This window comes from Scyliorhinus canicula, chromosome 25, assembly GCF_902713615.1.
Source record: "Scyliorhinus canicula chromosome 25, sScyCan1.1, whole genome shotgun sequence".
Classification (NCBI taxonomy): Eukaryota; Metazoa; Chordata; class Chondrichthyes; order Carcharhiniformes; family Scyliorhinidae; genus Scyliorhinus; species Scyliorhinus canicula.
The window spans coordinates 3274452-4204291 of record NC_052170.1 but is presented as its reverse complement, the minus strand read 5'-3'; the positions used below and the strand labels follow the sequence as shown (position 1 = coordinate 4204291).

The following is a 929840-nucleotide window of genomic DNA, read 5'->3' as shown; positions in this document are numbered from 1 at the left end:
CCCCCCCCCCACCACCACACTCTCCCCCCCACCCACCACCACACTCCCCCCCCCCCACCTCACCCACCACCACACTCCCCCCCTCCCCCACCACCACACTCCCCCCTCCCCCACCACCACACTCCCCCCCCCACCACCACACTCTCCCCCCCACCCACCACCACACTCCCCCCCCCACCTCACCCACCACCACACTCCCCCCTCCCCCACCACCACCCCCCCTCCACACCCACCACCACACTCCCCCCTCTCACCCACCACCACACTCCCCCCTCCTCACCCACCACCACACTCTCCCCCCTCCTCACCCACCACCACACTCCCCCCTCCTCACCCACCACCACACTCCCCCCCTCCTCACCCACCACCACACTCCCCCCTCACCCACCACCACACTCTCCCCCTCCTCACCCACCACCACACTCCCCCCCCCTCACCCACCACCACACTCTCCCCCCCTCACCCACCACGACACTCTCCCCTCCTCACCCACCACCACACTCCCCCCTCCTCACCCACCACCACACCCCCCTCACCCACCACCACTCCCCCCTCCTCACCCACCACCACACTCCCCCCCCTCACCCACCACCACACTCTCCCCCTCCTCACCCACCACCACACTCCCCCCTCCTCACCCACCACCACACCCCCCTCACCCACCACCACTCCCCCCTCCTCACCCACCACCACACTCCCCCCCCCTCACCCACCACCACACTCTCCCCCTCCTCACCCACCGCCACACTCCCCCCTCCTCACCCACCACCAAACCCCCCTCACCCACCACCACTTCCCCCCTCCTCACCCACCACCACACTCCCCCCTCCTCACCCACCTCCACACTCACCCACCTCGCTGCTCACCCACCTCCACACTCACCCACCTCCACACTCCCCCCCTCACCCCACCACCACACTCCCCCTCCCCCACCACACTCTCCCCCTCACCCACCACACTCTCCCCCCACCCTCTCTCCCCCCCCCCCCCCACGCCCTCTCCCCCCCCCACAACTCTCTGAGTGAAAGGAGGAACGGAGTAGCCCAGCCCCCCAATCCCTCCCCTCCAGTATTCCCCCCCTACCCCCCAGCAACTCCCCCCTCCCCCCCAGCGCCCCCACCCCCAGCCCTCCCCCTCCCCCTCCCCCCCAGCACCCCACCCCTACCCCCCTCCCCCCCAGCACCCACCCCTCCCCCCCAGCACTCCCCCCCAGCACTTCCCCCCTCCCCACCCCAGCACCCACCCCAGCCATCCCGCCCCTTCCCCCCCAGCATTCCCCCCTCCCCTTCCCCCCAGCACTCCCCCTCCCCTTCCCCCCAGCACTCCCCCTTCCCCCATAGCAACCCCCCTCCTCCCTTCTCCCCCCAGCACTCCCCCCTTCCCCCCCCCCCCCCCTCCCACCCCCAGGTGTAAAGATTGGAGGAGGAATCCTGCCGGAGGGGCGGGACGGGAGCTGCCGGAGGGGCGGGACGGGAGCTGCCGGAGGGGCGGGACGGGAGCTGCCGGAGGGGCGGGACGGGAGCTGCCGGAGGGGCCGGACGGGAGCTGCCGGAGGGGCGGGACGGGAGCTGGCGGAGCTGCTGGCGGAGCTGCCTCCTCCCAGTTTGCCTGCTGGGGGTGGATGTGTTTTGCCGCTCGGTGAGGCTGTGAAGCTGCTGCCAGGCGGCCGCTGTCGGGAAAGGCTGGAGGGAAAGGGTCCTGGAGTTGGAACATTCTTTATTAAATGTGGAAGGACCGTCACATTCTGCTTACAGACCGGCTCCGATTCCCTCACATCTGCTTGTTATGATTCATTTGCCAACTCCTCAGTAAAAATGTTGCTTATTCATTTCTGCCCCGTTCTGACTGTAACATTGCGGAAAAGCCAATTCACTCACAGTCACTCCAATACATTTTGTTGCCAGATCCTGGCAAGGATTTAGTCACAGCTTCCAACAACTGGGGAGTGACACCATCAGCTTTAACAAACTGGCGCCCAGAGCAGAATGGACAATACTGGGGAGGGGGGCTGGCTGTGTTTATGTTGGCAATCCACTATTCCCAAATGGGAGCAACATTCCCAGCTCAATGGGGAGGGATTAGCTTCCCTCACCTCGCCTAGGAGTATTTACAAATGAAAACACACAGGATGTACAATGCCACAGCCCTACAGTGCAGAAGGAGGCCACTCGGCCCATCGAGCCTGTACCGGCCCTCTGAAAGAGCACCCTACCCATATCCACGCCACCCCCCCCCCCCCCCCCCCCCCCCCCCCCCCCCCCCACATGCATAACCCGTAACCCAACTTTGACTTGTGGGAGGAAACCGGAGCACCCAGAGGAAACCCACGCAGACACGAGGAGAACGTGCAGACCCCGCACAGACAGTGACCCAAGCCGGAATCGAACCCGGGACCCTGGAACTGTGAGGCAGCAGTGCTGACCATTGTGTTACACACTCACTCAAACACACTCATTCACTCAAACACACTCATATTCACTCAAACACACTCATATTCACTCAAACACACTCACTCTACAAAGGGGCTCCACAGAGATCGGGGCACCATCTTTAAAGAGGCCTCTGATCGATGCTACAGCCTCACAGCCCCCTGCCCCCCTCACGGAGATATCACAGACTCTGCCCCCGTCCCCACCCTTGACAATCCTCGCTGGCATTCCAACCCCCACAAACATTGCGGAAGCATAGCTGTTACCCCCCATCCTCAGTGTCCGCTCTCCCCCCTCCCCCACCACACATCAATGCACCCCCTCCTCATGGGCTCCACTGTCTGGGGGTAGTGCCAAGTATGTCCTTCTACCCCGGGGGTCTATGCTATACCTCTGCGCCCCCAGAGAGATCGCTCGACAACTCCTCGCCTGGTCAAACCTGTTGTAAACCCCATGTTGGTGAGGTCTGAATGTGCAGTGAGGGTGATCAAAAGAGCAGCAGGGTAGCATGGTGGTTAGCATAAATGCTTCACAGCTCCAGGGTCCCAGGTTCGATTCCCGGCTGGGTCACTGTCTGTGTGGAGTCTGCACGTCCTCCCCGTGTGTGCGTGGGTTTCCTCCGGGTGCTCCGGTTTCCTACCACAATCCAAAGATGTGCGGGTTAGGTAGATTGGCCGTGCTAAATTGCCCGTAGTGTCCTAAAAAGTAAGGTTAAGGGGGGGGTTGTTGGGTTACGGGTATAGGGTGGATATGTGGGTTTGAGTAGGGTGATCATTGCTCGGCACAACATCGAGGGCCGAAGGGCCTGTTCTGTGCATTACTGGTCTATGTGGCAGGGTGCTTGGAAATAAGATTTAAATTGATGCCAATCTATTAAAATCAGGGTCACGTGACATCGCCGGCGAGGAGTGGGGGAAATCGGGAAACACGACCTCCCTGATGAAAATCCCGATTCTCGTGGTATTCCCACACATGGTGCCGATTCCTCGCTTAGCCAGTCCGGCCCCAAAATCACCCCCATTCACTCAGACACACACACACACGCACACAGACACACACACACACACGCGCACACACACACAGACACACACAGACGCACACACACACACAGACACACACACAGACGCACACACACACAGACACACAGATACACACACACACACACACACACACAGACACACACATACAGACACGCACACAGACACACACAGACAGACATACACACACAGACACACACACAGACAGACACACACACAGACACACACACAGACACACACACACACACAGATACACACACACAGACACAAACACATAGACACGGACACACACACAGACACACACACACAGACACACACACACACTGACACACACACACACAGACACACACACAGACACACACACAGACAGACAGACACATACACAGACACTCACACTCAGACAGACACAGACACACAAACACACACTCAGACACAGACACACACAGTCACACACAAACACACACTCAGACACACACAAACACACACAGTCACACACACACACTCAGACACACACAAACACACACTCAGACACAGACACACACAGTCACACACAAACACACTCAGCACACACAAACACACACTCAGACACACACAGGCACTCAGACACAAACACACACACTCACACTCAGACACACACAAACACACTCAGACACAGACACTCAGACACACACTCAGACACACACAGACAGACAAACAGAAACACATTCAGACACACACATACACTCTCACACTCAGACAGACACACACTCACACTCAGACAGACACACACACTCACACTCAGACAGACACATATACACATACACTCACACTCAGACAGACACACACATACACAGACACACACTCACACTCAGATACACACATTCAACCACACACACACTCAAACACACTCACACTCAGACACACACAAACACACTCACATTCAGATACACACATTCAACCACACACACTCAAACACGCACAAACACACTCACACTCAGACACACACAGACACACACAAACACACTCACACACACACAGTCACACACAGACACACTCAGACACACACATACACACTCAGACACACACAACACACACACACACACACACTCACTCAGACAGACACACTCACACACACACAAACACACACACTCAGACACACACACACAAACACACTCAGACACACACAAACAACCATACACACTCACACTCAGACAGACACGCATACACAGACACACACTCACACTCAGATACACACATTCAACCGCACACACACACTCAAACACACTCACACTCAGACACACACAAACACACTCACACTCAGACACACACAGACACACACAAACACACTCACATTCAGATACACACATTCAACCACACACACACTCAAACACACACAAACACACTCACACTCAGCCACACACAAACACACTCACACTCAGACACACACAGACACAGACAAACACACTCACACACAGTGACACACACAGTCACACACAGACACACTCGGACACACAAACACATACACACTCACACTCAGACACACACAAACACACTCACACTCAGTCACACACAGACACACTCAGACACACACAAACACACATACACACTCACACACACTCAGGAAGACACACACACACATACACAGACACACACAAACACACACACAGGCATACACAAACACACACACAGGCATACACAAACACACACTCAGACACAAACACACATTCAGACACAAACACACATTCAGACACAAACACACACTCAGACACAAACACACTCACACTCAGACACACACAAACACACTCACACTCAGACACACAGAGACACAGACACACACAAACACACTCACTCTCAGGCACACACATACACACTCACACTCAGACAGACACACACACACACACATACACAGACACACACTCACACTCAGATACACACATTCAACCACACACACACTCAAACACACACTCACACTCAGACACACACAGAGACACACAAACACACTCACACTCAGACACACACATACAGACACAAACACAGTGACACACACAGACCAACACACAGACACACAGTGACACACACAGACACAAACACACACAGAATGACACACACATACACATGCACAGTTACACATACACACGCAGTGACACACACATAGACACGCACAGTGACACAAACACACACAGACACACAGTGACACACCCACACAGAATGACACACACATACACATGCACACAGTGACACACATACAAACAGTGACACATACATGCACACACACAGTGAAGCACACATACACATGCACACAGTGACACACACATACACATGCACACAGTGACACACATACACACACACAGTGACACATACACACACAGTGACACACATACACATGCACACAGTAACACACACACAAACAGTGACACGTACATACACACAGTGTCACACACACACACACTCAAACACACACAAACACACTCACACTCAGACACACACAGAGACACACAAACACACTCACACTCAGACACACACATACAGACACAAACACACACAGACACACAGTGACACACACAGACACAAACACACACAGACACACACACACACACACACAGAATGACACACATACACACGCACAGTGACACAAACACACACAGACACACATACACATGCACACAGTGACACACACATACACATGCACACAGTGACACACATACACACACACAGTGACACACACATACACACGCACAGTGACACACACATAGATACGCAGTGACACATACACATGCACACAGTGACACACCCACACAGAATGACACACACATACACATGCACACAGTGACACACATACACACACACAGTGACACATACACACACACAGTGACACATACACACACAGTGACACACACATGCACACGCACCGTGACACACACATACACATGCACACAGTGACACACATACACACAAACAGTGACACACACATAGACACGCACAGTGACACACAAATACACACGCAGAGTGACACACACATACAGAATGACACACACATATACATGCACACAGTGACACGCATACACACACACAGTGACACACACAGTGACACACACACATACACATGCACACAGTAACACACACTCAAACAGTGACACGTACATACAGTGTCACACACACACACAGTGACACACACATACGCACACACAGCGACACACACATACACACAGTGACACACACATACACACACACAGTGACACACATACAAACAGTGACACAAAAATGCACGCATACAGTGACACACACATACACACAGTGACACACACATACACACACACGGTGACACATACATGCACACACACAGTGACACACACATACACATGCACACAGTGACACACACATACACACACAGTGACACATACATACACACACACGCAGTGACACACACATACACACACACAGTGACACACACATACACACAGTGACACACACACACACATGCACACAGTGACACACACAGTGACACATACATACACACACATAGTGCCACACACATACACACACAGTGACACACACATACACACAGTGACACACATACACACGCACAGTGCCACACACATACACACACAGTGACACACACATACACACAGTGACACACACATACACACAGTGACACACACATACACACGCACAGTGCCACACACATACACACACAGTGACACACACATACACACACAGTGACACATACACATACACAGTGACACACCCACACAGAATGACACACACATACACATGCACACAGTGACACACATACACACACACAGTGACACATACACACACAGTGACACATACACACACAGTGACACACACATGCACACGCACCGTGACACACACATACACATGCACACAGTGACACACATACACACAAACAGTGACACACACATAGGCACGCACAGTGACACACAAATACACACGCAGAGTGACACACACATACAGAATGACACACACATATACATGCACACAGTGACACGCATACACACACACAGTGACACACACATACAGAATGACACACACATACACATGCACACAGTAACACACACACAAACAGTGACACGTACATACACAGTGTCACACACACACACACAGTGACACACACATACGCACACACACAGCAACACACACATACACACAGTGACACACACATACACACACACAGTGACACACACATGCACACACACAGTGACACACATACAAACAGTGACACAAAAATGCACGCACACAGTGACACACACATACACACAGTGACACACACATACACACACACAGTGACACATACATACACACGCACGCAGTGACACACACATACACACAGTGACACACACATACACACAGTGACACACACACACATGCACACAGTGACACATACATACACACACATAGTGCCACACACATACACACACAGTGACACACACATACACACAGTGACACACACATACACACGCACAGTGCCACACACATACACACACAGTGACACACACATACACACACAGTGACACACACATACACACGCACAGTGCCACACACATACACGCACAGTGCCACACACATACACACACAGTGACACACACATACACACAGTGACACACACATACACACGCACAGTGCCACACACATACACACACAGTGACACACACATACACACACAGTGACACATACACATACACAGTGACACACCCACACAGAATGACACACACATACACATGCACACAGTGACACACATACACACACACAGTGACACATACACACACAGTGACACACACATGCACACGCACCGTGACATACACATGCACACAGTGACACACATACACACAAACAGTGACACACACATAGACACGCACAGTGACACACAAATACACACGCAGAGTGACACACACATACAGAATGACACACACATATACATGCACACAGTGACACGCATACACACACACACAGTGACACACACATACACACACAGTGACACACACACATACACACAGTGACACACATACACATGCACACAGTAACACACACACAAACAGTGACACGTACATACACAGTGTCACACACACACACACAGTGACACACACATACGCACACACACAGCAACACACACATACACACAGTGACACACACATACACACACACAGTGACACACACATGCACACACACAGTGACACACATACAAACAGTGACACAAAAATGCACGCACACAGTGACACACACATACACAGTGACACACACATACACACACACAGTGACACACACATACACATGCACACAGTGACACACACATACACACACAGTGACACATACATACACACACACGCAGTGACACACACATACACACACACAGTGACACACACATACACACAGTGACACACACACACACATGCACACAGTGACACACACAGTGACACATACATACACACACATAGTGCCACACACATACACACACAGTGACACACACATACACACAGTGACACACACATACACACGCACAGTGCCACACACATACACACACAGTGACACACACATACACACACAGTGACACACACATACACACGCACAGTGCCACACACATACACGCACAGTGCCACACACATACACACACAGTGACACACACATACACACAGTGACACACACATACACATGCACACAGAGACACACACACAGACAGTGACACATACATACACACAGTGATACACATACACAGTGTCACACACATACACACACACAGTGACACACACATATACACACACAGTGACACACACATACACAGTGACACACACATACACACACATACACAAGCACAGTGACACACATACACATACACAGTGACACACATACAAACAGTGACACATACATGCACACACACAGTGACACACACATACACATGCACACAGTGACACATACATACACACACAGTGACACACACATACAGACACACACGGTGACACATACATGCACACACACAGAGACACACACATACAGACACACACGGTGACACATACATGCACACACACAGTGACACACACATACATATGCACACAGTGACACACACAGTGACACATACATACACACACACAGTGACACACACATACACACACACGGTGACACATATATGCACACACACAGTGACACACATACAGTGACACATACATACACACACACAGTGACACACACATACACATGCTTGAATAGGGGTGTAGAGTGTGTGACAGGGGAGGGTGTAGAGTGTGTGACAGGGGAGGGTGTAGAGTGTGTGACAGGGGAGGGTGTAGAGTGTGTGACAGGGGAGGGTGTAGAGTGTGTGACGAGGAGGGTGTAGAGTGTGTGACAGGGGAGGGTGTGTGAGGGGGTTGGATAGGGGTGTAGAGGTGTGATAGGGGAGGGTGTGGGAGGGGGTTGGATAGGGGTGTAGTGTGTGTGACAGGGGAGGGTGTGGAGGGGGTTGAATAGGGGTGTAGAGTGTGATAGGGGAGGGTGTGGGAGGGGGTTGGATAGGGGTGTAGAGTGTGATAGGGGAGGGTGGTGGAGGGGGTTGGATAGGGGTGTAGTGTGGTGACAGGGGAGGGTGTGTAGGGGGTTTGGATAGGGTGTAGAGTGTGTGACATGGGAGGGGTGTAGAGTGTGTGACAGGGGAGGGTGTAGAGTGTGTGACAGGGGAGGGTGTGTGAGGGGGTTGGATATGGGTGTAGCGTGTTGTGCCGGTGAGGGCTGTGGGAGGGGGTTTGGATAGGGGGTGTAGAGTGTGTGACAGGGGAGGGTGTAGAGTGTGACAGGGGAGGGTGTGGGAGGGGGTTGGTATAGGGGGGTAGAGTGTGTGACAGGGAGGGTGTAGAGTGTGTGACAGGGGAGGTGTAGAGTGTGTGACAGGGGAGGGTGTAGAGTGTGTGACAGGGGAGGGTGTGTGAGGGGGTTGGATAGGGGTGTAGAGTGTGTGACAGGGGAGGGTGTGGAGGGGGTTGGATAGGGGTGTAGAGTGTGTGACAGGGGAGGGTGTAGAGTGTGTGACAGGGGAGGGTGTGGGAGGGGGTTGGATAGGGGTGTAGAGTGTGTGACAGGAGAGGGTGTAGAGTGTGTGACAGGGGAGGGTGTAGAGTGTGTGACAGGGGAGGGTGTGGAGGGGGTTGGATAGGGGTGTAGAGTGTGTGACAGGGGAGGGTGTGTGAGGGGGTTGGATAGGGGTGTAGAGTGTGTGACAGAGGAGGGTGTAGAGTGTGTGACAGGGGAGGGTGTGGGAGGGGGTTGGATAGGGGTGTAGAGTGTGTGACAGGGGAGGGTGTGGGATGGGATTGAATTGGGGTGTAGAGTGTGTGACAGGGGAGGGTGTGTGAGGGGGTTGGATAGGGGTGTAGTGTGTGTGACAGGGGAGGGTGTGGGAGGGGGTTGGATAGGGGTGTAGAGTGTGTGACAGGGGAGGGTGTGTGAGGGGGTTGGATAGGGGTGTAGAGTGTGTGACAGGGGAGGGTGTAGAGTGTGTGACAGGGGAGGGTGTAGAGTGTGTGACAGGGGAGGGTGTGGAGGGGGTTGGATAGGGGTGTAGAGTGTGTGACAGGGGAGGGTGTAGAGTGTGTGACAGGGGAGGGTGTGGAGGGGGTTGGATAGGGGTGTAGAGTGTGATAGGGGAGGGTGTGGGAGGGGGTTGGATAGGGGTGTAGAGTGTGATAGGGGAGGGTGTGGGAGGGGGTTGGATAGGGGTGTAGTGTGTGACAGGGGAGGGTGTGGGAGGGGGTTGGATAGGGGTGTAGAGTGTGTGACAGGGAGGGTGTAGAGTGTGTGACAGGGGAGGGTGTAGAGTGTGTGACAGGGGAGGGTGTGGGAGGGGGTTGGATAGGGGTGTAGAGTGTGTGACAGGGGAGGGTGTAGAGTGTGTGACAGGGGATGGTGTAGAGTGTGTGACAGGGGAGGGTGTAGAGTGTGTGACAGGGGATGGTGTAGAGTGTGTGACAGGGGAGGGTGTAGAGTGTGACAGGGGAGGGTGTGGAGGGGGTTGGATAGGGGTGTAGAGTGTGATAGGGGAGGGTGTGGGAGGGGTTTGGATAGGAGTGTATAGTGTGATAGGGGAGGGTGTGGGAGGGGGTCGGTTAGGGGTGTAGAGTGTGTGACAGGGGAGGGTGTAGAGTGTGTGATAGGGGAGGGTGTAGAGTGTGTGACAGGGGAGGGTGTGGAGGGGGTTGGATAGGGGTGTAGAGTGTGTGACAGGGGAGGGTGTAGAGTGTGTGACAGGGGAGGGTGTAGAGTGTGTGACGAGGAGGGTGTAGAATGTGTGACGGGAGGGTGTGTGAGGGGGTTGGATAGGGGTGTAGAGTGTGATAGGGGAGGGTGTGGGAGGGGGTTGGATAGGGGTGTAGAGTGTGTGACAGGGGAGGGTGTGTGAGGGGGTTGAATAGGGGTGTAGAGTGTGTGACAGGGGAGGGTGTAGAGTGTGTGACAGGGGAGGGTGTGTGAGGGGGTTGAATAGGGGTGTAGAGTGATAGGGGAGGTGGTATAACTCTGGGCATTGGCTTGGTTATGGTCCCAGACTGGAATCCATTTGGCCGTTGATCAATGGCATTAATTGTAAATCCCTGACCCCCCCTCAATGATGGGATGGCACAATTGATGCCGCTGTGCCCCCTTCAGTACAGCCTTCATTCCCCAAGGCTGCATTCCTGCCTTCCACGATGTAGCTTTCCCAAATTTCACGTTGGCCGATTGAGATGTGCCGATCATTTTCAAAGCGCAATATTAGAAATCCAACTTGCTTTTGCTTTCTGGGCACTGAGCTTCGAGTCGAGCTAAATCTCGCAGCGCCAACAAGTGAGTGTGTATTGCAGGAAGGAGTCCCAGAACCCAGATTCGCATCTGCCCACAATCCACCATGCCCGTCCCAGACAGAACCAACCTGATTTTCGATTTTGAAAGATGCCATTTTATCCGAGTGTCGAGATGGTGATGCTGGACAAAGGATGGAGTTAGACCTTTCACCCCTCACTGTCTGTGTACCTCCAACTTACCTGGAGCCTCACCATGTGCAGGTAGAGATGCCACCTGTTACTCTCCAGCCTCCCCAAATAATACTGGATCCTGTGGTGATGATCATTGACACATTCCTCCCCACGCCCCCATCTCCTTACCCCCAGCCCATGCCTCATGTGGACCTGTATTTACCCCATTTAGAGACTGTGCACACCATCACTTATAGGGGTACCGTCACTTATAGGGGTTCCGCCCCCCCCCCCCCCCCCCCCCGCCCCCAGGCAGCCACCCCTCACCTCACCTCAGACCAGAGGCAGACTTGCACTTTGTGGGGCCCCACGCTCACCTTCATTTCTGGGCCTCCCCCAATGACATCACATCCTTCCCACCAATGACATCACGTCCCTCCCGACCGCATCCCACAGAACGCACAGGCACAAGCCACAAAAATACACAAATCGATCACTGCTTAACTGCTTTAGTGCTTTTTAACCTGGTACAAATCCGGCCTTGGGTCACTGTCTGTGTGGAGTCTGCGCATCCTCCCCGTGTGTGTGCGTGGGTTTCCTCCGGGTGCTCCAGTTTCCTCCCACAGTCCAAAGATGTGCAGGTTAGGTGGATTAGCCATGATAAATTGTCCTTTAGTGTCCAAACAAAATGTGTAGCTTAAGTTAAAGAGTTATTGGAATAGGGTGGGGAGTGGACCTGGGTAGGGTCTTTCAGAGGATTGGTGCAGACATTTAAAAAAAATAAATTTAGAGTACCCAATTCATTTTTTTTTCCAATTTAGGGGCAATTTAGCATGGCCAATCCACCAACCCTGCACATCTTTGGGTTGTAGGGGCGAAACCCACGCAGACACGGGGAGAATGTGCAAACTCCACACGGGCAGTGACCCAGAGCTGGGATCGAACCTGGGACCTCGCGCCGTGAGGCAGCAGGGCTAAACCACTGCACCACCGTGCTGCCCCGGGTTGGTGGAGACTCAATGGGTTGCATGGCCTCCTTCTGCACTGCAGGGATTCAATGATTGATATTTTTTTTAATTTAGAGGATCCAATTCATTTTTTCCAATTATGGGGCAATTTAGCCCGGCCAATCCACCTACCCTGCACATCTTTGGGTTGTGGGGGCAAAACCCATGCAAACATGGGGAGAATGTGCAAACTCGACACGGACAGTGAACCGGGGCTGGGATCAAACCTGGGACCTCGGCACCGTGAGGCAGCAGTGCTAACCACTGCACCACCGTTACTGTGAAAAGCCCCTAGTCACCACATTCCGGCGCCTGCTCGGGGAGGCCGGTACGGGAATTGAACCCGCGCTGCTGGCATTGTTCTGCATTACAAGCCAGCTGTTTAGCCCACTGTGCTAAACCAGCCCTCTGCACTTGCACCATTATTGTGTCAAAAATAACATTGACAGTCTCAACAATGATCTTCTCTTTCCCTTTTAAAGTGATTTTATTGTCCCTAGATTCATTGAAAATAACGTCCTGTGTTTTGTACACTTCACATCATCAGAGGGACCTATGTTTTTTTGTTAATAGTGCCTCTGCTTCTACCGAGCTATAGTCATTTTGAACTTCCATGACAAAACTTTTAACTGAGGCTAACAATTGTGCAACAATCAATAAAAGTTGAATCAACAGTTTGCAGCAATATGCTGACGGCATTATTTCTTTGAAGTAGACGGTTCCGCAAAACAATAAAAACAGCAATATCATACTTTTCAAACTTCCCTGCTAAGGATTCTGCTTCATCTTTCACGCAAAGCTTTTTTGAATTTGACGTAGCCAAGTCTAATAAGATTTCCTTTATATGAACAAAGTTCATTTTCAAAGTCAAAACAGCACCTGCACGAGCACATTCTTTTGACCTGCTCGAAACACGATTACAACATATTCCACCGATGCATGGAAACCAAAATAAAAAGTACGCATTTTGAACAAGTCAAAAAAATGTACAGCTCCCTCACAGGATTCAGCAGCAACATTGCAGATTAAATTTAAGGAATGGCTGGAATATGGGATGCTGAATGCACAAGGGGTTTCATTGTTCAGTCTTGCTTGTAGACCTGAATATTTTCCTGCCATATTTGTGGCATTATCGAAGCTCTGCCCACAACAGTTTTTGAGATCCAAAACTGTTGTGGCCAGACTCTCAGATGTGTGGGAATGTAGCTGGACAAGACAAAGAAATCGCTCCACAACTTCACTAATGTTAATCGGTCCACATAACTCACATCTGGTGTTGAATCAACTATTACGGAACAGTATTTAGCATCTTTTACTTCATTAGTGAATTGGTTTCTGAACAGTTCTGCTATTATAGTGATGATATCATTGTAGGTTCTGCTCATTAAAAAGTTGGTCTTCCCTGAGCCACAATATTGATAACTTTTCAAATGCTCTTTGAGAAGCTCGTCAAATTCACCTCAGCACTTTCCTCCAATAAGAACATTCCTTTGTAAACTGAGCTGGTCACGCAGAATCAATTCTTCCAGATCGGTTATCTTTGAATGAACGCACACACGGCCTTAATATGAAGTTTCATGATCAGACATATCTCTTCCAACATTTCTCCAGTTACAGTACCCGTTGACAAATGCTTCTTTTCCTTTACTGGGGTCAGAGAGTAATTTGGAATTTAAAAAAATCAACCAATTTCTAATTTCTGTCATCCCATTTCTCTTCACCCTCGGAAAATGGGACCTATGAAGAGTTTTAATCTCCCCAACCTCAAACGCCTCTTCTCAAATGTTCCATATTACCTAATGTTCTCTGGTTTATTTAGTACAAAATATTCTACCATGCCCAGTGGAACAGATTTTGGCCATAAGGCAATGTCTTCAGGGCAGGTTTCGTCCCTCACTTCAACAGAAGAAATATCTTGTAGCTGCATTGCCATTCTAGATTCCACTTGTTCAACTTTCTCAGGCAAAGTGGTTCCTCCATAAATCGGCAAGACTAAGTCATCAGATGATTCACCCATACTTTTGGTGGATGAGGATAAATGTGCAGTTTGTGCACTGTTCAAAACTTTTTAAAGTAAAATTACAAACTGCTCGCCCAGCTTCGTCCTCCTGCCTCACCTTCAATTTTCTCCATTTTTGATAGTGTCGCTCTGTATGGACTGACCTTCCTTCATTTTCGTCATTATGAATTTTCGGAGAGAGGGTATTTTTTTCCCCTCAGCCCAGGGGGTTGGCGCGCCCCTCTCCCATTGACCTTGCCTTGCTGGTGACTCAGGCTGCCTGGCTATGGCCTTGCTTGCACAGGCCTCCTCTGCCCTGGCCTGGGGGTCGAGTCGTTGCCTCGACGACTGGCACCTCGCCTCACTCAGCAACCTCTCCTCACTGCTGGCTATGGCCCGCCCTCCTCAGCCCTGGGTCAAGATCGAGACACCTGCTGCTTTCTTTTCAAATACACAGGAGATCTCACAGGAGAGCGGATGGTTTAGCACAGTGGGCTACACAGCTGGCTTGTAATGCAGGACATTGCCAGAAGCGCGGGTTCATTTCCCGTAACGACCTCCCCGAACAGACACCGGGATATGGCGACTAGGGGCTTTTCACAGTAACTTCATTGAAGCCTACTTGTGACAATATGCTATTATTATTATTAATAGCATATTAATAGCTGACGTCACGACGGCTCCAACCCGCGCTTGCGCGGTTGCCGTCTTCCCCTCCGCTGCCCCGCAAGACATGGCGGCTTGATCTTGCGGGGCGGCGGAGGGGAAAGAGTGCGTCACTTGGAGATGCTGGCCTGACGATCGGTGGGCACCGATCGTGGGCCATTCCTCTCCCGAGCATGGTCGTGGTGCTCACTCCCCTCTCCGCCCCCCCACAGGCCCCAAACCAGCATTTGGCGCCATGTTCACGACGGCAGCGACCAGGTGTGGTTGCCACCGTCGTGAACCGGTTGGGAATGTCAGGCCGCACGGCCCATCTGGGCCGGAGAATCGCCGGTCGCCGTTAAAAACGGCGGGGGGTGGGGGGTGGGAGAATGGCGGGGGGTGCCAGGGGGGCGTGTCATGAGTCGCCCGGCCCTCCCGCGATTCTCCCGTCCGGCGTGGGGAGCAGAGAATCGCGCCCGGCGTGTTTCATTTTCCCGCAATTGTGTAGGGCATTGATGAGGCCACATCTCAAGTCCTTATCTGAGGAAGGATGTTCTTCCCATGGAGGGAGTTCAGCGAAGGTTTTCCAGGCTGATTCCTGGGATGGAGGGACTGTCATTTGAGGAGAGACGAAGTCGGTTAGAATTATATTCATTGGAGTTTAGAAGAGTGAGAGGGGATCTCATAGAAACTGACATAATTCTAACAAGGTTGGACAGGGTGGATTCAGAAAGAATGTTCCTGATGGTGGGGAGTCCAGAACTAGGGGGTCATGGTTTGAGGATAAGGGATAAACCTTTTAGGACTGAGCTGAGGAGAAATTTCTTCACCCAGAGAGCGGGGAATATGTGGAATTCACCGCCACAGAAAGTAGTTGAGGCCAAAACGCTGTGTAATTTCAGGAAGGGATTAGATATAGCTCTTGGGGATCAAGGGATATGGGGGGCGGGGTGGGGAAGGTGGGATCAGGGTATTGAACTTGATGATCAGCAATGATCATAATGAGGAGGAGCAGACTCGAATGGCCTCCTCCTGCTTCTATTTTCTATGTAAGTATGCCTCTGCCCCCAATGAGCGTTTCACCCCCCCACTCCCCCGCGGTATTTTGTGTCCCCAATCTACAGGCTGCATAGCCTCCTGTGACCATCACCATATTCCCACAGTCCTGTACAGAACCCGTCACATCCAGGGACATCGCCTGTATGACAGTCCTCCAGGCCAAGCTGTCCATTTTTGAATAAATTTAAAGTAGCCAATTATTTTTTTCTCCAATTAAGGGACAATTTAGCGTGGCCAATCCACCTAACCTGCACATCTTTGGGTTGTGGGGGTGAGACCCACGCAGACATGGGGAGAATGTGCAAACTCCACACGGACAGTGACCCAGGGGCTGGGATCGAACCTGGGACCTCAGCGTCGCAGTCCCAGTGCTAACCACTGCGCCACATGCCACCCCCAAACTGTGCATTTTTGAAACACACTGCCCTCTCCCCCCCTCAAAGCTGCTTCCAGTGATAGCTCCTTCTGCATACCTGCTGTTATTCTGAACTGTCTCCTTTCTCTGATTTCAGACGGAGATCCATGTAGACCCTGGACTGCCTATCATCTGTGACTCCTTTCCATTTTGCAGGAGGAATGACTGCACCCTGGACTCCTGTCTGCCAGCCCCCGAACGTAAACAGAAGCCTTGACTTGGTTCCCGTTTCCAAAGAGGAAGCGACCTTAACAAAGTTCTGCAGTCCTGATCTGTTTAGTGTTTGTGTGAACCATTCCTAATTTGCCACACTAACAGGCACCCACCCCATAATCTGCAGTCTGCATGCATCCCCTTCCAGTAATACATATGCTGGCCCTTAACCCCCTTGTCTGTCTGTGCGTTGTGCATCCTTGTGTCTAACTTCTCTCCGCATTCCATTGTTTGTCTTCTTCCTAAACCTCTTTGGCTCCTCTGCCTGCCATCGAGCTGACCGAGGCCTCGCTCTTACCCCACCTGCCATCGAGCTGACCGAGGGTCTCGCTCTTACCCCACCCCCCATCGAGCTGACCGAGGCCTCGCCCTTACCCCCCGCCTGCCATCGAGCTGACCGAGGCCTCGCTCTTACCCCACCTGCCATCGAGCTGACCGAGGGTCTCGCTCTTACCCCACCCCCCATCGAGCTGACCGAGATCTCGCTCTTACCCCACACCACTCCTTGCACAGCCCTCCTTCCACATTGACCCCTCCCGTGTGTGTCGTTTGGTGACCTCCAGCCTCACCTCGTACTCCACCCCCCAGTCAAACTTCACAACTTTGTTGTGGTGGCTGCATTTGTCCCACAGGGACCGTCCTGTCCAGATAGACACTGGTATGTGGCACCAGGAGCTGAAAGTCAGCCCCTATACTCCCCAACCCCAGGTGCAGTACTGATCCAGCTGACCATGAAGACCAGCTCGACATGAACATGGAGGCAGGAATTGCTTCACCCTGGCAGGGTGGTGAAGAGTGCATCAGGAGCATTGCAGCACTCTGGCGGGTAGGTTTTGCATGTTGCACTCACCTCAAAGTCTTTGGCACAGCGATGGCCACCTTGTGAATGCCACTCATTGGCAATTGGGTTTGTCGCCGACGTAATTTCCTGCTGGTGTGATTGAAAGATCAAAAGGCCTGACAGGATGCTGGCGAATGCCAATGCATTCACACCGCCTGCCAGCGAGACGACCGACCCGCTATTAACCCACCATCGGGAGAATTGCCACACGATTTTATGCCTGTGGGTTCCGACTTTTAGGCTCTCACTAGATTCGCTGAGCCCGCCCACCACTATAGCCGCCGCGGGTGGGGTGGGAGAATTCGGCACAATGCTCCTCTGCAGCTCTTCACGGGATGGTGAGCTGGACAAGCGACATTCGGTGACCCTGGGATCAGCAGCGGTTTTGGAGTGGGCGAACCGGTGCGGTTCTGTGGAAAGTTACAGCAAAACTGAATGCATGGAATTAACTGTACATCCAGCAGCTGACTGATAGTTACATCGTCTAACTTGTAGCTGGTTTCTCTCCAGTCGAGTTCTACCCTTGCCTGATTGAAACACCAATATAGCACATTGGTGTTGAGGCAGTACTGTATTACTAAATTGTTACCTAGAAATTGACACATTCTGGATTTGAGAATCTTCCTTCATTTTGGCTTTGAGGCTGGTTAAAAAAGTTTAAAAACCTGCATTACTATTCCATAATGGGCAGGCAATTTCCCAGGGACACCAACCAATATATAAACTGTCCCCAGTTTACCTCTAATTGGATAATTGTACTCGGGCAGTTAATGCAAATTATAGAGAAAGTAGTAGGTGGGAACGAAAATGATTACATTTATGCATCACCTTAATATGAGCATCAACAATCCTTCACACACAAATGGCTTTTCAAGTGGTGACTGCTTATATTTAGGCAAATTGATCAGTTGTTTCCCCATCAGCCGGGAATAGCAAGAATGGCCAGCTAAAGGAAACTAAAACGTCCTCGCACTGGAAAGGCAGAGAGAGCCTTAGCTTCATAGAATTAATAGTGCAGGAGGCCATTCGGCCCATCAAGTCTGCACTGGCCCTTGGAAACAGCACCCCACTTAAGCCCACACCTCCACTCTATCCCTGTAACCCAACCTAACCTTTTGGACACTAAGGGTCAATCTGGCACAGCCAATTCACCTAACCTGCACAACTTTGGACTCTGGGAGGAAACCGGAGCACCCGGAGGAAACCCACGCAGACACGGGGAGAACACGCAGACTCCGTACAGTCACTCAAGGTCAAGATTGAACCGGGTCCCTGGTGCTGTGAGGCAGCAGTGCTAACCACTGTGCCACCGTGCCTCCCACCAGTTTAACACCAAATCTAAAGAAAGACCCCTACAATAATATCGACACAAATCCTTAAACAGTGCACAAAGTTTGCAATCAGGTGGACTGCGGAGAGGTTACTGGATGTTGCAGTAAAGGACAGGCTGGGCTGGTTTCCACAGGAGTTTGTAAGAGTGAGGGGGTGACTTGATTGAAGTATAGAAGATCCTGAATGGTCTCCAGAAGGTGGACATGGAAAGGATGTTTCCTCTTGTAGGCGAGTCCAGAACTAGGGGGCATAGTTTCAAAGTTAGGGGGTTGCCCTTTTAGGACAGACATGAGGAGAATTTTTATCTCTCAGAGGAGTGTGTGAAGGTGGTGGAGGCCGGGGTCACTGAATATTTTAGGGTGGAGGTTTTAGGCAAGGGAATGAATGGTCATCAGGATTAATGGGAATGTAGAATTAGAAACACAAACAGAAGATTAACCACGATCTTAATAAACGGCAGAGCAGGAGGTCCGAGGGGCCGAATGGCCTACTTGCTCCTATTTTGAAAGTTGGTCGGTAAAGGGGGCGTTATATTCTTTGGAAGAAAAGCTGTTTTTGATTGCCGTGTTCCGAAAGCTGGGTGACAGGCCATTGGCCTGAAATGTAAATTTGATTTCTCTGTTTAGCAATGCACGTTTCCAGCACTTTTTCTTCTGTCTGAAGGATTAAGTGGTTACAGGCTGAGCTGGCCAGTATAGACAGTGGACATGTGTCACCGGATCAAGTAAAGGACTAATATCCAGGACAACCCATTTCCTAACCTGGGGGCTGGTGCCTTTGGAGTCAAAGTGATGGCATCTTTAGTACCACCAAAGCACCTGGAGGACTAAAGCAGCACCATCAGACCTGGCGTAGTAGAGTGCTGTCACTGACACTAGAAAGAGGAGCTGGGAAGGTAGAAAGTTAAGATAGAAAGAGAGAGAAAGGAAGATGAATTAAATAATTACACCCCACTGCAGACAGTTCACATGTGCATACTCTCTGATTTATTCAGGTTTGGTAAGGAAGGTTCTGTTTGGGATTACAAAATGCACTGGTAGAAACAGCACGGATAGTCCAAAGCCAAAGTATTACATAATCAGGCAGCTTTATCCTGTCATTGTTTGTTAGACTTTGTTACTCAGGTATATCTGGTGAAGGATTCGACCATCTCAATAACAGCATGTATATAAATATCTCAAACAAACTTCCATTAATTTACCAAATTTGTTAAAAATAGAGGAAAGAACACACTGCCCTAAAAACATCTATAATCCTGAAGATGACATTTACCCATATAGTGGCATGCACATCGCACATGCAGTTTTTTAAAAAAAAACTTTTTAGTACTCTTGTTAATCCATGGCTCCTACTGTATGTTATGTCTGCACGTTCCGCAATCGATTGAAGGTGCACTGGGTGGGATAGTGGAGCGGGGGCGCCAAAGGCCCCCTGATTAAAGTGAGCTCAACCCCAGAGCCTTTAGAGTCGCTCTTCAACTATTGAGTGGATAAAATGAAACAAGAAGCTTAAAATGCATTTTAAAAATCTCATGCATTTTTTTTTAAATGCTCTTCTTAAATAATTTCAAAACTTAGTATACTATAGTCTTCTGAATGAAATAGAATATTAGAAAAAAGAATATTAAATTAAATATTTGGTATATTTCATACATTTGAGGCCTACTTTTTCTGTATTAAACCCAAGATGGAACAAACGCCAACTTCTGGTCAGTGGTGTGTGAACAAGGGCATGTTATATATTTTTACAAACCTTTTTCTTGGGCAGTAAAGAAATATGCCAACATTTTAAAGTTTAATCATTTCCCTTTTCTTATATATTTTTTCCCAAAATAATCAAAAGTTTTGGATGACATTTTGGCGAGTGCACAGGTTAACGGTCAAATGATATATTTTATTTTTGGCTTCTCTTTCCTCATCCGATATGTTCTGTGGTAACAATGAATGCAATAGACGTTTTTTAAAATATAAATTTAGAGTACCCAATTATTTTTCCCCCTCAATTAAGGGGCAATTTAACGTGTCCAATCCACATACCCTGCACATCTTTTTGGGGTTGTGGGGGTGAGACCCACGCAGACACGGGGAGAATGTGCAAACTCCAAACGGACAGTGACCTGGGGCTGGGATCGAACCCGAGTCCTCAGCTCCAAAGGCAGCAGTGCTAACCACTGTGCCACCGTGCTGCCCTGGATGCGATGGACATTAACCTGTTGACCATGAGTCCAGATATTTTTTACTGCTGCAAATTAGCTGATTTGAACAGATGCCCCAATGTCCCCATTTACTTGGATAATTATTATTATTTCAGCCTCAACACGTTTCAATTTAAGGAAATTACCTAGAATTCCTAATAGACCAATAGTAACATTGCAGGAATACCGACAAATGATTGGCGGAAAGGCAATGTTTGTTGCGGAAAGCGGAGTTTGAGGATATTAGTTGCCTTACAGCATCATATTTAATAGGAATATACATATGGACAGGGACTGAAGCACAAAACATCTGAGCAGTATTTAGAGAAGAACTTACACTGTAGAGAGACGACTTTTTCAAATAGTGACGGACATCGAAGGTCGTCCGTCCTTACTTCAATCCGTCCTTACTTGGGCATTATCACAGAAACCTACATTCATATTAGCTTCCCTCATTTCCACTGTTGCCCATAATTCTGGAGGTAACTTCTTTCAAGAGGAAAATTAGCATAGTGTAAAGAATTGGGAAAAGCCTTTGGAGTCTGGACAAGATCAATAATGTCTTGCTTTTATACCACACTCCCTCATCTGCAGCAAGATATGTTGGAGTGTTCCACAGAGGGATAGCGGGCACTGATCAGGGAAAACGTTACGTGGGGATATCATGCCTGTTCAAACACTGCTCTCATTTCAAACTCAAGGAGTGTATTTAAAGCTAGTCTAACGTAGGGAGAGAAGGCTTCAGGAAGGGTTCTTCCTCTAGTGTTTGTTGGTTTATGGAAATGAAATGGGATTCTTGAATTTATAGTGCAGAAGGAGGCCATTTGGCCCATCGAGTCTGCACTGGCCCTTGGAAAGAGCACCCTGCAAAAGCCCACACCTCCACCCTATCCCCATAACCCCATCTAACCTTTTTGCCACTAAGGGGCAATTTATCACAGCCAATCCACCTAACCTGCACATCTTTGGACTGTGGGAGGAAACCGGAGAACCCGGAGGAAACCCACACAGACACGGGGAGAACGTGCAAACTCCACACAGTGACCCAAGGCCGGAACTGAACCAGTGTCCCTGGCACTGTGAGGCAGCAGTGCTAACCACTGTGCCACCGTGCCACCCAATTCTTGATGCTGACACTGATGCTTATGTTCAACTTAAAGGGCAAAATATTCCTCACTTTGATAAGTTCAAAATTTGTAACAACAAAAAAATGGGTCTTTGGATATGATACTAGCTGCTAGGATGTGTAGGATTGGTTCTCACAGAGCTAGACAGTTTGGGGCAGGAGAAATCTGGGTTAATGAATGAGTTAAATCCAGAACCTAGAGGTAAAAGGGGAAAGTGTTCCTTAAGTATCATAATGTTGCTGACATGCTGGGAGAAAGGTTACAAGATCAGAAGGGTAAAAGGTTCTTTGTTCATATGCTGTCCTAATGTTATTAGAAATGTAACTGGGTCACTTCTATGGTTCCCTCTTCGCCACCTCGTCCTTCTCCTCTCTTGCCAAACGTCATTTACAAATCAGTCTAGTCCAGTACATGTCACCTCAATTATCTTTATTTATGCCCTCAATATTAGGAGTTGTGATTGGCATGGAAAAAAGATAAGGTAATATCAATTTTATGTTTTTTCCTTCTCTTTATCAACCTATCATTCCTTTGGGAATTCCATTGGCTGAATCCAGCTTAGCACCGACAATATTTTGTTGTGTAACATTTGAAAAACTGATCCTGTATTCGATTTTGATCTCTGAGGGAGCACTCAAATAGGTCGCACAATTTCCAAAGATGGGCAGGTTAGGTAGATTGGCCATGATCGATGCGTAGGGTTACAGGGATAGGGCAGGGGAGCGGGCCGAGGGAGAGTAATCTTTCAGAGGGCTGGTGCGGACTGGTTGGGCCCAGTGTCCTTCTTCTGTCCTGTCGTGATTCTCTCTGCTATTTACTTGAACTTAACGGTCTGGACTGTTTCATTATTCAGTTGTCGAATTAGGATGTCCACCAGTAAAATAGGTGATAGAGAAGTATTCGGAAGGATTTGTGAAATCAGACATGCCATCCTGTAACCCACAAACCCCACTTAACCTAAGGGCAATTTAGCATGGCCAATCCACCTAACCTGCACATTCCTGGCTGGACACCACGCTGGGCGAGGCATTTACCAGCCCTGGTTGTAAATCTGAGTGCGGAAAAGAAGCTTATGTCAAAGGTTTTTCATCGGGCGGAATTCTACATCATCCTCTGGGCAGGGGCTGGGTGGGAAAATGTGGGACAGCCCTTCAAAATTCCATTTGGTGTGACCGGAAAATCCCACCGGTGGGGGGAGGAGGGGCCACGGAATTCCACCCTGCGTTTGTGACAGTTGATTTTCTGTAACTTTCCAAGGCAACTACATATACGGGTAAGACATTCGCTCTGGGTGCATTTGGGATTGCTAGTGCCAAAATACTACATTATCCAATTTTTAAAAAATAACTATCTTTGCAAGGAACGTTCGAAAGGTTGCTCTGATGCTTTGTGTGGCTTTGTGATCGTCTTTTCCCAAGAGTTCGGGTGGGAAAGGGAATCTAGTTACGCTTCCTTCACCGGGACCAGGCTTTTCCTGACAATGCGGTTCCTGTTGATGGCTTCCTGTATATTTCCTGCCAGCCTTGAGAACCTTTCCCCTATCTACCTAATATGCAAAACAAGATTAGTGAAAAGGTTCTTGTTAATATTTTTGTGGCGAGGCGAGGAATGGAAAGCTGCAATTTAAAAGAGGGTTTTGGTTTTACATCAGTTCTCCCTTCCTCCGATATGCCCGATAATGTACCCTGAGCCCCGTCACTGCATATACCGGCCACAAGTCTACTCCATGGAAGTAGCACCGATCAGGTAAGAGTGAATTGCTAGCCAGTGTTACACCTTGTCAACTGGGAACAGAATGGTGGTCGGTAACGTGGACGGTGTGTTTGCTACACTACCACCCTAAGACCAATTTCAGCATCAAATGTTCCAAAAACACAAGTTCTCAGTCTGACTACAACACTGCACTTCATAATCCTATAATCTTTCCTTTTATTCACAATTATCACACAGAACTGGGCCCACTTTGACCATCAATTCAAGGAAAAGCTGAAGCTGTTGAAACAGGAAATGTTACTGAGTCCTGATCAACAAGCCATGTATTTCCTGTTTCAATATTAAATATTGAGCATTTCATTTATATATGTATATATATGACACTGAGTTGTAAGATATACTACGAAAATACTCTAATGCAGTTTTAATTCAACATCAGTACACATATATCTAGAGCTACACGGGTTTGAGATTAAATAATGAGTTGTTGAAAAGTATTTAAAGTGCAAAATAGAATGCAATTAAAATGAGATTGGAGCTGCCAATGTAGAATAAACAGGTTGGCTGAAAAACTCGGTGTTTGGCTCCGGCATTACTTTAATCCCTCCAAAACCAAAATGAACCTGGGATACAGATGGGAAGCATATTCCTCCCCACCTTTTCTGAATGTGTTGCTTCCTTTCTGGGATCCTACCTGACATCCAATATCTCACCTGAGTGTATCGATTGAGATAATAAATTCAGCATGCTATTCTCCCATGGAGGGCATCACTGCCAGCCAAAGCCTCTGTCCCTATCCCGGAGCAGTACTCGATCCGGAGGAGGAGTGTGGCCTTTTTTTTTAAACCTCCCTACCTCGGTGTTTATATCAACTGTAGTTTGGCTGACGGTAGCCAACTCAGCACAGACTAAGGATAGAATCTGGGATCTTCCTAGTCCAGTAAGCCAGCAGGCATAGCATTCACCAGCCGAGCAGCTCGGCACTCGCTCAGCACATTGTCGCTATTACAAGTCCAAAGGAGAAATCGTCTGTGTTTTTCAGATGGTCAAAGTAATGGTGTGTTGGCAGAACAAGATTACGGTCTGGGACATGGTTACTCAATTACTTCAGTGTTATTCTGAAGGGGAGACAGGACCTAACCTGACTTCAGAGAGAAGCAACACAAGATGGAGCAGGATCAGCAATTGTGGTTTTTGACACCACGCCGAAGAATAATTCAAGATTTAGGAATTGTCTAATCTTTTTAAAACTACCTGGAGTTAATTTAAATGTGTGAGTGCAGATGCTGAAATTATAGTTGATTTAATCATCTGGCATAACTTTATTCTAACAGAGACTGGGCAGTAAAATTCTTGCATTGTTTAAAGAGGTTATTTGATAATCTTGTTCAATTTAAAGTTTCACCCAACTTTAGATATGTGCTTAATATGCCAGTGGCAGATTGATAGTATAATAGTACCTTTCCATTCATTCACCACTGACCAGCATTCTTATTGAGAGAGCAGAGAGAAAGGTTTAGTGGCTTCAGGATGTGCCAGGCTGCAGGCTTTAAGTAACATAAAGACTGGGTAGAGGAAAGAGCAAAGAGGGAGGGCAGTGCCAGAAACCATGCTACTACACACCATGCAGACTACAGACACCACTATTCCAAGGTCGTCTCTTTCACTTGCAGAGTCACGAACCCTGTAACCTCTGCTTCAAAACAAGCAAATACTGTTCGATAATAGCAGGGGGGTGGGGAAGGAATGGCAGTTTATGGAATTGCATAGTCCACTGGATGTGTTCCCAGGTTGTTTTTTCTGTGGATAGTTAATCATTGAAGTAATACTGATCTGTTTAAAAAGAAACATGCACATAACAAGCGACTGGAAACAACTCTACAAACTTGCAGCAAACAAAGGGTATAATAAATTCCATTCTACATCACTGAGAATCAATCCGGCAATGGGTCTCCAACTGCCACATTTATTTGTTCATTAGACTGGTCTCCATTAGAGCAGGTCCATGATCGTGCCACCTGGAAAGCCCTGTAATTATCAGTAATCCACCTGGACTTCAGTGGGATGCAAGGCTGAAGTTGTGTTACCGCAAAATCTAGTCATAAGTAACGCTCCCCCTCTCAAAGAAAATACATTTTGGCTACAAAAACGTTGCTCTCTGTGTGTTCAAAGACATCACAAATGTGCATGAAGTTGTCACTTACATATGGGATTATACGGCAAATGTTTGGATCTCTTGCATTGTAGAGGAAAAAGCAAATAAGCATTCAAATGACTGCATTTGAAATTTACATTGACAATCAAAGAGCTGAAGCGTGTTGACAGTTGCCCTGGACATTGCTAAAAGCCAGTCACTCGCAAAATGTGGATGCTTTGCTCTTAATGCAGACCCCATGGGTTACCCAGTTCAACAGGGTTCTGGATGGACTCTACCTGTAAACTCCTGGAGAGAAGATCTCACCAGTCTGCAGGCTCCAGGCAGCAATATCATTCCCTTGCTCTTTATGTCGACATATTTAACATACTGACACAACAGTTGGTCGCCAGATCAAACTAACTGCTACTGGTTCCTACGGTTTCACACCAACAGGCTGAGCCTGGATAGGATCTGTCATGTTACAATTCAAGTTGATAGGTGTTGTTGTTATAAATTTAACAAGATGATATTCCCTTTCCTAGCTTCCTGGAATACATAAACACTATTAAAAGACACCGGCAAATCTTCCATCATATGCCATCCCTTCTTGGTGTTTGTTTTTACATCAATTGATCATTTCAGTGGTCTTTCAAACTCTGTTCCAGGAGCAACTGAGAGAAGACAACCCCCCTCCCCCTATTGAATTTTGCAGCTGATCAGGAAAATAGGAGCAGGTAGTTGAGGGGAGAGGGATCATGTTGCAATGAATGAGTGTGTCCACCTCTTCCAGCTCTGGAAACTCCAGAAATAACCCATTTACTCCTAGATTCCTGGTGAATATTGCTGAGGCAAGTTAATGCACTGTTCAGAGATCAGGTCAGTTGCAAACTTGGCCATTCCTTTTTAACCAAAAGTGGTTTCCGTTATTTATACAGATAGCAGGGAGCATGTAAATTTACAGAGTATCTGTACGGAAAGTTCAAGAGAAATCATTACAAAATGCATAACTGATCAACTGTGCTATTGCTCAGGGGTCTGGAGCACAGGCTTAGCTATTAAGGTACAGCCACATGGCCAACCCCATAACCCCACAACTCAGTTACTTGCTGTGTGCAAATAGTCTTAAGCGAGGGCAGAGGAAAAATTGCTAATTAAAGAAGCTTTTTCTGTATTGAACGCTGTCTATAAAATTCCCAGTCTTCGGCGAGAGGCCTGATTATCAAAGTTAGAAAAACCACTGACAATGACTGACAATTTTTAAAACATAACTTTGACATGTTCGATTAGTTTACAATGGCTTATGCTTCTCCAAGAAGGATTTTCACAAAGATTGAATGACCATCAGAATTCAATTTTAACAATATCACCACTGAACACATGCACGTTACAGTAAGACACACTGCCCTGTGAGGTAGGAGAGGGAATACCATCTCCTGTTAAATGATTCCATTTCCTGAGAAGCGTGTCTGCATTGCAGAGGGTGGGACAGAGACATGGAACATTGAGATAAATAGGAAGGAGAGAGGTAGGCAGGCATAGTAACTGGGTGGGGAATGGGGTTGGGTGTGTGTGGGGGGTAGGGGGGGGGAAACAGGTAAAACCCACCGTCTGAGACATTTAGATTTTACTTTGTCCTGGAAACCAGAGCGTTAGTCTGACTGTCTGTAAAAAGTTCAGGACAGAATTTCATTCTCAGGCATTTACTTCCTCATTGTTCAGAGTATTCATTCAGCAACAGATAACACTGAATGTGGAGCAGTTTTATAGCCCTTTGCACTGAATTATATTCTATTCCTCACTCTTCAATGTTCTCTCTTCCTGTCCTGCAGGTGCTAACACACTGGAATTGGGTTCCACACGAACTGGCAGGTCTACAGTAGCCTGATCAAATGATTAGTCTACATAATCAAGTCATCAGTGAGTGCGAATGGAAATAGGCATCTGGGAGGTTTGCACAGCTGGTCTTGAACCCAGTCTTCATCTGACATGGACACACCCACAAACTACAGTCCAGGTAACTACCAAGAATTCGACTTGGGGGGTCACACAAAATTGCATAATTGTTCTAAACCCCTTAACATGCTTGCATTTGTGGTAATCATATTAAGATATTAAATATGAAAAACAATCCTGGTATATCACATTTGAAATGAAGCAGTAGTGAGTTGAACAGAAGAGGTTACTCCACTGGGGAACTGGGGCTAATACAATAGGTGAGACCATAATCTGATCCAGAATGCAATAACTTTCTCATTTACTGATTTTTGCCATTGTTGCACTGTTTGAGGTGAGGAATATTCACACAAAGACAGGCAGGAACACTCCTCAACTTTTTAACCAGTATCAAGATCAAGAAACTCCAATTTAATGCACAATAGATGCAGACTGCCACTTGATGAGTGTTTCCACCGCATCAGTTTGATTCTTTATAGGTTTGCATACTGGCCACTATGATTTCTGAGCGAGATTGCAACGATTACATACCGATAGGAAGTTTAGACCTGCACAAGAGAAATTGAATTCAGACTTTTTGCAAACCTTATTTTACCCAGCAGAAAGAGGAAATCTCCAACCACTTAGCCTGGGATACATTGAGACAGTGCTCCCAGAGATTAAAAGACTTTGGAATGACTGTTGACTGTGTATCTGTGTACTGTGTCAAAGGGGGAAGTGATGCATTTTGACCCTTGGGAATCAGAACATAGTTTAGTGCATAAGGCAGCCACTCAGCAGTGTAACAATGAGGTGTCATCGAGAATCCACATGGCAGGGGAACTGCACTTAAACCGTGCTTCAATCCTGAACCTTTTTGACTGATTGAACCATTTACACTATCATCATTCAGATTTTCTGCAACAACAACTTTCTATGGTGACAAATAGTTAGACATTACCTCCATTAACACAAATAGTACTTAAAATGAGAGACAATGAAAAGAGTTTGACACACAGGAACCCTCATCACGTTCGCACCTTTTTACAACAGCAGGAATGTAGTCTTCCTCAATGTCTTTCTTCAACTGAAGCAAGTTCCCTTTCACCAAGGACACTGCTGACACTGTAACGTCGTTAGCGATGCCAATATCAAATGATCGGATGATTGTAGCGATCGCATTGAAAGTGAGGGACGAGCTTTATAAACATCTTGTTGTAATTTACAGAAAAGATTGGATTGGAGGAAACTTGAATGAAAATTCCTTAAAGTTGATGGAATTGCAGCAGTGCATGTCTGCAGGGACGAAATGGCAAATAGCAACAAACCTGGACTGGCCTAACCACCTATTGGCAAACCAGGTCACTTAGAGCCTTCCGGTTCAGCGGAGCTGGGAACATGTGCATCCACTGTTACTCAAAGAAAGAATATTCTGGAACTACATTTTATCGCAATACACACATATGAGGATATAAACATTCCGTCCTTGCATATTAGGCTTGCAACAACCTCTTCCCCGACATTGAAACACATTTCAGTGACTGCATCATACATCACAGAAATTTCCAAGAATATTCATGAGATGTCTCAATAGCGACCATTTCTATTTTATTCCTTCATGGGATGTGGGCATTTATTGCCAATCCCTAATTGTCTTTGAGCTATTTTTTTAAAGGGCAGTCATATTGACTCTCAACTGCCCGCTAAAGAAACAGTTCAAGGGCAATTAGGAATGGGCCTTTTTCCAGCAAAGCCTGTGTCCAATAAAATCATTAAAAAATGGTCAGTTTTGAGATATCTAACACAACTAGACTTTGTGACATTTACGTATCAGTATTTCAAATTCCTTTAAAAATGTATCTGTGTTCTACATAAACTGCTCAGATAATCACACAAAAAACTATTGCTTATTTTTCATTCACAGAAATCCAGTGTAAAATCTGATGCCCGAGGTATGATACATTGATATAGAATAAAATAATTTCTATATATAAATCTAGAAATGATTTGCAACACTTGACACACTCATATGACATTATTTTAAACAAGCTAACACCACCATTAAAATAGTTGGCAGGGGAATGTCACATGAACGCATTAAGTGCTTGGCCAGTATTAACATCACCAGCCATTTCTAGGCTTGTCTTTTGAAAGAGTGCCTCAGTGCATCAGGAATCGTGTTGAAAAGAATGCCCTTTTATCCCATTAATGCATTTTTCCCATTCTTTCTTCAACGGTGTGCTGGTTAAGCAGAGAGATGACAGACAGGGACCAATGTAAATGTTACCAAATAACACATTATTTTTATAGAGGTTTATAAAATAATGAGGGGCATAGATAAGGTAGGTAGTCAACATCTTTTCACAAAGGTAGGGGAGTCTAAAACTAGAGGGCATGGGTTTAAGGTGAGAGCGGAGAGATATAAAAGGGTCCAGGGGGGCAGTTTTTTCACACAGAGGGTGGTGAAAGTGTCTGGAACGAGCTGCCAGAGGCAGTAGTAGAGGCGGGTACAATTTTGTCTTTTAAAAAGCATTTAGACATTTATATGGGTAGGATGGGTATAGAGGGACATGGGCCAACTGCAGGCAATTTGGACTAACTTAGTGATAGAAACTGGGCGGCATGGACAAGCTGGGCCGAAGGGCCTGTTTCCATGCTGTAAACCTCTATGTCTTGGTTACCTGCTGTACCCTCTTAATCACAACCTCTCTGACCTCATGGTCAGCCCTGGCCCTTGGAAAGTCTCGAACCAAAGATGCATTTTTGAAATTCTCCCTCTTTTCCCCAACCTCAATAATATGTTCCGGTCTTTTGAAAGGTTTTATCTGTAATGTCCTTCAGAGCTGCAGCTACCTATTAACCTACAGACAGTTAATGCCTTACATTATTCTTTACAAAAAACTTTTTTCCAGTTTTGTCAACTGTGAAATCAAACAGTCACTAAAAAATACCCTGCAACGTGCTTGAAACAAGGGCAGAAAGTCAACCTGCCTCACATGAACACTCCACCCAGTTTATTTCATTCTTTGACTTAGAAAAGTGACTAATTTGAATTTTGCCCTTGCATCGGTATTGCTACAGTTTGAGTGTTGTCGAGTTCAGATGCCGCCATTTGTTGATCGTGGTTAAGTGTCAGCCGCTGATGAGGTCTGTAAAGTGATTTAAGTTTTTTGTAAAATATCATAAACATTTAAATTTAAATATATCATTACTTGAATTGATTTTCACAGCTCTAACCTCCTGCATTCACTCCCCTGGTAAACTCTGGACTAATGAGGTGTTATGAGTTTGACCCAAACCCATCCTTTAACTGAGGGTGCAATGTGATCGAGGCCATTTTTTTTTTTTTTTTTTTTATAAATTTAGAGTACCCAAGTCATTTTTCCTTTCCAATTAATGGGCAATTTAGCGTGGCCAATCCACCTACCCTGCACATCTTTAGGTAGAGGGGGTGACACCCACGCAGACACGGGATGAATGAGCCATTTTCCTAAACTGCATCATCTATTTAGCAATGGATTGATCATCATTAACATCCTTGCATGTAGGGAAACCCATGCTTGATTTTGGATGGTTGAGGAGGGTCGGTGCATGGGGACAATGGGACACATATATGTTAAGCACTCACCAGACAGGTGTCAAATGGATGGGCTAAATTCGGATTGTTTCTGTGCTATGGGCACCAGCCACTAGGAATTTGACTTGAGACTGGGCAAAACCATTTAACATTCAGTCCCAGCAGCTTGCAGGAAGAGTGACTTACATCACATCAAACCCCACTCAGAAACGTCTCAGAGAAGGAGAGGCCAGGGATATTTTACTTAACTATATCTGCTGGTCTCCATAACATGGCTGAAATATATTTGTGAACTTTTCACCATTAATCAGTGAATAACTGATGCAGAATGTGCCACTCATTCGCACAGTTTTAAAGTTTGATCTTTAATCAAGGCAATGTTCACTTAGCAATCCTGGGACATTTATGTTTGCGAGAGAAAATAACATCTTGAAACACATCTCTACAAAAAGATCTGGTCAGGGGCTGGTTTAGCACACTGAGCTAAATCACTGGCTTTTAAAGCAGACCAAGGCAGGCCAGCAGCATTGTTCAATTCCTGTACCAGCCTCCCTGAACAGGTGCCGGAATGTGGCGACTAGGGGCTTTTCACAGTAACTTCATTGAAGCCTTGTGCCAATAAGCAATTTTCATTTAATTTTTCATCAGGAAAGGAGCTCTGTACAAGAACTGGGGCTTTTCCAGAAACTCTTCTACAAGCAGAGAAGAAACTCAAGGGACTAAACTCTAACAAATCCCAAGAGCCCAATAGTCTACATAGAATACAATCATAGAATCCCTACAGTCTTTCTGAGCAGCTAACCTAACCAAAGTGCCTTAATGATCTCCCCCCCCTCTTTACTGGCACAAACTACAAAGTTTCCTCAGGTTGCATTGGCAACCTTTGTTGATACTTGTGGGTCGAGTGTCACAGTCTGATGGGGGCAGAGGTTGGGGAAAAGATCTAGAGAGAGGGGGATGGACAAAGTTGGGAGGATCGTTTGACCAGTCTCTTTTGGCTTTTAGCTCCCATTGATTAATATACAGCGACATTAGGACAGGTCAGCTGGCAGTCAAGAGTACAGGAGAATGGGGCAGCACAGTGGCATAGTGGTTAGCATTGCTGCCTACGGCGCTGAGGACCCGGGTTCAAATCCCGGCCCTGGGTCAATGTCCGTGAGGAGTTTGCACATTCTCCCCGTGTCTGCATGGGTTTCACCCCCACAACCCAAAAGATGTGCAGGATAGGTGGATCAGCCACGCTAAATTGCCCCTTAATTGGAAAAAATAATTGGGTACTCTAAATTTATTTTTAAAAAAGAGTACAGGAGAATCTTTCTTTTAAACTGAGGTTAGGGAACACATTTGTGACTGAAACCAGCCAGAGAAAAATTCAAGAAGACAGTTTCTGTAACATGATGGTTTTGTAATTAACTAATCTATTCACAATGTGCATTCAGAATCCCACTGATTCCCTAACTTTTAAAAAAACCTCTGCTCAATAGTCACAATTCACTTGGACTTGTTGGAATAAAACAATGTGCCTTTGTAGGTTCCTCTGTTCATATTAATGGGGAAATGGCAAAGACATTGAACAATTGCGTCTGCCCCCACAATTGAAGACACAGGTTACATCCCAGAAATAGAAGATAACCTGGGGCTAATAAGAGTGAGGAAATTAAGCTAATTAATATCAGCAGAGAAGAAATTCAAGGGATTAAACTTGGATAAATCCCAAAGACCCAATAGTCTACATTGAATAGAATCATAGAATCCCTACAGGAGGCCACTCAGCCCATGGAGTCTGCAACAGCCCTTGGAAAAAGCCCCCTACTTAAGCCCATGCCTCCACCCTATGCCCATAACCCAGTTATCCAGCTAACCTTTTGGACACTAAGGGACAATTTATCATGGCCAATCCACCTAACCTGCACTTCTTTGGGCTGTGGGAGGAAACCATGCCGCCCATCTTAGGATTCTGACCGAGACACCCACAGAGATAATAGATGCCGTGGTTATGAATTTCCAAAATTCCCTAGGTTCCGAACAGTCCCGGGAGATTAGAATTTAACAATTGTAACACCACAATTTAGTAAAGGAGGGAGAAAGGAAATGGAATTATAGACCAGTTAGCCTGACATCAGTCATTGGGAAAGTTCTGGAATATATCATGAAGGATGTCTTAACAATCCACTTAGAAAAGCATTGTATGATTAGGAAAAGTCAACATGATTTTACAAAATTTATGAGAGATTTTTGAGGATGTAACCAGTCGGGTAGATAAAGGACAATCAGTAGCTGTAGTGTATCTGGATTTTCAAATGGCATTTGATAAGGTTCCACACAAAAGGTTAACAGACAAGATAAGGGATCATGGAGTTATGGGTGATATATGGATAGAGGATTGGTTACCAGGTAGGAAGCAGAGGGTAGGGATAAATGGGGCATCTTCAAGTTGGCAGGCTGCAATCAGTGGAGTCTGGATCAGTGATGGACCTCAGCTATTTACAATCTATATTAATGACTTAGAAGAAATGACAGAGAGTAATGTATCAAAGTTTGCTGATGATACAAATGTATCTGGGAATTCAGGCTGTGAGGAGGACACTAAGGCTGTAAAGACAGGTTAAGTGAATGAGGGGCAAGGTGGCAGATGCAGTATAGTGTGTGGGGTAGTGGACATTTATTCACCTTGGTCATCAGAATAGAAAAGCAGAATATTTAATAAAAGATGTGAAACATGTAAATGTTAATGTCCAGTGAGACTTGGATGTACTTGCACAAGAAACACAAAATGTTAGCCCTGCTGTTTGGCCTTTCACATCTTTTGTTCTCTCTGGGGACTGCCATTAGCACTCTTTCCCCTTGGTTTATGTGGCCATTAGCATCCGGTTTCCCTGGGTTACTGTGGCTATGACTCATCTTTCATTCTCACTCCACAGTATAAATATCTCCCACTTTCTCTGTCTGCTAGCTTTGACAAAGAGTCATGGGACTCGAAACGTTAGCTCTTTTCTCTCCCTACAGATGCTGCCAGACCGACTGGGAATTTCCAGCATTTTCTCTTTCGCACAAAATGTTAGCATGCAGGTACAGCTAGTAATTAGGAAAGAAAATGGCATGTTGGCCTTTATTGCAAGGGGATTTGAATGCAAGAATGAAAAAGTTTGCTACAATTGTAGGGGCTTTGGTGGGACAATTCCTGGCATAGCGTGTGCAGTTTAGGTCTCCTTATTTAAGAAAGGATACACTTGCATTGGAGGTGGTACAGCAAAGATTCACTAGATTAGTCCTGGGATGAGAGGGTTGTCTTATACTGAGAGGCTGAGTAAATTGGGTCAATATACTCTGGAATTTAGAAGAATAAGAAGCGATCTCATTGAAACATTCAAGATTATGAAGGGGCTTGACGGGGTAGATACTGAAGCAGTGGTTTACGCTGGCTGAGGAATCTAGAACAAGGGAGCACAGTTTCAGGATAAGGCCTGAGAAGAGGAGAAAATTCTTCACTTAAAGGGGTGAAAATCTTTGGAATTCTCTTATCCCCGAGGATTATGGATATTCCATTGTTGAATATATTTAAGACTGGGATAGATGATCTCTCAGGGAATGAAGGGGCATGGAGAGTGGGCGGGAAAGTGAACTCTAAGATCAGCCATAATCGTACTGAACGATGAAGCAAGCTCAATGGCCCGAATGGGCTTCCTGTGCTCCTATTTTTTAAAAATAGAAATTTAGAGTATCCAATTCATTTTTTTCCAATTAAGGGGCAATTTAGCGTTCTACCCTGCACATCTTTTAGGTTGTGCGGGTGAAACCCACGCAAACACGGGGAGAATGTGCAAACTCCACACGGACACTGACCCTGGGCCGGGATCGAACCTGGGACCTCGGCGCCGTGAGGCAGCAATGCTAACCACTGCACCACCATGCTGCCCCTTTGTGCTCCTATTTTTAATGTTCTTCTTATTAAGGTGGTAATCCCACGATGGCTGCCATCTAAAAAAGGTGTATTTCAATAGGTTCGTAAAGGCTTTTGTGGAACTATTTCTCCACTATTAATCAAGATACAAATTGTATATTCATAATATTGAGGAATACGTCAGAACTTTATTCAGCTTTGTTTCCTCTTTCCCCTCCCGCGCACTCCCGATTGTCACTGGAATACTCTTTTTTTGAAGACCAGGTGCAAGGTCTCTGGTTTCAGAAAGTCTGCTGTGTGCGGCAATCGATGCTGTAAGGCCAAATTACAATTAAACATTTCTCCTGGATCCCCCTGTCTGCAAAGGAAGGACCCTTCTGACCTTCAATATAAACTTAAGCTAATGTCTATCTCCTGCTGATCTGCAACTTGTGTTTAGGTCTTGAATAACTTCCAAATAATAATGATTTAAATATCATTCCCAAGTTGATGCCTCCTTGCTGTCTTTGCAAAACAATATTTTCCATTTTTGCACAGTGGCCCTCAGGCTGCGTGTTGCAGTGAATCTAATTGTCCTCAATGGTGACTGGGACACTGGGGAATATTCCAAAGAAAGATCTTTGAACTGTTGGAGGGCAGTATTAAGCTTCACTTTCACATCTATGGCAGATTGGTCAGTTGACTTAGTCAACAGCAATACGTTTGAACGCTACGATGGTTTGCATGGTGGTGGGCACCAGTGTTTATATTGGAACAGAAGGTGCAATAGAGACTGGAAGAAATAGTGAAGGAATATGAGGTATTTGGGACACTGGAAACATTTCTGACTGAATGCAAAGGGAGTTCTTCAAAAGACAATGAGAGAGGAGAAGAGATAGAGCAAATTGTGAAGATGAGCTGTGTAAAATAGGAGCTACGAATCTATAATCTCAATGTATCTTGACTATCTAACCATTATTTACTGTCTCAAACTAAGCAGTAAAGGTAAATATTTTAACAAGGTGATAATTGTGGTTGGCTTGTAATGGCTGTCAAGTGAAGATAAATGGATGCATGGGGCTAGATCGAAGTCTCACAAATCAGCAAGCATTGGTCGAGGTCATTCTTCTGCTTGTAGGGTAGATTTAATGTTTGTATCTCCAGTCAGGAGAGCAGGACAGTCCAGACTGTGGATTTCTCTTAGGCAAAAATATTCTCCAACTGTCCTGATGGGATCTGAACGCACGTTTGCTGAGCTATTTCACCAGGCTTTTGGATTACCAGCCCAGTAACATAACCACTGGTGATGTTCCACAGGGGGCTTTGTTACACAGAACTGAGGTAATATGGCTGTATTTTTCCTGAAAACAGACGCGTAAATGGTTGGACCTGTAAGGCCATCACTTCATTGTCTGTTTTTTTTTAACTAATGGCTTGCTATTTTAATTTGCCATTTGAAAGCCAACATATTAAAAAGGAAGCATTGCAGACCCCATAGTGTCGACGGTAATACAAGGAATCTCCTTCAAACTCTCGGGCTCTGCTGTTGTAACTTTGGTAAGAGTGCAGTAGAAGTCCTGCAATGGAAGAAGCAATGGTATGAACATGAGGATAGTTCTGAGGAAACTCGGGACCAACAGCTTCTGAAGCCACATGGAGTTACACCAAAGCTTTGATAGATTATTTCTCTTCCACAGCTACAGAGATTCAATTTCCTCAAGAATTTCCCCATCAGGGACAATTGCCTCCCCCCTCATCAAGGGGCCACTAAGGGCCAACTGTAGTTCCGAATGATGTTCACACCGAGATGAGATGAGTTGCAATTTGATTCAATTTGGAATGATAGATTGAGTGCTGCGTCATGGAGTGCTGATGTTGCATTTTTTAAAATATATAAATTTAGAGTACCCAATTCATTCTTTCCAATTAAGGGATAATTTAGCGCGGCCATTCCTCCTACCCTGCACATCTTTTGGGTTGTGGGGGTGAGACCCACGCAGACACAGGGAGAATGTGCAAACTCCACACGGACAGTGACCCAGAGCCGGGATTGAACCTGGGACCTGCTGTGAGGCAGCAGGGCTAACCCACAAGTCACCGTGCTGCCATGCTGTTGCATTTCAGACACTCACACCCCGAGAACATACTGAGCACAAGGGATATTTCTTCCTTATTTAGGGAGACAGAGAAATAAAAATCAAAGACCCCACTGCTCTTGCAGGACAGTCACAAAACAGTGTTACCAGAGGATCACCTTTTCCTTGCTGAGGAAGATACTTTAGAAAAAGGGAGAGGGGAAGAAATATAAAATAACTCCCAAACAAGAAAAAAAAATCAGAAAACTTTTAAGGTGGCTATTATTCTTTCTCCCGTGGGGGCAGAATGGTGGCACAGTCATTAGCACTGCTGCCTCACAGCTCTAGGGAACCGGGTTCAATTCCGACCTCGGGTGTCGGTGTGGAGTTTGCACTTTCTCCCCGTGTCTGCGTGGGTTTTCTCCGGGTGCTCTGGTTTCCTCCCACAGTTCAAAGATGTGCAGGCTAGGTGGATTGGCCATGCTAAATTGCCCCTTAGTGTCCAAAAAAGGTTAAGTTGGGTTACGGGGATGGGGTGGAGGTTTGGACTTAAGTTGGGTGCTCTTTCCAAGGGCCGGTGCAGACCCGATGGGCCAAATGGCCTCCTTCTGCACTGTAAATTCTATGACTACTCTATGACTCTCAGCCTTTATCTAATAATGTTTGGCTCCTGAAAATGGGATCAGGACTGAATCATACTGTCAATGAAAATTATCAATGTGATGTCTTTAATATGCAGAAGATAGTTTTATAAATGTTTCTTGATTATATGAGCCAAATAGAGAAATTAAGTACGTTAAAGCATCTTCTGTCTGGTAAAATACATTCCTCTCACAGGCAAAATTCATTATAATAAATGATATTACATATAGCGAAATAACCCATACGCCAGGTAGGAATTTGTTGCAAGTCTAATTGCATCCATACAGTAACATTCAGAAAATATTGGCTAAATTAACACAATAAGTAAAGACGGTGGACAGTGATGGTCAATCTCTGACAAACTAAACCACTGTCTAAAAATATATTTAACACTGGGAAAATACGCACATTTCCATTGTTCCTGAAACCGCTAACATTAAAAGTTTTTTGTGTAAAGCCTCTTTTTGTTGCTATTGCGCTATTATCCAGATGGATGGTTTAAATATTTGGTTTGCATTATTGGAGTAAGTTTCAAGGGAGCAGTTATAACAGTTCCGTGGTTGAACCAATTTCCTGTTCGCGATATGGGGCTAAAGCACAGAAGAGGTTTAACAGCATCTCATTCAAGAAATTTTTTCAAATGATGGAAAAATAAACATATTTTCCCTGCCCATTTCCCAGAACTGAAAAGAAAGGGAATTAAAGTACCAACAAGAGAGATGGACCGCCTGAGATTAAAACAATGAGTGGGTTTCAGGTCAAGGCTGGGTTAGAACATCCATTTTATAAGATTCCTGGGGAATAATGGCTATCAGAATGATTATTTCACAATTAATTTTCAGTATTTTAACAACTTTACTCAGAAATATTTCTGTTCTTTTATTTGCATTGCAATTCCAAACGTAATTTGCAAATTGGGTAGACTTTCGCATCATTCACATGATTGAGAATTTTGTGATGGCTTTTCTGTAGCAAAAGAATTGAGATAAAAGTATAAAAATAAGATTTCTTGACTTCTAATTGTAGGTGCCGCCACTAAACCTACTGCTGGCCAAAGATGCATTTTCCTTTTGCTTTTTTCACATTGTAATCAGCACATTCCCATTGGCTCCCACAGCACTGGAGTATTTTAAGGAAAATGTTCTTAGCTGTGAGTCCTGCTGATGGGATTAGAAGGTTTCCTCTCATATGTATCCCTGTTGGGCAGTCTTTGGCAGGAGAGGTTGGGGGCTGAAAGGTACTGGTATGGTTGGAGCTTCTGTTGAACATACCTTCCACAAAGAAATTGCTCCCCCGGGGAAGAGGGTATGATCCTTGTACAGGATAACCAACTGCCCTGACCTCCTTATGTTTAGCCCCACACAAGAACATAAACAGCCAATTTTATACTCGAGACTATAGCAGAATGTAAACAACAGAAATTACACAAGACAGGAGATCGACACAGGGTCCAGCATCCAAGCAGATCAGAATGACAATGAGCAAATCTGTTATAACTGAATGGAGAATAGAACGCAGTCAAAACTTTACGAGATCACCTCCATTAAGATTCAAAACTTGTGTATTTTGTAATTCTCTTTTTCCCGTTCTACCCGTTTTCATATCTCAGGTAACAGTAACATTACTGTTTGCCCCTGTAGTGTCTTATAAGATGTTTTATATTAATAAATATTCTTCATACATAAATATATGTATCTATATATTTATATATTTCCCAGAAATTTATAATCTCTATTTTTGGAACTGTATTGATTATAAACTCAAATTATTATCTAATTATTACTCTAAGAGAACCATTAAAGTATTTACAAAAACAAGGATGCATAGCCTCAGCAAACACTGACACAAAAATGTTGCGTTCATTATTAAAAGTCATGTTGCTGTTTACAGGGTCCTGCGTTCCATACATTTTCCCAGTATTTTCCTGCGGTTTCAGACATTCTAAGAATAGTGCTGATATTTTACAAGGTACTGGACAGCTCAGGAGGAGTGGTACCCCCTTACTGTATGTGGATCTATGGACAACGCACCCACACGCAGCACACAGAAATCAAAGTGGACTCAAGGACCTCTGCTTTCATCCCCCTTTGACAGACACATTTGGCGAGTGCACATCCCTGCTGTGCCAACAGGTAACACGTATTGGATAGTTTAAGGCTTTTACTCTATGCAAATGCTCATCTGAGGGCAGTATTGCACTGGGAATGTGGGCTAGGAGAGCTGTGTGAGCGCTGCACCATCTTCTGTTAGATTCTGGAGCTACACTTCCAGTATATTACCGTCTCCCCAATTTTGGAAACATGCATCAGAATCCATGTTGTAAAAAAAGCTTGTGGAACAGTTGAAATTTATTGACTGATAGCTAGCCCAGCAAGGAATTTGCACTGGTGCAGCTAATTAGTTGTGCAAAGCCTATATGTTCCTAGTTTGTCTCATACCTCCTTCCCTTCTGCTTGCCTTGGAAAGTAAGCAGGGGCAAATACTTCGGAAAGGTTAGCGCCTGAGCACGATGATTGATACCATTTCAATACTATCAGCAACTCAGCACACTTGCAAAATGGGGGCACGCTTACAGACTCAGAAAGGGGACAAAGGGCAAGGCTCTGAAGGTGCTCTTTCTGTCTTGTGATGTGATTATAGAGAATATCTCTCACAACGTTCACTGACAGCTTCGCCTCCAGGGGGCGAAGGGAGCATGCCATGGCTCTTGAGAAATGTATCATCTAAAAAGAAAATGCTGTTGGTACTTCTAAGTTTCAAGCATACTTTCCCCACCCCTTTCTCCTTCCCATAACCCTTACGGTGTTGAAACACCATTTGCTGATCCAACTTAAATTTCTCAAGGCCTTCAAAAGATGTGGAAACGTCTCATCTCCGTTAATCTTTGTTTTGCTCCCGGAATTTGTAACTCCGGTGTCACCCCTAACTTTCCTCAATTCATCTCGCTTTGTCCCTTACTCTACCAATGTATGCAGGATCTGGGAAAAATAATTTCTGCTCATTTCTAAGGGATCTCAATCGATCTGTGGTGAGGATCAATGGTAACTTCAGGAACAAAAGAAATATACACCAGGCTGTCCCTCAGTTAATTTGATTTAGTTTAATTGATTCAACCCCAAAGGATTTTCCCTGGGCAGGTGCACAGTGAAGTTAAGAGAATGATGGAAACTCAAAGGATTGACCAATCTGGCTGGTTGATGGCCAGTGTTTGACAGCATTCAGGAAAAACAGTCTGTTTGGTTAAAAATAAAGAGTGGTCTTTTGCCCCTCCCTTTTTAAAAACAAAGAAACATTAGCAATTATTAAGCTTTTAATGATTCTGTAGCAAGCTAAAAACTTGCATTCCCACCCCTTCCAACTCCCCTCCACTGTCTGTTACAGGGTTTGACAATGACTACAGTTCCTGGACAATTCACCCAGGAAAGCATGCAGAATCCACCAAATCCTGAATTAAAAAGGAGAGATGCAGGGAAAGAATGCAAGTTTGAAAAACCTACAAACAATCCTAATGGACTGAATCACAAAGACACAGGAGATAAGAGTTTCACACAAAAAAAGACATGCATTCTGTTTTGCGCAGTGAGCTGGTATCTTTTGCTCGCTCTGGTATTAATTTTGAATGCCTTGCACCGAGTGATTGACCATCCTCTGCTCCTCTCATTGGCCCAGAACCCCTGATGAGGAGCAAGTGCACCCAAATTTGTTCAATTTCACAGGTTTGAAAAAAGCAGAATTACAAATGAAATGGAAATGATCTCACAGGAATTAAAAAGTTAATTATTGATCTGGCAACTCTCCCTCCCCACCCCCAACTCCTCCCTCCCACTCCCTCCCTCCCCAGTACATATGCAAAATCAAAGTGTTCTTGAACAGGACATGCTCTTTCCATAGTGTGAGAGCATCAGGAGAATTCCATGCTGTGATAGGCTGTTCTGTTGAGGCAAGAACAACAGAACTTCCACATGGGTGGATTTCTTATTTTTTTCTTGTTTTGTCATCGCTTAGAGCCCACTCCTCAAGGGATGTCAGTAGCATCGCAGGCATTAAGATGAATTGATGTGACTGAACATGTTGTGCACTGCATAACCTTCATTCTCCCATACAATATATGTTAACAGGTAACGGATGATAAAACTCATCAATGAAACCCAATAGTTTCCAAAGTCCTTTTAGGATTTTCTTTACTTCTCTTTTGCTCTCCTTATTTGTGTTGGAGACAGCTAAACCTGTTATAAGGACCCATTTGAGACCTATTTTATTTGCTCCGCCCCCATTTTGATTTATTTTTACACATGCTCCAAACTCCCACCCCAATAAAGATTAGTTTAACATTTTTTTCAGTTTTTTTTCCTTTCTCCTATTTTTTTTGTGGTTTTTTTTTCAAACTTTTTTTTTTAGAAGGCTAGAGCTCCTCGGGTCCCAAGAGGCCCCTGACGTGCTTGGCAATGTAAGATAAATGTTGGGGCTAGCACCAATCATCCTCATCAGTTTCACTGTAGGGTTCGTGCATTCCTTTCCTTGTGCCAGGTCCTTTCGTTTTCGTCACACCGAGATTGTGGTAATACCCATTGGGTACCCGTCGCCCGTGCCGTGAGGGGGACACGGACGATGACGTCACCCGAGAAGTCCTGGGCGACCTTCCAGAGCTCGTCGCTATGGCAGCCTCAAAAGTCAGAGTATCCTCACTTGGCACATCATAGTCAGGGCTGCAGTAATAGTCGTCGTTGTGAGACCCCAGGTAAGGCTCGGATACGTGGGAGCTGGGAGTGGACCAGCGGCTGCTGCTTTGGCGATTCAGTCGAGGGGACTCATTGCGGGGTATGGTGCTTCTCTCCATGGTGCTGCTCTGCCGCTCCCCCCTCTGATGCTCCGGGGGCGGTGGCGAGTATCTGCGTGGCACGGGGGTTGGTATCCTGCCCTGCTGTGACGTATTCATGGCCTTGCGGACCACTGGGGAGTAGGTGACATGCGGCCTAGGTGTGGAGGGAGTCTGGGGGAGTTGCCTGCGTCCACGCCTCGGTGTGCTGGTGCCAGAAGTGGAAGGTACTGGACTCCCACTCACAGAACTACTGCCCTACATGAAAATTGAAACAAAGCAAATCAAAAAATAAAAAACCAGGAGAAAAAACACAGACAGAAAAACATCGAAGAAAGCAAAGAGATAACAAAAGGAAAAAAGGGGAAGCAACAATCACAGAACAAAAAGTCAAAAAAAGTAAAAAGAGAAAGTGACGTCTGTAAGTCAAGGGGTTAAAGAGTGCAGACATGACTTTTAGTTTACATGGGTTTAAAACCGTAAAGTTAGGCCATACACATTAAAGAGCTTGGAGTCTATCGAATGATTGAAATCCAAAACCTAAGCAGTAAATGCTGGAACTACAGATGTGTAGGGGAATGAGAAAGATGGGTTAATGTTTATGGCGGTTCTGACCCAGGCTCATGTTGGAAAGATCTGATGTTGTCCCACCTCATCTCTGGACCTGCGAGCATGGGTCAGTCCTTAACAAGAGGTAAACCATGAGGAATTCTGCCCCCTTGAAAAGTTAACATATCATCCTCATTGAGATGTTGATCAACCTAGAGTGCATTTCTGGAAGGTTTATTCTCATTTCAATCCCAGCTGTATCTGATACCCTATGGGAAATTTCCCTGGGTATGTCCAGGTGTAGAGAATATCAGAATGTAGAAGAGGCGGGAGGGAGTGGAACTCACGGGATTGTTCCACATAGGGACGACACAGACTTGATGAGCCGTATGGCCTCCTTCTGTGATATATATAAAATACATATAAGCCACACAAAAATCTCCTTTCATTTATAGTAGTGGAGGACAGCCGTCAGCAGATACACACTCCAACCTGTATGAATTTACCATATTGCAACCTGCTTTCCAGTGCATCTGTGCACAGATCCAACAAGAAAACTCCCTGTGAAATCCATTTCAAACTGATAAACGCCAAGTGCTTCCTCTCTCTCCTGTCTAACATTCACTTGTTATAATCCTGAGCTAGGCAAACCTTTATTGAACCCGATAAAAACATAAGTCCTTTTAGTGACAGGCCCAACAATCCCCCTCTTCCGTTTATCAACCCTAATCTATCCACTTTCTCACCAAATCCTTTTCTCTCTTTAGAAACACATTGAATAATCTTACACCCAATTACAGTGTCCACTTCAACATCCTTTTCATGGGAATTAACTCCAGAGCTTTGGGTGAACATGTCCTGACTTTTTGTCATCACCCTAACGTCCTGTGTGTTCCTTCAGCTTGAATGGTCCAAAACCTTTGCACTCTCCCAATTCATCCATCACTTTTATCGGTAGCCATAACTTCAGCTGCCTCAGTCTTAATCTTGGGAATACCCATCCGCAACCTCTCTCTGCTCCTTAGAGACAATCCTTCTAATCTACTTCTTTGACCAAGTTGTTAGTCATCTGTCCTAACATCTTCCTATGTGGCTTTGTGTCATATTGTGTTTGATAATTCTCTCGTAGAACTCCTTGCGATAATTTACTACGTTAAAGGCGCTATGTAAATGGAAGTTGTTGTTCTTGATGTTGTGCAGCCTGATATCTAAAAACAAGAAGGGGAAACAAATCTGGGATGAGGACGTTGCAGGCAATTAAAAACTCTGGTTTGTTCCAGTAGTTGAATGGGTAAATGTACTGCCCAGTGTACGAGTGAATTGAATGAAATGAAATGAAATGAAAATCGCTTATTGTCACGAGCAGGCTTCAAATGAAGTTACTGTGAAAAGCCCCTAGTCGCCACATTCCGGCGCCTGTTCAGGAAGGCTGGTACGGGAATTGAACCGTGCTGTTGGTCTGCTTTCAAAGACAGCGATTTAGCCCTGTGCTAAACCAGCCCCTGTATAGACCAGGTCTCAGTTTAGATTCCTACCTATATTCAGTCAGCTGGTCTTAGGTTCAGTGGTTGTGATGGAAGGAAAATCAGGCTGGATTCTTGTTCTGATCATAGTGTGTTGAAATGTGCTGACCTGCCCATCAAAGCAAATTCCCTAACCCTCCCATTAAACCTCACCCCTCTTGTATCCCAACTCTGCCAACCCCATCCTACTAGTTATCTTAATACTCCCAATGATGCTTATCTCTTCAAATCCCAATTCTCCCATTGCAATCTATCCCTGAAATACTCTAACTCTATCATCACAGCTAATTCCTCTGACACTTTTGAGTATCCAATTATTTTTTTTCCAATTAAGGGCCAATTTAGCATGGCCCATCCACCTACCCTGCACATCTTTGGGTTGTGGGGATGAGACCCACGCAGACACGGGGAGAATGTGCAAACTCCACACGGACAGTGACCCAGAGCCGGGATTGAACCCGGGTCCTCAGTGATTCCTCTGACACTTGATGAAAAAGAATCCCTCAATCAGCATTTCTTCAATTGTACCTAATCTCTTTTTTTTCTGGGGTGTGTGGGAATATTGCCAACATCAGCATTTACTGCCCATTCCTAATTGTCCCTTGAGAAGGTGGTGGCGAACCACTGCAGTACATGTGGTGCAGGTACATCCACAATGCTGTTAGGAATGGAGTTCCAGGATTGAGATCCTGTACCAGTGAAGAAACTGTGATTTAGTTTTAAGTCAGGATGGTATGTGGTTATGGAGGCAAGCGTCGAAAAGGTGGCATTTCCATGCACCTGCTTTCCTTGTCCTTCTCATGGTAGAGGTCAGTTTGGAAGGTGTTAAAACAACCTTGGAGAGTTGCTGCAGTGCATTTTGTAGATAGGACACGATGCTGCCGCTGTGCGTGGGTAAAGGGGGTGGGAAGAAGATTCCATCATAATCCTGTGGATGATACTTGTACCTTGTGGATGATAGACATCTTTGGGGAGTCGAGTTCCCAGCCTCTGACCTGTTCTAGTATTTATATGGCTAGTCAATGCTGACTCTCCAGGATGTTGGTAGTGTGGGAATTCAGTGATGGTAATGCCATTGAATGTCAAGGGGAGATGGTTGGACATTGTCATTGCCTGACGCGTGTGACTTAAAATTACTTGCCACTTGTCAGCCCAAGCTTGAAGATTGTGCAGATCTTACTGCGTACCAGCAAAGATTGCTTTGGTCCCTGAGGAGCTGTGAATGGTACTGCATTTTGTGTGATCATCAGAAAACATCCACACTTTTCACCTTTTGATGGAAGGAAGATCACTGATGAGGCAACTGAAGATGGATATGTCGAAGACGTGAGGAAGTCATGCAGTGATGTCCTGGAGCTGGCCAACCATCTAACTGCAAACATTCCTCCTTGATTCCCACTGACTCCAGTTTAGCTAGGGCTCCTTGATGCCATACTCAGTCAAATGCTGCCTTGATGAGAAGTGCAGCCTCACTCACCTCCCCTCAAGTTCAACTCTTTTGTGCATGTTTGAACCAAGGCTGAAATAAAGAAGGGAGCTGAGTGGCTTTGGTGGAACCCAAACTGAACGCCATTGAGCAGGTTATTGTTGTATAGGCTCCACATTTTAGCCTGATGCCAGTGTTGTAGCAGTGATGGAACAGCCTGGCTAGGGGCACAGTAAGTTCTGGAGCACCATTGCTGGAATATTATCAGGGTCCATAGCCTTTGCAGTATCCAGTACCTTCAGCCATTTCCTGATATCACATGGAGTGAATCGTATTGGCTGAAGACTGACATCTGTGATGCTGGGGACCTCCGGAGGAGACCGAAATGGATCATCCACTCGGTACCTCTGGATGAAGATTGTTGCGAATGCCTCAGCCTTGTCTGTTGCAGCCGAGCTATCTCATTGAAGCTTATCTCTTGGCTCATTGCAGCTCTTCCCTCGAATACCCTAATTATCCTATTTCAACACATCTTTTAGTATCGTAACTTTACAATCAAAATATCTCTCGAACCCTAACATTCTCTTCTTAGCCCTTTTCTCTAATATTCTAACTAACATTGACGTCATTCTTTGTAATACCCTAACCCTCCTATTGGAGCTCAACCCTCTCCACCCATTATAATATCTGATAACACTTTGAATATTTCCAATGTGTTTGGCTTCACTATCCTACCTGGTAGGTTATTCGAAACATTTATCACACTTACAATAAAGAATATCTGTTTACAACTTATTTTCAGCAACTGGGCCTCCCATCTCAATGTGAAGTGATAGTCTGAGTTTATTCTATCAACAATATTTAACACTTTTAGACTGCGGAGTTTGTCTTTATTCTGGTCTCCCCTCATGTGGAAACTCCAAGGTTTCTTCAACAGCCCTTCCCAATCCCCTGACCTCCACCACCTAGGACAGATGATGCACGTAAACACCACTACCTGCAAGGTCCCTTCTAGATCACAAACCATCCTGATGTGAAACTATATCATTGTTCTTTCATTGCCACTGGGTCAAAATTCTAGAACTTCCTCCCTAACAGCATGGTGGGTGTACCTAGAAGATATGGACTGCAGCAGTACAAGAAGATGCCTCACCTTCACCTTCTCAAGGGTAATTAGGGATGGTGGTCTAGCCAACAACACCAACATTCCAATAATGAATATATATTTTTAAAATCATCGTCTTACACTTGGTGCCAGTCGTCCCCAGTCTCCTTCAGCATGAGCTGATACTTTGCCACAAGTCTCCTTAACATTTTGAATATCTCTGCCACACTATTTCAAAATCCTGTCGGATATTGGGGATATTACAGAAACGGACCATTGAGTGTTAATCTTCTTGCTGCAAAATGGTTACCGATGAAAAATACTCAGTTCACACTTTACTTCCAACTGCACTTTTATAGAACATAGAACATACAGTGCAAAAGTAGGCCATTCGACCCATCGAGTCTGCACTGACCCACTTAGGCCCTCACTTCCACCCTATCCCTGTAACCCAATGACCCCTCCTAACCTTTTGTTCAGTAAGGGCAATTTATCATGACCCAATCCACCTAACCTGCACGCCTTTGGACTGTGGGAGGAAACCGGAGCACCCGGAGGAAACCCACGCAGACACGAGGAGAACGTGCAGACTCCGCACAGACAGTGACCCAGTGGGGAATCGAACCTGGGACCCTGGAGCTATGAAGCCACAGTGCTATCCACTTGTGCTACCGTGCTGCCTTATCTTTCACAATTATGCGCCATTCTCAGAATCTTTTGCTGTCCTTCCCTCTCGGGCCCTTATTTGCAACTCTGAAGATGCTTTTTTGTGTCAGTTTCTTTGCAATGGCCTCCCTGCCACCTACAATGGGACCAGCTCGCTCAATGTACACCAAGGAATGAAGCTTAGAACTTCCTCATCGATCAGTACCTAAGACCAAAAAAACCCCAAAGTTCAGATGTTTTATCATATTAACCCTCAGGTAGGGCTTCTATGGACCCCTGTCTATTTATTATTTTAAAAACTCAACAATGCAGGATCATGGAGAAGATTATTTGTTTTGGTCTATGCTTTGCATTCCCCCGATGTGCTGAGGACAAGCTTCACGTCTGATACTCTGGTGCTCAGAATCCCACATTGCATCAAAGAATTAAAAAGTGTGAAATTATTCCTCAATTACTGAGAGGCAATAGCTAATCATAGAATTCCTACAGTGCAGAAGGAGGCCTTTCGGCCCATCGAGTCTCCACCAGCCTTCCGAACGAGCACCCCACCAAGGCCCACTTCCCCACCCTATCCCTGCAACCCCACCTAACCTTTTGAACACTATGGGCAATTTATCATGACCAATCCACCTAACTGCACATCTTTAGACTAGTGCTACATCACAAAAACACACTTGCTCTGAATAAAATGAAAAGATATTGTGGATCCACCTTTTCGGTTAATGAATTATATTTTGAGCAAATAGATGACCTACAGACTGGTCGTCTCTATGTGGCACTCTTGTGGCACTATTAGTTTGTCAATTAAATCCCACATACAAAGGACAGAATTAACGAATAAGGTACAGCAAACAAATATAGGATTTAGGATAAGCCAATATTAGGCAGGTATATGAAGATATGTTGATAATAGGTTACAGGCTTAGTCTGAGGAACTGATAGCAGAACCTCCTGCAGGATATAGATTTACATCTGGGCAGAATATGGGAATTGTCACAATCCTCACATTACTATATTGGATTGCACTGGCGCCATTTACATCCTGATGCTGATGTGATTGCCTTAACCATTAAGATGCTGTGTACTTTTTTAGTCTTTCCTCTCTCTCTCTCCTTTCCTGATAGTACTGACTGCTACTGGGGTACAGCTCACCAGGGGCTCTCGACCCATCAAATGCTCATTCTTCATGTAAGAAAGTATACAGCGAGTCTCGGCTTTTTGATGCCACGGGGAATTTTGGCCGAAGCGAATCCGGTCCCAATGGGAGGTTTTGGAATAGTGATTTCCAGTGGGCACATTAGTTAATTCCTGCTCTCCATGACATTGGAATATTGTGATAGATCGTAACTCCCTGCTGCCACCTAAGCTTGGGTCAGTTGTTTTGCACAGATTATGGATTCAACCTGAATCAGCTGTTTTAATTTGTCTTTCTCTGGACCCCTTGTATAGCTTCAGATGCAGCACCAATCAAGAGATGCAGTAATACAGCTTGAAAATCGTTCGCTGGCTGTCACAGTTTAGGGAAGCCGTAGATTTGTGGCTTCATTTCTCCACATAGAGTGACCGTTATTTATGCTGTTAGTGATGGGAAGGTCAAGGCAGTCTGATTTTGCAAATGGAAGTGAAGTGTGGTGATAACAGACAATACAGGAAAAGTAGGTTCGACTTCAAATTAAACTGTAAGAACAGGAGGTGGACAAAGTTTCAAAAAGAGAAATGGAACTTGTTATCTCGAAGTTCTTTACATTAAAAACTGGAATGGAATTCTGGACAAAGATAAATAAATCTTGGCAGTGTCTATGAGTATATAAATGGCTTGATGAGGAACAGTAGGATTGTTCTGAACTATGTGCTAACTTGGTCCAAATGGCCTCCAGCGCCTGCACCTGTGTTGCCGCCCCTTGCTGGGTCGGCCCAAAAGTACCATCAACAGAAGAGCCTCAGATTAGGTCCTAAGCAAAGTTTTGAGCAGCAGGGAAAAAAATTTAAAATGAGGGTTGAGGGATGGGCGCAACAACGAATTTACATTGCCCAACAAATCTTCTATCTCAGGTGATTTTAGAATAAGGCACAAAGCGAATATCAAGCTCTATCCAAGAGAGATCTCACAGGAAACAGCTCTTGTGCACCTTCTAGTGGTTAGTTACAGAGATATGTTGGCTCAGGTATTCATGCCCTTGGCTGCTTGGAATTGAATGCCAGTGGAAGATTTAAAGTGAGGAAGAAAATAAAGTGAGGAAGAAAATAAAATAAAACTAATATAACACTGCAATCCCAACTGCCCTGTGCTCTTGACAGCTGCTGTCAAACCTACTGATTGCCTCCAGCATGTTGAGATTTTCACATCTCTGGGCTGTAAATTCTGTTTGGATTTTGGTTAAACTTGGTGTAACGACTATGCCACGTCACGGTTAAGAAGCGATGAGTGAGCCATACACTGCTACCGCGACAAAGAAATAAAACCCTTTCCTCGTTTTCCAAATGAGCTAACTTCAGCCAGGACGTTGGAAAGAGCACGTGGCAATTTGCCTCAGTCTCTCTTGAGCTAAGAAAGGAATAAATTAGGCAGTTCGGATCACAGTCCAGTGAATTATGCTGGAAAGTATATTGTGTGAACAACTGTGAGGAGAAGATGAAACTCATAGTTGAATAGCCGTCACATTTTCAGTCTGTGTTCAGAAATACTAAAATGATGAGGTTCTAGAGAATCTAGAACCTTAGGAGCAAAAATCAGCATCGATATGAGAGATCGAAGAGGAAATTATTTTTTTCTGACAAGTGCCCTGGTCTGTATAGGGCATGTGGCAACTTTACTCAACCTGGTGACTTGCTGCTAGACGTCAGTCAGTGGCACTATGTCAGCAGCTGGGAGTTACAATGCGAATGGTGCATGGATGACTTTCCCAATGAGCATATGGTCACCCAGCCACAATCCTACCCCCCTGCCTACACCATGTGTCTGTTTGGTAGCTCTCACTGAGGCACCAATTCACTGGGTGAAGGGGAAATTGATGAATGCGCCACTCCATGGTGTCATGCATTGATAGCCAAATGAAATACAACACCTACCTACACCGTTACACACATTTTAACACTGTAACTGTGCAACTCCACTTTTTAAAAAAGGATGGAGAGAAAACGGGAACTTATAGATGGGTTAGCCTGACACTGGTGGTGGGGAAATGCTGCAGTCAATTATTAAGGATGAAATAATTGAGCATTTGGAAAGTGGGGACAGGATTGGTCCAAATCAGCATGGATTCACTAAAGGGAAATCATGGTTGACAAATCTTCTGGAATTTTTTGAGGATGTGACCAATAGAGTAGACATGGGTGAACCAGTGGATGTTGTGTATCTGGACTTTCAAAAGGCTTTTGACAAGGTCCCACACAAGAGATTAGTGAGCAAAATTAAACCTCATGGTATTCAGGGTAATGCATTGACGTGGATAGAGAACTGGTTGGCAGACAGGAAGCAGAGATTGGGAATAAATGGGTCCTTTTCAGAGTGGCAGGCAGTGACTAGTGGTCTACCGCAGAGTTCAGTGCTGGGACTCCAGCTGTCCACAATATACATAATGATTTGGACGAAGGAATTGTATGCAATATCTCCAAATTTGCAGATGACACTAAGCTGGGTGGCAGTGTGCGCTGTGAGGAGGATGCAAAGAGGCTGCAGGGTGACTTGGACAGGCTGGCTGAGTGGGCGAATATTTGGCAAATGCAATACAATGTGGGTAATTGTGAGGTTACCTACTTTGGTGGCAAAAACAGGAAGGCAGATTATTATCTGAATGGTGGCAGTTTAGGAAAAGGGGAAATGTAACGAGACCTGGGTGTCACGGTGGAACAGTCGCTGAAGGTTGGCAGCAGATACAGCAGGCGGTGAGGGAAGCTAATGACATGCTGGCCTTCACAGCGAGAGGATTGAGTATAGGAGTAGGAATGAATTGCTGCAGTTAAGCAGGGCCTTAGTGAGGCCATACCTTGAGTATTGTGTGCAGTTTTGGTCTCCTAGTTTGAGGAAGGACATTCCTGCTATTGAAGGTGTCCAGCGAAGGTTCACCAGACTAATCCCCGGGATGGCAGGACTGTCATACGAAGAAAGACTGGATCGACTAGGCTGGTACTTGCTGGAGTTTAGAAGAATGAGAGGAGATCTCATAGAAACATAAAACCTTGATGGGACTGGACAGGCTAGATGTGGGAAGAATGTTCCCGATGTTGGGGGCGTCCAGAACTAGGGGTCACAGCCTAAGAATAAGGGGTCAGCCATTCAGGACTGAGATGAGGAAGAACTTCTTCTCTCAGAGAGTTGTGAACTTGTGGAATTCTCCACCACAGAAAGCTGTGGGGGCCGGTTCGTTGCATATATTCAACAGAGAGCTGGACGTGGCCCTTGCGGCTAAAGGGATCAAGGGGTATGGAGAGAAGGCGGGAGTAGGATACTGAATTTGCATGATCAGGCATGATCATATTGAATGGTAGTGCAGGCTCGAAGGGCCGAATGGCCTACTCCTGCACCTAATTTTTTATGTTTCTAAGTTATTTTTCATACAGATCATTGATCAGTTCAGGCAATTGACTAAAATCTTTCAAGTGTACAAATTAGTTGAAATTTATTATTGTACAATCATTTAATACACTTGTACCCAATTCTCTGCATTCTTTCCATGGTGGTGTTAGCCTGTTTAACATTTTCACCAAATGCTACGGAGAATGGCTGGATATAAGCATGTTTAGCATCCGGAACACTGCTGCCAGTAATTTCTATCATTTGCTGATATTAATTATGGCATAGGGTACCTTGATAGATGTATAAAACTGTAACAGTAACCTCTTAGATGCTGATAACTTTGGGAAATTCCTATCTCATGGCCTGGCTGGATCTGTTTATCTTTTGTTTATATTGTGAGAAGAGAACCATAATTCATAAAGTGCTTTGGCAACCAATGATTTACCCTGAAGTGCTGTTATGTAAGGCACAAAGAAACACTAACATTAAAGTTATAGAACGACTTGTACACGCAAAGTAGCTGTCAACTCCCTCATCTGAACTGAAATCCTTTTTATTTTATACCAGGGCTAAATAACCAATTAAAACACAATTTTATATTATAAATATTTAAACATGTGCATGTTCTTTTATCGTTTATTTTCCATTTTCCACCTAATCTCTTACATCTAATTTTCTGTCCTTTAAAAAATGAAGCTTCCTGAATAATTCACTCTCTTCTAACAATTAATTTTTTATCCCATCTTTCATGATTCAAGTGAGAGGATAAAAACAGGAATCTTAGAAGCAAATGTCAGCACTGCAAGGGGACAGGATGGGACAAACATTTATTTATGGAGGTGGGTGCGAAATACAAATACTGCTCTGATTGGCTTAAAAGCAATTCTAAAAGATTAATTGTCAGACAAACAATTGGCCGATGCCTGAAGATCGACATAGATTCCAATTTGATAATCTCTTACATTTTCTGGGTTGAATGAGGGAGAGGGCAGCAGATGAACATAATTGTGGAGTGGGGGCGGGTCTTTCAGAAGAACAGCTCTCAGATGGTTAAAAGCTTTAAGGCTTTGGATGAAAACATTTTGAGAGAAAAAACAAATAGCTATTGCAAAATGTTTATGTGATCGCCTCCTTATGGGGCACTTCTAACGAGTAAGGGAGGGGGGAAATATGTAACTAAACAGATCACATGCTTTGAAGTGTAAGTTTTTTTGCGAAATATCTGTTGTCAATACAATTAATCTGTATGGCCTAACAGCTTTTCAGAAACGCGGAAGGCAGGAGGAACAGCATTCATGATATAAAAGGTTGGATCTCAGTAAAGAAGGAAATGAATAACCATACACTCCAGTCATTTCTTTGCAACATTTGGAGCCCAATAACTTCAAAAAAGCCACCATGCAAAAGAATTGCCTGAATCATTGCTCCTGAACATCTCCAATTCCCATTCAGTTCAATAGACCAACTCCTAGTTAAAGTGACTAGCTTCTTCTCTTAGAGAGGATGGCTTACCAATACACGAGCCTCCTCTGGATCAGGCTCCTGGGATGTATGACCATCCAGCCTGCTCTACAATAGGTTATCGTAGGAGCTATATTTCAAGTCAGTGCAGGGCAGAAGGGAGGAGGGTAACTGAGGATGAAAGGTTTGGAAATACATGGTCAATGTCTGCTTGCTCCTCATGGAGATGGAAGGGAAGGTCACCTGCTCTGTGCAGGGTTACATTTTTCTTAGTACAAATGATGAGTCTCAATGGGTTATTTGGCCATGAGAACACCAGAACTCACCCTCACTAAACTCCCATCTAATGACGGTGCCGCAGTGATTAGATTCAAACAGATAGTGATCAGGAGTAGGAACCTGGGATGATTTTCTCTCTAGGTCAGTGGGATAGGTCTCAATATAAAGTCTCTACTGTCAAACTGGCTGAGTTGGCAAACTCATCACAAACTGATCCAGTATGAGACCAGCCTGAGGAATCCTGAAATAACATGCTCTGACACTAGATGGATGGACTATTATTGAAATATCTTACCCTTAAATCCTTTGGGAACTTTATCATCTTGCTGTCCCACTGTTTGGTGCCTGACTCCACTAGTTAGTAACAGGTGCTGCATGGATGTATGTTAACTGTTTATCACCTCACAATTATCAAACGGCAGTCACAAAGTTCACTTCTCTTTTACACTTGAAATTGGCTGAGAGAAGCAACTGCATAAATATTAGTCCCATTAACGGATAAATAAGATCTGGTCCATTCTCGTACTGAGAATATATCGGCAATTTAGACTCCCCGTGATTTAATAATCATTTGCAGCTTACCATTTCCTTCCCTAAAAAATATACTTAACCTTGAATGGAGAATAGGATGGCAGTATGCTTCCAATCTACCGAAGAGTCCCCAGTGCTTTGTTTAAGATCCTATTGTGTTTAAGGAAAAATACAGGGCTATAGTTTGCCGCTGTTAGAAATCCTTGGGCCAAACAGTGTCCCCTCCTGCTGGCTACCTCACTGAAAGAAAATCCATGAATGAGACAGATTCAGTACATGGGACTGGGACGTTAACTAGGTTTGGCTGGTGTTACTTTATTGGAACAGTTAGGGCTGAAGTTATTAATTAAAGTAGCTGGACTTTGGTTTATTAATGAAAATGGGTGCAAGTGGAGTTGCTATGGCAAGAGATCATTCAAGGGGGTGTGAGTACAGGAGATTGGGGTGTAATCACAATAGATTAGGGTTGGTATTTTGATGGCACTAGATTGGGGATGCAGTTGTGTTTATGAAAATTTGAGGCTGGGGTAACTTTGGTGATTGTTGTAGGGGTTAGGGTTGGATTGTGATTATTGTCAATTGGGTTTTGAGATGCTGTGGCATCTTTAAGGGAGCGGGCTTCACAGACCACATGAATGGCTTGGGGCCAATTGTGCAAGAACGTGCAAACCCCGGCCAATGGGAGTTTGCGTGGGGCCGTGGGAGCAGGACCCCGGGCAGTGTGGACTAGGGAGCTGAAGTATAAAGATCTGGGGTTCGATTCAAGGCCTACATTTAAGTGGTCAGATGTGAAACTAACCAGTTAAGTGCTTTAAATGCTCTCACTTCCTCATTTTCTCAGCAGAAAGCACTTACCTGTCTTTGATGTGGTCCAGGAGTCAATAATAGCTAGATGTTTATAAACAGTGGCTTAATTTCATAGCTGACTACTTGAAAGCCATTCAAGCCTGAAGACAGATGAATTAAACCCTGCAGACAGCTGTGAGTGTGTGGAAGCTGCCAATCACAGCCTAGTTAAAGCAATTTCACAGAGACATGAATGAAAGGCTTACAGATCAAAGATCTGAGGGGGTTTAAACCCAGCCGACTAGTTTTCTCTTTCCAGGAATTGACAAGTGCTGCTTCCTCTGTCTGATCCAGCAGGTGTATTGCCCAGGGGAGTTTTAAATCAGTAATTTATTTCACTGTCTCCGTCTGGACTGCTCTCTAGCTTCCAGGCAGGGGCTCTCAAATGGGGGGCTGCAAGGCAGTGGTCTCTCTTATGGGGGGCTTCCAAGCAGGGGTCTATGTAATTGGGAGGTCTCTGGTGGGAGTCTCTGCAATTGAGGGTCTCTGATGGTGGTCTCTGGAATTGTTGGGGTTTCTGTATTGGGAGGTCTCTGGTGGGGGTCTCTGCAATTGGGGGTCTCTGGTGGGGGTCTCTGTAATTGGGGGTCTCTGGTGGGGGTCTCTGTAATTGGGGGTCTCTGGTGGGGGGTCTCTGGTGGAGGTCACTGGAATTGTTGGGGTTTCTGTAATTGTGGGTCTCTATAATTGGGGGGTCTCTATAATTGGGGGTCTCTGGTGGGGTTTCTATAACTTAGAGGGTCTCTGGTGGAGGTTTCTGTAATTGCGAGGTCTCTGGTGGGGGAGCCGGCTCCCCTTCGAACTTTGCGGGTGGGGGTGGGTGAGCCAGAAAATTCCAGGGTGGGGGGGCGTAATTGCCTTGTGGTGGGGTGTGGGTGGGGAAGAGGAGGGGGGCCAGACCTTGCTATCCAACTGCACTGCTCAAAATAGCAGCCCAATAGCGGGATTCCCTCGGAAATCCCTCGCAATTCCCCCCCCCCCCCCCCGCCATGCATAAATTTGCATGCCAAGGGATGATGAATCGCTTGTGAGCACTTTGGACCGGGCTCAGCGACATGTTGCACGACCGGCTGGTTTGTGAAATCCATAATCTCAATATTCAGAAGAAGCTTCTGGTGGAAATCACAATTACATTGGAGAAGGTGATGGAGATCGCTCAGGCGACGGAATATGCTGAAATAGGTGCCACTGAGCTTCAAGTCGTGTCTGAAGGGGAGGTTAACAAAATATGGGCAAATACGGATCAATAGGCACAGCTTGTACCAGACATGTTATATAGTCTCGGTACAGTACTGGAACCCAAGGAGTAGGAATGAATTAGGGTGTCAACCCAAATCCGAGGTGGATTGCGATCGTTGCGGGAGGCACCATCTCCAGGAGTTTCTGTGCTACCGATGAAACTGAAGGAGGCGCATTCAAGCACGTTGCTGTGCCAGGCAAAACGCACCTATGCAAAAACAACAGCAGCAGCAACAACAGTCCACAGCACCACTGAACACAGTGGAGAAGAGCTCTGAAGAAGAGTGTGCAATGTATCAGTTGAATGGAGTCCAAATGAATAAGACGGCTATGAATGAAATTGTCTTTAAGGGTAAATATGCACCCCTTAAAATGGAAGTCGAAACCGGGGCTTCGGTGACCAGATCTTCCAATATCTGCGTACAGGAACACAGTCTTTAAGCTTGAAGAATAGTACAGCAAAGTTTTCAACATACACAGGGAATATTTTGAAGGTCCTTGGAACAGCCAAGAATCCCAGTGGCCTACAGAGGGCAGGAGGCCAATCTGCCTTTGGTTTTCATGGAATGACGTAGACCCAGTCTGCTGGGAAGAGACTGGTTACAGAACTGACTGGAAATCTTCAAAATATCTGACATCCTACAAAGGTGTCTTAAGGAGGTATGAAGACATCTTCCACAAGGAATTGGGTTGGATGAAGGTTGGATAAGCCAAGATATATGCCAATCCGGATTCAACACCCAAGTTCTTCAGAAACCAGTGTCATACGCATTCTATCAGATGCAGAGTTAAAGAGATTAGGAGAGCTGGGTGTAATTAAGCTTTCAGAGTGGGTAGCACCGATAGTCCCTGTCCTTCAACCTGACTGGTCGATAAGGATTTTTGGAGACCACAAGCTGACAATAAATCAGGCTGCCCCAGGTCGATTGGTGTCCAATTCCCTGAAATGAAGACCTCTATCCAAGCTGGCAGGGGCCTCACCTATTCCAACGGGACCTCAGTCACACCTCCCTGCAACTAGAGTTAGATGAGGAGTCTCAGAAGTTTGCTACAATTAATACCCTTAAAGCCCTCTTCCAGTGTACCACAAGGCCATTCAGCATCGCTTGAACCTGTGCTATTTTCCACCACATGATGGAAAATTTCCTGCAGTGAATTCCCAAGGTGATGCTTTACCTTGATGAGGTATTAGTCACCAGCACTACGCCAGAAGAACACATGGCCAGCCTGGAGGAAGTATTAAAGAAGTTTTGTCTAGCGGGTGTCCACCTAAAACACAAAAAAATGTACTGTTCAGGCCTCAGAAGTGAGGTACTTAGGATTTTGTGCCATTGATGCGACAGGGTTGCACCCATTAGAAGAAAAGGTCAAGACCATTCGGGACATCCTTGCACCCAAAAATGTCAACGAGCTTAATTCCATCCTTGGTATGGTCAGTTACTATGGAAGGTTCATTTTCAATCTAGCCACAACACTGACACCGGAGGAATCAGCGAATCAGCGGTGATGATGGAGGGAAGCTCAAGCAAAGCTTTCTGAGCTGCAAAGTAAGCATTACAGTCGTCAAACCACTTGATTAATTTTGATCTGGGGAAACCAATCGTGCTGACAAGTGACGCATCCCCTTATGGTATAGGGGCCATTTTATCCCACAAAATGGTAGATGGTTCGGAATGCCCTATTGCCTTTTTCCCATGGACCCTTTCTCAAACAGAACAAAACTACACCCAGATTGAGAAGGAGGTTATATTCGGTGTGAAGAGATTCCACCAGTATGTGTGCAGCCGACGGTTTGACATAGTGACAGATCACAAACTATTACAGGGCCCGTTAAGAGAAATAAGCCCTTCCTGCCCATGGCCTTGGTGAGGGTGCAGCGTTGGGCCCTGCTGTTGGCAGTTTACAAATATGCTTTTCAGCACCGGCCTGGGATGCAAATTGCTAATGTGGATGTATTAAATGGCCTGTCCCTACCCAAGAGCATTCCATCACCACCGGCACCCCAGGCGATCATCTGTCCGTGAACGTCCTAGATACCCTGCCATTGTCTGCGGGGCACATCTGCAACTGGACTCAAAGAGACCCCATTCTTTCAAAGGTGAAATGAATGATACAGTCTGGCTGGCAACACGAGAAGTCCGAACAGCTGAGGCCCTATTGCACTTGTCAAGATGAGTTGGTATGTGAAGATGGCATGATTCTCTGGGGATCATGGGTGGTCATCCTGCCTCAGGCCAGAGGGCACCTTCTTCAAGGGTTACACATACGTCCACCCAGGGCAGACAAAGATGAAGATGCTGGCGCGGAGTTACGTCTGGTGGCCAGGAATAGCCAAAGCCATTGATGAACTGTACAACAGTGCCACCCTTGCCAAATGCAGAAATTTTGCTGCCGTCCGTCACCCTTCACCCCTGGGAATTACCAGGTTGCCCATGCAGAAGGGTCCACGTTGATTATGCGGACCCGTTCCTGGGCCTGATGTTTTTGGTGCTGGTAGATTTCCACTCGAAGTGGCTATCAGTTCAAGAGATGGGGATCACGACCTCGGCGGCTATGAGAGATACCTTGCACTGACTGTTTGTCATTCATGACTTTCCTGAGTCAATTGTTTCAGACAGTGGCACTCCTTCACTGGCAATGGCTTCCAGTAAATGGCATCCGACAAACAAGGACAGCTCCCTGCCACCCAGCGCCAAACTACCTGTCTGAGAGGGCCATTCAAACTTTCAAGAATGCCATGAAAAAGCAATCCGATGAACCACTTTGCCAGAGGTTGGCTAATGTTTTGCTGTTGTACAACTCAATTCCTCATTCAATCACAGGGGTCACACCAAGTTGCTCATGAGTCATCGGTTGAGAACCCGATTAGATATTGTACTTCCAAATTTGGCGGGGAGTGTGGACGCGCGTCAGGCCTCCCAGAAGAGTCAGGGGTCAGAGCGGAGGGAGGACAGGTCGTTCTGGGTGGGAGACCCACTTTTGGTTCAAAATTCCGCTGCCAGTTTTCCTTGGTTAGAAGGATGGGTTGCGGCCTAGTCAGGGTCGGTGTCTTACGTGGATGACATTAATGGAAATTCTGTTAAGAAGCAGGTTGACCAACTGAGAAGCTAAAGGATGGCGGTTCCCCGATGTCCAGCGAGCATTAGGAATACTCCTGTGAGTCGGTACAGCCAAGGGGAGCCAGGGTCTCCCGTTCCTGTTCAACCTGCTGCGTCTGTCAAGACCAGTGAGGCTAGTTCACTTGTCATCAATGTTATTGCCCATGGACCACTTGGTTTCCCAAAAGAGTGCTGAGCCTATGGTTCGGCTGCAAAGGTTCATGCGGACAGATTAACGTTTTAATAGACTAACGTTCCTTGGTTGTCCCTGTTAACCGTTGTAAAGTTTGTACATAATTTTGGATAGTGTGTTAAGGAACATAAGGGAGGAGGAATGTGGCAGTATGGCCCCTTTAAGGGGGTGGCTCTACAGACCACGTGACCTGCTTGGGGTCAATCGCATGGTAGTGCACAAACCTTGACAAATGGGGAGTTTGTGCAGGGCCCTGTAAGCAGGACGGGAAGTGTGAACAAGGGAGCTGAGGTGTAAAGACCTGTTGTATAGTGTTCTGTTCTTATTATCTAACTGCTGTTGCCTTTCATCAATAAACCACTTTGATTATTACTGGAAGACTCCTGCATGTGCCTCTCGTGCCACCACAATGTTGGATTGCGACAATTATAGATTCTGTTTGGATTGTGATTACTGTAGATTGGGATTGAATTGTGATTACTGTAGATTGGGACTGAATTGAGATTATTGTAGATTGGGATTGGATTGTGATTACTGTAGATTGTGATTGAATTGTGATTATTGTAAATTGGAATTGGATTGTGATTATTGTAGATTGGAATTGGATTGTGATTACTGTAGATTGGGATTGAATTATGATTATTGTAGATTGGGATTGAATTGTGATTACTGTAGATTGGGATTGGATTGTGATTATTGTAGATTGGGATTGGATTGTGATTATTGTTGATTGGGATTGAATTGTGATTATTGTAGATTGGGATTGAATTGTGATTACTGTAGATTATGACTGAATTGTGATTACTGTAGATTTGGATTGGATTGTGATTTCTGTGGATTGGAATTGAACTGTGATTATTGTAGATTGGGATTGGATTGTGATTACTGCAGATTGGGATTGGATTGTGATTTCTGTGGATTGGAATTGGATGGTGATAACTGTAGATTGGGATTGGATTGTGATTTCTGTAGATTGGGATTGAACTGGATTACTGAGATTGGGATTGGATAGTGATTATTGTAGATTGTGATTGTATTGTGATAACTGTAGATTGGGATTGGATTGCGATTTCTGTAGATTGGGATTGGATTGTGATTTCTGTAGATTGGGATTGGATTGTGATTACTGTAAATTGGAATTGGATTGTGATTATTGTAGATTGGAATTGGATGGTGATAATAAATGTAGATTGGGATTGGATTGTGATTACTGTAGATTGGGATTGGATTGTGATTATTGTAGATTGGGATTGGATTGTGATTATTGTAGATTGGGATTGGTTTGTGATTATTGTAGATTGGGATTGGATTGTGATTATTGTAGATTGGGATTGGATTGTGATTTCTGTGGATTGGAATTGGATTGTGATTATTGTAGATTGGGATTGGATTGTGATTTCTGTGGATTGGAATTGGATTGTGATTATTGTAGATTGGGATTGGATTGTGATTTCTGTGGATTGGAATTGGATGGTGATAACTGTAGATTGGGATTGGATTGTGATTACTGTAGATTATGATTGAATTGTGATTACTATAGATTCAGATTGGATTGTGATTTCTGTGGATTGGGATTGGATTGTGATTATTGTAGATTGGGATTGGATTGTGATTATTGTAGATTGGGATTGGATTGTGATTACTGTAGATTGGGATTGGATTGTGATAACTGTGGATTGGGATTGGTTGTGATTTCTGTAGATTGGGATTGGATTGTGATTACTGTAAATTGGAATTGGATTGTGGTTATTGTAGATTCGAACTGGAATGTGATTACTGTAGATTGGGATTGGATTGTGATTATTGTAGATTGGGATTGGATTGTGATTATTATAGATTGGGATTGAATTGTGATTATTGTAGATTGGGATTGAATTGTGATTTCTGTGGATTTGAATTATATTGTGATTATTGTAGATTGGGATTGAATTGTGATTATTGTAGATTGGGATTGGATTGGATTACAGTGATTTGAGGTTGGATTGTGGTTTATGTAGGATGGAAGTTTGATTACAGTTCGTTGTGGTTGGTGTTTTTAACTACAGTAGTTTGAGTTTAGGTTTTTAGTAGTGTTATCATTGTGCAGAATGTTTTGATATAAATTGCACAGAAGATTTCTCTACTTATTCAAGTTGTGCAATTTCCATGGTGGATACATGTACGTCTATAGTTTGTTCTGTGTCTAAGGTCTGTGAACCCTGCGGACCCACCTGTCTATGGGGGACACATTCGCGGCCCGCACTGGGAGAACGCGACCATCGCCTGTCCCTCGATCGAGGTCTGCTATACTCATGTCGCTCCTGTGAGTAGCGCTCCTTGTCTGATGATGTGTGGTGATGGTGGTGATGATGATGTTTCCTATCCTTGGGTCTTCCTCGCTCACGGTCCTTCTCCTTTGGAGGGAGGTCACCTGACTGTGTTGTGGTACTGAGGTCTGTTCCAAGCCCTGTATTAATAAAAGTGGATCATTTAGGCAAGGACAATATGCAGCAAGAAGGGTTTGCATTTTTACAGCACCTATCATGTCTCTAAGAACCGTTTCAAAATATTTTACATGGAACAGATTATTTTGAAGCAATGTGGACTGTTGGCATATATTTTGTACACTGATTTCTTAATGCACCCTTCTGTCAGTGGTCCATCATCAGAAGCTGTGGATAATCAGGCATGCTGCATAAATATGAAAAAACAGATTCATGTATATTGACATGCATCATTTGTCCAGTAACACTCAGCACTATGTACAAAATTGTGAGGAGCCTGGATAGCCTGGATGGGAAGGGCCTACTTACTCTCCAAGAGAGATCAGTGACTAGGGGGCATAGATTTAAAGTGATTGGTAGGAGCATTAGAGGGGAGACAAGGAATTTATTTTCACCTGGATCGTTGTAGGGATCTGGAACTTGCTGCCTGAAAGCCTCGTGGAGGCAGAAACTCTCAGCTCATTTAAACGGTAATTGGATATTCGCCAGCAGGGCTCATATAGGTGATATATTTGTGTGTATCTATGTAATATATATGTAAATACACTGGTCCCTCAGATATTGGAATCATGACACTTTTCATATTGTAAGGGTCTTCCTGTTGAATCCCTTATTTCCCATTTCTTTTATTTTAGTGTTATCATTTTTGATCCATGGATATTTAATGGACATATAGCCTTTAAGTCAAGCAGATGAAGTGAGTAACTCAGAAGTTACAAAATAGTACTCTGTGCTACTTTTGAACAACAAAACTCAGACTTTCTGGCACCCAAGAGAGATCGGGGGACCTGGTTTGATTGGTTGGCTGATGGACAATGAATTGGCCAAAAGACTGTATTCGGCCCATTGGGTTCGACCCGAGTGGGATGGTTTTCCGAGGACGCAGGAAAGGGCAGTCGGGTCCCGGATGCTCAGAGAAGAAGTCATGAATCTCTCTCTCCCTCTTTCTCCAGAAAAGCTGCAGAGCTGCTGTAGTTTCAATCCTACAGAGAACCTGGATGAATCTACAGTGGAAACCATTACAGACTGAAAGCAGAAACCTCCAGCTGAAAGTTTAACCGAAGGAAGGTGTGCTAGAAAACAGCCATCTGAAACAAAACTCTTATCCTTTTTAAATTCATCATTATTTTTACACTCCTCGGGCGAAATTCTCCCCTACCCGGCAGGGTGGGGGGTCCCGGCATAGCGAAGTGGCACCAACCACTCTGCACCTTTACGGGCTAGGCCCGCGCCGGAGTGGCTCCCGCTCCGCCAACTGCCTTTGGCACCATGCCGCCCGGCGTCAGGGCTGGCTGAAAGGCCTTCGCCGGTCGGCGTGAGTCCACGCATGCGCCGGAGCGTCAGCGGCCGCTGACATCACCACCGGCGCATGCACGGTGAAGGGAATCTCTTCCGCCTCCGCCATAGTGGAGGCCGTGGCGGTGGCAAAAGAAAAAGATTGCCCCCACGGCATATGCCCGCCCGCCGATCGGTGGGCCCCGATCGCGGGCCAGGCCACCGTGGGGGCACCCCTCGGGGTCCGAACGGCCCGCGCCCCCCCCCCCCCCCCACAAGGACCCCGGGGACCCGCTCGCGCCGCCTGCTCCCACCGGCACAGAGGTGGTTTAAACCACGTCGGCGGGAGAGGCCTGACAGCGGCGGGACTTCGGCCCATCGTGGGACGGAGAATCGCCGCGGGGGGGCCCAATGACTGGGGGTGCGCGATTCCCGCTCCCGCCGATTCCCAGGTGGCGGAGAATTACGGCCACGGTGGGGGGCGGGATTTACGCCGGCCCCGGGCGATTCCCCGACCCTGCGGAGAGTCGGAGAATTCTGCCGCTCTTTTCTCCCTCTGTGTTTGATTGTCGGTTTTGTGTATTTGTGTGTGTGCTTGTGTAGAGAGTGGTGGTGAGTTAAGGGTCAGGGGGTTAGGAACTAGATAATAATTAATCAGCTGTATTTGCTATATATTTAATAATAGTTATTGTTATTAATAAAATTAATTAAATTTACAAACCTGGTGACTGTCATTATCAGGCAGCCAAGGGCCAAACTTTGGGTGCTCTTCTAATAATTATTTGTTAATTTCAATTGTGTTGCAACTCCGGGTCATGTGATATTGGAATTGACCACACACTGGCCCAGGGGGTCGTAACAATATTATTGAAGATCAGCAACAAAGGATGTTGTGTGTCAGACTGTATTCCAAAGTTTTCTGTTACTTCCTCCTCCGTTTTCATTCTCCCTTTCCCTCCTTTCCCAAGAAATATTAGGACAAGATTCTAAAACTGCAATATAGCTTCTGGCACCTCACCTAAACAGGTGCTCTTTACAATGAATATTAGAAAGCTATTTTATTCTAGAGACAACACTTCTAAACCCAATCTTGTCCTAAACCACAATCCATATAGGTCTCTTTGTAGAAGGCCTGATTCTGTAATGATCCAAAACTTGATTTCTGACTAAGTTGTTACTGCTCCTCGCTGGAGGAGATTGAATTTTAACGTTAATATTGCCCTGGTTGACCACAACTAGCTCAGCATAGACCAAGGATGGAACCTGAGCCCCGCTTAGTCTGCATGGCCTAGCGCTATAGTGGGCGAGGCAGTCATCATATGGGCCAAAGGAGACACTCTCTTGTATATTTTGGGATTTCGAATTAATTCCAATTGGAATTGATACATAACCTCCAGTGTATAAATCAGTCAAGTGTTTGGGTTAGTTTGCTCAGGAAATACATTTCTGTGCTGTCCGAATGTTTTGCTATAATCTTTCAGTAGAATGATAAAAGCTTACCTGTATCAGCATCTGTGTATCGGCTCAGTGACCTTTCAGAAGTCCTGTGGCCCCTCTCCCTGCGGCGATGGGGCCTTTGCGATTCCTCTGGGATGACCCGCTCTAGCGAGTAGTCATCCAGACGCATCCCTTTGGAGCGCTGATGGCCCAGTGTGGATGCTGATCTCCTAATTGGACTTGTATCTTCAATAGTCTGTGATGTAAAAGAGAATCTATGTTACTTTTAAAAAAGCACACTGTGGGCGTTAAAAAGAAATTCATTAAGTTATTGTCAAGTGCGCAACATGTGAAAAGCAACAGGATTGCGTGGGAATACACAGCATTTGGAGAGATGGCACATATTATTTATACATCTACTGAACACACCTTCACTGGACAATTACTGCAGGTTCCTCCATTACTAAAGAATCCTGTCATATTCGCAAATACTAGCCCTTCTTCTGGGACTAAACATTAAACTTATCTTATACACACAATTCCATACATTTATTTATATATATGCATATTTTATATTATGAATCTATATATCCTACTAAAGGTTTTATGTCTGTTCATTGCCCTATCTACAAAGTCTTACTTCCTGTCACCATGTTTTGACACAAGGTTGTGTCAGCTTTTAAAATGATGAATTCCTACTCCATGTTTACGAGGAAGACCGCCTGGTTAAACCTGCCACACAAGAATGACAACCTCCTTCCAGTGATGGTGCTATAGTGTCTCCACTCAGACAGCCTTCATCAGAAATGTGGACATTGCCATGTGTCATGGAGCGACTGACCGAGAATGTGACGACTATATAACATTGTTACATATATTGAAGATATGTTCTCTCACACGCACACACACTCTAATGCAGTGTTTAGACACAACCTATGCAACCTTGTACATATAGATACACTGCACAGACACAATCTGTAGATAGAAATACAGTTTATAAACTTATAAACTCCATCTAGAAACAGTGGATATAATGCTATTACATGTTCTACCACACAAAGGATACAAGATCTATATGTGCAGCTATAAAAAAGTTATAGATATGAAGGTGAGAGACTAAACCTAACTCACCAAGCAGAAAGTCCACGGGATCAGGTGGAAGGCTCTTCCATACTCCACCTGATGTTGGCTTCAATGGGTGCAGTGTAAAACTAGCATTTCACCTGATCCCGTCAATTCCCTGGGTTAGGTTACAATAGTTCCCAGAATCTATGCACACATTGAGAGTCTATATTTAGAACACACGTTCTATAATTATCAGACTTACTCTGCAGGAAAATGGATTGTGTGGAAAGGCACAGAATTTGGAAAAGTGTCACATATTACTGATACATCTACTGAACACACCATCACTGGACAATTACCGCAGGTTCCTGCATTATTAAAGAATCCTGTCCCATTCTTATATATCAGCCCTCTCCTGGGACAAAACTTTAAACTTCTAGCATATCTTTTTTTTAAAAATAATTTTTATTGAAATTTTTCGATACAAACATTTACCCCTACTACATTTTAAATTATAACACAACAAATCCCCCCTGGAAAATCCTCCCCACGCCCTCCCCCGCGCGCACCCCCCCACCCTCCCTCCCCCCCCCCCCGCGCTATCAGTCTAGCAACCAAACCGTTTTTCCCTTTCTGCCGATGGCCTCGGGCAGTCATTGCCCGCGACCCCCCGCTGACGTGCTCCCTTCGTTGCTATCCCCCCCCCTCCCTCCCCCCCCCCCCCCCCCTTTCTCCCCGGGTTGCTGCTGTTTCGGCCTCCAGTTCCTATCTCTGATCCAGAAAGTCAAGGAAGGGCTGCCACCGCCGGAAGAACCCCTGTACCGACCCTCTCAGGGCGAATTTGATTCTTTCCAATTGGATGAAGCTTGCCATGTCGTTTAACCAGGTGTTAACACTTGGTGGCCTTGTGTCCCTCCACTGAATCAAGATCCTTCTCCGAGCTACCAAGGACGCAAAGGCCAATATTCCGGCCTCCCTTGTCTCCTGTACTCCTGGCTCCACCCCAACCCCAAAAATCGCTAGCCCCCACCCTGGTTTGACCCTGGTTCCCACCACTCTCGATACCGTCCCCGCCACCCCCTCCCAGAACTCTTCCAGTGCCGGACACATCCAGAACATATGTACATGGTTCGCAGGGCTTCCCGAACACCTAACACACCTGTCCTCACCCCCGAAGAACCGACTCATCCTAGTCCCCGTCATATGGGCTCTGTGCAGCACCTTAAATTGGATGAGGCCCAACCTTGCGCACGACGACGACGAATTGACCCTCTCTAGGGCATCCGCCCATGTCCCATCTTCTATCTGCTCTCCCAGCTCCGCTTCCCACTTGTCTTTCAGCTCCTCTATCGGTACCTCCTCCACCTCCTGCATTATTTTGTAGATGTCCGAGACCTTCCCTTCTCCGACCCAGACCCCTGACAGCACCCTATCACTCGCCCCTCTATCGGGAAGCAAGGGAAATCCTTCCACCTGTCGTCTGGCAAATGCCTTCACCTGCAGGTATCTAAACGTGTTCCCCGGGGGGAGCTCAAATTTCTCCTCCAGCTCTCCCAGGCTCGCAAACCTCCCCTCTATGAACATGTCCCTCAGTTGCCTGATGCCCGCCCTGTGCCAGCTCTGGAATCCCCCGCCAGTGTTCCCCGGGACAAATCTGTGGTTCCCCCTCAGTGGCGCCGCCATCAGACCCCCCACTTCCCCCCTGTGTCGCCTCCACTGCCCCCAGATTTTAAGGGTGGCCGCCACTACCGGACTCGTGGTATACCTTGTGGGGGGGAGCGGCCATGGTGCCGTTACTAGCGCCCCCAGGCTTGTATTGCCGCAGGACGCCCTCTCCATACGTTTCCAAGCTGCCCCCTCCCCCTCCATCACCCACTTGCGCACCATCGATGCGTTCGCCGCCCAGTAGTATCCGGAAAGATTGGGTAGCGCTAATCCTCCACTGTCCCTACTCCGTTCCAAGAAAATCCTTCTCACTCTAGGGGTGCCATGTGCCCACACATAGCCCATAATGCTGCTAGTTACCTTCTTGAAGAAGGCCCTGGGGAGGAAGATGGGCAAGCACTGGAACAGAAACAAGAACCTCGGGAGGACCGTCATTTTGACTGACTGCACCCTCCCTGCTAGTGACAGCGGTACCATGTCCCACCTCTTGAACTCCTCCTCCATCTGCTCCACCAGCCTTGAAAAGTTCAGCTTGTGGAGGGTCCCCCAGTTCCTTGCCACCTGCACCCCCAAGTACCTGAAGCTCTTTACTGCTCTCTTAAAGGGGAGCCGCCCAATTCCCTCCCCCTGATCTCCCGGGTGTATCACAAAGACCTCACTTTTACCCACATTTAATTTATATCCCGAAAAGTCCCCAAACTCCGCTAGTATTTCCATTACCTCTGGCATTCCCCCTTCCGGGTCCGCCACATATAACAACAAATCATCCGCATAGAGTGATACCCGATGTTCCTCCCCTCCCCTTGTCAGTCCTCTCCACCCCCCTGAACCCCTCAGTGCCATCGCCAACGGTTCGATCGCTAATGCAAATAGTAAGGGGGATAGGGGGCATCCCTGCCTGGTACCTCGATGGAGCCCAAAATACTCCGACCTCCTCCCGTTTGTAACCACACTCGCCATCGGGGCCGAATACAGCAGCTTCACCCACTTGATAAATCCCTCCCCAAACCCAAACCGTTCCAGCGTCTCCCACAGGTATTCCCACTCCACCCTATCGAATGCCTTCTCCGCATCCAGTGCTACCACTATCTCAGCCTCCCCCTCCACTGCTGGCATCATAATCACATTCAACAGTCTCCGGACATTTGTGTTAAGTTGGCGTCCCTTCACGAACCCCGTCTGGTCCTCATGGATTACCCCTGGCACACAATCCTCTATTCTGGTTGCCAGGACCTTTGCCAACAGTTTGGCATCTACATTCAAGAGGGAGATGGGCCTGTAGGACCCGCACTGTACAGGGTCTTTGTCCCGCTTCAGGATCAAGGAGATCAGGGCCTGTGACATTGTCGGGGGCAGAGCCCCCCCCTCTCGCGCCTCATTGAAGGCTCGCACCAGCACTGGACCCACCAAGTCCACATACTTCTTATAAAATTCCACCGGGAACCCATCCGGCCCCGGCGCCTTCCCCGCCTGCATCTGGCCTATCCCTTTAACTAGTTCCTGCAGCTCTATCGGCGCCCCCAGCCCCTCCACCCGTTCCTCCTGGACCTTTGGGAACCTCAATCTATCGAGGAAGTTCTCCATTCCCCCCCTCCTCCTGGGCGGCTCAGACCGGTACAATTCCCTGTAGAAATCCCTGAAGACCCCGTTCACCTCTTGCCCCTTCTGCACTACGTTCCCTCCCTTCTCTCTCACTCCCCCAATCTCTCTGGCTGCATCTCGCTTGCGCAGCTGGTGTGCTAGCATCCTGCTCGCCTTTTCCCCGTACTCATAGACCGCGCCCTGTGCCCTTCTCCATTGCGTCTCCGCCTTCCTAGTGGTCAGTAGGTCAAACTGGGCCTGTAAACTGCGCCGCTCCCTCAACAGCCCCTCCTCTGGTGTCTCCGCATATCTCCTGTCCACTTCTATAAGTTCCCCCACCAGTCTCTCCCTCTCCTGCCTCTCCTTCCTTTCTCTGTGTGCCCTTATGGAGATCAGCTCTCCTCTGATCACTGCTTTCAGGGCCTCCCAGACTACCCCCACCTTCACCTCGCCCGTGTCGTTCGTGCCCAGATATCTCTCAATGCCCTTCCGGACCCTTCCGCACACCTCATCGTCCGCCAGCAGCCCCACATCCAGGCGCCACAACGGGCGCTGGTCCCGTGCTTCCCCCAGTTCTACCTCTACCCAGTGTGGTGCATGGTCCGAAATCACAATGGCCGAGTACTCCGTGTCCTGCACTCTCGAAATCAGCCCCCTGCTCAGTACAAAAAAGTCTATTCTGGAGTACACCCTGTGGACGTGGGAGAAAAAAGAATACTCCCTCGCCCTTGGCCTGCCAAATCTCCAAGGGTCTACCCCCCCCATCTGCTCCATGAACCCCCTTAGCACCTCTGCCGCTGCCGGCCTCCTATTCATCCTGGAACTCGATCTGTCCAGCCCAGGGTCGAGCACTGTGTTGAAGTCCCCCCCCATGATCAGGCCTCCTGCCTCCAGACCCGGAATGAGGCCCAACAGGCGCCTCATAAAACCCGCGTCATCCCAATTCGGGGCATATACATTTACCAGCACCACATTCTCTCCCTGCAGCCTACCCTTCACCATCACGTACCTACCCTCCTTATCTGCTACCACCTGCGCCGCCACGAACGACACCCTCTTTCCCACCAAAATCGCCACCCCCCGGTTCTTTGCGTCCAAGTCTGAGTGGAACACCTGTCCCACCCACCCCCTTCTCAGGCGCACCTGGTCTACTACTCTCAAGTGAGTCTCCTGCAACATTGCCACATCCGCCTGCAGTCCCTTTAGGTGTGAAAAAACCCTTGATCTCTTGACCGGTCCGTTCAGCCCCCTCACATTCCAAGTAATCAACCGGGTCGCGGAGCGACCCGTCCCTTTCCCCTGTCTATTAGCCATGTCCTGTCCCCTGTTCGCCCCGGGTCGACCCTCCCCTTCTGACCCGTTCCCCATGGCGATGGCCCCCCCCCCCCCTCTCTCCTCCCGTTCTTCCCTTCCCGTCCTCGGCCTTTCCAGCAGCAACCCGGTATCCCCCCCTAACCCCCCTCCCCCCCCCCCCCCCCCCCCCTTCCCCCCCCCCCCCCCCCCCCCCCCCCCCCCCCCCCCGGCTAGGACCCCTCCTAGCCGCGGTGTATCCACCATCGTACTCCCGAGAGTCAGCTGGTTTTCGCTGACCCGGCTGCCCCTGCCACACTCCGACTCCTCCCGATGTGGGGGGGGGAGGGGCCTCCCCCCCCCCCCCCCCCTTGCCCTCCCTCTCTGACCCCGCTTCAGCGCGGGAAAAGCCGCCATTGCTGGCCACACCCACTTCTAGCATATCTTAAACATACAATGTCATACATTTATTTATATATCTGCACATTTTATATGATAAAACTAATACCTCATTAAAATTTTACGTCTAGGCATCTACAAAATCACATTTAATTTATCCGTTGTTCTGTCATGAGCTGTATCACAGAGTATCATATAAACATATTTTATTTATCCTAGTTATAGATATATTATCTATTCATGCATTATATATGCTAAAATATACACTGTAGACATATTACCTAAATGTATAGTATATGTTACATATATGTACCATATGAACATTAGCTATGAACATGTTGTCCATACACGAGTTACCTTTACATACATTTAATGTAATATACACAGACAGACAGACCTTACGTCCAGCATATAAATATTCCCACTACCCAATGGGAGTGTTAGTGGTCATACTGCCCAATGGTAATGTTAGTGGTCATACTGCCCAGTGGGAATGTTAGTGATACAGCCCAGTGGGACTGTTAGTGGTCATACAGCCCAGTGGGAGTGTTAGTGGTCATACTGCCCAGTGGGAGTGTTAGTGGTCATACAGCCCAGTGGGAGTGTTAGTGATCATTCAGCCCAGTGGGAGTGTTAGTGGTCATACTGCCCAGTGGAAGTGTTAGTGGTCATACTGCCCAGTGGGACTGTTAGTGGTCATACAGCCCAGTGGGACTGTTAGTGGTCATACAGCCCAGTGGGAGTGTTAGTGGTCATACTGTCCAATGGAAGTGTTAGTGATCATTCAGCCCAGTGGGAGTGTTAGTGGTCATACTGTCCAGTGGAAGTGTTAGTGGTCATTCAGCCCAGTGGGAGTGTTAGTGGTCATACTGCCCAGTGGAAGTGTTAGTATGTTGCCCCTGCCCTATGGGAGTGCTAGCGTGTTCCCACTGCTTTATGGAAGTGTTAGTGTTCCCAATGCCCTCTGGGATATTAGTATGTTCCCCCTGCTCAATAGCCAGAGTATTAGCATGTTTCCACTGTTCAATAGCATTATTAGTATGGTTCCCCTGTTCAATAGCATTATTAGTGTGTTTCCCCTGATCAATAGCATTATTAGTATGGTTCCCCTGATCAATAGCATTATTAGTATGGTTCCCCTGTTCAATAGCATTATTAGTGTGGTTCCCCTGTTCAGTAGCATTATTAGTGTGGTTCCCCTGTTCAATAGCATTATTAGTATGGTTCCCCTGATCAATAGCATTATTAGTGTGGTTCCCCTGATCAATAGCATTATTAGTATGGTTCCCCTGTTCAATAGCATTATTAGTGTGGTTCCTCTGTTCAGTAGCATTATTAGTGTGGTTCCCCTGATCAATAGCATTATTAGTGTGGTTCCCCAGTTCAGCAGCATTATTAGTATGGTTCCCCTGTTCAGTAGCATTGTTAGTATGGTTCCCCTGATCAATAGCATTATTAGTATGGTTCCCCAGTTCAGCAGCATTATTAGTGTGGTTCCCCTGTTCAATAGCATTATTAGTGTGGTTCCCCTGATCAATAGCATTATTAGTATGGTTCCCCTGTTCAGTAGCATTATTAGTGTGGTTCCCCTGTTCAGCAGCATTATTAGTGTGGTTCCCCTGTTCAATAGCATTATTAGTGTGGTTCCCCTGTTCAATAGCATTATTAGTGTGGTTCCCCTGTTCAGCAGCATTATTAGTATGGTTTCCCTGTTCAGCAGCATTATTAGTGTGTTTCCCTGTTCAGCAGCATTATTAGTGTGTTTCCCTGTTCAGTAGCATTATTAGTATGGTTCCCCTGTTCAATAGCATTATTAGTATGGTTCCCCAGTTCAGTAGCATTATTAGTGTGGTTCCCCTGTTCAGTAGCATTATTAGTGTGGTTCCCCTGTTCAGTAGCATTATTAGTGTGGTTCCCCTGTTCAGTAGCATTATTAGTGTGGTTCCCCTGTTCAATAGCATTATTCGTGTGGTTCCCCTGTTCAATAGGGTTTCTAGTGTGGTTCCCCTGTTCAATAGCATTATTCGTGTGGTTCCCCTGTTCAATAGCATTATTAGTGTGGTTCCCCTGTTCAGTAGGGTCATTAGTGTGTTCCCCCCTGTTCTATAGAATAGTGTAAAAAAATTCCCCCTGTTCAATAGGGTTACTAGTGTGATTCCCCTGTTCTATTGCAATAGTGTGAGTGTGTTCCCACTGCTGAATACAAGTATTAGTGTGTTCCCCGGTTCAATAGCAATAATGTTAGTGTGTTCCCCTTGTCCAATAACAATAGCATTAGTGTGTTCCCCGTGTCCCAAAACAATAGTATTAGTGTGTTCCCATTGTCCAATGACAATAGTGTTTTCCCATTAATCAATAGCAATAGTATTAACTTGTTTCCAATGTTCGATAGTGGGAATGTTTATTGGTCTCCTATGCCCATCGTAGGACTGTTTTCCTCTCAATTCTTACCTTTTCCTTTCATGCATGGTAACAAGACATGTACATTGTTATTTTTCAAAGAATGTCATGACACAGTTAGCTGTTTAAAAAGCAACATGGTACCAAATCAACAGTCCCTTTTGAGTTTAGTGATAGACCGGTATGTATAGTGCAAAATATTTGCATCGCCTCTAAAAAATACTGAGGAATAGGGAGGAAAGTGGTGTGGACAGGTGTCCTTGAATGTACCATATCAAAACATCCAATCCATTATAGCCTGATGAAGGACAAAATACAATTCCTGTTTGGATTTTTTGAACATTAAGCATGAGAACAGACCCTGAACAATTGAATTCTCCATACACTTGCCGTGTTCATTATTTGTATTAGATGACAGGCAAGCGTGTTCTTTATTGTATTTATTTTGAGTGCTGTCTGCAACCTTTCTTGGTGTCGCCAACATCTGATTCGGAGACTGAACACTCAAAGGGTCGATTTTCATCGGCCAGGAATGGGGTCTGTGAGAAGTGATTGAAACTCTCAGCTGATGAGACATGTCGATGATCACATTTGCTTTCAACAGGTGAGCTACCAGTACATGCTGAGCACCTATAAGCTGTGTGTGCTCTGGGTGGATGAGAAATGCAGTGAACCATTCATTCATTGAGCACAGGCCTGCAGCAGGGACGTAAAGGAGAGTTGGGCCAATCAAGGGGAGCTTTAGAAATAGTGAGGCACAGATTTGCCAAAAATGACCAAATACTATTTTGTGTTCACAGATCTGTTTCCAATTATGCCTTTATGGGACACCCTTTGACTGATTCCAGCTGTGTGTACTGGGCTGGTTTGGAACTCAGCAGGCACGGCAATTAATGATGCCAAAATGTCATTGGGGTCTCAGTGACATCATAAGACCTCAACTTACATTGAATAATGAAGGTTTTGCCTGTTTCCAACACATTTCGATATCGGTCTATCACTACCATTTAAACTGAATTTTCTTCCTTCCCTCCCCATATGACAAAGGTTTTTTTTCTTACATCAGAGATATTCGTCAAACAGTTAAAGACCACGCCACATGCAGGCGCTGCATTTTTAAGAGTTACATCATGCGTTAACATTCTAGCAAATTCTCAGGAACATGCAATTCTTCAGCTGGTTCCTCAGCTGCTTACAATCTCCTGAAACAAGATAGAGTCAAGCTTTTAAACCACCTGACTGGATACTAAGTCCTGGGCATGCAATGCGATTGAAAGGACACGTTCAGTTGTCAACATGTTAGATTTTGTTCTCAAAAGAAATATACTATAGAATCCAAATAGTTCACTGGATGCAGGCATTGTCTGGTGTGGTACTGCGCCATGAGGCTAGGGAGGATCCCGATTCAATAACTGATCTGCATTGAGTTATATCGGTCAGTCAGACTGGGACAATTAGCCACAGCTCCATGGCGTTGCCAGAGTGGATGCAGCTTTGAACAATGATCTGTTCTGAGGCAAAGGGTGAAGGTCTGGTGGAGCCTTTGACCTTGCAGCACGATCTGATTGTGGGCGGGCTGTGGAAATTTGAGGGGAGGGTCACTGGTGAGCAAGTTCCTGGCACCACTCAGCTTATAAGGAGAACTTGCAGTTGGTGCCTTTGCTGCAGAATGTCAGACGTGGAGAGAAAGAGTGGAAGTACCAAAAGAATTTTAAAGAAAATTCTCCTGCCCCTAAACCTCAATATATCAACAAAATTTAAAATAACTTAAAAATAACTTAATCGGCACATGCATACTTCACAACGTTTTGGTTGAAAAGAGTACCCAGGGATTAATTCAAGAAGTCAAGTATTTTAGTAACATTGCTGATTAAAGGGCCATTCTCTTCTTGACGAAAGTATTTGGCAAATCTTTTGTCCTTCAGGGAGGAGCAGTGTGATTTGTGTATCACAATTATACATTTCAAAGTAATTTACATCATTCTGTTTTCTTCTAGCAAGCAAATATTTGGGGGGGGGGGGGGAAATTTGACCCCCCCCCCTTTGCTCTACTTAGGCATTGTCCCTTCAACAACTGAACAAGCCCTTTAAGGGAGACACCACCAAGTTCCACATTTGGCAAAATGAAACTTAGAGACAGACAAGAGTAATCAAAACATAAGAGAAGAGACTAAGACAGGGTACATACACTGAGGTTATTTCCACGGTTCCGCACTTTCCTCCTCTGCTAACAGCCACAAGAGAGGGTGCATACCGAGAAGGATATAGAAGAAAACACGACATACAAGGGACAGGGGAGGAGGCAGAGACGGGACAGAGGTGACAGGAAATGGTAGCAAGAACACCCCAAATTGAAAAGAAAAGGGAGACATGAAAAGCAGAAATAAGGCGGGAGCAAGGATGTGGAAAGACACAAGACAATGAAGTTTTGTCAAAATAACACAAGTTGGGATTTTAAAAACAAAACATGAAAAAGAGAAGGGGAAGAAGAAAAAGAGCACAAAGATACAACAGTTATATACAATAAGCAGGTTGAAAAAGCAGAAAGAAAACACCTGGTTGTTTAATATTCATCAAAGATTAGGCTGAATCAACAGGATTTCTTCAGGATGAAGGAGTGAACAGTTTTTGGGAAGGGTTTAGAGGGACTAACATTATTTGAGAATTGGCATCAGTAAAACAAATCAATTTTTAGCAACAGAAAAACTCATCACAGATGACTTGGGGCTGGCCCCACATTTCAAATGGTCCCATTCTAAATTTTTGCTCTTCCCTACTGCTTTTCTCTGCCAAATATCTTTAATTCCCTCTTTCCGTTAGGAGCGGCATGGTGATGCAGTGGTTAGCACTGCTGCCTCACGGCGCCTGTAATTTGTGTTCATTGTACTGAATTGCGTTCAGCGGTAAAGGAAACTTTCATCAGAGAATACAGAATAATAAGATAACCCTGGCTGATGTTTTTCTCCCTAACCTAGAGATTCAGCTGATTTCAAACTAGGCCCACTATCGGGCACGTTTAGTGGGGTGTTTCTCCGTGGCTGCAGTCCTGAGAAACCCGCTATTCAATGGCACTTTTCTGTTTATTTGGGCCTTGGGGAGGTTTCACACCAGCGAAGCCACATTTAAAGTGATTTTATCAAGGCTGCTAGCAGATCGGGGCGCCATTTTGACCAGCTGCCCCATCTCTTCCCCATCTCTCCTCCACTTTCAGGCCCCTCCGCCCCTATTTTATCATTGCTCCTTCACCGGAGAAGGAGGCTTCCTCCATTCGGACCCAGTTTGCCCCCAGCTCCTTCAGCCACCCCTCACCCTCGCTGCTTTTGCCGCCCAGTGATAGAAAGGAGGTTTGGGTGAAGCTCCCCACGTACCGCCTTGCTGTAAGATGGTCTTACGTATCCCAGGGATTCTTCCCTCCCAGACAAAGGGCAGAAAAGAAGGATCTGGGGATAAAGATCGGGAGCAGTCTGAATACAAAGAGGAGCCTAGGCAGCATGTTGTTCTGTACTCGTCCTGCTAGCGAAGGAGGGAGTGAGTCGAGTCTCATCTTCGCAGATCCTTCTTCACCTCCTCACCCAGTTTGGTGAGGTTTCATTTGTGGAGCCTCGTCCAATTGTGGGCCACTTGTATCCCCAGGTACCTGAACTTGGTTTCAGTCACTTTATTTTTTAAAATTTAAAACATAAATATAAATTTAGAGTACCCAATTATTTTTTTCCAATTAAGGGGCAATTTAGCCTGGCCAATCCACTACCTTGCCCATCTTTGGGTTGTGGGGGTGAGACGCACGCAGACACGGGGAGAACATGCAAACTCCACACAGACACTGACCCGAGACCGGGATGAAACCAGGTCCTTGGCACCGTGAGGCAGCAGTGCTAACTACTGCGCCACCGTGCCGCCCTGGTTTGGGTTACTCTGAATGGTAGTCCTTCCAGCTCCACTGCTCTCTCTCGGGGCTTCATCGGGAAGATTCCGCTCATCCCCCAGGTTGAATTTGTAACTGGAGGAGTCGCCGAACCTCCTGAGGAAGTCCTGTTATCTTTCCCATGCTGGTCAGGGAGTGTGAAATATAGAGGAGCAGATCATCTGCGTGGTGCGAAACCCTGTGCTCCCTGCAACCCCCCTCCCCGCCAATCCCCCCTCCCCCGAACGCCCGTCCACCGACCTAAGGACAATGGCCAGTGGTTCGATTGCCAGTGCGAACAGAAGCGGGGTTAGTGGTTCCCTGGCACCCATGATAGTATCACCAATGCCAGGGTGGCACTGCCAGGGTGCCATCCTGCCCCGTCCCTGACCACCCAGAGGTCTCTAATGGCCTAAGAGACCCCCCCACCCCCGACCCCCTAATGACCTTATATCTGGTCCCTGTTTGTGTGGACCAGTAGTAAACAGCAACTTGGTGAGGTCTCCCAGAGGCGACATTTGAATATCAGGTGAATCTGGCTTCTGGGTATTTAAATGAGCTAAATATGCAGACTTGGATCCCCCCCCAGCGAGGGTGAGACCCAGATTGCGCCGGGAGAAGCAAGTCGGGCGACTCGTGATTTGCCCGGCGCCTGGCGTGGAGCCTGTCACCATTCATGAGGTTGCTGAATAATGCCCTCTTAAGGTAATTTCAATGTTTTCACCTCTGCTAAGAGTGTGACCAGTAATGATGCCGATTGACTCGTGCCTTCTTGTCCTATGTGGCTCGGTGGAAGGCTAGGCAGTTTACTGACCACCAAAACCAAAGCTTCAGTATAATTTATTCAATTTCCTCGATGTATGTGCAGTCCATCTGCTGGCCAGGTAGATGGGAAAGAAATCTGCTTCGAGTCTCTGACAACTTTGCTCTTGAATAGGTAGGTTGGGGGGGGGGGGGGGGGGTGAGGCATTGTGAAGGAATAAGGGCTAAAATATATGGGATAGATACAATAAATTAACTGAAAAATTACTTTTCAGTAAAACCTACAGTCAGCTGCATTCTTCTAAGGGCAAAATTGACCAAGCACAACATTGTTGACTCCCTTCACATCAACGTGATATTGCTGATAAAGATTACACGTATTCTAGAAGCCACTATCCGGGGGATCCTTGCAGTGACAACTAGCACAAAAGTCCAATGCTAGTTCTGATAGGTAAAACCACAATCTGATAAAGAACCACTGGGCCCCAAGTCTTTTATCTTACTACACTCAACACGTTGACCAAACAGATTGACCAACATGACCGTAACCCAAGCTTAATTTTCAAGAAATGAAAAACATTCTTAGAAATTGAATGGGCAACCTAATTACAGTAGGAAGGCCTATTATCCCCAATATGGGATAATGATTGGGGGTGTTCTATTACTGAGTGAATGACCATCTTCCACACCACCTTTTAGTTATACAACACCAAAACATTCATCATAAATATCTCAACATAATTTGAATTGTTAAACCATAAGACCATAAGATATAGGAGCAGAATTAGGCCACACGGCCCATCGAGTCTGCTCTGCCATTCAATCATGGCTGATATTTTCTCATCCCCATTCTCCTGCCTTCTCCCCATAACCCCTGATCCCCTTATTAATCAAGAACCTATCTATATCTGTCTTAAAGACACTCAATGATTTGGCCTCCACAGCCTTCTGCTGCAAAGAGTTCCACAGATTCACCATCCTCTGGCTGAAGAAATTCCTCCTCATCTCTGTTTTACAGGATTATCCCTTTAGTCTGAGATGGTGTCCTCTGGTTCTAGTTTTTCCTACAAGTGGAAACATCCTCTCCAGGTCCACTCTATCCAGGCCTCTCAGTATCCTGTAAGTTTCAATAAGATCCCCCCTCTCATCCTTCTAAACTCCAATGAGTACAGACCCAGAGTCCTCAACCGTTCTTTATACGACAAGTTTTTCATTCCAGGGATCATTCTTGTGAACCTCCTCTGGACCCTTTCCAAGGCCAGCATATCCATCCTTAGATTCAAGGCCCAAAACTGCTCACAATACTCCAAATGGGGTCTGACCAGAGCCTTATACAGCCTCAGAAGGTCTTGTATTCTAGCCCTCTTGACATGAATGCTAACATTGCATTTGCCTTCTTGACTGCTGACTGAACCTGCACGTCAACCTTAAGAGAATCGTGAACAAGGACTACCAAGTCCCTTTGTGCTTCTGATTTCCTCGGCATTTCCCCATTTCAAAAATAGATTTGTTAGGGGAGAGTTGTTGGTCCTCCACTTCAGATCCATCGATCAATGGGTCTCGCATTCTTGGGGATCAAGGTAATATTTTATTTTGATGTTTGAGTGATACCTGGATCTCTTTTAAAGTCTAGTAGTTGCATTAAGTAGAGGTTGAAGTTTGGATTCTCTCATAGAAATTATGAGTTATCTTTTCTTTTCAGGGTATATCATAGAATTTACAGTGCAGAAGAAGGCCATTTGGCCCATCGAGTCTGCACCGGCCCTTGGAAAGAGTACTCCACTTAAGTCCAGACCTCCACCCTATCCCTGTAACCCAGTAACCCCACCTAACCTTTTTGGACACTAAGGGCAATTTAGCATGGCCAATCCACCTAACCTGCACAGCTTTGGACTGTGGGAGGAAGCCGGAGCACCCGGAGGAAACTCACTCAGACACGGGGAGGAAGTGCAAACTCCACACAGTCACCCAAGGCTGGAATTGAACCTGGGACCTTGGAGCTGTGAGGCAGCAGTGGTAACCACTGTGCCATTGTGTCGTTTTATTGTCTGATTTATTTTCTTTGTATAACCAATAAAATTGCATGCTTTCTTGTAATATTAAACTTATTTGTTTACATAAAACTTAAATTGCTTCATCTAACCTTTTTAGGAACACTCCACGAACCCAACTACTATCAAGCCCGTAAGACTTAGGACCCAGGATAAAATTCTGAAAATTTCATAAGATTAACATTAATGCTTTATTTTTATCTCATTGATAGATTTTGGATTTGTGCTGTAGCTGGAAATAGTGAAGTGGTGAAATTGTTTATTCCCAGGATGCTGTAGGGTTTGATATATCAGTCCATTACATTGTGGGCTCTGCTGTCGATGTAGAATGTGTGCTTTGTGTCTGTTGATGAAAGCTTTGTCAATACAATTCACAAAAGTAAGCTCTAGATCGTTGACATCCAGTGCTTTGATAGGAATCAGAACAGAAGATATCTTCAAGGGCAGAATGCATGCCTGGAGACATGTAAAAACCTTAATCTTTTCTTCATAATTGATAGAATTGAGAAAGGTCCTGTCCCAGAGGAAAAGCTGGACAATTGCGTTTATCTCTCGGTATGACTGCTACTTAAAGACACTGACCATAATCAAAGAGCTGGGGAAGAGGGGGAATTTTCCACCCCTCCTTTCGGAGGCAGGAACGGCAGACTTAGTGGAGCCTCAAAATGCCTTCTCTGCTGGTGGATCTGCTCGATTATCCCTGATCCCCCTGCCATGGGGCAGTGCCAAGGGGGGTGGGGATGGTCTGTGGGAGGGGTTCCATGTCCATAGGGACAGGGGCACCAGCCGGGGGTGGAGGGGTTCTATCACGTGTCTGTTTTTAAAATTTGATGCTTAAAATGGGGTGCCCTGTGCAGGTGATTGAGCTCCCCCACCCCCACGAGCATGACTTTGTGGGACCCACCCCTTCCTATTTTTCCCACAAAGTATTTAAAAACATGACAGGAATAGCCAGCAAGGCTGCTGGTGGGATGCCCTCTGCTTTTCCTGCCCAAGGCAACACTGAAAATAAATTGAAAAGTTCTGGCCTTGATCCAACACAATGAAACGTTTAAGTTGAAAACTATAATTAGTATCAGATTCTTACACCACCCACTTCCAGCTCTGTAACATTGCCTTCCTCCACCTCTACACAGAAGTGATCATGGTCTATCATGGGGTCACCCAAGCTTGACCAAGTTTCTGGTTGATGAATATTTGCTGTTACAAAGCAAACTAGAGTGGGTGTGGTGGGGAAGGTGAACATTTGGCCAGTCAAGAAGGTTAATGACTAACCTGTATATGGGCCAGTCCATGATAAGCAAAGGAATGTGAATAGGTTGATGAATTATCTCGGAGTTATACTGTGATAAAATTGATTGCTTGAGCTCAGGACAGGCTAAGATATACAGATGACTGGGCACTGCAGTAAAATATGGGCACTGTTTGTGTTAAAGGCCAGGTTATCCATGACTACCTTGTAAACTCATCTGTAATTGTGGACCTACCAAACTAGATATACAAAATAATAAATTGTGAGTTGAAGATGAGATATCAGAAGGTGGTAACTGATGGAAAAACTGATGGAAACAGTGCATCTTTGAATTGAGAATGCATTCCCCTGTATGAATACTTGTATTGAATGAACTGCTGCTTGTTTTACCTATAGCTGACTGTGTCGTGTGTCTTTAGATCCTCCATAATAATAGTAGGTATAGAAAATTATAGCACTGTGTATAGGACCGGGGGCCAAAAAACTGCACAAGGAATTATATGGAACATATACAGAGTCGTCAACTTTACCTCAACAGAGCCACAGCCTTCAACAGAGGAGCAAATAAATGGTAAGGCTAAAGGGAGATCAGGGGTTTGGAAATCCCAAATATGTTGGCAGAAATGTTTCACTTTCACCTTAAAGAGTTTAGAGACATTGGACGGGATTTACTGACCACCCCACGTGTGTTTATCAGTGGGGGAGGCGTCCCGCCAGCGGGATCTAACGGTCTCAGAAATCCCATTGACTGCAGCCCTCGCCACCGGGAAACCTGTGCGCCGATGTGGGACCGGAATTTCCCACCGGCGCTAACTGCTGGTAAATCCCGCCCCGAGATTTCTATTAGGCTAACAAATGGCTATTGTAAAGCAGAAGAGAGTGGTACATTTTTCTTTTATGAGTACAGAGTGGACATGGATTTCATAATTCAGAGTGAGATAAATCCTCTGGGAAGAATCCTCATTAAGAACATTCCAATTCAAGGAAATAATGGATGTGAGGATGAAATGAACTGGTGATCAGTAAGGAGTGGCTGTGTAAAATAGACTATAGGTTCACCAGGTTTTGTTTGAAGTTGCACTTAACATTCAATGACACGTTTCCCATTGAATTTTATTCAGGAATTATGTTTATATATATTGCTAGTGTGCAGCAGGATATCAGATCAGCTCAAGCGATAACACTATTGTTTCAAAGTCAGATAGTTGTGGATTCAAGTTGCAGGGATTTGAGTTCACAAGCTCAGCGAGTCAGAAGCGATATTCTTCAGATGAATCTCAACAACATCTGTTTGCCTGTTCTGATGGTTAAAGATCCCCCCACCCCGGCCATATTCAAAAGAGTAACGTGCTATGCCAGACCTCAACCAATAGCACCTGTTTCTAACATTACTAATAACTGGTATTTCCCTACTAACAACATTTACTGGACTTCAAAAGTAGTTAATTTGGTGACTGCTTTGATGCAATAAGACACAACATAAACGCAAACATTATTATAAAATGATGGTCTCCTTTGGGAAAGTTTGATTATGAATTCCTGCCTCGATCAGCCGCTTTTCCAGATTGTTTGGAATGGGAAATATTTACGCAGGGAGAGAATTAGTTTCCAGATTGACTCTGTTTCTGCTTCGCCTAGAAAGGGTTCCTGCCTTACTTAATGTTGCTTTGGTGTAAGAATGGAGAAAATCAGCAGAATCTCCACACTTGAGCTGCTGATGATATTTAAGTTACCTTAAGCCTCACATTCTATAGTTGCTCAAGGAATGCTCCAAATTATCAAATTGCATGAGATCATTTTGCAAAATTGATTCAAAGAGTTTTACACAATGTGGATTACATACAGCAGCTTTCAACATTAAACTTCTAATATTTTAAGCAAGTAGCCATTGTTTTTCCTTGTCGTTAATGGCTCACCCATCTAATTAATCTAATTATGGCACCTTCAAGTCTGTGCTCACAAAGCTTGACAGCCAATCATTGCTTGGAGAGTAAACATGCTGGACACCAACGTTACCAAGTACGCTATGGCATCACCTCACTGTAACGCAGGAATACCCCACAGTTGGAATATTCCAGTGTTAGAGCTTCAACCATTAAATCAACATTTAATTTTATGATTATATTGGGAAACTGATTCAGAAATGTATTTAGAAATTCTAGAGTACAGGGGTTTTAGAAAGAATGACTATATCAGTGAATGCTGGAGTCAAACACTAATCACATCAGGGAAGATCTCCAAGAATATCTGTTCGGAAAGCTATCAGGAAGATTCAGAATAATCCAATTATTAAGTGTTTGTGAGAACACAGTTCCAAAGCCACTGTGAACATGTGTTTAAAGAGCACTGTCTGTATCATAACAAGAGAGAAGAAGACATCTGCCAATTTGGCCTGATGACCTTATGTGCAAACAACGTGGCGGCATTTTGTGAAGCCTGGTGCATTATGAATTGTTTCATTATTGCGAGTGATTGGTAAATGTGGGAAAAACAAGTGTGATCCCTTTTGTAGCAAATGTTCATAGGAATAGGAGAAGTGGGCCATTTACCCCTTCAATGTTCCACTTTTGAACTTAGCAATGATGATGTGGCAGATATGTTAGATTGGTGTTGTAGACCCCCGTGTGGTTGGGGACAGGGCAGGGTGGCACCCTGGCACTCCCAGGGCACCTTGGCACTAATAGCTTGGCATCTCTATGCGGGCACCTGCCAGGATGACCATGTGGCACTACCAGGCTGGCAGGGGAACTGCAAGGGTGCCAGGCTGCCCATGCCAGGGGTTGAGCCTGAGTGGGCCTTACTCATAAGAGGTGGGGTGAGGGGCACTTGAGGACCCCAGAAGAAGTAGGTTGGGTGAAGTGGAGGTTCCGGAGATCGTGGTGGGGTGCTGAGGGGGATAGAAAGATCAGGGTTGCCTTTAAAAATGATGCTCCAATCCCAGAGTGGTCAGCTCCCCAGTGCAGGAAATGACTTAAATAGTGGCCTCGATGGGGAGTTCCTCACCGAGGTGAAAAACAGCAGCAAAGTGCCGTTGAAAGTGCTGCAGGCGCCGAGAAACACCCGCTAAAAATGCCGTTCAGAGGACTTTAACTCAAGTCCGCTGAATCATGCTCGTGATGTTCGTCTCAGGTCCGCTGAATCTTGCCCGTGGTGTTGGTGTCAAGTATGTTTTGGGTTTAAACAGGTTCAAACTTATGATTCACTTATTTAACAGCACATAACTGGGACAACTATTAATCTGAATTCAATGACTATTGCCCGTCTTAGTTTCATAACATTTTCACCCAAGACTTTCCACAACATGTCTCAGCCTGGCTTCCTCGCATCCAGCTCATTTTGTTAGTGTGACTGCTCCAATTCAAGAGAAACATAGAATCTACAGTGCAGTAGGAGGCCATTCGGCCCATCGAGTCTGCGCCGGCCCTTGGAAAGAGCACCCCACTTAAGCCACGCCTCTATCCTATCCCTGTAACCCCGTAACCCAGTATCCCACCCAATGTTTTTGGACACTAAGGGCAATTTATCATGGCCAATCCACCTCAGCTGTACATCTTTGGACTGTGAGAGGAAACCGGAGGAAACCCACGCAGACACGGGGAGGTCGTGCAGACTCTGCATAGACAGTGACCCAAGCCGGGGATCAAACCTGGGACCCTGGAGCTGTGATGCAACAGTGATAACCACTGTGCTACCGTGCTGCCCACTGGGATGCAGGGGCTGAGGTGGGGGTTGGGGTGGAGGTGGGGTTGGATGTAGGACACTTGGGAGGCGGGTAATTGCAAACTGGCAGCCCTCCTCAGGAGCACTTCTGCTGGCTCCGTGACAAATCTGAAAAAATACGTTTACTTACAGTTTTGATGGTGGCTGCTGCTTTTGCCACAGCAACCATTGACAAACCATCAGCAGAGCGAGCACAGATATTACCATTTCCGGCATATCCTCTCTATAGGCCATAACATGCACTCCAATCGTCTCTTTCCCATTTCGGAGAGGAGTCCTCAGTACAGGCATTAGTCTCCTCATTCCCATGTGGAAGGAACCTAAGGCATGTTTTAGGTTGCTGCTGGGGGTGCTTGAAAAATCAATCTGAACAAAATTGGTGCCGGATTTATTTTAAGCACTGTGAAATTGTTGCTTCTTGTCACTGTTCTACAAAAGACACAGTGCAGCAAGGTTCAATTTCTCACTCACAAACTGGCTGATAGAATATGTGCTGGACCCGTGAGTGTCGCTGTGTTGTTTTCACCAGCGCTTCGTGACAAATGGGAGACCACCTCCCACTTAAATATTCTAAACAGGAGCGTGAAAGCGTTCATAAGCGAGCAAAGTGAAGAGCAAGATACAGAGAGAGTTAATCAGAGTGAACAAGCCTGAGAGAAAGTGCAAGTGAACATTGGTGAAAAGAAAGAATGGGAAGGAGAGTAGGAGAAGGGGAAAATGTGTAGAGATAGTGAGAATAAATGTAGGAGCTGGCATGTGAGGGGAAAGGGGGTGAGAGAGAATGCTTCAATGTGAGAGAAGAAATGAGCTACATAAAACTATTATTTAAATATTGTACTCTTGACTTCAAATAACTTTATAGTTTTGAGAGTGAAATATCTAGTCTTTTGAAATATGGCATTTTCATGAACTTAAACTATTTAAGTTCGCTATCTTCAGTTCTATTAATGAACAGGTTTTATGTAGTTGACAGCTTTCCTTTTTTAATCTACCACGAGATGTCATGTTCTACCACTAGATGTCACTAGTTTAAGCTGTAAAGATGTTTGCCAGAAACTATTTACGGAGTGTTGTGTAATTTGAGGGCTGGTTTCAACTTACTCAAAACCCACCTTGCACAGTTAAATCAGGCCCTCAGTTAACGCTTATAAAGCTGCCGAATAACAAAACAAAGAATTTCACAAAGACAGTAATGGACTTCAGAGTTCATTGCAGTTTGGAACAACACAGGTATCGCCTTCAAAATATCGTCATCTTAAGCACCACCTATAACTGTCGTAACTTCATCCAAATGCAGAGTACGAGTACTTGGGAGACAGGGAAATCATGCTCTAGATAGATTTTCATTTACTTGTAAGATTTGGAAGAACAGGTCGGTTTGAAACTTGGTCTTTACTAAGGTGGGGCAGAGGTCACAAAAATAGATTTTAGTGTCTTTGAGCTTGTGAAGGCAAAATTTAATTTTGCCAGAGTTCCTATTCCCCATCATTGTCTACCGGGTCACTGCTGGAAGGTCAGCTTTCATAGACATCTACTGGTGGCAGTAGGATGTTCAGTTGGATTAGCGACTCCTACAGAAATGTCATAATTGGATGATTTTGGGCTCTCACGACCATCCTAGTCTGGCACTCTAAGCACAATTGTGAATGTTTTTACTATCCTAGTACCAGAGGAGAAGGAGAGAAACTTGATTTAAAGTCTTCAATTAATAATTTCTTATATAAGTGGGTTGGTCCTATATCTGTTATTTAACGGAGGGATAATCACTATTTCTTTTAGAACAGTCCACAGGGATGTACAGACCCAATGTTCACTCATTGTGGTCACAAACAGGGCTGAATCTTTGAGCTTATTTTTGGGAGATGGGGAGAAATAACATCACTGTTTCAAACAAGACAGTAACTGTCTATTTCTTGATGAAATATCTTTGTTCTCACAGTGCTTTCAACATTTCCGTTTGAAATGTGTCAATACAGCGTCATCGTCAGCACTTGATTCGAAGATTCGAGAGCCTTCACTGAGCCAGTTATATTCAAGATCGTAAAGATTTACTGTCAAACTCCAAGAGGAAATTGTACGGCAGAGATTATCTTCAGCATTCCCGCAATGCTAGCAAATGAGGTCCTATCCCCTTTTCAGGAATGCTCGCGTCATGGTGGAGAACTTCCAAAAAGAAAATGGAAAACATGCAGATAAAAAGGCAACTTTAACTCTTTCAGTGCTGCATCACCCAAATACAACATTTTCTTTGAAAGGTAGTAAATTTTTCCTTGTTAGGAATTAATGTTTGAAATCTCACTTTATCATTGATGATTTGAGCCTCATTGAATTGCAGTAAAATGGTGGGTCCCTGATTAGTCCTACACTCGCATTTACCAGAAATAAATAACATTTTAACATAGATTCAGGCAGAGTGTGTGTATCCATTCCCCTTGTAAATCGGTTACCGAAGAGGCAGGACCCAGTGGGCAGGATCTAACTGATAGCCAACAAATAATGTGCACAGTGTGTGAGCTGCACAGAACTTTAAATAACCTTCAAGGACATGATCCTCACCTGAGATTTTGAACAAAAAACATCAAGTATTTGAAAGCTATGCATCAGATGTCGCTCCACAAAACTGGCTGCCGATTAATTGATTGCAATTTCTAAGGTTAATTCCCCCTTTAAACATTTTATTAGTTACTGGTTTTCTGCCCTGTAATTTAACTAAAAGAACAATTTGTTTGGGGACGTGTTTACAATTTAATTGATTTCCACTGTGATGCTTTGAATGAGAACTCATTGGATACATTGTCACTGGTTGCATTGAAAGAGTCAAACGATTGGGAAATGATACAGGATGCAGCAGAGTACATCTCACTGAGCTCACTTGGTTTTCTGCAGGAAGCCGTGGCATGGAGGCTGCTCGACTTTGGCCTTCCATCGGGAGGTAATGGTCGCTGTCCGAGTAGCCGTCCCTCCCCATTTCTTGCATCTCCACAGCCTGCAATACAAAGCCAAATTTGGGGGGGTATTAAAGGGGAGGAAACGTCAGCCTTAAAGCTGGAACTGAGCGAGCTGGAAGGCCCCTCATTCAAATTTGTACTGAGGAATAGCAGATAGTAAGCAGTACACCCTGCTCCATGCTCGATGTGTTGACATAAACAAACATCAAAAGAAAGAAAGGGGTATTATTATAACTTAGAAGGTGCACACACTCAAGAATTAACCTGTACATGAGGTGATTTGTCCTGTCACCCTTGGATTCTAGGCATTACTAGCAATGTGATACTTATTGCCCATTTACAGGTGGCCTGAGAAGATGGTGGTTGATCATTTACTTGAACTGCTGCAGTCCTTATGATAGTAACATTTTCATAATAAGACCATAAAGATTTAGGAGCAGAATAAGGCCACTCGGCCCATTGGGTCTGCCCCACCATTCAATCAGGGCTGATATTTTTCTCATCCCCATTCCCCTGTCTTCTACCCATAACCGCTGATCCCATTATTAATCAAGAACCTATCTATCTCTGTCTTAAAGACACTCAGTGATTCAGCCTCTACAGCCTTCTGCGGCAAAGAGTTCCACAGATTCACCACCCTCTGGCTGAAGAAATTCCTCCTCATCTCTGTTTTAAAGGATGGTCTCTTTAGTCTGAGATGGTGTCCTCTGCTTCTAGTTTCTCCTACAAGTGGAAACATCCTCTCCATGTCCACTCTATCCAGGCCTCGCAGTATCCTATAAGTTTCAATAAGATCCCCCCCTCATCCTTCTAAACACCATTGAGTACAGACCCAGAGTCCTCAACCGTTCCTCATTCGACAAGCTCTTCATTTCAGGGATCATTCCTAATGCTATTAGGTAACGAATTACAGGATCAACTCTCCAATCTCATAACTATGATTTAGGCACATACATTTATTTGAATTATTTATTTCCACTTTTATGACAAACTTTCTTCTCATTAGTTTGGGAAACATTTCCCTCATTTTTGTCCTCAGGAACATCAACAAAACAGTTCCAGGTCAGGCTATGGGTAGCTTAGACACAGAGTGAAGTTCCCTCCACTGTACTACAAAATTGCTATTTAACCTCCAGAGATGCCAGTGGGGTGTTTCCATTCTGCACCTCATCATCAATTAGGAATTATGAGTAGGACGGGGCCCAGTTAGCTCAGTCAACTAGATGGCTGGTGTATGGATCATAATAACGGCAACAGCATGGGGTTCAGTCCCTGTTCTGGCTGAGGCAGACTGGGATCCAGCCTCCTCACCCTTCCCTCAGTAAAATACCCTGCCACTTTGGCAAAAATCAACGGGTAATCACCAAGGACCTGCCTTCGGGCAGTGAACTTAAGAAGAATGAGCACGATTATGGCAATTGTGAACAGAGTTGAAATTAATTTAATACAAGAGCAACGTACAGGAAGTCTGGAATTAAGTTTACAAATGTTGGAAATAATGTGGCCGAGCAGGATCTGTGGAGAGAGAAACAAGAGAGTTAATGTTTCAGGCCAGTTGCCGTTTGTCATGGTTAATGGCCAAAGGCTCATTAACTCTGTTTCTTTCTCCTCAGAAGCTGCCAGACCTACTGAGGAGTATTTCTAGCGTTTTCTATTCTTATTTAAGATTGTCGTAAACTTACATTATATGAAACTCTTTCAACTGTCAGAGAAAGGAAGCTTTCACTGAAATGAGTCTGGATTAAAACACGGTCACACAGATAACAAGACAGTGCTCCCTCCCTCCCTGTTTCTTTGTGGCTGAATGTCCAGCTGGTCGATGGAAATTTCTGCATTATTGTCAAAACTGTCAGTCATCCATAAAATCCGTTGAACAGTCCAGAAGAAGGCCATTCGACCCACTAATCCTCACAAGACCCTACCTCTTTCCACGTGGGCACTGAGAGGTAATTTAACACGGCCCATCCACCTAATCTGCACGTCTCTGGACTGTGGGAGGAAACCGGAGCACCCGGAGGAAAACCACCCAGACACGGGGGGAAAGTACAAACTCCACACAGACAGTCACCCGAGGCTGGAATTGAACCCGGGTCCCTGGCGCTGTGAGGCAGCAGTGCTAACCACTGCGCCACCATTCTGCCCATCACAGTTAGTTGATGTTATGAGAAGAATTCATAAATAGGCATAGACAGATGAGTACCAGGTTCAGTTCTCATGGGTAGACACTAGCTCCAAATCAGCATTAAGATAGAGATCGCTCTCCCTTATGGCAATGTAGAAACCCATTCATAGCACAGTTGGTAATATGAATATGGTCAAATTAACATTGAAGTATGACTTATTATAATATACTTATAGAATGCCTCATCTCATTGTTGAAATGGCAGAAAGTGCTTCATGTAATGAATTGTTTTTGGAGTGCTATTATGTAAGCTATCACAATGTGGGCTACAGAGAAAATAATGGTTACCTGGGAATAGAGTGAGTAGACTAACTGGGTGGGTGGGTGGTAAAAATATCTCTGAAAATTACAAGGACAAACACTGTGTGGTGAGATTAAATGTCTTGAAATTGCTCCAGGACATCACTTATTCTGTAACACAGACTAATTTAGTTATTTTAGGACGAATCTGCTCGAGTTCTTGGCTTATTCTTGCATTGAGCAGCTTCACGGATGTTTATAGAGAAATAATTTGTGGTTATCAGGGGATTCCTTGGCCAATATATGTCAAATTGCTGTGTCATATGATGCAGTTTATTCTGTAGGATACAGGGAGATATTACAAGTTTAGATATAATAAATTCCTTCATAAATTCAGAATTTAAAATGGAAAGGTTGACTTGATGTATGGATAAACATAATTATACAATCAATCTTCCCCAAACTTTTTTTTAATAGAATGTGCAAAGTATAGAGCTCAGTTGAAGTACAAGCCAAGGAATAGTTGAACTAGGAGTACTGATGGGGTGCAGTCCCCATATTGAAAGTCATACATTCTGCCACTATTTGTATATTTCCATTATAATTTTTGTGCACGCACATACGATAGTAAATGCTTCGGAGAACATGTCAGGTTAGGATTACATTTTAGCATCAGAGAAGGGACTGCATCACTTCCACTAGGGGGAGAATAGATGGTATGGGGGAGTTTAAGTGAGTGGGCAAGGGTCTGGCAGATGGAGTACAATGTTGGTAAATGTGAGGTCATCTATTTTGGTCAGAATAACAGCAAAATTGACTATTATTTAGATGGTAAATAATTGCAGCATGCTGCTGTGCAGAGGGACCTGGGTGTCCTTGTGCATGAATCGCAAAATGTTGGCAGCAGTTAATTAAGACGACAAATGGAATTTTGTCGTTCATTGCTAGAGGGATGATGTTTAAAAGCACGGGGGTTATGTTGTAGCTGCATAAGGTGCTGGTGAGGCCACACCTGGAACACTGTACAGTTTTGGTCTCCTTACACAAGAAAGGATGTACTGGCACTGGAGGGGGTGCAGAGGAGATTCACTGGAGGGGGTGCAGAGGAGATTCACTGGGTTGATTCTGGGGTTGAGAGGATTGGCTTATGAGGAGAGACTAAGTAGACTGGACTATACTCATTGGAATTTAGAAGAATGAGGGGGGACTCTTCTAGAAACATATAAAATTATGAAGGGAATGGATAGGATGGAAGCAGGGAGGCTCTTTCCTCTGGCGGATGAAACTAAACTGGGGTTGGGCGGGGGCCAGCAAATCACACGCACATGTTTTGGGGTTGCGAGAAATTGGAAAGATTCTGGGTGGGAGTGTTCACAGTCTTAGCCAGAATAGTGGAGGAGGCCGTGGACCTTTGGTGGCGATATTTGGGGTTTCAGAGAAGCCGGAGCTCATGGAGAAGAGGAAGGTTGATGTCGTGGCCTTCACCTCTCATTGCACAGTGGCGAATTTTACTGGAGTGGTGGTTGGCATCGCCACCGGGGGTAGAGGTTTGGTTGGGTGACCTGTACGACTTCCTGAGGTTGGAGAAGATAAAATACGAGTTGAAATATTGATTCCTGCAATATTTTGCTGCCACACCAAGTACACCATGTTTTGTTTATTGTATACAACAGAATATCCTGTGGCTCATACTGAGCAACATGGGTCATCTGCGAGTGGTACATGAACATAGAATATCTTGCGATTTATGACATGCTGCTGAAAAGGTCTGAAAGGCTGTGGCATAGCACATTAATCCATGTGCAATGGGATATTTCTGTGTTCTTTTTGGCCATTCAGCCTTAGTTCCCTTCCCATACCTCCTCTATCCTTTCTCCTGTGCTCAGCACTCCTAAATGCTGGCAAACGAGCGCGATGAACTTGGGAATTGTGAATGTTATCCTTACCATCGTTTCTGCCTCAACTGACACCTGCAGGAAACAGTCAACCTATTGCTGTTTGTTGGCATTCACACTTGTCTATCTGTCACTGCATTTCAAAGTAATTCACTGGAAGCAAATGCATTTTAAGTTGATGCATTCCAATTGGTGCAGAGAGGTGCTAAATAAATGCACTTCTTAAATGTAATAATAATAATCTTTATTGTCACAAGTAGGCTTACATTAACACAGCAATGAAGTTACTGTGAAAATCCCCTAGTCGCCACATTCCGGCGCCTGTTCGGATACACAGAGGGAGAATTCAGAATATCCAAATTACCCAACAGCACATCTTCCGGGACTTGTAGGAGGAAACCGGAGCACCCGGAGGAAACCCACGCAGACACGGGGAGAACGTGCAGACTCCGCACAGACAGTGACCCAAGCCGGGAATCGAACCTTGGATCCTGGAGCTGTGAAGCAACAGTGCTAACCATTGTGCTACCATGCCACTTAATATACTAACCACTGTGCTACCGTGCTGCCCAATATAAAGAACACTCTGCAGATTTTATGTGTAATTCATGTTGGTGAAAAGTCTATTATAGAACTAGAATACCTAACTGGATAACTGCCAGTATTCTTTTTTTACTCTTTGAAAAATAAATTTAGAGTACCCAATTATTCTTTTCCAATGAAGGGGCAATTTAGCCTGGTCAATCCACCTACCCTGCACATCTTTGGGTTGTGGGGGTGAGATCCACACAGACACGGGGAGAATGTGCAAACTCCACACAGACAGTGACCCAGGGCTGGGATCGAACCTGGGTCCTTGGCGCCATGGGCAGCAGTGCTAATTACTGTGTCACCGTGTCGCAACAAGTGCCAGTTTTCTAACACTTAATGGTGATTGATAATAATTTGACTCTCAAATTGATAAACCCCACCTCTGGGGTACGAAGGTCAGATAAAGGGCCAAGGTGAAATAAAATATTTACAAAGTACAACAACCACAGAACGGGGTCCAGTAACCAAATGGCGCAGGGAGGGACTCAGCTGGTTAATAAATTTATTTGTTAGAGCTGAAAGAAAGGTGGACAATAATAAAGGAACAAATAAAATGCTGAAAAGATATGGGTACTTCTTGGGCATTCAAAAGGTTTTGGGTAGAGCTCCGATACATTGGTATTCACGATTGCCCATGTTTTTCCAGGTCAGCATGCGGGATGGTGTGGACGGATAGATGCCCCTCAGTAGGAAGGATGAGAGGCTCAGAGAATGAAGGTGAACCTGTAGCTCAAACTCAGCTCCACAGAGCCGCCTGTAGAAGCAGCTTTGGCAGAGGCCGGGGTGAGTTCTCTGCAGCCCCGAAACAAAAATATTCTCAAAATAAGATGAAAACTCGAACAACTATTTTCAAGGACTCAGATATTTACATTTGGAATTGTTGAATAGAATAAAATGTCTCAAATTACTTTCAGAAGTTTACTTTAAAGTCTATTGTATTGAGAATGCAAAGATGTTTTGAGGCAAAATTATTGCCAAAAGCTTCAGTCTGTCCAAACTAAGGTTACAAATAGTCTGCGGGGAAGTGTAAAAGGCAACAGGAGCCAGCATTTTCGGATTCTGGCAGAAAAAGGCATTTAAATTATTAATGAACCAGAATTCACAGGTGTGACAGTGGGCGGAATCGGGACCGGATGCAGCCAGGAGATCCCGCGAGAGGCCTCTGGGATTCCTGACCATCATTACACACAAGCACACCCCTCTACGCCGGATCTAACCGGCTCCCAGAATCTACCAGCCTCGCTGAGAAGACCCCAGCCCGATGTCGTTTAGCACTGGTCCCCACAGGCAATAGGAGGACCCCAGGTCGTTGGCCTCTGGGCACGGTGGCACCCTGGCACTGCTGATGCCACCGAGGCACTCCGGCAGTGCCACCTGGGTGCCAATTTTGCACTTACCCAGGTGGCACTACCAGGATGCCAGACTGGCATTCTAAGGTGCCCAGGTGGAATTTTGTCCGCACCAGGGATTGGGCCCAGAGGTGCCCTGCCCATATGAGGTGGGGTATGGGGTCAGGGGCGCTCGAGGACCTCCAAACAGGTGTGTTGCGGGGGGGGGGGGGGTCCACAGGTCCCATTGGAGGGCCGGGATATTGGGGAGCCCAGGAATTGCAACTGAGTGCAACCTTGGCGGGGTGTTCCCGAGCATCGATGAACAACCCCGCTAATCCCACCCAGAACGGGACTCTGTTTTTGCACATAATCAGAAGATTGTAAATCAAGCAACTTAACTGTTCTGGTGCCAAACAATAAAACTGAGAGAAATGTTTTGCCAATTTATACCTGAGAGTTTGGCTGCGTGTCTTCTATTTCCTCCGAGTGACCTCTTTCAGGACTCCAAGCTCCTGTCTTCTGAAACATTTTTTGAGCCCGGTCTGTGACCCAAGATTGACTCTCCTTCATAATACCATCTTGTGCTCTTTGGGAGAAGAAATTGTGCATTTATTAAGAACATTATTAAGGAAGCCGGAATTCAATACTAGACAGAACATCTGAGACATCAGGCAAAATCCTACACCACTCGCCGCTGGTAGTGGGGTTCCCAATGCGGTGGAGTATCGGGCACCGCCTCCGCCACCCGCTGGTGGCGGAATCGGGGTTCACGCCCATGAGCCAGTGGGGGGGATGGAAATGGGTCTCAATGACCCTTTGCATCCACTTAGCGGACTGGGCACCATATTCTCCGGACCCTGGACCCTCGCCATTCTCTCACAATAAGTGCATCCCGATCACCCCCTTCATGCTTGAGTGCTTGTGAAGTGCTCAGCTGGAAATTGACAGCACTTAACTCTCTTTGAAGTGGTTGATGTTTGCAAACAGTGGTCAGAGCACTTTAGAGTTACTGAACCATGAAGCAAGGCTCACAGCTGTCTGTGTGGAAGCTGTCAATCACAGCCCACGTAGGGAAATGAATGAATGGCTTGCAGCTCAAGGATCTGAGAGGTTTAAACGCAGGTCACTGCTTTCTCTTTCCAGGAGTTGACATGTGGTGCTTTCTCTGTCTGAGCCAGCAGGTAGATTGCCCAGTTGAGTGGTACAATAATTTTTTTCACTGCCTCTGTCTGGACTGGTCTCCAGCTTCCTGACCGGTTTCTCTTTTCTGGGCGTGCTTCCTGTCAGAGGCCTCATTTCTGCAAGGACTGTGAGGAGTCTCCCTATTTAGGGGGACTCTGGGGGGGGGGGGTACCCCTATTTATGGATCTCTGGGAGGGTGGGTTGGGTTACCCCCATAATTGGGGGGGAAAGAGGAGACCCAGAAAGTCCAGGGGGCTTATTTGTGATACAGGGGGATGGGTTACCAGCCACAGGGACAGTGACCCAGGGCCGGCATCGAACCCAGGTCCTCAGCGCTGTGAGGCAGCAGTGCAAACCATTGCACCACCATGCCACCCACAGCTGTGACACTTCTGACTGAAGCTCAGCAGGGTAACTACCAGTGATAAATAGTGAGCAGGGAACAAGGACTAAAAAGGTCGAAGGGAAATGACTAATTGTTTTGCATCTTGTGCCTACATCCTTTTAAAGCTGACAAGTCCCCAGGTCTTCACGGACTTCATAAGTGGCTGCTGAGGCATTGGGTTTAAATTTTGAAAATTCCCAAGATTCTGGAAAGGTTCCCATCAGATTGGAAAATAGAGAATGCAACTCCTCTATTCAAGGAAGGAAGGAGACAGAAATCAGGAGATTTCAGGCAGATTAGCTTGACAATTGCCAGAGGGAAATTGCTGGAGTCTATCATTAAGGCTTGGAATTTCAAAATCTCAATGCAATCAGGCAGAGTCAACATGGTTTTGAGACAGATAAATCATGTTTGTCTAATTTATTGGAGTTCTTTGAGGAAGTCACAAAGTTGATAAAGGGGAACTGGTAGATGTGTTGTACTTTGGTTTCCCGAAGGCATTTGACAAGATGCCACATCAAGGGTTTAAGAGCTCATGGTGTTGGGGGTAACCTATTGGTACGGATGGAGGATTGGCTAGCTAACAGGAAACAGAGAGTAGGCATAATGGGTCATTTTTTGGGTTGACAAGCTGAGACAAGTGGAGTGCCACAGCGATCAGTGCTGGGCTGTCAACAATTTACAATGTTTAGAAATGACTTGGATGAAGGTTTGAGTAAAAATGATTCTTGAGAAGCAGTTTGCAACATGCATCAGTAGGTATGCATGTTTTAAAACACCGTTCACGGCTAGAATGTGCGTCATGCCACAACACAGTGCAAGCGCGTTACTGGGTATGTGCAGAAATGAAAATAAAGTCACTTTTCAGCAATTACGTCACCGTCTTAATGTTCATTACTGTAAACAGTTTTTAATTAACAGCAGTTTTTAAATCAATCTTGTGAGAAAAACCTAGCTTTAACCTCTCACACAGAAAAATGCTGTGAATTACAACCTTCTTCATCCAAAGTCATTCACTGTATTCTATTATTAGCTGTGATAAACCAACAAATTGTTGGATTGAATGTAATATTTTTTTGGAAAGGGTCCAGATAAAATTGGATTCTCAAGCTCAACGGGAAAATAGTAATCGCAGCAACACCTTGGAGACTTGGGTATGAGTCCCAATTCTAGCTAGATTTACAATAATTCATAGGAGAATTAGAAAGGGAGTTGGAGAGAAATTTGTTTCACCCAGTGGGCGTGGAGGTCTGGATCCTATTGCCTGAAAGAGAATTAGAGGCAGAAACCCTCATGGCACTTAATAAAATCTGAGATATACACTTGTAGCTCTGTGGCGTACCAAGGCTATGGATCATGCGCTGGGAAGTGGGATTCAGCTGGATCATTCTTCCTTGGCCAGCAAAGGCATGATGGGCTGAATGGCCTTCTTATTACAATACTAATTAGAAGCTGAGATTAAACCCCAGCTAGGAGACTCCGGTATATATTTAATTCCTATTATCAGTTGAGTGTTCCAACACCACCAAGGAAACATAAATACAAATACCAACCTCAACTTTTAGACCTAGGTACAATACATAGTCTTAACTAATTCTCAAATATGGAGACTTCTCCTACAGAGTCCCATTTCATTAGTATCAGTGGAGAAACCTATTGGGTAGGGTAAGAGTGAAGGGTAGGGTGAAGGTCCGTTGCCATTCTGGTCAGTGTTTTCCAGTGTTTCAGATAAATAGTGATATCAATCATGTCAATGAAGATTGGTTGGTGTCAGACCAGTCCATCCTCCTGACTCTTGAGAACAGTTTAGATCCAGTGGGGTGAGATGGAGAAAGAAAATAAAAAAGTAAAGGGAGTAAAATACAGATTAAAAACTTCAAAAATTCAAAACTAAAACAAGTACTTCAGTACATTATACTAATCAACAATAGACCAGTGGTGTTTTGCATGCTCTGGAGGGGTTTTGGGCAAGGGTTTGCATTTCATTCATTGTTCTATCGACAGCTTTATTCCACACCGTGTGGTCCCTCTCACAGGTTAGAACGCTGGGTTTAGCTGCTTTAAAGTGGTAATTCAGTGACGTTGGAACTTACAGGCCATTTCCAGAGATGAGCTGGGGGTCGGGTAAGGCATTCTGCCCTGGATCCATCTCCTGCGTTGGTGACGGTGGCTCCATTCGCTGAAATAGTAATGGCGTTCGATTCTGTGTGAGATACAACATGGCCTAGGGCTGGCATCAGACAGACTTATGGGAATGAAGTAAAAAGATTCAGAATGTTATGATGCCAAGCGAAGATTCATTTACCTCCCAGGTCACACCTGATTCTGGAAAAAGGGGGGTCATTTAACACCGTGAGCTCCGTGAGAACTAATCTCTTTTCCTGATACCACAAACAGCAGTAAAAATGACCTTTGATATTGCAGCTATAATTATTATACCACAGTATATCAGGAAACAGATTATATTCAATATTCTCAAAATGCATTAGAAAATTAGAGATTTTATTTAAAAGTTTCATCCAAAGATCGTAGCAGACGTCCACTAAAGTTGTGGGGGGGGGAGCGGTGTTACAGTTGACCACAAAACACGCTGAGCGAAGGAAGGGAAAAAAAAATCAGACAATATTCTCACTAATCATTATCCAGCGATCCCTTCTGCAAAGTGTGTTCTTGTGGATCTCAGTGGTGACTGGTTCAGGTTGAACAGTGATACTGTGGAATAGGCCCATGACACTCGGTATGAAAAAGGGCCAAGTGGGCAAGGTTACCAGAGGATGTTCATAGAGTCATGCTCGAGGTGTGAAGTGCTGCCTTCAGGAAATTCAGATAAACAAAAAAACTCTCATCGCAACGGACAATTTATCAACTAGCTGAAAACATTTTTCCGGCTTATGGAAATGAAACTGCGACCAGGTGAGATCACATAAGCTTCAACAAACGTTCGAAAAAGGTTCTATGGTGAAGCATCAGCCGGGAGCACATCAGCGGTTTGGGCCTTTTGTGCTTTTGCTCTTGCCGTACAACTGTAGAGAGGAGCTGAAGAGGCCAGGCACTTTTTTCCAGGTTGGGTGGGGTGGGGGGGGGGGGGGGGGGGGGGGGGGGTCACTCCTGCACATCTCTGATGAGCAACTTGGTGGCGGACATCAAACAACACTGTCAGTTATGGATGCCACATAACAGAGAGAAACCAAACAGGTTGTGGGGGGGGGGGGGGGGGGGGCGATTATAGCCAAAGAATTTCTATATCTCCTTAAAATATCAGCCACCATAACAAAATAAATTAACACCCCAAGGAAAATAATTGTTATTTCATTCGGTGGAAAATAAGGTTTCTACACATTGGGCTGTCCTTCTGACTAGAAAACAACCTTACAAGAGAATTATAAAAACATATTGACACCAAGCCTCATATGGCGATAGTCGGGCGGTCAACGAAGTAGGTTTTAAGGAACGTCTGAAAGGAGAAAAATGAGGTGGATAGTTGGGCGAGGTGTAGAGAGGGAATTTCAGAGCACTGGACTGAGGCAGCTAAAAGCACAGCCACTGGGCTGATTAAAATTGGGATGCTCAAAAGGTCAAAGTTAAATGAGGAAAGTTATCTCATAGGGTTGCCAATCCCCCAGGATTGGCCTGGAGTCTCTGGGAATTGAAGATCGATTTCCAGAACACTGCTGAGTGCAATCCTGGAGAAAAATCATAGAGACATTAAAAATATAGGTTTTTCTTTCTTTGAATATTTCTCCTCAGCAGATATAAAAATATTGGAAATGGGGGTAAACAAGGCTGTGTGGCTGATAGTCAAGCATCGTCCAGTGAGGTAATGAGACTTTTTGCTTTCCAATTGGTGTAGGAAGGTAGTGCGTCAAATGGATGGATATCTTGGCCAAATAATGACTGGAGTATGGGGGCAAGTCATGTGATTAAACCTCCAGAAATACATTTAATCACAGTTGCCGGCCCTGATCTGCGAGGCTGGGGCATTGGAGGAGATTACAGAGAGAGGAAGGGGTGACGTTATGGAGGGATTCGGAAATAAACACCAAAATTTTGCTTGAGTAGGAGCCAATGTACATCAGCAAGATAGATAAACAGGTCTTGGTGTGAATTAAGACAGGATGTTGGATGTCCTCCAGTTTAGGATGAGTAGAATGTGGGAGATCAGACGGCAGTCCATTGGAATAGTCAAGCCGAGAGGTAGTAAATGCACGAATGAGGATTTCAGTAACTGATCAGCTGAAATGGGGTAAAACTCGGTGGTGTATAAGGATGTGGAAAATAGGCAATCTCAGTGCTGGCACGATTCTATGTTGGAAATTATCTCAGGGTCAAATATTGCAAACAGACTGGTTTAATCTCAGACTGTGGTCAGGGAGGGGAGTGGAGTTGGGAGCTATTGAGTAGAGTTTGCAGTGGGGACTGAAAACAATGATTCAATTGGAGGAAATTTCTGCTCATCCAGTATAGGATGTTGGATAAGCAGTCTGAGATATTAGCAACAATAAAAATGTCTGGAGAGTTTTGGGCGTGATTTAATGGGAAGGTTTCTACGTTTAGCTCAGTGAGCTAAGACAGCTGGCTTGTAATGCAGAACAAGACCAGCAGCGTAGGTTCAATTCCCGTACCAGCCTCCCCGAACAGGCACCGGAATGTGGCGACTATGGGCTTTTCACAGTAACTTCATTGAAGCCTACTTGTGACAATAAGCGATTTTCATTTCATAAGTGTGGTAGTGAGCTGGAACTGTCGTGAGCTTCCCGACACTCGACCCAGCGAGGCCGTCACGGATACCATTAATTGTATGGAGGTCGGCTTTAAGTGGTGATTATTGGTTTCTCACCACGCCACGGTGGGATCCTGATTTTGCCAACGGGAGGAGCCGGTTAGATAGCAAACTAATCGGGCCTAGTACGGTTCCCCATTTTGGCCTCTCCCCCAATCTTTTTTTAAAATAAATGTAGAGTATGCAATTAATTTTTTCCAATTAAGGGGCAATTTAGTTTGGCCAATCTACCTACCCTGTACATCTTTGGGTTGTGGGGTTGAAACCCATGCAAACACGGGGAGAATGTGCAAACTTCACACGGACAGTGACCCAGGGCTGGGATCGAACCTGGGACCTTGGCGCCGTGAGACTTCAGTGCTAACCACTGCTCCACCTTGCTGCCCGATCTCTCCCCCAATCTAAAGGCCGCATCGCACTCTCATTCAAGCGCAACGCAGCTGAAAAATTGGGCCCGTCGTTGACGTAGGACTCAGTGCCTTCAACATATAGATAAAATACAGGGCTGTGTTTTCAGCCATCACCACCAACGGGGTGCTTGCGAATGAAAAGTAGGAAAGGGTAAAGGATAGATGCTTGGTGGACATCAGAGGTAGCAGCGTGAAGCAAGAAGAGAAGCTATTGATATTCTGATTAGGAAAAAATAGCTAAGAATGGAACCAGGTGAGAGCAGGCCCACCCAGATAGATAACAATGGAGAGGTGTCGGAGGAGAATTATGTGGTCAACTGTTTCAAACACTGCAGAAAGCCGAGAAGGAAGAGGAGGGACTCACAGGAAATCATTTGTGACTTTGATAAGAGTTATTTCAATTCTGTGGCAGTGGTGGAAACCTGTTTAGAAGAATTCAAACATGGGTGTTCCAGAAAAGATGGGCACAGCTTTGGCAGGCAACAACACTTTCAATTACATTCAGGATTCAAAATAAAATGTTCAACATGACTAACAGAAGTTCCAGTGTGTTGCCATGGTTTTGATTCCATGGTGTTTACACAACAGTATTCCAATTCAGATGTGAAGGCATAATGTCACTCCCATCTTCCCGATTTTACACCCTTCCCAGCAACATTGTCAGTGGTCCATTAGCAGGTCACCCAGCCAATGGCTCAGGATTTGTGATGGTTAAGCAAACGAAACATGGGACAAAATCTGACACCCGCAAAGCCTTCATGTGGTCTTGGATTTTACTATTCATCTTTAGATTGAGGGGCTCCACACTTTCTTGGTTAAAACTAGACTTTCAAGAGAAGTTTTAAAAAAGTAATGCATCTTGGCACAATTTTGTATTGTGCTTTAAGATTCAATGTTGAATGACCCTCCTGAGTAAATGAATATTACTTGAACGAAAAGCAATTATTGAAAAGAAAATCATGCAGATAATTAGCATCCTTTCAATGATTTGAAGGGAAGATGCAGAAATGAAATCCGGGGTAAACTTTTCTCCAGCGTTTTGGAACGTTTAGATACAGGATCCCATTTTATTGACCTGTGCAGGTTGGGAAAAGCAGAGAAAATCTACAAACTTTTCCATTCTTGTCACGACTTGCCGTCAAAGCGGCCCCCTCTCCTTCAAAGTACCCTCAGCAATCTGCAAATGGTACCTGGTGATGGCATCGACAGCCTGTACAAACACATCTCCAAAAGAGGGACAACTTAGGTCAATAATTCACATTGGCTTATTCTTTTCTTGAACAGTTCACTCCAAGAACAACATAGCTTCATTTGAAGAAAATTGTTTGGCAAACTCAAGCAATTTCAGTCCTTTAGAAACCATTTCTTCTTTTCTCTTTCAGGTTGGAATTTGCCAAGATTGGCTCGGAACAAACTAATCATAGGACCAGGCTTTTAACATTTTGACGCACGAGACCTCTTCAATGGGATTTGTTAAAAAGAATAGCATTGACTTGAAGTAATATTTGTTAAACTGATCCATCCTCTTGCACCGCCCCCCCCCCCCCCCCCCCCCCCCCCCCCCCTCCCTATTCCTCCCCCATCACTTCTCTCCAAGGGACCTACTCATATTTGGGGTCCCAGCAGGCCAATAGTGCATTACCACTTTCTTCACAGTGTGACCTTAGGAAGTGGAGCAGCAGGCTATATGATCATGTGAGCATTTTAGCAATCCTTGATCCTGGTCTTATCTTAAAACTTTCAACAGCAAGCACTAGGAACAGAGTTTTTTTTGGGGGGGGGGGGGGGGGGGGGGGGGGGGCTGGCAATGGGCTAACTGATATATCCCATCTGTAACCTAGGAATGCTGAAGTTAATGGCAATCCATCAAATTTCCCATTTAAGCTAAGTTAGCTAAGACCAAATGTGGGTGTTTGCTTGGAATTTGCACCAGAAAAGTGCAGGCCTATTAGCATGTCCTGAATTGCTCCAGAAATAGCACCCTCAACGGGAACGGGAACCACACACAATTCAGTACCAGCGTCAACACTTAGTCTCCCAAACGGAGAATGTCAGCATTGTATCATGTTATTCTGCTGTCTGTCCCACTAAGGCTAAAATATGTTGTAAGTAGACATCTTGAGAGAGCTCATCTGGAGGCTAATTGCGCTCAGACAGATCCTCAGGTCAATTAGAGGCTTTCTTCTGATTCTGATACATGCACAAGTTATCTTCTGTTGCTTGGTTGCCAAGTTTCTTTGCACAAAAATGTGAACCCTTGCATTAAATTGATTTAAGGGGAAATTTTTCTTAATCAACAAATGCATAACAAATTTACAGAAAGACAGAAAATGCTGGAAACATACAGCAGCTACTCATAAGAAAAGACAGGCTAGATATTTTGCCAGAACTGGAACCTGTTTTTCTGTTTCAGGTTAACAATCTTTCTTCGCAATAGAACTACATTAAGTTGCATCGTTAAGTTTTTACTTGCACCAACAGAATGGCAAGAATGATGCTGACTCGCCTCTCCCACAGCTCAAAATGGTTTCTCCAGACAACCCCAGTACCAGACCCATTTGAGGATTGCCCTCCGGAATTGTCTCTCCGACACCCAATTGTATATCTACCCCCCCCAAACAGATGTCTACTTATGTGTGTAAATAATTTTGCCAAATGTACAGAGTTGCTGCAGCTGGACGGGCACATTATACCGCACCAGTTACATTATTTGATTTTGGACTTCTCTTGTATTGTTACTGTTTTTTTTTCTTTTCTCCTCTCCATTTGTGATTTGTGTGTGTGTGCCCCTCTCGTCTATACATATATATATCATATCTTGTGTACAGAACAGCAAATATACTTTGTTCAAAAATCCAATAAAAAACATTTATTAAAAAAAATGGTTCCCCCACTCAATAAAACAGCTATTTGTAAAGGTCCTCTGGGATTTGCCTTGAGGTAACGTGAAACTCTTCTAGTCACAGTGGCAGCATCCCTTCTGCTTAAAGTGACGACAACACCCGGATCCACTAACATAGGGTCAGCAGATTAAGGCAAACTGTGTTTCAGGTCTGCGTCTGCTGTGGTGTTCGACAACATTACCAAGGCATTGATTAGTACCTTAAACTCAACTTAATGCTTAATCTAATCGGAAACAAGTCCTGCCTTTTTCCCATTCTCAATTGTGTAAAGACCTTCAAATTAACTCATTGGGGATTGGTGTGCACAGTCGGGTCACCCAATTAGTTTGAGGCTAGACAATTTAGAGATTTTCAAAAATGGAACACCAAGAGTTTTTCTTTTGAATTACAAGTCCAAGTCCACTCTTCCTGCCAGGATGGGAGGGTTTAGTTATAAAGGGGTCGCTTTGAACCTTTGATGTCAGCAATTTAAATGGGTTGCCCAAGGTGGAACCCAAAGCCCACCATCTCAGCTGACGAAAGAGAAGCACTTTTATAAGTCTGCTGCCACCATTTTGGTTTAATGTTTATAAAATTGTGGGCAATGGGTGTTTGATTTTGAGATAAATATTGCTGTGAAGAAGCAAATTAGTTTTGTAAAATTCCCTCTTGACCGAGCCAAAGCCTTTGAAGAGCTACGGCAGGATCAAGGTAAAATGTTGCAGATTTGGATGAATTTTTAAACAACCCAATGTTAATATTTCAGGCTCCAGTTGTTATATTTGTGTCTCCTAATCAAAGTCAGGTTCTTTTTTCTGTATAAATTCAAAAGGAATGACTGCATCCCTTGAGGAGTATCTCTTCATCGGCATGTATTGTTTTGCAGTTACATTATCAACTTTCCTCCGTAACGCTGTCATTATCACCTGGCATACAAGATCTACCCCTGCTCACAAGACAAGGAACTTAGATATCATAGAATAGAATCCCGAGTGAAGGAGATGATAATTTGGCCCATGAGTCTGCACCGACCCTTTGAAAGAGCACCCTACATAGGACCACTCCCCCCTCTATCCCCATAACCCTACCTATCCAGCACCTCTTTGGACATTAAGGGGCGATTTAGCATGGGCAATCCACCTAACCTGCACATCTTTGGACATTAAGGGGCAATTTAGCATGGGCAATCCACCTAACCTGCACATCTTTGGACATTAAGGGGCAATTTAGCATGGGCAATCCACCTAACCTGCACATCTTTGGACTGCGGGAGGAAACCGGAGCACCTGGAGGAAACTCACACCAGAAATTTTAAAACTGTAAGCTATAAGATTGTTTACAAAGTCAAAAACATTATCAACGATTATCATGGAAATAAATTATGATGGCCAGATTGGTAAATGTGTGGCTTGGTGTACATTCACAGGCCCAAGAGATGCCAATCCCACGGCTGTGTCGAGTTTGAAGAGTTAGCTGGACCAGTGATAGACTCTATAATTTGACATTTATGCCCATCCCAGAAGGAGAGAGAACAGAACAAAAAACATCAGCCAGGGTTTAATCTCCGGCTCATCAGAAATAGACTTTTGTTAGAAACTGTGGACAGGGTCAACAGCAGTAAATATGGATCTTTAAGAAAGTAAGATGAGCACCGTCTTTCCAGGTCTAATGGTCTTGTCGGGACACCTCAGCAGTTACCACAGTAGATTTTTGAATTTGAGATTAAGGGCTGGATTTTCACTGAGTCAAGATGACTTGGGAACCCTTTAAAATTGGCGAGTGGTCCCGATTCCAGAATTCCTGACTCCAATCCCATGGTTTTCAGAAGTACCTCTTAAGATTCTGGGCTTATTGGGGTTGCAAGACTAGTCCGCCAACCTTGCTGGCTCCATTGCTCAGCTGGGCATGTCCTAGACCATTGCATGGAGGGCCAGCTTTTCAGTTGTGGTTCAAGGCACCTCAGGGGTGTCTGGAACCATAGTCTGCATGAGGAATCCTTCTGAAAAGCAAGTTCAAAAAGGTCTTCCCCATGTCAAGGCATGCTCTCAAACAAGCTGTGTAGCTCCTCATGCCCTCCAAAACACCTGTATGGCTCCTCCTGCCCCCATGCCAAGATATGCCCCCCAAACAACCCCTCTGGCCTCTCATGATCCCATGCCAAGCTATGGCACCTCCATGCCTATTCAGACTGTGTAGATCAAATAAACTCTATAATGACAGTAAGATGTGTGAAAAAAAGCTTAAAAAAATAATTTGGCCAGATTCTCCAGTCCTTTCCGCTGGCAGGGTCTTCTGGTCGCACCAAAGTTGAGCCCTGCTGCCAGGGAAATGGATGAGCCATGCAAATTGCCATTGACTTCGGTGGGACTGAAAGATGCCATTGGCGGTCAATGCTGATCTGCAGAGGGCTGGAAGATGCCATTGGCGGTCAATGCTGATCTGCAGAGGGCTGGAAAATTCCAGTCATTAACTGATTATTTTTCACTTTTTAAAAAAAAAACTCCTTTTTATTACAGGCTAATAAAAATGTCAATCATCCTGACTCTCCACAGTATCAATAGTTGAAACTGCCAGCACTTAAAACCTCTATCTTGTGTAAATAGACATTGTGCAAATAAACATAGATCAGAAAGCCAGAACTGTCAATCAAACAATATTTTTCCTGGGGTTCAAATGTTTCAACAGGTTAAAGGATTCTGGGCTCTGAGCCAAGCCCCACTATGCATTCTTGGCTGAGAGCCCAGGCATCCATTAGAATACTCCAACACCCGAGTCCCAGGGAAAATACAATTTTAAAAATACATATCCGACTGTCACTATGGGGTTAATTGATTTTATACTGTGTATAGTGGGTGAATGAGGAAGTGCCATCGCTTGGCATGAGGGGCTGTAACGGTTGTTTGGCAGGGCATGCTTGGCATGGTGGGGCATGAGGAGCCTTAGGGGGTGGGTAGGGAGCCTGAAATGGCCTGGCTGGGCCATTGGAAGTGTATGGGCGGTGAGGGAGTCTGAGGGCTGGAGGGATCTTTTTGTTTTTAATATAACTGGGACCAAGTCCCACAGCACCCTTTAAACAGCTCGTCTTTGCACCGGCAGTCTATGTGATCACCTACGAACCTTTTCCCAGGTCAGCTGCCCCCCCCCCCCCCATGAAAATTCCAGCCTTGCAGGTACTTTCTCCCAAGATGGGTGGGCTGAGCCAAGAATTTTCTCAACTCCCCCTTGAAAAGAATGTTGAAATAGACAGTTTGACAAATTGTGGATGGACAACACGGAGGCATTTAAATTCTTATTAATACTGGTCTGGCACTATCCCATGCTGTCCTGAGAATAAACACTTAAATTACTTATTTTAAGGTAGTTTAAATGGAACTGCATCCTCCAGACTCATTTCTAGGCCTTCCCAAGTACGGCTTCCTGGACAGGCAAAAGCTGACAACCCTAGAATTGGGTCCAGCGCTGGAAGAACCACTGGTGGGTGGCTTGCTCCATGAGACTGACCAAAAGGGATAATCTAAATGTAAGAGCCTGGTGTGAAGGGGTTAATGATGAAAACTAAAGTTAAAAAATGAACTGTGCTATGTGGAGAACAGAGAAACAGCTCAGGCGAGTTTGAAAGAAGTGTTTTATTTTCATGCCTTAAAAAATTGATTTTACATACAAATCTAATTATCAGAATAAACCATGACTATCACAAGGGGTGACCTGTCTTTATTGACAGGATTGTTCACTATCCTCCTCATCATTTGAAAGAAATATATTAAAAGTAAAACAGACAAATATCAAAAGGCTGCCTCATAGTCTGAGGTGAAAGACTCTTCTCCCTACTGCTGATTTGCCAGTTTGTTGAGAAGACCGTCAGCATTTTTTTGTAGCGCTTTTGCTCCCCTGACCAGTTTTCTTCCCTTTTTTTCCCTAAAGGTGAATAGTATAGGTAACAGCAGCTCTCTTGCGTCTCTCTCTATTGGTCAATCTCCGGGTGCGGTCTCGGACAGTGAATGGTGGCAGGCCAGCATCAGAGCAGGGACCAGTCCAATCCTCATACAGTGTATGCACACTGTTCAGCAGGGATCACACCAATATAGTTAGAGGTTAATGTTCCGTCTTCCAAGTCCAGGAGACCTGAAGTTAATGACGGTTCCCCCATTGCTACCTTGGCTGAGAGCAGCAAGATCTGGGTTTGGACCTGAACTTCCTGGTATATGTGGTTTAGTATAAGGTCTCAATCCATGGAAAGGAAGCACAGATTATCTGGCTCTTTGACCTTAAATGGTACTTCAGGTAACAGTCAGCATGAGGCATGCCTGAATTAAGAGGGCAATCTACAAATGGTAATAAGGCTGAGGCATCACAGTAATATGGAATACTCAGCTGTGCTTAATCATGAGGCATAATCGCACACCTAAGACAGTGTGTAACTGAACTATACGTACGGGAAGGCCCCAGATCTGTTGAGCTGGCTGATCTCAGTTGGGTAGTGGTACAAGCTTGGTAAGTGACCTGGCCAATGGACTGGGAAGGAGAGAATAATCTATGTCTTCTCATCATTGTCCAATGTCCCTGAAAAGTATGACTGTGCGTCAGGTAGGTCCATGATCAAACAGGCTGTCAGTACCGCTGTCCAGGTGTAGATGTGAAAACAGGTGCGATACAGGAGGATAACTTGCAAGCCACAAAACTGTACCCCACCTTAAATTAGCACTTTCAAGAAATCAGGAAGGGGTGAATGGGGAGAGACAAAAATGTATATAAGAAATAACAGTTGGGTTCTCCTGTTTGAGTTACTGTTCTGTGTGTAGCACACTATATAATAATTGAAAGAAACAGTCCATTTCTGTTCTGAAAAGTTTTGTTGTTTGGAAGTCACTCTGGGAATTCAATGGCTGCTCCTTCCAAGTTCCTCTTCTCTGATTCTTGCCCCCAAACCTTTCTGAAGTTTTGAAATCTGCCATTCTGTACAATGGACATTGGCTGCCCTCTGGTACCTCACCCAAGTGCCAGTCTTCATGTCGGAAACCATGCAATAAATGCCAGCTGGCGTAGCCACAGTTGGACATAATCTGGTCCTCCTGATGGCCTCATACTTTCCAGCAGGGGATATTGGGGAGTAATCAAGAACAGAAAACTTGATTAATGTTTCCCTCCCTAATTCAGGCTAACTTTGTGCCGAACTCTCACCTTGACTGAGAATAACAGACTCATCAAACCTAGACCTTCCTAGTTGGTACGATTTGAGTGAGCCATTGGGGAGCTTTCTCTTATGCCTTCAGCAATGAAGCATGAATAATTTGGGATATTGTGATAACTTCTACAATACAATTTGTCACTGTTTACCAAAGTCCAGGATAGCTGAACCAAGAGATCTGGTATACAACATTACAGTCAAAAACCTTTGAAATTGTAAGTTATATAGTTAACACTTTCAGCAGCTAGGGTGACAGTGTTGGAGAGTAGAACATTTTTTTGTTTTATATTCAATTTGGTGCCAAAAGGCCTGGAGTACAGGTTGGTCACAAGCCAAATGCCTTCTTGATGTCCCCATTATGTGTGCCCTGACAGTACAGTTCGTCAACTGTTCAGCAGTGAAAGGCTGAGAAGTTTTCTTGCCTTTGACTTTTACAGCCTTTACTCCCCCAGCTGTATTATGCTACAGACCCAGGTCCGGAATGTAAGCAGAGGAGAGGCTTTAGAGAGCCACAGGTCTGTGCCCCTTGTGGTTAGATTCAAACGAGGCTGGGAGAAGGGAACAGCCATGTTTTGTCTTCAGCATCTGTTTATCCTTTAGCCCAGCTGAGACTGGGAATTCAAGGGAGACGATTTTTAATTACTGGCAAACGGCGGGGGTAAATGATGACAATTGATACTGTGAAGATAAGCGTGTCACTCTTGGTCTCTTTTCAAGTGGCTCTGAAATGGTGGATTGGTACTCCTGAGCACTTTTTATAATTGGTATCAGGCTGCTTAACCATTCATCCTGAAAGGGACTGCTTGCTGTCACCTGCTCAAAAAATGACTCCCAAATTATTTTTAACACTGTTTTTTGTGGGGCCTGGAGCATTTAAAGGTTCATAGGTGCTGCCACCCACTTTGCTTCCTTTGGTATGGGTCCCCTCCTCAATTTCTGACCTAATTCCACAGAAGAGCCACTTGACTCTCCCTCCCCAGAACCATTAGGTCAGGATGACCCACATCAACACTGAGAAAGGTAGGAAATCTTTTCAAACCTGCGCTCTTGGGAGCAAAGTGGTGGAGAAGTAGCCATTTTATCAATAAGCTCACTGGTGAGTCACTAAATGGGGTAGAACCAAAAGGTACAGCCCTCCCACTGGCTAGGAAAGCCTTTCTAAAGATGCAGTACCACCTGATCTGACCTTCAAAAGCACCAGCTGAGAAATCAGCATCACCTACACTTTAGACAGCAGGCATTGGGAGGGATTCCTCCACCCCGCCCGCCTCAAGATCGCCACGGGCGGGACGCGGACCACGTAAAAGGTCCATTGACCTCGGGCGGGAATTTCCGGTCGCCGGGCAGGCGTGGCTGGAGAATCCCGCCCATAAGCTTCACATGTTGAATCACAAAGCACAAGTGTGTGGGAGCCAGGATAGAGGGATAAAATGGTACAAGTGAAAAGATAATATTACCTCTTTCTCTACCAGACTCAAGATTCCAACTGCGAGGGCTCAGGATATCAAGGAAGGCTGTTGTGAATACATTAGGGAAATTAGGCTGCTTTCAACAAGCTTGCATGCAAATTGTTGAAAGCATGGAGGGGTTCAGCTCCAACTTGTGTCGATGCTTCACACAGCGCATGGAGTCCATTTGGTCATGAGTGGAATGAATGATCTCCATGAACACAGCGGTGGGCCTCACCATAATATGTTGACTGTTTCCTCACTGCCGAAAACCTGGCTCTGTGGGTCAGCACTGACAGAGCCTTTCAGAGAGTCTCATCACTCCTATGATTCTCACATAGAGTTGGCGTGCCAAGAGTGGCCTCAGCTCAATGAGAGAGGCACCCGCTGACTTATCTCCAGATGCCAGTTTGACCGCTCCCTCACAAACCACTCCATTTGTACCATTATCAGTACTTCCATGGCCAGCTCATTGCGAATGCCCCAGCCAGAGATGCCGCAGTCTGGCCGTCAAGCCCAAAGGTGCTTCAGGTACACCACAAACATCTGATGGTTTCAGTAGGAAGCTCAGTATCTAACATGCTGTAGCCACTAGGGATACATCTCATCGGGGCAGTGGGATAAGTAACTGAACACACAAGACGCACTCTAGCAGGTTGCACAAGAATGTCGCTTAGATATTCCAGTGAAGTGTTATTAAAATCTGGTGCCAAAGTTTCTGTTTTCTGGAATTGATGCTGGTGTTGATATCTGTAGTCAGTTGATGAATTGATGTGGGTCTGATATCTGTAGTCAGTTGATGAATTGATGTTGGTGTTGATATCTGTAGTCAGTTGATGAATTGATGCTGTTGTTGATATCTGTAGTCAGTTGATGAATTGATGCTGTTGTTGATATTTGTAGTCAGTTGATGAATTGATGCTGTTGTTGATATCTGTAGTCAGTTGATGAATTGATGCTATTGCTGATATCTGTAGTTAGTTGATGAATTGATGCTGTTGTTGATATCTGTAATCAGCTGATGAATTGATGCTGTTGTTGATATCTTTAGTCAGCTGATGAATTGATGCTGGTCTGATATCTGTAATCAGCTGATGAATTGATGCTGGTCTGATATCTGTAATCAGTTGAAGAATTGATGCTGGTGTTGATATCTGTGGTCAGCTGATGAATTGATGCTGGTCTGATATCTGTAGTCAGTTGATGAATTGATGCTGTTGTTGATATCTGTAGTCAGCTGATGAATTGATGCTGATATCTGTAGTCAGTTGATGAATTAATGCTGGTGTTGATATCTGTAGTCAGTTGGTGAATTAATGCTGGTGTTGATATCTGTAGTCAGTTGATGAATTGATGCTGGTGTTGATATCTGTAGTCAGTTGATGAATTGATGCTGTTGTTGATATTTGTAGTCAGTTGATGAATTGATGCTGTTGTTGATATCTGTAGTCAGTTGATGAATTGATGCTGTTGTTGATATCTGTAATCAATTGATGAATTGATGCTGTTGTTGATATCTGTAGTCAGCTGATGAATTGATGCTGATATCTGTAGTCAGCTGATGAATTGATGCTGGTCTGATATCTGTAGTCAGTTGATGAATTGATGCTGGTGTTGATATCTGTAGTCAGTTGATGAATTGATGCTGTTGTTGATATCTGTAGTCAGTTGATGAATTGATGCTGGTCTGATATCTGTAGTCAGCTGATGAATTGATGCTGGTGTTGATATCTGTAGTCAGTTGCTGAATTGATGCTGTTGCTGATATTTGTAGTCAGTTGATGAATTGGTGCTGGTGTTGATATCTGTAGTCAGTTGATGAATTGATGTGGGTCTGATATCTGTAGTCAGTTGATGAATTGATGCTGTTGCTGATATCTGTAGTCAGTTGATGAATTGATGCTGTTGTTGATATTTGTAGTCAGCTGATGAATTGATGCTGTTGTTGATATCTGTAGCCAGTTGATGAATTGATGCTGGTGTTGATATCTGTAGTCAGTTGATGAATTGATTCTGGTCTGATATCTGTAGTCAGTTGATGAATTGATGCTGTTGCTGATATTTGTAGTCAGTTGATGAATTGATGCTGGCGTTGATATTTGTAGTCAGTTGCGATGAAGATCCATGACGACAAATTGAAGGAAGACAATTGGGTGGTACGAAGGATTGTGGGATAGTTCAGGTCAAAGATCATAGAGTTTACAGTGCAGAAGGAGGTCACTTGGCCCATCGAGTCTGCACCGGCCCTTGCAAAGAGCACCCTACTGAATCCCACGTATCTACCTTATCCCTGTAACCCAGGAACCCACCACTTAACATTTTTTGGACAGCATGGCCATTCCACCTAACCTGCACATCTTTGGACTGTGGGAGGAAACCGGAACACCCGGTGGAAACCCACGCAGACACGGGGAGAACGTGCAGACTCCGCACAGACAGTGAACCAGCCGGGAATCGAACCTGGGAACCTGGAGCTGTGTTGCATCTGTGCTAACCACTGTGCTACCGTGCTGCCCACAATTAATTGAGCCCAATTCATTGAGCAAAGCGTCACTTGGTCCCTAGGATTTTGGGTAGCTCGGGTGTATTAGTGATGAATGTCACACTCATCCTCTGGCAAGGACTCACTGGGCTGAATGGTTTCCCTCTATAACCTAAATTCCAATCATGATTCTGTGATTCCTCCAATTCTTGCTGCTCAAGTGGCTGCAAGATTTGGTCCCTCAGTACAGCGGTGTTAAACAGCAGCATCCAACCATTCATGGGCAGTACAGTAGCACAGTGGTTAGCACTGGTGCTTCACAGTGCCAGAGCCCCAGGTCCGATTCCTGGTTTGGGTCACAGTCTGTGCAGAGTCTGCACCTTCTCCCCATGTCTCGTGGGTTTCCTCCGGGTGCTCCGGTTTCCTCCCACAAGTTCTGAAGATGTGCTGTCAGGCAATTTGGACATTCTGAATTCTCCCTCTGTGTACCCAAACAGGTGCCGAAATGTGGCGACGAGGGGCTTTTCACAGTAACTTCATTGCAGTGTTAACGTAAGCTTACTTGTGACAATAAAGATTATTAATTAAACAGGGCAGCACGGTAGCATAGTAGTTAGCACTGTTGCTTCACAGCGCCAGTGTCCCAGGTTCGATTCCCGGCTTGGGTCACTATCTGTGCGGAGTCTGCACATTCTCCCCGTGTCTGCGTGGGTTTCCTCCGGGTGCTCCGGTTTTCTCCCAGAGTCCAAAGATATGTAGGTTAGGTGTATTGGCCATGCTAAATTCAGGGAGCAGACTCCCTTGTTCGTGAGAAACGTTTTGGACGAATGATGGAGAATGCATGGGTATGTGTGCAGTTTCTCCAGATGAAGCCAGATGCTCTGCCATCCTGCTGTTCTCTAAATGTGATGTATACTATCATAATCCCCATGAGGACCGCCTTCATTGATCTCCCTGTGGAGTACGAGCTCCCCAGGTAGGGGACGGTGGCCAGCCACCTGGCCTTGTTATGAGCAGAGGTTAAAAGCTGGCCCATATCAGGGACTGGTCAGATGAATCCTCCCAGCTAGGATTGCCCTGGGAATGAGGTGCTGTGTTATGCAGATCACTGTAAATACTTGTAAATAAATTTATCTTTTGTTTACCACCAGCCTCCTCTGCGTCATTATGCTGGTAATGAGGATTAACCGTAAACTCCGGACTCGCCCATCGGTTCGTCAACCCACCAAAGTTCGCTGTGGGGAGCGTCATGTCGTATCAAATAAAATGCCGTTATTTGGGAAACTGGAAGCCTTCGACGCAGGTCTGAAGGATTGGAATCAATATGCGGAACCCATGAGAAACTTCTTCTAGGCAAATGGAATATTAGGGGAAGACCGAAAGAAAGTTCTCCTCCTGACTTCTGGTGGCGGCCATGTGCTGATCGGTCGTACACAAGATGGCCACTGCTTGATGGTTTTGGTTTTTGACCCTTGCTGCCCAATTGATGGGCCCTTTGGTCGGAAATTGTGCAAAATGAGTGGTGGGAACTAAATTCTCCTCCGAGGTGGAATGTCGACGGGTTAGTGCACCCGACAGAAGTCAAATAAAGCGACGGCACTGGAGGTGAAGGATCTGCATGGCACAGTTACAGAAGACATGGCGGAGGTGGAGGTGGGGTCATCGTGCTCCCCATTGCCAGTGGAGCAGCTGATAGGGCTGAATAAGGAGGAGCTTTGGCAGTATCGGCTGGAGGTGCAAGAGGACTGGTCGAGGACGAGTGAGGGAGTAGTAGCCCCTCTTCATGGGGCAGTGTAGCGGCTGGAGAAGCAAAGTGCGTTTTGAGAGGGGGTGAAGGCAGTGGTACAGTGGGAAGTGATATTGTACATAGAGAAGGCGGAGAGGCAGCGATTGGGTATGTGATTTTGGAGGTTGATTGGCGGTACTCTATACGTTCCTGACCAGGAGGCTCTTAGCAGAGTGCGAAAAGTTGCCAGGGGAATTTGATTTGCAGACGTTAGGGAAGGCTGTTCCCTATTGGGATTCTGTATGAGTCTGGGGAGAAGGCCAGTAGTCTATTGGTGCATCAACTGAGGTGACAAGCGGCCGCGCGGAAGGCAGTACAGGTGAGGGGTGAAGGGGTGAGGATGCCAGAAAGAATTAATAAAGCATTTGGGGCTTTTTATAGGGGGCTGTACAGGTCTGAGCCTCAAGGGGAGAGGGTGGAGATGGGGCGGTTCCTGGATAGGCCAGTGTTCCCAGAGGTTGAGAGGGGGAAGGGGTAGGTTTCGGGGGCATTGCTGGGAGGTTATGGAGGTTGTTACATTCTTTACCTTTTCTTAAAAGATAGCCAGATATGTAGTGCTGACAAAGAATATAAAAATAAGAAGTTTGCGCTACTAAACTAAATGAAGTTCGCACACTCTACTCAGTTACAGATACAAACTAATGATACTGAATCTGTAGTACAGTATTCAATATTCCATTTAACTATTAAACTACACTATGACTTGACCTTGTGCTATATCTCTACATTCAATTCTCACTCTGCCCTCATCATGTTCTCTTCAGCTTCTCCCAGAATTCCCAGTGATGCTGTCTTATATACAGTAACGCTATCTAATATTTGATTTGCACATAGTTTCAGATGTTAGCCCTTTACTACACTGGTACTATGTATATCATTACAGGGGCGATTGGGTCGATGCACTCAGGGAAGGCACCAGGGAAATGGGACACTGGGGCTGCTGTCTCCATCGTAGATCTCTGCACGTTTTGACGGTTTCACACAGGGATCATGTTGCTACAATTGCGAGAAACCAGAGCGACGCTGTTACCCTGTACACGGGAAACATTGAAGATCGTGGGATCACAGTGACTCCGGTGAGGTACTGGCAAAGTCAGTCAGCTTTCCTTTGATGGTGATGCAAGGACTAGGTACCAACTTGTTGGGTAGATGGGCACTGGGAGTCTCTACGACAGGTTGGGTAAATACCCTGAGGAGGTTCTGGGCAGGATAAAAGGTGCCAAAGCCCATATCTACACGGACCCTGTTGCTCCACCCCAATACATCAGGGTGAGGCATGTCCCTTATGCGCTGCTCCTGGAGGTCAAAGCGGAGCTATGATACCTGCAGGATCTGGGGGTTATACACTCTCTTCAGTTTGCAGAATGGCCAGTGCCTGCGATGCCAGTGATGAAGTCCGATAAAACCGTTCAGCTTTATGGGGATCTTAAGCTGACCAATAACAGAGCCTCGCATCTTAAATGGTACCCAATATCCCGGGTCAAAGATTTATACATGAGCCACGCATACTTTCATGTGGAGTACGACCTACAGTCCAGAAAGTATACCACCATCAATACACATCAGGGATTGTTTGAATATGCCGCAGTCCATTCGGGGTTTCATTGGCCCCCACAATTTTGCAGTGATTGATGGAAAACATATGATCTATCTGAGTTACCGGGTGGATGGTAATGATCCGTGCTCGGTAGAGGAGGAGGGTCATGCCCCTACCCCGAGGTACGCCACTGAGCTCCGGTCCTTTTTGGGCCCAGTCAATTATTATGGGAGGTTTATCACCAACGTGGCCACTCTACTGGCTCTGCTCCGTGTACTGTTGAGGAAAGACTGGGGATTGGTGTTAGGCCACTTCTCAGGATGAGGCATTTGTTGCTGTTAAGAGGCGTTTCTCTTCTTATGCACAATGATCCAACTGGACCTCTCATTTTAACGTGTTATGCTTCTCCTTATGGCATGGAGGTGGTGTTGGCCATGGATGGGATGGGGGCATGGAACGCCCCATTGCGTTCACCTCGAGGACCCTGGCCGATGCTGAGCGCCGTTATGCGCAGATAGAGAAGGAAGGTTTGGCTATGATTTTCGGCATTAAGAAGCTCCATCACTATGTGTATGGGCGACATTCTTTATCATAACGGACCACAAACCATTGCTCGGCCTCTTCAGGGAGGATAAGGGCAACTTGCCAACTGCATCGGCCAGGATTCAGCATTGGGCGCTCCTCCTTGCCGCGTACGAATTCATTCTTCAGCACCACCCGGGTACCAAGGTTGCCCCTCAGCCATTGGCCGTGAGCACCCCGCCCCAGCTGTGGTGGATGAGGTGATTGCGACGCTAAATTTCATGGACATCTTGCTCGGCTGTGCGCGTGGGCACGAGACCCAGAGTTGGCGAAACTTCAGCTCATGCTGCTGACAGGCGGTTCAGAGGAAGCCATCCCAGCGACTATTCGGCCTTCCGCTCAGTATGGAGGATGGAGTTATATTGTGGGACGCGTGTGTGGTCATTCCCTACAGGATCAGGAAGCTCTGCCACTTACATAGTGGCGATGTGGGAGCATCGAGAGAATTCTGAAAAGCTGCCCAGCATGTGGAGACCGTCAGAAACTCTGGCGGCCTCTCTGCAGCCGGAATGTCTGGGTCGTCCATGACTTTGCGGAACCGTTCATGGGGTCCATGTTCCTGGTGCTCATGGACGCCCACTCAAAGTGGTGGGAGGTGTGCAGGCTGCACTCTACAACATCCAGGGCCACATTTGAGAAGCTCAGGAGGACTTTCAGCACCCATGGGATCCTGGAGGTCCTGGTGACAGACAATGGTATGCCTTCCCACCAGTGAGAAGTCTGCCATTTTTATGCGACGGAATGGCATTCGGCATGTTCGGAACGCCCTGGATCGTCCTTCCTCCAATGGACTAGCAGAGCGGGCATTCCAGACTTTTAAACGGAGTTTGAAGAAGCAGTCGACGAGGGCCATGGACACACGACTGGCGCATTTCCCGTTCAGTAATGATACAACGCTGCATGTGACAACTGGGATTGCACCTGCGGAGATCTGATGGACCGGCGGCGCTCACCGGGCTCAGTCTGACTTTTCCAAACCTCAATATCAAAGTCAAATGGCAACAGGTGTGGCAGAAGGGACACCATGGTTTGAAGGCACTGGAGCGGGCATTTTGGCTTGGAGACATCATAAACACCCAAAACTTTGGTGATGGAGCTTCGTGGCTTATGGGGATGGTCCTGGAATGGACGGACCCGGTTTCCTATAAAGTACGGGTTCAGCGGAAGATCCTTAAAACATTTGGAGCACTTAACCAATGTGTGGGCCTGCCAGTCAGGATGCGATCGGCGGTGGAACTGCCTTCGCTGCATAAGGTGCCACCCCTCGGGCTGAGGGCCCAGCCACTGGGAAACGGCGCCCAGTCCAGCATGAGGACAGTGACTCAGGTCCCGACATGGACACAGATGAGTCCGTGCCGGCGGACGACAGTGTGTCCTTCTACAGCTACAACTCTTCAGCGGCCAACCAGGAAGTGGTGTTCAGCGGCTCGATACGCTCCACCCAACCTGGAGCTGCCACAGGCGGAGACACAGCCATGAGTGAAGCGGAGCAAAAAACTCTCTCCATTGGTGGCTGAAGGGGAACTTTCGGACTTTGGATGTATGCGTGTCCTGACCGCCACGTGGACCACGGGGAAACCTTCATTGATCTCCCAGTGGGACCCGTGGAGTAGGAGCTTCCCAGTAAAGCCCTACCACCTGGGGCTCGTTACAAGCAGAAGTTAAAAGCAGGCCCAGATCATGGCCTGACGAGATAAGTCCTCCCAGCTAGGACTACACTGGGAGTGAGATGCTGCGTTATGTAGACCATTGTAAATAAATCTCTTATGTTTACCGTCAGCTTCCTCTGTGTCATTGTAGATACGTGGCTCCAAGTTTTCCCAGAACTCAGAATTCACTTGTGGAATGTTAGAAAAGACACAGAAGTTAACTATCAGTCTGTCAGTAAAACAGAAACTAAAATGTAGGCGATGAGGCCACTAAATCTTGCAGTGTCCATGCTGACTGTTAGCAACATGAGTTTATCATGTGGTTAGTTACGTGAAGACAAATTTTCAGGCACATTTTTATCCTGCTGAGTTCTAATTCCAAGGTTGTGGAAATTTGGCCAAGCAGAACTTATTTTTCAGGCACCTAGCTTCCAAAATGTGGTCAGCAGGAGACTTTCTGGCGAGCCTCATTCACTTTCTTGTTAAAGCAAACTCTGAGTTATAGTCATTTGGTAATATAGAATCTGAATATTGCTGAAAAGAGAGAGATGTTGCTGAGGATTTTTTTGTCTTGTACTCCATTAGGACAAACAATTGAATGCCAAATATCAAGTGATGACAATTATGTATCCAACAGAAGAAGAGTGATGCTGACTGGTTCGCAAATATAGGTTCTCCATTCTTCCGGATGATTCCAAAAAGGCACAAGACCAAACTCAGCATTGTTCAGCAGGTGCTAAATGTAAAAAATGTACATTTTGCAACAGTCCCAGAGGCTGTCTCTCCTTTGGGAGCTAACTGGTGGTGATTTAACCTGAGGGTCACCATATCTAAGGCGAGGGGCAAGGGTGAGAAGGGGGGGGGGCCTTCATGAAGCACCTCAGCTGGTACGGGAATTGAACCTGCGCTGTTGGCCTCGCTCGCATCATGCACCAACCGTCCAGCCAACCAAACTAACTGACTGCTACCCAATCAAGGAATCACATTTGACAGTAGATGTTTTGTTTGGGCTCAATCAGCCCATACCTGCAAAACCCAAAACAAAACATCTACTGTCTGATTCCGTGATTTGGCAGCACTTGTTGATCAATCCTGAGTGTGCTGATAGCTACACTAACAACCATTTAAAGATTATCTGTTGAGCTCGTAACATGGTTCATTTAAGCTTGCTAGAGGTGACATACATTCGGGGCGGGGGTCCCGGTGTGTCGGATGGCGTGAACCACTCCGGCGTCGGGCCGCCCATCTTTAGGGGCCAAGCCCTCACATTGAGGGGCTAGGCCCTCGCCGGAGTGGTTCCCACTCCGCTGGCTGGTGTGAACGGCCTTTGGCGCCATGCCAGCTGGGGCCAAAAGGACTTTGGCGCCCGCCGTAAGTCCGGGCATGCGCCGGAGCGCCAGCGGCTACTGACGTCATACCGGCGCATGCGCAGGGGAGGGGGTCTCTTTTGCCACCGCCATGGTGAAGACCATGGCGAAGGCGGAAGAAAAAGAGTGCCCCACGGCACAGGCCCGCCCGCCGATCAGTGGGCCCCAATTGCGGGCCAGGCCACCGTGGGGCACCCCCCGGGGTCAGATCGCCCCGCGCCCTCCCCAGGACCCCAGAGCCCGCCCGTGCCACCAATCCTGCTGGTCAGGTAGGTGGTTTAAACCACGCTGGCTTGAGAGGCTTGTCAGCGGCGGGACTTTTGCCTATCGCGGGCTGGAGAATCGCCCCGGGGGCCCTGCCGATCGGCGAGGCGCGATTCCCGCCACCGTCGAATCTCGGGGGGGCGGAGAATTCGGGACACGGCGGGGGCGGGATTGACGCCGGCCCCGGGCGATTCTCCGACCCCGGGGGGGGGGGGGGGGGGGGGGGGGGTCAGAGAATTACGCCCCTGTTTTCTGCAAACAAAAGGAATATGTTCAAGCCCTGCATCTTTTTGAATTAAGTAGAACCATGGGGAGCCTATACTTCCTGCTGCTTTCTCTATGGCAACGCCTGAGCCAATCAGAGTTGACTTACCAAACAGTCAGCACCTTTTCTCCTGTAGTATAAATTGTTGTGATCATTTGAAATTTGGCATTCTTGTGTTTATCCTAATGAATGCAAGATGAAAACCTTTGGCAACATGTCTCTCTTCAGCAATACTCAAACTGGGAGACTTTCCTTATGTCATCTGCTATCGCCTGGAATTAACTGAGTGTAAAAATTAAGGGCCACCCTGGTATTGGCAGGCACACAGCCATTGTGTTAACCATGCTGTGATGCAATGTTCCAATCATGGCTGCAGCAGGTAGCTTGATGAAGCATAGGAGCTACATACATTACTTCTCAGAAAAAGTTGATGGATGAGAGATTCTCCCTCAAGAGCCGCTATGGGTATGTGCGGCACCTTTCTCCTTCTACTAGCTGCTCCCTTCTTACACCCCAGGCTCAAAGCCAGAACTACCAGACCACCCATAACCAAAGCAGACAAGACCAGTCCAGTACCAGCGCAAAGTTGTTCCCAGATGTCAGAATTGTGGAATGTAGAAAAGACACAGAGGTTAACTAGCTGCCTTGTCGATAAAGCAGAAACTGAAGTGTAGGTGTTTAGGACATTAGATTATGTGGAGCCCATGCTGACTGTTTGCACCATGAGTTTATCATGTGGGAGCTATGTGCTTTATGGGAAGAAAATCTTCAGGACACACTTTTCCAGCTTAATTCTAATTCGAAGGTTGTGGCTTTGAAATATGGCCAAGTAGAATCTGTTTTTCAGCTACTTCGTAACTCACAAGTCTCCAAAAAATGATAAGCAGAAAGTATATTTCTGGTTGGAAGTCTGCTGCCCAGTTGGATAGGTATAAACACCGCTACTGAGGCCTTCAATCCCTTATCCCCATTCCTTTCTTAACCTTAGAAGCAATCCTTCCCTGAGACCCAATCCCTTATCCTCAGAACTGCTCCTTTCCCGTAACCCAATCTCTTATCTTTGGAACTGATCATTCCCTGAGTCACATACACTCTCTCTCTCTCCACCGCACCTACAGCCCAGCCTGAGGAACCAATCTCCTCTACCCAAGCTCCAATCTCCATGCCTTTCCCAGAACCGTTCCTTTGTGGACCTTTCCCCTCCCCATCCCAGTCTACCCTTAGGTAAAGAATGCTGCGGCAATAACAGATATCAGATCTAGCTTCAGCTTTTGCCTTATTGGCTTGATACTATTTAAGTTTGATTACAATGTGGAGGTCTCCCTGAACCTCTCCATTCTTGTGCAGGGAACTAAACCTTTGCCTTCCCCACGTACCCCAAAATGGGAGGCCTTAAATTCCTCTTCCATCTAGGTTCTGAATTCCCCTAATTTGCAGGTTATTCCCCATTTATCTTGTCAATTACTGTCATTGTTTTAAACATCCCAATCACAACACCTCTTGAGGTCCCCTCTGATCAGAATATATGTCCCTTTTACAATAATAATTGTAGCTGTATATCTCACTGCTACAGGGTAACTGTAAATAACGTTCCGACTAGCACTAAAAATGCTTTATTACAGTCTTAAACATTTGGGGAATATGTAATAGTTGGTTTGACAGCTTCATCGTTAACGTGAAGTAATGAGAAGATTTAAATATCTCAATTTTCTTTAACCTCTCTCCAGTTTCTCTCTACTTCTCCTGGAAGTTGTAACTTTACAGTTTTATAGCTTCCAGTTGTCAAATGCTACTCCCAAGTGGCTATTTTTTCAATGTAGACTCAGACAGCCAGTGCTAGTAGGCTATCTGGCAGCTGGATTCCCCACCGCTACCAGCCGTGGGCAGTGGAAGATCCAGTCGGGCAGAAAACAGCGGCAATCCCATTCCGACGCTCCGATCTCCCGCTAGCGGGGAATGCAAACGGGTCATTAAGACCCACCACGAGGTCCACCGCCTGTGTCAGGGCCAAGCTTGTCAAGACCTGCACCACTTCTCGCCAGATTGCAACACCTGTCAATTCCTTAAACGGTCAAATACCTACCCATACTTAAGTAGCAGAATTTACGTATAATGGTCCTGTCCTTATAAAACAGCACCATTTCTTGACATACTGGGAGCATGGAAATTCACTACTATACAAAACCATAAGTTAGCATGTATCACACTTCAAATATCTCAAAATATCAAAAAGGTGTCAAAATCTTACCAAAATTGTCAATTTTCTGTACTTGATAGATAACCTGCCCTCTTCTCAAGTGCAGAAACTGGAAGTTGCTACTGTACAGAAACCTCCCTCAGCAATTAGCCTCTAATTGACCACAGGATGTATCTGATAAAATCACTTTCCTCACCGGATATACCCGAGCAGTCACCGTAAGGCCAGGTTAAGTACAGTTCTGCCGTAGCAGCTAAATGCTGCAACTGTGCTCCACCTCCAGATGTCATGAGAGATCATTTAGTATTGTGCCAGTGCTGGCATATATTGATGTTATCACCATTTGCTTCAACGTGCTTTGAGTACAATTAAGGATTTTCTGGTGTGGAACACATTGTCTCTGGTTGTAACACTGGCCACAGATTCAGAAATTTAACACTACATGGGCAGATATTGATTTAAGGCTGAGTCTAGTAATTGGCTCAGTCCTATGCATGTGAACAACATCAGGTCACAATGCACTCAAAGTAAAATAAAAAGGGGCCAGATGCTGCCAGACATTAAAAGCAGGAAATAGATGGAAAAAAACCCCACAGAAAATATTTCCTGATGAAAGCAAGGGATTGGTTAAACAATGGGCATAGATAAACCTCTGATGTCCGACAGGGTCAACTGATACTAAAGAGCAAACTTCCTCCCTCAAAAGGGGCATCACTTTTGCATAAAAAAGACTTGGCAAACTTTTTTCTAATTTTGTTGCTGAAACACACCATCGTATCTTTGAGCTCCTTGACCTTCATCTCTTCCAAAAAGAAATGATTTGGCATACACTTTTTCATTAGGGTGATGGTGCTTTTGTCTGTCCATATATACTTTAAAAAGATCATAATAAAAGCGTAAAAATACCTATATCCATAATTTTAGTCAACTCCAGCTGAGTGTTTGGAGGAATATTCAAGTTGCGTCTTCATGACCTGTTAACCATGGATCTTCATAAATCACATAACGTTTAAATTCTTGCTCCCATTGTATCTCAATTTGCCACTACTAAAAGACCATTGTGTTCCTAGTGCAACAGTGCTAAGGAGAGTCCTTTCCAAACCTCCAGGCCCACAAAATTCAAACGGAACAAACCAACAAGTGGAGAGATGTGTGCAAATTGAAACACCGTTATCGAGGCTGCATGGGCAGTACAACTAGGACCTCCCAGCCATGTATGACCCATGAGCCACAGTTCGTATACCCCAGATTTGCTGAGATGCAAAAATAAATGACCAGGTTGGGAGATCAGTGCTGTTAAAAATGTTCTATTCTCTATTACTGTGACATCTAAAGTGAAACAGCATGGATGGGAATGCATAAGCAGCATACATCAAGCAAAATTGGAAGCACAGCAAATTAAGGAAAGCCGTTTTTCTTTCTTTGATATTCTCTGTTTTGTTCTTTTTGGACAGTATGCGATTCAATCATTTCTCTCCGTTATGCTAGTACCTGCTCCTCACGGAGTAGCTGGAGCTTTTTGGCTTTGCTTTGTCGATAGTATTCCATGATCATCATAGCTGCATAGATCTTCCCCACTGTGAGATCAGTTGCTGCAGGCAGAAAGATTGAGACAAGAGGACCAATTAGGAAACGGAAACAAAGAGATTGTTGTTGGTTACATGTTCTCAATATCTTCCTGTACTCTTGTCCTAAAAATAGCGTAGTGTCAGAAATAGCAATGACAGTGACATGGCCTGAATGTGCTTTTTCTGTTGGCACAATATGAATGGTAAAGAAGTGATGAAGGAGGAAAGGATGTTACGATGAGAACTGCACTTACATTTGTGAGGTGTCACAAGTAGATCAATTGTCTTCTGGGAGAGGTTCGGCCAGATAGACATCATCTCCTTCCTCAACTCTCGGTCCATTTGGTGTTTATCAGCTCCTCCTAAAAAAGAAACAGAATGGTAGAACATTTTGAAGTTTCAATGAGGCTGCAATTGTTGCAAAAATGTTTTTATGGCAACCACAATGGAGCAAGATTTCCTTGATGTGCTCAATAAATTTAGAGTACCCAATTCATTTTTTCCAATTAAGGGGCAATTTAGTGTGGCCAATCCACCTACCCTGCACATTTTTGGGTTGGGGGGGTGAAACCCACGCAGACACGGGGAGAATGTGCAAACTCTAGTGACCCAGAGCCGGGATCGTACCTGGGACCTCGGTGCCGTGAGACTGCAATGCTAATCACTCAGCCACCATGCTGCCCTCCTATGTGCCACATATGTGAACCTCTTTGTCGCATGCATCGCGAACAGAGGAAAAACTTCCCCATATCACTTGGGGAATTGTAACTGAGTGAAGCAGTTGTGGAACAAATCCGAGACGGTGTTTTTATTTAAAATTTCAATGCCATTGAAAATTAAGTTGGTATTTGGGGTACAGAAGGTTTGTTTTGAAGCACCTCCTTTGTATAACAAACACAGATCTGCGCCTATGATTTTCCCCGTTCAGGGCGGGTTAGTAGTTGGAGTGGTGTTGGAATAGGGAAATGCTGAGCAGAGGCTAGACACGTGCCACACTGAGGGAGGCAGAATCATGACAGCTTCCCCAAACTTTCTAGCGGCTGTTGTTGGAGTGAAATTGAAAGTGGTCTGGAAGCTGGATGTTTCCCCACCTGGACTTGCCTTTATTTAGTGTCTGAGCACATCTTTCAGAAGCAATCAATTAATGTGAAGTGCAGCAACGATTACAAATGAAACAGGGCTTTTTAATCCATAGGAATAAACAGAATCGCCAGTTAAATCTGTGCCTTGGCTGAGGGAAGGCACCAAAAGAGCCACCTACTCGTCTCCCAATGGCACCACGGCTAGCCTCCGCCTGGAGCATCAGGCACAAAACGCCTGGGCCTTGGTCTAACCGCCCATGTAAAGGATGGCATCTCACACAACACAACATTCCCTCAGTACTGCACTGATTGTCAGGCTAGGAGAGGGATCCACATGCAGCTCTTTAACATCTCTTGGATCCAAACCTTTTCCAGTTGGATTATGTTAACATGTTATTGTGGGGATAAAATGCTCATCATTATGCTGAACTTTACAGCTTCAAATGATCATTTTAATGAAAAGCATCGCTGTGCTCTAAATCTATTAAGAACAGGATAACCACGCCATAGTTATTTGATCTGAGGAATAGATTTAACGGTCTGATCATTATTGCTTCAATGTAGTTGAGACGATAAATAATTATGAATCTGCTATTTGAAGTTTTTTCAATCATCAGAATCAGTAGCTGAAACAATTGCCTTAATTCTATGTCTCTAAGTTAAAGTTTGTTTCAAAGATCTTTATGACAAAAGTAATTTTTTAAAATTCAAAACTGTGATAGTTCATAGAATTTATAGTGCAGAAGGATGCCATTCAGCCCATCAAGTCTGCACCAGTCCTTGGAAAGGGCACCCCGCTTAAGCCCACACCTCCACCCTACACCGTAACCCAGTTTAGTTAGGCCTATTTTAATTTTGATTTTTTACTACTGATATATTAATTTAATATGTATGCTAAGATTAATGAAAATTATGCATTCTAATAGAGAGACTTGGCAATTTAGCAAGTATTCGGTTTAGAAATGCAGAATTTTCGACTTATGGCTTGCAAGAAATTTTATTTTAGCAAAAAAAAAGGTCTTTCAGGTTACAAAGGTTGCTGGCCCCTGGGAAGGCTATGCATGTGAGGTGTGAAGCCCCTTCTGGGAGCCATTGACACAATTAAAAGATGTGTCGGTGGAGCCTGTAAACAAAAGTCAGGATGCATAATAAATGAATGCCCCATCTTTCATCCACTTGGTAACATGAGATAATTATGCAAGTAAGGCAGACATTCTTGGACACCTGGGGACAAGGCTGATAATATGTAAAGAAAAATCTTCACAAACTTTACTTAGTCATGTAGTGTAGTAGCAATGGTCATGGCCTGCATGAGCATGACAATAGATTAATCCACACTGTACCTTTTGCTATTTTGATGTCCAAGGCTGTCCGAATTAGTGCCATGAGCGTAGAGTTGAAGTGTACGCTGTTGTCATCTGCAACCGGTAAATCCATTCGCAAGAGCCTCTGCAGGGAACCAATCACAACAAACCTAGCCCAAACCATTTGCTGTTTGGCGGAATCACCGCAAAGCAGTTGGAGGTTCCTTTCATTTTAGTTTAAACATTGTCAAACAGCTCATTCCATTGGTGTACAGATGCAAGTACGCAGGTCAACATTGCAATTTAACACGATGCACACAAATAATCCGTGGAACAGTAAACAATGCAACGGCCATTCCCAGTTCCACTTGAGGTACTGACATCCAGTTCACAAACACAGGTTAAGTGGTGCAGATCCATGCAGCATGCAGCACAAGTACCCCACAGGACAAGCAGTGCAGTCGACTTCACAGAGAAGCTTCTAAGGATAAGACATCGTGTTTCATTCACAGCTATGCTACAAATGCTATTGCTCAAAATCTGCCCTCTCAATGCAATGGAGCATTATTCAAGGATAAATAACAGCAGCATCCAGGTTCTTGAGTGAGTTAGGAATGGACAAAGATAGTGCATTTATCTGATGCAATTAAAGCTTGAAACTATGAAATGGTTTGAAGGTTATCTCTGAGGAAAGTGGAAAGCACGTAATGGCGGGGAGCTGGGGAGAGAGAGAGAGAGAAAGAGTGCGAGAGATAATGGGGAAAGGGAGGTAGGAAGGGGAAGCATGAAGAGAGGGAGGATGAGACAGTGAAAGCTGAAAATGGCAGAGGTATTTGAAGAGTTATCCAGAAATCAAGTCGTGCTGAAGTTAAGGAACAGTAGAAATCACTTCAGACATGTTCCAACTTGGGTTCCCCTAGGGGTTGGAAAGTCATTGGCCTTCTTTATTTTTTGCCTTATCGAAGAATTTAAATTTCAGTATACTGACAAAAGAACCCTTGTATTGACAGCACTGTTCCTATGAACAGTTAAAACACCGAAGTTAGGACAGAGAACTGTTGGTTCTCAGTGTGTCAATATCAGAATTTGCAGATCAAGGAGAAGTGGGAAGCGGAGTTGGGAATGGAGATCAATTGGGGAGTATGGAGTGAGGCACTGCGAAGGGTAAACGGGACCTCCTGTTGCGCAAGGATGAGCCTGATACAGTTTAAGGTGGTGCATATGACTTGGGCGAGAATGAGTGGGTACTTTCAGGGAGTAGCAGATGAGTGTGAGAGGTGTGGGCGGGGGCCAGTAAATCATGCGCACATGTTTTGGGGTTGTGAAAAATTGGGAAGATTCTGGGCGGGGGTGTTCACAGTCTTAGCCAGGATAGTGGAGGAAGGAGTGGGCCCGGACCCTTTGGTAGCGATATTTGGGGTTTCAGAGAAGACGGAGCTCATGGAGAAGAGGAAGGTCGATGTCTTGGCCTTCGCCTCTCTGACTGCACGGCGACAAATTTTGCTGGAGTGGTCGGCATCGCCACCGGGGGTAGCAGCATGGTTGGGTGACCTGTACGACTTCCTGCGTTTAGAGAAGATAAAGTATGAGTTAAGGAGCTCAGCAGGGGAGTTTGAGAAAAGGTGGGGGATGTTTGCGACCATGTTTGAGGAGCTGCTTGTCACGGGGCGGGGCGGGGGGGGGGGGGGGTGGTTGATGGGGAGGGGGGGAGGGGTGATGGGGAGGGGGGGGTGAAAAAGGGGAAAAATCTGTACAGACTGTATAGTTGATTGTTGAGAAGTATGTTTCCCGGGGTGTTTATTTGCTGTAACCTACTTTGATACAAGTTTGAATAAAAAAAAGTATTTGCAGATGGTGTTCAGGTGTGTGTCAGTATTTGCACGTGATCTACAGGAGTATGTCATCATACCATTATTTTCAAAAGGTTGCAATCAACGTGAGACATCTGACACACAGAAAAGTTTGAAAAATACCAATTTAAGGTGAGCTGAATCAAACTATTTGTGCTGCAAGGTGCAATTCCCTGACCATCACTGTGTTGTTAGTTTTTGATCCAGGACTGTAATCCTAAACAATGTCATGACTGAGAGGAAAGTTCTCAGGAAGGAATTAACTCACTGCACCACAGTGTGACACAGAGAGGGAACCAAAGCGCACCTCTGGACATCTCCTGAGGTGAATCATATCACATTATCTAGTTGCGCGCTCAACTTTGTGTCTTTGAGAAGACATGAGTGCATTGAATCTCTGCTCTGAAGACATTCCACAGTGTGATGTCTATGGGCAGAAGCTCAGTCAAGGAGAGCTCAGCAGGCCTGCTGAGGTGTGTGAGAGAGAGGCCATTGTCATAAGTAGGGCGCAGGGCACATTGCAAATGTCACCATTGTAGCAATTCAAATAAGGGGCTGAAAAGCTTGTCCAGTAATTACAGTGCATACAATGCAGCAAGCATTTAACACTGCTTTTACCCTCTTGGTATTTTCACTAAAGGAGGAGTTTCACCCCTCAATAGTCTTTGGGGGGAACGATTCTCCGCACCGTGTTGCGCCCGACACGCAGAATAGCATGAGAGCCCCTAAACGGGGTTTGTACGAGGTGCCGAACAGAGTTTGATGCACATGGCCCATGGCACCTGACATAATCTGATGAGTATACTTAATTTAGCACTTAATACGCTCAGACGCTTTGAAGCCGGAGTCTCCCGGCTCTCTCACTTTAAAAAGGGCGCCCTGATCTCTGTGAGGCCAAGCTTGCCTGTGTCGTTGGGTTCCACACGTCACTTTTCTGGCAAGTATTATCCCTGGCTCCAAAATAAAATGACCAAGTGTGGGACAATTGCGATGGGAATCGCGTCAGAAACAGCCAGCGCAATTCGCAGCAGTTTGCTCTCCCTAAGTTATACTCAGGGCTGGATTCTTCCGCCACGCCTGCCGCAAGATAGCCATGGGCGTGACGAGGACCATGTATAGGTACCTTGACCTTGAGCGGGTATTTCTGGTCGCCAGGCGGGAGCAGCCGGAGAATCCTGTCCTTAGTAATTTTTTTGGGAGAATTTTTCCCCATTTCTTTTTATTTATTCATAAGATGTGAGGAGCGCAGGCAAGACCCAAATTTATTGTCCACCCTTAATTTCCCTTCAGAAGGTGGTAGTGAATCATCTTCTTGAACAGTTGCAGTCCATGGGTGTAGGTACACCACAGCATCTACTGGGGAGGGAGGGAGCTCCAGGGCATTTCCAGCGACAGTAAAGAAGAATGATATAATTGTAAGGCAGGATGGAGTGTGACTTGAAGGAGAAATTACATGGTTAGTTTTCCTATGCATCTGCTGCTCATGTTCTTCTGGGTAACAGTGGGTTTGGAGGTGCTGTTGAAGGACCCTTGCCAAGTTGCTGAAGTGCATTTTGTAGATGGTACACACCACTGCCATGATGCACTGGTGGTGGAGGGGGTGAATTTTTAAGGTGGTGGAGTGGCTGCCGATCAAATGGACTGCTTTGTCCTGGATGGTCAAGCTTCTTGAAAGTTGTTGGAGCAGCACTCATCCAGGTAAGTGGAGAGTATTCCCTTACATTCTGGATTTGTGCCTCATAGATGAAGGACAGGCATTGAGGAGTCAGGACATGAGGTATTCTCTGCAGTAATTACCAACCTCTGACCTGCTCTTGTAGCCACAGTATTAATATGATTGGTCCAGTTTAATTTCTGGTTGATGGTAACTGCCAAGACTGTTGGTGGTGAGGAATTCAGCGATAGCAATGGCATTGACGTCAAGGAAAGGTGGTTAGATTCTCTCTTGTTGGAGGTGGTATTGCCCGGCACTTAGAAGAGTTAGAGGGGACCTCATAGAAACTTATAAAACAGGATTAGACAGGGTAGATTCAGAAAGTATGTTCCTGATGGTGGGGGAGTCCAGAACTCGGGGTCATAGTTTGAGAATAAGGGGTAAACCTTTTAGGACTGAGGTGAGGAGAAATTTCTTCACCCAGAGAGTGGTGAATCTGTGGAATTCGCGACCACAGAATATAGTTGAGGCCAAAGCGTTGTGTAATTTCAAGAAGGAATTAGATATAGCTCTTGGGGCTAAAGGGATCAAGGGATATGGGGGTAGGCGGGATCAGGGTATTGATGATCAGCCATGATCATAATGAATGGTGGAGCAGGCTCGAAGGGCCGAATGGCCAATTCCTGCTTCCATTTTCTATGTATGTTTCTATATATGTTTCTATGTATGTTCTCATGTAACGTCAGAAATTACTTTCGAGATTGGGGGCATCAAAAGATGTTACAGAAGCATTCTTCCCATCAGCACAGAATTTCTGGACAACAGTATTGTTTGGAAGGACAGGGAATGTCAGAAAGGATTAGAGGAAAAGCCCATGGATATAAAAAGATAATCACAAATGAAAATGTAAACATTGGAAGGTAAAAGGGAAAAGCTAATTGGGCATCTTTTAAAAAAGAAAATCAGAGTCTGTTGGTGGTGCAGGAAGATGAGAGTTTGATCTGTATTGATGATGAAGCTGGCCTGGCTCCATTTTAATACCCGGGCCGGAATTCTCCAACCATTGGGATCCTTTTTCCTGCTGGCAGCGCACCCGCCCTGCCCGCAGGTTTCCTGGTGCCATAGGGCGGCTTCCATGGGAATTCCCATTGACAAGTAACGAGAAGAGAGAATCCCGCCATCAGCGAATGTTGCGTCGTTGAGAAACACGTGGCGTGGGGTGGGGGGGGGGGGGGTGGGGTGGTCAGAGAATCCCATTCATGATCCCTTGAGTGTTGATTTTGTGTGGAGTGCGTCACTTTCAATGGGAAATTAGGCTTTGGTTGTGGGGTTTTTGCAAGTTAACTGATTTATGGGTGTTTAATGCACATCTTTGTTGCAATCTCCTCCGAGCTCCTACCAAACCTATACAGTATATAATCCATCACATTTCCCCTTTTTAGCTCTGAAGAGTTATTTGGACTTGAAAGGTTCACTCTGTTTCTCTCTCCACAGACGTTGCCGGGCCTGCTGAGTTTCTCGGGCACTTTCCTCTTTTTCTTTCAGATTCCAACATCTGCAGCATTTTTGTTTATTTATATGAATGTTCAATGATTTATTTTTTGCTATTTTTAGTTTCATTTCTCACTTTTAGATCTACTTCAATTTTGCAATCAGGAGCCTGTCTCCATATTTGCTATTGTCTTTCGGGTCTATATGGCAGTTATATAATGGTGGGGAGCTCAGCTATTGGTGGAGAAATCAACATATTTTGGGAAGGGTTGGTCGTAATACAATAAATATCAAACACATCTATGCTCTGTTTTATGTTTATTCGAGACTGGTAGAGCAAGTTGTGGAATCACAGGAGAATGGTTCATGGAGTAATTACTATTTGTTTAATATAGGGTGGCACGGTGGCGCAGTGGTTAGCACTTCTGCCTCACGGCACCGAGGACCCGGGTTCAGTCCCGGCCTTGGGTCACTGTCCGTGTGGAGTTTGCACATTCTCCCCGTGTCTGCGTGGGTCTCACCCCCACAACCCAAAGATGTGCCGGCTAGGTGGATTGGCCACGCTAAATTGCCCCTTAATTGGAAACAAATAATTGGGTGCTGTAAATTTAAACAAAACATGGTTTAATATCATTCAGCTGTGGAAACAGTTACAATACTAACTGAACTGCTTATTTCTGAGGTTGTGTAAAGGGTCAACACACAAGGTATGGAACAAAGGGGAGTGGAGAGTTTCATAGCAAATGGGGAGGGAAAAGATTTAAACTTGGGCACCCAGGGAAGAAGGAGGTGGGAGAAACAGTTCTACTGGGGAAAGGAACAAGATCAGCCACCACTGCTCATCCACAATGTTTTCATTTGATCTCTCGTGGCCCCAAGAGAGGCATCAAGCAAAGAGTTGGGATAATCCCGAGAGGTAATCTGGGATAAAAAAAAGAAGAAAATGCTCTAAAACCTCAGCGGGTCTGGCAGCAGCTGTAGACAGAGAAACAGAGTTAACATTTCAAGCCCGGCAGAAGGACTCAAAACATTACTGCTGTTTCTCGGTCCACAGCTGCTACCAAACCCGTTGAGTTTTCCCAGCATTTTCGGTTTTAATTTCGGAGTTCCAGCATCCACCTTATTTTGCTTTTATTTTGGAGATAATCTGGGGCCCAGCTCAGCTGCTCTCACACTTTCCTAACATGTCCTGTGCTGTACTTTTCTTTGTTCTTTAAGATTTTAGTTTAGACGGGCAGCATGGTCGGCGCAGGCTTGGAGGGCCGAAGGGCCTGTTCCTGTGCTGTACTTTTCTTTGTTCTTTGTTGCAGAACCCCAGCTGGGGTGAGCCCGAAAGGGGAAGAGGGAAACCATATAGAGAAGGGGGCAACAATTAATAATAATAATCATCGCTTATTGTCATAAGTAGGCTTCAATGAAGTTACTGTGAAAATCCCCTAGTCGCCACATTCCGGCGCCTGTTCGGGGAGGCCGGTATTGGAATTGAGCCCGCGCTGCTGGCCTTGTGCTGCATTACAAGTCAGCTGTTTAGCCCACTGTGCTAAACCAGCCCCTAAGGAAATTACAGAACCATAATATTGACATACAATTTGCCTTTTTAAAATTGACAGTATTCAGTTCGAACTGTTGTTCATCTCCCCTCAAATTTCCTTCCAATTTCTTCCTCTGAAAAAACGTTTTCCAGTTGGAAGGCCCAGATAGTTAAAAGCGCAGAATCCTGCATTGGTAGCTGTTCCTAAGGCCCACTGAGTAAGTCCCTTTCTTGATATTCCAAAGAGCGTAATGCCACCTTACAGCTTTCAAAGGGCACTCAACACGGCACAGGTGGTAAATCATTGACAAGAAGATCCTATGACTTGATTTTGGAACTGCTCAGTTGCAATGCAAGTATTAACTGACATCCCTACACCAATGGGAGGACTTTAGTCATACTGTCTGGGAGGAAGTATTAAGACTGGAATTCAATTGGAAAATTCCAACCATTCCAAAGAATGAGGAACACCATGTGACCAAATATCACCCCTTAACACCTGCCCAAGTAGCTAATATAAAAGAGACTGGCATATTAAGATCAACTGCAGATTGTTTGGGCAAAACTTTGGATGCGATTCTCTGGCCGCGTTGCGCTCAGGCAAGAGCACAACATGGCCGGAGAATCACAGGAGAGCCCTTCCGTGGCTTTCCCGGCAGTCTCCGCGCCTCGTGGGATTCGGAACTGCCCAAGAGGGGCGGAATTAAACGGCGCCTACTTAAGGCCTACCTATCTGGGATCTAGCGGCCTCCCTTGATTCACCAGCCTCCCCAGGGAGATGCAGCCGGGTGCGGATCAATGCTGGTCCACAAGAACGTAGACCAGGCTGGATGACACCCGGAAGGGGGGACGGGGTCTCCTGAGCCATTGGAGACCCCTGGGTGGGTGGGATCGGTGCAGAATGGCCCTCTGGAGCACTGCCCAGATGCCAGGGTGGCAGTGAAAGGGTGCCTGGGTGCCAGGGTGGCACTGCTAAGGGTCCGGTCCAAGCCCAAGGGGGGGAAGGCCCATGAAAGGAGGGTGGAGGGGGCGTTTGAAGGGTGGGGGTGTGTAGTGCAGGTAAGTAGGGGTCTCTGGGAGGAGACAGGTGGGGGTCCTGGAAGGGGTTGGTGCTGTAAGGGGGCTTAGAGGGCCTGAAGGGGGGTGGCCCCCAGGTTCCCCATAGCAGGGTGTCCTCACTAGGGGAGTGTGGAGTAGTGCCCATGTGTATGGGTGGGGGGGGGGGGGGTATTTCTCATTTTGTGGGGGTCCCACAAGATCACTTTGAGATCGGGGCACTCTTTCAAAATGGCGGCCCGATCTCGGAGTTCCGCTCCGCAGTGCTGAAAGGTATTCCAAGTGTGGACGAAACTGGAGAGAAACTCCCCAGGGCTCAAAAAAGTGACCAATTGTCAATGAATAGCAGTGGGGAACTCGGCGGCAGAGCCAGCGGGAAACTCTCTGAAAAACCTGCCAAAAAAATATTTCCGGAGAATCGATTAAGTCCTCACATATCAGCTGTGGGGAGTAGATAACCACTTCAGCAAAGTGAACAAACTACTACAGAAACTTAAAACAGCTTTTATCTAAATCTAATGAAAGTGGAGTGATTCTGAAACCATGAGAGCAATGTGAGCGGGGCATTACTGATTCAATTTAAATGTGGGCGCTTGGATGCGTCCGAGAAGCACCCCGCTATCTAATACCCATCTGGGTAGATCGGGAGCTCAGCGGGAAACTCCCTGGCAAGGCCACGCTTCGCCCCGTTTTCTGCATTGAGGAGCTCTGCTCACCAGAACTCCTCAGCGCAGCGAGAGATCGGGATACCATTTTTAAATGATGCTCCAATCTCTCAAACCCCTGATGTGTGAACCCCGAACCCCCAACTCACTATAAGGGAGGGTGTCCCCGGGCCCCCCCTGCACCCCCCTCCCCCCCACCCCCCCCAGTGCAAGGCACCCTCCTGGCCTAATCACCACCCTGCAGAAAATGCCAGGCTGGCACTGCCAGGGTGCCCAGAGGGGGCCTCCAATCCTCTGGGAGACCCCCCACAAGTGCCACTCCCTGTGGTTCCTGTTTGTGGAGACCAGCACTGAACGGCACTCGCCCGAGTTAGATCCCAACACCTTGGTTAGATCTTGGAATGCATATTAGTGTGAGACAGCTATCTCGCCCTATGTGACTCATGCGTTGTTTGGAATTATAGTTTTGAGGAGTGACTAGCGTTGGTGGAAGCTGATTCAGTTGTGGCTTTCAAAAAGGTTTGGATAAAATTTGCAGGGCTACAGCCAGGAAAATGTGGGGGAGGGGGACGAGTTGAGTTGCTCTTGCAGAGAACCAGCACGCACACGACTGGCCGAATGACTTCCTGTGCTGGAACCATTCCAGGAGTCTGTACAAAATTATATGTTGTGACTGACAAAACATCAGGCATGCTCCAAACTCTGCCATTTCAAGCTCTTCGATATGTTATCTATGATTCACAAATGTATTTCAAGACTACAATCTAGTCCCAGATGTGAGCATATATCTTTGGCCCACAACCCCTAACCAGTCCGTACTCTCAATCTATCATTCTGATCACACTCTGATCCACTTCCATTTACTATCCTTGTTATGTACTGTATGTTTTGTCTGGTCTTCTGTACTTTGTAAACCTGTGAGATCGCAGGATCCATGTTTTTCTCCTCAGTTTGACTGAGACAGCAACAAAGAACATTTGCAATATTAATCATCCCCTGTGTCTACTTGTGTACTGGCTGATCTGGAAAGATACCAGGACTCAAAACATAGCAATCCTGCTTTTGCTTCTTCTGGTTTCTGTCATTAACACTGCCCACCTGTCATATTACATTATACTTTACGTCTTTTGCCTTGCCACTCTGTCCGAAACTGTTTCCTTCACTGAGCTCTCTTCTGCAGCCCCACATACTTGAGTCCATCTATCCCATCACTCCCTGTTTGAATCACTTGTCTGGTTCGCGTCTCACCCACAGCACCAAGACCATTTTGTTCAAAATCACCTTGAGATTCCTCAACCTCTCCTTCAACTTTGGTACAACTGATCCTTCCAATCTCATTGGTAATGCTGTAACTCCCCTCCAATTTCTTGTTTACATATGGCTAATTGGCTGCATCCATGGCTCAGCTTACATCTGGATGTTGACATTACCCTTTGCAACTGTTGTCCATCCAGTTGCTTCATCAGCTCGTTGAGGACATTCCACAACTTTCTTGAGGACAATAATAGCACGATTGGACCTGGCCCCATGAGAAACTGCTCACTGTCCCAAACCCATCACCCACTCAGACTAAACCCATCAGTTCACATCCTCAGTGTCCCATATGACCCTGAATTGAGCAACAAACTCCACATTTGGTTTCATCGCCATCCATGATCTTACTATATCTCAACATCACTCACATCCTTCTCTACTTCATCTCTCCTGCTTATGAAACCCTCTAATCTTGACTTCTCCGTCAGACTCCTGAAATGTTTCTGTCCTGTAGTTCCAAGGAAAGGCCAGCTGCATTGGCAACTGCAACTTGCAAAAAGTATCCTTGACCTTGTTGAAAGCAACCATTTATAGATGTATGGGACAGTTCGTGCTGTAATTAAATCATCCATATTAGAAAGTGGGCAAATGCGTCCCCTTTGAGGAATCTATTTATAACTTTCACGGATAGCAGATTTAAGTTTGCAGTGGTTCACCTTTTAGAATCTGAACTGTGTTAACTCAGATAATCTACGACCTACAGGGTCATGCCCAGTCTCAAAATCTTGTGAAACACAGGATGAATTGGTCCAAGGAAAGTGAAGGGTTATTCACCATTCTCACCTCATTATCAATTGCAGTGTTTGATCCCAGAGATGTGATTTATGGATACGTGTTGTAGACATCTATACAACCCATTAAACATTGACTTGGGTCAAAATCATCCACTGAGTTTTTTGGGTGTTGAGCATTGAAGTCATGAGCAACACTGAGTAACAGGCAAATTAAAGCTCCTCAAGAATGGAAGAGAATAATTCTAGAATTAATAGCTGTATTTAAAATACATGCTCTATAAAAAAGCTTTCATTTGACCCATAAAGGCCAATCTAAAAGCTTTCCTTGGCCTTTACACTCTCACAACAAAAGACAAAGAAATAATTATGGATTCCAACTCTGGCGATATCCCACAGCAGAGCAGAACACATGGTCCCAAGATCATGGCGAGGACCACGGGAAAGGATCTGGTCATACAAGTAACCCCAAACAAGAATATCTTTGCCACAATTGGAGTATGTGTATCTTGTCTAGTCAGCTTGCAGGAGGACATATAGATTTAAATAGTAAGATTTGTTACACATCCATTCTAAAACCTGAAAACGAGTGGCACCTTGAGGCGAGAATGGGGTAGAAGGTGTTGAATTTAGGAGGAGTAAGGAACAGAAAAGAGAGGTTATCCATGGGCTGGAAAAGTGAGGTGATGTAATGGGCTGGAAAAGAGGTTACACATGGGCTGGATTAAATGGATTTCGGTAAGGGACAGTGTCTGAGATGGGTGTACTGATATGCCAACATTTTGACTTGTAACCAGGATATCATGTTCTTCTCTGTGGTAAATACCCCACCACAACCAATCATGGGGCAATCTAGCGACCAACATCAAAGCAAACATAGTTTATAGTGCTTGCAAGCAAAAAAATAAATAAATGAAGTGGTCTTGGCATTAAAATGCTGTGAAATAGATCATTTTATGGGAAGCTACATTTAAAACCACCGGAAAAAGAGAGTGAAGTTTTAGTGTTGAACAATCTCATTTTGTCCAAGTTCTAATGACTGCCCTTGAATGTTGGCACATCTTTACATTGCAGCATGCAGGGTAGAGAGAGAGAGAGAGGAGAAAATACAAATGATTAACCAGGTATATTGTGTGGGAAGAAGGGACCAATACAGGTTAGAACTGCATTGACAGAAAGAAAATAGGTAAAAGCTGGAACAGTTAGTAACAGTTAAACGGTCAGAGGTGAACTTAAAAATCAAAACTATTTTAGTGCTTTAAAAATTCTAATCTTCAGCCTGAATACCTGAAGAGAAAAGTGATTCGTCCTCTCTGAAACACACAACAATCATGCAACCCACAGGAAGGGGAGTGTGCTTGTTGTCGAACAACTTTCCTCTTTTGAACTCTTTTAAAAATTTTGTTCACATCAATCAATGATCTTTTCCTTTCTGATTCAGGTTTCACCAAGCTAAGGAACGCTGGATTTAAACCCTGTTTTGCATTCAAAATACAAAAGGAATAATGGGAGAGTGGGTGATATTTTGATGATGCATTTTCCGCCCAATACTCCAATCTCACAGCTTCTCTGGATCTCACTTCTAACTTTTCAGGGGAATGATTTCTCTGCCCACAATGCATGGACACTCTAACTGAATGTGAGGCTTCATATCGCTGGTGAGACTGTGAACACATTCTGAAAGGCGATTCACTTAAGGGGAAGTTTGCAGTGCACAATAACCAGAAGCATTTTAGCACCTCTGCCTTTGGTTGCGAAGGTGACAAAATAGGATAATCTGTTTCTGGGCATTTTTGATTTGTGATTTGAATACTGGATTAAAAGAACAATGTTCAGAACCTTTAAAAGGCTCATGCAGTGACTAAATGCATGGATTACTGTGATGCTGAGTCGTAAAGACTAGCATGGTCTTGGATTCTATCCCTGATTTGTGCTAAGCCAGTTGATCTCCAATGGGATAGTGGTTCAATTCAGTATCCCCAAAAAGTGGCGATGCCGGCGTTGGACTGGGGTGAGGACAGTAAGAAGTCTTACAGCACCAGGTTAAAGTCCAACAGGTTTGTTTCAAACACGAGCTTTCGGAGCACAGCTCCTTCCTCAGGTGAATGAAGAGGTGGGTTCCAGAAACATACATATAGACAAAGTCAAAGATGCAAGACGATACTTTGAATGTGAGTCTTTGCGGTTAATTAAGTCTTTACAGGTCCACACGGAGCAACTGGAGAGAGGGATAATCACAGGTTAAAGAGGTGTGAGTTGTCTCAAGCCAGGACAGTTGGTAGGATTTCTGGCCTGGGCTTGCAAAATCCTACCAACTGTCCTGGCTTGAGACAATTCACACCTCTTTAACCTGTGATTATCCCTCTCTCCAGTTGCTCCGTGTGGACCTGCAAAGACTCACATTCAAAGTATCATCTTGCATCTTTGACTTTGTCTATATATATGTTTCTGGAACCCACCTCTTCATTCACCTGAGGAAGGAGCTGTGCTCCAAAAGCTAGTGATTTGAAGCAAACCTGTTGGACTTTAACTTGGTGTTGTAAGACTTCTTACAGTAAGCCCAAGGTAGGGGTAAGCCAAGGTTCTCACATTAATGCTGGACAATGCATGTTTGTGGATGCCAGCTGAAGGCATGGCTATTGGCTGTGGAGACCCTCACCATTCCAGAGGTCAAATTGCTTTCCAACACCCACTATCTGGTTTGCCCTCAAAGAATGGGCGTCCAGGTGGAGTGATAAGTACCTGTGGGACCCGCATCACACTTAGTGTTAGTGCCATCTAGCGAGATGGGAGAGAATTTGGGGGAGAAAGTGCTTGCATTAATTGCTGTTAAATTTAGGATAAGTTGATCTTGGATAAAACTAACCTGAGCTTCTATAGAACTGGTTAGCAAACACATCTCTCACCAGATATTCCAAAAGGAAGACTGGCGCATTTGATGTAGGAGCCCACATGTTGGTTCTCCTGGTGCAGTGAACATCTCAGAACGGATCTAAAGGGGGGGGGGGGGGGGGGGGGGGGGGAAGATGCAAAGTGCTCAAAACAAAAGACTGCAGTAAGAAGCCAAAGAGAGTTTAGCCCTGTGAGATGTAGTGAGCTTTTTTTCTCCTGAACACACTGGTAGCTAGATCGGTAAATTCCAAAGGTCAGGGGAAAGCTTTATCTTGCCCAATGTCACACCCAAAGGCAAGTTGCTTGCTCAATTTTTAAACACCAATTGTTGGGTCCAATACTGCAGGAAGGCAGAAAAGCGAAATCACCATAATGATTTCAAATAAGAGAAAGTAATTGAGTTGGGGAATGAATTAAATCCTGCCAAAAGGAATTGAGGTGTTATTTTTAGATATGTATTCCATCAACTAATAGATAGTTCACATTCACTGTCAGCCCTCTCAGACTCCTCCCACTTCTTTTGGACTGCACGATCCCTGACCCTAACAGTTCAAAGGCCACAGATTTTCTCCGACACACTGAACACTAAGGACACATTTCTACCTTATAAGCAACTCGCGCAGGGCATTTCTTCCCCAGGCCTAAGGGCGGAGACATGTGTCTCAACATCTCATACATATCAGTGTAACTGATGCGGCCACTTTGTAGCAGAAATGAGGCAAAAAGGAGATGTATCCAAGACGAATGAAAAGAAAAATGGAAGGAAACAAACAAAAAAAATTACAAGGTTATTTATGGGTCTGTCAATTGCAGAAATTTACCCAATATCTATGCAATGTCAAAATATTGCATAGAAGTACAGAGAGCATTTTCTTTTAGTCTTGATGGAAAGTCCTCTGCCTGTTGTGAGGAGATGCCAGTCTTTGTCAATGCAGTTTCTGTCCCTACAGCAATGAACACTACTATACCCAAGATGCCAAGTGATATTGGTTACGACAAGCAGCAATGGCTGAGGTTGAGGTTGGTCAGTGCATTTCCATGCTATTTTCTCTAGGTGACTGCATTTTCCTGCACATTCTACTTCAAGAAATGCAAAAAAAGAGAAAGCACACTCATTCATTGATGCTTAGTTTGGTAGGTTAGTGGAAGTCAAACCTTGCAGGCCACCCTATGAGGACATTTCTTGCCTAAGCCCAGAGGGGGTGAGATAACACGCAATAAACTGTACATATCCTTATAATGAATGCGACCGCTGGAAAAAGAATACAATCAGTTAGTGAAAACAAGGCCCTGAGATTAAAACAGAGCAGAACTGCACAAGTTAACACACAGGAACTTAATTTAAAACAGTAGAAAGCACAGCACATCAAACACACCGACAATCTAATTAGCTGGTTTGTAAAGGTTAACCCATCATATCAACACATACCTGGGGTTCAACGTAAACAGAGTTCCATCCTATCACTCAGCAATTAAAATATAAATCAGCTATCTACACTCCTCCATAGTCCAGTTTCCCTCTGATGTTGATGTGTTTGCTACTCAAGGTTTTCAATGAATTTTCATTAGCAGTAAAGCAACCATCAGATTTGAGGTCAGGACGCCATCTCTAGCTGCCCTTTGATAAGGTTTGGACTTGGGATAAGATGGTGAACCAAACCTGCTTTTCAAAATGTGCAAAAATGACCCTGACTATATCTGATGTGTAGTTCTTTATGAAGTATTGGTCTGCACAATGATGATTTTTTAACTGCAAAGACCTCACCTTGATTAAATTTCTTTTTTGAATGATTAAGATTGGGGTTAATATGATGTTGGTGCTATGGCTTGCTTTAGAGTCTATGTTATACCATAGAGTGAAATTAGAAGATACAGGAAACAAAATCTCAAACTGCCTGAATAACGAGAGAACATCATTTCTATTTTAGCAACATAGGAATGTGGGGTTGAGGTTACAATCAGATCAGCCATGATCTTATTGAATGGTGCAGCAGGCTCGAGGGGCCGAGTGGCCTACTCCTGCTCCTAGTTCATGCGTGACATGAAATGGTCATTCGGCCCAAAACGTCATATCCCTTTTCAAGGTTGACTCTTGCATCATCTTGTCTATAAATGAGTCACGGTGTCTGCAAATGTTGTAAGTATGTTCACACACATTGCAAATTTATCCTGTTCAAGAGTAATTTTTGAAAGTTTACAATCCAAACTACAAACCAAATAAATCTCTTTGTTAAGGGGGACGAAAATGGCAGGTCTAATTTTGATTCCAATCAAGATGTGTCTTTAGCAAAAACTAGATACACCTGTCACATTCCTTCAACCCTAAACAATTGAGGAAATCCTTGCTATCTTTACGGCTCATGACCCAGAGATCTTCTCTATGAATCTGCCCAGAATGAGGCAGAGGTAGCGGGTCTTGAGGCTGCCAAGTTAGCCTTAATATTTCTAGCGAAGACTTCACAGCGAGCTTCAGTTACATGTTTGGGACACTTCCTTCCTTTATATCCTCTCATCACTTCTTTTAGTGTTGCAGCATGGACAACCGGAGGACTGGTAGATTTGCTTCTGCCGCTGAAAACACGGACGGGTCGGCGAGTAAATCCCTCCCAATGGCTATTATAATTAACAAGTAGTTTGTTCTAAGAGAATGTGCAGACTCCACACGGACAGTGACCCGGAGCCAGAATTGAACTCTGGTCCACAGTGCCATGAGGCAGCAGTGCTAACCACTGCGCCACCTTGCTGCCCTGTCTATCCCTGACTTAAAGACACTCAGTGACTTGGCCTCCAGGGCCTTCTGCGGCAATGAGTTCCACAGATTCACCACCCTCTTGCTGAAGAATGTTAAAATGCTAAAACTTTAACCTAGGTTCTGGATACAAGTCTTCGGTCTCCTACATCGTGGGACCGTTGCAAGTGAGAATGCAGAAATTGGCATTCCAGCCAAAACTCCATTCACTTCCAGCGGCACGGGAAATCCTGGCCGTGAACAAGGACGGAAGGTTTCGTCCTATGTGTCACGTTATAGGTGATGGTCTTAGTCACTTAAATTGCTCTTTGTTAAGGCAAGACCTGCATTCCTGAGAGACATGTCTGAAGCTGATGCAAATAATGGCCTAGCCTCCCATCCATGTGGAATTGTACCTTGCCCATTCAGTTGCCATATCCATGGAGATTCAAAGAGGCAACAATTATGATATCACCACCTTAATAACAGTCAAGGCTTCTCCTTCCTAAGAAACTATACAAGTCACAATGCAGGAAAAAACTAGAGCTGTTCACCGCATAATTAGAATTTCATAAAAAATTCAGTAACAGGCGGATTTTTGCCTCTAAGGAACTGGAGAAAGTTACACCTTGGGAAATAAGCAAACAAACCAGCCAATCAGGTATTTAAAGTTGCAGAGTATGGTAAAGGCCAAGGTTTAACTTGCCAAACTCACCAAAACGTATTACTGATCCTTGACAAGGGATTGATTTATTTTTCTCAATGTAGCACTAAATCTATTGTTTATTATTGAGAACCAAATTAATCGAGTAAACGGAGCAGCAGCGTCTTGCCAGAGTAACGTTATACTACAATAAGAACCTGAACTATGGGCTGCTGAAATTGTGTCTCTTTGTTCTTTATAAACATATTTATAAATTCAGTACACAAAATCTACTTTTCTAAGATCTTGTAAAGATTTAATCAGCCTATGGGTGGACAATACCATCTTCATTTTGCGAATGCATGTGCCTGCCATATGTCAAATACAAAGGGATTGTGTTACATTACAGTCTTTATGAAGCTTGGAGGAGGGGTTGATGGGGGTCAATGATTACCGTAGGTACGCTCAACCCTGGTAAGGTGCTTGATGGACTGAAGGGCCTTTCTCACTCCAGTCTTCACTTATTCCCAATGATTGTTCTTTCCACTCAATTTAATTTCTTCAGTCATAGATGATCTCCTCTGCACAAACACGTCTCGTAAATAACCCTTTCCAGAGTCCAAGAGAAAATTTAACTGCTCCACTTGGGTAACTTGTTGGGGTTCAGTGAACCCAAATGAATCATAGGAACTCTGATGTAGCTGGTCAAATTTATGTTCCAATGAAATTAACTGGCAGCTTAGCCCTTGAACCAGTGCTATCTGGGAGAATGTCACAGGGGAGGAAAATATGCAGGCAGGGATTTTGCAGATCATGATGGATCTGCAAAGACAGGCAGCCCTACTTCAGTCATTTCTGGGAGCCCTGACCAGATTTTATGTCCATCGGCATTGCATGGCAGGCTTCGGGGTTCCTGTGTCTTTTACAGATGTGGTCCTGCCCCCAAGGTTCCAGCCAATAACAGGGCCAACGGTTCTTAACATCCAGCAGCGCCACCAGGAGAGGTGGCCACAGCTGGGACTCTACCTGACCAAGGGAAGCATTGTAGATGCTGTCCTGGATTCAAGAGAAGTAAATTCTGAGTTGCCAGGTTCAGTCAGGCAATTCCTGGCGAGTGAGAGGAGAGGTGGTTGGCGAGTGATTGGTAATGTTCCTGTGGGGCCTGCCCTTGACGCTGAGGATTGGGCCACAGCGTTCCCAATCTACAGGGTACACCATACCTAAGGCCCCAAAGAGGCCCTATTCGCAGGCACGGGGAGAATGTGCAACTCCACACGGACAGTGACCCACAGTCGGGATTGAACCTGGGACCTCGGCGCCGTGAGGCAGCAGTGCTAACCCACTGCGCCACCATGCTGCCCTCAAGTAGTCATTCCTAACGTGTGTCTAGCTAGTGAGTGTCTGTAAGCTCTTGAGCAATGGAAAGTGAGGTTTCTCACGGCTGAGCCATTTAACTTGGCTTCACCACAGTTCTGATGTACATTTCCTAGCCAGAGCTCGATTGCCATCCTGACAGAGGTTCCAGACAGAACTGTAATTGAGCCCGGGCCCTCTCTGGCCTGTGTCTTTGTGATAACATAGGAACATAAGAACTAGGAGCAGGAGTAGGCCATCTGACCCTTCAAGCCTCTCCGCCATTCAATGAGATCATGGCTGATCTTTTGTGGACTCAGCTCCACTTTCCGGCCCGAACACCATAACCCATTATTCCTTTATTCTTCAAAAAACTATCAATCTATATCTTGAAAACATGTAATTACGGAGTTCAACTGCTTCACTGGGCAGGGAATTCCATAGATTCACAACCCTTTGGGTGAAAAAGTTCCTCCTAAACTCAGTCCTAAATTAACATCCCTTTATTTTGAGGCTATTCCCCTTAGTTTTGCTTTCACTCGTCTGTGCAAACAACCTGCCCGCATCTATCCTATCCATTCCCCTCATAAATTGTTTTTATAAGAGCCCCCCTCATCCGTCTAAATTCCAATGAGTACAGTCCCAGTCTACTCAACCTCTCCATGTAATCTAACCCCCTCAACTATGGGATTAACCTAGTGAATCTCCTCTGCACACTCTCCAGCGCCTTACGTCCTTTCTCAGGTAAGAAGACCAAAACTGAACACAATACTCCAGATGTGGCCTCACTAACACCTTATACAGTTGCAGCATAACCTCCCTAGTCTTAAACACCATCCCTCTAGCAATGAAGGACAAAACTCCACTCGCCTTCTTAATCACCTTGAGGTTTTAAAACCAAACAAATGAATGGCATTAGATAGCCTAATGGCATTAGATAGTCAACATCTTTTCCTAAAGTTAGGGGAGTCTAAAACTAGAGGGCATAGGTTTAAGGTGAGAGGAGAGAGATATAAAAGGGTCCCGAGGGGCAATTTTTTCATAACGAGGATGGTGACTGGCTAGAACGAGCTGCCAGAGGCAGTAGTAGAGGAAGGTACAATTTTGTCTTTTAAAAAGCCTTTAGACAGTTATATGGGAATGCTGGGTATAGCGGGATACGGGCAATTGGGACTAGCTTAGTGGTAAAAATTGGAAGGCATGAATAAGTTGGGCTGAAGGGCCTGTTTTCATGCTGTAAACTTCTATGTCTTTATTATTTTGTAACGTCTTGGAGCAAGGCCTTAATAATACAATGCAACTTTAAATTTTGCAGAATGAAGTTGGGATTAGGCATGTAGTTTCATTACAAATCTTGTTTTAAATATTTTTTTCAAATGACATAATTTTATACAACAATGACTTTACTGAACAGTAATTGCTTCACAGCTGATAAAACTAACAGGGTTCACACAGAACATCAGGTATTGAGGACAAACAAGGTTTCAATATTCGTGAGGAGCTTCACAGAATCCCTACAGTGCAGTAGGAGGCCATTTGGGTTCAACCCCACCTTGGCAGCTGGTGAGTTCAATGAATGAAATCTGGAATTGAAGGCTGGTGTCTCAGTAATGGTGACTACGAAACTATCATCGATCGTTGTAAAAACCCATTGGGTTCATTCATGCCCATTAGGGACAGAAATCTGCTGTCCTTACTTGGTCTGGCCTATATGTGACTCCAGACCCACAGCAATGTGGTTGATGTTTAACTGCCCTTTCTGAAATGGCCGAGCGAGACACTCAGTTCAAGGGAAATTAGGGATGGGCAACAAACTCTGACCCAGCCAGCGATCCCATGAAATAATAAAAAACAGGTGCCTAAAACGATGAACATTTACTTCATGCACCAGGAATTAATGGGACAAATAAGGACAGTAACTTAAATGGACACACAACATGTTATTGGAGGACCATCACCAGGAAACAACTCTTGCTCCAAAAATTGAAGGGTTTCTAATCTACCTATTTCTGGGCATAGGCTCTTGGATAGATTTGTAAAACGTATAATTTTCCCTTTTCCAGATGTCTGATTACTAACTTCTGTTATCCTACTCCCTCCTTTCAGCCAGGATGTCAATGGGGTCACCTCCTGCGCACCAACAATGAGTTACTGTTAAGCCAAGTTCTCCTATAGGACCAGCACTAATGATGCTCAGTCACTCAGGACTTTACTCAGCAACAAGCCCCAGATACTTGCCCAGTGATAACAGACAGGTCAGACTGATCCCCTTTGGCCTGGGATTCTGGTTCTCTCATTTATCCTGTTATAGGTGAATTTTGAAAGACAAGAGGTCTCTCTGAAACCTGAGATAAGTAGTTTGCAGCTTATTCCTTTGAATGTGTTCGAGACCCTCCCCACTCACACATCATAACTGGGGTGCAGAGGCCATCCACAAGTCAGTTAAAGAGCTGTTAAGTGTGGGTGAACGGCAAGACAAATTTTAACTCATAGCCGTGCTTGGCTTTTAGATACATTCTTATTTCTGTTACAATATCACAACCACATGGTCTTGCTATGCCGCGTGAGGAGTGTACTTTTCCCAGGAAAAAAATTAGTGGCAAAAGAAATTGTACCATCCCTGTTAATACTCAGATTTCATTCTAATCCAATGCATGTTACCTAGATTAAAGTTATGAAGACAGAGGGAGTGAATTGTCATCATTCGTAGGAATAGGAGGAAAACTCTGGTTCACCCGTTATAACAGAGACAGATCCAGACAACTGCCTGAAAAATGGGGCCCATAGAGTAATCAGTCGAGAAGTTTAATCAAAGTCTTCTAATTTTTTTTTCAAAACTAATCAGATAGCCTCTCTGCAGCCAAGTAAGTCCAGAATCTGTTTTATAGGATCTCTGAGAGATCACAAATGGCTGGACTGTCAACAGGGAACATACATATTGAGCTCTGCTACTTGGTGTATGCAGATAGGTACCTGCATGCAAAGTGGAAGTCATGACGTTAGAAACTTACTTAATTTTTTAACTTTTAACCCCATTACTTATACTACCTGGAATTTAGACTTGCAAGCCAGAAGTTCTCCTTCGGATTGAGCGGTCATGGGAAGATTTGCAAACGGGTGAGAGAGATGTTTCTAAAAAGTTGAAAAGGAATGATCTCCGGTTGGTGCTGTAGGGATAGTGTGGCAGTTTGGTGCTGCCCTATGAAAGCCACTCATCCCGCTCTTCTCCATTTGGATCTGAACTCGGACACATGGCTAACTCACGCCAGTCTGTCGCTGATCTCCAGAACAAAACAATGAATTGAAAATGAACACTTTACCCCCAATTTTAATGTGAGCAGTGGGTTCATAGTTGTGTGCACACACTGCGTCCGGCCAGAATCCAGATAATAGTTCTCACTCCCCATGCCCCTCAGATTCTATGCAGTGGTACAGATGTCTAAGGAAGAAGGTTTGCTCAGGATAGGTGCTTACCGGGCAGCTGGGTCATACTCAGCCCAGACCCTGACGTACTCATCCAGGTGATGAGGTCCAAGGATGGAGGAGTCCCGCGTCAGGTACTCAAAGTTGTCCATGATGACAGCAACAAAGAGGTTCAGCATCTGACATATAAAAAGTGAAGAGGCATCAGCTGGGGCTGAATGAATCAACTACGAGTTATTAACTGTTTAACCGTCGTGGTGCATATAGGCACCAACGATATAGGTAAAAAAAGGGATGAGGTCCTACAATTAGAATTTAGGGAGTTAGGAGAAAAGTAGGACCTCACAGGTAGTAATCTCAGGATTGCTACCAGTGCCACGGGACAGTCAGAGTAGAAATTCAAGAATAGTCAGAATGAATACGTGGTTTGAGAGATGGTGCAGGAGGGAGGGGTTCAGATTTTTGGGACGTTGGAACCGGTTCTGGGGGCGGTGGGACCATTACAAACCGGATGGTCTGCACCTGGGCAGGACTGGAACCAATGTCCTAGGGGGTGCTTTTGCTAACACTGTTGGGGAGGTTTTAAACTAATGTGGCAGGGGGTTGGGAACCAGATTAGGAAGTTAGAGGTCAGTAAAGAAGCAGCAACTAAAGCCAGTAAGGTACGAGACAATAAACTCAATGTGACTAAGGGGAAGAGTAGACAGGGAAGAGATGATGAACGCAAAGGGACAAGTGGTCTGAGGTGCATTTGTTTTAATGTGAGAAGTGTAGCAGGTAAGGCAGATGAACTTAGGGCTTGGATCAGTACCTGGGAATATGATGTTATTGGTATTACTGAGACTTGGTTGAGGGAAGGGCAGGACTGGCAACTGAATATCCCAGGGTATAGATGCTTCATGAGGGATAGAGAGGGAGGTAGAAGGGGTGGAGGAGTTGCATTACTCGTCAGAGATGATATCACAGCTGTGAATAAGGAGGGCATGATGGAGGATTCGAGCACTGAGGCAATATGGGTGGAGTTGAGAAATAGGAAGGGTGCAGTAACATTGTTGGGACTTTACTACAGACCTCCCAAAAGCGAGCATGAAGTAGAGGTACAAATATGCAGACAGATTATAGAAAAATGTAGGAGCAATAGGGTGGTTGTGATGGGAGATTTGAACTTCCCCAACATTGAATGGGATTCGTGTAGTGTTGGAGGCGTAGATGGAGCAGAGTTTGTAAGGAGCATCCAGGAGAGTTTTTTAGAACTCGGGAACGTGCCATACTGGACCTGGCATTGGGGAATGATACCGGCCAGGTGGTTGATGTTTCAGTCGGTGGTTACTTTGGGAATAGCAATCACAATTCCGTAAGTTTTAGAATACTCATGGACAAGGACAAGAGTGGTCCGAAAGGAAGAGTACTAAATTGGGGAAAGGCAGAGTATAACAAAATTCGGCAGGAGCTAGGGAATGTGGATTGGGAGCAGCTGTTTAAGGGTAAATCCACATTTAGAAATGTGGGAGTCTTTTAAGGAAAGGTTGATTAGAGTGCAGGACAGACATGTTCCTGTGAAAATGAAAGATAGAAATGGCAAGATTAGGGAACCATGGATGACGGGTGAAATTGTGAGACTAGCTAAGATGAAAAGGAAGCATACATAGGATCGAGGCAACTCAAAACTGATGAAGCTTTGGAGGAATATCGGGAAAGTAGGACGAATCTCAAACGCGCAATAAAGAGGGCTAAAAGGGGTCATGAAATATCTTTGGCTAACAGGGTTAAGGAAAACCCCAAACTGTTGGAGAAGATACTGAGGGATAGGATCTATTCAGATCTGGAAGAAAATAGACTTATCAGTGATAGGCAGCATGGTTTTGTGCAGGGAAGATCATGTCTTACAAACCTAATAGAATTCTTTGAGGAAGTGACAAAGTTAATTGAGGAGGGAAGGGCTGTAGATGTCATATACATGGACCTCAGTAAGGCGTTTGATAAGGTTTCCCATGGCAGGTTGATGGAAAAAGTGAAGTTGTATGGGGTTCAGGGTGTACTAGCTAGATGGATAAAGAACTGGCTGGGCAACAGGAGACAGAGAGTAGTGGTGGAAGGGAGTGTCTCAAAATGGAGAAGGGTGACTAGTGGTGTTCCACAGGGATCCGTGCTCGGACCACTGCTGTTTGTGATCTACATAAATGACCTGGAGGAAGGTATAGGTGGTCTGATAAGCAAGTTTGCAGATTAAACTAAGATTGGTGGAGTTGCAGATAGCGAGGAGGACTGTCAGAGAATACAACAAAATATAGATAGATTGGAGAGTTGGGCAGAGAAATAGCAGATGGAGTTCAATCCAGGCAAATGCGAGGTGATGCATTTTGGAAGATCAAATTCAAGAGCGGACTATATGGTCAATGGAAGGGTCTTGGGGAAATTGATGTACAGAGAGATCTGGGAGTTCAAGTCCATTGCACCCTGAAGGTGGCAACGCAGGTTGATAGAGTGGTCAAGAAGGCATACAGCATGCTTGCCTTCAACGGACGGGGTATTGAGTACAAGAGTTGGCAGGTCATGTTACAGTTGTATAGGACTTTGGTTAGGCCACATTTGGAATACTGCATGCAGTTCTGGTCGCCACATTACCAGAAGGATGTGGATGCTTTAGAGAGGGTGCAGAGGAGGTTCACCAGGATGTTGCCTGGTATGGAGGGTGCTAGCTATGAAGAAAGGTTGAGTAGATTAGGATTGTTTTTGTTGGAAAGACGGAGGTTGAGGGGGGACCTGATTGAGGTCTACAAAATGATGAGAGGTATGGACAGGGTGGATAGCAACAAGCATTTCCCAAGGTGAGAGGAGGAAAGTTTAAGGGAGATGTACGTGGAAAATTTTTTACGCAGAGGGTGGTGGGTGCCTGGAACGCTTTACCAACGGAGGTGGTAGAGGCGGGCAGGATAGCATCATTTAAGAGGCATCTAGACAGGTATATGAACGGGCGGGAACAGAGGGAAGTAGACCTTGGAAAATAGAAGACAGGTTTAGATAAAGGATCTGGATCGGTGCAGGCTGGGAGGGCCGAAGGGCCTGTTCCTGTTCTGTAATTTTCTTTGTTCTTTGTCAACTGAAAGGGTGGGGACCCATGTTCTGTGACACAAAGGTAAGATGCAGGATTCGCCCTGTCAACAATTCTCAATCTTAGCTGTGATACCAGACCAAGGTAGCATCATTATAAAGGTGGGAATAAATGAGAATGAAGAACCACTGGGTCCTACGTCTTGCTGAGATTGTCTACAATTTACTCTCTCATGGATGCTACACCCATTAAATCTCCTGAGGGAAGGGACAAATTCTCTAATCCTCAGCATATGACACAAACATTGGTGGTGTGGTATCTAGCGAGGAAAAAAGCCTTAGATTACAGGACAATATAAACGGGCTGGTTAGATGGGCAGAACAGTAGAAAATGAAATTTAACCCTGAAAAGTGTGAGGTGATGCATTTTGGGAGGACTAAAAAGGCAAGGGAACACACAATGAATGGTAGGACCCTAGGAAGTATAGAGGACCAGAAGCACCTTGGTGTGCATGTCCATCAGCCCCTAAAGGCAGCAGGACTGGTAGCATTGTGGATAGCACGATGGCTTCACAGCTCCAGGGTCCCAGGTTCGATTCCGGCTTGGGTCACTGTCTGTGCGGAGTCTGCACATCCTCCCCGTGTGTGCGTGGGTTTCCCCCGGGTGCTCCGGTTTCCTCCCACAGTCCAAAGATGTGCAGGTTAGGTGGATTGGCCATGCTAAATTGCCCTGAGTGTCCAAAATTGCCTTTAGTGTTGGGTGGGGTTTCTGGGTTATTGGGATAGGGGGAGGTGTTGACCTTGGGTAGGGTGCTCTTTCCAAGAGCCGGTGCAGACTCGATGGGCCGAATGGCCTCCTTCTGCACTGTAAATTCTATGATTCTATAAGGTGGTTAAGAAGGCACATGGGATACTTGCCTTTATTAGCCGAGGCACAGAATATAACAAACTGACCAATTATCATGAATCTTGTCTACATTAGAAGGAAAAGGAGAAATGTGCATAGAAATGTTAGGATCAGTCAGGTACAAAAACTGAACAAATCTTGAAGTGTCCATTAAACACTTAGGGCGCGATTCTCCCAGAGGGGGAGAAATCGTAAGGCTGGCGTCAAATCCGGGCGGGTTTGACGCCAGCCCCCCCCTCCCCGACCGGGAACCGATTCTGGTCCCCGGTCGGGGCTAGCATGCCGCCGCCGTAAACTCCGGCATCGCGGGCTTAACGAATTTCATTAAGCCCGCTTGCCAGAGTTTGCGCCGGCTGACGCGTCATATGACGTCAGCCGCGCATGCGCGGATTGGAAGACTCCAACCCGCGCATGCGCGGATGACGTCATCGCGCATTTGCGCGAAACCCGCGCATGCGCGGGCCGGGATGCCCCTCAGCCGCCCGGCGAAGTGATACAGCGGGGCGGCGGAGGGACAAAGAGTGCGCGGGCATCGGACCCGCTGCCCGCGATCGGTGCCCACCGATCGCGGGCCCATGGCACCCTTGGCACGGCCGTGGTACTGCCGTGCCAATCGGTGCCATGGTTTTAAAAATCGGGACTTTACGGCCGTTTTTACGAACGGCCAGACCAGGTGTGTTTGCCGTTCGTAAAAACAGCTGTAAAGGGCTGGGAACTCGGCCCATCGGACAGCTGAGAATCGCTGCTGGCCGTAAAAAAACGGCGGCAGCGATTCGTATCGGGAGTCGGGCGTGGGGGGGGGGGTGGAGAATAGCGAGAGGGCGTTGGACTAGCGTGGCCGTAAAATTTTACGAGCCACGCTATTCTCCGCACCGTCGTGAGTGCGGAGAATTGCGCCCTTATTTCCTGAATCAAAATTTTCAACGCCGATTTCAATTACAAACTTTTAGGTCCACAGAAAAACAGAATTTCACCCGACAGTGGAGCCATAATGGAAAGAAACTAAAAAAGCTGGAAATACATAACTGGTCATTAGGATCCTTTGTTTGACACTTCTGATGTGAAGGGTGCACATTCAGAACAGATACCGGCATACACTCTGTATATCCAATATTTTTTGTTTTCCGTTAAGCAACGAGGTTGACAAGAAATAGGATGCACTTGCTACTTACCAGAAAGGAACAGAGGAAAATGAAGGAGACAAAGTAGAAATAGGCAAGCTCATTGCCACACTCTGGTTCTTTAATACCAGATTTGGTATCACATGGTTTTCCGCTCAAGCATGACAGCATGATACTATGCCACGCCTCTCCTGTTGCACTCCTGAAATACACACACAACCTTGCTATAGAATTGAGTGCAGTAAAAGGGAAGGTGGCTAAAAACAGTAGGAAATTTACACTCTTTATTTTTGGCAACTCACCTGAAAGGCTTCAATTTCATAAAAGCCCCAGTACAGGTGATTCCCAATTCTGCGTGAAATATGACGCCCCTTCTAGACCCGGCGGGTCAGAGATACCTCGTCAAATTGTGCATTGAACAATGGACTTACTAACAGGAAAAGTCATCCGGTCTGGACCCTTCTCTGTGATGTTCCAGTGGGTATGTGCTTGCTGTCATACTGAGCTCTAGAGATCATGAAATTCTGGCTTCAGTCTCTGGCCTGGAATGAGTTAACCAGGGAAACACAGAGGCATGGGAGAGAATGGAGGCCTTATCAGCGAGGGAAAGAAAGAACTGGATTTGCCAACATTCATGGTCTTGGTCATTACACAGTGATCATTGCTGAAAAGTGCATGTGTCTACATGACAGGTCAGGGTGGAATTGGAGTGGGCTGTGGCATCCCTTATACTCTGAGAGCCTGCTGACAAACACTACTTGGACTGCATGGGAAGAGGTACTGGCTTGGTATCTGTGTGACCTTATTAAAGAGATACTAAGAGAAATTAAAGAGGCCAATAAAATTCATGTTTCTCACCGAAAGAGAAGCATCAGGGCTTGGAAGAATGTTCTGAAATTGTTGTGGTGATTAATATCACTGTCTTCATTATCCTCAATTGCAATATTCCCGAATACCTGCAAAATAAAATGAGGCTTAATTCAATTACAATTTATTGTCCATAAAGAAATTCATTTCAGGTGAACGTAACCAGCAGCAATACTGAAACAAGGGATTGTTCATGACACTTCACTTTCCTCAAAATTCTTCACGAGCATGTTTCATCAAAAAAAATCTGCTCATTAAATACCCTTCTTGCCTGGTTCAATAATCTCTGCACTCGTGAAGTGTCTTCTTTCATTAGACAATGGCACCAAGCGAGACATCCCAAAAGGATAGCACTCTCAAGGTCTACTTAAAGGGATCTTGGGCGGGATTCTCCCTCAGCGGGATCCTCCGCTTCGCCGACAGCACATTCAGGCTCATGGATTTCCTGACGGCGTGGGAGTGCCCACAATGGGAAACCCTATTGGCCGACTGCCGGGACGGAGGATTCCCACTGCCGGCGGAGGCGTGCTGGAGAATCCCACCTCTTAATTTTCTAAATAGCGTATTTGTGTATGTCCCTTGGTCACTACATCTGTATACTGTTACCTCCAATTCAATTTATAATCTAGTTTGACATCTAGATATTTGCAGTTCATAACTATTTCAATGTCCACATCATGAATTTTCGCAGGAAGATTAAATAGCTTTTCCCTAAAATTTCTAACTAGTTCTTTCATCTTGTTTTCGTTCAGAACATTTTACAAACCTCTCCACCAAGTTCCTCCAGTTTCCTTCATTATTGCCTATGAGACCGACACATGCCGTACCATCAGCATACTTCAGATATGTACCCTGATCAACAATCATTCATATGGAGGATGAAAAGTAAACGTGGCAGTACACATACAGAAGAGATCCAGTATTCAGTAACATGGCTTCCCAGGATCTCACACCTGTTGGGTCCTGTTCTGAAGGAACTCAATGATTCCAAGAATGAGAGTAGGATTGACATCAAGGCTTTTCGATGTTTCAATAAGCTTGAATGGTTGTGTAGCATTAAAAGCTGAAGAGGAATAAACAAAGGTAGCACAAGCATAGTTGCCTAATCGATCCCTGTGCTGTTGGATCAGATGGGCCAAGGTCAGAGCAGCATCGACCATGGACTTATGATGTGAATAGACAAACTAGCTGGTCAATATGTGGAGCAAGAGGTTCTAAAGACAATTTTTACAATGGGCTCAAAGCAATTCATAACTATTGATGTAAGAGCAACTGATTGGTATGCTGGAGTTGAGAGATCTTAATCATTGTTGCCCACACAAGTGCACTGCTCATAAGGGGAAAAAATGGGGAAATATTTATAATGAAAACATAGCAGCAGAGAACAGCACCAGAATGTCAGAACACATACATTTGGTTGCATCGGCTGAAGTTATGTGAAGTTGGAAGGGCAGAGTGTCTGCACTGAGCTATGTCTGTGCAGGCTTCCAACAGAAACTGTTCGAATTCCAAGTTTTTTAATTGATAAATTTAACAAAAGGCTGCTAAAGTTGGAAAGAGCAGGGAAGAATCAGTTAAATCGGATGGCAAACTTGGGTCTTAAAAATCTGGAAGCACCAATGAAACTGGTCATGAGAAGCATCAACTCCATACAGGCAGGGAAGGTTCCGGACCCGAAGGGTTCACGGCGGACTTCTACAAATAATTTGCACCGCTCTTGCATCGCACCTGCGGGAGATATTTGCAGATTCACTAGTGAGCAGCACCCTGCCTCCAACACAGGCCACCATATCGCTGATACCCAAAAAAGTCAAAGACCTGATGGAAGGTGGATCATACAGACCCGTTTCGCTGCTCAATGTGGACGCGAACATCCTGGCCAGGAGACTGAAGAACTGTGCATGAGAGGTGGTCACAGAGGAGAAGACAGGCTTTGTTAATGGTAGACAGCTAACTGTGAACATCAGATGGCTGCTGAATGTGATACTGACCCCATCACGGGAGAGAATAATAGAGGTGACTGTCTCCCTGGACGCAGAAAAGGCCTTCGACAGAGTCAAGTGGAAGTACCGCATTGAGCGACCGGAGCAGTTTGGCCTAGAGACAGAGTGTGCCTCTTGGGTGAAACTCCTGTACAACCCTCCCAAGGCTAGCGTTTGGACAAATACCACCAGCTCTGAATACGTCCAGTTTCACAGAGGCACCAGGCAGGGATGTCTGCTGTCCTCGCTCCTGTTCGAACTGGCAATTGAACCCATGGCGATCGCCCTGCGAGACACGAGAGGTTGGCAGTGTATCCGAAGAGGAGGCAGAGAGCACAGAGTCTCGCTCTATGTGGATGATCTCCTCTAGATCTCAGACCCGGAAAACGGCATGAACGTAATCATGAAGCTTCTGGAAGAGTTTGGGGCCTTCTCGGGCTATAAACTCAACCTGGGCAAAAGTGAGTTCGTCCTGGTGAACCTGAGCGGGGGTGGGGCTGAGCTGGAAGCCTGACAGGGATCATTGATTCGTTCCTGTGTGACGCTTTCTGAGAGAACGTGACAGAAAGGGTTAAACTTTGGAAGTGAACAGAACTCTTTCTCTCTCTCTTGCTGCTAAAGTGCAAGAACCGATTACAGTATTATGTTCTTTCCCTGACATACACCCTTTCCACTGTATATGTGTGTGTGTGTTTGTGTATACATAGAGAGTGGAGGTAATTAGGAAGGGAGTTTGGGAAGGGGTAGTAGATAGTCAGTTATATTTTCAGTCAGTATAATTATAATACCGTACGTATTGTGCAAAGTTACAAACCTGGTTACTGTAGTTTATTTGGGCTCAACCAAGGACCTCGGGTATTTTAAATAAAATCTAATTTCACCCGTGTTGTGACTCAGGATCAAGTGGGGCTGGAATCATTGCGCACCAGCCCAGGGGGTTCTGACACTATAGACTGGCTCATCCCTGTAGACTGGTCCATCCTTGTAGACTGGCCCGTCCCTGCAGACTGGCCCATCCCTGTAGACTGGCCCGTCCCTGTGGACTGGCCCGTCCCTGTGGACTGGCCCGTCCCTGTGGACTGGCCCGTCCCTGTGGACTGGCCCGTCCCTGTAGACTGGTCCGTCCCTGTAGACTGGTCTGTCCCTGTAGACTGGTACATCCCTGTAGACTGGCCCATCCCTGCTGACTAGTCTGTCCATGTAGGCTGGTCCGTCCCTGTAAACAGGCCCGTCCCTGTAAACAGGCCCATCCCTGTAGACTGGCCCATCCCTGCAGACTGGCCGATCCCTGTAAACAGGCCCGTCCCTGTATACTGGCCCATCCCTGTAGACTGGCCCATCCCTGTAGACTGGCCCGTCCCTGTAGACTGGCCCATCCCTGCAGACTGGCCCATCCCTGCAGACTGGCCCATCCCTGTAGACTGGCCCGTCCCTGCAGACTGGCCCGTCCCTGCAGACTGGCTCGTCCCTCCAGACTGGCCCATCCCTGCAGACTGGCCCGTCCCTGTAGACTGGCCCGTCCCTGTAGACTGGCTCGTCCCTGCAGACTGGTCCGTCCCTGTAGACTGGCCCGTCCCTGCAGACTGGCCCGTCCCTGTAGACTGGCCCGTCCCTGCAGACTGGCCCGTCCCTGTAGACTGGCTCGTCCCTGCAGACTGGCCCGTCCCTGCAGACTGGCCCGTCCCTGTAGACTGGCCCGTCCCTGTAGACTGGCCCGTCCCTGTAGACTGGCCCATCCCTGCAGACTGGCCCATCCCTGCAGACTGACCCGTCCCTGTAGACTGACCCGTCCCTGTAGACTGGCCCGTCCCTGTAGACTGGCCCGTCCCTGTAGACTGGCCCGTCCCTGTAGACTGGCCCATCCCTGTAGACTGACCCGTCCCTGTAGACTGGCCCATCCCTGTAGACTGGCCCATCCCTGTAGACTGGCCCATCCCTGTAGACTGGCCCGTCCCTGCAGACTGGTCTGTCCCTGTAGACTGGCCCGTCCCTGCAGACTGGCCCATCCCTGTAGACTGGCCCGTCCCTGTAGACTGGCCCGTCCCTGCAGACTGGCCCATCCCTGTAGACTGGCCGATCCCTGTAGACTGGTCCGTCCCTGTAGACTGGCCCATCCCTGTAGACTGGCCGATCCCTGTAGACTGGCCCGTCCCTGCAGACTGACCCGCCCCTGAAGACTGACCCGCCCCTGTAGACTGGCCCGTTCCTGTAGACTGGCCGATCCCTGTAGACTGGCCCGTCCCTGCAGACTGGCCCAAACCTGTAGACTGACCCATCCCTGTAGACTGACCCGTCCCTGTAGACTGGCCCGTCCCTGTAGACTGGCCCGTCCCTGTAGACTGGCCCATCCCTGCAGACTGGCCCAAACCTGTAGACTGACCCGCCCCTGTAGACTGGCCCGTCCCTGTAGACTGGCCCAAACCTTTAGACTGGCCCGTCCCTGTAGACTGGCCCGTCCCTGTAGACTGGCCCAAACCTGTAGACTGGCCCATCCCTGTAGACTGGCCCGTCCCTGTAGACTGGCCCATCCCTGTAGACTGGCCCATCCCTGTAGACTGACCCGTCCCTGTAGACTGGCCCGTCCCTGTAGACCGGCCCATCCCTGTAGGCTGGCCCAAACCTGTAGACTGGCCCATCCCTGTAGACTGACCCGTCCCTGTAGACTGACCCGTCCCAAGTCTATCCCAGTAGTTGTGCAATGCGACCTACGCCATTTGAAAAAAAGTGACCTGAAATCTGATGTTCAGCTCAGCATCTATATTTAGCCACTAGATGGAAGCAGCACAATGTAAGCTACACCATAACCAGTTCTGTGAACCAGGTAGGACTGTTCACTGTCCTTTTTAATCACTGGAAATCACCAAAAATAGCTGCTCAACAGGGCCTGGGTATTGACACAATTTCTTTTGCCAGATTTTTAAAAATTGAATCTCACTTGTCAGCAGTTTACCTTAAGATATGAGCAAATATAATATCTCGGAGGGAAAAATGAAAATCCTTAAGAGGTCATTCTAATTCAATCGTTCTGCATTTTTCATTTCCATTGATATTAGTTTGTAGGGGTTACTTACTGAGTGAGATTGCCTAATGAGGGTCAGGCTATAACTGTAGGTCCAATCCACTGGAAGCTGAAATGAGACTTCCCCCAACTCATTTTAAATACAAGTTGTGCAGAGCATTGGGTCTGTTATTTCAGCCTGGTTTGGAGTATTCAGTTGTTATATATGTTATGATTTTTCAAATCAATATTTTGAGGCTTTCCTAGGTGTCCTGACAGAGTTGAGAGACAGTACTCAAATCAGTTTATTCCTTCCTCCCATACAGCCGCATTGAAGACAGGGATGTTTATTGTTGAAAAAATAGACATGCCGTCGAAGCTTTTCATCTTGTACTCAGCAGGACGCATTCACAACAATACCAAATCTCAAAGGGAACAGCAATTTATACTGCACGAGAAGAGGGTGCTCAGTGGTTGGCAAATCGACTCGAATGGGTTCAGGGTCATGGAGAATGAACGAGGGAACAGTTTGCTGCCAAGCTTTTGTTCAATTTCAAACCAGTCAGGTTGACCCTGATTGATCAACGTAGTGCCATGGGGAATGAACCAGAGAATGGCTGCTTATTCTCAGAGGAAAACCCCAGATGTGAATGTCAGTGAGATTCTGTTTGGACTTTGTTCTCATTGGTAATAGCCTCAGCACCTCTACATGCCATACCATGAAGTTACGATAAACCAATTACAACAGGGGATTACCTTCATGTGACCCATATAATGGGGGCGATTCTCCGAGCCCCGCGCCGGGCCAGAGAATCGCCGCAACCGTGCCACGACACCGGCGCGCGGTTCTCCGGGGTGCGGAGAATCGGTGCCATTTCCGCCGGTGCAGTTGGTGCGGCGCTGGCCGCGGGAATCGCCGTTGCCGCCAATTCTCTGGCCTGGATGGGCCGAGCGGTCGTACGGATACGACAGAGTCCCACCGGCGCCGTTCACCCCTGGTCGCTGCTGGCGGGAACTCTGCGCGAAGGGCCGGGGGGGGGGCGGCCCGTGGGGCGGGGAAAAGTAATCTTTCACCGGGGGGGGGCCTCCGATGGGGTCTGGCCCGCGATTGGGGCCCACCAATTGGCGGGCTGGCCTCTCACCCCCCCCCCCCCCCCCCCGGGCCTACTTTCCTGCGTGGCCAGCCCCTGAACACCAACGCCATGTTGAGTCGGGGCGGCGCGCAGAACCAGTTCCCCGCGCATGCGCAGGTTGGTGCAGCGCCCATTTGGTGCCAGGAAGGGAGGCTGGAGCGGCATGAACTGCTCCAGCGCCGTGCTGGCCCGTCACCCCGTGCCCGTTTCGCGCCATCGTGAAACGCGACGGCATTCACGACGGCGCGAACACTTGGGCTTCATTTGGGAGAATCGCCCCCAATATATTGATTAGTAGGTACTAATCAATCCCTGCTGCATCAAAATGACATACCACGCATTCATGAATGCTTTAACACATAATCTAGATACAAAATTGCTTTCAAAATTCTGAAAGAACATTCAGTTTATGGTCTTCCTAAATGAAGTTACATTAAATTCAAGGGCAATACTTCTTGTTCAAAATGTCACCTTGGCTTAATTGGTATCACTTGTGCCACTGAGCCGGAAGCCATGGGTTCAAGGCCTGACGTCAGTACCAGGCACATGGGGCTGGACTCACCCCAGCCCCGCCCCAAAATCGCGTTCGGCGGGGGGGGGGGGGGGGGGCGGAGAATCCACTTTCACGCCGAAATCGGGCCAGTGGAGAATGCCGTGCAGCTGCGGGCCCATTGACAGAGGCCCGCCCAGCGATTCTCCGCTCCCGACTGGCCGAGTTCCCAACGGCGTGGAGCTAACCACCTATTGCTGGTCAGGATGCTGGTGTGGCGGCTGCAGACTCAGTCCGCAGCCGCCCTGTTGGGAGGGGCGGGGGGGAATCGGACACCGGTGGGGGGGGGGTTAGATCCACGTGGTTAGATGCCCAGGCGCGGGGCCAATCAGGGTGGGGGGTCTCATTTTTACGCCTGGCTCCGTGGTCCGAATCCACCATGGAGCTCGGTGCGGCCGCAGTAGGCCGCCGCCATGCACATGCGCAGACTCCAAACCGGAAGTGCGAGTATCCGCAGCTAAAGCTGCAAGATTTAGTCCGAGTCCCTGCTAGCCCGCTGCAGAGCATTGAATTAGTTTATCTTTTTTACAGGAATCTCTGGAGTAAAACTCCAACGTTTCTATGCCGGCGTGGGGATATAGTCCCATTTTTGGGAGAATCCAGCCCCTGATATCAGCTGATAGCCCAATGCATTATTGAAGCAGATGAGACGTTAAATTAGGGCCACATCTGCCTCCCATTCCACTATTCGGAGAAGAACAAAGAGTTATCCCCACTCAACTAAAGCTCCCAAGCAACAGGTGATCTAATCATTTATCTCATTATCACTTGTGTGCAAAATGGCAATCATTGGGCTTCTTTGTATGTAGACAGTATGGACAGATTTTGTGAACCAAATGTTTTGTCCCGTTTATTTGTGCATGGGACGTGGGCATCATTGGCAAAGTCAGCAGATGTTGCCCATCCTGTAACAATATGTGTATTGTAAGGAATACATAGGGTTGACAATAAGATGGCGATAAGGAGTAGTCGTTATAAATATCATGTGACTACTGGGATTCTGGGAGAAGGTTGTTAGGCGTGAGATAGATTAGGTGCATAACACAGAGTTCTGTTGTAAGAGATATTGTATTGTTTTATTTAATAACTTATTTCTTATTGACTGGTTAGAATCTTTAATCTAGAAGTGTAAATAAATCAGCTTTGTTCAATAACTCAGCTTGATGTTCTTTGTTAACACTACGCTCTCAAAGCATCCTGATAGACCCAACAGAGAACATCACACATCCCTTATATATCCTTGAACTGAGTGCTTTGCTAGACCATTTCAGAGGGCAGTTAAGAGTCAGGGTTCACATGTAGACTTTCCCTAGAGAATCTGTGAACCTGATGGGTTTTTATGACAGTCGATGACAGTTTCATTGTCACTCTCACTGAAATATTAATTGAATTTTAATTCGACCAGCTGCTGAGATGGGATTTGAACCCGTGTCCACTGGATATTAGCCTGGGCCATCAACTCCCCTTAGGGATATGGAAAGGTGGGTGCATAGATTGCAGATCAAACAAGATCTCACTGAATGGTACAAAGGGCTAAAATGAGCAAAATAGACTCCTCCTGTTCCTATGTGCGTTATAAGGCGTTGTTTAAATTCTTCTGTCCATTAATATATTATCTGAATAGAGACATGCCCTGTTGGAACTCCAAGTCTCTGTGCCAATGCTGTAAGATCATTGAAAAGGAACAATTTGAAATGATCCTTCTGCTTGCAGTTTTATTGAAACTAATGCACCAATGGCAGCATTTTAGAAACAGGTTTGCAAAGGATTTGGTCATTTTTCTTCAAGATTATAAATAGAAAAGAAATTCTGACTCACCTGCATTCCAATGATGGCGTAAATGAAGAACAGCATTGCGATCAGGAGACAGACATAAGGCAACGCCTGAAAAAATAGATTCAATTACCCATTTCATTCTCCAAATGGCTCAAAAATCAAATATTATCTATCACACTAACAAGATATTTCAAGTTCCACAAACATATTGATCAAGTTGTTTCCCTCCGGGGCTGAAAGCTGCCAGGTGAAATTAAAAACTGAGATCCTGGTGCAAGGAATGGAACATCCTTCATGTTGGCCACATACTTATCAAACAGTGCTTTTGGGGTGGGGTAAAAGGGAAGAGGTACGCACATAGCAATACTAGTTTTCCAAATGTTGGTCGAAATTCTCCGTTTGGGAGACTAAGGGCAGGTTTCTCCGTCCTGCCGTGCCAGATTTCTGGTCCAGCACGCCATCGGGAGTCTCCGTTTCGCCAGCTGATCAATGGGGTTTCCCAGTGTGGGGCAGCCCCACACCGTCAGGAAACCCCCGGGCAGCTAGAAAATGGAGCATCCCGCCGGCGAGAATTGTTGATGCGGGGATTGAATTGCATGGGGTTGGCATTCCCATTGGGGGCGCTATTTGAGGAGCAATTCAGCACATGCTAATTGGCCAGCACTCTGCTGCCCTGAATTCCAGGCAACTCCTGGCCTACCGGGCATTCAAACCACTGGGCCAGGTGTTAGTGCCAAAGAGCCAGGTAAGGTGGAACTGTTTTGAGTGCTCCACTTACCACACACTCACTGCAGCTGCCGAGATGGCTCAGGGATGAGATCCCCCCCCCCCCCCCCCCCCCTCCCCCGAGGTCAGGAGTCTGAGGTTGATCCACAGCTCCATGCCAGTGAGCATTGGAGGGACACCCTCTTCCCCAGAGTGGGCTGCAGACTCAAGCCCGCTCCTGAACATTGCCTGGGGGATGGTGGCAGAGGCAGTCAGCACTGCCAGTCTCACCAGGAGGACACAGCTGGTGGTCCAGGAGTGTGGGGATCACTGATGAGGGGCAGAGAACCAGGGAGGGTTCCAAAGACTACGGTCCCATGTGTCCTCTGGGTGAGTGATCCCCTGCTTCTTCAGGAATTGACAGCGCTTCTGAGGAGTGCCAACACCTCCTAATTGAACTTGGCCTTTGAAGATACAGATGAGGTATGAGGGTGTCCAGAGGAGTGGCCTTTGTGGGCTCCCAGATGACCAGAGGCCTTCTGAGCATTAGAAGGGCACAGGTTGCAGTCAACAGTGTGAGCAGCCTGGCGCCTTAAGTAGCCCCAAAGGGATGCGTTTACAAGACAGATTGTAGCAATGGCATTCTGAGCCAGGCCACCCTGATACCGAGGGGGACACCCCAAGTCAATGGACTTGGCGCCAAGTCACTACCCGTTTCTGCTCCCGCCAGAAAGCCCGACATTTTTCAATGTTTTTTCAGTGTTTTTAGCCTCCTGCTCCCCCTCCGTAGCCATGGCGCCCAGTCCATGTTTCTAAATACTTAGTAATTCATGCCCGCAAGACATCTGCCTGAAAGGAGCAGAGTATCGCGTAAGGGCGGAGCAACCCGCTCATCACATTTAAATGCATGCAAATGCATGTTTTGCATGGCGCCACTGGCGTGGGATGGAAACCTCATTATCTCCACCAGCGAGGGACTGCAGCATGGTGCCCGAATCGGTGCCGGGCGCAGGCCTTGATTTGTGGCATCGTGAGGCAGAGAATTTCGCCCATTATATAATTTAAACTTCAGGAAGTGTTGTCATTTTTTTCTCTGCTTTTCCCAGATCAATTAGCCTATCAAGCTAGATTATAAGCTGATTGACAGACTGCTTGCTGTTGAGTGAGAAAGCCTGCAGCAGAAGGATTTAGTGGGTTTGGTGGATAGAGACTTCAGAGGGAAGAGATTGTTGTGGGGGGGTGGAGAAGATTGTAGTTGGGGAGGGCAAGGTGCCAATTGGGGGGAGTGCGAGGGATTGGTAGAGTGTGGTTGGCAGGCAAGCTCGCAAGGAGGATCATAGAGGTAATTGGAGTAGTGTGGGGTGTTTACTAGGTAGCTAGTTAGGCCTGGAGAAAGCACTCTTTTGTGGCACTCTTGGCCCACAAGCACTGCTACCAAGGCTGTTAGCTGATGAAATGGGCCCGTCACATCTCGTTTTACCCAATCTGTTTCCAAAGGCCCGAGAAACCTGGCAGACAATATTGAAGAATAGAATTTAAGAACTTACTTCTTGGGAGCTGGTTAATCACGCACCTCTCTTTCCTCCTTCATTCCAACAGAAAATTACTGATTTGAGGTGAGTTAAGTTTGGGTCTGAGATTTTTTTTTTTTAAATTGTAACATTTTATCTTCCCACCTGACCCAAACTCACCCATCTTGGAGGTAAAAGCATACCCTCCACCCCCCCCCCCCCCCCCCCCAATGATGTTAGCACCAAGTTTTTTTTAAGTGTGGCATGGTTAGTCACAGAGTAAAGCTCCCTCTACTCCAACCCAACTTTACATTAGTGCCTCACACCAATTTCACTTGTGCGATATTTTCCAATTTCCCACAGCAGCCATCCGAGGAGTTCACTGAGGAACTTGACTAACTTAATGCATTTTTGTGCTGTGGGCTTTGACCCAGTTACACTGAGATTGACCAAACATGGAATTCTACACCCAAAGCAGACTTTCAATTCTTCCAGCCTGTACCGGGTTGGAAACATAGTGGCCGAAGAGGAAAGGACATTGTGTAATCTTCTGGAGAACCTCCCTCCTCGGCCAACATACGGTCTGACAACTGAAGGACTGGTATGGAAACAAAACTGTTACTTGTCTCACCTTGAAAGACTGGACAAATGTCCACAGCAAGATACGGATGGTGTAACCCTGCCTCAGGAGCTTGATAAGTCGAGCAGCACGAAAGAGCCGGAGAAAGCTCAGGTTGATGATATTTTTCTACAAAAGCGAGGTCAGTGAACAAACAAAATTAATGTCTGCTCGTCTCCGCTGGCTGCATTTGACAAGAATGGCACTTAAAGAAGACTACTAAAAAAAAAGTCTGGCCATCATCCAATCATGGAAAAGAATGGGTTTCCTTGTTAAAATATATATATAAGTATATATGTGCATATATATATATATATATTTATAACACAACCAAATGCACTTTTCTTTGACACAAGCAAGCCACAAGGTGGAGTCTACTTGCAAGTAAAATGATTATATGTGGGCTCTTGCAAACATTCAGCTGAAACAAAACAATTCCTTTTAAAGTTATGATTTATATCTGTAGACTCCAGTGAGCATGCAAGGGCATCAATTGCAAAAAGAAACAACACAGGGGCAGTCCCTGATAAGAGCTGTGGGCCAATAAATGGTCAGCTCTTTCAAAACATGCAGCAAATGTACGTATTTAGAAATGCAACAGCTTGAATTTACCAGTGGTGTCTGACCCAGCTATCAAATCCCCACAGAACGGCCAAAGAATTAAGCCCATACTGGCTTGTATGGTTACCTCATGGTACTTCTTCAAACCCATACCCTTTGACAAAGAGTGAAACTAGAAAGAGGCAGCAAGGCTACACTACAAGAATTCTTGGGCAGTCTATTGTGTTCCACACATGGGAAGTGGTATGAACACTCCAATGGCCTGGTCACCAGGGTATAAAGTGTAAAGGGCCGACACAGTAACACATTGGCAAGGACAACCCCCACTCTTGTAACAGATTTTTTTGCAACTATTTGCCTTTCGCACGAGGCAGATGATAAATTCATTTAGCACAGGACCCTTATTATAGAGACCTTCACTGTCATTATAGACGAGATTCAACTTGGTTCTAAAAGATGAAAGGACATGACTAATTAATTGCTCAACATTGTTCCACCCGATTATATTGAATAATCTAATTCAAATAATAATATATTCATTATTTTATTTAATTTGTTACATTCTGAAATTTCAAGTTGTTAATTATGGTACATATATATATATGTGTCACACATATATCATCAGAGAGTTAATCTCTTTCAGCAAAATGCTGTTTGTAGGAAGGATTCTTAATAACAGTCACCCAGGGATATTTCAAAATCCCCATCACCCATATAAGGTAACATAGAGGCAGTGGATCAGTCATACACATGCACAAGTTTTAAATGCAGCAGTGACCAAACACAAGGAAAGGGCCCAAAGCAGGGAGTGAGCTCTTCGAGCTTGAAGAGGAAATACAAACCAAAAGGATTTTTTTCTGGCTCAAAAAAAAAGATGTGCCTGCAAACATGATACTGAAATTTCAGTAAAATGCCTTTCCCTATGTATAATCCCATTGTTTTTCGTAAGCTAATCGTTGAGAGGGGATAGGGGAGATGGTTTTAAGATTGAAAGATAGGTTTGAGAGTTGAAAGGTTGATTTTATAAAGGAGGAGTTGAAATTAGAGAGTTGATCAAGATGGCACCTTATAGAACATGATAGTCCCTAAGCTGCTACAACCTCATCATTGGGTAAAGCATTTAAAAAGGATGTCTAATGTAGAATATGACAATACATATGCTGGAGTAAGAACAAATGTACTGGAAAACCTCAACAGGTCTGGCAGCATTTGTGAAGAAAGAAACAGTTAAGATTTCAAATCTGATATGACTCTTCTTTGGAACGGACAGCTCGAAACATTGGGCTGGAAACATCAATTCTGTTTCTTTCTCGCAGTTGTTGCCAGAGCTGCTGGTTTTTTCCCCCCAACACTTTTGATTTTTATTTCTAATCTCCAGCACCTGCAGTATTTTGCTTTTATCTACATATTCTGGAGCTTTGTGTTCACCTTTTGAGGACAAAAAGAGATTTGCTGAACCTTCCTCTGCAGGTTTAAAGTGGGCGGCACAGTAGCACAGCGGTTAGACTGTTGCTTCACAGCACCAGGGATCTGGGTTCGATTCCCAGCGTGGGTCACTGTCTGTGCGGAATCTGCATGTTCTCCCCATGTCTGTGTGGGTTTCCTCTGGGTGCTCCAGTTTCCTCCCACAAGTCCTGAAAGACGTGCTTATTAGGTGAATTGGACCTTCTGAATTCTCCCTCAGTGTCCCCGAACAGGCGCCGGAATGTGGAGACTAGGGGATTTTCACAGTAACTTCATTGCAATGTTAATGTAAGCCTACTTGTGACACTAATAAAGATTATTATTAATAATTAGCTGACTAGACTTCACAATGCAGCAGATAGGACAGTGAAAGGCAGAGCCTTGTTCGGCTGAATTTACTTTTCAACATTACTAAATAGATTATCAATAAAGCTAATTCTTGAAGCTTCGGAAAGGGGTCACTGAGGTGAGTGATGGGTGGGAGCCACAACAAAATCCAAAGCCATGCCAAAAAACACAATCCGAGAAAGCAACAGCCATTCACAATTCAGCGCTGCTTAGCATTCCAAGGGTACTTATTTTGTGTATGCATTAGGCTCAAATAAATTACAAACCAACCGTGGTCTTATATGTAGATGTTGTTGATGGATGATTGTAATTGGATTGCATTGGGATTGATATGCAACCAGTTTTAAAATTAGTTGGCATGGACACACAGACGGATACATGGATGGACACATGAATTTCATAGTGCATTTTGATTGGATGAATTATTTCAGAGGGCGTTGTGCCAATAAAGCACAGATTAAAGACAGCATGTGAAAAAACAAAACAAGAAATACATCAATCATTATAGATAGTCTGTTTTATTTTGACGGCAATGATCTATATTAAAACACAATAGCAATAGACTGGTTCAAACAGCAATAGTGCAAACTACTGGCAGGTTTTGGTCAGAGAAGAGCAGTGAATATACATGCGTATTTCCGAACACGCACCTGTAATCTGCACTTTGCTTCTCATTTGGCTTTTGGATTTTTGGCACTATTTTCATTATAATGTTTCACAATGATTATACAAAAAAGCACGCATTTGCAGAGTTTTTTGTGATTTTTCTTAATTCCGGTGCTAAGTTGGGTAAGAATAAGAGGAAAAGTAGCACTGTTCTCAACTGGAAAAGTAGCACTGTTCCCAACTGGAAAAGTAGCACTGTTCCCAACTGGAAAAGTAGCACTGTTCCCAACTGGAAAAGTAGCACTGTTCCCAACTGGAAAAAACTGTCTAACCAGGTTTGAAAAAATACTGCCCAAAAATAAATATCAGACGGGGTGAGAGCAGCAGTACCATTCAAAGGGTTGTGTTAATACAATTGAATTGTTTTGGAAGTCCTGTGAACTTATACATGTGCGTTAGTACATATATCACTTACATATATTTAGGTCAGGTCCTATCACCCATGGCTACTAATTCCTAGTGTACTTTTAGTTTCTGCACAATTCCCAGGTGGTTGGACCAATCTTTCACTTTATAACAATGATCAGGCGTCGAGCAAAATATTCACATTGAGATTTTTTTCCATTTCCCACCCTTTCCAAAAGAGCATTAATAATTGAATAAATGTTTGGCAAATTCCTCTTTGCATTTACAAATCCACAACACATTGTAGGGTTACTTAGACACACTATGATAATAAAGACAAGACATGGTTCTTCACTCTCTCAAATACTTCTTCATTAAGGCATTGTCACTTTGAAATATTAAAGAGACATTCATCCTTTAACTGTAAAAGAATTTACAATAGATAAGAAAATGAAAACGTCCACCTGCTTTGATCTATAACACTACTTTATACTATTTCTGGTTTCTATCATTGTCCTTTGCTAAACAGAGTGGGAAGTTCATTTATTCCTGTTTTGGAATATCTGTTATACAAAGTTTCATATGTTGCATTAGCTGCTATTTTACATCTGCATTTTTGCACAATTATATGTTCCCATTTTGCTATTGTTGTAACAAACATTGCAACAAACAGTCACCCAGAAGCAGTACAGTGAGGAAAATTTGTAATTTCTTTAAAATGTCTGCAGAATTGCTTTAAAGAATGTTTGAAAAGGACTTCTAAGAGTTTGCATCAATTGTAAAGGGATCAGTTGTACTTTCTTGGATAATAAGAAATACTAGTCCATGTGACCGAGAAATCCTTAATCTGGAAAGAGTACCAACAGGAAAGAAGTTAAGATTTGGTGGACAGACACAAAGGAGAGCTATAAGCAGAAGAGCTGCAGGTTGAAGGTGATCAGTGCACACATGCAGTCACAAAGAGAAAGCAGCCAGAGTTAGAAAGAGAAACTCAAGGGAATCCTTGTGAGAAGAAGTAAATTTTTCTCAGGAAGAGGTCAGTTTTCCTGATTGGCATAAAGGAGATGGGAGCTTTTGGAGGTACTGTACAAGTTGGCTGAAATGATCTAAAACCTGGAAAGCTGTGTGAATAGCTCAGAGACACTGCTGGGTATGACCATGAATTGGGTTGGTCGGTTATATAAGAACACCGAAAGTTACTATCAAGACTATCATGACCCGATGGAGAGAAAAGATTCGTAGAATGGTGCGTTGCTGATTATAATTGTACCAATGAAACCCAGACGTGGAAGCTGTGTTGGGTAGAACTCCTGACCTATCCTGCATGAATAAAGAACAGCATAGTGTAGAACTGTGTAGCTACATAATGGTGTGGTTCTGCAAGACCTATCTTTGCATTGAAAGAATCATTTGTCTTTTCATTCGTGTTAATTCAAGTTGGTTATGTTAAAGTAAAAGCTAGAACAAGTGGAATTTTATTTATAATTTCTTAATTTGGGGGTCATTCAGCAAATTTGGTTATTTTGGTTTACAGTTACCCGAGAAGGATCGTAACAAAATTGGGGTCTTGAGTCCAGGATATGAACCCAGTGGGCAGGATTTTCTGGATCCGCCATGGCGTGTTTCACAGCCCGCCATTGGTCTGCGGCAATGAAACAGACGGTGTGAGGTGTGGAAAATCCCACCCAGGTCTGTCCTACCAAACGACTATTTATATTGCATTGGGAAATGGACGTGAGTATCTTTGAGGCTCAAGTCTTTGTTGAAAGAGAAGGTCTGACTCTCAGAGACTTAACGTTGAGAAGATGATTTACAGGCTGTAACAAAGCACATGGGGATTAACGCAAGATCAGGAGCTATTGGCTAGGCATCTGGGCTCGAGGAAGAAAAGATCTGTTCCATGACAGATACAACACAACTGGCCAGAATTGAAAAAGAAATAGAATTAAGAAAGATTGACTTTTTGCTGAACACATAAATTTAATGAGGAATGAGTGGAAATATTGAAAATATTGCCGCAAATCTGAATTGGCAGAAAAATTCTTTGGTAAGGAAGGCCTTGGTGGTGTACTAATTCTTTCAGTGGAACACTCAAATTATTATGAGGAAGTAGACTGTTATACTCAACTCTTATGAGTTGGTTCCAGGGGCCTTTAAGCATAAATTTAGAAATTTGAGAAAGGGAATAGGCCAGATATCAATGCAAAGGAAAAGGAAATGGCATTGGGTAGATAGAGCAGATCAATATAGGCGGAACAGAACTTTGCTAACCTTGGGAAGATGTTGTTGGAGGAATTAGAAAACGTGCCGCTTTGGGATTAGAAACTCACCTGGAAGTTGTCGAATAAGGAAAGTCTCGGTAATGGCAGATGGTCATGAGCTAACTCATATCATTAATAAAAGGACCCATTTTAGAACCTTCCAGAGAAATTGAAATGAGAAAAAGTTTGATGATGATCAGCGATCAGGCCCTGACGATAAAGCTCAAATAGTTAAAGACTCAGTCCTTCCTGCTGTAATAGATGCAAAGGTTTGGAGGGCAGGTTTAGTTCAAGAGGACTAACATGCTAACATGTCCAGGGCCTGGGGAAGGGGGGTGTGGTGCTATTTACTTTGGCGCAGGGCCTTTTGAGGGGGAGTGGGTGGGGCAAGGGCTTGGGCAGCATTACGCCCTTTCTCAAGTGGCCACCTGCCTGCTTGATGAGCACACTCAAGTGGGCGGTGACTTTCCTGGCGCGAGAGCTCGTCTATGTGGCCATTTGTTTTAAAAGGTGCATTTTGGGTCTTGTAGTCCCCTCTCTCTCCTCACAGGCACCAGAGCAGGAATCAAGATGAGGAAGCCAGGAGGAGCAGCAGCTGCAGTGAGGTACGGGACAGCTGGACTATTAGACAGGGCCGAGTGGAAGTGTATTTTGCCATCTTCACAAATGTCCCAAATTCCTCCTTAGTGATATTAATCTCCACACTTCCCGGGCCTGGAGCAAGTGAGCATTAGTTGTGCAAGACACAGAGTGGGAGGGTATTGAAAGCTTGTGAAATGGCTCAGGAACAACTCAAGGCCTCTCAACAGGTGATGACAACATGAGCAAACAGAGTTAGGACAGCACGTCATTTCCCCCAGGGGATAAGGGGCAGGATTCTCCGTTTGGGAGACTATGGGCACGATCTTCCGGCCACGCTTCGCCGGAAAAACATCTTACTGCGGTGAGAAAACTAGATCGAAAACACTGTTAATTAGCAACAACAAATTCTGAGCATAAGTAATTTAAACGAGATCAGAAATAGATGTTGCAATACCCTAAATTACAAATTTTAATAGATTGAGGCATTACATCAGAAGCAAATAATGCTGATGTAATAATGACGTCACACTAAATGATTGAGTAACAGGAGCAGAAGTTCCAATCTCATACAGAGTGCCCAATATGTACATAGTTGCTGGAAATAAAGAGTAACAGCAGCTTACTTTGGGAGAATAACCCAAACACACAATGAAACTATCCCTATCCCGGCTGACCTGCATTCAGCTTGCTAACACATTGCCTCCCATTTAAAATCATTGTCCTTGTGTTGAAATCCCTTCATGGCCTTTCTTCTTCCAATTTCTGTCAGCTCCTCTGTCCCTATGTCCCCATAACAAATCCTGTTATTCTGACTCCGGTTTCTTGTCTATTCCCTAATGTCCTGTTTCCCCATTGGTTATCAGCTGCCTGGCTACCACACACTAATTTTCTCTGTAAAATGTAGAACTGATCTGAGAGAGCTACTGTTTCTTTAAAGTGTATTTTATTCCAAACATGTGTAAAAAACAGCAACATATACAAAAACATGCTCCCCAAACTCACAGTCCACTGTTAGTACAATTTTTCCCCTTTTCACCCCCTCCCTTCCTCCTCGACATCCAGTTCCTCAAACATTGTCATGAACAACCCCCGCCATGTCTCAAAGTCCTCCGCTGACCCCCTCAACTCAGATTTAATCTTCTCCAACTGGAGAAAATCGTACAAATCCCCCAGCCAGGTCGCCACCCCCGGCGCATTTGCAACCTGCAATTCAGCAAAATCTTTCGGCGGGTAATTAGAGAGGCGAAGGTCCCAACATCGGCCCCCTTCCCTGCCAGAAGCTCCGGCACTTCGATACCCTAAAGATCATCACCATTGGGTCTGGTCCGACCTCCACCCTACTATCTCAGGTAACGTCCCAAACACCATGTGCCAGTATCCCCCCAGCTTCCCGCAATCCCAGAACATGCACGCATGATTCACCAGCCCCCACCCACACTTCTCACACTCATTGGCCACCCCCTGGAAGAACCCACTCATTCTAGCACAGGAAGAGGTTGAATTCACCCTCCACATCGCCTCTCACCACAGTCCCCAGCCTATTTCCCTCCCAGCTGCTCCTCCCATTCGTTCTTGATCCTCACCACCTGCTCCCCAACCAACCGTATATATCCCCAATCCTACCCTCTCCCAACTCATCCGGAAGCAGCAGTTGCTCCAATGTGTACTCTGGCAACCTGGGAAACGTCCTCCATTCCTTCAGTGCAAAGTCCCTCACCTGCATATATCTAAACTCACTGCCCCTCGGCAACTCAAACCACTCTTTCAACTCCTCCAGACCTGCAAACCTCCCTTCCAAGCACCAGTCATTCATCACTCACCTTTGGTCTTACCCCCAGCCATGGAACCTGTTTCCTTTTCAAATATGCATTTAATTCCCTTTGACTGCTGCAAATCGAATCTCCTTCCTTTTGCCCAGAAACTCCAGAGAACAGCTCATAAAAAACAATGCCCCTGCTCCTGATTTTTTTTGCCAATTATTTCAGTTCTGTGCCCTCTGATTGCCAGTTTCTCCTTAATTGAAAAGACAAATCATTTACGGGATGTGGGCGTCGCCGGTTTATTGCCCATCCCGAGTTGCGCTTCAGAACACTCCATCAAAACCATCATTTTGAACATCTGCATGAAATTACTCCTTAACCTTCTCTGCTTGAAGGAGAATACTCCCAGCTCTTCCAGTACATCCGCACGATTGAAACCATTGTCACTGGTACCATTCGACTAAATCTCAGCTGCACCCCGTCCAGGCACTTGACATCCTTGGACACAATGCTCAAGCTGAGGCCTAGTCTATGATTAATAAAGGTTTAAAAATGGCTTCTGCACTTTTCCTATTTCTCCATATTTGTAATGTGTTATTAAATTGTCAACCTCACTCAAAATCAGAAACAGAGATATGTAGGAAATGGCGTTGTAGTGGTTTCAATTCTGAAGTTGGGCCTGAGAAGTATCAAATGCACAAAGGGAGAATTACTCTGAATCCAAATGTGCTGTACCTGATCTGGAAGCACTTGATACTGAGACGGAATGTATTTAACACAAATGTGCCCTTTCACAGAGGCAACATACTTCACCTTATTGACCTTCAGATTTCACCCAAAAAATTAATGTCACTGTCTGTTTGTTTGTTTGTTTCCTTTGAAGGTTTTATTGTTGCTTATTTATTATTATTTCAAAATTTACTTTGGATGTGGTAACAATTAAAATAATGTGGAAATGATAATACAATTCTGATGGGAATCCAGCCCTCTTTTGTCAGAATGATCAGGTCCCTCAAGCCTCTCCTGACAGATTAATCGGGCTGCAGTCCAAAACATTTGAAAATGCGATTATGTGCATTGCTGTGACCAGGACTGTACAACAGGAACAGATGGAATTGCATTGGGACAACTTCAAGAATTGCAACAATGTCAGTGCATAAGAAATACTTATAATCACAGCAGAAATTAAACTTGTTTGTTAATTGCTACACAAGGGACAGGTGCGGAGAATCGCCCGGGGCCGGCGTCAATCCCGCCCCCGCCGTGTCCCGAATTTTCCGCCCCCCCCCGAGATTCGGCGGGGGTGGTCAGCGGGCCCACCGCGGCGATTCTCGGACCCGCGATGGGGCAAAGTCCCGCCGCTGACAGGCCTTTCCCGCCGGCGTGGTTTAAAATTCTTGATGTCGCGAGGAATTAAGGGCTATGGGGAGAATGCTGGGAGGTGGAGTTGAAATGCCCATCAGCCATGATTGAATGGCGGAGTGGACTCGATGGGCCGAATGGCCTTACTTCCACTCCTATGTCTTATGGTCTTATGGTCTAAACCACCTCTGGTACCTCTGGCGGCACGGGTGGGCTCCTGTGTCCTGGGCGCAGGTCGATCTGACCCCGGGGGGGTGCCCCCACGGTGGCCTGGTCCGCAATCGGGGCCCACCGATCGGCAGGCAGGCCTGTGCCATGGGGCACTCTTTTTCTTCCGCCCCGCCATGGTCTTCACCATGGTGGGGGCGGAAGCGACCCCCTCCCCTGCGCCGGTATGACGTCAGCAGCCGCTGACACACCGGCGCATGCGCGGACTTCCACTGGCCGGCGAAGGCCTTTCGGCCCCGGCTGGCGGGGCGCCAAAGGCCGTTCACGCCGGCTGGCGGAGTGGGAGTCACTCTGGCGCGGGCCTAGCCCCTCAATGTGAGGGCTTGGCCCCTAAAGGTGCGGAGAATTCCGCACCTTTGGGGAGGCCCGACGCCGAGTGGTTCACGCCACTCCGTCCCGCCGGGACCCCCCGCCCTGCCGTGTAGGGGAGAATCCCAGCCCAGATGTTTAATGAATGTTTTTAACGTAAACTTACCCAGAATTCCGTCACTAATATATCAGTGACGCTGCCCAGGACTGTGACAAAATCAAATACATTCCAAGCATCTTGAAAATAGTTCTGAGAAGGGAAAGGCAACACCATTAGAAATGCTGAATTTCAAGCAATTCCCCCCCCCCCCCCCCCACCGCCCCTCTTCCCCTGACTGTGTTGACACATATTTTGCTGTGGGCCCCTCTGGTTTGACAGCATTGAGTGCTGGCTGGGAAATTATCAGTACTGTAAGGCATAATAACAAAGCTAGGTCTATCCTCAAGCTGATATTCACTGGCACACTTTCCAGCACGAACCACTGGGCACTAATCAGGAGTGAGAGTATTGGATGATTCCCCCCCTCCCCTTTTCTTGGGCCAGAACAGCTGCAGCATAAATTCAGCACAGTAAGTGCTATCTTAGGTCAGATCAGTCGATTTACAGGAAGGAATGCTACAATTTCTTAGCTGGTAAAGGGAAAAAGAACAAATGGTTTGACATTAAATCTCACTACCCAGTATTGCCAAATGGAAAATGCATGCATGTAAATCTTGGTGAGGACACAGTTGTGCCCAGATGCAAATGCCCCAGAGTTGAAAGGTACCCGACACTAATGTCTACTCGTATATCGAGAATAGCCACCTAGCTAAGCAATGGGGCAGTTTCAGCATCTGTTGAAATGTATTCTTCAAGAATCAATGCTTTCAGGAGGAGGGAAGGAGAGAAAATTCAGGAGAAAAAATAGAACTCATGCCATATACTCACCAGAATACCAAAGGCAATAATTTTCAGGATACATTCACATGAGAACAAAATGGTGAACACCATATTGAGATACTTTAGAACATCATCGTAAGACTGTGGTTGACCAGAAAACTAAACCAAGAAAAAGAGAATTTAGTCAATAAGCGTGGATGTCTACAACATGGATTCTGGAGGCAGGAGGGAAAGATCATTAGAGCTTTTTAATTGACATATGTCAATTATCGTAAGACTGTTGGAACGGGTGCAGAGGAGATTTACCAGGATGTTGCCTGGTATGGAGGGAAAATCTTATGAGGAAAGGCTGATGGACTTGAGGTTGTTTTCGTTAGAGAGAAGAAGGTTAAAAGGTGACTTAATAGAGGCATACAAAATGATCAGAGGGTTAGATAGGGTTGACAGCGAGAGCCTTCTCCCGCGGATGGAGGTGGCTAGCACGAGGGGACATAGCCTTAAATTGAGGGGTAATAGATATATGACAGAGGTCAGAGGTGGGTTTTTTACACAAAGAGTGGTGAGGCCGTGGAATGCCCTACCTGCAACAGTAGTGAACTCGCCAACATTGAGGGCATTTAAAAGTTTATTGGATAAGCATATGGATGATAAGGGCATAGTGTAGGTTAGATGGCCTTTCGTTTTTTTCCATGTCGGTGCAACATCGAGGGCCGAAAGGCCTGTACTGCGCTGTATCGTTTTATGTTCTATGTTAGTAAAAGCAAAGTTATTCCAGGATATTCAAGAGCGGATTATATGGTCAATGGAAGAGTCCTGGGGAAAATTGATGTACAGGGAGACCTGGGAGTTCAGGTCCATTGTACCCTGAAGGTGGCAACACAGGTCGATAGAGTGGTCAAGAAGGCATACAGCATGCTTGCCTTCATCGGAAGGGGTATTGAGTACAAGAGTCGGCAGGTCATGTTACAGTTGTATAGGACTTTGGTTAGGCCACATTTGGAATACTGCGTGCAGTTCTGGTCACCACATTACCAGAAGGATGTGGATGCTTTAGAGAGGGTGCAGAGGAAGTTCACCAGGATGTTGCCTGGTATGGAGGGTGCTAGCTATGAAGAAAGGTTGAGTAGATTAGGATTGTTTTCGTTGGAAAGATGGAGGTTGAGGGGGGACCTGATTGAGGTCTACAAAATTATGAGAGGTATGGACAGGGTGGATAGCAACATGCTTTTTCCAAGAGTGGAGGTGTCAATTACAAGGGGTCATGATTTCAAGGTGAGAGGGGGAAAGTTTAAGGGAGATGTGCATGGAAATTTTTTTTACGCAGAGGGTGGTGGGTGGCTGGAACGCTTTGCCAGCGGAGGTGGTAGAAGCAGGCACGATAGATCATTTAAGATGCATCTGGACAGATATATGAACGGGTGGGGAACAGAGGGAAGTAGATCCTTGGAAAATAGGCAACAGGTTTAGATAAAGGACCTAGATCGGCGCAGGCTGGGAGGGCCGAAGGGCCTGTTCCTGTGCTGTAATTTTCTTTGTTCTTTGTTATATCGCTGGAGAATCAAAGCTGCTGATTTAAGCATTCACCAAAGAAGTTTACAGCATAAAAGGAGAATGTCAAACCCATTGTGTTGAAGCTCATTCTTCACCTGAGCAATCTAAAACACATCCAGTGCTCTGTGCCCAAAGTCCTGTATACTTTCCTCATTCAAATATTTATCCATGTTTCTCAAAAGTGCCATATTTTCTGTTCAAACTGCTGCTTGTAGTAAAACATGCTCGAGCAATTCTCTACAAAATAAAGATTCTCTTTCACTGAATTTTAAACTTTATGCTTCCTCACCAACAGAAATAGTCTTTCCTTATTGAACTGTTCAAAATTCTTCATATCTTAAACCCCCCCCCTCCACACCCATTAAATTTCCTTTCTGCTTTCTTTCCTCCCGTGGAAACAGGGAATTCTCTGCCTAAAGACATTTCGACTGAAATAGCCCCATTAAATGTTGTCAACTGTAATCTGTCATATCATTTGTAAGACTTGTGCGAGCCTCACTGCACACTGCCCTTGGCAGCCGGTTGTATATTGTCGTGAAATATGAACAGAAAATTCGGCAAATACTCAGCAGGCCAGGCAGCAACTATCAAGGGGCTTGGTTGGAGTGGCGGATGTGGGGGGAGCATCCTAAAGTTTGGGAAGCGCAGCCCACCACGGTAAAATTTCAGATGGGGTTCTAGTATAATGAAGGTTGTAGTCTGACTATAACATTTAAGTGGCAATCTACCTGCCCAGCATGTTTAATACCTCACTGGATATAAAACTCCCCACTTTTTAAAGTTAAATAATAATAATCTATATTAGTGTTACAAGTAGGCTTACAATAACACCGCAATGAAGTTACTGTGAAAATCCCCTAGTCGCCACATTCCGGCGCCTGTTCGGGTACACAGAGGGAGAATTCAGAACGTCCAATTCACTGAACAGCACATCGTTTGGGGCTTGTGGGAGGAAACCGGAGCACCCGGAGGAAACCCACGCAGACATGGGTAGAATGTGCAGACTCCGCACAGACAGTGACCCCAACCGATAATTGAACCTGGGACCTTGGTGCTGTGAAGCCATAGTGCTAACCACTGTGTTACCATGTGAGAGAATGTGTGAAAAAAGAGAGAGAGAAAAGAAAGATTTCTTTAAAGAGATGCAGAATTCAAGATTCATGCATAAAAAAAAGCTAGAATGAATAGGTTACCTTAATTTTGTAAGGTAGCTTTTGGTACAAGAGGACATCACAGGAATAGTCAGAAGCTGAGTCCATAAAATCTACTATTCTCCAGCATCAATGTCTGACAGATTAAAATAAATAAATGTATTCATTCACGGGATGTGGGTGTCGCTGGCTAGGCAAGCATTAATTACCAATTCCTAATTGCTCTTAAGAACGTAATGGTGAACTGTTGCAGTCAGATTTTCTCACAATTTGCTTGGCCATTGCAGAGGGGAGTTATGAGTCAACCACATTGCTGTGGATCTGGAGTCAAAAAGAGACTAGACCAGGTAATAGTTGGCAGATTTCCTTCCCTGGAGTGAAGCAGATGGTTTTTTACAACAATCAATAATTGAGATTATCATGTAAAATTAAAGCGTGTGGGATTAGGGGTAGTGTATTGAGGTGGTTGGTAGACGGGAAACAAAGAGTAAGAATTAACTGGTCTAGTTCCAAATGGCAGGCAGTGCCTAGTGGGGCACCGCAGGGATCGGTGCTGGGACCCCAGCTATTCACAATATATCTTAATGATTTAGATGAGGGAACAAAAAGTGATATCTCCAAATTTGCAGATGACATCAAGTTGGGTGGGAGGGTGAGCTGTGAGGAGGATGTAAAGATCCTTCAATGTGATTTGGCTCAGCATTTATCACCCATCCCAGTACAACTGAATGGCTTACTAGGCCATTCCCGAGGGAAGGTAACCATGGGCGGCATTCTCCCCTACCCGGCGTGACGGAGGGTGCCGGCGTGGGGGAGTAGCGCCAACCACTCAGGGGTCGGACCTCCCCAAAGGTGGGGAATTCTCCCCACCTTTGGGGGCCAGCCCCGCGCCGGAGCGGTTAGCACCAGAAGACTGGCGCAAAAAACCGGCGCCCCCGGCAGCGGGGCTGGCCGAAAGGCTTTCGCCGGTCGGCGCATGCGCCGGCAGTGATGTCAGCGGCAGCTGGCCGCATGCGCGATTTGGGGTTCTCTTCCGCTTCTGCCATGGCGGAGGCCGTGGCGGTCGCAGAGGAATATAGTGCAGCCAGGGCACTGGCCCGGAGTCTGAGTGGGGGGCCCCGATCGTGGGCCAGGCCACCGTGGGGGCACCCCCTGGGGTTCGATCGCCCCCGCCCCCCCCCCCCCCCCCAGGACCCGGGGCCCGCTCGCGCCGCTGATCCCGCCGTTACCAGAGATGGTTCAAACCTCGGCGGCGGGAGAGGCCTCCCAGCGGCGGGACTTCGGCCCATCCGGGCCGGAGAATCACCGCAGGGGCCTCTCCAATCGGAGTGGCGAGATTCCGCTGCCGCCACTTCCTGGGTGGCGGAGAATCTCTGCCACGGCGGGGACGGGATTTTTGGCGGCCCCAGGCGATTCTCCGACCCTGCTGGGGGTCGGAGAATTTCGCCCCATATTTGCCAGATGTCAGCCAGAGTTGTAAGTGCAGCAGATTTCCTTCCCTAAAAGCTATTAGTGAACCAGACGGGGTTTTGCAGCAATCCAGTAATTCCAAGGTTACCATTACTAATATTAGCTTTTTATTCCATATTTATTTAATTAAAATAATCTGAACTCATGTCTCTGGATCATTTGACAAGGTCTTTAAATTATTAGAGCAGTAACATAACTTAGCTTCTAGGTAATTGTAAGTTCTAATCGTAGCCTTGTCTGAGATACAATAGTCTTTATACCTTTCCGATGGGAAGGATTTATGATGTGTACGACCACGCCATATTTGAATGGACCAATCTGGATGGACCAGACAGTTATCCAGTCCTTGTGTACGTGAATGCAAACACCCAAGAAATCATTGGCAAAACCACCAACTCAGAAGATAATGGGAGGGAATAGAGGAACGACAGATTGAATCAATTCTTTCCTGGCTGTCTGGGCTTCCCCAGTATTTTCTGTTTTCAAAGTCACCTGCAGACATGTGTCAGTAAGGTAGCAAGAGGCAATGATGTCAGAACACAAATGATCAGAAGTTGAAGTGAGAGGCAGAAAATGAAAGAATTGTTGACTGACCTTCATCATTAGCACCACAGTGTTGAGAGCAATCATGGCCATGATGGTATACTCAAATGGTGGTGACACCACAAACTGCCACATTTTGTACTGAAATGTTTGTTTGTTCTGTGGCATATGACGTGTCAAGGGCTTGGCACTGATAGCAAAATCGATGCAGGCTCTCTGCAAGAAGATAAAATAACAGGTCAATTAGTCAGAAACAAACTCATAACATTGCATACTTATACGTATTCCACCTGTTGGTACAAGGTAGTCCTTTGCCCTTTCCTGATCAACACAGTTAAGCTGAGTACTTGCTTTGCCTATCACACTTGACCACCCCCCACAGGACCTCCGCGTACCACTCATGATTTGCTCCCCCCCCCATCCCACATGTGGCTCCATCATTGACTACGTCCCCCTCCCTCTACTAACCCCCAATCTCTGACCATCTGTTTTCTCCCCCCCCCCCCAAGGCTACTCCCTCTACCCCCACTTGGGAACACCTACAACCCCCCCCAAACCCTTACAGTACTCCCGACTGCACATCTCTCCCCCGACTACACTACCCACTCCACCACCAGTCACCTTCCTGACCACCTGATTCCCCCACTGACCACCATCCCCCGAGACCATGCCTCAACTGACCAAGCCACCCCCTACTGACCAATAACCCACCTCACTGACTCCTGTTGCTCCCCCTGCCACCCAACCACCCGAAGCACAATCCTGTTCGCTTACCCGGCAAATTTACCAACACCCTGGCTTCTCAAAGTGGCTGAATCTTTAACCTTCCCTGCTTTACAGCAGTTGTGCTGTAGAAATGGTGTGTTTCTGCCTTACGTCTGACACAGCAGCGATCAACGCAGGGCTTCGGGAACCCGCTGAACTACACTGCTCTTGCTCGGCCTAAGGTTGGGCAAAAAAGCAGCGGTTTCATTTCCAGATAAGAGAGGAGTGGCGATCCAACTTGGCTTGCCTCTCCGCGGAGGTTACGGAACAAAGTGTCCTCCAGGTTCCATAGAGAAGCAGCAGCAGATCCGAGACATTCCCCCATTCCCAAAGCAAGGCCTCACTCTGTAGTAGCATAACATCTCATGTAAAAAGGCATTTTTAAAAATTCATTTACGAGATGTGACCATCGCTGGTTAGGCCAGCATTTATTGCCCTTCCCTAATTGGCCTTCAGAAAGTGGTGGTGAATTGCCTTCTTGAACCCGCTGTAGTCCTAGCCTTTGACCTGCCCTGGTTTTTTTAATCATACATAATATATAAATGCAAACACAGTAGCTAAATCAGGTGCTACACCAACCCAGGTTTGGTCTTTGGGTAATTTGTTTTTAATGCTTTGCTCTTGTGCTTTCTATAAAATTATTGGAACCTTCTGATTGATAAGTTAATCAGCTAATGATTTAATGTTCACTCTCTCTCCCTCTCAGTCGATCATCCATTCTATTGTTCTTTATGGATGCACCTTGATGCTGTGACGGAAAGACTGTAGGATCTTTCTAGGAAGATGAGTTGCAAAAGGTCGACATTAATCTTGTGAAATTGCTTTAAAAGCAGCTTTGTATGTAGATATATTTTGTCTTAATTTAATGCTAATATTTCAAATAGCTTGGTGGGAACTATAAAGGGAAGCAAGTCAAAGGTTTTCGGAATGTGCCAGTTCATAGAAAGGAGATCGGAGTGAACTTAAAGAAACACGGCTGTACGGCATTTTTTTTACAAAGGTCGATTGCAGCTCGGCTGAGTTTCACGATGGCCTCGGAGGCCGCTCCTCTCACCGTATTCACCCCCACCCGGGGGGCTAGGAGCAGCGCTCCGTTATTCTCGGCCTCCGGGCCTTGACGCTTGCGTCAAGGCAGCGCGCCGAGAATGACGCGACGGCGGCACCTATGTGACGTCAGCTGCGCATGCGCAGGTTGGCCGGCTCCAACCCATGCATGCACGCCTGACGTCACGACGGCTCAAACCCGCGCATGCACGGTGGCCGTCTTCCCCTCCGCTGCCCCGCAAGATGTGGCGGCTTGATCTTGCAGGGCGGCAGAGGGGAAAGAGTGCGTCTCTTTGAGACGCCGGCCCGACGATCGGTGGGCACCGATCGCGGGCCAATCCCCTCCCGAGCACGGCCGTGGTGCTCACTCCCCTCTCAGCCCCCCACAAGCGGGTCTTTGGCACCCATGTTCACAACGGCAGCGACCAGGTGTGGTTGCCGCCGTCGTGAAACGGTCGCAAACGGCAGGCCGCTCGGCCCATCCGGGTCGGAGAATCGCTGGTCGCCATGAAAAACGGCGAGCGCCGATTCTTCCGAGCGGGGGGGGGGGGGGTGGGAGAATCGCGGGGGGCATATAATTAGTTGCCCGGCCCTCCCGCGATTCTCCCACCTGGCGTGGGGAGCGGAGAATCGCGCTCTAGGTGCTGACGCTGGGACTGAATCGCGACAGTCCTATAGCCCGAAAGCGGTGCCGGTCCCGGAGCGATTCAGGATATCCTAATGGGCTACCACCGCCACCACGTGGAACCAGTGCAATTCCAACAAATGCTGGCGTGTGGTTCGCCAGGGTCGAGAATGGCACTTGAGAGCTTGACAAATAGGAGCTGCATACAGGCACTCCACTCCCCACATACCCTTATCCCAGCCAAGAAGATGGCACTGGCTGTGCTGGAGCATGCCCGTCCCGTTGAGGGGTCGGCTGAGCCAGAGGGTGCCTAGGGGGTTGGCCTGGGGAAGCACAGCACCCATACGATCCTTGGCGCTAGGTTCCCAGTGGGCAGTCAGCAGTCTAATGAAACAGAGTCCATTCCGGGGCAGGGTTAGAGGGGGCGTTCCCGATGCTTGTAGTGCCTGGAAAGACCCCGCAATCTAACAGCACTCTTTTCTTTCAGGGCACAGTGAGGAACACACTACTGAGGCCACTCTCAGTCCATTTCTTGAGATCAAAATGCCTTCAGTCCCCTGACACGACTCAAGGACCTCCTCCAATGTCCCAACTCACCTGTTGGGGATCCTTGGGGCTTCCTTGCACCCCATCTCATGCAGCAGGGCACCCCGGGCCCCAATCCCTAGAGTGGGCAAGATGCCACATGGGCACCTTGGCATTGCCAGCCTGTCAAAGAGGTAACCAGTACAGTCAACAAGGGGGAGCCAGTCGATGTGGTATATTTGGACTTTCAGAAGGCATTTGACAAAGTCCCGCATAAGAGGTTATTGTGCAAAATTAAAGCGCATGGGATTGGGGCAAATGTATTGGGGTGGATAGAAAACTGGTTGGCAGAGAGGAAACAAAGAGTAGGGATTAATGGATCCTTTTCAAATTGGCAGGCAGTAACTAGTGGGGTACCACAGGGATCGGTGCTGGGACCCCAGCTATTCACAATATATATAATGATTTGGATGAGGGAACAAAATGTAACATCTCAAAGTTTGCAGATGATACCAAATTAGGTGGGAGGGTGAATTGTGACGAGGATGCAGGGATCCTACAGCAAGATCTGGACAGGTTGGGTGATTGGGCAAACCAATGGCAGATGCAGTATAATTTGGATAAGTGTGAGGTTATTCACTTTGGAAGCAAAAACAGGAAGGCTGATTACTACCTGAATGGTTGTAAATTGGGAGAGGGGAGTGTGCAGCGGGACCTGGGTGTCCTTGTGCACCATTCGCTGAAGGTAAACATGCAGGTGCAGCAGGCGGTAAAGAAGGCGAATGGTATGTTGGCCTTCATTGCAAGAAGTTTCGAGTATAGAAGCGGGGATGTTGTTGCAATTGTACAGTGCCTTGGTGAGGCCACATTTGGAGTCTTGTGTGCAGTTTTGGTCTCCTTCTCTGAGGAAGGATGTTCTTGCTTTCAAGGGAGTGCAGGGACGGTTTACCAGACTGATTCCAGGGATGGCGGGACTGTCATATGAGGAGAGATTGACTAGGTTGGGATTGTTCTCGCTGGAGTTCAGAAGAATGAGGGGGGATCTCATAGAGACTTATAAAATTCTAACAGGACTGGACAGGGTAGATGCAGGGAAGATGTTCCCGATGGTGGGTATGTCCAGAACCAGGGGTCACAGTCCGAGGTTTCAGGGTAAACCATTTCGGACAGAGGTGAGGAGACATTTCTTCACCCAAAGAGTGGTGAGCCTGTGGAATTCATTACCACAGGATGTAGTTGATGCCAAAACATTGAATATATTCAAGAGGCAGCTGGATATAACACTTGGGGAGAATGGGATCAAAGGCTATGGGAGAAAGCAGGATTAGGCTATTGAGTTGGATGATCGGCTATGATTGTGATAAAAGGGTGTCCTCCTATCTTTTATGTATCTATGCATCTATGTACTCTGGGTGGGGCGACGCCCTCAACCTCTTTGGAACCTGCTTCCAAGCAGCGATCTTAACCCATGTTAAACCGAAGAGTCATCCCCAAGAGGACGGAGACTTGGGCTCAGAAATGGAGACTGAGGTGACTGACCCACATCCAGGAGTCAACATGGAGGAACAGTGTGGGTGGCATGTGGCACAGTGGTTAGCACTGGGACTGCGGCGCTGAGGACCCGGGTTCCAATGCCAGCCCTGGGTCACTGTCCGTGTGGACATTCTCCCCGTGTCTGCGTGGGTTTCACCCCCACAACCCGAAAGATATACAGGTTAGGTGGATTGGCCACAATACATTGCCCCTTAATTGGAAAAAAATAATTGCGTACTCTAAATTCATATAATAAAAAACTTGGAGGAACAGCCCCCATCAGTGGCCCCTCGACACTCAGCCAGGAAGCAACGATACCCCACCCACTTCACGCCCCCAGATCCGGATCCACTGACGATGGACTCAGGGTCGTGCGCAAAGAGGCAAAGAAGGCCTCATCATCGTGGGAGGGGAGAGGATCTGGACTTGGGGGGTGGGGATGTGATAACCCTCACGAGAACCGTGGGGAATCACCCATCGATCTCCCCATGGAGTAAATCCTTCCACTATGTCCCAACACCAACATCAGAAGCTGCACATCGCCACATTTCCATTTGGGAATATTCCATTTGGGGTTATAACATTTGTAATTTAACACTAGTTGTTTTTGTTTCATGTATAATTAATTCCTGACAGTATATTAGTTTGCTTTCCAAATAATACATTGCCAAGTTGGCCAAGCAGCACAAACCTCATTTTTCTCCAGACTGTAGTCCTCCATCATTTTATCCCCCTGCTCTTGGAAAGTGATGATGATTAAGGCCACAAAGATGTTCACAAAGAAGAAAGGGAAGACAACAAAGTAGACAACATAAAAAATAGACATCTCCATCCGATAGCCAGGGCTGGGTCCTTGGTTCTCATATGTAGCATCTACTGAATGCTTCAGTACACTGTGGAGAAAAGGAAGATTCGTTATGAGGAATAGAACCACGCAGGCTCTTTAGTTCTAGCGCTCTCAATTTTTCTAACCGTTCCTGTTTAAGATTAATTAATCTCCATTGTATTGCCTCTCTAATCCTTTCCACTTACCTTACACTTTGGAGCTGCACATTTCTAACCGGATCAGGGCATCTCACATGGTTGGTTGGGGGGGGGGGGGGGGGGGGGGGGGGGGGGGGTGGGTAGTCAGGACTTTGGAGGTTGGATGGTCAGGGAGGGTTGGGGGTAGTTGAGATGCGAGGTGTCATGTGGTCAGGGGGACCGGAGAGGTAGTCAGGAACTGGGGAGTTGCAGGGTCGGGAGGGTTTGGTGATAGTTGGTGGGGCGTGGGGTTGTCGAACCGTGGCAGGTCAGGGAGAGTGGGAGGTGAGGTGGGGGTAGTCCTGTGTTGGTGGGAATGGTGGGATCAGTACCATAGATAACCAGGAGTTAGACGCAGTTTTAATCCTTCTAATTTTTCCTGGGGTAGCTAATCTTCTAAGAGTCAGAACCACCCAAGGTCTCAGAATTTAAGTCTGATCTTTGGCGGGTTTGAGATGTAGGGAATTGCCCAATGGAAATAGAAACTTTCTGGGCAATTCTCCTGTGTGTGTGGGAACATTGTGGGGGACCCCAGAATATCTTCCTAGGTACCTCAGGTGTTCATTTACAGGATGTGGGTGTCACTGGTTAGGCCAACATTGATTGCCCATCCCGAGTTGTCCTTCAGAAGGTGGTGGTGAGTTGCCTTCTTGGACCGCTGCAGACCCACTGTGCTGTTAGGGAAGAAGTAACAGGATTTTGCCCCAGTGACAATGAAGGAACAGCCGATATATTTCCAAGTCAGGGTATTGAGTGACTTGGAGGGGAACCTCCAGGTGGTGGGGTTCCCAGATATCTGCTGTTCTTGTCCTTCTAGATGGTAGCGGTCATGGGTTTGGAAGGTGCTGCCTAAGGAACCTTAATTTTAATTGTATGCAAGCAGCAGACATTAACTAGGGCTTCACTTACAAAAAAAATAATTTTATCGGTTTGTGTTTGTAGTCGTAGCATTGCAGAGAACATTAAACAGTAACATAGAGGTCTTTACAGGATGGGATACATGTACAAAACAAGAAAGAAAGAAAACAAAATTAAAAAACCAAAGAGTACAACAAACAAAAGAGTGTCGCAATGCGATGGCTATAAAGGATAGTTCTGGGTATGGACACGAGGGCAGCATCTGTACAGATGCCCATGCAGGGGCCATGGTTTTGGACTTCCTGTCCTCAGCTACTCCATCCGTGCCTTCTACCCTGGTATTAAAACATACCAGGTGCGTGTTTGGCGCCGTTTGGGCGTACTTTTGGTGAGGACGCAACCATATTTCTCATTGCCATTTATCCCCTCCGGCTCTTCTGCTTTGCATGATCTACATCCTGGTTGTTGTTTCCCCCCCCCCTCCCCTTTTCCTGCCCCACCCCCTCCCCTTACCCCCTCACTGTCCTACTACTAGGGTTTCACTTGTGCTTCTATAAAGAGGCACAGACTGAAACTGTGGTCGCTGGGTTAGGAGTTGCATGTTTGTAGTAAGTAGCTCCGTAAATAAATGCTTACAAAAGTATATAAAGATTGGCTCCAGTGTATTATCCATCATCACCCGGCTTTCTGGAATATAACATTTTATAGAAGGGGGGGCAATATAATTCACCTACACACCCAATGCCACACAGGGACTGATTTTGAAAGAAGAGTACTTTCTACACAAGTTATAATTTCCACCCTGCCCCATAGCAATGAAATCTGGAAGGCCTGTAATTTTGGTTGTTTACCCATGTAACACCCATCAATCTATTTACATGGAGCTGGTAAAGATGGCACAGGTCATCTGACTCAATCCAGTGCTACAGGCACCAGTCGCCTTTGGAAAAGCCATTCATTTTCTGTGACCCTAGGCCAGTGTTATCCAGTAGAAATTGCTGAGTAACCACAGATGTGGCTATGACGAACCTCATTTAGTCATAAGCTCTAATATAAGCAGAAAACACCTTACACGCAATATAGATAGGCATGCTTAAGTGTACATTTATCTTCCAAACAACGGCCACCATGCACGAACCAAGATAGTAAAGCACTCCTATTGTTCAAAAAATTCTGCTTTCCATTTCACCATTTTACCAACTAACATACAGTAAGATCACAGTACATGTGCATATGTTGTGCGAATGTCGCCTTTTCAATTTTGGTGCCCGTTAGTGCTTGTTTAATAATCAGAAATACATTTTGCCATATCTGGATTCATATTTAATGAGTAATGTACTGGACAATTGTGACCTGGGCAATGAGTGTGGTTGGCTATTTGATCATATGGAACATCATAATTAAGCCCAACGCTGTTCCCTCTTCCTTTGATACACACATGAACATTCACTAGAAACTGTAAGATGCTGAACAGACTGATCAGTCAAAGAGAGACAAAGGATTGAACTGTAAACGTGGTTAATAATGAAACTTAACTTACTCTGGCCATCCCTCTCCAGTAGACACGGTGAAGAGAGTCAGTAATGCCCAGAGCACATTATCGTAATGAAACTCGTATCGTTTCCATTCCCGCTTCTGTGCCTTAATATCACTTTCCCTCATGTAGACCAAGTACTGTCCCCTGAAACAGAAAAGAGTAAGAAAAAACAATATGTCAGAATATATTCAAAGTCCTTCAAAATCAACACGTTAATTCAGAATGCAGCGACTAGTCCTACATAAGCACGGTAGCATGGTGGTTAGCATAAATGCTTCACAGCTCCAGGGTCCCAGGTTCGATTCCCGGCTGGGTCACTGTCTGTGCGGAGTCTGCACGTCCTCCCCGTGTGTGCGTGGGTTTCCTCCGGGTGCTCCGGTTTCCTCCCACAGTCCAAAGATGTGCGGGTTAGGTGGATTGGCCATGCTAAATTGCCCGTAGTGTCCTAATAAAGTAAGGTTAGGGGGGGGTTGTTGGGTTACAGGTATAGGGTGGATACGTGGGTTTGAGTAGGGTGATCATGGCTCGGCACAACATCGAGGGCCGAAGGGCCTGTTCTGTGCTGTACTGTTCTATGTTCTATGTTCTATAATAGGTGGGACAGAGATTTTCTCTTACTAGCTACCCACACTGAGTAACCAAATAGTTGATTTGTTTCTGGTAGGGTTGATTGCGGCATGAGTATGTTTTTTTAAACTTAGAGTATCCAATTCTTTTTTTTCCAATGAAGGGGCAATTTATCGTGGCCAATCCACCTACCTTGCACATCTTTGGGTTGTGGGGATGAAACCCATGCAGACATGGGGAGAATGTGCTAACTCCACACGGACAGTTATCCAGGGATAGGATTGAACCCGGGTCCTGGGCGCCGTGAGGCAGTAGTGCTAACCACCGTGCCGCTTTTAGAGGCATGAATATTAACCAGGAAACTGGAAGAACCTTCCTCTTCTCTTTTAAGATCCTGTAGCACAACTGGAAGTCTGCCTGAACGAATGCAACAGGCAGATGTGGCCTTGACCACCTTCTATTTTGTCAGAACTGATGAATTAGAGTCATAGTGGTGCATGGAACAAAAAAACCATTGTATCTGCGCCAGATAAAACCACCTAACTATTCTAATCCCATTTTCTGGCACTTGACACATAGCCTGGTATGCTTTGAACTTGTGTCCTCTCGTAACTGACCCTTCAACTAAGGGGAACAGCTGCTCCCTGTCCCTGCCCCTCATAATCTTGTACACCTCGATCAGGTCGTCCCTCAGTCTTCTCTGCTTCAGCAAAAACAACCCAAGCCTATCCAACCTCTCTTCATAGCTTAAATGTTCCACCCCCAGCAATATCCTGGTAAATCTCCTCTGCACCCCCTCCAGTGCGATCACATCCTTCCTATAGTGTGGCGATTAGAACTGTACACAGTACTCCAGCTGTGGCCTGACCAAAGTTCTATATAACTCTATCATGATTGCGTGGGTCTCACCCCCACAACCCAAAAGACATGCAGGGTAGGTGAATTGGCCACGCTAAATTGCCCCTGAAATTGGAAAAAAACATTTTAGAGGGCATTAAGAGTCAATCACACTGCAATAGGTCTGGAGTCATATTGATGCCAGATCGGGTAAGGACAACGGCTTTCCTTCCCTCAAGGAGATGTTTTTTTTAACAACAATCAGGTAGTTTTGTGGTTACATTACTGAATCTAGTTTTTTATTCCAGATTTATTTAATTAATTGGATTTAAATTCCCCAGCTGCCATTGTGAAATTTTAACTCAAGTCCCTGGATCATGGATCCTAGGCGAGGCTTTCCCCACATTCCACTAAGTGTGAGAGTGGGTGTGAAAAATGGTCTTTTCCCTGCTGGCGCAATGGTGGGTTTTCGCCCAGGCATCGTCTGCTTCCCGCCTCATTAATTATGTACGCATCGGAAATACATTGGATCACTGGCAGGCATCTGATTTGCCTGCCTCACCATCCGTATTAAGCTTTGGATAAAAGCAGTCTAACTGAGAGTACCGGATGTCAGTGTGATTTGGAAGAATGCACCACAGACGATTGTCATCTGTAAATGGATTCACAGCAGCAGAAGACTATTGGATGCCTTGTCCCAAGTTGTGAATGATCTGATTCACCATCGATATGACACAGAGTCTGTAGCTCCGTTGGTTGAAATGGATCTACTTGAGGAGCCGTCAGATTGAAGACACAAGGTCACTGAGAATTGACTGACAGCTCCAGGCTCTTGTAGGGTTCCATTGTGATTTGGGTGCAAGTCAGATGCATAAAGGAGCATTCTGCTCCTACGTTCTGAGGCCAGGATGTCCTCTCCCAGTTAGCACCTCATCTCAGCAAGGACACATGCTGCTGGAGTCACCATCCTTCAAAAAGATCAGGACAATATAAGCCTGTTGTGTACCTATTCACTCTCATGTGTGAAATGAGAGGCATTGCAATGCTGGTGTTCATGCTATTCACTGCAACTTGTCACCTCCCTGGTGGCATCTAGTGGCAATGAATGCCTCACCTGTGTGCCTGCCTAATCTGGCTCATGCTATAGCCTCTTCCCCATAGTCTCAGCTTCCACAAACTCATGACCCTCTATCCCTTTCGGGGTCCTCCTCTTTGGATGAGATGTGCAGCTCCTCCATCATGTTATCTTGCAAGTCCTGCCCCTATTGGGCAGCGTACTGCAATCCTTGATGATCCATGAGAATATCTGGGGACTGTACTGAAGTGCTCTGCCAGCTCTACAACCATGTCCTTTGTCAGCAAGGACCCTGCCCTGGACCCTGTTTGGTTCCTCGAAGATTTTGAGGATCTATGATCTATGAGGCTTGGATGCTTCCTGGATATTTGGTGTAAACCAGCATGATCAGTTTATTGTGGTCACAGACCACTTGTATATTGAGCATCTCGTAGCTTTTCCTGTTGCTGTATTGCAGTGCCTGTTGCCTGGAGCTTTTATAGCCACATGAATGCAGTTGATGGCCTCCCCCACCTGTGGAAATCTGGCGCACAAAGCCCAGTGCTCTGGCCTTGGCTTGCTCTCTGTAAACGTTGACATAACTGTGAGCTTAGGCTAAAAGGACGTCTGTGATCTCACAAATGCATCTGTCTGGACGCGCGAGAATCTTACATACGTCCCTAGATGGAGCCACTGCATAGAGGTTCGGAACAGTCATTATATTCACAGCCACCGACAATGAATGCTCTTTATGACCTGAACAACATACACCCTCCCCCCCAACCACGTGAGTCACCCCCCACCCCCCCCAACGGAAGTGGCATACCCACCCCCAACAAGGGATATGGCGCTCGACTTATCGATCAACAGTTCCAATGCGCCACAACAGAGTACCCTTCGGCGCCCGGTACTTGCCCGGAGTGGAGAAACTACGGCATCTTCATCGCAACCTTCAACATGTCATCGATGAAGACAAACATCTTGTCAAGCCCATCCCTAGACCCCCACTACTTGCCTTCAAACAACCGAGCAACCTCAAAAAAACCATTGTTTGCAGCAAACTACCCAGCCTTCAGAACAGCGACCACGACACCACACAACCTGCCTTGGCAACCTCTGCAAGACGTGGCAGATCACTGACATAGGTACCACCATTACACACGAGAACACCACCCATCAGGTACACGGTACATACTTGTGCGACTCAGCCGACGTTGTCTACCTCATACACTGCAGGAAAGGATGTCCCGAGGCATGGTACATTGGCGAGACCATGCAGACGCTGCGACTATGGATGAACGCTCATCGCGTGACAATCGCCAGGCAGGAATGTTCCCTTCCAGTCGGGGAACACTTCAGCAGTCACGGGCATTCAGCCTCTAATCTTTGGGTAAGCGTTCTCCAAGGCGGCCTTCAGGATGCACGACAACGCAGAATCGCCGAACAGAAACTGATAGCCAAGTTCCACATACATGAGTACCACCTCAACCAGGACCTTGGATTCACGTCGCATTACATTCATCCCACCCACCATCTGGCCTGGGCTTGCAAAATCCTACCAACTGTCCTGGCTTGAGACAATTCACACCTCTTTAACCTGTGATTATCCCTCTCTCCAGTCACACTGTCTGGACCTGTAAAGATTAATTACCTGCAAAGACTCACATTTAAAGTATCGTCTTGCATCATTAACTTTGTCTATATATATGTTTCTGGAACCCATCTCTTCATTCACCTGAGGAAGGAGCTGCGCTCCAAAAGCTAGCGATTCGAAACAAACCTGTTGGACTTTAAGCTGATGTGGTAAGACTTCTTACTGAAAGATGTAGAGCAGCAGTTCAAAGTATAACTCTAACAAAAGTTGATCCTTCACTGTGTTGATTCCAGATACAAGACACTGCACTGCAACCATCAACAGCATGACATTTAATAATAGTAATCTTTAATGTCACAAGTAGGATTACATTAATATTGTAATGAAGTTACTGTGAAAATTCCCTAGTTGCCACATTCCAGCGCCTGTTCGGGGACACTGAGGGAGAATTCAGAATGTCCAATTCACCTGAAAGCACGGGCTGGATTCTTCGCCCTGCTGCGCCACATTTCTGTTTCACCCCGCCGGCGGAATGCTCCGTTATGCCAGCTGCTCAATGGGATTTCCCATTGTGGGGCAGCCCCGCGCCGTTGGGAAACCCCCGGGCTGCCGGCAAAACTGGAGAGAGGGATAATCACAGGTTAAATAGGTGTGAATTGTCTCAAGCCAGGACAGTTGGTAGCATCCCGCCGGCGGAGAATCCAGTCCCACGTCTTTGGGACTTGTGGGAGGAAACATGAGCACCCGGAGGAAACCCACGCAGACACGGAGAGAACGTGCAGACTCCGCACAGACAGTGACCCAAGCCAGGAATTGAACCTGGGACCCTGGAGCTGTGAAGCAACAGTGCTCACCACTGTGCTACCGTGCTGCCCATTTGCACTCTAAGGCAGTACAACAGCCTCCACAACTTTGAAGAGGAAACAGTTGAGTGTTGAATGCTAGAACACATACCTGCAATCCCGCTCAAACTCTTTCGATTCATCAGTGCAATAGAAAAACCTGCCCTTAAATAGCTGCACAGCGACCACAGCAAAAATAAACATGAAGAGCATGTAAACGATCAGGATGTTGAGAACATTCTTCAAGGAGTTTACCACACAATCGAAGACGGCCTAAATGGAGAGAGCAAGAAAATGAGAGAGCTAGAAAAAGTTGCAGCATTTGTCAAACCTGACCAGAACCAATCATCGTGTGCAACCACATCTTAAAGGTTTCCTATCAGCCTCTGTTTTTTCGATAAGTTGGTGATTTCACCAGAGATACTAATCAAAGAGAGCTTTCTGAATATGTCAATAACACAACTACATGTGGCAATGCAGTAGTTCTTTCCTGTTTCCCTATAACGGAAGAGGAAGAAATCTGGAAGTCTATTCAAAGAAAATCTACATTACCTTAAGTTTAGGCAGTCTTTTGATGGTTTTAAGAGGTCGTAGCACTCGGAGCACTCTTAGAGATTTGATGGTATTCAGATCTTTCCCTTTGCTCCCACTAACAATAAAATAATATTAAATTAGCACTTCACACAATAACATCAACAGTAATAGAGCCTTTGGTGGCTGTACAATTGTTCCTCTTTCGTACATCTAAAACCTCACCTTATTACAGGAACATCACACTAAAGTAACACCTCATGTATTTGGAATAAATGTATTCACCTGGAATAAAGGCCCAACAGTGACTTTCTACAGCCAGTGTGCAACCTTTCTCACACTACTTTCACAGCCGACTGTCATTTTTTAACAGTCTTCTCTACTATTTTAATTGCATTTTAGTGTAGGAACAATATCAGTGGTATTTTAATGCTCATTGCATTATCTAAGGAAAGCAGGCAGCTTTTGATGTTGAAACTGTTTAAAGAACAGGCTCCTTTAGAAGTAGCCCATTGATTGGCTGCCAGCAAACGCGATGCATTCTTTCATCTAACCAAAGCACTGCTGTAAACATTTCTCAAACTTTGCAGAATCAAAACAGATCTAAATGACTAATTAGCCGAATTAAGTGAAAAATGCAATGACCAGCAAACATCCCATACACCAACAACACACATTTTATAATGGTCCTGTGAAGCGCCTTGAATTTTTAGTACGTCAAAGGTGCTATATAAATAAGCTGTTGTTGTTGTTAAAGATCATATCCCAGTCAAGGGTACTGGATCCATTTTGCGGTTATTTTCCACACTCGAGCAATTATTTTTTTTCTCAGTAGTATCAAATGACAACACGTTATGTTGGAGTGTATATATCTGTATGTTTAAAATTTGGATGTTTCAATTGTATCTCTCAGCACCATCAGACAATAATAAACTTTTTGTTGAAGTGATTAGTCAGTTAGACACATCAATTACTGCGAATAATGAAACCAGTTGTACAATTGGGTATTTTGAATCCGAAAGGGAACGATTCATTTCTTCCGAGGAATACAGGAATTACTTTGTTTAATTGTTGATAAAAAGAGAGAAAAAGGAAACAACGTTTAAACACGAACTGCAAAACTAAAATTTTGAAGGATAAACCCTGTGGATGGAATTTTTCAGCCGCTCATGCTAGCTGGATTTTCCAGTCTTGCTGATGTCAGTGGATTTTTGAACGGCTTGCCGGATTCTATGGCCCCGCCCTTGCCACAAAGAGGCTGTACAATTACACCCTGTGTCATTTTTTTTTCCTGCATGTTGATAATCAGAGTGAGGGCTGTTAGTGTTGGGGAATGAAACCTTTTTCAAGCAATGATGCCAGAATCAAATACTTGTTGAGATTAGACATAGCGAAGCCAGATGCAGAGTAAAGTTCCCTTATCCACCCCAAAAATATACCTCAAACCACAAAAGACCCCCACACCCTCCCTACATTGCACTAGTGTGATATCTATGTACTTCTAAAAACAAACGTCCTGTGGCCGATTAGAAGGAACTGGACAACTTGGTGCTGAATCATTATTAATCTGTGCTGAAAATCATTTGGATTTGTGTTGAAACTGTCCAATCAATTTTGTATGGGATCTTTACCACCAACAGTCAAAGGAAACATCTGTCCCATCAGTCTGACTTGACTTGTACTTAAGCATCAGAGGAGTAACCTATTGTCTGAACTCTTTAGGAAAAATATAGCATATCCATCATTATTTTGAAGAATTGCAGGGTCTAACTTTGGCAGGAAATGTTAATGTCACTGGCACAGGATTGGGTAAACTAGAGGTTGGTTCTCTGGTCTGGAGGTGACTGTATAATGGGTTTAGCCTGGTAACCTCCCATCCTTGCACTTTGCAACTGATGTTTTTCACTTCCATTATGGTCTGATAGGTCAGGATGTGCTGGTCACGATCTCAGGCAATCAACACTTACCATCCTCATGAGTGAAACTTCAGGATCTCCTTAATTACTCTTGTCCCAGAATATCTACAGACTATCCACAAAAGGTTAAATATTTGTAGTGACAAATAAGACCTCATCAATCAAATTCAGGTCACCACATTTTTCACGTTCAGGAGATGACTCACTTTTTGAGTTCTGATATATTATAAGATCTTTGAGTCAATAAACTTTTAAAAAATCCTTTCATGGGATGTGGGTGTCGCTGGCTGGGTCAGAGTTTGTTGCCCATCTCTAATTGCCCTTGAACTGAGTGTCTCGCTCGGCCATTTCAGAGAGGCAGTTAAGAGTCAACCACATTGCTGTGGGTCTGGAGTCACATGTAGGCCAGACCGGGTAAGGATGGAAGATTTCCTTTCCTAAAGGACATTAGTGAACCAGATGGGTTTTCATGACAATCGATGATAGTTTCATGGTCACCATTACCAAGACTAACTTTTCAATTCCAGATTTATTAATTGAACTGAAATTTCAACAGCTGCCGTGGTGGGATTTGAACCCATGTCCGCAGAGCATTAGCCTGGGCTTCTGGATTACTAATCCAGTGACATTTTCACTGTGGCACCATCTCCCCCCTAGCCACACACCCTCTGAATGACAGGTGCGAATTTCATAGCTATTTTCTTCAGAGTGTTTTGCTGGGCATTAGATATTCAGATTCATGTAAACTGAATTACAGATATGACCATGGCCAATATAAGCCACATATAAGGGTACTTGTCTTCATTCATACTTCATTGAAGTAGTTTGTTAAATGTCGGGAGTTAGGAAAATAAAGGTGGTTTTAAGGGATTGATAATTGTATTGGGAAACATTAGAAATAAGGTATAGTTTTAAGTGGGTTTAATACAATGTTGCTGTGCCTGGAAAGGTAAACCTATAGTTAGATTCATGGAGGACAACGGTGTTGTATGTGCAGGGATTGGTTAAGATCCAACTGTGTTTCTATTGTGCTTAGAGAGGGCTATGATGTGAAGAGTAATAAAAGCCATAAGCATGTGAGTGTTGCTACGTAACTTGGGCCTTGTAAAGTAGACATTTTTAAGTTTTAGCTCAGCTAATTTGTGGGCAGTTGAAGATAGTTAGTGAGAGAGAAGAAAGCTCTCAAAGCTCTGCTCAATGCAGTTGGTTTAGAAGGCTAAAGAGAGAACATCTCTCAGCTTTGTTAGAAGAAAAGACATACCATGGAGTAATGGTTAAGAAAACAAATGCAGACATCTGAAGACCAGCTAGTTAAGGAAACTAGAGAAACAAAGAGAAGTTTCCAAGAAGTCTGACGTTAAAGGTACAAGAACAGCACACTGTTCAGTAAATACAGAGCGAGCTGAGAAGAAGAGAATACAAAAAGATATCTGGTGATTTTCAGGTTTGTGAGATTTTACTGCAGCCTGTGGAATGGGAGTTGAAATAAGTGGCTTGATCTTAAAGAGTTTATGTAAAAGTAGCTAAAATGAAAAAAAATCCGAAAGAGGTTGGTGTAAAATCCTGGACTCGATTCACTGTTAAAAATGGAGGGAAAGCTTTGTTTGAAGGTGTCATTTGGAAAATGTGGTCTGGATTTCAGAATGAAAACTGCTAAGGGAAAGCATACTTAGGGAAATGATTTTAAAGTGTGTTTTTGAGAGTGGAGTTTGGAAACTCACACAACAATCATCTGGGGGGGAATCTGAGGAAACATCCGCATACACTCATTTGGCGTTCAGAGTGGAGAGTATATTTTCCCACATTCATTAAGATGTACTTTATAATCTGTATTAATCCTAAAACCTGTGTGTAATTGCTAAACTAAGGGGAGAGTAAATGCTTTGTGTATCATAATCTTTTTATATTTAAAAATGTTTTTATTTTGTTGTTAAAACTAATTAGTGGTCCAGTGACTCTGATCCTCAACATTTTATGAAAAAAAGGTAAAGTTACAGTCATTTGAGCTAGGATTCCATTCTTTCCGTCCAGTTAGAACATCAACTGGGATTGTAACAAATTATGAGGCTCCTTTTCAGTATATTTTCCACATAGTTCCTGCATATACAAATAATGCGTAACTCATAAGATTTCTATGGCTGAACTATTTGCAGCGCACTGGAGTTTGTGAACATACAGATATATCTATTCATCAGTAAGGCATAATACTTCATGAACATAATTTTTCAGGTGCCGCTTCAGCATTAAGGCTGAGTGATACTGTCCAGCCCTAATGTGTGAATTTATATTCACATTGTATAAGATTGCACATTTAACCCAATTCAAGATGTGTTTGGGGCAAGGTTCTGCAAGAGGGGCCACAGGGTTTCAACTTGGTGTGATGATATTTTTTTTTGAAGTTCATACATGTCTGAAAATTGTCTGTGCCACTCCAAATCAGGTCGGCTCCTCATTGAGAACTGATCTACTTGTGCATAAAGTATTTGCTAAATATCGTAATTGAAAAGATGTTTTCTTCTCAAAATTATTGCTTGATCATCCCCAAAGTTAGGCTGGTCAATTCAAAACTGGATGTAAGGTTGTCTTAATGTTTTTAAAATACTGTTGTTTTAAAAAGATTCTAGCTGTGATACCCCAGCACAATCTGATACAGTGACCTCAGAACCTACAGCCAGCAGAACTGCAACATAATCACTCATTAAAAAGCACAAATATACATATAGAAATAGATATAAAATCGAGAGTGAAAGAAACAAAGAGAGATACACAGAGAAGAATAGAACACAGTGCAAAATTGCCGAGTATTTCAAAGAGAAAGAGCAGAAATATTACCCCATAAGGCTCCTGATCCAGCAAGTCAAGAAAGACGAGAAAAGGGTCAGTGTAAAAAAAAGACAAAAAAGCTTTTACACGTACTGCAAGTACAGAGGTGAGTCAGACTAAGAAAACAGAAGGCACAGTTATAAAAACCTGAAGGACCAATACAGACAGTGCAGTAAATAGGGAAACAGGACACAGCAGACACAAAGCACAGGCCCCAGCAGTCATGTCAGCCATGCCACATTAAAGAACTTGGTCAGGAAACAATCTCCCTCATAGGATGAGGTTTTTACATTTTGGATAGGAAAACTCTCCACCAGTCTGTGTTCACATTACACCTGTGACCAACTACAAGATATAAAATAATTTAAATTATTTGCTAATGCAAATGATACTTTGTGTCACTCCAACAGCACAGTTTCTATTTGGTGATGTGCAATGCCAAAACCATGCTGGGGCAGTGTAGGTTATAGAATGTGGTGTGACATGGCAATATACAGCCTATCAAATTAATAATAATCCTCTTTATTATTGTCACAAATAGGCTTACATTAATACTGCAATGAAGTGACTGTGAAAATCCCCTAGTTGCCACTTTCTGGTGCCTGTTCGGGTACACGGAGGGAGAATTCAGGATGCCCAATTCACCTGACAAACAAGGCTTTTGGGACTTGTGGGAGGAAACCGGAGGGCCCAGAGGAAACCCACGCAGGCACGGGGAGAACGTGCAGACTCCGCACAGTCAGTGACCCAAACCAGGAATCGAACCCGGGGCCCTGACACTGTGATGCAACAGTGCTAACCACTGTGCTACCATGCCGCCCATGCCACTGATCTTTTTGGATTTAATGTTTAAATAAGAAATTAATTCAATACAACTTTCAGCGCCTAACACCAATGCATCATGACCACTCAATGAATGAACATTGGTGCTACAGCAGTGGAGATCACAGCCATTTTTATAATATTTGTATAACACTGCAATATAGAATTTCCACACAAGCGGTATCACAGCAGAATAGGGACCTAATCTAGGTGTTAAATAATAAAAATTACAAATTCATTTTTTCAAGTAAAACACAAAACAGGAATATTAAATGAAATAATAACTGATATCCATGTTGTATTATAATTACCTCTCGGGAGTCTAATTAAAACTTGTTAAAGCAACGATTTATCATAATCATTAATGTATAAAACACGGATGCCTGTTCAGTATCCTCTATTTCCTGTTTCCCTCTTCTGTTATTCCCCCATGTAGTTTCTTGGGAGCATGCAATCTTCCCCATAAATTTCCAAGTAGATACCCAGGTTTACTTGGCTTCTGAGGGACTGCCTGACCATGGATAAAGCATGAATTTTCAACTCGGAAGGAAACTAAGGCACACAAAAGTAGCCTTCATTTGTTTTATCCCATTGTTTAATTTTCCTCTGCCGTTTTGCATTCCTCCAGATTGTACATGCTGTGCTCACTTTATTTATTCCCCCACTCCTATTGCATTCTGAACTGGGAAGTCAGAAATTGACAGGACAAATTATTTTCTTACAGAGATTCCTAGAACTTTGAGTGCAGTTTGTCTCAGAGCAAGAAATATATATCATGAATGTGCACAGAGAATGCAGAGGAATAAGAAACAGCAGAAATAGAGTCACAACAATTAAATAGAGATTAAAATTGCTGGAGGAATAACTTTGTGTTTCAGGAGTGCAATGAACTTCATTTCATCTGTCATCAAAGTATAATTTTCTTTTAAAGTTAACCCCACACCTCCTTTACAAGTGCGAGGAAAACAAACCGTGCCAGTTCACATCTTATCCACAGATCAGCCAGTAAGAGGGAATCTCTCATACTATTCAAACATCACGTCCACAGGTTGGGAAGGACTGAAGAGAATGCCACAAGTATTGGTTACTGGGTTATAATATGTACTGTGTCTAGAATGGCTTGATATATATTGCAAGAATTTTAATAAACTCACAAAAATGAGGCAAAATGGTATCTTGCTTCCCCAATACAAAACATCAAAATTACATCATACTACTCCAAACGGGTCACAATAAACAATTATGTTTGAAAAATGATTTCCTGCTCCCCTCTCCTGAACATATATTGGTATAAGTTCCAGAGCCACCGAGAGTACTGCATCCCAATGGGCATTCTGCAGGTGAGATGGTCAGTGTTGACTGAAGGCAAATCATGGCTGAGTCTGACCCCATCTACGTCCAATGCATACGATTGCAGTGGAAGTTAGTGGACAGAGAGTTGATTTTTTTTAACTTTAAGAGTATTTAGTCTAATTGTCATTGCCTTATTACTAACCGAACTTAGAACACCAGGAAGAAAGTCTCAGAAATTCCTGATCTGCCCAACTTTGTACAACACTGAGAATTAGATGTAACAATGGGGGACCCAAAGACAGTCAGTATATGTTACGTAAAACGTAATCAGGCAGTGAGACTGTAGCCTTGTCTCAGGGTTAATATTACATTCATTCAGGTCCAACAGCAAGTCCTAGGTTTAAGTTACAGATTGCTGGCACATTGCCTTTCTTTCATCTGTCAGAACCCGTAACCAGGGAGGGCTACAATCAGTGCCGTACCCACTGCACCACCGCAGAAATTATTCAAATGTATGATTGCCGATTGTTTGGTTCATTAAATTCTCTAATCTCAGACATGAGAGATTAAAGAGAAACAGTCAACATGTTAAACAGCCATTTGTTATACTGTTCCATGTCTGATCATCATTAGAACGAACAACTGCTGTGCTCTGATATGACAGAACTTAAACTATTAATTGCTGTTGTATATATGTCACGGTAATCATACAAACCAGGAAATAACAATCGTAGTTCATGGTGATGGCTTTCACTTATCCCATCCCAATTTCTCTCTTCTCATGAGGACTGACTGATTGCTGGAGTGTAGTTCCTCAGGCTAGTTGACCTTTAACCCCCTTGCCCAGTGACTATTCCTCAAAGCCATGATAACTGTGGCTCCTTAGTTAAACAGGGAGTAAGGGATTCACATCACAGTTGAGTCTGATTCTGCCCTTCCTCAGTTCCCAGATGCAATTTCTATTTGGACTCACTGGGTGTAAAGGCCAAGGGCGAGGTTTTCTCAGGAATCGGCAAAGGTTGGCGGGAAAAGCAATGTTGAGCCTACCGACTAAATGGTGGCCTTTCCCACTGTACAGTGTGGCACTGAGTACCAAAGACCTTTGTCAATGCAGTCCACACCATATTGCTGATTCACCCCTCCCTGCCACCCCACCACCACCATCACCTGAGCGCTGCAATCATCGGGGTACCACATTTAAGGGGTCTCCCCACTGCACAGCAGCCATACTTTGCAGGTCACCTGGAAGTGACAGCAGTTAAGAAATCCACCCCCAATTTTCATCATCTGCCCTGGCACATGTCCTGCTTACACTCTCTTCACCTGTTTTCATGCAGGACCAGCTGGCACACAACAAGATGGATGAAAGGTGCCAGAACTCAAGGTCCTCACGGACTTTGGGGTGTGGGGTGTGGGGGCGTGGAGAGAAGCTGGCCAGAGGGGACGACGTTGACCGCTCATGTGCTGATGAGGTTGGTAACGATAATCCAGCAACATCCAGCAGACAACAATACTGTAAGGCATGTCTCCTGTTTCTCAGGTCCCTGCCATGCACTATTGAACTCTCTTTCGCAGGCATATCTGGGAAGCAGCCGAGGGAATCCACCTGCCAGGTCCCCAACTCCAGTCCCAACACCAGCACAGAAGAGTGATCCATGGATCCAGAAATAGAAGGAACATTGCAGAGCTCACTCACACCCTCCTTGGTGCGATCTAGTTCCAGAGCAACCTCGAGGTCACAGCTCGTGAACACATCACAATGACTGATCTGTAGCAGGCGGAGAAAGGGGCCTGCCAGGGTCAGAACTGGTAGGATTGCTAGAGGCCAGGAATCCCAGTCAGTGACAATCCCACTACGCCACCGCCTCCCCTAGCACCCCAACCCCCAGTTAAGCCTCCCTGGTGGCCTCAGTCATATCTGGTAGCCCCCCCCCCCCCCCCCCCCCCCGAGTCAAATCTGGTAACCACCGAGTCAACCCCCTGAATATGTCTCCGAGATCCTCTCTGATTTTGAAATCAGTTGTGATTCACGCCATTCTGACGCTACGCCATGGGTGGATTTCTGAGGGGGGGGGGGTATGATTACGGCATAAGGGCCCAATGATGAAATGTATTATAATGATGTTCCCGACATTGAATGAGGGGGGGGGGGGGGGGGGGAGAGAGAGAGAGAGAGAGAGGTGGGGGTGGGGGCTGGTAAGGGATGATCATGGCACGTTTTGGCATTCTTGGAATATTTTTCACCCCTGTCGCTGAACCTGCCCAATCTGAATGGGAATTGAAAATCCCGGGCCTGACTGATTTTCACCTTTTTACAATGCCACCGTTTCCCCATCTTGTCCTCAATGCCTGATGGGATAAATAAATTTCCAGTTGACCAATGAAGCGCAGAGGTCAGCGAGGCTAACTGTTCCAACACTACCTGTGTTGTTAGCCAATCTAAATAAGAACACAAGAGAGGCACTAAGTTGGTTTCAGTGTCACTTGGCTGGTAGAAAGATGGGGAGAAATCAGAAAGTTACTAAATTCCAACTGCTATCCTTCTGTTGCAAAATGTGCCATCAGGTGTGAACATCAGGTTAAAAGAGAATCAGGATCATCTGTGATGCCCCTGTAGTTAACACCCATTGTCTGTTCCCACGTGGATGGCTACTTAACCCCAATGATAACAGATGGCCAGTGCCCGAGGAGCCACATTCCAGCACAAGTCAGTGCCTTCAGGAAAGAAGAGAAAATCAGTCCGAATTTAAAAAAGGAAAATTGTGCTTCAGAGAGTCCTGTACACAAGAACACAATGTATAAAGTAGGCACGGGATGGGAAGTGATTGGGTGCACACTGAAAAGGAAGGGGGAAAAAAATCACTACACACAGGAAGAGGATTCCACTTAGCAATTTGAACTTTGATTTAAAACATGCTCTGGAAAACATTGTGCAAGCATGGATTGATAAGGTTGTCGTGGGGTGGGACAGGAAGAAGGGTTGGGTTGGTGAGTTGCAATCTATCAAAACACCTTTAAGCAAATGAACCAAATGTGACATCAGAAAACAAAGACTCTCTGATGTCACTTGACAATCTCTTCAGCAATTACTCCACATTGTGCATCTTTGATACAACACGACCCAACAGTACAACATATAAAACTAAATTTAAAACCAGGAAACAAAACTACCCCCACACAGACGGTAGAAAAGTCATGTTTAGATCTCTTAGAAAAAGAGGGGACGGTTAGCACACCAACTATATTGGACTAATATTGGAATACACTGTTCCAGAAACCAAGAACATAGTACACAACAGATAATGCTTGGCACTGTAGCAAACATTACTACATTTTTTTTCTCCAGGTTACTTGAATGAACCTTATATTGACTGCCATTGCTACATTCTGCAGTCAAACACTATTGATATCAGGCCAAATCTTATTTGGCACCATACATCTCTCAGCCTCAGTTCTATGCATTCTGGGGAGGGAGTAAAAATGTTATTAGGCAATTCAATGTGTGGATAGCTGAGACCAGGGTACCGGTCAGTCAAATAATAGCGGCAATAAGGATTATGGGAGTGCACACATCTTGCAACACCCACATTTATATTCATAGATTAACTATGAATAAGGCAGAAAAATTAGTCTGATAATGCTTTGTGGGCAGAACCTTGCTGTGAACAGTTACTATATTATACAGTGAGTGGACAGAGACGGTTTGGCCTGGCGCCATATAAATCCTTATACCTCAATTTTTTAATTAAAAAAATTTTTTTTTTCTTTCTTTTTTTTATAAATTTAGAGTACCCAATTCATTTTTTCCAATTAAGGGGCAATTTAGCGTGGCCAATCCACCTAGCCTGCACATCTTTGGGTTGTGGGGGAAAAACCCATGCAGACACGGGGAGAATGTGCAAACTCCACACGGACAGTGACCCAGAGCCGGGATCGAACCTGGAACCTCGGCGCCGTGAGGCTACAGGGCTAACCCACTGAGCCACCGTGCTGCCCTTACCTCAATTTTCTTTACAACCATCACTGTTGAAGGCATTATTTTGGCAGGGCAACAGTCTGAAGATGCCAGTGACTCTTTTGTACATCCACAAAGTGGCCAATGTGTGAGGTTTAACAGTGGGAGTCAGCAGGAAATTTGACCAAGAACAGCATTACAGCTTAATCAATCCTTATGCCAAGTCCTCACCATGGACTTTCCCTCAGGGGCCATTAGATAGTGAGCAGAAGTGGGAGCCTAATCTAACTTTCCATTTGGCGAAGAGCTAACTTAGATACAACCATAAAGTGCACCTGGGACTTTCCTGGTTTGCCTAGTATGGAACCCCACCAGACTAACAGCAGCTACAGGTCAGTATGTATTAGGAAACTTAACAAACGCACCCAGCAGCACACTCGTTACAGGGCTGGACTGCTGTACCTGGCAGATTAAGGTATAGGCGTTGCAATTTCCTATTGAGTTCCTGCATTTCATTGCGATAAATGGGTGCCAGCATTGGGCAGAAAAGAGGTTCTGCCACATTTGATCCCGGGGGATCAGCACACGGCCATGCTCTCCAATGACTCCAGCAGTTGATTATATACTTGCATATGAAGTCGGGATCAGAGTCAAGGCCTCAATCCGTCTCCGTTATGAGGGAGTAGGAATAACGCGGCATGAAGTCACAAAGAATTGGGAGTAAATGAAAAATATAAATATGGAGGGGGGGATTTGTAAAGTTAAAATACATAAATAAGGTCCTCTGAATATCAGTTAAATACTAATGTACAATCCGGCTCACAATAAACGTCTTTAATAAATCCCAGCGCCAACTGGGTTGGGTGATTTACATTTCAGAGGATTCCTGATCTGACCCCAACTCCGGCGAAGGTGGCTTCCTGTTGAGAAAGGTAAAAGCGATTTAAAGAAAAAAAGAACAGGAGCTACATAATGCTAGCGCCATGCTCACAAATGCAAAGTTCCCACGCTCCGTGCTCTGGCCTGGCTGACCCCCTCAACATTCCTTCAAAAATCTCTGGGGGAGGGGGGGGGTCAAAGCCAGTCACAGCTCCAAACAAGGACAGAGCTACCTCATGATGGAGCATCTATGCCAAAGTGTCCACACAACGCACACTTGAAATAAATCACTATGTAAACACAAGGCATACTAATACTACTCAACCCAATTGACAACCAAAAATTAAAAAACTTTATTGAGCCATCAGTGGCACCCAGATTCAATTGACAATAGTAACCAGGTGTCAGTGATGTACGTCTTCAGCTGGTAACATGCAGCGCTGACTAGTGCCAGGCAATAAAAGCTGGTGAGAGCTGGTGTGAACTGCAGATGGGCAACATTGGCTATTTCTAGATCAGCGTTCACTTATTTAGCTTTCTCATTTGTCCTCATATTTGTTCTCCCCTGCATTTCTCCTGATGATGTTGACTCACACTTGGGTATAATTTTATGAATGGTCCTATTTCACCGCTACTCTGCTCACATGATCACGCGTGGGATTGGACAGTTCACTGGAGGGGTGGTTGGAATATGCCTGAGCTAGGTTCCGTCTGCTCTCGAACATTCTTTCTCACTAATCCTCCATTCATTTCTATTTGGGCATCATATGGTAATAATACATGGCAGTATTACAATTATGGCACGAGGTGTGAAAAAGTGGGATTCCTTACCATAAGTGGCATGGTGGTGAATATGGTAGTTTATTCCTTGTGACTCACAAGTGAAAATAATAAGGCTTGGGGATGACACAGTCTCACAAATTTTAAATAATACCTTCAAGGATTTTTACTATAACAACAAAGGCACCTGAAGAGGAGCAACTCATATGGCATAAATGCTGTTAATTTTAGCCTCGTAATACTACTACTAGTAAACTAAAATTAGTCAAGCTTGAATGATTAATAACTTATTTTTGTTTATTCCCCTCAATTTCTTCCTCTTCTCCTTTAGATACCAATACTCGTTGGGTTATGATCCCACAAGCACTGGGTGTCTTCTTCTCCTTGCCCTATTTGTGTGTGAACTAAGGCAATAAATGTGCCAACGTGTTCTGATGCCTGTTGGCCTGTAACACTCAAGCTACCTACTAGGTCTTTGACTGATCTGTCAATAGTTTAATTGTGAAAAAAGACACCCCCGTATCTGTTGTTTACACAATGTTTATAATGGTAAGAGCCACATTCTCTGACAACAAAGAGGAATCCCAATTTTTGCTGTCGCTATTTCACAAGGTCCTATTGCACACTTTCCACCAGCCAGGGAAATTTACTTAGTCATATTTTATCAGAGAGCAAGGGAGACATTCTTCACAACTGAAAGGATGATCAAGTTCTGTTACCCAGTTAAGTGGAAAGTTACTTAGAATTACTTGGCTTCTTTGCAGTTTTGTTGCCAGCTGAAGGAAAATTTGGTTGGACCAAATATTTATCCTTTACCAAGCTTCACCTTCAACACCAGCAATAGACAGGCACTTGTGAGTATTTTATATGGGGTCAGGCAGACATCTTTGGGCAGGCAATCACAGCGGTGTGCGAGTCCACATAAATGATACATTCATCAAGAAAGGCTGACCAAACTGAGCTTTCTTTATAAAAGTGAAGACTGTGGGATTACGAACAGGTTATTAAAATTATGAAGGGACTTGATAAGTTAAATGTAGATGTCTCCACTTGTAGAGGAGATTATAACTAGCATCCCATAACTATAAGATAGTGATCACTAAATCCAATAGGGAGCTTGGGTGAAACTTCTTGACCCAGAGTGGAGGTAATATTGAACTTGCTACAGCAAGGATTAGTTGGGGCAAACAGCATTTAAGGGAAAGTCACGTAAGAACATAAGACAGAAAAGAAGAATATGCTGAGGGGGCAAAATGAAGAGGGGTTGGAGAGGTTTGTGTAGAGCATAAATGCCTACAGAGTTGGGTCAAATTGCCTGTGTGCGTTCTGCAAAGTCTACATCGTTTAACCAAAACTGATCCAGGCTTTTGCATCTTCCATTTCGGGAAGACAAACAATTCAGTCCAGAAATCATTTATTTTCCCATTTTGTTTATAATTATAAACACATTCCTTTTTGCTGGATTGGAAATAAACAGGGGGTTGATCAAGGTAAAGCCGAGCAGTTTTGGGATGCTTGCCTCTTTGCATTTAGTGATAGTTTGCAGTTCAAGTTTAGGATGAATCCTCGTATTCATTCCATCGCAACGTTGTTCTAAGGCTGCTGTAATAACTTAGCTACTTGAGGATTTTGGAAAAGAACTGCATTTCAGGAGACCCCTTACCCTGATCAGGATCAAATGTTTTAGTTTCACTAACCAATTACAATTCGTATTCAGCTGAAATCAGTAAAAAGTCATGTTGTTTGTTGGCTCTCAATTGTGTTCCTCCCCTTAAGCTTGAGTATAATGTGGAAATCCAGAACAACAGATGTTGTTGGGTGATGTGTGGTGCACCCACATAGACTGGCATCTGAAGCTCAAGATAATCTTCACTTGAGTGCATTTTTCAGGTGGAAATAAGCTGAATTGATTTTTATTCAGAACTGAAACTTTGCAGCACATTCCAATCCAATGTGCCACTTCAATGCGTGTACCGTTTGAAGTAGGTCTGGCTTGGTGTTCATGAGCTCTCATTCTTACCTGGATGTCAGGGAGCCTCACATTGTTGTTCAGACGAGAAGGTGGGAAAATCCAACATCGATTTCTTGTGGTTTTATCATTTCTGCTTCTCAGTTATCTACCGTTGAATCCACCTGAATGTTAGAAGGCCCTTCTTCCCCCCAGTTGGGACTTTGGTGGCTGATGGAAAGGAAATTTGAATTGATTTGGATACCCAATTATGGGTATACAAACCAGGCAAAGGAAGAGAAATGAAAAAGATCCTCCAGTGGTTCCTTTGCTGAATTTATGATACAGAGCCACAGAGAGCAAGAAGCTATTAAATTGGAGTATTGGCCCACATTGAGGTGGCTGATCTCAGCTAGTCTGTCAATGAGTGTGCTTAAGATAGTGGAAGGCTTAAAAAATGAGCAAAGATTCTTGTTCCTGGTCAATGTCTGTGACTCTGCTACAACATGTATATATGTGGATGTGGAGTGAATTCTTAATCAGGGTTAGATCAATCGTCTACTGACACCACAGTCCAAGCTCACACATGAAGACCAACTACTTGGGTGAGATACCAGAGGGTTTTTGGTACCCATGGAACCATACCCAAAGCATCGGTTTGAGGCGAAGAGGGGAGAAAATTTACAAGACAAAAGAAAGTTTAAAAAAATATTTTAGCGATGAAAGCTTGAAAGGCGAAGGCGAAGAAGACCATATGTTCCATTCTGTGTGCTTGTCCATAAATAGAGTTTTGGCCTAGTAGTGCATTGATGGGTTACCATTTTTGGTGTTTCCATTTCATTTTTCTAATGACCTCAAATAGGAATGTTTATGTGATAATTTAATACATTTTTGGATCTCTTGTCGTGGACGTAACTTCAGACGCAAAAATGTCATATTTTGGTGGCACTGTAGTGAAATCTCACCGAGACAGGTTTAAGCAGCAAAACCCAATGTGACGTGCACCAACATGCAACATGCATTTATAACCTTTGAAAGGCAGGCCCGGCTCTGTGCTATTTTCTCAACCATCAATTTACACCATATCCAAAAGGGATCAGTTTCAATTATTCAATGAACGTGCATCATGGGATCACCTTCTTCCAAAGCAACAAGTAGAGAAGGTGATTCCAAACCAGCGCCTTTTGGACATGATTGGTACAAGTGAATTGGTATGTGCCAACGAATCACAAAAATTCTACACTTACTGCATGTCGCATGAGAGGTCCCGGAAGCAGTGAAAGTAGCTACTTCCGAGTGGGTCCAAGCAATAGCAAATCACTTGTCCAGGACATGAACAACAGATGAAAAAAATCCTATCATATCAGCGTGCAACAAGTCAGCTCTGGTGTAAAGTAACAGGTATTTTTAAAATTCTTAACATTCATAAATTTATGAAATCTTAATTGTCCAGGAGAGTTTGAAACATTCATATAATTTCGAGTTTAAATTTGTATGAATAATCATCAACTTGGAATGAATCACATTTGCATTCAAGCACACCACTTTATAACGTAATATTTGTTCCCTATTTTTCATCTGATTTCTTCCATTTTCTTCTTCTAATCTTCTTCTAGTCACGAACAAGAGTGGCGACATATTCCCAGGTTCTTAGCTGTGCTCATTTCCAATTTTATTTGGAACTGATTTACTCTGATCTGTTCTCTCTCAAGCCAAAGAAAGCCATTCCGATTGAACAGCTTCGACGCCAGCCCTTCTTGATGGATCAACTGAAATCTGAAATTCATCATAGGGATGATGACTCTGACCCCCTCGAAGTGCTGTCAAGTTTGAATAATTGCAAATAATCTCCCATAGCTCCTCCTGACCTTCATCTCCTGTTCCTCTTCCTCTTAAGGTCCAAATAGTGTCACATGATCACAATGAGGCGGGTCCTTCAGGACATCTTAATTCACCCATTTAAAGAGATTGTCATGGTTCCATACAACCACCACTGTCTCTTGAATTATGTATCTTTTTTGTCTCAACTGTTCCATCTCGCAGTCAATTCCACATGTTGATCATTTTTGTGAGAAAATAATTAGCTGTTCTAATTCACGTCCTAAAATTATCTTCTATTAGTTAGAGCTGTGTCAACATGTTCAACTTTAAAATTTAATTTAATGCAAAATTCCAGATTAATCTTTTCTATACCATTAATAAATTATATGCTTCCAGAAAACCACCTGTCAAATGCCTCCTTCCTAGCCTGAGAAGCTTAAGTTTCCCTTATAACTCAGATAACTGTCTCAATGGAATACTCTGACGAGCAGCACAGTGGTTAGCACTGCTGTCTCACAGCGCCAGGGACCGGGATTCAATTCTGGCCTTGGGTCACTGTGCGGAGTTTGTACTTTCTCCCCGTGTGTGGGTGGGTTTCCTCCGGGTGCTCCGGTTTCCTCCCATGGTCCAATAAAAATGTGTAGGTTAGGTGGATTGGCCGTGATCAATGTTTGGGGTTACAGGGGGGTGGGGGGTGGGCCCAGGTAAAGTGCTTTTTCGGAGGGTCGATGCAGGCTTGATGGGCCGAATGGTCTCCTTTTGCACTGTTGGAATTCTATGGATCCTCGCTGTGATCCTACCGTAACATATTATTTTTCAGGTCATCTTTCCACCTTCAATCTTTCATTCGTCCTACAATCTACATGTTATTAAAACCCAAACTTGATGGTACATAACTCCTTGATTTAGCTTCTTAAACGTATCTTACACTTTTTATACTGGTGATGTCCTACAGTATGGAATTTGGTCTTTATCCAAGTTGAGCAAAGTCAGCCTGTACCAAATAGAAATCTGAGATGAGAAAAGGTCTGGAATTTAATCAAACAATTGGATGATTTACCGATAGAATAATGGATACCTGGGAAAACACTGCAGACTTTAATAGTGTCACAAGTAGGCTTACATTAACACTGCAATGAAGTTACTGTGAAAATCCCCTAGTCGCCCACTCCGGCGCCTCTTCGGGTACATGGAGGGAGAATTCAGAATGCCCAATTCACCGAACAAGCACGTCTTTCAGGACTTGTGGGAGGAAACCGGAGCAGCCGGAAGAAACCCACGCTGGCTTGGGGAGAACATGCAGGCTCCTCACAGATTGACCCAAGACGGAATTGAACCCAGGTCCTTGGCGCTGTGAAGCAACAGTGCTAACCATTGTGCTGCCATGCCGCCCATAATTTTCATACAATAAAGATTGTGAGGCAGCGAGTTACAGGCAAGCCAAATTGAGGAGTTTGGATCACATTACAAAAATTTATAATTTACAAGCATCAATAGTAACTTTCAAAACATTTAAGTAGAAATTCACAGGGTGACGGAGAAAAGGCGGGTGAGTGGGACTAACTGGATAGATATTCAAGTAATGGCAGAGAAGTTATGGGCTGTACAGTCCTTTTGTGCTCTCATTCCGTGTGAACTTAATGGATAGATTATTGCTTTGAAATTAATACATTACAGAATCATAATTTATTCTGTTGAGAGGGTTTTCCATTGGTCATTAGCTGACCAACAATGGCCCCTTTCCATTGGCAGACAATAACTTGAATACTCAGGAATCCACGACTGTGGTTTTGTCACAATTAAATAACACTAGCCAGAAATTCCTGATTCTCCGCTGGCCAGCCTTGTGATTTTCCTGTCCAGAAAATAGAAGGAAAATCACAGCTTTCACGTGTACAAATGGCGAGTCTCAATCGCTTTCTGTTCAGTGTTGGGAAAGTCTACAACCCTTTATAGTATACCCAACTAAACAAGGCAGATGACGAAATCACTGTAAATCCATTCGTGCAGAATTACATATCCAGTAACATATTCAAAAAGACTTCAATTTTAAAATGAATCTTTGTTATAAGTGCCGAGATCTTGCTTACTCTAAATATTTCAGACAAAGCCTTATGATCCTATGACTCGAGACCAAAACTGTGGAGGAACAACACTATTCACAGGAGACACGACCACAGAAGCAAGTTTTCAATTCTCACTCATTCCAACTCCCAACTAAAAACATGGTAAAAGATAAATAAGCAATATGAAAATATTGGAAACGTGAAATTAAATCACAAACAATGAAAGTACAGCAGAAAGAGCACAGAGGGATTATCATTTCGGGTTGGCCTCTATATCAGAAGTGGCACATTCAAGCTGGCGAATTCTGTCGCTCTCCCCTCCCTACTCTCTTCACTTTTTCAGACATGCCATCTCACCTTTGTTCGACTGTCTGTGTTCTGAGCGTTCGGATTGTGCCTGATCAGATGAGTAGCCCAAACCAAACTGTGAGTTTATCCCTCGCCTGTCAGGTGTTGACTGACTGCTGTATATGATCATTGACTTTCTGCCATTTGTAAATATAATGCAAAGTTTATTTTATTCTTTCAAAAGCTAATGCAGAAAATAATATGAATGAGAAATTGTTTTGGTGGCTCAGTATTATTCTCTAGTTATACTTTATAATGCGCAGCATTAAAGACAGGCATGATCATGCAAAATGGTTTATGTTACATGAAGTATGTATTGGACAGAACGTGCACTGGTACAGGAATAGGTCTTGGCCATCTCTCACATTAAATACTGCTGGGAAGAATGTAGTGATGGGAAAAGTAGTAAACAGTGACCTAGCTAGCCAACACAAACTAATCAATAACTGCAACTTCTTTCAACAGATACAAATGTACTATCTTCGGAAAAGAGTACCAAGTTTTCGCAGTCTTGGGCTCCCTCTGGTTACTAATGTTCATGAGATAATCTCACCCACCTTCTGTGTAATACAATATTATATTCCTCTTCCAGTAACAACACAACTACCAGGGAGTGACTCAGACATCCAACTGGTCCAATTCGGACTTGGATTTAATGAGATGGAAATAATATCATAAATTATCTTAAGGGCACATTGCACCACACACTGGTTAAGGTATCACAAGATATGCTAGCCTTAGGAACCCTTCCATCCCTCCTGAAGTAGCTACATTCCACTTCAACATGGTCAAAAACGCCATTATCATGCTAGCAAAAATTAGCTCATAAGGATAGAAGATTCATGAATGTGTAAAGGCCACTTTGCCTGGTGAAATTAACACTCTACATCACCCTGTCTAACACTGAACTGTTACTAGGGGCGTGATTTAACCATTGCAGCCAGCGCAGATCTGGGCAAGGTCAAAATCAAGATCCGCGCCGGGCATGAGTCAGTTTGCTGTCTAACCGGCTCGCACCCCATGGCAAGTTCAGGATCTCATCCAAATAGGGCGAGCATATCATTAACCCCAATTTGCATTCATTTAAATCTCATTAGTGAGACTGAAGTCGAATGTAATGGCCTCCCGGGAACTAACTGGCTCCCCAGCGAGAAATCATGTGGCCATTGTTCAGTACTCCTTTTTACAAATGTGAAGCTGTCGCAATGGTTGCCGAGACGACTGAGGAAGTGAGTGACCTTTTCCATTTTCCAGCATGCAGCCCCAGAGCCCCATGGGGGTGGGGGACCCCCTCTGGGGGGTTGGGCTTGGTTGGGGGGGCTGAAGGGTTCCAGATTGAGGGTTAACTCTTGGTTTGGGGGGAGGAGGGGAGGAGTGGCAGGCTTGTCATCTGTGACGCCTTAGAGCCATCTTTAAATATTGTGCATACAGGGACAACTGCAGCTGCTGCCTGTCTGACCTACACTTCCAGCACAGAGCCCTGTTCTTGGTTATGTGCTGAAGGTCACTTTAACTCCCTTTGACTGTGAGCAGCCTCTAGCTTCACAGCTGCAAGTTGTGTTTGCTGCTTCCTCCTGCTAGTGGCTGCAGATGCCTGGAAGTTGCTGTTGCTGTTTCCTTCCTTTTCTGTATCCGGAAAGGAGGACATTATGTTCTAAGATACCTGGGTCCTGAAATACTGGGCTCAGGGTGACGAATGAGTCGGGATGGTAATCCAGTCTGAGGCATGAAGATGCTATGGGACCTGGCATTTGACACTGATCCAAATGGACCACCTGCTGAAGCCGTTGAAGAAATGCTTTCACAGATTGCTGATGCTGTTATTGCTGGGGTGGTGAGTGCAGCATGTAACTGGTACCTCAATGTGGGTTAAACACGCTGGAAGTCAAGGATGTTCAATTGCACCTTGAGTGACAGTGGAATATGTGGATTTGGTTCCGGTGAGATTGGGCTGTGTGGGAGGGACATGCACAGCTGCAGCTCCTGGATGGAGAATGGCATGATACGGGGGACAAGTCACACATTAATGGACAGATCATTTCTACAAAAAAATTCTGGACATGATAACACATTCTCAGACTGTTTCCATTGAGGAACCTGCGAGGAGAGAAAATGAGCTGATATTAGTACCAATATGAAATGGTGACTTTTCCTTGTTTAATGGTTAGTGATTTTTAAATTAATTTACGAGATGTGGGCGTCGCTGGTTAGGCCAACATTTATTGCCCATCCCTAGTTGTCCTTCAGAAGGTGGTAGTGAGCTGCCTTCTTGAACCACTGTAGTCCTTGAGGTGTAGGCACACCCACTGTGCTGCTCGGGAGAGAGTTCCAGGATGTTGTCCCATCAACAGTGAAGGAACAGCGATATATTTCCAAGTCACGGTGGTGAGTGACTTGGAGGGGAACCTCCAGGTGGTGGGGTTCCCAGGTATCTGCTGCTCTTCTCCTTCTAGATGGTAGTTTGGAATGTATTGTCCAAGGAACCTTGGTGAATTACTGCAGTGCATTTTATAGATAATACATACGGCTGCCACTGTTTGTCAGTGGTGGAGGATTTGAATGTTTGTAGAAGGAGGAGCAATCAAGCGGGCTTCTTTGTCCTGGATACTGTCAAGCTTCTTGAGTGTTGGAGCTTCACTCATCCAGGCAAGTGGATAGTTCCATTACACTCCTGACTGGTGCCTTGTAGATAATGAACAAGCTTTGGAGGGTCAGGAGTTGAGTTACTCGCCGTACGATTCCTAGCCTTTGACCTGCGCTGGTAGCCACAGTATTAATATGGCTAGTCCAGTTCAGTTTCTGAACAAAGGCAACCCCCAGGATGTTGATTGTGGGGGATTCAGTAATGGTAATGCCATTGAATGTCAAGGGGCGGTGGTTAGATCCTCTCTTGTTTGAGATGGCCATCGCCTGGCACTTGTGTGATGCAAATGTAACTTGCCATTTGTCAGCCCCAAGCCTGGATATTGTCCAGGTCTTGCTGCATTTGGACACGGACTGCTTCATTATCTGAGGACTCGCGAATGGTGTCTTGATGTCAAGGGCAGTTACTCTCACCTCACCTCTGACATTCAGCTCTTTTGTCCATGTTTGAACCAAGACTGTAATGAGGTCAGGCTGAGTGATCCTGGCTGAACGCAAACTGAGTGTCCGTGAGCAGGTTATTGCTGAGTAAGTGCTGTTGATAGCACAGTTGATGACTCCTTCCATCACTTTGCTGATGATGGAGAGTAGATTGATACGGTGGTAATTGGCTGGGCTGGATTTGTCCTGTTTCTTGTGTACAGGACACACCTGGCCGGGTAGATACCAGTGTTGTAGCTGTACTGGAACAGCTTGGCTAGGGGTGTGGCAAGTTCTGGAGAACAAGTTTTCAGTAGTATTGCAGGGATATTGTCAGAGCCCATAGCCTTTGCAGTATCCATGCCTTCAGCTGTTTTTTGATATCATGTGGAATGAATCATATTGGCTGAAGACTGGCACCTGTGATGCTGGGGACCTCCAGAGGAGCCCGAGATGGATCATCCACTTGGTATTTCTGGCTGAAGATTGTTGCAAATGCCTTAGCCTTGTCTTTTGCACATATGTGCTGGGCTCCACATTCATGGAGGATGGGGATATTTGTGGAGCCTCCACCTCTGGTGCGTTGATTAATTGTCCATCACCATTCATGGCTGGATGTGGCAGGACTACAGAGCTGGTGCGTTCATTGTGGAATCACTTAACTCTGTCTATTACTTGCTACTCTGCTGTTTGGCACATAAGTAGTCCTATGTTGTCGCTTCACCAGGTTGACATCTCATTGTTTGTTATACCTGGTGTTGTGCTAGCATGCTCCCATGCACTCTTCATTGAACCTGGGTTGATCCCCTGGCTTGGTGGTAATGGTAGAGTGGGGGATAACCCGGGCCATAAGGTTGCATATTGTGGTTGAATACAATTCTGCTGCTGCTGATGGCCCACAGCACCTCATGGATGCCCCGTCTTGAGTTGCTAGATCTGTTCGAAGTCTATCCTATTTAGCACAGTGGTGGTGCCACACAACGCGATGGTAGTGCCACACAACTTAAATATTAGTCCTTTAGTACTAAGGGCTTTATCGAATTAAAATAAATAATCAAGTGTTCCTTTTGCCTACGTCATTTAATATTTCACATACACATCACTGGAATAATCTTTATCTACATTCTTTCTGCATTGTACTGCTTAAGCTGCTCTAGACTTTCCTCAAAGCTCATCCATTTTACAATTAGAATCATTCTTATTGTTCGTCTTTGCATCTTCTCTAATGCCTGCACTTCCCTCTTGAAGTTCAGTGGTTGGAGATGTACACAGCACGAAATCTGACCTGTGCAACATAAAGCTTCGTCATTAAGCGATGGGTTTTTACCCCACTGTGTCGACTACATCTCCCAACAATCTATGTTCTCCAATTCTTCAAGTGAATGTAAAAACATAATTTTGGATTATTTATTGTGTTAAAACTGCTGTCAGTTATGTATTGAGAGAATATTTCATCCTGTTTCTTGTATCCTTAGCCAGGTGAATAGGAGCATTACAGAATGCTAAATATATCTTGGGGCATGTGTTTCCGCTGATGGAAGTGGGCAATAGTTGCACGGTTGTGACAAGTAGGAAATGACAGGAATAAAAGAATGGAAAAAAGGATAAATAACTCCAAAAAGGTGGGAATGGAATTAACAAAAGAGAGATGGAAAATCTGCACAGCACCAAGGGAATATTTAAAGAAATTTGAGTCAGCTATGTTGAAAGAATGCTTCTTGTAGTTATTGGTTCAAATGGACTGATCACATGTAGTCCCAACCAATATTGAATTGAAACACTTGATGCAGTTGATCTCCAGCCTGTGTTACGACGGAAATGATTTCAGAAACAACTTCTAAATTAAATTCATTACTTAGCGATTTTCACAATTTTCAGTGTTTTCACAAGTGTATGTAATTTTTATTTATTTTCCAATCTGCCAACCTCTACATACAAATGGCAAGAAGCACTGGGTAGGGAGGGAAACAAAGGGGAGGATACCCAGGTGGCCTACTCCAATCCTGAAAATGTTGACACATGTTTGGTCCAATTATTCTCTGCTGTGTTTGGTTTCCCTTCCAATTTTATATACTCCTCTCCTGAAAGTGTCATCTCATGGTGGGTAGTTTTGTGGACAATTGTTTTCCTATGGTATCTCACAGTTATCAGTCTATATATAACTAAGAGATGTCAAAGTCAACAGTAGTACCCCTAGCCCTGTCCCAAATTGGATCAATAAACTAATGGACAGCAGATGGAACCTTAGGTTTCCCTGGTTTGTATTTTATTCATTTGTTAGCTGAGCTACCAGGGCTGGAGCAATGGTACTAGTACAGACATGACTTTTGGGCAAAATAATGTTTTGTGTATTTATGTGACAATCTTCTGCCCTGTATTTTAATGACGATCTTAGTTCCACTATTTTCAATGGGATAACTCTGCTGTTAAAATGCAGGAACCTAATAAGCTTTTACCCAATAACGTTATCAGCAGTATTTCTATTGCGTTCATTTTGTTTGTAATGTGCTGTTATCTTAGCTTTCATCAGAGGAACATTGTCCCCCCCCTCCCATTTAATATGGTACTGAACACTTATGAAAACTGAAAATTTGCGAACAGTTGCTAAGTACAGACAGCATGCATTCCATGTCCTCTCTCTGCAGGCATAGAGATACTAGCAGAGTGTACATACCATGTCTCCCAGTGAAAACTGAGAAAAAGTGAATGTGCTGCATACAAAGTTCCTAGGCAGCAGGACTTTCCTAGCAGGCAGATGAGATCAGTAAGAAACTTACGTGAAGGCAAAAGCCACTAGTGCACCGCTGACTACGATGAAATCCAGAATATTCCAAAGGTCTCTGAAGTATGCTCCTTGATGCAGAACTAAGCCAAGGTCAATCATCTTTAAACAGAATGAGGAAAGAAATAAATGACACTTTATCAAATTCACACTCTTCCCTGTACTACATTTCTCTCAAAGATGCTACCATATGTAGCAGAAGGATAACCGCTCTTCATTTCCTGACTCATTCTTCATGTTTCTGCTGTGACAGTGAATGCGGGCAGACTGTTGTATTTTGAAGAATACAACAGATAAGCCCATTCTCCTCATCAACCAACATTCATGCATGAATATGCTAACAATCCACACCTTTTGCTACCTATATATCACAGGGAAGTGAGAACTCTGGCTTATTTTTTTCTCTCTGCATACGGAGGATAATTGTAGCCACCTATCCCAGCTGGGATCACCTCTCCAAACTTTGCATGGAATTACATGGAATTACCAGCCCAGTGGATGGGCAGAATTTTTTGGTCTGGTTGTAAGTCAATGGATTTTTTGGCTGCCTCTCCAAATGTTCCGTACTGCCCGTTATATTTCTCACCAGGGGTGGGATGGAAATGCCCAACCGAAGTTTGTGTTCTAGAAGGTGTTTGACAAGGTCCACATAAAAGACTGATCCAGAAGGTGAGATCACAGGGGATTGGGGGTAGAATACTAGATTGGATTGAGGATTGGCTGACAGAAAGCAGAGGGTCGGGATAAATGGGTCCTTCTCTGGTTGGCAAATTGTAACTAGCGGGGATGCTACAGGGGTCAGTCCTCCGACCTCAACTATTTACAATCTATATAAATGATCTGCAAGCAGGGACAGGGTGTAACATAGCAAAATTTGCGGATGATGCTAAAATAGGTGGGAAAGCAGGCAATGAAGAGGAGATACGGTTTACAGACGGATATAGATAGGCTAGGCGATTGGGCCAAAATCTGGCAGATGGAGTTTAATGTGGATAAGTATGAGGTTATCCATTTTGCCCAAAAAAAATAGTCCAGCAAATTATTATCTAAATGGAAAACAGATTTAAAATGCGTCTGGAGAGAGGGATCTGGGTGTCTTTGTTCATGAATCACAGAAAGTCGGTTTGCAGGTACTGCATGTAATTAAAAAGGCAAATGGAATGTTGGGGGGGGGGGGGGGGTGCTGAATCAACCCCCATTCTGATTGATTATAGAAAGACTGAATCTTTGGATGGTTATTGAAAAGATTACCCTCTTTGAGTAGATATGGATGTTTCTCACCCTGTGGAAGATGTTTTTGGGGCATTATGTACAACAAATTAATCTGGTCTTTATATATGTTACAAACCGCACTGAGGGGAACTCTCCTACCCCGTTTCCTCGCGTGCTTCCACCCTCCACCCACTGTCATTCGCACAGTTTCAGACATAACTTCACACACCAATCTTTTATTTCTAGATCCTATTTAAGATGTCAGTCTTGCCCCACAATCAGAATGTCATCAAATTCAAGCCTTGAACACACAATGCATGCAAGCAATATAATGCATTACGTAAGGCCTGCTGCACTGTCAGACGTGTTGTCTTTAGACTGAGACGTTACTGGCTTACTCACGGGTGGATGCAAAAGATCCTATTACACTAATTCAAAGAAGAACAACATTTATCCCTCAACCAATACCTAAAACAGTTTATTGTGTCACTTATTTCATTGCTGATTGTGGGATTGTTACATTTTCTATGTTACAATAACTCCATTTCAAAAGTACTCAGTCGGCTGTAAAGTGCTTGGAGAATCTGAGGTTGTGAAAGCTGTTATATAACTGCAAGCAATCTGTTATTCTTCTTCACATCCATACTTTTGCAGCATCAACAGCCACTCACTGCCCTCACCTCCAACCCTCTTTCACTCTCTGGTGATATTTTCCTTCCACTCGTGTCCACTTACACCACATGACCAGTCTCTGTCTCTTGACTGACCTCTGCTCCCTTGCCTATTAATTACACCCAGTGCTGCTTGGTGTCTACCTGTACACTCTTCCCTCTGGACCGCTGCCTTTCACAGAAAATAAGCTGAATTTCATAAAACCATCAGCAAAGGGTTAACAGATCAAGCTCATGATTACACAATAGGGCACAGCAGAGGAGCAAGTCAGTCGTTCAAAAATCAGTAATTTTACCAAAATTATCTTCCCATCAATCTTGGAGAAACCACCTCCTCATTTCCATGTGATGGCTGTACCTCTAATACTGGCCAAGTGGCCATTCTTTACATCTGAAATTGAGTGTTTGATGGTCCCTGGAGGGTCTCCCTATTACAGGGGTCCCTGTGGGGTGTCTCCTTATTATATGGGTCCCGGGGGGGGAGCCTATTACAGGGATCCCTGTGGGGTGTCTCCTTATTATATGGGTCCCGGGGGGGGAGCCTATTACAGGGGTCCCTGGGGGGGTCTCCCTATTACAGGGGTCCCTGTGGGGATGTCTGCTTATGGCAGGGATCCCTGGGGAGATCCCCTTATTACAGGGGTCCCTGTGGGTGGGTGGGCTCTTCCTATTACAGAGGTCCCTCAGGGGACCAGGGTGGGTCACCCCCATACTTGATGGTGGTGGTGGAGGGGGGGGGGGGGGGCACCCAGGCAATCGGAGGGGGTGTTGGAGGGTGCTGCTGTGCAGGAGGTGGGGGGCAGTTTTGGGGCTGATTTACGGTGCTTGGGGGGGGGGGATGGCCGGCCGTGGGCAGCCCCCCCTGTTTATTATGTTCCCATTGGCATGCAACACAGACCTCATACCCACCGCCAGCGGGTCGCCAGAGCACCGTGATCGGGTCGGTGCCCGGCATCAATCCCAATTATTCCCCAAAGCCCGATTCTCCGTCCCGGCATGCCTGGATCCCGTTCCCCGATGGGACGGATGCTGTCATTATCTCTATGTCCACACTATTGGGTGCTTTTATCATGACAAAGGCTGTTATCAGGGCATAGGGAATTAGTCAGTGTATCTCTGGCAGATTTATCACCCTCTAGCTCAAACAATGAGGCCAACTATTGCATCTATACCATCAGTTAATGCCAAACAAATCTGGGGCCTTCCTGTTCTATATGATTTAACTATTCACTTGGCAAGATCGACTTACCTTAATAACCATTTCAAAGGTAAAGACTCCAGTAAATACATAGTCAAAATATCTTAAAACCTGTGGAAAGAGGAATAAAAATAATTAGTGAAATCAAAGTTCCCCAGTCTAGCCACTGATAATGATAAACAATAATCAGCATTGAGATTATGAGAAACAGAAGCAGAAGTTGGCCGTTTGGTCCTTCAAGTCTGTTTCACTATTCAACTGGATGATTGCATCCCCATAACCCTCGATTCCCTTGTTGATCAAAAATCTGTCTGACTCAACCTTAAATACATAGAAAATAGGAGCAGGAGGAGGCCATTAGGTCCTTCCAGCCTGCTCCGCCATTCATCATGCTCATGGCTGATCATCCAACTCAACAGCCTCATCCCACTTTCCCCCATATCCTTTGATTCCTTTTGCCCCAAGTGCTAAATTCAATGACCCAGCTCAGTGGTAGCACAGTCAGATGAGTTGATCACGAACAGCTTATCTAGAAATGACATGTGCTGATTTCCTCTTCCTCAGCTGCTCACCGATGGCCAGTGGGCTATGTTCTCTTGAGGGTGAGGTTGTGCAGGATCCAATAGATCAAGTGCTCTTGGGAAGACTGGAGTATGCCAGAGTGATCAAGGTAGCGGAGCATTGTTTAAGCACCCAATGATCTGTTTGAGATATTACGCCTGGCAACATGGCCCTTGTTATATGTATACTGCCACCATTTGTGTAGGTTGCACACCAGAGTCATGAGCCAATGGTTCCCTTGGCTCCAATAGCGAAGGCACAGGGAACGGAGGCAGAATAAATTCATAGGGCTTGATTCAACTAAATAGGAACAAAGTCCCATAGAGAGCATGTTTATCTGCATGTTTCCCGGCACTCACAGCGGCAAGAAACACATGGCTATATGTGACTCGCCAGCGGGGAACGCACGGCCGAGGCCACACGTAACCCTGTTTTGTACACTGGAGAGCTTCGCTCGCCGGAACTCCCCAGTGTCGTGAGAGATCGGGATGCCATTTTTAACTGGCGTCCCAATCTCTGAGGCCCCCAAAGCAACCCCCGACAACACCCACCCCCGAACGCAATATTGAAGAGTCCCTGGCCCCACTCCTCCCAACACCCATGCAGGGCACATGCAGCCCGATTGCACACGCAAAAATGCTAGCCTGGCACCTTGGCTGTGACAACCTGGCACTCTGTCAGTGCCCCTGCCAGCTGATGATAGGCTGGCACTGACAAGATTCAAGGCCAGCACTAGCAGTGCCCGGGCACGACACTGCCCAAAGGGCATGCAGCTGGGGGCCTCCGATCCCCTAGGAGACCCCTATGAGCGTCATTCCATCTGGTTCTCATTTGTGGGGGGCCGTGTTGAATGAGAATGGGATGGATTACCCACTCTTTGCATACAGAGTGTCAACGTCCTTTCTTCTACAACAATGGGTAGCAAACAGAGAAATATTGTCTCCAGCCAGAAGGACCCTGCTACAAAAAGGTCACAATGACCGCTGAAACCACGAGAATTACTTTGCCCTCCTCCAAGGCTGCAGGCCTACCTGTAACAGGTATCTGACTTCAATAAACACCTCCTTAATGAAATTGAGATTCTTGCCACACAGCTCCTCGCTGAGTTTGAGAAAGGAGAACTTTTTCCCAAAGATCCTGTGTGGGTTGGGTCCCATGCTGAAATCCCTTCTCCCCCACTGGTGAGCAGCTTGTCTTCTTCTGAGCCAGCCCTGCTCCTCGCCCTGTTAGGCTGGAGGCAAAGGGGGTCAGAAACTGTATCATCCATAAGGGAACACATGATCTAAGCAGATCACTTGACCTGAAAACCAAGGCCTTCACCAAGTGTCGTACACCCGCCTGAAGATTTAAGTAGTAGTGCAAGCCTCCAAACATTTCTACTAACTCAGCAACATATGTTCAGCTGAGTGAAGTTAGAAGGCATCACCTGGAGCGTTCAAGTCGAAAACAGAATCACTATCATCAAATCAGCCTTGCATGCTAATGGCTGTCATCATCTGCTACTCTGGAAACATTTTGGCACGATGTAACCGAATTACAACAGAGTCCTGTGCCAAGCATGTTCAGCAGGGTGTCTCCTGGGACTTTGTTACAATCCAGGGCCCCAGTCAGAAATGCCCCGCCGAGGCCGCACTTATGTCCCGTTTTCTGCACTTTGACCTCCGCTCGCCAGGACCGCTCAGTGCAGGAGGCGATCGGGGTGCCATTCATATTGGCCAGTCTACAGAACATGACACGCCCCCCCCCCCCCCCCCACACACCCAAGTGATGCTCTATCTGGTCTCCATTTCTGGGGAGCAACACTGAACGGCGCTTGTCTGGGGTCTCCGAGGTGAAGGGGTTAGATCCTAGGGCCTCGGTAGATCAGGCAAACCCATATCAGAGTGAGACTAGTGTCTCGCTCTAATATGCAGTTTTGCCAGATGCTAATCCCACCCACGATCAACGGGTTTCAGATCGCGACGTCTTGTGAGACCCCGTCAGACCCTCTCACGAGCTGCGGCGAACCGGGTAGATCCGAGAAGAGGAATCTCCCAGCATCTACCGTTCGCCTGAATAGGGGAGAGGTGCAGCCGGTCGATCGCACCCTTCATGTTTGGCATATGCTGCTAGCTCACGCATTAACAACCTGCTCAAAATGGAGGCAGGGACAACCCACATCAGAAGGACACCATTTTGACATGCAAACAATATGGGCACTACGCAACTGAATTCAGTGAATGTAGAAACAGAAGTGGATAATCCTGCCTATTCAATTTGCTTTGCCATTTTGTTAACCATGACTGGATTAATTCTCTACTCTTCACTTTATCTCCCCTCTTTACAACCAGGATTATTCTCGTTGTTCTTTTCTATCGGTTCGAATGCAGCAGTGACCCTTTTGAAGTACAGTGACAAAATAGTTTACTAAATATGAATTAGCCACAGCTTACGTTATTTCTTGTGGCATTTGGTTCGACGGGATCTTCCGCAGCCAGAGCAATGCTGCTCATTGTGATGACCATGAGGATACACATTTCGAAGTAGCGTAGATTTACAATGTAATGGCAGGCTCGGCGCAGTCTGTCAAGAAAGTTTTAAAATAATTAGTTTGATTGCAACCATTATTGCTGGAGCTTTAGAAAACGAAAACAAATTAACCATACCAACTGTGGTTGTAAGAAAGTGTCAAAGTCTTGATGAGAGTGATACTGTTTCAGTTAACAGGGATACAGAGCTGGGTATTTGGCCCAGGCGTGCGTATCCCCTGCTCCATCTCACTTCTAAGCCATTTTTGTGGAGGAGGCAAGGCTACCCATCTCCACACGGCACCCAAGTGATAAAGCTCAATAAGAGGCACTTTACTCCAATTAAGGAAGCTGATTTGTATTTTTCAATTGGTTCACACAGGAGGTGGGGTCCAGTTTATGTGCCTGAAGGTGGCACTCCAGTTGAAATTGCAGCCGTCAGCGCTCAGCAAGATCCAGCAGCTCTGGCTCAGCTGCAAAGGCTACTTTTTACTTTAATATTTGAAAACGTTGGAGGGAGTGTGATTTCATGTTGAAGCGTCCACTCTCTTACTTACCTTGCACACAGACTGCTGCTCCTTGAAGCTGGAAGACCCCTGACTGCCCCTTCAGTTTCAATGGCCCAGCCCATCATATCTAATTGGACAGCATACCTATCCCCATGCCAATTAAGAAGTAAGCCCAAGAAAATCCACAGCAAGTGAGTCCCTCCCTCTCCCTGGAGATGGGTTCAACTCTCGCAAAGAGCCCTGACCCCTGTTTCGTGCCCCTGGATGGAAAATTCAGCCCACTAGTGAATTTATACTTGATAATTCCCTCATCGCTTGCTCCATCATCAGAAAGCTGCAGCCGAAGGAATTGAAGCCCAGGAGAAAGTGGTGGAACAATGCAGCAGTTGGGTGTTGAGAAAGCAGCAGACTCTCATATGTGGGACGGGATTCTCCCAACGGGAGTCTAAGTGCCGACGCTGGAGTAAAAACCGGAATGTTTTACTGCGGTGTCGGCGCCCGTTCCCAGACCTCTATTCTCCCCCTCCGTGGGGCTAACAGGGGCTTCGCGGGATTTACGGGGGCGGGGCCTCAGCACGGTGTCAGAGACCCGACGGCGCATAAAAGACACGGCGCCTTGGGGCCCGCGCATGCGCAGTTGGGCAGTGCCAACTAGCGCATGTGCAGTGGCCGTCCTCCCCCAGCCCGCCCCACACAAACATGGCGGATGGATCCAGGCTCAGCGGCAGAAGAAAGGAGGCCCGCCGACAGAGAGGCCTGCTCGCCGATCGGTTGGTCCCGATCACCTACCGGGCCACTCCGGAGGCCCCCCCGGGAACAGAGCCCCCCTCCCCCCCCCCCCCCCCCCCCAAGCCTTCGTGGTGAGTACCCGCCGGCAGCGACCAAGTGTGGATGGCGCTGGCGGGACTGGGCCGTTTACGCTTGGCCCATCCGGACTGGAAAATCGTCGCTCACCGTTTGCACCGATTCTCCGAGCGGCCAGGCGCGATTCACGTGGCTCTGGTTTCGGGGTGGTGGGAGAATCACGTGCGGGGGTTGGGGTGACGTGGCACGATTCGCGCGGCGCCCCGACGATTCTCCCACCTGGCGGAAGGGGGGCGCGGAGAATACCGCCCAATGAGTAAGTAATAGGCTGAGGACAAAGAGGGGCACTGGGAATGGACGCTCTGCAATCGGAATTTGTTGTCAGATATTAGAATGACAACTTATCACTATTTTTGATAACTGGTGGGTGGCTCTGGTGTTAGGATGAGGTGTTAAGGTGGCATTCAATTACATGAAATTTCCATTCCCATGGAATCATTAATGAAAAGTACTACATGGAGTGATTACTTCCTGCGTTGCGGCTCTCAATTCCCAAAAACATTTCTTGTGTTTTTTAATTAATGGGGTGGTACAAAAGGGAGACAAAATGGGCTCCAACCAAACACATCTTCCCCTCCCCTTTCAGCATTCTGAAGATACAACTTTTGAAATTGTTTCAGGAGATGTGGGCCAGACCAGCATTTGTTGCCCTTCCCTAATTTCCCTTGAGCTGAGTGTCTCGCTCGGCCATTTCCAAGGGCAGTTAAGAGTATTTGCTGTGGGTCTGGATTCACATGTAGGCCAGACCAGGTAAGGACGGCAGATTTCCTTCCCTGAAGGACATTAGTGAACCAGATGGGTTTTTACCCCAATGGAGAATGGTTTCACGGTCATCATTAGTGAGACTAGCTTTCAATTCCAGATGTTTACTAATTGAATTCAAATTCCACCAGCTGCTGTGGTGGGACACGGATTTCACCCGTAGAGGATTAGCCCGCCTCTGGATTATTAATCCAGTGACATGACTACTACTACTAATAATAATCGTTTATTGTCATAAGTAGGCTTCAATGAAGTTACTGTGAAAAGCCCCTAGTGGCCACATTCCGGCGCCTGTTCGGGGAGGCCGGTGTCAGGGGTCAGGACGGGAATTGAACCCGCGCTGCTGGCATTGTTCTGCATTACAAGCCAGCTGTTTAGCCCACTGTGCTAAACCAGACCCTGTACTATATTTGTACGATAATTGTACTATATACAAAGCTCGCCGACATTTGTCTTGCACAGTTTCCAGCTAATTCCCTTTCCATCCATCCTTGTTTCTGCTCTTTCCCAGGATCACCAGGTGGAGAGGCGAAGCCTTTGAAGGTGTCCTTTCATGTTATTTCATCCACCAGGACTTGTCTGTTCAAACTCATGGGAAATCTATCAAAGTCTTTGGTGCTGTTATGCCACTACAATGGGCCTCCCATGTATCAGGCAACACAGCAAAGGTCCAACTTGGATAATGCCTGGATTTTGCTTGCTGGTGGGAATCCCGCTGATAGCCTTTCATAATGACTAATGACCGCTAACAAAGTAAACTGGGCTAGGGTCAGAATGGAATTGTAATGACAGGTGATATGTGCTGTCCCTGTTCTATAGAAGACAGGATAGGGAAAACCAGCCCTTGAAATAAACAGTCCTAAGAAATGATAATTGGGAAGATACCCGATAAATGGTATGGAAAAGGCAAGACGTTGCGGGTTCAAAGTTAGAGCTGCTATCCCAGAAAGAATCAAGCTTCCACGTAGATAGTGGAGAAAATAATCTTAAAATGATTTAAGAAAGAGATAAATGCTGTGCCTGGGGACTATAGCTAGTTTACAGATGTACGAGCTGGAATATTCTAAATCTCCTTTCTCATTCATATTTATTTTGTGATCTTTGTCCCCTTAATCAACTTTCTGGAGAGTCACTGCTGGAATTACAGTAGCTTGATCTACAACTCCACTTTTCCAGTGACTTGCCTAGAGATGCCTATTGCTGCCAGCAGCTTGCTGCTGGCTTTACAAGGAGGTGGAAGGCTTGATATCATGTGGACCTCGGGCCTATCTAATTAGATGCAGAGAATTTCAAAGTTTGACTCTCTGTCTCAGCTTCTCAATGCATACAAAAGATTGCAACTCTTTTTCCTTCACTGAAAGTGTGAAGAAAAGACCTCGGAAATACATCTGGAAAAGTCTCGGCAAACATAGTTTAGATCTTCATCGGTCCAAATTCTGACAAGTATTTGAAAGTGACCTACGGATTGGTGGTGCTCAGTATGAACATGGAGCTATAGGGTGGCATTGGCTTTGGTCCATCGCCATCATCGTCCCCCTCTTCCTCTTCTTTCTTTTCTTCTTCCTTTTTTGGCAAAGCGTCGGTGTTTGCATTTTTGTTAACTGAAAGAAAGAGACCAATTTCTTGTTTTTGATTTTACATGGCTTGTTCATGTTCTGGATTTTTATTACATAGGAATGCTATCTTCTTGAAATTGGTATACAAGCAAACATAATATTGAATAATCAATGGTCTTGTTTGCTACACCACAAAATCACTACACCTTACTCCAGTCTCTTATTTTTCATTTCATTTTTACTGTTCATACTTCATTAGAGTCAACATTTCTAGAATACCAGAGTTCAAATTCTAATGGGAAAATCCATTTTCTCATTGTTAGCTGAATATTTTTAAATAATATTAAACTGTATATAACATGAGGAAAAGATGAGCACCATATATGGTTCTGTCCAGAAACACTTTAAGACCAATAGCAGATAGTCCAATAATATCAGTGAGATTAGTTTTTTTTTAACAATGGGTTTGGATATTTGCAATTGCCAAACCAGCTCAAGAATCTACACAACTGAGTTTGCATTCAATGTGATTATACATAATAGCACAGACGTGTAATGTTGTTCAAAAAACACATGCACGTGTGCGAGGTGTTGTGCCAAATCTAATGATTTCAGAATATGTTTATAAAGAATAGATCGCCACTTTGTTCCACATAGTGCACCTCTCTCTCATGCCTTGTATCAATCTAACATTAAAATGTTGAATAATTATATACATTAACTTCTTACCAACAGTCTTACCTTGCAGGGTAGGATCTGCAAACGGAATATTAATAGTTGTGTGTTCAGGTTTCTTCGTATTTTTTGCTGGATTGTTGGGATTGGTTGGATTAGTAGGATTGGTAAGGATAAGGCTGTTCTCTGGGTTTCCAGGATTGGTAGGATTTCCAGGGGTAGTGGTTGGGGCCTTACGATTAGCAGTATTGTGGGGATTGGATGGGTTGCTGGGATTATGAGGGTTAGTGTGGTTTCCAATTTTTCCTGGATTATGAAGATTGACAGGATTGCAAGAGTTGGCCGGATTGGTGACATCCCTGGGGTTATTGGTATTCCTGGGATTGGGAGGTTGGGTGGCCAGTTTGCTGTTTCTGAGGTTGTCAATATCTTCTGTCTGTTGTCCATTCTGCCTGTTCATGTCCTGTTGTACTGGCCGTGTGGTAGAAAGGGCTGGCCCACCTGAAGCAGGAGGAGCATTTCCTTGGCTTTCTCTTCAACAACAAAATGGAATCGCAGGACAGAGAAAGTAGAAGCAAAATACATAAATTACAACAATGAAAAAGCTCAACTCAAACATCAGAACATACATTGTACAGAGGATGCCAAAAGCACTGCAACAAATTCACCCAAGATGTATTTACATACAAGATTAAATCCATACGTGTCCTGATATTTATTCGACAACCGATATAAGAAACTGATTCATATAATCCCTAATGTGTAGAAGGAGGCTATTCGTCCCATCGAGTCTGCAGCCCTCCGAAAGAGCACCGTACCTAGATCCAGTGCAGATTCGATGGGCTGAATGGCCTCCTTCTGCACTGTAAATTCTTACAATTCTATGAATGCACTGGAGTGCCAGCCTACATTATGTATTCAAAACCTGGCTCAGCTGCGACTTGAATTCACAATCTTTTGACTCAGTGTTAATAATTGGGCTAGACTGACAATACTCCTGATCTGTGATGTTTTGAGTGTTTTATTCAGGCGCCCATCATTGATTGCTTTAATGGCATACAGACTGCCACTTTAAGGCATCTAAAATTAATTTGGTAGACTAGAACTTGAGTAAAAATATATTTTTGTTCAGCTTTTCATCAAGACAATCGCAAGAACACCAATGTCAGTCAGGGGAAGCAACAACTTTATACTCTAATGAGAAGAGAGCACTGACTGGTTTTCAAGTGGGCTCTGAAAGATAGGCATGTTGCCATGGAGAATGCAATTTGATCCTGATTGGTTAAAGGTTAGCCTGAGGAATGAGTCAGCGAATTGTTGTCACTTATTTTGTTTAGCTGAAACAAGTGCAGTGTGTGTATATGTTCTTCCTGTCTGGAAAGAATAGAGCCCTGTGTATTAATGAATATTAATCAGCACATGCAAATGCACCACACTGCAAGCCTGACTTGTAACATTGGTGCCAATTTAAGTGCGAGTATTTTGCAAGGTATGTAGGTCATGCATCCCAGAGACTGGTAGATGTATCAAACAGCATGTCCCTTCCACTGTCCATAACAGGCAAGATACAGACTTTACCAACTAACCCTGCTCACAAAGCACAGTGTCCAACATTAGATTTGATTCGGTGATTGGACAACATTTGCTACATAGCCCTCATTGTGCTAAACATTGTGCGTCAACCGATTTAAGGTTGTCAGTCGGGCTCGCAGTGTGGCGCCTTTGTGAGTACGGAAAGCCACATATATTAATACACTTGGCTCTGTTCTTTGCAGACAGAAAGAACATGTACACACATTGCACCAGTTTCAGCTAAACAAAGTGATAGCGATTCGCTGGTTCACTCCTCAGGGCAATGCCAAACAGAGTCAAGCTGCCTGGTTTAAATTTTTAAACAATGCTTGGCAGTTAATTATCAGTCACTATTAACGGGTGCATTCTCCATGGCAATGCCTCTACCAATCAGATTCCACTTGCCAACCAATCAGCAATCTTTTCTCATACAGTATGAAGTTTTGTTTCCCCAGACATTGATATTCTTGCGATCATCCTGATGAGTGCAAGACAGAAAACTTTGACAACATGTATTTTTTCAGCAACATGCATCTAATATTATACAATACAAGCTGGGCAATGAGTTTTACATTTCATACAATGAGTGTTCAGAAACTTAACCATATTATCTTAAATATTTTGTTAAATCACTTGAAAACATTACATACTTCTTCCGTTTGTGTCTCCTTTCCTTTGCCATTGGATCCTTGTCGTCTCTCTCTTTTTTTGCATCATTGTCATATGTGGATTGAGCATGTCGGCTCCTCCGCCGTTTCTCCGGCCCATCTGGATTCTCGTTTTCCCCGCCTCCTTTCCCTTCCTTGCTGCCCCTTGGACCCTCCCTGTGCTTTGAACGCCTTTCGCTTTTGACACCCTCCTCTACCCCACTGATATCATGGCTTTCTGCATTACGCCGGTGTGGCCTGTGCCTGCGCTCTCTATCTCCCTCAGGCCTTGGGGAGGCACTTCGGCCTTCTTTGCTTACTCCTGGTCTGTGTTGGTGCCGCCGGTGAGACTCATTGGTTCGATTCCTCTCACCGTCACCATCCCTTGTGCTTTTCTCGTGGTTTCCTTCCCGGTCCCTTGCGCGGTATTCCACATCTCTTGGAACATCGCGATTGGATTCTCCTTCTTTACTGTTACTACGGTACCTCCTGGGCCTGTCTCCCTGTTCCAATACACCCACTTCCCTCTCGGATGTCCTCTCTTTGTTTGGATCGTTGGCTCGTTCATGGTAACGAGTCTGTTTTCTCAGGAATTCCTCAGCCCTCTGTTGACTGCTTCGCTGATCGGCTGAGGGTTCCGAAGGCCTGGTTTTGTTAGTGTTGTTGTTCCTGTTTTCCTGAGGGTCAACGACCAAAGGTCGATCCAGGTGTGTTTTCATGTCACGTCGAATATTCATTGAGTAGGCCATTTTCCATCTCTCATCGGGGTCTAACTCATTGTAAATGGCTTCCCGACTGGTCATCAGATTTTGCTTCCTCATCTCATTCATTCGCTGCTCCCACACTGTCTTTCCATGTTTCTGGTTCTTCTGTTGGTCTTTCCTGTAAAGAAAAAACAAGTTACCAGGTTGACTGGCCAGTGCTGTATCCACAATTAATTATGCAATAATACCTAAAATCTGTCTGTTTGTGTGTTGAGTTTAAGCCCACTCGTTTTCAAAAATCAACTTCACCCACTTGCTCTCTCATTATATTTCAAAGCTCTCGCCCTCCAGGGGATTGTCTAATTGTCTCTGAGACCTTCTGTTATGTTCACTTGAATGGATTTTCCTCATAACTTGATTAGCCTTTCGGCGAAAAATTCATTTTAACTCTCAACCTCATTTTGCTTATTTTGTATTTGTGGCTCCTACATTAGCCAATGTGCCTTCACCAATCAACTTCACATCCTTCAAAACTTCTACTGAGTCACCTCAACATTTCTTCACTAATGGAAACAAATCCAACCACCTTCCATCTACCCTTATAACTTTTATTTCTCACAAATGGAATCCCCTGTTGCACCAACTGCCATCAAACATTTTAGAGTAGAGTTTCTGCTTTGATTAAATATTGGATGGGAAAGGCAAAGTCAGAGAGCAGCCATGAAGAAGGTTTAGCATCTTTAAAAGTCTCCAGGTCCAGATTAAATGTATCCCAGACAGTTAAGAGAAGCAGGGGATGAGATAGTGGAGGCCCTGGCCAAAGAAGTAAGTGTTTTTAAATATATGGAAGTAACAATTTTAAATAACAGAAAACTATTTCAAAGAACTGTGCATAATCATTCACTAGTTTCACTGGCATGTACTAATCAGTTTCTTAGTGAATTAAAGTTGCCCATTTGAGCCGTTCCATCTAAAAACACGGCTTTAGAGAGAGAACAAAAAAGGTTTACCAGGAACTTGCCTGTTATGAAGGTATTAGCTATGAGGAGAGATTGAATAAACTGGGATTGTTCTCCCTAGAGAGATGGAGGCTGAGAGGCGACCTGATAGAAGTTTATAAAATTATTAGGGGTATAGATAGGGTGAACAGTTGGAGGCTTTTTCTCAGGGCAGAAATGACAATTACAAAGGGCCACAAGTTCAAGGTGAGGGAGAAAAGGTTCAGTGGAGATGTGCGGGGGAGGTTTTTTACACAGAGGGTTGTGGTGACCTGGAATGCACTGCCAAGTGAGGTGGCTGAGTCAGATACGTTAGCGACCTTTAAGACTTATCTGGACAGGCACATGAACAGACGGGGTATAGAAGGATATAGGCTGCTGGTCTAGATAGGACACATGATCGGCGCAGGCTTGTAGGGTCCTGTGCTGTATTGTTTTTTGTTGTTTATTTTAAGAACCTTCTCAAAGGGCCAGAAACAATCCCAATTAGCGAAAATTTACAGTGCCGATTAATTTGATGCAAAGCTATGGTCAGCTTTGGGAGCTTTTTAAAACTGCATTAAAAATTGTAGAAACTCAATTTTCCCTGGACATAACTTGCACCTCAAATTTCTTGACCTTTTGCGCTCTGGCCAATATCAGGCAAATTGCACTGTAGCAGAAACTCTATCCCACAATTTTGTATTTTAACAGCAGACGTTGACTCTGTGTCAAGTTAACATATTCATATTGTCACTGAAGTCAATGCATTAACCATGACTAAAATGTGGTAATTGTAGTGATGACTACTTTTGGAATAATATTTTTGAATTGTTTGGACTTCAGCTAAACAATAAGATAACATAGATCAAACGAAATCATATTTGTATAAATGACGGTATAAATTGGACCTTCTCAAAATCTCACACTTGGGTACTTAGGAACCTATTTATGAAGTGACTTTAAATCAATATCCTGTATGAAGCATAGGTTCCACAAAGTTCTCATGAGTTGCGTATCCCTGGTTAGGCCTACATTTATTGTCCATTCCCTAGTTGTCCTGGATACGCCTATGTAACTTCAGAGGGCAGTTAACAGTTAACTAAACTGACATGGAACTAACGCCACATAAAGGAAGGACTGGGCAACAGTCCTGAAGGACATTAGTCAATCAGTTGGGTTTTTTATGAAAAACAACTTTAAAAGATTACATGCTTTTCTGCTTGTATCTCCTTTCCTTTCAAACTAAATCCCTGCTAACTCTTTTTTAAAATTACATGGCATAGGAAGATTGAACATAACAGTTTCCATTTTGCTTCTCTGCCCCCATCTCGATTCACCTTTTCTCTGCCCTTTTCCTTCCAATCCAATATTAATCTACTTCAACATTTATCTTGGAGGTGTAGCTCTTCCTTTTCTCGGTTTAGTGCTAACTAGAACTGAAAATTGGGCAATTTATATCTCTGTTTTGGTACCCAATTGGAAATATATCAGAACTGAGAGGTTACACCTATCAGGAGTTGGCAGGGTCTCCTCTTTAGAAAAGATAATGCTAATGTGTGACCTGATAAAAGTCTTAAGAATTATGAAAACATTTGATAGGATCGACGTAGAAGATGTTTCCACTTACAGGCAAGACCAGAACTGGAGCCATAAATATAAAATACTTGCTCATATACCCAATAAGGAATTTAGAGGTAACTTCTGATTCAGAGATTGGTGCGGATGTGGAACTTTCTACCACAAGGTGAATAGTATAGATAAATTGAAGGGAGAAGCGCGATAAAACACGAGGGAGAAAGGAATCTGCTGTTGGGGTTGACGAATACAGGTGTGAGGAAAATCGTGTGGAGCATAAGTACCAGTATGACCATGTTGGGCCAAATGGCATATTACTGTACTTTGGATACTATGTAATACAATGTATCGAATGGATTAACAATGTCAGAGATCAATTTCACTTAGGACCTTACAACCACCAGAAAGAAAAGTTTTTTTTTCTCATTGATTTAGCCTGAAATTGAACCCAACTTCTAGAAAGAAAATTCTTCTAATTGACTGCACACCTGGATGGCGTTTGGGGTTGGAAGATCTGCAACGCAGAAATGGCCTATAGTAATGGCAATATCAAATGGAGAGCCTTCTTGCCTCCAGGGAAAATAATATCAATACATTTTTATTTGATTTAGTTAAACTTCAAACTGAACCATGAAAAGAAGCAGAAAACATAAAATTATGATGAACAAAAGAGAGAAAATGTAAGATGGAGCCGAGTTTGTTGATGCACTCAGTGCCAATGCCTACTTACCAGAGTGCAAATGAAATCCAGTGCATTCCATGCAGCATGCAATCAGTTAAATGTGCAGAGTTCAACATGAGCTGCTTTGCAAGGTAGGAAACTGGAACAGCAAATTCAATATTTTTCTTGATTCTGTCCCCTCCCTCTTTTCCATTTTCCTTCATTGTGTATTTATTTTTCACCAGTGGGAGAATGACTTGATCTATCACATGGATCAACCAGAAGGCTATACAATGCATCAATAACATCATATAGCTGCATCCGAATGCCTTGATTATCCATTCCTGGTGAACTTAGCTTATTGCACTGATCAAGTAATGCAATTGGAATAGAACACATGCACAGTGTCAGCAATGTGAACCTACGGGTCAGATAATCCGTGTTTAAGTTCTGAGTAAAGATTTGCGTACTCAATCATAAATGATGTGTCTCACCTCCGAGGGAAGAGACAAGCTTGGAGGATTGGAAACATCGGCACACCTGCTCAGTGCTCATCATGAACTGGAACTGGGAGCATACAGCAGGATGAGAAGCTCCTGGAGGTAATATAGTCTCCACCTCAGGGCATGCTATCTGATGGTGTCTCAAAGACTATCGCTGATCACAAGTGTAACAGCCAGAGAGAACATCGGGGAGCATAACTTAGTCTACGCACACCTGTTTGTGTTGGGGTGTGGATGGATAGGAGGTGAGGGGGGACTGGGGTCTCCACCAGAACCGCTTTGAAACCTGACTGACTCCATTCATTAACCAGAGATAATACTCCATTTCCACCTGCAAAGTCAACCAGTGAGAAATTAAAATGCAAGTAACAAAATGATGAACATTAATGAGAAAACCAAACAAAATAAAAGATTAAAAGGAATTTATTTCATGCATCGTTACTGCAACAAAGTCCAAACACATAAGTGGTGCACACAATTCTCCTGCGTAATCAACAAAAGTGGTTTCATGAATACACCAGTTTGATTCCTTTTGGCGTGAAGGACAGAATTTTATGATACTGGAGATTGTCCCACTGCAGGAGTGATTTACATAGGCATGGACTTTCCGCTCCCTACCCCATGGGAATTGGCATGGGCGGGAACGGAAAATCTGGAGAGCAGCCAAAAGTCTGTTGACTTTGGGCAGGAATTTCCAGTTCCACCAGCCCCACCCAAGGGATACGCTGGAGTGAGACCGTCCATTGCAAGAGCAAAGCCCAAGGTGTGGTTACAGCTTCCCTGCAATCTCTCTCTCCACAGAAAGAATACCGATATATTGAACAAATAATTTAGTTCATGGCTTTTTCTTTTACCCTTTCCTATCCCAGAAACATTGAAGACACCCAGTTGAAACCAACACATGGACCAGATAACTTACAAAACATGACATCAGTCACTTTATAATTTAGGTCAATTAGAACAAGAAAATTCCATTGACATCTGTATGAAACCTAACACAACGTTACTCCTGTCTGTCCATAAACAATACGTGTTTGACTCCAGTATATAGACACACACACATCTATTTATCTATTATATGTATATTTTTTTACTTTTAAGTTGAATTTTAATACATTTTTATTTCCTCAATGGGTAACCATCACCAGTGCATGCAATCAACATACTATCCATCAGTGTATACATTTTCTTTGACAAAGCTTTGACAAAGAGTCATCCAGACTCGAAACGTTCGCTCCCTTTTAGCTCCCTTCTCTCTCCACAGACGCTGACAGACCAGCTGAGATTGTCCAGCATTTTCTGTTTTTCTTATAAATTTTTAAAATTCATTTACAGGGTATGGGCATCGCTGGCTAGGCCAGCACTTGTTGCCCATCCATAATTGCCCGTAGGAAGGAGGTGGTATGCCTTATTGGACGTCTGCAGTCTCACATTGCTCTGTCACTCATACACACTCGGTCACTCCCGCGCACACACACACTGTCACTCTCGCAGACACACTCTGTCACTCTCGCAGACACACTCTGTCACTCCCGCACACACTCTGTCACTCCCGCACACACTCTGTCACTCCCGCACACACTCTGTCACTCCCGCACACACTCTGTCACTCCCGCACACACTCGGTCACTCCTGCACGCACTCGGTCACTCCCGCACACTCTGTCACTCCCGCACACACACTCTGTCACTCCCGCACACACACTCTGTCACTCCCGCACACACACTGTCACTCCCGCACACAAACCGTCACTCCCGCACACACACCATCATTTCCGTAAACACACACTTCGTCACTCCTGCACACACACACACATACCCTGTTACTCCTACCCTGCACACATGCTCTTTCACTCCCACATACACCATCACTCTCGCAAACGCACCCTCTCTCACTCATTCACACATACTGTAACTGCCGCACACATACTTACTCCTGCACGAATACACACTCACACCTGTACACGCACACTCAATCCCTCTCTGACTCCCGCACACACTCTCACTCCTGCACACACTCTCACTCCCGCACACACACAGGGCGCGATTCAATGGGAACATTTCTACATTTCTAAGAGTCATTGTGGACATGTTTGGTAGTGTTCCTCGATGCCATGTTGGCAAGATCATGGCCCGTATTCAACAGCACTTAATGCCAAAAATGGGCCCCCCGAGTTTCTTGTCATTACTGATGTCTTGCCGTCTGATTCGCCGGACTTGCGCTCCAGTGTCTCGGCACTAACGAGGGAAGCTGCTTTTAAGTACTCCCTTACCCCTCACTCCAGTCAACACACAAGCAAGGCGGCGCGCTGACCTGCTCCTTGCTTTGCGATGCTGATCTGGCCAGGCCTCTCAGCACTGTAACTGAGAGGTGGCCCATCCTGTTCACCCGAAGGAGTTGGAGGACCAGCAGCAGGGCCAGCAATGCTGCCCGGGAGACAAGGGCAGCGGCCGTCAGTATAGGCAGCATGACCAGGAGGCCAGCCATCCAATATCAGATGACCTACGATCTCCAGCAAGCTGCAAGAAGTTGCCACTTCTGTCCTGGCATCAGTTCCGCCTGCTACCCCTGGGGTAGAGTCCCACAGATCCAAACCCCCCCCCCCAGTGAGGTCCGGGCCCTGATGATCACGTGGTTGACTGAAGAGAGCAGTCACTGACAGCAAGGTTGGCCTGTGCCACAGAGGTGAGGATCCACTGCCACTTCACTCAGATGACCTGCCTCAAGTCAGTAGTCACTGCTTTATCAAGGTACAGTCTGCGGACAGCTTTCACGTATGCCTGCCAGTTCCATCCTTAACTTAACTGCTACTAAGATCTTGACTCCTTTGAGTAGGGGACACTTGAGCCTCCTTGCATCCCGTGAGCCATTTGTAAAATCAGAAAAGCTAGAAAAATTCCTGATAATTGGCTATTTCACAACCTTAATTACCTGCCTGTTGCTGAGGTGTCTGCCACTGATCCATCACGCCCCCTGTATATCATAAAACTGCTCAGTGATGGGATGATGTCAGGGACTCCTCGCCTCCCATGCCTCTTAACTGCTGTTCCCACTTCCCAGACCTCCATTCTCACTGCCATGGATCCAATAAGATTCAGCCCAATGTGACATAAAGCCCTTGGGAGATCACTCTTCGATAGCAGGAGGATGGTGGGAGAGGGGAATTCACTTGATTCTCGTTAATTATGTAAATTTATCCTCTAGATTGCTAGCCACAGTTCATTTCTTTCAATATTTAAAAACCCTGGCTCAATTTCTTTCTCAATCCCCTTTCCTCCACGCAAACCCATTTAGCTTACGAGCTTCTTCTCATAACTTATAGACCCAAGCCTGACTTGTGACAAAATCAAACGAGCCATGGTTTCATTAAACACAAAGATCTGTCAAAATGTTATGGTAATACCTGAATCAATCTTGCCCTCTGGAACTCAGCTGTCGATTGGTTCCATATAAATTATGCCCCTCTCATACCATGAACCACAGTTATTGAAAAATAATGCACATCATGAATACACATTAAATCAAATTAAAATGGAATAAGTACTAATTAAAATAAAGAAATCTTAACTGCTTAAAATACCATTTGGTGTTGTTCCCATTGCAAACACTGATGTCAGGAACATAGTACGTGATAACTGTTCTGCTCAACAAAGTGAATGTCAGCAATGGCTAATGGCTTGTGGATTCACAATAAAAAATAGGAAGTGACAGTAAACTTCACCAGCACAGTGGGAATGCTAGGTTTAAAAGTAATGGGTATTTCAAACAAAGTAACAAACTGTGTTCATTGTTACAAGATCAGAGTGATTTAATCAGATTATCCTGTTTGAATTAGTTAGAACTACAAAGATTACTGTGTAATGGCCCTCATTCTCCATACCCAGGTCTATTGGATGTTACACCCATTATTGTTGAGAATCACAGTTTTCCTCTCTATGTTTCACCCCCCCCCCCCCCCCCCCCCCCCCCCCCAACGGCAACCTCCACACACCAATGCTGAACATGCAGTATCCTTCCTCAAATGCGCATAATATATTTTTACGCATATAGTTCACTCTAAATAATTATCTCAGACATTTCAAGCACGGCTCATTCTTCCCTTTCGAGGAGTGAATTTTGAAACTCTTAGAAATAGAGCTGTGCAGTTAAGAAAAAGACTTCATCTTCTCTTGATTTCTATTGGAGTCCAAATCAACTCCCTGGTTATTGTTGTCTGCATATCTTCACATTCTTCCTTTGGAGAAGTAAAGGATGGATTCTCAGGCTGCTTAGCAGTTTAATAAACCGAGATGTGAGCACCCCTTTCATGGCCACAACCAGATTTGAATATAGTCCTACATGGAGGGAGGATTTTATGGGCTCCTGCAACTCAATCAGTTGGGGAAGGGAATGGAAAGGTTAGACACCTATAGGATAAAACTGACTTAGAGACGGCAATGCTAACACACTGTTCAGTCAGGGCACTGCCAGGAACGACCAGGGAGAAAAAAATATGTTGATATTAAAAACAATATGCGTTTTCCCCTTTCGTTTGGATTAGTTATGAAACTAATACAGATAAGTAAAATGTTGTTTAAGTCATCCATTTGGGTAACAAAGGGGTCAACCGACATAGATAGGCAAGGTAACGGTGATGTTCAAGGGGCCAATAGTGGGACTATGGCAGTGGAATAGTTGGAGGTTGGCCATCACGTGTTCAAAGTTCTTGGAATATGCCCAACTGAAGTTAACTGAAACTGAGCTAAACTCATTCTACAGTCAGTAGACAGAGCAGTTTGCACTGGATTCGAGCACAGGTGCCGCAGATTAAAAATCAATTAACTAATTCGCCGCTGCCCCTGGCTAATATCATTGTAAATTTAACTGGCAAACATAGCATTCAATATAATTTGTGATTTTACAATCCATATATATTTTACATATGAACATACCATCAAAATAATGACAAAAAATACACAACATAAAATTAACAGTATAAATACCACTCACGTATCAGTTAAAGCTCTACTTTATAAGCAAAATAATTGTCATATTGGCTTCTAAGAAACAGAAAGGTGGGACTTACAGATTAGATTTGACAGCATTGGGCACATCTCAACATTGCCTCAATGTATGTTGTAAAGATAATATATACAAAAATTATTCTACAACAGCGATCAATTCCTAGTATGAGTTACTTGGATGTTTTTGTGGGGGAAGCTCTAGTCTTTTTGTTTCATTTCTAACCTGCACTACATGAGTACTTACATTTGAGTGCAGGCATCATGGTAGTAAACTGAGGTCCTAGGGGAAGGGGGTCTTACCCTCTCTGTACTGTTCAGACATGTGGAAAAAGTGTCAAAGTTCAGAAGAATGCTCTTTGTTACCAAACACCAGACGAAGTGCACACATTCTGGGATTCTTTTACTCACGACTGTTATGGTTACTTTTTGCTTTCAAACTTTCTGAAAAATTGACTCAAATAAAATCAACAGTTGCCCCTTGGGGACAAAACAATAAAGTAACTTTGTCCGTTGATATTCAAGAATATCAAATTCCCTTCAAGGTTTGAGTATTGGATTCTGTGGTGTAGAACGAATGTGAGATGAACTTTAGGTGGAGCCAATCATATGAAATCTACTTGTTAACACCATCGCCATGTTAGTATCAATTAGTTGCCATGAATTGTAGAGGTTTTTTTAAAACAATGGTTCCTTAGTTTATGTTGTTATTGAATGTTATGGATTGATGAACATGATTCACCCAACACAGCTCTAGTTGCCCAAACTCCCTCATGTTTCTGTGCGGAGGAGGCCAGGTAAAGGCTTTCACCAGAGGGAGGGGCAATTCAGAGGAAGAATTCCTCTCACTCTAGTAGCTTTTCCTTATCTCCGAACAGCAAGTCTTGGGGAAACATAGGCAGATGTTGAGACTTGTTGGCAGCTCTTTCATGCAAACATACATGCATATGAACATAGCAATTAGGAGCAGGAGTAGGCCATTTGGTCCCTTGAGTCTGTTCCACCATTTGATAAGATCATGGCTGCTCTGATTGTGGCCTCAACTCAACTTTCCTGTTTACCCTTTGACTCCCTTGTCAATCAAGAAGCTAACTAACTTAGTCTTAAAAACACTTAATGACTCTACCTCCATTGCTTTCTGGGCCGGAGAATTCCACAAACTAACGACCCTCAGAGAAAATAATCCTCCTCATCTCCACCTTAAATGGGAGACCCTTATATCTAGATTTTGTCCCCTGATTCTAGTCTCTCTCACACAAAGGGAATCATCCTATTCTCACCCTCCACCCTGTCCAACCTTTCCCCATAAGATCACCTCTCCAACCAGGTATCAGTCAAGTGAATCGCCTCTGAACTTCTAATGAAATTCTATAATTTTTTAAGTAAGGAGACCAAAACTGCATTTTGTACTCCAGGTGTGCTCTCACCAACATTCTGTACAACTGTAGCAAAACGTCGCTATTTCTCCAAACTAGGAGGAGTTGGACATTCGGCCCCTCAAGCCTGTTCTGCCGATATTCCATTCACCTTGCAATAAACAACAAAATTCCATTTGCTTCCCTGGTCACTTGCTTTACTAGCTTTTTTTGATTCATGTACCAAGACACCCAGATCCCTCTGTACCGCAGAGTTCTGCAATCTCTCTGCACTTAAATATAATATGCTGCATTTTATTCTTCCTGTCAAAGTGGACAAGTTCACATTTTTCCACATTAGACTCCATCTGCCAAATCTTTCCCCACGCACTTAATCTCTTCACAACTTATTCTTCGACCTAGCATTGCGTCATCAACAAATTTAGCAACCATACATTCAATCCCTTCATCCAAATCTTTGATATGATTTGTAAATAGTTGACACCCTAGCACTGATCTCTGTGGCATTCCACCGCTTACTGCTTGCCAACCCAAAAATGAGCCATTTATTCCTAATCGCTGCTTCGTTAGCTAACTAATTCTCTATCCATACTAACATGTTACTCCCTACACCACGAGTTCTGATTTTGTGTAATCACCTTTGAAGTGGCACCTTATCAATTGTTTTTCAAAAATCCAAGTATATTACATATACAGGTTCCCCATTATCCACTCTGCTTGTTACTTCATCAAAGAACTCCAATGAATTAGTTAAACATGATTTCTTTCCCTTTCACAAAATCATGTTGACTCTACCTAATTGCATTAAGGTTTTCCAAGTGCCCAGCTATAACTGCTTTAATAAGAGCTCCTAGCGTTTTTGCAATGATAGATACTAGGCTAACTGGGGCCTGTAGTGTCATGCTTTCTGTCTCCCTTTGCTATTTTCCAAACTGATGGGAGCTGTCCAAGATCTTGGGAATTTTGGAAAATGACAACCAATGCATCTATCTCTGCAGCCACTTCTTTTAAGGCCCTAGGAGGCAGGTCATAGGTCCCAGGGGCTTGTCACAAAGCACTTGCTGAGATAGAACTTGTCACCCAGAAACCCAAGAATAGAGAAAGTGTGAAAATGCCTTGGAGAATAACCTAAAACTCCTAAAAGCCTATTTTTAAACAAAAATGTCAGAAAAAGTGTATTTTTCAGTTCAGCAAAGACACCCTCTACCAAAATCCTGCAACTCATAAAATCCTTTAACTTTCATTTCATTCTGGCTTCTACATCAGAAAGTGATAGAGAGAAAAACAGAAGAGTCAGTTAGGCCATTCTAATGTGCCCCCGGATGGACACAGTGCAGTATTTCGGGACTGGACTGGCCTATTGAGTTTGGAGGGTCAAAATAGGACACGGTGAAAAATACCACAAAATATACAGATCAATGAAAACTTAAAAGTATAATAATTCAATAAAAAGAAGAGGTTAGGCTAATTGTGACTGGTATTTTCATGTTTCCCTGGTTTGAACTGAGCCAAGGAACACGATTAAAAAGCAAAGTTACTGAAACTTTTCTCTCATTTAATCAAAATGTTCAAAAAATCCAATACTCCAACCATTTGACGTGATGTCACAATTATATGATGTTGACCTAGCGTTTCCGAAACGTGAAGTTAGTTTGAAGGCTTCTCCAGCCTTGAGGATCCTCGGCCAGGGTTGCCATGGCGCTCGGTCAGGAAAGTCAGGTGCACCTTAAGATACCTTACCTTACAAAAAATATACAATTTAAAACCTCATAGACATCAATCAGCAAATTGCTATACGATGGTATGATCCGAAGGAATGACAATTCAGTGATTTCTTAAACGACGTTATGTATTAATAGATGCGATGAAGTTGTTCAGAGCTGACCCGACTCAAAGGGCAGCACCACCCTTGGCAAGATACCTAGTACCGAGTTAACCTTTTAAATTGCCCCACACTTTACTTTCCTTGCTTCCGCAAGGTGCCAACCTTAGTTGGGGTATGCATTTGCAACTCTCCAGTGCCATTTGACAATTTTATAAATTATGAGGATTTTAAAGTGTAGTTTTATAGACTAGCAATATGTCACTGATAATAGCAGAAATGAATTTTGCATCTGTGTGACCATACGTGGTATACCATCACTTGGAAATGTCATACAAGCCCATTAGGGATTTGTACACCACTATCAAGGTATGAATTAAAATTCAGTTTTTGATGTTTTATATTCATTTGATATTCATTGCTGGATGTTTGCAAAAGGTCATGCTCCTTCAGGATATACAAGCTGCCAAACATTCCAATTATTTCTTCCCTGCTGTCCCGGGGACACTGGTGGTGTGATTTCAACCCTGGTTTTTCATCTCTATGTTGTGAGCCTTCAGGGGGGATCGCCACAAAATACCTGATCATAGTTGAGCCTGATTCTGTCTTACTCTGATACTAACACAAGAACACCTTGCACCAGATAATTCTGTACGCAAGAACAGGATCTCGTTCACTGCCCTCCCTAACAGCACTGTGGGTGTGCCTACACCACAGGGATTGCAGCAGTTCAAGAAGGTAGCACACCATCAAGGGCAATTAAGGATAGCAATAAATGCTGGCCTAGCCAGCGATGCCCACATCCCATTAATAAATTTTAAAGAATTCCATGTACCATGGGCCAGTGTACCTCTCGCTGACATAGCAATAGCAAAGAAGGATTGCTTGAACATTTTTTACCCTGATTTTCCTCACCTGTCCTGAAGGGACCTACCCGTGGACCACTATGGTTTCACAGAACCTATTAATCTCCTGGTGGCTTACTTAAATGGCTACAGAATGGCCTTTTAGGCTAAGTACTGAAGGCATCCAGTCTGAAATAATTTGTCTTTAGTATGAAACAGGCAGAGAGGGTAGGGAATAACAGAGTTACCAGGTACAAACTTCCATAAACCTTAAGAATGAGTCAAAACGCACTGAACAACACGGTCGATAATCTGTGAAAATATTTCAAAATATCATCTTGTTTAAACAGTTAATTGTAGGTTTAGTGTTGATGACTTTGACTTAACAAATAAAATTGACTTAATTAGAGTGTGAATGTACCCATTAACATTTTTATTTGCAATGTTACTGTGATCTTATTTAAAGAATATGTATTCACTTCATCTTTCCTTCAGCCTAATTGGTCTCCTGTGGAATTGCTTGCATAATCTGGAGTGCAGGGCTGTGGTCTAGCTACTAAGATGATACTGCATTTAGTGGGGGCTGTTCCTTTCAGACTATTTCTTAGCTATGCCCTGGGATGAAGTAGTCTAACTAGGCACCTGCAGGAGTTTAGAAGAAGAAGCTAATTGCTAATTGTTATGTACATTGGCAGCTTCTCTCAGCTTATTTTCTCCCCTCTGTATCTTTCCGCTTGTTTTATCCCGTTCACTAACTGCTTGTATATTTTCAGTTCCTGACCCTGGAATGAGGCCTTATTATTAAAAAAAATTTAAATCCAGCAGGAAATTACTTTTTTATACATTTTGAAGTATGGCTTCTACAGAGGGAATGAATACATAACGTACAATTCAGATACATAAGTTAGGTTTTTTCCTTTTATTTATTGAGCTAAATTGAGGCTCTTAAATTGAGGTAAGTAATAACAGCAATACCGAGTGGAAAACTTACCCAGCAAATTAATATCAGTTTAAATGTGAGCTAAGTATAAAACTAGTCACCCTCAATTAAAGCCGAACAATATGTCAGTCCTAACTTCAGTTAGTAATTGTTACTGCAGTGTCAGTTTGTTTATTATATTAGAAAGCATTATAAAGCTAGGTCTCTCCTCCAGTGGGGAAAGAAAATCCAGGATAGACCTATAGAGGTCTTTAAAATGAGGAAAGGTTTTGGCAGAGTGAATACAAGGAGAATGGTTCCTTTTGTGGAAAGATCATAACTAGAGACCATCAACATCAGAGTCACCTCAAAATCCGATAGGCAATTCAGTGTTAACTCTTTTAGTGCAGGAGGGAGACCTTCATCCCATCTGTAAGAACTGGGTTTAAACTAAGATCTAGAGGTGAGAGAACAGCATTAATACCCATCGATTAAAAAAAATCTTGGTGCTCTTTCCAAGGTTCATAGGTTTCTCCAAGCTTAATTTCCCCCTCTGCCCATTTCTGGTTACTGTGTTGTTCCAGTGGCTGTGAGCAAGTGTATGAGTGCAGCCTTACGATAGCCTTCTCCCTATAAGGGAGGATGTTTTGATTGTTTTTTTTCAATGCTCTTCAGCTGAATACACTGGTGTACAATCCCAGCAACCCTCTGGCAGTCGCCCAATTAACCATTCTTCTTGTGTGAGCTCAAACACTAAAAAAAACCCAATCATGGAGTCTGATCATGTTCTCAAAATTAATATCCAAGCACTTTCCAATATGGATAGCAATGTGCAAGAAGAATTCATCTGATCTTTTCATCCCATTCCCTAGTTTGGAAGCACTCAGGCCAGTTACAGTATGTTTGTTATGAACTGACAGAAAACAGCTAAACCACCAGAAATCTGGGATCTTCCAGCTGTGTTTAAATTATCATACCCAGCGGTGCACATTCCTCCTAAGATATCGGGAGAGCTCTGACCAATTGCTTACCAGATAGTAATTAATTTTTATTTTGCAAAGAAATGTAAGCTCAACAAATCACTCCACTGTAACCTCTCCAGCCTGGAAACCATGACATCCTGGAACATCAGTCGTACGGATTTTTTTTTTAGCAGGCCGTGTAACTGTCACTCAGAATGCTGCAACAATCCTGGACTCATTACATTGATATTTCCAAACTGCCGGGGCAGACAATGAGCTCGATGTGCTCTTCACCTGTAGGAAATGCCTTCAGCACCGACAGTACCCAGCTCAACACAACATTGAGTATCATCTCGGGTACCTTCTGGTCAACTCAACTCCCCTGGCTCCCAGTCCTGAGTAACATCCTGCCCCCCTCACATATGGAGGGAGATTGGGACCAGAAATCGCCTGGAGAAGGTTTCCATCAACGCAAGCCTGCTGCTGTAGAATGACCTTCTCAGTCTACCTGTTGCCGCCTCCTATCCCGCCAGCCTCTGCGGCTCAGACCACCATGCCAGGGAATAACAGCAGAGGCCATGTGGCAGCAGGGACCAATATGCCACCATTAAAAAACACTTCCTCATTACAGATCCCATAGCCCACCCGTCTTCAACCTGCCCCGCCAACAGGGAGTGCTCCTCAAGCATTCCCACACTGGCCAAGGCCTTTGTGCAACAAATTGGCACAAGTGGGGCCTTGAGGTGGACCCGGACTGCAGCTGTGGTGTGACCCCCTCCCCCCCCACCAATCAGTAACTCACATCAAGAAGGCTGCCCCATGACAGAATTCAGCACAGGGCTCAGAGAGCTCCATTTAGTCACTGCAGAAGCTATTACCCGGCTTGGTGTCGACTGCACACACTAAAATAAGAACGGAGTGCCGAGTGGGCCTGGGTTGTTTGTGTGCAGATAGGTGTAATCCAGTGGCTGACTGATTGATGTGTCCAGAGTGTGCGAAAAACCGGAAGGTGTGTCTGAGTGAGAGAGGGAGGAAAAGAGGAAAAGAGAGAGAGGGAGAGAGAGATAGAGATAGAGAGAGAGGGAGAGGGGAAATAGACTGATTATTGTGTGTGAGTGTGTGTGAATGAGTGAGTGAGTAAAAATAGACTGATTACTGTGTGCGCATAAGTTAAAATGGGGTAGCTTAACTATTGATAATGTTTAGTTTTATTTTGAACCCATGTGCATCAGCCTATATTTTTATTAGAATGAATTGAAACATGTGAGATCATAGAATCCCTACAGTGCAGAAAGAGGCTATTTGGCCCATTGAGTCTGCACCAACCCTTTGAACAAACACCCTACCTAGAGCCCACCTCCCCCATCCTCACCTCCCCCCAACCTCACACCCTATCCCCGTAACCCCACCTAACCTGCAAAATGAGCAATTTTAACATGGCCAATCCACCTAACCTGCACATCTTTGGACTGTGGGAGGAAACCGGAGCACCCGGAAGAAACCCACGCAGACACAGGGAGAATGTGCAAATTTCACACAGTCACCCGAGGTCAGAATCAAACCCGGGACCCTGGCGCTGTGAGGCAGCAGTGCTAGCCACTGAACCACCGTGTCGCGTCTTTTGTTTCTTAACTCAATTTTAGCATGTTTTATGTCTCAATTACATATTCATATCTGGTTGACACTTATGGTTAGGCATTCTGATGTTATACTCCAGACAATTCCAAAATCCAGAAATGCTTTGATCCCAAACATTCCCGAATAGAGAGGTTACGGTGCACTAGTGTGAGGAATGGCCATCTTTCATTAAGAAAAAGAGAAATGTCTTTTGTCAAACAAAGATTTGGTGGTAATTAAAATTCAAATAAGTGAAAGAAGTACACAATGAGAAGTTGGTCTGATTTGGACAACAAATTACACATTGGGCATATTAACATGTATCTGGCAGAGTTGATACATGCAGAATGTGTATATGGGCTTGAAACTGCTACTACAGCAGGCAGAAGCTTAATATACTCATTCCAAATCCTGTATCTGCTATTTTACACTATCCTGCTTTGAGGAATGAATTTGCCAGGTTGCAACTAAGTCCAGAGTAACATTTCCGTCTGATGGTTTATGATTGATGCTGTATGCATTCCTTTGTCCTCTCTCGTGCCTTTCCTCGCCTTAGCTTTCATTTCGTCTGGTTAAAGATCAAGCATCATTTTAGAACAAATGAAGGTAAAAGAAAATCTCAGCGAGTTACTTTCTGTCTAATGTACTCAGTCCCATCTCTTGTGGAAAAGTATCGATTCCTTACTTACAACAGATGAATGTTGATTGCTTGGCTTAATTGGCAGCAGTATTTCCACCAACGCCCTCTACCAGCCCCACCCAATGGTCTGGTGAAGGCAGAAGGTTTGCCTTGTCTTTTTTGGAGCACCTCACTCAATCCAGTAATGAGTGGAACAGATGATCTGCCCGGGAGGTGATCTGGGACACCTAACCAATGGCTGCTGCATTTCTGGTTTCATCCCAGAGACCCAGCCCGACTAAAACTAACGATTCATTCAGATTCAATGAAAGGTCATCAAGTTGAAATGTTAACTCTGTTTCTCCCTCCTCAGTGGCTGCCTGGCCTGTTGAGTAAATCCAGCGTTATCTGTTGTTATTTTAGATTTCCAGCATCTGCAGTACTTTGCTCGTGTTCAAATGAGTTAAATTATTCCAGGACGTAAGCCGTCACTGAAGTGGTCCTGGAGGGAAGGAGCCTGAAACAGGGGCTCCCCAAGAAGGAAGAAATAAAATGTTATTTTGATATATTTCCCATATAGTGATGGGAGTGATGCTTAAAACAGGTACTCTCCACTTGATCGTTTTTCTATCTTTAGTTTAGCTATAACCAGTACCAATCGCCAAATTAGTGACTGTTTCTAACTGGAGTTCCGCCTCACATTTAAATCTGCTGGAAGCTGAGCTATAGGGAACAGTTGAATTTACTTGAGTTCGAATAGAGCTGCCAGAACAAGAAATGTATTTGAACCCAGATTCCATCAAAGCAGGAAATGCATCATTTTGTTCTCTTTTTGGGGTTGGATTCCGTCATTTAAATTCCATTTTCTGGCTAAGGTGACTTGCTCCCATGTAAAGTCGGCTTCAATTATTCACCTATGCCAAGAGCTAAGAGGGTATCTTGCAGTGCTGGCTCCTGATTTCATCCCTTATTTGATCGACAGGATTAGTAGCCCCACCATGAAATGAATCATAAATGCTTAGAACACTTGAATAGTGCCACCTTACCAATCACTAACTTGTCCACAGTCTTCTCAAGATACCTCTGCCAAATGGCACATTCAATTAAAAACTTCAAACAATTACAGAGGTAACAGATATTCTGGTGAAGTGTAACTTTATTATTTCAATTAAACTTCAGCCCAGCTCTAAGATCACATTGAATCCAAGCCATTTAGCATCAAAATATCACGTAACATTATCCATTAGACAATCTCTACTTACGCAGCTATTGATAAGTTGGCAGCTGACAATGGACTCACTTCTGCTACCTCCTTGGCTTTTTGCAGTGCAAGTTTCTGATTGGCAGCTTCCTCCTCTTCTTGTTCATCCTATTGTGACACATTGAGGGCTTCTGTGAGAAACTTAAACAGGTAGATGAGAAGCAGCATACAGAATGCACTATTTGCTACTAGCTATAATGTAGCTGTGTATTAACTATTACTAGCCATAGTAATAGTTATGCATCTGTAGTATCACTGTGCTCTATTTACAGCTGTTGCAATACCAATCTACAAACTGTGGATTAGCACCTTACCTTTGAACCCTGAGTTTGATTCCAACCTACAATGTTAAGATGAAAGTCTTCAGTTTAGCTCAAAGCACGAATGTAAAATGAGCCTGGTGGAGTTTCAGTAGAAATGTGTCCTCTGCACAAAACTGTCAAAATGGAGGCTGGAGTGTAAAGGCGGAAACAGTGCCACGCTGCTGCAAACGGGTATTTGGATACCAGGATGAGAGCTGGAGCACACTGGTTGGAACAAGGTAAAAATAATGTTATGCTGCATCAGGCCTGGGCTGTATCTGGCCTGGGAATGCATGACGTCAACGCTGGTTATCTATAATGGCCAAGTTGTTCCATCCCAGAACTATTATTCTTTTGCCTTCATGAGCATAAAAATGTACTAAAAACAGATGAGGCACAACTATTTTATTTTACCTTTGTAAGTTCTTGTGCATTGGCGAGGTTGTCCACGGCGATGGCCAAGAATACGTTCAACAGAGTGTCTGGTTAGCAAAATGAAGGAAATAACAGGGATAGAATCTAAAGCAATCAAGTACCAGGTTCCTTCACAGACTGGTCGAAAGCAACCTATGAAGAGCCTTTTTGTTGACTATTAAACATGATAAGGAATACATGAAAAGAAGGGGAAGACTGTCAGGCCCTTTATTGTCACCATCAATAAAATAATATTGAATCATTTAACTCCTTATACCAATCAAGTGGGTTTCAGACCATTTCAAAATTTATACATGATCCAAAACTTGGAAATATTGTGAAGCACAAGAAGGACAGTATAAACTTCAGAAGGACATTGCCGGCTGGCAGTGGCGTAATGGTATTGTCGCTGGACTAGTAATCCAGAAACCTAGAGTCATGCTCTGGGGACCTGGGTTTGAATCCTGGCCTTGGGTTACTGTCTGTGTGGACATTCCCCCCATGACTGTGTGGCTTTCCTCCGGTTTCCTCCCACAGTCTATAAACATACAATTTAGGTGGATTCGATTGGCCATGACAAAATTGCCCCTTGGTGTCCAGGAATGTAGAGGCTGGGTGAGGTTATGGGGGATGGGGCGTGGCGGACTGGGTCTGGATGAGAGCAGACTCGATGGGCCGAATGGCCTTCTCTGCTTCCATTACATAACTTCAGTTACACAGAAAGACTGGAGAAATTAGGGCTTGGTCTTTTTGGATCAGAGAAGGTTCAGAGGAGATTTGATAGAGGTATTCAAACTCATGAAGGGTCTGAACAGAGTAGATAGACTGTTCCCATTGCTGGAAGGATTTAGAACAGAGGGCACAGATTTAAGGTCATTGGGAAACAAAGTAATGTTGCCAGGAGGAGAAGCTTTTCTCAGAGCCAGCGGTTAGGATTTGGAATTCACTGTGGCAGGCATGGATAGAGCAACCAAGCACCAACCCCCCTCCACCCCCCCCTCCACCTCCGTCCCCCCCTCCCTAACAGCTGTTAACGAACAGGTCCTCAAACAGGGAGATGAACAATTTCCAGCTCGCCCAGAATGCCCCCTCCGAGACCCAAAGGGCGAATTTAATCTTTTCCAGTTTAAGGATTTCTCCAGCATCCCCCAACCATGCGGCTCCACCGCCCACTACTCCACTAGAATCTGCTGACAGGAGATCAGAGTGGCAAAAGCCACTACGTCAGCCCCCCCTCCCCTCCAACAGCTCTGGCAATTCCGACATCCCCGAAGATCGCCACCAGAGGGCCTGGCGACATCCCCACCCCACAATTTTCGATATCAGGCCCCAAAATCCCACCAATCGCGGACATGATGATCAAATCACGTGGACATGATTTGCTCCCCCCCCCACCCCACAACATCTCTCACACTTATCCAAACCTCGGCAAAGGATCGGTTCATCCACAGCTGTGTCTTGTGTACCCTGGCACCACCTTGAACTGTACCAAGCTCATCCTGGTACAGGATGATGTTGCATTAACCTGGTACATAATCTCACTCCATATCTCCCATCCCAACTCCCTGCCCTGCTCCTCCTCCCACTTCCGCTTAACCTCCATGATTGGCGACTTCCCTGTGCCCACCAGCCATCCATAAATGTTTACTATCCTCACGTCCCCAACACGTCTGGCGATAACAACCTGCCCAACAAAGTGTGCTCTGGAAACTGAGGGAACCTCCTCCCGCTCAAAATCCAGTAACGGTGAATAACTGAACTCCCAGCCCCCAACTCATATTTCTGCTGCAACTCCCCCTAACTTGCAAACCTTCCTTCCACAAACAAGTCCCTCATCGGTTCCACCCCTTATCTGTCCCACCATGTAAATGTTGCATCCATCCCACCAGGGAAAACTGGTGATTCCCACAGATAGGGGCCAACACCGACATACGCCCCGCACCACAATTCTGCCACAGCTGGTTCCAAACCTTTAAGGACTAAGCTACCACCAGACATCTCCCCAGAGTAAACGGAAGCGGGGTCCCAGCCAGAGCCCTCAGACTTAACCCCCCACACACAACGCCTCCTCCATCCACACTCATTCCGCCGCCTCCTCCCCTTCACCAATGCCAGACCTTCTCTGCAATCGCTGCCCAGTAATAATACAGCATGTCCGGGAATGCAAAACCCCCCACCCGCTGACTTTGTCGAAACACTTGCCGAATCCACGGCATCTTGCCAGCCCATAAGAAAGTCGAGATTAACCTGTCCACCCTACCAAAAAACACTTTTGGCAGGAATATCGGGAGAGACTGAAACACAAAGAAATCTTGGCAGGATGTTCATCTTGACCATCTGCATCTGCCCAGCTAATGGAAGTAGGAAGGCATCCCACCTCCTCAGATCCCCCTTCACACCCTCCACCAAGCCAGACAGATTCCATTTCTACATCGTGACCCAGTCATGAGAATACTTAGATACCTGAACCTGCTCCTAGCCATTTAAATGTCTGGGTACTCTCAGGGCATTCACCAGAAACACTTCACTTTCGGTCATCTTCAATTTGTAGCCTGAAAAAGCACCAAATTTCTCCAATATACCCATAATCCTATCCATACAATCCACCGAGTTCGAAATATACAACAAGTCATCTGTGTACAGTGAGACTCTGTTCCCTGTCTCTCCATATAATATCTGACCACCACCTCTGATGACTGCAGCGCGATAACAAACGTAAACAGAAGTGGGGATAATGGGCACCCCTGCTTCGTACCCATGTAACCTGAAATCACCCTCGTCCTAACACTAGCCGTGGGCAGCATATAACAACCGTACCCAGGAGATAAACGAGGGCTCAAACCCAATCCTCCCAAGAACCTGGGACAAATATTTCCACTCTACCCTGTCAAACGTCTTGTCCGCATCCAAAGACACAACAACCTGCACCCTGCCCTTAGACAGTGTCATAACCACATTCGATAAATGTCTAATATTTCTCGACAGACGCTTCCCCATCATGTAACCCGTCTGATTGTGGCAGCACGGTAGCATGGTGGTTAGCACAAATGCTTCACAGCTCCAGGGTCCCAGGTTCGATTCCCGGCTGGGTCACTGTCTGTGTGGAGTCTGCACGTCCTCCCCGTGTGTGCGTGGGTTTCCTCCGGGTGCTCCGGTTTCCTCCCACAGTCCAAAGATGTGCGGGTTAGGTGGATTGGCCATGCTAAATTGCCCGTAGTGTCCTAAAAAGTAAGGTTAAGGGGGGGGTTGTTGGGTTACGGGTATAGGGTGGATACGTGGGTTTGAGTAGGGTGATCATTGCTCGGCACAACATCGAGGGCCGAAGGGCCTGTTCTGTGCTGTACTGTTCTATGTTCTATGATCGTCTATCACCCCCCCTCCCCGAGCATACACCCCTTTAACCGCCTCGCCAGTACCTTCGCATCCATGTTTAATAAGGGGATGGGCCTATGTGACCCACACTCCACTGGGCCCTGATCTTTTTTCGGGATTAATGAAATTGATCATTTCTCGACAGACGCTTCCAAGGGGCAGCACGGTAGCCTTGTGGATAGCACAATCGCTTCACAGCTCCAGGGTCCCAGGTTCGATTCCGGCTTGGGTCACTGTCTGTGCGGAGTCTGCACATCCTCCCCGTGTGTGCGTGGGTTTCCTCCGGGTGCTCCGGTTTCCTCCCACAGTACAAAGATGTGCAGGTTAGGTGGATTGGCCATGATAAATTGCCCTTAGTGTCCAAAATTGCCCTTAGTGTTGGGTGGGGTTACTGGGTAATGGGGATAGGGTGGAGGTGTTGACCTTGGATAGGGGGTAGGGTGCTCTTTCCAAGAGCCTGTGCAGACTCGTTGGGCCGAATGGCCTCCTTCTGCACTGTAAATTCTATGTAATCTATGTAATCTGATGCCTGCACCAGCGTGACCGACAGCTCTCATCGCGCCAAAGAATCAGAAAACATCTCCAGGTGATGTGGGGCTAATTCCACCGCAAACTGTTTATAAAAGTCGACCGGGAAACCATCAGGCCCCGGCCCCTTCCCTGACTGAATCGACCCAATTGTCTCCATCACCTCTTGTAGCCCTAACGGAGCCTCCCATCCCAGCCCCTTCTCTCCTTCAACCTCTGCGAACACCAGCCCATCAAAAAACCGCCCCATCTCAGCACCCCCCGCCACCCCGAGATTCAACCCATACTGCCCCCGATAGAAGGGGCTTATTAAAGCATTCCAGCATCACTCAGATCATTTTCTGGCAGCTGATTTCAGAATGCCTTGGGGGTAAACCTCAAGAATCAACTCTGACCAATATAAAATGCTGTGGAAGCTGGAATTCTGAAGTTAAAACAGAAAATGCTGAGAAATATGTTTCAGGTCAGGAAACGAGGGGGAGAGAAAATTACTTACTATTTTAGGTCAATGACAGCAGGTCCCTGACAATTAATTCTACTCTCTTTTCCAAGGATACTAAATAACACAGGAAGAACCCATCGCAGAAACAGGAGAATTTGACTTTATATTGACTTTTTGACCTTACTGTTTTCAAGGCAAAATGGAACAAAAGGACTATTGGTCCATTCATCACACGGAATAAACACTATAAATATAATTGTAAGGACTGGAAGGGATTAGGCAACATATCATTTGATCCCTTAAAAGATCTATTTCAGCATAAATTTTGGAAACCTATTTCAGAAAGGTGCTCCAGGCCTGGAACAAAGTCAAACAATAATTAAATCAGAATGACATCTGGAATAGAGAACTGAGGATTAGAACAGGCTTGACCAACCCACAGACCGCAAAGCCATTCTGTATGGCCCCTGAAGCGAGTTTTCAAAATGCCGTTAAGACGGATAACTGCAATGGAAGTTTGTGCAAGGAGCTGCTTTTCCAATCACAGGTCATTCACTCTGCCGTGTCTGCTGATCTGTGGCTGGAGGAGCAACAAACACCAGCAGTGGTGGGTCTACCGAGAGGGTTTTCGGGTGGGGGATTGGGAGGGGGGTGGAAGAAGAGGGAAAGACACTACTGGAGCCCAGAAGAGGTCAAACATCTGGGGCCCAGTGGGAAGGCCAACAGGCTTCCTGTTGTGTTCTGTTGTCTTGCCATTGCAATGATGCACACAGAACCGTTGGTGATTTAACTAGAATTATGATTTATTGATGAACAAGTGGAAGGATAACAAACAGAATACTATACAGACTAAGTTACTATTTAAGTTTTGTAAACTCTACTGGAACTACCCTATGTGCGACTGTTCTTTGTACGCCTTATTACCAACTAATGAGTTTCCCACGTCACGTGCCAAGGTCTGACGCCACCAACTGGTTGGAGGTCGCATTGCTAGCTGTGTACAATATTATTCACAGACATATCACCACATCCCCCTTCCTTTGGAGATGTTCGCATTTATATACAGAAAAATAATTGTATTATCTTTTAACACATGAGGCATGTGTATATACAAATTTGACTGTGCTTCAATTAACATGATATGCCTGCTGAATGTGTCTGAATGTGCACAGCTCATTGTGTATCTCCAATGGGTTCACCCCGCTGATCGTCTAGGCTGTTGTTAGCTTTCTAGAAGACTGGTTTCCGTGCCAGTCTTTTGTGCCTTAACCTTGTCACGTGATGCAACCTGAAAACCGGTATCCTTGTTGACCATGCCTGAGTCTTAACTTTTGCGTCAGCAGCTTATTTTGTTTCTTTACACAAAACCGCCTTGTCTGAGCAGATCCTGTGTATACGGAGGGCTTGTCCATAGGGGATGGCTTCTTTAATGTGTTTAAGGTGGAAGCTGGTGAAGTGGAGCCTCGTGAGGTTATCCATGGGCTTGCGGTAAAGCGAAGTGCTGAGGTAACCATCCTTGATGGAGATGAGTGTGTCCAAGAATGCAACCGATTCTGGAGAGTAGTCCATGGTGAGTCTGATGGTGGGATGGAACGTATTAATGTCATCGTGTAGTCGTTTCAGTGATTCTTCGCCGTGGGTCCAAAGGAAAAAAATGTCATCGATGTATCTGGTGTATAATGTCGGTTGAAGGCCCTGTGTGGTGAGGAGGTCTTGTTCAAACTTGTGCATGAAGATATTGGCGTATTGAGGTGTGAATTTGGTCCCCATGGCTGTTCAGTGTGTCCGGATGAAGAACTTGTTGTCAAAGGTGAAGACGTTGTGATCCAGGATGAAGAGTATGAGTTGTGGAATTGCGCCTGGAGATTGGCACTTGTCTGTGTTGAGTACTGAGGCTGTTGCAGCAATGCCATCATCATGGGGGATGCTAGTGTAGAACATTATGCAACTATATCTTTTTCACTTTCCTTAACTTGGTGCTCCCCTGACACCCACAGCGGAGGTGGTGTTAGCTTGCTGACTGCTATGCCCTATTGTCCGTGATAATCTTTGCGGGCATCTTCAGAAAGACCAAGACCTGCGGCATGGTGGCACAGTGGTCAGCACTGCTGCCTCACAGCGCCAGGGACCCGGGTTCAATTCCGGCCTCAGGCGACCGTCTGTGTGGAGTTTGCGCGTTCTCCCCACGTCTGCATGGGTTTCCTTCGGGTGCTCCGGTTTCTTCTCTCAGTTCAAAGATGCCCAGGTTAGGTGGATTGGCCAGGCTAAATTGCCCCTTAGAATCCACAAGCTTAGGTTGAGTTACTTGGTTTCAGGGATAGGGCGTGGGCCTGGGTAGGGTGCTCTTTCCAAGGGTCGGTGCAGACTTGATGGGCTTATTGGCCTCTTTCTGCACTTTAGGGATTCTATGATTCTGCATTGGGTGGCCTGCTGAGGAGCAGGTGCACCTTCCTCAGCCTGTGGAGCTGGCGTTGATGGGACCACAGAAAGAGGGGATTTGGATCAGCCGGTAATTCCCGGAGTTACCTGAAGTATCGAGTTACTGATCCTCCTTCTTATGGGTACTGGAGGGCCCCTGGCTGATTTCTTAAGGAGAAGGGGCAGCTGGAGTGAGATGGGGGTGTCACGCAGCCTTCGTGTGTTGACACTGATAGATGTCACCAATGGCTACAGCGATGGAGTGCATCTCCTGCAGCAGTGCAGGGCCATTGTCCTGGACCAAGGTCTCCATGGCGGCCGCCATCCCGCAGTGCGGATCCCGGTTTGGAAGTTGGTGCCATAACCTCAGAGTTAAAGTGGATGGACTCTTCCATTGTGCGTTGCAATCCGAGGAGTGTAGCTGCCACCCTTCCTGATGCTCCTGTGCTTACGTTTGCAGATCCAGAAATTGATGTAGGACTGAGTCCAGATGTTCTTCATCAGCCTTGGACTCAGCAGAATTGTGGCCTCCAGCACTCCTCTGAGTGCCGGCAACATCGGATGTCCATCCTCCTCCTGCTGCGGACCAGATGATGGGCTGTGCGCACCAGATTGTGTCCCCAAGGCTACTCCACAACTAGGTCGCACCAAGGTGCATGTTTCTGAGCTGGTGGAAGGTGTGGGTGAGCACTATGTGTTGTCCTAACGTTGCGCATCTGAGCTGTTGTGGGGGCTGGAGTTCAGGGCCTGGATTGTGGATGCCCTCGGCAGCTCCCCGGCAAAAGAAAGGAGACAATTAATGCCTGGCTGGGGATTCTGTACAGGGGAAATCACTCTCAGCATGGTGTCTGATAAACGTTGTAGTGCAGGAACCTCACTTGGGTGCGTGCTGCCGACCTCACTGTCAACACAGTATGGGCCCAAACCATCGCGGGCCAACTGTATGGCTGTAGTTCTGAAGTTGGTGAGAACCTTGATCTCTATCCCCAGCCTGGAGCTTCTTATTGTGAGGCAGCTTGTCTTGATGGAAGACAGATTGAGAGCGTGAGCAAGACGAAGGTGAGGGCAGACGATAAGAATGTCTGACATTTGTGGGTGGTGGGAGTGGAGTCAGCTTGACAAGATTCAGGGAAGATCAGGCCATATGGATATGTGTGAGAGTGAATAGTGATATCCCGTGCAGCGAGTGAGATCCTTGTGAAAGTATGATGTGCTTGTGAGTGTGCGAGTCGAGTGTGCTGAGATGGTTGACTTACCCTGATGGAACACAGGAGATCGCTCATTATCTTCCTACACTGGGTGGCTGACCTCTTCTGTAGGGCATTTGCTCTGACCACTACTGTAGCCACCTCCCAAACCAGTTTAGTCACCTTAGTGGAGGTCCTGTGGCTAGAGTGGGGGTAGAGAATATTGCAGTGGGCCTCAACTGCATCCAACAGGCACACCAAAGAGACGCCACTGAATTTGGGCATAGCTTCTTTCTGCCTCTGGAAACCATATCTTCACTGGAACTGTCCTAGTGAGTGTGAACACTGTGCAGGGGCGATGTTTAAATATGGTGCGCAAAGTTAGGGAGCGCTGAGGTGGGGTGGGCATATCAGGTGCCACTCACCAGCAAATCAGCGTGTTCCCGATGGATGAATATTTAACACAGTCTGGAGCGCACGATACAGCTCAAAAAACACCATTGCGGCCAGCGGGTGAACACCATTTTTTGTGCCCCCTAATGCGCTTTGCACGTTTCATGGGCTTGGGAATGAGGCGGTCACACACACTCTGACCCTCTCACACTCTAATGGTCGTTTTTATTAATTACTTTTTTTTTTACATTAGAACTTAATGCTTTATTTTTTCTCAGCAAGTTGTTTCTTTTTCTCATAGTCAAATTTTCTTTTGAAATTCATTTTTATGTTGTGCCAAATGTCATCATTCCAAAATCTGCACTTCGGCCCCCTTTGGAGAATACATGGAAATATGGCCACCCCGAAGTGAAAAGGCTGGAGAAGCTTGGTATAGAATGATCTGACTGGAGTATTTACAATAATGACATTATAGACGGGGGAACACCTCTTTTCGCTAGTAAGAAAATTCAGAACAAGGCATTCAAGAGGACATTACATGATGACTGGAATAAAAACATTGTGCAGGGGGTTCAAAGTCACGTTGCTTGTTTGGCGAGCTGGTACGACACAATGGGACAACTGGCCTCCTTCTGCACTGTAACAATTCTGTGATTCTGTGAAGAGGGACGGAAGGAAAATAATAGAACTCCCACTGAACATGGCGTGAATATGGAATGAATATGGCGTGGGTTTCCTCCAGGTGCTCCGATTTCCTCCCACAGTCCAAGGATGTGCAGGTTAGGTGGATTGGCCGTGCTAAATTTCCCCTTAGTGTCTGTGGTAGTATGACTAGAGGTACTACGGTAACTGGGAGTGTGAGCTACCATTGGTGGAGAAGGCTCGCTGCTCATTGGCCCAAGTGTTTGCATTTCATTGGTCGGAATGTAAGGTAGCTCTGTCCAGTGAGGCAGGGTATAAGAACCCGTGTTTCCCAGCAGCCAGCCTCTTTCTGTACTCGAGCTGCTGGGGAAACATCTTGTTGATTAAAGCCTTCAATTCGGATTACATCCTCGTTTCAGTAGTTATTGATTGCGCATCAGTGTCCAAAGGTTAGGTGGGATTATGTGGTGGGCCTAGGTAGGGTGCTCTTTCAGTGTAGACCTGATGGGCCGAATAGTCTCCTTCTGCACTGTAGGGATTCTATGAACCATGAAAGGTGCAGCATTTGAGAAAGCCACGTAGGCCATTATTATTTGCTCTATCAAGTTATGTCCATGTTCCTGATGGAGTTGGGCCAGAAAACTAGATACTCCAAAGTTCATGAATGAAATGCCAAGGATACAGTTCCCAAAGAGAGTCAGAACAATGAAATAGACTGAAGAAATCATCCCTCTGTTAACACCGCCCTGTGATTCTATCCCATCATACATGACAACATTCCAATCTTCACCAGTCAAAATCTAGACGAAAATAAATGTGACAATCACTTACTTGATATTCAGTTTAGTATCATGTCATTTAACAAGTTCGCAAGTAAACATTTGGTGGCACACATTGGAAATGGCAGCATGTTAGAGATCCCTTTCAAACTTCTAACTGTACGCCAACCATCAAATTCTGGTAACATTCTGGAGAGATCAAGCTGTATAATATTGCACTCCTGCTTTTAATAGATACAACTTAATAAGTCACAGGTTGAGCAGCAAAATCTCCACCATTTAGGTTGAGCACCAGGCTTGACTAACAGCAATTCACTGTGTTAAGTACTTTGAGACGTTTTATGGAAAGACTGCTCAGAACTATTTATTCATTTTTCAGGACCTAAGTACACTCTTTCTCTTAGCCAGGATGAATGAGAATTTTGGAAATATTTTGCTGTCCTAATCAGTTTACTTATTTCTGCATACAATTGGTGTTTTACCATCATATCTTACCTGAAATACAGTCATTATTGCTGCAGGGAAGGTGTCAAAATTGGTGGAGGGTGTGCCAGACTCGAAATTAAATCTGTAACATTTAAAAAGAGGAAACGTGGAATCAAAACTGCTTTTCTTTCCAGTTGACTTGAAAACAAATTATGGCCTGAATTTTATGTTCCGAGGTTGTCCGCGTGCTCAACACGAACGAGTGTAAAATTGCACGAATCGACGGCGGGCGTGCATCCCGATGTCAGTGAGCACGCGCGTGAGTCAGATCCACACCCGCCAACATTAAAGGGCCAATTAAGGCCATTAATTAGTCTACTGAACACAATTTTACAGGAACCCAGCGATTTTTCATTTGTCGCAATACGCGTGGGCAGCCAGCACATTTTCACCAATTTGCCGTCCAAGGGCAGGATAGAATTCCCCCAGAGCACAAGCGCATTCAGTTTCTTTGTGAATTGGTCGCTATCTCAGTTCAAAGTTGTGCCGGATTTTCTTTTGATTTCTGTAGTTCTTCAATCCTGCCTAGCTTTACCCAAGGACCTCATTTTACCTGGAAGGATTGCTCGAGAATTTCAGCACAGTGCACCCTTAGTTGCAAGACACAGGTCCTTGTTCATCTCATCTAATGGGGATAGTCTACTCAGCTGATGGAGCCTCCTCTGAAGCGGAAGAGAGGGGCAGGAAGGAGAGAAGGCCAGGAGAGTGGGGGCAACATGCCAGGGAGAGACCTTTGGGAGGAAAGGCATGAGCTCAGTTGGTATCAGGCCAATAGGGAGGTCAAGACAGTAAGGTCTGCAGAAGAAACCATTATCCAGAGGTTAGAGTCTGCAAGCAGCATTCCAATTACCTTTAAATGTCTGCGGTTTCGTGCCAAAGGAGGCTCCTGTTTCTCTAGGAACAGTGATTGGGCCCGGAATTTCCTCAAACTGCATGATGGACACCCCATGGCAGTGGCTTTGAAGGTCACAAGGGCCCTCAACTTCTACACTGCCAGTTATTTCCAGGGGTCAGAGAGGGTGTGTCCCAATCAGCTGCATACAGTGGTGTGAAGCTTGTTACTGACACTATCTTCAGACACACGACAGTCGGGGCCAGTCAGGCAGAGCAAGCTGGAAGCTTTACCATGGGATTACTGCTTTCCCCTGCATCCAGGATCTAATGGATTGCACTCATGTGTCTATCAAGGAGCCAGCAGGTTAGCCGGGAGCATCCGTGAACCGAAAAGGGCTTCCACTTAAAAAATGTGCAGATCATCTGTGACCACAGGACACAGATTCGCCGTGTCTGTGCCCGTTACCCTGGCAGCTCACATGATAATTACATCTTGTGACACTCACAGGAACCAAGGCAGTTTACGGTTCCTGTATGATTTGTTGGATGGCTCCTGGGTAAAAGTGGCTATCTCTTGAAAAGGTAGCTCATGACTCCGCTCCATTACCCAAGAATAGAGGCGGGGGAGAGTTACAAGAGGAGTCATACCTCCACAAGGACAGTGGTGGAGAGGACCATTAGGTTGCTTCAGATGTGCTTCAGATGTCTGGACTGATCAGGGAGAATGTTAAAGTATCCTCCAGAGCGTGTCTCCCTTATAGTTGTAACATGCTGCATCCTGCCCAATATGGCTCTGGCAGAGGGGAATCCACTGGAAGCTGAGGAAAGCGAGGCAGGTCCACTGACCCAGGAGGATGATTCCAGCGATGGGTCTGATAAAGGATCCGGGGAGGTACAGTGCGAGGACGCGGAGGCAAATGACAGAAACCTTTTGGGAGGCAGGGGCACAGGGATGCCTTGATCTTGCGACTCTTCAGCTAGGTATCCAAGGCATCAATGCTTCCTCATGCCAATGGCACTGTCCCTTCAGCCACAGATGTTATATGCTAGACCAACCCCAAACCCCAGCAGCAAAAAACACAATACTGTTACAAACATGTGCTGCATCTGGCACCTATTTCAACCATCAAACCGACTCAGCCCATTAAGCAAAATATGTTTTATGTTATTGTCAATGCACAAACAAAGAACATACAATATTAACAAAGTGAACACAAATATCAAAATAATGAACACAAGTAATGTCACCGGCGACAAGCCCCTGTTTTGCTCAAAGTGCCTCTAACTTACATTTGAGGAGGCTGTGTCTTGATGCTCCCCCCCCCCCCCCCCCCCCCCCCCCCACACCATCCACCACCATTGGCAGCAGCACTGCCAATAGCTGACTCTGCTGTCCTAGTGGGCGTGGTGACCTTGGCCATTATCTTCCAGTCAGCTGAGCCTGAGCAGGGTGGGCACTCAATCATCGTGGCATCATCAGATGCAGTGGCCACTGGAAGAGGGGTTGGCGGTGGTGCCCCTATCGGCAGATACTCTGGAAGGAGCCCACCGAGATGACAGGTAGCCTGTCCGCATGAGTATGTTTGGACCTCCCTGCTCACCACTAATGGACGGGCACCTAGCAGAGACTAGGTGCCTCATCCAACTCTCATACTGGCAGTGACCTCCCACGGTCACGGACAGTGTGTTGGTTAGCGGGTCCGAGCGCCACCCTTGGAACTCCCAATTCTGTTCTTCAAATTGCCTCTCTATGGGGGTCCCCAGTCTCTCAATGGAGGAGGCTGTATGTTCAGTGGTCAGGGTCAGCCCAGTACTAATTCTATGTTGTATGGACTCCTCCAGAATGGAGACCATGGGCCACTGTCTCTCGGGGATCTCCATCAGGTCTCCCCGCATATCCAGCTGGACATCCAGCATCTGCCATCTGATAGATGATTCCAGAGGTAAATCATCTGCCTTGGACTCAGCGTGGCCTGGTCCCCAGCAGTACTGCCACCGCTGGTGTCCAGGGACCTCTCTGCCTCTGTCAGCCTCTCATGTGAATGTGATGTGCCCTCACCACGGTGCTGTAGCAATGGAGCCGATGATCTAATGCCCACCAACATGTTAGTATGAGCGCTGGTGCCTGGGTCCAAGAGTGGGTGTGGTGCTGGTATAGGTGAACGACACCAGCGGGTGTCGACGGGCCAGAATTGCCGCTGGGTCCGCTTTCAATGGCCCCCGACCGGCGGCGCGCCAATCGCGCCAGCGCGATTGCCGCTGATTCTCCAGTCGCCTGGAGAATCGACGGCCCAGCGTCGGAGCGGCGTGGCGGGATTCGTGCCCCCCCCCCCGCCGATTCTCTGACCTGGCGCGGGCTTGGAGAATCCCGCCCGTTGTTTTTCCTGTCCTTGAATTGCAATTTTACCGTTATAGAGTTAGAAATACTATATCCTAGCCAGGAGTTAGGCTATCAGAAGAAATGCATGGGAGAAAAACTAACAAAAATTAAAGAAAGAACCAGGTATGCAATCGTACCTGGATAATGCTGGATTCAGAAAAGGTGAACATTTTATAACATTGTTCAGAAGGAGAAAAGTGACTGCAACAAAAACTAGCCTCAGCTTTGTAAAAGACATGTTCCTTCTTGTGAAGCCTAGAGTTTTTATTCTCAGCTACTTCTTCCCCCCATATTCGATCCCAACATAGCCCTTAAACTCACATTTCGCAACCAACTGTAGCAGGTTATAATTTTACACCTTTAAGATTGCTATGTTTTGGGGTTGTGTCTTTAATTTAAGGGAAAATGAAAGGTGTCATATGACTTGTTCAGAAGTCTGCCTGACAACAAGCCTGGGTGGTTTGATTGTTGGAGATTAAAAGGAGTCCACATTGTTTTATTGGGTAGAAGATGTTAAGGTAGAAGACCATGGCAGCAACTTGTGTACTAACTGTGATCAGACTTTAAGTCTGCAAAGTCCCAGGGAAGAGTTGAGAATGTCGGGTTGTAAACAGTTATGCTTTAAATTGTCCATTTCGTTCAAAACTAAGAGGGTTGAGGGCCCAGGAATAGTTAATCAGCATTTCTATCTGGGTGCAACCTACGTGACTCACTTGTATGATGATGGGTTTTGCGAGGGGAGGGGTTTCTAAGATATTCCAGAAAGCCCACAGATAATGTCAGTCTTCCCTGATTATGGATACAGACAGCAAAATGCTGTTGTTCATCATGCAGGAAGGCATGATTGAGAATAATGAATTCATGAGGAGTAAAATGAGGCTGGAAGATTCACCTAGCTTGAGCTCGATGAGCAATATCCAGGAAAGAATCCTCATTATCAAAGATAGTTCTAAGATTAAACGTTCCTAAGTTGAAAAAGGCAACGGACAAAAGTAAACCCTTGGGACCCAAGAATCACATTGGAACGGTTCCAGGCAAATTGAATGTCTACTTAAAAGGGCAGCGTAAATCATATCTGTCAGGTGTGTTTTCTGTTGTGCTAAAAGAAAAAGGGGAATAGTTGCTTAGTCGTACAGAACTTGAGCATTGCTGAAAAAAAGACGTTGTCAAAGCTTTTCATCATGCAGTCATCAGGACAGACACAATAATGTCAAATTCCAAGGAGAGCAACAATTTGTACTGCATGAGAAAATGTTTGAACAATGGATGGAAAGTTGGCTCTGATTGGATGAGGCTTTGCCATGGGAAATGCACCAGGGTGTTATTGTCTCCCATGTTTTTGTTTAATTCATAAAAGGTTCTATGCCTGGGCATGTTCCTTTTGCCTGTAGAAAACAGGTCCCTGCGTATGAACATTTGTATCTTTTAACAGTCGTAAGTGAGCTACATGGCGAGCCGAACTGATAATCTTAAATCGTTATGAGTGTAATTCTTAAAATTAGTAAGTATGGACAGTACACTGCCCATTGCTCATTACGCATGTGGTGTATGAATTTCATTGCTGGTGCAATGGCAGATAATGGCTATGACCCCATTACAATATGTACCATTACTGCGAATTTCCTTCATATGATTAAGTATTCAAAATTTGCTACAATATTTGATTAAAGAATACAATAAAAATTACATGCACACAGTAAAATATATGGGAACCTGGTACTTACTGGCCACCAAATAGTTGCATCCCTAAAAGAGCAAATACAACAATAAAGAGGAACAATAGGAATAATAAGCTAATAATAGACTTCATGGAACTCAGTAAGGAGACGACCAAGTTTCGAAGAGAAGCCCAGTACCTGGGAAAAAGAAAAAAATCTATCAGTTTTATTGTACTAGAGAAAGCTAAAATTTCGTATAACATTAAATCCTGTACTTGTGCTAATACGTTTAGACATTTCATACATGTTCACCAAGTGCTTTAGTACAGACTGAATGCCTGAGCTCACCAGAATAATCACAAGGGTTCCTTCCTCTAAAATGAAAGCACCACTTAAAAAAATCAGTGACGTTAAACAAAATTAACAACAATCATTGCATTTGGATCGATGATACATTGTTACCGGATCTAGTATTTGTCCAACCAGCAGTCTCAATTCAATACCCCACTACCGCAAAACTAACCACTAAATATTGTATACAGCCAGTATCCAATGTAGACTGTTTTTACTTTTTTTTTATTTTTATTTATTTCCAAGTTTATACTTTTCTTATTTTTTTATTTTCTTGGAGATTAGAGGTGGGAGAGATGTTCTGATATGATGATGACTGAAGGATTTATGCACTGTTGCCATGAAAGCACAATGGAGTGTGCACACATGGGTGTACCATCAGGTTGTTTGAAGTATCACGGTCTACATTGGATATTGGCTCTTCATGGTGAAGCAATTGGAATAGATTCGATCCAATGCCAGCTTGTGGCATTCACCACCAATGTATGAAAAGGAGTGGCAGACCCGCTCCAATCGTCTGCCAGTACTATTTTAAAACTGGTCACCAGTCAGGGATATGTGGGGTGTGAATCAAGCTCAGTAAGTACCGGAGGTTGAGATGCTTTTTCATTTCAGGGACCTTTGGGCCCGAGGTCAGGTACAACAGGGTTAGGTACAGAAAAAAGCTCTGTCCACACTGCTACCATGAATAAGTCTCAGTCACACGGACATATCAATGCCCCCATGGTATACTCCCATTGCCAATTCCACCTCAGGAATAGCATGGTCTCTCAATGAGATTGCCAATTAAGGGGCAGTTCTGTGCCTTAGGTTCTTAATCACCAGAACCAAATTGAGACTCAAATCAAACTAAACTCACAGAGGTTCCGTACAGATGAGCGAGAGAGAAATTATGTTTCCAGTAGTATGAAATGATTCTTAGCCTGGTCCCATGTATAAGCACCAGTTCTGAACAGTTCATTTGAATTACTGTCAATCAATTTACACTCTACCTATTTGCAATAAAACTAGTCAAAGTAATCAATAATCTCAGTACAGTACGGACATCAATAGTATCAGCCAAATGTGGAACAGACAGGATGGGGAACTGGGCAGACTTACTTTGTAACTTTGAATATTCGAAGTAACCTGAGTGCCCGTAAAACACTGATGCCAAAAGAGGTACCTGGCTTAACAGCAGCCCAGAACACTTCAAAAATACTGCCTATAATAACCTGAAATAAGAGAGGAGAGATTCACTCATCATTAGCGAGAAAAAAAAAACTAGCTTTGCTGGAAATTTCAAATCAAGTACTGAACATTGGGAATAAACAGAGTCAATGTCTAAATGAGGAAAGGCTAACGATTCTAGTGGCACCCTTCACAAAAGATGACTCTCGTCAGCGATCATACCCAAACCAGTAACCCAACTGTCTTTCCAGATTTACTCACAGAAATTGAATAGAGGGGAGGAAGAATGAGGTGATCGCTATCCAATGTACCCTGCTGGAAAGGTGCACTTCTGAATTGAAACAGAAAATGCTGGAAAAACTCAGTATGTCTGACAGCATCTGTGGACAGAGGTCTCTGAAGAAGGGTCATACAGATTTGAAACATCAACTCTGTTCCTCCCTTCACAGGTGCTGCCAGACCGGTTGAGTATTTCCAATATTTCCTATTTTTTATTTCAGATTTCCAGCATCGCAATAATTTGTTTTTTTCCCACATATGTTGCCCAAAGATAGAATCATACTTTTAATGTAACAGCCCCATTAATGAAGCCTGCCAACACTGTACATAGAACATAGAACATTACAGCGCAGTACAGGCCCTTTGGCCCTCGATGTTGTGCCGACCTGTGAAACCACTCTAAAGCCCATCTACACTATTCCCTTATCATCCATATGTCTATCCAATGACCATTTAAATGCCCTTAATGTTGGCGAGTCCACTACTGTTGCAGGCAGGGCATTCCACGCCCTTACTGTTCTCTGAGTAAAGAACCTACCTCTGACATCTGTCCTATATCTATCTCCCCTCAATTTAAAGCTATGTCCCCTCGTGCTAGACATCACCGTCCGAGGAAAAAGGCTCTCACTGTCCACACTATTTAATCCTCTGATCATCTTGTATGCCTCAATTAAGTCACCTCTTAACCTTCTTCTCTCTAACAAAAACAGCCTTAGGTCCCTCAGCCTTTACTCATAAGTTCTACCCTCCATACCAGGCAACATCCAGGTAAATCTCCTCTGCACCATTTCCAATGCTTCCACATTCTTCCTATAATGCGGCGACCAGAACTGCATGCAATACTCCAAATGCGGCCGTACCAGTCTTTTGTACAGCTGCAACATGACCTCATGGCTCCGAAACTCAATCCCTCTACCAATAAAAGCTAACACACCGTATGCCTTCTTAACAACCCTATCAACCTGGGTGGCAACTTTCAGCGATTATTGTACATGGGCACCGAGATCTCTCTGCTCATCCACACTACCAAGAATCTTACCATTAGCCCAGTACTCTGTCTTCCTGTTACTTCTTCCAAAATGAATCACCTCACACTTTTCTGCATTAAACTCCATTTGCCACCTCAGCCCAGCTCTGCAGCTTATCTATGTCCCTCTGTAACCTGCAACATCCTTCCGCACTGTCCACAACTCCACCGACTTTAGTGTCATCTGCAAATTTACTCACCCATCCTTCTACGCCCTGCTCCAGGTCATTTATAAAAATGACAAACAGCAGTGGCTCCAAAGCAGATCCTAGTGGTACACCACTAGTAACTGAACTCCAGGCTGAACATTTCTCATCAACCACCACCCTCTGTCTTCTTACAGCGAGCCTATTTCTGATCCAAACTGCTAAATCACCCTGAATCCCATGCCTCCGTATTTTCTGCAATAGCCTACCGTGGGGAACCTTATCAAACGCTTTACTGAAATCCATATATACATCAACTGCTTTACCCTTGTCCACCTGTTTCTGAAGGTTTACTTCACTGGATCTTCCTTTTCAACATTTGTGTCTGACTACATGTACCAATCTTCCACGAGCACGTTAAAAGTATTTTCATTCAACAACCAAAACAATTCCTCTGCTCATCACATTCAAATGCCAATGGCAGAGAGAGTCTCCAGAATTGAGTTTCTACACTCTTCAACAACTGAGCAAGTTCAGATATGAACACTCTTTTTGTACAATTCCCATATTCCTCTCCTGAACATGCTGGTTTACTCAAGCATATAGTTTCCAGGCACCAGCAAGTGCCAGACTTCGTCCTCTGTGAGCCCATTTGGCAAGATAAGCTTAACTAGCAGGCTTGAATCCAAGAATAAATGACTTAGAGAGAAATTGTTACATGTCACTTACCGCACAATCAAAACAGTTGAAAGAAGAATGAAAGTAAGGCCTAGTCCCAAGCCCATACATTTTTATAAACATTTCTGACATAAAGAGTGCTAAGAAAATGAATTCTGCATAGTCTGGAAATGGAGGAAAAAAGACAATCAGTTAATGGAGTACAGGCAGTCTAAACAATGGCAAATGAGAATCATTACAACAAGGCAAGTTTTCATTGGCTGTTGCCATTAAAAATGGGGATATAGGAATTCATACATGCAGGTTGCAGGATTCTTTAATACAGGTAAGCTGCACTGTTATTATATAATATATATAATATCTATTCTACTGTAACATATAGGATACATCATACACGGTGGCACGACAGTTAGCACTGCTGCCTCACAGCTCCAAGGACCTGGGTTCAATTCCAGCCTCGGGTGATTGTCCGTGTGGAGTTTGCATCTTTTCCCCATGTCTGTGTGGATTTCCCCCACAGCCCAAAGATGTGCAGGTTAGGTGGATTGGCCATGCTAAATTGCCCCTTGGTGTCTAAAAGGTTAGGTGGGGTTGCTGGGTTTACGGGGATAGGGAGGAGGATTGGGCTGAAGGAAGGTGCTTTTTCCAATGGCTGCTGCAGATGAGATGGGCTGAATGGCCTCCTTCTGCACCAAATGGCTTCCTTCTGCACTATAAATTCTGTGATTCTGTGATTATTCTGTTGTAACATATAGAGGTTTTGTTTTCGCCATGACAATATATGCAGGGTGCTCCATTCCTGCAGGATTTACCTACAGGATTCTGTACAATTAACCCATAGTCAGTGTTTCTAGAGTCAGGCAGTAGCCAGCCTCATTAAAATAACTCCATTCTGAGTGGTCTGCAAGCCCCTTAAATGTCCAGAGATCTATAACAAACTTAACAACATTCTGTTCATGGTACAATACATACTTCTGCATAATTCTAGCGAGCACTGTAAAGAGCAATTTAGGTAAGAGCGTGCTGCGAGGGTCAAACCCTTTGAAATAGGCATGGATGACATTGTAGGAAGGAGCCTACAACCTCTTGATCTGTATCCAAATCACTGAGCAATCTGACCTGTGCACCACCCATACCTAATGTACAACGTGTATGAATGACCCGCAGAGACACTCACAGAGGAAATCAGAGAGCCAGTCTGGCTGTTTGTAGTGTACAATTGCAACACACAAGGTGTTGAGTGCTACCAGACTAAGGACAGTCCAGTAAAAGGCCTGAGTTTTCACTATCCGTCGGACGAAGAACCGAAACCGTCTTTCCTTCTTCCGGAAAAATGAAGAACCGTCAAGTTTGGCACTTTTAATACTTGCTCTTGTGAAAGGAGATCCTGTACCAGGAGAAAACAACAGCCAATTAATAAAAAGATTTGATTCACGGCCTGATTAAAATTTCTGACTTTGCCCACTCTCTGGTTTCCCCTGCTTTTCCTCCCTCATCTGCTACCTTGCAATGAAGAGGAGTGTGGTGAGGACCAGCAAATATTCAATATCCCAGGGACCAAACATCATGGGGCGTGATTCTTCGTCCTGCCAGTCGGCCAATGGGGTTTCCCATTGTGGGCCACCCCACGCCATCAGGAAAAAATATGGAAGCGGGCACGCTGCCGGCCAAGTGGAGGATCCCGCCTACGGAGAATCCCGCAGCATGTGTAAGCAAATGAACTATCGCAATTAAGTCCAGTTCTACCCCACACACTAAGTTCACAATCTGTGCAGATTCCTGAAGCAGCCAAGAGCAAGCAGTAATTCTGAATGATTTCCTGCCCCTTCTTAGTACAGGCACATGGAAGCCGACTGCAACACCTGGGCTCAGCTCAGTGAATTCCGCAAAATGATCAATTGGGGGACCTCAGCTCTTATACTAAGTAAAGTTTGGTATCATTAGCCCCACCATTATCCCAAATCATGACAGCTGCATAAAGAAAAATGTTTGATTTTAATTCGTTTTTGTACAGTTCAAGAACGTCACTATTCTTCTGTCACTTTACACATCAGTAGGCAATTTAGGAATATAGGAACAGCAATAGGCCATTCAGCCTATCAAGCCTCCACCACTGTTCAATTAGATCATGGCTGATCATCTACACTACTTTCTTATGCTATCCCATATCTCTTGCTGTCATTAGCATCCAGAAATCTATTTATTTCTGCCTTGAACATGCTCAACGACTGAGTTTCCACAGCCCTCTGGAGAATTCCAAAGATTCACCCTCCATCTGAGAGAAAAAATTCCTCCTCACCACGGTCTGCCCCTTATTCTTAGACTCTCCATGGTTCTAGACCCAGCAGCCAGGGAAGATCACCTCTAAATCTTTGGAACAATAGAGGCTTGACAAACAAAGAACAAAGAAAAGTACAGGACAGGAACAGGCCCTTCGGCCCTCCAAGCCTGTGTCGACAATGCTGCCCATCTAAACTGAAATCTTCTCCACTTCCATGGTCCATATCCCTCTATTTCCATCCACTTCATGTATTTGTCAAGATGCCCCTTAAATGTCACTATCGTCCCTGCTTCCACCACCTCCTCCGGTAGCGAGTTCCAAGCACCCACTACCCTCTGTGTAAAAAACTTGCCTCGTACATCTCCTCTAAACTTTGCCCCTCGCACCTTAAACCTATGCCCCCTAGTAATTGACCCCTCTACCCTGGGGGAAAAGTCTCTGACTATCCACTCTGTCTATGCCCCTCATAATTTTGTAGACCTCTATCAGGTCGCCCCTCAACCTCCGTCGTTCCAGTGAGAACAAACCGAGTTTATTCAACCGCTCCTCATAGCTAATGCCCTCCATACCAGGCAACATCCTGGTAAATCTCTTCTGCACCCTCTCTAAAGCCTCCACATCCTTCTGGTAGTAGTTCTTTGAGGACGTATCCAGCAAGGTGGACAATGGGGAATCTGCGGATGTGGTAGATCTAGGCTTCCAGAAGGTGTTTGACAAGGTGCCGCATAAAAGTCTGATCCAGAAGGTGAGATCGCAGGGAATTGGGGGAAGAATACTAGATTGGATTGATGTGGAGATGCCGGCGTTGGACTGGGATAGGCACAGTAAGGAGTCTTACAACACCAGGTTAAAGTCCAACAGGTTTGTTTCGAATCTCTAGCTTTTGGAGCACTGCTCCTTCCTCAGGTGGCCCGCCACTGTCAGAATCTTCCATTCTTCTGTTGTCAATAGTGTTTCTCATTGTTCGCGCCCTCTGCTGCTGGGGAATTCCAACGGGACCAAATAATCCCGCCAGAACTTGGGAAAATCCCACTCAAAGTATTTGTTAGGTTTCTCTGTCGTTTCCCCATGCTCCATTACAAATTCTCCTTTCTTCACCAATAACGGGCCCACATTGGTCCTTGTTAATCTTTTCTTTTTTACATACCGAAAGAAGCTTTCATAGTCCACCTTTATATTTTTGCTCGCTTGCTTTCATATTCTCTTTTCCATTTCTTTATCAGTTTCTTGGTCCTCCTTTTCTGGGTTCTAAATTTCTCCCAATCCTCAGCCGCACCACTTTTTCTGGCCCCCTTATGAGCCTTTGATGTAATGCAATTTTTAACTTATTTTGACAGCCACAGGTGAGTCACCTTTCCTGTTTTTTATTCTGTCTTGGAGGAATTTGTTGCAGACCATGCAATGCTTCTTTAAATACTAGCTATCGTCAAAATGTTTTGTGTATTTTCCCAATCCACTATAGCCAACTTGCTCCTCATACCTTCATAATTTCCTTTATTCAAACTTAAGACTCTAGTTTCAGAATGAACCATTATCACTTTCAAACATAATGTAAAATTCTTTCTAATTTAGTAAATGCCTTTTCTGAAAATTTAAAACTGATCAGGAAGGGACTGGATAATTAAATTAGTGATTGTTTGTAAGTTTAAGCCATCCTCCCTCCATGTTATAACCTGCCCGGATCCTATTGGCTGGGGACAATTGGTTACCCCATCTTTTATTTTGGGTTCAATCAACACAATACTGTATACCAAAGGAAATTAACTCAGGGACAAATTAAAAGGGGCTGCTCCTGGTAGGGGCACCGTCCAAAAATAACAAAGAAGAACGGAAACTTAGCAAAGATCAAATAAAAATGTGAAAAAGGTCAATAAAGCAATCCAACCCCTGCGATGCACCCCAGGCACGGAAGGCTCAAGAGTGCCCAGACACACCGCATGCTCCCTCTATTATCCTCTTATGGCTGAAGAAGCAGGCCAAGGAGCAGGTTCACGAGGAGATGCCGTGATCCCAGGTTCAATCCCAGCTCTGGGTCACTGTCCGTGTGGAGTTTGCACATTCTCCCCGTGTTTGTGTTGGTTTCGCCCCCACAACCCGAAGATGTGCAGAGTAGGTGGATTGGCCACGCTAAATGGCCTCTTAATTGGAAAAATGAATTGGGCATTCTAAATTTTTAAAAGATTCACGAGGATATCCTCCGCCTTCCCCACCCCTCTCCACATTAGGTGCCTGTAGACAGCCTCAGACCGCATGAAGGCGGCACGGTGGCTAGTACTGTTGCTTCACAGCGCCAGGGTGCCAGGTTCAATTTCCGCTTGGGTCTCTGTCACTGCGGAGTCTACACGTTCTCCCCGTGTCTGCGTGGGTTTCCTCTGGGTGCTCAGGTTTCCTCCCACAAGTCCCAAAAGATGTGCTGTCAGGTGAATTGGACATTCTGAATTCTCCATCTGTGTACCCGAACAGGCGCCAGAATGTGGCAACTAGGGGATTTTCAAAGTAACTTGTGACACTAATAAAGATTATTATTATTTAGAAAAATGCAAGGTTCTTGGGCGTCTGTGAGCTGGTGCAACAGATGATTGCATTTCCCAATAGAGCCATTTAGCAAACTTTTTAGGTTGTTTGGCACATTTCTACTGCAATTTGGCACCGACAGCAGCATTGCGGAAAACACTCACCAACGGAGGAGATGTCCGCAAGGTGATCTTCACCTTCTTCAGGATTCAGTAAATCAGTTTTACTCTTTTTTATTGTTCCTCTCCTCATTGCTGGAAAGAAGATAGAAAAAGACAAGATGAAGAGAGGGAAAACGGATGTGATGGATTAAGAGGCTTCATTCCTCCTAAGTGAAACCCGACTCTTAAAAGAAGGGAATAAGCTTTGAGATTTTTCATTGGGTCTTTCTGCAAAGAATGGCACACGAGCAGTGATCCCGAGTGAAAATCTACTTCCAAGAGGCTTAAGTTCAACAAACAAACTGTATTTATAAGGTAGTCCATAGAACACTCTTTCGAACTAGGAAAATTCCTCCTGTTAGAGAGATTCCCTGCATTAGGTATTGATGGGTGAACCTTACTCAGTAAGGCTGATCTAAAAGTGACAATGACCACAACCCTCCCCTCCCGTTTTTACAATCTTTATTGCCAAATTACAGGTGAATAGAAAACACGATCAAATTCGGAGGAACAATTACATTTGTACTTACGCCCGAATTCTAAGTACACACTATATACATAAGTCCACTAATTATAAATCAAGTCCTTTGAGGGGATTTTCTGCTTCTTGTAGAGCAGCGTAATTCTGAAGATTAGATGCTTTTCACATGATCAACATTAACAGGAACTGCAATAACGGGTACCTCTGCTGGCACACTACTTGTTTCCACGGAGACATCAGTTATGCCGTTAACAGGTTGATCAGGTAATTCAGTATTTATGAGTTTGAAAAGATTTCTTGATGGTTGACTGCTGAAGCATCTCTCTGCTCCTCAAGTGGTCCACGTGTTTACGAACGATCCTTCCCTCCATGTCTACTTGGTATGAAAGGGGTCCAGTCTCAGAGACAACTGGGTTGCAACTCGGTCTACTCCCAAAGTTTTTCACCTGTACGGCTTCATCTAACATAAGTTTCCATGCTATACTATGCATATCATTGTTTGTTTTATGATGATCACTGGCTGGTCACTACCCGCCCCCTGGCAAATTTGGAAACACAAGGCGTGGTCTTGTTCTGAGACGATGTTTCCTTAGCAGGTTTGCTGGTGAAACATGTGTAGTTGCATGTGGACGTACAGTAGCAGGTTTGCTGGTGAAACTCCTGTTGTTGCATGTGGAATGGTACACTAGCAGGTTTGCTGGTGAAACTCCTGTTGTTGCGTGTGGAATGGTACAGTAACTAAGAAGGACACGTGAAACTCTGATTTTCAAGATTCTTCCTGACAGTTTCCTTAGGTCAGACTTGAAAGTTTGATGGTTCTCTCAGCTAGTCCACTTGGTGCTGGGTGGTAAGGTGCAGTTCCAATGTGTTTAACGCCATTGAGAATGGTGAAGTTTTGAAGTTCAGCACTTGTGAAAACGGTTCCATTGTCCGATACAACCACCTTGGGGAATCCATGAATTGAAAAGCAGTGGCCTTTCAATGACAATAATCTTTATTAGTGCCACAAATAGGCTTACATTAACAGTGCAATGAAGTTACTGTGAAAAACCCTAGTTGCCTCATTCCAGTGTTCGGGTACACTGAGAGAGCATTCAGAATGTCCAATTTACCTAAAAAGTATGTCTTTCGGGACTTTGTGGGAGGAAACCGGAGGAAACCCGTGCAGACACAGGGAGAACGTGCAGACTCCGCAGTCAGTGACCCAAGCCAGGAATTGAACTTAGGTCCCTGGCGTTGCAAAGCAACAGTGCTAACCACTGTGCAAACTTGCAGCGATGAAGGTGACTTCACCTCAAATATCTCCATCAATTTAGAGTGTGCGTCAATCACAAACAAAAACATTGTGTCCCAGAATGGATACACATAGTCAATATGGACCCGTATCTATGGTCGGCCAGACCATTCCCAAGGATGCAGTGAAGCTCCAGCTGGCAAGTTTAGTTGCAGTTGGCAGCGTGACAATGCTTGACTAGTTTCTTGATATCTGCATCAATGCCATGCTTTTTAGAGCCATTATCCATCTCATAGGACAACATCACACCAACGCCATATAGAGAGGCGTCCCACTCAATATCAGTTCTCTAGATGGGTTAAAGTGCACTAACAGGTGTGAGGAATGCAGAAATTGTTTCACTCTGTTGAAAGCCTCCATCTGGAGAACCTTCCAAAACCAACAATGGTGCCTCTTATGCAAGGGGGCCAGTGCACTCGATAAAATGGGTACAAAATATCCATCGTAGTTTATCATCCCCCAAAATGATTTGAGTTCTGTATGTTTTGTGGGAGAAGGCATCTCCTTTAACGCATTGACTTTTTCTCTTTCTCTGGCAAGAACCCTTGTGTACCTACAAGGTGCCCAGATAGGTCATCTCCATGGCTTGAAACATGGACTTCTCTTCCTTGCGGTGGATTCCAACCTCTTTAACACCTCTTCTAAGTTTCTAGATGCTGGGCTTCTATTAATTTACTTATAAGGATATCGCCAAGTATACTGCAACTGTGATAGCCCTTGTAGCAGACTCTCCATCATCCCTTGTAACATTGCACATGCCGAACACATTCCAAAAGACAGGTTTGTAGACTAGAATAGGCCTGTGTATGTGTCTGTTGTGACATACCCCTGGGGAACTCCTCCCAGCTTTGTGTACAGGTCTTCAATTTTCGGCATTGGATACTTATTCAGCTTGACAGCCTGATACTGTTAGCTAATAATCGCCACAAATGTGGATGGCCTTGTCCAGCTTCACTACAGGGATGAAAACATCCCAAAAATGGAATTGGCAGGATGATGCCCAGTTCTTCCAACCTGTTTAACTCCGTATCCATTTCTTCTCGTCAGGCATATGGTACCAGCCTTGCCCTAAATAATTGGGGAGTCGCCTCTAGATCAATGGACCGCACTGTGGCACAGTGGTTAGCACTGCTGCCTCACAGCTCCAAGGTCCCGGGTTCAATTCCATTCTCAGGTGACTGTCTGCGTGGAGTCTGCACTTTCTCCCCGTGTCTGCGTGTCTTTCCTCCAGGTGCTCCGGTTTCCTCCCACAGTCCAACAATGTGCAGGTTAGATGGATTGGTCATGATAAATTGCCCCTTAGTGTCAAAAAGGTTAAGTGGGGTTACTGGGGTAGGGTGGAGGTGTGGGCTTAAGTAGGGTGCTCTTTCCAAGGGCCGTTGCAGACCCGATGGGTCGAATGGCCTCCTTCTGCACTGTAAGTTCTATGATTCTATGAATGTACACCTTAGCTTGTAAGCCTTTGGATTTGCCGAATTTGTCACAGAAGACATTCGTATTTTCTTTATAATTCTGGCAGCCTCCCTGTCCGCGCTCAGTTCTCAGAATAATTCAACTTGATTTCTTTAAGCTAATCACGACCCAGATGGCTTGGTCCTTCACTCGTCACTATTATTACTGGTAGTAGGGTAGACAGTTGTCCGTATCTCACAGGTACAATTGTGGTGCCTTTATTTTTATTTCCTCCCCCGTGTACGTATTCAACTTGGCAAAAGTGCCGGTCCAAGTTCAATGGTTGAGCACCTTCGATCAGGTACTGAAATGAATGCCTCGTCCATCACAGTGACTGATACTCCTGTATCCACGTTCATACTTAAAGGCTTCCCATTTATCAGGTATAATAGGGCCTGGATTGACTGCTTTAAGATTAAATAGGGAGCAAATGTCAGAATCAATGGTGTCAGGCTCTTTCACGTTGTGTACTTGTAACATCTTGGCCGATTGATTATTTGGCAGTCTTGACTTTGCTCAGTGCTGTTTTACCGCATGTCCTCTTCTGTGACAGTAATAACACTCAGTGTCCAAAAACAAACATGATTCCGCAGTGTGATTACACCCACATCAGTTATATTTCACCTTAAGAAGCATTGTCTGACTGTCTCAGCTATATCTTTTTGTTCTGTGGCTGACTGAAAATGTTTCCCCGAGACAGCTTGGGGCTGCTTCGGTGATTTTGACACCACAGCTGACTCCGAATTGGTATATGGCACCATGTTGTGCGCTTGTGAATCTTTTTTTAGTGCTTTCATGGGTTAGCGCCATCTCCATTACCCATTTGAAATTTATGTTGACTTCTGCTCACAATCAGTACTGTATAACATTGTTGCTCATGCCACAAACTAACCGATCCCACAGCATGTCATTGAGGGTCACTCCAAAATCACAATGCTCCGATATTGCTTTAGTGTAACAATGGGCTGGATTATTCTGCCCATCCACTGTAAGAACGCCACAGGCGAGACACGGAAAATGGAGAACTCCATTGACCTCGGGTGGGATTCTCCGGGTGCTGGGCGGGCAAGGCCGGAGAATCCCGCCCAATGTAAATCACGATTGATTGGCCTGGGATCTCATTTCTGAACAAATTTGAATCCCTGGATTATGACTGATTGTTTGGGTTGAAAATGACCCTTCACTAAATCCCCGTGCTCAGTGTATGATTTGGAGTCAGGGACACTTGGGGCTGAGGCTGTGAGGCTGTGAATAAGATTGTGGGCTTGACTTCCACAGACGCTCAGGAGAATGGCTTTGCACTTTGCCTCCGCCCCTATTTTGTTTGTCTGGAAATGAAATCCCAAAGTTCTCGATGTATAGACTCTAGGCCTCCATGGAGGAGTCGAATATGTCTATTTGCTCAAATAGTAGCATTATTATAAATATATTTTTTGTTTTGAGTTTCCTTTAGTCTTCGATTAAACTGCAATACTCACAGGTGTAGGGCTAGAAGCAGCAACAGGATCGTTTATTGTCACCAGATGTGATGTGTATTCCCAGAGGTTTCTTAAGTTGAACAAACAAACTTTATTTACAAGGTTGCTTAATTAGCTCCGAGCTTCGAGTTCGTCCACTGTATCCTCGATGGAACTCAGAAAAGTCCTCCCCCTTAGAGAGATTACCAGTGCTAGGTGCTGATTGGTCAATCAAGCCAGTGACCCTTACTCAGTAAGGCTGGTCTTAAAGTGACAATCGCTACACCCTGTTAACAGTTACATTTCTGGGGAACCTTGAGATGTGTAGCACAGTCCAAGGAGCTCCTTCAAAAGCTAATACACTGTTAAGGACTCCCCGCAAAAAGCTTCCGGTTGTGTCCATGAAGTGAATGATCACATACAGGTCTGTTCCTGCTTAAAGTCAAAGAAAAAGGCTCTTTTCAAGCAGATTCGGGTGATATTTTGATAAAAAGGTGAAGGTGAATGTTAGAGGAGTAGTTTACCCCTGGAATGGTATGTCTTCTGATCGCCAGACCCGGCAGAAAGCAGTGAGAGATTTGGCTGGAAAGTTGAAACAGTCTGGGGCTGCAGCAACCGCCTCTTCCCTCACTCCTCACTCTCTCCCTACCTCACTCACTCCTCACTCCCTCCCTACCTCACTCATTCCCTCCCTACCTCACTCACTCCCCCTCCCTCCCTACCTCACTCACTCCCTCCCTCACTCACTCCTCACCCACTCCCTACCTGTCACTCTCTCCCTACCTCACTCACTCGCCCTCCCTCCCTACCTCACTCACTCCCTCCCTCACTCACTCCTCACCCACTCCCTACCTCAGTCACTCCCTCCCTACCTCACTCCTCACTCACTCCCTCCCTACCTCACTTACTCCTCCCTCCCTACCTCACTCACTCCCTCCCTACCTCACTCACTCCTCCCTCCCTACCTCACTCACTCCCTCCTTACCTCACCCTCCCTACTTCCCTCACTCCTCACTCCCTCCCTACCTCACTCACTCCTCACTCCCTCCCTACCTCACTCACTCCCTCCGACATCGTCAGTCTTCACTCCCTCACTCCTCACTCCCTCCCAACCTCACTCCCTCCCTACCTCACTCACACTCTCCCTACCTCACTCACTCCTCACTCACTCCCTCCCTACCTCACTCATTCCTCACTCCCTCTCTACCTCACTCACTCCTTACTCACTCCCTACCTCACTCACTCCCTCCCTACCTCACTCACTCCCCCACCTCACTCACTCCCCCTACCTCACTCACTCCCTCCCTACCTCACTCCCTCCCTAACTCAATCACTCCTCACTCCTGGTTAGGGTGTGGAATGGACTGCCTGCTGTGATAGTGGAGTCGGACACTTTAGAAACTTTCAAGCGGTTATTGGATAGGCACATGGAGCACACCAGAATGACAGGGAGTGGTATAGCTTGATCTTGGTTTCGGACAAAGCTCGGCACAACATCGAGGGCCGAAGGGCCTATTCTGTGCTGTACTGTTCTATGTTCTTCCAGCATGCAGGAGGGGGAGGGGCAAGCTGTACGGCCCCAGATACAGGAACTGATGACTTTTATCAAGGAGGAATTCCATAAGCAGAGGAAATAAATGAGTGAGGAGGATGTAAAGGCCATTGCAGAAGCTGTGGCACCCCTAAAGAGTACTTTGGAGCAGATGGAGAGATGTTTGAAGGTGCAGGAGTCGCAGATTCGGGAGATCGAAGGAGTGATCTCAGACCACAGCGATCGTGTGGTGGCTCTGGAGGCGGAGGTGGGGCTCCTAGGTGACCTTTGTAAAACGTTGAGAGCAAAGGAAGAGGAGCTGGCGGGTGTCCCTGGGTATTCCGACAGTCTTTGGGATACCATAACACTAGCAAAATCCCAAAGACACCTAGTTCTAACTTTCCTAATCAATTTTGCATTGCTCTAAGGACTCAACTAGCATTTGAATTTCACTCTATCCGATGTACAGAATGGCTGGAGGAGAAAGTAACCCATGGTAGGAGTTGTGTATTCGGGGCACAAGGCTATACCTAAAAATACTTATCTGATCTGGGAATGTTTCATGAAAGCAGTTGGAGCTGACAATAACCCTTTAAAACATTAATTATTGTTCAAATAGTTTCCAGCTTTGCCAAGTCTCTTAAAAAACAAGTCTTACCATCAAAGGGTGATTTCTCTTCAGTGTCAGTCTCCTCCTCTGCCAGTATCACCTCCTCTGCATGAAATGAATAGTCAAATAACAGGAAAAAAAAGATGGGAATGTGACGAAAGGCTCTGCAACACTGCAAAATATTTCTTAAAACATATATATATATAGATACATGCCTCCTTACATATACATAAAACAGGTTTGCTGCAAAGGCTTGTTCAAGTTCTAAGAAGTCCGACATGGAGAATTGCTGTTAATTATGCACCACCTTCAAACAGTCCTCCCCCCCCCCCCCCCCCCCCCCCCACCCCCACCCCAGGGTTAATTGCTGTATCTGTCAAGATGTTAATCAGTTGTCAGGTTCAGTAATTCCTCCCAGCTACCGCTGCAGGTGGAACCACCAACAAAACCCCTGCAGAGGCATCAAAGGTGTACTATAGATACACTCTGCTCACAAACATATGGTTTTGTTCCAGCTGCGTGAGCTAACCGCTGTGTCTAATTCAGTGGTTCTTACCCCATTGTGAGCTGGGCTTTTCTCAGGCTCTGTCCAACTAAAGAGCACTCGGCTCCTTCTGCTAAAGATAATGCCTTGCTGCTCTCTTTATCTCTGTCTCGCTGTCGCCTGTTTCACTCTCCTCCACGCCCATGTTGGGGGAGATGGAATTTAGATCAGTGGTCATCCTAGGTGAACTATACAGGCGGTGGTGCAGTGGTTAGCACTGCTGCCTCGCACCGCCGAGGTCCCGGCTTCGATCCAGGCCCTGGGTCACTGTCCATGTGGAGTTTGCACAATCTCCCCACGTCTGCGTGGGTCTCACCCACACAACCCAAAGATGTACAGGGTAGGTGGATTGGACATGCTAAATTGTCCCTTAATTGGAATAAAAGAATTGGTTACTCTAAATTTATATTTTAAAAAGATCCTAGGTGAACTACTGCAAGGCCATCATACTCTTGACAGCTACAAATCCACATGTTTTTCAAAGGGAATAATCCCAATTTCCTCTCACCATTGGGGTGGGGTTTATGTGCTCAGTCACACAGTCATCATGTGATTAGTCAGGTGATTTCTCCATTGTTACTCTCTCCTGTCAATCTGCAGCTACTGAATGTAAGCTAACTTGTTATTTTATGCACTTAATAAAATGTTGATATATTTTCTGCATATTCATGACTGTGGCGACTATTAAAGGAATTTCCAGATGACTAGACAAATGGCATCATACAACACAGAAAGAGGTCAAGCAGCCCATCATTTCCCTATTGGCTCTTTGAAAGAACTATCCCAATTAGTTCCACTCCATTGATTTTTCCCAAGATCTTGCAATCATCTTTTTCAAATATTTATCCAATTTGCCTTTGAAAGTTAACAGTGAGTTTACATCCACCACCCTTTCAGACAGTAAGTTCCAGGGCATAACATCCAGTTGTGTAAAAAAAACTCATCTCCCCTGTATTTTTTGCCAAGGATATTAATTCCGTGTCCTCTGGTTACTGTCTCGTGCCAGTGGAAACTATTTTTCCCTATCCACTTGATCAAAACATCTCTATTAAATTTCCCCTTAGCCTTCGCTCCCTAAGAAGAACAATCTCAACTGCTCTAGTCTTTTCACATTACTGAACTCTCTCATCCCTGGTAGCATTTTGGTCAATCTCCACTTCATCCAATCTAAAGCCTTTGACATCCTTCTTAAAGCGTGGCGCACAGAATTGGACACAATTTCACCTGGAGCTAAGGATCCAGGTTGCCTCTTAAACAGCCTTCTCAACTTGACCTATCACCTTTAACTTGGTTGCTTATCTCTTGACATTTTCCAAGGCATCAATTATCTTTTGGTGAGCTCCAGCTCAGCATGGTTGTCTTGTTCGAGCCCCACACTTACCTGCTTTACAAATCCACTCCAGGTAACCATTCAGCTCTCTCTCAATCTGCTGCTGTCTCCTCAATTTTAGGAATGCACGTCTGTTTTCCACCCTCTCTCTCTCTTTGGCAAACTCCCTGAAACAAAGATTTCCCAGCCTCTGTTAGAGCAGTGATACCAGACTATTGTTAAGGGCCACAATTAAACAAATGTCTTATTCACGAACATGCCCAGAAATTCACACCACTGCACCATTAGTTGGTGATCAAATTCCTGATTTCAATTTTCTTTCAATTATTTCACCTGATTCTGGCAAGGTCAACATTTTTATTTCTTATCCCTACTTTCCACTGAGAAGCTGGTGATGAGCCACCTTCTTCAACCACTAACTACAGTCCACGTCATGTAGGTACACCCAAATTGCTGTGGGAGTTAGTCGTGAGGAGTGCCAGGATTTTGACCCAACAACTGTGAAGGGACGCAATGTAGCTCCAAGTCAGGATGGTGTATTTCTTGGAGGGGAATTTAGGTGCTGGTGCTCCATGCGTCTGTTGCTCTTGTCCTCCTAGGTGGTAGATGTTGCGTGTTTGGAAGATGTTGTCGAAGGAGCCTTGGTGAGTTGCTGCACTGCATCTTGTGGATGGTCCCATTATGTCATTGTAAATAGTTGTCAAGTTGGGCAACTCGGTAGCACAGTGGTTAGCACAGTTGTTTCACAGCTCCAGGGTCCCAGGTTCGATTCCTGGCTGAGTCACTGTCTGTGTGGGGTCTGCACATCCTCCCCGTGTCTGCGTGAGTTTCTTCCGGGTGCTCCGGTTTCCTCCCACAGTTCAAATATGTGTAGGTTAGGTGAATTGGCCATGATAAATTGCCCTTAGTGTCCAAAAAGGTTAGGTGGGGTTACTGGGTTATGGGGATGGGGTGGAGGCGTGGGCTTAAGTGGGGTCTTCTTTCCGAGGGCAGTGCAGATTTGATGGGCCAAATGGCCTCCTTCTGCACTGTAAATTCTATGATTCTATGAAGTGAAGAGGGAAAAACTGCTGAGTTAATAGTTCTATCAGGAAGTTGAGATAACTCCACAACATCCCCTCACATCACACCTACATTCTTCTCCTCTTCTTCGGCAATCACTCGCTAATGAATATGATTGACCACCCAAGGAACTCTGTGTTACAGGTCATGGGTCCTGTGGGTTCCTGCATGGTTGATGAGCAAAATCCTAGAGCCGCATCTTCGATCAAACACGTGGCAAGAGTTTCCGGGAGGTGGGATCAGTGCTTGGACTCCAGATCGTGGATATTCCTTTCTCAGGCTCCTTTTCTGGGTCTCCTCTTGCCACCTGGTGTCCTCGAAGAATTGTGTCTCTTCAATTGGTTCCTCCAAGTAGGTTGCCTCGGAGCAAGGGTATCACAGGCATTGGCGTCTATGTTGCATTTCTTGAGATAAGCCTTCAGGGTGTCTTTGAAGTGCTTTCTTTGTCCTCCTCTAGTTCAGAACCTGGGTCAGTTGATAGCGCTGTCAACTCTGATTCAGAAAGTTACGAGTTTCATTCACATGCCGGGACTCAAGAGCACAAACTCTAAGGCTGACATTCCTGTAGCAGAATGCCCCATTGTCAGATGAGAAGATAAACTGAGGCCATGTCGAATAAAACATTCATTGACACTATTTAGTGAAGAGCAGGGGGGGGGGGGGGGGGGGGGTATTAATCCCTCAGCAAAACAGATTCATTGTCCATTATTACATTATAACAGCCCATGGTACTTTGTTGGGTCAGGGCTTCTCCCGGACTGTCCAATGGGCTCGATCCAGCTCGGGAGGGGGCCTGAAACCGGCCTCCTCCACTATCTTCCCAAGCACCCTCGAGAAGTACTCTGTGGGAGTTGAGCCTTCCATTCCCTCCGGGTAACCCCACAATTCTTGAGGTTCTGCCCCCCTAGCACATTTCTCCATTTCATCCACCTTAGCCCTCAGTGCCTTATTTTCACCGGCCATCGGTGAGATCTCAGCCTCCGGCGAGGTGATTTGTTCGCCGCCCTTCGGAGGAACTGCCTCCACACCCTTAATCATCACACCATGCTATTTAGGAGGTATTTTCCAACTTCGATCGGATGGGAGCCATGACATCCTCTATTGACTTATGAAAGTCCCCGGACACAACTCTCCAGTGGCTCTCAAACTCCACTGCCAAGACGTCGACAAGCATCTTGGCCATTATTGGAGTGGCCCGAGTCACAGGAGCAGTCTCCCCATCTTCTCCACTGAGGAGCCTCGAGAAGCCTCCGAATCCGTCAATAAATTTCTATCAGTGATTTATTTTGTCCTGGTCATTCTTGGCATTTCCCTTACGCGGGCGGGCACCTTCTCCATCGAACAGATGGAATTTTATGTGAAAATATTCCCAAAAACTGAGCAACAGGGTCAAGAAACAAGTATTCTGGTGGGAACCTCCTCCCTCGTGTGTGACTCCTCCCTACAGGCCGCCACTGGAAGTCGCGGAGGGAGGCATGCCGTACAATTAGGATAGGTCATCGGAGAGAAAGAGATTAATTTCTCATACAGCTGTGAAACAAATTGATTTCCTCTGTGGACCGAAATGTGCACATTACATGCAAAACAATCTCTGTATAGTTGCTGAATATACTTCCATTTATGAGATTAATTCAATTTTCAAAAGAACCATATCTTTGAAACTCCATATAATTTTATTTTGATCATTTGTCTCTGCCTAATGTCACCTTTACAAAATATGTAATTTCCATTAGCAACGCCCACATCCCGTGAAAGGAATTTAAAAAGGACCACAGAAGGGGGCTGTAATAGCTCCTTTGTGCCAGAAGAAATAAATGCTTGGGGGAAAAATGATGGAAAAGGTACATCCCTCTTATGGAAACTGCCATAAATCACCAACATCCACAATTATATTAATTACACTGCTGTTTACATATGATGTGTAGCAGTTAAACCTGCTAGTTAAGCTGCCAGAGAGAAAAATTGAATGCATCATCATCATTAAAAGTAAAGCAATAACCTCTACTTATATTAAATATTTAGGGTCGATTCTCTTTGTTGGACAGGGATTCCAGCGGGGAAAGAATCCTGACCCTTCTGCTGCACCAGAAGGTTGAAGCCTTCTCCTTGTCAGTGTTTGGCCTGAAAGAGGGAGAGAAAATGCTACATGGGTACGCACTCTCCCACCCTCCCCATTGTGACCAGAGAATCATTGCCACCTCTTACCAAGACCGACTGTGACTTTCCACATGACTCGCCCGAGAATCGAGATGGATGAGAACGATATCCACAGGAGGCCTAGACAGTGCATGCAAGCAATCACTACGGTTCGTGATGACAGGCATGGGAGAGAACTCCTGATAGCTGAAAAGGCATGGCACAAATATTCTTTCTTTTTCCACTATTATTACATCAGATTTCTTCCAGAATCATGGAGGAGATTTCTCTCCTTAGTATGCAAAATATCCTAAGGTGCTTTTACAAAGGGATTTGGACATTGAGACAATTGGGAAGAGATTAGAAAAGGTGAGCAGAGGGATGGCTGAAAAGAAAATTTGTTTTCAAGAAGCTTTAGAAAGTGGGTAAAAATCTAGCAAAGTGAAAGGTTTAGGAAGGGATCAGAGAACAAGACCAAGAGGGATTTCTATTATTATGAAAGGGACCAGCCATATACTCTCCACCTGATGTACGTGAACTTAGTAATGGGAACCAGTCTGTTAAGGTTGTACATTTCAGTAAATTCCTAAACTTTTCCCCTTGTCTTTGCAGTGACTGACTCCTACTGTGGTGCAGATCACTGGGTGCTTAAGGAATATTGGTAGGTTATTTTACCTCATGGGATGTTAAGCAGAGTCCTGACCCTACTTCAAACTCACAGTCTATGGGCGCGATTCTCCGCCCCCCACGCCGGGTGGGAGAATAGCGGGAGGGCCTCCCGACATTTTTCATGCCCTCCCGCTATTCCCCCCCCCCCCCCCCCCCCCCCACGCCCGGCTCACGCCATGAATCGCCGCTCGCCGTTTTTTACGGCGAGCGGCGATTCTCTGAGGCCGATGAGCCGAGCCGCCGGCCCTTCATGCCCGTTTCACCACGGCAGCAAACACACCTGCTTGCTGCCATCGTGAAACGGGCACCAGATGCCCGATTGGCACGGGAGCACCACGACTGTGCTCGGGAGGGGACAGGCCCGCGATTGGTGCCCATCGATCGTCGGGCCAGCGTCCAAAACAGACGCACTCTTTCTCCTCCGCCACCCGGCAAGATCAAGCCGCCACGTCTTGCTGGGCGGCTGAGGAGAAAGACGGCAACTGCGCATGCGCGGCTGACGTCATCGGCCGTGTCAGCCGGCGTGACGCTTGATGTGCGGCCTTGACGACCGTCGTCAAGGCCGCGCCGCCGTGACGCACGGGGCCGCGCTCCTAGCCCTGCCCGGGGGGGAGAATCGGCCCCGGAAGTGGCCGTGAAGGCTGCCGTGGGTCACAGCCTGTCCCACGGCAGCCTTTACGATTCTCCGCATTTGCGGAGAATCTCGCCCTATATCTATATCAGAGGTCATTTAATGATGATCAGAGTCAGAAATCCTAGTTAATTTTCCCCTCTCTAATGGAGAGATAGTGAACTCAATTGTGGCACCTTCTCATTAAAGGTGGCTGATTCAGCAAAGATTCAGGACAAAAGCTGATTACAGCACTAACAGCACCATGGGTGTGCCTACACCATAGGGGCTGCTGTGGTTCAAGAAAGCAACTTACCACAACCTTCTCGAGGGCAATTAGGGATGGACATTAAATGCTGGCCTAGCCAACGACACCAACATCCCATAAAAATGCCCAAATGCGGTAAAAATAAATATTTTTTTGAAAAGCAGATGGCTGACCCTTTAACAACATCTTCACTCCATTGGCTACAGTTGTCTGAAGAGCTATTGGCAAAGACATCATCTAAGTGTTGTCTTCAAAATCATCAAAGTTGCTCATGTTCATTACATTGTCAAGTGGTAAATCGACCAACAGTTCAACTGGTTATTGATCAGGTGGACTTAATAAAACATTTTTCTGGCATCCACTGTTCTTGTTAATAAAACATGTGCTGGCTGTTCACCTTAATTGATTAAATCATCCTTGCTCACACCCGATTTGCTGTTCCATGCCACTCTTTGCTCACAAACGTTCGATAAAAGTTTGCTCACATCTGGGATTTTAAGTAACAATCGGTGCACGTCAGAAAGATGGAAGTTCCTCGATGGATGTAAACGAGCCCCTTGCAAATATATGCATTTATTTGTGCATGGTTATACCACCTCGTGGAGTTGATTTGAACTTTGTGTAGATTTCAGACGGGATGATGGGAGGAGTGCTTGCACCAAATGTCCAAAGTCACTGCAAGAGGCTAGAGCCATAGTTGCACATTACCTGTGAGCAGTGAGCACTGTTCTTAGCAGCTGAAAGGGCTATAAATTCTGACCGCTCTAACACCAAGCCCAATTGCATGTTCTGAAGGCTGGGTAGCGAATTAAGGAAGGCCATGGAAATACTGGAAGATTGTGTGGAGCTAGACAAGCTACTCCTGACCCCACAGAAATCTTAAAGAATTACTACTGAGGTCATTAATGGGTGGAATGTCTTAGGTGTATCTCAGAATTGTGTTGGAATCCTGTACGCTTAATAGCAATTATGTTAGTTGATTACAAATAGGCAGCTGTCTGAAAGATGTGAGGATTTGGGCAGTCTATGCAGTAATGGAAATGAGAATATAACCACAATATTTTGGGGCTACTACCCAGTTCAAAATCCGTAGAGGTCGCCCCATGATTTAAAACAATAAAAGTAAATTACTGCGGATGCTGGAATCTGAAACTAAAGAGAAAATGCTGGAAAATCTCAGCAGGTCTGGCAGCATCTGTAGGGAGAGAAAAGAGCTAACGTTTTGAGTCCAGATGACTCTTTGTCAAAGCTAACAGACAGAGAGAGTGGGAAATATTAATACTGTGGAGTGAGAATGAAAGATTAGTCATAGTCACAGAAACCCAGGGAAACAGGGTGCTAATGGCCACAGAATCCACAGGGAAAGAGTGCTAATGGCAGTCCCCAGAGAGAACAAAAGATGTGAAAGGTCAAACGTTAGCTCTTTTCTCCACCCCGCCCTCACACTCACCAGCCCACCCCCTCACTCTCCACCCCCACACGCTCCAGCCCCCCACCCCCACACTCTCCACCCCCACACTCCCCACCCCCACACTCCCCACCACACCTCCACACCACCCCACCCCCACACTCACCACCCCACAATCCCCACCCCCACTCTCCTCCCCACAATCCCCACCCCCACTCTCCTCCCCACACTCCAGCCCCCCCCCCCACCCCCACACTCTCCACCCCACCCCCATAATCTCCACCCCCACACACCCCACCCCCACACTCTCCACTCCACCCCACCCCCACTCTCCAGTCCCCCACCCCCACACTCTCCACCCCACCCCCACACTCTCCACCCCAACACTCTCCTCCCCACAATCCCCACACCCACACGCCCCACCCCCACACCCCACACTCTCCACTCCACCCCACCCCCACACCCCACCCCCACACTCTCCACCCCACCCCCACACTCACCACCCCACCCCCACACTCACCACCCCACCCCCACAATCTCCACCCCCACTCTCCAGCCCCCCCACCCCCACACTCTCCACCCCCACAATCCCCACCCCCTCCACCCCCACACTCTCCACCCCCACACTACCCACCACACCCCCACACTCTCCACCCCACCCCCACACTCTCCACCCCACCCCCACACTCTCCACCCCCACACTACCCACCACACCCCCACACTCACCACCCCACCCCCATACTCACCACCCCACCCCCACACTCACCACCCCCACACTCTCCACCCCCACAATCCCCACCCCCACTCCACCCCCACACTCTCCGCCCCCCACACTCTCCACCCCCACCCCCACACCCCCTACCCCCACACTCTCCACCCCCACACTCTCCACCCCCACTCCCACAATCCCCACCCCACACTCTCCACCCCACACTCCACACCCCCACACCCCCTACCCCCACACTCTCCACCCCTCCACCCTCACACTCTCCACCCCACACCCCCCACCCCCACAATCCCCACCCCACACTCTCCACCCCACACTCCCCACCCCCACAATCCCCACCCCACACTCTCCACCTCACACTCCCCACCCCCACAATCCCCACCCCACACTCTCCACCCGACACTCCCCACCCCCACGCCCCCTACCCCCACACTCTCCACCCCTCCACCCCCACACTCTCCACCCCTCCACCCCACACTCTCCACACCACACTCCCCACCCCCACAATCCCCACCCCACACTCTCCACCCCACACTCCCACCCCCACACTCTCCACCCCCACACTCACACCACCCCACCCCCATAATCTCCACCCCCACACTCTCCACCCCCACACTCCCCACCCCCACTCCACCCCCACACTCTCCACCCCCACACTCTCCACCCCCCACACTCTCCACCCCCACCCCCACAATCCCCACCCCACACTCTCCACCCCACACTCCCCACCCCCACACCCCCTACCCCCACACTCTCCACCCCTCCCACCCCCCACACTCCCCACCCCCACACCCCCTACCCCCACACTCTCCACCCCTCCACCCCCACACTCTCCACCCTCCCACCCCCACACTCTCCACCCCCCACACTCTCCACCCCCACACTCTCCTCCCCACCCCCACACTCCCCACCCCACCCCACGCCTCCCCACCCCCACTCTCCACCCCACTCCCACACTCTCCTCCCCACCCCCTCACTCTCCACCCCACCCCCACACTCTCCTCCCCACCCCACACTCCGCCTCCCCACCCCCACACTCCCCACCCCACCCCCACACTCTCCACCCCCACACTCTCCCCCCACCCCCACACTCTCCACCCCCCACACTCTCCACCCACACTCTCCACCCCCCCCCCACACTCTCCACCCCCCCCCCACACTCCCCACCCCACAGTCTCCACCCCCACACTCTCCACCCACACTCTCCACCCCACCCCCACACTCCCCACCCCCGCACTCTCCACCCCACCCCCACACTCTCCACCCCACCCCCACACTCCCCACCCCACCCCCACACTCTCCACCCCACCCCCACACTCCCCACCCCCACACTCTCCACCCCCCCACACTCCCCACCCCACCCCCGCACTCTCCACCCCACCCCCACACTCTCCACCCCCACACTCTCCACCCCACCCCCACACTCTCCAGCATGTTCCCACTTTACTTGGTGAATACATTTTGTGATCACTGAAACTTCATTGAACTACTTTAGAATCTCTTCTTTTTCAAACAATTTCTCAGATCCAAAAATTGCACATTCTCAGATCCTACAATAAAATGAACTGCGGTCTATATATTGTACAAAACTCAGTCTACATTACATAAAATTAATATGAAAAATGCAGAACCTCATCATTCACAGTTTAAGTTGTTTTTGATTAAGGGAGGTGTCAGATTTAATTTGTGATCATTTGGTTCTGTTCACCTATCATTCTCAGAGGCTGTTTTAACTTTTTCAGTGCTGTGACTACTTTAGCTGGGACAGGACACAAGAGGCGGAATTCTCCTCTCCTGCGTGGCATCGGGAAGGCCGACGTGAACTCGGCCGAGTTTCACGACGGCCTCTGAGGCTGCTCCTCGCACACTATTTACAACCCCCCCCCCCCCCCCCCCCCCCCCCCCCGCCAGGGGGCTAGGAGCGGCACTCCGTAAATCTCGGCCGCCGGGCCTTGACGCTTGCGTCAAGGCGGCGCGCCGAGAATGACGCGACGGCAGCGCCTAAGTGACATCAGCCGCGTATGCGCAGGTTGGCCGGCTCCAACCCGCGCATGCGCGGCTGACGTCACAACGGCTGCCGGCTCCAACCCCCACATGCGCAGTTGCCGTCTTCCCCTCCGATGCCCCGCAAGATGTGGCGGCTTGATCTTGCGGGGCGGCGGAGGGGAAAGAGTGCGTCGCTTGGAGACGCCGGCCCGACGATTGGCAGGCCAGTCCCCTCCCGAGCACGGCCGTGGTGCTCACTCCCCTCTCCGCCCCCCACAAGCCACAAACAAAGATTTGCCGCCATGTTCACGATGGCAGCGACCAGGCGAGCGGCGATTCTGCGAGCGGGGTGGGGGTGGGAGAATCGTGGGGGGGTGCCAGGGCGGCGTGTCGTGAGTCGCCCAGCCCTCCCGCAATTCTCCCACCTGGCTTGGGGAGCGGAGAATTCCGCCCAAGGGGTGGGATTTTCTGGTCCTGCCAGCGGTGGGTTTTGTGGTAGATGGAAGTAGAAAATTTGGACACAGCCACAAATCAGAGTCCCACTGGTGGGAAATCAGTTCGGAATATTTCCCCACACCACTTTCATGATGGCTGATGGTGGTGATGGATTTCCCACTTATCCATGTCAGGAACGCCATTACGTAACCATTACCGTGTCATGAAGACTCATTAAAATACCAATCGCCAGGGTCACATTCCTCCTCCCAATCTTAGACCGGTATAAATCACGGTTGGAAATGAATAGATTGCAGATATCCATCCTCACTTCGAGGGGAGTGCAGCATTCAAAGTCTACCTGCAACATGATGGCACAGTGGTTAGCATTGCTGCCTCACAGCACCAGGGACCCGGGTTCAATTCCAGCCTCGGGTGGCTCTCGGTGTGGAGTTTGTACATCCTCCCCGTCTCTGTGCGTGGGTTTCCTCCGGGTGCGCCGGTTTCCTCCCACAGTCCAAAGATGTGCAGGTTACGTGGATTGACCATGATAAATTGTGCCTTAGTGTGGAGCAGACAGAGGCAGAGGTTGGTGGAGGCCATTCTGGCAGTAGACCAGAGGCACGTGGAGACCCTTGTTAAAGGAAAGGAAGAAGCTCCAAATGGAGTTAGGGCTTATGTCTACAGGGAAGGCAGTGGGACAGTTGAGTCGGGCCAGGAGGTGATGCATCAGCCTGGGGAGAAAGCCAGCAGGATGCCTGCACACCAGCTGAGGAGGCAGGTGGCAGTGAGGAGGTTGGGCAGATGAGGGACCGTGGAGCAAGGTAGTAACAGCCTTGGGAGGTGAATGGGGACGGATAGAGGTGACTCCCATGCAGAGGGTCAGGTTTGAGGGCGTTATTGCTGGCATCTCTCATTTTCTCGCCAGTCAGATGTCGTGGTATCTGCGCTGAGGGTGTGGAACCAGTGCCAACCTTTAAGATGGAAGGCACTTCAATGTGCAGGGATCATGGACTGGACTCTAAATTCAGGGTTTGGGAGCAGGCGGGGATAGAATACCACAGGAACCAGTTTATAGGGAGAAGGTTTGCGGAGTTGGGGGTCATGTCCCAGTGCCAAAGGGGAATGGGATTAGCTACCTGCAGATTAGACACTCTTTGGGGAAGGAGCTGGGTTTGTTCCCGGAGCTGCCACTCCGATGCTACAAGGTAAAATTCTGTCGGAGGACGAGATGGGGGAGGGTAAGGTTTATATGGGGAGCTGATGGTGGAGGTAAGGCAGAAGTGGGAGGAGAAGCTGGCCGGGATAGTTGAAGTTGCGAAGGGGAAACTCGTCCTCCTCATGTGCGAGACTGAGTCTGATCCAGTTTAAAGTGGTGCATTGGGCATACATGGCAGTGTTGAGGATGAGTCGGCTGTTTCCTGGAGTGGATCATAGATGTAGGAGGTGTGCAGGGGGGCTGGAGAGCCGCACCCACATGTTCTGGGCATGTCTGAAGCTGGAGGGGTTTTGGAAAAGTTTTGGAGAAACAATGTCGAACATTCCAGGGATAAGGTTGGCTCCAAGGCCACTGGTGGAAATATTTGGACTTTCGGAGGGTCTGGGAGTGCAGGTGGGGAGAGGCTGATGTGTTGGCCTTTGCCTCCCTGATAGCCAGGAGGTGGATATTGCTCAAATGTGGGGCGCGGAGCTACCTAAAGTAGGGGTTTGGGTGAGCGACTTGGCGGAGTTTCTGCACTTAGAGAAAATAAAGTTCACTCTTAGACGTGCAGAAGAGGGGTTCTTCTCGAGGTGAAGGCCGTTCATCGAATTCTTTAAGGAGTGGTAAAACATCAGCGATGGAGGGGATGGGGGCTTTGTTTTCTTTTTGGGGTTGTTATTAAAATCAAAAAAGGGGAGTGGAGGGAGTGGGCTAGGGCGAGGAGTTGATAACTATTTAATGAGTATTGGTGTTGCTGTTTTCTATTTGTCTGCATATATTGGAAAATGCCTCTAATAAAAATATTTTTAAAAAACGATGTTATCATAGAAGCACAAAGCGAAGAGCTGCCTGTGCCACACTGATAGACACAAGATTCCAGGTGGGTTAAGGTACAGGCAATGGGACACACCACCTTTCCTTCTGTCCCTTAGTGCCATGCCCCTGCACTGAAAGGCCTTTACATCCAGTGACATTGAGAACAGCATTTGGACTTGCACCTTCAACCTTCATGAATCATCTGGCCTGGTGGCATGGTGGTGCAGTGGTTAGCACTGCTGCCTCACGGCGCTGAGGACCCGGGTTCAATCCCAGCCCTGGGTCACAGTCCGTGTGGAATTTGCACATTTCTCCCGTGTCTGCGTGGGTCTCATCCCCACAACCCAAAGATGTGCAGGGTAGGTGGATTGGCCACGCTAAATTGGTCCTCAATAAAAAATGTTTTTAAAATATTTCTCTCGGCCTTAATCTTTGGAAAAGTCCTGTATCCGTGCACTCTGGGAAGTGAAAGGCACGTAACAGTGCAAACACTGCGTCAAAGGACACTGAGGTACATGCATGGTTGGAGGGACCATCATGGCAGATCTTGTGCTTTGGTATTATCAATGAAGGCAGGTTTCTCATTCTGAGAAACAATTATAGCTGACCCGGCAAGCTTACTAAGCTCACCTGTTGTCTTGTAAAGAGTATAAGTTATTAATGCATTTTTCAGACACTTCCAGTAAAAATTTTGACACATTTCCCTGACAACACAAGGGCAGAGTAATCATGATTCATGAACTATCATGAATGTGAGGCTCACAAAGGGAGTTGATCATTAAGTGGGAACATAACTCACCCTCACAATAAGAGAGCACGTGGATGCATTTGCACAACACTTTCAAATGACAAGACCATTCTCATGAACAGCAGATGTATTTAGAAAGGTGAATGACATTAGCAGTGATTTAACACCTGTGACCCAGAAATGATGTCAAGTATCTTAATCTATGCTACGTCGTGGTGCATCCCCAACATCCGTACAAAGTTGGAGGCAGGCTGCTGATGAGACAGTTGATTCGTGATGCAGAGCGAGGCCAGCAGCGTGGGTTCAATTCCCGTACCGGCTGAGGTTATTCATGAGGCATCGCGTTCTCAACCTCGCCCCTCGCCCCAGGTGTGGTGACCCTCAGGTTAAATCACCATCAGTCAGCTCTCTCCCGCAAGGAGGAATGCAACGTTTGGTCATCTGCAATTATAGCGACTTTATCGTTATCTCTCGTGTTTGATGACTTTGACAAGCATACCCTGAAGTGCCCCGGCCTGCTTTTGGGTCACCTGCAGTGGGTCAGGTCACCCTCCTCAGTCTGTACAGCTGGAGGCGATGGGGGACACAGGTTGAGGTAGTTGGGATCGCTGGACAATCTCAAAATCATCTGGGCAGATGGCCCGGGGTCCTTCCTGTGGGTGCCTCAGGGCCGATCTGACTCCCCGTGAAGAATCTCATGGAGGTCAAGGTGCCATGTCCCCTCTCGGCTAGCCACTGATCAATCCCACCAATGCATACGGTGAGAGTGCAGATCAGAGCCCAAATCTGGCAGCGTCTGATGGACCAAAGTGGTCACCACCCTTCCCATGTTGGACATACAACATCAGACAGAACGAAAATGGACCCTCCATCCGTTGACCTTCTGTTGGATTCCTCTTGAGATTCTACCTGATTTTCTGTTGTTGCATCTCAGTATTTGTCAGATGGCCATTTCCAAAGACCGACCATCTGACTCGGACTCAGCAGATCCTCATTGCCAGCAGTACTGAAGGTACCAGAGGTCTGGGCTGTCACTTCTCCCAACTCCTGTGGCGATGTGTCAGTGAGGTGTTCTCCAGAATGTGGACCCTGAGCCTAACCCAGAAGCATTATCTGCTGGGGTGTGTGTCTGCCAGTGGAGGATGCAGGTGAACGCTGTGCGGTGGTGGGTCTTCTTCAAATGGATCCTCATTACCCTCCTCTGAGGTGAGCTGGGGGCTGGGCTTCACTTGGCTATGCTTGTTCTGTCAACATCTGCTGTTGCCCGTAAGAGACAGAAGATAGATTTAGTTCATGATCAAGCTGAATGCAACAATGCATGTCACTCACTGAGGAAGTCAGGATCAACTCATGGAGTGTTCATCCAACCTGGCTTCCTGGGGAAAACTGATCTCACCTGCCCCATCAGAGTGATTTCTGACCTCCCCGGCCAACTTGGATTCAGAGAGCTCATGTATGTGGGTAGTCCCTCCTCAAGTCTGGAAATTCATCCTTGTTCGGAAAACATAGGTAGCTTAATGCTGACCATGAAGACCATTGCTGATTGTCGCAAAAACCCATCTGGTTCACTAATGTCCTTCAGGGAAGGAGGTCTGCCGTCCTTACCCAGTCTGGCCCACATGTGACTCCAGACCCGCGCAGTGATGCAGTTGACTCTTAACTGCCCCCCTTTGAAAAGCCACTCAGTTCAAGGGCAAGTAGAGATAGGTAACAAATGCTGGCCCATCCAGGGACGCCCACATCCTAAGAATGAATAAGGAATAGATTCTGTTCTAAGCCCGCCATGATTCAAAATCCTATAACCGTCACTGTATGAAGAGCATAGTTTAGGACATTTTTGATTAATGAAACTGTACCCAAGCACGTGTTAGTGATTTTATGAGTGGATGCGGATAATGGGGCAGTGAAGAGGTTTCGAAAGGTTCTTTAACACAACACTGTGTTAAAGAACAGTACCCTTCTGCTACATTTCTAGATGCTCTCACATCGACATCATGCTGTCAACACGAGGTTCACAGTGATCTTGCCCTGAGAGTGGAAAAGAAGTGACGAGACTTGTCAAGTCATTACATCAGGGACCCAAATCAGAAGTTAGAAGTTTAGGAAATAAGCAGTTATTCTCTCCTGGCTTTCCAACCTGGACTGAGATCACCACCAGACATTAAACAGGAGAGGCTGTAGCTAGAGGCATCCCTTGAAGCCTTGATTGTCAAATCAAGATGTTTCATTCAATATGAATTCCATTTATTTTGCCGTCTTCCAACACACAACACTTTTAAACATGACACCCCCCCCCCCCCAATGGTTTTGTCCTCTTCTATGAAAGTGCTGGCTTTCACTACCACACTCAATAATGTGACATTACTTTTTCTACATCAACAGTGCTGGCAGTCTGATGTCACAATATGGTGGGGGTGCTGAAAAGCAACCAAAGACGAGAGACAGTTTGTGTGTGTGCATATGTTCATGTGTATATGTGTGCGGAAATGTGGGTCTGTATGTGTGTCTGTATATATGTATGTCCGCCCGCACGTGTGTATAACAGCACACAGGAAATGGGAAGAGCTTGCTTTCATTTAACTGGTACATCTTACAATGATCTCAATGTTAAAGCCAGGGAGCTAACTCTTTCATTTAAAAATGTACATAAACCAAGAGCTACTTACCCTGACAGTACACCAAGCACAAGATTCAGCATAAAAAAGGAGCCAATAATGATGAGGGGGATAAAATACAGCCAGTTCCAGGTGTTTCCTAAAGCATCATTGCTCTGCAAGGAATAGAAGAAAAATTAAATTAGCTGTCAGTTTGTATTTGTACAGGAGCCACATTCCCACTACTCCCGTGCCTCCTTCTGGTATTCAGAAGTTTTCCTCTCCCAGCCTGTAGATGGTTTCATAAATATGCACATTCTTTTCTCTCTCAGAGGAAGAAAAGAAGGGGAGAGAAAGTGGGGAAGAGAGGGTTATTGCAACCTCAGTCTCTGCCACATCCTTCCTCAATGTTTCAATTGCCCAGATAGTCATGGATCTATCCACATTTATAACCAGAGTTGCGTCATAATATCCACTCATGTATATAATGAGATGCAGACAGGCAGTGATTGACACACAGGATGACCAATGAACACACAACACAGAACAACCAATCACCAGACAGGACACCACCACTATAAAGCCCACAGGGCATTAAGACTCCCGCTCTTTTCGGGACCCAGATACTGAGACAGTCAGAGTGCACAAGTTAGTGGGCACTATTGCCATGTGGTAGCTAGTAAGTCTGGTCGAGCCAGTAAGAGGTCATCAGTAGGATTAGTAGAGTGTCAAACCCACAGCTGAACATGTACAGCAGTTCATAGTTAAATAAAACAGTGTTGAATCATCTCCGGTGTCAGATGTTTGTTTCTAGCATCCCTGCATCCAGTTGCAGTCGACGTCGAACCAACCTGCCTAACACATCAACTTGATCTTGCCTTAAAAAAAAATAGGTCTTCAAAATTATGAAGGTGCTCAACAGCGTAGATGTAGGGAAAATATTTCCACTTGTAGGAGAGACCTAGGAGTCATAAATATAATAGATATAATAATAATAATCTTTAATATTGTCACAAGTAGGCTTACATTAACACTGCAATGAAGTTACTGTGAAAATCCCCCAGTTGCCACATTCCGGCACCTGTTCAGGGTACACAGAGGAAGAATTCAGAATGTCCAATAGCACGTGTTTCGGGACTTGTGGGAGGAAACTGGAGCACCCGGAGAAACCCACACAGACAAGGGGAGAACGTGCAGACTCCGCACAGATAGTGACCCAAGCCAGGAATCAAACCCAGGTTCCTGGCGCTGTGAAGCAACAATGCTAACCCCTGTGCTACCGTGCCGTCAGATCGGCAGTCACTAATAAATTCAATAAGGATTTCAGGATAAACATCTTTACTCAAAAAGCTCTGCAATCTAGCATTCTCTCCACCTTATTATTTTTCTTGCATCGTTCTAACTAGCGAATTGAATGAGGCTACATTTCCATGGGGACATTTGATGCTGACTTCAGCGAGAAACTTCCACACATGCACTTTCCAGCGGCGTTCAAGCCACAACTTCTGTCTTGAGCCGAGATCAGGAATGGAAGATAGGGCTATCCAGGCCTCTATTCTTTATCATTAGAGCAGGCAAATCATCTGATGGGCTGTGTCCTTATCTGGCCACTCTGCTAATTCATTTAAATGTTTTTTGTTTTAAAAGTCAGCATGAATAGCACCATTGGAGAAACCATTCGAAGTTCATGGACCCAATCATGTGAGGACAGAAGATCCCAGAATTTGGCACGGTGGTATAGTGGTTGGCACTGCTGCCTCACTGCTCCAGGGACCCGGGTTCCATTCCGACCTTGGGTCACTGTCTGTGAGGAGTCTGCACTTTCTCTCTGTGTCTGCGTGAGTTTTCTCCGGGTGCTCCAGTTTCCTCCCACAGTCCAAAGATGTGCAGGTTAGGTTGATTGGCCATGCTAAATTGCCCCTTAATGTCTAGGGATGTGCAAGTTAGGTTATGAGGTTAGGGGATTACAGGGATAGGATGGAGTGGGCACTCATAAATAGCAAAATGCCCCACAGCCCAAAGGTGTGCAGGGTAGGTGAATTGGCCGCACTAAATTGTCCCTTAATTGGAAAAAAAGTACTTGGGTCCTCTAAATTTATTTTGAAAAAAGTAAATAGCAGAGACCCATTCGAAGGGCCAGTGCAGACTTGATGGGCTGAATGGCCTCTTTCTGCCCTGTAGTGATTCAATGATCCATATGCCGTGGTTGATGAGTGCCATCTGGACCGAAGTTCGGTATGACATGTCAGAATCTCAGCATTCTGATGATGAGAATTTGTATGTTTTGGCTCACGTAGAAATCATCCCAAATTCAGAGTTTTACACATGAAAAAAAAACAGCCTTACTGGCCACAGAGTATAGCAACCTCTGCATTGTTTGATGGGTGACATCACAGAGCATACTGAATAAAAAACACAGAGCTTGACTCCATGGCTACATACCACACATCAACATCTCTGTGCAATTATATAGACTCACAGGAACTACACATGATAACAATACAGTGCTTCAAACCCCTGTGAGATAATAATATTGCAACTCCTAAAATATCTACCAAGCTGGCAACCATGTACAATAGGGTTTACTCAGTAACGCAAAGGCATTTTAAGTGATGGCTGGAAAGATTTTCTCATTTGCAACAGAAGTTGCGATAGAAGCAGTGAGCACTGTGATGTTACACCCGACCCAGAAACAGAACATGAAAGAGAGGAGGGGATCGGAAAAGAGAATTAAGAGAAATGGTGATAAAAAGAGGGAGAAAAACAACAGAGGATGCGAGAGAGAGTGGACAAGGGAGAGGAATGAAAATGTATTTACGGGGAAGAAGGAGGAAAGGAATGGGAGAAAAGGGAAGGGAGAAAAAGAAAGGAGAGAGAATGAGGGAAAGAGACTTCATTGAATTTGAACATTGTACAATTACCTTTCCCAACACAAATAACCAAAATGAGGTTTGTAACAGAACAATTAAACCCAGCTTCCCCTAAAGTAGACACTCTTGCAGTTAAAAGTTGCCTTTAACAGCCAAGAAAAACGTCCCAAGGTACTTGACAGACTTGTAAGGGGGAAAAAATGAAGATCAAGCCAAAGAAGGAGACATTGCAAGAAATAAACAAAAGCTTGGTGAAAGAGTTGGATTCCAACAGGAGGAGATGAGTTTAAGGAAGGAATTCCAATGAGTTTGCCCAAGGCAGCAGAAGGCATGGCCATTCATGGTGAAGCCAAAGGAAGTAGAAAATGTGCATCAAACCAGGTTTGGAGAAATCAGTCACAGCAGTGAGTTTTTATAGGTTTGGAGGTGGTTACATAGATAGTGAGAAGTTGTGCATGTATTTAAACTAGAGAACGTGCTTCCAAAATCGCTCCTCAGTGAAAACCATGGCGAGGTGCTCTCTTAAGAGTCACTGTGGCCTCCTGCATAGTATCCTGCCTCCTGCTGCTTCTTTTCCATAGAATCATAGAAAGGTTACAGCACAGGAGGTGGCCTTTTGGCCCATCTTGCCCATGCTAGCCCGAGGACACCCAGGTACCCTTTCTAATCCTACCTTCCTACACCCCATACGCCACAGTCCTGTATCTTGCAGCATTTAAGGTAAAGATCCAGGTATTTTTAAAAAGAGTTTAGGGTCTCTGCCTCCACTACCAACCCGTGCAGTGAATTCCAGACATCCAATACTCTCTACATAAAAAATGTTCTTCTTCATGTCCCCTTAGGCGGCACGGTAGCACAGTGGTTGGCACTGATACTTCACAGCACCAGTGACACGGGTTCGATTCCTGGCTTGGGTCACTGTCTGTGCGGAGTCTGCATATTCTCACCATGTCTGTGCGGGTTTCCTCCGGGTGCTACGGTTTCCTCCCACAAGACGTGCTTGTTAGGTGAATTAGACATTCTGAATTCCCCCTCAGTGTACCTGAACAGGTGCCGGAGTATGGTGACTAGGGGATTTTCACATTGACTTCATTGCAATATTCATGTAAGCCTACTTGTGACAGTAATAAAGATTATTATAGATTATTATCTACACCTTCTGCCACTTATCTTGAATCTATATCCCTTGTTTCTAGAATTCTCCACCAAGGGAAATATTTTATCTTGTTGACTCTATCTCCCTCATAATATTGTACACCTCAATCAAGTCACCCCTTAGTCTTCTTTGTTGCAAGGAAAATAACACAACCTATCCAATGTCTCCTTGTAGCCACACTTTTCTAGCCTTGACAACATTCTTGTAAATCCCCTCTGCATTCTCTCCAGAGAAATTACTGCCTGTCCGTTATACAGCCCGTCGTTATACAGCCCATCCGTTACGCAGGCCGTCCGTTACGCAGCCCGTCCATTGTACAGCCTGCCCATTATACTGCACGTCCATTATACAGCCCGCCCATTATTCAACCTGTCCATTATACAGCCTCTCTATTATATAACCTGTCCATTATACAGCCTCCCTATTATACAACCAGTCCATTATACAGCCGGCCCATTATACAGCCTGTCCCATTATACAATCTGTCCATTATACAGCCCATCATTGTACAGCCTGCCCATTATACAGCCCTATCTATCATGCAGCCCGACATTATACAGCATTTGCATTAAAGTCAATTAAATACAAAATCATGGACAGCCAATGGTTTTTTTTAACCACCTATTTGCGGCCACAGTTAAAAGTGAAGATCAACTTTGAGCTGTTAACAAGCTTTGTTTAAAGTATTTGGAGCTCGCAATTCAGCAGAATACCAATCACTTTTAATGAAGTTGGGGTGGCGACTGAAGTGACTGTGATTCTTATAACAATCATCATAACTGCCAAAAGTCTGCAGGAGAAGATCTAAACTTCAATCCTTTGGAGCGCGTGTAAGTGGTGAGATCAGTTGGATCTATTCTATTTCTCTGTGCATTCTAGAGAACACTATGAATTATTAAAATGGCAATATCTTCCACTTGGTAACCTATTTAAGCTTTGCTTTAAAAGACTTAGTTTGCGAGAATGAGATGTAACTGAATTTGAGTGTCATAGTGAGACATCCAGGGTTTTATGAAGTGGATCAGAAGAGTATATTTTTGAACAAATGTGTGTGCATTATTTTAGGTTTCTTCAGGCATGTGGTGATGGGCAGAAGCTGCCCCGAGTGTGACTACCCCTCTAATTTCTTCTCATTGCCTTCCAGTGGGGTGCCGTCAAGCTTCAAATTGAGCACATGTGACTGTAGATGAAAGGGTTAGGTGGGGGGGAGGGTGGGGGGGGGGGGGAAGGGAAGCAGAAATTAATCTTTGATACCACACCCTCTTGTTTGAAAGTGTCACAACTCCCTGGGATAGAGCACCACTTGACCCGGAGTCACAACACAGTTGAAATTAACGCTTAGTTTTTAAAATATCCAAGTCTTTGGCAGTCTGATTACTACACTCACCAGGTTTGTAAATTTAAACACAATTAACTTTTATTAATAACAATAATTATAATTAAATAGGTAACAAATACAACTGGTGAACTATTATCTAATTTCTAATCCCCCTTTAACTCACCCCACCCTCTACACACACAAGACAGATTAACACAGAGGGGAAAAGGGGTGTAAAAAATCTTTTTTGAAATGTATTCATTTACAGGATGTGGGAGTTGCTGGTTAGGCCAGCATTTATTGCCCATCCCTAGTTGCCCTTCAGAAGATGGTGGTGAGCTGCCTTCTAGAGGTTGAATACAACTGAGTGGCTTGTTAGGCCATTTCAGCACGCATTTCAGAGTCAAGCACATTGCTATGGGTCTGGAGTCACATGGAGGCCAGACCAGGTGTGGATGGCAGATTTCCTTCCCTAAAGGACCTCAGAGAACCAGATGGGTTGTAACCACAATCGACAATGGTTTCATGGTCATCATTAGACTTTTAATTCCAGATAATAATAATAACCTTTTATTGTCACAAGTATGAAGTTACTGTGAAAAGCTCCATATTTTATTGAGTTGAATTTCCACCACCTGCTGTTGGGGGATTCGAAACTGGGCCCCAGATCATTATGCTGGGTCTCTGGATTACTAGTCCAGCGACAATATCACTACAAACCCCATCCGCACTAAAAGTAGAAGGATAAAAGTCTTTGTTTCAGATGGACGTCTTCCAGTTAGATTTTCTTTCAGTCTCGGCCTCCAGTTGGATGATGTTGCTGCTTTCACTCTAATTGTTTTCACTGTGGATTCATCAGGGTCTCAAGTCTTCTCTGTAAACTCAGAAATAGCAGGCAGGAAATATTTGGGACAGAGGCAGACAGCAACACATAGTCACTTCTCTCAGCATCCAGGAGCTTTATCTGCTAGATTCTCTGAAAAATCCCCACCGAGCAGGACCCAATTGCTGTCTGTTGCTGTGCAGAATATGATCCCTGGCCAATCAATTGGTCACCAGCCAACCAATAAAACCAAATCTCTCCAATCACTCGGGTGCCAGAAAGTCTGAGCCCTTCTGTTCAAAAGCTAAAACTTCACAGCACGGTGTACTTTTTTTTGCTGCAACTTTTGAGTTCCTCACTTCCCCTGCTTGACTTAAAGACATATCTCCATTAAAGATCCACGGTAAAATGGTAATGACTAAGTAAAAGAAATAGGAAATAAGGGAATCAACAGGAAAGATCCTTCTAAAGAACAGCCTACCTAGGAATGTAATAATATCACATAATTTACATCTCATCCCGCTTTACATTGAAAAGTATGACACTGAGTCACATCGGATGTAATTTGGAAATATAACTGGAAACTTGGGTACAAAGTGCTTTAAACAGGTTTTCAAAGGTAGGCAGATGTGACACAATGAGGTTTAGAAAGGGAGTACCAAAGTACATCCTCACTAACTGAATGTTCTACTGCTACTGGTGAAGCACAGGAAGGGACCAGGATGGGGTACATGGGAACAATAAACAAATCACACTTATTTTATATGCCGCCTTTCCCATGTCTCAATTCACAGAGACTGCAGAGATTACTATTATGTGATCAAAGATGCAGCGATATCCTAGAAACAACAGATTTTAAGATCCAGTTAACTTTTGTTTGCGATATTTCCTGAGGGAAGAATGTTGGCCAAGAAAGCACGCTGCCCTTCTTCAAACTGTTCCTTGCTATCTTTAACAACAGACATGTTTCATCTGAAGGATGACACTGCTTGGTTCTGAGGTGCAACATTAGAGTAAGAACCGAGATAGACTTGCACTGATTCTCAAAACTTTTAACCTCGGGGTGAGGGTGCCTTGAACACGACATCATCATAAAGATTTCCTACAGCAGGTAAATCCCTCCATATTGTCACATCAAACACATAATCTAAACTGGCAATTCAGGTGAATGGTATTATTTAACGAAGAGCAGGAAGTTCACTTGATATTCTGATATTTTTTTTACCATCTGGAATCAATGCTACCAAAAAACAGAGCATTTGGCAAAATGCTGACTGCTCGGTTAAATGGCCCATTATGCTAATAAGCTCCCCACCATTGGAGCAGGCAGCCAATCTATATCCAGTCGTGCTGCTGGTAAAATACCCCGATTATATTTCAGAAGTTCAAAATGAGGGGCGAAATTCTCCCAAAGGGAGACTAAGTGCCGACGCCGGAGTGAAACCCGGAGTATTTCACTCCGGCGTCGGAGGCCGCTCCTCGCCCCCTATTCTCCCCCCCCCCCCCCCCCCCCCCAGGGCGATAGGAGCGGCGGTTCGTGAATCCCGAACGCCCGGCCTTGACGCTTGCGACAAAGCAGCGCGCCGGGAATGATGCGGCCGGCGGCGCCGAGGTGACATCAGCCGCGCATGCGCAGGTTGGCTGGCTCCAACCCGCGCAGGCGCGGTTGCCGTCTTCCCCTCTGCTGCCCCCGCAAGACATGGCGGCTTGATCTTGTGGGGCGGCGGAGGGGAAAGAGTGCGTCTCTTAGAGACGCCGGCCCGACGATCGGTGGGCACCGATTGCGGGCCAGTCACCTCATGAGCACGCCCGTGGTGCTCAATCCTCCCTCCGACCCCCACAGGCCACACACTTACCTGTCGCGCGCTGTTCACGACGGCAGCGACCAGGTGTGGTTGCTGCCGGCGTGAACCGGTCAGGGTTTGTCAGGCCGCTCGGCCCATCAAGGCTGGAGAATCGCTGGTCGCCGTGAAAAACGGCGAGCGGCGATTCTCCGAGCGGCGTGTCGAAAAACGCGACACGTCATTTTTGGGGGCGTTGGAGAATCGCGGGAGGTGCCAGGGCGGCGTGTCGTGATTCGCCCGGCCCTCCTGCGATTCTCCCACCCGGCGTGAGGAGCGGAGAATCGCGCCCGAGGAATCTCACAATGGTCAAAGTTTTCAGGGGAGCGTTCATGAGAATGCATCAACATTCATAGGGATCCTCAAGAGGGTGCAATATTTGCAGGGCCTGGAAATGAGATAATATTTCTTGTGGTTCCCAGGAAGCTGCAAGTATTTTCAGGAATTTCCTGGAAAGTATCACTATTTACGGTGATTCCCCACACAGGAAAGTTTGAATTAAGTTGATTTAACAGGAAAGAACATTTGCCCAGTGCTTGATTTGTAAAGTTAAATCACATTTTCATTGTACATTGGTTCCAGCAGCTACAGCTTCACTTTAAGGTTTGTTTATTTGTTTACAGGCAGAGTAGCTGTATTTGTCCAGTTTGACGTCCCTTTGCCTCTCGGCATAGAATCCTTACAGTGCAGGAGGAGGCCATTCAGCCCATCGAGTCTGCACAGACCCTCCAAAACAGCACTCTCACCAGATCCACTTCCCCTTCCACTCCGCCCTATCCCCATACTCCCGTAGCAGAACCTGCACATCCCCAGACAATAAGGGGCAATTTAGCATGGCCAATCCGCCTAACCCGCACACCTTTGGACTGTGGGAGGAAACTGGAGCACCCGGAGGAAACCTACGCAGACACAGGGAGAATATGCAAACTCCACACGGGCAGTAAGGCCAGAATTGAAGAGGAGACCCTGGTACTGTGAGGCAGTAGTGCTAACCACTGTGCCACCGGGCCACAATTAGCGAATGCAAGATCCTGGAAGAATCCTGGCATCTTTTCTGCTGACATTTCTATTGAATGATATATTGCACTTGATGCCCATGAGAGGGAGCAAGAGGACAGAAAAAACACATCAAGAGGGAAAGCAGGTCAAAAAGGATTTCAGATAGCAAGGTACGGTCGCCATCCAACAATGTCAAGAAGCAGCGTCAAGTCTGGATTTGGGAGGTGACAGCTCAATTTTGAAACTCAATCATTTTCTCTGGTTTGACTTTTCAAAAACAAATGATGCATCATCTCCCAGGTTTCATCACTGCCCCTCGAGTTCCAGCACAGACAGAAAGTTGGGCATTTACAGAGTGCCTTGGCACATTTCACAGTAACATCTCAAAGCATTTCGCACACAACGAATGAGCCATCTGTTTGATAAACTACAGCAAGCTTTGGTATAATGCCTTTGACTTAATTAAATATCCTAAGGTTTCCTGCAGGAGCATCGTAAAGCAAGACTTGACACTGAGCCATTTAGGGCCGTTTTTGGGCAGGAGGCTTTGAGGAGCGCCTTTAAGGATGAGGCAGAGTTAAAGAGTTGGAGAGCTTTAGGAGCGAATTCCAGAGTTCAGAGCCCAACTGATGGCAACTCAATGGAGGAGCAATTTTAAAATTGGGACACTCAAGAGGCCAGAACTAGATGAAAGTAGTTTAAATGAAAGATAAACAGGTGTAAATAGACAATATAAACATCGGCCAACTTCCTCACCTTGGTGGACTGATTCTTACACATTCCTCATGACTCAGAGCAGTGCAATACCAAACGAACCATACTTACAACAGTCCCTATATATGGAACCAGAATACCAACACCATGGAGATTATGCCAAATAGATGGCAGTTTGAAGATTTAATGAGAGCACTGTCCTTCATGTGATAGTTAATTGAAGTGTAGTACACATTAGTCCATCACCCGATAATTTTGTCTTTGAGATTTTAATAATTATTTCCTTTCTTCACTCTGTAACGTCCCCTTCCTTTGTAACTCTTCCAAGTAAAAGGAACAGGTTGGAAATTATTCTTTTAGCCTGTTGCAGTCCCCACAATGCCTGTTCACTACTTCCCCATAGAAGAACAGGTGGGAAATTGGGTACAGACCCACAGGTGAGCGCGAGTGTCATTTGGCAGCAATAGGACTGTGTACTGACCAGGTGAATCATATCCTTTTCCACAGTGTCTCTGCAACCACCAAATGCTGTCACTTTGTGCCAGTCATCATAGCAATGGGACAGGCGGGAAATATTAAAGAAAAAGTACTGATGATTTCTGACTGGATTTCAAATCAGAATGGGTAGATGCCTAGGCGCAGGTTACCAGCATGCCTCTGAGCCACTAAAATGCACGGAAAAAGGAAAATAAATACTCTTAATGTATTGAAGAAAGCTGTATGATTCACACAGGCTAAGAAGTCTACAGAATCAAATTTTTGGTGTGTCAATACTATTTCAAGATTGACGATTGAGGAGTGTGGAGAGTGGCTGGCAGTAACCGAGATTCAGGGCTTATACTCTTTCCCTGAAACACAAATCACAAAAGGAAGATAGTTGTAGTGGTTGGAGGTCAATCTCAGCTCCAGGACATCACTGCAAGAAGTTCTTAGGGTAGTGAGCCCAGCCCAACTATCTTCAGCTACTTCATCAACAACCTTCCCTGTATCATAAAGTCAAAAACGGGGATTTTCACTGATATTGCAGAATGTTCAGTAACATTCGCTACCCTCAGATACTAAAACAGTCTATATCCATCTGCAGCAAAACTAAACAACATTCAGGTTTGGGCTGATAAATGGCAAGTAATAGTCGCACCACAGTCGTGCCAGACAATGACCATCTCCAACAAGACAGAATCCAAACACTTCCCCATGACATTCCCATCATTGAACCCCCACTATCAACATCCTGAGTGTTACCATTGACCAAACTGGCCCAGCCATATAAATACTCTGGCCACAAGAGGTGGGCAAAGGCTTGGAATTATGCGGTGAGTAACTCATCTCCTGGCTCCCCAAAGCCTGTCCACCATCTACAAGGCACAAGTCAGGAGTGTAGCTTGCCTGCCCAACAAATACTCCAGACGCTCGTCAGCAGCCCGCTTGACTGGCAACACATCCTCCACCACCGACACACAGTGGCAGCCGTGTGCACCATCTACAAGATGTGCTGCAACAACTCACCAAGGTTCCTTTGACAGCACCTTCCACAGCTACAACTTCTACCACCCACAAGGACCAGGACAGCAGATGCATGGGAACACCCCAACTGCAAGTTGCCTTCCAAGCTACACACCATCCTGACTCCGAATTATATTGGCATTCCTTCACTGGCACCAGTTCAAAATCCTGCAACTCCTTTCCTTTTCGTTTTACAATTCATTAGTACCCAATTCATTTTTTTACAATTAAGGGGCAATTTAGCGTGGCCAATCTACCTGCCCTGCACATCATTTGGGTTGTGGGGGCAAAACCCACGCAAACACGGGGAGAATGTGCAAACTCCACACGGACAGTGACCCAGAGCCAGGATCGAACCCGGGTCCTCGGCACCATGAGGCAGCAGGGCTAACCACTGTGCCACCGTGCTGCCCTTGGAACTCCTTTCCTAACAGCAACATCGATGTCCCTACACCACACAGACTGCGGCGGTCCCAGAAAGTGGCAGATCCTTGAGGATTCCCAGTACAACTTGCCCCGACTACTGTGCTGCCATATCTGGTCAGGCTGTCCTATCAGTGGAACAGGACATACTAGGGGGTGGTGTCTGCAACATTGTACGTAAGGCATGATTGGGTGAGTATACCTCGGTCAGGCTGGGACAGCTCTCCCAATGTTGGTACAAGCCCCCAGATTTTAATAAGAAGGTTGCTTCAGGTGTCTAGGTTGATGTCGGGTGGTCCAACGGCTTTCATTCCTTTTTGGTGACATAGCGGTTTTGTACCGAGTGACTTGCTCGGCCATTCGGCGGGGGGGGGGGGGGAGGTAAAAGTGAAGCACATTGCTGTGGCCAGACCCAGCAATGAATCAATGCACTTAATTTCTGAGACTAGTTTTTTTATTCCAGATTTGATTCAAACTCCAACTGCTACCCTGGTGTGACTTGAACCGATGTCCTCAGAGTATTAACCTGGGTCTTTGGATTACTGGTCTAGCCCAGTGGCATTACCACTACACCACCGCCTCGACCAGGTACTATGCCCTGAAGAACACTCAGACAATGTCAGGTTGATGCCATTAATAATAATAATAAACTCTTATTGTCACAAGTATGAAGTGACTGTGAAAAGCCCCTAGTCGCCACATTCCGGTGCCTGTTTGGGTAAGCTGGGAAACGAGGAAGAAGAAGATCGCTTATTGTCACGAGTAGGCTTCAATGAAGTTACTGTGAAAAGCCCCTAGTCGCCACATTCCGGCACCTGTTCGGGGAGGCTGGTACGGGAATTGGACTCGCGCTGCTGACCTTGTTCTGCATCACAAACCAGCTATCTAGCCCACTGAGCTAAACCAGCCCTGGTTGTAATAAGGTGAACAACAGATATAATTAGGACATTCTATCTAGTTGATTAAACCAGCAAACATGCACATTCATTGCTCAGCATTTGTAACATATTTAACACTGGACTCCTGCTGTCTGCAGGAAAGAAGCACCCAATGAAATAGTAACAACAGTGCCACTGCATCATACAGAGCAAGAATACCGCATCTTCAATCCTGGACCAGTGCCCAATTGGTTAGTCTCAGTTTGAAATGGAAAATCAACCTCAATGTCCCTGGTTGGGGGGAGGCAAATCACATGGGTTTGCAGTTCCTATTTACTAATGTAATAACCATCAGCACATTGGATGCTTTATGGTTGATTCACCAGCTAACACTCACGATGAACAATACCATTTGAGCAAGATCAAGACCAGGGTCAGTAACCAGGGATTACCCGGACATCCAAGACAAGAGCAGTCCTAGAGCAGAAACAGGCATTTCCGTACAACAAACAGTACCACACGGGTTGCCGCAAGGGTATTAGCATCAGCAAGGATGATGATCAATCTTGGTCCTATCTGATTGGCACTGTAGAGGGTAGAGTGAGGAAAATCCGGAGTGATTAGATTTCTTCACGGGTTTGGAAGCTGAGTGCAGGGTTTCCTGTCCATCAGGAGTTTAGAGGCAGCCAGGCCGCATTGTAACAGGGTGGACCTGTCGGTTATCACTGCTGGGGAAAAGTCTGAATTCTCTTTTAGGACCTCTCTTTCAGCCTCCCCATTTGACTGGGTATTTCAGAGACCTGAGTATGGTAGTGTATGCCAGATGTGATGGCAAAATGCAAATTACTCATTTGAAAATTGTGGGCTGCTATCGGACATAATCTTGTCCGGGATGCCATGGCTGACGAGCATCTTGTTTGGTGCCTTAATTACTACCTCTGTGGTTGTCGTATATAGTTGCTTTACCACAACCCACCTGGAAAGGTAATCCATCACAATAAGGAACAATTTGGTGTTGAAGACAAATATGTTAATGTGCAACCTCTCCCATAACCTGGTAGGGAACTGTGTGGGGATGAGGAGCTTTTAGGTCCCACCTGGGCAAGGCACATACCTTACAGTTTGCTATGGTGCCCTCAATTTCCCCTGGAAATGCCTGGCCACCAGACAGTGAAATGGACCCGTGCCCTGCACTCAGTGATGTCAAGGTGACCATGGTGCATATTGTGAAGGATCTCCAACCGGAGAAAACTGGGATGGCAGTCACTCAGTGTACACCAAGAAGATGATCTTGAGGTCGATGATAGAGTCTGAAAACTTCTCGCATGCCCACGTGATTGCGAAGGCTTCCTTTTCTATGATGGTGCATCTCATTTCCATATCCAGCATTCCTCTAAAAGTGTAGAAAACCAGTCTGTAACTTCCATCCAGTTGTTACTTGGAAAAGACTGGCCCAAGGACTGTTGACGAAGCATATGCTGCTATGGTGGTGAACAGCAATGGATTGGCAGGGGCTAGAATGTCAGGGGAAAGCACCGTTGCTGGGATTAGAGTGAATGCTTGCTCATGATGGGAGTCCCAGCACCATGATTGGTCTTTCTTAAGCAGATGCCTCAAAGGTTTGGCTTCTCCAGCCACTCTCCAGGACGTGGCCCGTCCTCCTCTCCCTTACTGTCGTGAAGAGGACATTCAGGTCAGCGTCCACAAAGCAGGGTACAGTTCCGCCCTGGGTTCCAATCCTCTGCCTTTCCTGCTTCATCAGTAAACACAGCAATTGATCCACTAAATGACAGCCATAGTAATGTCTGCTGCGGCAGATTTAAATCACGCCCTTACTCTTTCTACGCTGCCCCTGTCCCTACCACCCTTGGCCACTAATTCGCCACCTCAAACTCCTGCCAGCCAGTTAAGAGTCCACCTCCATTAAAATCGGGATCGCTTTGCCTGGTGTAAGGTCCCAACATCCATTTCCCGTCCCAGGAAAGACAAGCTTGCTTTTCACCAGAAAAGCAAGTATGTGTGTCCTACTGGTATTCAAGCCCATTTTTTGCCCAGGTGAGAGAAGGTTCCCTCAGGTGCCAGGTCTCTCAATCCTTACACCAGAAAATCCTTTACTTTTATCCAGCTGACACACCAGAGTGAGGCAGTGGTAACTAAGTTGGTCATTGATTATAGGTCATGTGTAGCCCTGACTTACACCATCATCTCTTCACCATATGTTCCAAAAGGTCAAACTGAATACCTAGCGACAGAGAATGAAAAGGATAACGTGAAACAGTCTTGTTGAAGCATGGCATTAAAAGTTCACTTACTTCTCCTACAGAGGAACATGCATAATTATCATCTTTTCAAAGATTCTGCATTAAGTTCTCTTCTGTTTAGCCAGAAGGAGGGTGTGTAAATGTGAAAATCTGATGTGATTCTATCCGTTTGGGTTAATTTACCAACGGTGTGATGCTGGGCCAAATAAGATACAAAGGTCCCAGATTCTATTCCAAGTTAGCTGATCTCACCACATGGTCAGCTTCATGAACCAAAGAGGGGTAAACACACGTATTGCTGTGCATCCAAAGCTATTACCAGGGGACCGCAGCGTAACTACATCCTAGTTGATCTCCCTGGTCAGCCTTTGCCTGTTATATTCCAGCAAGTTACCAGCAGTGGCGAGTCCGACTGGAAATTTATATCCGTGGGTGAGACCAGGTCAAACAGCACAGTGACTGTGGCCAAACGGCACAGAAACTCTCACTCTAATCGCAGTAACGTTTGAGGTGCCAGGCAGTCACTGGCACCGATAGAACGGAAGATCAGTGTCTTAAGTAGAGCAGAATTGAACGAAGGTGATACAGTTAGAAGCTGATTGTTCACCTCTGTGGGCTGGAATCCAGCCAAATAAACAGAATGAAATCTCTCCTGCCTGCCAGCTGTGACGCTGCCTCACAGAATGCATGTGGGACAGCTGCAACCACTTTTTAGTCACAACGCAAATTGAAGGAGCAGCACCTCATCTTCCGATTTGGCATGTTACAGCCCCCGGGGCTCAACGTTCAGTACAACAACTTTACACTGGGATTTTTCTCCTCCATCTTGACCCCTTTCTAATCCATTTTTTTTGTCACTGTGCAAACCGTCCCACAGGGCCATCTATCACTTGTCCTTAAGTTTTATTTTCACTGAGCATTGATCTTTGTTCTCCAAGTAACACATTCTGCTATACCCCCATCAGCACCTTCCACAGGCCTTTACACTGCCATTAACACCTATTCTACCTTGTGCCTTACATATCTTTGTTCCAATCTTTCCTGGCTCCCAACAATCACTCACCTTCTACTCTGTTCTCACATCTCTTATACAGTTGTTATACTGTCAATTCGCTGTGAGACCGTGAGAACGAGTGAACATTAGGCTTTATTATCCATGAACTCGCTTGCCAGAGTCGGCTGTACAAATGAGTGCCACCCACAGGTGGCAGGACTATATATGGCCCTGGCGAGGGCGGAGCCAGAGGCGGAGCCTACCGGGATTCCAGTACAGTACCTGGAAATGGGCAGCACGGTAGCATGGTGGTTAGCATAAATGCTTCACAGCTCCAGGGTCCCAGGTTCGATTCCCGGCTGGGTCACTGTCTGTGTGGAGTCTGCACGTCCTCCCCGTGTCTGTGTGGGTTTCCTCCGGGTGCACCGGTTTCCTCCCACAGTCCAAAGATGTGCGGGTTAGGTGGATTGGCCATGCTAAATTGCCCGTAGTGTCCTAATAGTAAGGTTAAGGGGGGGAGTTGTTGGGTCACGGGTATAGGGTGGATACGTGGGTTTGAGTAGGGTGATCATTGCTCGGCACAACATCGAGGGCCGAAGGGCCTGTTCTGTGCTGTACTGTTCTATGTTCTAAATAGCCCGTGTCATCACTTCCAGATCATAGGTCACATCATTATACAGACAGCTCATGCATTAGGTGAATACATTCACCACAACAGTATTCAATCCATCACATTCCCCCCTCTCTTTAGCTCTGAAGAGTTATACATGCTAGAAACATAAACTCTGTTTTTCTCTCCACTGATGCTGCCAGGCCTGCTGAGTTTTACAGCATTTTCTGTTTTATTTCAGATTTCCAGCATCCATTGTACTTTACTTTTACTTTTTAGCGAGCATTATTCAGAAAAGAAAATGAATAACTCATTAATATAGATTGATATGGGAACAAATATCTATAACGTTGTGCAGTATGGACCCTTTTGGCTGAACTCAATCAATTGTATAGGATTAGAAACGTAGAAATAGGATCAGGAGGCTCTTTTAGCTCACTGGGCTAAATCGCTGGTTTTTAAAGCAGACAAAGCAGGTAAGCAGCACGATTCGATTCCCGTACCAGCCTCCCCGGACAGGCGCCGGAATGTGGCGACTAGGGGCTTTTCACAGTAACTTCATTGAAGCCTACTTGCGACAGTAAGCGATTTTCAATTTTTCAATTTCAGGAGAGGGCCATTTGGCCCTTCGATAAAGCAAATTACTGCAGATGCTGGAATCTGAAACCAAAAAGAAAATGCTGGAAAATCTCAGCAGGTCCGGCAGCATCTGTAGGGAGAGAAAAGAGCTAACGTTTCGAGTCCAGATGACCCTTTGTCAAAGCTTCGGCCGTTCGAGCCTGCTCCTCTACTCATTATGATCATGGCTGATCATCCAAATCAGTAACTTGTGTCCACTTTCCCTTTGATCCCTTTAGCCCAAGAATGATATCTATGTTTCTTGAAAACATACAGGGCAGGATTCTCCGTTTCAGGGACCAGATGCAGACTCCAGGACAGAATCAGTAGACGTCTATGACAGCAAAATTGGCACCGCTCCCGAAGGAGTCCAGCGCCATGTGGAACACGATCCATTCCAATGTTAGATTCGCCAGTGTCGGGATTGGCACTCGGTTAATTTACCCATCCAGACGGGTTTGGGCTTCTGGGGCAGTTCCATCGATAGTGGAGATAGTCGCAGAGCCAGGGACTACATGAGGGGTTGTCAGCAACCATCCAGCGCCTGCAAGTGCAGTTGGAGGAATTGAACTGCCTGTGTGCCGACCATGTGTGCCACCCAGGCCAACACTGCAAGTGTGGAGTCTGCGGTGGAGGTCTTGGGGTGAAAGTTTCAGCCATGGGTCAGGATGTCCAAGGCTTGGGGTACTCGTCTGTCGCAGTCAGACCTGTACCAGGGCCACCTGAACGATGCAGCAGTGGTCCAGGGCGTATCCCAGTCACAGCTGGCCATGGCTGACGGTGTCGGCTGCAGTGCCCGGGCGTTGGCTGATGTGGCGCAGTCCCAGAGAGAAGTGGTCCACCCCCTGTGCTCCATGACTGTGAGCATTGAGACCTTGGTCGGGATGGGAGGGGGGGGGGGCGCATACCGGTGACTCCCACAGGGGAGTTGCCGGAGCACCACAGTGTCTCCGCCTTCGTCCCACACCTTCTGTTCTTTGTGTATCTGATGGACAGCCAGCAGAACAAGGTGACACCCTGCTACCTGGGACACCCGAGCAGCAACCAAGCCCATCCAGACCGACCGGTCACCCCAGAAGACAGCTGCCAAAGGGGACCCAGGTCACAGGCCTCCTCCACTCCTACTGTACCGCCTGGGATCCATCTAGGCAGAGTGTTAGGGCCAGTATAGACCGATAGATTACTTCTATCAGGGACTTCTTCCCCTTGCTATTTCTTATTTCTACTCAGACTGATTGCACATCTTGATCTCCAGTGTTTATATAATTTCTCATTACAACACTGGCCCCTTTCTTCACCAGCAAAGCTACCACCTCTTTTCCTTTCACTCTATCTTTCCGGAATACTGAATACCCTTGGCGATTCAATTTCCAGACCTGGGGCGGGATTCACCGACATCCCGCCGGGTTGGAGAATATCCCAGGGCCGGCGTCAATCCCGCCCCTGCCGTGTCCCGAATTCACCGCCACCCGAGATTCGGCGGGGGCGGGAATCGCGCCTCGCCGGTCGGCGGGCCCCCCGTGGCGATTCTCCGGCACGCGATGGGCCAAAGTCCCGCCGCTGACAAGCCTCTCCCACCGGCGTGGATTAGACAACCCTTACCGGCGGGATTGGCGGCACGGGTGGGCGCCGGGGTCCTGGGGGGGGGCGTGGGGCGATCTGACCCCGGGGGGTGCCCCACGGTGGCCTGGCCCACGATCGGGGCCCACCGATCGGCGGGCTGGCCTGTGCCATGGGTGCACTCTTTTTCTTCTGCCTTCGCCATGGTCTTCACCATGGCGGTGGTGGAAGAGACCCCCTCCCCTGCGCATGCGGCGGTATGACATCCGCAGCCGCGGACGCTCCGGCGCATGCGCGGACTTACGCCAGCTGGCGAAGTCCTTTCAGCCCCAGCTGACGTGGTGCCAAAGGCCGTTCACGCCAGCCGGCGGAGCGGTAACCACTCCAGCGCAGGCCTAACCCCTTAATGTGAGGGCTTGGCCCCTAAAGATGCGGAGAATTCCGCACCTATGGGGCGGCCTGATGCCGGAGTGGTTCACGCCACTCCAACACGCCGGGATCCCCCCGCCCCGCCGGGTAGGGGGGAAATCCCGGCCCTCGTTTCCTTGTAACCATGTCTCAGTAATGCCACAAATCATTGTCCTTTGTCTCTATTTGCGCCATTAGCTCATTAATTTTGTTCCAAGTGCTTCACGCATCCCTACTTTTTATAATTCCTTGATGCAAAGAGACATTCACCCATGCAAGTCGCCGGGAATCTGGTCGCAGCATGATTCAGATGAAAACTATGCGATCGGAACATATCCCTCTTTCTCCAGTACTGGTGGCAATGTCCCATGAATTCAAACCCATTTCTCCCGCACCAATTTTTAAGTCACGCATTTACCTCCCTTATCTTATTGACCCTGTGCCAATTAGTTTGTGGTTCACGTAGCAATCCAGAGATGATTACCTTACTGGTTCTGCTTTTCAATTTAGCTCCTAGTTGTTCATAATCCCCTCAGCAGAACCTCTGCCCTTGTTCTACCCATGTTGTTGGTACCTTCATGGACCACGACAAATGGATCTTTTGCCCTCCCACTCCAAGTTCCTCTGCCCAGATGCGATATCCCGAAACCTGGCACCAGGTAGGCAACACAACCTTTGGAACTCTCAATCCTGGTCACAGGAACAGTGTCAATGTCGCTAACTATACTATCCCCAATTACAACTACATTTCTCTTCCCTCCCTACTCCAACTTCAATGGCTCCCTGTACAACGGTGCTGTGATCAGTTTGCTCATCCTCCCTGCAGGCCCCGTTCCCATCCACACAGGGAGCACAAATCCCAAACTTGTTGGACAGGGAGAAGGGCTGAGGCTGCTGTAACCCTACTTCCTGGATTCCTGTACCTGCCTCACTCACAGCTGCACTTTCCTGTCCCTGGGCATCAGCCAACATACCATTTTCCCCAAGAGTGATTTTGGAATGTTTGATGGAACAGTGCAGACCTTGCTTTGCATCGAACCTGAGTGTTTAATATCACACTGCAGTGGGAGCTTTACTCCACTGCTGTGGAACTCCAACAAGAGCAAACCCTTTCAGGAGGGATGCTGAAGAAACTGAGCTGGGAGCAAGGGTGGGGTTGACCTTGTAAATGTTAAAATGAATGAAGCCCTCAAAGAAAATCTCATAACATGTAAGAAAGGAAACCAGAGGCTAATGAGCTCTTTATGGGCTGAAATAAATTCAGTAGTCATAAGGCTGGCACAAAATGTTTTTGCTGTGATGGATGCTGTCTGTAGGTCCCCATTGGATCAATGAGGCCAATTAACAGTGAAATGCAATCTCTGTTCACCTGGGTATATAAAGCTGAGGTCTGATGTCCCAGAAGATAAATTCATGCAACTAAAGCCTGAAGGTAGTATCAGAGTGTGGCATTTACCCAGATCAGGAAATAGGATTGAGCTGGCACAGCCTGCTCACTCCATACTCTCGGGAGTGTATAAATCTGAAGAGGATGAATATACTGAGAGAACCTGACAATCATGTCTGCAGTGGCATGAGAGAACATAAGGGAGACATACAGATAGAAGAAGGGATGCAACAGACACTGAGTATCACTTTGCTGACAATACAATGTTTGTTTTTTAAAAATCATCTTATGTGCAATCTCAACATTAACCAACATTTTAACCCTTATCACAGTGGTAATTTACACCTTTACTATTGTATAGAGAAATAACGTTGCCTTAAGAGCCTATGAAATAGAGAAGTGGGCCTTCCAGCACCTTGAGCCTGCTCTGTCACTCAGTAAGATCATGCCTCATCTGCCTGCCTATCCCCATATCTCCTAATTCCTTTAGTTCCTAAAAATCTATCATACAATCCCTACAGTGCCAAGGAGGCCATTCGGCCCATGAAGTCTACACCGACCCTCTGAAAGAGCACCCTACCTAAGCCCACTCCCCTGACCTATCCCTGTAATCCCACATAACCTTTGGGCAGTAGTGACAATTTCGAATTGTCAATCCAGCTAACCTGCACATCTTTGGACTGTGGGAGGAAACCAGAGCACCCGGAGGAAACCCACACAGACACGGGGAGAAAGTGCAGACTCCGCACAGATTATCACCTGAGGCCCGAATTGAACCCAGTCCCTGGCACTGTGAGGCAGTAGTGTTAACCACTGCACCACCTCGGCCTTGAATATCCTCAATGACTGAAAATCAATAACTTCCGGTAGAGAATTCCAAAGATTCACAACCCTCTGAGTGAAGAAACTGTTGCTCAGCTCAGTCTGAAGTGGCCAATTCTTTATCCTGAGACACAGGGTTTAAATGTAGATGCTCCAGCCAGCAGATACTTCAACATCTACCCTGTCATACCTTCTAAGAGTTTTATATGTTTCAATATGATCACCTCTCATAAATTCCAGAGGCCCATTTTATTCAATCTCTCCTCATTGGAGAACTTTTGCAGCCCATAATCGCTAGTGAACCGTTGATGCCCACCTCGAAGGCAAGTATATCCTTCCTTAGATAATAAGATCAAAACATTTTAAATTATTCTGCCATGGGGATGTGGGCGTCGCTGGCTAGGCCAACATTTATTGCTCATCTCGAATTGCTCTGGAGAACCTAGTGGTGAAACGAAAGAGAAAATGCTGGAATATCTCAGCAGGTCTGGCAGCCTCTGTCGGGAGAGAAAAGAGCAAACGTTTCGAGTCCGATGACTCTTTGTCAAAGCTTTGATTCTCTCTTTCTCTGCCAGACCTGCTGAGATTTTCCAGCATTTTCTCTTTCGTTTCAGATTCCAGCATCCGCAGTAGTTTGCTTTGAACCTGGTGGTGAGTTGCCTTCTTGAACTGCTGCAATCCAGCTGGTGTAGATAGGCACACAGTACGGTTAGGGAGGTAGATCCAGCATTTTGATCCAGAGACAGTGAAGAAATGGCGATATATTTTCAAGTCAGATTGGTGTGTGGTTTGGAGGGGACATTGTAGGTGGTGGTGTTCCCATGCTTCTAGGTGGTTCAGGTTGCAGGTTTAGCAGGCACTGTTGAAGGAACTTGAGTGACTTAACATAGAACATAGAACAGTACAGCACAGAACAGGCCCTTCGGCCCTCAATGTTGTGCCGAGCAATGATCACCCTACTCAAACCCACGTATCCACCCTATACCCGTAACCCAACAACCCCCCCCCTTAACCCTACTTTTATTAGGACACTACGGGCAATTTAGCATGGCCAATCCACCTAACCCGCACATCTTTGGACTGTGGGAGGAAACCGGAGCACCCGGAGGAAACCCACGCACACAGGGGGAGGACGTGCAGACTCCACACAGACAGTGACCCAGCCGGGAATCGAACCTGGGACCCTGGAGCTGTGAAGCATTTATGCTAACCACCATGCTACCCTGCTGCCCCCTTGCTAATTCCTATTACCACCATGGCACCATAGCACCATGCTACCTTGCTGCAGTGCATCTTGTAAATGGTACACACTGATGTCACTTTGTGACAACCAGATGGTTGATGGCTCAGTTTAATAAACACACCGTCCAAGGTGGTTTTATTATACGGAACCAAACAGCTGGAAAGTCCCAGCTCAACCCTTCAAATTCTTCAATTGCCCTCACTGTCCTGGGTTAGGTTTGCGAAGAATTAAATGGGGATCTCACTCATAAAGCTATCCAACAACAATTCTGGTGAAGTATACAATAGTGGGCATTAGATGAGGACAAGTTTGGGTTTGGTTGCAATGCCTTCAACTGCCTGTCATATCACCGGCTAATCTTTAAACTGTCTAATCTCACACATAAAGAATGCCCATTTGTGGAAGCTATTGCAGGATTTCTTGTACGCAATGAAGTATATCACAGCAAAGATTCAAGGAGGAGATGGAAAAAGCAGTCAGGGAAAAACCTAAATTACTCAGCCAGTAACACACTGCGGCCACCTTCTACACTGCTTAAATAATTTATTTTTACTTTAAACTCTCAAACGCAAATCATTTATTAGGGCAACCCACAATTTATGCAAAAGAACATGAGTGGGAGACACAGTTTCCCGCACCTATCGCAGAAGATCAGACATCAACAGAACTGGAGAGCATTGCATCAATGCAGCCTACACACTACTTAGAAAAATAATCTCTATCCTGAGCAGTTGTGCTGACTGTGATCCTGCACGCTGTGACTGCTTGTTACTATATTTAATCACTGCATGAAGTAACACAGTGGATTGAGTATTACCTTGAGGCTGAATACAACAAAGCACGTCATATATTGAAGGTACATGACTATTCCATGTGATCTAATGTGGAAAAGTATTGCCTGGCGTAGTATTAAAATCATACAGATCAGGATTATTCCAGTCAGTGCTAACACAGCAGTGATACAAAACCAGCTGTCTGGCCAACTGACCTAAATCGGCCCCCTGATGCAAAGCAAGGCCATCATCGGGGTTCAATCCCCGTACCGGCTGAGATTATCCATGAACATATATCCATGAAGGCCTTCTCAACCTCGCCCCTCGTCTGAGGTGTGGTGACTCTCAGGTTAAATCACCACCAGTCAGTTCTCCCCCTCGAAGGGGAAAGCAACCTGTGGTCATCTGGGACTTCATCTGGGACTATGGTGACTTTACCTTACCTTTTACAAGTGACAACATGACAAGTGGCCTGCCTGCCCTTGGACTGAGGTGGAGGAAAGAAAAGAGTTGATGTTTTGCTGCTAATCATTGTCCAGTGACCTCTGCTATAGGTTGCACATGGTGGATGCAAAGTGGGGATTGGATCTGGACTGACAGGTCACAATTGAATAGCCTTCCTGTCCAAAAGATGACAGTAATCACACTGAAAAACTTTAGCTGCTTTGGACTGTGAACAAAATTCACATCTGTAATATATGGCATGGGCGTGATATAATGGAAAAAAGAGAGTCCCGTTGCGGGCACGTTTAGTGGGGTGCTGCCCGGCGGTGGTAGATTGAGAACTATTCAACGGGACACTTCTTTTTTTCGGCCTCGGTGAGGAAGGTACCGCAAAGCCGCACTTACCTTCAATTCCTGCACCAAGGATCTCCATTCACGAGTGCAGGAAGAGAGCACCTCCATCTTCGCCCCCCCCCCCCCCCCCCCCCCAAACGCCTCAACCAGGATGGCACCCAGGTAGCACTACCAGGATGACAGTGCTAAGGTCCCCGGGTACCACACTGCCTAGAGGCCAACCACACGGGAGCCTCTAATCGCCTGGGAGATTGCCCAGGAAATCCGATACACAACCCCCCACCCCTCCTCACCGCCACCCAAGTGCAGTTCTGCCTGGTCCACATTTGTGGAGACGAGTGCCAAACGGCGCCAGCTCGGGATCTTCGAGATGAGGGGATTGAATTCCAGGCGCTGGGTAGATCCGGCGTAGACACATTCATGTGAGCCTAACTGTTCACTCGAATATGCATGTTTAGGTCCCGCCCATCGTGGGTGAGATCCAGATCACAATGTCTCGCGAGATCGCGTGAGACATGGGTAAATCCCACGAGAGGCCTTTTGCAATATTTACCGGTCACATCATGTCCAGAGTCGTGCGTGGTGTGGCTGATAGCTCATGGCCGTAGGGAAGGTTTGTGAGGTAGGAGCTGAAGCATATCTCCAAAGGAGCTTACAACTACATCTAACTTTGCTGTATCTGACCTGAAAATACATAACAGTGCCACTAAGTGCCTAGATTAAAGGACTTCCATCCCAATCCCTTTATTTGATAAGTGTAAACATATACAAGAATACGAATACGGAATTAAAATATTTTCTCCCCTCCGCACCCCCCCCCCCCCCCAGTTCATGAAAATCTTTGTTCACACCTGCAGTAGCACATGAGCAGAACATTGTATATTATCTTTGCCATGCTCGGTTTGGGGGCAATGTAAATGATCTTAAAACCCTTGAGCTAGTGGTCGGATGAACCAGCCCTGTTTGAGTTCCCAAATCTTTTAGCCTTTCATTAACACAAGCACTTGGAGCATCGCTCTTTCCTACTGCAGAGTAGACATTGAATCAGAAGGGAATAATGTATACTTATGAGTTTTCTCCAATAGTCTATTGATGCTCCATCTAGGACCATACAAGCAATGTGAGCATGAGCGCCAATATCTGTGAATATTCTAGTACATGTCAGCGCCTCCCGTTAACAAGGAGATACACTCTAAAATATTTTGAAAATCAACAGCAAAAGCAACAGCAACTTTTGGGGATGAGGTAGAGATATACCACATTCAAACATGAGCTTAATTTAGACTCAATCAACTGCATTAAGCTTTCAAAGAAAACAAGAGGGGAAAATGAAGATGGAGGCATTGTTTAATTCAAATAAATGATAAATAGGATCAGGCAATTGTGTACTCTGGGGATGTGCTGACATGAAAGACACCTTTTAGATGATGCAGCCATTGCTTTTTCTATTCATGCATTCACACGTGCTGTGCCCATGTGTCTTTACACAGCAGCAAGCTCGCTGCACAGAACAGCAGCTGCATATTTATGGAGTTGGCAGTCCACACAGTGTCCATCAGATCAGTGTGTAGCAGCAGTACCAGAATCTACCAGGTTTCTGTCTCAACCAGCACAGAGTATAATTTGTAAAATCCTGTAGATGGGAACTACAACATATGCCCTCATAATCTGGGTTCTTTAATAAATCGCAAATTTAAGATTAATTACTATTAATGCAGCAGTGACTTTGCTCTATGCAGATCGTATCACTATTATATGGAAATTATGGGCGGCACGGTAGCACAGTGGGTGCTACCAGCTTCACAGCTCCAGGGTCCCAGGTTCGATTCCTGGCCCGGGTCACTGTCTGTGTGGAGTCTGCAACTAGGGGTTTTCACAGTAACTTCATTGCAGTGTTAATGTAAGCCTACTTGTGACAATAAAGATTATTATTAAATGGAAATTTAAAAGTTGTATTTTGGTGTATGTAAGCACACACTATGTATAGCACACACTATTCCTTGTGTCTATGCAATTCTGTCACACATATATCATGATAGATTTGGGCTTAGTGTCAAATTATGTTTCTGCTGTCATGATAGGGAGATATTAATAACTTGGTTCGAGAAATGGGGTCCAAGATGTGGGAGATATTAGGAACTTGGGTCCAGAAATAGAGTTCAAGATGTGGGAGATTTTAGGACCTTGGCTCCAGAAGTGGGGTGCAAGATGTAGCAGGCAATTTAGGGGTTAAACATACTGAAAAGGAAAATTCTGTTAGCCCAGAGTAAAAGGGATACGTCCACACCTGGCTGAGTTGCATGGTCCCATTCAGACTTAAATTCATTAGGGAATGCATAAGATGATACACCCAATTGTATCCAATTGTGTGTATAAGCCATGTTGGCAGGGTCTGGTTGTTGGTTGGCAGGGTCTGGTTGTTGGCAGGGTCTGGTTGTTGGTTGGCAGGGTCTGGTTGTTGGCAGGGTCTGGTTGTTGGTTGGGGGGGGTGTTATGCACTGATTTGAATTTGTATTTTTTGTTATTATAAAATCATAAATGCCTTAATAAAATGTTTTTTTTTAAACTCAGCCTCTCAGGTGTCCCTAATAAGTGCCTCCGAGAAGGGCTGTCCCAAGCACAAGGAGACAACATAATGAACGGCAGAGCAGGCTCAAAGGTCCGAATGGCCTCCTCCTGCTATTTTCTATGTTTCTATGTTACAGAGTGTCATCTTGAATACAGTGTTCTTACCAGCCTTTCTCCTACGTAATTGTTTCTCTGGCATCTGTCGAGCGTTTTGAGCTGGTGCAGTCTTTGGCGGGTTTTATTAGTTTGCAAGTGGGTGTCTGGGAAGCTTACTGCTGCTCCTGCTTTCATAGTTATTCTGCAGAGTTACTGTTATTGTCAAACTTCATCATTCATTCATAGAAAGAAGTTCCTTCTTTTAAACAAAGCATTTGACTATCTTCTTTGTGGTCTCAATTTACCACTGCATCAAACTCAGGGATTAAATGGGTGAACTTGAACACAATGGGCACTCAGTCCTGAGCTAGGGGTAGTTTCAGTGGGCACAGGGGAGCTTTCCCTACATAGTTCAAATAACCTCAACTCCCCTTTTGTGCCTCTCTTTGGAATCCTCTTTCGCGCTCCCCATTACCTCTTTCCTTTCTCTTTCTTGCCTAGCATGGTGACAGTGCAGTGCTACAAGATAACTGTACTGACGTTTTAAAAGCCACTGAACAATCTGGGGATTAACTCAGTCTGTGGGACACAGACACACGCACACAAAACACACATATGCAACAGATACACACAAGTTACAGGATGCAGGAGGTGGAATTGATAAGAGTCAAAGTCTGTGAGAAAATAAAGAAATATACATTCCAACATTCCTTTGGTGGTCTTGAAACTCCAATGGTGTTGTGGCCGATGTAAGCTGGTTAATTTTCTGGAGACAGTCTATTTTAAACTGGAATCCATCCAAAGTAAACGCTATGACACATGAAAGTCATTTTGATTAAAATTCCGTATCTCCGTAATGTATTTCAAAATGTAACAGAGATAGGGTCTCAAGAATAGCAGAGCGAGAGATGTTACATTTTACAGTTTTCTTCTTGATGTTACTGGTGGATTCTGAAGACCCCCTCCTTTCTGCTGTAACAAACGGACAAACGAATGATCATAGCTTTTGATGAGTGGGGTTCCACTCAAGTGACAGCTGGATATTGGCTCACAAAGGAGGGCAATCAGTAGTAACGAAGGAGCTTCGATCTCCCATTGCCAAAGACATCAAAGTGCCATTGAAACAGGTAGGGGGTGCTTATTTCCCTCCTTGCCGAATGAGCTGCCCAGATAGCTGCTAATTAAGTGGAGGAGTGAAAAAGAAAACTGTAGATTCTTCAGTTTGATTAGAGCCCTTTCATGCATTCCTGCTTCAGATGTGAGGTATTCCTGCCTACTTTACCTCATTTTACAGAAAATAAGAGGATTAACACTGAGATTGAGTTGTGGTAAGAGGTTAATGGTAAGAGGTAGCCAAGAGGTAATAATGAAGGCTAATGGGCATTGTGGAAAAAATTAGCCAAAATAGCAATTTGACCATATTGCAAATAACATTGAAATGAATAATATTCACCAAGTGTGGGGTCTTCTGTTTCCTAAGGTAGGTAGGTATACTGGAACCAAACAATAATTTGTCAGTAAAGAACGAATATTGCTGAGAAGAGAGTCGTTATGGCTAAACGTTTTGATCTTGCATTCTATCAGGACAAATGCAAGAATGCCAAATTTCAATGGCTGCAACATTTGGCTACAACACCCTGGGAACTTGGGGAGACTGTATTTCTCCCTTTGTTTCTACAGCAATGCCTTGGCCAATCAGAGTCATCTTTTCAGCATCTGGAAGTAGGAAGGAGACAGTGACACATGGACAGCTGAGAAAGAGCAGCACCAAGTCTTGAAGCCTAACTCACTTTTTACAGAGAAATTTACGAGGAGGACTATGTTTCATGTGAAGCATTCCTCTCACACGGAAGCTGTTGTGTGCTCATTGCCTCTGTCAGGAGATCTACTAGTTTTAGGTATCAGGGTCTGATCTTGCTCCCTTATTTTGAACAGCTATCTTCTATTTCAATGGGAATAAATCAGTGTCAACTGACATACTGCAGGCCAATGTCAGAAAAGGTTCCTCACAAAGTTCTTTCAGAACCCAAACATTCATGCCATCAGGGGTTTTGAAGGCACCCAGGAATTGAAGAGAACATTGAAGAAACGTGCACTTATCTTGGCTTGCCTGATTGGGTCACTGATGGGACTTGTTAAACCTGACCTTGAAATTCAGATAATCGTTCAGCAAGTATGACATGAATAACTCTGCCATATGCAAAAAAGTGTGGGACTTCAAAGCAAGCATTAGTGGGATTGGGACCAGTGTCACCTTGTCCCATTTACCCCTCGACTTAAAAGGTTGTGGGTTCAACCCATTCCACAATTTAAACACACATCTTAGGCTGACACTCCTATTGAAACACAGATTGGTGTTGAATTGTTGGACTATTTTCCTTTTAATGAAACATTGAATTTAAACCCTATAGCACACAAATAAAATCACTACAAATTGGCTCAAATTAGCAATCTCACTGAGAGACGCCAGAAAGATAATTGATTGTGAAATGGGAGAAATTACCACTGGTATTGTGGGGTGTCCCTTACTGAGGTTTGAATTAAGATTGTGATTGAGCATAGAGAGCTTTCATATACATCTATCTTAAGCTATATCTGACATACAAATACTTCAATGCTGACACTGGATACAAACATTTTCTGAAGTACTTTATTTCTCCTGAAATTGAAAATGCTCAAATCAGTGAATCTAAAAATTGTTCAGTCCAAAAATACATAAATGCCCTGAGTCTTCAATTACAGTAGAGTGCTGTAATCCATTATTCTGGCTCTCTCACACTCCCATTATTGTCAATATTCTTAAAAATATATGCCCATGTGTAATAACACAATCTTTTTTCTGAATACATTTGAAACATAAAAGAACAAAAACTACCTCAAGGCAAAATAGAGGATTGTTCTAATACTTTACAAATTTTTTGCCAGAGGCACACGAGCTCCCAACATTCTGTCAGCCTTGGCCCGATACATTGAGTTAGCCCTTAACCCAGATGAACATACTGGAACTCCATGTGCTCAGTAAAATGAACAGTGTGAACAATGTTTTTTTCAGCCCCAGTTTACCCACTGGGATTTGTCAGATCCCTATTATGGTGTGTTGATCGCAGAGGAGGGAAAGGTTACTTATTTTAAAAGAGAAAGGAAATCTTGGAGGTAAGTTAAGACAATCAAACCCAAAGTATTACTTTGACATACTTCACTGATGACTGAGATGGTACTGGCACTGTTTCGGTAAATCCAACAAGTAACAATTAGTTTGAGCACCCGAAAATCAATGGGTTCCCAATAATCAGTGTCAACTGATGTCTGCGGGCAAATGGATCCATATTTTGTTTAAATATGAGCAGTCTCTGGCTCCAGTTGCTCCTATACCATTGATCATTCACTGATTTAACGACATATGCCTTTTATACAAGGTACAAAAATGCTTCTTTAATCACTGTCCATCATAAAGTTGTACCTACAGGGTGGCACAGCGGTGCAGTGGTTAGCGCTGCTGCATCATGGTACGGAGGACCTGGGTTCGATCCCGACCCCTGGTCACTGTCCGTGTGGAGTTTGCACATTCTCCCCGTGTCTGCGTGGGTCTCACCCTCACAACCCAAAGATGTGCAGGGTAGGTGGATTGGCCACGCTAAATTGCCCCTTAATTGGAAAAATAAAATAAAAAATAAACTTGTATCTAATTTTTCAAAAGCGCATAGAAAAAGTGGCTGAAAATGGGCACTTTTATAGTTTTATTGGAGCTTCTGCCAAACTTCTGCTGGACTTAAAGTGCGTGAACTTTTATGGCGAAAAGGTTTAACAAGAATTTATATCTGTCATACTACTTTTCTCATCTCTCATGCTGTTTGAATCACTGTTATATTTAAATTGCTGAAATTTTATACTGCTCAATGAATATTGCTCAAACAGCAACAAATTAGAACTGAGTAATAATGATCACAATCCGGAATAATCAAAATCTAGAGGTAAAAGCTGGAAACTCAACCAATCAAACTATTCCGAATCCCTTCCATTGTAAATTTATTTTTTCAGAAATTCAAATATCCATACCATAGAATAAGATTTATGGTATGATGGAATATTAAAAATTAAATTACACATAATATGATTATGCTTCACACCAAAATTATTCTTCAACTCTTTCTGTACCTTTGTCGATGCCTTTGTTTCAAAATGAGAGACATTTTCCAAATAGACTGCGCTTCAGCCTAAATCCTATTTTTAGCATCTCTTTTAAGTGCTTTCTAGACATCTTGTTCCTTCTAACTCTGTGATCTATGCTTAAATCAGCAAATTGGAAAACTTGCAACTACTTTTTATTCTCCTCAGATTCACGTTGGGCTTAGTATTAATTTCCTCCTGCAGGTTTAACTCTTGGGTAGGTTCAACCCCATTTCAATCTGCTAACCCAAGTTCACATTCAAGGTCAGCTGCCATTTTTGTTGAAGGTTGCAAATTTGCATCTGTAGCTTCCATTGCCTCCAAACTTATTTTTCTTACGTTCATACAAAGCCCCAGTGGCCAAACAAAAGACAAATAGTGTTACAGCACGCACCATGCTTCGTCGATGAAGAGATTTGTTTCTTAAACCTTAAAGTTAAGCTTGTCAGAACAAAACATGAAATTATGAGCAGATTACCAAGAGGATTGTGGAACACAATGTCACAACATATTTTTTTTAAATAATGAGTGAATTGTTATTAGTAAATCACAGAATTTACATTCAGAAGGAGGCCATTTGGCCCATCAGGTCTGCACCGGCCCTTGGAAAGAGCACCCTACTTAAGCCCATGCCTCCACCCTATCCCCTTAACCCAGTACACCATCTAACCTTTTGGACACTAAAGGGCAATTTAGCATGGCCAATCCACCTAATCTGTACATCCCCTTGGACTGTGGGAGGAAACCAGAGCACCTGGAGGAAACTCACTCAGACATGGGGAGAAAGTACAAACTCCACATAATCACCCAAGGCCAGAATTGAATGTGGGTCTCTGGCGCTGTGAGGCAGCAGTGCTGACCACTGCCACCGTGTCGCCCTAAATGGGGTACAGGCAGGGCTGTTAGTTTCAGAATCACACTGAAGAATGTGATGGCTCGCTAGAAGTAATGAGCTAACAGACTTAGCAGCAAAATAATACACTGTGCATGACATGGTATAATGCCACAATCCTTAAAATGCGATGCATCCGCCAAATTTAAGTATGAACAATACCATAGCAGTTCTGCTTGCCGCCATCTAAAAATAAATAATTCAGGGCCATTACAATGTACTGACTTTGCATTTGTTTGTTTTAATACAGTATTTGCAAATGTCTAGGATGGGGGTGATAAGAGATCAGTGATGGGAAAAAAAAGTATCACCAGTATCATGGGCAGCACGATAGCACAAGTGGATAGCACTGTGGCTTCACAGTGCCAGGGTCCCAGGTTCGATTCCCCGCTGGGTCACTGTACTGTGCGGAGTCTGCACATTCTCCCCGTGTCTGTGTGGGTTTCCTCCAGGTGCTCCGGTTTCCTCCCACAGTCCAAAGATATGCAGGTTTAAGTGGATTGGCCATGATAAATTGCCCTTAGTGACCAAAAAGGGTAGGAGGGGTTATTAGGTTACGGGAATAGGGTGGAAGTGAGAGCTTGAAGCGAGAGTGGGTCGGTGCAGACACGATGGGCCGAATGGCCTCCTTCTGCACTGTATATTCTACGTTCTATGTAACTGATCCAGTATACAGAATCAGAACCCCAACATTCTGGAAGTCTGTAATAGAGCAGGAACTGCAGTGGAAGTACCACCTTCTCTTGCTTCAGGCAGGATGCTCAGCCCAAGGTAGGTTAAGCAAGGGCTCCTGCATCTGCAAGGGTACATGGGCGACACCACCTCAATTGGGGCTCACCTGGCAGATCCGGCTGCAGCATCTCTGCCCGAGGTCCCTATAGCCCATCTGGATTGAAGGAAAAACTTAATTCTTTGTGGTTTCCTTTGCATTTAATATCCAGTTCAAAACACAATTTGGGATATTCCAGAAGGTGCGACACGGACCTATCCCAGCTCCAACCGGAAATGGGCATGGGCACACGGCTCTCCACTCCCGCTTGTTAGCTGTCAGAGTCCAGCATGAAGTCAGCTTCATAAGTCTGATGCCTGTTCACATAGGGACCAATCCATAACACAAAACTATTGGGAAAGAAATCCTGAAAGAGCATGTGATGGAAATGTTTAAACAGATGAAAGAATAATTTAAAAGTGCAGATACTGTAGAATTGGACTGTTTCCATGTCAACATTCAAAATAACACATTTAAATGGCACCTTTAAAGGAAATAAACATCTCAAGGCACTTCAAAGGAGTATTACAAAACAAAGTATTCAAAGTTAGTTTTGGTCTGTGGATGAAGAGAAGGGTAATGAAAAGATCTGGGGGGAAATGTGCATTAAGGTGGTCAGGGATATTTGTTCAAGTGAAGGTTGAATGTCAACTCAAACCGATCAGTTTGAATTCTCGGTTTCCATGATATAACCTTCATTGGCGGCATGATAGCACAATGGTTAGCACGGTTGCTTCACAGTACTAGGGACCCCGGTTCGATTCCCAGCCTGGGTCACTGTCTGTGTGGACTCTGCACGTTATCCCCGTGTCTGCGTAGGTCTCCTCCGGGTGCTCCGGTTTCCTCCCACAAGTCCCGAAGGACGTGCTGTTAGGTGAATTGGACATTCTGAATTCTTCCTCCGTGTACCCGAACAGGCGCCGGAATGTGGCGACTAGGGGATTTTCACAGTAACTTCATTGCGGTGTTAATGTAAGCCTACTTGTGACACTAATAAAGATTATTATTATGTGTTTTTAAAAATTCATTCATGGGATGTGGGCATCGCTGGTTCGGCCAACATTTATTGTCCATCCCTAATGGCTCTCGAGAAGATGGTTGTGAGTTTCTTATTAAACCACTGCAGTCATGTCGTGTAGGTACTACCACAATGCTGTTAGGGAGGGAATTCCAGCGACAGTGAAGGAATGGTGATTGTCCTGCTAAATGGTAGCAGTCATAGATTTGGAAGGTGCTGCCTAAGCAGCCTTGGTAAGTTCCTGCACAACATCTTGTAGATGGTACACACTGTTGCTACAGTGCGTCGGTGGTAAAGGAACTGAATGTTTGTGGAAGGGGAAGCAATCAAGTGGGGCTGCTTCGTCCTGGATGGTGTAGAGCTTCTCTAGTGTTGTTGGAGCTGCGCTCATCCAGGCAAGTGGGGAGTATTCCATCACACTCCTGACTTGTGCCTTGCAGATGGTGGACAGGCTTTGGGATTCAGGAGGTGAGTTACTGGCCACAGGATTCCGAGCCTCTGACCTGCACATTTAGCCACAATATGTTCATAAAATCCGTAGAATCCCTACTGGGCAGAAGGAGGCTATTTGGTCCATCAAGTCTGCGCCGACCTTAAGAAAGAGCACCCTACCTGGGCCCACACATCTACTCCCCCACCCTATCCCGTGACCTCACCTAACCTGCACATTTTTGGATTCATCCAGTTTAGTTTCTAGTCAATGGTAATCCCCAGGATGTTGATTGTGGGAGATTCAGTATTTGCACTGACATTGAATGTTAAGGGGCGATGGTTAGATTATCTCTTGTAGGAGATCGTCATTGCCTGGCACTTGTGTGGCCCGAATATTACTTGTCAGCCCAAGCCTGGATATTGTTTATGCCTTGCTGAATTTGGACATAGAGTACTTTAGTATCTGAGGAGTTGCGAATGGGGCTGAACATTGTGCAATCTTCAATGACCATCACCACTTCTGACTTTATGATGGAAAGAAGGTCATTAATGAAGCAACTGAAGATGGTTGGGCCTAGGACACTACCCTGAGGAACTCCTGTAGTGATGTCCTGGAGCTGATGTGATTGACCTTCAACCACCTTCCTTTGTGCCAGGTATGACTTCAACTAGTGCAAAGTTTTCTCCTGATTCCATTGATTCCAGTTTTGCTTGGGTTTCTTGATGCCACGCTTGATTAAATGTCAAGGGCAGTCACTCTCACCTCTGGGGTTCTACTCTTTTGTCTATGTTTGAACCAAGGCTATAATGGGGTCAGGAGCTGAGTAGCTCTTGTGGAACCCAAACTGAACGTCAGTGAGCAATTTATTGCTGAGTACTCTGGGATGAAGATTATCAGGCCCTCGCGATTTGTCCGCCTTCAATCCCATTAATTTCCCCAAAACTATTTCTTTAAATATGTTAAATTATTACTAATTTCCTACAGCTATTCACCAAAACTTTTGTTTCTCAGAACTTCCGGTATATTATTCATGTCTTCCTTTGTGAAGACAGAAGCAAAGCATAAATTTAGTTCCTCAGCCATTTCTTTGTTCCCTGTTATCATCATAGAATTTACAGTACAGAAGAAGGCCATTTGGCCCATCGAGTCTGCACCGGCCCTTACAAAGAGCACCCTACTGAAGCCCATGTATCTACCCTATCGTCGTAATCCAGTAACCCCCACTTAATATTTTTTGGACAGTAAGGGCAATTTAGCATGGCCAATCCACCTAACCCGCACATCTTTGGACTGTGGGAGGAAACCGGAGCACCCGGAGGAAACCCACACAGACACAGGGAGAACGTGCATATTCCTCACAGACAGTGACTCAGCCGGGAATCGAACCTGGGACCATGGTGCTGCGAAGCAACTGTGCTAACCATTATGCTGCCGTGCTGCCCTGTTTCTGATGGCAAGGGGCGGAGGTACGTGGTAATCAGCGGGAGGTTTCCTTGCTCATGTTTGACCTGATGCAATGAGACGAAGACTTCATGGGGTCCAGTATCGATGTTGAAGACTCCCAGGGCAATCCCAAATTTGTACCACTATGCCACAACCTCGGGTAGATCGGTCCTGCTGGTGGGACAGGGAATACCCAAGGATAGTGATGATAGTGTCTGGGACATTGTTTAGAAGGTATGATTCTGTGAATACAACTATGTCAGTCTGTTGCTTAATTAGTCTGTGAGACAGATTTCCCGATTTTGGCACAAGCCCCCAGATGATAGTAAGGAAGACCTTGCAGGGCCGACAGGGCTGGGTTTGCCATTGTTGTTTCTGGTGGCTAGGTTGATGGTTTAATTGCTTTGAGACTTCATAGCGGTCTGATATAACCGAGTGGCTTGCTGGGACATTTCAGAGGGTCTGGAGTCACATGTAGGCTAGACCAGGTAAGGACAGCAGATTTCCTTCCCAATGGTTTCATGGTCACCATTAGATTCTTAATTCAAGATTTTTTTTCACTGAATTCAAATTCCACATCTGCCATGGTAGGATTCGGACCCTGGTTCCCAGAATATTCCCATAGGTCTCTGGATTACTAGCCCAGCGACAATATCACTACGCCACAGTTGAATGCTACCTGAAAGGAAGAGCAGCCATGAAGGTGAAATACTATAGGTGAGCAAATTATAAACTAGGAGAAAAAAAACTAACTATTCCAGTTCTCTAATGTTGCAATAAACTAGGTCTTCAAACAGAAGTCTCAAGATAACTAATAAAACAAAGAACAGTTTGCATGTTATTGTAATCTGAAATAAATACTGGACTGGTTTGACACCCCTATCCAACCTGCAGTGAAAGAGGACATGAAAGTTCTGCCTCTTCCTGTGACTGGAATATTATCCGTCTTATTCTGCACTATGAATGCCATTCTGGCCTGTGGCCAATGCCTAAGATACTATATATAACACACAGTCATGCAACCAATCAATAATAACAAGAATCAAGCAATTTCAGCAGAGACAGTCAAACAAGTCCATGTGCATCACCTTTCTGGCAGTGGTAGGGGGTACGGAGTCTGGAAAATATCACAGGAAGATACTAATTGCCAAATTTTAGCTTTGCACTGGGCTACCTTACTGCTAGGTTTTTTTTGCTTGTCCTCTTGGATTGGATTGGATTGGATTTGTTTATTGTCACGTGTACCGAGGTACAGTGAAAAGTATTTTTCTACAAGCAGCTCAACAGATCATTCAGTACATGGGAAGAAAAGGGAATTAAACAAAATTCAAGAAAATACATAATAGGGCAACACAAGGTATACAATGTAACTACTTAAGCATTGGCATCGGATGAAGCATACACGGTGTAGTGTTAATGAGGTCAGTCAATAGGAGGGTCATTTAGGAGTCTGGTGACAGTGGGGAAGAAGCTGTTTTTGAGTCTGTTCGTGCGTGTTCTCAGACTTCTGTATCTCCTGCCCGATGGAAGAAGTTGGAAAAGTGAATAAACCGGGTGGGAGGGATCCTTGATTATGCTGCCCGCTTTCCACAGGCAGCGGGAGGTGTAGATGGAGTCCATGGATGGGAGGCAGGTTCATGCGATGGACTGGGCGGTATTCACGACTCTCTGAAGTTCCTTGCGGTCCTTGGCCAAGCAGTTGCCATACCAGGCTGTGATGCAGCCCGATAGAATGTTCTTCCGACTAAAGCCGAGGTGCAGTCCCATTGTCACCCTTTGGTACCTTATCCAAATGCTCATCCTTCATTTGAGCCTTGGTAGTTGATCATCAGTCGGATTTTCCACCATGGAGGAGCTCTACTCTCAATCTCATCTAGTCTTTGGTTGGTATTTCTAAAAGGGGCTGCAAAACAAAATGTAGTGCCCCCTACCAGCAAGCTATTTCAGATCAGCTAGATCAGCAAAGCCCAGGGATTGAACCTGCAGTTGTGCTAATCTGGATGGCTTAATATGACACCAAGTAGTGCAGTTATTCAGCTGTAACCCAGCTCTGAAGACTCTGTTTCTCTAACCACAGATGCTGCCAGACCGGCTGAGTTTGTCCAGAATTTTCTGGACAAAAATGGCCCACTGCAAATTTGGACATTCAACAGCATTCATTTGAACACATTTGACATCAGTTACGCTCAAAAGCAATTATTCAACCATTCTTTGATATCATTTGCACTCAAAAGCAATCGTAAGCGGCATAGTAGCACAGTGGTTATCACTGTTGCTTCACTGCTCCAGGGTCCCGGGTTCGATTCCTGACTTGGGTCACTGTCCGTGAAGAGTCTGCACATTCTCTCCATGTCTGCGTGGGTTTCCTCCGGGTGCTCCGGTTTCCTCCCACAGTCCAAAGCTGTGCAGGTTAGGTGGATTTGCCATGCTAAATTGCCCTTAATGTCCAAAAAGGTTAGGTGTGGTTACTGGGTTACGGGCTAGGATGGAGGTATGGGCTTGGGTAAGGTGCGCTTTTCCGAATGGCCTCCTTCTGCCCTGTAATTTCTATGATTCTATGATTTAGCCATCATTTAACATTGCGTATAACATAACTTACATCAATGTTGTCAATTGTCCCAAATGGCAGTGCACAGATATTTGCTATTAGCAACATCACTTAAGTATTCAAGCAGCAAAAACGATCAGAGTTTATTTCCAGAATACCGAGCTAAGTTTAGAAAGAGTAGACTTGGTTTTAACATAAATTCCAACAAGCTAAGGGAGGCACGGTGGCACAGTGGTTGGCACTGTTGACTCACAGCTCCAGGGACGCAAGTTCAATACCAGCCATGGGTGTCTGTGGAGTTTGCACTTTCCCCCCGTGTCGGCATGGGTTTCCTCCCACAGTCCAAAGATGGTGCTGGAGAGAGAGAGAGGGGAGATGGTGCTGGAGAGAGAGAGGGGAGATGGTGCTGGAGAGAGAGAGGGGAGATGGTGCTGGAGAGAGAGAGGGGAGATGGTGCTGGAGAGAGAGAGAGGGGAGATGGTGCTGGAGAGAGAGAGGGGAGATGGTGCTGGAGAGAGAGAGAGGGGAGATGGTTCTGGAGAGAGAGAGAGGGGAGATGGTGCTGGAGAGAGAGAGGGGAGATGGTGCTGGAGAGAGAGAGAGGGGAGATGGTGCTGGAGAGAGAGAGAGGGGAGATGGTGCTGGAGAGAGAGAGGGGAGATGGTTCTAGAGAGAGAGAGGGGAGACGGTGCTGGAGAGAAAGAGGGGAGATGGTGCTGGAGAGAGAGAGGGGAGATGGTGCTGGAGAGAGAGGGGAGATGGTGCTGGAGAGAGAGAGGGGAGATGGTGCTGGAGAGAGAGAGGGGAGATGGTGCTGGAGAGAGAGAGAGGGGAGATGGTTCTGGAGAGAGAGAGGGGAGATGGTGCTGGAGAGAGAGGGGAGATGGTGCTGGAGAGAGAGAGGGGAGATGGTGCTGGAGAGAGAGAGGGGGGAGATGGTGCTGGAGAGAGAGAGAGGGGAGATGGTGCTGGAGAGAGAGAGGGGAGATGGTGCTGGAGAGAGAGAGGGGAGATGGTGCTGGAGAGAGAGAGGGGAGATGGTGCTGGAGAGAGAGAGAGGGGAGATGGTGCTGGAGAGAGAGAGAGGGGAGATGGTGCTGGAGAGAGAGAGAGGGGAGATGGTTCTGGAGAGAATTGGGCAGGTGGGGGGTGCACGGTGGAGTGAGACATGGCCAACCTAGGTATCGGAGTTCGGCGGGGCCCTGAGGCTAGGAGTGTGGCCGGAGCCACAAGGCCTTAAGAACGGCGGGAGGACCAGAGGCTTGGAGTATGGGGTTGGGGGGAACCTGAAAATGGGAGGGGGCGGGAGAGAGAGTTTGGAGACTGGAGGGGGGGGGGGGGGGGGGGGTGGAGAGAGAGAGTTTGGAGACTGGAAGGGGAGGATATCGAGTTAAATATTTTAGACCCAGAAAATGGGTGTGGGGGGAGTCCAGACTCTGATGCTCAGCAGGAGGTTGCTGGAGAGTTTAGCCCCTGAATATTTGGGGGGATGGGTGGAAAGTATAGACTCTCAGACTAAAATGAATTAAGAACTAATTCTTATCTGGGGATCTGGTAAAGGCTCTCAAGCATGTACTGCATAGTATTTTTCCTTTTTTTATGATGAATTTGCATTGGTAATGACATGAAAGTTTAGGGTGCGATGAATGCGCACCACAACTGGAGGACCTCCTGAGGCATTGCTCAATCACCTGACAGTCAGAGAGAGAGAGAGAGTGCAGTGTTGGAAAGAGAATAAGAATAATTACAGCAAAGAAATAGAACTCAATACTAACTATCCACAGGGAGAAAACCCTTTTTTCCTAATTTTATTTGGCTCCCAGAAAGTAAGTAATTAGTATTCCCCTCAACTGCTATCGATCAATAGATAGTGAAGATGCATAAATTTCTTTGAAATCAGCAGACATTCATTTTAAATTCTCAGCGTGAATGCAATAAAGCCTGGCCTTTCCATCTCCGGGTGGAACTCTGCTTTCTGGAGACTAAATGCAGTGGCAGCGGGAAAGTCAGTAAGATGCTCCTGGCAGGGCAGGCAGGAATTAATCCCCCCACCCCCCACCCCCTGGCCCATCGTTACCTCAGAAGATCAAAGGTACTTGCACCATATTTAACTTGCAGGACAGAGTGGCGTGAACGTTTGCTTCACCATAGTACCCAAACATACAAAGTCTGTGGATCCATGGTTCAGCAAGACCTCCCTGGGGATCTCCTCCAGGCTCTCTGGGAAAGACAGGTGGTCCTCCTCCCTTGGAATGGGAGGAGGTCCACCCACCTGACCACACTGGCATGGGAGGAGGTCCCAGGGAAATCAGCTCCCGTGGCCCACATAAAAGGACTGCCCTGCAGTGCAGGAAAAGAATGAATAATCTGATGTGCTCCAACAGGGTAACTGAACTTCTCCCCACTCCAAACTCACACTTCAAGGGCATCAGACAGTCTAAGGGTGGGTTGCCATACACACTGCCAACAGATGGGACATCAGCACAGTATGTCTGTCAGCCACTGCAAGCTAAATATCTCATGTACGGCCCCGCACAAACGGAACTTAATCCTTTACTAGAGAGGGCTCAGCAGGCACAACAGGCGTGCATGCTTCTGAAATGCTCTTTCATCCATTGTGCTCATAGTTAGTCCATCAGTCTCTCCCACAATGAAAGTGTTCATGATCGTACCGTTTTAGCAATTGTGTAATTTAATCATTCCCATTGGTAAAAAGGGACTTTAGAGGGAGAACATAATAGCTAGCCCCTTTGAGGGACGTTTCTGAGCGAGGGGGTCATGTAACCCGCTAGTCCAATTCTCTGGGATGTGTTGGGACTTGTCCCAGCATGTGGACCCTAGAGCGGATTATGAAATGATTGTTTTAAAGCTCTGTAAATAGTTGCTTATAGTTCGAATAAATCACTGTTTCTTATAATTTAATTGATAGAGGCAATACTTGAAGGTATACATATGCTCTCCATGATTTGAAGAGACGTTTTAGAGCGCCCCTTCTAATCGGCTAAAGATTACCGTCCTGAATTCCTCCCACACACCCTGACCCCTTCCCAATCCATTTGTTTCTAGCTTGCTTAGCGAGCAGCATCATGGTTAGGTGAAATCAAAAATGGTGCTGATCTTTGTCCGGGAAACCAGCTTTCGAGCTCCACTTCTCCCCATCACCCCTCCCCTTCTTGACACCATATGAACCCTTACTTTCCTCCTCCAATTACTTTTCAGCACTGGAACAGCTTGGCTAGGGGTGCAGCAAGTTCTGGAGCATAAGATCAGTACTATTGCCAGAATATTGTCAGGGCCCATAGCCTTTGCAGTATCCAGTGCCTTCAGCTGTTTCTTGATATCACGTGGGGTAAATCGAATTGGCAGAAGACTGACATCTGTGAAGCTGGGAACCTCGGAAGGATACCGAGATGGATCATCCACTGGGCACTTCTGGCTGAAGATTACTGTGAAGGCCTCAGCCCAGTCTTTTGCACAGATGTGCTGGGCTCTCCATCATTGAGGATAGGGATATTTGTGGAGCCTCCTCCTCCAGTGAGCTGTTTAATTGTCCACCACCATTCACGACTAGATGTAGCAGAACTGCAGAGCTTGGATCTGATCCGTTGGCTGTGGGATCGCTTAGCTCTGCCTATCGCTGCTCATGCTGTTTGGCATGCAAATTGTCCTGTGTTGTAGCTTCACCAGTTGCCACCTCATTTTTCAGTATGCCTGGTGCTGCTCCTGCCAGGCTCTCCTGCTCTCTTCATTGATGCAGGGTAGAAACTGGCTTGTTGGTAATGGTAGAGTGGGGGATATGCCAGCCAGGACTTTACAGGTTGCAGTTGAATACAATTCTGCTGCTGCTGATGGCCCACAGCACCTCTTGGATGCCCAGTTGGATGAACTTGTATCTGAGATCAGCACTGCAGACGTTAGAGCAGCCTTCTCGGAGGTCAACCCACGGAAAGCCACTGGCCCGGATGGGGTACCCAGACGAGCACTCAGGTCTTATGCAGATCAGCTGGTGGGAGTATTCCCAGACATCTTCAACCTGTCTTTACAACAATCTGAGGTCCCTATCTGCTTCAAGAAGACGACTATCATCCCTATACCAAAAAAAAGTCAAGCAGCGTGCCTTAATGACTATCGAGCAGTGGCTCTGATATCCATCATCATGAAGTCCTTCGAAAGGTTAGTCATGGCACGAATCAACTCCAGCCTCCCAGATTGCCTTCATCCGCTACAGTTTGCCGACCACTGCAACAGGTCCACAGCAGACACCATCTCCATGGCCCTGCATTCTACCCTGGAACACCGAGATAACAAAGACACCCATGTCAGACTCCTATTTATCGACTACAGCTCAGCCTTCAACACTGTCATTCCTCCGAAACTCATCTCCAAACTCCATGGCCTTGGCCTCGGCTCCTCCCTCTGCGACTGGATCCTGAACTTTCTAACCCACAGGCCACAATCAGTAAAGATAGGCAACAACACCTCCTCCATGATCATTCTCAACAGCCCCACAAGGCTGTGCCCTCAGCCCCCTACTATACTCCTTATACACCTCTGACTGTGTGGCCAAATTCTCCTCCAACTCGATTTTCAAATTTACTGATGACACCACCGTAGTGGGTCGAATTTCAAACAATGACGAGACAGAGTACAGGAATGAGATAGAGAATCTGGTGAACTGGTGCGATGACAATCCCTCAATGTCAACAAAACAAAGGCGATTGTCATCGACTTCAGGAAGCGTAGTGGAGAACATGCCCCTGTCTACATCAATGGGAACGAAGTAGAAAAGGTCAAGAGCTTCAAATGTTTAGGTGTACAGATCACCAACAGCCTGTCCTGGTCCCCCCATGCCGACACTATAGTTTAGAAAGCCCACCAATGACTCTACTTTCTCAGAAGACTAAGGAAATTTGGCATGTCAGCTACGACCCTCACCAACTTCTACAGATGCACCATAGAAAGCATTCTTTCTGGTTGTATTACAGCTTGATATGGAGCCTGCTCTGCCCAAGACCGCAGGAAACTACAAAAGATTGTGAATGTAGCCCAGTCCATCACGCAAACCAGCCTCCCATCCATTGACTCTATCTATAATTCCTGCTACCTCAGAAAGGCAGCCAGCATAATTAAGGACCCCACGCACCCCGGACATACTCTCTTCCACCTTCTTCCGTCAGGAAAAAGATACCGACGTTTGAGGTCACATACCAACCGACTCAAGAACAGCTTCTTCCCTACTGGCATCAGACTTTTGAATGGACCTACCTCATATTAAGTTGATCTTTTCTCTACACCTTGCTATAACTGTAGCATTATATTCTGCAGTCTATCCTTCCTTCCCTGTGTATGGTATGCATTGTTTGTACAGCATGCAAGAAACAATACATTTCACTGTATACTAATACATGTGACAATAATAAATCAAATCAAATCAGTCTTGAGTTGCTAGATCTGTTCTAAATCTATTCCATTTAGCACGGTGGTAGTGCCACACAACACAATGGAGGGTATCCTCAATATGAAGACGGGACTTTGTCTCCACCAGGACTGTGTGCCAGCTATTTGAAATAGTAATAAAAACAGAAAATGCTGGACATACTCAGCAGGTCAGGATTGATGACTATTCATAAGAACTGGCAAAAGTTGGAAATGTAATAGGTTTTGAGCAAGAGAAGGAGGCAGGCTTGGTAAAGGAACAAAAGGGACGGTCTGCAGAACATTTCATTATTCACACCTCATATATTCTTAGAATGTGCAGTGCAGAAGGAAGCCATTTGGCCCATCGAGTCTGCACCGGCCTTACAAAGAGCACCCTACTCAAGCCCACATATCTACCCTATCTCCGTGACCCAGTGACCCCCACTTAACCTTTTTGGACACTAACGGCAATTTAGCATGGCCAATCCACCTAACCTGCCCATCTTTGGACTGTGGGAGGAAACCGGAGCACCCGGAGGAAACCCACACAGACACGGGGAGAACGTGCAGACTCCGCACAGACAACTGTGCTAACCACTATGCTACCGTGCTGTCCTCTAGACATATCTTCTGTTTCTTTACTTATCCCAGTGGCTCTCCCTTTGGACTTGCACCACAAACCCTTTTGTCATTTAACTTCTGTCTTCCATCCTATCAAAGGCCTTCCCTTCTTTGACTGGAGAGGTCAACTGTTTCTTTCTGCATAGATGTTTCCTGACCTGATGAGTATTTCCAGCACTTTCTGGTTTTATTTTGGATTTCCTACATCTGCAGTATTTTAATTTAGTGTCTGAAAGAGCAGTCCCATGCCCCTGTCCTTTCCCCATACACTTTCAAAGTCTTATTTATCCAATATTCATCTAGTTCCTTTTTAAAAGCTACCACGGATTCTGCTTCCATCATTCCTTCTGCTTTAGAAGCTGACATTCCATACAATCAATTGCATCAATTGTAAAAAATATTATAAACATCTTCTAATTAAGTTAAAACAAATTAAAAACAATGGAACAACTGCATGTTAGATGTTAGCATTGGAAAGATTAAACTTCTAAAACAATCGTCCTTACAATTAGAATTATTGGTACACTTTCTATCTTATACACTCGGTTCTCATATAGGTGCAAAATTAGCTTCAAAGCTTCTGCTCACTCTCTCCAGAACATTGCCACATTGCTTCTGTCCATTGAGTTCCCAACCAAACAAAACCTGGTTCCCATCTGAAATCTGAACTGTAATTGGTCCATGCATTGAAAGAATAATTCTCCCCTTTGCACCATAAAGGGACAGAAATCTATATTCCATTTTTCATCATATAGTGTTTTTGACCCCCAAAATATGTACACCTTCTGACGAACTCAAGTTATTCACAAATATAAAAATATAAAAGTTCTGCGTTTGTTTGGGTCATAGCTCAATTGGCAAAGTTAATAATTGCTGTATCTTGACAAACTAGAATGAGGAAAGAACATAGAAAACAAAAACTATATTTGGCAATGCATTTCCAAGACAAAAACTATAATCTTAGAGAAAACAATCGCTCAACTAAAATTAGTAATACATTTCTTTCAAAGACTACAAATAAATGATAAAAGTTTGAGGTCCAGAGCCAAGACCAGAACTCAAGTGACTGAAATTAAAATTAACGGAAACACCAAAATTATATTAGCACAAACACTTGTTAAAGACAAGGGTCCTAGTTACTCACATCATACAATAGGTCAGTCCAGCCTTCCATGGTAATGCACTGGAACACAGTCAGCACAGCAAACAGGATGTTGTCAAACTGAGTAATTCCATAATTTGGTCCTTGCCAGTATTCTGTACAGTTGCTTCCATTCAGACATATTCGAGCAGGATAGTCAGTCCCACAAGGAGACTCGCCCACTATTTCATCTGATGTGAACAAGACAATCCACATTTAGCATCACATGCACTGGCATACCTGAATCAAAACAGACTGATTCATTTCATTCCGGATCCAATCAAACATGTGGATCGTCAAGAATCAGATAAATAGAAAATGCTCTATTTCAAATGATAGCTCAAAGCTCTTTTTGCTTCATTTATTTTACAATATTACTTGAAACCCTTGGTCAGGTTCCAGGCTATAACTAACTCCCCACTAAACATGTTTCTTTGTGATTATACTTCAGCACTCCGTTGTTCTGTGTATAAACCAGCAAAACTCTCAAAGATTGAATGCTTACATTGACTCATTGGTATTCATTACTTGCTTTGATTATTGAAAAGTAACAAACTCCATAATGACTTTCAAGGGAGGCACTGAGCATGTGCACCACCAAATCGCAGTACACTGTTCAAATGACAGTATAAAGTTGTCTTCCTGCAATAACTAATTTCTAACATACAGCAATAAAATCTTCCTTATTTTTTACTTGTTGTTACAAACAAGCACTCAGAGACCTTTCCAGTTCTTAGAGAGAGGCAGGGATGGACCCTAGGTCCCGAGGTAAGATGTTAATCTTCCAGTGCAGTAAGCCCACTTATGCTTGAATGTACCTCTCTTTGGCACTGAACTTACAGATGAAGTTGTTCAAAATTGATCAAATTAGTATCAAGAAATTCATTAAATATTTCCTCCCACTTTTTCTTCCCTTTCTTTTAGGGATTTTTTTTCTGAATACAGTCTATTGGGTACGTCCAGAACTATGGTACCTCACTCAGATGCCAAACGTCATGCATGAGTTCAGGCAGTGAATGTTAGTAAGCGATTTTACGACAGATGGTGTCAAACCTGACTCAAAAAGTGCCCAATCATGATGCAGGTACCAGAAAGCATCAGTATTGAGTTGTAGACTCAAGTCTCATCGAAATGTTCGTATGTCTAAGAATAAATGGGAGTGAGTTTCAGCCAATTTTAGATGGAATCTATACTGAATAAATGAATAAAGGTGTAAATGCAGACCAGAATCTGGACACGCATCTTAGATGGTTTATACATAGAATAAAGGATATCTCGGAGTAAATGTTTGTGCTGGAATTAAACGGTTTTCACCTTTTATAAAATACTGGATTACTTAGAAGTGTTACAGATTTGAATCGGATCAAGGAAATCAAATACTGTCAATCAAATAAAATGGCCAATGCAAATAGGGGAAGGCTGTAATGTACAGACAGGGATGAGGAACACATAAAACGTATGTTCAATTAGATACCCTTAAATTGGTTCATCTTCAGATGAAAGATACAGATAGAACAAGACATGTTTCACTCTGAGCTGCAGCTGTATAATTGTTAAAACAAGATCTTTAGGGAAGGTTGCGAAATTATCTGTGTTTAGCTTTCTCAAGCGATGGTTTATGTTTTTTTCTCCAGTCTGCCTAATATATGCTTGATGTCAAATATTTGGCATAGATAATGGAATTATATATCCATTTATATTTATCAAAGATATATTAAGTGTAATATATCAGAATTTCTAATAAATAAATAAATTATAGGAACAAGATAATCTTGCCCAACAAACCTCTCTCGTTTAGGAGATTAAGTCAGTCACCATATCCCTCATACTAAGCACTACATTTGAGTTGATCACTTTACTCTCCTGAAAATGTGGAGTTTTGTTGGTCCAAACTATATGTGTTGGCAGGCCTCGAGACTCCACACTAATAGACTATTTCTTGTGGCTGAGCCTAGATAGGATTAATGGCCAGTTAACTTCAAGAGAGAATTACAGCCACGTCAGTTGCAGTCCTTGCTCCATACTGGCCCATTTTTCAACAGTGATCACTGGATACTGGGGTCATGGTCAGGAGCAGGCTGATTTGATATCCCTCCGCACTGCAACATTTTTATGCACTGCTGCTGTTGCCTGACTGCAATCAGGACACCAGGAAATAAAACTGATGCCTTTATAGTCTTTATGGTTAAGTACCATATTAGCTGTTCATTTAATTCTCTTTAGCACTCAAGGCAACACATTAGAAAACCCGAACAGAACATGAGGATGTGGCTGTTAATGTAATCTCAGAGTTCACAGGCTATTTATTCCAATGACAGTTTGCTTTTTATTAATACGATGAACAAAACTCTGGAATAAATTACAGCCTCATCCAAACATATAAACATACACTTTGAGACACACACACGTACTGTTGCTATCGAAGCACGCTTTATGAAATTTGCCCATGTAAAATTCTAATCCAATGATAGCGAACATGAGAATGGCAAAAAATAGTAGCAGCCCAATCTGAAGCAGGGGGATCATTGCCTTCATGATGGACTTGAGCACGACTTGTAAACCTAAAATATAAAAAGAAATCCAATTAACTCATATTTTTTGTAAATCATCCCTAAGAATTTTTTTATATCCTCCATTTTACTGGTTTGATTGAACTTTCTGCTCACTAAAATGAGGCACATTACTTTGAACATTTTCAGCCAGACAGGGTAGTTAAATAGCGATGGCACAGTGGCATAGTGGTTAATGCTGCTGCCTCTGAGCTCCAGGGACCCGGATTCAATTCCGGCCTTGGGTTACTGTCTGTGTGGAGTCTGCACGTTCTCCCCGTGTCTGCCTGGGTTTCCTCCGGGTGCTCCGGTTTCCACCCACAGTCCAAAGATGTGCAGATTAGATGAGTTGGCCATGATAAATTGCGCTTTAGTGTCTAAAACGTCAGGTGGGGTTACTGGATTATGGAGATAGGGTGGAGGCTGAAGGGGGGGGGGGGGGGTTCAGCGATTGTGCCTTTTAAAACTGAATAGCGAGGATATCACTAGAGTAGTTTTACATAAATTACTTTATTAAGGATTGAGATGAATTATAGGACTGAGTAATCATTATTAACCATTAAACATATATTGTTTGGACACAGCAGTAATAAATAATCAAATGGGATTTAGGATATCTAACTTGTCCGGAAGGACATCACTTCTGATATCTTGTCTTTGTGAAACAATGCAGGAAGCGGGTTTTGCTGTCCTGTCTCTCACAGACAATGAATGCACAGCAAATTACTAGTAAGCATAGCTGTCAGGATGAAGAGATCAATCATGCGCTGCTTGCAATTCTATTGGGTGAAGTTTAAACATTGCTTGCAATTTTATTGGATAAGTTTAAACTTCGCAGCTTCAGGGATTGGATCGCGTCCAACTGGGGTGGGCTATTGCTTTTTGAAAATTGTATAAAGACTGTGTTCTGGTCTTTGTTCGGCAGAACAGGTCTTGGCAGATATCCAGTCTGTTCTCCGTGTACACGTATCAAGCTTGATTAAATAAGCCATCTTGTCCAGGTTGTCTTGTTTGTTCCTCTCTGTACTGAGTTGACACACAGGGAATAACCCCACGTGGAAGATGACTCAATACACAGGTCTTGAAACCACTCTTACAGAGGCGTTGGCTTAAATAGGGTGCTCTTTCCATGGGTCGGTGCAGACTTGATGGGCCGAATGGCCTCCTGCACTGAAAATTCTATGATTCTATGATTCTAAAATCACCTACATCACTTAACCACTAGAAAGTCACCAGGATTCCCGCCATTATGAATGCTAATCTACTCAACTTGCCCAAAGATGACAAGGTCCGTCTTTACACACATACATCAGGTCCTGATTACATCACTGGGACCCAACTTTAGTTTTAACTTAAGCCTGAATGGCACAGCAGTCATAAAAGAGCGTTGCTTTTGTCTTTTTATGTGGACTATTATCCACACAATAGTTTAAGGCCTCCTTTGCCATGGATTGTTCCCCACATCCCACAAGTCAAATCCAAAATGGGTGGAACATCAGCCAGCAGGATTCAAATGAAGGTGGCAGCATCCAGTCTGGATTCTACCTGCCTTAAACCTAAGGACCAACTTGTTTGGTTCATCAGATCGGCTAATGAGAGACTTAAGACCACATTCTACCAGTTTATGGTTCATCACTTTACAATACAAACAAAGCATCAATTACACCAGAGAATAATTCTTGAAGTCTACTGCTCATCATCTTTAAATACTATTTTAAAGCAGCTTTAATACCTACTTGGAATTCCAGAGACCAACTTCAACGGTCGGAGGACCCGAACTGCACGCAGAGTTCGAAGATCAAATTCTGCACCCGTTGTAGCAACAATACTGGAAAAGAAAATACAGAAAACATATGTCATATTCACAACAACAGATGTGAGTCATGCTCCCACACGCCGTTGTGTATCTGCCTCGAAATCTACGCAGGCTGCAGGATACATAAGGAAAATTTGTTCCTATATAACGAACATTTGGGACTGTGCTCCATCTCAGCAAAACTTTCCCCTGTCTATTTTCTTTCTTCACATAAATGTTAAGTCTCATGCTAAGTTACAATTCCTCATAGAAGCAGCCAATCTTCTCTTATGGCCAGAGGCTTTCGCTGGAGTTGGGTGGGTATGTGGAAAGATATCACACCCAATCTCATAAAATGGTCACAAGACAGCCCGATATGTCCTTGCCAGCTCTCTGCAAGCATAACTCAACCAATCACTTTCCCAACCTTTTTCCCCATAGCCCTGCAAATTATTTATCTTATGGTATTTATCTAATGCTCTTTTTGAAAGCCATCTGCCTCCACCATGCTCTTAGACAGTGCATCCTTGGTTCAAACCACTCGCTACATAAAAAGATCTTTCTTCATGCACGCATTGCTTCTTTTGTCAATTGCCTTAAATTGGTGACCTCTGATCCTTGGCTCTTCTGCCATTTGGGAACAGTTTCTCTTTATCTACACTGATTTTGAATCTCCGCTTCTCTAAGGAGGACAATGCCTGTTTCTCCAGTCTATCCACATGACTGAATTCTTCATCCCTGGAACTATTCTTGTATATCTTTTCTGCACACTCTCCAAATTCTTCCTGAAATGGTGCTCAGAACCGGGCACAATGTTGAGGCCCAACCAGTGTTTTACAAAAGTTCATCATAACTTCATTGCTTTTGCACCCATGCCTCTATTTATAAAATCCAGCATCCTAAATGTCCTTTCAACCACTTTCCCAACTGCTCGCCACCTTCAACGATTTTTGTGCCTATAACCGAGGGTTCGATAGTCCTTTACCCCTTTTGGAATTATATCCTTTATTTAATTTTGCCACTTGTTCTTCCAACCAAAATATGTCTCACCTCATATTTCTCGGTTTTAAATTTCATCTGCCATGTGACCACTCATTGTACCAGCCAGTCTATGTCCCCCTGATGATTATCACTACCATCCACATAGTTCAGAAATACTTCAAATTTTTGAAAACCTATTATTACGATCCCGGACCAAAATCCAACAGTGGCTAGGATACTGGATGAAACCCCAATATTTTATTTTAATTTTGTAAGAATGAGTGAAAAGGATACCTCGCTCACACAAAATATGGTATATTAAAAGAAACTTTATTTCTGACACAGTATTAAAATATCACACAAGAAAATAGCTTACAATTACCCCTTAAACAATGATAATCAGTAGTTACACAATGATCCTTAACTGCTATCCTTATTTCCACTAAAACAATGAAACCGTCTCAGGCCCCAATCCACTTTGAAATACAGTTAGCACTCACGAATACTTGCTGCATAGGAATGACTTGGAATCCCCACATTGAGAAAGAGATCTTTCGAGACTGCTTGGAAGAAAGAGACCTGACACCCTGATGCAGAATCCCTGGCTGTATTCGGTCAGAAACCTTCTCAGCTCACCTTCCAGCTAAAAACTAACCTTGAAAACCTCAACACCTGACTGCTTCAACCCCAGCTTCTCCCATTGACTACATCATCTTACTAAACTGAACACAATCAAGTAATTATCTATTCCATGGGGAACCCTTTTAATATAAATAAAAGTCCATTCACCCAAACTTTTACGATGCTTTAATTGCACCTCTGGCTCAGAAATGCCTAGCTGTCTTTCAAACCCTCTTATCCATGAGCTTTAACTTTGCTGGTAAGTTCAACCTGGCCCTAAACTGACCTACACACTTGTGAAAATTGGGGAGTGAGAAGTCAAACAGCTCTTTCTCCTCATTTTTATCCAGGAATCTTGCAGATCAGCCATGGTTGCCGAAGTCAACCACGAACAATGGTCAAACCTAGAACCTTCCCAATCTGAGGGCTTAGTGATGCGCACAAAAATACTTGTATTGAATGTATGTTGAAAGAACAGTATTTTTTTTAAGCTCAATATAATTATTCCATTAAATCTAGTTTGGATACTTCGTGCCCCCAAGATTAAATATCTTTCTGCTAGGATGATTTTATTTTCTACACAGCTCAGTATCGTACTGGCTTAAAAACACCTTATCCATGCTAATACCATCAAAATGCAACTCTGCACAATGCCAACTCTACCCAAATTGTGCCTGGATACTGATTTATATCAGCAGGTTTTAGCTGTAGAACTTTCTGTCCAGATTAATTCATCGTCAGCAACAACTTATATTTATATAGCACCTTAATGTAATGAAACATCCCAAGGCGCCTCACAGGACTATCATCAAATAAAGTACAACAACAGCAAGCCATATAAAGAGCTATTGAGTCAGAAAACCAAAAGCTTAGCAAAAGAGGTACATTTTAAGGAGTGTCTTAAAGGAGGGGAGCAAGGGAGTGAGGCAGAGAGGTTATAGGGAGACAATTCCTGAACATGGGGCTCGGGCAAATGAAGGCAGTTCCACCAATGATCATAGGATTTACAGTGCAAAAGGAGGCCATTCTGCCCATCAATCTGCACCGACTCTTGGAAAAAGCACCCTACCCAAGGTCCACACCTCCACCCTATTCCCATAACCCAGTAACCCCACCCAACACTAAGGGCAATTTTGGACACTACAGGCAATTTAGCATGGCAAATCCACCTAACCTGCACATCTTTGGACTGTGGGAGGAAACCGGAGCACCCGGAGGAAACCAACGCACACACGGGGAGAATGTGCAGACTCCGCACAGACAGTGACCCAAGCCGTAATCGAACCTGGGTCCCTGGAGCTGTGAAGCAATTGTGCTAACCACAATGCTACCGTGCTGCCCAATGGAAGAGCAATTAAAATTTGGGGGTGCACGTGAGGCCGGAATTAGAGAAAATGCAGATATCTCAGAAGGTGGCGGGGTGGTAAATTGAATGGGTATAGGTTAGGTTGATCTTAGATTATGATAAGTGGTTGGCGCAACATTGTGGGCTGAAGGGCCTGTACTGTGCTGTACTGTTCTATATTCTATGGAGGGCAAGACCATGGGGCAATTTGAAAACAAGAACGAGAATTTTAAAGATAAGGGGCGGGATTCTCCGGGAATCAGCGGGGTAGGCAGAAACGGCGCAGTGGAGTGGAGGGAACCACTCCAGAATCGGGCCGCCCCAAAGGTGCGGAATCCACCGCACCTCTAGGGGCTAGGCCGGCGGCAGATTGGCTTGCGCCCTGCCGGCCGGCGTGGAAGGCCTTTGGTGCCGCGCCGGCCGGCGCGGGTCCGCGCATGCGCGGGAGTGTCTGCTGACATCATCCCAACACATGTGCAGGAGGCGGTTCACCTTCACGCCGGCCATCGCGGGGGATTACACGGCCGGCGCATAGGAAAAGAGTGCCTCCACGGCACAGGCCTGCCTGCGGATCGGTGGGCCCTGATCACGGGCCAGGCCACCATGGGGGCCCCCTCTGGGGCCAGATCTCCTAGCGCCCCCCCCCCCGAGGACCCCAGAACCCGCCCACACCGCCAGGTCCCGCTGGTAAGGGACCAACTCCAATTTACGCTGGCGGGACCTGCATAGACCGAGTGGGACTTCAGCCCATCGCGGGCCGGAGAATCACCGGGGGGGGGAGCCTGCCGACCAGCGCGGCGCGATTACCACCCCCACCAAATCTCCGGCGCCGGAGAACCCGGCAGCTGGCGGGGGCAGGATTCACGCTGCCCCCCCCCCCCTCCCCAGCGATTATCCAACATGGCGGTATGTCGGAGAATCCCGCCCAAGATGTTGGCCGCGTTGCGCCCTGTGCATATCCCGCTACGTCGGGAGAATTCTGGGAGAGGCCCGAAACGGAATTTGCACTGGGCACAAAAACAATTTCTGATGCTCCCGATTGCGCAAGCTAGTGTGATCAGGATCTCACCCAGAAAATGATCAGAGCTCAATTGCATATGTTTTAATCTCAGCTGGAGGTCACCCAGGTACGAATCTCTACTGGTACTTAAAGTTCATAAATTCATAAGATATAGGAGCAAAATTAGGCCATTCGGCCCATCGAGTCTGCTCCGCCATTCTATCATGGCTGATATATTCCTCATCTGTTACCTACAATTTTACAGACCAAGAGCTGGATTGCGAAATCAGCTGGACCATCTCCTCCCTAGAACACATGACCTAGGAGCGGGAGTCGGCAATTTAGCCTCCCGACCCTCAACACCTTCAATGTGATCATGGCTGATCCCATCGTCGCCTCAACTCCACTTCTTGCCTGTTCTCCAGACTCCATAACCCTTCAACCCATTACCTATTAAAAATCTGCCTGACTCGTCCTTAAATTTACTCATTGTTCCAGCATCCATCGCACTCTGGGGTAGCGAATTCCACAGATTCACAACTCTTTGGGAAAAGTAGTTTCTCCTCAATCTGTTTTAAATTTGCTACCTCTTAGTCTACGATTATGACCTCTCGTTTTAGAATGCCCCACAAGAGGAAGCATCAGCTCCACGTCTACTTTATCCAGACCTTTTAGCATCTTATATACCTCAATTCGATCTCCCCTCATTCTTCTAAACTCTAGAGAGTATCGGCCTAAACTATTCAATCTCTCTTCATACGACAAACCCTCATCTCCGGAATCAATCCGGAATCAAAGTGAACCTTTTCTGAACTTCCTCCAATGCCACTACATTTTTCCTCAAATAAGGGGACCAAAACTGTGCACAATACTCCAGGTGCGGTCTCACCAATGTCTTGTATGGTTGCAACAACACTTCCTTCCCTTTATACTCAATTCCTCTTGGTATAAATCCCAATATTCCATTTCCTTTCCTCATTACCTGCTGTACCTGCATGCCCGTTTTCTGTGACTCAGGCACGAGGACACCCAGATCCCTCTGCATCGCCCCACCCCAAAGTCTCTCCCCATTTAGATAATAAGTTGCCGTCCCATTTTTCCGACTAAAATGCATGACCTCACATTTATCCACGTTAAATCCATCTGCCACATTTTGGCCCACTCTCCTAACCTATCTATATCCATTTGTATCATTCTTATTTCCTCATTGCAACTTACTGTCCCACCTATTTTTGTGTCATCTGCAAATTTGGCTATGGAACCTTCTATTCCTGTATCCAAGTCGTTTATATAGATTGAAAATAGCAGGGGCCCCCCGAGGACCGAACCCTGTGGCACCCCACTAGTTACATCTTGCCTTCCAGAAAAAAAAACATTTATCCCGACTCTCTGTCTCCTGTCCGTCAGCCAGTCTTCTGTCCAAGCTAATAAATTACACTAATCCCATGTAATCTCACCTTGTGAATCAACCTTCTGTGCGGCACCTTAGCAAACGCCTTCCAGAAGTCCAGATATACTACATCTACAGGATCCCCATTATCCACTTTGCTTGTTACATCTTCGAAGAACTCCAGAAAATCAGTCAAACTTCAAAGAACTCAAGCAAATTAAAAATGGAAACCAGGTGGCATGGACTCGGGGGGGGGGGGGGGGGGGGGGGGGGGGGTAGGTGAGTATCCCTCCTCGGGGGGGGGGGGTAGGTGTGTATCCCTCTCCACTTACCTCCAGTACAAGGGCACAGCAGCTGTTGGCCAGATGCTGTGGGGGATCCTTCAAGGGGGTTGGGGGGGCTCATACTGGGCAGGAGGGAGCCAGGTCGGGATCTCCCCTGGGATGGGGGTCTTTTTGGGCCTTTGAAGCTTTGAAGCCTGCTTTATTTCATGTTTAATGCCCCATAACAGGGCAAAGCATAGCTGCAGCCTGTCTGTCCTAAAATCCTCTCACAGGACAGAGCCATTCTGCAGCTTGTTTCTTGGAGAAACAATTCACTCCCCTGCAGTTTCAATAGGATCTGTGGTTTCACTGTTGCACGATGCCTGCTTTTATCCCTTTGTACTTGGTTGTTTACATTGAATTTCACAACCCATTGACTTTTACAAGCCTCGTGATTGAAGCTATGAAAAAGTGGAGGGTGGCTCTATTAATTAATGATGGTGTTAGAATAACAGAGAGATGAGCTAGGTTCAGGAAACCAGGTTTGGGTAGAGATGAGAAATGAGAACGGCATGAAGTCATTTGTGGGAGTAAGTACAGGCTCCCTAACAGTAACCACATGGTAGGCCTGGCTTTCAAGGAAGAAATAATGGGATAGGCACCCGGTTCCAGTTCGTTGCTGGTGGCAGCATCGAGGTTCAAGCCCCACACCAGCGGGAGGATGCAAATGGGTCATTTTATTAATTGACTGGGCACTAAATTTTCCACGCCTGCATGATATTCTGTCCCTCTGGGCCAGGATTCACACGGGTGTGGATTGGTGCAAGTGTTTACTGGCGTGGCCCTGATGCTGTGGACCTTGTGCTGGGCAAAGGGGTAAGTACTGTATTTAAGGTAGGTGCCTGCAAAGTCCTTTGGAGAGCTCCACCTCCCCACCACAAAGAAAATCCTGATATGGCAGCGGGGGGGGGGGGGGGGGGGTCTCTGATATTGGGGGGGGGGGGGGGTTTCTGTTGGGGGCGTCTCCGTTGGGGGGGGGGGGTCACCCTCATGCATGTATTGTGTGTGGGGGAGGGGGGTGACCCAGCGATTCTTGTGGTGGGGAGTATGCCCCTACTTGTAAGCGGGCAGAGGAGAAGGATTTGCGTTGCGGGGAGGAAGCCGACCGTTGGACGTCACTACCAGGCCGCCCATTCGAAACGATGGTCCGATAGCGTGATTTGCAAAGGAATCCCTAGTGATCCACCTAGTGATTCGCTCTCCCCAGCCATAGATTTGCCTGGCTGGGGAGAGCGAATTGCTTCTGGCCGCCACTCCCAGTGCCAATGCAAACCAGAAGCGACTCAACTCCAGTGGGAGAACATAGTCAACCAGCTCGGAGCTGGTTTAGCACCCTGGGCCAAATAGCTGGCTTGTAATGCAGAACAAGGCAGCAGTGCGGGTTCAATTCCCGTACCGGCCTCCCCGAACAGGCGCCGGAATGTGGCGACTAGGGGCTTTTCACAGTAACTTCATTGAAGCCTACTCGTGACAATAAGCGTTTATTATTATTATAGTCTCCCGAACAGAGAAACAAGCCCAATATGATTGAATTTTACATTCAATTTGAAGGAGAGAAGAGTGGTTAAATAAGGGTAATTATGAGGGCATGAAAATAGAGCTAGCTAAAGTGAACTGGCAAATTAGGTTAAGGGATGGGTTAATAGAGATGCAGCGACAGACATTCGAGGAGATATTTCAGAATACATAGTACATTCCACAGAGAAAGAAAAATTCCATGGGAGGACCCACTATCCCTGGTCAAACTTAAAGAAAAAGCATATAATTCTGCAAAGGTGGGTGGCAGGTCAGAAGGTTGGGCAGAATATAAAAATCAAAAAAGATTGACTAAAAGATTAATAAGAAGGGAAAACTTTGAGTATGAGAGCAGCTAGCTAGAAATATAAAGACAGATAGTTAGTAGGCACGATCCAACGGCCACACCACACCCAAAAAGCAGCTCTCTGCAGCGCAGCGTGGCCAATAAAAGTTAGGAGGATATATACGGAAAGGTTAAGTGAGTGGGCAACAATCTGGAAAATGGAGTGCAATATGGGAAAATGTGAAGTTGTTCATTTTGGTAAGAAGAATAACAAGGAAGCATGTTATAAAAATGGTGAGAGATTGAAAGCTCTAAGATGCAGGCAGATCTAGATGTCCTCTTGCATAAATCTCAAAAGGTTAGTATGCAGGTAAAGCACGTAATTAGGGGAGCTAATGGAATTTCAATGCTTGTGAGGGGAATTGAATATGAATGTAGGAAGGTTATGCTTCAGTTATGCAGGACATTGGTGAGTCCATATGTGGAGCATTGTGTACAGTATTGGTCTCCTTACTTAAGGAAGTATGTAAATGCATTGGAAGCAGTTCAGAGAAGATTCTGGGCGGGAGCATTCACGGTCTTAGCCAGGATAGTGGGGGAGGAGGTGGACCCGGACCCTTAGGTGGCGATATTTGTGGTTTCAGAGAAGCCGGAGCTCATGGAGAGGAGGAAGGCCGATGTTGTGGCCTTCGCCTCTCTGATTGCACGGCGGCGAATTTTGCTGGAGTGGCGGTCGGCATCGCCACCAGGGATAGCTGTTTGGTTGGGTGACCTGTACGACTTCCTGCGGTTAGAGAAGATAAAATATGAGTTAAGGGGCTCTTCAGAGGGGTTTGAGGAAACGTGGGAAATGTTTGTGACCGTATTTGAGGGGCTGTTCGTTGCGGAGGAGGGGGGTGAAAAAGGGGGAGAATCTGTACAGACTGTATAGTTGATTGCTGGGAAGTATGTTTCCTGGGGCGCTAAATCGCTGTAACTTGTTTGTTTGTAATAAAGTACATTTTTAAAACAAATCTTACAACACCAGGTTAAAGTCCAGCAGGTTTGTTTCAAACACTAGCTTTCGGAGCACTGCTCCTTCCTCAGGTGAATGAAGAGGTATGTTCACATTCACCTGAGGAAGGAGCATTGCTCCGAAAGCTAGTGTTTGAAACAATCCTGTTGGACTTTAACCTGGCGTTGTAAGACTTCTAACTGTGCTCACCCCAGTCCAACGCCGGCATCTCCACATCATTTTTTTTAAAAAAAGCAGTTCAGAGAAGGTTTACCAGAGTAATACCAGGAATGGGCAGGATGTCTTATGAGAAAAGGTTGGGGAGGCTGGGCTTGTATCCACTGGAGATTATAAAAGTAAAAAGCAACTTGATTGAAGAATATAAGATCCTGAGGGGTATCAACAAGGTGGATGTGGCGAGGATGTTTTTCTCTCTCTTATGAGAGAATCTAGAACTATGGGTCACTGTTTAAAAATAAGGGGTTGCCCATTTAAGAGATGAGGAGAGCGTTTTTCCCTCAGAGGGTCCTAGGTCGTTACAACTCTGCTTCCAAACATTTTATGGTAGAGAGTCTTTGAATACTTTTAAAGCATAGGTAGGTAGAGTCCTGAGAAGAAAGGGGGTGAAAGGTTATCGGGGGCAGACAGGAACGTGGGATCGAGTCTACAATCAGATCCGCCATGATCTTCTTGAATGGCAGGACAGGCTGGTGGGGCCGAGTGGCCTCCTCCTGCCCCTAATTCAGATGCTCTTATGACTAAGTGGAGCATTGACAAAGGCCCTTGGATGACTCGATCAACATTGGAAAGAGCGACGTAAACCCCACCATAGAGCTCAAGAAACTTATGGGACTGACCTTGATGCTACTTGCGTGCCAGCTATTGTGAAATTTAACGTGAAATTTGTTTTTCTGTTTTGAAGTAATTTGCTTAATAATTAATGTTTGAACTATGTTCAATTTGGTTTTAGAAAGTGGAACCTTGTACATCGGTTTCTTCTGTGGGTCTTTTGGGAAACTCATATTTTTTTTAAAGTTATCAGATCGTAACAACGTTTGCAAAGACTGGCTTAATCTTAGACCGTTACCAGGGAGAGGAGTAAAGACAGTAACTAGGGTGCCAAGTTTGAAGCAGGAGGTGAAACCAACAGCTTTAGTCCTCCCAATGTTTAATTCACATGATAGCATGAACAATACATTAAACTTTCACTAAACAGCATCAGCTTGAGTGGAAGGCGTTGGAAAACATTGTTTTTGCTCACTGACGGAACCATACATCAATTCAATCTCAATTATGTTGCATCAACTATTCTTAAATTCAGTCTTTAAATATCAAGCTGTCACATTTACAAATCCCAAGACATCACTATTCTCTTTAACAAGGAGAGTGGATTTTTTTTCTATTCTTCCCACCTTTTATTTCTCTCCCATTGATGAAACCATTGACATGTTAAGATACAGTTCTACAACTTACGTTATGTCACCCAAATGGTTGCTCTCCTCGTCTCAATCCTGATAGTAAACAGAATCACAGAATACTACAGTGCAAAGGAGGCCCTTCAGCCCATCAAGTCTGCACCGCCGCAGTAAAAACACCTGACCTGCCCACCTAATCCCACTCGCCAGCACTTGGCCCATAGCCTTGAATGTTAAGACGTGACAAGTGCTCATCCAGGTACTTTTTAAAGGATGTGAGGCAACCCGCCTCTACCACCCTCCCAGGCAGTGCGTTCCAGACCGTTACCACCCTCTGAGTAAAAACGTTTTTCCTCAAATTCTCCCTAAACCTTCCATCTCTCACTTTGAACTTGCGTCCCTTCGTAACCAACCCTTCAACCAAACAGCCACAGAGTGTTTTCATCCAAGCCTAATCCTATCCAAATTATATTCAACTTGGACACCAAGCTGGCCTTGTGATGAGTAGAGCATAGATTCAAAGAATAATCAGGTTAATTTAAAAATGTGGGTTGCATATACTTGTAGTGTAATCACTGTCATTTAGAATGCTGAGGGGTGATCTAATTGAAGAATTTACAACGATAAAGGGCTTCACAAGAGTAGATACAGAGAGGTGAGATTGGTTGTGGACGTAAGCGCAAATTAGACAATAGCAAATAGCCAGCCCGTTATGAATGATATGCCCGATCTTCTTTTCCACTGAATTAATTGAACAAGAACAAGGCAGTGCGTAAAATGAGTTGCCAATTTGCTTTCACCGGTTTTGTACCAGACAAATCTAACCCCCAGAAAAATTATTCCCTCTGCAGGGAAAATCCATAACAATAGGGTATAATTTGTAAACGCATAGCGAGGGCATTCAGGAGAAAAACCAGGAAACATTTTTCACACATATATCAGTAGAAATCTGCAAACGGTCTCCCCTAAAAAGCTGCAGATACTGGGTCAAATTCAATTTTCTAGACTGATATTGATAGATCTTTGTTAGAGAATGGTATCAAGAGGGAGGGACATGTTGAAGGTGGCGCAGCAGTACAACTCAGGGTGACTATGTGACCTGGTGGTTTTCGATGGGCAAGGGAATACTCATCTTGCTAACATTTCTTCCCTTTACCCCCCTGCAGAGAATGGCCAGCTATGCTTGCCGACTACCACAGCTGTTGTTGCTGCGGATACACAAAGGCTGGAGGCACAAGGCCTGCTTGGGGAGGACCTGGCACAAGAGGAACCTTCCCGACACTTCCGGTGTGCACCATGGAGTGAGTGGTCACACACATGGCAGCTCCTGAAAAGAGCTCTTTTTTAAGCAATATGGAGTCTTCAGGGGCTTTTATGAGAGACCGATATGTCGGTCCGAACCTCCGGCGGAGAAGGGACCGGCTGAGATTCCCGAGGGTGGAGGAGGGACGGGTGGAGGGCTTGGGGGCGCCAGTTGAGCTTGAGGAGCTGGTTAAAGGGATAGGGAACATGCAGTCGGGGAAGGCGCCGGGGCCGGATGGGTTCCCGGTTGAATTTTACAAGGCGCATGCAGACCTGCTGAGCCCCTTGTTGGTTAGGATCTTCAACGAGGCGAGGGAGGGGGGGGGGGGGGGGGGGGGGCTTTGCCCCTGACGATGTCTCGGGTGCTGATCTCTTTGATCCTTAAGCGAGACTGGGATCCCCTGCAGTGTGGGTCATACAGGCCGATCTCACTCCTGAATGTGGACGCCAAGTTGTTGGCAAAGATCTTAGCCACGAGGATAGAAGATTGTGTGCCGCAGGTTATCCACGAGGATCAAACGGGGTTTGTGAAGGGGAGGCAGCTGAACACTAATATACGGAGGCTCTTGAACGTTATTATGATACCGGCGGTGGGAGGCGGAGATAGTGGTGCCGCTAGATGCGGAGAAGGCCTTTGATAGGGTCGAGCGGGGGTACTTGTGGGAGGTGCTGGAAAGGTTAGGGTTTGGGAGGGGTTTGTCAGTTGGGTGAGGCTGTTGTATGAGGCCCCGATGGCGAGTGTGGCCACGAATAAGAGGAGGTTGGAGTATTTTCGACCATACCGAGGGACCGCCTACTTTTTGCGCTGGCAACTGAACCCTGGCTATGGCGCTGAGGGAGTCGGGGGATTGGAGGAGGCTGGTCCGGGGTGGGGAGGAGCACTGAGTGTCGCTCTATGCGGATGACCTATTGTTGTATGTGGCGGACACGGTGGGGGGAATGCCGGAGGTGATGGGGATTCTCCGGGAATTTGGGGATTTCTCAGGGTATAAGCTTAACTTTGGGAAAAGCGAGCTGTTTCTGGTACACCCGGGGGACCAGGAGGGGGGGATTGGGAGGCTCCCCCTGAAAAGGGCGGAGAGGAGCTTCAGGTACTTGGGGGTTCAGGTGGCCAGGAGCTGGGAGACCTTGCATAAGCTAAACCTCACAAGGCTGGTGGAGCAAATGGAGGAGGAGTTTAAGAGGTGGGACATGTTGCCGCTGTCTCTGGCGGGTAGGGTGCAGTCAGTCAAGATGACGGTTCTCCCGAGGTTTCTGTTCCTGTTCCAGTGCCTCCCCATCCTTATCCCGAAGGCCTTTTTCAGGCTGGTTAACAGGAGCATTACGGGGTTTGTGTGGGCACACGGGACACAAAGGGTGAGATGGGTGTTCTTGGAGCGGGGCAGGGATGGGGGGGGCTGGCGTTGCACAACCTCTGTGGGTATTATTGGGCTGCCAACGCAGCGATGGTGCTTAAGTGGGTAATGGACGGGGAGGGGGCGGCATGGAAGAGGCTGGTGATGGCATCCTGTGTGGGTACGAGCCTGGAAGCGCTTGCGTCGGCGCCGCTGCCGTTCCCTCCGACGAGGTATACCACGAGCCTGGTGGTGGCAGCTACCCTCAAGATTTGGGGGCAATGGAGGCGGCACAGGGGGGAGGTGGGGGCCTCGATGGGGTCCCCGATACGGAGGAACCACCGGTTTGTTCCGGGGAGAATTGATGGCGTGTTCCTGAGTTGGAGCAGGGCAGGTGTCAGGAGGCTGGGGGACCTGTTAATTGATGGGAAGTTGGGTCGGGGCTGGCACGTAAGAAGTTCCCCGCGCATGCGCAGGATTGAGCTGGCCCAGCTGCGCATGCGCGGGTTGGCGCGGTGCCCATTTGGCTGCACATATGGAGGCTGGAGCGGCGTGAACCGCTCCAGCGCCGTGCTGGCCCCCTATGGGGGTCAGAATAGGACGTGCCCGGGCCCTGTTCACGCCGCGTGTACGCGACGGCGTTCACAACAGCGCGAATACTTGGCCGCCATATCGGAGAATCGACCCCACAATCTCCTGGATTCAAGTGCTTGCAAGCCACCTGGAATAATCATAGGTGACACATGGAGAGAGGTGAGGTGGCACCAGTATTGTACCGGTGAACAAACTTCCTTCCCCTTGGACTGTGGGATAATGTTACAAACCTTTCACATCTTTAGCAGGGGCAGACAAGGTAACACCCACAAATCTCCATCTTTTCCTCTTCTGCCCATGTTGAGCACAAGCAAGCCTTTCATCCTCTCAGAACAATACTTGGACAAATAACTTGGTGCTCTCTAGATTAGGTAGGGTGGCCTTTTACACTGTGGTTATCACACTCTCATAGCAATTGCTCACATGCACAATTCCAAACTTTTCACCCACAGCATCATACCCATGTCCCTTATTTGACCTCCCATTTCATTGGCACACAATCAACTTTTAGATTATCCGTCCATCTTCTTGTGAAACAAATTGGCACATACCAACTACAAAACACTGCAGCAGCATCCCTGTCTTTAATGCCGTTGCCCTCGGTTTCTGTCAGGGTCTACGGGCCTTTGCCTTAGTGGTGTAGGTTGGTGGTGGTAGAGTGGGGATCCAAAGGAGGTTGAAATTTCAAAATTCTGCCACTGGTCTGAACTTGTGAGAGGCAGTTAGAGAAGGAGGAGTTCAAGTGTCTGTCGGCAGTATAGCCAAAAAACTGCTTTAAATGTAATTTCCTACCTTCTGGATCTGTATTTAAAGCTCTTCAGAAACAGCCCCCTTCTGAACACTTGATCTTGAAGTTTCTGCACTTCACTGAAATATGCAAAATCTCCCCCAGAATACACAGTCTGAATACACTGAATACACAAACTACAGGAAGCCTGGTGGCCCTTTGACACTGCCTTACACTTGGAGCGGCACGGTGGCGCAGTGGGTTAGCACTGCTGCCTCACGGCGGTGAGGAGCCGGGTTCGATCCTGGGTCACTGTCCGTGTGGAGTTTGCACATTCTCCCAGTGTCTGCATGAGTCTCACCCCCACAACCCAAAGATGTGCAGGGTAGATGGATTGGCCACGCTAAATTGCCCCTTCATTGGAAAAAAAAGAATTGGGCCCTCTAAATGTATTTTTATAAACACTGCCTTACACTTTGACAAAGTCTAATAGGGCCAATGGTGATTTGAATGTAGAAACTCAAATAAATTGGGGGAAGAGTTTCAAATGTGGAACTCTCACAGAAATCGCTCCCACTCAATGTCTCTCACAGAATGGCTCTCAACGACAGACCAAGGCGCCCGATCGTCTAAATTTGTAGCCTTCTCTGTAATTTTAAAACCAATCTGTATGTATATAGTTTTCCACCACCGCCGCTGGACTCATTTTTAACAGGGGGTGAATGTGGAAGTCACCACTGTTGCATTATATTGCATATAGGGTATTACGGTAAGGCCCCTGTACTGCAGGTACGGGGGTAAATCCCTGCCTGCCGGCTCCGCCCAGTAGACGGAGTATAAATGTGTGCGCTCTCCGAACAGCAGCCATTTCGCCAGCTGCTGTAGGAGGCCACACATCTCTGTGTAATAAACAGAGTAGATTACATTCTACTCTCGTCTTGTCGGAATTGATAGCGCATCAATCAGATAAGTCTGGATTCATGTTACACTTCAGCCATTCTGAAAAGTCAGCAGTTTCACATTTCAAGAAATTTTTCACGAATTTTTCATGAGATCAGGTGACTATACTGCAGCAAAGACTCTTGACTGAACACAACCAGCAAACAAATGTCTCCATTGCATCATTTTTGTATTTTGTCCCATTTGTAAGGTGCCCAATATTGAATGTTGGTGAATGGGAAATTGGGATTGAGGTTATTGGTTTTGCCCTCGAGTTAGTTTTGCTCACGCAAAAAGGGAATATCTAGCTGACAGCGTCCCTTCCTCTCTCACTTCCTCAGCTTCTCCCCTAATAGGTGGTGGCAAGGACTGATCACTCGTGATGGCGAGGCCGTGCAGCTTGCAGTCAGAATCTGGGAGAGAAATCATGGGCATGGTGCTTCCCCTATTTTTAGGCCCCTTATCCATCCTCCCCCTGCTGTTTAGCCGCTCCCTCACATCCCATGATGCTCAGGAATGAGGAAGTATAGCTATGTGTGATGAACTGTTTGATAGAAATCCAGTGAAACATTTTGGCTTTTGTACTCTATGCCTCTATTTATAAAGGCCACTGAAAACTCAGGTTTCAGTACTTTACAACCATAGCTTTGTCAGACAATTACACACAACTTGATCATTCATATTATGCAACCAGCTCCGCTTCTTTGAATCTGACCCTATGCAATATCCGAACAGAAACATACAAAGGTTCCACTGTGGGCAACACGGTATCAGAGTGGTTAACATAGTTGCTACACAGCTCCAGTCTCCCAAGTTCGATTCCCAGCTTGGGTCACTATCTGTGCAGGGTCTGCACATTCTCCCCGTGGGTTTCCTCCCGGTGTTCCGGTTTCCTCCCACAGTCCAAAGATGTGCTAGTTAGGTGGATTGGCCATGCTAAATTGCCCTTAGGTTAGGTGGGGTTACTGGGTTATGGGGAAAGGGTGGAGGTGTGGGCTTTAAGTGGGGTGCTCTTTCCAAGATCTGGTGCAAACTCGATGGGCCGAATGACCTCCTTCTGCACTGTAAATTCTATGATTCAAAAAGACTTGAACCTTGCAAGCACCTCAAACAACAATCCCATCTACAAATTAATCTTGAACTAACAGCAATATTTTCAAGTGTCATGTAATTCCTGGTTTTACTTCCAAAATAGCAAAAGCTTCCAGGAAATCAGCACCAACCAATTCACCTTCAATAATGTGCTTTTTTCATCCACATAATTCTTTTGTTGACAAAAGAATTACACTTTGTATTGACTGATAAATATATTCTCATTTAAATTGAAACTAACCACACTTACAAGTGCGAAATCTGAAATATAAACAGAGTGGGCTGGAAATACTCAGCCGGTCAGGCAGCACCTGTAGAGAGAGGAACAGAATCAATGCTCCAGGCCCACAATCTTATATGGTACATTTTTGAGAACTGTATTTTCTTCCCTATTATTAATTACAAAATATTTTTCGATGTTGAATTGCATCTGCCCAATCACTGATCATTTTACATCCTGATAGTCTATGCCCTGCTGTGGTTTTTCACGAATGGCACTCACTTACTCATTCACCCCGGGCTGAGTTGCTCCAGTCGCCGCCTCCTGCTCCCCCCCCCCCCCCCCCCCCCCATCGCCCCTCCCCCCCACCTTGGCTTCTGTAGTTCTTAAGTGGGCCAGCGCTTGCATGGGAAAGCGGACGCACAGCCAAGGATTGACTACATCACCCAGCATGCACCCTGTCTTTCAAAACAATTGGCCGCACAGACTGAGGCTCCCACTCCAGGACAATCAGATCTCGAGTACTGGAACTTTATCCTGGAGCGGAGCGCCGACTACACATTTGTTTGCGAGCATTTTGAGGTGGCCACTGGAAAGAGGGCTGCCCCAGCCCAGGCCCCCTGGGCACAGGTTCCGGTGGCTAGCACTTGTGCAACCCCCTCTCCTGGACCCTGCTTGCAGCATTCCACAGATCGTGAAACCCAGTTTCTGGGGGCCTCCTGCAGAGCGACCCAACTAGTGGAATCGCTGCTTCAGCGTGCCAAGATCTGTTGTCACATTAGTTGTGGCAGCATGGGCCCTCAATACACACAGGATGCGAACCAAGCATTGGTCAGTGGGGAGTCTTCATCGCCCAGTCGACACCCTTTGGCTGAAATTCAGGTAGCACAGTGGATTGCCGCAGGATGAAAGCATCACGATGGCATTGGCCTGTATTGCCCGCTGCCTGTGGTCACACACCGGCTGGAGCCCCTTTCTGTTCTGCTGTCGTTTAGAGTTGACAAGCAGTGCCTGCAAAGCAATATGCATTCAATCAACTGCATGCTGCAGCATGCCAAAAGACTGAAAATTTTGCAAAGCCTCCTGTTCACTGTGTGAATCTCTCTGGCAAGAGTGAATGGAATGAAGTCATCTCTCTCTAAATAGAGAGCCCTAGGATTTAAGATCACAAAGAACAGAAGCAGGAGGAGACCATATTGAGACTCTTCGAGCCCATTCTATAACCCAACAGGATCACGGTTGATCTTTGACATGCTCCATGAAAAGTGCAACTAGGCAATGTTTTCAAACAATTTCTAAATTTATTTTGCATTGAAATATATTCATCGATATATTTAGAAATCATAACTTGGTGCAATCTTATTAATACAGCTCATCATAGTGTGATTATCAAACAGTCGCTTGAATGTTCAGAACTTGAGGGCGGCACGATGGTGCAGTGGTTAGCACTGCTGCCTTACGGCGTCGAGAACCCGGGTTCAATCCCGGTCCCGGGTCACTGTCTGTGTGGAATTTGCACATTCTCCCCGTGTCTGCATGGGTCTCAACCCCACCAACCCAAATACGTGCAGGATAGGTGGATTGGCCACGATCAATTGCCCCTTACTTGGAAAAAAATGTAAAAGCAAAAAAAAAGTTCAGAACTTGAATATTGCTTGAAAGAAAGCATTTTAATCAGTATCTAACCGATTTTTTGCCCGATTCCTTGCTTCCCTTTGAGATTAAAACTCTTGTTGATCTCAGCCTTGAATATACTCTACGACTGAGCATCCATAGGTATCCAAGCTAGAGATTTCCAAAGATTTCAAATTCTCTGAGTGAAGAAATTGCTCCTCAGCCTATTGCTTTGCCTTGAGACTCGCCCCCTCGTTCGAGACTCTCGAGCTAGGGAAAATAGGATGCTCGGGTCAGACCCCATTTGGTGTATTGTGAGCAGCTTTGAACCCCCTATCTAAAGAGATATGTGCTGGCCTTGGAATGGGTGCAGAGGAAGTTCACATGATCCCGGAATGAAGAGCTTGTCATATGAGGAGCAGTTGAGGACACTGGGTCTGTTCTCATTGGAGTTTACAAAGGTGAGGGGGGGGGGGATCTTATTGAAACTTACAGGATACTGCGAGGCCTGGATAGAGTGGACGTGGGAAGGATATTTCCACGAGTAGGAAAAACTAGAACCAGAGGCCACAGCCTCAGACTAAAGGGACAATCCTTTAAAACAGAGATGAGGAGGAATTTCTTCAGCCAGAGGGTGGTGAATCTGTGGAACTCTTTGCCGCAGAAGGCTGTGGAAGCCAAATCAATGAGTGTCTTTAAGACAGAGAGAGATAGGTCCCTGGTTAATAAGGGGATCAAGGGGCAGCACGGTGGCCTAGTGGTTAGCACAACCGCCTCACGGCGCTGAGGTCCCAGGTTCGATCCCGGCTCTGGGTCACTGTCCGTGTGGAGTTTGCACATTCTCCCCGTGTCTGCGTGGGTTTCACCCCCACAACCCAAAAATGTGCAGAGTAGGTGGATTGGCCATGCTAAATTGCCCCTTAATTGGAAAAAATAATTGGGTAATCTAAATTTATTTTTTTTTTAAATAAGGGGATCTGGGGCTATGGAGAGAAGGCAGGAGAATGGGAATGAGAAACATATCAGCCATGATTGAATGGCGGAGCAGACTCGATGGGCCAAATTGTCTAATTCTGCTTTTATGTCTTATGGTCTACTCTGTCCAGCCCTCTCATGACTTTGAACATTTCTATCAAATCTCCTCTTAGCCTTCTCCTCTCCAAGGTGAATAGTCCCAACTTCTCCAATCTATCATCCTAATTGAAGTTTATCATCCCCGGAAGCATTTTTGTAAACCTCTTCTGCACCCTCTTCAATGTGTTCAAAAATTGAACACAATGGACGAGATTCAGCGGCCTCATTGCACCGGGCCAGGCCGCTGAATCTCACGAGAGGCCTCTCGCGAGATTCAAATGAATCACTGCCAGCCTGTCACTGGTAGACTGCCTGGGTGGCACTGAGGCTGGCAGAGGCACTAATAGTGCTGGGGTGCCAGGTTGATACTGCCAGGGGTTGGATCCAGGGGGGTTGGTCTCACCAGGTAGAGTGGGGAGAGAAAAACAGAGAGAGGAGGGGGGGGGGTGGGGGGCTGAAAGTGGGGTTGGGGGAGGGCGGGATATGGGCAGCTGGACAAAATGGCACCTCGATCTGCGAGGAGTCTGTCCTCACCAGCAGCAAATCCCTCAGTGCTGCCTTGGCCGAATGAATCGCCCTGAGGCCAAAAAAAGACAAAGTGCCGTGAATAGCACGATGTTTGTCAGCGCTGCAGCCACTGAAAAACACACCCCTAAGCGTGCCGTTCAGCAGACTTAATTGCGCCCAGTACTTCAGCTGAGGTCAAACTAGTGTCTTGTATAAGTTCAGCATAAGTCAATGTTACTATAAAGTCTTTTAATGTCATTTTCAGTTATTTAAAATTTGGTTACTCAGGATTCTAGATCAGATATTAATTTAAAATGTCTTATGCTGTATGAAAGAAATTGCACCAGGCTATAATTTTTAAAAAAAAAACATTTTATTAAGGCATTTATGGTTTTATAACAATAAACAATACAAATACAAATGTAAACATAATTCAGTGCATAACACATCCCTCCATCTCCCACTGTTCCCGCCTACTCTAGACACAAAATAGCCTAACACCCCCCCTACCCCCCCCCCCCCCCCCTGCAAGCTATAATTTCTAAATATACCCAGGAATATGTTTTAATGCAAAAAGAATTATAGTTTAAAACACTGCTCATTGCACTGGTTCATGGAGGATTTTACATTCGGTTATATGCAAATAAATTAGGGCAGAAAACTGGGCAAAAACTCATTTTGCAAAAGTACGGCAATACCGAGGGAAATTTGCATGTGGATAAGTGACTATGCCCAATCCACCGTGTATTTATTATACGCTGGATAATACTGTGACAACAGAGAGACCTGGGTGTGCTAGTGCATGAGTCACAGAAGGTTGGTTTACAGGTGCAACAGGTGATTAAGAAGGCAAATGGAATTTTGTCCTTCATTGCTAGAGGGATGGAGTTTAAGACTAGGGAGGTTATGTTGCAATTGTATAAGGTGTTAGTGAGGCCACACCTGGAGTATTGTGTTCAGTTTTGGTCTCCTTACTTGAGAAAGGACATACTGGCACTGGAGGGTGTGCAGAGGAGATTCACTAGGTTAATCCCAGAGCTGAAGGTGTTGGATTATGAGGAGAGGTTGAGTTGACTGGGACTGTACTCGTTGGAATTTAGAAGGATGAGGGGGGATCTTATAGAAACATTTAAAATTATGAAGGGAATAGATAGGATAGATGCGGGCAGGTTGTTTCCACTGGCGGGTGAAAGCAGAACTAGGGGACATAGCCTCAAAATAAGGGGAAGTAGATTGAGGACTGAGTTTAGGAGGAACTTCTTCACCCAAAGGGTTGCGAATCTATGGAATTCCTTGCCCAGTGAAGCAGTTGAGGCTCCTTAATTACATGTTTTTAAGGTAAAGATAGATAGTTTTTTGAAGAATAAAGGGATTAAGGGTTATGGTGTTCGGGCCGGAAAGTAGAGCTGAGTCCACAAAAGATCAGCCATGATCTCATTGAATGGTGGAGCAGGCTCGAGGGGCCAGATGGCCTACTCCTGCTCCTAGTTCTTATGTTCTTATGTTCTTATAACAGCTATAACTTGTACGGAAATACTGCCTATAAAAACAATAAATGGTGCAGGGTGCTTCACATGAGTGATACTAAACAAAAAATGACACTCGCTACAGAATGAGATAGTAGGACTGATTGCAAAATGCTTTCGGAGGGAGAGAGAGGTGATGAAGTTTAGGGAGGGAATTCCAGAGCTCGAGGCCTATGAAGTCAAAGGCAAGACCGCCAATGGTGCAGCAACTAAAGTAGAGGATGTACGAGTGGCAAGGGTTGGAGAAGTGCAGAGATCCTGGGGGCTTGCAGGTCTGGAGGAGGGAAGAGGCCATGGGGAGGGGGGCCGTGGGGTGAATTTGGAAATAAGTTTGAGAATTTTGAAATCTGGACCAGAAGCCAACGTGCGATGATGGGTGAAGTGGACTTGATGCAAATTAGGTTTAGGAGAGCAAGGTTTTGGATAAGCTCAAAATGATGTAGTGTTGGAAGCAGGAAAGAATTGGAATAGGTGTCTAAAAGGTAACAAAAACATGGATGAGATCTTCTGCAGCAGATGAATTGAAGCAAATCTGAAGATGGATATTGTTACAGAGGCGGCAATAGGCAGTCTTGGTGATGGAGAGGTTATGTGGTTGGAGTTAAATTCAGGCTCAAATAGAATGCCAAAGCTACAAACAGTGTGGTTCAGCATCAGACTTGCTCAGTGTTTCTATATTGGTTGGGTCAACATTACAGACTAACATCCATATTCAGCCAACATTTATGAATGAAACAGCAATGTGATATGACCAAATAATCTGTTTTCTGTGATGTTGAATGAGGGACAAGTATTGATCAGGGTACAGGGATTACTCCTCTGGTATTGTTCAAAGTAGTGCCATTGGATCTTTTACATTCAGCCAAAGATGCAAAAATGACCTTGGTTTAACATCTCATCCAAAAGATAGCACCTCCAACAATGAAATGCTCACTTCGTGCTGCTCTATCATAGAGGTCTAACAAAGCACAGAAAAGGCCCTTCGGCCCAACGTGTCTGTGCCAGTTAGAAACAACCACCTATTATTCAAATTCCATTTTCAAGCACTTGGCCTACAGCCTTGTATACCTTGGCATCGCAAATGCACATCTAAATACTCCTTAAATGCTATGAGGATCTCTCCTTCTGCCTCCCTTTCAGGTAGCGAGTTCCAGACTCCCACCACCCTCTGGGTGAAAAGGTTTTTCCTCACACACCCTCTAAACCTCCTTCCCTTTATCTAAAATCAATGCCCCCTGGTCATTGATCCCACTGCCAAGTGGTAACATTTCTTCCTGTCTACTCTATCTATGACCCTCCTAATTTGATACATCTCAATCAGGTCCCCCCTCAATCTCCTCTGCTCCAAAGAAAACAATCTCTTGTCATAACGAAAACTCTCCAGCCCAGGCAACATCCTTTGCACCCTTTCCAGTGCTATCACATTCGTCCGATAATATGGATTCCAGAACTGCACACAATACTGTAGCTAACCAGCATTTTATACAGACCCAGCATAACCTCCCTGCCTTGGCGAATAAAGGTGAGTCAGCCTTGATTTCTGCACTCAAGCTCTGGAGTGGGATTTGAGCATGGAATCTTTTCACTCATTGGCGAGTATGCTACCAACAGTCTGACTAGGAAATAGAGTTTGTAGCACACACAGTACCTGTCATTTGAAACAGATGCAATGGGCAAGGTAATCTCAAGGGCAACTAGGGATAGGCAATAAATGCTGGCCTAGCCAAAGAAGCCCTCTTGAATGGATTTTTTAAAAATCACATTAGGATATAACAAAGTTTGTTTGGCTAACTAAACTGACACAAATAGAAATATGAATGAAGAAAAGACAGAGCCACACACACACACACTGAATCAAAATGGCATCTTGATCACAGTGCTGCTCAGTTGCTGCATAATGTTAATTTCGTTAAGAGGCAATCACCACAGCAATTGTATTTCCTGCTGCACCATGTTAATTTTAATAAGAGCACATCATTTTGCCTCTGTGAAATAAAATATCCTTTTTACCCAATCAATAAACATTTACCTTACCACCACAGAAACTGCAGGCTGGAATGGTGGAGACTGGTTGTTGAGAGGGGCTCATTTCACTGTCTTTATGAATGACGGAACAGAAAAAGTTAGCGGTTTTAACAAACAGGTAGAAAATCAGGATTGAAATAAATTATGGACAGTTTTGGCATCTTTCATGGTAACTACCATCAAGGGGAGAAATATTAGTCCTGCAGAATGCAATGTTTTTTATTTGGGTCACCGAGCACCATCACCAAGCATCTCCGTATCAGCATATCATGGGTTAAGTACGCATCTTTAACTCGTGTTCTTTCAACTTCAACCACAAAAGAATACCCCACCACTGCACCAGTGTAACTTTCTACACAGGTCACCCACCCTGTAAGCTGTTTCACAATGTCAATCTACTTGCACATTAAACGGAAATTAGGAATCAGAGCAAAGGTTACATCAAGGGAAATCAGGACATAACGATGTGGGAGGGGCCCTGCAAACCACGTTTGTATGTTTTGGTCCTGCCCGAAGCTGCAGTATAGGAATTCCAGAAAACCGGGACCCCGGAGGAAACCACTCAGACACGGGGAGAAAGTGCAAACTGCAACCAAGGTCAGAATTGGACCCGGGTCCCTGGCACTGTGAGGCAGCATTGCTAACTGCCACTGTGCCACTACATGGCACCCATTTTAAAATGCCACCTAAACTTCAATTTCGGTGACCTCACGACCCTATGTACTGCTTGATATCCTTTCAAGTTGCCGACCATCTCAAATCACGAACTGTAACTTTATCTTTAAATTCACACACTCTAGCTGAAAACGTGGATTTCCAACTATGTCCGACCCGGGTGAACCGGCCCACCCCCCCTCTCAATGTCCACCACTGGATTGTTGTCCATTTCGTTGGGGAGAACTCCCAGGACTCTCTCTCCTGCAACCTTTTTAAGTGGTTAATATCTACCCCATAACTGGATTGGCCACGCAAAATTGTCCCTTAATTAGAAAAAATGAATTGGGTACTCTAAATTAAAAAAATATATATATCTACCCAATAACAAAAGCATAAAATGTATCTGTGACATTTCAAGAATCAAATATATTTTTCGATATTAAAATGGCAGTTTATTTCCTGTTGATTTTCCTGACCATACATCTGTAAGCAGTGGCGGACTGGCCAGGGTGTCAGCTTGCCCGATGGCAAGTGGGCCCCTGATGAAGTGGGCCCCCTATATCAAATAAAAATGCAATAAAGAAACAAACACAGACAACTGTTTTAGTAATAAAAAGGAATAAGAAAAAAAAAGAGAACAGGACACAAATAAGCAATGCATGAAAAGGAACGAAGCAGAGGAGGTAATGAAAGGATGTGGAATAGGGGGGCCCAGGTCGGGCATAATTAAGGAAATTCCATGTTTTCAGCAAGAGTGTGTGAATTTAAAGATAAAGTTACAGTTCGTGATTTGAGATGGTCGGCAACTTCAAAGGATATCAAGCAGTAGTCTTGGTTCAGCCGGTACATCGGTCCGGGGCCCGGAGAGCCAAGAAGGGCCCCGTGAATCTCTGAAGGGCCCTTAAAAATTATAATTAATTAGATAAATAAATCTCCAACTTCTTTCCTGAGATTTGTATTCTAACTTAATAAAATATAATTGTTTTTAAAAAGTGCAATACCAAATAAAAATGCAATAAAGAAACAAACAAATAATCACTCAGTGTATGAAGGAATAAAGCAGTGTTACATGGGTGTGAAAAGGAGTGGATGGGGGGGGGGGGGGGGGGGGGGGGGGCTGGTTCACCCGGGTCGGACATAGTTGGAAATCCACGTTTTCAGCTAGAGTGTGTGAATTTAAAGATAAAGTTACAGTTCGTGATTTGAGACGGTCGGCAACTTGAAAGGATATCAAGCAGTACATAGGGTCGTGAGGTCACCGAAAAGGAGAAGCGGTACCGTTGACCGTGAATCATGAGGTCAAAGATATTGAAGTGATAAGCCATGATCGGTAAACTCAAAGGGTTGCGACTTGTAACACTACACTGGTATCAAACTGGACATGTTAACTTTGGTCGTGGGACCATTCTTAATGTCTTACTATAGTCGGACCAAACTTCTAAGTTTCAACAGTTGTCTCAGTTGCTTGCTGGTGTGAACACTGAACAGTGGATTGTCGCCTCTTCTGAAGCTGCATAGGCCACAGTAGTATTGACTAATGAACATAGCCTATTGAAGTGTAAGTAAGTTATTTTATATTTTTTATCAAGTAGGGGTTTATCTGGCGTTCCTTCAAGTTATTCTTGCAATCATCAATATTCATTTTTCCCAATGTGGGCTATTTTTAATTAAGTTTTTATTTCAGGAATATTACCCCAACCAGCATGGAAAAGAAAAAGCATAAATCTGGGTCACTAAAACGCAAAGAACAAAAAGAAGCAGAAAGGAAGGAATCAGCCAAGCGATGCAGGCCTATTACAGAGTTTATAATACCACAAGCACAATCCACATCAATATCCAATTCTGCAACAAATAATCAAGAAGCAAGAAACAATGCTCATGGTGATGATGCAATGACATGCGAGTTACAAGAACAGAGAAGAGCTACTTTGAATGTAGAGACAAATACAAGTGCATCCATTACTAATCAACCCAGGCCCAATATTTCTTCTGGCTTCCTTGTTCCGGTATCTGTACTGCCTGTAGTTGCAACATCTGAACACATAGCTTCAACTAGTGACAGGGAATCAGATATTCCTTCAAGCATAAATGACTTGGTTTCTGAAGCACATCCTGTAAATGAACCTACGCAAGAAAATGAAAGATCAATTACTGGAATCTTCCAATATCCATCACGAGCAAAGCTAAAACAGTTTTTGCTGAACATCCACTTCACCCACTTGATGATCTGCCATTTGACGCTCGTTTGTATGAGAGGAAAATTAAGAATGACTCAGTCCCAAGAAAATGGCTAACATATAACAAAGAAAATAGATGCTTATATTGTTCATACTGCTGAGCCTTTGAGTTTCCCAACACTTGTAATCCATCACCCTTTGTACGTGGCTTTAGTGACTACAGGCGTATTAGCCAGAGCTTGATTTTACATGAATTGACAACAACACATGTCAGAAATGCTCAGCAATATATCAGTGTGGTTAATGATCGCACCTTAGATAAATTTTTGCAGCATCACTAATTAAAAGGAAAGAAGAAGTATTGAAGCAGAGAAGTATTGTCATGAGGATTATAGACATCATAAAGATGTTAGGCAAGAAGCAAGCACTTCCTTTTCGAGGTCACAGAAATTAATCGGCCTACACTCTAGATAATGAGATTCTGAATCATGGCAATTTTTAAGCTACAGTGCAGATGATGGCAAAATATGACCCCATTATGGCAGCTCACGTTTCTGTAGTGCAAAACAAGTCTAAACAAAGAATCAAATGATTAGAGCAACAAGGAAAGGCTCAAAGTAAAGGCCAGGGTGGACTTGTTATATACCTGAGTAAAACAACTATAAACATGTTAATCAAAATTATGAAGAATATGATACAAGAATTAGTCATGAAGTTTCTCAAGCAAAATATTATTCTTTTCAGGTTGATTCAACACAAGATAATTCATCCATCGATCAGTTTAGCATTATTATTCGGTATGTGCTTAAAGGTATTATCTGTGAGCGACTACTTTCAGTTGTGCCAAGGAATGATGGTACAGGACAGGGACTTTTTGATCTATTGATTGAAACAGTACAGCATCTTAAAATTGACCCCCAAAAATGTGTATCTGATAGCACAGATGGCGCTGCAAGCTACCATGGCCAGTATAATGGTTTACAAAGTAAAATTGCTGATGTGGCTGATCAACATGTTCATATATGGTGCTATGCCCATGTCTTGAATTTGGTGATAACTGAAACAACAAAATGTTGTGTGCCTGCAGTTTCTTTTTTCAATTTGCATTAGAATATAGCAACTTTTGTGAAAGCATCATACAAGAGAATGGGTGTATGGATAGAAGTTGTTGGAAAACATCTAGGACAAGAAAAAATGAAACGATTAAAGCTAATTGGTGAGACCAGATGGTCAGGAAAATCCAATGCAGCAACAACTATATTTGGACGTTTTGATGATGCCTCTGCCAGTACTTTCGTAAATCTATTGACATGCTTATCAATGATACAAGATTCAGAAAAGTTTGATGCAAAAACAAAACATGAAGCAAATGTTTTACTTCAAAGTCTTCTAAAGTTTGAAACCATATTGACAGCATTTACTTACTTGTATATATTTGAAACTACAACCCCGTTATCAAGTTATCTACAGACAAGTGGTTTAGATATGTTTACTGCATGGAGTTTGGTAGATTCAGCTACAACAAAGTTGAAGGAACAGACAAGAACATTTGATAACATTCACAGCAAGGCTTTGGAATTTGTAAATAAATGTAATGACAGGATTTCACAGATGAATATGGATGAAAATCAAACATTGGAAATTGATGTGTTGGAAACAGCATTGCCAGTTAAGAGGCAGAGGAAGAAGGAAAGAATGGCAGATGAGCTTATTGATGATGAAAGAAATTCCTCAGATTCTCTAGCTGATTTTCGGGTAAATGTGTTTAACCTAATAATGGATCACATTGTCCAGTCACTAGAATCACGCTTTGTACAACACAAACAGTTGTATAAAGATTTGTCCTGCTTGGACCCAGCAACGTTTAAAACTATTGCAGAGAAGGGCCTTGAAGATGAAGCATTGGAAGGTATTATTAAGCTGTTTCCACAAATCAGCAAAGATCAAGTAATATTGGAATTGTTTTCTTTTGCTTCAAACTTTGATGTATTAAAGCTATTGCTTAATGATGGTGAGAATATGGATTCCAGTTGCAACAATTGTAAAATTTGCAGCACTTGCCCATCGTGTGTACTAAAAATTCTGGCATCCAACAGAATTCATGACAAGGCATATGATAACCTTTATGAACTTTATAAAGTCATCTGCACACTATCAGTTACTCAAGTACAATGTGAGAGGACATTTTCAAAGCTAAAGATCATAAAGACAAGGTTAAGAAATTCGCTGTCTGAGGAGAATTTGGAATCATCCATGTTGCTATCCATTGAAAAGGAATTGTTAGATGAATTGGATGCAGAAGCAATTATTGGCAGATTCACACAATCATCTAGCGAACACAAACGATTGCTCTTAATATAGTGGACTGCATGCAATGCTCTATTGTGCTTTTGAACTATGTTAATGTGTAAATTGTGCAGTAAACTATTTAAAAATATCAACCAATTACTTAAAATAAAAAATTAAAAATTAAAAATGCAATTAATATTCTGTATTTACATTTGGTATCTACTGCCAGTAATATGTACAGTACATGCACACTCTAATTACTAAGAAATACACATTTTTTCCACAAAAATTTTAATTGTACCCTTTTATCCATATGTATTTTTTGAAAATTTTATTTATTCGTTATGAAAATTAAATGATAGCATTGTAGTTGTGGGTGGGCCCCCTTTGTCTCCTGGCAACCAATATTTTTAGACTCAGTCCGCCACTGTCTGTAAGCATCAGCCAATCTGGAAACTCTGCCTCTCAACAGCAATTAATGTCCAAATGACCCAACGAGACGTCTATTTCCAAAATGCTTTGCAGTCTGGAAGGTGTTTAGTAACATTAAGCGTAACTGTACCCGTGCAAAAGAATAATACAGGGACATTGGAGATTCAGCAGCGCATTTAATAGAAAGATAGTTCTTAATGAGCATTTTCAATTAAAGGAAAAATGGCTTGGCGAGAGTAAATTTCAGATCATCTGAAATTTGGACCTGGGTAAGCCAATTGGACACACATGGCATCATCTACAAGCATGTTATTCAGTGATTTTTAAAAATTCATTCATGAGATATGGACAGTTTTTACCGTTCATCCCTAATTTCTCCTTGAACTCTGAGGCTTAGAGGGCATTTAAGAGTCAACCATGTTGCTGTGGAAATGGAGCCACATGTGGGCCAGACCAGGTGAGGGAGGCAGATTACCTTCCCTAATGGACATTGTGAGCCAGATGGGTTTTTACAACCATCAACAATGGTTTCATGGTCACCTTTAGACTTTTAATTCCAGTTATTTACTAACCTCAAACTACTGCTGTAGTGGGGTTCAAACCCGGGTCCCTGGTACATTACCTGGGTCTGTGGATTATTAATCCAGTGACAATACCACTACACCACTGCACCCCCTGACATTATAGTGTTAAATACATGCTTAATTAGCATATATCTGTGATATAACATCAGCAAATTTCAAAACAAATGTTAGTGGTAAATTACAAAAAGTAACGCAAAATTTGGTTCCAACTCCATCTGCAGGTTTGCTGACAATACGACCATAGTGGGCCGGATCTCAAATAACGACAAGTCAGAATTCCAGAGGGAGATTGAGAACATAGTGGAGTGGCGCAGCGACAGCAATCTCTCCCTCAATGCCAGCAAAACTAAAGAGCTGGTCATTGACTACAGGAAGCAAAGTTCTGTACACAACCCTGTCAGCATCAACGGGGCTGAGGCGGAGATGGTTAGCAGTTTCAAATTCCGAGGGGTGCACATCTCCAAAAAACAGTCCTGGTCCACCCACGTCGATGCAACCACCAAGAAAGCACAAGAAAACTCAGGAAACTAAGGAAATTGGCATGTCCACATTAATCCTTACCAACTTTTACAGATACACCATAGAAAGCATCCTATCGGGCTGCATCACAACCTGGTATGGCAACTGCTCGGTCCAGGACCACAAGAAACCTCAGAAAGTCGTGAACACCGCCCAGTCCACCACACAAACCCGCTTCCCATCCATTGACTCCATCTACACCTCCCGCTGCCTGGGGAAAGCGGGCAGCATAATTAAAGACCCCTCCCACCCGGCTTACTCACTCTTCCAACTTCTTCCATCGGGCAGGAGATACAGAAGTCTGAGAACACGCACGAACAGACTCAAAAACAGCTTCTTCCCCGCTGTTACCAGACTCCTAAATGACCCTTTTATAGATTGAGCAAGTAAGTGGAGTTTAGTTTGAACAGCCGAACATCATATAACTGGCATCCTGATTTGCACAACATCACCCAGTGGTACAAGTGCAGTTATGTTCTAGATTGCACTGTTGCTGCCACACGTACATCTCTGCTGATAATATCGGGTTTTTTTCCCAGCTGATAATACCGGGTGTTTTTCCCAGCTTGCTCTAATTATTCCCCTTCCTCTCCTAATTCGAATTTTGGTACAGCTTTTTGGGCACCGTCACTATCCAGTTCAATTACTTTATATTTGAAGTTGCTAGGTTATGCACAGCAGAAACCAATCCTAGGGTCATTCGACATAGCCATGTTTCAGCAGGGGTAACAAGGTCAAAAGAGGAATCCCTGGATGTTTTGCCTTTTTGCTACCCTCAGGCAATAAGGCAACAAGGTATTACACCCTGACTATCTTCCTTTGCAAACTCATTGGCCTGGCAGTATTGCTCATTCAGAGGCACTTGACTTTACTATGTTACATATACTTATTATCAAGAACATAAATCATCCTGCACCTTCTTTGCCTCTCCTTCGCAATCTGAGGGAGTAACTGAGTTGCTATGAGGTGACTGAATCTGTGGAGATATTTAAATGCTTCTTTCTAGTTATGAAAACAGCACTATCACCTGATTTTTAATTTTTTAAGGTATAAAATCCCATATCCCAGATCTGACTTCTCAAACAATTTTAGTGTGAGATCAATCATTTCAAATGCAAAGCTTCATCATGCGTACATTTCTGAAACCTAGTCAATAGAATCATGTCACCGGGTGTCTCCTCATTCACACCATCTCTATAGCAACAGACCACTGCTTATTCACATAGGTTCCTTGGCAACTAGCCACTGCTCATTCATAACTGTTACCATGGCAACGGGCCATAACTCATTCATAACGGTTACCATGGCAATGGCCATTTGCTCATTCACAATCTCCAGAGCAACAAGCTGCAGCTGCACAACAATGCCACGACAACAATATGCTCACGATCAGCGTAAATGCATAATGGGTTGTTGGGTGCAGAAGAGAAGAAAGAAGTCATTTTGATTTATTCTGCTGTATACAAGGAGTGATCTCTGGATAATAGCAGCCAGATGTGTACCTGCTTTCACTGCTTGTATACCAATGAATAGTGTAGCAACTGGTGAGTCAATGGTAGATCCCAATAGGTAAGAGTGTCTTCTTTTCACTGCAAGTTTGTGTGTTTATTCTGAATTTCCATTTCGAAATTATCTTTTCCTTCAATTTCAGATGTCAGTGCACCAAAATCAAAAGCTACTGCCTTAAATAATACAATTTAAGCCACTGACACTCTTTGAATTTGATTATTCAAAAGTAGCTACAATACCACCAGCAGTGTTACACTGGAGGCAAGCTGAATCTGGACCAAAATCGAATGATACGCATAGGAGGAGCCCGTCTCACTCATTTCACTGATTTCAGGTTGGATCCAGTGTAGGTTATGCTAATAATGTCAGAAGTAGGGATGTTTGCTGATGATTGCACAATGTTCAGCATTATTCGCGACCCCTGAGATACTGAAGCAGTCCCTGTCCAAATGCAGCATGACCTGGACAACGTCCAACCTTGGACTGGCAAGTGGCAAGTAATATTCATGCCATACAAGTACCAGACAGTGACAATCTCCAACAACAAAGCATCTCACCATCATCCCTTATCATTCAACGGCATTACCATCACTGAATCCCCACTATCAGTATCCTAGGGGTTACTATTGACCAGAAACGGAACTAGACCAACTGTGGCGACAAGATCACGTCAGAGGCTGGGAATCCTGCAGCACAGGAACAGGCCCTTCGGCCCTCCAAGCCTGTACCGGTTGTCATAATATACATCCAGGTATATGATGGTGTGCAGACAGGCAGTGATTGACACACAGGATGACCAGTGAACATACAGAACACAGCAGCCAATCACCAGACAGGACATGACCACTATAAAGCCAGAGGGCACTAGTTTTCACGCTCTCTCGGGATCCAGCCTCTGAGACAGTCAGAGCCCGTGAGCAGCAACTAGAACAAACACCATGTGGTAGCAAGATAGTCTGGTCAGGTTAGCCTCAGGTCTCCAGTCAAGTCAGCATAGTGCCAACCCACAGTTAAAGCATGTATTATATTTAAGTGTTCAATAAAATCGAGTTGCGTTTCTTCAAGTGTTGGAAGCCTGTCTCACCACTGCAGTAAATGCAGTCATCGTAGACCCAGCTTACCCAACACATCACCGGTCATGATACCAACCATCTCCAAAATCCTCAGCACTTCCTTGTGCCATATCCCTCTATATCAATCCTATCCATGGCCGGGATTCTCCCCTACCCAGCAGGGCGGGGGGTCCCGGCGTTCCGGAGTGGCGAGAACCGCTCCAACGTCGGGCCTCCCCAAAGGTGCGGAATTCTCCGCACCTTTAGGGGCTAGGCCCGCGCCGCAGTGGTTGGCGCCCCGCCGACCGACGTGAACGGCCTTCGGCGCCCCGCCAACCGGCTCCACGGCTGGCCGAAAGGCCTTTGCCGGCTGCCGTGAGTCCGCGCATGCGCCGGAGTTCCTTACAGTGCTGCACATTAATAGTAGAAAATAAGTAGAGCGATCTACCGACCACGTTACGCCCGAAAGGCAACGTGGCGTGGCCGGAAAATGCTGAGAGATGCCTCTTCCAGGATATAGCTGGCTCGCCATGCCTAGCAAGATCTAACCCAATCTCACGAGACATCGTGATGTGAATCCCGCCCATTGTTTAAGGGACTTGACAAATACATGAATAGGATGGGAATAGAGGGATACGGACCGATGAAGTGCAGAAGATTTTAGTTTAGACGGGCAGCATGGTCGGCACAGGCTTGGAGGGCCGAAGGGCCTGTTCCTGTGTTGTACTTTTCTTTGCTCTTTGTGGGTGGATCATTTTTTGGCAAATCAGCATATTAGAGTGGGTTAGCTAGTCTCACTCTAATGATCTGCCCAAGGCGTTGGGATCTAACCCCTTCACCTTGGAGATCTTGGGCGAGCGCTGGACCAGTTCTGGTCCACACAAACGGAGACCAGACGGAACTGCACTGGTGGGGGTCTCCCAGGGGATTGGAGCACCCCCAGGTGCTTGCCCTCTGGCAGGATGCCAGCCTGGAACTGACCAGGTGGCACTGCCAGCTCAGTACCCAATTATTTTTTTTTCCAATTAAGGGGCAATTTAGCGCGGCCAATTCACTTATCCTGCACATCTTTTTGGGTTGTGGGGGCGAAACCCACTCAGATACGGGGAGAATGTGCAAACTCCACATGGACGGTGACCCAGGGCCGAGATTCGTACCCGGGTCCTCAGCGCCATAGGCAACAATGCTAACCACTGTGCCACCGTGCCTCCCCTGGTTGTAGTAGTGATAATAGCAGTAGCAAGACATTATGTAAATATTTGGCAATTCAGTACTTGACGCATTGTATCAATAAAGGCCGTCTGTTATCTTTCCTGCGTGGTGATTCGTGTTTGCAAGCTTCCTCTTTACCAGAGATATCATAAAACTGGTGATGTCAGCATCGTATGAGAGAAAAGCAAGCAATACTTGGGGTGCTTCTGATTTCTGTCAGTGGGGTACATTCTTTCCAGGGGAAAAATTTGCTGATGATGTACCATCTGATGGCACATGCCATAGCAACGTCTCTCTCTCCCCTAAGCATCCTCTTGATCAATTAATTTGTCCCCAGAACTTTCTACCTCTATACATTCTGTGCTAGGAAGGCTCAATCCCTTTGAAATGACCAAATTAATAAGGATTCAGCAAAGTCACTATAATTCTTGAGCCTTTGCTGGGGGAACCCTAATTGATCCAGGCACTCGCGAATCCCAAACACCTTGTTATGGGTCCGGACCAGAGCCCTAATTTTGGTTACGGAGGTGGTGCCAACACCGCACGAGTGCTGTCCACAGTGGAGGCCTTGATGGAAAAGGCATCAGCCATGAGTCAGGATGTCCAAGGCCTGTAGCACTCTGTGTGGGCAGTGCCGAGGCCCAGAACAAGGCTGTCCAGTCACAGGTAGCTATATACTAGGGCCACCTGGACATTGCAGCGGCGATCCAGAGCATGGGCCAGTGACAGCGGGTCATAGCTGAGAACATCAGCAGCATTGCCCAGGCGCTGGCTGACCTGAGCCAGGCACAATCACTGGGTGATGTGGCACAGACCCAGAGGGTGGTGGCACAGACCCAGGGGGAGGTGGCACAGTCACTGGGTGATGTGGCACAGACCAGAGGGTGATGGCACAGTCACAGGGTGACGTGGCACAGACCCAGAGGGTGGTGGCACAGACCCAGAGGGTGGTGGCACAGTCACTGGGTAATGTGGCACAGACCCAGAGGGTGGTGTCACAGACCCAGAGGGTGGTGGCACAGTCATTGGGTGAAATGGCACAGACCCAGAGGGTGGTGGCACAGACCCAGAAGGTGATGGCACAGTCACTGGGTGACGTGGCACAGACCCAGAGGGTGGTGGCACAGTCATTGGGTGATGTGGCACAGTCCCAGAGGGAGATGGTCCACTCCGTGTACTCCATGGCCGAGAGCATCAAAACCCTGGTCGAGATGGGAGCAGGCCTCCAATCTGGCAGTGTCAGGTGGCGGGGGATCCTCGGGGTTAGCTCCGGTCACAGCCCCATCACAAGGAGTAGCCTGGGGGCCATCGGGCACCCGAGGGAGGAGGAGGTGATAGGGCACGTGCTGGTGACTCCTGAAGGGATGATCCCGGTGGAGCCGGAGCATAGCGGAGGCCCCGGAGAATACCAGGTCAGGCCGCTAAAGATTTGCAGATGGCATTTACTATACGTCAGGAGCAGAACCCATTGAAGCCTCTGTCAAGGATCCGGAGCATGGTATTCTGATGGACGCTCGACGCCGTCCATGGTTTCGGCCTCACGACCGATTCCCCGTTCCCGAATCCAGCGTGGGTAGAGGGAAAAACCCACCCATTGTGCCTGTAACCATTTTAACCTAGGGTTCAATAATATTACTGCAAAAATATAGATATAGATATAGAACAGTACAGCACAGAACAGGCCCTTCGGCCCTCGATGTTGTGCCGAGCCATGATCACCCTACTCAAACCCACGTATCCACCCTATACCCGTAAACCAACAACCCCCCCCCCTTAACCTTACTTTTAAGGACACTACGGGCAATTTAGCATGGCCAATCCACCTAACCCGCACATCTTTGGACTGTGGGAGGAAACCGGAGCACCCGGAGGAAACCCACGTACACACGGGGAGGACGTGCAGACTCCGCACAGACAGTGACCCAGCCAGGAATCGAACCTGGGACCCTGGAGCTGTGAAGCATTTATGCTAACCACCATGCTACCGTGCTGCCCCTACATACAAACTATAATACGAACTACAATACAAACTATAAAGTATGCCAATTTCTTATATTCATCATAGTTCGCACAAGTATTATTCATGCAGCACTGTTATTCATTGTACTGCTTTTGGCCTGTGTCAAATGACGGAAAGGGGATATTAACCAGAGCTGAAGTGAATACGCTCTCCCCAACTGGTTGCTCGAGCTGAAGAATGCAGCAGACTACCCTCCCTGAGAATAAGAGAATCCTGATTGCTTCCATGGGTAGCATGCATTGACATGTAGAATGAGGTAGCTTCCATCACCCTATCAGCACATTTAGTGAATGAAATTCTTTCCAGTGTATGAAATTGTTAGTGCTTTCAGACAGGGAGTTTATAGCTGATATCAATAATACCCGGCACTTGTGGCAATTCAGCCACAGCTGATGTCATAAACGCTGAACTTTGCGAGGTGGTTATGTTTTAAAATGTTAGTTTTAACTCTGGGTGAAACAGAACGTTCTGAAAAGGGGGATTGTGAAGTCATGATTAAAAACCCCAGTTCACATATGCCCTATATATGTGGTTGCCATTAGGTCAGAAACTCGAACATAAACTTATCAAAGTATCGGGTCCCAGTTTTAACACTTCTCTTAGTATCTCACAGGAAAAGGATAACTGCTGTTTAAGATACAGATACAAAGAGGCTGTGGGGATGCCGGTGAATCGTTTTGTGTCAACAACCAAGCAGGATGCCTGTGAGAGCTTGAGTTCCGTTAAAAAGGAACGGAACAAAACAGACAGAACTCCTGAAGATTTAGAGAAGTAAGAGTAAATGAGCTGATGTTTCCACTCTCGGAGAAATAAGAACCCGAGGGCACAGCCTCAGACTGAAGGGACGATCCTTTAAAACAGAGATGTGGAGGAATTTCTTCAGCCGGAGGGTGGTGAATCTGTGGAACTCTTTGCCGCAGAAGGCTGTAGAGGCAAATCACTGAGTGTTTTTAAGACAAGAGATAGATAGGTTCTTGATTAATAAGGGGATCAGGGCTTTATGGGGAGAAGGCAGGAGAATGGGGGATGAGAAACATATCAGCCATGATTGAATGGCGGAGCAGACTCGATGGGCTGAATGGCCGAATTCTGCTCCTATATCTTATGGTCTTATGGAAACATAGAAAATAAAAGCAGGAGGAGGCCATTTGGCCCTTCTCCGCCATTCATTATGATCATGGCTGATCATCAAGTTCATTACCCTTATCCAGCCTTCCCCCATATCCCTTTAGCCCCAAGAGCGATATCTAATTCCTTCTTGAAATTACACAATGTTTTGGCCTCAAGTATGTTCTGTGGTAGCGAATGCCACAGATTCACACTCTCTGGGTGAAGAAATTTCTCCTCACCTCAGTCCTATTATTCTCAAACTATGGCCCCTAGTTCTGGACTCCCTCAATATCAGAGCAATCTTTCTGAATCTACCCTGTCTAATCTTGTTAGAATTTGATAAATTCTATCAGATCCCCTCTCACTTTTCTAAACTCTGTTGAATATAATCTTATGGTGTTAGGTGTGCTGTGCCGGTGATAATCAGATGCAGAAAATTTGAACAAGGAATGGAAAGATTGTCGAACCTCTCTGGAAGTTTTGACCTGAAATGGTGGGGAGAGGTGACCCTGCTGGTGAGCTGTGGGATTGGTTCCTGTACGGCACATATGGTAAACAGGTCTCATAGGACATATTTCAAATGCATTTGTTAGTTACTGCGAAAGTAGCTTTTGCTATTTATTAGTTGCCTATGGAGTTACATTTGTCTTTTCTGATTTTACTTTGTTTCACCAGAAGTCTTAAGACACAATATCCTGTTCTTCAGTTCCTTTCATTGGTCGCAGGGAAATTCAACTCTTTTCTTTTAAAGTTATCGGTTTCTATGGGGTTCGTAACAATTGCCATCGCTATGCTATGGCTATCTATGCTTTGCTAGATCCATGGGGAAGTTAATAAACAATGTGTGCTTGAACATGGCATTCATCTTTTGTGTCATGCATCAATACAATGTTTGTTGATTTGATGTGATTCATGTCACCAGAGGCTAGATTGAAATATCTGGATGTATAATAATTTAGTGCAGCTGTTCCCATTACAGGTACTGACAAGGCTGTTACCCTGGACCATAGGTAGGGTTCCAACAGCAGATACATCCAAGCTGTCCAGAGAAACCAGCAGCTTTCTCAAACATTGTTTAGAAGTATTTAGACAGACTGTATGGCATGGATATCTACTGATTGGAAGTTGCCTATGTGCATGATGTCACACTCCCCTGGCTTCCATCACTTCCCCGATGTCCACATTCGACACAACAAGAAATTGTCACTTCACATAATACAAGCCTTTAACATGATGCAATGTCCCCAAGCTGCTCCCCAAGTACATTATCAAACAAAATTTGACACAGAACTGTATATAAAAATGTATTAATACAGGTGAAGAGAGAAGTAGAGATCTGTTAAAGAGGGAGTTCCAGAACTTTGGGCCTAGGCAGCTGAGGTTTGGCCACTACTATTAGGCAAAGGAAATAGGAATGCACAATAAGTCAAAAATGGAGGAACATAGACATCTTGCAAGGTTGAGGAAGGCTATATTGATAGGGTAGGGTAAAGGCTGTAGAGAGACTTAAGCTTTAAGCAGAAGGATGTGAATTTTAAAATCACAGTGTTCTTGGACCTGGAGCCAATCTAGATGACTGAGCTAATGGGTGACCAAGACTTGGCATGGGTCAGGATATGGATAGCAGCAGGGCCCAGGGGAGAAATCATAGACCCTGGTGTTTCTCTAGTTTCCAGCTGTCTTATTCCAACCCTCATCGCACCCAACACCTTCACGCCCCTCCCCACCCACACCTCCCTCCACCCCCAAACCTGCATTTTATTTTTTTCTCTCTTTCAAGATTCATTAAACAACTTTCTTTAAACTAATCTCTTCTTTAGGTGTTAAATGTTTGATTGACGATGGTCAGAGAGTCATTGGGTAAACTGAGTGTACCATCTGGTGTGTTCATACACATCATCACAATTACAGCATTGACCTCAACTTCAAATATTTTGTAATGATAACTTCCTTTTAATATCATTAAGATGATTATATTCCGTATTTAACTGATCAATTAATAAGTAGGTGTCATATATCTTTGTCAGTTGTTAATAATATTGCAGAAAAATAGAGTGAAAAACCCTTAGGTTATGTACTATATCAACCAGGATGGGGAGAAAAAGGCTTCATTTACTAATATTGTGCCATTATATTTGTTAGCCATGATGTGGAGATGCCGGCGTTGGACTGGGGTGGGCACAGTAAGAAGTCTTACAACACCAGGTTAAAGTCTAACAGGTTTGTTTCAACTCACTAGCTTTCGGAGTGCAGCTCCTTCATCAGGTGAGTCTCAAGCTAGCTGGTGTTGTAAGACTTCTTATTATATTTGTTGTGAAATCTTTATACTGCAACAAAAAGTTTTCTCGATAAAGTCCACAAAGTATCACTCACTCATCACTTCCATTGTTCAGAACATTCCAACCTCTGCTGTTCACCAATCAGCTTCCAATATTCAACAAGAAAGTTTCTCAATGATGTCATTAGTGGCCAATCACAACCTTGAATGCCTCAGGAGTTGGTATATTCCAGCCCAGTCTCCTCAATGTAGGTGAAAAAACAGGGTGGTCAAATTCAGAAACCTTCCGCATATGGGCCAATGAACTTTAATGCAATGGCCCAAAATTATCCCAGGGGAATGTTTTGGAGACAACAGGTTAATACTATTTTTTCAATGTTGTTTTCAATATAAAAAAAGGAGGATTTACCAGTATTGTAGAGATGGAAAATATTTGTTTGGGCCTGGGTGCTGGTGCTTTGCATCTCTCCCAGGCCCTGGGCAGCAGGGTTATGGGTGAGCTCAAGTTAACAGAGGATTGAGGATGGATAAGATCTTGTAAGTCAGAGAAATCTCTTGCATGACAAAGTCATGTTTCCATGACTTTATATATAAGCGTTAAGGTGGTCACATCAAGGTCATGTGAGGGAAATTGTGCCAGTTAGTTTTTGGCACAGAGTTTCTGCAGAGAGCTCTCGATTGCCTTACGATTGCCCAGAAACTAATCTTTTCAGCGAGGAGAATTCAGGGCAGTGTTGAGTCCTCACTCTCCCTCACTCCTTATGTCCCTCACATTCTATCCCTTTAGAATCTTAGAACGAAACAGTACAGAATGAGGCTATTCAGCTCATTGTGTCTGTGCTGGCTCTTTGAAAGAACTATCCATTTAATCCCTCTCCCTTGCTGTAACCACATAGCCCTGCACACCTTTTCCAGTTGTCTTTTGATTGTTATTCTTGAATTTGCTTCCACCACTGTAACAACTCTGCTGTGTGAAAACATACTTCCCCATATTAGGTGACTGTCGGTGTGGAGCTTCCCCCTCCACCCCCACACCCCAACTGCACCATAAATTCAGCGTGGTGCCAACCCACTCCACAGCCACAATGTGCTGTGAGCAGATTGGACAGGTCCAGTGTGGAACTTCCACCCCTCGCTTGGGCAGGATGTCAGCTCTCCATCCGGCCTTGCACCGCCAACGCCATGTTGGTAGCTGATCCCAGGACTCCAGGAAGAAGAGCAAAAAGGCCTAGGGATCCAGGGAACCACTAGGTCCAAGGTATTCGGAGGGGAGTCTTTCAGATGGTGGCACAGTGGTTAGCACTACTGTCTCACAGCGCCAGGGACCCGGGTTCGATTCCGACCTTGGGTGACCTGTCTGTGTGGTGTTTGCATGTTCTCCCAGTGTCTGCGTGGGTTTCCTCCGTGTGCTCCGGTTTCCTCCCACAGTCCAAAGATATGCAGGTGAGGTGGATTGGCCACGCTAAATCAAACTTCAGTGTCCAAGAGGTTAGGTGGGGTTACAGGGATAGGGTGGGGGAGTGCTGCTCTCTCACAGGGTCAGTGCAGACTCGATGAACCGAATGGCCTCCTTCTGTACTGTAGGGATTCTATGGAGGTTACCTGCTCTCCCCCCCCCAACACCCCCCCCCCCTCCCCCCCCCCATATAGGGCAGCCTCTGAAGATTGAACCTTCCCCTCCTTCACGCCCTTTGAAGAAGGTAGGTTAAATATCAGGCTGCTTTCCCCCACCTGGCTGTCCAGGCCAAACATTTTATGGTGTGGGCAGTGTTTTATCAAGATCAAAAAGCCTTGGTAACAAGCCTTGATTACCCATTTAAATCTGGTGGCGGGCTGCCATTTTGGCACCTGCCACTCCCTAGATTATTGGGGTGAGTTTAGGGGAGCGAGGGAAGGTGGTGAGTTGACCCCTCCCCACCGGAAGCACACTTGCTGGGGGTGGGGGATGGGAGAGAACATAAAAGCCAGTCCTCAGTGTAAGCACAATGGCACAAGGGCCTTGCTACTGTGGGCAATTTTGGAAACATGCCTTTTAATTGATTTCCTTATCAGCTGGCAGAAAAGATCCAAAAGAACCTATTTGAATGAATTATTCATAAGAACCAGCAGCACGGTAGCATTGTGGTTAGCACAATTGCTTCACAGCTCTAGGGTCCCAGATTCGATTCCCAAAATTGCCCTTCGTGTTGGGTAGGGTTAGTGGGTTATGGGGATAGAATGGAGGTGTGGGTTTGGGGAGGGTGCTCTTTCCAAGAGCCGGTGCAGACTGGATGGGCCAAATGGCCTCCTACTTGCACTGTAAATTCTATGATTCTATGAGCCTGCCGATCTGAGTTTATTGCCATCTTGTGAGAGAAACCACCAACCAACATCTTATAGTTTCTGTCAATAATGATTAAATGTTCTCCTTAAATTTTGTTTCATTTCACATCCTCAGTGTTGCTTTTGGGCTCTTGAGGTGTAGGAAAAGGCGGCATATTTACCTGCATAATAGTAAATCTGTTTCAAAGCAATTTTTGTACGGGAACAATGTTGAGACATTATTGAAAGAAGGCACTATATTTTTATCTCAGTTTAGAACCAAAATATTAATTGATAGTCTGCATTGAGGTTTGGCTTATGTGATGTTGTTTATTTGGAAACCGCACATATTAATAAAGGAGGTGATTTCTCTTGTGGCTGTTGGATTTGCCACCATGGAATAGTATGCAACAGATCAACAAATTGCCAAAGTGGGTTTTTATGATCAGAAATGTCTCCCTCAACCCATGGATTAATTGTAATATTTGGGATTTTTTTTAACCTTGTTATTCCAAATCACTGCCCCAAACTCTCAGAACCAACAACATCAAGGAAATGTTAGTACTCAAAATTATGATAAAGATAGGATAGTCAAATCCATTTAAAAATCAAGAACTGTCTACCAATGAGTGAGTGCAAATTTGCCAACCAACCCGAGGCAGCAAGCCTGAAATTTGATGCGGTGTTCGATGACCAATGTTGCAACTTCCATTGCAACTGAACTATCTGCCACCCACCATGTCCAATGGCATCAGGTCAAACATGGGCAAGGAAGCCGTCTGCTGGTTACCAAGTGCCCTCCCCCTCAGGTAATGGATCAGCACTCCTCCATGTTGAACATCACTTGGAGGAAGCACGGAGGGTGGCAAGGGCACAGAATATACTCTGGGAGGGGGACGGCAGTGCCCATCGCCAAGAGTAACACCAGGACAGACCAAGCTAATCGAGTCCTAAAGGGCATTTAAACAATCAACATATTGAGGGTTACCATTGATCAGAAACTGAACTGGACTAGCCATGTTAATACTGTGGCTACCAGGGCAGGCCAAAGGATAGGAATCCTACAGCGAGTAACTCACCTCCTGACCCCCCCAAAGCCTGCCCACTATCTACAAGGCACAAGTCAGGAGTATAATGGAACACTCTCCACTTGTCCAACAACACTCAAAGCTCAACATCATCCAGGAAAAAGCAGCTTGATTTCTCCTCCTTCCACAAACATTCAAAGCCTCCACCACCGACGAACAGTGGCAGCCGTGTGTACCATCTACAAGATGCACAGCAGTAACTCACCAAGGCTCCTCGGACAGCACCTTCCAAACCCACAGCCACTACCATCTAGAAGGACAAGAGCAGCAGATACATGGGAACCCCGCCACCTGGAGATTCCCCTCCGAGTCACTCACCACCCTGACTTGGAAATATATCTCCGTTCCTTCACTGTCACTGGGGGAAAATCCTGGAACGCCCTCCCTAACAGCACAGTTGGTGTACCTACACCTCAAGGAATGTAGTAGTTTAAGAAGGCAACTTGCCACCACCTTCTGAAGAGCAACTAGGGATCAGCAATAAATGCAGGCCTAACCAGCGAGGCCCACATTCTGTAAATTATTTTGAAAAAGTCTGACTCTGCATCAGGTGGTGAAGGAAATAACAAGAGGCGAAAACATATGTGGCCACATACTGAGCAGCCTGACTGCCATAGCTGCATCTGTCCATGACAGTGTTGGTAAAAGTGACCACTGCACAAACCAAGCAACCCAAGACTAGGAACCATGAGGTGCTGTGGCCCATCATCAGCAGCAGAATTGTACTCAACCACAATGCGTAACCTCATCTGTAAGCCTCACCAACCACCTTCAGCTGCTTCATCAAGGACCTTCCCTCCCATTCTAAGATGTGGAGATGCCGGCGTTGGACTGGGGTGAGCACAGTAAGAAGTCTTACAACACCAGGCTAAAGCCCAACAGATTTGTTTCAAACACTAGCTTTCGGAGCACTGCTCCTTCCTCAGGTGAATGAAGAGGTATGTTCCTCAGGTGAATGAAGAGTTATAAGTTTCTGCTCGGCGATTCTGCGTTGCCTGATGCATGTCTACATCGCGCGACAATCACCAGGCAGGAAACTCCGGGTAAGCGTTCTCCAAGGTGGCCTTCAGGACGCGTGACAACGCAGAATCGCCGAGCAGAAACTTATAGCCAAGTTCCGCAAACATGAGTGCGACCTCAACCAGGGCCTGGGATTCATGTCGCATTACATTCATCCCCCACCATCTGGCCTGGGCTTGCAAAATCCTACCAACTGTCCTGGCTTGAGACAATTCACACCTCTTTAACCTGGGGTTACCCCTATCTTTGGATCTGTAAAGACTTAATTACCTGCAAATGCTCGCATTCTAAGCATTGTCTTGCACCTTTGAATTTGTCTATATATATGTTTCTGGAACATACCTACCTCTTCATTCACCTGTGGAAGGAGCAGAGCTCCCATTCTAAGGACAGAAATGGGGATGTTCGTTAATGATTGCATAATGCTCAGCACATTCGTACCACAAGTGCCAGGAATGACCACCTCCGACAAGAAAGAATCTCATTATTGCCCCTTGACATTCAATGGAGTTATCATTGCTGAATCCGGAATAAATTCTGTGGCTGCAAAAGCAGGTTAGAGGCCAGGAATCCTGCGGCGAGTAACTCACCTCCTGACCCCCCCTCTCAAAACCTGCCCATCATCTACAAGGCACAAGTCAGTAGTGTGATGAAATACTCTCCACTTGTCTAATTGAGTGCAGCTCCAACAAAGTCAAGAAGCTCAACACCATCCAGCACAAAGCAGCCCGCCTGTTTGGACACCTCATTCGCAAACATGCACTCCCTTCACCACCGACACACAGTGACAGCTGTGTGTGCCATCTACTAGATGCACAACAGGAACTCATCAACAGCACCTTCTAAACCCATGACCGCTATAATCTGGAAGGACTAGGGCTTCAGTCACACATCACCATAGGAGGTTCCCACCCAGGCCACTCATTATCCTGACTTGGAAATGTATCGCTGTTCCTTCACTGTTGCTCAGGCAATGTAACTCCCTCTCTAACAGCACTGCGGGCATACCTACACCGCGGGGACTGCAGCAGCTCAAGAAGGCAGCTCACCACCACCTTCTCAAGGGCAATTAGGGATGGGTAAACAGTTCAGACATTTTCCATACCGGCTGTGGAATAAAGTTCAAAGGGACTTTTGCAGAGTGTTCCAGAAGGTCTTGAAGGTCTGTCCTAAACAGGATTGTTGAACTGCAGTCCCTGTGAAGTGGCAGTGGTTCCATGAACCACATACAATCTGTCCTCTTATCAATGGTGCAGTACCAAGCTGGGTCAGAGCTGCCTCCAGTACTCATTCAGGGACATCTCGATGCAACACTGAACTATAGAATCATAGAAGTTGCGCCACAGAAATAGGTCATTCTGCCCACTGTATCTGTGCCGGGAAACAAGGAAAATCTATGTCATCAATCTGCTTCATTACTTCTGTTTCACTCGCCATAGATGCTGCCTGGCCAATGTTTTCACTATTTGCTGTGTTTTCCTTTACAGATTTCCTGGCTCTGCAATATCGTGCTTTTGTAAGGAGTGGTATTGTTGGTGAATGGAGTATTGGGGCTGCCGTTAGCAGTATCACACTCCAATGAGTTTATCAGACAGTCCGGGCAGAAAGAGACTACCATAATAATCTTTATTATCTTTATTATTATTCTCACAAGTAGGCTTACATTAGCACTGTAATGAAGTTACTGTGAAAATCCCCTAGTCGCCACATTCAGGCGCCTGTTCGGGTACACAGAGGGAGAATTCAGAATGTCCAATTCACCTAACAAGCACGTCTTTCAGGACTTGTGGGAGGAAACCGGAGCACCCGGAGGAAACCCACGCAGACACAGGGAGAACGTGCAGACTCTGCACAGGCAGTGACCCAAGACGGGAATCAAACCCTGGGGTGGAATTCTCTGACCCCCCAATCGCCGGGGCCGGCGTCAATCCTGCCCCCGCCGTGTCCCGAATTCTCCACCCCCCAAGATTCGGCGGAGGTGGGAATCACTCCCCGCCAGTTGGCGGGCCACCGCGGCGATTCTCCGGCCCGCGATGGGCCGAAGTCCCCCCGCAGACAGGCCTTTCCCGCCGGTGGGAATCAAAACACCTCTGATGCCGGCGGGATTGGCGGCGCGGGTGGGCTCCGGGGTCCTGGGGGGGTGCGCGGCGATCTGACCCCGAGGGGTGCCCCCACGGTGGCCTGACCCGCAATCCGTGCCCACCGATCGGCGGGCAGGCCTGTGCCGTGGGGGCACTCTTTTTCTTCCGACCCGCCATGGCCTTCACCATGGCGGGGGCGGAAGAGACCCCCTCCCCTGCGCATGCGCCGGTATGACGTCAGCAGCCGCTGACGCACTGACGCATGCACGGACTTCCGCCGGCCGGCAAAGGCCTTTCGGCCCCGGCTGGCGGGGCGCAAAGGCCGTTCGCGCCGGTCAGCGGAGCGGCAACCACTCCAGCGTGGGCCTAGCCCCTCAATGTGAGGACTTGGCCCCTAATGGTGAGGAGAATTCCTCACCTTTGGGGAGGCCCGACGCTGGAGTGGTTGACGCCACTCCAATACGCCAGGACCCCCACCCCGCCGGGTAGGGGAGAATCCCGGCCTTGGTCCCTGGTGCGGTGAAGCAACGGTGCTAACCACTGTGCTACCATGCCGCCCAGGGGTACTTCCTCTCTTCCTCCTCCCTTCAAAGCTACAGCACCTCCCACACCTCCTTACATTCTTAGCTGGTGGCAAGAGGTGTCCCTGGTGACAAGATTGTGCAGCCTACGGCAAAATACAACAAATCCTTTAGGCTCACTCTGCCAAATGTTGCAGGGTCTTCCAGACAGCAAAGGTATTGTCTGAGCATGCCAAAGGTCTGTCCTATCACCGTTCTTATGGTAACATGACTTTCATTGTGTACATGTTGCTTACAGATATCTGTGGATTGGGCACCAGACACATCAGCCAGTCATCATCAACAGACAGTTCTCACCGAGTTACTAACTTTCAGTCTTCAATTGTGGACGGTCACAGAATGATATCAGTCATTGACCTACATGATTTACTGCCAGTAGTCAAATGATAGCTGGTTGTTGAGGAAGCGGAATCTCTTTGGGTTATGGTATACATAGCACATAGAACATTACAGCGCAATACAGGCCCTTCTGCCCTCGACGTTGCGCCGACCTGTGAAACCCCTCTAAAACCCATCTACACTATTTCCATCCAATGACCATTTGAATGCGTTTAGGGCAGAGTTCTTTTACAGCGCCTGCAAAGTAATATGCGTGCAGTCAGTGGCACCCTGTGAAATGAAAGTCTGCAATTCTAGTGAAGCTGGATGTTCATTGCTTATGCTACCCGCTCACCGTCAGCAACAGACAAGAAAATCAACTCTCATTGAAGAGAGAAACTAAATACCTCCCTTTCAAACAGTGAATGGCAAATTGTGCGATGCTACAAGTGCCTCCAACTCCAACCTAGAAAGAGCCAAATATATAAAAGTCCACAGTCACAATCTTCACAGCCATTGACAATGTGATCCTTGCCCTTTTCGGAGGTTCCACTTGTGCTGGAGCCAATGGAACATTTTGGGGAGTTTATCCTTAGTGAAGTGCAGATGTCTCACACATCATTCTTTGCTAAAATTCAGACAGGAGAAAGCATCAAACACTTGCAGAATTGATGAAATTACCACTCCTCTGTAAACAGCTAATGATTCCTTTAAATTGTACGGGTAGGGGGAGTGTTGGTGTCACCCCAGAAAACGTGTTTGGTTGTGGTAGGTTAAGAAGAGGACATTAGCCGAAGCATTAAGCTTCAAAATGCCATCACCAGTTTCAAATCAGCATGAAGTCTTGAGTCGCCTGTTTTGCATACTTCTGGCATACATTAAGCTCAAATGCCTTCACTTATGACATCCAGGATGATTCACTGCATCCAACATGATGCACACATTCTGTGGACACCATATTGTAGCTCTGGGAGCTCGCATTGTACCCAAAAAAAAGGAGTTAATGTGCCCGATTCCTCACCTTTATAATTCTGTGGATCTAAATTCTGAGAGAGAATTTTATTGAAACCAGTCGGGCAATATTTAAGGCAGTTGTTTCCACAGTAGTACATCATCATCTTTGTTTCCTCAGAAGCAAACCACTGCAGTTACAGAGCACAGCATTTCATGATCTTCCTCCACTTTCTTTTGCAACACGAGTATAATGGCTGTCTTTTTTTCAAAATTCTGCAGTGACTCTGACAGAATGAATTGCCATCAAGGAGCTTTGCCTGCTCTGTGCTGAGCCAGCACGAGACAATTCAGCTGATAAAGAAAGACACCCAGCGTTATCAGAGCCAGAAGGGCTCTCACATCATTCGCCAAGCTCTCCCATGCCCTGCCACCAGCTTTACCCTGCTGAGCTTTTTAACAAATAGTCTCATTACGCAGGGACACTTAGCTTGAACAAATCAATGAAGGTTGAGTGCAGACCTTTTTTTTTTGGCTCTGACAATTTCATAAACCATTTTCACAAACTGAGGTTTTTTTTTTCCACATTATGCTAGGGGGCCAGCCTATTCAAAGTTTGGGTCCAATGGATTTTTTTTAATAGCTTTTAAGAGCTAATCCTACAAAATGCCATAGGCCAAACTGAAAACCCACAGCAATTTGCTTTATCCACTCATTTTACAAACCTTGTTTTAAACGTATTGGACCGTACAACCTTCTGGTGCTGTATAATATTAAAATGGAAGTGAAAAGCTATTAAAAAATCTAGTGTTATATATTGTATTTTATGCCATACCTTGCCAGCAAGTGCATTATGGGATCGCAGCATTCATGATTTTCTCCTTAGTTTGACTGTAGCAACGAACATCTGCAATGTTAATCACCTCCTGTGTCTACTTAACCTTGAAAGGTACCAGAACTAAAAGCATAACACGCTGGCGATGAGGATGGAATGGACCTTTGTGTATTGCCGTTCTAAAACTGAAACTAAAGTAAGGAAACTTTCATTTACACCTGAACCGCACACTGGATTTGTACTGCACTGCAGGAAAAGGCTGGCAGTTAAATACAGGGAACTGCACAGTTGGAACAAAAAGAAACCGGCAGAGTATAATTGAAAAAGAAGAATTGCAGCTATTTAGAAGATCTTAGAAAAGCATTCAGAGGCACTGTTGCTTTTAAGTTTAAAAGGAAAGAACTGGGACATTCAAACAGAAAACAACAACAGGAATGAGCTGATAAAAAATGGCTGGCACCAAGAAGAAAGACTTGTAATGGTTTGGGAAAACAGGTGAGAAGTTTTCAAAAGTTTAAAGTGAAAACGCTGCCGTGATTGCAGGTGTCCCCAGGAAAGCATGGGGAAAACAAAGAGACCCAACCAGCATCTGAGTGAACGAAATAGCTGACAATCTTAAAGCGGCAATCCACTTAAAGCGGCAAAGCAGTTCAAACAGGAATACAGCGACTGACAAACAGAAACTAAAAGGCCAGACTTAACAGACCGATGGGGCATATGACAAAATTGTTGAACCGTGGCGCTCTTGTACTAAACAGTTTGACTTTTTTGTCCTAGTGAAGGAAATTGAAAGTTACAGAAAGTTGGCAAAGTTCAGAAGTGTAAAACTTTTGGCTTATTAAGAAGTTGCCTGACAAACCTGGCACAAAACCATATGAGGACATAAAGTCCTGGAGGCGCATTTTTCCTCTGAGCCACTTGTCACAGCAGAAAAAGAGTCAGATTTCACAAAAGAAATCAAGAAGAGGGAGTCACAATTGCGCAGTATGTTGCAGCACTTCAAAAGCTTAACTGAACATTGTGGCTTCAATGAAGTAGTGAATTGTATCCTCTCTGACAGGATGACCTTCGTAGTAAAGCAATCCAGAAACAGTTCCTGACAGAGGCTAACCTCACTTTGCAGAAAGATGTAAAGATTGCAGTCTCCATGGAACTAGCTGCAAAGGAAGTACAGCCGCTGAATGAGTCAGCTTGACGTGGCGGTTGAACAAGGTAGCAGGCAGCCGGGAATGTGACCACTGTGGGAAGTCTGGTCACCATCCATCTGAATGTTGGTGCAGAGACTTTGACTGCTGTCTGTGTGACAAGAAATGACACACAGAGCGTGCATGCAACAAAAAAAAGCACTGAATCCGAAAAGCAAAGCAGAAAAAGCCACCAGCAGTCCGGCATAACGATATCTGCATTTCACACAGCAGGAACGGAAAGGCACTGAGTGCAAAGAAAAGAGTCCCTACAATACTGGCCGGTGACAGGTAGCTCACAGGGCGACTGGGTAAACACTGCTGCTGTAGAGCAAACCAACATGTGTGGAACTGGAATCAGGGCCAGCAGTTTCTCTGGTTTCGTATGCTTTGTATAAAGGAAAGCTTAAACATCTTCACTTGACACCTGAAAAAATCATTCTGAAACCATCAACAGAGAAATCCGTACCTATGGTGGATAGAGTGGAAGTTAACGGGGAGCTAAATGGACAGACTGCTAAGCTACCACTGTTTGTGGTGGAAGTGTGACAAATGGAGGATTTTAGGAATTTTGGCTTCTGAAATTGGGGCAATTTAAGGGTTAAAGGATTGGGGTTAACTTCCAGTGGCGAACATGGGAGTGAGTGGTCACACATTTGCATGGCTCCCGCTCGAGGTGGAATTTTTCCTCTCTACTCGATTTGAGTGTGTTTGATGCAAAAAGGTGCACGAGTACTGAGGGCGTGTAATACTCTGATAGGACCGGTTTATGGCTGACCAGATGATGCACTATCAATTACGACGAGACGAGAGTAGAATGTAATCGAGGCTTTATTACACAGAGATATGTGGCCTCCTACAGCAGCTGCCGAAATGGCTGCTGTTCGAAGAGCCCACACATTTATACTCCACCGACCAAGCAATCTACCCCCGTAGCTGTAGTGCAGGAGCCTTACCGTAATACCCATATATACAATGTAATACAACAATACATACAGATTGGTTTTTAAATTACAGAGAAGGTTACAAATTTAGACGATCGGCCGCCTTGATCTGTCATTGAGAGCGCCGCAGTGCTGGTGGCGACTGAGACGTTGGGTTGGTCTTCAGTGACTCCGGGAACGTGTCGAAATCCTCTTCATCCCCGGGTGGGAGCAAGGGGAGGACGGATTGTCCTGGAGCGGGGGCTGCGGTGGGGTGCGCCGGGGGAAGGGAGGGTGGCGCCGAGGCAGGGGTGTGGGGCCCCAGCTGGTGCCAGCCTGAGGGAGACTGTGTCTTGGCGGCCGTCGGGGTACTGCGGGTTTGCGTGAAGTAGCTGTACCCTCTCAACCAACGGGTCCGCCTTGTGGAGCCGCACGTGTTTACGGAGGAGAACGGGTCCTGGAGCTGCCAGCCACGTTGGGAGCGAAACCCCGGGAGGTGTTTGACTTTGACTTCCTGGGGAAGGAAAAGAGACGTTCATGGGGGGTTTAATTAGTCGCGGTGCACAGGAGCGACCGAATGGAGTGAAGTGCTTCGGGGAGGTCCTCCTGCCAGTGGGAGGCCGGGAGATATCTGGACCATAGGGCCAGCTGGACAGTCCTCCAGACCATCCCATTCTCCCACTCCACCTGCCCGTTTCCCCTGGGGTTGTAGCTGGTCGTCCTGCTCGAGGCAATGCCCCTGTTGAGCAGGTACTGGCGCAGCTCATCACTCATAAATGAGGATACCTGGTCAATGTGGACGTAGGCGGGGAACCGAACAGAGCGAAGATGGTGTTGAGGCCTTTGATGACGGTGGCAGATGTCATATCGGGGCATGGGATGGCAAAGGGGAATCGGGAATACTCGTCGACCACTGTTGCGGTCGCTGGAGGGGAGGGCCCTTTGAAGTCCACGCTGAGGTGTTCAAAGGGGCGGGAGGCCTTCACCAGGCGCGCACGGTCTGGCCGGTAGAAGTGTGGTTTACACTCCGCACAGACCTGGCAGTTTCTGGTGATAGCCCTGACTTCCTCGATGGAGTAGGGCAGATTGCGGGCCTTAATGAAGTGGTAAAAGCGGGTGACTCCCAGGTGACAGAGATTGTCATGCAGGGTCCGGAGTTGTTCCACTTGTGCGCTGGCACATGTACCTTGGGACAGGGCATCGGGGGGCTCGTTGAGCTTACTGGGGCGATACAAAATCTCGTAATTGTAGGTGGAGAGCTCGATCCTCCACCTCAAGATTTTATCATTTTTGATCTTACCCCACTGTGTTGTTAAACATGAAGGCAACCGACCATTGGTTAGTGAGGAGAGTGAATCTCCTGCCGGCTAGGTAATGCCTCCAATGTCGCACAGCTTCAATGATCGCTTGGACCTCCTTTTCGACGGAGGAGTGCCGAATTTCGGAGGCATGGAGGATGCGGGAAAAGAATGCCACAGGCCTGCCTGCCTGGTTGAGGGTGGAGGCCAGAGCGACGTCTCATGTTTAGCTCTCGAGTTGGAAGGGGAGCGTCTCATCGACCGCGTGCATCGCGGCATTGGCGATGTCGGCCTTGATCCGGTCGAAGGCCTGGTGAGCCTTGGCCGTCAGTGGGAAAGAGTTGGATTGAATGAGTGGGCGGGCTTTGTCCGCATAGTTTGGGACCCACTGGGCGTAATACAAAAAGAACCCCAGGCATCATTTGAAGGCCTTGGGGCAGTGGGGGAGGGGGAGTTCCATGAAGGGGCGCATGTGGTCGGGGTCGGGCCCTAGAACTCCGTTCTGAACCACATAGCCGAGGATGGCTCATCGGTTCGTGCGGAACACACTTTTTCTTGTTGTAAGTTAGGTTGAGGAGAGTGGTGGTGTGGAGAAATTTGGAAAGGTTAGCGTCGTGGTCCTGCTGGTCGTGGCCGCAGATGGTGACGTTATCGAGATACGGGAAAGTGGCCCGCAGTCAACCATTCGGTCCATCACACGTTGGAAGACCGAGACCCCGTTGGTGACGCCGAAGGGAACCCTAAGGAAATGGTAAAGGCAACCGTCTGCTTCAAACGCAGTGTATGGGCGGTCCGTCTTACGGATGGGGAGCTGGCGGTAGGCAGATTTCAGGTCCACTACTAGACCCAGTACTGTGCAATCTGATGGACCATATCTGATATGCGTGGGAGGGGGTACATGTCGAGCTGCATGTACCCGTTGATGGTCTGACTGTAGTCAATGACCATCCTGTTTTTCTCCCCGGTTTTCACCACTACCACTTGGGCTCTCCAGGGGCTGTTGCTGGCCTCGATGATACCTTCCCGCAGCAGCCGCTGAACCTCAGTCCTGATGAAGGTCCTGTCCTGGGCACTGTACGGCCTGTTCCTGGTGGCGACGGGTTTGCAATCTGGGGTTAGGTTTGCAAAAAGGGAAGGCGGGTCGACCTTAAGGGTAGCGAAGTCGCAAACAGTAAGGGGTGATAGGGGCCCGCGTCAGTTTCTTGGTCGCTGCGAGGTCAAGCGTGGTCCCTTCCAAGAGGCGCTGGCGGATATAGTCAGACCCTATGCCTGTAACGAATGCGTCTCTCATTAGCAGGTTCAAATGTTCAATGGCCGAAACGGCCTGGCAGTCACAGTCGCTCACCAGGGCGAGCAGGGCACGCCAGAAATCTTCCACAGGCTCACCGGGAAGTTGGTGCCGCGTGGACAGGAGGTGCCTGGCATAGATCTTGTTGGTCCGCTGAGCGTAATTCTCCTTCAGTAGCGCCATGGCCTCTGCGTAGGTCAGCACGTCCTGGACGAGGGGAAAAACATTGGAGCTCAGCCGCGTGTACAGAACCTGGAGCTTCTGGGATTGTGTCTGGCGCAGACCCGATGTACGCTTCAAGCAAGCTAGCCAATGTTCGAAGTCTGTTTTGGCGTTGTCTGCTTGAGGATGCAGCTGCAGGTGATCGGGCTTGATGCGGAGGCACATCTCTGAAAATCTCTGTGTAATAAATTAGAACATAGAACATAGAACGATACAGCGCAGTACAGGCCCTTCGGCCCTCGATGTTGCACCGACATGGAAAAAAAAACTAAAGGCCATCTAACCTACACTATGCCCTTATCATCCATATGCTTATCCAATAAACTTTTAAATGCCCTCAATATTGGCGAGTTCACTACTGTTGCAGGTAGGGCATTCCACGGCCTCACCACTCTTTGCGTAAAAAACCCAACTCTGACCTCTGTCCTATATCTATTACCCCTCAATTTAAGGCTATGTCCCCTCGTGCTAGCCACCTCCATCCGCGGGAGAAGGCTCTCGCTGTCCACCCTATCTAACCCTCTGATCATTTTGTATGCCTCTATTAAGTCACCTCTTAACCTTCTTCTCTCTAACGAAAACAACCTCAAGTCCATCAGCCTTTCCTCATAAGATTTTCCCTCCATACCAGGCAATATCCTGGTAAATCTCCTCTGCACCCGTTCCAAAGCTTCCACGTCCTTCCAATAATGAGGCGACCAGAACTGTACGCAATACTCCAAATGCGGCCGTACTAGAGTTTTGTACAACTGCAACATGACCTCATGGCTCCGGAACTCAATCCTTCTACCAATAAAGGCCAACACACCATAGGCCTTCTTCATAACCCTATCAACATGGGTGGCAACTTTCAGGGATCTATGTACATGGACACCGAGATCCCTCTGCTCGTCCACACTACCAAGAATTTTACCATTAGCCAAATATTCCGCATTCCTGTTATTCTTTCCAAAGTGAATCACCTCACACTTCTCTACATTAAACTCCATTTGCCACCTCTCAGCCCAGCTCTGCAGCTTATCTATGTCCCTCTGTAACCTGCAACATCCTTCCGCACTGTCTACAACTCCACCGACTTTAGTGTCGTCTGCAAATTTACTCACCCATCCTTCTGTGCCCTCCTCTAGGTCATTTATAAAAATGACAAACAGCAACGGCCCCAGAACAGATCCTTGTGGTACGCCACTCGTAACTGAACTCCATTCTGAACATTTCCCATCAACTACCACTCTCTGTCTTCTTTCAACTAGCCAATTTCTGATCCACATCTCTAAATCACCCTCAATCCCCAGCCTCCGTATTTTCTGCAATAGCCGACCGTAGGGAACCTTATCAAACGCTTTACTGAAATCCATATACACCACATCAACCGCTCTACCCTCGTCTACCTGTTCAGTCACCTTCTCAAAGAACTCGATAAGGTTTGTGAGGCATGACCTACCCTTCACAAAACCATGCTGACTATCCCTAATCATATTATTCCTATCTAGATGATTATAAATCGTATCTTTATAATCCTCTCCAAGACTTTACCCACCACAGACGTTAGGCTCACCGGCCTATAGTTACCGGGGTTATCTCTACTTCCCTTCTTGAACAAAGGGACCACATTTGCTATCCTCCAGTCCTCTGGCACTATTCCTGTAGCCAATGATGACCTAAAAATCAAAGCCAAAGGCTCAGCAATCTCTTCCCTGGCTTCCCAGAGAATCCTAGGATAAATCCCATCAGGCCCCGGGGACTTATCTATTTTCACCTTGTCCAGAATTGCCAACACTTCTTCCCTACGCACCTCAATGCCATCTATTCTAATAGCCTGGGTCTCAGCATTCTCCTCCACAATATTATCTTTTTCCTGAGTGAATACTGACGAAAAGTATTCATTTAGTATCTCGCTTATCTCCTCAGCCTCCACACACAACTTCCCACCACTGTCCTTGACTGGCCCTACACTTACCCTAGTCATTCTTTTATTCCTGACATACCTATAGAAATTGATGCACTATCAATTACGACAAGACGAGAGTAGAATGTAATCGAGGCTTTATTACACTGAGATGTGTGGCCTCCTACAGCAGCTGACGAAATGAAAATGAATTAAATGAAATGAAAATCGCTTATTGTCATGAGTGGACTTCGATGAAGTTACTGTGAAAAGCCCTTAGTCGCCACGTTCCAGCGCCTGTTCGGGGAGGCTGGTACGGGAATTGAACCGTGCTGCTGAATTGAACCGCCTGAATGTGGCGACTAGGGGCTTTTCATAATAACTTCATTGAAGCCTACTCGTGACAATAAGCAATTTTCATTTTCATTTCATTTCATTTTATTTCACTTGAAGATGGGGGAATCAGACAAGGCTGAGGAAGGGATGGGTGGGGCAGGTGTTCCACTCAGGGTTGGACATGAAGACGAAGGGAGTGGCCTTCAAGGTTGGCAGTATTGTAGCTGACCATGGGACCATGATAGTTATTGGGAAGCCGGAGGGGACGCCTGTGGTCTGGTGAACATTTATGCCTTAAATTGGGATGACGTGGATTGCTTGAGGTGGGTATTAGGGACAATTATTGGATCGGGACATACCCCGGCTGAATGGTTTTAACATGATTCTGGATCCAAGGCTAGATTGATCGTCTCCTAGGAGTTTGAAGGTTTTGGTTATGGCAAGGGAGTTCATTGACCGCATGTGGGGGTGGGGGGACCCGTGGTGTTTTGGGAGACCAGGGGTGAAGGAGTTCTTGTACAATTGGCATGTGCACCGGGTGTACTCCCGGACTTACTTTTTTGTGATGGATAAGGCGTTGTTGGCGGGGTAGCCGATTCGGAGTATTCGGCAGTCATGGTCTCTGACTACGCAACGCAATAGGTGGATTTGTGGATGGATAGTGGGAGGTTCAGCGGCAACAGTGGAGGTTGAATGTGGCGTATGAGGGTGTGTGTGAGAGGGTGAGGGCAGCCATCCAAAGCTATGTGGAGCTGAACAACATGTGGGAGACACTCAAGGGGTGAATTCATCTCGATTCGGACGCATAGCTGCAAATGCAGTTTGATCTGGTGTCCACGGGGGAGGCGGTGGTCAGTGCGGCGCGCAAGCGGGGTGGTTTATGAGTACAGGGAGAAGGCAGCTGACGGCTTCCTTAGAGATGGTACAGATTAGGAATCTGGCCGGCAGCTTGGCCTCTGTCCCGAGGGAGGTCAATGCAGCGTTCTCATAATCACCTAATTCTGCTCTTACATACGGTAACTTGTAAGCCTGAACCTTGGTCCTTTCTCACCGGTTCAGTTTCATTAATTGGTCCAACGAAACGTAATTTGATCTCTTCATTATAAACCTCAGAATCACTTATTCTAAGCTTCTCCATCATGCTCTTTGGGCCTTTTGGAAAACTAACGTGGTCTCAGTTAGTATTAACCTTGTCACCCTCCTCTACATCATTGTCAAAATCTCAATCTCTCCCTGGCAGCAATGTGACCAAGTTCAATCTTGTCTTCACCCAAAGATTTCCCTCCTCACCCAGTGTCCAACTATTCTTCAGCTGGACAGTGACCGAAACCTGACAATCACCCTGACTGAGGTCCAGCTGATTCCTCACAATATAAGGAAAATCCTTTCATTGGATCATAGAACATATAGAACAGTACAGCACAGAACAGGCCCTTCGGCTCTCGATGTTGTGCCAAGTTTTGTCCGAAACCAAGATCAAGCTATCCCACTCCCTGTCATTCTGGTGTGCTTCATGTGCCTATCCAATAACCGTTTGAAAGTTCCTAAAGTGTCCGACTCCACTATCACAGCAGGCAGTCCATTCCACACCCTAACCACTCTCTGAGTAAAGAACCTACCTCGGACATCCCTCCTATATCTCCCACCCTGAACCTTATAATTATGCCCCCTTGTAACAGCTACATCCACCCGAGGAAATAGTCTCTGAACACCCACTTTATCTAGCCCCCTATTCATCTTATAAACCTCTATTAAGTCGCCTCTCATCCTCATCCGCTCCAAAGAGAAAAGCCCTAGCTCCCTCAACCTTTCCACATAAGACCTACCCTCCAAACCAGGCAGCATCCTGGTAAATCTCCTTTGCACCCTTTCCAATGCTTCCACATCCTTCTTATCGTGAGGTGACCAGAACGGCACACAATATTCCAAATGTGGTCTCACCAGGGTCATGTACAGTTGCAGCATAACCCCGCGGCTCTTAAACTCAAGCCCCCTGTTAATAAGCGCTAACACACAATAGGCCTTCTTCATGGCTCTATCCACTTGAGTGGCAACCTTCAGAGATCTGTGGACATGAACCTCAAGATCTCGCTGTTCCCCCACATTCTTCAGAACCCTGCCGTTGACCCTGTAATCCGCATTCAAATTTTTCCTACCAAAATGAATCACCTCGCACTTATCAGGGTTAAACTCCATCTGCCATTTTTCGGCCCAGCTCTGCATTCTATCAATGTCTCTTTGCAGCCTACAACAGCCCTCCACCTCATCCACTACTCCACCAATCTTGGTGTCATCAGCAAATTTACTGACCCACCCTTCAGCCCCCTCCTCCAAGTCATTGATAAAAATCACAAATAGCAGAGGGCCCAGCACTGATCCCTGTGGTACACCGCTGGTAACTGGTCTCCAGTCTGAAAATTTTCCATCCACCACCACCCTCTGTCTTCTATGTGATAGCCAGGTACTTATCCAATTGGCCAAATTTTCCTCTATCCCACACCTCCTTACTTTCTTCATGAGCCGACCATGGGGAACCTTATCAAATGGATCAGTTATACATTTAAAATTGCATTCGCGACTAGGACTTTTCAGGTCGATTCTTTGAGGTGAGGTTGTAGCTCAAAGATCCTAGATGAGGTCACGATAGCTCATGGCTGTGCAGAAAAATCTACAATTTACTTTTTGGGCTGACAAAAGAAACACTGTATTGAAGAACTGGAGGATGATAAGTAAACAAAAGATGTTAAAATAAAAAATTGACACAGCCAAAGTAAATTGAGGAGTTCCAATTCTACATGGAATGCTGAGAACAAGGATATACCTGAGAGGCGGTTACGGAATTGGATTGTATTTCATATCAGCTCTGTGGAATAATAAACTGAGTGCCACGGGAGGCAAGGAGCAAGAAATTCAAAGAGTGAAAAAAAGGGGGAAAGGGAAATACATTTGGATTGGATCGGATTGGATTGGATTTGTTTATTGTCATGTGTACCGAGGTACAGTGAAAAATATTTTTCTGTGAGCAGCTCAACAGATCATTAAGTACATGAAATGAAAAGAAAATACATAATAGAGCAACACAAGGTACACAACATAACTACATAAACACCAGCATCGGGTGAAGCATACAGGGTGTAGTGTTAATCAGGTCAGTCCATAAGAGAGTCATTTAGGAGTCTGGTGATTGCAGGGAAGAAGCTGTTTTTGAGTCTGTTCGTGTGTGTTCTCAGACTTTTGTATCTCCTGCCCAATAGAAGAAGTTGTAAGAGTGAGTAAGTCGGGTGGGAGGGGTCTTTGATTATGCTGCCCGTTTTCCCCAGGCAGAGGAAGGTGTAGATGGAGTCAATGAACCAGAGGCAGGTTCGTGTGATGGACTGGGCTGTGTTCACGACTCTCTGAGGTTTCTTGCGGTCTTGGACCAAGCAGTTGCCATACCAGGCTGTGATGCAGCCATAGGATAGGATGCTTTCTATAGTGCATCTGTAAAAGTTGGTAAGAGTTAATGAGTACATGCCAAATTTCCTTAGTTTCCTGAGGAAGTATAGATGCTTTCTTGGTGGTAGCGTCAACGTGAGTGGACCAGGACAGATGTTTGGTAATGTGTATCCCTAGGATTTGAAGCTGCTAACCATTTCCACCTCGGCCCCGTTGATGCTGACAGGGGTGTGTGCATTTCATCCAGAAGAAACATTCTTCAATATTCCAAAGTAAATGCAGTATACAAATAGTTACAGCTCGAAAAAAACAACTTGCATTTTAAAGCACACACAGAATCATCTGAGCACCAGCGTTTGCTGCATTTTAAATTCTTAATGTGAAGTTATTAAACAAAGAACTTATCAAACTTAGAGAAATACAAAGAATATTTCATTGGCTTCTGAAGTGCATGAGAATGGGGTGAATCTCCTAAACTCCAATCCCACACACTTGCACATGATCTTGATTTAGTGACATTCTTTTTTTTTTAAAAGGAAACACACCTGAACCAAAGAGCAAGGTTTTTTAAAGCGAATCTTCACACTCACCTTTTTCCCTTTGGAGAATGGTAAGGAAATGGTGGAAGGAATCTCAGGCTGATTAGCAGCCTATTGAACCACATCACGAATAATCCTTCCAAGGTCAACAACACCAGGCAGGGACTTAAACCCAGAACTTCTGGACCTAGAGGTATGGATGTTACTACCATTGTACCAAAAGACCTCCTCCAAAGGACATTGTGAACTCAGAATTATTGAATCTTAACTACTAGTCTCTGATACTTCCCCGACCCCTTATCGGGGAGCTCATATTCCCCAAGGTCCATGGGGTAACCAATTGTCCCGACCCAATAGCATCTGTGCAGGTTACAACACATTCTCAATTCACCTCAAAGCTCTTTTCGGTATGTTGCTGTATCTATTCCAATCAGATTTGTTCTGACCCACCAAACATATCACCAACTAACTAATGACTCTTAACTTCCATATAGTGCAGTCCAACAATAAATTCGCTGACGACGGAAAAATGCTCAGTCCAGTAACAATGATATTTCTACAATGTGCAAGCTTGACATGGAATCTATCAAGCTAGTCACTATAGGCTGTATACTCAGTAAATGGGGGAAAAAGGAATTCTGCGACAATGTAATAACTTCCCAATGCACAGTAAAGTCCAATCAAGTGCATCACTATTACGCATATTGAAATACAATGGACAAAATGTCTGATGTCCCTATTTGCTTTCATTTATTGTGATTGTCCTTGTTACCTTCAGCTCCAAGTTGTTGCTCGACTAAAAGTCTTTCAAGTCCTTATTTAAAAAGCAGCAAAGGGAGTGAGGAAAATAAAATCCTGCAAGTCCGACAAAAGCAGAAACTACCTAATGCAGTGTACCACACTAATTCTTGGGCTAAAAGTAAAAGCTCAATCTCACCTATTTGCGAGCAGAGACCTTAATGCAAGCTTACCCCTCTCGCAGGATCAACAAGATACAGGCAGCAGAAACTTTGTGTTACTAATGTTACTTTCTACGGTTGAACATGTAGGCCTGTGCTAGACACGCTAGATCTGCTAGTCAGATTCATGTGACGATGTAAGCCGGTGGAATTAAGGTGAAGGTGGCAGTAGAGATAGAAAATTAACTCAATGACAGGAAACAAAGTGTGGTGGGGATGGATGTTTTCAGGCTGGGAGATGGATTGCAGTAACATACCCCAAGGATAATTTATGGAAACATTGCTCTTCTCAACTGTAGAAACATAGATACGTGAGGAGGCCATTTAACCACTCGAGCATAGTCTACCCATTCAATGAGATCATGGCTGATCTGTGACTTAACCACATATCTGCCTTTTCCCCATGTCCCTGAATACTTTGGATAACAAAATCAGTCAGCCTTCGATTTAAAATTAACAATTTATCTAGCATCAAATGCTATTTGTGGGACAAAAGAACATAAGCACATTGGAGCAGTAATAGACCACTTGGCCCAGCAAACCATTGAAAAAGAACAATACCGGTCCTCTGCCACAACTCCATGCCCCTGCCTGCTCCTCACTCGTGAGGAAACAGCCTCAGTTTAATGTTTCATCCAAAAAGTAGCAATTCCAAACATGTAGCACCGATTTGGTACAGTACAGGAGTGGCAACCTGGATCATGTTTAAATTTCTACCATAGAGCATAAGTAATTGCCTGGTACAGAATAGAGATACCCATTTAAACTCTGTCAAATATAGAGCTCTTTAGCAAAAAGACATGCAAGTGTTCGCAACTATGGCAAAAGGTATCCTTATTTTGAGGGAGCAGAAAATGCTGACATCTTAAAAGCACAGTAGAATAAAACAACATTATCCATCAGAACCTGAAATATGTGATTAAAACTGGCCTCGTAGTACATTGTTAGGAAGGCACGATTCTCCCACAGTGGTTAATTAGCACACAGGCCCAAATTGAAATAAAAATGATGTTGAAGGTCTATCGTCAACAGCATTGCCACAATTAGTTGAGACACAGCAGAAAGGACAGGAACTTAAGGAATATCATTGATTTGCTAACCCATGATCACATTTCTCATGGATCACATTTGAACCACCCTGCAGCAGTACTTGGGTCGGACTATGCCACTTTCTTTGGTCTGGAGTAGACGATCCAAATTTTGAGCTCAACTAATATGGAATTATCTATCAATATACAGCTCTGAATGTATTTCAAGGGAGCAAAGCCAAATGCAGAGGTTGAGGTAAAATGTTGTGTTTCAAAATACTGAGCCATCTCCTAAAGAAATGATAACAGTAGAGATAATCACAAAGCTATGCCCTCCTTGGACAACAATCAGATGAGCAAGCTTTTACACAGAAATTGTAAATAATGGTCGAGCAGAATTCTCAAATATCTAGTCATTTAAAAAGGAACATCATCAAACTTTATAACTTCTAACCTTGATTCTTTAGGGAAAGAAAGACAGATCTGTATTGTGCTTTTCACAACCTCTGGGCGTTGCAAAGCACTTTGCAATCAATGAGGTACTTTTGGAATGAAGTTACTGTTGTAATGTAGGAAATTTGGTCGCCAATTTGTACATAGCAGATTCCCACAAGCAGCAATAATGATCAGATCATGTTTTTTGTCATGTTGCCTGAGGAATAAATATTGGCCAGGACAGTGGGGAGAACTCTCCTGCTCTTGTACAAAATTTCCTGTGGGATCTTTAACATCCATCTGGCTTTGAGAGGCAGCAGTGCTAACACTGTGCCACTGTACCTACCTGCCCCACTCATGTGTTTCTATTGTCCAGCTATGTGTATTGTCCTCACTTCAATGTTTATACCCTTATTTAACCAGTCACAGCCAGAGAATTTCCAGCAAAAGCCAGTCTTCCCACCTCCAAGCAGTTGCTCTCAGAATTCCCAAATATCTATCATTATCTCCCTCCCCGACCTTTGCCGTGTGATTGCTATGACAACATCATCCACAGACATGAGGCCAGCCTTCCCTGGGGCCAGACAGCCTGAATAAGCACTGTCAGACTTGGTTTCGGAACTAAAGTCCTGGAGAAGGCTTGAATCAGGAATTCTTTGACTTGGAGATGGATAGAAAACTGGTTGGTAGACAGGAAACAAAAAGTATGAATTAACAGGTCTTTTTCCAATTAGCAGGCAGTGACTAGTGGGGTACCACAGGGATCTGTGTTGGGACCCCAGTTATTCACATATTGTTAATGATTTGGATGAGGGAACGAAATGTAATATCTCCAAATTTGCAAATGACACAATGTTGGGTGGGAGAGAAAGCTGTGAGGAGGATGCAAAGATCCTACAGTGTGATTTGGACAAGTTGCATGAGTGGGTAAATTAATGGCAGATGCAGTATAATTTGGATAAATTCGAGTTTATCCACTGTGGTAGCAAATATGGGAAGGCAGGCTATGATCTGAATGACCATAAGTTAGGACAGGACACACCAGTCACTGAAGGTAAGCATGCAGGAACAGCAGGCGGTAAAGATGGCAAATGGTATGTTGGCCTTCATAGTGATAGGATTAGAGTACAGGAGCAGGGATGTCTTGCTGCAATTATATGGGGCCTTGGTGAGGCCACACCTGGAATACTGTGTGCAGTTTTGGTCTCCTTATCTGAGGAAGGATGTTCTTTCTCCCGAGCTATGTGGATTGGCAAGACGGTGAGGAGAGATCCAGTCAGCTAGGACTGTATTCGCTGGCTCCCTCCGACGAGGTATACCATGAGCCCGGTGGTGGCAGCTACCCTCAAGATTTGGGGGCAATGGAGGCGGCACAGGGGGGAGGTGGGGGCCTCGATGGGGTCCCCGATACGGGGGAACCACCGGTTTGTTCCGGGGAGAATTGATGGCGGGTTCCTGAGTTGGCACAGGGTAGGTGTCAGGAGGCTGGGGGACCTGTTCATAGACAGGACGTTTGCGAGCCTGGGTGAGCTGGAAGGGAAGTTCAGTCTCCCCCCGGGGAACACCTTTAGGTACATGCAAGTAAGGGCGTTTGTCAGGCGGCAGGTGGCGGGGTTACCACTGCTGCCGCCACGTAGGGTCCAGGACAGGGTGCTCTCAGGGGTATGGGTTGGAGAGGGGAGGATCTCGGAAGTGTACCAGGTGATGCAGGAGGTAGACGAGGCCTCGGTGGAGGAGCTGAAAGATAAATGGGAGGAGGAGCTGGGTGAGGAGATTGAGGAGGGGACGTGGGCGGATGCCCTAGAAAGGGTGAACTCCTCCCCTTCGTGTGCGAGGCTTAGCCTCATACAGTTTAAGGTACTGCATAGGACTCATATGACCGGGACAAGGATGAGCTGGTTTTTTGGGACCAAGGCAGGTGTATTCGGTGCTCAGGGAGCCCAGCAAACCATGTCCACATGTTCTGGGCATGCCGAGCGCTGGGGGAATTTTGGAAGGGTGTAGTAAGGACGGTATCGAGGGTGGTAGGATCCAGGGTCTATCCAGGCTGGGGACTCGCAATATTTGGGGTTGCAGAGGAGCCGGGAGTGCAGGAGGCGAAAGAGGCCGGTGTTCTGGCCTTTGCGTCCCTAGTAGCCCAGCGGAGGATTCTTCTTCAGTGGAAGGATGCGAGCCCACAAGCGTGGAGGCCTGGGTCAACGATATGGTGGGGTTTATTAAATTGGAGAGGGTGAAATTTGCCTTAAGGGGGTCAGTGCAGGGGTTTTTCAGGAGATGCCAACCATTCCTAGATTTCCTGGCAGAACGGTAAAAACAAAAGGTCAGCAACAGCATCAGACCCATAACTGGTTTCTAGCATTTGTCTTGAGCTTGTGGGAAAAATACAGTGAAGAGGTCCTCAGCTAGCAAGATCCTTCTCTTACCTCCAGCCTCCCTCTGGAGTTGATGGGATGATGCAGCTTTAATTATAATCAGATGCTAAACTTTGAAACAGCAAGCCAGCAAAGGGGTGGATTCATCTGTCTATTCAGTAAGTGAATGATTCGTAGCAAAGTGGTTATTAATTTAACAGGAACTGGCTGTGCAATGCCAATTTAGCATTTCTACACAGTTAGGCATTTCCTGAAAGCTGCCTGGGCTGTACATGTGGCCCTGAGAAATGTCACTCCATTACCTAACTACTAATGCAATTGAATTTGGCGAGGATCAGTATATGCGTTGGGGAGGGGGAGGGGTGCAATGGTTCTTCAGGATAACTGCATAAGGTAGCCAGAAAAGCCCTCTGTGTGATTATCAAATGCCAATTTTCCAGAATTTAAGAAAAGAACACATTTATACATTGTCTGCAGTGATAGGGCAGCACAGTATCAGAGTGGTTAGCTCTGTTGCTTCACAGCGCCTGGGTCCCAGGTTCGATTCCCGGCTTGGGTCACTGACTGTGCGGGGTCTGCCCGTTCTCCCTGGGTTTGCGTGGGTTTCGTCCGGGTGCTCCGGTTTCCTCCCACAGTCCAAAGACGGGCTTGTTAGGTAAATTGGACATTCTGAATTCTCCCTCTGTGTACCCGAACAGGCGCCGGAATGTGGCAACGAGGGTCTTTTCACAGTAACTTCATTGCAGTGTTAATGTAAGCCTACTTAGAACATAGAACATACAGTGCAGAAGGAGGCCATTCGGCCCATCAAGTCTGCACTGACCCACTTAAGCCCTCACTTCCACCCTATCCCCGTAACCCAATAACCCCTCCTAACCTTTTTGGTCACTAAGGACAAATTTATCATGGCCAATCCACCTAACCAGCACGTCTTTGGGCTGCGAGAGGAAACCGGAGCACCCAGAAGAAACCCACGCAGACACGGGGAGAACGTGCAGGCTCCGCACAGAGAGTGACCCAGCGGGGAATCAAACCTGGGACCCTGGCGCTGTGAAGCCACAGTGCTATCCACTTGTGCTATCGTGCTACCTTGTGACGATAAAGATTGTTATTATGTTATTAGTGAACAGGTCAGTCACATCGTAATATCTACTGTCTATGTCATTTAATCACATGACATAGGTGCGCGAATAAGCCATTCGGGCCATCAAGCCTGCTCTACCATTCAATAAGATGGCGGCTGCTCAGATTCTGACATTCACCTTCCGGTCAGTCCCCATAACTCTCAACTCCTCTTTCGGGCATGGCCCCACCACTTTGGACATTACCTCGAAGAAGGCTGTCCAGTATTCCTCCTCATTATCTTAACTGGGAGATCTGTTTATTTTTAATCAGCTCCCATTGTTCCCAGAGAGGAAACATTCAAGCCCTCTCAGGATCCCATGTGTTTCAATAGGATCGCCTCTCATTCTTCTAAACACCAATTCGTATAGGCCAAACGCGCTTAACAGTTCCTCATAAGACAACCCTTTCGTGCCAGGAATTAGCCTAGTTTTAGGAGACCAAAACTACACATCACTCCGGGTGTCATCTCCTTGCCCTATGCAGTTGTAGAAAAATGTTCCTGTTTTAAACTCCATCCCCCTTGCAATAAAGGCCAACATTCCATTTGCCTTCCTAATCACTTGCTGGACCTGCATGGCAACTCTGTGATTTATGCAAAGGCCAACTTGCAGTCTTTCTCCATTTAAATGACATTCTGCTTATCCACCAATTATCCCCAGCCAAACCTTTAACCACTCTCTTAATCAATCAATATACCCTTGCAGACTCTTTGGGCACGATTTTCTCAAAAGGAAACAAAGCGTTTAGCCGCGCGTTTCCCAGTGCTCGCAGTGCAGAGAAACACGTGGCTATTCAACACGACCCGCGTTGAGTAAAGAGCCTGAATGGGGAATGCACAGCCAAGGAGGCATATAGCCGTGTTTCGTACAGTGGAGAGCTTCGCTCGCCCCGTTTTAAAATGCCGTCCTGATCTTTGAGGCCCCCGAAATGATCCCTGACCTCCACCCAGCCCAAACACATGATGGGAGGTGCTCAGGTTCCCCCTTCCCGCACTCCCACCCTGGGCACCCCCAGCCTGGTCGCACGCGAGCAAAAATTCCAGCTTCCATTTGTGGGGACCAGTGTTGAACGGCGCACGCCTGAGGTCTTTGAGGCGAAGGGGGTGAATCCCAAAGCCTCAGGTACCTCGGGAATCTGCACCTTAGAGTGAGGCTAGCTGTCTCGCTCTAATATGCAGATTTGCCAAAAACGAATCCCGGCCACAATGGGCAGGATTCACATCGCAACGTCTCGCGAGATCGCATTGGATTATGCGAGGCGGGGAGAGCTGGGTAAATCCCGGGAACGGAGCCTCTCGGCTTTCATCAGTCACACTGCGCCGCGGTGAGCTGCTTCTCTGGAGCAGCATGGCCATTGGACTGCACCAGTTACATCATCCTCATAATTTGCTTTCCTCCCTATTTTTGTTCCAGCAGCAAATTTGGCTACAATATAGTTGGTCCCTTCATCCAAATCATTAATATTGATCGTAAATAGTTGAAGGCCCAACACTGATGCCTGTGGCACTCCACTAGTTACTGTTTGCCAAGTTGAAAGTGACTTTTTTTATCCTAACTTGGTTTCCTATTAGTTTGTCAGTCCTCTATCCACGTTAATATAGCGCCCCCAACACCATGTCAGGGGCCGGATTAGCTCATTGGCTAGACAGCTGGTTCATGATGAGAGCAAGGCCAGTACCGGAGTTCAATTCCCCTACCAGCTGAGGTTATTCATGAAGGCCCTGCCTTCTCAACCTTGTCCCTCACCTGAGGTGTGGTGATCCTCAGGTTAAATCACCACCAGTCAGCCCCCCCCCCCCCCCCAAATACACTACATATACTGGTTCCTCCTTATCCATCCTGCTTGTTACATCAAAGAACATAAATTTGTCAAACACGATTTCTCTGCTGCAAACTATGTTGAATCTACATGATTGTGTTAGAATTTTCTAAACGCCTCACCTCTACTTCTTTAATAATGGATTCTAGCATTTTCCCAATGTCAGCTGTTAGGATTTAACTGGCCCATAGTTTAGAAATTGACAATAAATGTCAGTCTTGCCAGTGACACCCACATCCCATGAATGAATGAAATTAACTTAATACGACGTAATATTTACAATAAATTAACTTAATACGATGCAAGTAAACAGATATTACTATGTGGGGATGGGAGGGGTGAGATAGTACTCCTACACTCCAATCTATGGGTACGATAGGAGAAATTGGTTAAATGCTGGCCTTGCATCTCTCATACATGGGCACAAATTGAGCCTCCTCTCTCTGCAGGCTCTGAAGGCATTTTATATTTCAACACCATATCGTAATTTGATACTGTTTTTCCCTGTTTATATTCCCACTCAATGCTCTAGTGCATCAGGTATCGGGCACAGGTAGGCCTGGGCAATCTGGTAACAATTCCTGAAACCCATGAAAAGAAAGGTTTTGAATATTAGATGAAGTCAAATCGGCAAGTTTAGATTCCTGATCTGTAACCGGTGATGGGAAAACCACATGAAAATGAAATCGCTTATTGTCACGAGTAGGCTTCAATGAAGTTACTGTGAAAAGCCCCTAGTCGCCACATTCCGGCGCCTGTCCGGGGAGGCTGGTACGGGAATCGAACCGTGCTGCTGGCCTGCTTGGTCTGCTTTAAAAGCCAGCGATTTAGCCTTGTGAGCTAAACCATACGTGCAGTTATAATTTTTAGATGTAAAAGTGCAATCAGGATCCAGTGTTAATGAGTTTGGGCAATTCTCATTCTTATAACTGATGGATGTTGGCTCCCAGAACAAAACGGAACAAACTGCCAATATCATCAGGGGCACATTACTATTATTATATACTAGTTGCACTCCAGCGACCAGCATGTGACCAAGGCTGACATTCCAATATAGCACTGAAGGAGTGCTGCACAATTGGAGCTGTCATTTTTTGGATGATGTGCTAAACTGAGATCCTGAGGTCTGTCTGATCGGCATGCGATCTTTTACATTCATCTGAGAGTGTTCTTCCAGTATCCTATTAACTTTTATTTCTCAACGAACACCATCAAAAAACAGATCACATAATTTACCTTATTCCTATTTGTGGAACCTGACTGTTAGAAAAGTGGTGCTACATTTAACTACGTTATAAGAACAATTATATTTCAATGAGTATTATATCGTCTCTTAAATGTTTTAGAGTGGCATGAGGGTGTGAACTACAAAACACAAGTTATTTCTTCCTTTCTTATGGATTTTTCAATTTATTTATTCATGGGGTGTGGGCATCATTGACAAGCAAACATTTATTGCCGATTCCTAATTGGTCTGAGAAAGTGGTGGTGAGCTGCCTTTTTGAACCACTGCACTCCCATGTGGTGTAGGTATACCCATGTTGCTGTTAGGAAGGAAATTCCAGGATTTTGACCCAGCGACAGTGAAGGAACGGTGATATATTTTCACGTCAGGATGTGAGTGACTTGGAGATGTGCCTGCTGTGGTAGAGAGTGTACCTAAATGGTACAGATTGCAGGTTTGGGAAGTGCAGCCGAAGTAACGTTGATGCAGTGCATCTTGTAGGTGGCACACACTGTGCCTCGGCGATGGACATGGTGCCAATCAGGTGGGATGGTGTCCAGCTTCTTGAGTGTTGTTGGAGCTGCACTCATTCAGGCAAGTGGAGTGTATTCCATCACACTCCTGGCCTGTGCCTGAAAATGGTGGTCAGGCTTTGAGGAGTCAGGAGGAGAGTTACTTGGTACAGAATTCCTAGTCTGTGACTAGCTCTTGTAGCCACAGTATATATATAGTTTGTCCAGTTCAGTTTCTGGTCAGTGGTAACCCCCAGGAGGTTGACATCCGGTAGCAATAATGTTTTCCAAGGATAGGATTGTTACACCATTTAAAACACAAGGTCATATTCCACCTAAACTAAAACTATGCTTGGGCAGGCCGCTTGTAACAAAGCAACAAGGTAAAAGTGCTGTAAATAGACACTTTAATATGGACAAGGGTAGTCCACACCAAGTAAAATAAAGAACCAGGTGTATTTACAATAATGACATGTACACTACCCGGTCGGTCCTGACCGAGTTCCTCCTCTCTGGTTGGTGAATTACTGGCCGAACCTTTATAGACTGATCAATAGAGTCGCCCCGTCCCTCAGCGGGCGAGCTCGTACTCCACAAAGGCCAAGAGGAAGAGAATCATTCCCACCCCGTACGTCCCATGCAGGCCATCCCTCTCTCTCTCCCCCCCCCCCCCCCCACCCACCCCCCAAAGTCCGAAGACATCCTCAATGACCGATGAGAAGGAGGAGCAGGTGGAGGACGTCGGATTCTCTTTGGTTCTGGCAGATCATTGCGTACCTGATGCACCAGATCAGTCGGTGTATACCTTGCCTGTGATCATTATTTGCGGCTGGAACGCCCTGATGGATGATGGGCAGGAGGTGGCTGAATAGTTGAATTGCTGTCCGACCCGAGAATTCAGATGTCTGCATCTCCCTTTCAGAATCTGAGGATACAACGTCGGGCACATCGGCATCGGGATAGACTGGGGGCGTAACAGCAGGTTGGTTTGGAGTCGGAGGATCCAGGACAGGTTTCTTCCGAGGACCCTCACGAGACAGCAACCGCTACGAGTGAATGTGATCCAAATGCCATCTCGTCGGTTGCCCCTGGACCCAAACGTGGTAAGAGACTGGTTCTGTTTGACGGACGACAATCCCAGAGAGTCAGCGAGCACAGTCAGTGAAGTTACAAATGAACACCACGTCGCCATGTGCAAAGTGTCAGAGAGGTCGACATCGAACTGGGCAATGCCCTTGCAAATCTTGATTACAGCGCACCTTTAAGCCGTGTCTGGGAGAATCAAATGAAGCCTACAACCCATTAACACCTCAGCGGGGACCACCCCAGTTACGTCATGTGTCGTGGTCCTATGAGAACAAAAGTGTGCCAGCCTGGTGTCCATTGAGCCCAAAGACTATCTTTCGCCGCCGTTTAACAGCCCTATATTGTGAATAATGTATGCATGACTAGGGAGAGGGACAAGATGAAGTCACAAGATGCCATAGCCTTTATCCCTCTCTATAGGTGAGCGATAATCAGGGATACTGGTTTACAGTGACTAAGCAATTCAAAGTACTTCTGGGTCATAACTTGACGGTGAGTTTGGCCCTTATCCTAACTCGCACCAAGTGTTGATCCATTATAAACTCATTCTTGCTAACTCATATTAACTCCCAGCTGAACAACGCCCCAATTTTAAAATTCTTATTCTGGTTTTCAGACCCCACCAAGGACTCACCTGCACTCAATTCTGGTATTTGAGCCTCCACAGCTTTAAACATTCCACCGTTGGCAGTTGTTCCTCAGTTCTTCAATTCTGGAATTTCCTCCACCTCTCTTTCCTCCTCTAAGGCAATGCTTAAAACTTACCTTTTTTTGACCAAATTTTGGTCACATGTCCTAATATCTCCTCGTGGCTTCTGTGAAGTGCCTTGGGATGTTTCACTATATAGTTCATATATAAAAGTGTTACTGTTGCTCCTGAAAAAATGCTCCCTCAGTTAAATTGCCTTCTCAATCCTACAGTGTTAGCAGAGTTAAGAAAAGTGATATTTATAACCAGAAGCGACCGTACCCTGGGGTTTTGGTGTTATTACACAATAATCACTGAACTACTTCAGCAGACAAATTGGCTCTTGGTTTCTTGTTGAGTTTCTTGGCTCAAACAGCAGTACAGAATCAATCTCATTACTACATAGCTCACTTACCAAGATATTGTATTTTAACATAATTAATGTTGGATCTGAATTTTTGCATTAATTTTTGCAGGGTACAATATCCATCCCACATTATCTGAATACTATACTCCTGTAAGTGACCAGTCACTGCCATTATGTACCTCTGACTTCAGACAGTCATTAAATACATACAAAATAGGAGCAGATGTGCGCCATTTGGCCCCTCGAGCTTGCTCTGCCATTTATATGAACACGGGAACAAAAGAGGAGCAGATGTGGGCCATTCAGCCCCTCAAGTCTGTCCCACCATTTAATGAGATCATGGCTGATCTATGACCTAACTCCATTTACCTGTGTTGGGCCCATATCCCTTAATATCTTTGCTTCAGAAAAATCTATCTATCTCAGATTTAGAATTAACAACTGTTCTAGCTTCAACTGTTGTGTATGGGAGAGTCCCAAACCTCTACCACCCTTTGAGTGAAGAAGTTCATCAATGGGCTAGATAGCTGGTTTGTGATGCAGAACAAGGCCAGCAGCGTGGGTTCAATTCCCGTACCAGCTAATTCTGAATTCTCCATCTGTGTACCCGAACAGACACCGGAATGTGGCGACTAGGGGCTTTTCACAGTAACTTCAATGTAAGCCTACTTGTGGCAATAAAAGGTTATTATTTTATTGATTTATAATCTCTCCTGAACGGTCTGGCCCTACTGTTTAGACTGTGCTCCCTAGTTTTAGAATCTCCAACTAATGGAGATAGTTTATCTTTATCCACCCTGTCTTTCCCTGTTAATATCTTGAACACTTCGATCAGATCACCCCTTAACCTTCTAAATTCCAGCGAAAACAGGCCTAATTTGAGCAATGTCTCCTCGTAACTCAACTCTTGTAATCCAGGTAACATTTTTGTAAACCTACTTTACACTCCCTCCAAGGCCAAAACACCCTTCCAAAGGTGTGGTGCCCAGAACTGTTCACAGTGACTCCAAATGGGGTCTAACCAGGGTTTTGTAAAGCTGCAGCATAACCCCTGTGTCTTTACACTCCAAACCTCTCGGTATAAAGACTAGCATTCCATTAGCCTTTTTGATTATTTTCTGTACTTGTTCCTGGATCTATGCACCTGAACCCCCAAGTCGCTTTGGACATCCACTGTACCTAAACTCTTTCCATTTAGATAGTACTCCGCTCCATCCTTTTTTGGTCAAAAATGGATAACCTCACACTTGCTTACGTTGAATTCCATCTGTCATAATTTTGCCCATTCACCCCAGTCTGCCTACACTCCCATCTGCAGCATTGGCGAGTCAGAGATCCTGAAAGTGGCCACCAACGGGCAAGGCTCTAGATCGAAAATGTGCAGGTTAGTCCAGTCCAGTCCAAAAACGAGCAGGTTAGGTGGATTGGCCATGCTAAATTGCCTGTTAGTATTCAAAGGTTAGGTGGGGCTACGGGGATTGGGTGGGGGATTGAGCCTAGGTAGGGTGCTCTTACGGAGGGTCAATGCAGACTCGATGGGCCGAATGGCCTCCTTCTGCACTGTAGGGATTCTATGATTCTGTGACACCAAGAAACCCTGACATGGTGTTAAAGAAGGAAACCCAAACCCAACAAGGTTCGGACAGGACCAAATGAGTATGATTTGCTGCGCCCTGAGATCACTTGTCTTCCACCCTCCTGTCAGTCATACCCGCCATTTCTGGCCCCACCCGGCCTGCGGGACCCAGCCCGACCCCCTAGGCACAGTCAGCCAACTACACCACCCTTTCCTCTTTCCAGAAATCCCCCAGCCACTTCCTTTCAAAATAACTTCTCCCCACATTGTCCCCATTCCCCCACCATTCACACTCCCAGGCCCATCAAAACCTGCCTACACAGGTTCCATCGCTGTGGCCCCTCCCCCCACCTTTCTCCCATTCACCAGTCAACTCACATTTGCTAGCGAGGTGGCCCCTGCCAGAAATCCCTCCCTCCCCCACATACCTAATACCCAAAAAAAAGCAGCACACAGGCCCACCACACCCAGACCTTCCAAACGTCCAACACAATAATCCTTCAAACACAGAAGAAACAAATCCCAACAAATTACCCCAAAGTCCCAAAGCCATTCCCACCCCACATCCAAGCAGAACATGAAAAAAGGAAAAAAAAGACAAATGGCTTGGTCCAAACTCAATTCAGTTCTTCAGCCTTCCTGAACGCATCCACCTCCTCTGCTGTCTCAAACTGGTCATCTCTGGAGTTTTGTGTAACTCTCAGCTTCGCTGGGTAACCACCCCAAACCACCTGCTGCTTTTATATGCCGCCTTCACCCAATCAAACACTTTTTCCTTCACTTGGTAGCTGGGAAAGCAGACTATCACAGTCCTTGGTGGTTCATTCACCTGTGGCTTTGGCCGGAGTGACTGGTGAGCCCTGTCCAACTCAGAGAGGGAGGGGTCCTCCTCCTCCCCAACAACTTGGCAAACATCTCGGCAAAATACCCCATCCACCTCCAGCCCCTCAGGTATCTCCACAATTCCCAGATTCTGCCTTTGTGATCTGTTCTCCAGGTGCTCTCAGCCCTTTGTTACTATCCTACACCTTCCACAGCTCCTCACCCATCGAGGTGAACTGGTCGCTGTGTGGCGACTATTGCCTCCCCCCCTTCAACACCTCTCCTTGTTTCCGCATTGCTGTCAACGTCTTTCCCAGAGCCTCCCTTATCAGGGCCAGTATCTCATCCACCAACTCCTTGAGCGTTCCCATCATCTCTTTCTGGTGCTTATCAAAATGTTTGGTGAACTGCCGCTCCAACTCAACCGCCATCGCTTCGGCCGGTGTGTCCACTGTAATGGGCGCAGCCCTACCCGACAAGCTTGCTCCCGCCATCTTTCTTCCCCACCAAACCTGAGTTTTTCCGGCGGACAGTCGCCCGCACCCAGTCTTCCCGTATTCTTCCTCTGGTATTTCGACATCCTATGGTTAAAACATTTCCAGAAATCAATCACATCAATCAATCTCCCATAATCTGGGTGAAAAGGGCCAAAAATCGAAAGCTCTAGCAGGAGCCACCCAACACGAGACCTCCACCTACATGTCACTACGGGGGTCCCCCACCTCTGCCAAGCTGATGTTTCCCGTTAATATATAGATTAAAATCACGCACGTTAATGCCACCTCATTATCACAGGCCCCCAATGTTTCTTCTTGTATACTTTGTCCTTCTTTTCACTGTTTTTCTTGGTGACCAAAGACCTCTTCACCCATGTGGTCAGCTCACAATTATAGGATGTCAGCCAGATTTTAACAAGTTGAAGAAAAGGAATGGCACAGTGTATTTCACAGCATACAAAGAAGTGCAGTTTGGGGGAGTGATCACAGTGTGATTCGCGTCCCTGGTAAATTTGGTGCTTCTATAAGTTGTTAAGTATATTGTCATACAAAACAACTCAGGACTGCTGATTCAGGATCTGTTGCTATTTGTCATTTTCTACTGAATAAAACCAACAACAATTTGCAAATAGAAAACACCTTTAACTCAAGAATATACAAAGGAAGCTCAAGATATTTTGGTGATTTAGGACAATGCCATGGGCCGCAGGCGCCTTGAAAGGAGGGGATTTTAAATGTCATGCTGTGATCCAGTGCTGTTAGAATTTTATAAGTCTCTTTGAGAGTCCCCCCTCATTCTTCTGAACTCCAGCAAGAACAATTCTAACCTCATCAACCTCCTCATATGACAGTCCCGCCATCCCTGGAATAAGTGTGGTAAACCTTCTTTGTCACCTTTTCTCGCCTCATAGACTTGATTTAGGAAACAAAATCCAAAGAGCAGGGTCGCTATTGGTAGCAACAGACACCAGGAAAAAAATTAAGAGTGGCCTCTGGGAGATAGGATGTACAGATAATGCCTAGAAGACATTCTGCCTCATGGAATTCTGCAATCAAAGACATTTGTTTAATATAAATCAAAATCAGACAATGTTGGAATTCAAGCAATGTACTACCAACACATTTTGAATTTATAAATAACCTATTGTTTCTTAACTGGGCAGTCTCACTTCAAAGACAACCTCTGAGGTAGAATCTCCAAAAGTTTTGGAGTTGGAGTCTCAGTTCTGTACCTGAGATTCCTGAGATTATTTTGTGTAATAATCATCTCCAAAATAATTTAGCGTAGTCGGCAGGATAATGGTAATGGACCACAAGAACGGCTCTGCAAAAAGGGAGAGTATAATTTACTTACCACCCATAGTCGAGCAGCAAGCCGGTCTGGGACTGATCTGGTCAAGTATCAAAGAATCTGGGAGCAGAAAACTCAGAACAGGAGAGGGATGAGGGTAGGAGGCAGAGCTGTACAGGCAGGCTGGGGAACCAAAGAAGCACAAGACAGGACAGGCCACTACCAATGGGATAGACTTTGAACAGATCTAGCAACTCAAAGACTGGGCATCGATGAAGCTCTGTGGGGCATCAGCAGAATTGTACTCAACCATAATCTGCAACCTTGTGGCCTGGTATATCCCCCACTCTACCATTATTACCAAGCCAGGGGAACAACCCTCGTTCATTGAAGAGTGCAGGAGTGCATGTCAGGAGCAACACCAGGCATACCGAAAAATGAGGTGTCAACCCGGTGAAGCTACAACACAGGACTACTTGTGTGCCAAACAACATTAGCAGCAAGTAATCGACACAGCTAAGCGATTCCACAACAATCGCATCGCATCCAAGCTCTGCAGTCCTGCCACATCCAGTCGTGAATGGTGGTGGACAATTAAACAACTCACTGGAGGAGGAGGCTCCACAAATATCCCCATCCTCAATGATGGAGAAGCCCAGCACATCTGTGTAAAAGACAAGGCTGAGGCATTCGCAAAAATCTTCAGCCAGAAGTGCCAAATGAATGATCCATCTCGGTCTCCTCCAGAGGTCCCCAGCATCACAGATGTCAGTCTTCAGCCAATACCATTCTCTCCACGTGATATGAAAAAATGGCTGAAGGCACTGGATACGGCAAAGGCAATAGGCCTTGACAATATTCTGACAATAGCACTGAAAACTTGAACTCCAGAACGTGCTGCACCCAACCTAAGCTGCTCCAGTACAAACAACACTGGCATCTACGCGCTATGTAGAAAATTGTCCAGTAGTGCCCTGTACACAAGAAACAGGACACATCCAACCCAGTCATACTGATACTGCCCTATCAGTCTACTCTCCGTTATTAGCAAAGTGCTGGAAAAAGTCATCAACAGTGCTATCAGGTGGCACTTACTCAGCAATAACCTGCTCATGGATGCTCAGTTTGGGATCCGCCAGGGTCACTCAGCTCCTGACCTCATTACAGCCTTGGTTCAAACATGGACAAAAGAGCTGAATGCCAGAGGTCAGGTGAGAGTGACTGCCCTCGACATCAAGGCACCATTTAAGAGAGTATGGCATCAAGGAGCCCTAGCTAAACTGGAGTCAATGAGAATCAGGGGGGAAACTCTCCACTGGTTGGAGTCATACCTGGCACAGAGGAAGATGGTTGGAAGTCAGTCAGCTCAGCTCCAGGACATCAATGCAGGAGTTCCTCAGGATAGTGTCCTAGGCCCAACCATCTTCAGCCACTTCATCAATGACCTCCCTTCCATCGTGTCAGAAGTGGGGATGTTTGCAGATGACTGCACAATATTCAGCACCATTCACAACTCCTCAGATAATGAAGCAGTGCATGTCCAAATGCAGCAAGACCTGAGCAATATCCAGGTGTGGGCTGACAAGTGACAAGTTACATTTGTGCCACACAAGTGCCAGGCAATGACCATCTCATACAAGAGAGGATCTTTTACTGCCCCTTGACATTCAATGGCATTACCATTGTTGAAACCCCCCCCCCCCCCCAATCAACCTGGGGGTTCCACTGATCAGAAACTGAACTGAACTAGTCCAAAGATGTGCAGTTTAGATGGATTGGCCATGATAAATTGTCCTTAGTGTCCAAAATTGCCCTTAGTGTTGGGTGGGGTTACTGGGTTATGGGGATAGGGTGGAGGTGTTGACCTTGGGTAGGGTGCTCTTTACAAGAGCTGGTGCAGACTCAATGGGCCGAATGGCGTCCTTCTGCACTGTAAATTCTATGAAATCTATGAAATATTAATACTGTGGCTACCAGGACAGATCAATGGCTAGGAATCCTATGTCAAGTAACTCACTTCCTGACCCCCCAAAGCCTGTACGCTATTTACAAGGCACAGGTCAGGAGTGCGATGGAATACTCTCCATTTGTCTGGATGAGTGCAGCTCCAACAACACTCAAGAAGCTCAACACCATCTAGAACAAAGCAGCCCCGCTTGGTCACTCCTCCTCCTTCCACAATCATTCAAACCCTCCATCACCGACAAACAGTAGCAGCCGTGTGTACCATCTACAAGATGCAGTGCAGTAAATCACCAAGGTTCCTTAGACAGCACCTTCCAAACCCATGATCACAACCATCTAGAAGGAAAAAGACAGAGAAACACAGCGGGTAGAAGAGGGGTGTAAAAATAATAATGAAAATAAAAAGATGAGTCTTTGTTTCTCCCACACCTTTCTTCAATCTGAGCTTTCAGTTTGAGGTTTTCGCTGTAGATTCATGCAGATTCAGTGTACAGCTATGCAGCTATTCGGGAGAAAACACGAGGGAGGGAGAGAGCAACTTTGTTTCTCTGAGCGGCCAGGACTCCAACTAAACTTCCCCAGTCTCTCAGAAAATCATCCTATTCAGGCGGGATCTAATCACCACCAGGCAGAATATGGTATTTTGGCCAATTCATTGCCACCAGCCAACCAATCGAGTCCCACCAATCTCACGGGTGCAGAAAACTTTTTCTGTCCAAAAGCTAGCAACGTTCTCTTTTGCAACTTTTAAATTTCTCACTTTCTCTGCTCAACTTAAGGACGTATGTCCATTCAGCATCCAAGGATCAAAATGATAACAGCAAATAAAGCAAGGGGAAATAAGGGAATCAACAGGTAAGAATTGATTGTGGGAGATTCAACAGTTGATTGTGGGAGATTCAGCGATGGTAATGCCATTGAATGTTAAGGGAAAATGTTTAGATCCTCTCTTGTAGGAGATGTTCATTGCCTGGCACTTGTGTGTTTAAACCACTCCCTGGACCTGAGCTACATAAAGGAGAGTTTTCGACAATGAGAGAAATTGCAGCACTGAAGGTTTAACCCAATCCCCACCTTTCTGAGCGCTCCTTATAACTTCATCACCCTTGTATCCTTTCATATCCTCCTCTTCAAATATTTATCCCATTTCCTTTGAAATCATGTTCTATTTTATAGCTAGATAGTTAATGTGGTGAAGTATTCCAGATATCCCTGCATTTGCCCTTCCCCTTGACTCAGTAAGAATTTTTGGGGCAGGATTTTCCCAGCCCTGGGTAGTGGGTTGAGAGATACAGGGCTGAGAAAATAGCTGGGAGCTGTGTATTAAGACATCCGTATTCATCAGGTCCTCTAATAGTGTGGTCTATGGGGCCCTAGGGTATCCTACTGTCTCTTTCCGGAGGAAGTGTTTTATTTTTAAGTGCCTCATTTCTTATCTTGTGGGTAATTCCCATTCCTCTGTCAGTTAGTACAGTACGAGACCTTATTGAGTAAGGTTGCTCTTGAAGGGACAATCACAATATCCCTCCCCCTTTAACTCCTTTGCACAATCCACATTTAACAATTTCCTTAGTCCTAAATTATGTTTTCAATCAATCCGTCCCTCCATACCACTCGATCAGAAAGGGGCCTCGTCTCAGAGACAATAATTCCTGGGATCCAACTTGGTCCAAAAATGGCTTGTGGCCAGAAACAACAGCAAAAGTGCCTGCTATGTAAGTACCGGTGAAATGTCTTGATGCTGAAGGCTATTAATATTCCTACCTTCTCTCCACATACTCCATCAGCCTTTCAGACCCATCAACCATCTCATGGGGCAACATCACACCAACGCCATATGGAAAGGTGACAGAGGTCAATATCAGTTCTTTTGATGGGTCAAAGTGCACTAACAAGTTTGAGGAATACAGCAATTGCTTCTCTCCGTTAAAAGTTTCCCACTGGAAAGCCTTTCAACATCAACGATGATGTTTCTTTTGGAGAATATGCAAAGGGGCCATACAGTTGATAAGCTAGGTAAAATATGTCCACAGTAGTTGACATCCCCAGAAATGACTCAAGTTCAGTTGCATCTGTGGAGGAAGGAGCCTCTCCATTGTTCTTTGAAATATTGCACATGCCAAAGACACGTCTGTCATAATATCCACTCATGTATATCATGAGATGCAAACAGATAGTGATTGACACACAGGATAACCAATGAACACACACAACACAGAGCAACCAATCACCAGACAGGACACCACCACTATAAAGCCCACAGGGCATTAAGGCTCTCTCTCACAGGACACGGCTAGGGAGATAGTCACAGTGCACAGGCCAATGAACATCATCGCCATGTGATAGAGAGTTAGTCTGGTCAAGCCAGTAGGAGGTTATCAGTTAGGTTAATAGAGTGTCAACCTACAGCAGATTATGTACAGCAATCAGCAGGTTCAATAAAACAGCGTTGGACCATCTCCTGTGTCGGAAGCCTGTTTCTCATTTTACTGCATCCAGTTGCAATCAATGTTAGACCAACACAGATAACACATCAACATCAAAAGCAGGCCAAGGATTAGCGTTGCGTGCGTTTATCATGACAAACCCCAGGAAGTGTCATCTAATTCAAGTTGCTGGTACGCACGACTCCAGCTTTGTGTAAGATTGACTCCCTGATAGCTTTTTACACAGATCTTCAATTCTCAGAATTGGTTCCTTATCCAGCTTGGGGGCCTGATCCACAAGCAGTTGATCCCACAAATACGGATCATTTTATCCAGTTTCAATACGTAGACAATGGGTGCTACTTATTCCAAAAACTGAATCAGCTGAATGATTCCTATTTCTCCCAATCTGTTTAACTCAGCATCCACTTTTTCTTGTAAGGCGTGTGGTACCGGTCTTATCCTAAAGGATCGGGGAGTTGCCTCTGGATCAATGTACACCTTAGCTTGTAAGCCTTTGGATTTGCCGAATTCGTCACAGAAGACATTTGTATTTTCTTAACAATTCTGGCAGCTTCCCTGTCCGCACTCAGTTCTCAGAATAATTCAACTCGATTTCTTTAAGCTAATCACGACCCAGATGGCTTGGTCCTTCACCCGTCACTATTATTACCGAGAGCAGGGTAGACGGCTGTTTGGATCTCACAGGTACGCTTGTGGTGCCTTTTATTTCTTCTCCCGGGTAAGTATTCAACTTGGCAGAAGTGCTCTCCAAGTTGGGCACCCACGCTCGGGTACTGAAATGTGTGCTCGCCCATCACAGTGACTAATGCCCCTGAATCCATATTCATACTTAGAGGCTCCCCATTTACCAGGAGTAATAGAATCATAGAATCCCTTCAGTACAGAAGGAGGCCACTCGGCCCATCAAGTCTTCACTGGCGCTTGCTCCGATAGAGCACCCTACCTAGGCCCAACCACCCCCCCCCCCACCCTACCCCCCGCCCCATCCCCGCAACCTCACTTAATCTAAGGGACAATTTAGCATGGCCAATCCACCTAACCTGTACATCTTTGGACCGTGGGGGGAAACCGGAGCACCCGGAGGAAACTCACGCAGATATGGGAGAACATGCAAACTCCACACAGACAATGAACCGAGGCCAGAATTGATTCCGTGTCCCTGGAGCTGTGAGGCAGCAATGCTAAGCACTGTGTCACCATGCTGCCCATAGGATCTGGCTTGACTGCTTTAAGATTAAATAGGGAGCAAATGTCAGAATCAATGGTGTCAGGCTCTTTCATGTTGTGTACTTGTAACATCTTGGCCGATTGGTTACTTGGCAGTCTTGACTTTGCTCAGTGCTGTTTTACCAAATGTCCTCTTCTGTGACAGTAATAACACTCAGTGTCCATAAACAAACATGATTCCACATGCGGTGTGGTTACACACAATTCGGTGACATTTCAGCTGAAGAATCATTGTCTGATGGCCTCCGCTGTATCTTTTTGTTTTCTGGGTGATTGCCTATGTTTCCGCTTCGTGGCTGCTTTGGTGGTTTAGGCACCACAGCTGGCTGCCCTAATGGAGATACGATGCCATGTTGCACGCTCTGCAACTCCTGTGATTCTTTTTCAGTGCTTTCCATGGCCAGCGCTATCTCAATTGCCCGTTTGAAATTTATGTCGACTTCTGCTCGCAATCGATGAAGGGATCTCGCCTCCAAGTTTATGGAGCCTTCCCCTCAAAACCAAGTTCTTGCAATCAAGGAAATGATGCAGCAAGGATTCACAAGGATCATAACAAAGACTGATGGGTGATAATTATGATGAATTTTTTTAAAACTGGGGCTTTATTCAATGGGTGTTTAATTGAGGTTTGAAAAATTAATAAAGCCAATCGAAGGAGTGAATAGTGAAATACTGCTTTTGATAAGAATGAAGCTAGGACTCAGAACCAGCACTGCAAGAATGAAGATAAAGTTAGAAGAACCTTTTTTTAATCTCCACACAGAGAAAAATCCTTGTTCCCCTGTCTTTCTGCTCCATTAATGCATACATAATTCTATTTCCCACAGCTCCACATTACCTGCATGCACTGAGCCCACTCCAGACTGTTTCCACACACTAATTTATCAGCATAAAATTAGATTACAGAAAGAGAGAGGATTTGAATACACAGAGCAACTGGTAAATAATACAATGTCAGTGATTTGTCCATGGGTAAAACAGGTCAAGCACCCTCTTAGTCAAGCCCGCTTAGATCCAAACTGCTATTTACACTATCTGCATAAAACTCAAGACCATCAGTCTTCAAACGTCACAGCTCAAAGTATCAAAAGTGTACACAAGGAGAATAGCTATTGCATGCCAGCTTCTTTTTTTAAATAATTTTAGAGTATCCAATTCATTTTTTCCAATTAAGGGGCAATTTAGCGTGGCCAATCCACCTAGCCTGCCCATCTTCGGGTTGTGGGGGCAAAACCCACGCAGACACGGGGAGAATGTGCAAATTCCACACGGACAGTGACCCAGAGCCGGGATCAAAACTGGGACCTCGGTGCCATGGGGCAGCAGTGCTAACCACTGCGCTGCCGTGCTGCCCTATGCCAGCTTCTTTTGACTGGAGCTTGAAGTTTAAAAACATATACTAGAGCTTTACTTCCAACTGCACTTTTATAGAACATAGAACATACAGTGCAGAGGGAGGCCATTCGGCCCAACAAGTCTGCACCGAACCAGTTAAGCCCTCACTTCCACCCTATCCCCGTAACCCAATAACCCCCCCCTAACCTTTTTTGGTCACTAAGGGCAATTTATCATGGCCAATCCACTGAACCTGCACGTCTTTGGACTGTGGGAGGAAACCGGAGCATCCGGAGGAAACCCCGCAGACACGGGGAGAACGTGCAGACTCCGCACTTGAAGACTAGGGGCAGCACGGTAGCATTGTGGATAGCACAATTGCTTCACAGCTCCAGGGTCCCAGGTTTTCGATTCCGGCTTGGGTCACTGTGCGGAGTCTGCACATCCTCCCCGTGTGTGCGTGGGTTTCCTCCGGGTGCTCCAGTTTCCTCCCAAAGTCCAAAGATGTGCAGGTTAGGTGGATTGGCCATGATAAATTGCCCTTAGAGTCCAAAATTGCCCTTGGTGTTGGGTGGGGTTACTGGGTTATGGGGATAGGGTGGAGTTGTTGACCTTGGGTAGGGTGCTCTTTCCGAGAGCCGGTGCAGACTCGATGGGCTGAATGGCCTCCTTCTGCACTGTAAATTCTATGAAATACTGCTCATCAGTGGCATTTAACGATAGAAAAGTTACAGGCACAGAGCAAGGCTGTTCAGCCCATCATTCTATTCATGCCGGAATAGAATTAGCCTCAAAATGTCCCACCTAAGTCAATCAAACTTTGTAACCTTAAAAGTCATATTAAAACAGAGCCACATATTAGTGGCAGAATATTTTGATGTTAAATGGTGTGACATTCCTGGCATTAGAAATAGTCCATCAGTAAACCTACCACAAAAAAGATTATTTTGAGTTATGGAAAACAATACATGAACCATGATCAGGTAGACATTGAAATTACCAAAAAATAAAGACTTGCATTGATATAGTACTTCTCCCAACCACCAGATGTCTCAAAGCATTACCAAGTCAGTAATTCTTGGAGTGTATTCACTGTTGTAATGTAGGAAATGCATTTTCGCTCAGCAAACTCCCCAAAACAGCACTGTGACAATGATCAGCCAATCTGTTTTTCTTTTAAAGTTGATCAAGGGATTAACAGTAGACTGTGGACAACTCCCCTGCTCCTCTTCAAATTCATGCCATGGGATCTTTTACAACCACCTGAACTAGAAGAGGAAAACCCGTTTTAGTGAACGATGGCACCGCCTACAGTGCAACACATCCTCAGTGCCGGAGAGTTTGTCTTTATTTTTGCACTCAGGTCCTAGAGTGGGACTTGAACCTGGAACTTTGTGATTCAGAGCTGCGTGTGCCATCAACTAAACAACAGCAGACAAATTATGTATTGTAAACTTGGATTGATTACTTAAACTTTACTTTTTTTATTCATGCACAGGATGTGGGCATCGCTTGCTGGGCCAGCATTTATTACACGTCCCTAATTACCCTTGAACTGAGGGGCTTCCTCAGCCATTTCAGAGGGGCCGTGGATCTGGAGGCACGTGTAAGCCAGTCCGGGTAAGGATGAATGATTTTCTTCCCTAAAGGACATTTGTGCCCAGATGGGTTTTTACAACAATGATTTCATGGTCCTCATTAGACTTTTAATCCCTTATTGAATCTCTTATTGAATTTAAATTTCACCATCTGCTGTGGTGGAATTCGAACCCAGGCCATTACATTGGGGGTTTGGATTACTCTTCCAATGACAAGACCCACGCCACCATCTTCCCCAAATAACTCGCAATTCATGCCAACAAAATTCCCATTGTTTAAGCCTCTGTGCCCGACTCAGCCACATTTTGTTAGCCTTTGCACCTATGCATTCCCACTGTGATAGCATCGGTAGTCATAAATTCCTCAGTGTATTCCTGTCCGGTCACCACCCTCTGTACATGCTGACCCTCTCGCTGTGTTGGTCTCTGTGAGTCATTCTCTTCTCTCGTGTTTGATGCAGAAAGGTTAAAAAGGGTAGCAGAACCTGCATTTATTTACAGCACCTTCACATCCAGGATGATGCGATACAATCTACAACTAATGAATTATTATTCCCGTAACAGCCTCCCCGAACAGGCGCCGGAATGTGGCGACTAGGGGCTTTTCACAGTAACTTCATTTGAAGCCTACTCGTGACAATAAGCGATTTTCATTTTCATTTCATTTCAACTATAACCACTGCTCCTGTGTGGGCAAACATGGCAGCGGTTTTGTACATTGAGGCAGGAATTTTCTGCACCCGTTCTATTTGGCCGAGTTTGGTGATGGAGCCAGAAATCTTGCGAGACATGCAGATCCCGTTTCACATCGACCTCTCTGTGATTGACCCTGCCCCCTGCCCCAGTGACATTGCGGGAATCCTGACGCTCAGTGATGGTAACAGCTTATAATGAATCGGAATCATTCCCCCAAACCCCGCCCCCCCATGACAGGCAAACATCCCACAGGAGCTCAGGTGAGTGCATTGCTTGGGGATGGGATGGGGTGCCGGACAGTGGGCGGCATGGAGTGATACGTCCAAATGAACTTTTTGGCAGCCTTTAGAAACGGCGCCCCAATCTTTGAAAGGCTAAGTTAACTGCAGGCTGGACTCTGTTGTCAGACACACCCCCTTGGCTTTCTTTCCTTTCAGTTCCCAACAATACAGCAGAGAAAGCCTGCAGCTTCAATGCCACTTTACCCATCCGCTGCCACACTGCCAAATATGGAGAAAATTCCCCCTAAGTCTCACAAACAACAATGAGATAAATGACCGCTTACTGTTTTTCATGGTATTGTTTGAGGGATATGTAGTCAGGGATACTGGGACAACTTCCTTGCTCCTGTTTACCGTCAATCTGACCAAGCAGTCAGGGCCTTAGTTTAATGTTTCATCCAAAGGACAGCATTTTCAATAATATAACACTCCCTCAGTACTGCAGACTAGTCAGCCTAGACTTACATTGTACCTACATTAGAACCCCACAACCATCTGACACGAGAATCCGAGCAGTCAGCCTTTGTATCTTACTCAGCAGAATCTCTTTCTCTCTGGAATGAACCGCTAATAAGATCTCCCGCACATTTTTCCTATTCTGTTGAAGAGCTCACAAAAAACCCTTATTACTCACTGTCACACTGAAGTAGTGAAGTGAAACAATGATTGTATTTATGGCAACTAACTGTATGTTGGCACTCAGCTAAATCAGTGATATAATATCTATTTGTATTAAATTTCTGATACCTCTTGATACCTCTAACCAACATCAAGACCTGACTGAATCCTGATCTATTTGCATTTAAAACAATATGACAGATTACATTTCAATATTTTTTAGTTTCTCTCATGGGCAGCACGGTAGCATTGTGGTTAGCGCTGTTGCTTCACAGCTCCAGGGTCCCAGGTTCGATTCCGGCTTGGGTCACTGTCTGTGCGGAGTCTGCACCTCCTCCCCGTGTGTGCATGGGTTTCCTCCGGGTGCTCCGGTTTCCTCCCACAGTCCAAAGACGTGCAGGTAAGGTGGATTGGCCATGATAAATTGCCCTTAGTGTTGGGTGGGGTTACTGGGTTATGGGGATAGGGTGGAGGTGTTGACCTTGGGTAGAGTGCTCTTTCCAAGAGCCGGTGTGGACTCGATGGGCCGAATGGCCTCCTTCTGCTCTGTAAATTCTATGATAATTGATTTTTGTTTTAATTCTAGAATTTTGTTTCAATCCATAAAGGTGGGAAATGCCACCCCAGGTCAGCAACTGCACAGAGCAAAACTGGAATTGGTCTGTGACAACAAAGTTAATCCTTCCTGCCATCACCTCCATGCTCCTTCGGTTTATTTTTTGCATGGCTGCCTGGAGCCAGATTATAATTTAGGAACTATGGGCTGGATTCTTCCACCTGACAATCGCCACGGGCAGGATGCGGACATTGACTTCGGGCGGGAATTTCCGATCGCCAGGCGGACATGACCAGGGAATCTCACCCGACAACTTGATTCCCCATGGCATTTCTCAAGGGTAGCCTACGATAATTGTAACATCTAGATGTCAACCTGATCTGTTCCATTAAGGCTTGTACATTGAGGCAGGAATTTTCTGCACCCGTTCTATTTGGCCGGGTTTGGTGATGGAGCCAGAAATCTTGCGAGACATGCAGATCCCGTTTCACATCGGCAAGAGACCTCTCTGTGATTGATCCTGCCCCCTGCCACAGTGAAGTTGCGGGAATCCTGACGCTCAGTGATGGTAACAGCTTATAATGAATCGGAATCATTCCCCCAAACCCCGCCCATGTGACGAGGCATGTGACGAGGTATCTTCTGTAAGGAAGTATACAAGTAGTCTGAGGTCAAGTGTAGGAAAGCGACCATTGAAAATTGCAAGTTGTGATTGCAAGTTCAGGAGCGATGAATGAAAGAAATCATCCCATGTGACAGCTGTGTGGCTCTTCTCCACTAGTCAGACTTTTATTTTCAAAAATTGGCCAATTGTGTCATTCGCTGAAAGATTGAAAAAAAGTTCAATATCTTTTTAAAGTCAATAGTCATAGAAACGGAAAGATGTTGATGTGTAATCTTTCAAACTGTTTTATTCCTTTCCCCTCACATTCTCCTCAATTCCTTGTTCATCTCTCTCTTGTCCAGCTTTCCCAATAAGAGGATAGTTGAGATGCAATCTAATGCTTTACGGCAAAATGGTCCTGTTGCCATTTTTGTAATTGTTATTTAACCAACAATTGATAGACCAAGGACTGATCCCACCTCTGGAAAACACCTACCAAGCGTGCGGTTCTCGGGTCAACCTCATCAGCCACGCAAGGACCCACAGAACCTAACCAGTAACACAAGAGAGTTTTTAAAAATTTGTTCAGAGGATGTAGGTATTGTTGGCTCGTCTAACATTTATTGCCTAGAACTGACTGGTTTGTTAGACCATTTCAGAGGGCATTGAAGAGTCAACCACTTTGCTCTGAAACGTAAACTACGCTGCAGGTTTCAACATGGCAGGACTTTGAAGAGCAGGGTCTGGAGTCACACATGAAGACCAGATCATGTAAAGCCAACGGATTTCCTTCCTTAAAGGACATGAGTGAATGAGATGGGTTTTTACGACAATCGACAATGATTTCATGGTCATCATTGGACTTTTAATTCCAGATTTGTATTGAATTTGGACCCACGTCTCCAGAGCATCACCCTGGGTGTCAGGATCATTAGTTCAATAACAATGCCACCAATGCCACCATGCCATTGCCTCCCCTCAAGTTTCTTAGCTGGACAATCACACTCATCAGCGAATCATCGCCGAAGAAGAAGACTAGTGTGAGGAAACACCTAGGGCGGGATTCTCCGAGTCCATGCCGGGTCGGAGAATTGCCGGGGACGTGGCAAAATCCCACCACGCCGCTCCGATGCCGGGACGCAATTCTCCGGCGACCGGAGAATCGGCGGCAATCGCACCTGCGTGGTCGGTGTGGCCCATTGAGCACCACTGAAAGAGGCCCCCGTGGCGATTCTCTGTGGTTGACCAGCGAACTCTCGCCGAGTTCCACTGGCTTGGTTTCAACCTGGTACCACCCAGTGGGAGTTCGGACCCGCGTTCGGACCCACGGCCACGGTGGATGCCCTGGGTGGGGGGGGGGATCTGACTCCAGGGGAGACTCCACGGGGTCCAGGCGCGCAATTGGGGGCTTCTGATCGGCGGGCGCCCACGATCTGGAGTGGGCCTGCCACCTTCTGTGGGGGCCCGCTGTAGGTCTCCGCCATGTTGCGCGGCGCTGGCACGGAGTCGGCAACCACGCGCATGTGCCGCCTCGGAGATAGCCATCACGCACATGCGTGGACAGGCGCCAGCCTTGCAGGTCCGTCTTTCGGTGCAGGAGCAGCGCGTGAAGACAGCTGAATTGCTGGGTCAGGAGGCCGTTGACGCCAGCGTACACCACTCCGGTGTTTAAGCCAGTGTTAACACTTGGCCGGGATTTCGGAGAATCCTGGCCCTAGTCTCTCCCTGTCAACATTTTAACGAGTTGCAAGTTCAGCAGATTTAGAATAATCATTGTAGACTTGCATTCTTGTCTCCGTGTCAGAAGCAGACTGAGGCAAAAGTACAAAAGATTGCGATCGGTTGTGATTTGTGGGTGTTCTATAAAAGGTGTCCTGCTTGGAGTATACTAGATGCTTTGAAATTTCTTATATAATTATGATGATACAAGAGGATAGAAAAGAGTTGATGAAAGGGAAATTCTCAATATTTTTCAATCTTGACGGTGGATTTAAATTCAGTTCTGACCAGAGATTGACAGCTTCCAGTCAAATACCATTCGTCTTAAAATAAAATTTAAAACCAATTCAATTTATTCAAGGAAATTACAAATCTCATCACCCAGGATTTATTCATACATTTTGTTCAATTTAGCACCTGTGTAGTGACTCCTTCATACTTAACTACTTCAATAAGATATTTTAGTTGGTTACATGACCCCACACACAAATTACCCACATCAGAATGAAAGTAATTTTTCAATCCTCAAACCTGATTGCACCCCTTTTCTGCAGATACAGGAAGGAATTCACTGGAGCATTTCTGTGAACAACCTGATGGTCAACTGCAAAGGCTTTTTCCCAGGGCAGAAATGACAATTACAAGGGGGCACAGTTTCAAGGTGAGGGGTGAAAGGTTCAGTGGAGATGTGTGGGGGAAGATTTTTTACACAGAGGGTGGTGGTGGCCTGGAATGCATTGCCACGTGAGGTAAAGGTTGAGGCAGATACGTTAACGACCTTTAAGAATTATCTGGGTAGACACATGAACAGATGAGGTATAGAAGGATACAGGCGGTTGGTCCAGATAGGCTTGGAGGGCCAAAGGGCTGTATTGTTCTTTGTTCTCTGTTCTTTGCAGAAATGACCTCGGCCGGAATTCTCCAGCCATTCGCTGTCGGGGGGATTCTCAGGTTCCACCGGCAGCGTACCCCCACCCACGGGTTTCTCGGCAGCGTGGGCTGGCATCAATGACAACAATAGGGCAGAGAATCCTGCCGACAGTGAATGGCGCACCGCCTCTTGCCATCAAGAAGCACGCAGCTGGAGTCCAGAGAATCCAGATGCTAAATAACAGGGTATGAGGTAACTAAGATGGAGTGCTTCCTTCAGAGGCTCCAAGACTCACTTAAAGGCGTGTGTTTCATTTAAACAGGAGCCACTATATAAGCTTTCTCCTGTCAGACTAAATATAAAAGATGGAGGCCACATATAGGCTGACCTAAACTTGACCGAATAGAAAAAAAGGCCATAAACAGTGTTAAAATTCAATCATGACTTTCAAAGGGAACTGGATAAGCATTTACACAGAAAACAAACTGCAAGACTATGGGGAAAGGGTAAGGCAGTGAGATTAGTTGAGTTGCTGTCGTAGAGAGCTAGCACAGGAATGATGGACCGAAGGTCACCTTCTGTGCTGCAACCGATTTGTTACTCCATGTAAGCCAGGCTGCAGTTGCACACTGCGAAATGCCAACTGCATCATCATCACATTGTGAGCAGAATGCAATGGTACTATGATGCAGGGCTGCAATGTCAGTCTTACTGTACTACAAATTTACGAAGCCATTGAATTAACTAAGTGTGCTATGTGATGAATGTAGGAATTTGAGGTATAGTTTATTATGCGTATTTGGTACAGTAAGGGTTAAAAGTTAGTGTGTGTACGACTGCTGCAATAGCGTCTTTAAAAATCCCCGTTTGCATTGCAAAAGTTTGGGCCAATGGATTTTTGTTTACATTAAGAGGGCTCCCTGCAGAGTAGTCAATTAGAGAAATTGTGTTCAGTTAGTGAGATGATGTAGTTAACAGGAGGAGCCAAAAGTTGAAGCAGTCAGGTGTTGAGGTTCAGAGTTTTGGGGCACAATTCAACAGCCTCTTCGCACCCGAGATTACAAGGTTCAAAACATCTCACGAGATTCCATCGCAATCTGGTTCTCGCCCTCAGTGGGTGTGATCCAGACCAGCATATTTAAATGAGCCATATCCTGGGACTCAATGGCCCTGCCTGGGAGACAAACGTGGACCAGGCGTAACGGCAGCTGGGTGGGTCTCCCAGGTCATTGGAGACCCTCAGGTGGCACCCTAGCTCTCTCCCTAGCACCACCAGCCTGGCACATTGGTAGTGCCACCCAGGCACTGGCATTGCCAGGCTGGCAGGGGCACTACTAGGCTGCCCAGGTGCCAGGTTGGCTCTGCCAGGGAACGGGCCCGGGGCGATCTTACCAGAGAGGGGGAGTTGTGAGGGAGAATTCCCAGGGGCCTCTCCAAGGTTGGGGTGGTGAGTCGGAAACAGGTGGCTGATTGGGACAGCCTTCCAAAATGGCACCCCAATCTGTCTCTCTAAGTGCGGCCTCAGCGGAGAGAATCTCCCCGAGGCCCAAAAATATGGCAAGATGCCGGTGAATAGCGAGATATTTCACAGCGCTGCAGCACTGAGAGACACCCCGTTAATCAGGCCGTTCAGCTGACCTCAACTCAAGTCTGTTGAACCACGCCCTTGGTTTGTGGCTGGAAGGCAAGAGGTTTCTGAAGAAATACAGCCAGAGATTCTGCATTATTCTGACAGGGTTCAGGTCTATCTTTTTAAACAATCTCAAAACACAGCTCTATACAGCAAGTATTCCTGAGTGATAACTATATTTAAAAGTGGATCGAGATCCGAGATGGTTCTGTTGTTTGAGTGGAAATAAGATAGCAGTTAAAGATTATTGTGTCCCTGTATTGATTAGCATTGGTTAAGGGGTAATTGCAAGCTACTTTCTGGTGTGATGTGAAAGATATTTTAAGGCTGTGTCAGTAGTTTGTTTTAATATTCCATTTCCCTATTTTTTCATGCAATCGCTCTTGGAGCGAGGGATCATTTCCTCACAGTCTGACAAAATTAAAACATTGGGGTGTCTGTCATGTATCTTAGCCACTGCTGCAGTTGGGTGCGGTATTGAAATAGCTCTGATTCCACTCCAGCCCAAATTGGAAGATGTTGTTCAACACTAATTGTTAAACAGCCTTTCTGTCCAGCCGCACACAAAACCCCATTCTCTGCTAACATTTCTTTTCATATAGAGAAATACAGCACAGAACAGGCCCTTCGGCCCACGATGTTGCGCCGAACTTTTGTCCTAGGTTAATCATAGAATTTTGGACAATTTTTCATGGCCAATCCACCCAACCTGCACATCTTTGGGCTGTGGGAGGAAACCGGAGTACCCGGAGGAAACCCACGCAGTCACGGGGAGGATGTGCAGACTCCACACAGACAGTGACCCAAGTCGAAATCGAACTTGGGACCCTGGAGCTGTGAAGCAATTGTGCTACCCACAATGCTACCGTGCTGCCCTTAAGAAGTTAACCTACATTCCCTTATTCTACCCTAATCCAAGTACCTATCAAATAGCCGCTTGAAGGTCCATAAATTTTTCGACTCAACTACTACCACAGGCAGTGCATTCCATGCCCCCACTACTCTCTGGGTAAAGAACCTACCTCTGACATCCCCTCTATATCTTCCACCATTTATCTTAAATTTATGTCCCCTTGTAATGGTGTGTTCCACCCGGGGAAAAAGCCTCTGACTGTCTACTCTATCTATTCCCCTGATCATCTTATAAACCTCTATCAAGTCGCCCCTCATCCTTCTCCGTTCTAATGAGAAAAGACCTAGCACCCTCAACCTTTCCTCGTATGACCTACTCTCCATTCCAGGCAACATCCTGGTAAATCTCCTTTGCACCTTTTCCAAAGCTTCCACATCCTTCCTATAATGAGGTGACCAGAACTGCACACAGTACTCCAAATGTGGCCTGACCAAGGTTTTGTACAGCTGCATCATCACCTCACAGCTCTTAAATTCAATCCCTCTGCTAATGAACGCTAGCACACCATAGGCCTTCTTCACAGCTCTATCCACTTGAGTGGCAACTTTCAAAGAACTATGAACATAGACCCCAAGATCTCTCTGCTCCTCCACATTGCCAAGAACCCTACCATTAACCCTGTATTCCGCATTCAGATTTGTCCTTCCAAAATGGACAACCTCACACTTGTCAGGGTTAAACTCCATCTGCCACTTCTCAGCCCAGCTCTGCATTCTATCTATGTCTCTTTGAAGCCGACAACAGCCCTCCTCACTATCCACAACTCCACCGATCTTCGTATCATCTGCAAATTTACTGACCCACCCTTCAACTCCCTCATCCAAGTCGTTAATGAAAATCACAAACAGCAGAGGACCCAGAACTGATCCCTGCGGTACGCCACTGATAACTGGGCTCCAGGCTGAATATTTGCCATCCACCACCACTCTCTGTCTTCTATCGGTTAGCCAGTTTGTTATCCAACTGGCCAAATTTCCCACTATCCCATGCCTCCTTACTTTCTGTATAAGCCTACCATGGGGAACCTTATCAAATGCCTTACTAAAATCCATGTTTTACCTTCATCCACATGCTTGGTCACCTCCTCAAAGAATTCAATAAGACTTGTAAGGCAAGACCTACCCCTCACAAATCCGTGCTGACTATCCCTAATCAAGCAATGCCTTTCCAGATGCTCAGAAATCCTATCCCTCAGTACCCTTTCCATTACTTTGCCTACCACCGAAGTAAGACTAACTGGCCTGTAATTCCCAGGGTTATCCCTATTCCCTTTTTTGAACAGGGGCACGACATTCGCCACTCTCCAATCCTCTGGTACCACCCCTGTTGACAGCGAGGACGAAAAGATCATTGCCAACGGCTCTGCAATTTCATTTCTTGCTTCCCATAGAATCCTTGGATATATCCCGTCAGGCCCGGGGGACTTGTCTATCCTCAAGTTTTTCAAAACACGCAACACATCTTCCTTCCTGACAAGTATCTCCTCAAGCTTATCAGTCTGCTTCACGCTGTCCTCTCCAACAATATGGCCCCTCTCGTTTGTAAATACTGAAGAAAAATACTTGTTCAAGACCTCTCCTATCTCTTCAGACTCAATACACAATCTCCCGCTACTGTCCTTGATCGGACCTACCCTCGCTCTAGTCATTCTCATATTTCTCACATATGTGTAAAAGGCCTTGGGGTTTTCCTTGATCCTACCCGCCAAAGATTTTTCATGCCCTCTCTTAGCTCTCCTAATCCCTTTCTTCAGTTCCCTCCTGGCTATCTTGTATCCCTCTAGCGCCCTGTCTGAACCTTGTTTCTTCAGCCTTACATAAGTCTCCTTCTTCCTCTTAACAAGACATTCAACCTCTCTTGTCAACCATGGTTCCCTCACTCGACCATCTCTTCCCTGCCTGACAGGGACATACATATCAAAGACACGCAGTACCTGTTCCTTGAACAAGTTCCACATTTCACTTGTGTCCTTCCCTGACAGCCTATGTTCCCAACTTCTGCACTTCAATTCTTGTCTGACAGCATTGTATTTACCCTTCCCCCAATTATAAACCTTGCCCTGTTGCTCGCACCTATCCCTCTCCATTACTAAAGTGAAAGTCACAGAATTGTGGTCACTACCTCCAAAATGCTCCCCCACTAACAAATCTATCACCTGCCCTGGTTCATTACCAAGTACTAAATCCAATATGGCCTCCCCTCTGGTCGGACAATCTACATACTGTGTTAGAAAAGCTTCCTGGACACACTGCACAAACACTACCCCATCCAAACTATTTGATCTAAAGAGTTTCCACTCAATGTTTGGGAAGTTGAAGTCGCCCATGACTACTACCCTGTGACTTCTGCACCTTTCCAAAATCTGTTTCCCAATCTGTTCCTCCACATCTCTGCTGCTATTGGGGGGCCTATAGAAAACTCCCAACAAGGTGACTGCTCCTTTCCTATTTCTAACTTCAACCCATATTACCTCAGTAGGCAGATCCCCCTCGAACTGCCTTTCTGCAGCTGTTATACTATCACTAATTAACAATGCCACCCCCCCACCTCTTTTACCATCCTCCCTAATCTTGTTGAAACATCTATAACCAGGGACCTCCAACAACCATTTCTGCCCCTCTTCTATCCAAGTTTCTGTGATGGCCACCACATCGTAGTCCCAAGTACAGATCCATGCCTTAAGTTCACCCACCTTATTCCTGATGCTTCTTGCATTAAAGTATACACACTTCAACCCATCTCCTTGCCTGCAAGTACTCTCCTTTGTCATTGTTACCTTCCCCACTGTATCACTATGTGCTTTGGCGTCCTGACTATCGTCTACCTTAGTTGATATCTCACATGAACGAACAGATATTTGGGCCTTGAACATTGTGGTGATCCACTGTGTAATTATGTGTGCCTGTATTAGGGGATGTACAGTAGTACCTATACTACAAGTTCGTTGGTAGCCCCGCCAGCTAGCTCCGCCCACAAGGAGCCGTATAAATATGCATGACTTCTCCTGATATGATATATTTTTTTTAAGGGCAGCACGGTAGCATGGTGGTTAGCATAAATGCTTCACAGCTCCAGGGTCCCAGGTTCGATTCCCGGCTGGGTCACTGTCTGTGTGGAGTCTGCACGTCCTCCCCGTGTGTGCGTGGGTTTCCTCCGGGTGCTCCGGTTTCCTCCCACAGTCCAAAGATGTGCAGGTTAGGTGGATTGGCCATGCTAAATTGCCCGTAGTGTCCTAATAGTAAGGTTAAGGGGGGGAGTTGTTGGGTTACGGGTATAGGGTGGATACGTGGGTTTGAGTAGGGTGATCATTGCTCGGCACAACATCGAGGGCCGAAGGGCCTGTTCTGTGCTGTACTGTTCTATGTTCTATGTTCTATGATCAGCCATTCTACCAGCTGCAGTCGGAGGACAAACAGCTAACTGTAATAAAGCCTCTATTGTACCAATTCGAGTCTTTAGTACGATTGATAGCGCATCAAACATAAATGGTAAAATATGAATACGGTTGTCAAGCAAGGTTCAGCTAAGATTTTCTGGAAGCGGCTGGAAACACCAGCACAGGGAATAAGCTTTTATGCTATTTAAAGACCAAGAAACAACTACATTTACCACAGTAGAAAAGAGGAGGATTTTAAAATTTGTTACGAGTGAGATGTAAGAAATCAGCTGTTGGGCACCCACTCCTCTGCAGCTTTCGGGAAGCCAAATCCAAATGCTGCAGAGTACGGCCTCCTACAACATATCCATGGAATAATAAATAGGGTTTTATGTGCACACGTCGGACTGAGGCAACTCTGACTAATGGCATCAAATCAATGAAGCATTTTTATTATTACATTCATGTTATTGCATTCCTACTGAGAGGCTAACAGGAGAGGTGAAAGGACAGCGGAGATTAAAGGAATGGTGGAGAGTGTGAGATAGGGTCACTGTGGGATCAGTGGGAGGCGAGAGCACAGCGAGAATAAAAGGAGGCAGGGAGAGTGAGACAATCACTGCAAGATCAGCCAGAATGCTGTGAGCACAACGAAGGGGCAGCAGGGTAGCATGGTGGTTAGCATAAATGCTTCACAGCTCCAGGGTCCCAGGTTCGATTCCCGGCTGGGTCACTGTCTGTGTGGAGTCTGCACGTCCTCCCCCTGTGTGCGTGGGTTTCCTCCGGGTGCTCCGGTTTCCTCCCACAGTCCAAAGATGTGCGGGTTAGGTGGATTGGCCATGCTAAATTGCCTGTAGTGTCCTAATAAAAGTAAGGTTAAGGGGGGGGTTGTTGGGTTACGGGTATAGGGTGGATACGTGGGTTTGAGTAGGGTGATCATGGCTCGGCACAACATTGAGGGCTGAAGGGCCTGTTCTGTGCTGTACTGTTCTATGTTCTATGTTCTAAAAGGGGTAGCGGAGTATTGAGGGGAGGGCTCGTAGGTATAAATGTTAGTGGTTTGGTGGGGAGGGTGATAGTAGATTTGGCAAGGTGGGATGATCTCCCTCTGTCGCTGGCAGATGTTGCCACGATTTTTGTTTATTTTTCAGTGCCTGCCGATTTTCCTGCCAAAGGCATTTTTCAAGGAGGTTAAAAAGATGGTTACCTTGGTTATATGGGGGGGGGGGGGGGGTGGCTAAGATTAGAAAGGCGCTGTTGCAGAGCAGACGGCAGTCAGGGGGGGTTGGGTCTTCCGAATTTACTGCATTACTATTGGGCAGCGGATGTGGAGAAGCTGAGGAGTTGGGTTGGGAGGGGGGGGGGGGGGGGGGGGGGGGGGGGCGCTCCCAGTGGGTTAGAATGGAGGGGGGGGGGTTGGGGCAGAGGGCGTGGCAACAGCGCCGCTCTCGATGTTGCCGGGGAAATACTCGTAGTCCGATGGTAGTAGCGACATTGAAAGTCTGGAGGCAGTTGCACCAGAACTTTAGGCTGGGGGCGGGGTCAAGGGAAATGCCGATTCGGGGAATCATAGGTTCGAGCCTGGGAAGAGGGAGTTAGGGCACTAAAGGATTTGTTTTGCGGGACTGGAGGAGCTGGGGGCGAAATATGGGTTGGGGCAGGGGGAGATGTTTAGGTATAAGAAGGAGATATAGAGATTTGCGGCGCCGTCGGCCCCCACACTGTTGGAGGAGATGCTGACGACAGGGTGAGTGGAGAGGGGGATGTCGGCGATTTATGGGGTGATTCTGGGAGAAGATAAGGCATCGCTGGAGGGGATTAAGACAAAGTGGGAGGAAGAGTTGGGGGAGGACATGGAGGAGGGGTTGTGGTGTGAGGTGCTCCGGTGGTTAAATGCTTCAACCTCGTGCGTGAGGTTGGGGCTGATACAGCTGGGGATGGTGTAGATGGCGCACCTCATAAAGATGAGGATGAGCCGACTCTTTGAGGGGGAAGAAGATGTTCGTGAACACTGTGGGGAGCCTCCCGCAAATCACGTTCATTTGTTTTGCCCCTGTCCAAATGGAAGGGTATTGGAGGGGGCCTTCAGGGTAATCTCGAAGATGGTGCATATGAAACCTGAACCGGGTCCCCTGGAAGCCATATTTGGGGTATCGGATCAGCTGGGGTTGGAAGCGGGTGCAGAGGCAGATATTTTAGCTTTCTCCTCGCTGATCGCCCAAAGGCGGATCCTGGTGGGGTAGAGGTCAGTCTCTCCACCCTGTGCCCTGGCGTGGCGGGGGATCTGTTGAAGTTCTTAACACTTGAGAAAGTGAAGTTTGAGTTGAGGGGAAGGAAGGAGGGGTTCTACAATTCATGGGCGTTGTTTATTTGCACTTTCAAGATTTGGATGACACTGAACATTAAGGGGGAGGGGTTGGGGGGGGGAGTGGTTTGACTGTGTAGGTTGTTGGTGACTATGTATGGGGTAAGGGTGGATTCCTGCTTATTTTTCTTTGATGTTTGTATTTAAAATGTTGAGGGTTGTTTGGGGGTTGGAGGGAGGAAGGGGTTGTTGGCCAGGGGATTGACATTATATTGGGAACAATCCAGGCTAAGAATAATTAGCTGGGCGGAAAACCAATTTCAATGTGGTGCAAATGGATCTGGCCTAGACCAAATGGAATCAAAGGTTGGCAGGCAAGATGTTATCAAACAATGGGCTGCCTTGAGGGATCATTGGCGCACAGACCAGGGGCTGAGGTGAAAAAACCGGCGTGCAGCTCACCAGTCTAACATTTGGTGCAAAGAGAATCTGCAGACATGGCCCATACCGTGACGCGTGGGGGGGGGGGGGGGGGGGGGGGGGGGGGAGGGGGCGGGCATGGCCAGAAAACGCTGGCAATGCTGAGATCCGGAGTTCTCCGATATAGAATGAGAACTAACCTCCCGCCACAATGTACAGGGAGACTACCCCCACGGATTGGGGGCATCACCCCCACACAGATAAGAGGAAACCATCCCCCTCCCAGCCCCAGAGGGAGTAATTAACAGTGCAATCCTGGTTGGTTCCTTTCTCCTGGTTCCTGTTTTTACAAACCTGTTGTAAAGCTTGCCAACGTGACGGTCCCAATGTGGGTGCGGGGAGAACTATACAGCGGGGAAACCTTTTACTGATATGATAATTTATTTAAATGTGGTTCCCAACCTTTCTGGGCAGGAAACTCATTACATCAATGGCAGGGGGTGGGGGCAATCGCTCCATGGGATCTTGCTGACAATATTCTCATTTCAGAGGTCTCGTTTAGAGAAATGGAAAAAGCAACTAAGAGAAGCAAAAGAGGGATTTAAGCAATGGAGACGGAAGCATGGCTAAAGCATTACATTAATATTTTGCATCTGTCTTCATCAAGGAAAAGATGTGGATGAGGAACCATGACTGGAGATAGAATTTATAGAATTTACAGTGCAGAAGGAGGCCATTCGGACCATTGCGTCTGCACCAGCCCGAGGAAAGAGCACCCTACTCAACCCCACGCCTCCACCCTATCCCCGTAACCCAGTAACCCCACTTAACCTTTTTGGACACTAAGGGCAATTTATCATGGCCAATCCACCTAACCTGCACATCTTTGGACTGTGGACGGAAACCGGAGCACCCAGAGGAAACCCACGCAGACACAGGGAGAAGGTGTAGACTCCACACAGACAGTGACCCAGCGGGGAATCGAACCAGGGACTCTGGAGCAGTGAAGCAACAGTGATACTGAAGGAAATGAGTGTGGAAATTGCAGAAAGACTGGCCATAATTTCCCCTCTTTCATAGACTCAGAGGACAGGAGAATTGTTCAAATAAAGAGTACAAAGTTCAGCCAATGAATTACAGGCCAGTCAGATTAACCTGGTGGGGAAGCTTCTCAAAACAATAATTACAAAATTGCCACCGGGCAAATGAGTTTAATAAAGGAAAGCCAACACAGATAAGGGTAAATAGTGCTCAACTAACTTGCTGGAGTTTTTCTTAATGAGGTAACAGAGAAGATTAATGAGGGTAATGCTATTTATGTTGTCTTCCAGAAGGCATTTGGTAAAAGTGACACACAACAGACTTGTGGGAAAAGTTACAGCTCACGGAATAAAAGAATACCGAGCAACATGGATACAAAATTGGCTGAGTGACGGGAAACAGACAGCAGTTGTTACGTGATATTTTTCAGATTTGAGGAAGTTTGTTGTGGGGGTCAGTGTTGGGAACCTTGCTCTTCCTGATATATATTCACGACCTAGATTTTGGTGTGCAGAATACAATTTCAAGATCTGAGGGCGATGCACTTCGAAGTATGTGAATTGGGAGGAGGACGGAACTTCAAAAGGCCATAGACAGGGTACGGGAATGGGCGAACAAGTGACAGATGAAATAAAATGCAAGTGTGAAGTGATTTATTTTGGTAGGAAGAACATGGAGAGACATTTTATTTTAAAAAGGTACCGTTTTAAAGGTGGGTGAAGGAGCAGGGGGATCCAGGTGTATATATGTATAAATCATTGAAGGTGGCAGGGCAGGTTGGGTGCACAGTTAATAAAGCATAGTGTCCTTGGCTTCATTAATTGAGGCACAGCATATAAAAGCAAGGAAGTTATGTTAAATGTATACAGGATACAGGTTGAACCTCAATAGGAATATTGCGTCCTGTTCCGGGCACCAATCTTCCAGAAATATGTAAAGGCATTAGAGAAGAGTGCAGAAAACATTTGCCTGAATGTTCCCTGGGATAAGGAATTTCAGTGATATAGATTGGAGAAGTCGGAACTGTTTTCCCCGGAGAAGGTTGCGGAGGTTTGATAGAGGTATTCACAATCATGAAGGGTGAGCCTTCTGTGAGATTCACCTGAGGAAGGAGCAGTGCTCCGAAAGCTCGTGTTTGAAACAAACCTGTTGGACTTTAACCAGGTGTTGGAAGACTTCTTAATATGAAGGGTGAGTACAGAGCAGATAGGGAAAAAAACTGTTCTGATTGGTGGAAGGATTGAGAACAAGAGAGCACAGATGCAAGATAATTGGCAAAAGAAGCAATGGTGAAATGAGAAAAAAAAACCTTTCAAGCAACAAGCAGTTCAGATCTGGAATGCACAGCCTGGGATTGTGATGGAGGTAGGTTCCATTGAGACATTCAAGAGAAAATTGGATTTGAATCTGAGAAGGAAGACTGTGAAGATCTACTGTGGTGGAGTGACACTAGCAAATTGCTCCTGTGGAGAGTGGGCTGAACAATGGGTTGAATGGCCTCTTTCTGTGCTGTAACAATTCTGTGATATCAACTTGGATTTTAAGAAAATATTCTACATGCCCCCACACCCTGCCCAGATGCACAATGTGCAGAATTCATCATAAAATCTTCTGTTTTATATTGTATCTGATCCCCTGGCATTACAAACAACAAGTTATTCTGCTACCATAGCGAACCTGTCAGTAACCTGGCCTGTGGTACTTGAACACCACAGCGTCTAATTGCTGCAAAAAGGTGCTCTCTCAGCGCAAGCTAAAGAACAAAGCACATCTTCAGGTGTCAATTTAAATAGCTGCCTCAGTTCCAATTCAAGGTGAAATCAAGTGTTCATTTATTGGGAAATAAGAGAACTTATCTAATATCCTATATATCCTGTATTGACATCATTACAATGAACTGGTCCATTTGGCATAGGAGGTGTAACTGTGGGGACTGTATTAGCCTAACGTACAGCGAATGTACTTTCATAAATTCTCTCCAGGAAACTCACATGTGCTTGAGCTGATGATTATAAGCTCTACTACTCATGAAAGTGGTATTGATTTTCATCAGCTGTTGTCAGTACACCCAAGTGGTTCAATAGCCAATTAGCTGGGTCAGGAAAGCATCAAAGTCTAACATACAAAGGTAACTAAATTCTCTGGAAGGGGTTTACATAATCCAACCTACTGCTTCATTTTTTTATATGTTTTCCCTGAGAAACTGAAAAAGATTTATCTGGTCTAATTATTATCCATTCTCAGAGTTATAACATGTAACAAGTGAGTGCAGAGTTGGGAGAAACCGCCAAAAAGATTAACAGAAATTTGTTGTGTGGGGAAATTTGGTACAGAGTGGGAGGGAGAAGGTGTTCAGTAACTTAACCAATGGACCAATTACGGAAATCCTTCCTGGAGATTTCTCCCTGCCTGGTCAATGCTTCCCAACTACAAAGCTGAAAAAAGAAATATTTTTAATTAAGAGATTCCATCTTACTGAGGCATCTTCAGGCCAACCCACATCCAACAATCCACTCTAAAAACTCTGCTCACGTTTGGTACCTTTAACAAATTCCATCACAGCAGCCGTGACAATCCACAACATTATAAAACAGTGAACAATGTTCTTTAAAAAAAGACAAAAAAAAATTTTAAAAGTTAATTCACCTCCCATGTTAAGGGATTTATTATTTTAAACTGATCAATTAATATTCAATATGTAGGTTTGCAATTGCTTGTCAGTTGTCAGTAATACTGGAGGAAAACAAAAAGAGAAAAACCCTCCGATGTCAACCATTGCAGAAAATACTTCATGTACCAGTATTGTACCATTATATTTGTAGTAAAATCCTTATGCTGCACAGAAATATATTAAGGGTTTACTGGATATAGTCCACAAAATATTGCTCACTCGTCACTATCGACATTCAGAACATTTCTTGTGGCAACCTCTGCTGTTCACCAATCAGCTTCCAATGTTCAACAAGAGAATTTCTCAATGATGTCATCAGTAGCAATCACAATCTTGAATGCTTCAGGAGTTGTTCTATTCCAGATCAGGGCTGGAATTCTCCCCTACCCGGCGGGGCGGGGGGTCCCGGCAGGCCGGAGTGGCAAACCACTCTGGCGTCGGAATTCTCCGCACCTTTAGGGGCTAGGCCCGCGCTGGAGTGGTTCCCACTCTGCCGGCCAGCATGAACGGGCTTTGGCACCCTGCCAGCCGGGGCCGAAAGGCCTTGGCGGGCGGAAGTCCGCGCATGCGCCGGAGCGTCAGCGGCTGCTGATGTAATACCGGCGCATGCGCAGGGGAGGGGGTCTCTTCCGCTCCCGCCATGGTGAAGGCATCGGCGGGGGCGGAAGAAAAAGAGTGCGCCCACGGCACAGGCCCGCCCGCCGATCGGTGGGCCTCGATCGCTGGCCAGGCCACTGTGGGGGCACCCCTCGGGGTCATATCGCCCCGTCCCCCCCCCAAAGGCCCCCGGAGCCCGCCCGCGCCGCCAATCCCGCCGGTACCAGAGGTGGTTTAAACCACGCCGGTGGGAAAGGCCTGTCAGCGGCAGGACGTCAGCCCATCGCGGGCCGGAGGATCGCCGCGGGGGGCCCACCGACCGACACGGCACGATTCCCGCCCCCGCCGATTCCCGGGCGGAGAATTCGGGACAGTTTCCTCCACGTCTATCCAAAGACAGGGCGGTCGTACACAGAAAATTTGAATGTGTGGGCACATGAGGCTGTATGGAACTGTCCAAAATTGTCACAGGGGAATGTTTGGTATACAGCAGGTTAATACTCGGAAAAGGGGGATTTGTCAGTACCGTAGGTGTGGAAAATATTTGTTTGACCCCCCCCCCCCACCCCCATCCATTCAGCATCATTTGCAGCTCCTCAGACACTGAAGCAGTCCATGTGCAAATGCAGCAAGAGCTGCACAATTTCCAAGCTTGAGCTGACAAGTAACATTCACGTCACAGCAATCGCCAGGCAATGACTCTCTCAATAAGAGAGAATCTAACCATCACCTCTTGACATTCAAATTACCATTGCTGAATCGCCCACTGTTCTCCAACCCCCAACATTCTGGGGGTTACCACTGACCAAAAACTGAACTGAAATAGCCATATAAATACTGTGGCTACAAGAGCAGGTCTGAGGCTAGGAATCCTGAGGTGAGTAACTCACCTCTTGACCCTTCAAAACCTGTCCACCATCTACAAGACGCAAGTCAGGAGTGTGAAGGGATACTCCTCACTTGCCTGGATGAGTTTAGATCCACCATCCTTCAATGCACCATGCACCTTTACCATCTCAGAAGCTTACACCAATGGCGACCGAATGGGAGCTAGGGCCTCTTCTATTGATGTGGATGTCCTCGGATACAGCCCACCACTGTTTCTGAAATATCGTTGCCAAAATGCCTGTAAGCATTTCGTCCGTTAATGGAGTGGCCAGAGTCAAGGTAGCAGCCCCTGCCATTTTCTCAGCAGACAAGCCTCCAGAAGCCTCTGAGTCTGTCGACGATTCTTTATTTGCTGGTCTCCTTGGTCTGGACGTTCTGGACATTTCTCTTGTGTGGAAATGGTATCCTATCAAATTAGTGAGGTTTTAACCCAAAAACTGGGCAAAAAGGGTCAAAAAAAAAAGTACCATGGCGGGAGCAGCCTTGTGTGCAATTATTCCCAACATGCCGCCACCGGAAGTCTCCCAAATGTTTTTTAAAGCTGACAATCCGTTCAAACAACATTGGTAGGGTGTGGAGGGTCATTCAGCTGCTGGACAAACTTCAGCTGTGCTAGGTTAAGAAAGGGCATTAGCTGGAACATTGAACTTCAAAGGGACAGTGAACACTACCAGCATGAGAACAAACCTCCCAAATAAAATGGTGTCCAGTTCAGTTCATGCCAGAAGTGTTCACGCACATCAAGGAAGCTATTTTGGAAAAAATGAAAATCGCTTATTGTCACAAGTAGGCTTCAAATGAAGTTACTGTGAAAATCCCCTAGTCGCCACATTCCAGCGCCTGTTCGGGGAGGCTGGTACAGGAATTGAACTGCGCTGCTGGCCTGCCTTGGTCTGCTTTCAAAACCAGCGATTTTGCCCTGTGCTATACCAGCGGATGCACATCATAGTATGAAAAAGCAGGTGCTAAGGCCCTGAATTTCAGCCTGCCTGTTCTGAGATGGAGATGTTAGGAAATTGCTGAGTTGAGCTACAGCAATAATGTCATTTTGTCCCCTGAAGCTTGCAAGGAACATTACGAGTGAATGTGACTGAATTCCCCTCAGAATGGATGCAGGAACCCACAACCCATAGCAGACAACTGCTCTGTGTTTTCGTAAATCAATAGCTGATTGCAACTAGAAAAATAATAAGGTCGTAAAAAAAGGAAATAAAGCATTTAAATATGGATTATAAAATGTTTAAAGCTTCTACGGTCTAAAATTATGGGAGTGAATTGTGTGTTTCCAGTTACGTGTTTCAGCAAGCTAAGCAAAATGCTTCTATTCGTCTTGCCAATCTCTAGTCCATGTTGTGTGGTTCTATGTGGGGAGTATATTATCAAACACAAATTTAAATGCTCAATTTCCGTTTTGCCTACCTCTCCTCCTCGGCTAAAAGGGACTTGCACCACACACCAGAATGGTCATCTTTCTTTTAATCCAGACAGCAAACCGGAGAAGTCGGTCCTCAATGGCCATATGTTTTCCCTGCTGATGATCCAGAACTTGGCCATAATCTTTGATTATTTGGAAGTCAGCATGCTGGAGACCACAGCTGGGGGCCCAGGTGTTTGGCATGGCGGAGAGGCACATCTGATATATTTGGAGGGAAGGTAAGTCCATACTTTCCTTGTGATGTTTGGTAAAGTATTCCTACACAGTCTGGCATACAAGGCAAGCTCAACTAAAATTTCAAGATTCACTGTGTCTCTTCTGGCCTAAAATGCAGTAGGTTTAATCTGATGGAAAAGCCACATCTGCTTCCCCTACCCATAATCAGGCCTTAAACCAAAATACTTGATCAGGTCATGGTTACATCATTTTGCATAAGAAAGAGAAGCAGAAGCAAGCCGTACAGTCCCTCAAGCTCACTCCATCATTCAATAAGATCATGGGTGACCTAAACTTGGGCTGAACTCCACTTTCCCATCTGTTCCTCATACCCCTGGCCTCCATCAGCATAACCATAGCACCGCCCCGCCCCCCCCCCCCCCCCCCCCTCACTCTGCTACCACTGGGATTGGGTTTAAAGTCAGCCCGAGATTTTGTTGTTCAGCTATTCCAAACAGATGCCAACACACTGACACGTTCAGCAGGAGTCACTGAACAATGTAGAGTTAATAATTTTCTGTCAAACCCGGAGTGATTATACTAATATCTGTTCCAATCCCAGTCGAAATTGGCCAACTCAATACACAGACAGAAGACAATTAGGAGCCCATATATACAGCATCCAAAAGCCACCTGGCCTCTTGCTCCTCCTGGACCCCACAGACCTATCCCCCTCCCCCACACAGCCCCATCTCCCTGGTCCACACGGCCCCATCCCCCTGGTCCACATGGTCATATCCCCTTGCTCCACACGGTCATATCCCCCTGCTCCACACAGCCCCCACCTCCCTACTCCACACGGCCTCATCCCCTGTTCCACATGGTCCTTGCCTCCTTGGTGCCAATGGCTTAGTATTACAATCCACTGAGCATTTACCATCAGGCAAAGCTCAAAGGAGAATCCTATTTTGCTTCTTATCTGTACTTGCTAGATCTTAATCTCAGCACTTCAATTGTTTTTTTGTCAATAGCTTTCTCTTCTGCCCCCTGAGATTCCTGTAGAAGAATTAACTGAGAAATTATGGGCTGTTCACCAACAACTAAATATTTTAATAATCCACTTGGTGGTTTTAAATTCTGTCTGTGTGTTTCAACAGTATTGTAAATATTATCAGAATATAATTCATTTTTATTGTTTCTTGTGTTAAACTATATTTATTTGATGCAAACTAGTCACAGGAGTAGAGATTTAAATTAGACCCCACATCAAATTTTTGACATGTAGCTATTCCTGGGGGCGGAAGAGTGTCACAGCACTCCCACGGCCTGTATGCTAGTGATATTGTGAAGCAGGTCTGTACTGATGATTTTAAACATCACAACAAATGCCTGATCTTGGCATTGTTGGGTTTGAAGCAGGTTCAGTGGGAAAATGCACCACCAACTGCGATACTGAGCCAAAATCAGGATCCTAGATCAGCAGCTCACTTGAGGCTAGTGGTACATCGGGTACCACCAAATCTGTGCTGGGAGCGGAGAAAGGGTGAAAAGGGAGGGGGCTACATTAGCGAGCATCACTCTGCCGCTAACCGCAAAATCCAGGCTGGTAATTCACTCTTGGGTTGCACCATAAATGGCCAAATGCTTGCACGGCACATTCTACAACCAGTTTGACAAGAATGATGAATGGAGTCCATATATTTCATAAAATCTCTTTTTTCAGAGAAGCAGAGACTGCCGCCTGAAACAACTGTGTGCTTTAACCAGCCGGCAGCAAGCGGAACAAGCTTGAGAAGCTGACTGACCTATATTTGTTTGTACCTTTGCAGCCGATGTAAAAACAAAATCAGCAGACCATGAACTTTAATGGTCCTCCATGAAGAAGGCTCCTCCTTCTTCAGGTACCTTGCGCTAAGAGGGCATTGTAACCATGGACTTCCATTGGACTGATCCACGGTTATGCTCGGCAGTGCTGCAGCGGTCTGTCATTGCTTTCTACAGTATGGATGACCAGGATACTCTCCCACTCTTACCGTCTGCCACCAGGAGTATTCAGAGGATCTACAGCAGATAATCAACCTGCTTTCCCATTTTATGAACGCATCTTCCGTGGCTATCATGTCCTGAAATGGAAATCATGGGCCTGCACGAGGGGATGGAGGGCTCGCGGCCGACCGAGTACTTTGCAAAGATGTTTGCGGAGTTGAAGGGGGAAGAGGGAAGAATCTTCCCGATACGAAGCCTGAAGCGAATGACCAACCAAGGGCGGTCATAGACTGCTTTCACAGTTACTACGTGATAGAGAAGGTTTTGAGTTGGGCATAGTGGAGACGAGAGGTGAACTAGGAAGGCGTTGATATACGAATATACCAAGATCTGACGATGGAGCTGGTGAGAAGACAGGCAGCCTTTGGATGGGTAAAGGCGGCATTGTATGGCAGCGGAGTGAGATTTGGAGTGCTCTACCCAGCTAAGCTGAGAGTAACTCACAATTTGAGACAGTGGAGGCCGTGGATGCGTTCATTAACACTGGGCATGAGATGAGAGTTAGGAATTGGACTTGGCTGGTGGGGACAGGGTTTATGTTTTTCTTATGGAGGGTTTTCTATTTGATTGGGGTTTTGTTTCTATCTCTTGAATGGGGGGTTGTTTACATGTGTTCTGGGTTTTGGTTTTGATTTTTCCTTGCGGGTGCAGTTCTGTTGTTTCTTGGTTCAAAGGAGGTGAGTTTTTTGGGAACATGGTGGCGGGTTACTGAGGAGGGGGAGGGGAGGAGCGGACAGGCTCTGGCGGGGGTCACCGCACTAGAAAACCAAGGTTGGCTAGTGAACGGGAGTGTGGTGGGGGGAGGAGCCTGTTCGAACAGGTTTCAATAGATCCTGGAGGTGTGAATGATGGGGGGAGGGGATAGATACTGGGTGAGGCGTTTGCAAGAGGGAGTGGATGAGGGGATTTGGGAAGGCGTTCGACGGTAATAATTGGATGGGGCGGGCCTGGGAGGGTGATGAGAGACCCATAGTCAGAATAGTGACGTCGAACGTGAGGGAGACCATGAGGAGAGCGAGAGTTTTTACCCATTTGAAGAGTTTAAAAGTTGACGTGGTGATGCTGCAGGGGACCATTTGAGGGTGAAGGATCAGGTGAGGCTTAGGAAGGGGTGGGTGAGCCAGGTGTTTCATTTGGGGTTCGATAGTAGGGCTCGGGAGGTGGCGATCTTGGTGGGCAAGACAGTGAGGTTACAGATGGAGAAGGTGGTGGCTGATCAGTTTGCACGTTCTCCCCGTGTCAGCATGGGTTTCCTCCGGGTGCTCCGGTTTCCTTCCACAGTCCAAACATGTACAGGTTAGGTGGATTGGCCAAACAAAATTGCCCCTTAGTGTCTAACAGGTTAGGTTGGACACTAAGGGCAATTTAGTGTCCCTTTAGTTACATGATAGTGAGGGGTGTGTTGGATCCTAGATAGTTGTCTCCCATCCAGGGTAGCCCAATTCTTCTGGAGATATACAATGATAACCCTTGGGTCTCTAAACTAAAAAGCATAGAATCATAGAATTTACAATGCAGAAGGAGGCCATTCAGCCCATCGAGTCTGCACCAGCCCTTGGAAAGAGCACCCTAGTAAAGCCCACGCCTCCATCCTATCCCCGTAACCAAGTAACCCCACCTAACCTGTCTTGTAAACCAGGATTTTCAAAAATATATTACTACAGCAGTGATACACACACTAACCCAAATACATATATTACAATATATATCTGAAATTCCTATATTTATTACTCTAGTTCAGCAGGCCTCGAGAATCCATCTTGATTTTGAACTATTTGAATCCAGTTGCCAGGGTCAGGTAAATTTGACACATATTGACTATCATACACGGACAAAAGCAAATTTGGTACTTTGATACTCAGACAATGAGGAGTGATTTTCATCATTTGGGACTGAGGGCACATTCCGTAAACAATCTAAAGAGCAACTATACCCTTCATCTAAACAAAAACAAATAAGGCCTATCAGTACTGAATGCTGACACTGGGTGCAGAAAGCTCAAATCCCGAGCATTTTAACAGAGTAGCAGGCCTGCTCACCTAGTTTAGGTACAGAATATTTTAAGGCATGTTAAATTTTCCAAATATGAGGTACACTAAGATTTTTTGTAATAGACGAGCTGTGTAGCCACATTGCTCCTTTTTAGTTTCATCTTTAGTTGCCACAGGCAGTCACTGCAATTACAAAAGGTTCATATTGTGTAAATAATGAAGGATGAAAACTCCATTTATGTCCTGCGAGAAGTTCTTCATACTAGGCAGAGAAATCACAAATTAGGTCACTTCAAAAAGAGCGACAGACAGCTACAAGTAAACTGAAGCCGATGAAAAATACATTCCAAATGAATGATCTGATATCTATTACAGAGACATGACTTCAGGATGGCATTGCTTGGGACCTGAATATTGAAGGCTCCATGACATTTAGGAAGGGACCGGTAGCTAGGAGAAGGTGGAGGCATGGCTCTATTCATTTATGATGGAATTAACACAATAGAGAGGTATGGCCTAGGTTTAGGAAACCAGGATGCAGAAGTGGTTTGGGTAGAGATGAGAAATAGTAACGCCAACAAGTCACATGTAGGAGTGGTGTACAGGCCCCCAACAGTAATCCTAACAGTGTATAAGGCAAGAAAGAATGTGAGCTTGTCAGGAAGGTACGAAGATACCCAAGCGGAATACGGACTGGGAAAATCATTTGGGAAAAGATAGACCAGATGAGGAATTCATAGGATGTTTTGGGGATAGTTACTTAAAATTGCATATTCTAGCACTTACTAGAGAGCAGACTATATTATACCCAGAATTGTACAATGATTTAGGATGAATTGATAACCTCATATAAGACCATAAGGCATAGGAGCAGAATTAGGCCACTCAGCCCGACGAGTCTGCTTCGCCCCGAGAAAGGAGCCCCAAGGTAGCAACGATAATAATGTGATGGAATTTTACATTCAGTTTGAGAGAAGAAGTGTGTCTAAGCCTAGTATTTTAAACCTAAATAAGGGCAATTATGAGGGCATGAAAGCAGATCTAGCTAAAGTGAACTGGAAAAGTAAGTTAGGGGATGTGTCAATAGAGATGCAATTGCAGACATTTAAGGGGTAATTCAGAATACACAGAATAGATACATTCCAAGGGGAGGACCCACCATCTGTGGTTAACTAAAAATGTTAAAGATAGTATTAAACATTAAAAAATATATATAATTGCACAAAAATGGTTGGGAGGTCAGAATAGGGGCAGCACGGTAGCATTGTGGATAGCACAATTGCTTCACAGCTCCAGGGTCCCAGGTTCGATTCCAGCTTGGGTCACTGTCTGTGTGGAGTCTGCACATCCTCCCCGTGTCTGCGTGGGTTTCCTCCGGGTGCTCCGGTTTCCTCCCACAGTCCAAAGATGTGCAGGTTAGGTGGATTGGCCATGATAAATTGCCCTTGGTGTCCAAAATTGCCCTTCGTGTTGTGTGGGGTTACTCGGTTATGGGGATAGGGTGGAGGTGTTGACGTTGGGTAGGGTGCTCTTTCCAAGAGCCGGTGCAGACTTGATGGGCCGAATGGCCTCCTTCTGCACTGTAAATTCTATGATAATATTGGACAGAATGTAAAAGTATCAGAGAATGACTAAAAGACTAATAAGGAGGTATAAATTAGAGTAGGCGATGAAGCTAGCTAGAAGTATTTAGACAGATAAGAGTTTTTATAGATGTTTTTTAAAGAGTTAACAAATTGAGTGTTGCTAGGATCTCACATGAAAACTCAACTATTTTCCATTTGTAAAACAGTGAGGAAATGCTATTGCTTCACAAGAGTTATAATACTGACCAATAGGTGTCTATTGAGATAAGCTTTAATTTAATCGCAGCATTAACCACATACGGACAAAGAAATAGATTTATAGTTAACAGTTACAACAGTTCTGCAACAGAAACCTTAACATACTTCCTAAACCTGCCACTATATTCCAATTAAGTAAACTAATATATCGTAAATACCCTTGATGAATAAAGTTAACAATCAGGGTTTCACTCTCTGTGCAGAATCTTTGGGGAGAGAACCTTTTCAGGACCAAACTGAAACACTTCTGTGTAGATTAGAGTTCTGGGACCTAATGACTCATTAGGTAGATCTGGCTCCTCCCATTAACCACATCATCTGTACCCAAGGCATAAGGCATATTTTTGTCTCTTCTTACAAGTTGTCCTTTGACTTGTTCAGCCAAGACAAAACATAAACATGAACACCCCAGGCTCCTTCAAACTTAAACTATATTTAATTAGTTACCTATCTGTAAACAAATAAATGGTTCTCAAGATCGATTAGCAGAACATTTCACCTGCAAATCAATGATTATCTCAATATTAAGACACCCTAATTACAGCTCTAGCAGTCATCTGGTCTGTCTGCATTTTAACCCAGGTTTTAATAATATTACTGCAAACAAATATAAAATATGACAATCTCTTACATTCACCATAGCCTTGGCCTTATAGAAAGTGAGGCTCGGCAATTCATGATGGAAAATAAGGAGATGGCAGATAAATTAAAAAAGTATTCTGCATTGGTCTTCATTATAGAGGATACAAGTAACATTCCATAAATAGTTCTAAATCAGGAAATGGAAGGGAGGGAGGAACTCAACAAAATTGGGGCTGGTTTAGCACACTGGGCTAAATCGTTGGCTTTTAATGCAGACCAAGCAGGCCATCAACACGGTTCAATTCCCGTACCAGCCTCCCCGGACAGGCACCGGAATGTGGCGACTAGGGGCTTTTCACAGTAACTTCATTGAAGCCTACTCGTGACAATAGGCGATTTTCATTTTTCATTTTCATTTTCAAAATTATAATCACCAGGGAGCTGGCACTGAGAAATGTTTGTAGTTGTGCCTTCCTTATTACCTGCTGGGCCTGGATCCTAGTTTTCTGCGATTCAAGCATGAGGACATACATATCCCTCTGCACCGAAGCACTCTGAAGCTTCTCTCCATTTAAATAATATGCTGGCTTTGCATTTTTCCAACCAAAATGGATGACATCATCCACATTAAACTTCATCTGTCAAATTTTGGCTCACTTACCTTACCTATCCATATTCATTTGGAAGTTTCTTATTTCCTCATTGCAACTTACTGTCCCACCTATTTTAGTCTCATCTGCAAATTTGGTCATAGTAGTTTTTATCCCTGCATCCAAGTCGTTAATATAGATGGGGCGGCATGTGGCGCAGTGGTTAGCACTGGGACTGCGGCATTGAGGACCCGGGTTCGAATCCCTGCCTTGGGTCACTGTCCATGTGAAGTTTGCACATTCTCTGCTTGTCTGCATGGGTTTCACCCCCACAACCAAAAGATGTGCCGTCTAGGTGGATTGGCCACACTAAATTGCCCCATAATTGGAAAAAAAAATAATTGGGTACTCTAAATTTTTTAAAAAGTCATTAATATAGATTGTAAACTGTTGGGGCCTGAGGACCGAACCCTGTGGTACGCCATTAGTTACATCTTGCCATCCAGAAAAAGACCCATTTATTCCAACTCTCTGCCTTCTGTCGGTTAGCCAGTCTTCTATCCAAGCCAATAAATTAACCCTAATCCCATGTGATCTAACCTTATGTATTAACCTTTTGTGTGGCACCTTATCCAATGCCTTCTAGAAGTCCAGATGTACTATATCTACAGGATCTTCATTATCCATGTGGCTTGTTACATCTTCAAAGAGCTGCTGCAATTTGGTCAAACACGTTTACCCTACGTAAAACCCGCTGACTCTGATCGATTGTTTTTTGACTTTCCAACTGTCCTGTTATTACTTTCTTAATAATGGATTCCAACAATTTCCCAATGGCAGATGTTAAACTAACTGGTCTATCCTTTCCTATCTTCTGCCTCCCTCCCTTTTTGAATAAGGGATTAGCATTTTTCTAATCCACTGGAACCCTTGCGGCATCCAGGGAATTTTGGAATATTGCAACCAACGGATCCACTATCTCCCCTGCCACTTCCTTGAAGACCCTAGGATGTAGGCCATCAGGCCTGGGGGATTTGTCCGTCCTCAATCCCAATATTTGGTTAGTACTTTTTCCCTGTTGAGGATGATTGTTCTAAGTTCCTCCCTTTTTATTACCTCTGCATTACCTGTTACTATTGGGAAGGTACTAGTGTCCTCTACTGTGAAAGTTGAGGTAAAATATTGATTTAATATCTCCGCCATTTCAGTGTTTCCCATTATTAACTCCCTGGTATTATCCTCCAAGGGACCAACATTCACTTTAGCTACTCTCTTTCTATATTTAGCACTCGTTTTCTTTCATCTTTTATTATTTTTAGTAACCCTTTGTTGATGTTTAAACATTTCCCAATATTCCAGCCTGCCACTGACCTTTGCAATATGATATGCCTTAGTTTTAGTTTTTGTTGTCTTTAACTTCCTTGCTTAGCCATGGATGTTTTCCCCCCTTATAATTTTCCTTCCTCTCTGGAATATATTTTGGTTGGGAGGAATTGAATATCTCCTTAAACAACTGCTACAGCTGTCCTCCCTTTTAATCTTCCTGCCCAGTCCACTAGGGCCAAATATGTCCTCGTGCCAATGTAATTACCTTTGTTTAACTCCAGAACGTTAGTATTGAACTCCAGTTTCTCGCCCTCAAACTGGATTGGAAATTCTACTATGATCACTCTTCCCTGGAGGATTCTTAACTATGAGGTCATTAATTAATACCTCCTCATTACACAATACCAAATCCAGAATAGCCTGATCCTTGGTTGGTTCCACAACATATTGCTCTAAGAAACAATCTAATAGATTCAATGAACTCTCCCTTGATGCTACCCTTGCCAATTTGTTTAATCCAGTCTACGTGCACATTAAAATCACCCATGATTATTGTTGTACATTTCTTACAAACCTCCAATATTTCCTGGTTTATACTGTGCCTTTTGGGGATCTACAGATTAATCCCACCGAGGACTTCTTTCCTTTGCTATTTCTTATTTATGAAAATGAAAATGAAAATGGCTTATTGTCACAACTAGGCTTCAAATGAAGTTACTGTGAAAAGCCCCTAGTCGCCACATTCCGGCCCTTGTTCGGGCACCTGTTGTACCCAGATTGATTCCACATCTTGATCTCCAGTGCCGATATCATTTCTCACTACAGCACTGATCCCTTTCTTCACTAGCAAACCACCTCCTTTTCCTGTCAATCCTTCCGAAATACTGAATACTTTGGATATTCAACTCTCAGACCTGGTCCCCTTTAACCATGTCTCAGTAATCACCACCAAATCATACCCCTTCATCTCAATTTGCGCTGTTAACTCATTAATTTTGTTGCGAATGCTCCCGCCATTCAGACACAAAGCCTTTAAGTTTGTTCTATTAACAAATTTCCCTACTCATATCTGATTCCTTCGAAATATGACATTCGACTTTTAATTCCAGATTTTTATTGAATTCAAATTGCAGCATCTACCGATGCAGAATTCAAACCCAGGTCTCCAGAGGATTACCCTGGGTCTCTGGATTACTGGTCTAGTGACAATACCTGTTTCCTCGAGTGAGGGGCCTTATCAACACCTCTCTACATTGTCATTGAGAATGTTCAATGTGGATAGTGGATACAAGCAATCTTTGAATTTCCAGTACTGACCTTGATGAACACAAAAATTCATCAGTTGGGAAAACTGAAGCTATGCTGAATGTATGTTAGTAAAATTAGGTCATTTATCCACAGAGGAAAACAGCGCATTTGGATCTTAAGAACAATAGCATTGAAACTAAAGATTCGCAAAACGTCTTACCCAGAAGATTCAGTATGTCTAAGAACTGCGGACTTTGCCATCATTTTCTCTCCTTGTCAAATGGTTAACTCAGGCTTAGATACAATTTTATCTGCACCTGCAATTAATCCTCAACGACCTCATCCAAGTGACTCTGTACATGCAGTAGTCTCGGCAGTGATGAGGAGATCACAGCTAACCCTGAGCTTGTCCTTACACCCAAACACACTTTCCACCAGCTCCATGGATAATGATCAGAAGTTGGATTGCATTCCTTAAACCAGAAGCTTGGAGGCAGGTTTTAGTGATTCTGCTGCTCCCATTCCTTTTTCCAACTTCACCTCCAATCAAACGCTGATTCGCAATGCTTTCAAGATGTTCTTCTTGCCGTATCTCAGCAAAAATCTCCCCAACTACGTAAACTATCTCACAGGGTCTACTCCCTGACTCAACACAACCTGGATATTAAAGCTGGCACCATTATTCTCTGATAAGTTCAAATCTACAATGCCAGTGCATTTATCTACTGAACCATTGAATGAGGTTATGATACAGAAGGATGGGCCAATGAGGTCTCTCAGGGTAGCACCTGTCGATCTAGTATTGCAGAGTGTGACAAGACTTTGTGAAATGCAAAGTGATTGAGGTTAACGAGGCAGAACTGATACTGGACATGATTTTGTTCAAAGTGTTCTCAACTTCCACCCAATTTAATCTGATGGTTCAACTCTCCTTACATACAAAACATCATACAAGATCCTAGATCACAGAAGGAGATCATAGAATCCCTACAGTGCAGAAGGAGGCCACTCGGCCCATCGGGTTTGCACCGACCCTCCGAAAGAGCACCCCATTCAGGCCCTCGTTCCTGCCCCATCACCGTAACCCCACCATTAATATAGATGGGGCGGCCTTTTGGGCACAAAGGGGCAATTTAGCAAGGCCAATCCACCTAACCTGCATATCTTTGGACTGTGGGAGGAAACTGGAGGAAACCCACGCAGACACAAGGAGAACGTGCAAACTCCATACAGACAGTGACCCAAGGTCGGAATGGAGCCTGGCGTTGTGAGGCAGTAGTGCTAACTACTGTGCCACCCCTAATTTCCTTCGTACTCATGCTTATACCATAGAATAAAACTTGTCACATGTATATTCCACATGAGGCACTTTGTTCCAAATCGAATCACTGGGGACAGAATGCCCAAAAAATGAGCAAAATATCACATACGCTGGGCTATGAATCAAAGCAGCATGCCTTCACTTATCCTGTTCCTAACCAGTGAAGCTATTCCTTTCCACGGTAGTTTGTTGAATCTTGCAGGGGAACCAAGGACATACTCCACATCTCAGGGCTCCAAATAGGCCTCAACCTGCTCTGCCGGCAGCCTGGAAAACAAATCTGTCATTCCTCAAGAATACAGATGTCAGCAACTTCTATAATAATAGCAGCCAGCTTACACACTTGGGTCTTAACGCTCTGCACAGTTCCTCTCAGAGATCTCTGGAACAATACTTCCTTGACTGCAGTGTTGCTGACATTTTTCTGATCAGTGTGCAACTCAACTGATCAAAACTGATTGAGCTCATGAAAAAGAAAAAGGAGAAAGCAAAACCTAACATTACAAGAGCAGGTGTAACCAAAACAAATAGTGTTATTCTTCCGAGCTGTCCTAGTGGCCCGCCCTCTCGCAAAAAAACATACGCATATAAAATTTGTATATTCATCACTCAGCTAACTTGAAATATTGGTGCCAATATGCTGTCCGAGGGGAGGGTAAGAAATTATAGTTTCTTTTTAATCTCTCACAGGATGCAAGTGTGGCTGAAGGCCGGCATTTGTAGCCCCATTCCCAATGATCCTTGAGAAAGTGCTGGGCAGGCACCTACTTAAACTGGTGCAGAGCATCTGATGTAGGTACACCCGCAGTGCTTTTAGGGAGGGAGTTCCGGCATTTTGACACAGTGGCACTGAAGGAACGATGAAATATTTCCAGGATGGTGTGTGCCTTGGAGTGGAACTTGCAGGTGGTGGTGTTCTCATGCATCTGCTGCCCTTGGCCTTCTACATGGTAGAGGTCGCGGATTTGGAAGGTGCTGTCAAAGGAGCCTTGGCGAGTTGCTGCAGAGCATCTTGCAGATGGTACACACTACTGCCCCTCTGCATTAGTGGTGCTAGAAGTGAATGTTTAAGATGGGGGATAGGGTGTCCATCAAGTGCACTCTTTGTCCTGGATGGTGTCAAGCTTCTTGAGCATTGTTGGAGTTGCACTCATCCAGGCAAGTGGAGTGCGTTCCACCACACATGTGCCTTGTAAATGAGGAGTCAGGTCAGTTACTCACTTCAGAATTCTCAGCCTTTGACCTGTTCCTATGGCTATAGTATTTAACTGGACCAGCAATACAAGTCCCTGATCAAGGTAACAAACCCAAGAGGTTTATCTTGGGAGATTCCGTGATGGTAATGCCATTGACGTCAAGGGAAACTGTGTCTTTTGTTGGAGATGGTCATTCCCTGGCACCTGTATGGACATGAAAATTACTGGCTACTTATCTGCCCAAGCCTGAATGTTGTCCAGGGCTTGCTGAATATGGACATAAAAGTGCTTCAGTATATGAGAAGTCATGGAATGTACTTATGATGGAAGGAAGGTAACTGATGAAGCAGCTGAAGACAGTTGGGCCTAGGGCCTGAGGCTGAGATGATTTGCTTCCAACAACCATCTTTCTTTGTGCTCCTATATGAATCCAACTAGAAGAGAGCTTTCCCCTGATTTTCATTGACTTCAGATTTGATGAGCTTCTTGATACCATATTTGGTCAATTGCTGCTTTGATATCAAGGGCAGTCACTCTCCTCTCACCTCTTGAGTTCAGCTCTTTTGTCCATGTTTAGACTAAGGCTGTAATGAGGTCAGTAGTTGTGTGGTCCTGGAAAAACCTAAAGGAATTATCAATGAGCAGGTTATTCCTGAGCAAGTGTTGCTTGATAGCACTGCCCATCACTTTGCTTATGATCAAGAGAGGTCTGATGGAGTGATAATTGGTTGGATTGGATTTGTCCTGCTTTATGTGGACAGGACATAGATGAGTGGATGCAAGTGCTGTAGCTATACAGGCATATCTTGGCTAGAGGGTCACGGCACGTTCTGGAGAATAAGTCTTCAGTACTACTGCTATTGATGTTTCTATCAATGCACTACACGTATGATGATAATTTTATGGATTTTGCTGCAATCATGGAATCCAGACTCACATCCAAGCTTTGGTCACAATCTGGCAATAACCCGTCTAGTTTTAACCACACATCTGCCTGACCAGGAGGAAGCTATGAGTGAACAACCACTTGTCAGGAGTAAAAGGTTAAATGGTTAGAAAGAACATGCTGCAGTGAACATACAACTGAAAACTGAAATGGACTCCAGATAAGTTTATTAAGTAACTCGGAATCCAAGGGACCCCAGTGAATTCTGTTTGGCGCCACACTGGTGTTATAGTGCACATGATGCCAAACGTGATTGGACCCCGACACCAAAGCTATACAGTATCCACTTGAACTTTTCTTACTGTTGCTCAATGACGTATTTTCTTTTATTTCGTTTTCTTTTCATGTGCTTAATGATCTGTTGAATGCTCGCAGAAAAATATTTTTCACTGTACTTCGGTACACTTGACAATAAACAAAAATCCAAATCCAAATTTTCCAGGCTACCTTTGAATTCAAATAAATTTATGATCTTTTTTGTTTGTTCAGTTGACAATGGGATAAATCCATTCAAACATTTTCCTCATTCCTTAAAAATTATTTCATGGAATGTGGACATCACTGGCTAAGCCAATATTTATTGTCCATCCTTGGTTGGCCTTGAGAAGGCGGTGCTGAGATGCCTTCTTGAACCATTGCAGTCCATCTGATGTAGGTACACAATGGTGCTGTAGGAGAGGGAGTTCCAGGATTTTGACCCAATGACAGCAAAGGAACGATAATATAGTTACAAGTCAGGATGCTGTGTGGTTTGGAGGGAAATTTACAGGTGGTGGTGTTGCTATTCATCTGCTGCCTTTATCTTCCAGGTGGTAGAGTTTGTGGGTTTGGAAGATTCTGTCGAAGGAGCCTTGGTGAAGTTACTGCAGTGCATCTTGTAGATGGTACACACGGCTGTCATTGTGCATCATTGATGGAGGAAGTGAATGTTTGTGGATGGGGTGTCAATCAAGCCGGCTGCTTTGTCCTGGATGGTATCGAGCTTCTGGAGTGCTGTTGGAACTGCACTCATCCAGGCAAGTAGATAGTATCCATCATACCTCTGACTTGTGCTTTGTAGGAGGCACACCTTGGGGAGTTAGGAGATGAGTTACTCACCATAGAATTCCCAGCCTCTGACCAGCTCTTTAGCCACAACATTTATATGGCTGGTCCAGCTCTGTTTCTGGTCAATGGTAACCCCCAGAATGTTGCTAGAGGAGGATTCAGTGATGGTAACGCAACTGAATATCAAAGGAAGATTATTAGATTATCTCTCTTGTTGAAGATGGTCATTTCCCGGCACTTACGTGACGCGAACGGAACTTGTCGGCCCGCCCCCAAATGTTGTCCAGGTCTGTTGCAAATAAACATGGGCTGCTTCTGTATCTGAGGAGCCTTGAATGGTACTAAACACTGTAATCATCAGCGAACATCCCACTTCTGACATTATGATACAAAATGATGGAGCAGTTGATGATGGCTGGACCTAGGGATCTACCCTGGGGAACACCTGCAGTGAAGTGATAGGGTTTATTGGCCTCCAACAATCACACCATATTCTTTGACAGCTTTGACAAAGAGTTATTGGACTCGAAACGTTAGCTCTTTTCTCTCCCTACAGATGCTGCCAGACCTGCTAACATTTTCCAGCATTTTCTCTTTCATTTCAGATTCCAGCATCCTCAGTAATTTGCTTTTATTTTTTACACCATATTCTTTTGTGTTTGTGGGGAAGTTTTCCCGCCCCCAATTCCTATTAACTTCAATTTTGCTCAGCATCCTTGGTACCACACTTTTTCAAATGCAGTCAAGGGCAGTGACTCTCATCGCATCTCTTCAATTCAGTTTCTTTTGTCCATGTGTGGACCCAAGGTAGTAAAACCAAGTCAGTAGTTGAGTGGCCCTGGTGGAATCCAAGCTGAGCATCAGTGAGCACCTGCCATGCAAGTGGAACTTAATAGCATTGTCAATGACACCTTTCCTCACTTTGCTGATGATTGAGAATAAACAGATGGGGTCCTGGCAGAACCCAAACAGATCGTCAATCGTGAGTGAGCAAGTTCCTACTAATTGTCCCATCTGTCATCAAGACAGGCAGCAGGTAAAACTGACCAAAGGCAACAATTCAGCCTGCTAAAAGAAAAATTCTATTAGTTTGTACATCAGACATTTAATGTCTATTTAAGATAATTAGGATGAAATTTGTTTGTGGTTTCTTATACTGATCCTAACAGACCGTTGTGATAGTGCAACCAACTCAAACAATTCCCATCGAAGGCCAAAAAACAGCCCAAAATAGTCATAATATATATCTTCCCTTCAAATCCCCTTGGCCAGCATATTTTACTGTAAAACAAGGTAATAAGAGGTGAATAAGCACGCAGAAAGTGTTCAAATATTTCCTAGCATCATAACAATTAATGTATCCTATATTTGTCAAAGGTTTTTTGTATTTTAGCAGTATGGTCACTCACTGCACGCTATGAGCTATCCTTTCAAACGATGGTTATCATAGCAATGCCACAAGAGTCCACAACAATCACAACTTCGGTCTGTCTGGGCCACACTTACTGTAGAGAAAGCAGTCAGTTTTCCTTTTTGCTATTTCAGTGAATGACTTGCAGGGTCCTCGTCAAACTTCAACCTCCAAGAGATGCCAAATCTGGACAGCAAGTCAGTAGTACATCTTATACTGAGTTGAGGTGTGTACCCACATCTACAGCGTTTGAAGGTCAGCAGTTTAGAAAAAGGATAAAAACTTGTTGCCCTATATTCTTTGATCTCTTTCGATACAAACAGAATATCCATGACATTACCAAAGCGTTACTAATTCACCTTCTCTTCCATCCCCACTTGAGAGAAATATACTGAGCACCAGTACTCATTATTTCATCTCGTACACTACTATTTCTTCGTTAGAGGATCCCTCTCAAACTATGGCCCTGATAATAAATCAATACTCCCCTGTACTGTGTGCGCCCTAGTGGGCAGAGATGACTATATATCTACCAATAAGACATTTACCCAACTTCTAGCAGAGCTGTGATATCTTTCTGAATCTTTCATTAAAGGAAACAAATTTATTGTAAAATCTCAAAGACTAAAAGAAAAATGAAATGAAATGAAAATCGCTTGTTGTCACGAGTAGGCTTCAATGAAGTTACTGTGAAAAGCCCCTAGTCGCCACATTCCAGCGCCTGTCCGGGGAGGCTGGTACGGGAATCGAACCGTGCTGCTGGCCTGCTTGGTCTGCTTTAAAAGCCAGCGATTTAGCCCAGTGAGCTAAACCAGCCCCTGAGAGGCAATGATATTGTACATAGGCTAATAAGTGAAATGTAAATATTTAATCTGAAACATTATTTACAATTAAATCATGGCTACACATAGATATAAACTAGTAAAAAGCAAGTTCAGGTTTATTATCTTTACACAAAGATCATCAATCCTATAATGGTTTCTCAGCAAAAATGGCAAAAATGTGAGTTTCAAAATGGATATCCATGGGCAGAAAACAAGGACAGAAACAGGCTCAAATGAGATTTTCTCCACCAGCCATTAGCCTTCCATACCAAGGATTGCATAGGATCAAATTTTATAACATTTAGGAGAGGCTTGGACAGTAACCAAAACCGTATACCAACCCAACAATGGAAGTGAATTGGGAAAAAAGGGACAGGGGAGGGAAGGGAACGAAATAGAGAAAATCCAGATATATTCTTGTTTTAGGCACAGATAAACTTGAGTCGGAGCTATTATAACAGTAACTGGCTGGTTTAGCTCACTTGGCTAAATCGCTGGCTTTTAAAGCAGACCAAGCAGGCCAGCAGCACGGTTCGATTCCCGTACCAGCCTCCCCGGACAGGCACCGGAATGTGGCGACTTCACAGTAACTTCATTGGAGCCTACTCGTGACAATAAGCGATTTTCATTTCATATAGTAGCTGAGAAGGTCTTGGGAGTCTTTCTATTGCTAAACAGACTGGTGTACAAACCCAATATTTCTTACTAATTACTACATGTGAATAGCTTAGTCAGCAGGAAGTTCATAAAAATGGAAGTAGAACTGTATCCACTGCCAATTAATCTGTAATCGCAGCAATTCCTAATAACACGGAGGCACGGCAGATGGTTGTTTAATCAAGGTGACTGCAAGGACGTCTTTCTTTGTGATTTCTGCTTTGCTCTTCTGTTCTCTTCCTTGCCCCTAATTAATTTAAGTTTGTAGTCTTCCATCTTTGCATTGTGCACAGAGCTAAGACCTCACACTATTTTTTTAATGAAATATATATCTATCACATGGCTACTTCCTAAAACTTTAAAAACTGGACCAAGACTTTAAAAAGGCTGAAGCTATATCTGCCTGTAACCCTGAACAGTGGCAGTTTATCTAGCAGTATCGAATACATTTTCACAGTGTTCTCTATGAGCAGAGACTAACACTTGTGAGCAGCAGAAGCCAAATTCAAAGGCCACTGGCATTTCCTAAGCGAGGTTTGGCCACCGGAGACAACCCGTCTGTGGGGACAAAGGACTCTGCAACTTTCCTTTCAAATTTGTAATTGTTGAAACATTAACAATCTCACAGATGAAAAAAAAGTCAAAGTGGGCTGGTTGAAGTGTATGACATTACCCCTTGCTGAAAGAACCTGTAATGCTGTCTTGCTGTACTGCTAATCAGTCTGTCATCTTCCATCTAGAAAGCAGAAGCACAGAACAAGAGCTTGGTCCAGGTGAATGCCTGGTCCAGATCTACACTGTCTCTACTGGAACTTCTGAGCTTCTGCACCAGTGCCTACAAAATTAATTGATCTCTGTGTACCAAACCCATTGTGGAAGTCATCTTTACTGGGTAAGTGAATTATCCAGCTTCAGCCTTCAACCTGCCGACCTCTGTGAAAGAATACACCAAATTCAAAGGAAATTATACAAGGCCAACTACAATTCCTAAGGCAGGTTTGGCCAATGAAGACTACCAGCCTGCGAGGACAAAGACGCTGCACGTTTCCTTTCAAATTCTTAATAGTTGAAACATTAACAATCTCACAGATAAAAAAAAGCCAAAGTGGGAAGGTTGTAGACTCTGGACTCACATAAAATAATAATTGTTTACTCTGTGGTCTTTAGCCGTTAACTCTTTCTTTCTCTTTGCCCCCCCCCCCCCCAACCCTTTTTGTATTGAATATGAGTGAAAAAGGGGGCTATGTTGTACCTCTCCTCTCGTGTTTGTGCGTGGAAATAAACCACCCCTCTTGAGTTTCCCCTAACTGGAATTTACTGTGAAGTTATTAACAAAAATTGGATCACACTAAAACTGAGGGGGTTGGGAAATAAGCCACCGCTTAAAAAGAGGGAAATCAAAATACCTTCCTGTTTATGGAGGGGTAGTGAGGAGAATTAAACCCTATCCTGTCTGTAATACTTGAAATACGAAGAGGCCGCAATAAGTGACATAAAATTGTCAGCTGTTCTCTCTCGTTAGGGCTTTGCTAAGACATTGGTGAATCCCAATTGTTTTTCAGCTTGACAAGGTCAATGAAAAAGCTGTGCATGGGGGAGGGGAGTGACATCTTCATATTTCAATCACACTGAGCTTTCATGTCTACTGGGCTGCAAGAATAGAATTAAACAGTGGACGGGACTGAAGTCTTGTTTCACAGCCTTTACCCTTCATGCCACAAAAGGTGATTTTAATGAAATCTCGGAAAGAGAAAAGGCAGGTACTGCACACCAAGACTACACCGTTATTATAAATCTGGGGACCGTATGTTACATCAGTCTGCCAGAATCATTAGCACAGGCTTACAGTAGCTGTTATCCCAATGCGACAGTAAACAGCGTGCTTTTTCACGTTAGGACAAGACGCTAGCAGGTAAGATCTGAAGACACACAGATCCACACTGCTGGAAGATTCCATCTGCACAGTGTGAATGTTTTGATTCCCAACCAGCAGATTAGCACACACTGTGATGAATAATAGAAGGTACATGGGATTATGCACAAGCTTCCTTGCTTCAGCCTTTTTCTTTTTGTTCCCCTTTTTTCTGTCAGCTTTCCTTACTCTGAAAGTTCTTGTGGGATGCATTTTCATAGTTACCAGTGCTGCCACGGTGTCATACAAGTAGCGCTGTGAACTCTGATTGGACATTCCCTTCATTTCAATGGCCACTGAGAGAACCACCAGACTCTTCATTTACTGATGGAATAATTCTTGACCGTCACTCAAACAGGCCTTTCCATAGAATCCATACAGTGCAGAAGTAGGTCATTTGGTTAATCGAGTCTGCACCATATCTCTGAAAGAGCACCCTTCCTAAGCCCACTCACCGTCCTATCCCCGTAACCCCACCTAACCTACACATCTCTGGATACTAATGGGCAATTTTAGCATGGTTAATCCACTTAACCTGCACATATTTGGACTGTGGGAGGAAACTGGAGCACCCGGAAGAAACCCACGCAGGCACGGGGAGAACGTGCAAACTCCACACAAGAGTCACCCAAGGCTCTTGAACCCAAGGAATTGAACCCAGGTCCCTGGTGCTGTGAAGCAGCAGTGCTAATTATTGTGCCACAGTGCCACCCATATGTCTGATGTTAAAAATGTTCAAAAAGTTTTTTTTTTTAAATTCTATTGACCCAATGATTTTTCACCTGGGTTGTTCGCATCAGTGTCCGAAGATTAGTATTTAATTCCTAGACATTCCAAGGTAATCCTGAAGAGTTGGCAGTCCTACATATAAGTGGGCATATTTGTCAGAGTCACAGATGTGAACGGTGCCAAAGAGGCCCGGCCAACCACGCCCACATGTTCTGGTCTTGCCCCAGACTCGTGGAGTACTGGACAGCCTTCTTCGAGGTTATGTCCAAAGTGGTGGGAGTGAGGGTGGAGCCATGCCCGATAGTGGCGGTCTTCGGGGTTTCAGAACAGCCAGATCTATTCCTGGGGAGGAGGGCGGACGCCCTTGCCTTTGCCTCCCTGATCGCCCGCCGTAGAATCCTGTTTGGCTGGCGGTCAGCAGCACCGCCCAGAGCTGCGGACTGGCTGTCCGACCTCTCGGAATCTCTCCAAATGGAGAAAATCAAATTTGCCATCCGAGGGTCGGACGACGGCTTCCACAGAACGTGGGAGCCATTCATGCAACTGTTCCGGGACCTATTTGTGGCCAATGTACAAGAGGAAGAATAGTCGGGGGAAGGTAGCGGGAGGGGGGGGGGGCTACAGGTTCGGTACGGGGGTTCGATGGCTAGCTAAGGCCCAAAACCAAACTAAATAAACATGTTGGGAGGGGGGGGGGGGGGGGGGGGGGGGGCGGGCGCAGTTACTACTACGAAGATGCTTACCTGTAAATATGTATGTTAATTTTTGCGTGTTTGTTTGTTTTTTTTTTGTTTTTTTTTCTCTCCTAACAATTTGTAATTTGTTCAATATAAAATATGAAAACTGAATAAAAACATTTATAAAAAAAAAATATTTGTCAGAGTCTAGATCAGGATTGTTAGCCAACCGAAATCTGTCCTCGCTCAACGCCATTCATGAGCACTTTCAAGAAAGTCACTGGATGGGATTAGGAGTTGAAATCTTGACTAAATTTTTTTCCTTCTCCATTTCAGGTACATCGATATCAATTGTAGAACCCCAGCTGAAGCTATGCTCGAGATAAACCAGCCTGGGAATAAAAGCTGGTCTATATGGCTTAGTATATTTAACTGGGAATACCATTAACCGCACAAATGCCAACTTTGAAAATGGACAATATAGTTAAATATTAGAAGGCAAGTTGCTATGACAAAAGTGTACTGAGACATAGGGCGAGGATTCAGCTTACCCCCCGAGACGTGCAACTGTGGTCATTGCAATCAACAGAGAGGAATATTTTGCTTAAATCATGCACAATGATGGCCTTTGCCATCTTTGCCAATGTATTATTCTTCTGCTAATGCGACCATCATGGCCATCACGTCTAATTGGTGTTAAATAGAGGGCGAAGTCAATCGGTATTTAATTGCAGACTGGAAGGTACTTGTAAATTTTAAGCTCCAAGTCATTGTTCGGTTTTCATTTTAATTTCTACCAATAGTGTGTCATATATCTAGAGCTTGACAGTGTATTCTAAAAGTAACATTTCCTATATCTGCCACTGTATATACAAATATTGCATTTGGAACATGCCGTGTTGGTCACTCCTGACCCACAGAGCTCAGTTTTGATTCATAATTCTTTGAATTTCAATCAACTACAGCCACTAATTTTTAAAAAAGAGACAAAAAACCAATCAAATTTCTCAAAATATTTTTCAAACAACCATTATCTCTTCACAAAGCCAAGGGTTGCAGAAGGAAAGGAGTTTAGTAGCATAATAAATATACCAAAAAATTTGTAAACATGAACCTGATCTATAGAATTGCATTTCAAATGAGAAATTAAGCTAAAGCCTTGCCTGTCCTCGGAGGCGAGTGTAAAAGATCACACAGCATTATTTCGAAGAGCAGGCAAGTTGTTCCCAGCGTACTGACCTATATTGTATTCTTCAATCAACATCGCAAAAAATTACAGATTATTTGGTCGCGGCCACATTGCATTTCATGGCACTTGTGTGCAGATTTGCCACCTAATTTCCTATTTTATAATAGGGACTGCTTTTTAAAATTACTTGGGTAGCTGTAAAGTGCTTTGAGAAATCCTCAGGCTTTGAAAAGTTGCTATATGAATGCAAGTCTGTCTTTCTTTCTTGTGTTTGAAACACAAATTTTCTGTCAGAGACCTGTACCTATGTTAGAATCCTCAATGTGACGTTCACTTGTGTTTCCAGCGTCATTATTTGGAGCCTGGAGATGCAGAAGATGGTGGGCTGAAGTTCAACCGTTGTTGTGTGTCATGATTTTGCTTATAATTGACAGCAAAACTGTCACAGAGCCTGCCAGGACTTGCTATAAGCACCACCCCTTGTACACTTGCATGCATTGGAGGAAACCTCCTGAAGACAGATCTTTTTCAAACCCATTTTCAAATTTGTTTATTGGAAATGTGGAAACCTTCCCCATTTCCACAGTCCATCATCACATTTGGTTCATTGTAAGCAATGATACAGGATAGAGGAACATAGGAACATAGGAATATGGAGCAGAAGTAGGTAATTCAGCCCTTTGAGCCTGCTCCCCCATTCAATCAGATCACGGCTGATCTCTTCCTGGTCTCAAATCCACCTCCCTGCCTGTTCCCTATATCTTTTTTTTATCAGAAATCTTCTATCTCCTTCTTGAAACCATTTAATGACTCAGATTCCTCCGCTCTATGGGGCAGTGAGTTCCACAAATTCACCGCGCTCTGCGAGTAGTTCCTCCTCATCTGAGTTTTAAATCTGCCGCCTCTCAACCTATATCTGTGACCTCTCATTCTAGATTGCCCCACAAGGAGGAACATTTGGTCTATCTTTACTTTATCAATCTTTCTTTGTATTTTATATACCTCGATCAGATCCCCTCGCATTCTTCTAAACTCCAGTGAGTATAACCACAAACTGTTCAATCTCTGGTCATAGTCAACCATTTCTTCCCTGGAATCAATCCTCTGAACCTCCTCTGAACTGCCTCCAATGCCCCCACATCATTCCTCAAATATGGAGACCAAAACTGGGACACAATACTCCAGATGTGGTCTGACCTACACCCTATACAATTGCAACAATACCGCTCTCCTTTTGTACTCCTGTCCTTTTTCAATAAACGCTAAAATTCCATTTGGCTTTTTTATGACATGCTGTACCTGCATACCCACTTTCTGCGATTCATGAACAAAGACACCCAGATCTCTCTGCCAGATGCATCTTGAATCTGCATTCCATTAAGATGACCATTTGTCTTTCTATTTTTTCAGCCAAAATGGATAACCTCACACTTATCCACATTAAACTCCATCTGTCAGATTTTTGCCCAATCTCTTTGCCGATCTATATCCGTCTGTAAACTGTATCTCCTCTTCACTGCCTGCTTTCCCACCTATTTTAGTATCCTACCCAAATTTTGCTATGTTACACCCTGTCCCTGCTTGCAGATCATTTATATAGATTGTAAACAGTTTGTAAACAGATTGTCAACAAAGTGGTATTTATATAAACCGTTCTACACATATGAATGCCTGTCCGATTTTCCATATATGGCCCAGAACATCCAACTAATCTGACTAATCGTACCCCGAAGGTTTCCCCCAAGGTCCACAGGGGGACCTCTCAGACATCCCATTGACTCACTGCGCGTAATTGTCTAGGAATTTGGACTTATGATGGGCAACTCCCATGTCTGGAACCCATTTATAACTCTTGAGATAGAATTGGAGACTTTGGATGATTCCAACTCAATTACCAGAATATATGTGGCACAGTGATTAGCACTGCTGCCTCACAGCATCAGGGACCAAGGTTCAATTCCGACATCAAGTGACTGTGTGGAGTCTGCATGCTCCCCCCGTGTTTGCGTGGGTTTCCTCCGGGTGCTCCGGTTTCTCCCACAGTCTAAAGATGTGCAGGTTAGGTGGACTGTGTTGTGCTATGCTTCTTCACGTAGCATAAGCTGCTTCCTTGATGTATACTCTGACAAAGGAAGGTTCAGACTTGGAGATAGATTTAACACATTTATTGAACAGTTAACAATTCTCCTACTTCAGTTCGACTCTCCTGCTAATCTTACTATAATAACTCAATCAGTGTTCTTCAAACTTTTTTTCCGGGGACCCATTTTTACCAACCAGCCAACCTTCAGGACCCAACTCGGCCGACCTTCGCAACCCACGCCGACCGACCTTCGCGACCCACACCGGCCGACCTTCCCGACCCACACTGGCCGACTTGCGCGGCCCACCATTTTCTCTTACCTTGTTTGCTGCTGACAAAAATAGAGGAAATGGTTTTGGGTCCCTTTGGCCCTCGTAAGTGCTCCTCCAATGGAACCTGTTGGATGAAGGTGAAGCCTCCCAGTGTCGGAAAGTATGTCCAAAGTTCTGCATTTTTTTCCAGTAACATTTTATGAAATAAACCCTGCCCCCAACTTGTAAAAAATTTAATAAAATGAATAAAAGAAATGAAAAAAATGAATAAACCCTCCCCAAACTTGTAAAAAAATAAAATGAATAAAATAAAAGAAAAAAAAACGTAATGAATAAAATAAATGAATAAATGAATAAAAACCACTGCAGAACTTGTAAAACAAAAACCTGCAACCGTTTAAAAAAATAACGGCCGCACTGAGCATGCGTGCCCAATTACCGGCTGTGCATGCGCGCCCATCATCGCACGCACATGCGCAATGCAGACGAATATTTTAACATGTTCGCGGAATGCGCATGCGCGCCGATCACCATGCGCGCATGCGCATTCCGCGAACATGTTCAAAAAAATTCGGCCGCATTGCGCATGATGATCGCGCGCACACGCAATGTGGACAAATTTTATTTTAACATGTTCGCGGCCGCTTGCAGCCAGCATTATGAAAGGCCGGCTGCTGCGCGTGGATTTGTGTTTTCGGGAACGCCGCGGACAATGGCTCCGCAACCCTCCCGACACCCGCCCACGACCCACCCGCAGTGTCTTGACTGCCCATTGGTCGTGTCCTATCTTACTGGCCTATGGTTGAATGTCTGTGTGTCATGATGTCTCCCTCTCATGTTTATTTAGTTCTAGTGTATTTGCATTAACCCCTTGTGTATTTACATTGCCCTCGTGTATCTACATTAACCCCTTGTGTATTTACAGTGATGCATATCACCACAGACTGGCCATGATAAGTTGCCCTTAGTGTCCAAGGTTAAGTGGGGTTACTGAGTTACGCGGTTACGGGGATAGAGAGGAGGCATGGGCTGAAGTGGGGTGCTCTTTCCAAGGGCCAGTGCAGAATTGATGGGCTGAATGGCCTCCTTCTGCACTGTAAATTCTATGATTCTATGAGACTGGAAACCGCTTTCCATTTGTAAAGACATCCATCAGCCATTACCTTTTGTTTCCTGTTGCTGAGCCAGTTTTGGATGCGGCTTGTCACTTACACCTATACACCATGGGATTTCACTTTTGTGATCTGTCGGCCATGTGGGACCTTGTCAAATGCCTTACTCAAATTTGTGAAATTTAAGGATAAATAAACAGAGGAATGAGGAAGAAAGAAACAAGGGGAAATAGAGTCAGATTACATACAGAACAGAAGGGGATGGACGGAAAGGAAGAGAGAGAAAATGTAAAATTTGAATTTAAAAAACTCTCTAGGAATAATTCATTACTTGCATGAATGTGACTCCACAGTTTTAATTGTTCCCTTTCTGGGCAACTACGGTTGGGACATTGCAGAAACATAAATTTCATCACCAAAAGGTTCCATACCAGTCCTAACTTTCTATGGCGAGTTTAATTTCCTTTAACAGCATAAGTTGAAGCAATCTTTTGAAACTTGTGAGGGAGTTGAAGGTGATTTATCATTTTCTCCATGCCCAACATGGAGCAGTACAAATCATCCAGCAAACAGGGAAGAAATGCAATTCCCAAGGTATTTATATCTCCTCCTTGCCACAGGTTTCTAGGTTACTTACACAGTTGTATGAGTGCGCACAATAAATCCCCAACAAATTCTCGTCTACTCTGTATTCTATAATATTCCCATCTTCAACTTACTATAAACAAAGGCAACAGAAGATCTATTTATATATTTTTTTCAATTGCTTAGTACATATCAGTAATGCTCCAAATATTTGTGACAGGTAAAACAATCTCTTTTTTTGAAATACTGTCACAATTATCTGTCAGAGTTTATGGAGTTGTTTTGTTACTTGTTCACCAATTCTAGGAAGTAAAACTACATAATGCTTCTTTTATTTGTACTGTTGTCTATATTCTTGTCCCCATATTGTTGCATTGTACATACAAGGTTAATGTAGATGTCTGTCACTGATGCTCTAATTTCCACTATCTGCTTCGAGTAAAGGGGAATTCCTTCACAAAGGCAGATAAACAGAAGCTCTACAGTAACAATAAATAAGAGACTCTAATAATGACAACACACTTTGATATTTTTTCAGTTAGAATTTGATTTTTGGCTATCATAGGGTGAAGTACGTTAGGACTAGGAAATGGAACTTAGTTTATGTATCAGGTGTTAGCTCTCGCTGGCTCATCAAATTCTCTCAGTTCCAAACTTAGAAGTGTGCCCTCCTTGCAAAGTCATATTTTCCATAGCCTACTGTAGCCTCAGATTCAGTTTGATTGTAAATTGAGGGCAGCTTGTGTTCTGGAATCCCACAAACTAGAAATTGAGCAGAGGCTGATCAAATATTTCTCATATTAGGATATTTGTAGCCATCAGAGCAGAAGGAATTTCTTCCTATAGCCTGGACTGGATTAGAAGCAAATTCCCAGTGTTGAAAGCGTACCGTCTCGTCCACTGCGCCATCTAGTATCCCTGGGTCTGTTTATTCATGGTTTCAAATATTCATTGGGGTATTTGGCCAATGTTTCTTTTCTCCATACTGCAGCAATGCCGAGGTCAACTATAGCTGAGGCATAGCTCACCTGGCTTAGATTTCAATGACTCTGTCCAGTAATGTGAAGTTATAAAGATGCAAATACAGCAAAGAAAATGGTTATTGAGGATGCAGGACAACAATGTAACTGTTAAATCAACCACAGTATAAGTGTGCCTAGCTCCACCTGAAAAATGCTGATGAGAGATGCTTCCAACTGATAAATATTTATTTATTTTAAAAAATAGCCACAGACCATAATAAATAAACTAAATTTTATATAGATTTCCTGTGAAATTTTATCAATGTAAATTTCAAGGAATAAAGGATATAATTTAAACATAGCAATCTCAGTGTACACTATAGAATAAGGAGCATATTCCCTTCAATTTTAATATCTTAGGCCAATACAGAATAATGCACATATTTCAATTCTCTTTCAACTCCCGATATCCTGGGTGTCTATATAGTACAAATAAAAGAGTATATTATTCATTTCATCTTAATAACACTTTCTGTTTATAAAATAAAGTATTGATTGAGTCCCTTACATGTCTTTAGGTTGTGAAAAGCTTCAATTAATTTGTTTTGAAGTCGAGTTATGTTTGTTATGTTGAAAAACATGACAATAAATTAGCACGCAGTAAAGTCCTGCGCCATATTCTCTCTTCGGACCGCATCCCATTGGTTAGGGTGAGGGCAAGATGGGAGAGGGAACTGGGTCCTGATGAGGCGTGGAGGGAGGCCCTCTACAGGGTCAACTCCACATCCTCTTGTGCACAGTTGAGTTTAATCCAGTTCAAAGTGTTACGCAGGATGCATTTAACCAATGCAAGGATGTTTTTTTCCAATCGAGGAGGACAACTGCAATCGTTCTTCGCTTGCCCCAGCTAACCAGACGAATGAGACTTGGTCCTGCCTCAAACTTTCCAGCTTCTGGGTTTCCTTTTCAACACTATATCGGAGATTCTTTGGGTGGTTCTAGAGCTATGTCCATGGGGTCTCAAGACTCACCGGCGCTTCACTCTAGGGTAAGGGAGGATGTTGTTGCCTTTCCTCACTGGTAGCCCGGAGGCAAATATTACTTTGCTGAAGGTCTCCCATTCTGCCCAGTGTCCCTGCCTGGTTGGGCGACTTAATGTCATTTCTGCACTTGGAAAAAAATAAATATACCATCAGGAGTCAGTGGGGAAGTTCTACCTTACATGGCAACCTTTTATTTCCTTTTTTATGAATCTAGACACTCAGCTGTTAGGGGGTTTAGTTATAGCGTTTAGCCTAAGTTTGTTTTTATATTGGGGATTTGTTTGTAACTTTTTGACTTTGTAATCTTACATCTTCGTTGGTTGATTGCTATATTGTTATTATATGAAACCTCAATAAATATACTTTTTATAAAAATCAAGATTAGGGGGAACCCCTTGCTGTTCTTCTATTTGCACTGTGGCATTTTTAATATCATTAGGTAGACAAGGCTTTAGTTTACATCACATCTGAAAGACGTCACCTCCAGTAGTGCAACACTTCCTGTATTACATGATAGTTGAGGTTACGTTCCTCTCGCAAAGGCTTGATCCACAACCTTCTGATTCAGAGGCAGGTGTGTTAGAGTCTCTACATTACAGGAGAATCTATCCAAATCTCAACCGGCGACAGTGCGGAATAAAACATATGAAACTCCTAGAAATGCTGAATAATTATTTGAGGCTAGTATTGTCAAAGTGAAATGTTTGACATTACCATAATCATTTTCAGTAAGACACAACAATTGAGACACAAGAATGTATTTTTTTTTAAAATATTTTTTATTCTCCTTTTTCACATTTTCTCCCAAATTTACACCCACCAACAACAAACAATAATCAGTAACAAATATGTCAATCCCCATATCAATAACAACGATCCTATCCTCCCACCAAACGCCAAACATTAGCCCGCATGTTCACATAAACAAATGACAAAAAGGAATCAGGAATCAACAATAGTCTCCCTCAACATGCACCACCCCCTCCCCCCAACCCTCCGACCCACCTCCCCCAACTAATGTTCGATGTGATCCAGTTCTTGAAAGTGCAGAATGAATAATGCCCATGAATTGTAGAACCCCTCCATCCTTCCCCTCAGTTCAAACTTAACCTTCTCAAGAGTCAAGAATTCCAACAGGTTCCCCCACCACGCCAGGGCACAGGGTGGAGAGGCCGCTCTCCATCCCATCAGGATCCGCCTTCGGTTGATCAATGAGGCGAAGGCTACAACATCTGCCTCCGCAGCCGTTTCCAACCCCGGCTGGTCCGACACCCCGAATATGGCCAACCGGGGGCCCGGGTCCAGTTTCACGTGCACCAATTTAGAAATTACCCTTAAAACCTCCTTCCAGTAATCCTCTAGCTTTGGACAGGACCAAAACATATGAACGTGATTAGCGCCCCCCCCCCCCCCCCCCCCAACGTTCACACACATCTTTTATTCCTTCAAAGAATCGGCTCATCCTCGCCCTCGTGAGGTGTGCTCTGTATACCACCTTTAGCTGTATCAGCCCCAACCTCGCGCACAAGGTGGAGGCATTCACTCTCCGGGGCAGCTCACACCCGAATCTCCTCCATATCCTCTCCCAATTCCTCCCACTTTACTTTGATCCCTTCTAGTGGTGTCTTCTCCTCTTCCAAAATAGCTCCGTAAACCGCTGACACTACCCCCCTTCTCCAGTCCTCCTGTCGTCAGCACCTCCTCCAGCAATGTGGAGGCCGGCTCCACCGGGAAGTTCTGTATCTCCTTTCTAGCAAAATCTCGAACCTGCATGTATCTAAACATTTCCCCTTGCTCCAGCCCATACTTCGCTTCTAGCTCACAAGAATGTATTTTATTGCAGTGCTACAGAGCGCCATATTACCATTGTTGTGAAAGCCCACAGCTTTGAAATAACTGAAAAAGATAGAAAGAGGTGATGGATAGCTTCAGTAAAGCAAAGAGGAAGTTTTGCGATTAAAGCGTTCATTCAGTACCTTAGGTATGTACTCTGCTTCCATGCATAGCTCCTCTTAACCACAGGGTGAGGTAGCCAATTGGATTCAAATTGGCTTGACGACGGAAGGCAAAGTGTGGCTGCAGAGGGTTGTTTTTCAAACTGGAGGCCTGTGACCAGCGGTGTGCCTCAAGGATCAGCGCTGGGTCCACTGTTAATTGTTATTTATTTATTTTTTTATAAATTTAGAGTACCCAACTATTTTCTTTCCAATTAAGGGGCGATTTATTGTGGCTAATCCACCTAACCTGCACATCTTTGGGTTGTGGGGATGAAACCCACACAGACACGGGGAGAACGTGCAAACTCCACACGGATAGGGACCCAGGGCCGGGATTCGAACCCAGGCCCTCAGCGCCGTAGCCCCGTGCTAACCACTGTGCCACATGCCGCCCCCTTTATTTGTTATTTATATTAATGATTTGGGTGAGAATTTAGGAGACATGGGCCGGGATTGTCCCCTACCCGGCGGGGTGGGGGGTCCCGGCGTGATGGAGTGGTGTGAACCACTCTGGCGTCAGGCCGCCCCAAAGGTGCGGAAGTATCCGCACCTTTAGGGGCCAAGCCCTAACATTGAGGGGCTAGGCCCGCACCGGAGTGGTTGGCACTCCGCCTGGTGTGGAAGGCCTTTGGCGCCACGCCAGCCAGGGCCGACGGGACTTCGCCGGCCGGCGGAAGTCCACGCATGCGCTAGAGCGTCAGCGGCTGCTGACGTCATCCCCGCGCATGCGCAGGGGAGGGGGTCACTTCCGCCTCCGCCATGGTGAAGACAATGGCGAAGGCGGAAGGAAAAGAGTACCCCCACGGCACAGGCCCGCCCGCCGATCAGTGGGCCCCGATCGTGGGCCAGGCCACCGTGGGGGCATCCAGGACTCCAGAGCCCGCCCATGCCGCCTGCTCCCGCCGGTAAGATAGGTGGTTTGATCCACGCCGGTGGGAGAAGCATGACAGCGGCGGGACTTCGGCCCATCGCGTGCCGGAAAATCGCCGGGGGTGGGGGGGCTCGCCGACCGCCACGGAGCGATTCCCGCCCCCGCCAAATCTCCGGTGGAGGGTCGTAGAATCCCGCCCATGGTTAGTAAGTTTGCAGGTGACACCAAGATTGGTGCATAGTGGGCAGTGAAGAAGGTTATATAATAATAATAATCATCACTTATTGTCACACATAGGCTTCAATGAAGCTACTGTGAAAAGCCCCTATTCGCCACATTCCGGCGCCGGTTCGGGGAGGCCGGTACGAGAATCTAGGATTGCAACGTGATCTTGATCAATTGGGCCAGTGGGTTGATGAATGGCAGATGGAGTTTAATTTTGATAAATCTGAGGTGGTGCATTTTGGTAGATCAAATCGGGAGTCAGGACCTACTCAGTTAATGGTAGGGATTTGGGGAGAGTTATAGAACAAAGAGATCTAGGAGTGCAGGTTCATAGCTCCTTGTAACTGGAGTCACAGATGGACAGGGTGGTGAAGAAGGCATTCGGCTTGGTTTCATTGGGCAGAACATTGAATACAGGAGTTGAGACGCCTTGTTGAAGTTGTACAAGACATTAGTAAGGCCATACTGTGTACAGTTCTGGTCACCCTATTATAGAAAGGATATTAATAAACTAGAAAGTGTGCAGAAAAGATTTGCTCGGTGTGGTGAATGTGATTCACACTATATATAGTTGCCAATATCACTCCATGTATATATATTCGTTATCTACCCGTTGTAAGATCAATGCTGTATATAGTTGCCAATATAACTCCGTGTATATATGTTCACTATCCACCATTGTAAGTGCAGTTGCACTATCCGACCACCGGGGGAGTCGCTCTGGGAGTACGCGAGAGTTTGTACTGGGCTCCTTCCTTGGCTCCGCCCAGGACTCCTCCCCCTGGGACCGATGCATAAAGATCAGTGCCTTAGAGCCAGCCTGCCAGTTCATCTGAAGTTCAACGACGAATAGGCTTACCACAAGGATCTGTTCTGGGGCCGTTGCTGTTTGTCATTTTTATAAATGACCTAGAGGAGGGCGCAGAAGGATGGGTGAGTAAATTTGCAGACGACACTAAAGTCGGTGGAGTTGTAGACAGTGCGGAAGGATGTTGCAGGTTACAGAGGGACATAGATAAGCTGCAGAGCTGGGCTGAGAGGTGGCAAATGGAGTTTAATGTGGAGAAGTGTGAGGTGATTCACTTTGGAAAGAATAACAGGAATGCGGAATATTTGGCTAATGGTAAAATTCTTGGTAGTGTGGATGAGCAGAGGGATCTCGGTGTCCATGTACATAGATCCCTGAAAGTTGCCACCCAGGTTGATAGGGTTGTGAAGAAGGCCTATGGTGTGTTGGCCTTTATTGGTAGAGGGATTGAGTTCCGGAGCCATGAGGTCATGATGCAGCTGTACCAAACTCTGGTACGGCCGCATTTGGAGTATTGCGTACAGTTCTGGTCGCCTCATTATAGGAAGGACGTGGAAGCTTTGGAACGGGTGCAGAGGAGATTTACCAGGATGTTGCCTGGTATGGAGGGAAAATCTTATGAGGAAAGGCTGATGGACTTGAGGTTGTTTTCGTTAGAGAGAAGAAGGTTAAGAGGTGACTTAATAGAGGCATACAAAATGATCAGAGGGTTAGATAGGGTGGACAGCGAGAGCCTTCTCCCGCGGATGGAGGTGGCTAGCACGAGGGGACATAGCCTTAAATTGAGGGGTAATAGATATAGGACAGAGGTCAGAGGTGGGTTTTTTACGCAAAGAGTGGTGAGGCCGTGGAATGCCCTACCTGCAACAGTAGTGAACTCGCCAACATTGAGGGCATTTAAAAATTTATTGGATAAGCATATGGATGATAAGGGCATAGTGTAGTTAGATGGCCTTTCGTTTTTTTTTTCCATGTCGGTGCAACATCGAGGGCCGAAGGGCCTGTACTGCGCTGTATCGTTCTATGTTCTATGTTCTAGGCTGGCTCTGTTGTAAGTGTATTAAAGCCTCTGTTCAGATCCAACTACACGTGTTCACTGAATTGATGGTTCCATCACTCGGATGCTACAGGACTTGACAGTTTGAGTTATAAGCAGAGGCTGGACAGACTGGTACTTTTTTCCCAGGAGGCTTAAGGGTGATTTTATAGAGGTCTATAAAATAATGAAGGGCATGGATAAGGTAGATAGTCGACATCTTTTCCCAAAGGTAGGGGAGTCTAAAACTAGAGTGCATAGGTTTAAGGTGAGAGGAGAGAGATACAAAAGGGTCCAGGGGGGCAATTTTTTCCACACAGAGGGTGGTGAAAGTGTCTGGAATCAGCTGCCAGAGGCAGTAGTAGAGGTGGGTACAATTTTGTCTTTTAAAAAGCATTTAGACATTTATATGGGTAAGATGGGCATAGAGGGTTATGGGCCAACTGCAGAGGCTGGTTTAGCTCACTGGGCTAAATCGCTGGCTTTTAAAGCAGACTAAGCAGGCCAGCAGCACAGTTCGATTCCCGTACCAGCCTCCCCGGACAGGCGCCGGAATGTGGCGACTAGGGGCTTTTCACAGTAACTTCATTGAAGCCTACTCGTGACAATAAGCGATTTTCATTTCATTTCATTTCATTTGGACTAGCTTAGTGGTAAAAACTGGGCGGCATGGACGAGTTGGGCCGAAGGGCCTGTTTACATGCTGTAAACTATGGCTCTATGGGTGCTTCTCAAACACCAAAGTCTCTTCCAAGATTGAGGACTTGGTGTGCCTTTGCCCTGCTCCAGTGCAAAGGCCCAAACAATTCCTCAAACTTAACAAAGGAAATTTGGATAATGGGTTGCCTTGGATCACTTCTCAGTATGTGCTTTTACATTAATATAACTGGAAGCTGGTTGTCCAGAGCCTGCCATTTGCTGTAAAATGCCAGAGAAATGAAAAGAACAAAAGTTTTATCTACACTTTCCAGCAAAAAGAGCATTTCCCCAACAACAACCGTCAAAAGAATCAGTAGCAAAGGATTTGGATTCACTTAAACAACTCTCAAGTACTCTTTCTGCCAATCCCTCCTGGCCGTTAATGGGTTGGCGGCCATTTATTGCAAAATAACCCACGGAATTGAAACCAAAACCAATGATTTATTCTGAATCGCATCATAGTTTAATAGCATTCATTACTTCTGTAATTGGCCCCAAGAGAGGTAAACCATTGCTCAACTGTGAGTATGATGTGGAGATGCCGGCGTTGAACTGTGAGTACACAGCTCCTATTACTATATGCTCACTCTACCCATTTACTGCTGCCCTCTCCAGCAGGTACCACTCATAACGGTGTGCCACATATTGATTTTCAAACGGAGGTCCTTAGACATTGTGGGGCAGGAGGGTGCAGGGGGAAAATTCATCATCCCCTACTGCTTTATTTATTGACTTACTAGTGGACCATATCCATTCCCGTATATGAATACAGAATTGTTTTTGGAATGATAGGAGTTTATCAGAATTTGCAGTGAACTTTTAAAAAATATATTTTTATGAGCCATGGGTTCTGCTGGCCAGGTCAACATTTAGTGCCCATCCCTAATTGCCCTCGAGGGTAGCCATGATGTGGAGATGCCAGCATTGGACTGGGGTAGGCACAGTAAGAAGTCTTATAACACCAGGTGAGTGAAACCTGATGAAGGAGCTGCTCTCCGAAAGCTAGTGATTCCAAATAAACCTGTTGGACTTCAACCTGGTGTTGTGAGACTTCTTAATGTGCCCTGGTGGGGCTGTTTAAGAATTAGTCACATTGCTGTGGTCTGGAGTTGTATGTAAGCCAGACTGGGTGATGGCAGATTTCCTTCCCTAAAGCTAGATGGGCTTTGACAACAATCGACAATGGTTTCACGGTCATCATTAAAGACTTTTAATTCCAGATTTTTAATGACTTCAAATTCCACTTGTGGCGGGATTTGAACCTAGCTTCCCAGACCTTAGGTCTTTGGTTTACTAGTCCAATGACAATACCACTAGGCCACTACCTCCCCTATTCCCACACACTGAAAAGTGGTAAAACCACTGTGTTGACTAGACATTAGCTACCTGATGGTCCTTGCTTAAGTGGTCATTTATCAGGGATAAGATTAGATAAGGGGTTGATAATCTGCAGCTCGGGAGCCACCCGAGGATCATTCAGGACCTGCAGCTTTTGATCTTAGTCAATTGAATCCATTTTGATTGGAATTAAAAGGCTTTATTCACCTTTTTAAAAACTTTTATTAACATTGTACCCAGGTTTCGATGGTAGGGCCCAGGAGAGGTTGCAGTTTTGATGAACAAAAGGGTTCCTTTTTCGGAGGCGAAGATCTTGGCAGACCCGAATGTGAGATATGTGTCTCTTTGCAGGTCTTTGGTGGGCACCGCGACGGTTCTAGTTAATGTGTATAACGTGGGTTTTATTAACAAGCTTAGGGCATCTCTTCCTGACTTGGACTCACACCAGCTGATTTTGAAATGAAATGAAAATGAAAATCGCTTATTGTCACGAGTAGGCTTCAATGAAGTCACAGTGAAAAGCCCCTAGTCGCCACATTCCGGCGCCTGTCCGGGGAGGCTGGTACGGGAATGGGGAGGACATAAATTGTGTTTTGGACCCTCGATTGCATCGATCGAGACCAAATCTCTGATCCCACCTGGGTTAAGTCTATCTCACCTTCTACGTTGTGGAAGGCCCTTAAGATGGTCATTAGGGGCAAGATAGCACACCAGGAAAGGATTGGGAGGGTGCAGCTGCAGAGGCTGGTGGATACCATCCTGGAGGTGGACCTCCAGTACTCAGTTGCCCCTACATCAGAGCTACTGGCAAGTGGGAAAAAATTGCAGACGCAATTTGAGTTACTCTCAACGGGTAAGGCGGTGAGCCAGCTGCGACGCTCGAGGGGGACATTCTGTGAACACTGGGGATGGCCAGTCGCCTTTTAGCGCACCAGCTGAGGCAGCAGGCTGCCTCCCTGGAGATTGTGCAGGTAAAGGACTCAGGGGGCTGGTTGGTTGCGACCCCACTGAAGATCAACGCTGCCTTTTTATCAAAGTCTCTATCGATCGGAGCACCCGGAAAGGGTTTGCTCATGATGCAGTGTTTGGAGGGGTTATCCTTCCCAGTGGCGGAGAGGGAGAGAAGGGACGAGTTGAAATCCCCGTTGGGCCCTGAGGAGATTAAGGAATGTATTAGTTTAATGCAGTCGGGTAAATCTCCGGGCCCAAATGGATTCCCCTTCAATTTCTATAAGAAATTTGCGGAGCAGTTGAGCCCTCTGATATTGGACATGTTTAATGATTCCTTGTCCCAGGGGTATTGCCAGTTACTTTGGCGCAGGTCTCGATTTCCCTGATTCTGAAGAAGGATAAGGACCCTACAGAATGTGGGTTGAATCGGCCAATCTTGTTGAATGCTGATGCTACATTTCTGGCTAAACTGCTGCCACTGCAGTCGGAGCCCTGCCTTCCAGAGGTGATCTCGGAAGAGCAGACAGGTTTGTCAAGAGTTGGAAGCTGTCAGCCAACATACGTTATAGAATTTACAGTACAGAAGGCCACTCGGCCCATCGAGTCTGCACCGGCTCTTGGAAAGAGCACCCTACCCAGGCCCATATCTCCACCCTATCCCCATAACCCAGTAACTCCACCTAACACTAAGGGGAATTTTGGACTCTAAGGGCAATTTATCATGGCCAATCCACCTAACCTGCACATCTTTGGATTGTGGGAGGAAACCGGATCACCCGGAGGAAACCCACGCAGACATGGGGAGACTCCGCACGTGCAGACTCTGCACAGACAGTGACCCAAGCTGGGAATCGAACCTGGGACCCTGGAGCTGTGAAGCAATTGTGCTAACCACTATGCTACCGTGCTGCCCCCATTGATTATTAAATGTTGTCCTCGCTCCCTCTCCAGCACCCAAGCAGAGGTAATTGTCTCAGTGGACACTGAAAAAGCATTTGATAGGTGGAGTGCGGTATCATTTTCAGATTCTTGGAGGGGTTTGGTTTTGGGGCCAAAATTTACATCTTGGATTAGTTATCTGCAGGGTCCCCATTGTAAAAATTCACACAAATGCCTCGAGTTTGGGTTACTTTCAGTTGAATATGGGTACGAGGCAGGATTTTCCTTTGTCTCCACTTTTGTTTGCCTTGGCTATCGACCATTGGCTATAACGTTAAGATCTTCCACTGAATGGAGAGGGATAAAGCAAGGGGGTTTGGGCGGGCAAGGCCCCAAAAGATTCGCAGGACATTTCTACAGAGAGCAAGATAGTCAGGTGACTTAGTACCCAATTTGCTATTTTATTACTGGGCAGGCAATATTGAAAAAGCACTGGGGTGGCTTAAGGAGCCAAATTCCTTATGGGGGCAGATGGAGGCAGGCACTTGTAGTGGTTCTCGCCTGGGGGCTTTGGTAACTGCCTGGCTTCCATTTTTCCTTGCAGAATTTACCTCAAGTCCAGTAGGGGTGAGCATTTGGAGGCAGTTCAGTCAACATTTTAAGCTTGACTGCAAATTGTTGTTAGCGGTTTTAGGTCATGGTGGGTCTGGAATGGTTTGGAGACCAGTTTGTGGAAGGTAGGTTTGCCAGTTTTGAGGAGCTGCTGGACAAATTCCCAGTCCCGAGGATGAATTTATTTAGCTATTTCCAGGTTCGCAATTTCTTGTGTAAGGAGTTTTCTTCATTTCCCTTGGCACCCGCTCTTGAATAAGATCTTATCCTCTGGCCGATACGGGTGAGGGGCGGGTTTCGGACATTTATTGTCAGATCCTGCCTTGGATGAGGTGAAGAAGAAGTAGGAGGGTGAACTGAGTCTGGTTCTGGATGCAGAGGTGTGGAGTGAGGCTCTTCACAGGGTCAATTCTACCTCCTCATGTGCTAGGCTCAGCTTGATTCAGTTCAAAGTGGTGCACAGGGTGCATCGGACCAAGGCGAGGGTGTGTTATTTTTCCTCGGTGGTGGAGGTTAAGTGCGAGCAATGTTCTCGGGGGCCAGCGAATCGTACCATGTTGTGGTCCTGTCCTAAACTTGAAAGCTTCTGGGTCTTCTTCAACAGCATATCCGAGATTCTTGATATTGAACTGGAGCCTTTTCCGCTGGTGGACAGTTTTGGGGTCTGAACTCGCCGGTGATGCAGATGGAGATGAAGGCGGCTGTTCTCACCTTTGCCTCGTTGATAGCCCAGAGGAGAGTTCGGCTTGGGTGGAGATCTTTAACGCCGCCCAGTGCCTTCGCCTGGTTGGGTGACCTAATGGAATTCTCATATCTGGAGGACAAGTACATCATTAAGGGGTCGGTAGAATGGTTCTACTCGAGATGGCAGCTATTAATTTCCTTTTTCAGAGTTATTCACCGTCAACTGTTGGGTGGGGTTTAGTTATACGTTTGAGGGGTTGGGTTTAATAGGGTTGTTGAGTATTGATTGTGCTATTTTTACATTGTACCTTTATGTATTGATGGTATAGTGTGGTATTATTTTGTTATAATGAAAAGTTTCTTCAATGAAAATGTATTTTTAAAAGCAGTGTGGCAGTATCATTCAATTAACAACTTTTGTTAAAAAAAACATTTAACATGTTGCTGAAATGTCTTGAATTTAATTATCATTGGCTTTTGAGTAACAGCATTGCAGCTCTTCAAAGAATCCTCATAGAATCCCTACAATGCAGAAGGAGGCCATTCGGCCCGTTGAGTTTGCACCGACTCTCTGAAAGAGCACCCCGTCTAAGCCCACTCCTCTGCCCGATTCCAGTAACCCCACCTAACAAAGGGACAATTGATCATGGCCAATCCACCTAACCTGCAAATCTTTGGAATATGGGAGGAAACCCAGGCAGACGGGGGAGAAAGTGCAAACTCCACTCAGACAGTCACCCGAGGTCGGACTCGAACCCAGGTCCCTGGCGCTGTGAGGCAGCAGTGCTAACCACTGTGCCACCATGCCGCCCATCCTTCAGATGTTGCATTTTTGACTAAATTTTAAAAATGGATCCTCTTGTCATTAAGGTTGACAGCCCCTAGTCTAGGTGATATCAGAATGACATTGGCCATGAGGGATATCATAGGTAGGCGAGTGCCTGGCTTTTGTTTAATTAATTATTTGAATACGAGTGCCAGTAGCAATGCCATCATTTACCATCCATCCTTAGTTGCCACCAAGGTGGTGCTGATGATCCTTCTCGAACTACGAAAGTCTAGATTTGGAGGTAGAGTGATGTAATATAGGAAGTTCCAAGATTTTGATCTCTGATGGCTATGAAGTGATACACAAATATGGACACCCCACAGTAGTAGGGTCCCAAGCTGTGATTACATATATTCCTGGAGGTTTCATCACATTCCAGCCATTAGTCAGCCAACCAATCTGTCCTTGTCATGCACTTAATTCCTATGCTAATTGGAAAGCTAAAAAACCCGGATGCTGGGTTGTCAGTCAAATGGCTTCCCCCCCCCCCCCCCCCCCCCATTTTCAATATTTTTATATCTGGGACAGAGAAATATACCCCCAAAAAATGACAATCTTTATTCATGTACCACAGATATTCTTTCTACCCTGCAGTGTCCTGGTCATTGACCTTCAATTCCTGGAAACACCTATTCAATCCTGGGGCAGTGACAACCCTACTCAGTAACTAGTCAATGGAAAAGCATCTGGAAATTTGATGGGGATTTCCCCCTTGCTATCTCAGGAATAGTCTGGGCATGTTGAACTGATGATGAAATCCTTAAGCCGATCACGTATTCGCAACCTCAACTTGGACACCACCTGCAAGGTAGGCCTAAGGTTCAAGGACTATTTGAAGGCAAACCTCAGGGAACCTGACATGATCACCACAACTGGGAGAAAAATGCGCAAGAAGGAACTACCTGAAGAACCATCTCAAGTAATGGCATTACTTCCTTCAAACAGCAAATACAGGCAACTAAGATTAAAAACAAGACCAGGCAGTCCCAATGAAAAGAAGAACAAGCCTGCCTGCAGCATGGGAAAGTCATGTATGTCTGCAATTGGACTCCACAGCCACATCAGAATGCACTATAGGTGACTTTACGCACACAGCAATAGCCATCTTCGATAATTAAAATAAATCGACAGAGATAAGCTTATGAATACGAAGGCCAATTATTGAATCTAACTATAACTTTTAAGATCCCACTTAATGACATAACTGAACAGGAAGATCCCAAAATGGAACGCTGGCTCAAAAGACCACATATTTTATTTAGTTTTTAATAATAATAACAACAATAATAACCTTTTATTGTCACAAATATGAAGTTACTGCGAAAAGCCCCTAGTCGCCACATTCCGGCGCCTGTTCGGGTAAGCTGGTACAGCAATTGAACCCACGCTGCTGATCTTGTTCTGCATCATAAACCAGCTGTCTAGCCACAAAATGTGGAGGTACAGAGTAATAGGATTGTTAGTTTCAACAGGAACAAAAATGATTAAACATGGAAAAATTGAATTCTAAGACAATACTCCTTTACTCCCTCCTTAACTTAACAAATGCACATAGATTTAAAGATTAACATTGATTACAAAGTACATCTAAGCTACAATGGTCGCATTAACACCAAAAGTCCCTGTTAAGTACACAAAATGACTGTGGAAAGATGCACTCCTCTGAGAACCCAAGTGAATGGCTGTGGTGTTCTCTTCAGAATCCTCCCAGATGATGATCACATGGGAGCTTCCAAACTCCACTCCCAAAAACGCACTTTAAAATCTTTCATAATTGTGCTTTCCCTGAGAGTTTTACATTCCAAAATCCAGTCCAGGCTTTACAAAAGACTCTTTTAACCCAAGTTTTGCCCCATTTTTGACTTAAAATCTGTCCAGGATTTTATACTACCCCCTTTTAGGTTACCTTTGGCTTAACTGCTTTTACGCAAACTCCGAGATCCAGCCCTAATTCCCATCATTACTTAAACTCACGTTCCATAGGCTGTAGTAAAATCTCACAAATCTTCAGATATTTTTCTGACGTTTCAGTTTTCTCAGCTCTGTCTATCTTTACTGAACAGTACTGTGTTTCAGTACCTTCAACATGAGACTTCTTATAAACCTCTCTCCCGTTCTCTAGTTTCTTTAACTAGTTGCTCTTCAGATCTCTGCACTTAATTTTCTTAACCACTATTCCAAGGTATGGCCTTTCACGTAGCAAAGCTGAGTTCCCTCTCCAGCCTCAACCAACTGTTTCTGGCAGAGCTGCATTCTCTCTCACTACCCATCTCAACTGCAATCAAATTAGTTAAACTAAAACTTAAAATCTTCTCGACCTTACAATGCCTCAGTTGCTAAGCAATTTATCCATCTCTAGGCTTTTATTTACTCTTCACACTGCAAGCAGAACAGAATCACAACTTAACCATCCCCCACACATATAACCACCAGCATTAATCTAACTATAGGTTTTACCCTTCTTTCAATCAACAACTGAATTCAAATTTCACCATCTGCAGTGGTGGGATTTGAACCTTTGCCCCCAGAGCATTGCCATGGGTCTCTGGATTACGAGTCCACTATGCCACCACCGCCACCTCTCCCTTGAAGCTAAAGAGCTAAGAGAAAGTTTAGTGTTTAGGTGAAGCTGGGTGAAAGTTCAGGATACAATTGAACCTTGGCATGCACAGTGTAATTCAGCTCCCAATTTAAAGTCCTGCATTATTTCATTATCTTGTCCAATACTTTGAACATACGTTTACAGTAATTGTCCAAATATAGTGAGAAGTAGAAGTTGTTTACAGCACTGGAGCATCTACGCAGAGCAAGCTGAAGGGGTTGACGAATTCTAAAAGGAAGGTGCCACTACTGGTGGGAGAATAATTTTGAGGTGCAACAGGTTTACACAGGCAGTTTCCATTATGGGCATATTGATTTATCCAAAATATGTGCAACACACTTTTTGAACTATTATAAAATAAATCTAACTATTTCTAGAAATTAATTGTTGGCTACTGCATGCTAAATTTACTCCATTTGTGTGATAATCATTAGTTCTCCAATGACAGCAGTATCAACCACACAGAGCACATCAGTTACCAGTGGTTGCACTGGTTACTAAAATTGAACAACATGTTTTTCTTATAGCAGTTCCATCACCCCATGAACTCTCAGGGTAAATTACAGAAAATGATGGATTTCAAGGTCACAAATACTTGTGATTTAGATAACAGCTGGAAACTTTCTAGTTGCTATTGTGGGTTGCAAAATAATTTGAACACCTCGATTAGATTCCACTCTGTAATTCACTCCTGGGTGCCCATTATTCCTTTTATAAACTAACCAAAGCGTTCAATCAGATTCAATCCTATAATTTACTCATAGGCATCCATTATTCTATATATAATCCATCAATAGCTCTCCATTAGAATGCTCAGTTGGCACCACCCTTACCTCTGAATTACAAGTGGGTTCAAGTAGGTTCATCTATTTTTGGTATATTGGCTGCAGGAAGAAGATTGTCAGGAAAAAGCTCTCTGCTTTCCTTCAAATCGTGCCGTGGGATCTTTAACATACTCTTGACCCACCAGTGGAAATGTGACCTTGTATTAATGCCATAAGATCATAAGAAATAGGATAAGAAGTGGGACGGTCAGCCCATCAAACATATTCTGCTATTAAATAAGATGCTGGCTTATCTGATTGCGGCCTTAAGCTCACTTCCCTGCCTGTTCCTCAGAACCCTGGAATCCTTTGTCAAGCAAAAATCTACCGATCTCAACTTTAAATATATTCAGTGCACCAGCTTCCACTGCTCTCTGTGGAAGAGAATTCCAAAGATCAGCACCTCCCAAAGAAGAAATTCCCCCTCATCTCTGCCTGCAATGGGACACCCCCTATTTTTAAACTGTATCCCCCTAGTTCTAGATCCCTCCCCCACTCCCGCACAAGGGGAAACAACCCTCTCAGCATCCACCTTGTCAAGCTCTCTCAGAGTTTTGTATGCTTCAATGAATTCACCTCCCATTCTAGGTCTTTACAAAAGCACACAATACTCTAGTGAGCACTGAACTAATACTATGGGCGAGATTCTCCCAAAACGGGAGAAATCGTAAAGCTGGCGTAAAACCCGGGCGGGTTTTACGGCAGCGCGCCCCTTCCCGACCGGGGACCGATTCTGGTCCCCGGTCGGGGCTAGCAGCCCGACGCCGTAGGCTCCGGCTGACGCGTCATATGACGTCAGCCGCGCATGCGCAGTTTGGAAGACTCCAACCCGCGCATGCGCGGGTGACGTCATCGCGTTTTTGCGCGAAACCCGCGCATGCGCGGGCCGGGTTGCCCCTCAGCCGCCCCGCGAATAGATACTGCGGGGCGGCGGAAGGACAAGTAGTGCGCGGGCATCGGGCCCGCTGCCCGCGATCGGTGGGCACCGATCGCGGGCCCATGGCACCCTTGGCACGGCCGTGGTACGGCCGTGCCAATCGGTGCCATGGTTATTAATAGCGAGTTTGTGATGCCGTTTTTACGAACGGCAAGACCAGGTGTGTTTGCCGTTCATAAAAACGGCAGAAAGGGCTGGGACTTCGGCCCATCTAACAGCTGAGAATCGCTGCCGGCCGTAAAATAACGGCGGCAGCGATTCGGGTCGGGACTTCGGCGGGGAGGGGGGAGAATAGCGGGAGGGCGGCAAAAATGTTGGGAAGGCCCTCCCGCTATTCTCCCACCCGTCGTGGGGGGCGGAGAATTTCGCCCTATATCTTTGAAGGTGCCACCTTTTTAGAGAAAAACCTTCAAAAAGGTTTTCCCGATATCGTGGCAACATTTTCCTGCAAACAATAATATCAAACATACTAACTGATCCTTCATTTCAGCACTGTTTGTGGGATTTTACTGTGTAAAAAATGCCTATGACTACACTTTAAGCTTAATCATTCGTTGTAAAGAATAAAGTCAGCTCACTTATTGCCAGAGATCTACCCTAAACAACAATGTTGAAGGTCATGTTTGCCCTGAGGGGGTCGGTACAATGGTTCTTCCGGCGGTGGCAGCCCTTTCTCGATTTCCTGGCAGAGGGTTAGAGGGTGGTCAATCTCAGCAGCAGCCCGGGGGGGGGGGGGGGTTAGGGATCTGTTAAGGGGGTTTGTTTTTGCGACTGTTTGTCTGCCACTTTCTTGTTTTTTGTATTGTTATTAATTTATTGCTTTGTATTTCTGTTTATTTTTTTTTATACCTTGTTTATTTTATTGTTGGGAGAAAATTTGTTGCTGAAAAATTTGCTGAAGTGTGAGGGTGTCTGAGGTTGGGGGTGGGGAACTTAGGTGGGGTGCTGGGTGACCAGAGGCTTTCTGAGCAGTTGCAGGGCACAGTTGAGCAGTCAGGTGTGAACAGCCAGGGCCTATAAGTTGCACCAAAGGGGTGCGTTTCAATCACATAGTGCAGCAATGGCAGTCTGAGCCAGACCGCACCGATCCCATGAAGAACATCCCAAGTGTACGGACTTGGCACCAAGTCGATCCCTGCTACTCCCTGGCAGCAAACTCTCAGCATCTTACCTTCTTACTCCCCCTCAACAGCCATGGCACCCAGGCCTCACTTGCACCAATTCATGCCCGTGTGGGTGGAGCATCACGGAGGGGTGGAGCATCGCGGAGGGGTGTGGCATCGTGGAGGGGTGGAGCATCGCGGAGGGGTGGAGCATCGCGGAGGGATGAAGCATCGCGGAGGGGTGGAGCATCGCGGAGGGGTGGAGCATCGCGGAGGAGTGGAGCATTGTGGAGGGTGGGGCATCGCGGAGGAGTGGAGCATCGCGGAGGAGTGGAGCATTGCGGAGGGGTGGGGCATCGCGGAGGGATGGGGCATCGTGGAGGAGTGGAGCATCGTGGAGGAGTGGAGCATTGTGGAGGGATGGGGCATCGCGGAGGGATGGGGCATCGCGGAGGGGTGTGGCATCGCAGAGGAGTGGAGCATCGCGGAGGGGTGGGGCATCGCGGAGGAGTGGAGTATCACGGAGGGGTGGAGCATCAGGGACGGGTGGAGCATCGTGGATGGGTGGAACATCACAGAGGGGTGGAACATCGCCGAGGGGTGGAACATCGCGGAGGGGTGGAGCATCGTGGAGGAGTGGAGCATCACGAAGGGGTGGAGCATCACGGAGGGGTGGAGCATCACGGAGGGGTGGAGCATCGCGGAGGGATGGAGCATCGCAGAGGGGTGGGGCATCGCGGAGGGGTGGGGCATCACGGAGGGGTGGAGCATCGCAGAGGGGTGGGGCATCATGGAGGGGTGGGGCATCACGGAGGGGTGGAGCATCGCAGAGGGGTGGAGCATCGCAGAGGGGTGGGGCATCACGGAGGGGTGGGGCATCACGGAGGGGTGGAGCATCGCGGAGGGGTGGAGCATCGTGGAGGGGTGGGGCATCACAGAAGGGTGGAGCATCACGGAGGGGTGGAGCATCATGGAGGGGCGGAGCCTCACGGAGTGGTGGAGCATTGCGGAGGGGTGGGGCATCACAGAAGGGTGGAGTATACATTCAGTTCCATGCAAATCACGGTTTTGCATGGGCCCATCGGCGCAGGGCGCGAACTTCACTAATGCTGCCAGCAGGGGGACCGGAGCATGGCGTCGGAATCCGCACCAGGGACAAATCACAATTTTTGCATTGCATGTTATTCTCCACCCCATCGCAGTTCCAGCTACCAGCTTCGGGAGGCGGAGAATCCAGCTCCATGGCTCAGAAGAAAGATTGTCCTAATCTGGATTGGTCGGTGCAATGAGAAAATGTTCATTTTGCCTCCTGAACTCTTATATACAGGACCTCATAATTCAGCAAATAAACAGTATAAAGATCAGGGTTTGGTACATTAGCAATTATTGTGTCATTGGAGAGGCAAAGTCTGCAGTGTAACATCATTCATAATCTGCATATATATAGTCATTTGTTTACTTCATTCACTATCATAAATAACCTTGTATCTTGTACTTTAACAGCCATGCCCACTGAGATGCCAAATCCACACAGCACTATTTAAACAAAGACACCACAAAGTCAAACCAGCCAGCTGCCAGCCTAAAACTAATACCTAAATTCTAATTGCATTGGATAACAGTTTTAAATAAATCCAATTGTGGGATTCTTCCGACTTATTGCTCAAGCTGCATGTTTAGGGGTTTATGACTGTATCAGTGTTCCTCAATGCTCAACCCAATAGCTCAATAAGTACCAAGCAGCAGATTTAAATAATGGATTACTACCTGTGCTATATTCAAGCTAAGTTAATATTATGAATGGTCAGTACTTGTCCCATAGATGCTGTAGAGTCCAAGCCCATTCCCCTACTTAGTCTTTCCTCTTCCAATTTTCACCTTCTAAATGTTGCAATCAATTTGACCTCAATGGCTACTTACCATAACACACCACCATATTCTAATGAAAAATATAATCCTCTTATTCTTATTTGAATCTGGATTTTCTGTCTTACTATTACCAGTTCAATAACCAACGAAGACAATTCTTCAGCATTTCAAATACTTTTTCATTTTCTTTCAGGTTACACACTTGCTCAATGGAACCTTTCCCTCCATATGGTTAATCAATGATTCAGCTAAAGTTCTGGAGAAATGCAAAGCAAAAAGGTATTCGTCTCAAAGTACATCCCTCTCCTACCACAAGCATAAGATAATCCATTTTAACAAATATTACTCTCTCGGTCTTCTCTACCTGTCAAAGTTTTGGTAAACTTCAAAGGAGAAGGGAAAAATAACCGCCTGTAATGAACCTAAAGAAAAAATATATAAATGCCAGGAGCACCGAATGGACACAGTCCAAGGTGACGGATTCCACTGCTCCTAATCCAATAGTCACTGTTCTATTGACCAAACGCATGGAAGACCCCAACAGAAAACATAAACCTACAAACCACATCAAACACAGACTCACCGTTATTCTACTAATCTTCACAGAGTGAAACCTCTGCTTCCAAGTAAAACTCAAATTGCATACTGAATGAGTACAGATCAAAAACAGATTATACTGAAGAATAAGAAAAAAGCAAAACTCAGTATTTTACCAATAGTGGAAGTGCCCATTTGTAATCCTTTACACCGGCTGTTTCAGTCGGATTGATTTTTTAAAAACTCTATTTACCTCGAGTTTACCTCGGTAGCGCTGTCAATTTTAAAGATGCCACCTGCCCGAGAGGGCCGTGACACGTCCAGTCTTAGTCAGTTAATCCTCATTTTTTTATAAAGATTATTCATTTGCAATTGTTTTTAAATAACTTCATAACACACTGCATACAAGGCATTTTTTTTAGTTTTCTCCAAATATAATCCCAGTTTTAAAAACAAGCTTGAATTAATTTAGCAACAAATTTGATCTTTGAAGAGATTTAATTACACATTGCACAAGATACACAATTGCAATTGAGAGGAGCAGGAAATAAGTATTGAACCACTTGTACCTTGAACATAAATTAGCAATGCTTAAATCACAGAGTTATTGCTGGTCCAGGAAGGAAACTGACTCTAAAAATATTAACAAGATTGAATTTAATCTGTAATTCTAATTTCCATCCATGATTCCTTCCATTAAAAGACTGCACTACTTTATCCAGGCCATCCTATCTTTCAGTTGCTATCGCCTCTAAATATCAATAGTGAGTCTGGCAGGTGGGCAGATTGTAGGAATTTTGAATGTTTACACCCCCCCCCCCCCGCCCCGGATTCCACCTCCACCCCCCCCCCCCCCCCCCACATTATTCCTACCATTGGGAATGATAAGCACTTCTTCAGAGTTAGAAACCAATTCTATATCATCAGCATTCTGGAATAACAAAACACTTAACACACTAGGTGACAACTGTCACCCTCTTTAGTCTCACCAAATGCTGGCCTCAAGCTTCACTAAAAGATAAAATAATCATGTATGGACTGGTGTTAATTAGCACAATTTATTTTTAAGATAAAATGGTTAAATACTTCTTTCATCCTCCGCGCAGTACTTTCCTAGTAAATCATTGTACTGAATGACACCTGCTCTTAAATGTTATAAAATGGTTGCTGTAAACATCATGCATCCCCGTCCTATTCCGATCCTGTTTCATGCTTTCCATCTGTTTCTTAGATATCTCCGAGGCACAGTCACCTCTCCAAGCTCACATTGGCATTATAAAGCAGGTTCTACATGAGTGATCATGTCTCTGACCAACAAAGCAACATAGAAATAAGGAAAGGACTAAGAAAGAATTGCAAGTTTCGAATCATCTCTCTTTGTAGTATCCAGGATTATTTAACCATCTGGCAAAGTACTCTTCACTCAAATCATTAAAGTACAATTTGATCTTGGAGCTCATTTGCACTTCACCCCACTAGTCTGTTGATGAGATTCAGCTAATTCCTGAAAACAATCACACACTGTACACAGGTCTAGCTGTGAAATTATCCCAGCCCAATCAGCATAAATATTGCAAGACAACATTCCTGTGACTCACCCAGTCAGGACCACAACAAAATCCATGATGTTCCAGCCGTTCCGCAAGTAAGAACCTTTGTGAAACGCAAATCCTAGAGCAATTATTTTAATTCCTGCCTCAAAGCAAAAGATTCCAATGAAATATGGTTCCGTGTCATCCTGAAACAAAGCAAAAACAGAAAGCACAGTTACTAACCTTTTCTCAATATGTTCTTGGTTAATATATCTGGGAGCTAATAAAGGATGTCAGTTTGCCTTAGATAGTAGCACTACTGCCTCAAAGTCAGAAGGTGCAGGTTCAAGCCCCGTTCAAGTTATCGTGTAACCTACGCTTACACCCCCAGCACTTAAAGGAGCACTTGATGTTCTGTCCTTCGGATTTGACTTGAACCAAGCTCCTTTTCACCACATTGTTCAAACAAATACTAAGAGCAGTGCAGTACTCAGAAAGGAGTAAGAAGATTCAGGTGTTGCACGTACCATTTTCCAAATAAAGTGGTTGTATATTATCTCAAAGAACACCTCAACTTCATTGAAGAGTTGTATCTGAGAACAGTGTTGAAACCAGATCTTTCAGATGGGACTGTGTGTCTCCCCTATCTGATAGAGATGTGGAGGGAGCTGTATATTACAGCAATTTGTGCCGTAATCATCGAAATCTTTAGGAAGTTATGTGTTCGAACATTGTTTTCAGCAATGAAACAATGAAACCCAAGACCTGGTTTCTAACTGAGGTTCCAGACAATACAGAAAATAACATGAACTACAAATCCCTAAACCACACAAAGTCATCTGCAGAGAAATAGAAAATTCTGATGGTTGAAGGGTGCAAGTAGCATTCATTCAATCTGCAGGCTAGTTTTGGGAGGCATTTAGTAGAAAATACTTTGTTATGACTACAGCAAATGTTAATGCTGAGCATACCAAATCCCAGAGAGAAACCTGGTTTACAGCCATACCTTTTTTTGCATTTTGAAAACAAGAAGAAAATGTACTGATCTCATTAACAAGAAGTCCAATGACACTTATGTGATTTTTAAATTCAAAGTCAAACGGTTTATTATGAACAAGAAAAGAAAACTTAAGCACACAGTTGCACATTGAAAATTAGTCTCACAAAACATTCCCCCAAAAGATTCCCGACTTGCTCAAACCCACAAGTAAATACCAAAACGGCAACATTCCTTCATAGATGTTTAACTTTAACATTACCCTAAGGCAAAGCTGTTGTCACTTTAATAAGGCATACCAACAATCTTGCAAACTTTCTTCCATTCTGCTGTGGAAATCCAAGACTTCAGAACAGGACTGTCTTTTGCAGCCTTGAGACTGCTGGTTCAAGCTGCTCAGGTCAGAGCTGTTTCCAGCAGCTCTTCCTCACACAGCTAACCCCAAAGCTCTCTATGGTAACTCTAAAATACCTTTTTCCCCTCCTTTCATCTCAGATTCCTTCTGCACTGTAAATTCTATGATTCTATGATTCCATGTACTCCTTGAACTTCCAAAATGGTAAAATCTTTCATGGTTTCCTAATGCCCCCACTTTCGGGTTAAATTTTTTTTAGTATACTTCTCTTGCTTACTTATGAAACTTTTACTTCCCATTGAAATTTAACAGCTGGAAATAACAGATCCCCATGCATCTACTAATGCAAATTTCTGAACCAAGCTTATTTACTTATAAACCACTTGATCACAAAGGTTTCATTACAAATGCATTCCAGACAGAAGTCACTATTAAACCTTTTCCAGATTAATTAAATCATTCATAATAACAGACTCACAGCCTTCTTTATAGATTAACACAATATTCCCCAAAAAAACTTTCTTAAAACATCCATTCTCACACTAATGGAGTCCTAAAAGTGGCTTTGAGATGGAAATGAAGAGGACAAAAATGACATGGAGGGCATGGACTATAAATGTGACATGGAAAGTTCCATAATCCCCGATTTTAATCAAGCAACGTTACAGTAAACCAGAGCAGGGCAGCGATAGAAAATGAACAGTCAGCCTGGTTCAGTAATGAGTTTCGCAGGGGGCGTGTAATCTGGGATTTTCCACACTCGACCATGGATAACCTTGAAACCTGTGTTATGGGAAGGGTGGCCCCAACCATACAAGCAGCAGAAAATGTATCAGGGTTGTGTTCTGGTAAGCTGCAAGGTTAAATACCATCAGCAATCTGTAAACAATTAAGGTAGCAAAACTTTGTCTCTTGCTAAACCTGCACCTAAATCTTTGCCTTGGCTTGGGAAAGTGAAAAATATGTGAATTTCTTAACAGCTTAGCTTGGAAGCCCTTCAACACAATGGTGGGTTTCCATGCTTCCGTTTCTCAGTTAATTAAAACAAAAGTAAAAGGGCTGAGACAAGATCATATGAAAAGGGCTGCATTATCCAAATTCATAGACAATTTTAGTTTCTAACAACTTTTCCAGTGGCCTTTTACATGGTAAGACTTTGTGGAGATAAATAATTTAATACTTACATTATTAATAACTGGAAGAGGAGGATTCCACAAATATCCCCATCCTCAAATCATGGGGTGTCCCAGCAAATCAGTGCAAAAGACAAGGCTGAAGCATTTCAACCACCTTTAGTAAGAAGTGCCAAAGTTGATGATCCACCTTGGAAGTCCCCAGTGTTACAGCTGCCAGCCTTCAGTCGATTTGATTCACTCCATATTATATCAGGAAATGTTTGGGTGGGGGGGGGGGGGGGGGGGGGGGGGGGGGTCACTTGACGTGAGCGCGGGAGCTAGACTTCTGGCTCTGCTCATCTTTGATGAGGGCCCGCCTTATTGTTGTCAAGATCCTGTGCATGGTGTGTCGTTCATCCTGTCTGGTTCCGGAGAGGGGGGCCGGGCGGGCTGCGCCCCTGAGTCTGGTCCCTGGTGAGGAGTGAGTGGCGAGTTCCCGATTGTGTTTAGTAAAGCTATGCTTTAGTAATTCTGATTTGGAGGGTGGGTGCATCAGATTCAATGGAGCACAACGTATCCCGTCTTTGAGGCCGATGGTCAGTCTGGCCCACCATTCGCTGGCCCCTTTGCTCGATGTCCTGTGATCGTTGGAATCCTTGGGAGATCTTGAAGAAGGCTTGTTGATCCTGTTTTATCCTTCGTCTTCTCTTTTGGCATGCAGATTTCCCTGCAGTTCTTCTGGGTGTTACTCCCTGTTGATCATGTTGATTTCTAGTTGCTGTTTTTTTTCATGCAGGAAGGAGCATGATGGTGTGTTTTGTCGACTACTCTGATCTAGTAGAATCTTATTGAGTCAATTACGAGGAATGTGATTCCTTTTGCTTTTTGGAGAGGATGATTGGAGACGGGTGGGGTAGAGGTTTGGGGAAAAGGGGTGGGTGGTTGGGTGAGTTTAGTCCTCACTTAGATTGAGAACAGCCCCCCCCCCCCCCCCCAGTTAGAGCTAGTGCGTTTCAGGTTTCTTTTTGGCATTAAGCATTTATTTTGTTTCTTTTTAGTTAGTGAATTTAAGAATCTACAACGGCCTGGGCAGATTTCTTTATTATCCTGGGGAGGACTGGGTTTCTTCTGACTATCCCTTGAGGTTGCGTTTTTTTTCTCTCTTTCTTTCTCTCCACTTGGGTCTTTCGTTCTCTCTTCATGGGTGGGTTCGGAATGCAGAATTTGGCTCCCATTCCCTTGTTGGCTGGGAGTCCCTGTCAGTTTGATCGTAATCCGCTCCTCTCTTTACATTTGTCTAGATTTATTTTGGTTATGCCTAAAGCCTTGATTGGGGCTCCGTTGCAATGTGTGGCATATATGTAACTCCCTCCCCTTAGGACTGGTGTTTCCGTGCATTTTGTTTTGTTTTTGCAAGGGTGAATCCAATCTTGACTTCCACATGGGTGGCAATGGGTCTGGTATCTGAAGAGAAGGGACTGCGGTGGGTTGTTGGTACCAGCACATTGCCCATACAGACATCCTTCATGTGAGTGTCTGGATGAGTGTCTGCAGGGTATCTGACTGTGGGAGATTCTAACAGTCCAACCATTCTTTGTTCTTAGATAAAGCCCATACACGTAGTTTTTGGCAGGAATTACTCAACTGTTCTAGGGACATTGAAGATGGTTATAGAATCTTCACACCATCGCAGCTGGGTTGTCATAGACTTTTGCTTGAATATGTTCCCCTTTAAAGTGGAATCTGCAGTCATCGGGGTTTCTATTGAATCAAAATAATTTCACAGGGCTATAGATATTCACTTGCTGGTTTCTTTGCTTCGAATTGATTGCATGTTGCATGGCAGCTGGCTGCTCTTTTGATGACCCCATGAACAAGAGCATGTCGCCACTGGAGCATGATTCTTCTAACAGCCACTGCTTACATCAATTAAATGCGAATCTGAATTCATCTTCTGCCCATTTGTTAAAGTGGCAAATCAAAGTCGAAACCACAGAGTGCCGCAGCTCCAGAATATAAATATGGTAGTAATGGTAATGGACGACAACATTTAATTCAATATTTCTGATCATTTGTGGGCTACCACCAGAAAGCTACCCATGAAAACTGTGATTTTTGTAAAAGCCTAAGTATTTCCCCAATCTCTTTTCAGAAAAGTGATCCTGTCGTCTCTACTCAGTCTGCCCTCCACATAATTCCAGTCCACACTACACAGTTGACTGTATCATTTGAACTTGCTACTGACTGGAGAATGAATGTCATCGAGCCAGGATCATCTGCATTTGGGGAACAAATTACAAAAATATCAACAGAACAGGCACCTTTATCCCATTTTTTCCTCAAAGCCCAGCACATCAGTGCTCCCTGGAGAGAACTGCAAGGGAGGAAGGAAAGAAACTTGCACACAGAATTTTAAGAAATTTCCCTTCCTCCCGAGTGCCAAATTGTGCTGGGGAATGACTCCGTGGATGCTGGTCATCTTTGGCTGAGTCTAAACTTTATACATATAGCGGCTTACTTTACAATGGGAGCCACATAGTCAAAACCAATCCTAAACTCAACCAACATCCACACCCATGCACTTTCCAGTCACAGCACGGTGCATATCTGGAGCCTTCAATTGCTGCTAACTTTTAGCAAGCAAGATAAACGCACACACGTAATAAAAACATATGAGAAAAAACATAACTTACCAGTCGTTCGGACATGGGCGTCTTGTCATCATCGGGTAAGTGTTGCTCCAGTGCTAAAACAATGCAATTGGCGATGATTGTCGCTAAGATCATATATTCAAATGGAGTGAGATGCAGTTAAGGTCAAATTTGCTATAAAGAAATGTCACACCAATTAAACACTGAAAACAATGATTATAAATCTTCATGACAAAATCTCAACTCAGTTCCAGACAGGAATCCTTTGAAAACTCGACATGGTTTGAAAACATAAATCAATGATAAAAGCAACAATAATAATCTTTATTATTGTCACAAGTAGGCTTACATTAACACTGCAATGGAGTTATTGTGAAAATCCCCTTAGTCTCCACATTCCAGTGCCTGTTCAGGTACCTAGAGGGAGAATTCCGAATGTCCAATTCACCTAACAAGCATGTCTTTCGGGACTTGTGGGAGGAAACTGGAGCAGCCGGAGGAAACCCACGCAGACACGGGGGGATCGTTCAGACTCTGCACAGACAGTGACCCAAGCTGGGAATCGAACCCGGGTCCCTGATGCTGTGAGGCAACAGTGCTAACCACTGTGCTGCATGGCAACAGTCCACATTTGATACGTAGCTAGCATTTCAAAGCATAACCAATATTCCATGTCTGTGGGCAAAAAAGAAATCGAGGGGAATTCCAGAGCATATCGCAGGTTATTGAATACCGAGCAGCAGTTTCAGAGAGAGATAAGAATGCTCCCTAAATGGAGCCGAGAGAGTGGAAACAGTGCTTGCCTGAATGAGGCGGTGGGGAAGAAAAAAGTGTCCAGGTGAACTTGGGGAGGTAAGAACAGAGCGAATCTGGAGTATTGTGTATCATATTGGTCTCAATAAGGAAGGATGTAAATGCGTTGAAAGCAGTTCAGAGAACATTTACCAGTCTAATGCCTGGAATGGGCAAGTTGTCTTATGAGGAAAGGTTGGACAGGCGAGGCTTCTATCTGTTGGAGTTTAGAAGGGTAAGTGGTGACTTGGTCTTAAAGGTTTCAATCTTCAGGGGTATTGACAGGGTGGATGGGGAGCGAATGTTTCCTCTTGTGAGCGAATCTAGAACTAAGGGTCACTGTTTAAAAATAAGGGGCCACCCATTCAAGACAGGGATTAGAAGAATTGAGTGTCTTTGGAACTCTCTTCCTCAAAAGGCGGTGGAAGTAGTCTTTGAATTTTTTTTAAGGACGAGGTAGGTAGATTCTTGATAAAAAATGGGGTGAAAGGTTATCTAGGGGAGACAGGAGTTTGCAATCAAATTGGGCATGATCTTATTGAATGGTGGAGCAGGCTTGAGGGGCCGAGTGGCCTACCCCTGCCCCTAATTTGTATGTTTAAATGTATTCAGGTGTTGAGGATGGGGTAGGCAAATGGATGAGACCACTGTCAGAATGCCAAGCAATGCTAAGACTGACAGGAAGGGGAGAAAATGATAGTCCCTATTTCATTGTAACAACCTGGGGACATCTCACTGTAAAGCCTCAAGGCAAGGACAACACTCAGGAAATGAATATGTAATGGGACTATAAAATGCTAATTTGAACACATTCATGCCACTACACATGCCATCAAGATGTGAATAAATAGTAAATTAATTTCACAATAAGTGTGAGGTGGAGGAGTGGGTAAGCAACATACTCGTTGGAAAATAAGAATGTACATGGGGTAGAGGAGCAAAGGAACATGGCATTTTACATGCCATTAAGAGTAGCAAATCAGGTTAACAAATTCATATAAACGCGGAATAATATTCCAAAACTGTACAGAGACATTCCCACTTGTGGAGGAGTTCAAAACTAGAGGCCTTAAATAGAAGGGAGTCACAAATGAATCCAATAAGGAATTCAGGAGAAACCTCCATACTTAAAAAGAGTGGTTAGAATGTGGAATTCACCACCACTTCCTGAATAATACATACATGCATTTAAGGGGAAGTTAGATAAACTTGAAGGAGAAAGCAATAGAAGGATATGCCAATATGCTGACAGACATAGTAAAACGGGATGGGGCTGATGCAGAGCATAAACACCACATAGATCAGCTGGGCCAAATGGTCTGTTTCTGTATGGTGAGTTCTATCTGCCAAACAATTATTCCACTCATGGTCCATTTACCTGCTATCCTTTCCTGAGCTGGAAAGATATCAATTAATCGTGAATTACATGAAGAATGTTTTCAAATGTCAAAGGCCCATGTTTCATCTGAAAACCAGGTGGCTTGCAATTGAAAAGGGGGGCCATACCGTGGATTTACAAGGTCTTTCACGTTCTTCACATTTGAACCATTGGTGACTGCTCCACTAAGAACCCTCAACCATTTCTCAAAATATTTGTGAAGCCAGATGGAGCACGCACATGTCTCTCCCCCACCCCCCTCCAGAATCGGAAAGCCCAGGCTTGACCTAATAACTGGCCGGGTTCTCACTCTCCTCCAATCCCAGGAGCTACAGTGGGATAACCGACTGGTACCCACAGTTCAAAATGAGACCTGAACCCAAAAATGGCGTCTCACCGCAAGCTTGATTCTATGCTGTCCTGTGCAGAAGACGAAAATTCCTGCATGTGTAAATAACCTGAAAAATGGATGTGAAATGTAGCACCCTCATATTTCACAGAATGGTTACAACACAGAAGCATTTGGCCCTCCATGTCTTTGCTGGCTCGCTGAATGAGAAATTTTCCAATCCCAATCCCCTGCCCTCTCTCATAGACTTGCACATCCTTCTTCTACTTAATTGATCCCGACTCCACCACTGGCTGCATGAAAAAGCGCTTCCTCCTGCTGGCATGGTTTATTTTGCCAATTACATTGAATCTATGCTCTCTGGTTCTCACTCCTGGTAATTATTTCTCCCTGTCTACTCAGTCCACATACCTCATGATTTTGAGTACCTCTATAAAATTTCCCCTCAAGCTTCTCTTCGCCAAGGAAAATAGTTCCAATTTTCCAATCTACGTAACCGAAGTTCCTCATCCTTGGAAACATTCTTGTGAAACTTTTCTGCACTCTCTCTAATGTTTTCACATCGTTCCTAAAGTGTAGCACACAGAACTGGTTGCAATATTTCAATTTGGGCTAAATCAATGTGTTATACAAGTTTAACATTTGCTTTTGCAGCCTCGTCCCTTTTAATAAAGCCTCACATGCTTTATGCTTTATTAACTGCACCCTAAACCTGTCCTTTCACCTTCAATGATTTATGCAGGCCCCTTTGTTCCTGCATCCACTTTTGGACTTAACCCTTTATTTCATAATGTCGCTTGTGTTCTTCCGACCAAAATGAAGCATTTCACATTTCTCTGCATTAAATTTCATCTGCCATTTGTCCATCCATTCCACTGACATGTCTATGTCCTTTAGAAGTTCTACATTATCGGGGCGGAACAGTGGCACTGTGGTGAGCACTGCTGCCTCACGCCGCTGAGGATCTGGGTTCGATCCCAACCCTGTGTCACTGTCCATGTGGAGTTTGCACATTCTCCCCCTGTTTGTGTGGGTTTCACCCCTACAACCCAAAGATGTGCAGGTTAGGTGGATTGGCCACGCTAAATTGCCCCTTAATTGGAAAGAAAGAATTGGGTATTCTAAATTTGTTTTTTTTAAAAGAGAAAAAAAGTTCTACACTATACTCCCTACAATTCACAACACTTCTAAGTTTGGTATCATCTATAAATTTTGAAATTGTGTCCTGGGGTCTTAACAGTGACCCCTGGGTAATGTTATTTAAGTGATTCAAAAAGCTGCAATTTTTTTTTCCATCAGTAAGTAATTATGCTATCCTGAAAATGCTGTAATAAAACAAAAGGGTTAAAAAAAAGCAGAATTTTGCCCTTCTCAGGCCAGTGAGCCTTTTACTGTTGGATAGAGTGGGGGCAGTTTTCTGAAGTAAACTCCTACTGGGAGCTTGGTTGAAGCTGCCCAATCTCATTTCGCTTCGGATCCTTGATAGCCTTCAGAGGCGACTCCCATCTGTCTCTGAACCCTCGACTTCCTTCTTCGATCTGAAAAAAGGGCTTTAAACCAGAGCCTTGTAGGAAGATGGCAAATCAAATTAATGACAGGTGGACATTGACATGGATAGTTTTTAAGGACCTATCAAATAAGTTGGCAGAATAAACATGCTTTGAAATTATCATTGCTCAGTCAGGATAGACGGCCAAAAATCTTTTCTTTCTGCGTTTCGTGCAAAAATCTCAACCCAAGTGGCCAAATATTCTCTTTAATATTTTCCACAGTTGCTTAGTTTTTACTGTTGCAGAAAATATTGTCAAAGTATTTGATGTCGGTAATAAAAAAAACAATTATCATTGAGCAAAGGGGTGGCACAGTGACAGCTGCAACAATTTCTGTGCCATGCAGTGGCATAAGGCAGCCTCAAACCTTTCAGAAAGCGGTGTTTTCATTCTCCACCGTATCAGGTTATAAGATAAACTAGACGATAAATGGTTACAGGTTCTTTTACTCGAAGTTGACTCACTATCCACACCTCATGGGTATGGTCCGCCTCCACCCAGATGGTCCAGCTGAGATCGTGGGTGAGAAATGTGCACTGTCGTGTTATGGTGCCACAGCATTAGCAACATGCCATACCATTTGGGAAGGCACTCAAAATGCTGCTCAGCTACCAGTTTTCATTTGACATTACATTATATTAATTTTAGTGCAAAACTAGGTCACAACAGTACTCAGATGGATAGCTCGATAAACTGTTAATCTTCAATCAGAAATGATGAGGGATAGTGGGAATAGTAGGAGGAGCACAAAGCCAGCTATCTCCATCCCGCCAACAGCACTCCCATTCTGAGTGATATGATTGTTGTAATAAGCCCAATTCCAGGAGTTTTTCCTGTCTAGTCTCGGGATATTCTGAACTGCATTTCTAGTTTTGGAACTGTTCCCATACCAGGACATCATTCCAGTCACATGGAAACATAACAAAAACCCAGATATTACTGTTGCCAATATTAGCAGATGAACATTTAATGCATTCACGGATTTCTCCTCTGCTTGCTAATTTAAAAGCAACATTAACCCATTTTTAAGAAGATTGGTAAATACTTCGTCAAAATAGCATACGGTATTGCACATCAATGCATTTATAGTTTTGGAAACATCAATTTTTAGGCTACATTTTAAGATTGAATTGTCATCAGGAGCAGAAACTCTAGAAGCTTTTACCTTCTCTGGTGTGGTGATGTAAAGATTTATGGTAAGACTGGCTGTGCTGACTGAGGCAAGCTAACTCACTACAGAGCGATAATTAGAACTGGAATCTTCAGTGGTAGGCCAGGTGGTGTACTTGCCCATCCAACCATAAGGAAACTTGATAACTCAAGGCTAAGCCATTGCAGTGCTGGACGATCATTATCCTGGCAATTCCTCCCAAACAAACCGCCACTCATAACGGGTGAGTTTTCCGGTGGTGACTATTATTTTTTGTGTACATTCGACTAATGAAAGAAAAAGAAAATCAATTCCTTCATTTAATCATCTTCCTTTAATGTCCCCACAGTGCCACTTCCTCCTGGCATTTCCTTTTGATAAGCATCTCTGACTGCACATTTAAATAAGTGGAAACAATGCCAGCTCAAAACACAGCCTGATAATCCCATTATGTGTACATCATCCAGTGCCATAGATGGATCTCACACTTGGTCGCTCTGCATTGCGAAGCAAACAGTGACAGGGGGGGGACTTCAGTGCCAAGATAATTATAATTCACGTTGTGAAGATTTTAAGTTTTACATAAAATAACCCAGATGAAGGATCAAGGCCCACAGAACAAGACAGCATTAAGTTTGAAATAAAAGAAAGATGACAACATTAAATCAATCAAGTAGTTAGGGTAATGGTGAATTTGGGTTTTAAATCCTGTGTATTGTAGAAGAAAGGAAGGCAGAGTTGCCTGGTTTGGAGGTAATTGGATAAAATATATACTCTATCAGCAGCGTCAATGCTTAGCACGTGCTGTACCAACACCATTTCCCACACACAATGAAGAATTCATTCAGGAAGTTGAGGCAGTTTCTCCATCTTTATCTATTGAGATCAGCTGCTGCAACAGAGGCCAAATATTGAACCCGAGATCACTGGTGTGTGTGACTCAATACCGCACAATTAAAGTCATTGGCAAGTGTATTTAGGCATGAACCACTTGTCAGCATAAAGCTAAGCATATATTAAACAGATTAAAATGCTGATAAATGCTGACTGTTACTTTAAAATAAAACCATTCAGTGTAGCCAGATGTCATCAATATAACCAGCAAAAATTGAATTTACAATGGTAGCAAGAACGAACTTCTTCACACAATGTATAATAAATATCTGGAATACTATGTTGGTAGAGCTACAGACCAAGAACTTTAAGGCTTTGAATATTAAATGAAGAAAGTCCAATGGGCTGAATAGCTTTCCCTCATCTTGACTTAATGTACGTTATGTGACCTCAATTCATCTGATGTTCTGTTTTTAGCGGGTCTTCTGGTGCACCAATTTTTTACATCGGCTTGCTGCCAACTACACATGATGTGTTTGGGGAACCCAGAGACACTAAGAGAGTCCTGCACAATATGTTAATTCCTTCTGTGTGCATCACTCTAACACCTCACTCAGTTTCAGAGATGCCAGGTGAGATATTGAAAGCTAACAGTTCTTGCAACAAAGTCACCAATACTGCATTAATATATTGCTTAAGATCAACAGTCACAGGGTTACAAAACATGGGGTTGGCTGAGAGATAGGATGAGAAGATGCCGTTGAGGTTAACCAAAAAGGCACAAACCTAATCGGTCATTCCTTCTATTTAAAGATTCTGCTACTCTTTTATGACCGTTGCAAAAACTAAGAACAGGTGAATCTATCTTGGCATTTGAATGTGTGGTAATTATCTGAGGGTAACCATGTATCATGCAAAGAGATTTCCATCCACTCCTAATCCAGTAATCCATCACCAGCAAATAGAAGGTATCCATTATCATTGGGCGTAAATGTCCTTCCTTCACTTTAGAACTTGCTTGATACATACTCCGGGGTGACTTTCAAAACCAGACAGTCATAATATGTGTAATATCCTGCACGGGACACACAAGGCGGGATCAATTGTTTCCCCCGTGTGGCTCGAGGAGTATGAGCTCCCCGCTAATTAGGGGGCTGATAACCATGTTGTATAAAAGGAACCAATTTACAAAGAGAGAAAACCTGGTTAGGTTTAATCGGGCCCCTTGTAAATAGTTGTTCTTATAAACAAACATCTTCTTTTGTTTACTCGTCTGACTTCCCTTATCATTGGCGACAAGATAAATTGGAACTATCCACATGCAACTCTGCCGGCTATGCCAGTTCTCTGTGACTTTGCTTCTCCTAGGGCTAAGGTATGGCGTTCACTATGCCTTTGTTTGGTCAATTGGGTACTTTTGACCCTGCTCTTAAATCTTGGAATCAGTACGAGCAACACCTGCAATACATTTTCAGAGCAAACATTACTGAAAACGAGCAACAGACAGTGATCCTATTGACGGAGTGCACATTCGGTGTAATTGGGGGCTTAACGCATCCAATGGAATAAGATACGATATCATTGGCCGGCTTATCACCCTGGTGGGGAATCACTTCAACCCGACTCTATTCATCATTGTGAAAAGGTACAGATTCAATACGGCAGAAAGGGAGTCAGTTGACGAGTATGTTTCCTATTTGCGAAAAATCGCCAAATATTGCGCTTGTTGGCAGATATGCTCCATGACGCCTGGTTTGCGGTATTAACAGGGGAAGGAGTGAGGCTCATTGGAAAGGCGCGCTCATAGGGGGATCGCATTGATTGATGGTGCAGATCCTGAGAGGACTGTGGGTCAGGGCATTGAAGGGCTCCTCAGTGCTCACCTTAATGTTCTTTTCCTTTCAGTTTTAAATCTGGGAGAATCATGAAGCCAGTTGGGCTGGCAATTCTTTTGATTTCTATCAAGTAGCAACAGTGACATTGCCGTGCAACTGCTCATGGCTAGGACCAGCGCCCAGCAGAGGAAAGCAAGGCTGGGCCCATTTACCTACTGGGAGAAGGGCCACCGTGGCAGAGCCTCAGAGGAGGCACTATCGGCCACGAAAGGAGCTCCCCACTGATTACAGAGATTGAGCTTTCCCGTAGTGAGAGAATCAGAGGCAAACTGCTACAATTGCGGCGTGAAAATTGTGAGAGAAAAATGTTTTGTTAAAGAGGTTAAATATGCGGCGAGTAAACCAGGATGGGGGCTTGCGATCTTTGGGGTCGGGGTAGAACCGCGGGTACAGGAGGCCAGGGAGGCCGGAATACTGGCCTTTGCGTCCCTAGTGGCTCGACGAAGGATATTAATTCAATGGAAGGACGCGAGGCCTCCAAGCGTTGAAACTTGGATTAACGATATGGCTAGCTATATTCAGCTAGAAAGGATCAAATTTGCCCTGAGAGGGTCGGTACAGGGATGGTCGTGGGGGGACATGCACGACTGTAACGCGGGCAAGTCTGCTCGCTGCTCATATCTGAAACTGTAGGCTGCCTTGTTTGTTAAGTTGTTGCTTGGGGGGGGGGGGGAGGACGGGTGCGCGCGAGAGGGCGGGCAAGGGAGGGATATTTGCCTAGAGGGATTGTGTTGTAAATAATTTAAAAATTAGTAGGGGTAAATGTCTGTATGGAAAAATTCTTTCAATAAAAATTATTTAAAAAAAAAAAATATGCGGCGAGTTTGCTCCCCAGTTTTCTCGACAAGACTGACACTTTTGAAGAGATATCAGAAAATTCCGCCCCTAGCCTATTAATCCTGCCCTGATTATGCATACATACACATTTCTAGTATCTTCTCCCATTCCTTTATATCCTTTTCATAATGTGACAACCAGAACTGCAACTGTTTCATATAATACAATTCAGAGCTTCTGCACATATGAATAGCTTTCAAAAGAATAAGTTTCTCTTCTTTCAACAGATGTGCTCTCACGGCAGGATCTCCGGTTCCTAAAGCAATTCTAGTTCTGATTAGATCACGTTTCAGTTGCTCAAACTCACAAGATTCAGCTAGATGTCTCAGTGCAGTCACAAACTGATTGATATTCTACCCCTCTTCCTGAGCTCTGGTGTTGAAACATACGCCGTGATCTTCCTGCCACATTGCGCCAGATGCGACCTCGGCTGCGCGTTTCCCAATTAGGCCCCTTATTCAAGGCGAGTCGCGTTGAATAGCCATGTGTTTCTCGGCAGAGAGTGATGGGATCACGCGCCTGAACGCGTTAGCTCAGGAACTTTGTTCTGTTTAGGGCAGATCACGCCATAAGGCAGGGTTTCCCAGCCCCGCCACTGCCAGGTGTGGGAGAGGAAAATTTGGATAGTAATTCAAAGTCAACGGCCCTTCAAATTTTCTGGTCCCACCCACGACGATGTCCCCTGGTGCTAGGGCCAAAGAATCCCAGCCCTAGTGTTCAGGAATAGCATTGAGCCTTCTACCAAAGTGGGTCTTCAACTCCCCCAAATTTCAGAAGGCTGGCTTTTCTGCTCCTCAGTGAGGCCTAGGGTGCAATAAAGCATTCTTTCCTCAGCACCAATATCGGAGTTCTTACTTTTATTTGTTCATGTTTCTTGTTTAACTCTGTGTCAATTTCACAGTTTAGCTATTGAGACTCGAAGAATTCCCAATTCATTTTCAAATCTCCTCTGTCTGTATAGGAACCGGTACTGGAATATTCAACCCCCAAACTGACTCACCCAATAGTCAATGTGCTGTACCAAGTTACAAACTGAAGTTTTAATTTTTCTCTACTGCTGCCTACAGATCACAAAATCCACTCAACTTCAGCAGCACACACCTGACACCCAAGTTTCATGTGGTATGGAAAAATGGCTTCTGCCCAAAGTTTTTGGGTGACCTCAGAGTTACATGACTATGGTAAGCCACCGTATTCAAGAGGCTGCAGTGCACAAAGATATTTCTCCAAACAGCCCCGGTACTCAAGATTTAATACAGACTTTGCAAACACATTTCTGCTGTCATATTCTAAACCTTCTCTGCACCCCCTCCACTGCCTCTATAAACTTTATACTTTTATATAATTTGGCAATTAGAACTGTATCGGTTTCATATGACCAATAGCAATTTCCCCACTTTTGAATTCTTTCCCTCTAAAATGGCGTGGATACACGAGGACACCCAGGTGATGACAATCCAACTGAACATTAATCAATTAATAAGATCTTCCTGTTAACGAAAGATGCTGGCTCACATTCTGGTACCTTGGCGGCTACGTGCAGTCCATAATGTCTTAGATGCCAGAAAAAACAGTCATTGCTGCAAATTCCAGAGAGCTTTCATTTCAAACGTTGGCGTCCATGGGAAAGATGATATACTAATTGGTCTGATCAACTGATGGCCTGCTTGATACAGCTGTACACAGCGACCAGGAGAATTTGGATGATGTCTCCTGTAACAACCCAGCAGAAGCCTGATGATTTTGATAGGTACTGGTAAAACAAGGCCAGGTGACCCTGTTGCAGAAGCCTGAATAAGGTTACAACACCATATTGGAGTATCAACCCAGAGGCCTGAACTAGTGACACCCAAGGATCTATCCTTGGTTTCATCCCTTTTCTCATCGATGGTCACCTTTTACAGATATCTCTTTTTGCATATACAGTAATGGATGAGAAAACATTACCTCCAAATGAAATATTGGGAAGACAATTGTCTTCAGTTCCCACCACAAACTCCCATTCCCAAACCACTATCTCCATCCTTCTCCCCATCAACCGTCTGAACTGGACTGTTTGCAACCTTGGTGTCATACTTTATCTCAAGTTTAGCTTCCAACCTCAGATACTTGCTAACATTTAGGGCAGCAGGGTAGCATGGTGGTTAGCATAAATGCTTCACAGCTCCAGGGTCCCAGGTTCGATTCCCGGCTGGGTCACTGTCTGTGTGGAGTCTGCACGTCCTCCTCCTGTGTGCGTGGGTTTCCTCCGGGTGCTCCGGTTTCCTCCCACAGTCCAAAAATGTGCGGGTTAGGTGGATTGGCCATGCTAAATTGCCCGTAGTGTACTAGAAAAAGTAAGGTTAAGGGGGGGTTTTTGGGTTACGGGTATAGGGTGGATACGTGGGTTTGAGTAGGGTGATCATGGCTCGGCACAACATCGAGGGCTGAAGGGCCTGTTCTGTGCTGTACTGTTCTATGTTCTATGAAGACTGCCGACTTTCACAGAGGTAACATCGTCCTATTCCACCCCTTCTTCAGATCTGCTGCTGTAACCCTGACCCACTCCTTTGTTACCTTGAGATTACCCCAGTGCAATCTTGGCCAGCCTCCCATATTCTTCCCTCTTTAAACCTGAACTAATCCAAAATACAGATGCTCGTGTCCAAAGTTGCACCGAATCCTGGTCGGCCATCACATCTCGCCGACTCGTCATGGAGCATCTCGATCATAAAATTCTCAGCCCTGTTTTTAAATCCCTCCTTGGTCTTTCACGTCCCCTCTCTCTGTAATCTCCTCCATCCTTACAATCTTCAAAGATCTCTACATTCTTCCAATTCTGACATATTGAGCATCCCTGATTTTAATCGCTCCACCACTGGCTGCACCAGAATTCTCAGACTAACCCTTGCTGCCACTCATCCTCTCTTTCCTCCGTGTGCTCTGTAAAACTGATCTCCTTCACCAAGTATCTAATCATCTGCCCAAATTCCATAATTTCGCCTCATGTAGCTGTGTGATCAATTATTTCATAGAATTTACAGTGCAGAAGGAGGCCATTCGGCCCATCGAGTCTGCACCGGCTCTTGGAAAGAGCACCCTACCCAATCCCACACCTACACTCTATCCCCATAACCCAGTAACCCCACCCAACACTAAGGGCAATTTTGGACACGAAGGGTAATTTATCATGGCCAATCCACCTAACCTGCACCTCTTTGGACTGTGGGAGGAAACCGGAGCACCCGGAGGAAACCCACGCACACACGGGGAGGATGTGCAGACTCCGCACAGACAGTGACCCAAGCCGGAATTGAACCTGGGACCCTGGAGCTGTGAAGCAATTGTGCTAACCACCATGCTACCGAGCTGCCCGTTATCAAATTATGTTTGATAACGTTTCTGTAAAGTCCCTCTGGATGTTTTACTATCTAAAGGAGGGATATAAAACTGTTGCTGTGCAAATTTGGAGACATGGCCAGGATTTTCCAGTCTCAATAGCAATGGGTGCAGTGGCGGACGGAGGGTGGGAAATAATGCAGTGGGTATAATGAAGGGCCAGGGCTGGGTGTAATGGCGGACTGGGGGTGGGTGTAATGGTGGACTGGGGGTGGGTGTAATAGCGGACTGGGGGTGGGGAATAATGCAGTGGGTATAATGATGGGCCAGGGGTGGGTGTAATGGTGGACTGGGGGTGGGTGTAATAGCGGACTGGGGGTAGGGAATAATGCAGTGGGTATAATGACGGGCCACGGGTCGTAGTAATGGTGGACTGGGGGTGGGTGTAATGGCGGATTAGGGGTGGGTGTAATGGTGGACTGGAGGTGGGGAGTAATGCAGTGGGTATAATGATGGGCCAGGGGTGGGTGTAATGGTGGACTGGGGGTGGATGTAATGGTGGACTGGGGGTGGGGAATAATGCAGTGGGTATAATGATGGGCCAGGGGTGGGTGTAATGGTGGACTGGGGGTGGATGTAATGGTGGACTGGGGGTGGGTGTAATGGCGGACTGGGGGTGGGGAATAATGCAGTGGGTATAATGACGGGCCAGGGGTGGTAGTAATGGTGGACTGGGGGTGGGTGTAATGGTGGACTGGGGGTGGGTGTAATGGTGGACTGGATGTGGGGAGTAATTTGCATGCCGCCAGGACATCACACCAGTCCGGAACATGTACAGTTCAACATTGGCACCCACCTGCAAGGCCTGGGGCAGCTTGTGGAGAGTGTAAGTTGGGGGCCTCCAGCAGCCATAGACCATGGAACACACATGCAGCAGTGGGTTGGTGGAACACCTATCACGTGGATTGTCATGCAGCAGGAACTTCCAAGGCATGGATCTTTGATCATGAGGGCGGCGATGGTCGGTGCTGGGGATGTAGAGGGCTGTTTTAGCACAGTGGGCTAAACAGCTGGCTTGTAATGCAGAACCAGGCAGCAGCGTGTGTTCAATTACCAAACCGGCTTCCCCGAACAGGCGCCGGAATGTGGCGTAGACACAGGGTAGAGGGGTCAATTACGAGGGGGCATAGGTTTAAGGTGCGAGGGGCAAGGTTTAGAGGAGATGTACGAGGCAAGTTTTTTTTTTACACAGAGGGTAGTGGGTGCCTGGAACTCGCTGCCGGAGGAGGTGGTGGAAGCAGGGATGATAGTGACGTTTAAGGGGCATCTTGACAAATACATGAATAGGATGGGAATAGAGGGATACGGACCCCAGAAGTGTGGAAGATTTTAGTTTAGATGGGCACCATGGTTGGCACAGGCTTGGAGGGTCGAAGGGCCTGTTCCTGTGCTGTACTTTTCTTTGTTCTTTATTCTTTGACTCAGGGCTTTTCACAGTAACTTCATTGAAGCTTACTTATGACAATAAGCAATTATTATTATTATGTGGGGATTAGACGGGAGAGGAATGAAAAGGTGGGACGGTGTAGAGGGGAGTCAGATGGTTAGCACTACTGTCTCACAGCACCTCGGATTCGATTTTGACCTTGGGTGACTGTGTGGAGTTTACACGTTCTCCCCGTGTCTGTGTGGGTCTGGTTTCCTCCCACTGTCCAAACATGTGCAGGTTAGGTAGATTGGCTTGCAAAATTGACCCTTAGTGTCCAAAGGTTGAGTGGGGTTACGGGGCTAGGGCAGGGGAGTGGGCCTAAGTAGAGTGCTCTTTCAGAGGGTCGGTGAAGACGCAGTGGGCTAAATGGCCTCCTTCTGCACTGTAGGGATTCTATGATTCTATTCTATGCATTGGAGTTGGGTCATCAGGGGTGGATGGAGCGGCAGGTCAGCTCAACTGAAGGTGAACCACAACACATCGTGCAGACAATGTATGTGCAGAGTATTCACAAAACAAACAATTATAATGCACCTGTGAGACCACATATGAAATGATAACTTCTTAATCTTACATTCCCTACCACCTCTTCTAGGCACACTCTTGACATCCACTAGAGGGGTAGAGGCAGCCTACTTATCACTTAGCCCTGTTGTCTAGATTATCTTGGCAGACATCCTCTGGAAACCCAAAGTCCCCAGCTTACTTTGGCTCTCCTATTGAGGAAGCTGCTACATCTGCGTCACAGAAGACGAGGCTGAAGGGATCACAGACGAGGGGGATTCCCAAAGGCCACCACTGGACAGTCCTGAGTGGCAGTCTCGGGGTGTCCAACAGCTGCTGCTCCTCCCTTCAGGTGCCGAAGGGCCCCTGCCTAACTCCTTGAGGTGAAGGGTGGAGGTTCCCTGTAGCGACAGTGCTGATCGGCGTCCATCTTTGACAGAGACTGGTCTTCTGCTGAACACGATTCACAATGGCTTTTGACATCCTCCCCATGGAGACCACATGTCCATACAGGTCGGGAACACTTCATCAAAGAGCAGATAGATGGGCTCCTCCGCCTCGCCTGCCACTCCGTTGAGGGCCTCCACTGCCTCTGCCTGGTGGCGGGGTGCACATCATCCAGCATGCCCCGCTGCAATAGGCCAGGAAACCTCTGGCCGCTAAACAAATAATCCCAGTGTTGCAGCAATTTTCCACATGATTTCACAGGGGAAAACACTCCCAGTTTCTCACCAATCTCATGGGAATGTGTATGAAAGGAGAAGCCACAATCTGCATGGAGTGCAATGGTTCAGGAAGAATTCTCACCACTATCTTCTCAAGGGCAATTTGGGGAATAAAAGCAAGCTTTACCAGTGACACGCACATCCGATGCATGAATTAAAAATACAACACAGCCATTTACCTGACAAGGTGGAAAATTGCCCAAGCAGGTCCTATCTACAAAAAGTAGGACAAATCCAATCTGCCTAATTATTGCCCCATCAGTCAATAATCAATAAAGTAATGGACGTTAGTATCGACTGTGCTTACTCATTAATAACATGTTCACTGATGGTTTGTGCCAGGATCACTCAGCTGCAGACCTCATTATAGTCTTGTGCCTAAACACAGAGGTGAGGTGAGACGATTGCCTGTGACATTACGACAGCACTTGACCGAGTGTGACGCCAAGGCCCGGATTTTCAAAGTCAAAATGACTCCAAAGCCAATTAAAAGTGGTGGCCACCCAATTTCTACTCCATTCCCAGTGTCCCCAATTTCCACTTGAGTGAGAAAAGGATAATAGGCATGCACTCTGCACTCACAACCTGGCTGGCTCCAATGCCGAGATAGGCACCTCCTGCTCTCCCACAATTTTTGTGGAATCGGCCACCTTCCCCATGACTCATGCTTCACAGATCTCAGAGGTAGCATGAACCATAATCTGGACTCATGAATCATTTGAAAGGTAAGTTCTATGCTCTCCATGCAAACATATGCACCCAATCCACTCCATGGCCCTTTCCTCTGTCCGCTTGTTACCAGTTCATGCCCCAACACCCCCATGGCATTATAGTTCCCATGCCCCCCACTTATCCCCAATGTCCCTTCATGCCATCATTCCATGCCCACAGATCTATGAACAATGATTTCATGTGTGAAAATGCTTAGAAAAAAATTCATCCATTTAATGATCAATAATTAATAATTTTACCCAATGTGAATTGGATTGGACAAAATATGGTGTTCCAACAACCCTACAAGTGAGAACCAAATACACTATTAAAGTATCGATAACCAAAGCTTCAAGCACTTCACACCTCTTATGAGGTGAGATCACAGAAAATAATTACTATAACCACATGAAGAGTCAATCAAGCAAAGTCAACAATTCTTTCCGACTGTACAAACAACCTACCACTCACATAGTCACTTCATCAGTCAGGGCTCTCAGTCATAGGGTCATGAGTTGACACTGAGTTGGCACAGTGACACAGAGGTGGCTTGGGGAGTGGCTATGGGGTGATGGGATGTGAGGGGTGGGAGCTAGAGGGCCAAAAATGTAACCAAATACTTGGGACAGAGTCCAGAGAACCAAGGCAGGCGTTTTAACCAGGTCCACGTCTCTACATCATCAACCCCCCCCCCCCCCCCCCCCCCCACCCCCTCCGGCTCTCTCTCTCTCTCTCTCTCTCTCTCTCTCTCTCTCCCCCCCCCCCCCCCCCCCCCACCCCCTCCGGCTCTCTCTCTCTCTCTCTCTCCCCCTCCCCCCCCCCCGCCTCACCCAACCCCACCCAACCTCCCCTCCCCTCTGCCCTCTGCCACTCGGATCGGTTTCTAGATCCAGTGGACCTGACACTAACCTGTACCTGGCTTCCCTAGGAGTAATGATCCTGCTCTTTGGGGCCTTTTGGGTACAGAAAACCAGCAAATCTCCTGATTTACCACAACTGACAAAATCCTGACCCAAGAACCCCTAATAAAAATTGAAGCCAATGGAATTAGAGGTACACTCTCTACTGGCTGGAGTCACACCTAGCACAAAGGGATATAGTTTTAGTTGTTGGAGGGCAAGGGCCTCAGCTCCAGGACATCACTGCAAGAGTTTGTCAGGGCAGCTTTATCAAGATGTTCGCTGATGATTATACAATATTCAGTACCATTCACAACTCCTAACATAATGAAGAAAACTGTGCCCACATGCAGTAAGACCTGGACAAAGACGTGAGCTAATAAATAGCAATTAACATTTGGACCACACAAGGGCTAAGGAATGGCCAACTCCAACAAAAGGAAGTCTAATCATCTTCCCTTGATGTTCAACAGCTTGATAGTAATGGTAGCGTGAGACGTATGCCAAGCCATGAGGTTACAGATTTTGGTTGGATACAGTTCTGCTGCTGCTGATGGCCCAAAGCACATCATGGATGCACAGTTTTTGGGTTGCTAGATCTATTCTAAATCTATCCCATTTAAAACAGCGGAAGTGCTGCACAATACGATGAAGAGTTTTCTGATTGGAAAGAAGACAAATCTTTGTCACCACAATGACTGCGTGGGGGGCACTTCTACCAGTCCTGTCATGAAAAAATGCATCTGTAATAGGTATATCGGCAAGGATGAGGTCAAGTAGAATTTTCCCTCTTGGTTCACTCAGACCCAGTCGAGCAGTTATGTACTTCAGAAATCTGTCCGGTAGGTCAGTAGTGGCCCTACTGAGCAAGACATAGTGATGACACTGAAGATCCCTGATCACAGTGTCCACCATGCTCTTGTCACCATTAGAGCTTCCAGTTGGTGTTCAGCATGGAGGACTACTATTCATCAGTTGAGGGGAAGAGGCAGGTGGTAATCAGCAGGAGGTTTCCTTGCCTATGTTTGACCTGATGCCATAGACTTCATGGGGTCCAGAGTTGATGTTGAGGATCGTAGGGAACTCACTGCCTTCTGTAAACCACCATGTCTAGTGGGTCTGTCCTGCCATTTGGACAGGACATACCCAGGGGCCCTGATGGTGGTGTCTGGGACATTGTAAAGTATAATTCCATCAGTGTGTCTTGTCTGTGGGACAGTTCTCCCAATGTTGACATAAGCCCCCAGATATTAGTATGGCGAGCTTTGGAGGACCAACTGGGCTGTGTGTGCATGTAGCTTCCAGAATCTATTCAATTCCAGGTGATCTCACACATTTTTGACTTCTATGTAGTTTAACGCCACACAGATTAGACACAGCTCAACTTTGATTCAATTGAGAAGTTCACCTCATCCAGAATACACTCCGGGTCAGTTTTAGTATTTCCAGTGGGAATTTTTTATGGGCGAGCTGCACAAATGAGTGTTTGTTATTTATCAAAGGCAAACACTTGTGACACTTATTTGGATCAACCAGATTTTGAAGCAGATATTTTCCAGAAAATGTTACTGGATAATGACCAGACATATGAACACATTCTGATTTTCCTATTCTTCACCCAGGAACACAAATGTAATGGCCCCAAAACACAGATGGTAACTCAGGTCGAGACTTCCTTTGACTACTAAAATCAGCTGTGTAATTCCTTAACTCAGCTGAACCATCTCCTAAACAGGTAGCTCCTGGATCTGTGTGGGTCAGTGCATCACAGGGTGGGGGTGTGGTACTGCATTTATTCACTAAGCTATCAAAGGGGGCGAAAAGCCTCATCAATTCAAAGGAAATTGCACTCACAATCCTAGTTTTTTTTTAAAATTGCTAAAGGTAACGTTAGACCTCAACACAAAATCATTTAAGTAACTGTTTTTTTCCTTTCTCACTTCAAATGCTTAAAATTATGTCACTGCAAGATCAGATCTTGCAATGTGAAAGAGTCTCCAGCTGGTCCTGGCCTGCCTCACTTCAAGCAATGCAGATATGCACAGCGTGTCCTGGTGAGTGGAGCTCTAGTCAATGACCTGCTTTCACTTTGATATAGTGTACTGGAAGCATCGCTTACTGATGAATGCACCCTGCTGCGGACTTTTACTGTTCATTGATTGGTGCAAAGCAAAAACTGACTGAATCAGCAGGTTGCATGAGTGGATTTATTTCTTAGGTGTCCATTTAGGCACTGTTTTCAGATAAGTAATTGCAGGACAAAGACTTGAATAACTGGATGTTAGCTTCATGGCTCGACATCAACCTCTTTTGTTACACAACATTTAAGAAGCCTTTAGCCAACATTTAGAAACGCATCTGGAAATATATGCACTTTGAATTTTTTTTTAAGTGATACAAATTCCAGCTTCCCTTAGGGCTTCAGTAAGTAAAGGCTATATTCAATATGCTATGGAGCCAATCATGACTAGATGGCACTGATTTAGCTGATCTTAATTGGAATTAGAATTGTGACTAAAACTGGCCTCAACTCCTTGGCAAAATAGTCATCCAGTGTTCCCACCCACTATGCAAAAATACTTGCTTGAACACGGTAAACATGTGAATAAGGAACCAGAATTCACGATGAGAATAACACAGTACCATAGAAAAGTTATGGCACAGAAAGAGGACCATCATGACTTCACCGGCTAAAATAAACTATTCTAATCCCAATTTCCAGCACCTGGGCCGGGATTCTCCCCTACCCGGTGGGGCTGGGGGTCCCGGCATTGTGGAGTGGCGAGAACCACTCCGGCGTCGGACCTCCCCAAAGAATTCTCCGCACCTTTAGGGGCTAGGCCCGCGCCGGAATGGTTTCCACTCCGCCGGCCGGCGCAACCGGGCTTTTTTGCCCCGCCAGCCGGGGCTGAAAGGCCTTCTCCGGCCAGCGGAAGTCCGCGCATGCGCCGGAGGGTCAGCGGCTGCTGACGTCATCCCAGCGCATGCGCGGGAGAGGGGGTCTCTTCCGCCTCCGCCATGGTGGAGACCGTGGCGGAGGCGGAAGAAAAAGAGTGCCCCCACAGCACAGGCCCGCCCGCCGATCGGTGGGCCCCGATCGCGGGCCAGGCCACCGTGGGGGCACCCCCCGGGGCCAGATCACCCTCCCCAGGACCCCGGCGCCCGCCCGCGCCGCCAATCCCGCCGGTACCAGACGTGCTTTGATTCCCGTCGACGGGAGAAACCTGTCAGCGGCGGGACTTCGGGTTTTTGGCCCAACCATCAATTCAGGCAGCGAATTCCAAACACCCACCACCCTCTGGGTGAAAAGGTTTTGCCTAATATTTGGGCACTGAAATGGCTGCAACAGTGTGAACGTGCAGGATTTTCCCACTATTTCTGCACTAAATACGGCTGAAACGTTAGGGCTGGCGCATTAGGGTTTAGCGCGTTTTCAAATGGAATAATTGGTGGCAATTACTATTGAAAAAATAATTTGATACGTTTGAAGTCTCATTCCCTTCGAAGGAAATATTAAAGAAATTTATTCAAAAAATGTTCTGTTTTACTTTTTAAGCTCATTTCTTTTATCTCTCTCCTCAATCCAATCAGCAGTATCCAATTGTTGTTTAACTTTGCCTCATCCAAATGGCATCATTTTTCATGAGCACGTCCACTTTTAGATGATAATACTGCCTTTTCTTCAAGAAAAATTAATGTATGACAACAATGTAAATTTTATTTCCTATTATTCCTTTTCTGTGCGTGAGCATGTCAACCTCTCATGCTATTGCTGGGAGCAGGACATTCTGAAATAAACTAGACGGTAATAACTGCTAAGAGCCATTTGCAGTGCACGTATAGTTCCAACTCAAAAAATTAATATTTGTGTTTCTCAAATAATCTTGCCACTTTTGAATTATGGCAGAGAAAAATACAGTTTAACACGGCAGGTACAGATCTCCTCAAAGAATGCCAGCGGAGAGGACAGGAGTGTTATAACATGCAACACGGTTTGGGGGGGGGGGGGGGGGGGGTGCTGGTTTAGCCCACTTGGCTGGACAGCTGGTTCATGAAGCAGAGCAAGTCCAGCAGCGCAGGTTCAATTCCCATACTGGTTATTCACGAAGGCCCTGCTTTCTCAACCTTGCCCCTCGCCTGAGGTGTGTTGACTATCAGGTTAACTCATCACCAGTCAGCTTTCCCCTCTCGAAAGGGGAAAGCAGCCTGTGACCATCTGGAATTGCGGCGACATTACCTTGCCTTACCATGCAACACAAAGAGGCTGGATATTTCATTAGATCTGCTCCCATTCCACTATCATCCTTATGGGGGGGGGGGGGTGTCCTAAAATGGGATTTTAGCAAAATTACAGCAGTGGCCTGCAGTCGTATGAAACTTTATTACATGTTTCTTTAAGGTCACAAGGTGTAATTGCTGTGCCCGCCTAGGTCACCAACAGATTGGTTGGTCTTCAGGTCATTTAGACATCTGACTGGCTTTCTTTTAGGTTATTGCCTTTCTTAAGAGCAAGACATGAAGCATAAGAGGTATTCTTCTCAATTTTTCTTATTTATTCTTTCGTAGGTTGTGGACATCATTGGCAAAGTCAACACTTGTTGCCCACCCCTAATTGTTCTTGAGAAAGTTGCAGCAAGCCACCTTTTTGAAGCACTACAATCCATGTGGTGTAGGTACACCCATAGTGCTGTTAGGAAGGGAGTTCCAGGATTTTAAACCAGACAGTTAAAGAACAACAATATAGTTCTAAGACAAGATGGCGTGCAACTTGGGTGGGGAACTTGCAGATGGTGGTGTTCCCAAGCACTTGTTGCCCTTGTCCTTCTAGACCAGGGGTGGGCAAACTTTTCCGTGCAAGGGCCACATTCAGAAATTCACAATTTTAAAGGGCCGCATAGTATATTAATTAATAGTCCCGGTTGTAACCAATTAGCGTGCGCCATATACCTCAGCGCTTCCCCCGGCGGCATCCTGCCTTTAGCCCTCTTTTTCTCTACTTTTCAAAAATGGCGCTTCACCCGGTTATGATTCTGGGCGCCTCATATAGAACATAGAACAGTACAGCACAGAACAGGCCCTTCGGCCCTCGATGTTGTGCCGAGCAATGATCACCCTACTCAAGTCAACGTATCCACCCTATACCAGTAACCCAACAGCCCCTCCCCCCAATTAACCTTATTAAAAAAAAAAAAAAAAAATTTTAAGTTTTAAAAAACAAAATTTTTTAAATTTTTTTAATGACTTGATCTTGGTGGGCCGCATAAAGACCTTTGGCGGGCCGCATGCAGCCCGCGGGCCGTAGTTTGCCCACCCCTGTTCTAGACGGTAGATGTTGCAGTTTTGTAAAGATGCCTTCAAAGGATCCTTGAGCTGCAGCAGTGCATTTTGTATATGGCACACACTGCTGCTACTGTGCAAGAACGGTGGAGGGAGTGAATGTTTAAACTGGTGGGCTGAAAGTTGATCAAGCAGGTTGCTTTGTTTTGATGACCATGAGCTTCTCATAATAATAATCTTTATTAGTGTCACAAGTAGGCTTACATTAACACTGCAATGAAGTTATTGTGAAAATCCCCAGTCGCCACACTCTGGCACCTGTTTGGGTACACAGAGGGAGAATTCAGAATGTCCAATTCACCGAACAAGCACATCTTTCGGGACTTGTGGGAGGAAACCGGAGCACCCGGAGGAAACCCACGCAGACACGGGGAGAACGTGCAGACTCCGCACAGACAGTGACCCAAGCTGGGAATCGGACCTGGGTCCCTGGTGCTGTGAAGCAACAGTGCTAACCACTGTCTACTGTCGACTGTGGTTAGAGCTGCATTCATCGAGGCAAGTGAGAGTATTCAACCACTGTCCTTATGGATGATGGACAGGTTTTGCGGAGTCAGACGGTGAGTAACTCACGTCGGAATTTCCAGCCTCTGACTTGCTCTCCTGATCACAGTATTCGTATGTCTGGCCCAGTTCAGTTTCTGGACAATGGTAAGACCCAGGATGTTGAATCGCGAAGGTAATGCTGTTGAATATCAAGGGGAGATGGTTAGATTGTCTTGTTGGAGATGGCTATTAAGTATTTACCAAGGAATGTTATGCTGGATATTAGCATTTCTAAGTGATAAAGACTAATGTTGGCCAACAGTAACTGTAATTTCTAACTAGTTCACAATTCAGCCTGGATCAAAATTCATAGAAGTTTCACCACAAAAGGAGACATTTTAAAAATAACCTTTATTGTCACAAGTAGGCTTATATTAACACTCCAAGAGAATCCGCCTTCTAGCGATCAGCGAGGCGAAGGCTCACGCTCACTGCACCCGCTTCCAACCCTGTGAAAACCCCAAATAGCCACATTCCGGTGCCTGTTCAGGTACATGGAGGGGGAATTCAGAATTCTCAGGTGGTACGGGAATTGAACCCGTGCTGCTGGCCTTGTTCTGCATCACAAACCTAGCCCACTTAGCTAAACCAGCCCATAATCCAATGGTGTTTTTTTCTCCAATTCAAAGCTATGTTAACACTAATTCAATTTTTGTGCTCCTTCACATTTTACTGCAGTGTTATAGAATTTTGAATATTATCACATTCACATCAGTCCCTGTTGTAACCAATGTGGATTCCTCCACCATCCAAAAAATGAAGTTGGAATCAGGAATTGATTTATTCTGGTGTGAGGTGCTCTGGAGGATGAATGCTTAAACGTTGTCCGCGGGATTGGGGCTGATACAGCTGATGGTGGTGTATCGGTCTCACCTCACAAGGTTGAGGATGAGCCGACTCTTTGAGGGGGGAGAGGATGTTTGTGAATGTCGTGGGGGAGCCCTGAAAATCACATTCATACGTTTGGGTCCTGTCCAAAACTAGTGGGGTATTGGAGGGCATTCTTCAGGGTAATCTCGAAGGTGGTGAACGTGAGACTCGAACCGGGTCCCTTAGAAGTCATATTCAGGGTATCGGATCAGCCAGGGTTGGAAGCGAGTGCAAGGCAGATGCCTGAGCCTTTGCCTCGCTGATCGCTAGAAGGCGGATTCTCTTGGAGGTCTGCTTCTCCACCCTGTGCCTCGGCGGGTGGGGGACCTGCTGGAGTTTTTTTTTGTAATTTAGAGTACCCAATGCATTTTTTCCAATTAAGGGGGAATTTAGCATGGCCAATCCATCTACCCTGCACATCTTTTGGGTTGTGAGGGCGAAACCCACATAATCACGGGGAGAATGTGCAAACTGCACACGGACAGTGACCAAGTGCCGGGTTCGAACCTGGGGCCTCGGGCCCATGAGGCAGCTGTGCTAACCACTGCCCCACCGTGCTGCCCCCTGCTGGAATTCTTAGTGTTCGAGAAAGTGAAGTTCGAGCTGAGAGGAAGGATGGAAGGGTTCTACAATTCATGGGCTTTGTTTAACATGCATTTTCAAGAATTGGATGACACTGAACATTAGGGGGGGATGGTTGAGAATGTACAGGTTATTGGTGATTAAGTCGGGGTTGATGGTGGAGTCCGGATTCTTTTTCTTTAGTGTTTGTATTTAAAATGTTGGGGGCTGTTTGCGGGTGGGTGGGATAAAGGGATTGTTGGCCAGGGGTTTGCCATTGTATTTGTTGCTGCTGATTATTTGTTGGTGGGTGTAAATTTGGTGCAAATGTGAAAAAGGAGAATAAAAACATTTTTTTAAAGGAATTGATTTATTCAGAATTGAGTGAAGATTGGACAAAAGAGGTGATTGGGCAGCACGATAGCACATTGGTTAGCACTGCTGCCTCACAGCGCCAGGGACCCGGGTTCAATTCCGACCTTGGGGGACTGTCTGTGTGGCATTTGCACGTCCTCCTCATGTCTGCGTGGGTTTCTTCCGGGTGCTCCGGTTTCCTCCCACAGTCCAAAGATGTGCAGGTTAGGTGGATTGGTCATGCTAAATTGCCCCTTAGTGTCCAACGGTTGGGTGGGGATACAGGTACGGTGCTCTCTCAAAGGGTCAGCACAGATGCAATGGGCCGAGTGGCCTCCTTCTGCACTGGAGAGAATCTATGATAGTCAGGAAAGGACTTTCAAGTTAAACTACAGGTCATTCCTTTTTAGATATTGATTAATTAAAATCCGTGCATGAAACACTCTTAATTTTTGCAATCTCAATCTATTCCCTAAAAAAAATTTGATCTCTTTGGTTCTTCTGGTTTGGGTCCAAGACAGTTGGAGGTTATTTTTCAATATGAAACCCTTTAGGTTTGTTCACAAGAAAAGGATTGAGAAAAACCAAGCAAATCAAATTGTGGGCAAAGATGTACTTGAAGCAATGGTCAGAGAGGGGGACAAAGTGAAGCATAGTAATAAAATGAGCCTGATAAATCCCAAGGTCTGGAATACCTTTGCAGCAGCAGGATTACACTGGATAATCCAAGAAGGCCTATTGGAGTAATAGATACTGATCTACGTTTTGTTCACCTCCTTTCTTTTCTGTGCCCTGTGCCTGGAAAGATCATCTCAAGGACTGCTGAAGGAGAGTTTGTCATTACAAAATTTGGTTGGATAGTTAAGATTCAAGGATTTAAACATCCTAACCACCAGCTTCTCCATCGTCTGCCTTTCTAATACTGATGAATAATGAGACCATTGTTATAACATGAGTCCAGTTGCATGATTCGGGATTCTTGATCACAGTGTATTACCAGTCTCAACCTGCCTTCGTTGATAATGCATTGTGAGGAACAAATATAACCTACAGGAATATAAGATAAAAATCTGAAGGAAAGGTATCCATTGTCACTTGATGTCCACGGATCAAACAAAGATAGCCAGAATCTAATAAGTAAAACAGTTCATATCCGCTTGGTTTAGCTCAAATGATGGCACTCTTCTTTCAGTCGCAAGATCCACTTGAGGGTTTCAGCATACAAACTATGCAGACACTCAAATACAATTCTGACAAAGTGCTGTACTGTCAAATTGCTATTGATTCAAATGGATGTTAAAGATCACACTGGACGCTGATGTTCTCGCCAGTGTTTCTTCTTGAATCAAACCAAGTCAAAAGGAAACAGATTAGCTGATCCTCCAGATTACTGGTACTTTTGGGATTGTGCTATGGGCATAATTGCTAGTGTGCTCTCCTATAAAACATTTAGACTTGTAGCCTTAGAGAGATCTGAGAAGGTGTTACAGAAATGCAGGCTCATCTTTTCTTTCTTTATGTTACTTTATACACAAGTGGATTGCTTGAATGCTCGCTGCATTGCGAAGTATATGCTGAATCAACAGCAATACACAACAAATTTGTCAAGAACACATTTGATTTTTTTTAGGGAAAAGGCAATTCCATACCCTCACGTAAACATTAATTTTCTTCTCTCTCAAGCTGTCGTTCACCTGTTCCAGGCCTCCAGTGCTACAATTTATTAATGGGTTTCTAGAGAGAGCAGAATGGTTCAGCTGGAATTTTTCACTCCATCCTGGGGGCAGCATGGTAGCATGGTGGTTAGCATAAATGCTTCACAGCTCCAGGGTCCCAGGTTCGATTCCCGGCTGGGTCACTGTCTGTGCGGAGTCTGCACGTCCTCCTCGTGTGTGCGTGGGTTTCCTCCGGGTGCTCCGGTTTCCTCCCACAGTCCAAAGATGTGCAGGTTAGGTGGATTGGCCATGCTAAATTGCCCGTAGCGTCCTAAAAAGTAAGGTTAAGGAGAGGGTTGTTGGGTTACGGGTATAGGGTGGATACGTGGGTTTGAGTAGGGTGATCGTTGCTCGGCACAACATCGAGGGCTGACGGGCCTGTTCTGTGCTGTACTGTTCTATCTATTCTATTATATCTATCCTTGCCTCTAATCACAGATTTCTAATGTTTGAATGGTCCAGGCCCAATCTCCGTGTTCAGACAGTCACAGGCAAATAAATGCCTTGGAAGCATAATGTCTACATGCAAAACAGCCCGGATTTTCCAAATTATTTTTTCTTTCTACCCACATTTTCTGCCGTAGCTCTTGCCCATTGTTAAAGAGAGTGGTCTTGGAGAAAACTGTAGCTCAAATATTTAGCATCCATTTTAAATAGAACAGACTAACTGCAGTGCTGTCACTATCACGTAGTAACATGTATTAACATTCCACCTTTGGTGGATGTGCCTTGCACTAACAACCTGGAATTACCACCCTAAACCTCTTGCCATAAACTTTTCTCTCCTTGAAACGCACCTCCTAATATCCTGAGTCCAAAAGCTGCTGATTATTTTTCTGAATTGAAATCTCGACATAAGTGCAAGTTCTGAGTGTAAAAACAGCAACACTCTAGTAAAGAACAAAGAACAATACAACACAGGAACAAGCCCTTTGCTCCCCCCCCCCCCCACCCCCCCCAACCCCAACCCCATACAGGTCATGATACCACCCTTGGCCAAAACCCTCAGCACTTCCTAGTGCCATAGCCCTCTATACTCATCCTATCCACGTATTTGTCAAGATATCTTTTGAATGTACTTGCTGTACTGTTCTATGTTCTATAATGCCGTTAATGTATCTGCTTCCACAACCTCCCCAGGAAATGTGTTCCAGGAACTCACCACCCTCTATGTAAAAAAAAACTGCCTCCTCTAAACTTTGCCCCATGGACCTTAAACCTATGCGCCCTGGTGACTGACCCCTCCATCTTGGGAAAGAGGTGCCTGCCCATCCATTCTATCCATGCCCCTCATAATCATGTAGACCTCAATCAGGTCGCCCCTCAACCTCCGTCGTCTAATGAAAAAGTCTGAGACTATTCAGCCTGTCCCCACAGCTAACATCTTCCTTTACCAGGCAACATCCTGGTAAACCTCCTCTGCACCCTCTACAAAGCCTCCACGTTCTTCTGGTAGTGTGGCGACCAAAATTGTGTGGCCTTACCAAGGTTCTATACAACTATAGCATGACTTGCCAGTTTTTAAACCCGATGCCCAGTCCAATGAAGGCAAGCATTCCGTATGCTTTCTTGACTACCTTGTCCACTTGTTTGCCACTTTCAAAGATCTGTGGACCTGCACGCCGAGATCTCTCTGACTTTCCATATTCCTAAGACTTTTGCTATTTACTGTATATTTCCGCTCTATATTAGACGTACCAAAATGCATTACCTCACATTTGTCTGGATTAATCCCATTTGCCAATTTCTCTGCCAAAGTCTCCAACCTATGTCCTGCTATATCCTCTGACAATCCGCAACACTATCTGCCACTTCACCAACCTTGGTGTCATCCGCGAACTTACTAATCAGACCAGCTACATTTTCCTCCAAATTCTTTATGTAAACTACAAACAACAGAGGCCCCAGCACCGATCCCTGTGGAACACCACTAGTCACAACCTTCCATTCAGAAAAACACCCTTCCACTGCTACCGTCTGCCTTCTGTGACCGAGCCAGTTCTGCATCCATCTTACCACCTCACCTCTGATCCTGTGTGCCTTCACCTTTTGTACCAGACTAAAGGCAAAGACATATGCTGGATTACTCTTCCATATTAGCTGTCTGTCCCCTTAACCAAGCAGCTATTCTTTAATTAATTCATGGGATGGACAATAAATGCTGGCACAGCTTGCAACACCCACATCCCATGAACGAATAAATAAAAATTACCCTGGGTCTCTGGATTACGAGTCCAATGACAATCCCCCTACATCGACTGTCTCTCCCATCGCTATTCTTCCTGTATAAACCTAGACTATGATGAAGCTGAGCTATCATATTTTGAGGAAACAAAGAGAGAAAGGGGGGCGCCACATCACTGCCGATCTTGTTCAATGTATACTCCTGCTGAAAATCACCACGTTCAGCAGTATAAGACAAGAGGTGGGAATGATATAGTTGTTAAATCACCTGGACTATGAGATGCCAGTGCAGGAAAGGAAACCATTATCAGAAGGGTTGGATACAGCAATGCCGACACTAAGAAATTAAAAGAATCACCACGGGGGTCTTGCTGTGCTGATGAGCTTCAAACATACCCTGTTGTCTCAGTCATCCACTGCAGCTCATATTCAAACAGCAGTAGTTGGACATTTATGCCAACTAAAAATATAATTTTTGAATGATCATATCAGAAGTATTCCTAAACTAAATTTATGTTTTCTTCTGTTCATTAAAACGAGCAATGTTTTTGCACTCAACGTCTGCATTAAACATCCAGGAAGTTAATTATTGCATAAATGCATGTGTGGTGGAGATCAGATGCAAATGGTCTACTGCTTCATCATACAAGATCATAAGACATAGGAGCAGAATTAGGCCAGTCGGCCATCAAGTCTGCTCCGCCATTCAATCATGGCTGATATGTTTCACATCCTCATTCTCCAGCCTTCTCCCCATAACGCCTGATCCCCTTGTTAAGCAAGAACCTATCTATCTCTGTCTTAAAGACACTCAGTGACTTGGCCTCCACAGCCTTCTGCAGCAATGAGTTCCACAGATTCACCACCCTCTGGCTGAAAGAATTCCTCCTCATCTTTATTTTAAAGGTTCGTCCCTTCAGTCTGAGGCTGTGGCCTCAGGTTCCAGTTTCTCCTATGAATGGAAACATCCTTTCCATTCCCACTCTATCCAGGCCTCTCAGTATCCTGTAAGTTTCAATAAGCCCCCCCCCCCCCCACTTATCCTTCTAAACTCCCCCCCCCCCCCCCCCCACTTATCCTTCTAAACTCCAACAAGTACAGACCCAGAGTGCTCAACCGCTCCTCGTATGACAAGTCCTTCATTCGAGGGATCATTCACGTGAACCTCCTCTGGACTCTCTCCAAGGCCAGCAGAAGGCCAGCATAGAAAGCATTCTTTCTGCTGTATCACAGCTTGGTGTGGATCCTGCTCTGCCGAAGACCGCAGGAAACGACAAAAGGTTGTGAATTTAGCCCAGGCCATCACGCAAACCAGCCTCCCATCTATTGACTCGGTCTACAATTCCCGCTGCTTCGGAAAGGCAGGCAGCATAATTAAGGACCCCACGCATCCTATGTTTTAGGTCATGTACCAACCGACTCAAGAACAGCTTCTTCCCTGCTGCCATCAGACTTTTGAATGGACCTACCTCGTATTAAGTTGATCTTTTCTCTACACCCTAGCTATGACTGTAACATTATATTCTGCAGTCTCTCTTTCCTTCCCGATGTATGGTATGCATTGTCCGTATACATGCAAGAAACAATAATTTTCACTGTATACTAATACATGTGACATTAATAAATCAAATCAAATAAATCAAAATCAAATTCTTCCTTATGTACGGGGAACAAAACTGCTCACAATATTCCAAATAGGGTCTGACCAGAGCCTTATACAGCCTAACAGTGCATCCTTGGTTTTGTATTCTAGCCCTCTCCACATGAATGCTAACATTGCATTTGCCTTCCATAACTGCCAACTGAACCTGCATCACCTTGATCTAGGACTCCTAAGTCCCTTTGTGCTTCTGATTTCTTAAGCCTTTTCGCCACTTCTATGCCTCTGTTCTTCCTACCAAAGTGCACCACCTCACACTTTTCCACATTGTATTCCATCTGCCACTTCTTTGCCCACTCTCCTCGCCTATCAGGTCCTTCTGCAGCTTCCCTGCTCCTTAACACCTCATGTCCCTCCATATATCTTTGTATCATCGGCATACTTAGTAACAATGCCCTCAATTCCTTCAGTGTGTTAGCTTTTATTGGTAGAGAGATTGAGTTTTGGAGCCATGGGGTCATGTTGCAGCTGTACAAAACTCTGGTGCGGCCGCATTTGGAGTATTGCGTGCAGTTCTGGTCGCCGCATTATAGGAAGGATGTGGAAGCATTGGAAAGGGTGCAGAGGAGATTTACCAGGATGTTGGAGGGAAGATCGTATGAGGAAAGGCTGAGGGTTTTGAGGCTGTTTTTGTTAGAGAGAAGAAGGTTAAGAGGTGACTTAATAGAGGCATACAAGATGATCAGAGGAATAGATAGGACAGTGAGAGCCTTTTTGTTCAGATGGTGATGGCTAGCACGAGGGGACATAGCTTTAAATTGAAGGGAGATAGATATAGGGCAGATGTCAGAGGTAGGGGGCGGAATTCTCCGCTCCCGGGAAAAATCGCGAGGGCCGTCGTGAACTCGGCCGAGTTTCACGACGGCCTCGGAGGCCGCTCCTCGCCCCCTATTCTCCCCTCCCGGTGGGGCTAGGAGCGGCGCTCCGTAACTCTCAGCTGCCGGGCGGCGCGCCAAGAGTGACGCGACGGCGGCGCCTATGTGACGTCAGCCGCGCATGCACAGGTTGGCCGGCTCCAACCCGCGCATGCGCGGCTGACGTCACGACGGCTGACAGCTTGAATCCGCGCATGCGCGGTGGCCGTCTTTCCTCTCAGCCGCCCCACAAGACGAGGCGGCTTGATCTTGCGGGGCGGCGGAGGGGAAATAGAGCGTCCGATTGAGACGCCGACCCGACGATCGGTGGGCACCGATCGCGGGACTGTCCCCTCCCAAGCACAGTCGTAGTGCTCATTCCCCACCAGGCCCCCTACAAGCCCCAAAACGGGCATCTCACTGCGATTTCACGACGGCAGCGACCAGGTGTGGTTGCCGCCATCGTGAAACGGTCGCGAACAGCAGGCCGCTCGGCCCATCCGGGTCGGAGAATCGCCGGTCAGCGTGAAAAATGGCGAGCGCCGATTCTTCCGAGCGGGGGATGGGAGAATCGCGGGGGGGTGCCAGAGGGTCGTGAAATTAGTCGGGGGGGGGCCCTCCCGAGATTCTCCCGCCCGGCGTGTTGTGCCTACCATCTTATGCACCTCTAGCCATTTAGACTGGGCGTCGATGAATAGAAGGAACATGGATCCTTGAAGAGGGCTGGCGAAATCCGCATGATAGCACGCCCAAGGTCGCCCTGGCCATTCCCAGTGATGTTGGGGCGCGGCCGGCGGAAGCTTCTGATGCTCCTGACAAATGGAGCAGTTTTGGGCCACCTTCTCAATGTCGAGGCCTGGCCACCAGACATAACTCCGGGCCAACATTTTCATTTTGGTCACACCTGGATGCCCATTGTGCAAGTCTCTCAGTATCAGCTACTGTCCTTTTTCCGGGACAATCATACGCGATCCCCACAAAAGGATGCCGTCTTCCACGGTGAATTCTGACAGCTTGGAGGAAAATGTCCACAACTCACCTGGGAGCTGTCTATACTGCCCACCATACAGGACTATGTGCCGAATCTTTGACAGGACTAGCTCCGTCTGGGTCTCCACTCACAGGTCTGTGATGCCGTGATAAGGTGTCCATAAAATTTAGGGTTGCAACCACCTAACCGGTCGTGGGGGTCGACATGGGGCCGGTCGATAAAGGCAATCGGCTCAGTGCGTCGGTATTCCCTATCTGGGTTCCTGGTTTGTGCTCCAGAGAATACTCGTATGCAGCGAGCAACAAAGCCCAGCGCTGGATCCGAGCGGAAGCAATGGGTGTTATTGGCTTATCCTCTCTGAAAAGTCCCAGCAGAGGCTTATGATCAGTCATGATAATGAAGTGGCGGCCATACACGTAGTGGTGGAAACGTTTCACCGTAAAGACCACTGCCAGGCCCTCCTTCTCGATCAGCGCGTACTTTTTTTCTTCTGCAGTCAATGTACGGGAGGTGAAAGCTTTCGGCCGCTCGGCCCCATTCTCCATCTTGTGGGACAGGACGGCCCCAATACCATACGGGGATGCATCACATGTGACGAGCAAAGGCTTTCCAGACAGAGAGCAACACGCGGTAAACCTATCAAAATGCCCTCCATAACGTGTTGAAAAATAGCGCAGGCAGAGGATACTACAAAGGGCAAACGTGTATATTCATACAGGCCCCGGTGTGTATTAATCATTACATATGGCCGGGAGGCAGGGTCCAGCTCCAACTGTAGGTAGGCGTGACTCATATCTAATTTTGTGAACGAGAGTCCGCCTGCAAGCTTCGCGTAGAGATCCTCTATGCGAGGCATTGAGCATCGGTCGAGTCGGGAAGCCGTATTCACTGTAAGTTTATAGTTGCCGCACAAGCGAACTGTGGCATCTGGCTTCATTACAGGTACAATTGGTGCTGCCCAGTCAGCGAAATGGACGGGCCTGATAGTACCCAAAGTCTCCAAACGAGTGAGCTCCCCTTCTACCTTCTCGAGCAAGGTGTAAGGCACCGGGCGCGCCCGGAAATAGCATGGCGTGGCTCCTGGTTCGATTTGGATACGTGCTACGGCCCCTTTTATTTTCCACAAACAGGGCTGGAATACATCTGGGTATCGTACTAGCACCTCAGTCAACTCTCCAGAAACTGTTTGGAGGATGTGCTGCCACTGCAGCCGCAAATGTCGCAACCAGTCCCGACCCAACAGGCTGGGCCCATGGCCGCGCACCATGAAAAGTGAGAAACGCCCCTCCTGGCGTCCATAAACAACAGGGGTCATCGTAGTTCCTGCAATGTCCAATGGTTCCCCCGTGTAGGTGGCCAACCTGGCCTGGGTGTCAGTTAATGTCAGAGTCTGTATACCCTGCTTGATGCAGTCTAATGTCCTCTGGGTGATCACGGAGACCGCTGCGCCAGTGTCCGACTCCATCCCAAGTGGGTGACCATTGACCGTACTGTCACCTTAATGGGGGCCACATGGGGAGCTGCCACACAATGCAGCTGCAGGCAGTCGTCCTCCGTCTCCACGTCCTCAAAAGTAGTCGCCGCAGGTTAATCCAAATGAAAGGTACGGCCCCTGGGCTGGCCCCAGTTTCGGTCGGAACGACGGCACCTCTGGCGCCCCCAGGACCAGGGCCACGAAGAATCCAGCACGAATTTTAAGGATACAAAGAAATAATATTTATTTACAATAACATATATATACAACAGCAGCAACAACTTCCCTTGCTGCTCACTCCTCTCTCTGCTGGTTCCAAACTGGCCAGCTCTATTTATGCTGTTTCATAGAAGTCGAGATTGTTCCCCTGGATTTGGGGAAAGGAGAGTAAAGAAGAAATGGCAGAAGAGGGTACAAAAATATAGGGCCAGAGTTATATCATAGATTTTATATTGAAGAAAAATGTTGAATATTATTTTTGTTTGCCATTTGAAAGCAGGCAACCTTTGTGTTAACTGGTCCAAAATACACTGAGCAGCAGGTCTGCTGAACTTCCCAAAGAGAAAGACAGGCAACAAATGGTTCGTGTGTGCCACAGCTGGATAAACATTTCAAGTTGAAGCAAAGTGGAGAACCCAAACTTCAATGGGTTCCAATATTATGATTTCCACTTTCAGTTAAAAGACTATCCAGTTTCCAAGAAGCAAATAAGATCAGAAACAGCTCCATCCAACAAGCCATATTCTAATGGTTGATTCTGTCTTAACTTATAATTAAAAAACACGTTATTAAATCCAACAATGAATTTTGAGTTTTGCTGGTAAAAGATACATATTGTCAAAGCTTTTTTTTTGCACTCATCAGGACAATTCCTAAGAATACCGAATTTAAATGACACAATTTATTCTTCACGAGAAGAGAGTGATAATGGGTTGGCAAGTGGATTCTGATTCATAGAGGTATTGCTGTGCAGAATGCACCAGTTAACTGCCAAGCTTTGTTTACATTTAAACCAAGAGGGTTGGACTCCTGGGGAATGAACCAGAGAATGGCTGTCACCTATTTTGTTTAGTTGAAACAGGAACAACCTGTGGAGATGTTTTTTCTATCTGCAAAGAACAGGGCCCTGTGTATTAATATATGTAGCTTCTAGCATGTGCAAGACCACCAGCAACACTGTGAGCCTGATTGATAATGTTTAATTGGGTGTCAGTGTAATTCTTTGCGCACTCAGGATTGTTTAACGAATGTTGTCCAATTGCAGAATCATGTCTAATGTTGGAAGCTGTGTTTTAAGTTTTGCAAGCATGGGCTGGTTGGTTCCGGTCTGTACCCTGCCCATTACGAACAGTCAAAGGGACATGAAACTTGATACGATCTGCCAGTCTTTGAGACGTAAAATCTAAATACCTCGCTTCACACTTCACTGAAATTCATATGTCACATTACTCATTTGTGAGCTAATATAAACTGTTGTTCCCTTTATATTTGGTATTCTTGCGAATTGCCCTGGTGGACTGCAAACTGAAAACTCTCAGCAACAGCTGTCTTTTTTCAATAATACTCAAGTTCTATGCTACCAAATGACTAACAAGGAAAGCTAAAAAAAGATACAAAATGGGAAGGCCAGATTATTGAAAAAGCAAAACGTTCAAGTGTAGTCACACATTCATAAACAAAAGGCACTACTCTACTGAATATTCTTTTAATATTGAATGTTATGAAAGAGAAATATACACTCAATCGCCACCTTTCAGACAGTTCTTATTACACCACTTTATACATTAGAACTGGAGATTACAGACAGCATGGACTTGCAAAGTTAGAGTGATGTTAGAGCCATAGCTGGAGGACTGTGTGCAATTCTGGTTGCCAAATTATAGGAAGGATGTGATTGCACTGGAGGGTGCAGAGCAGATTTACCAGAAAGCTGCCTGGGATGGAACATTTAAGTTATAAAGAGATTGGATAGGCTTGGGTTGTTTTCGCTGGAGCAGAGAAGACTGAGGGGTGACCTGATTGAGGTGTATGAGATCATGAGGGGCATGGACAGGGTGGATAGGGAGCAGCTGTCAGCTTTAGTTGAAGGGTCAGTTACGAGGGGACACAAGTTCAAAGTGAGGGGTGGGAGGTTTGGGGGGGATTTGAGGAAAAGCTTTTTATCCAGAGAGTGGTGACTGTCTGGAACACACTGCCTGGGAGGATGATCAAGCTAGGATGCCTCACATCATTTAAAAAGTACCTGGATGAGTACTCAGCATGTCATAACATTCAAGGCTATGGGCCAAGTGCTGGCAAATGGAATTAGGTAGGCAGGTCAGGGCCCTTTCATGCATCGGTGCAGACTCAATGGGCTGGACGACCTCTTCTGCACTGTAGTATTCTGTGATTCTGAAATGTGGGGAGCATTCATCCCACCCCATGATGCGAAGCAGACTTTCATCCAAATGGTTGGGGGCGGGGGACGGAATTTTAAACAACATGACTCTTCCCACACTACATGCAGTTCCAAAGCATAGAACGAGGTCAGTAGAAATGACTAAAATGTGTCAGTACTGGTACAGAAATCCCCCTTTAATAATATTTAATTATTAGAAGTAAATTGTTTGCCCCTTCGATATCAGATTGAAATTTTGCCGATTAAATTCTACATTTAGTATGGCAACACAACACGGGACCAGACTGAAGGACCACTTTGACAGATTGGATTTTTCAGGAACAGCCCTGTTACATTTTAACAAGTTTCAACTGGCTCAATATAAATCTTACATTTATTTTTAACTAAATCTCACTGTGAAGGGTAGCTGTGAGGTATATTTGCTCTCAACCAATCACAATATTCCTGGCAAAGAAGCATGGAAAAGATTTCCCATTTCTCCTTTTAAAACATTCTTTTTATCCATTCATGGGATGTGGGCATCGCTGTGCCAGCATTTATTGCCCATCCCTGAGGGCATTTAAGAGTCAACCACATTGCAGTGGGTCTAGAGTCGCATATAGGCCAGACTAGATAAGGACGATAGAATTGCTTCCCTCAAGGACGTTAGTGAACCAGGTGGGTTTTTACAACAATCGGGAATGGTTTCATGGTTATCATTGGACTTTTAATTCCAGATTTTTATTGAATTCAAATTTCACCATCTGCCGTGATTTGAACCCGGAGCATTACCTTGGGTCTCTGGATTACTAGTCCAACAATAGCATCACTACACCACTGTTGCTGTCTATGAAATTCTATAATGATTTAACTATCAAGCCTATAAATCATGGGCGGGGTTCTCCCAGCCCGGGGGCAGGCCGGAGAATCCCTGCAACCAGGCCACACCTACCCGATGCTGGCACGCGATTCTCCGCTCTGCGGAGATTGGCGCCATTGGCGCCGGCGCGTTTGGCACAGCTCTCAAAAGGCAGAGTCCCACCGGTGCTGTCCAGACCTGGTCGCATCCGGCAGGAACTCTGCGCGCAGGGTTGGGGGGGGGGGGGGGGGGGGGCTCCGACCCCGGTGGTGGCCTCCGATGGGCCCTGGCCCACAATTGCGGCCCACCAATCGGCGGGCCGGTCTCTCGCTCCCTGGACCTATTTTCTTCTGTGCTGGCCCCTGAACCCCTGCGCCATGTTACGTAGCGCGTTGAGGGAGGCCATATTCGCGGATCCCGTGGCGCACAGTTCGTGCCGGGATGGGAGGCTGGAGCGGCGTGAACCACTGCAGCGCTGTGCTGGCCCCCTGTAGGGGCCAGAATCGGTACTCCCAGCGGCCCATTCACGCCGTCGTGAAACGCAACGGCATTTCCGACGGCGTGGACACTCTGCCGTCAAATGGGAGAATCCCGCCCCCAACACACACAGAATTGTCCATCTCAATATGGCTACATCCTAGCAACAATCTTTATATTTTAAGTCTGTGTTGCTATTCTCCTTTAGTGGAAAAACAAAGAAGGACAAAGTACACACTTTCAAACTGCCTGTTGTTCTAACATTTGCCATTTTTAAACGCAATGGTACAAATACAAGTAAATAGTTATATCTGGAAACTTCCTATAACACCCTGCATCTAGAGGACTGAATTGTGTTCGAATTAAGATGAGGGATGGCAATCCATCGTTTTGCAACTGGCGTTCCTGGATAAAAAGCATGTGCTGCTAACAATCCTTAAATCTAGTTTAATATAAATAAATTGTCTGAATTTCAGTACATATTTATAGCTGTACAAGTAATTACATTACATACTAAACGTTTTAAAAATCTGTGTTACTTTTTGTACTGTGAAGCAAAAACAACATAACAAATCATCCTGTGTTAACCACATGAGTGATATTCATGCGGGGAATTGAAATTTTTAAAATCTCAGCATCCAGTATCAGAATAAAGTGTCTCAGGACAAATATATTACAAGTAACATCATAGCAAAATGTCTTCTCTGTCCCAATTATGTGCCTTAAGAGCCCCCTATTGCATCGGTGGATTATTTGGCATTTTCTACACCCGCCACATTTGTGAACCTTTATAGGAAACTTGTCATTTTGGACTAAATTAAGAACAGAATTATAGACAATTTGCGATTAGCTCTCACCTTCCGGAGGAAGAGTCTGTCTTGACTGCTTGGTTGAGATTACAGGCTCAACTTGTGGAAAATCACGGTCATAGGTTTATGGCCTGCCTACATGATTCATTAGAGCAAGATTTTTCACAAGCAGGAAACCAAGTAATGTATTTTAATGCATCTTCTCTGATTCATTGCATCTCCCAGCATCGAACATCATTCCTGATTGATACAACAGGACAGCTTGGACCCAGGCATTCACCAATTACGAAACCATATGCTATTACAAGTGCAGAGACAAATACAACGCGCACCTTGTTGAATATACAATTCCTTTTCATTCTTCCTTCTAACTACACAGGAAGTGCAACCTACATCCTACTATTCCCAAATATATCACAGTCCAATATTCGTGGCATCCTTTCTAATATATCAAAAATAACAATTGAATTTGCTGTAATGATTGGATCATGTTTGGGAATGGAGCATTTTACAAAGAAATGCTTACAATGGGGAAAATGCATGTGTCTCATAGGTGAAGGTCTGCATCTTGTACATTAATAGCCTTGGTCCAAGCTGGGGAAGAAAATCAAATAGGTGGAAACAAGGATGCAGGACGTGGGGCGGAATCTTACCATATTTTTTTCAAAGTGCTAGGCTCAGACTGAAAATGGCAAATAACTTCCAGCTGCATAGACCAGTTTTCACTCCAGACATTGAGCCCCCTGAGTAAAAACAAATGAGTGGGCGTGGTTTACGTCATCAGTCTGGCAGGGCAGGTTCTGACAGAGCTGTTTAGGCATTTCCCCACACTGCCTCCCTCCTCCACCCCAACACAATCAATCAGGAGATCTCCCCCATGCAGAAGTATCACCAGCGCTTCTCTCCCCACCCCTCCCCGTTGCTGCACACTCCCCCACCCAGTGCCTACAGGTTCCCCCCTCAATGGCCTTGGCACCCTCCCTCACACCACATGAGAACCCGCCATGTGGCTCCCCAGAAGACCCACGCTGGCACTGTCCCATGGTCAGGCCCAACCTCACAGTACTCCCAGGCTAAACTCTCAACTGATTCACGTCTACAAATAGCTGCTGTAGGATTCAATCTTAAAGTTGACACTTAATACATGGCACACCAACGCGAGTTCACATTGAATATTCAGCGAGGGGGAGTCATGTGATGGAGGGCTGGGTAATTACATTGAAATGTATTCAAAAATATTAATATCAGGTTTTTGGCATGACTGGGCGTGAGCCTCAACATCACTGGCAATGGGTGAGGAAAATCATGAAACATGATCACTCGGAGAGAATCACGCTTCCCAATTCTCCCCACATTTTTCACCCTCTTCGGCGATCCCGCGAATGGCTAGCATGGCCTCCAAATCACCCGCTATGTTTGGAAAGATCTGAATGGACGAGTAAGCTATTTTTGTGACGGGATGGGTGTTCAGTTACAACTGGCAACTGAAAGCCCAGTTTTTCATAGATTACTCCAGGACAGAAATATTTTTAAACTAAAGTACACTCAGTAAGCTTTGCGCAGGTCAAGGAGACACAACCTGAGTGAGACACATCCAGAGTGAGAATTGGAACTTGGTAATTTGGTGCAGTGAGGTAATTAGGAAAAGTAAGTGGTAAATCTAATTCTGCTGTTTTTCAGTTAAAAGTGCAGTGTGTAGATTAGTGTCTGATTGGCTGAAGCTGCCCCCACCCTAATTGCTGAGAGGCAGTTATGAGCAGCACGGTAGCATTGTGGATAGCACAATTGCTTCACAGCTCCATGGTCCCAGGTTTGATTCTCGGCTTGGGTCAGTCTGTGTGGAGTCTGCACATTCTCCCCGTGTGTGCGTGGGTTTCTCCAGGTGCTCCGGTCTCCTCCCACAGTCCAAAGATGTGCACGTTAGGTGGATTGGCCATGCTAAATTGCCCTTAGTGTCCAAAATTGCCCTTAGTGTTGGGTGGGGTTACTGGGTTATGGGGAAAGGGTGGAGGTGGAGGTGTGGACCTTGGGTGGGGGGCTCTTTCCAAGAGCTAGTGCAGACTCGATGGGCCGTATGGCCTCCTTCTGCACTGTAAATTCTATGTATCTGTCAGTCACCTGAGGCCTGTTTAGTGGCACAAGGGTGTACGTTGTATTCTTCTGTTTGAAGCTTAAGTAGTGTGAGTCACCCTGGTTAGCTGAAGTCTGTATAAAAGAGAGACAGAAAGCGCACTCAGTAAGCTCTGCGCAGGTCAAGGAAACACAGCCTGAGTGAGTGAGACACATCCAGAGTGGGAATTGGAACTTGGTAATTTGGTACAGTGAGGTAATTCGGTGCAGAGTGGGAGAAGGTGCTTTATCCCTACCATTTTGTTCTCTTTCTTCTGGCCTGTAACTTTTAATCTGCAGGGAGAGAACCAGAGAACATCCTGGGAAGGTAAGTGATTTTTATTTTTATCACCTTGTCAAATTGTGTTGGGGGGAAACTGAAGTGACATCACAGTAAAGCTGTGACCTGATTGGCTGGTTGGGAATCTACATTAAATTTAAAAATTAAACATTGTTAAACTAATGAAACATAATTACTTAATTACTTAATTATAATTTAGAGGGGTATCTAAGCCAGAGAGTGGACAGTACTGTATTTAGCTTTCACATTTATAGTAGAAATCTAGTGCTAGGAAACATATAGTTAAGTAACTTTTTTTTAAAGTTTTAAATTTAATTTACTAATTAATTAATGCAATGTCAATTAGAGGGGTGCAGTGCTCTGACTATGAAATGTGGCAGGTCCAGGAGGCTTCCAGTGTCCCGGATGGCTTCATCTGCAGAAAGTGCCCCCAACTAGAGCTCCTCATAGACCGCATGGTTCGGTTGGAGCAGCAGTTGGATGCACTTAGGAGCATGCAGGTGGCGGAAAGGGGTATAGATAGCAGTTATATAAATGTGGTCACACCCAAGGTGCAGGCATAGAAATGGGTGACCACCAGAAGGGGCAGGCAGTCACTGCAGGAATCCCCTGTGGTTGTCCCCCTCTCGAACAGGTATACCCCTTTGGATACTGTCGGGGGAGATAGCCTATCAGGGGAAAACAGCAGCAGCCAGAGCTGTGGCACCACGGCTGGCTCTGATGTTCAGAGGGAGGGTCAAGGCGCAGAAGAGCATTAGTCATAGGGGACTCTATAGTCAGGGGCACAGATATGTGCTTCTGTGGACGTGAAAGAGACTCCAGGGTGATATGATGCCTCCCTGGTGCCAGGGTCCAGGATGTCTCCGAACGGGTAGCGGGCATCCTGAAGGGAGAGGGCAAACAGCCAGAGGTCGTTGTACATATTGGTACTAACGACATAGGCAGGAAGAGGCATGAGGTCCTGCAGCTGGAGTTCAGGCAGCTAGGCAGAAAGTTAAAAGACAGGACCTTGCGTGTTGTAATCTCAGGAATACTCCGTGTGCCACGTGCCAGTGAGGCTAGAAATAGGAAGATAGAGCAGCTAAACACGTGGCTAAACAGCTGGTGTAGAAGGGAGGGTTTCCATTATCTGGACCACTGAGAGCTCTTCCGGGGCAGGTGTGACCTGTATAAGAAGGACGGATTGCATCTAAACTGGAGAGGCATAAATATCCTGGCCACAAGGTTTGCTAGTGTCACACGGGAGGGTTTAAACTACAATGGCAGGGGGTGGGTACCGGAGCAATAGGTCAGAAGGTGAAAGCATTGAGGGAGAACTAGGGAATAGGGCCAGTATAGCTCTGAGGAAGAGCAGACAGGGAGATGTTGATGAAAACAGCGGGTCTGGTGGCCTGAAGTGCACATGTGTTAATGCAAAAAGTATAACAGGTAAGGCACATGAACTTAAGAGCTTGGATTAGTACTTGCAACTATGATGTTGTTGCCATTACAGAGACCTGGTTGAGGGAAGGACAGGATTGGCAGCTAAACGTTCCAGGATTTATATGTTTCAGTTGGGATAAAGGGGTTGTTAAAAGGGTGGAGGAGCTGCGCTACTGCTCAGGGAGAATATCACAGCTGTACTACGGGAGGACACCTCAGAGGGCAGCAAGACTATATGGGTAGAGATCAGGAATAAGAAGGGTGCAGTCACAATGTTGGGGGTTTACTACAGGCCTCCCAACAGCCAACGGGAGATAGAGGAGCAGATAGGTAGACAGATTTTGGAAACAAGTAAAAACATCAGGGTTGTTGTGATGGGAGACTTCAACTTCCCCAATATTGACTGGGACTCACTTAGTGCTAGGGGCTTAGACGGGGCAGAGTTTGTAAGGAGCATCAAGGAGGGCTTCTTAAAACAATATGTAGATAGTCCAACTAGGGAAGGGGCTGTACTGGACCTGGTATTGGGGAATGAGCCTGGCCAGGTGGTAGAAGTTTCAGTCGGGGAACATTTCAGGAACAGTGACCACAATTCAGTAAGTTTTAAAGTGCTGCTGGACAAGGATACGAGTGGTCCTAGGTTGACTGTGCTAAATTGGGGGCAGGCTAATTATAACAATATTAGGCGGGAACTGAAGATCCTAGATTGGGGGCAGATGTTTGAGGGTAAATCAACATCTGACACGTGGGAGGCTTTTAAATGTCAGTTGAAAGGAATTCAGGACCGGCATGTTCCTCTGCGGAAGAAGGATAAATACGGCATATTTCGGGAACCTTGGATAACGAGAGATATTGGAGGCCTCGTCAAAAAATAAAGGAAGCATTTGTCAGGGCTAGAAGGCTGGGAACAGACAAAGCCAGTGTGGAATATAAGGAAAGTAGGAAGGAACTTAAGCAAGGAGTCAGGAGGGCTAGAAGGGGTCACAAAAAGTCATTGGCAAATAGGGTTAAGGAAAATCCCAAGGCTTTCTACACGTACATAAAAAGCAAGAGGGTAGCCAGGGAAAGGGTTGGTTCACTGAAGAATAGGCAAGGGAATCTATGTGTGGAGCCAGAGGAAATAGGTGAGGTACTAAATGAATACTTTGCATAAGTATTCACCAAAGAGAAGGAATTGGTGGATGTTGAGTCTGGAGAAGGGTGTGTAGATAGCCTGGGTCACAGTTGGTGTTGGGTGTCTTGAAAAATATTAAGGTAGATAAGTCCCCAGGGCCTGATGGGATCTACCCCAGAATACCGAAGGAGGCTCAAGAGGAAATTGCTGAGGCCTTGAAAGAAATTTTTGGATCCTCACTGTCTTCAGGTGATGTCCCGGAGGATTGGAAAATAGCCAATGTTGTTCCTTTGTTTAAGAAGGGTAGCAAGGATAATCCAGGGAACTACAGGCCGGTGAGCCTTACGTCAGTGGTAGGGAAATTACTGGAGAGAATTCTTCGAGACAGGATCTAATCCCATTTGGAAGAAAATGGACGTATTAGTGAGAGGCAGCATGGTTTTGTGAAGGGGAGGTCGTGCCTCACTAACTTGATAGAGTTTTCCAAAAGGTCACAAAGATGATTGATGCAGGTAGGGCGGTGGACGTTGTATATATAGACTTCAGTAAGGCCTTTGACAAGGTCCCTCATGGTAGACTGGTACAAAAGGTGAAGTCACACGGGATCAGGGGTGAGCTGGCAAGCTGGATACAGAACCGGCTAGGTCATAGAAGGCAGAGTAGCAATGGAAGGGTGACTAGTGGTGTTCCGCAGGGATCAGTGCTGGGACCTTTGCTGATCGTAGTATATATAAATGATTTGGAGGAAAATGTAACTGGTCTGATTGGTAAGTTTGCAGACGGCACAAAGGTTGGTGGAATTGTAGATAGCGATGAGGACTGTCAGAGGATACAGCAGGATTTAGATCGTTTGGAGATTTGGCCGGAGGGATGGCAGATGGAGTTTAATCTGGACAAATGTGAGGTAATGCATTTTGGAAGGTCTAATGCAGGTAGGCAATATACAGTGAATGGTAGAACCCTCAAGAGTATTGACAGTCAGAGAGATCTAGGTGTCCAGGTACACAGGTTACTGAAAGGGGCAACACAGGTGGAGAAGGTAGTCAAGAAGGCATACAGCATGCTTGCCTTCATTGGCCGGGGCACTGAGCATAAAAATTGGCAAGTCACGTTGCAGCTGTATAGAACCTTAGTTAGACCACACTTGAAGTATAGTGTTCAGTTCTGGTTGCCACACTACCAGAAGGATGTGGAGGCTTTAGAGAGGGTGCAGAAGAGATTTACCAGGATGTTGCCTGGTATGGAGGGCATTAGCTATGAGGAGCGGTTGACTAAACTCGGTTTGTTCTCATTGGAACGATGGAGGTTGAGGGGCGACCTGATAGAGGTCTACAAAATTATGAGGGGCATAGACAGAGTGGATAGTCAAAGGCTTTTTCCCAGGATAGAGGGGTCAATTACTAGGGGGCATAGGTTTAAGGCGCGAGGGGCAAGGTTTAGAGGAGATGTACGAGGCAAGTTTTTTTACACAAGGGTAGTGGGTGCCTGGAACTCGCTGCTGGAGGTGGTGGAAGCAGGGATGATAGTGACGTTTAAGGGGCATCTTGACAAATACATGAATTGGATGGGAATAGAGGGATACGGACAAGGAAGTGTAGAAGATTTTAGTTTAGATGGGCAGCCTGGTCGGCACAGGCTTCGAGGGGCCGAAGGGCCTGTTCCTGTGCTGTACTTTTCTTTGTTCTTTGTAACTTCCGGCCACAGAAAGCAGCCTTGCTCAACATGGCGAACCCACACAGCAAGCCGGCCCCAGCAACATATGCACCCCCCCCCCCCCATCCCCCCGCCCCGATCGCGCGTGCGCCTGCTGATCGGTGGTCCCTGATCGCGAGACTGGCTGTCCTGGAGGCCACCCCCAACCCCCCCCCCCCCGGTGGCGGATCCCCCCGCCCCCCACCAGGGCGGCCGCGGATTGTGTCCGCGGTCATTTTGACGGACTGCACTTTTGACCTGCCAGCGATAGCGGCACCATGTCCCACCTTTGAAATTCCTCCTCCATCTGCTCCACCAGCCTGGTAAAATTAAGGTTATGGAGAGCCCCAACTCCTGGCTACCTGCAACCCCAGGTATCTGAAACTCTTCACTGCCCTCTTAAACGGGAGCCTCCCAATTCCCTCCTCCTGATCACCCGGGTGTACTACAAATATCTCACTCTTGCCTAAATTTAGCCCGAGAAGCTCCTAAACTCCGCCAACAGCTCCATCACCCCCGGCATACTGCCACACCCCACCCTTCTGACGCAGCTTCCGCAAAGTCCAGTTTCACCCCAACCCCCAGCCCCATACAGAAGAGAAAATAAAAGACACAAACCCCCAACATTCCCCACATAACCCAAAACCATACCCAACAGACCCACCCGGAAACAGAGCAAAAAAACCAGCATTAAAAAAAATGTCAAAATTACAAAACAGCAACAGAGAAAACAGCAACGACCATAGTGTGCCTCCAGACCCTAGCTCGAGTTCAGCTTCTCCGCCTGTACAAAGGCCCACGCCTCCTCCGGGGACTCGAAGTAGTGGTGCCGGTCCTTATATGTCACCCACAGACGCGCAGGCTGCAGCATTCCAAATTTGACCTGCCTGGCATGCAGCACCGCCTTCGTCCGGTTGAACCCGGCCCGCCGCTTAGCCACCTCCGCACTCCAGTCCTGGTAGATCCGCACTACCAAATTCTCCCACTTGCTGCTCCTCTCTCTCTTGGCCCAGCGCAGCACACACTCCCGGTCGCTGAATCGATGGAACCGCACCAGCACCGCCCTCGGGGGCTCATTCGTCTTGGGCCTCCTGGCCAGCACTCTGTGGGCTCCCTCAAGCTCCAGGGGCAAATGGAAGGACCCCGCTCCCATCAACAAGCTCAACATCGTGGTCACATAAGACGGAAGATCCGACCCCTCCAGCCCCTCCGCCAGGCCCAGGATCCTCAAAATCTTTCGCCTCGTGCGAACGTCCAGCTCCTCCAAGCGGTCTTTCCACTTTTTGTGAAGTGCCTCATGCAACTCCACTTTCCCCACGAGGACCACGGCCTCCTCCCGCTCAGCGGCCTGCTGCTGCAACTCCCGAATGGCCACCTCCTGGGCCGCCTGGGTCTCAAGCAGCCTGTTGGTAGTCGCATTCAGAGAGTCCAGCAACTCAGCCTTCCGCTCCGCAAAACAGCGCAGAAGAGCAGCTTGCTGCTCCTGCGCCCACTTCCACCAGTCCTCGGGTGTTCCGCCGGCCGCCATTTTGTCCTTCTTCCCCCGCTTTTCTTGGGGAGCTGCTGCAGCCTTTTCCTTTGCCCCACTCCGGGTGAGCACCATAAATTTCGGGGAATGGTCCTCCAAACACCTTCCCCCACTGGGATTTGTCGAAACAGCGCCGTTTGGGGCCCTCAAATAGGCCCGAAAGTCCTTTAGTAGCGGGAGCTGCCGAACGTGCGGCTTAGCTCCGCATAGCCGCAACCGGAAGTCACGAGAGAGATTTTAATAACCATGGCAGATCCAACACCATGCTCTCGTAATACAAAGTACAATTTTAGCAATCAATGTTATTAGTGCTAGAGGTCAATTTCCAAGGGAATAAATTTGCCCAGTTCTCTTCTACATGAAATGAAATGAAAATCGCTTATTGTCACGAGTAGGCTTCAAATAAAGTTACTGTGAAAAGCCCCTAGTCGCCACATTCCGGCGCCTGTTCGGGGAGGCTGTTACGGGAATCGAACCGTGCTGCTGGCTTGCTTGGTCTGAAGAAGAGGAAAGTGAAGCCTTGAAACAAGGCTCCTTTTACATCCTATTCAATTGTAACACCTGTGCCACAAGAGCTAGGAAAAGGAAAGATAGTAGCAAAGCAGAAGTAAATAAATAAAAAATTTAAAACCATAATAACATGAAAAATACAATGTTCGGTAACTAGTTGACAATTATGCTACAGGCCATTTCAGAATATCCATTATAAATGGATCAAAATTTACGGGAACAAATATCTTGATCAAGTGCCAGTGCCATGTATTAAGTGTCAATTTTAAGATTAAATCTTACATATACACATTTTTAGAACCAGGACCTGGTATGTTTATCGATTCAATCCAATACTTTTCATTGTAGAAAAACATTGTCAATGGCTGTACATTAAATGTTTGAATGCTTAGTTGATCATTTTAAATGAGTTAATTTATTTCGAAATTAGTAGAACCATTTAAGTTATCGTTTGCTATACGTTACTGTCAAATTGGAGGTTGACATTTACACCCAAATCAAAATTGAAATCACAATGCAATAAGTCTATCTCAGGATATTACGCATGGAGAATGTTTAAAGGTCTAAGTTTATAGCAATCTGCATTATGAATTTACCAGGTCAATTTGCATGACAACTATTCAGTATCTCTAACATCTGCCGAAAATAATTTGCAATATAATGTCTACAAAGTGTTTAATGCTGTCAAGTAGGTGGAACTAACCACTCAAGTTTTTTTTTAAGATTGAGCGTTTTCAGCTTTTGTTTGAGATTTCAAGCATCTGTAGTATTTTTTGGGTTTTCAATTTCAGCACTCTAACAAACTATTAAGTAAAAAAGCTGTTTCTGCATCAAGAGTGGATTATGGATCTCAAAACAATGCATTTGTTTTATTTTAAAGAATATTCTGCTAAACTCGCTCCATTTGAGTATCACAGTTGCTTGCCTGGTCAATCCTATTTAAGAAATTCCTTTGAACAGAGTCTCAAGTTGGATTAGGCAGCTGCCCTCGGCCAAACAAATTTCAGCACCCCCAACAGCTCCCACAGTCATCATGTTTCAGAACTCTGGACAACTCTGATTTTCAGCATTGTACCATCCACTGCTTATTGAGCACTGTCTTGCAGTTAACATTTAACGACAATTACTGTTAAAGTTGAGTTCCTTTAAGTTTGTTAGATATAAGCAAGCTGCCTGCAGTTAATTGGATAGCGAGTTAGAGCGGATTCTTCTGGATAGCAGTACCTGGATCATCTCTGTAGAATTTCAGTGAGTATAAATACAGGTGGTCTTGCTAAGCGCATGAAGTAAGTAAGCATGAAGACAGCAGCTTGTGATGGAGTGAAATTCGAGACAGAGTGTGAGCTTGGGAATTTGTTGAGTGAAGGAATCTCATGGGTTAATCTCTTTCTAAAATCTAATCGAGCATGCGCCAGAGACAACTGAAAGAAAATACAGTTGTAGAAGAGGAATGAATGAGCCTTTTCTCTTAATGTGAATAACATCAGTATAAGCTGAAAATGTGAAAAGCATTTAACTACCCAGGTCAAGTTTATATGGGTCAGGTTCACACTAGTTTCCTTTGCTGTTCCTTTAAATTGAACTTTAATAGATGAACCTCTGGTCACAATATATTATAGACCAATCCTAAATTATTGGCAGCTGTCTGTTTAATTGCCCTTGTAGCAGTGGAACTGAAAATTCTCCAGTCTCATGTCATATCGGCCTGTCACCCCTACAGATAGGAGGCTCTCACCCATCTGTCTACATGGGGTTCGAAGCAAATGCCCCAAAAGTGAAGAGACAACATTCCAAAATTGCATCTCAATTCTTGCGGGAGTTTCACATGTCTGGAGGTCAGCCAGTCAGGTCCCAACTTCAGTGAAGAAACCAGCACCACAATTCTTAAGGTGATGATAGTCAAGTCTAAATGTAAAAATGAGAATGTCTCGGTTGGAAGCTCAAAAATTGTGCCTGACAACTGGCAGCATTGAGCGTAATGGAAACAATGACAGGGAGTACTGGGAGTGACATTACGATCAGCAAGAGACACTGCTATATTTTATTTAAACTGATAAATAAAATAAATATGTTTAAAGTAGTGCATGCCTGCATTAGACAACTTCAACACTTTGTAAACTAATTTGAAAGGAGGAATAATCTTTCTGATTATCTTTGTATTTAATTTATTAAGTTTCTGACTTAGTGCACATTGCTTCAATTGGTCCGCATCATAAAAATAATCTTATTTAAATTTATAATCAGTTTCTGGAGAAATTTAAATGTTTCCCACCATCTGTTTAATTCATTCTTTCTCAAACATCTACCATATCTACTGATTTACTACAGGCAATACCTTGGGGTCGACTAGTGCATTATTTCAGTTTAAGACTATGTGGCCTACAGTACTTTTAAGAACAGTTTCAAAAACTTTGAACAGCACAATTAGTGGGCCATCACTCCAAAAGAACAGCCTCAGGCCTGTGTCATTTTTGTTTATTTCCAACTCCATCAGAATGACAACAACCTTTCTGAGATAAAACAGAGTTCCCCACATGAGATTTTAAAGAGGATTTTTAAACCACTGATTACTGCTTTCAGCTCGCCACTTGTCTGAACTTCCTTAAGATTCATATTGTCTCCCCTCAAACCCAGTTCTCAGCCTGGGTTTTACTCTTACTTGGTTTCCAGTCTCACTGGAATGTTCTTCAGTTTTACCGAGGAGAAAGCAGAGTGTCCAACCTGGGGTTTGAGGAAGGTTTACCCTTTCAGGGAGAGGTAAACTCAAAGAGCCTCCTTCCGCTTGGAAATCGAAACAAAACTAAAACTGGAAACTCAGTCTCACAGAGGAAGAAACATTCCAGAGAAAAACCTGGCCAATCAACATGGTCCATTCATAAGGCCCGGCAATCTGAAACAGTCCACTGGCCGACAACCAGGTCCATCAAGATGGGTCATCAATGATGTCAGGCCAAACGGCACACCTTGCTGGAGTTTCCGGTTTTCAACTTGAAGGTGTAGTCCATCTTAAAGGTATAGGTGAATTTTTGTCCATGCACAAAAATTGAAACAGCAGAATAACAGAAATTAAAAGGGAAAACAAGGGACTGGCGGGGATTAATAGGAAGATCCCTACAAGTTACACAAGTGTCTTCCAGTTTCTGATTAAATATCTAACATGAACCTTTTGGGTGTAAATCAAATGAGTGTAGAGGAAAGTTAGGTTTAGTAGAAAAATAACTGTGTTCATTGTTCATTTAATTTCTTGAACATAACTGACTATTTGTGATAGTGTAGTTATTAGAATTCATGCTCTTATTCTTGGATTCTTGTCTAGTAAAAAATATTATGTTTAAAGGAATAAAGCCGGCTTCACCGATACTTGGGTATTCGGATTTCCAAAAAACAATTACTTGTCTCTACCGAGATCATAACATTCTCCACAGATACTGAATGGCCTGCTGGATATTGCCAATATTTTTTTAATTCTTATTTAAATGCCTCTTTAACAGCATTTTCTTTAATAATTGAACAATAAGGAGGGGGCAACTGTAGCTTCATGGAGACAGAGAATGTCAGATTATACCAACTATGCCACTGAGTAGAGGAAGGAATGACCAAATAGGAAAGTTTATTCAGCTAGTCCCACTCACACTGATCGGAGGCTATGCAAGAGAGGAGCAGGAGGATTTTATGTTCTTGGAGTTGAGAAGAACTGTATGAGAGGCAAGGGAATTAGTTTATTTCAGTTAAGTTTTAGAGAATTTGTAAGGTGCATAATGAACTAGCTTATATTTATTTTTGTTAAGCATTTATAGCACACAAATGTTGAGTCTATCACATTTTGTAATGGAAGCAAAACAATCTTTAATGGGAGAGAGAAAGACAGATTTTCATGCTTTTGTTTTATGACCTTGAGGAGGAGCTAACTATCCACTATTTGATTTTACAATATCTCTTATCTCAGTACTTTTGACCTTGTAGCTTTAAGAACCTGGCTAAGATACAAAAAGCTCCATCTTAACAATACTTCATTATGATTCTTCTGTCCTTGCTAAAACAGAATTCCCTCCAATGTATCATAAGCAACTTCACAGGAGATCCACTAAAATCAATATTGAAGTAGATTTTTTTTTTAAATGTTATTTCTTCAGGAAAATGCATTGTGAAATTAGTACTTAAAATAAAAGTTCCTTCTTTGCAACTGAAACAGTAAATCCTTATGGATATTTCCTAAAATGCTGATTATGCTTTCTGAACCCAAACCGAACCCTAATCCGCTCAACGATCTTAACCTCCCTGTCCTGAATCTGACGACTGTAACTATGGTTTGGTTCCACAGGTACGAGCAGCTCCTCAAGGATCCTGTCCTGGTGCCCATTGTTCACATGAGCCAAGACAGGATCGGCAGCATCATGGAGTACATCAGAATGGAGTCCAATCTTCCCCTCACCCCACCATTCATGCAAAGGACTCCGCATCATTAAATAGTGATTAGAAATATAGAATTTACAGTGCAGAAGGAGGTCACTCATAGAACATACAGTGCAGAAGGAGGCCATTTGGCCCATTGAGTCTGCACCGACCCACTTAAGCCCTCACTTCCACCCTATCCCCGTAACCCAACAACCCCTCCTAACCTTTGGTCACTAAGGGCAATTTATCATGGCCAATCCACCTAACCTGCACGTCTTTGGATTGTGGGAGGAAACCAGAGCACCCGGATTCCCAGCGGGGATTCGAACCTGGGACCCTGGCGCCGTGAAGCCACAGTGCTATCCACTTGTGCTACCATGCTGCCCATCCCATCGAGTCTGCACCGGCCCTTGGAAAGAGCACCCTATCCAAGCCCACACCTCCATTCTATCCCCATAATCCCACCTAACCTTTTTTGGATGCTAAGGGCAATTTAGCATAGCCAATTCACCTAACCTGCACATCTAAGGACTTTGGGAGGAAACCGGAGCACCCGGAGGAAACCCACGCAGACACAGGGAGAACGAGCAGACACCGCACAGACAGTGACCCAAGCTGGGACTCGAACCTGGGACCCTGGGGCTGTGAAGCAACTGTGCTACCGTGCTGCCTTAGGAACTGAAACTGGACTGATATTGCCTGCCAGGGACGCTGAGGTTTATTGCTGCTTCAGCTAACATCAGATAATTCAGCATAGACTGGCTATTAAACCTGGAATTTCCAGTGCCATGTCACCCAGTAGATCAATTTAATCTTTACTGGAATGCTCTGCTCTTACTTGCTTCTCAGTTCAAATCTGTACAGTGAAAAATAAAACCTGCTCTCGTCACTGACAGCCATGAATGAAACAGTGCTAATGAGGGAGAGCAGAGTAGAGTTGTAGATTACTGATAGATAAAATGTTGGAACATCATAGCAGGCTGTGGGCATCAGTGATATTTCAATGCTTTGACCTTCTCTTTCCAATATCAAAACCACAGCATTTCAGGCACTAGTACCCATAGTACTATTAAGTCATTATATTGTTGCACAGGTCACTAGCTTCCCACCTCCTATTGAGCTATGCACCAAGCAAGCCTGCTTGCAACTGCATGTGTCTCACAGCCTTTGCACCTCACTTTCCGATGTCACTTGAACTGGAATTTAGCACTATTCCCTCCTCTTTGAATGATTTCCACTATTAAAAAAATAATAATGAGAAACCAGACAGTACCAGCATCCCCAGATGGAGTTAAACGTTTAGCTGTGTTTTATTGAAGAGGAATATTCGTGAACAGGGGAAAGCAAATCAATGTTAATGTTAATTCTTCTGCTTCTCTTTTTAAGTAAAATGTGCCAAGATATTTTAATATCAAATTAAAAGTGATGGAGCGAATTCATAATCCTCATCCTTGCTATAAATCCTCATGATCCCACTGCACCCAACCCTTGTAACCTATTCCAGCTCCTACCCTCTGACTGTTCTTCCAATTCTGACTTCCCGGACATTCCCTTTCTCTTTACTTTCTTTTATTTATTCATGCATGGGATGTGGGTGCACCCAAAGGCAATGTGCACCCAGTATTGCTGTAAGATAGAAAGTTCCAGAATTTTGACCCAGTGACAATGAAGAAATGGACTGACACAGGCCATGTCCATGTGTGGTAAGACCTGGACAAAATGTAGGCTTGGCCTGAATGTGACATTCACGACACAATTGCCAGCCGATGACCATCGCCAACAAGAGAGAAATTAACCATCTTTCCTTGACATTCAATGGCATTACCATCACTGAATCCCCCACTCAATATCCTGGGGGTTACCATTGAGCAGGAATTGAACTGGACTAGCCATATAAATACAGTGGCTACAAGAGTAGATCAGAGACTGGGGATACTGGGGAAAGCAACTCATCTCCTTACCCCAAAGCCTGCCCACCATCTACAAGGCACAAGTCAGGAGTATGACGGAATACTCTCCATTGACCCAGATTAGTTCAGCTCCAACAAGACTTGAGAAGCTTGACACTGGTTCAAAGCAACCCAATTTATTGCAACCCATTTCACCACCTTAAACTTTCACTCCCTTAATCACTGCTGCATAGTGGTTGCAGAGGTTATCATCTACAAGATGCATTGCAGCAGCTCACCAAGACTCTTTTGACACCACCTTCCAAATCCATGACCTCTATCATGTAGGACAAGAGTGACAGACAGATGGTAACACCACCATCTGCAAGTTCCCCTCCAAGACGCACACTATCCTGACTTGAAACTATATCGCCATTCCTTCACTGATACTGGGTCAAAATCCTGGAACACCCTCCCGACCATCACTATTGATGTATCTACAACACATGGACTGCAGCGGTTCCAGAAGGCAGCTCAACACCAGCTTCTCAAGGGCAATTAGTAATGGATAATAGGGGTGGCATTTGGTGCAGTGGTTAGCACTGGGACTGTGCAGCTGAGGACCCGGGTTTGAATCCCGGCCCTGGGTCACTGTCCATGTGGAGTTTGCACATTCTCCCCATATCTGCGTGGGTTTCACCCCCACAACCCAAAGATGTGCAGGTGAGGTGGATTGGCCACGCTAAATTGCTCCTTAATTGAAAACAAATAATTGGGTACTCTAAATTTATTTTAAGAAAGGAATGGATAGGAAATGCTGGTCTAGTCAGCATGGTTTGGGGAGAACATTGAGTCATATAGCTGTCGTAGGGGTCTGCCATCATGGGCCTACACTATAAATCCCTTCATCTACACTTCTTTTCTCCACACCTTCTTGGTCTCTATCACTATTTTTCTAGTTCCAGATGAGCATGTTTCTCCTTTGCAAAGCACCTTGTTTTACTGCACACAATGTGCTATATAAATGTAACCTATTAAATGGTCCCATGGTAAATGGTTTCTCTGATGCACGATTAGGGGTGGTGTGGCACGATTAGGGGTGGTGTGGGAAAAGAGGGAGGATGGAGGTTAAAACTTGCTACTGAGTTTCTGGTTACTAATTATTATCCAGCATCAGTAATGGTGCATCAGGTGAGGACAAGATTGGTTTTGTCCACCATGTTCCTTCATAATTAAGTAGCCTCTTTACACTAAAAACAAAAGGTCACTCGAGAAAGATTGTTGAGGGTGGTTGCAAATGTGAAACTCTCCCAGCTGGAAGTCAGAACTTCAAGAGAAAAGAGGGAGGGGGAGAGGAACAACAAACAGTGTGACACTGTCCTGACATAGGTCTGGGAACCAATTTACTGAACTCCTGCTCCATCCACACTACTGTCCTTTTTCCAGCTTCCCCTGCAACAATTGAGCAATTGAAGCACTGAATGAACTGGCAGTAAAGGAACAGAGGCTAACTAAATGGAGAAATAAAAATAAAATATGTGTTAAATCTATCTGCAATATCCAGTTTTGATAAACAAGGGTCAATGGGCTCAAGACACAAGCAAACTTATTTGCATCTGCATTTAGATGTAAAAAGAATCAAAACATTGCTTCAAGTGTGCCAATGAGGAGGTTGTCTTTATTCAAAGCCTGCCAGTTGCCAATATTGTGTTTTTTTAAATAATTATTCTTTAAAGATCATCATAGCCACCAGGGAAAGGAATGTTAATATCAGTGATGGCTTTTTTCTGCTGAGTTCATAGAGACATAATTTAGACAAACTGATTTCAATTGAGAGAAAATACTTTTCCGGAAGCTGCAATATTAGGCCCATGGATTCTCCGTGGCTCAATTTGAAAGAAAAAAAACAGGGAATTTAATCAGGTTTTCACGTCATTTTCCTTCCCTTCATTGCACCATTTATCATTAAACTTTATAGTACTGGGAGAAGGTCATATGAAGGATATGCTTTTAGACAGTGGGCCTGATTTAACAGCCCCATTGCGCCCGGCACGGATTCGGGCACACCGGTTAAATCGCGGGAGAGGCCGAAATCAGGATCCGCGCCAGGCATGAACCGGTTCACAATCTAACCGGCCCACTCCCGTTAGCGGGTTCTGGATCCCGCCCATATGTGGCGAGACACCAATTTAGCGCAATTAAGAGCAATTGCCATCTCATTAACGAGATGGAAGCTCAATCTAACAGCCTCCCCGGAACTAACCGACTCCCTAGTGAGAGGTCGTGCAAGCGCCGTTTGGCACTCCTATTTAAAAATGCGAAGCTAGCACGATGGCTGCTGAGAGGGGCTGGAGAGGTGAGTAGCTATTTCCAATCCCCGACATGCAACCCAGGAGCACTGGGAAGCAGCTCTGGGCTTGGGGGGGGGGGGGGGGGGGGGGGAGCAGCATCTGCGGGGTCTACTGGCCATCCTCCAACATTGTGCATACCCAGAATTGGGGCAACTACAGCTTCTGCCTGTTTGTCCTATCAAACATAATACAGCCATGTGCTTAGTTATATGCTGACGGTCACTTTAACTGCTGTTTGTCATTTTTATAAATGACCTGGAAGAGGGTGTAGAAGGATGGGTTAGTAAATTTGCAGATGACACGAAGGTCAGTGGCGTTGTGGATAGTCCTGAAGGATGTTATAGGTTACAGAGGGACATAGATAAGCTGCAGAGCTGGGCTGAGAGGTGGCAGATGGAGTTTAATGCGGAAAAGTGTGAGGTGGTTCACTTTGGAAGGAGTAACAGGAATGCAGAGTACTGGGCTAATGGCAAGATTCTTGGTAGTGTAGATGAACAGAGAGATCTCGGCATCCAGGTACATAAATCCCTGAAAGTTGCCACCCAGGTTAATAGGGCTGTTAAGAAGGCATATGGTGTGCTAGCCTTTATAAGCAGGGGGATTGAGTTTCGGAGCCACGAGGTCATGCTGCAGCTGTACAAAACTCTGGTGCGGCCACACCTGGAGTACTGCGTGCAGTTCTGGTCACCACATTATTGGAAGCATGTGGAAGCTTTGCAAAGGGTTCAGAGGAGATTTACTAGGATGTTGCCTGGTATGGAGGGAAGGTCTTACAAGGAAAGGCTCAGGGACTTGAGGTTGTTTTCGTTAGAGAGGAGAAGGCTGAGAGGTGACTTAATAGAGACATATAAGATAGTCAGAGGGTTAGATAGGGTGGACAGTGAGAGTCCTTTTCCTCGGATGGTGATGACCAACACGAGGGGACATAGCTTTAAATTGAGGGGTGGTAGATATAGGACAGATGTCAGAGGCAGTTTCTTTACTCAGAGAGTAGTAGGGGTGTGGAAAGCCCTGCCTGCAACAGTAGTAGACTCGCCAAATTTAAGGGCATTTAAGTGGTCACTGGATAGACATATGGATGAAAATGGAATAGTGTAGGTCAGATAGGCTTCAGATGGTTTCACGGGTCGCCGCAACATCGAGGGCCGAAGGGCCCGTACTTCGCTGTAATGTTCTAATGTTCTATGTTCTATGTTTTAACTCCCTCTAACTGTGAGCAGCCTCTGGCTGCTCAGCTGAAGGTTATTCTAATAAGGAATTGACGTTGTTAGTTGTGAGAGCACTTCACAGCAGCAGGTTGTGTTTGCTGCTTGCTCCTGAGCATAATCAGGCTGAGCACAGTTACCTTCCATGTGGAATAACCCACTAACACCAAAGATCAAAGCCTGGCGCCCTCCCATTTCGAGTGGCTCAGCAGCTACCTGGTCAGAATGTCAGCAAGAGAAGACTCCCAAGGGGGAAATACTGTGGGCTTGTTAAATTAATAGTATTGTATTCATTAAAAGATAGATGAAAAACTGATCATCATCAGATTAGCAGTTTCAATAATGATGACAGAGCGTTGAACTCTAAACGTGATACTTACAATGGACCACATTTCTCCAAGTACTGGCATACTATACATGGAGAGATTCAGTACACTGCGAACATCTACCATGTCATTTCCACTCATGTCAAGGCTTTCACGTTACAAAATATTCCTCAACAAGCTGGACATGCAGAGTGGTGAGCACTAGGCAGGACATAGGCTCATTACCACCTTCTCAAGGGCAATTCGGGATGGCAATAAATAGTAACCTTGTCGGCAATGAAAAAGCATAGTTGAAGAGGTAGGTTTGGAGGAGAGAGAGCTGCAGTAAAGGCACATGCTGAAAATTGCATAATGCAGAGGATTGGGATGGACAGTATGGCAGGGTTAGAAGACCGAATTCAATCGCTGTGAATCAGAGGTAATTGCTGAGGCAGAATTGACCGTAGTCCTGTAGAAATGTGAAGAGATGTCAGCCAGGTACCCCGCGAACCCAGTGGTGGTGTCGGCCCCGAGGATGTAGGGGCAGTAGAAGCAGCATTTGGGGCTGGGGGCTGCCTTGATATGGGCACCAATCTGCGACAACCAGGGGTTTGCGCCAGCAGGGCTGGATGCGAGGTTTAGGGGGTGGCAGCAGGCAGGGACTGAGCACTTTGGGAACTTGTTTTCAGGGGAAAATTTGTCGGGGTGGAGGACTTCGAGGAAGTGTATGAGTTGCCTAAGGGGAATGGCTTTAGGTACCCGCAGGTTCGGGATTTCGTGAGAGAGGTGCCACCCTTTCTTGGGCTGCTGCCCCTGGGGTTGCAGGATACTGTCGAAGGTGTCAGATATCTGTAAGGAATTGATGGAGTGGGAGGGAGCCCTGGTGGGGGATATTAAGCGAAGATGGGAGGAGGAGCTGGGAGGAGAGGTGGGGGTTGGGATGTGGGTGGAGGCCTTCCGGAGAGTGAATGCATCCTTGCCGTGTGCAAGGTTAAGCCTCATCCAGTTTAAGGTGGCGCATAGGGCCCACATGACGTTGGCGAGAATGAGTAGGTTCTATGGGCACCAATCTGCCCATAGGCAGCATGGTAGCAGTGTGGATAGCACAATTGCTTCACAGCTCCAGGGTCCCAGGTTCGATTCCGGCTTGGGTCACTGTCTGTGCGGAGTCTGCACATCCTCCCCGTGTGTGTGTGGGTTTCCTCTGGGTGCTCCGGTTTCCTCCCACAGTCCAAAGATGTGCAGGTTAGGTGGATTGGCCATGATAAATTGCCCTTAGCATTGGGTGGGGTTACTGGGTTATGGGGATAGGGTGGAGGTGTTGACCTCGGGTGGGGTGCTCTTTCCAAGAGCCGGTGCAGACTTGATGGGCCGAGTGGCCTCCTTCTGCACTGTAAATTCTATGATAATCTATGCAGGGGGAGGGGCGGGAATCACGTCCAGATGTTCTTGGAGTTTCGAAGACTGAAGAGGTTCTGGCAGGGATTTTCGGACGTGACATCCGAGGTGTTGGGTACGGCGTGGTTCCGAGTCTGGAGGTGGTGATATTTGGGGTGCCGGATGATCCAGGAGTCATTCGGATGAGAGAGGTCGACGTTTTGGCCTTTGCCTCCCTGATAGCCTGGAGACAAATTTTGCTCAGTACCTGGCAGAATTCCTGAGGCTGGAGAAGGTCAGGTTCGCCCTGCGAGGGTTGGCAGAGGGGTTCACCCGGAGGTAGAAACCGTTCAGCGATTTCTTTAAAGAGGATTGAGGGGTCAGCAGAGGAGGTTAAAATGGGGAAGGCAGGATGTGGCGGGGTGTTGGTGTCAGGGGAGTAGGAGGTTTGTGGTTGGCTACTGAGTTGATGTGTAGTTCTTCTGGGATTTTGTGTAGATATGTGAAAATGCCTTGAATAAAAATATATTTTTTAATTAATTTGAAGAGGATGAGGATATTGAAATAGATACATCAGGGGATTGGAATTCAGTGGAATGATCAATCTGAGGGCCTTTGTAATGGGAAAGGGAGAGCTGCACAGATGGAAAAACTCAAGCCCTTTTTGACAGTCCCATCAATTCCGTATCACTAGATAAAATTTGGTCCAGATTTTGTCTAGTCATTACCCCACATTTATCCTGTAACGCTAACAAGGGGATCCAGCCGCATGAGAACAGGAAGGCAGTGACAATTCTCAACACACCTGCAGGGTAGCAGGAGAACTCCCCATCTCTGATTGTTGTAATTATAATTCAAAGATTAAGACAAGTTGATAATTAGGTTAAAAAAGCATACGAGATTCTAGGTTTTTAAAAATAGAGGTATAGAGTACAAAAGCAAAAGTTTGCAAATTACTGGTTAGGCCTCAGCTGGAGTATTGTATCCAATTCTGTGAACCGCTCTATAGAAAAGGCTCGAAAGAGTGCAGACAGGGTCGCTAGAATGGCAGAAGAGGGACCAGTTATGTAGAAATGGAGAAGCTGTTTCTGTTTGGAAAAGCAAAGATATGAGGAGATTTAGTAGGTGCTCAAAGTTACAAAGGGCTTTGATAAGAGTAGCTAGAGAGAAACTGTTTCCATTGATCCGAGGATTGATAACCAATACCACAAAGGTTTTTTCTTTCAACAGAGCAAGTTAGGATCTGGTATGGACTGCCAGAAATGATGGACGCAAATGTAATAGTAACTGTCATACTGGTTTAGCTCACTGGGCTAAAACACTGGATTTTAAAGCAGACCAAGCAGGCCAGCAGCACGGTTCAATTCCCGTACCAGCCTCCCGGACAGGCGCCGGAATGTGGCGACTAGGGACTTTTCACAGTAACTTCATTGAAGCCTACTCGTGACAATAAGCTATTTTCATTTTCATAAGGGAATTGGATACATTCCTGAAAAAGAGGGAAAAAATGCAAGACTATATGTGTAAGGCCAGGGGTTTGGGATTTCAATGGCTCTTTCAAAGAGCCATCACAGGAACAGTGGTTGAATGGCCTCTTGCAATAATCCTGCTATCAAGGATTTTTTCTTATTCATTCATGGGATGTGGGCATCACTGGCTAGATCAGCATTTATTACCCATCCCTAATTGCCCTTGAGAAAGTGGCAGAAAGCCACCTTCATGAACCGCAGCAGTCCATTTGGTGTAGCTGTCTGCTGCTCTGGTCTTTCTAGACAGCATTGGTCGTTGGTTTGGAAAGTGGTGTCTAAGGAGTCTCGGTTAGTTGATGTAGTGTATCTTGTAGATGGTACACACGGCTGTCACTGTGCATTGGTAGTGGAAGGAATGAATATTTGTAGATAGAATGCCAACCAAGTGGGCTGCTTTAGTCTGGATGGTGTTGAGATTCTCGAATGTCGTTGGAGTTGCACTCATCCAGGCAAGTGGGGAGTATTCCATCACAGTGGAACAGTGGTTAGCACTGTGGCCTCACAGCGTCATGGACCCAAATTGAATTCCGGCCTTGGATCATTGTCTGTATGGAGTTTGTACATTCTCCCCATGTGTGTGTGGGATTCCTCTGGGTGCTCCGGTTTCATCCCACAGTCCAAAGATATGCAGATTAGGTGGATTGGCGATGACAAATTACCCCTTAGTGTCCTGGGATCTGAAGGTTAGGTTATGGAGTTACAGGCATCCGGTGGGGTGTAGTGGGGAGTGGACATGGGTAGAATGCTCTTTCAAATGGTTGGTGCAGAATCGATGGCCAAAGGGCCTCCTTCTCCAGTGTGCTTTGTAGATGGTGGACAGACATCCGTGAGTCAGGAGGTGAGTTACTTACAACAGGGTTCTTAACCTCTGACCTGCCCTTGAAGCCACAATGTTTATATGGCTAGTCCAGTCCAGGGCTGGTTTAGCTCACTGGGCTAAATCGCTGGCTTTTAAAGCAGACCAAGCAGGCCAGCAGCACGGTTCGATTCCCGTACCAGCCTCCCCGAACAGGCGCCGAAATGTGGCGACTAGGGGCTTTTCACAGTAACTTCATTGAAGCCTACTCGTGACAATAAGCGATTTTCATTTCATTTCATTTTCAGTTCAGTTTATGGTCAATGGTAATCTTCAGAATGTTGACAGTGGAGAATTCAGTGATGGTAATGCCATTGAATGTCAATAGGTGATCGGTTTGGAAATCATTAGTAGTAGTGATCCAAGTTAATAAGATGCTCAAAAACAAGCCTGAGGTTCAATTTCTAGAGCAGCAGTATTGAAAAGCAAATGTTACATTAAACTTGCATCAAACCTTGTTGGACCACACTTGGATACTGTAGACAATTCTGTTCTTCAAATTATGGAGAAGGATATAGAAATGTTGTAGAATATGCAAAAAAGATTCACAAGGTTGACACCGGAACCTAGAGATATACTTTTCAGTAAAGACTAAACTTTCTGGGACTACTTTCTTTAGAAATAAGAAGGATAACCCAACAGAGGTCTGTAATCTTATGAAGTGGTAAGGCAGTCATAGAAAAGATAGTCCCATTTGTGCTGGTGTCCAAAATTCGGACCCCTAAATACAAGTGTCACCAATAAATCCAATACGGTGTTCAAGAGAAGCTCATTTGCTCAGGGTGATGAGAGTATAGATATTGATACTACGTGGGAGTGGTTGAGGCAAAATAGCGTAGATGCATTTAGGGGGAAGGTAGATTAGCACAGGTGTAAGGATTAGAACGCAATGTTCTTCGGATTGGATGAAGAGGGAGGGTAGGGCAGGCTTGTGTGAAGCATAAATACTGTAGAACCCGATTGAGACTTTTTTCTGTGATGCAGCCTCTATGAATTTGGGTTTCTCTGTGGAACAGAAAATTTAAGATGATCCAAGTAAATTTTTCTAAATCGTTAAGGAAGTTAAAAGTTGATCGTGGAAAATTGTTCTTCATAAAAAAAGGGTCTAAATTCGAGGGAGTGCAAAACAAGTTAAGAAGCAAGAGAGCACAAAAAAAGATGCAAGCGAGCGTATCAAATGTAACAGAGTTGTAAAATGAATGAATCAAGCAAGTGCGTAAGCCCAAGTGAAGCAATTATATACGACTGGATTGTGAGATATGAGAAACTGTGTAAATTGGGGCCAAACTATCAAAAAGGTCAGTATTGATGGTCTTAATCTTTGAACAAGAATTTTTCAGAATTGAAATTTAAATAATTTGTATTCATATACATAATCCTGCATATAGTTTGCCATAACACTTAGAAAATTGTGCTTTGCACAAAATTATAAGATGGCTGAATTTTTTTCAGCAAGTGGGTCATGTTAATGTGCTTTCTGAAAAACTTTACACTATCCACTTCTGTAGCTGCCTCTCATCAAACATCGCCCAAACTTCTACTAATTACTTCTACCAATTACTCTACTTTACCTTGATGTGGAGATGCCGGCGTTGGACTGGGGTGAGCACAGTAAGAAATCTTACAGCACCAGGTTAAAGTCCAACAGGTTTGTTTCAAACACGAGCTTTCGGAGCGCAGCTCCTTCCTCAGGTGAATGTGAACATATCTCTTCATTCACCTAAGGAGCAGTGTTCCGAAAGCTCGTGTTTGAAACAAACCTGTTGGACTTTAACCTGGTGTTGTAAGACTTCTTACTCTACTTTACCTTAAGCAATACCATAGTGCTCTGAATATTTAATACACAATACCTTAAGAATCAGACTAAAATATTGCCTTAAAAAATTATATAGACTCTTGTAAATCCCCAATAAATATACAACATTGTGAGGCAGAAGAATACACACCCTTTGCAATCATGATGGACCATACAATATCACACTGCACAATATTAGAAGCAATTCAGTAATGGTTAGTGGTTGAAGCAAATACTATTGATACATTTAAGGGGAAACTAAACAAGGATTTGATGGAGACGTGTATAGTTGATTACAACGGCGTTAGGTGAGGAAAGATAGGAGGAGGCTCACTGGCAAGGGATTGGTTGGGCCAAACTACCAGTTTTTGTGTCTTTTATCCCATGTAATCAATCCTATGGAACAAACATTTTCCATTGGTTAGCTATCCAATCACAGGTATATATCTGATTGCATATAATTTGATATCTGTATTATCCAGCACAGGACCTACGGGGTGGGAATACTCATCTTCTCCATGCTTCTTACGGAGTACGTGCTCCCCTACTAGGAGCGGGGTATGTCAATTACCCAGTGTATACAAGGTCGGCCAGTAAGGCACCAACCAAGCAGGTACCTAGTAGGGGTCTACCAGGATATACCTCTGTAGTTGCCTGGGCTTCTGTGCTACATAGCCTTGGCCCTTATTTTCTCTGAGATTTCCTCCTCCATACATCCATTTTGCATCCTCCGGTGCATTCTACATCCCTGAGGAAGGTGCAGGGTCTGTATATATCATTTGTAAATAAAACTTGTTCTTATTTTTACTCCCCGTGTCCTTATTAAATTATCACTGCTGTTAAACTAGTGCCATGGCACCACTGAAAATAAACAATTTAATTTCAAAAGTAGTTGCTATTTACAAAGTGATATTTCAGAACAGGTCAGTGATGAAGATCTAGCAGGAGAGAAAGGGAGTTGTCCTGGGGTAAGGTCAGGGGCACAAGTCAAAGGTACAGGCCTGGAGGGATTTGAAAGATGAAGCTGAAAGGGTATATAACCTCTGGAGGGAATGTGGGCAAAGAAGCTCAGGGGATGGACAAATAACACTTTAAAATAAAACTGGCAACAGGAGAACAAGAAACAGGCTGCTGAATGCACCGGAGGATGCAAAATGGATGTATGGAGGAGGAAATCTCAGAGAAAATAAGGGCCAAGGCTGTGTAGCACAGAAATCCAAGCAAGTACAGAGGTATATCTTAATGCAGATAAAACATGAAATTACAAGGACAGCATCTGAGAAATTCAGTCGCTGAAATAATAAGATGATAGATCAATTATGAAGAGAATGATGGGATAATATTGGATCCAGGCAATTGTGCAGAGATGAAGCAAAATTGACTTGGGGGGAATGCTTGGTGGAGTTTTAGATATCCTGGTCCTTCACCTGAGGTTTTGGTTCAAATCCAGCCCAGAGTGATGGGTTGAAAGTTGTAAAAGTCCCATGTGAAATCAATTTGGCAATCGCAATCTACTTCTTCACCAAACTATTTTTTTTTTTTAATCACCCACAGGTCAAGTTAGCAGTGCGTGGGAGGGGGCGAGGGTAAGCAAACGTGCAATCGGGGCTACGTTTCTGAAATTAGGGCAGAGTAGAAGTCTCTGTGCAATACCTGATCTGAAATTTAAGGGCAGCATGGTAGCATTGTGGATAGCACAATCGCTTCACAGCTCCAGGGTCCCAGGTTCGATTCCGGCTTGGGTCACTGTCTGTGCGGAGTCTGCACATCCTCCCCGAGTGTGCGTGGGTTTCCTCCGGGTGCTCCGGTTTCCTCCCACAGTCCAAAGATGTGCAGGTTAGGTGGATTGGCCATGATAAATTGCCCTTAGTGTCCAAAATTGCCCTTAGTGTTGAGTGGGGTTACTGGGTTATGGGGATAGGGTGGAAGTGTTAACCTTGGGTAGGGTGTTCTTTCCAGGAGCCGGTGCAGACTCGATGGGCCGAATGGCCTCCTTCTGCACTGTAAATTCTATGTATCTAAAAAAATGCTGGATTCTGACATTCCTCAGGGAACTGAGGCAGTAACTACAGCTCAGTGAAGGATGTGGTTTAGGTAAGAGTTGGGGTATCACCATCACACAGATGAAGCCTTCCAGGTGGTGTAAATTCTCATTACAAATGTGCCTGCATGCTATTTTTAATAAATATTTTTCTATTTTGTTTTACAGTGCTCAAATAGAATATAGAAATTTGATAGACCATTATGGAAGCACAGTATCTGAACAGATATTACATAAGCAAAGCCACTGTTTTTTTAGTCTGCACCAAAAAAAAACAGGCAGAACACAATCTCCAGAACATGGATTCCAAATAATAGAGGCAATTTAACTGAACCAATTTCTAGGAGCCCCAGAGATAGAAATTCAGAAACATGCACATCCGGTGTGTTATCTTTCCATCCTTTCCCAGATGCATGCGAATTAAATAAAACCAGAGAGGTGCTGATTAGGATCTTATACCAGTGTAGACTCCAATCAATCTGTGCATCTTATCTGTGTGAACATGTGTCCAGCGGAGTGCATGTGAACACACGCATGAAAAAAAAATCCTATTCATCACCCCCAACTGCTCTGAATGGTTCCTTAAAATAGGTACAGTCCCACGTCAGCAACACCAGTTAATGCATCCCTCTCCCATCAGGCATTTAAACCAGCTCAGAATCACTACCAATAAAGGCTTCGAAAATTTATTCCAAGAAAAGAAAAAAAAACGATTGGCCGGGGTGCACTAATGATAAATATTTGCAAATGGCTGTATATATTCCCGCAAAGTGAAACTGCATCACGGTACGGAGGAATTTTTATGCATTGCAATATTTAGTCGTGATTAGTTTTATTTGGGGGGGGGGGGGGGGGCAAACGGCTGCAATGGCAGTGCAATCGCCATCCGATTTACATGAAGGGCCAGCCTGTCACAGCAAAATGCTGCCACATTGTACCAGTGAAACTGACACGGTGCTGTCGTTTTACCAGGAAGCGAAACTGACAAATCGGTGCTCCCCCGGTGTGCAGTGGACATGGTTTTGGATTCATCAACCCGACCGAGAGAGAGAGAGAATTTGCTCGGCATGCAATATATCAAATAAATTTGTAGACGGATTAAGAAATAAAAATGGAAAAGGAAAAAGGATATGGCCATTCAGTGATCTTTTTGGCATATTTTCTTACAAAGTTGTCTTCACTGAAGAGAAAGAGAGATCGGTTAACTGTCAAGCAGTTTTGTCGGACTGGGATGGGGTTGTAGAGAGCCATGGTCCGGGCCCTTTGAGCCATCGACTGCTTGTACATCCTCTGAGGAGCCCCCGGCGGTCCGCCCTGGCGGCTGCCGCCGCGTCCTGCGCCTCCTGGACCGGCTCCATACCTGGCCGGCACTTCGTCTCCAAATCTCGCCATTCTATAAACAGACGCCAAAGATCACCATTCAGTAGAGAAACACGGCAACTCCACATTACATCCCATCTGTTCCATGCAATTAGTTCATAGGATTTTTTTTTTCCTTTTCCCCCTCGTTTTTTTATATCTAGTTGTTCATTGTCCAGCGCCTCATTCCTCCATCAGAAACTGGATCCTCTGCAGATTTTTTTAAAAAGAAAAACAATTTCCCCCCTTTCGTGTCGAAAGCAAAAGATAAAATCAGATCCGGTATTTTCTCTGTCGTTTTTTTTTTGCATCTGCAGTTTTTTCCCCCTCTCTGTCTATGCTCCCGGTCGCCTTTGCATCATCTGCATTTCAGAGCTGTAGAATCCCAGAGTAAAATCCACACAGCCTCCCAAGCAAGCGTCCACCATCCACTCATTGCCTTTCACCGGCTGCCTTCACAGACTGCGTCGCCAAACATTTTTCCTCCTCTTCTCAGGTATCTACATTAATCAGAATCTAGGGTGCCAGTTGTGCCCGGTCGACTGACTGAGTGTATCAATTGGGGGGGGTGTGGAGGAGAGAGGGGAGGGGGGGAGGTGATGGTGGTGGGTGAAGCATCTGATCAGATCGATGCGGCCAACCAACAGCCCACAGCATCAAAGCCAGCCACATGATTCCGGCTGCCCAATGAGGGACCAAAACCCAGATTTTATTCAAAAAGAAAAAAGACTGAGGGAGAGGAAAGCCAACACATTCTCTCGTTCTCCTTATTCTTTTTTTAAATCAAGGAGCCACCCTAGCCTGATGTGGGAGGGGAGCTAGGCAAAAACTGGATTTTAAAGAACATCACCAAGTGGTCAAACCCCCAGGTTAAGTAATTGGTCCCTCAAGTGCCGATCATTCACTGACCCAGATTTTGTGGTGCCAAGAAAGGGCAGTTCTCGTACTTTCTATTAACATTTGGTCAATCTGGGGCGTTTTACCTCCTCTCTGTTCACCCCTTCCTCCACGAAACCCCTACCCGTTCCAAGGATTGTGAAGCAGCACTTCACCAGGGCCTAATCTTACACCTACGTTGCATATCCTTCACACTGCTTCCCAATCACTCAGAAACCAATGTGTTCTACATGGTGTTTCATCATTTCTTTCTTCATGTGCCCTTGAACACCCCCCTCCCCCGCTCCCTGCCCATCCACTAGTTTAATATGGTATCCATCCAACTCCTTTTTAAAAAGTGTCCATTACATTTTAATTGTTTTGCCTGACAACATGTTCTTCTACATACACACAACTCTGATGAGGCAGGAATCCTTTTAATCTCAATCATTTCATCCTTGATTTCTAGCCCCCCCCCTCCGAAATTAAATAATCTGCTTTCTTCCGCATTATCAAATCCTTTCAGAATTTGAATTATACGTTTATACGCTAGCCCTTTCTTATTTTTATTGTAAAGTATCCTCACTTCAGTGAACCTTGCTGCACAAGCAAGAACTCCAATTCTTGAAGTTTCTCTTCAGTCGTGGACTTTTAATGTGCTTTCATATTGGGGGACAAAATGTTAGCGGTAGTGGGTTTTGTAAAATAAATTACCAGGCAAGATCAAAGCAACAAAAAAAAACAGAAATTAGGAGCAGAGAAGGCCAATTGATGCCTCAAGCCTGCTCTGCCATTTGATAAGATCAATGCTGAGCTGATTGCGGTCTCTAAACTTCCTGTCTACCCCTGATTCTCATTGACTCCCTTGTCAGCTAAGGATCAAACTCACTACCTGGGAGTCCAGGTGGCTAGGAGCTGGGGGGCCCTACACAAACTTAACCTCACTAGGCTGGTGGAGCAAATGGAGGAGGAGTTTAAAAGATGGGACATGTTGCCGCTGTCGCTGGCGGGCAGGTGCAGTCAGTCAAGATGACGGTGCTCCCGAGGTTTTTGTTCCTGTTCCAGTGCCTACCCATCCTTATCACGAAGGCCTTTTTTAGGAGGGTCAATAGGAGTATTATGGGATTCGTATGGGTGCATGGGACTCCGAGGTGAGAAGGGTGTTTTTGGAGCGGGGCAGGGATAGGGGTGGCTGGCGCTGCCCAACCTCTGTGGGTACTATTGGGCTGCCAACGCAGCAATGGTGCGTAAGTGGGTAATGGACGGGGTAGGGGCAGCATGGAAGAGGATGGAGATGGCGTCCTGTGTGGAGCCTGGAGGCGCTGGTAACGGCGTCGTTGCCGCTCCCTCCAACGAGGTATACCACGAGCCCGGTGGTGGCGGCTACCCTCAAAATCTGGGGGCAATGGAGATGGCATGGGGGGAGGTGGGGGGCTCGATGGAGTCCCCGATACGGGGGAACCACCGGTCTGTACCAGGGAGCATCGATGGCGGGTTTCTTGGCTGGCACAGGGTAGGTATTAGGAGGTTGAGGGACTTGTTTGTGGATGGGAGGTTTGCGAGCCAGGGTGAGTTAGAGGGGAAGTTTGGGCTCCCCCCGGGGAACATGTTTAGGTACATGCAGGTTAGGGCGTTTGCCAGGCGGCAGGTGGAGGGGTTCCCTCTGCTGCCCCCACGTGAGGGACGGGACAGGGTGCTCTCGGGGGTGCGGGTTGGAGGGGGGAGGATTTCGGACGTGTACCACGTCATGCAGGAGGTGGATGAGGCCTCGGTGGAGGAGCTGAAGGGTAAATGGGAAGAGGAGCTGGGTGAGGAGATTGAGGAGGGTACGTGGGCGGATGCCCTGCAAAGAGTGAATTCCTCCTCTTCCTGTGCGAGGCTTAGCCTCATACAGTTCAAGGTGCTACATAGGGCCCACGTGATCGGGACGAGGATGAGTAGGTTTCTCGGGTGCGAAGACAGGTGTGCTAGGTGCTCGGGGAGCCCAGCGAACAACGTCCATATGTTCTGGGCATGCCCAGCGCTGGGGGAATTTTGGAAGGGGGTAGCAAGGACGGTGTCGAGGATGGTAGGATCCAGGGTCAAGCCAGGCTGGGGACCCGCAATTTTTGGGGTTGCAGTGGAGCCGGGAGTGCAGGAGGCAAAAGAAGCCAGTGTTCTGGCCTTCGCGTCCCTAGTAGCCCGGCGGAGGATTTTGCTTCAATGGAAGGATGCGAGGCCCTCAAGCGTGGAGGCCTGGATCAATGATATGGCAGGGTTCATCAAATTGGAGAGGGTGAAATTTGCCCTGAGGAGATCAGTACAGGGATTTTTTAGGCGGTGGCAGCCTTTCCTTAACTTCCTGGCAGAACGGTAGGAAAAGAGGCCGGCAACAGCAGCAACCGTGGGGGGGGGGTTCGGGAGAGGGGAGAAATGTGTACATGTGTTTATTGAATATGCCGGGTGCTTACCTATTTCTTCTTTTTGTAGTTGCTGGGGGGGGGGGTTGGTTTTGGGGGTTATTGTGTTTTTTCTCTTTTTTGTTAATACTGTTTTCTTGTTGTCATTTTCTGTTTTTGATCTTTTTTGAAAATCTCAATAAAAATTATTTTTTAAAAAAGGATCAAACTCACTCAGCCTTAAAAATAGTCAATGACCCAGCCTCCACTGCTCTCTGGGGAAGAGAACTCCACAGGCACACACCTGTCAAGAGACACAAATTCTCCTCATCACAGTTGTCATTGGGAGTACCCTTATATTTATTCTGTGCCCCCTAATTCTAGTCTCCCCCACAAAGACGAACATTCTTTTAGCATCCACCCTGTGAAGTCCCCTTGGGATCTCGTACGCCTCAGTAAGATCACACTTCATTCTTCTAAACTCCAATGGATACAGACCCAACCTATCCAATCTTTCCTTATGAGACGATTCATCCCAAGAATCAATCGAATGAGCCTTCTCTCAGTTCCATAAGTTATAATATCCTTTCTTAAATAAGGAGACAAACGTTGCACACAGTACTCCAAATGTGGTCCATCTAATCCACCAAATCTCTCAGAGATACCTATTGATGGCATAGCCATGACAATTTCAAATGGTCTAGCACAGTGGGCTAAACAGCTGGCTTGTAATGCAGAACAAGGCCAGCAGCGCGGATTCAATTCCTATAATGGCCTCCCCGAACAGGCACCGGAACATGGCGACTAGGGGCTTTTCACAGTAACTTCATTGAAGTCTACTTGTGACAATAAGCGATTATTATTATTAAATGTCTGTGTTAATTCAGTGACATCAGAACCCTCAGTTCCCAGAATCCATTTTAAACCAAAGAAAACATGGTGTGAAATAACAAAAGGCTATTCAGTCCATTTTGGCACCTCCTTCTACAAAATACATACAATTTGCCCCATTCAAGGTCCACAGGTCCTGGGAAAGATTTTGTATGAGCACTTTCTAACCAGCAAAGGTTCGGAAATAAAATTTATAAGGAGGCTAACTTAACCCTAACCGAACTTTGGCAAGAAAACAAACAATGAACACCAGAGGACAGAAAAAAGTATTAAGCTTCATTCCTTCAATAGTTTGATGATAAATAGGCACCTTCTTCAATTTACCTGTCAATAAAATCACTGCGCATAGTTTCCCATGATTTCCATCAGTTATATTCACAGCACAAAGTTGACTAATAATAAGAATAATCTTTATTACTATCACACGTAGGCTTACATTAACACTGCAATGAAGTTACTGTGTAAATCCCCTCGTCACCACATTCCGGTGCCCGTTTGGGTACACAGAGTGAGAATTCAGAATGTCCGAATTACCCAACAGCACATCTTTCGGGACTTGTGGAAGGAAACCGGAGCGCCCAGAGGAAACCCACACAGACAGTGACCCAAGCCGGGAATCGAAACTGGGACATTGGCGCTGTGAAGCAATAGTGCTAACCACAGTAGCTTACTAGTAGCTTATTAATGCACAACAAAATAAACATTGTACATGAAACTATAAACATAGTGCAAAAGCCGTCTCTCTCCCTTACAGGTCCCAACTTTATTAACCCCCTACTCTAAGCTAAACTAAACCCCACCCCTTTCTGCTGACGATTAATTTTCCGCGAAGAAGTGGACGGAGGGTTGCCACCTCCGGGCGAACAATAACAGTGACCCACTCAAGGTGAACTTGATTTTCTCCAAACAGAGAAAGCTAGCCATGTCCGATAGCCAGGTGTCCGACTTCAGGGGCTTTGAGTCCCTCCAAGCTAATAGTATCCGTCTCTGGGCTACCAGGGAAACAAAGGCCAAAGTGTCTGCCTGTTTCTCCTCCTGGATTCCCGGGTCTTCCGGCACCCCGAAAATCACCACCTCTGGACTCAGCGCCACCCTTGTTTTTAACACTGTGGACATGACATCTGCAAACCCCTGCCAAAATCTCCTAAGCTTTAGACATGTCCAGAACATGTGGACATGGTTCGCTAGTCCTCCCGCACATTTTGCACACCTGTCTTCCACCCCAAAGAATCTTCTCATCTGGACCGCTGTCATATGAGCCCGGTGAACAACCTTGAATTGTATCAGGCTGAGCCTGGCACATGTTGTGGACGCATTGACGCCAACCCAAACTTCTCCTCCAGAGCCCTCATCCTCGGAAAGCTCCCCTCTATAAACATATCCCCCATCCTCTCAATCCCTGCTCTCTGCCATATCCGGGACCCCCCATCCATACTTCCCGGGGCAAACCGGTGATTATTACAGAATGGGGACCAGACCGATGCTCCCTCTGCTCCCACATGTCTCCTCCATTGCCCCCAGACTCTCAGGGCCACCACCACCGCGGGGCTGGTGAAGTACCATGCCGGCGGGAACGACAGAGGCGCAGTTACCAACGTCCCCAGACTGGTGCCCTTGCATGAAGCCATCTCCATACGCTCCCATGCCGATCCCTCCCCCAACACCCACTTCCTGATAATAGCTATATTCGCCACCCAGTAATAGTTCCTAAAATTTGGCAGCGCCAGCTTACCCTCTCCCCGACTCCGCTCAAGCATTACCTTCCTTACTCGCGGGGTCTTGCCCGTCCAAACAAAGCCAGTGATCACTTTGTTGACCCGTTTAAAAAAGGACCACGGAATAAAGATGGGGAGACATTGCAACACGAACAGGAATCTCGGGAGGACCGTCATCTTCATTGTCTGCACCCTCCCAGCTAATGACAACGGGAGCGCGTCCCATCTCCGAAAATCGTCCTTCATTTGGTCTACCAGTCGGGCCAGATTTCATTTATGCAGCCGGTCCTATTCCCGTGCCATTTGAATGCCTAGGTACCTAAAGCTTCCCCCTACTGATCTAAACGTTAGCCCAGTGAGCTAAACCAGCCCCTGATCATGTTTAACAACCTTCTTACATTGGCCACCAACTGCCTACCCTTAACAAACCCCGTCTGGTCCTCCCCAATAACGCCTGGAACACAATCCTCAATCCTGGAGGACAAAATTTTGGCCAACAGTTTGGCGTCCACATTCAACAGGGATATCGGCCTGTAGGACCCACACAGTTCCGGGTTCTTGTCCCGCTTCAGAATCAGCAAAATCGTGGCCTGTGACATCGTTGGGGTCCGCACCCCTCTCTCCCCTGCCTCATTGAACGTCCTCATCAACACCGGCCCCAATATCCCAGAGAACTTTCTATAAAACTCCACTGGGTACCTGTCCGGCCCCGGGGCTTCACACGACTGCATGGCCTTCAGACCCTCCACTATCTCTTCCAACCTGATCGGGACCCCCAGCCCTTCTATCAGCTCCGTGTCCACCTTTGGGAAATTCAGCCCCCCCAAGAAGTGCCTCATCCCATCCGGCCCCGTAGGGGTTTCTGACCTATACAGCCTACTGTAGAAATTCCTAAACGCCTTATTCACCCCTGCTGAATCTCCAACCAGGTTCCCATCTCCGTCATTTACTTTCCCTATCGCCCTGGCTGCCTCCCTCTTTCTAAGCTGCAGTGCAAGCATTCTGCTGGCCTTCTCTCCATACTCATAGATCGCCCCCCTCGCCTTTCTCAGCTGCTCTACCGCCCTCCCTGTGGCTAACAAGCCAAACTCCACCTGTAGCCTCCGCCGTTCCCTTAAAAGCCCTGCCTCTGGGGTCTCCGCATACCTCCTATCGACCTGTAGTATCTCCTTTGCCAGTCGGTCCATCTCTGCCCTGTGGGCCCGTATCGAGATCAGCTCCCCTCTGACCACTGCCTTCAGTGTTTCCCAGACCACCACTGCTGAAATTTCCCCCGTGTCATTGACCTGCAGGTAGTTCCGAATACATTTCCTCAGCCGCTCGCACACCCCTTCGTCAGCCAAAAGTCCCACATCTAACCTCCAGTGCGGGCGCTGGTTACTGTCTTTACTAACCTGCAGGTCAACACATTGAGGAGCATGGTCTGAGATTGTGATCGCCGAGTACCCCGTGTCCACCACCCCTGCCAGTAAAGCCCTGCTCAAAATAAATAAATCAATCCGGGAGTAAACTTTATGCACGTGTGAGTAGAAGGAGAACTCCTTCACCCTCGGCTGCCCAAATCTCCTGCCGAAGGAGCCTTGGTGAGTTTCTGCAGTGCATCGTGTAGATGGTACACACTGCTGCTATTGTGTGTCAGTGGTGGAGGGAATGAATGTTTATTGATGGGGTGTCAATTAAGCGGGCTGCTTTGACCTGGATGGTGTCGAGCTTCTTGAGTGTTGTTGCACTCATCCACTTCTGATGTGTTTCTTGTAGATGGTGGGTAGGCTTTGGGGAGTCAGGAGGTGAGTTCTAGCCTCTGACCTTCTCTTGTAGTCACAGTATGGCTAGTCCAGTTCAGTTTCTGGTCAATGGTAACGTCCAGGATATTGATTATGGGGGATTCAGTGATGGTAATGCCATTGAATGTCAAAAGGCAGTGGTTAGATTTTCTCTTGTTAGAGATACTTATTGCCTGACATTTGTGTGGCATGAATGTTACTTGCCACTTGTCAGCCCGAGCCTGGAAATTGTCCAGGTCTTGGATTGGTTTAGATTTGTTTATCGTCACGTGTACCAAGGTACAGTGAAAAGTATTTTTCTGCGAGCAGCTCAAACAGATCATTTAGTACATGAGAAAGAAAAGAAAATAAAAAGAAAAGATTAGTACGATTGTAAGAGATGTAAAAAGAGGTTCTGTTTGGGAGAGCTCGCAGAGAGTTGCCACGCGTCATCTTGCTCACTTGCTCTTACTGCTTTTGGACATGGACTGCTTCAATATGTGAGGATATAAGCAAATTACTGCGGAGGCTGCAATCTGAAACAAAAACAGAAAACAGAAAATACTGCATAATCTCAGCAGTCTGACAGCATCTGTGGATGGAGAATGGAACAAATGTTTCGAGTCTGGGTGACTCTTTGTCAAAGCAGTATAGCTGTACTGGAACAGCTTAGCTAGGGACATGGCAAGTTCTGGAGCACAGGTCTTCAGTATTAGGAATATTGTCAGGGCCCACGCCCCACACCCATACTGCTTCAACTTTTGCAACTGGTGTGCTTGGCTCTCCCAGCTTTGAGGATGGGGATATTTATGGAGCTTCCCCGTCCTCCACGGAGTTGTTTAATTGTCCACCACCAGGGCAGCATGGTGGCACACTAATTAGCACTGCTGCCTCACGGCGCACAGGACCCGGAATCAATCCTGTCCCCAGGCCACTGTCCGTGCGGAGTTTGCACATTCTCATCGTGTCTGCATGGGTCTCACCCCAAAAAGTTGTGGAGGGTAGGTGGATTGGCCACGTTAAATTGTCATTTAATTGAAAAAAAGTTATTGGGTACACTAAAAAATATAAAAATAAATAATAATAATAATTGTTCACCACCATTCACGACTAAATGTGGCAGGGCTGCAGAGTTTATACCTGATTGAGTGGTTGTGGAATTGCTTAGGTTTGTCTATTACTTACTGCTTGTGCTGTTTGGCACACAAGAAGTTCTGTGTTGTTGCTTCACCAGGTTCACACCTCATTGTTAGGTATGTCTGGTGCAGCTCCTGGCATGTCCTCCTGCACCCTTCCTTGAAACATAGGAATTCTGAGCAGGAGTAGGCCATTCGACCCTTTGAGCCTGCTCTGCCATTCATTATGATCATCCAACTCAAGAGATTGTTCCCGTGTTCCCCCATACTCTTTTACCCCGTTTGCCACAAGAGCTGGATCTAACTCCTTCTTGAAAACATGCAGGGTGGAATTCTCCGTTGGCGGGACCCTACGCTCCATCGGCAGTGCACCCACTCTCGCAGGTTTCCCTACAGCTTGGGTGGTCACAATGGGAAATCCCATTGGCCGGCTGCTGGAACGGAGGATCCCGTTGCCGGAGAGGATGCGCCGCACAGGAAAACGTGACTGGCGGACTGGTGAATCCAGCCCACAATGTTTTGGCCTCAACTATTTTCCGTGGTAGCGAATTCCACAGACTCACCACTCTCTGGATGAGGAAATTTCTCCACATCACAGTCTTCAATGGTCTACCCCATATCCTCAGACTGTGAACCCTGGTTCTGGAGGCACCCGCCATCAGGAACATCCTTTCTGCATCTATCCTGTCTAGTCCTGTTAGAATTTTATAGGTTTCTATGAGATTCCGCCTCCCCCCCCCACCAACCATTGTTCTAAATTTCAGCTAATGTAATCCAAACCAACTCAACCACTCCTCATTGTCAGTCCCACCATCTCAGGAATCAGTCTGGTAAACCTTCATTGTGTTTTGTTATGTACTCTGGGATAACACAGACTGCAACTCGATGCAGCTTTGGCCAAAAGATACTCCAGATGTTGAAGTAAGTTCAATGCGATTTATTGAACCATTAGCACAGTTCTCTATGTGTTCGACTCGCCTGCTAATCTTGCTGTAGTAACTCAGTCTAACTAACCAGTCTGCTCTAAGCCACGTGGTGGGTCTGATGCTTCGGATCTGCCCCGTCCTACTCTCTGAGTGTCGCCTGTGGAAAGAGACAGAGCATGTGTGCCCTGTCCTTATATATGGGTTGTGTAATGCCCCCTTGTGGTAGTGTCACCTCTGGGTGTCTTGACTGCCCATTGGTCGTGTCCTATTCTATGTGTTCATTAGCTGTATGTCAGCATGTCATGATGTCTCTGGTGCTCCCTCTGGTGTTTACTTAGTCATAGTGTATTTACATTAACCCCTTGTGTATTTACATAGAATTTACAGTGCAGAAGGAGGCCATTCGGCCCATCGAATCTGCACCGGCTCCTGGAAAGAGCATCCTACCCAAGGTCAACACCTCCACCCTATCCCCATAACCCAGTAACCCCACCCAACACTAAGGGCAATTTTGGACACTAAGGGCAATTTAGCATGGCCTATCCACCTAACCTGCACATCTTTGGACTGTGGGAGGAAATCGGAGTACCCGGAGGAAACCCACGCACACACGGGGAGGGTGTGCAGACTCCACACAGGCAGTGACCCAAGCCGGAATCGAACCTAGGACCCTGGAGCTGTGAAGCGATTGTGCTATCCACAATGCTACCATGCTGCCCCTTACAGTGATGCATATCACCACACACTGCACTCCCTCTATAGCAAGAAGATCCTTCCTCAGATAAGGAGACCAAAACTGCACACAACATTCCAGATGTGGTCTCACAAAGGCCCTGTATAAGTACAGCAACACATCCCGATACTCTAATCCTCTGCAATGAAAGTCAACATACCATTTGCCTTTACTGCCTGCTACATTTGCGTGCTTACCTTCAGCGACTGATGTAGAAGGACACCCAGGTCTCATTGCACATTCCTCTCTCTCAATTTAATTTAGAATAATCTGCCTTCCTGTTTTTGTTACCAAAGTGGATAATCTCACGTTTATCCACATTATATTGTATCTGCCATGAATTTGCCGACTCACTCAACCTGTCCAAATGACACTGAAGGATCTCCGCATCCTCCTCATAGCTCATCCTCCCACCAAGCTTTGTGTCATCTGCAAATTTGGAGATATTGCATTAATTTCTCTCATCTAAATCATTAATATATATTGTAAATAGCTGGAATCCCAGCAACAATCCCTGTGGTATCTCACTAGTCACTGCCTGCTATTCTGAAAAAGATCCATTTATTCCTACTCTTTGTTTCCTATCTACCAACCATTTTTCGGGCGGCATGGTAGCACAGTGGTTAGCACTGTTGCTTCATAGTGCCAGGGTCCCAGGTTCAATTCCCGCTTGGGCCACTGTCTGTGTGGCGTCTTCACATTCTCTCAATGTCTGCGTGGGTTTCGTCCGGGTGTTCCAGTTTCCTCCCACAAGTCCCGAAAGAGATGCTGTTAGGTGAATTGGACATTCTGAATTCCCCCTCTGTGTACCTGAACAGGCCCTGGAGTGTGGCAACTGGGAGATTTTCACAGGAACTTTATTGCATTGCTATTCGAAGCCCACTTGTGACAATAATAAAGATTTATTTATTTTTCTATCCATTTCAATACACTAGCCCTAATCCCATGCGCTTTAATTTTACACATCTTTGATCTCTTATGTGGGACTTTGTCAAAAGCCTTCTGAAAGTCCAAATAAACCACATCGACTGGCTCCTCCTCACCAACTCTACTAGTTACATCCTTAAAGAATTCCAGTAGATATGTCAAGCATGATTTCCCAGTTATAAATCCATGCTGACTCTGTTCGATCCTTCCACTGTTTTCCAAGTGCTCGGATATTAAATCTTTTATAACGGACTCTAGAGTTTTCCCCACTACCAACATCCGCTGACTGGTTTATAGTTTTAATTTCTTTCTACCTCTCTTTTTAAATAGTGGGGTTACATTAGCTACCCTCCAATCTGGAGGAACTGTTCCAGAGTCTATAGAATCCTGGAAGATGACCACCAATACATCCACTATTTTAGGAACACTTCCTTAAGTACGCTGGGATATAGATTATCAGTCCCTGGGGATTAACAGCCTTCAATCCCATCAGTTTCACCAACACTATTTCTCTACTAATATTGATCCCCTTTAGTTCCTCTCACTAAACCCTGCATTCACCGATATTTCTGATATCTTATTTGTGTCCTTAATTGTGAAGTCCGAACCAAAGTTTGTATTAATTGGTCAGTCATTACTTTGTTCCCCATTATACATTCCCCTGTTTCTGACTGTAAGGAACCTACATTTGTCTTCACCAATCTTTTTCTCTTCACATACCGAGGTTAACTTTTACAATCAGTTTTTATGTCCCCTGCAAGCTTACTCTCATACTCTATTTTCCCCTTCTTAATCGATCCGTGGGCCTTTCTTTGCTGAATTCTAAACTGTTCCCAATCCTCTGACCTGTTGTTTTTCTTGGCCAATTTGTGTGCTTCTTCCTTGATCTGAAACTATCTCTAATTTACCTTGTAAGCAATGGTTTGTCCACCTTTCCCATTCTACTTTTGCGCTAGTTAGGAACAAATAATTGTTGCAGTTCCCTCATGCACTCTTTTGAGTGTTTTCCATTGCTTATCCACAGTCATCCCTTTAAGTTATGTTTCCCAATCCATCATAGCCAACTCATACCTCATGCCATTTTAGTTTACTTTATTAACATTCAGGACCCTAGCCTCAGAATCATCTTGACCCCCTGGCTTGGTGGTAATGGTAGAGTGGGGATATGCCGGGCCATGAGGTTGCAGATTGTGGTTGAGTACATTCTGCTGCTGCTGATGTTCCACAGCACCTCATGAGGGCCTAGTCTTCAGCTGCTAGAACCATTTGAAATCTACCGCATTTAGAACGGTGGTAGTGCTACACAACATGATGGAGGGTATCCTCAATGTGAAGATGGGGCTTTATCTCCATAAGGACTGTGCAGCGGTTCCTCCAACAATACTGTCATGGGCAGCTGCATCTGTGGCAGGCAAGTTGCTGGGGATGAAGTCAGACATGTTTTCCCCTCTTGTTGGTTCCCTCGCCACCTAAAGGACATGAGTGAACAAGATGGGTTTTTGATAACAATTGATCATGGCTTCATCACCATCATTAGGCTTTTAATTCCAGATTCTTGTTATTGAATTCAAAATTCATGGTGGATTCAAACCTGGATCCCAGAGCATCTTCCTGGGTCTCTAAATTACTAATCTTGTGACAATACCAGTATGCCACCACCTCCCCCTATAGACATATACACAACAGACCCACAACAATTTTAGCCATATAAGCTATTTATCACCATATATTTAGAACTCCATGGGCAGAATGCTGATTTTATAAAAGCACAATGCTTTTTATAAGTGGAGATAAATTATAACAGCGTTATTTCCCCATGGAATTTGGGTTCAAATTTAGCCTTAGCTGATGGGATGAAAGCCTCTTCTCTGCCAGGGGTCCCAAGTGAAATGTGAGGTCTCTATTCAATTCCTAGCACACATGCATCGCAGAAATGTATCCACAGTTAGCTACTGGTTAGAAATGTCACAAAGATCATTGTTCCAGTCTGAAAAGAATTATCACCAGGTGTATTGACGTGTTATCAAACGTTTTCTACTGGGTCATATATACTCAACCACACACCAGTAAGGGATTAAAGTCAATGGGAAGCAAGAGTAAACTCTCTACAGGTTGGAGTTGTCCCCAGCACAAAGGAAAGTGGTTGTGGTTGTTGGGAGATCAATCATCTCAGCCTGAGGACATCGCTGAGTAAGATTACTCAGAGTCATGTCCTAGGCTTCATCAGTGATCTTCTCTCCATCAGCAGGTCAGAAGTGGTGTTCTTCACTAATGATTGTACTATTTAGCAGAATTTGCAACTTCGGGGACTCTGAAACAGTCTGAGAACACGTGCAGCAAGACCTTAACAAGATTCAGGCTTGACCCGATAAATGGAAAGCAACATTAAAGCCACACAACCTCCAGGAAATGACCAACTCCAACAACAGAGAATCTAACCATCTTCTCTTGACATTCAATAGCATTACAAACATCAATTCACCACCATCAATCTCCTGGAGATTGCCATTGATCAGAAATTTAACTGAATCAGCCATATAAATACTGTGGCTACAAGGGCAGGTCAGAGGCTGCAAATTCTGTGGGAAGTAACTCACCTCTTGACTCTCCAAAACTATCTGCAAGGCACAAGTCAGGAGTGTGATGGAATACACTCCACTTGCTTGGATTAAAAAAAAAAAATTTAGTGTATCCAATTTTTTTTTCCCAATCAAGGGGCAATTAAGCGTGGCCAATTCACCTACGCTGCACATCTTTTGGTTGTAGGGGTGAGACCCAAGCAGACACGAGGAGAATGTGCAAACTCCACACGGACAGTGACCCAGGGCCGGTATCAACATGGGACCTCGGCACCATGAGACAGCAGTGCTAACCACTGCGCCAACGTGCTGCCCAGCACTTGCTTGGATGAATGCAGCTCCAGCACTCAAGAAGCTTGACCCCTTCCAGAACAAAACAGCCTAATTTATCTGTACCCCACACAGCACCTTAAAACACTGAATCCTTCCATTACCATGCATAGTTGCAGCATTGTGTACCATTTGTAAATTGCACTGCAGCAACTTGCCAAGCCTTGTTCAACAGCACCAAACCCACAATCTTTACCACTGAGAAGGACAAGAGCAGCAGATGCAAGTTCCCTTCCAAACCACACACTATCCAGACTTTGAAATATATTGCTGATCTTTCATTGTTACTGGATCACAATCCCGAAACTCCCTTCCTTCTGGGTGTACAATGGATGTACCTGTACCACATGGACTCAGTGGCGTGCAGAGGGGGGGCCGACGGAGCATTGGCCCCGGGCATCCATTGGATGGGGGCATTCAATCAGAGGCTATTGCTCTCCCCAATGTCACCCAGGTGCCTAAATTTTTCCACCTGAATTTAACAAATTGTTTTGCTAAGGGGGGGGGGGGGGGGGGGGGGGGGGGGGGGGGGGGCGTCACAATCAAATCCAGTGACTACCGACATGTACCTTGTGTCAGGGTGAGGTGACTGCGCTCCCAGACTCCCCCGCGGTGGGGAAACCGCTCTATCCGCCGCGCGGGCGGGCGGCCCGGGACTGCGCATGTCCAAGGGAGGGGGAGCTCCTCACATGCAGGGAAAGGCTCCGCTCCCTGATCTGCGTGCTGAGATGTTGACCAATGAAAAAAGATTGAGGACCGGAGGGACTGTGGTTCTCCAGCCAATCAGAGCGCGGGCTTTGTGTGAGTGATAATTGAGCTTTCACACCGATGGAATCTTCCTCCTGTCTCCAACATCTGTGAGTAAAACACTTTCTTTTCTCCCCCTTTCCATTTCTTTTTTCATTCTGACCATCAATTGGTAACTTGCAACAACTGAAGGGAAAGGAAGTGAATCCAGGGAGGGTTCAGACTCTGGAAAGCTTGGCCCAGGTCTCTCTCTTAAAAATATTGACATCCTTTGCTCCCTCAGTTTGACACATGAAATGAAATGAAAATCGCTTATTGTCAGGGGCTGTTTAGCACAGGGCTACATTGCTGGCTTTGAAAGCAGACCAAGGCAAGCGAGCAGCACGATTCGATTCCTGTAACAGCCTCCCAAACAGGCGCTGGAATGAGGCGAATGCGGAATGTGACAATAAGCGATTTTCATTTCATAAGTAGGCTTCAAATGAAGTTACTGTGAAAAGCCCCTAGTAGTGACCAGGACACGGGGGTAACTCCCCTGCTCTTCTTCAAAATAGTGGCTGTGGGATCTTCAACATCCACCTAATAGGGACAGACAGAGCCTCAGTTTAACAACTTATTTGAAAGAAGGATGTCCTGACAGTGCAGCACTCCCTCAGTTCTGAGTGTGATTAGGGATTCAGTCATTCACCCCAACTGCTGACACACCAGCGAGTTCACTCTGAGGAGAGGCTGTTCACCTGCTCTGTGTGTGGGAAGAGATTCTCTCAATTAACCAACCTGCTGACACACCAGAGAGTTCACTCCGGGAAGAGGTCGTTCACCTGCAGTGTGTGTGGGAGGGGATTCACTCAGCCATCCATCCTGCTGAGACATCAGTGAGTTCATACAGGTGAGAAGCCATTGACCTGCCCTCTGTGTGGTAAGGGATTCAGTCATTCACCCCAACTGCTGAGACACCAGCGAGTTCACACTGGGGAGAGACCATTCACTGCTCTCTGCACACAGCGGTTTAGAACATCATCTACACTGAAATGAAAATCACTTATTGTCACAAGTAGGCTTCACTAAGTTACTGTGAAAAGCCCCTAGTCGCCACATTCCGGCGCCTGTTCAGGAGGCTAGTACGGGAAGTTATATTCAAAATGTTTTCCTTTCTCATAATATTTCTCAGTATATTAGGCCTTATACTTGAGTCTTTGGGGCATACAATCAAGATTTTCCCCGGGCATCACCAGACCTCTGCACGCCACTGCGGATGGACTGCATTGGTTCTGGGAGGCATCTCACTATCACTTTCGCGAAGCTCATTAGGGAGGGAAATGGATACTGATGTTAGCAATGATGCACACATTCCGTGCAAGGAAAAATGCCAATGGGTATAAATTACACTATTTTCCAAAATTTTGAACACGCCTTTTAGACCTCTGCATAACCTTGTTTGTCGAAGTGATTACAGCACAAGATACACCTCTCATCTCTTCCATCATTCTAATACATCAGTGTTGCACCTTACGTACAACTCCAAAATTCTCTCCATAGCAGGATGATCAAAGATGAATATACTAAAAATGAAAGACTTGCAAAGTACTGCAACTATATAATCACTATATGGACTCATCACCACTCCTTGCTTTTGTATTCATTGCTCCCATAATGTTACTTTGCATTCAATTCATTCTTTATATGGCCTTATACCCCTTTTAAAGATCTGTATGCATGTTGTACACCAAGACTTTTAAGGTTCATTTCTGGATAATTTTTTCCCATTTAATACTATGACAAATAGCACCATCTCTTGTGAAACTTATTTATTTTTATCCTTTAGGTGACTTTGTTTCCCCCAATCTGTGCCCAATCTGAACCAAACAAAGCCGGAATGGAATGACGTGGGAAACTGCAAAAGATAACTGGGAAGGGAGTAATTGGAACACACCTGCATGAAAGTTTGAAAGTCATAAAAAGAAACCAAGTTACAAAGATAAAACACCAATACACTTTCTATACTACAGACAGTTTATTCTCAGACAAGCAACTATTTTCTATTTTGAAATTAATCCATTAATCGCACAACCCAAGGGGGAGGGAGGGGGAAGGAGGCAGAGAGTCTGAGACGGACAAAGAGGGATACACGGGGGGAGGGGGGACAACCCCCCCCCCCCCACTCATTCATCCATCCATAAAAAAACCATAGTTGAAGCCGACAAAGGGAGAAGAGAAAGGGGGGGGAGCAAGGAAAAGGGGCAGCACACTCCCTAATCGACCAGGGAGGATAAACATGGACGTCAATATACATAATGTTGAAAATACCAATAAAAAGATTTGTAAAAAAAAAATGCTCAGTTGGTAGCACTCTCATTTTGCGTTGGTTCACTGTGGGCGAAATTCTCCGCTCCCGTGGAAAATCGAGAAGGCCGTCATGAACTCGGCCGAGTATCACGACGGCCTCAGAGGCCTCTCCTTGCCCCCTATTCCCCCCCCCCCCCCCTGCCCCCCCCCCCCCCCCCCCCCCCCCCCCCCCCCCCCCCCCCCGGAAGGCTAGGAGGGCCGTGCCGTAAATCTCGGCCGCAGGGCCTTGTCGTTGGCGTCAAGGTGCGGCGCGCCGAGAATGACGCGGCCGGCGCGCCTAATGACATCAGCCGCGCATGCGCGGTTGCCGTCTTCCCCCCGCAAGACGTGGCGGCTTGATCTTGCGGGGCGAAAGAGTGCGTCCCTTTGAGATGCCGGCCCGACGATTGGTGGGCACCGATCACGGGCCAGTCCCCTCCCGAGCACGGCCGTGGTGCTCAGTCCCCTCTCCGCCCCCCACAAGCATCAAACCAGCATTTGGCGCCATGTTCACGACGGCAGCGACCAGGTGTGGTTGCCGCCGAACGATGAGATGTTAAATCAAGGTATCATCTGCCTTTTCAGGTGGTGATTAAACTAGCCAAGGCATCCAAAATGGATTACTGGTTATGTTGTTCACTGCTGTTTGTGCAACTTAATGACCTCCAAACAGCAATGTTTGCCTTCATGACAACGATTCAACTTAATTATTTACAAATGAGGAATTAGAAAAACACTATTTTGGCTTAATCGAGGAACAGATTATTGGCTTAATTAGCACTTTATTAAGTGTGATTGACAGAAGGATTAGAGGAGACACGAGGAAGAGCTTTTTCACCCAGAGGGTGGGGGGCTTCTGGAATTCACTGCCTAAGTTGGTGACAGAGGCCGAAACTCAACTCATTTGAAAAGGTACCAGGATCTGTGTCTGAAGTGTTGGAACATGCAAGGCTATGGACCAGGGGCTGGAAAATGGGATTAAAATGAACGGCTAGTTTCTTTTTTTCTCTTTTGGGCCCATGCAGAGATGATGGGCTGAATGGCCTCTTTCTGCACCGTATCATTTCTATGGCTTTATGCTATGTAAAGTAAACTGAAATGTAATAAAGCGCTAATTAAGCCAATAGTCTGTTCCTCAATTAAGCCAAAATAATATTTTTCTAATTCCTCATTTGTAAATAATATATAGTAGCGATCTCTGCTTGCTCTACAATCCTGTTGGCCTCTACTCTTTATAACCATTAAAACCTCTGCCCTTAGCAATGCCCGCTCAAAATTGTCTTTGCTGTACACAGCCTGCGTGTCTCTTTAAGTTTGCTCCCAGATTCCAGAACCATGGAGCAACCCAGGGAAAAGGTAAGTGCTGTTGGGGAGGGGAGGGGTGCGTCAGTCTGGTGATATGTCTGTGGGCTATATCATAGATGGATGGTGTGCGGCCTCCAACCAGCAGGTGGTGGGGCACACACACCATGAGGTCTCTAAACCAAGGTCATGTGACTTCCATATAAGGGGGGGACTCATCCGACCATCTTCAGAAGAAGATTGAGAAGGTAATAAGATGTACATGTGAACCGTCAGTGGTAGGTGCAAGTTCCAGAGGAATAGTTATCATGATAACGTGCAGACTCCATGATAACGTGCTCTGTAACAGATTGCTATCTTACCACACAAGACTCAGTAATAGATTATGGTTTGAACAAGTCAAAGTATTTGGTGGATTCCTTCGTAAGGTATAAAGGACCAAACACAACAGTCAGTAGCCACTCTCATGCCCCAGTATCCATGCCCCTGATTATGCACAGATTTGGGCAGATTGAGAGGCACAGCACCCCCCCCACTCTCTCTCCCCTCCCACCATCTAACGTGCAGCCCACAGCCAGTCATGTTGGCCACCCTCAAGTGTTTGTTAATCAGCCCATTTGAGGTAGTCAAGTGAAGGCAGATGGAATCTCCTGCCCAGAACTTACTTCTGGTGGAGACAGGAAGGCATTGAATATCAGTTCTGATACCTACCAACCACCAAATGCATAATTAAGAACATCTTGACAACCTCAATTCTATCCACAGCTGATGCCCACATCTCGGGGTGGAAGGGGTCCAGGGACAACGAGGAGGAGCAATCTAATTGACTTTTGTTCTTCTTATCCCTAGAATGCTGAGGCAAATTGTATTTCTCTTAATATTATCCCACCTAAAATTAATCAACTCAGTACGGATCAAACCTGAAACTTTGATGGCCTTTATAATTAAATACATGCCAAGAAACACACTCATCAACTAAGGGAGAAAAATATATATAATATTTATACGATAAACAAAGCCTTGCCTTACACATTTCAATAAGACAAACACAACTTGAGATTCTCAAAGGTTCTGCTGGAATCAGTACTTCACAGATCACTTGTGTTTATAAATTTGTGCCGAGGCCCATTTAATCACTCACCGTGCCACAGAATGTGAAAGGAACATTCATTATTACTCTGAGTAATCCTTTACAAGAAGCCGTTACTGTGTATTAGGTGATAGAGGTGTGTTTGACTGGAAAATATTCACCAAAGTGAGCCATGAAATATGAATCACGAGAAAGCTCTGCTCAATCCAGAATTACAAACAGCAGTAAGAATGCCTCTCGTCAGTTTGCTCAGGGATGAGATACATTCTGGCTTTAGAGAGAGGTAATCATCAGCTTGCTGGTAAAATGAATGCAGCAACCATTTGAATCCATCCCTCCATTGCTATCCACTCCAATCCTACCTTTAGTTTATTCCCTCTTTGTGGTGAATGTATTTTACCTAATGCATGAGCTGTCTGTACTGTGTGTATAATGATGTGACCCATGACCTGGAAGTGATGATACGGGCTACTTCCAGGTACTGCACTGGTATCCAGGTGGGGGGTAGTCGGTATTAGGGCATTAGGGTACCTAGGTTGGAGGTACCTGATGCTGTAAGATCATTGGTGAAGCCTGCCTGCTGGTTCCGCCCAGTAAGGTGGAGTATAAGAGTCTGTGTTTCCCTAACTGCTGCATTCTGTACCTGCGCTGCTGGGGAAAACATCTAGTTCAATAAAGCCCTCAATTGTCCTACAATCTTGCTTCCGGAGTTAATGATCGTGCATCAGCCCTCACCGGGTCCATATATAGTCCGGCCACCTGTGGGTGGCACTCATTTGTACAGCCAACTTTGGCAGGCGAGTTCATGGATATTAAAGCCTAATGTTCACTCGTTTTCACGGTCTCACAGTGAATTGACGGTATAACACTCCTGATATTCACACTCCTTGCCTGTTCACTCATCTCTGATTCTTTATTTCCTTTGCCTCACATGCTAGATGTTATGACCCCCTAAAGGGCCAGAATCTACATGAAATGAAAATGAAAATCGTTTATTGTCACGAGTAGGCTTCAATGAAGTTACTGTGAAAAGCCCCTAGTCGCTGCATTCCAGCGCCTGTCCGGGGAGGCTGGTACGGTATCCGGTTCCCCTCCTACACCCTAGAGTATGGGGCTCCCCCAGGATATAAATCCGGACCTGCTCGGAAGACCCTGCGAGGAGAGGTGTAGAGCGATTTGTGTATTGTTAGTTGTAAATAAACCAAGTTCTATCTTGCCTACCTGGCCTCATGTGGGGTCCTTGCCTTCGGTCTTAACACTAATGTATATAGAAACATAGAAAATAGGTGCAGGAGTAGGCCATTCGGCCCTTCAAACCTACACCACCATTCAATATGATCATGGCTGATCATGCAAATTCTGTATCCCACTCCTGCTTTCTCTCCATACCCCTTGATCCATGTAGCCACAAAGGCCACTTCCAGCTCTCTCTTGAATATATCCAATGAACTGGCTCCAAGAGCTTTCTGGATGTATATCTACCTTATTAGAGTACAAACATACAAATTAGGAGCAGGAGGCAGCTATTCAGCCCCTTGAGAATGCAATGGCATCTGATAAGATCACAGGTGATCTGATTGTGGCTTTCACTTTCCTGTCTACGCCCTCTACCCTTTGACTTTCAAGAATCTATCTAACTCAGCATTAAACATATTCAATGATGCAATACATTATTGTTCATGTCCTGAGAAAATGGGAAGCAAAAGTTATCCCATGACCTTTTTCCGCCTCTCTCCATGATTTAGGGGCAGCACGGTAGCACAAGTGGATAGCACTGTGGCTTCACAGCGCCAGGGTCCCAGATTCCCCACTGAGTCACTGTCTGTGCGGAGTCTGCACGTTCTCCCCGTGTCTGCATGGGTTTCCTCCAGGTGCTCCGGTTTCCTCCCACAGTCCAAAGACGTGCAGGTTAGGTGGATTGGCCATGATAAATTGCCCTTCGCGACTGGGTTATGGGGATGGGGTGGAAGTGAGGGCTTAAGTGGGTCGGTGCAGACTTGATGGGCCAAATGGCCTCTTTCTGCACTGTATGTTCTATGTAATTCTATGATCGTTCTCGTGATCTGCCTTGATGAAAGTCAGATTCGAAATAGAGTCCTGTGCACCTCAAAAGAGTTTTGCAGCTATGTATTTGTAAACCGGGGAGCAGTATATCATCGTAACAAGTGTAAGTCACTCCAGTGTAAGTGAATTGTGCCCATAAACACCCGTAAAATTTTCACCAATGACAGGTTCCCATATTACCTCCAATACAAGACAAAATAAAAGAACTGTGAATCATAATTTAAGTAGAACTACTTCTTGCATTTGCTGGGTAGGCACAGGAGGTGATCACCCAACCACTGTTCTGATTTACATGAGTGCGTGTGTGGATAGCCAGAAAAAACTAATGTCAATTTTATAGTGATGCTATGACAAAAATTAATCAAGCCCCTGCATCAATCTTGCAGATATCAATGGGATTCACCTGACATTATCAGGTTCCGTGAGTTTTAGCTTGTTATTAGCTACTCATTTGTAATTTATTTCCAATTTTCAACCCTGTAACTAATCACGTCATCTACTTTGTCTTCTGGACAAGTTAGTACAGCTACTGCATAGAACAATGTCATTCCGTTTACCACAGGGGTACACTCAAGTGTTGTTATAAATATCAAGATCTATTTTCTTAGGTTAGTGTCAACTGTCTCTCCCATAAGCGGACCATCACTTCTCAGTCAGAGGTTTTCACTACTCAATGTCTTCTTGACCTGTAATGGCGTGATTCCAGAAGTGAAATCCCTTTCTATACAGACTGAATGCCTGAAACAAGATAACAAGTTTTCCATTATCCCAGATGGTCCTCGCATGCTTCTTCAAACTTCAGAAAGGTGGGCCAGTTAGCATTTAATGAAAGACGCCAGTGTGAATCATTGTTTTGTTTTTGAAGAGTCATTCATAGTTTCTACAGACTAATAGTAGCTCCTCTTCAAATTCAGCTGCTCCTTATAAGTAAGAAAATAAGAAACATTGCCACCCCAGGGAGTGACCAAAGTAACATTTATTTTTGATCACCTTTATCACACAATCTTAGAATATTACAGCACAGGAGGGCGGGCGATCCCTTGAATTTTTGCTGGCCTGTCAAAGAACAGTTTAGTTAGTCGCACCCCCTTATCCCTTCAAGTTTTTCTCCTTCAAATATTTATCCAGTTCCCTTTTGACGGTGACTACTGAATCTGTATTCACAACTGTATCGGGCAACGCATTCCAAATCCTAACCACTGCATATCAAAAAGATTTTTCTTGTGTCACCTACTGCTCTTATGCCAATCATCTTAAGTTCGATCATCAACCCTTCAGCTAACTGGAAGCAGTTTCTTTACTTTCTAAATCCCTCATGATTTAAAATACCAATATCAAGTCTCCTCTTAACTTTCTCTAATCCCAGTAAAACAATCCAGTCTCTCCACATAACCTTTACCTATGGGGCTATTTTTGTAAATCCTCACTGTAGCCTCTCCAAAGCCTTCATATCCTTCTCAAGTGTGGTGCCCAATATGGCAGCTAGGAGCATATACATGATCTAACGGAAAGGTTTCTAAGTGTGGTAGTGAGCGAGAATTGCCGGGTGCCGCCCGACAGCCAACCCAGTGAGACCGCCACCAGTATGATGCCCCATGGGTTTCATGTTGGAAACGACTCTCCCGCCAGCTTCACGCTAACAAGGGGCTTTAAACCAATCCCGCAGAGCAAACCGCAAAAGGCACCCCGTAGACCCGCTCCATGATTCGGAGATGTTGACCTCGCCAGATCATTGGATGTGGTGGAGTCCAGACGGGATACCCTGTTCACTTGAGGAGGTTAGAGGGTCAGTCACATCTGCTTCCTTATCAAAAAAGTAACAAAGGTTTGCCTCAGTAGTGTCGAGATTTACTGGGCCACCTCACACCCAGATGCCAAGGGAATGCTGGATGCGAAACGTGTAAATTTCCAGGCAAAGGCTGTGTCATGAGTGCTTGTTAATGATCAGATGATGGTGCTGCTGAAGCTCTGTCTGTGCACACAAAGGTGAACTGACTCATAGGCTCGCAACCAGGACTGAAAGGTTACAGAGCCCCAAAAAAGCAGCCTCATGCTGGGGATGAGGATGAGGGTTGAACATTGTTCTTGCATGAGGGATGACCAGTGAAGAGAATCCGCAGTCTGGACTCAGATGTTCACACAAGTACCAGTGATTGATGATTGCCCCCTTTAGGAGGTGCCTAGCAAAGCTCCAGGCATACTGTCATGAATGCACTGTGGTTTACAATACTGCTCCTGCCTGTCAAAGTTTTCCATACTTAGAGAAATGTTGGCACGCTGCTTGAAAAGACTCCAGCATATCCAATTTCTTCACAGTGGGCACTATGGAGTTCTTGTCCCATAGCAAAATGGCCACATGCTCCAGGGGCTACCTAGCCTTGCAAGGATGAGGCCATTACTTTGTTAAGGTTCTGAGGATAACAAAGGTGGTGTTAATGCCAGCCTGCATGGGGGGGTTCAGGTAAAAGAGGCTTGTATGAGTTAGTTGTCTTCATCGTCATGGTACCTTGTGGCTGTAAGGAGCTCATGGACATGTCTTCCACATCTGGCCAAAGCTATGGCCCCTTCTTCTGGGGCCTCAAAATCCTCACCCTCGTCAAGCTCATCCCTCTCGACATCCTCCTCATGGGAGAACACATGCAGTTTCTCTATCTGGTAGTTCACCCTCCCTTTTGAGTTCTTTGTACAGTGCAACAGACGGCAGTTATGCAGGATACCTTCTGGGGAGAGTACAAGAAAGAGCCACCTGACCAGTCCAGATATCAGAAATGCTTCTTCAGCAAGACAGGGGGTTGCTCAATCAAGGAGCTTGTTGCAGATTTGCAAAATTACACATCTCCTCTGAAGCCCTCTGTGACCACCAAACAGGCCCATTAGCCACATCTTTTCAGGGTAGCCTTTGTTATCGATCAGCCAACCCTCAATGCACTGATGGCCCTCAAAGATCTGTGGCACCTGCAAGTGACTCAAGATGCAAGAATTATGCGAGCTCCCCAAGGTATCTCGCACAGCCCTGCATAATCTGCCTTTGATGATCACAGATCAGCCACATTTTGGAAGACTTTCCGATGAATGTATCATTGTGGCTTCTGCCAAGGAGCTTTAATGCTACATGTGTGCAGTCATGGCACTTTGCACCTGTGCGGGAAACTGGTGATTGCCTGCTCTGGTAGCATGGCTGGCTTCACCCAGGATGAACTGGAGGTAATGGCAGTGGCTGTCAGTGCGGGCCATATGACCAGGAGGATCAGCGTCCGATGTTGGAAGACCACCAACGACCTCCACTGAGCTGCAAGGGTAAGTGACCACCTCTCTTCAGTCACCATGCCCCTCAGTCATGTGTCTCTGTTCACCCTTCCTGCCCAGGCACGAGTCACCAGCCTGCAACCCCAGCCACGTGCCTGATTCTCTGTCCACCCCTTCCCTCCCAGGCTCTAGTCACCACCCCGCCATCCAGTCAACCATGTGCCTTCCAGCCTTTCTCTTCCCGCTGGTTTCAGCCGAGCAGCCTTGGCACAGAAGCGGAGTTGGAGCAGCTGTGAGCGCCGTGAAAAATAGGTGAATGCTGCAAGCACAACGTTGCGAGTGATGTGTAGTTTGCCAGGTGCACGTCAGTTATATCCATTCATGATTCATTCCCGTCTAGTTAGCCATATTTGATTTGGAGTGGGAGCATGATTCCAGTGAGCTGCGTTTTCAAATGAGCATTCATGAGATGCAAATACATTTCTTGGCATGGCGCAGTGGTCAATCCAACCCGGTGCGGTGGAAACCTGACCCACCATCAAATTCGGGAGCAGAAATTTGCAATTCATTTTTACACCAGCGTTAAACTGACTTTTGGCCACACTCTGAATTTTCCCGTTCTAGCTGCCACGATGCCCGCCACTGGCAGAACCAAACGGTCACGCCCATTAACTCTCATTTCTCACCACAGATGCTGCCTCACCCGCTGAATATTTTCAGCAATTTTTTTTCTTCTTATTTCAGTTTTCCAGCATCCGCAATATTTTGCTTTGGCATCACTGTTACTATTAATAATTATTCTGGTCACGTAGACTGAATGCCAGCAATGAACAGCAAGAGCACCGGGATACTTTCTATTAAGTCATGCCTTCCTGACAGAAACAAATGTACCTTTTTGAATAACCAGTCTGTTACTAAAATTACAGGTGTAATTTATAAATGAATCTCTTAAGGGTGAACGTAAAGATTTGTTTTCAAACCTACACTGCACATTTTAGCTGCCTGCGTCATTCTAAGCATACAATTCAGGAGATTCAGAGATTTGCTGCAAGGACAAGGCATTTTGAAACAGAGCCGTGGTTCTTCGTGGGAAAGGAACATCCAGGCAGTCCCATATTTAGGTGAAGCATGAAAGACCCGGTGCTGGAATACTGTATCTTGTGTGTGCGTCACTGCCTGCAATTAGAGGATGTTGGAATACAGGAGCAAACTTAGCGAGTGCTGGTTCAAGAGGATGTGAGATTCTAAAAGATGGCTTTAATCTGTTGACTGGGGAAAGCAAAATCTAATCCTTGCATTTACTCCACAAAACTGTAAGACTGTATTAAATTCAAAACATTTAGAGAGATTTGAAAAAAAAAGATGGTAAACAGGATTGAGATGGAAACGTAAAGAGAAAGGGAGGAAACAGAATCCAAGAACAAAATCGGAGAACAAAGAGTGTAAGGAATGCACAGAGGTCACAAGAGAGCAACCAAATTAATAGAAGGACACAGAGGGTTTTAAAAAATCATCATAGAATCCCTACAGTGCAGAAGGCCATTCGGCCCATCGAGTCTGCACCGACCCTTTAAATGAGCCCTCTACTCATACCCACTTCCCCCCTACTCCCGGAACCCCATAACCTAAGCTGCACATCCCTGTATATTTGGGGGCAATTTATCATGGCCAATCCACCTAACCTGCGCAGCTTTGGACTGTGGGAGGAAACCAGAGCACCCGGAGGAAACCCACGCAGACAAGGGGAGAACGTGCTGACTCCGCACAGACAGTCACCCGAGGTCGGATTTGACCAGGGACCTGGCACTGTGAGGCAGCAGCAATGGCCACTGTGCCGCCCGCATATCTTAGAGAGTAAGTGAGAAAACAGAGATGGAGAAACACTGAGTGAAACCAAGAGTAAAAGAGTATAAAACAGAAACATTGGGAGTAATTTTAACCTCAATAATGGGTGAACTTGAGTTGAAAGGAAATTAAAATGTAGAAGACCGCAAAACCTATCCTAACATGAACCTGATCACTTTGCACGGTGGCAGAACCAGGAAGTAGGGGAGGCAGGCAGAACCTTAGGTGAACCAGAATCAGAACTCTTTCTAATGTAATGGGGGAGGTGGTGGCATTGTCACGGGACTAGTAACCCAGAGACCCAGGGCTCTGGGGTCCCAGGTTCAAATCCCACCACTGCAGATGGTGAAATTTGAATTCAATAAAAATCTGGAATTAAAAGTCTAATGATGACCATGATTGATTGTTGTAAAAACTCATCTCACGTTCATGAATGTCCTTTGGGGAAGGAAATCTGCCGTCCTTACCTGGTCTGACCTACATGTGACTCCAGATCCATAGCAAGGTGGTTGAATCTTAGCTTCCTCCTCAAGGGCAATTAGGGATGTGTAATAAATTTTGGGTCAGCCAGTGACAGCCACGTCTCATGAATGAATACAAAAATATATATTTTCTTAAGCAACAAGACAAAAAACTGCCTCATCTAGGCCCTGTACAGTTATACCAACACTTCCCTACTTTTACACTCCTGTAATAAATACCAACATTGGGCACGATTCAATATAAATATTTCAAAGTGTCATTTTGGGTGAGTTTGGCGAGGTGTTCCTCGACAGCTGTGTTGGGGAGAACACGCCCATATTCAATGACACTTAGTGCCGAAAATGAGCCCTCATGTGAGTCTCACCATTACCGTCTGTCTTGCCGTCTGATTCGCCAGACTGATGCCTCAGCATCTCACTACTACCAAGGGGGAGTTGCTTTTAAACGCTCCCTCAACACTCACTCAACACACAAGCATGGCAGCGCGCAGACCTACTCCTCGCTCTGGCAATGCCAACCTGGTACTGCGGATTCAAGATGGGGCATCCTGTTCCTCCATGGGGATCGGAGTTCCAGTAGCAGGGTCAGCAATAAGACCATAAGACCATAAGATATAGGAGCAGAATTAGGGCACTTGGCCCATTGAGTCTGCTCCGCCATTCAATTATGGCTGATATTTTTCTCATCCCCATTATTGCCTTCTCCCCATTATTGTGTTCTGTACTCTGGAATAACACAGGCTGTAACTTGATGCAGCTTTGAGTAGAAGATGCTCCAGACTTTGAAGTAAGTTCTGTGGGATTTATTGAACCATTAGCACAGTTCTCTATGAGTTTGACTCTCCTGCTAATCTTGCTATAGTAACTCAGTCTAACTAACCAGCCTGCTCTAAGCCACGTGGTGGGTGTGATGCTTCTGATCTGCCCCTGTCCTACTCTCTAAGTGTCGCCTGTGGAAAGAGACAGAGCATGTGTGCCCTGTCCTTATATATGGGTTGTGTAATGCCCCCTTTTGGTAGTGTCACCTCTGGGTGTCTTGACTGCCCATTGGCGTGTCCTATTCTATGTGTTCATTAGCTGTATGTCTGCGTGTCATGACATCTCTGGTGCTCCCTCTAGTGTTTACTTAGTCATAGTGCATTTACATTCACCCCTTGTGTATTTACAGTGATGCATATCACCACACCCATAACCCTGATTTCCTTATTGATCAAAAACCTATCTATCTCTGTCTTAAAGACACTCAGTGACTTGGCCTCCACAGGCTTCTGTGGCAAAGAGTTCCACAGATTCCCCACCCTCTGGCTGAAGAAATTCCTCCTCATCTGTTTTAAAGGATCGTCCCTTTAGTCTGGGATCGTGTCCTCTTGTTCTAGTTTTTCCTACAAGTGGAAACATCCTCTCCACGCCCACTCTATTCAGACCACACAGTATCCTGTAAGTTTCAGTAAGATTCCCCTCATCCTTCTAAACTCCGAGTACAGACTCAGAGTCCTCAACTGAAAATGAAAAAATGAAAATGAAAATCGCTTATTGAGTAGGCTTCAATGAAGTTACTGTGAAAAGCCCCTAGTCGCCACATTCCGGCGCCTGTCCGGGGAGGCTAGTACGGGAATCGAACCGTGCTGCTGGCCTGCTTTAAAAGCCAGTGATTTAGCCTGTTGAGCTAAACCAGCCCCTGGTTTCGTCATACAACAAGCTCCTCATTCCAGAGATCATTCTTGTGAACGTCCTCTGGACCCTTTCCAAGGCCAGCACATCCTTCATTAGATTCATTAGATTCAGGGCCCAAAACGGCTCACAATACTCCAAATGGGGTCTTTTTTTTTTAAATTTTAAATTTAGAGTACCCAATTCATTATTTCCAATTAAGGGGCAATTTTGCGTGGCCAATCCACCTACCCTGCCCATCTTTGGGTTGTGGGGGTGAAACCCACGCAAACACAGGGAGAATGTGCAAACTCCACACGGACAGAGACCCAGAGCCGGGATCGAACCTGGGACCTCGGCGCCGTGAGGCAGCAGGGCTAACCCTCTGCGCCACCGTGCTGCCCTTCCAAATGGGGTCTGACCAGAGCCTTATACAGCCTCAGAAGTACATCCCTGGTCTTGTATTCTAGCTCTCTTGACATGAATGCTGACATTGCATTTGCCTTCTTAACTGCCGACTGAACCTGCACGTTAACCTTAAAAGAATCATGAACAAGGGGCGCGATTCCCTGCTGCCCACGACGGGTCGGAGAATAGCGGGAGGGCCTTCCCGACAATATTCACGGCCTCCCGCTATTCTCCCCCCTTCCGGCCGCCCCCAACACGAATCGCTGCTCGTCGTTTTTTACGGCGAACAACGATTCTCCGCAGGCCGATGGGCCGAATACCGCGGAGTTTACGGCCGTTTTCACGGCCGCAATCAAACCTGCTTTCAGCGTTCGTGAAAACGGCCGCAAAGTGCCCGTCCAGGACAACCATGGCACCGATTGGCACGGCCGTAAGGGTGGCATGGGCCTGCAATCGGTAGGCACCGATTGCGGGCAGCGGGTCCGATACCCGCGCACTATTTGTTTTTCCGCCGCCCCGCAGGATCAGTCCGCGGTGCGGCTGAGGGGCATGACGGCCCGCGCATGCGTGGGTTTTGACATGTCTGCGTGATGACATCATCCGCGCATGCGCGGGTTGGAGCCGTCCAACCCGCGCATGCGCGGCTGACGTCATCATGCGCGTCAGCCGGCGTGACGCTTGGCGCGCAGACTTAGCGACGGTCACTAAGCCCGCGATGCCGTGCTTCACGGGGCCCCGCTGCTAGCCTCGCCCGGGGGGAGAGTCGGGTCCCGGGAGGGGGCGCGGAGGCTGCCGTGAAACACGGCCAGTTTCACGGCAGCCTTTCCGACTCGCCGCATTTGCGGAGAATCGCGCCCAAGGACTCCCAAGTCTCTTCGTGCTTCTGCTTTCCGAAGCATGTCCCCATTTAGAAAATAGTCTATGCCTCAATTTCTCCTTCCAAAGTGCATAACCTCACACTTCGCCGTATTGTATTCCATCTGCCACTTCTTTGCCCACTCTGCTAGTCTGTCCAAGTCCTTCTGCAGCCTGCCTGCTTCCTCAATACTACCTGCCCTTCTACTGATCTTTGTATCATCTGCAAATTTAGCAACAGTGCCTTCAGTTCCTTCCTCCAGATCAGTAATGTATTTTGTGAAAAGTTGTGGTCCCAGCACCGACCCCTGAGGTACACCACTAGTCACCGGCTGCCATCCTAAAAAAGACCCCTTTATCCCCACTCTCTGCCTTCTGCCAGTCAGCCAATCCTCTAACCATGCCAGGATCTTGCCCTTAACACCATGGGCTTTTAACGTATTTAACAGTCTCTTATGCGGCACCTTGTCAAAGGCCTTCTGAAAATCTAAATGAATCACGTTCACTGGTTCTCCTTTGTCTAACTTCCTTGTTACCTCAGATTTTTCAGACATGACCTCCCTTTGACAAAGCCGTGCTGACTCAGTCAGTTTTACCATGCACTTCCAAGTACTCCGCAATCTCATATTTAATAATGGACTCTAAAATCTTACCAATGACCGAAGTCAGGCTAAGCGGCCTATAATTACCCATCTTCTGCCTCCCCCGCTTCTTAAACAGGAGTGTTAATGGCGCCTGGGAGGTAGTGGCAGTGGATGTCAGTGGGGGCAGTATGACCAGGAGGACTGTTGTCCAATGTCGGAAGAAGGCCAACAACCTCCACCAATCTGCAAGGTTAAGTGACCACCTCTTCCCTGGCATCAGTTCTGCCTGCCACCCCATAAATTCCCAAACCCCCACCTTCACACATCTCTGGCTGACACCTCGCACCCTCCCCAAACCAATCTTTGAACTTGTTCCTCAGAACCCCCTGGCACCCTTCATGTCCAGGTGCAGTGCTCACACATGCCACCTGCTATAGAACCCCACCCCCACCATGACCCATCAAGCATGCAGCTCACAATGCCCTTTTCAGGAAGGGAGTTCTAAAGACTCGCCACCCCAAACTAGCCCAGAGTCAAATTCTGGGCCACAGACAGAATGCATGAGAGAGATAAATACAGAAGGGATAATTTTAGATTGTCTACTGTCTCATTTTTGGAGGGAACAGTTCATAAGAACATAAGAACTAGGAGCAGGAGTAGGCCATCTGGCCCCTCAAGCCTGCTCCACCATTCAATGAGATCATGGCTGATCTTTTGTGGACTCAGCTCCACTTTCCGGCCCGAACACCATAACCCTTAATCCCTTTATTCTTCAAAAAACTATCTACCTTTACCTTAAAAACATTTAATGAAGGAGACTCAACTGCTTCACTGGGCAAGGAATTCCATAGATTCACAACCCTTTGGGTGAAGAAGTTCCTCCTAAACTCAGTCCTAAATCTACTTCCCCTTATTTTGAGGCTATGCCCCCTAGTTCTGCTTTCACCCGCCAGTGGAAACAACCTGCCCGCATTACTGGAGAAAATCACTCATTGCCATTGTCATGATTCTTTGCACAAAATTAGCAGCCAGGATTCCAGTCATGAATAGACAAAAACCTCATTGCTATCTGCAAATTGGGATCCTGTGACCTAGGATACAATGCATTTTTTATTTAAATCTGCACAAACCTCGTCCACTGCAGCAATATGGACAAATATCGACAAACCCTTAAAAAAAAGATTGCCTAGAAAATAACAAAAGGTAAGTTTGGTGGTATTTTTAGGGCAAAATAGATTGCACCACAAATATCCTCTCACCTTCTCCTATTTCCATTCCCCCAAGGTGAACTGTCAGCTTGTTCCCAGGAGTGAGATGCCAAATTTCACCCCCACCCGCCCAAATACAAGTACGCTGCATCTCAGCACTTGTTAGCACCAGCATTTTCACTAAAATATTTTTATGAGCACTGACCATAGAATTAATTTGGCTTGCAGCAAGTTTCATTGACAGGCGATGAGAGGAGCTGTCTGTCCCCTGCATCAAAATCAGGTAATGAATATGGTGAATACAGAAAGGCGCACAATAGTGTGTTATGGAACAGAAACACAAACTGACCCCAAGTCTTTGTCACACTCATACATAAGAGAGAGACAACAGCAATTGGCAGCTTTAACATAGTCAAACATCTTGAGACACTTCACAAAACCATTACCAAAACAAAATGTGACCCTACAAAGAGATATTAGGACAGGTGACCAAGAGGTAGGCATTTGGGAGTGTTGTACATTAATTTTTTCCAATCACTTCATGATTAACAGGAACTAAGGTGGCACGGTGCCAAAACTTATCAATTATCGAAAACAGAGAAGAAAATCTTTCAGTTGGTCAGCTTAGTCTAGAATTTAGCAGGGAAGACTAGTGTGCCCACACGGTGGGTAGAAACTTCTGGATCCTGCGAAGGCAGGTTTGAAGACAGGTTCGAAATAAAATCACCAGGTTGGCGCCATGACACATTAATGCCTCCCAGAAACCTCGTCAGAGATGGATGAACATCAGTAGCAGATACCCAACCAGCAATCGTGAGTAGCAAATAATGATCCATTAAGGGACTAATGTGGAGGACCATGCCAGGATATTGCCAGAGCAGACTCTCACTAAGCGCGGAGGCCAGCAGCTCCATTTTCAGGCTCTCATACCTTTCTGCCCAAATAGTGCCACCTCTCCTGAGGTGGCTGCTGGCCATCTACAGCTGTAGTCCCTCCTCGCAGTGACCCTCCCACATCAGAAACGTGCCCGACATCTTCATTCGATGGTATACATGGCTGCAGCCAATTAGGGGACCATTTCCCAGATAAACCTGTGGTGCGTGCATGACAGACCAGTAGGGGGGTTGGGACTTTGAGGGGAAAAAAATCCCAATTCCTGAAAATATTCAATCAGCGCAAGATTCAACCTCGTGTGTCATCCAACTACAGAGTATGCCAATTCTACAAAAAAAATAAAATGCCAATTTTAATTAACATTTATAATTGCTGTTTTTAATTGCTGGTTCTATTTTAATTTATTGTCCTTTCAGAATGTGCACATTTTCTTCTGCAAAGCACTCAATACTCCTGAATTCACCAAGTATATCCAAATAATTGTTTCGAATTGAGAAATTCTGGACAGGAATTAAATTTGGGCTGTAAGATTAGAGTATTAATACATATAGCAGCAATTTCAAAGCCTAGTTGTGCTAAAGCAAAATTTAGCTCCTGAAGAACAGTTACAGGAGGTGTTGTTTTTGAGCCACAGCCAATTAAATCACAGGCTTCCTTAATTTGAATGCCTATAATTTACAATATGCTATTTTACACCAGCCTGCTGATGAGGATGGTTATTTAAGTAGATCTTAGAAGCTCACTCAGTTATTCATAGCAACATAGAAAACCAAGAGCATCCTTCTGTGGTAATCAGAAGCAAAAACACCAGAATGACAGCAAGGATTTGATTTTTAAAATACTTCCAAGCAGATTGCAAAGCCAAAATAGAAAAGCCTTTTTAAAGTCAATTGTCTCCTTTTCTAGGTTTTAACTCAACAGCCCAGAATTATAGCCCTGATAAAGCCTGATGATCCATTCTCTCTTTCTTTTCCTTCGTTTTCATATCTTCAGAAGTGACATGTCCAAAGATTTCTAAATTTTGTGTGAAACATAAATTGAGTGGAAACGTTCTCGGGCAGCCCTCATGAAATGAAATGAAAATCGCTTATTGTCACAAGTAGGCTTCAAATGAAGTTACTGTGAAAAGCCCCTAGTCGCCACATTCCGGCGCCTGTTCGGGGAGGCTGGTCCGGGAATTGAACCGTGCTGCTGGCCTGCCTTGGTCTGGTTTTAAAAGCCAGCGATTTAGCCCTGTGCTAAACCAGCCCTAAATCAGCAAATTCAAACGGCGCTTCCTCTTCTAACTGCATGACTTTGTGTCGCAGATCAACAGAAGCTATTATCCCATTACTGAAAACAATGAGATACAGATTTCAGAGCCCGAGCCATTAAAAGAAGGTTCTTTCTGTGCAACAGCAATTGCTCGCGGTCTGCCAGGAAATTCCAAAATATGTTGGGCAGAGGGAAGGGGTTCAAGCAATGGAGGCTTCGTCATTGAATTTATTCAAGGCCAAGTCAGATACATTCTTGATAGACAAGGAAGTTACGGGTTATAGGGGCAGGCAGCAAAATGTCGTTAAGGCCACAATCAGATCTGGAACGGCAGAGCAGTCACCAAAGGCCAATGGCCCACTTCTGCTCCTAGGTCCCATGTTCCTATTACAGTTTGTACGTTGAGGAAGAAAGAGTTTGCAGTTCCCCATAGCTTAAAACAGGTTTCTTTTCTAGACAGCAAAGTCACAGGGCGGAATTCTCCCAAAAAATTACAAAGGCGGGAATTGTTTGCCCGTACACGCTGACGGGATTCTCTGGTCTTGCTGGCAGCGCATCCCCGCCTGCGGGGGCTTCATGAATTCCCATTGATAGCAGCAGGACCAAAGAATCCCATGGCCAGTGAATAGTGCGTTGCCTCCCATTGCTGAGAAACACGCGACCGGGAGTCCAGATGATCACGCCCCACGTATCGCTTCGGGCAGGCAAACTGGTGAGAATCCCACCAGCTGTTCCAGTGTGATTCCCATTTCCATCCACACTTAGCCATTGTTTTGGAACTTGCGAAGATTCCCGGCAGGAAAGAGATGTGCAGAACCCAAGGACACCGTCCCATCCGGATCCTCGGAGATCGGGCCGCCATTTTTAAAAGGTGCCCCATCTCCAGACCATTCTACAGCCCCCTGCCCCCATTCATTGGCAGAGACACCACCTCCCCAACACTCACAGGCATCAGCCACCCTTCGTCCCCCCCTCCTCTCTTTGGTACCAGCATTCCCACGCCCTTCGCCCAAGTGACCAACACCACGTCATGATGCGCCCCCCCCTCCGTACTCCCTCCGTCATGCCCCACCTTAGGCCCCCCTCCCCTCAATTCCCCCCTCCCCTCAATCCTCCCCTCCCCTCCCCTCAATTCCCCCCTCACCTCCCCTCAATTCCCCCCTCCCCTCCCCTCAATTCCCCCCTCCCCTCCCCTCAATTCCCCCCTCCCCTCCCCTCAATTCCCCCCTCCCCCCTCAATTCCCCCTCCCCTCAATTCCCCCGTCCCCTCAATTCCCCCCTCCCCTCAATGCCCCCCTCAATTCCCCCTCCCCTCAATTCCCCCTCCCCTCAATTCCCCCTTCCCCTCAATTCCCCCCTCCCCTCAATTCCCCCCTCCCCTCAATTCCCCCCTCCCCTCAATTCCCCCCTCAATTCCCCCCTCCCCTCAATTCCCCCCTCCCCTCAATTCCCCCCTCAATTCCCCCTCCCCTCAATTCCCCCCTCCCCTCAATTCCCCCCTCCCCTCAATTCCCCCCTCAATTCCCCCCTCCCCTCAATTCCCCCCTCCCCTCAATTCCCCCCTCAATTCCCCCCTCCCCTCAATTCCCCCCTCCCCTCAATTCCCCCCTCCCCTCAATTCCCCCTCCCCTCAATTCCCCCTCCCCTCAATTCCACCCTCCCCTCAATTCCCCCCTCAATTCCCCCTCCCCTCAATTCCCCCCTCCCCTCAATTCCCCCCTCCCCTCAATTCCCCCTCCCCTCAATTCCTTCCCCCCTCTCAATTCCCCCCTCAATTCCCCCCTCCCCTCAATTCCCCCCTCCCCTCAATTCCCCCCCCTCCCCTCAATTCCTCCCCTGCCCTCAATTTCCCCCCCCCCTTTCATGGCCATACCCCCTTTCAGGCTCACCCCTTGGCACCCTGGAACTTCCCCCAGGAAGTGCCAACCTGTCAGTTCCCAACGGCCTCTGAGCCCCTCGGAGTGATCATTGCATGTGCTATCCGTTGATGGAGACCAGTGGCTATTCCCGACGGCCTCTCATTGCATCGGCCTGAGCAGTGAAACCTGGGAGTCAGGAGACTCTGGCTACAACCGAGAAATGCATATTTTAAAAAGTTAAAATACTCATTTAAATATGGAAATCTGGGCGTGAACCAGATTGTTTCCAGTGACAGGGGCAGGTAGCATCACCTTCCTTCTGTGCCCAGCATGAATCCCATTTAGGGACTCTCCCGCTATTTTCCAGGAATAGCGGGAGGTGCACTGGACACAGCGCAGGGGGAGAATCGCGCCCATAGACTCTTCCAGTTCCTCCCAGATACCCCGCGTGAACTAGTTTACACAATCTTGCAATTATTCCATAATCCTTCCCCAACTGGGGACGGCTGTGCTTAATTACCAACTTAAAGTATGTATTCTATTGCAGCACAATTTCAACATTAATACTCAGAGAAGAGCAGATTCAGTGAAATCGTGGCAAGGAAGAGACCTGGCAAAATTGAAGTCAATGGGAATCAGAGGAAATACCTGGCACTAATGAAGATGGTTGTGGTTGCTGGAGGCCGATCACCTCAGTTCCAGGACATGTCTGCAGGAGTTCCCCAGCGTGGTGCCCTAGGCCTAACAGTTTTCAGCTGCTTAATCATTGACCTCTAATCCATCATAAGGTCAGAAGTAGGAATGTTTGCTGATGATAGCACAAAGGCCAGCACCATTTGCAAATCCTCAGATTCTAAAGCAATCAGTATCCATATGCAGCAAGACCTGGACAACCTTCAGGCTTGAGCTGGTAAGTGGCAGGTAATACTAAAGCCGCATAAGGTGCTAGGCAATGACCAGCTCCAACAAGAGACCATCTCTACTTGACATTCAATGGCAGTACCATCGCTAAACAAATCCCCTTTGAGCAACATCTTGGGGGTTACCATTGGCCAGAAACTGAAATGGCCATACCCAACAGGTCAGATCAGAGGCTGGGAAATATGAAGCGAGTAACTCACAATTCACTAAGGTTCCCTTGACAACACTTTCCAAACCTGAGACCTCTACTACCTAAAAGGGCAAAGGCATGCATGGGGACATCATCCCCTGCAAGTTCCCCTCTAAACTCCACACTATCCTGATTTGGAATTATAATTGCCGTTCCTTCACTGTCCCGTCGTCAAAATCTTGGGCGGGATTCTCCCCTACCCGGCGGGGCGATTCTCAACCACTCCGGCGTCGGACCTCCCCAAAGGTGCAGAATTCTCTGCACCTTTAGGGGCCAAGCCCTCACACTGAGAGGTTAGGCCCGCACCGGAGTGGTTTCCGCTCCGCCGGCTGGCGTGAACTTTGGCGCCACGCCAGCCGGGGCCAAAAGGACTTTGCCGGCTGGCGTAAGTCCGCACATGCGTCGGAGCGTCAGTGGCTGCTGACGTCATGCGCAGGGGAGGGGGTCTCTTCCGCGTCCGCCATGGTGAAGACCATGGTGAAGGCGGAAGAAAAGAGTGCCCCCACGGCACAGGCCCGCCCAGCGATCAGTGGGCCCCGATCGCGGGCCAGGCCACCGTGGGGGCAGCCCCCGGGGTCAGATCGCTCCGCGCCCCCACAGGACCCCAGCGCCTGCTCGCGCCGCCAATCCCGCCGGTACCAGAGGTGGTTCAATTCACGCCGGTGGGAGAGGATTGTCAGCGGTGGGACTTCGGCCCATCACGGGCCGGAGAATCGCCACGGGGGGCCCGCCGACCGGCGCGGCGCGATTCCCACCCCTGCCGATTCTCGGGTGGCGGAGAATTCGGTACATGGCGGGGGTGGGATTGACGCTGGCCCCGGGCGATTCTCCGACCCGGCGGGGGGTCGGAGAATCCCGCCCCTTGGATCTCCCTTGCTAGCAACACTGAGTGCACCTCTAACCAGATGGACTGTGGCACTTCAAGGGAGCAACTCAACATCACCTTCTTGAGGACAATTGGGGATGGGCAACAAACACTGGCCTTGCTAGCAACACCCACATCCATGAATGAATAAAAAAGTTAATAACACCTCCCCTCAACCCTCTTTCCAAAATGCATTTCTTCAAACTTCTGCATATTAAATTAAGTTGCCATGTGTCTGCCATTCTCATAATCTGATTACGTTCTCCTGAAGTCTGCTACAGTCCTCCCCAATGTTTACTATACTTAAGTTTTGTGTCATCTGTTCATCGGTCAACCTGAGGGCTATTGTGACTTAGACTGCAACCAGCTATGCTATGCTACCTGTGGTAACTGGTGTCTGGTCTTGTAGCAGGTGATGACAGAGGTTCATGAAAGCCTCTTTGAGCACCTCCTCTTTGTGCACTGCATAATTACATGTGTATTGTCCAGAGTCTATAAACCGTGTTCAGAGGGTAAGGATTTCTGAAGCTCACCTCCTTTTATTCTCTCTCTTAGGTTCTGCAACTTCTTCTCATCACTGTCTTGCCAAATGGAGTTACCAGAAGCCCCCAATGAAGTAAAAAAAAAGCAAATTGCCAGAATCTCCTTAAGAGTACAGCCACTAAAAGCATGTGTAAATCGTTTTGATTATTTAGATAATCGAATACAAACAAAATATCACCGGACATTATTTCAATATTTAACCGATGCGGAGTTAGGGATCCCTTTAAATAATCACTGATGATTGGTCTTTTGGTTGGTACCACCCGTTGTTCATGAGCAAAATGAGGACCTATTAGTGATGACGTGCACGAGATGAAAATGTCATTGAAGGTCGTAATGTTATTTTGCCCTGGTTTACATATATTCATGAGACGTGGCCTGTTTCTACCAGGAGCTTTGGTCACTTGAATCAAGGTCCTGCCAAAATCTAAAAATTAATTTGTTCTCAACGAAATTTTCATTTTGCTACCACACCACTTTCAGGCATAAATAGGATGGTAGGGAGGTAAAAATAGTCCTCCGGCTGTCCAAGTTTATTTTAAAACAGAAAACATTCTTTCCACTTACTTCTGTTTTTACGACATTGGGATATTACATTTTCAATCAATTTCATCAGGAAAGCAAACCTAATTTTTCTAACAGAGGCTTGGGATCCCCAAGCTTATCCACTTTCTTCATTTATTTATGGTGGTGTTTCCAGCTATGGGTGCATAGCTCCACTGTCTTGTGGTTACCTTCGGAGGGCTGAAGTTAAAATCTGCCAAAGTCGTACGACATCTAAACATGTCATCTTTCCAGCAACTCCTGCAACCAAGCCAGTGCTTTGCATTCGTTTGGATGCAACCAGGGGAATTGAAAGAGGATCCCAGGCATTTGGGAAGCTCAGAATTTTGTCCAGGCTTATTCCTGGAGAGGTCTCTAATTCTGCTGCAGAATGTTAACACAGTACAGGAGTCAGCAGTTATGACTGATAAGCCCAACTTGACTGGCACAGAGAACGGATGCTAAAGGCCGTCTCAGTGGTGGAAGGGATCATTATGTCTCACTAGTCAGCCACCTCCCACTTCAAGTTAGGCAGCCCCTGACTAGCAAGGCGCTGATGTACCAAAGTCCATCAGCTTCAATGGGTCATTATGACTTAGATCCTCTGCTTAACTAGCAGATGGAATCCATCATACCAGGCAAGCAAACAAAACAAACAAAAAGAAGATGACAACTCTTTGATTGGCAAGCTGGAACATTAGGACCGTGTACACGAAACTGATAAGTGACTTGCAGCTGCTTGACAATGTGCACAAGGCAGCTGTGGTGACATGGACCTTGATAGGCTGAACATCGACATAGCAACCCCAGACCTTGTTCCTGCTTCCTTTTCCGGGCCTTTCAAAACCCCCGCTTCACCCTTCAACCCTCCCCCACCGTCCCCTTCAACCCTCCCCCACCGTCCCCTTCAACCCTCCCCCACCGTCCCCTTCAACCCTCCCCCACCGTCCCCTTCAACCCTCCCCCACCATCCCCTCCAACCCTCCCCCACCGTCCCCTCCAATCCTCCCCCACCGTCCCCTTCAACCTTCCCCCACCATCCCCTCCAACCCTCCCCCACCGTCCCCTTCAACCCTCCCCCACCGTCCCCTTCAACCCTCCCCCACCATCCCCTTCAACCCTCCCCCACCATCCCCTCCAACCCTCCCCTACCGTCCCCTCCAACCCTCCCCCACCGTCCCCTTCAACCCTCCCCCACCGTCCCCTTCAACCCTCCCCACCGTCTCTTCAACCCTCCCCCACTGTCCCCAATTCTGGTGAAATCGACATCAAATGGACTTGAAATAATAATGCCGAGGAAAACAGGAAAATGTATTTTTCCACACTAATCTTTGCACCTGCTACGTAGTAAAAGCCGTTGCCTCTCTAATTCTCAGCCATTTAATGCAATAAAACAAACTCTGAAACCCTGCCCTGGCACAGGGTTAGTTTGTCACCACAACACACTTGCCTCCATTCTCTCTGAGTGCATAAGCTGAGAGAGCGTGGGGGCAGGGGATTTAGAGTCAGATACAATGGCTAGCGGAATGTTTATTAGTGATGAAGGCGCGCAGTGCAGCCTGTAGGACTGTGGCAACCTCTGAGGGGAACGTGGAAATTCTCCCACCTCCTGAACCCCTGGCCCGAATACGCCATCACATTTGTGGTGATATGCCCGTGAACAATATTGTATACACCTAGCTATGCAACCTCCCACCAGCAGGTGGTGTCAGACATCAGTCATGTGACATCCGGCTCTCACCAGAAAGTTGAGAGGCATACACCAGGACAGTTGCACCTAGGGATAGTTCCAGGAGAGTCTAGGTAACTTAATCAGTAACTTAGTCTGTATAGCATTCTGATTGTTACCTTATCACGTGTACATCAATAAATCATCATTCTGGTTAAGTCACCAGCAGTTCTGTATGAATCGTTGCAAAGATAAGGTCACAGAACAACAACAACATTGCTTGCTTCTTTTTTTAAAACAAACATATTTGTATTTGTTTATTTATCATACTCTCAATCTTAACAATATTTGCTGGAGCAAATGAATGGCACGGCAACAGCTGACAAGAGAAAGAGTGAGAATACGAGAGCAAGTTCACCACAACTGCTCTACAAAGGCTGTGCTCACCCGCTGATGGCTCACGTCAGAACAAATAATCCATGAGGAAAGATTAAACAAGCTTACGCTTTACAGTCTAGAAAGAAAACATGAAAGAGAACGCCTCATTGAAGTATATAAAATATTAATTAGTCGAGATAAGGTGCACCCAGATTGTTACTACGATGCATGCAGAATTAGGAGACATGAAATAGAAATTAAATAAAAGCAAATCTAAAGAAAACACGTGTTCATATCACATTTCTTCAAGAGTGATAAATGGAACTGTACCGAGCAGGATAATATAAGGCTAAAAAAATTTTGGGTTTTTCAAACTACAATTAGATGTTCTGAAGGGAGAGTTAATAAACTAGGGGAATGATAGCAAAATTTAACTACTTTGTCTAGCTATTACAATGTGTTAATTAAGAGACATAAGGTGGGATTTACCGAGCAACTCTCTGTGTGTTTTTCTGCGGCAGAAGCGGCCCGCCATCAGGATTTCCGTTGATTGCACCCCTTGTCGTCGGAAAACCCGAGGCGGGGGGGGGGGGGGGGGGAATATCGTCAGTGTGACCGGAATATCCTACTGGCATGACCAGCCGGTAAATTCCACCCAGAATTGTTATAACAGAGGGCGCGATTTAATTGAAAATTTTCTAAGCGTGGTAGCGAGCGGGAACTGCCACGAACTTCCCGACCCTCAACCCAACAACATTGACCACATGACTTCAGCCACTGACCAGCCATCCTCCACCCCCACACTAACAGCCCAACCCCCAGAGCACCCAGACCACATCATGCCCCGAGCAAGCCCATCCCGACCAACAACACTCCCAATCTCTCCCCTCCCCTCCCTCAATCCTGCCCATTTACCTTACAAACCTGCCTTCTCTCTGACTTATTAAAGTAACTCAACCTTTAAATATACCAGTGTTACGGCAGATTGTGCTGGAAAAAAATGGGGGCATAGCTTCCTTACCTCCAGCTCTGCAGCCCTCAGGGGTGCACTACCCCACACAGATCTCGCCTGGCCTGATTTGGAAGGTGGGACAAGAAAGGATCGGCTGGATTTTGAGATAAGAAACCAGGAGCAGAGTGGCCATCCGACACTGATGGCCATTCTGCTCAAGTTCAGGCCAATGGTAGCTGAGTGAGTACAAGGAGCTTGGCCTAAACTGCAGTAAAATGTTGTTTGAATCCATTTATTGCAACGAGCCAGTGGAAATCTGGGCTGTGCAGAACTTGCATTGCCAGGGAGGGGAGGAGACTGATGGCTGGGTGTTTCCTCACCCCCTCATCTGCTGATTGCACAGAGGTCAGTCGACCTCCCAGCTTTTGGAAGTATCTTAGCCTGGATTCCCCATTCCTATCCGTCAACCAATCAAGAATACAATTCAGTAAAGGCCTACCAATTAAAACGTACATTCATTGCTCGTGGTCCCATAAATGGAAAGAGATATTGGCTCCTTTGATGTGATAGCTACCAGTTACCCGGGTGCCGTGGTTGTCTGCTAGCAATGAGAATATGCTTCTCCACTAAGATAAAGTCAGGACAACAGGCCGTTGGAATAGATTTCAATCCTGATATTACAGCATTAAAACATAGAATTTAAATAGAATAGGATCCTGGTTGGAATCTGTTTGGATTGAACGGAGGAATAATGTGCCCACTTTTTCTTACCAGCCTATGCCCACTGACATACTGACAGACTCTAGTGTCTTTGTTAATAAGCGGATCAGGGATTACAGGGAGAAGGCAGGAGAATGGGGATGAGAAACATATCAGCCATGATTGAATGTCAGAGTAGACTCGATGGGCGGAATGGCCCAATTCTGCTCCTGTGTCCTATTATCATTGTTGCAGTCTTTGCCACCACCACCATCCCACCCACCTTCACTCATCGCCTCCTTTTGATCCGATAGCTTAATCATAATCCGATCACAAAACACAATATCGTATGCAACAATATTGCCACTCTTACCCAGGATTTGTGATGGGGGCAGAATGGGCCTCACCCTCACAACAAGTGCCCGTTGCTCAAGTGCAGTACTGGACTATAACTGGAGCATTCGCAGTGTGGTTGCTGGAGCTGGGCAGAGTGGTTATGAATGGTGGAGCACATTCACAGGTGAGTAAATGTTCTACGCTGACCAGTTAACAAGCATACCGCATTCACACACCCAGGCCAGAAATGACATTCCTTACGCCTGTGCTGACTCAGCCGGCCACATGTCGCAATGCCTTGTTATCACAGAGCCTTCATTGTGTCCACTTGAGGATGGATGGGAGCCCAGGCCCCGGTGTTTTGTTTTGCACAATGTGCAACCCTCTACAAGGGACCAGGTCCACCAAGAGTAGATTGCTGAAAGTAAAACATTGCAGGCCGTATGTTCCATGGAGTGGTAATCAGAGTCAGATTGCCACTCCATTCCCTTCTTTATTTACACTAAAATGTTGCTGCACCATTCACATCCGACCTTTCTCAACTTGGGCCGGGTGAGAAAATGTTCAGTAATTCACTCAGTCGAGTGCAGCAGGGTTGGATGAAAGGAAATCACGCCCCCTTTTTTACAGCACTTGCTGCTATAAAGCAGGTAAATTTAAAGGTCCAGCCGCTTTCAGAAGCCAGGGAGAAGGTGTGGGTTGGATGGAACGGTTGGACAGCAGTCAGGGTTAGGGAGGGTAGACTGGGTGCGGGAGAAGAGGGAGGGTAGGTGGGAGGTCCAAGATAGCAAACAGTATTACAGTTAATCAATAATTAGAAGTGGTTTTAAGACTTCTAACTTTTCCTGGCAAGACTGATTAAGTTACCTGGACTCTCCAAAGTCTGCAATTTAAAGTGAAGTTTTGAATGGTACACAGTGCAGTGTAATTGTCCACAGAAATGTGAGATTGCCATTAAATTGCCGTGCAATCCTTACACGGGGACCTTCTTGGAGGACCCACTGGGTCCAGTGTAACTTCCACCGTCTTTCAGAACAAACCATGTCACAAGGTGCCACAAGATGAGGGCATTGGCATCAGCTGGATCTGACTCAACTCTCTGAACAAGATTCTCAACACATGCAGCTTCCATGGTGCTGACTGTGACACAAATCACTCACTGGTGTGCCCGAGAGTGAGAATGCAACCTTTGAAGCTTATACATTCAAAACAGAAATGCTGGCCTCGTATCAATGTCAGCCATACCTCCTATCCAGATAAAAACCGACAGTACCATGATGTGGTGAACCGGCGCAATCCAGCAGAGTGCAGAAGCGAAATGGAACCTATTTCAAGACACCATCTACAAGACAAAACTCTCAACATATGGAAAGCAAGAACAGAAAAATGCTGACTGATTTGAGGCCAGCATCACTGTGGTGGAACCTGCCATTGAAGCCAAGCAATCTATTCTTATCAATCTATTATTAAGACCATAAGACATAGGAGCAGAATTAGGCCACTTGGCCCATTGACCTTATAGCGGGGCACTTAGAAAATCTCAATGCAATCAAGCAGAGTCAACGTGGTTTTGTGACAGCAAATCATGGTCGACCAATTTATTAGAGTTCATTGGGGAGTAACAAGCAATGTTAATAAAGGAAAACCTGTGGGTGTGTTGTACTTGGATTTCCAGAAATCATTTGGCAAGGTGCCACATCAAAGATTGCTACACAAATAAGAGCTCATGGTCATGGGGATAACATTTTAGCACAAATAGAAAATTGCTTAGCTAACAGGAAGCAGAGGGTAGAGATAAATGGAGCTTTTTCGGTTTGGCAAGATGTGAGGAGTGGGGTGCCACAGGGATTGGTTCTGGCGCCACAAAGAACAAAGAAAAGTACAGCACAGGAACAGGCCCTTCGGCCCTCCAAGCCTGCGCCCACCATGCTGCCCGTCTAAATGAAAATCTTCTACACTTCCTGGGTCCGTATCCCTCTATTCCCATCCTATTCGTGTATTTGTCAAGATGCCCCTTAAACGTCACTATCGTCCCTGCTTCCACCACCTCCTCCGGCAGCGAGTTCCAGGCACACACTACCCTCTGTGTAAAAAACTTGCCTCGTACATCCCCTCAAAACCTTGCCCCTCGCACCTTAAACCTATGCCCCTAATAATTGACCCCTCTACCCAGAAATACGTGATGTCCTTCGACAGGAAATGTCAGGGGCAAACGTGAAGGGTGCCAAAATGCAACAGATCCATTAGCAAAGAAAATGGCTCCACTGAAAATAAAAGAAGGGGAGTTCATCGCCAACTCCAAAACCAGTTGGAGAGGTGGGTGGGACACTACCTTCAGTACTCTAGGGAGAACATGGTCACGGAGGAAGCTCCAGACACCATAGAAAGCCTGTTTTTCATGGAAGAGTTGGGTTCCAAATGCTCCGTGGAGGAGCTTAACAAAGCTATTGGCTTGTTTGCAATGGTCAAAGCTCCAGGAGCTGATGCTATACCAACTCAATCACAGGAAACCAGAACTCCTGCAGTATCTGCACAAACCTCGCTGACTCAGTGGTCGGGAGGAGGCAGTGCCCCAGAACCTGCACAAACCTCTTTGTTTCTGTGGGAGAGAGGAGGCAGTGCCCCAGAATCTGCACAAACCTCTGTGTCTGTGGGAGAGAGGAGGCAGTGCCCCAGAATCTGCACAAACCTCTGTGTCTGTGGGAGAGAGGAGGCAGTGCCCCAGAATCTGCACAAACCTCTGTGTCTGTGGGAGAGAGGAGGCAGTGCCCCAGAATCTGCACAAACCTCTCTGTGTCTGTGGTAGGGAGGAGGCAGTGCCCCAGAAATGTTGAGAATCAATCAAGAACAACGGTGACCTCAACAATTGCAACAACCATCAAGGCATCTCCCTGCTGAGGCAATGGGAAATGGATTTGCCTTTGTCAGACTGCAGACCCTGGTTCTATGCATCAACCTCGAATCTCAGTGTGGATTCACAACTGGAAGATCTAGAATTGATGTGATCTTTTCAGTCTGACAGCTACAAGAGGAATGCTGTGAAAACAGGAGACCACTGCATATTGCCTTCATCAATCTCAGCAAAGTATTCGACCATGTGAGCAGAGGCGGTCTATTTAAGCAGCTGGAGAAAACCTGACGAAGCTGCTCAATATGATCTCCTCTTTCCATGAGTACATGATGTGTAAGGTTACTTTATCTGAATGCTCGTAGCATTCAAAGCAAGGCAAATGAGTTGACAGCACAAATCATCGCGAATGAGTCTGATTTAATGGCCATTACAGAGACATGGGGCGTGATTCTCCGCTGCCCACGACGGGTCGGAGAATAGCGGGAGGGCATCCCCAACATTTTTCACGCCCTCCCGCTATTCTCCCCCCCCCCCCCACGGCCGCCCCACGACACGAATCGCTGCTCGCCGTTTTTTACGGCAAACAACGATTCTCCCCAGACCGATGGGCCGAGTTCCCAGGCCTTTACAGCCGTTTTTACGGCCGTTTTTACGGCAGCAAACACACCTGCTTGCTGCCGTCGTACAAACGGCCGCAACATGCCCGCTCTGGGCTTCCAGGGCCCCAATTGGCACGGCCGTACCATCGGTGGGCCCGCGATCGGTGGGCACCGATCGCGGGCAGTGCTTCCGTAACAGACGCACTCTTTCTCCCTCCGCCGCCCCGCAGGATCAGTCCACGGGGCGGCCGAGGGAGATGACGGCCCCACGCATGCGCGGGTTGGAGCCGTCCAACCCGCGCATGCGCGGCTGACGTCATCGTGCCGTCAGCCAGCGTGACACTTGGCGCGCGGACTTAGCGACTGTCGCTAAGGCCGCGATGCTGTGCTTCACGGGGCCCTGCTGCTAGCCCCGCCCGGCGAGTTTCACGGCAGCCTTTACGATTCGCCGCATTTGCGGAGAATCGCGCCCATGGTTGCAGGATGGTCACGACTGAGAGTTAAATATCCAGGGGTATAAGACATTCGGAAGGAAGTTGAGGGAGTAAGGACAGACAGGAAGGTAAGGGAGGTGTTGCAGCTCTGACATTTAAGGATGACATCAGGGCAGTAGTGAGAGATTATATAGGTTCTATGGAGAAAAAGGTTAAATCCATTTGGGTGGAAATTAGAAATAGTAACGAGAAAAGGTCACTGACAGGCGTAGTCTATAGGCCAACAAATAATAACATCACAGTCGAAGGTGCAATAAACTAAGAAATAACTAACGCATGTAAAAATGGTACAGTAATTATCATGGAGGAATTTAATCTACATGCTGTTTGGTCAAACCAGGTCAGTCAAGGCAGCCTTGAGGAGGTGTTCATAGAATGTATCCGCGACAGTTTCCTCGAACAGTATGTAATGGGGCCTATGAGGGAGCAAGCTATCCTAGATCTGATCCTGTGTAATGAGACAGGAATAATTAATGAGCTTGTAGTTAGGGATCCTCTCAGAAGGAGCGATCACAGTATGTTTGAATTTAAATTAACAGTTGGTGGGAGAGAATGTAAAATCCAATACCAGTGTTGAGTGCTTAAACAATCTTTATTAGTGTCACACAAAGGAGACACAAAGGAGACTACAATGGGATGAGGGAGGAATTGGCAAAGGTTGACTGGGAGCAAAGACTTTATGGTGGGACAATTGAGGAACAGTGGAGGACTTTCAAAGCGATTTTTCCGCAGTGCTCAGCAAAGGTATATACCAGTGAAGAGGAAGCACTGTAGGAAAAGGGATAATAACCATGGATATCTAAGGAAATAATGAAGGCTATCAAATTGAAAGAAAATGCATACAAAGTGGCAAAGATTAGTGGGAAACTAGAGGATTGGGAAATCTTCAAAGGTCAACAGAAAGCCACAAAAAAAGCTATAAAGAAAAGTAAGATAGATTATGAGAGTTAACTTGCTCAGAATATAAAAACAGATAGCAAAAGTTTCTACAAATAATAAAACGAAAAAGAGTTGCGAAGGTAAACATTGGTCCTTTAGAGGATGAGAAGGGGATTTAATAATGGGAAATGAGGAACAGGCCGAGGCATTAAACAGGTATTTTGTGTCGGTCTTCACAGTGGAAGATACAAATAACATGCCAGTAATTGATGGCAAGTAGGCTAGGCCAGGTGAGGATCTAAAAATGATCATTATCACTAAGGAGGTAGTGTTGGGCAAGTTAATGAGGCTAAAGGTAGACAAGCCGCCTGGCCCTGATGGAATGCATCCCAGGGTACTAAAAGAGATGATGGGAAAAATAGCAAATGCGCTCGTGGTAATGTATCAAAATTCACTGGACTCCAGGCAATTCTGGCTGATTGGAAAACAGAAAATGTGACGCCACTGTTTAAAAAAGGAGGTAGACAATGTGATGATATGCAGAAAGCAATTTCGTATATAATACTGTATACAATCTCCAACCAGCAGGTGGCTCTATGCCTCAGGGAGTTGGGAGTAAGTCGTGTTGGTGGAAAGACATATTTTGCAGTAGCTCTATAATAGTTAGTTAGTGTTAGTAGTTGGTTATTTATTTACTCCAGTTATCTTTACCACGCAGTTGTTTCATAATAAATTATTTAAACTAGATGTTCTGTAGTGCATAATTCATATCAGCCAGTCTACAAAACATGACAGACAAGGCGGATAACTATAAGCTGGTTAGCTTAACTTCTGTAATGTGGAAAATGCTTGAATCTAGCATCAAGGAGGAAATAGCGAGACATCCGAATAGAAATTGTCCCATTGGGCAGACGCAGCATGGGTTCATGAAAGGCAGGTCATGTTTAACTAATTTATTGGAATTCTTTGAGGACATTACGAGAGCAGTGGACAATGGATAACCGTGAATGTGGTGTATCTGGATTTCCAGAAGGAATTCAACGACGTGCCGCACAAAAGGCTGCTGCATAAGATAAAGGCGCAAAGCATTATGGGTAATGTATTATCATGGATAGAGCATTAGTTAACTAACTGAAAGCAAAGAGTGAGAATAAATGGGTATTTTTCTGGTTGGTGATCAGTGGCTAGTGGTGTGCCTCAGGGATCAGTGTTAGGACAATTGTTTACAATTTACATAGATGATCTGGAGTTGGGGACCGAGTCTAATGTGTCAAAGTTCGCAGATGACACTCAAATGAATGGTAGAGTAAAGCGTGCAGAGGGATATAGATAGTTTGAGTGGGCATAGGTCTGGCAGATGGAGTTCAGTGTTGGTAAATGTAACAGGAATAATATCAAATTGGACTGTTATTTAAATTGCACAAAATTGCAGCATGCTGCTGTGCAGAGGGACCTGGATGTCCTTGTGCATGAATTGCAAAAAGTTGGTTTGCAGGTGCAGCAGGTAATTACGGCAGCAAATGAAATTTTGTCTTTCATTGCTAGAGGGATGGAGTTTTAAAACAGGGAGGTTATGTTGCAGCTGTCTAGGGTGCTGGTGAGGCCATACCTGGAGTATTGTGTACAGTTTTGGTCTCCTTACTTGAGAAAGGATGTATTGGCACTGGAAGGGGTGCAGAGGAGATTCATTGGGTTGATTCTGGGGTTGAGAGGATTGGCTTATGAGGAGAGGTTGAGTAGACTGGGACTATACTTATTGGAATTCAGAAGAATGAGGGGGAATCTTGTAGAAACATATAAATTACAAAGGGAATAGTTAAGATAGAAGCAGGAAGGTTGTTTCCACTGGCGGGTGAAACTAGAACTAGGGGGCATAACCTCAAATTAAGGATGAGCAGATTCAGGACTGAGTTGAGGAGGAACTTCTTCACCTAATCGGTTGTGGATCCGTGGAATTCCCTGCCCAGTGAAGTAGTTGAGGTGACCTCGTTGAATGTTTTTAAGGCAAAGATACATAGATTTTTGAACAGTAAAGGAATTAAGGGTTATGGTGAGCAGGCGGGTAAATGGAGATGTGTCCACAAAAAGATCAGCCATGATCTTATTGAATGGAGTCAGCTCAAGGGGCCAGATGGCCTACTCCTGCTCCTAGTTAATTTGTTCTTATATTCTTAAGGTCAGCTATAATGGGGCAACATTGGAACCCTTTGAAATTCGCACAGGGATCAAACCAGACTGTGTTCTGGCACCGACACTGGCATATTCTTCACTTTGCTGTTCACATGTCTTCAGTTCATCTACAGAGCATGTCTGCTTAAATGCCTGAATTAATGGAATGATGTTTAGCCTTGCTTGCCAGAAATCCAATACAAAGCTAGGTCAAGTTCCGCACTTAAGGTACCACGCTAACATTCCATGGTGAGGAAAACCCACAGCAGCAAATGGACAGACTCACAACCATAAAGAGTTTTGCTTGACTATCAGCATCATGAAGACAAATGTTATCCAGGATATTGGCATACCGCCATTTATTCGCATTGACAATGTGGGGCTGAAGTTGTTGATAGCTTCACATATCTAGACTACACAATCAGCAGCAATCTGTCACTTGATGCTGAAATCCACAGACAAATCAACAAAGCGGCAGCTGTTATGTCAACAATAAAAGTAGTAGAAGCAGAAGTAGATCATATTGTTCAGTACATTCTTGGCTGATTTTGAGTTTCAACTTCACTTTTCTTCCCATTCCCAGGACCCCAAAAATCTGTCTATCCCAGCCTAAAATATATTCAACGATGCAGCATCAATAACCCTCAGGGACAGATAATTACAAAGATTCATGACTCTTTAAGTGAAGTAATTTCTCCTCATCTCAGTCCTGTTAAGCACATAACTGATGGTAAATGCTGAATTATTCTAAATCCCAGAAGGAAAACTTGAAACAACTGCTCTCAACTATATTTTTGCAATTTGGTATAATGTGAGGAAAGGTTTGAAATCCAGAGAATTATGTTTGAGACGTTTTGTGATGATTTTAACAGAAATGTTTCTGAAGCGATAAAATGGGCAACATAAAGTAAACCAATAGTACACCTACCTGAGACAATGGCTATACACAGCGGGCAGCTTTCTCCGGCCTCCCAGCCACATGTTTCTCAGCAGCAGGAGGTGGCACACCATTCGCCAGTGACAGGATTCTCTGCTCCTGCCTCTGTCAATGGGAATTCTCAATGAAGCCACCCCACGCTGCTGCCAAACTCATGGAAACGGATGTGCTCCCATCGGAACCAGAGAATCCCGCCTCAAGCGAACGGCTGAAAAATTCCAGCCAATAATCACTAATTTTACACAGTTCCAAAAATCATTACTTCTCTACCTCCACAGCTAACTCTCCCCAAAAGGTTCCACGACATCTTACAGATTTTAAAAACTATTTAAAAATCCAGTAACAGTTGCCACACCAGGCAGTTATCTCTCTTTGGTGCTGCTTCTGAGTCAGAACAAACAACTGGGGCGGTATTCTCCCCCCCCCCCCCCCCACGCCAGGTGGGAGAATCGCCGGGTTGCCACGCGAGTTGCGCCACATCGCCCCGACGCAATTCTCCCACCCCCCCGAAACCAGTGCTGCGAGAATCGCGCCGGGCCGCTTGGAGAATCGCCGCAAACGGTGAGCTGCGATTCTCCAGCCCGGATGGGTCGAGCGGCCGGTGTAAAAAATGACAGTCCCACCGGCGCCGTCCACACCTGGTCGCTGCTGGCGGGAACTCTGCGGGAATCCTGGGGGGTGGGGGTGGCCTGTGGTGAGGGGGGCTCCTTCACCGGGGGGGGCCTCCGATGGGGTCCACCGATCGGCGGGCCGGCCTCTCCCCCCTGGAACTACTACCTTCCGCAGCCGGCCCCAGAATCCCAGCGCCATGTTGGTGAGGGGCTGGTGCACGTAAGAAATTCCCCGCGCAAGCGCAGGATGGCGTGGCCCAACTATGCATGAGCAGGAATGAGCTGCCACAACTGCACATGCGCGGGTTGGCGCAGCGGGTAAGGAGGCTGGAGCGGCGTGAACCACTCCAGCGCCGTGCTGGCCCCCTGTGGGGGCCAGAATAGGTCGTGCCCGGGCCCTGTTCGCGCCGTCGTGAAACGCGACGGCGTTGACGACGGCGCGAAGACTTGGCCTCAATTTCGGAGAATCTCGCCCCAGCTTTTACAGGCAGGCTTTCTTCACAAACATTGCTTGCTGGGAGTTTAGTAGCTAATCCTGCTGTAACCTCAAACACAGTCCCCTGCATAGGTTTTGATCAATGCCTTACATGCAGATTATTCCTTTAATTTTCCTTTATCTGATCCAACCTCTTCAGAAGTCAGGCTTAATTACCTTCATTTCTTAATTCTAGCTTTGAGTGTCAATGCAATGCACACTTACTTAATGACACCCTCTTCACGCCTTGTCTCTTCCGTTGAACCTTTAACACCTTTGTTCAAACCCATTCATGCCCTGTTCCCCATCAGGTGGAGATGCCGGTGTTGGACTGGGGTGAGCACAGTAAGAAGCTTTACAACACCAGGTTAAAATCCAACAGGTTTGTTTCAGGTCACCTGAGGAAGGAGCAGTGCTCCGAAAGCTAGTGATTTGAAACAAACCTGTTGAACTTTAACCTAGTGTTGTAAAACTTCTTACTGTGTTCCCCATTGTGACCAACTTACCTTAGGAAAATCTGTTTGCTGTGTTGCTAAGCCCATCAACATATCAAAGACACTAGATCCATTAACCTAAACCAAGCTATCTCAGCCTTATGCAATTTACATTTTCCCAGTTTCAAAAATTTAAAAACAGCAGAAAATACTCCAATTACTTGGACTTCCCTGATAGTTTCATGTCACCTCTATTTTCCTGACAGTCCTAAATGATTGGTCCCATATCCACAGACTGAGACCCGTGTTTTAGATTCCCCAATCAGTGCAAACAATCTCTCAGCATCTACCCTATCAAACCTCCAGAATATTGTATTTCCAGGAGGTCACCTCTCATTCTTCTAAACTCTTGAGAGCAAAAAAAACACCCAATTTACTCAGGCTCTCACCACAGGACAACCTTCCCACCCAGGGACCAATTTTGTGAATCTTCACTCTACTGCCACCAATGCAAGTAGATCTTTTCTTAAATGAGGAGATCAAAACTACACACAGTATTCCAGATGTGACCTTAACAAAACCTTGTACAATTATAGCTAGACTTCTTTATTGTAAGGGGATTGGAGTAGAGGAATAAAGGCCAAATGCTACTTGTCTTCTTAATTGCTTGCTAACTCAATTGAAGACGTATGCTAAATTTGTGTTCCTTGTACTAGCACACCCAGGTCTGTTTCATCATCAACACTGAAAGTTTCTCACTTTTTAAAAAAAGCAATCAGCTTTTCTATTCTTTCAACCAAGGCAAATAACTTCACATTTCCCTATGCTATAATCTATCTGCCATCTTGGTGCCGAGCCACTTAATCTGTCCATCTCTCTTTGCAGACTCTCTGTGTCTTCCCCACAGCTTACCTTTCCACCTGGCTTTGTATCATCATTAAACTTAGATTCTTTACTCCCTGTCTTTTCATCCAAGTCATGAATATAGATTGGAAGTTGCTGAGGCCCAAGGACTGATCATTGTAATACCCCACTATTCACTACCTGCTAACCTGAAAATATCCTATATATTCCCATTCTCTACTTCCTATCTGTTAACAAATCCTCTATCCATGCCAATATATCACCCCCAGCTTGATGTGTCCTTGCCTAATAACATTTTGTATGGCACCTTATCAAATGCCTTTTGGAAATCTGAATGTAATACTATTGGTTCCCCTTCATCTACCTTACAGTTGTACCCTCAAAGAACATTAATAAATTTGTTAAACTGGATTTTCCTTTCAAAAAACTATGTTGACTTGTTCTAATGTTTTCTTAAGTGCATTGTTAAGACTTCATTAATAATAGATTCCAGCATTTCAGCTTGGGCTGACAAGTGGTAAATAACATTTACACCAGATACCATTAACCAGAAACTGAACTAGACTCATCATTTAAATACTGTGGCTACCAGAGCAATACAAAAGCTGGAAATCCTGTGGTGAGTAACTCACCTCCTGATTCCCCAAAATCTGTCTATCACCTAGAAAGCCGTTTGATTTTGCTACCCCTTCCACAAACATTTGAATCCTTCACCACCGATGAACAGGGGCAGCCTTGTGTACCATCTACAAGATGCACTGCAGGAACTCACCAAGGTTCCTTAGGCAGACTTCCAAACCCACAACCACCACAATCTAGAAGGACAAGAGCAGCAGATACCTGGGAACACCACCACTCCGAAGTTCCCCTCCAAGCCACTCTCCATCCTGACTTGGAAATATATCACCGTCCCTTCATTGTCACTGGGTTAAAATCTTGGAACTCCCTCCCTAACAGCTCAGTGGGTGCACCTACACCACATGGATTGCATCGGTTCAAGAAGGCAACTTACCACCACCTTCTCAAGGACAACTAAGGATGGGCAATAAATGCTGGTCTAATAGGCGACGCCCATTTTTTGACATTTTCTTCCGGTGGTGGCATGTAGGGAGAGATCGCACACGAGGTAGTTCCTGACAGGGTTCTTGATTTTTGGCCTTTTTTGCGCTGGTTCTGGGGTTATTTTTTGTTCAGGCGCAACACGACTGGTAGATTGCACCCATTATGTAATATTTTACTATCAAAGCCACCCCTCCTCCTTTGCCAATTTGTCTGTCTTTCTGAATTATTGTGTACCCCAGAATATTTGTTTCCGAAACTCGGTCACCTTGTAACCATGTTCCTGTAATTTACAAAGTTGCTTCACAGCTCCAGGGTCCCAAGTTCAATTCCCGGCTTGGGTCACTGTCTGTGTGGAGTCTGCACATTCTCCCAGTGTCTGCGTGGGTTTCCTCCGGGTGCTCCAGTTTTCTCCCACAGTCCAAAGATGTGCACGTTAAGTGGATTGGCCATGCTTCAATTGCCCCTTAATGTCCAGGAATATGCAGGTTTGGTTATGGGGTTACGGCAAAAAGGCGGGATGGGCAGGGGTGTTGACCTAGGTAGAGTACTCTTTCGGAGGGTCGGTGCACACTCAATGAGCCAAATAGCCTCCTTCTATACGGTAGGGATTCTATTATACAGTCATTGCTAAGCCAATGATGTCTGTACTGGCTTGGCCACATTCTTTGGATTGATGAAGGTGGTACACCCAACGCCTTCTGTGTGGTGAATTGGCCATGATCAACGAAATGTCCATACCTCAACTACTACACCTAAACGCAAGATATGAAGATGATGGCGGATATTGAAACTAGGCAACAGTTACTGACAGCCCTCTGGAGGCTGACAGTTTGGCAGGATATTGGAAGAGCTGAGCAGAAACTAAAAGCCAAGCTTTAAAAGAAGAGGGCTCAGAGAAAACAGGTCAGCAAATCGTGCACCTCCTGAGCCCACTGTCTTCCTTTGCAATAAGGGTGGCAGAGACTGCGCCATGCCAGAGTGGGGCTCCTGAAGCACACTGGGCAACGTTTTACACAGTTAACCACCACAACGCAAACCATCTTACAAGACAGATTTCTACTGCTGAATACTGATAAAATGCAATTGTAACACGAGAACACAAGCTCTGGTGCCATCTCATGGCCGATCCCTTATCTGCTGCTGGTCTAATTTTGGAAGTCAGAAGAGAACAGGTCCTCTCTACGTGTTCTCTCTTTTGGATGCTGGTAATCAGTGTACTTATCCTGTCCAATGTCTGCACTCACTCTCCCTCTTCACTGATGTAACATCTGCCCCTCCCATTATGTCAACAAGCCACATTCTACTTTGTCCGTCTCCTGAACTGTAACCAGTGGCTTTCTTCCAGCCTATTATTTGTGTCTACCAATGTGCCAGTTAGGATAATTTGTTATCACTTCCAGATAGTTGTGGGTTCAAGCTCCATGACAGGAAGTGAGCACGTAATCTGGGCTGTCTGGTATTATACTGAAGGAATATTTCATTGCTTGTGATGCTGTTCTCTAGATGAAATGGTGAACCGTGGTTCCATCTACTTGTTGTGTTGGATGTTCATGAATCATATGGCCCCATTTTAAATGAGCAGTGAATTCAGGCCAATATTCTCCTGATCACACAGCAGGCATTTATGAACATTTAAGCACCGAGTGGGTTAATACATTAAACTCCTGAGCGGTAGAATTTGGGCCCGAGGAGATAATGCTGAATAGCACAACTGAAGCAATTGGGAAAGCTAATTAAATGAAATAGAACAGCATTTAATGTAATTCAGATAATTGCCAACAAACCTGTGCTGTTTGAACTAATTAACTTGCATTCTATAGCATTAAGTGTGTGCTATTTGTGGTGAGGTCCAAGTGTGTGACAGATGTTGGGATACTAAGTTGGATGGCTTGGCCTTCCTAACATATCTTGGATCTCAATTTAATACTTTTGTTAATAGTTTGAAGCATGTCAGAGTTGCTCCAGAAAATGTGGTTCTGTCAACTTCAAAGCAGTGTTGTACCACAGCAAACCTCCCAGAATTGGGGTAGAATGTGGTCCTTTCCCCTCTGGGACATTCAAATCCAGCTCAGACTAACAGGCTGAAATTCTGCACTCTGCTAACCCACATGATAGCATGTGTTTAGAACATAGAACATAACAGCGCAGTACAGGCCCTTCGGCCCTCGATGTTGCGCCGACCTGCGAAACCACTCTAAAGCCCATCTACACTATTCCCTTATCATCCATATGTCTATCCAATGACCATTTGAATGCCCTTAGTGTTGGCGAGTCCACTACTGTAGCAGGCAGGGAATTCCACGCCCTTACTACTCTCTGAGTAAAGAACTTACCTCTGACATCTGTCCTATATCTACCCTCAATTTAAAGCTATGTCCCCTCGTGCTGGACATCACCATCCGAGGAAAAAGGCTCTCACTGTCCGTCTATCTAATCCTCTGATCATTTTGTATGCCTCAATTAAGTCACCTCTTAACCTTCTTCTCTCTAACGAAAACAGCCTCAAGTCCCTCAGCCTTCCCTCATAAGATCTTCCCTCCATACCAGGCAACATTCTGGTAAATCTCCTCTGCACCCTTTCCAATGCTCCCACATCCTTCCTATAATGCGGCGACCAGAATTGCACGCAATACTCCAAATGCGGCCGCACCAGAGTTTTGTAGCTGCAACATGACCTCATGGCTCCAAAACTCAATCCCTCTACCAATAAAAGCTAACACACCGTACGCCTTCTTAACAACCCTCTTAACCTGGGTGGCAACTTTCAGGGATCTCTGTACATGGACACCGAGATCTCTCTGCTCATCCACACTACCAAGAATCTTACCATTAGCCCAGTACTCTGTATTCCTGTTATTCCTTCAAAAATGAATCACCTCACACTTTTCTGCATTAAACTCCATTTGCCACCTCTCAGCAGTTTGGGGTAGTTTCAACTAAGTTCCCAGTTGGCTTGGTCCAATAGGACTACGCTGCTCCTAATTCAGCAAATAATTGCCAATGTCACTCAGACAAGCCACAAAGAAGGCTGGTGTGTAAAGTGGAAAATTGTAGAATAAGGGTTTTGATCAGAGACTGGGGCTGCTACAGTGAGCTTTGTGCATGAGCTGTGGCAGAGACCACAGTTGGAGTGAGACACAGCCAGAGTGAGTCTCAGGAATTTGGGGCAGAGTGGGAATTAAGAAGTGCTTTATGCTTTTTCTCCTTGCTTCCTAACATTTTAATTCTTCAGAGAGTGGTCTTGCCCTGCTGCAGCAGGAGAAGATCAGTGCTGGGATAATGATTTAGATGAGGGAACAAAATGCAATATCTCTATTGCAGATGACACAAAGTTGGGTGGGAGGGTGAGCTGCGAGGGGGATAGAGAGATCTTTCAGTGTGATTTGGACAAGTTGAGTGAGCGGGCAAATGAATGGCAAATATAGTACAATTTGGATAAATGTGAGGTTAACCACTTTGGTAGCAAAAGCAAGAAGACAGATTATATCTGAATGGCCATACATTAGGAGAGAGGAATGTGCACCGAAATCTGGGTGTCCTTGTACACCAGTCGTTGAAGGTCAGCATGCAGGTGCAGCAGGCATTAAAGAAGGCAAATGGTATGTAGGCCATCATAGTGAGAGGATGCGAGTACAGGAGCAGGAATGTCTTGCTGCAATTATACAGGGCCTTGGTGAGACCACACCCGGATTATTGTGTGCAGTTTTGGTTTCCTTCCTGGTTTCTCTCAGGACCTTGAGCCATGTAACATGTGTGATTCAGCGACTGCACTCCACACAGGGAGACATCTGGCCTCAGCACTGCCTCCCAACAGAGATCGGAAATACTGTAACAGCGCGGCACAGGCAGGGAGGCGCATTTCCACGGCACTGCATATTGATTCTGCATAAGTACACTTACAAAAATCTTCTTCACACAGTTTAGAATGCAAACAAAGAATTTTAGAGCAGGGAAGGAGGTCATTCAGGCCAACATTTTTCTACTAGTTCTTTGAAAGAGCTGTTCAACTTAATCTCTCACCTAACTTTCTTCTCAATAACTTTGTAAATTAGTGCTCTTAAAGTATTTATCCATTTGTTTTGTTTTTTAATTCTTTTGGGGATCTGATTCCACCACACTGTCAGGGACTGTATTTCAAAGGAACATAAGAATTAAGAGCAAGGGTAGGCTGCCACAACCCCTTGAGCCTGTTCTGCTATTCAGTAGTATCATGGATGATGGCCTGTTGCAACCTCTTATGCCTTATGAGGAAAAGGTTATACAAGCTAGGCTCATATATGCTGGAGTTTAGAAAAGTAAGAGGCCACTTGATTAAAACATGTGGAGGGGATGTTTCCTTTCATAGGAAAATCTAAGAGGTATGACTGCCTCCTGGTGCAAAGAACGCAGGTAACTTACCCCCTCTCTGATACATTACGTACTGCAGACGTGTTTGGTCTCGATCTAACCAACATCCAAGAGGTCCCATCAGCTGTCCTGCCATTCTTAATTTGCTCAAATTCACTATTTAATCATTTAATGAATTATATTTTTTACTTTTGTTTTTATATATTTTATTAACCTTATCAAAGAACTGGCTTCTTCTGTAGCAGAGTAAGACCATTTCCTGAAGGTTGGGAAAGTTTAAAAACCAGAAGAGCACCTCTTTCTCTTACTTCCCCAACACCCTTAATTACCCAGCCAAAGAGGTGTAGGTTCGGTAGCTTGGCCATGATCAATGCGTGGGGTTACAGGGATAGGGCGTGGGAGTGGGCCCAGGTAGAGTGGTCTTTCAGAGGGTTGGTACAGACTGGGTGGCCCCTGCGCTGTAGGGATTCTTCTACGGATACCAAACTCCCAGCACTCTAATCTAAATCACACTTCTTGTGGTAAGACTCACCTAAAAACCTCTTTACTCTCTTTCTCTCTCTCTCTCCCCCCCCCCCCCCCCCCCCCCCCACCACCACTCCCACTTTGAAACAAATTCCCAAATATACTCGTTCAGTCTCACTCAGGCCAAAGTCTCCCCTTCCTGACCCGAACCCTAGCATCGGGAAACAGCCGTGTGGCCTTTTTTTGCTGCACAGAACAGTGTCAATCCCCCCTCACTGAACTGCCCCTCCCCCACTACATTCCTTTTTGTTTCTCTCGGTTAGATGGCTTCCTGTATCACGGTGTCCATGGTCAGTTTGCTCATTCACCCTGCAGCCCCTAATCTCATCCAAACAAGCTGAGAGAACCTTAAACCTATTGGGAAATTGCAAAGGCCATTTCAAATCCGGACAATTCTCTTATGTGACACAGCTTCACACACGGCCCATCATTATGGGTTCAGATCAATCCAGGTCAACCATCGGGCAGTTCAGGCACGTGTGCCAGAAAGGTTGACATTGTTACGATCCTGGGTTGCAATTGGAAGGAGTTAGCAGCCTAAACATTCGATATTGTCTAGGATGCGAAAAAACAAAGGCCTGCCAAGATTGCTGGATTTCTTATGGATTCAACAAAATGCATCAAATTTTTTCCACTGGGAGCAATCATAGGAAGTTAGACCCACCAACCTCAAGGAAAACAAAAATATGTTCATGAATGAAAAAAGGCAGCAAAAATATTAACCCTCAATTTGCGAAATGGATGATGCGACTCTAGTTCATTGCTAACGGAGCTGGACCACGAGATATGTGAGCACCATCTTGTGGCAGAAATAAGTTTTAAAATCAGAGAAGTATATTCTGTTCACTTATGCAGACCTGAGTAAGATTTGAGAGTAAAAGCCTTGCCGTTATCCTTTTTGAAAAAGGCAGTGTGGTATATTAAAGCAAATAATGATGGTACTGGGAAATTAAATATTTTCCCAGCTTTAGATCCAATGATGGGCATAAATATCATAGAATATACCATTTTTGAAGGGTTTTCTGTGTTGAAGACATATAAAAATATTGAAATTCTTTAAAGAATTTCCTTTCAATTAATGATAACTTTACAGCAAACTGAGAAATATTGGCATACTTCTCTGGGGATCCCATACAAATATTGAAATTGTTATCATCCCAATCGAGGTCCTGGGATAAGGACCATACAATTTCCCATGACCTCCCCAGCATATGAACTTCCCCCTTTAAGGCAGGCAGGACTTCCCCTTTAAGGGGGCTGCTTTCCCCTTTACAAGGAGAGTCCCAACTGCATAAAAACCCCGAGCTGCAGGTTGGGGAAGGAGACTCTTCAGGGAGTGGAGGGGTATTGTAACTGTATTGGAATAAACCTTGGTCTTTAATTTCTACTATTGTCTATGCGCTCTGCTTATCGTGGATTCAACACTGGCGACGATGATTCAGTGGAGCTGCCATTGACACCAGTTGCTATGTCCCTGGCCTGCCTCATCTCGGCTTCGGTAGGTCCCACTGCTAACCGCTGAAATGCCACTCACAGGAACGCTGGAATCTTTTAACGCAGGTACAGATGATTGGGGGAGAATATGTGGAACACATGGACTATTTCTTTCCGAATGAATGCGATTACTGGCAATGCAAAACTTATTACTGACAGCTTGGGGAGGGCCCACCTGCAGTGCGATAAAGAGCCGGACTCATCCAGAAACCACAGATTCACGGCCGTTCCATGCCCTGCCGGCCGAGCATTTTGACCCGAATCCGCTGCTCCGTTTCCAGTTCCACACGACTGCTCAGGCCTAGGCTGAGTCGGTGAGTGACTTCCTGGCCCGCCTCCGAAAACTGGCTCAGACTTGCCAATTCTGAGTGACTGAATGAGACTCTCAGGAACCATTTGGTGTGTGGGCTCCTCGATGCAGCCATGCAATGGAAATTACTAGCTGAGTCCCACCGGGACTTGAAACACACAGTGTGGATATATATCTCCAGAGAAAGCACCATGCCGAACAAGGGGTCCAGGGATTTCAGGGACTGATAGTTCTCAGTCTGGGACACCATAGCAAGAGCCAATAGCACTCGGCGAGACCAGAGGAGGCTGACCCCCGACATTGGGACATGGGCCACCGGAACAGAGACCGAGATATTGATGAGTCGCCGCCTTCACACCTGTTTGAGCCTCAGGACAGAACTGAGGCAGACTCGGGTCGCTGCAGGCCACTTCGTGAGTTTGCACTGGGAGACGCAGTACACATCTAGAACTTCGGCGGCGGGGTCACTTGGATCCGGGGCTTCGTGTTGGCGAAAACAAGTCTGGTTTATCATCAAGTACAGACATAGGGTTGCGGGCCATCGCCGAAGCAGCGTGCCAGATACCCCAGCCGTACTGTTTACATGGACTTTAGTAAAGCCTTTGACAAGGTACCTCATGGCAGACTGGTACAAAAGGTGAAGTCACGGCGTTAGAGGTGAGGTAATAAGATGGATGCAGAACTGGCTCGGTCACAGAAGGCAGACGGTAGCAGTGGAAGGGTGTTTTTCTGAATGGAAGGTTGTGACTAGTGGTGTTCCACAGGGATCGGTGCTGGGCCCTCTGTTGTTTGTGGTGCACATAAATTATTGGGAGGAAAATGTAGCCAGTCTGATTAGCAAGTTCGCGGATGACACCAAGGTTGGTGGAATGGCAGATAGTGTTGAGGATTGTCAGAGGATACAGCAGGACATAGATAGGTTGTAGACTTGGGAATAGAATTTAAGCCAGACAAATGTGAGGTAATGCATTTTGGTAGGTCTAACATAGAGGAGAAATATACCATAAATGGTAAAACTCTTAGGAATATAGAAAGTCAAAGAGATCTGGGAGTGCAGGTCCACAGATCTTTTAAGGTGACAACATAGTGGACAAAGTAGTCAAGAAAGCATACGGAATGCTTGCCTTCATTGGGAGGGGCATCGAGTATAAAAACTGGCAAATCATGCTACAGTTGTATAGAACCTTGGTCAGGCCGCACTTGGAATATTGTGCACAATTCTTGTCGCCACCCCACCATACGGATGTGGAGGCTATGGAGAGGGTGCAGAGGAGGTTCACCCGCATGTTGCCTGGTCTGCGGTGTGTAAGCTATGTGGACAGGCTGAATAGACACGGACTGTTTTCATCAGAAAGACGGAGGTTGAGGGGTGACTGATAGAGGTCTACAAGATTATGAGGGGCATGTGTAGAGTGGATGGGCAGACACTCTTTCCCAGGGTGGAGGGATCAGTCACCAGGGGGCTTTGTTTAAGGTCCGTGGGGCAAAGTTAGAGAAGATGTGCGAGGCAGGTTTTTTTTATCCAGAGGGTAGTGAGTGCCTGGAACGCATTGCCAGGGGAGGTTGTAGAAACAGATACATTAACGACGTTCAAAAGGCATCTTGACAGACACATGGATAGGATGGGTACAGTGGGATACGGCACAAGGAAGTGCTGAGGGTTTTCGCAAAGGTTGGTTTCATGACCAGTACAGGCTTGGATGGGCGAAGGGCCTGATCCTGTGTGCTATTGTTCTTTGTACTGGCCGTTGATTCAGACGTCCTGGCTCCACCATCTTCATCGTTGCCCATCTCTATTAGTACCAACACCCCCGGATCCGACAGTTCTCAAGGATGCAGCAGAAAATTTTGAGGACACCGAGATGCCGGGCGAACAGCCATCGAGCTCTGACTCGGAAACCAAGATGGATATTCTACTACCGGCGGAAGTGTCAGTGCCAGCTCTCATGACCATGCCAGCATTGCCGCCACCGCCCAGATGCTAGTCACGTAAACGCCATTCCCCAGTCATATGTAGCCTCATGACGCAGCAAGGCCTGCGCCCGAACGCCGTCCACAGGCGAAATGGTCGAAAGGTGCAGTGCACTTACCCATGAATATGAACGTTGCTCCAGACTTCGGGGGATGGGGGAAAAGGAGTGTTATAGCCCCAGTGGAGTTCCTGGGATCAGGACCATACAACTTTCCATGACCGACCCAGAATATGAACTTCCCCTTTAAGTGTTATGGGCCAGAGTTTAAAAACTCCAAAATGTATTATCGAGTTCACCTGACCCACAACTGTTTGTTGAATTTGGCTAGGATGAGCTCAAGAGACTTCCTTTCAGGTAATATTCAACACACTTCTTCGGCGCTTTTAATCAAAAAACAAGCTTTATTCTAAAAATGTAGTTAACATTTGTATAAATACACACAGCAAGAACTTTTATCAATTACAAACATAAGACCCCACACAGCTACAGTAATATATGTATAACCCTTCATGAATTCCCCTTCAACTGTTCCAATTCAATAACAAAATCCAAGTAAAACCAGAAACCCCTTTTCAAAGGCGTGGCCCAACACACGGCACTCTCACTGGTATAAGACTTGTTATCCATACTCTGTTCCTCTTTTCAAACAGCAGGTTTGAATTCCTTCCAGAAAGCAATTATCTCTTTTAGGTTACCAAGCCGTCTGGAACGTACACACAGGGAGAACATGCAGACTCCACACAGACAGTCATCCAAGGCTGGAACTGAACCCGGGTCCCTGACCCTGTGAGGCATCAGTGCTAACCACTGTGCCGCCATATCATTATAGATGTCACCATTTAGTTTAAGTACATCGACAGCAGGGTTCACCCAGTGTTGGTACATCATCTGGCTGTATAATGTCTTGTTGATCAGTTACTTCATCTTTGTTTCAATGTTCCCTCCCCAGACCAAGAGGTGTTCTGCCTACAGGCCAAGCTTCATGTTTTCATCAATGATTAATTTCACTTGGCTGCCGTGTTATTTCCCAATTTTGTGAAGCACTGGCCCAAACACCATTCTGAGCTTGCTTTAGGATTTCACAGAATTCGCTTTCAAGCACCCTAAGCCTCGGACAGTTTCTCTGCTCAGAGAGGCCCACAATCCTCCTCGATCACTGTAAATTCATCTTCTACATTCTGACCCTCATCTTCCATTCGCAATGAAGCATCCAACATTTAAAGTGGGGTTTTAGATGTGCAAGGACAGACCTTTTTGATACATTTGAAATGTGCACTTGATTCGATGTGTCTTCTGTTCTTCCCACACAGAACAATAGCATCACTGTCACTGCCTGACTATACATTGATGCTCTCTAACACCAACAATCACTGGAATTTTCTCGTAATTGTCCCTGTCAATAAAACATGTGTCTGTAATTGCTATGCGTGTCCTCATTTTTTAAATTTCTTCAACTCATCTCAACGCTTTGCTACTTTCTTCGTATGGTTTGCCAGGCTTCCCGCTGTTCAGCTCTGCTCCTGCACTTTTTTGGCCAAATGTTCTTTGCCCCACATTTTCTGCATATCTTTCCATTGGCAGGGCAGAAGGTAACTATTCCATAGTGCCCCAAGTTGCCACATACACGATCAGACTTTTGCTGTTGTTTATATATTACATACACTTGGATTCCATTGTGCCATTCAATTAACCTCCACTTTTGTTGTGCTGTTGGCAAAGGTGGGACCAAGTCTCATGTTGTGAAATTGTCCATCTACTGCATGTAATGTAGCTGCTATTTTCAAAGTGTTACCCAACATTAAGTCACCCCCCTTTAATTAAGCAACTTACACTTCAGCTTATCGGACTTGCATTGCTGCATCATTGAACCACATCTGGTTGATCAAATCCATCACAACATCATTGCATCCACCCGATGATGCCTGCTTCACATGGGTCACAATTTGGGCTATTTCCCCCTCATTCTGACCCATCTGGTGGAAAACGTGCCTTTTGGAACATGGAACCTGGTCATTCAAATCTGTCGTGGCTCGTTTGGAATCTGTTTTTTCTCCCATGTCAAGAAAAGCATCCCAAACCAAGCACCTGTACTGAACAATAAGGCCTGTGGCTGCGCTTTCTGCACCACCGTCACCCCATCCAACCACAGACTGCGATTGCCAACATGTGCGTTTAACTCCTCCAGTCACGCTTCCCATTTCAAGCTGATGGTAATGGCATCACCTGTAGCATCAAAGGGCTCAATTCCCCCAACTGCAGACACATTAGTTCCAGCAAATGCCATGACATAATCCTAGACATCACCGTATTCACCCTGGTCACCAATGTCACATCTCAGACTGAAAAAACAACACCCTGAAGTCAGAGGTTTAGCTGCAGGGGTCACATCATTTAATCAGGACAGCCCTAAGATGGGTAACGTGCACATGAGCAGCAGATAGCAGCCGAGAGTTTGCAGTTTAATTTGTAGGGTCAACAACCAGGAGTCATGCCGAGCAAGTGTGGAACAACCTGATGGTCTACTGCCAAAAGAGGCATTGGGTCCCGTCCAGAATATCCCTTGCCCTTTTCTGGCAATTACTGCTTAAATACAGGTGTCACCTTGGATTATGGATATTTGCCTGTAAATTAGAAATCTCCACTGCTGAGCAGGTCACTGGGAACTGTGAATGGTGAAAGTCCTTTGACACTCAACAATTTGGTCCGGAATCTGCTAATTGCACAATCCTGACACAAGAGGGCGCAGCTGTCCTTCATATCAATCAGTACAAGCTGTTTATTTTCATTCTAATTTCCTTGTTCTTCCCAAAATAACTGACTCATATTGGGGGGGGGGGGGGGGGTTTAATGCTGCCCAGGCAGATCTCATCACTATCCCAATTTCAATTCCAAAAGTCACATTTCCGAGAGATAACTTTAATCCGACGCTAGATTTTAAAATGTCCCCTGGCCCTGTTGCACCTCTCAAGATTTTTTCCGGTGTCGGGAATTTAAATGGAGTCTGCAATGTGCTTAATTTGTTTTTCCTCACGCATTTCTTAATCAGAAATTGAGATATTGCTTACTTCGGGGCACACTATTTATAGTGGGCAAGATGAAATTTCAGAGGTAATGTGGGTAGGAACATATGACTGAGACATTTTGTATACTTTCTATATCCTGCTCGACAAACTATCCCAATTGTCTTACAGAATCATCAAATCCGTCTAGCACAGAAGGAGACCATTTGGTCCATCGAGTCTGCAACCACCCCCCTGAAAGAGCACCCTACCTACTCTCCCGCCCCTCCCCATGTAAACCCACCTCACCTTTTTGGACACTAAGGGGCAATTTAGCATGGCCAATCCACCCAATCTGCACATCTTTGGACTGTGGGTGGAAACCGGAGAACCCGGAGGAAACCCACGCAGACACGGGGAGAACGTGCAGACACTGCACAGTCACCCAAAGCCGGAATTGAACCCGGTATCCGGCGCTGTGAGACAGCAGTGCTGACCATGTGCTGCCCAGTCTTCAACTAGTAATTTAATAAAACGAAACAGAATCAATTGGTAGCAGTAAGAACACCTCATATAGCGTAGCATTTCAGAAGGATCCTAATTCCTTAACAGAGATTCATTGGCTGCAATCTAATTCAACGAACATCTCAAGTCAGAAATCCAGATAGCTCACCTTTGTACCAGCGTGTGTGTGTGTATGTATGTGTGTGAAATCTCCGTGCCTACACAAACTCAATTATCCCTTCAGAATTCTGACAGCCATGGCATCTGTGACCGTTCTACCCATCCATCAAGTCAAGATCCTGTTCAGGGTGCAGGCTCACACCTTTGTTTACGGTCTGAATGCATCATTGCAAAGGGAACAAATAGACATTGGTGCACATGGGGGGATCTTTCTGCAAGCTGAGTTATGTGGCAGTGCCTCATCCAAGAAGCCGCAACACAGTCAGAAATCGACGGCGTGAACTCGGCTGCAGAGAATGCACGAAAGCAGGTGCATTCAAGAGTGGCCCCGAGGATTGGCCGGCTGAGTCACCGTGAAGTCTGGCAGACATTGTCCTCATTTAGAGGGACTGTCGCTGACGACAACGACAATAAACCGCCAGGGAATAATTTTAGGAAGAGACCCCACAGGACCCATACCCGAGCAACAATCATCATTTTCAGGAAGAGGGGAAAAAAAAAGTGGCAAAAATCTATTGAAATTGGGGATCGGTCAGTCACTGCAATGGGTTAGACAAGCCCTTTCACCAAGATGTGAAGCTAATTTGGTACAATTAAATGAAAACTTCCTACTAAGTCGGAGGAGAAATGAATCAACATATTCTCAAACCAATTCCTAATCCTTCCTTTCCGATATTCAACACAATATACAGAGACACCCTTTCTGCCAGCATTTCAGACCATGTACTGACTACCAAACAACATTTGGGGTGTGATAGCTCAGTTATATTTTACTAATCATCATACCTAGATGAAGAAACAAATAATTTTGTTAAAAGCACACACATGGATATTTGCAGTTCATGTCCCAACATCGCGAAGGGATTTATCTTTAAAGTGCAGTCATGGGCGCAGTGGGTTAGCCCTGCTGCCTCACGGCACCGAGGTCCCAGGTTCGAATCCCAGCCCTGGGTCACTGTCCGTATGGAGTTTGCACATTCTCCCTGTGTCAGCGTGGGTTTCACCCCCACAACCCAAAGATGTGCAGGGTAGGTGGATTGGCCATGATAAATTGTCCCTTAACTGGAAAAAATTAATTGGGTACTCTAAAAAAAAAATTTAATTAATGAGACAAAGAACAAAGAAAAGTATAGCACAGAAACAGGCCATTCGGCCCTCCAAGCCGGTGCCGACATGCTGCCCGTCTAACCTGAAACCTTCTACACTTTTGGTGCCCGTATCTCTCTATTCCCATCCTATTCATGTATTTATCAAGATGCCCCTTTAACGTCACTATCGTCCCTGCTTACACGACATCCTCCGGCAGCGAGTTCCAGGCACCCACTACTCTCTTATGTAAATAGATTTCTCTCACGCATCTCCTCTTGCCCATCACACTTTAAACCTATGCCCCATAGTAATTGACTCTTCCACTCTGAGAAAAAGCTTGATTTGAGCCTTTTTGAATCCTATTAATGGGCTGTACACTGGTGATGCATCAGCCCTCTCAGCCAGGATTCACGTGGGTGTGGATTGGTGCAAGTATTTGCCAGCATGGCCCTGACATAGTGGAACTCACGGTGAGCCAAAAGGGTAGGTATTTAACGTCAGAGAGTCCCTCACCTTTCCATAATGCAAATCCTGCCCCCCCCCCACCAGTGACCCCCATCAGAACACCCCACCCAGTGACCCCCATATCAGGGATCCTCCCATAACAGAGAACACGCCATAGCAGAGGACCCCCAAAACAGGGAACACCCCCCCCACATCAGAGTACTCCCCATAGTGGAGAACACCCCCACCCAACTATCAGTCACTCCTACCTGGAAGCTAAAGAGTAGTCCAGGCAGAAACATTCACTTACTTGTCCCTTAAAATAATAATAATCGCTTATTGTCACAAGTAGGCTTCAATGAAGTTACTGCGCAAAGCCCCTATCGCCACAGTCCGGCGCCTGTTACTGCAATTGAACCCGTGCTCCTGGCCTTGATCTGCATTACAAGCCAGATGTTTAGCCCACTGTGCTAAACCAGCCCCTTTTTCACCTGCTAACATTGTGGTTAGGTCTATTTGGGATGCATTGAAGTGTGAAGGGAAATTAAAATAACCAATCTAGATACCTGGCTCTCTGGAAGCTATTACACTGTCAAATACAGCCTACTAAAAGCAATTACTCTTTGAAAGCGATTAGAAGCCTCGCAGATCAAAGGATCTGAGGAGGTTTAAAGTCTTGCGATGTAGTTTTGGCTTTCAATGAAGTAACAGCTGCTGTTTTTTACACCTCTGTCTGAGGCAACAGGTGTAAGGGATGGGTGAGTAAAAAAGCAGTGCTTTTTCACTGTTTCTGCCTGGACTGTTCTTCAGCTTCCAGGTAGAGGGTGCCTGAATGGGGAGGGGGGGGGGGGGGTGGGGGGGGGGGGGGGGGAGTGGATCTCTGATATGGGTGAGGAGGTCTCTGGGGGGGGGGGAGTGGATCTCTGATATGGGTGAGGAGGTCTCTGGCAGGGGGTGAGGGGGTCAGGTCACCCTCTTGCATGCGTGTTGCAGGGGCATTGACTCAGCAATTCCCGTGGTTTGGAGGATGGGGCCCCTACTTGTCACAGGTTTGCCGGACCTCCGAATTGGGCCACCCACTCAAAATAGCAGGCTGAACCAAAGGGGTAGGTATTTAACGTCGGAGAGTTCCTCACCTTTCCATAATGCAAATCTCTCGAGCACCAAATCCCTCGAGCACCCGTCATGCATAATTTAGCATGACTGCTCCTAATCGCAAACCAGGAATAATGCACTTCCGTCAGTAGAAAATAGTCCCCCAAATGGAGAATCTTGTCCCACATCTCTGAAAACGTGTCAGCATAGATTACAGGCTGGCATCTAGTGTGGAGTTTGAACCTATCTCCTTACGCTTCTGATGTAAGTGTTACACTCTGAACGGAGCTGACAATTCTAATAGTTTCCATGAATAATACCTGTCCATTATTTTCACAGTTTTGTCTCCCACTGACAAGTCAGGAAATTAAGTGCATGATTTTTATACAATTTGTTATACAGAAAACGAAGTACATTGACATACCCTCTTAAGTGACCTGCACCTCAAAAATCTATGGCTTACCCCTTTCCCGACAACTGCTTAAATCTGGTGCCAATTAAGTTAAGGAGATGCCTTTGTGACAATAGCAAACAGGTAGGCAGCCAATCACACTGAAGTATTTTCACTCAACAAATTGAGGCGCTGGAAGCATTTAAAATCCTCCATTCTTAATTACATTTCCAGATTACAGAATAAATGTTTGTGATTGCGTTATGATAGAAGCTAAAATAGATATAAAAGAAACTTTTAAGAAAATAAATTTAAAAGGCGTAATTGATATGGGGGAAATTTAACTTCGCACAAATTTTTTTTTTAAATAAAAATTTTAAATGCTGATTGTAGTCTGCTACTCTAACTAATTGTTTGTCAGGAACATAAACCTGCTAAAGTCCAGAATTGACTCTCACGTGCCTTCCTCCATCTATCTCCAGTCTTTTAAAATTTAAGCCTAGCATTACCCAATTACTACTCCCCAATTCAGTGTCTCCTCAATCACTTTTCTCAAGCCTTGACTTGTGACAAGCACAGGCATTTGACGCCATCATTATCGCCCATGTTGAAAACACTTAGTTGAGAGACAGGTGTTGCAACTTGACCAGGCGACAGGGTGGCAGGCAATGAATGCCTCGACATCTTTTGAAAAGGAATTTCTTAAGGTAATGGGAGTACTCCTGGACCAAGTAGAAGAGATGTCAGCATGTTCCTATTCATGATCATAACTCAAAGACCCCTGGGAAAGTGCCCATGGGTGTGAACAAAGTGGTGACAGCAGGATACATCACTGCTATTTGCCCACGGCATTTAACAACCTCTAAAATATTCATCGTCTAGGCGGACATAAGATAAGGGGAGACAGTACGTGAGAGCAGCCAGTGCTTGTGGCAGAAGATTGGGGGCAAATTAAGAATTAGGGCTAAGGTTTTCTGCCAATATATAACCATATAAAGTAGAAGTCATGACTTACTCCCATTCTTTTCTCTTTGCCTGAGGAGTACTGTGCATTTTATGAGCTTCATGTGCCTTGATAACATCCCTGTGATCTACTAGGCCTCCCCGCCTTCTGTAGGGAGCGGCCAGCCCACTCTCCGTCATCTGGTAATACTGAGCTTCATATAAAGCACCAGGACTACAATGGATGGCGGAATCGGTGCCCACTTCTCCTTTCACATCACAGACCGCTTCATAATAGCTCGGAGGGGATGATGGGCTGGTATCAAGGAGAGGTGTTTGAGGATGCTTGCGAGGGTCCGTCCATGAATTTGTGTTTGCGTTCATCAATCTGTCTGCCCAGAGCCTGGTATATGAAGAGCTGAAAACACAAGAGACCAAGAATGATTAGAACGCTCTCAACAGCTGCAAATCGCAAAGTGTCCAAAACAAAAGTACATGCTCTTGTCACACGCCCAGGCATTTCACCCGTCCTTCGCACCGTGAGTTCAAAACAAAATAAATTTAATTGTGCAATACATTATTCGTTAGCCTTCCAGTTTGGGCAATCTGACTTCAATGCAATAATTGACAGTCTACACTATCTGTCGTCTGTGAGGATTCAACAAGGAATACGTTTAGCACTACTCTCAACCCAACTTCTGGTTGGAATAAACCAACAACATAAAACTGGCACGAAATTGGCACTTTTTAAAAAAATAATTTTTATTGAAATTTTTACAAAATATAAACATCACAACAATATTAACAAAACAACCACGGTAAAAACCCAAGAACAACCCCCACCCAACTTCAAAAGCAACTACAAACAAAAGAAAAAACAAAAGAACACCCAAACAACAAAATGGAAAGATAACACCCGCCACAAACCCATGTACACAGTTCTCCCTCTCACCGAACCAAACCCCCCCCCCCCCCCGCGCTCCCGGGTTGCTGCTGCTGCCGGCCTATTTCCCTACCGTTCCGCCAGGAAGTCCAGGAAAGGCTGCCACTGCCTAAAGAACCCTTGTAGTGATCCCCTCAGGGCAAATTTCACCTTTTCCAATTTAATGAACCCCGCCATATCGTTGACCCAGGCCTCCACGCTTGGGGGCCTCGCATCCTTCCATTGGAGCAAGATCCTCCGCCGGGCTACTAGGGACGCAAAGGCCAGAACACCGGCCTCTTTCGCCTCCTGCACTCCCGGCTCCACTGCAACCCCAAAAATTGCGAGTCCCCAGCCTGACTTAACCCTGGATCCCACCACCCTCGACACCGTCCTTGCTACCCCCTTCCAAAACTCCCCCAGCGCTGGGCACGCCCAGAACATATGGGCGTGGTTCGCTGGGCCCCCCGAGCACCTAGCACACCTGTCTTCACCCCCGAAAAACCTACTCATCCTCGTCCCAGTCATGTGGGCCCTATGCAGCACCTTGAACTGTATGAGGCTAAGCCTCGCACAGGAAGAGTAGGAATTCACTCTCTCCAGGGCATCCGCCCACGTCCCCTCCTCAATCACCTCACCCAGCTCCTCTTCCCATTTACCCTTCAGTTCCTCCACCGAGGCCTCGTCTACCTCCTGCATCACCCGGTATATGTCCGAAATCCTCCCTCCTCCAACCCACACCCCCGAGAGCACTCTGACCCGCACCCAACGTGGGGGCAGCAAGGGGAACCACTCCACCTGCCGCCTGGCAAACGCCCTCACCTGCATGTACCTAAACATGTTCCCCGGGGGGAGCCCAAACTTCCCCTCTAACTCCCCCAAGCTGGCGAACCTCCCCTCCACAAACAGGTCCCTCAACCTCCTAACCCCTACCCTGTGCCAGCCCAGAAATCCGCCATCAATGCTCCCTGGGACAAACCGATGGTTCCCCCGTATCGGGGCCTCCATCGAGCCCCCCACTTCTCCCCTATGCCGTCTCCATTGCCCCCAAATTTTGAGGGTAGCCGCCACCACCTGGCTAGTGGTATACCTTGTTGAAGGGAGCGGCAACGGCACCGTTACCAGCGCCTCCAGGCTCGTGCCCACACATGACGCCACCTCCATCCTCTTCCATGCTGCCCCTTCCTCGTCCATTACTCACTTACGCACCATTGCTGCAGCCCAATAATACCCACAGAGGTTGGGCAACACCAGCCCCCCCATCCCTGCCCCATTCCAAGAACACTCTTCTCACCCTCGGAGTCCCATGCGCCCACACAAATCCCGTAATACTCTTGTTGACCCGCCTAAAAAAGGCCTTCGGGATAAGGATGGGGAGGCACTGGAACAGGAACAAAAACCTCGGGAGTACCGTCATCTTAACGGACTGCACTCTCCCTGCCAGTGACAGCGGTAACATACCCCACCTTTTGAACTCCTCCTCCATCTGCTCCACCAACCTTGTGAGGTTGAGCTTGCGCAGGGCCCCCCAACTCCCAGCCACCTGGACACCTAGGTACCTGAAGCTCTTCCCTGCCTGCTTCAGTGGGAGCCTACCAATCCCCTCCTCCTGATCCCCCGGATGCACCACGAACAACTCGCTCTTGCCCAGGTTCAACTTATACCCAGAGAAACCCCCGAATTCACTAAGAATCTTCATCACCTCCGGCATCCCCCCCCACCCGGTCGGCCACATACAGCAACAGGTCGTCCACATAAAGCGACACTCGATTCTCCTCCCCACCCCGCACCAGGCCCCTCCAGTTCCCTGACTCCCTCAAAGCCATGGCCAGGGGCTCAATCGCCAACGCGAAGAGCAAGGGGGACAGGGGGCACCCCTGTCTCATCCCCCGGTACAGCCGAAAATACTCCGACCTCCTCCTATTTGTGGCTACACTCGCCATCGGGGCCTCGTAGAGCAGCCTCTCCCACCGGATAAACCCCTCCCCAAACCCAAACCCACCAGCACCTCCCACAGATACTCCCACTCAACCCTATCAAAGGCGTTCTCTGCATCCAATGCCACCACTATCTCCGCCTCCCCTTCCACAGCCGGCATCATAAGGAGGAGCCATCGCACGTTCATATTCAACTGCCTTCCCTTCACAAACCCCGTCTGGTCCTCATGAATGACCCCGGGCACGCAATCCTCTATTCTTGTGGCTAGGATCTTTGCCAGCAGCTTGGCGTCGACATTTAGCAGCGAAATCGGCCTATATGACCCGCACTGCAGAGGGTCCTTGTCCTGCTTCAGGATCAAGGAAATCAGCGCCCGTGACATATTTGGGGGCAAAGCCCCCCCCCCCCCTCCCTTGCCTCGTTAAAGGTCCGGACCAACAGGGGGCCCAACAGGTCCACATACCTTTTATAAAATTCCGCCGGAAACCCATCCGGCCCCGGCGCCTTCCCCGACTGCGTGCTCCCTATCCCTTTAACCACCTCCTCCAGCTCGATCGGCACCCCCAGTCCTTCCACCTGCTCCTCCTCCACCCTCGGAATTCGCAGCTTGTCCAAGAAGCGCCCCATTCCACCCCCCTCCACCCGAAATTGGCACTTTTGCACACAACTCACAATCTTATGTGATGTGTGGAACGCAAAACGAAGCTACACTGTGTGCTGTGGCTAGATGTTTTTCTTTGCCACAAGGCCCACTGTTTTTTTTTGTAAATTTAATTCCTTTCTCGGGGTTACAAAGCCATTGTGCAAAGTGGAGCGGGAAAACCATTAGTCCATCAAAACCAATTCAAATTCAAATTGACTCCAGTTCATGAGCAGCATGGTAGCACAAGTGGATAGCACTGTGGCTTCACAGCGCCAGGGCCGATTTCCTGCTGGGTCACTGTCTGTGCGGAGTCTGCATGTTCTCCCCGTGTCTGCGTGGGTTTCCTTCGGGTGCTCCGGTTTCCTCCCACAGTCCAAAGACGTGCAGGTTAGGTGGATTGGCCATGATAAATTGCCCTTGGTGACCAAAAAGGTCAGGAGGGGTTATTGGGTTACGGGGATAGGTTGGAAGTGAGGGTTTAAGTGGGTTGGTGCAGAGTCGATGGGCTGAATGGCCTCCTTCTGCACTGTATGTTCTATGTTCATGGTTCCCACAAGAGTGACGTAGCAGAGCCAAGCAGACAAGAACAGTCTAATCACAGGCCTAATCTTCTGCTTCACTTCAGCTGTAAGGTGGAGTAGCATTCATAATAATAATCTTTATTATTGTCACAAGTAGGCTTACATTAACACTGCAATGAAGTTACTGTGAAAAGCCCCTAGTCGCCACATTCCGGCGCCTGTTCGGGTACACAGAGGGAGAATTCAGAGTGTCCAATTCACCTAACAGCACGTCTTTCGGGACTTGTGGGAGGAAACCGGAGCACCCGGAGGAAACCCACGCAGACACGGGGAGAACGTGCAGGCTCCGCACAGACAGTGACCCAAGCCGGGAATCGAACCCGGGACCCTGGCGCTGTGAAGCAACAGTGCAAACCACTGTGCCACCGTACCGCCCGTTGAGGTACATTCTGCTCTGCATCTCACCTGGGAATGTTCAGGGTTATTATTGGGGCACTAGTGCGCGCCTACAGACCTCATATTAATGTGCATCTGTCCAGGCTTTTGTCCTCACCCAGTGCTGGCATCAGCCTCGCAGGTCACAGGTAAAGTCTAAATCTATCCATTTTCCATCTACAAGTTTGGCATGAATCCCGAATTGCTGAGGTCAGGGGAATTTTGGTTTACTGATTCACATTGACCCACCAGCCAAGCAACGCCACCACGACCAGCCCCTTTCCACCGTCCACATCCAAAGAGGGGCCAAGCTATAACAGCCAAGCTTGGCCCAGGTGCCATCGCTGCCCGGCTGGAGGGAGGGAGGGGGGGTGGCCTCCGGCACCACATCCTTCACAAGAGAGTATTAAAAAAAATAAAACACCACAGAGACGCAGAGGACAGGTTTCAGAAACGGCCCGGCAGCCCCGCCCAAAGCAAAAAAAAGGCCCAAAGACTCTAAATACCGGGGAGATTGTCCAAAGCGGAGGATCGAGGCGGTGACGGGGCGGCTCCACCGCCTGGGGGCTGGGGGGGGGGGGGGGGGGACTGGGGGCCGGCACGCGGGAGGGGCGCGAGCGGCAGCGCGAGCCCGGCAGTTGGTGATGGGGGGGGCGGGGGGGGGGGGGGGGGGACTGACAGTTGGTGATGGGGGGGACTGACAGTTGGTGATGGGGGACTGACAGTTGGTGATGGGGGACTGACAGTTGGTGATGGGGGACTGACAGTTGGTGATGGGGGACTGACAGTTGGTGATGGGGGACTGACAGTTGGTGATGGGGGGACTGACAGTTGGTGATGGGGGACTGACAGTTGGTGATGGGGGGGACTGACAGTTGGTGATGGGGGGGGACTGACAGTTGGTGATGGGGGGACTGACAGTTGGTGATGGGGGGACTGACAGTTGGTGATGGGGGGACTGACAGTTGGTGATGGGGGACTGACAGTTGGTGATGGGGGACTGACAGTTGGTGATGGGGGGGACTGACAGTTGGTGATGGGGGACTGACAGTTGGTGATGGGGGACTGACAGTTGGTGATGGGGGACTGACAGTTGGTGATGGGGGGGCAGTTGGTGATGGGGGGGACTGACAGTTGGTGATGGGGGGACTGACAGTTGGTGATGGGGGACTGACAGTTGGTGATTGGGGACTGACAGTTGGTGATGGGGGGACTGACAGTTGGTGATGGGGGGGACTGACAGTTGGTGATGGGGGACTGACAGTTGGTGATGGGGGACTGACAGTTGGTGATGGGGGGACTGACAGTTGGTGATGGGGGACTGACAGTTGGTGATGGGGGCAGTTGGTGATGGGGGGACTGACAGTTGGTGTGGGGGGGGACTGACAGTTGGTGATGGGGGACTGACAGTTGGTGATGGGGGACTGACAGTTGGTGATAGGGGAGGGGACTGACAGTTGGTGATGGGGGGACTGACAGTTGGTGATGGGGGGACTGACAGTTGGTGATGGGGGACTGACAGTTGGTGATGGGGGACTGACAGTTGGTGATGGGGGACTGACAGTTGGTGATGGGGGACTGACAGTTGGTGATGGGGGGACTGACAGTTGGTGATGGGGGCAGTTGGTGATGGGGGGACTGACAGTTGGTGTGGTGGGGGACTGACAGTTGGTGATAGGGGAGGGGACTGACAGTTGGTGATGGGGACTGACAGTTGGTGATGGGGGGGCTGACAGTTGGTGATGGGGGGGCTGACAGTTGGTGATGGGGGGACTGACAGTTGGTGATGGGGGACTGACAGTTGGTGATGGGGGGACTGACAGTTGGTGATGGGGGACTGACAGTTGGTGATGGGGGACTGACAGTTGGTGATGGGGGGACTGACAGTTGGTGATGGGGGCAGTTGGTGATGGGGGGACTGACAGTTGGTGTGGTGGGGGACTGACAGTTGGTGATAGGGGAGGGGACTGACAGTTGGTGATGGGGACTGACAGTTGGTGATGGGGGGGCTGACAGTTGGTGATGGGGGGGCTGACAGTTGGTGATGGGGGGACTGACAGTTGGTGATGGGGGGGCTGACAGTTGGTGATGGGGGACTGACAGTTGGTGATAGGGACTGACAGTTGGTGATTGCGGACTGACAGTTGGTGATGGGGGACTGACAGTTGGTGATGGGGGACTGACAGTTGAATTTTAGAATTTTTTAGAACAGTACAGCACAGAACAGGCCCTTCGGCCCTCAATGTTGTGCCGAGCAATGATCACCCTACTCAAGCCCACGTATCCACCCTATACCAGTAACTCTACAACCCCCATTAACCTTATTTTTTTTCGGACAATAAGGGCAATTTAGCCTGGCCAATCCACCTAACCCGCACATCTTTGGACTGTGGGAGGAAACCGGAGCACCCGGAGGAAACCCACGCACACACGGGGAGGACGTGCAGACTCCGCACAGACAGTGACCCAGCCGGGAATTGAACCTGGGACCCTGGAGCTGTGAAGCATTTATGCTAACCACCATGCTAACGTGCTGCCCCTGTTGGTGATGGGGGGGACTGACAGTTGGTGGTGGAGGGACTGACAGTTGGTGAGGTGGGAGGGACAATTAGTGAGGGGAGGCTGGAGGGACTGACCGTTGGTGAGGTAGGGGGGGGAGGGGGGGCTGACACCACGAACCTGGGATAAGGCAAAAGAATCAGTGTGGCTGGAATAACTTCAGAACTCATATTGAACTAAATGTTAACTCTGTCAGAACTCGCACAGCTCATAAAACTATATTTGCCACCCCCTCCCCCGAGTGGATAAAACACAAATTCATCCTCGATCTGGGCAGAATTAACTCGACAGTCAAAGGAAAGATATAATTGACTTCAGCATTTCTGGATGTGGGAATGTCAACCAGGTACATGTGCTTGATTACTCAAGAATGGAGGGACAGCTGAGACCAGCAGCCTTCAATTCCTGTGCCACGTGGGAACTTTAAGACACTGTCTGCTACAAGATATTAAGGAGGGTGTTATAACCTGCATAAGATCTATGGGGTTGGAGCAATCAGTTTCGTCGAATACGAGCTCCCCTCCGCTAAGGGGGCAAGGAGCCCGAGGACATTAATGATTGAGCTCTATATAAAGGCGGCTAGGTATGAAACCGACAGAGCAGACCTGGCTGGGATCGGATGTATATTGTAAACATAATTGCTTTGCAATAAACCTAGTTTTCTTTTCATCAACTGCAGAACTGGTGACGAGGATAAAAGTGGGCTACACCGTTAGACGAACAACCACCTCCTTCCCGCTGCCGGACTATGGTTGGAGTAATTTTTTTTTAATTGCAAAAATGCTTTTGTTTGGAAGATCCAACGTGAGCTTAAAGGATTTGGACACAGTACACAGAACGCCAGATAATGATATTGCTGTTTCCCTCTGGAGCTCACTTATGGACTGATGAAAAGCCTTATATATCCCGCAGCTCCGGACACCAAGACTTTTGAATAATTGGTGAACTTAGTGACGCAACAGGTCAACCCTAAACCATCCATTATAGTGTAGAGATACTGTTTTAAAACGGCAGAGAGAACCCCAGGAGAGTCCGTAATGCCAAGAAAACCAGCTGAATATTGTGAATACGGATCTGCCCTTGTCGAAATGCTGCATGACCGCTTGGTCTGCGGCATAAATAACATGGCTACTCAAAGGAAGTTGCTAGCTGAACCGTCAGTAGGCCGTTCAAGTTTTGCTTTCGCAAAAGTGCTGAGAAAGGAGTGAAAGAGATCCAGGGGATGGAGGTGAACACCCTAGAACGTGCCCCTTCCCAGTGAGTGCACTCCTCCCCCCCCGCCCCAAAGATTGAAATCCCGCCCTGGATCAAGTATCGTAGGGGCCTGGTGCGTTGGTCAAGGACTGAAACATCCAGACGGAATGCCTCCCAGAGTCTGTAGAGGGAGAGCCCAGACGTTGTGGGGCATGTGGAAGCAGGAGTCGCATGGAGTGCAAGGCGCAAGTCAGCCAGCAACCCCAGCGCCCCGGCAGAAGCAGGCGTCAACAAAGGGCTCATACTTTCCACCTGGACCAGCCAGAGGAGGGGTGTATTACATTGCAGCACTCAGAATGGCACCCATCAAGATAACTGTTAATGGGCATCCATTGGACATGGAACTAGACACGGGAACTGCAGTTTCAGTTATTGGAAAGCAGACCTTCGATAGGTTAAAGATGGCGACACAACAGTTAGATCTGCGGGACGCTAAGGCAAAGTTATAATAATAATCTTTAATTGTCACAAGTCGGCTTACATTAACACTGCAATGAAGTTACTGAGAAAATCCCCCTAGTCGCCACATTGTTCGGAGTTCGGATACACTTGAGAGAGAATTCAGAATGCCCAAATTACTTAGCAAGCATGTCTTTTGGGACTTGTGGGAGGAAACTGGAGCGCCCGGAGGAAACCCACGCAGACACGAGGAGAACGTGCAGACTGCGCACAGACAGTGACCCAAGCCGGGAATCAAACCTGTGACCCTGGAGCTGTGAAGCAACAGTGCTACCCACTGTATTTGAAGTTTTATTGAGTCATGCAGGTGAAAAATAATTTTCACAAGTAGCAAGATGGGCAAGTGAATCAGGAAAGTTGGTAATGATGTGGACACTGAAACTTTGTCTGAGCCTTTACTAATGCAAAGTTGGACATGCACAAGAGAAGCCTGTCAGTAGGCCCTTCTGATGCTGTAAATTAACTGAAGAATAAGGTGGACCATGTTTGTTTTACAGAATGTGTTGTAGCTTCATGCATTTGGTGGCCAACTTGCTTCTCCAGATGCTTACCTGGATAGAATGTCACTGATACTAGACCCACAAGTCTTCTGCCAATAAATAATGTTCCCGAATATAGCATGACCCAACTACTGGAGAACAAATGGCACCTTTTTCTTGGATTCTGCAGTCTGTCAGATTTTCGACCTCCACTTCTGCACTGAGGGGACTGGTTAGCTCAGTTGACTGGAAGATGGAATGTGATGACACCAAGAATGCCCGTACCAGCTATGATAGGGTTTCCTCCAACCTTCATGTGACGTAGTTCCTCTCAAGCTATCTAACCACTTGTATATGAGAGAGATGCCTATGACCCCTCATGGATGTTGGTTATTTACCTCATCTGGATTATTAACATATCCTGGGTAAATTCTTTGGACTTCCATGCTTCTATCGCAATGCTATGATCCCAGGACCACTCCTTTCCTGAAGACCATTTGGGTCGGTCATGTGGGATGATCACATTGTCCTGGAGAGCAGGTTTCTGTTTTTCTGATCACACAAAAAAAACAGGACCAGATGCCAGTGTAAATCAGGCACAATGTGACATTCGTGGGGACAGATTAACAAGATGGAAAGACCTTTATATTCTCAATGTTACACTGCCATCATTAACCTTGGGTCTAGTTGCGGGGAACGGAGCCTTGCCTAACCCTTGTCTTCCAGGAACTTGTGAACAAATATCACCACTAAGTAATTTACTCAGTTACAATGAGCAACACGCCTGGAGTATTTATTCACAAGAATCAGTGATAAAAATTAATTATTATGTGAACAGCTAATATCCTCATACAGACTTGAGTATCAAATTAAAACACTGTTCATAGCTCCCCTGCTGCAGTTGGCAAAGGTTCACCTAAGACGACTCCGAGTTCTCTCCACGTCTGGATGGAAGAGAAGTGTCATTATACTTAGCTAGAGTGTCCTGGGAATAGATCACTTGAAACGCCATTGCATACAAGGCTACTGGCCAAGTGCTAGAAAATGCGATTAGAGTAGATAGGTGCTTGATGGACTGAAGGGCCTCTTTCCGCGCTGTAAAAACTCCGTGGCTCGGCCAGCCCTGCTGGAAACTGTTACCATCCAACAGCAACTTTCCAAAATCACTTTTAACCTTGGAAAATATACTGTACAGGAACAGTGTCAAAACAATTTAACAGAGCCACATCAAGAGATACTAATCATAAATGCACATGAGACCAGAATTGAATGGCTGCAGAGCAGATTTGGGATGACTGCATCGTGGATGGGGAGGTAGGCCAGGGGAGCTCTACAATAGTCAGGTCTCAAGGAAACTAAAGTGTGGATGAGGGTTCCAGCAGACAAACAGTTCCTCTTCACTTTGGCCCACACAGCATTCCAGTAAGAGTACCTTTAGGAGAGGAGCAGAGAATATTTGAAGAAGCCAATACAGAGGTTTCAAGGGAGCTTCATGTCACAAAATATAGAATGAAGTGTTAAAACACCACTGACTCAAAGCAAATCTTTACAAAGAAATCCACAATTCTTCCAAAGGCATATAAATAGCCAAAGAGCGGAGGACTCAATTACTGATTAAAAAGAGGTTATACACGGAGAAGCAAAGGGTATGGCTGCGATATTAAATGAATAATTTGCATTTGCTTTCACCAAGAAAGAAGATGCGACCAAAGTCATAAGGGAAGAGGAGGAAGTTGAGACATGAAAGAGGTTAAACATTGAAAAGAGAGGAGATATCAAAAAAGCTGTCTGTATTAAAATTGATCAGTCACCAGTACAGGAGATATCAAAAAGGCTGCCTGTATTAAAATTGACAAGTCAGCAGGACAGGATGTGATGTATCCAAGGAAAGTGTGGGAAGCAAGTGTGGAAATTGCAGAGGCACTGGCCATAATCTTCCAATTCTCCTTTGATTCCAGCATCCACTATAATTTGCTTTTATCCTAATGCAGCTGATGTTGTGCACATGGACTTCCAGGTGTTTGATAAAGTGCCACATGACAGACCTGTCGGCAAAGTTAAAACTCATGGAACAAAAGGGACAATAGCTGGATGGATACGAACTTGGCCGAGTGGCAGGAAAGAGAGTAGTGGTGAACGGTTATTTTTTGGACTGCAGGGAAGTACATAATGGGATTCCCCAGGGGTCATAAGAACATAAGAACTAGGAGCAGGAGTAGGCCATCTGGCCCCTCGGGCCTGCTCCGCCATTCAATGAGATCATGGCTGATCTTTTGTGGACTCAGCTCCACTTTCCGGCCCGAACACCATAACCCTTAATCCCTTTATTCTTCAAAAAACTATCTATCTTTACCTTAAAAACATATAATGAAGGAGCCTCGACTGCTTCACTGGCCAAGGAATTCCATAGATTCACAACCCTTTGGGTGAAGAAGTTCCTCCTAAACTTCCTCCTAAAGGGTTAAGGGGGGGGGGAGGGGGTTGTTGGGTTACGGGTATAGGGTGGATGCGTGGGTTTGGGTAGGGTGATCATTGCTCGGCCGAAGAACCTGTTCTGTGCTGTACTGTTCTATGTTCTATGTTCTAAACTCAGTCCTAAATCTACTTCCCCTTATTTTGAGGCTATGCCCCCTAGTTCTGCTTTCACCCGCCAGTGGAAACAACCTGCCTGCATCTATCCTATCTAGTCCCTTCATAATTTTATATGTTTCTATAAGATCCCCCCTCATCCTTCTAAATTCCAACGAGTACAGTCCCAGTCTACTTAATCACCTGTTGCACCTGTAAACCAACTTTTTGCGACTCATGCACGAGCACACCCAGGTCTCTGCACAGCAGCATGTTTTAATATTTTATCATTTAAATAATAATCCCGTTTGCTGTTATTCCTACCAAAATGGATAACCTCACATTTGTCAACATTGTATTCCATCTGCCAGATCCTAACCCATTCACTTAACCTATCTAAATCCCTCTGCAGACTTCCAGTATCCTCTGCACTTTTCGCTTTACCGCTCATCTTAGTGTCGTCTGCAAATTTGGACACATTGCCCTTGATCCCCAACTCCAAATCATCTATGTAAATTGTGAACAATTGTGGGCCCAACACTGATCCCTGAGGGACACCACTAGCTACTGATTGCCAACCAGAGAAACACCCATTAATCCCCATTCTTTGCTTTCTATTAATTAACCAATCCTCTATCCATGCTACTATTTTACCCTTAATGCCATGCATCTTTATCTTATGCAGCAACCTTTTGTATGGCACCTTGTCAAAGGCTTTCTGGAAATCCAGATATACCACATCCATTGGCTCCCCGTTATCTACTGCACTGATAATGTCCTCAAAAAATTCCACTAAATTAGTTCAGCACGACCTGCCCTTTATGAACCCATGCTGCGCCTGCCCAATGGGACAATTTCTATCCAGATGCCTCGCTATTTCTTCCTTGATGATAGATTCCAGCATCTTCCCTACTACCGAAGTTAAGTTAACCCGCTCTCTGCCTACCTCCTTTTTTAAACGGTGGTGTCACATTTGCTAATTTCCAATCCACCGGGACCACACCAGAGTCTAGTGAATTTTGGTAAATTATCAATAATTTCCCTCGCCATCTCTTTTAGCACTCTGGGATGCATTCCATCAGGGCCAGGAGACTTGTCTACCTTTAGCCCCATTAGCTTGCCCATCACTACCTCCTTAGTGATAACAATCATCTCAAGGTCCTCACCTGTCATAGCCTCATTTCTATCAGTCACTGGCATGTTATTTGTGTCTTCCACTGTGAAGACCGACCCAAAAAACCTGTTCAGTTCCTCAGCCATTTCCTCATCTCCCATTATTAAATCTCCCTTCTCATCCTCTAAAGGACCAATATTTACTTTAGCCACTCTTTTTTGTTTTATATATTTGTAGAAACTTTTACTGTCTGTTTTTATATTCTGAGCAAGTTTACTCTCATAATCTATCTTACTCTTCTTTATAGCTTTTTTAGTAGCTTTCTGTTGCCCCCTAAAGATTTCCCAGTCCTCTAGTCTCCCACTAATCTTTGCCACTTTGTATGCTTTTTCCTTCAATTTGATACTCTCCCTTATTTCCTTAGATATCCAAATCGATTTTCCCTCTTTCTACCGTCCTTCCTTTTTGCTGGTACAAACCTTTGCTGAGCACTGTGAAAAATTGCTTGGAAGGTTCTCCACTGTTCCTCAACTGTTCCACCATAAAGTCTTTGCTCCCAGTCTACCTTAGCTAGTTCTTCTCTCATCCCATTGTAATCCCCTTTGTTTAAGCACAAAACACTATTATTTGATTTTACCTTCTCACCCTCCATCTGTATTTTAAATTCCACCATATTGTGATTGCTCCTTCCGAGAGGATCCCTAACTATGAGATCATGAATCAATCCTGTCTCATTACACAGGACAAGATCTAGGACCTTTCACATCTTTTGTTCTCTCTGGGGACTGCCATTAGCACTCTTTCCCCTTGGTTTCTGTGGCCATTAGCACCTGGTTTGTCTGGGTTTCTGTGGCTATGACTCATCTTTCATTCTCACTCCACAGTATAAATATCTCCCACTTTCTCTGTCTGTTAGAACATAGAACACTACAGCGCAGTACGGGCCCTTCGGCCCTCGATGTTGCGCCGACCTGTGAAACCATCTGAAGCCTATCTGACCTACACTATTCCATTTTCATCCATATGTCTATCCAGTGACCACTTAAATGCCCTTAAAGTTGGCGAGTCTACTACTATTGCAGGCAGGGCGTTCCACACCCCTACTACTCTCTGAGTAAAGAAACTGCCTCTGACATCTGTCCTATATCTATCACCCCTCAATTTAAAGCTATGTCCCCTCGTGTTGGTCATCACCATCCGAGGAAAAGACTCTCACTGTCCACCCTATCTAACCCTCTGACTATCTTATATGTCTCTATTAAGTCACCTCTCAGCCTTCTCCTCTAACGAAAACAACCTCAATTCCCTGAGCCTTTCCTCGTAAGACCTTCCCTCCATACCAGGCAACATCCTAGTAAATCTCCTCTGAACCCTTTCCAAAGCTTCCACATCCTTCCTATAATGTGGTGACCAGAACTGCACGCAGTACTCCAGGTGTGGCCGCACCAGAGTTATGTACAGCTGCAGCATGACCTTGTGGTTCCGAAACTCAATCCCCCTGCTTATAAAGGCTAGCACACCATATGCCTTCTTAACAGCCCTATTAACCTGGGTGGCAACTTTCAGGGATTTATGTACCTGGATGCCGAGATCTCTCTGTTCATCTACACTACCAAGAATCTTGCCATTAGCCCAGTACTCTGCATTCCTGTTACTCCTTCCAAAGTGAACCACCTCACACTTTTCCGCATTAAACTCCATCTGCCACCTCTCAGCCCAGCTCTGCAGCTTATCTATGTCCCTCTGTATCCTATAACATCCTTCAGCACTATCCACAACTCCACCGACCTTCGTGTCATCTGCAAATTTACTAACCCATCCTTCTACACCCTCTTCCAGGTCATTTATAAAAATGACAAACAGCAGTGGCCCCAAAACAGATCCTTGCGGTACACCACTAGTAAGTGAACTCCAGGATGAACATTTGCCATCAACCACCACCCTCTGTCTTCTTTCAGCTAGCCAATTACTGATCCAAACCACTAAATCACCTTCAATTCCATACTTCCTTATTTTCTGCAATAGCCTACCGTGGGGAACCTTATCAAAAACAGGTTGTTTTCGTTAGAGAGAAGAAGGTTAAGAGGTGACTTAATAGAGGCATACAAAATGATCAGAGGGTTAGATAGGGTGGACAGAGAGAGCCTTCTCCCGCGGATGGGGGTGGCTAGCACGAGGGGACATAGCCTTAAATTGAGGGGTAATAGATATAGGACAGAGGTCAGAGGTGGGTTTTTTACGCAAAGAGTGGTGAGGCCGTGGAATGCCCTACCTGCAACAGTAGTGAACTCGCCAACATTGAGGGCATTTAAAAGTTTATTGGATAAGCATATGGATGATAAGGGCATAGTTAGATGGCCTTTAGTTTTTTTTTTCCATGTCGGTGCAACATCGAGGGCCGAAGGGCCTGTACTGCGCTGTATCATTCTATGTTCTATGTTAAACGCCTTACTGAAATCCATATACACCACATCAACAGCTTTACCCTGATCCACCTGTTTGGTCACCTTCTCAAAAAACTCAATAAGGTTTGTGAGACATGACCTACCCTTTGACAAAGCTACCCATTAGCTTTGACAAAGAGTCATCGGACTCGAAACGTTAGCTCTTTTCCCTCCCTACAGATGCTGCCAGACTTGCTGAGATTTTCCAGCATTTTCTCTTTCGTTTCAGATTCCAGCATCCACAGTAATTTGCTTTTATCCAAGATCTAGGACCGCTTGTTCCTTCGTAGGTTCCATTGACCACCAGGACCACTGCTTTACTTGTCTTTTCCTAATGACCCAGACTTGGGTGTGCAGTGATAAATTTCAAAATTTGGAGATAACACAAAACATGGAAGTATTGTAAACTTTCAAGACATGTACAAGCTGCTGGGATGGCAGGTGAAATTTAAAGCAGATTATGTATTTTGATGGGAAGAACAAGAGGAAATGTAAATTAAAGGGTGTCATTTTAAAAGGAATGCAGAGGGATCGAGTAGGGAGGGAGAAAGGAGGCTGGGCGGGGGGGGGGGGGGGGGAGAGAGAGGTGGCTGGGGGGGAGAGAGAGAGAAAGGAGGCTGGGGGGAGGTGGCTGGGGGGGAGAGAGAGAGAGAGAGAAAGGAGGCTGGGGGGGAGGTGGCTGGGGGGGAGAGAGAGAGAAAGGAGGCTGGGGGAGAGGTGGCTGGGGGGAGAGAGAGAGAGAGAGAAAGGAGGCTGGGGGGGGGGGGGCTGGGGGGAGAGAGAGAGAGAGAGAGAGAGAAAGGAGGCTGGGGGGGGGGGGGAGAGTGAGAGAGGAGGGGGAAACACGGGGGGGGGGGAGGAGGAAGGGAGACTGATGTTTCCTCAGAGAGTTGTTGCAATAGTAAGCTCCAGCCTGTGTGAAGGTTGTCGATGCCTTGCGGCTGTGTGTGTGGATATTATGGGATGCGGGGGGAGGGGGGGGGGGGGGGGGTTCTGAAGGCTCCGGCCGATGGTATTTCCCAGCAGACAGGGTTGGATTTGTTGTGAGGGGGTAAGAGGTGTGGGTTTTGTCCAGGTTTAGCTCAGTCTGTGCTGGGCAAATGCCGCATCCCCGCAACCCCCCCCCCCCCCCCTTCCCCCGGCCGCCGCTTCTTAATCCCTGATCACAGTGGCTGCAAAACCAGCAGCAGGAATAACATCGGGAAAATCCCTTCCCATCCCATCCTCACCTCGCTGCGCTTAGGTGGAAAATGCTCAATGTGCAGCAGATGTGAGCAGGGAAGCTGCTGCTGGGTATGGGCTCTGTGGAAAGGAGCTGGCTCCCCAGATGTTCAATGTGGGCCTGTCCCACACACACACACACACCAAGTCGAAAAACCACTGTAAAAATCAATGGCGTCAGTGGCGGCAGCACCTCAATCATCACCACAACAAAATGCAACAATTGCACTTCACAAAAACTCTTGTCAAAATCTGGAAGCTAAACAGAAATAGGGTTTCTAATCTGGAATAATCTGACAGTCTGAGATTTACCGGCATCTGTCTCCCTGGGAAAAAAAACTTCCCTCAGCAATCAGCCTCAGGGTACATCCATCTGGAAGCACATTGCTGCTGGAAAGTTCCTCACTCGCTGACTTCAAATGGACGAGTCAGGTTTATTGCAGCTTTATCTTTATCTTAACAGCTGCACCAACCTTGCTTCAGATTTTTTAAAAACCTGCCCGTGAACAACAACTTGACATTGATCAACTAACTATCTAAAAAAAAAATCACCAATAATCCCTGGAAATATTAAAGGGAAGACTTAACTACAACCTAGGTCTCTAACCTTTTGGCTGACACTGTCGAATGGGAAGCAAGACTGGTAAAAATCCCCCCCCCCCCCCCAAATGGGAAGCAAAACTGGTAAAAATCCCCCCCCCCCCCCAATGGGAAGCAAGACTGGTAAAAATCCCCCTCCCAAATGGGAAGCAAGACTGGTAACCCCCTCCCCCCCCAATGGGAAGCAAGACTGGTAACCCCCCCAAATGGGAAGCAAGACTTGTAACCCCCCCCCCCCCCCAATGGGAAGCAAGACTGGTAACCCCCCCCCTCCAAAATGGGAAGCAAGACTCGTAACCCCCCCCCCCCACCCAAATGGGAAGCAAGACTGGTAACCCCCCACCCAAATGGGAAGCAAGACTGGTAACCCCCCCCCCCCCCAAATGGGAAGCAAGACTTGTAACTCCCCCCCCCAATGGGAAGCAAGACTGGTAACCCCCCCCCCCCCCTCCAAATGGGAAGCAAGACTGGTAACCCCCCCCCCCCAATGGGAAGCAAGACTGGTAAACCCCCCCCCCCCCCCCCAAATGGGAAGCAAGACTGGTAAAAATCCACCCCCCCCCCCGCCCCAAATGGGAAGCAAGACTGGTTAACCCCCCCCCCCAAATGGGAAGCAAGACTGGTAAAATCCCCCCCCCCCCCCCCAATAAACCTCGGAAGTGGTAAAACATGCCAGGAGTTAATCATAGGGCAGAATCAAATCACCACACTCTGTGGTGTGAGGTGAAATGTCTCAGGTATTTGTGAAGCTGATTCACTCCTAATGCGAGTTTTGAATCTAAAAAGAAATTCTGCACAGCGCATTTTAACAGTTAAATTGAGAAGCATTTAAACTTTGTTTTAACCCCAGGAGCATTTAGATAACGGTATTAAACAGAATATGAATAAGTACATTATATATGTGTGTGTGTGTGTGTGTTTTTAAACAGCCAGGTGGTAAAACAGAAGAATCACTCACCTGGAATCCATGCAATCCTCCCAAAGCGGATAGGGAGAGACACCGTCACTGTACTGTCAAATTGATGGGAAATAAACGTGTGAAAAGCGGGTTAAAGGACCGGCTTGCAACCTCTCCGGATCCGGCTTTCCCCCACACCCCCTCCACCGTCTGCCTCGGGGACCAACCAGTCCACAGCCATCCTCAAGAGGTGGTGAGGGGGCGGGGGGAGTCAGGAGATTTCGGCCACCCTGGTGCCCCAGTCCTCCATCTCCAGAACCATCAGTCAGCACACTAACATTCTCCACGAGCAGATGAGTAGAAATGGACTGATCCCAGCGCACATCTAGGCACCTCGAACGGTGTGAGGGCTGGCTGATTCTCCACTGCAGTCAGACACACTGCAAATCTGCCTGGTAATGTCATTTATTTATTTCAAAACCCTGTTAGTTCTCAAATTCTGAAACGGAATGCGTTTTTTCTTGTAGCTGGAGGAAATTAAAAATCTTCCACTTGTTTGTAGTTTAAAGAGATATTTGTTGAGCTCAAGTGGGTTCAAAATATGTAAAATAACATGTAACACTGTGATATCCGGGGCGTGTTGTTCAGTGTTTAACTTAATAAAGTGGGCTGTTCGCTACTAATGGTTTAATCATAGAATTTACAGTGCAGAAGGAGGCCATTCGGCCCATTGAGTCTGCACGGGCTTTTTGCACCCTACCCAAGCCCACACCTCCACCCTATCCCCATAACCTAGTAACCCCACCCAACACGAAGGGCAATTTTGGACACAAAGGGCAATTTAGTATGGCCAATCCACCTACCCTGCCATCTTTGGACTGCGGGAGGAAACCGGAGCACCCGGAGGAAACCCACGCAGCCACGGGGAGAACGTGCAGACCCCACACAGTTACCCAAGCCGGGAATCAAACCTGGGACCCTGGAGCTGTGAAGCAATTGTGCTAACCACCATGCTGCCCATGTGGCCCCCCACAGTGACAACATTTGTATTTTCAAACAACAATGTCTATCTTTTTGTCACAAACTGTCTGTCTTTGCTCTTGACAGTTTGGTAAAACCCTACCTGAATTCTGCATAAAGTTCATTCTGATGTCTGATGAGTTCAAACGCCATTGCTGGATTTATTCCAGGACTCCCACCGCACAGAAGGAGACTATTTGGCCCATTGTTCCTGTTCTGACTCTTTTTTAAAAATAAATTTCGAGTACCCAATTAATTTTTTCCAATTAAGGGGCAATTTATCGTGACCAATCACATAACCAGCACATCTTTGGGTTGTGGGGGTGAAACCCGCGCAGACACGGGGAGAATGTGCAAACTCCACGTGGACAGTGACCCAAGGCCAGGATTCGAATCCGGGTCCTAAGCGCCGCAGTCAGCAGTGCTAACCACTGTGCCACATGCCACCCTCTCCTGTGTTGACTCTTTACAAGAGCTTCCAAATAGTCCCTTGCCCCTTACACTTTCCAGATATTTGCTTTTTGAACATTTATCCAATTTCCCTTTGAAAGTTCCTGTTGACCTGAGCAGCCTTTCGGAAATTATATTACAGATCATCACTTGGTGCGCGAAAAATATCTTCTTTCCCCTCTGGTACGTGTGCCAATTAACTTAAACTTCTTGGGGGCAGCACGGTGGCGCAGTGGGTTAGCCCTGTTGCCTCACGGCGCCGATCCCGGCTCTGGGTCACTGTCCGTGTGGAGTTTGCACATTCTCCCCTTGTTTGCGTGGGTTTCGCTCCCTCAACTCAAAGATGTGCCGGGTAGGTGGATTGAACACGCTAAATTGCCCCTTAATTGGAAAAAAATGAATTGGGTACACTGAATTTATAAAAAAATGGGGAAAAAACGTAAACTTCTCAGTACCAACCCTCCTGCCAATGGAAACAGTTTCTCCCCATTTACTTTCTCAAACCCCTTCATAATTTTGAACAATTGGATGAAATTTCCACCCAACTGGAATCCCTCATCCCTGTCATCAGTCAAGCAAATCTCCTTTGCATTCTCCCCAAATGCTTAACACCTTTCCTAAAGACTGGGGCCTAGAATCAGACTCAATAGACTGGCATTTCTGGACCAATGTGAGAATAGAGGCAGGGGTTCCGTAAACCCCAGCACCACTAGGAGCTGTTCGGGAAAGAGTTCCAGGAATTTCACCCAGCAACACTGAAGAAATGGTGATATATTTCCAAGTCAGAATGTTGGTTGGCTTGGTGGGGAAGGTACTGTGGTGGTGTCATAGAATTTATTTATCACAGAATTTACAGTGCAGAAGGAGGCCACTCGGCCCATCGAGTCTGCACCGGCTCTTGTATCTGCTCCCCTTGTCCTTCTCAATGGTAGAGGTCATGGTTCTGCAAGCTGCTGGAAAACGAGCCTTCATGAGTTGCACACTTGATGGTGCACACTGCAGCTCCTGAGGTGCTGGCACAAGTGAATGTTTAAGGTGGTGAATGGGGTGCCAGACGCTTTTGTTAAAAGGCATAAGTTGTGCGCGGTGTAATGTGGGTATAGCTCTGTCGATGGGAATGTTGTATTGTTTGTAGTTCTTGGGTTTTTTTTCTTGTTCTTGTTGGGTTTTTGCTCTTTATATTACTATATGGTTTCCTTTCTTTTTTTCTTAAAAAAAAAGAGGAAAATGAAAAGTTGTTGTTTGGCGTGATGGCACGGCATGTAGTTGTTGGTGGGGCATGTGGGTTGAATTGGGTTTTGTTAGTCTTTTATTTTATATATTTTTCCCTTTTCTCCAGCGGGAGTCTCCCTGCTAACTTGGGAGTTAGTTAACGGGAGTGGTTTTGGAGGGTTCGCTGCAGCTCATTGCAGTGTTTTCTTGAGCTGAAAATGAGCTGAGAATTGTCGTTATGTTTAGTTTTGTTAAATGTAGGTTTTGGTTGTAGGGAGGGTATTTGTTTGTCTTGCTCTTGTTTGTGTTTGGGTGTGGTCACATTCAATGGGGGCATTGTGAAGCGGGGAGTGGGGATGGGGGTAATTTACTGTCCAGTCTTTTGATGTGTTCGGTGGCCACCTTGGGTGGATCTTTTTGCTTCACCTTTTCGGTTTGGGGTCTTTTTTGTGGTGGGGAGGTTTGCCAGTTTTAGAGAGTTAGCTGATAAATTCCAGCTGCCCAACTCCAGCATTTTGCTCAATTTCAAGTTCGCCATTTTTCGCATGAGGCCTTTCCTTCCTTTCCTTTGGTGCCACCCTCTTCCTTGACAAGGAGGGTTCTGTCCCTGGCTCGGCCTGGCGAGGGGTCTAGGTTGGATGTATTTACAGATTCTGCTACGTTAAGCGGTGCGAGGGAGAAATGGAAACGTAGATTGGGCCCCATTCTTAGTGATGGAGTTTGGAAGGTCATTGATGGAGCAGCTGAAGATGGTTGGGCCGAGGACACTACTCTGAGGAAATCCTGCAGTGATGCCCTGGAGCTGAGATGAATGATGTCCAACAACCACAACCATCTTGATTTGTGCCGGGTATGATTCCAATCTGCAAAGTGTTTTCCCCCTGAAGGAATGGTGGTGTATTTCCAATTCAGTGTGTGCCCTGGAGAGAACGTTGCAGTTGGCAGTGTTCCCATACATCTGCTCCCCTTGCAGGATGTTGTTTGCAATATCTGCCATCTTGGAAGAGACATGTTTGGGATCCGGAAAGGCTGTCTGCCTCCATGAAACAACAGGCAGTTAGGCTCATTAAAAGCCTTTTACAGTTACAATTAAGAGGCTGACTGAGATTTTCCATTTTCCCAATGCAAAGGTGCAGATCACCTGCTTGGAGGTGGGTATCAGGGGTAGATTGAGATGCCCGCACCCTAGTAGGCCTCCAGGCCTTCCCTTCGAGTCTGGGTGGAGCTGTTAGCAAAGGCAAGTCTCAAGAGGGTACCTCCTCACCCTCCCACAACAACCCCCACCCCTTCTCCCCCATTTCATAGAATCATAGAATCCCTACTGTGCAGAAGGAGGCCATTCGACACATCAAGTCTGTCCTGACCCTCCAATAGAGCATCCTAGCCAGGCTCATTCCCCCAGCCTATCCCCTCAACCCCATAACATACACATCTTTGAACACTAAGGGGCAATTTTAGCATCGCCAATCCACCTAACCTGCACATCTTTGAACTGTGGGACGAAACCGGAGCACCCGGAGGAAACCCACAAAGACACGTGGAGAACTTGCAGACTCCGCACAGACTCCAGGTGGGAATTGAACCCAGATCCCTGGCGCTGTGAGGCGGCAGTACTAACTACTGTGCCACCCTGCCCCATGATGGTCTGGCTGTTTCTTCTGGGTTTTTTTTGTCAATTATGGTTTTCAAGAAATGGCTGAGAGGGCACCTTGTTATTGAGCTGCTGTCTCAGTACCTTGTACTGCAGCTTGGTGCTTCTCTGATTGGCCCACCAGCTTTGGGAACTCGCTCACTGGCTTTGACTGCAGGAAACCCTGCAGGCAGGTTTCTGAAAACAAAAGCTGCTCCTGTTTCATGTTCCCTGGTGAAAATTCAGTGCAATATTCCAGCTGAGACCGAGCTGGTGATTTTTAAAGACCACAAGACCATAAGAAATATAAACAGGAGTAGGCCATTCGGCCCCTCGAGCCAGTCAATCGGATCACGGCTGATCTGAGATTCCTCACGTCCACTTCCCTGCAACCGTTGATCCCCTGACTGATCAGGAATCTCAGTCTTAAACATACACAAGGACTCTGCCCCCCACACAGCTCCCAGTGGTAAGGAGTTCCAACGACTCACAGCCCCGAGAGGGAAGAAATTCCTCCTCCACTTAAAGCGCCTTTATTGTGAGACTTTGCCCCTTGGTCCAAGACGAGGAGAGATTTAGCATTGCTTCCTTCCTTTTGTATTCTGTGTCTCTGTGAAACCAATAATCCACTCTGTTTTCTTAACAATTTTATGAGTTTTTCCTGGCACCTTCCCAGACTTGTGGATGTGAATTGCCAGGTCACCGCACCCTAATTAAAACGGAAACTATTTTGTTTACAATGGGCTGGATTCTCTAGTTTCCCAGCTGCCTGTGTCTCGATAGCGTGGGGCATTCGCTGGCAGTGGGAGTCCATCTTCCCGCTGCTTGTCATGGGATTTCCCCACTCTGCCAGGAAACCCACTGGTGAGGGGGGCACTGCCAGTGGGAAGATTGAATCCCAACGTTCGGAGAATTCCAGTCAGTGCTTTGCCACGCTCTTCCTGCCAATATGTAAGACTTCACGGTTTTTCTGAATCAAATTTCATGCCTGTCCATTTCACCAATCCATATCCTCCTGATGTTTCTCATATTCAGTTTTATAGATCAGCTTGAGATATGCTATTGTGTTACTGGGAACTGGTGTTGAAGCCAACATGTATAATATCTAATAATGCAGTGTTGCCCAAGATAAAGCAGATATCTGTCCAATTAATTAATAACAGTGCAGTTAATATAATTGGAAATGACACAAGGACAATTGTAATCCCCATCTATAGATAATGGAAGAATAATCATTCTGTCCAATTTAGGCAGTGATCTACGAAGCAAGTCTATTAAAAGTAGAAATTACAGAATGACAAGAAATCAATAGCAGAAGATTTCATTAGATTACAGAAAGTTACTTGATTTATTGGACCTGGTGCAAAACAAATAGGCTTTGTGATGTAATGAATGTGATTTAAACACATGTAATGAATGTGATTTTAAAGCAGGCCAGCAGCACGGTTCGATTCCCGTACCAGCCTCCCCGGACAGGCGCCGGAATGTGGCGACTAGGGGCTTTTCACAGTAACTTCATTGAAGCCTACTCGTGACAATAAGCGATTTTCATTTTTCATTTCGTTTATTCACCTGCCTGTAGTGTAGAGAGATGGAACAGCTCAGATACACATGACTGGTTAGACCCACTGAGCAGACTGTGATCAGGAGGATAGTTAGACTAACTGAATAGACTGAGCGCAGGGCAATTGCAACGAAATAATAATAAGCAAAACCTATTCCACTGAAGAGACAGATCTAAAAGGAAGAGTTGCATTTATATGGTGTGTTTGCAAATGCAGAACATTGCACAACTAATTAACTTTTTGAAGTACGTTCACCTTTTTATTGCAGTAAGTATACTCATGCCCTGCTTTGAAGGCAAGATTGGGGACAAAGTAATATTTTTTAAAGGATCATCCTGAATTTAACAAAGCTGTCAATCTTCCATAGGATTTAAGATACTGATTACTGCAACAGACCCATAAGCTCTCAGGTGACAGTGAGTTGAGGCGATCAGTTTTGTTTCTGTACCATTATGAAACTGGACTGTTTCTATCATAAACGTGAACCAATAGTTCCTCTCGATGAATCATATGGGGTGATACAGTTTTCAGTCCAGCCCTAATTTCCAAAATATAATTAATAATGTCAAGGAAGCAAAGGAATATAAAATCACTCTGTTTATAAGCCGTAGGTGGCTAGCGTCTTCAGGTTCAGACAGTTCTTAGGAACCAATAAATTAGACTGTTTACAGTCAAATAAGGTGCATCAGACTAAAATCCTTTCAATAAAGTATAGAGGCTTGTTATGGTTTGGAATAAAATAGTCTCTGTGTAGTGGAACCATCCTTCAGAGGACCAGCTCCCTAAACCGTTGGTTCAGGCGGCCATTCCAAATGGCAGTCCCAATTAGAAAATAGTGGGGTCACTCCGAGTGTCCCAGATAATATTCATCCCTCAGACAAGATCAGCCACAGCAGATTAACTGCTCATTTATCCATTGTGGGCAGCACGGTAGCATTGTGGTTAGCACAATTGCTTCACAGCTCCAGGGTCCCAGGTTCGATTCCGGCTTGGGTCACTGTCTGTGCGCAGTCTGCACATCCTCCCCGTGTGTGCATGGGTTTCCTCCGGGTGCTCCGGTTTCCTCCCACAAGTCCAAAGATGTGCAGGTTAGGTGGATTGGCCATGATTAATTGCCCTTAGTGTCCAAAATTGCCCTTAGTGTTGGGTGGGGTTACTGGGTTATGGGGATAGGGTGGAGGTGTTGACCTTGGGTAGGGTGCTCTTTCCAAGAGCCGGTGCAGACTCGATGGGCCGAATGGCCTCCTTCTGCACTGTAAATAAATTCTAAATTCTATTACTGTTCATGGGTTCTGCACAAATTAGATATTTATATAGAATCCCTACAGTGGAGAAGGAGACCATTCGGCCCATCGAGTCTGCACCGACCCTTTGAATGAGCACCCTACCCATGTCCATCCCACCCTATCCCCATAACCCCGTAACCTAACCTGCACATCCATGCACACTAATGGACAATTTAGTATGGCCAATCAACTTAGCCGGCACATCTTTGGACCGTGGGAGGAAACCGGAGCACCCGGAAGAAATGCACACAGACACGGGGAAGACGCGCAAACCCCATACAGACAGTGACCCGTGGCCAGAATTGAACCCAGATCCCTGGGGCTGTGAGGCAGCAGTGCTAGCATTGAGCCACCGTGCCGCCCCACATTGTTGTTGCATTTTTTTGCCTCACAACAGTTAGTGCATTTCAAAACAATTCATCGTATGCAAAGTGCTTTGGAAAATTTTGGAGATTTAATTAAGCATTGTATAAATGCAGTTACATTTCGCTTTGTTCAGGAGTATTCAGGAGTATTATCTTTTATGAATTATTTGTTTAAAAGCAATTGACACTGTGTATAAATTGAGTCAAAATTCGTCATGGTTTTTGTATTCTGGCACTTATTCATATTTAACAGAAACAGCTTACCGGACACATTTCCATGAAAGTTTGCATTAAACAAAAAAGCCAAATTATTCAAGTCCCATATTCAACATCATAGACAGGACAGGAAAGAGCAGGTACAATTTAGAACAATATTCTATTTTCAGACAGTTATATGTGTAATAATGGGTGTCAACCCTGCAGTTGGCAGAATGACATTTGATTTATGTTGTTTAGGCAGAACACAGAGACAAAGGAGTCAACCATTCTTTGGGATCTTGTCCAAGTGGTGGTCATTCGTCAAGTGTGAGATCTTTGTTATTCCCAAAAATATACTTTATTCATAAAATTTATAAAACTACATGACAAAGAATTCTGGCTTGTAAATTCCAGCCAGTGTGATAAAATTCAACTTGTCTCCATACAGAGTATTCAACTCTTTTTAAAAATCATTTTATTGGCTTTTCTCATATTTATAAACAGTTGTTACTTATGTATATCACATTTTTCTTGCCCCCGCTAATTTGCTTTATTTTACAAAGGTTTGTTTTGTCCTTCATTTGACGCTGCTGGCCTCGAACAGGTTTTGGAACAGGCCGATGAACTGCCCCCAAGTATCCAGGAAGCTTTCCTCTGACCCTCGAATGGCGTATTTAATCTTCTCCAGGTGGAGAAATTCCGAGAGGCCAGCGAGCCAGTCTGCAGCTTTGGGTGGAGCTGCCGATCGCCAGCCGAGCAGGATTCTCCGGCGTGCGATTAGGGAAGTGAAAGCGAGGGCATTGGCCACCTTCCCCATGTGTAGCTCTGGCTGCTCTGATACCCCGAAGATTGCCCCTATTGGGCATGGCTTCACCCTCACCCCCACAACTGTGCGGAGTCTGCACATCCTCCAGTGTGTGCGTGAGTTTCCTCCGGGTGCTCCGGTTTCCTCCCACAGTCCAAAGATGTGCAGGTTAGGTGGATTGGCCATGATAAATTGCCTTTAGTGTCCAAAATTGCCCTTAGTATTGGGTGGGGTTACTGGGTTGTGGGGATAGGGTGGAGGTGTTGATCTTGGGTAGGGTGCAGACTCGATGGGCCGAGTGGCCTCCTTCTACACTGTAAATTCTATGATAAAACCTTGGACATTGCCTCGGAGAAGGCTGTCCAGAACCCAGCCAGCTTGGGGCAAGCCCAAAACATGTGGGTGTGGTTGACTGGCCCCTCTGGCACCGTTCACATTTGTCCTTCACCTCCGGGAAGGACCTGCTCATTCGGATTATGGTCAGGTGCGCTCTGTGCACCACTTTGAGCTGCATTAGGCTTAGCCTTGTGCAGCAGGAGGTTAAGCTCACCCTGCTCAGTGCTTCGCTCCAGAGTCCCCATCCCACCTCTGTCCCCAGAGTGTTTAACTCTGAGGGGCCTCCATTTAATTGTAATACTCTTGACGTTTACAAAATACATTCTCCTCTTTGTCTGGATAACAGCTAAGGTATTCTACATGGTTTCTGGCCCCATTAAATGGTTGAAAGGCCTTGATAGTGACCTTCCTCCATTGCTCCTCTGAGGCTGCTGGCCCAAGCTTTAACACGTCCCTCGGCACACTGTCCTGGACTTTGTCAGTTTGCAACAGGTCATCGAGGACATTCCTTTGCTCTGGAAGACCAACAAGTTTCAGGCAGACCAAAGAACATCTTTCACTGAGTTGGTGACCCTCCAGCCGCAGTTTGTCTTGGGTGTGCGTCCCTGGGAACGGCCTGCAGATCAGAGGGTCCTGTGTCACAGAGCTGTTTGGGATGAGCCTCGACAAATACCACTGAAATGAAATGAAAATCGCTTCAAATTAAGTTACTGTGAAAAGCCCCTAGTTGCCTGTTCGCGGAGGCTGTTACGGGAATCGAACCGTGCTGCTGGCCTGCCTTGGTCTGCTTTCAAAGCCAGCGATTTAGCCCTGTGCTAAACAGCCCCTAAACTGCATCTCTCGCCAGACCTTCTTTGCAAAGGCACATTCCAGAAGCAGGTGTGTAATGATCTCTTCCCCACCACAGCCACCTCCAGGGCAACATGCGGAGTGGGTAAGACTCTGGGTAATAGGAAAGATCTGACGCGCAGTGGTCTTTCTCAATGCTGGACAAGCTACGTCTTGGTGCTTGTCTGAAAGTTCTGGTGATGAGGCATCCTGCCAAATTACTTTGACAGTCTGCTTAGGGGAAAATGCGACATGATTCGGCATCTCCTTGTCCCAAAGGATCCCTAGGACATTACATGCAGACCACTACCTAACGCAGTGTTTTTCAAACTTTTTGGCCTGGGACTCATTTTTACCAATCAGTCATCCTTCAAGACCCACGCCGGCCGACCTTTGCGACCCACCATTTTCACTAACCTTTAATGTGAGAGGTGAGCCTACATGGCCCTCACGATCTCACTTGCTTTGTTATTCTGTGCTACATTTCTGCTCAGGACGCCAGCTGATGATTTAAGTTCTCGCTGCATCCGTTGAAAAATATCAAGAGGTTTGTCTCAAACTCGTCATGTTTAGTCTTCAAATGTCTTTGAAGTTTTGAGGGTTTTAAGCTTTCATTTGCCAGTACTTCCCTCCATATAACAGACATGAACTTTGAATCCTGATTAGCAATGGCACAATGAATAAACCCATACCTCAAGTAATCATCTTTATGCTGCTTTGTTCCTGTTTCAGCTTCTTCATGGGTTGTTCACCAGGGGCCCTAGAGTTCACACCAGCACTGCGGGCAACTGCGCCCAGAACAGGTGACTTCAGCGGACGGGACAGACCTGCTCTCTGCCGCCAATTCTGGTGGAGGGACTCCCTCATGTGCTGAAACAACCTGGCCCTTGTCAGCGCACTGATGTCAGGAGGAGGCGGTCCATCCCACTGGGCTCCGGGCCTGTGCACTGCTTGATCCGATATGCATGCACAGGATGGCCGGCATCTCAAAAGTCCGTTGTGGCCGGCATTTTTTAAAGCCATTCACGGCCATCGAGCATTCCTCCCGCGAGCGGCGCGGCCCTTCCGAAACCTGCCCGCGATCCATCTGCAGGTCGCGACCCTGAGTTTGAAAACCCTGACCTAATTGCCTGGTGGTCAGAGAGCTACTTCAGCATTAATGTTTCAGTGAAGGGTAGGTGGTGAAGCATGGTCCAACTGCTAGAACCATTCTGTGGCAATATGGCCAGATCCATTCTTTGCAACACCGGGGACAGGTAAGTATGTTGCCACATTTGGTATTTGAGTACCGAGGGTCTAAGCAAAGCTTGGTGCAGCCACAAACAGAGGTGGTCTTTGGCAGACGTTTAGCTGCTGTTGTACAAAGAGTCAAAGGTACTGCTCCTTTTACAAACACCTTTATTTCACTTTAACAGACTCTACACAAAACTCTATCTTCAGATCACCTGACACAAAGGCCACCTGAAGCTTCTTTACATATCAGTGTCAATTATTGCATACTTAACATAAATGAGATAACTATTTGGAATGTCTCTTAACTCATTACTTAACAGTCAACAGGATAAGGGCCATGTTGGGCTTCGGGTCGACATGGCTGTCAACACTAGCTTTGATAGGTAGGCATCCCATTTGCATGCACCAGGTGCCTACTGCTTATTTCAGGCTCTGGATGACTTCTGGAACCTTTGTCAATATGACACCCCCCCCCCTATGCTGTAAAACGCCATGCCTCTAATTTAGCACTGCAATAGCTCATAAATAGTGACAATATTATGACAATAAATGACAATATTAATTATTTTATTAGTGATCTTGGCTGAGGAATAAAATGTCCAGATTCCCTGACAATTACAGTCCTCTTTTTTTTTCAAATCGAGCAGTGCAATTCTTTTTATATCCTTCTGAGAGGTCAGGTTGAGATCTTGGTTTGACATCCTGTGGAAAGACAGAATTTCTGACAGTACAGCTCTCCCTCTGTGCTCTTTATACCTGACTTCAGAACATTCATGTGTATTCACAAGAGTAATAGTCCTAACTAACATTGCAGGAGGCATCAATGTTTACAGTTCACAATCCAAAAGACACCATTAGCCACCACCTATTTTTAGTCGTTTAACAAACTTACAATTCGTGCTTGCACATTATTGTGATAACATGTAGAGTAAATCATCATTTTCCATTGTCTCGTTTTTTTAAGTAATTTTGATTTAAAGTTGTGTTTTTAATGAGACCAGTATTCGTGGTTGGTGTTGTGGATTCACCGTAACGTCATTTCGCTCTGGGTTGTGGGGCCTGATTGGTGCCATTTTGAAGCGGCCTCACCCACTCCCCAAACTCCCACTGGCCAATGTAAGGGTGCCAAAGGAAAGGTCAAAAAGGCTTTAAACACTAAGTGAGATTAACTGTATTGAACACTGGTCTTCACTTCTAGGATCCAGCCTAGATTGGTGAGAGGAAACTGCCCTCCATTTATGGTGTTTGACGATCCTACTGGAAATGAATTTGCCACTTTTAACCTAGTTTCCAATCAAAGTAAAATAAAACTGAATCCAACATAGGGCTCCGAAAGACCAAAGAGATGGCGAGTGTGGCAGATGGAGTGATAACGTTGGTGGGGTAGCTCTTCTTCTGAGGCAATACAGCTGAGAGGCATTATTGGGTCTCCGCAAATGGGGCTTTTCCTGGGATCTAACCATTCTATACCAGACAAGGGAATGCTTAATGCTCGCACTAACTCCGAAATGCAAAGGTTTTTAACTCCTTGGGTACAAACAAGTAATTTGATTCAGAAAAACTCACTTAACGGAAATATTGTAATGACGATCTATCAGCGTTATAGCTTCTAACTTCTTGTCCTTGAACTGAACCACAAAGCAGAGTTCTAAGATTGTATATTTTAAAATTTGGGTGAAAGAGGGCCAGATAGAAGCAAGAAGCTTTCATTTACACTTGCCAGTCAGATGTTTACTTTACAGCAGTGTCTTCACCGAGCAAAGATTTTGCGGTCACATACTTCTCGTCTCTCTTTTTACTTTTAGAATTTTGTTTTTGTTCTAATTTATTCTTCGCTTACACCCACCAACTCCCCTTGATGTCACAGTTTTCCAACAGGAACTGGCTTAAATGTAAAAGGGGAGGATGGCTGTTTTCAAGAAGAAACTGTATTTGACCAGAAACAGCAATTCATAAAACATACTGGTGGATCTTATAGGGCAGCATGGTAGCACAGTGGGCAGCACAATTGCTTCACAGCTCCAGGGTCCCAAGTTCGATTCCCGGCTTGGGTCACTGTCTGTGCGGAGTCTGCACGTTCTCCACCCTCCTGCGTGGGTTTCCTCCGGGTGCTCCGGTTTATTCCCACAGTCCAAAGATGTGCAGGTTAGGTGGATTGGCCACCCTAAATTGCCCTTAGTGTCAAAAAGGTTAGGTGGGGTTACGGGAATAGGGTGGAGGTGTGGGCTTAAGGGCCGGTGTAGACTCAATAGACCAAATGGCCTCTGTCTGCACTGCAAATTCTATGAAGTCTAGGAATCTTATACATCAGGTCATAATATGTCAGAAGTTACATCCCTTATCATGTCAGAAGCATTACATCATGTGATACATACTAAATTATTCTGCAACGGTAAAGATGTGTTTTAATGTTCACATTTTAGGGTCTGACATGTTAATGCCGTTTTAATCTCTCCACAGAGGATGCATTATTTCCAGCATTTTCTGCTTTTACTTCAGTTTTCCAATATCCACAGTATTTTGCTTCTGTGTTTAATGCTGCTTGTTTATGTAAGATTTAAAAGTTGAATTGCTGTAACGTGCAATATTCTGAGATCAGCTGATGGTTAACTGGCGTTTGTGAGAAAGGTTTGCTGGGTAGAATAGGCAATGTAAACTCCTGGCTCCACGTCATACAAGACTAGTATGAAACAAGCGATGAGGACACTCAATCAACCTCATTCCTCCGATACGCTGTGTTAACTCCACATTACTACAATTGAACAGCTCTTCCTTGAGGCTATTCCTTGCCCAGTTGATGCTCCGTAACTAGAGAAAAAAGAAAACATTTTATTAACTACTTCCATCTCACTGAAGCGGCTTCAGGCCGATTCACATCCAACAACCTGCTCTGAAAACTCTGCTCACATTTTGACAGCTATAACGAGCACAGCAGCAGAAACAATGCACAATGTTAATGGCATGTTAATTATATTGGTATGATACACAGATGAAGGGCATTGTTTGATTAAGTACTTGGAGCCCATAAAAATAAGGGATAGGATGATTCACGGCTTCCATGGCCGCATGTGTTTTCTGCAGCCAGGGGAGTCCATGTTCCGTGTGTACCTAGATTGCCAGAGGCTGCAACCACTTTTTCCTTTTCTTCAGAGGCTGCTCCTCAGGATACCCGTCAAAACCATCCTTAGGCACAGCCTGGATTTGACTTGATCAGTTCATGGAATGAACTGTTCTCCCAAGTATCTGGTTCTATATGAGATTAAATAAAATAGTTTTAAAAATACGTGGAATTAATCAAATTGGCTGAAGACCGGCATCCGTGATGCTGGGGACTTCTGGAGGAAGCCGAGATGGGACCTTGGGTGTTGGGTGGAGGGCACAGCTTGGCATCGGGGCATAGGGAGCTTGAGGGGGTCCTTTTAAAAGATCCTCTCATGCACACTAGGATTCGTGACACCTCCAACGGGCTGCGAACCACGAGTCTTTAAAACCCTGTCCCAAATCCATGATAATGCCAGAGGATACCTATCCCCACAGTAGAGTCAGCCAGGACACAGCAGACCAGCTGCGGAACACCGCCAAACAGATGAGACAGCAATACTATGCCACCTACATGCACACCAAGAACAGGAAGCTTGAGAAACTTGGCATCACCACCAGCAGCAATCAAGCTTCTCCCGGTACAACAGTCGAAAACAATACAGGGAAATCCATTGTCAACTTGTCAGACTACACCCTTCAACCAGACGAAATTGAAGTCCTCAGCAGAGGGCTCAATTTCTGCACCACCACCAAAATGGACCCCATCAGTCTCGCGGCAGATACGGAGGAATTCATCAGGCGAATGAGGCTCCGGGAATTCTTCCACAGACCCCAAGAGGCCGACAGCGAACCCAGGGACACGACCAATGAACCGGAACAGCAGACCGCGAGATCTGCAGTGCAGCAACCGAAAAGGAAAGAGTCAAATTGGACCCCTCCGGAAGGCCGCTGCCCTAGACTCGACATGTATGCTCAAGCCGTCAGAAGTCGTGTCAATGCCAGATTCATCACTCGCAATCACAAGGCAGCCTCAAACGTCACCCAAGCACAACGCAACGCCATCCGCACTCAAGACCAACCGCAACATCGTCATCAAACCAGCAGACAAAGGAGGGGCCACCGTCATACTGAACAGAACAGACTACTGCAAAGAAGTATACCGACAACTCGACAACCAGGAACACTACAGGCAGTTACCCGCAGATCCAACCAAGGAACACATCCGCCAACTCAGCAGACTGATCAAGACCTTAGATCCAGACCTTCAGAACACCCTACGTGCTCTCATCCCACGTAATCCCCGCATTGGAGATCTCTACTGCCTCCCGAAAATACACAAGGCCAACACACCAGGCCGTCCTATCGTTTCAGGCAATGGGACCCTGTGTGAGAACCTCTCTGGCCACATCGAGGGCATCTTGAAACCCATCGTACAAGGTACACCCAGCTTCTGTCGCGACACGACGGACTTCCTACAGAAACTCAGCACCCATGGACCAGTTGAACCAGGAACATTCCTTGTCACAATGGATGTCTCGGCACTCTACACCAGCATCCCCCATGACGACGGCATTGCTGCAACAGCCTCAGTCCTCAACACCGACAACTGCCAATCTCCAGACGCAATTCTGCAACTCATCCGTTTCATTCTAGACCACAACGTCTTCACCTTCGACAACAAATTCTTCATCCAGACGCACGGAACAGCCATGGGGACCAAATTTGCACCTCAATATGCCAACATCTTCATGCACAAGTTTGAACAGGACTTCCTCACCACACAGGACTTTCAACCGATGCTATACACCAGATACATCGATGACATTTTTTTCCTTTGGACCCACGGCGAGACATCACTGAAACGACTACACGATGACATCAATAAGTTCCATCCCACCATCAAACTCACCATGGACTATTCTCCAAATTCAGTTCCATTCTTGGACACACTCGTCTCCATCAAGGACGGTCACCTCAGCACCTCGCTTTACCGCAAGCCCACAGATAATCTCACGATGCTCCACTTCTCCAGCTTTCACCCGAAACACATTAAAGAAGCCATCCCCTATGGACAAGCCCTCCGTATACACAGGATCTGCTCAGACAAGGAGGAGCGCAACAGACACCTACAGATGCTGAAAGATGCCCTCGTACGAACGGGATATGGCGCTCGACTCATTGATCGACAGTTCCACCGTGCCACAGCAAAAAACCGCACCGACCTCCTCAGAAGACAAACACGGGACACCACTGACAGAGTACCCTTCGTCGTCCAGTACTTTCCTGGGGCGGAGAAACTACGACATCTTCTTCGCAGCCTCCAACACATCATCAGCGAGGATGGACATCTTGCCAAGGTCATCCCCACACCCCCACTACTGGCCTTCAAACAACCGCGCAACCTCAAACAAACCATTGTTTGCAGCAAATTACCCAGCCTTCAGAACAGCAACCACAACACCACAAAACCCTGCCAGGTTAATCTCTGCAAGACATGCCAGATCATCGACATGGACACCACCATTACACGTGGAAACACCACCCACCAGGTACGCGGCGCATACTCGTGCGACTCGACCAATGTAGTCTACCTCATACGCTGCAGGAAAGGATGTCCCGAAGCGTGGTACATTGGCGAGACCATGCAGACACTGCGACAACGAATAAACGGGCATCGTGCGACTATCAACAGGCAGGACTGTTCCCTTCCAGTTGGGGAACACTTCAGCAGTCAAGGACATTCAGCCTCTGATCTCCGGGTCAGCATTCTACAAGGAGGCCTTCAGGAGACGCGACAACGCAAAATTGCTGAGCAAAAACTTATAGCTAAGTTCCGCACGCATGAATGCGGACTCAACCGGGATCTGGGATTCATGTCGCATTACATTCGGCCCCCACCAACAAGCCTGGACTTGCAGAGGCCTACCGACTGAACTGGCTTGGGACAATTCACACCTCTTTAACCTGGAGTTACCTCTCTCTCTGCATCTTTGATGATTTGATTGCCTGCAGGTGCTCGCATTCCGGGGCATCTCTGACTGTGTCTATATAAACATTTCTGGAACAAGCCTTTCCATTCACCTGAAGAAGGAGCCGTGCTCCGAAAGCTCGTGTTTGAAACAAACCTGTTGGACTTTAACCTGGTGTTGTAAGACTTCTTACTGTGCTCACCCCAGTCCAACGCCGGCATCTCCACATCATGGATTTCTGGTGTCGGCTTCTGATAGAAAACATCTTTTAAAGGCACTCCCAAAAATATCACAGTTCGGGAATGGGGTCGGGATTCCGGCAATTGGGACCCGCCCGCCCACCATTTGTAAATGACTCCTGAGTGAACGCGACTTGGTGAAAATCCATCCCGTCTACTATAATCCCAGTTCTTCCACTTGATCCTTTAATATTTTCCCTTGCAAGTCTTTATTTTAGATCTTATCGTGGAACTTTACAAAATTATTCCATTTCAAAAGCATTCCATTAGTTACAAAGTGCTTTAGGACATCCTGACATTATGAAAAGTGTTATAAACAATCCTTCTTTCTTTTTAAATACTTCAAACCCCTGTGATTGATAATATATTCCACTTTTGAATAACTTTGAATGAAAAAAATAAATCTTCTAAGTTTCTCTTTGATGATTTAATACCCTAAGTTTAATAACAATCAATCAAGTTTATAGTCCCATTTACTGATTCATTGCTGAATAGAAATTATTGTTTCCAAAGATCTCACATATTTTCAGAATATTGAATATTCGATTCGATTCTTTCTTAACTATCTCTGCTCTGGTGAATATGTATCTGGTGTTTTCAACCTCTCATCCCTCAAACCAGTGATCCCTGTCCTTTCTTTAATGATCTGGTTGTAGCCCAATTAAAGTTTTGTACAGCTGTATCATCAATCCTCGCCTTCTTTCAAAGCCTCTTTTTATATGGAACTCAGAATCTCAGTTGCTATTTTTATTATGTTATTTTCCTCCTACATCCTTCCTTTCAGGATTTATACATCTCTGCCTAATATCTCTTTATTTCGCCCATTCCACTCAGGCTATTACTTTTTCTGCTCTTTTCCCCAGAATCTATGACTTCATATTTTCTTCTAGAATATATAACCCATCAGTAAGCAGAGATGACTGTGCCCATTCCATTTTCTGCCTCGTTCCCTTGGAAATGGGGGCATCTGCAGCTTCTTGGAGACACTGTACATCGATGCAACTGTCTTCAGCAATTGAACACAGGCGGCACGGTAGCACAGTGGTTAGCAAAGTTGCTTCACAGCTCCAGGGACCCTGGTTCGATTCCCGGCTGGGTCACTGTCCGTGCAGAGTCTGCACTTTCTCCCCATGTCTGCGTGGGTTTCCTCCGGGTGCTCCGGTTTCCTCCCACAGTCCATAGATGTGCGGGTTAGGTGGATTGGCCATGATAAATTGCCCTTGGTGTCCAAAAAATGTTAGGTGAGGGTTGCTGGGTTGCTGGGATAGGGTGGAGGCGTGGGGCTTCAGTGGGGTGCTCTTTGTAAGGCCTGGTGCAAACTCGATGGGCCGAGTGACCTCCTTCTGCACTGTAGATTCTATGATTGGGCTGGGGAAGGAACTGAACCGACAGCACCTCTTCTTAAGGTGGCCATTTATTCTTGATCCTGGCACATAAAAGTTCCACAGTCTACTAAAACATGACTTGATGGAAAAATAAGATTGGATTATTGTTCTGCAGCTCCGCAGCACATTTTCGTTTTGCTGACAAAGAAAGAGTCATTTTCTTTGGTGTTTGTTGACATTTAGTCTGTGCGAGTTATGCTTCCCCCCCCCACCCCGGTTGTTCACTGAATTCAGACCTGAGAGATCAAAATGGGAGCTGCTTTATTATGTTGCTGTCATGTTAATTCAGCTCTGACTTTCCAGTGCTGCGCTCCCACTGTGAACTGTTGGACTGCTATAGAATTATTGATGGAATATAAATCTTCATCAAATTCACAATCCACATTTGCACCTTCGCTGAAAATCATGGAGAAGCTGCATTTGCTAACCTTTCTGCTATAAATTCAAATGTTATTTTGCACGACCAGTACATTACGTGTCAGATAATGTATAGCTTGTTTATCCTCACGGCGCCGAGGACCAGGGTTCAATCCCGGTCCCGGGTCGCTGTCCGTGTGGAGTTTGCACATTCTCCCCGTGTCTGCATGGGTCTCACCCCCACAAGCTAAAGATGTGCAGGGTAGGTGAACTGGCCACGCACAATTGCCCCTTAATTGAAACATGGTTTTGAGGTATGAACTAAGTTCGGGAAATCAGGATATAGGCGGGATATGGGTGGGGAATGAGAAATGATAAAAGCAAGATGTCTCTTGTGGGAGTGGTGTACAGGTCCCCTTACAGTAACCGCACAATAGCATGGAGTACAAAGGAAATAATAATGGGAACTTGTCAGAAAGTTATGGTGATAATCTTGGGGTATTTTACTCTACATACAAACTGGCAAAATCAGATGGGCAAGGGTAGCCCAGATGAGGAATTCAGACAATGTTTTTGGGATAGTTTGTTAGAACAGCCCATTCCAGCACCAATCAGAGAGCAGGCTACATTAGACCTGGTATTATGCATTGGGATGGGATTAAATAATGACCTCTTAGTGAAGGAGCCCTGAGGTAGCAGCGATCATAATATGATTCAATTTTTCTATTCAGTTTGAGGAAGAGAAGAGTGGATCTAAGACTAGTATTTTAAATTTAAATAAGGTCAATAATGAGGGAATGAAAGTAGAACTAGCTAATGTAAACAGGCAAATTAGATTAAGGGATAGGTCAATAGAGATGCTATGGTAGACATTTCAGCATACACAGAATAGATACGTTCCAATGAGGAAGAAAAACTCCAAAAGGATGACCCCCCCCATCCATCCATAGTTAAATAAAAAAGTTGACGATAGTATCAAACTTACAGAAAAAAACATATCATAATGTAAAGATGGGTGGCAGGTTAGAAAATTAATTTCTAGAAGATTGGACAGAATATAAAAACCAGTGAAGAATAGTTATAAGATTAATAAGGAGGGGAAAATTAGAGTATGAGGGAAAGTTTGCTCAAAATATAACGGCAATCAGGGTTTCTATAGATAATTTAACAATTGAAATGAACAAGGTGGTCCTATAGAAAGTGAGTCTGGGGAATTAATAATGGAAACTGGAATGGTCTTCACTACAGGGGATACCAGCAACAACCCAGAAATAGCTTCACGTCAGGAAATGGAAGGGAGGGAGGAACTGAGAAAAATTACAATCATCAGGGAAGTGGTACTGAGCAAATTGTTGGAGCTGCGGGCTGATAAGTCCCTGGTCCTGATTAACTTCATCCAAGGGCCTTTAAAAAAGCGTCTAGTGAAATAATTGACACAGGTTATAGTTTTCCAAAATTCCCTAAATTTGAGGAAGGTTCCATTAGACTGGAAAACAATGAGTATAACTCTCTCCCTTTTAGAATAAAAGAAACAGAAAGCAGGAGCCTACAGGCCAGTTAGTGTAACATCTGTTGTCGGGAAAATGTTAGAAGTCATTATTATAAAAGTGTACATATTGGATAATTGAATAGCAGCTCCTGATTATGCACATTGTAGAGTGGATAAGGACTATCCATTCACACCCAACTGCTTTGGTACAGCTCATGGCAGCATCTGGTTATGTGTGGCTGGTCCATCTCACTGTCAACTCCTATTCGTATATCGAGCACATTGAACAAGTGCAGACCATTAACTCCCCATCCGTTTACTATGCACAGTATATGCCTATCTCAACGTCAGCCCCTGTAAGGACCACCTGAACCATACAGACACAGCAATGTTGCAGGCTTGATCCCAAGCTTAGTCGGAGCAGATGATAGGTCATTGCAAATAGGTTCAATGTCTGAGGCAAAGATAGATTTTTTAAATTAAGCCAGGTTTCAAATTCATGATCCCTATCCAGTGAAGGTTGCTGAAAAGTGTGTATGTGTCTGTGTGCTTGGCTATAATGTCACTGTTGGGTTAAATAGCCAAAGAGTGGTGTGTTGGCCCACTGACTGGAGTATCCAATTGCCTGTGAAGCTCAGAAGTGGAGAGAATGGTGATTTCATAAATCATTCCATAAACAATAAATTATTTTGAATGCAATGACTGTGGTTATATAGGCAAAGATGGGAGCTAATTTCCACACAGTAAGACCCCACAATTAATTTGTGCTATTATTGGTTAAGGGAAGAACATTAGGGGGACTGACTGCTCCTCCCTGAATGGTGTCCTTGCAAACACTGGAACCTTGCTTTGACGTCTCAACAAACATCCAGTAATCATAGAATCCCTATAGTGCAAAAGGAGGCCATTCAGCCCATTGAGCCTGCACTGACCCTCTGAAAGAGCACTTCATCCAAACTCACTCCCCCGCCCTATCCCACTAACCTTTTCATCTAACCTACACATCTTTTTGAACACTAAGGGGCAATTTAGCGTGGCCAATCCAACTAACCTTGTTCACTGGACCCCCCCGGAGGAAACCCACGCAGACACGGGGAGAAAGTGCGAACTCCACACGGACCCAGCGGGGAATTGAACCAAGAACCCTGATGCTGTCGGGACCCAGAACTGTGAAACAGCAGTGCCAACCACTGTGCCACCTTACCACCCCAATGCAGCATTTCCTTAACATTGCTGGAGCTTCATTCTGGATTAATAACTGGTCCTGGAGTCTTCACATTTAGAAGTGAACAGGAACTAAACTGACACGAATTTTCCAATTTAAACATTAATGCAATCTTTGATTTAAAAGTGCCCAGAATTTCACTCAATTCCAATTGTCCTTTCTCTTGAAACATTTCTCTTTTCATTTCAAAAAGAACTTTATCTGGTTCTGTGTGGTCATCTCATGAACAAATGACAGAATCTGATAATGTTTTAAAGCTTTTTAATGGATCGCCTCCAGCAGTGTTCACTGTAGGTTGGGTAATTCATTGTCTTAACGTGAAAGGAATATTATGAAATGTTACACTTGCATTATCCGCTGTTAATAATGTTATTCGCTGTTCAAAACTGGCCAATGCTTTTAAGATGACAAAGCGCTATCGTTGTTTCTATCCTGAGATTAATTGTTATGGTTAAAGTAAATTAGACTAATAATTGTGTGCAATTTTGTTATCCTGGTCAGATGAATGCGACACAAAATATTCCCTCCTTCGTTCTAGAAATTTGACACTTTAAAATACGATGGATTTTCTTCCACCTTAGTGTTTCTCCACAGCACCAATCATGTGGTGGTTGTGATGTTTTATAAGCACCACATCATGCATATAATGCGCAAAATTGCTCACTGCTGTTCCGTTAAGGCCACTAAATTAAATTCATGTTCAGTAAAGTCAATCTGTCAGTCAGAACCTAAATTTTTCGCTTTGTGGGGCCTATTTCAGCTTATTCACCTGGGCATGCAGGACAGAAGCAGTCAGAGAATTACATTAGACCATATTTCATTGACAGCAGCTCGCCACTTGCTGATATATTGGGCATGATTCTGAGAATGTTTAGCAGGGCACCTGGTTTGTGTGAGACTAGTTTCCTCCGAGAGCACCTCCTGGACCCACGACCTTTACAACAGTGAATGACAAGGGAATCCCACCACCTTGAGGTTTCCCTCCAAGACACTCACCATCCTGACTTGGGAAATATATCGGCCATTACTTCTCTGTCTCTAGGTGAAAATCCTGAAACTCCCTCCCTAAAAGCACTATGGGTGTGCCTACATCATATGAACTGCAGCGGCACAAGAAAACAGCTCACCCCCACCTTCTCGAGGGCAATTAGGGGTGGGCAATAAACGCTGGCCTAACCAGTAATACCCGCCTCCTCTCGACAAATATCGTAACATGAAAAGAAGAGCACAATAACATAGGACCCCGAGGGTGGCAGGGTGGCGCAGTGGTTAGCACTGCTGCCTCACGGCAAGAGGGCCCGGGTTCGATCCCAGCCCCGAGTCACTGTCCATTTGGAGTTTGTACATTCTCCCCGTGTCTGCGTGGGTCTCACCCCACAACCCAAAGATGTGCAGGGTGGGTGGATTGGCCAAGCTAAATTGTCCCTTAATTGGGAAAAAGAGTTGGGCATTCTAAATTAATTTTTAAACACTAGGATCATTCTAGTACCTTTTAAAAGATTTGATCCTATCCTATGAAATAATTGTTTTAAAACCCTAAAGTTTTTTTCTGGATTGCATAATAATTGAGTACGAGCCCCTAAGTTATATTCTTAATTTGTTCATATTAATGTCACATATGATTTCCAGGATTGAAACAGCTAGTTACCTGGTTGAAGTTTATTCAGCACGCTCAGTGTACATGCTTCAGAATATACCCAAAGCAGGCTTTTGAATCACCTCTGACACTGTAGGAAGAACTGTCTCACTGAGCAGAGCTACGCAGTGCTGCAGCCTGAAGATTTGTATGCAGCTTTGGGAGCTGCTACGCAGCGAAAGTACAATCTAAACTCCTCCTCGGAGACGTGTACGATGGGCTGGATTTTCATCCTAGAAGCGGGCAGCGGGAGTCGGGAAATTTCCCGACTGAGCCCACCCGCCTCGGGAGAAAGTGCCAGCAAAGACAGGATTTTCATTCCGGGGAGGTGAATTTTAACTGAAGTCAGGCCCACTGCCTCCAGAAAGCGGGAAGTGTAACATCCCACACGGGACTTACGGGGTGGGACTGATGCTCTTCCCCGTGGTTCTCGCAGAGTACGAGCTCCCCCGCTGAGGGGCGGGGGAACTCCAATTCGCGATGCATAAAGAGTCGGGCAATAAGGCACGATCAGCAAGGGACGCGGTCGGGATCTACCGGGGATTATAAATAAATCAAAGTTCTTATTTTACTCAGTGTTGATTCTCCGTGTCCTTATTAAAGGAAGGCTGCCAGAGGACTGCTGATTGCTGAGGTGGGCTGTTTAGAAGGGGAAATGGCCGCATATTGGAATATCGCTGGGCTAGTAATTCAGAGGCCCAGGCGAATGCTTCAGGCCACGGATTCAAATCCCACTATGGCAGCTGGTGGAATTTACATTCAATTAATAAATATGGAATTGAAAGTTAGTCTTAGTAATGGTGACAATGAAACTATAATCGGTTGTCGTAGAAACCCATTAAATTCACTAATCTCCTTTAGGGAAGGAAATCTGCCTTCCTTTCCCAGTCTGGCATACATGTGACTCCAGATCCACTGCAGTGTGCTTGACTCTTAACTTTCCAAGTAAGCCTTTCAGTTTCAGGGTGGTTCGGGATGCGCGACAGTTTCTGTCCTTGTCAGTAATAACTTCAAATAAAGTGCTCTGGAACTTCGTCCCAGTTGTGATAATTATAACAAAATAAAAACGGCCCTCTAAGTGAGCTTGAGAGTTTCCCCCCTCCCCATGAGCAATGCGAGACCCCCCTCCCCACCCCAAATGAGCACACCCCGCTATAGGATAACTGAGGGCCCTCACCCCCTTTCAGGTTCCCCCCTTTCGGAACACCCCTTCACCCACTCCCCGAACCAAACCATGGCCCCCCGCCCCCTCAGGCCCAACCTTTGGCAGCGCCAATGTGCCAGGGTGCCTGGGTGCAAGGGGAGTGGCAGGGTGCTGCCCTTCCCTGACCACCCCGGGGGCTCCAATGACATATAAGACCACCCGGAGTGGCCATCATGCCTGGTTCCTGCTTGTGGAGACCAGTACTAATGTGTGCCCGGGTGAGGTCTCGCCGATACAGACAGTGACTCCCGGGTGCTGGGAGAATGCAGCCTCATCTCGGCCGTGCATATATAAATGAGCCGAATGGATCATTCAAATGTGATTATCTGGATCATGGCCAGCGAAGGCGTGTTCCACATCGCGCAGGGCATGGAGATTAGCACTGTTGCTTCACCACACCAAGGTCCCAGGTTCGATTCCCGGCTTGGGTCACAGACTGTGCGGAGTGTGCACATACTCCCCGTGTCCGCGTGGGTTTCCTCCGGGTGCTCCGGATTCCTCTCACAGTCCAAAGATGTGCAGGTTAGATGGATTGGCAGTGCTAAATTGCCCTTAGTGTCCTAAAAAAAGGTTAGGTGGGGTTACTGGGTTTCGGGGATTGGGTGGAGGTGTAGGCTTAAGTAGAGTGCTCTTTCCAAGGGTCAGTGCAGACTCGATGGGCCAAATGGCCTCCTTCTGCACTGTAAATTCTATGATTCTATGACTCATGCAAGATTCCGTGCCTGGCATGAAGCTCAACTTGGGCTTCTCTTGCATTGCACCTGCTGCACCCAGAATGACGCCGGGTGCAATTCGGGTAGAATTGCACCCATAGAATGATACAGCATAAAAGGAGGCCTGGATGAGTGCAGCTCCAATATCAATCAAGAAGCTTGACGCCATCCAGGACAAAGCAGCCCACTTGATTGCTTCCCCTTCCACAAACATTCAATCCTTCCAACACCGATGCACGGTGTCAGCCATGTGCACCATCTACAAGATGCACTGTAGGAACTCACCAAGGTTCCTTAGACAGCACCTTCCAGACCAACAACCACCACCATCTAGAAGGTAAAGTTGCCTTAGTCCCAGATGGCCAGAGGCTGCTTTCCTCTTTGAGGGGGAGAGCTGACTGGCGGTGGTTTAACCTAAGGATCACCACACCTCAGGCGAGGGGCAAGGTTGAGAAGGTGGGGCCTTCAAGAATAACCTCAGCCAGAAAGGCGATTGAACCCACACTGCTGACCTCGCTCTGCATCATGAACCAGCTGTCTAGCCAACTGAGCTAAACACCGGGAAGGGCAGCAGATACTTGGGAACACCACCACCTGGAAGGCACTCACCACCCCGACTTGGAAATATTTCGCCGTTCCTTCACTGTCGCTGGAACTGCATCCTGCAACTCCCTCCCTAACAGCACAGTCGGTGTACCTACACCTCAGGGACTGCAGCGGTTAAAGAGAGCAACTCGCCACCACCTTCTGACGAGCAACTGGGGATGGGCAACAAATGATGACCTAACCAGTGTCCCCACATCCCGTAAATTAATTATTTTTTAAATTTGGTACATCATGCCTGTACTGATTCATTGGTAGAGCTATCAATTCATCCCACTCATCTACCCTTTAACCGTAACCTTGTACATTGTGTCCCTTCAAGTACTTATCCAGTTCTCTTTTCAATGTTATGATTGAATCTGTTGCTACCACATCTCAGACACCTCATTTCAGATCATTACATCCACTTTTAAAAAGACGGTGTTCCCTCACCCTTGGCTCTTTTGCAAACAGATGCCTCTGATCGGTTCATCCTGTTCTATTGCTATTGTTCATCTTGTTAAAGTTCTGTTGCCTTGGTTGGTGGATGGCACATCATGTTCTGTATAAAAAGTGTTTGGTTCATCCGCTGCTTCATTCAGTAAATGTCAAGAGCAGGATGGTGCCAGGTTTGGTACCAAGTCGGATCATTTAATTCTGCTGCAACAGAGGTTCAGTGGAAGGCAAAATGCCGCTATGGTTCTTGCTCGTTATCCGTGTACGCTGTCTGGATAATTTCCAGTGTCAGGACTTTAGATGAGGACAAAACCATCTGGTAAAATGGCCAACGGCCTGAATTTTGGGCCCAATACTAAATCGGACCCTTTAAATTAAGAATTGGGCATTTTAAATTAAACCAGAGACAGGCCTGATGGGAATTCCTGATGGGAATTCGTACAGCTAAGGTAGAATATACTGGACAGAGACAGAGAGCCGGGGTATGTCTGGGCCAGCCCTGTAAACAAGACATCAGAAGATAATCTGTCCCATTCAAATGGATCGATTGTTGTAGATTGCCCAGACAAATCCAAGTTTTCTGGCACCTAGATTTCCCGCCAGTACTATATAGGGGATAAAGTTAATAGCAGACAATGCACCTGAAGATGGAGCCATGGTGGTGGGCTCCTGGTGCCCTGCAGTCTTGCCATCGGTAACTCCATTGGATGTTGCAAACCCCCGCTCTGAGACCTCATTGGCTGAGGGCCAGAGAAGCTTCTGGAAGGGTGCGAAGAGGGGTGTAAGAAAGAGGCATTCAGAGACCCTCCCCAGCGAAGACTTAGCGCAGAGGCATCAGGCAAGACCCCATGGCAGACCAGAGGACAGAAGGAAGTAGCGTGTAAGGCTCACCTTCACAGACGAAGGCCCTGAGATGACCGAAATTCAGGGGATGCGCGGGGCAATCCGGCCCCAGGGGGGGCCCCCACGGTGTCCTGGCCCACGATCGGGGCCCACCGATCTGCGGGCGGGCCTGTGCCGTGTGGGCACTCTTTCCCTCCGCGCCGGCCTGTGTAAAGCTCCGCCGTGGCTGGCGCGGCGAAGAAACCCCCTGCGCATGCACAGGAAACATGCCAGCGGTTCTGTGCCTGCGCCAGAACACGCTGGCGTGCCTGCACCAACTCGCACCGGCCGGCGGAGGCCCTTCGGCGCCGGTTGGCGCGGTGCCGACCACTCCAGCGCCGGCCTAGCCCCTGAAGGGAGGAGGATTCCACACCTCCCGGGTGGCCCGACGCTGGAGTGGTTCACGCCCCAGGCAGTCCGCACCGCCGGATACCGGAGAATCCCGGCCATTGTGTTTGAAAATAAATTTGAGTTGTATTGCGAAACTGTGTCTGTCCTTTGTTCACCTCGCAAATATGGGCACCTGGGTAAAACGTTTGAAGAATAAACTGGTTGAATTTTACAGACAGCTTTCAGGTTGAGCTGCACTGCTTGCTGATTAACACTAGGACTCAACACAAAAAATAACCACGTGACCAAGATACCAGAGGGTAATCGGACCAATAAAACTTCACCCAATGTGGGATTTGCTCTTTCAAACGATGTAGATAGACAACTCCGATAGGAGACCAGTCAATAATCACAACACACTACTATTAAATTCACTATTTCCCACCCAACCAAGAATATCTTTGGTTTTCATCCACATTTTTAATTTCCCCTCCCCCACCTGAAGATAGTGTGTCCTTGCAAAGCTACAATCCAGCACCTGGGTGACTACTCTTTATTTCAGTCTAGACCGAGTCCAGGTAGACTGCAGGTTACCTTGTCCACAGATATACTTTGGTCATGAGCTGGGGACATGGGGGGAAAACAGCCTCGGTTAATTTTTGTAAAATAAAATCTCCATAACCCAGGGCGATTGAGACCAATTATTCCACTCCAAATGCAACCTTGCCTGAGAAAATGCAATCCAGCGAGGATAAGGTCGGTTGGGGGGGGGGGGGGGGGGGGGGGGGGGGGGCAATTAAATCTGGAAGAGTCTTAATCTTTTAGACAGTTACCCCCTGCCAAACACACCATTGAAGCCGAGAGCAGGTTTTCTCATTGATCTTTGAGTCATTCAGTTCTCCGAATATCACTGCTCCATATTTCATTCCATTTTCCTACATTGATAGCTTAATGTCAGCATTAGGAGTTTAAATTTTCATCAGTTCCAATTCTTAGCCTTTAAAATAAGATAGGCAGCAACATATAAAATTATTTTTATATTTTTGGAACTTTTCAGATAAGCTCCTCTTACAAGTTCTGATTTAGCACAGCCTTGCTTGTCAGATTAAGGACTCTGGAGTGGGGGAGGGACCATTTGCTTTGGCGTCGATTCTTAGTTTCTTTTTTTATTTGTTTCCCGTCTTTGTTTTAATTTTTGTTCCTTGAGAAAGTTGGGGGTTGTGGGGTGGGGAATGGTGAATCACACTGATGGCACAGAAAGAGGCCATTCGCCTATCGTGAAAGACAGGTAGGAACTTAAATTGTGAAGAGAAGATGGGGAAACGCCAGTGACACGGGTTTGAACCCAGCCTTGGGTCACTGTCTGTGCAGAGCCTGCAAGTTCTCCCCGTGTCTGCGTCGGTATCCTCCGGGCGCTCCAGTTTCCTCCCACAGCCCAGGTTAGGTGGATTGGCCATGATAAATTGCCCCTTCGTTTCCAAAAGGTTAGGTTGGGTTACTGAAGGCGTGGGCTTAATTAGGGCTCTCTTTCCAAGGGCCAGTGCAGACCCGATGGGCCAAATGGCCTCCTTGTGCACTGTAAATTCTATGATTCTGTGATGGGCAGGTGAATTAAAAGAGGCCATACTCCTGCAGGCACTCGCGTTTTTCGGGGTTTTGTGATACTGCGAGCCGTGCATTTCTTTCTGATCTTTCCTCCTTAAGCACTGACTTTTTCTTTTTGCTTCACTCTCTTTGATGGGCAGTCAGTTGGAATCAGAAGATCTGTGGCCTGAGGGACCAGGACAAGCAGCGACTGGCACATTAGACGCCGAGCGGCAACAGGGGTTTGGTGGGTGGTCACTCGTCGAAGGCCTTGCTCGGCCCATAACTTCCTTGAAAGGCTGTGTGTTTTTAAACACTTCTGAGAAGCTGTGGAGGAGAATACCTCACTGGTCTGTGTAAACCTTTGCTGCCCTCATGGATCAGGGCACCGTGCTTTGCTGGATGATCGTCAACCCCCATTTTTCTCACCACAGGCCCCTTCCAGAGACATCTGCTCACATTAAACAGCCATCAATGTGTTCGCTGTGGTCTAGGGGGTAACACTCTTGCCTCTGAGTCAACAGGCTGTGGGTCCAATCCAGTGACTTAATCATAAAAGCCAGACTGAGCCTCCAGTGCAGTTATGAGGGAGCACTGCACTGTTGGCGATGCTGATGTTTGGATTAGATGTCAATCGAGGCCCCATCTGTTTCTCTAGTGGATGTGAATGATCCGGGTGCGATTCTCCGAGCCCTGGGCCAGGCCAGAGAATCGCCGCAGCCGCACCACGACACCCTGACGCTAGCACGCGATGCTCCAATGTACGGAGCATCGGCGTCATTTGCGCCGGCGCGTTTACACGGCACTGGCCACGGGCTGCTGGAATCGGCCGATTCTCCAGCCCGGATGGGCCAAGCGGCCGCGCGAATACAACAGAGTCCCGTCGGCGCCGTTCACACCTGGTCACTGCCGGCGGGAACTCTGCGTGAGGAGTCGGGGGGGCGGCCTGTGGGGCAGGGAAAAGCGATCCTTCACTGGGAGGGGCCTCCGATGGGGACTGGCCCGCGATCGGGGCCCACCGATCGGCAGGCCGGCCTCTTCCCTCCCCCCCCCCCTCCCCTCCCCCCCCCCCCCCCGGGTCTACTTTGTTGCCCGGCCGGCCCCTGAATCCCCACGCCATGTTGCGTCGGGGCCGGTGTGCTGAAGAAGCCCACCGCGCATGCGCGGGTTGGCGCGGCACCCATTTGGCGCTGGGAAGGGAGGCTGGAGTGGCGTGAACTGCTCCAGCGCCGTGCTGGCCCCCTGTGGGGGACAGAATCGGTCGCCCCGTGCCCATATCGCGCCATCGTGAATCGTGACGGCGTTCACGACGGTGCGAACACTTTGTCTCCATTTTGGAGAATTGCCCCCCCCCCCCCATGTCACTATTCTGAAGAGGAGTTGGGGATTTCCTTCTGGTGCCCTCACCAATATTTATCCTATCACAGAAACAGATTATCTGGTCATTAGGGCTTTGCAGTGTGGGGGAGCTTCCTGTGTGTAAATTGACTACTTTGTTTCCCACATGACAACAGTGACGACACTTCAAAAAAGTACTTCATTTGCTGTAAAGTGCTTTGGTATATGCCAAGGTCATGAATATTGTATAAATACATTTCATTTTTTCATTTTTGGCACACTCCTTGTGAGCGCAAACTAATGGGGCAGGATTCTCCATTTCCTGACACCCATTTCATAATTGCCGATTAGGTGGATAATCCATTTTTATGATCGAATTGGGGGCGGTGCCTGTTTTACGCAGGTTGCACATGCTCAGCCCCCTCCAAAACAGCGCCATCACAGTGCTCGCCGCACGCCATTGGGACGGCCTCAGGACGTCACCTGAAGGCCCTGCCCCGATGCTCCGCCCCCGATGGGCCGGGTTCCCATTCGCGCTGGGGACGTGGGGTCTCAGAGGTCAGGAACCTGGCGTGGCGGCTGCGGACTGTGTCCATTCCGTCACAGTTGGGCAGGAGCCGTACTGCTGTCCAGGGAGCGGCTTTGGCGAGGCCTGGGGGAACTGGTGAGGAGTGGCCAGGGGTTGTCCAGGGGGGTGCTATCTGGCAAGTCGGGTTCGCATACCACCGGCACCATGTTGTAAGGCGCGACCACTGCAGGTCATCGCCGTGCGCATGCGTGGTCACGGACCTGGCAATTCTCCGGCCGTTTATTTTGTGGAGGCCGGGCATTTTACATGGAGCAGCTGCTAGCCCCTCATCGGAGACTTCAGAGAGTCGTGAATACCGCCCAGTCCATCACACAAACCTGCCTCCCATCCACTGACTCCACCTACACCTCCCACTGCCTGGGGAAAGCGGGCAGCATAATCAAGGATCCCTCCCACCCAGCTTACTCACTCTTCCAACTTCTTCCATCGGGCAGGAGATACAGAAGTCTGAGAACACGCACGAACAGACTCAAAAACAGCTTCTTCCCCACTGTTACCAGACTCCTAAATGACCCTCTTATGGACCAACCTCATTAACACTACACCCTGTATGCTTCATCCGATGTCAATGCTTATGTAGTTACATTGTATATATTGTGTTGCCCTATTATGTATTTTCTTGTATTTTCTTGAATTTTGTTTAATTCCCTTTTCTTCCATGTACTGAATGATCTGTTTGAGCTGCTCGCAGAAAAATACTTTTCACTGTACCTCGGTACACGTGACAATAAACAAATCCAATCCAATCCAAAGCCAATCGGTCGCAGGATTGGTGCTGGGGAGCCGCCGATTTTTCCCACGAAAAACGTCACAGATCCTCCGGACATAGCGCCAAAATCGGAGACTCCAGCCCATGATGCCTGGAAAACAATTGTGGCATTTGCAGAAGTGGCCAACTTTCCTCATTTACAGAGCATCATGCAGCTATCAGGATATCAAGGACACATCTCAGCAGCTTATATCAGCAAGAAGGGCTTCCACCTCATCAGTTTTTCACAGGCGTATGACCACTGCACAAGTGTAATGCACTCGTTTCACTGGTCGCTTGCCATGAATCCTTCAATCTGAGATACATTTGCACCCAGAGGTGACAGCCAGAGGACATGAGATATGTTCAGTTTACCTGGCGAAGGTTGCGTTACTTCGGTGGCATTTCCCCCTCATTAAGTGGCCGTGGCAAATGATCTGCTGAATCCATGAGAAGGATGGAAATTGAAATTTGTGGATCGTTCTGTTCAGAGGTTTTTCCCTCATCCACACTCCGATAATTCAGAGATTATTCAAAGTTTTAAAAAAAAACATTTTAGAGTACCCAATTATTTTTTCCAATTACGGGGTAATTTAGAGTGTTCAATCTACCTACTCTGCACATCTTTAGGTTGTGGGGGTGAGACCCACGCAGACACGGGGAGAATGTGCAAACTCCACACGGGCAGTGACCCAGGGCCGGGATTCGAACCCGGGTCCTCAGCGCCGTGAGGCAGCAGTGCTAACCACTGTGCCACCGTGCTGCCCCAGCTTAGTCAAAGATACGGTTAATCTTCATGAGCTTTTCTTTGAAAAAAGAATGACTAATAATTCTTCTGAACACGTTTGAATTTTTTTTTAAATGAGAAATCTCCAGTTGTGAAAAGTAATTTGGATAAAATGCTGAGTCCCACTGTGTAAGGGGCTTGTATTAACACCAGTATAATGATGACAATGACACCAGGAGCTTTATCAACAGTTTTTTTCCACAGTTTTGCATTAACTCCGCCTGGGTCTCACTCTGGCAAGCTCATTTGGGATGATCAAACCATTTCAGAGCATGGAAATAACTGGAAATGTCAATGACTAGAGTCTGTAACATGGGATACACTGGATTGGGGGCGTTGAGGCAGGATTTTTATTTTGAATGGTAGACTATTGCTGGAAATTGCAGGAGGCAGAACTAAATACTTGAAAATGGGAAAACCAACAGCTGAGTATTGCTGGAGTCAGTAACAAAGTTTTTCTCTAGGGCTGCTTACGGGCCTGGAGGAGAAAGAGTGTTTCCCCTCAACCGAACCCACTTCAACCTCAAAAGCTGCACACCATAATAAGACCATAAGACAGAGAAGCAGAATTAGGCCACTCGGCCCATCGAGACTGCTCCACCATTCAATCATGGTTGATACTTTCTCACCCCCATTCTCCTGCCTTCTCCCCATAACCCCTGATCCCCTTATTAATCAAGAACCTATCTATCTCTGTCTTAAAGACACTCACAGTGATTTGGCCTCCACAGCCTTCTGCGGCAAAGAGTTCCACAGATTCACCACCCTCTGGCTGAAGAAATTCCTCCTCATCTCTGTTTTAAAGGATCGTCCCTTGTAATTGAAAATATGGAAAGATGTGTCATTTGAAACATGGAAGTCTGGCAATATCTGGTCTTAGAGAAACATGAGAGGATACAGGGAAAGATCCCACAAAGGGTTAACAGCAGCTGCAAAGAGCAGGATTATAAAATGCAGATTCTTTCTCCCAAACAGGTTTAACAAACAAACAGGATTTTTGTATGTAGCTAAAAACAATGGCTCACACCTTCATTGAAATTAACCATCTTAGTAAGCATCTGGAAAAGCATGGATAAGGGTTTCAGTTGAGTTAGGTGATAAATGTAAACCTTTCAAGTTATAACCAAGTGGATTTTTAGCATTACGCTAAAAGCAATGATTCACACCTTCATTGAAGTAAAATCAGCAGAAAGAAAAGAATGACTACGAGGGCAAATATATAGGTGTGAAATTCTGCTAACACCAGGTAAATTAAAGAAAACTGGAGACAACCTGTCTACAAGAACACAAATTATACCCAAACCAAAGTCAGAATTATGAGCTGGGGACACAATTCGATAATAAAACTATAGAAATGACAGGAACCAAACCAAAATTCACACCCCTACTGAAATCAAAGCATTTTGAACATCACAAAGGAAACAATGTAATCAGAGATCTATGACCTGAGGTCATGTCAAAATGAATACTTAGTCGTGTTAGAGAAATTTAGATTAAAGGTACCTTTTACAATCCAAGTGAAATAAAAGTTACTTTACAATAAAGTCATAAAAACTTAATAACTGTTAGAAAAATATATAAACCCTGAGGAAGGGGCAGAGAAGCAGAGAAGGAACAAGAGAAGCAAGCAGTCAGCTTATAGTCAGCTCGGTCATGGGACAGAGCAAAGCAGCCGAGCACAGCACGGTAGCACAAGTGGATAGCACTGTGGCTTCACAGCGCCAGGGTCCCAGGTTCAATTCCCCGCTGGGTCACTGTCTGTGCGTAGTTTGCACGTTCTCCCTGTGTCTGTGTGGGTTTCCTCCGGGTGCTCCAGTTTCCTCCCACAGTCCAAAGACGTGCAGATTAGGTGGACTGGCCGTGCTAAATTGCCCTTAGGTGGCCAAAAAGGTTAGGAGGGGTTATTGGGTTACGGGGAGAGGGTGGAAGTGAGGGCTTAAATGGGTCGGTGCCGGCTCGATGGGCCGAATGGCCTCCTTCTGCACTATATGTTCTATGTTCTAGAAAAAAGCTAGTACATCTAAGCAAGATTAGGATTTAAAGAGGAAGCAGAGTCAGCTCAGAGTCAGCTCAGAGACAGCCAGGAGAGCCAGCTCTCACAGCTCGGTACATGGGAAAGATAGGACATAGCAACCGAGCTCACCAGCGAATAGATCTAAAGAAGACCAGGTTTTAAAAAGAAGATTGATTGTCAAGTTGGGCCTGAAGGTCCCTTAAACCAACCAGAAGGATCCAGAAGCAAGATCTTTTTACTTTTCTGTAAAGACAGTGATTTTAAAAGAAAAAAATATATAATAATAAAATAACTTAAAAGTTTTAACCTAAAACAGTGGTTATTCCTAAGCCTACTTAACTTAGGACATCCATGCTACTAAGTGGTAAGTAGGTAAAATTCTTCTGTGAAGGTATGGGTTATACTGGGGGATAACTTGAAAACATAGTTTGACCTGAATAGCACCCACTGAAGCCTGCACAGGACTCAGGGAGTGAGAATCCCTGTTCACTATTTAGAATATCGGCCCTTTTTGGTATAGGGGGAATTCTAAGAATAGTGGTGAGTTTTCAACAACACCCTTTAGTCTGAGATGGTGTCCTCTGCTTCTAATTTTTCCTACAAGTGGAAACATCCTCTCCACATCCACTCTATCCAGGCCTTGCAGTATCCTGTAAGTTTCAATAGCCCCTAGTCGCCACATTCCGGCACCTGTTCGGGGAGGCTGGTACGGGAATTGAACTGTGCTGCTGGCCTGCCTTGGTCTGCTTTCAAAGCCAGCAATTTAGCCCAGTGTGCTGAACCAGCCCCTGATAGTTCTGAGCAATCTTTTGTATCTACTTGGATAGGCAGATTGGCTTAACCTTTCATCCAAAAGGTCGCATGTGAAATTTTGTCTCCAGAATTAGTATGAAATGGGCCGGAATTAGGGCAGCACGGTAGCACAGTGGATAGCTCGATTCCCGGCTTGGGTCACTGTCTGTGCGGAGCCTGCACGTTCTCCCCGTGTCTGCGTGGGTTTCGTCCGGGTGCTCCGGTTTCCTCCCACAAGTCCCGAAAGACGTGCTTGTTAGGTGAATTGGACATTCTGAATTCTCCCTCTGTGTACCCGAACAGGCGCCGGAGTGTGGCGACTGGGGGATTTTCACAGTAACTTCATTGCAGTGTTACTGTAACCTTCTTGTGATAATAAATATTATTATCATTATTATTATTATTACTATTAAATGTGTGCTGAAGTTGATGTGTGATCTGTGGTACATGGTTTGGGTTGGGTTGTCAGTAATTCTCGCTTTTTAGTTGACGGGTGATTCACACCAAGCAAGGGCGGAATTCTCCGGCCCCTCGCAGGGTCGGGGAATCGCCCAGGGCTGGCGTAAATCCTGCCCCCTGCGGCGATTCTCCAGCCCACGATGGGCCGAAGTCCCGCCGCTGTCAGGCCTCTCCCGCCGACGTGGTTTAAACCACCTCTGTGCCGGCGGGAGCAGGCAGCGGGAGCAGGCCCCAGGGTCCTGGTGGGGGGCGGGGCGATCGGACCCTGGGGGATGCCCCCACTGTGGCCTGGCCCACGATCGGGGCCCACCGATCGGCGGGCGGGCCTGTGCCGTGGGGGCACTCTTTTTCTTCTGCCGCCGCCACGGCCTCCACCATGGCAGAGGCAGAAGAGACCCCTCTCTACCGCGCATGCGCCGGTGGTGACGTCAGCGGCTGCTGACGCTACGGCGCATGCGCGGACTCACGCCGACCGGCGAAGGCCTTTCGGCCAGCCCCGACGCCGGGCAGCGTGGTGCCAGTTTTGGCGCCAATCGGCGGAGCGGGAGCCACTCCAGCGCGGGCCTAGCCCCTAAAGGTGCGGAGGATTCCACACCTTTGGGGAGGCCCAACGCCGGAGTGGTTGGCGCCACTCCGCTACGCCGGGACCCCCCGCCCCGCCGGGTAGGGGAGAATTTTGGCCCAAGTTACTCAACTGTGGGCAGGGCCTGGGTGACCCATTGGCACTGATCTGGCCTTTTCCTCCAACAGTGATGGTCTACCGAGGCGAGTGAGTGACCCTCCTTCATCTCCATGGGCTGCAAGATTGAAATCGGGGCCTTGTTCACCAACTGTGACCCCGTGAATAAGATTAAATACATTTGAAACGCGCTGAATATTTCATAATGAATTCGCAAAAAAATGTTTAATTGTTCATATATTAATAGACTGCCAGCAATTTCAAATAATTAAAAACAAAATAAATATTTACACTTCGGATGCAGAGGGATCTCACAGCTCTCACAGTCGCTGTTGTGAGCAATCAGCACGCCCCTCACTTCACTCGCTCCTCACTTCACTCGCCCCTCGCTTCACTCACCCTCGCTTCACTCGCCCTCGCTTCACTCGCCCCTCACTTCACTCGCTCCTCACTTCACTCGCCCCTCGCTTCACTCACTTTTGCTTCACTCGCCCCTCACTTCACTCGCCCCTCGCTTCACTCACCTTCGCTTTACTCGCCCCTCGCATCACTCGCCCCTCGCTTCACCTGCCCCTCACTTCACTCGCCCTCGCTTCACTCGCCCCTCACTTCACTCGCCCCTCGCTTCACTCGCCCCTCAGCCTCCTCTGCTCTATAGAAAACAATCCCAGCCTGGCCAATCCCTCCTTCTAGATCAGATGCTCGATCCCAGGCAACAACCTGGTGAATCTCCTCTGCACCCCCTCCAACGCAATCACATCCTTCCTACAGTGAGGTGACCAGTGTCATGAGAATGTCACTTTAAGAAATGTTTGTCTGCTCGTGTTCCTGAAGTGATGTCAGAGTGTGGGTGGAGCTGAGCTCTGGCTGCAGTGATGTCAGAGTGTGGGTGGAGCTGAGCTCTGGCTCTGCTTTTTAGTTTCACTTTGAGAAAAGCCTGGGTGTGTCTGTGTTTTTTTGGTTTTGTTTCAGTGTTGGAGCTGCAGTCAGCCAGGGAAGGTGTAATGTTGATCTCTCTGCCATATAAAGACTATCTCTTGATCATTTGGTGAATTCAGAGCTATAACTGTTCTCAGTAGTGAATTTAAACCTGATATGCTTCTTTTAAAAGTTTTTTTTTAATGTCTTGTGGATTTTAAAAGGAAAGTAAGGATTACTCAGTGTTGTATTCTTTGGGGGTTGTATTTGAATTAACGGTTGCTAAGATGTTCACTGTATGTTTTAAAAAGGTTAACTTGAGTTCATAGAATAAACATTGTTTTGCTTTAAAAAATACTTTTCCATTTCTGCTGTACCACACCTGTAGAGTGGGCCATGTGCTTCCCATACCACAATCTAATAAAAGTTGTGGGTCAGGTGAACTCCATGGTTCACTTTGGGGTTCTCCAAACCCTGGCCCATAACACCAGGACTGCACACAGCACTCATCAATGTTCTGCATGCTCCATAGAGGTGCATCGTACCACTTTCCCATCCTTGCCAACCTCTGCTCCACTGGTTGACCTTGACATTGTCGCTTAACTTTCCCCAACCGATCACCCAATCCTCATCGGAGAACAACCTTATCCCATCTACCAGTAGTGCTGCTCGAACCAATACACCTAATGGGAGAAGGTATTAATTGAAAAATCTGATACATTTGACAAGCTGCATTAAGCGGAGCATACTGTGCTTTACAATAACTATTTTCATTTCCTCCACATTCACGTGCTCCTGGCTGACAGGGTCCTTCCTTGTGTTTTTCAGCTGGGGGGGGTGGGGGAAGCAGTCACTCAAGTTGTCACATACTCGATACCCAGTCAGGGTGGGGGCGATTTCTTACCACGCAATGAATAATGGAAGCTCTGACTGCCCCTCTGCTCTGATCAGTGTGATTATTTTAGCCCAGGCAGGCCAAATCTTCTGCCTTCAGGATCGGAAAGATTTTTTTCAGGCTAAATGGGTTTAATGATGGGTCAGATATTGCGGATTTCTGCTCTGTTAGCTCCGCTGTCTGTGATCACAAGCTGCTGCCAAGTTACCTCTGATTCATCCTTAAAGATGGAAATAAAGTAACCATAAAATATAATTTTAGAACCAGCGAATGGGTACACATTAAAAATGATTAAAATAAATTTACAACTGGTATATTAGGTAGACCTGAGTGGTAAATAGTTTAAATATTCTGCGAGGCAGTGAGGGGTGGATGGGGAGGGGAGGGGGGGGGGGGGGGGGGGGGTGTTAAAATGTAGCTTTCATGGGAAAGGGGGGGGGGGCAATGGGAGGGATGCACATCAATGGGCAGAATGGCCATTGTTTAACCTCATTTCTCTTGTGTTCTCATGTCTTTTTACTGAAATATAAACTGTCCACTTTTTAAAATATGTCCGAATTAACATAAACAGGGTATATTTGGGAGAGGCTGGTGTATATCTCAGTGTGTGGTACAGATGGCTCGAGTGGAAAAGGTGCTGCATGCACTCCCCCAGTCAGTGATAAACCTTGGCGAACGTATCCAAGGGCTGCCTCCTGATATGATTCATCTTCCCTCCGCCTCTCGTTGGCGTTGTGGGTGTCCTGTACAGTCCATGGCTAAAACAAAACATACATTCTCACGGGATGTGGGCATCATATTTATTGCCCGCCCCCACTTGCCCTTGAGAAGGTGGTGGTGAGCCGCCTTCTTGAGCCGCTGCGGTCCATGTGGTGTAGGTCCACCCACTGTGCTGTTAGGGAGGGAGTTCTAGGATTTTGACCCAGCGACAGTGAAGGAACGGCCGATATATTTCCCAGTCAGATTGACTTGTACAGGTTTAGAAGAATTATGAATTCTTATTATGAATATCACCGGTGTCATCCTCCCACACATAATTTACTGTGTGTATGTATATTCATATACAAATTGGGAAGATGGTTTCAATGTGATATATGTTTTTCCTTTCTTGTGTGTGATTGATCGAGCTCTGTGGCTGGCTGAATTTATATTTTGACTTTGCATGCTTCAAAAATTTGAATTAATCTTTGATTGACGGCTGCAGGTTTATCATCTGAATTTGAATTTGAATCGTGAATTTGAATTTGAATCGTGAATTTGAATCCTGAGCCTGGTTAAATTGATATTTGTAACTTGGTTAATTTGCAGATAAATTAAAAATCGTTCTCCTCACTTAAAAATCTCACCCCTGTGATCATCTCCAACCCACCCCTTCTGTAACTTTGAACACATCTCCCTCTCTCCCTCTGCTCCATCCCCCGTGGAGGATCCATCACGTCCTTGGCTTCTGACCGCTCTCTGTTGGGTGTGTCGCTGCTTGAGAACATCATGATTGGGCCCAACTTCGATGTCTGCTGGGCCAGTGTACCGGACCCTAACCCCGGGACAGTTCTCCGGCGTATGATTCAACACTTTCAGTAGGGTGGAGCAATTGAAAAAATTAGAATCAACTTTAATCATCTGAGGCTGGCTTATAAATTGTACACATTATACACAAATCTCTCTTATAGGGCACTATCGATCGGCCTTCTGCACCAAAAAAGCAGCACTCCAGGGCGCAATTTGGCCGATAGAAACCAGGAGACCCCACTCCCGGGATCGACCCAGCTTGTAACACCTCGCGAGATCGAACGCGATCTCGAAAAACGCCGCGATGTAAATCCTGCCCGTTTTTGACAAACCTGCATATTAGAACGAGACAGTTTAATGCAGTTTACCCGAGGCTTTGGGATTCATCTCCTTCGTCTCGGAGATCGCGGGCGAGTGCCGTTCAGCGCTGGTCTTCACAAACGGGGACCAAGACTGAACAGCACTCGTGGGGGTCTCCACAGGGGATCGGAGGCCCTTAGGTGCTTGCATCTGTTAGTCTGGTGCCCTGACAGTGCCACCTGGGGGCCAGCCTGGCACTGTGAAGGTGCCCAGGCAGCACTGCCAGCTGACAGTGCCACCTGGGGGCCAGCCTGGCACTGCCAAGGTACCCAGGCAGCACTGTCAGCTGACAGTGCCACCTGGGGGCCAGCCTGGCACTGCCAAGGTGCCCAGGCAGCACTGCCAGCTGACAGTGCCACCTGGGGGCCAGCCTGGCACTGCCAAGGTGCCCAGGTAGCACTGAGAGCTGGCAGGGCCACTGCCAGTGTATCAGGTTGGCACCGCCAAGCTGACATCTTTCACACGGTGGTGATCGGGCCAAGGGTGCCCTGCATGTGTGTTGGGGGGTGCGGGAGGATCCGGGGACCCCTTCATAGTGAGTTGGGGCGTACGGGGAGGAGGAGGGGGGGGTCAGGCAATTTAATAAAAACATTCCGATCTCTCACTACACAGGGGTTCTGGCGAGTGGAACCCCTCAGAGCAGAAAACGGGGCTATGTGGATCCTTGGCTTCCCTGCTGAGGCCCCCTATCTAACCCGAGTGACGTTAGATAGCGTTGCATTTCCCGGTGCTGTGAGCGCCAGGGATCACGTGGCTAAACGCGATCGCTGGGGGATTTTGTTCCCATTGAGTTAGATTGCGTCCATAAACGGTGTTGTCAAATGTATTTCTGAATCACCCACCATGGTCCACCCCACTGTGAAGTGTTGCTAAATGGAAATTCAATTTGGGTTCTGTGAAAGAAAACTCGGGCTGTAATCAGCTACCCCTCATGTTTAATTGGCTGAGAGAGTTATGTTGGCCAATAATTATCAAGATTCCTTGCTTTTAATATTCACATAAACCACAGGATCAGGCTGACAAACAATGATTCAATGTGTCTTGCTTTTTAGTGTCCATAATAAACATGTTTATATGTAAAAGCTGTGTCTTTTCTGACACTCGAAGTTGCTATCCCAATGAAATAATTCCCAGCAGCGGGCGGTACAGGGAGAATGTGCAAATGCCACACGGACAGTGACCCGGGGTCAGGATCGAACCCGGGTCCGCGGCACCGTGAGACAGCAGTGCGCCACTGTGCCACACTAATTTCTTTATATCTGAATGACCCATTCAATTTGAAAATACCGGGTGGAATCTTTCCAAATAATAACAAAGTGGCTGTTCCAGTGAGGAAAAACTAAGCAATCCCCGCTGACTTCGCACGGAATTTTGAATTTCTTCAACAGAAGTTTTTTTTCTCCATGTGAATCACACTCTTGGTGGCTTCCCGCTAGCCTTGGGGAAATTTAATCACTGGGTAGTTCCATATAAGCGCTTCCCCAGCACTTGTTCCAGATCCATTGTAGCTGAGATGGCAGCCAGGAGGCCTACTTCAATATTTTCCGAGGGAGCCCTGAACAGACTTCTGGGTGGAGTCCAGCAGAACTGGGACGTCCTGTATCCGCAGTCCAGGAAGAGTCTCACAAGCAAGGTGAGCACCCCAGGCTGGGAGGCTATAGCTGCCTCGGTGAGTGCCAGCTCACTCCAGAGGAGAACAGGCAGCAGGGTAGCATTGTGGATAGCACAATCGCTTCACAGCTCCAGGATCCCAGGTTCGATTCCGGCTTGGGTCACTGTCTGTGCGGAGTCTGCACGTTCTCCCCGTGTGTGCGTGGGTTTCCCCCGGGTGCTCCGGTTTCCTCCCACAGTCCAAAGATGTGCAGGTTAGGTGGATTGGCCATGATAAATTGCCCTTAGTGTCCAAAATTGCCCTTTGTGTTGGGTGGGGTTGCTGGGTTATGGGGATGGGGTGGAGGTGTTAACCTTGGGTAGGGTGCTCTTTCCAGGAGCCGGTGCAGACTCGATGGGCCAAATGGCCTCCTTCTGCACTGTAAATTCTATGTAAAAAAAAAATGAATGACCTTCTTCGTGAGGCCAGGGTAAGTCTGCCACCTCCAGTCTCTCACTGCGCCCATTCAACCACCCCTCGTACCTCCAAGGTGATGGCTCACCCAGCCACCTCGCCGGTTACCCACCTCTCACAAGGCCCTCTTTCCAGCACCCCCCACCCCCCCCCCCCCCCCACCACCATTCCCCATGGTGACCCCCCATTCTCAACTCAGTTCCTCACATCTCAGCTCCCACTCAAGTCCAGAGCCCCTTAGAGCAAGGGGACGCCCTGAAGTGAATGGAAGGTAAAGCCTGGTTAAGACCCCCCCCCCCCCCCCACACCCCCTGAGATTGAGTGAATGAACTCCAGCCCCGGTGCACCCTGAGCACTGAAGACCCTGGAGAATCTTGGCTGCCTGAGCGCTCACCTCCGATATATCTCCCTGAGAGGCGAGGTCGGCAGCTTCACGTTTATGTGAAGCTGTTGTAAATGGCACAGGTGTGACGTCACGCCAGATGCGGTGACTATTCCGCGAGGAGGGAGCGACTGAAAGAGTGCTCGCTAATGACATGCCGATGTACTGAAGCGAATTTCCTGGGCTTCCACTACGCGATTCGCGCTACTCCATCGGAGAGGACAGGTGAACATTTCAAATCCCAACCACGCTGGAGAGAATCCCGTTTTTCGATTCTGTCTGGAATTTTGTCGCGGACGGACAGTGCGGGCTCCAAATCGCCCCCACCCCTTTTAATTAGTTTAAGAAAAAGGCATTATGTTAACATCCGTCAGGAATGTCCTGCAATATCCCGCACGGGACCTACGGAATGGGAATGCTGGTCTTCCCTGTGCTTCTTGCGGAGTATGTGCTCCCCCACCAGGGGGAGTATCTCCATGACTCAGTGTAGATAAGATCGGCCAGTGAGACACTGCCCAAGCAGGAACCCGGTAGAGGGTTTTATTTGTAAATAAAAATTTGTTCTCAGTGTGGCCTCCCCGTGTCCTTATTAAAGCTCCATTTTGACCCCTGCTTGAGACAGCGGATTGGTTTGAAGCCACGAAATAGGTCAGGTGATCCTCAAGATGGACATCTTTTTAGGGCAGCACGGTGGGGCAGTGGGTTAGCCCTGCTGCCTCACGGCGCCGAGGTCCCAGGTTCGATCCCGGCTCTGGGTCACTGTCCGTGTGGAGTTTGCACATTCTCCCCGTGTCTGCGTGGGTTTCGCCCCCACAACCCAAAGATGTGCAGGGTAGGTGGATTGGCCACGCTAAGTTGCCCCTTAATTGGAAAAAAATGAATTGGGTACTCTAAATTTACTTTTTTTTAAAAAGATAGACATCTTTTTGCAGTCCATTTAAAATATAAAAACTAATTTGAAATACAGCAGATACCAGGACATGATAAATGTCTGACCTGAAGGCTTATCTCTCTGAGAATGGATACTCCCTCAGTAATCTGCAAGAGTTAGACTCGATCATGTACTCGTATAAGTGGGACTATAAAGGATTCATTAGAAGGACAGATTAAGGCGACCCACCATCCATAATAAGACAGAAACAACAATTGTGTAAACTGATATGACTGAAACTGAGAGTTCGATAATGTGACAAGTCACGGGCCCACGCTTCAACCATCATTTCACAGTTCAGCCTGCTGAAACATCAGAAGTCGTGGCCCATTAATAGGAGATTGGTGAGAGACACTGATCTGAGGAAAATGGCTGAAGCATCCACTCTGTCCTGATTAGTTCCAAAATCACCCACAGAAAGACAAATGAGCATTTCAGATCTCTGCCATTCTTGAATGGAGAATGAGTTCATGTTCAGAATGCAATACTCCAAATCATAATGTTCTAACTTGCCTGCTTACCACTGGCTGGGGACTAATGGCAATCCCACAATTCTTTGGGAGTATGAGCTTCCCCAATGAGGGGGGCGGAGAAATCATCAGCAGATTCCCTGCATAAATAGAGCTTAACTTTCTCCAAATACAAAAATTCCAGGTGGCCCCCCAGCCACACCGAGGCACTCCAGCAGAACCCGCCTACGAGCAATCAGCAGGCCGAAAGCTAAATTATCTGTCCCCGCTCCCGCCTGCAACCCCGGCAGCTCTTGACACCCCGAATATGGCCTCCAGTGAACCCGGCTCCAGCTCCCTGACTAAGATCGCCGGCATGGTGCTGAAGAAAGAGTGCCAAATGTTCGCTAGCTTAGGACATGTCCAGAACATATGTACATGATTCACTGGGCCTTTCCCACACCACTCGCACTTATCTTCTACCCACTCAAACACCCGACTCATCCTTTCACTCGTTAAGCAAGAGGGTAGCCAGGGAAAGGGTTGGCCCATTGAAGGATAGGCAAGGGAATCTATGTGTGGAGCCAGAGGAAATGGGCGAGCTTCTAAATGAATACTTTGCATCAGTGTTCACCAAAGAGAAGGAATTGGTGGATGTTGAGTCTGGAGAAGGGTGTGTGGATAGCCTGGGTCACATTGAGATCCAAAAAAACGAGGTGTTGGCGACTTGAAAAATATTAAGGTAGATAAGTCCCCAGGGCTGGATGGGATCTACCCCAGAATACTGAAGGAGGTTAGAGGGGAAATTGCTGAGGCCTTGACCGAAATCTTTGGATCCTCACTGTCTTCAGGTGATGTCCCAGAGAACTGGAGAATAGCCAATGTTGTTCCTTTGTTTAAGAAGGGTAGCAAGGATAATCCAGGGAACTACAGGCCGGTGAGCCTTACGTCAGTGGTAGGGAAATTACTGGAGAGAATTCTTCGAGACAGGATCTGATCCCATTTGGAAGCAAATGGACGTATTAGTGAGAGGCAGCATGGTTTTGTGAAGGGGAGGTCGTGTCTCACTAACTTGATTGAGTTTTTCGAAGAGGTCACAAAGATGATTGATGCAGGTAGGGCAGTGGATGTTGTCTATATGGACATCAGTAAGGCCTTTGACAAGGTCCCTCATGGTAGACTGGTACAAAAGGTGAAGTCACACAGGATCAGGGGTGAGCTGGCAAGGTGGATACAGAACTGGCTAGGTCATAGAAGGCAGAGAGTAGCAATGGAAGGGTGCTTTTCTAATTGGAGGGCTGTGACTAGTGGTGTTCTGCAGGGATCAGTGCTGGGACCTTTGCTGTTGGTAGTATATATAAATGATTTGGAGGAAAATGTAACTGGTCTGATTATTAAGTTTGCAGATGGCACAAAGGTCGGTGGAATTGTGGATAGTGATGAGGACTGTCAGAGGATACAGCAGGATTTAGATCATTTGGAAACTTGGGCAGAGAGATGGCAGATGGAGTTTAATCCGGATAAATGTGAGGTAATGCATTTTGGAAGGTTTAATGCAGGTAGGGAATATACAGTGAATGGTAGAACCCTCAAGAGTATTGAAAGTCAAAGAGATCTAGGTCTACAGGTCCACAGGTCACTGAAAGGGGCAACACAGGGGGAGAAGGTAGTCAAGAAGGCATACAGCATGCTTGCCTTCATTGGCCGGGGCATTGAGTATAAGAATTGGCAAGTCATGTTGCAGCTGTATAGAACCTTAGTTAGGCCACACTTGGAGTATAGTGTTCAATTCTGGTCGTCACACTACCAGAAGGATGTGGAGGCTTTAGAGAGGGTGCAGAAGAGATTTACCAGGATGTTGTCTGGTATGGAGGGCATTAACTATGAGGAGCGGTTGAATAAACTCAGTTTGTTCTCACTGGAACGACGGAGGCTGAGGGGCGACCTGATAGAGTCTACAAAATTATGAGGGGCATAGACAGAGTGGATAGTCAGAGGCTTTTTCCCAGGGTAGAGGGGTCAATTACGAGGGGGCATAGGTTTAAGGTGGGAGGGGCAAGGTTTAGAGGAGATGTACGAGGCAGGTTTTTTACACAGAGGGTAGTGGGTGCCTGGAACTCGCTGCCGGAGGAGGTGGTGGAAGCAGGAACGATAGTGACATTTAAGGGGCATCTTGACAAATACATGAATAGGATGGGAATAGAGGGATATGGACCCTGGAAGTGTAGAAGATTTTAGTTTAGACGAGCAGCATGGTCGGCACGGGCTTGGAGGGCCAAAGGCCCTGTTCCTGTGCTGTACATTTCTTTGTTCTTTGTTTGTTTGTTCTAATTGTGTCGGATGAACTTGTGTCGGTGACTTAATTGAGGCATACAAGATGATCAGAGGATTAGATAGGGTGGACAGTGAGAGCCTTTTTCCTCGGATGGTGATGTCCAGCACGAGGGGACATAGCTTTAAATTGAGGGGAGATAGATATAGGACAGATGTCAGAGGTAGGTTCTTTACTCAGAGAGTAGTAAGGGCGTGGAATGCCCTGCCTGCAACAGTAGTGGACTCGCCAACACTAAACGCATTCAAATGGTCATTGGATAAACATATGGATGATAAGGGAATCGTGTAAATGGGCTTTAGAGTGGTTTCACAGGTTGCCGCAACATCGAGGGCCAAAGGGCCTATACTGCGCTGTAGTGTTCCATGTTCTATGTTCAAAAGGTATTTGCTGCTGAATTCAGGGCCATTGGTGGCGAAGTGCCAGATTGGCTCATTTTTCAATTGTGGGCCAAAGAGGGGGTTTAATTGGGAGAGGACTGCAATCGGCCAGAAAAGATACCAGCAAACGGCACTTATCACCAAGATAGTGCTTCCCAATGCCAGAGTTGGTGCTTCTTTAAAAGGAAATGAAGTGGCACCAACGTGCCATCAGAGAAAAGATACCTTCAAAATCGTTGCAAATGACTCATTTATTTTGCACCTGAGTGGCTTTCTTAAATGGGAGTTTTCCCAAGCGGTATTCAACATCAGTGGATCATTTTGAATTTTGCATTCTGATTTTATAATGTGTGAACTGGAATTGTTTCTGGAAATTTGAAGTAATAAGACCAACATGAATATTTAGCAGCAATGTATTGAAAACCTAAATGTGTCTTAAACCCTTCAGCTGTAGAGAATTTTGGACAATTTTTATCACATTTATACTAATGTAAAAACATCATCAGAATGTAGCACTCAAGGGAAAATAATATTTGCTTCAAACAAATGTATATTTTCTGGGGTCCTATTTTTGTACTAACTCGATTGTGTTCTGCTCTATGAATATGAAGATCTAATTAAAACACTTTTCTACGGCGTTCATATTTCTTACTTTCTGTTTACTAAAATTGAAAGTCATTTCAAATCTGATCCTGAAAACAATTTAATAAATGTTGAAAAGCTTTTGAAAAAAAAAAAGGATGGAGGACGGCTGAGAGAGGCCTTCGCCTCCCAGATTCTCACCCACGCAGAATGAGAAAGAAGTCCTCGCCGTAATTTATGGTGTCAAGAAATTTCACCAGCGTGTGCACGACCGCTGTTTCACCGTTATAACCGACCGCAAACTACTGCTGGGACCCCTCTGGGAGGGCAAGCCAATTCCTCCCATTGCTTCCCCCAGGGTAGAGGGTAGAGTGGGCGCTGCGGTTGGCCACCTTTCTAGGCCTTTCTCCTCCCACTCCCCCAAACTGTTAGACGTTTAGCTGCTAATGTATAAAGAGTCAAAGGTTCTGCTCCTTTTCTCAAACACCTTTATTTCACTTTAACAGACTCTGCAACAAAACTCTATCACCACATCACCTGGCACAAAAGCCACCTGAAACCCCTTTACATAATCAGTGTCAATTATTGGATACTTAACACAAATGAGACAACTAATTGGAATGTCTCTTAACCCATTACTTAACAAAACTCTGACACCGCCACAACGGGTTGTCCTGCCGGTTAAACTTCCCAGGCACCCTGCCGGTGCTGTGGGCCCACATCCAGAAGTGGACTCGACGCGATCAATCCTTCCCAAGGTGAAGCGAATGATTCTGACTGGATGACACCATGACCAGTCAGAGACCCTCAGTCATCAGGAAAGATGAACTCACTTGTGAAGACGGAGTTTCACTCTGGGGGGGTCCCGGGTGGTACCACCCACAGCGAGAGAGTCACTGCTGCAGGAGTTGTACAGGGCACACCCTGGCCAAACAGAGATAAGAATTTTGGCCAGGAGCTGCAAATGGTGGCCCTGCATTGATAAGGATATTGAGCATCTGATGCACCAGTGCGATTTCTGTCAGGCATGGCAAACCTTGCCACCCATGATACCCCTGCATCCATGGGATAGGCCTGGTCGGCCGTGGGCAAGGTTACATTTTGATTTGTCGGCCGTTTCCTGGAAGGAATAGTCCTCATTCTAGGGGACGCTCCAAATGACTGGATGTTCTGGAGATTGGGACGACAATCTCAGCAGCCACCATTGGCACACTACATCGCATCTTCACTACCCACTGGCCTCCCCAAGGTCCGACAATAGTGATGTGTTTACTGGGGAGGAATTTCAGCACGGTGGCACAGTGGTTAGCACCGCTGTCTCACAGCGCCAGGGACCCGGGTTCAATTCCGACCTCGGGTGAATGTCTGTGCGGAGTCTGCACGTTCTCCCCGTGTCTGCGTGGGTTTCCTCCAAGTGCTCCGGATTCCTCCCACAGTCCAAAGATGTGCAGGTTAGGTGGATCAGCCATGATAAATTGTCCAAAGTGTCCAAAGGTGGGGTTGTGAAATGAAACTGAAATGAAATGAAAATCGCTTATTGTCACGAGTCGGCTTCAAATGAAGTTACTGTGAAAAGCCCATAGTCGCCACATTCCGGCGCCTGTTCGGGAAGGCTGGTATGGGAATCGAACCGTGCTGCTGGCATGCTTTCAAAGCCAGCGATTTAGCCCTGTGCTAAACCAGCCCCTGTGCTAAACCAGATAGGGTGGGGAGCAAGCCTAGGCAGGTGTTCTTTCAGAGGTTCAGTGCAGACTAGATGGGCTGAATGGCCTCCTTCTGTGCTGTAGGGATTGTATAATTCCACGAAACTTTGCCAAAACAAACGGCATCCACCAAATTTGAAGAGCCCCTAACCACCCGGCCTTGAACGGGTTAGCAGAGGGAGCTGTTCAGATGCTCAAGTCTGCAATGAGGAAACAACCTAACAGATCATTACGCCTCAACCTTGGTCAACCTTCTTCTCTCATATAAAACCTCCACTCCCACCACGGCAGCAGACCTCGCCTCCGGACTCTCTTAGACCCTGTATTCCCCAGGAGCTGGTTTAGCACAGTGGGCTAAATAGCTGGCTTGTAAAGCAGAACAAGGCAGCAGCGCGGGTTCAATTCCCGTACGGACCTCCCCGAACAGGAACTGGAATGTGGCGACTAGGGGCTTTTCACAGTAACTTCATTGAAGCCTACTCGTGACAATAAGTGATTATTATTATTATTATTGGCAGGGAGCGTGGAGGCGTGGGAGATCTCCCAAAAGAAGCTGTACGAATCGGTAAAAGAGAACAAGTCAGTTGAAATTGGCAATCTGGTTTATGGAAGAAAGTTTGCATCTGACCCAATGTGGTTATCTGCCAGGATTGTGGCAAAGTCTGGTTTTGGCTTACACATGGTGGGCTTGCGAGGAAAACGGGTGCAGAAGCACGTAGACCATGTAAGGAGCCGAGAGGCCGCAACCCCAACAGCTGAGCAGGTAGACACAGCAGGCATCGCCATTGCTCTCGTGACGGAGCTGGAACCAAGGGAACCGGGGAGTTTCGATGACCTGTTGATGACCCCTGCGGGAGCTGGAGCGAAGAGCGACCCCAAAGTATTGTCGAGTCCTTCCAGCAACCTCCTGCTGTTGGCAACGACACTACCTCATTGGTGGAGGAGATGGTTGGCGGATTGAGGATGTCCACCAGGAATAAGAAGTCCCCCAACAGATGAACCCTATAAAGGGCTGTAATGTTCTCCCTCTTTTTATTGTCTTAATTTTTCTGTGTACACAAGCTGATTGTAAATGACCCATGATGTATATATGTTACTGAGGGAGTTAGGGGGGAGGGGATGTGTTAGCGCACCCCTTTAAGGGATGATCCCTCACGTCCACATGACCAGCTTGGGGCCTATTGTGCGTGAGCGTGTAAACCCCAACCAATGGGGTGAAAGCGCAGGGCCCTGGGAATGGGGGCCCGGGCAGAGTGATCCCGGGAGTTGTAGAGTGAACCTGTTTCAGAGACCTCTGTGCCTCTGTATAGTTAACCTCGTTCTTAGTAAACCCCCTTTTGGTTCTACAAGAAGCCTCTGCAGTATTGCCTCGAGCCATCACAGGCAGAGAGTCTAAACTCAGTACTAATGTGTTTGTAGCTGAACAGAACATATTTATTGAACTCCGCCACCTTTGTGAATATTACATCTGAAAACTAGGTACGGTGACAAATTAAATCGTGACGAATGCGGGATGTGTCGGGTAAGAGAGAGCTCTGAAGGAGCTGTGTGTTGGACATCATTTGCTTAATTTCCCCTGAAGGTGTTGACACTTATGCAGAGGTCAGTGAACACTGGCAGTTCTTCAGTATCTCATCCAAGCAGTCATTTGTTATGGATATCGCAGGGGCTGGTTTAGCTCAGTCGGCTGGACAGCTGGTTAGTGATGCAGAGCGAGGCCAGCAGCACGGGTTCAATCCCCGTACCGGCTGAGGTTATTCATGAAGGCCCCGCCTTCTCAACCTCAGGGTAAATGACCCTCAGGTTAAATCTGCACCAGTCAGCTCTCCCCCTCAAACGGGAAAAGCAGCCCATGGTCATCTGGGACTATGACGAATATATCGCAGAGAACATCACTGTTGACAGGCTATTTAATTGCAGGGGTGGCGTGGAGGAAAAGGGACAGTATCACAGCCAAACCTGACCTTATCCTTGTTCAATGTACAGCTTGAGTTGCTGCTTAACGATTAGGGTGAGAATTGACAGGCAAGGTAAAATGGGATGCTAACTCACAGTGAGCTCATTTTGCATGACTGGTGAAGATTCATGCCTCGTATTGACCTCGAACAAGCAGATTTTATTTTCTGGGGCAACATTAGCACAGACAGCAACACAAATGGCCCAGGACCCGCATTATACAACAGAGTAAACTTGACCGTAAAAGAACCTTAATTGGGGCGGCATGGTAGCTCAGTGGTTAGCATTGCAGCCTCACAGCGCCAGGGGCCCGGTTCAATTCCGGCCTCGGATCACTGTCTGTGCAGAGTCTGAATGTTTTCCCCGTGTCTGCGTGGGTTTCCTCCGGGTGCTCCGGTTTCCTCCCACAGTTCAAAGATGTGCAGGTTAGCTGGATTGGCCATGATAAATTGCCCCTTAATGTTAGATAGGGTTACGGGGATAGGGTGGAGGCGTTGGCTATGGTAGGGTGCTCTTTCCAAGGGCCGGTTCAGACTCGATGGCCGAATGGCCTCCTTCTGCCCTGTAGGTATGCTGTGATTCTATTAATGACTCACCCTTATCTCAGTGAGTTGAATGAACTTGTTTTGTGGAATTTCTGTTTGATCTCGGAGAGTTTTCAAAACAAATGGGCAGCACGGTAGCACAAGTGACTAGCACTGTGGCTTCACAGAGCCAGGGTCCCAGGTTCGATTCCCCATTGGGTTACTGTGCGGAGTCTGCACCTTCTCCCCGTGTCTGCGTGGGTTTCCTCCGGGTGCTCCGGTTTCCTCCCACAGTACAAAGATGTGCAGGTTAGGTGGATTGGCCATGCTAAATTGCCACTTAGTGTCCAAAAATGTTAGGAGGGTTATTGGGTTATAGGGATAGGGTGGAAGTGAGGGCTTAAGTGGGTCGGTGCAGACTCGATGGGCCGAATGGCCTCCTTCTGCACTGTATGTTCTATGTTCTAAATCTGTCTCTCCGTTAAAACTGCTTCTCTGTTTACTTTACATGGAAATAAGGGAAGAAAACCTCGCTCTACACCAGGGGTGGGCAAACTTTTGCGTGCAAGGGCCGCATTCAGAAATTCACAATTCACAAAGGGCCGCATAGTATATTAAGTAAAATAATTACTTCACCCGGTTATGATTCTGGGCGCCTCATATAGAACATAGAACAGTACAGCACAGAACAGGCCTTTCGGCCCTCGACGTTGTGCCAAGCAATGATCACCCTACTCAAGTCAACGTATCCACCCTATACCAGTAAGTAACCCAACAGCCCCCCCACCCATTAACCTTTAAAAAAAAATTAAAAAAAAAAAAAAAATTTTTTTTAAAAAAAATTTTTTTTTTTTTTTTTTTTAATGACTTGGTGGGCCGCAGAAATACCTTTGGCGGGCCGCATGCGGCCCGCGGGCCGTAGTTTGCCCACCCCTGCTCTACACAGATACATTGAAGTAAAATGGGTAACTATTTCAATGGCTTAGAGTGACACATCAGGGTATTGTTTATGGATCGAGAGCCAGAACTGATCAATAGACCTGTCTTTAAAATGATTCCTGAAGAGGTTAACAGCACTCTCTGTCAAACTCTAATTCGGACTTTGCTGTCAAATTGTCTGAAATAGGATTTCCGACCTTGGTAAAATCCTGCAATTAAAATTAATGTAGGTAGGGTGGGATTTCCTGGGCTTTCCCGAGGCTGGGCTGGCGTGACGTGTGAAATGCTGCAGATCACCAGCAGCCAATGGCGAGCCGGGTGGGAGGGTGCCAGAAAATCCTGGCCTTAGACTTTCTACAAAATATTTGTTGCAATGATATGTATATAAGGGCAGCACGGTAGCATGGTGGTTAGCATAAATGCTTCACAGCTCCAGGGTCCCAGGTTCGATTCCCGGCTGGGTCACTGTCTGTGTGGAGTCTGCACGTCCTCCCCGTGTGTGCGTGGGTTTCCTCCGGGTGCTCCGGTTTCCTCCCACAGTCCAAAGATGTGCTGGTTAGGTGGATTGGCCATGATAAATTGCCCATGGTGTCCTAAAAAGTAAGGTTAAGGGGGGTTGTTGGGTTACGGGTATAGGGTGGATACGTGGATTTGAGTAGGGTGATCATTGCTCGGCACAACATCGAGGGCCGAAGGGCCTGTTCTGTGCTGTACTGTTCTATGTTCTATGTTCTATATGTAGACAAGTGAAGGGTTAAGTATTACATCTCAGTGCGCAGCAAGGAGGCACTGTGGTTAGGACTGCTGCCTCACGGCGCCAAGGTCCCAGGTTCGATCCTGGCTCTGGGTCACTGTCCGTGTGGAGTTTGCACATTCTCACCCTGTTTGCATGGATTTCTCCTCCACAGCCCAAAGATGTGCAGGTTAGGTGGATTGGCCACATTAAATTGCCCCTTAATTGGAAAAAATGAATTGGGTACTCTAAAAAAAATTTTTATTGTTACATCTCAGTGTAACACAACCACTAGAGGGCACCACTAGGTCCCACTATAAATATAAGAACTCAGTGGATCTTGGGCATTATTCTTCTAGACTGTAGGGTATAGGAGGGATCGATCACAGCATAGTTAATATTAGATAGAAGCAGCACATGTAGTTTAAATTAGTTATTACTTAAATATAGATTACTTGATTACTAGTTATATTTCTGTGGAGTGTGCAAACTCAATATTGATCAATCATTATTCAATGAATCAGTTTTGCTTTAAGTTAGAGATTGGTGGTTTATTTATTGTTGTCACAAGTAGGCTTATATTAGTTTATATCTATTTAGCCTATCAACTTACTTTTAAAAAATAAATTTAGAGTACCCAATTAATTTTTTTCCAACTAGGAGGAAATTTAGCGTGGCCAATCCACCTGCCCTGCACATCTTTGGGTTGTGGGGGTGAAAACCACGCAGACACGGGGAGAATGTGCAAACTCCACACGGACCTGGGATCTCAGCGGCAGTGAGGCAGCAATGCTAACCACTGCGCCACCATGCTGCCAAGAAAGTACTTTTCAATCGACACGTAGTGTAGGAAATGACAATTTTGCGTACTGCAAGGTTCCACAAACAGCAATGAGATAAATGACCTGATAATCGTCTTGAGTCACGTCGGCTGAGAGCTAAATATTGTTCCGGGTACCGGGGGAAACCTTTGTCTGTCTTCCAATTGTACCGCTAGATCTTGCACATCTATCTGAGGTGGCAAACGGTGCCTCTGTTTGATGTCTCATCTAAAAGGAGCATCTCCCACAGTATTGCACTGAAATATCAACCTCGGTTATGTGCACAGGTCTCTGACTCAGAAAAGACCTATCTCTGGGCCAAGGCTGGCACCTAACGTGCAGGTCTGCATGCAGACACATCTCCTCCCTTGGGTGGAACCATCTGTTGGAACCTTTCCATTTGCACAATAACTGATACAAGACTGTCCTCTCCCAGTGCCAATTGTCATAACTGCTGAACAGTTAATTAAAGTTTATTGCCCCAAAGACGCTGCGGAAAAGGTAATCCTTCTGTTCTGGCTGATTTCATTCTATAACTAACTAATTGGATGTGAATAGATTAAAGCTTATTGTCCATTCATGGCCCTCAGTATGGTAACAGCAAGCAGCAGCCTCAGAAGCAAATGTGTTGCCATGGTAACAGTTGACAGTCTGCCATCTGATGGTCTCTGTTTAATGAAAGAGTAAGTCGTAAAACCAGGCTGGAAAGTGCTTCTCAAACAACCTGCGGGGGGATTAAGCTTTAATGAAAGATTTTTAAGATAAAAGCAACCTTCTGTTTGTCTCCAGCCTTGGCTGTAACTTTCTCTGCCCACTCGAGTTCCTTTCATTTGACCACGGATTAATATTGGACACTTAGCTCTGTGAGCATCAGTGTCTCTGTGTGTTTTTACCATTCTCCTTGTATTTTTAGATTTCTCATTGCCATTAATCTTTATTTACCTCCCTTTGAAATACTGATAATAATCATTGCATTGATTGACATCAGACTTTCCCCGTGTGTGATTCAACAGACTTTGTACAGTACAGAACTAATCCTAATGAACTCTGGGAAGATTGCACCTTATCCTTCAGCACTGCAGTGAATGATTAGCATTACACAAACAATCAGGACGCCCAGGGGCATTTCAATCATGAGAATATTTTTTTAATATAAATTTAGAGTGCCCAATTCTTGTTTTCCCGTTAAGGGACCATTTAGCGTGGCCAATCCACCTAGCCAGACCATCTTTTTTGGGTTGTGGAGGTGAGACCCACGCAAACACGGGGCGAATGTGCTAACTCCACACGGACAGTGACCCAGGGCCGGGATCGCATCTGTGTCCTGAGCGCTGTGAAGCAGCAGTGCTAACCACTGCGTCACCATGCCGCTCCACTACCATCAGACTGCAAGAAATTTTAGGTAAATGCCCTTCAGACCCAACAAGCCCACGATTCACATCTAACCGATCCTGCACAATCTCCTTCCACTGCGACTTATTTTTATGTCACACTTTCAACTTAATAAGATATCCAGAGGCACATTATAGGAGCGTTAACATAACATGACATGAACACATCTACTTTCTCTTGAACTCTAGCTACTTGCTCCATATACTACAACAGCACTTTTTCATTATCGAAATGTAACCTTTAATTCTCCCCACCTCATAATAGCCTTCCATCAGCGACTGCCAAAATATCTGGCAAGTGACCAGCCCCTAAGTTTACCTCCATAATTTACGGGAATGGAGGTGGTGGGATGATTTAGGAAGAGAATGTGGGATGTAGATGACATATCGGGAAGGCGGGTGGTTTCGGTGGGAATAACAGAACAGATTTGTAAGAGATGTGGGTGAGGATAAGTTGATTGTGTTATACCATGCGCAGGATTCTCCATTGCCCGACACCGATATCGTAATCGGAGATCGGGCAGAGAATCCCTTCCGACTCCCAAATCGGGGGGGGGGGGGGGGGGGGCGGCGCTAGTTTGACACCAGTTTTCCATTCTCTGCCCTCTCTGGAATGGCACCATCACACCGCGTGCCGCACGCCGTTGGAAAGGTGTTGGCGTGTCATCAGAAGGCACATTCCCGATGCTCCATCCCCGATGCTCCATCCCGATGCTCCATCCCCGATGGGCAGAGTTCCCGACCGCACGATTGACGGCGTCAGCACTTAGCCGCAAAATCGGACAATCCAGCCGCATGTCTCAGGAAGGATAGATTGGCCTCAGGCAGAATGCAATATAGGTTTACGAAATTTATACTGGGGCACCAAGCGTTAAATTAGAGGTTGCAAAAACTCGGGTTAGTACACCTGAAATTGTTTCTCTATCACACTCTATTAACTCTGTTACTGTGATTATTGCAATTCTTCTGTAAGAAGATAAGTACTCAGGACAAGAGGAACCAAAACTGAATGTGACAACTGTTGAAAAGGATTTGTAAAAACATTGTTTGCACTTCTGTTCCTAGTATATATGGTGGCACAGAATCAGTGTGTTAAGCCTCAACATTGGGCGTCGTTAAACGGCCTTGTCCCGCCCAACGTGTCTCGGCCGTTAAATCTCGCTAGGCCTAACACCACCAGCTCTGAAATACTTCCAGCTACAGAGAGGAACTATCGGGGCTGCCCCCTGTCCCCACTCTTGTTCGTGCTAGCGATCGAACCCCTGGCGATAGCCTTGCGGGACGCAAAAAGCTGGAAGTGAATCCAGAGGGGAGATAGAGAGCACAGTCTCACTCTATGTAGATGACCTGCTTCTCTATGTCTCAAAGCCACAGGAGGGACTGAAGGCAATACTGCAAATACTGAAAGAGTTTGGAACCTTCTCGGGCTACAAAGTTAACCTGGGTAACAGCAAGACATTCCCAGTGAACCCAAAAGGGGGAGGGACAGAGCTGAAGGGGCTCCCGTTCAAAACAGCCCAGCAAAAGATTCCGTTACCTGGGGATCCAGACAGCCAGAGACTGGACTCAGATCCACAAGTGGAACCTGACCAGTCTGGTGGAGGAAGTAAGAGACCTTCAAAGGTGGGGCTCACTCCCACTCTCCCTGGCAGGAAGAGTGTAGATGATCAAGATGAACGTACTGCCAAGGTTCCTCTTCCTGTTTAGATCCATCCCGATCTTCATCTCCAAGGCCTTTTTCCAAAACATAGATAGTCTAATCATGGTGTTTGTGTGTGTGTGTGGGGGGGGGGGGGGGGGGGGGGGGGGTAAAGAACCTGAGAATTCCCAAACCGACACTGCAAAGAGGGTAAGTCAGAGGGGGCCCGGCTCTACCGAACCTACAATACTACCACTGGGCAGCAACGGCAGAAAGAGTGAGGGGATGGGTACAAGAACCCGACACAGATTGGGTACAAATGGAGGAGGCATCCTGTACAGGAACGACCCTCCGGGCCCTGGCAACAGCAGCACTCCCATCTTCCTCAACAAGGTACACAACGAGCCCAGTGGTAGCGGCCATACTGAGAACGTGAACCCAGTTGAGACAGCACTTTGGGATAACCAAAATGTCCCTTATGGCCCCCATCTGCGGCAATCAAGACTCCCCCCAACCATGCTAGATACCACCTTCAAAAGGTGGAGGTGGGACGGGAGCACATTGACGGTTGGGGACTTCTACGTAGGGCGCAGACTGGCGACACTGGACGAACTGATGAGGAAGTGGAAATTAGCAAGAGGACAGGAATTGAAACACCTCCAAATAAAGCACTTCCTCCGCAAAGAGACAGTAGGGTACCCCGGGGCCCCAGAAAGCACACTACTAGAGGACCTGATAGGCACAAGCAGCGAGAAGGGGGGACTATGTGGGAAAATATACGGACAGCTCCTGGACAGAGCCCGGACTCCACTGGACAGGACCAGACAAAAGTGGGAGGACGAACTGGGGACAGAGATAGGGTGGGGACTCTGGAGCGAAGCACTGAGCAGGGTGAGTTCCACCTCCTCCTGCGCAAGGCTCAGCCTAATGCAGCTCAAAGTGGGGCACAGAGCGCACCTGACCAGAACCCGAATGAGCAGGTTCTTCCCGGAGATGGAGGACAAATCTGAACGGTGCCAGAGGGGCCAGTCAACCACACCCACATGTTTTGGGCTTGCCCCAAGCTTGCTGGGTTCTGGACAGCCTTCTTCGAGGCAATGTCCAAGGTTGTGGGGGTGAGGGTGAAGCCATGCCCAATAGGGGCAATCTTCGGGGTATTGGAGCAGCCAGAGTTACACATGGGGAAGGGGGGCTAACGCCCTCGCTTTCGCTTCCCTAATCGCACGCCGGAGAATCCTGCTCGGCTGGCGATCGGCAGCTCCACCCAAAGCTGCAGACTGGCTCGCTGACCTCTCAGAATTCCTCCACCTGGAGAAGATTAAATACGCCATCCAAGGGTCAGAGGGAGGCTTCCTGGATACTTGGGGGCAGTTCATCGGCCTGTTCCAAAACCTGTTCGAGGCCGGCAACGAGGAGTAAGCCAGGGAAAAAAGAGATGGATGGGGAATCAAAGGAGCGGGGGGACCACAAGAGAAGAGGAAGGCTGCTGAAGCCAATGAAGGGGGGGTGGGGGGATGGGGGGGTTATCGTAGACCGATCCAGAGGGCAACAAAATGTACATAAAGTTAGTTAAATGAAGGACAAAACCTCTAAAATAAAATAAATTAGCACGGGCAAGAAAAATGTAATGTAGATACACAGCAACTGTTATAATTATGAGAAAAGCCAATAGGGGCAGCACGGTAGCATGGTGGTTAGCATAAATGCTTCACAGCTCCAGGGTCCCAGGTTTGATTCCCGGCTTGGGTCACTGTCTGTGCGGAGTCTGCACGTCCTCCCCGTGTCTGCGTGGGTTTCCTCCGGGTGCTCCGGTTTCCTCCCACAGTCCAAATATGTGCGGGTTAGGTGGATTGGCCATGATAAATTGCCCGTAGTGTCCTAAAAAAGTATGGTTAAGGGGGGGGGGGGTTGTTGGGTTACGGGTATAGGGTGGATACGTGGATTTGAGTAGGGTGATCATTGCTCGGCACAACATCGAGGGCCGAATGGCCTGTTCTGTGCTGTACTGTTCTTCTATAAAAATATTTTTTTTTTAAATCTTGCTGGGCAACATTCAGATTTACATATTTAACTGCTCATTTAAATATGTCGCTGCCGATGGTCCCGAGGCCCAGGAATGAAGAGCCGTGCCTGGCAGACCTCGTCACCACGACGATGAGCACTGATCCATACAAACCCCTGGGTGGGTCTCCCAGGCCATTGGAGGTCTCTTGGTGGGCGGGCTATGGGCAGGGTGGTACCCTGGCACTCCTGCTGCTGCCTGGGCACCTTGGCACAGCCAGCCTAGCACATTGGCACTGCCTGGATGCCAGGTTGCCCATGCCAGGATTCAGGCCCTGGGGCGCCCTGTCCTTATGAGGTGGGATGAGGGGGTCTCGCAGACCCTTCACAGGTAAGTTAGGGTGTTGGAGGCGGGGGGGGGGGGGGGGGGGGGGGGGAACCCGGAGACAGCGGCGAGGGGTGTCGAGAGATCGGGGCCACATTTAAATATGGAAGCGAGGGCAGTACAGCCTCGGCGGACATTCCTCGCCAATGCCAAAAAAAAAGAGTTTCCTTTGAGAGCGGGGTAATCCTCAGTGCTGAGGTACAGTCCGCTGAACCTGCTCAAAACGGGACTCTGTTTTTTCCCATTAAATCGTGCCCATACAGTTTAAACTGCTTCAAAATGGATTTAAAATCTCCACTTAGGCTGATGAGGGTAACTGTGACACAGAAATGAATCGTGTGGATCCTAATGTTGATTCTGGGAGAAGCATTCAGACCATGTGCCGATCCTTGTGCACAAAAGGACCCAGTGGCCAAGCCAACCTTCCCATTGCCACCAGGCTAAGTTTGTGAATGGCTGCTCTGCTCCGTGTGTTCGAATAAATCACACATACCAGGATTATGTCAAAGATTTTATTTGGAGAATTAGCAATGGTGCAGCAACAAATCTCAGTCTCAGGGCCCTTCCTGCTCATTTCCTTATCTCCCCAGTCTTTGATTTTGATGTTACTATTTTTGATCCATGGATGATTAATGGACATGTTTCTTTTTTTTAAAAAATATTTTCATTGGTTTTATATTTATTTATAATAACATTCATCAGGCCTATCACTCAATAGTGAAGAGGAATCTATAAAAATGGGGACATGGGAAGGAAAAAATACTTGATAAACAAACATCCAAGAGTGATATATGTACAAGTGTGGGGCCCCTATTTTTGTGCTTCCAGTGGTCGGTTGCTGAAGATACCAGGGGGCCTGACTGGCGTCAATTGGGCGTGCCTTGGCGTTGTTGTTGTGGTCACGCCTTTGCACGTCCTCGCTACTTGTCCCTTATGGCTCCCTGCTTACCCTGTATTTTGCCTGATGTCCCCCCTCCTTTCCCCTGCCCCCATCCTCCCCGCTCCTCTCTCTTCCCCCCGCCTCCACTTTTTTCCCCTCCCCCTTTCCTTCTCCTTCCGTTGTCCGATTCGGTCCTCCTTCACTCATCTTCTCCCCCCTTCCCTATTTGTTGCTGGTCACAAACAGGTCGTGGACTAGGGTGGTGAATGACCCCCACGTGTTGTGGAAGCCATCCAACAGTCCCCAAATGGAGAACTTTACTTTTTCCAATTTAAGGAATTCTGCCAAGTCGGACAGCCAGTCTGCGGCCTTGGGAGTCTCCAGGAGTCTCCAGCGGGCAATCAAGGAGGCAAAGGCTCCTCTCCCCATAATTGTTCTGATACCCAAAGACCGCCACCAATGGGCATAGCTCCACCCTCACCCCCACGACCTTGGATGTGACCTTGAAGAAATCTGTCCATTATGCCACCGGTCGGGAGCATGACCAGAACAAGTGGGTGTGGTTGGCCGGGCCTCCTTGGCACCGCTCACATTTGTCCTCCACCCAGGGCCTCTACCCTCCGTCTATGTATAGGTCCTCTACCCTCAGTACCCCTTCATCCTCTCCCCACCTTTTAAATGAGGCGTCCATTGTAGCAAGGGTGAATTTATCGTTCTTGCAGATGGGGCCATGGTGGACATTGTGACTAGACCGAAGTGGTGTCTCAATTGGTTCCCTGTTCTCGTGTGGCCTCCACCACTGGGCCTCTTGAGTACTTGGCTGCGGGGAATGGGGTGGGCCATGGACAGTGCTCGGAAGGATGTCCCCGTACAGGAGATCATAAACAATCTGAACAGGAAAACGCACCTAGGCAGTACGTTCATCTTGATCGTCTGCACTCTCCCTAGAAAGGGAGAGTGGGAGTGAGTCCAACCTCTGCAGGTCCATCTTTACCTCCTCTCCAGACTCAATAGGTTCATTTGTGGATCGACCCAGTCGTGGGCTATTTGGATCAGACATCAGAATTTGGTTTAAGCCGGCTTGATTGGCAAACTGGCCAGTGTCTCGCTTGTCAGGGCGTAAATCAGCAGGGACAGCGGGCATGCCTGCCCCGTGCCTCTGTGAAGCTGGAAGTATTCAGAGCTGGCGGTGTTTGTCCACACACTCCCCATGGGAGTGCTGTAATCTAGTTTCATCCACGGGGTGAAACCTGGCCCAAACCTAAACCATTCCAGTACCTCCGTGAGATACCTCCATTCGACTCTGTCGAAGGCCTTCTCAGCGTCCAGGGAGACGATCACTTATGGTGTCTCCTCCCCGGGTGGGGTCATGATCATGTTCAGCAGGCGACCGTTAATTCTCTGCCCTTGATAAAACGGTCTGATTTTCCTCCACTACCTCCGGCATGCAACTCTCCAGTCACCTCACCAGGGCCTTCGCCAGGACTTTTGCGTCAGTGTTTAGGAGCGAGATGGATCTGTATGACCCACACTCCGTCAAGTCTTTGTCTTTTTGTAGGGATCAGTGAGATTGAAGCTGGTGCCAGCGAGAGCAGCAGGGTACCTCTCAATAGCGAGTCATTGAACATCTCCCTCAGGAGCGGAGCCAGGGCTGTCGCAAATTTTTTATAGAAGTCCACCGGTGCCCTCCCCGACTGCACGGAGTCAACACTCTCCATGACTACCCCAGTTCTAGTGATGCTTCATAGAAAACCCAGTTTTGTTGCCTGAATTGTTGCTTCTGCACATCAGAAGGACCAACGACTACACAGCGAAAATGATAAATGTAATGGTACTTTGGCATTTGAGTTCCTGTAATGGCCTACAGTCGGCTAAGTGCAGTAGATTGCTCTAAATTACAGCATTACAAAAATAGCATTTTACTTTGGGACAAGAAACTTTAAAGCTTTGACTTTCCTGGCAAATGGCTAACTTACTAATGTGATGATTCAAAGGATGTCTTTGCATCACTTGTGCTCAACAATTTGGCAACAAGGTCCCTCGATTGAGGCTTTTGAATCACTAGCTTCTCACTATTACACATGAGAACACCACCCACCAGGTACGCGGTACATACTCGTGCGACTCGGCCAACGTTGTCTACCTCATACGCTGCAGGAAAGGATGTCCCGAGGCGTGGTACATTGGGGAGACCATGCACATGCTGTGACAACAGATGAACAGATACCGTGCGACAATCGCCAGGCAGGAATGTTCCCTTCCAGTCAAGGAACACTTCAGCAGTCAAGGGCATTCAGCCTCTGATCTCCAGGTAAGCGTTCTCCAAGGCGGCCTTCAGGACGCGCGACAACGCAGAATCGCCGAGCAGAAAAGTACAGCCAAGTTCCGCACGCATGAGTACGGCCTCAACCGGGACCTTGGATTCATGTTGCATTACATTCACCCCCACCATCTGGTCTGGGCTTGCAAAATCCTACCAACTGTCCTGGCTTGAGACAATTCACACCTCTTTAACCTGGGATTACCCCTCTTTCCAGTTGCTCCTGTAAAGGCTTAATTACCTGCAAAGACTCACATTCAATGTATCGTCTTGCATCTTTGACTTTGTCTATATATATGTTTCTGGAACCCACCTCCTCATTCACCTGAGGAAGGAGTTGTGCTCCGAAAGCTAGTGATTTGAAACAAACCTGTTGGACTTTAACCTGGTGTTGTAAGACTTCTTACTGTGCTCACCCCAGTCCAACGGCAGCATCTCCACATCACACTTAGTACCAGGCAATGACCATCTCCAACAGAAGAAAATCTAACCATTTCCCCTTGACATTCAATGGCATTACCATCAATGAATCCCCCACTATCAACATCCTGGGGTTACCATTGTTGGAACCAACAATTCTACGGACACGTGCTTGTAGGATTAGAATAGCGGTTTTAATATACTCACAACAGAGCCAGCCTATTAGCCATTGAACTTTCGGTGAACTGGCTGGCTGACCATGTGGTACTGATCTTTATACAGCAGCTTCCGGGGGAGGAGTCCTGGGCAGAGCCAAGGGAGAAGCCCCGTACAACCCGAGCATTCCCAGAGCTACTCCCCCTGGAGGACAGGTAGTGCAACTGCACTTACAATACAGACACATGTATATACAGATTATAATCCGGTGTGAATCACATTCACCACAACCATTGACCAGAAACTGAACTGGACTAGCCATATAAATACTGTGGCTACATGAGCAGGTCAGAGATTAGGAATCCTCTTGGGGAACCATCTTCTGACTCTCCAAAGCCTGTCCACCATCTACAAGGCACAAGTCAGGAGTGTGATGGAATACTCTCCACTTGCCTGGATGAGCGCAGCTCCAACAACACTCAAGAAGCTCAACACCATCCAGGACAAAGCAGCCACTTGATTGCTCCTCCTTCCACAAACAGTCAAACCCTCCACCACCGACACATATTAGCAGCCGTGTGCACCATCTACAAGACTGCAGTAACTCACCAAGCCTCCGGAGACAGCAACAGTGATGCCTACATCCCATTAGATAATAAATTTGAAAATATTACAAAACATGAACTTCCACTTTTACAATTTTAAAAAATATTTTAAATTGTCTTTCATATAATGACACATTTATAGTTTCCCAAGAAAAAAAAAAGAAGGAGCATCTTGGTGTCACAGTGGTTAGGGTGGCACAGTGGTTAGGGTGGCACAGTGGTTAGGGTGGCACAGTGGTTAGCACTGCTGCCCCACACGCCAGGGGTCTGGGTTCGAATCCGGCCTCGGGTGACTGCCTAAAGGTGTGCAGGTTGGCTAGATTGGCCTTGTTGAATTGCCCCTTGGTGTCCAAAAGGTTAGATAGGGTTACTGGGTTAAGGGGTTAGGACTAGGGGATGGGCCGAGGCAGGGTAGTTGGCGCAGACCCGATGGGCCGAATGGTCTCCTTCTCCACTGTAGAGATTCTATGATGCTATGATTCTAAGGGATGAAAGGCTTCTGAAAGTGTGGCAGCAGGTTTGGGGATAAGGTCAGCCACCTTGGTGATTTTAAATGGTCTCCCGTCCTATAAAAGATGTGCAGTGCTTGACCTGGGTTGTTTGTTTTACGATAACAACAATCACTGTAACTGATGAAGCACTCTGTCTCAATGATGTGTGATGACCCTTGTGTCATTGACAGCTTTCCTATCATTACTCTCAAGATTATCAATAAATCATTTGCCTGTTAATTAGCAAAAAGCTCGAAGGAATCCGAGATAGAAGGACAAAGTTTAATACGGACGTCCATGCACTAGATACTGGTGGCCCAGTCTAACACTACTGATAAATGTGTTGTCTTCCCCACGTCCTCTTTCTAATTATTTTCTTGCTCCAAATTGATTGCTACCTGATCAGAGAAATGAATTGGAATTAAATCCTGTAGATGAGCACGTTGTTGTTTCTCAGGCTGTGAGCAGTAATCACTGGAGGGTCAGGCAGCAAGGGTGAGAGATTGGATTAGATTGGATTTGTTTATTGCCAAGTGTACCGAGGTACAGTGAAAAGTATTTTTCTGCGAGCAGCTCAACAGATCATTCAGTACATGAAAAGAAAAGGAAATAAAAGAAAATACATAATCGGGCAACACAAGGTATACAATGTAACTACATAAGCACTGGCATCGGATGAAGCATACAGGGTGTAGTGTTAATCAGGTCGGTTAATCAGTGTTAATAAGAGGGTCATTTAGGAGTCTGGTGACAGTGGGGAAGAAGCTGTTTTTGAGTCTGTTTGTGCGTGTTCTCAGACTTTTGTATCTCCTGCCCGATGGAAGAAGTTGGAAGAGTGAGTAATCCGGGTGGGAGGGATCTTTGATTATGCTGCCCGCTTTCCCCAGGCAGCGAGAGGTGTAGATGGAGTCAATGGATGGGAGGCAGGTTCGTGTGATGGAGTGGGCTGTGTTCACGACTCTGAACTTTCTTGCAGTCCTGGGCCGAGCAGTTGCCATACCAGGCTGTGATGCAGCTCGATAGGATGCTTTCTATGGTGCATCTGTAAAAGTTGGTAAGAGTTAATGTGGACATGCCAAATTTCCTTAGTTTCCTGAGGAAGTATAGGCGCTGTTGTGCTTTCTTGGTGGTAGTGTCGACGTGAGTGGACCAGGACAGGTTTTTGGAGATGTGTACCACTTGGAATTTGAAACTGCTAACCATCTCCACCTCAGCCCCGTTGATGCTGACAGGGGTGTGTACAGTACTTTGCTTCCTGAAGTTAATGACCAGCTCTTTAGTTTTGCTGGCATTGAGGGAGAGATTGTTATCACTGCACCACTCCACTAGGTTCTTTATCGCCCTCCTGTATTCTGACTCGTCGTTATTCGAGATCCGGCCAACATGGTCGTATCATCAGCAAACTTGTAGATGGAGTTGGAACCAAGTTTTGCCACGCAGTCGTGTGTGTACAGGGAGTAGAGTAGGGGGCTAAGTACGCAGCCTTGCGGGGCACCGGTATTGAAGACTATTGTGGAGGAGGTGTTGGTGTTCATTCTTACTGATTGTGGTCTGTGGGTCAGAAAGTCGAGGATCCAGTAGTAGTGTGAGGAGCCAAACCCTAGGTTTTGGAGCTTTGATATGAGCTTGGCTGGGATTATGGTGTTGAAGGCGGAGCTGTAGTCAATAAATAGGAGTCTTATATAGGAGTCCTTGTTGTTGAGATGTTGTCGGGATGAGTGTAGGGCCAGGCAAATAACGTCTGCTGTGGACCGGTTGCGACGGTATGCAAATTGCAGAGAATCAAGGCGTTCTGGGAGTACGGAGGTGATGCGCTTCATGATCAACCTCTCGAAGCACTTCATTACAACTGACGTCAGGGCCACCAGACGGTAGTCACTGAGGCACGTTGCCTGGTTCTTCTTTGACGGTACGATGGTGGGTCTTCTTGAAGCAGGTGGGGACCTTGGAGCAGAGTAGGGACAGGTTAAAGATGCCCGTGAACACCTCTGCCAGCTGGTCCGTGCAGGCCGAGTGCACGACCAGGGATCCCGTCCGAGCCCATCGCCTTCCGAGGGTTCACTTTCAGGAAGGCCGATCTGACTTTGGAAGCTGTGATGGTGGGTATGGGTGAATTATGGGCTGCTGGGGCACTCGACAGTGGATTGTTGGTTACCTGCTCGAACCGAACATAGAATGGATTGAGTTCATCGGGGAGGGGTGCGCTGCTGCCAGAGATACTGCTCGGCTTCACTTTGTAGCCCGTTATGTTGTTTAGTTCTTGCCAGAACCACCGAGAGTCTGTCTGTGACTCTAGCTTGGTTTGATATTCTCCCTTGGCATCTCGGATGGCTTTGCTGAGGTCGTACCTGGATTTCTTGTATAGGTCAAGGTCGTCTGACTTGAACGCCTCAGACCTGTCCTGGGTAGAAAGTGATCTCTGATCCTACTTCTTGTAAATTTCCCCAAGGATAGAGTGGCTTTCGAGGTGCTACAGGGCTGACCAACTCACTCGTGGATTTACTTAAAATGTAAAAAAAATGCTTGCATATCAACAAAGAAAATTGAGTTATTAAGTGAACTTCTTTGTTTTTGCTTCCCTCTGAACATCCAAACTGTCAGAAGTGTCCGATTCCTTCATCCATTTATTTGCATATTTTCACATTCCTATCACACTCACACAATCTTGGGTTAGCACTGTTGCTTCACAGCGCCAGGGTCCCGGGTTCGATTCCCGGCTTGGGTCACTGTCTGTGCGGAGTCTGCACCTTCTCCCCGTGTCTGCGTGGGTTTCCTCCGGGTGCTCCCGTTTCCTCCTGAAAGACGTGCTTGTTAGGTGAATTGGACATTCTGAATTCTCCCTCTGCGTACCCGAACAGGCGCCGGAATGTGGCGACTAGGGGATTTTCACAGTAACTTCATTGCGGTATTAATGTAAGCCTACTTGTGACAATAATAAAGATTATTAATATTATTGAGCACTGGTAGTCAGTCTGGGGTTTTCCACAGGACTAACTGATTGTTTCTCGCTGTTGGTTTAGCTGGCAATGGCATTGAAATTCAGCCAAGGGAGCAGGAGGGAGACCTTGGATAGATCCCCAGTCGATGCTGAGAGAGACAGTCTCCCTGGTGTGACAGCAGGGTGCTGCAATTGTGCTCCAGTGTCCTTGAACTACTGAGGAAAATCTTACCGAGCTCCGACTGATAACAGCATCGGGAGACTGTGGGACGTGCATGTTTGTTGATGCTGCCTGGGTTTGATGTCTGCTGCTCCAGATGGAACAAGCTGCTCACACTCACTAAACAGAGTCAGACAGGAAAAATGGACTGTTAACACTTGTGCAACTGTACCTGCCCCCCCTGAGCTTTGATAAAGAGTCATCCAGACTCGAAACGTGAGCTCCCTTCTCTCTCCACAGACGCTGTCCGACCTGCTGAGATTGGCCAGCATTTTCTGTTTTTATTCCAGTTTCCAGCATCCACACTAATTTGCTTTTATCTTCAATATTGTGAGTTTGTCGAAGGACAATTTCAGTGCTTGCCTCTACATGGACTTGTTAGTTGCAGTATTTTTCCACGTGAGATTGTTTGCAATTTGCAAGGCCCTTCTTTTTAAGAGCAGCCACCTCCAGAGTCAGAAAATGCTGAAACATTGAATGTATTCCTTTTTTTTTGCTTTATATTTACTTTTTGCTCCATGAAGTAAGATATCTGAAGTACGAGGACGTGTGCTGGATGAAGAACGCTATAATCATCAATTCTCTGCTTCACTTGGTCAAGCTCCTTCTGATGGCAATAATAATCATCTTTATTGTCACAAGTAAGCTTACATTAACGCTGCAATGAAGTTACTGTGAAAATCCCCCAGTCGCCACATTCCGGCGCCTGTTCGGGTACACTGAGGGAGAATTCAGAATGTCCAATTCACCTAACTGCACGTCTTTCAGGACTTCCGGGAGGAAACCGGAGCACCCGGAGGAAACCCACACACACATACGGGGAGAATGTGCAGACTCCACACAGACAGTGACCCAAGCCGGGAATTGAACCTGGGTTCCTGGAGCTGTGAAGCAACAGTGCTACCCACTGTGTTACCGTGCCACCAATATAACTGATCATGATAATATCTCAGGGGTACACTGAGGACAACTATGGAATTCTTATTGGAGATCGCTCAATAACATATGTCCACAAGTTAAAAATGCTTCCTCACAAGTCAGCTGAATTGGGATTTCTAATCTTCCACCTCCGCATTGTGAATCGTCTGTATATTTAATTAAACAAATCTGCATGAATATAAATCCTGCTTTCTATAAGGAAAAAATATAATGCTTCTCTTCAGAGATGGCTGGTCCTGCACTGTGTGAATTGGATAATGTACTTGTAGTGCCGAGGTTATAACAGTAACTCTCCTATTTTCTTAAATGTGCTCATTATCTGCATTACAGGTTTTCATGCTCAAATGAACACGAACTCCTGTTAAAGATGCATTTCCTTCAAAAGAAATTGTTTGGAATGCTTTTCTCGTGACTCAGAACATGCATCTATCACATGGTGCAACGCACATTCAGAATCAAGGTTCCAGTTTCATACACAACCCCATGATGATCTCAGATAGGGTGGAAGCGGAGGTGTGGGGGGAGGGGGGGGGGAGGGGCGGGGGGTGGGGGTTTACAGTTACCTATTCCTGGGCTAAAATAGAGAAAGAATACGATTCAAGTGAGTCTTCCACCGTTTTTGTGGGTGATTGAATTGTTAAAATTTCCCGGGCTGCGCTCTCATTTTGGCCTTTGAGGTCATGAAGAGATTTCATAAAGTAAACAAAAGGATTTTTTCCACTGTGTGCAGATCAATGGATATAAGGCATATACTAATCCACTGGGACACTTGGGAAACTGCTCTACCCTGAGAGTGGTTGGAAAATGGAACTCACTACCACAGAGGTGAATAACTTAGATTATCTTAAGTGGGATTGAGATAAATGCTTGAGGGACAAAGAAAGTGACGGCTATGTTCATGGGGCGAGGTGAGAGGGGTTGGAGGAAGCTTGTGTGAAGCTCAGAGCTGTTGAGCTGAATGGGCTGTTTTGTGCTTTGCGAATATTACGTAATGGTATCAGGAACACATCCAACCTGGGTGAGGACAAGTCCCAGGTGAAGGCATAGTCCAGTACCTGTGGGGATCTAGTCAATTGTAACACCCGAGTCTCATTGACACCACATTAGTCACATAGGAAGCACTTTGACAAGCCATCCTGCTGGTCCGAAACTTCAGTTCAATGAGACAGGACGCCATTCAACCCTCAGGCAGGTTGGTAGGATAGGTAGAGCAACACAGATAAGATCCTTTAATTCTAAACAGCAGGATTTCAAAAATAGGTAACTGTCATGATAGGGAGATATTATGAAATTGGGTCCAGAAATGGGGTCCAAGGTGTAGCAGGTAATTTAGAGGTTAAAACAGACTGAAGGAAAAGACTGCTAGCAGCAGAGTCAGAGGGATATACCCATAGCCTGGATTACCTTATCCCATTCAGACTTAACCTCGGTAGTGAGATTACACAGGAAGTCCCGGATCAACTAAGATGATCCACTCAAGATCCATTGCCATTTGGGACATCCTTGTATGACCAGCCATTATCCCATCACAGAGTCTGATGACCTATTTATCCCTCAAGGGAAGGTTAGTTGATGTGAATGGCATAGCTCCCTTTTTTGTATAAACAGCGAGGGCAATCAGCAAAGGTAACAATAAGGGATTCAGGTCTGGTCACCTCCAGGGAAAACCTTTGTTTGAGAGGGTGGTTGTAGCTTAGAGAGAGAGAGAGAGAGAGAGGAAGAAATGCTTTTTTGAACAGTTACAGGCGAAGGTGGCAAAAACTAAGCAAAGATGTCATGAAAGTTGCCACCAAGGCAGACTTTGGAAAAGGGTTCAGAATGAATGTCCCTACCAGAAGGAACGTTGCTTAGTAAATGCAAGTATTATTGCTTTTGACTTCCTGTGAAAGTGGCATGAGAGCGGTATGTTCTGTTACAGAATTGCCTAATGGGAACTAGTGTTAAGGTTAAGAAACTGCATGTAATCTGTTAGTGTTAGGGTGAAGTAAAAGGTTAAATATTGTTTTATTTTCTTTTGTTTTCTTAAAGTTTGCTCATAAAATACACCAAGCCCTATTTCTTATATTGTCACTCCTGGAACGAATCGATCTTTCTGCAGAGTGAGAAAACTTGAAAAGGTTATGGTATCTGGTCCATCCCTTAACCATTGTTGAGAGCTGACCAGGCGACCGTAACAGTAACGCTTTGTAAAGCTGGCATTAACCTGGAATTAAGGGCATGTATTAAATTGTATGGTTGAAAATGTTGTTCGGGAAAGCCCCAGTTGTCGAGGGTAGAGGTAATGCCAGTTCAGAGAGGTGCGACGTGAGGTTGTATTGATACGCCCTCAGGAAAGGCAGGAGAGATTTTGCAGGTCTGTTTCCAGGAGATTAAACCAACCAGGTTGAGTCCTTATCATAAATTTCCTGGTCAGGAAGGTCATTCACTCTATTAGCTCATCCCTCAACCAAAATAAACAGATGCCTATCACAGAATCAACTTCCTCTTAAATAACTTCCGAGTTTATCTCTCCACAATCATATCTGGAAGACCATTCAGGGCAGTTGTCCCTTTGTGCAAAGATCAACTTCTTGAAATTCATGTGAGCTTGCCTTTTGAAGGTATTGAATAGTCATTGTTTAACTTAAAAAAGGGTTCCAGATTCCATTTGGAATCAGAAATCTCTCCGTGAAATCCCCTGATTTTCTTTTATAATAATCTTTATTATTGTCACAGGTGGGCTTACATTAACACTGCAATGAAGTTACTGTGAAAATCCCCTCGTCGCCACATTCCGGCGCCTGTTCGGATGCACAGAGGGAGAATTCGGAATGTCCAATCCACCTAACAGCACGTCTTTCAGAACTTGTGGGAGGAAACCGGAGCACCCGGAGCAAACCCACGCAGACACGGGGAGAACGTGCAGACTCTGCACAGACAGTGACCCAAGCCGCAAATTGTTTGAATCAAACCTGTTGGACTTTAACCTGGTGTTGTAAGACTTCTTACTGTGCTCACCCCAGTCCAACGCCGGCATCTCCACATCATTCCTATAAAATGGCCATTCTAGAATGATAGTGATAGCACATGGCCAGCTGCTTTTGATTAATTCCACCAGAAATTGGATGACATTTATCAAAATCCTCGCCCACTTTGACAAGACCAGGCCAACAAACAGAACACAATGTGGCTTTGATGGTTTTTGAAAACATACAAAAGGGACAAAATTCATTTTAAACCAATCCTCTATTCAAAATATCCTTTACCTTTAAGAGATTTTTTCAGTTTTTAAAAAAAAATAATTTTTATTGAAATTTTTTACAGAAAATATAACAAACAATGAAAAGCAACAATAAAACACCATAATAACAGTAACACCCCCAAGTCCGTATCAACGTATGTATCTCACCCCCCCCCCCCCCCCACCCCCCCCAAACCCAGTAAACAACAAGAGAACTTAAAAATAAATTAAAATTAAATAAGTAAACATAGTCAAACCCCCCCCCCCCCCCGGGCCGGGTTGCTGCTGCTACTGTCCCCGTACCCTATCGTTGAGCCAGAAAGTCGAGGAAAGGTTGCCACCGCCTAAAGAACCCTTGTACCGATCCTCTCAGTGCACATTTGACCTTTTCGAGCTTAATAAAACCCGCCATGTCATTGATCCAGGTCTCCACGCTTGGGGGCCTCGCATCCTTCCACTGTAGCAAGATCCTCCGCTGGACTACTAGGGATGCTAAGGCCAGAACACCGGCCTCTTTCGCCTCCTGCACTCCCGGCTCCACCCCAACCCCAAAAATCGCGAGTCCCCCAGCCTGGCTTGACCCTGGACCCTACCACCCTCGACACCGTCCTCGCCACCCCCTTCCAGAACTCCTCCAGTGCCGGGCATGCCCAGAACATATGGGCATGGTTCACTGGACTCCCGAACACTTGACACACCTGTCTTCACCCCCAAAGAACCTACTCATCCTCGTCCCAGTCATGTGGGCCCGGTGCAGCACCTTGAATTGGATGAGGCTAAGCCGCACACATGAGGAGGAAGAGTTAACCCTCTCCAGGGCATCAGCCCATGTCCCATCTTCGATCTGTTCCCCCAGTTCCCCCTCCCACTTAGCCTTTAGCTCCTCTACTGACGCCTCCTCCACCTCCTGCATTACCTTGTAGATATCAGATATCTTCCCATCCCCGACCCAGACCCCTGAAAGCACCCTGTCACTCACCCCCCTCGCGGGAAGCGAAGGGAATCCCTCCACCTGCCGCCTAGCAAACGCCTTTACCTGCAGATACACCTCAGCTCTCTGATGCCCGCTCTGTGCCAACCCTGGAACCCCCCATCAATGTTCCCCGGGATGAACCGATGGTTCCCCCTTAACGGAGCCTCCATCGAGCCCCCCCACTTCTCCCCTATGTCGCCTCCACTGCCCCCAAACCTTGAGGGTAGCCGCCACCACCGGACTCGTGCTATACCTCATAGGAGGGAGCGGCCACGGCGCCGTTACCAGGGCCCCCAGGCTTGTGCCTCCACAGGACGCCATCTCCAACCATTTCCATGCTGCCCCCTCCCCCTCCATCACCCACTTGTGCACCATCGACAAATTGGCCGCCCAATAATACCCAGAGAGATTGGGTAACGCCAGCCCCCCACCATCTCTACCCCGCTCCAAGAAGACCCTCTTCACCCTCGGGGTCCCATGCGCCCAAACAAAGCTCATGATGCTGCTAGTCACCCTCCTAAAAAAGGCCCTAGGGATAAAGATGGGCAAACACTGAAAAAGGAACAAGAACCTCGGGAGAACTGTCATTTTGATGGACTGCACTCTACCCGCCAACGATAGCGGCACCATGTCCCACCTTTTGAATTCCTCCTCCATCTGCTCCACAAGCCTGGTAAAATTAAGCTTATGGAGAGTCCCCCAACTCCTGGCCACCTGCACCCCCAGGTATCTGAAACTCTTCACTGCCCTCTTAAACGGGAGCCTCCCAATTCCCTCCTCCTGATCACCCGGGTGTACTACAAATACCTCACTCTTGCCCAGATTTAACTTATAGCCCGAGAAGCTCCCAAACTCAGCCAACAGCTCCATCAGCCCCGGCATTCCCCCTCTGGGTCTGCCACATACAACAGCAGGTCGTCCGCATACAGCGATACCCGATGTTCCTCCCCACCCCGCACCAGACCCCTCCACCTCCCCGACTCCCTCAGCACCAAAGCCAGAGGTTCTATCGCCAGTGTAAAAAGCAAGGGGGACAGGGGGCACCCCTGCCTGGTCCCACGGTAGAGCCTGAAGTACTCTGATCTCCTTCCATTGGTAACCACACTCGCCATCGGGGCCTCGTAGGGCAACCTCACCCATTTGATGAACCCCTCCCCGTATCCGAACCGCTCCAGCACCTCCCACAGTTACCCCCACTCAATTCTATCAAACGCCTTCTCTGCATCCAGCGCCACCACTATCTCCGCCTCCCCCTCCACCGCCGGCATCATAATAACATTTAACAATCTCCGCACATTCGTATTAAGCTGTCTTCCCTTGATAAATCCTGTCTGATCCTCGTGTATCACCCCTGGCACACAGTCCTCTATCCTGGTGGCCAGGATCTTCGCCAGCAACTTAGCATCCACATTGGGGAGCGAGGTAGGCCTGTATGATCCACACTGCAAGGGGTCCTTCTCCCGCTGCAGGATCAGAGAGATCAGCGCCTGTGACATCGTTGGGGGCAATGCCCCCCCCTCCCATGCCTCATTGAAGGCTCGCACCAACAGGGGGCCCACCAGATCCGCATACTTTTTATAAAATTCCACCGGGAACCCATCCGGTCCCGGCGCCTTACCTGACTGCATTTGACCAATCCCCCTGACTAGCTCCTCCAACTCTATCGGCGCCCCCAGCACCTCCACGAGCTCCTCCTGCACCTTTGGGAAACGTAGCCTTTTCATGAAGCTTTCCATCCCCCCTCCCACCGGTGGCTCCAACCGGTACAGTTCCTCGTAAAAGTCCCTAAAGACCCCGTTCACCTCTGCCCCCTTCTGCACCACATTCCCACCCTTATCCGTCACTCCATCAATTCCCTTGCCACATCTCGCCTGCGGAGCTGATGCGCCAACATCCTGCTCGCCTTCTCCCCACACTCATATACAGCGCCTTGCGCCCTCCTCCACTGTGTCTCCGCCTTTCTGGTGGTCAACAAGTTGAACTTGGCCTTCAGACTACGTCGTTCCCCCAGCAACCCCTCCTCCGGGGCCTCCACGTACCTCCTATCCACATCCAGGAGCTCCCCCACCAGTCTCTCCCTCTCCTTCCTCTCCCTCCTTTCCCTATGGGCCCGGATGGAGATCAGCTCCCCCCGGATCACTGCTTTCAGAGCCTCCCAGACCATCCCCACCCGGACCTCCCCCGTGTCGTTGGTAACCAGATACCCCTCAATACTTCCCCGGACCCTCCTACACACCTTCTCATCAGCCAGCATCCCCACATCCAGGCGCCAGAGCGGGCGCTGGTCCCACGCCTCCCCCATCTCCAGATCGACCCAGTGCGGAGCATGGTCTGAAATTGCTATGGACGAATACTCGGCATCCTGCACCCTCGGGATCAATCCCCTGCTCAGGATGAAAAAATCTATTCGGGAGTAAACCCTATGCACATGGGAGAAAAAGGAATACTCCCGCGCCCTCGGCCTCCCAAACCCCCAGGGATCCACCCCTCCCATCTGGTCCATAAACCCCCTCAGCACTTTGGCCGCCGCCGGTCTCCTACCCGTCCTTGAACTGGACCTGTCCAGTGGGAGATCCAGCACCGTGTTAAAGTCTCCCCCCATGATCAGGCCCCCTGCCTCCAGGTCCGGAATGCGGCCCAACATGCGCCTCATGAAGCCCAGCATCATCCCAATTCGAGGCATACACATTAACCAGCACCACCTTCTCTCCCTGCAGCCTACCCTTCACCATAATATATCTGCCCTCCTTGTCCGCCACCACCTCAGATGCCTCGAATACCACCCTCTTCCCCACCAGAATCGCCACCCCCCAGTTCTTCGCGTCTAATCCTGAGTGGAAAACCTGCCCCACCCACCCCTTCCTCAGACGAACCTGGTCCGCCACCTTCAAGTGGGTCTCCTGGAGCATAGCCACGTCCGCCTTCAGCCCCTTCAAATGAGGAAATACCCGAGCCCTCTTAACCGGCCCATTCAGCCCCCTCATGTTCCAGGTGATCAGCCGGATCGGAGGGCACCCCGCCCCCCTCCCCCGCCGACTAGCCATAGCTCATCGACTGCTCGCCCCAGGCCAGCACACCCTGCCCGACCCGTCCCCCATGATGATACCGCCTCCCCTCTACACCACCCCCCCCCCCCCCCCCCCCCCCCCCGGCCCACACCAGCTCTCTCCTGGCCCTTCCAGCAGCAACCCGGTATCCCCCCCCCACCAGGCTAGGTCCCGTCCTAGCCGCGACGCACCCTCCATGGTACTTCCGTGAGTCAGCTGACTTCTGCTGACCCCGGCAACTTCCGCCAAAACTCGGCCCCTCCCAACATGGGGTCATCCCCCCATCCCCCCTCCTGCCACACCACCTTGGCACCGATTCAGCTCAGGAAAAAAACAGTAGAGGCCACGCCCCCACCACCAGCTCACCCCCCCCCCCCCTTCCCCCCCCCCCCCCCCCCCCCCGCCCCACAGCACGGGAAACCAGAGGAAAGCCCGCGCTTTCACACTGCCACACCCCACCCTTCTGACGCAGCTCCCCAAATTCCAGCTCCACCCCATCCCCCAGCCCCATACAGAAGAGAAAATAAAAAACAAACCCCCAACAATCCCCACATAACACAAAACCATACCCATCAGACCCACCTGGAAACAGAGCAAAAACCAGCATAGAAAACACATGTCAAAATTACAAAAACAGCAACAGCAAAAACAGCAACGACCGTAGTCAACCGGACCCCGCAGCCCCCAGACCCTAGTTCGAGTCCAGCTTCTCCGCCTGTACAAAGGCCCACGCCTCCTCCGGGGACTCGAAGTAATGGTGCCGGTCCTTATATGTCACCCACAGACGCGCAGGCTGCAGCATTCCAAACATGACATGCTTGGCATGCAGCACCGCCTTCGTCCGGTTGAACCCGGCCCGCCGCTTAGCCACCTCCGCACTCCAGTCCTGGTAGATCCGCACTACCGAATTCTCCCACTTGCTGCTCCTCTCTTTCTTGGCCCAGCGCAGCACACACTCCCGGTCGCTGAATCGATGGAACCGCACCAGCACCGCCCGCGGGGTTCATTTGCCTTAGGCCTCCTGGCCAGCACTCTGTGGGCTCCCTCAAGCTCCAGGGGCAAATGGAAGGACCCCGCTCCCATCAACGAGCTCAGCATCGTGATCACATAAAACGGAAGATCCGACCCTCCAGCCCCTCCGCCAGGCCCAGGATCCTCAAATTCTTTCACCTCGTGCGAAAGTCCAGCTCCTCCAAGCGGTCTTGCCACTTTTTGTGAAGTGCCTCGTGCAACTCCACCTTCCCCACGAGGACCACGGCCTCCTCCTCCCTCTCAGCGGCCTTCCGCTGCAACCCGCGAATGGCCACCACCTGGGCTGTCTGGGTCTCAAGCAGCTTGTTGGTAGCAGCATTCAGGGAGTCCAGCAACTCAGCCTTCAGCTCCGCAAAACAGCGCAGGAGAGAGGCCTGCTGCTCCTGCGCCCACTTCCACCAGTCCTCGGGTGCTCCGCCGGCCGCCATATTGTCCTCCTTCCCCCGCTTTTCCTGGGGAGCCTTTTCCTTTGCCCCACTCCGGGTACGCACCATAAATTTTGGGGAATGTTCTTCCAAACACCTTCCCCCACCGGGAATCGTCGAAACAGCGCCATTTGGGGCCCTCAAATAGGCCCGAAAGTCCTTTAATAGCGGGAGCTGCCGAACGTGCGGCTTAGCTCCGCATAGCCGCAACCGGAAGTCCCAGATTTTCTCAGTTTTGATGAACACATCCCAGTGTGACTCAGCCAAAAATGCAACACTGCAGAGATGTCTTTCTTGTGTTTCCTGCCCCTTATGTGAAGATGTCTTTAAAAGAGGAATATTTTCTTTCTTCGCAGGAGTGTCAATATTTCAATGCTTTGGGTCGTGCAATGGTGTTTCATTAAGACGACTGGAGTGAGATGAGCTTTTATATAAGTGAGGACAAGCGAATGAATCAGGGGGCAACTCAATCTGTCAAGGGCAGGTGCAATGCCTTTATGTGACCCCCCACCAGCTCAGAACAGGGAAGTGTGATAATACATCCCCTCTCCTGCTTCCTTACAATATAACACTCATTCAGATACACGGATAATGATCCAGCACAAACATACAGACGATTGCTTGGATTTAATCAAATTTCCCATTGTAAGTTCTATTCCAAATTTGAATGACTGCTTTTGAAGTGGGAGGGTAACAAATATGTGGGAGAGTCTAAGCAGGGTTTTGTGTCTATGTGTAAATGTATGTAGTTTGGTAAATAAGGATGGTGAGTTGCAGATGCAGTGCCAATAACTGAGTTCTGACTCAAAAAATGGGAAGATCGGAACATTCCTGTTGACAAAGTGGTCGGGAAAGATCAGGAAGGAGAGATGAAGATTTTGTTACAGTATCGGAATGGATGATGTTGAGAGTCAAAGGCCCTCGATTAGAATAACAAATAGTTCTGGACATAATTGAGATGTACAGTGCATATTCTTTGGGTATGGGTGACCTCAGAAGTCCAAAGTGTTACCCAAGATTAATGTTCACATTAGGGGAGGGCATTAGCTCAATCACTTCTGCTGGAAGTGTGCAGAGTTGATAGGTCATGATGTCAATCAATAACGGTGCCGTCTCCCTTCACCTAAGTGAGGCATGTGTGAGACATCTCCACCACACTAAGGATATCTTCATTGACCTCAAGAACAGGGCGACGGTCACATTCCAATGACTGTGCAAATGATGTGTCTGTGAACTTCATGCATCAGATTCTTTCTAGGCTGGAGCAGGGAATAGTTGCAACATCTGGCCATTTGCTATCCGAGGCACTGTATAAGGGCAGTGACTGAGGCACCGCACACCCTGCAGAGGGAGTGAGCATACAGCTTTACAAAGATTCCAGGCTTTCTGGGTAGTGCAGGATGTCATTGACTGCATGCATGTCACTTTACTGAGCATGTCAGCACTGAAATGTACTGCCACTGTAAGGGATTTCACCTCTCAACATCTAGTTGGTACAAGAGCATTTGCTGTGACCGAAGCTTGTCAAAGACTGCTATCATGGCAGCAGTAATAATGCCTTAATTTGTGGCTGCCCATTGCGCTATCTGCATTTCAGCTCCCGCAACAAACCAAAGGGTGCCTTCTGGCCAGCAAGGGCTATCCTCGATGCGACGTCTGATGCTCTTGCGAACCCATTGTGACTGGAATCATTGACATGAACAGGCAACACACAACATTTGTTCTGAGCGACAGGTGTGAGATACGCCCACAAATTGATGTTTGCCCCTGTTTTTGGGCCCTGCCCAATTGTATCCCCAATTGAGATTAAACTAAAACAGCAACAGAAAAGGCTGAAGGTAAATGTTAGCTTCATAACACAAACGGGGTTCCCTCAGACATTAGGGCTAGGTTAAATTGCTGATCTTTACTTTAACAGATCACAACTCGAACCGGAGTTGGCCACAGCACCGAGTATTTGGGAATACAGAGTTAGCGTGGGCCTCAGCCCCAAATCATGGCCGAGTGACACAAACTGCAAAGTGTACATTAGTGAGCATTCAGAGTGCAAGAGCAGGTTCTGTTTCGGGTTTGATGGTAAGCAGTCTTTGAACATTGACCATTAACTACAACATACCCAAGGAAAGGTCAGGGATTCCCCCAAGCACCAACAATGACAGCGTGGACTGCCGGTTCTGTGGGCGTCAATCCCGCATCAGACTCGTCAGTCACAAGAGGATCCACAAAAGACGATTTGATCACCTACAGCTTGGAGATACTGGAATAACGAGGAGTCTGGGACCATAAAGACTTTCACCTGACAAATAGTCAGTTGGGTAAGATATCAGAAGACCGCTATCACCCATGTAGTGGGACCTTTAAATTAAAAAAATATCAGGCCGATCGAAAAATTAAGAGGAGAAAAAAAGCGAAGTTTAACTTTTACGTCAGTGTGACACATACATCGGATTTCATAGTAATCACATCAAAATCAATTTGTGTAAAAGTGACTGTGAGAATCTTGTCTCTGACTCATGCCAAATCTTTTCTTCCCTGATTACTAAACTCACAAATGCTTGTTCCCCTCCATCCTCTGGTCAAATAAGACATGGAGACGGATTAGACTGGATTGGCCCTGACACAGCAATTCAAAATATTTGGAAGGTCCGCCCAGAGCTTTCAGGATTACAGGGAAGTCAATAATTCAACAGACAAAGGCCACAAAGGTTGAGGATTATGACTGCAAACGGATCAGTGTGATAACGGCATTTGTAACAGCCAGCAGGTACAGCCTGTGAAGAGGTCTTCAGAAAGAACACAAGGGCAAATTGAACAGTTAATATTGAAAGAATCAATAAGAAAATGATTAAGATGTAGTACATCTCTTGAATTCAGACCAAGCTTATGACAGCACTGTTGAATTTAAAGCAGGTTGTTCAAACTCAGGGTCCCCACCCGAGTGGGTTGTGAGGTGGTGTTGGGAGGGTCGTGGAGCGCGATCTCCCTGATCGTGGGAAGAAGTGCCCAATGGCCTCGGCTGGCTGTTAAGAATGCCGGCTGCAGGCAGTCCCTGAATGGCATCAGCATTTGAGAGGGCAGGGTGGGGCAAGGCTGGGCTGTGTGCTGGTCACCGTGCCGGGGGGGGGGGGGGGGACACAGGGGCCAACGGCGGCCAGGTGGGCGATGCTAATGGTAGTGGCCCCAGCTTGGAGCTCCGCTCTGGTGCTCGCCTCTGCACAATGGTCGGCTCTACCCCGCCACCGATCGGCTCAGTGGTCAAGATGTTCAATCGCCGGCACAACGTCTGCTTGTCCTCCCATGACGTGAAGTATGGGTCGGGAAATGGCCTGTGACTGGGTTGGATACAGCTACTGGACAATGAGACACCAGGAAGCCGGTGCTTTTGGTGAGACTGGAGAAGGAGATGACTTGGATATTTGGATAGCGCAATGCAGTGGAACCAGTAAGAAATATTGTGACATCGTGTGTGTTTGACAAGTTACTTCATCTCGTCTAAAGTCATAGTTTGTAAAGTAAAAACAAGATTCTACCTTTTTCTATACTTGTTAAAATTTCTAAAGAAATGAGAATATATTTAAAACACAGTTTGTGTATAAATGTAAGGATATGCATGTTCAACGGAAATTGCTTTAATTTTCAGTAGTAAAATGTCATAAACTTGGAAAAATCAGGTATTGAAAATAAAGTTTCAAAGTAAAACAAAAAGGAATGTTGGCCGCAACAGGGTCGTCCTGCAGAACAGGACTGCACAAAGAACTGAAGATGGATTATTTTGTAATAAAGGAAGAGAGGGCCAGCGACACAACAGGCTAGGATCTCGCAACTGAATCTATTGGAGCAAGCTTCTCAGGAGAGTCCACAGCAGGATAAAGCAGTGCTGGTGTGAGCCATTTACAGAGCTCCAGGGCCTCTGGTGAACAACCCATTAAGAAGAAATCGGGAACAAAGCAGTATAAAGATGATATCTTGAGGTATGGCTTTGTTAATTGTGCCAATGCAAAGCAGGATGTGAAGCCCTTTAAATGCAGGGAATTACTGGCAAATTTAAATTTAAAACCCTCAAAACTTCAAAGGCATTTGAAGACTAAGCATGGCGAGATTGAGGACAAACCTCTTTTTTTTAAAGGATGCACTGAGAACTTAAATCTTCAACTGAAGTCCATAGCAGAAATGTAACATTGAATGTCAAAGCAAGTGAGACCGTGAAGACCAAGCAGACTCATCTGTCGCATTAATAGTAAGCAGTAATGGTGGGTTGTGAAGGACAGTCAGCTTGGGTCTCAAAGGTTGGCCGTTATGGGAACAAAATGGGTTTAGCGAGCAGAAAAGTCCTTCGCTTACACACAGGTTGCATTGCTTGTCGTGAGCATCTTTGTACATCCTTGATTTTCCTGCAATACATAGAAAAGCGGAGATGCCAACTTTCCAACAAAAACATTTCCGCAGTGGCTGCAATGCTAACCACTGCTTGTGCTTGTCAGTTACAAGCACAAAAGCTTATCACCTGCCCACTCCCACTGAAGAGGTGGGAAATGGGCACAAACACCTCGTCAAATGACGAGAGAGACAGAACGAACTTGCTTCAGGTATTACGCTGCCATTATATTACAGTGGGCCCCCCCAATTGTGCAATGTAATTCTTCCCGCATTGCAGGAACGCTAATCAACGCCGGGGGGAGTGAAATTGGAAAACCTTTTGCAGAAAAATTGCTCTGGCCTTTTCGGTGGCTGGCAATGTAAAACCGGGGTGTGAATCAGATGGGAAGATCAGAGTGTAGCATGTGCAACCTTTCAAAGGCCAGCGAACGATAAGAAAGAACTGGATATGGAGGAGGACTTCATGAAAACGAGATCGTTAATGAGACGCCACTCGTGAGTCAGCACAGCTGTGTCTGCCTGAAATAAACGAAGCACTTAAAATTGGCAATTTTAAAATTGATGTTAATGTGAATGGATAATGGTTATAAGTTTTTTGCCAATATAAGCAAACTGCCCATTTTAATGTGGGCGTTTAAGTGCTGCAGAATCTTTCACGACTTCACGACATCACAAAGTACAGTCAATTATGTACTTTTGAAACGTAGTCACTGTTGCCGTCTAGACTGTAACCACAGTATTCCTGTCTAGTTAGAATGTTAACATATTCTAACTGCACGTTACTGTGTCTCTGCAATGAACAGTGTGTATCTTCCCAAACAGGAGAGATCAATTTCAATACATTCTGCAACAGATTTGTAACTTTATACTGCCGTAGAATCGTTAGTGTACTCATAATTGTGCCTAATTACTGAACAGAAATTTGAATTGTCGTTTTATTTCAATATCCAAATGATCCGGAGCACTTTATGTGTAGCTGTTACTCTGGCACCAAGTGGAACATAAAGGAACAGAATATAACAAGTCCCTTTATTTTTTATTCTTTCAAGGAATGTGAGTGTCGCTGGTTCGGCAGCATTTATTGCCCATCCCTAATTGCCCTTGAGAAGGTGGTGGTGAGCTGTTTTCTTGAACCGCAGCAGTCCCTGATGTGTAGGTACACCCACTGTGCTGTTAGGAAGGGTGTTCCAGGATTTTGACCCAGTGACAGTGAAGAAACGACCGATATATTTCCAAGTCAGGATGGTGAGTGGCTTGCTCCCAAGTATCTGCTGCCCTTGTATTTCTAGATGGTCGTAGTCACGGATTTGGAAGGTGCTATCGAAGGAGACTTGGTGAGTTCCTGCAGTGCATCTTGTAGATGGTACACACGGCTGCCACTGTGCGTCGATGGTGGTGGGAGTGAATGTTTATGGATGGGGTACTCAAACGGGTTGTTTTGTCCTGGCTGGTGTCGGTTTTTTTAAATTTAGAGTACCCAATTCATTTTTTCCAATTAAGGGGCAATTTAGCATGGCCAATCCACCTACCCTGCACATTTTTGGGTTGTGGGGGCAAACACGGGGAGAATGTGCAAACTCCACACAGACAGTGACCCAGAGCCGGGATCGAACCTGGGACCTCGGCGTCGTGAGGCTGCAGGGCTAACCCACTGCGCCACCGTGCTGCCCCTGAGTTGTTTAAGTATTGATGGAGCTGCACTCATCCAGGCAAGTGGAGAGTATCCCATCTCATTCCTGACTTGTAGATGGTGGACAGGCTTTGGAGAGTCAGGAGGTGAGTTAGTCTCCGCAGGATTCCCAGCCTCTGTCCTGTTCTGGTAGCTATAGTATTCATGTGGCTGGGTCCAGTTCAGTTCCTGATCATTGGTAACAGAGCTTGTCAATGTTTAGTAATCCGGCCACTAAATCAAAGAGGTGATAGGAAATACGATGTGCTTTGGACAGTTTCTGTGTTTTTTAATCTAGTGAAATTCAAGCATTCATCAATGATCCCAAACGCTGGATTCTCCATTCTGGAGACTGAGTGTTCCTGCTGGAGTAGAATCGATCCTGGTCTCCGCTGATGCTGGGAGTGGTGCCCAGGAGCGATTCCCTCTTGCATGGAGGAGAGTTCACGGGATTCTGTCGTAATCCTGGTATTGGGCCAACATTTTGAGCGGGAAACCCACTGCTGAGGACTGGCGGCTGCCCCCACCCCCCACTCCCCCCACCCCCACAACATAAATCCTACCCTCCAGCTGACAAGTAGGGACATCCTCCCCCCCACCACCACCAAACCCCCAGCAGAGACCTTCCACAGAGACCCCTACATTAGACCCCCTGTAGAGATCCCCAATAGAGACCCCCTGATCAGACCCCTCCATCAAACCCCCAACAGAGACCCCCTATAAAGACTCACCCATCAGACCCCCCCAACAAAGCCCCCCCCCCAGCTCCCCCATAAGACCTGCTCCCATCAGAGACCCTGCCTGACAGCTGGAGAGCAGACCGGGTAGTAAGATCACTGCGTTTTCACTTACCCTTCCCTAACATCTGCTGCCTCAGACAAAAAGTGTTTGAAGCAGCAGCTGGTACAAGTCTCAGAGGATTTCGTTAGCAGCCTTCAAAATGCAAATCTTCCATTCAATTAGATTATTTAACTAATCTTTCCCTTCACACTTTAATGCATCTCCATTACAAGTTAGGTGGGGTTATGGAGTCACAGGGATAAAGCAGGGGAGTGGGCCTAGATAGGGCGTGCTTTCAGAGGGTCAGTGCAGACTCGATGGGCCTAATGGCCTCCTTCTGCACTGTAGGAATTCCACGATTCTATGATATCCTGCTTTGAAGCTAACCACAATGTTTATGAACACTCTTGCTATTATTGACAGCCCCTCACCACATCAAAAGGAGCTAAGTGCTTTGACTTTCTCACAGTGTTCACAGGAAGAGAAAGATAGATCAGCAATCCACCAAGCAGCTGCCTCTGGAGTAATAAAACTGTCCATCAGCGACTAATGGACTGTATTGCTGTGTGAAATTGAATGTTTGCAGCAGGTTAAGGAAGGATTAGCTGTAAAATTCACCGTACCTATCCAGTCGAACAGCTTGCTGACCCTCTCCAGACGCGTGATAACTGATGGCCATTTAGCAAAAGGCTGCCAATGGGATCCATCCCAGTCACAATTAATATTTGCATAGAGAGTGGGGAGTAAATTGGGAAGTATAATTCGATTTGCAATCTGTCCAAGTGTGACAACGTATCGTTGCCTGGAAGAGTGGCTATTAGAGACAGTCACGCGGGGAACAAGTGCCAAGTTGTGTATTTGCTTTGTGCAGTGAAGCATTTGAATCAGTTCTCCAGTCCCTGGAACTATGGCAACATCACAATGTGGAAATCAGTAACAGGAAGTTGGTGCAGTCTTTTTCAATGAACCCGCACCCCATCATTTTGATAAATATTGCCTCTGTTTGACTCTCTTTCTTTCTGAATGACTGGTTTCAGTATTTCATCCCATCTGTCTGTCGCCTTGCTGATGTGCACTGTGCATCTCTGTCAACTTCAGCTTGTCAGATTCTGCTCTAGTTAGCACAGATTGTCTGGGTTTTTTAAAAAAAAAACGTATTTCTTGATTCTTTGACATTTTGAAGGCCTTGAGATCTTGGTTAATGTGAATAATTTTCAGGCATCAGTGGCTTCGGGTCCAAAGGATTTTCTGGAGGGCAGTTGAGCTGTGAAGAAGTGTGCGATCTCCTCACGTTGCGATATAATTCAGCCGCGACACTAACACCACCGGAGAGGAAAGAAATTCCAACTCGTCTCAGCGTTGAACGGGAGACCCCTCATTTTTAACCCGCCCCTCGTTCGAGATCCCCACCCCTCCCCCGATGAGGGGAGAAAACCTCTCGGCATCTAGCCTGTCAACCTTATATATTTCAGTCAGACCAGCTCTGAAGGGGTTGCCTCACGAGGAAACGTTGGACCAAGTTGGAAGATTGGGAGGTGGCCTTATTGACAATTGTAAGATTCTGAGGGGGCTTGATAGGGTAGATCCTGAGAAGATGGACAGGATTCTCCATGTGGGGGGCTATGTTCTCCTGCCGGAAGTGAGATGTTCCGAGTTTGCGATGGCGCAAGGAGCGGCGCTCAGGAACGATACCCTCTCCCTGCCGGGGATCTTGAGGCATTCCATTCTGAATCTCGCCATTGGGCCGCGATTCTGAATGGGCAGCCCGATACTGAGATCTGGGAGCTGCCCCCCTCCACCCCACAACTCAAATCCTGCTGCCCCGTACTGACAAGTAGGGGTATTTCCCCACCCCCGCCGTCCACAATGGAATTGCTGGGAGAGCCCCCCACCTCACACGCGCACACACACATGAGCAGATCCCACTTCAGAGACCACCATCAGAAACCCCATCAAACATTCCCAAGGAGACCCCAATCAGAAACCCCATCAGACATTCCCACCAGCGACCCCCATCAGAAACCCCATCAAACATTCCCACCGGAGACCCCAATCAGAAACCCCATCAGACATTCCCACTGGAGACCCCTATCAGAAACCCCATCAAACATTCCCACCGGAGACCCCCATCAGAAACCCCATCAAACATTCCCACCGGAGACCCCTATCAGAAACCCCACCAAACATTCCCACCAGCGACCCCTATCAGAAACCCCATCAGACATTCCCACTGGAGACCCCCACCAGAGACCCCATCAGACATTCCCACCGGAGGCCCCCATCAGAAACCCCATCAGACATTCCCACTGGAGACTCCCATCAGAAACCCCATCAAACATTCCCACCAGCGACCCCCATCAGAAACCCCATCAGACACTCCAACTGGAGACCCCAATCAGAAACCCCATCAGACATTCCCACCAGAGACCCCCACCAGAGACCCCATCAAACATTCCCACCGGAGACCCCAATTAGAAACCCCATCAGACATTCCCACCGGAGACCCCCATCAGAAACCCCATCAAACATTCCCACCAGCGACCCCTATCAGAAACCCCATCAGACATTCCCACTGGAGACCCCAATCAGAAACCCCATCAAACATTCCCACCAGCGACCCCTATCAGAAACCCCATCAGACATTCCCACCGGAGACCCCTATCAGAAACCCCTTCAGACATTCCCACCGGAGATGACCACCAGAAACCCCCATCAGAGGCCCCTATATCAGAGATACTCAGAGACACTCCCATCAGAGATGCTCTCCATATCAGAGACCCCATCAGACCTCCCCACCAGAGACCCCATCATGTCCCCCATCAGACCCTCATATCAGAGACTCCCCTTTTAAGAGACCCCCACCAGACCTCCCCACAAGGGACCCCATCAGACCCCCTATCAGTGATCGCTCCATATCAGAGACCTCCCCCGCCAAATTGGAGATCCCCCCATATCCAACACCCCCAACTATCAGTCACCTGTCTGGAAAGTAAAGAGCAGTCCAAACAGCAGCAATGGTAATTCACTGATTTTTCACTTACCTGTCCCTTACACCCGCTGCCTCAGACAGAGGTGTTCAAAGCAGCAACTGTTACTGGAAAGAAAGCAGAGCCTACATCACAAGACATTTTTTAATACAAAATTTAGAGCACCAAATTATTTTTTTCCAATTAAGGGGCAATTTCGCGTGGCCAATCCACTTACCCTGCACATCTTTAGGTTTGTGGGGGTGAGACCCACGCAGACATGGGGAGAATGTGCAAACTCCACACGGACAGTGACCCGGGGCTGGGATCGAACTTGGGTCCTCAGTGCTGTGAGGCAGCAGTGCTGACCACTGCGCCACCATGCCGCCCCGTCACAAGATTTTAAACTCACTCAGATCATTTGATGTGAGGCTTCTATTCACTTTCAAAGAAAAATAGCTTTTAGCAGGCTGTAATTGACAGGATAATAGCTGCCAGACAGCCAAGTGCCCGATTGTTTATGTTCATTTCCCTTCATGCTTGAATGCACCTCAAGTACCCTGCTTTGCCCCTAACCACAATGTTTTTTTTTGTTTTTTTTAATTTAGAGTACCCAATTATTTTTTCCAATTAAGGGGCAATTTAGTGTGGCCAATCCACCTAACCTGCACATCTTTGGGTTGTGGGGGCGAAACCCACGCAGACACGGGGAGAATGTGCAAACTCCTCACAGACAGTGACCCAGGGCCGGGATTCGAACCCGGGTCCTCAGCGCCGTAGGCAGCAATGCTAACCACTGTGCCACCGTGCTGCCCAGCCCCTAACCACAATGTTAATAAACATCTAGCTTTGATTGACAGCTCCTGACCACATCAGAAGCAATTAAGTGCTCTCTGCTGAGAAAAAGAAAAAGTGGGAATTCAAGTGGGGCTGGTTTAGCACAGTGGGCTAACCAGCTGGCTTGTAATGCAGAACAAGGCCAGCAGCACGGGTTCAATTCCCATACCAGCCTCCCGAACAGCCACCGGAATGTGACGACTAGGGGCTTTTCACAGTAACTTCATTGAAGCCTACTTGTGACAATAAGTGATTATTATTATTAAAGTGACGGGGACGTGCTGAGTGGACACACAAGAGGCGGCTCTCCTCCTAGAAACTCGAATTTAGGAACTTTTTACCCAAAATAACCCGCTAAATTCAGGAGAAAACCCTCACCCTCCTCCAACACCACCATAGAAAATAGACATGCCAAGCAGCAGCAATCCTAGGAGCCGAAGAGAAGATGGCAAAGGCACTAAGAGCTGGGAGAGAAAGACCGAGGCGACGGTAAACATGAGGGGCGGCGAGGGCCCAGCCACACCTGAGCGGGAAGGACACCCAGATCAAATGCTGGGTCGCTTCCCGGGGCTCGAATGGAAGGAATTCCTAACGCAGGAATTCCAAGAGCTCAAGGCTGCCATCAAACTGGAAGCCATGATGTGGAGATGCCAGCGTTGGACTGGGGTGAGCACAGTAAGCAGTCTTAAAACACCAGGTTAAAGTCCAACAGGTTTGTTTCAAACACTAGCTTTCGGAGCACTGCTCCTTCCTCAGGTGAATGAAGAGGTATGTTCCAGAAACATATATATGGACAAATTCAAAGATGCCAGACAATGCTTAGAATGCGAGCACTTGCAGGTAATTAAGTCTTTACAGATCCAGAGATAGGGGTAACCCCAGGTTAAAGAGATGTGAATTGTCTCAAGCCAGGACAGTTGGTAGGATTTTGCAAACCCAGGCCAGATGGTGGGGGGTGAATGTAATGCGACATGAATCCCAGGCCCCGGTTGAGGCCGTACTCATGTGTGCGGAACTTGGCTACAAGTTTCTGTTCGGCGATTCTGCGTTGTCGAGCGTCCTGAAGGCCGCCCTGGAGAACGCTTACCCGGAGATCAGAGGCTGAATGCCCTTGACTGCTGAAGTGTTGAAGTCAAGGGCATTCAGCCTCTGATCTCCGGGTAAGCGTTCTCCAGGGCGGCCTTCAGGACGCGCGACAACGCAGAATCGCCGAACAGAAACTTATAGCCAAGTTCCGCACGCATGAGTGCGGCCTCAACCGGGACCTGGGATTCATGTCGCATTGCATTCACCCCCCACCATCTGGCCTGGGCTTGCGAAATCCTACCAACTGTCCTGGCTTGAGACAATTCACACCTCTTTAACCTGGGGTTACCCCTATCTCTGGATCTGTAAAGACTTAATTACCTACAATTGCTCGCATTCCAAGCATTGTCTGGCATCTTTGAATTTCTCTATATATATGTTTCTGGAACATACCTCTCCATTCACCTGAGGAAGGGGCAGTGCTCCGAAAGCTAGTGTTTGAAACAAACCTGTTGGACTATAACCTGGTGTTGGAAGACTGCTTACTGTGATCAAACTGGAAATTATGGTAACAGTGAAAGTTGGGGTAGCGGAGGCACTGGTCACCCTGAAAGCGGTGTTATAGAAGATGGAAAGGTGGCTAGAGACGCAAGAAGTGACCATCAGAGAGCTGGAGAAGGCCCTGACCTACTAAAGTGATCGAATCGCCCCTGTGAAGACAGAGATGGCAAAGTTGGTGGCGACGCAAAGGACACTGAAAGGGAAGGTCGACGATCAAGAAAATCGATCACGCGGCCAGAACCTCCGCATTGGGGGCCTGCCGGAGGGAATCGAGGGCACGGTGGGAAGGGAAAGCTTCCCCAAGCCGCCAGAAGTGGACAGAGCCCCCGTCACTCCGGCCAAAGACCAAATCCAGGGAACAGCCGTGGGCCATCAGCACAAAACTACACTGGTACCAAGACCGGGAAAAGATGCTAAACTGGGCGAGACACACAAGGCCCTGCAACTGGGAAGATCACTCGATCCGGGTGTACCAGGACTGCCGGAGAATCCTGCTCAGCTGGCGATCGGCAGCACATCCAACTGGCTGTCCGGCCTGGCAGAAATAACTAAAACTGGAGAAAATACAATTTGCCCCCCTAGGTGTCAGAACGGGGGGGGGGAGTTCAGGACGGGGCCTTGGTGATGAGCAGCAGAATGTTCCATCACTGCAGCTGCTCCTGTGGAAATGCAAATTGAAACAGTTGTTTATTCTAATCCAGATCGCATTGCCTTGAGACCTTCGGAATTGTGACTAATTTCCTGTGAACATTATTAAATTGTTAGTTTTGAAGAGATTATATCATGGTTTCCTGTCCATGCTGTTTGAATCTTCCTTGTCTCAGTGTGTGCCCATTTATTGTTATTTATTATTTGGGTGGCACTGCAGCACGGTGGTTAGCACTGTTGCTTCACCGCGCCAGGGTCCCGGGTTCGATTCCCGGCTTGGGTCCTGGTCTGTACGGAGTCTGCACTTCTCCTTGTGTCTGCGTGGGTTCCCCCCACAAGTCCCGAAAGATGTGCTGTTAGGTGAATTGGACATTCTGAATTCTCCCTCAGTGTACCCGAACAGGCGCCGGAGTGTGGCGACTAGGAGGATTTTCACAGTAACTTCATTGCAGCGTTAATGTAAGTCTACTTGTGACACTAATAAAAGATTAGAGATTATGATAAGTTGATTGATGTGATGATGGATGAAGGGTGGGAGAAACACTTGATTTTTTTTTTAATTCTTAGAGTATCCAAATCGTTTTTCCAATTAAGGGGCAATTTAGCATGGCCAATCCACCGGCCCTGCACATCTTTGGGTTGTGGGGTCGAAACCCACGCAGACACGGGGAGAATGTGCAAACTCCTCACAGACAGTGACCCAGAGCCGGGATCGAACCTGGGACCTCGGCACCGTGAGGCCGCAGGGCTAACCCTCTGCGCCACCGTACTGCCCGAGAAACGCTTGATTGAAGGATATCTTTTACTGTCTTTTGGTTTTGTTTTATCGTTTGTGCTCCCAGAGGGCCGGGGTTCTCCGAACCGCCACGCCACACTTCTGCCCCGACCGGCCGGTGGGATTCTCCGTTGTGCTGGCCGGTCAATGGGGTTTCCCATTGTGGGGCAGCCCCACGCCGTCGGGAAACCCCCGGGGCGCCGGCATAACAGAGAATCCCGCCGGCGGAGAATCCCTCTGGTTCTTGTCTGCATCGATGTCACGCGTTCAAGCTCACAGTAGATATCTTTAAGTTGAAGTTTAAATCATTCCCAGAAACAATCTGGTTTATACAAGAGGTTGATATGCAAGGTTCGGGCTCGGGCGATTGTGGGTAGCAGAACAGCATGGACGGAGGATTGATTTAATGACAGAAACCAGCAGGTAATATTATACCGGTCATTTTCAGAGTAGCAGCATCTAACTACTGTAGAGAGCTGTCACAAGGGCCAGTGCTTGGGCCTAAGGTAATAAACTGAATTGATACATGGACCCATTGTGATACATCCCAGTTTGTTGACGATACAGAGTTAGGTAGAAAGGTACTTGTTGGAAGGAGGATATCAAGAGGTTGCAAAAGGATAAGAACAGGTGAACTGATTCCATTGAAGCCCGCCAGTGCAGAAGGAGGATATTTGGCCCATTAAATCTGCACCGACCCTCCGAAAGAGCCTACCTTGGCCCACTACCCTGCCCTATCCCCACAACTCCACGTAGCCGGCACATCTTTGGGCTGTGGGAGGAAACCGGAGTGCCCATTGGAAACCCACGCAGACGCAGGGAGAACTCCACACAGACAGTCCCCGAAGGCTGGAATTGAACTGGGTGCTAACCACTGTGCCACTTTGCCGTCGGTCAGCCGATGCGGCAATGTGGAAAAGTCACCACTTTGGTCCGGAGAATGGAAAGGTCAGATTCTTCTCCAGGTGAAAGACTAATGTTGGGATTCAATTCGGAGCCTTGCTGTCTGTGTCTCCCAGTCTGCCTCATTTATCTTTCTCGACACATCGTCCGTCTTCTTGCTGCTGTTTCTGTGTGTCGCTATTTTGCTCTTTCATCTTTGTTTTCTTCTGCGGTTCCTCGAGTTCTCTAACCTTTTAAATTTGTTTTGCCTCTCCATTTTCCATTTCCCTGATTGATGTAAATCTTTTGATGAAGCAGACGGATAAAGGAACGAGATTTATAGATTTTATCTCCATATATGAAGCTCCATTTTTCTTAGTTTTCTTTCATTCCCCCCTAAGTTGCTGCGATGGAATCCCACAGGTACCAGTCTCCATTCTGGGTGTGAGCTGAAATAGATTGCACCGCCTGCAGCGTAAGGCAGGGGGAGATGTCCATTCAAAATAAATCCAACCTGAACTCCCCCCTATTAAATTCAGGAGAATGGGCGCCACAGTGGCACAGTGGTTAGCACTGCTGCCTCGCGGCACCAAGGACCCGCGTTCGATCCCGCCACTAGTTAATGACCTTGTGGAGTTTGTACATTTTTCCCGTGTCTGCGTGGGTCTCACCCCCACAGCCCAAAAAGATGTGCAGGGTAGGCGGATCGGCCACGCTGAATTGCTCCTTAATTGGGGGGCAAAAAAGAATTGGACACTCAAAATTTATTTTTAAAAATTCATTCAGGAGAAAACTTCAGGGCAGCTTCTGTGACCGGCTTTCTATCCTCACCACTGAATTATGCTGCTTGCTCTCTGCTCAGGCGCGTAGGAAAAACTCTACCGCTAGTGAGTTTGACAAGTTTTGTTTCAACGAAATCCAAACACGCCCTTCATGTGACAAATGCGCATGTCCACGTTCCAGTGTGGGTCACTGGACAGAGATCAAGACAGGAAACCCTTGTGTTAATGTTTGCTCCTCGCTCCCTAATATAGAGGCTATCGGATCGCCCCAATTTAGCAGAGGTCTGAATTTAAACCTGTGACTTTCTGTCCTCTTCTGGTTTAGAACCAAACGCATTTACACAGTGAACTCCTGGGGTCTGATATCAGCCCTTATTGCTCAGTTACAAACTTGAATCTCTGATGACTTGGGGTGATTCCCAGTTGTTGTTCCCAGTTCCTCTTGTTTACTGATGTTATGGACGGTGGTGAAATGTGAGCTCATTCACTTTGGGCCAAAGGAAAACATATTAAAGTATTTTCGAAATGGTTACAAATTAGGATTTCTAGAGAAGCAGAGAGATTTAAATGTGCCCTGTGCAGAAATCAATAAAAACAGGTACACAAAATAATGGAAATGTCTCTGATGGAATATTAGCCTTTATGTCAAAGGGACACTCATATGCAACAGTGGAAATTATGCTCCAATGTTGAAGGTTCTGATTATTCTACATCTGCAGCACTGTGTTCCACTCTGGCTGTTGTATCTCTGGGAGAACATATTGACCTTGGTGGAGTTCCTCTGCATTACCTCCTCAATCGGTAGCATGGTGGTTAGCATAAATGTTTCACAGCTCCAGGGTCCCAGGTTCAGTTCCCGGCTGGATCACTGTCTGTGCGGAGTCTGCACGTCCTCCCCGTGTGAGCGTGGGTTTCCTCCGGGTGCTCCGGTTTCCTCCCTCAGTCCAAAGATGTGTGGGTTAGGTGGATTGGCCATGCTAAATTGCCCGTAGTGTCCTAAAAAGTAAGGTTAAGGGGGGGGGGGGGGGTTGTTGGGTTATGGGTATAGGGTGGATACGTGGGTTTGAGTAGGGTGATCATTGCTCGGCACAACATCGCGGGCCGAAGGGCCTGTTCTGTGCTGTACTGTTCTATGTTCTATGTTCTAATCCCATCCACCACAATGATCCATTAAACTATAAATGTGAGCTCCACCAGCAACTACCAGTATCAAGACCATAGGAAAAGGAACAGAAGTAGGCCATTCGGCCCCTTGAGCCTGTTCCACCATTCAATAGGATCATGGCTGATCCGACATTGCTCAAGTGTCCGCGCGTTCACGTGGGATCCCATCTCCGCGCCAGTCCTCTGGGCAATATGGCGGAGCCCTACAGGGGCCCGGAGCGGAGGAACATAGGCTCCCCACGGAACTAGCCCGCCTGCCGATCGGTAGGCCCTGATCGCGATCCAGGCCACCGTGGAGGCCCCCCCACCCGGGGTCGGATCCCCCCCCGCCCTCTCCACCAGGACAGCCCCCGCAGCCAGAACACCAAGATCCCGCCGGGAGGGACCATACGTAACCCACGCCGGCAGGACTCGGCCGAACCCGGCGGGCACTCGGCCCGTCGAGGCCGGAGAATCGCCGGGGAGGAGCCGCTTTCAACGGCCCCAACCGGCACGGCGGGAATCCCGCCACGCCTGAGAATTGGCTGGGCGCGATTCCTGCGCGGGGTCGGAGAATCCCGTCCTATATGTTTCAATGAGATCATCCCTCATTTTTCTAAATTCCAATGAGTAGAGTCCCAACCGGTTTAACCTTTGCTCAGAACACAATCCCTCCATCCATACCAGTGATCAACCTCGGGAACTTTCTCCAAACCGCCTCCAATGAAATGATACCTTTCCTTAAATAAGGGGAGCAAAACTGCTCACAGTGCTCCAGATAATAATAATCTTTATTATTGTTACAAGTAGGCTTACATTAACACTGCAGGGAAGTGACTGTGAACATCCCCTAGTCGCCACACTCTGGCGCCTGTTTGGGTACACGGAGGGAGAATTCAGAATGTCCAATTCACCTAACAGCACGTCTTTCGGGACTTGTGGGAGGAAACCGGAGCACCCGGAGGAAACCCACGCAGACACGGGGAGACCATGCAGACTCCGCACAGACAGTGACAGAAGCGGGGAACGAACCTGGGACCCTGGAGCTATGAAGCATCAGTGCTAACCATTTGCTTCTGTGCCGCCCCAGTGTGGTTGTTACAGCAAGACTTCCCGAGTCTTACACTTCAATCCCCTTGAAATAAGGGCCAACGTTGCATTAGCCTTCCTGGTTATTGCTGCTAGTTTTCTGCGTTTCGTGCACAAGTCCCTTTGTGTTTCAGCTTTCTGCAGTTTTTCTCCATTTAAGTAATGTTCTGTTCTTTTGTTCTCCCTTCCAAAATGAACAACATTGCAATTAATCTGACTCTGCATTCTTCAGTTCTGACAGCAGATTTAAACGCCAGAACATGATGACCCAGTGCTCGTAAGCAGTTTTCTTCTGCGTGACAGTGAGTTTTACCAGGAGACAATTATTTGGATAGGACCCTGGGCTTACAGGCTGTGCATTAATCTTTGGTCTGACTTCAGTAAGTACAACAGCAGTGGTGACAGGAAGACAGATAGGGGAAGTTGGACATGCAAGTCACACGTCTCCTTTTGACTCTCACTCCCCTGAGCTCTTGTGAAACAAAGTAAAAATATTTCTCTCATTTAGGAGCATCTTGGATTCATGTAGCATTGGTCAAACTGTGCTTTTCATGATATGCAGACACACACACACTTAACGATATACAGACAAGCAGCTAATAGACACCGAGAACAGGACATGACCAATGAGCAGGCAGGACACTCAGGGGTGGGATCTGACTATAAAAGACATGAGGCACTCACACTCCGCCTCTTTCCACTGATGAACATCTAGAGAGTCAGTCAAGGGTGTTGTTACAATCTCACACCTCCAGCACGTGGCTAAGAGCTGGTCTGGTTCAGTCAGACAGAGTAACCACACTTAGGTTAGCAGAGAGTCGAACTCACAGAGAACTGTGCTAACTGTGCTATTAGTTCAATAAACCAGATTGAACTAACTTCAAGGTCTGGAGTATCTTTCTGATCTAAGCTGCATCCAGTTGCAGCCAGTGTTAGACCAGTGTACCTAACACGACAGTCCTCAATTTGCAAGCAACCACTCCCACGCTCCCTCAAATGTCTAATAAATATTTTATTTTGTTCTTTGTTACTCTGAATAGTCCCAAAAGGGTTTTAAGCCAAAAGAGAGGAGTGACTTTAGATTGAACAGACTATTTCACAGATGATGCTGCGTTTCTGTGCCGCCTTGTGTGGGGCAAGTATACATCATTACAGCACTTACATTTGCCAAAGGTACTTAGAAATTATAGTTCCTTTTCAGTTGCAAAAGAAACGCATTAATGTGTCATTGATTCAGTAATTTGCTTTTGTTTCCACACCTTAATATTGTGATTTGAAAGGCAATTATGCAGAATATTAATGTTTTAATTAAATGACTAATGAGCAGTTATAGACCCCCTACCCAAGAGTAAGTACCATTGAACTAGAAATAGAAGCAGCTGTTTTATCCTGTAATTAGGTGCTGGAATGGAAGCAGCTGCATTTCCACCATGTCAGGTTCTTCAATATGGAATACAGCTGCTACCAATACACCTAACCTTATCCTGAAACCCTCCCTGGCTGTATTTGTCCTGCAATGTTCTCCCCTCCTCTCTCGAACACACACACACACAAATGTGCGGCATTATTGAACAGGCTCAGTGAGCAATCTGGCACCTCACCAATTGTGAATCTGTTTCATTTGGACGCCGCAGTGATTCCTACTCATCATAAAACAGAAAATGTTTTAAACAGGCAGAACGTCTGAGCGTGTCTGCAGAGAGAGAAACAGAGTTCACGGGCGGAATTCTCCATTTCAGAGACTAAGTGCTGACGCTGGAACTGAGTGGCAGAGTTCTACAGACCCAAAAGCGGCGCTGGTCCCGTCGCGATTCAGGACATCCTAATGGGCTAGAGGGCCCCACGTGGAACCAGTGCAATTCTAACGAACGCTGTTGTGTGATTCACCAGGATCAGGATTGGCACTTGAGAGCCTGACAAGCCGCATATACACACTCCACTCCCCACACACTCTCGTTCCAGCCAAGGAGATGCCACCCTGAAGAGCGGCCCCGAGTGCTGGAGACACTGCTGGATGCCGTGGAGGGCAGTTGGGAAGGAGGCTGCTACCCGCCGATGTCAACTGGGCCTGGGCACGGATGGACGAGGCCGTGAGCGCCGTGGGCCCCACTGCCAGGACTGGCTAGCAGTGCAGAAAGAAGCTGCACAACCTCCTCAGGGTGGCCAAGGTGTGCCACCTTCACCACCGTGCCACTGGTCCCAGCCCTGTCCCACACACCCTAGCCCCCTGCCACCTAGAGGGAAATCAAACCCCACACACCATCAGTCCATGCGCACCCCACCCTGCACCTCATGCCAACACCCCTGTCACCTGCCATGGCCGGCTGCCCTACACACACAGGCCACCAGCCATGGGCCCCCTGTGCTATCTGCATCCAATTGTCTCACGCTGTGCATTATCTGACCCCCCCCCCCCCCCCCCCCCCCCCCAGGAGAAGGTGACCAACAACTGCCGGGAAAGAGAAAATACCAGACGGGGTCTGCTGGGCCTGCAGTCTCTCTAACCCTAACCCAAACGTCGCAGAGCAGAGGGTGTTGAATCTGGTCGGTGGGGTCGGAGAGTGGGCATTTGCACATACATGCACGTACGCAGCAGGCACACACACACACAGGTACATGCACATGCACACACATATGTGCACACAGACACGTGCACACACACATGTGCACGCACACAATTTCCAATACAAGTCTCTGGTTAACATTCAGAAGAAAGAGCTCTTGGATTTATATCGATCCTTTCAGGACATCCCAAAGTGCTTCAGATCCAATGAACCAGCTTTGAAATGCAGTCAATGTTGTAAAGACAGCAGATAATTTGTGGAAACTCTCAGAAACAGCACTGTGATAAATAACCAGGTCATCTGTTTTCAGGATGTTTGCTCGGGGTTAAGTATTGGCCAGGAGATCTGGCCAGGTGAGCTTTTGAAATATGGACTTTGACAAAATGTTGTTGAAAATAAAAGTCAATTATAGGGGAATATTTCCAGACAGTAAGTTTTCCAGTGTCACAAACCACTGTTACCATCCTAGTTGGTGTCATAACTGGATGGGAAGATTCCAGAATGAAACCCTGTCTCAAAAGACGGTAACTTTTACTTTCTTTAATTAAATGAAGAGGAACTGAGTCACAGGACCGTTAATTTGTTTCAACAAGAAACAAAAATATTTATTAAACACGAAACATTGGATCATGATGCAGTACTTCTTTACTCTCCCTTAGTTTCACAACTATAAACAGATTTTAAGGTCAACATGGATTACAAAGCATATCTTGAGCGACAATAGTCTCAGTCCTTTTAAGCACACAGATTGGCTGTGGTCAAATACACGTACTCGGCACTGAACCCAAGTTAGTGTCTCTGGATTACTCCTCAGAATCTCTCCCAGATGATAGTCATATAAGAGTCTCCAAACTCCATTCCCAAAAATACGCTTTAAAACCTTCTTTCACAATAGACTTTCCATTATCGGTTTGCATTCTGAAATCCAATCCATGTTTTCCTAATGACTCTTTTAAACAAAGTTTCCACTACACTTTTAACAGTGAATCCAGTATCCAGATTTTACATCACCCCTTTGCTTAGCACTGCTGCCTCATGGCGCTGAGGACCCGGGTTGGAACCCGGCCCCGGATCACTGTCTGCGTGGAATTTGCACATTCTCCCCGTGTCTGTGTGGATCTCACCCCCACAAGCCAAAGACGTGCAGGGTAGGTGGCTTGGTCACGCTAAATTGCCCCCTTAAATTTTTTTGCAGAAATAAATCACCCCCTTTAGGATTTCTTTGTCTTGACTGCTGCACAATCTGCTCATCATTGCTCCAACTCTCGAATCCCAGACTCTATTAAAATGGCATCAAATTTTCAATTTTCCTCTAAAGTCTGCTTGCCCACTATAAATCTGGTTACTGCAATTATCTGTTTAACTCAGAACATTTTGTTTGATCTTCTTTTAATTCATCTAAACAATAGCTTGTTCTCTTAACTTCAGTCGTCTGAAGACACTCTTTGTGTTCCAATTCTCTAGAGTTTTCCTGGGCCAAAGTGGACAAGTAAGGTCGACAATTGTAGGGCCTGTGTCACTCAGTTCCAAGATGTTCTCTGGAAATCTTCCCACTTCCATCATTGATGCTTCTTCAACAGTTGGTGCAGGGTACCAAATGTGTAGAAAAGGTGGGTGAAAAATAGTCCTAATAGTTGACTAACCCTGAGAAGGACTTCAACTCAGTCATGTTCCTTTGGGCCAGCACTCCTTTTATCCCTTTTACCTGGTCCCCGAGTGGATGTGGGCCTTTTGCATCAACTTTGAACCCTATGGGCAGCACGGTGGCGCAGTGATTAGCACTGCTGCCTCACGGCGCTGAGGTCTCAGGTTCGATCCCGGCTCTGGGTCACTGTCCGTGTGGAGTTTGCACATTCTCCCCGTGTCTGTGTGGGTTTCGCCCCCACAACCCAAAAGATGTGCAGGGTAGGTGGATTGATCACGCTAAAATTGCCCCTTAATTGGAAAAAATTAATTGGGTACTCTGAATTTATTTTGTGATATGTGACCTCATCAGCCTGAAATGTGAACCTTTTGCGTTTCAGCCGTTTCCCGGCTTCTTTGAACCGCCTGAGGACTTCTTGCAAATTGGTACGATGCCCTTTGGGTGATGCCCCCATTACTAAGACATTGTCCAGATGCAGAGAAACCTTTAGGATGCCCTGTAAAAAGCTCTCCATCATGCGCTGAAATATAGCGCAGGCAGATCAAATACCAAAGGGCAGGCAGCCTCATATATTGGAATAAGTCTTTGTGCGCGTTTATGGTGATGAATTTCCTTGATCTCCCTCCAACTCAAGCTGCTGGCACGCATGACTTAGATCCTGTTTTGTGTACTTGAGACCTCCGGCCAATTTGGCAGAGATGTCCTAGGGAAAGGATATCTACCTACTTCAGCAGCCCTGTTCACAGTCAACTTGTAATCGCTGTAAATCCTTCCTGTGTGGTCTGGCTTTAACACTGAGACTACTGGTGCTTCCCACTCCTGGTCTAATTATCCCCAGGTCTTCTCCACCTCCATGTTTTGGTGCACTGGTAGGGGTCTAAAACATGTTGGTGTTGAATCAGGGTCGGTGTACATTTTGGCCTTCACCCCTTTATAGGTACCCCGGCTCTCTCTGAAATACTTCCTGGTACTTGCACAAACGTTCCTGGTAAACTCTGTCCATGATGCTGAATATCTCCAACCAATTTAGCCTGATTCTCTTCAGCCAATCTCACCCCATGAGGCTTTCTCTTTGTCCTTTTACTACAATTAAGGACAACTGGTGCTGGTCTGATACTGGTGCTGATGTTGTGCCCATTATCTTCAGGGCCTCCCCAGTATAGGTGGCTAAAGTGGCCATTAAATTGCTAAGGTTCAAGGGTTTTAGCCCTCTCCCTCTAGATACTTATAAGTCTGTTCTCCTACCACCGTGGCGTTAGCAGCTGAATTGACCTCCATATTTAATGGATGGCGTTAACAATAAGGACAATTTCAATCTTGCTTAACTTCACCATGTTGAGCTTGTGAAATTCAGGTTTCTCTTTTGGGTTTTCCTTCAGCTTATTCACTGGAGTTGCTGACATCTGTCTGTTCCCGGCCTTTTCCATTGCATCTGAAGCAAATTAACTCTTTACGTTTTGCAGCCACCTGGGGTGGCCACGTCCCGATTACAAAATAGACACTTTGCAAAGAATGAAGGGAAAAATGGACAATACTGAGAAAGCAAGCAGGTGCAAGGTTTGTCTGTTGATTGGAGCTGTAACTCCCAGACCAGACCGATACTGCAAAGCCATTACCATACTAATGAGCCATCTCCGGGGACAAAGGGGTAACATTTAGGTAAACGATACTAAAGCAGACACCCCGGCGCCAGAGGAGACTAGAACAAAGCCAGGCCAACGGCCACCTAGGGCCCGCACAGCAATCAGGGCAGCCACCCCTTGGAGGAAATCGATACCAATGATCAGGATACGGTCCAATTAATTGGGACCAAGTTCAAGGCCCACCCAAAAGCGCACAAAGCCACTTCGGGTATAAGAAGCCCCCAAGAGAGAATCGTTCTTCTTGGCCTTGGCTCTCAGCGACGAGTGACCTGTCTATCAGCTGCACCAGAACAAGTAAGTCCAAAGTCAACGCATGCTACAAGATAGACGCTCCTAGCTACTATTCCGTACCAGCTCCACCCCAGCAGCCTCAGAACCGGACAACGGCCATTGTTCCTCTGACTGAGTGGGCGCCCGAAGCTAAGTATAGGCTTTTAGTAGTAGTGATAGTTTAGTTGGTAGAGTTTGTGCATGAGTATAATTGACTGGGTGTGTAAATAAATGAGCATTGATTTTGAACTTACTAACTGGTGTATCGAGTCTTTGATCAGTATTCGGGTTTGAACCTTGTGGCGGTATCGAACAATACCTGGTGACTCTTGAGCAAACGTAATTCGAATTAAGGAAGACGACCATATTAACCGCCATAAACAGAGCCACAACGAGCAACAATTTTCATCTGTCTTGGGTATGGTCTCGCCCACAATGGAAACAAACCTCGGCCCCACGAATGACCGTTACCCTTCCTTCTTTCAGACTCCATTGCACCCTCACCACGGGTACTCCAAACAGCAGCCGTTTCTCAACATAATCGACTCAACTCGCTTTGCCCGCCATGCAGTTCAAGAGCGCTTTGATCAGCACTTTCAGCCGCTTGAGCCAATTCGACCGTTTTGTCATTCTGATTTCTGCCGGCAACTTGTTCTGAATTTTCAAAGTATGGATACCGCAAACCAAACAGTCACGTAACATATCATTGAGAGAAGCACCAAATTCACAGTGCTCAGCCATCTGTCGAAGTCCGGCTACAAAGCGGACACTGTTTCTCCAGGCTCTTAGCTCAATGGAATTTATAGCGCTGCATAATAATGGCATGCACGACTGCATTAGTTGATAAAAGGATTTGGTATTCGGAGCCTCCAGAGATGTTAGGCTTCCCACGAGGTTAGATGTTTTGGGGCCACAAACTGTGAGTAATATAACTTTTTGCTTGTCTTCTACTGTAATTTCATTGGCAACGAAAAGGTACCAAAGCCTTTCGATATTTTGGACGTAACGTTTCAACTTCTGAATCAAATGGATTGATATTCCCGAATAATGACATAACTATTCGACTGTAGTTCTTTACTTTTTTAGTCAGGTCTCCAAGAGGCCACTCTTCCCCCCCCCCCCCCCCCCCCCTTCTGAAAGTTGACAACTTTTTCCTTTTTCGACTGGTCCAATTTATTCTCGTCGCCAATGTTGTATCGCGAGGCAATGCGACGTGGCAGAGTTAAATCACGATGGAGATTTCTTAACAAAGGAAGAACTTTATATTTACACATCAACACAATTCCAAAACAGCTCTAGTCCCACCGACTCCAAGGATTCTGATCATTCCCTCCAACCCAAGTCCACAATCTGGCCTCCGATAGGCCCAGGTTTGCGCGCTCTGGCAGCGACCAGCTTTCACCATGCCTTCCTGTGTGCCCCTTCAGCAGTGCGCAGGCCTGGTGCCCAGCGGAACCAGACATCAGAGCGCTGACCCAGGAGCAGATTTCTTTTTCGTCGATGGAGTCTTCCCTACAGAAGTGGCGGCAGAGAGCAACTGGCGTCATGTGCTCCGGGCGCGAGAGAGATTCCTCCATTATGAGCTGCCAGCAAACAAGCAACAGGACTGAAGAATTGGAAATGGATCATTTTGTGATAAGGAAGAGAGGGCCAGAGACACAAACAGACCACGATCTCACAACTGAACCCCTCAGCAGTGCGTAGGCCTGGAGCCCAGTGGGGCGTACCCCCTGCTCCTGACATCAAAGCGCTGACCCAGGATCAGATTTTTTTTTATTCGATGGAGTCTCCCCCAGAAGAGAGCTCCTCAGGTGAGTCCACGGCAGGACAAAGCAGTGCCGGTGTGAGCTACAGAGCCTCTGATTTAAAAAAAAATTTAGAGTACCCAATTATTTTTTTCCAATTAAGGAACAATTTATCGTGGCCAATCCACCTCCCCTGCACATCTTTGGGTTGTGGGGGTGAGACCCACGCAGGCACGGGGAGAATGTGCAAACTCCACACGACAGCGACCCAGAGCCAGGATCGAAACCGGGTCCTCGGCGTCGTGAGGCAGCAGCGCTAACCACTGCGCCACCTTGCCGGCCCTCCAGGGTCTCTGATGAATAACCCATTAAGAGAAAGCTGAAATCAGGAACAAAGCAGTATAAAGACGGTTCCGAGGTATGGCTTGGTGTTTATATTTTGCTGGACATTTGGCAATTCCTGGCTCGCAGTCAGAAGAAACTAGCGTGGGGCAGCACGGTGGCGCAGTGGTTAGCATTGCTGCCTCATGGCACCGAGGTCCCAGGTTCGATCCCGGCTCTGGGTCACTGTCCGTGTGGAGTTTGCACATTCTCCCCGTGTCTGTGTGGGTTTCGCCCCCACAACCCAAAGATCTGCAGGGTAGGTGGATTGGCCACGCTAAATTGCCCCTTAATTGGAAAAAATGAGTTGGGTATTTTAAATATATTTAAAAGAAGAAGAAACTAGCATGAAGCCAATAGTTTTTGTCCATTATTTTTCTGCATTTAATAGTTTGCATTGCGCTCAATGCATGTTAGATGCAAGACTGTGCCATAAAGGGGTAAGTATGTGGTGCCATATTTTGGAATAGAGGGTAAGATTTTATAATAATAATAATCTTTATTAGTGTCACAAGTAGGTTTACATTAACATTGCAATGAAGTTACTGTGAAAAGCCCCTAGTCGCCACACTCCATCATCTGGTTGGGTACACAGAGGGAGAATTCAGAATGTCCAATTCACCTAACAAACACGTCTTTCGGGGCTTGTGGGAGGATTTCGAGGAAATCCCCGGAGGAAACCCACGCAGACATGGGGAGAACGTGCAGTCTCCACACAGTGACCCAAGCGGGAATCAAACCTGTGACCCTGGCACTGTGAAGCCATAGTGGTATTTAGCGAGCAGGAGTGAGTGGAGAAATCCCCAAGAAAGTTGAGGACATGCAACAAAACAGGATAATTACGGAACTACATCATATCAGTCAAACTGAAGTACCCGGAGTTTATGTCACTACTTCATTGTGCTTTGCATGCACTTGAGGGAATATATTATTCAACAGATGTCAGGCCCTCATAGCCACATAGGGACATCTACTGGCCACAAGGTGCAAAGCACATGATTGAATGGGAATACATTGACTTCAGGGTAATATTCTGCAGCCATTCCTTTCCATGCTGTTCTTCCCTTCTGTGTTCTTCCCTTCCATTCCTCTTGTTGGTTTATTGCCAACAAGCAGTGCGCACAGATGAGTCACACATGAGCTGGTGACAGTAGACTGCAGGTTTCAATCGCGTAAGTACAGAAACGCAATGCTTATTTCTTCTGTTTTCAGCTCACTGCCTTGTGATCCATATTTCCTCACAGACTGTCCCTCTCCTGCTGTCAATGCTATGGGCGCAGGAGGGGTTTGACCCAGTTGTGCAGAGCTATTACTTTGCAATTTAGTCTCGCAAATGAGTGATAATCTTCCCATAAATTAATCAGGCAGGTGGAAGAGACAGTCAGCTCTTTGGGTTGCATTGTTTTACCACTTTATTCAGGAGTAAACACTAGGAACATGAATTCAAATTCCATCAAAGCCGTCAGATTGTCGGAAAAAAATCAACCAGATCCCTAAGGAATGACGCTGCCTTTAACCCAATCTTGCCAACACTAAGCTGGTTTCACTTTTAACCCCATTCTGTAATAATAATAATAATCTTTATCAGTGTCACAAGTAGGGTTGCAAGAAATGAAATGAAAATCGCTGATTGTCACAAGTAGGCTTCAAATGAAGTTACTGTGGAAAAGCCCCTAGTCGCCACATTCCAGCGCCTGTTCGGGGAGGCTGGTACGGGAATTGAACCGTGCTGCTGGCCTGTTTCAAAAGCCAGCTCTTTAGTCCTGTGCTAATTAACACTGCTATGAAGTTACCGTGAAAATCCCCTAGTCGCCACATTCCGGCACCTAACCTAACAAACAGACCCGCCGCCGTCTCAGGGCAAGGAGAGATTGGCAATAAACACCAGCTCAACCCCTGATAAAAAATAAATCCACCTTAGAATCATGGAATACTTACAATGCAGAAGGAGGTCATTCAGCCCATCGGGTCTGCACCGAACCTCCAAAGGTGCACCCTATCTAGGCCCACTAAAAGAACAAAAAGCAAAGAAAAATACAGCACAGGAACAGGCCCTTCGGCCCTACAAGCCTGTGTCGAGCATGATGCCCTAACTAAAAAAAACTTTCTGACCTTACTTGGCCCGCATCCCTTTATTTCCTCTCTATTCATCTACCCATCCAGATGCCTCTTAAATGTTTCTCATGTGCCTGCTTCCACCACATCCTCCGACAGCGCTTTCCAGGCACCCCCCACTCTCCTGAGTGAAAAACTTACCCCGCATTTTGTGAGGGCCACGAAGAATCTAGCACAAGTTGAAGGACAGAAAGAAATAACATTTATTTACAATACCATATCGCAGCAGCAGCAGCAGCAACAGCAGCAGCAGCTTCCTTGCTGCTCGCTCCTCTCTATCTGGTTCCAAATTTCTCCGCCCCCCTCATTGGGGAAGCTCATGCTCCCAAAGGATTGTGGGATTGCCATTAGTCCCCAGCCAGTGGTAAGCAGGCAGGTGAGAACATCCCTCCCCCCCCCCAATGTCCGAGGATAGCAAATGTTGTCCCCTTGTTCAAGAAGGGGAGTAGAGACAACCCTGGAAATTATAGACCTGTGAGCCTTACTTCAGTTGTGGGTAAAATGTTGGAAAAGGTTATAAGAGATAGGGTTTATAATCATCTTGAAAAGAACAAGTTGATTAGCGATAGTCAACACGGTTTTTTGAAGGGTAGGTCATGCCTCACAAACCTTATGAGTTTTTTGAGAAGATGACCAAACAGGTGGATCAGGGTAAAGCTGTTGATGTGGTGTATATGGATTTCAGTAAGGCGTTTGATAAGGTTCCCCACGGTAGGCTATTGCAGAAAATAAGGAAGTATGGAATTGAATGTGATTTAGCGGTTTGGATCAGTAATTGGCTAGCTGAAAGAAGACAGAGGGTGGTGGTTGATGGCAAATGTTCATCCTGGAGTTCACTTACTAGTGGTGTACCGCAAGGATCTGTTTTGGGGCCACTGCTGTTTGTCATTTTTATAAATGACCTGGAAGAGGGTGTAGAAGGATGGGTTAGTAAATTTGCAGATGACACGAAGGTCGGTGGAGTTGTGGATAGTGCTGAAGGATGTTATAGGATACAGAGGGACATAGATAAGCTGCAGAGCTGGGCTGAGAGGTGGCAGATGGAGTTTAATGCGGAAAAGTGTGAGGTGGTTCACTTTGGAAGGAGTAACAGGAATGCAGAGTACTGGGCTAATGGCAAGATTCTTGGTAGTGTAGATGAACAGAGAGATCTCGGCATCCAGGTACATAAATCCCTGAAAGTTGCCACCCAGGTTAATAGGGCTGTTAAGAAGGCATATGGTGTGCTAGCCTTTATAAGCAGGGGGATTGAGTTTCGGAACCACAAGGTCATGCTGCAGCTGTACATAACTCTGGTGCGGCCGCACCTGGAGTACTGCGTGCAGTTCTGGTCACCACATTATAGGAAGGATGTGGAAGCTTTGGAAAGGGTTCAGAGGAGATTTACTAGGATGTTGCCTGGTATGGAGGGAAGGTCTTACGAGGAAAGGCTCAGGGAATTGAGGTTGTTTTCGTTAGAGAGGAGAAGGCTGAGAGGTGACTTAATAGAGACATATAAGATAGTCAGAGGGTTAGATAGGGTGGACAGTGAGAGTCTTTTTCCTCGGATGGTGATGACCAACACGAGGGGACATAGCTTTAAATTGAGGGGTGATAGATATAGGACAGATGTCAGAGGCAGTTTCTTTACTCAGAGAGTAGTAGGGGTGTGGAACGCCCTGCCTGCAACAGTAGTAGACTCGCCAACTTTAAGGGCATTTAAGTGGTCATTGGATAGACATATGGATGAAAATGGAATAGTGTAGGTCAGATAGGCTTCAGATGGTTTCACAGGTCGGCGCAACATCGAGGGCCGAAGGGCCCGTACTGCGCTGTAGTGTTCTATGTTCTATGAATCCACCGACAACCCAGGTGAAGGAGGGCGTCGGACTCGTTTTGCTGCAGGCCGGACACCATTTGCATGAGGCGCTGGATCAGGCGGCGTGTAACGTGACGGAGACCGGCGCTTCTGTGATGAACGGCGTAACGGTTGTACATCCATGACCCGTGGGCCCGAGGATTCCCCCTCTGAGGCGTCCTGTGTCTCCATCTCGGAGTCGGAATCTGCTGCCTCCGTCATCTCGGCGTCTCTATCCCCACGCGGTTCTGCAACGACCTGCGCAGGCTTTGAGTGAGGCACCAGAGGAAGATTGTGAGAAATACTTTCCATTGCGTCTGGTCTCTGCGGCTGTAGAAATGAGTTCTGGGGGCAGGGAATCTTTGGAAGAAATGGTCATCTGGACCGAACGTGGTCTACATGCTTACACTGGAGACGACCCTGGGTTTGCACCTGGTAAGAGATAGGGCCCGTTCGGCGAAAGATAATGCCAGGGACCCACTGGGCACCACCAGCAAAATTTTGAACGAACACTGGGTCACCGGGCGCAAACTGTCGAATCGGCCATGTCGAGAAAAACCATGCCCCTGCCGTTCTTTTTTTTAATAAATTTAGATTACCCAATTATTTTTTCCAATTAAGGGGCAATTTAGCGTGGCCAATCCACCTACTCTGCACATTTTTGGGTTGTGGGGGTGAAACCCACGCAGACACGGGGAGAATGTGCAAACTCCACACGGACAGTGACCCAGAGCCGGGATCGAACCTGGGGCCTTGGTGCCATGAGGCAGCAATGCTAACCACTGCGCCACCGTGCTGCCCCATGCTAGTTTCTTCTGACTGTTGAATTGCACGCACCTTCTTTGTGACGGGGTGCAAACCTTTGCGGTCCACCCGATAACCCAGGTAGACTACTTCCTTTGCCTGAAAGGCGCACTTTGTGCGACGTAAATGGACTCCAGCCTCTGACAAGCGTCTAAGGACAGCCTCCATATTTTCCAAATGTTCCTGCTCCGACGTCCCTGTAATCAAAACGTCATCTAAGTAAACAGCGACCTCTCAAGATGCCCTCCATAACACGTTGAAAAATAGCGCAGGCAGAGGATACCCCAAAGGGCAAACGTGTATATTGATACAGGCCCCGGTGTGTATTAATAGTTGCATATGGCCGGGAGGCAGGATCCAGCTCCAACTGTAGGCGTGATTCATATCTAATTTTGTGAACGAGAGTCCACCTGCAAGCTTCGCGTAGAGATCCTATGCGAGGCATTGGATATCGGTCGAGCCGGGAAGCTTATAGTCGCCGCACAAGTGAACTGTGGCATCTGGCTTCATTACAGGTACAATTGGTGCTGCCCAGTCAGTGACACGGACAGGCCTGATAATACCCAAGGTCTCCAAATGAGTGAGCTCCCCTTCTACCTTCTCGAGCAAGGCGTAAGGCACCGGGCGCGCCCGGAAATAGCGCGGCATGGCTCCTGATTCGACTTTGATACGGGCTATGGCCCCTTTTATTTTCCCCAAGCCGGGCTGGAATACATCTGGGTATCGTCCTAGCACCTCAGTCAACCCTCCAGAAACTGTTTGGAGGATGTGCTGCCACTGCAGCCGCAAATGGCGCAACCAGTCCCGACCCAACAGGCTGGGACCATGGCCGTACACCACGATAAGTGAGAAACGCCCCTCCTGACGTCCATAAACAACAGGGGTCATCGTAGTTCCTGCAATTTCCAACGGTTCCTCCGTATAGGTGGCCAACCTGGCCTGTGTGTCGGTTAATGTCAGGGTCTGTATACCCTGCTTGATGCGGTCGAATATCCTCTGGGCGATCACGGAGACCGTTGCACCAGTGTCCAACTCCATCTCAAGCGGGTGACCATTGACCCGTACTGTCACCTTAATGGGGGCCACACGGGGAGCTGCCACACAATGCAGCTGCAGGCAGCCGTCCTCCGTCCCCACGTCCTCGGGAGTAGTCGCCGCAGGTTAATCCAAATGGAAGGTACGGCCCCTGGGCTGGCCCCAGTTTCTGTCGGAACGTCGGCGCCTCTGGCTGAGGAACTGCAACATTCCTATCAGAACAGCCTGCTCAGTAGTTGCCAGTTTAGCTTCAGGGCACCTTAGTTCACTTGTGAACCTCCCTGTTTCATAACGCAGAAATATTTCCCCACTTAGCAATCAGGAATAATAAGGTAATTGGCCAATAAGGTAATTGACCCATACTGCTCCATAGCTGAGGTGGACCAGAGTAATCCTAACTTTTAATTTTGCCTTTTCTCCTTTAGGAAAATCCTTTGCCAACACTCTGGTCGCATGGTTGAGACTGCTATCTATATGTAGAGGTATCATAGTTTTAAATCTAGGATGGCAGCACATTTCGGAGCAGTGTTGTTGCAATTATTTGGATTGAAGCTCAAAGTTAAAAATAATGGTTTTGTTTATGGGGTGATTTTGTGCATGTTTCCAGTTCTGCATTTATTCCACCATTGACAGTACAGAAATAGGTTTACATGCGCATATATTTTGAAAGATGAAAAGGAAGTTCAGTCAGGCGAATAGCGGTGCTCAGAATTATTTATATTTCACAAATTTCAGATGAGCTTGAAGAAAAATTTTAGACTGATCCGTCCACTGTAACTAAATATGGGGGAGAATGCAGTGCATTATTACACTGTCCTTTCAACCTTGACACCTCATTGAATCCCTGTCTTCACCAGCTGCATGTGAAATAAAATAGTCTCCGTTTTTAAATGCCTCCTCCCTTTTTTTTCTGAAGATGCTGGAATCTCTGGGACGAAATGGCCATTCTTCATATGTGAGACTAGCTCATTGGCTATTCACCTGTGCTGTGCATCACATCAAAGCCTGATCCTTACTGATCCAGTGGAGATTATCTGGCAGGTTCCCTTGGATAGCTGAGGAGGCAGAAGCACATCAGGTTTACATTCACTACTGAAAACATTTATAATTCTGAATTCACCAAATGAACAAGAGATAGTCTTTTGATGGCAGAGAGATCAACAGTGCACCTGCTCTGTCTGGCTTCAGCTCCAACTCTGAAAATGAAACTAAAACACACCCTGCAGCAAACAGCCTAAAACGAAAGTAAAAAGCTGACACAGCCGAGTTCCACCCACACTCTGACATCACTGATTGACACCCATTTCTTAAAGGTACATTTCTTAAACACCCATTTCTTAAAGGTACTCTCGCATAACAATGTGAACAGGAATTTGTGGTTTTGCTTTGATACGACATCTGAAGAATGGCACTTTGGGCCATGCAAATCTCCTTAAGTATTGCTCGGGAGAGTCAGTACAGATTATCTGGTCAAATCTCTGACTGGACTTGAACCAACAGCCTTCCTAATGCTACTGTATTGGTTTGGCAAAGCTACATGAACTAACTCCGTCAGTAAAACTTTTTTTTTTCCAGCTCAAAGGTCCTCTTCTGACTTTTCTGTTGCCTGGGTAGAGGCAAGCATTGTGTCTGTCCTGCATTAAAGTATCACATCAAACTCTTCACACGTACCAGGGAGAACTAGTGTTTATTGCTTTGAAAAGGGCACCTGGAACTCATAAGAGTTTCACAGCACAGAAAGAGGCCCTTCGGCCCATCGTGTCTGTGGCGGCCATCAAGCATCTATCTATTCTAATCCCATTTTCCAGCACTCGGTCTGTGCTGTGATGTTTCAAATGCTCATCTAAATGCTTCTTAAATGTTGTGAGGGTTCCGCCTCCACCACCCTTTCAGGCAGCAAAGTTCCAGACTCCCACCGCCCTCTGGGTGAAAAGGTTTTTCCTCACACCCCCTCTAAACCTCCCGCCCCTTTACCTTAAATCTGTGCCCTCGGTTATTGACCTCTTTGTTAAGGGGAAAAGCTTCTTCCTATGTACATCCCTCATAATTTTGTACCCCTCAATCATGTGTATTGTGATCAACTGAAATCCACTCATTTACATTTTAATAAATCTGATTCATTGGGCGGGATTCTCCGGCCCCACCAGCCCGGCAACAGGAAATTCCCACCCGAGGTCAATAGACCTTTGCATATTCCCCATCCCGTCCGTGGCGATCTTGCGGCGGGCACGGCCAAAAAATCCAGCCCATAATTTATAACCTAATAGATGCAGTCCGTTAGTAATCATCAGTCAGGAGCGTGCAAGCTGTGTCATGGAGATTTGAATGGACGAATCAGTAACAAGGGGTTATGCTTCATTATAGCCATGTCCTAGATTAGTAAGTAAGTCGCCATGGTCCCAGATGACCTTGGCTGCTTTGCCCTTTGAACAGGGAGAGCTGACTGATGAAGGAGGCGAATTCACATGGGATACAGGGTAACTTGATAAGGTGGAGTCATAATTGGCTGACAAAGCACAACAGTGCCTATACTTCCTCAGGAAACTAAGGAAATTTGACATGTCCACATTGACTCCTACCAATTTTTACAGATGTACCATAGAAAGCATCCTATCTGGCTGCGTCACAGCCTGGTATGGCAACTGCTCGGCCCAAGATTGTAAGAAACTACAGAGAGTCGCGAACACAACCCAGTCCATCGCGTGAACCTGCCTCCCATCCATTGACTCTGTCTACACCTCCCGCTGCCTGGGGAAAGCGGGCAGCATAATCAAAGACCCCTCCCACCCGGGTTTTCCTCTTCCAACCTCTTCCAGAAGATACAAAAGTCTGAGAACACGTACTAACTGATTCAAAAACAGCTTCTTCCCCACTGTTACCAGACTCCTGAGTGACCCTCTTCTGGACTGAACTGATCTCTTTACACATCTTCGCTACTGTGTCGCACTATATTCTGTATGCTTCACCCGATGTCTATGTCCATGTTTTTACATGGTGTATTTAATGGTGTGTCCTATATTTTTCATGATTGGAACAATCTGCTTGGACTGTACACAGAACAATACTTTTCACTGCACCTTGGTGCATGTGACAATAATTCTAAATCGAAAAAAAATCTGCAGGAGTCAGAATATGGTGACAGATGGCGGCTTTAGTGTTTGGAAGCCAGTATCCATTGGCATACCACAGGGATCTGATTTAGGGCCCCTATTGTTTGTCATTTATACAAATGACATAGATGACTATGTGGGGGGTAGATCAGTAAGTTTGCGGATGACACAAAGATTGACCGGGTGGTTAACAGATATAGACGGGATGGTCAAATGGGCGGATAAGTGGCAGATGGAATTTAACCCTGGAAAAGTGTGAGTTGATACACTTTGGGAAGAGTAATGTGACAAGGAAATAATCAATGAATGGCCTGACAGTGGCAAGTTCTGAGGAACAAAGGGACCTTTACGTGTTTGTCCATCTCTGAAGGCAGAAGGACAGGTTAATAGGGTGGGGAAAACGGCATTTGGGACACTTGCCTTTATCAATCGAGGCATAGGTTACAAAAGCAGGGAGGTCATGTTGGAGTTGGAGAACATTGGTGAGGCCACAGCTGGAGCACTGGGTGCAGTTCTGGTTGCCACATTATAGGAAGGATGTGATCGCACTGGATGGGGTGCAGAGGAGATTCACCAGGATGTTGACTGGGATGGAACATTTCAGTTATGAAGAGAGGTTGGATAGGCTTGGGTAGTTTTTGATAGACTTGCGGATGAAAGCAGAACTAGGGGGCAGAGCCTCAAAATAAGGGGAAATAGATTTAGAACTGAGTTTAGGAGGAACTTCTTCACCCAAAGGGTTGTGAATCGATGGAATTCCTTGCCCAGTGAAGCAGTTGAGGCTCCTTCATTAAATGTTTTCAAGATAAAGATAGATAGTTTTTTGAAGAATAAAGGAACAAAAGATTATGGTGTTCGGGTGGGAAAGTGGAGCTGAGTCCACAAATGATCAGCCATGATCTCATTGAATGGTAGAGCAGTCTTGAAGGGCCAGATGGCCTACTCCTGCTCCTAGTTCTTATGTTCTTATGTTTTCGCTGGTGCAGAGGAGTTTGAGGGGCGACCTGATTATGAGGGGCATGGACAAGGTGGATAGGGAGCAGCTGTTTCCCTGTCAGTTACGAAGAGACACAGTTCAAGGTGAGGGGCAGGAGGTTTCAGGGGGATTTGAGGGAAAACCTTTTTACCCAGAAGGTGGTGACGGTCTGGAACGCACTGCCTGGGAGGGTGGTAGAGGCGGGTTGCCTCACACCCTTTAAAAAGTACCTGGCAGAGCACTTGGCATGTCTTAACATTCAAGGCTATGGGCCAGGTGCTGGCAAATGGGATTAGGTGGGCAGGTCAGGGGTTTTTCAGGTGTAGGAGCAGACTCGATGGGCCGAAGGGCCTCTTCTGTGCTGTATTATTCTGTGATTCTGACTGGTGGTGATATAACCTGAGGCTCGCCACACCTGAGGCACAGGACAATTTTGAGAATACGAATGACCTCAGCCAGTACGGGAATTAAACCAGGAGCTGTTGGCTTTGTTCAGCACGTCCTGGATTATCTGACACAGAATGACATTCTGTGGCTTTTCCCACGGAAGCTGAATTTTGTGCTGGGTGTGAGGAAAATTATACCTGGGCCGCACCTACATCGTTACCGGGAGAATTTAGGAATAGATTTTCCAGCCTGTCCACCCTGGATCTGGTAAAGGAAGACACCTGTTTATTTTTCCGATGTTGACTGGCCTGCTGAGCATTTCCTCGTCATTTTTTAAGACCAATTGTGAGCTGTGGGAATCGCAGGCAAAAGCCAGCATGTACAGCCTTGCCAAGGTGCTGCCAGACTGGAGTCACATGTCAATAATATCATGTGACCACTGAAGGCATCTTCCCCTGTAGGAGTCACAAGAACTTTTTGAAAGACAATAATCCAGTAGCTTTATGGTCACCATTGCTGACTCCAACTTTTCATTTCCTTTTTTTTTTAATGACATTTAAATTCATTATCATGGTGGGGAGGAACTCACATCTGCTGGTTTAGTGGGCAAGACCACCATTATATTAACAGTAACATAATCACAACAGCATCATTAAATTGACTGGACTTTGGGCATTCAACTTGTCATTTATTGTTATAACTGCAGAAATGCCAGCCTCAGAAATTAACCAACGGCTTCAAAAAGACGACACCTAAGAAACCGCCTGTTTGCAATTAAACAGAGGTACAGAGACGTGGGTCGCGATTTTGTGGCCACGTTGCGCACGAGCGAGAGCACAATGCGGCCGGATAATCCCGGGAGGCCTCCTGTGGGCTTCCCAGCAGCCTTCATGCCTCACGGGATCTATCCAAGACCCGCGAGACGTCGGAATCTGAATCCCGTCCAAAAGGGACTTGGCCAAACGGCACGCGCCTAAGTAGGGTTTAATCTATTCCGGCGAGTTTGCCAACATCTACCTGCCTCTCAGGATTTACCAGCCTCCCCAGAGAGACGGCAGCCGGCCACCGTTCAGTAATGGTCCACACAACATGGACCAGGCGGAACGGCACCCGAGAGGTCTCCCAGCTAGCACCTTGGCACTCCCACCCTGGCATTGCCAAGGTGCCCAGGTGGCACTGCCATGTTGGCAGGAGCACTGTCAGGGTGCCATGCAAAGGTGCTTGGGGGCCAGAGTGGCACAGCCAAGGGTCAGGGCCCAAGGGGGGCCATGCCCATGAAAGGAGTGTGGATGAGTGGATGAAGAGGGCGACCCCTGGGGTATCCTCACTTGGGGAGTGTGGGGTAGTGACCATGTGTGTGTGTGGGGGATCCACAAATTCACTTAGAGATCGGAGCACCTTTTCAAAAGGGCAGGCCGATCTCGCAGTTCAATTCCACACTGCTGAAAAAAATTCTTAAGTGTGGGCTAAACCGGTGAGAATCTTCGCAGGACCCAAAAAAATGACTAAAGAGGCAGGGGGTGCCCGCTGTCTCCGCTGCTGTTTGTGCTGGCCATAGAGCCATTGGCGATGGCTCTCAGGGGGTCGGCAGAGTGGCAGGGGATAATGAGGGGACAGAGGGAGCATCGGGTGTCGCTCTATGCCGATTATCTCTCGCTGTATGTTTCGGATCTGTTGGAGAGTACGGGAAGGATTATCAGCCTGTTCGGGAGGTTTGGAGGGTTCTTGGGATACAAGCGAAATGTAGGGAAAAGTGAGGTATTCCCAGTGAATGAGCTGGCACAGTGGACCAATTTAGGGGGGTGCCATTTACGGTAGCGAGGGATAGGTTTAGGTACTTGGGGATCCAGGTAGCGTGGGAATGGACGGGCTGCATAAGTGAACAACGAAGCTGGTGGAGGAGGCCAGGGAGGGTCCAAGTGGTGAAAATGAATATTCTGCCGAGGTTATTGTTTATCTTTCAGGCTCTCCCGATCTTTATACCAAAGGCCTTTTTTCGGAAAGTGGAGACAATCATCTCTGACTTTGTATGGGCGGGGAAGGTGCCGAGGGTGGGAAGGACCCTGCTACAGAGGCAGAGGTAGCAGGGGGGGTTTGGCATTGCCAAACTTGCTTCATTATTATTGGGTGGCGAATCTGGACAAGGTGCGGCGGAGGTGGGAAGGAGAAGGGGTAGAGTGGGTTAGGATGGAGGAGGAATCTTGTAAGGGGAATAGTTTGAGGGCTATGGTGATGGCAGCATTGCCAATGGCTCCGAGTAGGTATTCAGGGAGCCCAGTGGTGCAGTCCACGGTGAAGATATGGAATCAGCTGAGGAGGTATTTTACGGTGGAAGGGATATCGGTGCTAACGCCGCTGTGCGAGAATCATGGGTTTGAGTCGGGGGGGGTGATGGTTAGTGTATATAGAGGTGGAGGGAAATGGGGCTGGTCAAGGTGAGGGATTTATATTTGGAGGAAGGGTTTGCCAGTCTGGAGGAGCTACGGGTAGAGCTGCCGAGGGGTAGTCAGTTCAGGTATCTATAGGTTAGGGACTTTGCATGAAAGGTCTGTAAGGGGTTCCCTAGATTGCCGGGATACACCCTGCTGGAGCGACTTCTGCTTCCGGATGTGGAAGGGGAGGGAAGAATTGGGGATATATATAAGTGGCTGGGGAAGCAGGGAGGCGACGGGTGGTGAAGATCAAGGAGAAATGGGAAGCGGAGTTGGGAATGGAGATCAATTGGAGAGTATGGAGTGAGGCACTGCGAAGGGTAAACGGGACCTCCTGTTGTGCAAGGATGAGCCTGATACAGTTCAAGGTGGTGCATAGGGTGCATATGACTCCAGTGGGCTCTTTCAGGGGGTAGCAGATGAGTGGGAGAGGTGTGGGCGGGAGCCAGCGAATCATGCGCACATGTTTTGGGGTTGTGAAAAATTGGGAAGATTCTGGGCGGGAGTGTTTGTGGTCTTAGCCAGGATAGTGGAGGAGGGAGTGGACCTGGACCCTTTGGTGGAGATATTTGGGGTTTCAGAGAAGCCGGAGCTCCTGGAGAGGAGGAAGGCCGATGTCTTGGCCTTCGCCTCTCTGACTGCATGACGACGAATTTTGCTGGAGTGGCGGTCAGCATCGCCACCAGGGGTAGCAGCATGGTTGGGTGACCTGTACGACTTCCTGCGGTTAGAGAAGATAAAGTATGAGTTAAGGGGCTTAGCAGGGGAGCTTGAGAAAAGGTGGGGGATGTTTGTGACCGTGTTTGAGGAGCTGTTCGTCGCTGGGGGGGGGGGTGGGGTGGTGGGTGATGGGGAGTGGGGGGTGAAAAAGGAAAAAAATCTGTACAAATTGTGTAGTTGATTGTTGGGAAGAATGTTTCCCGGGGTGTTTATTTGCTGTAACCTACTTTGATACGTTGAATAAATGCGCTTAAAACAAAACTAGAGGCGGGATTCTTCGACCACACCAACCTAGCGACTGGAAATTCCTGGCCGAAGTTAATGGACCTTTACGTGGTCTGGTCCAGCCTGTGGCGATCTTGCAGTGGGAGCGGCCAAAGAACCCAGCTCGAAGTGTCATTTGATAGCGGCGGGGATCTCACCAGCAGAGCTGGTGGGAAAAACGCCCTGAATAACCCACCATAAATGAACTTTCCATTAAATTCCACCCATGAGCTTATCATAGGTTAAACTGTAGGTGTGTTCAAATGTACTGTGGAATGAATTATCTTGGCAAAAAGGCAATGTTGAATTACTTGGAGAAAATGCAGCTATGAACTGCACGTTCCATTGCTCAATCAGATCATTTTTTAATTGCAAACGCAGTTTTCATTTGATGCGTTTTTCCCCAAAACTGCCCTGAGCCTCAACCTGAGCTCAGAACAATCCTTTCCCTCAATTGTCACAGTAATAAGTCTGACAACACCAGGTTAAAGTCCAACAGGTTTGTTTCGCATCACTAGCTTTCGGAGCGCAGCTCCTTCCTCAGGTGACTGAGAGGAAGGAGCTGATGCGCTTCGAAAGCTAGTGATTCGCAACAAACCTGTTGGACATTAACCTGGTGTCGTAAGACTTCTTACTGCGTCCACCCCAGTCCAACGCGGTATCGCCACATCATCTCAATTGTCATGCCAGCCGTTGGTAGCGGTCTGGGCTCGGAATCCCAAGGTTCTGGCTTTAAGTTTTACTTCTGGACGCGAGATCAAAAATCAAGGCTGGCAGTCCTGTGCTGTGCTGAGGGAGTGCTGCACCGTTAGCGGTGCCTTCCTTCAGACGAGACGCTAAGCCGAGGCTCCATCTTCAAACGAAGTGGATAGCACTGTGCTTCACAGCGCCAGGGTCCCAGGTTCGATTCCCCGCTGGGTCACTGTCTGTGCGGATTTTGCAGGTTCTCCCCGTGTCTGTGTGGGTTTCCTCCGGGTGCTCCGATTTCCTCCCACAGTCCAAAGACGTCCAGGTTAGGCGGATTGGCCATGGTAAATTACCCTTAGTGGCCACAAAAGGTTAGGTGGGGTTATTGGGTTACGGGGATAGGGTGGAAGTGAGGGCTTAAATGGGTCGGTACAGGCTCGATGGGCCGAATGGCCTCCTTCTGCGCTGTTTGTTCTATGTTGATGCGAAAGATCCCATCCCCAAGGTTATTACTCCCAGAACAGCAGGGTAGCTCACCCCAGTGGCCTGGTCAATATGTATCCCTCAATCAACATGACAAAAAACTGGTCAATATGACATTGTTTCTGGGATCTTGCTGCGCACAACTTGGCCGTCGTGCATAATAGGATCTCACAGTGTTTTTGTCCTTTGTCCCTTCCTTGCTTCTCCCTCATTGAGAGGCTGCTGTTGGCTCCAGTTGACATGTTGTCCTGACAATGGGCCCAGCAGGCAGTGCGCGCGCTCTCCCTATTGCGTCCGCCTTCCCGGGTGACCACATCCCTTCTTTCACGTCCGCTTTCCCCGCCGCCGCCCCGCGGGCTCGTGCCCGCCGCCTCGCGCGCTGAGACGTGGCAGTCGGGCACGCGGAGCGGCGCCGCCCCGCCCCTGCCCCCCCCCCCCCCCTCCCTCTCAGCCCCGGGGCCCCGCAGCAGACACAGCGCCATGTCGGTCCGGAGCGATGTGATGGGCACCGCCGAGGACCTCGCCGACCAGGTACCCGCCCCGGAGGCCGAGATGCCCGGCCCTGGGCTGCAGACCCCCCCCCCCCGCCCCTGAGACCACCCGAACTGCTGACTGTGGGAAACGTCGCTGTTACTCGGGCCTAGCGTGGGGGCAGCAGCCTGGCCCTCAATTTGACCCCTCAGGAGGGTGGCCACTCAGTTTGGTCCCCCCCTCAGTCAGTTTGCTCCCTCCTCAGGAAGGTGGCCACTCAGTTTGCTCTCCCCTCAGGAGGGTGGCCACTCAGTTTGCTCCCTCCTCAGGAGGGTGGCCACTCAGTTTGGTCCCCCCCCTCAGTCAGTTTGCTCCCTCCTCAGGAGGGTGGCCACTCAGTTTGCTCCCTCCTCAGGAGGGTGGCCACTCAGTTTGGTCCCCCCCTCAGTCAGTTTGCTCCCTCCTCAGGAGGGTGGCCACACAGTTTGCTCCCTCCTCAGGAGGGTGGCCACTCAGTTTGCTCCCTCAGGAGGGTAGCCACTCAGTTTGCTCCCTCCTCAGGAGGGTGGTCACACAGTTTGCTCCCTCAGGAGGGTAGCCACTCAGTTTGCTCCCTCCTCAGGAGGGTGGCCACTCAGTTTGCTCCCTCCTCAGGAGGGTGGTCACACAGTTTGCTCCCTCCTCAGGAGGGTGGCCACTCAGTTTGGTCCCCCCCTCAGTCAGTTTGCTCCCTCCTCAGGAGGGTAGCCACTCAGTTTGCTCCCTCCTCAGGAGGGTGGTCACACAGTTTGCTCCCTCAGGAGGGTGGTCACACAGTTTGCTCCCTCCTCAGGAGGGTAGCCACTCAGTTTGCTCTCCCCTCAGGAGGGTGGTCACACAGTTTGCTCCCTCCTCAGGAGGGTGGTCACACAGTTTGCTCCCTCCTCAGGAGGGTGGTCACACAGTTTGCTCCCTCCTCAGGAGGGTGGCCACTCAGTTTGGTCCCCCCCTCAGTCAGTTTGCTCCCTCCTCAGGAGGGTAGCCACTCAGTTTGCTCCCTCCTCAGGAGGGTGGTCACACAGTTTGCTCCCTCAGGAGGGTGGTCACACAGTTTGCTCCCTCCTCAGGAGGGTAGCCACTCAGTTTGCTCTCCCCTCAGGAGGGTGGTCACACAGTTTGCTCCCTCCTCAGGAGGGTGGTCACACAGTTTGCTCCCTCCTCAGGAGGGTGGTCACACAGTTTGCTCCCTCCTCAGGAGGGTGGCCACTCAATTTGCTCCCTCCTCAGGAGGGTGGCCACTCAGTTTGCTCTCCCCTCAGGAGGGTGGCCACTCAATTTGCTCCCCTGAAAATAATGGCTAACTACTGCAGAGGAGAATGGAATCCAGAATTTAAAATATTAATCCAGTTTTATAATTCACACCTTTGAAAAGTATTGAATTAGTTTTTCTCATCTACTTTTAACTAGCAGCAGAAACTGATGATTGCCGGTAAAACATTTATTTCGTAAATCACCAGGCTAATATCTTGTGTATGAATGTTTCCTAAATCCTTGTGCTCTGAAAATGAAGACAGTTGTGCTCTGCCTCGATAACAAGTGATTGAGTGATTTATGACATTGATGTGGTTTGAAACAGATTGCATACCATCTTGCAGTGTTTGGCAAACTTTTGTTTCTGCATTTATTTATAGGGCACTAAAGGCACATTTACCAAGTACAGATTAGTTTCCCCATATGTTGTCGGGGTAGGCTGACTCCTATTTTGATGATTCACTGGTAGATGGTGAAAAGCTGAGTATTACAAATTGACACAAAGTTTTCAGGTAGGAATAACTCAAGTTGACTTGAAAGCACAAGTGAGCAAGAGAAAAATTAAACCTGTATTGCTACTGTGAGCTGTATATGGTCGAGGTGAGAATAGGATTGAGTCGTGATGTCCACTGGTTCTAATCCCCTGTATTGAATGACCCACCAACACACACTGCCCAGCATATGTAGCTGGTGTGTTAATAGTTAAGTTCCAAAGTTGATGAGCAGTTTCCAAATTGGCAGGTTTTTGTACATTCCCAGCTCTTTTAAGTACAAAGAAATCATCATGAAATGGCGCTGTTCATAAGATCATCAAAGGAGCAGTGTGAGAGAGCAGTCTGTACACAGAGGGAGATTTGAACCAGGAATTTAACCCATGATGAAGAAGTGGATAAATATTTTGAAAATAAAGATTATAGGGCTTGGAGGAATGTTAGTAAATGCTTGGCTGTTTCATAGTGGATGCTGATGCAACAAGTTGACTGGTAAACGTGACATTTTCTACAATCTGTATGAAAGGGTGATGGTGAGTAATGAAAACTGATGATAACATTGATATATTGGAATAATTTATAGTAAGATATAGTATAGGCACTGATGAGCTCCGATTCCCAGGATATTATTTAGTTAGTAGGTGCACTTTTAAACAAGAGCAAGGGTGTTTATATTTTAATACTGAGAGTCTTGGCACAAATGTTTTGGATTTTAATGAGTAGGTATGTAAAACATTCAGTGCAGGGTCAAATATGCATCAGAATATTTGAAGGACAAAACCCCGAGTGCGAGTCAACCTTATAAAGCTCAGAAATATATCTTTTTGAAATGTTATCTCCTTTTCTTAGTGAATAAATTGACAATGTTTCTTTTCTGCATTCCTTTATTCCGATGTTCAGCATGAAAATGCTGAAACTGCAGCTGTGGGGCTTCTCTGTACCTTAAACTCTTGGCAGTTTGAGCCCTGAAGCCCAAACTCTTGCTGAAGTTTGGTAACCCATTATTTCTCACCGAATAGGCTTGTTGGTTTATAAAGGCTGTTGGCTTTTTTTAGTGGATGAAAGACTGTCGTGCATTGCATTTTCTGTCTTTTATTTGCAAGTTTCTAACATTTTCTGTTTCTCTGCCTGCGGGTAAACTGAATAATCAGGCATTTGATGCAGCGGGAATAAAGTAATCCAGGACAGAGGGGGGGGGTTTGGGAACCAATCATGACTAATTGAAATGTACTTTACACAGTTCACAACCTGTTTGACTTTAGTATGACAGAATTTCTATTGTATTTTCTAGTTTTTACGTGTGACCAAGCGTTTCCTGCCTCATGTTGCACACTTGTGTCTGATCAGCACGTTCCTGGAAGATGGGATCCGCATGTGGTTCCAATGGAACGAGCAGTGTGACTACATCAGCATGACCTGGTACTGTGGGAACTTCTTAGCTGCCATATTTGTCTTGCTCAATATGGTCGGACAGCTAGGTGAGATTGGATATTAACAGAGGTTCATTAAGTATGTGTGCAGTTTATCTTGTTTTTAGAAGGTGGTAGCAGTGTCCCAAACCTGTGTCTGAAATATTCAGTAAGAAGTCTCACAACACCAGGTTAAAATCCAACAGGTTTGTTTCGAATCACTAGCTTTCGGAGCACTGCTCCTTCCTGAGGTAAAATGGTCAGGCCCTTGAGAGTTTCACGAGGCTTTGTGAAGTTGGTGAGGGTGATTGTTACTTTTGCAATACTGTCTTTTGTGGGATGGGAACAGGCCATTTGACCCTTCAGCTATTATATTAGAGAATACCTAATCTACACCTTGACTTCATTTACCTGTCTTTCCTCAACATCTCTTGATGCCCTTCCTGAACAAAAACTTACTGATTTCAGTGTGAACATTTCCATTCACTGGCATCCACAGTATTTTGAGGGAGCACGTTCAGATTCCAATATCCTTTGTGTGAAAAGGTGCTCCTCTGATGTTACCCTTGAATAGCCAAGCTCTCTTTTTTTCAAGATTATTCTTCCTTGTTCTGCATTTCCCCCACCGCCGAAAATAGATTCTCAGTGTCTACCGTACTGCATCCCAATATGCTAAAAGCAAAATGGTTTTTTTTAGAACTAAAGAGTTATGGATTGTATGCTGTTTAGGAGGGGTGGAGCAGGTGGTGCAACATAGAATGTCAGGGATAAGTGGGAGCTCAGGACAGGTTGCAAAAAGATATCATACAACACAAGACAAAAGGAGCGTTAATGGTACTGGTAAAGACTAACAAACGTGCTGATAGTGGCATAAAGATAAGATAACAGAATGTGTTAATGAACACAAGTCAGTGCTCTTAAAGTGAAAATCAAGACCAAGTCACAGGTGGCCCCATGAGGGTTAGTGGGGGAGATTTGGAGAAGGGAAAAAATTGAACTAACTAAAAGGATCAAAATGGAGGAGAGATTTGATAGTCTGTAGCTGTTGAACTCGATGTTAAATCCAGAAGGCTGTAAATGGTGAGATGCTGTTCCTCAAGTTTGCATTGAGCATGACAGCAGGCTAAGGCTGGACATGTTGGTATGAGAGCAAGGTGGTGCGTTTAAACGGCAGGCGACACAATGGTTATGGTCATACTTGCAGAATGAGCAAAGGCGTCATCCAGTCTGCATGTAGAGGAGACTGCATTGAGAACAGTAGAGTTAATTGAAGGCGGTACAAGTGAAATGCTACTTCACCTGAAATGAGTATTTTGGGCCTTGGGTGGTGGAGGTAAATGGGCAAGCATTGCACCTTCTTTGATTGCATGGGAAGGGGATGGGAAGTTGGGGGTGGTGGAGGAGTGGCCCAGGGTGGGGCGGAAGGAACGTATACTACAGAACGCTGCTGGGGTGGAGAGTGGAAGATGTGTCTGCTGGTGGCAGCATGCTGGAAAAGGGTGGTCCTTTGAATGCAGAGGCTAGTGGAGTGAAAAGTGAAGACAATGGGGACCCTATCATGGTTCTAGGAGAGAGGGGAAGGGATGCTGGCAGAGGTGTTGGAGATGGATGGACCTGATCAAGAGCCCTGTCAACCATAGTGGTTGGAACCCTCGATTCAGGAAAAAGCAAGACGTGACAGAAGTACAATTTTGGGACAGATGCAACCGAGGTGGTGAAACTGGGAGAATGGGATTGAGTTCTTGCAAGAGACTGGGTGAGAGGAACTGCAGTCGAGGTAGCTGTGGGAGTCAGTGAGATTGTAATGAATATTTGTAGATAGTCTATCGCCAGAAATGGAGACAAAAGTCAAGGAAGGAGAGGGAAGTATCGGAGATGGATCATGTGAAGATGAGGGAAGGGTCGGAATTGGAAGATAAATTTTTCCAGGTCCAGTTGGGAGTATGAAGCAGCACCAATGCAGTCACTGACATAACGGAAAAAGCGTTGTGGGAGGGAGCTTGATTAAGGCAGGAATAACTGAAGCCTGTGTGGGTACCCATAGCCACATTGTTTATTTGCAGGAAGTAAGACGTGTTAAAGGAGAAATTGTTCAATGAGAGAACAAGATCAGCTAGGCGAAGGACGGTGATGGTGGACGGGGATGGTTCAAGCCTTTGTTCTAGAAGAAGTGGCGAACCATCAGCCCCCCAGGTGGGGAATGGAGGTGTCGCGGGATTGGACATCCATCCCAATATCATTTAAACACTGATTAGATTCTTCAGCAACCTTCTAAAAGCAAATGAATACAGGCCATGCACTTTCCCCAATAATTTGCCCCTTTAGTCCAGTGAATCTGCACTGTACATTGAGACCAATATATTTTTTCCTGAGGCCCAGTGGCAAAAACTGAAGACAGTACTGATTAGCCAATGTTTCTGTGCAGCTGGTAACTTCCTCCACTTTGTCATAATCTCAGACAATCTTTCCATTTGCTTTTCTGTGACCTATTAGTGATTTATGTACTTGGACCCCAAATCCTTTTGCTCCTGGTTTTCCAGTAAGAAACTATTCAGATATGTCTTTCTCAGATCCAAAGTGAATGACTGGTTTTTGGTTCTGCATTTGGATGGTATCGATGAGCTGTTCCAATCATGCTTGCTTCCCTGATTGGCATTTCTTTCTTTAATAAAGGTCTTCAGTAGCACTTCTGTTAGTGTTTGGTGAACTTTACATGGGAACTTTGTTCCATCTCAATTCTTTTTGTTGTGGGGCAGAGGGCCAGAGGTAGGAGATTAGTTCTTACCCATCTTCAACATAATCATTTTCAAGTGAAAATTATCATAGCTTGTTGTATCCCATTTTTCTTTAAGTTTAGAGTGCCCAATTCTTTTTTTTTTCTAATTAAGGGGCAATTTAGCACGGCTAAACCACCTACCTTGCACATCTTTTTGGATTGTGGGGATGAGACCCACGCAGGCAGGGAGAATGTGCAAACTCCACACGGACAGTGACCCAGAGCCGGGATCGAACCCGGGTCCTCAGTGCCATGAGGCAGCAGTGCTAGCCACTGTGCCTCCCCTTGTAATATCCTAATAGGAATCAGTAAACGCAGATCAGGGATTGAACCACAGATCTTTATGATTAGCATGACTCGTCACAGTATAACAAATTGTAAATTTGCCTAGGAAATATCGTAATTTGTAAGGGAAATTTTGGACACCTGATATTTTTAGTCTGTTGATGGGGAAACGCCTAGTAAATAGGCAAGCACCAGCATTCGCCAAGACTGTGTGGTACAAGAAGAATAATGCTTGAGTCAGCAATATCGCACGGTTCTAAAGTTTTCTTAACATGAAATGTCTGAAAAGTAGAAAGATGAGCTGTGAGCAGACAAGCAGAGGGAAACAAATCAGGCAAAGGCTTTTCAAAACAGGTGCCAGGATGAATTCCAAAAGGCAAAATGTCTAAAAGAACCAACAATAGACGATGGATAGTGAGAGGGGTGATGTCGAAGGGGTGGCTGGTGCCTGCGGAAATACAGTTAAGCAAGTGACTGAGTGGGGTTGCTGAAGCAGAGGGAAATTGTAAACAATAAATAGCAAGGATTTTGAAATCTCTTAATTGCTGAGCGAGTGTGTGGTCAACAGGACAGGATGTGAGTGTTAACAATTTTGAGTTGAGAATTTGTCAGAGCTAGGGAGGCTGGCATGAAGTCAAGTCTCGTAACACCGAAAACTAGCTGGGGAACAAATTAAAAAAGGGGGTACATGTTGACAGGGTAGAAGTAGACGGTCTTCATATTGCACAAGCTGTGGATTTTGAAGCTCATTTCGGAAGAAGGCTATGTGGACTTGCGGGAGGGCGCGCCACAGAGGTGGGAATAAATTTAGGTTGTGTACGGCAGCATTGGAGAACTCTAATGTGCAAGTTTGGAAGAAGTTTCAACAGCAGCAATGGAGAGGGAGCTTCAGGTATAATGTGTTCTGAAGGTCAGAGACAATGATGGTTACAGACTGGATGCAGGGTCGAAAGTTCAGCTTATGATTAAGCAGAGAGCTGAAGATCCAGACTGCGAGGGTAAGTAAGGCATTGGTGCAAACTATAAGATGGATTTGATTTTATCAACATTTAGTTGAAGGAAATTAAAACGCATCTGGTAGGGGCAGCACGGTGGCACAGTGGTTAGCATTGCTCCGACGGCGCTGAGGACCCGGGTTCGAATCCCGGCCCTGGGTCACTGTCCATGTGGAGTTTGTAGATTCTACCCGTGTCTGCGTGGGTTTCACCCCCACAACCCAAAGATGTGCAGGTTAGGTGGATTGGCCACACTAAAAAATAAATTGCCCCTTAACTGGAAAAAAAATGAATTGGGTACTCTAAATTTTAAAAAAACACATCTGGAAATTTGGCACGCTGTAATATAGAATTACAAAGTGTGACGAGCACCAAAACGGGCCATTCAGCCAGCTGATCTATGCAAACAACAGTCCTCCTCCCACCATCCTTTAACCAACCATATCAGCGTATCACCTCAGGATAGTAATGCCCCCCCCCCCCCCCCCCCCCCCCCCCGGGGCTGCATCCTACTCTACCGGTTCCCCATCTTGGGGTACCACCCTTCCCCTCTCTCCCTCTACTGCTCCCTCTCCCTGTAGGGTAGCCCCTTTCCCCCTCCCAGGATGACACAAGAATACCCCCCCCCCCAACCACCCTCTTCTCTCCAGGGTAGCACCCTCCCCACTTTTCAGGATAACCCTTTCCCCAGCACCTGACTCCTTCCTCACCCAATTTGTTTAATCTTTTATTCTCGAGCCTTTCATCCTCCTTTCATTGTAAGTATTTATATGCATCGTACCTTCTTTCTGAAGATTTTTAATTGTTTTGCATTTGGAACTAAGGGTTTTACTAAATTCACACACCAAATTGTGGGAATTTGATTCGACAACACTTTGAAAAGAGAGGTTTAAAAATTCTGTGCCAGTGTTTAAATGGTGCTGAGTGGTACTGAGCTGTATAGAAGCAGGGTCACACACTGACACCGTTTATCACAGAACACACTACAGTCAGGGGTCTCCCTGAAAACTGCTGTAAGCTCGCATTCCCACTCTCGCTCTTGTGTTTCTTATTTTTGTGACTTTGAAAAGACTGTGTGTAGAAAACGGGGTTAACTTGAGACGTCGAATCCCAGCCTCTGGTATAATAACATTGTCCCAGTTTATTGTTGTCATCATCATCTTTCACTCTGGTCAAACTTTGCTCCTGAAGTTATCGACGCTGCTTTAAAAAAAAATACTGTTGGCAAAAATTGTGTTCGGTTGTTCCTTTTTCTTATTGATGTATTCTTAATAAATAGCACTCGGAGCAGCACGGTGGCGCAGTGGGTTAGCCCTGCTGCCTCGCAGCACTGAAGACCCGGGTTCGATCCCAGGTTCGATCACTGTCCGTGTGGGGTTTCCACATTCTCCCCGTGTCTGCGTGGGTTTCGCCCCCACAACCCAAAGATGTGCAGGTTAGGTGGATTGGCCACGCTAAATTGCCCCTTAATTGGAAAAAATGAATTGGGTACTCTGAATTTTTTTTTAAACTTGATCACGTTAGTTAGTCAATAAAAAATAAATAAATAGCACTGGAGGTGTCGGTGAGTTTTGTTTCTCTGAGGCAATGTTGTTGCATCAACAACTTCCAGAATGTGCATTTGTGGCTTTGTGGATGAAAGCTTCGAGTCCTGAGCTGAGAAAGGAGAGACCTCGGATGCTTTTTGTTAAAACTTGCCAGTTTTGGTTGTCTTCGTCATGTCTTGAATATGACAGAGAATGAAATATTTTGTCACAAGAGGAGGGAAAGTGAATGATCAACGTCCAGAATCCCCTTATCGAATAATTCTTATCATTGAGATCACTGGAGTATATCACCTGTTAAAAAATGCACATTGTTAAGAAATCATCTCAGTAAAAATGTTCATATTGCACTGTCAGATTCCAGCTGGTTTGAGCATTTGTCAGAGAAGAGGTTTCCCCAATGTACAACATGAGTAGTTAAACCCTATAACCATTTATGGAGTTTTGTATGGTAAGCTGAGTGGCTCAAACCTGTCAAACGCATCATGTTTGTTGATTTGGAAAGCCAAGTCACACGAGAAGAGTTTCTGTTTGCTTGGTAGAATGCACACTCCTGCAAGAAACCGCACTTAACATATGGGAAAGGCCAGCAGCTAAAGCAGTTTAGCAGTATAGAACCCACAGTAAGCTTCTTGTTGTTTGTCCAGCTGAGATCACTTTGGACTTGAAGGGTTATCTGGAGCTGAATGAGAAGAATCTCCACTCCAGGTTCTATTCATGAACCTAGCTGCCTGATCAATCATTTATAGTTCCCTGAAGTGCTCCACTGGCTCAGGGATCAGATTGCTAAATCTGCCATATACTTATCTCCTGTTGCCAAGCACGTTGTAACTAACAAACCCGAAGAGACCCTGTGATAGATAATGGGTACAAAAGGGGTACTCTGTTGCTTACATGCACTGTCATGGTCTAGTCCATGGTCAAGTCCAGGCTTTTGACTTTTCTGTTAGTTTACAGCTCCAGCCAAAACAGTTAGAATAGAACAGTACAGCACAGAACAGGCCCTTCGGCCCTCGATGTTGTGCCGAGCAATGATCACCCTACTTAAACCCACGTAACCCGTATACTCGTAACCCAACAATCCCCCCCCATTAACCTTACACTACGGGCAATTTAGCATGGCCAATCCACCTAACCCGCACATCTTTGGACTGTGGGAGGAAACCGGAGCACCCGGAGGAAACCCACGCACACACGGGGAGGACGTGCAGACTCCACACAGACAGTGACCCAGCCGGGAATCGAACCTGGGACCCTGGAGCTGTGAAGCATTTATGCTAACCACCATGCTACCGTGCTGCCCGAATAATGTATTGCACAATTAAATTTATTTTGTTTTGAACTCACGGTGCGAAGGACGGGTGAAATGCCTGGGCGTGTGACAAGAGCATGTACTTTTGTTTTGGATGCTGTGCGATGTGACAAACCACAGTACTGACTGAGGAGCCATCCATATTGAAGAGCTTAGTGAGGTGATGCAGGGTAATGTGGATTTGCCTCAGCTGTGTGTATAGAAATGGATCAGTAGGTGCACCAGCTTGGCCATGCGCAAGGAGATGCTTTCATGAAACGAGCACAGCACAGCCCCAGTCAGCTCCTCTATACTGTACTGTGGCTGCTTTCCCAGTGGATAGTTTCCCAGTGGAGCTGCAGCCCGTGCTTTGTGCCTACAGGTTGTGCAGAAGAAGTGAGGAATGTTTGGAATCCCAATTAATCTGTACAGATTGATAAGTGTGAAATCAATGTTATGGTGACAGCCAATCAAGTGACACTGCAGAGGATGGATTTTGCCTGGGAGTGATCTGACAGCTGTACAAAATACAATAACCCAAGTTTAAATTCTAGATGTAGAAGGATTGTAGCAACATCTCCCCCGGTGTCACGTCCATTTGAAAGCACCGTGGCCTCAGCTTCAGCAGCAGGACAACTATCAGAAACAGAGTTTGCCATCATTGACAGGCTACAAAATGTGAAATCCAAAACAAACTGTGTCCTCGGCAATTTATATTTGTAATGAAGGCAACTAGTGGTTTGTAATATAGCATAGTGGTTAGGCACTGTCACGTCACAGCATCAGGGTCCCAGGTTCAATTTCTGGCTTGCGTCACTGTCTGTGCGGAGTCTGCACGTTCTCCCTGTGTCTGCGTGGGTTTCCTCTGGGTGCTCCGGTTTCCTCCCACAAGTCCTGAAAGACGTGCTGTTAGGTAATTTGGACATTCTGAATTCCATCTCAATGTACCTGAACAGGTGCTGGAATGTGGCGACTAGGGGATTTTCACAGTAACTTCATTGCAGTGTCAATGTAAGCCTACCTGTGACAATAAAGATTATTATTATTATTACTGTTAATGTAAGCCTACTTATGACAATAAAGATTATAATTATTGTGAAAATTAGTGGCCCTTACATCTGTAGCCCCTTCCCCTGCCTCTGACAGAGTAACACCCTTTACTCCTCCATCCTCTACGCCCAATTTGTTGAATAATCTTTAATTCAATACAAGTCTACCATTATACAAATGGTAAAATACTGGAGGTTTACCCTTGAATATTGACAATCCTTGACATTGTATTTTGCTGCCTTTTTGGCATTCGGTGCTGGTTAAAAATGTTCCTGAAAGTGTCTTTTTTTTTTAATGACTGGTTATTTTAATCCTGTCAGGTAATCATGTAAGTAGCTGTCTTTTTATTTACAGGGGGGTGTATTCTAGTGCTGAGTCGGAAGTTTGTTCCTTACGCTTGCTGTGGTTTATTTGGACTTATTGCTATGCAGGTAAATTCTGAATGCAGACACATACACACTACAAGAACTATTCTTTTACTCTTGAATTACGCAAACACAGATTTTTCTTGTAATTTTCGCTCATTCCTGTCCTTTCTTACCTGCTGGGAAAAGATAATGTTTCATTGTGTCATGGTGGCATTACTGAGATTAGTAACTCAAGCTGTGGGTACTGTGGCAACAACTCATGTTCCACCCTGAAAGACAAGAAATTTATTGTCCTGAGAGGACTTACTTAAGCCTCTGTCACCATCTCCACAAGATTAATATCATGTTCACCTTGAAATAACTCCTATCCACAAATTTAATACTGTTTGCTTGTAGCAAATAACTTTATGTATGCTTTCTTAGTTATGTCCTGCCTGTAATAGCGCACTACTGGTCTCTGGGAGGACACAATAATGTGCCAAATAGATTAGTCACTCTCCGTTCTATCTCCCAGAACTGCATTGCTCCTCCATTCGCCAAACAGGTCCTCGGACGCTTTTTGTTACTTGCCCATAGTTTTAAATGCTTACCACCCAGTTTGGTTTTCTCCCACTTGGTGAATGCTGCTTTCCCCTCCCTACAACTACAATACGAGGTTGACAGATATCCAAAAGCTGATATTTTGGTAACTTTCACGGGAAGCAACTTACCCTCTAGTGCATGCCCTCCATAGCTGGATAACTGAGCCCCACGCCATAACAAAACTGGGATACGCTCTACCCCACACTCTCCGGCTAAATAGGAAAAATCCTGTTCCTCTGTATGCTCAGCCAATAACTGGATGGCATAATTTTTTTTCTTTATTAATTTTTTTTTCCCAATTAAGGGGCAATTTAGCGTGGCCAATCCACCTATCCTGCACATCTTTGGGTTGTGGGGGTGAAACCCACGCAAACACGGGGAGAATGTGCAAACTCCACACGGACAATGACCCGGATCCACATGAGGCATTAGTGCTAACCACTGTGCCACCGTGCCATCCCTTGATGGCAAAGTTTAAAATAATTGAAAGAATAACATGGGAGGTGAGGAGATGAAGAATTATTCAACCATGAAACATTGATGAAAGCAGGATCTAGAATAACTTGTAAAAGAGAGCTGGATAATTATTTGATAATGTAAGGAACAGGTGTGAGAAAAAGTAAAGAGAGTGGGACTACAGTGTTGGCACAGGCTTGATGGGGCAAAGGGCCACGTCCTGTGCTTTAATATTCTACGATTCCGTGATAATCAACTACATTGATGAGGTTTCAAGGCTGTAATTATAATTAATATAATGTTGCTCTATTTTTTCAGACTATTGCTTACAGTATTCTCTGGGACATTAAATTTCTTATAAGGTAAGTGAATTGATACTGCAATCTTGATGGTTATTGAAAATTAACATTCATGTTAATTCATTGGGTTTCTAAAGCTAAAAATTCAGCTTGAAGATTTTATCATGGTTTATCCATGCAAAGAGGGGATATGAGAAAGCTCTGGCTGGTAAAAGTAGGAAAATAGCAAGATATATAAATAAATATATATATATATTATATATATATATATATATATATATATATATATATTCTATATATCAATGGGAAGATGATAACCAGGGAAAGGTATGGCCCATTAGGGACCCTGGGGACAATCTGTGGGTGGAGCCAGAGGACAATGGTAGGGTGTTGAATGAATACTTCACACCAATCGTCATCCAAGAGAATGTAGGTATGGAAGTCGGGGAGAGAGATTGAGGTTCTTGAGCAAATTGTCATAGGGAGTGACAAGGTATTGGAGGTGTTGGCAGGCTTAAAACTGGACAAATCTCCAGGTCCAGATGAATTGTGTCCCAGGCTGCTGTGGGAGGCAAGGGAGATGATTGCAGGGGCTCCAGAGGCGAGGTTTGATCAGGAATAGTCAGCATGGCTTTGTCAAAGAGAGGTCATGCCTAACAAATTTGATCAAATTTTTTGAGGCGGTGACCAGGTGTGTAGATGAGGATACTGCAGTTGATATAGTTTATTATTGTTTTTTAACATTTAAAGTGCCCAATTCATTTTTCCAATTAAGGAGCAATTTAGTTCCTTAATTGTTCCTGCAGATCTTTTGGGTTGCGGGGATGAAACCCAAGCAGATACGGGGCGAATGTGCAAATTCCACACAGTGACCTGGGGCCTGGATGGAACCCGGGTCCTCGGTGCCGTGAGGCAGCAGTGCTAACCACTGCTCCACCCTGATGCCCGCAGTTGATGTTTATATGGTTTTCAGTAAAGCCTTTGACAAGGTCCACTTGGGAGACTTAAAAATAAGGCAAATACACATGGGACGCAGGGTTATTTAATAATGTGGATTCAAAATTGGCTTGGTGTCGGAAATGGAGGGTGATGACAGATGGCTGCTTCAGTGACTGGAAGCCAGTGACCAATGGTGTACCACAGGGATCTGTGCTGGGGCCCCTATTATTCATCACTTATATTAGTAATTTGGATAACTATGTGAGGGGTGGGATCAATAAGTTTGCGGATGACACGAGGATTGGCCAGGTGATTAACAGTAAGGTTGATTGTCTTGGGTTATAGGAAGATACATACCGGATGGTCAGATAAGTCGCTGATAAAATTTAACCCTGAAAAGTGTGAGTTCATACACTATAGAAGGAGAAATTTGACGTGGAAGTATTCAACGAACAGCATGACACTGGGAAGTTCTGAGGAACAAAGAGACATTGGCGTGTTTGTAAATAGATCACTAAAGGCAGGAAGGCAGGTTAATAGATGGGGAAAAAGACACATGGGACACTTGTCTTCTCAATCAAAGCATAGATTACAAAAGCAAGGAGGTCATGTTGGAGTTGTACAGAACATTGGTAAGGCCACAGCTGGAGCACTGTGTGCAGTTCTGGTCGCCACATTATAGGAAGGATGTGATTGCGGAGCGGGTGCAGAGGAGATTCACCAGGATGTTGCCTGGGATGGAACAGTTATGAAGAGAGATTGGATAGGCTTGGGTTGTTTTTGTTGAAGCGGAGAAGACTGAAGGGCGACCTGATCGAGGTGTACAAGATTATGAGGGGCATAGACTTGGTGGATAGGGAGCAGCTGTTCCCCTTAGTTGAAGGGTCAGTCACGAGGAGGCTTAAGTTCAAGTCAGGAGGTTTAGGGGGATTTAAGGAAAAGCTTTTTTACCCAGAGGTTGGCGACGGTCTGGATCGCACTGCCTGGGAGGGTGGTAGTGGCGGGTTACCTCACATCCTTTATAAAGACCCTGGATGAGCATTTGACATGTCATAACATTCGAGGCTATGGGCCAAGTGCTGGCAAGTGGGATTAGGTAGGCAGGTCAGGTGCTTTTTGTGATGGTGCGGACTCGATGGGCCAAAGGGCATCTTCTGCACTATTATTCTGTGACCCTCCCTCCCCTCAAAACGTTAATTGAGGAAATTTTCAATCAGGTGTGAGGGTGAGATGGACCAACTCATGTTTAGGTGATTGGGAGCATGTACGTCAACAATCTTTTCAATTTCTCCCTCCCTCCACCGTGGCTAAACTTGCTGAGAAAATGGCCAGGTTTCCTGCTTTTGATTGCTGCCTGGAAATGCTGGCGTGTTGATGCTGATGGGGAGCATTTTAACTGTGCTCGCTGTCCAGGCCCAGAGATGGGCCACTTGGATGAAGTAACACAGCTGCTGATACCAGTAGATCTGAAGCCGTTATGAATCATTTGTCTTCAGAAGGGAAGAGGGTTTGGGGAAGTGAAGCTTTGATTAGAAACATACATGTGTCGCCCCTACTTCCTGTGAATAATGGGAATTAATTGTGTGTTGCATTGAATCATAGAATTTACAGTGCAGAAGGAGCACCGACTCTTGGAAAGAGCACCCTACCCAAGCCCACACCTCCACCATATCCCCATAACCCAGTAACCCCACCCAACACTAAGGGCAATTTTGGACACTAAGGGCAATTTAGCATGGCCAATCCACCTAAATTGAATTGTGTTGTAGACTCGAGCTGTTCAGTATTTGGAAGAAGTACAGTATTTTTACACCTTGTTTAAAATGTCATTATTTGGACTCACTTTGAATCCCCACCCCACCCTATATTTAGGAATCTTGCACTTGGAGGTGGCTTGTTGCTGCTGCTGGCTGAGTCTCGATCTGAAGGGAAAACCATGTTTGCAGGTGTCCCGACCATGGATACAAATTCTCCACGTCAGTACATGCAGTTGGGAGGCCGTGTCCTGCTTGTCCTAATGTTCATGACTTTGTTGCACTTCTCCTTGAATGCTCTTATGGTGAGTGACACATCCAAATATCGACGCATTTGTTCAATGGAAAGCCAGTACCGTGATAAATTAGATTCTGAATGCTCCATGCTGTAGTCAAGGGAGTTCTCCCTCATTCTGCAATGTTACACAAGTGTTGGTTGAGTTAACTTGTAACCTTCAGTGTCTTTCATGCTGTGTTAGTATTAACTGGGTTTAGCGTGATGAATGAAGCATTCTAACTGCTAGCCTGTCTCTACATGGCCCCTTTCCATCTCCCATCAGCAGCTTGTACTCTGCTGCATACTACTTTCTGCTCCGGCTTTTGTTCAGAGTGCAACATCTAATTTTGAGACCAGAGGGACTCCGCTAGTTCAGTAAATCTTTTGATCTATGGAGCATCTGCCAGATGTTCTGAGATGAATGATCCCAACATCATTCACTTCAGAGTTGAGGTTGATGTACTTCAGAGATTTATGGTCGATACAGAACCATTTTGGATCCTCATCTGCATTACGCAGATGATATTGCACATTCCCACGTCGATCTCAGCCAGAGCTTTGTCCTCTTAGCCTTTGGCTATCCCATTATAACTGCCTACTCGCTTCTACGCAGATTTTCCTTATGTGTGTGTGAGAAAATCTGAGTCTCCATGGAGCACAATTTACCACATTCTGCCAATGGGTTCCCTTTATCCCTAACCTCTACTACCTCCCAACGAACTACCAGTTCCTTATCCTCCAATGTATCCTGTCAAACCTAGAAACTGCACGGATGGTATCAAACAAGGATAGGGTCCACCTTGGCCATGAATCTTTCACCGTGAAGTGATCTATTGGAATATAAAGGGCAGAATTTATACAAGTGATATAATGGTGTGGTTAGACCTCATTCAGAGTACTGTGTTTAATTCTGGGTACTATACATCAAAGGCAATAAGGGATAGGAGTAGGCCATTCTGCCCATCGCCTGCTGTGGCTGATCTGGTTGTGGCCTCGATTCTTGTCTGTCTCCCGTAACCCTTGCCCATCGGGAAGGATATGTTGGCCTCTGGTGAAACGCAAATTCATCTGGGGCAGAAAGGGTTACATAGAGGGCAGGTTGCACACACTAGGCTGGCACGCACCGAGAATATTAGGATATGATGTAATTGAGCTGTTAAAGATGATTTTTTTAAAGCTGATGGATTTTGGCTACCTCCATCTGGTGAGGGAGGGGTCCACACAAAGGAAAATAACCTTCATTTTTTTTTTTTTTTTAAATAAATTTAGAGTACCCAATTATTTTTTCCAATTAAGGGGCAATTTAGAATGGCCAATCTACCTATCCTGCACATCTTTGAGTTGTGGGGGTGAAACCCACGCAGACACGGGGAGAATGTGCAAACTCCTCACGGACAGTGACCCAGGGCCGGGATTCGAACCCGGGTCCTCAGCGCCGTAGGCAGCAATGCTAACCACTGTGCCACCGTGCTGCCCGGAAAATAACCTTCATTACAGAGCTCAGCTATTCAGCAGTGATGCAGGATAACCTGGAATTCCTTTTTTAAACAAAATTTTAGAGTACCCAATTATTTTTTCCAATTAAGGGGCAATTTAGCGTGGCCAATCCACCTAACCTGCACATCTTTGTGTGGTGGGGCGAAACCCACTCAAACACGGGGAGAATGTGCAAACTCCACACGGACAGTGAACCAGAGCCGGGATCGAACCTGGGACCTCAGCGCCGTGAGGCAGAAGTGCTAACCACTGTGCCACCGTGCTGCCTTCTATTCTGGAATTCTTTCGTAAAAAAACTTCTGAGGCTGGGGGTTAATTGAAAAAGTTAAAAACTGAGGTGGATTGTTTTTGTTGGACTCGAGTATCAAATATTACGCGGGGGGGGAATCATAATTAAGTTACGGATAGCCGTGATCTAATTAAACAGCGAAACAAGGTTGAGGGCTTGTTCCATGTCCCACATAGTTATTTATTACCACGCATAGTTTTAAAGGGGTGCAGGTGTCCAGGGAGCTTTACTGCGGCATGAGTCGGTATCTTTGAGAGGGAGGGAATGGAGCCTTGGTGATTTATTTTCTTAAATTGGGTACTGTATTCTCTAAATATATATCTTGCAATTTTTCTGCCCTAGATTCTTCAAGATATTGTTGGCACTACTTTGATAATCCTGGTGGCGATTGGCTTCAAGACTAAGTTAGCTGCTCTCACACTGGTCATCTGGCTCTTTGCATTGAATCTGATCCAAAATCCGTTCTGGAGTGTCCCAGTTTACAAGCCCATGCATGACTTCTTAAAGTATGACTTTTTCCAAACCATGTCTGTGATTGGCGGCCTCCTCTTAGTAGTAGCACTGGGGCCTGGTGGAGTCTCGATGGACGAACACAAGAAGAAGTGGTGAAGAGGTTCTTTGGAAGAGAAATATATATATATTTGTGTAATTTTTTAATTATTTTTACTACAGTATCAGTTCTCTCTTGTCTGAATCTGAATAGTTGTTTTTTTTCTCCTCCTATCGGATTTCCTTCACGTGCAACGTAAATTAAAAACCATACATGCATCAGTTTTACCATTTTTCTTTTCCTCCCAGTATTCAAGTATTAAGTGATGTTAAAATCAGTGCCAAAATTTACCAGGCGGTCAGTTCTGGTATATTTCTTTACATCACCTTTTGGTACTGCTTCAATGCTGGGGACTGATTGGCTAGGGAGCTTCTCTTTTTTGGGCTGTGATGTTTCAGACAATCTATTTAATGAATTTCTCTGTGCAGGCTGACTGAAGAGGAAGTTAAAATAGTCTTGAGGTTGGATGGCAAAATTAATGGTGACGGTTGCCATCTCTCAATCTGGGTGTATTGCATGTGGCTATTAAACATTCCTTAACCTTGAACCGTTCCAACTTGTATCATGAATAAAACAAACATATCTTGACAAATTGGACAAGCTCATCTTGATGTCCTATTTGGTGGTGTAATGAATGGAATATTCAGATTCTGCAAACCTGAAGATGTCCTACAGGTGCCTTGCTACGATCTGAAGTGCCTTGCACAGCAATGTTTCAATGTGTTGAGTTTCAATCTCAGTTGTTGTGCAGACAGCAACTTTGAGACTATAGTTTTGTCCCATCCCCCACCTAAAGTAAAGCACGACAGTTTGGTGGAGGGTTTTGTTTTTAATCAGTATTTCTAAATTGCCTCTCTGCCAAAATAGCACCTGCCTGACTGAATCAAAGGTTCACCTGATACTTGTACACTGTCTGGTTCAATAAGCAGTCAAGGAATCAATTGGAAAGAAACTTAGTACAATTCTTAATATAGAATCTTTTGGCAGGTCCTGAACCTAAAATGCTCGAGTTGACAATGTTTTGCTTGCCATTATTAGTTCTTTAACTACTACAAAGCTTGATTTTCCATATGTTTGGTGTCATTGTTTTTTTTATTAGTCAAATCTTAGATGGCCAAAGTAATGATTTCCTTTGGCCGAGAAGTACCCTGGACTGATGCATAGCAGTTACTCCTGTTAGCCAAGTCATAATTTAAGGTTATTCCATCTTGTTTGAATCCCGTCATCGGAGGAAATGGAGTAAATAGTTTTCTTCTTCCTCTTGTTGGTGTGGAAGTGCCCATACACAGGTAAAGTTAAGCGATTTATGAAAAGATTCCCTGATGGCCCATGTATTTTTGTGAGGCTATGTACCACATTTGGCAGTCGCATCATTTTTTTTAATTTGAGAGGTGTGAAGATGGTTAAACAAAATATTTTGAGGGCCAGATGATCTTTGGCGACCAGTGGGCTTGTCCCTTGGAGGGGGTGAGACAAAGCCGCAGGTTATACGTTTCAGATCAAAGTTGCAACCCTTCCGAAAACTCGACCGTCTCCTTTTAAAGCCTTGTTCAATTCTGGGGTAACTTTTTCACCTGTACCTCAGATACACAAATTGCCAAAACAATCTGTTACAAACGCATAATGATTTTATAAATTTTTGTGTTTAGTACAAAAATGTCTTTAATCTGCAGCAGTAAGTACAGGCAATGCTGACTTTTGAATGTCTTGACATTGTGGTTGTATTTGCAGTTTTGCTGGAAGACTCATTAAATGCATTGAAAAACTGCCTTGTTCTCCTCTGTCATGAGAAGCCGCCGTCCTTTACACATACATAATCAGCTGCAAAGAGATTTAATGTTATTGCATCTGTGCAGAAGGTTTAAATGATTTTCTATTCATGATCATGGTGAAAACTCTTGTGCTCTGTGACCTAAAGCTTTTGGTGAAGAAAGAGGGAAACCAGATGCTTTTCTTGGCCCTGTACTTTTTCAGACTAAACTGTCCAAAGCATGAAAAGAAATCCAGCGTGTTGAGGTTCCACTTCAGCCTTACTCCTCAGTAATGTGGCAGCTACTGATGAGGTCAGTTATGGTACTCTGGAGGATTACTTGACAGTAACCACACATTGAAATCCCTTTTAGGTATGTGCACGTATATATTTGTACACAGCCTCCTGATGTGTAAACTTCGCTGATAGCACACTGGTTTCTGGGTCAAGAGCAGGGAGCTTTCCTGGTCAACATTTCTCCCTTGCTTACCCAAAACAGTAACTGGCCATTGATCAGATTTATTGTTTATGCAATCAGATGAGCTATCTCACAAACGGCAGTACTTAAAAAGTATTAATTGGATAAGCATTCTAGATCTTTTGGATACGTGATAAAGCACATCATAAATTTTGTTCTCGACACGAGATTGCTTTGTGTGCTGCTTGATTTCCCGCTTTCATTGGAATGGTATTAACATTTCTGGTCAGGAGCAGCACGGTGGCACAGTGGTTAGCATTGCTGCCTACGGCGCTGAGGACCCGGGTTCGAATCCCGGCTCTGGGTCACTGTCCGTGAGGAGTTTGCACGTTCTCCTCGTGTCTGCGTGGGTTTCACCCCCACAACCCAAAAGATGTGCAGGGTAGGTGGATTGGCCACACTAAATTGCCCCATTAATTGGAAAAAATAATTGGGTACTCTAAATTTAAAATTAAAATAAACATTTCTGGTCAGACTCTCCTGATGGGCCGGTAGGTAAAGGCTTCCTGCTGTGGTACAACCCACACTTACTTCCTGAGAATCTTGCTGAGGTAAGCATTTATTCAACTATGTTTTCGACAGAACCTCAAACCACACTTTTAGTCTCCTTTGGAGGTTTTTAAGTTTTTATCTGATTACGTTTCCGTTATTATCTGATTACACTCTCTTCCCCACACCCAAAGGCAGACTTTTATAGGATTCCATAGCAGGTTTTATTTGGAACAGGTCGCCAGCTTGTCGGCGAGGGATGCCACTCCGCACACAGGATAGCTAAGTAGGAGTGTCTGCTGTTCTTACCGCTTGCCATTGGCATGTTGGAAGGTTTTTGAAGGTTAACACTCAGTCTGTTGGCCACATTATGAAAGGACCTTCCTCGGCCATCGGGTCCTGGGGTGGGATTCCGAACTGGAGTATCTGCCTCCGAGATAGGGACTGTACCAGTGCCACAAGAGATTGTGCAAATGGAAACTGCATTCTGACTGAAGATGATGCAAAAACGTGGAACTTAGTGAGACAAAGAAGTGAAGAGATTGTGAATTAAATAAACAGTAACTAGAAAAGGCAAGGATATCGCCAATGAGCAATGGAAGCTGATTAAAGAATCTGGCATTGGGTTTTAAGAGGAAGAAGGATCAGGAAACAATTTTCTGACTGCATTATTGCAAAAGATGGCAGAAAGGGAGAAATTTAAGAATATCAATATTAAAGGCAAGCTGAAATACAGACACTTAAATAGTTTAAAGGGGCTGGAGAGAACAATGGTTAAAAGAGTAATATGTTACATTCAGAGAATGGGTTCAATGAGGGAGGGGTAGACCTTACGGAATGAAAAGTTTGCATTCCAGAGGAAAGGGAACAAGAGAAGCAACCAGAATTGTGATGAATGTAAGAAATTGCCATTTTATATAGTTTTTCCAGTAATTTGTTTAAAAGCCCGTGTTAAGATGCATACAGACGGTATGACTGCTCGAGCTGTGATAAAGGTGTTGTAAAAGTGAGCTGATCAATGGTTTTGCAGGTGAAGTGTTCTGCTAATAGATTTTGAGAACCATTTACTTGTTTACATTTGAAGGACCCCTGGGGTATAGGTAATTTATGATGGTTATTGTGTTTGGTCCCGGCTAAACAATTCAAGGGACATCTTGTAAGGAGAGACAAAAGAATGTGTTTTGCTTTGGGTACAGACAATGTAGGTAATGGGAGGAGCCAGGTCTGTCTGAAAAGGTTGGTCCTAGAACACTCCTCTGAACAGAGGTGTTTCTGTTTGGTTGTGAAAAGTGTTCTCTCCAAAGATTTTGCACAGAGAAAAGCAAGTAGAAACCTGGTAACTTTTGTGGTATTTGAAATATATTAGCTTGCTTAAGCAGAATGTAATGATAGGTTTAGGAAGTAACTGTTTTCCTTTACTTAAGAACTGTTAACTAAAGCTTTTTCTTTGTTAATTCTGTGTTTAAATTAAAGTTCGTTTCAACATAACAGATATCTATGGATTAGGTAACATTTCTTCACAGTATTACAAATGGAAGCTGCAACTAAGAATTTTTTATTTATTTGGTCGTGGGATGTGGGTGTCACTGGCTGGGTCAGCATTTGTTGTCTATCCCTACTTGTCCTTGAACTGAATGGCTTGCTAGGTCATTTTCAGAGGGGGGCAGTTAAGAGTCAACCACATTGCAGTGTGGATCTGGGGATGCATGTAGGCCAGACCAGGTAAGGATGGCAGATTTCCTTCCCTGAAGGACATTAGTGAACCAGGTGGGTTTTTACAACAATCGGCAATGGTTTCATGGTCATCATTAAACTTTTATTTCCAGAGTTTTTATTGAATTCACCATCTGCCATGGTGGGGGTCGAACCCAGGTTCCCAGAACATTACCCTGGGTTCACTAGCAATACCACTACGCCACAGTAGAAGAAGAATAATAAGGTGAGCAATAGGAAGGCTGTATTTTGTTAAGAAGAGACGGTTACGGGCAGCACGGTGGCCTAGTGGTTAGCACAACCGTCTCACGGCGCTGAGGTCCCAGGTTCGATCCCGGCTCTGGGTCACTGTCCGTGTGGAGTTTGCACATTCTCCCCGTGTCTGCGTGGGTTTCGCCCCCACAACCCAAAAATGTGCAGAGCAGGTGGATTGGCCACGCTAAATTGCCCCTTAATTGGAAAAAAAAATAATTGGCTAATCTAAATTTAAAAATAAATAAATAAATAAATAAATAAAAAATAAATAAATAAATAAAAAAAGAAGAGACGGTTACAACTTGTAAAGAGGTTGGTACAAACGTGAGACATGAACCTTATGGAAAAAGAAGACCAACGTGCAAAATAAGATTTGAAATGTAGGGTTGGGGAATGTAAAGGATCAGCTGCACAGGAAAAGTAACAAATGATGACATGCTGTAGAGAGTGATTGATATTTGTTGAACATAATAGGAAAAGGCAGAAACTCGACAGGACAAATCTTGAGAAACAGACCACTAAGAGATGTCATGGAGGGAAGACTTCAAGGGAAAAGAGAAAGAAAGAGAATATCAGTGTTGGATGGTTTGAAAATGGAAGAAAAATGACACAGGTTAGAGAGACATGGAAAAACTGAGCTCAGGGCAGAACAAGTGCTAATGGCATTTAGATGTACCCTCGTATGATTACTAAAATGTGAGAGTTTAAAAGATGAAATGAAAATCACTTATTGTCACGAGTAGGCTTCAATGAAGTTACTGTGAAAAGCCCCTAGTCGCCACATTCCGGCACCTGTCCGGGGAGGCTGGTACGGGAATCGAACCGTGCGGCTGGTCTGCTTTAAAAGCCAGCGATTTAGCCCAGTGAGCTAAACCAGCCCCTAGATTATTCCTACACCAACATTAAACTCACTATTCAGGCACATTCAGGATAACTTTCCTCAGTTTTCCAACCGTGTGGTGTAATATTTTTCCATATAGATCAGAAGACTACAGAGTGAATTTCTGTTTTAATTCTGGCCTGGCCATATCCAGATAGCAACCAGGAAATTAGAATTGGCTTCAGCCCGCCTAATTGGAGAATCAAACAAATTCGTATGTTTGCTATGACCTGTGACATGAAAGTACATGTATTTGAACATTGCGGAAATAGAGAATGGTAGAACAGTCTGCTGATACTTATTGTCTAGGTTACAAAATTGATAGCTGGAAATGGAAAGAGGAACTTCATCCTGACATGGAGCATAGCTGTGGCCGACAGCTTCGTACACTGCTGTACCTAAGGGTTCCTTACATAATTGGTACAGAATTGGCCTCAGATTTTCTGTAAAGTCGCTGGATCATTATTACTGTTGACCAGTTTGCAATGCATCTGGAGTAGTTCCAGGTACTGAACCTAGCTCTAAACATTAGGTTTGTGTGTGACACTGAAACATTAAATGCCTGGAAAATATTGCCACCTTGTGTACTGACTACAGACTAGCAATCAGCAAATAGGAGGAGGCCATTTAGCCCTTTAAGATGGTGTTGGTATTTGATACCTAACTACAATATAATAATAATAGCTTATTGTCACAAGTAGGCTTCAATGAAGTTACTGTGAAAAGCCCCTAGTCGCCACATTCCGGCGTCTGTTCGGGGAGGCCGGTACAGGAATTGAACCCGGGCTGCTGGCATTGTCCTGCGTTGCAAGCCAGCTATTTAGCCCCATGTGCTAAACCAGCCTCCTTATACCATTTAAAATTAAACAGTTTAACCATTACTTTTAATCTTCCAAATTCTAGGGAGTGCAATTAGTAATTTAATTCTTTTGAGTCCAGGTATCTTTTTTGTAAATCTACATCACACACCAAAAACAAATAAACCCTTCCTACCGTCTGGATCCCAGAATTGTTCATGTTACTCTGGGCTTGGACCATCCTTGGCCTTTGTTTAGCTGCAGCATAACTTCAAGTCATTAGCACTCTTGTCCTCTAGCTATAAAGGGCAACATTCCACGAGCTTTTTTGACCATTTGTAATAATAATCTTTATTATTTATTTATTTATCTTTTAAATTTAGGAGTACCCAATTCATTTTTTCCAATTAAGGGGCAATTTAGCCTGGCCAATCCACCTACCCTGCACATCTTTGGGTTGTGGGGGCGAAACCCAAGCAAACACGGGGAGAATGCGCAAACTCCACACGGACAGTGACCCAGAGCCGGGATCGAACCTGGGACCTCGGCACCGTGAGGCTGCAGGGCTAACCCACTGTGCCACCGTGCTGCCCAATAATCTTTATTATTGTTGTAGCCACCTGAGATGGCCACTAACGAACACAAAATGGAAGACTGCAAAGAGTGCAGGGAAAATGGACATGTTAAAGAGCAAACAGCTTGCAGAGCAATTAGGTATTGGGACAACTGCAGAAACCGGTTTCTGACGGCTGCAGAGACCAGGCAGCGCTGTGAATGAGAAGCCGTTAGCATACTAATGAGGTGATACCGGGCAAGTCCCAGATACAATGGACACAAATTAAGTATCAATCGATACATTCAATAGGAGGCCAGACCCAGTGGCGCCAGAGAAGCCCAGGACAATAAGTCCTAAGAACCGCCCCAGCAATCAAGGAACAGCCCTAGGATTGGGGGGTTCAAAACATATCGATTGGGAAGAGGCCCAATCGATCCCCAGCAGGTAAGGGAGTCCGCCCAAAGGGGCGCGGACCCCCTGGGACCTATAAAAGAGAGACCCACACATGGTTCAGTCTCCTGTCTCCGGCCTCCGGCTCCAGCCTCCAGACCCCTGTCTTCTACATCAGCCGTTGAGCAGCAGCCACCAAAACGTAAGTGCCTAAACAACGACCGCTACCTGAAACCGGCATTACTGACACCCTTGCCAACTGATAGCAATTCGAAGCCTGCAGACCAGAACAGAACAAAGGCCTTGTTCCCTGACCTCGCAGTTCCTCTTAGCTAAGTATTAGTTGTTTAGTGGTAGAAGTAAGTTTAATCTTTAGCGTGTGCATGAGTGTTATTATAATTGTGTTATAATAAACTCTAATTGTTTTGGACTTACTAATTGGTGTACAGCTTTATTGCTTTGAACTTGACCTTGAAACCTGTAGCGGTGTCTTTACAGCACCTGGCGACTCCAGAGCTTAGAACGTGAAACAGAGCCAAAGCGAGTGTTAAACACACTCACCCAGAATGACCAACATTGTCACAAGTAAACTTACATTAACACTGCAATAAAGTTACTGTGAAAAGCCCCTAGTTGCCACATTCCGGTGCCTATTCGGGTACACAGGGAGAATTCAGAATGTCCAATTCACCTAACAGCACGTCTTTCAGGACTTGTGGGAGGAAACCAGAGCACCCGGAAGAAACCCACGCAGACACGGGGAGAACGTACAGGCTCCGCACAGACAGTGACCCAAGTCGGGAGTCGAACCTGGGACCCTGGCGTGGTGAATGCCACCCTTTTTCTGTGTCTACTCAATGATCTATATATTGCATTTTGTTACTGCTGATGAATGTGAAATTAGTCAAATGTGATTTTTAAAATATTTTTATTCAATTTTCAAAAATTATAAATAAACATAAACAATAACAAATTATTTCCAGTAACAAAAATAAACCCCTGTACCCTCCCGCCCCCCATTCCTTTAATAGCTAGTGGTGATCAAATCTTGAAAGTAAGACTGCCATTTTTGGTAGAATCCATCAAATGAGTCCTTCATGGGGTACTTAACTTTTTTGAGATATAAAAATTCCGTAAGATCTCCAAACCATATTGAGGAACTGGTTGGAGAAGATGTCCTCCACCTCATTAGTATCAGCGGAGGAGCTACGAGCGGACAGGGGTTCAATTTTATTTGTAGAATGGCTGACATGCTGAAGAAGGGGATGGCCAAAACATGTGCATGATTGGCAGGGCCAATCCCACGTTGTTCGCACTCATCTTACACTTCCCCAAGCATCCTACTCATCTTGGATTTGGCCAAATGAAAATGAAAATCGCTTATTGTCACGAGTAGGCTTCAATGAAGTTACTGTGAAAAGCCCCTAGTTGCCACATTCCGGCACCTGTCCAGGGAGGCTGGTACGGGAATCGAACCGTGCTGCTGGCCTGCTTGAAAAGCCAGCAATTTAGCTCAGTGAGCTAAACCAGCCCCTAATGGTCACTATGCATCACCTTCAATTATATCAATCCTCATCTGGCACATGATGATGTTGTGCTTAACCTTCGTAGAATTTCACACCACATCTAGTTCAAATCCCAGTTCCTCTTCCCACTAAGTTTTGATCCCAACTAAGGATGCAGCCACCTCTACTATAAATCTTTCTTCCTTCTTCCCTGTTAATGACAGAATCTTCTTTAATATCAAGGAAGGCGTTAACATCGGAAAAGACGGACAAATCTTTCTTGCGAAGTTACACACCTGTAAATATTGAACTATTTACCCACGCAAACACAGGGAGAATGTGCAAACTCCACACAGACAGTGACCCAGAGTTGGGATCGGAGTTCCTGGATTTTGACCCAGTGACAGTGAAGCAATGGCGATATATTTCCAAGTCAGCGCTGCTGCCTCACGGAGCTGAGGACTCGGGTTCGATCCTGGCACTGGGTCACTGACCTTGTGGAGTTTGCACCTTCTCCCCGTGTCAGCGATGGTAATGCCATTCACTATCAAGGAAATATGGTTCGATCCTCTCTTGTAGGAGATGGTCATTGCCTGGCACTTGTGTGGCACGAATGTAACTTGCCACTTGTCAGCCCCAAGACTGGATATTTTCCAGGACTTGCTGCATTTGGACATGCACTGCTTCATTATCTGAGGAGTCGCAAATGGTGCTGAATATTGTGCAGTCATCCGCAAACATCCCCACTTCTGACCTGATGATGGAAGGAAGGTCATTGATGAAACAGCTGAAGATGGTTGGGGCTGAGGACACGACCCTGAGGAACTCCTGCAGTGATGCCCTGGAGCTGAGATGATTGACCTCCAACCACCACAACCATCTTCCTTTGTGCCGGGTATGACTCCAACCAGCGGAGAGTTTCCCTCTGACTCCCATTGACTCCAGTTTTTCTGAGGCTCCTTGAAGCCATACTCGGTCAAATGCTGCTTTGATGTAGCTGAAAAGCACTAGGTGCATAACCTATTGAATACTATTTTTGCTGAGATTTCTACGCTATCCCTAACCCAAACTGAGGAGGTTGTATGATTAATCTTGCGACAGAGTGAGTAGCTGCCCTGCCTCTGAGCCAGGCTCAAGTCCCACCCCATAACTTGATGACCATGGAAGGTGTGTTTTCTTTTTTAAAATAAAAAATGTATAGTGCAGATGTTTCCTGAATTGTCAAAGGTATAAAAGTTGGGGGCAGCACAGTGGTGCAGTGGTTAGCACTGCTGCCTCACAGTGCCGAGGTCCTGGGTTCGATCCTGGCCCCAGGTCACTGTCCGTGTAGAGTCTGTACATTCTCCCGGTGTCTGTGTGGGTCTCACCCCCACAACCCAAAAAATGTGCAGGTTAGGTGGATTGGCCACGCTAAATTGCCCCTTCATGGGAAAAAAATGAATCGGGTACTCTAAATTTATTTTTTAAAAACAAAGGGATAAAGGTAACGCCTATCATACAATCATAGAATTTACAGTGCAGAAGGAGGCCATTCGGCCCATCAAGGCTGCACCGGTCCTTGGAAAGAGCACCTTACTTAAGCCACCTTATCCCCATAAGCCAGTAACCCAATCTAACCTTTTGAACACTAAGGAGCAATTTTAACATGGCCAATCCACCTAACCCGCACATCTTTGGTCTATGGGAGGAAACCGGAGCACCCGGAGGAAACCCACGCAGACACTGGGAGAAAGTGCAAATTCCACACAGTCACCCGAGGGCGGAATTGAAACCGGGACCCTGGCGCTGTGAGGCAGCAGTGCTAACCTGATGTAGTAATGATCCTGGTCCATGGTCAGTTAGTTGATTGCAGCCCCAGAAGTTGTTACTCTTGGTTTCGGCATCCCTGGGGCTAATGAGGATAAAATCAGGCAAGAGGTATCTGGGTGTCCTAGTGCTGAGGTCAGAAGCAGCTACCCTTGCATAGGTTCAATCATCTCCTGATATACAGTTTTTGATCCTACCTGATCTGAACTGACCTCTTCTGAAGTCAAACTTAATTAACTTCATTTTGTGAGCCTACGTTTTACAGTGTAAATGTAATGTTGACACCTTGTCTCCTCTTTTGAACCTCTAACCACGCATTCAAACCCTTTATGTACTTCCCATTGTTACCAGCTTGCCTTAAGTAAACAGCTATTTGCAGAGTTGCTATGCTCATCAACACATCAAAAGCACCAGTGTCATTAACATAACCAAACATAACCAAAGCAGCTTACATTTTCCCGTAATTTAAAAAAAAATATAATCAGCAGGGTTATATATATTCCAATTTACTGGATTTCCCTGTTATTTTCATGTCATCGCTATTTTTCCTGATACTTTGCAGCTCTGATGTCCTCAAAACTCTATGTATGTGCCTCATCTCAATAAATGAACAGTAAGAAGTCTTACGACACCAGGTTAAAGTCCAACAGGTTTGTTTCGAATCACTAGCTTTCGGAGCGCAGCTCCTTCCTCAGCTCTTTCCTCCATTCACCTGAGGAAGGAGCAGCGCTCCGAAAGCTAGTGATTCCAAACAAACCTGTTGGACTTTAACCTGGCGCTGTAAGACCTCTTACTGTGCCCACCCCAGTCCAACGCCGGCATCTCCACATCATCAATAAATCAACTTCGGCATGTTTGCAGAATCCCTTATTAGTGATTGGTACTGTTTGTGTGACAGACAGTAGCTTATCCAACAGTCAGTACCTCTGACAATGCAGCACTCCTTCAGGACTGTCAGTCTAGATTTCAGGATTAGGTCTTGGACAAGCTTCTCATTCAGAGGCTCATTGAGCCATAGGTAATGCCACTATCGTCTCCATTCGAACATTTTCATTTTTAGAACATGTTTGTCCAATTCCTCTTTTCAAGCTGCAATAGAATCTACATCCAACACTATTTCTACTTGGTTATTCCTCGTTCAGGCAACTCTGAACCCCTCCCCCCCCCCCCCCCCTCAAAAAAACCACTGCTCTTTCATTACTTTGATGGCTATCTACAATATATACCCTCCCGTTACAACTACTTCACTCCTATTTAACATTGTCAAATTTGGAAAGATAAGAATAAATACTTTCATGTGACCAACAACAAGCGACCCGTAATTCAAGAGGAAAAGCGGGGGGAGGTGGGGTGGTTGTAAAACAAAAAGCCTGTTACAATGCAACAAAAAGATGTCCAAGGAAGCACAGGTCAGGTGGGTTGGCCATGCTAAATTGCGCCTTAGTGTCCAAAAGTAGGTTAGGTGGGGTTTCCGGGATAGGGTGGGGGATGGAGCCTAGGTGGGGTGCACTTTCAGAGGGTTGGTGTAGACTCGATGGGCCGAATGGCCTCCTTCTGCACTGTAGGGATTCTATGGAAACATATTTGGCAAAGGGGCAGGAAACGTGACCCATGCTGTAAAATACAGGAAGGGGGGATGGGAGACAGTGGGTGTCAAAACACTTGGATTAATTAAATCACTGATCTGGAGAGTTGCTGTAATAAGACCTTCACATTTAAAATAAAAAGATTGAAGCAGCAGTGCTCTATTGTGGCTGAGAGGACGTGTGAAGGTGCTGGTGGTACTCAGGGACAAGTCTCCAATGTGGAGAGTCTGAAGCCAGTTGTTGTTACAATGTAATAATAATCTTTATTATTGTCACACGTAGGCTGACATTAACACTGCAGTGAAGTTACTGTCAAAATCCCCGCGTCGCCACACTCTGGCGCCTGTTCGGGTACACTGAGGGAGAATTCAGAATGACCAATTCACCTAACAGCACGTCTTTTGGGACTTGTGGGAAGAAACCGGAGCACCCGGAGGAAACCCACGCAGACACAGGGAGAACGTGCAGATTCCGCACAGACAGTGACCCAAGCCGGGAATCGAACCTGGGACCCTGGCACTGAGAATCAACAGTATTAACCACTGTGCTACCATGCCATAACAATACATTGTGGTAACAATGTAATACATTGTTGGTGTTGGATGGATTGAATAGATTTGATTTATTGTCACATGTACCCAGAAAAGTATTGTTCTGCGTACAGTCCAGACAGATCATTCCATACATGAAAAAAATATAGGACATACAGAAATACACAATGTGCACAATGTATACACAGACACAGGCATTGGGTGAAGCATACGGAGTGTAGTACTACTCAGTAGAGAAGATGTGTGAAGAGATCAGTTCAGTCCATAAGAGGGTCACTCAGGAGTCTGGTAACAGCGGGGAAGAAGCTGTTTCTGAACCTATTAGTGCGTGTTCTCAGACTTTTGTATCTCCTGCCCGATGGAAGAGGTTGGAAGAGAAAACAACTCGGTGGGAGGGGTCTTTGATTATGCTGCCCGCTTTCCCCAGGCAGCGGCAGGTGTAGATGGAGTCAATGGGTTGGACGCAGGTCCGTGTGATGGACTGGGCTGTGTTCACGACTCTAGTTTCTTACGGTCTTTGGCCGAGCAGTTGCCATACCAGGCTGTGATGTAGCCAGATAGGATGCTTTCTGTTGTGCATCTGCAAAAGTTGGTCAGAATCAATGCGGACATGGTAGTTTCCTGAGAGGGCAGCACTGCTACCTACGGCGCTGAGGACCCGGGTTCAATTCTGGCCCTGGGTCACTGTCCTTGTGGAGTTTGCAAATTCTCCCCCTGTCTGCGTGGATTACACCCCTACAACCCAAAGATATGCAGGTTAGGGGGATTGCCCCTGAATTGGAAAAAATAATCTAAATTTATTTTTTTTGAAATGTTAGTTTCCTGAGGAAGTATAGGCGCTGTTGTGATTTCTTGGTCGTAGCATCGACGTGGGTGGACCAGGACAGATTGTTGGTGATGTGCACACTTAGGAATTTGAAGCTGTCAATCATCTCCACCTCGGCCCCGTTGATGCTGACAGGGGTGTGTACGATACTTCGCTTCCTGAAGTCAATGACCAGCTCCTTAGTTTTGCAAGTACACAACCTTGTGGGGCCCTGGTATTGAGGACTATCATGGAGGAGGGGTTGTTGTTACTCATTGCGGTCTATGGGTCAGGATGTCGAGGATCCAGTTGCAGAGGGAAGAGCCAAGTCCTAGGTTTTGGAGTTTTGATATGAGCTTGGCTGTGAATATGGTGTTGAAGGTGGAGTGATAGTCAGGAGTCTGACGTAGGAGTCCTTTTTGTCGAGATGTCCAGGGATGAGTGTAGGGCCAGGGATACAGCGTCTGCTGTGGACCAGTTGTGACGGTTTGCGAATTGCAGTGAAACAAGGTATTCTGGGAGTATGGAGTAGATATGCCTCATGACCAACCTCTTGAAGCACTTCATAATGATCAATGTCAAGGCCACCAGATGGTAGTTGTTGAGGCTCATTGCCTGGTTCTTCTTTGGTACTGTTATGATGGTGGTCTTGAAGCAGATGAAATGAAATGAAAATCGCTTATTGTCACAAGTAGGCTTCAAATGAACTTACTGTGAAAAGCCCCTAGTCGCCACATTAAGGCGCCTGTTCGGGGAGGCTGGTACGGGAATTGAACCGTGCTGCTGGCCTGCCTTGGTCTGCTTTCAAAGCCAGCAATTTAGCATGGCGGTCCTCCAGGCGGATTGGGAGCTGGTGGTACGCAGACTTCCGATCCACCTTGGAGAACCACCGGTAGTGTGCGATCTGGTTAACCATGTCTGCAATCCGGGGAAGGGGGTACGCATCGAGTTGCGTGTACCGGTTTATGGTTTGGCTGTAATCTACAACCACCTCGGAACGGAATAGGGAGAGGTTGAAGATGTCCGCGAACACACCCACCAGTTGGTCCGCGCAGGATCTGAGTGCATGACCAGGGACCCCGTCCAGACCCATTGCTTTCCGAGGATTCACTTTCAAGAAGGCCGATCTGACTTTGGAAGCTGTGACGATGGGTATGAGTGTGTCCGAAGCTGCTGGGGAAGTTGACAATGGTTTGTTGGTTTCCTGCTTGAAATGGTCATAGAATGCATTCATCGGGGGGGGGGGGGGGGGGGGGGGGCTGCTGCCGGAGATTCTACTCTGGTAGCTTGTTATGTTGTTTAAGACTTGCCTCAATCGATGAGAGTCCGTGTCGTTCATCTGTGACTCTAGCTCAATCTTGTATTGTCTCTTGGCATCCCTGATGGCTTTGTGGAGGTCGTACCTGGATTTCTTACATAGGTCAGGGCCGCATGTCTTGACCGCCTCAGACCTGGCCTTCAGTAGGGAGTGAATCTCCCAATTAAACCATGGTTTCTGGTTGAAGAACGTACACACTACCTTCTCTGGCATGGAATCTTGTGCATACGTCTTGATGAAGTCTGTGACGGTGGTGGCATACTTGTTTAGGTTGGTCGCTGAGTTCTTGAATATGGACTCCAAAAAGTCACGTGGGAGCTCTTCTGTTGTTTTGGACTGGCATTGCACAACCTTCTTAACCGGATTCTCCCATTTATGTTTCTGCATGCGTGCCGGGAGAAGGAGCACCGTCTTATGGTCCGATTTTCCGAAGTGCGTTCGGGGGAATGGATCGGTAAACGCACTTCTTGTTCGTGTCACAGTGGCCCAAGGATGTTGCCGCACCTTGTGGAACAGGAGATGTGCTGGTGGAATTTTGGCAGTACACCCTTGAGGTTGGCCTGGTTGAAGACCCCTGACACGATGAACAAGGCCTCCGGGTTTTCTGTTTCACTGTTATTCACTGCTCAGGAACAAGGCTGCAATGTGTTGTCTGAAGGCAGTCGTTGCAACATGAAGGTGCTCAGGGGCAAGGCTGCAGTGTACAGAGTCTGAGCCCTGTTGTTGCAATGTGGAGCGTCTGGGCCCAGTTGTTGTTGCAATGTGCAGAGTCTGGGCCCAGTTGTTGTTGCAATGTAGAGTCAGGGCCCAGTTGTTGTTGCAATGTACAGAGTCTGGGCCTAGTTGTTGTTGCAATGTACAGAGTCTGAGCCCAGTTGTTGTTGCAATGTGCAGAGTCTGGGCCCAGTTGTTGCAATGAGCAGGTTCTGGGCCCAGTTGTTGTTGCAATGTGCAGAGTCTGGGCCCAGTTGTTGTTGCAATGTACAGAGTCTGGGCCTAGTTGTTGTTGCAATGTACAGAGTCTGAGCCCAGTTGTTGTTGCAATGTGCAGAGTCTGGGCCCAGTTGTTGTTGCAATGAGCAGGTTCTGGGCCCAGTTGTTGTTGCAATGTGCAGAGTCTGGGCCCAGTTGTTGTTGCAATGTGCAGAGTCTGGGCCCAGTTGTTGCAATGTGCAGAGTCTGGGCCCAGTTGTTGTTGCAATGTACAGAGTCTGAGCCCAGTTGTTGTTGCAATGTGCAGAGTCTGGGCCCAGTTGTTGTTGCAATGTGCAGAGTCTGGGCCCAGTTGTTGTTGCAATGTGCAGAGTCTGGGCCCAGTTGTTGTTGCAATGTGCAGAGTCTGAACCCAGTTGTTGTTGCAATGTGGAGCGTCTGGGCCCAGTTGTTGTTGCAATGTGCAGAGTCTGGGCCCAGTTGTTGTTGCAATGTGCAGAGTCTGGGCCCAGTTGTTGTTGCAATGTGGAGAGTCTGGGCCCAGTTGTTGTTGCAATGTGCAGAGTCTGGGCCCAGTTGTTGTTGCAATGTGCAGAGTCTGGGCCCAGTTGTTGTTGCAATGTGCAGAGTCTGGGCCCAGTTGTTGTTACAATGTGCAGAGTCTGGGCCCAGTTGTTGTTACAATGTGCAGAGTCTGGGCCCAGTTGTTGTTGCAATGTGCAGAGTCTGGGCCCAGTTGTTGTTGCAATGTGCAGAGTCTGGGCCCAGTTGTTGTTGCAATGTGGAGAGTCTGGGCCCAGTTGTTGTTGCAATGTGCAGAGTCTGGGCCCAGTTGTTGTTGCAATGTGCAGAGTCTGGGCCCAGTTGTTGTTGCAATGTGCAGAGTCTGGGCCCAGTTGTTGTTACAATGTGCAGAGTCTGGGCCCAGTTGTTGTTACAATGTGCAGAGTCTGGGCCCAGTTGTTGTTGCAATGTGCAGAGTCTGGGCCCAGTTGTTGTTACAATGTGCAGTCCAGCCCCCCCCGCACCGATTCCCATTCATCTTTTCAGAGGCAGCGGCCGGTGGAAGAACTCATTCGGGAAAGGGGGGGGAACGCTTCGAGGAACACAACACATTTGCATTTCACTTTTGTCCACAATCATTGAGGATACTTCTAATGAAAGAAACAATTGAACCATCCTAACTCAAAGACGACCACAAATGGGGGATGATGGAGTGTGTGGAAAACAATAGAGTTATGATCAGAAATCCCCCCCCCCCCCGGTGTGAGTGAGATTCCGGTGATCAAGGACCGGGTCCGGGGGCAGCTACCACTCTGAGGGAGGGGGTGACCGAGCTGCAATCACTGACATTCTCGATATATTCACGGTTCAAAGAGGAGAATCTGCCGGAATTTCTACTTACCCATATTGGTAAAAGGCTTTCATGAAGGAAGCGGTTAATGATTGAAAGGGGAGGCGATGTTCAGTTGACAGTTGACGGGGTATTTCCCCCCCTGCTGCTGTGAGAGTGGACAAGTCCGGATCGCGCGCGAAAATCCCCGCCGCGCCCGCGCGCTGCAGCTTCCGCCGCCCGAGACCCGAGCCCGCCCGGAGCCCGCCAGCAGCGCCCGAGACACGGAGCCCCGAGCCCGCCTGAGACCCCGCCAGCAGCGCCCAGCCCGGAGCCGCCATGCCGGCCCGCACCGGCACCGCCGCCTCGCTGCCCGAGGATGTCAGGAAACAGTGAGTCCCCCGCACGCGAGGAACGGCCGCAGCCTGAGGCCCCCCCCGGCTGTTTATTTACCTCAGATCCAACCCGGGCCTCCCTCCCCCGGGGCCCGGTACAACCCCCACCCCGCGGGGGGTTCACTGCTCAGAATGCCCCTGCGGGGGGTCTTCGAGACGGCGCCGGAGGATTTGGCGCCAAATTGCAGATAGCCCCCACCCAACCCCCCTTTGCCCCTCCACCCACCCAACCCCCTTTGCCCCTCCACCCACCCAACCCCCCTTTGCCCCTCCACCCACCCAACCCCCCTTTGCCCCCCCACCCAACCCCCCTTTGCCCCCCCACCCACCCAACCCCCCTTTGCCCCACCCACCCACCCCCCTTTGCCCCCCCCACCCACCCCCCCTTTGCCCCCCCACCCACCCAACCCCCCTTTGCCCCCCCACCCACCCAACCCCCCTTTGCCCCCCCACCCACCCAACCCCCCTTTGCCCCCCCACCCACCCAACCCCCCTTTGCCCCCCCACCCACCCAACCCCCCTTTGCCCCCCCACCCACCCAACCCCCCATTGCCCCCCACTCAACCCCCCTTTGCCCCCCATCCACCCCCCTTTGCCCCCCCATCCAACCCCCTTTGCCCCCCCATCCAACCCCATCGTCCCCTATCCTCCCATTGCCCCCCACAGCCTAACCTCCCTTTGCTCCCCCTGCCTAACCTCCCTTTGCCCCCCCTGCCTAACCTCCCTTTGCCCCCCCCCCGCCTAACCTCCCTTTGCCCCCCCCCCCGCCTAACCTCCCTTTGCCCCCCCCTGCCTAACCTCCCATTGCCCCCCCCTGCCTAACCTCCCATTGCCCCCCCCCGCCTAACCTCCCATTGCCCCCCCCGCCTAACCTCCCATTGCCCCCCCCCGCCTAACCTCCCTTTGCCCCCCCCGCCTAACCCCCCTTTGCCCCCCCGCCTAACCCCCCTTTGCCCCCCTGCTTGTCCAACATCCCATTTGCCTCCTGACTATTCCCCTTTGCCCCCCATCCACCCCCTGTCCGACCACCCCAGTCAGATACCCGCCTGTTGTGCCACCTCCTTTGCCCCTCCCCCCCAGCCCCCCTTGTCTGTTATTCCCCCCCACGTCTGTTATTCCCCCCCACGTCTGTTATTCCCCCCCACCCCGTCACATCCCTGCCCTCTCCTTCACCGCTGTATGGTAGGCTCTGCTGATTGGCAATCCGTTATCTGTGGGAATGATGCTGGGGGCGGCTTTTTGGATCAGCACAGACCTGCCTCAGCTTCCAGGTTTCTTTCCAAAAATGCTTGGAAATCTGGACGGCTGGGTTTTCACAAACTTTGCTTTAGAATAGTAGTGACTGGCAGAGATTTTCAGCTGTAGTGTGTGCTGAGGCTGGGAGTGATGGTGTGTTGGAAAGCTCCTCCTCTCTCTCCACTCACTCTGAAAATAAATGCCTTTATCAGTGAAAGGTTTATTCAGTCTCGAGTGCAAGTGAGCGAAAAGTTCCAGCTTGAACTATACGGAGAGCAAGCTCCTCCTGAAACTGTTTGCCCTACTGTCATAGTGCAGAAGGAGGCCATTCAGCCCATTGAGTCTGCACCGAACCTACATTTACACCCCCCCCTTCCATTACTAGAGATGGCAGAAGGAAATGCTGCTGTTGAATGTTGGGTGGCACGTTAGCACAGTCGTTCGCACTGTTGCTTCACAGCTCCAGGATCCCAGGTTCGATTCCCGGCTTGGGTCACTGTCCGTGTGGAGTTTGCACATTCTCCCTGTGTCTGCGTGGGTTCCACCCCCACAACCCGAAAAATATGCAGGTTAGGTGGATTGGCCACTCTGAATTGCCCCTTAATTGGAAAAATATAATAATAATAATTGGGTTCTTTAAATTTATGAAAAGAAAACAAAAAGAAACGGGCTATTGACCCACCTCATCTATATTGGCATTTATGTTCCGAGCAAGCCTCTTCATACTGTTATTGATTATATCATCAGGGTAACCTTCAGCTTCCTCCACCCAACAGTGTTTTTATCACGTTCCCTGGAGGTATCTATAGTAGAATTTTAGAATGGTCACAGCACAGAAGTGCACCACCAACTCAGCCAGTGTCCCCCCCCCTCCCCGTAGCCCGATAAAACATTTTCTTCAAGTACACGCTTAGACAGTACATTCCAGATCTAAGCCACTTGCTATATAGAGGTTTTTCCTCATGTCCCCTCTTATTCGTCCCTTAATCACCTTGAAGATTCTCAACGTTCTGTGGATGGGAACAATTTCTGCCCACATTTACTTCATGATTTTGAAAATGTCTAACAAATCTCTCCAAGGAGAACAGCCCAGGCTTTGCCAATCTATCCTCATCACTGAAGTTTCTCATCCTTTAAACCATTCTTGTAAATCCTTTCTGCGCCCTTCCTCAAACCTTCACTTCCTTCCTGTTCAGGCTGAACCGCTGTTTTATGAATGCTCATAACTTACTTGCTTTTGTACTCTGTCCTTATTTATAAATCCCAGGATTCAGTATAATTTATGAATTACTTTCTCACAGTGCCCGCCACCTTCAGTGATTTTATGTACTTCCTTTCGAATTGAACCTTTACTTTATGTCACCGTTCCTCGTTCTTCAGACCAAAATGTATAAATTCACACTTGTCCGCATTAAATTGCATTTGCCATGTATGAGCCCATTTCACAAGCCTAGCTATTAAATCCTCTTGAAATCAATCACCATCCCCTAACTCTAGTCGGAAGAATGTAAAGCTTTCTGTCCGGTCTTGAATCAAATAATTAAACTGTTTCATAATGATATTCTAGCTATTCTAAAGACTAATGATTCAAAGTTACCCCATTGTTTGAAGTAAAATGCCTACAGTTACTGTTGTTTTTTTTACCGGAAAGGCATAATTTTACTGACATGTTACAGCCATGTCGACTCAACATTGAGTTCAACTTTGCACTCTGAACTTTCCCCATCATTTAAAAAAAAATTTAGTGTCCAATTCTTTTTGTTTTGTCCAATTCTTTTTGTTTTGTCCAATTAAGAAGCAATTTAGCATGGCCGATACCCTGCACGTTTTTGGGTTGTGGGGATGAGACCCACGCAGACACACGGAGAATGTGCAAACTCCACAGAAGTGCACCAGCAACTCAGCCAATTCCCCCCCTCCCCCACCGTTTCCCTGTAGCCCGATAAAACATTTTCTTCAAATACATGCTCAGTCAGTGCATTCCAGATCTAAACCACTTGTTACGGGGCTGGGACCGAACCCTCGGCGCTGTGAGGCAGCAGTGCTAACCACTGCATCACCGTGCTGCCCATATTGATGACTCTCCCGTCAGGATTATTCTGTCCTTCCTGCTCCGGCTGGTTTAAATCCCAGGATATCTCTGGGGTTGGATGATTTGGAGTAATGAGGGGACTTTTAATATTCCCTCGCAGATGAATTAATTCCTCTTTTTTGCGAGCTTGGAGCCCCGGCTGTCAATAGAGGGGCATAGGATCAGGGCAGTGGGCATAGTTGGACGGATAAAGTTCTCCAAAGGTTAGAGGAGATCATGAGGGTGGGTTTTAAAATATATGCAATCTAAGAAATAGGTGTAGGCCATTTGGCCCATTCATTCTGCTCTGCCATCCAAAGTGATCATGGCTGATTGGATTGTTGCCTTTACTCGACTTTCCTGCCTGTTTCCTGCCTAGTTCTAGATTATCCCACAAGAGGCAATGCCCTCTCAGCATCCACCTTGTTACACCCCCTCACAGTCTTATGTTTCAATACTTTTCATTTTTCCTGGCGGACCAGGAGGAATGGGCCAATATAAATCGCTGAAACAGCAGCAGAACAGGAACGGAACTTGAAGTTAGAATAAAGCAGAGTTTTGGATGAACTTCAGTTTATATATTTTTTAAATTTAGAGTACCCAATTCATTTTTTCCAATTATGGGGCTATTTAGCATGCCCAATCCACCTACCGTGCACATTTCTGGGTTGTGGGGGTGAAACTCACGCAAACACAGGGAGAATGTGCAAACTCCACACGGACAGTGACCCAGAGCCGGGATTGAACCTGGGACCTCGGCGCCGCGAGGCAGCAGTGCTAACCCACTGCGCCACCGTGCTGCCCGAACTTCAGTTTATGAAAGATGGAACGCAGGATGCTATTCCGTAGTCGACAGCTGCCTTTCAGACAGATCCAATAAACAATAGTGGGACTGGATGGGCAGTTAATTTGATAGGGTGGAAGTGAGGGTTTAAGTGGGTCGGTGCAGATTCGATGGGCCGAATGGCCTCCTTCTGCACTGTATGTTCTATGAGTCACCGGAGGATTCTGTTTGTTCTCTTATTCATTCATGGGGTGTGGGTGTTGCTGGCAAGGTCAGCAGCAAGTGCTGCCCATCCCTCATTGCCCTTCAAACTGAGTGGTTTGCTGGAGCATTTCAGAGGGACAGCTATTAAGAGTGCTGTGGGTCTGGAGTCGCATGTAGGCCAGACCAGGTAAGGATGGCAGATTTCCCTCCCTACAGGATATTCCTGAACCAGGTGGGTTTTTACAATAGTTGATGATAGTTTCACGGTCATCATTACTGAAACTAGCTTTTCATTCCAAATTTTGTCAACTGAATTAGATCCACCAGCTGTGGTGGTGGGATTTGAGTTACTGCCCGCCCCCCTAGCATTAGCCTGGGCCTCTGGATTGCTACATTACTGCTACTCAACCTTCTTCCAAGTGGGTAGGTCTTCCCTCACCATATTTAAATAGTGTAAGGTACACAGGAGCTTGATTTAACAGCCCTGCCGAAGAACTATTTGTTAGCCTAGATTGGGTTGCTGAAGCATTGAGAATTAGGTTGACGGCCTTAATCTTCAAGCAAAGATTATGGGTCGAAATATTAGATTTAATTTCCTTAAATGTAATGGGGTTGTAATCGAAGTTGATTAAAAATGTTTTGTTTAAAAGTACAAAATCTAGGAGTTTGAAGGTCCCTTGGCTAACAGTTTAACATTCCAGAATAAGTAAAAGTTGTCGTTACTATATTGCCCAGAAGAATGAGTGATAGGATTGTTGAAAACAACGATTTCCCATTTTGTAAATAAGGAAATTCGAGGATAAACTGCATCATGTTTTGTGCAACTTTGAATAATGATCAGGCTAACTTTTTTTTTAAAAAGTTCACGGGTATGAACTTTGCACACCTGTAGAATTAGAAGACGCAGATTTAACAAGGCCGGTGGAGGAGGAGATAAAAGGATTGTTAGAAAACATTTCTTTGGCAGTTGTAAAAATTGTGAAATTCTTTACCACCATGTTTCTGAAGCAAACCATAAGCACTTTTGAAAGGGGAACAGTTCCTTGAAAAGTGGGAATATTGAAGAACGTGGGACTGAGTATGAGATTGGGATTAGTCAGCATTGTGATATTGTGTTATATGTGTTTGGCGCAGTAAGAGTTAAAAGCCTGAGTTAGTGTGTGTAACTGCTGCAGTCATGTTTTTTAAAAAAAATCCTGGTTTACAAAACCAGGCCACAAAGGTGCAAATAAAGCATTGCAAAAGTAAGATCATAATTCATTCCAGACCTGTATATTATTTACCTGAAGTTGGGCTAATGGAATTTTGCTTACATGAAGAAGGTGCCCTGGAGAGTCGATAATCAGAGACATTGTGTTTAGCTTTAGTAAGATTGTGTAGTTAATGGGAGGAGCCGGGGTCTGAAGCAGTCAGGTGTTGAGTTTCAGTTTTTGAGTTCAGTTAAAGATTTGACTGGACAGACTAGCAGTTTCCCTCAAAGCAGTTTTGTTAAAAAGTACAGAACAGCGGTGTCTGAAAAGGCTGGCAGGTTCAACAGTGGTCTGACACAAACATGGATCGGCAAGCTGTTTCCTGAAGGATCTCTCCCAAAGTGGTTTATCCAAGACATCTCGGGTATTGGCTAACTGTATTTAAAAAGTGGATTTTGACCTGAGTTGGGGGTTGCTTGAGTAGATATAAAAGATAGGAGTTAGTGTTCCATTGTATTGTTCAGCATTGTTTAACTGGCAATGTAATGATATTAAAGTTAGTAATGCTGTATTAATAATTAAGTTTGTTTTACTATCACTTTTTGTGCATGGAATCACTCCTGGAGCTAAGTATCCTTTCGTCACAGTCTTACAAATTAAATAAGATGTTGGAGTTTATGTCCGGTATCCAAGCAACTGTTGGGGCCTGGTCCGGGATGGTATTGGCTGTTTGGCTGATCAGAACGGCAAAGTGCTTTTCTTTATATCAGTGACCCAGCCTGATCCTCCCGTGCTTTGTCCTGGTCCAACTGGTTTGTTTTGTGGCATCTTCAACAAAAAATCTAATCTTCCAGCACAACAGCTTAGTTAGAGAAAGTGGATAGGTGCTGGTCTGTTTGTACTCTTGATCGGGGAGTTGTGTCAGAACCAAATTGGTGAGAAAGTGCCTTGGGCTGAATCGTGCTTGTTTGTACGTGGTTCACTCTACGATGGGAATGAAGTTCAGACAGGTGACAACCGCGATTGTTGTCGCAGGGATGGAATCATTGTCATTCACCATGAATTAACAGTGGCTGCACCTTCTGATTTAGGATTCCTGTCCATTATGTAAAGAAAGAATTGCTAATGACCCTCGGCACTGAAGGCCAGTGCACATGTTCCAGAAATTAATCCTTAGTTATTCAATTAATGAACTGGGCAGGTTGATTAATTGCCTTACAAATACATGGCCTTGTGGGTTGTGAGTAACATTTGGGGGAACAATGTAGGTTCATTGCTGTACCAATCGACATTGGAATAAGTTGTAACTGTGCAATGTTGGATAAAGTATTCTGCTTTTCCATCCCAAACAAAAGTAAAATGTGGGCAGTCAATTTATTTTGCCCCTCCAGTGATAGTGGGGAAGCGGATTCAATTTGTTTTTATGGTCTAAACCCCAGGTTTTGGCTATACTGTAAGCTCACATCCTGATGTTCGTTTTGATTTACAACTGCTTGAAACAAGGCATATTTAGTTTCTATTTGGCGAATGAGCATTCACTTTTGTGAGAAATGTTGCAAACCTATACACACTCTGCAGTATTGTATGAAGTAGTATCCTGTGTTTCAGTCATTGTGAATGCTTTCTTTTTTTCCCCCAATTAAGGAGCAATTTAGCCTGGCCAATTCACTTACTTTGCACTTCCTTTTGGATTGTGGGGGTGAGACCCACGTGAGACACTGGGAGAATGTACAAACTGCACACAGTGACCTGGGGCCGGTATCAAACCTGGGTCCTCGGTGCCGTGAGGCAGTAGTTCTAACCTCTGCGCCACTGTGCCGCTCTTGAATTATTTTTTCCCATTTCGCTCAATGAGTTCTTTAAAACAATCTGCCATCCATTAGAATGGTTCTATACTAGTGGTGGAAATGGCCTAAACCGATTCAAACACCTCTCTGCCTGTGGCCAAGATAAATAACCAGCTGATTTGAAGTATTTTCGAAAAATTGAAAGTCTATTATGTTGTTTACCTTGTTTTTGTTTTTTTCTTCTTTTAAATTTAGAGTATCCAATTCATTTTTTCCAATTAAGGGGCAATTTAGCGTGGTCAATCCACCTACCCTGCACATTTTTGGGCTGTGGGGGCGAAACCCACACAAACACGGGGAGAATGTGCAAACTCCACACGGACAGTGACCCAGAGCCGGGATCGAACCTCGGAGCCGTGAGGCCGCAGTGCTAACCCACTGCGCCACCGTGCTGCCCTTGTTGTTTACCTTGCTTAGCCTTGTGCTTTGCTATTAACTAATATATAGTATTCTATAGCTTGTCATGTAGCACGGTAGCACAGTGTTAGCACAGTTGCTCCAGGGTTCCTGGCTTGGGTCACTGTCTCCATGGAGTCTGCACGTTCCCCCCCGTGACTGCGTGGGTTTCCTCCGGGTGCTCCGGTTAGGTGGATTGGCTATGCTAAATTGCCCTTAATGTCCAAAAGGTTAGGTGAGGTTATTGGGTAATGGGGATAGGTTCGAAGTGTGGACTTAAGTCGGGCGCTCTTACTTTGAACGGGTCGAAGATGTGTGTGAACGTTTTTGGGGGGGGGGGGGGGGTTAGGCGCTAATCACGTTCATATGTTTTGGTCCTGTCCAAAGCTTGGGGAGTACTGGAAGGAGGCGTTTAGGGTAATTTCCAAGGTGGTGCATGTGAAGCTGGACCCGGGTCCCCGGGAGGCCATATTCGGGGTGTCGGATCAGCCAGGGTTGGAAATGGGTGGGAAGGCAGATATCACAACCTTCGCCTCGTTGATCGCCCGAAGGCGGATCCTTCTGGGATGGAGAGCGGCCTCTCCACCCTGTGCCCTGGCGAGGTGAGGGGACCTGTTGGAATACTTGACCCTTGAGAAGGTTAAGTTCGAACTGAGGGGAAGCTCGGAGGGGTTCTACAAGTCATAGGCACTATTTATTATGCACTTTCAAGAACTGGATAACATCGAACATTAGTTGGGGGGGGAGGGGGTAGTTGGGGGGGGGGGGGGAAGGGGGGCTATGTATGTTGAAGATGGCTATGGGTAATCCCTGATTCATTTTCTTTTCTTTGTCATTTGTTTAAGTTAACATGCGGGTTGATGTCTGGGAATGGTGGGAGGATGGGATCGTTATGGGGTTTGAGATATTTGTTGTTGGTTATTGATTGTTGTTGGGTGTAAATTCGGGAGAAAATTTGTGAAAAAGGAGAATAAAAATATTTTTTTTAAAATGTAGGGCGCTCTTTCCAAGAGCCGGTGCAGACTCGATGGGCCGAATAGCCTCTGTATTGCACTGTAAACTCTATAATGTAGCCAAGGAGTTCAGTCATTATTTAAACACTGACACAAATCTGTGGCCCATAGGCACACCACTGCTGCATATTTACAGTATGTTCAAGGTTCTCCCGACTGACAATGGCAACAGCCCCCACAATCACAGCTTCACTGTTGTGTAAAGTACTGTCTGCCTAGGAATGAGTGGGATTATCTGAATACTATATTAGACATCATGTGAAACTGTTTACATTTCATTCCTGTAGCACATTCTCACTGTGAGCAACTTGGATGAAATGAAATCCTGTTTTTTATTCTGGAGGGGAAATGGTCACACTTTGACAGAGTTTCTATGAATGAAACCCCATCTATCTGTGCCTTGGTGTTTCAAAAGATACGTTTGTTTCCGTTAAATATAGTCATTTTCCTATTGTGTTTAAAGGTAGAAATTATGAGCCCTGGGTGTTACTGCTCATGTAATGTGCCTTGACAGCCTGATTTAGTTTCGTAGCTGATTGATTTTTGACTTCAGTAAATGTTTGCGGAATTAGATGAGGTGTTGGTCGGTGTTGTGTCTGGAAACAGTGAACATGCAGAGTTCAGGAAAATCCTTGCTGAAACTAAGCTATATTATGTTGATAGGTGCAATCGATCTATGTATAATATAAATAGCATATGCATTAGTCTCAATTTGTATTCCCCCAAGTTTTAAAAAAAAATTGAAGGGTGATCTAGTTGAGGTGTTTACAATGTTAAATAATAGGCTAACATTTGTCCAGTGAGGGAATCTAGAACGGGACACAATCTTAAAATTGGAACAGGACACTGAGGAGTGAAATCAGGAAGAATTATTTCACACACACACAGCAGTCAAAACCTGGAACTCTTTCCCACCTTAACCCCTCTCCATTCACCTTTCCAAAAGTCTATGGAGGTTGGGACAACTGATTCTTTCAAGACTGCAATCAGCTAGATTTCTGTTGGGTAAGGATATCGAAGAATGTGTGTCAACGGCAGGTCAATGGACTGAGATATTGCTCCGCTGGGATTCTGTTGAATAGGGGATCAGGCCCAGGACTGAATGGCATCTTCCTGTTTCTATGTTCTTGTGCAGTCTTGTTAACTTTGACCAGATTAAATCCCTATACCTGTGTTTATAATGGAAACTATCCACGTAAACTGGTTGCACCAGTCTGGTTGCCTGTCCTGTCTCAATTATTTGACCACCGTTTAACCCTACTTCATGTGGAGATGATATTGGTCTTTTTATTTATTTTTTAAATGGTACAGTTTCATTGTCTAAATAATCTGATTTTTAAGTAAGTTAGAAGAATTACCAAGCTAAATAGTGAGAAATTATTTGCCTCAAGTACCTGAAATTCTAGGTTCTATCTTTGACCACTGTTTTGTTTCTGCAGACTTCAAGTGCTTGAGGATAAAGCTGGTCTCACAGAGAAGGTATGCTGAAATACGAGGCATTTGCATTCAAATCTGTATTTTTAATGTTATTCAGATATGTTTTGCCCCTGTGAAATAATGGTCCACCAATACAAAATGTTGAATTATTCTTAATATTCTGTATAAGGGTCGGAGGACTGTCGGGCCAGGTGCAAGAGCCCCCCCCAAATTTATTTAGTTTTTATTTGTTCATGGGATGTGGGCGTCGTTGGTTGGACCAGCATTTATTGCCCATCCGTGAGGGTCAACCACATTGCTGTGGGTCTGGAGTCACATGTAGGCCAGACCGGGTAAGGACGGCAGATTTCCTTCCCCAAGTCACATGCTGGGGTTTTTATGATGATCAGCAATGTTTTCATGGTCGTCATTAGACTTTTAATTCCAGATTTTGTTTTTTATTGATTTTTAATTCCACCATCTGCCGTGGCGGGATTTGAACATGGCTCTGGGTCCCTGGATTACTGGCCGAGCAACAATACCATTACACCATCCCCTCCCCTGAAAGTTATTGTGTGTCTCGCTGGGTGGGTCTGAGTGGGTGTCAACAGTTTTTTGGTTGTGTTTCTCTTGCTATGTTGTGTATCCTGTAGTTAAAGCGGCACGTTCTAATTTTTGTGGCTCTTGCAGCTTAACAAGAAAACTCCTTCCTCTTTCAGGAATGTTTAAAGGAAAAGCTGACTTTGCTGCACGGCTTCTTACAAACAGATACACAGAATGATCTCAGTGAGCTGGAAACACAATTTCAGAAAGAAGAGCTCTCTGAGGTAAGTTGGCAAAGAAATCTAGAGAGCGGGCGCTGTTAGGAAAGGGTATTTGCTTTTTAAAAGGGAATGCTCAATGAATGAGCATGCTGAGGAAGATATCAAAAGTGACAGTCAAAAACCTAACGTTTTGTTTGCAGTGGATAGAGAAGTGGAGCCTTCAGTATCAGGTGGCAGCCACAGTTCTATCGACTCCTTATTGCCTCCTGGGTGACGTGGACGAGCCTGTTCGTTTGCTGCTCTTCCAACAATAAAACTCTATCCATTTCTGACTCCAATGGGAGACGCGTGGGAGTGCACAATTGCAGATTTTAAACCACTCATCCCTTTAAGATTGCTGCAGAGTAATATTTACTTCCTGATCTCAAATCCTCTGTTGATAAGGGAATACCTTCTGCCCTATTGGGTTTTGGTTTTGAAACCTTGATCTGCTGAAGTATGTCCTCCTCTCTTCTTCTTCTCTCTCCCCCCCCCCCCCCCCCCCCCCGCCCCCCGCCCCCCGCGCCCCAAAACACATACACATTTAACATTCGGGATCAGACGGGTCACTGTCATTCCATTAGTCTGAGGTAGGTTGATGACCTGGGGCTGGATTCATTGTTTCATCCGATGCGTAATGTTGGTTTGCCGCAAGCCTGTCTTGATAGTTTTGTCACGAGTGTGACTGTCCTTTTTCAGGAGGGTTACCTGGCCAAAGTGAAAGCACTGCTCAGTCAGGAGCTTTTCGAAGGCAATGGAGATTCTGAACTTGGCGTCAATTCAAATGGGTGCTCTGAAAATGGAGCAATGGACAGTGATAAAAATGAGACCAATGGACTGGCTGATGAGCCAAATGGCCAAGAGGAGAGCAATATGGAGACTGAAGTGGTGGTTTTCCCTACGGCAAAGAATCGGGGAAAGCGGTTAAGTAAAAGCAACGGAGATAACAAACGTACGTTTATTTTTATCGCCCTCTGTTGTCTCTGTATTCTGGCCCCCTTGCTGAAAGATGATTTTGTGTTGGCATCAGTGGGGTATCTAAAAATATATATAAGAATGGTTATTCTTCTGATTTTTCACTCCTTGCGTTTAATGTGAATAAACATCTGCTTGAATTACACCGTAGATTTTTGCCGAACCCCAGAAGTGTGTGTTCTCTGTCTATTTGTGATAACCTGGAAATGCCAAAGGACTTGAGGGGAAGAAAGTACCAGCTGAATGTTTTAATTGATGAATTCCTCCTTCCTGATGTCTTCAATGGCATGTTTTTTTTTGGTGAAATTCTCACCCTCCTCAAGTGTAGGTTTAGCAGAAGAGGTACTTGAGCGTTCTTGACCACTGTACGGCCCACAATTAAAGTTGTGGAAACCCGAGGGAAGGAAGTGGAGCATCTAGCGGGAACACCTCATTATAAAACTAGAATTGCGATCCTTGCACAAGGCAGTGGCTCAGACTCATCTGAAATATCATGCCCAATTCTGTTGCCCTTCTTCTGACAGTGATCCTGATGACTGCAGGAACATAATCACGATAGATCTGAGGGGTCTAGGATGTCAGGAAAGACTTGGGAATGATAGCATGTTGTTCTCTCTCCTCCTCACCCCCCCCCCCAATCCCGGTGTTGCTTTTTCAACATTTTGAAGGAATTTCTCAAACGGATTAAGAGACTTGGTGTGAATTCTGCAATGCCCAATTTCCTACATTTGAGATTTCTATAAAACCTGCCATAGTTGAAATTCCATGTTGATTTTCAAGCTCTGCAATATAACAATATTTATTTCTATTGTAGGGTTGTCAGGAAGTCCAAGGATCACCAGGAATTCGGTGAAGCAGCAAGCTACGATCATTTCCATGTTCGCTAAGGCGTGAGTATTCAAACTTTTAAGGCAGAACAAGGGAGAAATATCTGGTTTCAAGTGAAGTCCTGGCTGATCAATTGGAAGGGAATAGGAACGCTGGTAAAACAAATGGAAGGGGACTTTAAGAGATGGGACATGCTCCCGCTATCACTGGCGGGGACGGTACAGACCGTGAAAATGACGGTCCTCCCCAGATTTCTGTTTATGTCTCAGTGCCTCCCCATCTTCATCCCTAAGGCCTTTTTCAAGCGGGTGAATAAGATTGTTTTGGGCTTTGTGTGGGCGAATAAAACCCCGTGAGTGAAGCAAGTGTTGCTGCAGCGCAGTCGGGGGGAGGGTAGGTTGGCGCTGCTGAACTTTTGCAATTACTACTGTGCGGCTAATATAACCATGATTAGGAAGTGGGGGAGGGGTCGGCATGGGAGTGGGTGGAGGCAGCACCATGTAAAGACACCCGTTTGGGAGCACTGGGAACGGCACCTCTGCCGTTCTCGCCGGCCCGATACTCCAGAAGTCCGGTGGTAGTGGCGGCTCTGAGGATCTGGGGGCAATGGAGGAGATATGAGAGTGGAGGGAGCATCGATTTGGACCCCGATTTATAATAACCACAGGTTTGTACTGGGTAGGCTTGATGGCGGGTTCCGGAGTTGGCAGAGGGCACGAATTAGAAGGATGGGGGATCTATTTATAGACGGGAGCTTTCCCAGCTTGAAAGCTTTGGAGGATAAATTTAAATTGCCAACAGGGAATGGTTTTAGGTATTTGCAGGTGCGATAGTTCCTGAGAAAACAGGTGCCGGCCTTTCCGCTGCTGCCGCCTCGGGGGATACAGGATAGAGTAGTTTCCAGTACCTGGGTGGGAGAGGGGAAGGTATTGGATATTTACCAGAAGCTTTCGGATGCGGTGGAAACCCCGGTGGAGGAGCTTAAGGGCAAGTGGGAGGACGAGCTAGGAGGAGAGATAGAGGCGGGTCTATGGGCAGATGCCCCAAGCAGGGTTAATACCACCTCATCATACGCCAGGCTAGCCTGATACAATTTAAGGTAGTCCACCGGGCACACATGACAGCGGCTAGGGTGAGTAAGTTCTTTGGGGTTGAGGATAGGTGTGCGAGGTGGGCAGGAAGCCCAGCTAATCATGTCCACATGTTTTAGGCATGCCCGAAGCTTAGAGGGTTTTGGCAGGGTTTTGCTAAGGCAATGTCCATGGTACTAAAAACACGGGTGATGCCGAGTCCGGAGGTAGCGATCTTTGGAGTGTCGGAAGATCCAGGAGTTCAGGGGGTGAAAGATGCCGACGTCTTGGCCTTTGTCTCCCTGGTACCCCGGAAACGGATCTTGTTAATGTGGAGGGACTCGAAGCTCCCGAGTGTAGAGACCTGGGTTAGTGACATGGCTGGGTTTCTCAGTCTCGAGAAAATAAAGTTCGCCCTAAGAGGGTCAATGTTAGGGTTCACCCGGAGGTGGCAGCCGTTCGTCGACTTTCTCGGGGAAAATTAAAATGTCAGCAGATGCAGTATTCCAAAGGCAGGGGCGCGCGTTGTTGTATGGTTGAGGTGCGTGAAGATTGGGCTGGTGGGGGAAATGTTTATTTGACCATATTGATGTCATTGTTCATGTTACTGTTATAAAAATTTTCAAATACCTCAATAAAATATTATTTTAAAAAGTAAGGGAATAGGAACTCCATTGAGGGGATGCAAGTACAGCTTGAGTGATTAGTCAGCTGAACATTGCATGCCTACAAACTATTGACTGATTTGATGTGATAATGTCAGCCTTTGGTGGGAGATGAGAGCTCTGAGCACATCTCATCTTTATGTATGATCTAGCTGTTTACTTCCTGTTGTGAAACATGAATATGACAACCTTGCTTTAACAGTGAGAAAGGATGAACTGTCAGTCATTCCAGTGTATAATTTAATGGCAAAGCTAATGTAAGACCATAAGACATAGGAGCAGAATTAGGCCATTAAGCCCATCGAGTGCTCCACCATTCAATCGTGGCTGAAATGTTTCTCATCTCCATTCTCCTGCCTTCTGCCCATAACCCCTGATCCCCTTATTAATCAAGAACCTATCTATCTCTGTCTTAAAGACACTCAGTGATTTGGCCTCCACAGCCTACTGCGGCAATGAGTTCCACAGATTCACCACCCGCTGGCTGAAGAAATTCCTCCTCATCTCTGTTTTAAAGGATCGTCCTTTCAGTCTGAGGCTGTGCCCTTGGATTCTAGTTTTTCCTTCTAGTGGAAACATCCTCTCCAGGTCCACTCTATCCAGACCTCTCAGTATCTTGTAAGTTTCAATAAGATCCCCCCCCTCATCCTTCTAAACTCCGAGTACAGACCCAGAGCCCTCAACCGTTCCTCGTGTGTATTTGTCATTCTTTTTAATTTAGTATCCCTCATTCTTACTAATCCAGTTATTTATAGGAATAAAAGTAATTTCACTTTATGAAATTAAGTAGGTTGTATTTCAGAGTCTGATGGTCAAATGGAAGGATATGACGAGACGAGTGAGAGTGAGGGATTCCGCATCTGAGGCTCCAGTTCAGGTGGAGTCGAGAAATAGGTAGCCATTTTGTGAGTTGTATGAGTGATGGTTTGTCACTGTACTAATAGAATTCTATTTCCAGACGCTCCCAGTGATGTACCTGTACCTCAAAATTCAATTTGCGAGCCCATGTTGCTCGCACAAGTGCCTACGAGTGCAGGGTTACTTATAATGGGGTGTTGTGTTGTATACTTGTATTGAGAGTTTCTGAGGAGTAGCACGTACAGAGGCCAGCAGGCATTTTACCTGGAAGAGGTGTGATTTAGAAGGTTGTTACATTTGACTAATTTAACTTGGTGGAGAAGTCTTTTTAACAACTATTTGCAGATCTAGAAGAGGTTTTCTTGGTGTCTTGGCTGTTCTGAGAGTACATCATGATATAATAACTGGAGTTTGACTGGGGAAATCTGTTTCAGACCTTTTACTATAGACTTACAATTGTGAATAATATGTAGTTCCCTTGTGGTTTTACTCTATTTCATACTTTGTGGAGAGTATGGTTGAGGTAGAATGAATCTCTGGCTGAGGTAGAATGAATCTCTGGCTGAGGCTTAGCGCAAACATAGATGAGTTGACTCTGGAGACGGGCGATATGGTAATATTCTGAATATGGGCTTCTGATCAGATTTTCACCTATTCCAGGGCAAACAAACGCAAGTCGGAAGACCTAAATGAAGTAGCAGCAACAAATGTTAAAGTGGAAGAAAGTGATGAACAGGTAATGGCATTAACTTTGGTAGGAAACAGATGTTGTTTTTCATCTCTTGTGTCATATATATTTTCTTTTCCCTATCACATGCTTGCTGCTTCTTGCAGATGTTAGACAGTGAATGCAAGGCCTATTTGACTGTAGGCGAGTCCCATATCTGAAACTGACTCGCCCCACTCTGTTCTCTAGCACAGTGGTTAGCACTGTTGCTTCACAATGCCAGGGACCCGGATACGATTCCCAGCTTGGGTCACTGTCTGTGCGGAGTCTGCACGTTCTCCCCATGTCTGTGGGTTTCCTCCAGGTGCTTCGGTTTTCTCCCACAAACGTTTTGAAAGACGTGCTGTTGAGTGAATTGAACATTCTGAAATCTTCCTCCGTGTACCCATACAGCCGCTGGAATGTGACAACTTGGGGCTTTTCACAGTAACTTCATTGCAGTGTTAAGCTTACTTGTGACACTAATAAAGATTATTACTATTATGACTAGCAGCTGCTGAGGATTGGGAATGTAGGGGGTGTATTTTTTCCGCCCCATTTCTACTTGACTTGAGGTCTCTGAAGCCAATTGTTAGACCGATTTAGCTGGGGTCAGCTAACTGATCAGAATTAGGGATTGAACCTTGGACCTTCTGGCCTGTAAGGCTTAATATTTCACCAAACGCTGCATTTAGCTGTGAATGAGAAATTCTTAGCTGTTGTCTCATTGTCTCACTGACCTGAATATCAAAAATTGCTATTGCACTGTCCATGTGGAGTTTGCACGTTCTCCCCATGTCTGTGTGGGTTTCACCCCCACAACACAAAGATGTGCAGGTTAGGTGGATTGGCCATGCTAAATTGCCCCTTAATTGGAAATAAAATAATTGAGTACTCTAAATGGTTTTTTAAAAAATTGCTATTGTGACCTTGTGCACCGTCAGTGGTTACCCTGGAATTGAAAAGACTGCAGAGAGAAGCGGGAACTTTCACTAGGTAATGTCTTCCTCTAAAAATGTATTTCTTTCCCACCCCCCTCTTTCACCTCCCTTTGACAGCTCTGAAGAGAGTTGTCATAATAATAATCTTTGTTAGTGTCACAAGTAGACTTGCATTAACACTGCAATGAAGTTACTATGAAAATCCCCCAGCCGCCACATTCAGGCGCCTTTTTGGGTACACTGAGGGAGAATTCAATTCTCCTAACAAGCATGTCTTTCGGGCTTGTGGGAGGAAACCGAAGTACCCGGAGGAAACCCACGCAGGCACAGGGAGAACGTGCAGACTCCACATAGACGGGTGATACAGGGGTGGGCTAAGAAAAATACTTAACGGAAGTGGTTATATATCAAAAAGAATCAATTTTGGGTCTTTAGTTAAACACATTTATCAACTCTTTACTGGAGTTAAATGGTCGTCTGATGTCGGGCACTATTGACCAGTGGTAGAGGACATGCTACAACACATTACGTTCTCGTCATTCGCATTGCATTCCGTCTAATTCCTTTTTACTTCCATTAAATGTGTCGCATGAATTTTCTTGCAATGGTTTGACAAAGTTCTGTCTTTACGATAGGAGTTCCTGTCTTCAAGTCAAATCATTTTGACATTGGGAATATTACGAGGTTCCTAACGTGATTAACATTGTGGGAGTTGTGCGTTTGCGGGGTATTGTGCGTGTATGGGAATGCTCACTTAAAATATATCGGTTTTTTTTCTTGCTTAGAACGAACAGGATGAGAAGAGAATTAAAGTGGAATCTGAAGAAAAGTAGGTTTTTGTTTCTCATTTTCCCGCGTTTCTTTCCAATGTTCAACAGTAACAAGAGTCACAGCAAACATTCATTACTTTGGGGCCATTTTGGAGGCAGAAACATAATTTCAAACACCGTTGGGAAGGATGACTGGAGAGTTGGAAGTGACAGCATATTCGAGGACTTTGGAGGGGAAAAGGCGATCAGAGATGGGGCAGCAAGAGAGGTTAAGGCTTGGGAAATGATTTTGAAAGGGAAGTGGAAATGATGATGATGCCAGCTAGCACGAGGACCAGAAAGGAAAGTTGAGTCATCAACGGTTTAGTGGGAATGGGTGTTCCTTGGCATGAAATACAACCAGAGGGTGAGATTCAAGAAAATAGAAAGAAATACGCGTTCCAGGCTTGGCCTAAGCAGGGTGGGGATTGGCTTGTTGAGCAAGAGGGCAGAACTCAACTCGATAAAGTGCAACACCTCTCACTTGGATGTGTGGAAAGTGGAAGATGCTTTTGAGGAGGAAAAAGAAGCTGGAAGCTGTCATCTGTTCACCAGTGGATCCTCCGGTGGGGGGGGGGGGGGGGTGCAGATTTGGCATTGGAAAATGAACATTGAGATCACATATACTGTCCAGCCAGATCTGGTGACAATTGGCTAAACCAATTGAGCGTCACGTGCTGAGGTTTTCACCAATTGGATTTGAGGGAGTGATGGAAGAAACTAAAAGGGTTTTGATGGCAAAAAAGCTATCAGCAGTGGAGGTGAGTGAGTGGCCAACAGTGGTACAAGTATTGTGTTTCGAAGAAAACTCAGCAGTTAGTTTTAGAGAAGCGACTTTTTTCCACCCCGCCCCCAGTGGTAAATGCAGATGGAAGTGAAGTTGGAAGGGGACAAGTTGGATGTGGATGGTGAGGGTCACAGGAGCATGGCAGGGGTGGATTTGAGATCGATTGACTTAGATTACAAAGTAAACTTGCCCATGGATAAAATTAGAAATGGCGAATGTTGGCGATCGTTCATCTCTGCAGTTAAGGGGCTGAAACCTGCATTAAAGGCGGGCTGTAATGGTGGGGAATATTGCCATGTCACAGCGAATTAACGGGTATTTGCTTGCAGGCTACCTGCCGAGATCAACACTACTGACTCCAAACCCAAAGCTGAGCAAACTCCGAAGGTGAGTACGATTAGATATGGATTCATCCATTAGGAGAGTATGTTTTGTGTGGGGAATATGATGTTTTGTGTGGGGAGGTGTAGTTCAATTTAAAAGTTTTGTAAAACAATATGGCCCCGCCCCCAGGTCAAATTTCAAGATAAACCTGACACACTCATTCATGATGTGAGCACGTTTCCCAATGCATTTCATTTTGATGAGAAGCTCATATGGCCATGAGCTTAACGGGAGTTTATTTAAATGTGTATGTATCACCGTGGAGTTTGTCCACGTACTGTCCTTGGAAACTAATTTGAACTCTGGGTGTCTGGTTGATGTGAATTAATTGAGACTCCAAAAATGTATTTTTTTGTTTCAGACTCCACCTCCCAAATGCACAGACTGCAAACAGTTCTTGGATGACTCAGACCTCAAATACTTCCAGGGCGATCCTGATGATGCAGTGAGTGTTTTTAAAAAATTCCTATTGCTGCTTTCTCCCTAAAGGGGATCAAACTCTGGGCAGCCTGTCTGGACCCTTCTCCAGCACCATTCCTCATTTTATCAGATGATGGTGAGGCAGGCTGATGCACAGAAGTGCCACCGATTGCTGGACTTTCAGGAGAGTGTGGTACAACACTGGACGTTTCCTGCACTAATTGGCTATCTTAGCATCCAACTGAGAGAATGAAGCTATGGACCTCTCCCAGATTCTGCTAATCAGGCTAGAGGAATGGGGTGGGTAGCTGAGTAGAGCTTCCACCTGGAGGGTCTCTTTAGTACTTTGTTAACTAACAGAAACAGCTCTTGCTTAAAGCAGCTCTTACTGTTTTTAAATTCATTTGCGGGATGCAGATGTCGCTGGCAAGGCCGGCGCTTATTGCCAATCCCTAATTGCCCTTGAGAAGGTGGTGGTGAGCTTTCTTGAACCCTCTGCAGTCCCATGTGGTGTAGGTACATCCGCAGTGTTGTTAGGGAGTCAGTTCCAGGATTTTAACCCGGTGACAGCTGAGGAACAGCGATCAGGTTGGCGGGTTGCTTGAAGGAACTTCCAGGTGCTGGTATTCCCATGTACCCGCTGTCTTTCTAGATGGTAGAAATTCCCATTAATCTGTGGCCGAAATGTCCGTCACCTGTTTCAGGTACAATGACCACATGTACATCTGGAAGTATCGCAGTGAAGATTGCCTTGTTCCATGTCATTGAGTTCCTGATAGCATTCAGTGGAATATAGCAAGGAGGAGGTCACGTAGCCCCTCAAACTCATTCGGCCAGTCGGGTAGATCCTGGCTGATCTGTATCTCGACTGAATTGGAGCTTTGGTGCTACAGTGCCAGTTTACACTTCACTGCTACCTGTCCATGACCTGGTATTTTCACCATTGTGGGGAAGACCAGAAGTTGAGGCCTTTTGATTCTTGGAAGGATAGCTGCTTGGATCATTTACATTCATCCCCAAGAATTAGTAATGTTTGGATAAATGACCGGGAAATGTTCATCCTCCTGCCTCCTCAGTCCGTATGGTGGGGAGAATCCTGACGTGATGAGGAAGAATTTAACGCCTTACAAAAATCTGATTACTTCAACAGTTGGAAGAGCCGGAGATGTTGACTAATGAGCGCTTGTCACTGTTTGAAGGGACAAATGATGAAGGGTTTGAGAGTTACGATGATCTACCTCAACATAAAGTTACATTTTTCAGGTCAGTGTGGATTGTTACGATGGTCATAACTACTTACATCCTCAAGACATTCAAGATGACTTGCTCCCTGATAGTGAAGAAAAGTTAATTTCCGAGATCATGCCCATGAACTGCAATTATATTTTAAAAGAAATAAAACATGGATATTTCTGTGATGTTAGGCTGTCAAAAGTCAACCAAAAGGAAACTAGTGGACAGCGAGTGAAATGACTCGAAAGACATGAACTGTTTGTCGTTTTAATCAACATTTATAATTGACTATAAAAATGAGCATTGTGAAAACTTGGGCAATTTTAGTTTTGAAACTTTATTGCATTTTCTCCGCAGTATTTATGATCGGAAAGGCCACTTGTGTCCGTTTGATACTGGTCTGATTGAGAAGAACGTGGAGCTGTATTTCAGCGGTGTGGTCAAACCAATCTACGATGACAATCCCAGCCTTGACGGTGAGAGCTCCGTCTTACAAATAACTAATTTAAGTGTGCCACTGAGACTGCATTTCAAGACCTATTCCCGGCGCTGATTCTCTTCCACATCAGGACTGCTTCGTCAATGCTGTGTGGTCTAATGCACAGGAGGAAGTCTTGATCGTAACTCCTCCATGTCGTGAACTTGTATTTGTTAGCTAGGAGGCACATTAATTTATAGTATCTACGTAGTGGTGTCAGTGGATTATAGGGGGAAATGTAAGGTCTGCATCTAAATGCTGTTTTTAATTCTGCCTGATTGACCCCTCCACCTGTGACCACTAGTATTTCATCCCAATCTTGTGCAACTCGATGCTTGCTATGGACACAACCCAATTCTGGGGAGATAGAATCTGTTCATTAGCAGCTGGGGTATTTCCTGCAGTTCCACTGGACATAGCATGGAAGTCACAACAATGTAATTATACTGACGGAAATGCTAGTGATAGACCCAGTAACTCTGCCTTGACTGGCCATCTGTGGACTGAACGCAGCCGACTCCCTCCCTGCCTTTGGATAATGTTTCAGTTGCTCCTGAGGGCAATGTGTAGTGAGGTGCTAACATGTTCTGTATTCTCCTTTAAACAGGTGGAGTCCGAGCTAAAAAGCTGGGGCCAATAAACGCCTGGTGGATAACTGGTTTTGATGGTGGTGAGAAAGCTTTGATTGGGTTCACTACAGGTAAGGAAACTTCAGGGTTATTGAAATTTTTCTAACCTGAAACATGTGCTTTTGAGCTGTGCACAATACTGTGTAGTATTGATGTTGTGTGCAAGGTCTGTAGGGAACAGGATTTGTATCAAAGTTCAGATTAATTCTGCAAATCGGGTCACCTTTGTTTTTCCAGTTTACCCACACCCCATTCACCTGAAAGTGATTCTTTGAAGAAAGTTAGTGATCATTGGTCATGTGAAAGTGATGAACTCTAGGATGTTACCAACCAGAGTTCCACGGTGTAACCTAATGTCGTGTTTCCCTGTATTTATAATGGAGCAGTGATGCTGGATTATTGGAAGGAACTTGAAGCAATAATGAAATGTATTCCTTTCTTCCCCCTAGCATTTGCTGACTATATACTGATGGACCCCAGTGATGAATATGCAGCTATCTTTGCTGTGATGCAGGAGAAAATCCACATCAGTAAGATAGTCATAGAGTTTCTGCAGAATAATCCCGATTCCACCTATGAAGACTTACTGAATAAGATAGAGGTAAGTTCTCTGCTTTAGGGTGTGAAGTTTTGAAAACCCCAAGCTCCCCTTCCCTTCAGCCCAGGACAAGGAGGCCAGTCATAGTGACACCTGCCGATGTCTTGGTTGAGTTCCGTTAACTCGGCACAAGCCAGTGATAGATCCTGGGAACTTTTTATTCCCTATGGTTTTGCTTCATTGTAAGATCCTTTTGTCGTGGCATGGTGGTTAGCACTGCTGCCTCATGGCGCCGAGGACCCGGGTTCGATCCAGGCCCTGGGTCACTGTCCGTGTGGAGTTTGCACATTCTCCCCGTGTCTGCGTGGGTCTCACCCCCCCACAACCCAAAAGATGTACAGGGTAACTGCATTGGTCACGCTAAATTTTCCCTTAATTGAAAAAAAAACCCGAATTGGGTACTTTTAAATTTGTTTTTTGTAAAAAGATCCTTTTTGTCGTGAAACCTAAGAAAAGGTTTCCCTATTCCATTGATCAGAGTAACTATCAGCTATTTGTGTTGACAGACAACAGTGCCTCCTGCTGGTCTGAGTTTCTCTCGCTTCACTGAGGATTCCCTCCTGAGACACGCTCAGTTCGTAGTGGAACAAGTGGAGAGTTACGACGAGGCTGGAGATGTGGATGAGCAGCCGATTATCATAACTCCTTGTATGAGGGACCTGATCAAACTGGCCGGTGTCACCCTTGGAAAAAGGTGAGCCCTTGGGGATGATGAGATGCTCGCAAAATCGTCACAAAGAGAGGGGGTGTATAATTGCTGGGGTAGCATACGTGTCAAAAGAAGCGGAGGCCTGCAGTTCACTCAGAAATAGGATGCCTCAATATAGAATTACAGTCCCCACTCGCATAAGAAGCAGGAATGGACAATTCAGCCCTCTTTGCTCCACCATTCAATGCGATCAGGGCTGATCTCATCTCAGCTTCCACTTTCCTACCTGTTCTCCATAACTCTTCAACCCATGACTAATTAAAAATCTGACTATCGCCTAATTAAACGTACTCAATATCCCGGCATCCCCTGTTCTCTGTGTAGTGAATTCCACTGATTCACGTCCCTTTTGAGAGAAGTCATTTCTCTTTATCTCTGTTCTAAATTTATCCTAAAACTATGACCTCTAGATTGCCCCACAATCTTCTGTATGTCGCCCACCCCCCAAAATTGTTGGTTTGGAATCACTGGCTTTGGTAAACTGGGAATGCATTAAATTCCTGCCTTCGCGCGGTTGGTGTCATAGAATGATGCAACGAAGGAGGCCATTTGGTCCATCATTTTGGTGTTGGCTCTGAAAGAGCAATGCTTGGCCATCCATCTGTTGATCACCACTGCAGCCACATGAGGGGAGTCGTCACTCATATTCTAAAAGAGAGCCCAGGGATGCGATGAGCTGTTGTTGGAACTGTGCCTTTACTGTGACTGTTGTACTTGATAACTAGACGAGCAGCAAGACGCCAGGCTATACGCCACCCTACCAAGATTGATAAGGACAAGGGACCCACCAAAGCGACCACCACTAAGCTGGTATATCAGATTTTTGACACATTCTTCTCTGAGGAAATCGATCAGAATGACAAAGAGAATGGCCTAAAACGCAGGCGCTGTGGAGTGTGTGAGGTAAATGCTATGTAGTATTTGTGCTAAATCATTAATTACAGCGTTTTGGGTTTTTCTATTACCGGTCAAAAGTTTGTGATGTGGACTGTCAGCAGAATCCTGCGTTGTGGGCACTCAGTCAACCCACCAGAGGAAGCTGGTTTGCAAATTGATTGAGCTCCGCACTGCATTGGGCAAAGCAGAGTCCCCAATGCCATTAAGGCTTGTATTTCTATTGCCTTGTTTGGAAAACTGTAAAGTGTATAACCTTGTGGTTTCTCAATGACCGATTGCATTTAATGAGTTGGTGAATTAGAGGTTTCTTTTTTAACCTATAGTGTAGAGAATTATTTAACAAGTGAGTTATATCGGATTGATTGCAGCTCCTGATGCCAGATTTATTTAAACTGAATTCATGCTGGTGTTTTGAGCTTGCTTAAAGTAATAATCCAGAAACGGCCATTGGGTTATTGGTCCAGTGACAGAACCTGGGGATAGCCTAGTTAACAACGTACTTGGTTCATGCTTGGAGATAAGGAAGTGCGTGTGTGGAATTTCCTTTCTTTAGAGGTGAAATGGGTGGTGCGCATGGTGAGGCATAAGAACTAGGAGCAGGAAGAGGGGCACGGTGGCGCAGTGGGTTAGCCCTGATGCTTCACGGCGCCACGGTCCTAGATTCGATCCCGGCTCTGGGTCACTGTTCATGTGGAGTTTGCACATTCTCCCCATGTCTGCGTGGGTTTCACCCCCACAATCCAAAAGATGTGCAGGCTAGGTGGATTGGCCACGCTAAATTGCCCCTTAATTGGAAAAATGAATTGGGTACTCTAAATTTTTTAAAAAACAAGGCGCAGGAGTTGGCAATTCAGTCCCTCGAGCCTCCTCCACCCTTCAATATGATCATCTCGGCCTCAACTCCACTTTCCTGTCCGTTCTCCAGTACACTTCAACCCATTACTAATTAAAAATCTGTCCATCTCCTTAAATTTACTCAATGTCTCGACATCTACCTCACTGAGGCAGTGAATTCCACAAATTCAAAACCTTTTGAGAGAAGGAATTTCTCCTCCTCTGTGTTTTAAATCTGCTGCCCCTTCTGCTAAAACTATGACCTCGCGTTCTAGATTGCCCCACAAGAGGAAGCATCCTCTCCACATCTACTTGTGAATATATTTTATATCTCAATTTGATCTCCCCTCATTTCTTCTAAACTCGAGAGAGTACTGGCCTATACTGCTCAATCTCGCTTCATAAGACAAACCCCTCATCTCTGGAATCAATCCAGCGACCCTCCTCTGCACTGCCTCCAATGCAACTAACTTGTGATCTGGGCGCGTGATGGTGAATCACTTTCTCACGTAACGTTGGGTTACTGTGCATTGCTAATCCGAAGATTAAAAGACGGGGCAATGTAAAGCTGTGGCTAATAAAGGAACGTGGTAAGAGAAGTGAGGGGGGAAAAACTGTTACAAGTTGGCCCACCTTGCAAAGTGTTTGTCCAACCACTTTTGTTTTGTAATAGGTTTGCCAACAGCCAGACTGCGGAAAATGCAGAGCTTGTAAGGACATGGTGAAGTTTGGAGGCATCGGTCGTAACAAACAGGCCTGTCTAAAGAGAAGGTAAAATCATCAAGGTGTCAAAGCGCTGTGAATGCAAGAAATGTAGTGACCCCCTACAGGAACACTGAATGCTATTTTGGCATTCGGGAATTGTATAATTAAATCGAAGCTGCAGTGGAAGAGCCATATCAAAGGAACAGTTGTTTTCATAAAATAGACTCCGGGTGATGGAAATCTTGTATACTTCTGTCTACCAAATATACCTCGATTGCTGGCCTCTTCAGGCTCCAGGAAACTGCAATACTGCAGGGCCATGAGCACGATGAAAGCGGAGTCCGCGGGTTCTGTCCCCAGTCTTTACTCATGCAGTGTTTGCACTGTGGGGCGGTGCTGGAGACACAGAGGGAAATAATGGGGTGAGAAAATAAGTGACCCAGAGGTTAAAAACGTATTAATTCCAGAATCCTTCGTTTTAAAATTGAGTGCGCACCTTGGCCATTTCAAGCGCACACGTCGTTGATTACCGGTTGCTGAGATTGTTCTCGCCCTTTTTCTAAAGGTGTCCGAATCTGGCTGTGAAGGAGGCTGATGACGATGAAAACGATGAAGGTGATTCTGAGTTAATTGGCAAAGCTTCTCCCAAAAGAATGTTGCAGGGAAGGAAGAAGAAGCAATCAAAGAGCCACATCTCCTGGATTGGTGAGGCCATCAAGGTAAACACGATGTTCTTATAAAACCAAACCAACCTATAAACCACTGGAAACCTTAAACTCAGTCCTGTCTGTTTGAATGAGGAACTTCTCTGCTTCATTGGGCAGTGGAGCTTGAGCCAACAAGGAGCGTGGACTCTTGGGGCAAGGGGGAGCGAGCTCACTCTGCAATCTAGCCCTGGTAAAGCTAATCTGGAACCACTTGGTGCTGGCACTGGGTATTAAAATGATTTGATTTAAATAAAACTCACCGTAACATCTCTGGTTCAAAACCACCCCTTAGTTAACAGCAACCTGCCCTGACTGGGTACCTTTAGTGAAACATGAAATGAAATGAAAATCGCTTATTGTCACGAGTAGGTTTAAAATGAAGTTACTGTGAAAAAGCCCCTAGTCGCCACATTCCGGCGCCTGTTCGGGGAGGCTGTTACGGGCTGTTACATCCCATGATTAACATTGTAGATGTCAATATATTTACAACGTTACAAATTAAACTTCTAGAAGGCCAGTAGCTGTAATATTCTAAAGGGAAATTTTGCTGTTTTAACGAGTTAGCTTGATCAAATGCCGCATTCACACTCCTGAAAATTCTTTTTTTTTTGTAATTAGAAATTTACAGTACCCAATTCTTGTTTTTTTTCCAATTAAGGGGCAATTTAGCGTGGCCAATCCTCCTATCCTCCACATCTTTGGTATGTGGGGATGAAACCCATGCAGACACGGGGAGAATGTGCAAACTCCACATGGACAGTCTCCCGGGCCGGGTTCGAACCTGGGGTTCTCTGCGCCATGAGGCAGCAGCGTTAACCACCGTGCCGCCCACTGAAAATTCTTCTGACGTGAAGAACCAGCAGCTAACCTCCCTCCGCTCACTAATTTGTCACTTTGGGGAATGGTGGGCTCTTCCGCTGCTGTAGCCACTGTAACCTCCTGAATACACTTTTAAACAAAGGTTTAATTAGTTTCTGTTCAACATAATGACTGTCATCTGTTTTCTTCTCGTACTCTGCTTCTGTGAAAATGGAAGCATGCAGCAATCTAGAATGGTGTGGTACCAAAATCGTGTTGCTCCTTCAGTCCACAGGCACCATTGTGACCTGTTAATTTTGTCAGAATGTACTAACGACATGGGCAGTTTGGACCTTTGCTGTAAATAGATCGAGCCTCCGTGTCTAATGCTTGTTTCATTTCAGGCTGATGGAAAGAAAACCTATTACCAGAAGGTATCTGTAGACAACGAAGTTCTGGAGATCAACGACTGCGTAGCTGTCAGCCCTGATGACCCTAGCAAACCCCTCTATTTAGCGAGGTTGGTATTTATATAAGCTGTACATTTTTGTATCCAACTTCCCCAAGGGGAATTTGAGGTCATCAGATTTCTCCTCATCCCCTTAACATATTTTATACCTGTTGGCTGCCATTAAATGAATGCTTTTTAGTATGTGTGCTCGTGTTCATTGGCAAGATCAGTGGTTGCGTCTTGCAGTAATTGGGATAGGGCGGAGAGAGCTGCATATGTCAGATTTGCGGACCTGGAGTCCCCTGAAGTGTATCTGTGTTCTGGGAGACCCCTGGCCAAGAAAAGCTTGTCGATCAGTATTCCGAGCTTGGCTTTAGAGCACTCTAATGTCACATTGTGGACTTTCTGTTTACCTCTGGCAGATAAGGGTGGTAATTCAGCTTGTGTTGAAATTATGAATTAATACTGACATAATTGTTTGGCTTTCACTTGATGCATTCAAGCTGGATATTGTTGCTGGCTAGAAGTGCTGGAGTATTTTTTTAAGTTAACATTAGTATAATTGTTTGTTCTCTAAACAGGACCATCTTATCGGATTGCACATTGGAATTATATGATCTGATATCTATTCCTTTGAAACAGTTGCATTCAGGGATCCTTGGAACTCAATAAATAGAATTTTATTTGTATCTATCGTAGAGTGACTTACCTGTTCGCCAGCTTCATTATTGGATTGTAACAATTATTATACTTGGTTCACTTGCTTAGCAATGGCTGGATTCTGTACACAAAGAAATTGACTCCTGCTGAATAGTATCCAAGATCCTCAAAATGAATCACTTATGAAATGGTGGTTGTGTAACAGCATTCTTGTGATTAGCGGCCTTACCTGTTTTGCAGAATCACGTCCATGTGGGAAGACAACAGTGGGAAGATGTTCCACGCAAATTGGTTTTGCCGTGGCACAGACACTGTATTGGGCGAGACTTCCGACCCCCTCGAGCTCTTTCTGGTAGATGAGTGCGAAGACATGCAGCTGTCGTACGTAGACAGCAAAGTTACGGTCATCTACAAGGCTGCTTCAGAGAGCTGGGCACTAGAGGTGGGTAAGATTTTTTTTTTTTTTAATGTTTTTATTCTCCATTTTCACATTTTCCTTCAAAATTTACATCCCACCAACAAACTAAACGGTAACAGATACAAAGTCAATACCCTTAACATCAACAACGATCCCATCCTCCCACCACTCCCAAACAACGGCCCACCTGTCAATATATGCATCAAATAAAACAAACCCTCCCACGGTGGGAAAAAAATACAAACGCGAAAAAGAGAAAGAGTTCGGAATCGCCCATGGTCACCGTTGGCTCCTATAGCCCATACACCAGCGCGCAGTGAAATAAAAAAGAAAAAATACAGTCATGCGGCTGCATCGGTACATGACCATTTCTCAATTCTGCCACAGTCCTTCTACTCTTGGTGGCTCACTCGCCTTTGGTACAGGCTTCCACGACCGATGAGCCCGATCCAGCTCATATCGGTAGGGATCCTCCCCCCTCCCCCAATAGTTTCACCAACATCGTGGCAAAATACTAAGTCGGCCTTGGCCCTTCCACACCTTCGGGCAGCCCCACAATCCTCAAATTCTGTCCTCTGGATCGGTCTTCCATTTTGCCTCGCAGCTCCTTGTTGATCTCTGTCACCTTCCGCATCTCCTTCCCCATCGAAGTAAGTTGATCACTGTGCTGCAGTAATGTCTCTCCCACTTCCTTGCTCCCGCACCTCCGTCACGGCGCTCGCCACCGCTGACCTCACCGGGGCAATCGCCTCCTCCACCAGCACTTTCAAAACTTCCCCCATCTTCCTCATTGCCTCCAAGTGTTTTGTAAACTGCCTTTCGACTTCCAAGGCCATCAACGTAGTTATTTCTTCAGCCGTAAGCAATGAGGCCTCCCCTGGTGCTCCAGCCTTCATTTTCTTTACTGACCCCGCGGTGACCTTTCCACTCCCCGACGGACTTTCAGCCGCTTTTTTCACGGCTGTTATTTTGCTGATCTTTGACATTTCCTCTCCCTGTGCTGTCTCCTGACTTTTGCTGCCCTTGGGACCGGGCGTTACCCCCCGACAATGTCGTTCCCAAACGGGAGCCCTCCAAAGCGTGGCTGCCTCCCGCCCGCCATCACCGCAAGTCAGGTGGGTAAGATTTTAACTGAAAACTTGTCAGTTAGCTTTATCTGTCTGTTCCCTTTCATACAGTGAAGCTCTGTTTTTAAAATGTGAGTTCCTCCTCAATCTCAAATTGTTGCCGATGTAACAATGTGTAAAGGAATGCTCTATAGTGAGCAACTCACTCCCACGTGGTGCAAACTCATTCCCGTATAGGTTCCCATGTGGTGCAAACTCACTCCCGTGTAGATTCCCACGTGGAAGTACCATTTGGTTTGTCTCCTGCTTTTTGGTACAAAAACATGAGCAAGCTTGAAGATTGTGTGTTGAATGTACAGGACATGGCTAAAATCACCCTACATTTACCGTCTCGGTCTACGACATCCTGGGAATGTCAGCGATAGATATGCTCATTTCATGTTCCTTTTGGACTTTTCATTTAAAATCTGACGATCCTAATCCTGAACTTTTTTTTGTTCTAAATCATGCTGTTCTCTCTCTGAAACTTTTGTGCAAGATCAAGTAATGACACAAAATATTCCAGATGCTGGAAACCCGGAAATACAAACAAAATGCTGGAAATACTCAGCAGGTCTTGCAGCGTCTGTGGAGCGAGCGAGAGAGAGAGAAGCAGAGTTTAAAGTTTCAGATCTGTGAACTTCCATCAGAATAATATCACGGTGCCTGCCAAATATAAAGGGAAAGTAGATATCTCATGATCATATTGAGTGACAGGCTCAAATCATGCTGTTTTCTCATGTTCCAGTACCGTATCTACGTCACTTGCTGAAGTATGCATTATGACCGGTGATTGATGGGCTGATCGAGGTGGGGTACTGATGAAGAATGTGAATCTTGACCTCTTCCTGTGTCTCCTCTTTAATCAAAGTTGCTTGATTTAAATTGCCTGCCAATTCAAATAAAATGGTGGCATTTTAAGTGCTCAGATGAGCCATACCCTGCTACGTGCCTCCACCAATCGTCCAATCTGTACGACCCAGTCACGTGGCCCCCTTTTTTTTTTAAAAGACACTTCGAGCTATGTTATTGTGGAATACGAAATGTGTTGTGTTTTTGTACATGTTAGGGTGGTATGGATGATGAGTTTGAGCTGAAGATGGTTGAAGATGATGGGAAGACCTACTTCTACCAGATGTGGTACGACCCAGAATATTCGCGATTCCAGACCCTTTCAAACTGTGAATCGACTGAGGAGAATAAACACAAGTGAGTAAAGACCAGACATGCTCCTTTGGGGGGCCTGGTGAGCGCTTTCCTTTAGTTACTGAGGGTCCGGAGCATCGTTTGTGGTAGCCGTTTGAAATTGTAACCGTCTTGTACATCTCAAACCCCCATTATTGGGTTTGAATCCAAAAAAGTCATTTAGGTCTAGGATGAAAAGACAATTCTTCCCAACGATGGTTTTTAAAAAAAAAAAACAAGGAACTGAGAAACGGCAAACATGTGACTTTAAAGTAAGAGGTTTTTTCCCCCGGTTAAATTGGACTACATTGCATCCATTATTGGGTGTCCATAGTGGAAAACAGAACCAGAGACTCTTAAAGCCCACTGCCGTTCCAACCTTTTCACTCTAGTGTACTCGCTCCATACACTTGGTGATCGATGCGTGGAAGGGCAACAACATAATCAAAGGAGTCTCAACAGGCCTGCCCTTCCTTTTAAAAAAAATAAATTTAGAATACCCAATTATTTTTTTCCAATTAAGGGGCAAGTTAGCGTGGCCAATCAACCTACCCTGCACATCTTTGGGTTGTGGGGGCGAAACCCATGCAGACACGGAGAATGTGCAAACTCCACACGGACAGTGAACCAAAGCCGGGATCGAACCTGGGACCTCAGTGCCGTGAGGCAGCCGTGCTTTCCACTGTGCCACCATGCTGCCCGAGGCCTGGCCTTCCTAATGCTGAAAGTGGTGATCAGAGCACTCTGCAACTTTTGTTTATGTGTCAATGTTTGTGTTTATGTAGGGGCTGGTTTAGCTCACTGCGCTAAATCGCTGGCTTTTAAAGTAGGCCAGCAGCACGGTTCGATTCCCGTACCAGCCTCCCCGGACAGGTGCCGGAATGTGGCGACTAGGGTCTTTTCACAGTAACTTCATTGAAGCCTACTCGTGACAATAAGCGATTTTCATTTCACTTGGGCATGTACAGGGTTCCTTCTGCTGTCCAAATCAGAAGATGGGTACAGTCCAGAAAATGTATATTTTAGAGCTGAGCAAGTTATGTAACAAAGGGGCCGTTACGGTTTATCCAGTAGGGCAGCACGGTGGCGCAGTGGTTAGCAGTGCTGCTTACGGTGCCAAGGACCCGGGTTCGATCCCGGCCCCGGGTTACTGTCGGTGTGGAATTTCCACATTCTCCCCGTGTCTGCGTAGTTCTCACCCCCACAACCCAAAGATGTTGAGGGTAGGTGGATTGGCCATGTTAAATTGCCCCTTAATTGGAAAAAATTAATTGGGTACTCTTTTTAAAAATATTTTTGAATGGTTTATCCTGTGCCTGTAATAGCCCAGCCACCCCTTCAGCCCTCCCATTTGAATAGTTTGTCACGTGAATAATTTCACATAAGTAACATTTTCTTCTCATTTACTTTTCCTACCTTTTTAAAGGTCTTTTTTAATAGCTCTCTATCTTTTACATGTTCCACGTTAAATTTTTGGAACCAATTTGGGGACCTGTCTGTCCTCTCATTTTGTTCCTGACGCAGCTTCAAAATGATCCCCAGCATAACCTTGAATACTGTGTCACTTTAACTGAGTCCTTTGGGCTGTTGGTTTTCTAGATTCTGTGACAGTTGTGCTCGACTGGCCGAAATCCGACAACAGGAGATGCCACGGGTTCTGGAAATGCTGGACGTGAAAGACGACTCAAAGGTTTTCTACTCGTTGGCTTCCAAGAATGGAACTCAGTATAGAGTTGGAGATGGCGTTTACATGCTACAAGATGCATTTTTCTTCAGGTAACACTTCTCTAACCAGTTTCAGCTCTATACTGGATGCATTGCTCGAGTTACCAGACAGACCACAGGTTACCGTCTTTTCAGTAAAGGAGCAGTTCGATATTTCTGAACAATTAACTTGTGTATTTTCAAATACAATTAAGTACAAACTGATGAGCTGTGGCTTCTAATTGTAAGTAGTTTGAATTGGGACTAAACGTTTCAGAAAGCCAGCAGAACCGGTTGGGATGATTTTTAAACCCAGCTTTTCTTCCTGCCTGCTGACCTTCTTCATATAACGAAGATCTCAATCAGAAAATGGCACCGGTTGTGTAGTTCTGAACTTGTACCTGAAAATACCAGACTCTATCTCCAGTCTGTGCTGAAGGGAGCTCGCCTTGGTTCGCCAGCAGTTTCAGCCCTATAATCAATCTTTGCTTGAGATTCGCTAGAAATGTGCACCTCTGCAGAAAGTGTGGGCTCAATCCTCATGATTGAATAGTCGGTCCCCTGTTCTTAAATCCAGGAACGACCACTTGGGAAGGCTGTTGAAGCTGCACCGTTAGCAAGTCAGAGATTTCAGGGGGGGGTAGCAAATTGGCAGGGATTATGTGACACCGGCACAGGGGTTGCGGGGTGGCCCGTGAGGAGGCCATGAGAGTTCCAGCGAATCAGCTCCATTGTTTTTGGACCTAGTACCTTTTCCAAGCATTCTCGAGCATATTCAAAGCAAGTCTTAATGTTCTAAGATGTGTGAATTTCGACACATGGTTTGTTTCATTAGGCAGCAGATGTAAGGTGCATGAGGCAAGCCCAGGGGACAAAATTCAGGCTGAAACTTCAGAGGGTTAAATTAATTTGAATGGATAATTCCCAATCTGGTTCTCCAATCGTTTTCTATCCTTGGATGTCTTCTCTTCAGTGTGAAACCGTCCAGTCCTGGCAAGCGGCCAATAAAGAAAGATGACGTGAATGAAGACCTCTATCCTGAATATTACCGCAAATCCTCTGACTATATCAAAGGCAGCAACCTCGACGCACCTGACCCATTCCGAATCGGTCGCGTTCAAGACATATTCTGTCACAAGCGTAGCAATGGCAAACCCAATGAAGCAGACATTAAGCTGCGCATCAATAAATTCTATAGGTGAGTCGGATGCCTAGCCTTGACAAGTGTTAACTGTCTCATTTTAGTATTGAGTTCTTGTTCGTTCATCAATTGCTAAATAATCTATAATAATCCTGATGTGGCACTACAGAGTTTGGTTTAGACTTGAGCCCTCTAGTTAATCCTTCTGTCTGGGCACATCATTTAGGCAAACCTTCCCTGTTTTATGGGGTATGGGGTCGGCTGTCACAAGATGACCTTCTAAGAGATGGTTAGATGTTAGTACTTATCCAGATGCAGACAGTTTGTTTGCCCAAGCACAGGAACATAGGAATACACTTTAACAAACCCAATACAGTATCACTATTTCTCTCTCTCTCTCCCACCCTGCCTCATTATCCCTCGTTCTCTCGCACACTCCTTCTGTTTCTCCTGTTTGGATGAGGATGAGAAACTGCCTCTACATAGGGGCCCTCGTTGGGTACCAGGCCTGAGCAAGAGCCTGAGCGAGAGGGACTAACAACTGGGTGAAACAACTGTTTTAACTAACATTTCACTTGTAAAAGCATCTCTAAATGTGTGCACATAAACACCTAATCTGCATCTCCTCTTCCCTCTCTCTCTCTTCCCCTTCCCCCCACCAAATTGGTGTGCCTATCTCATGCCTATGCTCAAAAATAAATCTTTAATATACTCTTGTCAGGTAGCGAATTCCAAATATTCGCAACCCCCTGAATTGTGAAATTTCTCCTCGCCCCAGTCCTAAATGGCTGACTGCTTTTACTCTGAGACTATAGCCTCCCCGCCTCCCAAGTTGTAGCTTCTCCGGCCAGGCTCTGTTGACGTGTTGAAGACTTGTGTTGGCAAAGCAGAATACTTTGTCTATATAGTCAGAGGAGCAGAACAGCAGATTGAAACAAACAAGTAGTTAATCAGTTTTAATGGTGTTGATTGTTGGGAAAAATATTAATTCAGACACACTACTCTTCCAATAGTGCCTTGGGATCTGCAGGCACTGCCTGAACAGATAATTTGAGCCTTTGGATTAGATGGCAATACTGCCCTGGACTGTCAGTCTAGATTGTTCTCTGAATTATGTGGTCAGTGCTACCAAGTAATCCAAGCTGACACACCTAATCTTAGAAATTAATTTATGACTAAATGCATTGTTGATGATAATCTTTATTGTCACAAGTAGGCTTACATTAACACTGCAATGGGCGGCATGTGGCTCAGTGGTTAGCACTGGAACTGTAGGCTGTGGACCCGGGTTCGAATCCCAACCCTGGGTCACTGTCCGTGTGGAGTTTGCACATTCTCCCCGTGTCTGCGTGGGTCTCACCCCCACAACCCAAAGATGTGCAGGATAGGTGGGTTGGCCACGCTAAATTGCCCCTTAATTGGAAAATAATAATAATTGGGTACTCAAATTTTTTATTTTTTTTAAACACTGCAATGAAATTACTGTGAAAAGCCCAAGATCTGCTTGACTTGCCTGGATTGACTTGCCTGGATTGGGCAAGGTTTCCATTTTTCGATACTTGGCGCAGTCGAGATGTGCTTTTCTTTTTCTGCTGCCGCTGATTTGGGAATTGTTTCTTCCAGGGCCGAGAACACACACAAGGGCCTGAAAGCCAGTTACCACACTGATATCAACCTGTTGTACTGGAGTGACGAGGAAGTGATCGTGGACTTCAAAGATGTTCAGGGACGTTGCACCGTGGAGTATGGGGAAGATCTCACCGTGTCCATTCCAGAATATTCTGCTGGAGGGACTGACAGATTTTATTTCCTGGAGGTTAGACCGTTATAAACCGTCAGGTTATATCGACTGTATCGGAATTGATTGTAATTTATATGCAAATGGATATGAATAGAGATCTCTGCCACCTGTTCCATTTTTAACTGTGAACTAACTGGTCGTCTTGTGGTTGAAAGTGATGTTGGAATGCACATTGATGGGGGTCACAATGACTTAGTAACGTGCTCATAAACATTGTTTCCTTCTCATTGAGCTCAGTTCTCAGTGTTCCAGACAAATATTACTCTGCCCCCAGCTGCCTTTAAGATGGGAAGTTAAACCGGGCCCCATCTGCTTTCTCAGGTGCTTGTACAAGACCCCGTGGTACTATTTGCTGAAGATCGGGGGGGGGGTTCTCAGTGTTGTTTTATCCATAAGATCATAAGACATAGGAACAGAATTAGGCCACTCGGCCCATCGAGTCTGCTCCGCCATTCAATCATGGCTGATATTTTTCTCATTCCCATTCTCCTGCCTTCTCCCCATAACCCCTGATACCCTTATTAATCAAGAACCTATCTATCTCTGTCTTAAAGACACTCAGTGATTTGGCCTCCACAGCCTTCTGCGGCAATGAGTTCCACAGATTCACCACCCTCCGGCTGAAGAAATTCCTCCTCATCTCTGTTTTAAAGGATCGTCCCTTCAGTCTGAGGCTGTGGCCTCGGCTTCTAGTTTTTCTTACAAGTGGAAAGATCCTCCCCGTGTCCACTCTATCCAGACCTCGCAGTATCCTGTAAGTTTCAATAAGATCCCCCCCCCCCCAAATCATCCTTCTAAACTCCCATCGAACACAGACCCAGAGTCCTCAACCATTCCTCATGCAACAAGTTCTTCATTCCCGGGATCATTCTTGTGAAACTCCTCTGGGCCCTTTCCCAGGCCAGCACATCTTTCTTTGCATACGAGGCAGTGCGGTAACACAATGGATAACACAGTTGCTTCACAGCTCCAGGGTCACAGGTTCGATTCCCGGCTTAGGTCACTGTCTGCGGTGTCTGCAGTTTTCCCTGTGTGTGCATGGGTTTTTTCCAGGTGCTCTGGTTTCCTCCCACAGTCCAAAAATGTGCAGGTTAGGTGGATTGGCCGCACTAAATTGCCGTTAGTGTCCAAAAAAAAGTTAGTTTGGGTTACTGGGATAGGTAGGGTGCTCTTTCCAAGGGCTGGTGCAGACTCGATGGGCTGAATGGCCTCCTTCTGCACTACGAAATTTTTTTGTAAAGAGAATGGTCGTTTATTTAATTGCTCCCCTGCCAATTGCAAATTGGCTGCTGTGTTTCCCACATTACAACAGTGACTACGTTTCAGAAATACTTGCGTGTGAAGTGGTTTGGGGCATTTTTGAGGGCAAGAAGGGCATGAAATGCAAGTCTTTCTTGACACATACCCAAAAGTCTCTTTCCGATAGAGAGTGCAGATCACAAAAGGTGCTGAGACAGGGCACCTGCTTGGATCAGGGAAACTGGCTATAGTGACCGCACTAATGGACTGGCTCAGATTGCTCATGTGGGTGGGGGGGGGGGGGTTCAAAGCCTGGGCATTCCTAGTTTGTGTGGCACACACAAAACATTTTCTTTTTGCGTGGAAGCTGTATTAAGATCCCTAAACCGTCTCTCTCTTTAATTCTCAGGCCTACAATGCAAAGTTAAAAAGCTATGAGGATCCGCCAAATCGTGCCCGCAGCTCCGGAAACAAAGGCAAGGGGAAAGGGAAGGGCAAAGGTAAATGGTGTTTGGAAGTTGCTGGTCATTGTGACGTTACTAAATAGCAGCAGACACGCTTTGCAAGTTTGCCCAGTGGTGAAGGCAGCATGTGACAGATCGGAGAGTCCAGTTTTGATCCTCAGTCTGTGCTGATAATCTCGTCAGATTTAAAATTTTGCAAAGGGCAGTCAAACACTCGGTTCATTTTTGTGCCACTCCTGGCTCAAGTCGTCTGCTCCTTACGGTGTCCTGTTATAAATCTGACAAAATACCATCTGTGATGCTTCCATGAAGCTTTTAATAGTTTTGTGGTCGAACAGCCCGACAATACTTGTGGTGTAAGCCCCGCACGCAAGTCACTTGGTCAATAAAGGAATTCTAGTAACAGTCAATGGATTTAAGAGGAACGTCTTATTCTAGTACAGATTGGAATGCATTTTGAAAGCAAGGTAGGTTGAGACTTTATTTCGGGTTTAGCAAGGGAGTGTTTTGTAGCTTTTTGATGCTTCTTGTTTGCTTGCAGGAAAAGGAAAGGGGAAAGCTACAGCTGAGCCTGAGCAAACTGAGTCAGCGACTGCAGAGGACAGATTGGAGAAACTGCGGAGCCTCGATGTTTTCTCGGGTTGTGGGGGGCTATCCGAGGGATTCCACCAGGCAGGTTAGTTTACAGGGGGAAAGATACTATAATACTGAAGATAATATTCTGTTTCACCTGTCAAAATGGAAAACATTTTAGGCGTATCCACGTTATGCTGCATCTACCAGAGATTTGCTCATTCACTCGACTTGTCTAAACCCCGTCTTAACATCCTCCTCGCCACTCACATTCCCACCAGGTTTTGTGTCAAATATTACATTTGATGTCCTGATCCAAATCATTGATATATATTCTGAATAGCTGGGGCCCAAGCACTGATCCCTGCGGGACCCTATGCGTACACCAGTGTCCAGCACTCCTCCAGTTCTGGCTGTACAGCCCATGTACACCCTGTGACTCACCCTTCCTGCAATCCATCCTTTCAATTGAGTTTCTGCGCCAGCTACATTTTCATCTTGGCATGCCTGATTATTCGAAAGAGCATTCGTGATGGATTCAGTGCCTGGGAGGGCTTTCCAAGTTCAAATTGCAAAACAGTGGCTTTTTAAAAAAACTTTGCATAGAAATAAATAAATGCCTTCAAACAATTGGGTTCTAAAGTTGTTTATACCAAATGGATTTTTAAATGCATTACTTACATAGAATTCACTTAATTTAGCAAAGGTAGCTTACTACGACTGTAATGTCACTGATTACAATGTGTTACTATATGTCAAATTCAGTGCTGATGTTTTTTATCTGGCACACACGATGGCTGTAATACTCAGAGTACATTGCACATTTGTGGGGAGGAAGACGGGAATGTGGGACTATGATGATAGCTTTTCAGAGAGTCGGCATCAGTGCGATGGGTCAAATGGAGGCTGGGTGTGCTGTAAGATTCTAACTGATAACCCTCCTCTCCCACAGGTATTTCAGAGACTCTCTGGGCTATTGAGATGTGGGACCCAGCAGCCCAGGCATTCCGCTTGAACAACCCTGGTGCTACCGTGTTCACCGAGGACTGCAATGTTCTCCTGAAACTTGTCATGGCTGGGGAGAAGACCAATTCCCTTGGGCAGAAGCTGCCCCAGAAGGGTGACGTGGAGTTGCTGTGTGGAGGACCCCCGTGCCAAGGCTTTAGCGGAATGAATCGCTTCAATTCACGCACTTACTCCAAGTTCAAGAACTCCCTCGTTGTCTCTTATCTCAGGTCAGTGGAGAGGTTGCTGAAATCTAGCTGCTTCTCTCTGGTAGCACTGGATGAGGTCATCTGTTTCGCCGACTGATTTGACTATTACGTAAACGTTCCGTCATTTGGCATTGTGGCACAGGAATCTCGGGAGTCTTGTTTGGATTTTATAGACAGCAACATGTTGTTGCAAAGGAGGAGGGGTGAAGTATCTGATGGAAAAAGGAGGGGAGTCTCCTTGATCAGTCACTCGGAGGACAATCTGTTCCTCCACCAGCTTCAATGACTGGAGCACTCAGAGTTTTAATTGATCACGGTTGAACACCGGGGGGGTGGGGTTGACTGTGTAGAATATATCCTTTCAGACATTCACACCGGCTGTTTCCTTATCTCGATCCTCAGCATTGTGTCGCATTCTACCTTTCTGTCTTTGAGTACGGGGCTTTGGTAATGGCGATGGGAAAAAGTTCTCTTTTTGTTATTATCTGCCTGAATGATTGATTGGACCGGCTGCGCCCGGCTATCTTGTGCACAATTTTCAGTTCTGTATTCCTGTACCTTGCAGCTATTGTGACTATTACCGGCCCAGGTTTTTCCTCTTGGAGAATGTGAGGAACTTTGTGTCGTTCAAGCGCTCCATGGTTCTGAAGCTGACCCTTCGGTGTCTTGTGCGAATGGGCTATCAGTGCACGTTTGGTGTGTTACAGGTGAGCTGATGCTCTTCTGGATGTGCTGTATATCGTCGCCAGCAGAACGCGTTTTGTCAAGAGGTTGCCTGTTCTTGGGGTTGTACAGTTGGTCGTTCTGTTAGCTGCGTGCTCAGCTGAGAGGGTTGGCATAGCTGTTCTTCAGACATCACTGGGCAATGATCACCCTTTTTTTTAATTCGGAAATTCTCCACACGCTAGGCAATCAAACAGGACCTTGAATTTGTATTTTCTTGCTGGCAAATGGTCTCTGAATAGAATTATTTATTAATCCGAAGTATGTCCAGAGATATGCAGGTTAGGTGGATAGGCCAGGATTAATTGCCCCTTAGTGTCTAAAGGTTGGGTCAGGTGAGGGAGTGGGCCTGGGGTAGAGTGCTCTTTCAGAGAGTCGGTGCAGACTAGATGGGCTGAATGGCCGCCTCCTGCACTGTAGGAATTCTATGTATTGATGCACTGATGGAAATGTTTGTACAATTAGTTATTGTGCTTTGTTCCTCCTCCCCTCTTCTGGGAGCCTTGACACTTTTAAGATGTTGCTTCCAAGAGCCAGAAGCTCCTATAGGTCCAGACGGTACCAGTTGCTTGCTTGCCTATGGTGACAGGTAATTCAGCCACAATTACCAGACCTACACCTTTCCAATGGGAGCCATTAACTAGAAATTGGAAACAGGAACTCTTGACAGAATTCTCCCCACTCCTGGAAAGCAGTGATCCATTGTTATCACTGCCCTGTCTGGAATTGGGTGCGTAGACATCGTTAGTATCCAGTCTGTATGTCTGGGGGCTACATTTCCCTGTTCATTTGCTTTACTGTTATATAGCAGTGCAACTGATCTTGAACATTACCATGGATTTAGCCCCAGTTCAGTCAATACAATGGGTGAAAAGAGATGTCGCTGAGTAGAGGCCAGGACTGCTGCAAGAGTTTGAAGTAACGGTTTAAAGTGGTTCTCTTGTACCCTCTCTGAAATCAGATTGTCATCTCCCTTTCTGAATTTAGTCCGTTTTGTTATTCTCAGGCTGGTCAGTATGGAGTGGCCCAGACCCGCCGGCGAGCTATTGTTCTGGCCGCAGCTCCTGGGGAGAAGCTGCCAGTCTTCCCAGAACCTTTACACGTCTTTGCGCCAAGAGCCTGCCAACTCAGTGTTGCTGTGGATGATAAGAAGTTTGTTAGCAATATCACCAGGTAAAATACTGCTGCACAGGATTTTCACTTTCTCTCGCCATGTGTTCCTCCGCCTCCTCCTCCTGGACCCGTAGCTCGGTTTATTAATAATTCACCCAACTGACCATTTTCACAAGACGCGACGATAACCGGCAGTGGGCTATTCAGTCGGCATCGCCGACAGATTGGAATCTATCCGTACCCGTTTGCGGCAGGATTGACTCGAGAACAGGGGGTTGTCCAATTCCAATTCTCCTCCTCCTATACCTGTACTGCTGAAGCCAGTTCTTGCTCTCCAGCTGAGATCAGTTAATTCAACATGGGCCACTTGTGTGTGAGCCTCAACTAATCTCTGCAGAAATTAAAGTGCAGTGTTGTGCCTGCATAATACTTCCAGCGATTCATAACAAAAACAGTCTGTCCAAGAATACCATGTGATTTACTTTTGTCTTCCCACCCCACAAGGGAAGCAAATTGACCTTTTTAAAAAATAAAATAGCACACTAATTCTCTAGTTTTTATTTCTATGCTGGTGTTTACGTCTCATAGCACCCACTGTGTTAACTGATACTTAACATGACTCCATGTTCCTTGACTGAAGCTAAATAACAGGCCACTGGCTGTGGTGGTTGAATCTGGAACTCCTCTGGTTGGCATCCCTCAGGGTGGGTGCAGTTACTAACTGAGCTATATATGGAATTCTTTCTAACTTGTAGATTATCTGAAATTATATTTGAGGGGTGACCTTTTTATATAAATTAAATCTTCCGAAGGACGAAGTCTGCTCCATACAGAACCATCACTGTCAGGGATACCATGTCTGATCTTCCTGAAATCCGCAATGGAGCCGCTGCACTGGAAATCTCGTACAATGGTGAACCGCAGTCCTGGTTCCAACGCCAGATCCGGGGCACTCAGTATCAGCCCATTCTACGGGATCACATCTGCAAGGTAGGGCCGCTTTTACAATTAACGGAATGGGGCAGCAGGCTCAAGGGGCTGAATGGCCCTACTGATGGTTTTATGGGAGGGGGTTAACACCAGCTGAAGAAGCAGCAATCATTGGATCCTGTGTGTTTGATCTGTAAATGATGCTGACGTATCCAGTTTTCCAATTCACCCAGTTTGGGATCTCTCATTCATGGGCTTCATTACTTTCATTGACAGATTGTTCCACAGACACTTATTATTCTTTCAATTAACAAATTAATTGGGCTGCTGTTTTTAATGCCAAGTTATGGTTTATTCGGTTAATTCCTGTCATTTAATATTTTATGTAACGGAGGTTCTACTGTTTCCCACCCACCCCCCTTACAGCTTTTCTAGGTTCTAAAGTTTGTGCATCTTGCCTTTCCTCTGAACCATATCCCCTTGATTATCCCATTTATCTCTTTCTCTCTCACCCTCTCTGCAGGATATGAGTGCCTTAGTGGCAGGTCGAATGCGACATATCCCCCTTGCTCCAGGATCAGACTGGCGTGATCTTCCCAATATTGAGGTGCGCCTCTCCGATGGCACCACTACCAAAAAGCTGCGGTACACGCACCATGACAAAAAGAACGGGCACAGCGGTGCTGGCGCTCTGCGTGGAGTGTGTTCTTGTGCAGAAGGTGAGTGGGAGATGAAAGAATTGAGCTCGTAAGGAAAGAATCTGTCTGTTTACTGTGTGTGTGTATACACGATCGCATCATGACACATTCAAAAGAAATAATGAGGTACTATAAACTAAATGCTACACTTGGAAGAGGGCGTAGGAACAGGGGGAGCTGAGTTCACATGCACAAAACTCTGAAGGTGGTGGACAATTTGAAGCTGTTCAGAAAGCACACTGGTTTCTTGGCGGGGGGGGTGAATTTCAATTTTAATGCTACAGGTTATAATAGGTAAGCAATTAAGATGCTGAAAGTAACGTTTGCCGTGGGATTTATTCTCATGATTTCATAACTTACCACCCTTACTGGCATGCAGATTTAAATTTTAGTAAGTGTCGATTTCTCCAAGTTCCCTTCTGCAGAAATATGGTCCGGTTTGAAACTTTCCATTTGTTTAGCCCGTTGCCCCACTGTTGCCCGTTGATGAACTTATCGTTCATTGTCGGAAGGTTTTTAAATAATCTTCAAGAATTTATCACAATTTGTGTGTAAATTACTTTGTGCTGCATGGCACAGTGGGTTAGCACTGTTGTCTCACGGCGCCGAGGTCCCAGGTTTGATCCCGGCTCTGGGTCACTGTCCGTGTGGAGTTTGCACATTCTATCCGAGTCTGCGTGGGTCTCGCCCCCACAACCCAAAGATGTGCAGGGCAGGTGGATTGGCCATTCTAAATTGCCCCTTTATTGGAAAACAAATAATTAGGTACTCAAAATTTATTTTAAAAAAGAAAAAAAATTACTTTGTGTTAGGTTTGTCCCTTTGTCTCCTGCGCATCGTTCTCCCCTTTACAAAGATTTTTTTTTTGGTGTTAAATTTACAGTACCCAATTCATTTATTCCAATTAAGGGGCGATTTAGCGTGGCCAATCCACCTAGCCTGCACATCTTTGGGTTGTGGGGGTGAAACCCACGCAGACACGGGGAGAATGTGCAAACTCCACACGGACAGTGACCCAGAGCCGGGACCGAACCTGGGACCTCGGCGCCGTGAGGTTCAGGGCTAACCCACTGTGTCACCGTGCTGCCCCCCCTTTTACAAAGATTAGACAACACACACCACATGGAATTACGAGAGCAAGACCAACTTGAACTTATGTTTTGCTTTGCAGGTAAACAATGTGAGCCAGCTGACCGACAGTTCAACACGCTCATCCCTTGGTGCCTACCCCACACTGGAAACAGGCACAATCACTGGGCCGGCCTGTATGGCAGGCTGGAATGGGATGGATTTTTCAGTACTACTGTCACCAATCCTGAGCCTATGGGGAAACAGGTAAATCGAGGTTTCTGCCTGAACCATGCATGCAGCCATTTAATTGGCATTGAAATCTCTGGCTCATAACCATTTTTATGCCTTAAATTTAACGTATTGGACTAATTGGTTGAGTGGGTAAAGGCAGCTCCTGGTGTTACATACTGACCAACTGCCCTCCGGTTTCAGCTGCAGTTGAATTTCTGGGAAAGAGAATATTTAGTCCCGGATCCTCCTCCATGTTGACTTCCTCCTGGTGCAGAGCGTACGCGTGCTTGATAAGGAATGTGCTCAGCTACGGTGTGGTTGTAACAACCTACCAGCATGGGCTAGCCCCTGGAGCGCAGCAAAGAAGCCATTTCTCAGGGTGTTGGGGTGGAGAGGAGGAAGGGAAGTTTGGGGTGACAACAGCCAAATAATATTCTTGACGGAATCTGATGTTTGTTTTCTGTGTTCTAGGGCCGAGTTCTACATCCCGAGCAGCATCGTGTCGTGAGTGTGCGAGAGTGCGCACGCTCCCAGGGATTCCCAGATACATACAGGTTATTTGGGAACGTTTTGGATAAGCACAGACAGGTGCGTATTGCTGCTTCTCCCCCCTCTAGGGTTGAAAAATGATTGCTGGGTAGATTGGATAATTAAGTGCTGCAGCCTCCGCCTGCAGAGAACAGCTCCTTGTGCAGCAATTACCCTATTCAGGCAGCTTAGCCTTGCATTGAAAGATTGTGCTGCACTGACAGCTGCTTAATTTCTGGTACATAATCCCACCGGGCCTTTTGCGTATTGTACTATTGGCAGGAGATGAGCAGCAATATCAAAATTTGCTGCGGTCCTGGAACAAAACTGAAGCTTTCTCTACTTCTTGCCGGCATGCACGATCGGGAGGAACGATCTTGTCATTGGCAGAGGTTTAGGAGTAAGATGAAGAGAAAATGCTATTTAAATTCAGCCGGTCTGGCAGCTTCTGGAGAGAGAGAGAAACGGAGTTAACGTTTCGGATCTAAATAACCAGGTCATTGAGACACGACGTTAACTGTTTCTATCCAGACGCTGCCAGACCTGCTGAGTTCATCTAGCACTTCTGTTATTTCAGATTATCAGCATCTGCAGTTTTTGCTTTTATTAGGAGTAAGATGTCTTGGCAAGAGGTGTTGGCGACAGCCTGCTTCCTGTCAGTGGTCAGCACAGCTTTGGCAGCTGATACCATTCTGTGTGGTGGAGGAGGTATACAAGTAGTCACGTGAGCCATGTTGCTCATCTACATTCTTACCCAAAACAATTTTGTCGCAATGCAAACCCACTCCCCACTTGGCTGGCTGTCATTTGCTTTGTTCTATTAACACATTCTGCTGTCCAAGCTTTATGCCACCGTCAGCGCCTTCCGCAGTCCTCAACACTTCCTCCTGTCTTGTGCCCTGCACACCTTCGTTACAATTTCTCCTATCTCCCACCTAACCTGCTCCATCCCCTCTTATACAATATATACTCCATCACGTTTTCTGCCTTTGTTAGCTCTGAAGAGTCACATTGACGTGAAATTGTTTCTGAGGGGTGCACTAAAATTTGGGGCAGCTGCCACAGAGGCGCAATAGAGGAAGGTTGCTGTCAGCCACAATAAACTGAGGGGCTGGGAATTGTATTTTTTTTTTTTTTTTTAAACCCGGCTTCGGGCCAAATGACTCATGTATACTGTTGCTCGTTTTACTGGAGAGTGATTAACACGCCTCCGTTTAAAGGCCGTGTGCTTAACACTGCTATGGCTCTGTATGTGTAATTATGCTCGGAGTCGCCAGGTGCCGTATTGAGACACCGTCACAAGTATATCAAGGTCAGGTTCAAAGTAATAAATCCGTACACCGATTAGTAAGTCCAAACGATTGGTGTTTATTATAACAAATATAATAAATACACATGCATACGCTAAAGAGACTAACTTACTTCTAATACTAAACAACGAAATACTTATCTAGACAGGAACAGGCAAGGTCAGGGAACAAGGCCTTCGTCCCGTTCTTTGTCTGCAACTTTCTGATTCATAAAGTTGTCAAGATCCAGCAAGGTCTGGATCACGTAGCGATCGTTGTATTGGCACTTACAGTTCGATGGCTGAGGCTCAACGGCCGGTGATGAAACTGGAGTCAGGATGCGATGTAACAGGTCTGGGCCGGAGCAAGCAGACCGAACCATGTGTGGGACCTACTCTTATAGGTCCTAGAAGTCCGTGCCCCCTTGGGGCGGTTCTTTCACCTGCCAGGTATCGATTGGGCCTCTCCCAATCGATATCTTCCAAACCCCCCCAATCTGAGGGTCGTTCCTCGATGGGTGGGGCGGTCCCTATGGCTCTTTGTGTTGGTTGCTGTGGCGCCATTCTGTCTGGGCGTCTACGGAAAAGTATCCATTGATACTTAAATGTTTCTATTGTGCGGGGTCTGGATCTGGATCACCTCATTACTATGCAGATCTGTTTCCCATTTGCATCTTTGGCTGAAACTCTGCACCTGGCCAGAAACTGGTTTCTACGTGCAGAATGCAAATTAGTCTTCTGCAAGCTGCTTGTCCTCACTAAGACTGTTTTTCCCTGCAGCCTTAGCAGTTCTCCATTTTGTAGCCCAGTGTCCATCTTAGATGGCTACATTACGGTGAATATTACGTGTACCACAATTGTATTGCAACACCTCGAATACCATGACACCATTTGTAATGACCATTTTGAAATGTCTAATTTTATTTGACTGTATTGAAGCTCCACTGAGTGCAGCATGACGGGTGTGCAAACCCTGAATATTATTCCACTTTCTGTGACGACCACTTGTCGTTCTTTCAAATATTTTGAGTATCTTTTTGCAAAAAGGTTTCTCTCCACAGACGCTGCTAGACCTGTTGGTTTTCCCCCCTATTATGTGCTCATCTCCTGAAACTACAGCGTTTATTGCTAAATTGTGAGACAAATTTATAAATCTTGTACTAACTCCTTTTTTTAAACACCCAGGTTGGCAATGCAGTACCACCTCCTCTGGCTAAAGCTATTGGCCTGGAATTCAAACAGTGTTTGGTTGAGAAGAAAAAGAATACAGCAGGTAAAAAGTGGCTTGAAATATCCCAACACTACCATAATTATATTCAATATTGTAGCCAGCTTTCACAGCGCTGCGATCTTGTACCCTGAACCTCCTATGGTGCAACGGATAGCGTGGAGTTTTTGGGAGGGAGGTACCAAACCAGTACCCAGAGCTGGTCTTTGCATGTTAAAGGATGGCTGGGGGTGGAGGATGTGGGGAAAGGGGTAAATAGGTTAAAATTTACCCTGTCCACAATGGTTGTTCTTAATCACGCTTTATTTTCTATTAGAACCAATCAAAGCAGAGAGCATGGACACTACTGACTGATTCTCATCTCCCTTGAGCTTGATGTTCCCAAGGAACCTTCGCACTAGATTGAAGGCAGAAATATTCCTGTGAATATTCAGTGAAACAATGTCCTTTTTAACTGGCTGGCATGGAGTTGCCGATGAAGATGTAACATTGTTTTTTTAGTTAATGAACATTTTTCTCTTTGTGCAGTGCTGCCATGCATTGTGGATTTTAACCTGGTTTTAAAATGCACAGTATTTCAATAATTGCCCACTCTCTGCAGTGGTGATTCGTATGTTTAATGAACTTGTAGTTTTTATATGTTGTAATATTTCTTCCAATAAATACCTTTTATTAAGTGGTATGCTAGTGTCCCCACTACTTGTTTATATTGTGGCATGCACTGCTTCCATAGCAACAACAACCCTGGTTCGCTTCTGATGTCCGGGGGGGGGGGGGTTCTCTTTCAGAGTGTTGGTACAGACTCTGGCCTCCTGTGATATTTGTTGAGATGTGCTTTCTTTAATTTATTGGTCTGATGGCTGGAAAGCACCTAGAGTTGGGAGTCCCATCCATAAATCTCTCCCCTTATCATTAGCTTGTCTCTCTACCAAATTGTGTTTGGTACCCCCCTCCTGTGAAAACCTTCACAGTACCTTCCCAACCCACAAAGATATGCATGTTAGGTAGATTGGCCCACTAAATTGCCCCATAATTGAGGGGGGAACTTGTAAACTATATGGGTGGTACAGCACCTGGATCACATGTGTTTCCTCCCACAAGTCCTGAAAGACATGCTGTTAGGTGAATTGGACATCAAATTCTCCCTTGGTGTACCCGCACAGGTGCCGGAATGTGGTGACTAGGGGATTTTCACTAACTTCATTGCAGTGTTAATGTAAGCCTACTTGTGACAATAAAGATTATTAATATTTTGTCATGACCTTGTTAAAGCTGCCTTTCAATGCTGTAAATTTCACAAGATGCTGAAAGCAGCAACTGCCATGAGGCAGAGAAGGGGCTCCACCTGAAACAAGTCAACAAATTGTTCTTTTGGTTTCCCAATGCCTCAATTTTAATTCAGTAAGAAGTCTTACAACACCAGGTTAAAGTCCAACAGGTTTGTTTCAAACACGAGCTTTCGGAGCGCGGCTCCTTCTTCACCTGAAGAAGGAGCCGTGCTCCGAAAGCTCGTGTTTGAAACAAACCTGTTGGACTTTAACCTGGTGTTGTAAGACTTCTTACTGTGCTCACCCCAGTCCAACGCCGGCATCTCCACATCAATTTTAATTCTCATCCTTATTTTAAAACCGATCCACAGTCTGCAATCTGCTGAAAGTTCATGGATTAATTTCAACCAAACCGTTGAGACGGTGGTGAAGAGAAATGAGCCAATGGAAAAGCTGCACCCCGTGAACAAAAGAAATCAGACTCTAAACAGAGAATCGATGGTCCAGAAACTTTATTGGGTGACAACAAATCGACTTTGAACTGGCAAATGCTGTTAGTTCAGCTCCTCGGTAACCTCTCAGGTGGTTGATGGTCTGAAAGATAAAAAAGGTATCATCAGACAAAACGCACATCTCGTCAAATGTCACTGATTCTTAGTGGAAAGAACTGCACAAACTGGAATAAGTGTAAAATAGTTAACAAAAACCATTAGACCAAGAAAACAATGTCAGCACTAAGGGTTAAAATGGTTCCATGCCACTGGGTTTGCATGTTTGTACATACTGTTCTCTGGTCAATCAAGCTGCCAACATCACAGTTTCTGCACAATTCCAGGGGAAACACATTAGTCTAAAGATTCGACCACTTACTTGGCCCATTCCACATTCAGGATTAAGTGATCGTAACCAAAGCCTGAAACCCCAGCGATGGCCCTGGCAGCATCCTCACGCCGATGGAAACTAATAAAGGCAAAACCCTGCAAACAAAAAGCACAAAGTGAACTAAATAATGATCCGCAGAGAGTAATACTGATCTCAAATTCCAACATTTAATAGCCTTACCTTGGACTGGCCTGTGTTCTTGTCCTTAGCCAAGTAGATTCTAGAGATGGAACCGAAGGGCCTGAACAGCTCCTGCAGGTCAGTTTCTCGTGTGTCCTCCGAGAGGTTAGTGACACGGATTGTGGCATTGTCGTCCGCTGGGGGGGGGGACAAAATACAACAGCATCAACATCACACAAAACGTCCTTGGGGGTCTTGACTGAAAAATAAAGGCCCCCTCTTCCGCCACAAATTAGTTACAACTAACAGAGTGGGGACGACACTTCATCTAGAATCTCGCCCCAGCCAGCATTCTCAGCAGGGGGATTTTTCATTTCATCTTTTTGAAGGATGTGTAACGTTTGAAGTATTTATTCAGCCCCTGCCCCCTAGCCAAGCACGCACTTACCTCGACGGTTTGTCTGCATCGACTCTCCGCGGCGATTGGCTCCATCACGTAAACTGGGAGGGACGTACTTCCCAGTCTTGCTCTGAGCTGGTTGGGCTGCTTCAGGTTCTATGGGAAAATAATTCAAAATTTTAAGAAACAGGCTCCATCTTAACACAGGACCCATGTTCAGTTAATGTGGGCACCAGGCCAGCAGGCAGACTGTTACATTTTCTTTACAATAAAAGCAGAAATCTGAAATAGAAAGTGCTGGCTCAGCTCTGACCGCGTGTGTGTGGAGAGAAAGAGTTAACTCAGTGTTCCCTTTCTTTGCTGCACTCAGTCCTTCCCTCCACAAGCATTTCAGAAAATAAACTTTAAAATATACACAGAATTCGACTGAAGGGGGCAGCTTCTGGTTGTCAATAGTCATGCAGCAAATGCTTCTCTGTGATAGTCAGCAAGCTGCACGGACTGGGCGAGCACACCGATACCGAAAATGGCCTCAGTTCCTGTGGGTGGAGAAAATAACCAGGGTTCTCACTCCTGATAAGCCACTGATTCTCCCCCTGATCAGAAGCCTCAACACGTATTCCAGGCTCAGAAAGGAAGTCAATGTGCCAGCAAAGGACACTTCCTTCAGGAGAATAATAAGACTCAGTATGAAATGCCATTAGAGAGTGTTTGACATGCACTGTACAGATCGTCTCCCCTCGAGCTCTGGCTGTACCTGAGCCCTTTTCTTTCTCAGATGTGCTGAGTCCCAGCTGCTCTGCCAATTCCTTCTGCATGGGCCCCAGGGTGTCTTTGTAAGGACAGCGAGTGGTCCAGTGATCCCCTTTACAGATTCGGCAGGACACAATCTTCTGGCCTTTCAGTTTGGACATGGGGTCATCCTCTTCTGTGTTATTCAAATCCTGTAAAAAGTTTAAAAGGGGACAGTTTAGCAGGGTCACAGCGAACACTGTCCGAAATATACTCCCAGCAAGTCAGCTACACCCTGCAAGAGACAAGTTACTTCAATGGCTTCTATAGTGGGACTGGCCCCTCGAGCCTGGTCAGTCGTCCTATTAGACTACGACTGATCTGACTCTCAAATCCATTGCGCCACAGCTTTTACAACAGGTCCCTACCACCGAACCCGCCCCCATCAACCTAATATTCTTACTGTGACCGAGAAACAATAGCTGATTCACTGAAGGATGTCTTCTGTGTACTTTAGCGTTAATCCTGGAAGGCAGGGTCAGCATTTACTGCCCATCCCTTAGCGAGGATGGGGGTGAGCTTCCTTCTTGAGCTGCTGTAGGTACACCCACAGTGCTGTTAGTGAGAGGGTTCCAGGACCCAACCGGGCTGAAGTGCAGCACACACACACTGTGAAACTGCCTCGTTCCTGGACAGTTAGAACTTGGATGACACAGGGTGCAGAGGAGCTAAAGCCCAGAGCCCCAGTGGATGTTAAAGAGCCAGGTGCACTGACCACCTGCTGCCCCAGTTCATCAGTCAGTCCCAGGCATGGGTCAGTTTAGATGCCGTTGGCACATTGTTATTAATTCACAATGAGATTCACGTTGGGACTATTATAGAGACAGAGTACAAAAGCAAGGAAGCTATACTAAACCATTCTTAATTAGGCCTTAGCTGAACATTGCGCCCAATTCTAGCACCAGACTTGAGGAAGAACATGAAGGCCTGGTTAGGGTAGAGGAGGTGAGGGAACTTCAGTGTTTGGGAAGGAGCTGCAGAAGTTAAAGGTTAAAGTGAGACAGAATCAAAATGTTTCAAACCGGCAACGGTTTTGCAAATCAGGAGAAACCAGTTTCCACTGACAGGGGGGTCGGTGACCAGAGATTGCAGGTAATTGGCAAAAGAGGAGAAAGAATTTAAAAAGAGTGGAATCTGCAGCCCATAGGGTGAGGTGGAGGCAGATGCAACAGTAATTTACGCCAAGGGAACGGACTTAATTTTTGAAGAAAACTTGCAGGAGTACAGTGGGAATAATCCGATGGTTTTTGAAAAGCGGATGGGTGGAATCGTCCCCCGTCTTGTACCATTTATATTGTGGAAATGACACATCAACCATCCCGAGACTGACAGGCAAGAAGTGTTAGTTTGACATGTCCCCGTGGTCGCACTATGTTCCGTGTCTCACCTCTTTGTTGGTGATGAAGGTCATGTACACATCATCACTGACCGTTGTCGTGGCAACATTAGGACCTGGTGGGTCATATTCTGAGGTTCCAAATTTTTTCCAGTTCTGAAAGCAGAGGAGAACCCGTCAAGCGGGGGTAAAGCACTTTGGGACCCCGATGTCGGGAAAGGTTCGCTATAAATACAAGACTTCCTTTCACGTGGCATCACAGATATATCAGGGTTTGATTTACTCCTGGGCAGCATGGTGGGGCAGTGGTTAGCACTGCTGCCTCATGGCGCCGAGGTCCCAGGTGCGATCCCGGCCCCGGGTCACTGCCCGTGTGGAATTTCCACATTCTCCCCGTGTCTGTGTGGGTTTCACCCCCACAACCCAAAGATGTGCAGATTAGGTGGAATGACGATGCTAAATTCCCCCTTAATTGAAAAAAAAAGAATTGGCTACTGTAAATTTTTTTTAAAGGGTTCCATTTACTCTCCCTGTAATAGCGACCCGAGCATTCACTTCTTCACCAGGAGCACAGCCTGGCTTTCTCCAAGAGGAGTTCAGACGCTCCTTTTAGCACTGTCTGCACATCCTTACTGAGTACAACAATCAGGATGGTGGACTATACTCTGAATACCCCCTATCCCTCCTGCTGAATTCCTTTCCTGCTATCAAGCACACTGACGCTGGTTCTGGTACCATTCCCCTTGCAGCAATACCCCAGATCTCTCCCCTGCATTATCCCTACAGCCATTAGATCTTGGCAACAATGTCCATGAACATAAGCTTTGAAAAGTAATTGTTTGCAGATGTGCTCATACAGAAACTCACTTTGCGCCTGGCCACAGCTTTTGAAGCTTTCCTCGTTTCAATTCGGAATGTGCGGATAATCTGAAAGTAAAGTTTCAACATGTTTCACACAGTTACGTTTGGAACGTCAGACGCAAGCCCGGCTGTCATCAGTCAAGGTATCACTGGCAAGGCGGCCATTTCCCCGAGAAGGTGGCGGTTAAAGTGGGTTTGGCAGCAGGCAACACAATTTAAAGATTCTAGGCTAAAAATAACTTATTTACTCAGCGATGGTTAATGACCGGAGACTCGCTGCATACAAGGGAGGTGGAAGCAGAGATCATCAACAATTTCAAATGGAAAATGGATGGAAAATAGACTTCCAGAGTTACAGGGATAGAGCGGGGAATGGGATCGACTGGATTTCTCTACAAAGACAACATGGCCTCAATTTGTGCCAGGTGGATGAAACCCAGGTAAATTCAGCAAGCTTCTTGTCCCTAAAGGACAGCAATGAAGGGGTTTTATTTTTACAATGAGACAGCTTCATGGTCGCCAGCTTTTTAATTTTCAAATCCTTAATAAACGGAGTTAAAATTCTCAGACCGCCTCGCTGAAATTTCAGGATTACTAGCTCAGTAACAAAACCACCAACCAACTGCAAAATACTGTGCAGATCGGAACCACACAGCATTAAACACCTTCCCTCACTTTCTCACTCAGCACTTGTTGCAAAGTTGTGGTGTTTCCAATCACTTTCTGATTGTTAACGTCACAGGAACAAATGGAATGCTTCAGCAGGTGGATTTCTGCTCATTTCACAATCGGTGTAGCAAAACGTCAGCCCGAGAGGGAGGATTTACTCGGAATCTAGACAGAATCTGCTGTTCACCAGCTTACTGAGGGAGGTTCAATCAAGTCGACTTCGTTTTGAGATTTTAATTGTGACACAACAACTGGTTTTCAAGTACTGGAAATAAAACCTTACCTTCAATTTCTTTCCATCCTCATCGATTTTGTACTCAATGATAGTTTTAATATTCCCTTTCATCTGTTCTTTAGGTGAAGGCAGGGGACCTAGAGATCATCAAAAACTAAAGTAAAGGAAGGTATATTGCTGCACGATTGAGCGGGATGGGAGGTTCCCACACAGCACCAGCTCTTCAAACCTTCCCTTTCTCAAACTAAAGGTCAGCCCCAGAACAAGCTCTCAAGCTCTTCACCAACACCATATTATAACGGTGTTTCCAGAGCACTTTAAATCAGCCATAACCTGTATGAAACGCAAACTAATCCCACTGCCCCACTCTCTCCCCACAGCCTTTTATCAAATCAAAACTATTCCCATTGTCCCAACCTCCACATAGCTCTGTATTAAACCCAACCTAATCCCACTGCCCTGCTCTATTCCCATAGCCCTGTATCAATCCCAAACTAATTCCACTGCCCCACTCTCCCATAGCCCTGTATCAAACCCAAAATATTTCCATTGTCCAACCTCCCCAAAGCCCTGTATAAATCCCCAACTAATCCCACTGCCACGCTCTCACCCCATAGCCCAGTATCATTCCCAAACTAATCCCACTACCCCAACATCCCCATAGTCCTGTATCAATCCCCAACTAATCCCACTGCCCCGTGCTCTCCCCATAGCCCAGTATCAATCCTAAACTAATCCCACTACTCCAACCTCCCTATAGCCCAGTATCAATCCCAAACTAATCCCACTGTCCCACTCTCTCCCCATAGCCCTGTATCAATCCTAAACTAATCCCACTGACCCACTCTCTCCCCATAGCCCTGTATCAATCCTAAACTAATCCCACTGACCCACTCTCTCCCCATAGCCCAGTATCAATCCTAAACTAATCCCACTACCCCAACCTCCCTATAGCCCAGTATCAATCCCAAACTAATCCCACTGTCCCACTCTCTCCCCATAGCCCTGTATCAATCCTAAACTAATCCCACTGACCCACTCTCTCCCCATAGCCCTGTATCAATCCTAAACTAATCCCACTGACCCACTCTCTCCCCATAGCCCTGTATCAATCCCTAAACTAATCCCACTGCAGCAATCGCCCCACTGCCCTGTATAAATCCCAAGCTAATCCACTTCTCCGCTCTGCCCTGTATCAATCCCCAAATGGGGTCAGATGTATACTGCTGTGAGGGGCGTGGAGCAGTGGGGTTGGATAGGGGCCAGCGAAAGGTGAAGATTGACCTCCGCCTATATATTTTTTTAAAATTCAGAGTACCCAATTAATTTTTTTCAATTAAGGGGCAATTTTACAGTAGCCAATCCATCTAACCTGCACATCTTTGGGTTGTGGGGGTGAGACCCACAGGGAGAATGTGCAAATTCCACACGGACAGTGACCCAGGGCTGGGATCGAACCCGGGTCCTCGACGCCATGAGGCAGCAATGCTACTGACCTATCACTGGCCCCCTATCCATCCCCACCCCCACAACAGTACAAATCTGACCCATTTCCAGCTCCCTCCAGCTTTGACAAAGGTAGGGCAGCACGGTGGCGCAGTGGGTTAGCCCTGCAGTCTCACGGTGCTGAGGTCCCAGGTTCAATCCCGGCTCTGGGTCACTGTCCATGTGGAGTTTGCACATGCTCCCCGTGTTTCACCCCCACAACCCAAAGATGTGCACAGTAGGTGGAATCAACACGCTAAAGTGCCCCTTAATTGGAAAAAATGAATTGGGTACTCTAAATTTACAAAAAAAAAAAGCTTTGACAAAGAGTCACCCAGGCTCGGAAATTGAGCTCTCCACAGATGCTGTCGGACCTGCTGGGATTGTCCAGTATTTTCTGTAGATGTTATAAACTTGGATTTCCAAAAAGCGTTTGATAAGATACCACACACAAGACTAATTAACAAGATAAGAGCCCATGTTTTGGGGATAGTATATTCACATGGATCGAGGGGTATGTTCAGGATGACAACCTGTAACTAGTGGAGTGCCACAGGGATCAGTGCTGGGACCACAATTATTCACAATATATATTAATGGCTGGGACGAGGGAAGTGAATGTACTATTGCCAAGTTTGCGGAGGACACAAGAGATGGGAAGGCAAGTGGTAAGGATAACGTAGTCTCCGGAGGGATACAGACAGGTTAGGTAAATGGGCAAAAACTTGGCAGATGGAATATAATGTGGGGAAAAGGGAAGTTCTGTACTTTGGTGGGAAGAATAAAGGAGCTGAATATTATTTAAATGGAGAAAGACTGCAGAAAGCTGCAGCACAGAGGGATTTGGGGGTCCTCGTGCATTAACCACAAAAAGCTAGTATGCATATTCAGCAGGTAATAGGGAAATGCAATGTTTGCCTTTATTTCAAAGGGAATGGAGTATAAAAATAGGAAAGTCCTGCTAAAAGTATACACGGCACTAGTTAAGATCACACCTGGAATACTGTGAACAGTTTTTGTCCCTTTGCCGAAGGAAGGACGTACTGGCATTGGAGTCAGAGAAGGTTCACTAGGTTGATCCCGGGTATGGGGGGATTTTTTTATGAGAGGTTGAGCAGGTACAGCCTATCACTTCTCGGTTTTTAGCTAATATCAAGGGTCAGACAAGACAAGCCCGAGATTAGGTGCAATGGCTTTTTTGTCGGCCTGGAGCTTGTATGTAGCTCTTGTGGAGACCAGGAATTGGCTTCAATTTGAATATGAATTGGTTTTTGGTGCAAGCACGGCTTTGCCCAGCCCACTCTGCACATTGGCTTTGTTACTTTAAGGATGGGATAAAAAAATGTTTTGAAAAGAGTAGATTCCGCATGGAGGTCATTGGAGTTTCGAAGAATGAGAGATGGCCTTGAGACATAAAGGATTCTCCGAGGCCTTGACAGGGTAGATGCCACGAGTCTCGGACCAGAGAGCATGACGTGAGGGATCGCCCATTTCAGACAGAGTTCAGGTGGAATGTTTCACTTTAATATCTCATCAAAAGACATATTGCATTGCGATTATTCACTCAGGTCTCTGCAGTTGGACTGGAACCCAGAGCTGTCGGACGTGGGCAGGTGGTTGCAATTCACTGAGCTACGGCTGACTATCTCCAATGGTCAGAAAGATAACGTGGGAAGAGGGTTTACAGGAATTGGGAGTGAATCTCAAGAGAGACCCTCCTTTGGCTGGTGTACTCCAAACCAGTTCAATCTGCGAGATGACCCAACAACTGGGCTCAATGGTCACCCCGGCAGCTGGATCCTGGGAGAGTCAAACACTTTTCAGCTAAAATGACCTTTCTTACAAGAAGCTTTGGACAATAGGGAGATTGTGCATGTAGCGATGTGTGTGTGTGTGTGTGTGTGTGTGTGTGTGTGTGTGTGTGTGTTGGGGGGGGGGGGGGGGGGAGGAGAGAAGAGGCTCTGGTCAACATCACTAAAGTTTGACTACTTTAACTAACTAACGTTTACCACTGCTGCCTACCTTTCGGCACGGATACATCCACATCTCTTTCAAATGCATTTTCGGTACTTTTATCTGGAATGACAAACGGGTTAAAACATTCCACAAAACAACTGCAGAACGATAAACAATGGGAACCGAGACAGCAAATGGTGCACGGGAGGCCCAGCTGTAACTGGACTACAGCAAGAAGAATCTTGTCCTAGTTAATCCCTTCAAATGTTTGTGGCAAAGTTACAGGGAAACTGAGTCAGCTGAAATGGGTTGAGTGAGGGGATCAGCAACTTCCAACCATCACGGTCAGACTCCGGAAGCGCCTGCTGCTGGAATAGGGCCTTGGTGGGGCCACAGCCGAAGTACGGTTTAGTCTCCTTAACCGAGAAGGATAGACTTTCCTTGGAGAGAGTGCAACACAGATTAACTACACTGAGGATGAAGGGACATGAGAAATAGGAGCAGGCCATTCACCCCCTCGAATCTGCTCCACCATTCAACTGGATCATGCTTCATCTGCTACCTCAGTGTCACTTTCCTGCACTATCCCCATATCCCTCAATGTCTTCACAACAGTATCTTGAAATCGATCAACCTCCATCTTGAACACACTCAGTGACTGAGTTTCCACAGCCTCTGGGCTAGAGAATTCCAACGATTCACCAACCTCTATTAGTGAAGAAAATTCCTTCTCATCTCAGTCCTGAATGGCCTGTCCCTTATTCTGAGACTGGGTTCCTGGTTCGAGAACCACCCCTCCCGACCCCGGGCAGGGGAAATATTCTTCCTGCATCCGCCCTGTCGACCTCTGTAGGAATGTTGTACATTCCAATGAGATCACCTCCCATTCCTCTAAACTCTGGAGAACACAGTTGCCTCAATCTCTCCTCACAGAACAATCCCGTTCTCCCGGGAATCAGTCTCCTCAATCTCTCCTCACAGAACAATCCCGTTCTCCCGGGAATCAGTCTCCTCAATCTCTCCTCACAGAACAATCCCACTCTCCCAGGAATCAGTCTCCTCAATCTCTCCTCACAGAACAATCCCACTCTCCCAGGAATCAGTCTCCTCAATCTCTCCTCACAGAACAACCCCGCTCTCCCAGGAATCAGTCTCCTCAATCTCTCCTTACAGAACAATCCCGCTCTCCCAGGAATCAGTCTCCTCAATCTCTCCTCACAGAACAATCCCACTCTCCCAGGAATCAGTCTCCTCAATCTCTCCTCACAGAACAATCCCACTCTCCCAGGAATCAGTCTCCTCAATCTCTCCTCACAGAACAACCCCGCTCTCCCAGGAATCAGTCTCCTCAATCTCTCCTTACAGAACAACCCCGCTCTCCCAGGAATCAGTCTCCTCAATCTCTCCTCACAGAACAATCCCATTCTCCCAGGAATCAGTCTCCTCAATCTCTCCTCACAGAACAATCCCAACATCCCAGGAATCAGTCTCCTCAATCTCTCCTCACAGAACAATCCCAACATCCCAGGAATCAGTCTCCTCAATCTCTCCCCACAGAACAATCCCACTCTCCCAGGAATCAGTCTCCTCAATCTCTCCTCACAGAACAATCCCAACATCCCAGGAATCAGTCTCCTCAATCTCTCCCCATATCCAAATCATTGATACAAATGGTGAATAGATGGGGCACAAGCGCCTACCCTTGTGATCACCCACGAGGAACAGTCTGCCACCCTGAGAATCACCAATTTATTCCTACCCTTTACTGCCTGTTAATCCTAACCAATCCTCAACCCATATTACCCCCAACCCAAGTGTTCTAATGTTGTTTACTCACCGCTTGTGTGGCACCTCACCAAAAGCCTTCTGAAAATCCGCTACCTCGCATCCACCGCTTCCCCTTATCTATTCTGCTCGTAACAGAGTACATAGAAAAATACAGCACAGAACAGGCCCTTCGGCCCACAATGTTGTGCCGAACTTTTGTCCTAGATTAAGGACAAATTAATCTACACCCCATCATTCTAACGTAATCCATGTACCTATCCAATAGCCGCTTGAAGGTCTCTAATGTTTCCGACTCAACTACTTCCACAGGCAGTGTATTCCATGCCCCCACTACTCTCTGGGTAAAGAACCTACCTCTGACACCCCCCTATATCTTCCACCATTCACCTTAAATTTATGTCCCCTTGTAATGGTTTGTTCCACCCGGGGAAAAAGTCTCTGACTGTCTACTCTATCTATTTCCCTGATCATCTTATAAACCTCTATCAAGTCGCCCCTCATCCTTCTCCGTTCTCATGAGAAAATGCCGAGCACCCTCAACCTTTCCTCGTAAGACCTACTCTCCATTCCAGACAACATCCTGGTAAATCTCCTTTGCACCTTTTCCAAAGCTTCCACATCCTTCCTAAAATGAGGCGACCAGAACTGCACACATTACTCCAAATGTGGCCTGACCAAGGTTTTGTACAGCTGCACCATCACCTCACGGCTCTTAAATTCAATCCCTCTGTTAATGAACGCTAGCACACCATAGGCCTTCTTCACAGCTCCATCCACTTGAGTGGCAACTTTCAAAGATCTATGAACATAGACCCCAAGATCTCTCTGCTCCTCCACATTACCAAGAACCCTACCATTAACCCTGTATTCCGCATTCAGATTTGTCCTTCCAAAATGGATAACCTCACACTTTTCAGAGTTAAACTCCATCTGCCACTTCTCAGCCCAGCTCTGCAACCTATCTATGTCTCTTTGCAGCCGACAACAGCCCTCCTCACTATCCACAACTCCACCAATCTTCGTATTGTCTGCAAATTTACTGACCCACCTTTCAACTCCCTCATCCAAGTCATTAATGATAATCACAAACAGCAGAGGAACTGATCCCTGCGGTTTTTAAACAGGGGCACGACATTCGCCACTCTCCAATCCCCTGGTACCACCCCTGTTGACAGCGAGGACGAAAAGATCATTGCCAACGGCTCTGCAATTTCATTTCTTGCTTCCCATAGAATCCTTGGATATATCCCGTCAGGCCTGGGGGACTTGTCTATCCTCAAGTTTTTCAAAACGCCCAACACATCTTCCTTCTTTTTAAAAAAAAAATGTTTTATTCTCCATTTTCACATTTCCCCCCAAAATCCCCCCCCCCCCAAACAGTAAACGGTAACAAATACAAAGTCAATCCCCTTAACAATAACAGCGATCCCATCCTCCCACCACCCCAAACAACAGCCCACCTGTCCATATGTGCATCCAATGAAACAAATCCCTCCCACAGTGGAAACAAAAAACAAAGAGAAAAAGAGAAAGGAGTCCGGGACCGCCCAGGGTCACCAGTGTCCACCCCCCCCTGCCCATGGTCACCCTAGAATCCGCCCCCCCCCACACTCAACGCCGTCCAACCTCTGAAAGAGTACCGTATGTGATACCCAAGGGTTGTAAACCCTCCCCTCCAACTCCTCCCATCCACTGCCTCTTGTAAAACTCCTCCCCCCAACCTCGGTTCCTTCCCCCCAACTTTCCACCCCGGCTAGACCACCCGGACCCTGTTCTGCCAGGCTCCGATGGCCGCAGCCCCTCCCCCCACCTCACTCCCGTTTACTGACCGGTTTAAACCAGCCAGCGTGGAGGCTCCCGCCCGGGTCCCTTTCCCCCTTGCCCAACCCTAGGAAAGCCCAAAAATCCTCTTTTTTTTTTAAATAATTTTTATTGAATTTTTCAAAATACAAACATTTTAACCCCCCCTACATTTACATTTAAATTATAACAAAACAAAGTCAAACCCCCCTACTTAACAAGAAAAAGAAAAAGAATCCCCCCCCCCCCCCCCTACCCGCGCATCCCCCCCCCCCCCCCGGCGAACCGACAGTCAGACCAACTTATCATTTCTAGCAGCGTCCTCGGGCAGGCCTTGCCCGTGCCACCGCCGCTACCGTACTTCCTTCGTCGTTTTCCCCCCCTCTCCCCCCCCTCCCCCCCCTCCCCTCCCCTCCCGGGTTGCTGCTGTCATGGCCTCAGTTTCTATCTCTGATCCAAGAGGTCTAGGAAGGGTTGCCATCGCCTGGAAAACCCCTGCACCGACCCTCTCAGGGCGAATTTGATCCTTTCCAATTGGATAAAGTTTGCCATGTCGTTTAACCAGGTGTTAACACTCGGAGGCCTTTCGTCCCTCCACTGAATCAGGATCCTCCTCCGAGCCACCAAGGACGCAAAGGCTAATATTCCAGCCTCCCTCGCCTCCTGTACCCCCGGTTCCACCCCAACCCCGAAGATCGCAAGTCCCCATCCTGGCTTGACCCTGGACCCCACCACTCTCGACACCGTCCCTGCCACCCCCTTCCAGAACTCCTCCAGTGCCGGACATGCCCAAAACATATGTGCATGATTCGCAGGGCTTCCCGAACATCTAATACACCTGTCTTCACCCCCGAAAAACCGACTCATCCTTGTCCCCGTCATGTGGGCTCTATGCAGTACCTTAAATTGAATGAGACTTAGTCGCGCACATGACGACGACGAGTTAACCCTCTCCAGGGCGTCTGCCCATGTCCCGTCCTCTATCTGTTCCCCCAGCTCTAACTCCCACTTATCTTTCAGCTCCTCTACTGGTACCTCCTCCACCTCCTGCATAATCTTATAGATGTCCGAGATCTTCCCCTCCCCGACCCAGACCCCTGATAGCACCCTATCACTCACCCCCCTGTCGGGGAGCGCGGGGAACCCCGCTACCTGTCGTCTGGCAAATGCCTTCACTTGGAGGTACCTGAACGTGTTCCCCGGGGGGAGCCCAAATTTCTCCTCCAGCTCTCCCAGGCTCGCAAACCTCCCCTCTATAAACAAGTCCCTCAGTTGTCTAATACCCGCCCTCTGCCAGCTCTGGAATCCCCCTCCTGTGTTTCCCGGCGCAAATCTGTGGTTCCCTCTTAGTGGTGCCCCTATCAGACCTCCCACTTCCCCCCTGTGTCGCCTCCACTGCCCCCAGATCTTGAGGGTGGCCGCCACCACCGGGCTCGTGGTATACCTCGTGGGAGGGAGCGGCCATGGTGCCGTTACCAGTGCCCCTAAGCTTATGTTGCCGCAGGACGCCCTCTCCATGCGCTTCCAGGCTGCCCCCTCCCCTTCCATCATCCACTTTCGTACCATCGATGTATTTGCCGCCCAGTAATATCCGGAAAGGTTGGGTAACGCCAGCCCTCCACTATCCCTACTCCGCTCCAAAAAGACCCTTCTAACTCTCGGGGTGCCATGTGCCCACACATACCCCATGATACTACTCGTTACCTTCTTGAAAAAGGCCCTGGGGAGGAAGATGGGCAGACACTGGAACAAAAACAAGAACCTCGGGAGGACCGTCATTTTAACTGACTGCACCCTCCCTGCTAGCGACAGCGGCACCATGTCCCACCTCTTAAACTCCTCCTCCATCTGCTCCACCAGTCTGGAAAAGTTCAACTTGTGTAGGGTCCCCCAGTTCTTTGCCACCTGCACCCCCAAATACCTAAAACTTTTAACTGCTCTTTTGAAGGGGAGCCTCCCAATTCCCTCCCCTTGGTCTCCCGGGTGTATTACAAAGACCTCACTTTTCCCCAGATTTAATTTATATCCCGAAAAGTCCCCGAACTCCGCTAGTATCCCCATTACCTCCGGCATTCCCCCCTCCGGGTCTGCCACATACAACAACAAATCATCCGCATAGAGCGAGACCCGATGTTCCTCCCCTCCCCTTGTCAGTCCTCTCCACCCCCCTGAACCCCTCAGTGCCATCGCCAACGGCTCAATCGCTAATGCAAAGAGTAAGGGAGATAGGGGACATCCCTGCCTAGTACCTCGATGGAGCCCAAAATATTCTGACCTCCTCCCGTTTGTTACCACACTTGCCATCGGAGCTGAATAGAGCAGTTTTACCCACTTGATAAATCCCTCCCCAAACCCAAACCTTTCCAACGTCTCCCACAAGTATTCCCACTCCACCCTGTCAAATGCCTTCTCCGCGTCCAGCGCTACCACTATCTCCGCCTCCCCTTCCACTGCTGGCATCATAATCACATTTAACAATCTCCGAACATTTGTGTTAAGTTGGCGTCCCTTCACGAACCCCGTCTGGTCTTCATGGACTACCCCTGGCACACAGTCCTCTATCCTGGTTGCCAGGACCTTTGCTAACAGCTTGGCATCTACATTTAAGAGGGAGATAGGCCTGTAGGACCCGCACTGGACCGGGTCCTTGTCCCGCTTCAAAATCAAGGAGATCAGGGCCTGCGACATTGTTGGAGGCAGAACCCCCCCCTCGCGCGCCTCATTGAAGGCTCGCACCAGCACTGGACCCACCAAGTCCACAAATTTCCTGTAAAACTCCACCGGGAACCCATCCGGCCCCGGCGCCTTCCCCGCCTGCATCTGGCCTATCCCTTTAATTAGCTCCTGCAGCTCTATCGGCGCCCCCAACCCTTCCACCAGCTCCTCCTGTACCTTTGGGAACCCCAATTTGTCGAGAAAGTTCTTCATTCCCCCTCTCCTCTTCGGCGGTTCAGACCTATACAATTCCCTATAGAAGTCCCTAAAGACCCTATTCACCTCTTGCCCCTTCTGCACTACATCCCCACCCCTCTCTCTCACTCCCCCAATCTCTCTGGCTGCATCTCGCTTACGAAGCTGGTGTGCCAGCATCCTGCTCGCCTTTTCCCCGTACTCATACGCCGCACCCTGCGCCCTTCTCCACTGCATTTCCGCCTTCCTAGTGGTCAGTAGGTCGAACCTGGCCTGCAAGCTACGCCGCTCCCTTAATAGCCCCTCCTCTGGCGCCGCCGCATATTTCCTATCTACTTCTAGGAGCTCCCCCACCAGCCTCTCCCTTTCCTGCCTCTCCTTCCTCTCTCTGTGTGCCCTTATGGAGATCAGCTCTCCTCTAATCACTGCTTTCAAGGCCTCCCAGACCGTCCCCACCTGCACCTCACCTGTGTCATTCGTACCCAGATAGTTCTCAATGCCCGTTCTCACCCTTCTGCACACCTCTTCGTCCGCCAACAGCCCTACATCCAGGCGCCACAACGGGCGTTGGTCCCGCGCCTCCCCCATGTCCACGTCCACCCAATGTGGTGCATGGTCCGATATCGCAATGGCCGAGTACTCCGTGTCCTGCACTCTCGGTATCAGCCCCCTGTTCAATACGAAAAAATCGATCCTAGAGTACACTCTGTGGACGTGGGAGAAAAAAGAATACTCCCTCGCCCTAGGCCTACCAAATCTCCATGGGTCTACCCCTCCCATCTGCTCCATGAACCCCCTTAACACCTCTGCCGCTGCCGGCCTCCTATTCGTCCTGGAACTCGATCTATCCAGCCCAGGGTCTAACACCGTATTAAAGTCCCCTCCCATGATCAGGCCCCCTGCCTCCAGTCCCGGGATGAGGCCCAGCAGGCGCCTCATAAAACCCGCGTCGTCCCAGTTCGGGGCATACACATTTACCAGTACCACACTCTCTCCCTGCAGCCTACCCCTCACCATCACGTACCTGCCCTCCTTGTCTGCCACCACCTCTGCCGCCACAAACGACACTCTCTTTCCCACCAAAATCGCCACCCCCCGGTTCTTGATATCCAAGCCTGAGTGGAACACCTGTCCCACCCACCCCTTTCTCAGGCGGACCTGATCTGCTACCCTCAAATGAGTCTCCTGCAGCATTGCTACATCAGCCTTCAGTCCCTTCAGGTGTGAGAAGACCCTTGATCTTTTGACCGGCCCATTCAGCCCCCTTACGTTCCACGTGATCAATCGGGTCGCAGAGCGACCCGTCCCTACTCCCTGTCGATTAGCCATGTCTTGTCCCTTGCTCGCCCCGGGTCATCCCTTCTTTTCTGACCCGCTTCCCATAGCGATGGCCCCCCCCCCCCCACCCCCCCCGGCTCTCCCCTTCTCGTCCCTGGTCTTTCTAGCAGCAACCCGGTGTCCCCCCCCAGTCCCCCCCCCTTCCCCCCCCCCCCCCCCCCTGGCTAGGACCCCTCCTAGCCGCGATGTACCCCACATCGTACTCCCGAGAGTCAGCTGGTCTCCGCTGACCCGGCTGCTCCTGCCACATTCCGACTCCTCCCGGTTCACCCCATCTGCGCCCGTGAAAGATCCCCTTAAAACCCCCGAGAAAGACCCGCATAATCAACCCGCTCCCCCCCGTCCCGTCTCCCCAACTTAACGATATAAATACAAATACCCAATGGCAACTAAATACATAAATACTTAACTACATACTTAAATAACAAAATAATTAACTAACTATCAACTAACCGCGTGCCCAACCATCACCCTCCATCAAACAGTATAAATAACCGCAGATAACCATAACCCGAAAAGAAAAAAAAGAACCAAAAAACCCCCCCAAGCACCCAAAGAAAAAGGGTAAGAGGGGTAAATAACTAAGGGAAATTGGAAACGGGAAAAAACACCCCATAAGAAGCCAACGACCCACAATAGAGATTTCAACAGTACAAATATACAGAAACACCCAACAACTCGAAACCTTCAAAATATTCAGAAAAGTCAACCGTTCGAGAAAAAACACCCCAAACACTCCACGAAACTGTTACCCAGTTCCGACCTGGCCTGAAAAAGAAAAGGGCCACTTGCACAATCAAGAGTCCCCCGGCGGCTACGACCGCCGGTGCTCCCAGGTTTTAGTTCGTGTCCAACTTTTCCTCTTGTACAAAGGTCCAGGCCTCCTCTGAGGACTCGAAATAATGATGTTGGTCCTTGTAGGTGACCCACAAGCGCGCCGGTTGCAACATTCCAAATTTGATCTTTTTCGCGTGTAGCACCGCCTTTGTCCGGTTGTACCGGGCCCGCCGCTTTGCCACCTCCGCAGTCCTGGTACACCCTTACCGTCGAGTTCTGCCACTTGCTGCTTTTCTCCCTTTTAGCCCACCTCAGGACTTTCTCTCGATCACTTAGCCGCTGGAACCGCACCAGCACCGCCCTCGGGGGCTCGTTTGCCCTAGGCCTCCTGGCCATGACCCGGTATGCCTCTTCCAATTCCAGGGGCGCCGGACCGGCCCCTTCCCCCATCAGGGAGCTCAACATCTCCGCCACATATCCCGGGAGATCCGACCCCTCCAGGCCTTCTTCCAGGCCCAGGATCCTCAAATTTTTCCTCCTCATCCGAGTGTCCAGCTCCTCGAAGCGGCTCTGCCACTTCGTGTGGAGTGCCTCGTGCACCTCCACCTTTGCCCCGATGACTGTGGCCTCCTCCTCCCTCGCGGCCATCTCCTGCTGCAGATCTTTAATCGACGCCTCTTGGATCGCCTGGGCTCCCACCAACCTGGTGGCCGTCGCGTTCATGGACTCTAAGAGTTCCACTTTCATCTCCGTGAAAAAACGGAGGAGAGCGGCCTGCTGCTCCTCCGCCCATTTCTTCCACTCCTCCGGTGCACCGCCGGCCGCCATTTTGATTTTCTTCCCCCGCTTTTTTTGGGGAGCTGCTGCCGTTTTTCTTGCCGCTCCACTCCGGGTACCGACCATAAAATCGGTCTAGTTCTCCTCAGGGGACCTTCCCCCACCGGGATTCGTTTTTTCAGCGCCGTTGGGGCCCTCCAATTGGCCCAAAAACACCTTTGTTGCAGGAGCTTCCAAATGTGCGGCTTAGCTAGTCATAGCCGCAACCGGAAGTCAAAAAAAAATCCTCTTTTAACACACACACCCCGCATATCCACCTACACCCCACGGAGCCCTCACTGCAAGTCCCATCACTTCCCTTGTCCAAGTATATACAACATTAGCCCCATTAGCCCATACACCCGAACGCAGTAAAACAAAAGGGAGACACAAAAAAGAAGAAAATACAGTCCTGAGGTTACATCGGCACATGGCCATATCTCAACTTCTCAGTTCTGCCACAGTCCTTCTGCCTTCGCAAACTCCTCCGCTGCTTCCGCCGTTCCAAAATAAAAGTCCTTGAACTTGTAAGTCACCCTCAGCTTCGCTGGATATACAATGCCGCACTGCACCTTGCTAATGTACAGTGCCCTCTTCACCTGGTTGAAAGCAGCCCGCCTCCTCGCCAGCTCCACCGTAAAGTCCTGGTATACACGTATACCAGCTCCAGCCCACTGCACCACCCGCTTCTGCTTGGCCCAGCACAGGACCTTCTCCTTCCCACAGTACCTACGGAAGCACAGAGTCACTACCCTTGGCGGCTCATTCGCCTTTGGTACAGGCCTCCCCAACCGATTAGCCCGATCCAGTTCATATCGGGAGGGATCCTCCCCCTCCCCCAATAGTTTCGCCAGCATAGCGGCAAAATACTCCGTCGGCCTCGGCCCTTCAACTCCTTCGGGCAGCCCCACAATCCTAAAATTCTGACGCCTGGACCCGTTTTCCAGGTTTTCTAATTTTCCTCGCAGATCGCTGTTCACCTCCATCACCTTCCGCATCTCCTTCCCCATCGAGGTAAGTTGATCACCGTGCTGCAATAATGTCTCCTCCACTTCCTTCAGCGCCTCCCCTTGCTCCCGCACCTCCGTCACTGCGCTCGCCAACGCCGTCGTCACCGGGGAAATCGCCTCTTCCACCAGCACACTCAAAACCTCCCTCATCTCCTTCCTCCACCAGCCCACTCAAAACCTCCCTCATCTCCTTCCTCCACCAGCCCACTCAAAACCTCCCTCATCGCCTCCAGGTGCTTTGTAAACTGCCTTTCAAATTCTGAAGCCATTACCGTGGTTATTTCTTCAGCAATGCGGCCTCCCCTGGTGCTCCAGCCTCCTTTTTTCCTGGTGACCCCGTGGTGACCTCTCCTCTCCCCGACAGGCCCTCAGCTGTTCTTTTAACGGCCGTTTTCTTACCGACCCTTGACATCCTCTTCTGCTGTGCCTCCTCCGTGTCTTTGATGCCTCCGTGGACCTTGGGGTCGGGCTTAAAGCCCCGAAAATGCCGTTTGAAATTGGGGGCCCTCCGTTGCACGGCCGCTTCCTGCCCGCCGTCACCGGAAGTCCCCACATCTTCCTTCTTAAGTATCTCCTCGAGCTTACCAGTCTGTTTCACGCTGTCCTCTCCAACAATATGGCCCCTCTCATTCGTAAATACTGAAGAAATGTACTCGTTCAGGACCTCTCCTACCTCTTGACTCAATATACAATCTCCCGCTACTGTCCTTGATCGGGCCTACCCTCGCTCTAGTCATTCTCATATTTCTCACATATGTGTAAAAGGCCTTGGGGTTTTCCTTGATCCTACCTGCCAAAGATTTTTCATGCCCTCTCTTAGCTCTCCTAATCCCTTTCTTCAGTTCCCTCCTGGCTATCTTGTATCCCTCAAGTGCCCTGTCTGAACCTTGTTTCCTCAGCCTTACATAAGTCTCCTTCTTCCTCTTATCAGGAAGCAAAATACTGTACACACCCCTGTCAGCATCAACGGGGCTGAGGTGGAGATAGTTAGCAGTTTCAAATTCCTTGGGGTGCACATCTCCAAAAATCTGTCCTGGTCCACCCACGTCAATGCTACCACCAAGAAAGCACAACAGCGCCTTTACGTCCTCAGGAAACTAAGGAAATTTGGCATGTCCACATTAACCCTTACCAACTTTTACAGATGCACCATAGAAAGCATCCTATCTGGCTGCATCACAGCCTGGTATGGCAACTGCTCGGCCCAGGACCGCAAGAAACTTCAGAGTTGTGAATACCGCCCAGTCCATCACACGAACCTGCCTCCCATCCATTGACTCCATCTACACCTCTCGCTGGAAGGCGATTACCAACACACCCACTACCTCTCCAGCCACCTTTCAACACTCTGGGATGCAGACCGTCAGCTCCAGGGTATTTGCCAACTTTCAGCCCCATTATTTCTCTAGTACTACTTTTCAATGATACTAGTTTTTTTCAGTTCCTCATTACCCCAAAAACTTCAGGGGTTTTAATGTATCTTTCTGTGTGAAGGCAGCAGAGACTGATGAAAACACTGATGAAGTAGACTAGACCGATATTCTCTGGGGTTGAAAGGTGATTTCATTGAAACGTATAGAATTGGTACATTGAAGACATCAAGCCCCACACATCCCCATCCTGCTCATCCCTCCACCCCCTCCCCGTCCTCTCTCCCTTCCACCCCCTCCCCTAGCCCCTTTCATTCCCCCCTCCCGTCCTCCACCACCTATTCCCTCCTGCTCCCCTTCCTCTCCATCCTTCACCCCTCCACTCTCCCCTCCTCCACTCTCCCCCCTCCTCCTCCTCCCCACTCTCCTCCTCCTCTCCCACTCTCCCCCTCCACTCTCTCCTCCCCACTCTCCCCCTCCTCCTCTCCCACTCCCCACTCTCCCCCTCCTCCTCTCCCACTCCCCCCTCCTCTCCCACTCCCCCCCTCCTCCTCTCCCACTCCCCCCCTCTCCCACTCCCCCCCTCTCCCCCCTCCTCCTCTCCCACTCCCCCCTCCTCCTCTCCCATTCCCCCCTCCTCCTCTCCCATTCCCCCCTCCCTCTCCCCCCCCCCCCTCTCCCTCTCCCTCTCCCTCTCCTCTCCCTCTCCTCTCCCCTCCCCTCCCTCTCCCCTCCCTCTCCTCTCCCCTCCCCTCCTCCCAATCTGCGATGGTCGCCACAGTAGAATAGCCGCTGCAATCTGGGCAGGGGGACAATGAGGTTAGAAACACCATTGCTCCGGGTCCCGATGCTCACGTGGGCCTGGGCCCCGGGCTCTGCTGCTTACCCTCGTCTCCCTCCTCCTTCCCCTCGTCTCCCTCCTCCTCCACCTGGTCGGCCCAGCTGGGCTTCGAGCTGCGGGACAGAAAAAGAAAGGCGCCGGTTAGTGAGGGAGTGGCGCTCCCAGGCCCCAGGACCCGACCCCGGCCCCGCTCCCGCACTCACTCAAAATCCATGTGGGACACCAGCCGAGCGCCGCTTGAGAGACCGGCACAGGCCGCACGGAGAGAGGAGGGAGGCAGCGGCGGTCCTCCCCGCACAGCGCCACCCGGAGGCTGGGAGGACCCAGCGGCCACAGCGCCACCCGAAGGCTGGGAGGACCCAGCGGGCACAGGCCGCACGGAGAGGGGAGGGAGGCAGCGCCGGTCCTCCCAACACAGCGCCACCCGGAGGCTGGGAGGATCCAGCGGGCACAGCGCCACCCGGAGGCTGGGAGGACCCAGCGGGCACAGGCCGCACGGAGAGGGGAGGGAGGCAGCGCCTGTCCTCCCAACACAGCGCCACCCGGAGGCTGGGAGGACCCAGCGGGCACAGCGCCACCCAGAGGCTGGGAGGACCCAGCGGGCACAGCGCCACCCGGAGAGGGGAGGGAGGCGGCGGCGGTCCTCCCCGCACAGCGCCACCCGGAGGCTGGGAGGACCCAGCGCGCACAGGCCGCACGGAGAGGGGAGGGAGGCAGCGGCAGTCCTCCCAACACAGCGCCACCCGGAGGCTAGGAGGATCCAGCGGGCACAGCGCCACCCGGAGGCTGGGAGGACCCAGCGGGCACAGGCCGCACGGAGAGGGGAGGGAGGCCGCGGTGGTCCTCCCACCACAGCGCCACCCGGTGGTTGGGAGGACCCAGCGGGCACAGCGCCACCCAGAGGCTGGGAGGACCCAGCGGGCACAGCGCCACCCGGAGAGGGGAGGGAGGCGGCGGTCCTCCCCGCACAGCGCCACCCGGTGGTTGGGAGGACCTAATTGGACGTCACTGCGCCACCTGGAGGCTGTGAGGATGAAGCTGGCTGGGCGCCACCTGAGGCTGAGAAGATCGAATGGGGGGCGGGCAAATTGAATTGAAACAGATATCAACCTCGATCTGATTGATTGATAGCATAAAATCGTTGGGCAGAATGGCCTTCTCCTGTTCCTGAAGTCTCAGGATCAGGTTGGAGAACTCCTTCTATGGAACCTAAAACACTAGGGGTTAATGTAAATGCACTGGGACTAAATAAACACTAGAGGGAGCACCAGAGACATCATGACACACAGACATCCAACCAATAGGCCAGTAAGATAGGACACGACCAATGGGCAGTCAAGACACCCAGAGGTAAACTACCACAAGGGGGCGACCCATATAAAAGGACAGGGCACACATGTTCTTTCTCTTTCCATAGGGACCCTCAGAGAGACGGGCAGATCAGGAAGCATCACACCCACCGCATGGCTTAGAGCAGACTGGTTAGTTAGATTGAGTTACTATAGTAAGATTAGCAGGAGAGTCGAACTCAAGTAGGAGAATTGTTAAGTGTTCAATAAATATGTTAAACCTATCTCCAAGTCCGAACCTTCCTTTGTCAGAGTATACATCAAGGAAGCAGCTTGGGCTACATGAAGAAGCATAACACAACAGAGAGAGGATCATTCAAAGAATCATTTGCATTGAAATAATAAATCATTACAAGGCTTTAAGGTTTGCCAAAGATATTCTCAGGAAGAGGAGAGAGTTCAAAATCTAAACAAAAATATCTCGTAACGAGCGGTGTTTGTATTGGTGAAGCAGGGATCTGGCCATTTCTGATTGGGGCACACGTGGTGCGTATTCATCAAAATACAGCAGCAACTGATCAGATGATTGAAATTGAAATGTCAAGTTTGCCCGTTACACTTACTGACGAACAAGCAAAAATTGGAAACCATACATTCGTTCAAACAGATTGTATCTTAGAGCATCAGGGTGGTGCCCCACGGTGCCAAGGTCCCAGGTTCGATCCCGGCTCTGGGTCACTGTCCGTGTGGAGTTTGGGATACAGCAGAGCCCTGAGCAATGACGATGCACAGTCAATGACTGAATTAAAATCGGAAATGTTGCTCATGGGGTTTTGCCAGGGTGTCAGTTCGTAGCCAGGCACATTAGACAACCTTTTCACAGAGATTGATAAGCGGACTCTGTAATTCTAGCTTTTGATTCAGGTTTCGCACCCCAATACTCTGTACTGCATATCAATTAAAATACCTCATTGGGGCGATTCTCTTCCTACCTCAGAATTGGTACTAATGTTTTACACAAGATGTTAAACCCAGGCCCTCTCAAGTGGATGTGAATGATCCCATGACACTGAAATAAAAGCAGGGGAGTTCTCCCCAGAGGGCTCACCATCAACCTCCCAAGGGCAATTATGCATGGGCAATAAATGCTGCTCTAGTCACATCCCATAAACAAATAAAAAAGTAGTGACCATCCCTTTTGAGATCTCCGGGTGCTCCAGTTACCTCCCACAAGTCCAGTAAGACTGTTAGATGAATTGGACATTCTGAATTCTCCCTCTGTGTATCCGAACAGACGCCGGAATGTGGCGACAGTAAATTCATTGCAGTGTCAATGTAAGCCCACTTGTGGCAATAATAAAGATTATTATTTTGTAGATGTAATAGAAGCAGTTCAGAGAAGGTTTACCAGATTATTACCAGGAATGGGCAGGTTGTCTTATGAGTGAAGGTTGGAGAGGTTAGTGTTGTATCGCTGAGGTCCCAGGTTCGATCCCGACTCTGGGTCACTGTCTGTGTGGAGTTTGCACATTCACCCCATGTCTGCGTGGGTTTTGTCCCCACAACACAAAGCTGTGCAGGGTAGGTGGATTGGCCATTTAGCCCCTTAATTGGAAAAAAATAATTGGGTACGCTAAACTTTAAAAAAAGAAAGGTTAGTGTTGAATCCACTGGGGTTTAGACAAGCCAAAGGTGACTTGATCAGCAGGGTGGCATAGTGGTTTGCACCACAGCCTCACAGCGCCAGGGACCGGGTTCAGTTCTGGCCTCAGGTCACTGTCTGCAATGTCGTGATTCTATGGATTTAATATCGTCAGAGGTATCGACAGTGTGGATGTGGAGAGGGTGTTTCCTCTTGTGGGAGAATCTAGAACTAGGGGCTTGCGTGGCTTCCTCCTGCTGCTAATTTGTATGGTCATATGCAGAGTAAAGGCACATAGAACATAGAAAAATACAGCACAAAACAGGCCCTTCGGCCCACGATGTTGTGCCGAACTTTTGTCCTAGATTAAGGACAAATTATTCTACACCCCATCATTCTACCGTAATCCATGTACCTATCCAATAGCCGCTTGACGGTCCCTAATGTTTCCGACTCAACTACTTCCACAGGCAGTGCATTCCATGCCCCCACTACTCTCTGGGTAAAGAACCTACCTCTGACATCCCCCCTATATCTTCCACCATTCACCTTAAATGTATGTCCCCTTGTAATGGTTTGTTCCACCCGGGGAAAAAGTCTCTGACTGTCTACTCTATCTATTCCCCTAATCATCTTATACACCTCTATCAAGTCGCCCCCTCATCCTTCTCCATTCTAATGAAAAAAGGCCCAGCACCCTCAACCTTTCCTCGTATGACCTACTCTCCATTCCAGGCAACATCCTGGTAAATCTCCTTTGCACTTTTTCCAAAGCTTCCACATCCTTCCTAAAATGAGGCGACCAGAATTGCACACAGTACTCCAAATGTGGCCTGACCAAGGTTTTGTACAGCTACATCATCACCACTTTAGTTCTTTTTTTTATAAATGTTTTTGATTGGGTTTTTGAACATAGTGTATTTACAGTTATGTACACAGATATATAGATATAAAGAAGAAAAAAAAACTGGTAGGATATTGTACACTAGCTCAAAAACAGCAACTGTACGGTTAGCAATATATACGCCTTAGTTCTTGAAGCAGACAGCTGGTGACACGCTCCAGGCTCACTGTGGCTGTTTGATGTATAACTCGACCACAGCACCACCAGGGTAGTATCAGGACTTTGCAGAGAATCTGTTGCTGTGATCAGCGTCCTCACCTCTCAAACCTCAGGGCCGGACCCTCCCATCCCCCACGACACACAGCCCGGTTCTGGTGAGGACCAGACTGTTACAATGGCCCGGTTGTGACAGCTGAAATTTATTACACTTCCTTACCACGGAAATGATTTGAAGACACAGGTTTAATACAGCCTATAAACAGGATTGCCGGAACGTGCTCCATTCAGTCCTGTCCACTTGTGAATCACCATTCCTGTTTCCGGGGAAATTGTGAACTAGAATTGCCGCAATGATTTAACTCCAGAGGGATTGCTGAGGTTTAGATGAGGGGGGTAACAGGGTCAGTTTACTCAGCTCCGACTGTGCGTGCTGATTGAAGAGAACAACTGAGACACTGGGAAAACATTTTCACGGTTATTCCCTGGGTGGCAAGGTGGCACAGAGCTTAGCACGGCTGCCTCACAGCACCAGGGACCCGGGTTCGATAGCGGCCTTGGGTCACTGTCTCTGCGGAGTCTGCACGTTCTCCCCGTGTCTGCGTGGGTTTCCTCCGGGTGCTCTGGTTTCCTCCCACAGTCCAAAGATGTGCAGGTTAGGTGGATTGGCCATGAAAAGTTGCCCTTAGCGTCCAAAGATGTACAGGTCAGAAGGGTTCCGGAATTACAGGGGTAGGGAAGAGGTGTGGGCCTAGGTAGGGGGCTCTGTCGGAGGGTGGGTGCAGACATGATGGGCCAAATGGCCTCCATTGCACTGCAGGCATTCTATGATTCCCTATCTCGGTCTGAAGTGGCACTGGTGATGACGCAGAAAGTGATGCTGCAAGAGAGAACGACACCATCGAAGGGTCAGTACTGAGGGAGTGCCGCACTGTCAGTGGGTCGGTACTGAGGGAGTGCTGCACTGTCAGAGGGTCAGTACTGAGGGAGCGCTGCACTGTCAGAGGGTCAGTACTGAGGGAGTGCTGCACTGTCAGAGGGTCAGTACTGAGGGAGTGCTGCACTGTCAGAGGATCAGCACTGAGGGAGTGCTGCACTGTCAGAGGTTCAGTACTGAGGGAGTGCTGCACTGTCAGAGGGTCAGTACTGAGGGAGCGCTGCACTGTCAGAGGGTCAGTACTGAGGGAGTGCTGCACTGTCAGAGGGTCAGTACTGAGGGAGTGCTGCACTGTCAGAGGGTCAGTACTGAGGGAGAGCTGCACTGTCAGAGGGTCAGTACTGAGGGAGTGCCGCACTGTCAGAGGGTCAGTACTGAGGGAGTGCCGCACTGTCAGAGGGTCAGTACTGAGGGAGTGCTGCACTGTCCGAGGGTCAGTACTGAGGGAGTGCTGCACTGTCAGAGGGTCAGTACTGAGGGAGTGCTGCACTGTCAGAGGGTCAGTGCTGAGGGAGTGCTGCACTGTCAGTGGGTCAGTCCTGAGGGAGTGCTGCACTGTCAGAGGGTCAGTACTGAGGGAGTGCTGCACTGTCAGAGGGTCAGTACTGAGGGAGTGCTGCACTGTCAGAGAGTCAGTACTGAGGGAGTGCCGCACTGTCAGAGGGTCAGTACTGAGGGAGTGCTGCACTGTCCGAGGGTCAGTACTGAGGGAGTGCTGCACTGTCAGAGGGTCAGTACTGAGGGAGTGCTGCACTGTCAGAGGGTCAGTGCTGAGGGAGTGCTGCACTGTCAGTGGGTCAGTCCTGAGGGAGTGCTGCACTGTCAGAGGGTCAGTACTGAGGGAGTGCTGCACTGTCAGAGGGTCAGTACTGAGGGAGTGCTGCACTGTCCGAGGCTCAGTACTGAGGGAGTGCCGCACTGTCAGAGGGTCAGTACTGAGGGAGTGCTGCACTGTCCGAGGGTCAGTACTGAGGGAGTGCCGCACTGTCAGAGGGTCAGTACTGAGGGAGCGCCGCACTGTCAGAGGGTCAGTACTGAGGGAGTGCTGCACTGTCAGAGGGTCAGTACTGAGGGAGTGCTGCACTGTCAGAGGGTCAGTACTGAGGGAGTGCTGCACTGTCAGAGGGTCAGTACTGAGGGAGTGCCGCACTGTCAGAGGGTCAGTACTGAGGGAGTACTGCAAGGTCAGAGGGTCAGTACTGAGGGAGTGCTGCACTGTCAGAGGGTCAGTACTGAGGGAGTGCTGCACTGTCAGAGGGTCAGTACTGAGGGAGTGCCGCACTGTCAGAGGGTCAGTACTGAGGGAGTGCCGCACTGTCAGAGGGTCAGTACTGAGGGAATGCTGCACTGTCAGAGGGTCAGTACTGAGGGAGTGCTGCACTGTCAGAGGGTCAGTACTGAGGGAGTGCCGCACTGTCAGAGGGTCAGTACTGAGGGAGTGCCGCACTGTCAGAGGGTCAGTACTGAGGGAGTGTCGCACTGTCAGAGGGTCAGTACTGAGGGAGTGCTGCACTGTCAGAGGGTCAGTACTGAGGGAGTGCCGCACTGTCAGAGGGTCAGTACTGAGGGAGTGCCGCACTGTCAGAGGGTCAGTACCGAGGGAGCGCCGCACTGTCAGAGGGTCAGTACTGAGGGAATGCTGCACTGTCAGAGGGTCAGTACTGAGGGAGTGCTGCATTGTCAGAGGGTCAGTACTGAGGGAGCGCCGCACTGTCAGAGGGTCAGTACTGAGGGAGTGCCGCACTGTCAGAGGGTCAGTACTGAGGGAGTGCTGCACTGTCAGAGGGTCAGTACTGAGGGAGTGCCGCACTGTCAGAGGGTCAGTACTGAGGGAGCGCCGCACTGTCAGAGGGTCAGTACTGAGGGAGTGCCGCACTGTCAGAGGGTCAGTACTGAGGGAGTGCTGCACTGTCAGAGGGTCAGTACTGAGGGAGTGCCGCACTGTCAGAGGGTCAGTACCGAGGGAGCGCCGCACTGTCAGAGGGTCAGTACTGAGGGAGCGCTGCACTGTCAGAGGGTCAGTACTGAGGGAGTGCTGCACTGTCAGAGGGTCAGTACTGAGGGAGTGCCGCACTGTCAGAGGGTCAGTACTGAGGGAGTGCTGCACTGTCAGAGGGTCAGTACTGAGGGAGCGCTGCACTGTCAGAGGGTCAGTACTGAGGGAGCGCCGCACTGTCAGAGGGTCAGTACTGAGGGAGTGCCGCACTGTCAGAGGGTCAGTACTGAGGGAGTGCTGCACTGTCAGAGGGTCAGTACTGAGGGAGTGCCGCACTGTCAGAGGGTCAGTACCGAGGGAGCGCCGCACTGTCAGAGGGTCAGTACTGAGGGAGTGCTGCACTGTCAGAGGGTCAGTACTGAGGGAGTGCTGCACTGTCAGAGGGTCAGTACTGAGGGAGTGCCGCACTGTCAGAGGGTCAGTACTGAGGGAGTGCCGCACTGTCAGAGGGTCAGTACTGAGGGAATGCCGCACTGTCAGAGGGTCAGTACTGAGGGAGTGCTGCACTTTCAGAGGGTCAGTACTGAGGGAGTGCTGCACTGTCAGAGGGTCAGTACTGAGGGAGTGCTGCACTGTCAGAGGGTCAGTACTGAGGGAGCGCTGCACTGTCAGAGGGTCAGTGTCATATCACAGACATCCCACAGACATCCCACAGACATCCCACAGACATCCCACAGACATCCCACAGACATATCACAGACATCCCACAGACATCCCACAGACATCCCACAGACATCCCACAGACATCCCACAGACATCCCACAGACATCCCACAGACATCCCACAGACATCCCACAGACATATCACAGACATCCCACAGACATCCCACAGACATCCCACAGACATCCCACAGACATCCCACAGACATCCCACAGACATCCCACAGACATCCCACAGACATCCCACAGACATCCCACAGACATCCCACAGACATCCCACAGACATCCCACAGACATCCCACAGACATCCCACATCCCACAGACATCCCACAGACATCCCACAGACATCCCACATCCCACAGACATCCCACAGACATCCCACAGACATCCCACAGACATCCCACAGACATCCCACAGACATCCCACAGACATCCCACAGACATCCCACAGACATCCCACAGACATATCACAGACATATCACAGAGACATCATACAGAGTCACCCAGATTTCACACAGACACACTAGAAGTTACACAGACATCCCACAGACGTCACGCATGTCACAAAGACACACACAGATGTCACACATATGACACACAGACGTCACAGACGTCCAGACATCACACAGATGTTTCACAGATTTGACACAGGCATCACACAGACATACAGACGTCACACAGATGTCACAGTCATACAGACATCTCGCAGAAGACACACAGACATCACACAGCTGTCCCACTGACATCACATGGACGTCACACAGATGTCACACAGACGACAGAGGCATCACACAGACGTGACATCACACAGACAACACACAGACATCACACAGACGTGGCATCACACAGACGTGACATCACATAGACATCACACAGACGTGACATCACACAGACGTGACATCACACAGACGTGACATCACACAGACGTGACATCACACAGACGTGAAATCACATAGACAACACACAGACATCACACAGACATCACACAGACGTGAAATCACACAGACGACACGCATGCGTCACACAGACATCACACAGACATCACACAGACGTGGCATCACACAGATGACACAGGTGTGACACAGACATCCCACAGAAGGCACACACACGTCACACAGTAACCTGTCACCATCAGGTGGCTTTGTGAATAAAATATTTTATTTGAAATGTAGAAAATTAAAAGCAAAAATTTACAATTGTGAATCCAGAGAGTTGTTCCTAACAATTGGTGAACTCAGGGTGAACCAAGCCTCAGGTTTTCTGCATCGGATCACCAACCAACCGAGAATTCGATGCTGCGAAGCTGGAAGAGGCGCTCGGAGCGGACAGCCCTGCCCAGGGAAGGGGCAGCGGGAGCCTGAGTTTGGCATCAGACCCACTCAGCCAGAAGTGAGGAGTGTTGAACAAATCGGTGAGGCTCAGTGACTGACGCACAAGAGGCAGCACGGTAGCATTGTGGATAGCACAATAGCTTCACAGCTCCAGGGTCCCAGGTTCGATTCCCGGCTGGGTCACTGTCTGTGTGGAGTCTGCACGTCCTCCCCGTGTCTGCGTGGGTTTCCTCCGGGTGCTCCGGTTTCCTCCCACAGTCCAAAGATGTGCAGGTTAGGTGGATTGGCCGTGATAAATTGCCCTTAGTGTCCAAAATTGCCCTTGGTGTTGGGTGGGGTTACTGGGTTATGGGGATAGGGTGGAGGTGTTGACCTTGGGTAGGGTGCTCTTTCCGGGAGCCGGTGCAGACTCGATGGGCCGAATGGCCTCCTTCTGCACTGTAAATTCTATATGTAAGAAGATTGACTGATCTGCTCGCCCCTTCCCCGGTGGTAGGTAGTGATGGAATCCACCCCCAGGCCCCTGTCACAGTATTCACTGTGAGAAAAGCTGCCTGCTGACTCCCAGTTTGATCTTTTTTGATCTCTTGGTTTGGAATTGGCATTTGTCCCTGCGAGAGATTGCAGGAATTGTGTTTTGCTGCCTGCATAGATGAGGTGAGGAGGGGGAAGCCGCACTTGATGGGACTGGAATATCTCCTCTCCCGCCTATTCGACTGCAGGAGCCTCACTGTGCGACTGATTCCAGACTGTGTCTTCCACACCCCATGTCCACTGATGACACATCACCGGATATTTCTCAATCCAAGTATGACCCCAGTGTTCTCCGGTTGGAGATCCTGTTTTGCCAGCTCGGCAATATTGTGAATGGGAACAAGAAGCAGGATTGGCACAGTGGGCGGAATAACCATCCGAGAAGCCAGAGTCTAAAAACCTCACTGCGGAGGATTGTGAATTTGTACAAAACACTGACTTCAGCAAAAGTGAGAGTGAAGGGACCAGAGTTGGAAAACCGCCAACAAATGTCCTTTAAAAAAGGAGATTGGAATCAGAAAAAGCGGGTTCAGCAAATGAAATATTGTCATTTAATTACAGGGGGAATGGAATCTAAAAGTTGGGAAGTTTGACTGCAGCTGTACAGGGTCTGGGTGGGGGCACATCTGGAATATTGTGTACAGTTTTAGTCCTTTTATTTAAAAATATATATATATATAATTGTCTTCGAAACAGTTTGGAGAATGTTCACTTCACCCATTCCAGGGATTAAAGGCTTATTTTATGAAGAAAGTTTGAGAAGGTTGGACGTGAATCTTTTGGAGTTCAGAAGAATGAGAGGTGGGCTTATTGAAACACATTGGGCGAGATGCACCGTCTGCGTAGCGATCTCTCTCCAGCGCGATGCAGCCGGTGAATGCTGGGACAGCTCCCTCGCTGGCTTCCCGGAACTCTTCACGCCTCGCAGGATTCACCCAAGTCCCGCGAGTCATAGGAATCAGAATCCCGCCCACAAGGGGCGGGACCAAACGGGGAGCGCCGAAGCCGGCTATAAACTAACTTCGGTGAACTTATCCAGGATTCACCGGCCTCGCGGCCTCCCCAGCGAGGTCGCAGCCGAGCGCTGATCAGTGCTGATCCGCACAAACGTGGACCAGGGGGAACGGCACCCGGAGTGGTCTCCCAGGTCATCGGCGGCACCTGGGGGGTCAAGGTCAATGCAGGCTGGCCCCCTGGCCCTCTCCCTAGAACACAGGTGCCTTGGCACTGCCCAGCTGGCTGAATCACTGCCCAGGTGCCAGGATGCCAGGGCAAGGGTGTCCGGGTGCCAGGGTGGCACTGCCAAGGGCCAGGGACGAAGGGAGGGCCGTGCCCATGAAAGGAGGGTGGAGGAGGGATTTGAAGGGTGGGGGTGGGCTGGACAGGTAAGTAGGGGCCTCTGGAATGTTGGGGGTGCTGTAAGGGGACTTGGTGGGGGGGGGGGGGGGCTTGAAGAGGGAACACCACCAGGGACCCCAGAGCAGGGTGTCCTCACTGGGGGGGGGGGGGGGGGGGGGGGGGGAATGGTGCCCATGGGTATGGGCTGAATGGCCTCCTTCTGCACTGTAAATTCTCTGATTCAGATCCCCAGTGTTAAAAAAATTCCAAGTATGGGTTAAACCGGTGACAAACTCCTCAGGGGCTAAAAAGGTGACAAAGTGTCATCGGTTAGCGGTGGGGAACTTGCCATCAGAGCCGGAGGGAAACTCCCGGGGAAAACCCGCCAGAAATTAACTTGGGAATGTTTGAGGAGAATCCGACCCAGAGGATGCTGAGGGGATTTGACAAGAGTGTGGAGCTGAGGCCAAAGCCAGGTCAGCCATGGTCTTATTGATTGGTGGGGCAGACTCGAAGGGCTGAATGGCCTGATCCTGCTTCCTAAACTCTCTGCTCCTTACCCACTCTGGTCTCTATGTGACTCCACACCCACAGAAATGTGATAGAATCTTAACTGCCCTCTGCAAAATTCCAGCAATGCACTCGGATGTACCCAGGGCAAGTAGACATTGTTAATAAATGTCAGTCCTGGGCAGCACGGCGGCGCAGTGGTTAGCCCTGCAGTCTCACGGCGCTGAGGTCCCAGGTTCGATCCCGGCTCTGGGTCACTGTCCGTGTGGAGTTTGCACATTCTCCCCGTGTTTGCGTGGGTTTCGCCCCCACAACCCAAAGATGTGCAGGTTAGGTGGATTGACCACGCTAAATTGCCCCTTTAATTGGAAAAAATGAATTGGGTACTCTAAATTTATTTTTTAAAAATAAATAAATAAATGTCAGTCACACCCACGCCCAAGCATAAATTATTAAAGATATCGTCTGGCCAATTGAAGGGTGATCGGGAATCAATTTTAAAACTCTGATTGCTCTGTGGTGGGTTTCTGTTGCCTAGCACTGGTGTACACCTTCTTGATCTTGCGGAAAAGGTCTGCGTACAGTAACGGGTGGATGCACATGCTGAGAGTGAGCAGGCACTTGCTCACCTGGTAGAGTACGTATATGGAACTGGGCCCCCCTTTGTCCATATGGTATAAACGCCGGTACATATTGATATTCCTCAGGCAGGTGTATGGGATGAAAGATACAGCGTACAAGACGATGGCAACACAGACCAGGACTGCTACTTGCCTCCTCTCTGACCTGCTCACACTCTGGCTACTACGAAGCCCCCTGAATATACAAATATAGGACCAGAAGGTCACTGCGAAGGGTAAAGCACACCCAAAAACAGCCAGGCACAGACTGTATTGAAAATATTCCGGCAACAGCTCACGAGTGGAGGTTCCCAAACACTCTGTCCTGTTCCCTTCCACACTGATCCGAGAGAAGTAAAGTGTCGGTGAGGTTATAGCAATGGCCAGGGCCCAGACCGAGAGGCTAACAATCTTGCCATGTTTGGGCTGGATTGTATTGCGGGTGAACATGGGGTGGACAATGGCCAGGTATCGATTAAAACTGATGCAGGTGATGAGGAACATGCTGCCATACAGGTTACAGGTGAACAGAAACCGTTCGATCTTACAAAGCGCGTCCCCAAATATCCAGTTCTTATTATTGAAATAATAAACAATCAACAGAGGCAGTGTGATCACGTAGAGCAGGTCATTCAGGGCCAGATTAAAGGCGAAGATGATCCCAGTGTGCCACTGCTTGGTTTGTCTCAGGAACATCCAGATCGCCAAAGAGTTGATGATAAAAGCCCAAATAAACTGAAAGCCAAACGCCGGGGGTAGGAACGCCGTCTGGAATTCGCCGAATGAAGCATTGGACCAGGTTTGGCCTCCTTCTGCCATCTCCGGCTGTCTCAACCAGGTTCCGCCTCCTCTGGAAGGTCAGTATCTTGTTCAGTTTGAGTTGACTGAATCTCCAGGATCTGCGATCAGCTCCTTGATACCCTGCAGACATAACAAGAGGGGTTAGAACCATTCTGGAAAGTGAAGAACTCTGAACGTTTCTCTGCCCAGCCCGTGGTTTTGACAGGTGTCCTCTGGTTTCAACAGCTTCACTTTGAACCTGGACTAAAACATTTGAGAGAGAGAAATTGGCCCAATAATAATGATAATCGCTTACTGTCACAAGCAGGCCTCAATGAAGTTACTGGGAAAAGCCACATTCCAGATCCTGTTTGGGGAGGCCGGTACGGGAATTGAACCCGCGTCGCTGGCCTTGTTCTGCATTACAAGCCAGCTGTTTAGCCCACTGTGCTAAACCAGCCGCTGTAATCAACCAGGTCTCAGCCAGTGGGCTTTCAAACTGGCTTTGAAACGGGAATAACGACGGGATAATGGGCATCTGAAAAAATTCCTCAAGTGCAATTGCTTCAATCCACCCTGCAAGTGGGCGGTTATAGAAATCTTACTTTCAGTTAAAAATTCCATTGAGACATTGTTGGGGCCTGTCTGGGCACGAGAGGGCCTTTCCTCCCCTCCACCATGGAATTCTAAAGCAAAATACTGCAGATTCTGAAAACCTGAAATAAAAACAGATTGCTCAGCAGGTTGGGCAGAGTCTGTCAGAGGGTCAGTACTGAGGGAGTGCTGCACTGTCAGAGGGTCAGTACTGAGGGAGTGCTGCACTGTCAGAGGGTCAGTACTGAGGGAGTGCCGCACTGTCAGAGGGTCAGTACTGAGGGAGTGCTGCACTGTCAGAGGGTCAGTACTGAGGGAGTGCCGCACTGTCAGAGGGTCAGTACTGAGGGAGCGCCGCACTGTCAGAGGGTCAGTACTGAGGGAGTGCCGCACTGTCAGAGGGTCAGTACTGAGGGAGTGCTGCACTGTCAGAGGGTCAGTACTGAGGGAGTGCTGCACTGCCAGAGGGTCAGTACTGAGCGAGTGCCGCACTGTCAGAGGGTCAGTACTGAGGGAGTGCTGCACTGTCAGAGGGTCAGTACTGAGGGAGTACCGCACTGTCAGAGGGTCAGTACTGAGAGAGTGCTGCACTGTCAGAGGGTCAGTACTGAGGGAGTGCCGCACTGTCAGAGGGTCAGTACTGAGGGAGTGCCGCACTGTCAGAGGGTCAGTACTGAGGGAGTGCCGCACTGTCAGAGGGTCAGTACTGAGGGAGTGCTGCACTGTCAGAGGGTCAGTACTGAGGGAGTGTCGCTCTGTGGGAGGGTCAGTACTGAGGGAGTGCTGCACTGTCAGAGGGTCAGTACTGAGGGACTGCTGCACTGTCAGAGAGTCAGTACTGAGGGAGTGCTGCACTGTCAGAGGGTCAGTACTGAGGGAGCGCTGCACTGTCAGAGGGTCAGTACTGAGGGACTGCTGCACTGTCAGAGAGTCAGTACTGAGGGAGTGCCGCACTGTCAGAGGGTCAGTACTGAGGGAGTGCCGCACTGTCAGAGGGTCAGTACTGAGGGAGCGCTGCACTGTCAGAGGGTCAGTACTGAGGGACTGCTGCACTGTCAGAGGGTCAGTACTGAGGGAGTGCCGCACTGTCAGAGGGTCAGTACTGAGGGAGTGCTGCACTGTCAGAGGGTCAGTACTGAGGGAGTGCCGCACTGTCAGAGGGTCAGTACTGAGGGAGTGCCGCACTGTCAGAGGTCTTTTGGATGAGGTTAAACCAAAGCCCCCTCTGCATTTTTAGGTGGATGTAAGAGCTGGAGGAGGAATAGACCATTCGGCCAGTCGAGCCTGCTCTGTCATTCATTACGATGCTGGATCATTTTGGGCTTCACTTTCCATTTTCTGCCCACTCCCCATATCCCTTAATCCCCAAGAGACCAACACTGTCTATCTCTGTCATAAATATATTCAAATTCTTCCCGTGTCTGTGTGGGTTTCGCCCCCACAACCCAAAGATGTGCAGGGTAGGTGGATTGGCCACGCTAAAATGCCCCTTAATTGGAGGAAATGAATTGGGTGCTCTAAATTAAAATAAAATATATATATATATTCAACGATGGAGCATTCCAAAGATTCACAACTCTTCGAGTGAAGAAGAATGTCTTCTTCCCAGTCCTCAAAGAAATGCTCCCTTATCCTGTCTCTGAATCACAGAATCGTTACAGCACACAAGGAGGCCATTTGGCCCATCATGTTTGTACTAGCTCTCCGAATGAACTCACCCAGTGCCATCCCCTGCACGTTCATCATTTTCTGCTAACAGTCTAAGGTCCTTTCGAATGCTTCAGCTGAACCTGCCTCCTCCACACCCTCAGGCAGCGCCACCCAGACCCGAACCTCTCGCTGCGTGAGAAAGGTTCTCCTGGTATCACTTTGGTTTCCTTTACTGTAAACTCTGTGCCCTCTCGTTCTCTAACCTTCCACGAGTGGGCACGGTTTTTTCCCCGTCTACTCTGCCAAGGCCCCTCACAATTTGGAAATCAAATCTCCTCTCAGTCTTCCCTTATCCAAGGAAAACAATTCCTCCAAACTATCTTTGTAACGGAAGTTCCTCAGGCCAGGAGCCATTCTCAGGAATCTTTTCCGCATTCTCTCCTCCAGTGCCATTGCACCTTTCCTAAAGTGTGGGACCCCGAACTAGACCCAAAACTCCAGCTGAGGGCATACCAGTCACTTGTAAAAGTTCAACATGATCTCCTTGTTCCTGTACACGGGATTTTTAATGACTGCTCTCCAACATTGCTCCCTTTTTCTAGATTTCCCCAGCCAAGCCCCTTCAGAATTGATCGCACTGCAATGACCACCCTAATACTTCTAAACCCCAGAGAATATCGATCCCATTTACCCAGCCTCTCACCCCAGGACAACACCTTTATCCCAGTGATAGCTACTCACTGAATGTAACTTTTTTATTCATTTACGGGATGAGGGCGTCGCCGGATAGTCCAGCATTTATTGCCCATCCCGAGTTGCCCTTCAGAAGGTGGTGGTGAGCTGCCTTCTTGGGCCGTTGCAGTCTGTCAGGTGTAGGTACACCCACTGTGCTGTTAGGGAGGGAGTTCCAGGATGTTGCTCCAGCTGATGAGGTGGGATTTGAACTCATGTCTGCATCATTATTCCAGATCTCCAGGTCACAGTAACATTATCGCTTTGCGTTATTGCACAGTGGAGAAAAGGTTGTCTCTCTCTGGTGGGGGCGGGGGGGGGGGGGGGGGGGGGGGGGGGATGGAACATCTCGGGTGTTTACAGATCCTGTCAGCAGAATCCACTCCATTGGATGAGGTAAAGGTGGAATGCGGGGGGGAGGGGGGGGGGGGGGGGGGGGGGGTGTCCTATTCTGGATGAGGTGGTGTGGAGTGAGGCTCTTCACAAGGTCAACTCCACGGCCTCCTGTGCCCGGCTCAGTTTGATCCAGTTCAAGATGGTGCACAGGGCACATCTTACAAAGGCGAGTTTGAGCTCCTTTTTCTCTGGGAGGGGGGGGGGCAGATGTGAGTGCTGCTCTCAGGGCCAGCTAACCGCACACGTGTGTTCTGGTCTTGGCCCCAGCTGGTGGACTCCTGGGTCTCCTTCTTCAACACCATGTCAGGGATTCTTAATGTTGACCTGGGGTATCGGACTTGCTGGTGATATGGAGGGGGGTGAGGGCGGATGATCTCGCCTTTGCCTTGTTAATAGCCAGGAGGTGAGTCCTGATTGGGTGGAGATTGACTCTGCCCAGTGCCGCGGCCTGGTGGGGTGACCTCATGCCATTCTTGCATTTGGAAATCGCCAAGTTCACCATTAGGGAGTCGGTTGGGGGATTTCTACCCGAGATGGCAGCCAATCATGGAGCAGGGGTGGGCAGATGACCTGGCCTTTGCCTTAAGAGTTAGTCACCGTCACTTGTTAAAGGGCTTGGTTTAATGTCAGGGGGTTGTTATTGTGGATTCTTGATTGTTTATTGTGATCTTCTTGCATTATAACTTGTATTAACTGTTTCATATAAGTTATAGAATTTACAGTGCAGAAAGAGGCCATTCAGCCCATCGAGTCTGCACCGGCTCTTGGAAAGAGCACCCTACCCAAGCCCACACCTCCACCCTATCCCCATAACCCAACCCAACACTAAGGGCAATTTTGGACACTAAGGGCAATTTAGCGTGGCCAATCCACCTAACCTGCACATCTTTGGACTGTGGGAGGAAACCGGAGCACCCGGAGGAAACCCACGCAGACACGGGGAGGATGTGCAGACTCCGCACAGACAGTGACCCAAGCCGGGAATTGAACCTGGGACCCTGGAGCTGTGAAGCAATTGCGCTAACCACTGTGCTACCGTGCTGCCCTGTATTCATATTACTGTGTTTATAATGAAAAATCTTTAATAAAAACTTTAAAAAAAACATCCAGCAGCACCAACAACACATCGCAGCCTCTTCTTCTCGAATACCAAACCCGTCTGCAGCCATTGAGGAGCCAAGAGCAGATTCCTCACACCCACCCTGAAAAAAGCAAAAGGAAATTCGCCACATCCCAGTCCTAAGGGGAGTTACGTACATGCCGAAACAACCCAACCTCGCCCAATCCAGGCCCATGGCAGAACACAGGAACATAAGAATTAGGAGCAGTCGTCTGAGGCAGCATGGTAGCACAGTGGTCAGCACCGTTGCTTCACAGCACCAGTGTCCCAGGTTCGATTCCCGGCTTGGGTCACTGTCTGCGTGGAGTCTGCATTTTCTCTCCGTGTCTGCGTGGGTTTCCTCCGGGTGTTCCGGTTTCCTCCCAAAGATTTTTAGTCTTTTTGAAAATCTTTTTATTGGCTTTTCTCTTATTTATAAACTATTTGTGTGTATACATTACATTTTTCTTGCCCGCGCTAATTTACTTTATTGTACACAGAGGTTTATTTTGTCCTTCATTTAATTAACTCTATATACATTTTGTTGCCCTCTGGATCAATCTAGAGGGAGAGGGGGCGGCATGGAAAAGACTAGAGGCGGCTTCTTGTGTAGGTACTAGCCTGTGGGCACTGGTGACGTCACCGTTGCCGCTTCCGCCAACGCGGTACACCACGAGCCCGGTGGTGACGGCGACGCTGAAGATAAGGGGGCAATGGAGGCGGCACAGGGGGGAGACGGGGGCCTCAGTTTGGTCTCTGATATGGAATAACCATAGGTTTGCCCCGGGCAGGATAGATGGTGGGTTCCAAAGCTGGCACCGGGCGGGAATTAGAAGGCTGGGGATCTATTCATTGACGGGACTATTGCCAGTCTGAGGGCACTGGAGGAGAAATTCAGGCTACCCCCGGGAAATACCTTCAGGTACATGCAGGTTCGGGCATTTGTCAGGCAGCAGGTCGGAGAATTTCCATTGCTGCCTGCCCAAAGGATACAGGACAGGGTGATTTCGAGTGTGTGGGTCGGAGAGGGCAAGATCTCGGAGATATACCAGGAGCTGCAGGAGGAAGCCTCGGTGGAGGAGTTGACGGGCAAGTGGGAGGAGGAGCTGGATGAGGCCTGTGGGCTGACGCCCTGGGCAGGGTCAATTCCTCCTCATCTTGCGCCAGGCTCAGCCTGATCCAGTTTAAAGTGTTACACAGGGCACATATGACAGGGGGGAGGATGAGTAAGTTTTTTGGGGTGGAGGGCAGATGTGTGAGGTGTTCGGGGAGCCCAGCAAACCACGCCCATATGTTCTGGGCGTGCCCGGCGCTTGCGGAGTTCTGGAAGGGCTTTGCAAAGGTCATGTCCAAGGTCTTGGACACTCGGGTAAAACCGAGTTGGGGGATAGTGTTATTCAGGGTATCGGAGGATCCAGGAGTGCAGGAGTCGAAAGAGGCCGGAGTTCTGGCCTTTGCCTCCTTGGTAGCCCGGAGAAGGCTCTTGTTATTGTGGAGGAACGCGAAGTCCCCAAGTGTAGAGGCTTGGGTCAGTGACATGGCGGGATTTCTCAGGTTGGAGAGGATAAAGTTTGCCTTGTGAGGGTCCTTACAGGGGTTCTCCGGGCAGTGGCAACCGTTCCTTGACTTTCTCGCGGTCAACAGCAGCAGCAACCCAGGAGTGGGGGGGGGGGGGGGGTTGCTGATTTCTTTCCCTTTTTGAAAGAGGCGCTTGCCCTATTTTGTTTTGAGTTGGGTGTTAATTTGTTGAACTGTTTATCGTTGAGAGGGTTAGGTTGTTCTGTTTGGTTGGCATGTGCCCTTTTCTCTTTGCATTATTTTCTTTTTTGGAGTGTTCTGTAAAACCTTTTGAAAAACGGAATAAATAAGAACATAAGAACTAGGAGCAGGAGTAGGCCATCTGACCCCTCGAGCCTGCTCCACCATTCAATGAGATCATGGCTGATCTTTTGTGGACTCAGCTCCACTTTCCGGCCCGAACACCATAACCCTTAATCCCTTTATTCTTCAATAAAACTACCTATCTTTACCTTAAAAACATTTAATGAAGGAGCCTCAACTGCTTCACTGGGCAAGGAATTCCATAGATTCACAACCCTTTGGGTGAAGAAGTTCCTCCTAAACTCGGTCCTAAATCTACTTCCCCTTATTTTGAGGCTTTGCCCCCTAGTTCTGCTTTCACCCGCCAGTGGAAACAACCTGCCCGCATCTATCCTATCTATGCCCTCACCGCCTGCTGTACCTGCTGCCAACCTTCAGCGACTGTCCCACCGTGACACCCAGGTCTCATTGCACTTCCCCTTTTCCTAAACTGTCACCATGCAGATAATAATCTCCCTTCCTGTTTTTGCCACCAAAGTGGGTAACCTCACATTTACCCACATTGTATTGCATTTGCCAAGTATTCGCCCACTCTGCCAGCCTGTCCAAGTCACCCTGCAGCCTCTTTGCATCCTCCTCACAGCGCACACTGCCACCCAGCTTAGTGTCATCTGCAAATTTAGAGATATTATATGTAATTCCTTCGTCCAGATCAATTTTTTTTAATAAACAATTTTATTGAGGTAGTTTTTGGCTTTGTAAACAGTTACAGACATCAACAGAAAGAAAGCAAAAAAGGCAAAAATGTGTAAACATCCACGTACTTTCAATACTTCAATCGTAACATACTGCACAAGCCTGCTCCTCTCCCACCAGTACTACCTGCCATTTTATCCCTCCTACTCTACTCTCTCTCTCCCCCCCCCCCCCCCCCCCCCTGCTGACGCTCACTCTCCCGCAAAGAAGTCAATAAATGGTTGCCACCTCCGGGTGAACCCCTGTACAGATCCCCTCAAGGCGAACTTAATTTTTTCCATACCCAGGAAACTCGACATGTCCGCAAGCCACCACTCAGTCTTCGGGGGCTTTGAGTCCCTCCACGCCAAACGTCGCCGGGCTTTCAGGGAAGCAAAGGCCAAAACATCGGCCTCTTTCTCCCCCTGGACTCCCGGGTCTTCCGAAACCCCAAAAATTGCCACCCCTGGACCCATCGCCACCCTTGTTTTTAGCACCCGGGACATGACGCCCGCAAATCCCTCCCAGTACCCCCTAAGCTTAGGGCATGCCCAAAACATGTGAACGTGGTTCGCTGGTCCTCCCGCGCACCTAGTGCATTTGTTTCGTCCAGATGATTAATGGATATTGTGAACAGCTGGAGTCCCAGCACTGACCCCTGCAGGACCCCACTAGTCACTGCAGTTAATGATCAAACCTTCAGGGCTTCCCAATGACAAACTGGACGGAAGGAAGAACTGGAACTATCAGAATGAACTCACCAGATAACAAAGGACCAGGACCCAACCCAGGCCCCAAACCTCCCTGGAACCCATTGAACATCCACAAATGTAGAAGAGAAGGGGCCACTCGAACATAAGACCATGAGACAGAGGGGCAGAATTAAGCCATTCAGCCCATTGAGTCTGCTCCGCCATTCAATCACGGCTGATATGTTTCTCATCCCCATTCTCCTGCCTTCTCCCCATAACCCCTGAACCCCTTATTGATCAAGAACTTATCAAACTGTAACCTGGGGCCAGGATGGAACCCGGGACCCCGCACTGTGAGGCAGCAGTGCTAACCACAGTGCCACCGTGCCTCTTAAAGACACTCAGTGACTTGGCCTCCACAGCTTACTGTGGCAAAGATACAAAAACCCAAGGAAAGGATGCCGGAACTAACTCAGCCCGACCCCCATCGCAGAAAGGTACCCAGGGCAGCCCTCCCCCTCAACAATCCAACCACAATTAACCAATCCCGCCTCAGCGTGAGCCAGTGCTTATCTTCACATTCCAATAGCTCAAAGGAGTTAAAGAGAGAGAGGGACGCAGGTGAAGGAGAGTCAAAAGGCACCCAGTCCTCCCCAGGACATGAAATCTGCCCAGGCCATCGAAGGATGAAGACGTGGATTCTTCAATTCGAATAACATTTAAAAAAAAAATTATAAATCAAAAACCAACCCGAGACGGTTTAGCTCGAACTGGGGGTGTGGGGAAGAGCTACCCTCAATCTCAGTGAGGACTGAATTAACCCTACTAGCCCCAACCATCCACCCTCCAGCCCGCTTTATGGCGAGGGTGTGGGAGGGGTGATAAAATACACTCCCCTCCCCAGCCACAAAGGTGATGAGACACAATAACAAAATAGGACTCTGCACACATCACATTTCACATAATCGACCCTCCCTCATGCTCACACCTCACAGGCCCTTGCAGGAAACAAACAATAAATAATCAACCCCACGATCACCAGGGCGTAACATCCAGGATTATAGAAGAATTGCAGGATAAATACATCATGCATGTTGCACGAGAAGGAAGCGGATCAGACAGGATCAACAAACACTCTTCTGGATCGCTCAAGGACTCCAATGATTGAAGCATGAGACGCCATCACTTTCACCATGACATCTCTCCGAATAGGCCCCGGTCGGACCCACCAGAAGCATTGGGAATATAATGATGGAGGACCAGTGATCAGCGCCCCATCCATCAGGATCTTGACCATAAGCAGGAGGGTCCTCACCAGGGAAAGTGGTCTCTCAGGTGCAAGAACTCTCTCGTGCACCGCCAACCCTCTCATAAAGTTACCCTGCAATTCTTCAAATCGAGCTCTAGTGACCAGCACCGTGGAGCCGAGATCCTCAACCAAGATAACATCTTCCATGGGGGCCACCATTCAGATGCACACAGCACCACCAGCACCAGGTTAAAATAAAGGATTAAAAGACGAGTGGAGAAGGAGCTACATCCACCTCGCGACAAGCCCTTGGTTTAATTCTTCACCCAAACAATGGCATCTGACAGTGCAGCACTCCCTCAGTAAAGCGCAGGTGTGTAGGCCTGGACTTCTGTGCTCAATCATGCAAAGTATGTCCAAACCTGTTCCTGTGCTTCATTGTTCTTTAGGGTGTTGGCCAAGCGTGGTAACATGACGGGTACAGACTTGGAGGGCCGAAGGGCATGTTCCAGTACTGTCATTGTTCTTTGTTCAAGGGCGGCACAGTGGCGGAGTGGTTAGCACTGCTGCCTTACGGCACTGAGGACCCGGGTTCGATCCCAGCCCCGGGTCGTTGTCCATGTGGAGTTTGCACATTCACCCCATGTCTGCGTGGGTCTCACCCCCCCCCCCCCCCCCCCCCCCCCCACCACAACCCAAAAATGATGTGCAGGTTAGGTGGATTGGCCACGCTAAATTGCTCCTTAATTAGAAAACAAAATAATTGGTTATTTTAAATAGACAAAAAAAGCCTCTTGACTCAGGGGCGGAATCAGAGTGAGTCAGCCCAGGCATCACTTTGGGCCATATTATATTGTGACATGTTTCAACTGGGTGAGATTTCGGAGAGGGTGGAAAGAACTCTATCCTGTAGCAAAGATCGTAGCAAAGTCAAACTCCACAATATTGTACTTTCTGATTACTGGAAACTCGACAGAATCGCCATTCAGATGTGGATGAGCTGATTTGTAATCACCTGTAATTTGCACCGATGCAGGGGACCAGGTTTCTAATCTCAAACCTTTTCCTGATCAGATACTGTTACCGAGAAGCTGCAGGCAAATCAGAGTTACAATAATCCCCCTCGCACTCACCTGAAAGTTAAACCCCAGTAGCCCAGAGCTTTTGCTTCAGGGAGCAGGAGTTCCGTACCTGCAAGCAAACTTTCTTCTTCCTTCACCCTGGGGTGTTCCTCATTCGCACTCTTTTTTTTTGTTGAACTGTTAGATCTGAACACCACGCGGTTTTACATCAGAGTTAGAAACAGGTGTCACTTCTAGGTGGATTGAACCCAGCTTTATTTGTTGTGTTTCCTGTGTGAGATTTTTTCAGCCGATGTGAACAGGAAGCCGTTGATTATTCAGTTAAGCAACAAATTCACAACACTCCCGATGGCATGCATACAGCATTTTACAGGAAAGCTAAGGTTTGATCGCAATCTCTGTTGGCTAAACACTCAGTTGGATCAAAGTGGTTAGGAGCCTCCAATTGCCTCCAGTCCCACAGGCTTGTAGAACAAGCAATTGCTAGGATTTCCTTTTACTGTAAATCAGTTACTGGCTTCTAATGATTGAGTCAGGCTCAACTGTGAAGCCTGCTCCAGTTGACTATCCCACAAACGGTCAAGGCTCACTGGCCTGAGCCGCGATGTGGATTTCCCCCGCAAACGCTGCCGGGCTTTGCAGGATTCCTGTGACCCCCTTTGGGGGCATCGCAAAAGGCGCTACAGAAATGTAACTCTTTCTTTTCTACCAGGTGGCAGTGTGAGCCAGCCTCGGAATCTCTTCATCCACAGATTCATCAAGAACGGAAGTCAGAGGGGCAGCACGGTGGCGCAGTGGGTTAGCCCTGTTGCCTCATGGCGCCGAGGTCCCAGGTTCGATCCCGGCTCTGGTCATTGTCCGTGTGGAGTTTGCACATTCTCCCCGTGTTTGCGTGGGTTTCGCCCCCACAACCCAAAGATGTGCAAAGGTAGGTGGATTGAACACACTAAATTGCCCCTTAATTGAAAAAAAAATGAATTGGGTACACTAAATTTATAAAAAAAAAAAAAAAAAAGAACGGAAGCCAGAAAGTGGGGGGCCGGTGGATTGGCCACGCTAAATTGCCCCTTAATTGGAAAAAAATGAATCTCTAAATTTATAAAAGGACCAAAGCCAGAAAGACATAATTGAGCTGTTGTGGGGAAACATGACTGAGTCAGCATCTGGAATGCATTCATTACACAAGAGGAAGGATATGCTAAATGGTAACGTTTTTGTTTTTAAAAAAATTTCGAGTACCAATTAATTTTTCCCAATTAAGGGGCAATTTAGCGTGTCCAATCCACCTACCTTGCACATCTTTGGGTTGTGGGGGCAAAACCCACGCAGACATGGGGAGAAGATCTGCAAAGATGATGCCGGAGCGAGGCGAATCTCTGCAAGCTCTCTCCAACAGATCCACTTTTAACTTAACTTATACTCGTTCTAACCTTTTTAAAATCAATTCTAAAGCTAACATTATTACTAACCTCTCTCTTTTATCTTCCCTATTATGTATGCTCATGTATTTTCTTGAATTTTGTTTAATTCCCTTTTCTTCCATGTACTGAATTATCTGTTGAGCTGCTTGCAGAAAAATACATTTCACCGTATTTCGGTACACGTAACAATAAACAAATCCAATCCAATCCAATCCAAGAATGTGCAAACTCCTCACGGACAGTGACCCTGAGCTGGGATCGAACCTTGGACCTCGGCGCCGTGAGGCAGCAATGCTAACCCATTGCACAACCGTGCTGCCCCATGTATGGTTACATAACTGGGCTAGCAACACCTACAGTCACACATTCAACCAAAAAACATTCTGAGCATGACTGCAAAAACTCAACTTGTTCAGTAATATTGTGCAGAGAAGGGAGGCTGCTGTCTCTGTCCAGTCTGACTATACACAGACATTCATTGGCCGTACCAACCCAGTTTAAATTCGATTTTTAAAATTTTAGAGTACCCAATTATTTTTCCCCAATTAAGGGGCAATTTAGCGTGGTCAATCCACCTCCCCTGCACATCTTTGAGCTGTGGAGGTGAGACCCACGCAGACACGGGGAGAATGCGCAAACTCCACACGGACAGTGACCCGGGGCCGGGATCGAACCCGGGTCCTCGGCGCCATGAGGCAGCAGCGTTAACCACCTTGCCGCCCTAGCCTAGTATATATTTAAGGGAACTAATAAATGTGGCTGTAGCAGTGTTAATCACATTTAATAAATTAACAAGTGTCCCATTAATGTGTATTTCCACACCTGAGAAATATCTTGATACTTACATACATGTAACACTGAAGCCGGTGATTGTTACTCTCTGTGACAGAGGCTGGCTCCCAGTTTGCAGGAGTAATGTTTGCAGCAGAACACTGAGAAAGCATCTCCACCAGCACCACCCTGAAATATCAGCCTGTCTGCAATAACGCCTGGTTTGCATGTGTCTGAAAATTGCAAGGTTGTTTATTACTGGTGCTGGCTGGCCTGTAGGCTGGCCTCAGGGCGGTACGGTGGCACAGTGGTTAGCACTGTGGCTTCACAACGCCAGGGTCCCAGGTTCGATTCCCCGCTGGGTCACTGTCTGTGCGGAGTCTGCACGTTCTCCCCGTGTCTGCGTGGGTTTCCTCCGGGTGCTCCGGTTTCCTCCCACAGCCCAAAGATGTGCAGGTTAGGTGGATTGGCCAGGATAAATTGCCCTTAGTGACCAATAAGGTCAGGAGGAGTTATTGGGTTACGGGGATAGTGAGGGCTTAAGTGGGGTCGGTGCAGACTCGATGGGCTGAATGGTCTCCTTCTGCACTGTGTTCTATGTTCTATAGCTGCAGCACTCACAGTGGGTTGAAGGTTTTGGGATATTATTCACCACCCCTCCTGTCAATCTGGACCCCTCTCCAGTTCAGGCAATTGTCTCCCACCAACTGCTTCCATCTTCCTCCCCACCAACACATCCCCCCTCCAATACTGCCTCAGAGTCCCATTTAGATCCCCCCACTCTCTTTTTTCAAAATTTAGAGTAACCAGTTTTTGTTTCCAATTAAGGGGCAATTTAACGTGGCCAATCCACCTACCCTGCACATCTTTGGGTTGTGGGGGTGAAACCCACGCAGACACGGGGAGAATGTGCAAACTCCACAGGGACAGTGACCCAGAGCCAGGGTCGAACTAGATCACCCCACTCTCAACACTGCCCTACGTACAACTATCGCCCTCCCCAAGTCCCATATCAGATTCAGAACACCACGCCTTGTTAGCTGCAACCTCCCCACTGCGGCTGATAAAGGGCTAACCAAACTGACATAAGTAACTACCGATTTGAAGCTCTGAGGTATTAACTCCTACAGCTTTCCGGTTGAAAGCTGCAATAACAGGATGCTAACTGTGTTAAACTGATAAGTGTTTCCAGTAAATCACACCAATGTTCAGAAAGCTGCCTCTCACTGCTCTAAACCTCGTGTTTCGTTATTCAGCCTCAGTATGTGCGGGCAGCCAGTGTTCCTCACCCAGCCCCACTTTATTTGAACAGAGATTGTAAGCCACCTTCAGGAACTACTGGAGGTCCATGTGGTGCAGTACACTCACCGTGCTGTTAGGGAGGTGGGCGTTTTTGACCCGGTATAAATGAAGGAAGTGCGATATAGACCCCGTCGGGATCACGTTTGGCTTGGAGAGGAACTTACAGGTGGTGTTGTTGCGACGCATCTGCTGCCCAGGTGGGAGAGATCATGGCCGGGATTTCGGAGAGTGGTGTACACCGGTGTCAACGGGCCTCTTGGCAGCCCTCAGGGGGCCAGAATGGCGGCGGAGTGCAGCGCGCTGCTCCGGCGTCGATACGCGGCCCTGCACTGTCGGCACGGGTCCACGCATGCGCACGACAGCCGTCTCCTCGCCGGCGCTTGCACGTGGTTGCGTCTCCACGAAGAGCAAAACGACGGAGACCTACAGCAAATTAGGGTTAGGGCCTGTGCAGAAGGTAGGCCCCCTCCAGATCATGGGCCTGGACCCCGTGGAGCCCCCCCCCTCCCCTCCCCTCCCCTCGCTCCTCTGCTGGCACCAGTTTGGAATCACGCCGGCCGGACTCAGTGGAACTGAGGCTGGGGCCTGGTTTAGCTCACTGGGCTAATTGCTGGCTTTTAAAGCAGACCAAGCAGGCCAGCAGCACGGTTCGATTCCCATACCAGCCTCCCCGGACAGGCGCCGGAATGTGGCGACTAGGGGCTTTTCACAGTAACTTCATTGAAGCCTACTCATGACAATAAGCGATTTTCATTTTTCAACTTGGCGGGAGCTCGGCCGGTTGCCGCGGAGAATCGCCGCGGGGGCCTATTTCAGCGGCCCCCCCCAACCAGCGCCGCGTCTGCTGGAGAATCGCAACTCGCCGTCGGAGTGGCATGGCGGGAATTTCCCGTGACCCTGCCGATTCTCCGACCCGGCGCGGGCACGGAGAATCCCACCCCATGGGTTTGGAAGATGCTACAGGCGCCTTAAAGCTGATTTAGCACAGAAAAGGCCCTTGGGTCCATTGTGTCAAGAACAGCCACCTAACCATTCTTACCCCATTTTCCAGCACTTGCCCCCATAGCCTCGTCTGCCCTGGGATCGGAAGGGCCCATCGAAATATTGAAATGTTATAAGGGTCTCTGCCCCCTCCACCCTTTCAGGCAGTGGGTTCCAGACCCTCTGGGGAAAATGTTTTCCCTCACATTCCTCGAAACCTCCTGCCCCTTACCTTAAATCTATGGTTATTAGGGAAAGGTTTCTTCCTGTCTCCTCTATCGATGCCCCTCGTAATTTTACACATCTCAATCATGCCCCCCCCTCACTCTTCTCCAAGGAAAACAACCCCAGTCTATCCAATCTCTCTTCATAACTAACACTCTCCAGCCCAGGCAACATCCTGGTAAATCTCCTCTGCACCCTTTCCAGTGCTACCACATCCTTCCTGTAACGTGGATTCCAGAACCGCACACAATACTCTCACCAATCTTTTGTACAGTTCCAGCATAACCTCCCTGCTCTATGCCCCGGCTAATAAAGGCAAGTATACCACATGCCTTCTTAACCACTGTATCCAGCTGCTCTGCTACCTTAAGGGACGGGTGTACATGCACACCAGGGTCCCTCTGATCCTCGGTGCTTCCCAGGGTCCTGCCGTTTATCATGTATTCCCCTTGCCTTGTTGGTCCTGATTGATGCAATGCATCGTGTAGCTGGTATCCAGTGCAGCCACTATGCACCAGTGATGGAGGGGAGTAGATGGGGATGGACAGGGTACGAAACAAGAGCAGGAAATCAGACTCATTTCTTTGGAGCACCCTCGCTGTCAGATTATCTAAGCAAGCAGGGGTCGTTGTAGGACTGAAATATTCACCTTGATAAATTAATGGAGACAGATCAGCATTATCCTGTTTTTGGCTTTTAAATCTCCGGTGCGTGAGATTGCAGCCTCTTCTGTCCTGGGTAATTCAGCCCTGAATATTCAACCAAGGGAGGGGGATGGTAGGTGTCCTTCACACCTGCATCCAGCACCGCAGCTATACAGCGGCTATTCGACCAGGAGCAGGAACACTGCCTGATACACAGTGCACACAGGCCAATTGCAAAGCTCCACCCTGGCCTGAACCAGTGTAAACCAAGGTCAAAGGTTGAACTGAGAGATTCAGGTCACGCCGGAATCTTTAACAAAACTGATTTCTGGACAGTCAGTGCTCTAGGAGACGGGCAGTGGGCCAGAAGTTTTATAAACTCATTTACGGGATTTGTGCTTCGCTGGGTCCACCCAGCATTTAATCGCCCACCCCTAATTGCCCCTCGAGAAGCCGGTGGTGAGCCGCCTTCTTGAACCCGCGGCAGTCCGCGAGGCGTAGGTACACCCACTGTGCTGTTAGGGAGTTCCAGGATTTTGCCCCAGCGACAGTGAAGGAACGGCCGCTATATTTCCAGGTCAGGGTGGTGCGTGACTTGGAGGAGAGCCTCCAGGTGGTGGGGTTCCCAGGAGGAATAGACCGAGCTAGTTTGCAATTACAACAAAAGAGGAAGCGAAAACCAAATGTGGGGTGGGGAGGTGACACAAGAAAGAGGGGGGGAACAGAAACATTCTAAATGACAAGCACAGAACGAAGAACACAAAATAACTTCCATTTATAGAACACCAGTAACGTCAATGCAACAAAACATACCCAGGGAGCTTCACAAAACTGAAAAAATAAAATGTGACACCAAGAAACACAGGTGTCCGGGCGGATGGTTGGTTCGCGACCTAGTCTTTAAAGAGTGTCTTGTTGGCCGGGGGCGGGGGGGGGGGGTTTCCAGAGTTTGGGACCATGACGACCGAAGACAATGATGGAGATGCAGAAGTGGAGATATCTCAGGCAGTTGTGCGAGTGGTAGAAATGACAGAGATAGGGAGGGCATGAATGGATTTGAAAAAAAAATAGAGGATGAGAATTTTAAGTTCAGAATGTTGCTTGGCCTGGGGCCATGTTGACCTGTGGCTGTGAGGGGGTCAGGACCTGGCGCAAGTTAGGACCCAACCAGCAGAGACGGTCGCACAATCTCACGTTTATAGGGATAGAATGTGGGAGAACAGCCAGGAGAGCGATGGAACGGGAAAGTTCAGAGTAACTGGGGCATGGATGAAGGTTTCAGAGCAGATGAGCTGAGACAGGGCAGGTTGAGCAATGTTACGGAGGTGGAAATCAGCGATATTTGGTATTGACACGATTGAGGTCAGAATTTAACCTCAGGGTCAAGCAGGTGACCAGGATTGTGAACAGATTGCCTGAATTTCAGACTGTTGCCAGAGAGCGGGGTGAAGGTGGTAGCTAGGGAATGGAGTTTGGGGAAGGATTTTCAACCTCCACTGATAGGAGAATGTGACCGAGTGTGAATCCACACCGATATATTAAACAAGAGAACAGTAACACTGACCGTGACACACACACACACACACTGACCGTGACACACACACACACACACTGACCGTGACACACACACACACACACTGACCGTGACACACACACACACACACTGACCGTGACACACACACACGCACACACTGACCGTGACACACACACGCACACTGACCATGACACACACACACACACTGACCGTGACACACACACACACACTGACCGTGACACACACACACACACACGCACTGACCGTGACACACACACACGCACTGACCGTGACACACACACACGCACAGACCGTGACACACACACACACACACACACTGACCGTGACACACACACACACACACTGACCGTGACACACACACACACACACTGACCGTGACACACACACACACTGACCCTGACACACACACACGCAGGTGAAGAATGCATTCAGCAGGCTAGGTTTTATTGGTCAGGATATTGAATAGAGTGTTGGGACATCATGTTGGAAGTTGTGCAAGACATTGGTAAGACCACACTTGTTCAGTTCTGGTCACCCTATTGTAGGAAGGATATTGTTAAACTAGAAAAGAGTGCAGAAGAGATTTACGAGAATGCTACCAGGACTTGATGGTCTGCGTTATAAGGAGAGGCTGGGACTTTTTTTCCTGGAGCGTATGAGGCTTAGGGATGATCTTCTAGAGGTCTATAAAATAATGAGGGGCAGAGATAAGGTAGACAGTCAACATCTTTTCCCAAAGGTAGAGGAGTCTAGAACTAGAGGGCATAGGTTTAAGTTGAGAGATACAGAAGAGACCAGAGGGGAAATTCCTTCACACAGAGGGTGGTGAGCATCTGGAACGAGCTGCCAGAGGCAGTGGTAGAGGCAGGTACAATTTTGTCCTTTAAAAGTTTCATGGGCAGGGTGGGTATTGAGGGATATGGGCCAAATGCAGACAAGTGGGACTCGCCTAGTGATAGAAACTGGGCGGCATGGACAAGATGGGCCGAAGGGCCTGTTTCCGTGCAAACATCCAAGACTCAACTAACACTGAGTGGTGACAGTGAACAGCAGCTGCTCCATATGTAACAGGGCACTGGACTAAACCAGCGTTCTGACAATTCATTTACTCACTGTCCATAACTCTGGTAATATGAGTGAGTTCAACGAGAACATTTCATCCACATACAGCTGTTTATGTCCAGTCCGTCCACTCCTAAATTAGCTTTGATTTACGTTTCGCTCCTTCCTGGTAATGATTTTTCATCCTCATTTCAGTATGTCCCCAGAACCCTGGGGACCTGTAATGCCAGCTCTCCCCAGGGAGATGCTCTGAAACAACGGGCAGTAGAGTGGGGCAGTGGTTAGCACTGCTGCCTCAGGGCACCGAGGACCCGGCTTCGATCCCGGCTCTGGGTCACTGTCCGTGTGGAGTTTGCACATGCTCCCTGTGTCTGCGTGGGTCTCACCCACACAACCCAAAGATGTGCCGGGTAGGTGAATTGGCCACACTAAATTGCCTCTTAATTGGAAAAAAAAAGGAATTGGGTACTCTAAATTTATATATATATTTTTTTTAATGAAGCGGAGCGCTCACATCTGCACCACCCTGACCAAAGCTCAGTATCCCCAGCCTCTGCACACCCAGCCCAGATCCCTTCAGCAAGCACAGAATCCCTACAGTGCTAAAGGAGGCCATTCGGCCCATCGAGTCTGCACTGACCCTTTGAAAGAGCACCATACCCATGTCCATCCCACCCTATTGCTGTAACCCCCCCTAACCTAACCTGCACATCTCTTTTTTTTCCCCTATAAACTTTGTGTATCCAATTCAGTTTTTCCAATTAAGGGGCAACTTAGTGTGCCCAATCCACGCAGACACGGGGAAAATGTGCAAACTCCACACGGACAGTGATCCAGAGCCGGGATCGAACCTGGCACCGCGGCGCCGTGAGGCAGTAGGGCTAACCCACTGCGTCACCGTGCTGCCCTACCTGTACATCTCTAGACACTAAAGGGCAATCTAACGTGGCCAATCCACCTGCTCTTTCATTTAACACTTTTGCACCGGAACAGCCCAGGATGGAGGGGACAAGATGGCCGTGGCCTCATGGCTGGAGTGTGCAGGTGACACATTGTGTTTCATTCTGGATTCAGCACAGACTCTGGGTCTCAGTACAGTCTGTGGAGGTTTATAGGGAAAAACAGGATAGTGTTTAACCCCTCCCAGGAACAAATCATTCCTGTTGAATTCCCTTGTTTAAGTCCCCGTGGGAGGGCAGTTTCAGACAGCCGCTATCTGAAGGGCAATTACCGGGGGGGGGGGGGGGGGGGTCAACACTGATCCTCAAGCATCAGATACCAGCCCCACCTCAATTTGCACAACACCCACAAAAAAAACTTCTTTAAAAATTGGGGCTGCTGTGTACGGTTTTTAAAAATACACTTTTCGATTGACGTTTTGTGGGACCGTGAATTACTGCGAATGGGTCAAAGTTATTGGCCGTCAATACCAGCAGCTTTAAGCTGTCACTGTGTAAACCAGAGCTTTAGCCGCAGTCTAGAAATTGGAGAAACAATTATTATTAACCCAGCAAAATCATTCTTTATTGTCTCTGTACAATCTTCTGCTCTTATCTTCATTTATGTTTAAAGTAACGTTTTATTTTGCACCTTTTCTGAGATTGTCCTTTGCCCTTGGAGCTTGGGTGTTGACCTTTGCCCTTGGAGCTTGGGTGTTGACCTTTGCCCTTGCAGCTTGGGTGTTGACCTTTGCCCTTGGAGCTTGGGTGTTGACCTTTGCCCTTGGAGCTTGGATGTTGACCTTTGCCCTTGGAGCTTGGGTGTTGACCTTTGCCCTTGGAGCCCAGATTCCTACGCCACTTTCCCTTGAATGCAGCTTTACTCCCGAGTGCCGTGCCGTTGAACGGGGAATTAACCAGGTGGGTCCCAACGAGTCGGGTTTTCCTCTTCTGCACATTCTGCTTTTTGTTGCGCCTGTCTGAATCTGGACGGCTGTGTTTCTCTCTGGTTGCTTTATCCGGGCCCTTGGCCCTTTTCTGCTTCGTGCCTGACATTGGGGATCTGTCCCTCTTCCTTTTCCTGTACGACGTCGCTGGAAACAGATCTGCGGGAGGGGGAATTTTAAAAAAAAACAACTTGCAAATCAGCTCAGACCAACATACCCAGATCAACAGAAATCTTCCTGGCTCATCATCAGAGAGGGGCAGGAGGGGAGTGAGCTTGGTGCTTCTCACTAACTCCCTGCCTGCCCCAAACAGCTTTCTGCTCAGGTGTGTCTCCAACACAAAGCAATGGGACACAAGGAGATTGACATATGGTCTGTTTTTTAAGGATAGTAATATTTTGACGTTAAAACACTTGGGGGGGAAATTTGAACCAAACTCTCCAGGAACTAAATCCACAGATGGAATTGCAGCTTATTCCTATTGGGCTCAAAAACAAGCGTTGTATCTATTTCTGTGACAGGGGAGTGAGGTTAAAACTGCTCCCCTCGCGTTCTATTCCAACCAAACTACAAATGACAATGAAACAATGTGAATTAATTACTGTTCGGTTTAGAACTTATTTACGGACAACCGAATCAGAAAATGCTGCAAAAACTCAGCAGGTCTGTGGAGAGAGAAAATAGAATTAACGCCTCGAGTCAATGTCACTCGTCTTCAGAGATCATGGACAGTTCCGTGAAAAGCCTGCAGACACTGCGACTCTGGGTATTGTCTCCGGAACATTTCTCAATCACTGTCATGTGGGGTTTTAGCTTTATAAAAGCAATGTTCATTTTCAAAGCAGGGCAGCACGGTGGCTCAGTGGGTTAACCCTGCAGCCTCACGGCGCCGAGGTCCCAGGTTCAATCCCGGCTCTGGGACACTGTCCGTGTGGAGTTTGCACATTCTCCCCGTGTTTGCGTGGGTTTTGCCCCCACACCCCAAAAGATGCGTAGGGTAGGTGGATTGGCCACGCTAAATTGCCCCTTAATTGGCAAAAAATGATAGGGTGCTCTCGGGAGTGTTTATGTTAATTTAATTTATTGTTAATTTATTTTGTTGTTTATTGGGTTTGGGGGGGTTCGTTATATGCGTGCTTCTGGGTGCCGGGGGGGGGGGTGTTTATTATTGTTATTATTATTATTGTTTTGTTGTTATACATTTTTCAAAAATCTCAATAAAAGTTTTTTTTTTAATTTGGCAAAAAATGAATTGGGTACTATAAATTTAATATATTTTAAAAATGTTCCAGTGTCACAGGTTTGTGCACGTCATTTTTTTCGACGCAAGGGTGGACAGGATTAACAGGAGGGAGATCATTTGTATTGTGTCTGGACTTGCGGACCGAGATTGTATTCAGCCTTTTTAATCCCGTTCGTCCATGAACCAGCTCCGCAAAGCCCAAAAATAACAATTGGCTTATAAATTAAAGTAATTTAAATGTTTTTGCATGAAAGATTTTTTTAAATGCCTCCCCAGCAGCTGTGCTCAAACTGCTCCTGTTTTTAAGGGATCTGTTCAACAAACTGCTGGTAAATCACTGTCATTTTGACAATCTTTATTTCGTAATGGCTTGCAAATTCTAACAGCAGTTTGCTTTTCTCTTACTGATCTCGAGAATGTGAAGAATTAATGCAGGTGGGAAATTATGAAAAGGCCAATCAGCCGAAAGGGTTCGAAATGACCATATTGGAGATGTGTGCAGAATAAACACCACTGTTTACAGAGATCAAGTAGATCTCCTATCAACTGCTCCCCGATTGCCCTCTGCTGTGATAGCAAAGCCCTCTCCCACCCCATACCCCTCTCCCACCCCATACCCCTCTCCCACCCCATACCCCCCTCCCCCTCGGAACAAAGCAACTTTCCACAGGACAACTCCACGGAAATTCTGCTGAAATGTCAAAGGCAACCACCGGCGATCAAGTGAAATGAACTCTTACCATCGTCTGGCTCCACTCCGACCTCCAGTCTGTAATATTCTCGATCTAAATCAGCATCAGACTGATCGCTCTGCCCTTTCCCCTCGGTACCTGGATCTTCAACCTCATTGTCCAATTCAGCATCATCTTGAACCTGCTTCCTCTTCATTCCAGCCAGACTATTCTTCCTGAGATCAACAGATTGGAACTGAAAATTAGGTCGACGGTAAATCTATATAAACTGCGACCAGTGCTTCTCTGAACCTGATCGTCCAAGTTGATGCCCCCTCGGTGTAGCCCGCTGCTCCGACCTTACTCATTCACAGCCGGGGGGCTGTTAACAGCTTCACTCCGACAGTCTTCAGGCTAAATTCAAAACCTTGGTGTCATCCCAATCACTAGCCCTCAATTTACCCATCTCTGCTCCCGCACGAGTGACTGGGCATCTTTCAGTTGTCAAAATGTCACTCTAGCGGAAGCCTCCACCACCGCCAACATTCAGTTCACCCACCCGGAATGAGTGAGGGGCTGAATATGATGAATTGTGTAAAAATGGGGCAGGTTTACATTGAAAAGGGGAAGGTTGAGAAGTGCAAAGAGCTACAAGGGTTCTAACTGGATAATGCCAACCGGAAGCCATTTCACCGTGACCTCGTACAAAACAAATCCGTAGCAAGGATATTTCAGTGAGCGAATGCTCAATCTTCGGAAGACCTTCCATCGGGAGGGAGGCAGTTTGTATCGATGCATTCGAATATAAACTACATGGATTTCTTTGAGAAAAGAAAGTAATTTGAGAGCTGCTGTGCAGCGAGTGGAGCATGCTCAGGGCATAACTGTCCCGCCAGTGGGACACCTAGTGTCCGGGTTTGTTACAGACTCCGCTCGTTGTGATAGACCAGAATTCTAATATCATCGAATTGCACGGCCCCAGGATGGTCAAAGGGGAATCTGACAGATCCGGCTCCATCCTACATGCAACAATCCCCCAGTTCAACAGAAAGCTGCTTGATTGGTGCATTCAGAAATAGGAATAAAGAATGATGGTTAAATGCTGCAGAGATATGATAGGGTGACACAGGGCGTGCACGCTACCTTTGGGTGGCCCAGGTTCTCACTGAGCTGGTGTGAGTGGGGCAGGCTGCGATGGGAGTGATCGTGAACACAGCCGGGGAGCGCTCTCTCCCCCTGGCGCGCTGTCCGCCAGCGGGGGCGCTCCCCTGGCGCGTTCTCCTCCCCCAGCGGGCACGCTCCCCCGGCGTGCTGTACCCCGGAGTGTGCGCTCTCCCCCTCCCCCCCACGGACCCGCTCTCCCCCGGCGTGCTGTACCCTGGAGTGTGCGCTCTCTCTCCCTCCCCCCCCCCCCCCCCCCCCCCCCCCGACCCGCTCTCCCCCGGTGTGCTCTCTCCCCCGGCGTGCTGTACCCTGGAGTGTGCGCTCCCCCCCCCCCCCGACCCGCTCTCCCCCGGTGTGCTCTCTCCCCCGGCGTGCTGTACCCCGGAGTGTGCATACTCACTTGTGCAGCTCGCGTTCCTCCTGTTTGCGTCGGATGTTTGACTCTTGCCTTTTCCGTCTATCCTCTTTCAGTTTTTGCCGCTTCTCTCGCTGATGAAGTGCCTCCTGGATTTCCTCTTCTGTCTTTTGAACTGGGACCGAATTTAATCAAAATATAGAATTCATTATACAGACAGTTGAAAACCTGAGAATGTTGCTTTATTCGTGCAAGACTCTGGTTTAATGGCGAAACGGCTGAAATTCAGACGCAAGTGTCTATTATTTGTCAGCTCCCACAGTGAGGATTCCGGGGTCATTCCCGCCATGCTCAGTCTCAGAGGTGAACTCTGTCCTCTCCCGAGCTGTGCATTTAGTAACCAGAGGCTGGCCACATTGCTCCTCTCACACATGGATCAGGTTTGGGTTCCTACTCTCCTGTAGGCCGCTGCTGCTGACGGTGTCAACACCGAGGCACCTGGCAGCTAAACCCCAAGACAGTGTCCCCTCCAATTTTGCGACAAGTTGAGCAAAGTTCAAACAGATATTTGAAAAAACAGACTTGTCCCCAACAGGTGACCACCTGATCTTAAACCTAATCCCCCACAATCCCTCCCCCACTCGCTAGACTGCAACCCCAGCAGAGTCTGCAACCTGTCCCACAGGCAAGTCTGTGACCATATCCACTTCCAACAAGTGAGTCAGTGACTCGTCTCCATTCCCCACAGGTGACCAACCCCCCCCCCCCCCCCCCCCCCCCCCCCACTCCCCCAGACGGGTGAATCCCTGACTCCCACCCCGCCTCACCCCACCAGGTGGTGGGTGTAGTTCTTTCACTGTTACTTACCGAATGAATGATAGATCACTTCTCCATCGCACATCCCCTCCTCAATCTTCACCAATTCCAGGGACATCCGTGGGCCAATCTAAGATAAGATTGCAATGATAAATGGGGTTTTATATGAAGACTGTATACCCTTCCCTGTGTGTGACCATTATATCAGGGCTGGGTCGAGCTGGAGAACACACAGCTCACAGAATCCAACCGGAGCGTAACGGCTTATCACTGACACACGAGTGACATACGGCGCCACATCCCTGGTTAACCTGGGCTGGGGGTGCTGTAGACCTGGAACCTGGCTAACCCAGCGACTGGGGGCAATGTCTAGCCTGGCCCAAAGGCATCATTGGTATTGGCAGCGCAGACCTGGCAGCGCAGTCCTGGCAGAAAACCCACTGACCTCGGTGAGTCGAATAGCACTCTGCTGGGTCGGCAGGTTCCCGCGCCCTGCGTACACCTGAGGCAGCTCCGTAATATTGTGATCTCCATCCAGTTCAGCTTCACTCTCAGACAGATTGGCTCCCCTGAAATTCAGACACAAAGAAATGACTCAGAACCTCTCTGTAGTAATGTACATGAAATGACAGGGGAGGAGTGGGTGGGGGGAGAAGAGAGGCAAAGAGCGATCGAGAGGGAGAAAGCGATCGAGAGAGGGAGAGAAAAAAAAAGAGTAACTCTCTAAGGAGCGAGTGAGAGAAAACACGTCATAGAATCCCTACAGTGCAGGAGGCCATTCGGCCCTTTCAGTCTGCACAGACCCTCCGAAAGAGCTCCCTTCCAGGCCAATCCCCGCCCTATCCACCTAAACCTGACCTAACCGTTGGACACTAAGGGGCAATTTGTAATGGAGCACCCAGAGCAAACACACGCAGACACGGGGAGAAAGTGCAAACTCCACACTGTCACCCAAGGCCAGAATTGAACCTGGGTCCCCAGCGCTGTAAGGCAGCAGTGCTAACCGCTGGGTCACTGCATCGCCACCTAAAGCTGTTCCAGCATGTGGTTAGAGCGCACATGCGTGGAACTGGGAGAGGGAGCGCTGGACTGGGAGAGGGAGCGCTGGACTGGGAGAGGGAGCGCTGGACTGGGAGAGGGAACACGCGGCCAGGGAGATTGGAGAGGGAGATTGGAGAGGGAGATTGGAGAGGGAGATTGGAGAGGGCGATTGGAGAGGGCGATTGGAGAGGGCGATTGGAGAGGGCGATTGGAGAGGGCGATTGGAGAGGGCGATTGGAGAGGGCGATTGGAGAGGGCGATTGGAGAGGGCGATTGGAGAGGGCGATTGGAGAGGGAGATTGGAGAGGGAGATTGGAGAGGGAGATTGGAGAGGGAGATTGGAGAGGGAGATTGGAGAGGGAGATTGGAGAGGGAGATTGGAGAGGGAGATTGGAGAGGGAGATTGGAGAGGGAGATTGGAGAGGGAGATTGGAGAGGGAGATTGGAGAGGGAGATTGGAGAGGGAGATTGGAGAGGGAGATTGGAGAGGGAGATTGGAGAGGGAGATTGGAGAGGGAGATTGGAGAGGGAGATTGGAGAGGGAGATTGGAGAGGGAGATTGGAGAGGGAGATTGGAGAGGGAGATTGAGAGGGAGATTGAGAGGGAGATTGGAGAGCGATTGAGAGGGAGATTGGAGAGAGCGATTGCGAGGGAGATTGGAGAGAGCGATTGCGAGGGAGATTGGAGAGAGCGATTGCGAGGGAGATTGGAGAGAGCGATTGCGAGGGAGATTGGAGAGAGCGATTGCGAGGGAGATTGGAGAGAGCGATTGCGAGGGAGATTGGAGAGAGCGATTGCGAGGGAGATTGGAGAGAGCGATTGCGAGGGAGATTGGAGAGAGCGATTGCGAGGGAGATTGGAGAGAGCGATTGCGAGGGAGATTGGAGAGAGCGATTGCGAGGGAGATTGGAGAGAGCGATTGCGAGGGAGATTGGAGAGAGCGATTGCGAGGGAGATTGGAGAGAGCGATTGCGAGGGAGATTGGAGAGAGCGATTGCGAGGGAGATTGGAGAGCACGACTGAGAGAGCGATTGCGAGGGAGATTGAAAGAGAGATTGAGAGCAAGAGAGAAATTGAGAGAGAGAACACGAAAGAGAGAGGGAGAAAGAAGAAAGAAAGTAGTAAGAAAGAGAGAGTGAGTGAGCAGGCACATCTCACCTGCGTTCTCACCCAGGAAACAGTTGGTAAAGGATAAGCCACAGTTTCAATCAGTGTCGATAGCAACACAAAATCAATTCCCGGAATTAATATTAAATGAATAACCCACAGCCCATACAGTGGGAGTGCAGCAAGACAGGGAACATGACAGATTCCTATGCCCCGAGTCCCAGACTCCCCGCCCCGCAGACAGACGCTGTCCCAGACTCCCTGCCCCGCAGACACTGTCCCAGACTCTCTGCCCCGCAGACACAGACACTGTCCCAGACTCCCTGCCCCGCAGACAGACACTGTCCCAGACTCTCTGCTCCACAGACGCTGTCCCAGACTCCCTGCCCCGCAGACACAGACACTGTCCCAGACTCCCTGCCCCGCAGACAGACACTGTCCCAGACTCCCTGCCCCGCAGACAGACACTGTCCCAGACTCCCTGCCCCGCAGACAGACACTGTCCCAGACTCCCTTCCCCGCAGACAGGCACTGTCCCAGACTCCCTGCTCCACAGACGCTGTCCCAGACTCCCTTCCCCGCAGACAGACACTGTCCCAGACTCCCTGCCCCGCAGACAGACACTGTCCCAGACTCCCTGCCCCGCAGACAGACACTGTCCCAGACTCCCTGCCCCGCAGACAGACACTGTCCCAGACTCCCTGCCCCGCAGACAGACACTGTCCCAGACTCCCTGCCCCGCAGACAGACGCTGTCCCAGACTCCCTGCCCCGCAGACAGACACTGTCCCAGACTCCCTGCCCCGCAGACAGACACTGTCCCAGACTCCCTGCTCCACAGACGCTGTCCTAGACTCCCCGCCCCGCAGATAGACGCTGTCCCAGACTCCCCGCCCCGCAGACACAGACACTGTCCCAGACTCCCTGCTCCACAGACACAGACACTGTCCCAGACTCCCTGCTCCACAGACGCTGTCCCAGACTCCCTGCCCCGCAGACAGACGCTGTCCCAGACTCCCCGCCCCGCAGACACAGACACTGTCCCAGACTCCCCGCCCCGCAGACACTGTCCCAGACTCCCTGCCCGCAGACAGACACTGTCCCAGACTCCCTGCCCCGCAGACAGACACTGTCCTAGTCCTATATATAGACACACCGGGGTTGGGGGAAAGGTACAGAAATGGAAGAGGGCAACTCCCAGCACATCACTTACTTCATCAGCAGCTCACTGATATCTTCAAACCTGCTCATGTTGGGGAACTTCGCCTGGAGCAGTTTCTTCATTCCACGACTCATCCCCACGGGAACTACCTTAATGGAGCTGGAGGAGAGGAGGGGAGAGGAGTAAGGCGCTGGTTAACAACACACTTACAGGCACAGGAAGCAATTCAGCCCTTCAACTGACCCCTTCTCCACCACCCCTCCCATCTCCCCGGCTTCCAGAATCCTAAGGAAAGGGCTGGAAAGGTGGGCTGGGAGGAAAGAGTTCCAGAATTACAAACACAGCAACACGTTTGATCCCCGAATTCTGTTCCTGGTCGCACACTTGCAACAAATGTAGAGCCAATGAGCAGCTACTTCCACCCCTCCCTGGTCCCCACCCTCGAGAATTAGAGAGGAGCTGATTCCCCCCACTGATCCCCACCCTCGATAATCAGATTCCTCCCCAATCCCCACCCTCGGTAATCTGCGAGGAGCTGATTCCCCCAATCCCGGTCTTTGAGAATCAGTGGGGAGGCTCATTTAGTCTCAGACTCGGGGGATGGGATGGGATGGGATGGGACGGGGGACGGATTCCACCTCCCGAGACTATTTTTAAAATACGTGTCAAAGCAGTGAAAGATGGAGTGAGACTGAGATTCTGCAAGTTCACTTACTAGTGCCTGATGTCGACCATGTGCGTGTCACGGTTGTAATTGATGAGAACACATCGCTTAATGGCATTTAATCCAACCTGGAGTAAAACAGAGGAGAGAGAGTTAGGCACAGCAGCAGTGACACAGTGAGCAGAGGCCTTGGTCTCACACCAGCCCAGTGCGAGAGCAGGACATTGTACAGTCTGGGATTCTGGCATCAGAATAAAATCAAACAGATGTACCCTGGCCACAGGAATTCTCTCAATAACAGTCAGAAGTGAACCTGGCTAATTGAGTCCCTATGCTCAAACCCATGTCTGGATCAGCACGGACTAGGAACAGGATCAAGGAGACTCTGGTTTCCATTGATCAGTTTTAGAACAGGCGACACAACAACTTGCAGCAAACTCTTTTGCGACTCTTCAGATAATGAAGCCGTCCATGTCTAAATGCAGCAAGACCTGGACAATATCCAGGCTTGGGGCTGACAAGTGGCAAGTTACATTCGTGCCACACAAGTGCCAGGAAATGACCATCTCCAGTAAGAAAGAATCAAACCACCACCCCATGACATTACAATCACTGAATCCCCCACAATCAACATCCTGGGGGTTACCATTGATCAGAAACTGGACTGGACCCAGCCATATTAATACTGTGGCTACCAGGGCAGGACAGAGGCTGGGAATTCTGTAGTGAGTAACTCGCTTCCTGAGTCCCCAAAGTCTGTCCACCATCTACAAAGCACAAGTCAGGAGTGTGATGGAATACTCTCCATTTGCCTGGATGAGTGCAGCTCCAACAACACTCAAGACGTTCAACACGATCCAGGACAAAGCAGCCACTTGATTGCTCCTCCTTCCACAAACATTCACCCCCTCCATTACTGACGCACAGTGGCAGCCGTGTGTACCATTTACAAGATGCACTGCAGCAACTCACCAAGGTTCCTTAGGCAGCACCTTCCAAACCCTCGGCTGTTTTCATCTAGAAGGACAAGAGCAGCAGATACCTGGGAACCCCACCACCTGGAGGTTCCCCTCCACATCACTCACCACCCGGCCGTTCCTTCACGGTCACTGGAGCAACATCCTGGAAGTCCCTCCCTAACAGCGCAGTGGGTGTACCTACACCTCACGGACTGCAGCGGGTTCAAGGAGACAGCTCACACGGCCTTGTCAATTGGATTGGGATTGTTGTCAACAACAATTGACAGGGGCAGCAGGGTAGCATGGTGGTTAGCATAAATGCTTCACAGCTCCAGGGTCCCAGGTTCGATTCCTGGCTGGGTCACTGTCTGTGTGGAGTCTGCACGTCCTCCCCCTGTGTGCGTGGGTTTCCTCCGGGTGCTCCGGTTTCCTCCCCCAGTCCAAAGATGTGCGGGTTAGGTGGATTGGCCATGCTAAATTGCCCGTAGTGTCCGAATAAAAGTAAGGTAAAGAGGGGGGTTGTTGGGTTACGGGTATAGGGTGGATACGTGGGTTTGAGTAGGGTGATCATTGCTCGGCACAACATCGAGGGCCGAAGGGCCTGTTCTGTGCTGTACTGTTCTATGTTCTATGATTGCTGACCTAGCCAGCAACGCCTACACCCCATCAAGGAATAAACACTTTGGACCCTGAGCCACATATTAGGGCTGGTGGCCAGAGCGAGATTTCAGGAGTCAGAAAGCAGGAGTGGGAATGTACAAATGGGGGTGTGATGGAAAATGGGGAAATCCAGTCCCCCCCCCCCCCACCGGCCATTTACCTTATAGACATTAATCGACGGGAACATATTCTGGAACATGGTGACCATCAGCTTGATGTGCATTCCATCCCCTCCAAAGTTATTCAGCACCAATAGGGGGTGGTGGTTGAACTGCTGCTCGTGCATCCGGTGTCTCTTCAAAGAGGAAACGATGTCCTTCACCAAGCAATACTGCGGATCACAATGATTCAGTGTTAATGGCATTCTCAGTAATCCCACCGGATCAATCTCCAGCAATGACCCCTCCCCTCTAATTACATTCCCAAAGTGGATTTCCCTGGATTATTCACACGGAGCAATTTAACAATTTATTGAATAACTCATCGGGATTCGAGAAATGTTCCATTTAGCGGCTAGTCGCCGGAGGAACTGAGTTCAAGGGCACGGACGCGGCAGCTATTAAGAGCGAGGCTCTGCCGACAACTGAAGAGGAGACTTACCTGGTGAACTTTGAATGTCAGCGTGGGACCTCTTGCCAAACGAGCCATTTTCTGAGGGACGGTTAAAGAAAATGTCAGTCAGTGATTGGGAGGCAGTGGATCAAGTACCTTCCCAAACCCGCCATCAGGAGGTGTTGTTTCCAGGGCCTCCATTAACCTGCTCTCCTAACTGGATGTGAAAACAGTCATTCCAATTCTATCCCCCAGTACAGTGTAGCAGGGAGGGTCAGTAATCCCAATTCATTGTCCATCCCAGACAAGGCATGTCCTGTTACACAGTGGGTAAGGTCACCGTTTAATTGATAGGAACATCACTGAAGAAAGGAAAGGTAAGAGCGAGGAAGGAGAAACAGATTATTCTCCCCCCGGAGGGTGATTTCCAGCTTACTTACAAAGTTCACACTTGTCAACGATTTGGTAAAAATGATGAAATGCGTCACACCAAGGGGCCCAGCCACCGCGACAAAATCCTTCAGCAAGTTCTTCTTCCGCACCTGGTAACACACAACCACTATCAATCGCAAAGTTCACAATTTACATCGATGATTTGGAGTTGGGGACCAAGGGCAATGTGTCCAAGTTTGCAGATGACACTAAGATGAGTGGTAAAGCGAAAAGTGCAGAGGATACTGGAAGTCTGCAGAGGGATTTGGATAGGTTAAGTGAATGGGCTAGGGTCTGGCAGATGGAATACAATGTTGACAAATGTGAGGTTATCCATTTTGGTAGGAATAACAGCAAACGGGATTATTATTTAAACGATAAAATATTAAAGCATGCCGCTGTGCAGAGAGACCTGGGTGTGCTAGTGCATGAGTCACAGAAAGTTGGTTTACAGGTGCAACAGGTGATTAAGGCGGCAAATGGAATTTTGTCCTTCATTGCTAGAGGGATGGAGTTTAGGACTAGGGAGGTTATGTTGCAATTGTATAAGGTGTTAGTGAGGCCACACCTGGAGTATTGTGTTCAGTTTTGGTCTCCTTACTTGAGAAAGGACATACTGGTGCAGAGGAGATTCACGAGGTTAATCCCAGAACTCAAGGGGTTGGATTACGAGGAGAGGTTAAGTAGACTGGGACTGTACCCATTGGAATTTAGAAGGATGAGGGGGGATCTTATAGAAACATTTAAAATTAGGACGGGAATAGATAGGATAGATGAGGGCAGGTTGTTTCCACTGGCGGGTGAAAGCATAATTAGGGGACATAGCCTCAAAATAAGGGGAAGTAGATTTAGGACTGAGTTTAGGAGGAACTTCACCCAAAGGGTTGTGAATCTATGGAATTCCTTGCCCAGTGAAGCAGTAGAGGCTCCTTCATTAAATGTTTTTAAGGTAAAGATAGATAGTTTTTTGAAGAATAAAGGGATTAAGGGTTATGGTGTTCGGGCCGGAAAGTGGAGCTGAGTCCACAAAAGATCAGCCATGATCTCATTGAATGGCGGAGCAGGCTCGAGGGGCCAGATGGCCTACTCCTGCTCCTAGTTCTTATCGTTACTGGGCCTACTTAGTAAGGCTTTACATTAAAATCACACTCTTTAATCTGCCAAGACACCTCATGCATGATCATTAACATCAAGCCTCCCATGTGGAAGCAGCAGTGACAGATCTATAACCAGCTACAGTTCATTATGATTGTTAGATTAGATTTTGATTTGTCACGTGTACCGAGGTATAGTGAAAAGTACTGTTCTGCGCACAGTCCAGACAGATCGTTCCATACATGAAAAAACACAGGACATACGATAAATGCACAATGTAAATATATAGACATCGGGGGAAGCATACGGAGTTTAGTGCTACGCATGATGTTGGTGAATTGGACATTCTGACTTATCCCTGTGTATCCGAACAGGGAGTGTGGCGACTGGGGGATTTTCACAGTAACTTCATTGCAATGTTAATGTAAACCTGCTTGTGACAATAATAAAGATAATAATAATACTCAGTAGAGCAGATGCGTGGAGAGATCAGTTCAGTCTATAAGAGGGTCGTTTAGGAGTCTAGCAACTGGGCGGGGGGGGGGGGGGGGGGGAGCGGTTTCGGAACCTGTTAGTGCGTGTTCTCAGACTTTTGTATCTTCTGCTCGAAAGAGAAAATAACCCGGGTGGGAGGGGTCTTTGATTATGCTGCCCCCTTTCCCCAGGCAGCGGGAGGTGTAGATGGGAGTCAATGGATGGGACGCAGGTCCGTGTGATGGAGTGGGCTGTGTTCACGACTCTGTAGTTTCTTCCTGTCTTGGGCCGAGCGGTTGCCATACCAGGCTGTGATGCAACCAGATAGGATGCTTTCTATGGTGCACCTGTAAGTCAGTGTGGACATGCCGAATGTCCTTAGTTTCCTGAGGAAGTACAGGCTCTGTTGTGCTTTCTTGGTCGTAGCATCGACGTGGGTGGACCAGGATAGATTGTTGTGCACACCAAGGAATTTTAAGCTGCCGACCATCTCCACCTCGGCCCTGTTGATGCAGACAGGGGTGCGTACAATACTTTGCTTCCTGAAGTCAACGACCGGCTCCTTAGTTTCGCTGCCATTGAGGGAGAGATTGTTGTCGTTACACCACCCCACCAATAATAATCACTTATTGTCACATTAGGCTTCAATGAAGTTACTGTGAAAAGCCCCTAGTCACCACATTCCGGCGCCTGTTCGGGGAGGCCGGTATGGGAATTAAACCCGCGCTGCTGGCATTGTTCTGCATTACACGACAGCTGTTTAGCCCTAAACCAGCCCCACTAGGTTATCTATCTCCCTCCTGTATTCTGACTCATCATTGTTTGAGATCCGACCAACTACAGTCATGTGTTGAGCTAACGTGTAGATGGAGTTTGAGTCAAATGTTGCCAGAATCGTGTGTATCGGAAGTACAGTAGGGAGCTAAGGAAGGAGCCTTGCGGGGCCCCGTGGAGATGTAATACTGTTTGCAGTCTGTGGGTCAGTGACAGATGATTCAAACCCTCTCTCCAGTCACGTGCCAGAGCCGGCAGGCAGGACCACAAATTGACTGACCAGCATCACTAACAAGGCCAGTATTTACTGCCCAATGTCATGGATTCAATGGCTGAACATCCTCCTTGTGGTTCAATGGCATCATGACTCTGATACATGGCTGTGGTCTGGTGTCAGATAAGGGCAGCAGATTTCCTTTCAACAATTTGGTAGTTGCTGGTCACCATTGCGGAGATTTTTCCAGATTTATTAATTAAATTCCCAGCTGTCTTAGGATTTGAACTCGTGTCTCTGGATAGTCAGAGGCTTTTTCCCAGGGTAGAGGGGTCAATTATTAGGGGACAAAGGTTTACGGTGCGAGGGGCAAGGTTTAGAGGAGATGTACGAGGCAAGTTTTTTTTACACAGAGGAGT

The 929840-nt window shown here is 46.4% G+C and overlaps 6 protein-coding genes and 1 long non-coding RNA gene across 25 annotated transcripts; 3 read left to right on the top strand and 4 right to left on the bottom strand.

The window, feature by feature from the left end:
* Window positions 1-43567: 43567 nt before the first annotated feature.
* cacna1ab (calcium channel, voltage-dependent, P/Q type, alpha 1A subunit, b) lies at window positions 43568-660640 on the bottom strand. Of its 10 annotated transcripts, XM_038784768.1 has the most exons (51): window positions 660323-660639; window positions 642281-642625; window positions 571150-571410; window positions 506142-506247; window positions 501048-501187; window positions 348896-348987; window positions 347022-347171; window positions 344614-344801; window positions 299570-299673; window positions 284889-285004; window positions 283012-283068; window positions 276142-276231; window positions 272360-272569; window positions 271234-271346; window positions 268984-269096; window positions 267598-267729; window positions 262669-262741; window positions 262077-262194; window positions 252413-252480; window positions 251698-251804; window positions 242523-242588; window positions 232856-233734; window positions 230700-231166; window positions 229865-230003; window positions 226193-226322; window positions 223251-223310; window positions 220114-220220; window positions 207304-207351; window positions 200371-200382; window positions 195644-195740; window positions 195204-195364; window positions 190201-190341; window positions 187471-187672; window positions 182339-182503; window positions 177621-177731; window positions 176859-176942; window positions 166819-166935; window positions 164014-164079; window positions 155524-155621; window positions 154717-154867; window positions 149638-149765; window positions 142043-142139; window positions 128295-128400; window positions 126124-126231; window positions 125793-125893; window positions 99561-99670; window positions 96351-96486; window positions 89586-89699; window positions 66688-66880; window positions 63640-63875; window positions 43568-44255 (listed from the first exon to the last, which is right to left on the bottom strand). In XM_038784768.1, the coding sequence occupies exons 1-51, from the start codon at window positions 660331-660333 to the stop codon at window positions 43647-43649; spliced, it is 7833 nt and encodes a 2610-aa protein (XP_038640696.1). In that variant the 5' UTR covers window positions 660334-660639; the 3' UTR covers window positions 43568-43646. The 10 variants fall into 10 exon arrangements, with proteins under 10 accessions (XP_038640696.1, XP_038640698.1, XP_038640697.1 ...); XM_038784770.1 differs by lacking the exons at window positions 142043-142139; window positions 207304-207351 and adding an exon at window positions 142595-142691 and having other exon boundaries at window positions 283012-283086; XM_038784769.1 differs by lacking the exon at window positions 207304-207351 and having other exon boundaries at window positions 283012-283086.
* Window positions 379804-500767, top strand: LOC119957093. Of its 6 annotated transcripts, none has more exons than XR_005458745.1 (6): window positions 379804-379980; window positions 452949-453117; window positions 468738-468858; window positions 470825-470976; window positions 499106-499191; window positions 500681-500767. It is a non-coding gene; the product is annotated as an uncharacterized LOC119957093 (long non-coding RNA). The 6 variants fall into 6 exon arrangements; XR_005458742.1 differs by having other exon boundaries at window positions 379804-380005; XR_005458741.1 differs by lacking the exon at window positions 379804-379980 and adding an exon at window positions 432194-432300 and having other exon boundaries at window positions 468738-468829.
* A 117674-nt stretch (window positions 660641-778314) lies between the features above and the next one.
* Window positions 778315-798264, top strand: LOC119957176 (surfeit locus protein 4-like). 3 transcript variants are annotated; one of them, XM_038784971.1, is made up of 6 exons: window positions 778364-778414; window positions 781427-781613; window positions 789840-789916; window positions 791210-791253; window positions 794002-794188; window positions 796289-798264. In XM_038784971.1, the coding sequence occupies exons 1-6, from the start codon at window positions 778364-778366 to the stop codon at window positions 796553-796555; spliced, it is 813 nt and encodes a 270-aa protein (XP_038640899.1). In that variant the 3' UTR covers window positions 796556-798264. The 3 variants fall into 3 exon arrangements, with proteins under 3 accessions (XP_038640901.1, XP_038640899.1, XP_038640900.1); XM_038784972.1 differs by lacking the exon at window positions 778364-778414 and adding an exon at window positions 780502-780668 and having other exon boundaries at window positions 796289-796555; XM_038784973.1 differs by lacking the exon at window positions 781427-781613 and having other exon boundaries at window positions 778315-778414; window positions 796289-796555.
* Window positions 798265-813877: 15613 nt separating this feature from the next.
* On the top strand, window positions 813878-861475 carry dnmt1 (DNA (cytosine-5-)-methyltransferase 1). Its single transcript, XM_038784970.1, has 34 exons — window positions 813878-814033; window positions 824217-824256; window positions 824913-825020; window positions 825696-825948; window positions 826786-826861; window positions 830053-830128; window positions 831825-831868; window positions 832965-833022; window positions 833381-833464; window positions 834590-834702; window positions 835030-835148; window positions 835758-835850; window positions 836229-836380; window positions 836884-837071; window positions 837812-837989; window positions 839491-839588; window positions 840088-840241; window positions 841432-841547; window positions 842379-842580; window positions 844732-844871; window positions 846447-846623; window positions 847525-847749; window positions 849316-849508; window positions 851142-851232; window positions 851738-851872; window positions 852722-853004; window positions 853549-853690; window positions 854713-854879; window positions 855632-855809; window positions 856273-856468; window positions 857619-857782; window positions 858221-858337; window positions 860751-860838; window positions 861110-861475. The coding sequence occupies exons 1-34, from the start codon at window positions 813981-813983 to the stop codon at window positions 861145-861147; spliced, it is 4539 nt and encodes a 1512-aa protein (XP_038640898.1). The 5' UTR covers window positions 813878-813980; the 3' UTR covers window positions 861148-861475.
* A 1081-nt stretch (window positions 861476-862556) lies between these two features.
* eif3g (eukaryotic translation initiation factor 3, subunit G) lies at window positions 862557-883799 on the bottom strand. Its single transcript, XM_038784950.1, has 11 exons — window positions 883651-883799; window positions 883493-883560; window positions 870864-870917; window positions 867405-867493; window positions 866459-866518; window positions 865643-865747; window positions 864221-864407; window positions 863512-863619; window positions 863124-863260; window positions 862932-863038; window positions 862557-862655 (listed from the first exon to the last, which is right to left on the bottom strand). Exons 1-11 carry the CDS (start codon window positions 883659-883661, stop codon window positions 862640-862642), a joined length of 942 nt encoding a protein of 313 aa, XP_038640878.1. The 5' UTR covers window positions 883662-883799; the 3' UTR covers window positions 862557-862639.
* Window positions 883800-895151: 11352 nt separating this feature from the next.
* p2ry11 (purinergic receptor P2Y11) lies at window positions 895152-908632 on the bottom strand. 3 transcript variants are annotated; one of them, XM_038784911.1, is made up of 2 exons: window positions 908459-908632; window positions 895152-896283 (listed from the first exon to the last, which is right to left on the bottom strand). In XM_038784911.1, exon 2 carries the CDS (start codon window positions 896179-896181, stop codon window positions 895240-895242), a length of 942 nt encoding a protein of 313 aa, XP_038640839.1. In that variant the 5' UTR covers window positions 896182-896283; window positions 908459-908632; the 3' UTR covers window positions 895152-895239. The 3 variants fall into 3 exon arrangements, with proteins under 3 accessions (XP_038640839.1, XP_038640838.1, XP_038640840.1); XM_038784910.1 differs by lacking the exon at window positions 908459-908632 and adding an exon at window positions 906244-906400; XM_038784912.1 differs by lacking the exon at window positions 908459-908632 and adding an exon at window positions 896459-896472.
* Window positions 908633-915652: 7020 nt separating this feature from the next.
* ppan (peter pan homolog) lies at window positions 915653-927007 on the bottom strand (the record flags this gene model as incomplete). The annotated part of the gene is made up of 10 exons (XM_038784581.1): window positions 915653-916197; window positions 918022-918188; window positions 919517-919646; window positions 920339-920417; window positions 920733-920856; window positions 923649-923756; window positions 924313-924389; window positions 926041-926211; window positions 926481-926531; window positions 926873-927007. Coding segments are annotated over 10 exons (1530 nt in total), but the record flags the coding sequence as incomplete, so codon positions are not given.
* Between the last annotated feature and the right edge of the window lie 2833 nt (window positions 927008-929840).

What these genes read in the sequence shown, in the direction of transcription:
- cacna1ab (XM_038784768.1), bottom strand. An exon ending in TTTGTTGTGGTCCTGACTGG is followed by an intron (nt 348,988 to 501,047) that starts GTGAGTCACAGG and finishes TTTCTTTTCCAG; the next exon opens with TATTGTTGCTACAACGGGTG. An exon ending in ACGCCATCATTGGAATGCAG is followed by an intron (nt 155,622 to 164,013) that starts GTGAGTCAGAAT and finishes TTTATTTTGCAG; the next exon opens with GTATTCGGGAATATTGCAAT.
- LOC119957176 (XM_038784971.1), top strand. Translation starts at nt 778,364, where the DNA reads ATGTCGGTCCGGAGCGATGTGATGGGCACCGCCGAGGACCTCGCCGAC. An exon ending in TTGGACTTATTGCTATGCAG is followed by an intron (nt 789,917 to 791,209) that starts GTAAATTCTGAA and finishes CTATTTTTTCAG; the next exon opens with ACTATTGCTTACAGTATTCT. An exon ending in GACATTAAATTTCTTATAAG is followed by an intron (nt 791,254 to 794,001) that starts GTAAGTGAATTG and finishes CCCTATATTTAG; the next exon opens with GAATCTTGCACTTGGAGGTG.
- dnmt1 (XM_038784970.1), top strand. Translation starts at nt 813,981, where the DNA reads ATGCCGGCCCGCACCGGCACCGCCGCCTCGCTGCCCGAGGATGTCAGG. An exon ending in ACTTACTGAATAAGATAGAG is followed by an intron (nt 836,381 to 836,883) that starts GTAAGTTCTCTG and finishes TTGTGTTGACAG; the next exon opens with ACAACAGTGCCTCCTGCTGG. An exon ending in TTTGTTAGCAATATCACCAG is followed by an intron (nt 854,880 to 855,631) that starts GTAAAATACTGC and finishes AATCTTCCGAAG; the next exon opens with GACGAAGTCTGCTCCATACA.
- eif3g (XM_038784950.1), bottom strand. An exon ending in GAAGGAGGAGGGAGACGAGG is followed by an intron (nt 870,918 to 883,492) that starts GTAAGCAGCAGA and finishes TTGTCATTCCAG; the next exon opens with ATAAAAGTACCGAAAATGCA. An exon ending in GATGCAGACAAACCGTCGAG is followed by an intron (nt 863,261 to 863,511) that starts GTAAGTGCGTGC and finishes CCCCCCCCCCAG; the next exon opens with CGGACGACAATGCCACAATC.
- p2ry11 (XM_038784911.1), bottom strand. Translation starts at nt 896,181, where the DNA reads ATGGCAGAAGGAGGCCAAACCTGGTCCAATGCTTCATTCGGCGAATTC.